At 39.0% G+C, this 1,039,203-nt stretch overlaps 6 protein-coding genes and 1 pseudogene across 30 annotated transcripts; 2 read left to right on the top strand and 5 right to left on the bottom strand.

The window, feature by feature from the left end:
• The first annotated feature begins 69,173 nt into the window (after nucleotides 1–69,173).
• Nucleotides 69,174–592,826, top strand: DLC1 (DLC1 Rho GTPase activating protein). 10 transcript variants are annotated; one of them, XM_074383937.1, is made up of 19 exons: nucleotides 163,470–163,761; nucleotides 164,813–164,878; nucleotides 177,715–178,856; nucleotides 274,429–274,578; nucleotides 280,738–280,878; nucleotides 370,903–370,936; nucleotides 560,169–560,240; nucleotides 565,745–565,826; nucleotides 572,175–572,238; nucleotides 574,383–575,806; nucleotides 576,819–576,995; nucleotides 580,166–580,325; nucleotides 580,454–580,652; nucleotides 582,931–583,144; nucleotides 584,287–584,401; nucleotides 585,540–585,758; nucleotides 587,238–587,455; nucleotides 589,716–589,889; nucleotides 590,244–592,826. In XM_074383937.1, exons 3-19 carry the CDS (start codon nucleotides 177,840–177,842, stop codon nucleotides 590,362–590,364), a joined length of 4,581 nt encoding a protein of 1,526 aa, XP_074240038.1. In that variant the 5' UTR covers nucleotides 163,470–163,761; nucleotides 164,813–164,878; nucleotides 177,715–177,839; the 3' UTR covers nucleotides 590,365–592,826. The 10 variants fall into 10 exon arrangements, with proteins under 10 accessions (XP_074240039.1, XP_074240043.1, XP_074240044.1 ...); XM_074383938.1 differs by lacking the exons at nucleotides 163,470–163,761; nucleotides 164,813–164,878 and adding an exon at nucleotides 69,174–69,192; XM_074383936.1 differs by lacking the exon at nucleotides 164,813–164,878.
• Nucleotides 106,831–108,689, bottom strand: C13H8orf48 (chromosome 13 C8orf48 homolog). Its single transcript, XM_003945289.4, is given in 2 exon segments — nucleotides 106,831–108,533; nucleotides 108,536–108,689. Coding segments are annotated over 2 exon segments (939 nt in total). The 5' UTR covers nucleotides 108,573–108,689; the 3' UTR covers nucleotides 106,831–107,631.
• Nucleotides 360,155–361,228, bottom strand: LOC101037081 (heterogeneous nuclear ribonucleoprotein A1-like; annotated as a pseudogene).
• A 42,076-nt stretch (nucleotides 592,827–634,902) lies between the features above and the next one.
• On the bottom strand, nucleotides 634,903–710,650 carry TRMT9B (tRNA methyltransferase 9B (putative)). Of its 15 annotated transcripts, XM_074383921.1 has the most exons (9): nucleotides 710,500–710,650; nucleotides 708,372–709,023; nucleotides 708,032–708,141; nucleotides 703,069–703,240; nucleotides 676,260–676,336; nucleotides 665,105–665,271; nucleotides 650,672–650,826; nucleotides 644,912–645,085; nucleotides 634,903–643,877 (listed from the first exon to the last, which is right to left on the bottom strand). In XM_074383921.1, exons 6-9 carry the CDS (start codon nucleotides 665,182–665,184, stop codon nucleotides 642,844–642,846), a joined length of 1,443 nt encoding a protein of 480 aa, XP_074240022.1. In that variant the 5' UTR covers nucleotides 665,185–665,271; nucleotides 676,260–676,336; nucleotides 703,069–703,240; nucleotides 708,032–708,141; nucleotides 708,372–709,023; nucleotides 710,500–710,650; the 3' UTR covers nucleotides 634,903–642,843. The 15 variants fall into 15 exon arrangements, with proteins under 15 accessions (XP_074240022.1, XP_074240032.1, XP_074240026.1 ...); XM_074383931.1 differs by lacking the exon at nucleotides 665,105–665,271; XM_074383925.1 differs by lacking the exon at nucleotides 676,260–676,336.
• Nucleotides 710,651–731,122: 20,472 nt separating this feature from the next.
• Nucleotides 731,123–856,903, bottom strand: LOC141580908 (uncharacterized). The gene is made up of 6 exons (XM_074384243.1): nucleotides 856,864–856,903; nucleotides 856,279–856,748; nucleotides 848,523–848,647; nucleotides 766,003–766,101; nucleotides 760,396–760,516; nucleotides 731,123–733,345 (listed from the first exon to the last, which is right to left on the bottom strand). The coding sequence occupies exons 1-3, from the start codon at nucleotides 856,901–856,903 to the stop codon at nucleotides 848,552–848,554; spliced, it is 606 nt and encodes a 201-aa protein (XP_074240344.1). The 3' UTR covers nucleotides 731,123–733,345; nucleotides 760,396–760,516; nucleotides 766,003–766,101; nucleotides 848,523–848,551.
• Nucleotides 856,792–889,494, top strand: LONRF1 (LON peptidase N-terminal domain and ring finger 1). The gene is made up of 12 exons (XM_039461132.2): nucleotides 856,792–857,622; nucleotides 868,983–869,101; nucleotides 870,665–870,787; nucleotides 873,519–873,668; nucleotides 874,518–874,758; nucleotides 874,855–874,951; nucleotides 876,244–876,358; nucleotides 879,617–879,738; nucleotides 882,139–882,297; nucleotides 882,408–882,570; nucleotides 885,176–885,328; nucleotides 888,134–889,494. The coding sequence occupies exons 1-12, from the start codon at nucleotides 856,902–856,904 to the stop codon at nucleotides 888,290–888,292; spliced, it is 2,322 nt and encodes a 773-aa protein (XP_039317066.1). The 5' UTR covers nucleotides 856,792–856,901; the 3' UTR covers nucleotides 888,293–889,494.
• A 64,475-nt stretch (nucleotides 889,495–953,969) lies between these two features.
• Nucleotides 953,970–1,014,502, bottom strand: PRAG1 (PEAK1 related, kinase-activating pseudokinase 1). 2 transcript variants are annotated; one of them, XM_039461171.2, is made up of 6 exons: nucleotides 1,013,901–1,014,502; nucleotides 1,008,770–1,009,186; nucleotides 1,004,083–1,005,905; nucleotides 974,138–974,295; nucleotides 963,110–963,861; nucleotides 953,970–955,521 (listed from the first exon to the last, which is right to left on the bottom strand). In XM_039461171.2, the coding sequence occupies exons 2-6, from the start codon at nucleotides 1,009,097–1,009,099 to the stop codon at nucleotides 954,385–954,387; spliced, it is 4,200 nt and encodes a 1,399-aa protein (XP_039317105.1). In that variant the 5' UTR covers nucleotides 1,009,100–1,009,186; nucleotides 1,013,901–1,014,502; the 3' UTR covers nucleotides 953,970–954,384. The 2 variants fall into 2 exon arrangements, with proteins under 2 accessions (XP_039317105.1, XP_074240021.1); XM_074383920.1 differs by lacking the exon at nucleotides 1,013,901–1,014,502 and adding an exon at nucleotides 1,013,235–1,013,892.
• Between the last annotated feature and the right edge of the window lie 24,701 nt (nucleotides 1,014,503–1,039,203).

The following is a 1,039,203-nucleotide window of genomic DNA, read 5'->3' as shown; positions in this document are numbered from 1 at the left end:
TTTCAAGCTGGTAGTGAAGAATAATTGATAAAAAGTGAGAATGCATGGGAAAATACATCAAGGAAAGGATCAGATGTGTGCAGCAGAGGCAATGATGCTTATGTACAATCTGAAGGATAATGAAGGACCCCAGTTGGAGAAAATAGTCTGTTAGATTACATCAAAGTATAGAAGTCAGGACTAGAAATTTAATCAAGGCTAGATTGTGGAGGGACTTCTAGACTCACCAGACCACATTGGAATTTCAGGGTATAGAAGATAATGTGGATCACCTGAACCACACCTAATCTCAACCCCATTCTCACTTGTCTTTTTCCACCAAAGTCTATATAAAAGCTAAATACTGACTACCCCAGCATCACAGTTAGATATGTTCAGGTGAATCCGTTCTTGAAAATGAGACACAAGTGGGAATCTCTGGGAAGTTTCAAGAAAAGCTTTTGCTTGCCTATGAAATAAGCAAATGGAAGCGTTACGGCCTCCTTTTGCTACTTTTTCTTGTCCTGAGCTTTACACAATGTCTTTATCTGTCATGACCCATCTTGTGGCCATAAGACTTTAAAAATCAGCAGGAGAATAGAGCCAGCATGCTAAGTTGGCAGGGACATTGCAGATCAGCTGAACCTGTGCCAGCGGCTGATCTCTAACCTTGATGTCATTTGAGAAAAATACATACTTGTTTAAACTGCTGTTGGTTGAGGTTTTTGCTTTTTGTAGCCATTTTATTAATTATACCTAATGAATCTAGAAAATATGTGTGTTTTTTTTTTTCCTTGAGACAGGGTCTCGCTTTGTCATTTAGGCTAGAGTGCAGTGGCACGATCATGGCTCACTGCAGCATCAGCCTCCCAGGACTCAAGTGATTCTCCCACTTGAGCCTCCCAATTAGCTGGGACCACAAATAATGTACCATCATGCCTGGCTATTTTTTTTTTTCTTTGTAGCTACAGGAGCTCCACTATGTTGTCTAGGCTGGTCTCGAACTTCCAGGCTCAAGCATTCCTCTCTCCTTGGCTTCCCAAAGTGCTAGAATTACAGGTGTGAGCCACCCCACCCAGCCTAGATGATATGCCTTTTTGTTTGTTTTTGGAGAGGGAGTCTCACTCTGTCACCAGGCTGGAGTGCAGCACAATCTTGGCTCACTGCAACCTCCACCACCCAGGTTCAAGTGATTCTCCTGCCTCAGCCTCCTGAGTAGCTGGGATTACAGGCATGCACCACCATGCTTTTTTTTTTTTTTTTTTTTTTTTTCTGTATTTTTAGTAGAGACGGGGTTTCTCCATGTTGGTCAGGCTTGTCTCAAACTCCCGACCTCAGGTGATCCTACCTCCTCGGCCTCCCAAGGTGCTGGGATTACAGACCTGAGCCACGACACTGGGCCAATGTTGTGACTTCCAATCCACAATATTAGTATGAAAGAAATATCATTTTCGCTTTATTTTTTCAAATAAGTATAAATGTGTCAATGCTTCAGACGTCTAGCTGGTAGAGAATTCTGCTTCAATCGTGTTTGGGGGATGTCCTACTTCCACCTTCAGGATAATGCAACACTTTTGTGTTTTACATAGTGACAAATATTAGAAGAAAGTACCTCATATACCCTTTGCTTAGCAGTTGCCGGTGATAAACCTCTGTCCATGCTTCATTTTCAAACTTGGCCTTAAAATCTTTTGACATGGCTCCCACAGGTCTTACCGTTCAGTCTTCTTTGACATTCTTCAACACACCATACCATATGTGGTCATGAACAGCTCTGCATGGGATCAGGTAGCTGAACTTAGATATCTTCAAAATCCATTGGTGTCTTGTCTGTCATTTAGGCATGAGATAAGACCTCTAAATATTTCTAGGTCTAGCTATTTCAGGTCCCCAACCAAATAACTCCTGCCTCTAAACCATTCCTTCTGAAACAATTCTGTCTAAAATCCCTTCAGGATGCATAAGTTTGAAAACTTGGATATTAGTACAGCTTTTCCAGAAATTTCACATTTGTGCTCTATAACGTAAAATCCCTTAAGGCAGGGGCAAAAGAAACTTTGGTTACCTTCTTGGGGTGAGGGAATTGGTGATAGAGAAGAAAATTACATACAGCAAAGAGAAAAAGCCACATCGTACCATTTAAAAACGTTATTGTATTCCACCCAGGTGGTAGTGACACATCAAAGATTTTTAAGCATATTAGTAGCATTTTTAAAGCAAATCAGTAGCATTTTTTAAAAATGCTTAATCAGTGGATAGTAGTGATATGAATTAGGAAGGTAGGAATGATATGAATTAGATGACTCTTTTGTTTAGAGCCAAAAATAAGGTATCATTTAAAAGTGAATAATCTTAAATAATTTTGTAAATACGTGTTTCTTTCAGAGCAAATAAAAAAAGGTTAATTGCATGCAAAAGACATACCAGAACATTATCACAGATAAGTGTTCTGATATACCATAGTTAAAAAGTGGAAACTACTCAAATGTTAATGTACAGGTGAATGGATGAACAAAATGTAATATATTGTTGTAATATACTTAGTAACAGTATGTCACAATATACTGTTACTAAGCAATAAAAAGAAAAATAAACTATTGATACATGCAGTAACATGCGTGGATTTTTAAAAGAAATGTGTTGAGGCAGGGCACAATGGTTCACGCCTGTAATCCCAACACTTTGGGAGGCCAAGGTGGGTGGACTGTCTGAGGTCAGGAGTTCGAGACAAGCCTGGCCAACATGGTGAAATCTCTCTCTACTAAAAATACCAAAAAAATTTAAATGAGCCTGGCATGGTGGCACTTGCCTGTAATCCCAGCTACTCGGGAGGCTGAGACAGGAGAATCGCTTGAACCCGGAAGGCAGAAGTTGCAGTGATCCAAGATCACGCCATGGCACTCCAGCCTGGGCAACAAGAGTGAAACTCTGTCTCAAAAAATAAATTAAAATAATAAGTGTGTTGAATGAAAGAAGGCAGATAAAGCATGCATACTGTATGATCCCATGTACACACATGCATCACTTAACAACAGGGACATATTCTGAGAAATGCGTCCGTATATGATTTAATCAGTGTACAAACATGAGAGAGTGTACTCACACACAGTTAGATGATTTAGCTTACTACACATCTAGGCTATATGGGACAGCCTGCTGTTTCTAGGATACAGACCTGTACAGCACATCACTGTACTGAATACAATAGACAATTGTAACACAATGGTAAGTACTTGTGTATCTAAACATATCTAAGCATAGAAAAGGCACAGTAAAAGTATAGTATAAAAGGTAAAAATTGGTTTACCTGTATAGGACACTTACCATCAATGGAGCTTGCAGGACTAGCAGTTATTCTGGGTGGGTCAGTGAGTAGTGAGTGAATGGTAAGGCCTTGGACATTACTGTACACTACAATAAACTGTAAACACTGGACATGGGTTCACTAAATGTGTTAAAAATATGTTTCTTTCTTCAGTTATAAATTAACCTTCACTTACTGTAACTTTTTTACTTTATTACTTTAACGTGTTAAAATCTTTTTGACACTAGCAATAATGCTTAGCTTAAAATATAACCACATTGTACAACTGTACAAAATGTTTTCTTTCCTTATACCCTTACTCTAAGCTTTTTTTCTTAAAAAAAAAATGTGTGTGTTTACTTTTTAATTTTTTTTTGTTGAAAACCAAGGCAAAAACACACCCATTAGCCTAGGCCTACAGAGGGTAAGTAATCATCAACAGCACTGTCTTCCACCTCCACATTCTGGCCCAGTGGAAGGCCTTTGGAGTCAATAATGTGCATGAAACTGTCATCTCCTGGGATAAAAATGCCTTCTCCCAAAATACCTCCTGAACGACCTGCCTGAAACGATTTCACAGTTAACTTCTTTTTTAATAATTAGGAGGATGTTGTAAAACAACAATAAAAAGGATAGTAAATACACAAACAACATAGTCATTTATTATCATGATCAAGTATTATTACTGTGCATAATTATATGTGCTATATTTTTATAAGACTAGCAGCACAGCAGGTTTTTCTACACCAGTGTCACCACAAACACATGTCAGGCTGGCCATAAATCACTAGGCAATAGGACTTTTTCAGCTCCGTTGTAATCTTATCGGACCACCATCCTATACGCAGTTCATCATGGACTAAAACATCATTATAAAGCGCGTGACTGTAAATATAAAATTCTAGACAATGCAGGCTGAGCGATAAACAGCATACCAACTGGTTGTGTGAGGCAATGGGAACATGTGAGAAGGATAAAATGAGGGCACAGGGAAATCTTTGGGATGACAGATGTGTTCACCATTTTGATTATAGGGATGATTTCTTAAGTGGACGCTCATGTCAAAATGTATCGAATTGTATGCCTTCAAAGTGTAAGATATGTCTGTATGTCAACTACCTCATGACAGCTGTTAAAAGGGGTATTTTGTTTGTTCATTTTTCTTATAATCAGCACATAAGCTTTATAAACCTTAACCATTTAAAACTTAAAACAATAAAAATAACAAATTTTGGGAAGTGGAGATGGGAGGAAGTCAGGAGGTCATCTGTATTAATTTATTTTATCTTTCTTACTAGGAAGTAAATTGATTGTGTACAGAATTAAAACAATAGTATTTAAAAAGAGAGAGAGAGCCCCACAGTGACCAACTTCTTCTTTTTTTTTTTTTTTTTTTTTTTTTTTTTTTATTGCACTCAGCATTATTTCACAGGGCCACTCTTGTATCACCTTAATTTGCCAATACATTTCCACTTACAGCCAACCTATAAGTTTTACATAAGCATTTAATATGAAGATTTTCCTTCCTTTGCTTTTAGGATTTTGTTCTCTAATCCATAGACTAAAGTTGACCCAATTTCTGCTTTATTTTCTCATGACCTCTTTTATGTCCCTTCCTTCCAAGTTAATTTGATTTCTTAATGTATCAGCAAAAAGGGAAAGGGGAGTTTTAGAAAACTTTGAAAACACACTTCATTGTTGTTAATAATTATGCACAAAGGAAATACTTCAATTCTGATCACTCTGCTGGAAGTTAGGCTGTAAAAATGAATAAACCAGTCCCTACCATGGACATTATCATTTAGTTATACTGTTACATCTAAAACTGGTGTGTATTTTTCTACTACTTTTAGATACACTGCCCTGTTCCGTACATAGGTGTTGAAAATAATATACACGCTGTTGGAAGGATTGTAACAATTATTCAGAAAAAAAACACAAATAAAAAATTTTAAAAATTGGTTAAAATACTTCTTAGGTGAAAAATATCTGGGGTCCAAAATTCACATTTTGAAAAGGATCACTTTCATATCCTAGACAATGCAGGCTGAGCGACAGTGACAAAAAGTATACCAACTGGTTGTGTGGGCAATGGGAAAGTGTGAGGATAAAATAAGGGCACAGGGGAACCTTCGGGGTGACAAATGTGTTCACCATCTTGATTATGATGACTCTTAAGTGTACGCTGATGTCAAAATTCATCAAATTGTATACCTTCTTGATACTTAGAACTTCTTTTTTGTTCTTATAATTCTCTCCTAAGTTATCAAAAATTAAAGTGTTAAAAAGTGTTATTACTAATATTATCTAAAGCATTCTGCTGTCTCTTGAGGCTGTGAGGATGAATATTATATGTTCCAGGCTTCACCAGCTCTCAAACAAGTGAGTGAGGCAAATATAACCACACAAAAAGATAGGTAACAAGTTGAGCTCAGTGGCTCATGCCTGTAGTCCCAACACTTTGGAAGGATCACTTGAGGCCAGGAGTTTGAGACCAGCCTGGCCAACCCAGTCTTTACTAAAAATACCAAAAATTTAGCCAGTTGTGGTGGCATACCTGTTGTCCCAGATACTCAGGAGGCTGAGGTGGGAGGATCACTTGAACCTGGGAGGTGGAGGTTGCAGTGAGCTGAGCTCTCCTCACTGCACTCCAGCCTGGGGGACAGAGTGAGACTCTGTCTAAAAGAAAACATTTTTAAAAAGATAGATAGCATTGTCTTCCTAATACAGATAAGAAACTGAGACACAGAGAAGTCAAGTAACTTTTCCAGAGCTCACACAGCTGGTGATAAAGCCTTTAACTATGAGCTACTTACTATAATTTTTAAAAAGAGACTTCGTAGTATAAAATGTACACATGTAATGTAATTATTAGGAACCAAAGGCCAGAATATTTGAAATCAGCTTTGTTCTAGAAAACTTAGGGTTTATTGATATAGTAGCTATACTAGAACCAAATTTTTCTAAGTACTATAAAAAATAGACAAAATATTATAGGGGCATGAAGAAAGCATTTAATAATACTTTGAAAATACATTTATTAACAATTTTAAACATAGGTAAATGTAAAGGTAAAACAAATGACTCTAAAATCACACTACACAAATAATCTCAACTTACATTCAAAAATAAGATAAAACAAAGTAAAAGTAATATATGTTCATAATTAGAAATTCAAACAATTTGGATAGAAATAACTTAAAAAATAATAGACCCTTACCTTCACTAACTTTGTTCCAAAGTAAACACTGTTAAGAGCTAAAATGTCAACATGTACAATATCTTCTATGAAAAGTATGTAAATATATGCATCTACATACATATTATATTGGAATGAAAACGATAATACACGTCGTTCTGCACCCTGATTCTTAGATGTTTTTAAATAAATCTTGGAACTATTTTTATTTCAGGACTATTTCATTGCTTTAAATACTATATAGTATTTTGTGTTACGGATATATCATAATATATGAAAGAAATGAGTCATTATTTCAAACAAAGTTTATGGTGATTAAGACTTAAATCATGTTTGATTGTCTAGGTAAAATTTTTGCGATCCTGCTTGGTCTTCAATGTCACCTTACCGATTGTCCAGCAGATGGCGACATAACAACACACCAGGAAATGCAAACTAGAAAACAGGATGCCAACATGTATAAAGCCAGTAACAGCAGCTGTCTCTTCCACAGAGAAAAAAAAAAAAAAAAAAAATTCAGAAATGACATTCTTTAATAGTTTAAAGATGATTCCAGGCAACATAAGTTTATATGTGCTTCAGTAGTTGAAATGCTACTTAAAAGTCTTGCAGAAAATCAGGAACCCTAGGAAATTGGTCAGAGGAAGGACCTGCCACTTTTAGTGAAAGCAGCAGCATTTTTCATGGCTCCCTTCTAGTGACAAGTCACTTCCATGTGCAATATCCCAATGGATCCTCAAAATGAAGCTAGGAGGTCAGAAAGTCTAAGTTATCCTCAGTTACAGATAAGAAAACTGAAGTATTCATGCATTGCAAAGGTTTAATGTAGAAAGAGAACAGGTCTTCTCACTCCACTCAATATTGAGTTCACAATCCACCAAGTCATTTTCTGGGTGGACTATTGCTTTTGTTGTTGGCTTTTCTTACACGCTCATGCATGCAAACTATAACATTTTTAAGTTAAGAAGAGGTAATACATTAGTATTCAATTAATTCAACCCATATGAAATCTCACCCACTTGAGAAAAGAGGAAAGGAAAGATCAAGAAAGAGACATAAAGGAGAATCCAAAGGGACTATTGGGAAAGGTAATAAAGATGGAGTTAGGAAAAACTGAAGGACTGAGATGATGCAAATACATTTGGACAGACTTTCAATTGGGTTTAGAATCAGTGCTAAATGCCAGTTACACACTCTACATATTGAACTTGTTATTTGTAGTCCAGGGAAACATTTTACCTGCTCTAATTCTTGAATGTCTTTATGTAGGTGATATGAGATGTAAGTCTACGTAAAATGTTTGAAAGATTATATATTACAGTATTTGAAGATAATATGACTCCGAAATGGACATGTAGAACTCCACTCACCACCAGGTTTTGAATCCTATTTCTCATCTGCAAAACTGGGAATTTTAAAATGAAGCATTACTGTGAACCTTAAATACAACTCTCACATAGGAGGTGCACAAAATGTTAATTTCATTTCAGCTAGTTCCCAATGCCTATATACCATGCCTGTGGGGTCTGACTGAATTAAAAGCCACCTCATGCATACTTTCTCTAGCCTCACACTGTTTTATATTATTTCTTACAGCAGCAGCAACGTGCTTCCAATTCTGTGTTGTTTTTTTTGTTTGTTTGTTTCACGTGTACATGTTTTACTTCACTTTGCTCTTTTCCTCATTAAACCTCTTTTTATCTGACTGGATTTTGTTTTAATTTGTTATGTCTCATCTTCCCACCAGACTAAACACCAAGAAGTTAGGAACCATTCTTGGTTCACCTCATCACTGGGTGTACAGCTCACAGCACAGACACAAATATATTGCAGATATTCAACTAAAGCGTGTGATGTACTTTATGTTAGGAGAATTCGAATGGCTCATTTGGTCAAGGGAATAGTTAGTCAAGAGCTGAATTTTGCATGGGAAATAAGGTGACAGCTTCAAAGTGAAAAGGTTTTCCAATCCCTTTTATTACCTCTTAAAGCAGAAATTTTAGGTGTACAGTATCATCTACCCACTTTACTCTCACGTTAAAGCAGGTTAAAAGGTGGCATCCAATCACACACTAAATTGAGGCACTAAATAGGCAGTATTTTCTTTAAATACCCACAAAACAAACCAGAATATTTTGCAAAGAAGCTTGAAACAAAAAAAGTTCTTCAACTATACCAATTTCCTCCTTCTCAATATTATTTCTTCCTGGAAATGATGTTCCGACATCTTGATGCACCTTACTTAAGCATCATAGACAAGTGTCCTAATTAGATCATTCCAACTTTTCCACAAGAAAGGATACCTTTTAAAGAAAATCACAATTGGAATGACTCATGATGGCTGAATAGACACAACTCCGGCACACAACACGCAGTGAGAGAGATGCAGAAATCCAGAGATCTCCTATCTCCAACCGAGGTATCAGGTGCATTTCAACGGGTCTGGTCCTACAGTGAGCAAAGTCCAGGCAGGGCAGACTGAAGTGGGGAGGGGTGCTGCTTCACCCAGAAAGTGCATCTGACCAGCGAGTCAGGGGCTCCCCCTCTGGCACTCTGGTCCAGATACAGCACTTCCCCCAAAGCCTCAGCAATGCACAGAACAGGGGATCTTTGCCAGTCAAGTGCTGGGAATTACAGTGTGGAGTTGAACAATAATCTAGGACAGTGTCCCGGATTGGTGCACAGATCTAAGCAAATGCCTAAGCCCATAAGCAGGCCTGGAGAGCCTGCAGATGAGCTACCACCCCTCCCTCTGCCTGGAGAAAGAGGAAGCTGAAGGCGGGAGTACAGACAGAGCAGCTGGGCCTGCCCCTCCCCCGTGACCAGACAGAGTGAGCTGAAAACTGGGAGACAGGCAGTCCGGCTGGGTGGCTCCCTACCGTCCCCCACAAACCCCAGAGGGCTGAAGCACTAACTCTAGCAGGTTTTGCAGCCAATGCCACAGTCTGAGCTGAACCCTGAATGATCTAGCCCTGTGGAGGAAGGACATAGCCCACCATTAAAGGGGAAGGACTAGGCCTCTGGTATTAACAAAAAACACGGGAAGCCTACTGGCAACAGGATGGTGTTCTTGACCACCCAGCACCACCTCCAGGTCAATGGAAGAGGCGGGCCTAATCTCCCAGTGTAAACAAAGAAGCCTACCTAGCAACCTGAAGGAGACCCTAGAAACCCAGTAGTGCCCCCACAGGCAGACAAGCGACTCCATCAAGCAGCTCCCTGAGACCACAGCCAGGAAAATCCACACAGATGGGAAAAAAAAAAACAGTGCAAAAAAGATGAAACCATCAAAGACCAGAGCATCTCTTCTCCTTCAAGGGATCACAACTCCTCAACAACACAGGATCACAACATGACTGAGAAAGAGGGCAACAGATTGACAGAAACAGGCTTCAGAAGGTGGATAATAACAAACTTTTCTGAGCTAAAGGAACACATTCTAACTCAATGCAAAGAAACCAAAAACCTTGAAAAAAGGTTAGACAAAATGCTAACTAGAATAACCAGCTTAGAGAAGAACATAAATGACTTGTTGAAGATGGAAAACACAGCACGAGAACTACGTGAAGCAAGCACAAGTTTTAATAGCCGAATCGATCAAGCAGAAGAAAGGGTATCAGAGATTGAAGATCAACTCAATGAAATAAAAAGAGAAGGCAAGATAAGAGGAAAAAAAGAGTGAAAAGAAATGAATAAAGCCTCCCAGAAATATGGGATTGTGTGATAAGATCTAATCTACACTTGATCAGTGTACCTGAGTATGATGGGGAGAATGAATCCAAGCTAAACAAGCTCCAGGAAATTATCCAGGAGAACTTCCCAAGCCTAGCAAGGCAGTCCTACATTGAAATCCAAGAAATAAAGAGAACTCCACAAAGATATTCCTCAAGAAGAGCAATGCCAAGGCACATAATCATCAGATTCACCAGGGCTGAAATGAAGGAAGAAAATACTAAGGGCAGCCAGAGAGAAAGGTCAGGTAAACCACAAAGGGAAGCCCATCAGACTCTGAGCGGATCTATCAGCAGAAACCCTACAAGCCAGAAGAGAGTGGGGGCCAATATTCAACATCCTTAAAGAAAAGAACGTTCAACTCAGAATCTCATATCTGGCCAAACTAAGCTTCATAAGTGAAGGAGAAATAAAATCCTTTCAGGACAAGCAATTACTGAGATATTTCATCACTACCAGACCTGCCCTACAAGAGCTCCTGAAAGAAACACTAAGCACAGAAAGGAACAAGTACAAGCCACTTCAAAAGCACACCAGATGTCAAAGACCAAAAAATCAATGAAGAAAATGAGTCAGCTAAAGGGCAAGAAAACCAGCCAGTAACAAAATGGCAGGATCAAATTCACACATAACAATATTAACATTGCCGGGCGCGGTGGCTCAAGCCTGTAATCCCAGCACTTTGGGAGGCCGAGGCGGGTGGATCACGAGGTCAAGAGATAGAGACCATCCTCGTAAACATAGTGAAACCCCATCTCTACTAAAAATACAAAAAATTAGCTGGGCATGGTGGCACGTGCCTGTAATCCCAGCTACTCAGGAGGCTGAGACAGGAGAATTGCCTGAGCCCAGGAGGTGGAGGTTGCGGTGAGCTGAGATCGCGCCATTGCACTCCAGCCTGGGTAACAAGAGCGAAACTCCGTCTCAAAAAAAAAAAATAAATAAATAAAATAAAAAAAAAATAAAAAAATAAAAAAAATTAACATTGAATGTAAATGGCCTAAAGGCCCCAAATCAAAAGACATAGACTGGCAAACTGGATAAAAAGTCAAGACCCATCAGTGTACTGTATTCAGGAAACCCATCTCACATACAAAGACACACATAGACTCAAAATAAAGGGATGGAAGAAGATTTACCAAGCAAAAGGAGAATGAAAAAGCAGCATTTTCAATCCTAGTCTCTGATAAAACAGACTTCAAATCAACAAAGATCAAAACAGACAAAGAAGGACACTATATAATGGTAAAAGAATCAATCCAACAAGAAGAGCTAACTATCCTAAATATATACACACTCAACATAGGAGCACCCAGATACATAAAGCAAGTTCTTAATAACCTAAAACAAGATTTAGACTCCCAAACAATAATAGTGGGAGACTTCAACAGTCCATGGTCAATATTAGACAGATCAATGAGACAAAAAAATTAACAACGACATCCAGGACTTGAATGCAGACCTAGACCAAGCAGACCTAATAGACACATGCAGAATGTCCCCAAATCCACAGAATACACATTTTTCTCAGCACCACATCACACTGACTCTAAAATTGACCACATAATTGGAAGCAAATCACTCCTCAGCAAATGCAAAATAATGGAAATCAGAACAGTTTATCAGACCACAGTGCAATCAGATTAGAACTCAGGATTAAGAAACACACTCAAATCCACACAACCTCTTGGAAACTGAACAACTTGCTTCCAAGTGTTGACTGGATAAACAATGAAATGAAGGCAGAAATAAAGATGTTCTTCGAAACCAATCAGAATGAAGACACAACCTACCAGAATCTCTGGGACACATTTCAAGCAGTGTCAAGAGGGAAATTTATAGCAATAAATGCCCACATGAAAAACAAAGAAAGATCTAAAATTGACACCCTATCATCAAAATTGAAAGAGCTAGAGGAGGAAGATCAAAAACACTCAAAAGCTGGCAGAAGACAAGAAATAACTAAGATCAGAGCTGAACTGAAAGAGATAGAGACACACACACACACACACACACACACACACACACAAAAAAAAAAAAAAACCTTCAAAAAATCAATAAATCCAGAAGCTGCTTTTTTAAAAAAGATCAACAAAATAGACAGACTGCTAGCCAGGTTAATAAAAAAGAAAAGAAAAGAATCAAATAGATACAATAAAAAAAAGAAATAGGGGGTGTCACCACTGATCCCACAGAAATACAAACTACCATCAGAGGTTACTACAAACAGCCCTATGCACATAAACCAGTGAACCAGGAAGAAAGGGATAAATTCCTGGATACTTGTACTCCACCAAGACTAAACCAGGAGGAACTTGAAATCCTGAACAGATCAATAACAAGGGCTGAAGTTGAGGCAGTAATTAATAGCCTACCAACCAAAAAAAAGTCCAGTTCCAGACAGATTCACACCTGAATTCTATCAGATGTACAAAGAGGAGCTGGTTCCATTCTTTTTGAAACTATATCAAACAATACAAAAAGAGGAAATCCTCCCTAACTCATTTTATGAGACCAACATCACCCTGATACCAAAACCAGGCAGAGACTCAACAAAAAAAAGAAAACTTCAGGCCAATATCCCTGATGAACATCGACACAAAAATCTTCAACAAAATACTGGCAAACCAAATGCAACAGCACATCAAAAATCTTATTCATCACCATCAAGTAGGCTTCATCCCAGGGATGCAAGGCTGGTTGAACATATGCAAGTCCATGAATCTGTCACATAAACAGAACCAAAGACAAAAACCACATGATTAACTCAATAGATGCAGAGGAGACCTTTGACAAAATTCAACGGCCCTTCATGCTAAAAACTCTCAGTAAACTAGGTATTGACAGAATGTATCATAAAATGATAAAAGCTGTATATGACAAACCTACAGCCAATATCATACTGAACTGGCAAAAGCTTGAAGAATTCCCTTTGAAATCAGGCACTAGACAAGGATGCCCTCTCTCACCACTCCTATTCAACAGAGTTTTGGAAGTTCTAGCCAGAGCAATCAGGCAAGAAAAAGAAATAAAGGGTATTCAATTAGGAAAGGAGGAAGTCAAACTGTCTCTATTTGCAGATGACATGATTGTATATTTAGAAGAGCCCATAGTAGTCTCAGCCAAAATCTTGTCAAACTGATAAGCAACTTCAGCAAAGTCTCAGGATACAAAATCAATGTGCAAAAATCACAAACATTCCTATATACCAATGACAGACAAACAGAGAACCAAATCAAGAGCAAACCTCCATTCACAATTGCTACAAAGAGATTAAAATACCTAGGAATACAACTGACAAAATATGTAAAGGACCTCTTCAAGGAGAACTACAAACAACTGCTCAACAAAGTAAGAGAGGACACAAACAGATGGAGAAACATTCCATTCTCATGGTTAGGAAGAATCAATATCATGAAAATGGCCATACTGCCCAAAGTAATTTATAGATTCAACACTATGCCCATAAAGCTACCAATGACCTTCTTCACAGGACTGGAAAAAAACACTTTAAACTTCATATGGAATCACAAGAGAGCCTGCATAGCCAAGACAATCCTCAGCAAAAAAAGAACAAAGCTGGAGTCATTACACTGCCAGACTTCAAACTATACTACAAGGCTACAGTAAACAAAACAGCATGGTACTGGTACCAAAACAGAGTCATAGACCAATGGAACAGAATAGAGGCCTCAGAAGCAACATCAAACATCTACAACCATCTGATCTTTGACAAACCTGACAACAATAAGCAATGGGGAAAGGACTCCGTGTTTAAAAAATGGTGTTGGAAAAACTGGCTACAATGTGCAGAAAGCAGAAACTGAACCCCTTCTTGTCACCTTACACTTAAATTAACTCCTGATGGATCAAATATTTAAACATAAAACCAGCACCATAAAAACACTAGAAGAAAATGTAGGCAAAACCATCGAGGACATAGGCATAGGCAAGGACTTCATGACTAAAACACCAAAAGCAATGGCAACAAAAGCCAAGATAGACAAATGGGATCTAATTAAAATTCAGAGCTTCTGTACAGCAAAAGAAACAATCGTTTCAGTGAACCAGCAACCAACAGAATGGAAAAAAATTTTCACTGTCTACCCATCTGACAAAGGGCTAATATCCAGAATCTATAAGGACTAAAACAGACATACAAGAAAAAAACAAGCGAACCCATTCAAAAGTGGACAAAGGATATGAACAGACACTTTTCAGAAGACATATATGAGGGGAACAAACATATGAAAAAATGCTCATCACCTCTGGTCATTAGAGAAATGCAAATCAAAACCACATTGAGATACCATCTCACACCAGTTAGAATGGTGGTCATTAAGAAATCTGGAGACAACAGATGCTGGAGAAGGTGTAGAGAAATAGGAACACTCTTACACAGGTGGTGGGAGGGTAAATTATTTCAACCATTGTGGAAGACAATGTGGCGATTTCTCAAGGATCTAGAAATAGAAATTCCATTTGACCCAGCAATCCCATTACTGGGTATGTACCCAAAGAACTATAAATCATTCTACCATAAAGACACATGCATACGTATGTTCATTGCAGCACTATTTACAATAGCAAAGATCTGAAACCAACCCAAATGCCCATCAATGATAGACTGGACAAAGAAAATGTGACACATATATACCACAGAATACTATGCAGCCATAAAAAATGATAAGTTCGTGTCCTTTGTAGGGGCTTGGATGAATCTGGAAACCATCATTCTCAGCAAAGTGACACAAGAACAGAAAACCAAACACTACATGTTCTTACGCATAGGTGGGTGTTGAACAATGAGAACATGTGGACTCAGGGAGAGGAGCATCACACACTGTGGGCAGTTGGGGGGGTAGGGGAGGACAGTAGGGGGTGGGAAGGGTGGGGAGGAATAACATGGGGAGAAATGCTGGATATAACATGCACCTATGCAACAACCCTGCATGACCTGCACAGGTATCCTAGAACCTAAAGTAAAATAAAATAAAAAAATAGAAAACAAAATCACTGGGTAGATGCCAAAGTATTCATTTCTGTGAGAGGAGATTAAACTAAGCATCTCTCATAACTAATTTGGTTGAATTTTAGAAAAATCCTTGCTTCAATAAATCCATGCTTCAATAAATGAGAAAGTCACTATGTAATTAGATTCTTATTTCTATTCAATATGATGGTCATGCCATGTTCCCTGACCTGGGGTGGAGAATAAATGTGCAAAAGGAATAAACCTCCGTCTTAATTGCCATTATCTTCTGCATCTCAATCCTCTCCCTAAATTTATTCATTGTGATTGCAATGTTTTCAAACAATAGAGAAATCATAGGGCTTACCTGCCTTACCTTCCCATAAGTTAAACAAAAAATTAATGAACACATACTGACACACAGGATGGTAGAATTATTTTTGCTCTAAAATATGAGGAAATTCTTAATGCTTAGGTTATAATTACCATTCCAAGATTGTAGTTGTTTCTCTATCTTTAATAGAATGTTATTATATGTTGCATATTTACAAATCTCAAAGATATAGAGTGATTAAAATGCAAATTCATTAGGGCCCTTATAAAACCTTTAAAAGAAGACTGGGTTGCACTCTCTCATAAAAAAAAAAAAAAAAAAAAAAAAAAAAAAAAAAAATGCCACAAGGTGGCACTCCTTAATGTTAGCCTCTTTGAAAACAAAGAGATTATTCTGAAATGTGTTAGATTTGCAGACTAAGACTAATGTTTCATCATATTATTCTAGATCTCCAATAATTGCATGAATTTGGTGTTTTGTGAGGTTAATCGATTCATTTTAAGTGACCAAAAACAGTTATTGTACCACAAGTTTTAATAAATGCTTTTCATGGCAAAGATACTGCAAGGTGTTTCTGAACATGAAACACATTAGTTAAGGGAACATCTCAATAGACAAAGCACAGGCTCTGAAGCCAGAAGTCTCGGGTTTGGGTTTCATCTTTTTTTATTTGTGCCCTGAATAAACTGAAAACATGCTAAACTTAATGAGTCAGAATGTACTCATCTAGAAAATGATTATCACTGTGCATTCCTCATCCTTGCACTTTGCCCTGTTTATTAAGTTAGATAATGTACAAAAACACTAAATATAATCAGCTTTTTAAAAAGTGTACCCTCATGCACACATGCCCTAAAATGCTAATACATGTATAACTTGTCTTTATTTCATGATTTTTTATGTATTACCTGAAATAAATATTTTACCATAATTTGTGTAACGCTTTTTAACACAAAACTTTTTCTTTGAGCTGGCTGTGGTATTGCATGCCTGTAATCCCAGCTACTTGAGAGGCAGAGGCAGAAGGATGGTTTGAACCCAAAAATTTGAGACTAGCCTGGGTATCACAGCAAGAGCCATAACTAAACAAAAAAAAAATAAATAAATAAATAAAGAAGACCTTTTCTTTGAATTATTAAACCAAGAAAAATATCTATATCATATTTAGGATATTAGGAAAATTGACATGATAGTCAAATTTTTGAGTGCCTACTTTATGCCAGGCACCTGTATTCAAAGTGCTTGAGAAAAACAGTGAAGAGAGACCAACATCTACCCTAACAAGAAGTAGTCAGTAACTATGGAAATAGAAGATGAAGTCGTGTGATAGGCGGTGAGGTAGTGTAGGATGGCCAAGAAGCCTTCGTGAGAGACAATAGTTGCACCAAAATCACAATGCTGTCAAAATGACAACCTTGCTAAAATTAGGAGAAAGAGAAATTGAAGAACAAGTTGCTGCAAAGGTCCTGACATTGCAATTCTCTTTAACTGATGACAAGAAGAAAAGAAAGCTTGAACATGGAAAGTGTCACAAATCAACAAAGTGGCTGGAGGAAAGCTGGTAATGTGGGTAAGAACCAGATCATGTAGGCTGCCGAAGACCTTATTAGCAGCTTAGATTTTATTCTGAGATTAGATAGCTCTGGGGTTTTAAACGGAAGAGTGATTTAATTGTATTATTATGTGTGTATTTCAGATTCATAAACATTAACATGATATAAACAAAAAACGATGAATTGATGATAAATTGCATTGCTTAGTTATATTGCTTAATAATTCCCAAACTGAGCTTGTTTATAACTAAAAACACTTTACTTTCCGAACATTTAAGAATAAACATTTGGTCCCATGGTTTTATCATAATTATTTAACAGTTGCTTATAAGGGAAACATTAGGCCACAATGAAAACGTTGAAATTATTTTTCAATGTCATTAATGCCCATGTAGTAATATATATTTTCTCCTGTCTCAAAGATAATACCTGCTGTCTAAAAATGTGTGCTTTCCTTTCCAGAAGGTGGAGGCCTTGGCCCAGCCCATGTGGAATCCAGGTAAAGCCATGTGACAAGTACTCACAAGAGAATGTGAATGGAGGTGATGTGTGTTTCTTTGGGGTTTGGGCCTTAAAGATGCTGACAAGTTTCTCCCATTTTCTTTTTCCCCCTCTTGCACTGGAAAGCAAAGGCCAATCAATTCTGTATTTGTCAAGCAAAATAAGTATTTACAGGCCATTTTCCAATTATCCAGCGATTGGCTATGTTTCCAAAATTACATTATGTGGTTATGGAAGCATATTTTTCTTTTGGAAGACAGCTCATTCTTAGTAGAAAGTCATGGGCCAATTTATTTGTCCTAAAATTGTATTGAAATGCTGAATATATCTAGTGGAAAAGATAAGGAATATAATGTTAAGACATAGATGGTATGCAGCTATTCAAATCAGAGGGGACAGGGAAGCTACAAAACGGGATGACTCAGTTCCCTAAATTGCTAGGTAGAAGAAAGCAGCCCGGTGAACTGAAACACTCTCTACAGATCCTTTTGTTCCATAAAGTTCTATTCAATTTCTCCCAGAAAACTACTGCCCTCAATGACCATCCTTCTCTGTCGAACCTAACTCCTGCTTTCTATTTTTTTCACCCATAGAACCCATTGCTTCCCTTTACTGCCTGGAGAACTGGGACTGGGGAATTGGTGATGGAGGAGAATGAAAATTTCAGTGATCATTTTTGTTGAGATTTTTTTTCCCCACTCAGCTCTTACCAAATGGCTTTTGTGTATCTTAGGAATAAAAATCCATTCTTCCTGGGTGTCTTCTTCCTGCTAGCAATGGATCCCTAGCTGGTTTTGTCAGGCACCAAGTCATTAAAGCTGGCTGGCAAGTTGCAGAGGATGGTGGGACTGAGAGAAGATGGGTCAAGTGTTTGAGGGTATGCCCCCTAAAACTAAGGCAGGAGGCCAGGTAGTAAGAATCTGAAAGCTATCAAAACCAGAAGTGGGCATTCTCCTCTTTGTTGAATGAGCTATTCATTCCAGAAAGCCAATGTTGGGTCAGCGATTTAATAAGAACATGGAAAAAGAAGCCGAAAATTTAGGAAGATAACAAAGTCACTTCCTGAAGGATCCAAGCATTGACAACAAACTGAGCAGGTTAAGGGAAATTGTCCAGATCTCATAAAGATGCTGGCAGTGTAGATTAGGTTAGAGCTTCCATTTTAAAAAAGTTTCTCAGATTTCCATCATATCCTCACTGAATAGTCTCTATCATAATCTCAAAGGGCCTAACATCTTCAAGGAAAAAGAGATTAATTGGAGAAAGGAGCAAGGAAGACGCCAAAGGGGCATTGGACAGGGAAGATACCTTACCAGGGATTAATCATAGGAGATGGTAAAATGTATGAGCGTATTAATCCCTGCTACCAGGTTTAATATTAGATTTCACATAGCAACTGGCACATAATGCTGAAAGCATGAGTGTTGTATCAGTGAATAAATGGGTGAATGGGTGATGACCGAATGAATTAATGAATTAAAGCATACATATTTAGCTTTCTGGTTATGAACTTTAAGCAGAAAAGTGAAGGCGAACGTATTCAGATTCATCTAAGGGTCCTCAAAGATTTGTCTTCCTGCCTCATCCTTCTTCATTTAAGAGTGATTATTCAAGAATCACCTGGCAATGTCGAAGACTGAAGGTTGAGCATTGACAAGCTAAAGATTACTGGAGAAAAAGGAAAGTCCGGAGTAAGATTTTAAGTCACCAGGAGTCAAGGATCTAGTTAAACAATTTAGCATACAGAAAAAAAAAAAAATCTAATTTTATCCTCAAGGAAATGAAAAAAATGAGAAAGTTTTGGGAAAAACAATCAAATACTAGATTTGATGTTAAATAAAATTTTTTCTTATTCAATGCCTACCCCACACTCACATTCTCAACATTACGTTTTGAATACCATCAATGCATCAATACTGTCTTTCTTTTTCTCCACTAGAAATAAACAATATTTTAAGATAATTGTATTATAAATAAATTGGCCTATAGTTTCTCATAAGAATAGCTGTGTTTCAAAGAAAAATGTTTCCATAATCACTCAAATTAATCTCTTGGAGACTAGCCAATCACTGGATAATTGAAATGTGGCTGTAAAGACTTGTGCTTGCTTAATAGACACAAAATTGGTTGGCCTAAATGGATGTTGTACTTATTTTAGGGAAAAATAGCAAAAGACAAAAAGTGAACATTTTAAAAAGAAAACTACCTACAATTTTTGAAAATGTATTTAGAACCAGATTATTTTTTAAAATATTTTACTGTTTTTGCTGATAGCGAGTTTAAAGAGGGAGAAACATATACAAGCAATTTATCTGATGTATGTTAAATGCAATAGTGTTCTTAAAGTTTATGTTTTTAATTTATTTTACTGTCTGACCTGAGTCTACTTATTGGTCAGATCAGTTCTCCAGAAGACCTCTAGAGGGCAATGTATCATTTAAATTATAACTGACGGCACTCTAAGGTTCTGCTGTCAGTGGACCTTATCAAGCGAATTCTATTGAATTAAAGTGCCAGGTAAGTAACCACGGCATATATAACTTTCCTTTTAGCAAACTTGAAAAAATAAAAAAGATAGAGTCTACCTAAACAGCAAAGTCAAAACGAAATGCTTCCTTTGAGCCCACATTGAACCCCTTTGATGGTTTACACACTTTCAACAAATATTGTCATTGGTTTAACCATTCTTGGGTGCATCCAGCTCTAAGTTCAATTTTGTGTTCTTTTCTTTTCAATTGAAAGCTGCATGTCTATTCTCAGTAAGTATCATGTATGTTATTTTTCTTTCTTCCATTCTTACCAGTATGTTCCCATTTGCAAGGCAAAAACAGTAATAATCAGAAATAGTCCTATAAAAATGGCAGTTCTGTTCAGTCATTGACTGATCTTACTTTCACCTTAACATTTTGTGATCATTGATCTTCATTGCATTTAACACCCCCAATTGTCTAGTGATTTTGAAAATCAGCATTATCCTAGTGTCATTCATTTCTTCATACATCATTCTGTGTTGCTGTTTTATGCCTTCATATTAGCAAAATATGAATTACTGTTGAAAAGACACTTTTGATCTTTTTAAAAAATCCCTCTGTAGCAAAACACAAGTTGGTGTATTTTTTCTTTGGCTACTGATCACAGGTTTTAGATTTTCTAGTAATCTAAAAAATGCATAGCTGGACTGAATATCCTCATTGATCACAGGGGATCAGACAAATGTAGATTCGAATTTGTGTGGTAATTACTTAACTTCTCTAGGTTTGGTTTCTTCATTATTAAAATGAGAATAACATCTAACTTGAAATACTTGTGGTGGAAATTAATGAGATGATTCAGTAAAGCAGTTAGCACGGTGTCTGACACAGTCAAAGCTAAATGGCAGCTACTATAATGTCTCTTTCTAATTTTCAGTGTGAGCCCTGCCAAGTTGCTGCCCAAGAACTATTCCAACTGGATACCTTGGAATGTTCCTCCCTGTCTCCTCCATTTCACCTGGTACTTTGCAATCTGCATTTATTCTTCAGGAGCCACTTATAGTTTGTCTGTTGAATAATTTTCCAAATTTTATGATCAATCTGTTCCCAATAAACTCTATTGATCCTTCTGTTATGGCCTTAATGTATTTTTATGTACCTGCACATCAGCATCTTCCAATAGGCTAAGTCTTTTGAAATTTGCAAAGTCATAAACTGCATTTTATGCACTTTTGCCTTCCCAAAAGCAAAAGCATGACGCATAGTTGATATTCAGTAAAGGTTTGCATGAAGGAATGAACGAATGACCCATGACTGACCTCACCTTGACCACATTTCCAATCTCATGATTCCCACAGTCCTTTCTGAGTAGATTGCAAAATCAATCTGCTCAGCACTTTTCCCAGGGTGGTGGGAGGAACTGCTTATCTAGTCCTCTTTGATTTGGGGCCAGAAGGAATTGCTGTTGGGAAGATTGCCCTGCTGAAAACAGTAAACCTTTTACTATAGGGTTTTTTTTTCTTTCTTGATTTCCTTTTTCAAGCTTTCTTTGTCATGGGAGGCTAATAAGGATTTAAGCCATGTTTCTATGCCCACTAAATGCATCTGGCAAAGGTAAGAAAGGAGATGCAAAATTGGAAATAGCCTTGCTAGATTTCTGACATTATGGATAATTAAATTTTTACAGTGTTATTTAAATTTTACAATTAAAAAACAGAAAAGAACGCCCCATGGCTGAAAAAAAAAAAGTCACAGTACGCTATTAAACCCTAGTTTTCTGCTACACCAAAAATAATCTGACCAATGTGCTTAAAAAAAGTCACAAAAGATAATGGCAGTTACATGGCATTTTGAAGATTAAAGAACAGCTTGACTTTCCTTTTTGTTTTTGTGTTATTACTTTTCAAATGAAAGTCGTGTGCTTCAGTTGATAAAATTCAATTATTTAGCTAAGTAAAAAGCGTAATCTCTACATTCCCATGTTCAAATAAGATCTTGAGTCACAGTTTTTAAACAATTGAGAAAATAATTTCCTCTTATACCTCGGACCTACCCTGAATGAAATTCAAATCTATTGTTTGATGGAATGGATCATATTGAAGTACATCTTGGCCAAAATTTAATGGTGAATTGGAGATACTGCAGAAGTTTTACAGGAATTTCATGTGTGTAAAAGTTCTGAAAAATAATGTGTTCAAGGAAATTTCAAAAATTGGGATTAATTATCAAGCAGAAAAGAATTTGGTAAGAGTAGGATAATAAGACATAATAGGATATCCTCAATACATAAAGTGTCACCAGTATGTAAGACTTTCTGACCAGCTGTCTTCACTGCTATAGGGAGGAGCACAGGCTTACAGGCCGTCTTGGCCTAGGCAAAAGCCCAGGGAGCACCCTCTCCTATAAGGTTCTAGTAAACCTTACAGATCATCTCAGACTGTGCCTGCAAATGAACACTCCATAATTAGAAATGATTTAATTTTCTATAGATTTGGTTCTAAGTTTAAAAAATAACTTTGAGTGAAAATGCTTTGGGGGCACCTCACCATTAACCCACACACTGCCAGCACATTCTAACACTAATTTGCAATCTCACATGTCATACATGGAAAACATCATATGAAGAATTAACCTCATCTTCAAATACGGAAGGAGAGTAAAGTTCTTGGCACATTCTCCACAGATTTCAGAAACTAAATGTACTCTCAGATGTTTTTTTTTTGGCCACCTAGTCTTATCTCCTTTTCTCTTCTTCCCTTCTCTTTTACCAATTCTCAATGTTTTCTCTTGTTTCTCTTCACCTCAAAGCTTATGTTTTGAGATTATTAGCACATAGTTATGTAGAAAAGGCAATACATTCCACAGTAATTGGCTCTCATTGATATTTCTCCAAATTGTGTTTCTCCATAGCACACAAAAATTTGGAATTTGATACAACTGAACTAAAAGAAACACAAAAATGTAGTTAATAAGTGTGAGTCTAGACTAGCTTCCTAGAGCACTCCCTATTTTTCCCCATGCTCCATCTGGTGTTTAAATGACATTCACAGATTTGGGGCCATTTACAATTATGTTCTATGTAGTAAAAGTGAGTTACATTAAACATGCTAAAACAAATGAAAAGGATCGGAATCAGAAAGTAGCCTTGAGTAAACACTGGCTGGTATGCATTTTGTAGTTATCTATTAAGAAAATTATTTTGGGAATGCTGGGAAGATGGCCGCCTAAGAACAGCTCAGGACTTCAGCTCCCAGTACAAAGTGCAGACGGCGAGTGGACGCCGCATTTCCAGACAAACTCTTATTGCTCACAGACCAGGAGATACCCAGGCAGAGGGGTCGCCAGCGTCGTAGTCCCAGCCTGTGTGACTGTTTTGGCCCCCGCGGGGCTAATTCCGCCGGCACAGCTGCTGTGACCACTCCCTGTTGCTGCGGTTCTCTGTACAAAAGCCACTGGTTTGGGAGCCCTCTTAGCTGGCGAGCAGAGCCCTGAGACGGCAGAGTTGCCCATTCATCTGAAATAGCGAGTCAGGCCAGGAGATTCCTAGGCAAAAAATCCACCAGGAGCCAGTGCCGCAGTTGGAGCCGACTCCGTGAGTCGCAGCACGGGAGATCCCGGTGCCTTTTCAACAAGCGACCAGAACGCGGGGTCGTTCAACTTAAAAGAAAAGACTCTGAGTCAGGGAGCCAGGTGATCAGGCTCGGTTGGTCCCACCCCTCCACCCCCAACAACAACGAAAACAAAAACAGTAATTGGAAACCCTCTGGGTTGAGCCCTTCAAACCAAGCACAGCTGAACCGGGACAGTCCGGCTCGGTGGGGGAGGGGCTTCCGCCATTACTAAGACTCTCCACCACTACGGAGGCAGGCTGCCATTGCCGAGGCAACCTGCCACAACAGAGAGAGTCCGCCATAACAGAGACCACCATTGCCGAGACAGTTCTAACTACACCCATATAAAAAGGACTACAGGGAAGAGCTCAGGGCAGCTGGGCGGAGCCCACAGCAGCTCAGCAAAGCCCCTGCGGGCAGGCAGTGGCTAGGCGTGCTGCTAGCTGGGCGGGTCAGACCTGAAAGAAAAATCAAAAAAGGCAGTAGTGCAACAGAAACTCATAAAGCTCCAACTCCCTGGGACAGAGACAGACAACAGGTGGATAAACCCACAAAAATGGGAAGAAACCAGCGCAAAAAGGATGAAAACTCCCGAAACCAGAACACCTCTCCTCCTAAAAGGGATCACAACTCCTCACCAGCAAGGGAACCAGACCGGATGGAGGAGGGTGATGAAATGACAGAATCAGACTTCAGAAGGTGGGTAGCAAGAAACTACAGTGAGCTAAAAGAACATGTTCTAACCGAACGCAAAGAAAATAGGAACCTTGAAAAAAGATTGGACGAACTGCTGACAAGAATGGACAGCATAGAGAGGAGTATAAGTGAATTGATGGAGCTGAAAAACGCAACACGAGAACTTCGTGAAGCACGCACAAGCTTCAACAGCCGAATTAACCAAGCAGAAGAAAGGATATCAGAGGTTGAAGATCAACTCAATGAAATAAAAAGAGAAGGCAAGAACAGAGAAAAAAGCGCAAAAAGGAATGAACAAAATCTTCAAGAAATGTGGGACTATGTGAAAAGACCTAATCTACGTCTGATAGGTGTACCTGAATGTGATGAAGAGAATGAATCCAAGCTGGAAAATACTCTTCAGGATATTATCCAGGAAAACTTCCCCAACCTAGCAAGGCAGACCAATATTCAAATACAGGAAATGCAGAGAACACCACAAAGATATTCCTCAAGAAGAGCAACCCCAAGGCACATAATTGTCACATTCACCAGGGTTGAAATGAAAGAGAAAATGCTAAGGGCAGCCAGAGAGAAAGGTCGGGTTACCCACAAAGGGAAGCCCATTAGACTCACAGCAGATCTCTCAGCAGAAACCCTACAAGCCAGAAGAGATTGGGGGCCAATATTCAACATCCTTAAAGAAAAGAACTTTCAACCCAGAATCTCCTATCCAGCCAAACTAAGCTTCATAAGTGAAGGAAAAATAAAATCCTTTGTGAACAAGCAAGCACTCAGAGATTTCATCACCACCAAACCTGCTCTACAAGAACTCCTGAAAGAGGCTTTACACATATAAAGGAACAACCAGTACCAGCCACTCCAAAAACACACCAAATGGTAAAAGAGCATCAACACAATCAAGAATCTGCATCAACTAACCAACAAAACAGCCAGGTAGCATCAAAATGACAGTATCAACTTCACACATAACAATACTATCCCTAAATGTCAGTGGACTAAATGCCCCAATCAAAAGACACAGACTGGCAAATTGGATAAAAAGCCAAAACCCATCAGTGTGCTGTATCCAGGAAACCCATCTTACATGCAAGGATACACAAAGGCTCAAAATAAAGGAATGGAGGAAGATCTACCAAGCAAATGGAGAGCAAAAAAAAGGCAGGAGTTGCAATTCTCATCTCTGATAAAATAAACTTTAAAGCAACAAAGATCAAAAGAGACAAAGAAGGACATTACATAATGGTAAAAGGATCACTGCAACAAGAAGAGCTAACGATCCTAAATATATATGCACCCAATACAGGAGCACCCAGATACATAAGGCAAGTTCTTAATGACTTACAAAGAGACTTAGACTCCCACACAATAATAGTGGGAGACTTTAACACCCCATTGTCAATATTAGACAGATCAACCAGACAGAAAATCAACAAGGATATCCAGGACCTGAATACAGACCTGGAACAAGCAAACCTAATAGACATTTACAGAACTCTCCACCCCAAATCCACAGAATATACATTCTTCTCAGCACCACATCACACCTACTCTAAAATTGACCACATAATTGGCAATAAATCACTCCTCAGCAAATGCAAAAGAACAGAAATCATAACAAACAGTCTCTCAGACCACAGTGCAATCGAGTTAGAACTCAGAATGCAGAAACTAACTCAGAACCGCACAGCTTCATGGAAACTGAACAACTTGCTCTTGAATGTTGACTGGATAAACAATGAAATGAAGGCAGAAATAAAGATGTTCTTCGAAACCAATGAGAACGAAGACACAACATACCAGAATCTCTGGGACACATTTAAAGCAGTCTCTAGAGGAAAATATATAGCAATGAGTACCCACATGAGAAGAAAGGAGAGATCTAAAATTGACACCCTATCATCAAAATTGAAAGAGCTAGAGGAGCAAGATCAAAAAAACTCAAAACCTAGCAGAAGACAAGAAATAACTAAGATCAGAGCAGAACTGAAGGAAATAGAGACACATAAAACTCTTCAAAAAATCAATAAATCCAGGAGCTGTTTTTTTGAAAAGATCAACAAAATAGACAGACCACTAGCCAGATTAATAAAAAAGAAAAGAGAGAATAACCAAATTGATGCAATAAAAAACGATAAATGGGATATCACCACAGATTCCACAGAAATCCAAACCATCATCAGAGATTATTACAAACAACTCTATGCACATAAACTAGTAAACCTGGAAGAAATGGATAAATTCCTGGACACCTGCATCCTCCCAACCCTAAACCTGGAAGAAGCCGAAACCCTGAATAGACCAATAACATGGTCTGAAGTCGAGGCAGCAATAAAGAGCCTACCACCCAAAAAAAGCCCAGGTCCAGATGGGTTCACAGCTGAATTCTACCAGACATACAAAGAGGAGCTGATACCATTCCTTCTGAAACTATTCCAGACAATACAAAAAGAGGGAACCCTTCCCAAATCATTTTACGAGACAAACATCATCCTGATACCAAAACCCGGCAGAGACTCAACAAGAAAAGAAAATTTCAGGCCAATATCCATGATGAACATAGATGCAAAAATCTTCAATAAAATACTGGCAAACCGATTGCAACAGCATATCAAAAAGCTCATCCACCATGATCAAGTAGGATTCATCCCGGGGATGCAAGGCTGGTTCAACATACGCAAGTCCATAAACGTAATTCACCACATAAACAGAACCAAAGACAAAAACCATATGATTATCTCGATTGATGCAGAGAAGGCTTTTGACAAAATTCAACAACCCTTTATGCTAAAAACCCTCAATAAACTAGGTATTGACGGAACGTATCTCAAAACAATAAAAGCTATTTACGACAAACCAACAGCCAATATCATACTGAATGGGCAAAAACTGGAAGCATTCCCTTTGAAATCTGGCACTAGACAAGGATGCCCTCTCTCACCACTCCTATTCAATATAGTACTGGAAGTTCTAGCCAGAGCAATCAGGCAAGAAAAAGAAATAAAGTGTATCCAAATTGGAAAGGAGGAAATCAAATTGTCTCTATTTGCAGATGACATGATTGTATATCTGGAAGACCCCATCATCTCAGCCCAAAATCTCCTGAAACTGATAAACAACTTCAGCAAAGTCTCAGGATACAAAATCAACGTGCAAAAATCACAAGCATTCCTATACACCAGTAATAGACTTCAAGAGAGCCAAATCAAGAACGAACTGCCATTCACAATTGCTACAAAGAGAATAAAGTACCTAGGAATACAACTAACAAGGAACGTAAAGGACCTCTTCAAGGAGAACTACAAGCCATTGCTCAACGAAATAAGAGAGGATACAAACAGATGGAGAAACATTCCATGTTCATAGTTAGGAAGAATCAACGTCGTGAAAATGGCCATACTGCCCAAAGTAATTTACAGATTCAACGCTATTCCCATCAAGCTACCAATGACCTTCTTCACAGAACTGGAAAAAAAACACCTTAAACTTCATATGGAACCAAAAGAGAGCCCGCATAGCCAAGTCAATTCTAAGCAAAAAGAACAAAGCAGGAGGCATCACACTACCGGACTTCAAACTATACTACAAGGCTACAGTAATCAAAACAGCATGGTACTGGTACCAAAACAGAGATATAGACCAATGGAACAGAACAGAGGCCTCACAGGAAATACAACATACCCATAACCATCTGATCTTCGACAAACCTGACAAAAACAAGTAATGGGGAAAGGACTCCCTGTTTAATAAATGGTGTTAGGAAAACTGGCTAGCCATGTGCAGAAAGCAGAAACAGGACCCCTTCCTGACACCTTACACCAAAATTAACTCCAGATGGATTAAAGACTTAAACATCAGACTTAATACCATAAAAACCTTAGAAGAAAATCTAGGCAAAACCATTCAGGACATAGGTGTAGGCAAGGACTTCATGACCAAAACGCCAAAAGCAATGGCAACAAAAGCCAAAATAGGCAAATGGGACCTAATCAAACTCCACAGCTTCTGCACAGCAAAAGAAACAGTCAGTAGAGTGAATCGGCAACCAACAGAATGGGAAAAAATTTTTGCAGCCTACCCATCTGACAAGGGGCTGATATCCAGAATTTACAAAGAACTAAAGCAGATCTACAAGAAAAAAAACAAACAAGCCCATTCAAAAATGGGCGAAGGATATGAACAGATACTTTACAAAAGAAGACATACAGGAGGCCAACAATCATATGAAAAAATGCTCATCATCACTGGTCATCAGAGAAATGCAAATCAAAACCACATTGAGATACCATCTCACACCAGTTAGAATGGCGATCATTAAAAAATCGGGAAACAACAGATGCTGGAGATGATGTGGAGAAATAGGAACACTTTTACACCGTTGGTGGGAATGTAAATTAGTTCAACCATTGTGGAAGACAGTGTGGCGATTCCTCAAGGACCTAAAAATAGAAATCCCATTTGACCCAGCAATCCCATTACTGGGTATATATCCAAAGGATTATAAATCATTCTACTACAAGGACACGTGCACACGAATGTTCATTGCAGCACTGTTTACAATAGCAAAGACCTGGAACCAACCCAAATGCCCAACGATGATAGACTGGATAGGGAAAATGTGGTACATATACACCATGGAATATTATGCAGCCATCAAAAACGATGAGTTCACGTCCTTTGTAGGGACATGGATGAACCTGGAAACCATCATTCTCAGCAAACTGACACAAGAGCAGAAAATCAAATACCGTGTATTCTCATTCATAGGTGGGTGTTGAACAATGAGAACACGTGGACACAGGGAGGGGAGCACTACACACTGGGGTCCGTTGGGGGGAAATGGGGGAGGGGCGGGGGGGTGGGGAGGTGGGAAGAGATAGCATGGGGAGAAATGACAGATACAGGTGAGGGGACGGAAGGCAGCAAACCACACTGCCATGTGTGTACCTATGCAACAATCTTGCATGTTCATCACATGTACCCCAAAACCTAAAATGCAATTTAAAAAAAAGAAAAAAAGAAAATTATTTGAGATTTGCATACATTTTCTGTAGAGAGAACAAAGATGGAAATTGTGTGACCTGTCAAAACAAGGGAGTCAAATAGAAGAAATCAAGAGGGGACCCTGACCACATAATAGCTTGACAAGACAAGTTGTCCAAGATCAATTTCAAAATTTAACATCCTGATTGAAGGGCATGTATATACCTAGAAACTCAAAGTCAAAATTTATCTACTTTTTTATGAAGAAGTAAACATCTCTACTAAGAGTCTGCATGTTCCTTCACTTGGTCCCTCAGAGATGTAGAAGTTCTTGGGTTGCTTTCAAGCTCATGCCTCTACAGTGACATGCTGTGAAAGTTATTATTAGCCAAGCAATATAAATGTGCCAATTCATTTTGTGTAATAATAGTATTCTATAATACAAAGATTGCCAAAAATATTAACATATTGCTACAAATAATCTTGAATAATAAACATATTTTTTAAATTATTATACAAGTTATTTCAATAAAAATTACTCAGAGTATAACACATAATCTGACATTAAGAAATGACAATAAATACAATTATTATATTTAATTTATGTTTGCTAGGTGATTTATCACTTAAAATCATGGAATATTCCCAATGTGAAGTGAATTGAAACCTCATACTATTGAATAATTATTTGATGTTAACAAAGAACAGATTATATCCAGATATTGTGCAATTTATGGTGCATGTGCTATTTATTAGTATTTGGCTAAGTCCATAATTTTTCCAATTTTTGTTTAACTAAAATTGTTCTGAATTGAGTTTAGTGAGCAAGATGAGTTCTCATTTTATTATCAAAGTTTCCAGCACTTAACAATAAAAATTAGTGATGTAATTGTAAAAATATCTGTTGCTTAGCAATGAGAAAGAACATGCAACTAAGGTAAATAAATATCGACTGAGGCACACTCCAGAAAATTACCACAATGTTTTTCTTTCATCAATTCTAAATCCATTACTTTTTTTTTGTAATCAAAGGCAAGAAGACTATTTCTACACATTTGGATACAAGTATACTTTTCATCATATTTATATTTTTTAATATTACTGAGCAGAAGTTAGGTATATTAAAAAGATGTATTAAGAAAAACAATTCATAACAAAATATTTCCAATACATCTAATATTTAAGAAATTCTATTCCTAGTTAGCAGTATTTGGACTTTACTTTTTAAAGTTTATTCAGAAGATACCTAAAACATAAAAAAAAGATTCCTAAAACATACGATTTTTAAAAATTAAATATTTCAGAAGAACATCATTACTTTTCTCCACTTCTGCTTTCAGAAGCCAAAACCATTTACTGTTCTGAATTCCTCCAGTAGTCATCTCCATAATTCTGAATCATGTGTTTACATTGATTTTTATTGGCTTATTGGATGTAGATACCACTTACTTTGTCATATGATAGGAGAGAATTGATCTCACTGAAGTTACATTTTTTTGCTCTTTATTCCCAATGATTATTTTATTGTTCACGATGCTCCCCTGGTTACCACTGCACATTTAATTAATTAACATAAACCACTTATTTTTGATTCCTTAATGATAGTGTCTCTTTTTATTTTTGATGAATAGTAAAAGAGATGCTACCCTTTTCTTCTTTCTCTACATCTTCCATATAATGTGTCATCTATGGATTTACTTTTGTATCATCAGATTTGATAATATTTATATTCCATTTGGGGTTGACTAAAATTTTTTTTAATTATTACATTATTATTGATAATATTCACTCCAGAGCCACATAGTGTGTTGATAATGATTTCCTCCTTTACAGACCAAATGTCAAAGCTTGTGCTTCTTAATACCACATATATTATGTCTTTTGGAGTAAGCTTCAATTACCTTTATCTTATGCTCAAGTTTTCCAAAGTTTCATCTTTTTTTTTTTCTTTTCCCAGAAAGGTGCTTCTAGATGATTCCACCAGCTCTCTTCATTTTGGTGTTCTGAGCCTACTGCCTAACATTATCTAGGATGTCCCATTATTACTTCTTTGGGTTGGATCCACTCACTGTTTCCTGAATCCCTTGTCTTTTTCTTACTTGGTTTCCTAAAGGTTTTCCCTCAAAACTTCAAAGGGAAGGTGTGCGTAATATAAACATTCTGAGACTATGAATATCTGAAAATGACTTTACCCTCAAACTTGATTAGTAGTTTGGTTAGGTATAGAATTTTAGGCTAGAAGCAATTTTCTGCTCAGAATTTTAAAGGAACTGTTGCATCGGCATTTAATAATCAATGTTGCAAATGAGCAGTCAGGCTAATATTGCCTGATGTTTGCTCCCTTCATCGGTAGCTGATTTTTCTCCCACAAAACTTTATACAACATCACTTTATGTGACTGTGTTCTTAACTTTAAAAATATTTTTCATAGTCTGAAATCGGAATGATCCCTCTATGTCTCTGATAAGGACTGAAGGGTGTTTTCCCTCAAAATTCACAACCTTGAAATCCTAATTCTTAATGTAATAATATTTGGGGGTGGGGTTTGGGGGAGGTTATTAGGGTGGAGCCCTTAGAAATGGGATTATTGTCCTCACAACAGGAGATACAGAGGGATTATTTTCAGAATTATGAGAAATAACTGTTGTTTAAGCCACCCAGTCTATGCACTCTGTTATAGCAGCCCAAGCTAAGATAATCTTTTATCTTTTCTGTCAATATTTCTAAGTCTCTGTGTCTCTTTGTCCTACATTCCAAGAGATTGCCTTCATTTATTTCCCAAGACATCATTTTTAGCTTGTAAATTAAAGTTTTTTAATTCATAAGCTCTTCCTTATTCCCTGATTTTGTTCCCTGAAAATGTACTTGAGGATCCATTATGTTTCAAAACCCATTGAACTTAAAAGGCTTGTACTTTATTGTATGAAAATTATACCTCAATAAAATAGATTTTATAGCTGGAAGTATCTACTTATCTCTCCATCTACACTTTTAAAGTCTCTCATTTTCTCTTTATTCTAAAATTTTTTTCTGGTGATCTCTTTCTTCTATCTGTATCAATCTTGCCCTTATTCTCTCATCCAGTATTAAACAACTTTTACAACATAACCCAAATCATACTAGACATCCCCAAGAATCAGATCTAGACACCCGGGCATAGAGCAGAAGTTCTATTTATTATCTTTCTCCCTGACCATATTCATGAATTATGTCTCTTATTCATCAAGTTTTAATAATACAGTTTTTTGTTTGTTTGTTTGTTTGTTTGTTTGTTTGTTTTGGCAGTTTTGAAAGTGCCAATCCCTCTCGCGCCCTCTTTCTGCTACTTCTGCCTGGAACTCATTTCCTCTGGCCATCTCCCACCTGGCTCCTCATCATTTAGGCATTACTTATACCCCACCTCTTCGAAGTGGCTTGTATCAAGCCATTTTTGCCTTGCTATAAAGATATACCTGAATCTGGGTAACTTATAAAGGCAAGAGGTTTAACTGGCTCACAATTCCACAGGCTGTGTAAGCATGTCACTGGTATCTACTTGGTTTTTAGGGAGGCCTCGATGAGCTTCTCCTCATGGTAGAGGGCAAAGCAGAAGCAGGCATAACACACGGAGAGAGAGAGCAGAAGCAAGAGAGAGACAAGAAAGAGGCCACATGTATTTAAATAACCAGATCTTGCTAAACCATTCATGAGAAATCTACCCCCACAATTCAATCACCTCTCACCAGGCCCCACCTCTAACACTGGGGATTACAATTCATCATGAGATTTGGAGGGAACAATGTCCAAACTATATCAAGTCCTAACCTGACTACATTATGTAAAGATCTCGATTTACTTCTCTACTTTTACGTGTTCTAAATAGCACTTAGCACTATCTAAAATAATCTTGGCTGGGCACAGCGACTCGTGCCTGTAATCCCAGTACTTTGGGAGGCCGAGGCAGATGGATCACCTGAGATCAGGAGTTTGAGTCCAGCCTGGTCGACACGGTGAAACTCCGTCTTTACTAAAATACAAAGATTGTCTGAGCGTGGTGGTATGCACCTGTAGTCCAGGCTGTTTGGGAGGCTGAGGCATGACAATTGCCTGAATCTGGGAGGTGAAGGTTGCAGTGAGCCAGAATCGTGCCATTACACTCTGGCCTGGGCGACAGACTGAGACTCCATCTCAAATGAACAAATAAATAAATAAAAATAAAATAATCTTGTTTCATTTTCTGCTTCCCCTCAGCAGAAGAAAGCCTCTATTGGTTGGGTTTTCTTTATTGACACACACATAATATTTTGTAACATGCTTATGTATCTGCATTTTATCAGCCTTCACCCCAATTATATATATATATATATATATATATATATATATATATATATATATAAACAGATTGTACAATCTTGATCTAAAAAAATCTAGGCAGAGCATGCATAGGTTTTGAAATCAGAAAATCAGACAGGCCTTTGAAAGAATTCTGGTTCCCCACTTACTGAGCATCAGTGGTCTAATCAGTAAAATGAAGATTACAATATTTCCTGTGGACAAGGCTCTTTACATAAAGATGTCTGTTTTCCTAGAATAGAAACATGGTAGATGCTCAATACATTTAAATAATCTTTCCTATCATCATGTACTAATTCCAAAAATATTGACAGAACATTTGCTCTCTGTCATATTTGACAATTTTGAATCTCCATGAATGTTCCCAATGCAGGAAACTAAAAACGCTCCAAGAAAATCCACTCCATTGTGAATCAACACTAACGCTGGGATATTTTTGTTTATGTTAATGGGGTATTTGTTCTCTTGTCTACACCAAGTCTTCCACATGGCAGGCTTATGACGATGCTTCATCTCTTCTTCTTTGCTCCAGCTTAACTGTTCCTACTTGTCATAAGCAATCCCCGTATGACACAGCTGTTATTTTCTGGTTGAATTCTGTTCGTCAGTTTTCCACGTAGTGCTTATTGCATAGAACGCCATGCAATTCCCCAAGTGTTTTCACACCAGGGCATACTGGAACAAGACCGTCATCCCCTGAGTTTATTTTACTCATTGTCACATTAACTCGTATTTTTTCAAGTGTCATCATGTGAAAATTGATGTTGAGCCTCCTTAATTTTACCACATATGTTTCTGTTAAAGAGTATTGCCTTCATATTGAACTTTTGCAGATGACTTCTACCTTAATTCAAGATTATAATGATTCTTAACACATTTCAGGCCAAAAGAATTTACCTATATCCTACGTTATCAATTTTTTAATGGTTTTTAATGGGCACCAACTTGTAACAGTGGGGAGCATTCTCAACTTTTTCCATTGAATTTGAATAGTGTGAAATGCTAACCATTATGTAATTCATGTTTGCCTTCATCTCTACTCATTAAAAATGAAGTTTTGAAAATACTGACATCTGGACTTTATGTGTGTATACTTGTACCATCTGGTGGCTGTTATATCCTTGTGGAATAAAATAATTACATAGCATTTTAGGAAGGCAAATTTGGCACACATAGTCATAAATATGGAAGAAAATGAAAATAACAAATTGGTCAGTTAATTCTAAATCTGAATTTATTAACAAGCAAGTCATAGCTGTAAACCTCTGGAATGTATACCCACTGGAGCAAACTGAAATCTAATTATTAAAAGTATTCTTATTTTATGCCCATTAAAATTAATATCTTGATAGTACAGACTCATATTTTATAGCCATATTACAAATTCAAAGTATTAATTTATCAGGATAATTTTATATTCCAACTAGACCATTTTCAAAATTCAGCATCTTCTAGGACAGCATTTGTTCTAAGGAGAGGAGGATTGTGTCAGTTTTTAACTGAATCAAATTTTATAAGGACAGGTGTCCCTAGAGAGAGTTTGAACTCACCTTCATAATATTTTTATTTTGTTTTGTTTTCCCTAGTCTTCAACCAAAGCATCCCTATATAATAATTTTTCAATGTAGTAGTCCCCTAAAGTTTATTTGGAAAACTTTGAAAAACAAATTTAATGAATTATGATAGATTATTTTTTTTGTTCAGCCACTGTGAATTCCCTCAGTTTCTGGTATGAGAGTTTGATTTTCCTTAGGCTAACTTTATCTGCCTCACTTTTACTCCACATGCCATATCTCCAAAACGTGGGAATGTAATGCTTGCTGGACTAAGGAGTTTATCTCTTCCTTTCAGCCACCAGGTACATAGAACGGCACTGATTTAAGTTAGAACAATGCATGCTATCCCTACCACTACTTTTGCTGAAACAATAGAGAAAAAAAGACTGGTATGTTTACTGAGCCTATTGATCAAATAGGATATAAGCCCAGAAGTATGGAAGACTATTTTAGAAATTACTTATAAATAGTTATCTTAAAAGTGAAGGACTACATGCTACGAACTGAATCCTTACAGCCCTAGACAATTCATAGGCTGAAACCTTAAACCTCAGTGTGATGGCATTTGGAAATGGGGTCTTTGGGAGTTTATGAGGTCATGAGGATGGAGTCCTCATGATAGGATTAGTGCCCTTATACAAAGAGACATGAGAGACCTTGCTACCTTTCTCTGTGCTCTTTGGTATGTGAGGATACAATAAGAAGACAGTCATCTGTAAGCCAGGAAGAAGGACCTCACCAGAACCAAACCATACTGACATCCTGATCTCAGATGCCCCAGCCTCCAGAACTGTGAGAAATATGTTTCTGTTGTTTAAGCCACCCAGCATATGGTATTGCAGCCTGAACCTACTAAGACACCACACACAGAAAATGATAGCAGACAGACAGACACATTTACAGAAATATTGTTTAATAATCTGGATCTTGTTTTACCTGAAAATCTATTTCTGGTCTTTTCAGTTATGTGAGCCAATAACAGTTCTTTTCTCTTTATACCATTTTTAAATTGAGATTCTGCCCAATGACAATAGAAAGATAGTGATTAAAACATTTTGAGTGCTCAAACACTCCTGCCATTTTTCTCAAGCCCTAGACTCATATTAGACAAACATTTAAAGGACAAACAACTAGATAGTTGTATAAAGTTTTCATTTCTCAAGAAATATACATAGTATAGAATATATCAAAATGAGTACCAATTTAGTTACTTTCAACTAATTACAATAGCAATGGGGAAAAAGTACTTCTAAGAAAAAAAACAATAAAAGCAATCTATAAATGAATATTTCATACAGAAGTAGTCAACAAACTATGGTACATGGAACAAATCCGACCCACCTCCTGTTTTTGTAAATAGTGTTTGTGTAATTTAGCTCAAACCACCCATATTGCCTGTTTTGTTGTTTCAGTGGTAGAGATGAGTGGTAGAGAAAAAGACTCTATGACCTGCAAAGGCTACCGTATTTACTATCTGGCCCTGTACACAAAAGATGGCAGACCCTGCTACTGTGTACAACCAATTAAAGTGTGCACTATAAAAGTGATCAAATGTGTCTACTATAAGCCTGTGAGTAGCATTTGCCTAATCTCTTGATCCCAGAAATCAAAACTAGATTGAAAGTGTAAGTTTTTATGGTGTCCAAATCTGTCATATAAACGTTCAGTGCCAGCAAGCTAATGGCAATGTGGATAACTCTTCACCAGTATGCTTTTGGACACATAATTTGACAATTTCTCAATGTTTTTTCTAGTTAGGAGTGGCCATTTGACTGAGTTCTGGCAATAAAATGTGACGAGAAGTGATATGCACTGCTTAACCCTTTAGGATTGGTGCATAAACCCTTCTCACAAGTGAGATTGTCACCTTCTACCAGCTTGTTGCAAAATGATTGCAGGGAACTTGCAAGCAGCATATTTAATATGGTACAAACATAAAATGAAAGAAACATGGACTCCTACATCCCCAGTTGAAGGAGAGTTACCCGGATTAGAAAAAACCACTTGGGACTTTATATGTGAGATAAATAAGCTTTTCACATCTTTTAAACATTCTACATTTTAAATTTTCTTAACAATTAGTGTCACCTTACCTAATACAGAGAGTAAAAGTATTCAAGCTCTTAAAATATTTTCTCCTGGTCATCTTTGTAAATATTATTGTTATGTGCTCTGCACTAGGATGGAAAACTTTGGAAGATAAATGAAAAAATGAATAAATAAACAATCAAAATGTTTTAATATTTACCTTCAAGTGAAGCATAAGGTTAACCAGATAGGTTTTACTTTTACATTTGTTTATAAAATGTATTATCTCACCTAAAAATTAAGAACTCTTAATCAGAGATCTATTTTTGTTTATGCTTGGTAAACTATTAGGCATTAGTACCTACAAGTACCATGGAAAGTAAATTTGTGGTTACAAAAAATTAATTAAATAATTTTAAATTTTAAAAAGTTCTATGACTACACAGCAATTATTTCAGAGCATTCTCTATGATTCCAGTATTTCCTCTATCTATTGACTAATCTTTTATCTTTATCTTATTATTATGTAACAAACACATATTTTGGAATTAAGAAATATAAATAAAAGTAAGAAACATCACTGCCTGTTTCTCCATTCACTTCTCCTGAGGATTTATATTATGAGCAGCCAGGTGCGGAAATGAACTTTCCAAACTCTAACATAAAGCCATAAGACTACACATGTACAATAATTTTCCCTCTCAGAAATAGCGACCTCTTAGAAATCTTTATTTGTAGCTTAAACAAAACAGGTATATGTATGTTGAACCATAGGATCATTAACTTTGTATGTCCAATTGACTGGATGGCAAGGTGCCCAGATATTTTCATAAACTTTCTTGGTGCACCTGGGACGGTGTTTCTGGTTGAGACTGACATTTGAATCAGTAGACTGAACAAAGAAGATTGCCCACCCAGTGTGGATGGGCCTCATCCAATTTTCTGAAGGCCAAATTAGAACAGGAGGGCTGAGTAAGGGAGAATTTGCTCTCTCTGTTTGACTGTGTTCAAGCTGGAACATTGGTCTTCTTCTTTTTTTTTGGAATGGAACCTACACCATCAGCTTTCTTTGGTCTCCAGCTCACTGACTGCAGATATTGGGACTTTTCAGCTTCCACAATTGCATGAGCCAATTTCTTACAGTAAATTAATCACTATTCTCTCTTTTGGTTATGTTTCTCAGGTAAACCTTGACTAATATAGCAGCTAAAATAATGGTCAGTTACCTGAATTTGTATTTTAGTAATCACATCAAAATTCGTTAATCATAAAACTAATGGGATGGAAAAATTTTACTAATATTTCAAGTTATAAAAGTGCAATATTATATGTTATTTAGCAATTGAATCAAAGACATGGTATAGCACATGGTTACAAAAATGTAAACTTTTATGGTGTCTAAATCCACCATATGAACATTTACTGCCAGCCGTTTCAGATGAGTTTTATAAACTCCAAAGCCAGAATATAAAAAAAAAAAAAAATTGCTTTTTTTGAGATTATGTGTGTAGCTACACAATCTAGAACTCCACACATTTTTTGTATGTGAGGGGAAAAAGACTGAAAATTACTTGTTTTATAAAGGGGTTGAGAAACTTAGATCACTGAGAGTTTTATCTCATGATTTAATTCATTTTACTTGTGTACTTTAGCCAGTAAATCTGTCTACGGTGCAAAGACACATCATGACTGAAAAAAGTACATTGTTTACAGAACAGACACAGATGCATTCATGAATAGACCATGAAAGTTTGTGTACGGTTGTTTTTCTCTGTGACCCTTATACTTACTCTGGTTGTGGGAATCTAGAAAAAAAAAGGCAACTTAAGGAAGTGTCCAAACATGTCCCATCAATAGTTCTCTTGGGAAATTTTCTGCTGTCACCACCTGGGGGAGAAGAAATGTCTTCTCCCCAGGAGACTGAGCTCATAAACCATCAAACTTCAAATTTTAAGGTATATAATAATTACGGGGATATTAAATATTTGCTGCCATATATCCATTTGCAGATAACCTTTTCCCAAATATTTTAATTCAGTGAGTCTGAGATATGACCTAGGCCTCTACATTCTAACAAACATAGTAAAATTATTCTGACACAGGAGGTGGATGGCCTATGTTTTGAGAAACCACCACATAAACATTCCAGCTTTCAATGTGATGAGTTTTCCTACCTGGTTATATCAGTTAGCTTTTTCTGGGAAACAACAATGACAAAAACGTAAGTAGCATATAAAAATAAGCATCTACTGATCACATGGCTGAAATCAGCTGTGGTCTGCAAAGCAGCTCTGCAAAAGACTGGGTTTGCCTTGCTGTATATTGGTAGGTTGACTGATGAGGCTAGACTCAGCTACCTCATTCAGAGGTGTCCCCAGGAGGATGGCAGAAATGCAGAAAGCACGTGGAACAACCCAGGTCTCTAGAGGCCTAGGCTTAGAACAGACCCGCCACCACCTCCATCTAACTCTATTGGAAAAAGCCAAGTCACATCGTCAAATTCAGAGTTACATGCTCAAAAAATATTTTCTTCCCTTTTAGTGGGAGAAACTACGAAGTAACCTAACAAAGGGTGTGGACACAAGAAGAAGTTACCAATTGAAGCCATTATTGCAATGAGCCCTTAAAAAGTACTGAAAGGCAAGTACACAAAGTGAGTAGTACCCCCACGAACTTTATTCGGGGGAATATGGTCTGTGGATGTGCTGATTTAAGGCAGGCCATTTCTAGAATTTACATCCAATAGGAATGGCGAAGTATACTCTATTCTGTCAAGACACTTATTTCAAGCCTATGCTATGTCTCCTTTTACACAGTGAAGTGTGTATAAATTGCTGTGCAAGCTCCCATGAGTGTAAATATGATCTTGCAAATTTATTAATCTAATATAGTGTTATGTATCAGATACTTCTAAATTAATGAAACAGTCCAAGGAATTCAAGCAAATAAATAAAATATAGCATTATATGAATTTTAGGGTCCCAAATAATAGTCATGAACATTTTTAAATATCACCCATTTGATAACTGAAAACTTCTCATGTGGAAAACAATCTTGATTTAGATTACACATTTCAGAATGCATGATATTCTCAAAGTGTGTTCAAGCTTAACCCTGCTATAACTATGATAAAACACAGTTTTGTGTAGAGAGAACATACATTTTCACAGCAGGATTTGCAATGATCACAAAACATTTTAGAAGCTTCCCTTGATTTATGATAAGATTATACATGGATATAACTGTAGCTCATACTTTCTTATTCATGAAAACTTATTATATAAAGACCTTGGTCAGTAACAATCACATTCGTGTGTGTGTGTGTGTGTGTGTGTGTGTGTGTGTGTGTGTATGAATGTGGAGGTAATAAAACTGGCTTTCTTCAAGCATCAGAAATTGATACATCTTTAATTCAGTCTGATTTTTGTTAACTAATGTAGATTAGTGCAGTTTTATACTACAGAAATACCAATATATCTTTATTTTAATAAATTACTACAGTGCTCTAAAAATGGAGGCTTCTGTATATATAACATGGAAATATTTAGCAAAAATAATTTTTGACACATACATAAATCAGTGCTGGAAGAGTTACTGTTCTCAAAGTAAATACAGAGTGAAAAGATAAGTTATTAGTCTTGTGCTTGCTCCTGTCATGGGAGAACATAAAAGGCCCCACTATAATAAATAGACCACTCTTTCTTTTAAATGCACGTGATCTCAGACATTTATAAAAATAGAAATTTCTGTCGATAAATACTCTTGACTTGGAATGCCAGAGACATCCTGCTTGTTTTTTTGTTTGTTTGTTTGTTTTTTTTTTTTTTTTTTTTTTTTCTGAAGTCCTTACTAAATCCTAATATTCAAAAAAGTTTCAAAGGAAGAAACTTGAGAAAGGCTGATGGAACCAGGATCTTGGAAATAAAGGTGCTCATTTTAACAACATGTTCATTGTTAATAAGAATGAAGTGTTATTTGCTCTTTTTGTTTTGTTTTGTTTGGCTTAACCTGGCTGGAGTTTCTATCAACCTTCCAAAAATGCCAAAGCCTTCTTCCGGAGATCCAGCAAAAAAATGCTGAGAGATGTATAGACTCAGTCACATCAAAACAAAACAAACACTGTGAGAAGACCCCTGCTAATATTTAACTGAGCAGGGTTAAATGATGAATTAACTAAAGCAAGTCCTTAAACCAAAATATCAGCACAAATTCCCTGTCAAATCATCATCTTACTTTACATCTTGTGATTTTGGAAGGCTTAAAATCTTTATTGTTGTTTTGAGATGTTATTTTTAGTAGGTAATAACTCCAGAAGTGTCTATCCTTCAAGCTGCCTTCCGTGAATAACAGTCATACTTCAGTTAACATGGTGGTGCAGGATAGACTCCAGATTGAAAGAGGCTTCCAAGGAAGTGAGGTGGGGGTACTCATCAGACAGAAGTGAAAACAGCAAAGATAAATTTTCCTGCATCCAATGCTAACTATAAAAAAAGTGCCGATTCTATAGAAGGAGGCTTTTTTGCTGTTTGCACCAAAAAGGACTAAGCTACGCTTATGTGCCATTTACCTAAGTTATCCTTGAGGTAACCTGAAAGGGAATGTTTTCCCATTGGCTGTATTACTAAGCAGTAATTGTCAAGTTCCATGAAGACAGGGAATTTTCTCGTTCACTTCTGTATAAACAGGAACCAAAACCTTTCTGGCACATGGTTTGTGCACCATTTATAGCTGAATAAGTAAATTATCAATTTTAGATAGTTTTAAATTTCCTTGTAAAAGTTGGGAGTTCTATTACAAAGGTAAGGTTCTTATTTAGATGTCTGATGTGACTGTGCAATTATTGGTTTGAGACAAAGATCTAAGGCATCCATGGTAGAACCTTTTGGCAACAGGGTTTGCATTTAATCTTGATAACAGTGAATATCTACACCTAATCCACTCCCTATTCTACCAAAAAAAAGTTTTCAATTTTTTTCCCATAATTATTGATTAGAAGACAAATCAAGTCTATCTTATCTGCTAAATAACAGTGTTGCCTAAAATGTTATCTACTGACTCAATCCCTACATGAGTGTGAGTAATGAATTTTCTAAGTGTAAAGGTATTCTGCAATTGCTACCTCATGTATTAGTCCATTTTCACACTGCTATACAGAACTGCCTGAGACTAAGTAATTTATAGAGGAAAGGGGTTTAATTGAGTCACAGTTCTGCATGGCAGGGGAGGCCTCACAAAAGTTACAATCACGGCAGAAGGTGAAGAAGAAGTACCTTCTTCAAAGGGCGACAGGAGAGAGAGAGAGCAAAGGAGGAAGTGCTGCTTTTAAATCATTAGATCTCCTGAAAACTGTCATCATCATGAGAACAGCATGAAGGAAACCACTCCCATTATCCAGTTACCTCCTCCCATGTCCCTCTCTTCACATGTGGGGACACAGAGCCAAACCATATCCCCTCATGAAAGCAATGTTAAGCTTATTTTGACGGCTAAGGCTGCCCAGAGAAAATTCTCACAAATATGTAGATTAGGACAGAAATCAACACTCCTAGAAATTCATTTATATTTCTAAACTGTAACACAAAGATCAATGAGGAACTTTAGAAAAGCCACTGGCAGATGGAGCAATGCCAGTGCCTACTTCCAGATGAAATCCCTCTGGAGACCTCTTCTGCTCTTAATTCATCAGCCTAGGGGCCAGAATCCATGTGTCCTTCCCTGCACCCCCTGAAGGCCTCTGCCTTCCAGTGTTAAGTGAGCTAAAGGTCACTAAGGGCTCGGTAGGCTTCCCAGGGCTCTCTCCAAACCTCCCTTTCACATCTCCCCTCTCCCTATACAACCTAGGCTTTTCTATCACTTATTTTTTCTCTAGGTAAATGAGGGCTGGAAGAGGAAAAAACAGTAAAATTCTTTTGAAAGAATTCACCTGCTTCTTTTTTTCAACGTGTCCCCAGTAGCCCCAAGACAAATACATCTGTCACTAAAACAACAACAAAAAAGTAACTTTCAGAATTTAAAAATCAAATTCACCACAACTGACTTTTCCTAATCTCTGATACAAGTCTGGGATGAGTTTTAGTGAAAAAGACTGCAATGAAGAATATAATAATTGCTTGTCTTCATGCTCAAACAAGGTTGGCCTTTTTTGATTTTCTTTCTGATTCAGTTCTTTCTTCAAAAACAAAAATATGTACTAATTTAGTCAGAAAATTTGATCTGTGGAAGAAATGCATAAGGATGCTCAGGGAAAAATGAGCCAGGCACTTGGATTAGCAAAATCTAGAAAATCTGTAGTGTGGGAAAACTAACAAGCAAAGAAAAACACATGCTCCAAATATTTTGCAAGTTTAAGAGCCAACTGTTGACTGTGAAGAAATTTAATCCTGGTAAATCTCCAGGCTTCTCTGCTTTCCATTTCTTCAGACCAAAAACAAACAAAACAAAACAAAACAAAACAGAATTCCCAAAAAACAAAGAGGCAACTGGCAAACTTAAAACTCTAACACTATGTTTTCTTCCATAACCTAGTATCATAATCGACATATTATTAAGGTACAGTCTCTTTGGTGCATTGTACTAGATCACAGGTTGTTCATTTCCCTGAATCTTTCTAAGATTTTAAATTGAAAGTAGGTTTATATAGTTTTCATAGTCATGGGAATATGTGTCATTCTTCACAGATCTAATTATTTATTTTTGTTGTCTAGAAAGCTGGTGGGTTCCATCAGTTTTACTTGGGTGGAGGAAATTCTCTTACATAGGAGAGAGGAAAAGAGCCTGTGTCCCCTGTGGCATTAAATGGTGTCTCCATCACGTCACATCTTCTATTTGTCCCTGCAGATCTGCTCTGCGTTCTTCTCCTTCTGTTCTGAATGGACTACATCAAAGGATCCTTTGCCTTCTGACTTCAACTTAGTTTAAATGGAGAACATCAAAAAAGGAATAAAGGGGGGAAGGAGCGTGGGATTAGGTATTTAATGTCCCTCTTCTCTTCCTGGAGGATCCTGGAGGATGCTGGAGGATATATATTGGCTAAATCCTTCAACCAATGGGATCATAGCTAATATCAGACCATTCGCTTCACACAAGTCAACAAATTTCTTTCTCCTCGTCTTTCTCTCCCCCTTCCTCCATTTCTCTCTCTCTCTCTCTCTCTCTCTCTCTCTCTCTCTCTCTCATTATTATAATTTTAATAGCCTTGGGGTCTGATATGGTTTGGCTGTGTCTTCACCCAAATCTCATCTTGAACTGTAGCTCCCATGATTCCTACAAGTCGTGGGAGAGAGCCTGTGGGAGGTAAGTGAATCATGGGAGTTTGTCTTTCCTGTGCTGTTCTCATGATAGTGAATAAGTCTCAAGAAATATGATGGTTTTATAAAGGGGAGTTCCTCTGTATATGCTCTCTTGCCTGCCACCAGACATGTCTTTGCTTCTCATTTGCCTTCTGCCCTGATTGTGAGGCCTCCCTAGGCATGTGGAACTATAAGTCAATGACATCTCTTTCCTTTATAAATTACCGAGTCTCAGGTATGTCCTTATAGCAGTGTGAGAATGGACTAATACACGGTCTTTGCATGGCCTGCCTTTCACCTAATTTATACCTTAAAAAATTGTCTTTTACTAAACTTGCCTCTAATTATTCAATTTGAGTGTGCCATATACTCCCTGCTAGGACTCTAAATGACACATTCACATCTCCTCCAATTATCTTTGTTAGCTCCCCAATTATTACTGCTTTCTTAGCTCTAGCAATCAATACGGGTGATTTATTCATTGAAAAAATAATCTACCTGGTTTGTCTACAAGTCCTTACCACCTGTCACTCCACTGACCCTGCTGTCACTCACTGAAGTCACTGGCAGGGACAATGTCAAATCCCTTACAAACAGCCTTCCTTATATTGCTGGTGCCCTTCAAAGCACAGGAGATCGATTACCCACTGAATATTTTAGATTCAGCTTCTTCTATATGATTTTCTTCTTCTATTTCCTTAAAAGCTCTTATTTGGCATTCCTGACTTAAATAAGGCTGTTCTTCAAGTTTCTGTATTCAGTTTTCTAACTGTATGCAATTTCAGTAATAAGTATGGCTTCAACTGCCATTTACTGGCTGAAGCTTCCTAAAGCTACAATTCCAGATCTCTCTGTTAATTCAAGGTCCCTATATCTAATAACTTTATTATAAACTCTATTGTGTTGATCAAATCAAACATGTCCACTTATTAACACATATTTATTAACACATATTTCTCTTCTTCTGAACTCTTTTGTTTTAACGCATGTTAAAATCACCAGCCTGAACACAGAAGACAAGAACAGTATGTTCTGGGCTGTGCCAGCTGAATCCCAACCCTAAGACTGAGGCCTGCATTTTCTCAGTTGCTACAGGAATGCTGACAATTCATTGATGTGTACTTCCCCAGGAAGTGTCCTTAGTTAAATGAATCTTTTTTACCCAAGTGTATATCCCCTTCCTAGGGTAGCCCATGTCCAGTGATTGCTAAATATGGGGAACAAAAGCTCACCCTCCTTGTCTCTACTTTGGAGAACTCTGATGGGCTGTTGCATTTTGCATTTCCAGGGCTCCATGTAGCATCCACTGCCACTACCTCACACTTCCACATCTCCCTTTGCCCAATTCCAGTTCTTCCCTCACCCTCTTACAGCTGTTATTCCTAAGAGTTCTCCTCCATAAACTTCTTGCACAAAAATCTCTGCTGTTGTGTTGATGACTCCCTCTTCCTCATCTCCTTCCTCTAATGGGTCACCCAGCCTGTGAATTCTCTCCTCTAAATAATCACCCTTGTTTTAAATCTCCACAGTCACTACCTTAATTCTGGACTCCATTTAGTATCAAGATTGTGACAATTATCTGCTAATGGTCTGCCTCACTCTGGCTTTCCTTTCCTCCACATTATCCGAATTCTGTTGCTACAGTGATCTTTGCAAATACATTCCATACATCATTCTCCAGTTAAATTCCATCAGAACATTTACAATGACCTTCAGCTCTTCATAACTGATTTCTTGCCCATGTCTTTAGCTTCTTTTACTACCATGACCCCCGCTGCCACTATTCTTACTATCGTTAATGCTGCTGCTGCTACTACTGCTCCCATAGGCTCTTATTAGGATGTGTGAAGAAAACAGAGACTTCTAGCTAAAATTTTCATAATAGTTCATGCTTATTTATGTTTCTCTGTCTTTAAACATGTTATTTCTCTTATCCAGTGTGTCTTCTCTAGCATACCCTGTACTCCATCCACATTTCATTCTAGATCATCAATTCTCAAACTGTAACATGGGGATCTTGTTAAAGTGCAGGTTTTGATTTAGTAGAATTGGGGCTGCAACGTTGATGCTGCTAGTCTGGGGACAACATTTGTCACATCAAGGCTCAATTTACCTCTTACTTAGTTGTCAGAAAACAGATATGGAGAATATTAGTCGTTACAGTGACATTTGAGTAGGGGGTATTTACCCCTGCTACAATGTCTTACTGGATAGGATTTGCTTTCTATTTGCCCAATAATACACAACTTATCCAGCCATGGGGAAATATATCCAGGGTCTGGGAGGTACTTCATGGTAGCTGGTAATAGTTACTTTTCTCCTAGATAGCAATCCCACTTACTGTTAATTATTTTACAGTGTCAGTAGTCCCTAAGAGATCATCCATCCTAACAAAAAAGCAAATAAATACCCTAGGAAAATAAACACAGAATTATGAATATCTCAGGCTAGAGTGCCATCAAAAACGATGAGTTTGTGTCCTTTGTAGGGACATGGATGAACCTGGAAACCATCATTCTCAACAAACTGACACAAGAGCAGAAAATCAAACACTGCCTGTTCTCACTCATAGGTGGGTGTTGAACAATGAGAACACATGGACACAGGGAGGGGAGCACTACACACTGGGGTCCATTGGGGGGAAATGGGGGAGGGACGGGGGTGGGGAGGTGGGGAGAGATAGCATGGGGAGAAATGACAGATATAGGTGAGGCGGAGGAAGACAGCAAATTACACTGCCATGTGTGTACCTATGCAACAATCTTGCGTGTTCGTCACATGTACCCCAAAACCTAAAATGCAATAAAAAAAATTTAAATTTTAAAAATTAAGAAATATGCTTACAGCTTTCTTAAGTTGAGAAAGCAGCAAGTATATTTCTTGCTTATGTTTACTGCGTGTCAGAGTTAAGCAACTTGTCAGAGCTAAGAAATAGCAGTCATAAGAGATATCATGCCACAACTCTTCCAGGAATTAATGACCACTATCTGTAATTGTTTCAGTCTTATTAACATACCATCAGGCTAGCTTCTAGACTAATGCCATTCCTGGAAGCCAGTGAAATTCAAATTACAGATAAGGTCCTTTGGTATAGTACCAATAACCCCTATATACTTCATCTATTAAAATCATTATATATATTTCCTGCTGAAGCTTTTATAATAGTTCTTCTATGTAAAAGAAAACAGATCAGGAAAAAAAATAAATCAAGGATATTACAATAATTATCAAAGATAAAAATAATAAGAGGTATTATCCAAAAATATTAACTACATTATAGCTAAATAATTAGCAGGATATGAAAAAAGTTTGAATCTGTATGCATCTCAAAACATGATTCTACAATATACAAAATAGAAATGTATATAACCATCATGAGAAATTGGTAAACTGATTGTTATAGCACATGTATTAATGAAGCAAATGTGAAAATGATAAACGCTAATTTCCAAATAATGGTTACTTGGGGAAAAGGTAATAGAGGAAGGACTTTGTATTTTTTAAATGTTTCTTTAAAAATACAAAGACATCTGTTGCAAATAGTACATGTTGGCATCTGTTTAACCTCAATGAAAGTTAAAGTAGATTCATATTATATCTTTTTTTGAATGCTTAAAATATTTCATTAATTTTTGGCAGGAATGTATGTGAGGTGATTTTGAATGGTAATATTAAAGCATGAACATTACTGACTGTGTTTAGCTTATCATTATCTAGATAGGACATCACACCCAGTCTTAGAATCTGAAAATACAGTAATACAATATCATATTTAGTAGTTAGTTGAGAATATTAGCAAACTCTTGTAATTCATTTTAAGTCGGAAATGGTTGTCAGTATCTTTGAGCCATGCCGTATTAAATTCCCCTCTTTTGTTGACACTAGCGATGTGACAATTGTTCAGGTTTGATTACAGAATCCCAATTCCCCTGGAGTGAGTCTGCCTGTTAGACCTAAAGAGTTAGTTGTTTTGGTTGGTGTTTTGAATAAAACCATCTGTAACTTTAGCTGGGGCCCTGCTGTGTGCATTTGGCCTTCTGCCTCTTAATATAGCCATTAAATGTTTTTCCAGTTTATTTTTGCTTAACTTATTCCCTGACTTTGTCTTTTTTTTTTTTTTTTAAATTTCAAAGCCTGTCCTTTTTGGAGTGGTTTAGAGAATAATTGCTGTGAGTTGGGAATGGATAGAGGAGACTGCTTTACAAAGAGGGTTTCCTCTGCTTCCTGGGTGGGACTCAGGGGCACAGAGGCTGCAACTAATTGGGACCTTCATATTCTGTCTTTTCTCAAGCTTCTGTGAAATTAAAGGATCAATGAAAAGTGTCCTTCCTACAGAATGCTCTTGGTTTCTGTCCCACTACTCTCATCATCTCTATCTACCATAGGACATTAGACAGAACCCTGGCAGGTTCTCAGTGAAGAGGAAGCTTCTCGTGGAGTAAGGGAACACCTACACACTCTCCACTTTATATTCACACCACCCTGTTCCATAAGAAGTGTCAGCGTTTCCCTTAAAAGTTTCAGGGTACTCTCCCTTGAGTGGAGCTGGACTCATATTTTTATTGGAGATTCCAGAACCACTACTGCTTACACGGTCTTTGTATATCACCACTCTATACTTTTCTCTATCACACTAAGCCAGGTATGTGGATTTTTAGTCCTAATTCTGTTATAAACTAGTTAGATAGCATTGATTAAGTTATTTTCTCCCTCCATGGCTCAGTTACTCTCAATTGCTACTCAAGAATATAAATAAAAACATAAGATTAAAGTTTATATGGTTCATTTCACTATCTGTATCTTTTTGAGAAAAAAAAAAAAGTTGTGAAATGGTTCTGACATATTTCTGTGGTTCATTATCTGTATCTTTTTGAGATAAAAAGCAATGAATAGTTTTAACATATAAAAAGGCATAAAGAATAACATTATAGACAATTGTGTATGCAACACCTAATGTTATAAATATGGTTGAAACCTCTCGTAGTCTATTTTCTTCATATAGTAGTAAGAATCTTAAGGCAAATTGATTATGTTGTTCTTATGTTTGTTCTGTTAATTCCAGAAATCCTTCTATATTTACTAATTTTGTTGGGTTAAGTTTTTTTTTAATTCTAAAGACTTCTACATAATTTCTTCTATACCTACAATTTTGCCTGAGAGCTTCTTAGAATACCTAAACAAGTGTGTTTATTACCCATCTATCTCCATTTCTAGTTACCAAAACAAAAGAAGGTGGATTAGCTCAGCGGACATGGTGAAGGAAGGCGACCTTTCAGATATCAAGACACATCTTAGAATTGATGAATTTGTAACGAGATGAGAAAGAAGCTGGATTTTGTCTCAGGAATTAAGTGAAAGGAATCTTGAAATTTCTCTGCTCCTGAAAGTTTCATTCTCTCAGCTGGATATTTTCTAATGTATAAAATGATAGGCGGTGTACTATTGACACCACATGATAGGTACAAACCCTCAACGGGAGATCATTCCCTCATTTATCTGGCGGGGGGCATACTCTTCCCTCTTTGAAATTTTGACCTCTGCCTTGACAGGTGAATTTTACCTAAACAGTTTGCAAGCCCCCTGCCCCCAACCAACCTCTTTAAGCTTCCCTAATTTAAATATTTGTAACTAATGCCTTTTTCTGCCATCAACTTAAAAAATCTGTGTGCACACAGACACAGTTTTCACTAATATACATAATCTACTTCATACATGCACAGTACATAACACATAAACCACAAAAATATGTGTACAGCTCTTCTGAACTGAATGTTAATTCCATGGGTAAAAATATTTCCCCCTAAGCTTTTCTATCATTGGCGAAAGGAAACAATAAAACAGAATCAGCCAGCCGGCATTTTCAATCAGGCAAGTTCCCTCCGGAAACTTGAATATGTCATGCTTGCCTTTACCCAATTTTATAACATCACAGCCATTTGAGCCACTTTTGTTGACAAATCTGTTGACTGACTACGTCAGGATAAAAACAAAACTCTGATTTATTTTCTGATTCTGATATCATAACCAGTCAACTAAACTTCCTTCAGATTCAATTTTCCTAACTGCAAGAGGAGCTAAACAATCTTATTCTCTAATGTTCCTTAGCAATAGGAAATATTAAGCCAGTGTAGTTTCAGTCAGATCCATGGTTTTTCATCCTAATTCTGTCATTAACTAGATAGCATTGATTAAATTATTTTCTCTCCCCAGGACTCAGTAACTCAAAAAATTGAATTAAAACATCAGATTAGACTTTTCTAAGGCTCGTTTCCCTGTTTGTATCTTCTTGAGAAGAAAAGCTATGAAATACTTTTGACATACAAAAAGGCATAAATAACAGTATTATAAACAATTGTGTATGTAGCACCCAATGTTACAAATGCAGTTGAAATCTCTCTTGTAGATTTCCTAAGCGTATTCCCCAGTTTTCATCAGTGTTACCCCTACAATGAGTTTACTTTTCTCATTCCTATGCGTTTCATTGTCCTTTCTACATAGGTTTGAGTCTTAACGTATACGTAGTACACTGTTTCATGCTATTAAATATTCCTTAAATTATAGCTTTCTGGAAAATTCGTGGACAATTTGCTGTTTCTTTCTCAACATAACGTTTATGAGATTCATCCAAGACTACACACTACACACTAATGCTCGATGACTAATTTTTTTAATTCATATTTGTACTACTTTTGGCGGATATACCTCAGTTTATCCACTCATTCTCCTATTGAAAACATATCATTTTTCCAGTTATTTGCTATAACACACAATGCTATGCTAATCATTCCTGTACATGCCTCCTTAATCTGTACGCTGCATGTTTAGGAGTGGATTTGCTGGGACAAAATTATACACAACTCATATATGCCAGATTTTAACAAACTGTTCTCCAGTATGGTTAAAACAATGTACATTTCCTTATCAGTTACAAGAAGTCCTGTTTGCTGTTCCATATTCTCACCTGCATTTGTTAGTGTTAGGCGGTTTACATTTTTCTCTATTTTAGGCCTGAAGCATTGTATCTGTTTGTGACTTTAATTTGCATTTCACTGTTTTCTACTGCAGTTGAACATTTCTTCATGTGTCTATTGGCTACTTGTATTTCCTATTCTGTGAATTGCCTTTTTATAACTTTTTTTTTTATTTTTCTACTGAGTTTTCTTTCTCTTTTTGATTTATAATTTCAAAAATCTATTTGGAAGACTGACTTTGTTCATTCTTCACATTCCAAATATTCTTCCCCAGACTATCCTGGGTTTTTGTTTTATTTACATTTTATAATCTTTTGCTGCACAAACATTTGGAGTTATGATACAGTCAAGTTTGTTAATCATTGCCTTTAGCCTTTGGTCTTTATTTCCCTTGTTTAGGAAATTATTCCTCTTATCTGCAAACATTTAAATACTCTCTTAATATTCTCTTTTGTTTTATTCTGAATGTCTTAAAAGTTCTACTTATTTAAACTTTTTCTTTGCTTATCTGCAAATCCAACTTTGTCATATATTAATGTTCTATAAGTCTATGAGTCAATTCTTGAACTCATTTCTTTACTGTTGTCCTATTTGTTTGTCTCTGCTCTTGTTCCATACTGTTTTCTTAAAATAAAGCTTTCTAAATCTTAACATCTTGTAGGACGAACACACCCGTATGAATTTTCTGGTTCAAAATTATCTCACTTCTTTAGGGCTCTTTGATTTTTTTCTATGCATTTTATAATCTTGTCAAATGCTGATGAAACCCTAACAAGATTTGTATTATAATTGCATTACATTTATGAACAACTTTGATTTTCTAAATTGACATTATTAAATGATATTTCTTTTGCATGAACATAAAGCATGTCTCTGTTAATTTTGTTTTTATAAATTAATTTTCTGTAATATATTTTAGTAAAATATACTTTTTTCCAAATACTTTCTCCACACCTTATGATTTATTCCTAGATACTTTTTTTTTTTTTTGCTCTTGCTATTATGAATAGTATATTTTGAAGTTTATACTTTTAAAATATTTTTACTGGGGTGTAGTAATTTACATTATTTTTATTTTGTTTCATTTTTGTTTTTTTAAGATGGAGTTTTGCTCTCGTCACTCTGCCTGTGGTGCAGTGGCGCGATCTCAGCTCACTGCAACCTCTGCCTCCCGGGTTCAAGTGATTCTCCTGCCTCAGCCTCCCAAGTAGCTGGGATTAAAGGCACCCACCACCATACCCAGCTAATTTTTTTGTATTTTCAGTAGAGACAGGGTTTTGTCATGTTGGACAGGCTGGTCTTGAACACCTGACCTCAGGTGATCCACCCACCCTCAGCCTGCCAAAGTGTATTTTTAGATTTTGTACAAATCTGATGAACTTTTTATTTATAGTAATATGTCTACAAGTTCTCTGACAAATACTGTGAACATTTTGTTTGTTTCTTATTTTCCATTATCTATTCTTATATCCTTTTTTTTGTATTTTACTTACTAATATTCTCAATAAAATCTTACATTGGAGAAATAGTAGCAGACATCCTTAGTTGAAATGATATCAATGAAGTGATTTTAACATTTCATCATCAAGCGTGATATTTGCAATAGGTTTTGCTAAATAGGACTTAGGTTATGAAGTTAAGAAAGTTTCTTATTTTATTTTAGTTTGCTAAGCTCTACTGATCAGGAAATATATATAAATATATATTTATCTATGTAACATATGTAATGACTATCGTATCACTAATTAGATTTCTTTTTATTTCTGATATTAGTTACTTGCTCATTTTTGTTCGTTTTTTCCTTGAAAAACCTTCCAGAATTTACTACTGTATTCATATTTTCAAATTACCAACTCTAGCTTTGCTGCTTTTCTCTATTGTAACATTGTATCCTATTGCATTAATTTCACACTTATTTTTTATTATCTTTTTCTCTATGATCTTTAGTTATATTTTGTTTCCTTTTATAACTTGTTGGCTTAAAATTTTATGTCATTACTTTTCACATTTCCTTTCTAATATTTTGACTTTATGGAAATGTATTTTTATAGATATCACTGTATTTAATGTGCCATTTTTATTATTTAATAACTACTATATAAATAAATATAGTGACATCATTACATTTTATTGGTAAATTGTCTAAGAGGACTTCTTTCTTTTTTTGATAAGATATACTTCTCAATTATGTTGTCCAAATCTTCTTTATGAATTTTTACATGTAGTCTATTGGCTACTGAGAGATTGATATTAAAATTTCTCCCATAAAGAGGAAGTTTTTCAGTTTGTCATTAGAGTTGCAGTGATTTTTGCACATAAACATTTGTTATATGATACATACATTCTAGTTTAGACTTGTTATATCTTCTTGTTGAGGTTAAACCTTTTATCACTACTCAGTAACCCTTTTAATATCCTTTTTTTTTTCTTAACTGAAGTCCATTTTGTATGTTAACACAGTCATTCCAGTTTTCATTTGTAAGTATTTGCCTGGTTTATTACTATCCTTTTTCCGTTAACCCATCATCCTTCAGTTTTAGATCTGTCTTGAGCTTGTAATGAACAAGGTTGTAGTCAACAATCCCTATCTCATAACCAACAAATTTAGTCCATTTATATTTATGAAGATTGATACTTTTGGATTTATTCATACTACCATTATTTCTGGTTTAGGTTTTTTTTCTCTGATCTCCTTTATCATTCCTGGAATATTTGCTATTGGTTGGGTTTTCTTATTTTATTTTTCTCTATTTATTAGAAGTCATGTTCCATTTATTTTCTCTAGGGAAGCCCTCCCATAGCCTTACAAACATTACCTACTTTATAGCTCTTAGAGATTTATCTTACTTTTTTTGTGTGAAATTGGCTTTGCATTTAACTTTTTATTTTTTTATCATACATGTTTTTTCCCCACCCTCCTACTGGGGGAGGATTTTTCTCTTTACTAATTCATAATATTTGCAGAAATAAAAACCTCCACTATGTGATACCCTTTCTTGTTTATTTCCCTTTCAAACTGATTAGCTGAAGAACAAGGAAGATATCTTCCACTGAGGGATAATGGAAATGTTTAATTGTTTCTAAAAGACAGAAAGGAAAAACCCACTGTTTCCTTCTTTCTGACTGTTGGATAAAGTTTACATAAAGTATTTGTCTAAAATGTGTCTTACTTAGCTTCTACTGATTAAGTCAGTGATAGTACCTTCTTGTAGACCTGGATTCTCTATGGTCAGTAAAGATATGTCCCACATTACTTTAAAAAGTTGCCAATCTCTCAATTTTGTCAAACTGAAACAGAAAGCAGAATAATTGTATGCATTCTTTTCTGAGAAATCATCCTTAAAAACCATCACTAGACTCCAGGGCATAGGTAGATGGCATTTTCTCTACTTCGCTGCCACCTGCTTATAGTTTAAAACTATGCTTTGAGGGCCGATTAAAGTGCAGAGGCAGTTTAAAATTTCATGTTTCTCTTCCATAGTATATTATTATTTCAGCATTGAGCAACTGGGGACTAAATATCCAAATACCCTCTCCTTTGCTTGGAGGTCAAAATCATAGGTCTATTTCTTGCCAGTGGAACATGAGTGTAAGTGGTATATATCCACTTCTTGGCTGAAGGAGTTAGCACCAAGTGTGTGAAGTTCTTCGCTCATTTCTGCTTTTAGAAACTTGATGATGCCAGGTTTATCTTGAAACTACAAGATGGCAGGCTCAAAGAGGGAAATGGCCTGGGATTCTGTGTCAATGGTAGAAAGAGCTCTACCTAACTCACTCTAGAGAGCAAAAAGTATAATTTTTAAATACTAATTCACTGAGATCTGGGAGTTTTTTATAACATCTGTTGCCTAGTCTAGCTTATCCAATGGCACTGCTTTTCAACAGGCACCTTATAGCTTAATCTCTAAAATTTGTTGTCATTAGCAATTGCTTTTATGGTAAGTATCTCTATGCAGTAATTTTAACAGTGGAGATGTGTTCTCAATAATTTATTTTATATTATTTCGCCTTTTTAATTTTTATTTTTCTGATGAACTCTACTCAAGTTAGACAATTAACTATGAACATACATTTTGTCAGAGGAAGCTGTGTTTGTCATTGGACATTTTTTGTAGTGTGTTTGACAGGGAGAATAAATTAGTTATTTGCATTAACATTTCCACTAGTCATCAATAGAGTGAATTAAATTATGGTTCAACACAGTGGTAAATAAAGCCAATTTCATTATTTTAAGTGGTACTTAAAATGCTTTTAAGTCTTCCATAATTTATTATTTAAGGAATTAGACAAAATATTTGTTGGTTCTTTTTCCTGTAAATTCTTGTAAATTGAAGGAAAACTGTAAAGAAAAAAGGCAACTTTAAAATATCTAGTGAAATTAACTGTAACTTTCTTCTTAATAGCTACATAAAAATTAACTTCACCTTTAAGTAAACACTTCAAAATTTATACAGCTACCTCATGTCTAACCCGTAATTAGAATTTTATCTAATTGCAAAAAAAAAAAAAAAGACAATTCCAGAATCTGAAAAAAATATATAAAAAGAAAAAGAAAAAATGATTTTTTTTTAAAAAAGTAATTTAGTCTAGTAAGCTACTTATGTAAACATTTCCTCAGGAAGTAGTTGATGTTCTCTGAAAAGGAACACGGAACACGTGAGCTTTTCTCCAGTCCCGGGTGAAATGAGAGTGCAGGTTACATCACAGAGTACTCAAAATGCAACTGTTTATTTTTCTATCAATGTCATAATTGATGCTATAATTTTCTACCAAATTTGTGCTCTGTTTTACACTAGCGGGATAAATCTCCATAGTACTTAATCCAGTGATATTTTGTAAGTGAGCCTGCAAAGATGGAGCATGTGACAGTCGCTTAGAAATAATACTTTTGGTAGCAAACCAGTACAGTGTAGTTAGCCTAGTAATAAACCCAATTGTTAACATCATCTAAGTGACAATTTGTCTGTGAAACTCCATCCTTTCCTATATGGAATGCATTCACCCTTAGAAACATGTAAGAACATAGGTTTTTGTTATAATAAAGTAGACATATTAGGGCCTACATTATAATGTTTGCTACCATGTATTAGGCTGTTGGTATATGTGCCAAAAATTATGATAAGTACTTTCTGTGCATAACCTCATTTAATGTTCATAGCATTCCCCAAGTTGCAATCCTATTTTGTTTAAGTAAATAAAGTCTCTGAAATGATAAATAAACCCCCCAAGTTGACATAGCTACTTAATGGCAGAACTAAAATTTAAATATTGCTTCTAAAACAGGTGCATTTTCCACAGAAACTCAATGCCTGTTTTTCCACCTATTTAATAGATTTCTACTGTAAATGGCACTATGTCTTTTATTTACACATAATTTAAGTACTTTTGTGAATTCACTGATCCTATTCCAAACCAGTGCAAAATAAAAATATTTATTGTTTTAGTTGTTTCAGGAGCTGGAGGCTATGGTTTTCTGGGAGGATTATACATTAAGCTACTGCCAGAAAAAAAACAAATCTGCCTCTGAGCAGAAGGAATCCCAAGTAAGGAGTCCTATCTGCTGTGACAGACCTCGACACTGGCTATTGCTTACTCAACAATAGCCTCCCTCCTTCCCTGCTCACAGCACCTGTGGCAGATTCTTTATTCTTGGAGACAGAAGTGAACAGTACCCTTCCTCCAGGGGATGTCTTATAAGAAGTAATAAACCAATTCTAGCAAGTTCTTTCCCCTTTCAGAAATTGTTGGAGCTAAGCCAGGTCATCTGGCTGGGGCTTTTAGAAAGCCTTTAGCTTTCCTAATGCAAATGTGATTTTTTTGAGATGCTACAATCTTATTATGGGTGTGAGGATGAAAGAAAACATGCTAAGGACGTATGCACAGAGGGTTAAAAAAAAAAGAGCTTTTAAAGCTGCTTGTTTAATTTTTTTCAGCTCAAGTTTTCTAGCAAATAGGTTAAAAAATTGTAACACCTGATTATCTTAAATGTACAGACACCATATATGCCTCAGGCTTTTTAGAAGATGACATCAAAAAACACATAGACTAGTATATTTAGAATTACACAATGCATATTTTATAGGTTTAATTTTCATTATTAATTCAATATTTCAAACAAAATGAATATTGTCTTGGTTTAATTTTCATTATTCTCTTGATACCTCAAATGAAAAAAATGTATATTTAAACAAGTTTTTCCTGTGCCATTTTAGAAAACTAGGATTAAAAGCAAAATTTTGCATTCATTCTTCTTGCTTCAGCCTTTCCAAATAGGTCCCTCTAGGCCCTGGATAAATTGAGTTTAAGCTATTTTCACACATAATAGCTCCATTCTATTGTCAGTTGTCCCCTCTCTTCCATACCCATCTTTGCCCCCTCTACTGTGGAGGCCACACAAACATTAAAAATTAAATAATAAGTAAATAGTGAGTAAAGAGAGAGGGACTTTAATACACAGGGAATAGAAACTGAGGTAAGAAAAAATACTTTTAGCATGCAGTTAACTCTTTAAATCCAATATTTTTTAAGTCATTAATCCTGCAGCTTACTCTGGGAGGGGCCCAGAAGACCACTAGAATAATAGTCTTTATTCCAACCTTTGGGCATAAAGGTCTTGCAGCAAACCCAGAACCATTTGCATGCTATCTCATAAATAAAAGCCGAATATAAAGTAACACATTTATGATTTTGGAGCTCTTTAGAATAAAGATGCCACAAAATACTAATTGCCACTTCTAATTTCATCATGCTCAGAGAAAAGGGCTTGACTTCAGACTCCAGAAAATGTTTATTTGCCAAACATAAAGTGAGCCTTTTTCCAGGTGTATAAATGTTGGGGGTTTCTTCTGGGACTCTGCTGTGTTTGTGAAGTACTCTTCTTTCATATCACTCTGCATATTGCATCATCAATTAGAATGACAGCTGCTAACCATGCAGAAAGGCTTTCCATTTTCAAGAAAAAGGGATTATTTTAATCCACCTCCAAAATGAAATAACATAATTTCATTAACATCTAACTATACCTTGTCCACTAATGGTAATGGATGTCATGCTCCTTAACCAGGGTAAAGCACAGAAAACGTTGCTGCCAGATTAAATCTCCCTAAAGGAGCAATGAGAAAAAATATATATCTAATCCATTTATATGAGGAAAAATGACCTGGGGCAGTAATGTTATTTTCTATTTAAGGTAATCTGGAAAGTGGATGGAAACCAGTTAGACAGTAATTTAATATAAGCACAACACAGACTCAGAAATGAACAAATTTATTCCCATACTGAGAACAGTTAAATGGTATCTTAAGCTTGTATTTGATCTGAGAAAATGATTTCCAAAGCCTGGAATATAGTGATCTTATAAATACCACTTCAAAGGTTATTTAGACATACTTTTCAAAACAAAAATAAGGGACATAGTTCTTTCTTAGTAATTCTAAAAGTCTTTAGAATGCCATTTCCTTAACTTCTAAATTTACAGTTTAAAAATAGACCAAGTTTTTAAAACTTTACTTCTTCAATGTAGTTTTATATAAGTAACATATAAGTTTATAAAGTTATTTATAAAGTTTCATATAAGTAACATTTTAGATCTCAGAAAAGAAAGTTTCCCAACAGACTTTTTATATACTTATGTTTTTATATTATTACATATTTATATTTAATCTTTGCCTTAGAAAACAAATGTGTTGCCCTCATAAAGGTGATGTTAAAAAAAGACACATACATCTATTTATAAAACGTGTGTTTTGGTGGTGTTTTATTAATGTTCGAAAGTCCCTCTAGATCTATTGTTTATGCAGGAGCTGTTCTCACTGAAAGTATCGTTTCTCTGCACCCCAGCTAAGTTTCTTATTTGTAACTCAGAAAGGACTAAAGCAGCAGCAACCACAGCATGGGTTGGACAGTAAAATGGACAAGAAAACTAGTTAACTTTTAGCTAAGAGTGTTTTAACAGTGCTTCATAGATATTCAAGATTTGACCCTCAAAGCCTCAAATATTCCAGTATTGAGTCCTTATCATGAGGCAAGTAAAACATTTTTAAACATATTTATGTACACATTGCTGCAATTGGAAAACAACTTCAATAAGTACAAAATACATTTTTAATAAGCTCCTTGAAAGGGAAAAATAAGCATATTATATACACAATTTTAACCAATCAAAAATAGTTTATAATTGCATTTCATCCATCTTGGTAATTCAAAGTATTCTTCAGTATCAGAATGTACGTTTGCATATAAGCCTTCTCCAAAGCCAGATAATAGATTTGTCCAAATCACTTTCATTCTTTAGCAGCTACACCTGCTTGCAAAATTGCACCTTGCTCTATTGATAGCCTTTGCTTTTGATCTTGACCTCTTGAGCATGCAGTGCTCCCTGCTTATCCAGTTTCACTTTCCATGGTTTTGGTTACTTTTGGTTAATCATGGTCTAAAATTACTACATGGAAAATTCCAGAAATAAACAATTCAAAAGTTATAAATTGCACACCATTCTGAGTAGCATGATGAAATCTCTCCCTACCCTGCTCTAAACCATCTGGAATCGTAAACTGTCTTTTTCTAGTGCGTCCACACTGTTGACACTCCCTGCCCTTTAGTCACCTAGCTGTCATCTTGATTATTAGATCAACACTTGCAGTACCTCAGTGCTTGTGTTCAAATAATCCTTATCTTACTTCATAGTGGTCCCAAAGCACAAGAGTACTGTGCCAAACTTGTGCATGTATCATACATTCAACCTAAGAGTATATATAGGAAAAAACATAGTATGTATGGAGCTTGGTACTCTCCCAAGCTTCAGGGCTTCATTGGGAGTCTTGGAATATATTCTCAGCAAATAAAAGGAGACTACTGAGGAATTTTTCAATGTTTCCTATGGCTAAACTCATGGTTTTACTTTGTCTTTAATTAATGTATGGACCTCCAGAAATTGAACAACTTCCATTAATAAGTTGATTGGTAAGCTTTTGATATAGAAATAGTGCATCAATTTGCCACATCAACCTTTTCTGTTTTCTAGAAAAATAAGATGACGTATTCTTATCGATTCGGCGATTTCTACTTTAAAATTGTTAAATTATTTAATTTCATAAACATAAGTGTCTTGTGATCAAACATAATTCAAATAATGCAGGTATTTGTATAGCAAAATGGGACGCTTCTCTACCACCCCACAACTGTATTTTCCTTCTCTATGTACTTGATGGTTTTTACTCCTTAATCTCTACTGCCTTTCTCACTGGTGTGATAGGAGATTTCTGCATACACATTAATGTCTATGGCAGCGCATGAGTCCTGTAATTTTCCTTCAAAGACAACTGAAGCTACAACTATGAATCCACATTTAAGTTAAAATTATATGATATTAAAATATGGGAGGTAAATCTAAATTTGCACATGCACCAGTAGTGAAAACCCTACCTAACATGTAATCCATCTGTTGGCCAGGTGACAAGTCTCTCCTGAGAGCAAGGATAAGATATCTTACAATTTGATTACAATGTTAATATAAAACATTGGGTCTCTATTTTATTGAGACCCCCAACTTTGGAATTTAAGCAACACATGCAAGATCTGACAGTAAGTTCCAGGGCTGAGATTCGAATTATGTTGTTGTCCAATTGCAAATTAATTTTCTTTCTGCTGTTGGAAGCTATCTTATGTCAGTGTACAAAGAGTCTCATAATTTTGTCTTTATTTGATGCTTTACCTTATTTCCTTCCCCTCTGTTTTGACCAACTTCTACATCTCTTTCCTCCATCGTAATTGCTGCTCTTCTTTCCCAGATCAAATAACCCTGAGGTCCTGCTCTAGTGTGTTCCTTTTCACCTCTTGGAATAAATCCACTTTCTACATGCTCCCTGGAAGGTGCATCCATTTAATCATTGTTCAAACAAGAACTGGGTTATGCCACAGAAATAAACATTTATTCCTTTTGATTTGCCCTTAGCATGCTCACAGTGACCTATGAAGAGGCTTAAAATAAAGAAGGAAGAGTGTTAAATGCACAGAAGTTATCCAACTAAACTTGAGTAATTAGATTGTTTACCAAAGAGGTAACTCCTATGTTGAGCCTTAATGAAAGAATAAGATTTGGCTAGGAAAACTACATGAGATTATCAGTATTCTTGTTTTGTTTTATTGATGATATCATAAAAATTCCTTCAGGAGCTTTTTTCTATGTCTCCTTAATTTGAGAAGAGCAAGATATTTCGAGAGTGGCAGGAGTTGAAGTTAGTGAAGGCAGGAATGAGATACTTAGGTTCTCATATGACATGTAAAGGGATTTTAATGTTTAGAAGTAGCCAACATTTTATACTTAGAAAGTTATGGGTTGAATTATCATGTCCTCAAAATAATATATATATATATATATATATATATATATATATATATATATATATATGTTGTAGTTCGAACCCCCTATACCTCATACCTCAGAATGTGACTCCATTTGGAGATAGAGTCTTTACAGAAGCAATCGAGTTTAAATGAGGTCATTAGGGCAAGCTTTAATCCACTATGACTGGTGCCTTCATAAAAGCAGAAAATTTGGAGACAGACATGCATACAGGGAGAGCATCATGTGAAGACGAGGCAGAAATACTGGTGATATACATGAAGACAAGAAACAAGAAGGATTCCCAGCAGACCAGCAGAAGATGAGAGAGAGGCCTGGAACCAATTCTCCCTCAGAGCCTTCAGAAGGAAGTAATCCTGCTGACACCTTCATGTCAGACTTAAAGCCTCCAGAACTGTGAGACAATACATTTATATTATTTAAGCCACCCATTTGTGGTACTTTGTTCCAGCAGCTCACTCACCAAGTGTTCGGCAGGAACATGAGATTATTGGAACTGGCTTTTAAGAAAGATCTAACTATTACTACTGAGTGGAGAATGGACTTGAGATGTGAAAAATTAGAGGTGAGGCTATAATAATCCATCTTTAGCACATCACTGCTGAGTGCCTGATTTAGCACAGTATATCATAGAGGATAAAGGGTGGGGACAGACAAAGAATAATGAATACAAGACAGATTTAGGAAGTAAAATTAACCCATCCAGTTTTAGCAATGACTTACAGCTTATAAAATCAATATGAAGTACAATCCTTGGTAATAAATAGTAAAGGAAAGAATCTCAAATCCAGAATCTCAAATGGTACTGAGAAGTGGATAGAAAGTAAAGAAATGAGCAGTTTGGAAACATTCTTGAGTTATATATTGTTAAGTAAATTCCTGTGCTGCAGAGTCTTTCAGAAACTTAACATGTCAATATATGGCGATTGTCCCCAAGCTTCATTTTCAAATATTGGGAAATGAAGTATGCAGCATTTCCCAATATTGTTGATAAAAATAAAATCCTATTTTTTATTACATGACTCTCTCCAGGACCTAGCATTATAAAGAACAACAACAACAGAATGAATTGTCCAGTGAGAAAGGATTTGCAATTGAGAGATCATCTGTGACCTAAAGAGAGGGCTCTCCAAGGATGGAAAGTAGATTTATCAACTTGGGTTAGAAGTCCATCAGAAAAGAAGACAAATACAGATAACTTTCACTATAATAAAACAGTGGTCTGAAGTAGGGGGAAGAGAATGGGGATAGTGATTGACAATAGTGTAGAAACACTAGAGTTATACACAGAAATGGAGAACTATGTTGAGTGGGGATTTTTTGTTCATTTGCTTTAAAAAGGAAAATACATGTTTGACAACAGAGAAGGTTGATGAAATAGAACCCAGTGCTCAGGTAATGTGAAGTACAGAAAACTTCCTTCTATGTGACAGTGTGATTTATCTCAATTTGTTTGAAGTTTATGTTGACAATGCTTTCTCCTGGAATTTAGACCTTGTCTCAATATGATGAGTGGGTACTAAGTACTGATAACTTTTTCAATATTGAGTATTTCACAAGTGCATACATTAGTGTTGAAGGGTTTCATAGACAAAAGAAAAATGAAAATAGGACTAATAGATGTGTATATATATATGTGTGTGTGTGTGTGTGTGTATACACACACACACATTTATTTATTTACCATAAATCATTGTTTGTAGCTATCAGATCACCACTATTGTAATGACTATTACGCCTTCACAGGCAATTTAAAGGCATTCCGATTCTACTTATAAATAATCCTGCACTGATATTTAATAAAACAATTTAGCTACAAGTACCCCTGAAAACTACCAAATGCTTTAATAATGGATGTTAGAATTCTCTTCTTCATTTCTTTTTCTTAATTATGAAACAGCCAGACCCTATTTTGGAGTTTGCATTACCTATACCACTTACTCACTACTTAAACTGATTTGTTTGTATTTATCATTTGACAGGTTCTGTCAGGTTTCCCAGCAGGACTGAAGATCCTTTGAGGGCGAGTGCATATTTATATGTGTAAATATCAACACCAGTAGTTCCCACTAAACATGGCAAATAACAATACAAATTTATTCAAGAAATGGTCATTAAAAGATACTTAAAATCAAAGATTTATGAAGGTTAGGGGATATAGCAATTAATAAAATGGCTCTTTTTCCTGAGGAGTTCTTTATCTGGTTTAGTGATTTCAGATTTGCCGTGCATAAGAGTTATATGGGGACCTTGTCAAAAATGAAGATTTCCTATTCTTATTCCAAAAGAACAGTTTGGTAGCCAAAACAGGAAAGCATCACTGGAAATAATTACAGGGATTAAAGTAATGTAATAAGGGCTTCAAGAGTGATATGAGCAAATTTCAAATGGAGCACAGAAAAACAATTAATTTCCAGATAGTAGCTAGATTTCTTTATTCTTCTGAATTCTCTGTACTAATATTAGTAGTCAGCTACCTTCTATGCATTTATTATAAGAATAAAAAAAATAACATGAACAGAAACATCAATAGAAAATTGGTAGACTATTTCTCTTCTATTACATGCCCTCTGTCAGCCAAATTTCAAAGTAAAATGTGACGAAAAGTAAGCTAAAAAGTTTTGAATTTTTTTGAAATACGAGCTTTTATTCACTAGTGTTCACAACTAACCTTGGTCTGAGAGTTATTATGGCTTAAAATATTTTATAGACACTACAATTATTGCTTCAGCTTTATTTCACATTTGAAATTTATTTATTTGTTTGTAATTTATAAATGTAGAACTTAAATAATTTAACCAGCAATAATGCTTGTTAGATATGTTAAATATCCAAATACTTCACTGCCAATTAGTCATTAGCTACTGTCTCAAGTCCTCTGAGTGCCCTGGTGCAGCTCAGCACCTGCCTTGTGACTTCATTTCCCTGTAATCCAGCACATAAAACTAATGCTTGGCAAAGTAAGGAGCTCCAGGACTCTGTGTAAAGGATTATGACCAACGTTCACTCAAATTTGTTATTTCCCCAGCTAAACCTGCTGTTGAATATTCTGTTTATATAAGTATGATAAAATACGAATGGAGGTTGGATGGATGGATGAATGGCTGGCTGGCTGGCTGGCTGGCTGGCTGGCTGGATGGATGGATGGATAAATACAGATACAGAGAAAAACAGACTGATCTTGCTAGAATCATAACAATATGCAACCGAAAACACATGGGAACTGTTTTTAAACAATTAGGACCTTGGTACTGTTCACCCTTTGAATTATTGCATTTAGTTATTTCAATGTACTTGCAGATATATATGTTGACTTTTTGAAAGCAACTTAATAAAATATCTAAACATTTTAACCATCTTAAACTAACCCAATTCTATATATATTCCCTGCATTTGAACATAATTACTTTCATATTGCTTCTCATATCTTAAACCTATGACTTCTCAGAACCTCTAAAACTTTTAGAAATTGATAGAGGTCACAAAAAAGGAAAGGGGGAAGGATATGAACAGACACTTCTCAAAATAAGACTTGCAGCCAACAAACATATGAAAAAAAGCTCATCACCACTGGTCATTAGAGAAATGCAAATCAAAACCACAATATGGTACCATCTCATGCCAGTAAGAATGGCGAGTATTTAAAAGTCAGGAAACAACAGATGCTGGTGAGGCTACAGAGAAACAGGAACATTTTGACATTGTTGGTGGGAGTGTAAATTAGTCCAACCATTGTGGAAGACAGTGTGGAGATTCCTCAAGTATCTAGAACCAGAAATATCATTTGACCCAGTAATCCCATTACTGGGTATATACTCAAAGGATTATAAATCATTCTAGTATGAAGACACTTGCACATGTATGTTTACTGCAGCATTACTTACAAAAGCAAAGACTAGGAACCAACCCAAATGCCCATCAATGATAAACTGGATAAAGAAAATGGGGGACATATACAACACACTATGCAGCCATAAAAAAGAATGAGTTCATGTCCTTTGCAGGGACATAGATGAAGCTGGAAACCATCATTCTAGCAAACTAACACGGGAACAGAAAACCAAACACTTCATGTTCTTACTCATAAGTGGGAGTTGAACAATGAGAACATATGGACACAGGGTGGGGAACATTACACACAGGGGCCTGTCTGGGAGTGGGGAAAAAGGGGAGGGAGAGCATTAGGACAAATACCTAATGCGTGCAGGACTTAAAACCTAGATGACGGGTTGGTAGTTGCAGCAAACTACCATGGCACATGTATACCTATATAACAAACCTACGTGTTCTTCTCATGTATCCCAGAACTGAAAATAAAATTAAAAAAAAAAAAAAGAAAGAAAAGAAATTGATAGAGGTCTTGGTAAAATGAGAGTTATGTATTGGTTTTACCATTTTCCCTCCCATCATCTGTGAATAACCATTGGCTTTAACTATACATGAAATTGAAAAGTGAAGTCTTGCTTTAAACAGAGGCAAAGACATTTTTTGTGCACTGCATTTCATTAAATTGACACTTCATTTAAAGTCTTTAGCTTTTTTTTTTTTATTGCATTTTAGGTTTGGAGGTACATGTGATTAACATGCAAGATTGTTGCATAGGTACACACATGGCAGTGTGGTTTGCTGCCTTCCATCCCCTCACCTGTATCTGTCATTTCTCCCCATGCTCTTCCCACCTCCCCACCCCCCTGTCCCTCCCCCATTTCCCACCAACGGACCCCAGTGTGTAGTGCTCCCCTCCCTGTGTCCATGTGTTCTCATTGTTCAACACCCGCCTATGAGTGAGAATATATGGTGTTTGATTTTCTGCTCTTGTGTCAGTTTGCTGAGAATGATGGTTTCCAGGTTCATCCATGTCCCTACAAAGGATGTGAACTCATCGTTTTTGATGGCTGCATAATATTCCATGGTGTATATGTACCACATTTTAGCTTTTAATAGAGATGCAGAGCTTTTGTTGAAATGAATAGGAAGATACAATTTTATATTGAAGGAGATATAAGTTAAGACCTGCAGGAAATTAGTGCTTCAGAGTAAGTTTGGCATATTTTAAGGAAGAAAAAAGAGGGTTATTCATATTGTATCAGAAACTTCTAAGAGATTATTTGAGGAAAGAAACCAGTTTTTATGCAGAGTATATATTCTTATAACAAGGGTAATTAAGCCAATTGAATGGGTGTAAGTGGAAATCAAGAAGAAAATGTCCACAGGGTGAATGCATTCTAGAATGGTAATAGACAATTAATCATGGTCAATTTAGAGATCTTCAAGCTTTAGGATTTTAAATTACTTATGCTAATTAATGCAGTTGCATAAGCCATTGTTTGAATAGACTGATACTTCTTTTCCGTTAGATTGGACTGATACTTCTATCCATTAAATAGACTGATAATTCTATCCATTAGATAGACTGATACTTCTATTCCATTAGAGTCTGTTGGTTAGAATAGTCTATAAAGTGGGGAAGAAAAGTAAGGCTTAAGCTAAATTAGTCAATAATTTTAAAAGTATTTATTGAATACCTATTCATCACAAAACCCTGTCCTGGATGTTAAGGTAAATCAATCAATAAAGTCTCCTTTTTCATGGAGTTTCCATACTATCAGTGAGATAAATAGTAAGCAAATAAACACTTAGATAAATAAATGCTGTGGAAACATAAAAGAAAGCAAGGAGAGTGTGATAAAGAGGACATCTGTTATTTCTACAAGTAGTCAGTGAAGTTCTCACAGTTGAGCTGACATTTGAATGGTGATCTAAATGCAGAGAAAGCCACTTGCAGAAGAGTATTTCAGGAGAGTAATCAGCAGATCCAACTTTCTGAGGCAGGAGTGCCTTTGGCACCCTTGAGGAATGGCAGGAGGATCCATGTGCCTGGAGTGCAGAGGGCATGAAGTTAAGTGGAGAGAGGAAAAGTGTTTTGTTGTTGTTGTTGTTGTTGTTGTTGTTGTTTGTTTGTTTGTTTTTTGAGATGGAGTTTCACTTCTGTTGCCCAGGCTGGAGTGCAATGGCACAATCTTGGCTCACCGCAACCTCTGCCTCCTGGGTTCAAGTGATTCTCCTACCTCAGCCTCCCAAGTAGCTAGGATTACAGGCATGTGCCACCATGCCCAGCTAATTTTAGCAGAGACGGAGTTTCTCTGTGTTGGTCAGGCTGGTCTCGAACTCCCGTCCTCAGGTGATCCGCCCGCCTCAGCCTCCCACAGTGCTGGGATTACAGATGTGAGCCACCATGCCTGACCAAGGAAAAGTAAGTGTTAAACTAGAGAGCTGGGGTGAGGAGCCAGCTATGGTAAGGAATTACAATTCTGTATTAGGTTATTAGGGGATTTTTAAGATCACTTTTAGGATGGATCTTTTTGGAAGATTGAAAGAATGACATGAGCTGATACGTGTTTTGATAGAATAATCCAGGCTGCCTTACATAGTATGGACTACAGAGCAATGGTGAAGAGAACGGGAGACCAATTAGGTGGATGAGCTGCTGATCTGTTATGCTAAGACAGTGGTGTTCACAGTTTTGCAAAGTTGTTGTATTCCAGATATACATTTAACACAGATGGATAGAATTGAGTGAGGAATGTGTCCAAACAAGTAAGGAAAAGTGTTTAGAAGAAAAATATCCTTCTGGAAAATGTAAGTTTTAGACAGATAATCAAACCAAACTATTTCTAATATGGAGATGAGATGTATGAGTTTGTATACAGTTTGAGGGAAAATACAATGGATGGATAACCATAAGGTAAAGAGATGTCTAATAGGTAACACTGTTCTGCATTCAATAAAGTGGCTCTGAACATAGTGAGTTCCACTCCCATCATCCAGATTTTCACGGCAGAGGTTCACTTATCCACCCTCATTCAGAGGACTTCTCTGTTTAATCTGGTAGGAGACTGTACTGCTTAGAGTTAAGCCTTTTTCCAATTTTCATCCCAATCGGGGAAAAAATCAAAAGCAATAAATACATGGTGGAAAAAATCAAAGCAATTAAAGATCATCTTGTTTTCATGTAATCCTTGTTTCAAAATATTCTTCATACCATAAACTTCAGTGAAATATATGTCAATTCCTTCCCTGAGGCATGAATACACCCACAGCTGATTGTAAACACAAAACTAGGGTCAACAAATGGAGAATGGTTTCATTGTCTAGAATCGCATTCTCTGATTGGAAATAGTCCCTGGAGAATTCATTACTGAAGACAAGTCCCACCCCTTGAAATTGCTGCTGAGCTCACTCATGATGATCAGACAAGACATTGGCAGTGAGTTCATTTGCTCTACTCTGCTTTAGAACAACACGTGTGATTAACCAGGTAAAATTCTTTCCTTCTCCTTTATACTTTGTATCATATATAACAATATACTATGTGCATTATTATATTAGGAGTTTGTATGTTAAAGTCTTTCTAAAAATATTGTCACAATGTTTCATTCATGAAATGAAGTTAAGAAAGGAAAGAAAAATGTCTGTGACGAAATACACATAAAAGAAGTTGAGAGGCTCAGTGTCACTGTCTAACATTGATTGAAACTATATTCATCCAAAAATATGTAATGCTTTCTCACGGCAATATGACATATTAGCAATTATTAATCATTGTAATGCTCTGTCATATAATTTTTTGGAAAGATGATTTCTACTACATAGTTCAAAGTGAAAATATTTGTTAAATTTAAAACAGATGATAATGTTTTGGGGTTTGCAATTTTACTTTTTTTTCTGCCTCTATTATTAAATAATTTGAACATATCATAAAATTATCATTGCATTTTGGAATAATTTTTTGTATGTTTACAGTTATGTTGATTAGAAAAAATAACTTACGTTTTTCTTATAAACTTTTATAGAATGTAATCAAAACCTACTAAGCATATCATTTACCTTTTCTGGCAATTAGCTAATGTACCACAGAATCAAGCAATCCAAGAGAAACATATCACAAGGTTATTTCTCAAAGGGCATAGCTTCTTAAAAATTCAGAGCCGCTTAATCAACAAGGTTACAAATGTAATGATCAGTTGCCTTCCAGGTTGGGAGTTAATTGAATGAACAGACAGCATGGCTTTCCTTACAGCAACCTATAACACTAATGGATAAGCTAATTTTTTCTTCCTAAAGTAATTGCACAGTCATCTTTAATTTAAAATCACTTGCATTTACTCAGTTAGTTGTTTCCTAACAGGGTAAAGGTCTTGAACATTTATACTGGGGAGATTTAAATTGTCAGTATGATGTAGACAGCAAGGACATTTTAGTATAAGTAATTAAAATTTAACCTGTACCTTTTTTTGTTATGTTGAATACGTTATCTATTAGCATTTGCAAGGAAGGTAATATTGGCAGGAAATTAATCTTATAAACCCTAATTTTAATATTATTACACTTCTGTTGATTCAAGGACTTCCGTTTCCATATCAGCTAGAAAATTCTAAATAAAATATTAAAGAAAAAATTAGTGATTCCCATTAATCAAACTCTGTCTACATCAGTGAACTGTATGTAAGAATTACCATTTTAATATTACCAAGACTCATAATGAATGATGATGTTAACATAATGAATATTATGTTAGAATATACTCAGAGTGAACTGATATTTATCCCAGTTAATGATGTCTAACATCATGATATTAGAAACACTACATAGAAATGGATGATGGTAAAACCCAGTATTACTGGGCTGTGTAATTTAAATGTTTTTATTTGCAGAAAAAGATAATATTATAAATTTTATTAAGCAATACAGCATGTTTGTAATTTATTTATATCTTGATTATTTTTGTCATATCAGTAGTTGGGTTATCTAAGTATTGGCCACCTAAAATTCTGAAGAAATTTCATTATCTGATACCTAAAATAATTTTCAACACAGCAGAAAGATCTGTCCCTTAAAATTCAATTATTTTATCACTACATGTTGAAAATTGAGGACAAATAGAAATATATTATCTGAGGATACTTTTATCTCAATACATTCTTTATAAGTAGTAGGAAATAAAAAGTCTTTTCCTCAAAACCTTCACAGAATTGGAAAACACAAAAAGCCAAAATGCTAGGAAATATGACTTTGAAAAAAAGTTTGTTTTGCTTTAGCAACTTAGGAAAAAAATTATCTTGCCATAACTTTTTAATATATGTAAATAATTCTGAACATATAAAAAAAGATCAGCATAGTGAACTTCCAGGTACCCAGGACTAAGTTTTGAAAATTAACACATATAGTCATTCTTGTTTCATACACAGACCCTTCAACTTGTCCTAATTTCCGTGTATTTTTAAGTAAATCCGAGACATCATGTCAATTTATCTGTATTTTAGTATTTACAAATAGATATTGTATGCATCTCTAAAAGGTAAGCTCTCTTCTTTAAAATACTGGGATGCCATGATCATTGTTTAAAAAATAAATATCCTTAATGTCATAAAAAATAATAAGTATATAATCATTTTATAGTTTCCTATGTGTCTTTTTTGGCATTTATTTAAATCGGCATCCAAATAAGGACTACCCATGACAGTTGATTCTTTAAGATTATTTTAGTCTACAAGTTCTTTTATCTCTTCTCCTTTGTCCTTCATTGAAATAACCTGAATTTTTGTCTTAAACACTTTTTCTTTCTGGATTTTGCTGATTACAGTACTATGGTATGGTGTAACATGTGTCTCCAATTTCCCTGTTTTTGTAAACTGCTATTTGAGGCTAGAGAATTGCTCAGATTCAGGTTTTATTTTTGGCTGGGTACTTTATAGCTGGCCTTGGTCTCTTCCATCAGGAGGCGCTTAACATGTAGTTATTTGCCTTTTTTGTGATGTTGGTAGCCATTGGAGCTCAATGCCATATATTTTAATTGGAAATGTGAAAGCATAGAGTTAATTCTGAAAAATAGTGGACATATTAAAACAACTTATGAAAAATGATCCAAAATGAAATATAAATATCGCATCTGGGTTACATAGCTAGTGAAATCACCAAAGCAGGGTGTTTTGTCGTTGTTGTTATACATGACCGTATTTTCTAGAATTTGATATTATATATAGTAAAAATTAAGTGTCTCAGTGTTTTTAGAAAATGCAACTCCAGTTGTTCCCCCACCTCCCCACCTCTTTCTTCTATTTCGTCTCTCTCTCTCTCTCTCTCTCTCTCTCTCTCTCTCTCTCTCTCTCTGTGTGTGTGTGTGTGTGTGTGTGTGTGTGTCTATTATCCTGGCTCTTTACTGGACTCTTTGACAAGTTAGCCAAGTCGCCATCTCATATCCCAGCTTCATATTGTTAGTCTGATTACTCCAACAAGCTCTTTCCAATGAATAGTAATGCGATGACAGCAATGACATTTCCAGAAATAAAAAATAAGGCACATAGTCTGAAAAATCCTTTTCGTACCATTTCTAACAATCCAGAAAATATGGCTTGCATGCAGAAATACTGGCATTTCTTTAGAAGTTCTATTATTTATGAGATCAAATGTGTAGATTACTTTAAATCACAATTTTCTCAGACAGGACCCTATGCACTAAAATATAAGATAGCATCTGTTTATTGGAAGACTGGAATTTGAGCTCAAGAACTAGTCAGAAATCTGATTATGGAAACTAAAATATCACAAGACAAGAATTAGAGAAAGGCTGACTTATTAGTGAGCTGATTGAGCATTATTGTATTAGAACTGCTTGACACTGCCACACCTAGAATAATATTAAAGGGGACAAAGGTATGTCTTTGGGAGGGCTTCATATGACTTTAAGAGATTGTATCAAAGTAGATACCCATTTTTAAAAAGTTTATAAGACCCCAAATAAATGAATATGCATATGTTAAGAAGTGCTGAATAAACAAAGAATAAAATATAAAATAAATTGGGAAAATATCCATGATTTTGTAAAATGAATATTACAAATACAATGAGTATGTCAAGTAGTAGTTAAATGGCTCTACATTATAAATTGGCAAATATATACAAATAAATGCTCTGATCAGTTATGCTAATAAATCTATATTTATATATTTCTGAAAATAAAACTAATGAGAAGGAATTTCACTGTAGATAAGGTTTATAAAAATTCTATTGCTTTATGCTAAAAAAGATTTAATTTAAAAATTCTTCAAATACTAAGATTTTGAAAGGCACCAAAATAAAAGAAACTATTTTTTATTAGAAAGAAAATAGTTATGTACAGGAGTGCTATGATATATTTTTACATTGCCACTTTTTAAAAATTTCAACTGCATCTGTACTACATTGTGATTTGGGTGAAGATGACTGCTGGAGAATCGTGCTAGTAACTGACAGAAAATGCAAAATATCTTTGATGTATTATTTTATAGTTTCCTTGGACACTCTTCAGTTGTAGCTAATATTCTGGGGTCCAAATAACATGAACAACCATATATTTCTTTTAATGGAAATAACTAAAGTAACAGCCTCACTGAGAAATTTTAATTACCTCAGGTCCTAATTTCCCTTAAGTATTCATTAATTTGTTTCTTCTTACTTAAAGTTTCCATCATTGAATTCTATATAGTCCATGCCTTGGGATAATTTATAAGTTAAACAAAAGGCTATCTGAGAAACAGGTATGTCTCGTCATAGTGCACTTGCTTAAATCAAGATTCACAAAGAAATACTTGAAAATTACATAATTTTTGGGCCCCTTATAATTTTTGGTACAACTTCTAAAAGAAGGGAACCATGTTTTCTATTGCTTTCTAATGACACAGTTGAGGGTTACTGAGATACCTTCATTCATGTCAGCTTCTCCACTGATGAAAGTATGTAGTGCTTCTGAATTCAGGCAAGGCTAATTTGATAATGTGAAGATGTTGAAGATGCTAAACCTGAATGATATTTTTCAATACGTCCATACCTCACACGAAGTGATACATACATAGTTAGTCTGAGATTTTTTTTTCCTTCTCAACTTTACCTTTTAGTTATTATATAAAATTTTTATATATTTTTTCTTTTTTAAGAATTGCCTTGGTTACTAAAGAACCTTTGCATTTCTCTATTTAGAATCTACTTGTCCATTCCGCAACAAAAAGGGGTTTATATAAACATTTGGATAGAGTTGACATCATTACAAAATTGAGTCTTCCAATCCATATGCAAGATATATATGGACATTTATTTAGATCCTTGTTAATGTCTCTGATTGTTTTATAATTTTCTTGATAAATGACTTCTCCAACTTTCATAGTTTATTTCTAGATATTTAGGTTCTTGGTTTGTTCTTCATTGATGCCTTCTTCATTAGGATTTGGTAATAAACACAAAAGAAGTTAATACACTCTCTTTTTATTCATCTGGAATATTTTAAATAACACAAAACTGTTAGAAAAAATTCACTTCATCCTAACATCCATTTTAATGATAAATCATTCATTTAAAATTTCCCATAGATATTGATTTGTACAGGTTTTCTTCCTTTATTAAAATAACATTTAGTAATTCATTATTGTTCTATGGCACATGCATTTTATCTGAATGTACATTATTGACATAAGGCCAGTACATTTATCTTTATAATTCTTTAATATCTTCTATTATTATGAATATATTTGCTTTATAAATTCTAAATTATGTTTTTTTCTTCCCTTTGTCTTACTCACACATGTAAGAGGTATATTTTTATTCTTTGTTTTTCCATATAAGCAGACTTTCTTTCAATCAGAATGCTTGTTTGTTTTACAAGTCATAATTTTCAGATTTTATCTGTTTTAACTTAATTCTGCTACTTCCTTTTGCCTCTTTTTTGGAACCTTAGTTAAATGTTTAATTGATTTATTTTCAATTATATTTTAGTTAGAGAAACAATTAATGTCATTATTTTTCTCAGAGTATAACTATAGACATAGGTTATTTTCAATGTTATATTATATATATAATTTCATTTTTTTCAGAATAAAATATTAGTTTTGTAATTTTAACATGCCTCAACAGCCAAAAAAAAGTTTTAAAATTATTTTTCAGAATTTTAGTTTATTCATGGAATAAGGCAAAGTTGATGTAACAATATGTACTAGGGAGTTGACTTGGGGTTGATTTGTCACATTCTAAGGCCAATGCATAAATTGATTAATTAAATACTAATTATTAAACCAAAGCAACAAAAGTAATAATTCAATGATACTACTATATTGAGTTATTTAAGAAAAAAAGTACATGCAAAGTAAATGTGTTAATCAGTTTATGGATTGAAATAACAGTTAAAAAGGATGATAACTCTTTTGAGGTAATTTTACCATATTTTCAAGTTAAGAGTAATAGATAACTAAACTCTAGAGTATTCTAAAGGGACATAAGGAATCATTTATCAGTCACGCTAATATTTATCCAAGAAACTCTTTCCTCAAAGCCAATATTTGTTAACTATGTAAACAATGGAACTGACAATGCCTCAGCTTTTGTCTAAGGGATCCCAGCAAAGACAGGTGGAGACACGCTTGTTCTATTCCTCCCTGTCCCAGCCTGCTCAGCACAGGGCAACCCTAGAAAAGTCTCTGACTAGCAACAAGCACTAAATTCTACTCTTACATATTTACAAAAATGAAAAAAATTAAGAGAGAGATGGTGAAATTTTAGTTACATCTCATTTTTATACTCTTGAAAAATATTTTTTATTTTACATTTTAATAATTTTAATTGTTTATAAAGATTTGAACTATGAATTCAAAATGCCTAGAAGATAAAATTCTCTGCTGCATGAGAAAATTGAAGCCTAGTGGCGTTTACTTAGAAACAGGGCAGATCACTATCAGTGGTGGAGCAAAATTAGTAATCACACTCTTTATACCAATTTTATTTTCTGTGTAAAATTCTTCAATCCCAACAATTTATTCACATCTGCATTCCATACAAAGGTGACCAAATTTAGTGGTTGCATGAATCCCTTATCCTATATATAATACAATTTCAAATCTTCCATGTAACAATTCAAATTAAAAATAGGTCAGCATGTGTCTATAAGTTTGTTTGTTACTCAGTCCTTCTGTACAATTACAAAATGTATTTTGAGTATGGATTTGCAAAAGAGTGAGATGTTGATTTTTAATAAAAATATCTTCATTAAATTTCACATTTCCCCTATCACAATATTATCTGTTATTATGGACTGGTCAGTGCCTTTCATATTTGTGCATCCTGTAATAACATTTAAGCATTTATCCTCCGTGATACACACACACACACTACAATGGAAAACACACTACGCTCTTGATCCTATTGTAAGTATACAAAATAATACTTGCTAGCTTTAATTTAAATCAAAAGGGCAAAATACCCAAAGTTACCATTATGCTGAGAAACATAGCTCAAGAAACAAGATGGTGTTTCAGGCTACGTTTTTGGTGGTAGTTTTAACATGCTATTAGAACTAACTCAAGTGGCCAAAGTAGCAGACTGAATAGAGGTGAACTGTCAGAGGAAATGGCGGAAGCAATATGGATCACGTCTTACGAAGGCCCAATTGTGTCTTCTGTCATTCTTCTAGCTTCGAAATTGTCCAAAGTCAGTTACAATAAAGTGTGAGGTATAAGCTAACAAATCCATCCATCTTTCATTTATTTTACAAATTAAATGTGGACATTCTGATTCTGAATGTTACAATTATATCAATAAATTTGATAAAAAAGTTTGGCTCCAGTAGTGCAACTTTAATAGCATTAAACATATGGCCAGTAAAAGTCCAAAGGGGACATAATGAGATGAAAAATATGAATTTTCTTGCCCTTGCTGCATTCTTTTAAATGAAAGAACAAGATGACACCAGAGAGTCAACTTCTCTTTCTAACAAACAAACATTGATAAAACGTGAGAGTGTTTGTACATCACAAGAATTTAGAGTCTAGACTTCTGAAAGCATTGCGATCCACACCCCACAGACATTTAATAATACAGAACAAGTGTATGATTCTAAAATAATTACCTCTATCAAAATTTACATTAAGACATTGACTATGAGAAATGTTTGCTAAAAAGAATTTCTTGAATTTCAACTTCTTAGCTCAACCCAGATTTGTGTGAAGTGTTAAAGTGATTGTTTTTAGGCCCATTAAGCCAGGGTTTCAGACGGAGCCTAGAGGTTGCTAGGAAAATTTATAAAGTATGGAATTTTCATTTGAAAGACTCCCAAATTTATCTTAATAAGCATATTCATTCTCCTTTCTGCCTCCTTTCTGAGCTCACAGGCTTTCATTAAAAGTAAAAGTACTCATAAAAAAAAAAAGTATTAGTTACTCTGCTAAACTACTAAAGCGTTAAAGCATTATCTTTTCCATGAAAGCATCGGTTACCTTTAAGAAAGGCCTCTAAGGAATCTGATTTTCACGATTCATAAAAAGGATTAGAAAAGTTCCACAGACCCTCTATGGAAGAACCTAAAATAAGACACTTGAAGCTGAAGGCTGTTTCTTCAAGACGTTTAGAATCACAGAAATGAGGGGCTCTGCCAAGAAAAGCTATTTTTCCCTCCTTAAACTGTCTCCAACCTCACTGTCCTACTAATTCCTCCCAGAAGACAACATAATAATGAAACAGAAAGCCATTTTTAAAGGTTCCAAACATCCTTCTACAAAGAACAAAGTTTTGTGCTGAGACAGGCACCCAACAATTGACTATAAATGTGATACCCTTGAGATTAATTTATTTAGCATTTTAACTCTCTCTACCTCACTTTTATCATTTTCATTTCAAAAGAACAAATCCAACTGAAATTTATTTAGTTTAAAACTTATTTAATTTATGGAATTATTTAACTCATCTTATAAACATGTAGGAGATTGTGTGTGTGTGCATGTGTGTGTGTGCATCTGTGTGTGTGTGCATGTGTGTATGTGTACGTGTGTGTGTGTGTGTGTGTGTGTGTGTGTGTGTGTTTGTGGGGACTGCATGTATAAAAGGAGGAGATTTCCTAGTATGTTATTTTACATAGATTGCTTTGGTGTGATATATTTAGAAATGAAAATTCCAATATGGTAATACACAATTATCATAGGTTGCCTACAAGATTTAGTGAAAACATTTTATTTAGGTTGATAACATTTGTGAGTCTACAAGAAAAATAATGTACTGTTCTATTTAAAGATGTTCATTAAGATAATGCAATGCAATAAACCACAGGCAATTTTTGGCATTGTGTTAAAAATACATATTTTCACAATTAGTAATCATTCTTTATTTGAGAGAAGGTTTATGTTTAAATATGTACCTCTAGTAGTTACTAGCATATCTTTCACACAGATTTTTCTTTAACTCAACAAGAGTCAAAGCTGTTCAACACATTCAGCATTTGCTTCTTACTTTTTCCCTTAATCATAAAGACCTCAAGATTAATGTTAACATTTATCTGGTATTTGTCTTATTAATGGCTAAGATATTCAAAATGGCACATGTAGGACACATTATCAAGTTTCTTTTTATTCAAAATTCTGAACACAAATCACTTTCAAATACTTAAAGATATATAATTTCTGTTTGTATAATTATTATTTCCATCAAGTCAAGATGCTATACTCACTGATGTTGGTAAGATAGTTCACATATTTTTGCAAAAATGAACACATTTATAATAGCACAGTCAGGAGAATTGTCACCTGACATCTGAAACACTACTGTCTTTCAACAAGAATATCCTTGTGATTTTTATTGGCAAAAAAAATTACATGTGCCTTTCATTTGGGAATAGGGGTAAGGGCCATGTTGCCATTATTTTTAGTGATCTTAATGCTTGTGACTATAGCAAAACAATAATGATTATAATTTCACACAAGTGATCATTGGTCATTACATTCAGATTCTCTGGCAATCTGAAGAGAAAAATGTTGTCTGTGATCTGATCTAGGCTATTCCACTTTTTTTTCCCCTCACAACAAGCAAAGAAGTCTACACAGAAACATATAAAAAACTCACAAGAAAATAGGAATCAAAGATTGAGAGTCAATCTGTAGTCACACTGAACATGAACTTCCACAAACTCCAAAACCTGAAAGGAATGGTGAAATAAATTGTTAACTTATACATGTTTTGCATGAAATTAAAAATAAAATTAAAGAAACTTAAAATTAGGTCATTGCTTCTAACTTGTTTGAAAAAAAAACCTCTGCAGCAATCTCCATATTGTAAGCATGGGTTTCAGAGGTGTTCAGTTGCTCTGCCTATGGAGTCGCCATTCTTTTGTTTCTTTACTTCTCTGATAAACTTGCTCTCACTTGAAAAAAGAAAAAGAAAAAAGGCCGGGTGCGGTGGCTCAAGCCTGTAATCCCAGCACTTTGGGAGGCCGAGGCGGGTGGATCACAAGGTCAAGAGATCGAGACCATCCTGGTCAACAAGGTGAAACCCCGTCTCTACTAAAAATACAGAAAATTAGCTGGGCATGGTGGTGCGTGCCTGTAATCCCAGCTACTCAGGAGGCTGAGGCAGGAGAATTGCCTGAACCCAGGAGGCGGAGGTTGCGGTGAGCAAAGATCGCGCCATTGCACTCCAGCCTGGGTAACAAGAGCGAAACTCCGTCTCGAAAAAAAAAAAAAAAATTAAAAAAGAAAAAGAAAAAAGATTTCCAGCATATTGTCTTGAAAAGACAGTAAAGTCAGGAAGTTTAGAAGGAAAATAAATGTAAAATGCACAATTAAAATAAGGGTTTCTGACATGAAGGAGAAGACTTATGCAGCAAATCGAAGAACTGATGTAAAGCCCAGACTAGTGCTATTGCCTCAGGATGCAGAGAAAGGCAAAGAGACTAAAGTAATGTGGGAGAATCTGGTAAAATTAGGATAGATAGTAGTAATGGAAGCTAGGAATTACGTTGTCTGAAAAATCAATCACAACAATGGCCATAGAAACAACAATTACAGAAAACTCTCTGAACTGATACAGAGCTACGTAGGCTGCATTGAGATGTCTTTCACTGTCTCAGGCAAAATCAGTAAAAAAGCCTATACTTCAGAAGGTCATGAGGTTTTATGTTTGTTGAAATCAGACAGTCTTGTATTTGTTTATTTTTATTCAGATTTTGTCATTATCATAAAAAAGGATCTTTTTTCCTTCTTTTGAGACCAGGTCTCATTTTGTTGCCCTGGCTGGAGTACAGTTACATGATCATGGCTCACTGCAGCCTCAACTTCCTGGACTCAAGCAATCCTCCCTCCTCAGCCCCCAGAGTAGCTAGGACCACAGGCATGCAAAACCATGTACAGCTAACTTCTAATTTTTTTTTAGAGATAGGGTCTCACTATGTTGCCCAGTCTGGATCTGAGAGGATCTTTGCATTAGTATTTTATTTCCATTTTCTTGGCCTGTGCTTTGTCATGGTATTCTAATTTTACCTTGGTGTTTAATAATGCAGCCATCATGAGAACACCCACACAGATAAAGTCTTTGGCCACACCACCTCAAGGATGTGTGAAATTGATTTCCTAATTTCTTAATTACTTTTTACTGTTTCACTTCTGAGTGTAACTAATAACCATATGTCTTTCATTTTCAAAATATGTTTTCAAATCAGGTTGTTTCCATAGTAATCCACTTTCAAGTACCAATTTTGTATGAATCAGGTGGGGCTCCATTGCACTCTAATAATGAACAGCCTCTTAAGCTAAGTGACTCAATACAAGGTTTATTTGTCATTCAAGAAACACATCTCTTCACTCTTTCAAATTAGCCTGTCTTTGGCATTCAGGCTATCTAGAACCAGCAGGTTGCTGAGTGTGAGTTGGTGAAGAGTGAATTGAATCTTAAGTTTTCATCTAGAAATAACACATGTCACTTCCACTCAACATTTCACTGATCAATGCAAATTGAATGGTAACATTCAGCTTCAGTGGAGCAAAGAATTGGAATCCTACTTTGTGCCCAGAACTGGAAATATTTGATGGACAGAACCAATGACTACCACATATTCCCAGTGGAAGTAAAGCAATTAATTTCTTTGAAACTCCTAAAATTGATGTGCTGGTAAAGAAACCAAAGGATCCAGGTATTAGGAATTAGGGATGCCAGATTTCCTCTCTAAAACACTTCCTTTTGGCCTGCTGCTAACAAAATGGGTAACGGCTCTTATTAAAATTCCCAACTAGAACATAGATTGGGTGGGGTGAGGTGAGGAGTACTGCAGTGCAAATTCAGAAGAAATCTGAACAGCCTTGCTACTTCAGACTATTATATCTTATGCATATGCTAAAGCTAAATTCCTTAAACAGAAACCAGAAAAATCACACTCAGGCTTGGAAATATTTGGAAGAAAAAAGGGATGAGGGATATAAGGGTGTGACCCTGTTTGAAGAGTATGACTCAGTAAGATTTCTGGGATTAATTATAAGTAATAGAATCAAATAGAATAATTGGGAAGCTAATGTGGCAAAATGTGATTAACAGAGATAAATCATTCCTTAGCCACAAAACAAAACAAAATCCTAGGGCTCTATAAACTGCGCTGGAAAGAATCTGTGGGCTTGGGCAGTAGTGTCCTCTGCTGAACACTGCTTCCATTGCCTCCCTTAGGGGCTGGGCTCAGAATACCAGACACTGGAAATCCTCTTAGTGGGGAAATCTTGGCAGACACCAGATTAGCTAACCAAGACTTCCTCTAAAGTTTCCACAAATGCCGCTAAGTTACCAAAATGCATTTTGAATGAGTTAAAGAGCTAAAGTGTTTTTAAAGAGGAATTTGTAAAAAAGTATATTGGTCAATGTTAGGTTTTGGGTGTACAGGAACACATAAAACAAAAAGTAAATTAATAAGCTATATAAAACATTAAAAGAACAAAAAGTTTGCTGCAAAAATAGGAGAAATATAAAAATATAAATGAAACAAACAAAAACAAATATAAAAATATAAATGAAACAAAAGACAAAGCATTACAACACAGGCTATGTCACTGATGTATGGCAAGATCTTATAGTTCAATAAAAAGTCAAATATCTCACTAGAAAAAATAAGGCAAAGAGACAGAATACTTGAATAGAAAATTTCTAGAAGACATTCTAAAAGTTCATAAATATAAGACCTTTTACCCAATAAAGCTGATCTTCTTGCTCAGGCCCCTTGCTCTGTTTAAATTCTAAATGCTGGACTGCCCTGGGCCCCAAGGTTTGAACTGTTTCTCTATCTGCAGGTTTTCCCTAGGACCTCATCCCGTTCCAAGGCTTTAATCATATGACAGTGAATCCATATCTGATTGCAACCTCCAAACTCCAGATACTTATAACCAAGTGCTGATTTTAAATCTCCACAAGATTATCCAAAAGTACACTGAACTTGATGAGGTCAAACAAAACCATAGGTTTTCCTACCTGTTCCCTACATCTAACCTTCGTTTAATGTCATTCATTTCAGTGTATTTCAACATAATTTGTTCCAAGTTGTTGAAGTCAAAATCTATTTATCACTGTGGTTCCACTTTCTCTCAAATTTCATATCTGATATATCCATGAATTCTATCAGTTCTACCACTAAAATATATCCCAAATATTTCCAATATTTATAACTTTGCTGTTATCAATAAGTCCAAGCCAACATCATTACTTGCCGAGATTCCAACAAAAACCTCCTAATGGCTATCCCTCTGTTTTAGTCTGTTCTCACACTGCTATGAAGAAATATCCAAGACTGAGTAATTTATGAAGAGGTTTAATTGACTCACAGTTCTACATTGCTGGGGAGGCCTCAGGAAACTTACAATCATGTTGGAAGGAGAAGCAAACATGTCCTTTTTCACAAGGCGGTAGGAGAGAGGAGTGCCAGCAGAGGAAATGCCACATGCTTATGAAACCATCAGATCTCATGAGAACTCACTCACTTTCACAAGAACAGCACTAGGGAAACTGCCATATGATTCAGTTACGTCCCACTGGGCCCCTCCCTTGACACGTGGTGATTTCGGGATTGCAATTCAAGATGAGATTTGGGTGAGGACAAAAAACCAAACCATATCACCCTCCTTGCAATAAAAAAAAAAAAAAAAAAAAAAAGAGAGAATGATAATTTTTTCAAAGTACTTAAGATTTTTCCATTCTATTTTTAATATTTTCCTAAAATTTCTCATCATACTTTGAGGAAAAATTCATCACCTCACCATGACTTAGAAACCCCACATACTGTGACTTGTCCCTTTTTCTCTCATCTCATCTCATATAAATTTCCTCAATCTATTATGTTCAATGTTAATTGAAAGTACCAACATTTTATTGCTGCTGGGGGATAAAAATTTAGAAAAAATATTGGCCAAGTTTTTAAAAGCATCAAAAATATGAAGTATTTCAATTTTGTCATTCCTTTTCTGGTAATATCTCTTTTAGAAAAAGAAAGATAAACAGATCTGTATTTGTGCTTAAGTATTAAATGCAGCATTTTTAATTATATTGATAGAAAACAAACTATTCTATGAATGGCATGGAGTAAATAAATTATACAACTATAAATGGCATAATAGGCATGAAGCTATTTAAAATCACTGCTACAATGAAATAGAGAAAACAAATATAATCTGCAAGCTATTGGAAAATGCAAATACAGAGCCCACTCTGATTATTTCATTGCTAAATAATATATCGAAGCTCCCAGAGTATTTTGGAAGGCTAGGAAAGCAAAAATCTGGAACTAAACAACAAAATCCATTGGCCAAGCATATTATGAGGGATTTTCTCTTGAAAACACTGGTGTCTTACTCTCAGCATCCAAGATGCTCAGAACTGGATATCCACCATTGAAGTGTCCAAAGAACTAGCAGTTTTCATGACCATAATCATCAGACTATTAGTTGCTGCATATATGGCCATCTTCTCATTCCGCTCACATCTAAATGCAGTGTTCTTTCCAGATATTTCACATGGTGAAACCTAGGTGATGTATTTGTACAATAGCTGCAAAAGTGACTGGGGGTGGAGTTTTATGACTTCTACCTTGGAGAGGCAGGACTCATAATGAAAGAAATCCCTAGAATGTTAGAAAGATATTCAAAGATGTTGAGAGAACACAAATGAAAAATGTTCTTATTAGTCTAAATACGGAATTGGTGCCAATCCAAATATATATGAAAAATATATGTCTAGAAAAATTAATTTGAGGGGAAAATAAAATAAAAGCATGTGTGTGAACATGTGTATATACACACAAATGCAAACATATATGCGTGTGTGCGTATATATATATATAGATACACATATATATGTATATATATACACGTTGAGTTTCTCCTAAACTTTGTTAATTTTCCATAACATTTAAAAATAATACATGTTTACTGTTGAAGTTTTGAAAAGAACACCACATGTTCTAATAATGAGAACACATGGACACAGAGAGGGAAGCATCACACACTGGGTCTGTCGGGGGGAAATAGGGGAGGGACAGCGGGGGGTGGGGAGTTGGGGAGAGATAGCATGGGGAGAAATGCCAGATATACGTGATGGAGAGGAAGGCAGCAAATCACACTGCCATGTGTGTACCTATGCAACCATCTTGCGTATTCTTCACATGTACCCCAAAACCTAAAATGCAATTTAAAAAAGAACATAAATATACAAAAAAGAAAAAGTAATCTTATAATACACAGACAGCAGCTGTGAACATATTTGGTACAGTTTATTTGCCTTTTTATTCCAAAACACCATGTTTATACATATATCGTTAGAATTTAAATAAGTGTGTATTTCTTTTGTCCTGATTTTAAAATATTTCCTTCTATAATTGATATTTCAATATTCTTTAAATTTAAAAAATTACACAATCTCTGTTTGAAAAAAGATAACTGTTCCCACTGGTATATGAAAACTTCCTAAATCTGTAAGAAAAAAATACAGCGTTCCATATAGAACTGGTCAAAAAGGATGAGCAGAACAGTTCACCAAATAAAAAATGTGCAAATAGCTAATGTACATGAAAAAAATCCTCAAGATCATTAAATAAGATAATTGCAAATTAAAGATAGTTCTCTATGATGTCATAGCTAAATTTTCAGTGGATTCTACATTGCAAAATCAACTCCACACATGCTAACCTGAATGTCACTTTTAGAGAGCACGTGTGATCTATCAACAAAGTGCATATCCCAAAGCTGTCAGAACGGTCTACTAGAATTTTCTCAGAAGAAATGAAGCGTCATTGTGGCTTCCTATTGCAACAGTGAATGTTCCTTTAGTTTCTGCAAACATTCTTAGAAAGATTATATTTTGTTTTTTGTTTTTCTATTAGCATTTTCAATAATTTCATGAAATACAAAGATCTCAATTCTACTATAACATTAAAGAAGCATACGTAAGCATGCCTGGGCTAAGAATGGTTAAGTTGTATAAACTGACAACAGCCTGTTGTTTGGACAGATAAGGGATACCCTAATGAACAATATGGATCGTGTGGTTAAAATACAAAGAAAAACTTGGCAAGAACTGGCTTTGGTATTTGACTTCTCACTGTGCACTAGCAACCCATAATTATTATCAGATTCTGTTTTATGTTGAGTGGATATGGTCCAGAACTGTGAAAAATATCTTCTCTTATAGGAATGTGAGGGCAATCTGACCCCATCTGTCATCCATTTGACTTCCTTGGGATAATCTAGCTTGTTAAACAGGTGACCCTCTTCTTCCTCACTTCTCCCAAAACTATGTGCTTTTTTACAAAACAAAATAACTCCCCTAAACATAGAGCAAAAGAGTAGCCATGACCTCTCCCAGCCCCCATACTTCTCCTAGTATAATAAATATCACTTAGCTATGCATCCCAAGTCTGTATCTTTAGTCTTTGAGAAAGCAGCTGCTGAGATAGTCAAGTAGCAATAATTTCTGAATTGTCTTATATTGAGCCAAAAGTTTGAGGTAAATTGTACCAAGATTTTTATTTGAACTTTCATTTAAGATTATTTTCTGTCACTTTTATGGAATATACTTTAATTTTATTGCTTTATTATCCAGTAAAATTGGGAGTTTTAAATATGCTCTACCCCCAGGCTATAATGCTTGCAGTGGAATGACTTTAGATTCAATGTTGGATGAGCATGGCAATGATAATATTCTGCTGCCTTCTAAGTTTTTATCTGTGCCTCTGCTCTCTTTCTCTGGCTCTCAGCTATTGTGGAATGAATATATTCACCTAAATGTCACACACCAAATTCAAAATAATGTCTTCCTCTTCATTCTGACAAACCTCTTCTTTTCCTGGATTTTCTCTTTTTGGTAATACATCCAGTAGGCTAAGGTAGGTACCATGCTTCCTACCATTTTCTCTCTTCTAATCAACTAAGCACCAAGGCTTGTCTGTTTTTTAACCCCATTCTTTTTCCATTTTTCATCCATTTTTTCTGCCGTGATGTAGTTTCGGGCCCTCAAAAGTAATCAGTTGAGCTAGAACCATGAAATTTGTAGACTGTACTTGTATTTGGAAGAACTGGGATTGGAACTGAAGACTGTCTGACTTGAAAAAACTGGGCTCTTAACCTCTGGTGTAAGTTGAATGGGAGTAATATTATCCAAGAAGTTTTAAATGTTTAACTTAGGCTTTTCATATAGGATGTATTGCTGTAAAATCATACTGCCATGAGGGGAAAGGTGAGAAAGTTATAGTAATTGGGGCATGACATGATAGGGGAGACATTTAGGGAAAAGTGTGAATCTGAGAGTACTGTACTGATAGAAACTTGAAAGATTGATTAGCACGTTATTTTAGCTCTGACATTGCTCTATTCAAATATCAACATATAATAAAAGACTTCATTTTTACTTCTCTGGTAAACAGAACTCATGGATTAATGAGCCAATATTGTAGTTAATGACATTGCCCAACATATATATATATATATATATATATATATATATATATATAGAGAGAGAGAGAGAGAGAGAGAGAGAGAGAGTCACAGTTGTGCTGTTCGACAGTTTATTTTTATGTTTGAAAAACACACCAGTGGTTTGGATTCTATAAATCTCTTCAAACAAAAAGAGAATCGTACATGTAATGCATGTCTCCTCTACATTTATCATTTTGTCCAACAGAGGTTTGTTTGGAAAATGTCTGTGATATCCAAAAACAAAGTTCCAGATGGAAGAGGTGAAAATAGACATACTTTCCAGATGTTTTTAATCTCTCTCTTTTTCTTTTTTGGCTATGGTTACACTGAAAGAACACCCTTTAGAAGACAGAATAATCACTATCTTCAAATGTGAGGGGTTCATCTAATGACCTCTCACAAAATTTTATCTCTTCTAATAAAATTTGCATCTGTGCATGTACAAGCTTGTGGTGTACATGTGAGGGTATACGTGTGTGTGTGTGTGTATGTGTGTGTGTGTGTGGTGTGTAAACTATTTTCCCAAGTAGAACTTGTTTTATAGGTGAAATAGCAACCCAGGTATATTTCCAACTCCCTACTAGACATGTATGGCATAAAACCCTAAGTTTAAAAAAAATTCCTCAATCTCCATGTATTATTATATTGAGGCACCTGATACAGGTGGGCCTTACTTAGTTGTCAAAGATTTTTGGTACTTTAGCATGATCAAAACTAGGTATAGAGCATGCCTTAGAGAATGCCACCATAACAAGTCTTGCTTGAATACTATCTACAGGCACTTCAAACTCAATATATCCTTGTGGTGATGGAACTGTTCTGTAACTTGACTGGACTGATGTCAACATTCTGGTTGTGATATTTTACCATATAGGTTTGCAAGACAATGCCTTTCAAGAAACTAGGTAAGAGCCCAGGGAGTCTCTCTGTATCATTTCTTACATGCATTATTTTACACGCAGATACATGTGTGCATCTGCATTATTCTCTAAATTTTAAAAAATGTCTAATTAAAAAAAAAAACTAAATTGATTCAGTTACTAAGCTCTCCCCCAAAATAAATTACTATGCTCTCTCTCAAGAGAACACATTTTTTATCTTTATCCTCTGCTGATGACACCAGCATGTACCTAATGAGAACATATGAGCCATCTTTGACTCTTCCCTACTCCCCTCCACCATTCAATCAGTCACCAAGTCCTACTGATTTATTTCCTGTTTCTAGAAATCATCTATCTCCTATTCTTCTTTCTTACTGCTGATGCCAAGTTTCAGAGCCTCATTGTCTCTGTTCTTGGTTAATGAAACAATATCCAAATTGCCCTTCCTGCCTCAGCCTGACCATCTTAAAACAGTCATCGTAAATGCTGCTGCATATTATAATCACTTAAGAAGCTTTTATAAAACAATACTGCCAAGATCTCTATCCTAGGACAATTAGCAGAGAATATCTGTGAGTAGGGCCTGGCCACTGATATGTTTTCAAAGCTTGCAAGATAATTATAATGTGCAGCCATGGTTGAGAATCATATACTTGAATATCTGTTTTCAACTAAGACTATAGAATGATTTCACTAAAAATAAAAGGTTGAGCATTATATTTCTCTGCTTTATCCCCCTTCTCTGTTACTGCTTGAATTATATCCCTCCAAAATTAATACATTGAAGTCCTAACCCCAAAGTACTTCAGAATGTGACTGTATTTGGAGACAGGATGTTTAGGGGGGTAATCAAGTTCTTTCAGTCAATATGACCAGTGTCTTTATGAAGAGAGAAAATTTGAATAGAGATATGAGCATAGGTAGAATAAAATATGAACATGAAAGATGAAATCAAAGTGATGTTCTACAAGCCAAGGAACACCAAAAATTGCCAGCAAACCACCTGAAACTAGGTAAGAGGCATGAAACAGATTCTCCATCATACCCCTCAGAAGGAACTAAACCCTGCTGATACCTTGATTTTGGAATTCCAGCCTTCAGCACTCAGAGACAATAAATGTATGTTGTTTTGACACCCAGTCGGTGACACTTTGTTATTGCAACCCTAGCAAATGAATGCAGCCTTACAAATTACAATTTAACCTCATAGGATTCCTACCCGGTGGTTTGCTCTATAGCCATATATATGTTTTTTATTTCTTCATTCTTTTTTAAATATTTAAAAAATTTATAGAGATAAGTGTCTTGCTATGTTTCCTAGGCTAGTCTCAAACTTCTAGCCTCAAGCAATCATTTGGCCTCAGCCTCTCAAAGAGCTGGGATTGCAGGTGTAAGCCACCATGCCAGGCATATTTCTTTATTCTTTATACTCCAGAAACACATCCATGAAGACTTTGCTCAGGGGTCATCTTGTCTTGAATAAATTCTCCTGTACCTTTCAAGATCTCTGATTATATGCAGAATATTTTTGTTACTATACACACCACATTGTATGACACATATCTGTTAAATATATCCGCGATCTAAGAAGATGCTAAGTTCATTGAAGGCAGTGCCATGTCTTAGTCCTTAAATTCCTAGTGTTTATAGTTCCAGGAGTTCCTCAATAATATCTTTATTGAATGAATAAGTGAATTATTTTACAGAGTGTACTGCATACTTTGTGTACACCAAAATGCAGAAGCTACAATGGGATTAGAGGTGCACGAGATTTATTAAGAGGGGAGAAAATAATAGAAGGTGGTGAAAGCCTTCAGATTACAATGTGGTTTTGAGACCTATTTCAGGAGAAAGAAAAGGGAGGGTTGTATAGGAAGAGACTTGTGTATGCACAGTTCCAAAAAAGTTTCTGTTGAACCAAAGAAAAGTTTTTGAGCCACAGTTGCCCTTTGGAAGATTCCCACATCACATCTGAATGTGCCTCCCTCTCCACTCCAGCTAAGTTGTGGTATAATACCTGCAATAATTGCAATTCTCTCACCAGAAATCTTGCACCCACAAAGCATAACTTCTACCAGCTTGAAGGGGAAATCTTTGTTCCGTGCTGTTTCGCGATGTGTTTTCATTGTCTCAATTTGTGACAGTAATTCAGGAAATTTATACAATATCCCAGTTTCAAAGTGACTTCACTGGGGTAAAAAATAAAGATAATTTAAAAATTAAATGTCAAATAAGATGAGTTCAGATTATTAAAAATTCTTCGAAGGAAATAACCATGAACATACAGTGGGAAATAACTGGTGGGAGGAAAACATTCATTTATAGAGGGTGTTTCAGAAGGTCTCTTAATTGGTAGTATTTGGGATGAAATTTGAATAATGAGAACAAGCCAGAGAAGAGCAATTAAATGCACCGTGAAGGAGGTAGGGGAGAATCTTTGTTGCTTTGAGAATTGAAGAAAAAGGATTCTGGGAGCAGAATAAGGAGAAAAGTGATTGATAAAAGAAGACAGAAGAGAGACTGTCCAACCGCCACCTTGTTTTTGTCCTCATGCAATGTGCTTCTCATCCTCTGCCCTGACCTGGTCCCATGTTGTCCAACACCTGAGAAGTTCCAGGGTTTCTCATCTGCTACCCTAGAGTCTTTGACCACAGGATGAGGTTGTGGTTCTAGCAGCAGTGATGTTAAGAAAGGTCTATCACGCTGGCTTCAGGCTGGGGAAACGTAAAATTTAACAATGAATGATATCTTTTAAAATGTAAAGATGAACAGTGAGATGCTCCTGTGCTCTCTGCTAAAATGGACCAGTACCTAGCCCAGATTCTCTCAGAGTAAAACAAGTGCCTAATTCTACAGTCAAATGATACCATCATGGCAGTGACAAAATGTGGTCAGTATAATTTTTACATTGATACTTTTTTTTTTTTTTTTTTTTTTTTTTTGAGACGGAGTTTCGCTCGTTACCCAGGCTGGAGTGCAATGGCGCTATCCCGGCTCACCACAACCTCCGCCTCCTGGGTTCAAGCAATTCTCTTGCCTCAGCCTCCTGAGTAGCTGGGATTACAGGCACGCACCACCATGTCCAGCTACTTTTTTTTTTTTTTTTTTTGGTATTTTTAGTAGAGACGGGGTTTCATCATGTTGACCAGGATGGTCTCGATCTCTTGACCTCGTGATCCACCCGCCTTGGCCTCCCAAAGTGCTGGGATTACATTGATACTTTCTGAGAAATGATCAAGACTGCCATAGATGAGGAGCAGCCCCATCTGGGCCTCCCGCTGAGTCCATCCAGTACTATTTCATCCTGGTTCATTAGCCTACTCTTGTCCAGGTCCACAGGCAACAGCAAGACTGGCAGACCACCAGCTCCATGACCACCATCTGGCTCAGACAGATCTTCACAGTGCAGCCTTAGCAGGGCCAGACAACACTTAAGGAGCTGCAGGTTGGATAACATCAGTAGTTCACATTGTCCAGATCCAGCCACAGGAGCAAATCCAGCAGACTCAGAGTAGCCCTGGACAGAACATGCAGCTGATGCAGTAGAACAGTATCAACACAGCAAAGAACCTAATGAGTCAAGACACCTACTTGTTCCTGGTGGTATCAGGCACTCAGATACTTTCCACCAATGGTCAACAGAACACACAGACAGAAGTCCAACCAGAACAGTAGTAATTCAGCCAGCTCCTAGAGGAATAGCAGCTCTCCTGAACCCTGTGAGTGACCATGATACCTGGCCAGGATCTCATCCAGTACATGTTTATCCAATAAGCCAGGCGGTTTTGCCAGGGCAAGCGCCTCAGCTGGGTGTTACTGAGGGCCTGCATTGAAAAAGCTAAGGACACTCAAGGCAATTTTTACCATGAAGCCTCAAGCATTGAGCACAGTCTCCATCTCCAAAAACGTTGAACTCAGAGCTGCTGACTCTCTAACAGAAAGATGCAATGGTTTTTCCTTCCTTTGTCTCTAAGCAATCAACATTTTGCTAAAGAATTAATAGATTTATCTTTGTCATCAATCCTCTAACATGAAAATATTAAATAATGGCATACCTCATTTTATAGTGCTTTACTTTATTATGCCTCACAGACGTTGCATTTTTCACATGTTGGAAGTAGTTGATTCCAACCCTCCTGGATGACTTTGAGGGGCTCAAGACATCAGCACAGGAAGTCGTTGCAGAGGTGATAGAAATAGCAAGATAAATAAAATTATCAGTGGTACCAGAGGAGGTAATTGACTTGCTGAAATCTTGTGCTAAAATCTGGACTGATAAAGAGTTGCTTCTTAGATGAAATATACTCCTGATGAAGAAACTGTGAGAATTGTTGCGATGACACTGTTGGATTCAGAGTATTCTATAAACTCAGCTGATAAATAGCTACACAGTTTGAGAGAATTGACTCCAAATTTGAAAGACGTTCCCCTTTGGGTAAAATGCTATCAAATACCATTGCATGCTACAGGGAAATCTTTCATAAAAGGAAGAATCAATTGATGCAGCAAATTTCATTGTTGTCTTATTTTAAGAAATTGTCACAGCCACCACAACTTTCAGCAATCACCACCCTGAGCAGCCAGCAGCCATCAACATCAAGGCAGGACCCTCCACAGGCAAAAAGATTATAACTCACTGAAGACTTAGATGATTATCAGCATTTTTCAGCAATAAAGTATTTTTAATTATGTACATTTTTTAGACATAATGCTATTATGCACTTAATAGACTGTGTTATAATGGAAGCATAATTTTTATATGGACTGGGAAACCAAAACAATCGTATGACTCACTTTATTGCAATATTAGCTTTATTGAAGTATTCTAGAATCGAATCTACAGTATCTGTGAGTTCCTGTACTGTATTATCAGGGTTCTCTAAAGGGACAGAATTAATGGGAAAAAAGAAAAAAAAAATTATATATATATTTTAATATATATATTTAATGGAAATTATATTTAATGGAAAAATATATATGTAGTGTATATGTGTATATATATAATTTTATATATACATATAATATATAATATATACATAACTATACATATATATATATATATATATAGAGAGAGAGAGAGAGAGATAAAGGGAAGTTTATTAAGTCACAGGATCACAGGATCCCACAATAGGCCATCTGCAGGCTGAGGAGCAAGGAGAACCGCTTTGAGTTCTAAAACTGATGAACTTAGAGTCTGATGTTCAAGGGTAGGACACATCCAGCACAGGAGAAAGATGTAGGCTGAGAGGCTGGCCTGTCTCATCTTTTCACATTTTTCTGCCTGCTTTATATTCGATGGCAGCTGATTAAATGATGCCCATCCAGATTAAGGGTGAGTCTGCCTTCCCCAGCCCACTGACTCAAATGTTAATCTGCTTTGGCAACACCTTCACAGACACACCTAAGATTAATACTTTGCATCCTTCAATCCAATCAAGTTGACACTCAGTATTAACCATCACATCTACCGATGCCACATTTGTGGTGTTTCCTTGAAGAAAGTGTTCACAAAATGTTTCATTTTGTTTGTTTTGTTCTCACTGCCACTTCCTTATAAGAGAAAATTTCTGCAGGGGTGTGCATTACCATATCCTGACCCTTGGAAAAGCTTCATGTAGGAGCTCTTTTTTATGATCTCCAGAGGCTTTAGAAAACAACTTCATTTAAGAGATGAATTTACTATTCTCTAGGGAGGGCAAGCTTCATTTTGTCTCCAATCCTTTCCTTTTCAGAGACCCCATAAGCCTAGAATTTTGTATATCCATCCTACCCTCTTCACACACCCACACACACACTCACTCACTCACCCTCACAGCTTTTCTAAAAATTTTTAAGTGCATTAAATTTTTTTCTAGCTGCCTTTGATGTGTGGACTTCAGATTGCATGAAATACAATAAGTCCTTTTTAGATAGGAAAACAAAGTTGAAAACATGAAGAGGGCGAGGATGAAGTTAGGGAGAAAGAAGGAGGCAGAGGACAAATCATGGAGGACCTTGCGTGGCCTGTTAAAGAGTTTGTATGTTATTCTACGGGAAGTAATAGAATATATTTTGCCCAAAAATTTGATTCACATCTTTGAAAAATTACCCTACCTTCATTATGTAGACTGGATTACAGGACGATGAACGGAAGTGAAAAAACCAGTTAGACATGTAATGCAATATTTTACGCCTGAACTAAAGTGGGTGACAGTGGGCAGGAAGACCCTTAAATGGATTGTATTAGATAAATCTTGGATGAAGAAAATATAGGGTTAGCTGTTGGATTGGATATGGAACATCAGAGAAAGAAAAGCAGTAAAATTTAGTACCAAGATTTTTGCCTTGACTAAACGAATGGATAGACAATAGTTCTATTTACTGAAATGGGGACGGCTGGAACAGAAACAGAATTGGGGGAACAGCAAGAGTTTTGCTTGGGACAGACTAACTTTAAGGCACCTATTTAGAAGCAAACAGTTTAGTTTTGTCCTCTAAATGATATAATTTATATATGAAAATTCAAAGTACACTGATACTAAACAAATGGAAACTTAAGGAGAAAACGTGTGGTTAGCTGAGAGCAATTATGAGCTAGAACTGAAAGTGAGGGATAAAATTTGACCTTACTGAATGAGATCCCTCAGGTATGCAGATGTCTTAGTTCATTGCAAAGAGGTGAGAGATTAGTAAACACTTTTTTTTTTTTTTTTTTTTTTTTTTTTTGAGACGGAGTTTCGCTCTTGTTACCCAGGCTGGAGTGCAATGGCGCGATCTCGGCTCACTGCAACCTCCGCCTCCTGGGTTCAGGCAATTCTCCTGCCTCAGCCTCCTGAGTAGCTGGGATTACAGGCACGTGCCACCATGCCCAGCTAATTTTTTGTATTTTTTTTTAGTAGAGACGGGGTTTCACCATGTTGACCAGGATGGTCTCGATCTCTCGACCTCGTGATCCACCCGCCTCGGCCTCCCAAAGTGCTGGGATTAGAAGCTTGAGCCACCGCACCCGGCCAGTAAACACTTTGTAACAGAGTCTGAGTCCATTTTTGATGTTTGACTACTGGAAACTTTAAAATTCCACCACTCTCTCTTCTGCCCTAAATGGGGAAAAGCTGATAAAAAAGCTGGGGTGCCCCTTGGTTCAGCACTGGTGGGAAGCTCAAATCATGAAAGACAGTGCATGCTGGGGAACCCTCACCCATCCTCACCCTCTCATCACAATAGAAAACATTCCACTATCTTGCCATGTTCAGAGCCTGTCCTGCTTTTTCTCAGGAAGTCTGATTATGTGCATAGTAAACCTTTTCATATCCTCTTTGTGTGTGTGTGGGGGGGGCATCCACTTCTATTCTCCAGTTAAAATAGTTAATACTGCCTAATGTAAATTAAAATAGGGTCTTAAAAGTTTGAAACCCATTATGCAAGAACTATTTAGAGATGAGATGTTTATCCTTTCTGCCCTCCCATGAGCATTAGTCATCAGTTTTTTTGTCATATCAACTATATTTTGCATGGGAGTCCATTTCACCTCTGCAAGATGGCTTCAGGGATTGGCACAATGAGCAGGAAGTTCAGGCAATGACTCCCACCACTGAGGGTTCTTGCTTTACTTGCTAACTGGATTTGCCCCCTTCTGGCAAGCTTGCACTTTGAACTGTGCTGTTTTGTGTAAGCTTCGGTTAAAAATTTAGCCAACCTAAATCAGAAATTTGTAATTGGCGTATGGGAGTATGGTACTGGGTTCCTCCTTAAAGTGATCCTGGTTCATGTGTCTCAGCCTAGACCATGTGTCTGAGATTAACTCATGTGTCTTGGGCCCAGCATAGTCCATGACTGATGCTAGGCTCAGAGGACTAACTCCTATCCTGTCACTGTTGTTGTGTGTCTCAACCAGACACTTGCCACCATTCTAGAGAGTGCTTAGGGAATCACTGATACAATGTGTAATATACGGGGGCACTGGGTGGTTGCTTACCTGGAGTCCTCACAATGTGCTATGCAGAGGGCCACACTTCTAAAAGCAACAGGCTCACTAGGACATTATAAAATGTTTTTGTTGCTGCTGCTACCTATGCCACTATTGCCCCAAAATAACCTCTAATATTGTGATATAAGATATATAAATACACATATATACTTATGTATACATGTATATATTAAATAATATATAGTATATTAAATATATTAGAAATATATTAAATATTAATATATTATTTATATTGTATTTTTAAATTTATATTTTTATTTATTTTGTTAAAATATATTAGTATATTTTAATGTTACATAAAATATATATTTTATATTATAATATAAATGCTTTTATTATAATATATTAAATATATTATATAAAATATATAAATATATTTTACTATATATATACATATATATAAAGTCAGACCTGTGAGATCTGACTTTACCTCCAGGAAGATATATATGTATATGTGTATATATACATATATATGCCCCCAGTTCCTGAAATAGAGCTCCTTATACCCTTTACATGGGGGTGCTAGGAGACTCTTTTGTTCTAATATTTGTTCTTTGACCCCTGGTTTCTGGCACAAAGCTCCTAAGATAGTTGTAATTTATAAGTGATAGGAAAGTCTAGCACAGAGCTAGAACATTTCCTAGGCAATAGGAGTCTCTTTGATTCTAATGAGGTGACTCCTAGTGGGCATCTGGAAAGCCTCGGAATGGGAACTGGTTGCCAAGGGAACCAACCTGTAATAAAAGGTTGAAACTTTCAGCCCCACCTCCTCAACCTCTGGGGAGGCGAGTAGGACTGAAGGTTGAGTCCATCACCAATGGCCAATGATTTAACTAATCATGTGTAAGTAATACAGTCTCCACAGAAAACCTTAAGGACAGGGTTTGGAGGGCCTCTGGGTTAAATACATGTGGCTACCTGGAGGGTGGTGCACCTGGAGAGGGCATGGAAGCTCCACACTCCATCCCCAACACCTTGCCCTATGCATCTCTTCGTCTGTATCCTTTGTAATATCCTTTATAATAAGCCAGGAAATCTAAGTGTTTCCCTGAGCTCCGTGAGCTGCTCTAGCAATAACTGAACCTGAGGAGAAGGTCATGGGAACCCTGCATTTATAGCAGGTCAGTCAGAAGTATAGGTGACAACCTGTTAATATTATCTGCTATAGGCATCTGCAGTGGGGGTAGCCTTGTAGGACTGAGTTCTTAACCCGTAGGATCTGACTTTAACTCCAGGAAGATACGTCAGAATTGAATGGACTCTAGGACACCAAGTTTGTATCCACTGAAGAATTGCTTGGCGTAAGTGGGAAAACCCCACACATATGGTGTCATAAGTGTTGAGTAACTGTGTAAGAGGGTAGGAGAAAACAGTTCATTTGTTTTTTTCCTTCAGAATTGGTGTCAATGAAGTGAGATTTGCTGGAATGGCTCTGACTCACTGAAACATGTGGCTTGGGATAAAAAAAGGGTAGCCTTTGATTAGAGAAAGCAGAAGCCATTGATTCCTGGGTGGCCATGTGGTCATCCTTGGTATGGAGCAGCAGCTGTGCTGAGTTACTAAAGGTCAAAGTTACCAATTAATTTTAGAGGCAGAGCCAACTCCCAGGGAGTTGGTTCACTGGATGAAGAAGGAAATGCAAACTAATTTTTTAAAATGAAATGTTGAGTGCATGAGAGTAGGAACGACGCTTTGTTTTTTTCCTATTTCTAGAACCTGATCCTCTCGGTGTTATAGGAATAAATATTCCTATAATTCCCCGATGTCCCCACCTCCCGTGGCACATCCAAGGAATTAATTTAAATCAACTAGGATCCTTAAATCTAATAAAGCAACAATTGTCATGGGTGAAGCTCCTAACCTTAAAGATAATAATTTAACCCCCACCCCGATTTAGATCTGTGGGTGCTGTCCCATGACCCCCACCAAAACCCATGTAAGGAGCTGAGTAAAAGATTGAAGACAACTATTCTCTGGAGAAAAATAAAATGGAAATTGTGCTTGATATTGCCTATTAAGTGTATCTGTGCCAGCCAGGGTGGGGATTTTGTGTGTGTTAGATCAAGTGTGAAATAACAAGTAATATTTTCATGGGGAAGAAAGCTTATTTATGTAATCAATTTTTTTTTGTTGGGGGGAGGGGTGGGAGGAGATGGAATCTTGCTCTGTTGCCCAGGCTGGAGTGCAATGGCGTTATCTCAGCTCATGGCAACCTCTGCCTCCTGTGTTTAAGCGATTCTCCTGCTTCGGCTTTCCAAGTAGCTAGGATTAGACACATGTGCCACCACACCCAGCTAATTTTTTGTATTTTTAGTAGAGATGGAGTTTTACTATATTGACCAGGCTGGTCTGGAACTCCTGACCTCAGATAATTCACCCCTTAGGCCTCCCAAAGTGCTGGGATTACAGGTGTGAGCCATCATGCCTGGCGATTTATTTAAATTAAACCTTGTTTGCAGTCATGTCCTTGGCCTCACAACTTGCATAGCTGTGTGAAATAAAAAAGTTTAGGCATCTGTAAATAATAATAATAATAATAATAATAATAATAATAATAATTTGAAGCTCTTTACAGGAAGAAACTTAAAAATACAAGCAGGGTGAATGTAACTGTCTCCCAACAAATTATATCCACTAACCACATACACACATATATAAAGCCTAGATACAGAGGAGGACACAAAAACCAAAAACAGTGGTCATAATTTGACTCAATCAGAAATAAACAATTTATTCAAATAATGGATAAGACAAAAACGTAGAAGAGTTTCTTTTGGTCAGGCGCGGTGGCTTGTGCCTGTAATCCCAACACTTTGGGAGGCCAAGGCAGGAGGATCACCTGAGGTCAGGAGTTCGAGACTGGCCTGACCAACATGGAGAAGGCCTGACTCCACTAAAAATACAAAATTAGCCAGGCTTGGTGGTGCTTGCCTGTAATTACAGCTACTGGGGAGGCTGAGGTGGGAAAATAGCTTGAAGCCAGGAGGCAGAGGTTGCGGTGAACCGAGACCGTGCCATTGCACTCTAGTCTGGGCAACAAGAGAAAAACTCTGTCTCAAAAAACAAAAAGGTTTGCTTTTTCCCTATACAATATAGGTTCTAAATTAGCTTAGCATCTCCTGAGACAGACCAATTGGCAAAATTTTATGGCACCAGTTAATACTGAACTCAAATTACGGCTATACTCAAGGATCCTGTTAAATTTAACCAAGATATACCTAAAATCTGAAGAGAATTATTGAACATAAAATAAAAATGCCTTACCTTAACTACTGTAAAAAAAATACATGGCCTAAATTCTTCATAATCATAGAACCCATTACTCTAAAACATACTCTATGGACATGGACACTGATCCAATGCATAATAAGCTATAATTAGATGCAGTCTTTGTCATGTAAAATAGGCTTGGTAAACTGGGGCTGTATAGACCTCCATGTCTTCTGTCCCAATAAAATAGTTAATACAACCTGCTAAAAATTAAAGCAGTCTTCAAGGAATGAAATCTATCATAAACTCTAACGTAGGAAGGTGTTTATCCCCACTGCTTCTCTGGTAACAGCCTAATTTGGACGGTTCTTAAACCTAGAAAGAATTAATGGTGCCTCATGGTGGGTCACCATAACCTTAATGCAATGATCCCACCCATGAAGGCCCCTACACCCAATACAGAGTCAGTAAATTCCATTTAATATGCAAGTTGTAAGCACTTTGCAGTCAGAGATATTATTAATATGTTCCTCTGTTCGGTGCCTTTTTCAACAGCCACACTTAGCCTTTGCCTTCAAAGGGACACAATATGTCTTTACCAAGCTACTCACAGGGTACTCGCACAGCTCTATCATTGCACACAATCCTTGCAAAGCAAATTTTTATTGGGATGATTACTAGGCATTAACAACATCCAACTTTCTACAATAGCGCAGATACAGCATTCTACTGATCATACCTTCCTCTGGGGAGACTCATTTGACACACTCACTGAGGACATACAATTACTCCCAAAAAGAAGATAAGCATTTCTCTTCACATGGCACAGGGCCCTACACACCAGTTAAATTCATGAAAATTATTTGGTAAGCTGAGGAATTCTGCATCTGTAATAGCAATTGCCTCTATCAGACCCCACAATGTTAAAAGAAACTCAACTTTTAGAACTTTTCAGGATCTGGAGGCAACAAATTTCTAAGTTTACATTTTTTTTATATTTCGATGTTTACATTCTCATAAATTTTACTGAGGCCTATTTATGCTGTTGCAAATTGTTCCTCCTGGAATTGTGTCCTCTAAAACAAAGAACTCTAGAATCTGATCAAATTGCAATACAATAGGCACTCCCATTGGTGATCCCTCTCCCTGGCCCAGAAAAATCCTTCACTGTGGAGGCTTTAGCATCTTTTCTCAAACCTTCAAACCCCTTAACTACCTGGAAATCCCTTGGGATTTCACGAATGAACAGCAATGGAGGTTTCTACACTTTACGTAGAGTATTAAAACTACACGTGATGTGTCTTACTCAGGAGCTGCAGCTTTTCACTGCTTAATCCAGATATCCTTGATGAAGAGTGGGATCCAAGGGCAAGTATACATAGCTGAACATTAGGCAGTCAATTTTAGCAACAATTAGCTCCATCTATGCACTTTTATAAGCCATTTCCAACTGTCTAGCCCTCTGGTTCTGCCAATGGTAGCAACAGCAACTACTTATCCAAGATTTGCTCCTCTGAGGAAAATAACTATGAAAATCCCTTGCCACATAGAAAATATGTTAAGGTTACACAGGTCTCAGTACATACTCAAACCACAATACAAAGTCTTCTTTATACTGTTCAGAGTTCCAGATATTGCTAATAATGACCAAGGCACTCATTTTACTTCTCAAAATACACAATGCTGGGCTCTCAAACATGGTGTTCAGTGAACTTTCACTGCCCTTACCAGTTTCAGGTGACAGGCGTGAGAGAGCACTATTATGGTACACTGAAGCTAAAATTTAATTAAATGAAACATAATGTATCTCAGTCATCAGTCAAGCATCAGGGATAAATTGTAACAAAAATTATGACTCAAATTTTTTTATGTTTAACAGCTGAAAGTTTTCAAGCCCCACTCTTCTGCCCCATATCTGCACTAACTGATAAGTAAGCCCATATGCTCCCTTATTTGGTGTGGCAACACATTCAAAACATGCAAGCCCCTGCCCACTTTTGGGAATCATTCCCTCAGCCCCGCCCCCTAAATTATAATGAAAGCCATGCTAGTCTCTTTCCTCACTTTCAAGCCCTTTTCAGATCAGCTTGAAAACCTGCCCCTCCTGCCTCCCTCCTAACCCTGATTACGTGAGTAAATAAACCTTCATACTCTCTCAGTGCATATGTGGCACCATTAGTCCTGACATCCAGAGAAAATTTTGAATGGGATGACTACAACATACTTTCTCCTAAACATCAATTAATACTTCAACAAACAGTGGTTCATCAAAATCAGGCCTTATGATTACATTAAACACTTTGATGGGAGTTTGCAATTTTCACTGTAATTTGAGTTGACTGTGAGTTGGAAAATTTCTGAATTTTTTATTCCAAAGGGTAATTATCAACTGAGAATAGAAATTCAACTATGTTTTCATTTTGTGTTTCTCAAATTAACTATTTGTGTAATTATTTTTTGTCTGTCACTTTCAGGCAAAATTAAAGGAGAGCTCACACCCAGTCACAATCCTACTTATTTTCTGCTTGTTTACTGTGTTGCTGCAGAATGAGCTAAGTTACTACATTAGACTTCATCATGAAACAAACTAACATGTTTTAAATTGGAGGTATTCTAAGTTGGGTGTCCTAAACATTCCTAACCAGTACTGAGACTGGAATTTGAATGACTCGGATGTTCAGGATTAAGCTTACTCTTCTCTCAGTCTGGCATCATCACTTACTTCTGTTTCCAGAGTTTCATTACTACAATGTTGTTCAATAAACAGATTTGTTTCTAGGCACAGAATTTTAGTCTATTTGATAATAAATGTAGATGACAAAACATGAAATAAATATTTGTATGATTTGTATACAATAATCACATAAATTATACATTTGTATATTATGTACTAAGTTGCTAGACACATATTTAGTGTTGTATCAACAATTAGGGAAATATGTGGCTTCTTAGCACTTCATCTGATGAACTTTCTATTTCACCTGTGTTAGAATCTCTTGGGTGCAGCTGTAAAGTATTTGGACAAAAGATATTCAACCCCTTTTGAATATATTCAGGCACAAAAAACATATATATTAAGTTTGAGCATTAAGAATTTTTATCCTATTTCAAAAAGTCATCAAATACTTCTAAAATTAATAATAATTTTCTACTTGAAAATGTGTATTGCCTAGAAATATCTTTTTATATTAATTGTTTAAAATGAAAAATGCATGGAAAGATCTCTTATCAAAAAGCTTTATGCTATTTTACCACTGAGGAAAAGAATGTATACTGAAAGGGAATCCAATCCCTGGAGAGATAAGAGTTAAATTACAGAAAACGGTGGCTCAGAACACTGACAGATAAAAATACGCTAGAAGATTATTTTCTTCTTTTGATGGGGAAGATATATTCAATTTCTTTGTTAGGAAGCACTTCCTTTTTAGCCATGAAATTTTGTTCAGCACCATCACATGTGAGGCGCTGTGCTAACCACCAAGGATGTGATGAATGATGGAGGCAGTTGCTATGCTTGAGTTGCTCACAAGTAAAAGAGAAAAGCATATTAATTAAGCCTCAAGTGTCATAAAATGAACTTTTATATTAACGTCATATATGAATTTTATATTAATGTCATAGAGCACATAGGCTGCTGACTTTAATTCTGATTAGTAAGTGCTTAAAGGTTATGAGTGCAAAGGTGAGGCTATGAGAACAAATGCTGGGTTTAAGCATATGCCAAACTACAAGATTATCTCAATGGATGCAGAAAATACTGACAAAATACAAAATGCTTTTATGATACAAACATTCAATAAACTAAGAATTGATGAAAATGTCATGTATGAAAACCCATAAGTAAAATCATTCCCAGTGGTGAAAAACTGCAAATTGTTCCCCTAAGATCAGGAACAAAACAAAGATTCCACTTTCACACCTTCTATTCAATATAGCAATGAAAGTGGTAGCCAGGACAATTGGGCAAGGCTAAAAAGGCATCCAAATTGGAAAGGAAACCATAACATTATATTGCAGATATACTCTTAGGCCTAGAAAACTCGAAAGAATCTGTTTTTTTTTTTTAAATTGTTAAAGCTAATAAATAAATTCAGCAAAGTTGCAGGATACAAAATCAGCATGCAAATATCAACTGTATGTTTATACACTAGAAATGAACAATACAAAAAGAATTTTTAAACCATTTTCTTTAAAATACCAACCAATAGAATAAAATACTTACGAATAAATAAAACAAAGGAGGCACAAAACTTATATGATGAAGGTAACATAACACTGATGAAATAAATTTTAAAAGACATAAAGCCATCAATGTGCATGAATTGGAATGCTTAATATTGTTAAGATGACAATGTTGCCCAAAGCAATATTCAGATGAAATGCAATCTCTATCAAAAGTCTAATGGTATTTTTTACAGAAATAGAAAAATCTATCCTAAAATTCATATAGAATCTCAAGGAACCATGAATAGCTAAAACAATCTTGAACAAAAAGAATAAAGATAGAGATTCTACATTTCCTTATTTCAAAACTTACTCAAAGCACAGTAATAAAATAGTATGATACTGGAGTAAGGATAGACACAGAGACCAATGGAACAGAATTTACAGTCCGGAACTAAACCCTTATTTCTATGATCAACTAATTTTTCACAAGGGTGCTAAGACTATTCAATAGGGGAAAAAACAGTTATCTTCAACAATGGTACAAGAAAATACTGTCTGTCCACATATGAATGAATAAAATTAGATGCTTATGCCATAAAGAAGATAATTATTCAAAATGGATTAAATACCTAACTATAACATTTATGACTATAAAACTCTAAGAAGAAAACATATGGTCAAGCTTGCATGATCTTAGATTTGGTGTTGATTTCTTAACACATGGCAACAAAAGCATAGGCAACAAAAGAGGAAATAGATAAACTGAACTCTGTTAAAATTAAAAACTTGTGTGTATCAAAGGATACTACCAAGAGAATGAAAAACCCACAGAATGAGAGAATATACTTGCAAATCATATATCTGATAAGAATTTACTATCCAAAATGTAAAAATAATTCCTGCAACTCAGTAAGACAGGCAAATCAATTTAAAAATGGACAGAGGATTTGAATAGACATTTCTTTAAATGAGATACACAAATGACTATTAATCACATGAAAAGTGCTTAGCATCATTAGGCATTTAGAAAATATAAATCAAAGTATGATGAGATACCACTTCACAGCTACTCAAAAAACTATATTTTTTTAAAGTGGAAAATAAAAAGTGTTGGCAAGGATGCAAAGAAATCTGAATCCTTGTAGCTTGCTAGTGGAAATGCAAAATGCTGCAACTGCTGTAGAAATAATTTATCACTTTCTCAAAAAGCTAAACATAGAATTACCATGTGATCCAGCAACTCTGCTTAGAAGTATAGGCCCAAAAGAATTGAAAACAAGTGCACAGATACTCATATGCCAATATTCATAGCAGCATTATGCACAATAGCCAAAAAGTGGAAACAATGTGGGTGTCCATCAGCAGATGAATGAATATACATACATGTAACATATACATACAATGGAATATTACTGAACCATATAAATGAGGTCCTGATACATGCTACAACTTGGATGAACCTCAACACTAAGCCAGACACAAAACGACAAAGACTGCATGATTCCACTGATATGAAATATCTCAAATAAGCAAATTTACAGCAATAGAAAGTACATCCAAGGTGACCAGGTACCAGGGCCAGGGAGAGAATGGGGAGGTATTGCTGTACAGGTCCAGAGTTTCTGTTTGAGCTGATAAAAAATTCTGGAAACAGTGGTGATGGTTGCACAATATTATGGATGTAATGCTACTGAATGGTACTGTTAATAATGGTTGAAGTGACGAATTTCTGTTACGTAGATTTTACCCTAAGAAAAACAAAAGGGAAAAAAAGCAAAGTGCTAAAGAGAGCACATAATAAATTATCTTTGGTGTTTATATTTGCATAAAACAGCACTGGAAGAATAAATAAGAAATTAATATAAGTGGTTATTTATAGGTAACATCAATATTGAGCCCCTACACAATAATAAGGTTATGTTGGTTAAGGTACAGAAATACCTCTGTCCTGGTAGGTAAATGTCCACTCCCCGATTCTGTGAATTCTCTCCACCTGTGCTCCTATCCCAATATACCTGACTGCACTATGGCCCAGCAAGTAAAGAGTTAACCCTGGCAAGACAGGGGTCTGGTAGGTGAGTCTAGAATGATGTTGGATAGTTACAGGGTAGAGGGGAGACTTTGTAATCTAAACTTTCTAATATTCTTTGGATTTTTAGTCATAAAAATAGGACAATAAAATTTGAGAGCTGAAGGAAGACAACGAAGAAGAGGGAGAGTATGCCAGGTGAAAAGCGCAGTTAAGAGAATTTAGGCCAAACAAATGTGCACATAGAAACTATAGTGACACAAATAACAAAAGAACTCAGGGAAGTACTGGAGAGGCTTGAATACAGGGGGAAGGGATTACAAAAGAATAGAAAGGTCAGGTTGGGCCAGATGTTAAAGAACCGCTATGTGACCTTAATGAGTTTGAACTATTTCCATAGCAGAGATAAACCATTTAGAGTTTTGTTTTGTTTTAAATCAAGAGAATTATTTGAACAGATTTGTGTTTTAGAAAAATAATTCTGGGCTGGACACAGTGGCTCACGCCTGCAATCTTAGTACTTTGGAAGGCTGAGGGAGGCAGCTTGCTTGAGCCCAGATGTTCCAGATCGGTCTGGGCAACATAGTAAAACTTCTCTACTGAAAATAAAAATAAAAATAAATTTATCCAGGCACGGTGGCATGTATCTGGAGTCCCAGCTGCCAGGGAAGTTGAGGTAAGGATCACCTGAATCCTAGAGGTTGAGACTGCAGTGAGCAGTAATTGCACCACTGCATTCCAGCCTGGGTGATAGAGCCAAACCCTGTCTCAGTAATAAATAAATAACAAATTTTAAAAAAGAAAAATAATTCTGAGAACTGTATGCTGACATCTGAGAACTATTTTCTGAAAGTCTTGTTGAAAAATAGTTAGCTTGGGGTTGAGTTGAAAAAAGGAAGAACAAAAGATGACTCAGATTTCTAGCTTCATTGACTAAAAGGGTGGAGCATGACCTTTAATGGGGGAATTCTAAGTGGAAAATTATTCAGAATTTTGATTATATAAAACATGGATAGATTGAGATGTCAAAGATAAAGCATGACATAATATGAATTGCAAATAAAAAGTTCTTATGAAAATGGTAATGGTTATTTTCCATTTAGAATGACTTACTAAGAGGAAATATGCTAAATTTTATGCAAAAAAATAGTATCTTTATATGTAAATGGAGCTCTTAACTCAAAGAGTAATATTGAAATACAATACAAAAACTCTTCTGTACTGATTTTTCCAAACAAATTTCTTTTTCACCGAGATACTTCAGGCATTAGACATGTGGAAAAGTGATCTCCAGGCAATGATACTAATTCTATGATTTTGTATTTTTATAGAGGAAATAAATAATAATGCCTTCTCAGAATGCCACCTAATATTTTTCCCCAAAAATGTGTTTTCAAAATGCCATTGTATTCCTTGGGAAATAATACTGTTTCCTTATTACATAAATTTGGATGAACAACAGAAGTTTCATAAAATCTTCATGACTAAAATGGCTGTTTAGATAATTTGTTAAAGCATTCTTCCCTCAAAACTCAACACTTACCTCCAGCTCTACTTCTTTTCCCCCCTACAGCTAAATTTTTCAAGGAGTACTCTACAACCATATTCGTTATATTTTTCCTCAATCTACTTTGTCTATCCAATTTTTTTTTTTTTTTTTTTTTTTTTGAGATGGAGTTTTGCTCTTGTTATCCAGGCTGGAGTGCAATGGCGCGATCTCGGCTCACCGCAACCTCCGCCTCCTGGGTTCAGGCAATTCTCCTGCCTCAGCCTCCTGAGTAGCTGGGATTACAGGCAAGTGCCACCATGCCCAGCTAATTTTTTGTATTTTTAGTAGAGACGGGGTTTCACCATGTTGACCAGGATGGTCTCGATCTCTTGACCTCGTGATCCACCCGCCTCGGCCTCCCAAAGCGCTGGGATTACAGGCTTGAGCCACAGCGCCCGGCCTGTCTATCCAATTTCTATAAGTCAAATGGCTTTTGCTAAGGTCAACAGTGCCAAATACATGACTAAATCATCTTTATATAGCCTCTCTGTTGATTGATATGGCTAATAATTATCATTCTTTAAATATTTATTCATTAGCATCTATGACACTATACATTCCTGCTATCCATGATCCCTTTGATAATTATTTTCTCAACCTTTTAAGCGGGTTTATTTTCATCTACTTAGCCATTATTTGGCATTTCTCAAGAGTTGGTATCAACCCTGCTATACCTTTCCTCTGAAGTGCAAAAACAAATAATCAAATGTTTCCTCAAATTGTCAATGTGTATGTCCAAAAGCACCTTACATGTCCAGATAATCATACTCCTCATCCCTCCCATCAAACACAGTCCTCTTCTGTTCCTATCTTAATGAAATTAATGATCACTCATCCTGGCACACAAGTCAGAGCCTTAGTAACACTTCCAACATATACTATTTATTAATAACACCATTTGGTTGCCAAAGACAGTTATTAAGTTTCTCTTACATCCCCATACTACTTTGCTTCTGTACCATCAACACCCTGGGCCAAACTACTAACGAATCTCTCTTGGATTTTTTTGTAAAGGTTTTGTAACTATTCCAACAACAACGCTTTCTATAATCAGAAAAAAAGAGAAAGTTCTTAGTCCTCAAATCTGTGAAGGAAGCATAGCAGTCTTAAGTTAGTTTCTCAAGTGCCAGTAGAAATTATGGTAATTACTTAAATACATGACCAAGACATATATCTACATTACACGTTATCATTGACAATCACCAGTGCTGGTTGGGTTAGAGTAAGTGACTTGCAAAGTGGCAGAGAAAAGAGTAAATGACAAGCACTATTTCCATCTTGCTACATCTTCTGCTCTGTATCTGATCTTTCTAAACCAGAGTATCTGATAACGACTTTCTCAGTCAGTCTTTTCCAGATTATTCTGGGGTCATCTGAAAGCCTGGGAAAGTCTTGATGTGCTTCTCCAATGCGAGTGAGAAAGTCTTTGGTATGAAGATGTTCATCTATTTTCTCTTGAAGTAGAAGTGACTCCAGTAAAGTCTTCTTTTGTTTCAGGAAGGCAGACAGGGCCAGCTCTGCTCTTTTCCTGTTACAGGCGGGACACTGAGAAGATACATGTTGCTTAGTTGCTGCACCCTGTATTGCTGTTGTCCTCATGTTTTTAAAGTAGATTCTATTCAAAAGTTCATCAGGGACAGAACCATTTAAGGCATCTCTCTCTGAAGCCTCTGCATCCAATCCAAGACGCAGCTTTTTATGTCTGCTGCTCTTAGGATCCCGTCTACAATGAATCAAATTTATCTTCATGGTGCAATAGGACTGCAGGGCATTCAATTCTTCATCGGGTATCCGAATGATTTCTGTTTGACGTTTGGTGTCTGGCTGGTACCGTTCAAAGTTAGAGTCTTTGTGCTTGAGGTAGTCGATCCATTTTTTACTCAACTTCTTTTCATCATTTTTGAAGTCCAAAAGCTCACACTGCGTGTCTCCTTGTTCCAAGCTCAGAGTCTGCTTTTCCCTCTCCAGTTTGCGTTCAGAGGTCAGGGGAGAGGACTGCCGTCCTCCACAGGAGCAGAATGAAATGCAAGTCTGTACCCCATCAGTAAAGGTCTTCAAAGTTTCAGTCTCATCAGAAAGGCACTTTTGTCCATTTGGGCCAATTCTGGGCAGATGGCCATCACACTGCATCAGACTCGGCTCCTCGGCTCCTTTGCGCGGGTTAAGACCGGGTCAGGAAACTGCGAGGAGCTGAGCTCTTCGGCAACAGCTCCCTGTCTGCCCCCAGCTCTGCAGAGCTCGTCTTCCGGGAGACGCCTTCCCAGCTGCCTTGGCAACGCGGGCCGCTCATGCGCAGTGAGTGGCCACCGTGCCGCGGCCCGCCTCTTCCTCGGCGCGCCCCGGCGCCCCTGCGCCTGCGCGCCGCTTGCTCTGAGAGCGATTCCGCCTTCTTCGGCTCTCCTGCCCGTCTTTGGTGCTAAAGTCGATAGTCAAGGACAGAAGCTTGCAAACACTGTTGCCCAGGGGTCAGACAGGTGGCACACGTGTGTGAGACCAATGCAGTTAGGTGGCCTGTGACACAAATCCGAACGTGTACGCCCGCCTAAATCCATCTAGATGTAAAAATCAAGCAAAACTGCTGGACAAGATGCACAAGCAAAAACTTGTCTGCCAGGTTTACAGTGAGGAGACACCTCCTGGTAGACCATGTCTTTGAAGAAAAGTCAAAATACAGAAACTGTTCTGTAAGAAGCAGCGTTCTGTGCTCCAGCACTCTGACGACGTTGAAGTTTGGGCGACGGTGTAATTTCCCAAATCTGTTTCTCTGGCCTTTCGTCCCTATAGGTGCCCTCTGGCTGGCATATCCAGGCCCATCCTCACTCTTTATATGGTTAATTTCTTCTCCTCCTCTGAGTCCCATCTTCTCATGGAAGGCTTAATATCCACCCCTGCCCCCAAACTCTTTCCAAACTTTTTTTTTAATAGTGTCCAACCGTAAGATTCCAGCCTTTTTGTTTTTTAATAGTGTCCAACTATAGGATTGTATGAGTATCTGCTTATGAAGGCTGAAGGCAGAATTATGTCTGTTACCAACTAGTATGTGCCCAGCAATCAGCTAACACATAGCAAGTGTTCCATAAATCTCTGTTGAGTGAATGGCTACAGAAACAAATAAATCTTACCTTACGCAGGTGCTGCAGAGGATTTAGGGAAATAAGTACTGTCAGCTCAGGGAAATCCAACCATTTTTCTAACTGAATCCCCAAACTTAGGCTATCATTTAGGATATATTTTTTTATTATTTAAAAATCATAGTAGAGTTTTATTAATTATCATGAGAAATTATAAAATGTTAACTCTAGAGATGGACTTTTTCTAGGTCATAATAGTTCCTGAGTCTTAGTCAACGTCTAGCATAATTTCAAGAGACTAGACACCCTTCTTTGTCAGTTTTGTCTTTCTTCATGTGTATGTTGTGGGTTAGGGGGTATTATGCAGGTCTAGCCATATACAGTCCCCAAATGTTCATTTTGGCAAAGAGTGAAAAGTCAAATATTCAAAAAGCATCTTTTAAATATGTGAGTCAGCTTCCTGTTGAAGATAAGGAGACTCCAACTTCATTTATTCAATCAAAATTTTATTTTATCATATAATAGTAGTCTTTTAAAAAAGAGGTAGCATGTAATTTGTAATTCCAAGTAATTTCCAGTAGGGCTCAATATTTTCATTGTTTATCTTTATTTCAAAGCTCTACCTCATTCTCTGAATATTTACACATTGATATTTACACACAATTCATGTTTTATATGCATCTTATCCATAACATTGAACAAGGGAGCTATACTTGAAATAAAATCTATTTGTGTCTTCTAATATGCCAAATATCTGAGGTAATCTGCCTTTTTAAAACTAGTGTTTTAAATTTCTTTTTTTTTTCTTTTCTTTTCCTTTTTGAGACAGAGTCTTGCTCTGTCACCCAGGCTGGAGTGCAGTGGCACGATCTAGCTCACTGCAACCTCCAGCTCCAAGTGATTCTCCTGACTCAGCCTCCTGAGTAGCTGGGATTACACACCACGCCACCACACCCAGTTAATTTTTGTATTTTTAGTAGAGATAGAGTTTCACCATGTTGTCAGTCTGGTTTCAAAATCCTAACCTCATGATCCGCCACTTTGGCCTCCCAAAGTGCTGGGATTACAGGCATGAGCCACGGCACCTGGCCTTTCTTGATTTTTAAAAACAGCTTTATCCTAGAAGGAGGTACACCTGGGTGGGAAATTCTATAATTTATAATTTCTTCATAATATTCAGCATTACCCAGTGGCCAGTTTTACATTCTAGTAAGTGTATTATCTAAGGAAGTAAAATATTTCAACAGTACTATATTAACATATAAGATTCATGAAAACACAGGTCAGTTTGATTTGTTAAAAATATGAAGAGTAATAATTTTCCTTTAGAAATCCCAGGCTTCTTGCCATCTCTCAGGGGCTGTTGGGAATACTAAAATCTTTTATGGACCAAGCTGTGGCTGAAGGCTGCTTGTGGTGGGGATTGGGAGGTAAGAAGAATAGAAGAGAAAGAGTCCCTCAGACTCCCTTGGCTTAACCTTACTATGTCCCTCCTGTTACTCTTCTGCAGCTACTGTTTCGTAGTTCCTATTGGAGAGTAAGGCTAAGGGTCTTCTTCCAGCTTTTTCCTTAATGATAAAGAATGCTTTGCAGCTGTAAGGTCAACCTCAGAAAGAAGTTAAAACAAATTCGTTCTCCTGTGATTTCCCCTTCTCTCTTGCGTTTCTTTCTTATGGAGGGAGAAAAGCAAGCTTTCAGCATCTGTTGCTCTGGCAAGCAATTCTCCCATCAGATATCATAACTGTTTCCTTGCTGAGTAGACATTTAGATGGTACCTCTTCTGAGTCATTGTGGTGTGCAGGGTACAAATTGAGAATCTAGTTTAAGAGAGACTACCTTGACAGAGCCTTCAAAATTATTCTACCCTTTACATCAACTTCTCAAGTAATGCTGTGCTTGGTTCAGTGGATCCAGCAAGATGAAATGTTTAGTTCTTCTCCTAGGCGGCTAAGTAGAATGTGGCAAGAATCTCATTGTGATGGCCATTTTTGTGAAGAAAAGAATCTTGCATCATTCATGATGAAAAATTATTTTATTTATAGTTGTGCAACATATTTTTTGTGGTTCCGTGGTTGTTCTTTTGCCTCACAAATATCTCAATCTTTCTATTCTATTTTCTGCATCTTAAGTTTTATTTTTTTTTCTGAAATTGATTAATTGCTTTGTGAATAGCTGCCTTCTACTTTAATAATTTTTGTAAAAGTAATAATATAGGTTTACTGTAGATATTTTAAAAAGAAAATAAGCCACAAACACTGATTTTAAGCAAAAGTTATCTGTATTCTGACTTCCCAAAGATTACTATAAACATTGATAAATTATAATATTTTCCTTGATTTTCTTAAACTCTAGATTTTATTGAATTTTGGCATTATGAACAATTTTTCCAGTTATTAATAATATGAATCTTTCCATTCATTGTAAAAAATTATTTTTCAACATAATTTTAAAGGTGGTTTTGCCTTATTTGATTTATTTAACAAATACATTCAGACAAAGTATTTCTAATTCTTTGCTCTGAAAAATTATTGGAATAAGCATTCATTTAGCTAAATCTTTACATTTGTAGCTATATTTTTGGGATAAATTCCAGAAATCGTAACTCATGGGTCAAAATGTATGCACATTTTTAATGTTTTTGAGATCTCTGTTTCTCCTATAGAGATAAAATTGACAGATCCTTCAAAAATATTCTAACCTTTACACCCAATTTTGCAAATGCCACTGTGCAAGATTCTGTGGATAAATCAAGATGAAATGTTTAGCTCTCTCCTAAGAGATTAAGTTAAAGATGCCAGGAATCTCACTGTGAGGAGCTGTTTCTGTGGAGGAAAGAATCTTACATCACTCATGATTTTTTTAATGATTTTAATTTATAGTTGCTGTACATTATTTTTCTAGGATATAGTATTATTTTGTCCATAAATACTTCATTTTATATCTCTTACAAATTAGGCCTTTTTTAAAACACCACATTATAATCACATCTAGCACATAATAATTCCTTAATATCATCTAATAATTAATCTGTGTTCAAATTTCTCTGACTGTCTCAAAATTAGCGTTCTGCAAGTTGAAGTGTTAGAATCAGTATCCAGACAAGGTCCACTGCCTGCATTTGGCTAATGTAGTCCTCTAGGCTTTTACTTCATAACAGTTCCAAAGTACAAATAATTTTTGTAAATGAAAAAGTTAAAAGAAGCAAAAAGAATAGTTCAGTTTTATTCTCTGTTCTTGCCATTATGTTCCCTATAACTAATCATAATTTTGGAGTTTTGACTTATATTTCAAAACATTTTTTTGAAAATATAAATACATCTCTCATACATATATGTCCCCCTCTTATAAAAACAAATTGATCTACTCTGGACATCGCTTTGTTTTTTTCCTCTTAAAAATATATTCTAGATATCCCTTTACAACAGCATATAGACATCATTCTCATTTCTATGATTGCATAGTATTTCATTGTAGGAATGTACCATAGTTTATTCACACATTTTGATGGGCATTTTGCTATTATAAGAAATCAAAATGTGCTTTGTACCTGTGGAGGTATATTTTCAAGATGAATTTTAGGAGTGAGATTACTATATCAAAAGATAAAGACATATGCAGTTTTCTACATACTTCCAAATCCTCCTCCATAGGCAGTATACAGATTACATTTCTGCCAGCAATGTATGGGAGCATCTGTTCCCAAGAGTCTGGCCAGCAGGATATGTTCTCAAATGTATGGATTCTTGCCAATCTAAAGGATAAGAAATGATATCTCAGCCTAATTTTAAATTGAAGTCCTCTTATTAGTAGTAAGAATGAACACCATTTCATGGGTATAAAGCCATTTACATTTCTTTTGATGTGTACTGTATATTCTTTTACCTATTTTTATAGAAATTTTGTTTTTTTCTTTTCAATTCTCAAGAAGCACTTCATATGTTGGAAATGTTATTCATTTATCTGTGACATGGTTCCAAATGGCTCTTCTCAGTTTGTCTATTTGTCTATGCTGTGTTTTTTCATGCAAAAGTTTGATTTTTCTCTCATATATCAAATTTATCAATCTTTTTCCTACTTGCCCTTGGATTGTTTACACTAGCTTTTATTTTATTTTGTTAAAGTTACTTTTACTTAAATTGACTCAATTCTTTCCTTTAGTATGCAGCTCTGTGAATTTTAACACATATGGGTTCTATAACTACCACCCAAATCAAGGTGCAGAATCCCCTGTTGTAACTCCTTTGCTGGCACACCCTCAACCTACTCGTAACTCCTGTCTCTCATAGTTTTTCCATTGATTGTTTTCCTGTAGTTTTCCAAATATACAATCATATTATCTATAAGTGAAGATAGCCTCTTCCTAATTTTTGTGTCTGTAATTGCTTTGTCTTAGATATCTAATTTATTTGACTAATATTACCAACACATTTTAAACAAGTAGTAGAGTTAATAACTTTACCCATTTTTTAAATTGGATATTTGTCTTGGATTTATAAAACATATATAAAATATATTACAGTTCTGAAATGTTTTGAACTTAAAAATTCAAGTAGTCAGAATTACCTGCATGATATAAAATTTTCCTGTAAAATGCTATTATTGCAAAGCTCTGGTAGATAGATCGGTAGGTAGATGAATAGACAGATGAAGAAAGAAATAAACAAAGAACAAGCTCTCCAATTAAAATTTTAAATAATTTTGCCATCTATATTTCTTCAATATTGTAAGAATATTATTCACTTTACCCAGTTTTGCATTTAAAAAAATTAAGTTTAGGTTCATCATTCTCAGCAAACTGACACAAGAGCAGAAAATCAAACACCGTATATTCTCACTCATAGGTGGGTGTTGAACAATGAGAACACATGGACACAGGGAGGGGAGCGCTACACACTGGGGTCCGTTGGGGGGAAATGGGGGAGGGGTAGGGGGGTGGGGAGGTGGGAAGAGATAGCATGGGGAGAAATGACAGATACAGGTGAGGGGACGGAAGGCAGCAAACCACACTGCCATGTGTGTACCTATGCAACAATCTTGCATGTTCTTCACATGTACCCCAAAACCTAAAATGCAATAAAATAAATAAATAAATAAATAATTAAGTTTAAGCAAAATTAAATCCTTCACATGTAGTGGCTTTTCATTTTTAAGTAATTTCAACTTTAGGAGGATGAAGCACTAGGATCCTTTACGAACAGAAGTTCCAGCCTGGCCAACACAGTGAGACCACCTTCCCAACCTGGTTTCTACCAAATGAAAAACTCAGCCAGATGTGGCTGTAGTTGCAGTAGGTGTGGCTGTAGTTACTTAGTCAGGTGTGCACTTCTAGTCCTAGCTAGTGAGGAGGCTAAGGCAGAAGGATTGCTGCAGTGAGCTATGATTGCATCAGTGCACTCCAGCCTGGATTACAGACAAAGCAGTTATTATTCTGTCTCAAAAAACAAAAACAAAAACAAAGGGAAAACACTTTAAATATATGTATCTATTTTTTTCTGAATAATTATAGACAAATTGATTTTTGTGTGGCTGTTGTAGTATGAACTAGCATACAAGGTATGAGCCTAGACATGCCAAATGTCCCTATTTTAACCAACAAATTTTTGAATTAAAAATATATATATAATCTCAGTGACCTTTTTGTAAAGGATATTATCACTGAAATCAAGGCATTGGTAGGATTGATTCCTTCTAAGCATTGTGAGGGGTGGATCTGTTCCAGGCCTCTCTCCGTGACTGGTAGATGGTTGTCTTCATGTTCACATGATGTTCTCCCTACATGCCTGTCTCTATGCCCAAATTTCCTTATTTTTTTTCCAGAAGGACACTAGACATATTAGATTAATGCCCATTCAAATGGCCTCATTTCAACCTGATTTTCTCTTTATATCTCTAAATGAGGTCACATTCTCAGATACTGGAGGTTAGGATTTCAACCTAAGAATGGTGAGGCGGGGAGGAGGAGTACAATTTAACCCATGACATGTAGGTTATGTGAAAACCAGATTAAAGGCTAATTATGCAATCTGCTTTTGGGGTTGAATTTTAGTATGAAAACTGCTGGTGATTTTCTAAGTGAGAAAAATAAAATAGTTAAATATAGGAACCTACTTGTTAATTAAGAACTATATTTTAGGCCAGGCGCGGTGGCTCAAGCCTGTAATCCCAGCAATTTGGGAGGCCGAGGTGGGTGGATCATGAGGTCAAGAGATAGAGACCATCCTGGTCAACATGGTGAAACCCCGTCTCTACTAAAAATACAAAAAACTAGCTGGGTATGGTGGCGCGTGCCTGTAATCCCAGCTACTCAGGAGGCTGAGGCAGGAGAATTGCCTGAACCCGGGAGGCGGAGGTTGCGGTGAGCCGAGATAGCACCATTGCACTCCAGCCTGGGTAACAAAAGCGAAACTCAGTCTCAAAAAAAAAAAAAAAAAAAAAAAAAAAAAAAAAAAAAAAAAAGAAGGGGCCCTTATATTCTCCAACACTATCATGAACTTGTCTGGCCAGCCTACAGAGTGATTGTTCACATCTAATGTTTAAGTAAGAAATTATTTTAAGTATTATTTTTTATTGGAGAATAAGTAAAATTATTTTTACAGTTCTTTTCAGACTGGTATATTTCAGGATTTTTAATGTTTTTAGGCATTAGGCAATGATTTCCTACTATTCTATCTGAGTAACAGGTAAAATTTAAAACAAATGTAGGTCCTATATTACTCAGCCATATTAGAAATAAATATAACCAATATATTTAAGAGTTGCAACGAAACTTAACAACAAATAATGTTAAATACAAATTTAAATTGTATGATCTCTTTTGCTACTTTGTTTTGGAAATTATATTATAACAACATAATATACAGGTTTTCTGACACTAGCCCAATAGATAGCTATCGTATTTACATTCCCTTTATTGTAGTTCAATTTCAGAATGGTTCTGGCCATCTTTATGCAATTTTAGCAGGGCGCGGTGGCTCAATCCTGTAATCCCAGCACTTTGGGAGGCCGAGGCGGGCAGATCATGAGGTCAAGAGATCAAGACCATCCTGGTCAACATGGTGAAACCCCGTCTCTACTAAAAATACAAAAAAAAAAAAAAATCAACTGGGCATGATGGTGCGTGCCTGTAATCCCAGCTACTCAGGAGGCTGAGGCAGGAGAATTACCTGAACCCAGGAGGCGGAGGTTGCGGTGAGCCGAGATCGCGCCATTGCACTCCAGCCTGGGTAACAAGAGTGAAACTCCATCTCAATAAAAAAAAAAAAAAAGAAAAGAAAAGAAAAAAAACAACAACAACAAAAAACAAACATCTTTATGGAATTTTATAAAGTTAGGTTCCTCAGCCTTTTGGCAATACTATTGAACACTTACCTTGGAATCTATGAAATAATATAAATAATGTATGAAATCAATACAGAAATGTGTCATTAATTTGAATCTGAGTTACATAGTTTCGTGTTTTCCTCGGGTAGAAGGCTAGAAGGATCTGTGATTACGGATGACAGAATTGGAATTTACAATGATTTTCCTGAAAACGACTACCTAGAATTATTTTTCCACTACTCAGTATCTTTGCAAAGTATTTTATTGTATTTTTTCTAGTTACAATGTAAGCTTTCACTGTAAAATGAATATTCATATAATTGCATAGTGTTGAATGACATGGAAATTGCCAATAATTTCATTTGAGATGAATCTTTCAGTAAAACTATTTTATTAAAGTGTTCAAAGTAAGCATAAAAATATCACCCTTCCCTAGAACGACAGCCATTGTAATAAATGGAGCTCACAGGCTAAACTCATTTTATCTCCTTATTTTAGATAGGCATTTTCCAAAAACAAACTATATCACTGAAGAATGCAAGACTGTTTCTTTAGAGCCTTCCATGCTTAACTTGAAAGCTGTCAACTCAGGAGGCTGAAACAGAGCAAGATTATGAATCCTGAGTGAATGGCTCATTCTTTGCACCCATGCTTTTGCTGCATGCTGCCATGTGGTACAAGGCTGAGAGGTATGCACTATGATAGCTAATGAAGCACTTCCTTTATATTGCACTGACCAGAACTCTTATTTGAAGCCCATATTTTATGCCACTGAAATCTCACAATGTTAGCTTTTGTTCTGGCTAGGAGAAACAGTTTCTTGTCCTTTCTGTAGCTAAATTTCATGCATCAAAGTTGTTAGACCCTTTACTAATATGTGTAGCTCTAAGACATAAAACCAGCTTCTGCTATGTTTGCAAGAATGTTTTGTTTTGGTTTTGGTCTGCCTTTTTAATTACAGCACCCTCTGAAGCCAATCATTTATAACTTTGAGGCCATTGAAAGATAAAAGGCTTGGAGAAAAAGTCATTGGCACTCCTGAAATCACTCATCTATGTCATATATAGTGATACAATTAACATTTTAAGAACAGAGGTTGAGAAGAAACATAATTTAGGATGAAAAGAATGACATCAGATGGATCAAAATTAATTACACTGTGTAATCCTTAATGACTGAGAAATATTCAGTGTGACCCATTTGTTATATTTAAACATATTATTCTTATATGATATTATGTGATTAGGACCTCCTTTCCTTGACTATGGTTACATTATGTGTCTGAATGCATGCTTTGAGAAAGTGACCTAAAGAACAATATATAGCAATTCTCATAACAATCTGTGAAATACAGGCTTCAGTTAACCTAAATGCATGTAAGAAATATTTAAAAGTTCCTCCAAGTCTATAAATTTTTAAATGAAAAAATTATGAACTACCTTCTCAAACTTGAGATGTATCAAGTCCTTCAGGGAGTCCTCCATGGCTCCTTCCTGTCTCTCAGTGACCACATCCTAACAGTCACAAAATACCATCCCTACACCTCCCCAAACTGGCAGCATCTCTTTAGTCCCTTCTCCAATCCCTTGTTGTAAGTAGCCACCATTTTCCATTGTGTGAAAGTTGATTATATTAACTGGATCATTCTTGTCATACTCAGCTAAAGCAGAATAGAAGAACCAGGAGAAAAGCACTCAGGACACACAGCAGCTGCCCCTAGAATTAAATCTTCCACAAGCCCAGCTGCTGAAACTGCCTGTTGGAACCTGAAACCAGTTTTTCTCAGATAGCTACTGAAACAACCTGCTGTGACTGTAAGGCCAGTTTTACCCACCACTGTCACGCATCAATCAGAGCTTGCCAGCTCCCCAAAATTTTACTAGATCCAATGAACTTTCTGGAAAAGCAATACATAACATTTTTTCCTTTTTAGAAAACCTCCAACCTTCTCCTTGTTCTTTGGACATACCGAAGACCATCTGGTTTGTGTGTATGCCCAAAATTGCAATTCTTGCTTCCCAAATAAAATTCAGAGAATCTTCTCTACATTGCATTTGACTTGGATCTAACACACCTGTCATTTTAGACTTTTTTCACACTGATATAAAGCAATACCTAAGACTGGGTAATTTTAAAGGAAAGAGGTTTAATTGACTCACAGTTCCCCATGGCTGGGGAGGCCTCAGAAAATTTACCACTGCTGTGGAAGGTGAAGGAGACGCAGACACCTTCATCACAAGGTAGCAAGAGGGAGGGAGTGCAAGAATGAGGAAGTTCCACACTTTAAAACAGTCAGCTCTCCTGAGAACTCATTCACTATCATGAGAACAGAATGGGGAAAACCACCCCCATGATCCAATCACATCCACCTGGTACCTCTCTTGACACATGGGATTACAATTCAAGATGAAATTTGGATGGAGCCAAAAAGAGCCAAATCATACCACCTGCATTTAGGCTGGACTCAGAACCTCCAGACTCTTCCCACATCCTTTACTTCCTTTCTTCCACTCAAACTGCTTTCCAAATAATTACCTGGACTTCAAAGAAAATGAGCACAGCTCAGCTCAGACAGTGCCCCTCGCCTGTTCTGAGTATGTTGCTGCATCTCACCATTTGGTCTTGTTGAAAACAATGAACTAGTGTAGGTTGGCTTTTTAAGAGGAAAAATAATTTAAAAAAAAAAAAAAACAGTGAAATGTTAAGGATAACATTACTAAAGGTTTTATGTAAAAGCACTTGAGGAGGAAGGAGAGAGGAAATTGTTTAAGTCACTGAAATTTCCCTAAGAAAGAGAATAACATTCAGAGTTCCCCAGCAGCTTTCCCTTGTCTCATAGTCAGTTATCCTCGCTGACTTCTCACCCTTCAGGTCTAAGCTTATCTGTTGTTTCTTCAGAAAATACTTTCTCTCAGACCCTGAATATGCATATGACAATTACCATATTATAGATAAATTCACAACTGTATATTAACATACAGTAAGCAATTTATTATACCTGTTCATTTCTATCTAATTTCACTTTGTTCCTCCACAAATGTGTCCATTATCCTGAAGTTGGTATGGCAATCTTGTCTTTTACAACATTTTTTTTGCCATTTAAAGTACCTTATTTAAAAAAAAATACAAGAAAGCCTGTGCTCATGGCACTTATATTCTAGTATGTATGCAGATAACGAGCACAATGAGTAATTTACTCTAGAAGATGGTATGCGATATGTAGAAAAATAAGCAGCAGAGAGTTCAATGGAGTTCTGAGGAATGTTGTCATTTTAAATACAGTGGTCAAGGATGGCGTATCTAAAAAAGTATATTTAGATAAAAGAGTGAAGGAAGTAAGGGAATGAACCATGAGATAATTGAGCAAGAGTGTTACAGACTGAGAAAACAGCAAGTATTACATACTGAGAGAACAGAAAGAGAAGTGCTTGACATGTTAAAAGAAAAGCAGAGATGCTTTGCAGGCAGGCAGGAGATGAACGGAACCGGAGGTTAATAGCAGAAAATTAGTAAAAACCCAATTATGTAGGGCCTTGCAGGCAGTTGTTAGATCTTTAGGGTTTTCTTTGAATAAAAGCAATAACTATTAGAATATTTGAGCAGACATCTTAACAAGATATCTCTGGCTGCTGTGATACACCTCAGTTTGGGTGTGGGGAGGAGGAATGAGAACCGGAGCATAAAGGCAGAAGCAAAAGTCCAAGCAAGCGATCGGGTCCTTGAACCAGACTGGTAGCAGTGGAGGCATAAGAAATTGCCATATTTCAAAGACATTTTGAAGTCGGAGGTTAAAAGATTTCTTAGTGGGATTGGGAATGAGGTGTGAGAAAGAGAAAAGTCAAGGATGAGAAACTGGAAGGATTGAGTCACCCTTAATGGAAATAGAAAAGAATTACCAGAAAAAAAAAAAAAAAAAAAAAAAAAAAAAAAAAACAGTTGGAAGGAAAGCCTAGAAGTGTAGCTTTTGGAAATTTTAACTCTCAGATGGCTTTTGAACACAGAAGTGGATATGTAAAACAGGTATTTCAGTACATAAATCTGCAGAACAAGAGGAGGAATCTGGATGGCAGTATAGGAGTTTGAAAGCGATGAGTATAAAACAGGGTGCCATGGCTCATGCCTGTAATCCCAGCATTTGGGGAGGCTAAGGCAGGCAGATCACTTGAGGTCAGAAGGTCAAGACCAGTCTGCCAACATAGCAAAACCCTATCTCTACTAAAAGTACAAAAGTTAGCAGGATGTGGTGGCATGCTCCTGTAATCCCAGCTACTCAGGAGGCTGAGGCAGGAGAATCGCTTGAACCCGGGAGGCAGAGGTTGCAGTGAGCCGAGATCATGCCACTGTACTCCAGCCTCGGCCACAGAGTGAGACTCTATCTCAAAAAACAAACACACCGTGATGAGCATATAGACATGGGATGAAATCACGAGGGAAGCGTTTACAGATAATTAGAAAAACAAGATGCCCTGTATACTAACGTCAAGGGGGCAAGGATATTAGAAAGAACCAGCAAAGGGCACAGACAAAGGGTAGCAAGGGAGACATAAGGAAAATATTTCTAAGAGAAGGACGTGGTCAACCGTATCAAATGTCCTCAAGTAAGATAAGGGCTAAGAATTAACTATAAGATTTATTAATGTGGAGGATTTGGGTGACCTTGACAAGAATAGTCTTGAAGGTATAGGGACAAAAGACTGATGAGCATTTGTTTGAAAGGTAATCAGAAGAGAGAAAATGGAGACAATAAGTACACAAAACTTTTTAAAATTTTTTGCCACAGAGGGGAACAGAAAATGGAGAGGCTGGGAGTGGTGGCTCACGCCTGTAATCCCAGCACTTTGGGAGGTTGAGGTGAGAGGATTATCAGAGCCCAGAAGTTTGAGACCAGCCTGGGCAATACAGTGAGACCATCTCTGCAATTTTAATTAAAAAATTAAATACAGGAAAGAAAATGGAAAAATAGCTGGAGGAAGTGGAATCAAGAGAGGATTGTGTTTAACATAAGAAAAAACATTATATGTGTATGCTGATGAGAAACTCAATGAAATGAAGATGAAATAGGAAGAAAAATACAGAAGCGATACTCTACAACACATGAGAGAGAGGGATGTAGTAACACATGGAGAAACTGGCCTTATACATGAGCACAGAAAGTTCATCTAAAACAGTAAGAAGAAAGGTGATATATATGTACAGGACAGCTGATAGACATTTAATTTGTCAATATAATGACATAAATGTTGCTTTATTGATAATTAGCAATCATAGCACACTAGTGACTGATGCTGTCAAGGTTTAAGTGTGTTAGCAGTCTGTGTATGTTGATAACTATTGCATTAATGAGACCAGTATTATATAAGCTGAAATAATAAGCTTTTAGTATAATATTCCTATTTCTAATTCTGTGATTAACCAATGACAGCTAAATTTCTTCAAAACATACTGCTTTTCCATAAAATTAAATAATTTCTACTAATGTACCAAATAAAAATATTCATTGTGAAGTACATATTAATGCTCTCTAGAAAAGATTTAGTTTATGCATTTTCTCTATAATCATTTTCTTTCACTTAGACTTTGTACTTTCTTTTAATAAGAGAGCATGGCAATAAATGTTAGTTTTCCAAAAAATAAAAAATACAAATTTCAATCTCGTTTTCTTACATTTTCAAAATTTGACAAAACCCTTTAAAAAACATTTTCCTGTCATGATTTTTTGTTGTTTTTCTCTTATTCCATTGTTAATATTTTCAAAAATTAATACTCTATGAACACATTTCTTCTACATGATATAGAACAGTGGTCTTCAATTCGTGGTTTACATAACTGCCCAACAGAACTTTGGAAAAATGTGTATTCACTCATAGAGTTTTAAGTTTACAGCTGATATTTCTATCATAAGATTAAATAGTTGTAAATGATAGAATTTGTAGTTTATTTGTATTGTATATATGTTTTGACACATTTTCATCAAAATACTGAATATGAAATTTCAGCTTATTCAATTTATTAAAACTTTATCCATAAATACTTTGCTGGCAAATCAAATCTTCATTATCAACCAATCAGTCAGATCCAATAAACATGCTGATATGCTTTCTTTACAATTATTTCACTTCCAAGTCCTACCTTGCATATAGGTATATATCTACACAGGTACATATATAGATAGATACATATGTTTGCCTTGTCAAAAGTTTTTCACCTAGATAAAATGTCTTGCCTTCAATCATTTCATACTGAACCTCTCTTTGAATCATTCTCAAAGGACTCTAATATGCCTTATGTAGCACTCCAAGTTTTACAGTTGGGAGTAATGCACCTTAGTAACATTGCAAAATAATCAGAGATTATTTGTTAAGTGAGGAAAATGCTATTGTGAAAGGGGCTGGAGGGAAAGAGAGAGTAATCCTTTTTCCATGATCAACCCATAGACTTGTTCTTAGGCAAATTTATTTTAGGAAACAATATGGAAGTTCAAAATCTAGAACTAGATCCCTTAAAACTATCTGAACCCACATATATCTGGAAAACTGTTATGTGCTCCCAGAGATATTCGTGCACATACTGAAGATTGGTATTTAGAACAATGCATGCTAGACTGAACATCTAAAAGTGACATTCTTTGTTTTGGCTGATTACAACTGACTTTTCTGTATAAATCATTTAACTCACCAAGTATTAATTATATTTTTGCAAAGTAAGGGATTTGGACTAAAGTAATATTTTTCAAAGAGTTTTGAAATGAATATTCCTCATGAAGTGTTCTTTGAAAAAAAAAGGGTGTGTGTGTGTGTGTGTGTGTGTGTGTGTTTAAAGAAGTCTGGGAAACGCTGTAAAATGTTCTTTTTGTGGAAAGTAAAATGTGCATCAGTAGAGTAAAGTCACTGAGAATTCTTGCAGGAGAAAAACATATTTAACTTCATTTAATCCATTGATTTCTAGAGTATTTGACCATATACTATGTTGCTTTTTATATCATGGTTAATAGCACCACAAAGGGCTACTATTCTAAAGAACATACTTCAAGAATCTGAGCCAGAGTTATCTGAGACTCTTCCTAGCTATATATTTTCATGTTTTAATATAAAACATATATCTTGATTCCAATAATAACTGCAGTCACTGGTGTTCTTAAATGATTCATCCATTCAATAGTGTTTAAGCTTTTATTAAAGATAAGCCAAGTTGTTCTAGAAAGAGCTAAAACAATGTACATAATGATTTTTGTTTTAAGATTCTATTATTTTATTTCTTTTCTATTTATACAAAATGCTCCTGCAGAAAACCCTATGTCTCCATATATATTTCTTTACCATGGGGTATGAGTAAGACTTACCTTCCTTTTTACTTTTAATATTCAAATTGCCAATATGTAACTCAAGCAGATCATGCAAAAATTCAGAGGTTAGGTTAACATCTGTATTAATCTTTTCACATTGCTATATACTACTGAGACTTGGTAATTCATAAAGAAGAGAAGCATAATTGCCACAGTTCCTCAAGGCTGGGGAGGCCTCAGGAAACTTACAATTATGACCAAAGACAAGAGGAAGCAAGGGCCTTCTTCACATGACAGCAGGGGAGAGAAGTGGAGCGTGAACACAGAAAAAGACTGCCATTTTTGAAACCATCAGATATTGTGAGACTCACTCACTATCACAAGAACAGCATGGTGGAACTGCCCCTCTTAATCCAATCACTTCCCATCAGGTTCCTACCTTGACACATGAGGATTACAGTTTAAGATGAGATTGGTGAGGGGGGGGGGGCGGGACACAGAGCCAAACCATATCAATGTCTCTCTAGCCTATTGTCAGGATAGTTGCCTGTTTCTCAGACTAGAGTCTGCGAGTCTTAAGGATGAAAATACTTCATTGGTTTCTTCAATTTCAGTATCTGCCTCGCATATATAAGCACAACAAATATTTTCTAAGTCAATTTAACTGTTTCTGCCTATTCACGTGTATTTTATAAACAAGCCAGAGAGCCACTTTTGAAAGCAATGAAAAAGGTAGAAATAAAGGATAACATGTTGCTAGACCATCTCTTTAAGCTCTAGAATTTTCATGTGATCCTTGAAAATCCAAATGCATTACATGCCTGAGCCACTTTTCTCTTTTTTGGCAGTAATACCCTCAGAGTTCTTCTGGAGTTGAGTTTAGTATGACCTTCCAATCCTGAGGCCAGGCAGGCCTATTTCAATCAACCTGTTCTTTTCCAGATGTTTTTTCTACCACATCCTTTAACAGGGTTTAAAAATTTAATTCCTCTGCTGTTTAATGTATCAACCTTTTTTGGATTTGTTGTGTCATATACATGAGTTACGTTATGTGTGTTAGTTACACAGCAACGGTTCCGTGTCATCTCACTTGGGTATTTCATGAAAATGTGGAAGCCCAGATGGTGAAAATGTAATTGGTGGGTTGAAGCAGTTAAATTTGCTTACCTCATCTAGTGCTTTTTAGAGTATTTTGAAATAATTTTCAGCTCAAATGGAAGTGTTTTCTAATATAATTTGTAGTTTTCCATGGAATAATGAGCTCCTAAAGAAATGTCTTTTTTTTAAGTATTAAGTTTCTTTTCATACAATTGCTTTACTTGTCATTTAGTGATTTCTTCTATTACTCAGAAACTTAACACCTCAGTAAGTCTGATTAATTAGCAGTACATACTGCCTCCTAATTGACTTAAGAAACCTGACTTAAAGTAATTTCTACTTAAGATGTTATTTCCTTTTTGTGTTTTCGCTGCTAATTTTTGCCAGCCCTAGAGTAAGAAAATAAGTCATCTTTAGGTGGAGACTCATTTCCTGATTTTTAATATATTTGGTTAGTTATAACTAAATGTAATGGAAGGAAAAATATTTAAAAACAAGATAAATGTCTTATATTTTATAAATTGAGAGGAAAAAGTACAAAAGAAAGAAAAATCCTTTCACAAAAATTCAGTAATTATAATTGATCTTCCACTGAATTCATGCCAACATTTTTCTGAAGTCCAGGAAATTATTTTCTAAAAAGAGAAATTCTGTTGTTAGAAATATAAGTGATCTTCCTCGCCATGCCCCAGCTAAGAAGTTAATCAACAGTAATGCCAACCCAAATAACTAGATGTTGTTTGTTTACAGGCTATCTTGATGTTTATTAACAGATGATCATAAAGATATATCTCTAAGTTATCAAAAGGAGGTGTGCTTTTAAGTTATGATGTCAACTAAAGCCACAGATTTGCCAAATCCATATGAGAACTGATCAGGGTGAGGATAGTCTGTTAGTCCTACCTCTTAACATTGTAATGGCAATTCAATTTCAACATAATTTTCAGACGGTGATTTTTCAAACATTCAAACCACAGCAATATTCCTTGTAGCTTTATTTAGATATTTACGAATTGTTATTTATCATCTCCATACCTACTTCAGTATTCCAGACCCATGACATATCTCTCCAAGTCTCACCTCTATTCCCCCTCTTGAAACTAATTCATATATTCAATTTAATACTGGGTGTGTAGTACACAGCAATGAACAAGATGTAAACCAAAAGATAAATATTAGTCAAGTTTGTGAGTGTTACAAATGGACAATATGCAAGTACATAATCCCATGGAAATACTTAACAGTCAGCTAACCTAGTGAGGTGTAGGGTCGGGTAGGAGTGCCATAGTTAAATTTAACATGAAGAACTAACAATAGCAAAAACAAGATACTGAATTTTTATTATGTGCTAGAACAAACATTCAAAATTCTTACCATGTTCTCAGCATTAGGTACTATATACTCCTTCAACAACATAACTCTTGCATTCAAATAACTCAGGGTTTAAAAAAGAGATTCTGATATGTACAGCGATAATTACAGTATTTTAAGTGCTATTTTAAAATTCATGCATGTAGAATTGTAGGTGGTTGAGAAAAAAATTTAAAGGTGTTAACATTTGAGCAGAGTCTGGAAGATGAAGCAATTTCATGCAGAAGACAAGGAAGAAAGAGAGATTCCAAGAAAGGAAACACATGGAATTGGTGCAAGATAAGTGTTTTTTGAAAACAGAAAGTATTTCAAAACAATTCAACAAAGCGTCTGTAGAGAAGGGTATTGTATTAGGGGCTGGGCGTGGTTGCTCACGCCTGTAATCCTAGCACTTTGGGAGGCCAAGGTGGGTGGATTACCTGAGGTCAGGAGTTCAAGACCAGCCTGGCCATCATGGTGAAACCCCATCTTAAAAAAAAAAAAAAAAAAAAAAAGGAGAGAGAAGGGTATTGGGAGAAGAAATTAGAAAGAGAGGAGGCAGATATATGAAGTTAGGGACTCATGGAAAAGTACAGATAGAAGCTAAATATTTTGTTACTAGTCAAGCTAACAAACACCTAGATATACTCATCCTTCTTTTGAGATCATAGAACAAGAGATGTAGAGAAGCACTATCTTGGGGCCTGAAGATCATTCCTCAAGACAGTGACATTTCTGGTTACAGATTGTGTTGGGTGAGTAATAGAGGCATCATTTTCTCTTTTAATAAATGTATTAAATGTGATTTGTGATATGAGTGGCCCTCTGTATTTTGAGTCCATTACAAGAGAGCACCTCTTACACAAGTCTATATGAAGGTTATTTGATATAATACTAAAGGCTTTGAGTTTTATTCAAAAAGCCATTAAAAGATCAAATAATTGGTCAATAATAACTACTAAAAATATTCAGAAGGTCATAAAAATTTGTTCAGTTGTTTATTATAAGTCCTAAATTGAAAATACTATTGCTTCCTAATAAACTGTTTTTCATACAAGGTAATACTTCCATTACATCATAAGCTTTCTGTCATTTAGTATGAAATTTTCCACATCATCTAATTCAAACAGTCACATGCAATAAAAATAGTTAATTTATCAAAATATTTTCAGGAATTTTACGTCATAGACATTTAACATGATTATAATTAAAGTAAGACTATGTTTTTTATATATACAACTTAATTCAAGAAGAAAGAACTTCTCCAAAGACTTCTTTACTCAAGGATACATAAAATGTCTACTTCAGGAAATGCAGGATTGTTTTAACAATATGATGCATTCTAGAGACTCTCTCCAAGTTATGACAGAAATCATGATTGATAAATAAAATACAGAAAATGGAAAGAAGTCTAAATCTGGGATATACTATTCCAGAGTGATTAGAGCCAATTACTAAGACATTGACCTTGTTGGAAGCATGGCCTGTCTTCTAATGCTGGTTTTCACCATCACTTAATATGGACTGAGTGGATTCCGTAATAAAAGACCCAAGAGAGCAAAGAGCTCTGGTTTTTCCTTCGTTTACAAAGAACTTTAATGCTGAAGCAGAATGACATGTTGGTGATTCATGGATAAACCAGTCATATTCTATAAATAAGACATCTGGAAAGTGACTTCAAGTTGCACCTAAAATACAATCTTGTAAAATTTGCAGCTAAATATGCTTTTTAAAAAAGAGTTCCTCAGTTAAGTCCAATATAAAGGATGTAATCCAATCCTGTTATGGCTTTTTAAAGGGTTCCAAAATATTTCATTATATTAAAATGGTTTTTCAAGACTGCAATTCATAAACATTTAACATTGCAACTGATTAAAAGAAAACAAATTCCCAAAATCCTGGTCTATTTTTAATGCTTGGACATTAAATTGAAGAATAATTTCTGACCATAAAATTCCATGGGTATTTAGAATTTATTGTGGTCTGTGATTATTGCTGAAACAAAGATTAATGACCAATATGAGAAAACCATTACATCCAGCAAGCTGATCAGGAGCCCTATAAATAGCATATCCCTTACAAGACTTTCAAAATTATTTTTGACTTTATAATAGATAAGAGTTTCAAGATAGCATAAAAGATTGTTTTCTTAAACCACTTCCCTATTCTCTTTAACATATCCTGGAAGCCAATCCACACATCTAATGACTTGTGAACTATTCTGCTTGGCTGATATCCCAGTGGGCTTCAAAATATTAATATGTTTAAGGTTGCAAAAATGGTTAATATATAATGTGTTTGATAGGATTCTTAGCTTTTTATACATCATTATAAAATATGAAAACACTGGATTTCAAATTAATTGCTATGCATAATGATATAATTCTAATATTTCTTTAAATATCATAAACAAGATAGCAGGAAAAGAGAAAGTCTTGTTTTTTTTTCAACTATGTCATTTATCTTAGCGTAAATGGTTCAGCCAGGTGTAGAATTCTAATTCTACAGATTTCAAACTCAATATTTTATCATTATTAGTATTATCATCAGGCTAAGTGTTCTCTTTACATGGTATTGAATTAGAACTAACAAAGTATATTAAACAAATAGAGTTCAACAACACCACAAATTCAGTTTACAAATGACTGAGCAGAGAATAAGAAAAGTAAACCTTGTCATACAATGCATCGTGATCCAATTTGAGTATGGAAATAGCTACTTTAGGGCTCAATTTGGCCAGGAAAAAAAGGTCGATATTGGCCAGCAAAGGTGACTTAGGGGGGATAAAAATCAAAGTTTTCCTGCATGACATTTATGAGGCTGGAACTCTCCAACTTCTCTTCTTTATTCTATATTATATTTGAAGTATATATGGTAGCATATATATATCATATAATATCTTTAAATTATAGCTTCTTCCTATTACCTTTCCATAAAATAGTGTGCTCTAATTTGAACAGGATATCCATGTTTCGTTTATATTAAAAATGAAAATGTTAAATACAATGTTATTCTGTGAACTCATGTTGTTCATAAATGCTGCAGTTTAATTTTATTTATGTATGCATTTATTCATAGTTAATTTTAAAATTGTAGCAAATACCTATTATGTATCATGCACTATTCTAGCACTAGGGATACAATGAAAATATAAACGAAATCCCAACCCCTGTGGACAGGGCTGCAGTACTGCACAGTTCCAGGGGCATGCTATTAAACTTGAAGTCTATGTGAATAGTGCCCCCTGAAGTTGGCACTTAAGAGCCCCTGTGGCTCTTAAGTGGTAACTGTTCATGGATATATAAAATTCTTTATTTAAGCAGCATTGTAGAACAAAGAGACATTGAAGCATATTTTGGAAGTGAATTTCCCAAAAGAAATGAAGCTTGCTCCCAAAATTTACAAAGTATTTTAGCTTTTTTAATGGACAATTTTGTAAAATGGATTGTATACTTTCATGCCTTCTTAAACAGAATATACCTGTCAGAATTACCTTATTCTTAATGACTACATTTCATCATCTCGAACACAGGCCATTAAACTGTACTAAAATTCTATGATTACTCTCAAGAGCATGAATCATGCACAATAGTATGCAATGGAGCGGCCCCAGCTGCTACACTTTTCAGTTCTTTCGTCTGCTCTTTGTAATCTCCCCCATCATGCTGTAGGCTCTCAGATCCCCCCATCTCTGTGCCTCTCACTAAAGTTCATTTTCTCAGGCCAGAGTACTGTGTTTAACCTTCTATGTACAGATTAACCTCATAGCCAAATTGATCCAAACAATTATACTATGTATATGCTATTTAAATTAGAGTAATAAGATCACGAGTAATAAGATACGAGAAAAATCACTGAAAAAATGTGGTTTTTTTGGCTGCTCCAAGACCTTTTGGTCTCTGGGTTGCAAATTGTTGGCTTTGACAGTTAAGTGACCAATCTATTAAGTTACTTCCTATTTGTGTGTGTGTGTGTGTGTGTGTGTGTGTGTGTGTGTAAGAGAGAATGACAAAGAGAGAAAGAAAAATTATGTGTATTGTATACTATATATGTTACACATCTGATGCAATGATAATGTAACAATAATGAATAAAACAACTACTTTTATCATTTTAAGATTTTTTTTTTTTTTTTTTTTTTTTTTTTGAAGTGGAGTTTCGCTCTTGTTACCCAGGCTGGAGTGCAATGGCAGTTAGTCTGGTTTTTTTTTTTTTTTTTTTTTTTTTAACTTTTGTATTTTTTTCTTTCAATAGCTTTTGGGATACAACTTGTTGCTGGTTACATGGATTAACTGTGTAATGATGAAGTCTGAAATTTCACTGCATCAGTCACCTGAGTAGTGTACACTGTACCCAATATGTACCTTTTCACTACTCACTTCCCACTCACCCTCCCCTCTTCTGAGCCTCCAAAGTCCATTATACCACTCTGTATGTCTTTGCATACCCATAGCATAGCTTCCACTTATAGGTGAGAACAGACAGTATTTGGTTTTCCATTCCTGAATCACTTCACTTAGAATAATGGCCTTCAGCTTCATCCAAGTTGCTTAAAAAGATATGATTTTATTATTTTTTATGGCTGAGTAGTATTCTCTGGTATATATGTATATCACATTTTCTTTTCTTTTCTTTTCTTTTCTTTTTTTTTTTCTTTTTGAGACAGTCTCACTTTGTTGCCCAGGCTAGAGTGCAGTGGTGCCTCAGCTCACTGCAACCTCTGCCTCCCAGGTTCAAGCAATTCTCCTGCCTCAGCCTCCAGAATAGCTGGGATTACAGGCTCCTACCACTGGGCCTGGCTAATTTTTGTATTTTTAGCAGAGATGGTGTTTCACCATGTTGTCCAGATGAGTTTCAACTCCTTACCCTGTGATTCACCCACCTCAGCCTCCCAAAGTGCTGGGATCACACGTGTGAACCACAGCCGGCCATTACATTTTCTTTATCCACTCAGTGGTAGATGGTCACTTAGGTGATTCCATATCTCTGAAATTGTGAATCGTGTTGCAATAAGCACACACATGCAGGGGTCTGAAGAACTAAAAGTAGATCTATACTTTGATCCAGCAATCCTACTATTGGATATCTACCCAAAGGAAAAGAAGTCATTATATAAAAAAGACACATTTCAAAATTCTTCACCTGATGACTGCATTAGCTATTAGGTCTAAATTATCTACTTCTGAACTTAAAGAAATTGACAATACAAATATCACAATTCTATCACAAGGCACTACTTCAGCAAAGACTAAAAAGTTGTATTATTTTTATACGTTTTTTAACAATTCAAAGAAAAATTCCTACTTTGCATTATTTTTTGATTTGACAAAATTGAATATTTTTGATTGAATATTTTAAAATAAATATTTGGTAAACATCAACCATATACAAGGCTTAGTAATTACTGGAACAAGAAAAGTTGACCTTTTCAGAGTTGATTTTTAACATCATTGTCAAGTAGAGTTTATCCACATGTATAACTAGTTTATAATTAGAAAATAAATCAATGTGATGTATAATAGTGATAAAAAGAAGAAGAAAAATCATACCAGGATTTCAGTAGATGCAGAAAAACATTTGCCAATATATTGAAATAAAACTATCTTCGATAATAGACTACATAATTATCTAGGTAAAAATATAATAGGAAATCAATAAAAAAGTTACTAGAACTAATCACTGATTTAACCAGGTCTCAAATTACAATATAAATTTACAAAAATTAATTAGTATTTCTATATACTACCAAAAAACACTTGAAATTTTTAAGAAAAGATAAAAAACACACAACACTTATAAATTTAACAAAAATTATGTAAGTTCTACAAACTGAAAACTATAAAACATTGCTAAATGTTTAAAAAGATCTAAATACATGTGGAGAAATCACATGTTTATTGATCAGAAGATCAATAGCATTGAGGTGTATTCCCCCTAAATCATTCTATACATTCGATCAATCTCGATCAAAATCAAAGACTTTCTTTTGAAGAAGTTGATGAACTGTTTCTAAAATTTATATGGAAGTTCAAAGGACCTGGAATAGCCAAAATAATTTTTGGAAAAAAAAATAAGACGTATTATGAAGTTACAGAAGTCAAGAAATCATGGGTATGGTTGAAAAGACAGATCTACAGACCAATGGAACAGAAAAGAGTGCCCGGAAATATACCTACACATATGGTCAATTGAATGTCAGCAAAATGCAAAGGCAATTCACTAGATAAAGAATTGTCCTTCCAACAATTGTTACTGAAAAATTTGTACACACATATGCATAAAAAATTCTTGGCTGTTCGTACCATAGACAATCTCTAAACAGAACATAGACCAAAATACAAGAGCTAAAGCTACATAACTTCTGAAAGGAAATAGGAAAAAATAATATGGTCTTGAATTAGTAAACATTTATTAGACAGCACAGAAAAATTCCAATCCAAAAAAGATAAACCATATTAAATTGGACTGCAACATAATTAGAAACAGTTCCCCCCTCAAAAGATACTCTTAAGAAAATGAAAAAAAAAAAAGCCACAGGCTGGGAGTAAATATTTGCAAAATACATACTGATAAAGAATTGATGACTGATATCCAGTGAGTTGCAAGAACTCACTGGGAAACCACAAAACCCAAGTGAAAAATTGAGTGAAATATTTGATTGACATTTCACCAAAGAATAAACATAAATTTCAAATAAATTCATAAAAAGATTCCCAATATCATTAGTAAAATGAAAATTAAAACCACAATTAGATACCACTACACATTTACTAGAGTGAGTGAAATTAAAAGTATTTTCAGTATGCAGAGCAAGTGGATCTCTCAGAGATTGTTCCTGGGTATAAAAAATAGTTCAGCCACATTTGAACAGTTCGGCCGTGTCTTATGTAATTAAATATGCACTTATCATATAACCTGGGAATTCCATTTCTAGATATTTACATAAGAGAAAGAACACATGTCTTCACACAAAGACTTGTATGTGAATGTTCATACCAGCTTTATTTGTTATAACCAAAAACTAGAAACAATCAAAATGCCCATCAACCTGTGGGTAGATAAACAGGTTGTGGTGGACACACAGTTGAATACTACTCAGCAATAAAAAGGTTGAACTACTTCCATGCATAATAATCTGAACAAATGTCAAAAACAAATTGTACAGTTAAAATTGGTTAATTTTATTGTATGTAAATTATAACTCAATACAACTAATGAAGAAATAGAATTAGCCTGTTAAATTGTTCCTATGATAGCAAAGAAGTGTGGAATATCAGCTCCATGTCCCTCAAAGAGAATTGTGGTAGGATTTAACAGTCAAGAACCTGCATTTATTATATAAAAACTAATAGCACAAATTTTGCTACAGTCTTGAGAGGACAATCTGAACTCCTGTTCTGGTATCTTTCTGTGACTCATGTCTATCCTGACATTCAAAACCAGGCTTGTAGATTGCTACTTCAACAAATCCCCAATGAGTGATTGCTATGTCCAAGGCTTCACTGACTAACTGGTTGAGGTTTTTATCTTATCTCCACAGCCTCATTACTAACCTCAGAAATAATTAGTGTCATACTTCAGACCAGATAAGCATTTTGGTGAGAGTGGGAAATTGATTAATCTGAATGCATGCTTTTTGAACAATACTTGAGTAGGAAACATGTGATACAACCAAAGCCTATAGTTTGTGCAGAAACTATTTGTAAGAGATGGCACTTATCTGGTATAAGATTCTGAGAGGAATTCTGAGAGGGGATTTTCTGTTTAATATTGGACATTAATAACCTCTCCTTAATAATATCCAAAGAGGTTCATTAAATCTGGAATTTCATAAAGACCACAAAAATAATCCATTAAGGAGGATTAAAATTTTACTGTGGGATGGAAAATATGAATGGTTAGTTTAAATTTAAACTGATTTTTAAACATAACAGTACTTTACTCAAGTTGTAGTGAAATGCTTAACTGGGACCACAAAAATGATCATAGTGAATTTTGACCAGATCTTCACCAGCTATTGCTGGTTTGTGGACCGCCTATTTATTGACTTACTTCTGAAACCTGTGTTTTTCAGTATCCCATTATTGTCATCCCATTATAATTTCCTTTCATCCAGACTGATACAGTATCAGCACATTCTCAGAATGTATGTGATTACTTGAAATTCAAAGTCTTTTGCAACTAGATTTATAAAGCTCTATTCACTCCTATTTCATGCTGCACACATCTCTGTCTCCAGAGTTTTAAAAATATGCCTGTGTCTCAATCTTATAAGAATATCTCCCTTATCTTCACTGCTGCATTGAAAAGGTTTCGTAGCTTATTCTAGCATTGGTCAAGAAAAGTAAAATAATTTAATCAGCACTTCCTGGGATGTCTTTTCTGCCCTTCACCCACCCTTCTCAATATCTAAAAATCATTTACTCTAGAACTTTTCTCAACATTCAAACTATAAAGTGTACACACACACACACAGACACACACACACACACACACACACACACACACACACACACACACTCCTTAATGCCTCATCTTCAGAAACAAAAAAAGAATAACTATCAACTTGCCCACTTGCACAGGTTATAATCTTAACCAGAAACACCTTTCCTGGGCAACAGCTGGCATCAGTTGCTGGTGAGGGACAGAAGTTCCTGGTCTCAAGGGGTAGACTAGGAAAAGACCACTGTGCCTCCTGTTCCTAAAGGAGCTCTTAGTTTGCTGGTCTTCTCTGAGCTTTCACCAAAATACAATTCTCAGATGTAGTGAACCGTAACAGAATGAAATATTGCCAATAATCTAGATAAAAATGGATTATAACCAAATGTGAGAGTAGGTTGTGAAATTATTCCAAATAATAATATTTTACAAAGATGTAAGGATTCAGTCTTATCGATGAAGATCAAAAGAATTTAAGTGACTACATAGAAAAATGATGACAGGTACTTAATCTGCCAGATATTTTAAGAGAGGGAGGAAAATGTAAAGATAGAAAAAGATGTATTAGATGAACTTTTATAGGCAAAAGTAAAAATATATTGATGACATTACTATCTGCAGAATTGTGGGACAGTGGAGAGGACTATTTCTTCAAGCAATATTTTGCTCACATACGGTGAGGTTATTATAAGTGAGGAGTTAGAGTCAGCAGTCTGAGCTTGAAATTTGCTTCTGTCACTTACTACCTCAGTGACTTTGGGCAAGATACATAGCGACACTAAGTCCATCTGTTTCTCCATCTGTAAAACAGGAATAGTCATCTCACCCCACAATAGAGTTTCAGGAGGATTACTGGCTGAAAAGAAGTCACACCCACTGATACACCACACATACCCAGATAGAGTAAACTCCTCATTTAACTGGCTAAGGACTCACAACAAAAACTCTGAAGCCAAAGAGCTGATCCACACAGAACAAGAAGTAGACACAGCTTATCTCAGCATCTTATCTGCTTGCCTTCAAAGTCCCTAGCAGGAGCACACAGCTGTTGTTGACACCCTCTGTAAAGACTACAGTCTCACCAGATCTGGAATATTCGAGATGCTGTTATATTTTTTACACTTGGCGCTCGCACCACTATTTTGAGAGTGACTACCCAAAACAAATGTATTCCTATGTACAAGAAGGTTTATAAACATTGGATTCTCCAAGTTATTGAGCCACACTCAATATTAGAGGGTCCCCTTCCTCACCTAGAGGGAAAAAAATATAGCATCAGAGCTCAGATGGCCCTAATATGATCTCTGCTCCCACTTTCCAGTATTTAAGAAGATCTATTTCTCACAGAACCTCAGATAGTTTGTGAGAATTAAATGAGATAATGCTATGAAGTTTCAATACATAGTATTCAATAGTAATTATTTTTATTACTACTTCATGGAGTCTTTGTGAGCTTTGCATAAAGTAATTGCTATAATATGCTTAGCCCAAAGCATGGAACATAAACTCTCAACAATTAGCTGTTATTACTATCACCGTTAGTATTCTTATCATTCTAGTTATTATCATCACTGTAATTAACAGCTACCATCACTCTACACTGATCCTTTACCTAATTGTATCTCAGTCTCATAGCCCGTGTCAGCTTTTCCACTAAAACCTTGAGTTAAGACTTGAGATTGATTCATAACATAAAACAACTTGTACTTCTTTGGGTAAATCGTCTGGGATTCTCAGCTGCATTTCAGACATTTTCAGTGTTTTATAATGCTCCAGAAATGATGAAAGAACACTCAGTGAGATTCATATAATATGTGTTAGAATGATTAAGTCTAGCAAACATGCAATGTCCCATGTGATCACAATCTACTGTGGAGGACCTGAATGACAGAACCTGAAAAACAACTACAAAACGTGATTCTCGATCTGCCAATGGAAAGACAGAGCTCTTATCTCTTTGATTTTGTTTTCTTGATCTGAAAACAAGACCTTTTAGCATGAGTTCTTGCTAATATAATAGCAGACTAGTGTTTTCTTTAATGTACTGTTATGATTTTTTACGTTTTATGTGCTTAAAATAGAGACAAAAATTCAGAAATACACAATCTTATTAATTTCATCACTCAGTTTTTATAGATCCCATCATAGTATATTACAAGCTACTTTACAAGAAATATGTTAATGATTTATGGATTTTAACATAAAATTCCCTGATCTCTAACAATATGCAATAGTGATATGTTTTCCAAAAATATGGTAACTTTGGAACAGATTCTTGGATGCTCTGAGACAACTTTTTAAAGTGCAGATGGCCTGGTACTTCATTATTACAAAGGATTAAAAGGAAAGAGATTGAAGATTCTTTAAATACATGAGGTATTTCAACATGTCGTGTGGATATGCAATATCCCTTTCCAAAAAACACCAGTGGCTATTGGTTCTAGGTCACTGTACAAGACTGACCTATCATTTTGAAATCAAAAGACCCCTTGGGGCAGGAAGACGCCTGTGACCAGGGGTAAAGTAACCCCATTCAAATATCGCCCTGTAACTCATGGACATCCTACCGAGGTAAAGATTATTAAACCTCTCAGAGTTTCACTCTAATCATTTCCAAAATAGGAGATGAGCGGAATTGCCTTCTCTCTGGCATAGTGAGAAGACCCAATTAAATACTGAATATGAAGAAACTTGTTTCTTTAGATTTTCATTCCTCCTGCATAGTAACCACTTCCAAAAATACACACATCATCTTTTACCTACCACTCTGAGCTGCATTAAACCAATGCTTTGAACTCTGTAATTCAGATCCATGATTATAACCTTGTGATCCTTAGATTCCCCACTCCCTTTCTCCAACTTTACCTTGTCACTTTTCATAGTAGAAGCATCTACTGTTTTTCATCTCTCTGTGGAATCAGATAAGATCTTTGTTTGCTTTGTGTTATATATAAAGTGTGCCTCTCGCTCTTCATTCATTGTGATTTACAGCTTATCCTTAGCTTGACATCATCAGTGTACGAGGGAGAGCTGCTGTTCATCATTCTTCGTTGTTCACCCATCCAAGTAGTAATCAGGCCCAACCCTGCTTAGCTTCTGAGATCTGGCAGATTCAGGGTGGTATGGCTGTAGACTTTTTGTTGTTCTCATTGGTGCTAAGACAAATCTTCTTTCCCCAAAGATATTTTATAAGCTACGTGAGAGCTAGGATCATACCTGCCACCTCTGTACAACATTCAATACAGACATAGCATCCTGAATGTGTTAAGAGCTCAAAAGTTCTTGCTAACAGTGACATAATTCTGTAATTCCACCGACAAATAAATGCATAGCTGGTTCCATTAGGCTGAAAAGAAACTATATAGGATATTGATTGGTCAAAATCGATTAATCAGATAAGCAGAGTTATAAATATCAATGGATATTTTATAAATATTAATATACTTCAAAATACAGCATAATGTTTTATATAACAATCTCTGATTTTTTAATCCTTGTGAATAACATTTTGAGGGGGGTTGTTGTTTTCATTTTTACGAGCAATGACCTCCACTCCCTCATTTAAATCTTGCTACCATCCAGTTTGACAGTTTCAGGAGACAGATAGGTCTTTCCAACAGTTATTTTTTTAACCTCACTTTAGGAAGAGAATAATAGTTTAAAAATATAGTTTTATTTTTAAGTGTTAACATTTGCACTTGTCAACATTTTCTGGAGATACCTACTCAATTTCTTTATAAACTATTATAGTAAACAAGGTAGAGCAGGAGATTCCATTTGTGCCTAACATGTTTTAGTTATAAGTTGCAGGAAGATCTGGGTAAGCTTGTCTCACAACATCTATATTTCCTTCTTTCTAGTTGTAACCCTCCTCTCCTCACACTTTCATTCAAATGTTGCTTTCTTATAGAGGCCTTTCTTCCTGACAACCTATCAAAAATAGCACACACACTCTCATACACAGGGATGCACACATGACTATCTAGACCCTTATCCTGACTTATTTTTCTTTATAGCAACTGTCATCTTAATTAGAATATATGTATTTATTTAATGTTTACATTTAGTTAAATACAGTAAAGACAGAAACTGCACAGGGGAAGGAACTTTGCCTCATTTTTGATCTGTGATCAAAACCTTCGTCAATGCCTGGTGTATAAAGAACTCTAAAAAAAATGTGTGCTGAATAATTGAGTGAGTGATTAGCAAGAGATAAGGAGTCTCCTATACCTTAGCAGAAAGTGAGTGAGAGCGAGCTATACTAGGTCAGTTAGAGGAGTGTGGGCCAGTGTTGCAAAAAGCAGATGTGATGTTCAGCAAAACATCTCTGAGATTTTCTTCCATTCCATTCCACAAAGTGGTGAAGTGGTGCAATAGTAAAACTTTTTAAAAATACAAACCAAACTCTTTATAGAAGACTTACACAACAATACATTGGTAGTGTCAGTCCCGTGGATTCAGTAACTCAGAAGGTAGTGGCTCAGGATTGACATCTGGCTCTGGCCATGTGAATCACAGGCAAACACCACCCAGTGAATATTCTGTGCCTGGTCAGCAAGAGCAGTGATGCTTTTCCTGGAGATCAGTACCTTAACTTCCCCTTAGGGTCTATAAAGCAAACAGCTGTCTCTGCCTCTTACAAAGCAGAGGAGGAGGAGAATGGCCCCTGTCAAACAGGAGCTGAGAGTCTGCAGGACACACACACACCACTCTGGGACTTCCAGAACAGTATATTCCAGTTTTTATCTCTCAAATTGATGTAACTTCAAAAACCCAAATTACAATGTGCTGAGCCTTCTGTTGAATCATAGTTATCGAGGGGTGTGTGTATTCTTAAAGCGAAAAAAGAAAAATACAATATTAACAGAAAATATGGTTCATATCAGTAATGAAGTAAAAGCTGCTGCAAATATGTAAGGCTTTAACATTCCTACCACATGTGTATCAAAAATGGGGAGGAGGTACAGTCAACCAGGTTGTTCGAGGAAAGGTCTTTGAAGGAATAGGTAAAATATTCTGGAAATTCCTGGCATAAATGGGAAAGTGTCAAATGAACAATACCTAAAAAGGATTGGAGGGAAGTTAGAGATAATATTTATGAATATGACACAAAGAAAGGGGAACTTAGATAATCAGAATTATTTGGACATAGCAAGCATTAGTCCATTTCACACTGCTATAAAGAAATACCCAAGACTGGGTAACTTATAAGCAAAAGAGGTTTACTTGACTCCCAGTTCTACATGGCTTGGGAGGCCTCAGGAAACTTATGATTATGATGGAATGCAAAGGAGAAACAAGTACTTCTTCACAAGGTGGCAGGAAAGAGAGAGCAGGAAAAACTGCTGCTTATAAACCATCAGCTCTCATGAGAACTCACTCACTACAGTGAGAACCCCATGATCCAATCACCTCCAACCAAGTTCCTCCCTCCACACATGGGGATTACAATTTGAGATGACATTTGGGTGGGGACACAGAGCCAAACCTTATCATAGTATATAAAATAATGATGAGGGCGGGGATTTTAAATATCTTATTTGGAAATAAATAACTTTGATTCTTGGTCCTCAGCACCTGTTTCCTAAGGACTCAGAAACTTCTCATCCAGAAAAAGTTAGCTAAATATTGTCTATGTCTCATGATTATTGAGAAGATTTTAAAAGTTATTGTAAATGAAAATCACTATATGCTACCTATGAGTTGTAGTTCTTATTGAGTCCCTCCCACTCTTTTTAAAGATGAGGAAACTGGGGTCCAAATAAGTTATTTTGCCTGAAACTACAGATGTATTTGTTGACTGAAGCTTCAAAATATCTTAATTTATTTGGAATGTACTATATGTCAAATATATTTTGTCTTTCTAATTTTGAGTATTATTGTCTTCTCATGATGGAAAATTTGGGAAATACTCAAAAAACATAAAACACCAGAAAGATTATTCTACTCAAAATATAACATTTTTCAGTTATATTCTGATATATTTACTCGGTGTTTCTCTCTATAGATTGATTTTTTTTTGAGTGTTTGTTTTACTTCATGGTGATTTTATTGCCTCTAGCATATATTAATTTGCATTTTAATGTAAACATTACTAATGACACATAGTATTTCAACTAATAGTGCTCTCATTTTATCTAACAATTATTCTACAGACTAGTTCCAAATGTTTTAATTAGGTTATGCTATCAAAAACAATTTGTATATAATTAGAAAATAATTAAATTTTAAGGTATGTATTCCTTTTATTCACTTTTATGTCTTTTAACTTATATCATTAGAACACTTGGGGTTAATATGAAGAACTTTGCAAATAGCCAAATACAGTAGGTTAGAGATGGGAGAATGAGGGTCTACAGGATGAAGAATTATTGTGAGAAGTATTACACAAACATATCAAAAGGCAGTGGTTAGGAGCTTCTGCTTTAGCCGAGTGCTTCACACCTGCAGTCCTACCACTTTGGGAGGCTGAAGTGGGAGATTGATTGAGCACAAGAGTTCAAGATCACAGTGAGCAATGAATGATTGCACCACCGCACTCCAACCTTGTGGCAGAGTGAGAATCTACCACCATATCTAAAAGAAAGAGAGAGACTGTGCTTGGAAGTCTGCCAAGCTTTCCCATGTGGGGACTTTGAGAAGTGAGTTAAGCATTCAGCCTCAGTTACCTTATCTGTACATGGAGTATGTTACTAGATCTCGCCTCTCAGAATTGTTGTCAGGCTTAACAACAATATTTGTTGTGTTTTGCCATTCATGTTCTTATTCTCATCCCACCTTACAAAACTGTGTAATTCAGGGCCTATTTTTTAACAGGAAGAGACAGGTAAAATAAAGCAGGAAAAGAAAGTCTCTTCTAGCATTTGTGGGGTGTTGTTGTTGTTGTTGTTGTTGATGATGTTGTTGTTTTTAGAAAGGATCTCACCCTGTCACCCAGGCTGGAGTGCAGTGGTATGGTCACAGCTCACTGCAGCCTCAACCTCCTAAGCTCAAATTATCCTCCTGCCTCAGCCTCCCAAAGTGCTGAAATTACAGGCATGAGCCAATGAGTCTGGCCTCTTCTGGCTTTTGAAATAAACCTCTTTTAGCTCTAATCTACCCTTATTAAATTCAAAACATCTACAAAAGATTTTTGAGAAAAATATCATAAACTAGATTTAGGCTTCTCCTCAGAGACTAAAAAACCCTTCCTTGGGCTTGGAGTGGGGAGTCTTGTCTCTAATTAGCTGAGTGACTTAAGCTAGTTGAAGTCCTGTAGCTGGATATCTATATCTTTTTAAAGTGGCAGTAATAGGTAGAGTATTTTTTCTATTTGTAATATATAGTAAACCTCTTCATAAGTAAGTATACAAAATGTCTTGATTCATATTGCTTAGAGATAGTTGATTTTAGGATGGCTTGTGTTTTCATCAAACATGGCACTGATATTTATTTAGAAGGAAGGATAACATTTCACTCCCATGTTAGTTGACTTTCAGGAATTTTATTAGCTAGAGAGAAGGAATAATTCCACAAATTCTACCTATTATTCATATTCTTACTATTATTCACAAACACTGAGTTGCTAGTATTAAGGTATTTTTTGTTTATTTGTTTGTTTTTAGACAGAGTCTCACTCTGTCACCCAGGCTGGAATGCAGTGGCATAATCTTAGTTCACTGCAACCTCCATCTCCTGGGTTCAAGCAATTTTCCTGCCTCAGCCACCCAAGTAGCTGGGATTATAGGTGCCCACCACCAGGCCCAGCTAATTTTTTTTTTTAATTTATAGTAGAGATAGGGTTTCACCATGTTGGCCAGGCTGGTCTTGAGCTCCTGACCTCAGGTGATCTGCCCACCTCAGCCTCCCCAATTGCTGGTATTACTGGCATAAGCCACCATGCCTGGAGCTAGTATTAAGTTTTACTGTAAATGTAACTCAGTGTAAAATGTCATAGTAGTCTGTTCAAGCTGATGTAGCAAAGTATTATAGACTGAGTGTTTTATAGGGCAGACATTTATTTTTCACAGTTCTCAAGGCTGGGAAGTTCAAGATCAAGGAAGCAATTCAGTTCCAAGCGACAACCCTCTTCCTGAGTTGAAAACTGCCACCTTCTTACCATGTCTTCACATGATAGAGGGAAAACTCTGTGGTTTCCACCTCTTTATATGAAGTCACTAAGCCTATCATGAGAGTCACACTTTCCTAACTCATTTAAACCTAATTGTCTCCCAAGTGTATTATCTCCAAATACCATTTCACTGCGGATTAAAGCTTTAACACGTGAATTTTGAAGGGAACACAATTTAATTCATAGCAAACAGTAAAATATTTGTATATAAAGAGTTTTTTGTTTGTTTTAACCCAAGTAATCTATATTTCATGACTCCAATATTAAATGCTGTAATATTTTGGATCTGTACTAGATTTTGTTTGTATTCAAAAAATCTTGATAGAACACACTCTTCCTTATTAAAATATGAGTACTAATGTAAAATTGGAACAATATGTCATATGATTTATTATATTCTGGGTCAAGTGGTGAAAGAACTATTCAGACAACCTGCCAGGTTCTGTTAGGTTACACCCAGAGTTTCATGGCTTAAGACAAATGCAGGCTGAAGTTTTGACTCACAGGCATGTGGTCTGCCTCAAGGATATACTACACATGTATCTGGAAACACACATACAGATGCAAATACACAACAAAGCCAAGAAATACAGAGATGTCTTCAGAGAATGAAAGCGAAAACCAGAAACTGAGTATCTTGTCCTGCAAATTTCCTCCATCTCTTAGAGGAGCAACTTGGTATTTCCTTTGTGGTTTACATTTCAAGGATTTGCTTTTTTTAAAATTCAGCAGTAAATTTCTTTATGTATTATCTCATTATTCTATTTATAAGAAATTGATGTATTAATGGACATAGTCACAAGATCAGAAGTTTGGTAGACAAGCATAGAGGACTTAGAGAAAAAGCATCTAAATAGATATGGGAAGAGAAAAGTAATACACTGGTCAGCTCCAGAGAAGACTGCAAAGCATCCCTCATGTTTCACTTTTGCCTTCCATCCCTTAGGTGGCATCATGTTTCACTCGTTTCCCATAACTCCCAAATGTCATTACAGACCCTCTTCCACAGACATCCCCTTGTTCTAAATTGCTCTCTGTTTCTCCCCCAACCCTCTTCCCATCCTCCACTACTCAAAAGTCTGGTTCCTTCTAGAATAGGAATATAATCTAATTAAACTTAATGCTTATATGTGATTTCCTAATAGCCTTTCATCCCTTATTTCCCTAGCTCTTCACAGTATAGTGTTAGAAATAGAAATAAACATGGCCCTAAACTCACTATAGAAAAAACAATGTGTTTCAACTTAGTATGCAGGAGAGTAACATATATTTGTGTTACAGGAAAAACCAATATTTTGACTATGACTTCCCCACTGATTTCTAGAACATAGTAGTCGTGCCTTTCTAGAAGGATAAATGTTCCCTTTTTTCTAATCTAGTTTCTTTCTTCCATTCAGAGACTCTCAGTTGCAAGGAATGACCTTCTTAAATACAAGAAATCAATCGTAAATATAAGAAATCAGTCTTTAGATATACCTGTTGAAATTCTCCCTTATAATTTTCCAAGTATTCTCCTTTATAATATTTCCTAAATATTACTCATGTTGGAACAGAAGTATGAATTAAACGTTAAGATATACAAAAGAGATAAAAGAGAGTAATTAAGTACACTTTTTGGATCATCTGGGAAGGAATTTACAGAAAACCAGACACTAGAGTTAGACCTTAGGATAAGAAGGCATGGGGAAAAAAATCATTAAAAATGAGTTTTACTTAAAATAGAAAACAAAACAATATCAAATTATTGTAGGGTCAATGCATGTTTAATTATTATTTTTTTATATTTTTAACCATTTTATTATTATTATTTATCGTATTTTAGGTTCTGGGGTACATGTGCAGATCATGCAGGATTATTGCATAGATACACATATGGCAATGTGGTTTGCTGCCTCCATCCCCCTGTCACCTACATCTGGCATTGCTTCCCATGTTATCCCTCCCCAACCTCCTCAGGCCCCCACTGTCCCTCCCTTGGCACCCTCCCAACAGACTCCAGTGTGTGATGCTTCCCTTCCTGTGTCCATGTGTTCTCATTGTTCAACACCTGCCTATGAGTGAGAACATGCAGCACTTGATTTTCTGTTCTTGTGTCAGTTTGCTGAGAATGATGGTTTCCAGATTCATCATGTCCCTACAAAGGACACAAACTCATCATTTTTTATGGCTGCACAGGATTCCATGGTGCATATGTGCCATGTTTTTCTTGTCCAGTTTATCATTGATGTCATTTGGGTTGGTTCCAGGTCTTTGCTATTGTAAACAGTGCTGCAATGAACATACGTGTGCATGTGTCTTTCTAACAGAACTATTTATAATCCTTTGGATATATACCCAGTAATGGGATTGCTGGGTCAAATGGAATTTCTATTTCTAGGTACTTGAGGAAGCACCATACTGTCGATACCTAGTTTATTGAGACTTTGCAGCATAAAGGGATGTTGAATTTTGTCAAAGGCCTTCTCTGCATCTATTGAGATAATCATGCGGTTTTTGTCTTTAGTTCTATTTATGCGGTGGATTACATTTATACACTTGCGTATGTTGAACCAGCCTTGCATCCCCAGGATAAAGCCTACCTGATCGTGATGGATAAGATTTTTGATGTGCTGTTACAATTGGTTTGCCAGTATTTCACTGAAGATTTTTGCATCTATGTTCATCATGGATAGTGACCTGAAGTTTTCTTTTCTTGTTGAGCCTCTGCCAGGTTTTGGTATCAGGATGATGTTGGTCTCATAAAAAGATCTGGGGAAGATTCCCTCTTTTGGGGTTGTTTGGAATAGTTTCAGAAGGAATGGTACCACCTCCTCTTTGTATGTCTGGTAGAATTCAGCTATGAACCCTTCTGGATCTGGGCTTTTTTTGGTTGGTAAGCTAATAATTGTTTTCTCAACTTTAGCCCTTGTTATTGGTCTATTCAGTGTTTTGACTTCTTCCTGGTTTAGGCTTGGGAGGGTGTAAGTGTTCAGGAATATATCCATTTCTTCCAGGTTTACTGGTTTATGTGCATAGAGTTGTTTGTAGTAATCCCTGATGGTGGTCTGTCTTTCTGTGGAATCTGTGGTGATATCCCTTTAATGTTTTTTTTTTCTTGCATATATTTGATTCTTCTCTCTTTTCTTTTTTATTAATTTGGCTAGCAATCTGTCTGTTTTGTTGATCTTTTCAAAAAACCAGCTTCTAGATTTATTGATTTTTTAAGGGATTTTTTTCTGTCTCTATCTCCTTCAGTTCTGCTCTGATCTTAGTTATTTCTCGTCTTCTGCTAGATTTTAAGTTTTTTTGACCTTGCTCCTCTAGTTCTTTCAATTCTGATGATAGGGTATTGGTTTTAGATCTGTCCTTGCTTCTCATGTTATAAATTGCTATAAATTCTCCTCTAGACACTGCTTTAAATGTGTTCCACAGATCCTGGTACATTGTGTCTTCATTCTCATTGGTTTTGAAGGACATCATTATTTCTGTCTTCATTTCATTGTTTATCTAGTCAACATTCAAGAGCCAGTTGTGAAGTTTCCATGAAGTTGTGCAGTTCTCAATTGGTTTCTTAATCCTGAGTTCTAATTTGATTGCACTGTGGTCTGAGAGACTGTTTGTTATGATTTCTGTTCTTTTGCATTTGTTGAGGAGTTATTTACTTCCAATTATGTCGTCAATTTTAGAGTAGGTGCAATGTGGTGCTGAGAAGAATGCATATTCTGTGGATTGGGGGTGGAGAGTTCTGTAGATGTCTATTAGGTTTGCTTGGTCCAGATCTGAGTTCAAGTCCTGGATATCCTTGTGAATTTTCTGTCTCGTTGATCTATCTGATTTTGACAGTGGAGTATTAAAGTCTCCCACTATTATTGTGTGGGAGTCTGAATCTCTTTGCAGGTTGTTAAGAACTTGCTTTATGTGTCTGGGTGCTCCTGTGTTGGGTGCATATATATTTAGGATAGTTAACTCTTCTTGTTGCATTTATCCTTTTACCATTATGTAATGCCCTTCTTTGTCTTTTTTGATCTTTTTCGGATTAAAGCCTATTTTTTCAGAGACTAGGATTGCAACTCCTGCTTTTTTTTTTTTTTTTCCTTCTCTTCATTTGCTTGGTAAGTCTTCCTCCATCCCTTTATTTAGAGCCTGTGTGTGTCCATGCATGTGAGATGGGTTTCCTGGATACAGCACACTGATGTGTTTTGACTTTTTATCGAATTTGCCAGTCTATGTCTTTTGATTGGGGCATTTAGCCCATTTACATTTAAGGTTAATATTGTCATATGTGAATTTGATCCTGCCACTTTGATGCTAGCTGGTTGTTTTGCCCATTAGTTGATGCAGTTTCTTCATTGTGTCAATGTCTTTACCATTTGTTATGTTTTTGTAGTGGCTGGTGCCGGTTGTTCCTTTCTATGTTCAGTGCTTCTTTCAGGAGGTCTTGTAAGGCTGGCCTGTTGGTGACAAAATCTCTCAGCAATTGCTTGCTTGTAAAGGATTTTATTTCTCCTTCACTTCTAAAGTTTAGTTTGACTGTATATACAATTCTAGTTGAAAGTTCTTTTCTTTAAGGATGTTGAATATTGGCCCCCACTCTCTTCTGGCTTGTAGGGTTTCTTCCAAGAGATCTGCTGTGAGTCTGATGGGCTTCCCTTTGTGGGTAACCCGACATTTCTCCCTGGCTTCCCTTAGCATTTTTTCTTTCATTTCAGCCCTGGTGAATCTGATGAGTATGTGCCTTGGGGTTGCTCTTCTTGAGGAATATCTTTGTGGTGTTCTCTGTATTTCCTGGACTTAAATGTTGGCCTGCCTTGCTAGGTTGGGGAATTTCTCCTGGATAATATTCTGAAGAGTGTTTTCCAGCTTGGATTCATTCTCTCCATCACATTCAGGTATACCTATCAAACATAGATTAAGTATTTTCACATAATCCCATATTTCTTAGAGGCTTTGTTCATTTCTTTACATTCTTTTTTCTCTAATCTTGCCTTCTCATTTTATTTTATTTCATTGAGTTGATTTTCAATCTCTAATATCCTTCCTTCTGCTTGGTTAATTCAGCTATCGAAACTTGTGTATCCTTCGTGAAGTTTTTGTGTTGTGTTTTTCAGCTCCATCAGGTCATTTGTATTCTTCTCTAAGCTGTTTATTCTCATTAGCATTTCATCAAACCTTTTTTCAAGGTTCTTAATTTCTTTGCATTGGGTTAGAACATGTTCTTTTAGCTTAGAGAAGTTTGTTATTATCCACCTTCTGAAGCCTGATTCTGTCAATTCATCAGATTTATTCTCCATCCAGCTTTGTTCCCTTGCGGGTGAGGAGTTGAGATCCCTTGAGGGAGGAGATGTGTTCTGGTTTTGGGTGTTTTCATCCTTTTTGCACTGGTTTCTTTCTATCTTTGTGGATTTATCCAACGGTGGTCTTTGTAGTTGGTGACTTTTGCATGGGGTCTCTGAGTGAATGTCCTTTTAGTTGATGATGAAGTTATTCCTTTCTGTTTTTTAGTTTTCCTTCTAACATCCCCTCTGCTGTAGGACTGCTGGAGGTCCACTCCAGACCCTGCTTGTCTGGGGATTACCTGTGGTGGCTGCAGAATAGTAAGGGTTTCTACCAATTTCTTCTTCTGTTATCTTCGTCCCAGAAGGATACCCTCCAGATGTCAGCCTGAGCTCTCTATGAGGTGTCTCTTTGGATATACAGGGGTCAGAGAGCTGCTTGAGGAGACATTCTGACCCTTATAGGCACTCTAGTGCTGAGCTGCAAACTCCGTTGTTCCATTCAGAGCTGGTTGGCATGTCCTTTTAAGTCTGCTGCAGTGGAACTTATAACTGCCTTTTCCCCCAGGTGCTCTGTCCTCAGATGGTGGGGCTTTATTTATAATTTCCTGACATGCTGCTGTCTTTTTTCAGAGTTGTGGTACCAAGCTAGGATGTAGCGTAGTTACAGTCTGCCAGCAGAGGCATTGCTGAGCTGGGCTCTGCTCAGCTGCTGTGTGAACTTCCTTGTGGTTTTGTTTATAGAGGTATAGTTAGAACTGCCTCAGTAATGGCAGGCTGCTTCAGTAATGGCAGTCTGCCTCTGTAATGGCAGAGTGCCTCAGTAATGGCAGATTGCCTCAGTAATGGTAGACTGCCTCGGTTGTGGTGGACTGCCTCGGTTGTGGTAGACTGCCTCAGTAATGGCAGATGCCTTTCCCCTCACAGAGCTGGACCATCTCTTGTCCAGCTGCACTTGCTGTGAAACTCTCAATCCACAGGGTTTCAGATTGCTGGTCTTCATAGGGGTGGGACCCTTCAAGCCAGATCACCTGCCTTCCTGATTCAGCCCCCTTTTTTTCAGTTCAGTAGGCAGCTCTATCTCCCAGGCATTCTGGGGGCAGTAATAAGTCATTTGGGGCATTGTTCTCCCTCGAACTGCACTCCAGAGCTATTCGTATTTGGCCAGCATGGATCTGCTTGTTTTTTTTTGTTTTTGTTTTTGTTTGTTTTTGTTTTTGAGACAAAGTCTCGCTCTGTCACCAGGTGCCAGGCTGGGATGCAATGGCATGATCTCCACTCACTGCAATCTCCGCCTCCTGGGTTCAGGCAATTCTCCTGCCTCAACCTCCTGAATAGCTAGGACTACAGGCACATGCAACCACACCCAGCTAATTTTGTGTATGTGTGCTTTTGTAGAGACAGGGTTTCACCATGTTGGCCACGATGGACTTGATCTCTTGACTTTGTGATCTGCCCGCCTCTGCCTCCCAAAGTTCTGGGATTACAGGCATGAGCCACCACACCCAGCCTGATCTGTTATTTTAATCAGCATTTGAATAATAAGTAGCATAATGATAATAAAACTATTTGTCCCATTTCACTTTAACAAAAACATTTCTTCTAATTCACTTATTCTATTAGCTTATATATCTTGTACATTTTTTGTTTTTTATCTTCTTCTTGAGTAATAATTGTCACTATTATTACTTCCCCCCCCCATCAAGAAGAGAAGGAAATTATCATTTTGGCATATTTATTCAGGCATAAGCTAAGACAATGTTTAAGCATACATGGTGGTGATAGAACAATCTTAAGTACTTCAGCCTCATTAGACTGGCTTCACTGTTGTACAACCCAAAGAAAACAGTTATGGAGACCATCACCCAGGGGATTCTAGCTCTAAGTTCAGTGGGTCTGTGGCTCAAACGGACTTTGCATGTGGAGTTGTTTTTGTCCTAAACTTTAAAGTCAAATGTCTGTGTTTTTGATAGTTCACACCTTCTACTCGAGACCCAAAATATTATTTTAACCCATTAAAAAACTTGCAGCTCAGCAAGTCCCTAAATAAAACAGCTACTGTGTTTCTGTGATTCATTTGTCTACATAAGAACTTGGCAAATATAATCTGCACCCTACTTTGGCCCACAAATAACTAATATAAGTAGAGGAAATTCTGTTATATTTTATCCTGCAATAGGATTATTTTGGCAGTGACATTCAACCTCCTAACATAAGGATAGAAGAAACCTTTTATGACACATGTTTTACAGACTCTTTCAAACAATTTTTCTAATATTTGAATTTTGGCAACATTTTTGCTACTTGCTGCCCATCATATTTTCCTTCAACTTACATGAGATACATAAATTTACAAAATCTTACATTTTAAAGATTTTTAAATTTTCATTTATGCTAAATGGAAACCTAGTCACTTAAATTCATGAAAGAAAATACTGTTGGTGTATTGTTTTATCCAAGACAATAATTAAGACCAGACTGTAGAAGTAATATCATATAAATGTGAATATATCCAGTGAAATACTGAAAACACTGAAATTTTTCAAGAATTTGATAAAGCATTGTTAATGCTTTTTCAGTTATTAATGTATTCTTTGTTTCTTGTGATTAACATTCCACTTCTATGGAGGAGGAAATAAATCATTACTTACCTATAAAGAATAATTTTTGTTGGATGCCCATGTGTAAACTAACATGTCTACACTTAAAAATTGGCTAAATTCCCTTGTCATAAATGTGGCTAATAACTACTTAATATTTTTAAAATATAAATGATTATCCTACTAATATATAGAGTTAAATCTGGAAAATGGTTAAAAATGGAAGAAGCAGAGTGACCTCTATTCTACGAAAATATACGTGTACTTAGTAAGAATCCATTGAAGTTAAGGGTTCTCTAAAGAAATGCCTCTAGTTACCAGGCATGGTGGCTCATGCCTGTAATCTCAACACTTTGGGAGGCCAAGGCAGGCAGATCATGAGGTCAGGAGTTCAAGACCAGCTTAGCCAACATAGTGAAACCCTGTCTCTACTAAAAATACAAAAATTAGCCAGGCATGGTGGTGTGCACCTGTAATCTCAGCTACTCAGGAAGCTGAGGCAAGAGAATCACTTGAACCCAGGAGGCGGAGGTTGCAGTGAGCTGAGATCATGCCACTGCACTCCAGCCTGGGCAACAAAGCGAGACTCTGTCTCAAAAAAAAAAAAAAAAAAAAAAAAAAAAAGACAAGAAATGCCTCCAGTTTACATATAATAGATCCTTTTTCATATCTATTTGATAAAATAGTGGTGAAAACATTTCATTTCTCTGGACCTTGACCAGATACCTCATCTGTAAAAACATTACAGGAAAATATAATATTCATTCTTTTCCAGTCTGTCTACCAAAATAACCATATGACTGGCCATAAAACAAGATTCAATAGATTTTAAATAATTCAAATCATCCATAGTAGGTTCTCCAACCATAATAGATATAAATTAGAAATCAATACTGAAGAGAACAATAAAACAACAGTCATCCCCTTTGAACATAGTATTTTTAACTTTAGCAAATTACGTTCAAGAATATATAAAAGACAATATTTTTAACAATGGATAGTTTATCCCAGGAATGCAAGATTTATCTAACATTCAAAGATTAGTCAGTGAAATTTGACATATTAACAAACTAAAAAAGACAAAAAAGCTTCATGCTAACTAAAAGAGAAAAAATCATATTGAGAAAAGCATGTTTGAAATTTTTATATATTTTCCTAATAAAAATTCTTAGCCTATTAGAAATACAGCAGGATTTCTCAACTTCAACATCATCAACATTTGGGATCTAGTAATTATTTGTTATAAAAACTGTTGTTCAACACTGCAATGTAGACTGTATTCTATGGAAAAAAGCAACAACAAAAAGTAAATAAATCTTAAGAAAGGCTTTAAGTTATAAAATAAATAAAACTGCCTGTTTATGTGCAATATGATCACCTATGTAGAAAATCTTAGGGATCTTTGAAAAGCTACTGGAACTAGTTAGTGAGCTTTGCAAGTCTGCAGTATACTAGTCAACATTCAAAAATGAACTATATTTCTATACAATAGAAAAAACATTTAGAAATTTATTTTTTATAATACCATTCATAATAGACTTCAAAATATAAAGTACTTGAGATAATTCCGATAAAGAATATACAATATTATTATAGTGAAAGCAGGAAACATTACTGAGAAACTAGAAAACTAAATAAAAGAAAATGTATTATGCTCATGGAATAGAAGACTCAATATTACCAAGATGTCAATTTTCCCCCAATTGATACAAATAACAACTTGATCAAAATCCCAACAGCCTTTTTTATAGAAATGGACAAGCTGATTCTTAACTTCATGCAGAATTACAATGGCCCTAGATTATCCAAAACTACTTTAAAAAGGAAGAACAAAGTTGGAATACTTATATTTGGTTTAAAACTTACTGTTAAACTATAATAGTTAACACAGTGTGGTATTTTATGATATGGACAAATAGATTAATAGAATGAACTAGAGAGGTTAGAAATAAGACCACACATACTTGGTCAATTGATTTTTGTTAAAGGTGCAAAGAAAATTCCATGAGAAACAATTGTCACAAATGGTTCTGGAACAACTGGATGTCCATATTTAAAAAGAAAATCTTTGATCCATATCCTCACCATATAAAAAAATTAACTCTAAATATGTCATAGAACCCAGGTATAAAACCTAAAACTATAAAACTTCCGGCATATAGTAGAGGAGAAATCTTTGTGATCTTAGATTAGGCAAATATCTTTTTGCTATGAGACCAGAAACATGATTCATTAAAGAAAAAAATAATTGATAGTTATTTCATTTATCAAGATTAAAAACTTCTACTCTTTAAAAGGCACTTTCAAAATAAAATGGAAAGACAAGCTAGACTGGAAAAAGTATTTGCAAATCACCCATATGATAAAGAGCTTGTATGTAGAATACATGATCTCCCATAACTCAGTAATAAGGAAACCAACAAACCAATTTTGGAAAACAGAGAAAAGACATGAGCAGACACTTTTTCAAAGATATGCTGATGACAAATAAGCATGTGAAGATTCTCGACATTATTAGTCATTAGGAAATGCAAGTTAAAAACACAATGAGAAATGACCACACCTCTATTAAAATGGCTAAAACTAAAAAGATTCATCACACCAACTGTTAGCATGCAAGTGTAACAACAAAAATTCTTAGAAATTGTTGCTGGTAATACACAACGGTATATCCACCTTAGGAAACAGTTGAGAGTTTCCAAATATGGTCAAAATATGCTACCAAATGTTCCTACAACTTAGTACTAAGTATTTACACAAGGAAACTAAAGAATGTATACATACGATGACTTGTACATGAATATTCATAGCAGCTTAATTTGTAATGACCAAATAACGTTGTCCCAATGCTATTGCTCCAAATATCCATCACCAGATTAGTGAATTAACAAATCATGATATATTCCTCCAATGAAATACTAATCAGCACTAAAAAGGATACATGCAACAACATGGATGGATCTCAAAATAATTACGCTAAATGAAAGAAGCCACAAAAGGTACACACATATTATTTCATATACATAAACTTCTAGAAAATGTAAACCAATCTGCAGTGACAGAAAACAGATCAGTGGTTGCCTTGGGAGCAGAAGGGAGAAAGGAGCAAGAGGGAGAGATGGCAAAAAGACAGGAGGAAACTCAATGGTGATGGATATGTTCATTATTTTGTTCGTTGAAATGATACACAGGCATACAAATTTGCCAAAAGCAATTAAATTGTTAACTTTAAATATTCACAGTTTATTGTGTCAGTTAACTCTCAATAAAGCTGTCAAAATACATAAGAGAAATGTCAAAAGCAACTCAAGTCTGGAAGAACTGAGAGATGAATTTAAAAACTGAAAGTGAAGAAATTGGCAAAAGAGCTCAGAGATAAAAAACAACAGCAAATATATACTACCTGAAAATGAGAGTATGCGAAAACAACACCTTTCTTTGCAATTTTAAGAGATGAAATTGTCCTTCTGCACCTGGATATATCATGTTTCATTCAGAGAAATACAGGAGCTGGTATTAGATAAAGAATCAGGCACATGAGCATTTGCAAAACTGTTTTCTGTTTTGTTTTGTTTCACAGATATCATCTAACAAACAGACTATTAAGGCTACATATTTTTAAATATATGGCTAGGAATAACAAAAAGAAATTTGTTTAAATAGAATAGGTGGGCTGGGTGTGGGAGCTCACGCCTATAATCCCAGCACTGTTGGAAGTCAAAAAGAAGGCAGATCATGAGGTTAGGAGATCAAGACCATCCTAGCCAACATAGTGAAACCTCATCTCCACAAAAAACACAAACATTAGCTGGGCATGGTGGTGTATACCTGTAGTCCCAGCTACTCGGGAGGCTCAGGAGAGAGAATCACTTGAACCTGGGAGGCGGAGGTTGCAGTGAGCCAAGGTGGCACCACTGTACTCCAGCCTGGTGACAAATTAAGACTCTGTTTCAAAAAAAAAAAAAAAAAAAGAATAGGTGGCTGGATTTTGTGGCCCATGCCTGTAATACCAGCACTTTGGGAGACCAAGGTGGCAGACCACTTGAAGTCAGCAGTTGGAGACCAGCCTGGCCAAGATGGCAATACCCTATCTCTACTAAAAATACAAAAATTAGTTGGGCATGGTGGTGTGTCCCTGTAATCCCAGCTACTCAGGAGACTAAGGCAGGAGAATGGCTTGAACCCAGGAAGCATAGGTAGCAGTGAGCCCAGATTATGCCACTACACTCCAGCCTGGGTGAAAGAGTGAGACTCTGTCTCAATAACAATAATAATGATAATAAATAGAATAGGTGACAACTGTGATGGTAGCTAGCTGAGATTAGCTGAGTGACTGAGTCATGATATATAATACTCACTAAAATTTTCACATGCATCATGCTCCTATCTGAAATTGGTCCTTTTGCACTAGATCCTATCCTCTCTCCTACTTAAGAATACACTTCAACATTTCTATACTCTCCTCTCCCCTCGAAAAGATGTCATATTAGTTTTAAAAATAGAAGAGAACAAAAAATTGCAAATATACTGTAATTCTTCCATCCTAATAAAAGCATCTCTTGGTTCCAGATAGTCACCACACCATGTGTTTTCTCTCTTTTGCAGTAAACTCTTCAAGAGTTCACTTTATGTGTATCTCCAGTCTTGGCTTTAAATTTTCTTCTAAACCATGCTAACAGGTTTTACCACATCATTCTTTGAGCTTGTTCCTTTCATTATCAACACCTCTGCTTTCTTCAATCCAATGGTCAATTAGGTATTTGTCCTCTTACTTTATTTACACACCCTCTCTTGTCAATCTCATCTAGTTTTGGGCATTAAATTTCAAGTATGTTCAAGATTCCCAGATTTATTTCTCTAGCCCAGATCTTTCTTCCAAACTTGAATTCATGCATCCAACTGCCAATTTAACACTTCTCTTAGAAATGTCTTACAGACATCTCAAATATAATACGCCCAAAACTAAAATGCCGAACTGTGTCTCACAAGACTTGCTTTATCTCTTGATTTCCCTTTTCAATTGATGACAACTCCATCTTTCAGTTGCTCAAAAAGCTTTTTGACTCTTCTTTTCTTCTTATATGGCAAATTTAATTCTTCAAAAAAATATTAGTGGCACGACACTACAACAGTAACTTCAAACCTGATCTTTCTCATTACCTTCATCTGAACCACTATCCATCATCTTTCACCTGGATTACCATACTGACTTCGTCTCTCTGCTTTGGCTCTTAATTCCTTTCAAATAATTTTATTAAAATGTAAAGTAGATCTTGCCACATGTCTGATCAAAACCTTTCCAGGTATCTACTTTTCACTGAATCAAATGGAAAGTACTACAAGACACTGCCTAACCTTCTCTTCCTCAATAACTTAAGCTCTTCTAGTTTTCTCCCTCTCTCTCCTTCCATTCAAGCCACATTAATTCCCTTGCTATTTCTGTTAATTGCCAGGCACACTCTTCCTAGGACTGCACACTATCTGTTCACTCTATCTGGAACTCTGTGACCCCAGATATCTATATGGTCATCTCCTTCATCTTTTCTTGAGTATTTAGTGATAAGCCACCCCCGCAGTGAGGCTTACCTTGGTGTTTTTTATTTAATTATATAACATGATTGCCCCTCAATCTTCATTCCACACCCTCCTTACCATGCTCTGCATTTTCTGTTTTCACTAGCAATTATCCGTATACTAGATAATTTACTGATTATTATGTTTATTCTCGTTGTTGTTGTTTTCTTTGAGACAGGATTTTGCTCTTGTTGCCCAGGCTGGAGTGCAATGGCACAATCTTGGCTCACTTTCAACCTCCGTCTCCCGGGTTCAAGCAATTCTCCTGTCTCAGCCTCCCAGATAGCTGGGATTACAGGCACCCACCACCAGTCCCAGCTAATTTTTGTGTTTTTAATAGAAACAGGTTTTCACCATATTGTACAGGCTGATCTCTAACTCCTGACCTCAAGTAATTTGCCCACTTCAGGCTCCCAAAGTGCTGGGACTACCCACAGGCCTGAGCCACCACACCCAGCCTTATGTTTATTCTTGATTACCAATTCCTTACCCCCCATTTAAGCTGCATGAGGGCAAAATTGATCCACCATTTGTAAGGTTATGTTTAGTGAGGCATCCCAGATTTCTTCTCCTTTGTAAAAGCTCTTTTCTGGTTAAATCTCTGCCCTTCGAGATTCACTCTCACCAGCTCCTTATCACATACCCGACTGCAAAGTACCAGGCAACAGTCTCATCCCACCTTTTGGAGGGGGTAGAAGCAGTAGGTAGAATGTTCTGACAAAGGCTTGTATCCTTGAAAAAATATTTATTCCAATTTCTGTTAAGTACAGATATACCTTTTTCCATCTTTCCTTTCAAATGGAACCATTTGAGAGCCTCACCTTGGAAAAAAAAGATGCAGCTGTTTTATTACACATATTGAATGTGGGCACTGAATTGACAAATACACATAGAATGGTGCTATGCACATAGTAAATACATAATATCACTTCAGTGTGTGGATCAATATTAAGCATGTTCACTTGGTATGTGTACTGAGGTTCTCAAATGGTTCCATTTGAAAGAAAAAGACAGAAAAAAATGTATTTCTACTTTGACAGAAATTGGAACAAATATTGTTTCAAGGACACGAGCCTTTGTCATACTTCATACTTGCCTCCCTCTCCCAAATGGTGGGCTGAGAATGTTGTGCAGTGCTGCATTGTGGTGTATGGGATGAGAAATTAGTTAGAATGAATCTCAAAAGGCAGAGATTTAACCAGACCAGAGATTTTACTGAGGAAAAGGAATCTGGACACATTTCGAGGGGACTGAAGAAAAGCAGTGCACCTTCTTTCCCAGGGGAGCAGGTGTAGGAGAGAATGTGTGGCCCCATTTGAAGAGCTATAAAAGAAGCTGAAGACTGTGGGATCTAAGCCAACCACGAAGAGGAAACTTTTTAATTTAATTTAAGTTCTGGGACACGTGCAGAATGTGCAGGTTTGTTTCATAGGTAAATGTATGCCAAGGTGGTTTGCCACACCTATCTACCCATCACCTAGGTATTAAGCCCCATATGCATTAGCTATTTGTCATGCTCTCCCTCTCGCAACCCTTCAACAGGCCCCAGTGTGTGATGTTCCCCTCCCTGTCTCCATGTGTTATTGTTCAGCTCCCATTTATGAGTAAGAACATGCAGTGTTTGGCTTACTGTTCCTGTGTTAGTTTGCTGAGAATGATGACTTCCAGTTCCATCCACATCCCTGCAATGGACCTGATCTTGTTCCTTTTTATGGCTGCAGGGTATTCCACAGTGTATATGGACTGCATTTTTCTTAACCAGTTTATCATTCACGGGCTGGAAAATCAGGCAAGAGATGGAAACATTTCTTGAACAGACTGAAAATATTTGGACCCATTTTTTGGCCATGAAATGAGGATTTCAGAGAATATTATGGTGTGATATAATAAGGGTGGTGACTAGAGGGTGGCATATGGTGACTTCAGCTTAAGTGTTAACATAAAAAGGAAGCTTTGACAGAGGAAGAGCCTCAGGCTCTACAGGCAGGGCACACACAGATCTCTCTAAACAAACTCTTGCATGGCTTGGAAGCTTTGTGTGTCTGAGGGTATCCTAGTCCTATGGGACAGGCAAGCAGACTCATTAACTTCTAAGACATATATGTCTGCCTGTCTGTGTCAATATATATTTTTGTTATTTTTTATTACATTTATTTTTTTCAAAGCCATTTGAAACTTATCAATATACCTTTGTCTTCATATCTATTTATAGATGGTAATAATTTTCAATGAAGGAGGATAATGAACATCAGTAGTCCAAGAAGCAGGAATCATTGCTTTTGGAGAGTGTATATGATTTTGCTACTTTTGATCATTTAACACCAAACTTAAGTATGTTCCTTTTATGAGTACTTCCAGGTAAATACTACATGGTTACCAAATTGAGGTGTCAAAATTTTGACAATGTTGATCAAAACATTAATAATGCTTATTGAATATAAACTATAAAATTATATTTTTGCTCTCAATGTGACTATCAAAGTGAACTTTTTTTTTTTTTTGCTCTGGATATGTCTATCAAAGTGAACTTATTTAAAGAAAAGACATGTAAAACTTACTGAAAAAGATAAATTAGAAATTCTGATAAATTCTATTTTTATTGCTTCCATATATTATTGTAACTTCAATAAATTACAAGCAAATTGTTAAGCAGAGATTTTTAGAGGGATAATTTTCATGGACAAAGTGTTCTTACATTTATAACACTAACCATGTGCATGTGGATACTTCAAAATAGTTTAAAGGTATTTATTCTCTTTATATATTAATTTCAGGTTCATTACTATTATAAACCTATTCACTAACAAAAATACAAAACATAAAAGCTGACTTCTACTCATAATATCACAAATATCGAATGTGGGTACTGAATTGATGATGTTACTACTTATTTCATAAAAGAGTAAAATAAGGCCAGGCGCGGTGGCTCAAGCCTGTAATCCCAGCACTTTGGGAGGCTGAGGCGGGTGGATCACGAGGTCGAGAGATCGAGACCATCCTGGTCAACATGGTGAAACCCCGTCTCTACTAAAAATACAAAAAATTAGCTGGGCATGGTGGCTCGTACCTATAATCCCAGCTACTCAGGAGGCTGAAGCAGGAGAATTGCCTGAACCCAGGCGGCGGAGGTTGCGGTGAGCCGAGATCGCGTCATTGCACTCCAGCCTGGGAAACAAGAGCGAAACTCCATCTCAAAAAAAAAAAAAAAAAAAAAAAAAAGAGTAAAATACTATTTTCAAAGGATAGATCCGATCCTGCTTTACACAAAGTGTTACTGAAGTACATTAAAGACACTGAATTTTGTAAAGAAGTCCAGATTCAATTTTCCTGAAAATGATTGGGGAATGACTAGATAAGTGATCATCGTTAATGTGTATTGTTTAGGTAAAAGTACATGGGTAGAAAAGTGATCTTTGGGTCAGGCACCGTGGCTCACGCCTCTAAACCCAGAACTTTGGGAGGTAGATCACTTGAGGACAGGAGTTCAAGACCAGCCTGGCCAACACGATGAAACCCTGTCTCTACTAAAAATAAAAAAATTAGCCAAGTTAAGCGGTGTGCACCTGTAATCCCAGCTAGTCAGGAGACTGAGGCAGGAGATTTGCTTGAACCTAGGAGGCAGAGGTTGCAGTGAGCCGGGATTATGACATTCCACTCTAGCCTGGGCCATCAAAAAAAAAAAAAAAAAAAAAAAAAAAAAAAGCAATCTGTAAAAAACATTTAATCCTCCTCCTCCTATTCCTTTCTTTGCACAGAGTACATAATTGTTTCACCAATATAACTGTTTCACATGTACACATTTAACTTGGAGTTCAATAGAAGAGAGAGAAACAGAGAGAGAGAGAGAAGATTCTAAAAATATCTGAAAGAGAGATGTAAACATAAACAAGACAATAATTTAAGTGTTAAAAATAATTCTAGCTAATGGCTTTATATGGACTAGCTTCTAGGACTGTGACAATTCTTAGTTATGGAAGCTAAGACATCCTTACTGGGTTAGGTAACTCACACAGATTCCCAAGGCTGTTAGTTTTGGAGCAGACTCCTTTCCTGATACTTTGTTTTCAAGTACTTAACTGTCTCCATCCTCTTCTTTGATTAGTTGATCTAGTACAGAGCAATTGTCAAACATTTAAGGAAGTTGGTATTTAGATTTGCATGTAGAAAGAAGGGGACAAATATTTTGAAATCCTTCAATGTTTCTGGCACAATATTAAATACTTAGGAAGTTTTCTCACTATTTATATTTATACTCATATTTGGTAAAACCTTTATAAGACTATAAGATCTGAGATTTGTTTGGAATCAAGCAAGTGAACAATGAAAAATAAATATAAGTAATTAAAGATTTGGGAAGTAATCCTTCTATTAATAGAAGAAAACATAGTGTACTTTTTGTTTAGAAAAGGGTATGTTTATGAGAAACTTACTAATAAGAGTATCTAGATATCTAAAAGGCATTTGTGAACAGAGTTTTGTTGTTTTCTCCAGGCATTATAAATAGAAACAAAACTAAATTATATGGGGCAGGGTACAGTATTGATGAGTAAAATCTAGCTAAGAATTAGCACAGTGCTGATATAAATGTTGAGCAACCACTATGTATCAGTATAAAAGCAGAGACAGTTCAAGATAGAGATATACAAGGTATATTTAGGAAAGACAAGACATCAATTTTCATTCCTTTCTTCTCCAGTGTTTTTCTTAGGGAAGTAAATATAAATACATAAATATTTATGTATATAAATTTCACCCTGCTTTCTAATCTATAAGTTATGTGAAATTGTCTCTATTATTAAAGAGGTATAAGAAACTCATGGAATTTAAGAAGTCTTCCCAATTGCATACATAAATTAAGTGGAAGTTAAGGAAGGTAGTTTATGGAAGAAAAATTAAAGCACAACACTTGGAGTCAGAAGATGTGAGTTCCAGTGTGGACTTGGCCACTTCCTATCATTTGATTGTGAGAAAATTACTTCTCAATACTTTATTTGTAAAATAAAACATAAGAACACACACAAAATTGCTGGAATGATTAAATAGGCAGAGTGTCAGCACAAATACTTCAAATATGAATATGAATACTTTTTAAAGGAGTTATGGAAGAACAGAATTCCTTCTTGGCATAAATTAAAAAAACCTAAATGCTCATGTGTTTAGTCAGTAGGACTTTGATCTAAACTTTTAAAACTGCTTCTGACCAAATGTTTTCATTTGACTATTTCTCATCTTCGAACTCATGCACAGTAGAAGTCGTTCTTGCCATTTAACATGTGTCAAATACAGTTCATGATCTGCACTAACTTTGAGAGATTTCAGTTATCTAATAAGGAAAGAAATAGCAGTTAGCACATTGTGCATCTTTGAGTTATCACCCACCCAATATTATCAGAAAATACTGCAAGATGGCCCTTGTGATACACAGGGATGGAGAATAACAGTGGACAATGAAAACCACTTACAATTTCAGAGAACAGAACGGATCTTAGGGCAAACAAGTTTAAAATGTCTTATACCTCTTTATATGTTACTCATTATGTCACATCAAATTGAAATTATTCTTGCACTTATTATTATTGAAAGCCTCTAGAAATTTGCAAGAAGCACATAGATCCAATAATTAGATTAATCTGATCATCAGTCACCCCAAAAAAAAAAAAATGCTTGAGTCATAAATAGCAGCAGAATCCATTGATTGTAAATAAAGTAGAAGGGAGACATTACTGAGCAATTTTGACAAGCAAGATAATTAAAGTCAGAGATGCTGTTTCCTGCTTCCCTGGTATAAACAATGAAGCTGCTCCACTGGCCTCTCCACAGCCTGGCTGTCCCAAGGCCACCTCCCTCTTCTTTCCTTCCACATTCCCTAAAGAGGATTCTGGGTCATAAAGGAAGGAAAATTGGTGTAACTTCTTTCCTGAAACGACTTCATCTTCCTCTGCATTTGTATTTGTGACATCTTATTATAAGACAAGCTAACCTCTATTATTAATTGATGCACTAATTAAAGCCATACTTGCAGTTTCCATTAGCTTATTCCCTAAATTCTCCAGAGTTGGCTGTCTGGTTTTAATCAAAACCAAATGGTAGTCCAAGTTCCCAGCCTGGAGCAGCTAGAAGGAAGTCATTCAGGGGAGGCACAAGAAAGCAGAAAAGATAAACAGATGATAGTTCACAAAATTTGTGAGGGACGAAGGATGCAGATACCATGAGCAGCTTTAGAGATGTGATTCAGGAACGCTGCCATGATAGATGGAAGCAGTTGTAAGTGTTTAATGTCAGCAAGACTCTAATATGATCAAGATGGAGTCTGTCTTCTGCTCCAGCACTGAATTTTTGTAACTGGAGGATTCTGACTAGAGGTAATGCTGCTGCATTTGCCATAACACAAATTATGTTAATTCTGTGAAGGATTCTTGAGATCAGAGAGATTGGAAGAAATCGTTCTATTAACTGGATGCTTGAGATTTTACTTACAGATGGTCTCAGGGATAAAATGAAAAGCTGCAGCATTTCCAGTTTTAAGTCATGTTCAAAAAAGGTTTTACAATTTAGAAGAATTGTGGTATTAAGGCTAAATTCATCTTGCTCTCTTGAAAGATCTTTTGAAATGAGAGAGCGAGCAAAGGCATTTTGATTAAGCTGTGCATATACATTTAATATAGTGGAAAGGTTGTGGATGGAGAGAGAACTATGTTTTCATTCTTTTTTTTATTTTTTTCATAAGCAGTGTGGGATAGAAAAAGCTCTAGGACTTTATGACTCTCCAGCTAATCACCTCAAGAGCTTTGACAAAACTCACTTGAGTTCTGTGTAAAATCAGAACTCCTAAAACGCCCAGGCGGCTGGGCTCTCCCCTCCTCCCCTCTTCCTACAGCCTTTCTCGCATGCACACTCCTCAGAGGCAGGAAATACTTTCCAGGCAATCTGGGCCTGGTTGTGGAGGCCCCTTTTGCAAAACCTCAGTCTGAATTTAGTAGACAGAAGTCACTAGGAATGCCTTGACAGGATCCTGCCTTAGCTAAGGCTCCCTCCAGCTGCAGAGGGTGTTTTTGTTAGAATCACACACTGCGTGAAACTGCTCAGAATAGAGCCATGATCTCAACCACGAAATGGGAACTTAGATTTTGGAGAAACTAACGGGGACGGACTTCTTTCCTAGCCTGAGTGTTGAGCAGTGTCATGCCTTGGCGTTTCAGCTCCTCGTTGTCTAGGTAAGACGCTATGGACTATCTTTATGCTTTGAGCTGTTCTTTGAAGAGGCAGAAAGATTGAGATAAATGTTAGCATCTTGCACTGAGTTGGTGACTTCCTAGGTTTTAGAGCAAAGCCATAAAATCAAAAGGGGAAAACGTTTGAAAGTAGAAAACTGTAAGTCAAACCGTTTTAGCAAACTGTCAGTTCTAAAATAGGCTCCATATAGATTTAACTCTTTTCCTCCGTAAAGTAAGATTTTATTTTGATCTCTTTTAATTTTTAACTTATTTATTAATTGAGCTATCAGACCAGTGTTCCTATTTCATGGCATAACGTGAAACAAATACATTTTCTCACACACCAGTGTGAGGTGTAAATGAATTCCTCCCCTACCTTCCGTTGCCAACAGGGAGAGTAGAAAGCACCCCAGTGACTTTTGCTTAATAATCAGTCTCCAAAGAGTATTTTGTGTATCATTTAAAACTACAAAAATTGAATTCATTATTATTTCCCCAAACCACCAGTTTCAATCATATGTCAAGCTTCTCCTGTACAGTTTAAAATGTTCATTATTTTAAAAAAAAAAAAAAAAAAAAAAAAGTAAACAAATGAAATTTCAGGAATTATTTCTGTCCCGACTAGTCTTTAGTCTGAGTTTTGGAAATTTAAATGTCAGAATTGAATTTAGTTTATGTTAATTTTCCTGGATTCACTGCTCAGGTCACATTTTGTGTAATATTTTGAATAAATGAAGTCAATCTCAATGACACTGACACTCATTATAACTCTTTTAAGGCAGCCAGAAATCACTCAGTCATATGGAAACTGTGTCCTTACTTTATGTAATCGTAAAATTACATTTCCACTTGACTGTAGTCTCTTTAAGGTAATCTTAAATGTTTAAATGTATAATATATTAGGAAAAAGCTTAGTAATAACTGAAGAACTATGGACCTATAATGCATAAGATATTGTTGTATTTCTGAATATAATAAAAATCATTATTTTATAGAAATAAAATGGTACATAAAGAGAATACATATTCATGTACATTTTCAAATCTATTAGATGAACACAAAAAATACTAAGTGAAAGATGGAGAGCTATTTTGACAGTTGGAGCTTAAGAAACCAAGTAAGTATTTTCATTTTAAGTTTTTATATAGTACAAGGTGATTATCTGCTGTATTAGCTATAGTCAAATTTTATGCTAAAATAACATACACTGACACATTTTAACTATTCACTGACAACTTGTGTGAAAGCTTTTTAAATATGAGAAAAAGAATCTGCTTCTTATATATGTGAAAGATAAAATACTAACTTATCTAAATGATGATTTAATTAAACTCTCCAAATGGAATTTCAGGGAAGGAAAGAACATAAGAGGTTGCATCCTCTAATACTGCCTTGAGGTTGCCTACAAGAAGCTAAGAAATGAGATTTAAAAGTGACCTCTCCAAGGTCACACCTCTAGCTAGTAGAAGAGATGACAGCAGAGCCACAGTGCCCTGATTCATAATTCAGATATCTTTTACCCCATCACCCTGCGCTCCAGTAATAATTACGCATAATGCAGCATAATCATGTCCAGTAGAAGGCTGCTTTTTAGATAGAAGATTGGAGTTCCTCTTATGTATTATTATTTTTTATTTTCCATACTTCAATGAATGAAGATTCCATAAGAGTTCCTCTTATTTTTTTTTTAAAAAAAAAAAAAAGGCATAAAGCTGTCACCAGTATTACCTATGTGGGAAAAAAAATCATAACTTAAAAAAATCAAATTAATATGCCTTCAATAAACCCTTTAAAGTAGTCACCTGCTTTATGACTGTTTTGTTATATTTGATGTTTATGCCAAGAAAAGCAATCCATATGCTAATAATTATATTAATTTTAATCTGGTGTTTCTCTAAAAATATGGCTAGAAAATAGCTTGTCTAGTTTATATCCTTGTACTCAAATGATCATAATAAAACTATCCCAACCAATGACTTTCAGAGGCAATTTTACAGCACCCCCCTCCCAACATCCTTTCTTCTATCTAGCCTAAATCATTGTTGCTGTAGTTTATTTCCAGTTCTACATGTTTTTTTTTTCACTAAATATATAAAAAGCCTCAATGGACATATAAAAAATAAGTTTACATTTCTCCAGCATGTTTTCAACCCCTTAATTGATTTGTATATCCACTCGAAGCCGTATACAAAGTCATTTAGTTGTAAAATGCAGAATTTTAACAATATATAAATAAATATTTTAACAATGTGGTATATCATGGGAGCATTGGATATTTCATCTGCATCATACTTCATACATGATGAAATTTGCTGATGTGTGTGCTGAAGCAGTATACCTTCTCAGACAAGACCTCTTCTCATAAAAGTAACACATTCCATTTCTAGTAGCTGCCATTCCTTTAGAGAGAATGTGTCATGATCCTTTCTTTTTTCATTTTCATGAACCAGATTGAATTTCCTTATGTTATTACCACTTAAAAGATACACTATTCAACACTTCCTTTCAATGTCACCACACTCTATATTATTGCAATGAGAAATAAGTACAGTAAAGTGGTAATAACTGACTGCATGATTCCTAGAAGGCCTAGTAAAAGCACATCACCTCATCTTCTTCATAAGGACATTATAATTCTAAAAAGAGAATTTTTCTGTCTCTATCTCTACCTACCCATACTGTATAACTCACTACAAATACTTACAACATGATTTAGTCTTATTCATAGAGGTTGAGGTCTTACAGGCTTAAAGTAAGTCTAAAATGGATCACTTGAAATTTGTGTTTTGTTTTTATTTGTTTCCTCTTGAAAAATGAGTGATGTCAGTGTTATGAGAATCACTCTTTAAAACTATTACAATATGGCAAAGTTCCAAATGACTGAGATTTAGATCAGAGATTTTATTATCAAAATAGACATGTTAAGAATTGCACATGAGAATTGGAAAAGGACAAGGGAACACTCAAAACTTACAGATTTGAAGGAAGTAGTGTGAATACTGGGCCTGCTTTCCCCTCACAAAAGATAAGCCACTTGCATAAACAACATAGGCTAAACAGTTACAGAAAAGCATGACTCTTGATTGACTTTGGTGTGATAGAGAAATACAGTGTTTACTTCCATGTTTCTGTTTTGTCTTTAAACTTATAGTTTATAGAGTTTTGAGAAATAAATGAGCTAATTTTTAAGGAAGTTAAACAGGATAATGGTGAATAAACCAGGATCTTGAGACCTAGTTTAAAAAGATTGTTAATTTTGATTCAGTGTATATAAATACATTTTATATAGAGTATATATATAAATGAACTTTAAAAGATTAAACAGGGACTCAAATGCAAAAAAAAAAGCTGAAAGATAATGTAAACAGCATGCATATGAACTTGCTCATTAATTGAGATAAATGTGTTGAAGAGACAACTGTATGTGTGAAAAGGTTGTTTCTGTATTTGCTTGAAATAACGAAGTGTTTTAGCAATGCAGTTCAGATAATTCAAAGAGAAAGCCAGACCTGTTAATGGAAAAGAGATAGAAAAGAAGTAGGATATCAAACAGCAAGTTTAGATATTCAGTTAGTGTTTCTTTTATTCCTGGATATTAGCAAAATACTAGCATGTCAGGAATTATCAACACTTATTTGTCAATAAATGTTTGTGAAATGAATGGAGGGAAAAGCAAATGAAAAAAAGGAAAACCAGGGCTGAGGAATGGTAATGTGTGGGAGTTGGACTTCTTTCTTATTTTCCAGACATCCTGAAATAATAGAATAATAATTTTTAAAGGGGAAGGAAAATAAGAGGTTGGAAAGAATCATCAGAGCCTGAGGCCAGAGGTTAACAACACTCTCATTAGATGACATTTCAAGTTTATTAAGCACCAGAAGGAAGCACATGCATCCAGAAATAGTTTGAAATTAAAAGTTACATGACGCCAGTGAAAACAGAGCACGAGTGAATTTTCCACAATTTAAATGGGGTGGCGTGCTGAAAAAAATAATGGGCAAAGTCAGAAAATTGACTTTGATTTCATCTTTACCACTTATCACTCTGGTTTGATTCTTGCCCCGTAACTACTTTGAGTTCCTGCTTTTTATTAGTCAAGTATGGGATTACCAGGTCATGTTGAGCATCAGATGAGATTTGCTATGTGCAAACTGTTCTGCATACAGCATAATCAACAAGTCATCGTTTAAGAAAAGGCATAGGTCAATTAATCAAGAAAGAATGTGGGAGGCCAAGGCGGTCAGGTCACCTGAGGTCAGGAATTCAAGATCATCCTGTCCAATATGGTGAAACCCCATCGCTACTGAAAATACAAAAAAAAAAAAAAAAAAAAAAAAAAAAAAAAAAAAAAAAATTAGTTGGGTGTGGTAGCAGGCACCTGTAATCCCAGCTATTCAGGAGGCTGAGGCAGCAGATCACTTGAACCTGGGAGGCAGAGGTTGCAGTGAGCCAAGATTGCACCATTGCACCCCAGACTAGGTGACAAGTGAGAAACTTCATCTAAAAAAAAAGAGTAATATAGAATAATTGTCTTTCACATTTTTTTCTAATAACTCATCTGTGTAAGAGATAGTTTCAGCTCATACTCAGCCACGGATTCTGCAGCTAAGATCAGTCAAAAGCTAAAGGACTCATCATCACCATCATCATCATCATGATCAAGTCACTTTACTTCTAATGAGTGTTGGAAATGTGCCATAGACTAAGTGTTCTACATATATTGTAATCTCATTATTATTAACTCATCATTTTCCCCTCAACAGTTTTTTTCATTATTCCCATTATAGAACTGAGAAAACTGAGGTACATAGAATTTAGGCAACAAAACTTATTCACCAGGAAAAAAAAAAGTTATTTAACACACAACCTCACAAAAAATGGGAGAGAATTCCTGCCCACCTGTATGTATTTAACATTGAGCTCATTACTTAGTCCTGCCAAAGTTCTTCCCTATTAAATTAGAGCAATAATGGTATCTATTTAACACAATATTTTTGTTACTACTAAACGAGATAGCTTCTAAGTAACAGACCAAATGCAGTACTTGGCCCATAATAAATGCTTATTAAATGGAAGGATTGTCTTTTCTTTTTACTATTAACATTATCATTGTAAGTTTCGAATGCACTTAAAAAGTATTAAGAAAAACACTGGGTGATAAAAACAAGCTCAAACATTTATAGGTAGATGACAAAATTAAGATGAGATGATAGAAATGTATGGAAGATAAAAGTTGATAGCAGAGACATCGACCCCAGATAGGATACCAAGCTGACAGAAGTAATTAAGTTCCAAATCACTTCTTGTCCCTGATTTCAGTGAAAATTTCGCTTATGGAATGACTAAAAATGTAATTCCCTACTGTCAACGTGCTATCTCAGTACCTGTGTTGATGTAGCCATATCTGTTATTTACACTTAGTGATGACTGCGTCTACTGTTGGAGTGTTCTTAGAAATGATAGCAAAGCTAAAAATAAAGAGAGCACTTAAAGCAAAACCACATCTCACCATGATGATGATAAAGCATTATAATCTGTGTTCCTTGTTGAATGAAAATGTCTTTTTATAAGAAAGCAAACCACATTTCAATCATACTGCTTTGCCATCGATAATAGAAAGGTCAGCCACATGTTTAATATCAGATTTAACCCTAAGCTATTTCCTGTTACATGAAAAATTTCAAGTGAAACAAGTCCAGAGGAAAGGCAATACTTTTTTATTGTAAGAGATTCTACAGAAGAGAGATATTACAGCAAAAAAAATTATTATTCATTAACAAATTTATTTGTAGAATTAATCTAAGGTACAATGTATTTGTTTATGCCCAAATTACTCTCCATAGGATTGAACACCACTATTAAGAAGACTGCATACTTAAAATATATATATATATATAGAAATCCAAATAAAATATAGATACCTAGAAATTACTACATCCATAAAGCAATATTGTCCCTAGAGGCTGTGTTAATTCTAGGATCTCCCAGAAACCAACATCCCAAGAAAGGTCTCAGTGATATCAAAAAAATATCATAAAATGTTCCAAGTTTCCTCAAATTACATTTGGGTAGCTTAAGAAAGTGTTAAGAGAATCTCCAAATCTGGCTGACTTGAGCCATAGAGTGGGTGGTAAACCAAACACTGCCAGTATCTGGTCTCCTCCCTGAAAGAAAATTAGACACTTCTGGAAGTGACATTAAATAGCAGCTACCTGTATGTAAAAATAGAACACCACTGAAATAATAGCTTGCAATTTTGCAACACTCTGCTGTTTTCTGATGAGCTGACTTCTAGTGGATTGAAAGAGTGAATTTTCAAATTTGCCTGAATCACCAAGAGCTAAGAATAAGAAAATATGTTTTAAGTTCAGTAAAAACTCAGACATACCTAAAAATGGTTTAACAGTAAAATAATATTTTTAAGCTGGTTACCTATTTCTTCATTTTTCTTCTAAAGACTAAAATTGATGGAAGTTAGGATGCGTCTTTTGGAAAAAGTGGTATACTACTTATTCCCCTTATTTGGCTCATTATAGATGATTTATTCTATAATTCAGTAAAGTTGTTGATGCTTCCCACACAGCATAAAGACATGGAAGCTACCTCATATATAATATTTTAATCTCCATTAAGCAATTTACCAATAAAAATTTTAACAGGGATTCATGTTTTCCACTAACATCTAATAAGGTACAACAAGTAAATTCCAGCATTAAACAAAGTATGTAAAAGTAGATGAATAATAATTTTCCATGGAATTAAGACACATATTGCTACTAAAGAAAGAGAAAATGTATGAAATCATATGAAGGTAAATTCTTGCATCATGTTATTAAAGGTTTAACCTCCCACAGTCTAGTTCTAGTCTTGTCTAATTTAGATTAAAGAGCATGAATATTTTAAAGGAAAAACACTAAATGCTTTTTACTGAATGTTGGCTGTCTGGACTAGATTCATAGAAATGCTTTTTTAAAATGTGCTCTTATGATTTCTGCTATTTTCTTGTATATTTACATAAAGGAATTAACATAATATCTTCCCTGGGCTTTCTTGCTGCTCCTAAGTATATGTCAATTTAGTTTGGGAATAAAGAACACTCCTCTTCATTTATCATTGAATTGTGTGGCGGTGGGAAGACACCCAAATGTATACAATTTAGTTTGCTAGGTAATTTGACAGTATCATTAAGAATATGGGTTTCATTTTGGCTTTCACAAATGTTTTTTTATAATGAATATTTACTCTGACGTGAGTTGAAAAACTGTATTAATCTCTGATCTTGTGATCATGTCTGTTTCCAGGTTGTTGATTGTCTGTTCCAGTTGCTTAATTCAATTCAGTAAGTGTTTTAAGGGCACATATGATGTATAAATGTGAGTCGCCAAGAGTAGGCTAAGATATAGTAAGATTTCATATCACTATGGGATGATCAGGTTTCCAACATATCCATCTTACCAAAGTTACCTTTACCACATAGCAACAAAATGTGCCAAATTTACAGGTGTATTTTTCTTGGTTCATAAGCCAAGAGAGCATTTTAGAAAGTATAACTTATGGTTAATTAACATGAGATTATTTTCCTTACATCTTCTCTACCTTCCCATAGTAACTAAGCACATGCTACGTGATATTGTGTGTGTGTGTGTGTATAATGTATGTGTATGTGTGTGTGTGTGTGTGTGTGTGTGTGTGTGTGTGTGTGTCTTTGTATGTATATAAAGCAGTAGGAGGAGGAGAACATGACCTAGAAATTTAACATGGGATGGCTAATCAGGATGAAAGACTCTAAGGGAAAACAGAAGTAATTCTAGCCATCTAAGGAAAAAGTAAGAAAAGAAAAGAAAAGTGGCCATGCTATTATGTCTTTATTTCCCCTTCCATTAAATATTCAGAATACTTAATAAAATATTCTGGAGTCAATCATGCCTTATTTATATTGATATATATGTGTATACACACATACTCACAACCTCACAACCCAGAAGAGTCAATAGTGGGTTCATTCATTTATATATGTGTATGTTTACATATACATATTTATGTGTTTGCATATATGTGATATATATCACATGCATATATGTATATATACATGTGTAAATATGTGATATATACATAACACACATGTGATACATCCATGTACATACATACATGATGTATATATATATAAAACGTGTGTGTGTGTGTGTGTGTGTATCTCACATGTATTCTCAAAGGACAAAACAAGATATATGCATTTGATGGGATTAATACAAAATCTGACATCTTTCCAACTACTGTGAGTGAGGTATTTAGGAAAAGTGGGAATTTGAGTGAGAATTCCTCACTCCATATGCATTTACTAATTTAATGCTATTTATATGTTATTTCATGAATCTATGGCTAAGATGATTCCTAGGAATACCTGTTGTAAATTTCAGGAATCCCCCAGGAGACTTGGGGAAGGAAAGGACGCTCTAAAGGACCCACCTAAGCTCATAGAAATTGCACCGACATTGGTGACACAAGATACATATCCAAACTGGCACCTTTTCCTTGCTATGTACATAAGATTGGTTGGTGTCTGTGTGATTGCCAAGGGGATGGTGTGGTGAGTGGGAAGGGGCAAAAAGAATGTTTTGGTCCCACCAGACCTATTGTAGAAGAACTGCAGTTGTGTTTATGCATCAACTCAATCTTAAAATTACTGCTCTAGAACATTTTTAAATTAAAATTATTTTTAACATGAATTCTGAAATCCAGAGGTAAGACTTTCTTAGCAAATGACACACCAAATCTTAACCCTTTATTTTTAGTTAGGTCTTCTGATATTGAACTCTGTGTTTCTAAACAATATGACTGGACTACGAGTTTTTTTCTGTTTTAGACATTATCTGTTAACTTCCTGCTTTAGAAAGTGACTATCTTCCTTAAATTATTTTCCCTACCCTTCCTAACCTCACCCCTCACAGAATCCTATGCACTGAAAATAATTGCTCCTTATGTTTTGGTTAGTTTAATATTTACTATTTACATTATTTTGACTACATGAAAAGATTAGCCACAGCTTAATGAGTATGCTATAATTATATTTCCTTCTTACAAACCTTTTTTCCTGGAGTTAATAAGTGATTTCTCTAGTGTTCTCTCTGACTCTTAATAATTCTTCCATTCAAATTGCTTGACTTTACTATAAAATTCCTCTCAATACGTAGTATATAAAATTTATTATTTCCCTTTTTTTAGAGATATCCACAGGAGAGAACTTTATAGGATTTAAGCGAAATGACTGACCGTTAGACTTGGTACACAACTTTATCCTGAAAATTCTGTTCCATGCTCACTTGTGTTGAATTCTTGCCTTCCTTTTGCCATGTTTTTCCTGCTGTGTTTATTTTCTAATTTGTGGGTAGCTATCTCTCCAGTAGCTTTTGAGAAAAGGTTAAAAAAAAAATTAAGACTCTTCATATAATTTTAAGGCAGATATAATTTCCCATCCAAATTTTGAAATCAGATTTACCTGTCATCTTATCTGCACTGTTGTCTTTCAGAACTCTGATACCACTGATTCCTAATTCCTAATAAATAATCTCTTTTTCTCTCTCTGATGATATTTAGAACAATTTCCTTATCTCCTAAGTTCTGAAATTTTACAATAATATTTTTTACATGGTCTATTTTTCTTCCTTGCATCATTGCATCCTCATAAGTTCCCTTCAATGTGAAGATTTGAATCTTTTGTTCTGGGACACATGCTAAAATTGTTTTCTTAAAAAAATTTCTTCTCTTAATATTCTCTGAAATGCTTCTGATAAATGTTCCCTTCCAAGGTAACCAGTGAGTTTTCAAGTTACAATCAATTCTCTGGAGTTTACTGTTGCCTCTGCTATCTTTTTCAAAGAGTAATTCTAGAATAGTAGAAATCTGAAGGAAGAAAGGAAGGAAGATTTCTTCCATCCAGTAGGGAACACTACCTCAAATACCATTTGACTTGAATGTTCTGGAGGCAGAAAATTTACCTCATTCCGATATGTTCTCCTCTGTGAAGCCCTACCTGACATATTCACCATCCCCTGAACCACCAAGAAGGAAGTGAGGGAGGGAGAGAAAAAAAAGGGAAAAGAAGGGAAGGGAGAGAAGGAGAAGGGAAGGAAAGAGCAATGGGAAGGAAAGGAAAGGCAAGGGCAAGAGCAAGATCAGGGCAAGGCAGGGCAGGGAACTGATGAGCCCCTACTTGGTATTTGTACCCCTGTCAGTGATATTGTGGTCATGATAGAACTTATTATCCTTGTCTACAGGAGTTTCTCCCACAAAATTGCAAGCTTCAGTAGCAAAGGTAGAATACAGTATTTAGGTTTATATTTCCAATGTTTAGCCAAGTTTCTGCCACTCATTGGGTACTAAATAAATGCTTGATGAATAGTGATTATGATCTAACTACTGTCAGTTCTATAGACTGCACACTTGATTTCAGCCAGTGGCACTTCATTTGCACCTTGCTCTCTCAGGCTATAGAATCAGCAGTAGTCATTATTATCCAGCTCTTCTCTTCTAAGAACAACTGGCAAGTCAAATTATGAAGTGACCTTTTATTTTAGAGGCAAGTGCAAAATAGAGCACAAGCGTCTGATAACACATATAGATCAGTGATTCTCAAACTAGAATGTCTCCAATCTTAAATACGGTAGCATTTAATTAATTAATTAATTAATTTATTTATTTATTTATTTAATTTATTTTGAGACAGGGTCTTGCTCTGTCACCCAGGCAAGAGTGCAGTGGTGCGATCATGGCTCACTACAGCTTTGACTTCCTGGGCTCAAGCAATCCTCCCACCTCAGCCTCCCAGGTTGCTGGGTCTACAGGTGTACATTACCACTCCCGGCTGTTTGCATTTTTTTGTGGAAACAGCATCTCCGTATGTTGCCAAGGCTGGTCTCAAACTCCTGACTCCAGTGATCTGCTCACCTCAGCCTTTCAAAGTGCTGGACTTACAGGCATGAGTCACCGTGCCCAGTAATTTTGTTTAATTTTTAATGTATATACTGTATGCTATAAAATGCTTATGTTAAGGCATGGTAAGTGTTACAAAATTAACCCAAACAATTAATTCAAAATCACTTGTTTCTAAACATTCTCTGCACTAATATCACAAATTTGAAAATTTCACAAGTGTTTTCCAGAATCACTGCATCATTAGAAGTACATACGGTCTCTTGTAATGTTAATGTCATGGTGCTTGAACACATGCATTTAAAAAGTAAAAAATCCCCATGGAAATTCACTTCATAAAATCAACACCCTTCAATGACCTACACTTTTCCAGATCCTCCAACCAAATCCTCAGCAACTGAGCTCATTCTGAATGAAACTGCATGAATAGGATTACAAAAGAAATGTAAAAGAAATTCAAAAAATAAGTAGTTTTTTGAAATGTAATTTTAAATAAGGCAGCCCAGTGAGGAGGCTCACAGGGGAAGTCAGTCTTTTAGAAAGACTTCTGTCTCTTACAGGATAGATTATAATCAATTCAGATGATTTAGGAAATGAGACCTGTAAACTCAGATGCAATTGACAATACTCTAATGCTCCTATTTATTAATAATCTGTTTGGTCTTTAAATCATAGATTTATGTATAAAATTTATAAGTCTTATAAAATTTAAATAAAAACTGTAGATAGAAGAGCTTACAGACATTCATTTTATATATATATATATATATATATATATATATATATATATATATATATAAAACCACATGATATGAAAGGAAGGAGTATACCAAATGTAACGATGGTTATAATGATAATTGAGAAATTACATACCTTAAAAATAAAAGTGTAGACTTACAGAAATGATTTGGAAATGTTCAAAGAACCTAGATTAGAAATGAAGACAAGAAGAGTAAATGCTTTATTAGATTTATCTAATTTACAATTTCTCTTTGCAGTTAGATTGTCTCAGAACTTGTTGAACTATCTTCCTTTGACTTGATAGAAATACCTACTTGTCAAGGTTGAGTGACAGAAGTTAATGAATATTATTGTCAAGTCTTAAAGGCAAAATTTTTGTGTAATTCTTTTTTCCCCAAAAGCTAATAAAACTGTCTTTCTTCTTAGTAAAAGAAATGAAACCAGAATTCAGGTTCAACTTAAAATGTAAATGTGGCTTAGGAGTGACATTGTAATGCCACTTGGCATTTCTTAAGTGAGTCTGCTCTTTCTACACTGGATAAAAATAAAGAGAGAAAAGCATCTAAAACCCTATTGCATCCCAAATTTGCCCATGAAAGCAGAAATTTTCTGGCTTGCATCTATGCGTTCTTTCCACTTTTTGTAGCCTCCCACGTTATAATGACTTGTGCATGGAACTCAGAAACTTTATATTTTCTTTTGAGTGCAAAGTGAATGTCAACATGGAAAATGTGAAGGCTGACCATTTTTCAAGATGGCCACAGACCTCTGAGGGAAACAAATAGTATCCAAAAAGATATTTGGTCAGGCTGGGATACTAAAATTCTAGCACATTTCTTAACTTGACCAGCTTTTACAGGGTGGAAATGTTTACCTCTCAGGCATGTGCTTAGTCAGTGTAGCTCAAAATTTTTGTTGGGGAGTCAAGGTCCTTTTCAGTAGACTAAAGAGATCCAAAATCAGCACAGCAGTTAATCTTGTTTATATCAAAAATCAATAACTCAATCTATGGTGTGTGCTGACAGTTCTTGTGTGGAATAAAAACTAAAAGTGTCTGCTCTGTGAATGGGATTTTTCTTTCACAGTCCAACAATATAGTTTCATTGTGGGGCAAAACTTGGGTCAGTCATTTTTATAAGGTTGAATTTACACTGGTACTATTTGTTTCCTTTAAGGATTTGAAGAATTCAAGGCAAAAGTTTGGATATCTGGAACGTGTTTATATTCTGACCTTATCTTATGCATGATTTTCTTGTTTACTTAAATTTTATGGCCAAATTCCAACAGAAATATACAAACAAAACATCTTAGAAGCCAAACAGAATGAGAAGTTTCTGAGGAATTGTCTCAATTGTCTTATAGTCTTATCTTCCTTTTCATTCACTTGAATTCTTACATAAAATATTTAGGGCTTACACATACTAAAGATATATAAGAAGAAGGGATGAAGGTAAAATCTCATAATTCCATGGAGACAATGAAGTTTGTGGACTATCTAAGTCTAGACCTTACAAGCAGGACCCAGTCTGAATCTAGGCTCACTTCCTACATGTTTAACTTTAGTAAATTATTTAATTTCCCTTAAGTTTCAACAATACCAGCTTGCTAGCTGGTAGTAGCAGTAATAGGATGCATGTATAGATGTATCTGTCCTAAGGCACTTTAAATGGTATGTGTTACGCTTTCTAATCCATGCATTGTGTGTTGATATGCGCTAAACTGGATTATTCCATGTTCCTTAGTCACTCCCTGGAGTAAATACATACTGGTCATTTGGGTTTGGTGTTAGCTCTTTCACACACTAATACATTACACATGCTGTCTCTACAGCTTAAGTTTTGCATGAACAGTTCCCTGGTGGCCTTTGCTGTGATTCAAACCAAACAGTGAATAGATTTATTTAACAAGTTGTGTTCACAAAAGTAAATCAAGAAAGCATGCGAGCTAGAGCAACACGTTTCTTCCAGTGATTTTTATTAAGTATTGCATTTCCAATATTTTCTTAACGGAGTTTTAAGTGTTTATTTATATCTTTATTCATTAATGGACCAATCCAACTGCCTTTAAAAGTATTGCTGATGATTTTTATCACAAATATTAAATGTAAAATTTCCTTCTAGTATCAGGCTGCTTTTTAAAGAAATAACACTATTACAGCTACTAAACAGAAGCTTTATAAAATCTCTTAACTTTGATAGCACAGATTAAGTGTTCTCTTTACTAAGATATATTTTGATTTTTGAAGCATATCTGTGACTATATATTTTTTAAATTTTTTAATAGGTGGTGAAATGACAGAACTCACTCCCTTCTTTGATTGGTGATTTTGAAATAATGTTTCATCAAGTTCCATCTCTTTTACCCTCATATGGAATGTATCTCTCTGTCTGTTGTTAAATTACGATGACATGTCTGTAGCTATCAGAAAGAGAAGCTGGGAAGAACATGTGACCCAATGGGTGGGACAGCCTTTTAATTCTGATGACTATAACACAGCATGTCATCATGGACTAGTAGCTGACAGCTTGCAGGCAAGTATGGAAAAAGATGCAACTCTAAATGTGGACCGCAAAGAGAAATGTGTTTCATTACCTGACTGCTGTCATGGATCAGAGCTGAGAGATATTCCTGGGAGGCCAATGGGTCACCTTTCAAAGGAGGCAGATGAAAATGACAGCCATGAAGGTGAAGATCAGTTTCTTTCTCTGGAGGCCAGCACAGAAACACTAGTGCATGTTTCTGATGAGGATACCGATTCTGATTTATACCTTACAGATAATAAACAGGTTTTAACTACCCAAGGGCATAAAACGTCAGGCCAACACATGACCGAAGGAGCAGGCTCCTTAGAAAAGACACTGCCCATCACGGAAAGTAACCAAGGTTCTTATAACTCCTGGAGAACAGCTGGTAAAACTGAATTCACACTGGCAAAAGAAAGTGGGGAGAGAAAAGTTACTGACACTATAAGTAAAAGCCTGGAGCTTTGCAATGAAACAAGCTTAAATGAAATAAAAGATGCACCCAAAGTAAGTGCAGTTGATACTTTGAAAGATCTTGCACCTGAGAAACAATTGCTTAATTCTGCTGTAATTGCTCAGCAACGAAGGAAACCTGACTTCCCTAAAGATGAAGATGAAGGAAGCACCTGCAATGTGGTACAAGATGAGTTCTTGGCTATTCCTTGTACAGACAGAGGACTGCCATTATTAAAAGCAGATTTTGGAAGCTGCCTTCTGCAGCCTCCTTCCTGCCTCAATGGAATGTCAGCTGAAAATGGCCTGGAGAAGCGTGGTTTCTCAGAACATCAAAACAAAAGTCCACCAAAGGTCAAGGCACAAGATGACATGCAGTGTTTACACTTAAAAGAGACTATGGCCACCCAGGAACCCACAGATAACCAAGTCAGACTTCGTAAGAGAAAGGTAAGGTGTACGCACAGATTCTCTGGCTTTTGAAATTTTGTAAATAGCCTTGGATTCCTCAATTATTATTTTGCTTGGATTAAAAAGATGTGAAGATGTTTCTTTTGCTCTGTCATGTAGATATATAATTCAAAGCCTACCCACTTGGTGAAACCATCAAAATATGTAAAAATTAAAGAATAACAATCTATCCATTTCACTAATAATATGTATGATGATTTATGAACATTCTATTTCAGAATTGTGTTGAAAACAGGATTGGTATCCCTTTCTTTATTTGGAATTAAATTGCCACTAGATATCTCATGAGCATGCAGTTCAAGGTATTCTGTAGAGTGATTTCTAATTTTTATAAAGAAAGTTATGGTACTGTTTATTTAATAGCATTTATTTGGACATATTTCTTTTTCTCCTCAAAAAGAGTGTTTTCATAAGAAAAAAAGTGGTATAAATCACATATTTAAAATAATATCTTTACATATGCAAAGACAAAACTACTCCCACCCCCAAAATGTGCTGATGCCACTTTAAGTGATACCCTAGCACACTCACCTTCAACAGATATATCATAGTCTCTGTTTCTTGCCACAACTGTTATTTAACTGTGGGCCAGAAGGGCCAATACCTGAAATTATGTTTTATGCCACAGCCCCTTTGACTAATTCTAAAGATGCCATCCTGCCCTGTGAAGCTTCCAAGTGAAAGAAGCAAGGGTTCAGTTGGTGATACCTGAATTATGTTTTAGCGAGTGAACTCTTGACCAAAACCTGTCTCTTTTTTGAATTTCCCCACATTTTTCCAAAAAATGTAGTGTGTTATAGCCCTGATATAAGTCCAAGTACAGTGTCTTCTTCTATAAATCCCACAGGGCCATTAGCGTTGAAGAAACCCTAAATTTTTGACACTCGTATGCACCAATTAAAACATATTGCCCCTCTCTTGATATATTCATCCATAACTGCAATTTTCCTAAACACAAGACTAATTTCTTTGTTCTGTTCAATTGGGGCTATCGACCACAAGAAAAGAAATTTCCAATTTACTTTGTAGTGAAAAAATCTGGTTTTCATAGACTGTGGTTTTGCTAACAAAGTAGATCAGTAATGTGTCATGAGTTAGCTTAAATGAAGTCGAAGACTCTACAGCAAAAATCAGTGTCCACAAGCTTTATGCCAACAGCATTTTGTGCTTCTGGCAAACTCTCCCTTCCTTCCATAAGTTTTATGAAAATGGTAATGCTCCATAAAGTTGTTATGATTAAAATGTTTAGGTAACTTTTCCAAAAACTTTCATATATCCTATCAAATCTGTAGACGGAATGCTATACTGACATAAGACAGTATTAACTGACCTATGACATAGTCCGCTAAAATAAAACAAACTCCACCCAACTGCCAATAGAAACATTAAACATTCCAGAAACATATACTCACCACTTGAACATTTATATCAATACTAAGAATGCTGGAAAGAATTTACTCTTGGACATGTCACTAGTGCATGGTTATAACAGTGAGAGTTATAATTATATCCCATTTACAAGTTCTAACTTAAATATTCTATTTTAAGCATTCTGTCATTCTAGAATGTTGTGATATTGTCTGATGGAGTATTTACTTTAATTCTACAGCCCATTTAGGATGCCTTGTAATAAATAGATTAATGCAAAATTTTAGGTTGGGAATTTACCCTAGAAAACTATAGTTATGGTAGAAGCCCTTAAAACTAAAATGCATATGAATTATTGTTTTATGCATTATTGAATATTAAAATACTGTTTAATTGGCACTTCACCATTTTTTGAATTTTACCAGAAGAAATAATAGAGGATAGAAAGATATGTACATAGAAAGATATGTACATAGAAGTACATATCTTTCTCTGTGCATAGAAAGATATTTACAGAGAAGTTCATCATTATATTCCATGTTCTGAGAGAAAAACGAAACATTCTACATTTGCATCAATACAAATTTTATTATTTATCTATTGTATGAAACACTATGTTGCCATTAAAAAGATGAAGTGAGATCCATGAAAGAGGCTCATATTACAGTGTATCTGAAAAACAACAGTAGCAGACCAATATGTATAGACAGCCAAACCTTAATGTCCAAGTGTATATGTGTATGTGTATGCATATATATATATATGTGTGTGTGTCTATATATACATATACATATATGCATATATATGCACATGTGTATATATACATATATACATATATATGTGTGTGTATATGTATATATACATGTGTGTATATATACACACATACACATATACACGTATGTGTATATACACACACGTATATGTGTGTGTGTATATATACATGTGCATATATATGTATATACATGTATGTATGTATGTATGTATACACACATGTATATACATGTATGTGTGTATATATACATGCACACACACATATATATACATACATGAATGTAGACAGTAGTATAAACATCTCTGTATGTCTGAATAATATGTGAAATCCTGGCTAAATAGGCACAAAATTGTTAGCAGCAATTACATTGGATGAGTGGAATTAAAAGATTGGAAGGAGGGAATTTTCACTTTTTACTCCATATAATTTTTATAAAATATCACAGAATTATGTATGAAATGCATTTCATGAACAGAAATACAAAAATAAAATCATATTTAATATATAAACTGAGGCACTTTCTGCATGGCACAAAGCAACCTTTTATCTGCATTATTATTATAATTATTACTTTTATAAATTATAAACAAGTATTTATAAAGTTTTTCACAGTATTAACAAGAGTTCTAATCAACTACTTGATTACTAATACTAGTGCCACTGATTAGAAGAGATAAGCTTTTTGGAGGTACACATGTGCCACATTTTCATGATCCACCTGCCTCAGCCTCCCAAAGTGCTGGGATTAGAAGCATGAGCCACTGTGTTCAGCCTATCTCTCAGTATTAGTTAGGATATAGATTTGGCTGCTATCTCAGAAAGCATAATAGTGGGAATGTGGTACCAAATGGTCAAATGGCAGAAAGAATTTGCTAATCGTCTATATATTTAAAACTGTCAGCCATAGTGATACCTGTAAGAGAAGAACTTGGGAAAGTGAAATCAAAGACTAATATCATTTTAGTTATGGATCAGCTCATTAACTGATAATCATGTGTGTAAATCAAATCCTTCAACAAATTTGTGCACATGGAATTTTTGTGTCAAGATAACATCAAGCTTCCAAGACTTGAAGAAAAAAATATAAGAGTTTATGATCTTCAAAATGTATTGACATAGTGCTCTAGAGATGTCATTGTACTCTTGATATAAATTATCATTCCTTGAAACCCATAAATCTTGGCAGGCATTCATTGTTTTGCAAAGTTTAGTTTTTCTTAGTTTCTAATGATATTTCTGACTATCAGGGTTTAGTCACACATATATTTATGAGGAGTCCTCAGTTGGAGGGGATTACATTTGTAGTATATGTAAACATCAACCTTTTCAGCTAATAATTCTCCTAAATACGATGAAATATATAATTAAATTGAAGCCACTGATATCAAAGGAAAACCAAACAAACTGTGAGCAAACATTAGTGAATGCACCATAAAGTTGAGTGACATATGACCAGCACTCACAGGGCCTGGCTGGTCTCTGGGGTGAGGTGGACAACTGGTTAAAAGCAATTTTGAGACAGATTCCAAAGTAGCCTGGAGGAGGGAGACAGTCTAAGAAATGGTCTCTTTAAACCAGATGAGATGTGAAGATGGAAAACATTTAGGGAAAGACTTGCAGTTAGACATTTTTTTCTTGAAGAAGTAGTGTGCTTGTTCTTGACGGTGGTTTACTAATTAGAGAGAATCCAAAATTCAGTCATCTGTGAAAACTAAATAGTCATTTTTTAATAACCATACTAATTATATAAATATCTGAACATATGTTTATTTGCCCACATAAGACAAGAAATCATCCATTTCGCAAAGCAAAATAAACTCCAAAAAAGATGCAAAGATAATCTGAACTTTGAGAAGACATGTACTTCCACATTCCAACCAAAACATCATATTCCAACAACAAATTGAATTAATGTTAGGATCTTAGTTTCACTCTCAGGTGTGTGTGTGTTTGTTTGTTTGAGATGGTGTCTTGCTTCGTCACCAAGATCACACCCATGGTATGATCTCCACTCACGATAACCTCCACCTCATGGGTTCAAGCAATTCTCCTGCCTCAGCCTACTTAGTAGCTGGGATTACAGGCATGCACCCCCATATCTGGCTAATTTTTGAATTTTTAGTAGAGATGAGGTTTCACCATGTTGGCCATCTGGTCTCGAACTCCTGACCTCAGGTGATCCACCTGCCTCAGCCTCCCAAAGTGCTGTTATTAGAAGCGTGAGCCACTGTGCTCAGCCTATCTCTCAGTATTAGGATATAGATTTGGCTGCTATCTCAGAAGGCATAATAGTGGTTTAAGTGACATATTTCTGTCACACACATAAAATAGGAATAAAAAGTTCTGAATCAATATGTAGGCTCTCTGCCTTCAGAATCCACACCCCTTTTATCTACCTTCTCTGCTATCTTGAGTCCTCATCTACATTCAAGTCAGTGGGAAGGCAAAATGGTACAGGGGTGATTACATCCCCGTGTGCAGGTAGTACCCAGGTCATCGGCTTCACTGCAGTTTTCATGGGCTAGAATTTCGTCACATGGCCATATCTAGCAATAAGGGAACTGACAAATGCAATCTGCATTCTGGACAAGCATGTGTTTGCTAAAAGTTCTAGAATCAAAATTATGGGAAAAGTTATACTGAGAGATAATCATAACATAAATATTGAGGAATAACATTCTAACATAAATATATTCCAATATATCATGACATGTTGTGAAAGAAATAACCAAGCTGCATAATGTTCTGTAGTATTCTGTATAATTACTAAGTGATTTAATTTCACACAACAGAATACCTTTCCTTGTTATGAAACCATTTGATATATTAAGTGATGTTTATCAAATGCTGTATCATTTCTTATAGAAAAAAATGTCCAGAAATAAAACATTGTATTGTACATATTATACTTTAAAGCTCTGGAAAATACAATACGTTATCTATGACTGATTAAAAAATCAAATATTTTCTCTTTATTCTTTCTTTAAAATATGCAAACATTTGGTAAAAGGACACCTATACCTGAAATGATTTCTCTTTCCTATCTATCCCCAAAATGCTGTTAGGGAAGACTTGTAGCAAAGGGAGGATAACATCGACCAATGGGTGACATAAAGAAGATAGTAAATTATGCAGAAAATGGAATGAGCCAAAATAGGAGGCTAGCTGGGACAGTATAAAAGGGAAGAAACCATTCTAAGAAACTAAGTTCTAGTGTTCTATATCTCTTACAATACCTATAGTTAACAATAATACAACGCTTCAAATAGCTAGAAGGATATTGAACATTCCTAGCACGTGCATTCTCAGACTTGATCAATGTTTGGAATGACACTCTGCTAATTACCCAAATCTGATCACTAAACATTATATGTATCACAACATCATCTATATGCCCCATAAGTTTATAAACAATGTTTATGTATCAATTGAAAATTATTTAATTAAAAAATAGAGATAAAAAAAAAGAAATAAAAATCAAAAAGACAGTTAAGCCAAGGCTCCAGGCTAATGTAGCAAGATATGTGGAATGAAAGCAAGGACAATGGAGGCATTCGTTTGTAGTATCAGCTGACAAGGAGAGAAGCAATGTAAAGCAGGGTAGGTATATTTAGCTCTGCAGATACATTCATAATAACAGTATGCTTTTACACTAAGCTTGCACTGGTTTTAATGACACAAGCCTGTTGAGCAGATTGTTCTTCCTAAATCCCTATGTTTCCCTAGGTTAAAGATCGGAGTTGTCAATGAAAGCTTATTTCCAAGTGGTGAGTTGGTGTGTAGATTCATAACAAGCTCCTGTAACAGTTCTTATCTAACATATTCGTAGGGAGTTTTGTGTCCCGGGTAAAGCTACTAGCTTTGTAAATAGCTTATTTTGTGCTTCATTGGGCCACTGAAAACTATCACATAATTTCATGTCATTTAAACTGGTTTTTGCTTCATAAATAACCAGAAAGCCAAAAATGTACTTGCAGATATTTGGTGCTCAAATATATTGTCACAAGACAAATAGGAGTGTCCTAAAACCAACTGAAAATGCAGAAAACTTTTAATTATAAGATAAAGGAAAACCCTAGGTATAGTTTCTGGTAAAAATCAATAAATAAAAAATGTTAAGCATTTTCAATATCCCAGATGCTATTCTGTATGCTTGGACCACCGTGAGCCAGGTAGCAGAGTTTATTCCATTGCAAGCCATCTAGTCACTGAAATCCCACTGGAGTTTTCAAGTAGGGCTTCTGTTTGACTGACATATAAGGCTACCACTAAAGAGAGGGAAGAGTAGTGAGAGAGGCAGAGAGAGAGAGAGAAAATAGAGAGAGAGAGAGAGTCAGGCAGAGAGACAGAGACAGAGAGAGTAAGTGACAGAAAAAAGGAAAGGCTAAACTAGAACACCAAAAATAGCACTGGGCTTTTGTAAAGAAAAAAAAAATACAGGTCTTTGACAAAAAGTGAGTATGTAGCAGGCTGGAATGTGATTCCATTTCAGCAGGATGTTGTGGTTATCTCTAGCAGAAGTTTAACAAAGAGACAAGGAACATGATCTTGAGCAATTATAGAGCTGATGGAGCTAAATCATTGTTGTCTTTTTTGTTTTGCTTTGTTTTGTTTTACATCAGGTACTCTGATGACCAGAGCCAGCCTTTTGAGCTGTATCTCCAACAGGCTAGAGGTGGAACACTCATATAAGCTCATATATCAAGATCCTCAAATGTTTTGCTTTTGTGGGGTGCTTGCTTTCCCCAATTTTTTTAGCCAAGTTAGTTGCTCAATTCTCTCTATATCCATAGAAGACTTATTACTGATATGATGTATATATTTCTACTATAATCTTATGCATAATAAACGAATTCATTGGAATCCAATTGATTCCACCATTGCTAACTAAAACATAGCTCACTGAGTACAGTTATTCAACATTGTGTCCACAGGGCTTAGAATCTGTTTGTAAATGCCAGAATGAATGAATGTCTTTGTTATAATGAGATATTTATTTTCAGAAGATAATGCCAAGTGTCATGAGCCCAAGTTATAAAGATGCAGAAGAACTTAAGTCATACAACCACCACCACTGGCCACATTTTTCCTCTCTGGTCTGCCTCCTAGTTCCATGCTAAATCAGGACACGAGAGAATAAGAGGGAGAAGGGAATCATGTAAAATCTGGATCTCTGAGGAAACCTTCAAGACTGAGGTTATTATTATGCTTTGCCACAAAAGAACTACTTAATCATATCTAACTAGTCAATAGCAGACTATGAGTAGTAAATGTTATTTCGAATATACTTAGGTCTATTCAGAGAGGAGTGGGCAATGATGAGTGTAGAAAAGGAAAATCTTAGAATATCTATTCACATTTATTTTAATTTACCATTTAAGTTTATGCATGTTCTACAACATACATGCATATTAATACAAAACTGTATGTGTTATTGTTTATGAGTAAGTAACACAGACATGCTTGCAGTGGAGTCTGTTTCAAAAATGTCAGGAGGCCACTGCTCTAGAAATGCCATAGCTTTTCTGGTTAATGTCATGATGAGGAAGTTGGAGATGGAATGGAAGGAAGATGACAGGAAGACTAGAATAAGAGACTGAAAGACAAAAGATTGGAGAGATTGAGAAGCATTTGTTTAGAGAGTGTCAAACATTAACAAATTGTTTTTTAATATTCAATGTGAAAATGACAAAGTTGGGAGATTTGCTGCCAGATGCCTTTAAGGCTATACATATGTGTATGTGTGTGTGTGTGTGTGTGTGTGTGTGTGTGTGTGTGTGTATGTTCAGATTCAATTGCCCTCATTCAGAATATGTGTGTGTGTGCGTGCACATGTGTGTGAGTATATATATTTATATAATTGTGAATGAGGGTAATTACATCTGAACATTCCTTGTTCCAGATACTATTTTTTTTAAAGTAGTTATGATGTGTGAGGAGCCTCTAATCCAATCAGTGATTTGGACCAAAATTGCACATTTACATTAGTTGTTAACAGGATCATTAATGAGTTCATATTGACCCAACATCAGCTTTTATTGGATCAAGAATTAATATACTTTTATGATATTATTTTAAATAATGAATCGTTATTTCAGAGCCAATTGTGCATTGGAGGCTATCATAATAGTGAAACTGATTTAGTTTGTTCCTCCTGGATTTCTGTTACTATAAACCAAGACCAACCTATTAATCTTTTAACACCAACAAAACCACCATAGGTTTGGCTGCCTCCCTCAAAAAATGCCAATATCCACACAATTTGGGATAACTTACATAACCTATGTAACAGAGCCCTGCCTCTTATCTGGGCACCAGACACAGTGGTGCCAACAGGATCTGTCTGTTTTCTGGATAATTTTCTTAGAAATAATGTATTCATCCCTTGATTCTAACAAGAACTGTATTCCACAGATAATTTCCTAACTGTAAAGAAAATTATAGTGCTATTTTAAAGATAACCTCACCAATTTCAAAGGAAATATAAGCAACTAGGAAAAATAAACTTTTACTCTTTTCTTAGTTCTAGCTCTATATTGACATAGGAATAAAACTAGTGATTAATGAACCCCTTCAATTTTTTCACTTCTATTTTTTGAGCCAATGAAACTTCAAAAGGGTTTACTGCTTTTTATGCACATTAAAAATTAACCAAGAGGTTTTTAAAAATATTGAAATAGCATCAGTATTTGGTCTAGAAAATGAATGGCTTGGTCTGAGCTTGATTTTCCAACCAAGAGAGTAAGCTGTGATGAGGAAAAAAGCACAATCTAAAGTGGGGGATGTTATTTAACCTTTGTGAGCCTTTCGAGGCCCCAGAAAATGGAGAAAACAGTCTCTGCCTTACAAGGTTGTTAGGAACGTTTAGAAAAATGGAATGTCTGATTAAACATCTACATGATATAGCACCTAGAACAATGATATATTTGAACAAGAATTCAAGATAAGGATCTGACAGCCCAACTATTGAAGTACAGAATTATTATATCTGAAAATAATTCAAATTCTAGTGGAATCTATATTCACACATATGTAACCAGCCAGCATAAGTAGCTTTTTCAGTGGAAAATTTCTGGAGGGTTGTACTGCCTAGGATTAAGCACATAGGTTTCTAAGCTTGTGAATTATGTAATATCTCTAGGGCACAGATTTTTCATTTGTTTAACAGGATTCTTCACTCTGTTGCTAGGAAAATTAAATGAGCATATATATATATATATATATTTGTTAAAACAGTGTCTGTTTACATATAGTAAACACCTTGTAACTTCAGCTATTAATAGTAGCAGTGATTTTTGTTTGTACGTTTTACTAAATTGCCCTGATTATAGATATGAGAGTTTCTTAGAGAAATCTCGAAAGGGACTGACAAATTTTGAGGGAGAATTGAGAAAGCATGTCAACTCACGTGGACATCTGAGCTGTAAATTTTATCATTAAATTGTAAAGCCTAGAATATACAGTCATTAGCTAAATGACTGTATATTTATTACCTTCTCTTTCCCATGCACTTTGCTATGTGTGGTGTAGAATATGAATAAGAATATATATGCCTTCTTATCTAAAGGAGTTTACACAGTAGTAGGGACAATGTAACATACACATAACTTTCATGTTAAGTGTAACTAACTTCAGTAAGTTTTGAATGACAAGTACAGTTAATCATAACTAGGTTTCAACGTAATTAAAGTTAGAAAATATTCAGATCTCCAGAGATTGGGCTTGGGGAGGATTCCCTTTCCAGATGGGGAGGTCAGAAAATTCCCTCAGATGGTGTCTTAGCTGAGCTTTAAAGGATACACTTTAGATTTTGTATTTGTGAGAATGAATGAGGGAAAGGGATCTCTTTGTGGCATTTATATATATATATGTGTGTGTGTGTATACGTGTGTGTGTGTGCATGTGTGTGTATATATACATACATATGTGTATACACACACACACACGCACACACACACACACAAAGTTCTGGGATACATGTGCAGAACGTGCAGGTTTGTGACATAGGTATACAGGTGCCATGGCGGTTTGCTGCACTCATCAACCCGTCATCTACATTAGGTATTTCTCCTAATACTATCCCTCCCCTAGCCGCCACCCCAACAACAGGCCCTACTGTGTGATCTTCCCCTCCCTGTGTCTATGTGTTCTCATTGTTCAACTCCTACTTATGAGTGAGAACATGTGGTGTTTGGTTTTCTGTTCCTGTGTTAATTTGCTGAGAATGATGATTTTCAGCTTCATTCATGTCCCTGCAAAGGACATGAACTCATCTTTTTTATGGCTGCATAGCATTCCATGCTTTACATTTGCCACATTTTGAGATTCCTCAAGGATCTAGAATCAGAAATATCATTTGACCCAGCAATTTCATTGCTGGGTATATACTCAAAGGATTATATACATCATTCTACTATAGAGACACATGTACACATATGTTTATTGCAGTACTATTCACAACAGCAGGGACTTGGAACCAACCCAAATGCCGATCAGTGATAGACAGGATAAGGAAAATGTGGCATTTTAACTGTTTTGTTTTCTGTTTCTGTCTTCAAACTTTTTTTTCTTTCTTTTTTTCCCTAAGTAATTTCTGGGCTCACCATATTTTCAAAAATTCTCTAGATTTCAGTATACTAATGAGTCCTGACAAGGATGCTAGCTTTATTGCTATGTAAATTTGCTCCCTAGCTAGTATTTGATTAGTTAATTAAAAAGTGAAATGAAGATCGTAGAAAAGTGCTTCGTGACTAAGATATTAGCAGGAGATACATTAACAAAATGGTCCAACTATGAAATAATAATATTAGGCATTCAATCCCACTAACTCTCAATTCCCTCATTGATATATAAGAATCATATATGGAATGTTTTAAACACATCGTTTTACATAGTTTTGACCAATTATTACAAGGAGATTTATCAGCATAATTGACTGAAAGCATGAGAAGTAAAAAGGCATGAGAATAATTCCTTGTTCTTTAAAACTTCAGTGCTGATCATGTTTCATATTCTACTCACATATTGGCCTTATGCATAATTAGAAATTTCCTGTAGTATCACTTTGAAGACATACCCAAAGGTGTTTCAGTCAGAGTGTAAAGCAGATAAGAAATGTACTTTATAAATAACTGATAAAATGTAAAATTTCCAAGATCACCCTTTTTAAGTGTAAAATAAGAGATTTTCTAACTCTAAGAACAAAAAATGAGAGTCTGCAGGTCCTCTGCATGATATGAACTCATGATGGATGAAAATGTGTTTGGAGGGCAGGGATCAACAACTACATTCATCTTCTCTTGCTATGGGACAAACTTTGAGTATTCATTCCCACTAATTCTCAATTCCCTCACTAATACATAAGAATACACAAACTGATACACAAACTCTGAGTGGGAAAGATTAGTGCTGAGGTTTGGTGTACTAAGTCTTAATTTTCACCATTATTACATAAATTTTGAGACTGAATGTCAATTTATGGCACAAAATTTATTTATGAATGTCTGAATGGGTTAAACTTTCTTAAGAGAATTATGAAATATAGATAGCCCAAACCTATGGCAGGAATATTAAGAATAAAGTAAATTTACTTAATAAAAATATTATGGATATCCATTCATTTTTAATGCCTTCCACAATCATGCGCAATTGGAAATGCAGTATTTTGCTTCTTGCAAAAGTACTGTCTTTATTGAAACCTAGAGTAGAGGAGATGACAAGCACACAAGAACCAAGTGGTCACTACTGAAGGGACAACATTAGCATCAACTAATTTTGCTCTGATGCTGCGTTTCCAAAAGAGGCCCAAAAGGAAACTGAAGGAGGCTTCCCTTCAAGGGCCTATGGATAATTTGACAAAATTATCCAACACAAAAGCACAGAGAAATTAGAGTTTGAGTCAATATCACAGCTGATCAGTGCCTACATTAAGAAACAAACTGCCAAGTTCTTGTACAGAATGATTATTTCTCACCCTATGTATTTGCTGCTGTGTAGATGGGACTTTAATTTCCAATTCATTCGTTGATCACAGTCCTTGCATTTTGCCTTCATCTTGTTGTAGGATAATCACAAGATATTGCCTATCCTGTCCTAGGTTCATTTATCCAAAAAGCAAGTAATTGCTCAGTTGACTAGCCTATGGTAGGTGTCATCTTACAAACAAATATGGATGAAAGACCCAGAATTTGCATTTCATAGGTTCGTGGAATGTTTCAGTTGGAAAAAAACTTTAAATACCCTTGCATTTCACTTGAACTGAAATAATGTGTGGGTATTGACAAGACCAAAGAGCTGTAATTTAGAATGTTAATAGTGGTATGTCTTGTTACCAACGTGAAGTTGCCGCCCCACAGAGAAAATGCTGAGTTGCACATTATTATGGAAACACTATAATTTAAAAGTAATCAAAGAATTGGCCAACATCGAAATGTAACACAAACCTAATATTAAGGGTTTGGTTTTTCTTTTTTTTTTTTTTTCTTTCTTTTTTTAATGATGAAAGGATATGTTTTATCCCTCTATTTCAGACATTTGTCTACTTTGCATGCAGGGGGAAAAAACTTCTGAGAATTTAACTGCCATTTCAGGTATATGCTGACAAAAACATAAAATGAATTTTTTAAGGCAAAATGGAATGGAGTCTAAAATGAACTTTGTTTTTCTATGTTTCTCCTGGTTTCTAGCTTTATAATAAAAATTTGCTTTTCCCTAAAGCATGAATTTTCATTTAATTTGATTATTCTGCACTCCTTCCCCATGGTCAACATAGACTTTTATCATAAATATGATCTCTGTCCACTTAAAAGTTACAAAGTGCTTTCTCTCAGATGTTTACAGAGTTTGTATTGAGGCATGATAAATTTTAAACAAGCTGAAAAGTATTTCAAACAAGTCCCGTGCCATGAGCAATCATCAGGAGGGCAGAAGATAAAGGAAGTTAGCTAGCAGATTTCTGTATACTCTTCATGCAAATTTTTATTTTAAACATGTCAGTGATCACATAGAGCACTAATTTTTTACACTTAAAATTCTGTTTGTAAACAAAAAGCATGCTAAGTTGTGTATCAGCCTTTCCCGGGTTAACTTAAAATGTAAATAAATCTATTTTTGACATTTCATACCTGATAGTTATTGGAATCCTAAATCTTCAAGCCTGACCACTGAGATAATTTATCTTCCAATAGAGAATAAACGGACAATAGCTGTGTGGGTTATGTGAAGTCTGCAGATTACGAGATTTAATTTCTAACTTTCACATATATTTTTCCATTTATAAGAGGACCAGATTTACTTAGAAGATGTCAATAGATACGTTACGACATTGATACAGTGAGTGGTACATACAGACTGCTGCACAAGATTTGTACCTCCAGTATTCCCTTCTAAAAACAGAGGGCTGTGTGATGCCAAGCTAGAGTTCCAGTTATTGTACAGAATGTCACAGCAAAATGTGGCGCACATAAGGTCATTTGAGATGGCAGAAAATAGAGTACAGTGGCATGTAGCAACAAGAAGTACATGTTCAAACAAAGACGATGCTACTGTCCCTTTTCAAGCTATATTGAAGTCATTTTAAACCTATCTTTTGTTTATGATGAGAGAATAAAACTGAATATTGTGGCTAACAAAAATGGCTACACTATGGTTTTCTACTCAGCATCAGGACTTAGGAAAGAAAAATAAAAGTCAGTCTCTATAAAGGAGAAAATAGTAGAAGTGTGTTAATAGAATTCCAAAATCCCTGCTATGAAAAGAAAGTATAAAGGGGCCACAAGGCCATGTTTAAAGTACCAAAGATTTAAAACAGCCACCACACTTAAGGTGAATCATAACTTGTCTAGGGATTTTTATTGTTGTTATATATTTCAAATCCTGGAGAGTTGTACTTGAAAAGCATTCTCAAGTAATGAGTACCATTTCTACCACCTCACAAGTGCTTAATTCCAGAAGAATTATTAGCAAATAAGCAAATATTTTGTTGTAAGTTTCCTGGTCAGACCACTGTGAGACCATGCAATCTCTCCTCTGCCTGCTGATCATAGTGCACATCCCTGTCATGGTCAGTGAGTACCCAGGTGAGAAGGGCCAGATGGTCTTCTTCAGTATGTACAACAGATGGCCTTGAGGGACTGCTTATATTCAAAGTGACATATTTACCTTCCCCACTGTTGCTGCCATTAGTTCATTCTGGGCAGAATTTCATTGCCACTCTGATAACAGCCTTCTGCATTTTAACAAGGGTGTCGTGAAACTCTGAAACCGAGAGAACTAAACAGATACATATAATCAACACCGAGTTGTCAGCAATATCCATCACTCATGTGTTCCGTTCCATCCTCTCCCTAAGGAAGGAGCTTAAAAGCCAATCTGCTTTGAAGCAATGCAAATTAAAATGTCTCCATAGCTCCAAAAACTAAAGAAGATCAGTCCATGCAAACAGGACTTATTTCAGAAATTAAAAGCGTTTATTAAGAATGGCTGCTACATTCATATTGTTATCTGCCCATATGTACCCGTGGGCTAGTCATAGGTAGAGAAAGTTAAGCTGAAAACCAGATTAAGAATGAATCTTCACTTTAGAAACACTAGACATACACTTGCAAGTTTAGTCTTATTTAATGATTCTTATGAGCATAATACTTTTATATCCTCATGATCTCTCATACACATCTCCTTTATCCTCTATCATCTTTTCCTCAAATTACTGCCACATTTTCTTAACTGGCCTCTTGGGCTTTGGTCCTAACCCCTTCCAATATATATTCCATACTGCAGCTCAGGTTTTCTTTCTTCTTTCTCTTTCTTTCTTTTACTTTTCTTTCTTTCCTTTCCCTTTTTCTTTTCTTTCCTTTTTTCTTTCTTTCTTTCTTTTCTTTCCTTCTTTCTTTTTTTCCTTTCCTTCCTTCCTTCCTTCCTGCCTGCCTGCCTTCCTGCCTGCTGGCCTTCCTTCCCCACCCCCCACCCCACTCTCTCTCTCTCTTTCTTTTGAGACAGAGTCTCACGCTCTGTCGCCCAGGCTGGAGTGCAATGTCTTGATGTCAGCTCACTGCAATTCAAGCAATTCTCCTGCCTCAGCCTCCCTAGTAGCTAGGACTACAGGTGATGCTACCACACCTGGCTAATTTTATTTGTACACTTAGTAGAGATTGGGTTTCACCCTGTTGGCCAGGCTGGTCTCGAACTCCTGACCTCAAGTGGTCCACCTGCCTTGGCTTCCCAAAGTGCTGGAATTGTAGGCATGAGCCTCCTCAGACTATCTTTAAACAACACAGATCTGTCCTTCTCTATCGCTTCAAAATTCCAATATGGAAGACATGGTTTTCAAGGACAGTCACAATGTGGGCCCTGTTTACCTATGCCATCTCATTTTGAGCTTCTCATCCCACACTTCACAGCCAGCGTAAACTTCTTCCAGTTATCTCTCATACTATCTCTCTCCCCGAAAGCTCTCCTAGTTCACCTCCCTGCCCTTGCGTGGCTGGTTTTTGGTCATTCTTCAAGTTTCTTCTTACATGACACTTCACTTAAAACATCTTCCCTGAACTCTTCAGAAACTGAATTGGGGCCTCCTTCTAGGTGTCTCTATGCATCTTGTAATTCTCTGTACATGTCCTAGCACAGCATCTGTCACAGCAGACTGAAATCATCTATTCACTTATCCATACTGTAGTGGTTGAATTGGGGCCCCTCACAAGGCACATGCCCATTGTAACCCCTGGAACCTGCAAATATGACCTTGTTTGGAAAAAGGGTCTTTGCAGATGTAATTAAGTTCAGGATCTCAAGGTGAGATCATCCTAGATATCCCAGGTGGCCCTCAATCTAATGACAAGTGTCCTTATAAGAGACAGAAGAGAAACAGACATGGACACACAAAGAAGTCCATGTAAAAACAGAAGCAGAGTGTCCTCATAGTAGAATGATTTATAATCCTTTGGATATATACCCAGTAATGGGATTGCTGGGTCAAATGGAATTTCTATTTCTAGGTCCTTAAGAAATTGCCACTGTCTCCCACAATGGTTGAACTAATTTACACTCCCACCAACAGTGTAAAAGTGTTTCTATTTCTCCACATCCTCTCCAGCATCTGCACACGAATGTTCATTGCAGCACTGTTTACAATAGCAAAGACCTGGAACCAACCCAAATGCCCATCGATGATAGACTGGACAGGGAAAATGTGGCACATATACACCATGGAATATTATGCAGCCATCAAAAACGATGAGTTTGTGTCCTTTGTAGGGACAAGGATGAACCTGGAAACCATCATTCTCAGCAAACTGACACAAGAGCAGAAAATCAAATACCACATGTTCTCGCTCATAGGTGGGTGTTGAACAATGAGAACACATGGACACAGGGAAGGGAGCACTACACACTGGGGTCTGTTGGGGGGAAATGGGGGAGGGACAGGGTGGTGAGGAGGTGGGGAGAGATAGCATGGGGAGAAATGCCAGATATAGGTGAAGAGGAGAAAGGCAGCAAATCACACTGCCATGTGTGTACCTATGCAACTATCTTGCATGTTCTTCACATGTACCCCAAAACCTAAAATGCAATTAAGAAAAAAAAAAAAAAAAAAAACAGAAGCAGAGATTGGACCAATGCAGCCACAGACAGAGGAGTGCCAGAAGCCACCAGAAGCCAGAAGAGGGAAGGAAAGATTCTCCCCTAGAGCTTTCTGAGAAGAGCACAGCCCTGCCAACATACTTTGACTCCTGGCCCCTAGAATTATGGGAAAAAAAAATTCCTGTTGTTTTAGAACACTTAAGTTTGTAGGGATTTGTTAGTGCAGCCTCAGGAAACTAGTATACAAGCCTACAATTGAAACTGTAAGTTTCTTGAAGGCAGGGACTACCACACTCATTACTTAGTCACCATTCTCTCCTTTGTGCCTAGCATATGCCAGGTGTACAGCATGCACTTATTAAATTTCTACAAAATGTATGATTGCGTGAAGATAAGCACAACACTCCAAGTATTATCTTATCATTAATCCTACTCTCTCACTGTCTCTGTATTCCAATTAAATCATTTAATCACCTCAGGCTATCTGACTTATATTAAGTTCTACCTAATATCACTCAAGAAATGCTAATAAAAAGTAACTATGAACTATAGTTAATTACATGGGGACATCTCTACATCGAATGTACCTTATTTTGCTTGATAATAAGACACAATGTCTACAGCTGTACTTATAAGAAGTCAATATTCCTGAATCAATTCCAAGCTTTAAATTATTTCACCACTTAATATGAAAAAAAGACACTTCTAGTTGGACAGCATTGATCTATTCATCAACTACTTATGTTTATCTTTTTAATATCTACATGTTACATGTACATGGCAAAAAAAGTTATAAAATGAAAATGAAACACTCTCTCTGACTTGCCCCATTCTTGCAGACACCACTATTAACTCTCTCCAATCTGTACATTAGCTATATAACTACAAATACATGCTTCCATTTATATACATACATATTAATTAACAACATTACATTGAATTTATAATGCCCACCTGTAAAAGATGGTGTATTTCCTTTGTACATTTAACAAATAATTATTTGATGGTCATATTCATTTTCTTCAGCTGTCATAACAAAGCACCTTAAACACATGCTTAAGAGAACAGAAATCATCATAGTGTGAAGTCTAGAAGTTTCAGATCAAGGCGTGGGCAGAGTTAGCTCCTTCAGTTAGCTCTGAAGGGGAATTGGTTCCTGTCCACTCCCTTAGCTTCTGGTGGTTTGCTGCTAATCTTTGACATTCCTTGGCTTGAAGACTTGTAGACATATTCTTATATGGGCCTTTATGTTTACATGGGGTTCTTCCTGTGTGCTTGTGACTATGTCCGAATTTCCCCTTTTTTAAAACATCAGTTCAGTTGGAGTACTGGCCTGTCCATCTCTAGTATGATCTCATCATAATGTGACTAGTTATATCTGCAACAACCCTATTTCCAAATGAAGTCACACTGTGAGGTACTGGGAATGACATTTCAACATATGGGAGAGGGGTCCAATTCAACCGGTAACCAGTGCTTATGTTTTGTGCCAAGCATAGTTCCATATAACAGAATAACAGGACTGCAAGTTTTCTACCAGAAACATATATTCCAATGGAATCTAGTATTCTCATACTTGCTCAAAGCTTCTCCTTTGTAACAATTGACTTTTATTATTTGTGTCTTTTTTCTTCTTCCAGTATTTACCTTTTTTAGTGTCATCTATTTATTTTATTCAAAATGCTTATTCTTCTATTTATTTATTTATTTACTTACTTACTTACTTTTTGAGACAGAGTCCCACTCCCATCACCCAGGCTAAAGTGCGTAGGCTCACTCAGCCTCAACTTCCCAGGCTCAGGTGATTCTCCCACCTAAGCCTCTCAACTAACTGAAACTACAGGCATATGCCATCATGCCTAAGACTCTGTATTTTTTTTTTTTAAGAAGTGGGGTTCTGTCATGTGTCCTACGCTGGTCTCGAACTCCTGAGCTCAAGCAATCCAGCTGTCTTGGCCTCGCAAAGTGCTGGGAATACAGGTGTGAGCCACTGGGCCTGGCCTATTTGTTGATTTATTCATTTTTAACATTTGTTTAATTAAATTTATTGTCTTTCCATTTCAAAAGCATAGAGAATCAACACTTAACCCTTGGTCCATCTCTTTCTTCTCCTTCCTACTTTGTATCCTAATTTTTGTTGGTTGTATGAAATTTGCACTTTTACAATTTCAACGTAGGTATTCTAATGACTATAATAATTCTGTGCTTCATCTATAAGATAAAGATTCAAAAACTACAATAGTTTTTATGATACATAAATATTTACTCTAGAACAAAGCAATGAAAATGGACCCACAGGAAGCAGATATAGCCTCTGTCTTTAAAAGGGAGATCAACCAGGCAGTTCAAATGCTGTGGATAGAACCAAATAGACCAAAAAGAAAACTGGCATCAACAGATTTTCTTTTTAGTTCTCTTTTGTTTCTGTTTTTTATGTAATGCATCTTTCCCATGGCAATGTTCTTTATCTTTCTTATAGTCTTATTTTTCTGGTTTACATATTTCCCTGAATAATTTCATCACATTGTTGTCCATATATTTTTAAGTTCTCATGGGTCCTTATTTGGCTCATATTTTAATCAACAATAAAACAAATTTAACTCTCTATGCTCTATTTTTTTCTCTTGAGAAATTTGATGCTATTTCTCAACTCTTCTGTGACCCAGTATTTTATATTAGAAGATCTATATGTCACACTGATACCTGGCTTTTGTAAATAGGTTGTTTTGTTTTTTTATTTTTGAGACAGGGTTTTGCTCTGTCACCCAGGTTGGACTGCAGTGGCATGATCATAGGTCACTGCAGCCCCAACTCCCAGGCTCAAACGATCCTTGTGCCTTAGCCTCTCAGGTGTCTGGGACTACAGACACACACCACCACAGAGGCTGATATGTATAGTTTTTGTTTGTCTGTTTGTTCTGAGATGGATTATTGCTATGTTGCTGGGGCTAATCTCAAGTCTCAAGCAATCCTCCTGCCTCAGCCACTCAAAGGGCTGGGACTTCAGGTGTAAGCCACCTTGCCCAATCAGTAGCTTGTTTTTAATGCTCTAGATAAGTAAGGTATTTTTTCTCCATGGAAGTTATAAAAGTTATCAAAGAGGAGCTTTGTTTCTTTTGGATGCAACCTAATGTTAACTAAAAATATTTCAATCTGGAAAGCCATACCTTTTATCAGTTTAAGAAATATTCCTTCCAATATTTTATGAGTGTTGCCACCTCCCATTGCTTCTTTTCTTTCTGCCCTAAATTCCTATTAGATTTTTAAAAATAATCTGTACCTGTGTCTCTTAACTTCTACCCATTATTATTCATAATTTCTTTGTATTTTTGCTTTACTTATTGTAAACTCTTCTTGACTCACTGGACCAGATTAGCAGCTTGGTCTTCAGATATATCCATTGTATTATTCACTGTCCTTTGAAATATTTATTGTTGCAGTTATATTTTTAACTTTCTTGCTTCCCCTCAGTTACCTAGTCAACAAACAAATGTTAAGCACTTAAAATATACTGAACACTTCCAGATGGAAGGGATACAAAATAACATCTTTGCTCCAAAGGACCTATTTTCATATATATATAACTGCACTTTAGGTTCTGGGGTACATATGCAGATCATGCAGGATTGTTGCATAGGTACGTACATGACAACATGGTTTGCTGCCTCTAGCCCCCAATCACCTATATCTGGCATTTATCCCCATGTTATCCCTCCCCAACCTCCCTACTCCCCACTGTCCCAAAGGATCTATTTTCTATAGGAGGGAAGCAGAAAATAAAACAGTAAAACAACTAAGGGGTGGTGAGAACTAACGAGAGAAAAAAAATCAGAGTGGAATCCTAGAAGCTGGGCAAAAAAACTGTTTCTGAGAGGAAAGTACGATCAAATGTCTCCAGTGCTATGGATAGACCCAAGTAGACCAAGAAGAAGATGCATTTGATGACAGGAGGCCCACAGGCCAGCTTGTTCAGGCCAGTTTTTGTGGGAACATCTGCTTATTTTCAGTGCGTTCAGGAACAAAAACGTGAATGGGAATTGAAGAAAGTAAGCCAAGTTATATATTAAAAATTCAATAATTGCTATAAAAGGAAACAAAAAAAGCCAGAGGGAAATGTGAATCCAAGAGATATTTTTTTAAAAAATAACTGTATTGGGAGATATTTGAACATTATTATTTGGAAGGTGATAGAAATGATTCAACAGAGGAAATATTATTGATACCTAAAGAGAGACAGCTCTAGCAGTAATAGCCTTGAACTGATGAGAGGGGATGGGATCCAGTGCCCAGAGGAAGGATGGGGCTTTGACTTACCTAAGAGTTCATTCCTTAACAGGAGGTCTTACATTTTAGCTAAGAGTTAATCTTTGAACAGGAGGGCTACTAGACTTCAGCTAAGAGTTCATCCCTGAACAGGAGAGAAGGTGAAGAATAGAAACTGACATAGTTTAAATATGTGTCCCTGTCCAAATCTCATGTTGAATTGTAATCTCCATCACTGGAGTTGAGGCCTGGTGGGAGGTTTTTGGGTAATGGGAATGGATCCCTCAGGGTTAGTGCTGCCTTGGTGATAGTGAGTTCTCGTGAGCTCTGGTTATTTAAAAGTGTAAAGCACCTCCCCCCATGCCCTCTTTCTTTCTCACTCACTTCTGCTTGCATCATGTGATGTACCTGCTCCCGCTTTGCCTTCCACCATGACTGTAAGCTTCCTAAGGCCTCCCTAGAATCCAAGCAGATGCCTGGACCATGCTTCCTGTATAACCTGTAGAACCATAAGCCAGTTAAACCTCTCTTCTTTATAAATTACCAAGTCTCAGGTATTTCTTTACAGCAATGCAAGGACAACCTAATACATGGACTATGGTCTCTGCTGGTTTCCCCCAGTACCATGTTCATGTTTTATAAATGTAATATTCTCTCAAATCTCTCTGAAAATGCTAATTACAGGGATTCTCTTAAAAGTTTTTTAATGTTACTGGTGTTAACTCATTTCTTTTTGTGTAGCGGCCTGTGTTTCTACTACTGATTTTTAAAAAATATTTAGTGATCTTGGTTGATCTTTCCTAGTTATGACTAAAGAAAAATGGTTGGGTGATTAGCATATGATTTCTCTGTGATTGGTGTGGGAATATGTTGTTTATGTGTCTTTATTTCTCATCTCCACCCCATCCCAATCCTTATCTCAGCACGTGAAGATGATATAATAAATTTTTGCCATCTATCTGGATCCCGTATTTTCTCTAATATAAGCTCATTCTACACAGTCTAATCAGATTTAATCTTCCTAAGAACACATCATCACTAGATTATTTCTCTTCATAAAATCACTAACCTATGTCTTGGTGTTTTATCAGATGAAGATCATATTTCCCAGCTTGCATTTTAAAATCCTCTGTGATTAGTCCTTGTTAAAATTTGAAGCCTTATTCTCACTACTGTAGCAAAGTCTTATAGAAACACATGTACATCCATGCTCTCTGGTCTCCCACAGACTCTTACTGTCTCTCAGTAGTGGCTCTACATACCTATTTACCTCACACCAGCACTTACCACATAACTATTTCTGTGCCTTCCATTTTCTTTAAGTTATCAAAGCTACATCTTCCACACTCTTTCCTTAAAGATATCCTCACTAAGGAAGGAAGTAACATAAGTGGGGGCTCGTTTTCATTTATTTGTTTGTTTTTAGACAGAAGTCTCATTCTGTCACCCAAGCTGGAGTACAGTGGGTAGATCTTGGCTCACTGTAACCTCTGTCTTCTGGGTTCAAGTGATTCTCCCAAGTAGCTAGGATTATAGGTGTGCACCACAACACCCAGCTAATTTTTGTATTTTTAGTAGAGATGGGGTTTTGCCATGTTGGCCAGGTTGGTCTTGAACTCCTGACCTCAGGTGATCTGCCCGTCTCAGCCTCCCAAAGTGCTGGGATTATAGGCATGAGCCACCTCATCCAGGCTTTTTATTTTTGTTTTTATCTTGTTTGAAAATAAACCTGAGGCCCTGATTTAGGATTACTTCATGCTCATTGAGAGCAAAGAGCATGTGTTTTTGCTGTGTATCCTCAGTAACTGAAATGGAATAGTGAGAAATAGGAAGTTGTCTAGCAGATGGATGGGTGAATAGACACACAAATTAGTGAGCCCATATTCTCTAAGCCACAATCCACCATGCAACTCTCTATTTTCAGTAAGGTTGATGCAGCAGAAAAGCACAACTTCCCTTTCTGTTTTTCCCAGAAAAAGAGAAAAAAAATCCACTCATTGGGCTGTCTTCTTATGCCCTTGACACTGATGTTTAAATCATCTTCTTTGATTTCACATAAAGGGTGTATCTTGCAATAAAATTATCATTTGCATAAATATGTATATTTGTTCATTCATTCATTCAGTGTTTTTTTAACCACCGAACATTTGCCATTATGTTCAAAGATATTCAAAGATGAATAAATGATTGTCATTCTCCTCAAGAAACTAAAAAAACTGTTAGAAAAACATTCATAACTCTAACATCTTATGGCACATGCTCCCTTCTATTCATTCTGGTTTTTCTGGACCACTCTGGTCTATGTCTGTTGTTTCCACATCCTGCCTGGTAAGCTCCCCACTTCCCTCTCTGGAATGTCCCAGTTAGGTGATAAATTACATGGTTGACTATGTATTAGCCAAACTTAAAAGACTGCTGCACTGTAGGTGGATATAAAAATATAAATTTGTCTCATCTCCTCTTTAAATTGAAACTTCTAAGGGCATATGAAAATTCTGTTGGAATCACTAAAATACACTTGCTTATATTTTCAATCTTCCTAATATTTTTTAAACCTCAATCCAGATTTTTTAAGAGAGATTGAACTTTGGATAACTAGTATGATGTTTTAAAATATCATGAAACAAAGCTATTACCACTGAATGTTAACAGAAAGCCATTGAAAAACTAATATTTATAAAGCAATGAATGAGTGATCCTAATCAAGGTTCTGAAGCAGCATTATAAGAATTTCTTATTCTATATAAACTATAAAAAGTATAAAATGCTTTTTGCTTTTAACTGGATGCATTTCCTTCATCAAAATTAACCCCTGCAGCTTCTTTCTGCTTTATGAGGCAACCTACTCACTTTTCCTATTCCCTAGGAAATGGTAAACATTATCTTGCGGAAGTTTAGTTTCACCGGTTCAGTATTCAGTGGAACATTAATCATGAAATAATGACCCAAGTGTGTGGGAAGTACAGAAAACTGCAGACTGAAGGGAGTGATGGCAGTTTAGGTCTATTCTCTTCTTACCATCTGCGTAGTTTCCCTCATCTCTAGTTTTCCAAGATGGTATGCATGGTCTCCTTCCTATCACAAATTCAGTTCTTGACCACACACAGCCAACACTTGCCAGTCACAACAGCCTCATTCTTAGACTCATGTGCATGAGTCCATAGTATGTTCTTCTAGAGATTTGAGTATCAGCCTCAGGGTTTATATTTCCCCCAGTTTATCTCCAAGCTGGAATACACTGAGGAGTCTCTTCTGGAGGGGAATTTGTGGTGACAGTGATGTCTTTTTTTTCATGGTAAAACTACTACTGTTTATAATCTTTATTTTCTATGGTTGCTATTCATAATGGGGTCTTTTATTCACTTTTTTTTCTAATTCACTAAGTAAGTCCAACAATCTCTATGGCTTCTGGGCACATGCTAAGAATAACAGGAAATTTATTATTTAAACCACCGTGCTTCGCCAAGAACCCAATATAAAAGATAGCCTTTTACTGGGCCCTCAAAATCAAAAGATTAAAGTCATTTTGAACCAAAATTGAAAATCAAGGTTTTCTTTAATGATTTTTTGAAACAAACTTTAATAACTAAGGTATCTGTGCTATATCACAGGTAACACCTTTTTTTAAAGGCAGTTTTACCAAAATTCCACCCTGATACATACTTAAGGCATGAAAGAAAACCAGCAATAAATACTCAGAAACTTATTTTCTTTTTAAACTGAAATTATGGTCTGATCTCCTTTGCTTATCAAAAAAAAAAAAAATGTCACTTTGCCTGGCACAGTGACTCATGTCTGTAATCCTGGCACTTAGGGAGGCTGAAGTGTGTGAATCACTTAAGTGCAGGAGTTCAAGACCAGCCTGGGTAATATGGCAAAACTCTATCTCAACAAAAAAAATGCAAAAATTAGCTAAGCATGGTAGTGCATGCCTGTAGTCCCACCTACTCCGGGGTCAGAAGTGGAAGGATTGCTTGAATCTGGGAGGCAGAGACAGTAGTGAGCCAAAATTGTGCTACTGTACTCCAGCCTGGTAATAAAGCAGGACCTGTCTTTTTAAAAAATAAATAAATAAATAAAGGGGGGAGGGAATTTTAATTATATCACTATCAAATATGTTCTCATTCCATTGTTAATGGCTATCCTTTGATTTGGTACAAAATCACAGGAAATTTAGTGGCCAAATAAAAGAAAAAAACTTTAGGGAATTAATTTATGTATTTTTTTTTCAGGATACTGTAATAAAATACCACAGACTGGGTGGTTTATAAACCATAGAAACTTATTTATCATAATTCTGGAAACTGGGAAGTCCAAGATCAAGGCACTGGTGGATTCAGTGTCTGATGAGAGCCTATTTCCTGGTGCACAGATGGCATATTATCATTGTATCTTCATCTGGTACAAGGGATGAGAGGTTTCCTTTGGGCTTTTTCTTTAAGGACACTACCTGAGAGCTCTGCCCATGTGACCTAATCACCTCCCAAACGCTTTGCCTCCTAATAGCACTGCAATGGGGATTAGGTTTCAACATATAAATCTGGGGGAACACAAACTTTCAGACCATGGCAATCTCAGAGGTCCTTCATTCTTGATAACCCAAGGTCGACAAGTTCACATATATACTATACAACATTATGACGCTGAACCCGCAATTGTCCTTAAGTTACAGTAAAAAGGTACAGAGCTAGCTCATGGGATGGTGGTGTTCTTGCCCCAGTTCTAACAATGCTTCGCACTTGGAACAAGTTGGTCACCTTCTCAGGCTTGTCCCTTCATTATGCAAGGAATGGTATTAGATCAGGAAACCTATAGTTCCTCTCTGCTCCTCATTTTTCTAATTCCCACAGACTTGTTTGTTAGTAAATTATGCTTGTTGAAACCATAATGATTACTGATTATTTATCAGTGTTTATTTTCTTTTTTCTTTTATGAGATCAAGTCTCACTCTGTCACCCAGGTTGGAGTGCAGTGGCATGATCTCGGCTCACTGCAACTTCCACCTCCCGGGTTCAAGTGATTATCCTGCCTCAGCCTCCTGAGTACCTGGGACTACAGGCACATGCCACCACGCCCGGCTAATTTTTTGTATTTTTAATAGAGACGGGGTTTCACCATGTTGGCCAGGATGGTCTCGATCTCCTGGCTTCGTGATCCACTTGCCCCAGCCTCCCAAAGTGTTGGGATTACAGGCATGAACCACTGCACCTGGCCAATCAGTGTTTATTTTCAGGCATTAGCATTTGGTAGACAAACAACAAAAGTTGTCACTGCAACAGAAAACTTATAAGTGTTCCTGTATGAGTCCATTTTCCTGCTGCTAATAAAGACATACCCAAGACTGGGTGATTTGTACAGGAAGAGGGGTTTAATGGAATTGCCGTTCCACATGGCTGGGGAGGCCTCACAATCATGGCAGAAAGCAATGAGGAGCAAGTCATGTCTTACATGGATGACAGCAGGCAAAACAAGAGAGCTTGTGCAGGGAAACTCCATTTTTAAAACCATAAGATCTCATGAGATTTATTCACTATCATGACAACAGCATGGGGAAAACTCACCTCCATGATTCAGTTACTTCCCACCGGGTCCCTCTCACAACACTTCAGAATTAAAATGAGATTTGAGTGGGACACAAAGCCAAACCATATAATTCCACCCCGGCCCTCCAAAATCTCATGTCCTCACATTTCAAAACCAATCATGCCCTCCCATCAGTCCCCCAAAGTCTTAACTTATTTTAACATTAACTCAAAAGTCCACAGTCCAGTCTCATCTGAGACAAGGCAAGTCCCTTATGCCTATGGGCCTGTAAAATTAAAAGCATGTTTGTTACTTCCTAGATGCAATGAGGGTATAGGCATGGCATAAATGCAGCCATTCCAAATGGAAGAAATTGGCCAAAACATAGGGGCTTACAGGCCCCATGTAAGTCTGATATCCAGTGGAGCAGTCAAATCTTAAACCTCCAAAATGATCTCCTTTGACTCCATGTCTCACATCCAGGTCACGCTGATGGAAGACGTATATTCCCATGGTCTTGAGCACCTCTGCCCTTAACAGCACCCAAGTCACATCTTAAATACTTTACTACTTAGAAATTTCTTAGAAATCATCTCTCTCAAGTTCAAAGTTCCACAAATCTCTAGAGAAGGGGCAAGATGCCACCAGCCTCTTTGCTAATGTATAACAAGAGTCACCTTTGCTCTGGTTCCCAAAAAGTTCCTCATTTCCATCTAAAACAACCTCAGCCTGGATTTCATTGTCCATATCACTATCAGCTTTTTCAGCAAAGCCATTCAACAAGTCTTTAGAAAGTTTCAAACTTTCCCACATTTTCCTGTCTTCTTCTGAGTCCTGCAAACTGTTTCAATCCCTGTCTGTTACCCAGTTCTAAATTCACTTCCACATTTTGGGGTATGTACAGCAGCACCCCGCTCTACTGGTGCCAATTTACTGTATTAGTCCATTTTCCTGCTGCTGATAAAGACATACCCCAGACTGTGAAGAAAAAGAAGGTTTAATGGACTTTCAGTTCTATGTGGCTGGGGAAGCCTCACAATCATGGTGGAAGGCAAAAAAGAGCAAGTCACATCTCACATGGATGGCAGGAGGCAAAACAAAAGAGCTTGTGCAGGGAAACTCCCATTTTTAAAACCATCAGGTCTCATGAGACTTGTTCACTATCATGGGAACAGCATGCAAAAGACCTGCCCCCATGATTCAATTACTTCCTACTAGGTCATACCCACAACATGCGAGAATTAAAGATGAGATTTGGGTGGGAACACAGCCAAATCATATCAGTCACTAAAGAAGGACTTCAAGAATTCTCTACTGAAAACCTGTCTTCCTGTTTCCATGTAGCTGGTATACTCATAGATAGCATCTGAACATTGGGTGCCTCTTCTGGCACATCAAGTCTGCATATCACCCCCTGACTTGCATACTAATAGTCAACACTACAAACAGTTTAGCCCTTGGTGGTTCTCTAATTCCTTCTGTGTCTCCTCAACTATAACTTCTTTAGTACAAAGGTAGATATTTCTTTTTTCCTTACTCCTATTATGATTAGTATTCAGGTGGTCAATAAATATTGATTTGTTAGCCGGGTGCGGTGGCTCACACCTATAATCCCAGCACTTTGGGAGGCCGAGGCAGGTGGATCACAAGGTCAAGAGATCGAGACCATCCTGGTCAACATGGTGAAACATCGTCTCTACTAGAAATACAAAAATTAGCTGGGCATGGTGGCACGTGCCTGTAGTCCCAGCTACTTGAGAAGCTGAGGCAGGAAAATTGCTTGAACCCAGGAGGTGGAGGTTGTGGTGAGCCGAGATTGTGCCATTGCACTCCAGCCTGGGTAACAAGAGCAAAACTCCATCTCAAAAATATATATATATATATTGATTTGTTAATTGATAGATTATCTGTAGTGCTGAGTGAAATGTTTACCCCACCCAAAAATAAAGAGGAAAAAGAAAAAAAAATAAATTTATAATGGCTATATCCTTATACAGCACTCTTCAGTAATACCCTCATTAAAACTATTAGTGGTTATAACACAGTTTAATTATTTAATAGTCAATTCCTGTGTTTCTTCTGACAGGGAATCCCTGCAACTAGGAGGAACATTTGAATCACTCTGACTTGGCAAACGGCATAGTTTTGTTTAAGGCACCAGCATTCCCTGCCAATTGTGGCCTAATGCTGGTTCTCCCCAATGAAACATAAACCAGCAGAGCATGAGGGGGTTTCATCTATGTCCTAGGGGACTACTACTGAAGACATATGGGGACACAGGCCAATTCTCACAGTGTGTAAAGGATTCTGAAAGATTAATGATCACTTGCATGAGATACAGAATCATATTCTAAGCAAGAATATGAATTAATTTCATACTGTTCGGAATAAGTTATAGAAAACTAAACATTGGATGAAAACATAAACATGTCTGCAAAATTTCCATCTTCTCATTCCCTCACTTACTTCCCTTCCCTAAGAAAATGAATGAGCTACCACTCCCTTCATTTAATGTATGTTTGTGTGTATACACGCATGTAAGTCTGTAGTGAGAACAGCAATCGTTTCTTCTGGAAGGAGACTCAGATTCCTAAGGGGAAGGATACTGCTCTCAGTCTCTCAACCATTCCCTGGGAAAGTTAAAAATAAGTCCTGCTGAAAAAAAAAAATAAGTTGGCACTTGTTATTTGAGAAAATTGCTTTATTCCAGGAACTGCCTCATGTAGCAGAAATTTATTTACCATCTGTGTGGACTTTAAAAATTTTCCATCTTAACTGATACACAACTGAAATAGAAACAGACTTTCCATGCGTAGGTTTTCCGCAGGCCTCAATTTTTTGAAGGGTGTTAGCTCAGAAACTTTTGGGATTTTTGTGGTCCCCAGAGTGGGAGAGCTCCTCGGCCTTAAGATCTCCTTCTGGGGAAGAGCCCAGGCTGATGTCACCCAGTGAGCTTGGGAGTGGCTTCAGGGTGGGGGTGGAAGGGAGTTGGATAGGATCAGCCAGGGAGCATTCCAGGGACTTTGCTGAGAGACTTGCTTCTTTTCTTTATTCTCTTTCTCCTTTCCTCCCTTCCTCCTTTCCCTTTTTTTTAAAAAAAAAACTTTTAAGTTCAGGGGTACAAGGGTGGGTTTGTTGCATAGGTAAACTCGTGTCATGTGATTTTGTTGTATAGCTATTCCATCACTCAGGTATGGAGGCTAGTACCAATTAGCAATTTTTTCTTCTCTTTTCCTTCGTTCCTTTCCTTCTTTCCTTCCTTCCCTCTTCCTTCCTCTCTCTTTTTTTCACAGCATAAATTGTACATACCTAGGGTATATGACAGTATTTTGCTGTATGAATACATTGTGAAATAACCGCCACAATCAAGCTAATTAACATATCCATAACCTTACATAGTTACCATTTTCTCTTTTTGGGGTGAGAACACTTCAGACCTATCCTCTCAGCAAATTTCAAGTATACAATACAGTATTGTTAACTATTTTCACATAATAGCTGTACATTAGGTCTCCAGAATAACATTCATCCAGACTAATTAAAACTTTGTACCTGGCTGGGCACGGTGGTTCACGCCTGTAAGCCCAGCACTTTGGGAAGCCAAGGCAGGTGGATCACGAAGTCAAGAGATCGAGACCATCCTGGCCAACATGGTGAAACCCCGTCTCTACTAAAAAATACAAAAATTGGTGGCTTACGCCTGTAATCCCAACACTTTGGGAGGTCGAGGCAGGTGGATCAAGAGGTCAAGAGATCGAGACCATCCTGGCCATCATGGTGAAATCCCATCTCTACCAAAAATACAAAAATTAGCTGGGCTTGGTGGCGTGTGCCTGTAGTCCCAGCTACTCAGGAGGCTGAGGCAGGAGAATTGCCTGAACCCAGGAGGCAGAGGTTGCAGTGAGCTGAGATTGCACTACTGCACTCCAGCCTGGTGCCTGGCAACAGAATGAGACTCTGTCTCAAAAAAAAAAAAAAAAAAAACAAAAAACAAAAATTAGGTGGTTATGGTGGCACGCGCCTGTAGTCCCATCTACTCGGGAGGCTGAGACAGGAGAATTGCTTGAACGCAGGAGGCGGAGAGTGCAGTGAGCCAAAATTGTGCCACTGCACTCCAGCCTGGTGCCTGGTGACAGAGCAAGACTCTGTCTTAAAAAAAAAAAAAAAAAAAAAAACTTTGTGCCCATCGACCAGTGCCTCCTCATTTCTCCCTCTCCCCAGGCCCTGACAACTATCATTCTAACCACCATTCTATTCAATATTTCTATGAATTTGAGTATTGTAGACTCTAAAAATAATTGAGAACATGCAATAGTTGTCTGTGTGTGGCTTATTTCATTTGCATACTATCTTCCGGATTCATCCATGTTGTAGCATGTTAAAATAGCCTTCTATTTTTGGCTAAATATTCCATTGTGTGTGCATGTGCATGTGTGTGTGTATGTATCATGTTATCTTTATCCATTTGTCCATTCATTGGACACTTAGGTGTCCCTCGGCTATTGGTGGACACTTAGGTGTCACTAGGCTATTCATCCATTGATGGAACCTTAGTTGTCAGTTGGATATTGTGAATGGTGCTGCAGTGAAAATGGGGTGACAATATCATTTCAAGATATTGATTTTATTTCCTTTGGATATATAGCTGGTAGTGGGATTGCTGGCTCATGAATTAATTCTATTATCAATTTTTTAGCACCTCCCTACTGTTTTCCATAATGGCTTTACTAATTTATGTTGTCATCAACAGTGTACAAAAGTTTCCTTTTCTCACATCTTTACCAACACGTATTCTCTCCTGTCTTTTTGTTAATAGCCATCCCAATAGGTGTGGGGTGATATTTTATTGTGCTTTTAATCTTCATTCCCATGATGATTAATGGTGGCAAACACCCCTTAATATACCTGTTGACCATTTATATGTCTTCTTTAGAGAAATGTCTATTCGGGTCCTTTTTCCATTTTCTAATGAGGTTATTAGGCAAGGTTTGGTTATTTCTGTTGTAGTTGGCTTAGTTGTTTTTTTCTATTGAGTTATATGAACTCCTTATATGTTTAGATAGTAACCTCTTAACAGATAAGATATATGGTTTGCAAATTTTTTTTTCCCAATCTGTTATAGTTAGCTAGCACATTATACTTAAAGGATAAAATAAAAATAAAAGCCCTTTGAGAAATACATTATTTCTGAAGTGCTTTTAACTTATGTAGTCAGATAAGACAAATGTGCTTTCTTCCTTTCCAGCTGTATCAAAGGATTATTTTATTCAAATGTTTTATTAAAATATTCCACAAGAGGAAGTAACTGTTCACCAAGGGGAAAAAAAATAAGGTTGAATGGGTGGCTGAGCACAAGGGAATTTATTGTTAGATGGTACTTTATATAAACTAAAGAAAAAAAATTGAAGAAAATCCAATTGCCACTTTTTATACAAAATAAGCTGCCTTGCCCAGATATTTTCCCACAATGTTGAGCTATAATACCATTATTCTGGAGGGCAGAAACTAGAATTTCTTATATATTTATGTTTCTTCAAAATATGTGCTTTTCCTTCAGGAAAACTCAGAATCTTTGGCGCATTTGGATATCCACATAGACTTTGAGCAAGACAGTATCATGTTTGTGTAGAAAGGCATTGTTAACACCTTAGAAGGCCAAAATTATATCAAATGATATAGGCTGTCTATCTCAATAATCTCTTTCAGTATACTTTTATGCTAATCTTAACATTCAAACATAGATTTCAATAAAACTCTTAGGGAATAAAAATTATACAACCTATCTATAATTTACCTTTGTGAATATCTGTCATTCCTGCTATTTGAATATTAACTATGCATCTGCCCCAAGCCTAGACTCTTTATGTGTACAGTTTTGCATTTAATGGTCACAACAATTATAAACTGGTACAAATTGATAGATGAAAATACTGCAGCACTGACAAAAAAGCAAATATTCCAGGCCACAGAGCAATTCAGTTACAGCTATCACCCGGAGCTCAGGGAGTCAGAGTTCCAAAGCCCATTATTCTGGCCATGGTGCAGATTTTTGGAACAGTCACTAATGTGAAAACACAATCTTAATGCCAGATATAAAATTTATTTTCAAAGTAGTATTGATCTCAGCTTTTAAGTCTTTATTTAAATATAGCATACTTCAGAGCTTTATAATAAGAAAAATCCAATTTAAGAAGCTAGAAAAAGAATACTATAAATTCAATTAAAATAAAGAAAGAAAATAATTAAAATACAAGCAAAAATCTGGGAATAAAAAGCAGACATAGGCCGGGAGTGGTGGCTCACTCCTGTAATCCCAGCACTTTGGGAGACCAAGGTGAGCGGATCACCAAATCAAGAGATCAAGACCATCCTAGCCAACATGGTGAAACCCCATCTCTACTAAAAATACAAAAATTCACTGGGTGTGGTGGTGTGAGCCTGTAGTCCCAGCTACTCGGGAGGCTGAGACAAGAGAATTGTTTGAACCTGGGAGGCGGAGGTTGCAGTGAGCTGAGATCACAGCACTGCACTCCAGCTTGGTGACAGAGATTCCTCCATTAAAAAAAAAAAAAAAAGGCAGACAAAAAACTGGAAGAATCAACAACAAAAAAACCCAATCCTTTGAAAACTCTAAAAATAAATGAATATATCAACCTCTGTCAATCTATCAAGGTAAGGAAGAAGGAAGAAACAAATAATATTAGAAATAAAAAGTGGCAGCCTGGCATGCTGGGGCACATCTGTAATCCTAGCACTTTGGGAGGCTGAAGTGGGAGGACTGTTTGACCAGGAGTTTAAGACCAGCCTGGGCAACATAGTAGGACCCCTTCTCTGCAAAAAACAATTTGTTAAATTAGCCAAGCTTGGTGGTGCACATCCGTAGTCGTAGCTACCTGGGAGGCTGAGGGTGGAGGATTGTTAGAGACCTGGTATGATCATACCACCACACTCCAGCCTGGGATCATACTACCATATTCCAGCCTGTACCTCAGAGCAAGACCAAAAAAGAAAGAAACGAAATGAAATGAAACAAAATGCATGGAACAGAACAGAAATAGGGGAGGAGAGGAGAGAGGACAGAGGGGAGGGGAGAGGAGGGGAGGAGAGGGGAGAAGAGGGGGTAAGGGAGAAGAGGGGAGGGAGGAGGGGGAAAGGAAAAGAGAGGCATGGAGGGGAGGGGGGAGGGGAGGGAGGAGGAGAGGGGAGGGGAGTGGGGGAGAAGAGGGGAGGGGAGGGAAAAGAGAGAGAAAAAAAGAAAAAAATGAACTATTATCACTGCTGAAGTTTAAGAAAATAATAAGAAAATACAATGTAAATGTTTAGGTTAATAGATTTGAAAATTTAAATGAAATGGACAAATTACTGGAAAAGTATAATTTAGCCAAACTGAATTGAGGAAAATTATAATCTTCCAATACTTTTTTAGAAAGTGTTTAAAATTCTTCTATAAATAAAATGCCAAGCTCAGATGATTTTACAAGTGAATTTTAACCAGCTTTGAAGAAACAGATTCTTTCAATCTGTTGTAAACTCTACCAGAGATAGAAAAGAATGAATTGGTGTAAAAAACAAAACCTAAACAAAGTATCAAACAGATTCAGCTGTATGAAACAACGTAAACACCTTAACCAAACTGGGTTTATCCCAGGAATATTTGGGCATTTTCCTATTAGAAAAATCTATATCTTATATTATTTTAAAATTTGTATGATACTTATTAACAGATTAAAGGAGAAAAATGTATGATCATATCGAGATATGCAGGAAACATATTTGGAAAAAGTATTTGGAAACAGATGATTAATTGATTGATTTGGGACAGTGGTTTTCTCTGCCACCCAGGCTGAAATGCAGTGGCACAATCACAGCTCACTGAAGCCTCAACCTCTTTGGCTCAAGCAATCCTCCCACTTCAATCTCCCAAGTAGCTGGGACCACCTGGCTGATTTTTTATCAAGACAGGGACTCCTTATGGTGCTCAGTCTAGTCTCAAATTCTTGACTCAAGCAATCATCCTACTTTGGCCTCCCAAAGTGCTACTATTACAGGTGTGAGCCACCATGTTCAGTCCAATATCCATTTAGAAAAAAAGAAAAGAAATTAGGAATATAAGAAGAGACTAGAACTAACTTAACCTAACAAAGTGACGGATGAATGGAAGGAAGGAAGGAAGGAAGGAAGGAAGGAAGGAAGGAAGGAAGGAAGGAAAGCCCTCTAATAAATAGCATTCCTAATGGGAAAATACCATCATTGCCTCTCTTCAACTTTAATTGGAACTACACTCTAACAGGGGCAGGTGAAAATTCAAATTTTTAAAGATGATTGTCTACTAAGTAGGCCCTCTAAGAATAATCAAGCAATTATTTGGAAATAAGGAAAGGATTTAGCAAATCCATGAAAGTTTAGAAAACGTACATTTTAAAGATTATCATTTTCAAAAACAACATGAACTGTAAGTTACAAAGGAGCAGAACTTTACCTGTTATACATTTGCATGTTACTCATTGGTGTAGGGAATTAATGAAACATGAATGAAAGATATTAAAGATCTAAAATAAGTAGAGGGATATATCATGCTCATACAGAGTCAAAAATGTGGAGGGATTTTTTGTGAAATGGTAGACAACTCCAGTTAACTGACTCTGACATTTGATGTATTAAACTTTTCAGTTATTGTAAGTCTACAGGGTGTAAAACAGTACCTCATTATGACTTTAATTTGCATTTCTCTAATTTCTAGCAAGTCTGAGATTTTAGTGATTAAAAGATAAAGCCTGAAAAAAATCTCATATATATAGAACTTTGGTGTATGATAAAGGTATCCAGGAACATCAATGAGGAAAGAGATATATTTTTTACCTCTAATTTGGTGTTGTAGTTTCTCTTAGAAACTAAATTAAAAGTCACAGTGATGTACCATATTTCACACCCTCTAGATCGGCACAATTAAAATGTCAAATACACCAACTGTCAGAGTCAGGATCAACAAGAACTCCCTATACATCCTAGGTATCAATATAATCTATATAACATCAGGAAGAAATAAACTCTAGCCCTGCTCTGATGGGGCTCCAGAGAAGATGGTTGTGGATGTTTACAATGTGTCTCCATGGGATACTTCATTTTCTTTTTTCTTTTTTTTTTTTTTTTTTGAGACGGAGTTTCACTCTTGTTACCCAGGCTGGTGTGCAATGGCGAGATCTCGGCTCACCGCAACCTCCGCCTCCTGGGTTCAGGCAATTCTCCTGCCTCAGCCTCCTGAGTAGCTAGGATTACAGGCACACGCCACCATGCCCAGCTAATGTTTTGTATTTTTAGTAGAGACGGGGTTTCACCATGTTGACCAGGATGGTCTCGATCTCTCGACCTCGTGATCCACCCGCCTCGGCCTCCCAAAGTGCTGGGATTACAGGCGTGAGCCACCGTGCCCGGCCATTTTATTTTTTCAAATAAAATGCGGGTAGATTTAGAAATAAAGAATAGTATTCAAATACTTCGATAATATATTTTAAAACAATAATAGTATCCAAGTATTTGACCTGTGACCAGGTATCTCTTCCACAGGAAATGTTGATACTGGCACCTATTCTTGTGGCTCTTGAATGACGTGTGTTCCCTTTATTTCTACCAATACAGCAACTCTCCAGGAGAGCTCTGACCAGGAAAACTGACTCACAGTTAGGTTTGAGTGTGTCCAGTGAGACACAGAGGAGGCAACTCAACAAAACACATTAAACAGCAGAAGTGTTTCATGACTCACAGATCTCAGAGAAAGAGGGCAGCACCTCACAAGGCCAACAGAAAGAGGGCAGCCATCCAGGACACACAGGCTCAACCAGTAGGTAAGGAGCAAGAGAGAGAAAAAGTAACCTGCGGATCATGGCCTTTACTGGGGCCTGGGGTGTTACCCAAGCAGGATTCCCACTAAGAGTTCTAACTGGTGGATTTAGAAGAAGCAGGTACGAGCTCTGTAGAGTCACTCTGTGGCTGTGTGCTTGTCACTGTAGTATATCTGCCCCATCCATGCCCAGCAAGAACATCAGTGTGGTGAGTCAAGTAAGTTGCATCTAGGTGTCCCCTAGTGAGGAGGTCACCAGGAAGTGGTTGTATAAGGCAGGTATCTGGATTGATTGCCTTGAGGAAATGGAAGGTTGTAGAGAACTGAAAACTGTGTCAAGTGTGACAAAGTGCTGGTTCTGACTAGCCCTGGTTCCAGTATGAGAACAAGGACAATTGGTTCTCATAGAACCAATGAGAAGCATTGGAGGGGCATTGTAAGGAGTTCACAAATAACAGAGAAAGAACGCTAAAAAGTTATTTCTTAGATAAGATGGATATATTTGAATATCTTAAAATTTAGAAAACCTGCTTAGAGAAATAACGTATAAGGAAATAATTTTTTCAAATAAAATGCGAGTAGATTTAGAAATAAAGAATAGTATTCAAATACTATTGATAATATATTTTAAAACAATAAGAAAAAATACAAATAACCCAGAAGAAGGGGCAAAAAGACAAATGGATATTTTATGGAACAGGAAACTCATATTTCCAATAAATAAATAAGTAAAAAGAATATCAAACTCTTGAAATCAGAGAAATGGAAATTAAAGTCCCAGTGATGTACCATTTCACACCCTCTAGATAGGCACAATTAAAATGTCAAATACACCAAGCGTCAGAGTCAGTTAGGATCAGCAAGAACTCCCTATACATTCTAGGTATCAATATAATTGATACAATAATATTAGGAAGAAAATTTGGCATTATATTTTAAATGTAACCATTCACATACTTGAAAAATTAGCAACTTCACACCTGGAAGTATGTCCCAGAAATACTCAATTTTGTTCTCCAGGAAAGATGTACAAGAATGTTAACTGTATTACTGTTCATAAAATACTAGAAATAATCCAAATGACCACCGTCAAGAGAATGGACAAATACTTTGTAGCGTATCAACACAATAACATATTATAGTTACAAACTCACTTAAGCTCTTCAACGTGTAATACTAGAATTTTGTAAAATAACATTGCAGGGAACCATGCATGGTGCAGTACACCTGTAGTTCAAGCGATTCAGGTGGCTGAGGTGGGAAGATCCCTTAAGCCCAGGAGATCAGTAAAAGCCTGAGTAGTAGGAGTAGCAGGAGTAGCAGTAGCACCAGTAGTAGTGGTGGTGGTGGTGGTGGTGGTGGTAATGTTGCTGAGAATAACAGGGTGAGTTTCCAAATATTATACATTTATATAGCTTTAAAACAGCACTAACCAAAACCTTATTTAATCATACATATATATGCAATTTAAAAATCTATTTGAAAGAAATCAAGTAATAAATGACAAAACCAAAAAAGTTAGCAGAGGGTTATTCCATGGAGGGAGGTGGGGAAAGGAGAAGAGAGGAGCACATAGGTAAATGAAAGTCATTAATAATGTTACATTTCTATGGGAGGGGGGGTGGATTCACAGGGGATCAATGTAATATTGTGCATTATAATTTACATATATGGGACCTATGTTTCATGTATCGACTGATGTATTCAAAGGCAAAAAAGAGAAACATTTAATGTGACAACAAAATGTGAATGTGTTTAACGATAAATATTTAGATGATTTATTACTGTGTTTAAATTGTTATTTTTGAGATTTAGGATTCCTAGTTAGATTGAAAACTGCTCAAAAGCAAGGATAATGATTTATAATTCCAACTAACACATAGTAAAGAGGATACATGAATGCATTAAGTCGGTGAAAGAAATAAAATGTGGCTACTGTTGCTTTTGAGTATATCTCAATTACCTCTGACCCTAGGCACTTCACCTTCTTCACAACACATCTAGCCCTCCAGATTAAGAAGAAAAAGATACATCTGCCTAAAAAGCCCAGGGCTTTAAGAAGCTTTATTTCTCTGTGTCCTCCAAGAAATCCAACAACAACCCTACTCCTTTCCACCTGGCCTCAGCCCACATCAGTGTGTCCTGCAATTTTTATTAGCTTTTTGCCCGTATCTTGGGTCTTTCTTAACTCTTGGAAAACTTTTCACTGTGCTCAAATTTCAGCCTTTTTTTCTCTTCTTTTTATTTCAGTTTAAACTCCTTCACTTATTTCATCCCTGGGACTGCAGACCAGGAAGTAGGTTTGCTCCATTTTTCCTTCTAGCTCTTCTGAGCTCTTTCATGTCCCTGTGAAAAGAACTGCCACTCTTTCCCCAGATGGTCCTCTTTCCCCAACAGAAACTCTCTAGGGAAGGATGATAATCCCAGTCTTTAAAGACATAGGTCCTGGGAATCCGGCAAAAAGTCAGGTTCCTGTTTCCTCATCAGAGAATAATAAGCCAAAAATAATAACTATGAGTGGCTATTAGAACAATGTCCTTTCCTTATGACCGGCCCCAATGTTGAGAAAACCTAAGCACAAAAAATTTCTCGTGTCTGCTTTATGAGAAAACTTTACCAAATTCACTACATTTGATAGGCCTATTTCAAAGGTAAACACAATTAAAGACTTTTCATGAACTAACATCTATAAGCAATCAATGGGGAAAACACCATAGAAAATATTCTCTTAGTCTGAATATTTATCAGGCTTTTATGTATATTTTATTCCTTAAATCAGGCCTGAAGAAAGCAATCTACATCCTAACAGATCTTATTTTTAAAATATTCTCTTTCAGTGATTACTCTCTGTTACCTTATAGCAAAGAGGTTAGAAGCACCCAAGTAATTATTCTCCTTTGCAGCTAATACAATCTGAAACACTTAATGATAATCAAGATGCAAATTCTAGTGATCTTATTCCCACAAGAACCACCAGCCTCATAGACATTCAGTCACTCCAAGTTACTGTGATAGATAAGCTTGTTGTGTAGTTCCCTAAATGCTGGCAACCAGATAATAAATAAATGAATGAATAAATATATGTGGCTCATAAACTCCTTTGCTTGTTTTTTAAAGAATATGTGGGCCGGGCGCGGTGGCTCAAGCCTGTAATCCCAGCACTTTGGGAGGCCGAGGCGGGTGGATCACGAGGTCGAGAGATCGAGACCATCCTGGTCAACATGGTGAAACCCCGTCTCTACTAAAAATACAAAAAATTAGCTAGGCCTGGTGGCACGTGCCTGTAATCCCAGCTACTCAGGAGGCTGAGGCAGGAGAATTGCCTGAACCCAGGAGGCGGAGGTTGCGGTGAGCCCAGATCGCGCCATTGCACTCCAGCCTGGGTAACGAGAGCGAAACTCCGTCTCAAAACAAACAAACAAACAAACAAACAAAAAAAAACCGGAATATGTAAGGGTCTATGTTGGAAAGTCAAGATATTTCAGTTTGAAATTGCCAGATGCATGTTGCCTGTGATGACAAAGAAAAAGCCCAGTTACTTCTGATTTATTTTTATTCTTTGTGCTAATGATACCTATGCATCATCATAAGCAACAATAAAACCATAGGAGTAGCTATAGCAACTGATACACTGTGCGTTCAATGTTCTTTTTTAAAGACTGCTGGAAGAGAGTGAGCTTCGCCACCTTGTAGTTACTTTGATTCCAATCTGGGAAATGTCTTCTGTTTTCCAAAGGTGTTTGACTTAGATATAAAGAACAGACACATCTGCAGTAAGAACAATTTACCAATAATAAGAATAGAAATGGTATTGTATTCCTTTTGTTCAGGATACGTTGTCAATGAAGTTATGAAAGAAAAGTTTCCAGATGGATTTAGGGTTTTTCAGACATCCTTGGGTCATATGGCATATGCTGTTAGACACAACAGGATGAAACGACAAATAGAAAATTGGTAAATTTTGAATAAAATTTTTCTTGAATGAGTTTGGATAGAACTTGTACAAAGTAAGTTGAAAATACATTTGGTGCACCATGAGGCCTCTATACCCCATGGTCTTGCAGCAGTCATTCTGTGACCCCCTAGAAGAAGCCTGGAGTTGAGCAACAGTAACTCTCATTTTGCCCCACTCATTCCTATAATGTGCTTTTCCCATTTGTAGTACAACGATGGAGCAGGGAGGAACAAGAAGAAAAATTCTAAAACTGTTCTCCCTCCACTACTGCTAAGGTGAAAGGAGCAAGATATTACCAGAGATAAACGTTGTTACTGCTAGACCCAGAGAAGCATCACACAGCATGTCACAGGCTGCATCCTCAAATACTGTGTGCATTAATTATAAATGAGGACGATAGTATGGGGTAACAAAGTGCACTGGCATAAGAGAGGAGAGATGAGGCTCCCACCAGCTCTGCCACTACTTAGCTCTGTGATCTTGGGTGGGTGAGTCATTGAATCTGTTCCTTACCATATAGAAAAAAGAGACTGAATGGAACATTTTGCAAAGAGGATGGGCATGGACTGAGACCATGCCTAATCTGAAATCAATAATAAATAATGATAAACCAATAATAAATAAACCAATTTCATATCTCAGAAAAGGACAAAAACTATCATCATCATTATTAAAAACTCTGGAAGATAAACTCAACAAAATCTGATGCAGCTTGATAGACTCCACAGTATTTATCACCCAAAGGCAGAGGCCTGAGGTCAGGCAGGGAGAGGCAAATACATTAATGTTGATAAAGTGGTGGAGGAAAGCTCCTGTACATGCTTGAAAATGTTCAGACATACTGTGTGGATTGAAGTGCTGAATTTTCACGTAAAGAAATGAAGAAATCACCATAAGGCACATTGGTATGAGATGCTAATCCCCTGGCATGATAGCTTCCCTCATTATCATATTATTTCTACACATATTTTGTTGTTGTTGAGACAGGATCTTGCTCTGTCCCCCAGGCTGGAGTGCACTGGCACCATCATAGCTCACTGCAGCCTTGAACTCCTGGGCTCAAGGAATCCTCCTGCCTCATTCTCTTGAGTAACTAGGACCACAGATGTGCACCACCATGCCCAGCTAATTTATTTTTTGTGAAGACAAGATCTTGCTCTGTTGCACAGGCTCGTCTCAAATTCCTGGGCTCAAGTAATCCTCCCGCCTTGGCCTCCCGAAATGCTGGGATTACAGGGATGAGCCATTGCACTCAGCCCTACATATATTTTTATATCCATAGGACCCTGTTTTTCCCCTCACACTGTGAAATAAGCCACCATAACTCCATAGAGAAAAGAAATCTGTTTCCAGAATGAACACACAGAGCACAGGTGTTTGTCACGTGCATTGTGATTCCTAAGGATGCTGGCAGTAATATCAGACATCAGCCCCGCATGTGCTGTAACTCCTTTTACCCTTGCAAAGGCTATCAGGAAAGAGTGTGCTATCAGGAAAGAGCAGAGGAAAGTGTCTATCTGTGTCCCTTCATTTTGATCCATACGATCGCCTCCCCCAAGAGTATCTCCTCGTCTTTTCTTTTGTCCTTTCCTGGAACCCTGTACTCCCACAGCTTCACTTTCTTACCCTTTAGGGTAACACTTGTTGCCTTGGACTGTAAATGCTTCTTTACTTTGATCCTATGCTAGGAAATATTCCAGGGTGGAGACTAATTTTTATTTGCCTTTGCAAAGTCAGCACACAATCAGATCTAAATATCTTTTACGATAACTAAATGAATGAATGCCTAGAACACGTGCAGTGAGCTTATGGTGAATCTGTACAGAAGTCTTTTAGTAAGACAGTCAACATTGACGGAGCTGTTATGAAAAAGGAAGACACTTTGCGAGGAGCAGATGGAGATGAAAGTTTCTATGCAGAGAAGAAACATAGTCTTATAAATACTGTGAGGCAATCAAACAGATGGGCCTTTTCCAATGAGGACAACGCAGTGTATTTTAAAATCCTCCAAATGATGCAGACAGTATACATCAGGGTAAGGCATATCAGGTAATATTTGCTCATGTGCTCGGTCATTCTTGATGGAGAGCTTTACTGAGTTCCAAGCCTTGCTTTAGATGCCAGTCCTCCAGCAGTGAGCACATCACCTGGGCAAGTTTCAGAGGGGGCAAGATGAAATAGTTCAATTTAACTGAAGGATGGGTAGATTCAGACACAGGCAGATAAGAACCCAGAGGTTCTTCCCAGCACAATACACACAAAGCGATATTGGGTGAGATGAGGGCTTGTCACCAGGCCACCCTCCTACTCATAAAATTATAAAAAGAGTTGTCCACAAAAATCTTTTTATAGCGTGTGTTATGTGGCATTTGTATTCTTCAAGTTTTATTATGCTTATTCACAGGCAGCAGTTTTTCCATAACATTTTCTTTTTTTTCCTAAAACTCAAAGGGGTCACTATTTAGACCGGATGGGAAAGAGAAATCATAACAGCAGCCCTTCTAGAACTTGGCTGTGCAGGAGAAGTTGGCCAGAGAATCAGCACAGAGCATGCTGCAGAGGCAGAGCTGGGGGTTCCAGGGCCCAGGGCTCACCACTGCACACTCCCAGCCCCGCTGCCACCATGTCAGAAAAACACAGCACAGTTCCAATGAACAGAGAGATAATACTTATTTCTCTAAGAGAGAAACTGAAAATCCTGGTAATTATCTTCAAAAGAGTTACGTGGTCATTATACAGCTATGAGGAAGGAGAGGGGATAAAAACCTTTCTTTCACAACTTATTTATTGACACAGTTATCTCAAAAATAAAATCAGGAAGAAATCCACGGCTTGGAATCTTTTTGAAAAGACCACCTTCTGACATTGGGATAAATCCAGAGAAGGTCAACACCCTCCACTTCCTGTCCCAGAGAAAGAGAAAAAAGAGACAGAATGAAAGAGGGGGAGGGAAAGGAAGAAATATGAAAAACACAGAACTTCACAGAACTTAGAAATTCTCCAGAGATTAAGAAAAAAAGGAACTTTCAAGAGAACTAGTTTTTAGTAGTTCTCTAAAAGTTCAAGAGAACTTTTAGCAATGCTACTTTTGGAATATCAAACTATTGTTCATTAGGTTATTTAAAAATAATATTTTATTATTAAAGAATTATTATTAATTAGCAGATGCAAAACATAGATTGATGCGTGGTAACAAAATTGAATCCAAGGCTAACATTTTCAGCTGGTTAGTTAGTGAGTTGGATTTTATTCTACAAAAAAATACGGTATATTATTATATCACATGAGGATTTATCTTTCATATGCTGTTGTACATGATTAATTTCCAGATTAAGAGTAAGTAAGCTTTTTAAGACTTTTAACAATAGTCATAGGCATACTTTTTTTTTTTTTCAAAGGGAGAAAAACTGTGGGCTTGGTTTTTTAGATTACACATACAGAGGTAGGATAGTAGTGACAGTGTCACCAAATCTAGTTTGAGGCAAAGAAATTTTAATTATGGATTTAGCCCTTATTTCAAAAGGTCATTTGAAGTATTTTCAACTACTGACCTATGAAGTGGCAGCAACATTTGTAATTTCATAATTGTAGTAGTGACTTAATATCAGATGACTGTTTTTAGATATTGTACAGTGTGATCTCTGTGGTAACAGATAACAAAGTATTATTTTGGAGTTTTTTCAACTGCCAATTTAACATTTCAAATAACAAGGGAATTATTTCATGAGCTCACTCTATGTTAGAACATTTTGCTGACTGTATCTTATCAAGGCTCAAAAAAAAAATCCAAACTTCAATTAGTAGAAATATCAATGGGCTGGGAGTTAAGAATTCAGCGCTTTAATTCTTACTCAATTTGATTCTGGGAAAATCACTTTATCTTTTTTGTCTCTTATTTATAAAGCAAGGTTAAAGTTTCTTCCAACTCTAAAATTATGGATATTGCCAAAATTGCTCCATTGAAGTTACACAACTAATGGTAATAAACATAACGCTCAAAGTTTGGCTAGAATTAAACATTTTTAACTCAGATAATGTGTTTGTTGAACTTCCATGTATGAATTAAACATTGTGTTCTATCATGTCTAGAATCATTCTACTTTCTTTTATAAAATGCATTGCATACCGATTACTTTAGATTCTAGCACTAGCAGTCCTTAATTCTCACATACTCTATCAGTCTTTCAACTATTACTTTACCACCCAACTTCGTGGACTGTGCTGGTCCTTCTTGAATCTATTCTATATTTTAATAGAGTATTTTGGAAAAGATAAGGAATGATGATAATTTAGATCAATGATAAATAATTCCTTTTTTCAACTATTCCCACACTACCATAACACAGTGGCAAAAAGTAAAGGTTTAAGAAATTCATGTTTTTCTTCCTTCTATGCAAGCAAAAATTTAATGGTATCTTGGTGGGGCAGGGATCATAGAGGATGAGGACTGCTAAATGGCATCATTGAAGTAAACTACCTGACTCCAAATAAGGGGTTGTGTGAACTCTGTTTTTATTTCTTTATATGTTGGCTTTCTCTAGAAAATAAAAAAAGGTTGTTTTATTCCTCTTAGTGTCCTTAGCATTGCCTGTAACACTAAGTTATTGACATTTAATTAAATCAACTGAAATGCCTTACTCTCTTAAGTATTAGGCTTGTCTTCACTTTTTTCTCTCATGACTGATATATTTACCAAATAATATCTACTTCATTTTATGTCTTTTATATGAAATTCTTTTTTGCTTGTTTGTTTGTTGTTTGTTTGTTTTTGAGACAGAATCTTGCTCCATCACCAGTCTGGAGTGGAATGGTGCAGTCTTGACTCACTACAACCTCTGCCTCCCGTGTTCAAGCAATTGTCCTGCCTCAGCCTCCCAAGTATCTAAGACTATAGGCATGCGCCACGACACCCGGCTAATTTTTGTATTTTTAGTAGAGACAGGGTTTTACCATGTTGGCCAGGATAGTCTTAATCGCCCTTGACCTTGTGATCTGCCAACCTTGGCCTCACAAAAGGCTGAGATTACAGGTGTCTGCCATCATGCCCAGCAACATCATCTAACTTTGTCTCTTTTAATTTTGTTTTAAAGAATTTTCCAAACATCATCAATAATATAACATGACAGAACCATATTTAATAATATATAATAACATTGGCTAAAGAAAAGCATATTTTATATAATTAAACAAAATAGACATAAAGATGGTGGCTTTTAAAATAATTTTGTCTTCATTCTTCCATTCAGTAAACATCTGTCAAACATTCAATGTGAGCATGGTATAGAACCAGATTCAAGAAAAGTTCACAGTATTCTGACAAAGATAGATATATTTGGAAAAAAATACTAAGTATAACCAAAAGCCCATCCACAGAAATAGAATGCAATCAAAAACAAACATTTTAAAATACAATTTGTGAGTTTAATACAGATTAAGTGGTGATTAGGGTTGTATTCTGAAATTGGATGTTTCCTAAGATACAACTACAAAATAAGAGGAGCACCATTTGACTGCATTGAAAACCCTGCCGATTTAATTGATTTTCTCCAGCTTGATATACAGTTGGACCGGTCTTTGTCAGCACCTGGAAAGAGTGCTGTAATCGCAGCTCAGTCAGTGGTAGTAGAATTTGGGTTTGGAGCTGACCCCAACATTCAAACCCAAGGCCCCAAACAAATTAAGTATATTATTGAGGCTCATGCCTGTAATCCCAGCACTTTGGGCAGCCGAGACAGGTGGATCATTCAAGATCAGGAGTTCGAGACCACCTTGACCCACATGGTGAAACCCCATCTCTACCAAAAATACAAAAATTAGCCAAGTGTGGTGGCACATATCTGTAATCCCAGCTACTCTGGAGGCTGAGGGAGAACTGCTTGAGCCTGGGAGGTGAATTTCACAGTGAGTATGTTATTGGAGATTTATAACCAGTCAACTTCCATATGAAAGAAATGCAGCACATAATTCCTGCTTTCAAGGACAGTATAGGCAAGACAGAAAATTTTTCACAAACGTAACTATTCACTGGCACACAACACTCTGTGATGCTGACTGTAAACACAAACATAATTGAGAAGAAAAAGGGCAGAATACAGAGAAATACTAGAGCAATGCAACACTCAATAACCATCTATAGATGAAAAGGCCAAAATGATTAGAAAGTAAACTGAAATTATTAGGCATCCTGGCCCCCCATGTAAGAAGACCTAATCTAAGATTTTGCTGTTACAGAAAATTCTGCTGTAACAGTAAAATCATCAAATCTTGAAAATAAATGATACTTTTCTCCTTTGACACAAAGTTTTTTAATTCTTTAGAACACTCTTTGGAAGACAACACTTGTTGAAGTAGCAAATGAACAAATGAATGAATCAACAAAATTAGCACAAATTTGGGGCTTTCAGATTAAAACTTATTATCTACATTGTTTCATTTCCATATTTGTTTGTATGTATGTATGTATGTATTTTAAGACGGAGTCTCACTGTGCTGCTCAGGCTGGAGTGCAGTGTGGCATGATCTTGGCTCACTGCAACCTCTACCTCCCAGGTTCAAATTATTCTCCTGCCTCAGCCTCCCAAGTAGCTGAGATGACAGGTGCCCACAACCGCACCCAGCTAATTTTTGTATTTTATTAGAGATAGGGTTTCACGATGTTGGCCAGGCAGGTCTCAAACTCCTGACCCTCAAGTGATCCACCCACCTTGGCCTCCCAAAGTTCTGAGATTAGAGGCATCAGCCACCATGCCCAGCCTTTATTTTTATTTTATTTATGTATTTATTGATACTTAAGATCTCACTCTGTTGGCCAGAGTGCAGTGGCATGGTCATATAGCTCATTGCAGTCTTGGCCTGTCAAAGTGCTAGGATTACAGATATGAGCCACCTTACCTGTCCTTGGATTTTAAAAGATGCAGATTGACTGAAATGACAACTAGTAAGTGAAAGGACAACTGTTAAAAAGAGAAAAATTAATTTTAGTCAGCATGGCCAGAGAGGGATTCACTGAGAAGGTGATTTTGGAGAAAAGACTGAAAGAGATAAGGGAGAAAGCCAGTTTTCCAGGTTGGGGTGAAGGAGCTATAGCATCTTCCTTAATAGCTTACAGGAGGGAGTTGAGATGGGAGCTGGGGATGCAGGTGTGTCTGGAACAGAGGGAGGTAGATGAAGTCTGGAGGAGTTAAGGCCAGGAGGTGAGCCAGCTGCAGCGATGTTAAGCTTTAGAGGATCTTTGGCTCTTGCTCTGAATGTCATGGGAATCTTGGAGGGTTTTGAGGAGAGGAAGTGTACAATCGAACACATGCACTTTAACAGACCGGCCAAGGATGTTTCTATGTAGGCAACATGTGTGCAATGGATGTACAGTGTGTGCATCTCTACATGTAAAAGTCTGCCTAAACAATATGTTACCTTTATCTCTTTTCTTTATCAAAGGCAAATATTTTCAATTTATTTGTAATATTTGCTTTAATAAAAAAAATCATTTTGTTTGATTTATACAAAAGGTGTCAGTTATAAACAATGGAGTCATTTCACCCACCTGGTGGTGACCTGTCCATAGATTTGATATCAAATCAATTCTCACACCTCTTATCTATTTACTCATTAAATCATTCACCAAATATTTGTTGCAAGTCTACCATGTATCAGGCACTTGGCATGTGGAGATTCAGTGAGCAATAAAACAAATAAGATCTCAGATTTCATAGATTTCCCAAACATGCTTATCTATCCTCCAAAATCTTTACCACCTACATACCCTACAACAAATGGTCCCAATACTGCATGTTCTATAAATATTATAAAACTCTTGACCGGGCACAATGGCTCAAACCTTAATCTCAGTGCTCTGAGAGGCCAAGGCAGGAGGGTCACTTGAGAACAGGAGTTTGAGACCAGCCTGGGCAACATAAGTAGACCCAGTCACTACAAAAAATGAAAAAAAATTAGCCAGGCATGGTGGCTCATGCCTATAGTCCTAGATACTTAGACAGCTGAGGCAAGAAAATTACTTGAGCCCAGAGGTTGATGTTGCAGTAAGCTATGATCACACCACTGCAATCCAGCGTGGATGAAAGAGCAAGACCCTAGCTCTAAAGAAAAAACAAGAAACTCTTCTTTACCTCCTTCTCTTTCATGTACCCATCAGGTACATTTGTTCCAAGTCTAACTCCTTCTTTCTCTGCAGTATTGTTGAAATCTGATTATTACTCTTTGCCTTATTAGGAACTTGGTGGAAATCATCTTTTAAGAAAATAATGTATTTTGTGAATATGTTTATATATGAAGTGTAGCATTATAGGGAGACAGAAACTTTCTTTTTTCCCTAAGAGATGCTTCAACCAAGAAAATCAATTTTCTTTCCAACTGCTTCTTCATTGTCTCATATTACATGCTGGTTTTCTTTACAAGATTTTTTTTTAATGCTCATGAAACTATGACCTTGTATAAGTTTCCCAGGAGACATGATTCTCAGCATTTTGCTGGACAAACATTCGTTGTTTTTTTTTTTTTTTTTTTTTTTTTTTTTTTTTTTTTTGTAACTACATGAACAAGCCAAATTGCACGTAGTCCAAAAAATAATTCTGGCCTTTTTCACTACACTCTTTCTTTTTAATGCCATATTCCAGGAATCCTAGTACAGTGGCAATTAATACATTTGAATTTTACCATTTAACCATGAGAAGGATTTACAGCCTTGACACATATATTAAGAAAATTTAACATTCTGAGAAAGATTTCACAGTATTTTCTCATTTTAATTGTCAGCAGAGTGGACATGAAGAAGGCATTTCTGTTTTACAACTTCAAAGACCTTTATTTACTTAAACAATATGCATAAATCAGTAACATTTACATCCTAATACATATAGTAGCAACTCTTAAAGAAGGTATCTTTGTAATGACATTTAACTGTAAAATAGTATTTTTACAATTATCACAAAGTACTACTGAGTTTCAAATTATAGAAAGTTGGATAAAACAAAACTTAGCCAGGCTAATGTCATTTCTATAAATTCTTTTGAGCATAGTCATGAGGTTTCCAATAAGAAATTGCTTCCTTAAGCCAGACAAACAAATTGGCTGCTCAACTTAGTAAACATTTCTATCGGAAGATATATATTCAGGAATTACGTATATGTGTACATATATAAATTGCCCGATAGGGTTTTATAAGGAACAAGTAAAGTTATGACTATGAACTCATTCTGAAAGATTAAAACAGGATACAAAAAACTAAGCTACTATTGTTATTTAATTACAATTACCCATATCATGGCCATTCTCATCTGGAAGTTATCGTCAGCCCAGCTATGGAGGTAGTTGAGCAAATAAGGGCATGTTAGAATATTTTGATGTTACAACATCCCCACATGGAAAGTCGACAGTCCCAAAAGGACCAAGCTTTGTATGACTGTATGCTTAAACTAACCCTGAAACTAAAAATTTCATCAGGTGAGATCAGCATGGTTTGGATTAATCAGATGTATAGCAGAATTGCGAGTTTTGGTTACTATTTTTGCTATATATAAGGTACCAGGGAAAACATATTTTAATTCTAAGGCCATCTGAGATCATCATCATGTACTGAAGCAGCTCAAGTCGGAAAACAAAGCAATAATTTCCATTAGTCATTCTATTTTCTTCTGGTAGTTACGTGGTGGTTATTTCTACCTATGACTTTAGCAAATGGTTTAAAAGTAAAGACCTTGGTAGTTATAGCAATCTCACTATAAATTTGGACATGAAGATATATGAATATTTTGATGTAATAGAAAGTCGAAAATTGTTTCAGTCTCTCCTCTAGCCATAATAGGATAATATAAATTGAGTTACTTGTTTCACTCTCATTGAGTAATGTGTAATTTATACAATAGATATATATAACCACAGAGATCAGTCAAGTTATAGGCAAGTATACATATAACCCTGATTGAGTACAATTTTTAAAATGTTAGCTTTTTATAAATATTAATTTTAGTGCATATTTATAAAGATATATAATTGTAAAGAAATTTCATTTAATTATTAAACATTTTTCATTAGGTAAGTCTTCAAATATTGCTACAGTTTTATTGTATCTTTTATATAAGATTTTAAAAGACCATCTCTCAAATAATATTAGATGCCAGATGCAGCGGAAACAAGCCAGACTTAACGTCAATAAAGTCTAATTTAAAAAGTAGCCAGCAGAACCCTCGTACTCTGTTGGTGGTTATGGAAATTGGCACAACCACTATGGAAAACAGTTCGGAAGTTCCTCAAAAAACTAAAAACAGAACTGCCATACGATCCAGCAATCTCACTGCTGGGTGCATACCCTTCCAAAAAAGGAAATTAGTATATCAAACAGATACGTGCACTCCCATATTTGTTGCAGCACTGTTCAACAGTAACCAAGATTTGGTTATTGGTTATTGGTGTTGATTGGACAACCTAAGTGTCCATCAACACATGAATGAGTAACGAAAATGTGCTCCATGTAAACAATGGAGTACTAGAAAATGTGCTCCATGTAAACAATGGAGTACTATTCAACCATTAAAAAGAATGTGATCCTGTCATTTGCAACACGGAGGCCATTATGTTAAGTGAAAAAAGCCAGGCACTGAAAGACAAGGATCACATGTTCTCACTTATTTTTCAGATCTAAAAATGAAAACCATCGAATTCATGGACATAGAGTATCGAGGCTGGGAAGGGTAGTGAGGGTGTAGGTGACGGTGGGCATGGTTAATGAGTATAAAAAACAGAATGAAAAAGACGTAGCATTTCATAGCACAACAGGGAGACTATAGTTAATAAGAATTTAATTGAACATTTTAAAATAACTAAAAGAGTGTAATTAGGTTGTCTATAACACAAAGGATAGATGCTTGAGGGAATGGACACCCAATTTTCCATAATGTGATTATTAAGCATTGCATTCCTGTACCAAAATATTCATGTACCTCCTAAATATATACACTTACTAGATACTCAAAAAATTAAAAGTTAAACAATTTTTTTAAATAACCAAGAAATGACTTTAATGTGGCCTAAGCCAGGCAAAAGATCTTTATGCACCTCTGTTTTTTTTTTTTTTTTTCAAACATATTACTAATTCTTTTCCTTTATCTCATTGTTATGTTAAGAAAATTTGACCTATGTCTATCCTTTATTTTTATTGGGATGACAATTTTATTTGGAGACCTGTGTTGATGGCTGTTAATTTTGCAGAAGTTATTCATGAAAACTTTTCACCCTTAAAAGAGGAAGTCATCAAAATGTCATTAAATTATATATTAGCAAAATTAAAAATTTCAGAAAATAAAGTGTATAATTTCAAGTAAAAATATAGTTTTTAAATTTAAATTTTGTTTTCAAAGTAAGCTTTCTAAGTTTGATCACCTCTAATTTTAACAAGATGTAACTGCAGAACTTCAACTTAATTATTTAAAATAGTTATAATTTAAAATAAATAGTTATAATTTATTTTACTCAATAAATTCATTTTACTAAATGTTTTATATTACTAAATAAATTTGATTTTAGTAAAATTTATTTTACTAAATAAATTTTGCTAAATAAGGAGCTAAAACTGGCAATTTAAATGGTGCATACAATTACTGACTGCCACAATAATACAGAGTTGGGGAAACCTGTAATCCAGTATTACAAAGTTATAGCTACCACCAATTTAAAACATTCCTCAATTAGATAAGAATCCCATCACTGTGTTCTTGATACAGATCTCGCTTTTTCTTCACATCCCATCACAGCCTGCCACCAACATGCAAAAGGACAACACAGGATTCTTTCCACCTGTGTCAGGTTCCTAAATCCTGTTTTATGTTTGCCAACGATGCATCCTATAGCCGGTACATACCAGATAAAAGTTTGAAAATTACACTTTTTGGGTTAAGTGCCTCAACACAATCTCCTCTTTGAAAGAGGTAATTATCTCTCATTTGATACTGGGAAATATTACCCCATAAATTCCAAAATGACCTTTCCTTGTTCTTGCTTGAAAGGCAAAGTTTCCCTCCATTTCTCTCTATTAAATCAACTCCATGGGAGCTGAGCTGTGTGCCAATCTCCACATCTCCAAAGACTATTATTTACTCAAGTCCAACTATATATTTAGCTTCCTACATAAAAAGAGTCTTTGTCAAGCCCAGTGACTTTGAATCTAGGTCATTTCACAATACTAGGATGATTTCTCTTACTTACTTCATAAGGTTAACCTCTGGAATGATCATGGCTCATAAGGTATATAATATGCTCATTAAATTGTTTTTTTCAGTAATCATGAAATGCCTGAAAATGGGCATCAATTGACAGAGTTTATCCTGGTCTCCAAACAAAATGTCTAAAGGAACCCATAACAGGAAAGAATAGATGCTCCAAAACCTCCTGAAACTGCCAGAAAATGATCCAGAAAACTGGTGTTTCCTTTGCTGCCAAATCTGCTAGTGTATTTAGGCTGTATATTAGAAACGAGCTAATCTGTGCCAAAACTTCTAAACTAAGATTGTTCCTGAAATTAAAAGGCAAAATTAAACACTGATGGATGAAGGAGAAAGATGGAATTAATTTTAAGAAGGATAATGTGGACACTATTCTTAGAAATTTTAGGAGGCCAGGTGTGGTGGCTCACACCTGTGATGTCTGCACTTTGGGAGGCTGAAGTGGATCACCTAAGGTTAGGAGTTTAAGACCAGCCTGGCCAACATAGTGAAACCCCATCTCTGCTAAAAATACAAAAGTTAGCCAGGTGTGGTGGCAGGTGCCTATAGTCCCAGCTACTTGGGAGGCTGAGATAGGAGGATCACTTGAACCAGGACTTGGAGGTTGCAGTGAGTCGAGATCACACCACTGTACTCCAGCCTGGGCAACAGAGTGAGACACGAGACACTCTTAAAAAAAATTAAAAAATAAAAAATAAAAAAATAAAAAAAAAAAAGGAAAAGAAATAAATTTTAGGAGATCCAGCAAAGAAGCTATGCTTTCAGTCTTGGGAAACCCCATGACTATCACTTAAAAATATACTTCTATTCCAGGGTTTCATGATTCATTCCCAACCTTTTTTCCATGTGAGTGTAAGCAGATAACCACAGGGACATCCCATGGACCGAACAAATGGCAGTGAGTCAGCTGAGGAGAGGCTTTCCTAGCCGTAATCACTGATGTTGCGGAACTTGACTAAAAGTAGTTTCCAAGATAAGTTACAGTATACTCAAAAATTATACTATTCAGCGTAAACTCATTAACATTTAGTTATTCATGCTTCCAAATACTCTAGGGCTTGGGTGTTTTAGAGATTTTGCTGTACTGTGAACAGATTTCAGGAAGATTTCCACACACATGCCATTCTAAAATTTTTCAGTGCCTCATTGAATGTGCGTATGCGTTTTCTAAAAATCTTAAATTTAGAGTCAGGGTATTTTTATGTTTGAGAATAGTTTGCAAAATAGTATCAAAAATTAAGAAAAGCTAATTTAGCTGATTTAATAGAGAAAAGCATAAAGGACAAACAATAAAACTTAAAGTCATAACACTTTCCACTCCAGCATAGAAGCAAACATTAGAAAAAAAAAGTTTTCTCATGTGATCTTGTATTTTAATCTTTACCTAACCTCTTTGTAAACCCAAACTGACAAAATTTAAAAATATTTTATTATGTTTATTACCTAGAAGAACTAAAGACCTAGTATCTAATCAACATTGTTTTTCTTTTCTAAAATACTGTTGAGATATAGAAAAGCACAAAAACTCAAGGGCTGAACAAAAATCCAATCCCTCTCACTTACTAGCTGAGTCAATCTAGTTATTAACAATAAAATGTTTGATAATGTGTGGCAAAGCAAGTCCCCACAGGCACATATTTGCCTGAACAAAACCTAGTTTATGCCAAATAGGTATTACCCAGTGTCACATAAAGGGTTAGTGTCATAAATAATATGCCTTAATAAGAAAATACAAGATTCATGCAATATTATCAGTGAGTATGCAAAAAACATTTAGTGCAAATCAGCATATATTTTAATCTCAGTAATGTAAATGATTGCCAAGGTGATCATTTTGTAACCACAGAAAAATTAATTATATTCTCATTCCAAAAAATCGACATTTAGAAAACAAGTTGTTAATAAATGGAGACTCATAGCATACATGTTAGTTAATTCAGTGACGGCTTTAGAGCTCTGTACACAGGGAAAATTTAGAGAAATTTTTTAAAATCACAAGAAACATAAGAACTGAGTCCTAGATTTTCCTTTCCTTCCTTCCTTCCTTCTTTTGTTCTTTCTTTCTTTTTCTGTTTTGTTTTTTTGAGATGGAGTTACACTTTTGTTACCCAGGCTGGCATGCAATGGTTCCATCTCAGCTCACTGCAACCTCCGCCTTCTTGGTTCAAACACCTCTCCTGCCTCAGCCTCTTGAGTAGCTGGGATTACAGGCACCCGCCACCATGCCCAGCTAATTTTTTGTATTTTTAGTAGAGACGGGGTTTCATCATGTTGACCAGGATGGTCTCGAACTCCTGACCTCAGGTGATCTGCCCATCTCAGCCTCCCATAGTAGTGGGATTACAGGCATGAGCCACAGTTACTTTTCTTCTTTCTTTTTTCCCTTGCCTGCCTGCCTGCCTCTCTCTCTTCCTTCCTTTCCTCCTTGTTTTACTTTCTTCATTGCTTTCCTTCTTTTTTTTCTTCCTTCCTTCTCTTTCTATCTACACAAAACCAAAGTTTGCTGCCTCCAGTGTATGATGATTTAAAACTTTGTCATGACTAAATAGGACAGGTGTCCTATTATAACAAGCCCAGCACCATGTCTTCAATAACAGTCTTGCTCAGTGAGAAAGGTTTATGGGACTCAAAAGATGAAAACAAGAAATGAGTGTTGTTTATGTTTATCACAATTTTAAAATGACAGAGAAAGAACAAGAATATACTTATATATTTAAATGCCCCAAAGTAGTATATTACACGAGAGTATATTTTATGACAATTTTGCTAAAAGACATTATATTGCATATTATCCATCCCCAAGGGATGTTGCCTGAGTGATACCGTAACAGCCCAACGAGCAAACAAATCAAAAGTTCTTTGGTTTCTGGAAATTATATGATCGATTTAAACAAAGGAACGTGGGTTAGGGGGTGGGAAGTGCTTTGTTTTGATGTGATTTTTCTGAAATGTAATTGATATGTTGCTAAATCTTTTCCCACACTGCTGAGGTAGCAACCATGTATAGAAAGGATTTTGCCTGTGAACTGATCACTATTTCAGCCAACAACTATATGACCAAGTAAGGACTTAAACCATTTCCTTACTCTTTCCTTAGGGTTATCGAAGCCTTTTCCTTAAAGATTAAGTATACTAAATTTGGGCGCAAGGGTCTAAAATGTCTATTTCTTCGTATCTCTCAACAGCACACAGATATGCTTAAGTTTGGCTCCTTGGAGAACTTTCAAGTGCTAAGTATGGAGATTCTAACCTGGAACTACTAACCTGGAAAAAAAGAGGGACGTCTGTGTCACTTTGGTTTTGTTTTTCTTTCTCTTATAGCTGGTATACTTCAGGGTAGGATGATATCACTCAAAAAATTGGGTCTCCCTATAGTAAAGTCCAGTTAAGTCTGTAGTCACTGATCGGTCACAGATACTAATTTTGTCCTCACTTATTACTGTGGCTTTTGGGAATTAACCAGGTGCTCTGCTCTGTTTGGTTATTCTAATTGACAGTTTTAATCATTCATGGTTCCTTACCTTGTGCCTATGCATATACCTTTGAGTTGACGGTGGAAAGTTGGATACTACAGGCTCTGAAACTGTTCCATTCTCTGACTTATAAGCTCTGCAAGGATCTAAATTATGTTTCTGTGTTTTTCTCTCTGAAGTACAGCATTTTGTTTGTTAGTGCCTAGAGTTTCCTGCTTCCTTCCTCAGATCACCCGTTTATCCTCCCACATCTCCTCCAAAACAATTCTGTTTTCTGTTCCCTGGTTAAAGATGTGATGAATAACAGCCATCTGTGGCCAACTGCCCACTGACTTTTGAGTAGAAATGGAGACATGAAGAGCATGCAATAAGATCAAACCATGAAACTGTAAAGGTTCTCTCTCTCTCTCTCTCTCTCTCTCTCTCTCTCTCTCTCTCTTTCCCTCTGTGCTCTCTCTTCCTTTCTCCCTTTCTCTCATACTCTTTCTCTTTCTCACTCTCTTTCCCTGTTTCTCTCTTTCTCTGCCTCTCTCTCCCTCCCTTCTATCAATCTCTCTTTACCTTTTTCCTGTCTGCTATCATCCTCTCTCATTCTCTCCTTCCCTCCCTCCTTTCTTTCCTACATCTTCATTCATTTAAAAATGAAGTTTGAAGAATACATGACTTCTCTATACATGAATGTTTTACCACTTAGACTTTTTTGTGGAATTTGTGGAGTCAGTGAAATGAAACAAAGTGACTATTTTTCAAATTGCATAGAAAATTTCCACGAACCATTATTGTCACTAAATACTGTAAATAATCATCCTAAATCTAACATGGAATGACATTTGCTTCTATTCCTGTAATGTTAAAAGACAGCACAGTGTAATTATATTTTGGATTAAAAATAACTGTGTCAAGACAAATTTGTGAAAAGAGTATTAGTGTAGCTTATATGTAAAAATTCAATATTATTTTGGTCTCAAAAATAATTCATTAGAGATTTTTTAAATTATGCTAATGTTCTTTGTTCCTTTGGAAGTCTGGAATGCACCTAAACTTGCCACTTTCATTCCTGAAAACTTCTCTTTGTCACTCATTTCATGTGACCTTTTAAAACCACGAATTCTAAAGTTATTCTCTGAGCGTATGACTCTGAAATATTTTTGCTTTGCTTCTTGAGAAGAATATGTGCATTTAGAGTTTAAAATATTGTTTCATTTACATCATGGTCATGATTCATACAATGCTTTGTGGATTTCAGATGGCTGCAGCATATTTCTGGCTAAATGTGCACCTAAATAATGTCAGTAAATCCTGGATAATAGGGATAGGGAGAAATGCCAAACATGTGACATTTGTTTTAGGAACACAGCTACCTAATAGCAAAGACATGCCATAAAAATTCAATATAACCTCTGTGTTTTTGGATATTCATAATGCTACTTATCATGAAAAGCCTGGGAAAAGTATTAGAGAAATCGGTTTGCCTGTGTGTAACATAATTCTTTCCTAATTATTTTTCGTAATATACTTTGAAATTAACATTCAATGGAACACTTTGATAAGTACTAAGCTAGAACTTTGTGTGCCCTTGAATTTTCGGGTGGTCATGAGGAGTGAATTAATATTCAATCAGCATAATTAACAAGTATGGAGGACCATTGAGTCTAACAGACAAATCCAATGCATTGGAATTAGAACATATTTATGTATTATTTCTCTAGTGTATTAAAAAATACTAAAAGGATTTTGAGTAATCAAAGTTGAGGAGAAAACCAAACTGATCTCTGTCCTACTGGTGTTTCCCTCATGTTTTCTCTTGGTTTCAGCTCAAAATGACTAATAGAACAAAATTGAGAGGAAGGAAATGTGTGCAGAACACCATTGACAAAGGAGGCCTCAGAATCATGGTGGGAGGGAAAAGGCACTTCTTACATGGCAGTGACAAGAGAAAATGAGGAAGAAGCAAATGCAGAAACCCCTAATAAACTCATCAGATCTCATGAGACTTACTTGCTAACACAAGAATAGTATGGGAAAGACACGCCCCCATGATTCAATTACTTCCCTCTGGGTCCCTCCCACTACACATGGGAATTCTGAGAGCTATAATTCAAGTTGAGATTTGGGTAGGGACATAGCCAAACCATATCAACTACCATGGCCTACTTTCAAGTATCTTATATTATATGGAAAGAGAATTGGACGTTTCATCTCAGAAAAAAATGAACAAATTTTCTTTAGATTTTTACCAAAATTTTAAGTATGTAAAAGCAATGTCACTCTTTCTAGACATTTTGTTGCCACATGTAGCTAATAAAGGAGAGCTGGGACAGGAAATATGAGATTTTTATAGGCAAACTACTTTATATGTCTATTTATATTTAACACGTTTTCAAATAACAACAATAAAAGCAGTTTGGATTAGTAGCATTTGTGAAACTTGGTAACACAATGCCAATGAAGTCTCCAGAGATGATTAAATCACTTTTAGTGGGCATAGGATTTCATTGTTTCTCTCAACACTGATTTCATATAATCCTATTTCTACAAGATATGCTACAAATAAAACAGGCTTGTATGATCAAAATAAGAAACCTATGCATACTCTATCTTATTGCTAGAAATTCATAATAAAGTATGAATGTACTGAAAATCCTATAGTAAAGAAACTAGTATTTCTCAAATGTATTTGAGCAGAAGTCTTCTTCCCTCCTAATACCTATTACCATCTCACATATTAAATGTTCAGTGAATACGCTTTGAAGAATACTTAACGATTTTTATGGTCATTTCATCCTTCTGCTGGGAAGGTGCTCTAAGAATAAGCTGAAAAAGCTGATGGTCAGAAAAATTTTTTCACTTCTGTGAGGCAATTGTGTTTAAAGCTATCAAAATGTTTCTCATCACAGATGAGTAGTGAAGGAAGCCATACTTTCCTATGGTAAGCAGGTTTAGGAAACACAGGCAGCAAGGGTTTCCTGGTAGCTGAACTGGTAGTTCATAGGACTCAGAAGGTGACATAATGCTTCTCTCTGGAAGTCTCAAACAACTAGCTGTGGTCCTTTGATGTCAGATTTGCTATAAATCTCCAAAGTACTAGAGCAGGCGTCCCTAAACTTTTTACACAGGGGGCCAGTTCACTGTCCCTCAGACCACTAGAGGGCCGCTACATACTGTGCTCCTCTCACTGACCACCAATGAAAGAGGTGCCCCTTCCTGAAGTGCGGCAGGGGCTGGATAAATGGCCTCAGGGGGCCGCATGTGGCCCGCGGGCCATAGTTTGGGGACGCCTGTACTGGAGAATAAGAACTTGTTTAAATTTTATCCATGGAAGGATTGTTGACTAATGAAGAAAATATAAGTTTCCATTAAGATTTGAAAAATACAAGGATTGGTTCAAATACTAGTTACATTTGAAATTTGCTAATTTATACTTGGTATCGTATTCATTAGGGATTTTTTAAAAAAGAAAAACTGAGAAAGTTGTCTGAATCAAAGAAAATGTGTCCCCAAACTCAAGTATGTGGAAGAACCTCACATACAAGGCAGAGGTCAGTACTGCCTGTGGGCCAAATATGACCTTCTGCCTGTTTTTTTGTTTTTGTGTTTTTGTTTCTGTTTTTGTTCTTGTTTTTGTTTTGAGATGGTGTCTCACTCACCCAGGCTGGAGTGCAGTGGCATGATCTCGGCTCACTGCAACCTCCGCCTCCCAGGTTCAAGCCATTCTCCTACCTTAGCCTCCCAAGTAGCTGTGACTACAGGCACGTGCCACCACACCCAGCTAATTTTTGTATTTTTAAGTAGAGACGGGGCTTCACCATGTTGGCCAGGATGGTCTCAATCTCTTGACCTTGCGATTGCCCGCCTCAGCCTCCCAAAGTGCTGGGATTACAGGTGGAAGCCATGCACCTGTCCTCTGTCTGTTTTTGTAAACAAAGACTTACTGGAACACGGGCACAATTATTTGTATACATATCGTCCATGGCTGTTTTTTCATTACAACAGCAGAGGTGAGTAGTCACAACAGAGATCATATGGCACACAAAACCTAAAAATATTTACCCTTTGGTTCTTTTATAGAAAAGGTTTGCCAACCCCTGGTTCGCAAAGGATATTGTGTTTCTCTTGATAAGTGCAGTCAATCAGAATGGATGGAGAGTAGTCATGGAAAGGAGGCAGCTGTTTTGGACAGAGGAAGTCCCTGAACAGAGGTGATATCTGAGCAAAGAGGGAACTCAAAAAATCGGGGAAGTCAGCCTGTGAAAATCAGAGGATTAGGGGAGGAATTTCCTTGGCAGAGGACTCAATGTGGCAAGTTAGGAAAACAGCTGTGAAGCCAGTGGAAAGAAAGTGACTTGAGAGTTGCATGGGTGGTAGGAGATGAGGTCTTAGGGACACAGCCTAAGATCACAGCAACGTCTCAGCTACAGTCAGTCAGTATTTTGGGTGATAGGAAAGCACTGAATTGTTCTGAGTTAGAGAAATAACTTGAAATGATTGGTTTTATAGGAATCATTCTGGCTATTGTTTGGAAAACTGACTGCAGAGAAACAGCCAAGAATGAATAGGACAATTCCAAATTTAAAAAGGAAACAGTGATATTTATTCTATCATCAACTGACAAAAATACTATTGATTAAGCACCTATCCATTAGCAAGGGCCGTCAAACAAAGCAATCATTTCTACTCTGACTGCTCATTAAAAATCTCCTGGACAATTTTTTTTAAATCCCTGTGCTAGAGCCCATAAACAGATTTTGATTTAATTTAACTGACATGAAGCTTGAGCATCAGTTGATGGTTTGTTTGTTTAAAAGCTCTCCAAATCTCTCTAATGGCTTTAGAGAAAAGTATTGAAAGATTAAAATATGTTAATTTTACATGATAACTAATGGTATGGTACTGTAGAAAAAAAAAGCAGATCATAAACAACATGAATTATGCAAGATTTCATTCTTCCTGCGGACTCTTTTAAGAATCTTCATTTTTTTGTGAGTTTCCTGGATAGTTTTAAAATCAGATCAGGGACCCATTTGTCTGAAGCAGGCACACCGCTGCTTAGAAGCTGTGTCAGTATCAAATGGCCTTTAGAGATCTCAGGCAGCTTCTCGATTCTGTTATTTGAATCAATTTGTACTACATTTATGACCTGGTGGTGTTTGCTGGCAGGGAATTTCATAGGTTGGGAGTTTTAAACACATCATCTGCACCCAGATCATGGCTTGAAAGATAGGCTCAGAGGCCCCTGCAGACCTGCCTACACAGTCGTCCCTAGGAGCCAGTTACCAGAGTAATACAACAATATTATTCTCCATACGTAAGCATGTGGACCGACCTTCTTGGCCTCAGGCATAGCCATTACATGAGGTCATGTGTGCTGATGTGATTTGTTGAAAGACATAAACATAGAATTAATCACGAGAAAGGAGACCTTATTACTTAATGTGAACATGATTCACTTGGCTTAGTTCATGTGTACGATCAAATTCCGTTTTGACTGTAGGAAAATAAAAGACATATTTCGACTTTCAGAAGATGCTCAATTGACTACAATGTTCACCAACATGTCCTAGGAGTAGAAGAAATCAATATACACCTAAAAGAAGGCCAGCAGCATGTCTAATGAAAGTCAGGCAGCAGGCCTTAAATACACGGTCCCATCACCTCCTTCCCCTTTTGGCACTTTCCTTTGATACATGTTTTCATTCAAGACAAAACTGAGCCTGCTTTCTAGAGCCTTCACTTCTCAATTTGTCAGCTTGAGAAACAGCAGGAATGGTGCAGACAGAGGAAGAGGGGCAAAAGAGGTAGGAGCTATGCAACTATTGAGAAGAAAGTAGAAGTTCATTGGGTCATCCGACTTTCGGAAAGTATTTGAGAGATGACTGAGAACTATTTTCATGTTTTAGGGTGCATGACAGTATCAGAACCAAAGGTGTTAAATAAGCATACATACTTAGGAATCCATTTTTTCTGATTCCTTTAGAAACGAAAAATAAGATTGATAGAGTCCCAGAGAGAAGAAAAATTAAACTGCTACAAATCAGACAGGGCATCATATTTAAGGCTTCAAATCTGTTAGCATCCAGCACCCGGTAGCAAAATATTTGCATTTTAACGGTATGTGATTCCTAAAAAAAAAAAAAAAAAAAAAAGAAGAAGAAGAAGAAGAAGAAGAAAGAAAAGAAAAGAAAACAAAGAAAAAGGAAAGAAAGAAATTCTATGCATTTTGGAAACATGCCAAATAAATGAATCATTATAGCATCAAGTATCTTTTATATGGCACCAGATCTTTAAATGCAGAGCAGTAAAGCAGAGCTCTGGGAAAACACAATTTCCTCCTCCGTTTGTCTGTTTTTTGCATTGTCCAGTTGCTATGTGTTAAAATGCTGCTTAAAAATAATAAAACACAGTTTTATTTACTCCTAAAGGAACTTTTAAATTTGTAAGTCCTATTGTCCAGACAATGACATTAAAAAAAAAAAAAAATCTAAGAATCTGTTTTATAGACAAGTCTGGAAAAGTGAAAATAATGAAGATTGAAAATGGGTCAGTCCTTTCAGTCCACTAACAAGGTTTCTCGTTTCAGGGATTAACTCTTGATAGGTAACTGAATACTGGACACTAAAATTTGATATGATGTCATTTTCAAGAAAAGTATAAAACCTGTGGGACTAACCACAGAGGAAAATCAAGGTGTAGAATTAGTCTCTCTTTTCAGTTTATCTCAACAGAGCAAAGTGTGTTTTCTACGCACATTCATGCAGTAGGGAAAAAAATGATAGAATGAGAAGCAAGATGCAGGCATGTTTTGCAGATATTGTAGGTTCCATTCCAGACCACCACAATAAATGTCCCAGGAAGCGACTCACACAAAGTTTTTGGTTTCCCAGTGCATAAAAAAGTTATGTTTAGACTATATTGTAGTCAAATATGCTACAGCATTATGTCTTTTTTAAAGTGCATATCTTAATTTAAAAATACTTTATTACTAAAAAGTGTTAACAATCATCTAAACTTTCAGCAACTCAACCCTTTCACTGGTGGAGGGTCTTGCCTTAATGCTGATGCAGCTGACTGATGGGAATAATAGTTGGGATGACCATGGCAATTTCTTAAAATAAGTCAAGAATAAAGTTTGTGGCATCGATAGGCTCTTCCTTTCCCAAAAGGTTTTTCTGTAGCATGCAGTGCAGTTTGCCCAGAGCAGCATTTCTTTCAGAATCACAGTCAATTCTCTCACTCCTTTATCAACTAAATTTTTGTAATAAGCAAAGTCCTTTGTTGTCATTTCAACAATCTGCACAGTATCTTCATCAGGAATAGATGCCATCTCAAAGAACCATTTTCTCTGTTTATCCATAAGAAACAACTCCTCATCCACTCAAATTTTATCATGAGATTACAGCAATTCAGCCACATCTTCAAGCTCCATTTCTAATTCTAGTGGTAGTGATATTTTCCTCTAAAGTCTTGAACTCCTCAAAATCATCTGTGAGGATTGGAATCAACATCTCCCAAATGCCTATTCATGTTCATATTTTTACCTCCTTCCATGAAGCATGAATTCTCTTAATGCCTTCTAGAACAGTGAATTCCTTATGGAAGGTTTTTAATGTTCTTTACCTAGATCTATCAAAGAAATTTTTTTCTATGGCAGCTATAGCCTTACAAAATATATTTCTTAAATAATAAGACTTGAGGCTGAGCACGGTGGCTCACGCCTGTAATTCCAGTATTTTGGGAGGCCAAGGCGGGTGGATCACTTGAGCTCAGGAGTTCAAGACCAACATGTGCAACACGACAAAACCCTGTCTCTATAAAAAATACAAAAATTAGCCAGGTGTGTTGGAGCAGGCCTGTAGTCCCAGCTACGCAGGAGGCTGAGCTAAGAGGATTGCCCGAGATGGGGAGTTTGAGATTCCAGTGAGCCATGTTGACAATACAACTGCACTCCAGCCTGGGCAGCAGAGTGAGACCCTGTCTCAAAAATAGTAAGACTTGAAAGTGGAAATTACTTATTGAACCATGGGCTGCACAACGGATGTTGTGTCAACAGGCATAACAATGTTAATCTCCTTGTACCTCAGTTTGCTAACAACTAACCTAGGTCCTCAGCCAAATCATCCTTCTATGTACCTCTTGCCTTCTCTCTTGAACGTACACATACACACATGTGCATGCACACACCACACACACACACACACACACTCAGTACTTACTGTCATGACTGCAGACTTTCACAGCTTGAAAAGAAAATGCTAATAAGGTTTGTAAATTGAGACTGAGATGCAGAAACTCAAATTACTGGTTTTTTACATATTGTGTATGTTTAAAATCTAGAGCAGTGACATTTTGGGTTATAAAGAGTTATTTGATAAAAAGAGCAGCGGTTTAGAACTCACTGTTCTATCTCACCTGTATTGCTAGCTAGTTATGAGAGCACCTTGGCTCTCAAGACCATCATCCTATTTGTCAAACTATGGCATTAAATAGGAGTTTGTTCTACTGCCATCAAACCATGATTCTGGCTGGGTGTGGGGGCTCATGCCTGTAATCCCAGCACTTTGGGAGGCCGAGGCAGGTGGATTACCTGAGGCCAGGAGTTCGAAACCAGCCTGACCAACATGGTGAAACTCCGTCTCTTCTAAAAGTACAAAAAAAATTAACTGAGTGTGGTGACATGTGCCTGTAACCTCAGCTACTCAGATGGCTGAGACAGAAGAATCCCTTGAACCCAGGAGTCGGAGGATGCAGTGAGCTGAGATAGCACCATTGCACTCCAGCCTGGGTGACAGAGTGAAAAACAAACAAACAAACAAACAAACAAACAAACAAACAAAAAAACACATGATTCTATAGAAACATCCATTTTTTGTTTTCCTCTGGAATAAACACAGTGTATTTGAGAAAAATTCTTACCATTTTTTTCGTTATGTGATCCCAAAAGAGATATAATTGAGTCAACAGAAAATGTCAAAATATATAGGACAAAAATATCCAACAATGTACATAATTAAAGATAACAGCCCTCCTATAATTGCATAATCTAATTTCAGTCTGTGAATTTCAGAAAATTCTTTTTAAAAATCAGTTCCTTGCCACTTTGGGGAAGAAAGCTAGAGACTTGTGGATCTTAAAGTTGGATTTATCACTTAACCATTTGACTAACCATTAACTGGAAAAGCCAACTTGTTTGTTAACTTTTCACATATGAGACAGGCATTTGTGATTGGTTTAAGTAAGATGAGCTCTTAATCCATGCTTTTTCTTGATCTGCAGCTACCTTAATAGAAGTTTCCTCTATGGAAATGTGACAGTCCCCAAGCCCTATTCCAAAGATTTCTTTCATCCTATTCATCAAGCCTTACTGAACCCCAGAACACCCTTACACATTTTCAACAAGAGCCTCACCATTTTCATCAAAGAAAAACTGGAGTTTTCATCATGAGTCCAAAACTCCTTCAAGTCCCTGTCCTCTCTGCACCAATGTGTACATTTTTTCATAAATTCTTTTTCACCTTCATGGAATAGGAATGCCTCTTCTCTTCAATAGCTAACATCTTCCCCTGTAGTCTGCATCCCATCTCCTCCTACAGTTTTCAGTGGCTGTGTTCCATCATTCTTTTCAAATGTCTGTGCTGTCATCACTGTTCCCTCCAAATTGGCTTTTTTCTTCAACTAGATTCAATTAGATTCTGTCTCCCCTATGCTTGGAAAAAAACAAACAAACAAACAAAGAGAGGAACCCTCCCCAGCAGTACACCCTTCCCCCAGCAGTAGAGCACCATACAGCAGCTACTGTATGAACGTGTTTCCCTTCTCAGGCCAGCTCGTCAGCCCCGTCTAATGTCATTGTCTTCATTTTCTCACCCCCCGAATATGCTTCATGTGACTCTGTATTATATCTTCACCACTATACTGGAACTACACTTAAAATGTCACTAGTCATCCCCCAGTTGCCAAAACTGAGAAACATTTGAGTTGTTTTCTCACCTACTTTTTCACTGAGGCACTTTATACTTTTCCCTACTCCTCTTCCTATAGGCAAAAGAGATTTTTTAGCCTCCGTGGGCATAAAGCAAAAATCCACCTTAAAATTGATTTAGAGTACTGAGTTTCTTAATGCAAAGAATTTAATATTTCTTGATGACGTTTAATAAAATGTTAATAAACCTGTTATATGAGTTACAATATTGTAGAATTAAAATGAGAATTTGAATGTGCCTATTAGCATGAATGCATATAAGATGTATCATTTAGTGCTTAGTGATATACTGTTTTATCACCATTCACATTTTTTCTTAGGTGCATGTTTTGTCCCAAACTAGATCACAATTCCCATGTCCACCATTTATTTAGAATATCCCTCATTCGTATTTTCTATAGTCAAGGACATGCAATAAATATCTGTTCTGAAGTTGCCTGTAGTTAGGTCTCATTTTCAATATGATACATAATTGAGTTGATGATACTTTGTATAAAAGTAGATTTATTTTGGCTCGCCTGTTGAAATTGTGTGAGTATAAATTTTGTTTGATTTGCTTCATCATTTTCAAATATCAACCAAAGAATACTTTCCAGTAAATAAATTTTGTGTTCCTTTCAACAGGAGATTTGATAAAGAAGCAGAAAGCCACTGGCATAAATATAAATAAATACAAGAGTTGTGATAAAATATCACATACAAATTTCTAAGACCTGGTAGAAAAATATTCCTTCTTTTGGACCCATTTTCCGTGCTAATTACTGTAAGAAAATAATTACATTTTATCTGTCCTGAATCTTTTTATGTCTCTAGCTGCTCTACTTAGCTTTAGGAGGATGTCACTTACATGATCCCCATCCTCCCACTCTCCACCCCACTCCTCCACTCATATTTCCTTTCCCAAGCCCTGGAGATAGATAAGCACATCACCCATTCTAACCCATCAGCCCTTGTCTCCCTGACCACAAGTATAATATCTATGTTTTTCCTTTTCTGAGAGCCTTCTTTCTAAAACAGACGTATGTCTTGAATTCCAGGTAGCCATATTTGCCATGGCATTGAGATATCTTACCTGGAAATGAAGTCATCACAAAGACAGGCAGAGACAAGAGAGAGTTGTGATATCAATGCTTGATTCTTGAACACATCTATCCCTCAGTCATCCTCTTGGACCTCTCAGTTAAGTCACTAATACATTTTCTTTTTTGCTTAAGCAAGTTTGAATAGTGTTTCTGTGAAGGTCAACCTAAAGAACTCGAATTCGTGCCACAGCTTAATAAACCCTCAGTTGACTGATATGGAAGAAGCACTCATACATTTTATAGACTATTCTCATTCATTGTTTTCAATTCTTCAATATGTTTCATGCAACTAGATAGGATAACAATTAGTCATACATGCTGTTATAACTCTTTTAAACTTCAAAATGTATTGTGAATATTTTTCTACCTCGATAATTATTCACGCATAATATAATCCATCACTGGATATTTAGCAACAATGAAATGCATTTTACAAATCTACTGGTTTGTAAAATTCTGTGATTTATAAACATTTGGCTTTTAGATTTAGAATTTTAACCAAGAAATAAATTTTGATTATTCTCAGCCTTCCCATTGTCTAGAATTTTTAAATTAATTACCAAATTTCCTAAAACAACACTTTTCCAGTAAATGTTCCAATCTTCTTACTCAATGGAGAAACTAAGTTTTTAAGTTGAAAGTGTGTTCCCTTTTTGGCTTCAAAAGTACAGTAGAGAAAAGGAAGACAGTGAGCACTACCTCAACATATAACCTAAAATTCATTTTTTCAAAAGAACAAAAATGAGAGCAATAGACTTACTGAAATCAGGAGCTTCTTAGACTCTGATATGTAATCATCACCTGGCAACCATCACAGATCAAAGGTCTCCAATAACCATATTGACTAGCAAATGATAATTAAGCAGCACAGGAAATAATGACCACATGTTTACTTCTTGTGCCATTTACTTTTAGATTTCTTTTTAGGAATCTATTTGTTTCTTTCAAAGTCCTCTGTTTCTCAAAGACCACTAATGGCACATCACATGCAAAATTCAGATAAACCTATTGGATCAGAATCTCAATTGCAGGGGAGAAAGGAATTTGCATTTGAACAAATTCCTAGAAGACCCATACATTCTCCAGTTTGAGAACTATTGGGCTAAGCAGGAACCTTGACTTTACTTTGGAATTACTTAGAGAATTTTATAAAATACTGATGCCTATATCCCATTCCCACAGATTCTGAGACACTGTAATTGTTCTGGGGTATGGCCTAGGTATTATAATTTCTTTAGAGGATTTCTTAAGGTGATTCAAGGAGAATCTAATGTTTAGTCATGGTTAAGAACCACTTATATGCTCATGCAAACATCAGATAGCATTTAAATATGATACATAAAACTTAAAAGACATCAAAAACAAATGTGGGTTTAATCTTTGAATTTTCTGTTAGTAACTACATTAAAGTATGCATTGTTAAATATCAGCATGTTTTCCAAATGCTGGGGCATTCTTTAAGTTATATGTAGCTGAAAATATCCACGTGTGTCTTTCTAAGCAAGAATTATTTTAAACTTTAATGTTTGTAAGAATCATCTAAGGGACCCGATAAACTGCAAATATCCAGGTCTCTTCCACTACGATTTGGTAAGCCTTGAAAGGGACCTATGATCTGCATTGCTAAAAAGCACCACAGTGTTTCCGATACAGGTGTTTGATAAACCAATGGTGTTTTAAACAGCATTGAAGAATGTGGATTTTATCTTATAATTGTATTTATAGGTCATGTTTTATTCATCCCTTTAATCATAAACCATCAAAGTTTCTCTAATAATCAAGGTCAATGTCTTTAGAATCATAAAAGACCCTAGAAATCACTGAATCCAGTGGTTTTCAAATGATTCTGTGGAACTTATTTAGACAGAGATTCTTTCAAGAATACAGGGACAGGCAAAGAGATAATCTTTGTCTTCTCTCACCCCACCAGGTTGCCCTGTAGCCTGACCAGAGTCTACTTAGTCTCTTCCTAATTGGGTTATTGTATAAATATTCTTTCAAGAATGAGTTCTACATCTTCAAGAATACTCTCTGGCCACCTAAAATGATATACATTGAGGAAAACGCAGAGACAGGAGTAGCAGCAAGCATGTAGTTCCATCATCAGCCATCACATTCAATGGCAAAAAATCCATCTTGGACAGGTTAACTTTTACCTCTCAGAGACTCAACAGATGGAGAGAACATACCCTACAATTTCCCGAGGCATATCCTTTCCTTTGAATTCAAGTCATCCTAGAGCAGTTGGGTCACCATTTCCCAAACTAGTATTCTGTGACATAAAAAAATAGATAAAAGGATCTTATGCTCAGATACATTTGAAAAACGATTGGTTAAATAAAACTAAATATTTTTCTTTAAAGAACTTTCAAAGCTTTTAATTTGCTAACAAATATCATAATGATTCAGTAAGAAAAGTATGAAAGTAAAAAATCATAGAAAGAATTTTTGAAAATTTACTTGATTATTCAAACATTCTTCTCAAGTCACGCCTATTAAAATTAAAGTTAAAATCCTCTACTAACATCCTCAGAATAACATTTTGGGAAACATTAATATAAACCCACATTTATGCTTGAAATGAATTTATGATTGTATCAGAACACATGGAACCATGATGGCTGTGGACCCAGTAAGTGTTTGCACCTGCCATTCCTCTCTTCTCTTTCGGCCAGCTCATCTTTTTACACTAGTACAACACACACCCACACAAAAGCCTACAAGTGTCTGAGATTAAAAGACTCCCAAGAAAAACAAAATGCCTTTCATTCCTGAGCCTTAAACTTTCATCATAGCCCTTCCCCTGTTCCCCAGAGCCATCTGCACAAAGGATTTTTTCTCTCTGCAAGCAAACTGGGACACTGTTAACTAGATTTCTGGCCAGATGGTCAAGCAGTCAGAGTACTGAAGGACCACTATACGCCCAACATTTTATTTCGTTCTGTGAGGGGTGCAAAGGTGTAAGAAGACGTTATTCCTGCACTCCAGAGCTTCAGCCTAATAAAGAATTGAGAGTCTATTTCTAGCAATGGCAGAAATTGTGAAAAGTTCAAAATAAAAGCAAGCAATCTAAAGGTTTAAGATTCATTTTTTAATCAAGGAGCTCACATTTTGGAAGGAAAATAGACATAAATGACTATAATTGCTATGAGAACAAAAGGCCCAAGGTGCAGTACAAAAGACTGAGTAATTCCAGGGAAAATGAGATGGAGAAAGAAGTCGTAGAGAGAGGGTGACCAATTATCCACTGGAGAATGAATAGAGTATTTCCAGGTAAAGCAAGAAGAGGTGACTGCTGAGCTGAAAAACAGCATAGAGTTGAAGCCAACAGAGACAGAAACAGATCAGGAGACGTTTTTTAATCTTCATCTCTGTTAAGAAAATGTAATTCCGTACAATGGGAAACAATTGGTGTGAAATTATATGGCTTTCACTAGAAGGATGATGCAGGGTCAAAGAAAGAAGAAATCAGTGGAGACTAGAGTGAGCCTCAGGAGTGGAGCTGCTGTCCTGGAAACATCCGTGAGGATAGAATGGAATAAGCCAGCGTCAGGACAGAGCCCCATGAGCCAGGAGTTGGACAGAGAACTGTGGGGAAACCTTGGAGGCAATGGGCAATATGCATCCACAGTCAATGACAGTTTGGGAAAACAACTGCAAACGTAGGCCTTTAACCAGACAGGGCGGCATGCAATTGGGTAGGCAGGGAGAGAGCCAAGAGCCCCTCACACATTTGTATGATTGTAAAACGACAAAGCAAAACAAGGAAAGGAGTGTGAAATTGGAGCAAACAGCAGCAACTCCCAAAATACAGGTTACAAAATGGACCACACCTGCATCAGACAAAAGGCAGGGGGATTCAAGTTATAAACTTAAACTTGACAAAATTTTTAAAAACTCACGATATGACAACATTTTCCAGTACAGCATCATTGCAAGTAAACTTGGGGTAGGCTCTCATGATGGCAGCAAGAAGTGGAGTCCCTTACCTTAGGGTAAGGGACTCGTGTAGACAATTTTAAAGAAGAGAAAAAAAAAATATATATATATATATATATGAACAAGACAATGGGACCATAAACACAAGAATCTTGAGGAAATATGAAGAACATAGAAAAGTAGAAAAAACACAGATCTGCAAGGAAGGACTGATTTCTCAATCTATGTTGCCCCTGCTAAGCCTCAAATGCCATATTTGCTTATAGTCAAAGATACTCTTAGTGGTATCAATTCTCACTTGAGTTTCAATTCTGGGATCTTCTGAGAACAGATGGCGCAGGGGGCGAAAAGATTCAAACAAACTGAAACTGAGGTTCATTTGAATGTGGAGTATCAAGAATTTTATCTGAGATAAAAAGAAGGTATTTATTAAAATACAGAGGTAACTATTTAGTTAACTAAAAGATACTGGTATGCAATCACTACTACAATGGTTACTGCTACTACTAATAAAAACCAGGTGCATCTATATAGCACAAATAATGTGGTTTAGAGAATGGGATTAAGCCTCAGAAAATAAAGGAGAAGAAAACTATCTGAGGAGTGTCTACTGCTTGCCAACTTTGATGTCAGATGTTTATATTCATAATGGCTATAATTTCTCTCTATAAAAAGAAAACGTGTCGTTTAACAGACAATACTTGGAATATTAAGCATGGACATCTTTTCAACTTGTATGCAATCAGATTGTTCCTTGCCAAAAGAAAAATTATAATAATTGCCTGGCAGGGTGGCTCACACCTGTATTCCCAGCACTTTGAGATGGCAAGGCAGGAGGATTGCCTGAACCCAAGAGGCTTTGTAGCATCCCCCACCCCTTCTGCCAAATACAGTCTCTCTGCCTCCCAGGGATTTCATTAAATGAGACTGACACAGAAAGTGAACCATACTCTCACCATACATTAATCTTGAAGATGTCAGACAGTGAGTGTTAGCAGTATCATTCCCACTGCTGTTTGTTTTCTAAGTTTCTTTTTTGTCTAAATAAAAATACTCAGTCCTGTGAACTCTGAGAGCAAGATGTGCCATATTCTTGTCCTGCCACATGGCTCCATCAATATTGATATGAAACTAACCCTCCAGGGCTGTCTGTGTTCCTGGCAACATTTCAACACTAACATGTGGTTTTCTAGAGGATTTTTCTTTCCCTTATTGTGCTCAAGAGGAGCCTTAGAGTTTGTGGGAAACAGCCGCTTGACTCGTGCATCTATGGAACTTGCATATTTCCCTGAGAGATAATGACCCTTTTTTTTTTTTTTTTCTGTACATTGTGTTCTAGGAACTTGGAAAGAGAAGCATATCCTAAATACTTAGCAAGCTTTCAAAACAATATTCCTGGACACATGACATGTAAAAAAAAAAGTCAGAATTCTCAGCACTCACTTCCTGTCAATATTTAGCCACTAATATATATGATTGCATTTATATTCCATATGCATTGGCACACTATGTACTAAGCACAGAGGTTGTGATACTCAAAATAGGTCCATTTTATTAAATTACTAATTTTGGACCGAGAGCACAAATAAGATATTAAGGCAAATACTGGAGATTTGATTTTTTTTTATTTTAATGTTATCTATTTATTTATTGAGACAGAATCTCTCTGTGTTGCCCAGGCTGGGGTACAGTGGCATGATCTCCACTCACTGCAAACTCCACCTCCCAGGTTCAAGTGATTCTCCTGTCTCAGCCTCCAGAGTAGCTGGAATTACAGCCACCTGCCACCACACTCAGTTAATTTTTGTATTTTTAGTAGAGATGTGTTTCACCATGTTGGTCAGGGTGGTCTCGAACTCCTGACCACAGGTGATCCACCTGCCTCGGCCTCCCAAAGTGCTGGGATGACAGGCATGAGCTACTGTGCCCGGCCCTGATTTTTATTTTTATCCTTACTTTTATTTTTTCCAGGTAGAACGATGGGTTATTTTGTTTTGTTTTAATTTCCAAAGTTCATGAAGACAGTCTCCCAGAACAGTATTGCTGTGTTTTTATTTTCAATAGAATAAGGAAATATTCCCTTAAAATTCTATTAAATAGACTAAAGACATTTCTTAGGATTGTTTAATTTACTTTCTATTTTTATAGCTATAGTAAAATGCACATTTGGATTATGTTTTGCTGAGCAAATAACAGAATCTTAAAAATAATGAGATCATAATTTTTATTTTCCCCTCAGATAGGCCTTCTAAGACTCTAATGGATCAATGCTTTCAGTCCACAAGGAAACATTTATAATAAAACTATTCAGTCTTTTCTTTAACTTGTTCTAAACAGAAGAACACAGATTTTGAGTTATTTTATTAGTAATGGTGACAGAGTCTGTTAAAAAAAAAATCTATGCTTTCTCAGGTATTTGCCCTTTTAGTCATCAGCAAATGTATGTGGTAGAATAAAAAGTAAGTAAGAATTTTATCAAATTGAAGAATGGCACACATGAAAACAGAAATCCAATTTCTGCTTAAATAGTCACAGAATGTTTAGGAAATGCCTAGTAATTAATCATAGTACTAATACTCCTTAGTACTGAAGATACTAATACATCTTATTATTATAATTAATATAATTATTTCTTCAATACTAAAAATCAAGGATTATCCACAAATAACAGAGAGCTGAAACTTTACCAACCTAGCAAAGATCCCTCCCCATCAGCTTATAAAACATGTCTATTTCTGCGAATCACTTGAATGGCAAATTCAGGTTCACCTTGAAAACAAATAAGGGAAATACTATGCCAGTGCATGTTTCCCACAGAGATGGCTCTGTGAGGCAATACAGATTGGAGGAAGAACAGAAAAGGTTCATTTTATTTTTCCACTTTCAATATGATCTACAAAAATGCATTTATTTCATTCTAAAAATATAATAATGAAGACCTGAAAAAAGAGGAGTTAGTGAGTGAAAAGCAAAATACATGCCAAACTTGGCAGACAGGGCAAACCTACGAAAATCAATTCGATTCAGCGACTCTTTACGCGTGCTTAGTATGTGCCTTTCACTGTGCTTTGCATAAGAAGTTAGCCAGAGCTAGAGTCTCATATCACCCCCAACCCCATCAGAATTTTATACCATTTTTGTTAATATGTCTATGCCCTATGATTTCCCACCAGGCCATGCACCTTCTATGACTTCCATCCTTCCATCTTACTCAAATGCAAGGCTCAATTTAATTGTCTTCTCTATGAAACTGACCCCTGGGCCATATAAGCCAATTAGAATCTTTTTGCTTTTTGTTTTGTTTTGCTTTACTAGTACTTTGCTCAAGCACTGGTCCTATTCCATTTTTTTTCATTGGCTGTGTGCACGTTGATCTACTAGATGTAATATCAATTCCTTAAAAGAAGAGAGGATTTGTTTATCTCTTGCGTACAACAGTGTTATTAACAGTTGCTCAATAGAGAAAGGAAAATAAACTCCAGCACCCTCCCTTTAACCAGAACTAATGAAAGAAGTGCCAAATTTGCTCCAAGACTTACTAAAACATTGAAAAAGAAGAAGATATTTACATTATCAAAACACCCCTTTGTCACCTAATGTATGCAGTAAACGTGCAGAGTTTTCTAAGACATGTTTTAGCCTTCTCTCCAGCTCCCTTCTCCCACAGTCAAAACTTAGGAAACCAATCATTTATTAATATTACTAATCTTAGACAGCATATTTGTTGGTGAAAAACTAATGCAATCTCTAAATTCCTTTCTAATTTTGAAATACTACTTCGTGTTCTGTTTCTTTCATATGAAAACAACATAATTTTATCACTAACCACCATTTCATCTACCATGGGCTTCTGAGAACAGTAATATTGTATCATCTTAAACCTCATCTTTTGAAAACACAGAAAGATTACTTTTAGGTATTAGTTTAACCCTCATTAAATATATATTCTATATATACCCTTCAAAACAATATTTTAAGGAATTCTGAATCCCCAACCCATTTTAAAAGTCTGTTTAATATTCTTCTTAAGCTCTCTAACTCATAAGACTTACCAGTCATAGTTTTATTTGTGCTTATGCAATTGATAGCCAAAGAATTACTACTCATGATGGGAAACAGGTACAAGTCAACTCCACAGAAGACTCATATATTAATGAGTATGACCATTTGAATTAAAAACCATAGAAACATATGGGTCCCTTTCATGGGTACATAGGTCATATGAAGAACAAGTAAGATACATATATAGATAAAGAAAATTTTCTCTTCCCTGTGCCAGAGAGATTCCCTAAGCAGAAATCTGGGTTAAGAGTTATTACCATATTGGGAAAGAAGAAGCCATTGTTTGGTTTCCTTATGCACAAGAAAAAGGCAACAAACAGGTCTTAATGATCTCAGGGAATTGGAGGATGAGTAACCTCAATATTTTGGAAGCAAAAGGCTATTTTTCTAATGTCCCTTTCCCTCAGAAATATTATACTACAAAGACGTTTTTGAGTTTTGACTAAGTCCTGTAAGGACACAATCAACCAGTCTACTGCCAACACATTTTTTAATCAGTGTATCAGAAAAGATACCTTCCATTAAAGAGAAAAAGTCCTCACAGCTGTTTACGCTTTTTCTGTAGAAACTTTGACTTTTTTTTAATCTCACCCATGGACTCAGCTCAAACTTTGACTTTTAGAGATTGCCAGATATTATGTAGATGTTTATTAAAGATTGACAATTGGTTGATAATTTATTGTTAATTAATCAAAAAATATTTTTGAGTCCTGCCCTGTATATAGACAGTACGGGGTACTTTAGAGGTTCCAGAGACACATAAGCCAAGTCTTTTCGCAGGTAGACTTTAAAAATTGTTTGAGGAGATAATATATGCATGAAAAGCTTAATAGTATAAGGCAGCTATACTGACTACTTATCTTCATAAAGAGCTCAGTGAAAGAAATAGTTACATAAAAAATAAATGAGATGTATTCTGGAATTGTCATTGAATTCTGGAAAAGTTACAAATGATGTTTTTTTCATGGTTAAGCAAAAGAAAAACAAGGAATTACAGCTATGATGCTAACTCATTTAACTTTTAAGAAGAAATATGGGCAGTTATCAGTCCATACAGGAGAGACCCATCCAAGTTTCTCAATATAATCTGTAGGGCATTTTGAAAAAACATCGAAGAGCTCAAATTGATGTTTCTCATATAAACAGGATATAGGGTCTTTCTGCCACATGGGGTTTACTGCATAGAAACTAGTCATTCATATGGCCTAAAATTAAGCACATTAGTCTGTATTTGCCATTCCATTTATTATATGAAACCACTTTAAATATCAAAATTGGTCAGGAAATTGTGGCACATATACACCATGGAATACTATGCAGCCATAAAAAATGCATTCAGCCAGGTGCAGTAGCTCAAGCCTGTAATCCCAGCTCTTTGTGAGACCAAGGCAGGTGGAACATGAGGTCAAGAGATCAAGACCATCCTGGTCAACATGGTGATACCCCGTCTCTACTAAAAATACAAAATATAATAATAATGATAAATTAGCTGGGCCTAGTGATACATGCCTGTAGTCCCAGCTACTCGGGAGGCTGAGGCAGGAGAACTGCTTGAACCCGGGAAGTAGAAGTTACAGTCAGCCTAGATTGCACCACTGCACTCTAGCCTGGTGACAGAAAGAGACTCCATCTCAAAAAAAAAAAAAAAAAAAAAAAGCGTTCATGTCCTTTGCAGGGACATGGATGAAGCTGGAAGCCATCATTCTCAACAAACTAACACAGAAACAGAAAACCAAACACTGCATGTTCTCACTCATAAGTGGGAGTTGAACAATGAGAACACATGGACACAGGGAAGGTAACATCACACAAAGAGGCCCTGTTGGGGTTGGAGAGCAAGGGGAGGGATAGCATTAGGATAAATACCTAATGCATATGGGGCTTAAACTCTAGATGATGGGTTGAAAGGTGCAGCAAACCACCATGGCACGTGTATACCTATGCAAGAAACCTGTACATTTGCACATGTATCCCACCAGAACTTAAATTAAAAAAAAAATAGGTCAGATATTGGCAATTTCATATTATCAAACTTAATCACTGTAGCCCAAGTGTCTACCAGTTTCCTCCCTACTTTCTCCTTTCATGCTATTATGAGAACCTAAGAAAATCCTTGGAGAATCACACACCAAATATATTCCAGGATTAATGGAAAGACCCTACTGAGAAAAGTAGGTACTCACAGGTACCCATCAGTCTGTTCCCCAATTCTTCTTTTCCTAAAAATCCCACCATGTTGCTTTAGTCTGGTATAGCTTGATCTATTTAAAATCATCTGATTAGGAATAATTGTTGACACATTTTTGTTTTTTACTGATCAGTGATTTTTTTTATTTTTTTTATTTTTATTTTTTTTTTTTATGCAGTGGTGCGATCTCAACCAGGGAACCTCTGCCTCCCAGGTTCAAGTGATTCTCCTGCCAGAGTCTCCCGAGTAGCTGGGATTACAGGCACATGCCACCAGACCCAGATTATTTCTTTTATATTTTTAGTAGAGACGGGGTTTCACCATGTTGGTCAGGCTGGTCTCAAACTCCTGACCACCAACCTTGGCCTCCCAAAGTGCTGGGATTACAGGCGTGAGCCACCACGCCTAGCCTGATCAGTGATTTTAACTAGTCCGACTACTCTCAAGAAAATCTCAGACTTATTTACTGATCTGAAGTCAATCATATTCTTTACCAGCATAATACCAGTACTTTAATAAAGGCAGAAAACAGACTTTACTATGTGAGAGCATATATGGGGGATAGAGTGGTGAAAACAAATGTTATTTTTTTTTCTCAACATGTACTTTGTGGAGTTACTTTATCAAAACCACCTGCAGTATTTACAAAAGGTAGGCCCCCAGGCCCCATCCAAAAACTATCAAACCAGAATCTCTCAAGTGTAACCCGAGTATCTACATTTAAGTAATTAATTGTTGCTAATAGGATAATCACTATACTAGAAAATACAAAGTATAAGACAACAAAACCTTATGTACCCAACAGCAGGTTTATGAATTCAAATATTTATTTTCCTATTTGTTAGAGATTTTTTTTTAATACTATTCTGGTCTGTTTTATTTTTATTTGATCCTGAAATGAAACATTTCAGGGATGGTGCAGCATAGGTGGGAATCTCTCTGCTTCCACTTCCCTCCCCACTGCCCAGAGGTAACCACCATCATGAATCATCTTAATTGGCCATATTTTGTATATCTGCACTCATTAAAACATATAGTATATCTTTATATGCATGTTTTAATTTTTTTTTAATTTTATATCAAATCACATCACATGGTATTCATCATTCTGCAACTTCCTTTTGTGTTCAAGATTAGGTTACAGAGATTGTTTTCATTGTTGATACCTTTAACTCAAGGTCAGCTTTTAAAATTGCTATTGAGTGAAATTTGCATATGTAACAAGTTCTATGAACAAATTGTATGCACATTAAACTTAGGATGTAGGAAGACAGTGAATCAAGACCAAAGTTATGAGACTAGAGAAGAATAACATGGACGTCTGTAGATGCTAGCATCAAGGTACATGGGTACACCTGTCACTGCACAGGTGAACAGTCAAGAAGAAATGACCCTTAACTGAGCATTGTCTAGGCAGAAGCATGCTGAAAGGCTTTTTTCCTTTTCACAAATAAGAAACTAATTTTAGGGGATGCCAGTCCCAAGGCATATCCTAAATATTGGCATAGTTGTTTGAAACTTCCCAGAGAAAATTTTGAGAAGACATACAAGAACATTGGTTGGACTTCATAGGGTAAAATAACATAATGCTACTTTTCAGAAATACTTTACATACCTGTATACATTAAATGGTTCCATAATTATTGATTTTTGTATTTGTAGAGAAAAAAAAGTCATGAACGTACTATTCAACACTTCTTTTCCAAATTATTTAAAGGTCTTTAATGATTTTAAAAAATGAGAGAGAGATAATATTAATAATAAGATAAAAACTAAATATTTTACCCTGTTTAAATGTCATTGAAAAGATGAAGGGAAAATTAAATATATCCTTATATGCTTATGTTTGAAGAAATAGTTTTCCATGAGTTACTAATAATATTTCTAAACTTCAATACTTAAATCACTATTATTTAGTAAATAGTGACTTATTTAAATACTAGTAAGCAAATCACTTAAATTACTAAATAAAATAACTAAATAAGGTGTTTTAAATTACACCAAATCACATTGTATGACACTAGTTGCCATTGACTTAAAAAATAACATTATGTCCGATAAGGATATTTTTTCTTAGTTTATTGCATGTATTGTATAAGCTAATTCAATGAATGTTGGCTTTAAATCACATATGCAGAATCTTCTAACTATATTTTATATGCTCACTTATAAGGTCTCTTCAAATCTAATCTTTTCCCTATAGAGTCCCATTATGTCACTTCTTAGAAAATGTCAGTTTGGCTTTATGGTAGAAAGCCAAGGTCATAATGCTATTCTTTTCTGTCTTTGAGCTAAAAGAAACAGTGCAAATATTCAGGAATTTGTGCAATCTGTGAGAAGAAAACTGTAATGTGATGAGTCATAGGGAGAACAGATCATACATTAAATTGGTAAAGCCAGAAATCAACATATTGAGAGTGATGGTCACAGAAGGAGATTATCACCAAGTTCTCAACAAAATCAGCTGTGGGTTAGTTGTACTGGCAAAGATAACTTGTCTATACACATAAAGATGTAAATTATCTTAGGTATACTTTAGTAACCATATTTATTGAACATATGAATATATTTCCATACTGATAAAAATATTCAGTCTTCATGTTAAAGGCATCAGAGTATGTCAATATATGAACATACCAAAAGATTTTTAATTCCTCCTAATTCAAAAAAGGTAAAAAGATATTATATGAAAAAGGTATCATTAATTGTGTTATGCAGTTAAGGAATACAATTTATGGGGTGCTTTTTCGTGTTTGTGTCAGTGTTTTTTAGGTTGTAATTTTTTGTTTTTGTTTTCAATAAACATTCATCTTTGTATCACTGATATAAGTCAACATAATGTATTTGTTGGAGTAATTTCAAACTGTAACACCTAAGTCTCTTTACCCCTCTCTCAGCTCCCAAGGATGGATGTTGTGTTAGTCATTTCTCACACTGCTATAAAGATATTACTCAAGACTGGGTAATTTATAAAGAAAGAGGCTTTCATTGACTCACAGTTCTGCATGGCTGGGAGGCCTCAGGAAACTTATGATCATTGTGGAAGGCTAAGAACAAGCAAGTACTTTCTTTACTAGATGGCAGGAGACAGTGAGAGAGCAGGGCAAGGGAATCCACCACTTGTAAAACCATCAGATCTCATGGGAACTCGTGCACTATCATGAGAACAGCATGGGGTAAATTGTCTCCATGATCCAATTACCTCCCAGCAGGTCCCTCACTCAGTACCTGGGGATTACTATTTGAGATGAGACTTAGGTGAGGCACAAAACCAAGCCATATCAGATTGGCTTCCAGGTACTTTTTGTACACACACACACACACACACACACACACACACACACACACAAATAATTTTGTATTGGATGTGCCTGTATGTGTGTTTATGTGTATGTCTGTGTGTCTGTGTTTGTGTGTTTGAGAGGAAGAGAGAAAGATAAATATATAAAGGATTTTATGCTGTAGAGCAGGGATGTTCAATCTTTTGGCTTCCCTGGGCCACATTGGAAGAAGAAGAATTATCTTGGGCCACACATAAAATACACTAACACTAGAGATAGTTGATGAGCTAAAAACAAAAAAATTCAAAAAAAATCTCATAACGTTTTAAGAAAGTTTATGAATTTGTGTTGGGCTATATTCAAAGCTGTCCTGGACTGTGGTTTGGAAAAGCTCAATGTAGAGTGTTCTTTACCTTTCTTTCTCTACTTAGCAAACTCTCTTAGAGCAGTTTCCTTATGAGTACCAGGGTCCCAAGTACTGTTGAGCAGGTTAAGCACTGCACAAGGACACCAAACTAAAGTGCTGAGTGGGGGCTAACAGGCAACCTGTGTTTTGCTTATCAAACATGAACCTTGGCTCATGGCTGCATCCATTCAAAGGGGCATTTTTCTAACTTGCATGGAAGCATTACCTAGGTTACTCATTACTGACAGGTGCACGTGAAAATGCATCATTGTACGCAACTACTGCATTGTGATCCAAGAAATAATTGCACCATAACTCATTAAGTTGAAGTTTTCTATTGATATTAGGTTATTTCCAGTTATTTGGCTACTAGCAAAAAAAATGCTACAATGAAAAGAGTATTTATTAAACTATCTTTGCACACGTGCAAGTAATTTTCTAAGACAGGTGTCTAAAATTAAATTACCAAGTTGAAGAATATGTTCTACTTTAATTTTGATAGAGACTTCCCTAGCTACTCTCCAAAGGGGAAACAATTTCTATTTCCAAAATATAGTCAAACTTGAGTGTGGTCATCATTTCTTTTTTCTTTTTGATAATATGATAGATGAAAAAAATTAATATTTCTCATTCATAATTAATGAGCATTGTTTTAATTACCAGTGATGTTTCAGGATTTGAAATCATTAGGAATTCTTCTATTAATAGCTTCTTTATATGCTTTGAACAACTTTATTAGGTTGTCTTTTTATAACTTCTTCATTCGTTGTCATACATATGCCCTTAATATTTTCTCCTTGTCTGTAATTTTAAATTTCATCAGTCTTTTCTTTGTGAACATTTTATATAGCAGGTTGTTTCATAGAATATTTGAATTTTTAAAAGAGATTTTACAATTATGACTCCTTTTCTCTTGCAGATGAAATTTAAAATCAACTTATACTTAAGCACTTGTGGATGAAATTACATAGTCTCTGGGATTTACCTAAAGCACTGATAACAGTGTAAAGAGGCATAAATGGGCAACAAACTGGACATTTTTTAAGCTGACAGATAAATCAAGTTCATTATTTTTCTCTATTTTTGTGTATATTTAAAGATATTCACACTGAAAAGTTTCCGGTCTATTTTCTTTCTTGTTTCATATTGTATTTTTAATGGACTTTTTAAAAAGCAGTTTTAGGTTTCCAGCAAAATTGAGTGGAAAGTACAGAAAGTTTTATAAGCCCTCTGCCAATCCCCACTAACAACATCCTGCACCAAAGTCGTATATTTGTTACAATCAATGACCCTACAATGACATGTCAGTATCACTCAAAGTCCATAATTTACATCATGGTCCACTCTTGGTGTTGCACATTCTGTGGGTTGGAACAAATGTATAGTGACAGTTATCTACTAATATAGAATCATTCAGAATACTTTCACTGCCCTAAAAATCCTCTATACTCTGAGTATTCATCCCTTCCTTCTTGACAATCACTGATCTTTTTATTGTCTCCACAGTGTTGCCTTTCCAGAATATCATGTAATTGGAGTTATCCAGTAGATAGCTTGCCAGATTGACTTATTTCACTTAGTAATATGCTTTTAAGTTTCTTCCATATCTTTCCATGGTCTGACAGCTCATTTCTTTTTAGTACTGAAGAATGTTTTTTGTCTGAATGTACCACTGCTTTTCCATTCACCTACTGAAGGATATCTTGGTTAGTTCAAGCTTTTGCAAGTATGAATAAAGTTGCTATAAATATCTGTATGCAGGTGTTTATGTGGATATAAATTTTCAACTCATTTGAATAAAAATACAAAAGAGTATGATGGCTGGATCATATGTTTCTGGTTTTCATTTTTGTTTTTGAAGAATCAGCTCTGCAGGAAGGTTCATTTTTTAAAAACCCATAAAACCCATCAGGGTTTCATTTGGACTCCTTTGAGTTGATAAATTAATTCAAACAGAATATTTCATTCATTCATTCATTCAACAGGCATTTGTTGTGTGATGATTATGTGCCGGCTGCTCCAGATTCTTGGTTTGCATCAGTGAACAAAACCAACCATGATTACCCTTGAGGGGCTGACATGCTAGTGGGGAAACAGAGAGTGCACATAACAAATTAGTTGTAAAGTATGTTGTAACTTTCCTCTCCAGAGCAAGTATTTATCTTTCCATTTATTCAATCTTTTACATTCTTTGGTGACATTTTTACTTTTTTCTTCCATAATGGTCTTACTTCTAGGTATTTTATAGTTTTTGTTGTTGTTGTTGTTGTTGTTGTTGTTGTTGTTGTTTTTTGTTTGTTTGTGTTTTTTTTTTTTTTTTTTGGTTACTGTGATACGAGGGTTTTTCCTCCTATTCTTACTCCACTTTTTTAACCAATTAATGGGAGAGCACAAGAATGGTCTTGTGTTTTTCTCTGTTGAGCCAAATTCTTTGATTTAATTATCAGATTGTCAGATTATTCTCTGGAATTTTTGAGGTACACATTCTCTTTCTTTGTAATATAATCATCTCTGTTTTGTTGTTGCTGTTGTTTTTGTTGCATTGGGCAGAATCTCAAGTGTAATGTTCAATAGAATATGTGATAACAAGGATTCTTACTTTTTCCTAATTTTATAGAAATATTTCCAGTGTGTCTCCATTATCCCCAATGCTTGCTCTAAGTGTCTTAGAATAGTAATCAGGTGAAGAACATTGCTTTCTAAGTCCTTGTCACTTAAAAGAGTTTTATTTATTTATTTTTGTTTGTAATCACTAGCAAAATATTTCAAATCAGTTTGAAATGTCATAAATGCCCTTTTTGACATTTATTTGTTGTATATTTCTTCAATCTGTTAATATAGATTAATGAAATTCTTATTGTAGAATTACGTGGGAATCTAATTCCTGTCACCCTACTTTTCATCAGAAACCATGTAATGGTTTTCTCTGCAATCTATTACAATGTTCTTCAAATGTAGCTGTGCTATGAATATATCCATGGAACTTTTTAAAAATACATAGCTTAGCCCCACCCTATGTCTACCAAATCAGAATTTGGTAAGGGGAACCTTAGCATATAGAAGTGTCCAAAGCTATACAAGTATACTGAAAATCTGCCAGTATTGACAACTACTACTCAAACATGTGGTTCGGAGATTCTCAAAGTGTGGCCCCCCGCAGCAGAAGCAGCAGCACAATGACTGGAGTACTTGTTAAAAAAGGCAGATGCACTATCTCCATCAGCTTGCGGAATCAGCAGTTACCTGTATTTTAACAAGCTCTTCAGATGCTGCAATACGCACTAACATTGGAAGCCTTGGTAGAGTTCATTGTTGACAGAAAGAAAGGTGGAAGGAATGGAGGGAAGGCAGGAGGAAGAACAGAACAAATTAGGAGTGACGAGGATTTTATCTTCTAAATATATAGATTAATAGTAAGAAAATGCCACCAATGTGACCAAATCTGTTTTATTTTTTTAATCTACAGGTATTCAGATCAGATCTCTAAATGAATTTAGATTTGTGTAGAAAATACATCCTTTTTGGGAGGTTCATTGGTAAACTTGAATGAAAAACCTTATAGGCCTACAATTGTAAATAGCTACTGGGGTAATAAGAAGAAAATAAATTGAATCAGGAGACGGATTTTCTACCTCTGCCATTAAGTAAGTCTGTAGCCCTGGGGGGGTCGGGCACAGTGGCTCCCACCTGTAACCCCAGTACTTTGGGAGGCCAAGGCGGGCTGATCACTTGAGATTAGGAGTTTGAGACCAGCCTGCTCAACATAGTGAAACTTCATCTCTACCAAAATACAAAAATTAGCAGGGCGTTATGATGCGTACCTGTAATCCCAGCTACTCAGTAGGTTGAGGTGGGAGAATTGCTTGAACCCAGGAGGCAGAGGTTGCAATGAGCCGAGATAGTGCCACTGTACTCCACCCTGGGTGATGGAGCAAGACTCCATCTCATAAAAAAAAAAAAAAAGAAAAGAAAGAAAGAAAAAAAAGAAAAAAAAAAAGAAATGAGGGAACTGGGATAATTTTCCATACATTTTCAATGTGGGGACTCTTCATTGATGTCAAAAAGCTACAAATAAGTCTTAAATATCAGTTGTGAAAAAATCTCATATCAAAAAATTTACTCTGAACTTCTTCTTGGAAGATTTATTGCAAAACATTAATGATTTAAATAAATTTGAAATTTCTAAAAAGATCACAAGATCAACCTCATGCAGTTCCCAAATTTTGTTGCTAAAGTAAAACCAAAATGGCAACTCTTAGATTTGCCTAGGATTGAACATAAAATAAGATACTGGGAAGAGAAAATTCCCACTCACTGAAGCTGTAAAACTAAACTTATAGACAAATACTATTTATTCATTCAAAGAAACAAGCCTATGAGAGACCTTTCCATTGGAGTGACATTGCCCTTGAAATCAAGGGTTTCCTCTGATATACCCAGCACGAAGTGTGTTAAGCTAAAATATTATTATGACATCAGTCAAAACTGCAGTTGCCAGATAAAACATAAAATACCTAGTTACATTTTAATTCCAGATAAAAGTTTTTAACAGCAGATGTCCCAAACAATATTGTCTTATACAATATTTGGAAATACTTATACTAAAAAATTATTTGTTTATCTGAAATTCAAATATAACTAGACATCCTACAGTTTGCTAAATCTGAAAATTCTAACTGCAAATAAGGGAGAACATGACATATTTGAGAAAGCAAAAGAAGCTCTCTACTTGTAGTAGAGAATTTCCTAAAACATAGTATGGCTTAGTTGAGATTACATCAGATAGCATAAAGAATCTTTATTTTTATAATTTTGTAGTTTAATATGTGTTAGAAATATATCAGACTATTTATTATATAGCATGTATATATAATGTTAAAGATGCAGCTATAAAACATCAAGGAAGATACAGTGGTAAAATAACTACAACTATTAAGGAAATATTTGTATTGGAGTTGTTTGACTCAGGATAATTGACATTTGGAGGCCACTGGGCAGAATCAGAGAGTTATGACAGTGCCAGTAGAAAAATAGATGGATGTCAGGTCAACATAAGACTTAAAACAAAAGAGTACATTTTTATGAAAAATGGATACATTTTTACTTATGTCTTTCTTTGTTGTTCATGGCAAAGGAAAGATCATCATAATATCCCTAAAAACAGTTTATGGAATTTCAATGTTAAATAGATATTTTTCTTATGTTTTCAAACCAAGAAAAGTCCTGTCTTTTTTAAAACCTGAGCCCAGGAAAAGAGTTACTGAGTATTGTAAAAAGTAAAAATTAAAAAAAAAAAAGACTCAGAGAAATTGACAGATCTCATATAAGCATGACAGTATGGAATAAATATCAGCTCAGCAAGACGGACCCTATATTCTATAATGTATTTAGTGACCTGAAAGCCAATCTTTAATTTTAGCACTTAAAATGAAGACTGGTTTCAGATCTTTACCAAATGATTTAGATAGAAATTATATCCCAGTCCCCAAAATGGGCCTTTGAAGTGCATGGAGGAAGCCAGGCTCCCTGGGATAGGGAGGAGGCGCTGCCCACTCAATTCTCTGTCTCGGTTCACACCTGCCACTTCTGAGCACTTCTCAGGACCAGCTACATCAATATTCTTTGAAACTATTTAGGAAACCATGTAGGCAACTTCCAAAAGTTCTGAAGCCTAGTTAGAGTTTAAAAGTTGAGCAAAAAAGAAACCAGTTTTCTACACCATGTCTTATAAGTGGAAGCAGATTAATAGGGTATAAATATAAACAGATAATATAAAGCCATAATCATTGATTAATAATTACATGTCAGTTAAAAGATTCCTTGTTGTAACTTTAAATAATAATATTATCTATTCATCGTCATGACCTAATATTATAATCATAGTGGCACATATTAATAAAAGATAATACGCCTAGATTTTGAAGTTGAACGGAATATATCTAGCAAATAGGAAATAGTTGTTGGTTTGTTTTCTTTCCTGCTAGTCTATATAAGTTTCCAGTTGAAACACAGTGAAGCTGGGCGCATTGGCTTATGCCTGTAATCCCAGCACCGTGGGAGGCTGCGGCAGGCAGATCACGAGGTCAAGAGATGGAGACCATCCTGGCTAACATGGTGAAATGTTGTATCTACTAAAAATATGAAAATCAGCTGTGTGGTGGCCCATGCCTGTAGGTCCCAGCTACTTGGAAGGCTGAGTCAGGAGAATCACTTGAACCCGAGAGGCAAAGTTTGCAGTGAGCCAATATTACACCACTGCACTCCAGTGTTGTGACACAGTGAGACTCTGTCTCAAGAAGAAAAGAAAGAAGGAAAGAAGGAAAGAAGGAAGGAAGGAAGGAAGGAAGGAAGGAAGGAAGGAAGGAAGGAAGGAAGGAAGGAAGGAAGGAAGGAAGGAAAGGGAAGGGAAAGGAAAGGAAAGGAAAGAGAGAGAGAGAAAGAAAGAGAGAGAGAGAGAAAAGAAAGAAGAAAGAAAGGAAGAAAGAAAAAGAAAGGGAAGGGAGGGAGGAGGGAGGAAGGGAGAGAAATGAAGGAAGGAAAGAAAGAGAAAGAAAGAAAATTAAGAAAAGAAAGATGCAGAGGAATAAAAATTAAGACTGACTTATTTAACTTGCCTAGAAATTCTGACTTAGAGTAATTATATTATCTTTAGCTTCTTACTGTCATTTTACATAAAAATCTTCACTCATCTAAAAAAAGAGATTTAATAACTGATTTTTAAACAGGATATTATTTTAAGAAAGGAAAGTCTAGAATGAGAAATTTATTGTCAAATGAAACATATAACACTAATATGAGATTTTTATACTAGTCCAGCTGGCCAAAGATCAAATACTTCAGGATGAAACTGAGCCAAGCCTTTTGCTAAAAGGTCCCTTGCTTTCACGGGTGAGCAAGAGTATTACCAGCCCAGAATAACCAGTAAGACACATGTGGAATTGAAGACAGCATAGGGGCCAGAACCTTGCATCAGGAAGTTTTAGTTCTATTCCTGGTTTAGCATTTATCATGACTATCTATGTGATCCCACCATTCATTGACAAGCAAAGCATTCAGGCAGTGCTATATTTGCTGAACCAAACGTCCACTATTTGGAAGAATCTGGGTATTTTACTGAACTTTTTGGTTCTCTTCCAAATGCTGGCATTAGGGAAACAGAGCCTGTGTGTCTCCAGAAGAGACACACTCTTTTTCTAGACTTTGTATTTCTCCAGTCTGTAAAATGTCCAGTAATTTGCACCTCCTTCCCCACCAACTTGTGTGTGTGCTGTGTTTTGTGCTGTTCAATTAAGAGCATTTGTAGAAAGAGGGGTGATGGGATTATCTTTCCCAGATGGAAGGAAAGACGCAGTGAGGAGACTCCTGTTGTTTAAGCCTGACCAAATCTGACACTTTTAGGAAAGAATGACCCTCTAGAAACCCTATTTAGCTTCCCCAGATACCGCTGCAATCAAAGAGACTTCACTGCCTAGGAACTAAATCGCTCCTCCAAGTAAATTAGGAGCATCGCTCAGATTTCCAGGTTACCACCATGGGCTTGGACATCTTAGGTTTCTGACAGTAAATCAAATTGAATTGAAATTTCTCTGCTAATTTGCCTCGTATCTACTGACCTATGTCTGAAAGAGATACAACTGGAAATTTCTTTCACAGCAGCTACATATATCTAAGCTTTGACAGCAGCTGGTTGCAGTCCCAAGGCAACAGGATGTTTCTGTTCTTAGCACTACACAGGCCCATAATGGGAAAAAGAGACATACATCACAGCATTGAGTCAAGTTCAGCTCACAGTCAACTAAATACTTTGTCCTCATTAGAAAAGCAGATTGTGGCTATTCCATTAAGAATCGCCTGTTCATGTTCTAAACAGGCACTAAATTCTTGGACTGCTTTAAGGAGAGTATACAGAACATAGAGAAGCACTTGCCCAGTCTGCCCTGGTCAGAGAACACGTAGAGTAATATGTTTAATTCTGGGCACCAACAGTTAATTGAGTTATTGACAGAATTATGTCATATCCAGAGAAGAATAAACACAATTAATGAGGATTTGAAAACATGTCATATGAGAAATAATTAAAGGAATTGAGGATGATTCACCCAAAAATGAAAGAACATGGGCACCACATCATTTCTCAAAAAGGACTGTTTAATGGAGCACAGACAGTGCTAATTCTGTTTAGTTCTGGTGGGAGAAGCTGGGAAGTTAGAGGAAGGCAGAATTTGACACTATAACCTTTTAAAAATTTATAGCTGCATAAATATGAAAGAGGTTGTGTCCTTCAAAGCAGTGTATAGCACCGAAGTGGTCAATAAACATATCTTAAATGATTGTTAAATAGAAGTTTAAAGAACTGGGTAAGGCCAGGTGCAGTGGCTCACTCTTGTAATCCCAGCACATTGGGAGGCCTAGGTGGGCAAATCACGAGGTCACTAGTTCGAGATCAGCCTGGCCAACACAGTGAAACCCTTCCTCTACTAAAAAATAGCTGGGTATGATGGCAGGTGCCTGTATAATCCCAGCTACTTGGAAGGTTGAGGCAGTAGAATCGCTTGAACCCGGAAGGCAGAGGTTGCAGTGAGTCGATTGTGCCACTGCACTTCAGCCTGGGCAACAGAGCTAGACTCCGTCTCAAAAAAACAAGAGCTGGACAAGACAACTTCACAGGTTTCTTGCAATTAATGTTGTGGTAATTGAGGCTCTCTTTAAAAACACAGTTTCTGTATATTGGCAGGAAAAAAACCAGGATGCAGAAGTTGAGGAGAGAATTCATGATACCCAAGGGGTATAAAATTTAAAATGTTAAACACAGAGGGAAATCAAAATGTAGAACTGGAAAGCTAACTGGAAGGGGAGTGGGAAGAGCCAGCCTCTAGTCTAGACTTTACCAATGGATTCTAAAAACTCACTTGAACTTTTATATTTCCGAATTATTTTGGTGTTGAGTGAAATATCCAAATGACATATCAGTAACGTACAGAATTATGTTCTCACGTAAGTATAAATGTGAATATAAATATATGTTTATTGTTGGGCACTCATAAAGATGGAAACAATAGACAGTGGGGACCACAGACGGGAAAAGGAGAGAGGGAGGCAAGGGTTGAAAAACTACCCCTTGGGTACTATGCTTGCTACCTGGCTGACAGGATCAATCATACCTAGACCTCAGCATCACACAACATACCCATGTAACAAGCCTGCACATGCAGCTTCTACGTCTAAAATAAAAGTTGAAATAAAAAATGTTTATTATAATAAATTGTAAAGACATTTACAACCATAAATATAAATAGAACAAGGAAGATAGCTAAAGGAGCCACTACTAAAAAAATCCTCCAGAAGTACATGATGGTTGTTTATTTATTTATTTATTTATTTATTTAGACATGGAATTTCACTCTTGTTGCCCAGGCTGTAGTGCAACAGTGCAATCTTGGCTTACTGCAACCTCTGCTTCCTGGGTTCAGGCGACTCTCCTGCCTCAGCCTCCCAAGTAGCTAGAATTACAGGCGCCCGCCACCATGCCTGTCATATATATATATATATATATATATATATATATATATATATATATACACACACACACACACACATATAAACACACACACACACACATATATATACACACACACATACATATATACATATATATAATTTATATGCATGTATATTTTTAGTAGAGACAGGGTTTTACCACGTTGGCCAGGCTGGTTTCAAATTCCTGACCTCAAGTGATTCACCTGTCTCAGCCTGCCAAAATGCTAGGATTACAGGAATGAGCCACTGTGCTTGGCCCAGAAGTACACAAAATTTAAATCTCCAATTCACACTAAACTTTACTTGGGCAACCAGATAAATTCCTTGTTGCTCAGATAATTCCTGATTAATGTTAATTTCTGTTGCCCAGGGAATTCCTTCCAATATTAAGAAACATAAATGCATTTTAAAATGCATGATTTTAATATTTTATTATGCTAAGTCACAATTATAAATATATATTTAACTATTAATGGTTCTAGTCAAGTCAAATTCTAAGAATTCTCCATCCTTCTGGCCTTTCTTTTGGAGTCACCATATGCCAGCTCACACTGGCTCACACCAGCTCAAAAGGGCCCACTGTGCACATTTTGTCCAACTCTGCAGTCAGTAATGTCTTGTTGGCAGCTTGAAATGGGTCAAAGGAGTACTTACAGCACAGAAATCCACAAGTGCTACAAATAAAGACTTTCTTTTTTTTGAAGATTCAGTTGCTAAACATTTACCAACATACCATGGCCCACCCACTTCCTCCTCCTAAGTAATATGCTCCCCAAACAAGGCTTTTTCCTATTTCACTTTGATCTCAAAATGTATAGGGTCTTGTAATAAAATAACCTGCTATTTCTTTGCAATCACTGAATATGTGTTCAATTGAGACTTCGGCATAACAAGACCAAAACTAGAAAAAATAACCTTAGGATAAAGAGCATGCATTAGTCATGGGGCATCTCTGGATGGAAAGTATTTTGATTGACAATATATATTAAGAAACCGAGGCCAGGTGCAGTGGCTCACATCCGTAATCCCAGCACTTTGGGAGGCCGAGATAAGAGTATCTCTTGAGCCTTGGAGTTTGAGACCAGGCTGACAACATGGTGAAATCCTGTCTCTACAAAAAATACAAAAATAAAAAAATAAAAATAAAAGCCAGACTTGATGGCACATGCCTATAGTCCCAGCTACTTGGAAGGCTGAGATGGAAAGATCACTTGGAGCCTGAGAGATCCAGGCTGCCGTGAGCCATGATCATGCCACGCGCTGCACTACAGCCTAAGCAACAGAATGAGACGTGGTTTCAAAAAGGAAGGAAGGGAAAAAAGAAAGAAAGAAACCTAAACATTAATAAAATGTACTAAATCACTCCTTTGCTTCTATCTTGACAGTGGCCTCCATTACACAAAGAATGAAACTTACCACTTTATAGCCACATTTAAAACGGTGGATCACGAGGTCAAGAGATCGAGACCATCCCGGTCAACATAGTGAAACCCCGTCTCTACTAAAAATACTAAAAATTAGCTGGGCATGGTGGCGCGTGCCTGTAATCCCAGCTACTCAGGAGGCTGAGGCAGGAGAATTGCCTGAACCCAGGAGGCGGAGGTTGCGGTGAGCTGAGATCGCGCCATTGCACTCCAGCCTGGGCAACAAGAGCAAAACTCTGTCTCAAAAAAAAAAAAAAAAAAAAAAAAAAAAAAATGGTGTGTCACCTATTCAAATCCAGCCTCATTTTGCACTAGCACCCGAAGTGAGGGCTCCCTTTCACTTCCGCTCCTTCAACTTTCCTATTCTTTTTTCTGATTCTCTTATTAACCAAACTCTTCACTCTGCTTGAACACTATTTTCCCAGCTTTCCTCATCCTCCTTGACCTCCTTGCAATCACTGTTTCACTCCTCCCCCACTCTCCTCCTCTCCCTTTTCCTCCTCCTCCTTCTTATTCTCTCTCTTTTCTGTCTTTATCTCTGCCTCTCTATCTCTATTACCTCCTTCATGTCATCCTTTCACTCTCCTTCATCATAGTTTAATTCTTACTTCTGCAAAGAGCTCTTATATGACCAGGCTACAATCTTGCCATTATTATATATTTTACCACCCTACTTACTTTCTTCTTACATTTATTCCCATTTGAAACTCTCTTACTTAAGACTCTGATGACTTTCATTGCCTTCCCATGGTTGACTATAATATTCAGGAAAGCAAAAATTGTATCTGTCTTTCTTGCTGATAAATATTCAGTTCCTTGGACCAGTGACTGAAGGGAAGAAGGAAGGAAAGATAGGAAGGAAGATAATTTAGCATCCTGGCCTTGATTTACAGAGGTTAAGTTACTGAAATATTAATTTCATTGGTAGGCAGCTTCATTTGTTAAGAAGTGTCTCTTCTTGGACTATAGGGACAGGGAGTTTTTAAAATCCACTATAGATGTCAACTGAGACAAAATATGCAAATATGCTGCCCTGATTTTAGGCATGAAAACATTTGCTGGAGTGTAGCCATCAACAGATGAAAGGTTAGAACTTTGTGAAATATTAATAATGGGGCTTTAAAAAACAAGAGCAATAGTGTTTATCCAAAGCATCAGGTTTGCAGTCACTCTACTTTGTGAAGTTTTTTGAATGTGTAACATATGATACTGTTCTGTGTACTTGACATTTCAGGCTAAATGTAATGGATGGTGAACAAGGATGCATTCAGGAAGAAAAGGGAATCAAAACAGGCTTATATCTCTAAATGAATATCAGAGTAAGAATTTTTGGTTTCAATCCTTTTGGCAGATCATTTGAAACAATTTGATGCTCAGCCCATGGATTTGAAAATGTTTTTAAAGCACAATGTCAGCATCCAGTTAATTCAAAGACAAATTGTTTCTGAGACTACTGCTGATCTGCCTAGGATAGCTGCAGGATATATTGCTTTATCCAACATTAACTTAGTAGCTGGAAAATATCAAGAAATATTTTCTAAGGCTTTGGAAGGTGTTATTTCAGTGGCTCTGATTGATTTCATTATTATTATGCCTGAAAATGGATTGCTCGAGCAGTGTACAACTTAACTCCCTGTCTGCCAGGTAGAAAAATCAAATCTTTGTCCTTGAGGACATTATAACTGAGAAAGGAAAGATAATCACACAAAACCATACATGGAAATAGAGATGCAAAGATCATCACCTTGCCAAACACAACTTTGATTTAAAAGAAAAGGAAATTATATAATAAAACACATGGCAAGAGTGATTACGGGGATTTGATAACTATTCAATCAGATTTTCCATTTTCTGGAATATTTAGAATGGAATTAACCTAAATAAGTTATAAGCATGATCATAGTATCAATAACACTTCTTTGAATGTAACAAAGTTATGTAGCAGTGAGGGATAGGATACATGGAAAGGATAAGGTCTGTTTGTTTACAAATATCATGGACCCCTTTAAGTACAGGAATACTTTATGACGACAAAAAAGTGTAATTTTCTGTCACAGGCTTATTAAGTGCTTTAGACAGCAGGGGAAATAGGAGGAGATTGAAGTAATAACAACAGCACAGTATTCTGAAGGAAGAAATAGCTAAAAAAATTCTCAATGTATTCTCAAAATTAATTTGTCTTTGTGAAAACAGGACTAGCTTTTTCAATTTACATTAATCTGTTAAACCAAGCTCAAGTACAGTTTACTCAAATAATATATCCAGTGTTAGCTTAATTAATTGATTATCTGACCAATTTAACCTGACCAATTTAACCAATTATCAGACGTGTGAAAGATAATGTCTCTGTAATATTAACAATCTGCTCTCACTGTTTAGGATATAAAAAGTTCTATAAAACTAGATTAACCCACAAAATTATCCTAGACTCTGTTCCTTGGGGGTTCTTTTTAATAGAGGCCGGGAGAATTTAGAAGGATTAAAATAAATGCAAAAATAATAATAATAATAACCTTGTGATTTAGGCCATCATCACTTTCCTCTCACAATGAACCATCACTAGAGTGAAACCTCAAGATGCCACCATTGTACTGATAGCCCTCGGGCTTCTGTCAAGATGTATTTTCTCACTGACATCAGCCACTGGTGGTCCTTTAAAGCTGGTTTCGCCCAGATAAATATAATCAGACAGATGAGAGGATGGCAACATAAGTCACAAATGATGACATTCCTCAAAAAAGTCTGCCCTGCATCTATGACATTTCTCAGTAGATGTTGCTTTTGAAGAACCTAACGGTGCTTTCTATGATTTTTTTTTTCCAGCCAATACTCCCAGTCATCCTAATACCTTGCACAACACAGGGAATTTGGAAGATTCCTAGAACTAACTTATTTGGCTTAAACACACCTGAAGGGGAGGGTCATGCCCAAGTAACTATAAATGGTCAATGAGAAGCTTTAGCTACTCCTTTGAGCAAAAAACATTTCTACCAACATATGTCTGTAGTATAGATAATTGAGAATAAATAACCATAGTCATTTACAAAAATACAAATTGTTACAGGAGCTGTTTTATAAAAAGTGTGTGAAAGAGAAGAAACTCAAGAGAAGGAATTTTAGCAAGGATATAGCTAAAAGTAGCAGTGGGTAAATGGTCCCATGCTAGGAAGACTGTCCCCCTGCAAAAACAGAAAACTTGCCTTGCTTAATTCTTTTCCAGCATTTTTACTATACTGCAAAAGAGCCTTCCAAAAATATTATCTCATATGCATCCTCAAATGTCTAGTCACAAACAATTATTAGTACCTTTTAAATAATCAACTTGTACTCTGAAAAAAAGAAGTATATGACTTCCCCCAAAAATAATTAATGGGAAACTAGTAAATACGTGCCATTACTCATTGTTATACTTCTTTTTTCATTGCACTTTTCTTTGTAAGATATATATTTAATACTCATGCATAATGCTTTCTTGGCACTAGGTCAGTATCTTCCCAATGAAGAGCCCATTGATGATACAGAATGGAACTTCTTTTTCAGTTAAAGACTGCCTATTATCCAGTGTCCCTTTTGTCACACTGAAGAACAGAGAACTTTTTATTCTTACCAAGAAATGGCCTTTCAGATTCAATAACAACATGTTCTGTTCCTCAGGAAATAAGAGAAGATCGAGATAGGGCACGGCTGGACTCCATGGTGCTGCTGATTATGAAACTAGACCAGCTTGATCAGGACATAGAGAACGCCCTCAGCACCAGCTCCTCTCCGTCGGGCACACCAGTGAACCTGCGGCGGCATGTTCCTGTGAGCTTTTCACTTTCCACTTCTTTTCCCATAGAAGTCACCTCTCTTTACCTTATATAGTCTCTCTTGCAAAGAAAACATCCTTCTTAATAACATCTACCAACATATGACCCAATACGGTACCATAATGATAACTAAAATGCTTCCGTGCGTCATGCATACATTCTATGCATTACTTCTACACAGAGAGACCCCACAGACACGGGTGATACAAAAGAACATGTTTATCATTAAACAGGAAGGAAAGTCAGCTTGGGAAATTATGCTTTGTAGTTATCAATCCTTCCTTATCAGTCTTCTCTGATATGAGAGAGACTCTAATAGCAAGCACTATGTCTATCACTGTCCCACAAATTTGTACTGCATGTAGAACATGCTTACTATAGATTTGCTGCATGGATGGATGGATGGATGGATGGATGCTAGTTGAACTAACCCAACACACTCTAAGAAAGTATTTAGATATTAACTTCAGAAAACTCTAAAATTTACTTACTAAAATACAGTGAAAGAGACAGAGCTGTGGATTTCATTTTATCATGCATGAATTTTATGTGATACAAACACTCCTCTGAGAGTCCAACACTCAAAATTTGGAAGACAGATTCTAGGATCAACTATATGGCTTACATATTTATTATCAGCATCATATTAAATGGCTTAGTTTGTACAGATCTAGGAAACGTGATGGTTGAATTTGCTTATAAGTAAGCTGTGAATCAATTTTCAACTCATCCATTACTTGTGTTATTCAAGAATAAACACATTAAGAAATTTGTGTTTACCTGAGATCAAAGCAGTAGAAAACCATATATATAAATTTGAGCACCTACTCAAATATAACCGTTGCATACCAAATGATTTGATACAAATTATTCTGCCTCCATTTAAATCTAAACTGGATTTTATGTTGCACACATTATCTCATGGAATATCACAATTGTTAACTCTGTAAATAGAGATATATTCAGAATAGGCAAAATAATATAGTGGAAACATTATGAACTTTGGAGTGTGAAGGCCTGAGTTCAAATGCCAGCATTACAGCTGACTTTCTGGGAACATAAAATATTTAATTTCTCAGCTGCAGATTCATGTGATAAATTGAAATATATTTCCTAACTAATAGCTCATTGGGAGGCATAAATGAAAAAAAAATGTATGTAAGAGAATTGCACGATTGAGCACAGAGTACATACTTACTGATGGTTAATTCTCCTTCCTCCCCCTTGTACTGGACTCACTCACACCAGGGCTTGAGCTAGAGATGAATAAGACATATCCTAAAAGCCCTCAAAACTCCTTCCTGGTTTTTATGTTTTTCTAGGTCACCTTTTGTTTTTTTTATCTATGTTACTTGGAATTTAAAGTTAATTTTAACACTCTTTCACCATCAAATTTTTTTCCAAAGAACCTTCCACTCCTTTTCATAATTACAAGGTCAAATAAGAGGATTACAATGGGAGGATTATGACCTTGAGCATCTGCTAAGGAGCTCTGACCCAGATACAGAGGACAAACTGCCTCTGCCCCACCCTCATACTTCACTGTGAATTTATAGTTTATCAGGAAGAACAAGACACACAGTGAAACACTCCTCACCCCCCTATTCCACCCCAGTTTGAGAATATTTATGACAAAATGCCAGAATGAGTTCTTCATGTAATAAAAAGTATCAAGAATAATATAGTCTTTAAGGATGTCTTTAACATAAAAAATATTAAAGCACAGGTAGAGATAGAGATTTAAAGGAGGGTTCATAGATAAAGCCTTACAAATTGACTAGAGCCTGATGAATCAATACAGCCCAGGATATGGTGATTTTCCCCTTTGCAAGCCTCATTTTATCCAGGTGCTCACAGCGTGCCAGTCTCTTAGAACTTCCTGAGATAGCCAATCTCATAGGATGAATGAGGGTAGGGGATGAGATGAAGACGTTAGTATTTAATGAGTGCTAACCTTTATGTAAGTTACTTCATTTAACCTCTTGATAGTTGTACTATGAGAAATCTGAGCTTCAGAGCGAGAGGATGAGTAATTGACCTGTGTTCACACTGATATGGAGTGGTAAGTTATTTACCACAGGTCACCCAGCAGGTGAGATTTGCATCTACATCTGTCAGACTCCAAAGCCTATCCTCATTCTGCTATAACAAAAGCCTTCCCAACATGCCAATTTTCTACTTACAATGAGATAAGGTCCATTTCCAGAACCAGAATTCCCTGGTTGTTAGACAGGGCATTTTCTTCCTAATAATCAGATAGTTTTCAAGTTTGAATCAGGAATAGTTTTCTAGTCAATGTGTAATTAAGGGAATGTTGACGGTCTCTTGGGATATTTCACGGATACCATAGAGAAGTTCAGACACATACAGGCCAGAACCACTCTGCCACCTTTGATTGGGCCTCCCCTGCTGTTCTGCGGTATCTTTGGGTCTCCCTGCATCTTCTCTACTATTTCAAGGTAGCTATTCAACAACTTTACCTGCACTTATCTCTTAGCATCATTACCTCTTAACACTCTTGCCCTCCTCCACTCATAGAAAATTGAGACCACTGAAAGACGTCCTGGCATCACACCTGCAAAAGGTATAGATGCCTCTTTGCTTCTTTCTCTCCTCTAATATCAATAAAAGATGTGTTGTTCCTGCCATGTAATACTGACCTGTCTCCATCCTCATCACTATTCCTTCCCACCTCCTGCTTTGTTCTACCAATTATTCACACTCTCACTTAGGTTCAAATTCCATTGCTCTGTTCCTACTAGTTCTCACTCTTTTTCTCTTTAGCAAGTATAGCTGGGACTACAGGTATGCATTGCCATGTTTGGCTATTTTTTACTATTTTGTAGAGATGGGGTTTCTATGTTGTCCAGCTCTGTGTTCTAGAGTTCCTGGCCTCATGCAATCTTCCTATCTTGGCCTTCCAATGTATTGGGATTACAGGCATGAGCCATCACACTCAGCCTCTTTCTTGATTTAATTATTGGCTATTGTTTCATCATTTCTCCCCATCCTTCTCTTATCTGACACATCCAGTAGTGTCCGTGCAGCCTCTCACCACAGCATCACATGTGCTTGAATTGCTTCTCTTCCTTGACTTTCACTCCTCTCCTGGCTTCTGAATGCTCTCCTGTTTTTCCTTCCATTCTTCAACAGTTGCTTTCCACACATTTCAATGGCTCCTCTTCCTGCATCTGCCTCTGAAATCTTATATCTAGGTTCTAGACTCAATTCTCCCTTTGTCTGCCTTTGAATATTCTTTCTGGGAATCACCATGGCTTCCATTCCCTTCTCCATATTGAGGGTCACCAGTGAGACCTTTTCTTGTGATCTCCAGATCAGAACAACCAACGGATCACAAGATGCACAGGTTCCTGGCAGAGCCGAGTGGTATATGCACTTCTAGCACGTGTAGTCCCTGCCATGATTAAAAAAAAAAAAAAAAAAAATCCTCTCAGAGAGCTCTGTATTTCCATTGTCTGGCATAATTGGAGGCATAGGGTAACACTGATGGTTGGAGTCTTGCAGGAAGATGGCTTGTAGGATTAATTATACAAAGCAAGGTGGAGGAGTCACAGGGAAATTATGAGGTGGCAGTTGTGATGATAATCCAAGGCTTATTTACTACTTGGTTTGCTTAAGTAGCAGTGGAAAATTAAAGGAGGGAGTGGATGTGAGAGATCTTGGAAAGCTTTTGGGTTATTTCTTAAATTGAACAGAGGACAGAATAGAAAATAATAAAGATTTATACTAAACTACACATTGATAGCCCTGTTAAAATTTATTTATTTAGTTGTGTTTGAGGCCCCCGCAGAATATCAGGGTGATTACTTTAAAAAGTTGAATTCTGGGGTACGACAGACTTCAGCTCTAATACCAGCTCTGTCTTGGGATATGACTTTGGTCAAGTTACTTACTTTAAACCTTGGCTTTGCCATCTCTTGTGTGATGATGGTACCTTCCATGTGGAGTTGGTGAACACTGAAGCAGGGAATGGTTGTAAAGCATTGTCTGTGAAAGGTGAAAATGCAGTAGAGGGTGGAAGAGTTTCTAAAAGTCATTATTTCACCTTGGAAGCATTATATGGTTAGAAAGAAGGAAGATTCCTCTGTTACTTATCTAATCAAATCACAAACAGGAAATTAATGCAAAATATTTCTAATATACCTAAAGGTAAAAAATAAATGGCTTGTAAATTCCCTGCTACTTATAACTATGCATTCAACGTTGATAAATTAACTGCTATTTAAGGCTATTTGATGTCGATCCAATTTGAAATTCTAATGAATCACATTTTTAGGGTAAAATGCTGATCTTTTCTATACACAAAAAGAAGACATGGCCCTGATATGAAATCACTCAAGGCATCAAAAATTTGGTCAGATTTATTTATTTTATGCACATGCAAACACACACACGCACTTGTGCCTACACACACATCTAGAGAGTATAACATTACTTTTTGCTGTATATGTCTTTTGTGCCCTTCCAACTGGAGAACATTTAGTTTCAATGTTTTTGATGACATAATTTTATAGCAGAAACTATAAAATTACTTTTATTATGAGAATTAAGAAATACATTAATATTTGTCAGTCTAGTTGTTTTTTTCATAAAACTGTATTTAATGATCATGTTCTATCTGCCAGGCTCTATTCTAACATCTGGGGATACATCAGTAAACAAGACAGGTGAAGTCCCTGCACTTGTGATGCATAGATTCTAATATAGGAAGACAGACAAGAGAGATGAATGCACAAATGGATAGGTAGGTAGGTAGGTAAATTCATAGATGATAGATAGATACATGATATACAGATAGATAGGTGGATGGATAGATACATACATAATGTTGTAGATTAGCAAAGAGGATTGTAAAATAGAGAATGATATACTATAGAAGTTGAAGGGAGGAAACTTCTTTGCTTTGAAACATCAAAGGATACTTCTCTGAGGTAGTAATATTCAAACTGAGACTGGAGTGACAAGAAGGGACTAGCCAAGGGAAATACTGGTGTGAGGGATAAGAAAGAGCATAGAGCCTAGTCCCTGCTGTAGATAAAAGCTTAATTCAAAGAAATGACAAAGAACAGGTAGGCCCAAGAAACACGAGAATGGCAAAGCATAAGACTAGAGGGTTGGAGTGCAAGTCATGATATTTACCTTGTGAACCACAGAAAAGTTGAGATGTAGAAAGAGGAGACACAGAGATATTTAACTCATAGTTTTCACATATTAAAAGCATAGAGTGATAGGTGCCTTTGCTCCATCCCCTCTGCATTTTCCCCTCCCACGTTTCCTCTGTGCATTCAAGTCACCTACGATTCAAAGAAAGCATATAATATATTAAATGCACAGCCTTTGCAAAGGTTACCAGGTAATCATATCCACTCAACAGACATGTCTTGACCTCACACTATGCAGTAGTTGCTAAGAAAACATGATGAGGTTAATAATAATATTTATAGGAGTGGCTAGCATTTAATGAAACTTATTCGGAGCCAATTATAAGCACTATGCTTTATGCTCATGAAACTCCATGAGTGCCTACTATCATCATACCCATTTTCAAACAAGGGAATTAAAGGATACAGGACAAAGCATAATTCCTGAGTTCAGTTTATTACATAGACAGACATTTGAGCTAAGCTATTCCAGGCCTCTGTAATAGCTGTCACCATAGAGGTTGAATAGGAACATAGAAGAGATTGAGGTAAGGAGAAATGAGAGATCTCTTTGTAGTTGAAATCCACAGTGGCCCCGTGAGGAACTCTGGGAAGCACCGTATAGCCAGAGGAGTGTCAGTCAGTGATTCCAGGTCACACAGCAAGGAAGGTGTGGCTATGGGCTTCTGCCTTCTAACTTCTCTTCAGTGCCCTAGCTCGTCACACTTCTGGCCCTTTCAATGCATACTAAGCTGTTAAACTACCAAAAAGTATGTTACCTCTTTCTCAAGTATTTGCAGACCCTCTGATGAGTACAATGGTTATTACGACATAATGCATGATTATGTGTGACATGTCAGTGTCAGCTGTCAGCAAAGCTTCAGTTTATCAGTGTGCACTGGGAGAAGGAAAGAGTGGCAAATTGCTGGTGGTACAAAGGGCATTTGGGAACATTCATATGTCCTTCATATCAGTGCATTTGTTTTTAATAGGATCTGGAATCAGGATCTGAAAGTGGAGCAGATACCATTTCAGTAAATCAGACACAAGTAAATTCGTCTTCTAACTCTGAGTCCACTGACCTACCATCTTCCAGCCCACTGGCCAATTCTGGAACCAAACCAAAGACTATGGTGAGTTCTAAATGATAACAGTCTCTATGTGTAAATGTTGATGAACATCAGGTAAGAGTTGATATTCATTCAATATAGAAAAATATACTGTTGGAATCTTAGCTGTAGTGACTTGATAATATTTAATGAAGTACCACCCTAGAAACATATGCTGTTGGTTTTTTTTTGTTGTTGTTGTTGTGTTGTTGTTGTTGTTGTTGTTGTTGTTGTTTGAGATGGAGTCTCGCTGTGTCACCCAGGCTGGAGTGCAATGGTGCAATCTCAGCTCACTGCAACCTCCACCTCCCAGGCCCAAGCAATTCTCCTGCCTCAGCCTCCTGAGTAGCTGGGATCACAGGCATGCACTACTGCACCCAGCTAATTTTTGTATTTTTAGTAGAGATGGGATTTCACCACCTTGCCTACGCTGGTCTTGAACTCCTGACCTCAGGTGATCCACCCACCTCGGTCTCCCAAAGTGCTGGGATTACAGGTGTGAGTTAGCATGTCCGGCCTGTTGTTTTATAAATGATAACACAAGTACTACACTAAAACAGGTCATGGTTTGAGAATTATTCAAAACATGCTAATTAAATTCAGTTGCTGGATTTAATTTCAGAGCTTTAAAGAACCAAGATTACAAAATCTGGAGATGGCTTTCCCTATGCTATTATCCTGACCACATTGCTTACCAGTTAGAAAATTGTCTAAGATGCGATAAATGATAGATGACATATGACAATGGATAGATGAATAGGTGATAAAGAGATGATAGAGATAGATTGTAGACAGATGGATAATGATATAAGGATATTTAGATTGATAAAGATAGACTAGATATAGATAGATAGATAGATAGATAGATAGATAGACAGACAGATAGTAGGCTTATATGGAAAGAGATATATAATCAGCCACATCAAAAATTTTCTGTGAGAATTAAATGACAAAGCACATACTAAAAATACTTAGTGAAATCCTTGACATATAATAAATACTGAATAAATGTAAGCTACTATCATTATTATTATGACAAATGAAAAGGCTAATTACCACATGGAATAATACACCATCAAAGGAGGAAAACTGCTTTGTTTTCAAATGCTTCACGTGTAAATAGTGAATACAAGACATTTTCCTTTAAGGAAAAAGTTGAACTGCCGCAGGAAAATAGTACTTGACTCTAAAATGTAACATTTATAGAGGAAGTAATTACTACTTCAGATATCTAAAATCCCAATAGTTCCAAAATAACCTTTCTTAGTTTAGTGAAAATCATACTGTCGTATTATTTTTTATGCCCATGTTAGCTTAACACAAAGAAACAAATTTTGATTGCTTGTTCACTGCCTTTAAAATAAAAGTCAAGTCTAAAATAGGACTCTCAAAAGATAATACTTAAAACATGATAGATATGCTGCAATTGCAAGGAGAATGAAAATATATCATTTAAATGACAGATATGCATGGTTTAAATATTTACATGGAGATAAATTCCCAATGTTATTTATATCTAAAACATTTTTATGGAATAAATATTTATTGAACATCTACTATATGCCTTGCACTATGCTACATGAAAAAGACTTGGAAAGGAAAAAAACATATTCCCTTTCTTTAAACAGTTTATATCCAGCAAAAGGAGGTAAATACGTAAACAATGAAATGCAACGAAATGCTATACAGGCTATGATAATATTGCCTATATTGGGAACAGGAGGAACTGGCAAGATACTGCAGAATGCTTTTTTGGGGTAAACTGAAAAATCTGAGTCAACAATAATGTGACCTGCCTGCCAGTTCTTTTCTCCCTCATATAATTAACAATGGTATCCACTTTCTGTCTTGGAACATACATATTTCAGTGAGTGAGCGTTTCATAATTCATAGCAATGTGTTGAAGAATGTGTGCAGTTGCTTAGTCTTTCTTCAGTAACCCCATATTGATAAATGTGGTCAATATAGTTACACAGAAGTACACATAAATTTTTATGGTAACCATTTTTGGTAAAACTTTTTTATGAGGAACATAAACTCATCAGTTCTCCCAGCATTTTAACTGGTTGGAGTGATGGAATCTTTCTTCAAATTTTTAATGTTTTGCCATATCAGTTCGCTACTCCACAATCACAATTAACAGATATTTAAATCAATTATCGAACAGAAAAAACATTTTTAGGTACTCCAAATCAAATGTTTACTGAAAATGTGTTAACGTGGAAGAAAATTGGATGTGAGTAGTATCCAGCTGTTCAGATGTGACTTGTCATCTGCGAATACAAGCAGAGCTTCCTAGTCATGCCACAACTCATCAGCCAGTGAGCAGTGAGAATCGTCATGCAGTTCACTCAGACTTCAGCACAACATTCCCCTTCAGGACCACTAAACTGCATAATCATAGTTAGGCAGTGACACGTACAGCTCTGCCCACCTACTGGACTATAATTTAGTAAAGTTCTCCAGCAGGTCATGAAAAGCACCCAGAAAGAAATGTTCCATTGTCAAGGACAATCGACTTCTAGGAAATTTATTTTTTAAAATGGCCCATAATAAGATTAACTTGAAAAATAGGCTTTTTTTTTTTTTTTTTTTTTTTTTTTTTTTTTTTGAGACGGAGTTTCGCTCTTGTTACCCAGGCTGGAGTGCAATGGCGCGATCTCGGCTCACCGCAACCTCTGCCTCCTGGGTTCAGGTGATTCTCCTGCCTCAGCCTCCTGAGTAGCTGGGATTACAGGCACGCGCCACCATGCCCAGCTAATGTTTTGTATTTTTAGTAGAGACGGGGTTTCACCATGTTGACCAGGATGGTCTCGATCTCTCCACCTCATGATCCACCCACCTCGGCCTCCCAGAGTGCTGGGATTACAGGCTTGAGCCACAGCGCCTGGCTTATTTTTCTTATTTTTTTTTTTTTTTTATTTTACTTTAAGTTCCAGGACACACGTGCAGAACGGGAAGGTTTGTTACACAGGTAAACAGCCATGGTAGTTTGCTGCACCTATCGACTCGTCATCTAGGTTCAAGGTGGGAATGTAAATTAGTTCAATCATTCTGGAAGACAATGTGGCAATTCCTCACGGGTCTAAAACAGAAATAGCATTTGACCCAGCAATCCCATTAGTGAGTATATGCCCAAAGGAATATAAATCATTCTACTATAAAGACATAGGTACCTGTAGGTTTAAAGCACTATGTACAGTAGCAAAGACATGGTACCAACCTGAATGCCCATCAATGATAGGCTGGATAAAGAAAATGTGGTATATATACACCATGGAATACTATGCAGCCATAAACAGGAATGAGACCATGTCCTTTGCAGGGACATGGATGAAGTTATGCTTTTGTTTTGAGGGGATAATTGTTTCAATTTGTGTATGGGCATTTTATTTTTTCTTGTTATTGGTGTTGCTATTCTTTTAGGTACACCCTTTTCACCACAGTTCAAAAGCAATTCTTGAGCCATGGATCAATTTTACAGTTGGACTATCAGAATGAAGAATTTTGTCTGTGAGAGATTAAGTAGATACTTTCCCCTCACAATTTGGAGCTTAAGGAATAAATGATATATAATGACAGTCTAGATACTTTATGAATAAAGAGAAAACTGTAATATCCTACAGAGCTGTTCTTTTTACCATAAACAAAAGTTTTAAGTAGAAATATGAAATTCTAAGAACACCTACTCAATACATCAAACTATAATGAACTAACCCTCTTCTTTGTAATGGCACAATTTTACAGCATGCCTACCATCATTCCATAATTAAGGTTACTTTTAATTTGCAGCTATGAAATATATTTATAGTGGTGACTACAGTGACAACCACAGGAATTTGGCTTTCCTTTTGTGTGTAAGGTCTCTGGGTTTATAAGTGCCTATTTTTCAGTAAGATTATTTTTCTGGCCAGGCGCAGTGGCTCACGCCTGTAATTCCAGCACTTTGGGAGGCCGAGGCGGGTGGATCACGAGGTCAAGAGATTGAGACCATCCTGGTCAACATGGTGAAACCCCGTCTCTACTAAAAATACAAAAAATTAGCTGGGCATGGTGGCACATGCGTGTAATCCCAGCTACTCAGGAGGCTGAGGCAGGAGAATTGCCTGAACCCAGGAGGCAGAGGTTGCGGTGAGCCGAGATCGTGCCATTGCACTCCAGCCTGGGTAACAAGAGCGAAACTCCTCCTCAAATAAAAAATAAAATAAAATAAAATAAAAATTTTAAAAAAGATTATTTTTCTTTTAAAATTATTCTTAGAATAGAACCAATGAGTAGTCTTCAGATTTTTCATTAATTCTGTGTATACATCATGCTGAAAATTAAGCATTAATGTAGATTTCTGAGATGTATTTCATTAAAAAAATGAAAAAATTAAAAGGTAGGTTATCCACTGCCAAAAAAAAAAAAAAAAAAAAAAAGATGCCCATTTTGTCATATCACCAAGCTCATCAGTTTCACAATGTCTTTCATACTAGACTCTTCCATAAACAACTCTTGAGCCCCTGTATCATTTTACGCAAAGTGCTTTGATTCACCATAGAGCAGTACACTGATATCACTCTCTCTTCAGTGGCTTGAGTTGTTCCTAGTATTAATTAACATAGGGTTGTTTCATGAAAGCTTTTAAAGCTGAACATTAAAATCTCCAAGGTTTTGTTGTTATTTTTCCTAAAGACATTTTACTTATAAGTGCAGATATTCATTAAATCAATATTAATCAAATATTTATGAAGAAAAGGGCCAAGCCCCAGATAACAAGAAGAAAATCCTATTTGTAAAATAAGTAACTAAAGGAACAAGGAGCATCTAGCATTCTGCTGTGTAGAACAACAAAGAACGTCATCAAGGGTACACAGGATATGGCTCCTGAACACTACACTACACAGGGATTCACGGGCTCACCACCTGGATTCAGAACTAACACGAATTGGTTTAGGCTGTTATTATATCAGAAACAAGATGTCACTAATACTTGAATGCTCAAAGTGCACAAGAAGAGATTTACCAAATAAAAAACATTGATTGGCTCATCAAAGCATAGTGTAGGTTACATGTTTCTAACATCATTTTCTAAATCATGCATCCACCACAGATTTATATATATATATATGTTTACATATGTGTGTATGTGTATGAATGTGTATATATATATACGTATATGTATACACACATATGAAATAGATTATATGCATATATTTATGTACTTGTATGTGTACATATATATTCACATCAGATATTGTATGCTGTTTTCCAAAAATAACATGTGATGTTGTTTTCTGAAACATTATTTTGATGTTATTTTCCAAAAGCCTGTGTTGAATAATCCTTAACTATACAGAATTTTTAAAGGGAACCAAATTAATAATTAAGTTCTTATGTAGTCATGAGATAATCTCAGTATAAATTATATTTATTAATTATATATTAAACTATTGCTCAGGATAAACACAGAAAGCACAAATGCAGATTTATTCATTGTTACCAATATACAGTGTGGTTTTGTTTGTACCTCGGATAGGAGTTTCAGCTCTGGAATGATCTGAAACAGAGTTTCAAAACAGAAAAGCTTACAAGGTAGAAGAACAGAGGTTAATGGGTACATTTTACAAACAATAATCAACTTGTTAATTATTGCTACTGAAAAAGTAAGACTTCCATGTAGGGTTGCTTAAAAATAAGAATTATAATGTCAATAAAATACTATTTCAGTGGAGAGTTATTTTTTAAAGGCTTCTAGGACAGTCTGATTGGGAGTGTGACATTAACCCATGATGAATTAGCCACAAAGGATTAGGAAAAAAAATTGTTGTGGGATTTATTAACAAATGAAATTCCTAAACCTGTAAAATTGTATTTTAAATTATGTAGGGATAATTTATGTATGCATGCTTTTACATATTTTATACATAATTTTAATTTTTATACATTTACACATTTCTGGGAAGACTGTCAAGAACTCCATTAGATTTTCAAAGACTGTGCAAATCCCCATAAAGATATGCTACATTTGAGTTTTCATGGTTCATTCAATTATTCAGTGAAGCAACCCAGTGTTGAACATGCGAACGTCTTTGCTGCAAATAATAAACACGCTGCAGGTACATTGACAAGAGTTATCTCAATTGGATTTATTTCCTAATGGATCATTGCCTGGTATTACCTTTGCAACAAATTAGGCTATACTTCATGTATATGTGAAAACTGATTCTTCTATGAAACTATAAAACGTCATTTGTATTTGTTCCAACTATACCACATATAAGCAAAAATAAAATTAATCCAAAAACAAAAGAAAAACGACCAAAGCTCTCCATTAGTAATTTCAATGTAAACCCGGTTTTTATACAACTAAATTCAATCACATATCCATCCCATAAATATGATCATTAAGCTAAAGTCATTGTGCTTGTGACATATTAATGAGAGGTATTAAAATTGAAAAAAATGGAGATTCTACCTTTCACATAATTTTTAAGGATCATTTAAAATTAAATTCAAAGGCAAAATTTTAGTGATAGCTTTATTTTGTTTTACCATGTTTTTATATACCATATGTTTGCTTACATGGTTATCAGATGAATTTTTTAAGAAGGCTGGTAATTTTCCCTAATGCTGTTGAGAATTTAAAAAAAAAACTGAAGGATGAAGTACTGTCTTCTACAAGTAGAAGCTGCAAATGTTTATTTTCACTGAAGCCTTGGAGAAAGAATTCAAGGTAATAAATATAGAAAATTGGCTAGAATTTAAATAGCATTTCATAATGCCACATATATTATTATTAGCTTTCATATCCTGAGGAATAAAATAGTCAATATACTAAAGGAAAAAATGATATACATGGAATTTTTAAGGAAAATTTAGACAACTTCTTCAGAAACATAAAAAAATGATATAGTACAGTTTTTAATTAACAGATTTAAACACAAATGTAATAGTCTTAGAAAAGAATGTCTGGATGTAATGCTTTTGAATATGGCAACTTCATTTTGTCATGACAAGGCAATTACATTAAAGTATGTGTATTTTTTAAGAAAGATTTGCTTCTGTTTGTAAGATCCTCTTGGTCTATGAGAAAGAAAAATAGGCAAAATTTATAGCTGTTTAAGAAAAACTGAGCCACCACAGAACTGGAAAAATGTTTCCAAAAAGGAAATTGTTCAGTGATTATTATAATGTGATCTTTCTTAGAATTCTATGATTTCAAAGCATAGAGGATTTCATTCACCTAATCTGGATTTTGAAATAATCAATAAATGTGTAATTCATTAACTTTGGATTTGAAAAATAGAAACATTTCCATGGCCATTTAGTTTTATATTTAACCTTCAAAATTCTCTCATATCTTCTTGTTTTAAGATACTGACGTCTGTTTCCAATCCATTTACATGTTAACTTAAGACAGTCTTGTCTGGGATGGGTTATTCCATCTTCACAGTCACTTCCCCATATACATCTTTCCACGTAATCTTGGAATTTTATTTCATCAAGAATAACTTGTATCTTGATTATATGTCACACTTAGCTCTGAACACATGATACTTAAATAATCTGAGGGTCTGGCAAACTTGCTTTTCTCCCTTGTGTTTAGTTTGTAGTAATCTGGTTAATTAAGTATCTGGAGCAGAATTCATAAAACCCAAAAAATATGGGGAAAATGGAACACATATGAATGATAGGACAGTTAGAATTGAGTAGATTACCAGCATAATAACATTTAAAAACCATCCCTGCAACCTAAGATTTTAGTCATATGACTAGTACTTTGCATGTTATCATCATTACAATGAGAAAAAAATTAGTTTTTCCACGCACCAGTGTGACTTCTTGAATTCAACTCATATTTTCATCCAAGAGAAATAACAACTGCCAGTTAGTTCTGGGCAATGTAAAATGGCAAGCCAACATCATGCCACATCACAGCAACCAAGAGTATAATTCATAGCACTGAGGAGTAATAATAACTGGTAAGCCATTTTCACAGTCTTCACTTTATTCATTTCAAACCTAGTTGTCACAAAACTCTACTTATGTATTAAATTTTTCCCATCTTTTTCTGCCTTCTTGCTAACAGATTGATAATTAATTCTGTCCCAGACATTCGATGGCCTCCGTGCTCACTTTTTAAAGACAGGTGAAGTCATCGAATGTTTAAGCAAACATTGCATGTGAATATACAAAGTTTACACGGAGGGCCTTCTTGACTACAGTTTTGGGATGAATCAGCCACAGAGTGAATTTCAAAATGAAACAATAAAAATAGCCAATCCATCTGGGTAGTCTGAAAATAACATATCTAAATATTTGGAATCTTGCAACAAAAAATTTAAAAGTAAAGGAATTGTTTACTCTGTATCCTCATGGAGTCCTGAGACACCATCCCTTGAAAACCTCCTGTATCCTTGACTGTTTTGGGCATTTAATGAATATATTATGTGCTAGTTTCATTTATTTTAAAATCAATAGTCTATACTCCTTAGATTTTTGTTGTCATTGCTGTGTTTTAGCAATTTTCTAGTCTTTCTACTTTGACAAACTGGTATAACCCAGATGACCTCCTGAATCAGTAGATTCCCTCAAAGGAAAATCCATTGATGTTATGAAATTGATTCAAACTGTTTCCTCTTTACTATAGATTGCTTTACCTGTGTTCTATTGTTGTTCTGTTTGCTCATTTTGAAGGCCCCCATCTTTGTATCAGGATTATAGTATTGTACTAGACAAGCATTTACCAAATTAGTCATAATGTGAAATGCGGAGAATGATGCAAACAAGTACTAATAACCAGATAAATCAGGACCACTCCTACAGTGCACTCTAGGACACTCCCACAACTGGCTGCCTCTACCTGTCCCAGCCAGTCTAAGTTTTATCTCTTTTGTATATTGGCCTTCTTTATAAGATGTTCTTTGAGTTATCCATGGCACAAATTTTGTTTAAATTCTATACTAAACAAATTATAAGGGAGAGGAAAATGTTGGATAATATTTTTTTTTAAATCTAGGCATCCTCTGAGATAAGCCTGTTTCATTTCCAAGAGCGTCCCCATGAAGTTGCCCCAGTACTTCCCTGCTGCTAAGGCATTGCATTCATTTCCAAAGTTTCTTCATCAGTGAGTTCTGAGTCCTGGGCTGGATAGACAAGAAGAAACAAACAAACAAAAATGTAGAAGACAGCAGACTCCAAGTTAGAGCAACTAGACCTAGCCCAAGTCTATGGTTCTGCTGGCGCAAATCATTAAGGGTTTAATGTAGAACAAATTCAATACTTTAAAACATTGGGTTTTAGAAAGATCATTGGACATTGCTTTTTACTCTGTGTGTGTGTGTGTGTGTGTGTGTGTGTGTGTGTGTGTGTGTGTGTGTAATTAAGTCAGAATTTTAAATGATTTTTAGAAGATGAACATTTAGAATTGAAAATTAGAATTTCCATTTAAAGATACTTTACAAGTAAGTTAACCAAGTATTTAATTTCACATTTAGCATTTTGTGCATATAGCAAAATTGTGAGATAATTCTCCTACTTATAATGTATTTGTAGTTTTCTTTTTGTATTAAGTCCAATGCTGGAGACACATACACCCACAATGGCAGGAGGTTCTACACACTTTGTGGTCTGCATTTCTAATCTTCTTTTATGAAGTTACATAGACCAAAAAGGAATTGCATATTTGTTAAAGGACTTTTTTATTACTAGTAATGTCAAATGTTTCTTACATTTATTAGATAATTGAACTGCTTATTTTAAGGTAAGATAATCCAAAGGTAAAGAAAAAAATTATAAAACATGTATAATGTGGCTCTTTCATTAATCTCTTATGACTTTATGATATTATTCTACATTTTTAATTAAACAGAGCCTTCTCAATTTATCATGTAGTTGAACTCAAATACTATTAAGTTTTTGAAAATTATCATTATTAGATTATGAGACCTAATCCACTTTTTTAAAAAGAAAGTTATAAAGAACCAATTACAGTTATGCATAAGCCACTGTGCCAGGTATTGAGATAGAATTTTCAAAATATAAAGAGGGGGCATGACATGATTGGAATTCCTGGAATCAGACTCGAAGACCAAGAAAATCCTGGAAAGGTGTATTGGTGAGTGTTCTCAACAAATAAACATGAGTAGATGTAAGGAAGGTGGACTGGGCAGGGGACAGATTTGAACTCAGCTGCAGTGCAGTGACAACTGCAGCCTCCGTGTATTTCTTGGAAAGCTCTGAAGCCTGGGTGGCCTTTCACAATTGTTGCAAATTAAGGTGAGGAGGCTGGACCTCTGCATGCTGCACCAGCCAATCATGACCTTAGGCTGGTCCTAGAAATGCCGGAACGTTGAGTGGGGTGGTTCTTTGAGGTCTAGAGCCTTTCCCAACAGGGAGAGCAGCTGCAGCCATTGGCATCCACTGTGCCTAGCTGCTGCAGAATCGGTTCACTGGTCCTGAGGAGGAGGCTGGGAGCAGCTCTGAAGGCTCCACCACACAAGCCAGGCTTCACCTTCATGAGCCACATACTCTGACAGGAGCAGCAGATATCCAAACACATGGTTATGAAATGACATTACAATGAGTGCCAAATTTAAGTATTACCAAATGATTAAATGCTAAAGATATGTATACATTATGGTAGAAAGAGTGGGAGCCTGTAGTCCCAACTACTCTCAGGAGGCTAAGGCAGGAGAATTCCTAAGGTCCAGAATTGAAGTCTGTAGTGTGCTGTAATCATGCTTGTGAATTTCCCAGGCTACTGTACTGTAGCCTGGGAGACACAGGGAGACCCTGTCAAAAAAAACAAGAGAAAAGAAAAGAAAAAAAAAAGGAAGGAAGGAAGGTAGGGAGGAAGGAAGGAAGGAAAAGGGAGGGAAGGAGGGAAGAGGGAAAAGAAAAAAGGAAAAACAAGAAAGGAAAAGGTGAAAATCCTCAGGTGGTAAGACATCCCAGAAAAAATGACAAGAAAATGTGACCTTCAACAATGACCAGGAGTTTTCCAGGTGAAGAAACGGGAAGAGTAACATGTAAAAACATCAGAGAGAGAGAGAAAAAAAAATAGTCTGTTCATGGGATATTGGGTAACCTAATCTGAATAAAGTATGCTAAACGTAGCTCCAACCGGCAGAAAATGTAGCTAGAATAGACTTTTGGGAGAGTTTGTGGAGAACTTCCAATGTTTTGTTTAAAATATATATATATATATACATCTTAGGGAAATGTGAAGATGGCTTTTAAACAAGAAAACAAAATGATTTGTTTTACATTTTTTAAAACTAGAACTCTACAAGTAGAGTGGAACAATGGACTCAGATGGTGGAGGAGAGAAGAGATCAAAGGGTGATAGAAACATAGGGTGTTTGTCAGTGATGGAAAGAAAGACAAAGGCTAGCTTTATTCAGGGAAGTTTTATCATCCTTTCTATTTTTTTATTGTTCTCTTAGCAACATAGGCTTATCTTCAATTCACATCACTTAATGGAATCCAATCACAAGGAAAATTTATTTTTTCCTTACGCTTACCACTAGGAACATCCCATGTCAGCTACTTGGACGCTCCCACTTAAGACAGAAACTCAGGAACTCTCATGATTCTTACCAAATATTCTTCCATAACACAAATATTTTAAATTCCAAAATACAATAGTCTTGATTCAGAAGCTAAGATGTTTAATCCCTATAATAATCAATATTTCAGTCTTCCTACACCTGCAAGACTTCCCTCCTCTGTCCAGTTTTGTCTTGTTTAAGGCAGGTGTCTACCTGCATCCAGGGAAGATTGTTGGGTAGGAGTTCTGCTTCCTTTTTCTTTCAAGCTCATTCTATACGTCACTTGCTAGCAGCTTTGTGATGGGGAGCAGGGGCCTGACAGAACAGGAAAGTTCTCTCACTGGATGAAAATACGCCACCTGTAGGTCTATAAGATATTAATCTCTTGTCTGCTATATCAATTATCTGTTGTGTAATACATTATATTTAAACTTAGTGGCTTAAAATAACAGTAACACAACCTCATGAGATATCTTGCCTGAACAAACCACTCCTGAATTCCTGATTCATACAAACCATTGAAACTAATCAATGATTAGTACCATTTTATGCCATTAAATTAAAGAGGGTTTATTATGCAGCAAATCTCACAGTTCCCAGTATATCAGAAATTTAAGAGCAACTTAGTTGTATGAGCCTTTCATGAGGCTGCAGTCAGATGTCTGCTGGAATGCAGTCCTGTCAAGGTTTTACCAAGGCTACAAGATCTATTTCCAAACTGGCTCATTTGTGTGGCTGGAAAGTTGGTGTTCAAACATTGGCTTTTCTCTATGTTGTTCTTCTCAATGGCGGTGCTTGAGAGTTTTCATGTGGTGGCACCTGACTTCCACCAATACAGGTGAAAGAAATAAAGGAAGTCAAACTGTCTTATCTTCTGTACTGTATTAGTCACAGAGATAAGCCTGTTCAATGTTGGAAAAGGTCTAAACAAGCACATGTTTATAAAATTGAGAATTATTGAGTGGCAGCTTAGAAGCTGGTTACCACAATATGTCATGTCTCTAATGCATGCAAAAGCACTGACCCGCTCCAAATGACCCCAAAAAGATAGCATCTGTTCAAAATTCAAGATTTTGTTAAGTAAATTAGATCCAGGTACAGATGAGAGTCAGCAGGTCTCAGGTACACTTCCTCAGCCACAGCGCCTCAGCCATAGTTCCTCTTTCTCTGAACATCTGCAAACATACCCAACATACAACGGTATGGCAGATATAAAATAACAACCATCAACTGTCTCAGTCAAAAAAAAAAAAAAAAAAAAAGGAAACAGAGGGCATGTAATGTCACTGGTCTGTAGAAATCCTGAAAAACAACAGGGCACACATTTTAAGGTCTTTGACTACAATCATTCCCACTACTTCCTGGTGTTGATCCACCAGTTCCTTCCTGCGAGATGTGCCCTTTGCGTCATTCTTCCTTTTTCTTATGACATGCCCAATGTCTGCAAGTGAGCTGATTTCTCATCTTGCTTTCTGTCTGTGACAATTTGGTGGTCCAAAGGTTTCCATTAATTTTTCACTATCTCTGAACCTGTTGAGCCAAGCTAGAGGTGTTTCTGCTAATAGGATCTCTTTAAACTTGGTGTATTTCTTATGTATCTTATTAGGGCTCATTCCATGACACAAAAGTCACACTAAAAAAATTCATCAAGGTATGTCTTTTTCTACCTCATGCATCTATTGAGGCTTCTGAGAGATGTTGTCTTCATAATTCTTTTAAGCCCTGTTTTTTAAAACGTACAAGATCTGTAAAGTGTCTTTTTAAAATTCTGGAGGACTTAGAACTGCCTAAATAGTTCTCTGAGCTATCATCTCAGACATTTCTGAGGTCCTAGCAAAGGATTTTGAGACCACATTTTCCTGAGTGTGATCTAGATTTTTTCTTATTTCTTTATTGTAGTATCATTTGCTGTCTGGAAAGGCTGTGAAGGAACAAAAGTTTTATTTTTGAATCCAACAAATTCTGGCACCTTTATATTTTAACACTCCTTTAGCTTCTCTCTCTCCTCTTTCATTTTAGTATTTATAATAAGAATTCAGAAATTACCTTTAACCAAGCCTGGAAATCTCCTTATCTAGATCGCTAGGTTCTTTAGGTACATTTTTTTACTTTCTATATTTCCACACATGACAATATTGCTAAACTTTTTTCCTTTAAATAAAAAGAATTCCATTTTTCTTTAACTTCTGACCTCAGGTGATCCACCCGCCTCCGCCTCCCAAAATGCTGGGATTGCAGATGTGAGCCACCCCGCCCAGCCAGGATTCCATTTTTCTAATACCATTTTCTTCATTTTTCTTTAAGCTTTCACTGAAAATCCCCTTAAAAGCTACTTGCCTTATGCAAACAGTATGTTTGACGTCCTTTCAACAGGACCTTCTTTACATCTGCCTAGCATTCACCTGCCCCCCAGTCTCAAAGTCCCTATCATATTTTGTCAGTTTTAAGTGTTTTCTTGTCATGGTGTCCCAAAAATCCACACCAGCTATCTATTGCTGCATAACAGATCCCCCTTAAATTAATGGCTGAAAACGGTACCAATCACCTATTAAGTCCCAAGGTTTGCGTGTTTTGGGAATTCAGTAGTGATTGGTTCAAGTAGTTGTAGGACAGGGTCTCTCATGAGGCTGCCTTCAGGGGTTGACTGGGGCTGGAGGGTTCATTTTCAAAACAGTTTACTCATGTGGTTGCAAAGTGGCTCCTCTCTACATGGATCTCTCTATGAAGCAAACAAGATGTCCTCACATCATAGCAGCTATCTTCTTCCACAGTGAACATTCTAAGAGACAAAGACAGAAGCTGCTGTGCCTTTGATGAACTAGCTTTCAAAGTCACACACAAGACATCTCTTGTATTCTACTGGTCATACAAACTTATCCTAATCAATTTGAAAGGGTACTCTACCAGACATGTCTACCGGGACATGAAGATCATCGGAGGACATATTGGAGAGTAGCTACCACACCTGTAATTTCCTCAACAGGACCTTTGTACCTCTTTTTTGGCAGGTCAGTTACTTTTTCTATAACCCCTAGAGATAGGTGAATACTTTCATCTTCTCCCAGCTGAGGCTTCTTTACACCTCTAGTCAATCCTAGGGACAGGCCCTTACACGATGCCATGTGATACATCTCTGGTCTATGAGAAACACGAGCACTGCCAGTTCCCAGTCAAACTTAAGAACCCAGCTGATACTAATGCAGCCACACCTCCTCTGGCTTGTTACCAGCTAGACAGCCCAACAAGCCAGGTCAGGTTCCTCTATCTCCCACATTGCAGGGACTCATGTCAAGCCCTCCATGCCTACAAGTTCCCTTTGAAGTCCCTTTCCTCAGCCCTGAAATGAGGGCAGGCATCATATTAACCCTTCCCTACAGGGCAAGATGTGTTGGAAGTGCATGTTTTCATTGCATACAAAAATCCCAAATCGCTTTTTCCCAAATCCTCTGCATCTTGATCCTATTATACCCTGTAAGAGGGCAGGAGAATTGAGTTCTTAAATGCAGTCTCCTCTGAATACTTCTTGCAAGCACTGCAGCTTGGTCCATCTCACTACTTACTTTGATACTGAATCTGTCCCCTTAAGGTTTGGGTCAAAACTTTAATTTTAATATTTGATCATAGGGAGCTGTGTCCTGAGCTGTGTTTATGAGTACCAGGAGCACATTCATCTCTGCTGCCATCTGAGCGATAAGAACACTTCTGAGGAATGTAAAACCACAGATTCAAGGTTATAGTGGTATTTTTTTTTTTTTTTTGTCATTCACTAAAACTATGTTTAAATAGGACTAAACATGGGTATGTACAACCCAAAGTAGGATGACTATCACCCTTCAATTCCTTAACTGGCCCTGATGAAGTTAGAATTTATATCCACAAAAAGGTGGAGGAAGGGAAATATTAAACAATGAGTTTTCTTTAAAACATTAAATTAGAACACATGCTGGTCAGGTGGCATGTTAAAACATTACAAAATAGTTTGAATGTTGACTTACAATTGAACCAAATACAAATAAATTTGAACACTATAAAAAAGTGATGATTTCTTTAAAATGGATCCAAGTATTTTTCCAGGGAGAATAAAATGTGTTTATCAGTTTGTCAGACTCTAATTCATTTCTTAGCTGTGGTCCTTATGACATAATTTACTCTTATGGAACTTGGTTTCTTCCTCAATTCTAACAAGTGCTAATGAAACTATCTTCCATCCCAAACTTTTATGGGAACAGTGGTGAGGAATTGATCCAATGACAAGGAATGAATGGGGCCTGGCCAGAAAGGTTATGTAAAGTTCAGTTTGCACCTGAGATCTAGAAACATCAGCAACTTTCTAGGATTAAGAAGGATGGATTTCACCTCCCTGTGTCCATGTGTTCTCATTGTTCAACTCCCACTTATGAGTGAGAACATGTAGTGTTTGATATTCTGTTCCTGTGTCAGTTTGCTGAGAATGATGGTTTCCAGCTTCATCCATGTCCCTGCAAAGGACATGAACTCATTCTTTTTCGTGGCTGCATAGTATTCCACGATAAGCATTAGGACAAATGCCAAATGCATGCAGGGCTTAAAACCTAGATGACAGGTTGACGGATGCAGCATAACACCATGGCACATGTACACCTATGTAACGAAGCTGAATGTTCTGCATATGTACCCCCAAAATTAAAGTAAAATAAAAAAAAAAATAAGGATGGATTTCAGAAGTAAGTAAAGAGGGTCCCCAATTTACAATGATCTGACTTAGAATTTTTTTACAGTAGCATGGTGCAAAAGTAGTATGCTTTCATTGTAGTATTCAATAAATTACATAGGATATAAAATACGCTTTGTGTTAGATCTCTTCACCCAACTGTAGAGTAATGTAAGTGTTCTAAGCACATCTAAGACAGTCTAGGCTAAGCTATGATGTTCAATTGGTTAGGTGTATTAAGTGCATTTTTGACGTAAGATTTTTTTCTGACTTACGATAGATTCATTGGAACATAACCTCATTGTAAATCAAGGAGCATCCACACTGTTGTGGGGTCTCAAATGGTCACATCAGGAATGGGTGAAGGGATTCAGGTCAGGCTGATTCCAGGGAAGTAAAAAGGACAAATTCTGACTTTTCAGCTGCGTAGACACAGGAACGGGCCCACAGGATACCTACTTATATTTAGACTAAGATTAAAGAACCATTTTTTTTGACATTTCAGAAACACTGGAATAGTAAATACAATTTTTCTAGCCCAATGCCTGTGAAAACTTTCATTAAAATGTTATCATCAAACCAGAAAACAATTATTACATATCTAATGCTATTTAAAAGCTTGAGGCAAATAATTAAAATTATTTCAATATATTTCATTACTGTTAACGTTATTTGTTATTTATCCTGATTTTTAGCATAGCTCTGAATTATACAGAGTAAACAACATTACTCCTTAATTGGTTTAAGAATATTGTCACAGGGGATTATCTGTAATTATATTTTCTATATGAATTGGAAGGAACATTACAAGGACATGAACTATATGCTCCTTTCTGCATCTCTGGAATTAAATTAAATCAAAGTTTTAATAAGTTAGGCCACAATGGAAATTCTGTTAATCTTTCAGGCTGATGAAAGACTTTCAATATTGTTACAAACAAAAGAAATACATGTAATCAGGCGTCTCAATTTAAAATCGTTTTAAGATAAGAATATATAGTTTTGAAAGGTTTGTAAATAAGTGAAACAATTCAATAAATATGTATGTAATATCTGTAGAAGAATCTTTTCATGTTTTTTATATTGTGTTTTTATACAACATATTTTATAATGCATAAGAATGTTCCCTACCCAATGCAGAGTTTTAGGGAAAAATCTAACATATTTAATCTCTTCTTGGATCGTCAATTTGATTGCCGTATGTATTATTTTCAAACATTATATTTGAATCCTGAGATTCATCCCTAACTTAAAATTCTGTTGCCTTTAGGTAACTGTTGGGTCTTTCAGACTTTCTTCTCTGTTGAGAAAGTACAGATAGACTTTTACAATTACTAAGATTTTTTTTCCTGGAATTAGGATATCTTATACTTTGAAAAGGATAATGTCCAAGAAAAGATGAACATTAATTAAAATAGTAACATCATTAAAACTTCAAAGAATAAAAACATGTTAAGTGTAGTAGCACCTTGCTTTTTGTTTTCCTGTTTTTGTTTTTCCTTTCAGAATGCTGCCATCTTCTGGTCAAGTTATATCACTTCACAAACACAAAGAGACTTGAAATAGTACACCAAGAGATTTACACACATTTCCCTTTTGTCATTAGGCGCCACCTATTTAAGATTTGTGCCTCCAGTGTTCCAAAACTAGAGGGCTTTAAACGATTGCTCAAAAATTTCCAGAGGTTAAATTCACAGAAGATGTTTCAGGACTTCTAATGTTATGAAAATATATACATTTCAAGACTTGTAATGTTATAAAATTGTGTATATGCATATGAAAGTATAGATAAGGGAATATCTGACTTTGTTCTGTGTCTCTGAAAATTGATGCCTTAGGATAAGGAAGCAGTTTTGATGTATATTTGCTCTTTTCATTTATACAAACTTTAATTTTTAAGGTAACTCACTTTGAAAGAATATGTTTATAGTACTTCATAAAAACCCTTATTCAATAACTGTCCTCTTTACAACAAAGCTGGCAATTCTTGCCATAGAATTGTTTGTGACCACCTTTAGATTATTTATCAAAGGATAAGTAATTTAAAGGGCTAGTTTTTATATACCTATGCATGATTACTTCCAACTTCCACACTTCTAAATTCATTCCTTTTCATTCATTAAACAAACATTGGAGATATTATATGTGTTGATCTCTATGCTAACCACTAAATTCAAACAGAAATAAGATACCCTCTCTGGACTTGAGAATATACAACTGAGTAGATTTCTTTAGCTAAGCCCTGGAAATCCTCATTGAAATACACTTAACTTATTCCAGCAAAGAGATTTTAATCCACCCAAACCAAAAACTAGTAAATCACAGTGCAAAAGTATGAAGCATCCAAAAGATTCATTAGCTACTGCTTTTTGTCACTCATAGTTTCTACCAGATTTTTTTTTCCTTCCCCTCTTTATATTTACAACCTGCTGACACATATAATCCACACCAAATAGCCATGAAATCAGCCACAGTAACCAATATTGAACAGGTGAAGAATCCTGACCCACTGAGACCCACAGACTGGAGTTACTCATCAAGAGCTAGGATTCAATGTTGGCTCAAAAGAGCCGTCTGATCTTGCTTTGGTCACCTCTAACACCTCTATAGGTAAGAAGCAGGAATTTACTTTTCCAAAACTTTGAAGTGTTACCTGAAGCAGAATTCTACAGAAGGACACAAAGCCTAGTGGTAATTCTAAATTTCAACTCCCCCTTTGCTACTGACAAATCCAAAAAAAACCCAAATCACTCTTTCTGAGCTACCTACCTGCCTTATTTCTTACTATTTCTAACTCTCTAGTTAACAAAGTCACATATTCTACTCTAACTGTATTGCCTTTCCCGTATTCAAAATTGCCTGATTAAAAGGGTTGGTTGCAGGCAGGGAGAAGGGGAGAGGTTTCTATGCCTCATAGATGGGTGGGATTCCAGGAGTCAACCGTGTTTCCTGTAGCACCAAGTCACACAGAAGACTTGGTTAGCAAAGTGCTTACTTAGAAGACTAGAGGAAGGAGAATGTCCCAGTTTGGACTTATTTCACTTGCAGCACCTCACTGTTTTTCCCATTATTCAAAGAAAGCAAGTAAATGATTACGTGCATTGCTGTATATTGTTTACTGGACAAGGTGAAATATTTTCCATATTCTCTGGAAGAAAAAATGGGAGCCAGTACACAGACGTGAAGCTTAAGAATTCATGTGATCAATTCCTCACAGCCAAACAATTTTCTTCAGCTAGCAGATGCTACTAAGACAATGTGGGAACAGCTTTTCCTCTTTTTGATGCTTTTTCTTGAAAGAGGAATTGGAGCAGCATGATTTAAACTGTTTTTGGTTTTATGCATGTGAAAATATTAGGAGAAAATCTGAAATCTACAAGTCACTCTAAGAAGTATGCTAGATTCCCTTATTCCCTGATACTTTGTAGAGGATGTTGACGTATAGATACATACACATATTTTTCTCCTGTATTCTTTTAACAAAAGCATAATACTCTGCCAAGTATTACTCCATAAAGTGGTACCTGTACTTTATGTTCTTTGAATTCGAATGACCAACCTTTGACAAATATAAATGATTCTTGTAATTCTCATTTCATGGCAAAAAAAAAAAAAAAAAAAAAAAAAAAAAAGTCTCATTGAAAATAGCCCATTTAGATAGAAGATTTAAGGAATTTGAGATGGATTTGGCATGACCTTTGGCCTCCTTTGTCAGAAGATAAGTCGAAGCTTGGATTTAGAGGGCTCCCCTGTAGCAGATCTGAATCCTTAGCGAACTGCACAGCCATTGACACTGTATTTTTATTCTGAGACCTAGTTCAGAAGGCTCAATTTAAATATCAAAAATTATACATCAAATGCAGATAGTTATTTCTCTTACAGCATTTCCACACATGCTTCTTAAGCAGAAAAATGCCTCATTATGTGTCCCTATAATTTGTCCTTCATTAACACTTTTTATGTTTTCTTGAAGGCTTTTGGAAAACAATCAAATTTAGATGACATCTTTGCAAACCTAGAAATTATGCTAAATTGTCTATAAGACAATACAGGATTATAACATTAATATTAATATTTTATAAAGTGGAACACGCTTTAAAGTTAAGCTTATAAATTTTTTTCTTTTTATTTGTACTAAGCCAGTTTTAAAATATTTGCATTTTAATTAAATAATTTAACTAGCCCCTTTTACAGGTATTCATCAAGATTCAGTGAGGTTGTGGAAGTAAATCTCTTAGCAGAATATTTAAGGCACAGAGAGCCCTCTCCCAGTGACAGTCATTTTTATACCTCCATTTATACAGTAGATGTACTTTCTGAAAGTAATACATATGACTATTTTTGGTGAATTGAATAGCATTTTAAATAGTGTATTTGTATGGTGTATAAATCCTATGGCAAATCATTTATTGAGCTGAATCAAATTCTGGTATCTTCTGTACTAGGCTGTATTAAAGAGAGACACATATGTCATTGAGAAAGGGAACAGATCAGGACAGCTGGGTTTAACTAAGAAGTCGAAGGGATCACCAGCCCAGAAAGGACTTCATTGTCCTGCATATCCTAGAACAAATAAGGAGTGATTTATAATCAAGTTCTCAGAAAGCCTAAAATATTCAACCTCAGAGAAAAACCAAAGATGAAGGAGGCTTTTATCATCAGGGAAAAGCCCACAGCACATTTTTATATTCAAAATGACACTAATGAATGTGGTCATTATCTGGGAAGACAAGGATTAAAAAAAAGATTCATAATTCAGTCATCCCTGTTTGCACCCATCTTAAAAATTCTCATTTGGGGTTGGGCTCACCCTTGTAATCCCAGCACTTTGAGAGGCCTATGCAGGAGGATTGCTAGAGCCTAGGAGTTTGCAGGTGAAGTGAGCTGTGATCGCACCACTGCACTCTAGTCTGAGCAACAGAATGAGACCCTGTCTCAAAAATAAAATTAAAAATAAATCATCATTTGGGTTTGGGATCAGTCATGTCTGCTGCTTTCTGTAGCTGCTTCCTTGCTGCTGTTCTCTGAGCCAACCCCTGGTGGCTGCTGGGCATGGTGTTTGAGGGCACTCAACTCTCTTGCCTTATTAGGGATATTCTAAAGAACATTATTATAAATTATAAAGATATATATTTCTGGCAAATTTGTTTCTCTACATTCTAAATAACTTACCATATAGGCCCTTTTCTGTATAAAACTCTTATGCTAAACAAAATATTAAGATGAGTTAATATTAACTGTTTCTTTTTAAATGGGATGCCTTGAACTTTCCTCTGCTAGTGATGTATGTGTTCCTTTCCACTCAAGATGATGAGGAAATAGTTTAGTGCTTAGTTAGAATATGACAGAAAGTTCATGAACTACATTTGATAATTGTAGTAACTCAGATGTCAGCAAGTCAGCCCCAGAGTTTCATCAGTGATGAATGCAAATACTTAAAGGAGGGATTTCTGCACTGTGTTGGTGTCTCTGAAGAAGTGATGTTCTTCTATATCAACACAGAAGAATTTGTTTGGACATTTCCTTGGAGTGCTAGTGAACTGACTACCAATCAAACAACGCTGCTGTTTGTGTACAAAATAGTTGTAAACAGGCTACTCATGGAAATTATCCTTTTTATTGATTGCAGTTCTCTCTATAAATGTTTGATCCTTATAAGCAATTAGTAAGGAAAGCATGATTTTGAATCTTTGGCTTGGGATTTTCTGTGGCTTTTAGAAAACCTTTTTTAAAATTAAATTATCTTTATTTAGTCCCATTTTTTTCCAGATATTTAGTATTCTATTTCCCACTAACAAAGCCCCCCCTGACACACACACACACACACACACACACACACACACACACACACACATATAATTATTTTAAAGAAGTAACATGTGTCATGTAAATGGTAACGAGTTATAACTATTTCCTAATAAGCAAAATCTCAATTTGCAGTCACTTGTATGATGTCCAATCTATTTTAATGTATTTGTTATCTGCCTCCATCATTTCCTGGTGAATGCATTTTCAAGAGAATCTGGCTCTTGAGAATGTACCATTATAGAGCTCCAATTGGCAAAAGCGCATGGACTTATATCTTCAGAGCTGAGGAGCAGAGGCTGGTTAGATCCTTTTATGAATACTTCCTCACTAGAGAATATGCTTTCAAATGCCCAGTATTACCTTCTGGTTATGTACATTACATTTACTCATTCAATAATTATTTACTGAGTGCCTACTGTGTGCCATGCATTGTGCTGGAGAGTGGACCTACAATAGGCTTCCTCAAGGAGCTCACAGTTAGAAACACATTAATACATAGCTCTTAGCTCAGGAAAGCCTGGAGTGGGACAGTACCACTCATTTTGAGGGAAACAGCCGAAGGTGATATACAATGGGTACTCAAAGATATTTCTTGGATATGTAAGGACAGATGGATTTTTCATGGTGCAGAATGCTAAGGAAAGAACACTACAGGCAAAAAAAAGTTGTTGTAAGCCAAAGTGTGAAGGTGAAAATGTCCATCACACATTTGAGGGCTAGCAGTCGGCTCCAACTGGCAAAGGTACATGGACTTCTATCTTCAGAGCTGAACAGCAGAGGCTGGTTAGAGTCAGATCCAGAAATGTATCTCTTAAAGAGGAACTTTAAGAGAGAGAGACAGAGACAGAGAGATAGAAACAAAAAAAAAGAAAACTATATGTGCCTTTTGGAAAATCTCTTTTGAATGGGGACAGAATACATTGAAATGACTCTAGGGAAGGAGACAATTTTGAAGACTGTTCTAGAAATCCAGGGACAAAATGACAATGCCTAAACGGAGGTAGTAGCAAAGAGGAAGAGGAGGCATGCATAGATCCAAGACACACGTTAAGAAGATAATAAAGTAACTTACTGGGTGTACCTCAGAGCAAAGAGAAGAGAAGAAAAATAGACCGCTGAATGACTGAGCAACTAGGAAAATGATGGTGTATACCTGTGGCATCCATTTTTCCTTGTTCTGAAAACAACCCAAATTTCCATTTGAGGATTCCCCCAATAACACTTAGTTTGTGTGGTGCAGCAGGGCTACCCCCAAGAATAGAGTATGTCACCCACATCAGAGCCAGTAAACACTGCAGTTCCCCTGGCAAGGATCATGTATAAGTGTGACTTTGTGGCTGTGTTGTGGTGGGGAGTGTGGAAGGCAAGGATCCACTCATCCTAAGCTAGTCCAATTCAGGTTTGAATATCAGGAACTGCACTAGAGGCTGTCTCCTTTGCATTGGATTTACAGAGACAAGAATATGAGGCTTGGGCTGCTCTATGCATCCTGCCACCCAAAAAAGAAAACCTAGGAATGTAGTCAAAAAAAGAAAATTTAAAAAGCAGAGCTTAGTGATGCAACAAAAACAAGCACGTTTTGGTGATGTTATCTGAGGCCTGATTTCAGCCACACCTGAAGCCAGCTCTACAGCTGGACTTTTCAATTATGCATATTAATATTCTAAGGCCCTTTATAGAAGGAAGAGCCTTCACTCACAAGACATCAAGAATAATGCCTGGGAAGCAGTTTAAATATCTCTGTGTGGAGCTCTAAGAAGAAATCTGCCCTGAAGTATGACCCACAGACAGGTGGTTTTAGACATGAGATGATCACACAAGTGGCACAGATAAAATACTGAGAGAACACCACAGGGGGCAACAACGCTCACTCAGTCACTCAACAAATGCTCATCAGACACCTGTTCTACGTCAAGTACTGGATCCGTGAACACAATGAACATTAATAATGAAAAATAATATTTTTTAAATCCGTGTTCTTTTAGAGCTTAGAGTATATTGGAGAAAAAGCAAACAAAATAAACTATTCAGTATGTTTACTAATGATATGCTCAAGGAGGAGGGAGGGGGCTGGGCCTTTAGACAAAGTGATCAAGGTAGGCTTTAGGAAGAAGCTGACATTAGGTTTTTGAGCCAAGACTGGAAGGAAGTGAGAAAACAGACAACGTAGATGCCTGGGGAAGAGCCTACCATGTCGGCTGGGAAAAGCCACAGGAGGTCACTGCTCTGGGGCCAAGTAAGCAAGGAGGAGGGACCCAGTCATCTAAGACCTCAGAGGCCTTGTAGGGACTGTGAATTCTTTCTTTTTATTGTTTTGTTTTGTTTTGTTTTGTTTTAAATCTAACTGTGACTTCTATTCTGAGTTGAGATGAGAAGCCAGGAAAGGCCTCTGAGTAGAGGTTAGTCAAGCCGACTTGGACTTCAGGTAGACCACTCTGGCTGTGTGTTGAGAACAGCTGTGGGCGCAAGAGAGGAGGTCTGGGAGACCAGGTAGAAGGCAAGTAACCCTCCCGGCCAGGGAGGACGGAGTCTGTAGCTAGCTGGCAAAATTATGCTTATTCTAGATGTATTTTTAAGGGAGATAAAAACAGGGGTTCTGATGAATTGAACACGGTCTGTAAGATAAAGAAAGAAGCCCAGGATGACTTCAGGGCTTCTGCCTATCAGAAGAACGAGAGAACCCCTCAAGGAAATTGAATTGGAGTACCCCAAAAATTATGAGACAGCACTGTTGCAGAAAACAAAAGAACATCAGTTTGACAGGAGATGAGAACCAAAAATTGCCCATTTGATTTAACAACAGAAAAAGCGGATCTCTGATGACTTTGGTGATAACCGTTGTAATTTTCTCTTTTTGAACAAGCCATAAGTACTGGACTTGCTAGCTAGACTATGAAAAGAGGTATAAATAGATTAAATAGAGAGAATGAATCTATTGGAAATTCAACCAAATTCAACAAATCCTCTCTATGGCACGGCAGGAGATGGAAACAAGGTGAGGACACAGCACATGTTCTCTAGTGTAAGCTCTCCAGCACTTACAGACTACTGAGGACGCAGGATGCACACGTGAACAGAGACAGGTGAACCGTGCAATCATAGCACTGCCCTGAATCTTCTTATTCTCTAAACATCATCAGAGGCTGAGGCGGTCAGATCATTTGAGATTAGGAGTTTGAGACCAGCCTGACCAACACGGTGAAACCCCCATCTTTACTAAATACAAAAATTAGCCAGGCTCGTTAGCAGGCACCTATAATCTCAGTTTTGGGAGGCTGAGACAGGAGAATCACTTGAACCCAAGAAGCAGAGGTAGCAGTAAGCCAAGATCGCACCACTGCACTCCAGCCTGGGCGACAGTGAGACTCCTCGAAACAAACAAACAAACAAACAAAAACATCAGAGATGGATTGAGCAGAAAGAACATCACTAACATTCATATCACTTACCGTTACGTGGAAGAAACTTGTTTGTTCTACGAACTGGAAACTGCAAATATCCTTCCCTTCCATGAAGGATCTTTCACCTAACAACTCAGAGTATATGTGTTTGCACCAGGCTGCCAAGGTTAATATTAGGACTGATGCATGTCGACTTGGTACACAAGTAAGTGTGGCTCAAATGGAAAGTGCTCTCTGACAGAACACTGACATTGTACTTAAAAAAAAAAAAAAAAAAAAAAAAATCTGCATTAAAAAAAACTGCCTCACTTTGCATTTTCACTTGGGTAATATCTCACTGTAACAACCTCAAGTCCTTCACGATTTCCCTTGGGCTGCTGTCTGAAGTGCAAGGCAATGCTTCAATCAGCAGGAGACATCTTTACTATGAAGGAGAAGATGCCAAGTCTCTGGGAAGAAGGATGGAGAGTGGGGGAAGAGAAGAAAGGAATATCACATGAACTTGAGTTTGGAAATGGAAAATATACTGTCCTAGGAGCTACAGGACATAGTGTCTGAGGGCCCTTTATCAAGTTTGAGACATTAATCCCTCAACTTAAAGTGGGGGCCAAATCTAATCTGTTTAAAAATTCTGAATTGTGTCGTTCAACGAAAGAGCTCTAACTTTTCTACTTTGAGTTGTGTATTACTGGATTAAATTCAGCTGTTTGGAACACAAGGGTCTCTTGAAGTCAGAGTCAAAGATTTAGTCACTGACTAGACCCATTTGCTTTACACAGAGAACTTCACCATTCCAGAAGCCATTCCCAGATCCAGAGCCATAGACACTCTTCCAAACCCCACCCAATTATTGGTCATAATTGGGATTTGAAGAGAGTCTTTGTTTATTTCCGTAACATTCCTGTCTAAGCTGAAAAACATCTCAATGCTCTTGTCCTAATCATACTAGATCATCCTCATTTGCAAATTTAACTTGATTAATCGCTCGAAACTGTCGTCTCTCTCCCTTCCTTCCCCTGCTGCTGACAGACTGGCCAAGTCTGCTGAATTCATCCTGAAATTGCCCAATTTCAGATGAAACAAAACACAAAAGAGAAGAATAAACTGCAGAGTATTGCACTAAACTTACTTCTACTCACTTCTACTACTACTCACTTCTACTACAGGGCATTTCACTAAATATCACAGAGTGCCTGATACAGTGACTTCAAAGGACACTGGAAAGATTCAGTGTGCTAGACTATGGAGAGAAAACAGGCCCTTCTCAAAAACAAATAAGTACCTCTTTGTCTTATTTTGTTGTGTTTTTTTGTTGTTGTTGTTGTCATCAAGAAATGATGTTGTACAAACAATTCCTGGAAAGATCTTTGGTAGGTGGAAGCTGCTTTTTGCTTTTCTTCTATTGGGCCCCCTAATGAGGACTGAGATATGCAAGCTAACATGTAGGCAGCACCCAAGAGCAGGAGGCTGCCTGTACTACGGGATCTTCAAGGACAGCGTAGAATCACCACAGCAGTTCTCTGTGTCACGCTTCCTAGCAGGTCATGATCTAGATGGATTGAGGAAGACACATTCCATATCCTGAGTTACAAACACTGCAGTCCCCTTCTCCTTATAAATCTGATCAGATCTAGCCTTGCAAGATCCAAGAGATGACAGCAGCCAGGACAAGTGACCAGGACTAAAGTGGAAACCTAAAATTAGGAAAGAGTGAAGGATTTTGAAAGAGAGAGAGAGAGAGAGAGAGAGAGAGAGAGAGAGAGAGAGAGAGAGAAATACAGTGAGTGTCATCTGGCCTCTATTCTCATTTTTTAGCATTATAAAATACAGAATATAGCCTCCAGGGAGACATGGAGAGGAAAGGGATAGGAGGCAAAGTGCATGGTTGGGAGAATGAGCAGACAGGACCAAGGGTTGAAAAGTGTGCCCCATGCGCACAAGACAGGAAGGAAGGAAGTGATGCAACACATCAAGGAATGCAAGAGCCCAGCAATTCCACAGAGATGAGAGTGTGTGGGAGAGCCCGGCCGGAAGGGAGAGTGACTGATGGGAAAGTTTCTGGAACAAAGTACAGCTGGGTGGCCTTTGACCCAGAAGGAAGAGGGAGACCTTGGTCTGGAAAGACCTTTCCTGTGTGTGTCTGAGGATGAGCATAGAGCCTTTACTGACAGTCCTGAAAGGGCATCCCAAAGAAGTGAAATGGAGAGAAGACCTAGTTAGGGGACGTTTCTGGCCTGAAATTCACAACCACTCTAACTGAGCAGATTTCTATATTTTTTATTGTTTGACTTCTTGTCTGAACTTGGGAACAATAGCACTGAAGCATAAGTCAAGACCTCTGGGCTCTATCCCCAGTTCTTCTGTTAGTTCTTTGCAGAGCTTTATCTTGTGTTTATTTATCCTCAAAGGCTAGACTATCACTCACAGTGTTAGCTGTGGAGCCTCCCCATTCACACACCTGCCATGTGCCCACAAAGGACCTTCTACAGACTGTAAGTTTCATGGAGCGAAGGGCCATGTCCATCTTAATCACTATAACATCATCATACTTAGGACAGTGCCAGGCATGTAATGGATGCTCAACAGACATATGCTCAATGAATTAAAGTAGATTAAATCCAGAAAGCAGATGAAAGCGGAGTTTTCCTGGCAGAAGCAGTATGAAGCCCTACTACTTCCATTGCCCCTTCATCCCGGGCTCCCTACAGGAATTCCAGGACTACAAGGAACCCAGTGTTGAACAGCTAGCTGGACTAACTGTAGTGGCTTCTCTTCAAGTCTGTAATTCTGTGGTCTCTGTGCATCACATGTTGAGTTGAAAGTATAGAAGTTAATCTTGTTTGGCCCAAATTCACCTTACTGAAGGATCACTTTTCCCACTTCATCCACTACTTTAACGTCCTAGCCTTTAAATCTAATGGCTGGTACATTTTCCCCTCTCTCTGCCGAAGATGAAAGCATTTTTCCAGACAGGCCTGCTGTGAGTGACTTCATGGAAATGAATATTTTGGGTCCCTTAGGTGCCTCTCGTATGGGGAACTCCTTGTATATATTTATTTTTTAAGAATAGGGCTGAGAGGTTGATGTTTCCATTAGCAGTTGAGTGATTTTTTTTTTTTTAATAAAAACCCTGTTCCTCAGTGAGACATGCCTCACATTCCGCTCTCCCCACTGCAGGCAGTTATGTGCTGCTAAATATGCAGTGGAAATGACACATGTCTGGAAACCCAGAAGGAGCACCGTCTCACCACGGCTCGCTCAGTGGTGCACAATGAAGGTGTTGTAAGTGCTTCATTAGGCAACGTGGACTCTGACATTCTCAAAAGAAAAACTGGTAACCTCTCATGCATCTGGCATTTGTCCCTCCCACACATTCACAGGTGTCTTCTGTTTGAACTCTGGTCACATCTAGACTAGGATAAAGGCACAGGGTCACCTGACTTTTCAGAAGATCCTGGAATTATCATAGTATCTGCAAGTGAATTGAAGCCAGTAGTTCCTCCTTCAAGAGAGGGGAGCTGTGCAGTCACGTACCACCAAAGGGGATGGATCAGTTCCACGTGCACCTTAGATAATAGTAAGCCCCATGGACATATGACTCACTGCATTTGATAGCCTAGTATGCTTTTGCTCTGAAAGATAGATATAATCAGTCTAGCTCGAGTATTTTTCTCCTTATTTATGTCCACAAAGGGATCCCAACAGAATATTCTCTTGACCTGTGTAAAGTCCAGCCACAGGATAGAGCTTGTGACATGGAAATTTAAAATAGAATTGGATTTCTGAGGTTCATACTAATAGCATACAGAGATAGGATTAAATGTAAATGAAGTATTAGAACAGGAAGACTTGTGTCCTAATTGAATAAAGTATTGAAAGTCTGTGGGCACAGATTTAACATGCAATCTCAAACACACCAAGAATTTAATCCTTGGCAAAAGATGAGGGTCCTTTTAAGGACAGGAAAAACAACCTTGCAATTACACTTTAATAAACTCAAATGAGGTTCTTAGTTGGCAATGTATTTTTATTGTTTTGATGGTTTATGAGTAAATGAATGAGAAATAGGAGACAATTTTCCTTTAAATATACATGTTTTTGCTAAGTTAGGGGAAAAGCTTGGTTTTGATTGATCTTTGAAAGGCTGACAAAGATGTCTATAGTATGTGATAATTTTTAAAAATCACCTATGCCTAGTCCAAAAAAGAAAATCCATGTAAGCTTATGTACTTGCATGGTTCATGTGCCAGTACTAAGTGTCAGTAAACAAAAGGGGAGACAGAAGTGTCATCATGCAGGCCAGGTATGGTGGCTTACGCCTGTAATCCTAGCACTTTGGGAGGCTGAGGTAGGCAGATCACTTAAGGTCAGGAGTTTGAGACCAGCTTGGCCAACATGGCGAAACTCCATCTCTACTGAAAATAAAAAAATTCTGGGCATGGTGGTACATGCCTGTAATCCCAGATACTTGGGAAGCTGAGGTAGGAGAATTGTTTGAATTTGGGAGGCAGAGGTTGCAGCAAGCCAAGATGGTGCCACTGTACTCCAACCTGGGTAACACAGCAAGATTTAAAAGAAGAAAGAAAAGAAAAGAAAGGGAAAAGGAAGGAAGGAGGGAGGGAGAGAGGGAGGGGAAGAAAAGAGAGAGAGAGAAGAAAAGAAAAGAAGTGTTATTACCCAGAGACCTGGAAACTTAAAAATAGCTTTGACTGTGAAGAGGGCGCAAACTAGGTAAGCAGATCTGAAGAGGAAGATGGTGGGCAGGCTGACATTCTATGTCGAGTTCAGTGTGTCACCTAAGAATCTGGTCTATTCTTCTTAGACCATCTTCTTAGCTGTTCTCTGGCTTTCCTTGAACTCCTTTCTCTCTTTCATTCTTCTGCCTCTTTCCTCTAAAGCTGAAGTCACATTCATGTGTGCACTTACACACACACACACACACAAACACACATTCTCCCTACCAATACTCAAGTTATAAGAAACAAAGAAACCACTGTAGGAATTTCACATTTCAAAGAACTTCTTAGAATTCAGAAAGAGTTAAGGCAGTATGTACCTTTATACCTGGTTTTCTTTAGCCAAGTAAAGCAAATGCCACACAAGCATACAGCTTTTGTTCTTGATGGTTCAAGTTCTCATTTTGGTGCCAAATATAAGATCCAAATGAAATCCAGTTTTGCAATCACCAAATACTGAGAAATGTTTCAGCATGCTTGGCGACCTTAGATTTTGCTGAACTTACAACGAAAAATAAAGTTGTAGGATATTTTTTAATGGTGATTTTTTTTTCATTTTGATTTGTTTTCTGCTTTTAATTTTATGGGGAGACCATGTGAAAATAACAACCTATGACTTTAGGTTATATATGATTGTAAAACAATTTACAAGAATTTGCTCTTCATCTCTCTCATGCCTTCTGAGTAATAGAAAGAACAATGACTTTTGGAATACGAGTTAGGTTCAGTTTCCACTCCTGTAACCAGCTTTATGACCTGAGACCAATTTCTTATCTGAGCTTCAATATTGTTAATCAATAAAACAGGCATAATTGTAGGTTGTCATGGATACCGTGAAGTTTAACAAAAGAGTTACTGCAAATTCTTACCATTCCCTTATTCAATGATATACACTAAGTCTCCACAATATTCATGCTCTGAGAACACTGTGCAGAAACAGACAGAAAGCAACGACTCTACCCTCAGGGAGCAAATATTCAAGTGGGAGAAAGATAACAGACTAGAGAGAAATCCAAATTAAAACACAGAAATACTTTCAGGTTAGTCCCATAGGCTCTCAAGGGTAGACATTAACAGAATTAGTATTTTACAATTATCTGAGTGATGACTGTCTCATTAATGTTTACATCCCTCACAAAGTGTAGGCTCTGTGATAGCAAAGACCAGCATTATATGCCCATACCTTGCACAGAGTAGTAGCTGTAGTGCATGCACAGTTACTGAATAGATGAATGAATGCAATGTGATAAGGAAATAAACAGAAGAATGTAATGGAGAAAACAGAGATGCTGGGGAATAAGACTGATAGGATGGTCTAGAAAGGCCTCTCTAGGATGCTGGAGCACTTAAGTGATGAGAAGAAGCCAGCCATGTGGATGGGGGAAAAAAAAAAAAAAAAAAAAAAAAAACAGAAGAGAATTTTAAACAGGAAATATCTGGGGCAAAGGCCCTGAGACAGGAAAGACTGTAGAATGCTTAGGGAACGGGAAGGGGCCGGCGTGGCTGATGCAGGGACCAGAGACAGAGATTATGGTAAATACGAGTTTTAATGTAAACATAATGCAAGTTCCTTTTCCTTCTTCCACACCCCCCTTGTTTATAGTTTTGTTTTACTAACAAGATTAACATCCATTTAAAAATTAGGCAACAATACTAGATAATAGACCAATAATTATGAATCGAAAGAAACAGATGTCCATGCTTGGGAGAGGAAGGGATGAGAGCTAATGCACGCAGGAAAGGTGAACTGGGATCAGAGTTTCACTCTAATTCCAGGCATGGCCTCGAAATCATTCCACGATTGGGCAGTTGGATCCCCACCGTACAGAGTGCCCAGGAATCTAACTGCAGCCAGACAAGTGTCCTAATTTCATGCTTTGCTGCCTCCACATTGACAGATGTCAAAAAAATATTTTCAAGCCAGACTTAACGATGCCCAAAACACTGGGCTCTTTCCCCAGTCTTACTGGTGAACTTCCAGTAAGTCATCTAAGCTGGACGGTTCAGCTTCCACATCCTATGAAGTGTCATTGAGGTCATCTTCTCTAAAGATGTTGTCCTCAGCTTTCCAGACTTACTCTGGAGACCAAGTATGTGCCAACTCATCTCTGCCTTGCAAAATGATTCTAATTAAGTCACTGCTCCTACTGTCCTCCTTCAGAGCCTAAGTCAGAAAGTTCTGATGTTTTTTGAGAAGTTTAATGGTTAACATCTATTGTGTCCAGCTGCTCTTTGGCTCCGCATTTGAATTTATTTCTTTGGTTTTGGGAAATTCTGTCCTTCCTCTTCTTCCTACCTTGACTGTACGGGAAATCTATCTCAGCTTGGTCTAGCATTCAGATCACTACTTAGCCCAGTGCCCAGCACTTAATGTCATGACTTACTTATAGAAGATTATTGATACATGTGCTAAAGAAGAAGTTAGGCAGCGGTGCCCAGTGTCAAGCCTTTTTGATTTCTTCCTGTACTAAGTGTTTTATATACATTATCTTATTTAAGTCTCAAAATAATACAACCAGGTGGATATTATTATCTTCATTTTACAGAAGAGGAAACTAGAACTCAGAGACAAGAAATAAATGTCTCAAGGCAACTCAGCTTATTTGAACCCAGCTTGTCTGTCTCCTGTGGGGACAGGCAAATAAAGAATTCTACCCAGTTGTGCAAGAATGCTTTATAAATACTATAATGGAGAATCCAACATACTCACTTTTAAAGTGTCTATGGAGTAGCTCTTTACAAATCTTTCAATTAACAAGTGTGTCATTTTTTTTTCAAAACCTGCCAAGTGTAAATACACCTGCAATATCCTGAACATTTATGATTTTCATTTCATAATGTCCTGAATAGCATGAGAACTCAACTTCCAACTTGTTCAAAGTTACAATCACATCTCATTGCTTAACTTTATGACACCACCCAACTTCTCTAGTGAAATCATAGTATGATTCCTATTCATTTTATTTTATATCATTTTAGGGTAATAAGCAATTAAGTATATTTTGAAATTTCCTTAAATAATTTTGCAAGATTTCTTAAATATCTGGAAGCATTCTTGGATGTCATAAAACCACTCTTAGGATTGCTATTTCAGACAGATGTCAGCATCACTGGATTTGTAGAGCTTCCTCTCCAATGCTTCATTTAGACTGAGCTCTATTTTGCTAAATCAGCTTAAAGTAAACCTCACCTCCTCAATAGTCAAGATTCCCACTAACCTCAAGCAGAGCTGCAGATGCATATTAGCAGCAGAACTGGGCCTTCTTCACTTATAATTTGAGTCCCAAGTCTTTTGAAGTAAGACCCATTTGCCCAGATTTGTATAGCATTACCTAAGCATAATGTTGCCCAATAAAGCTAAATTGATGGGTTAAGGATACAAATAAGGAATTCCAAATCAGCTTATGAGGCAGGACTTGTGAGAGCACAGAGAAGAGAGAAAATCAACACAGCTTAGAAAAAATAGTTTGTAACTGTTTTGCTTTAGCAAAATAAAATGGGCATTACCTGTCAAATAGCGTTGCCCAGGGATATCTCCTAGCATTCACAAACACGCTATGAACATAGTATGAATTTTAACAGCTTTGTTACTGAGTATATACCTAAAAAGAAAATGGTCATCTCCAGTGCTTGGTTTCAAGTAACAGGAAAATCTTTTCTACATACCTCTTCTTTCTTTTCCATTTCCTTTGTCTTTGTTAGCATTTTTATTTGGCTCCTTTCTTAGCAGAAATTTTGTTTTATTTTTGAGGGTATTAGAAAACATTTGTATGGGGTTATTTAAGAAAGAGATACTTAAATAGGTAAATTGGGAACATATTTTAATGTACATTTTTCAAAAGAAAAAAAAGAAACGTTCCTTACATTTCTTCCCCCTACTGTAGACTAGAAAAATACTAGGTGGCCAATTAATATTCACCTGTGTAGTTAAGCAGCACAAAACAGATAATCTTTACCCAGAGTAAGCAAGTACTTTTTTTTGGACTAAATGCAAGTCAAAGGCCATCCTCCATTCTTCTACCCAGAGAGCATATACCCTTTGCAGTCTCACTAAACTGGGGGTGACAAAACTGGTATTTTGAAATGAACATCCAATTTAGTGCTTTCATGGAGTTCTTCAGGTTGCTAAATTATTTATAAATGAAAACATTTTTGTATTGTATATTTTCATGCATGTGTGTAGAATGGAAACGAGACTTGCTCTAATTGGTTTCAGTTAACTAAGCTATAATCTCTGACTTACAGCTATTTGTTCCAGAAAAACTTAAGGTGAATAGAAAAATATTTGTTATAAAGCAGAAGAGAATAGCAGGATTAGCCTTTCAAGTTTTTATCTGCAAGTTTTTAGAAAGTTCTCATCTCTTTTTAAGATAATACCCAATTTTACATAATTTTATCTATCAATGTAAAACTTGAATTAAATGAATAAATACTTGAATCTCATAAATTTTATGAGAACATATATACAGGCATTCTTATAAAATCTATGCCATAGGCAGAATTTATTTTTGTAATCACATGACTCTCTTTTAATTTCTTTCAAGACATTTTACATGTTCAGAAAATTGCAACATTTCTAATATGCTATTAATTCTGGCTATTCATACAGCATTGAAAATATAGCTGTTTTCATCTATCTGGATTTTCATAAGAGTTTAACATATCTATTGCATACATATCTCAACTATTATAATTCTCAAGAAAAAAAAATCTGAAGATGAAAAGAACTGGGATTTGACTCATGAAAAGACAATCCACCTCTCTTCTTGTGATTTCTTGTAACTGTATTCAGCATTTCACAGCCCTTACTAAACCATAAACAAAAGGCCACAAGCAATAAAACAGCAGAAACCCAGTAAGAATGTGCCAGAGTTCAGAGAACAATTACCCCAGGCTTAACTTCACTGACCTTTAATCTGTTTGGGTCATCAGTGCTCTTCTATATAAAGCATCCCACAACGTGCTGGAGCTCAGGCCTTGCGGAGTTCTGCAAGCTGGAGTCCTAAAAGCAAAAGTCAAACTGAGATAAATTTGTCCAAAGACAAAACAGTTTTCTCTGGCATGGTGCATTTGAAACACATAAGTGTCAAACAGTGAATTTGGATGTAGTCTCTGGACCCAGGGCAGGACTTTTCTATTAGTCTTTTTGTTTGTTTGCTTTTATTGTTGTTGTTTGAGACAGTCACTCTGTTGCCCAGCCTGGAGTGCAGTGGTGCAATCTTGGCTCACTGCAGCCTCTACCTCCCAGGTTCAAGTGATGTCTGTGCCTCAGCCTCCTGAATAGCTGGGATTACAGGTGCACACCACCATGCCTGGCTAATTTTTTGTATTTTTAGTAGAAATGAGTTTGTTTTTTTTTTTTTTTTTTATTGGCTAGGCTGGTCTCAAACTCCTGGCCTCAAGTGATTCACCTGCTTTGGCCTCCCAAAGTGTTGGGATTATAGGCGTGAACCACCTGGCCAGAAGGGTAGGACTTTCCTGAGGCTTTTCTGACTTCATACTTGTAAATCTTCTATCCCAAAAGACCTTCTGCAATTCTAACACTAACATCTTAAGAGTGAAGTGTGGTCTAGGAAAAGAAACAGCATTGTTCAGGAAAGAGATACCAATTACTGTTACAGATGTAGCATTTATTAGCAACTTGAATTTCAAAAAAGAAATTTGGAAATTATTAAAGCTCTAAGTCATGGGCTAGCACCAGTGGAGTCCAATTTCTGAATTCACGAAGTTCATAAATTAATGGAGAATGTAAATGAGCACAGATTACTGTGATATAATTTAAGAAGTATTATGCAATCATTTGGAAAAAAATCTAAGGAGACAGAAAGAAAAAAATTACCAATTCTGTTTGTGGGTGTGGAACCAGAGATGTCTACAGAGGCTTCAGGTAGCACCTTAAAAGATAATTGTCAAGGAATTTGGTATGGTAAAAATATATGAAACAAGAGAAGGAAGGACAATTTCATTAAAGTATTGATTGAGGCAAACTGTAAAAGGCTTTGAATATCTTTCTGAAGACAACTTAGGCTATTTAAGACTAAATTTCTTCATCTCTAAATAAAGGAATTGAACTGAATGACTTCTGAGTTCAAGACCAGGTCTAAAAGTCTAAGTAAGATTACATTCAAAGTTCAAGAGGAAATGCCTTATATAAAAGTTGGCCAAATGCGATCAATTCCCATAAAGATAATGCCAAGTCAGTGGTTCTTATTCTAAACTCCTCTGCATCATCAAAAAAGCACGTAACTAAAAACAAAAATAAGATTTTTAAAAATGAATCAATACAACTTTGTGTTAGAGATGCTGAAAAATATGCTTTCCAGGACTTCAAGTTAAATTACTTCAAATGTTATTCTAGAGTGATCATGCAATGGAATGAATTGGTCCTCCCAAAATTCATATATTGAAGCCCTAACCCCCAGTGTAATTGTTTTTACTGTAAGGAAGAATTCATATTAAATGAGTTCATTGGGTGGGGTCCTGATCTGATAGGATTCTTGTCCTTATAAGAAGATCCACCAGAGACTGGTCACCTGCAAGCCAGGAGGAGAGCCCTCACAAGAAACAGAACCCTGCCAGATCTTGATCTGAAACTTCCAGTTTCCAGAACTGTGAGAAATAAATTTGTTGTTTAAGCCACAAACTGCTTATTATTATAGTTATGGCAGCTCAAGCTGGCTAATACAGATAATAAGTTTTAGTTTAAGTATCAAAGTCCATTAAAAATATGATTGTAATATTTAGACTATTTAAATTATTAATTCTTTATGGTATATTTGTGCTCTAAAAAATGATGTATTTTTTCATTGATAGTACAGCAAGGTGATTGTGACTATAACTCTTCCAATTATTTCATTTGAAATGAGAATATTCACTGATTTAAACTTTTTCCTTTTTTTTTTTTTTTTTTTGAGACATTGCCTCACTCTGTCACCCAGGTTGGAGTGAAGTGGTGCGATCTCAGCTCACTGAAACCTCAACATCCCAGGCTCAAGTGATCCTCCCATCTCAGCTTCCCCCAAATCTGGGATTACAGGCATGTGCCACCATGCCCAGCTAATTTTTTCGAAAAAATTTTTGTAGAGACGGGGTTTCACCATGTTGCTCAGGTTGGTCTCGAACTCCTGCGCTCAAGCGATCCAGCCACCTCAGCCTCCCGAAGTGCTGGGATTACAGGAATGAGCCACCGCACCCAGCCTGATTTAAACTTTTCATTTTACACATACCTGAACTTTACCAGTGAGCTAATTATCAGTGGCATTCAGAAAAGTGAAATATGCTAATGAATTTGGTGTATGAATGAATTTTAAACCAAACAAGTTCAGTTCTTTTTTTTTTTAACTTCCAAAGGGATTCTATTTATTTGCATATCTATAATAAAATATTTTACAATTATTTCATCATTCACTCTCCATAAATCCTCTCAGCACCTACTTGTTGCCAGACACCACGTTAGGCCCTGGAAATAGCAAGGATGAGGAGGATAGCCTCATTCTCTGCTTTCACCAAACTCAAAGTCAAGCCTGTAAGACAATAAAACTAGAAGTCACAGACAATAAGTATAGCACAGGCTCAGATAGAAGTACAAACTTCTGTAGGAGCTTTAGCTGGTTAGAAGGCCAGGAAAGGCTTCCTAGAAAAAGTCATTTTAGCAAAGCCTGGAAAAACATTGGCATATATAAGATCTTAGGAACCATGTCAAATGAACAAATGTTGATCAATAGGAATGAGCCAAGCAAACACATGGGGCAGAGTAAACATTATGTTTGAAGGTCTGAAGTGCAAAAGCACAGCCAATTACAGGAAGAGAAAAAAAAAATTCAATACATCTGGATGGCAGAATCTCAAGGGGCAGAAATGTGAAAAAGTCAGTGGACCCGCAGAAGGAACCCATCAGCCTCTTTCACTTTCAACCATCATTGAATACGTCAAAAACCATGCCACTGACTCATAGTGTAGCACATTAGAGTATTTGAGAAAAATCATTTTTTTGTTGTTGTTTTAAGAAAACAAGCAGTGAAGGCTTTTACAGATATTATAGGAGTTCAAACACATTTTGTCCTTCTGTCTCAGAAGAAATGCCACATACATAGTTGAAAAAAAAATCTTTAGATGATCTAAAACTTCTGACCAAAATGTCCACCTCCATTTCCTCTCCCTGGGTGTTCCTCTTGCAAGAACTGGGCAAGGCAGGCCTCACCTGGGTTTAAATTCTCTAAACTGCCTCAGTAGCAGACAAGAGGACAGCCACCTATAGACACCTTTCAGACATCTTTCTTGTTAATTATGTTAGTAAGAAAAACTAGGGAAGCAGAGTAACATCATCTGGGACCAAACGTATGTATGTATGTATGTATGTATGTGTGTGTGTGTGTGTGTGTGTGTGTATGGTATTTCAAAATTAAAAGAAGGGCTAATAGTCTTATAAAATTGATTTATTGTAGGGCTTTGTGTTTTACTAAGATGGATTTTTTTTTAGTATATTTCCACATTGTAATTTCAGATTTTGTGTCCTCTCCACAGAATGAGGTTATTACTTGGATATTTTAGAATACTCATGTTCCTGATAGGTGTGCATTCAGTATTGTAAATGTTCTGACCACTAGTTTAATTTATATTTTCCTTAATCACTGTTCTCATAATGGCTTAATGATTCTTCCTCTCTAATAGACAATGTATTATGCATATTAACATAATAATGACTGATTTAGTCGATTATTTTTATACCTTAAGGGCAAATTCAGGAGGCTAAGTAGCCACCTCTGTAGTTCCAGTTACTAAGGAAGCTGAGGTGGAAAGACAACTTGAGCCTAGGAGTTTAAAACTAGCCTGGGCAACATAGGGAGGCCCTCATCTCTACAAAAAATTAAAAATTAGCCAGGCGTGGTGGTGCATGCCTGTAGTCCTGGCTACTTGGGAGGCTAAGGTGGGAGGACAGCTTCAGCCCTGGAGGTCAAGGCTACAATAAGCTGTGATCACCCCACCATACTCCCACTGAGCAACAGAGCAAGACCCTGTCTCTAAAGAAGAAAAGACCCCATCTCCTAAAAAAATACAAAATAAAATCAATTTAAATTTAAAAAATAAAAGCAAATAGACTTACAAAGCTTAATGGATAAAAGGCTTGCCCTTTAATTCCTGTTCTTTTTACTGACTTTCTAGGGATATGCATGTGACTGTGGGGCAAGGAGGACAGTGCATGTGTTAGGTACAAGTGCACACACGTGCACCATGAGGCAGCCAACGGGGATCACAACGACTGTGCTCTAACTGAATGGTGTAATTGTGAACGGTTGTCTTAACTCAGAAGCCACCCCCTAAAAGCTACATTTTAAAAATGAATGAATGTAAACAAGACATAAACTATTTTAAATAGAGATATGTAAAGTTTTTAATGCAGTGTCTTACTGATGGCCTTTTCAAAGTTGGATATATTTCAAATGTATGCTTTTATTAGTATATTTTCCTATTACTGTTCAATGGATATAATAAAATTCTTGATGAAAAATATTTGTTCAATGCAAGCTACTCAGTTACCCATCTCTACATAACTCTAAATGAATCATGTTATGAATTGAGGAATGAAGAGTAAATTTCCAGATATTATGACTTAGGAAACAATTGCTCAAAATTAACTGTAGTTCTGGATAATTTGTGAGGTATAGAACTTTACTATTACATACTTATTATAAATAAAAGGACCCATGTGCTTATCTACATGAGTAAACATTCTATTTTTTAAAGATAATAATTCATCTAATATTACAAAGCAGTGGTTGATAACCAACAATAAATATGTATGACCTTATTTTTATCTGCTTGATATCTTATACCACAAACAATTTCTCCTAAGAAACATATAAAAGATTAAAAACCATCATATATTTTCCTTACTGTAAATTTGCATGTTCATAAAATCCTTGAAATTCACAGATCTTTTCATATCAAGCTTAGAAACTACAGATGAGGAAACTAAAGCCAGCAGCATAGGTGGTGTGTCCTGTTGAGCATTTACAGTGTGTTACACATCAGGCACTGTCTTGGGAGTTTTGTATCCTCGCATGCTTCGGAGATAAATACACATACATGGCTTGCTGGTAAACTGGCTGGGGGCAGGGGGCTAGCAGAGCCCGAATTTGTAACATTTGCCAATTTCTGTGATATACTTGCAGCAGTGACTGATTTCAAGCTACCAATGGTTTAACAAATGTTTCACAAAATTTCTGAATATTTAAGAACCAGTTCTTCTGAGCTGGCACTATCCAGCTCCAGAATACCTTAGGGAGAGAAGGAAAACTTAGGCACAGAGAAGTTAATCGTAGTGTGTCAATAGTAACGGCTAGGAAGTGAGTAGTGTGACGGGACTTGAAGGCAGACAGTCTGGCTCCAAACCCCACCTTCAGCCACAGGGCTCCACGGCCTCTATTTGCATGTAGTGATTTTCATTGTTTTCCTCATTAAGCCATCTCTACAGGATTTTATTTTATCTCTTTATAAGCATATGGAGCCAGTCAGCACATAATGGGAAACACATTCTAAGTGTAAAACACAACAAAATCACTAATAAAGATTCATTGATCACTTAGGTGTGCAAAGCACTATATACATGTTTTGGGGAGTGTGAAAACTAATCAAAAAAGAATGATAGCTAAGTTTTTATTTTATTCTCTATACTTTTCTGTGTTTTAAAATATTTTTGCAAGTAACATCTGGCATATATGAATTAAACACTTACTGTATTAATGGATATGTTATCATATTCATGACAATTAATTTCACTTAAAGTAAAATCAAATTGTTATGATAGAAACCATTGCAAGGTGATGGGAAGGAAGGCAGCAAATCACACTGCCATGTGTGTACCTATGCAACAATCTTGCATGTTCTTCACATGTACCCCAAAACCTAAAATGCAATTAAAAAGAAGAAACCATTTCAACTGGTTTCTTTTGGCATTTCTATTGAGAAGTGTGTTGGAACATAGACATCCAGGCAATTATTATTTTTCTAAATCAGGACTTGGCAGAATTTCTCTTTAAAGGGTCAGATAGTAAATATTTTAGGTTTGTGGGCCTTCCAGTCTCTGTCCCAACTATTCAATCCTGCTGTTGTAGTGCAGAAACCACATAAATGATACATAAACAAACCAATATAACATGGATGTGTTCCAATAAAACTTTACTTGCAGGCACTACAATTTCTATTTTGGGTAATTTTTAGGGATCACAACATATTCTTTTTTTTTTTTTCAAACATCCAAAAAATGTAGTTCACAGGATATATCCAAACTGGGGAAAGGGCAGATTTGGTTGAAGGCATGTTTGCAATCCTTTTCTAAGTAATTATACAGGAAAACTAACATTGCAATGACAGTGTAGCATTTCACCAGTGTGAGGTACATGAATTTCAGACTGAATCCCAACTCTATTTCCTAGTTTGTGACATTAGTTACTTAAATTATTTGTGCTTCAGTTTCTTCATCTATAAAAGGAGGATAATAACAATCCTTCTTGGTTTATTTTGGGGACAAATGATCAATACATATAAAGCACTTAAAACTGTGCTTAAATATAACAGATACTATATACATGTTTGCTGAATAAATAGCGTCATTATCTGAAAATATTTCGAAAGAATTTTGAAGCCAATTTACAAACCATGGAGGAAAACATCATTACATTAGAGTCACTTACCTTATTCATGAAAACTGTCCCTGAGTTAGGCTATTTCAAAAATCTAAATCAAAACCAAACATCTATATCAAAAGTCTACTTCAGAAAGCCTACTTTGTGAAATTCACTACAGATTTGAGTGTTTAAAAATATGAATGTATTTAAAAGGACAAATATTTCAAAACAAGATACTAAAAGAATGAGTACTATGCTTATAGAGTACTCTCAATTATAAAGAGAGGCTTCTCTGCAAGGTGTAAGCAATAAAATCATTAAAGGCTACCACCTTCCAAACGGACTATTTTAACATAAACAATTTTCGTTTAGAAACAAAACTGATGCTTTTCCTTATTTTGTAAGATTTATTTTTTGAGATGGAGTCTTGCTCCATTGCCTAGGCTGGAGTGCAGTGGTGCAATCTTGGCTCACCGTACCCTCTGCCTCCCAGATTTAAGTGATTCTCCTTCCTCAGCCTCCTGAATAGCTGGGATTACAGGTACCTGCCACCACACCTGGCTAATTTTTGTATTTTTAGTAAAGACAGGATTTCCCCATGTTGGCCAGGCTTGTCTCAAACTCCTGATTTCAAGCTATCCACCTACCTCGCCCTCCCAAAGTGCTGAGATTACAGGCGTGAGCCACTGTGCCCAGCCTTGTGTTTTTCTACTTCATATTTTCACATAAGGAGCTTATAGTCTCAGAAAGGAGGTAGAGCAAATACACAAGAAAAACTTCAACCACATGCAATAAAGAAAGAACAAAAAATGATAAACCTGAGGTGTTATGGAGAAATGCAAAATGATATTTAGATAAGGGAGTTATAAAAATTTATCATTAGGGTACATTTGAAGGCAGGCCTTAAAAGAAGGAAATAAATTTTTTTAAGAAGGAATAGCGGTAGCATGTATTACTTTTGTCCTCTAAGCACTTCGGGTAGCAGATCCAGCCTCTGGCCACAGAGGGGTCATTTGATCTGGCCAGTCCAGAATTCTTCAGACTCATCAAGCAAAACTCTTTTAGTTTCTGATCACAGACTAAAAGGCTTAATTCCCAACATGTCTCCAGCCATATCGCCCCTATATGGAGAAGCTGGTCTCAGAGATTCAAGTCAGGAAAAGGAGAGAAATAGTCCATATTCAGCTGGATCCAATCATCCTGAGGCCACATTCGCCCCCAAACTCATGATATCAAAAGTGCAGCTCACTTTCTTTTTCTTCCTCATGTCTCCCCACAAGATACTTGCCCATTTTCTATATTTTTCTTGCCCCTTTTCTATATTTTCCTTCCTGTTGCCTAATCTAATAATTCACTTGGATTGATCACTTATATTAGGATTTGTTCAGGTTTCCTTTACCCTCCTCACCTCACCGAACACCATTAGCAACAAATCCTTTCCTGCCACAGACTTTCCTTAAATACATGTTGAGCTCTAGCTATCTGTTTCCATAGAAAGATAAGTCATTGAAAGTTGACTGGGGGCCGGCCGCAGTGGCTCATGCCTGTAATCTCAGCACTTTGGGAGGCTGAGGCAGGTGGACTACCTGAGGTTGGGAGTTCAAGACCAGCCTGACCGACATGGAGAAACCCTGTCTCTACTAAAAATACAAAATTACCCTGGCATGGTGGTGCATTCCTATAATCCCAGCTACTTGGGAGGCTGAGGCAGGAGAAATCACTTGAACCCAGGAGGCGGAGGTTGCACTGAGTCAAGATCGTTCCATTGCACTCCAGCCTGGGCAACAAGAGCAAAACTCTGTCTCAAAACAAACAAAAATGAAAGTTGATTGGATGCTTGTGTTGGAGTAGGGCTGGAAAGGGGACACTCTAAAACATTTTCACTAGTGGCTATTGATCTGGTTGAGAACCAGCTCTGTTTGAGAAGTTTCTCAAATGCTAACATCTATTGGTCTTTTATCTTTGGCTGATGAGTTTCCCTAAAAAAGAACCCTCCAGCAGCACTTGCTAGGTAATAGAGGAGTTGTTACCTGGCTGTAGAAATTCAAGGAGCTGAGCTGGAGACAGCAGTGTGCTGATTTTCACTGGCTCTGTGAAAGAGCAAGTGAAAGGTTTGCATTACTTCTGTGTCTTCCTGTTACCTTTGCTTCTGTCTTTTTGGTGTATTCATTTTCTTTCCTTCTTCTGTTTTCACTATAATGGGTTTTGAGAGGGCACTAAGAAAGGTGAATCTGCTTATTCTGTAATTTTTAACCAGAAGGACCTAAAAACTTTTTATATCTAAAACCATGCCTTCCATTCCTATTAATATTCTAATGATGGTCCTCGAAAAGTCTTAATCACCTTTCTTAGGGACTCATGCAACAGCCTTCTCAATGGTCTTGCACGGGTATTTCCCCTTTTGCACCTCATCCTGCCCTCAGCTCTGCCCAACATCCTTGGGTACACAAACTGTCTGATTAGTGTCTCCAGAGAATAAACTTCCTGTCTCCTGCTGAGCTGGCAGACAGGAAATCAACTGTGCAGGCTGGTGTTGGAGATCTGGGAATCTTAGTGCTACATATAAAGTCACTTCTCTTTTCATCTTCCTAAGCCTGTTGCCACCTTCTAGAGCAACTGCTGCCTCCAATTGCTGAGCACTTTGTTTTCCAGCTCAGAGAATATGCTTCCCTCTCACTGAATACCCATCCCCACTGCCCTCTCCAGAAGGTTGAGAATACAGCTCTCTGCAGCCTATAGAATAGCTACCAACAGTCCATCTACTTTCTAGAGTAACAATACTATTGATATGGTTTGAATTACATCTGTGTCTTCCTGTTCCCTTTGCTTCTGTTTTTTTCCTTGTGTATTCATTTTCTTTTTTCTTCCTTTCTTCCTTTTTCACTTTAATGTGTTTTGAAAGGGCTTGAAGATAGGTAAATTTGCTTATTCGGTGAATTTTTTAATCAGAAGGACCCAAACACTTCACATTTAAAACCATGCCCTCCTTTCTTATTAATATTCTAAAGATGGTCTTCAAAGGTCATCATCTTTCTTAGACTCTTGCAACAACCTTCTAACTGGTATCCTTTCCAGTTTGTCATCCTTAAATCTACTCCAACACATTTTCCAAGTCATCCATCCAAAATGCAAATCTCTCAATGTCACATGTTTAAATTTCAATAACACCCTATGCTCTAGAGAATATTTACCTTCCTCTGTGTGGCTCATGGCCCTGAATGAGCTGGCACCTCCTATATCATTAGATTTTTTCTTTACCCCTTGACACATAATTTATCTGAAACTCCAGCAACATGGAACTGCTCAAGCCCAATCTTCAAGCACACGTATTACTCACACAGAAGCCTGTATCTGTTCTACCTCCTGGCACACATAAATACCCTTTTTCTCTCCCTCCATATATACACAATAAGATAAATCCCCTGCAAGTGGTACCTTCTCCAAGAAGCCTCTTTAATGCTCTCTCCCTGGAATATTAAGAGCTTCTACTCTGTATTATTATAAAAAGCACCTTACCTATACTTACTTCATATGCTGAAATGAATTCCTCATGTTTCTGTGCCCATATAGGAGAGGGACTGTGACCTGTCCATCTTTCCTGATTTGTTTATGTCCTAGACCTCTTGGAAGTGACCAGAAAAATACTACAGCTATTTTTCTTTACGTTTCAACTCCACCATCTGGTGACTAGGACCAACCTCTAACCCTTAAACTAATCTAATGGTTAAATCTACATAAGAAGAATGGTCAGTATATGGAATGAGCTGTATGTGGCAGAGGAGAGGTTAAATTCCCAAGCCTGTCCCTCTCTCATTCCCCATGCCCGACATCACTACTCCAGGGGTGTCCATCCCTGCTGCTCCCATCCCCCCAGCACCTGCCCATCCTTGAGCTCTAGCAATGACATGTTTAGGGCTCCCTGTGTCAGATGTTCCTCAGAAATGTAGATAAAACTTTATTTATCACCATTATTACTGAATGTGGCTTTGGCTTTGTTTTTCAAAAATCAAGAAAGAGATTTTGGACTAGAAAGATTGATTTGATAGTCACCTGCTTGTTTCTCTCTGTTTTCTAAAATGCTTAGAAAATACCTAAAATAGCATACATTAGTCCCCCATTTTCCAAAGGGGAATATATTCCAATACCCATAGTGGGTGCCTGAAAGTATGGATAGTACCAAATCCTGTGTATACTATGCTTCCTCCTATAGATACATAATATGATAAAGCTTAACTTATAATTAGACACAGTATAGATTAACAATAGTAACTAATAATAAAATAGAACAATATGCGGTAATAAAAGTTAATAGGAATGTGGACTCTCAAAATATCTTTACTGTACTCACTATTTTCAGACCATAGTTGACCACAGGTAACTGAAACCACAGAAAGTGAAACCATGGCTACATGGGGAATACTGTGGTGAGGTTTTTCATACACATCCTCTTCTTTGGGAACCAAGAGGAGATAGAACTTTTTCAGAATTATCTGCTGCAGGGGGAAAAGGAAAGCAAGAGAACCAACAACAGGGGCTTGAAATAAAAAGGAGAGTGAGAAAGGAGGGCTTTCACCGGCAAGCCCACCCCAGCCCTCTGTCACTTCCTCCTGGACACATCCCTTGCTGGACAATGGGATGTGTTCCTTTACATTCGAGGAACTATGCTCACTTTGCTATCAAGTTATTGTGGCATCTGCCACTCGTGTTACAAAGAACCAGAACAATTAAACATTAGCTGCACAATGGCCTAAAATAGACTTTGTGAACAGACTTGATAGTCCACTGCTATGGCAGTCTTTGTTGTCTACAAGAAAATGATTTCAGAGTTCCAAAGAGCAGATTTGAAAGTGAACATTCAGAAGACAACTTGTTTACAAATTCAGACTAGCCTACATTTCATTCCCGGTGCTAACTGGAAAATATTAGACTATAATTATGAATTGTTTTTCCCTCCAAATTAACAGACTTGATAGATGGTTAAGAATCTTAGCTGAATGGAGAAAGCCTCTTCTGATAGGACTGTGAATCTCTTTACATCAAAAAAAAAAAAAATGTGTATACTCAAAATTTAACCAAATTGTAGAGACAAGTGATGTAATACTAACCAAGGGTAAGGCTATCTAATCCCAAAGTGCAAAACTCAAGTAAGTAATAATTTCTGAAGAGCTTTCCTCATACATGAGATTTTTATAAAGTCATTTCCTAGTGTGTTGACAAGTATCTAGCTTATGAAATGTGAAACAAATGCACAGTGCAAAATTTATAAATAACAAAGTTGTTTACAAAACTTCCAATAACAAATCTTTCTATTTTTTGTATGAACAATACCTTAAACACAACCACCAAAGGTTTGAGTTTTCCTAAGATAACATAAAAACTATTATTTTATGCTAAACTATTCTTGCATTCAAAAGTGTGAATGGCCAGGTGTGGTGGCTCACGCCTGTAAACTCAGCATTTTCTTAGGCAGAGGCGAGCAGATCACTAGAGGTCAGTAGTTTGAGACCAGCCTGGCCAACATGGTAAAACCCCATGTCTACCAAAAATATAACAAATTAGCCAGGTGTGGCAGCAGGTGCCTGTAATCTCAGCTACTCGGGAGGCTGAGGCAGGAGAATCACTTGAAGCCGGGAGGCAGAGGGTGCAGTGAGCCAAGATGGTGCCACTGCCCTCCAACCTGGTGACAAAGCAAGACTCTGTCTCAAAAAAAAAAAAAAAAAAAAAAAAAAAAAAAAAAAAAAAAAAAAAAAAAAAAAAAGTGTAAATGAAAATTTTCAGCTAATCCTCAATTAACCACATAGGCTCATCATCTCTTCCAAGAGATCCCTGGAACTCCCCCAGCCCCAGCTGAACTGGCTCCTGCCTCCTTCCATCCCTCACTGCCCCTCCCAGGTAACCTTTATCTATTGATTCAAGGAGATTCATTTTCTTTGCATTCTCTGCAGTGATAACTCTTTGTTTTCACTCTAGGGGAACTGAATCAACGTTCTCCTTAATTCTTAACTTGTTTGTTATTACAAAAACTCCTGACATTTTAGGTGAAATACATGGTAGCTGGGGAAGGAGATTCAAGTTTACAAGTTCCATCTCTAAAGCTTCCTCTCAAGTTCTACATGAATTTCTTCCACCAGTCAACCATATCACACTTGGACATATGAGTTTCCTCACAGAGTTTGATAGTCCTCTTCCGCAAAATAAGTGTGTGTGTGGTGGGGCCCGGGAAGGGATTGGTTCCTGAAGTTCATTTTCTTCCTCACTATTTCGGAATTACACGATTCTATGTGCCTCCTCAGTCTTTCAGAGTAACTTGTTTTTATTGTTTCCCTTTATCCCCTCTTTATCCAATTTGATTAAGTGATCAAACAATTAGAATTTGACTAAACTTATTAGGTTAAAGGTGTACACACAATTACATGTTTTCTTCCTTTTACACTGTATGCAAATTTTATTTCATTACAAAGTGAAACCCACTGTGGTTATTGCTCTCTTTCATTCTGAGCCACAAGGAAAAAAAATCTAAATATTGTTATACATACGTGTATAACAATATCTGTGTTATAACAATATCTTATGTATAATCACATGTATAACTTTATAATATCACATGTATAACAGTATCTTGTGTTATAATCACTGTAATCATAAAAGTAATAGAGGCATCATGGCTAGTTTTATGCACCATTTCATCAGTAACTATTCCTACCAGCATTTTAGATAACTCATTTGCAGGTGGTGCTTTGTGGAAAAACACCAAAAGCCTCTTGTCACTCTGTGCTCTGTCTTCTACTCATTTAGAACTTTCCCTGTAGATTGAAGTAAGTTGTCTTGTTTTAAGATGGAGTTTCACTCTTGTTGCCCAGGCTTGAGTTTGCACTCAAGCGTGATCTTAACTCACTGCAACCTCCACCTCCCACGTTCAAGCTATTCTCCTGCCTTAGCTTCCCAAGTAGCTGGGATTACAGGCAGGCACCACCACTCCTGGCTAATTTTGTATTTTTAGTAGAGACAGGGTTTTACCTGTTAGCCAGGCTGATCTCAAACTCCTGAGCTCAAGTGATCCACCTGCCTTGGCTTCCCAAAGTGCTGGGATTACAGGTGTGAGCCATTGCGCCAATCTGATTGGAAATATTTTAAAGATAAGAACTATAGCTAATTCATCTTTGTACTTTCTCCAGCACAAGATATAGAATTTTGGTGTAAGTATTGAATACGTATGGAATGAAAGAAAAAGGAGCAATTAACCCTAAATGAATAGCTTGTAGGATAATAACATAGGTTCAGAGAATATCAAGTCAAAATAAATCCCAAGATTCTGAGAAATCCTTGTCAACCTCTCAAAGCAAATTATATTAACCTAATATCTTCATGGCTTGGACCACTGATGCCACGATTCTGGAAACTTAAGCAACTGAGTATTTCAAATTTAGGTCTCTAAAGATGTCAAAATGATAGAAATGTTAGATTTACCTACTGTAGGTTTGTTTTCAAACCAATGGCTAGAAAGGGTGCCTACTGGGAAAAAGTCAGGATCACGTTTCCATCAGTTGAACCAAAGGCCTTAAAACTACATTCAGCACTCTAAAAGTCTAACTTTAACCAAGAGGCAATCCACTGTAGGAAAAGAAGACAGCCTTGGAATGAAATATGACTTCAATTCGCATTCTTCCATTTACTAACAGCTTGACTTTGGCAGGTCACTTAATATCCTGGACCCTCTTTTTCTTACCAAGAAAATGGGAATAATAATATCTGCCATTATAAACATGTTTAAAAATCAAGTAAGATTATATAACTAAGTTACCTGGCACAGTACATTCTTGCACAGAGTAGACAATAAATTTCTTTTCCGTCTTGTAACTTTTATTTCAGCACATTAGCTCCCAGTGTAAAAAGACATGTAGTTTTAATGCTTTTTTCCATTCAGTTATCATAACTGATTGAGGACAGTACACCGCATAATTTCGGGAGTTATGCAGAACGACAGCTCCTGTACATGCTGTTCCTGTCTCAGGGCTATGAGCCATCTCTTTCTGCTCAGAATCTTTACTTGGTGTATCTACACTTAAGGCTGCAAACAACATGAACTAACCGGAGGAAGCCTGGTATTGACGGATGACCCAATCTCTGACTCAAATCAAATCACTGAAGAATCATACATTCACCTGTCTTCGCAGTTTCCAAGCCAAAGAAATTATAAAAGTCACAAGCATGCAAATACTTACATAGCAAATAAGTATCTCTGCTTTTTTTTTTTTTTTTTTTTTTTATGGAGTTTTGCTCTTGTTGCCCAAGTTAGAGTGCAATGGAGTGATCTCAGCTCACCACAACCTTCACCTCCCAGGTTCAAGTGATTCTCCTGCCTGAGCTTCCCGAGTAGCTTGGATTACAAGGCATGCACTACTGTGCCCAGCTAATTTTGTATTATTAGTAGAGATGCAGTTTTTCTATGTGGGTTAGGCTGGTTCTGAACTCCCAACCTCAGGTAATCCACCCACCTTGGCGTCTCAAAGTGCTGAGATTACAAGGATCAGCCACCATGCTCTGCCATCTCTGCTTTTCAAAAAGTAAAGGGTGGAGATGATGAACATTGAGAGGAAAATTAAATTACTCTCAAGCAGTCAAAAATTACTGTTTGGTTCACCAAGTCACACTAAAAACACTCTGAAGTCAAACAACTGCAGCTAATTCATCTTGCCATCGATGTTTGTTATATTAGGGTTCTTCAGAGAAACAGAGCCAATGGAAATGTTGAAGGGAAGGAGAGAGAGAGAGGAGTGAGGAGAGGGGGAGAGAGAGAGAGAGAGAGGAGTGGGGAGAGGGAGAGAAAGAGAGAGAGAGGAGTAGGGAGAGGGAGAGAAAGAGAGAGAGAGGAGAGAGAGAGAGAGGAGTGGGGAGAGGGGGAGAAAGAGAGAGAGGAGAGAGAGAAAGAGAGGAGTGGGGAGAGGGGGAGAGAGGAGAAAGAGAGAGGAGTGGGGAGAGGGAGAGAGAGAGAGGAGTGGGGAGAGGAAGAGAGAGAGAAAGAGGAGAGAGAGGAGTGGGGAGAGTGAGAGAGAGAGAGAGAGGAGTGGGGAGAGGGAGAGAGAGAGAGGAGTGGGGAGAGGGAGAGGGAGAGAGAGAGAGAGAGAGAGAGAGGAGTGGGGAGAGGGAGAGAGAGAGAGATTTTAATTTGGCTTACATAATTGTGGAGCTGGCAAGTCCAAAATCCATAAAGCAAGCAGGCAGCCTGGAAATTCAGGTACGGGTTGATCTTGCAATCTTTAGTCCCAATTCCTTGAATTTCCGAGCAGGATTTCTATATTGCGGTCTTGGGGAAGAATTCCCTCCTCTTCAGGAAACCTCCATCTTTCCACTTACACCTGCAACTGATTGGATGAGATTCACCTGCATTACAAAGGCTAATCTGCCTTACTCAGAATCTACTGATTCAAATATTAATAACATCTGAAAAATGCTTTCACAGCAATATCTAGGCGGGTCAAACAACTCGGCACCATAACCTCGCCAAGTTGGCACATGAAATTAACCATTGTATATCTCTTGCTTGTCCAAACTGTTTGCTTTTCTTGCTATTCCAATCATACAGATATTTTTTCAGAGCTTTCTCCATATTTTCTACATGTTTGAAATGCTTTTTCCTGAAATAGGAGGTGAATGTCTTTTAGTGTAAGCACTTGTTTGCGAATAAAGTAGTTCCTATTATCTGCCATGTATTTCATATTTATTACACAAAGAAAAATGTAGAACTTTAATTTCATGATAGCTCATTGGTCATGTGTAGATTATTTAAGATCAGAAATAGTTTTTATTTTGGAATTCACAGAGTGAATGCATATAAACTTTTAAAATTCACAGTGGCCAAACATATCCTCTTGATCTGATGCATTTTAATTTAAAGAGTATCTTTATCACTAAAATACTACCTAGAACAGAAAGCAGTTTAGGCATTTTATTATTTTACTTACTGAAAGATTCTTCAGCTGATTTGCCTGATTTCACATTCACATGTGATTAGAGAATCTGATGGATGACTTTTTATCATTTGGGGCACAGATGTAATCAGTCTGCTCTTGGCTAGCCTTAATGGGGCCTGTTCTTCCCTGGGGCACCAATCTAAGAGCTGCACAATGTTTAAAATGCATCTTACATCTCAATAGCTGCATACCAGGAAGACGAACCTGCCTGTTTTGCCTACCAGAGTCACAACTTGGCCACTTTGCTTGCAAGGCTTTCTGCAAGGAGTCCTTATAACATTCCAACTGCTGGGACATCCTCTGAAGCCCAGCAGCAGTTCTCCCATCAGGGCTACCTGGGAATTCTCTAAGACACCCTTTCTCAAAAGGGCAACAATAGCATCTCCTAGGAGCTGTCAGAAATAAAAACTTCCCAAGCCCTGCCTCACACCTAGTGAGTCAGAAACCACATTTGGGCCCCAGTAACCTGCATTTTAACAAGCCCTCCTTGTAATTCTGAAGCACACTGGAATTCAAGAACTGCTCACAGCTGAAGGCATAGCATGTGTACATACCCAACGCTCTAAGTGACACTCATAGCTGCATTCCTGCGTCACAATTGTCATTTCTAGACTGGACAATTCCCAGCGGTTCTTTTATACATGGTAGGATGCATGAAGCTTTGCAGTTTCTTGAGGTCTTTCTTTTCTTTTGGTCTTTGTTATGTGTTTGTTATTGGTGTCTTTTGCTCAGTGCTGTGATTATAAGCTAAATAAATTTATTCAATGGAAAAACAGTACTTTTGGTGAAAAGTCATCCTCAGCCCATTATTTTAAATCCTCCCTTCAAATCCTACTGAACACAATGTTTCTCCCCAGGATGAGTCTCAATATTGACCCTGAATATCCCCATGGCTCAATGTGAATATGCCTTTGTCAGCACCATGACATGGGAAATCTATATCTTCAGACAGAGTTAGATGCTGGTAAAAATTACCCCAAGAAATAGGAATAATTCACTCGCAATTGGGCACAGCCACAGAGCACAGCTGAACTTTCCAAGAATTTTATCTCTGTTAGATTTTCAATTCTTTCAAAGCCAGGGCATATATTTTTCTGTTTTGTGAAAATATGGTGGATAAATTAATTAGGAATTTATGGCTTAAGCCAGATTATTACTGAGTTTGGAGGAGCTTTGAAACCTGTGAAGTTTATAACAACAATAAAACAATAGCCACTACAACATGTTAACATTTTGAAGAATCAGCTAGTCAAACACCCTTGTTTATGGGAAAGGAAATTAGAAGCAGAAATTTACATCCATTGGGCCTATGAAAGGAAAAGTTTTTTTTTGTTTTGTTTTGTTTTTTTTTTTTTTTTTTTTCAAGTAGCAGCAAAAAGTAAGCAAGACCATATGCAAGAGAAAAGGAGAAAAGTCCGCATTAAAAAATTAAAGATGAGGCCGGGCAGTGGCTCATGATTGTAATCCCAGCACTTTGGGAGGCCAAGGCAGATGAACCACTTGAGATCAGGAGTTCAAGACCACATAGCCAGCATGATGAAACCCCATCTCTACTAAAAATACAAAACTTAGTGGGGCATGGTGGTAGGTGCCTGTAATCCCAGCTACTTGGGAGGCTGAGGCATGAGAATCACTTGAACCCAGAGGCAGAGGTTGCAGTGAGCCAAGATGGCACCCCTGCCCTCCAGCCTGGGCAACAGAGGGAGATTCCATCTCAAAAAACTAAACATGAAAAATGAAACCAAGCCTCCAATAGTGCCTGCAATGCCCTTCACCCAGATATGAGAATGGCTTTCTCCTGGACTTCATTCAGGCCTTTTCCCCAGGACCTACCTCCTTCCCAGAGAGGCTTCCCTGAGCTCCTGTCTGGAGCCCTAACACCCAAGCCCACCCCATTCAGAATGCTCCACTCCACATCTGCTCCTCGTTCCTCATTTTGACTGCTACCTTATTTTCTACTTCATTCAATTGCTTATTTGCCTGTCTCTCAATGAGTATGGCAGGGATTTCATGTTTTATTTATTGCTGGATTTTCCCTGCTTTCAGCACATAGCAGACATTCTATCAATATTTGTTAAATGAGTGGATGAAAGAAAGAAGAAAAGAATGAATACAAACCCTTGAGCCACGAATGAAACACTTTGCAATCTACTTAATTGTTACAGATTTTCTATACCAGTAATTTTAATTTGGAGAGAATCACAATCTCTCTGAGTATTTGATGAAAGCTACGGATTCTTTTCTTAACATAAAAAAGTACATATGCACAAATAAACTTGGCACACAACTTTAGAGGCTCAACAACTAGGGGCACCAGGTTAAGAAATGCAGTGATAGATACATTCATGTACTGACTTAGTCTTGTAGCAATTAACTTTTAAACTCAAGCCAGAAATAACCTCTGATTGTTAAGTAAATTTTCTGAAGATGAAAGCCATCTACTCTCCTTATTTCAAAACAGGTGATATAATGACAGGGCATCTCTGCCCTGTGTCCTGCCAGAGACCAAATGTGACTTTAAAACAGCACACAAATATCAACAAAATATCTAAAATGCTCACCTGTAATTTGTTGTCTGGTGTGATGATCCCTAGAGATGTAGTCTCTAAAAGGAAAATATGATAAATTAAAGGTAGAGAATTGAATGATGATGCTGTATTTCTTGAGCACTTGCTATTTGCCTGGCACTCTGCTAATTGCTTCACAAGCCTCCTCTTGTCCTGACAAATACCCTAGGCCTAGAAGGTTGTCACTGGCAGCCAGAAAAATCACATATTGTGCCTTGTCCTCCGTGACTTGGAAGCCAATTACTCGATCACTGGCATAGTTGTTTTTGACTTTGAAATTTTTTCTTACATGCATCATTTCAATGTCTTTTAAGCTCACGGCAACTCATGACAAAGGTAGTTTGGTTTGCAAAATTCCTATTTGACAAGTAAGGGAATGATTCAGTTAATTAATTCATTACCAATCATTCTGCAAACATTTACTGAGCTCCTACTCATAGAAATTACCTTTTCTTGTTACCAGACATATGCATTGTTATATATGAAGTGCTTCTGGTATGAAAATCCAAATCAGTATATGTGTTTTGTTTAATTGCTTTGTTAACTTACACATATTTTGTGTGCAAAATCATTAAACAAAGTGTACAAAAGTAAAATTATCAATGTTTATTACAATCACTGATTTCTGTGAAAGTCTTTGATTTCCACATGCAGAAGATAAAGGCTATTTCTTGCTATTCAATTATTTCAATAATTGAGTAAGCTGAAGCTTACAGGTTGCTAGTTGGACTGGTAGCCTACCTCCCATGATCTGGGTGCAGAACCATAGGCTGTTGGGATGGGGTGAGCCCTTCAAGACCATCTGGCTTATCTTCATGTGCAGATGAGCTGTGGGGACATGGGAAATAGACTTCTCAGAACTGAACTTCTCAGAGTTAGGAATCAGGGCTTATTCATCTTTGTGTCTTCACGCAAAGAGTCATTGGTAAAGAATAAATGCTCACTAAATATTTATTTGCTTAACTGGTATTTGGGTAGAGTAAGGACAGTTTCTCTGTTTTGTAACTGTAGTTGCAGAATGATTTATTCTTTTCTAATAAAAATCAAGCAAGGGCTCAATGCACCAGCTCTTAACTTCAGGATTTGAGCTCAGCGGGGGTGGCAGCTACAGCTTCAACCACAATATTTACAGTTAAACTAAAATAATATTTTTTCAAGCCATGAACTTGTGACTCTAATTTATTTTTAACCATATATTGTCTCACTTGATTTTCTGGAAAGCCTGTGATTGGATGAGATTATCATCCCAGTTCCCATAAGGTGGATTCTAAGGGAAAGACTAACCAAGTGTCCCATCTAAGGTGAAAAGCAAGTGGGGACAAAATTTGAGCAAGTCTAGGTTCTCTCAATTGCATCAAACCATTTGCAAAGCAATGTTACGTCAACTTAGAGGAAAACTCTCCATTTAAACTTAACCATATTAAGTTTCTCTAGCTATACCATCTGGCTAGAAACATTGATGTATACTACTCAACATATGATAGGGGACCAATAAATATTGGTAGAAGGAAAAAAGAAATGAATGAAGGGTAATGAATTGCATATACAATTCATACTATGGGGAATTCTTTTTCATGGAGTTTAGATCACTAGCAGCAGAAAGAGTGGAACTCACTTCTTGACACTCTTGCTTAATTCAATAATGTGATTAACGTGGTGTGATGCTTTTCTTTGTTTCTCAGAATCTATCCCTGCGAAACAACAGTAATGGTACGTTTTCCAGCTTTATTTTACCAAAACAGATTAGAAAGGTGCTCTGTAGGTAAAATTACATATGTACATTTTCTTTACATATACATTATCTTGGAAATTTACATTTCTCAGAAGTTATCTTTCTTAACGATTTTGTCTTATCCTCCTATATTCTCTGATATACACACAGAAAATTAAGCAATGTGGATAGGCTTCAGAATCTGTGCCCTAAGTTTTCCATCTATTTACAATTCATGCTGTTAATATGATTATCAAATCCAGTCAAGGCATTAAAAATAACTACAAAATACAAATTTCCTCGAATATGTTGTTATTCTATAATATGACCTTTGAAAATATTGGACTAATTATTTTTTATAACTATGAGTAAATTCATCCTTAATGACAATTAGGTAATCCATTATTCTGAAATCAGTCAGATAATTAATAATTTTATTTAAAAGTGATTCTAATTAAATCAGAAATATCTTTTCTTAAACTCAGAAAACACAGTGCCAAATCTAATGTGTGTTATGGAAATGACACTCACATTCTACATTTTTCATATAGACCACCTTTTGTGTGCTGCATGATCAAGATTTTAGAAGAGCAGAACTGTAGAGAAATGAATTCCTGCTCTTGTAACCTTCTGGAATTCAGTTCTGTGCTAAAGGCATTGTCAAGCAAGTATTTGAACACATCTTCCTTCTAATTCTACTTTTCCTCCAGGAAGGAAGTTATACTTTTCCTTTTGCCTTTGACCAGAAACAACTGATTTTGTTTTACTTTGTTTATATTTTTCATTTCATCTGCTTTAGTAATGGTAGTATTAGAAAATAATTTGCTTCTTTTTAATTATTTCCACAGCTTAACAATATTATGGAAAAAATGACAAATTTGACATCAGTCTTAATGTGTTAATTTTGTTTCCCTGGGTTACCATCAATGTCACATAGCAATAGTATCCATTTATATTTGGGTGGCATGTATTGTATTATTAATGTATTCTGTACATTCTTAATGGATTAATACTATTTTGGTATTAATCATCACAACAACCATGCACATACTGTTCTTATACTCATTTTATAGATAAAGAAGGTGAGGTTGAAGCCAAGAGCATGTAGCTAGTACATAACAGAGCTTATATTCAAACCCAATCTTCTGATCATTCCAGTTTTTTCTACCACACAATGGATCTCAAGATAAAACACAGAGCTGAGTTGTGTGGGCCACCACAATTGTTTAACCTTAATGACTTTATCTTGGTTTACAGTCTCAGTAGCTACAAACTTAACAATAAAAAACAAGCTAATCTTATGCTTTGAGAAAAATAATACTTCTTTTTTTGGGAGTTTAAAACTTTTTCCTGGAATTGTGACTTTTCTTAGTCTGAAATGTTAATACAGTTTAACAAATATATTTTCCTGATATATATTGATATATTAGAATTTCTACCACTGTAATTCTACTTTTTATCTCAATAATAAACCATAGTATCTCGGAGTCGAACAATTTCACTTTAGGACTGGGTATATGTTAGAAAAAAAAACTTTGTTAAAGGTTCTACTTCCCTGGATTTGGGCAAATAATGGAATATGCTTCAAAGACTTAGATGAATGATCTTCAGCTCATATTGGAAGATTATTTTAAAAAAGAAAGATAAGCCTTTAGAAATACTATGCCTTCTGTCCAGTTTTTGATATCCAGATCTGGTTGTCAAATCCTTTCCCAGTTAAAATTCCAATATACTATATAATAAATAGTACCTTCATAAGTGAAAATATTATATAAATTAATGTTTTATAATTTATAATTTTTTCCTTACCAAAAAAAAACTCATGTTTTGAAATTAACAAGTCATGATTATACATGTCTTAGTGTAGGTACAATAAATAATGGCTGATTAATTTTGGTTTTTTATATTGTCAAGCATCCATGGCAGAACATGTAATATACATTATCCTATACTTCTTGGGGATTTATTCTTATGAAGGACGGCAGTTTCCATCAGTTTGCCCATGGGATAACTTTACCATGAGGAAAAAAAGGATGTCAGTTTCATGTATGCTTTGAGAAACTTCAATCAAGGTTTAGAGAACCCTCCCTTAATTATTTTCCGCCCTACATCAGGAATTCTCATGCCTTGACAATAAAAATGAGCTGATCTAGATGACTTTTTCTGTGCTCACATTGATTTCTCTACAAATATTAGTATTCCATAGAGAAAAGTATTAATCAGCATGTCCTTGGTTTATATACCCTCTGAATATAAGTCACTTTCTTAAAATTAAAAAAAAAATACTTTATAGTTGTACTCTATTGTATTTTAGGCAAGTTCTCTACCCATTTGCTGATTTCCTTTAATCCTGCTAGCTGCTATTTCTCACACTCCTTTGCTCTTCCTCCTCCAAGAGGCTTCTAAGTTGTGGCAGGCCCCAAGGTATTATCTCCAGCAATCCTTTCATCCTATTTTCTCTCTTTGGAAGGTCTCATCCTGCCCCCATGGTCTTGAAAACACCTTGTAGGCTGATGATTCTAAAATGTATACCTACAGCTTGGACCTCTCCCCTGACTCTAGACTTGTCTCTTCTTCCTTGGCTTAGCACAGTGACAACCAGCTAGAGCTCCTGAGCCAGATTTTCTGTGGGCTAATTCAAGCTCTGCCATTTATTACAACCTTAGCAGTCATAATAGCAGTCCCTAGTTCCAGATAAAGTTAAGGGGCGTAAATGAGCTATTGCCCTGAAAAGGGCTTAGAGTAGGGCCTGACACATAATAAACTGATAAATAATAGCTATGATTATGACTGAAATCTCTACTTGAACATCTAACAAGCATCTCATTTTTAACATGACAAAAAGGACAACTGGTGTCTTCCCCGTACCCTCTAACACGCCAGGTTTTCAGCCAGATCAAACACCCAGAGGAATTGTTGATTCTTCGCTTTTCTTCAAGTGACTCATCCAGTTCATGCATTAGTAAGTCCTGCCCACTTTATCTCCAGAATAACTCTTGATGCTTTCCTCTTATCCTTGCCCAGAGACAACTGATGTCTGTCTCCCATAAACCTGGTTTAGCCCCCATTGTTTCCTAGCTGGTCTCCTGCCTTCTCCCCTGCTTGCACAGTCTATCCTGCGTTTACAGTAGTCTTTCTCAGTATTTATCCATTCATGATACTCTCCCTGCTTAAAACTTCCAGCTGCTCCCCATTGCTGCCAGCATAAAACTCCTCCAGGGGGGCTTACAGTTTTGGCCTGCCCCTGCTCCCTGACCTCTTTTCCCTCTCTTTCCCCCCATCTTCCACTGTGCTAGTAGTAATGCTAGCCTTGTCTCTGTCCTTTGAGCACAACAAGCTCCTTTCCCTCCCAAGGGCTCCACACTCGCCACTCACTCTGCTTCTCTCCCCTCTGTGTCAGTGCTTGCAATGCTATCTCCTGGTTATTCAGGGTGCAGCTCAAATGTCACCATCATGAGAGCTGACCTCCCTGGTAACCTTGGCTAAAGCCACTTCTCACCACCTCTCCAAGCATCCCTCACTTTCCACCATATGGCCTTATTTTCTCTTCTTTCTAACAGTTATCTAACTATGACATTGACTTATTTGTTTTCATGTTGACAGGCAATCTCCCCTACTGGAAAGTTAGCCTCATGAGCAAAGTGGCTTTTTAAGTTCTGTTCTTCACTGTTTTCCCAGCACGTGTAAAGTGCCCAACACACAGAGAAGACACTTGAAAAGTTTCTGTGTCTGAATAACTCTGGGTTTGCAAAGATCTTTTAATGCTGTCTACCCTGTTTTGGAGCCTCATAAAATAAATGTTTGTAGATATCTAACAAAGTGATGTTAGGTAAAGAAGGGAAATGTGTCATTTGAAACCGTTTAGGGAACACATTTAGTTTGAGTTACTATACATTTTGTTGTATACATTCTAAATAAAGCTATATTTTAATAAAATGGTGGTGAGAACACAAAGGCCACTTCTGTAACAAGCGGGAGAGCCATTTCCCACTGCATCTTGAAATGCCCTCGTTAAGCAGTTTCAGTCTTACAAAATGTTTATTTTTGCTGGTCCTGATGGTTTATGCCTGCTAACCCCAACATGTTGTGAGGCTGAAGCAGGAAGATCACTTGAGTCCAGGAGCTTAAGACCAGCCTGGATAAAATAATGAGACCCTTGCCTCTACAAAATAATAATAATAATGATTAGCCCGGCATAGTGGTGCTCACCTGTAGTCTCAGCTACTCAAGAGGCTGAGGCGGAAGGATGGCTTGAGCCCAGGTGTTACAGGCTGCAGTGAGCTATGATTGTGCCACTGCACTCCAGTCTGGGCAACAAAGGAAGACTCTGTCTCTAAGAAGAAAGAAAAAGAAAAAAGAATGAATAAAAAATTTTATTCTGTATCTCAAAGAAAATATTGTATAACATTGATAGGTAGGGAATATTTTGCAAGAATGTATTCCTGCATATAATATGGACAAACAAAATTTAAAAATGTATATAAATAGTAAGTGCAATATGAAAAAACTGTAATATATTTTTAATTAAATTCAGTTTTTCTAGAATTATAGTCCTGACAAATTCTATAGAGGTTATTTAATCCATACCTCTGCCTTTAGGGAAGATAAATAGAAATTTCATTTTCTTTAAACCTTTGCAGGAGATTTCAGCATCTGAGAATCACTCTTAAGAATCTATTTCAGCAGTGAATCTGTAAAATACCAAAAAAAAATCACATTTTAATATATTGTTCCAAATAAACTATAGTAATTCTATAAAATATCAACTAACCTAGGTTAATTAACGGGTTAATCAAGTAATTCATAATTTACTTCTTAAAAGCAAACTCAAGAAAATCCATCAATAGTGGACCAGGCATGGTGTCTCACACCTGTAATCTCAGCACTTTGGGAGGCTGAGGCAGGCATTTCACTTGAGGTCAGGAGTTCAAGACTAGCCTGGCTAGGCCAACATGGCAAAACCCCATCTCTACTAAAAATACAAAAATTAGCAAGGCATGGTGTTAGGTGCTTATAATCCTAGCTACTCAGGAGGCTGAGGCAGGAGAATCACTTGAACCCAGGAGGTAGAGGTTGCAGTGAGCCAAGATTGTGCCAGTCCAGCCTGGGCAACAGAGCAAGACAAAAGAAGAGAAGAGAAGAGGAGGGGTGGAGAGGGGAAGGGAGGGGAGGGGAGGGGAGAAGAGATCAGTCAATAGTGAACATTCAGTGTTCCCATCAGCTACCAGGGTATGCTATATGTGCTCTGGTCATTCACTGACTCTCAGGTGTACATCTTAAAACCAGGGGATGAGAAGTATAGCTCAGATAATTTGGAGTTGGAGGCACTGTGAGAACCAATCTTTATAGGAAGATTGCACTGTGTTCATTATGCTCTATTTGCTAAGGCAGGAAAATACGCTAATGTACTTTACAACAATTTTCAAAAATGGTTGAAACGGGTGTGTGTGGTTTTTTTGTTGTTGTTGTTTCCCAATTTAAAGGGATATTAAGGAAAAACAATTTATATTCCATGTCCAATCAAGATTTTACTGTATGTGACTGAGAGGTCATTTAAAATGCTAAAGCTAATTCATTGGTTTAAAAATAAAATGTTGTCGTTTCATGGAAGCTGACATCAACCTAACACGGTTTGAGTCTTCCTGTGCAGAAGTTACACACATCGTCCCATGGCCACATTCTCAATGTGTTATGTTAAGAAACAGCCTAGGAAAAAGAAAGAAGGCACAGAAAGGATCATATAAAAGCCACTTAAAACAAGGGGCAACTACTGATTTAGGGCCAATCTCAATATTTCATTTCTTTTGGTAGGCAAAAATATTTGTTTTTCTGAAATCATAGAAACTTCAAAAAATAGATTGTACTTTTTTTTTTTTTTTTTTTTTTTTTAGACAGAGTCTCACTTTGTCACAAGGCACCAGGTTGGAGTGCAGTGGCATGATCTCGGCTCACTGTATAGGTTGTACTTTTAAATAGAAAGTAGAAAATACTGAGTTTCACGCTTAATGAAAACTTCCTTGGATTCGGTGGGGATTTTTTTTTTTTTTTTTTTTTTTTTGGTTTTGGGTTAGTTGGGGGTTTTTCCTGATGCTTCTGTTTGCATCATTTCTGAATGAGAACATAGACATTTTAAATTTGAGAGCATTATATGGTGAATGGAATTCAGCTATGTGACAAAATTACCCATACTGATTCTTTCCCGTTTTTGATCCTCTGTGGCAATAGCTGTTTTAACAAAACAATATTTATCCTCATAAAAACCAGTCTTCAACTTGGAAGTTCTTTACTCAATCTTCTTCGGAATGTTGCCTTTTATTGAGCCAGACTTATTAAAATACTATTAGGCTTAGAATTTGTTCTCCATACTCTTGAGCCAGGGATTCATAACCTCAGATCTCTGAGCAAAAAAGAATCCTACTAATTGGAATTGCCACCCAAAAGAATATCATGTTTACTCTTATCAATCGTTATTTTCCAAAGTAGCCAATGTGGTTCTTACAAAATAACAACAACAACAACAACAAAAATTGAATTGAAAGTTTGGGCTTGTTTATAAACCACCAATCTGTGTAGTTTCCAGTAATACCACTATGACCATTTACTAGAAGACTGCAATAAGAGACCAGGAAGCCACCCAAAGGAACCAGAGGAACCTGTCTCTGGGTGAATCATAAAAAATGTAGTGAGCTTTTCTCCTTCTGGTTCGCATATCCTTGGTGCTCATTGTGAGCTTTTTGGATTTATTGTTGGCTTTATTTTTTTTTCCTTTTCGTGTCTATCTATTATGTTTATTTTAACCTAAACTAATTTCAAGTGTGTAAACATTTTGCAAAGGGTGGAAAACCTACCTATAAGGCTAACCTGTTTCCAGGCTTATGAAAATGAGCCTTGTAAGGAAGGGTATTTTGAATCATGTCTGGCTTGTAGAGACACAGAGAGTCTGAAGAAAAGTTTAACAAGTAAACAAGATTTTAAAAATCAAAAGGAAGCTAGTGAGGAAAGACAAATATAGTAATCCTAACCACTGGTCACTTCATCCCCTCTCAGTGTGTGTGTGTTGTCTATACCCATGACCTGGGGCTTTGAAACATCATGCAGAGACCAGAGCTTCATGATAGGAAAGCCTTTGAGTGGCAAAGAAGACATAGAGGAAGGTAGCTAGTGACTGGTTTGAATGTGCCGGCCTATATAATTATCCAGAATTAGTATTTGCTCAGAGCTCACAAAATACACAACTTTCTGCTAAAGCAGGGCAGCACAGAAAAAGAGGCAGGGATCCAACAGACCCATAACCTAGTTCAGCAAGGTAGACTTTTGTGTTCAGTCAAAAGTTCATGTGTGTGTGTGTGTGTGTGTGTGTGTGTGTGTGTGTGTGTACATAGTTTGCTAATGCTCTACCTCTGCCAGGTTGTACTGGGTTCTTTTGATATCAGATGAGTCAACCAGCCAAAGGCAAACATTGGTCTTGCTTTTAAACATTGGATAATAGGTTAGGTACAGTGGATTATTCCTGCAGTCCCAGTACTTTGGGAGGCCAAGACTGGAGGATCACTTGAAGACCAGCCTGGGTAACCCAGCAAGATTCTGCCTCTACAAAAAATTTTAATATTATTCAGTTATGGTTGTGTGCACCTATATTCCCAGCTACTGGGAAGCTGAGGTGGGAGGGTCACTTAAGCCTAGGAATTAGAGGCTGCTGTGAGCTATGATCGCACCACTGCATTCCAGCCTGGGTTACAGAGCAAGACTCTGTCTCTAAGTAAAAATGTAAATAAATAAATAAATAAACAAACACTGGATAATAAAGCAATGTTCTTTTCTCAAACTCTACAACAAACAAAGCCTGAGCATTAAACATGGACTTCATGTACTTGTGTATATATCAATCAATAAGCATTACTTACTACATGAAAGGCACCTCACCTTATAGGGAAGACTAAATGAAAGAAAATATATACATAGCTCCTGTTCTTAAGGATCTTAAGAGTTTTGCTGGAGAAATAAGGCATGACATTCTAATGTATATATACGAATATGCAGATTTTTTTTTTTTTTTTTTTGAGACAGAGTTTCGCTCTTGTTACCCAGGTCGGAGTGCAATGGCGCGATCTCAGCTCACCGCAACCTCCGCCTCCTGGGCTCAGGCAATTCTCCTGCCTCAGCCTCCTAAGTAGCTGGGATTACAGGCACGCACCACCACGCCCAGCTAATGTTTTGTATTTTTAGTAGAGACGGTGTTTCACCATGTTGACCAGGATGGTCTCGATCTCTCGACCTCATGATCCACCCACCTCGGCCTCCCAAAGTGCTAGGATTACAGGCTTGAGCCACCATGCCCGGCCTTCAGAAATATTTTATATCATAACATGTATCAGATAAATTCTACATTAGTGGTGAAAATATTTCCTAATCATAGAACAGATGAGGAGTCAAAAATACCCCCAAAGTCACCCCAAAATTTAGTAGAAAAAAGTCAATATTTCTAAAAGTCCTTTCTTTCTTTTTGCCTCCCTGAACTACCGTTTGGATGGGAAGAAGGTAGCTATTGATAGAATTTACCATACATAGATTAGATGATGACTGGGGTTAAACCAGTCTGGGGTTGATTAGATTCCATTTATCCTACAGGCTGGAACCAACAACAGAAATATATCCTAGTAAATTCTAGGATACAACTCTAACCTTGAACCCCCTTCTGTGTATCCCAATGATCTGAACAAATACTCTCATTTTCTGTGAATGTATGTCTTGACTTGAAAAAATTGGAATACTCTATGAGACAAGGAGATGTCATAAATCTAGAAAGGAATACTTGTTTTCAGAATCAGTTTGGGAAGAGGGGATGAGGAGAAGGTATTTACCCCATTTGGTCTCCCCGTCTAGACTGTGATGAGCCACTCCAAGGCAGGACTTGATTCTTCATCTTTTTCTCAGAGCTGATTTGATGCTCTTGTGATATTTGTTCAAACGATGAACTGGATAAATCAATGTCTGGACCAGTCATTCAGTGAATAAATGTCTCTGTTTCCTACCCTCCAACTTGCTATTCAACTCGTTCTGATCCAGCTTCTCATCCCCACCACATTTCTACATCTACCCTTGCTGATTTTTTTCAATGCCTTCCACATTGCAGGCTGAAATGATCACATCTGCATTCTCATCTCAACTGATCTCAGATCCCTCCATCCTATTGACTGTCCAGCTCGTTTCGAAAGAGTCTCTTCCTTCAGCTTCTGTGACATCACACTCTTCTGGTCTTCTCCTTGCATCTCTGGCTGATCCTCATCACTTCACTCTGCTGGCTCTTCCTCAATTTGGCCCTTGAATCCTGCATCCAGTCTCAAGTCCATTCCCTTCCCATGTCAAAGTCTCAAACTATAAGGTCCTCATCTCCCCAGCTTCAGAGACCCTCAAACTTATATTTTAGCCCAGACCTCTGTTCTCACCTCCAGACTCCTAAAACCAGTGGTTTAAAAGTTTCACAATTTTCTTGAGTTGAGCTTGTCCAAAAACAAATTCCACTCCTGTTACCACCCAGTCCACTTCAGCTGCAGTCTTCTCTACCTATATAGAGGGTACTTTCATCTTCTTAGCTTCATAGGGCAAGAATCTGAGAGTCTTCTTCAACTGCTACATCTTCTACACTCCTGTAATCAACCCAGTGCCAAAAGATACCACTCTCCAAAATGTAACTGAGGCATGACCACTTCTCCCCGTCTTCATCACTGGTGGCCCAGCCTAATCAGTAGCCAGTTCTTTATTGAGCTGTTACCACTTAACTGTCTATGCCATCTCTGCTCTTGTTCCCTTCTTTCCAATATATCCTCCTCACAGCAGCCACAGAGATCTTTTGAAACCACAATCACATCATTTATCTACTTAAAACCCATGTATAGATGCTCAGTGCTTATTAGCATCAACAACAAGGGCTTGTATGACCTAGTCACCACCTCAGCAGGATCATCTTATTCTCTCTTTTCCATCACTCACCAGATATTCCTTCCTATTTTCAGATCCTAGCCTGGATTACTACCTAGAACTTTTGCAGAATCCCCCATCTGAGGAGTGCTCTTCCACCTATACTTTACCTAGTTAATGTTTAGGTGTCAAATCAAATATTATGTCTTCAGAAAAGCTAAATGAAGTTACCTTCTCTGAACTTTTCCTTCTAGCACTCTCCATAGTGTTTAATTAATTGCCATTTATTTAATTATTTGTTTAATATTGACTTCTCCCACTATGCTGTGAACTTCATAAGGCCAGAGACAATGTCTATCTTTGTTCACTAGGGATATTAGCAGTGAGCAAAGGTCAAGTGTGTGGATGGATACCATGCAGTGGATATAGGAAACAGAAAATAGATTTCAGCTGGGTACAGTGTCTCAAGTCTATAATTCTAACAATGAGAAGCTGAGGCAGGAGGATTGCTTGAGTCCAGGAGTTCAAGACCAACCAGAGCAACATAATCAGATACTTTCTACCAAAAAAAAAAAAAATGCCAGACAAAAAAAATTAAATATGTTTCATGCTTTAATAAGTAGGAGCACAAAACACTAACAAAATGTAATTACATTATTTGTAAATCCAGAAATTTCTATCTGAACTCTAGAAATAGTCTTTGCCTGGTCAGATCCCATTTAGGGCATCACTCTTTGATGCCTACTCTATACTATCTAAAACTGCAAGTGGTCTCTGTTTCTACTGATCAAAAAATCACCTCGGGTGCAGCCATATGCCACAGCAGTTCATTAAATTACACCACTGTGTTCTCCTAACTCGGCACTTCTCAAATTGTGATTCCTAGAGCAGCAGCAGTGCTGCCTAAGAACTTGAAGAATATGTAACTTCTTCAGCCCCTTCCTTGACCTAGTAACCAAAGGAGTCAGAAAACCTTGAAAGCAGGCCCAGTAGATGATTCCAATGCATGCTGAATTTTGAGACCCATTGGTCTAGCTAACGTGGAAAGGGAATACCTAGGAGTCCCAGTTTTACCTTTTACAACTAAGACATAACTGATTTGTCAGACTCTTTTGGTGAACTTGGTGAAGAAAGATAATTGGGAGCCAATGTTGTTTGTCCAACTTAATAAGCTGACTCCAGTTGGAGTAGGGAAACTAGTAGGCAGCTTTTGAATTGTGAGTGGTAAGATATGTGTTTATAATTTAAAAACTATAATTACATAATAGTTGTATATGTATTTTTTTTGGTCAGCCTTTGGATGTTCTACTATACCATGTCCCCAACTCTTAAGTAGAAGTCAGCTGATGCATATAGATCTATGCTCTAAATGCAAGCCTTCTGTAAGTAAAAAGCTAGATTGTCTTATGGACAAATGTTTCTCTCTTTCTCTCTTGAATCTTTAGTGAAATTTACATATGGATTATTTTTCTCTCTCTTAGATCTCATTTTTCATAATATTAATAGCTTCATAAAATGACTCATTAATATTCTCATTATATTGTCTTGTAATATAGTCATGCATCACTTAGCAGTGGGGATGCTTCCTGAGAATTGCATCATTAAGCAATGCACATCCTTGCACAGACATCATAGAGTGTACTTACCCAAACCTAGATGGTATTTTTTTATTTATATATATTTTTATAAGAAAAATCAAAAAGCCCAGCACTATTACTGAATGTCAGTCATTTCCTCTACTATGCAATGCCAATATCAAGTGTCATATATCAGGTTTCTATATATGCTCCATTTATAATCATATGGAACCAACATCATGTATACAAAATATCATTACAGTGCATGACTATACTAAGTCTGTATTAGATATTGGATGACTGGTTGAAAGAGATATTTTCTTGTACCAATTTAAAATAAACATAAAGCACAACATGGAATGCAAGAAGACATCTTTTCTCTTAATGCCCACTTTTCCCAGAAAATATTCAGTCCTGAACTTCATCCGTGATAATGCCAAACATTCTTTTTCTGTAAGTTCTTAAATCTTTATAGCATTTTCCAAACATTTTCAGAGGTTGGTCTTCACATGAAAGACCCATGGTTGTTCTTGGACAGCATGCTTTGTTTTAGCCTCTACCTTAGGATCAGGCTTCAGAAACCGCCTACCCAGCAATCACCTTTTGTATTTTACAACAGCATATGTGGCCCAGTGAGATTTTTTGTGTATGTGTACAGAATTATTATCCCAGAACATGTTTACGTATTTGGAAAGTGTTGTAGTGTTGTGCAATTTAGTAGGAATATGGAAGCAAGAAAAAAATTCTTGTGTGTATCGTATGATCCCTTCTTGCCATCCATGAAATAATCCAACAATTTCCTTAGGGGCTGGCTCTGTTCTGAAAATCAAAACCTCATTAGTCTCACTCCTACTTCCTTTCCAGGCCACCCAGAGCTCTGAATAAACCATACCAGTAAACAGCCTACACTGACCAACTTCTGAGATTTCTCTTTTCTTCTTTTTGCTTTTTCCTAGTTGTTTTATAAATTGATTGCCACAAGTTACAGAATGCTAAAAAGAAACTTTTCTGTTATGAACTTTACCTCCAGTACCTTTGTTATATCTATTTTCTATGTGATTCATTTCAAGAAATGTGTAATTTTGAGAAACTTGGAACATATTTCAGCATTCAGTGTTTAAAAACACGAACCAGATAATCATTTGGATTATTTTATGGTAAGTACTTTTTGCACATTATCACCAAAGTGTTGTCAAAAGTCCATTTAATCTCTAATAGTCACCTTAAAATACACACACACAGATACACACAAAATCACCTTCAAGATTCAGTAAGGAAAACGCCGTTGCATTTTGGCTGGTTTAAATCCAAAATTTTCAAGTTTAGTAAAGACTCTGCAACTGATTGAAATGCAATAACACTCTAATCTTATAAAGTAACTTTTATTTTATATCTCATAAATAAAAGTACATGGTTTATATGTAATTTGGAAGCTAAGAGCTTATGCATGTTAACCCAGAGAAGAAACAATAAAATAAAACTATATCATACTGATAAAGTTAGATCTTATTTTAAAGTCATTTCTTTGGATATGTATTTTTTTACATTTTACTTAAACTGAATTTTACACAATCTTTGCTTGAATGCTCCAATAATGAAAGGAGAAAATATGTATTTAAACTATTTTTAAGTATTTATTCTTTTTTATATGTATATTTTATTGCACTTTAATTTTAAAGTCATTTTTAAGTAATTGCACTACAGACATGTCTACTACATATGCTTCAATAATATGAATTACTAAAAACCTTGAGTTTGCTTGTTAGTGGTATTTCTGGAAATTCTTCTGTTACCGTATTTGAAAAAAAAAAAAAATCTGCAGTAACAACAACAAAAAAATTAAAAACACCTCCAGATCTCTTTCTGATGCAAGACTCAAAGAAAAAAAAAATCAGCCTGATTTGTCAGACTCTGTATTTACTATTCTTAAGTAACAGATCTGTCCCCATCAGGCTCAGTAGCACCTCCTGGCAGGCTCTAATTCAGCCAGGGCATTAAAGACACTGGGACTAAAGACATTAGTTGTCCCACATAATTCATAAACCAGTTTGCTGAATTGATTTTCTTTAATTTTTTGCTGAAGTATCTTTACAGATTATCAGTCTTTAAAATACTTTTATTTTAGAATCAGAAAAATATTTTTTTCAAAAGAAATAATACCACCAATTAACAAAATACCTACTTTATGTCTCATAAGATTGCTGTGGATTAAATAACATATATAAATATTCAGTAACAATAAGGTATTCATTTTGCTGTATTCACTTATCTCTATGTATATATAAAAAGGGTATAAATACCATATACCTATGTATGCTCATGTTAATATTATAAAATCTAAGTTACTTAATGTTAGAAATTAATTTTTATATGCTGTATATAGTTCCTATTTTCACTTAAAATGTACAAAAATAATCAATAAATATAAATTACTAAAGGATGACCATCAACCCAAGCAGAATACTTAACTGAAAAGAATGATGCAAGAGAATAATAATAAAGAATAGAGACCCACTTTCTGCCTATTTCCATTTGATCTACCATGAAAGAAAATGCAATTTAACTGTAGCAGGAAAAATTTTTAATTTTTATGTTAGAAACAAGTTAATGTCCTTGAACACAAAACCATCTTCTAAAGGAGCTTTAAGAAAAACCTAATTCCCTAGGGAATAAGATGCATTCTTAGTTGAGTCACAGTTTTGCAGATATATGTAAAAGATAGTCATAAGTTCCTCATCTAAATATATAGGTAAATGCATTTGTTATTTTTTTGCTGCATAGCAAATTACCCTATAATTTAGCAACATGAAACAGTCATGAACATTTATAGTCTCACACTATTGCTGTGGGCCAGAAATTCAGGAACAGCTTAGTTGAGTGGTTCTAGCTGAGCCTATATCATGGAATTTTCAAGACTTCCCTCGACTTGGAAGATCTGTCTTTGGTATGGTTCACTCACCTGGCTGTTGGCAGGAGGCCTTGCTTCCTTGTCACATGAATCACACGGAGCTGCTTGAGTATCCTCATGACATGGCTGCTGGCTTGCTCCAGTACAAACCTTCCAAAAGACAGAGCAAGAGGGAAGGTGCAGTGCCTTTTAGAATAGTGTCAGAAGTCACATACCATTACTTCTGCCATATTCTATTACAGAGGGGGCTAGGCTTCACCTTTTAAATGAGGAACATTAAAGAATTTGTGGACACATTTAAAACTCATCATAGCAAGCTCTATGAGAATTGCCATCCCCACGCAGTAAAGAAATATTACTTCTTAGAACGGACTCCAGTTTGACTGAGCTTTATATTGACACATTTTTCTAAGAGAAACATATAACATTTCAACACAGAGGAAGAATTATTTAAAATTTGGAGCTTTAAAGATAAGCTAAAACTTTATAACTAAGAAAACTGTGATCTAAAATGTGGAACCTTCTTAAGGTTACAGGACTAGATCTGAAGTCTCTAGATACCCAGTTTAAATCCTCAACTGAGTTAAATTATATGTTAGAATGTTAGATGTATATGGAATCCAAGGTTATAAGTGAAATTCAATGTAATAATTTATGTCCAACAAAGTAAAAATGGTTTGTAAGTGGTACAAACAAATATAAATACTATCATACTTGCCCCCAAAATGCTTGTACTTTAAGATGAGTTAGAAACTTTCAAACGTGTAGCTAAAACAATTTAGATTATATTATTTGTTTATTTTAGCAACTGATATATTGTTTTTTCAAAGCTAAAATGATCAAAGATATTCAACAGCAGAGGGTACCAATCAAAATAGCTAGTGGATAATATTATAAATATTTTGATTTAAAAATTAACACACTTAATTAAAATCAATTTTGAGGTATTTTCTATTGTGAATTTTTCTTGTTATGAAGGAAAATTTATTACAGTTCTCGAAAGAAAAGTTCATGTAAAACCCTAATGCATTTGAATAGAAATATTTTGCAGGTCTGCTTTAATAAATCTTTAATTTTCTAGTACTCAGGGTTATTCAAATAGAGAATCTACAGAAAAGCAGAATTTGGTAATGGAATTTTGACCCAGATACTAAAGAAAAGATTTGCAGAAGTTAAAAATAGACAACATAGGATGTAACACATTTACTGAATTCCAATAAAAGACACATAGAAAATAGGTCAGCTCTCTCATCTGGCCTATGTGAATTTGGTGTGAATTATTATCAAGACAGCCTGCAAATAATAGCCAATTTTAAAAGTATATTTGGTTTTCATTTTACGAAATGATAGAAAATTGAGAAAACCAGTTTTCCTTAGAACTAAATGAATTATTGTCCTGATTTAAGGCTTGTATGATGATGACTTCCTGAAAAAAAAAAAATGCTAATTTGAAGGAAGACAAGACCTCATTACACTGGGGACATTCTCTTTGTTACTAAAATGCTCCGTTTAGGTATCTCATTTTTGAATAATCACTTAATACTCTCCAGTTTTTTTTAATAAACTATTTCTCTGTTTCACACATAGTTTAATAAACCTGAATTATTTTTTAAATGTTCTTTCCTTGTACTAGATTTTGTATTTTAAGTAATTGGGATCTGCTTAGTCCATTTGTGTTGCTATAAAGAATAGCTGAGGGTGGGTAATTTATAAAGAAAATTGTTTACTTGCTCATGGTTCTGCAGGCTGTACAAGAAGCATGGTGCTGGCATCTGCATCTGGTGAGGACCTCGTGCTCTTTCACTTCTGGCAGAAGGGAAGGGGAGCCAGTGTGTGCAGAGATCACATGGCTAGAGAGGAAGCAAAAGACAGCAGGAGACAAAGATTCCAGGCTCTTTTTTAAAAACAGATTAATTTATTTGTAGAGATAGTGTCTCTATGTTACTCAGGCTGTTCTAGAATTCTTGGCCTCAAGCAGTCCTCCTACCTTGGACTCCTGAACTACTGGGATTGATTACAGGCATGAGCCACCGTGACCAGCCTAGCTTCTTTTTAACCAGTTCTCACAGGAACTAACAGAAGACCTCACTCACCCTACCCCTAAGGAGAGTCAGTGGAGGGCAGGACAGAGAAGGAGGGGCAGGGAATGAGATCTTAATTACAACGCAAAATTTCTCTTTAATACCAGGTGTCTTTTACAAGCTTACAATATGTTACTTTCACTTTTTTGAGTGTTTTTTATTTTGTTGATATGCTCCTCCTAATCAGAAACAGCTACACAGCTACTAAACCAATTATGTTTGAGCCCGATGAAAGGTATCCCCATTATAGGTATAAATAGACCCCTTAGCATCACTGCTGATTGATGAAGAATTCCAGGTCTGCAAAAGCCAGCTCTATTTTAAGTGTTCCTTGTCAGCACCCAGCTTTGGATTTAACCTCACTCAGTTGTGTTTCTTCGCAGGGGAGAGATTACGTGAGGCTAAACCACCAAGCGGTCAATCTGTCTCATGAAACTGTATAAACATTTTCTAGTGTGGTCATAAAAAGTATGATTTCTCCTTTGACTCTGTTAAGTGCACTCTTAGCTAGCAAAGATATTCAGAAAGCGGAGAGGGAAGGTTCAACCAGCCAAGGACTGACATGTAGAAAGGGAAAATGTGACCATGGTTTACCTGTGTGTTACTGTTTCCTGCTCCCTTAAGATTAATCATTAGGCACCTCAAGGATGATCGGTGTTCGATCACTTCTTTAAGCTTATGTTCCAATCAGGTGTTTTGTTTGTTTGCTGCTAGTAATTAAAAACTATACCAATATCTTTAGTTTCTAACTTCCTTTTTTTCTATTGCTATCTATGGTAAAGGATATGTGCAGAGAAGTGAAAATGTGAGTGTAAATGTGAGTGTAGAAGAGAAGGGGAGAACATGAACTTAACTAAGTTAAAATCGTAGATTCAAATCTTGACATGGACACTTACTAATGGTGAGACGTTGGTCAATTAAGTGACCTCGTCTCTATTCAACTTCATTTCCTCATGTATGGAATGGTATAGTAACATTATCCCTTTGGTAGTTAAGATTCTATTAGTTGGCCAAGCACAATGGCTCATGCCAGTAATCCCAGAACTTTGGGAGACCAAAGCAGGAGGATCACTCGAGGCCAGCAGTTTGAGACCAGCCTGGCAAACATAGCAAGACCCCTTCCCTGCAAAAAAAAAAAAAAAGTATTTTTTTCTTTTTCTTTTTGTTTTATAATTAGCCGAGTGTAGTGGTGCATGCACATAGTTCTAGCTACTCATGAAGCTGAGGCAAGAGGATCACTTGAGCCTGGGAGGTTGAGGTTACAGTGAGCTATGATCACTCCACTGCACTCCAACCTGGGTGACACAGAAATATCTTGTCTTTAAAAATAAATTTCATTTAATTTTAAAGAAAGATTATTAACAAGTTAATAAGTGCCAAGTACTTAGAAAGTTGCCTGGCATAGAGTAAGCTCAGAGTTAGGGTGACCTCTAAGTAAGTGTTGTCTATTCCTCCATGTCACAGAAGCAACTTACCATCACTTTTCCCAGTTATTCACAAAATGCTGGTAACTTTGAGGACTGGAACTGGATTCTTGACCACAACTTATTTATCTGACTTTTCTTTCTCAATCCTCTTTCCATTCTCCTTTACTTCTGTCTTCCCTTATAAATGCAATCCTTTAAGATCCTAATTCAAACTGCTCCCTTTTTTTCTATACTTTCTCCCTATTGTTCATCTCCAAGTGCCTTTAATTCAGGTGCTCCCTACCCTCACCACACGCCAGACACAGCCCAATACAGAGGCGATCTTTATGCCTCAGTGATATTGGTCAAAAAGCATAGCCATTTCATCTCTACCTTATCTCCTAGAATTCAAATTTATTTCCTTGTCTCTTCATCTCCTATCTTCTACCCAGCCTTCAATAAATATTTATTGAAAATGTTTTATAAAATGTTTAGTTAGCAAAGCAATCTTATCTAACTTCTAAAGTAATATGTAAATTTCAGTTAGCCATGCTATGTCCATAAAGTCTATGCTTTTATGTTGAATGTTCAAATTATTTAATGAGTTTTCTAGAGAAAACTAGTATGAAGCAATTCAGTGTGGACACTAATGTTTTCATACTTGCTAATTACTTATCCTCCCATCTATATTTATAAACAAAAATATATCTTATTGCTAATGTTATTACTTAACTTTCCTTTTGCTTGATGATTTGAATCTTTTCAGCATTAATCCAAATTGAAAGTATGTCAGTGCTACAAACTATATCTCACAGAAAGCTCAGAATTCATTGACCCATTTTGAAATACAGTTTTCTGAAACTAAGGTAGACTTTAATGGTAAATAAATGATTTGTAAGACTTTTTTCACTTATTACAATCTTTGCCTCATGTAACTCTCCACATAAGAAGAGAGGGGAGAGAGAAAGAGAATTTTAATGCTCATTCATAGAAGAAAAAAAAAAGGATACATTCAATTAGGAATCCAATAGAAAATACAAGAAACACTTAAAATAAGATTATTTGAGAAGGGATTAGTTACACAGGGACTATTTGCAAAGCTGTGTGGTAGGAGAAACACAAGGGATGCTACAGTCACCAGGGGATTAGTAGCTGCTGAGCTGATCACCCCAAGGCCTGAAAGACCAGAGAAGGAGATAACAAAACCCAGAGGGGAAAAAGTCTGCGAAGTCAGTTGCCCTAAGAAAACCAGTAACTTTAGGTGAAAGTCACAACCAGTTCCAGGCAATCACATCAGGTGGGATACAGGGAAGTAGATAATCCAACCTCACTCTCCTCCCCTTGTCTCCTTCTACAGCTCACCATGGGCCCAACCTACCTGGAGGCCAAGAGTAGTAAGGACCCTGTTGATGGAATCTATATAATGTGTTCTCATATAAATTGTCATCCATACTGGGACACTTTTGAGAGTTAAGAGGGTTCTTAAAATTAATTACCATTGGCCAGGCATCGTGGCTCATGCCCATAATCCCAGCACTTTGGGAGGCTAAGGCAGATGGATCACGAAGTCAAGAGGTCAAGACCAGCCTGTCCAATATTATCAGTATGAAACCCTGTCTGTATAAAAATACAAAAATTAGCCAGGCATGGTGGCACATGCCTGTAGTCCCAGCTGCTCAGGAGGCTGAGGCAGAAGAATCACTTGAACCCAGGAGATGGAAGCTGTGGTGAGCCGAGATTGCGCCACTGCACTCCAGCCTGGGTGACAGAGCGAGACTCCATCTCAAAAATAAAAAATAAAATAAAAAAATAATTACCATTATTACAAAGTGATGACCTCCCAAGCTCAAGTGATCCTCTTGCCTCATTACTGGAAAAAATGAAACATGTTACTCAACGATTATTTAACACTATAACAGTAGCTTTACACAATACAATAAATGACAAAACCACAATAGCAAGAACTCTGTATATACTACACTATACCTACAGTATAGGTACATATACTATATATAGTATATGCCTCTGTATGTGCCATACTCTGTATACAGAGTTTATATACTATACACACTGTATATACCTCTGTATATATTAGAATATACCTACAACTCTGTATATGCGATGACAAAACGGCTGCACCTCTATTTGTCCTATATATCTAACATATACCTAGCCCACATTGCCTTCTACCTCGTCAGACTCAGTGGATCCTGCAGGCTGCTGGTAGACCAAGTGGCTGGTAGGGAGGCATCGTTGGACACTTCCATCAGCAGAAGAAATCAGAAAGGGTTAGCTGTCTCTAGCCACTTGTGTCTGAGTGCACTTTGTTAAGCAGTGGGCAACTTGCGAGCCATTCTTGAAAGGGAGGTGTCGGTTAGATTACATCTGAAAGGGGTCAGAGAAGGAGAGGCTGTTTATCACTGAGTAGTCTTTTAGATTTAACTCCATATTAAAGTGAGAACTTTGTTCTCGGTGCGTGCATCTCACACAGTACCAAACAAGACTATAGTAGATGGAAATGCAAACCCACCCTGAATAATTTTAATGTAAGTATTAATCATTTTACGTCATCAAAAATGAGCTTTTCGAGATACATGTTAAACTGATCAAGAGTCCTGTTAAACCAAAATTATCCCAGGCAAACCTGAGCATATGACTCCCTGTCTCCATCAAGGTCATCCTTCCTGCATAGAGGATGGGGTAGAAAGGAAATCGGGGTGAGGGGGCTGAGCAGCAAATGGAAACAAACAAACAAAAGACAGACATTTGGTTCATCCATGGGGTAGAAGAAATTGAGTTGGGCTCCTGTGATTTAGGGAGAGAAGTCACAGAGTAGTTATCATATTACCATGAGGAGGCAATTGAAAGCCCCCAATGTCAAGTTCATCTCTAAATTAACCTGTCTTTCTGACACCATAGAGCAGACTCTTCTATATTTTATAGCTAGATTCAGACATGTACCTCAGAGGTTCCAACAAGGACATCTCTTCTTCCCAAACATTTGTCTTCAAAGAACAGAATGTTTATAGAGATCTCAATGTTAAAACAATTTACAACTTTGAAAGCACCAACTGTTTGGCTATCATTTGATTATTATCCCAATTCCAAAAACCTCTTGTGATCTTTTTTGATCAGTTTCTTTTTATTGTTAACATTTATTTATTTATTGTAGAGATAGGGTCTTATCATGTTGTTCATGCTGGTCTCAAATGCCTAGGCTCAAGGGATCCTTCTGCCTCAGCCTCCCAAAGTGCTGGGAATCCAGGCATGAGCTACTGCATCAGGCCATTCATCAGGGTCTATTAGTCTTGAGTCCTAAACTTCTTCCTTAGTTCCCAATCACTTACAGTAGATTCTGTGCACTCTTAGGCCTGAAGTGATGAGCTTCATTAGAGCAACATAACATTAGAATACCTTTATTTTAGGCCAAAGTAAATCCTTTATTTTACTGATCCTAGTATCATGGTGTACATTTTAGGTTAGACCACACATAAGATAAATCAAATTTTTGGGTGGTTACCACTACAATTAATATCTCTAACTGTAATAAAAATGTTTCTGGGCCCCAGACAAGAGCCCACTTTATGAAGTCATATTTGATAAGAATAAATTCCAGTTCAGTGAACAAGATTATAGTTTGTCATAAAGAGATTTATGTACATCATGTAAGTAGTTTTAATCTGTATACTTTTTGCGGTTCTGATTTAATGGTTTAAGTTTTGAGTTTCTACCAGAAGCCTGGTTCTACCAACAGTTTTTAAGTTGGGTATTATGAAATGGTGAGAATATCAGCAAATATTTGGCAGTACAGATGAACAAGCAGACATTGAATCATTAAAATAAAACTAAGCTTATATTTAAACATAATTGGTAGTAATTAACCTCACCAAGATGGATATGAGTAAATGGTTTATCTCATATCCAACTTTCTAAGAGACTAAGTGAACATACGCTAAACAGATTGACAACACCTATTATTTTGTTTATAAACTAGATATTATATGCTATTCTGTTAAACTGTAAACCAATACTTTACCTCTATTTTTATCCAAGTCTCTTGACCAATGTTATAATGTATATATATTATATACGTATAATTATATGTATATATTTCAACAACTCATGAGTAGTGTATAGAATTCATTTTAGTTTGGGGAAATTTCTGTGATAAATTCTATGAAAAGTTCTGATTAAATCTGATTAAAAAGAGTGGTGGTCCCAGGGGTTTCCTACAGTTCAGAAGTCACCCAAAGATCACTTTGAGTGTAGAATATAGACATTCCACATTTTCTGGTACAGGGATCACTTCTGCTTATGCCCTCAGGTTCTGCTGCTCCAAGACACACAGAACTGGGAGCCTGCTCTACTATATGGAGACCCAAGTAGAAAATCATCACTTACTTACCTAAAAGGGCAAAGAACAGGCCCACCTAGTAATAGCTAGTTTGGAGTGACAAACCCCAAATTAATCATTATTCTAAGTTTTTTAAATAAAGTAATTTATTTGCCCTCAAAGCATTGTATCCTCCAACTGAGCTTTATAAAACTTAAGGAAAATAGCTGAAAAAAAAATAAAGAAAATTTTGTTCAAAATCCTAAAGAAAATAATTTTAAATTGTTCAAAATAAGTAAAGGAGGACTAAACATATGGAAAGAATTTAATTGGACTGGAGGAAGAGGAGGATTCAGAGACAGAAAACCTATACTTGCTTTGCATTATTTCTATATAACTATATACAGCAATTGCTTTTTTGTTTCAAAAGAGTTAAATCATTTATTGATTACACGTGATAATGGATGATATGCAAGCTTCATTCCCATCTATAATTTTATCTGGTACTATTATTCAATTTAGATATATTGCATAGGATGTGCCAACAATCATCTTTATAACCAATAATTGCATGATTTTGCTTGGGTAATCCCTTTTAATAGTGAACTTCAGGTCACAACAGTAACTATTAGTTCAACTACACCAAGGTTTCTGAAGACAATGGCTTCTCCACCCAAACAGGTTGTATATAAATTCCAAATAGAAGCTGGCATCACCCTGAAGGAATTCTAACTTCACACTGTTGGGGAAATTTACCAAGATGGCTTCAGAGTAGACTAACTTTACACAGGACATTAAAAAAAAAAAAAGACATTTATTCAGCATCACGATCAGACTATTAGATTTAGCAATCAACAGCATGGATGAAAAAAAAAAAAAATCTACATTAAAACCCTTTGTTGGAATGCTTTACACTTTCCACAGAACAGAAACAAAATACCCTGTTATACAATTAGTCACAAATACAGTTCTCGAGTTTTTTGCCCATACACATGAGTATTTTTCTAAATCATGTCTTCTTTGTAGCAGCTAGGCCCTGCCACCACTGTGTTTGGCTGAGTTCACAAATCTGTTGTAACCTGTAGCTTCCCTGTCACTTCTCTGGCTCTCCTCTCCTGCTAAGCTTTGTTTCCTAATTAAAATCTTCTGCCACTGCCATAGCTACTGCTGCTACTGGAACCGCCATAGCCACCTTGGTTTCGTGGTTTGGCAAAGTATTGGCCGCCACCACCATAGGGGCCAGAGCTTCTGCCTCCAAAGTTTCCTCCCTTCATGGGTCCAAAATTTGAAGACTGATTGTTGTAACTGCCAAAATCATTGTAGCTTCCACCACCTCCAAAATTGCCTCCATCATTACCAAATCCATTATAGCCATCCCCACTGCCACCATATCCACCACCATGGCTGCCACCAAAGCCACCATGACCACTGAAGTTTCCTCCACGACCAAAGTTGTCATTCCCACCGAAACCACCTCCATGACCACCACCAAAGTTTCCAGAACCACTTCGACCTCTTTGGCTGGATGAAGCACTCACCATCTCTTGCTTTGACAGGGCTTTCCTAACTTCACAGTTGTGGCCATTCACAGTATGGTATCTCTGAATGACAGTCTTATCCATGGAGTCATGGTCATCAAAGGTTACAAAGGCAAAGCCCCTTTTCTTGCCACTGCCTCTGTCAGTCATGATTTCAATCACTTCAGTTTTTTCCATACTGTTCAAAATAATCTCTTAGGTGATGTTCTTCAGTGTCTTCTTTAATGCCACCAATGAATATTTTTTTCACAGTTAAGTGGGCACCTGGTCTTTGAGAATCTTCTCTTGAGACAGCTCTCTTTGGTTCCACAACTCTTCCATCCACTTTGTGTGGCCTTGCATTCATGGCTGCATCCACCTCCTCCGCAGTTGCATACGTGACGAACCTAAAGCCCCTGGAGCGCTTGGTGTTTGGATCTCTCATTACCACACAGTCTGTGAGCGTTCCCCATTGCTCAAAATGGCTCCTCAGGCTCTCATCGGTTGTTTCAAAGCTCAGCCCTCCAATGAAGAGCTTCCTCAGCTGTTCTGGCTCTTTAGGAGACTCTGACTTAGACATGATCGCAGGGAGAGGAGAGACTTTAACGATCTTCTTCGGCGGCGTCCACAGGCAGAAAGGACTTGCTTTTTAATCTTATATTAACAAACACAACAATAGGAATAGTTCACAATCATGGAGGCTTGAGATAATCCCTTCCCATGCAGCAATTTTGTTTAACCCTCACAAATGGTCCCAGAATGTGGATACTATATCTACCCTATCTCACTGAGCTCAGAGTTCCAGAAACCTGCCAAAAATCACCACACCAATTAGTGGCAGCAAAAAACGTCGTACTTGTTCATATTCACCTCTAATTTTTTGATTCGGTCTTCATCTTGGATTCACAATTAGATTACTTCTTTTAACAGCATGTCTTCAATTTCTCCTGTGCAATTACTGCACTTAGCAAAAGACTGTGTAGGTAGTGAGTACTTACCATGCATCTGTTAATGATTAAGTAGACCTGGGCACATGAGAATGAGGATCTCAGAGCACATTACTAAGGAATAAAGAAGAAAGAGAATCACTACAACATTTTAAAGAAAACAATGCTGTGAGTAAAAATCTTCAGCAGGGACATTGCCTTAGTAATGCCCAGGAAATCCTGTGGGAAGGAGCATTTCGTACCAGCAAAAATCTACAATTCAGACTAGAAAAAGGACAGCATGGCCAAAATGAATCATTATGAGGAGCGTAACTCTGAAAGAGAGATAAATTGCTGATTGATATCATCCAACAAAAAGAAGGATAAACAGCCATTTTGAATCAATTACTCTCTGAATAAGTTAATTATCTTGAGTATTATCTTCACTAGAAATAAGCCTAAATGTCTACCTAACTCCTTAATTGTGAACTTTCATAGATCAGATTTAAAAAACAAAAACTACCATGAATAGTCAGTATGTCTAAGTGGCTGCCATAGGCAAATCATCATACAGAACAATAAGAGAATACTTTGGAAGTATTTGCAAATTTAAGAAAATATATGTAATATAGAGAGAATATATTAATATACAGAACTTAAATTTATTTATTTATTTATTTTGAGATGGAGTCTTGCTCTGTCACCAGGCTGGAGTGCAGTGGTGCAATCTCGGCTCACTGCAACCTCTGCCTCCTGGGTTCAAGCAATTCTTCCGCCTCAGCCTCCTGAGTAGCTGGAACTACAGGCATGTGCCACCACGCCTGGCTAATATTTTGTATTTTTAGTAGAGACAGGATTTCACCGTGTTGGCCAGGATGGTCTCGATCTCTTAACCTCGTGATCCACCTGCCTCAGCCTCCCAAAGTGCTGGGATTACAGTCCTGAGCCACCGTGCCTGGCCCTTAAATATGTTTATTAATTTTAATAAACTTTTTTCTACTAACAATATTCAATTGAAATAAACTTTCATAGTAACAGAGAAAGACATGATCTTTAAATTCTGGAAAGAATTTATAAGATGAAAATATATCTAAAGGATGTGTCATCAATAAATCATCAATTGTAAATTGCTTAGAGATACAGAACATTATAATTTAAAAATTCAATAAAGACAGAGAAGAGTTAAGTTAATGTGGCCCAGTCATGGGGCTCTTTCTGTTTATCTAGCTTGCTAAAGAAATGATTTTTTTAAAATAACTTAGAATAATGATTAGCATTTATTTTAGACCATATCTTCAAATAAAAATGGCCTTAACCAGAGTTTTGTCAGCCAGAAATTCAATATTTAGCTATCTGAAGACAGCACAGAGTAACTTATTCTACAGGATTTGTTGAAGAGAGAGTCACTAACTTTAAATACAATAAATGTCAGTGTGTTGAGAAAGAAAAGAAAAAAATTCAAGGTCAGAATCCCAACTTTCATTCTAATTTAGTCAAGAGTCATCTCATCTCTGCTCAAAATAAACTACAGACATACCTGTGAGCAGCACCATACTATCCCTTAAAAATTAACTTTGCCTTTGTTCAAATGTTTGAACAACTATTTTGAGCTGAGACCCCAAATTTCTATATCATATGGTATAAATAAAGCTATAATTTCAGTCTACAAAACTGGAAGACAGTTGTTAAAGTCAGTGACTTTGCAGGGGGAAATAAATCTTAATATGGCTGACAAGTTTTATTAAATAAGATGTGTCCATTTTTGGAAATAAGAAGGATACACAGCATGAATTACATTTCTCAGAAAATTATGCATGCATTTATTAATATTTCACTTTGGTTATAGATATTTGTTCCTTGAAGGCAATCCTTACACCAGCACATCATCTCTTCTTTCTGAAACTGAATTTCCATTGTCTTCCATGATCTGGTTAAGAAACTAAGTTAAGCTGGAATCATGAACAGTAGAAGGGATGAAGCCATGATGACCTTTTGACTTCATCAGTCTTATGAATAATGGTATAGTAGACAAAGCTATAAAGCTGCATTCTAGTGTTATTCCCATCTGGCCACCAAAAGCCCTGTACTATTGGGCAAGTCACTTAACCTGTCTGGGTCTCAACATTCTCATAGGCAAAATGGCAGAAATAACTAAATCAAGTTTTTGCAATATATAGCATATACCGTACTAATGGCATATCGGCTGATACCGGGGTAAACATTCTGAATTTTTATAATTATGCATTCTAGTATATGAGTAATATAACCCACAATTCAAACCCATAAATGTATGCATTTTTATTATTTAGAACAAGTCAAGTTAAAAAAAGAAAATTTATTTAAATTTGATTTTTTAAATTATTAAGTAAATAATTTATAGATGATACATTTATATGGTAAAAATTGTGAAGGTGGTATTTGAAGAACTGAAGACTGGGAAACACAAATATATGGTCTCTAAATCCCCATCCATTAAGAAGAGATTATATTTTTAATGAAAGAATGATGACTGTCAAAGCTAGAAACTTACTTTGTAAACCAAAATAGATGATATCAGATTGCCAATCAGACACAGCTTTTCAATAAACTTCTTTGTTCAAATGAAAGCAGACTGAAATCATCGACTGGCTAACAATATTGCAGACTGGAGTGATTTCAAAAGAGTCTTTAAATGAAGAAGAGATGAAAACAAACGCATTTTCCCATGTACCTTCTTTTCTTTCATGCTGTCTTTCATGTCTTCCCAAAACAAATGTGAATCCCAAAACCCTTCCTGTTGCCCATGTGCCCACAATAGGCTCTTGTACCCTCATCTGAGACACAGGCTGTTCCATCACAGAAGGATATTTTCTTGCAATTTTTAAGGGCAGAATTACTTATTTTGGAATTTCCCTGCAATTATATCTTTTGTGGAACATATTTTTGTGGGGACAAAAGTGAATATTTTAAAGGGAAAGGAGTAAACTACTCTGTCACTGATTCTTCTATGAATTAAACCACTTTTTAAAAGGCAAATGGAAAAAATTCCTATAGAATGAAACAGAGCACTCCAAACACTTCTGTGCAAACATCTTGAATATTTGAAATCAGGTAAAAGAAAGCTCTGACTAAAGAAAGAGAAAGCACAAAATAGCTAGTGCTCTGTTTATGTACTGCAGTACAAAAAATAAATTCACTTCAGGGAACCTAGGATAACTTTCATATTATCATAGCTTCCCTATAATGTTTTCTTAATGATAGTATTCTATGTTCTTTATTCTAAAGAACTAAGAGGAAAATATTCCATAAAAGTAAGGGAAATGGCATATTAATAAAAATAACATATTAAAGAAAATTAATAGAAATATTTCATTTATAAACTAGAAAAACATATTCCTAAAATCATAGAAAATAGAAAAAAAAGTTTTTTTTAAATTTTTGGGAAGAAATTGGTTCAATTAGAATGTTTCAATTGACAAAATATTCAGATTGTCAATTGTCATGGATTCAGACCTGATATCTACTGCTTATAATGCTATTTATGTCAGCAGCTTCTGTGTGGTTGTTCGAAGTTCCTAAAAGGTGTCCGTCTGAAGTTCTCCTGTAAGTGCAGAAAGCCACCTCAGCAGCAGACCAAAAGGATCAACATATGTTTAGAACATTTCCATGTGGGATGTCAAAATCAGCATTTCCCCAACCATCTTTCACATACAAAAACACAAATAGACATGTACACAGTCTAAGCTCCCACACACAGCTTTAAAAGATCTCATTAGAAGAAAGCAAATTGTTTCCTTCTGTTTCACTGAAAAAGCTTTTTTTAAAGGGCTTTTTAAAAATTTCAATTGTATTAATAAAACACCTTAATAGGCCAACATCAGTGACAATCTTTACATGTGGAAAACTATTCAAGAGGCTCAGTACAGGGGGTCAGAGTGGTTGGAAGCCATAGAAAAGGTTGCTATCTTATCATTTAAATATACTAGAGAAGAACACCAGAAGACTATGTATGATTTTTTTCCCCTCTTATTTGGAAGTTATTTGTAGACTTTCCTTTGTTCCATTGAGAAATGAGAGAGAAAAATATATAAAGTTATAGCAAACCCATATGGCCAGCAGGAAAATCCTATTTAATTGCTTTATTGCAAGAAATATTAAATCACTTCCTGAGGATGCAGATCAAATGAAACATATGGCAGCTATTAGCAAAAGCCCCCAATGAATTCAAAAATATGCCTTTTATGAGACCTTTCTCATATGCATCGATCATACATGTTATTTAAGTTGTGTATACAAATAGGCATTTAGTGTTTTTATTCCATAAATGTTGAGGAACCCCTACTGTGTACCATATTATACAGTCAGCTTGTGTGAAATTTTATTTTTGAGCCCAGAAATAGATATGACATGATGGGACCTCAGGACACGGACCCAAATCTATCCAGGTCTCTTCTCAGAAATCAAGGACGAGAAGAATCTCCCAATCAGTGTCTCCTGCCCTAGGGTTTCAAGCCCAAGAAAACCATTCCATTTCTACTTGGATAGTCCTAATGATCTATATTCTTCTCACCCTTTTTAATGCCACACCAGTGATGTGTCTAATCATTCCCATTCAGCATCCATTCTTTGCCTTTTTTGTAACTTCTTTGATTAGCTTGTGAATTCCACAAAAAGAAGAAACCTTTGCTAAGAGTTTTTGTACCTAGGATAATGTGAAGCATGTAATTAAGAATTAGCAATCAGCTTTAATTAACTGTAAAGCAAATGTCAGCATTTTTCAGTTGTTTCTAATGCCTTTTATCTCTGGAAAATTTCAGAAACTTAATAATTTAAAATATTTATTTGTAAACAATTTGCTAGAGAGACAATTCTCTCTCAAATATAAAGATAAATCATTGGAGGAATAGCCATCTGTTATCACTATGTGGTTTTGCTCTTAAAAATAAGTTATAAATTTCTAGGAATACTACACTTTGACTATTCTTTCTCTATATTGTAACATGGCCTTTGAAGTTATTTAATGGAAGTGAGCATTGGTAGCTTAAAAATCACAAGAGTGTAGTGATATTCTAAAGTAATTGTCATTGGCTACATGAAATGTAGACACTGGCTATAAGAAAGCTAAATATGTATTTTTGCTTGATACCCCAACTATCATTTTTATCAAATATTTACTTACACATGCTTGGTTATATATTTTGAAATCAAATAAAATATAGAAAAGGCTTGTTTTTGTAACTGGCCAACTTGTGATTGGGAGCAAAGCATTCAACTTGACTTAAATGGATTTGCTGTGAAAAGAGAGGGTTTCCTTAGGCAATGTCTAAATGTCCCATACAGATATTCCTGTACAGATATTTTGTGTTCTAAGTAAATGTCTTCTCATAAGACCAATCCAAAGTTTTTTCCTCCTTCATTTCAAAATAAATCTGTTTAATGTGGCTCAGAGGCCAGCATGCTTATATCGTGCCTTGCTTCTATTAATGACAGTATGACCTCACAAAAGTTACTTTACTTTCCAGGACTTTACAGGAATGTTCTAAAGATGGAGTGAATTTATGCAAATAAAAGCTTAAAACTGGGCCATAAGATACTAAGCACCCAATACGCATTAGCTATTATTGTACTGAGGAACTTTCTTTAAGAACATCCTTTAATTACCTGTCACAAACTTTTCCAATCTTGTTGAGAAAAGAAGGGTTTCGGTTTTATTTTCTTTTTGCTTTTCATAAAAGGGAGAACTTATTTTAAAACTGCTTATCAGGGGCAAATTTGGGGGCTACACTTAACATTTAATGCATAGATTGGATTTAATTCCATTTTTAAATATGTTTTAAGAGATGCATAAAAAGCAAATAAACATAACCAAAACTGTAGGATCACTTGTAAAAGGAGGAAATTGCTTTCCCGTAGTACTGAATTGGAGAAATCTTTGAAGGAGAAGAAAAGTTATATGGCTTTTTTATAAATTGAAGAATGCCCAGGAAAATGCTGGCAGCTTGCTATTCCTCAGAAGCCCTGATCTCTGGGCCTGATCCCCTAGGCTGCCATTTAATCTGTAAGTCTGCATCTTTGGAAGGATGTGGAGTCAAGATTCACATCCAGAAAACAGTGCTTAACAATTACATGTAGATTGAGATTGAAAATGGCTATACTGCCCAAAGTAATTTACAAATTCAACGCTATTCCCATCAAGCTACCAATGACCTTCTTCACAGAACTAGAAAAAAACACTTTAAACTTCATATGGAACCAAAAGAGAGCCCGCTTAGCCAAGTCAATTCTAAGCAAAAAGAACAAAGCAGGAGGCATCACACTACCAGACTTCAAACTATACTACAAGGCTACAGTAATCAAAACAGCATGGTACTGGTACCAAAACAGAGCTATAGATCAATGGAACAGAACAGAGGCCTCAGAGGAAATACAACATATCTACAACCATCCAATCTTCGACAAACCTGACAAAAACAAGCAATGGAGAAAGGATTCCCTGTTTAATAAATGGTGTTGGGAAAACTGGCTAGCCATGTGCAGAAAGCAGAAACAGGACCCCTTCCTGACACCTTACACCAAAATTAACTCCAGATGGATTAAAGACTTAAACATCAGACCTAACATCATAAAAACCCTAGAAGAAAATCTAGGCAAAACCATTCAGGACATAGGTGTAGGCAAGGACTTCATGACCAAAACGCCAAAAACAATGGCAACAAAAGCCAAAATAGACAAATGGGACCTAATCAAACTCCACAGCTTCTGCACGGCAAAAGAAACAGTCAGTAGAGTGAATCGGCAACCAACAGAATGGAAAAAATTTTTGCAATCTACCCATCTGACAAGGGGCTGATATCCAGAATTTACAAAGAACTAAAACAGATCTACAAGAAAAAAAACAAGCCCATTCAAAAATGGGCGAAGGATATGAACAGACGCTTTACAAAAGAAGACATACAGGAGGCCAACAAACATAAGAAAAAATGCTCATCATCACTGGTCATCAGAGAAATGCAAATCAAAACCACATTGAGATACCATCTCACACCAGTTAGAACGGCAATCATTAAAAAATCTGGAAACAACAGATGCTGGAGAGGATGTGGAGAAATAGGAACACTTTTACACTGTTGGTAGGAATGTAAATTAATTCAATCATTGTGGAAGACAGTGTGGCGATTCCTCAAGGACCTAAAAATAGAAATCCCATTTGACCCAGCAATCCCATTACTGGGTATATATCCAAAGGATTATAAATCATTCTACTACAAGGACACGTGCACACGAATGTTCATTGCAGCACTGTTTACAATAGCAAAGACCTGGAACCAACCCAAATGCCCATCGATGATAGACTGGATAGGGAAAATGTGGTACATATACACCATGGAATATTGCGCAGCCATCAAAAACGATGAGTTTGCATCCTTTGTAGGGACATGAATGAACCTGGAAACCATCATTCTCAGCAAACTGACACAAGAGCAGAAAATCAAACACCACATGTTCTCACTCATAGGCAGGTGTTGAGCAATGAGAACACATGGACACAGGGAGGGGAGCACTACACACTGGGATCCTTTGGGGGGAAATTGGGGAGGGATGGGGAGGTTGGGAGGTGGGAGGAGATAGCATAGGGAGAAATGGCAGATACAGGTGAGGGGAAGGAAGGCAGCAAACCACACTGCCATGTGTGTACCTATGCAACAATCTTGCATGCTCTTCACATGTACCCCCAAACCTAAAATGCAATTTAAAAAAATGAAAATATATATATATATATATATATATATATATATATATATGCTTTCAGTATAGATTAATCTTGCCAAAACAACGCCCCCTCCCTTCACCTCTACTTTTTACTCATAGGGAAATCTTTACCTTAGTTAATAATTGCATCAATCACCAAATCCCCCAAATCCCAAAGATAAAAATCTCAGCAACGGTCAATATTTCACAAAAATATAGATGACTTGATATTTGCTATTTCTAGAAATGAAGATTGATGCTATTTTCTTGGGCTGATCTACAACAGAGGTGCACTTGGGTCTCTCTCTCTCTCTCTCTGTCTCTCTCTCTCACACACACACACACACACACACACACACTCAAAATTACCCATTTGAGTGTGCTTTTCTTACCTCAACTCTGAGGATGTTGTTCCTGAAGTAATGAAAAAATATCACCTTTGGATCTATCCTGTGGTCACTAGTTATGTGGTAGAAGGCATCAAATCCCTATGGGTCAGTTAATACATCCCCAACTATATTTTATATGTGAGTAACTGAGATGAATGCGAACCAGGGAGTCAACTTGCTTTATTTGTTTTGGGGTATCCACAAACAGTAGAACTAGACAGCTAAGCATTAAGTTCTTGGAAAGATATCATTCTGAACTCTATTTTTTAAAATAATGATAGTGATAAATGCTGGGGATTGAACTTCTAAATCTTTCACATCAGTCAACTAACCCACTGGACCCAGGTCCATTTTAATAAATATTAAGAGTGGCATTTCCCTGAAGATCTGGTATGCTTTACAGAGGCTGCTGCCTTTAGTTCTTTCAGCAATCCTATAAAGTAGATGTGATTATCTAGATGCAATTAATAAAAAAGGAACTGAGCCTTGAGAAGTAAGACAGCTCACTCTAGTGCACAGAGAAAATAAACAACAGGGAAGAGATTTGAAATGCCCAGAAACTAACCAATTTGCTTCTGTCTCCCAAAAATAGGATGAAAAAAAAATAACTTCAACAATTCTACCCTGATTCAAAGTGATTTTAGATTTATTTATTGCCAATGTTTTTTGTTTGTTTGAGATGGGGGTCTGACTGTTCCCCAGGCTGGGGTGTAGTGGAACGATCATAGCTCACTGCAGCTTTGACCTCCCTGGACTCAGGTGATTCTCATACCTCGGCCTTCTGAGTAGCTGGGACTACAGGTACACGACACCATGCCCAGCCAGTTTTCATATTTTTTGTAGAGATGTTGTTTTGACATTATGTCCTGGCTGGTCTCAGACTCCCAGGCTCAACAATTCACCTGCCTCTGCCTCCCAAAGTTCTGGGATTACAGGTACGAGCCACCATGGACCAGCCTATTCCCAGTGTTATTTAAAGATAATATGGATATACATTAGATTGAGTCTGCCTTCAGACAAGAAAATAAGTAGAAGATTATTTACAGTTATCAAAGACAGATCTAGTGATTTTAATGATAGTTCCCAAATGCTAATTTTTCTATTGGCAGGCTCTATTTAATTTTTGCTTCATTAATTATATTTTATCTTATTTCTAATGATGCATTTTGATGTTTCTTCCTAATAATACCACAATTTTTGTGTCTTTTTCTTTTCAGGCTATTCCAGGTATTTCAGAGAAGGAAAAGGCTGGTAAGTTGACATTTTGATTCTTGCCAATCTATTTTAGAATGAAATTTTATCTTAAATTAGGCATTTTATTAAATATATAAAATGTATACATCTCATGACTATCTGGGAAAATGTTTAAATTCTGTAAAGTAAATTTGTTTTGCTCAATATATGAGAAAAATATATGTGGTTTTCTGACATAATGACATTGTGTTAGAATAAGATATGTGCTTGTTGTGATCTTCCTCGTAACTGCAAGCAGTTTTTTTTCTTAAGTAAAAGAATTAGATGTTGATCAATGTTCTGGGGAATGGTCTTTGGAAATCAGTTGTTAATAATTACCAGTATTTATTTTTAATCTCAATGACTTATTTAGTAGTCACAAGAAAAGATGTAATTGATATTTAAAACTGATGCTGGCTGGGTGCGGTGGCTCACACCTGTAATCTCAGCACTTTGGGAAGCCCAGGCAGGCGGATCACAAGGTCAGGAGCTTGAGACCATCCTGGCCAACACAGTGAAACCCCGTTTCTACTAAAAATACAAAACATTAGCCAGGCATAGTGGCAGGTGCCTGTAATTCCAGCTACTCATGAAGCTGAGGCCGGAGAATTGCTTGAACCCAGGAGGCGGAGAGTTCAGTGAGCCGAGATCACACCATTGCACTCCAGCCTGGGTAACAGTGTAAGACTTCGTCTCAAAAACACAAAAAACAAAAACAAACAAAAAAACTGGATGCTATACTATCAAAAATATAGTGATGAAACAATGTGAATAATTGTACTGAAGAAAAATCTATAGTATTTTTCTATGTTCTATGCTCTAATTATATTTAACAGTATTATGAAAAAATGGACAATGAGACAGTATTATAGAAAATGAGAAATGAAACTATGAAAAATTAGACTTGGATTGGTAGATCCAAGTCTAATTGGTAGATCCAAGTCTAATTTTTCACAGTTACATTTATCAGTCCTTGTGCTTTAAAAAAAAAAAAAAAAACATACTGTCTTACGTGTTCTGTATAATAAAAACAAAAACAGATTAAAGGTGTATTATCTACCTTGAAGTACATCACTTAGTTTGTTGACATTTGTGATTTTTATTAAGTTTATAGTCTTATATTAGAGAAAATATTAAAATTTCAAGTGCCTTTACACTAACGCATTAGAGTTTGTCTGAGGGGGATGTTTGCTTTCTATGTTAGTCATCTTATTTTTGCTGCTAGATAGTTTTCACACAGAATTTTCCTAGTTTGTGTCCTTCAGTGAGCTAAACTTTTCTCTCATGTTTAGGCTATGTCTCATTTCTTCATTTTAATAATGTTGAAAAGTTTCCCTTCAGTATAAAGGGGGAATATTGAACTGGCATCATATGTCAGCTCAAGAGAAAAATTACTCAACAATGTACTAACATCATGCAGATTAATAGCAGGTTGGTGCAAAACTAATTGCAGTTCGGCCATTGAAAGTAATGGCCAAATTGAGTGGATTTAAAGTTTTAAATCTCCAGTATCTTAAATGGGTATTCCCATGATTCCCTGCAATTTACACAATGTATATAACAGAACAAAGTTATCTTCTATTCCAGAATGTCAGCAAGTTTTTTTCACACCCGAAGAAAAAAATTAGGATGTGAGTTGTTGGCTGGTTGGGAGGGGAAAGAAGGAAAGGAAATGACATCGCTGGAGGAGATAGGAAGGCAGAGAGTTATCTTTCTCCTCTTCCAGTTAAACGGCTTCAGTTTGACAGAGAGAAGCACTTCCTGCTGTCAAGCTTCTGAAATATTTTGAAAAGTTATTTATTTATTTATTTATTTATTTATTTATTTATTTATTTATTTAAGATGGCGTCTCATTCTGTCACCCATGCTGGAGTGCAGTGGTGCGATCTTGGCTCACTGCAACCTCCGCCTCCCAGGTTCAATCAATTCTCCTGCCTCAGCCTCCTGAGTAGCTGTGATTACAGGCATGTGCCACCATGCCCAGCCAACTTTCATATTTTTAGTAGATACAGAGTTTTGCCATGTTGGCCGGGCTGGTCTCGAACTCCTGATCTCAGGTGATCTGCCTGCCTCGGCCTCCCAAAGTGCTGGGATTATAGGCATGAGCCAGCTGCACCTGGCTTGAAAATATTTTTAAAACAAAGAATTAATTAAATATAGAACATAAATATAATGTAACCACTACTTTTTGTCATAATCCTGGAAATTTTCCTCCTTAAGCTCAATAATTTTTTAAAATGATATTAACTGGCCTTCCTTATTTAATCTTTTTGAGTCTTTTCTATATGGGTGAGGCACACATTAAGAGTTGAGAAATTAAATTTGCAGAGGTTTCATAAAATGACATATATGACCACCACAGGCCCCTGGCACCTGGATGCCCCAACTCAGATACTTAGCAACTCAGGATGGACTGATTTGAGCAAAACCTGTCTTCTCCTCTTTATGAAAATATTAGAATGATTAGAATTTACTCCAGAATGAATTTTTATTTAGAATTTTGGAGAATATGCTGACATATTTAGGATAAAATATAATTTGTTTGATCATTTAAGTATAAGAAAGAAAGAATTTTTTTCAAGGCAGTGAATTTGCCTGTCAAGAAAGATGCTCATGTTTTAATATTTTATGAATCATGGCAACAAATGTAACAATTCAAAAGAGAATGTGATTTATTTCAAAAGTTTTAGGTACCATAACAGTCTAAGCAATCTAATTCTTGTATTTGTAAACTGTATTATTTGAAATATTAGAAATATTATGAGTGTTCTATATACAAATGTAAATCTTGTTTATTTCATTTTTATGGATCTCTGTTGGTAAGCTTCCACTAGATAGAAGAACGGCCATCAAGTCAGAAGAGCCACTCAATCTTTTTGGGGTTAATTAAGCCTTAAATAGGATTAAGCTTCATACCCACCCCTAAGGCGTGTCATTCTTTTTTCTATCTTTCTAAATGAATGTAGCCTATTGTTCTTTATTAAGAAAGTCTATTTTTAATCTGTGTGACCTCTCATCCAAGCTAACTGGAACCAACTCTACCAGCTTTGTGAAGCTCTGAACGAAATCGTGTGGGGCACATTCCATTAATCATCCTTGAATTGCAGTTGTGTCATTGCTCTGTGTGTGCTGTTAGTAGCTATCTTCTATTCTGATCCAGGCTGCCATGATAATATAGCCCAGTGGGATCAGTTCTGCTGCTTGTCTCCTGCCCTATGATGACAAAAATCTTCAAAGGGAGGGAAGTTTGAAACAGCCTTTTATGGATTCAGTCATTCCACGAATACTGAACAGCAGCATGTTCTAGGCATCATATTAGGTTCTACTGAGAAAGCAGTTATGAATAAGGCATGGTCTCTGCCCCATAGGAACTCAAACTCTAGTTGTAGGATATCCCATCAAGCAGGCATCCCTCCTTTTCCTCTTTTCAGTTGAGAATTTCTTGTCCCTGCTTATTCATAAAGCTCCCCAGGCAAGGAATCAAATCAAAATATTGTCTTCAGGAAACTCTGGATGAGAATGTGCCTTCTTAGGATCTGAGACAGAATAATAATTATAATTAGAGCACAGAACATAGAAAAATACTAGAGTTTTTTTCTTTAATTTTTCTTTTTCTTTATTTTGTTTGTTGGTTGCTCAAACCATAGCTACCATAGAATCCCTTCTACCTCTCTACTTTCATCTTCTGCCTAGATCTGCAGCATACAACTGGCACCTGATGATAGCTAGAGGCAGAGAGGTAGAGTAAAAGATGGCTCATTCAGGAAAAAAAAAAAAAAAAACAAGGAGCATCTTTTTTTGAGATGGAGTTTTGCTCTCGTTGCCTAGGCTGGAGTGCAATGGCACCATCTCGACTCATTGCAACCTCTACCTCCTGAGTTCAAGCAATTCTGCCTCAGCTTCCCAAATAGCTGGGATTACACGTGCCTACCACCATGCCCAGCTAATGTTTTCTGTATTTTCAGTAGAGACAGGTTTCACTATGTTGGCCAGGCTGTTCTTGAACTCCTGGCCTCAAATGATCCACTCACCTCAGCCTCCCAAAGTGCTGTGATTACAGGTATGAGCTACCATGCCCGGCCACATCTTTTTTTTTTTTTTTTTTTTTTTTTTTCATCCTAAATGAAAATAGTTTCATTTAATCCCATGGGGAAGAAATATATCTACCCTTATGACTTAGAATGTGTTCTCTCTGCTGGGTGTGGTGGCTCATACATGTAATCCCAGAACTTTCAGAAGCCAAGGCAGGCAGATCACCTGAGGTCAGGAGTTCAAGACCAGCCTGACCAATATGATGAAACCCCATCTCTACTAAAAATACAAAAATTAGCTGGATAGTGGTGTCATGTGCCTGTAATCCCAGCTACTCAGGATGCTGAGGCAGGAGAATCACCTGAACCTAAGGGGCGGAGGTTGCAGCGAGCCAAGATCACACCATTGCACTCCAGCCTGGGTGACAAAAGCAAAATTATATCACAAAAAGGAAAAAAAAAAAGTGTTATCTCTTGGAAAAGTAGAACTGCATTTTAGTCACTAAAATGGCACTTTGAGCAAAAAAATAAATAAGAAATTTTTTTAAATGGCACTTTGAGCATATTTGAAAACTATTAATATAGAGTAACATGAAATCTCTCATTCTAAAATTAAAACAAAGAACCCCACGCAAATTTACAGGCTACACAGCAGCCCATGCAAAACAAACCATTATCGCTAGCCAAAAATGGTTTTTAAAAAAGTAGTTTCATCCTTTTTTTCTTTTTTTTAATTCAAGGGGTATAAGTACAGGTTTATTGAATGGGTATATTGCTTGATGCAGAGGTTTGGGGTCCAGCTAACGCTGTCACTCAAGTAGTGAGCATTAGTATATAATAGGTTGTTTTTATCCCCTGTCTTGAAGATCCTACTTGCTTCATTAGATCCAACAATAATATCACTTCCTTAGTGACTTATTTCCCAAGGAGAGCTAATCATAGAGCTTATTCTGTGCTCCTAAAATGCTTTATCTTTTCTGTTATAGTTTTATTATCTTGCTCAGCTGTGTGTCTTCTCTAGATCATGAACTTTTCTAGATTACAAATATTGTCTGTATGTGTTCTGCAATTAAAATAGCTGTTAAAATATAGTGGATTTTCTATAAAATACATATTCATCAATATAATTATAAAAATACTCTGGCTACAATCTTAGAGACTTAAGAGTTAATATTATTCTAAAACTTTTTATTTAAACTTCTCCATTACTCCTACTACTCCACACAACGACCAAATATGTCAGCCAGGTCATGAATAAATGGTACTGTTTGAGGATCTGTGCCACACAAATGTGTAAAGGGAGCCATTGAAAAAGATGACTTACAGCCTGACTTTGGTTGCATTCCTTGGTCATTTGTCTCAGAATGTTTATTCTCCTGCCTGGAAGTTATTTGGTTGACCATAAAATGTTAAAAATCAAGATAATGAATAATTATAGACTGAAATCCTTGTGAAAGATAGCTTTCAGAAGCATATGCCAGAGTCATGGTCTCTTCAAACTATGTGTTGTGGTTGTAAGGCAGAAAATAGAAATCAAACACTTCTTTGTGGTAAACGTGTAAGGGAAAAAATCAGAATTTTCATAATTTTATTCCAACCTCCTTGTAAACATACGAAACAACAAAGCCCAGATTTGATGCATTTTGGTATTAATTTTCTTGGTTGTTTTTGATCCCTGAGAAAGCAATACAGATGAACAACAACAATAAAAACCTAAAGCGGAAAGACACTTCTACCTTTTCCAGTCCGATCATCACTGCTTGGATTCAGAGAATGATTAATGTGATATATCCACTCTGAGCCATGCTCCAAGATCTACAAATCCAAAGAGATTTGCTGAAAAAATAAAAACAGGACTGCTCTATTTCAGACTTCTCTTTGGAAAGATTCTGCCCGATTTTGTGTCTTCATTTTAGTATGGATCTGACTGGTTTTATTGCTGTCTTTCCCACTAGGCTGTGAACATCTTAAAGACAGAATTTGTTTCATTCAGCTCAGTACTCCCAATGTCTGGTAATATTGTAAAACTCAGCAAATATTTTGCTCTATATGCATGATACGACCAAAGTCAAATGTAGTCTTATCTTTCTATTCTGAATGAAGCTCTTATAACGGCAAAGACCCCCAGCTGTTTTACAGGGTTTAGCAAGATGTGAAAATTGTCTTTATCTGGCCAGCCCAGGCCTTGACCAACATTCCAAATTCTTTATTCTCTTTCACTCTCAGAAAGTAAATTTCATTATTTTTACACTAATGGCTTATAAATACTTGCTTCAATTTTTTTTTTTTTTTTTTTTTAAGTGTTAAGGTCTCTGCTTGCCTGCTTCTTTATGAGGAAAGAATTTAGGGTATGCCCACACATAACTTCTCAGTGTTTCTAAAACCTAATGTAAACTGATCCATGAAAAGTTGGCTGTGGTTGACTGGGCTGTTGAAAGAAAACACATTAGCTTTCAGGTATCAAGGAATTCATAAAAAATATAAGTAATCTATTCTTAAATGCCCAGGATCTTGAACTTACAGGGTATTTTAAAACACAGAAAATTTTCCAAATATTTCTTCATTTTCTGTTGGTATTTTTGCTATTGCTAAGTAGGTGAGATAAATCTACTATGTTACCAAAACCAATAGAAACTATTTTCTTTTCCTCTCAATTATATTTTAAGCAACATAGGTATATGATAATTTCTCTTTTAACGTGTTCCAATTCAAATGTTTCCTCCCACATTTGGAGTGGTCTTCCCAGGTCTCCGCAGCTGAAGGTAGCACTTCATTGGGATATTTATTATGACATTTCATGTTTTCTATGATGTATTTCTGCTCATGAATTTTATGCTATATCAGACTATGAGCTCCTTGAAGGCAGAAACTTCCCGTTTCTTTTTTCTGGCACCCAGCATGCAATGTGGTATCTTGCACAGAGGAGGTGCTCAAGAAATAGTTTTGAATCAATCTGTTTATTTGGCAGATGAAACAACTCATGCAGACATTCAGAATCTTAAGTCTATCCATGTCCGGGACTTTTCACAATATTTGATGAACTTTTAATTTATTCCTCCAAAATGTATTATGTATATTTTGCTCCTCCCATTGTCTCTTGAAAAGAATGGCTATCAGCTCCATGAAGAGACTGCTATGAACTGCCAGTATGGGCCAATAAGACGGCTTTGCGGTTCAGTGATTGAATTGCCATTGACTTTTATCAGTAGAAAAATTTCTCATTTTCAATCTTCTCTAAAGAAAGACAATTTATGAAAAGGCCCTTTGAATCAGTTTTATCAAGAAAGCAACTAAAGATGTTCCATTTAGTTCAAAATCTAGCTGAGCACGATGGCTTTCATCTGTAATTCCAGCACTTTGGGAGGCCAAGGCAGGCAAATCACTTGAGGTCAGGAGTTTGAGACCAGCCTGGCCAACATGGTGAAACCCCATCTCTACTAAAAATACCTGGGCATGATGGCACACAACTGTGATCCCAGCTACTAGGGAGGCTGAGGCACAAGAATTGCTTGAACATGGGAGGTGGCAGAGGTTGCAGTGAGCCGAAATTGCCCCACTGCACTCCAGCCTAGGCAACAGAGTGAGACTCTGTCTCAAAAAAAAAAAAAAAAAAAAAAAAAAAAAAAAGTCTTATCTGATCATCTCTTATATGTCATTAAATTTTTACCTGCATAGAGTTTCCAGTGCACAGTTTGCAGTTTAGTTACCTTTATTAATAATAGGAATATATACACAAATATGTACTCACAAGAAAATTGTTGATCCTAGTTTCTTTGGAGAGGTACATTTACTTTGGAAAGTTATATTTAACAAGGTATTACTTTGACCTCCCTGAGGTATAAAATGACTTGCAATTCTGCTGGCATCACTATACTTCTAGTATTGAACCTCCATTGGCTTAAAGCACTTCTGTAGGCAAGTTTAACATCTTTTTTTTTTTTAGACAGTTTCACTCTGCCACCCAGGCTGGAGTGCAGTGGTGCAATCTCAGTTCACTGCAACCTCTGCCTCCCAGGTTTGAGCAATTCTCCTGCCTCTGCCTCCCAAGCAGCTGGAATTACAGGCATATGCCACCACGCCCAGCTAATTTTTGTACTTTTACTAGAGACGGGGTTTCACCTTGTTGGCCAGGCTAGTCACAAAATCTTGAATGCAGGTGATCCATGTGCCTCATTCTCTCAAAGTGCTGGGATTACAGGCATGAGCCACCATTCCTGGTCTCAACATCTCTTTCAATGGATACCATAGACATTTCTATTATAAAATGAAGACATAAATTTTAGATGTGTTTTATCAAAGTAGGAAACCTTAAAGAGTTATTAACAACATAATGAATTCACCAATGCCCAAAAAACGCCTAGTGCCCATCTTGTAGTCTGCAGGCTGTGCAGAAAACCAATCTCTCTAATTCAGGAGAAACGTGGAACATGGATTTAAGAAACCATTTTGTCTTGACTGTTGTAATGAGTTCTTAAAGTTCTGCTTAACCAAAATGATCCCTAAAGAGTCCTGATGCACACGCAGTAGGGTATTACAGTTGTTTTTAAAATTTCCCAACGACATTTCTGTCCCATTCCTGTGACTCACACCTGCTAATGCTATAAACTTATTAATATAAATGTTAAATCAATTCTTTTCTATGGATTTAAAGAAATAGATAAATGGGAAAAATAACAGTACAGTCAATCACTTGTTAAAATTTTCCCTTTCTCTTCAAATCTATGATCTTCTTAGATATATTTATCTAAATATCTTCCCAACTGAAATGTGATTTCCTAAAAGGCAGATGTCTTCCCTTCACCCCTGTAATGCCAGCTTCTTAACAGATGTTTCAGTTGGAGTTTGTGTAATGAATGGCTGAATTGGTAATAATAACAACCAGAATTTACTCTGTGCCTGCACTTTTCCAAGCACTTTATAGATGTGAACTCAGTTAATCCCCTAGTGACCCCATGCCGTAGGTGTTATTGTTATCTACATCATACAGGTGAGGAACCTGAGACTCAGAGAGGCTTCCTAAGATACCCAAAGTCACACGATAACCAAATCAAGATTCAAAGCCAGCAATGCAGACAACAGTGCATGCTCTTAGCCGCTTTGCTATATGTAGTGTTTAAATGCCAAGACTTTTCAGGCTGAATAAATTATTTCCATAATCTGGCCTTACCCTTCCGTTCCACCCTTATTTTCCAAACTTTTATAGCAGATACCTTCTGCTGTAGCCATGGTAACAACCTCACTTTTCTCCTCAAGTTGCTTCTACATAACTTGACCTTTGCTCCTCCTGTTTCCCTTCCAGAAATTATCTACCCCATCCCCCAGTGATTCGTTTGTGTCCTGGCTTCCCCGTGAAGTCTTCTATGATAACCCCTGCTCACATTAATTTCATACTTTCTGATATGATACGACTAAAGCACATAGAGTCTGAACTGGTTGTTGCCGTACTTGATCACTGATGGACTGTCATTGTCCTTTGAGGGTTCCATTTATCTCAGCAATGCTTCCCAACAGCATTTAATCTTTTAAAACATCATGTAGCACACACAGTATGGTGCACCTAAAAGATGCTTATTTTGTTAATAATTAGGCTTCCTTTTTAGAGCAATTTTAAGTTCATAGCAAAACTAACCAGAAAGTATAGTTCAAATTGTATAATTTTCTGGTAAAGGGAAACCATGGAAAGAGTAAAAAGATCAGTGGTGGCCAGTGGTTTGTGGAAACAGAGGGATGAATGGACAGAGCACAGGGGGGGTTTTCCATGTAAACTATTCTGTATGGCATATGATATTAACAGTACAGTATTTGTTTTACTCCACAATACCTTGCTAGAACTTGGTATATCCTGACTGTTCAATAAAATTGTAATTTTTCACATTATCCTTTTAGGCTACAGAACTATATTATTTTGTAATTACGTGGGAACCCACGAAACATCTTCAGACCCATCTCTTTCAGCCTCACTCATAAATCAGTGCCATAGTAGCTTACATTTTTAAGATTTGTGAATTTTCTTTTTCCCCTTGACTAAATTATCTCCCTTTTAAAATCACTTTATTTAATCTGAACATGTCATTGGCTATTTATTTTTAATTAATTTATTGTTTTAGAGACAGGTTCACTTTCTGTTTCCTAAGCTGGAATGCAGTGAGTGGTGCAGTCATGTCTCACTGCAGCCTAGAACTCCCGGGCTTAAGCGACCTTCCTGCCTCAGCCTCCCCCGAAGCTGGGACTACAGGCATGCACCAACATGACTGACCAATTTTTTAAAATGTTTTTTAATAGAGAGACAGGATCTCACCATGTTTTCTAGGCTGGTCTCAAACTCCTGGCTCTAAGAGATCCTCCCAACTGAGCCTCCCAAAGTGCTGGGATTACAGGTGTAAGATACCATGACTGCCTGCAATTTGGTTTTTAATTTGCATTGTAATTTGTTTGGGTCATGTGCTACTGCCCTTAACAATTTGATCTTTTCAATAGACTATATTAGTATCCCCTCATTCCATTTAATCACTGTTAGTAAGATATTAAATGGTGATAGCTAACATTGTACCACCAAAAGAGGAAAGAATATAAATTTTAAAAAGGTAAATTTATTTATGTATATATAAACATGTTTATATATGTATATATTTATTTATATAAATATATACGTAAACATGTTTATTTTAAAAGGAATACAAAAACAGAAAAAAAAAGAGTGACACAATTGATACATTTTTTTAAATAAAGAATCTTCAAGAGAAGAAAAAATGTCAGAATTCTATTAGACTTAACCTGAATTCTATCACTTAGCACCTTTTGTCAGAATTCTATTAGACTTAACCTGAATTCTATCACTTAGCACCTTTCTATTTAAAAAAATACACTTGTATGTAGGATGTGGGGGGCACATCCATGATTTTTTTTTAAATCATTATTTCTAAGGCCTCTGATAGCCACCTCCCAGCTGCAATAATGAACGCAATAACGTCCATCTACACAAAACAAAGACCAGCCAGGTTACCCAAAGGGGGACATTAAGGCTTTCTTATTTTATGGCTTTAGTAAAATGGAGAGTTGGCTTATTATATCCAGAAAACATTCATTATTTTATAATATTTTCAAGCACCAAAATTTAGGACCTTATAAAAAAGCGACCTGGGTCTAACTTGTGACCTTGACTCTGAGATGGTACTCATCATTCCACAGCTAATCAGGAGCCATTCTCCCAGATGGTCCATGACAATAGAACATAAACAGAGCAATGACCCCTCATCCCCAACTGCAGGGAGCAGCTTGGCCTTTCTACGATGTGGAGAAGAGGACTGTGGGGTGGAGACACATTCAAAGTGTCCTTCCAAAAGGAGGTATTCCAACAGTCATACAAGTTTCTTCAGGCATTCCAACAGCATTCCCATTTATAATGGAAGCCAGCTTAAAAAAAAAAGAAAAAGAAAAAGAAAGAAAACAACTGCAGATCATAGATATCAAGACTTCTCCTAAAGAAAACAAAATGTAAAATTTTAGTTAAGTAGGTTTAGATTACAGACAGAAGATAGAAAAAAAAAAAAAAAAAAAAAAAGCAAGCACTGCATTTTTATTTGTCTGTTTCCTGGTAGAACCTGAGTGGAGCAAACTAACTGCACTAATGTGTAGAAAGAATTACACATCTGGAAAACTTTACTCCGTCTTTTCAGCCTCTTGCTCTGTCTCTAGTATTTCCCGTGACTTCAGCTTACCTTGCTTTTGTTTTCGTTAGTGAAATTATTTAACCCTTAGGGCTTTTAGGCTTCGTCTGTTTTTTTTTCAGGCTGATTTGGTTTTTAAGTGGAAGAGAATACTGCATAAGATTTTTCTGATTTTCTAGAATTTACCTAGAATATACCTTATTTATATTTATTACTGTCCATGTCACTATATTATTTACTTACTAAACTATATAGTGACATGGATGGTAATGAGTATAAATATCTGATAAATTCTATGGAATTATATTTTAGAAATACCTTAAGTAGACAGTGCTTTGATTTTCATTTTAGTAGCTCTAATATTGGTCTTTCTCTTTCCATTCAAGGGTTTTATTTTGTTTGTCTCAAATAATATAAGTTAATATCATGGAGCAATAGAGATAAATGTACATATTAGTATCATAGTACTGAAATCATATATAATTAAGAAAAAATGTTTACTATCCAAACATGATCTCACTGAATTCTCTACTATAAGCCTTAGGTAAATTGGATGGCATTGATAATTGAGTTTTCTTTTTCTTTGTCTTTACCCTTTCTCTTGGGAATCTCACCCAACTAAAGATATGTCTGCACATGGCTGGGTGCAGTGGCTCATGCCTGTAATCCTGGCACTTTGGGAAGCTGAAGCATACAGATCACTGGAGGGCAGGAGTTTGAGACCAGCCTGGCCCACAAGGCGAAACTTCATCTCTACTAAAAATACAAAAAATTAGCTGGGCATGATGGCACATACTTGTAATCACAGCTACTTGGGAGGCTGAGGCAGGAGAATACTTGAACACAGGAGGCAGAGGTTACAGTGAGCTAAGATCATGCCACTGCACTCCAGCCTGGACAATAAGAGTGAAATTCCATCTCAAAAAAAAGAAAGACATGTCTGCACAATCTCTAGCTCTGGCCACTCTCCCAAGCTACACATCTCATTCCAGTGGCCCCCTAGTGCCCTCACAGGAATGCTCAGGTTCTCCATAACCTGTACTTCCCACCTCCGTGTTTTTGCTAATACTGTTACCGTCTCCTAAAATTTCCCTTTATATCATCTCCAGATTTCCATATGTACTTTGTCTTTGAAGATTTCCAGGATATCCACTATTCAGCAATTGGCACTTTTCCCCCAAACACTCCAGTACTGTATCTGAACTTCTTATAAGGCTGTTATCTCTTTATGCCGTTTATTATTATTAAGACTTTTTTACCTGTTATATAATAAAAACCATGTCTGACTTATCTTTGCATTTATTGCACATAAAGAACGCTCGATAATTTTTTTCAAAAATTAAAAAATTGGAAGAAAGGAAAATTATGTTTTTAATTAGGAAAAAAGGCATATCCTTTAATGCACTGTTTGCTAAAGTGTGCCCTATAATTTTCTAGAATACTTGTTTAAAAAATTCAGATTCCTGGATGCCTCCAGGCCTGCTAAACCAAAATCTCTTAGGCTCAATAATCATAAATGTTAACATACTCTCCAGGGGCTTCTTATGAACACTAAAGTTTGAAAACCACTGGTTAATGTCAGTGGAAATTTCCCATCTATTATTCTTCTTCCACGTGTATTTCATTTCAATTGGTACTTCAAAGTTTGTACTGCAAAACAACATCTTAAGGCTTAAGACAGATTACCATGGCACTGAATGACTACCATTCACATTCACATTTTACTATAAATATAGCCAAAATATTTCTGAATATGTATTATTGCCATACAATGCACTAGGTTCATAAAACTATTGAAGACACTACCTGTACAGAACTCATAGTCAAGGTGAAAGAAGAAATGACACAAACATATGAAGTGCATTGAACAAGCAAAATAATTAAAGATACCCAGAGTGTCAACTGGTTGCACATATTTACCATTACCAACCTAACCTACTTATTATCCAGTCTCCCAAGGACAGCAGCCTTTTAAGATAATGAAAATAATTCTGTATGCAGATAGGGCAGGAGAGAAAAAGAGGACAGGGCTGTGCAATGAGAAGCTGGGTGTCACACCCCTCATATTTAATAAGTGCATGTTTATTGGAACAAGGTTCTCATTTTATTTACACATTTCTCTACAGTTGTGCACTCCCTCCTCCTCTCCAGGGCTAAATTTTATTCACATATTGGAATAGCCTAGCAGATGTTACCAAGCAACCACATAAAAGGAATTTTTTTCTGGTCACAGTGGCCCATGCCTGTAATCCCAATAATTTGGAAAGCCCAGGCAGGAGGATTGCTTGAGGCCAGAAGTTCAAAATGAGTCTGGACAACATAGTGAGACCCCATCTCTAAAAAAAAATTTGAACAATTAGCTGGGCATGGTGACAGGTGTCTATAATCCCAACTGCTCAGGAGTCTGAGGTAGGAGAATCACTTGAGGCCATGAGTTTCATACCTGACTGGGCAAAATAGAAAGACTCCATCTCTCTCTCTCTCTCTCTCTCTCTCTCTCTCTCTCTCTCTCTCTCTCTCTCTCTCTCTCTCTCTCTCTCTCTCTCTATATATATATATATATATATATATATATATATATATGCCAGGTGCAAAGACACACACTCGTAGTCCTAGCTACTCTGGAGGCTGAGGCAGGAGGATAGCTTGAACTCAGCAGTTGGAGCTATGATCGCACCACTGCACCCCAGCCTCGGTGACGAACTAAACATTGTCTCTAAAATAATAATAATAATAATAATAATAATAATAATAGGAATTCTAAACTCGATGAGATGGAAGGTATTTGGGTGTGAAGGAATTATAGAGCACTGTGGAGTGGTAACCCTGGGAAGCCAGTTGGCATAAGCACTAAATGCCTCAGGAAAAAAGAACAGGTCACGGGAGTGAAACTGGTTGGAGAATGAAGGTGGAGAATGGTTTCACACACACAGCACCTAATTTGCAATTTTGTAATTCCTAACATTGGCCCAAGTAACACTGTAAATATCATTGCCATATAAAAACTGATATAAATGACCATGTAAATTGCCATTTAAATACTGATATAAACTTTAGTGAGTCCACAACCTTTAGCTTCCCCTAAGTGGAGCTTATGGTCTCAGGATCTCCTTATTCTAGACCTTGATGGCACATCCTTTGAAGATGCTCATTGCCTGCTGAGCAAGATAAGCAGAAACAGCTAAGTGGTAAGATACTCAAGAGTCTCTGGACGTTTAGCTGAGGGGGGATAAAAGCACTGAAATACTGAAAAGGAAGATCTGAAGCATTTCTAGGCAAGGAAAATGGTGTTGGCAAAATTAGAAGACTGGGAAATGCAGGAGGCACTGTGATGCAAATGTGTAGCCCAGCCAGCTGGAGCCTAGAGTTTGTGTTTGGAAGGAGAGAAGACTGGAAAAATGGATGGGTCCAGACTCCAACAGGCCCCAAAGAGTGACTATAATTTTTACTAAGAATATTAATTCTTATTAATCCGTTGTATTTTTCAATATTCTTGTGTCATTGGCGATCTAGTCTTGGTGCCAGATGTGAACCACTCATTGTGTGTGAAATTCCAAAAATACCTCTGTTTCCTTTGGAGGTTTGTTTTTCAATTTCCAAATGAAATATTAACAATGCTTACTACTGCTGCTTTTCCACATAAATAACAAAAATGAGAGATGTACAAATAACCAACAAGGATATAATTCAGAGGCTGATTTCAAAACTTCACAAAACAGTGACCTTTTCTCTCCCTCTAGAGCTACTCTTATACTTTAAACTTGTACTTCAGAGTAGGATTTTCCAAACTATTTTTGGTGATTGATTTATTTAACCCATACCATTTAAAAATATAATGAAAATAAAGTATTAGAAAAATAAAGTTGGAAAAGAAAACATAAAATAGAAGCCAAAGTTTTTATCATTAGATTCAACAGACATAAAATTAAGAAGGTTCTGAATCTTTCCTTTCCATTTCTGTGCTCATCTCTGACCATCTCTCTAGACCAGGCATCCCCAAACTTTTTACACAGGGGGCCAGTTCACTGTCCCTCAGACTGTTGGAGGGCCACCACATACTGTGCTCCTCTCACTGACCACCAATGAAAGAGGTGCCGCTTCCTGAAGTGCGGTGGGGGGTCCGGATAAATGGCCTCAGGGGGCCACATGTGGCCTGTGGGCCGTAGTTTGGGGACGCCTGCTCTAGACCCTGACCAGCCATACATTGAATTGGTCACAGGTTGATTAGTTTCAGAGGCCAGAAAGCCCAAGCCAGTAAGAAATGGGAGGGAAAGTTAGAGTCAGAGCTTCTCGTGTCTTTAGTTCAAGAGATTAGGAAATCAGTGAAGGCATCAAGTTTCTTTGATTCCTGCCATGTTTCTTAAATGAATTAACAGAAGTCTCTCCCATCCCCACAGAAAAAAGGAATCTGTACAAAAGAAGCATTTGCTAAAAGTCTCCACAGTCTTTTACCATCTTCATTTGTTCTTCAGTCTCTAGTGTGCTCAGCCTTCACCTCAGATCCCCTCTCTCCTGTGAAGTTTGCAGACTGTCATCTCCTGTACAGTTTCAACTCATGCAAAAAGATCATGAGGTTCTATCACCCACAATTCTAGCTTTCCTTTTATCAAGGGCTTTCTTTTTTCCCTTCTTCTCACTTGTCTTTTAGCATTTTGTATGCCAATTGGAAGAGTAAGAGTTTCATTTTTTTCATATTTTTTTTCTGTTTTTTCCTATTTCAAAATAGTGAAAAGGTTTTTGGCTATCAGAAAAACTGAAAATTCACATTATTTTGCTGCTAATCTTAGCAAAATGCCTGTTCGCTTTAATAAGTAATTATTTCAGGTTACATTGTGTACCTTGAAAAGGAATATATATCCATACAAACAACATATTCTTATATAACAATGTAATATAATAGAAACATCATTATTGAGTTGACATGTTTTTATACTTTTACAATGAATAAATTGATACTACTAATAATTCAATATAAAATGACTCATGAAACCATTAAAATACATTTTATTATTGATACTCAAATTTATTATAAAATTTAATCTAATTAACACAGCATGGGTATGTATGTTCATACTCCAAGCCAGTGATTATTCCTTAAACAGCAATTTTTTCTCTGGTGATAGAAAAAATACCTTCTCTCCACCTCCTTATGAAGTCATGTACCTAATTTTCAAAGATTAAGGGTTCTGATGGTTTGCTTTGGTTAGATAATTTTTGTTGCTATCAAAGTTTGAACACTGAGCTTCTTTTCCCAATTCTATCACTTTTATATGTTCTGTGAAATGCTTATTCATAAATCTATCAATTTTTCTATTTGTTTCTATATTGCTTTTTGATTTGCAGAAGTGCTTTATTATAGATAATAACACTTCATTGCTTATGGTACAAATATTTATGGTACAAATATTTCCCCAGTTTATCGCTTTGCTTTTCATCATTGCCCCTAAAAATTATTTCATGTACCAAGTAGTTCACCCCATTCCATCTCACATTCACCCCATTCTCAGCCTCTGGCAAGCACTTAGCTGATCTCTGTCACTACAGCCTTGCCTTTTGTAGAATTATCTATAAGTGGAAAAAGGCATTTGTACAAACATATATTTTTATATATCTTTAGTAATTCCTAGGAATGGAATTCATTGGTAAGATACACTTAACTTTATGAGAAACTTTCAAACTTTCAAACTGTTTCCACATTGCTTAAACCTTTTTACATTCCCACCAGCAATGTGTAAGAATTTCAGTTGTTCCACCTTTTCTCCAACACTTAGTATGGTCAGTATTTTCAATTTTTTATGTAATGGTATCTCAGTGTGGCTTTAATTTGCATTTCCCTAAAGACTTATGAGGTTGGGCATCTTTTCATGTCCTTATTGGCCATTCATATATCTTCTTTTGTGAAGTATCAGTTCAAACCTTTTGCCCATTTGTTAAAATGTATTTGGAAGAAGAAGGTCAGAGAATTTCTACAAGTCTTAGTTTTACTCCTACTCTGGTCTGTATTCAATTTAGAGTTAATGTTTGTTTTAGGTGTGAGGTAAACCTCACAGGTGTTTTTTTTTGTTTGTTTGTTTTTTTGTTTTTTTTTTTTTGTTTGTTTTGTTTTGTTTTCCTTTTTTCATATGGTTATCCAACTGCCCCAGCGCCCCATTTGTTGATAACCTATTTCAGGTAGATTATCTTCCCTCCATTAGCTTACTTGAGCACCATTATAAAAAATACCAACTGACCATATAGTATGAATTTATTTCCTGAATCTTTGTTCTGTTCCATTAGTCTATGTTTCTATTGTTAAAACAATACCACCCTGTCTTGATTACTGTAGCTTTATAGTAAATCTTGGAATCAGGTAGTACAAATCTTTCAACAACACTCTTCATTTTCAAAATTGTTTTGGCTCCTTTAGGTCTTTTCTATTTCCATATAAATTAGCATCAGCTTGTCAGTTAAACAAACAGACAAACAAAACAACCTGCTGGAATTTTTATTGGTTTTGTGTTGAATCTCTAGTTTGAAAGAATTAACAACTTATCAATATTGTATTCAAATGCATAAATGATACGTCTCTATTTAGATTTTCTTCAATTTCTCTTAACAATATTTTGTAGTTTTCAGTGTACAATTTTTTGTACAAATATTTTATTGAATATATCTCTAAGTATTTCATATTTTTAATCATGCATGCTATTTTCTTGTTCTAACTATGAAATGTTCATTGCTAGTATATGAAAATACAATTGATTTTGTATATTAATCCTCAATCCTGTGATCTTGCTAAACTCACTCTTTACTTTTAGTTGATCTAACTAGAGATTAAGCAATTGTATTGATCTCTTCAAAGAACCAGGCTTTGTTCTTCTAAACTATTTGTTGGCTTTTTTATTTCAGTGCTTTCTGTTGTTATCTTTATTATTTTTTTCTTTCTTCTGCTATCAGGTCCAAAGCCATCTTTATTTTAGGACAAATTTAGCCCCACTACTGAGCCATGACACTTCGGGGATTCTATCCTAATGCCCCCTATATCATGAGATCTCTTCATACTCACTGGTTCGAACACAAACTAATGCCAGCCTTGTGTGACCTCCAGGAAGTGACTGCACTTCCATTGGACTGGAAGTGACTCCATTCCACTGATTTCCAGGGTTTCTTTCCTAGCCTTGGAGAGTTCCTTCTCATGCTGGTACCAATCTGTATTCAGCCAAAGGCTTGGGAAGACCCCTCTGCAGATCTCACTCTTTGTTCCGCTCCATCTTCTTTGATACTCTGCCCTGTGAACTCTAGCTGCCTGCATTCCCCTAAACTCTGACCTCTGTCACCTCAAGACTGCGAGGCCAGGCTGAGTGCCTCATATCTGTAATCCCAGTACTTTGGGAGGCTGAGGTAGGAGGATCACTTGAGCCCATGAGTTTGAGCAATATAGGGCAATATAGGGAGGCCCGATCTCTACAAAACATTAAAAAATTAGCTCGGCATAGTGGTGTGCACCTTTAGTCCTGGTTACTCAAGAGGCTGCAGTGGGAGGACTGCCTGAGGCCAGGATGCAGAAATTGCAGTGAGCAGGGATTGCACCACTGCACCCCAGCCTGGGCAACAAAGTGAGACAAAGTAAAGAAGAAAGAAAAAGAAAAAGAAAAGAAAAGAAAGAGAAGGAAGGAAGGAAGCAAGGAAGGAAGAAAGGAAGGAAGGAAGGAAGGAAGGAAGGAAGGAAGGAAGGAAGGAGGGAGGGAGGGAGGGAGGGAGGAGGGGAGGGAGGAAGGAGGGGGAGGGAAGGGAAGGGAAGAAAAGGAAGGACGGGGGAAAGAAAGGAAAGAAGGAAAGAAGAAAGAGAAAAGAAAGAAAGAAAGCTGTCAGATTATGTTTGGTTTTCCTCTCTTTACTCTGTGGTCCCATAATTGCCCATAGGCAGTGTTGGTATTGGAACAATGGTCAGGCTTATCAATTTTTTTTAAACCTTCTCTCAGAGATTACAGTACTGCACAAATTATTGTACATTTTCTGAAAAAAAAAAAGTTGTGTTTTGTTTTGTGTGTGTGTATGTGTGTGTATGTTTCAGTAGAATCCCTTCATACACAGAAGTCAACCTACAAATACCTTTTTACGGAAACTTTCAAGCTAGTTGATGTTGCAATGTTTTGAGTCTATCACAATATATAACATTTATTAATACTATGGTCAAAAAAGTATAATCAATAGGTTATATTAACATAGAGAAATATTTGGGTTTCTGTTTCGTCTGACTTTTAAATCATCCCTGGATTATATTCTTGAGTATATCAGGCATCCATTATCCAAAACTGTTTTTGATTTTATTGTTAGTGTAGGTATGTTATTTGAGACGGCTGATAATTTTTATAATCCAAAAGTAACATCTGTCATTCTTTATGGACATTTATGGCAATGAGTATATATGAAAGTAAAATACTATCTGAGTATTTGTTTTTTTCTCAGAAGGAAGTCTTCTCATTTAGAATCAACAGGGAATTCATATTTTTATTTCAATCTCAACAAAAAAGATACATAAAACAGCTAGTATGAATTGCAATAACCACAATTTAAAAGAATTTAAGTAATCATAATATACTTTAAATCTGAGTGAGCAGAGAAATTATAACTCTATGGTTTATGCTATAATGCTGGACTTCTTTACCAACACACTGTAATTTTACATGGTGAAAAATAAAAGATAGAAAAATGAAAGGGTAAAAGAAAGAATAAAAATAGGAATAAAATAAAATGAAGAAAAATGTAAAAGATATTATTTTCCCCCTAAGTTTTAACTGTATCTAAATTATTTTACTATTAGATATTCTGTTCTTGCTAAGATAATATAAGTTATAGATTTTTTACATTATTTTTGGTACACCATTATTGTTGATTTTTCTATAGAAATTGAAAATGTTTGACCTTCTGAAATTACAACAGAAAAGAAAATCTGAAATCATGACATAGAAAAAAAAAATCTTCTGAGAGCATCACTACATCCTCTTTCCTTTTTCCAATGTTTTATTTCCTCCCTCTCTGCTAAAAATTTTCATATCAAAAACTACATTTTCAACTACAGAAAATGGAAAAGAAATAATCAAGAGAGAATTAAACCCAAACAGCTCCAGGATGTTCTAAGCAACTTGAAAATAGCTTGCAGAAAGCATTAAAATGGCCAATTACATATACTAATAGTTACAATTCTGCTGAGGTTTTCTGAAGTAGAAAGAGACCATCTAGCTCAGGAGAGTTGTTTAAACTTTTCGGTCCATTGGGACAGGTCCCCAGTCTGTGTAATTCTGCTATCTTCCTCTCCCACTCTCAAATCTCAACCAGAATAAATGATCTAGTCAATACCCTCATTAGCAAATGAGAAAACAAAATGCCATCCCAAGATCACAAAGCTGGCAAGGGGCAGAATTGAAACTAAGTCCTCTTTTTCACAGGCAAGGTGACTTTTCGTAGCCCAGGTAGAGATCTTTGCTTCAGAAAGCATAGATAGTTACTGAGATTCAGCAGTCAAAAGGAAATAAGATATTGTTACATGAATCAAGAAGAAAAAGAAGTCCTTCTTTCTTCCCTAACATTCACTTCTTGTTTTATTGCAGCCTTTCCCCTTATAGATATATTCAACAGTATGCCCTCCAAGTTGATTTTATTTTGAAAGATAGTGTGATTTTGGTATGTATCAGAAGTTGTAGAACAAGTCTCTTTGATCGACTTTGATCAACAGTCCTCTCAGTAAAGCTTTCTGAGCATAGAACCCCAGTGTATATGTTTATTTATGTATAGTTATGTCTAAAAATCACAGTATGTATTTGCTTTGTACATAATCCAAAAATGGAAATATTTAAATAACCATATGCATAAATACACATATAGATTCCAAGACTTTCTTCCTGCCTTCCAAGAATAATTTTGTTTGCCCCAGGTCAGAAATGATCAATTTGAAAAAAAATCAACTGTAATCTGTTGGTCTATCAAACATCAATATACACCTAGTAATGCAAGCCACCTTGATTTGAGCCCTTTGGTCAAGAACATTTAACAGAGTTTATCACAAAGAAGATCCTCAACCAAATTCAGTGGGATCCTTAGTGTTACAAATGTAGAAGCAGATTAACAAGTAAAATTACCAGTTGCCAGAGCAAATGTACTAAAGATGATTATATTAACTAAACATTTCAAAACGAAAGTGGTCCTCCAGTTATCACAATAACCAGAAACCATTTAGACATCCTTCAGAGTTACAGAGGTTTCATTCTATGAATAATCCTTGTCATGGAATATTGATTGGATACCTACGCAGTGAAGAGTTACAGCATTTTAGGCAGACCTATTATGCTGGAGTAGGCACTGCCATTCACTAAGCCTGCTGTCCTGTTGCAGGGGCTGGATCACTCATAGGGCTTAACCAAATGGGGTTATACTCATTTTCTTTCTATGCCAAAGACCCAGATCCAGACATGGTGTTGACTCTTAACGAACTTTTCCTTTCCCAGACATGGTATTGACTGTTAATAAACTTTTCATTTCCCATCCTGATTTGCATTATTTTGAAAGGATCTTCCAGCAATTTAGGTAGTCCCAAGTGTTCTAATTGGTCCAAAGAAGGTTTAAATGAGTTTCATCAGCAACAGTGGCCATAACACCAAAGTGGATTTATGTTACACAGGCTTGGAAAAGAAGAGGTCCCTAGCATTAAAACAAAGAAGATGGAACCTAGAAACACTATGAAATTAAAAATTTTGTTTGCAATAAAATAAAATGTATACACCAGACTAAATTAAATTGGTAATGCATTACCAAAGCAGGATGATTTTCTTATATGGAAACTACTAGAACTTACTTAAACCAGAATCTCTAGCTTAGTATACAGACTAGAACCTCTGCTCTCCAGGGATCTGGAAGATTTTACACAGCTTCTCTGGTCAAACAGCCCCTCCTCCAAATGGCTGAAACTAATCCTTTATCACAGAAATAAGAAAGTGAAAACCTATCAAAGCATAATGTCGTTATTCTCATTTTTCTTATGATTCATAGTGGGATCTTGAAAAACCAATGAACTCCTCATATTGCCACTTGTTCTACCTACCAGGCTGAGAAAACACTAATTATTACAAACATTCTCACCTCTTAGTGTCACAGAAAACTGGGATAGTTTGAAATTTGTGGAAATACAACTTGAGGAATTATTGTATAAATGGTAGAATTCTAAACAGCACCTTTTCTGGGTGTAGCGTTTCTAGTGGCCTACAAAGAAAGTAAAATATAAGAATAATTTAAAATTAGTTATGTATTAGAATGATCTTTACATCATACCCATGAAATGTTGCTGAGATTCATCCATAGGGGTTGAAATACCCTCACAGTGAAATTTAGACTTAATGAGTTGTCAGAAATGAGAGACCAAGTTGCCAGCTCTATGTTGGCCTATGGTAAAATCTATAACTAAAGTTTGCCTTGCTCAAAAATACTCTGCCAATAAAATTTACATATATGCCATGAGGTTTCCTTCAAAAAAGATAAATGAAACATAAAAAACTCTTAGATAGGTTAGGTCTGATCATTCTACCTAACGCAACCTGCACTAGGAATAGGCAGGTGTTTCTAACACCTACTGAGATGAACTTCATTGAAGAACAGTGAGTACTGTCCTAGAAAGAGTGTGTTGCTAAGAGGAGGAGGGTTGTTTTATAACACTCTGGAGATTAAACCTGAGGGCTCTATTGTTAAACAGTATGTGTTGAACCAGACCTTGATTCTCTTGGCTCATTGTTTTTCAATGTCCATAGTGGGGATCACCTCAAACCCATTTGCAGACTCAGATTTCTGCCACCTCCTAGGTCCTGTTGGTTATTTCATGTGGCTAAGATTAAAGAGCATTGGCTCATAGCTGAGTATCAACTGAGCCTAGAAAACACTAATGGATCACTATCATTATCATTAAGACCAACCAAGTTGATTAGGAAGCTAATGAGTTTTGGACACAGACAGCTCCAGGTATGAATCCTGGATCTATCACTTACTATCTAACCTTTTTCAAATGTATTTTCTTTCTAAGCTTCAAGTTTCCTCATCTCTAAAAAAGTGATAGTAATACCTATACTTGCTAGTCTATATACTCTGGTGTATAGTCAATCTCTGATGACTTCCTAATCTATACACCACTCTAGGAGAGTTTATCATACATTATAGGGACTTAATGAATGCTTATTTCCCTTTACTGCTCCCCTCCCTTTCTGTGTTTAGGTATACAAAAGCTTCCTATCATTATAGTTAGCCACTTCGCATGACTCAAACAATCAACTGTTCTTATTCATGCTGGGAATGATTGTGTCCCTGACTTTATCAAAGATCTAGATTGGAAATTCAGGTGAGGTCAGTGCCTAATAGGAGTTAGAAATTCAGGCTGCATTTTGCTTTATCTTCCTATAACATTTTGCATAACACTTTGAACATGCTTCTACCTTGAAACATCACATTATTTTGGAAATATCTGTGGTCAATGTGATATTTCCTCCCCAAAGACAGAGTTTAGGTCTTATTCATCCTAATGTTCTTCATGCCTAAAACAGTATCTGGTGAAGGGCACTACCATGCCATGGGTACTTCGTGCCATTCCTCTGCAAAACAGGTCCAGATGACATGACTCAACATGCTTCAACGTGCCCAGACCTCTTTGAAGGATAAACACATACAAACTTTGGAGACATTGTTTTAGAATGGAACCAGGCATTAGGCCATCACATTTTCTGAAAATCTTTAATAGAGGATTTTCATTTGGAATTGGCTCTTGCAGGCATAGAGGTCTATATAGTTCAGCATTTAGCATGCATTCTCTTCTAAGGTATGCCAAGTCCAATGATAAGTACATTCTCAATGGGGGACACTCATGAGCTTTAACAGTTTAGGAACAATACAGTTTAGGACATATGGGTAACTAATAAGCATTAGTACTAACGTTATAATTCATGAGCACAATCTCACTATTTTCATAATCATCCTTAGTATAATTAAGTTGTCAAAGATATATGGTGAAAATGATGCATGTTGTAGAAATTAGAAGACTCAGGAGATGAGTGTGGGTTGAAAACGACTTTGTGTATAAAACTAATTATGGCAATAATTAGCATTTGCATGGCTTCTTGCAATTTACAAAGTGTTTTTACTGCATTATCTCATCTTGCAAAGGTTATGAACTGGCCCTTAGATGCTATCTTATGCCAATATTAAGCTTCCCTGCCAAACCTTGAACATTATAAGGTAAGATTTGGTAGACAGTAAGAAAAGAGGATTAATAATGCATTTAAAAGGCAAAAATTCTGCCAAATTTATTGGCATAGAAATAGATTTGGCATTTTAGAAACTAAGAAATCTACCTTGTAAAAGAAGAAGTCGGCTCATATTTTGATTTCACAGTGCTTGACGCTTTTTTTACATTTTGTGGGATGAGTCTTTGACACGCAATTGTAATGAGGAAGTTTACTTACTTGGAACTAGAAGATTCACAAAATTAGGGGATATTTGAATCTTTTAAAGGGGCAAAACCTAGAGTGACTTGATTAAACCACTGTAAGTAGAAGTATGGTTAGAGAGAAAGTGTGAAGAGCTGATCAATATTTTAAAATTCAGGGGTCCATTTCTTTATTTATTTATTTTAGAGACAGGGTCTTGCTCTGTCCCCCAGGCTGGAGTGCAGTGGGGTGATCACAGCTCACTGCAGCCTGGAACTCCTGGGCCTCCCAAGTAGCTGAGACCACAGGTGCATGTCACCACACCTGCCTAATTTTTTGTAGGGGTGGGGTCTTGTTTGTTGCCCAAGCTAGGATCAAACTCCTGGTCTCAAGTGATCCTCCAGCCTCAGCCTCTCAAGTTGCTGGGATTACAGGCCTCAGCCACAGTGCCTGGCCTCTCAGGTCACCATTTCTTAGAGAGAATCCAGAATGATCTGTAAAATGCTCCTTCCAGCCATATCTTCCTTCCCACAACCACAACTAAAGGTTGACCTTTCTGTCTCATCAACTGCCTACTCTAAAACCATGAGTGAGATAGAAAATGAGTTACTCAAATGCAACTGTTCTGGAGAATCAACCTTGAAAGTTAAAGACAAGGCCACCTGCCAGCCCCACCCTCCCACCTCCCCCGCTTGCTTGCCTCTGGGGCTGCGCTTCCTTTGAAAGCGCGAGGTCACCTGGGCTGCCCGTGAAGGGGAGACCTGCTATGTGACCGAGGAGCAGCCCGGCGCGGACCCAGGTGAGTCATTGGGTTACACAGGAAGCGAGACGCCTCCGGATAGCCGGGCTGCAGTTCGCGCGCCCCGCGAGGGTGTCGCCGGCGCAGGGTAAGCCTTTCCAGATGTGGCCGCCGCGCGCGCTTGGCTGTGGGCCAGGAGGCCGCCTGCAGTCGGCGCTTCCCAGGGCCGCAGCGCCAGCCGCAATGCCGGCCTCGTGAAGGCAGGCGACAGCCCGCGGCCGGGGAGGACAGCGCGGGGCGGAGGACGGAGGCTTGGTCCCGGCGCCCGGGCTGCGCTGAAGGCGTCTGCGGGTGGATGGGGGACCCCGAAGCCCACGTGATGGCGCGCCCCCTGCGAGCCCCTCTCCGGAGGTCCTTTAGCGATCACATCAGGGACTCCACGGCCAGAGCCCTGGATGTCATTTGGAAAAATACCAGAGACAGACGGCTGGCAGGTGAGAGGCGGAGGGGGATTGGGGACCGGGGGTGAGGGGTGTTAAAAAGAAAACAATTTACTGCGAAGACGCAGTGGTGAGCTTGGATCATTAATGATCTCATCAGCTGGATGAAGTTTCATGACTGTCATGGCAGTGTGTGCAGTCTCCCTTTCCCTAGTAATTAACGTTGATGGAGTGCTGAGATTTTTGTGTGTTTGTTTGTTTTGTGTCACGCCTCTCTGGTTACTGCTGTGATTATTTCTAGATAAGGAATTATGAGAGTTGTGGGGTTAACCTTGAAAAGAGAAGCAAGGTCCTTGTGAGTGTTAGGAAATCGGCGGTGATGAACCACTGCCGCAAAAGCCCTGAGCTCCGTGGGGCTGTCTGGGGTCAGCTTTGGAGCTGAAGCTGATCAGGTGTGAGGTGGCCTGGAGTGTGCGCAGGAGAGGAGCCTGGCAGGTCTGTGTGTCAGTGGAGTGATGGGCGCTGCCCAGTGAAAGCCTGCTGGCATTTCCTCTGGCAGCCTGGAGCTACTCTTGGTTCCAAGAGAGTGTCAGGTATGCCAGAGGCAGGCGTTTGAAATATAATAAAACATAAATACAGTGCTGCAATTCAAATGTTCTAGGGCTCATGTGACAGCAACCAAATGGCAGACTGTTTGCAGGGGTCCAGTGAGGAGATAGAAACTTCTGTCTGATTCTTATGTTGGGATAAAATAGTATCTCACCATGATATGAAAAAACTCTCCAAATTCGGGCAAGGTTTTGCAATAGCATTTATGGTGCCTTCTTGTTTGCTCTCTAAGTCTGTGTTCCCATGTCGTCTACATGGATAGGTCAAAGATTATGTTTTCTTAACCTTTTTGGTCAATCTGGTTGTTGTCCATATACTGAAGGAAGGTCTGAATAGTTAAAAATATTAGAAGTGGCCTTTAAGAGTCAATACAGCATTGTGTTCGTAATAAAAGGTCATTTGATTTTCACATAAGTGTCCTGTCATGACTTGAAGAGGGGAAATTTAAAGTGTGTGATTGTGATAAAGCAGATTGTGGAGATAACATGCTAGTTTCATACCATCATAGACTCTTAAGTTTGTTCTGAATGCACATGAAAATCTTTCTCTTTGTTACACTGAACAGTATTCCCCAGGACTGATGGAAAAAGTAAACAATGTCAAGTCTAACCAGCAGGTAGAGAAGGGAGCAAGATATTTTATATTTAACCATTTTATTATTGCTTTAGAAGAAAATGTGGCATCCTAAAGAAATATAACTTTCCAATATGTTTTTATTCAATTATTTAAGGTGTATTATCTCATTTGCAATTAGCCAGGAGAAGAGAGAGATTTGAGAGTAAAATATTCACAACTATAATTGGTTGGCAATTTAAAAGAAAAGATAGTTTCTTTGTAGTTGTCTTTAATAAGCAATGCTGCCAATGAAAAGATTCTAGAAATAATTTCTTAGTAAAGATACTGCAAAAATAACCTTTTGTGGCTTAATGTTTTAATTTGAAAGTAAGACTAACTCAAATATTATGAGATTTCTTCTTACATTTTCATAAATAAATAGCTTTTGACAGTGGATGAGAATAACATCCTCTAAGAATAAGAATATTATTCCTGGAAAGTTGTTCTCTTTCTTCTCATTTGTCTGTAATATATTCATACTATATTTGGAGTCAAAACTTAACAGCAAGTGGAAATTAACAAAAACACTTAGAGATGGCTCATGCCTATAATCCCAGTACTTTGGGAGGCCAAGGCGGTTGGATCACGAGGTCAAGAGATCAAGACCATCCTGGTCAACATGGTGAAACCCCGTCTCTACTAAAAATACAAAAACTAGCTGGACGTGGCGGTGCACACCTGTAGTCACAGCTTCTTGGGAGGCTGAAGCAGAAGAATTGCTTGAACCCAGGAGGCGGGGGTTGCAGTGAGCCGAGATTGCACCATTGCACTCCAGCCTGGGTAACAAGAGCAAAACTCCATCTCAAAACAAAAACAAAAACAAAAAAAAAAAAAACAAAACAACAACAACAAAAAACAGAGTAAAATGGTTACTTTTTATGCATGATGAAAAATCAAATGTTTAATTCACAGCTCTAGCAGCAAATAGGAATTTTACTGCTCTAGGTCCACTGAGGGAAAGAATTCTTTATGTTGCCCAGGTTTTCTTTTCTTTCTTTTTTTCTTTCTTTTTTAGACAGACTCTCGCTCTGTTGCCCAGGCTGGCACGCAATGGTGCAATCTCGGCTTACTGCGACCTCTGCCTTCTGGGTTCAAGAGGTTCTTCTGCCTCAACCTCCTGAGTAGCCAGAACTACAGGCGCATGTCACTATGCCTGGCTAACTTTTTTGTATTTTTAGTAGAGATGGCATTTCACCAGACTGCCCAGGCTGGTCTCAAACTCCTGACCTTGTGATCCACCCACCTCAGCCTTCCAAAGTGCTGGGATTACAGGCATGAGTCACTGCGCCCAGCCAATGTTGCCCAGGTTTTCTAAGAGCAGTGTGGACATCGAAGTGATTCACACAACAGAAAATCCAGATACAATACCTGAAAAGAAAAATACTTTGGCTATGACAACTGATTTTTGGGAACCTGGATACTTTTGGTGTCCTCACTCTTGGCTTATGGCTGGAAGCTCAATTAGTCAAATGGAGATCGACTTGGAGCACAGCCAAACCTCAAGAGCACTTGCTTCCATCCCTTCTCCTCGAGCTTCTCCCCTGCACTCAACTCTTCCACTGACCAAAAGTTAAATAATGGCTGCTAACAATCCACAAAAAGTCACCTCTCAAAACACCAGAAAAAATCTTTATTATATGTCATACCACTTTGCCTTCATGTACAGAATGGAGGGCAGTAGAAAGTCCAAACCCTCTTCTTTATGTTGTGAAATTAATTAGATAACAGGTAAAAAGTGTTTTTGAAGTTTTTGGAAGAAAATACTTAACAGTGCCTAGAATGCTATTTCTGTGATGATTATTGCCTTCCTGACTTTCATCAGGTTTCTCAAAAACTAATCTGAGATTTTAGTTTCTTTCACCTAGCCGAAGGTTTTAGTCATGGGACACATTTTAAGTTTCCTTGTTAGGTATTCTCTCTCTCTCCACCCCCTACTTTCCCCTTAGACACACAACACACACACACACACACACACACACACACACACACACACACACACACACACACTTCTGTTATCCCAGATGATGTCATGTACAAAATCCATCATTTACATCTCCTTGTCTTAAACTTCCTTCTACATAAAACAGGGAGCCTGTCTGTTATTTTTAAGCATCTGCAGCCTTTCATAAACAATATACAGAATTGTCACTAGGAAAAGACCTTCAGGTTATGAGGAAGGACAGAACAGACTGTCTTACTTGCATCCCCCTTTATATATGATCCACTTTTTCTGCCCAATTACATCCCACAGGGATTTCTCTTACTCCTATCCTCTCTAAGACCATTATTCCCAACCCCAAGATACTCTGTCTTGTTTCCTAAAAGTGAAGGATGGTATTGAGTTTTCAGTGCATTCAAACTTTTAGGATGATGGTGGTTGATGGATGGGGAGGCCAGCTTTTTGCTGGATGAAGTGTGCTGCCCTCTTAAAGCTCCTCTTTGCTCTCACTCCCTCCCCTCTGATTCATGGACATCTTGTCAGCAGGGTACATTACATTCCTGAAGGGCAGTTGCCTCTTAATCCTTTCATAGAGGACCCTGTAGCTTGCTTTTGTGCCCGCAGAGCTCTGTATCATTCTTGTGAACCCTATGGATCACTTCTCAGAGTAATCTTTTTAAATGCATAAACAAAATATATAGAATTATAGAGGAAACCAATTATAGTGAAATAATCGTTTTCAAAGTATTCAAAACATAAAAGAATGATATACTAGTATATCGTGAATGAATTATATAAAAGGATAATGCATTTAAAATATGGAGAAGTAAGTATAAGTTAAAAGCTTTTTTTTTTTTTTTTTTTTTTTTTTGAGATGGAGTCTTGCCCTGTTGCCTAGGCTGGAGTGCAGTGATGTGATCTTGGCTCACTGCAACCTCTACCTCCCAGGTTCAAGTGATTATTCTCTTGCAGCCTCCCAAGTAGCTGGGATTATAGGCACATACCACCACGCCCCGCTAATTTTTGTATTTTTAGTAGAGACAGGATTTCACCATGTTGGCCAGGCTGGTCTCAAACTCCTGACCTCATGATTTGCCAGCCTCAACCTCCCAAAGTGCTGGGATTACAGGCGTGAGCCACCATGCCTGGCCATTAAAGCTATTTTTTAAGGTATGATATACACACTGTCATTATTTAGCTCAACTAAGAACGTTAAGCTGCGCACCTCCTTGTCACTCACCATTATATATAGGAATCCTGGGAGGCAATGTTCACATTGTGAACCTACAATTTGTGAACCTACAATTTGACTGTTTGGTGGCAGAATGACCACAAGGCACAGGTTCACTCAGTAGTCGGCCAGTGAGGTCACGTGAACACCTGTGGGCAGAAAGATGCCAATCATGTGCAATCTAGAGTAGGTCTAATAATGATCATAACTGTGGAGTAGGGATGAAGGTAAGTGACATTCTACTATATGACAACTGTAAAGTGATATGCAAATGTCCAATTTCTATTGGTGACAAAGTCACAGGGACAGCTAAGACCATTTCAGGGAGGCAGGATAATTTGCCAATGTTTATATTTGGAGGAAATGCTCAATTTCAGTTAGAACTTAGTGAACATGAAAACAGTGTTTCCTCATCCAAGTTCATAGACCCCTATGTCTCTGTTTAATACTTGCTGTGGCTTTTAAATACCTGTAGTCAAAAATTCTCAAACTGAGATACTAGACTCCCTTATATGAGCTTGCTGAAATTCCTTGATGTATGTTTGACAAAGCTCCACAAACAAGTTGGACTGACGGACTGATAAGACTGCCTCTAAGAAAAAAATTAAAGAAATTAAAATTGAGGCTAGAAAGAGAGAGCCTGAATGTCAGGCAAAGCTCAAACTACACAGCACAGTAACTACTTTCTTCAGTTTAGACAGTGCAATGAGCGGCCGGGCACAGTGACCCATGCCTGTAATCTCAGAACTTTGGGAGGCCAAGGCGGGCGGATCACCAGGTCAGGAGTTCAAGACCAGCCTGACCAACATGGTGAAACCCCATCTCTACTAAAAATACAAAAATTAGCTGGGTGTATTGGTGGGCACCTGTAATCCCAGCTAGTCGGGAGGCTGAGGTAGGAGAATGGCTTGAACTCAGGAGGTGGAGGTTGCCGTGGGCCAAGATCATGCCATTGCACTCCAGCCTGGGCAACCATCTCAAAAAAAAAAAAGAAAGAAAAAGAAAAAGAAAAAGAAAAAAAGATAGTGCAATGAACAAGTAAGCTGAAAGAAATTAAATACCAGTCTGCCAGTCTTTTTTTTTTTTTTTTTTTTTTTTTTTTTTTAGACAGTATCTCACTCTGTCACCCAGGCTGGAGTGCAGTGGCATGACTTCGGGTCACTGCAACCTCCACTTTCCTGGTTCAAGTGATTCTCCTGCCTACTATGCCTCCCAAGTAGCTGGGATTGCAGGCACCCACCACCACGCCAGGTTAATTTTTATATTTTTAGTAGATATGGGGTTTCACCATGTTGGCCATGCTGGTCTTGAACTCCTGACCTCAAAGGATCCACCCACCTCAGCCTCACAAACTGTTGAGATTACAAGCATAAGCCACCACTAAGAACTACTAAACAGTATAAATGACACTGACTTTTTTTTTTTAAAAGGATTTCTTCTCTCAATTAGAGAAACGTGGACATATAAGGGAAAAAGTCTGAATGCCTCCAGTGGAAATATGTGATATGACATTATTTCCATAGCTAAACATTTAAGAGGCTGTGCATAGTGGCTCATGCCTGTAATCCCAACACTTTGGGAGCCTCAGCAGGAGGACTGCTTGGGGCCAGGAATTCAAGACCAGACTGGGTAACAGAGCAAAACCTTGTCTCTACAAAAAATTTAAAAATTTAACCAGGCACGGTGGTGCCCACCTGTAGTCCTAGGAGCTGAGTCAGGAGTATCACTTGAGCCTAAGAGTTCAAAGTTACAGCGAGCTATGATCATGCCACTGCACTCCAGCTTGAGTGACACAGCAAGACCTCATCTTCGAAAACAAAAATATTTAAGAGAAAAAAGAAAAAGCTTAATTGCCTAGGAAGAGGGCAAGAAATTTATGCAAATCTCAATCTAAGTGAGAGTCAATAGACATAAAATAATTTCTTAAAGTAACTACATTAGGTTGAAATCCCCTGGGGTATTTTGCGAAGTGTTCAGGATCATATATATGTCTTTTGCGAAACAGATTTTTACATTGCAGCTTATCAGTCCTCCAATTCACTAGCAAAACGTTTGCTGAACGCACTCTGTGGTACACTGGCTCTCAATTCAGTGGGGCATCAGGAATTCTGGCCCTCTTCCAAGGAAGGGCAACCGCAAACATTGACTCCTGTGAACTGTTTTCTGCTCATTTGGTTCACAGTGAAAAGCAAGTAAGGGCATATGTAATGCCTTTTAATCATGAGTGATGTAGGCCTCAAAATATGCAGCCTCCTCTAGTAAACAAAGACTTCCCCAATCATAGGCAACACCAGAGGAGATTTTAAAGACAGACAACCATTAGGGAGCTTCATGAGATACTGTGATGTGGGCACGTATCTAGATTAAGTTAAATGATACTATTTCGATAAAAAGAGGAGCAAGTATATGTCAAGGGTGGCTTTGATGAGAGAAAGTATTATATTGTGGCAGAGAGCTGGCTGCAACATCAGGCTGCCAGGAGTTGAGTCCTGGCTCTTGCGCTGGGAAACCTTAGGCACATCAGTGTTCCCTGCCAATAGGAAGAGAATGGCAACAGTACCTATGTTATGAAATGGCTTTTAAGGATTAAATGAGCTACTCTGCAAAGTGCTTAGGAGAGTCATTGACATATAGTGAGCATTCCATCAGTTTTAATTGTTACAACTGCACTTCTCTGCCTTGATACCCACTTTCTGAGGGCCTTCACCAATGTTACCATGACACCTCTATAATTGGCTTGAGGCTTTTGGGCATAAGTGGTTCAACCAGTCCAAAAGAAAAGAAAAGAAAAGGTAAAATGTCAATGGCAAATGGAATAGATTTCTGTATCTCTGGAGAGAAACAAAGAAGGATATACTGGAGGTGATTCTTGTGCAGATCTTTGTGGACTCCAAAAGGAAATGACTGGAGAATAACCGTTTCTGCACATTGATGAGGGAATCAGTTCTTACAGATGAGCTTGTCAAGCTAGACACACAATATCTGAAAGTTTTCCTAAGCACGTTGGGACCTGCTTTGAAAATTGCTGTATAGATGGAGCCAAACATGGAAAAGAGCAGCAGCACCAACAGGCCTGGGCTTTCAAGCACGTGGCTCAGCTCTGGTATGGGAAAAAGTATGCTAAATGTCAAGGCTGCCACTTGAAAGGGATGTTTCGCACACCTCCCTTTCTGCAACAAGACTTCTGTGACTTTCTTTATTTAAAGTAGTATGCATGCACGGTCTGCAAATTTTGCCAAAGGCCATTGTAATTGCAATACCTAGATATGTCCAAAACCAAAGGCCTGGTAGGAAGGGCATATTAATTGGTCATATGCCTACTTAAGAATCTGAGGCTATCTCATAAAGCAAAGACTGGATTTAAAAGGGCATGCCTCTGGAATTTCCCTATTCCAAAGAAATTATTTAGGTATAGATGCAAGTTAAACTTGAATGCTTTTTAATTTTTTTTTTTTTTTTTTTTTTGAGGAGTCTCACTCTGTCACCAAGACTGTAGTACAATGGTGTGATCTTGGGTCACTGCAACCTCCACCTCCCGTGTTCAAGTGATTCTCCTGCCTCAGCCTCCTGACTAGCTGGGATTTCAGGTGCCTGCCACCATGCCCACCTAATTTTTGTATTTTTAGTAGAGACAAGGTTTCACCATCTTGGCCAGGCTGGTCTTAAACTCCTAACCCTGTGATCCACCCGCCTTGGCCTCCGCAAGTGCTGGGATTACAGGCTTGAGCCACTGCACCCAGATGTTTTTTAATTTCTTATTCTAATTACTTGCTTTTAATAATAATAATAATAATAATAATAATAATAATAGTATGTCATTCTTTTTTTTTTTTTTTTTAAGACAGAGTCTCGCTTTGTTTCCCAGGGTGGGGTGGAGTGGTATCATCATAGCTCACTGCAACCTTGAACTCCTGGGCTCAGCAGTCCTTCTGCCTCAGCCTCCCTAGCAGCTAAAACTATAGGGTCATGGCTAATTTTTCTTTTTATTTTTGTAGAGGTAGTCTTACTCTTTCACCCAGGCTGGTCTCAAACTGCTGGCGGAAGTGATCCTCCCACCTGGGATTATAGGCATAAGCCACTGTGCCTAGCCTGTCACTCTTGAAGAAAGAGAAAGTGCCATTCAGATGACATGGTCTGGAGTTGCCTGTGTGTGATGATGATGGATTTGCATTGATCACTCTGTGCTCTTCACTATTGCTCATGGACAACCACAGATATATTTGAAGCTATAGTTAGTGATGAAGACCGAGCCATGTAAAAGAACAAAGTCATTCGTCCCAATAATCATCAAACTCATGACTATAGTACTGCTTTTGCTCTTAGGCACAGCCAAAGACAAGGCGTGTGCTATTTTTTTTTTTTTTTTTTTTTTTTTTTTTTTTTTGAGACAGAGTTTTGCTCTTGTTACCCAGGTTGGAGTGCAGTGGCACAATCTCAGCTTACTTACTGCATCCTCCACCTCCCATGTTCAAGCGATTCTCCTGCCTCAGCCTCCCAAGTAACTGAGATTACAGGGACATGCCACCACACCTGGCTAATTTTTGTATTTTTTAAGTAGAGTTGGGGTTTCACTATATTGGCCAGGCTGATCTCAAACTCCTGACCTCATTCGTGATACACCTGCCTCTGCCTCCCAAAGTGCTAGAATTACAGACGTGAGCCACCGTGCCCTGCCAAGGCATGTGTCTTCTTAGAATATGAATGAAATGTGGAACCCAGCAGTAGGTGGCTGCCGTCCTTTGACATGCTCTTGATGAGTGTCTACTAAGTGCCAGAACCTGTGTTGAGAGCTGTAGAAGCATTTTCTCATTTAATCTTCAAAATAATTTGGAGAAATAGATACTATTTGAGTCCCTCTTAAGTTAAAACATTTTTTGCTAATACCTTAAAATTCCATTAGTAAATGTCCATGGAGAAAGATAGAAAACTTCCAAACCTGTCAATCATAAATTAATCCCACAAGGATTTATTGAGCATCTTTTGTATGTAGAACACTGTGCTAGACATTGAATGACAAACACAACAGATACAACCGTTACACACTGGCCACAAGTATGACCTGTTGGTACTACCTTGGAACTCCAGGGAACATGAGCTTTTTATTAAGCAATAATTATATGGTATCTCTCGGTCACTAAGAGGCATCTGAGACTCATCACTGAGTTAAATCAGTGATTCTCAGCTTGCAAGAGGGTAGTAACAGAAAGGATCATAGGTAGGTTTTACAAATATATTCAATCAACATATTGTATTAATAGCACATATGCTGCACCTTGCAAAATGCTGAAGATAAAGAAAGGAAGCACAGATGAGAGGGGTCAAACATAAGTACAAAGGCTGAAAACCACAGGTTTAAACTTACCTGAAGATGCTTGTGGGCCCCATTTCTCTCATGGAGCTAAGAGTATCCTATATACATACATAAAGAAGTCAGAATTTCTGGATGCTCCAGTAGAGCCAAGGGAAATCCTCTCTCCAAACAAGGGTGGGCCGGGTGGCTTATACCTGTAATCCCAGCACTTTAGGAGGCTAAGGTGGGAGGATCACTTGAAGCCATTGAGTTCAAGATGGCTGGGCAACATAGCAAGACTCCATAATTACAAATAACTTAAAAATTAGCCAGCTATGGTGGCATGCACCTGTATCTCCAACTACTTGGGAAGCTGAGGTAGGAGGATTACTTGAGCCCAGGTATTTGAGGCTGCAATGAGCTATGATCACGCCACTGCACTCCAGCCTGGACAACAGTATGAGACCTTGCCTCTCAAATAAAGAGTCAGACAAGTTAGCACATCATCCCTAATGAACTGGCCATTCTCCTCTTTATAAGACAAGAAGACTTGTTATTCAAAGTGCTGTAAGGTTATATTTTTAATCATATTATTTAAAATGAGATACTGACTTGTTTTCAAAGTTTAAGTGTACAATCTAAAATATGTCACTATCTAAAATAGAGTGATCTTGGAATCACAATGAACTTTGAATTATACTACAAGGCTACAGTAATCGAAACAGCATGGTACTGGAACCAAAACAGACACACAGACCAATGGAACAGAACAGAGTCCCCAGAAGAAACACCACACAACTACAACCATCTGATCTTTGACAAACCTGGCAAAAACAAGCAGTGGGGAAAGGACTCCATGTTTAATAAATGGTGTTGGGAAAACTGGCTAGCAATGTGCAGAAAGCAGAAGCTGGACCCCTATCTGTCACCTTACACTAAAATTAACTCCAGATGGATTAAAGATTTAAACATAAAACTTTGCACCATAAAAACACTAGAAGAAAACCTAGGCAAAACCATCTAGGACATAGGCATGGGCAAGAACTTCACGACTAAAACACCAAAAGCAAATGGCAATAAAAGCCAAGAGAGACAAATGGAATTTAATTAAAATTCAGAGCTTCTGTACAGCAAAAGAAACCATCATTAGAGCGAATTGGCAACCAACAGAATGGGAAAAAATTTTTGCAATCTACCTATCTGACAAAGGGCTAATATCCAGAATCTACAAAGAACTAAAACAGATATATAAGAAAAAAACAAACAACCCCATTCAAAAGTGGGTGAAGGATATGAACAGACACTTTTCAAAAGATGACATCTATGAGGCCAACAAACATATGAAAAAATGCTCATCATCACTGGTCATTAGAGAAATGCAAATCAAAACCACATTGAGATATTATCTCACGCCAGTTAGAATGGTGATCATTAAGAAATCTGGAGACAACAGATGCTGGAGAGAATGTGGAGAAATAGGAACACTTTTACACAGTTGGTGGGAGTGTAAATTAGTTCAACCATTGTGGAAGTCAGTGTGGCAATTTCTCAAGAATCTAGAAATAGAAATTCTATTTGACCCAGCAATCCCATTACTGGGTATATACCCAAAGAACTATAAATTATTCCACTATAAAGACACATGCACACGTATATTCACTGCAGCACTGTTTACAATAGCAAAGACCTGGAACCAACTCAAATGCCCATCAATGATAGACTGGACAAAAAAAATGTGGCATATATACACCATGCAATACTACATGTCAATCAAAAACAATGAATTCATGTCCTTTGTAGGGACTTGGAGGAATCTGGAAACCATCATTCTGACTAACTGACACAAGAACAGTAAGCCAGACGCCACATGTTCTCACTCATAGGTAGGCGTTGAACATTGAGAACATGTGGACTTAGGGAGAGGAGCATCACACACTGGGGGCAGTTGCAGATGTAGAGAGGAGACAGTGGGGGTGGGTAGAGAGGGGAGGGTGAGAAGGGATAACATGGGGAGAAACGCCAGATATAGTATGCACCTAAAGTTAAATAAATAAATTTTTTAAAAAATTACATTTGGCTGTGTTGCCACTAAGGGGTCTGGATCCAGACCCAAAGAGAGGGTTCTTTGAACTCGTATGAGAAAGAATTTGAGATGAAGCCATAAAGCGTAAGTTTTTTAGAAAAGTAAAGGAATAAAGAATGGCTGCTCCACTTAAAAAAAAAAAAGTTATACTTCAAATATTTCAATTTACATATGAGATTAACCTCAGAGTTTGGCATATATGGACTATAGAACTGAAATGCATTGTTCTCAGTCATTGCTGATTCCAAAGTTCAGCCAACAGCAGAAACACTCTTAATAAAAACAAATTATCAACTTCTAGACAATCAAAATCACCAAGATATCATCAAAAGATTTGGCTTATTATTGCTTGGTGAAATCTTGGTTGGTGATTTTTGAAAGCCCTGATACCATAATATAACCCTTCTCTCTTGGTTCTTTATTTACATGTGCATGTCTAGGCAACTGCACACAAATACACACACACACACACACACACACACACACACACACACACACAAAACCCCCTCGGGAGTCACATGACTTCAAAGAACTTTTCTTTATAAAAGATTGGAGATTCCTGAGTTATAGGTTGCTAGTGTAAAAGTCACAATGTAACATCAGATTGTTGACACTATGCAATGGGGGAAACTGTACATTTTATGATGTCTAGACTTTGTTTTATCTGGTTGATTTTTGGTGACATATTTAGCTTTTTGTAGACAATTATCAAATTACTGACTCAGCATTCTATGTGGTTCAGTTTATCATGATCCATCATCTCTAATCTGGTTTTGAATAGCAGGATGTTGTAGGTCCAGATTGAAGTGTGACCTTTGAATGTTTTTCATTCATGCTTGATTACTATATCCTAGAGGTCTAGACAGTGTTATTGGTTTCTCACCAACATAAACATCTGGCAGCAAAAAGAAAAAAAAAAATAGATGAGTAAGAACATTCCTAATCTACCTTTACAATATGCTATATTTAAAATGTAACTTTTTTTGCAAAATGAAGCCCATCTCAGGTTTAAAAGTATGCCATCAAATGTATTGTTTTTCAGCTCTGATAAGATCGTCTTTGGACTCTAATGTTTCAGTGATGAAAACAAGTTTGAACATGTAATTTCAGGTTGCACTAGAAACATCTTTCTTTTGTGCTGTTGCAAGAAGCTAGAATTTCATTTAGTGAATTCCAGCCAAATGAAATTAGCATATGCATGTCAACTCATGTGTAGCTCTTGGCTGGACAAATGAGTTGGTAAACCAATGAAGCTGAGGAAGACCAGTGATGAGACAATCCCAAAGCACATGGGCATTAATTATTGAGCCTTCTAATGTTACTATCAAGCCCTCCTAAAGTTTTATTTCACCTAAGTTGACTTTAAGATTCTAACAGTTTTTCATTGTATTAAACTATGCAAAGGGCTTTCTTTTTGCTTTCTGAGACTGAGTCTTATTCTATTGCCCAGGCTGGAGGGCAGTGGCACGATCTTGGCTCACTGCAACATCCACCTCCCAGGTTCAAGTGATTCTTGGGCCTCTCAACCTCTCGAATAGCTAGGACTTACAGGCACGTGCCACCATGTCCGGCATATTTTTGTATTTTTAGTAGAGATGGGGTTTCACCATGTTGGCCAGACTGGTCTTGAACTCACCTCAAATGATCCGCCTGCCTCAGCCTCCCAAAGGGCTGAGATTACAGGCATGAATCACTGCGCCCTCTGTTAAGAGCTTTCTTAACAGCCAGAACTTCCCAGAGTAGAGTAATGAGCTACTGAGACAAAGGGATAAACTAGGCCCTTTTCTTTATTTTGGGGCTACCAACCCCATCTGACCAAACAACATGCAAAACATGCCCACAACCATGAGCACCAGGTAAGAGAATGTAGATGGATAACAGCACAACCCAGAACACTTTCCTTATAGATGGAACATGTATCAATGTGATGACACTAACACTGGAAATTTTTTACTTAGAAGATTATGTTTATAAAATATGCCTTCATCAAGTAATTCCAATCTATGTACAAGAGTTGGTGCACAGTATGTTTTCTTTCTTTTTTTGTTTGCTGAAGAAAGAAAGGAAGGTAAAGAAAGGTTTTCCTTAGTCTTTCAGTGATTATGTGCATAAATTTATGACTTAGAACTTAAGACTCTCCATCTAAAAAAAAAAAAAAAAAAAAAAAAAAAAAAAAAAAAAAACAACTTAAGACTCTGTTTCCAACAAAGCTCTTTGGTTCCACATAATCATTGCACAACTGCAGATAAACACAGAAAGTAAACACCAGAACAATTATGTCAAACAATGCCTGAAAATCCAATGTAAATGTCCTTTGCACTATTTTAGACAATAACAACATTCTCTGACCAACCACCCTGTGCAAACCCCAAGGATTAGCATATCATAGCCAAGTGTTAATAAACTTGAAAAGGGAAAAATTAAAACATTTAATGTAAAAAGGAGAGAGGATGAGGAGGAAAGGAGGGAGGGAAGGAAGGGAGGGAGGGAGAGAAAGAAGAGAGAGAGGGGAAAGGAAAGAAAGGGAAGGAAAGGAGAGAAAGAAGAAGGAAAGGAAGAAGGGAAGGATAAAAGAAAGGGTAGCCTAAGAAGGACATAGGCAGGAAGATGATGGTTAATGGCCACATGCTGTCTTGGAGACTATGACAAATGTATCAAAACTGGACACCCACTTTCTTGGCCACTGCCACACATATTCTGAGCTCCCATTCTTGTGAGACCAGTTCACAGAAAATATTTTTATTTCTGTGACCCTGAGTGTGACTCCCACTTTGCTGCATAAAGTATTTTCTGAGTGAACCTTCATGGCCTTCCATCCTCATTAATCTCTACCACCTACCCACACATACTCCCACTCTCAAACTTCTTTTGTGATTGCCTACTCTTTTTCTTTACCGATTTTTTACTTAAAGTAAGATACCGAGTGTAATAAGCTCATAATGCATAATTTGTCCTTGTGTGCAAATGCTTTGCCTTATTCCATATTTATCTCCCTATTCCACTTAAAGTATTTTAGTGAATTAATGAAAGACCATTATTTGTGCTATTCCCTTGTCTCAAAATAAAGTCCATGTTTTTAAACCACAATAACTTAACTAATGTCTCTGTGTTTAAAGGAGCTTAGGAAAATAGGATTTGACAACTTTTATTACTACAGGAAAAAGCTGACCCATACCTTGTACAAATTGATTCTGGGGGTCAGAAGCCAAGTGCTTTTAATAACTTTTGAAGAGTAGGTAATCTCTGTTCACTTTGAAGACTGAAGTATGTACTCATTGCTTTTGTAAAATGAAGGTGATGTTGCTCTAGCTAATGGGCCATGCGGTTGTATCCCGGGACGTTTAATCCCAGTGTCTCATGTGGCTTAAGTTGCTGTTTTCATAACATACTCATTGTTTCTTGATTCAGTATCATTTAGGTAACATTTTGAATTGTTATCTTTGCTTCCCAAAAAAAAATGCTTCTCTAAAAATATCTTTAGGTAGTTTATCAATTAACTAATAGCAAGATTATTTTACTAAATATTTTAAACATCTAAGTTTCTCATGTGTCTACTCCTAACTTAAATAATAAAACATTACAGTTGTTGTTACAGCCCCATATGCGCCCCTCCTGGGTCACATTTCCCTCCTCTCCAACTCCCCCTGAAGTTATCCAGTCCTGAGGTTAGCGTTTAATCACTCTCGTACTGGTTTTATACTCATTATATAGTTAAGTGTCCCCAAAAATATTACATTGCATATTCAAAAGTTTTAAGTGGTACCATACTACAAATATCTTTCTGCAGCTCTCTGTGCTCAGAATTATAGTTTTGAAGTTTATTCGTGTTTGAGCATAAAGTTCCTTATTCTGGGCTGCACACGGTGGCTCACACCTGTATTCCCAGCACTTTGGGAGGCCAAGGTGGGTGGATGACCCGAGGTCAAGAGTTCGACACCAGCCTGGCCAACATGGTGAAACCCCGTCTCTACTAAAATACAAAAACATTAGCCAGGCGTGGTGGCTCATGCATACAATCCCAGCTACTCAGGAGGCTAAGGCAGGGGAATCACTTGAACCCGGGGGTAGAGGTTGCAGTAAGCCAAGATCCACTCCAGCCTGGGTGACAGAGCAACACTCCATCTCAATCAATCAATCAATAAGTTTCCAGACAAGATCCACTCCAGCCTGGGCGGCAGAGCAACACTCCATCTCAATCAATCAATCAATCAATCAATACGTTTCTTATTCTTACTGCTATTACATAAATATGTCATAATTTCTTTGTTCATTATGCTGTTAAAAGCCATCTATGTTTTTTCCAACTATGTGCTTGCATTAATACTTGTTGTTATGAATATTATTGTCAATGTCTCTGTGTGCACATGGGCAGAAATTTCTCTGTGGTAAAGTAATTCATCTAAAGACGGAATTTCACGGTCTGAGATATGTACATCTTATATGGCCAAAGTTCAACATGTATTACACATCTACCAATGGTATATTAGAATGCTATTCATTATAGAAAAGATGATTTTTCAAATGCTGTAAAAGTGGTAGAACATTTTCTTACAAAAAAAAAAAAACATGGTATGGATAAGATATTAACAAAGAGTTTACATATTTTTATCTATGTATATATACATATAAATTTATATATACATCACCTACATATGTATATATACATATGTACAGATATAAGTTCATAATATATGTCATATATAAATATATGGATAGTTTTTTAATTATTAACTGAATTCAATGAAGACTAGATGAATAAAGTTTGGAATGAAGCTTATAAATAAGTAACAAGTACTATTTCTCTCATCTTACTGTGGTTTTTTATATAGGTCAAGCTAAAATGTAACTAAGTGCCTGGTTAAAAATGATAATACCTTAAAGTTCATTACTTGGGTATAAACACAGCTGAGATAAGTGCTGAGGATAGAAAATGGAAGGAGAAACCATCTGAGAATTAGACAAAGAAGAAATATAATTCAGGGATAACCACTTCACAGTAACTTACATTAAGTAACACTGATAATAATACCTAAAGCAATATTTCCTCCCTGCCATAAAACTCTTGCAGACTTCCATGGAGACCAAGGGTTCCCTTGACCAAGTAGACAAATCTTTCGTAGGAGATCAACTATTTGAATGTCATTGAAAAAGCAATCCTTTCCCCAAATATTGGATAAATTATCAAGTGGAGGAAGCATTAATTTGCCAAAATTGACATAGAATATATATTTTTATTCTACTCTATTAAATGACCTAGTGACACTTCATCTTTAAAAGGTCTTCTTTAAGCAAAGAATCATTTCTTAGAATAATATGCATGTTAAAATCCAATGCGTCTCTATCTCAGCATTTACTAAGAGAGATTCATACCTAGTGATGGTTATTCTGTTTTGAAGTTCAAACTACTGTCTGTGGAGTAGTTGACTCTATATGATGACTCTATATTTGCATTTGTCATCCATCAAGTAATCTTTCTTATCATATTGTTAAGTTGGGCGCAATATACTGCATTATGTTTGAATACGTCAGATGTCATCTTAAAGATGGTGGTTCATAAGCCAGGCCCAATGGCTCATGCCTGTGATCCCAGTAACTTGGGAGGATGAGGTAGGAGGATCGCTTGGGCCCAGGAGTTCAAGGCTGCAAGTGAGCTATAATCGTGTCACTGCACTACTGCTTGAGTGACAGAACAAGACCTCACCTCTAAATAAACATAAATAAATAAAAGATTAAAATAGGGTTCAATCAAGTCCATATAGTTTCCTGGCAGTATTGATGAATTTGCAATTTTCTTCAATAATCTCTTTTCATTTTACTAAGTGGCTTATATATCATTGCTTCAGAATGTTAAGCCTAGGCCAGGCGTGGTGGCTCACACCTGTAATCCCAGCACTTTGGGAGGCCAGGATGGGCAGATCATGAGGTCTGGAAATGGAGACTATCCTGGCCATGGTGAAATCTGTCCCTAACAAAATACAAAAAAAATTACCCGAGCATGGTGGCTTGCACCTGTAGTCCCAGCTACTCAGGAGGCTGAGGCAGGGGAATTGCTTGAACCCGGGAGATGGAGGATACAGTGAGAGGAGATTGCACAACTGCACTCCAGCCTGGGCGACAGAGTAAGATTCCACCTCAAAAAAAAAAAAAAAAAAAAAAAAAAAAAAAGTGGAGATTTTCTTCAGGATCACATGATTATCAATTTTCTTCCTAATTTTAATGGCTTTTTATCATTTCTTGTGAATTATGTTCCCCTCAAGCAATTCTTTAAAATTGTCCTTTTCTTCAAAATATAACCCCCATCTCTTTTTTTTAAGTCTCCTAACTCCAGTTAGAACTTCTCTCTAACAACTATCATTTGTATCCTTCATTTACATATCCCTCACAACCAATATAGAAATTATTTTTAGCACACACTATAATTTGACATTTAGAACTAACACTGTCCCGTACTACAGAGAAGCACTGTTACCCCAAACAAGGGGTCAAAGAAGACAATATAACAAAGGTTGTTAAATTTGCTTATTTTTAAGACTCAGAAAGAAGATGAGACTTTTTGACTCAACTTCTTAATATCTAAGTTAAACACCTGCTAAACACATTCAATGCTTAGAGCTTTTCCTGAATTATTATTTAATGCTTAATAACTTTATGAAGTAGATTCTGTTATCATCCTTGTTTTACAAACACTGAAACATGTCTGGAAAGTTTAAGTATCTTGCTTCAAATCACATAACATGTCAAAAATTGAGCTTTTTGTCTTCCTTTTGACAAAACTTGTCTTTTTCATCTCCATTCACGGCAGTCAGTTTTGTCTTCTCTCTTCTTTCACACATTTCCTCCATCAGCCAGTCATATCATCTGTACCTGCAAATGCATCTAGATGCTGACCACTTGGTACCACCCTGGCCCAAGCAACCATTGCCTCGCACCTGTGTTCTTAACAGTCACTCTTCAAGTGTCCTCCCCACCTCCACCCTTGTCCCATCTCCTATAATTCATTTCAAACATGGCCACCAGAGTAATACTTATAAACTATATTCTGTCACTCGTCCACTCAAAAATCTCCAGTATCTTTCTGTCACACAGTAAAATCCCTTCTATAGCCAAGAAGTCTTTGCCTGACCTGGGGCCTGCCTACTCTTCCCACTTCACCTTTTTATGTACTTTCCCCTGCACCCTCCACTCTATACACTCTGGCTGTTCATGATAATTGCTGTTCCCTCATCCTGAAAAACTGTTTTCCCGGACAGTCACCATGGCTCTCTCCCTGACTTTGTTCAGGTCTCTGCTGAAATATTACCTCTACTGAGAGGTCAATGAGGTCCACTGTATTAAAATGGCATTCTCCTGTGAACCAATTGCAGTTCACTTCTGGTATATTGTATGTGTTATTTTAATGGCTCTCTCTCTCCTTTGAGGAGGTAAGTTCTCCTGTGAGGCCGGGAACTTAGTATGGTGCATCTTCATATTCCTAGTGCTTAGAACAGTGCCTGACACATTAACCTTTGTTGAATGATTTAATCAGTGGACAAGTACATAAACCAAAAGGCATAGAGATCGCCAAATGCAGGAATACATATATTGACATTATATATTAAAATATGCAAGCACATCTTCTAGAGAACCAACTAAAAGACAAAATAGATTTGGGGAATTTGAGGCAAAGCATCTATCTCATATTTTTTCTGAATCAATCAAAATACTCAGAAGCTACTTAAATCAGTTACCCCTCCTTTATACATCACATATGTTGTTTTTTCATAAACTATCTCTAGATTATGTTCTTGCTTCTATGTTGCTAATTCCTGAAACTCAAAATACCATATATAAATGATAGAACAGTTACACTTTTATCCTTCCACCATCAGTTGGCTATTTCTTCCTTCCTTCTTTTCTGTCTTTATTCCTTTCTTTCTATTTCTTTCCTCCTGTCCTGTCCCATCGTCACCTTTAAACTCTAACTCTGTATTTCCAGTTGTCTATTGGACATTTTCCAGTAAATGGGTATCATGTAACTTCAGATTAAAATGGGCAACTCCACAATTAACTTCATTATCTATTCTTTAGTATCCATTCACCTTCTGCAGTTTGCCTTACTTCCCCTTCATCCCTCATGTGAAGTCAGTCAACAAATCCTGTCCTTTCTGCCTTCTGTATGTCTCTGTGTCTGCCTTTTCTTTCTAGTTCTATGTCCACTACCATGGCACAAACTGCCATTATTCTTACCTAAATAAAGTCAGGATCTTCCGAGCTCGTCTCTATGACTCTAACATCTGCCACTTCAATCAGCATTCATCCAAACGCCCTCTTTATTGTTTCACTGTTTTTGCTCAAAAACTATCAATATCATGCAGTTTCCAGGCATATCAGATCAAGGAAATGATCTACCTGCTTGTGAAGATTTTCTGTGATCTAGCAACGTTCTACTTCACCATTCCTGCCTCCTTGCTGTTCCACTAAAGCACTGTGTTCATTCCTCCTCTGTTTGCTTATTTTCTTTAACAAATGTACCATGATCCCTTTCATCCAAATTCCTTTGGCTTTTCATTTCCCTTGCTCTCATAATGTCTAGAACAATGTCCATTTCATCTGAAGTCCTGTAGCACTTACTGATTTTTTTAAGTTAGTAATTAATTACATGCTTATTTTTCTTTCAATTTTTGCTATTTCATATTTTAGCCTCCTTCACCTGAGCAGATAGAATATGCTTGAACAGAAATAAACAATCTGTTGTACTTGTATATAGTGCTGGTATGCACCCTCATAGCATACCAGTACTGTTTCTTTCAGGCTGTATAACACACACCAGTTCAAATAAGGCAACATTTCTATTGCTTTCTCAGATGAAACAAGTCTACAATTTAAGTAGGGCAGGTAGAAAAGAAATGAAGGAAATGAGATAGATTTGGAGAAGCTATGAAAATTTAAAAGACTGTAGTATCTTTATTTTTTAATGATAACAATAAAGCTCTTCTTCCCCACACCCTTTAGACAGAGGTGGATTTATAAAGCTGTGAACTTTCAGGGTCTATCATTTGCATTGACTCTTTCAAGGGCCTAGTGAAGCCCTAGAACTCTATGCATATGTTTTTGTAAAATCTGTAAACTTATGATATTGTAACTGCATTCAATTCAAATCACTGTGGTTCATTATGATTCACAGCACTGGATAGTTTGTGGGCAATTTTGCCTTTGTAATTTATTGTGTTCAACGGCCTTGGGGCGGCCAAAGTCCTTTCGCATTTATTTTTCATGTCAGGTGCCACTGGAGGGATGGAGTAGGTATTTCATAATTGTAATTTTTAATCTTATTTTCTGTTTCCCTACTTGAAAAATGAAATTGAGTATTCTAGAGTTGAGCTCTAGATAGTTTCCCACCCATATGAGAAATAACAGGCTCCTGTGTACAAACAGGAAATGAAATAGAAAGGAGAGATAGAAACTAATTTTCATGGAGAACGTACTGTGTTCCCACAATGTACTCAGCTCATTGACATCTTTGAGTATGGCAACAACCAACTTACAGCAGATATCATCCTCCCCATCACAAAAAAAGAAAGCTCAGGCTCAAAATAATAAGTAACTGGCCAAAAGTCACATAATTAATAAGTACTTAAATTTGGATGTGAGCTTAATTCCCCCAAATCCAAAGTCAGCTGTATTCTTATAAACTTACAGGGCTTAAGTGAAAATTAGGAAGCAGATATTGTAAGTAAATGGGGATATACAGGGGTAACTATTTTTAGAAACAAAACTAAATTCTCTCCTATCTTCCTATGTTTTTCAGAGCCTATTCTTAAACAAATTGTAAAAATATTATTACTTCCCTGTACTTCTCTGTATTCTGTTGATCTATTACTTCAAGAGATTCAGAGTAAAGCTGCAGTTTCCTTAGTGAAATTGAGGATTTCTAATTTGTCAGTCCCTAAAGAAGAATGTGAAGGAGGGGCATTTGAAAGATCTGAAGAGTTCCGAGTGTGACGCTTAGACTGTTAATCTTCAGGGACTGGAATGTTTTGTTTCTATCACCCTTGCACTTGTGATTTGCTGGGTGATTCAAGTTGAGATAGCAGCCACTTTAACACAGTATAAGAACTGAAACTTGCTGTGTGTAGGTAGTTACTTAATTGTGGCTCCTTGCCACTTAATAGACTTGAAGAAGTCTGCTGTTGGTACTTACATGTATTTTATTTAAAATTGGCTTTTGATGACTTCCCGCTTATATTTTCCTAGGCACTTTTGTAGCTAGAAAACAGCTTTTTCATGGCTTTGGTAAAATGCATACAAAGCTTGCTCCTGACTAAAGGCATCATGAGAGAGAGAGAGAGAGAGAGATTGCTATTAAGTTCCCAGGCACTCGAGTGAGGACAGCTGGTTAGGATTAGAACAGTCTACCTTCAGCATGCTGCTTTCCCACAGCCTTTACTGTGTTTATGTTTTGTTTTTTTTTTTCTTTTCCATAGCTGACATAAACGAAGCCAACATCATATTCTGAGTAGAGTTAGCACTCTTGATGTAATGAGGAAATTCCACTAAATAATTTTTAATGTTGACCAGAGCAAATATTTTATCATTTGAGAATCTGCATTTTAATCAGCACATATATTCTCATAACTGACATGTATAAAACAGATTATATTACTCAAGATTATCTCTACCACATAATCAATAAGTACTTAAATTTGGATGTGAGCTTAATTCCATAGCTATAGTGCTATTCATTTGTTCAGTGCACATGTCAGAAATGTTTCTTTTTCTTTTTTTCTTTTTCTTTTTTTTCTGAGACAAGGTCTTTCTATGTCACCCAGGCTAGAGTGTACAGTATGATCATGGCTCACTGTAATCCACCTGCCTCAGCCTCCTAAGTAGCTAGAACTACAGGTATGCACCATCTTGCTCAGCTAATTTTTTAAAATTTTTTGTAGAGTCTCATTATGTTGCTCAAGTTGGTTTCAAATGCTTTATTTTTTAATGATAAGCATATGTAGTCCTGGGAACTGTGTGAAATTCTAGTAAAAACCATGATTTTGTGACACAAGTCATGACCACCATGGACAACTATTTGTGGCATCCTGATTGCAGTACTACAGAAGTTTGGGGTGGAACTTGGTCCTGATCATATCTTCCAAGAAAAACAAGAGAGTGCACAGATGGCAAATAAAAAAGAAGGTCAGAGGCTGCAAAATGCATATAAGGAATATCCTTCACTCTGCACACTAATTGTATGTACTGGTAGTTACAGTTACTCCATGGCAGTTCTGCCTGTCTCCAAAGATCCTGTTTCTGCCTCTTTAAGTTCTGGGATACATGTGCAGAACGTGCAGGTTTGTCATATAGGTACACATTTGTCATGATGGTTTGCTGAACCTATCAACCTGTCATCTAGGTTTTAAGACCTGCATGCATCAGGTATTTGTCCTAATGTTCTCCCTCCCCTTCCCTGCCACCCCCCAACAGACTCTGGTATGTGATGTTCCCCTCCCTGTGTCCATGTGTTATTGTTCAACTCCCACTTATGCATGAGAACATGCGGTGTTTGGTTTTCTGTTCCTGTGTTAGTTTGCTGAGAATGACGGTTTCCACCTTCATCCATGTCCCTGCAAAGGATATGAACTCATTCTTTGTTATGGCTGCATAGTATTCCATTGTATACATGTGCCATGTTTTCTTTATCCAGTCTATCATTGATAGGTATTTGGGTTGGTTACAAGTCTTTGCCATTGTAAATAGTGTTGCAGTAAACATACTTGTGCATGTGTCTTTATAATAGAACGCCTTATAATCCTTTGGATATACACCCAGTAATGGGATTGCTGGGTCAATAACTAGTTCAACCATTTTAAAAATCAATGACAAGAAAGGTCATTGTTTCTGCAATAATTTAGTCTAAGTAACATCTTGCTTGAATTTGTGAAAAGTTTGAGTTTCATAGTAATAAGTACTGTACATGTAATCACTTATAAACCTCCTTCAGGATTTTTTTGGTCATATATTTTTTTCATTCATTCAATTGAAAATCATGAGTCCAGAAGTCTACCTTGTAAACCTTAGTCTGGGTCTCAACTAGCTCTTGAAACCTTGGGGAAGTCAATAATAATCTACATAATCTTTTTGTTCCTCGTCTGTAGAGATGGGGTTAAATTATGTTATCTCTAAATTTCCTTCACACTCAAATATACTATGTGCCTAGGCATTTGTTCATTGCTATGCTGTGTTGTAGCAAGATGATATAGCATACATATAGCATTTAATTTACCTTCTTTCAAGACAGGCAAATTAAATATTAAACAATTAAAAGAGCAATATTCTTTCATTTAACAAATATTAAATTAGTAATTCTTATATATTATGCACTCTGCCAATTCCTGAAAAGATGACCATGGAGAGTAACTGTGCTGTGGGCATTACAAAGAAGCTTTACTGCTACTGGATGGGAAGTGATCATGACAGAGGTGGGGGGATTAATAAATTCAGGCGAAAATAGGAAAGAAGGGAACACCATGAATCCTGGTGCAGGGTGCACAGACAATGAAAGCTGGCCATGCTAGATCAGGAAATCCAGAGTCATCTTGCTTGGCTAAAGTAGAAAGCTGTTGTTTTCAACCCTCACATCTGTTCATTTACACTTTTTTCTTTCATCCATTCATTCATATATTCATTCATTCATTCATTCATATATTCAAAAATTCATCCATTTATTCATTCATATATTCAAAGACTGTTTGCTAAGTACTTAAGTCAGTGAATATGAGTATGTAGAGATGGACAGGACTTATCCCTGCTTTTTAAATGAAAATAATGTCATTTATGAAGTTACTTTTATATAGCAGGTACTGCTATAGGATTGTTATACATTTATTACTGATTTGCACAAATTGCAAGGAGGTATAGGTCTTACTATCCCCATTTGATAATAAACAAAATTGACACTTAAGAGTACTTTCAGCACTGTGCAGTGGCTCATGACTATAATCCCAGCATTTTGGGAGACTGAGGTGGGCGGATCACTTTAGGTCAGGAGTTTGAGACCAGGCTGGCAAACATGGCAAAAACCTGTCTCTATTTAAAAAAAGAAAGAAAGGAAAGAAAAAGGGAAATGAAGGGAAGGGGAGGAGAGGGGAGGGGAGGAGAGGGGAGGGGAGGGGAAGAGAGGGGAGGGGAGGGGAGGAGAGATGAGGCCTACAAAAGTTAGCCAGGCGTGGTGGCAAACACCTGTAATCCCAGCTACTAGGGAGGCTGAGGCAGGAGAACAGCTTGAACCCAGGAGGCAGAGGTTACAGTGAGCTGAGATTGTGCCACTGCACTCTAGTCTGAGCAACAGAGTGGGACTCCATCTCAAAAAAAAAAAAAAAAGAGTACTTTAAATAATTCTTCCAAGATCATACAGTAAGTCAAGAGTCAGGGAGTCAGAATTAAAATCCAGATGCCCAGTTTTCAGGATCGATGCACTTAACCATCACTATTGTGTCTTCTGAGTATTTGTTAAATAAACTAAATCTTTTGTTAAATGCTAAATGATTTTTAATCATATCACACACCAACACATGGAATATGTACTATGCTTAGAACTTTTATCAACTGAGTAAAGTCAGAAATCTATAACCTTTGCCTTACTCTCAGATATCCTTTTTTTTTTTTTAACTGTCATTTTGATCTTTCTATCATTCTCTTGTCAGTCGTTTCCAATAATATCTGACAACTGTAGATGGGAGTGGGTTAGGAGAGAGCTAATGAAATTTCATTCCTTTTTATTTCACTCATCATCCCGAAGATAAGCTCTGTGGCATTCACTTGGTTAATTATGCAACTGTGGAAGATCTAGATGAAATCAATTGCATTCATGCAATAAAATGATCAAAAGTAGAAAGAAAGATATAGTTTATAGTTTGTTTCCATCTGCATTCTAATCGACTTTCTCTTGTTCTTCAACCGTCTAGAAGATGTGAAAGGGTATACATAGAAAACAGAAATCTGGAAGTTCATCCTTGCAGGCTACAACTGGGAAAGGCAGCCGGCCCCTGAATGGGTAGGATGCGTGTTCTGGTCCGTGTCCCTACATCTCTTCGGTATGGTGGCGAGTGCCTATGGTCCCAGCTACTCGGGACTCTGAGGCAAGAGAATCGCTTGAACCCCAGAGGTGGAGGTTGCAGTGAGCCAAGATCATGCTACTGCACTCCAGCCTGGCAACAGAGCAAGACTCTGCCTCAAAAAAAAGAAAAAAAAAAAAAAAAGCTCAAGACTAGCTACTTCTCATCTTTATAGTCACAGTTTTCCATGTTGCTATTCTTTCCCAGCGCTTTTTATTCTTTTCCCTTTAAAAAAAATACATATATATATATATATATATATATATATATATATATATATAAAATTTAGGGTGTAGGATTGGGGTAGGGGAACGGAAGGAGAAGGATTTCCAAGGAGATGACCACAACATTCCGAGGAGATGAACACACCTATAATCCTAAAGCTGATCTCCTAAATATTTTGTAGACTTCTTATATCCCTAAGCTGTTATGTTTTCAAGGATTTTTGTAAAAAGGATTTTGCCAACTAAAAGAGACCACATTTACCCAAATGTCAGATGTTTGCTCTAGCTAACATCTGGGCTGCGTCCTGACGTCAAGGTTGTGGTGATGGAGTCCAGATGTTACAACATAGCAGTGTTTATGTTACTCCTAAGCATTTGCGGCCTTTGTGTTTTTTTCCCCAGACTCTAATTTACTAATACATGAAGTTTATTAAAAAAGAGAGGGAAATGAAATTAGCATATGCCTTTGACTCAAAGTCACTGAATTCCTCCTCTTCCTGAACACTCTCTCCAGCCATCATGGATGTGCAGCCTGGGGAAAGAGGGCTCCAGGACCTGCTAAGATATTTGCATTCAGTTGCTATTTTCAGTTAAAACAGGTGATGTGATTTACTAAGTCTTTTCATGGTTAGTACGCTGCAGCAAGGAAACAGAAAAGGGAATTAAATCAATAGTAGATACTTCACATTTTTGGTAGTTGTTTCCCTTTTAATCTAAATTTTGTGTCATATATACATATATATATATATATATATATATATATATATATATACCTATACACATATCTAAACAGCACGCATATAATCTCTCTCTCTCTCTCTCCTCTCTCTCTCTCTCTCTCACACACACACACACACACACACACACACACGGAGACATATATATATATATATATATATATATATATATATATATACACACACACACACACACACATATATATATATATATTTTTTTCTAGAGGAGAACCAACACTCACACAAGATCAGCCGTGTTAAAGCAAGCCCTCTCACAATGAGCAAGGACATCCAATGACAATTTTTTAAAAGGCATTGTTACTCTCTGACATCTGTGCAGAAGCAAAGAAAATTACTAAGAACAGCTTCTGCCTTCATATCCCATTTTAGATCTTTGTCTATTAATGTATCTGAAAAGTTTGCATGACTAATCTTATTTTTAACTGATTTCACTTTTTATGCCAATGAATTCCATGTGAGTTTTATTACTTGATATTAATGGCTCAACTTTAGTTGAACTTGAAACTATTCTTACATCAATCTAAGAGTTAACGCAAAATTCTGTTTATGTTATTACAAGTTTTTTGTTTGTTTGTTTCTGAGACCGAGTCTCACTCTGTCACCCAGGCTGGAGTGCAACGGCACAATCTTGGCTCACTACAATCTCCGTCTCCTGGGTTTAAAGTGATTCTCCTGCCTCAGCCTCCTGAGTAGCTGGGAGTATAGATGCTTGCCACCACACCCAGCTAATTTTTGTATTTTTAGTAGAAATGGGATTTCTCCCTATTGGTCAGTCTGGTCTCAAACTCCTGATATCACAGTCCACCCACCTCAGCCTCCCAAAGTACTGGGATTACAGGTATGAGCTACTGAACCCAGCCTGTTATTGCAAGTTTGGGGGACCTGATCATATGATAGCTTCCAATTTCCCTTAATCCACTGTATTACTGTTTGTGAATCTGTTCTAGCTTCATTATAATGTATTTTAAGATGTACATGATACTGTAAGGGTGAACACAGGATGAGTAAGATTACCTTTCTAGTCTGGGTCTTGATAAAATAATGTTTTCTGTAAATAAGTTCTGAGCCAATTTAATAGATACGTGGCTATAGGTCAAGACAGTCTTCTTACTCCCTTTCCTGTGTCATTAATTTTTGGTCAGAGACCTCAAGAGGGCATGTGTAATGGAACAGTCCTTTGGAGCATCACTTAAATCTTTTCCCATTTTTCCACATGATGATCTTTCAAATATTTAAAAGCAAGCAAAAGAGATATTCTCTTAAATTCCAGGTTATATGCCCATTATTGCAACATTTTCTTACTGAGAAAGATTTATAAACTGTCTCTTCTAGATACTTTATAGTATTTTAGTAGTCTTTAGTAAATAAGATACTGTACATCTGCTCTGAACAAGGTAGAATACAGTAAGATGTTTTCTTCCTTTATTCTAAACCATATGACCATATTAACACAGTCTATAATGGCAATATAGCTGTTGTCTTTTTATCACCTATACAACACTGACAGTTCACATTAAGCTTTAACATGAACAAAAGACCTTCCACCTTGTGCAGCAGGGTTTGGAGATCTTTCTAAAGCCTAAATGTGAGTAGCTCTTCGTCCCAGTTATAACTAACGTTGTTCATTTTATATATGCCTCTCCTTACCTATCACTGGAGACTACTGAGATTATTCTGAGTCCTTCTCTCTTCATATATTTGCTCTTTGTTTCAGTTTTGTGACATTCATAGACTTTTATAAGCATGTTGCTTGGGACTTTTAATCAAGGACTTCTGATTTAATTTAATCAAAATATTACTTAGGACAAGTTCAATGACAAAATTAGAGAACCTCCAGGCATATGTCCATATCCAGTCAATAATCAACAGTCTTAAAGATCACTAGCTCAACCAAAATATGACTCTATTTGAGGTCCCAGCATCTGTCTTGTCCAAAAGAATACCACTAAAGCTTAGTAAAATGCTTTGCTGGTATCAGGAAGCACGCCATTTCCCTTATATAACTGTATAAAAATAATTGTATATTATTAAGAATTTCTTTTTCATCTAATTCATCCATGTTTCAATACTTTTCAACTCAACTATGTTGTCTCTAATAATTATTATATCTTGTATTTGTATAGTGCTTACATATAAATTGCCCTCATAGAATACTTTCAAACAAATTAGGGAAACATATGGGATTATCCCCCATTTTAAAGAAGAAGAAACTTTGGTTCGGAGAGGTGACTAGAATTTATATCTCATGATTTTGAGCTCAATTATTTTTATTTCCATGACACCACAGCTGACAAGATTCAATTGTATTTTACTCACACAGTTAGGTGCTCAATGAATATTTTTTTAATAGATGGATAAATTTATCCAAAAGGTCCTGTATCCAAGGACCTCGCCTCAATGCATTTTGTCATGTAAAAGATGGAAAATTGTTGCTAGAATAAAAATTGAAATTATAAATAAATAAAATACATAATTTTTAGAGGCTTTATATATGGTATGTACAATTATTAGGACTATATTTCCCAAATCCTGGTCTGCAGATTGGTATCAATCCAGTATGAAATTGCCAATAAATTAGCAGGAAAATGAAAAAAACAAGGGCAATTGTTAAAGGCTGAATTGTGATTTATCGCCCTACCCCCTCAGCCTGCAGTTCATATGTTAAAGCTCTAACCCAATGTTACTGTTTAGGAGATAAATGGGGTAATCAGAAGGTATAAGGAGGTAAGTGAGGTTAAATGAGGTCATAAGGGTGGGGCCCTAAGCCAATAGGAATAGTGTCCTTACAAGAAAAGAAAGAGGCAGTAGGAGAGTGCACATGCAAAGAAAAGGCCATGTGAGAAGACAAGAAGGTGGCCGTCTGTAAGCCAAGAAGAGAGGCCTCACCACATACCAACCCTCAGGATACCTTGATCTTGGACTTTCAGGTCCAGCACTGTGAAAAAAACACTGAATCTGTGGCATTCTGTTACAAAAGCCCTAGTAGATTTACACAGCAATGCACTGAATTTTCTTTTAGTATTAAAGGTGATTGACTTAAAGCCTTATCCATGATTCTATACTTGTTTTCATATTATTAAAATATCCTCACTCATGAAATTATGGTGATAACAGAAGTTTCTTTGGGATGATGTGGACTAAAATAAGTATTTTTTCTTCCTTTCTCTCCCTCTCACTTTTTTTTTTTTTTTTTTTTTTTTTCATTTACAGCAACTTCCCCTCAGCCTAAATACATGCTTAAGTCTCTTCTATCCTGCCATTCTATTATGGGAGCCCCAGTAGACTTACACAGCAATGTACTGAATTTTCTTACAGTATTAAATTTATTCAACTTAAAGCCTTATCCATGATTGTCCTTCTTGCTTTTGTATTATTAAAATATCCTCACTCTTATGAAATTATGGTGGTAACAGAAGCTTGTTTGGGATGATGTGGATTAAAGTAAGTACTATTATTTAATTAAAGTACTTTAATCCACATCATCCCAAAAATTACCATAACAAAAATTACCCATCTAATCCTGTGCCTACAAGGGTTTGGAAATGTTATCAGTTGATGACATCCAGAGTCTAGAAGTCATTGGAGAACAGCATGGGAGTGAAGAAATGATATTGTGTGGCCCAGCTGACTTCAACCAGAACTCTCTGAACTGCAGAGAACTCTTTAAGGTCTTTGCAGAAGCTTAGTGAAGGAGATGGGGACAATATTGTTCTATCAGAGAACAGCAATATGTTGATTAAAAAGTAATCAAATTATATGAAAGCAATAGAGGCCTATGGATGAAGAGTTATTTGGTAGAACTTTATATGGAAACATTTATTTAACAAGCACTTATTGATCCTATCCCATATACCAGGGATTGTGCCAGGCAATGGGAACACAACAATGGCCATGATCCATTCCATGCCTTGAAAGGTCTCATTGTCCAGTACTGGAATAGAGCAAGGGGACTTCAGTGGTAGAAGTGGACACAATGTCCCAAAGCACTTCAAGGGAGAGGCCCTCCAAGCCAGCCTGGAGGGTTCTGGCAGGCAAAAGTATTTCAGGAAGAGTGGATGACAGGTAGAAAGACAAGATACGGGCAAGTGTGTGAAGGAAGTGTTGACCTGGGTGGAGACTTGCCACACAGAGACATTCTCCTGAGAAGGAAAAAGAAGGATCAATGGGAATAATTTAGGATGGGAAAGGATGGGGGTTATGCTATGTTGTGGTTTTCTGCTCATTGTTGTTCTTGTGATTTTGGTTTGGGTTGTTTGTTTCTTAAACAGGATGGAAGAGACTTAAGGTATTTAAGCAGAGAGGAAGTTGTTGTAAAAGAAAACGGAAATACAGAGAGAAAGGGAAAGGAAGAAACAGGTCGGAACTCTGAGAAAGGAGTAAGAAAGTTGCTGAATCAGGCCGGATGCAGTGGTTCATGACTGTAATCCCAGCACTTTGGGAGACCAAGGCGGGCAGATTGCCTGAGATCAGGCAAGACCAGCATGGGCAACAGGTGAAACCCCATCTCTACTAAAATACAAAAAATTAGCTGGGCATGGCAGCGTGCACCTGTAGTCTCATCTACTTGAGAGGCTGAGGCAGGAGAATTGCAAGAACCCTTGGCAATGAACCAAGATCACACCACTGCACTCCAGCCTGGGTAACAGAGTGAGGCTCCATCTCAAAAAGAAAAAAAGAAAAAAAAAAAGAAAAAAAAAGAAAACTGTTGAATCAGTAATTCAGAAGACTGGGTGAAAGGCACAAGTGAAGGGAGTCTTGGCTAGGAGGAGGCATTCACCCTGAGACTGATGGAAATAGGATCATGGTGGCAATAGATACCATGATTAGGAGTGCCTGGAAGCTGAGATGGAAGACACATATAGTCTCCACTCTCTTAATGTAGTGGAGACAATAGATTCTGCTAAAAATGAGTAAGGGTTTGAGATGAGTGGGGAAAGTTTAGAGGAATCACTGAGGAATGGAAAGAAAGGAGTCTGAGAATGAGTAAAAGAGCCCTGGCTGGGTGGGGTGGCTCAAACCTGTAATCCCAGCACTTTGGGAGGGTGAGGCAGATGGATCACAAGATCAGGAGATTGAGACACGCCTGCCTAACACAGTAAAACCCCATCTCTACTAAAAATACATCTCTACTGGGCATGGTGGCATATGCCTGTAATTCCAGCTACTCGGGAGGCTGAGGCAGGTGAATCACTTGAACTCGGGAAGTAGAGGGAGGCTGCAGTGAGCCGAGATTGCACCACTGCACTCTAGCCTGGGCAATACAGCAAGACTCTGTCTCAAAATAAATTTTAATAAAAGGCCCCTCTGAGGTTAGGGAGCTCCAGTTGGTAATGGTTCCTATCTGCAAAGCTGTGGGAATTTCTACAGCGGTAATTAGTCATCCCAGGGAGGAAAAAAAAGGCGAATTGCAGCTTTAATTCAATGAGGAGGTTTTCCTGGTTTAAGATATTAAAAAGCCAGGTTACCAGGGGATGGAGTATGTATGTATGTTCAACAGTAAAAGACTGGCTCGACCCAGTGGTGGAGAGGGAGACACGGGATGGAAGGTTGAGATCAGAATGAGTTTTCAGGGTTGAAGACTTCTGAAGGAAGTACCCCGGGGGATAAAAAGATCCAGAATGCTGCTCCATGATGGCGTTGGAATTGCAGGGTAACACCATGTGGGGTGGGGGGGTGGTATCTGCAGAGACATTGCTTCCTCTAGTGAGGCTGCCAAGATTGGAGTTAAAGGGAAGTATATAAAGAAAGGGCTAGAATCTTTTGTAAATAAGGTGGAATAACTGGAGATTGGATTGACATGAACTTGATAGCCTCACTTCAAAAGAGATGGGAGAATAAGGATTGGGAAGCAGCACAGAGAGAATCTTTCTTCCTGCAACTAACCTAATAGAATATGGAAGCAAAATGAGTCTTCAAGGAAAAAGGCGTGCTGAGGGGAAAGACAAGTCTCTAATAGGATCAGCAGGTACAGAAGCTGCTGCAAAAATTGTGGATGTAAGAGAGTGTGGGCAGCTTCTCTGTACAGAAGCACACCAGGACCTAGACTAACCAGGTCCCTGCTTTCCAGAAGCTGCTGCAAAAACTGTGGATGTAAGAGAGTGTGTTATCAATTAAATATGATGCCAGTGGTACAGAGAAAGGGGCTGAGAGGGGAAGCAAAGAAACAGGAGCAAGGGAATGCTGGACGACATCACAAGGAGGTGGTTTATTTACCAACTGGACAGCTTCTCTGTTCAGCACACCAGGACCTAGACTACCCAGGTCCCTGCTTTCCTGGAGCTTCAGTTCCAAATGACTTGCATTTCGTTTTATAACTAAAGATTATAGAGAGTTGATGCATGGTTTCAAGCAACTGTAAAGCTACAGCTAATCATTTACATGTTATTTACTAGACTCACTGTAAACAACATTCCATTAAAATGAATATAGAACAGAAAATGCTTTTAACTTAGAGCAGTTATGAGTAGTACTATGGGGCCAGCTATCATATTAGAAAAATATCACATAGTTTTGTTAGGAAATTCTTGTAGGATCCTGGTGAGCCTCAAGTCTATGATAATCAGCTTTGAAGATAAAGCAAGTCTGTTTTTCACACTTGTTAGATCATATTTTCAACATATCTTCAAAGACAGCCATCTGTAGGGTGTTAGGGCGGTTAAGCACAGTGGTTATGGGAAGCAGTATCATGTGACAATTGACAGCATGGATCTTGGTGATAAACCTGTGGGATTTGGATCCCTGTTCTCTCGCTTAGAATGTAGGGAATTATAGGCAGGCTACTTAACCTCTCTGTGCCTTAGTGTCCTTACCTGTAAAATGGAAATGGTATGAATACATCTGCTTCATGAGGTTGTTGCAAGAATTAAATGAGTCACTATAAATAAAACACTTAGAATGCTGCCTGGCACATTGGAAGTGCTAAATAAGTGTTATCTACTGTAATTGCACATAGCATGCCGCTCTTTGAAAGGTATTGTGTCTCCTATAGTTGATACTGCTTGGCAAAGTGTTGGCTGTACTAGTTTTGCAGTTGTACTTCTGACCTAGTAATAACTGTGCCAAATTGCACAAACAGACAGTAATGTCTGGCAGTGTCTGAAGTTTTCACTGCTAATGGAACAACTGGAACTGACTTTTACTTGGCATCCAACCAAACAATGAATTCTTGCCATCTTTTCAGCAATATTTTTGCCTTTTGTCTCTAATATTTTCAGTGACCATGCATTAAATACTTATAAAAGGCAACTTATTTCTTTCTGGGCAATAGGTGAACCTCCTGACAATGTGGTTAAGGGCACAGGATGGCATTCTTGTTAACAGAGGAGTCTGTTTCTGCCTGTATTTAAGAGAGACACTCAGTCTGGGTTCTGCTCATTACAGTTTTGCAATCCAGGGTCACTTCTAGGTGGGGCATGCTACTGACAACAAAACAAGAATGAACAGTATTTATGGTCTAAATGATGGGCTGCATTGGCCTTATGATACTGCTTTATTCATTCAACAAATATTAGAAATATGTCTCAGACCTTGTGCTAGATCCTGGGTGACAGCCCTCTTCTGTAGACTATCTCCAGATATTTAAAGAGGAACTCAGATAAATGTGATAAAGAAATGAGTGAGGCAATGGCATGCAAGTGGGTGTCGGGTGATGGAATGTGGTCATGTTAAAAAAAAATTGTCTCACTATATCTTTGTAAGTATCTTTATTATGAACCTGATGAGAAACAGCATTGATATGGACTGCTGTCTGTGAACTCATCATTTTCAAATGCCTTCTGAGCATCAAATTCTTCTATTTCACATGATACACACACACACACATACACACACACACACACACACACACACTCCATAAGACTGCCACATGACTCAATCTACCCAAAAAAAGAAACACTCTATATGATGAAACATTAATAACTTCACTCTACACTAATGGTATCCTCATTGACACCTTAATGCCTAATTTTCTTTTGTCAAATCAATCTCTTCTAAACAGCTACCTGGCAATCTTATAAAAGAAAGAAGTATAAGACACTATACTTAAAAGACATGCTTTCCGACTTTTAAAGTCAAAGATTTTTTTTCTCCAAGTGAAAAATATTCCATACATGAAAATGTGTATTTAATTCAATTCTTTCCTGCCTTTAATTTGTCATTATTGCAAACAGCCTCTAAAAATCTTCCCAGTTCTAGGTGTCAGTGTTGCTGGACTCTGTAAGTCTGCCCCATTGCCTTCAGTGATGTTATATTGTCTCAGGACCACCACCCTTAGTTCAAGTTTTATCCTTTTCTTCAGATTGTTTAAAGTGTTACTGTTTAAAGCATTTTACAATAGTTTGCAGCTGGGCACAGTGGCTCACACCTGTAATCCCAGTACTTTGGGAGGCCTTGGGGTGGGGGGGGGTAGATTGCTTGAAGTCAGGAGTTCGAGACCAGCCTGGCCAACATGGTGAAACCCTGTCTCTACTAAAAATATTTAAAAATTAGCTGGGCATGGTAGATGGCACCTGTAATCCCGGCTACCCAAGAAGCTGAGGCAGGAGAATCGCTTGAACCTGAGGAGCTGAGGTTATTGTGAACTGAGATCATGCCACTGCACTCCAGCCTGGGTGACAGAGTGAGCTCTGTCTCAAAAAAAAAAAAAAAAAAAAAAAAGATGTTTGCATTTATCAGAATGCTTTCTGATGATGGGAGTGGTACAGTATCTTAACCTGGATTTCCCTAAAGAAAAGTCCTTAAGACAAAGATTCAGGGGCAGGTAGCTCATTTAGAATGTGCTCCCAGGAGTCACAAGGAAGCAAGAGGGGGTGAGATTAAGACGAGAGGAAGAGCCAATTAAAGGTTAATGAGCAGATTTCTGCTGCAGCTGTGCATTCTGTTTACTGTTGCTTCAAAACCATCTCAAAACCTAGTGGCGTAAAACATTTATCGTGCTCACCATTTCTGTGGGTCAGAGTTGGGATGGGCACAGAATGCCTCTGCTACACAGTGTCCGGAATATTGGCCAGAAGAGTTTTCAAAAGCTAAATTTACAAGACAGCTAGAGGCCAGAATCACATAGAGGTTCCTTTATTGCCTGCTGGTTGATGCTAATACCTCAGTGATGCCTTGGCAGAGCACCTAAACCTGGCCTCTTCCTGTAGCATTGCCTTCCTCACAATGTGGCCACAGCAGGGCAGTCAGACCTCTTGGAACAGGGCCCCCAAAACAAGAAACGTTCCCCCAGGGAACAAGAAAACGTGGCACCACTTCTAACTAACCTTAGAAATCACACAGCCACATTCTGTCGGTTACAAGCAAGTGATACTCCTTCCTTAAGAGGTGGAAAAAAATAAAGCTCAATTCTTGAAAGAAGTGATGTCAAAGAATTTCCAGCATTTGTTCTAGAATCAAAAACAACAACAACAAAACGTTGCCATAGTATAAGCACCTGTCTTCCCTCTTGCCTGGAATGGTCAAAGCGAGGGAAGAGGTGTGAGAGGGAATATGAATGAACAGATAAATACGACATGCTATAATATTCAGATAAGAAACAAGTATGCCCTAACTATAATAGGATCACAGAAGAGGAGCATGTTAGCTTGGCCATGAGATTCAGGAAAGGTTGATGAGACTCAATCAGATGAAGAAATGTAGGGAGGAGATTTTTTTTTTTTTTTTTTTTTTGAGGTGGAATTTCACTCCTGTTGCCCAGGCTAGAGTGCAATAGTGCGATTTCGGCTTACTGCAACCTCCACCTCCCAGGTTCAAGTGATTCTCCTCCCTCAGCCTCCCGATTAGCTGGGATCACAGGCATGCACCACTATGCCAAAATAATATTGTATTTTTCACAGAGATGGGATTTCTCCATGTTGGTCAGGCTGGTCTCAAACTTCTGACCTCAGGTGATCCGCCCACCTTGGCCTCTCAAAGTGCTGGGATTACAGATGTGAGCCACTGCGCCTGGCCCAGGGAGGGGAATTTTAAGTGCAAGAAATAAACGCCATCTCTTGGTGTGTGCAATTTTGTAAAGTGCGAAGAGAAGAGTGGCAGATAAATGTGGAAACGAGGCCAAGAGTGGTGGCTCATGCCTGAAATCCCAGCACGTTGGGAGGCTGAATTGGTAGGATCACTTTAGGTCAGGAGTTTCAGACCGGCCTGTGCAACATAAGGAGACCCATCTCTATAAAACAATTAAAAAGATAGTCAGGCATGGTGCTGCCCGTCTGCAGTCCCAGCCTCTCTGGAGGTTGAGGAGACAGGATCACTTAAGCCCCAGAGTCTGAGGCTGCAGTGAACAATGATTGCACCACTGTACTCCAGCCTGAACAATAGAGTGAGATCCTGTTTCCTAAAAGAAAACAAAAAGTGGAAAGGAAAGATCGTGAAAAGTCTCGAATATCATACCGACAGGTGGAGATCTGATTTTTGGCAATGGAGGGTCCTTAAAAGTCACTGTAAGTATCTAAGAGAAAGATTATGATAGCCTGAAGGAAGGAAGTATAGCTAAACAGTAGGGAATGGCTTTCAAAAAAATTTAGAAAGTAAAATAATTAGTTCCTGGGGTTTAGTTGGGTGGGTGAAGCACAAGAAAAGGAGAAGTCAAGATTGATACCAGCTTTCTACCTTGGGTGCTTGAAGGAATGGTGGTTGCCCAGATGAGGAATTTCCTAAGAGAAGCAGGTTACAGAGGAAAGAGTGGGTATGAGGTGTGTGCGACCTCCTCCGCAGGAACAGAACCTCAGGGAGGTGCATGTATTAGTCTAAACCTGTGAGGGGGCCAGGCAAGAGATACCAATTAAAGAGTCATCAACAAATAGGAAGAGAATGAGATAGTCCAAGAATATATGAAAAGACAGAGAGCCGCTCTTCTGGCCCTTACGATGCAGATATTGATAGTAACTTGATGTTGTTCACAGCTGATGATCTCAATTTTCTTGATGATAAGGAGGACAAAGTTATCTCTTGAGAGAAAGTGGAGCCCCAAATACTGATGACAATTTTTAGTACGACAACAAAGAAAAACAAAATTCAAATACGGATCACAATTTAGAAAAAAAGAAGATAATGTATTCTGTTAGTATTGTGCAAGTCTTTATAATTGTTCCTGTTGTGTTAACAAGTTCTCTCTCTGTACTCCAAAATTCTAATCCTAGGTCTCTGTATTAGTTTATTCTTACATGGCTATAAAAAAACTACCTTAGACTAGGAAATTTATCAAAAACAGAGGTTCAATTGACTCACAGTTTCACAGGCTATACAGGAGGCATGGCTGGGGAGGCCTTAGGAAACTTACAATTATGGCAGAAGGTAAGGGGGAAGCACGTCTTCACATGGTGACAGGAAAGAGAGAGTGAAATGCTGCACACTTTTTTTTTTTTTTTTTGAGACAAAGTCTTACTCTTGTCACCCAGGCTGGAGTGCAATGGTGCAATCTCGGCTCACTATAACTTCTGCCTCCCTGGTTCAAGTGATTTTCCTGCCTCAGCTTCCCCAGTAGCTGGGATTACAGGCATGTGCCACCACACCTGGCTAATTTTTGTATTTTTAGTCAAGGATTTCCATGTTGGCCGGGGTGATCTTGAACTCCTAACCTCAAGTGATTTACTCACGTGGGCCTCCCAAAGTCCTACACACTTTGAAACAACCAGATCTCATGAGAACTCACTCAACATCATGAGAATAGCAAAGAGGAAATCCACCCCCATGAGCCAATCACATCCCACCAGGTCCCTCTTCCAACATGCAGGGATTATAATTTCACATGAGATTTTCGTGGGGACACAGAGTCAAACCATACCAATCCTACTCACTAAACTGGCAAAAAAAAAATTGCTAAAAATGTTAAGATCATACTTTCCATAACCTCAGGCACCCTCATACTTGATCTCAATTCCTTCTGATTTACACACATATTGAATCATCACTAAGCAAGAAAATGTAAGCCTTCTCTAACAGCAACACCTATGTAAACCTACTGAGGAGATCAGGCGCAGTAGATCACACCTGTAATCCCGGCACTTTGGCAGGCTGAGGTAGGAGGATTGCTTGAGCCTAGGAGTTCAAGAACAGCCTGGGCAACACAGCAAAACTATCTCTACAAAAAAACACAAAAAGTACAGATGTGGTGGCAGGCAGTTGTAGTCTCAGCTGCTTCGGAAGCTGAGGTGGGAATATCCACTGAGCATAGGAGATCAATGCTGCAATGAGCTGTCATGCCACTGCAATCCAGCTTGGGCAACAGAGAGAGACTCTGTCTCTAAGGCAGGCGGAGGAGGGGGGAACTGATAGGGAGATATTTTCTTTTCCTTTGATGTTTTGCATTCATTATTCCAAAACATTTCAACAATCTATGTGTGTCAGGAACGGTTTCCAAGAGATGATAGATATAGACTCCTCCTCTCAACCTTCATTACCGCAATAAATTCAGAGTATTGATGCGCTAGGAAAGATGCCTTCCCAAGAGAAATTGGCAGAGGAACAGAATGAGGACTAAGACGAACAACCCATTCATATGAGCACATCGTTGCCTTAATCCACAGATAATAGCAGTGTGCTTACAGTTACGTTGCAGTACATGAGTGTTTTACCTGTAAAAGAGATCCTCCTAGTTAAAAAGAGTTGAAAACCACTGAATTATATAATCCTAATCCATGGATAATCCCCACATCTTCCTTCAATCGCTTCATTTGCCTCCCCCAAGAAAGCTTCCATTCAAGCTCTGAACGTGAGCCAAATGGCCAGATCTGAGTTTTACCCCTCTTAATGAGGTGTGGTAAATGACCAAAAGGCAAGCCGCTAAAAGGGGAAATGAAAGGACCCCAGGGTCTGGATGTACCAAACTGGCTAATTGGCCCCTGAAAGATAGTGAGCAGCGTGCTAATGCCTCTTGTGTCCTAACAGCTCAGCAGGATCTCCGTGGAAGAATACCTCACCAACTGGGAGGTCATCACAAAAGCGACATTCTTAACCAGCATCCTTTGTCCCTGTTGAAAGCCCTGAAAACATTTCTGCACAGTGTTACTTTGCCATTTAGAGGGCCTGGATGCAGGGAGCAGAGAAGGAAAGGGAAAGGCTTTTCCTATATTTTCTCTGCTACATTCAAAGACTCTTGCTGAAATATTAGTTCTAAGATCTTTTCATAGTCTATCTTTGAACCTGATCTAGAATACCAAACACATTTTAAAAAAGGTATAAAGGGGATGGAAAACCAGAAAGTGAGGAGAAGGAAACCAGAGGGGAAAAAAATGTACCCCAAATCAGGTTGGAAATTTTACCATGGGAAAACTCGTATACATGTGTGATGTTGCCTCCCATTTGCTAACATGAAAGATTTTACAGCATATATTTGCATAATATTATCTTCCTTACTGACCTTTTCTAAATGCTTAATTGAAAGCACTTCTCACCTCTGGATAATTTCTAAGCATCTACTTTTATTCCAAGTGAGTAGAAGTTCAAAGTGTGCATATACGGATATTATGAATCCACAGTTTGGCCTCCAAAGCCCCCTCATTGAAGTGCCAAATTTCTCAACTAGTCCTTGAGTCCATGCAAGAACGTAACTTAAGTGTAGAATGATGTGACTGTAGCAAAGCTCAGCTGCTCTCCTTCTTTTCTCCCTGGCTGTCTCCCTCTCTGTCTTCAAGATTTATTCCCCTTCTCTCTCAACCCCTTCTTTGGCCTTCCTTCTCTCTCCTTCTTAGCCTCCTGAATCTGATTAGAACAGAGAGCCAAATACTGTCCAAACATCGTTTAATATACATATCACCAGAAAAGTCTCAGATTTTACCATTTAGATATTTTCCTCATTCAGAGCCAAGATATTTCTAATTAAAGAGAATATCTATATTTCCATTTGAATAGAAATTGACCATCAACAACTTAGGCAGTGAAAGTTACTTTAAGAAAATATTGGCCAGGCCAGACACAATGGCTCACACCTATAATCCCAGCACTTTGGGAGGTCTAGGTGGACGGATTGCTTGAGTTCAGAAGTTCCCAACCAGCCTGGGCAACACAGGGAAACCTCGTCTCTACAAAAAATCAATAAATACAAAAATTAGAGGGGCGTGGTGGTATGCAACTGTAGTCTCAGCTACTTGGAAGGCTGATGTGGGAGGATCCCTTGAGCCAGGGAGATGGAGGCTGCAGTGAAATGAGCTGTGATCACACCACTGGACTCCAGCCTGGGAAAGAGAGAGACCCTGTCTCAAAAAGAAAATACACACACACACACACACATACACACACATGTGTATGTGTGTATATGTATATGTCTACATATGTATATGTATATGTATATGTATATGTATATGTATATGTATATGTATATGTTGAGTGATGATTGCATCCTTTTTCTCTACCAAAGTTAAAAACATTCTGAAGAAGACATATGAGGCAGATGAAGGTTATTGTCATGTTTCATTATTATTTTCCTTTGAACTACCAGCCCTTTCTTCACCTTTGAATCTGGGCTAAATTTCTTGCTTCTAAAGCTTCGTCCATGGTTTAGAGAAGGACACTACTATGGGAAAAGAACAAGTCTGTGCTGGTAAAAGGCACAGAGATATGCCCAGGTCTCCAGAGACATCTACTTGAGGTGTAACTTCCATAGTAAGCTGAAGTTTGTTCCTTTGGAAGTTTCCACAAAGGACTTAGGAAAAAAGCCTCCCTAATCTTGTTCCCACATGTCTACTGTGCATTTGAAGATGAAGATTATTTATGTTTAGAGATCACTGTAGCCACTTAGATACTTCTCCAGCGGGCAGAGGTCTGAAGGGTGCGCTAATGTTTATCACTGGCACCAGAACAAGCATTACAGAAATGCAAGCTCCTTGGCTTACCTCCCAAATTCTGCTTTCCCTCCTGACAGACTTTAAGCCACTTTGTAAATTGCTTTGTTGTTTGAGGAGTACATTTCTCTCTGGGTTACAATTCTGCTGGAGTCAATATTTTGACACTCTTCTTCTGGAAAACTCCGCATTTCTAATACTTCACTTCATTGGATTCTCTTTTGAAGTTGGAGAATATAGCCCAGGCCTGAGATTACATATCAGGATTATTTCCGTCTTGAGGTCTGTGTCCCTGTATGAGTGTGTATATGTGTATATCTGAGCCAATTAATTGTTTCGTTGGTTGCTTAGAGCATTGTATAATGTTGGCCAGGATCCTAGATGCAGTCCCTGAACATTACACAATGAAAAAGCTGCTCCACAGCCACAGATCCAACTCACCCCTGACCATTCACTTGGCAATTATGTGCCTGTGATCAGTTGAAGGGATGGAATGACGGATCCTACTCCAGGCTTGCCTCTCTGCCGACCCTATGTAACTCAACTCAACACCCTGTTTCAGTTTTTCTGGACTTTTCACTATCCTCTGCACATCTTGTAGCAATTCCTGTCTTTGTGTTCCGACCTACATAGCATCCAGTACTGGATCATTTGCTCCACTCTTCCTTGAGGATTTGACACTATGCGATATTCAGTTAAGCTCTTACTCTAAGAAGCCTCCCCAGCCGTTTGCACCTAACATCTGCTCTTGTGGTTTCTCCACAGTGAGCACTAGATATAACACACTGCCAGTTGTTCTTAGCAGACTGGAGATAAGAAACCTATGACCCCAGATAGACACACTCAAACTCTTCTTACCCAATCTCCTTTTTTATATAAAGCAAGAAAGATGAAAACCAAGTGATTGTATATTCAGAACCTGACTTCCAAAGCACATCACACTGCTGACTTTTGTTTCAGCTTTCCAGCTAGACTGTGTGCTCTGAAGCCAAGGACTTCCTGCACGTCCCCCTACAATCCCCACACCATCTGGCAGACTCAGTGCACACAGTAGGCTCAGCAAATGCTTGCTAAGCTTCTGACTGTTCACAGGCAAGCCCACGCCCCTCCTGGGAGCATGCCTCAGAGAGCACGTACATCACTTGAGAGGAATGAGTTCTAAAGCTTCCAGGGACTCAGAGCAATTCCAGTTGCTTGGTGTGTAACTCAGGGCCACATTTGGAGCAGGGTCTGTTTCACTCAGTAGCTCCCAGCCTAGGGGAAACCTGGAAGGAGAAATCTAGACTGGTCCTCAGATCACCAAGTCCTGGAGGGGAGCTGATCAACCCCAAGGAAGGGAGGCCTTTTTCTAATTTTAAAAGGTGCTGATACTTCCCTAAGGCACACACCCATGGGACAAAGCCTCCTGAGAGAGCACCTTTTTTTGGTTTTTGGTTTTTGGTTTTTTTTGAGATGGGATCTTGCTCTGTCACTCAGGCTAGAGTGCAGTAGCATGAATGTGGCTCATGCAGCCTCCATCTCTTGAGCTCAAGCAATTCTCCTGCCTCAGCTGGGACTACAGGTGTGCCCCACCATGCCCAGCAAATTTTTGCATTTATTTTTAGAGATGGGATTTCAGCCATGTTGCCCAGTCTAGTCTTGAACATTTGAAGAGGCTGGATGACCAAAATTAGTTTGTTGAACTGATAGGCTTTAGTTTTATATTGTTACAGAGTCTAGAGAGGGAGGTATTTATATTTTAACTTTCCCTTAAAATCATAAAATGCATACATATGTTAACATATACATGTACGCAGGCATATGCATGCACACACACATACACATGAGGAACCTGATTTAGGATAACAGTGGAGATAAATGCAAAGCTAAATATTTAAAAACATAGCACTACCATTATTTGTTAATTTACTGCAAAGGATATTAAAATGGTGTTTTTACCTGTTCATTTTTCTTTCCTTCTTTTTTTCCCTCTCTCTTTCCCTTCCTACTTTCTTCCTTCCTTTCTTTTTCTTTCTCTCTTTCTTTTCTTTCTCTCTTTGTCTCTTTCCCTTTTTCTTTCTTTCAATATATGTATTAGGTAGGTACTATTTTTAAATGATCTGTTATAACCCAGGAAAAGATACGAGGCTTCATATTCCCTGATCTGGAGATACTACAAAATTTCCCCAGTGTCGTCAGAAAAGCCAACAGCATACTAGGAAACCTGAACAGCAGAAGAGGCTTGATCATTTCCCAGAAGAGCATGTGTGCATCCTCTTGTAAGTGGGAGCTAAGCTATGAGGACACAGAAACATACAGAGTGATATAATGGACTTTGGGGAGTCCATATGGACAGGTGGGGAAGTAGGGAGGAGGCTGAAGGATAAAAGTCTACACAGTGGGTACACCATACACTGTTGGGGTGATGGGTGCACGAAAACCTCAGAATTCACTGCAAAGAACTCATCCATGCAACCAAAAACTACCTACACCTTAAAAACTATTGAAATAAAGAAATAATTGTCATAATAAAATTAGAAAAACGAATATAGAGGATATGAGCTCATTTAACTGAGGTTCATAAACAGTCACAAATATATGTATGATGTGTGTGATATGTGTGTGTGATACGTGTGTGTGTGTGTGTGTGTGATATGTGTGTGTGATACGTGTGTGTGTGTGTGTGTGTGTGTGTGTGTGTGTGTGTATCTGTCCCCCCAAGAATCATTACCATTGTGTATTTTTTTCCCACTGCATTCCTGGTCCTTAGAAGAAGAGTGAACAAACCAACAGAAGAGATATAAACACTTTTGTATGAGAATAATTTCTATATAATTATAAAAAGTTAAAGTTGGAAGGAACCTCAAAGCCATCTAAACATCAATCTTCTCCTGTCACAGAGAGAAATTTGTAATCTGCAAAGGTTCAATGATTTGAATTTCATTTCTTATTTTAGGGAGACCTTTTTTATTTTCAGCGCCTGCCACGTTTACTCTTTCCTCCAGATTCCTAGAAGCCAAGAACACCTAGCTACAGCTTTGTTTTTCTAGCACTGAACGTTTCCCATGGGCAAGTAGCAAATTCATCCTTTTAGATGAATATGAACTCAGACTATTGATCTCAAGTTGTATTTATTTCAATAAACTTATAATAAAAAGTTGGAATCATTATGTACCACATAATTTATCCCAATTTATTTTTTTGGACCATCTCCAAAGCAAATACAGTAAGATTTACCTGTCTCAGAGTTGTAACAGGAATGTTGTCAGAGTTCAATAAGTTATTTAAAGGACCCAGCAATCTATGGATTAATACACTCAAATGCATTGCTATTTTTCTTTTGTTAACTATATATATTATTGTAAGTAATTTCCTGTGGAAATGGGTAAAATGACTATTCGACAAGGTTGATAGGCTAATTCGAGAATAAGAGATTTTAAGATTTAGTTCTGTTTCTAATGTCAATTTACAAAGAGGGGCAGATAGCATCTTGTAATCACATCTCCCATTAATTAAAGTATAATAGTGCTATTCACTGACATCAGATAATCAACTTGAACTAAGATAGTTGAAAGAATTAAGTTGATAAATATAGTCTTTAAAGTCTATAGAAAATCAAGAATAGGTAACAGCAAATGTTGGAAAAGTGAATGCACCTTAAAGAAAGTATATCCAAAGAAAGATTTATACATTTCTTGATCTTGCAAAATTTTACAATGCCAAAAAAAATAGTTTCTGCCTTCAGCATTCTTTTAATCCCTAAGTTAATGATTGCTTGTTTTATGTAGTTTTAAATGTTTTATATTCACAGAATATATTCTAGATTTGCCATAAATTATTCAGAATTTGAAATATGGGTTCCATACTAATTTCAGAAAATTTGGTTAGTATCTTCATTATAGATTTTTTTTATTTCACTTCGCCTTCTATTACTTCTTTCCACTTCCTACTAGTAGCATTTTACATAATAAGTAGCAAAAGTTCTAGTCTTCAGACAATCTCTCTGAAAATAGATGTCAGCTATTTATAGTCTTTTCCCTTCCATCTTGCCTTAATGGACACTTTTAAAACTGTTAGAAATTAAAGGTCACCATGGCTGAATGTGTATGTGGCAATTTGTCCAAATTAACTTGTAACTGTGGTCTTGTGAGTGAGCATGGGCCATCTGGCTCTGTTTCTTAGGAAAAATCTTCCAAGAGAATGATTTCTGGAGCAAGATTTAACTTTTCACCTAAAAATAAGACACTATAGTTATGCTGTGAGTTAAATCTATGGATTAATTATTGTTAAATTTCGGCTCGGGAGGATCTTTCTTCCATGTCTTATCTATTTCTATTTATACAAGAAAACTGATACAAATATGCCTAGAATAGTTAGTTTTAGAAGCAGATTTAGAATATCACACATTGAAGAAAGTTGTCGTTCTGCTAAATTGAAGAAAGAGAGATATTGAATATACGCAATTTCTTTTGCCTTTAAGCTCTGAAGATAATGTAATTCACTCCCTTCACATTTTCTTTGTATTTCCTGAATTTTAAGAAAGTACCAGCTTTAGATCCAGCTTTTAGTTGTTAGTATCTCACTATGTAAATACAAAGACCACTGTTGTCATTGTCCTCCTGAGCGGCCTCCATAGTCAACATGACCCTAGGTAGTTCATTTTCACCTGCAAAATCAAAGTAAAAGATAATCATACCTGTTCTTTTAATTGCCTCCCTCCCAGCTTTTCACTGCTAAATAGATATACTTATAAAATGCAACCAATTCAAATGTGCTTTTATTATTAAATAACTGGATAAGACTCTATCACAATACAAAATAACCAAAAGATAACACCTATCATAACTAAATTGATTGTAATAAAGAAAATAAAAATAATAACAAATTTAACAGACAGAGCTAATCAGGGCTACAGGCCCTAGAATTCAGTCTTTGCTAGCCATACTTTTATTGAAGATCTCAAAACTTTTTCTTGTTTGGTTTCTTTTAAAATGCTGTGATTCATAAATCAGTTGTTTTGTTCTGGTTTTCTGTTTTGTTTTGTTTTCTCTTTAAGACAAATCTCTCTTTTCTTTGCCAAGATCCCATATCCAAATAATCCCCAAGAAATTTAAGTTTTCAGCATTCATGAGCTTTATCTGATTTAATGTGGCTTCAAATTTTAATCCACATACTCTCCAGAGTTCATTTGACAAAAGTAATTTACATGCACCATTATTTTACTTCAAGTAGAACCCAGACAAGATGTTTATTAAAAGAACCAGGAAAGGTATTCTACCACTTAACAGATGTTCCCCTAGCTAGACCCCTTTACTCTAAAATGGCAGTGCTAAGAAGTAGCTTCTTTATTTTTAATATCTCCTTCAGATTTCATAGGCTTAGTGTATTGTCTTAAATTAGCTACAGAGCCAAAATAGAGACTAATTAAGGCTGATTTCAGGATGCTAATCAGAATTAAATTAGGATACTTACGTAAACAGGAAATGGACTTGAAATAGACCCATCCTATATTACCCAGCTACTTGCTAAATGTTTTATTGAACCTGCATTTGTCTTCAAATAGTGGGTGAAGAACCAGTATCTAGTTTAGAGTTAATGGCATGATGCTATCAATTTTGTTTTTTTTTTTTTTTTTTTAATATAAACAAGTTACATGAAAAGTCACTACAGCATGATCCAAAGTTCTACCTTGACTTGGCGTTAAGCTTTGAGAAGAACGCAATACATTCCCTTCACATTTTTCTTGTAGTTCCTAAATTTTTAAAAAGATATCAGCTTTGGACTCAACTTTTAGTTGTTACATCTTGCTTAGTAAATGTAAACAAAAACCACTGTTGTCATTGGTCTGCTGAATAGCCTCCATAATAAACAAGAAACTAGATAGTTCAATGGACTTGTACATACTCCATTATTTTCAAAATAAAGAAAAAAGAAAAACACTGAAAACATTTTGAACTTCTGAATGGGCACGGTGGCTCATGCCTGTAATCCCAGCACTTTGGGAGGCCGAGGCGGGTGGATCACGAGGTCAAGAGATAGAGACCATCCTGGCCAACATAATGAAACCCGTCTCTACTAAAATACAAAAAAAAAAAAAAAAAAAAAAAAAAAAAATCAATTGGGCATGGGCGTGTGCCTGTAGTCCCAGCTACTCAGGAGGCTGAGGCTAGAGAATTGCTTGAAGCAGAGAGGCGGAGGTTGCATAAGCAGAGGTTACACCACTGCATTCCAGCCTGGTACCTGGCAAAAGAGCGAGATACTGTCTCAAAAAGAAAAAAAGAAAACATTTACTTCTTATAGTTCACGAGTGGTTGAAACTTTCGAGACATTTCATGTTATATTAACCGCAGAGAAAGAGACAATAAACTAATATCCATCTCCCTGCAACCAGATCCCCAATTCAAGACTCTCCAGAAGTATGGATTTGTGATACATGAAGGTTGTATTTATTTAATACTCAAACAGCTGATGAAAAATAATTTAGGTATATCCAAATATCAAAATACTGTGTTGACAAAGTCCAGATGGCAAACCAAATTGTTTTACTTTCATTCATGTGTTTAAATATTCTTTTGAAATTAAAGCAATATGATAGAAGATACGGTACATGTTGACTATGATATCATAGCAACTTTATTTGAAATTTCTCTGGAGGACTCTCTTATCCTATGTAGATTCTCTTTTGTAGAATATACTCCACGATTGGAATAAAATATTAAAAATAATATTTGGCCCTTAAAATATCTTATTTTTGGAGAAAAAATAACTATTGAGAAAAAATAAAACATACTAAAATGAACTGAAATTTCTTCCATGTAAAAATAATAGTATCTGTCACGAAATGAGGGTAATAATGGCCAAGGGTTATCAACAAAATATAAACCAGAATTATCAAATATCTATTTTGTAGTAGTCACAAGTGTGAATGATATGATACTTGTTTTTTTTGTTTGTTTGTTTTGAGACAGAGACTTACTCTGTCACCCAAGCTGGTGTGTAGTGGTATGATCTCAGCTCACTGTAACCTCTGCCTCCCAGGTTCAAGATATTCTGGTGCTTCAGCCTCCTGAGTAGCTGGGATCAAAGGTATGCATTATGCCCAGCTAATTTTCGTATTTTCAGTAGAGATGGGATTTTGCCATGTTGGCTAGGCTGGTCTCAAACTCCCGGCCTCAAGTGATATGCCCACCTCAGCCTCCCAAAGTGCTGCGATTATGGGCATGAGCCACTACACCCAGCCACAATTGTGAATATATACATTTCCTTTACTCAATATTTTATTATTTATTCCAAAAATATTATTGCTCAGTCAGGACAAGCAAACAAACAGAAGATCTTTATGCCCATTGTGTTTTAAAAAACAAAGTTGACTCTATCACAAGAAACAATGTAATGAGATAAATAACTACTTCTAAGAACTCAAATGAGACAATAGGATATTTTCATGCATGAAATAATTTGTATTTGAGTTTAAAATTCCAGAATTGGTGAAGTAAACATCAGTCTCTTGTGCTGCCAAGGTAACATAATGTCACTTGAAATGAATGTGACAAGTGTCCTTCTAGCTAGGGCTCTGGTGTCATGCCAAGACTGTTGCAGAATCATCAGGTTGGAATGGCAAGGAAGTAAAAATGCTGCAGTATTTACTCTCTGTGTTTGAGCGACTATGTAGGAAGAAATCCTGAATCCACACATGATCCCCAGCCCAATCTTCAGCATCATTGGTAGAGGACTGTATATTCCCCCATGCTTTAAGCCTTGTTTTGTCACTGACCCTAGATTGTGTCTGCTGCAGACACCAATGGCCAAGTGAAATGAAGCCTCCCTCTTATTTCAGAGCACAGCTGCCACCACACGGACCAAAGAACTGAAAAGCCATGAATGGCTTAGAAAACAGTCTTAGAATGAGCCAAATTAGACAAAATAGGCCTCGCTGGATGTGGCAGGTATACAGAGATGTCAGAAAACATGAATATGCTTTCTGGAGACCCCAAAAGCCAGACACAGTAGCCTATAAAAATACCCACTGAGATTCAAAATATAACTTATCCACATACAAGAAACGATAGTTCTAAGTCCATGCTTTTGCAGAGAACTTTTAAAGATTTTTTAAAAAGCAATTCACAAACACTTAGAGGACAAGACATTTTAAATCTATTCTGAGCACGGCATTGTGCTCAATAATGTATGCCTTGTGACTTTAGACAAACAAATCTCAGTCTCCTCATCTGTTAAATCAACATGGACAAAGTAACTGCTGCAGAATTTCCCTGCTCCAACAATCTCTGACTTGAAATGCACAAGATTATGTAGAATTGTGGACCAATTAAAATGAAAGAAAGGTCCCACTCTTTGCTTATCTGTCTTCTGTAAGTGGTCTACAAGGGGCAAGTGTTCTTTTGTAAATTATGAAGTAATAACTAATTTGAATCATTTTTTAAAATATAAAATATATGGGAATAGAAACACTAGAAATCATCTCATGTAACAAAGGAGATGACAGAAGAATAAGAAGGTTCTGTAATTTGTTCAAATGCACATAGTCATCCATGGGAAATCTAGAAGTCTGACCAGGTTCCTTTACTCTAAGGTTAGTGCTCTTTGGTGACACATGCAAAACATTAAACATAAAATGGCAATCGTCTCCATCAGTTAAGAAGAATGAAAAATCTGCACTTGATTTTTTTTTTTTTTTCACCTTCCTGTCGGGATTTAAAAGGCATTGAGGCTTACAGATAAAACTAAGAAGTTAAAGAACTTGAAGGCTAGAGACTTATATATAGTGTATGCAACTCCTGCAAGAGACTAATCTTTACTTTTGTCTGTGCTCCGCATACTGGTCCAGATTCCAAAGATCACTTTCCCCTCTTTGCAGCTAGCCGTACAGGTGTGTGACACAGTGACCCATCATTTCCTTCTCTACACCACAAGTAAAGTGACAAATGCCTAAATCCCTTTGATGTGATGTATCTTCTCAAAGACATCCTGAAAATCCCATTGATCAAAAATCTATATCTGAGCCAGGTGCAGTGGCCCATGCCTATAACCCCAGCACTTTGGGAGGCCAAGGCAGGCGGATCATCTGAGGTCAGGAGTTCAAGACCAACATGACCAACGTGGTGAAATCTTATCTCTACTAAAAATACAAAAATTAGCTGGGCATGGTTGTGGGCCCCTGTAATCCCAGCTACTTGGGAGGCTGAGGCAGGAGAGTTGCTTGAACCTGGAGTTGGAGGTTGCAGTGAATTGGGATCACACCACTGCAGTCCATCCTGGGCCACAGAGTGAGACTCCATCTCAAAAAAAAAAAAAAAAAAAAAAAAAAAAAAAAAAAAAAAATCTATATCTAGATTTAAGCCATTTTTACATCCACTCCATTTAGGCAGCATCTCTCCCCTAAATGCCCCAAGTATCAAAACCTAAAAGAGGAAGAATGATATTAGCTCTCCTGGATTTACTGCCATCTAATCTTATCATTTGCTTTTTAAATTTAACAGTATCATGAGACAAACAGACAATGACTTTTGAGGGGAAAGGTATAATAAACTAACAAAAGCAAATTGCTGTGCACATCTGATTGGAGCTTTCAAGATGTTCTTGACTCTTGGCTGCTACCCTTTTTACTTGCTCTCTGTTCACACCAGCAGATCTTGAACAAGGTATTTATGAAGATATCCTACAATCACTATTTACTGGCTACAAGTACAAGAAATGGTTTATTGGCTAGTATTAGTAAAACATCAAAGTCGTTTTTTAGAAAGTGCCGATTCCCGCCTGTTTGGTGTGCATGAAATCAGTGAACCTAATAAAATAGAAAAGGCTCATTAGGAAAAGCAACAAAGTTCCCAGTGTCCTTTATGAGCCTGCAGCCACCACAGAAGAGATCAAAGCCTCCATCAGTAGTGTCTGTGCATCTGTTTTCTTTTTATCCAAAGTGTTATTTGGTTAGTAGTTTGACAACATCAAAGCTTTGGGCCATTAGATTCTTTGGTCCACATGGGACCAAATTTATTTTTACAAATGCATCTGGTCTAAGATGGAAATGTTTCCGATAACCGCAGGTCACCAATTTGAGTACAATGTGCACTTTCAGAATTTACTGTTAGATTTTAGGGGCCTGGTTCTCTTCATCAGTCTGGAGGTACAGCGCTTCTTTGCTCATTGTAAAGTCACCCACTTTCATGGAGGAAATGTCACATAAAATTTAGAATCCAAGAATTCTCCCTCTCTCTTCCTTCTTCTCTCCTTCCTTTCCTCTAGCCCTCCAGTTCTATTGAATTATAATTGACATACTATACAGTACACCTATTTTAGGCGCACAATTCAATTGTTTTTAATGCATTCATAGAGTTGTATAATTTTAGAACATTTTTATCACCCTAAAAAGAAATCATATACTCATTAGCAATCATTTTCCATTTCTCCAAAACTACCCCCTAACCAAGTCCTAAGCACCCACTAATCTTCTTTCTGCCTTTATGGATTAACCTATTCTAGATATTTTATATAAATGGAATCATAGGATATGTGGTCCATTGTGACTGGCTTCTTTCATTTAGTATAACATTTACAAGATTCATAATGTTGTAGTATGGGTCAACATTGTATTTATTTGTATTGCCAAATTGCATTCTGTTGTGTGTATATACTATATTTATCCATTTATCAGTTGGTGGACATTTGGTTTGTTTCCTCTTTTTGGTTATTATGAAGAATGCTGCTATGATCATTTGGGTATGGGCGTTGTGTGAGCATGTATCTTCATATTACTCTTAAGCATATACCTAGGAGTGGAATTGCTGGCTCACATGGCAATGTTACTAGCCTTTTGAAGAACTGCCAAACAATTTGTCAAGGCAGCTGCACCATTTTATATTCTCACCACCAATGCATGAGTGTTCCAATTCTTCCACATCCTTGCCAACACTTGTTATAGTCTGTCGTTTTTATCATAACCACCCTGGCAGTTGTCGAGTGGTATCTATTTGTAGTTTTGACTTGCATTCCCCATTCCGTATGCATGGCTTATAATCTTGAGCATCTTTTCATGCTCACTGACCATTTGTATGTTTTCTCTGAAGAAATGTCTATCCAGATCCTTTGTCCATTGTTTTTTTAAACAGACAGAGTCTCACTCTTGCTCTGTTGCACAGCCTGGAGTTCAGCAGCACGACCATATTTCACTGCAGCCTTGAACTCTTGGGCTGAAGCAATCTTCCTGCTTTAGCTTCCCTAGTAGCTGGGACTACAGGCACATGCCACCATGCTGAGCTAACTTTTTTATTTTTTTGTAGAGGCAGGGTCTGGCTTCACTGCTTAAGCTGGTCTCAAACTCCTCCCAATCCTCCCACCTCAGCCTCCCAAAATGCTGGGGTTACAGATGTGAGCCATCACACCTGACCCTTTGTCTATTCAACCGGTTTGTCTTTTTATAAATTGAGTTATGAGAGTTCATTATGTATTCCAGATACAATTTTTTAATCAAACATGTAGTTTGTGAAATCTCTTCCTCCTTTTACTTTTATTTAGATGTTTCCTGCTAAGTGTGTATTTCCTGTGTTTTTATGAATGGGAAACTCCTTAAAAAGTAATCATGAGTCACAAATAGAGGAAATAAAGCATATTTCATAACAATCTCTTTGCTAAATATACAACATGCGCCCCCAAAGAAAGCCCTAATAAGAATATTAAAACAATAGCTTAGTAGCATCATCATGCCCACTTCAGTTTTGTTCCAACAATGATAATTACTCCCATTTATATAGAGATGGGTCAATTTGATATACATAGTCACTTGTAATCTTCCTAATATTTCTATGAAATATTATCATTATCCCATTTACTAATGAAAAACAATGGAGGCAGGGTGGGACAGGTGATAAAGACCTTCAGTAGACTATCTTGTCACACTTAAGACTAAGTTCAGCCTAAATACCAGCTATATAAATGTCAAAATATTCAGGCCAAGATTCATTCAATGAAATATAAAAGCCATGAAACCAATTATGGGAATTGATTTTTTTTAACAATTTATCCATTTGCGTGTGATGCCTAAATGTGAGATGAAAAGCAAAACAAGTGCCTATGTCACAATAGACTTGCCATAGTGATGATTACATGATATCAGGCATTCAGAAACTTAATTTCTCTTTTGTCATGTCTTGCAACACATATTTTGCAAGAGGGAATACGTATATTCCTGAGAAGATGCATTGATATAGGCTGTCTTCACGCAGTAAGTTAGTGGAAAGGCAAAGTGTATATATGCTTCCCTGGCAGAGGCTACAACTAATTTACTGTGTGACCACAGCACCTATATCAATGCATGGAGATAACCCATATCTTGAGTTTTCATCAACCAGTAAAGCATATGTGCCCTCAGCCCTACCACTAATTTACTGTGTGATACTGGGCAAATCAGAAACCTCCTTTAGCCAGGACTTCACCATCTAGAAAACTTACTAAGATTCCTGATCCAAGTCTCTCCAGTTTATAGGATTCTGCTGCATTAAATGACCTGGATTTGGGCTGAAATAAAGTATGAGACATAAAAGATATGAGCGCCTGGCACTTAAATAAGAGAGAAGTAGCAATAATGAGATGGTAATACAACTCTTGTGGGCTAGTCACTAGGTGAGACTATACTTGGAACTAGGCAATTCATTTTTATTAAAATTATCACTACTAACAATAATTATCACTAATAATCACTAATATTATTAGTGATAATATTATTAGTGGCAGGAGGATCGCATGAACTCAGATGCTCAAGACCAGCCTGGGTCAGTCACTGCCTCTGCCCCCTATACCAAACACAGAGTAATCATGAACTATTTCTCATTTGTGCCCAATTTTTTACAGAAATTTTCTATGGGGATTAACCTTTTCACAGTATCAGTCCATGGTGGTTCTAGCATAGTCTGTATCCAAATCCATGATTAGACCTATTTGAGGGAAGCTCATCAAGGCTATACTCAGCATAATCTACTAAACCAGAATCTTCCCTTAGATCAAAGGCTCAGCATTTTCCAGGCTCCTAAAGCTACTCTGAGTCAATGGAACTTAAATTGATGTGTGACAAGTCAGCGTAGCTTCTTATTCCTATACAGAGACAGATGTTTTCTGAAACAAAATTCAGGTCACATCTTGTGACAATAGAGAATATTGTATACATACACAGATCACTCTGGAAAATCCAGGTCCTTCAATTGTCATATTTTTATAACTGCCAGGTGATGCTATTAGCAACCCTTAAGGACAGACTAGTAAGAGAAGATCACATTTTCAGAATTTAAGTTTTGAGCCTGTCCATGTAAACTGACCATGAGGCCAACCGTGAGAAAGGATAACTGCTTTCTAAGTCAATTTTAGTCCCTCTGTCAGTGCTTATTAATGTTAAATAAAGCAATAAGATGGGTCTCTATAAAATGCTATGTAGTTGTTTGTATCATTCATTATAATGTATGCAGCACTACTGCATCTGTGACTCTACCTGAATATACACAGGTAAATATAAAAGTATATCTGAAAGTATTTCTAATTTTCCAGAGAAATTTCCAAATATAAACACAAAATTATATTAACCAAAGAGTGTTACATTTAAATTTATTAATCAGGCAGGGCATGGTGGCTCATGCCTGTAATCCCAGCACTTTGGAAGGCTGAGGTGGGAGGATTGCTTGAGCTCAGAAGCTCAAGACTAGCCTGGGAAACATAGCAAGATCTCGTTTCCACTAAAAATCATAAAAAAGTAGCCAAGCATGGAGGCATGTGCCTGTTTTCCCAGCTATTCAGGAGGCTGAGGTAGGAGGATCATTTGAGCCCAGGAGTTCAAGGCTGCAATGAACCATGATTGCACCACTGCAGTCCAGTTTGAGCAATACAGGGAGACCCCATCTCAAAAAAAATTAAAAATAAATAAATAAAAATAAAAATAAGTTGATTAATCAATTATTGTAAAAGAAAATTCTTCAGCCTTGGGGTAAGGTAAGCGTATCTCTGCCGTGTTGCCAAAATGGAATCTTGGACGTGGACACTTCTTCTCCCATGTGTTACATATTTAACTTAAAAGTTCTTAATGCCCTTCTAACCAGTGGTGAGGTCACAAATACCTTTGCAGGAGAAGGGGGAGAATGAGATATCTGCCCTCCCTGGTTGTAGGTGCCAACCAGTTGTTCACATTCACTCCTAAACTCTGACAAATCTCTTGACTTAACTGGGAAATTTTTAAATGTAAATGTGCTGATTACACAAGTTGGACTGCCTAGAGAATGGAGCCTTTTGAAAGTGTTTGGGGCTACTTCAGCAATCCAACTGAAACTTGTTCTCCATCAAGAACCACTTTTAAAAAGAAGTATGATTTTTTTTTTTTTTTTTTTTTTTTTTAAGGCAGAGCACCCACCTTTACACAAGCCTATCAGCTTTCTATTTAAAATTGCACTGAGCCATGGAAGGAACAGACATTTCCACCCTGTGCAACAGACTCTAATGAGTTGAGATTAAGTGGCTGGGGTCTCCAAGAATTCTTCAGACTGGCCTTTCATTTCCTGGTACAGATAGGAAAATTCATTGAAACCTAGCAAAGAAAAAAAATGACTGAGCCTCTAATTCAAGAGCCCATCTTCCATAATTACCTAGAAAATTACTAAATCTTCCAACTTTCTACAGTTTTTTAGTTCTGCCATTGGTAGTTAACTAACATGGTGCATAAGACTAACATAGGATAAGTAACTTGGCCTTTGACTATAGGAGAAGTACCTAAAGTGAAGAAGAAAGAGAAAAAAATCTCTGAAGTGCTTACTCCTGTAGACACTATCCATATCTAGCCCTTCCTGTGCAAACTGTCCTGTGCTAATATTGAAGAGAGAGGAAATATTGTTTAGAAGGAAGTAGCTTCTCAAGGAAGGAAGTGGGCAGTACAGAAAAAACAAAGCAGAACCTTCCTAGAATAGAATTCACCTTTCACCTTTGACCTTCGACCACCACTCGGGCTCTGTACCCCACATCCCAGTCCTGTCTGACAGTGATATACATGTTAAGACCTGTGCCTTTGTCTAAGCATGCCTTTGTCCATTGTTGAATCATGTGTATTTTTCCAAAGTTAATGTCACTGGCATTTGTAACCCTCAGTTACTGCTTGGATTCTCAAGCCCTTAATAAACCGTTAGACTGTGTCTTTTGGTCTCACAATGATCACAGACAAGTTCTTCAGACAAGTTTTTCTGATCAACAGGACTGAAATCTGCTCCTCAGCAATAGGATCCTGTAGAAAATCACTCCCTTTAGTTTACATGTCTCAAACAACCAATATCATTGCTATTTATATAAAAGCTTTGTGGTTGCTTTATAGAGCAAACAATTTTAATTTATTTTTTTATTTCCCAAAAGAGTTTCAGTAGCTTCATGAGAGTAAATGAATAGTTATGCTTCTGTTTACCTGGATCTAGGTAATTGCTTAATGAAAAAAGATCCCAAATGTTTTTGTCAAAAAAAGAAAAAAAAAAAAAGTTATTTTTGTGTCAGAAATCTTCTACTCCCTCAGAATCTGTAATTATTCCAAAAATTACATAATCTGATCATGACAATTTAAGGTAAAATAGTTACAGGAAGAAATAGGCTCTTACATATACTCTAAGGATATTTGCCTTTTTATTAGAGTTGGTTTCAGACATTCTTCACATTTTTAGGAAATCTTTTGATTTGTTTCTGTTTTAATGTGTAATTTTATAAAACTCTCCACCTTTTACTTAAATGTATTAACCACTGAAAAATTAAAAACAGTATAAAGGTAGGAATAGTTGAAGCCAGTTTTAAAGACTTTAAAGCTAAAATAAATTTTCAGATTATAATGCTGTGCTTTCATATATATGTATTCCTAACAGACCAATAAAATGGAGTGCTTGTTGTTTATTGGAAATTGACATTCCAATGGCATTAGCCAACCAAGTCATTCCTTTTTAAAGTTTCCTGCACAAAAATGTGTACAAAGGAATGTTTTTATACCAATTAATATTTATAGTTTGTTTTGGAACATTAAGTTAAACTAAGGTTTGTTTTATGTGTTCTCTTTTTACTATATTTAATGAATATCATTGGTGGTCAATTTTTTTCTAGGATTTTTTTTTTTTTTTCTTAGAGTCTCACTCTGTCACCCAGGCTGGAATGCAGTGGTATGATCTCGGCTCACTGCAACCTCCACCTCTCGGATTCAATCGATTCTCCTGCCTCAGCATCCTGAGTAGCTGGGACTACAGGCACCCACCACCATGCTTGGCTAATTTTTGTATTTTTAGTAGAGACAGGGTGTCACCATGTTGGCCAGGATGATCTCGATCTCCAGACCTCGTGATTCACCCATCTCAGCCTCTCAAAGTGCTGTGATTACAGGCATGAGCCACCACGTCCTGCCTCTTCTAGGATTTTTCATCTTTGTTCAATTTCAGAATAACAGCAAGGGAAAGATAAAAAAAAATAAACACAAAAAGAAAGGCTTCACAGAGGTAAACAGATTATATTATTTAAAGTGAGCATTTAATATTCTTTAAAGAAAAGTACAGCTAGATTATGTGCGGACAGGCTATACAAGATACCAGCCACCAACTGAAAAATGTTGCGGGAGTAGGGGTTTTAGTCTGATAGGCCACAGGAAAAATTTTTGAGTTCCAACTATGCATGCTGCTCTATATTACAGGATTTTTATAAATAGCATTTCACATTATCATTTAACAAACCACAGTGTTACTCTCTCCATTTTACAAAGAAAAAATTGAGGCGCAAATACTTAAGAAGATTGCAAGAAGTCACAGAACTAGTAACTGATAGAACTAGAATTTCAAAAAAAAAAAAAAAAAAAAAAAGGTCTGGACAAGCATGGTGGTTCGTACCTATAATCCCAACACTTTGCGAGGCTGAGGTGGGAGGATCCCTTGAGCCCAAGAGTTCAAGACTAGCCTGGGAAATATCCCAAGACCTCATCTCTACAAAAATTAAAAGAAAAAAATTACTAGCTGGTATGGTGGTGTGTGCCTGTAGTCCTAGCCACTGGGGAGGCTGAAGTGGGAGGATTGCTTGAGCCTGGGAGGTTATGGCTACAGTGAGCTATGATTGCATCACTGCACTCCAGCCTGGGTGTCAGAGCAAGACCCTGTCCCCCACCACACCCCTCAAATTAGGTGTGTTTGAGTCCAAATCCTGAGCTTTCATTGTAACCAAGAAAGACTCAGTACCTAGACAAAAGGATGGAGTATCACAGGAAAATAAGCAACAGAAGCTATAGCAAAACTATGATGAGAAGCAAAAGAGGCTGAATCACCAGATCATGCTTGGATTTGAGAGACAGTTTTGAAATTTTAGCTAAGAGAATTTGAGAACTTCTGACATAGGAGCAAACAGAGAGCAAGGTTTCCAGGGGGAAAACAAAAGAAAAAAAAAAAAAAAAAAAAAGACATGTTACTTAGCTTTTAAAGGATATGTCTAACCTACATAAACATCACTATACTCAATGAAACACTGATGTAGAATGTAATGTCTCAAACACTTTTAGCACAATAGCTCAAAATCCAATACAGGATAATCTACACACACCACTGTTACAGGCTTAATTTTTATTCCATAATCTGAAGGAGTTTAAAATGCGAGTTTCTTTATTTTCTCATTTATGATAGCAAAAAGTGAGTGATCAAATCATTTATTATAAATAATGCTTTTGGGGTAGCCCTAAATTTCTTGATGTAAAATAACTCTCCGAAACATATTCTGTTACACAGAAACACAAACAGCAAAGTTTGCCAAATACACAATGAAAATAATACAGAAGCCTTCTTAGAAGTTAGAATTTCAACCTTTGTTCTCTCTTAGAAAAACATCTAAATTTAACTTCTCACTTGGCAATGGTTTCCCTGACATATAGATAGACAGACTGATAGATAGATAGACAGACTGATAGATAGATAGATAGATAGATAGATAGATAGATAGATAGATAGATAACTATGTAAAAACATATATCTATAGATAGATAGATGATATAAACCCTTTGGGGCTGGGTGTGGTGGCTCATGCCTGTAATCCCAGCACTTTGGGAGGCTGAGGAGGGCAGATCACTTGAGGTCAGAAGTTCCAGACCAGCCTGGTCAACATGGTGAAATCTGTCTCTACTGAAAATACAAAGGTTAGCCGGGTGTGGTGATGCATGCCTGTAGACCCAGCTACTCAGGAGGCTAAGGCAGGACAACAGCTTGAACCCAGGAGGTGGAGGGTGCAGTGAGCTTAGATTATGCCACTGCATTCTAGCCTAAGTGACAGAACAAGGCTCCGTCTCAAAAAAAAAAAAAAAGAAAAAAAGACATTTGGAAGCAATTTTTCTTGTTGAGTAAAATAGGTCCCTGAGCAGGGATCCTGATTGTCTTTGACCTCAAAAGACATTTAGACCTCTTCCCAATCTAAATGTCTCTATTTGGGTGTGCTTTCTGCACAATCATCCAAGTCAGTGGTGTGTAACATCCCGCATGGAGAGAATGAGGTGGTGACACCCAGAATTTGTTTAGTTTGTAGGGAAAACTTGTGAAAGCTGATGACCTTAGTTTAAGGCTGAGAAAACCCAATGAGTTGAAAGTGGCTAAAAAGTGAAGATCCAAAAGATATTCCCTTTATTTTATTGTGCGCTGGAGTAACTGCTTGTACTGCCTTAGCAGAAGTCTGCACCATTAAGATTAAGATGCGATCACCTAACACCCTTGCATGTGGGGCTGCATTTCGTCGCTCAGCCCACAGCCTGTCGTGCTGACATTCTCGACTGGCTGTGAGGCTGTCACTGAGCTTGTCTGGCAAGGCCCACAGTCACCCTTTCCAAGGCTATTGATCGCCACGTGAACAGCTGACAATTTCAAACTCTGTGTATTTCAAGTTGCACTTTGATGCTGTAATAAATCCAAGGCAAATTATACATATTTAGTTCCTAAAGTAATGATGTATGGATTTACTTTGGATATAGAAAACATAAATACGCTGTGTGTGTCCCCACTTCTCTCCTCCGCAGTAACATGGTATTTTTAAAACAAATGCTGTGAAAATAGAGCCGTGAGTGATCCCAAGGAATATCTGCCTCTTTTCTTAACGGCATAGGAAGATAGTATCTAATAACAATATCAAGAATATAATGTTCTATTTGATGTATTCACTTATTGATAGTTATATTTAAGAGTTGGAGAACATTCAGTCTCTGCTGAAAATATATTTTGTGCTTTAAATTAATTATTGCTTGGATCAAATTTGCAGAATATAAAGAGACATTCCTCAACAATTCCACCTGATTCCCACTTGTGACACAAACCAGGCTGCTCAGGTTTCTGTCTTTTAATGGGGCACCCTTACAGATTCAAATACTGATTCAAAATCAAGTCTACTTTGTTCTCAGAAGCCCACCTTCTTCAAAAAAGCCTTCACTAATACCATGCCTTCCCAGACACCAAAATCATTCAATTTTATTTACTGTGGTAAAATATACATAGCATAAAATTCACCATTTTAATAATTCTAAAATGTACAATTCAAGGACATTTTGTATATTTACAAAGTTGTGCAAGCATCACCATTATCTACTTCCAGAACATGTTTAATCGCCCCAAAAGGAAACCCCTGTACCCATTAAGCAGTCACCCCAATCCCCTCCTCCTCTTTGCAGGCCCTAGAAACCACTTCTCTGCTTTCTGTGTCTATGGATTTACCTATTCTGGATAGTTCATATAAATATATGCAGCCTTCTGTGTATAATTTTTTTTAATTGCTGTAACAGTCCCAATTCATCCATGTTTGTGGCATGTATCAGCACTTCATTCCTTTTTATAGCTGAATAATAGTCCAATGTGTGGCCCTACTGCATTTAACTTATTTGTCCACCCATTAATAACTATTTGTAATGCTTCCACTTTTGGCTGCTATAAATAGTGCTACAATGAACATTCTTATACAAGTTTTTGTTTTAAGACCCATTTTTAATTTTTTTCAATAAAATTCTTGGAGATATAGATAATATAGATATAGATATATAGATATCTACAAAAATATCTCCAAAGGATTAGTGAAGTCTTTTTTGAAGAAACTAGGCTTCTGAGCATAAAGGAAATTTGATTTTGAATCAGAATTTAGATATATAAATATAAATATATATATTTAAAATAGTTTGGCAGTTTCTTAATATGTCAAATATACAATTATCATATGACCCAGCAATTCTCTGGTTTTATATATACATTTATATTTTATATTTATAATATAAATATTTATATATAAATATATATTTTACAACTATTTTTATAATTATATATAATAATCTAGTTAATCATTACTATATATTGCTTTTTGCTGTTGTTTGATATATGTATGTCTTATTTCTACAAGTAACGAGGACTCCATTCAAGGAAGAGGACTTACTTCATTTATGTTTCTGGTATTTTATGTAAGGGCTAAAGTGGTTCCCACAGTGAGAAAAAAAGGAGTCAAAGAGAACCCAATCTCTTGACCCTAAAAAATCAGAGGATTTTACTTAAAGGACAATTTTTAGTTGTTTTTAATTATAAATGAATATGACATAGTCTCTGCCCTCAAAATGTTCATAGCCTAATGGGGGAAGCCAGTGCATTTAATAAACACTAGACATATGTGGCTATTGAGTGGTTCAAATGTAGATAATTCTAGTGAGACACGCTGTAAGAGGAAATACACATCTTGGTACAAAAAGAAGAATGCCACACACATCCTTAATGAATTTTTGATATTAATTACATTGCATAATGATAATATTTTATATATTAAAGTAATAACATTATAAAATTGATTTGGTTCTTTTTTACTCTTTTAATATGTCTTGTATTATATTTCTATTGGATAATATTGGCATAGACAAACGGAAGCAAGAAAGTGTCTCACAGCTGTACAAACAGCAAGAAAGAGAAATTATATTTATACCCACTTCTTCACATTTTAGAACTTAGGTTTTCTTTTTTTTTTTCCCCCAATTTTTTTTTGTTTTTGTTTTTGAGATGGAGTCTTGCTCTGTTGCCTAGGCTGGAGTGCAGTGCACAATGTCAGCTCACTGCAACCTCTGCCTCCCAGGTTCAAGCAATTCTCCTGCCTCAGCCTCCCAAGTAGCTGGGACTACAGGCGTGCACCACCACACCCAGCTAATTTTTGTATTTTTAGTAGAGATGGTGTTTCCCCATATTGGCCAGGCTGGTCTTAAACTCCTGACCTCGTGATCTGCCCACCTCAGGCTCCCAAAGTGCTGGGATCACAGGCATGAGCCACCACGCCCGGCCTAGAACTTAGGTTTTTAATTACTATATACTATAGAACTCAAAATCAACCGGGAATATTGGGATGTGATGGGTGGCTCCAGTTTGAAACTAGGAAGTGGGGCTTGGATTCACAACCTATGTTCAGTTTTATATTGTGCACAGAACACATTCAAGGATACAAGCAAAATATAAATATTCTGCCTACACTTTCAAGTCTCAGGAGAGGCACACCTGTCCCACATCACCCAATTAGAGAACAATTACAGGTTAAGTCAATGGTTCAAAACCAGGAGTAGCCAGGCATGGTGGCTCACACCTTTAATCCCAGCACTTTGGGAGGCCAAGGCAGGCGGATCACCTGAGGTCAAGAGTTGAAGACCAGTCTGACCAACATGGAGAAACCCTGTCTCTACTAAAAATACAAAATTAGCCAGGCATGGTGGCACATGCTTGTAATCCCAGCTACTCGGGCGGCTGAGGCAGGAGAATAGCTTGAACCTGGGAGGCCGAGGTTGCGGAGAGCCGAGATGGTGCCACTGTACTCCAGCCTGGGCAACAAGAGTAAAACTCTGTCTTAAAAAACAACAACAACAAAAACAGAAGAATTTGGTTTGGTTTCCCATGGAACATTTGGCAATGTCTGGAGATATTTTTGGTTATCACCACTAGGGGTACTACTATCACCTATTGGATAGAAACCCAGGGGCACCACTAAATATCCTATAATGCACAGGACAGACCCCCACAACAATTGACACAAACTGTGTCTAGTCCTAAGGTTGAGAAATCCTGGGCTAACCCATTGCTAAGGGAAGTATTTCAGAGAAAGAGCAGTGATTGCATGCCGGAGCTCTCAGGGGAATTGACATGAAAGAAAAGACGCTTAGGTAGACCATGGAGTCTTGGCACATTCTGCCAGGTAGAGGGATGGGAGGGCAATAAGAGCACTGCCAGCCGGGGAGGAGCATGGCAAAGGGTGGAACCTGAAATGGACTTGAGCCCCTTGGAGCAGAGTGTGTCATGAAAGGAAGCAATGACTGGAGAAGAACTGAACTCTAAGCCTGATTCTTCTACTTGATAGCTGGGTGGCTTTGAACAAATCACATGAGTTTTCTCAACTTAAGTATAATCCTCTGTCAAATGAGAATAATAGTAACAACTTTGACTCTACGTTTTGAGTAAGTATCAAACGAGACCCTTGATGTAAAATAATTCATAACTGAAAATCCATAGTATTATTGTTGAATTTATTGCTGTGTTTGTTGCTAAACTGAATTGGTGCCAGAGTGTGGAAGGCTGGCAGGGAGAGGAAGCTGGGTCTGAGGAGACCATCTAGAACAGGACAGCAATAAAAGGGCAGAGACTTTTCGAAAGGTTTACTTTGATGTAATATGTAGAAAAGACAGGAACAAGGAGAGAGTGGAGTTAGAAAAATCATCTAGGAAACTTTTTCAGGGAAACACCATGAGTGGATGAGAGGGACCTGGTAGGTACTAAATGGTTTGAGCAGCCACGCTGGGGGCCACAGTGGGGAGATGAGTTGTAGCCCTTTGTAGAGGTAGACAGGAAAACTGGTGGATTACTCCATGGACTTGTGTTCTAGTCCTGTCTAATGCAAAAGATTATGAGTGGAAAATATATGTGATTTCTAAGACTGGGTTATTAAGATTTTATAATCAACACAGAATCCTAAGAAAATATGGATTATGAATTTTCCCTGAATGTGTCTCATCTTCAATAGTCCTACAATAGTAATATTTTTTAAAGCTTGCTTCCCAAGTAGGATGTACTTTCTAACTCTTTGAAGTGTTTTGTTTTTTGTTTTTGTTTTATTTGTGACGGAGTCTCACTCTGTCACCTAGGCTGGACTGCAATGGCACGATCTCAGCTCACTGCAAACTCTGCCTCCTGAGTTCAAGTGATTCTTTTGCCTCAGCCCTACGAGTAGCTAGGATTACAGGCATGTACCACCACTCCCAGCTAATTTTGTATTTTTAGTAGAAAAGGGATTTCACTTTGGCCAGGCTGGTCTTGAACTCCTGACCTTGTGATCCACCTACCTTGGCCTCCCAAAGTCCTAGGATTACAGGCATGAGCCACTGTGCCCAGCTTTGTTTTTGTTTTTTGAGATAGGGTCTTACTCTGTCGCTCAAGCTGGGTTGCAGTGGAATGATCTAGGTTAAAACCTCAGCCTCCTGGGCTCAAGTAATACTCCTGCCTCAACCTCCTGAGTAGCTGTGACTATAGACGTGCACCACCTCACCCAGCTAACTTTTGTATTTTTAGTAGAGATTTTTAATAGAGATAGGGTTTCACCATGTTGGCCAGGCTGGTCTCAAACTCCTGACCATACGTGACCCGCCTGTCTCAGCCTCCCAAAGTACTGGAATTATAGGCGTAAGCCACTGCATCCAGCCTTATAAGGATGTAGAAAGTAGGCTCCATTCACATGCAAGCTTCCAAAGGACAGGGATTTGGGGTTATTTGTTCATGGCTATAATCTTATGCTTAGAACACTGTCCAGCACATAGTAGCCTCTATAATTATTTGCTGAATGAATAAATGAACAAGTGAATTAATAAGAGGAGTATTTTGTGTGCGTACTCTTCCTGGATGGTTACGTGGTTAAATAGGCACTGTGTGCATTTGTGGTGCTATGATAATATCTCACTGCCAATCATGGACCAAGGCCCTTATTACAGCCCTGTCATGGCACACATCTATTACCACTCATTAATTGCCACCAGCACTCAAATCAGTCATTTTCTCCTCTCCTTTTTACCTCCCCTGGGACCCAGCAGCAGTAAAATCAGTAAAGTTGGAAGTGGATGAAGATAAGAGCACAAAGGGATCCAATTTTTCCAACTCGGAAGTGGCAGTTGGTTTGTCTCCTTACACCTCTCCGCAAAAGAGGCTTTTTCATGTTCCTGAAACAGAGAACATCGCCTGGGCGGGTGTGTGTCTGGCATTACTGGTGCACTCCAGTCTCCTCCGGCAGCCACAAAAAAAAGAAGGGGGCCTGGGGGGAGGTGGGGCTCTTCAGTAAGATGTGACAATATGCCAGTTCCACCAATGATAAGAAAGCCTGAGGCACCAACAATCAACACAGGCCACAGGCCATGTTTCACAGTGCAAAGCTGCAAGGTCTCCCAGACAAAGCAAACAGGAGAGCCGCTGTAAAGCCTGCCAAGTGTCCTGAAAGCTAAAAGGGAAACTTCCCTCAGGACACTAAATTGATCATTTAGGGATGCCCTGCCTGTTGAGAAGAAACCTCCTTTGCATGTTTTCTACTCTGTTTAACCATTCTGAGGATTTCCTAGCCATTCATAATGTCTGCTCACTTTCTGCATCAACTTGCAATTTGTTCTTTACCACACTTGAGATCTTCACTTAGAAGAGAAAAAGAGGCCCAAGCATATTATATTCAGAATATATCTTTTTATAAAGAAAACAAACAGCCAGGCACAGTGGCTCATACTTGTAATCCCAACACTTCGGGAGGCTGAAGTGGGCAGATCCCTTGAGGTCAGGAGTTTCAGAGCAGCCTGGGCAACACGGAGAAACCCCATGTCTACTAAACATACAAACATTAGCCATGCATGGTTGGGGATGCCTGTAATCCCAGGTACTCAGGAGGAAGAAGGATGAGAATCGCTTTAACCTGGGAGGCAGAGGTTGCAGGTTAAACCATTGCATGAACTGAGATCATGCCACTGCACTCCAACCTGGGCAACAGAGTGAGACCCTGTCTCAAAAAACAAAAAAAAAAACAAAAAAAAAAAAAAACAAAACAAACAAAAAAAAAACACAAATAAACATAACACTTATGAAATGCACTAAGTCACCAAATTTTCATTAAGCATTGGTTTGAAATTTTATTGTACAGCTGGGGCTATACTGCAGACATGGCTAACATAACTAAAAGATGAGACTGCATTACTAAAGAGGTGTCAAAGAGGGAAAAAGAATCTGCTACACGGGTTCTTTCACTGGAAATGGAAGCTTCTCAGGTTTCTTTTTTAATTCATGCAAATAAAACAACTTATTAGTATTTTTTAATAGCATATCTTTTCAAATGGTAAATCTTTGGATTTAAAACCAATCATTTTTTAACATCTTCTCAATATTCTGTAATTTATGCATTTTCTGAAAATCTGTAGTCTTAACTCAGAAGACATTCTTCTTTAATCTGTATGTAGAAACACAGAAGCTTCTGTTGTTATTTCTATATATTTCAAAGATATAAAGTATATTACAGATGGGAATAGGGTACATAAATGTATGTAATGCACAATTGTGCACCTCTAGACAGTGGGCCTGGGGGTATGTATATATCTGTGTAGTCATTTTGCTTTCCTGAGCTACATACAGCCAAAAATAATGTCTGAAGAAAATTCTGGTTTCTCAGTGCTTATAACTTCCTTATCTGTGTATATTTAATGTTGACATTATCATGCAGAATTTTTATCAAGTCCTTCACTTTCTCTTTGAGCGAGACTAAAAAGAAGAGCAGTACATTCATATCTATCTTAAACTCACACTACATTACACATCTTTTTGAAATGTGCCGATTCCAAAAGAAAATTAAGCCATTTAAAAATCTGCATAATAGCAAATGGAAAGTGATACAAATTAAAAAATTAAAACGGTGCCCTTAAGTAAAACAAATTTGGATGAGATCAAATGAAAATGAGCAAAATCTTAAGCTGGAAACAAACATTTAGTCAAATGGAAAACATTTCTGGACTTCTGCTTTTCAGACCTGTCTGCCTCCTGAGCTGTTATATGGTAAGATTGAAAATGCTTTACATATCACAGAGATAACTCAAGGATTAAAGGCATGTTTGAAGTTCTTGGAACTATTCTAAGAAAGCCACTCGAGAAAACACAAGCACTGTTAATAATACTGTGCAGTCCATCATTAAAAACGGGCAATCATTTGTCACTCACTTCATTTTTTTCCTCTATTTTCTCACATTAAACTATCGCATTATAGTTAACATTTTCTAAATTAATTTTCTGTTGCATAAAGAGTACCCAGAGCAATACCAAAACCTTATAAACCAGAATAAGCAGGAAATATGGTCTTAAGAAATGAACAAATAAGAATTCATTCATGTCAAACATTAGGCTAAGCGCTAGAGACATAGCAATACATGCAGACATAACCCCTGCCCTCATGAAACCTGCAGTTTAGCAGAGCAGAGAGCAATTCCTGATTGTTCCAAAAAACAAATAACAACAACAAAAAAACCAGTGTGCTATTGAAATGTGTGTGTACACAGGGACCTAACCTGAACATAGTCTAGGGAAAGATCAGGAATATAGATAGGCAGGAGGGAATCATGGAAGCTGGGAAGGGCATCAGGGCTGATTGGTCATCCTGATATTTTTTAAAAAAGCCATTTATATTATTATTTAAGAGGAACAGAAGTCTTTGTAACATAAACTTAAGAGCATAACATAAATTTCTTAACACAGAAATTCTTTATGAATGTTAACATATTTATAACATAATTTGTTCAAACTGGGGTCAGTGCTCTTTTTTTTTTTTTTTTTTTTTTTTGTCTCTCAGGGACAGTACCAGCTGCTTGCATGCATACCTTTTCTATGGGGTGTGAAAGTCCTGGTTATGATTTATTTAACCTGGTTGTTGACTAGCTTTAGTTTGCCAACATTTAACATATGAGTTGTATTAAAATTTCATTCTAGGGCCGGGCGCGGTGGCTCACGCCTGTAATCCCAGCACTTTGGGAGGCCGAGGTGGGTGGATCACAAGGTCAAGAGATCGAGACCATCCTGGTCAACATGGTGAAACCCCGTCTCTACTAAAAATACAAAAAATTAGCTGGGCATGGTGGCGCGTGCCTGTAATCCCAGCTACTCAGGGGGCTGAGGCAGGAGAATTGCCTGAACCCAGGAGGCGGAGGTTGCGGTGAGCCAAGATCGCGCCATTGCACTCCAGCCTGGGTAACAAGAGCGAAACTTCGTCTCAAAAAAAAAAAAAAATTTCATTCTAGAATTCTGACATATACAATACACGGTTATTTTACCAGCCAAAATTCCATGTATGTTCCCCAAAATAGCCACTACTCTTCCTCAATTTGGGCGTTTCTTTTGTTTTCTTTTCAATTCCAGTCTAGTTTTATTTCTACTTTATAGTGATCATGCTGTAACAAATAGTTTCAATTATAAGGAACTAGGAAAAAGAAATTGACATTTTCCCCTCCCAAATTCTGGTAAGGTATTATTGTGTTTTATATCTAATAGACAGAGGAAACATGACTAGTATTTGTTGATAACTGATATAGTGGCTTGCAAGGAGTTTAGAAAAACAACAATATTTATCTTAAAGATCCCTGCAGAAAATATTGCTCTCCTTCTCTTTCTTCCCCACACCCTACTGATGCAAGTGAACCCCAAAGTTGGGGCTTAGCCTCAGAGCCCTCTTGACTTTATTCAGGAAAGAATTGAAGAGTGAGCTGACAGTGAAAGAAGGCAAGTTTATTAGAGCAACAGTGTACAGCAAAATGGTGCTCCATAGACAGAGCATGGCTACCCCTAGGCAGAGTAGCACAGAGCAGTCCTTGTGCATTGACAGCTAGCTATATTTATGCCCAGTCCTAACTATATGCTAAGCAAAAAGTGTATTATTCACACAGTTTCTGGAAAATGGGGCAAGGAGCTCTCAGAACCACATAAGGTAACTTCCAAGTCATTGACACGGCATTTATAAACTGTCATGGCACTGGCAGGCATGTCTTAAGCAAATACATTATAATTCCTAGTCCTAGCTGGTTTGAGGCAGTTTCTTTGCTACATCCTGTTTAGATTACCAGGGTCTTGAAAACAGGTCCTGCTAATCTCCTACGTCACCCCCATTATTTATTTGTTTAGTAATTGTAAGTCTAGAGGAATGGGAAAACTAAAACTATTCATTTTACATTTTCATTCTATTCCTACAGATGAAATCACTTAGCACAGACTATTTAAGGAAGAATAACTTCAGACCAGAAAAAGAGACTTAAAGGCAGCAAGAACAGCAAATGTTGTATGTGGTTTTCATTCTGAAGAAAATCAAGGCATAAAATAATTTCCTCAAAAGATGTTAAAATAGGTATTTAACTATCAAGTCACTGAAAATAGAAAACCCAAAGTGGTTCTATTGAACCACCAGATACCAAATAACTAATGAGGATCAATAGCCTCACTATAGCAAAATATCAATTTTCTTCTCTCCAAAAGTCAGATAATGTATTTCTAAAATTGATTTAATGTAGTAAATGAATTTTCAAAAAAATAAAAAAAGCTTTTTGAAATATGGACCTCTGTAAAAGAGCAAATCTTATTGCTTCTGCTTACTTTATGATACAATTTTACACCTATTCGCAGGTTAGCATACTTCGATTTATTTATTCTTCTAAACTTTTGTCTCCAATAAAGTTTGTTGCCATTGGCCGGGCGCGGTGGCTCATGCCTGTAATCCCAGCACTTTGGGAGGCTGAGGTGGGTGGATCACGAGGTCAAGAGATTGAAACCATCCTGGCCAACATGGTGAAACCCTGTCTCTACTAAAAAATACAAAAATTAGCTGGGCATGGTGGCGCATGCCTGTGGTCCCAGCTACTCGGGAGGCTGAGGCAGGAGAATTGCTTGAACCCGGGAGGTAAAGGTTGCAGTGAGCCAAGATCGCGCCACTGCACTCCAGCCTGGCACCTATCAACAGAGCGAGACTCGGTCTCAAAAAAAAAAAAAAAAAAAAAAAAGAAAGAAAAAGAGGAAGACAAAAGTTTGTTGAGATTGACGCTGACAATACCTACAATAAAACTTTGTTGACAATGACATTGTTGATGTCATTTAGTGCTGTAATGTTTGATCTTCCCCCTCTAATAAATATTCTGCTCTTCCTAAAACAGTATTTAAAGATACCCAGAACTGGTGGGGAAATCCCATATTTGCTAAGCACAAAAGAAAAAGATAGAACTATTGGAATAGTCTGTGTTTTTTCAGCTATTAAAAAAAATAAAAGCAAGAAATCAACAAGAAATCAGTAATGACAGATGGGCAACAAGTTTACAGTTTTTTTTCTATCCTTGTTCTGGTAGTATTTAACCACAGAAACTTGAGAGGAAGAAAAAACTGTTTCCTCTCTACTCCCTGCCCAACACCAAACACCAAAATTTAGCAACCATAATCTTCGTATTTCAAAGGCCATAACTAATTTTAGCTTATTGCCTAGACTTGCCATTCTCATATTTAACATTTACAGGGTATGTTGGGCTGTCCTTGCATTGCTATAAAGAAATACCTGAAACTGGGTATTTGCAAGAAAAGAGGTTTAATTGGCTTCTGGTTCTGAAGGCTGTAGAAGAAGCATAACATCACCATCTGCTTCTGGGAGTACCTCAGAAAGGTTATAATCATGGCAGGAGGTGACAGGGGAGCAGGCATCTCACATGGTCCAAACAGCAGCAAGAGAGAGGAGGGAAGTACCACACACCTTTAAACTACCAGGAACTCGTTCACTATTGCAAGGACAGTACCAGGAGGATGGTGCTAAATCCTTCTTGAGAAATCCACCCCCAAGACCCAAACACCACCAGGTCCCACCTCCAACATTGAAGGTTACATTTCAACGTGAGATTTGGGCAGAAACAATGTCTGAACTATACTGCATGGTTTTGCTTTTTTCTGTTTATGAGGATTACCATATTCTATAATCTCAGGTAAGCTTTAATTTTGTCAGAGAGGCTGATGAGCAGAAGTCATCCACTAGTGAGTGAGCTTAGCCACTTTCTCAAAGTCTGTTTCTCATCATGATTATTGTTCTCTATTTGCACTAACTCTCCAAAGGAATTAAGTTTTTTATAGTGAAAATTATATGCAATGTTGGAAATTAAGATTGAACGGAGTCTCAAAAATCTTGAGATGACTCTTTACAAATACCTATCTATAGATTTACAAGGATACATCAGCTGATAGTAACATATGAACATGCATACATCAATATATATCAAATAGCTATAGGAATTATTAGCAGTTCCTGCTGCCTTTGTGAACAAGCAGTTCCCCCACTCCAAAGATCTCTTTTTCAAGGAATTAGTTGTTTTTCTGGAATTTACAGGCTTTAGAAGAAATTGAGTTAGAAAAATCAAAGTCATCAAGTTACTCTTAACATTCATTTTATTTTCATCTTCTTTAACATTCATCATATTCTTTAACCTCAACTAAAATAGTCATGTGTAGAATACGATTAATGTACATATTATAAATGATATTTTTATAACTTAAGCTGCAAATAATAGATGTTGGGCCATTAATTTTTCTTCTGATAGAAACATCTTACGATTTTTCTCACATCATTAGCTCTTTCAAGTTTTAAGGAATGCTTGTACAACTATCTTATCTCTTAGCATTTATTAGGGTACACTACTGAGACAGAGAGAGAGAGAGAGAGAGAGGGTGTGTGTGTGTGTGTGTGTGTGTGTGTGTGTGTGTGTGTGTGTGTGTGTTTCTGGTTCTGAATTCAAATGTCTATTATGTTTTTAATTTTATAACTTAGTCCTTAAGTCACTGTTCCAAGGTCACAACTCATATATGATCTGAAATGCTGGACATTGAAGAAAGGAAGCAGTTTGATAAAATTACATAAGAAGAACTTTTAATCAAAAAATCCTGCACCAAAGAAAGGAAGACTAATTACAGCAGCCTTTAAAACTGATGTTGTGAATTTGCTACATTTTTGTAAGATTTAGTAGTTTCTACTAGTAGACAAAGTGACTGATAAATAATAAAAATTGTTTCTCTTCATAATGTTATGTGGAAGACTGGCCAAAATAGAGGCAAGGAGGCTGTTAACAAAAATCTTTAGCTGTGTTTCTAAATTTAGTCCCTCTCTGCTTAGAAGCTGATAGGTAATAAGATATGAATAAGTTTCACGAAATGTATTTTCATGTCCATATTTTATTACTAAATTTCCTGAATTCTGTATGCCAATATAAAAAAAACCTCGTGAAATCCTAATGCTTCAGTTTAGTACCCTAAAACAGTAACAACAACACAAAAGCCAGCCTTAAAGATAAATATATGTGGCGTTGCTCACTGAGAAGTCCTTGCCAACCCATGGTTTAGAATTCAGAGAGGTAAACATAGGATAGATTTTAAATTAAAATACTATGGTGAATTAAAACAAATACCAGATATTTTACACTTTGACCCAAATAGAATCTCAACTGGTAATCCAGCTACTCAAATGTCATAACTTACAGTGGTGTACAAACTTTTTGTTGTTGTTGTTGTTGTTGTTGTTGTTGTTGTTGTTGTTTTTGAGACAGAGTCTCACTCTGTCGCCAGGTTGGAGTGCAGTGATGCGATTTCAGCTCACTACAACCTCCGCCTTCCAGGTTCAGGAGATTCTCCTGCCTCAGCCTCCCAAGTAGCTGGGACTACAGGAGCATACCACCACACCCAACTAATTTTTTTGTAATTTTAGTGGAGATGAGGTTTCACTGAGTTGGCCAGAATGGTCTCGATCTCTTGCCCTCGTGATCCACTCACCTCGGTCCCCCAAAGTTCTGGGATTACAGGCATAAGCCTGTACAACCGGCCCTCCAAATTTTTTAAAATGGGTATTCGTAAGTAAAATACTGTCAAGTACACACTATGTACATTACATTTGTATATCTATATGTATGTATGTATGTAATTACTAAAACGTGGTTTCTCTACCCCGGCACTATTGACATTTTGGGCAAGATAATTCCTTGTCGTGGGGAACTGTACATTAAGGACATTAAGAGCATTCCTTCATTCTACGAATTATATGTCAGCAGTACTTCCCCCAGGTGTGACAGCCAAAACTTCTCCAGACACTGCTAAATATCCCCTAGGGAGAAAAAGTCACTCCAGTTGAGAACCACTATTCTAAATAATGTTCATGTTATACTGTACTAATATATAGTGCATAGCAAACATGAAAAATGTCTATTTTTAATGTTGAGTTTATTTTACCTTTTAATAGTGCCAAAAGAAACTTTTTGCTTTCTCTATAAGTGTTACAATGAATTACTTTTAGGATAAAATATACTACAGAATATGCTTGAAGTTGCTTTTTCAACCTTAGCCTAAAGAAGGTGGCACACTGATTCAAACTGCAGTTTATTTTAATCCTTGATTTTAAAGGCCATGAAGGTAGAAAAAGACATGTAACTCCAAATGGACAAAAGGCAACTTTTTTACTAAATCATGATGTAAAATTTGTATCCAGTCTAACAATAATCCAAATGATTTTATTTAAATTTTACAAGTAAATATATATGCTTTGGTGTCTTGAAACAAATGGGAAACTGCATTTTTATATTTTGAACATGTATGTTTGAAATTACTGCAAGTATAACAATCTTGAGTTTCAATTTCACTATCTGTTAAATAAGCACAGTAGTGCCTATTTTATAAAGTAAGTTTATTATGAAGTTAAATATGATGATTAATGTAGACTCTCATTATTACTGTGATTATTGTATGTCCTTAAACTCCATCACAATAAAGTGGGATTTCTATGTTAAAAAAAAAAAAAAAAAAAAAAAAAATTCATAGACTGGAAAACTGTTCAGATTTTTAAAATTTGTGTATGAGTGTTTTAATAGGCAGTAAACATATCATTCTTAGTAATAAATTCATGTAACAATATACACATTTCTAAAATATTTTTAGAATGATTTATACATAACTCAACGTGTTCTTTTATACAGCAGTTACTTGCTCACTCATTGTGTAAGTGCCACCTTTATCTTGGAGAAACAAATTATATAGTCTTTTAAAAAATGTATTCTCCATAGCATAATAGTGACAGCTGCTTATCGTCACTGAAATATCAGTAAATTTGAGTTATTGCTTTTTGTAAAATAAAAATGAGTAAGTCATCTCAAGTTCCAGTTCCTTGCTATGAGATAACAGCAAAGCAAACATCCATCTGGTAACAAATGCTGCTTGTGGTCACTCCCTACCACATTTCCACTATTGTAAAGAATTCACTGGGTTTTTTTTACTAATTTGGGTTAAATTAAAATATTAGAATATCAACGTCAGTGTGTAGCATTTTGTGCACTTTAGCTTTAACTTTTTGCTAAAATAGCTCACCTGTTAATTTTGCAATGCTATCTCCATAAACTTAGCCTAGAATTCTTTCTGTGGTTAAATTTATAGTTTTTAGATGAAATATTATATTTATTAAAAGAGCCATTTACTGTTGAGACTATCACCTCATTGGTTTTTCTTTCCTTTAGTGGCTCATAATGAAAGGGGGTAGGTAATCATTCATATTCCATCACTGAAACAAAATTTAGCAAATAGTATAAGCCGAGACCTATTAGAAACACCTGTGCTTACATTTACTATATATTCCAAACATTTAAGAACACATAATTTGTTATAAAACTGGTTTATTCAGCTCTTTTGCAATGTTGACTGAATTTTTACTAGGAAATACATTCAAAGTATTTTAGCCTGACAACCACATTGTTTTTCAAGGATTCTTTTAGCCATTTTCTCTAAAGCAAGATGAAGAATATGTTTCCTCAATGTCTTTAGGTCATTGGCTATTCAGTCAAGTTTTTCATTAAACATTAACTGGGTATTACATAACTAAATATCACAGGAGAAATCATAGGATACATTCAAAATGTCTTGCTAATAGTGATGACTTTGCTCTATCATTAGCTAACATCTCAAGGCACAAGTTTCCTCTAGATCAAGGTTCACTTTGAAAAAGAGTAAGTGGATATATATTTTTTAGTAGTCTTCTTGATCCTTCCATGGGGGAGAAGGTAGAGGCAGAAATTTTGTCAAATCTGATTAGCTTGTCAACATATCAATAATTCCTAATAGGACTAATAGAAATATCAATGTTCTCTTGTTCTTCACTTTGTTCTGACTTATTAGCATTATTTTAGTCAAATTTTTTACACATCTATCTTTAAACTCTCTCATGTTTACTTATGATCATCCGTAAGTGACTTGAAACATTTAAATTAAGCTTGTCCAACCCACAGCCTGTAGATTGCACACAGCCCAAGACAGCTTTGAATGCAGCCCAGCGTAAATTCCTTAAACTTTCTTAAAATATTAGGAGAATTTTTTGCTACTTTTTTTTTAGTTCATCAGCTATCATTAGTGTTAGTCTATTTTATATGTGGCCCAAGACAATTCTTCTTCTTCCAGTGTGGCCCAGAGAAACCAAAAGATTGACAAAAGCAAAAGAATGATTGAGAGAGACTTGGCCAATCCATTTATACCATGGACTCAACAATTTCCCCTTAACAGATTTTGAGTATTTTAAGTGATACATGCCATGTACAATGAAGTAAGAATTAGCATTAATCCACTTAAGTTAAATATTTGCAAAGCTTAATTTCAGTCTTCAATTAAAAAAAAGATATAAATAAAAGTTAGTCATATTTTCTCCAACAGATAGATCATGTTGCACACTTCCTGGGGTACGAGACTCCATTTTCAGAAACCCTGCCTTAGAGCGGGGTTTCTGACTGAAATTAGAGTACCAGCTATTCTTAGAGGTGCAAATGATATTTATTAGTCTGTGCTGCAGACTGAAATGAACTGTATTTTCCTGTCTAAAATCAAAATTTGCAATGTAGTTTTTGGCATTTTTTTTCCAAGTGTGACCACCCAATAATGCCATCTGGTCTATAACCACCTCATTTTAACATGGAGTCACAAAATGGCCCATTGCAAGACTGGCCACATTCAGGTAGTATGATCAAGGAGGTGTTAAAGAAGCAAGGCAATTAGTGTCATAGTTACAATTATGGTGCAAAATGCAAGGCAGGTGCTTGTACCAGAAACTGATTGAAAAGCATTCTCTCCACTTAGTTATATGTAAAAGGTAATGAAGGAATTTGACCACAAGCATTCCCATAAATATTTAAAAACAGTTTTCTGGCTGAGTTAATAAATGAATGGAATGGTCAGAATTTCCAGCCATAGTGTGACAAGTAATTGGTGAAATCTGCAAAATACCTAGTGCCTGTTTAAAAAGATGTCATGTTTTCAGATCATTAAAGTACAGCATTTTATTTGCCAATGATTTATTTTATTTGTAAAGTATCCTACTCATAATGAAATGAAATAGCCATAACTTTAGGTCAATAAAATATTTTACTGCTTCTAAAACCGTGTGTGTGTGTGTGTGTGTGTGTGTGCGTGCGTGCACGTGCACGCGTGTGTGTGCCTGTAATAAGAGTTGAAATTACCCTGAAACTGTCTACATCCGTAATTATTAATTTATTTTTAGATAAAAAGGTTTTCAAAATCTGGAATTTAAGCCTTATTCATCAATACTTATCAGCAAAATACTAAAGCTGACTTTGAAGTCTAAGGGAAATAGTGTACTTAACCTTCACCTATGATAGGGGTTCTCGTTACGCTGACCAGCAAATAACTGAACATGAATGAGCATTGCAAAGACAGCTCCTCTTTTCAGAGCTTGGTGCTGCACTCAGCCTTTCTTTTTTCCACCTATCCAGCTGCTCAGCCTCTATGTATTAGCACATCCAACAGAGCTCATCCAACCATGGGTCCTGTCATCCTAATCCTTGGAGAATACTAGACCTAATGAAGACTTTGAGAATATTTCTGGCTTGACAGCAATATTTTCCTTAACAGAAGTCTTTTTTCTCCCTGAGCATTTTTGTCCCTCCAAACTTCAAGACTTTCTTCAAAGTCACCCCCACCCCAAACACACACCAGGAGTACTACAACGATTCTGTTGACACAAAACACAGCAAAAACTCAAGAAGTTACTAATGCTGCGAAGTCTGCGCATGGCTTGTCATGGTGTCTTCCTCCAGGGTAATAGCAATGGCAGGGAAATGAGTCAACAAAAACCATTAATGACACTTCCAATTAAGAGAATTGATCTAAAATTAAGGTGAAACTACAGAGCTCTTTCCCTGTCATGGTATTTTCCATGCATTTTGTTCTGTTTCCCAAAAGGTTTATTTAAAGTAAAAGACAGGAGTCATATCACAAAACTATTTAAAAGAGGATTTCCTCTTCTGTCCATAATCCTGAGGAATATTTGCCTTAAAAAGTAAGAGCCTCTGTTTACAACCAAGTACACTACAGAGGGAGGGGTAAGCTTTCTTAGAATAAAACTGGCAAGAAGAAAGGATGAGAAACTAGTCTAATCTATCAAAACACTTCTGTCCAAATGTGTCACCAGAAGAGGATTGTGCACAATCTCCAGATTTGCTTCAACTTCTTCCTATTCATAGGAAATTCCATCTTCATTTGATTTTTGGTGACTTTCTAGGGTTAGAAATACTCAACCCCAACAGAATTCTAAAATCTGCAGAAGATTGGATTCTATGGATTTTAGAATTCTTGTTACATCTTATTTCCCTTCCCTGTTACTACTTTCCCACTGAAATTCCCGATTCATTATTTTGGCTGAGTAGCCTAGGTGTTGTTTGAAAAAAGAAATCAGCCAAATAAGCATTTTGAAAAAATCACTGTGATTATTGACACTTAATGCTGAGTTTTCTCCAACATCTTCCAACCTAAAATGGAAAATGTAGAAACTAGTGACTGATTAAATAGCGTGTACGTGAACACTATCTTAAGTTTAAGAAAAGACAAAGGTAAAGTGTGCAAGGCAAGCGTTCAGAAGAAGAGGCATAGGATCCCACTTTCCTACTATTTGCTTTTCATGACAGATTGACTAAAACTGAAATCTCAAGTTCTCTTTCATAAAGAAAGGAAATAAGACATGTTGGATGGGGGAAGCTAGCCAGGCATTGTGACTTATACCTGTAATCCCAGCACATTGGGAAGCTGAGGTGGGTGATCACTTGAGCCCAGGAGTTCAAGACCAGCCTTGGCAACACAGTGAGACCCTGTCTCTACAAGAAATACAACAATTAGCCAGGCATGGAGGTGAATGCCTGTAGTCCCAGCTACTCAGGAGGCAGAGGTGGGAGGATCACCTGAGCCTGGGAAGTCAAGTTTGCTGTGAGCTGTAATCGCACCACTGCAACAGCCTGGGCAACAGAGTGACAGCTCGTCTCAAAAATAAATAAATTATAAAAATTGTAGGCCGGGCGCGTTGGCTCACGCCTGTAATCTCAGCACTTTGGGAGGCCGAGGCGGGTGGATCACGAGGTCAAGAGATTGAGACCATCCTGGTCAACATGGTGAAACCCCATCTCTACGAAAAATACAAAAAATTAGCTGGGTGTGGTGGCGCACGCCTGTAGTCCCAGCTACTCGGGAGGCTGAGGCAGGAGAATTGCTTGAACCCAGGAGGCAGAGGTTGTGCTGAGCCGAGATCGCGCCATTGCACTCCAGCCTGGGTAACAAAAGCGAAACTCCATCTCAAAAAAAAAAAAAAAAAAAAAAAAAAAAAATTGTAAAAGAATTGTAAAAGGGTTGGGAAAACTTCAGTTTTGAAAAAAGTCAAGTCACAGTGTGGGAACTGAACTAGAAATCAAATGAATGAGTAAATAGGAGGGAAAAGATAAAACACAGTGAAGGCAAGGAGATAGGCAGACTAAGAAATTCTACAGAGATGGTAGAAAGAAGGCAATTTTACTAACTCTGGAGAATAAAGACCCCCCTTACTGGTCTAAATATCCAGGAATAAAAACTTGATATAACATTCTCACTACAAAGAAATGACAGGTGTTTGAGGTGATGAATATGTCAATTATCTGATCTAATCATCATACAATGTATATATGTATCAAAACATCACACTGTACCCCGTAAATGTACAATTATTTTGTCCATTAAAAACAAAACTTACTAAAACGTTTTTAATTTTAAAATACCCTATTGGGACCGGGCACGATGGCTCCTGCCTGTAATCCCAGCACTTTAGGAGGCCGAGGTGGGTGAAACATGAGGTCAAGAGATCAAGACCATCCTGGCCAACATGGTGAAACCCTATCTCTACTAAAAATATAAAAATTAGCTGGACGTGGTGGCGTATGCCTGTAGTCTCAGCTACTCAAGAGGCTGAGGCAAGAGAATCACTTGAAGCTGGGAGGTGAAGGTTGCAGTCAGCCAAGATGGCACCACTTCACTCTAGCCTAGTAACAGAGCAAGACTCAGTCTCAAAAAAAAACAAAAAACAACAAACAAACAAACAAACAAAAAACAAAAAGAAACATCCTATTGGATACTAGACTTAGTACCTGGTGGAAAAAATAATCTGTATGACAAACTCCACAACATGAGTTACCTATATAACAAAACTGCACATGTACCCCTGAACATAAAATAAAGGTTTGAAAAAATAAAAATTTAAAAATACATTTTATACACATTCATGATGCATTTTAGAGAAACAATCAAAGATGGAGTTCAGTATTATAAGAGCATAGATAAGGATGTCCAGAATCCAGGATGTCCATTTGGAGATTTTGGAGACTCCAAAAATCTCAGTGGCACAAATTGCTCTTTCTTCTTTAGCATTAAACTACAATAGTATTTAAATAACTTGAATGGTGACTACGGCTTTTATTCTACTATATTAGAAATTAGGAGCTTTTCTTCTCTGACATATTCTCAGCTATATTTTATGGTTCTTGTAGCTGTTAAACACTGCCTTCTTAATTTTCTAAATAATCTAAATTCTTACAATAATGTATGATCAAAAGGTATAAAATATTTGTATTTGTTCTTATTCATGCTGTTTTATTTAGATTTTACACCCAAAGTGATCTTTATAATGTGAACTGTAATATTTTTATTTTTATTACATGCAAAAAAATCATTAAAATTGCAGTTTGACACAATATATGTGACAATTTCATTTTTTCACCTCAAAGTTATTTCAAAAGTGAATTCCTGCTTTGAGCACTCTGAAAATACAACTCCGAAGAATTCCAAAAACCTTGGATGCAGTCCCAAACAAATCAGAAACAGGTTGTTGGTTTTTTTCCCCCTCAATTGCTAGTTTGTTTTATTATCTGAAGGGTAGGAGGAGAAAAAAGTCCAAAATTAAAAACCCTGCTTGTTTTATAATAACTATCTACATGAAACGCAATGTATTCGGTAATCTGTATCAACTCCATTTTTTGTGTGTGCTCTGTAATTATAGTTGAGGCTATAAATGGAGATTCAGAGCCAAACCTAGCTTCTATAATATGGATTGAATCAAAACTGAAGAGCTGGGTGCAGTGGGTCACATTTGTAACCCCAGTAGTTTGGAAGGCCAAGTCTGAAGGATCACTTGAGGCCAGGAGTTCCAGACTAGTCTGGGCAGTATAGTGAGACCCCATCTCCAAAAATAACAATTTGAAACTTAGCTGGGCATGGACCTGTAGTCCCACCTACTCAGCAGGCTGAGGTAGGAGGATTCCTTGAGTCCTGGAGTTTAAGGCTGCAGTGAGTTGTGACTGTACCACTGTATGCCAGCCAGGGCAACAGAGTGAAACTCTATCTCCAACAAAAGCAAAAAACAACAACAAGGAAAATGGAAACCAATTGTGTAGATAGTGATTATGTACAAAGTTCCATTTAGGAGAGAAAACATCAGTATTTAAGTCTATTTTATAAGAATGTGGATTAAAAAAACAATTAATCTGGTTAGAAATCAGCTCTACCACTTTTATCTGAGTGGCAAGCAGGTTATTTAATCATTCAACATCTCAATTTCCATACCTGTAAAATAAGAATAGTAGTACCTAGCAGCTGGGCATCCCCGGTGGCTCACTCCTATATTCCAGCACTTTGGGAGGCCAAGGCAGGTGGATCATGAGGTCAGGAGTTCGAGACCACCCTGGCCAACATAGTAAAACCCAGTCTCTACTTTAAAAAAAAAAAAAAAAAAAAGGTACAAAAAGCTGGCTGTGGTGGTGGGTACCTGTAATCACAGCTACTCGGGAGGCTGAGGCAGGAGAATCGCTTGAACCCGGGAGGCAGAAGTTGCAGTTAGCGGAGTTTGCACCATTGCACTCCAGCCCAGGTGACAGTGCAAGACTCCATTTCAAAATAATAATAATTGTACTTATCTTCTAGGGTTGTTATGAGGATTAAGGGAATTAATACATCTAACTCTTTTAGAACATTGCCTTAACTCATTTAGAACATTGCCTAACATACTATAAATAATACATGCAGGCCGTCAGAAATTTCAGAGCCAGGCACAGTGGCTCATGCCTATAGTCTCAGCTCTTGAGGAGGCCAAGGTAGGTGGAACACAAGGTTAGGAGTTTGAGACCAGCCTGGCCAATATGGTGAAACCCTGTCTCTACTAAAAATACAAAAAATTAGCCAGGCATGGTAGCAGGTGGGACTGAGGCAGAAGAATCACTTGAATCTGGGAGGTGGAGGTTGCAGTGAGCCAAGATCATGTCACTGCACTCCAGCCAAGGCAACAGAATGAAACTCCATCTCAAAAAAAAAAAAAAAAAAAAAAAAAAAGAAGAAGAAAAGAAACTAATTATCATTGTTTTAACAAGCCAAAACAATAGTGATACTTGTAATATTTCATGAAACCGAGCATCATAGCATGTTATGAAAAGCCATGCTGTGGAGTAGAAAGAGCCTGACTTGGAGATGGAAGATCTAGTTTCAAACTCAGACTCTAAAATTTATTAACACTCTGTTTTTGTTTGTTTGTTTGGTTGGTTGGTTGGTTGGTTTGGTTTTGTTTTGAGATGGAGTCTCACTCTGTGGCCCAGGCTGGAGTGCAGTGGCACCATATTGGCTCACTGCAACTTCCACCTCCTGGGTCCTGGTTCAAGAAATTCTCCTGCCTCAGCCTCCTGAGTAGCTGGGATTACAGGCACGTGCCACCATGCCCAGCTAATTTTTGTATTTTTAGTAAAGGCAAGGTTGCACCATGTTGGCCAGGCTGGTCTTGAACCCCTGACCTTGTGATCTGCCCACCTCAGCCTCCCAAAGTGCTAGGATTACAGGTGTGAGCTACTGTGCCCAGCTACTCTCTGGTTTTGCCTATTTTCCTCACCTCTGTGTTATCATCCCTCCTCTCACCATCTTATGCAGAAGCCATATATAAAAATATTTTAATATAAGAACTATTTTGTATAAAATAAGAATTTGTAACATACAATAAGAACTATTTAGTAGATGTATATTAAACACACAATAGAATACAGAGAAGGGAACACTAAACGCAGGACAGCAGAGCAAGCAGGAAAGCTTCCCAGGGGACATGATATTGCAGTAGGCTTCAAAAGAACAAGGGGAAGGCAGATCCCAGTGGCTCAAGCCTGTAATCTCATCACCTTGGAAGGAGGTAGGAGGATTGCTTGAGGACTGGAGTTCTAGACCAGTCTGGGAAACATGGCAAGATCTCTATCTACAAAAAAAAAAAAAAAAAATTAAAAATTAGCCAGGTGTGGTGGTGCATGCCTGTATTCCCAGCTATTGGAGAGGTTACAGTGAGCTGTGATTACACTACTGCATTCTTCCACCTTGGACAACAGAGTAAGACTCTGTCTCTTAAAAAAAAAAAAAATGGAAAAGGAGAAGTTTACTAGTTAGTATTATTCAGAGGTATTTTTAAAAGCAAGCTTCGAGACCAATGAATTGAGATGAGGTTATATGCAAAGTCCATTTTAAGCTGTTAAGTTGATATTAGATGAAAATGTTTGTCGAACTCAGTGAGCAAAATGTCATGCCAGGCTGGGCGCCATGGTTCATGCCTGTAATCCCAGCACTTTGGGAGGCCCAGGCAGGCAGATCATCTGGGGTCAGAAGTTTGGGACCAGCCTAGCCAACATGGTGAAACCCCATCTTTACTAAAAATACAAAAATAAGCTGGGTGTGGTGGTGCATGCCTGTAATCCCAGACACTCAGGAGGCTGAGGGAGGAAAATAACTTGAACCTGGGAGGTGGAGGTTGCAGTGAGCTTAAGATAGTACCACTGAACTCCAGCCCAGCGACAGAGTGAGACTCTGTTTCAAAACAAAAACAAAAACAAAAACAAAAACAAAAGCCATGCCAAGGAGGTGTGACCTTATATGAAGGTTGAGGGTCAACTAGAAGTTATTTATATTGTTTACATAAAGAATACTTTATGAGATGGAAAGAAATAGCTGTATTTTCCATTTTAAAGAATGATAAACCTAGAAATCTCAAAGCCAACCTAAAATCTTCATATAGGAATAACTATTTAAATTTTTTTTATTTGTTTTACTTGTATAGAAAAGCATACTTAACAGACAGGAAGAAAAGACATGAACTTTCTTTCACTTGGGAATACGGTGCTAAAATGACTCTACCATACAAAAAGGGAAGGTCAAGAGCTTTCAATCAATTGGGAGGGGTAATGTCTGGAACTGTCTCCGCATCTCTCCTTTGCCTTTGTGAATGGTACCAGTTCAAAACAAATGGAATAACTATGAAATTGATAATTACTTATATTAGTTCAAAACAAATGGAATAACTATGAAACTGATAATTATTCATATTGGGAAATGACTTTGCTTTATCCTCTTATCAACACATAGTTTGTCCTATCACATATTTTAAAATTTAATTATTAGCCCAGATCACACTTGTGATTGTCACTTTCTTCTAAAACTGAACTTAGCTTCCAAGAGATTTCTTCAATCTAAAATTCACTTAATCTTTTTACTTTTATTCGTTTTTGAGACATGGTTTCATTCTGCTGCCCAGGCTGAGCAACTTTGAACTCCTAGGCTCAACCTATCTGCCGGTTAGGACCCTGCAAAGTGCTACAATCACAGGCATGAGCCATTGCACTGGCCAATCTCTTCCCTTTAAATGAAATACTTTGTTCTTAGAAGAATGCATCATCAGTCTAAAGCCAAGATCAGGCAAAAAAGAAGTTTAAACTAATTATGTCCAAACAAACAAACAAAAAAAACAAAAAAAAAAAAACCTTGTCATTACCTCTCCAGTAAGGTATATTTTGGCTGTTCCTGAAGTCTCATCATATTAATTTTAGCACTTATCATATTCAGATTTTTATAGGTCCCAACACATTTTTTATGCCAAATCCTCCTTTTGTTATTTACCCCCATAAAGCCCATAGAGCCTATATTCTGAAAATTTTAGCCACAAAAATGTATTTAGTAAGCAATTAATTTTCACTCTACTTAAAATAATAAATCAAGGGACAAAATAGCTACTACCTAGAGAATCTGATCAGCATAGGAAAGCTGCTCTTAACAAACTATGTTGACATCATTCTAGCCAGGAGCAAACAAGTTGAAGATTTTAGGTTAGATTTCTTGAAGCTTTCTGAAATTTTCAAAATCAATGACATGTTATTAATACTATCTTTACTCCACTAGACATCCTCAGACTCCCAGGTAGGAAATTATTTGCAGGATTAAAGAAAATGTATGTAATAGTCAAAAACAGGAACAATATAGGTTCTCATGCATTCATTCATCAGAAAAACAACTACTGCCTATGTATCACTGACCAAGTACTTTGCCTTGCATAAACATACTTTCAAAAAGACATCAAGAAAGACCCAAGTCAAGAAACATAAACTGTAGAAAGTTCTAGGATAGATTTTAATTCCTCTGAAGTAGTAGAATCAAATTCAAGCCTCACTGTATCTCCATTTCAAACACCCCTACCACTAGAAATATTTTCATCTTTTTTTTTTTTTTTTTTTTTTTTTTGAGACGGAGTTTCGCTCTTGTTACCCAGGCTGGAGTGCAATGGTGTGATCTCGGCTCACCACAACCTCCGCCTCCTGGGTTCAGGCAATTCTCCTACCTCAGCCTCCTGAGTAGCTGGGATTACAGGCACACGCCACCATGCCCAGCTAATTTTTAGTATTTTTAGTAGAGATGGGGTTTCACCATGTTGACCAGGATGGTCTCGATCTCTTGACCTCGTGATCCACCCGCCTCGGCCTCCCAAAGTGCTGGGATTACAGGCTTGAGCCACCATGCCCGGCCTTCATCTCATTGCAAGCCATGATTATAACTGACTTCACAGAAGTATTTAAAGATATTTGGTTATTAGGTGTGCAATATTTGTATGTCATGACTCTCATGACTTAAATGAGACTTAAATGTTCTCTTAGCCCTAAAAGATAATAAGCACAATGATCACAGATGATCAGAGTTTCCCTGGAAAACTTTTTTCCAGTTTCAGAAGAAATGAAAGATCTGAAAGAAATTGTAAAAGGAGTATCTGTGAAAAGTTAATTGTAGAACCATAGAATCGCAGAACCACAGAATTGGAGGAAGCATAAACACAATTCATGATTCATAGTAGGCCTGTGAGAGACAGTTGATAGATGAATAGTCTCCTGTCTCCCAAATAATGGCCTGTGTGCAATAATGGGCATATGTTGAAATGAGAAAAATAAAGGCAATGTAGCAGAGCTAAGAGCCTTCTTGTTTTGTTTGAGAGGAATGGGCAATCCCTTTGAATAGAGAAAAATGCACAAAAATAAAATATTTTTTCTTCCTGCATCCAGAATTAACAAATGTGAAAGTTTTATCATGTTTGTGTTATTTTTTACATAAAGAAATAAATTATTGTGGATAAAGTTGAAGTCCCTTTTAAACAGCTCTCGAATCCTATTCTCCTTCCCTAATTAGAGATAACCCCTCGTATATGCCAGTATTTCTTCTTCCAGTTCACATTTGTGTGTCTATCAATTCAGAATGCATAGCATTGGTTGTATTTTAATTTATATAAATGGCATATATTTTATAAAGCTGGATTTACTTACTCTTCTAGAATGATCATCCTTACATTATTTTTCTCTTTTGCTTGACTTATCCTTTATTTTGTTAAATCGTCATAATTATAAATGGCAATTAAAATATCATAAACTGACAAAATTAAAAGTGACAGTCTCTATTTCTATAATGACCCCTTGCTCATGCTTCGTTCATGATTCCTAAAATCCAAGAGAAGGATAATACTGCTATAGGTCAACCACAATGTTCCTGCCACATGGTCATCAACCCTCTTTTTGAACACCTCCAGGGATGGGCATGTTACTTGGTAAGGTGGCACCGTCTCTAAGGAACTACGTTAGAAAATAATCTCCTGAGTTAATCTGAAATCTGTTTTTGTATGGCTTCTACCTATTGGTAATATTTTATACTTTGAGGTTACACAAACCAAAACAAATTTTGTTCTCCTTCTTCACAGAAGTACTTCAATCACACAAAGAAACTAAAATTTTCTCTGAATCTCCTTTCCTAGAAATTAATGATCCTCATTTCCATTAACTATACTTCATATCATATGGACCTAAGTAGCAAAGAGCTATATTCACACTTGCTTCCACTTGATCTTGTACCCTTGTCAGGAGCTATGTATTTATATAGGAAGGCTCTATAATGTTGTTGCGGCTGTTGCTACCTGTAAGAACGTAATTGATTGAAACAGCTCATCTGCTTTTGATCTTGCAACAGAATGATTGCCATCTCTAATGGCTGACAAAATACATTTGTCAGGTTCAACAGCTATCCCAAGGTATCTATGCAACTCTGAAGCTACCAGGCAAATTGATGATAAATTTGGGATGAGAACCCAAATGCTTTGAGATTCTAGTTATTCTTTCCCATGTAATGGAATATTATATAGCATCGGTTTGAGCCAAATAAATGTGAAATAGCCATATCAAAGGGAAAAACCATGCTCAGTATTTTTCTCAGTGTATTGGAAGCATTTTTTTAAAGGAGAGTTTGGTTTTCCTAGGCTTACTTTCTTTTGCTGTTTTTGAGACAGAGTCTTGCCCTGTCACCCACATTGGAGTGTAGTGGCACAATCATAGTTCACTGTAACCTCAAACTCCTGGGCTCAATCCATCCTCCCACTTCAGGTCTTCAAGTAGCTACTAACACAGGCACACACCACCATACCCAGCTAATTTTCCTATTTTTTATAGGGATTGGATCTATTTTGCCCAAGCTGGTCTCAAACTTCTGAGGTCAAGAAATCCTCCCACCTCAGCCTCCCAAAGTGCTGGGATTATAGGTATGAGCCTCTATGCCCTGCCTGCTTTCTTATCCATAACAAAATGGAACGTTTGGGGCCCACAGTGTTTCTTCACATTTACCATGAAAAGGTTAAAAATTAGTTCTGGGTTTTTTTTTGTTTTTTTTTTTTTTTTTTTTTTTTTTTGTTTTTTGGTTTTTTTTTTTTTGTTTTTTTTTAATCCCCAGAATGGAGTCCTTGTGCTTTTGCCAATACTGCTGGCCTCTGCCCATGGCTGCCTTCCAAATCAGGTGTGTTGACTCAGCCTCCAAACAGCATTTGCAAACATTTTTGGAGCATATCCAATTCTCGGATACACAGCTCACCAGGGCCTCCTTTCACTCCAGGACTGCCTGATGCCATCAGGAAAAGCATTCTTTACAAAAATGCAAGCTGTTATTTTCATATAACAGTCCAAGGAGATCAGTAACAATATGTGTAAAGGGCAAGGGATGATTCATAGCTGCCCACTCAGCTCCCAAGGAAGTTTCCGAGGCTGATGTTGAATCGCTCGGCATAGCTATTGGCATAAGGGCCGTGGAAGCTGTTCTGATTGCAAAAGCAGTCCTCTCAGTTTCCTGAGGATGGTGATGAATGCCCCCACTTGAGGACCTGGAAAAATATGGCATTTGATAAATATTTTGAACACAGGTATGTTTTCTTCCTAGGAGATTAAGTGTTCATTTCTCTGTGGGTAGCAAATGCAAGTTTTGGTGAACTGAGAAGTTTCTTTTATTCTGAGACCAAGTCCTAGCCACTCTCTATCAACGACTCTCTGATAAATTACTATATGATTTTTAGTGCACATTTAAGCCTGAATTTAAAATGCTGACAAAGAAACATAGTTTTGTGAAACTCTATCAAGCCTGCATGTGGGTTCTTTAGGGGCATCAGATAATCCCTAAAAATTACCAAAATAGGTGCTCATTTCCTTTGGTGACTTCTTTGAAATGGATTGTTGGTTGAAATCCAATGAGTACTGGCAGATTTCCACCTCCCAGGGAGAGCTATGGTAATTACAACTTGTTGGCATTCTTTTCAGCAATTTCAGAAGGGATACCAAAAATTAAGCACTCAAAGAGGTTGAATCATCCTTTCACCCTTGAATGTACTCACTTCCTTTGGTTCTGGCCAAAGCTTTTTGGAAGATATTCCTATGAACTTCCGTTGCTGGTGTAAGCAGTAGAAAAACAGAAGGCAACAACCAGAATTGGGTTGCCATAGCAGAAATAAAGATAGCTTCTAACCCACAGAGTTAGTAGGAAATGGTGGGAGGGAGTAGGGGATTTCAGCCGTAATTGTTATGCTCTTTATACCTGCTTAGTACAGATATGGCACTAAACTATTAGAGGTGTGGTGGATTCCTAGTAATTCCTACTACTTTAGAAATAACATTTTTAATACTTTTTTGGTCTTATCATCCATAGCCCTAAATAGGTCTCTTCTCCCCTAACTCAAAAAACATCACTCAATTTTTTTTCTGACATTTGAAAATAAGATGTTGTCCCTGATAGTCTTCAAAAGACTAACCTGGTGAGGAAGAAAAGATAAGATCTTTTGAAAAGTCCAAAGTAACACAATAGGATAATAACATAACAGCTGTGGGAAGGAAATTCCCATTTGCTTGCCAAATGAATGACAGTCAATAGGTGTCGATGTGTTCAAAGATTGAGAGGTCTCTCCATTAGGAAGACTTGAAGAAAAGTCTTGAGTTGGGACGGATATGAACAGAGAAGAGGGGAATGACTTGAGACAAGGGAACAAGGCATGAAAGAATAAAGTCCTTAAGCAAAGGAAGATTCATCAACAGGGTCACTGAATTAGTTTGCTTGGGCTGCCGTAATAAAATGCCCACACGCTGGGTGACTCAAATAACTGAAATTTATTTCCTCATAGTCCTGGAAGCTAGAAGTCTAAGATCAAGGTGCCAGCAAAGTTGGATTCCTCTGAGGTCTCTCTCCTTTGCTTGCCAATGACCACCTTCTCTCCTTTCCCCTCAGAGGGCCAACCCTTTGTGCACCGTTGGTGTCTCTTCCTCTCCTTCTGAGACCAACCATACTGGATCAGGATCCTACCCTAACAGCATCATTCTAACCCACTCACCTCTTTTTTTTTTTTTGATACAGAGTTTCACTCTTGTTACCCAGGCTGAAGTGCAATGGTGCGATCTCGGCTCACTGCAGCCTCTGCCTCCTGGGTTCAGGCAATTCTCCTGCCTCAGCCTCCTGAGTAGCTGGGACTACAGGCACGTGCCACCATGCTCAGCTATTTTTTTTTTTTTTTTTTTTTAGTAGAGACGAGGTTTCACCATGTTGACCAGAATGGTCTTGATCTCTTGACCTCGTGATCCACTCGCCTCGGCCTCCCAAAGTGTTGGGATTACAGGCATGAGCCACCGCACCCGGCCCCCACTCACCTCTTTAAAGACCTTAACTCCAAAATCAATTATACTCTGACTATTAGGAGTTGAGACTTCAAATATGAACTTTGAGTGATACAATTCTGTCCCTAACATTAATGAAACCTACAGTCTAGAGACCCTCACCTTAGATGGGTTGCTGTGAGTGCCAGGATTTGCAGTGTTCAGGGGGAAAGGAAAAGCTATGTTAGAAACAGGAAGCATTTGTATGTACGTATGTGTGGGAAATTGCCAAAAGAGGCATCACATGGGAAAGACTTGAATCTTCAAATCTCTAGTAACTTTCTGTGATTTCTTTTCTCATGCTAAATCAATATTCATTTTAATCACAAATTTTATATTAGTAATTTTGTCATCTCATTTCTTAAAAGGGCATCACCAAAAATTGCACAGCATCAGGTTTCACAAAACTCAGTTCCATCCTGACATACAAGAATAATCACGTCACTCTCCTCAAAGCCGAGAGTTTTAACAGGAAAGGAGACAAGAGAGATCAGAATTATAGGCACTGCAGGCAAAAAGGTATACAGGGTTAGTACTGCCAAATCTATTACTTCACAGATGAAGAAAATGAGATCCAGAAAGGAACAGGGCATGGGCACAGTCACACACAGCCTGGATATCAGCAAAATAGGATCCTAGGTTTTCAGTCCCGTGGTTTGTCCCATAGATTTAGGCTTTGTAAAATAAGGAACACAGAAATGGATTCAACATTGTGATTCATCATCTGGGCGTACATATGGACACCTCCCATGACCAAATTATCAGGACATCTTAAAATATTATCTTCAGTACACACCACCAGGCACATACTTTACTTTCTCCTCCTTACTCTTCTGGTCAATAAGTTTTTGTTGTTGTTTTGTTTTGTTTTGTTTTGTTTTTGAGACAGCGTTTTTGCTCTGCGCAGTGGCACAATCTGAGCTCACCACAACCTCCAACTCCTGGGTCAAGTTATTATCATGCCTCAGCCTCCCAAGTAGCTGGGATTACACCATGCCTGACTGACTTTTGTATTTTAGTAGGCAGAGTTTTACCATGTTGGCCAGGCTGGTCTTGAACTCCTGACCTCAGGTAATCCACCCGCCTCAGCCTCCCAAAGTGCTAGGATTACAGGCATGAGCCACCGTGCCAGCCAATATAACTTTAATAGCAATACAAGTGAGCACCCAATTTATCTTTGGCTTTCTTTAAACCATGTGGCCACCAAGGAGCCTCAGGAATTCCACTTTCTTTGCTGTTACCAGTACTTTGTAATTTCCTTTCTCACTTTTCTTTTCAATTTTCTTATGCAGCTTGTGAAGAACAACCGATTTCTACTTTTCTACCTCTTTTCCTATCTCACTCCCAAAATAATCCCCCCAATACTCCCTCAAACATACACTAAAATGTGGAGCTAGCTGATCATTTAATCTCTCTCCCAAATTTTTCCCCAGGCCAGTGGTTGTTTAGGGGTACATTTTGGTGAAGAAAGGGTGGAAAGGGAGTTGATGGCCCAAGGATACTCTTTCAACTTCCCCCCACACTTGTGACTTTATCTTCATCTCTGGGTGAGGTTAGCATCACTTTAACCCTGCCTGGTTTTTGTGCTGTGTATCACCCTTCCGCTCACCTCTCGGGCCCACCACCTCTCCCTCCACTCCACCAGTAAATTGAAACCTTCTCCTGACCCCACAGCCCACAGTTTCTGATCTACTAAAACCTGGTTCTTCTCTAAACGTAACAATCTTAAGTTAGTTACTGCGTATCCCCAAATTCATTATTTGCTACCTATTTATGACCTTTGCCTTTCCCAAAGGCATTCAGAAGACATTTGATCTGTCAGTATAATTCACTGTTTTAGCGATGACTAAAATTCTTCATATATTCTAAAAGGGGAATGTGATTCCAAGGTCCACACAGAGAGAGAAAATATACTACCTACAGACAGACTTTATTCTGTGGCACTGACACCAGAGAACAGAGGAAGCTCAGCAGCCATAGGTGCTGACAGCGGAAAGGGAAGCAAAGGCCGCAATCCCTGGCTCTCACCAGCAAGGGTGCACCAGAGGCACCCCATAGGTACTTCCAAAGCCTGCACTGGCCAACAGGGTAGCCACGGCCACTCGTGGCCACTGAGCACTAGAAATGTGGCCAATACCACCCTGGACAAAGTAAAAAATACACACCAGCTGTTAAGCACTCACCTTGACATAAACAATGTAAAATATTCTGTTAGTCTTTACATCATTCACCTGCCAAAATGATACTCGGAATACACTGGGTGAAATTTTTAAAAAGTACTACAGTTAATTTCATCTTTTGATGTTTGTTGCAATGGCTACTAGAAAATACGAAATTACAATGATGGCTTCATCATATTTCTACCGGACCCTTCTAAACCTCCATCCACACCCTGGACTCTCTCCCACCCAGCTAAAGGCTCTGGCTTTGTGGAAAGCCAGGGCCAAGAGTGCCTTCTTCTTTTTATCTCCATGCAAATCACATGCCTAATTAAATATGAATGCGTTTTTACTCCATTATAGTTGCATTTAGTAGTTAGAGCCTGAGTACTGTAACTAGGTTACCTTGAGTTCATAGGCTTTTTATTTTTGTTTGCTTTGGTGGAGTGCAATAGCACAAGCAGAGCTCACTGAAGCTTTGAACTCCTAGCCTTAAGTGATCCTCCAGCCCCAGCCTTCCAAAGTGCTGGGATTACAGGTGACAGCCACAGCACCGAGCAGACATTTTCTTTCTTGGCTGGAGTTCTAATTGTGCTGGTGCAAAGACGAGAATATTTAGAGTTTAAAACAAATGATTTATAAACAAACAAACAAAATGAATCTGTATATAACCTTAACAGGAAAAGGCTATTTTAACCTCTATTGTTGAATGACCTTACATAAAAGCTTTCCGCAGAGAGAGTTGAAATACTTACAATTATTTTATCATGGAAAACAATTTTTTTAATGCTACTGAAGTAACTTTGGTGAGTCGAAATCTAATACATACTAAATGCCTTTGATTGAGAAAAAGCTTTGTCCATAGGAGGTTTTATTTGTTTAAAAATATCTAATAAAGATTGGGCGCAGTGACTCACATCTAATCCCAGCATTTTGGGAGGCCAAGGCAGGTGCTTCAGCAGGTCAGGAGTTCAAGACCAGCTTGGCCAACATGGTGAAACCCATCTCTACTTAAATAAATGTGTGTGTGTGTGTGTGTGTGTGTGTGTGTGTGTGTGTGTACCTAAATAAATAAATAAATGAATAACTGGGCATGGTGGCTCATGCCTGTAATCCCAGCTACTTGGGAGGCTGAGACAGGAGAATTGCTTGAACTGGGACCCAGGAGGTAGAGGTTGCAGTGAGCCAAATGGCACCGCTACACTCTAGCCTGGGCTACAGAACAAGACTCCATCTCAAAAAAAAAAAAAAAAAAAAAAAAAAAAAAAAAAAGAAAGAAGCCACTGTTGTATGGACCTGCTTAAAATAAATATCACAGGCAGGGCGCAGTGGCTCATGCCTGTAATCCCAGCACTTTGGGAAGCCAAGGCAGGCAGATCCCAAAGTCAGGAGATCAAGACCGTCCTAGCCAACATGGTGAAACCCCATCTCTACTAAAAATACAAAAATTAGCTGGGCATGGTGGCAGGTGCCTGTAATCCCAGCTATTCAGGAGGCTGAGGCAGGAGAATCACTTGAACCCGGGAGGCGGAGGTTGCAGAGAGCCGAGATAGTGCCACTGCACTCCAGCCTGTTGACACAGCAAGAATCCCTCTCAATAAATAAATATCTTGGATTCTGTATAGCAACCTAAACTCCCAAAGCAACTATTCTACTTTTATAAGTACTTTTCCATTAAGCAGAAGGAGGAAAAGAGAAGGAGAGCAAGATAAAAAAAAAAGTATTGCTTTATATGGCTATCTTCTTATATAAGAAAGTGACACCATATAAAGAAACAACTATTCAATTTGGTGCTAGTGGGTTGGGGAGCTGAGAATGCCCTAGGGAGTGGTCATAGAGAATTCCATCCAAAAGTCCAGTATGCGCTGAATATCTCATACATGTTAATGGTGCCTCTGAAGAGGTAGCAATGTTGAACGCCTCAAGTATTCCAAGATGTTTTAATTAATTTCCTCATTTCTTCTCTCCAGAGTCCAGATCTCCCAGCATAGATTGCTTCCCAAATACTATCTCTGTTTGATTATAATATATAGTTTAATATCTATTTCCTTATTGGTTAAGTGTCTTTCTCTGCCACTCCTCTTTATCATCGATAGTCCTCTGTCGTCTTTCCACACATCTTGGGATGCGGTACTCAAATAATCACAGAATGTATTTTCCTTCTACAAAATTAATGACCACCTAGCATTTTCAAGATATCATACTAAACTCTGAAGATCAGGAAGATTAATATGGCATAATCTGTGCCCCAATGGGACCTATATTCTAATGAGAAAAGCAGGGAGGTTAAAGATCTTTCATTCAACAAATATTTATTGAGCATCTATTATATGCCAATTATTTTCTTATGCTCCAGGGACATATCAATGACTCAAGCAGATCAAATGTCTGCTGTCATAGAGCTTACATTCTATAGGTGAGAGGCAAACAATAAGTAAGTTACACATTCTATATCGATTGGGGAGGAGAAAGAGAATGTGAGTGTCGTTTGAAATACGCCACCTGAGAAGGTGACAATTAAGTAAAGATGTGAAGGTGAGGCAGCAGCTATGTGCTTGCTGGGAGAAGAGCTTTCCAAGTAGAGCAAACAGTAAGTGCAAAGGTCTTGGAGAGAAAATCTCAGGTTCCTTTTGTTTCTGGGTTTCTTTTCGAGAAACATCAAGGGGGACACCATGGGAACAGGAGAAAATGAGGAAAGCACAGTTGGAGAAAAAGCCAGAAAGGTGACAGAAGGGACACTGGTAGATACAAATATATTTGAGCTAAAATAGGACCTTTTTGCTGGTAAACTTGAAAGTAGATGCCTTCAATAACAACAAAAAGGAGCATTGTTTGCCAAGTGCTAAACTGTGAAACCAATGAGCAAAAAGTAGAAATTCTGAATGAGAAAATAAAAATTAAAAATTGATTATCACACATACTTTATGTCTGATAGTAAAGGTTAGGATTTACCTATTTGGGGCAACTCTGTATTTTCAATGTTTAAAGGAGGCAGATGTTTTATTTTTAGCAAATTCATGTGATTGTTTTGGTTTTAAGTGAATTCTTACTGAGAAACTGGTTAGGCATGTTAAGGACTGAGATGAGTTATGCAATGAATAAGAAGTTATAGTAGGTGCTTATATGTTATTAAATTGATTAGTGAGCAGTTCTACATGATGTGCTATAAGAACTTCCTAAATTCAACATGAGACTTCTTGATGAAAGTTATTGCCAAAATTGTGTTCTATTCAACCCATGATCTATTGTATATTGGCCTCTACAAGGGATTTATAATTATAATTAACCTTTATTTATAATAGCTAACCTTTTGAGTTTTCACAATATCTGTCTTATGTAGTCTATGAACTTAGAGTACTAAAGACAATCTAACTAGTGTTTATTTGTTATCTGGTATGTGATATATAAGCCATTGTGCTTTGTGACACACACACAAAAAAGGTGCTTCCCTTCGAGGGGTTAATGATCAAGTGGATAAGGAAGATACATATACAACTAATAAAACTTCATAAGTGATGCAGTAAATGCTTTAACAGCAGTAAAGACAAAACACAATGGAAGGGCTGAGCAGGGAACAGGTAGTTTAACTGCACTAGAGACAGTATGTCTGCTTCCTTTCATGGGAACTTCGACATATGAATCAAGGGAGTAAAAAAGAATGTCTATAAACACCATGTGCCTTGGATAAGTACCTGGATTGCTAATACTACATACGAATCGACCACAAGATCAAGACCTGTATCTAGAGTGACCACTGATATCACAAAGCCAAAGATGTGCTCATGTTTTAAAGATAATCAAATCAAATAGGCATAACAAGTATGCATTGTAATTAGTTTCCGGTTCTTTTTCTGAGACTGAGTCTTGCACTGTGGCCCAGGCTGGAGTGCAGTGGTATAACCAATACTCACTGTGGCCCCAACCTCCTGGGCTCAAGCAATCCTCCCACCTCAGCCTCCTGAATAGTTGGGACTATAGGTGTGAGCCACCATGCCCAGCTAATTTCTATATTGTTTTGTTGAGACAGGGTTTCACCATGTTACCCAGAATGGTCTCAAACTCCTGAGGTCAGGTAATCTGTCTGCCTTGGCCTCCTAAAGTGCAGGGATTACAAGTATGAGCCCCCACAACCAGCCATTAATTTTTTTACTAAATTATATATTCAGTACACATGTAAGAGTACAGCCAGATAATTTTCAAATGAATATACCCCTTTAACTAAAACCCACATTAAGAAACAAAACATTACCAACTCTGTGGAGACCTCTTCATGCCCCCACCCCCAACCTCCCAGTCACTACCACTACCTCCCAAGATTCGTTCTGCTTTCACATAAATACAGTCATACAGTGCACACTATTTTGCATCTGGATTCCTTCACTCATTGTTACTCGTCAAATTCTTCATATTATTTCGCACAGTTGAAGCATGTCTGTTCTCATCGTTCTGTAGCATTCTATTTTATTGATCAACTATAATTTATTTATCCATTCTACTGTTGAAGAGCATTTGTATCATTTTCAATTAGGAGCTATTATAGATAATGCTGAAATGAACATTTCATGCATGTCTTGGTGAACAAATGTGCACATTTATGTTTGGTAAATTGGTATTCAGTGTACATTTGGTAGAATTACCGTATCATAGTTGATAGATACATCCAAGTAGTTTTTCAAAATGTACGAATTTACCCTACTACAAATTTATGAGAGCTTCATTTGCTCCACATCCAACTCTTTGTGTCTTCTATCTGTTTCATTTTAGCCATTCTGGAGGGTGTGCAGAGGTTTATCTGTCTTTTTTCTACTGACCTTTAGGAGTTCTTCATAAATTGTGGATACAAAACCATTGTCATTTACATTTTAGAAACAAAACCTTCTTCGGCTCTCTTAATGGTGCCTTTGGATGTATAGAAGTTAATACAGAACATCTATCATTTTTCTTGTATTGTTAGTTTTGGGGGGGTTCTTATCTTTTGGGTTATCTATGAAGCCTTTGCCCATCCCCAGGTCAGGAGGGAGTTCTAATTTTCCCCTAAAACGTATATCATTTACCTTTCACTTCTAGATCTGAATGGAATTCATTGAATTGATATTTTTATGCCATGATGTGAGATTTTTTTTTCTATACAGATGTATTATTGACCCAGAACCATTTTATTGAAATAGGGAATTATTTTTAATTCATTTAAGATGTATCAGAACTACTGAAATAAGAATCAAATATATCCTATTATCTTAAATATTTCCTATAATCTGAAATCTTAGCTTAAGTGTCAAGTCCACTTTACTTTGGCATCTAACTCAAATTTCCAACAAGTATAGAAGGAATAAGAGGAGAAATAAGTTTATTTCACTATCATTAATCTATTATCCAGATACTAAATTGGAATTGTTCCACCTGATTCTGCATTTTCTATTCTGTCCAGAAGTAGCACAAGTTTTTACATGATTCTCAGTCCAAGAACCAAAATTTTTCCTGGTTACACTCATGATTGGAATACTATCTGAAATATAAAAGAACAAAAATGAATAGAAATAGTGGCATTTTTGTACTTAATAGGAATTATTAAAAACTGATTTTTCTATTACTTCTTATGTTTATTTGTTTACAAGAAGGATGATTATAGAAACGTCATAAATTCTGAAAGCTTCATTTGCAATAAAACCTCTCTTCAGTGTAAGTCCCTTCTTCTGATCTAACAATTTGATTTTAAAATAATAGACCTACCTCCTATCAGGTCTTCCTGCTAATTCAGTCTAGCTAGGCAAAATTTTTATTCTGCTCTTAAAGACTGTGGAAAAATATTTCTACTAAATGTCTCCTCTGGGGCTGACCATTGTATTAGTTTTCTATGAATTCACACAGAGAACTACCACAATCAGTAGCTTAAAACAAATTTATTATTGTACTGAAAAATCATAAGCTTTTAGAAATGAACATTTATCACCTTACAGGTCTGGAAGTCAGAAGTCCAAAATAGGTCTCATAGGGCTTAGATTCAAGATGGCAGTAGGGCTGTACCCCTTCCTGGAGGCTCTAGGCAAGAATTGCCTCCTTGCTGTTCCCAGCACCTAGGAGCCACCACCTTCTTTGGCTCACCTCCATCTTCAAAGCCAGCAACAGCCAGTTCTTCCCATATTGCTTTACTCTGACTTTGTCCTCTATCTCACTTGTTCCCATGTAAGAACTCTTGTGACTACATTGGGCCCACCTAGATAATCCAGGACAATCTCCATATTTGAAGGCCAGTAGATCGGTAAATTTAATTCCATCTGCTACCTTCATTCTTCATTGCCATGTAATGTAACATGTCCATAGGTTCCTGGGATTAGGATATGGTCATTGTCACTGGGGAGCTGGGGCTGTGGGTATGCACTTATCTCCCTACCACAACTACCTTTTTTTTTTTTTTTTTTTTTTTTTTTTTGAGATGGAGTCTTACTCTGTCACCCAGGCTGGAGTGTAATGGCACAATCTTGGCTCACTGCAACCTCTGCCTCCCAGGTTCAAGCAATTCTCTGCCTCAGTCTCCTGAGTAGCTGGGATTACAAGTACCTATCACACCTAGCTAATTTCTATATTTTTAGTAGAAACCGGGATTCACCATCTTGGCCAGGCTGACCTTGAACTCCTGACCTTTTGATCTATCCACCTCAGCCTCTCAAAGTGCTAGGATTACAGGCATGAGTCACCATGCCTGGCTCACAACTACTTTTTAATCAAAAAGAGAGTTTTTATTAGAAGGCAATATTCGTCCCTCTGTCAACAATTTAAATCTACTTGTTTCATTTCTCTTTCCTAGAGGAAATGGAGAACAAATGAAAAGCACATTAAAATTTTGCTTTAGAAGCCATAAAAATGAAACCAGGTCCTATCCTGATTATAATATATTTTATGCTTCTGAACTAATATAAGAAGTGTATATCCAGAAAAGCAAAGCATGGACCTAGAAATATAATTTAATAAAGTAAGATCCTAGGAAGTGAAATTTGTTGACATCTGTATCACAATGATAGATAAATTTATTCTTCATTTACAATGAAGATGTGTTACATACTATATGAGTCTGCTTATATAGCACTCTGTAAATGAAAAAATGAGAGATGAATAACAGATAAGTGTTTGCAGGGACTGGAGGAGGAGAGGGAAGGTGTGACCAAGAAGGAAAGTAGGAGGGAGTTCCACTGTGGTGAAAGAACAGTTCTGTATCATGATTGTGCTGACATGATAGCTATACGAATCTATATATACATATATTAAGAATGCCACAGAATTATCCATCAAGGAAAGAAAAAAGAAGGACATGCAAAATTTGGTAAAATCTGACTCAAGTCTGCAGTCTGTTAGTTAATTGTATCATGCCAATTTCTTGGTTTTGATAGTGTACATTAGGAGAAGTTGAGTGTTTGGTGTGCTACTTTTGCAACTTCTTGTGAGTCTACAATTATTTTTTAAGTTGAATTTTAAAATATGTGTTTAAGAAATGAGAGTACAGACAGATGGTTAAAAGTTTAAAATGAGCACGTAAACATCTATCTGCAATGTTTAAGGTAGAAAAAGTGAACGATCAAATTCAATGTGATGCCTATCAAACTACAAATGTCATTTTTCACAGAATTAGGAAAAAAACTATTTAAAATTTCATATCAAACCAAAAACAAGCCTGAATAGCAAAAATAATTCTAAGCAAAAACAAAAAAAGCTGTAGGCATCACATTACCCAACTTCAAACTATACTATAAAGCTACAGTAACCAAAACTGCATGGTACTAGTCCAAAAATAAACACACAAACCAGTGGAACACAATAGAGAACCTAGAAATAAAACTGCATACCCATACCATATGACCTTCAACAAAGTAGACAAAAGCAAGCAATTGGGATAGAGATTCTCTGTTCAATAAGTAGTGCTGGGATAACTGGCTAGCCATATGAAGAAAAATGGACTCCTACCTTTCACCACATGCAAAAATTAATTCAAGATGGATTAAAGACTTAAATATAAGACCCTAAACTATAAAGTCCCTAGAAGAAAAACTAGGAAATACCATTCTGAATATCAATTCTTTGCCTTGGCAAAGAATTTATGACTAAGTCCTCAAAAGCAATTGCAACAAAACCAAAAATTGACAAGTGGGACCTAACTAAATAGAAGAACTTCTGAACAGCAAAAGAAATTATCAATGGAGTAAACAACCTACAGAATGTGAGAAAATATGCATGAACTACGCATCTCATAAAGGTCTAAAATGTAGACTCTATAAGGAACTTAAGTCAGCAAGCAAAAAACAACCCTATTAAAAAGTGGGCAAAGGTCATGAGCAGATTCTTTTCCAAGGAAGTTACAAGCAGCCAACAAATATAAAAAAATGCTCATCATCTCTAATCATCAGAGAAATGCAAATTAAAACCACAATGAGATATCATCTCACAGCAGTCAGAATGGCTATCATCAAAAAAGTAACAGATGCTGGTGAAGCTGCAGAGAAAAGCAAACACTTACACACTCTTGGTAGGAATGAATGTACCTTAGTTCAGCCACAGTAGAAAGTAGTTTGGAGATTTCTCAAAGAACTAAAAAGAGAACTACTATTTAACTCAGCAATCCTACTACTGGGTATATGCCCAAAGGAAAATAAATCATTCTATTCAAAAAGACACTTGTGTGTTTGTCACAGCCCTACTCACAATAGCAAAAAATATAATCAACCTAGGTGTCCATCAAGAGTGGGTTGCATAAAGAAAATGCAGAACATATACACCATGGAATAGTATGCAGCCATAATAAAGAAATCACATCCTTTGCAGCAACATGGATGATACAGCTGGAGGCCATTATCCTAAGTGAATTAACTCAGGAACAGAAAACCAAATACTACATGTCCTCACTCATAAGTGGGCCCTAAATAGTGGGTACATGTGGACATAAAGGAACAATAGACACTGGGAACTATTAGAGAGAGGAGTGAAAGAGGGAGACAAGGGCTGAAATATGACTTTTTGGATACTATGTTCACTACCTGGGTGATGGGATCATTCAAATCCCAAACCTCAGCATCATGCAATATACCCAGGTAACAAACCTGCAAATGTACCTCCTAAATCTAAAATAAAATCTGAGATTTAAAAAAGAAATAAAAAATGGCTGGGCGCAGTGGCTCATGCCTGTAATCTCAGCACTTTGGGAGGTCAAGGCAGGTGTATTATGAGGTCAGGAGATTAAGTCCATCCCAGCCCAATATGGTAAAACCTCGTCTTTACTAAAATTACAAAAATTAGCTGAGCATAGTGGCTGTAGTCCCAGCTACTCAGGAGGCTGATGCAGGAGAATCGCTTGAACCCGGGAGGTGGAGATTGCAGTGAGCCAAGATCATGCTACTGTACTCCGGCCTGGTGACAGACCAACACTCTGTCTCAAAAAAAAAAAAAAAAAAAAAAAAGGCAAAAAGAAATGGACTTTAATTACAATTTAGTATTTGGTAGAGAAATGGGCTGGGTAAATTAGTAAAAGTTCCAAAAATTCATTCCAACTCTCAAACCATTCCAAATCTGTAGTCTTATATGTAGTTCTAATTCAAGCAACTAAGTAGTTTTATCCTTAATTTAGTAGCGAATAAAAGGGCAAAACAAAGAAAGAAAGAGAAATATTTTCTGGTTTCCATAGAAGCATCAAAAGTTAAGTAATTAGATTGCTCTCGAAATGAAGAAAACATAGAAAACTTAAATTCCCACCCCACATGATCTCTGAAGAGACCTGGATGGTGCCCAGAGGAGAGTTTCCTCCACTGGTTTGCAAGAAGCCAAACTCTGAATGGAGAACTTTAAAAATGAGCTCAAACATTTGTCTACTTCAAGATATTCAAGATAATTCCATAAAGCCTCTTTCAAAAATACGTTAACTTTTAAGATATGGGTGAGTTCACTCTGATTCAAGAAATTTCAAAACAATCATCCTAACTGCGCTGGGATGAAATGCTGTATCAATGATCATTACACATGCACTTTTTGGTTAGCCAGTAATCAGAGGAGCAACAACATCAACTACAGAAAGATGAAGATGTAGCAAAAATTAATGGCAGACAAGGAACTTGGAATGAGAGTAAGCTAGGATTTGATAAACAAATCTTACAGCCTCTGAAAGATTCTGGAAGCTGACTCCCATGCTCCATTAGATACAAGACTTTAAAAGCTCCTGTTAGATCAGTGGAGCTATTGACGACTGTAACTTCCATTTTCTGATACTGAAATGGAAATAACCACACAAATCTATATTCAAAGTTTATTTAAAACAGTACATGTTCCTAACTGAAATCTGGCAAGTTTAAATCCTCATCCTGCCACTTCCTGTGTGATTTGGAAAGGCTGCTAAAATAAACAGAGTCTAAATTGCAGCATTTGTAAAAGGGAATTATAATAATGGTTAACATTTACTGAAGGGTTGCTATGTTCCAAGCCCTGATCTGAGTTTATGTATATGGACTCACTTAATAACACTTACTGAAATCCTACTACTGACCTCACAGGGAATGATCAAATGTGAGTGATAAATGAGCTACAGAGTGTAAAAACCCCAGCACTGTGTGTGTCTGGAACCTACCAGGCACTAAATAACTGTTGGCTTCCTTTCTTTGGTTTCTCTTTTTTTGAAAGTTTTCCTAGTAGTGGTTTTAGTATTGAGACTCCAGCTGGCCACACCCTATCAGAGGTTCCATTAGTGAGCTTGAAAATATAGTACTGATCTTTGTTGGTTTGAAGTCCATTTTATCAGAGACTAGGATTGCAACCCCTGCCTTTTTTTTTTTTTTTTTTTTTTTTTTTTTTTTTTTTTTTTGTTCTCCATTTGCTTGGTAAATCTTCTTCCATCCACTGTCAATATTAGACAGATCAATGAGACAAAAAATTAACAAGGATATCCAGGACTTGAATGCAGAGCTGGACCAAGCAGATCTAATAGACATATACAGAATGCTCCACCCCAAATCCACAGAATATACATTTTTCTCAGCATCACGTTGCACTTACTCTAAAACTGACCAAATCATTGGAAGCAAATCACTCCTCAGCAAATGCAAAAGAACAGAAATCGTAACAAACAATCTATGAGACCACAGTGCAATCAGACTAAAACTCAGGATCAAGAAACACACTGAAACCTACACAACCATTTGGAAACTGAGCAACTTGCTTCTGAATGTTGATTGGATAAACAATGAAATGAAGGCAGAAATAAAGATGTTCTCTGAAACCAACCAGAATGAAGACAAAACTTACCACAATCTCTGGGACACCTTTAAAGCAGTATTGAGAGGGAAATTTATAGCAATAAATGCCCACTAGAGAAGAGACGAAAGATCTAAAATTGACACCCTACCGTCAAAATTGAAAGAGCTAGAGGAGCAAGATAAAAAAAAAAAAAAAAAAAACTCAAAAGCTAGCAGACGACAAGAGATAACTAAGATCAGAGCAGAACTGAAGGAGATAGAGACACACACACACAAAAAAAAAAAAACCCTTCAAAAATATCAATAAATACAGGAGCTGGTTTTTTGAAAAGATCAACAAAATAGACCACTAGCCACATTAATAAAAAAGAAAAGGGAGAAAAATCAAATAGATGCAATAAAAAATGATAAAGGGGATATCACTACTAATCCCACAGAAATACAAACTACCGTCAGAGATTACTACAAACAGCTCTACTCACACAAACCAGTAAACCAGGAAGAAATGGATAAATTCCTAGACATTTGTACTCTACCAAAACTAAACCAGGAGGGAGCTGAAACCCTGAATAGACCAATAACAAGGGCTGAAGTAGAGGCAGCATTCAATAGCCTACCAACCAAAAAAATGTCCAGGTCCAGACGGGTTCACAGCCAAATTCTACCAGATGTACAAAGAGGAGCTGATTCTATTCCTTCTGAAACTGTATCAAACAATACAAAAGGAAGGAATCCTCCCTAACTCATTTGATGAAACCAACATCATCCTGATACCAAAACCAGGCAGAGACTCAACTAAAAAAGAAAACTTCAGGCCAATGTCCATGATGAACATTGATGCAAAAACCTTCAATAAAATACTGGCAAACAGATTGCAACAGCACATCAAGAAGCTTATCCATCACAACCAAGCAGGCTTCATCCCGGGAATGCAAGGCTGGTTCAACATACACAAATCCATAAATGTAATCCAACACAAAAAGGGAACCAGAGACAAAAACCACATGATTACCTCAATAGATACAGAGAAGGCCTTCAATAAAATTCAACAGTCCTTCATGCTAAAAACTCTCAATAAACTAGGTATTGATGAAACATATCATAAAATGATACAGGCTATATATGACAAAACTACGGCCAATATCATATTGAATGGGCAAAGAAAATGTGGTACATATACACCATGGAATATTACATAACCATAAAAAACCATGAGTTCATGTCCTTTGTGGGGACTTGGATGAATCTGGAAACGATCATTCTCAGCAAACTGACCCAAGAACAGAAAGCCAAGCACCGTATGTTCTCACTCATAGATGGGTGTTGAACAACAAGAACACGTGGACTCGGAGAGGAGCATCACACACTGAGGGCAGTTGGGGGGGTAGGGGAGAGACAATGGGGGGTGGGGAGGGAGAGGAGGGTGGGGAGGGATAACATAGGGAGAAATGCCAAATATAGTATGCACCTAAAGTAAAATAATTATTAAAAAAAAATAAAATATAGGACCGAAGTATTTGCAGAAGCACCCATACAAGGCTAGCAGTTAGCTCTTAAATAATTACCACTTTAACCCTCAGTCTCCATCAATTAGTTATAAAAATAGCTACTCCCAAATGACATCTATAAAAATGCTTTGTTCTCATAAGAATAATGCCATATACATGAAGCACAATTATGGCTCTTTTTGGTTATTTTAATGATAAACTTTTTTATGGTAGTGATAGCATGTAGACATACTGATATTAGTCTTGGTTTTGAACCCATAAACTAATTCTGAACTCAGCTCTGCCATGAATGGGCATTCAAATATCTGCAGCAATAGGATTCATTTGGAATTCACTTTAGGACCAGACTTCTCTTCACTTTTTTCTCCAACTGACCCTAACCTGAGGCATTGCCTACACTGGAAACCCTGATTTCCCCAAGGGTTTTGAGCCTCCAAGTACTCTAGCTATACCCTCTTATATGTTAGGCTCTACATAGAAATTCACTTTCTCCTCTGTGTAAACTATTTTTTAAAATAAAGTATGGGCTGGGCATGATAGTTCACACCTGTAATCCCAGCACTTTGGGAGGCCGAGGAGGATTGCTGGAGGCCAGGAGTTCGAGACCAGCCTGGACAACATAGTAAGACTCTTGTCTCTTCAAAAAATAAAATAAAAAATTAGTGGGGCATGGTGGCACACACCTGTAGTCCCAGCTACTCGGGAGGTTGAGACAGGAGGACTGCTCAAGCCCAGGAGTTTGAAGCTGCAGTGAGCTATGTGCTTCACTCTGGGTGATTGCACTCTAGTCTGGGTGACAGTGCAAGAACCTGTCACTAAATAGATAAAAGGAAGTAGGGTACCTATGGAAGCTTAGTGAGTTATTTCAGTCCCTACCGACTTTACGTCTATTATTAGAAGTTTTTTTAAATCATATGAATTGAGAATTAAATTAAACAGGTTGGTTCAGCCTAAATGGCATACACCATGACATTCCTGAAAACTGCACTTATTCCTTAATAAAAACCCTTGACACCTTAATTCAGTAGCAACTCTTTCTTTCTTTCTTGCCCAAATCTCTAATTGCAACTGGAGGGGAGGAGGTATTTCCTTTTTTTCTCCTGCACTTTAAAATTACCAAATATTTGATTAGTTTAGCAATTTAGTTTCTCTCCCTGATTCAGCAACTTGTGAGATAGCTCCACATACCCTGTTCTAATAATCAGTAAACAGAAGTGAAATTAGTATGTACAATAAATATAACATGAGTTATGTTTCTTAAGTCACAGAACTTTAGTGACTCTCAGTCACAAAGTGGTCCCTTGAGGACTTCAATACTTCTGAGCTACATTATGCAAGGTTAAACCCTTAGGCTCACCACTCAGGTTAAAAGCCCACAATTGAGAACACCTCTTCCATTCTTCTCACCAGACACCCTAAGTGACTCTATTCTTCTAGCATTAGATGTCTGAAAAGTAAAGTTAGCTCATGTTTTCTGCAACACAGTATACAGAAACATATTTTCAAAGTGCTTTTCTGAGTTCAGTAATGTATGTCATTTACATGTTACTAACGCTCAATTCAGAAGACTTCTATTAATTTCTAGTTGCTGTGAAAGACTTTAATAGATTTTCTTTTCAGTGATTGTGACTGCATTTTAAATAAGAACTCTATTGTAATAATAACATCAAGAACGATTTGGCTCTTTAAATATTAAAGAACATATAGAAATGTATCCATGATAACATCTCAATCTCTAAAGAATTTTAAAAACATCAGTAGCTTTCTCTAGCATAGCATGTCTTAATAACAATTAGCATTGTTCAACACCCGCCTATGAGCGAGAATATACGGTGTTTGATTTTCTGCTCTTGTGTCAGTCTGCTGAGAATGATGGTTTCCAGGTTCATCCATGTCCCTACAAAGGACGTGAACTCATCGTTTTTGATGGCTGCATAATATTCCATGGTGTATATGTACCACATTTTCCCTATCCAGTCTATCATCATTGGGCATTTGGGTTGGTTCCAGGTCTTTGCTATTGTAAACAGTGCTGCAATGAACATTCGTGTGGGCACACTGCCATGTGTGTACCTATGCAACAATCTTGCATGTTCATCACATGTACCCCAAAACCTAAAATGCAATAAAAAAATAAATAAATAAATATTAAAAAAATAATAATAAAATAACAATTAGCAAAAAAAATTATATGCTAAATAAACCGGAAATTAGTGTTATTTCATAAATCACAGAATTTTAGAGCTCAGGGGACCTAAAGCATGAAAAGTTTCTCTATTTGCTCTTTGTTTTTGTTTTCTGGGCTTTTTGAGACAAGGTTTTGCTCTGTTGCCAGACTGGAGTGCCATAGGCTGATTACAGGTCATTGCTACCTCCACCTCCCAGGATCAAGTGATCCTCCCATCTCAGCCTCCACAGTAGCTAACTGGAACTACAGCCATGAGCCACCACATTCAGCTAATTTCTTTCTTTCTTTCTTTCTTTCTTTTAAGAGATGGGTTATTTCTATGTTGCCCATGCTGCTGGTCTCCAACTCCTTGACCTTAAACAATCTTCCCCTCTTGGCCTCCCAAAATGCTGGGATTACAGACCAGAGCCACTGGGCTCAGGCTCTCTTCAATGATCTTAATCTCTTTGAATATGTAATAAAAGGCAATAACACCTGAAGACTTTTTAAAAACGAAAGTCCTGATTTAGACCACCTCTTTTATTTTTCAGATGGGAAAATTGAGTTTCCATAGATTAAGACTTGGCCAAATCCACAGAGCAAGTTCTAAGGCCCAAGGGTGAACTGAAACCTAAGCACCCTGTCACTTGACCAGTAGTGGTTTTTTATTAGTAAAAAGAGCTGTTCTTTAGTGAATTTCTACTTTAAGCCAGGCAATATTTTAAGATATTTTATCCATATTAGCTCTAAAGTTAAAAATGATAAAACCTTATAAGAATAATTATAATAAGAATAATTATAAAACCTTATAAGAATAATAATTTCCCCATTTTACAAAGACATTCACATTTAAGAGATTAATTTTCCCAAGTTCTCATACAGAATTCAGTAAGAGAGTCAGGATTTAAATCCCTGAATATCCAAACTCCAAAGCAAAATCAACAACAACAAAAACCCACTGTATTACATTCAAAATAGTATCTCTCATTGGACATAGTTGGTTCACCTGTGAGAAAGGAGCAAACCAATCAAAACTTAAAAATGAGTAATGCTGAATAAGTTCTAACCTTGAGCTCCACGGTAGTAAAGCCCCCAAATTTCCAAGTATCATACATCACATTTCCTTCTGATCCATAACAAGGTGAAGATGAAGACAGATGCCTATGTACTATTTATGGCTGAATAATAAACTTCACAGAAAATTCTAAATCACATTTCCTATACCCATGACCTTTTCTACCCATGACTCTGCAACTCCCCCAGACATTATGATAATAAATTAGACTCTTCTGCCCAACAGTCATAACCACAGGGTCACCATCAGGAAACACAGAACTCTAATCACCAACTGATTTCCTGACTGCTGTGGGGGATTTTGGCCGATTTAGGAACACAGATAGATATAATAACAACGAGAAGGTCACCCGTGTGTCTGTTTGACAAATATAATGCCCATCGATAATCGGTTTGGTGTGGACTTCACTCTGAATTTTAAAAAGCAAAGGTAAAACAGCCAGTTGTTTCTCCTTATTCCAAGGGGAAGATCAAAAGGAGCCTTATCTGGACTAGAGACAGTTTATTTCCATCTCAGAACAAAAGACAAAAGATACTGTGTCTTTTCCTTTCCTCTGAGTTCCTTTCCAGTCCCCTTCCTGATTTGCAGTAATATCCTGACCATTAATCTATGTATTTTAAGCATAAAATCAATTTCTGGAATTTGTTTCGTTTATTTTCATAACAGGAACAATGGAAATAGCATCAAGTTGCTATTGGGAGTAAAAGAGACTTGAAATACCGTGTTAGGCTCGCCTTTCTGACACATGATAATACAAATAACTGAAGTACAACTGGAACAAGATCTAGAAGCTCTGAGAAGCTTCTAGACCTAGAGCTCTGAGAAGGAGAATTTCATTTAGGAAAATATTACTGGTCCTTCCTCTCATTAAAATGTTGAGAATCCAGCCAATATTCAAATTAATAAACTCCTCTCTTGGGAAGCCATTCTAATCTAAAGACGATTTGTGCTGCCTTCTTCACTCAGTCAAAGCCTTAGAGATACATGGTTTATATCTTAGAAGTGGCCTCATAAGAAAGGTAAATAAGAAATGGAGAACAAGTATTGTGTGGTTGTGCTATTAGAGACATCACTGTGGCTTAGAGAGGCCAATCTGAGACCACATCCATATTCAAAAGCTTAACTTCCCTAAGAACACAGAAAATGAAGAAAGCGTGCAGCTTTGTAATGCCATCTGTAAGATTGCATGGAACGAATGAATACCGTTTTTGGGGACTCCTCCCAGAATTAAGTCACGGATCCAAGGAGAATTGTTAGTAGGAATTCATTCTCATTTGGAGAATCCATCCAATATTTAAATTAATAAATGTTGTAGCTGTGCAGCTGCCTTCCACAGAGCAAACCGGTGCTCTTCTCAGGATCCGTACTCTGATTTCAGCCACCACCCATCAAGCCACAGATAACAGCTTTGAGACCCGGGAGATAAAACACCCAGGTTTCTCCACTGAGAAGCCATTCAGTTTTAATCCTTAATCCCCAGGGAAATGAGGGAAAGGACTTCAGCTAAATCCAAAAGGAGGTATGGTCCAGATCACACACATAATATATGTAATTCTGTGTAATCAGAGTCGCTTACTAAGGAGCCCCCAAATCCCTCACATAAAGATTAAGTTCCCTTGCAACCTTTCAGAAAGGCCAATTAGACTTAAGAACATAGGAAATGTTAAGATAAGAGACTTGAGCAGAGTCAACTTTAGTTAGTATTTGTACCTTTTACCCCCCTTAACTCCCTTTGTAACTATTTTATGAATTATCTTCTTGCTGAGTGTTTACCCTAGAATGTACACAGATTCTTTCTACTAGAAAAGGTCTTTTGTTCATTTCCTCTAGTTGCATAGTTCAGCTCACTATACTGGGGGCCTTTCTCATGTTCATTCAGAATTCAATCCATTTTTTGAGGTTTGCTTCCTTTGAAAGGAGATAAACTAGACAAAAATGTTTCCAACTCCTCTTTCTTCCTTTTCAATGTAGGGAAATGTGTCCATGTCTTAGGAAGCTTGTTTTTCTTTCAGCTCTAAAAAAGTAAGGTATTTTCTCCAGAGCCACAGGGCAACAATTCCCAGCATGCTCTGAACTCTCCGGTCAGGGCCCACCTGGGTCCCAGCACCTGCAGTTTTATTCTGTGATAGCTGCATTTGGTATGAACTGGGTATGTCATTAAAGGATTTCACTTGGTATGTCATTAAAGGATTTCAAACAGCCAAATACATGAGCAGAGTTATGTCTAAAAAAATATCCAGCAGTTTAAACAAATTGGCTTAATCCATTTAGGTAGGTTTGATCTATTCAATCCATTTAAATAAAACAGCTTAAAGAGAAATCAGGCCTGGAGTCAGGGCTCATGCCTGTAATCTCAGCACTTTGGGAAGTCATGGCAAGTGGATCACTTGAGGCCAGGAGTTCAAGGCCAGACTGGCCAACATGGCGAAACCCTGTCTCTATTAAAAATGTAAAAATTAGCCAGGCATGGTGGCACACATCTGTAATCGCAGCTACTTGGGAGGCTGAGGCAGGAGAAGAGCTTGAACCATGAGGCAGAGCAGTGAGCTGAGATTGCAGCACTGTATTCCAACCTGAGCAACAGAGCCAACCCTGTCTTTGAGAGAGAGAGAGAGAGAGAGAGAGAGAGAGAGAGAGAGAGAGATCGATCAGACACAAGGCGATTAGTTAATGGTCCATATCCCTGATCAAAAGAAATGATGACCTGAATTAGGGTAATGGCAGGAGCAATGGGAGATGCACTAGAGAGAATGTGCTGGGCTTTGGAAGTCAGCAGCTTTAGGGGAAGATAATAATGCAAAGAATTAAGTGGTTAAAAAAAAAAAAAAAAAAAAAAAAAAAAAAAAAAAAGATGCCAGCGTTCTGGGCCTGTGAATGTGGATGACTTCATGTTATTAAGGAAACACCAAGAAGAAAGATGGCAAGTTTCACTGGGAATAGGTTTTGTAGCCATATACTCTAAGAAGTGAAGATACAACCTCTTTCCAGTCCCTCTGGCCCCAGTGGTGGAATTAATGACATAGTATCACTACGTACCCCTAGGAGGAGTCACTCCTGTGACCTTTGATTAAACACTTTCCCAGATCTGCCCTTTTGGGTTCATCTAGCCATCTGAGTGACAATATTGGGGTCTGTGCTTGAAGAAACTGACCCAAGGAAGTCATTCACCCTACTGCTAGTCAAGGCCACAGACTGAGTGGAAAGAGAATTATTGCCATTCACATGTGGTCAGCCTGTTTCACCAGAGTCGGGGAATACAGGAAGGTGCAGAGGCTGATGTTTTGATTGGAGTGTCCACTTCTCTGGCTATACTCTTCAAGAAAATGTAGTTGAAGTAGCAGCTGTTTAAGATTTCAGGGATCCCGGCCAAATCTTTCCAAAAGAGCTACAGCAAATAGAAATCCTGGCCAAGGGTCCACCTTCACCACTAACAGCATTGTGTTAGAGATGGAACAGAGCATGAAAGCAGGGACCACAAGGTGACTGCTGCAACCTCAGGACTGGAGCACTTTGTGTCAAGCTCAGAATGTCTCCAGAAATGCAAAAATACTGCTTCTCAGTCCACATGTCATTTATCTACCAGCTACCCTTTCTGCATGTCATGCCAAAACCTCTTCAAATTCTTTGCCTACTTATTCCCTTTCTGAATTAGGCCACTTACCTTTCTTTCATCTCCTTTCTTTTAACTGAACACTTAGAATCTCATTAAGACAACAGTATAAAGTAGAGTTGCTAGATCTAGCACACAGAAACACAAAACACCCGGTGATATTTGAATTTCAGATAATTCTTTCATTATAAGTATATTTCAAATATTGCATGGGACACAGTTATACTAATTTTTTTTTTTTTTTTTTTGCTATTTATCTGAACTTAAAATCTCCCTAGGTAGCATGCATTTTATCTAGAAACCCTAGTAGAAAGAGAAACCAACCAGACACCAATCATAGAGCCATCTGTATCCATTCTGCAACTTATCCTATCCAGATGACACTTTCTTCACTGATCTCCAGGGCTATCAATGTACTTAAACGCACACAAACACAATGTAGCAAAATCCTCCAGAAAATGGAAAATTGAAATTCACAATCTCTGCTAATTCAGATTCAATTTCATAACCCTTGCAACTCCATTTTCACTAATATGGTTTAAGGCTATTCCACTGAGTTAGCAGAGCTGACAAACAAATTTAGTCAATGCCACTGATAGTATCTGGGTAGGGCATTTGTGAAAGCTCTGAAGGAGATGTCTCAGAATTAAAATACAATTATGACAGAGAAGAGAGCTTTTTCCTGATGTCAAAGTATGAATGTTTGCACTGGCTATGTCTTGCTGCCTCCAGAGGGGTGAAGTTTTTGGACCAATTCATACACCACATGCCATGCCAACATGATCCCATGTTGATATTTTCATATAGATAAGATCTGGTTAAAATTAATGCCAAGAGGACCTTCAGAGGTCCTCTCATCAAGAAGATGAGAGGAAGCCAGGGGAAGATATCAGGCGTATGACCTAACTACCAGCCCAACTGCCTTGATTTGATGAATATGATTATTCTACACTGGACCATGAACACTATCTTGGGTTTTTTGTTTGCCAGATAGATAGATATAAATACATAGATATATTTCTTTTTTAAAGGCCGGGTCTCATTCTGTCATCCAGGCTGGAGTAGAGTAGCATGGTCATGGCTCACTGAAGTCTTAAATTCCTGGGCTCAAGCAGTCCTCCTGCTTCAGCCTCCTGAGTAGCTTAGACTAGGCATGTACCACCATACTTGGCTATTTTTAGGGTTTGTTGTTTTGGTGAATTTTTGTTTTGTTTTGCTTTTTTCTTTTGTGTTTGTAGAGATAGAGGTTTCACTATGTTGCCCAGGCTGGTCTCAAACTCCTGGGCTCTAGCAATTCTCCCACCTCAGCCTCCCAAAATGCTGGGATTACAGGAGGGAGTCACCATGTCTGGCCAGATCTTGATCTGTCTAGCTCCTTCTCCCCAGGTTACCTCCTGAGTCATCTTCATCTTCTTCCTCTTCCTCTTCCTCTTCCTCTTCCTCCTCCTCTCCTTCTCCTTCTCTGAGACGGAGTCTCACTCTGTTACTAGGTTGGAGTACAGTGATGTGATCTCAGCTCACTGCAACCTCTGCCTTCAGAGTTCAAGTGATTGTCTTGCCTCAGCTTCCCGAGTAGCTGGGACTACAGGTGCGCACGACCACGCCCAGCTAATTTTTGTATTTTTAGTAGAGACAGGGTTTCACCGTGTCAGCCAGGATGGACTTGATCTCCTGACCTCATGGCCCACCCGCCTCTGCCTCCCAAAGTGCTGGGATTGTAGGTGTGAGCCAGCCCGCCCAGCTGCCACATGAGTTTTTTTTATATTTTATTTTTTTAAATTTATTTCTTTTACTTTAGGTGCATACTATGTCTGGCATTTCTCTCCATGTTATCCCTCCCCATCCCCCACTGTCTCTCCCTACACCCCCCCAACTGCCCCCAGCGTTGATGTTCCTCTCCCTGAGTCCATGTGTTCTCATTGTTCAATACCCACCTATGAGTGAGAACATACAGTGTTTGGCTTCCTGTTCTTGTGTCAGTTTGCTGAGAATGGTGGTTTCCAGATTCATCCTAGTCCCTACAAAGGATACGAACTCATCATTTTTTATGGCTGCATAGTAATCCATGGTGTATATGTACCACATTTTCTTTGTCCAGTCTATCATTGATGGGCATTTGGGTTGGTTCCAGGTCTTTGCTATTGTACGCAGGGCTGCAATGAAGATACATGTGCATGTGTCTTTATAGTAGAACAATTTGTAGTTCTTTAGGCATATACCCAGTAATGGGATTGCTTGGATCAAATGGAATTTCTATTTCTAGATCCTTGAGAAATCGCCACACTGTCTTCCACAATGGTTGAACTAACTTACACTCCCACCAACTGTGTAAGAGTGTTGCTATTTCTCCACATCCTCTACAGCATCTGTTGTTTCCAGATTTTTAAATGATTGCCATTCTAACTGGCATGAGATGACATCTCAGTGTGGTTTTGATACGCATTTCTCTAATGACCAATGCTGATGAGCATTTTTCATGTTTGTTGGCCTCGTATGTGTCTTCTTTTGAAAAGTGTCTGTTCATATCCTTTGCCCACTTTTGAATGGGGTTGTTTTTTTTCTTGTATATCTGTTTTAGTTCCCTGTAGATTCTGGATATTAGCCCTTTGTCAGATGGGTAGATTGTAAAAATTTTTTCCCATTCTGTTGGTTGCCGATTTGCTCTAATGATGGTTTCTTTTGCTGTACAGAAGCTCTGGAGTTTAATTAGTTCCCATTTGTCTATCTTGGCTTTTATTGCCATTGTTTTTGGTGTTTTAATCATGAAGTCCTTGCCTGTGCCTATGTCCTGGATGGTTTTGCCTACATTTTTTTCTAGTGTTTTTATGGTGTTACATTTTATGTTTAAATCTTTGATCCATCTGGAGTTAATTGTAGTGTAAGGTGACAGGTAGGGGTCCAGTTTCTGCTTTCTGCACATTGCTAGCCAGTTTTCCCAACACCATTTATTGAACATGGAGTCCTTTCCCCATTACTTGTTTTTGCTGGATTTGTCAAAGATCAGATAGTTGTAGATGCGTGATGTTTCTTCTGAGGTCTCTGTTTTGTTCCATTGGTCTATGTCTCTGTTTTGGTACCAGTACCATGCTGTTTTGATTACTGTAGACTTGTAGTATAGTTTGAAGTCTGGCAGTGTGATGCCTCCAGTTTTGTTCTTTTTGCTTAGGATTGTCTTGGCTATGCAGGGTCTCTTGTGATTCCATATGAAGTTTAAAGTGTTTTTTTCCAGTTCTGTGAAGAAAGTCATTGGTAGCTTGTTGGGGATAGAATTGAATCTATAGATTACTTTGGGCAGTATGGCCATTTTCATGATATTGATTCTTCCTAACCATGAGCATGGAATGTTTCTCCATCTGTTTGTGTCCTCTCTTATTTCATAGAGCAGTGGTTTGTAGTTCTTTTTGAAGAAGTCCTTTCTTTGTTAGTTGTATTCCTAAATATTTTATTCTCTTTGTAGTAATTGTGAATGGGAGTTCACTCTTGATTTGGCTGTTTGTCTGTTATTGGTATATAGGAATGCTTGTGATTTCTGCACATTGATTTTGTATCCTGAGACTTTTCTGAAGTTGCTTACTAGTTTGAGAAGATTCTAGGCTGAGACAGTGGGGTCTTCTAGATATACAGTCATGTCATCTGCAAATAGAGACAGTTTGACTTCCTCCTTTCCTATTTGAATACCCTTTATTTCTTTTTCTTGCCTGATTGCTCTGGCTAGAACTTCCAATACTTGTTGAATAGGAGTGGTGAGAGAGGGCATCCTTGTCTAGTGCCTGATTTCAAGGGGAATTCTTCCAGCTTTTGTCCATTCAATATGATTTTGGCTGTAGGTTTGTCATATATAGCTTTTATCATTTTATGATGCATTCTGTCAGTACCTAGTTTATTGAGAGTTTTTAGCATGAAGGGCTGTTGAATTTTATTGCTCTGCATCTATTGAGATACTCATGTGGTTTTTGTCTCTGGTTCTGTTTATGTGATGGATTATATTTATGGATTTGCTTGTGTTGAACCAGCCTTGCATCCCTGGGATGAAGCCTACTTGGTCGTGATGGATAACCTTCTTGATGTGCTGTTGCAATCTCTTTGCTAGTATTTTACTGAAGATTTTTGTGTCGATGTTCATCATGGACATTGGCCTGAAGTTTTCTTTTTTAGTTGAGTCTCTGCCTGGTTTTGGTATCAGGTTGATGTTCGTCTCATAAAATGAGTTAGGGAGGATTCCCTCCTTTTGTATCGTTTGATACAGTTTCAGAAGGAATAGAACCAGATCCTCTTTGTACATCTGGTAGAATTCGGTTGTGAACCTGTCTGGACCTGGACTTTTTTTGGTTGGTAGGCTATTGATTGCTGCCTCTACTTCAGCCCTTGTTATTGGTCTATTCAGGGTTTCAACTTCCTCCTGGTTTAGTAAAAGTGTCTGGAAATTCATACATTTCTTCCTGGTTTACTGGTTTATGTGAGTAGAGCTGTTTGTAGTAATCTCTGATAGTAGTTTGTATTTCTGTGGGATCAGTGGTAATATCCCCTTTATCATTTTTTATTGTATCTATTTGATTATTTTCCCTTTTCTTTTTTATTAATCTGGCTAGCAGTCTATTTTGTTAATCTTTTCAAAAAACCAGCTCCTGGATTTATTGATTTTTTTGAAGGTTTTTTTTTGTGTCTCTATCTCCTTCATTTCTCCTCTGATCTTAGTTATTTCTTGTCTTCTGCTAGCTCTTGAGTTTATTTTAATCTTTTTCCTCTAGCTCTTTCAATTTTGACAATAGGGTGTCAAGTTTAGATCTTTCTTCTCTTCTCTGGTGGGTCTTTATTGCTATAAATTTCCCTCTCAACACTGCTTTAAAGGTGTCCCAGAGATTCTGGTAAGTTTTGTCACCTGAGTTTTTAAAGCCACCTTGTTCTAGAAGTAGTACACACCTTTATCTCATCTCATTCCTGCTGTTTTACCCACCACAATGTATTACTACTCAATCTCTTCCCATCCCACCCCATACACATAACGGTCAGAGCCCTCCCGACTAGTGCTATCACAGGCACTTCATTGATCTGCCTAAATTCAGCCTTACAATTAAATTTGGAGGAACCACTTATTCTCCACCTTCATGCCTGGGAAGCCTAGAATAGGAACTTTCCTACCCACTTTCAAAATTATTTCTTGATCCTAGGTACTTTCCAGTAGGTCTTGCACTGAACACTGGATGAATTATGTTTCTTTCTCCCAGCTTTGATCAGCTGATCATGCAATTTATCAAACAAGCCAGTACTAACTGAGTATAGCTAAAAATGTGTCTTAAAGATGTGAATTAATATTGTTATGACATTGCAATTTTAACTTACTAAAGAAGTGTGTTAATATTATAACATGACGGACTATGAACCAAGTAACGCATATTTAAGGTTGAGGCTAAAATCGTGGGCCATCAAGCTGTCCTTCAGCTTCTTCACATATGTGTGCTGGTTGTATACCTGCCTGTACAGGTGCCTCAAAGTCATACGTAGAGAGGCTACATGGTGTCAACAAGTTCAGGCAATGACAATGACTTTAGGAAAGATCCTCAGTCAATTTGATAAGTATGTGAGAATCTCCAAGCCCCACTGCTAATTTTATTTTCAGTTTAATTTTAGAAACAGGGTCTTAAGACTGAACCATAAGTAGTGTGATCCTGTAGCCTCAAACTCCTGGGCTCAAGAGATCCTTCTGCCTCTGCTAGGACTGCAGGAGCATGCTGCTACACCTGGCTAATTTTCTTTTTTCTTTTTTGGTAGAAACGGGGCCTCACTGTACTGTCCAGGCTGGTCTCAAACTCCTGGCCTCAAGTGATCCTCCTGCCTTGGCCTCCAAAAGTGCTAGGATTACATTAGTAAGCTATATCCACTGTACCAACCAAACCCAGTTGTTTAAACCTGTAGTCTACTGGCCAGGTGTGGTGGCTCACACCTGTAATCCCAACACTTTGGGAGGCTGAGGCAGGCAGATTACATGAGGTAAGGCGTTCAAGACCAGCCTGGACAACATGGTGAAATCCCGTCTCTACTAAAAATACAAAAATTAGCTGGTTGTGATGGCAGGCGCCTTTAATCCCAGCTACTTGGGAGGTTAGTCAGGAGAAGCACTTGAACCTGGGAGGCAGAGGTTGTGGGGAGTCGAGATCCCACCATTGCACTCCAGCCAAGATCAAGACTTGGTCTCAAAAAAAAAAAAAAAAAAAAAAAAAAAAAAAAAAAGTGTAGCCTAGCATCATTGAGTTGCCAAGACAATAACTGCTTTCATTTTGATACTCTTCAAGTTCCAAAATAGTTTAGTTCATCTGCCAAGGCCAAGCAATTGTTTGCCTTTTCCTGAACTCCTCTTATGTTTCCCTGAAGTAGCAGAATTGCTCCGAGAACAGTGACTATATATTGAGGCAACCACTCTATATAGCAATAGTTTACAACCTTTTCACTATAAATTCTTAAGAAAGTCAAAAACTTTCGTAAACCCCTACAGAATTGCAGCTGCACTTTTATTCCCTGTTGATTGAAATATGGTACAGAACAGCTGCTATGAATTTGGTACATTTCGAAATTAATTTGTGTTTTATTTATCACAGAAGCTTCTACCTATATTTTCATAACATAATATGTGTACATAACTGAGTAAAATATTTTGTCCCTTATGTCTAAAGCTACTATGAATATCGATTTATGGCCCTTTTAACAAGAAGCACAGAGCTCTTAATATGAGTTCACATCGTACAGGTTAAGAAGCAGCATATTGTTCTCTATGTTCTATAGCATCTCAGGAAAGATATTCACAAGGAAGTGTTCTCTTCAAGGGATGTGAGACATTTCCATAAGAAACAGAGGTACATAAACCAGTCACCCTCATACCAGAAGGGACAGGGGCAGGGAAGGTGGTTTAAGTTAGGATCAGAATCAAGGACTTGATATCCTAGGACTTTGAGAGGCTAAAGCAGGAGGATTGCTTGAGGCCAGGAGTTCAAGACTAGCCTGGGCAACAAAGCAAAACCTGTCTCAACCAAAAATAAAAAATTAGCCAGGTATGTCAGTGCATGCCTTTAGTCCTAGCTACTCAGGGAGGCTGAGGCGGGAGGATTGCTTAAGCCTGGGAGATAGAGGCTTCAGTGAGCTGCGATGGTGCCACTACACTCAGCCTGGGCAACAGAATGAAATCGACAGGAGCGGAGGGGAGAGGAAAGGGTAAGAAAAGAAGGGAAGAGAAGGGGAAAGGAGAAGGGGAAGGGAAAAGGGGAGGGGAAGGGGAAAGGGAGGAGTCCCCACAAATGATGCTGATCATCTCCCATTCACTGCCTTCAAAGCTGCTCTTAGAATCGTCTGCTTTATCCTGCTGCAGTTACTATGTTCGTGCTATTCTTTCACGCATTCATCTAGGTTTCAGTTCTGCTTCACATATACATAGGTGGTATCTTCTGGGTGAGGAAAGTGATGTATTAGATTAGGTTACCTATGAAATAATCTTTTATAGGCCCACCTCTCCCACTCCCACCTCTCTAAATCTAACCTGATCACCACCCCCTCTTTCATATGGTAGTTACACAACAACAGTGAAGGATATTTACAATCATCACCTGTTCCCCGCCATCGCTAATCAAAACCCTCTCTTTTAACAGAGAGCTAGGATGCATTCAGGTTTCTGTGGTTTAAAAGCCAAATCATGCTGGAGGTTTAACCTATGCCAGGTAAGAGGGAGAAAAGAAAAGAGGAGGAAAGTAAGGAGAGATTCCGAAGGCCCTTGCTTGCCCTGTGGAGTGAAGTGGAGATGGGAATGCCCAGCATCTCTAGCCACCACATCCAAGAGGACAGCCCCTATGAAAGCCAAGCGGGGATGAGAAACATTTCAAGGTTTTGAATCAAGCTGGAACAGGCACCGGAATATTCTGAGTCAAACAGCATTCAGTCCACTCATCAGACTCATTCTTTATGACTCAGATATTTATGGCTTCAAGTTAGCACCACAAAGTTTGTGTCTCCCAATCACCTTTTAAATATTTTTTTAGGCTAGTAAAGTGAAGCATCAGGAGTGGAGAATGAACAAAAAAATCTGTAACTGGTTGTGATCAATTCATTGTAGACACCGCTGCACTTGAACCAGTTCCCCCCACTTGCTTTTTTTCCTTTTTTTTTTTTTTTTTTTTTTTTTTTTTTTTTTGAGACAGAGTCTTGCTCTGTCGCCCAGCCTGGAGTGCACTGGCATGATCTCTGCTCACTGCAACCTCTACCTCCTGGGTTCAAGTGGTTCTCCTGCCTCAGCCTCCCCAGTAGCTGGGACTGCAGGCACGTACCACCATAGGCGTGCACCACTACGCCCAGCTAATTTTTGTATTTTTAGTAGACATGGGGTTTCACCATATTGACGAGGCTGGTCTCAAACTTTTGACCTCATGATCCATCCAGCTTGGGCTCCTCAAGTGCTGGGATTACAGATGTAAGCCACCACACTCAGCCTTTTTTTTTTTTTTTTTTTTTTTTTTTTTTTTAAACTATGTTTTCCACTTCATCCGTCCTTTACTTTCTTCCTTCTTGCCACTAGCCCTTCAGATTCACGCACCCTCTGGAAGAACATCCCCAGGACCATGTGCCAACTAAGCCATCAGGGGCTCCAGGGTGGAGACAGATTTTGCCCTGGATGCTGTCTGGAGAGACAGTGGACATGTGTGGGCTCTGTTCTGCAGTACGTGTGCCAGCTCACCCAGGAAAGTTATGAGATGATGGGGGTGTGGGGAGAGGAAAGCCCCAGTCTGGGTTTATAATTGAGGTGATACACCTAGAGGTTGCACAATAATAAAAGAGGAGGTGTTGAATGAGATGGTGCCTTAAGCAAGGGAGAGGGTTCTAAGGCTTCATGTTGGGGCACAGAGCCAGGAGAGCCAACTAAGTTCTTTCTCCACCCTTAGAAAAACCTGAAAGCAAGAATATGCAGCTGTCTCCCAAACCTTTGATAAAGAACAGTACCCTGGAGTCCTTCAGAGTGACCCAGTACCAAGCCTTTGGGGTGGCTGGCACCACTGCCTAGCAAGGGCAATTTTACAAAATGCCCGCTTGGCTTCCCATGTGATACTCTCACTTACGAGCTTCTGTAGCTTGGCAGAAACTGGGAATCCAAAGCTTTAGGGAGTGGATGCATGAGAATTTTCTGGCTTCAATCTCTTACAGTTTCTTGGGCTCCTGCCACAGTACTGGTATTTGATTTAGAGGCCTAAGAGGGAAATCAGTCCCACGTGGGTAGATAACAAAACACTTTCCACCTTGGACTAATGGAGTGGAATTTGAATATGAAGCCAAAACTCCTATTTCTGCTTGCTTCACTAATTACATAAATTTCCTTGCTGCATTCTGCAGCTGTTTATACGAATACAGCTTTGGTTCCCAGAGTGGTCCATCTCAGCACAAGGGTACAGGGGCTCAGGACTCATGCTTGGTCTGCAACCCAGACTCCAGAGTTAGTTTCATGTCTATTGGATATGCCAGGGGACCCTGTATTTTTCTCATTCTTTCATAAAATAAAGGTAAACAAACTGCCTCAACTGTCTTATGATGCAGAGGTATGAAAGAAAAATAAGAGAAAGGGGAGAGATGTGTGGGGGGGCTGAGTGTTGGTTGTGAACATTAACTCTAGCAATAAAGATTACTGGCAGGGCGGGGTGCCTCACGCCTGTAATCCCAGCACTTTGGGAGGCCAAGGAGGATCGATCACAAGGTCAAGAGCTCGAGACCAGTCTGGCCAAGATGGTGAAACCCCATCTCTACTAAAAATACAAAAATTAGCTGGGCATGGTGGTGCACGCTTATAGTCCCAGCTCCTCGGGAGGCTGAGGCAGGAGACTCACTGGAACTGGGGAGGCAGAGGTTGCAGTGAGCTAAGATCAGGCCACTGCACTCCAGCCTGCTGCCAGACCAAGACTGTCTCAAAAACAGCAACAACAACAAAAGCATTACTGAGGAACCTTATTGAAAAGCACTGGAAGAAAAGCAGGGCTAGATCTGGAGGAAAGTATCTGCCCCTCCCTTTAAAATGTTCCAGATTTCACTATGGGAAAGATCACCAAGCTTCACAGATATCCCAAGATACAGTTTTTGACCTGAGGAAGAACAAGTACATATTGTGGAATGCATTTCCCCTTCTCTTATCTGTTTCAGAACCTCTCCCCACCCTTGTCTGACAAGGTTCACCTTTGTTTTCACAGGCATAACAAAGTTAGGGTCAAGGTACAATTGAATAACTATGATTTTTTCCCAAAAACACAAATTATTTCAATACAGCCATTTCTAAATTAAAATCAAACCTGGTTGTCCCAAGAAGAGCAAATGCATCGTAAAATACTGTTTCTTTTGTTACATGGAAAGATGAACAAGTTTCACTAAATGTGGCTCCCATAAATAAGTGTGTACTTACCAAAAGTCAGACTCACAATTAACCCCTCTTGTTGATATGGGGTGATTGGGTGGGGACCCCAGAGGTACACTATGGTTAAAAACATGGACTTTTATATGACACACAGATGAATCAATAAAAATGTGACCTCTTGACATGTATAAAAAAAAGATATCTTGGGTTTCTCTCAGTGAAATATCTGAAGGCTTTAAAACTTTAAACAAAGCCCAGCTGGTTTGTATGCACAAGTTCCAAACCCTGAAATATTCCCATGATATCTAGTTTCAAAGAATTCTACTACTGTAAACTAGCGAGTAAACTAAATGAGTAAGTTTTCTCTTTTACAATGTACTTTATTTATGTTATAAGGCATGTTGTGTAGTAAATAGAAATTGAGAGGAAAAATGTAAGGATGGAAAAGAAAACTAAATATTATGATTCCAAATGTAATAAAAATTATAAAAGCTAAGTTTCCATTCAGAGTGTGAAAGAATCTCCAAGAATTTACATTCAGATAGAATTTAATTTATAGCCACCCTGTTAGCATTTAAATTCTAGAGGTCAGGATAGCATTTTTGAAGATAGCGTTTTGAAGATAGCATTTTCCTTTTTAGACCACTGCCCCGACAATATATTTACTATTTTTGTGAGACAACAGGCTGTTTGACCGCTCACTCAGTCAGCTTAGATTAGTTCAGTTAGCCCTATGATTTGGGAGCCAATAAAAAAATAGGTGTGTGGTGATTACCAAAGCTTTCTTATTTTTCAAATGCTAAATTACGCTTAATCGCTACCCCTTTTTGCTCTTCTCCTGCTAATTGGGATTGTCCCCTCAGGCTGTCTCTTGAAAAAAACACAAGCTCTTCCCTGTGGTAAATTTTCTTCTCTTCCTAAACCCCTTCAAGGCTCAATTTCACTTTTTGCTCTTGTTACTTTCTTTAACCCCGCCTACTCAAATTGCATGTAAGATTTTTTTTTTCTTTTTACCATCAAAGATTCCTTGAGTTCTTAACATCAGAGCGTTTCAGACTTATTCGATTACACCAAAACAAAAAGGGGAAGAGATAGTTTCATTGGGCAACTGATTTTGATTTGTAAGTTACGGTGCTGTCGCCATTCCGCCTCTTAGGACTCATTAAGTCTGCAGGGTCAGCGAGACATGCATGACAAAGTCCCAAAAAGCCCCTAGTAAATCAGTCTCAAGGTTCTGCGTGAACACCATCCACACAATTGTTTACACTTCCCGTCTGGGAATCAGATTTCAGTCACTGCAGTTAATCCTAGAATTTACTCTCATCTTCATACCTGGGGTGGGGGGGTGTTGAGGAAGGAATCACAAAAGCAATAGACAGTGTCTATTCTGTCTATCCCGAATGTATTCACAGAAAACATACATTGCCTTTTACAAGGTTCCCATTGACAAAGGAGCAGAGAGCATAATTTGCCCCTGGATAAATCTAGTAGTTACTAGGTGTTGGCTGGATCCTACCCTAGGGACGCTGTGAGCTAGCCTTCCACCTAAAATCCCTGACTTTTTGAGTTGCGAACATTCTCTTTAGCCAAATCAGATACAAGGACACTTGGAATTTTCATAACCTTTCATTCCAGAGTTTATAAATGTGGACACCCACCCTTTCCTCCCCTTAACCAGCAAGTATGATTACGCCCTGGAAGGAAGGGATGGGAAATGTTTGCAGGCCACCAATGACTCAAGCGTCAGAATTTCCAAGAGAAAATATTTGATAGGGTTCACCAGGCTTTACTGGGAAGGAAAGGAAGACTTTTTTTCCTCAAGGCAACTCACATGGCAGAACAATGTAAAGCAAACTGAGAGCTAATTTAGAAAAAGCATCTGGTATATCCAGCACATTCTCACCTTGTAACCTTGTAATTATTTGGCACAGCAGGAAGAAATTCAGAACAAAACAAAACTATGTACTCAGGATCCTGTGTGTGACTGTAACTTGGATCTTTGGGATGACATTTTGGTCATGATATTCATATTAACAAAGACTCAGCATGGGAAAAGGGTTGGGGCAGTTGTTAACAGTAAGCTTAATACTATATTAAGGAAGCTAACTTCCCAAAAGAAAGGAATAGTAATCTATTTAAAGATAGTTAGTCTTGAATGCTGTAGCCACATATTTGTTGGCTTGATGGGTTGATGCACCTTGCTGATTAAGCAACAAGTAAATAAATTGTCATAATTGTCTCCAATTTTAAAAGTTGGAAAATGAGACATGCTATATTCAGAATAAATTTAAAGAACAGATCACTTTTTCAAATATCTAAAAAAAAAAAAAAAATCAAGATTCGGAATGAAAAATGAAATAGAATGAGTTTCCCAGTGCATTTATTTAAAAATATTTCACTCTTGTAAAATAAAAACTAGTTAGGTTTCTCATTTCATTTTATAAGCTTTTGGCTCATAGTGAATATATTCAGTTAAAGTTACTACCAACCTACAGCTCTGGGTTTCTTTATTCCTCATGTGAACTATTAAATGTGATCTTTATTGCATTTTCATTAATAAGTAATATTTACCAGGAGACCTCAGATTTGGGGGTAGTTCTAAATTAGCAATATTTTTAACAAAGTCATAATGAAGGTCCTCAAATTGGAAATTAGTATAGCAAACAATATTACTTTAAAATACATGGAAACTTATGAAACGAATATTAGAATGTTTATGTTTTATTTAACTAAAAGCACATATCTCAATATTTTATTAATTAACTTCCTGAGGCACTGAAGATACCTATTTTGGTGAACATCCTTTTTTAAAATACATAGATTTAAATTATCTTTTTAGCCTAAAAATGTATAAACTAGAGCATTTATTATAATTACAGTAGATTAAGAATGTTAATGTCCAACCATTTAGTTTATTTTCTTTTTGGTGGAGATGGTTTAGTCATGTGCTCACCATATAAAACTTACAGGCACCAGGATATTTACTGAAGCAATAAAAAAAACTGGATACATTATAAATGGCCATCAATAGAAGACTGGTTAAATAATTAGGGTATAGCCATATATCAGAATTCTATGCATACTGTAAAAGAGTACGTTTTAGACCCTTATATGGAGACATTCACCTTTTTTTTTTTTTTTTTTTTTAAACAGAGTCTTGCTCTTTTGCCCAGGCTAGACTGCAGTGGTTCAATCTCGGATCACTGCAACCTCTGCCCCTGGGGTTCAATCAATTCTCCTGCCTCACGTTCCCCAGTAGCTGGGATTACAGGTGTGCACCACCATGCCCAGCTAATGTTTTGTATTTTTAGAGACAGGGTTTCACCATGTTAGTCAGGATGGTCTTGAACTCCTGACCTCAGATGATCCACCCACTTTGGCCTCCTAAATTGCTGGGATTACAGGCATGAGCCATTGCACCCAGCCCATTCACTTTTTAAAAAATTTAAAAACAAAAAGAGCAAGTTGTAGAAAAGTGTACATATAAATTAGAGAAGAAAAATAGCGCATCTATATACACGTATATACGTACAGAAGGATAATGCATAGGATACGCTAGTAATTGTATAGAAAATGATTTGAATACTACCTCATATATGAAAGAGTTTCGCTTTTGAGTTCATTCAATTCCATATTATTTGAATTTTAAAAACGTGACTATTACATTCATAAGTTTTTTTTTTTAATTTGTGAAAAACCATGATTACTATAATAGGATTCCCTTATCTACCTATCAAAATAGTGCTTATTTCTAAGTGAAAGATTGAGTAGTTTTTTTCTTTTCTTCCTTGATCATTCTGTATTATCTATTTTTTTTTTCATTCAACATGTGTGACTGTGCAATAAAGTATGAATTTAAAAAATTTAAAAGGCAGAGAACAGGGTATTCCAGGAGAGTGAAACTGTGCAGGGGCAACATGCTAAGAAGAAAATACACCTTAAAGTGTGTCCTGGACAAAATAGTTATCAAGTTTTATTAGCCATAAACTTAAAGTAAGTTCTTCTAGCCAACTAATTCCCTAAGGCAAAAATGGCAGAAGCTTTTCAGATAATTGATGAAGTCATGGTTGCTTGCATATGTGCCCCCCGCCACACCTTTTTTTTTTTTTTTTTTAATACAGGGTCTCACTCTGTCACCCAGGCTAGAGTATAGTGGCAAGGTCACGGCTCACTTCAGTCTTGACCTCCCCAGGCTTCTGTGATCTTCCCATTTTAGCCCTCACCAACCCCCAGTAGCTGGGACTACAGGCCCAACCCACCATGCCCTGTTAATTTTTGTTTTTAATTGTGGGTAGAGATGGGGTTTCATCATGTTGCCCAGGCTTCCATTTCTTAAAGAAAATACAACATTCATTTTTAAAAACTGATAGTTGAATGCCATAGTACAACTTCTTTTTTTTTGGTTGTTGGGGGAAGGGTGATGGAGTCTTGCTCTGTCACCTAGGCTGGAGTGCAATGGCGTGATCTCAGCTCACTGCAACTTCTGCTTCCCGGGTTCAAGCGATTCCCCTGTCCCAGCCTCTCCAGTAGCTGGGAATACAAGCACCCGCTACTACACCCAGCTAATTTTTGTATGTTTAGTAGAAATAGGGTATTACCATGTTAGTCAGGTTGGTCTTGAATGCCTGACCTCAGGTGATGTAGCTGCCTCAGCCTCCCAAAGTCCTAGGACTACAGGTGTGAGCCACCACGCCCAGCCTGCAATAGTACAACTTTCTTTCTTTCTTTTCTTTTTTTTTTTTTTTTTTTTTTTTTTTTTTTTTTTTTTTTTTTTTTTTGAGACAGAGTCTCTCTCTTCAGCCAGGCACTAGGCTGGAGTGCAATGGCATGATCTCGGCTCACTGCAATCTCCACCTCCCGACTTCAAGCAATTCTCCTGCCTCAGCCTCCCAAGTAGCTGGGACTACAGGCACGAGCCACCACACCCAGCTAATTTTTGTATTTTAGTAGAGACAGGGTCTCACCATGTTAGCCAGGATGGTCTTGATCTCTTGACCTCGTGATCCGCCCGCCTCTGCCTCCCAATGTGGTGGGACTACAGGCATGAGCCACTGCACCTGGCCCTCAATAGTACAACTTCTAAAGGTTGCCTCAATATTTCATGCAAATTAAAACCATTACTTCATTAAGAATAATTTGTAATTCACTAAACAAAGATGCTTTAAAGTTTATTTGAGATACTATTGACACTATTTGAACATATTGAGTTATTTCTTTGGATTATATAAACTCAGAATTATGGAGTTTTATCCAAAATCTTTGCAGATGAACCCAAAAGAATGGTTTATGTCTGTCAAGAAAAACATGCAAACTTGGCCGGGCACAGTGGCTCAAGCCTGTAATCCCAGCACTTTGGGAGGCTGAGGCGGGTGGATCACGAGGTCAAGAGATCAAGACCATCCCAGTCAACATAGTGAAACCCCATCTCTACTAAAAATACAAAAAATTAGCTGGGCATGGTAGCGAGTGCCTGTAATCCCAGCTACTCAGGAGGCTGAGGCAGGAGAATTGCCTGAACCCAGGAGGCGGAGGTTGCGGTGAGCCGAGATCGCGCCATTGCACTCCAGCCTGGGTAACAAAAGCGAAACTCCATCTAAAAAAAAAAAAAAAAAAAAAAAAACATGCAAACTTGTCAACCACTGTTAGCAATGACTAGCTGGTATCTCCTGAGCCATTTCAGAACACTTCTTATAGATTCTGGAAAACATGGCACTGTAGCCACTTTCTGAAGGCTCTGGACTTTGTCTAAAGAACCAACATCTGCCCCACAAAGCATGCCTAAACTTCAAGTACAGTTCCACACTCAAAGCAACCCTGAGACTATATTTAGTAAACATGGAGGGGAAGCTGATACCAACTAATATGAAACTATAAAAAATGGGCAATTCATAATGTCACATAGTAATAGACACAGCACTCATATTTTTCTGGGCTGGAATAAATCCCAGAGATCTGTTCTTGCAGGAACAGGGTCTGAATGCACTAGCATTTATTCATAACACATGCAGTAGGTAGCCTTACCACTTTCTTTTCTTTTTTAAAATAATTTTTGTCAACAATAAATGTAAATGGAACAAAATTTTTATAGTATGGAATAAAAAGTCTTTCCCTAACCCCTGTCCTTCAGTCACTCAGGTTTTCTTCACATCAGTTTCATTTTGTTTTATGCTTTTAAGTCTTTGATACATTTGAAAAATACTTGGGTGCAAAGAGTAGGCCAGGGGTCAACTTTATTAGTTTCTGGATGTCAATCAAGGTGTCTCAAGCTCAGATACTGAGTACTCATTTGTCTTTTCTTCTGTTGATATGCAAAGCTATAGTCAATTAAATCTAAATTCCTTTCTCTTTTTGAGTCCATTTCTAGACTGACTAGTTCCCTTGATCTGAAAATGCAGATTATACTTAAGCATATACAAAGGCTTTAGAGCCTGAATCCCCAGGTTTGAGTCTCAGTTCTACTGTTTACTACCTGTATGACCTTAGGCAAGTTTTTCAAATTCTGCCTAAATTCATCTACAAAATGGTGACATTAATAATCAGAAGGTTGTTGTGGGGACTAAACTAATAGTTGAAAAGACTACAAGAGTGCATGACATAGTATTGAATGTGTATTATCATCATGCTTAAAATATACTGTTGGTGTTTTCACTGGGATTTCATTAAATTATGAGTGAAGAAGACTGACATCTGTAAATGCTGTCTCCCCATGTAAACATCATGTGCTTTTTTATGTTTTCAAGTCCACTTTCTTCTTCAAACATCTACTCACAGATCTTTATTCATGTTTTATAGGGATTCACGTTCTCCTCTTGTAATTCATCTTCCCCAGATATTTCATCATCATATGGTTCCAATTCCTGTAATTCCTAGTGATTACCTCCCAACTACCCTGTTCCATCTGTAGACATCTCTTATCCAAGACACTTCACTGAGGGCCTTGACTACACCCTGTCCCTAATAGAATGTAGCAAGTTGTATTTCTTTAAAACATCTGAGCTTCACTACTACTTATGAAGGCTGAAACATTTTTAAGGCCAGTATTTTCTCCAGGGAATACAGTTATCTGTTGAAATATTTTTCTGGATGTGAAGTCTGAGTTTGTAGAAAGCATCTTGCGAAATCAGACCTTTCAATAAGATTTTATGCTTGAAGCCTTTATCTGAGTTTTTGTTTCATGCACATTAAATTGTTACTGAAAACTATGGGTCCTTTAAAGTTCAGGGGGAAAGTGTTTATAAAGATCTAAGACTGAGTTAAAGACAAAGCCATAGCCAGAGGCCTCGTTTCCTGCTAAGGAAGAAGTCCCCCACTAATCTGTCATGCTTCTGTCTAAGAGGATATTAAAGCCACTGCAGGCTCTGGCATTTACAGCCAGTCATGTGTCTCACAATCCCTGTCTGTACCAGGGAGTCACATGATAAGGGTTATACACTGTGGCTCATCCATAGCTCCTTGTTAAGGGCAATAGAGTGAGCAATTAGAGTATTGGTGACAAGGGAAAAAAGAGAGACAATGAAATCTTTATTATTAGTTACCATCTCCCAATTGCTGCCTAATGTAATTTGAAGAAAAAAATACACCTTTAAAGGAATAATTAAGTCTGCTGGGCAAGCCATTGCAGTACTTATCCTCTGTCAGTTTTCCTTGGTTATGACTGCTTGATTCAAGGTGAGATGAATTTTAAAAGAAAACACTCATTAAACTTTTATCTAATAAGAAAGAGCATTAAAAATAGATGTAATGTGAGAAGCCACAGGGCCTCCCCAGACCCAACCCATAGTACTGTCTTCTCCATTTCTTTTAAGCTGTCTGAGAGGGGATGGAGGAACATATATTCACCCGTGCATACACAATTCTATGCGTCCCAGACCACAAGAGACATTCAAGTGGTGTTGGTTTTATGGGCAATACAACACCCTTCAGAGACAAATGGCTGATTTAATACTGGCCCAGAGCTGACAGATGTTGAGAAATGTCTGTTATATCCTTGGGAAGATTTCTTTAAACAAAGTATGTGGTCACCAGCAGAATGAAGTCTCAGTTTTGAATTTTGATAGTGACTCACTTAGGCAAGTCTTCCCTAACCCAGTGCAAACAAGAGGCCTGATGCCCCTAGGGGCTGTTAATGGAGCTTTGGTCTCACAATCACCTGTTTTATTCCAGCCTCAGTCAGTGGGGACTGAAGTTTGTTTATATCTCATTCTTTCTTATGTACAGATGTTCTTCCAACTGCTAGTAAGGCTGGCCAAGTATCCGGGTTCTCTTTGCCTTTCTGAAGATAAGAGAAAAGTCATCAACTATAAACGAACTTCCTGCCATACTTGGGCAGGAAGAGTGAAGGTGCAGATGGGTCTGGGTAGAGCCAGGAAGAATGACCCTGATCAGATTTTATAGACTGAGATGAGGAGTAGACAGAGAGAGGGCAAATACTGTATTTTTATGACCTAACTATTCGCAGGGAATTGGCTCAATAAAGGATTAGGGAGCAACAGAAGACATTGAGTCAAATAGTTTGTCTGAGGGAGAGAAAGAAAGACTGCTTCACAGCCAGTTCTGGGGGTAGGAAATGAGAAGAATATTAATGCCCAGAATACAATGAGGCAATGGAGTTGCTGTTTTAAAATTTCAGGGAAATTAAAGGAAAAGAACAGAGCTCATATATAAACAAGGAACTAGGAAAAAGAGCTTGTTTCTGGGGTGGGATTTGAACTAGGAAGTGCAAATGGAAGAGTTCTAAAAGTTTACCTGAGTTAAGCTCTATCAAGATAAAAGAACTGTGATTGTGCCTTCTGTATTTTCATTCTGCGGAGAGATTTCTAATCAGTATCATAAAAATATTGTCACTCCATTATTGGCCAGCCAGGTATTTGCTGTCAAAGAAATGCCTAGAAGATGAGAAGGGAGAGCATAGAGCCTAAAAACTCTAGGTTAGGCCTTTAGAAAGAAAAAACAACAACAAAAATAACCCTCTTAAGCCTGTAGATGTTACTAAGGAAGAAATTCCAGCACGCCTGTGTCCCATTTGTGTAAAAGACACACACATATATGCAAGATTTAGTTGGTACAGTTCTCCCTACAGGCCCTGAATAGCTGTTAGTGGCCAAGAAAGCAAAATTGTGTGTGCTCCATGGAATACTATGCAGCCACAAAAATGAACAAAATCATGTCTTTTGTGGGGACATGGATGGAACTGGAGGCTATTAGCCTCAGCAAAATAACAGGAACAGAAAATCATGTTTTCACTTCTAAGTGGGAGCTAAATGATGAGAACTTATAAACACAAAGAAGGGAACAGTAGACCCTGAGTTCTACCTGAGGGTGGAGGGTGGGAGGAGGGAGAGGAGAAGAAAAGATCATTATTGGGTATTGGACTTAATTCCTGGGTAATGAAATAATCTGTAAAACAAACCCCCATGAATGTGAGTCTACCTATGTAACAAGTTTACCTGTTACCTGCACATGTACTCCAGACCTCAAATTTAAGAAAAAAATCAAGCATCACACATGTAACACACAGCACAACACAACACAAAACAATACATCATATATAGAGAGAGGGAGACTACAACAATGGTTTGTTGTCAAATCTGAGTTTAGTAATAAATGCTTGTTTTTGTTTTTGAGACAGTCTTGCTCTGTTGCCAGGCTGGAGTGCAGTGGCCTAATCTCAGCTCACTGCAATCTCCACTTCCCAGGTTCAAGCAACTCCCCTGCCTCAGCCTCCTGAGTAGCTGAGACTACAGACGTGCACCACCATGCCCAGCTAATATTTTGTATTTTAGTAGAGATGGTTTCTCGCCATGTTAGCCAGAATGGTCTCTATCTCTTGACCTCGTGATCTGCCCACCTCAGCCTCCCGAAGTGCTGGGATTATAGGCATGAGCCAGGCCCAGCCAGTAATAAATGCTTTTATGTAGCTGACAAAAAAAAAAAAAAAAAAAAAAAAGAGAGAGATGTTTCATTATGCACTTAAATTCCAGGTAAGAGCACCTACCGGCTCCAGAACTGTAAAATATGCAGATTTATATTGTCAGCATCATCCACAAAATCTGAAAATCAGTATGAAAGAACTTCCTTTTCCAATTTTCAGATTTGAGATTAGTAAGAGAAAGAATACAAGCTACTGGGAAAGAATAATGTGGGCCCCAATGCTGTTAGTACAGAGAAATACTCAATTCACTTGAAAGTGGGCAGAAGAAATCCACACATACTAATTCAGGGAAGTTCACTGGTGCTTCATTCATCATTCTTCAGTTTTCTAGTGGAGATTTATTTAGGTCAGAGTTTTGGGTGAGATCCCTCACTCCCCCAGGAGACTGGCAGTATTATTTAGAAACTAGGTTCCAAGGAAGAATTCAAATAATACAACTGATACATTCAGTTCTGTAATAGCCTAGCAAGGGAAAAGATTTTTGTTGTTGTTGTTGTTACTGATGTATGGTTCCTAGATACAGGTAGGCAAACCAGGGCAAATGAAGAAAAATATATATAAATTGTGAGCTGATTGATTTTGTTTTCAACACTCTAGAGAAGCTTTTGTCTTCAACTTGCCTCAATTTAGATTGATCTTCTCAGAGAGATTTAAAATTTATATTACATTAATCAGCATTCCTTCATTCTTCCTAAATGCCATGCAGATGTCAAAGCATTATTTGTAACAAAGCTATATTTGGGCCCTGTCAAGTTAAAACTAACCAGAAATGTCCTTTGGTTTCTATATTAAATTTCCTGGTTTGCTTTTCCCTGTGACTTTCTTTGCTGAAGAATATAAACCTTCCCATAACTCTGTCTTGAACTTTATCCTCTCAACTTCAAACATTCTAATAGCACAAGCCACAGTAATGATGTCAACTTTTTAAAAACACAGAACGAAAATAAATATGGAAGCTCCCTGTCTTAAGATGCCATATAATAATAATAATAAAGTTGATATTAACACTGGAAAGTAGGTTTTCCCTTACTTCCAGATCAAATTATAACTACTGTTATCATCATTATTAGTAATACTGATATTATTTGGCTTTGATAATACAAGGAAGGAAATAAGACCAATTTGATTATTTCTAATAACCTACAAATTTAGATATTAAAAAGTTATTACTTTCTGTATCACTAGTTGTGGAATTTTTCAATAACAACACTACAATAGAGGGTAACTAGTATAAAAAAAAAGAGTCCTTTTAAAACATAAGCAAAATAGGAATCTGATGTAACTACAACTAGTATAAATTGAAGTGGGTTTTTTGTTTGTTTGTTTGTTTGTTTGTTTTGAGATGGTATCCCACTATGTTGCCAAGGCTGGAGTGCAGTGGCACGATCTCGGCTCACCTCAACCTCCACCTCCCGGTTCAAGCGACTCTCCTGCCTCAGCCTCCCAAGTAGCTGGGACTACAGGCGCACACCACCATGTCCGGCTAATTTTTTTTGTATTTTTGGTAGAGGTGGGATTTCACCATGTTGGTCAGGCTGGTCTCAATCTACTGACCTCATGATCTACCTGTCTCGGCCTCCCAAAGTGCTGGGAGTACAGGTGTGAGCCATCCCTAGAGTGTATTTCAAGAAGCTATGATATATACATTATGAGGTACAATAATACAACACCCATTAACCCATCACCCAATGAAGAACTAGAATATTATCTTTCCTGTTAAAGCTACCCCATATGCTCTTCCCTAACCAGTCTCCCTGGCTTGCCTCAGAGGAAATCATAATCCTGAATATTTATCTTATATTACCTTCATATTTTATTAAATTAAAAATTATGTAAGCCCTTTATATTTAATTTTTATATTTCATTCAACATTGTTCAAAGATTTATCTGTGTTACTGCATTTAACTATGGCTCATTTATTGTCACTGCTGTGTAATACTCCACTTGAAAATATACAATTTTTAAAGATCTGTTCTCCAGTTCATAGACATTTGGACTGCTTCCAATTTTCCCTAATATAATGCTGCTGTAGATATTCTTAGTTGTTTGGAGTTTCTCTAAAGAAAGTTCTTGTAGTACATTCCATAGAGTTGAATTGCTAGATCATAGCATAGTCAGTGTTTAGCTTTAACATGAATATGAAATTGTTTTATTAAGTTGAATTAATATACCTTTCTATCAGAAATATGTATAAGTTCTCATCATTGAGAACTTAGCGTTTTACAGTATAAACTTAGTATAAAATAGTAGCTAACTGTGGTCTCAATGTGCATTTTTCTGATTACTAATGGATTTTGAGCATTTTGCCATACGTTTATTCACTATTTGTTTTCTCTGCCTGGTCATATCTTTTGTCTAATTTTATTTATTTCTGTTCTTTTAATTATTTGTTTTGTTTTGAGTTTATTCTTTTGTGCTTTTTCTAAACTGGGTGCTTAATTAGTTGTTAGCCTTTCTTCCTTGCTAATATAAGCAATCAGGCTTATATATTTCATCAGATACTGGCTCTACTATCTCTTCAGAAGCTTATATCATTCGGAATTTAAAACTTTTTAGTATGATTGTCCCCTAATTCATGGGATATTTAGTACTTTTTCAAATTATAAATGAAAGTATAATTTATCAATACTTTCATCATTTTTAATTTCTGCTTTTGTAAGAGAATGTGGCTGTTCTAATTATCTGTTGCTGCATAACAAAATACTTCAAAGGAATGGCTTAAAACAATAGCAATCAGTTATTTTGCTCATGGATCTGAGTGTTGACTGAACACAGCCAGGCAGTTCTTCCTTAGGGGTCTGGATTAGTCAAGGTTCTCCAAAAAAACAGAACCAGTAGGACAGATAAATAGATAAGATGGATGAGAGGGAATTTATTATGGAAACTGTCTCACATGATTACAAAGGCTGAGACATTCCATAATACACTATCTGTAAGCTGTAGAACTAGGGAAGCTGATAGCATGGCTCAGTTCAAGTCCAAAAGCTCAGACCCAGGGAATCTGATAGTGATAACTCTCAGTCTAAGGTTGAAGGCCTGAGATCCTGCAGGGGCACTGATGCAACTCATGAAGACTGAAGGCCAGAGAACCTGGAGTTCTGATGTCCAAGGGCATGACAAGATGATGTCCCAGTCCCAGAAGAGAGCAATTTTGCTTTCCTCTGCCTTATGTTCTATCTAGGCACTCAACTGATTGGACGGTGCCTGCCCAAATTGGGTGAGACATCGTTCTTAGTCCACTGATTCAACTGTAAGTCTCTTCCAGAACTGTCCTCATAGATATACCCAGAAACAATACTTTGCCAGCTATCTGTTCAGCCCTTTACCCAGTCAGGCTCCACCTAAAATTAACCATCACAGGGTCTCTCCTACAGCTGCAGCCAGATGGCAGCTGGGGTCAGGCTCTCTCAAAAGCTTTTCCATTCACATGTACCTCGTCTCGGAAAACTCAAACAGCTCTGGGCTGAAACAGCTGGAATACCTGGCATGTTTATGTCTATGTCTATGTATTCCCTCTGTGGACTTTTCATTTAGTCTCTCAACAACAGGGCCTCAGGGCAACCAAACTTCTTATATGGTAGCCCAAGACTCCAGAATGATTATCCCAAAGAAGAGTCACTGAGGCTGGGTGTGGTGGCTCGGGCCTGTAGTCCCAGCACTTTGAGAGGCGAGAGTGAGAGGACCACAAATTAGCAAAATCCCGTCTCTTAAAAAAAAAAAAAAAAAAAAATTAGCCAGGGTGGTGGTGCAAACCTGTAATTCTAGCTGCTTGGGAGGCTAAGGTGGAAGGATCATCTGAGCCCAGGAATACGAGGCTGCAGTGAATCATGATCACGTGATCACACCATTGCACTTTAGCTTAGGCAACAGAGTGAGACCATGTCTCAAACTGAAAATTTCACTGAAGTTACATGACCTTTTCTAACCTGCCTAGGAAGTAACACAAAATCACATGTGCCATATTTTGTTAATTAAAGGTCAAAAAGGACCACCTAGGTTCAGGGAAGGGAAAACTGGCTCCACCTTTTGATAAAAGGGTTGCCAAAAATTTTCTTGACATATTTTCAAACCACAACAGTGATCAATATGATGCCACATACTGGAAATTTGCTGAGATTTGATTGATGGTTTAGTACATGGTCAGTACTTCTGTTTTGTTTGTTTGTTTTTAATATTGGTAGTTTTGAACATGTGTATTTTCTAATTGATGGATACAGATATCTATAAATGATCATTCAGATGTTTTTGTTAGACTTTATCTGCTCCCACCAATATGATATTGGTTAGTTTCTCCCTCTAATTCTGCCAGATTTTTTATTTTTTATTTATTTATTTATTTTTTTTTGAGACAGAGTTTCATTCTTGTTGCCCAGGCTGGAGTGCAGTCACCATTTTAGCTCACCGCAACCTTTGCCTCCCAGGTTCAAGCAGTTCTCCTGCCACAGCCTCCGAAGTAGCTGGGATTACAGGCATGCACCACCACACCTGGCTAATTTTGTATTTTTAGTAGAGATGGGGTTTCTCCATGTTAGTCAGGCTGGTCTCGAACTGCCAACCTCAGGTGATCCGCCTGCCTCGGCCTCCCAAAGTGCTGGGATTACAGGTGTGAGCCACTGCACCCGGCCTGCCAGTTTTTACTCTGTATATTTTGAAGTTATTTTGTTAGGGGAACCCAGGTTCAAAATAGCGTTTTTTCCCCTTGTTAAATAAACTTTTTAGTATTGTGTAATAACCCTCTTTACCACTTAAAGTATTTTTTAAATTAAAAACATTTCTCATAAATATGTAGTTATGCTGTTTCATTTTTAACCTTTTTATATCAGAATGTTATGATGTGGCCCAAGTAAGCACTATGTAGCTAGATTTTTATTTTTATTATTAGAGATTCAGATATCTGGAGAACTCAAGTTACGAAATTTAGCAGGCTTTTCTAATTTTTTGTGTTGTTTTTGCCTTAACATATTTGTTTTGTTAACCAACAAAAAGATGACAACAACCTGTAGGGAAATAGCTATTTGTTCAGCAACAGAAAATCTATATGATAGAGATCAGATCTAGTCCTTTCTCTACTGATAAATCCTCAAATACCAGTCTTTCAAAACTTGTAAGTTGTATCAGTCCATTCTTCACACTGCTATAAAGAAATACCGGAGAATGGGTAACTTATAAAGGGAAGAGGTTTAACTGACTCACAGTTCTCCATGGCTGGGGAAGGCTTGGGAAACGTACAATCATGGCAGAAGGTGAAGCAGAAGCAAACAGTTTCTTCACAGGGTGGCAGGAGCCAGCGTGTGTATATGACTAGAGGGAAAGCTACCTTTATAAAACCGTCAGACCTCGCGAGAATTCACTCACTATCACGAGAACATCGTGGAAAATCCACCCCATAATCTAATCACTTCCTAAAAGGTGCCTACCTAAATACCTGGGATTACAATTCAAAATGAGATTGGGGTGGGGACACAAAGTCTAACCATATCGTAAGTCTTGTTGATAGGTCTGTTTTTTAAAATGTGTGCCTTGCAGTTCCCCAAAATGCAGCTTAATTCAAATGAATCAATAAGAGATAATTGAGTGAGTTAGTTGCACATGAAAAGCCAATCTTGGAAGATAGGCAGCAGCTCCATTCTCCTGTTGACTATTAAAGTAAGTTAATGATCTGGAGCTGTGTAGGGGTTTCCAGAAATAGCTCTGTAATGGCCAACATGCTGTAGTTAGCAGCAAAGAAACAGAACTGTGTTTTATTTTCCAGGCAATTGCCCAAACCCACCCCATAGCATCTTTATTTTAGGACTAATCCACCAGAAAGAAAGAAAGCAACATATGGTTCAAATGAGCACAAAACATCTCCTTAGTGGAAACAAACTCATGAGTGAGTCCATTCAGATTTTTGGAACTATGGTCCACAGTTTTATTTGCACAGTGCTTTACAATGACATCTAGATATTGATTTTAAAATCAGTGTTTAGGGGCAACCATATAAATGTCTCTTTTAAACAAGGTGGTAGAGACCTAAACCCTTTTTTTTTTTTTTTTAGCTGACAAGGTAAAAGGCTGAAAACACCCATTTTAGCATTGTACATAGCTCTTGAAAAACTCACAGATGTTCTAGGATTGATTTATTAGTATTAATGAATGTATATCTGCACACACACATACATTGCACTTACGGGAAATTCAAAAGTAAAAAAATTTCTCAAAATGCCCCTAGATCGCTGCTAGCTTTTTAGCAGCAGGCTTTTATAAAGGCTTCACTCTAGGCAAGGCATCTATATCTGATAATAAGGGGAGAGAATCAAATAAGACAGAATATTTTTTGAGTACATAATAAAATATATAACTAAAAATAAAGCCTAAAACCCCATCTAGTAAGTGACCTTGTTTTGTAAATTAAATTTGTGTCTTAGCATTTCTGGGGTCAAACTCTATAGGAAAAACTACTTAAGTAAATCCTAGTTAACAATTGAAAAGAACAAATAAGTAAGGCCTTTAAATTTTGTTTCAAGCTTGTTAATTTTTATCATAAGTTAATAAGCTTAAAAGTCAGATGACATACTAGTAAAAATATTTTTATAAGAAATGACAAAAATATCCCTAATATACGTAATACTTATGGATCAATAAGAAAAGACAAAATGCAGGCTGGGCGCCGTGGCTCACGCCTGTAATCCCAGCACTTTCGGAGGCTGAGGCGAGTGAGTCACGAGGATAAGAGATTGAGACCATCCTGGTTAACATGGCAAAAACCCGTCTCTACTAAAAATACAAAAATTAGCTGGGCATGGTAGCACACACCTGCAGTCCCAGCTACTTGGGAGGCTGAGGCAAGAGATTTGCTTGAACCCAGGAGGTGGAGGTTGCAGTTAGCTGAGATCACACCGCTGCACTCCAGCCTGGCGACAGAATGAGACTTCACCTAAAAAGCAAACAAACAACAGCAGAAACAACAAAAGAAACGACAAAATGCTTCATTAAAAAAAAAAAAAAAAAAGTTGGCCGGCGAGGTAGCTCAACCTGTAATCCCAGCGCTTTGGAAGGCAGAGGCAAGCAAATCACTTGGGCCCAAGAGTTCAAGAACAGTGTGGGCAACATGATGAGACCCCGTCTCTACAAACAATACAAAAATTAGCCAGGCATGATGACATACATTTGTAGTCCTAAGTACTTGAGAGGCTGAAGTGGGAGGATCACTTGAGCCCCGGAGTTGGAGGCTGCAGTTAGCGACAGTCACACCACTGCACTCCAGCCTGGGCAACAGAGCAAGATCATGTCTTGAAAAATATACAGATAGAAATAGAAATCGATATAGATATATAGACTTAAAAGAAAAGAAAATATTTACCCAGTATAAGCCAGACACAAAAGGGCAACTTTTGTGTTGGATGATTCTACCTATAGGACATATCTAAAATAGTCAAATTCCTAGGGACAGCAAGTGGAGTAATAGTTACTAGGGGTTAGGGAAAAGGGATAATGGGTGTTCATTGTTGAGATTCAGTTGGGGATGATAAAAAAGTTCTGGAGATGAATAATGGTGATCTTCACACAATAATGTGGATGCACTGCACTTAATGTTACTAGATTGTACATTTGAAAATGGTTAAAATGGTACATTTTATATTATGTGTATTTTGCCATGCCATTTATTTAAATGGCTAACTCAATGGGAAAGTAGCCTGGTTGCTTTTATGAAATAAAAAGTGATCACAATGTTTTACTTTTCACAGGAACAGACTATCAGACTCTCTCTTTTTTTTTTCTTTTTTTTTTTTTTTTTTTTTTTTTGAGACAGGGTCTGGCTCTGTGGCCCGGGCTGGAATGCAGTAGCAGTTTCAATTCATTCCAGCCTCAACTACTCAGGCTCAAGCAATCCTCCTGCCTCAGCCTCCCAAGCAGCTGAGAACACAGACACACCACCATGTCCAGATAATTTTTTTTTTTTAATGTTTTGTAGAGATGAGATCTCCCTATGTTGCCCAGGCTGGTCTCAAACTTGTGGGCTTATGATTTTCCCACCTTGGCCTCTCAAAGTGCTGAGATTACAGGCATGAGCTACTGTGCCCAGCTTCTCCCTCTTAAAAATATCACTGGGCAACTACATTTATATTTTCCCCATATTTTGAACTTTCATTGTTCAAAGTTGTAGTCAAAAGAAGGTCTGAGTGAACAAGAGACATACTCCAGTTAAAATTAAATGAGGGTGAATTAATATTGCTGCCTAAGACCTTTATTCTTCTCCTCTCTCTCCATCCTACACTCTAGCATTTGGGTTTTGACAAATTCTGAAAAGGCTAAATACCAGGTAGGGTAGAGAGTGGGGGTGTGGGGAGAAGTCAGATTGGGGTCACTAAAGCTTAAAAATAAATGAATGTTTTAAGGACAGCCATTCAATTTCTAACTTAATTACTTTCCTTAATTGAACATCATTTAAAATTATTTTCAAAACTTTCTATTCTTTGTCATATGCCCTTTGAACGTTACAAATAAAAATTATCTCCTCAGTAATTTTGCAATGCTGCATTGAACACAAATTATAACATTTTCCAAGTGCAGAGGAGTCCGTTCGTTCCTCATGGAGAGATATCAATTTCCAAAGAGATTGCCTGGCTCATATCACTAGGGCAGGTTTAGATTGGTTGCCATAGGGATAAATAAAGCCCAAAGTTAAAATTAAGTGGAATGGGTTTCCATTTTTTTAAATTAGTTACCAGCATCTAAAATTTGAGAGATTTGATATAAAAATATAAAATTATAGAGCTTCTGGAAAAAACCTTTCAGCTTAGTACATTAGGGTTTCCCTGTTAACAGTTAAATAGTGACTAACAATATTGAATGCTTATTATGTGTTAAGCACTTATGTACATTATTTAATTCAAGCCTCATAAAACCCCCATGAGGTATGCACTATAACAACCTTCTTTTTTAAAGATGAAACTGAAGTTTTGAGAAGCTAAATAACATATTGAACTACACAGCCACACACACACACACACACACACAAAGAGAATGAAACAGGCCAGGTGCAGCAGCTCACACCTGTAATCCCAGCACTTTGGAAGGCCAAGGCTGGTGGATTGCTTGAGCCCAGGAGTTCAAGACCAGCTTGGGAAAAATGGCAAAACCCTGTCTCTACAAAAAATACAAAGATTAGCCAGACGTGGTGGCACCCACCTGTAGTCCCAGCTACTTGGGAGGCTAAGGTGGAAGGATTGCTTAGGCCTGGCATCCTCTTGTCTTGAGTGTGGTATGCACAGACTTTGGGCTGCAGTGATCTGAGATTTCACCACTGCACTTCAGCCTGGGCAACAGAGCGAGACTCTGTCTCAAAAACAAGAATGAAATCATGTCCTTTACAGCAACATGAATGCAGCTGGAGGCCACTATGCCAAGCATATTAACACAGGAAGAGGAAACCAAATACTCCGTGTTCTCACTTATAAGTGGGAGTACTCATGGACATAAAAATGGCAACAGTAGACACTGGGAACTACGGGAGAGAGAGGGAGGAAAGGCAGAAAGAGTCGAAAAATTATTAGATACTCTGCTTAGTACCTGGGTGACAGGACCAATCGCACTCCAAACCTCAGCACCATTCACCCCCTGAATCTAAAATAAAAGTTGAAATTGTCAAATAAATAACGTATTAGAAAACTAGTAAGGGGCCTGCTCTAGAAGTCCTGCTTTCAACCACTATTCTCTTTAGTGAAGTAGTTTTCAAAATGTAGCATGTCCAAGAAGAGTGGAATTAAAGCTATAAAAATTGGGGCTTGGCCTTTGTCATAGGCTGTGTCAATAGGCCAAAGAATGGAAGAAGATGAGATTCAGGGAAGGCCAAATGCAAACCAATGCATCACCAAGAGAAAGGATTTTGGAGTTATTATTAGTATTATTATATGAAAGCAAACTACATAACACAATCTCCAGAAAGATGTAATGAAATTAGAAAAGATCCAGGGACAGTAACATCAATAATCAAGGAGAGAGCAATGGGACTTGAATAAAAAGAGAAGGTTAGCCTGTTTTATTCTGGAAAGATGAATGCTAAGTGAAATAAAAAGACTCCTGGCAATCTAATTAAATTAGAATACAACTTTAACCAGCAAATACAAAACATTAAGAACTTATTCTGAGAATTGGTGTATTTGGAGGGGAGATACTTAGAATATCTATATTTTTAAGGTTTGATTTTTTTTTTTTTTTTTTTGACACAGTCTTATTCTGTCACCCAGGCTGGAGTGCAGTGGTTGGTGATCACTGCTAACCACAACCTCTGCCTCCTCGGTTCAAGCTATTCTCCTGCCTCACCCTCTGGAGTAGCCAGGACTACAGGTGCATGCCACCAGGCCCGCCTAATTTTTTTTTTTTTTTTTTTTTTGTATTTTTACTGAAGAAAGGGTTCCAACATGTTAGCCAAGATGGTTTCGATCTTCTGACCTCGTGAGCCTCCCGCCTCAGCCTCCCAAAGTGCTGGGGTAACAGGCGTTAGCCACTGTGCCCGGCCTAAGGTTTGAATTTTTAACAAATAAGATTCATTAGTATGTTTGAAGGTGCACCTTTGTGTGTGTGTGTGTGTGTGTGTGTGTGTGTGTGTGTGTTTTAAAGGAGTCTTGCCCTGTTTGCTACGCTGGAGTGCAGTGGCGTGATCTTGGCTCTCTGCAGTCTCCGCCTCCTGGGTTCAAGGGATTCCCCTGCTTCAGCCTCCTGAGTAGCTGGAACTACAGGCAAGCACCACCACTCCCAGCTAATTTTTTTGTATTTTAGTAGAAATGGGGGTTTCACCATGTTGGTCAGGTTGGTCTCGATTTCCTGACCTCGTGATCCGCCCGCCCTGGCCTCCCAAAGTGCTGGGATTACAGGCGTGAGCCACCATGCCCGGCCCCGTTCTGGATTTTTAAGAATCTTACTGTAACTGTATTTAGTTGTGATGTTTTAATATCAGGCTTCCTATTACATCAGGGGCCCTCAAACTACAGGCGATCAGAATGACCTGAGAGCTTGTAAAAATTGAAGATTCTCACCATCAAAGATTAGAATTCTGCAATCAGGCGCCCGCCAAGGACAGTTCCAGGAGCTGCATTCGATTGCGGCCCAAGAGCCAGTTTGAGAAACACATGCTGTGCCCCCCAGCACGTGCTGAGTGAAAACTCAATTCCTCTAAGGCAGTATTTATCACCTACATTCGTTCCGTACCCATGCAGGTATTAGCAATAAATCACCAATGTCCAAGGGATAGGTACTCTTCTCCCGTTTTCACAGATCTGGAAACACTGACCATCCCTCCCCCTCTCCGCTCCCACTCCGTTCCTGCAAATTTACGCGGTTCTAGCCAGAGTAAAAGACAGGTAAAAAATGCGCAGAGGTACCAAAAAAAGAGGGAAAGCGCAAGGCCTACTAGGTTCCAGCCAGGAGACCTCCGCCAAGTAAATGCCTTGTGACCTTTGCCTTTGCACCCGGGGCCCGTAGTTGGCGACTTTTAGGCGCTTCCCGCTGCGGACGTGGAGGCCGGGGGTGGGTGGGTGGAACATTCCAGCCTTGGGCTGAGTAGGCGCCGGTCCCGGGCAGAGGGGCGGGGCTGGGGAGGGGCGGGGCCTGGGGACGGGCGGGGCTAGGGGGCGGCCTGAGGCTGAGGCCGCGGGGAGGAGGCGCGGACGGGGCGGAGCCTGGGAGTCGGGCGGGGCCGGAGAACCGCCCGTCCCCGAGGCTCGCGACCCTTGCCAAGGGGCGGGGCGGGGCGGGGCCCCGGCCTGGCCCCGCCCCTCGAGGGGTGGCCCAGCGGGAGGGCGAGGCAGGCAGGGCGCGTGGGAGACAGTGCGCTCTGGCTACCGGAGCGAGGGCGCTTCCCTCCTTGCTTGGCCATGGCCGCACCTCCCGGTTGCAGGAGCGCCGGCTCCCGGACTTCTCGCCCAACTCCCTGAGCGACCCCGGTTTCGATCTTTAGAAAACCCCGCCTTCTCTCTGGGGCTGTGGCGAGGGGCAGGGAGCGGCGAGCAAGGATGCGCTGAGGACCGCCAGGGTGCACGTCCCGGGTGCCGCCGTGGGTCCCGACGCGGGAGCCGAGCCGCCTCGGCCAGCCTCGATTTCCCCACTGCGCTGCCGCCGCCGCCCGCCGCGCTTGATGTGCAGAAAGAAGCCGGACACAATGATCCTAACACGTAAGCTAGACTTGCGCCTTGCCGTCTGGTCGGCCGCGGGAGCCGGCTGCGGAGGGGACCCGCCGCGAGAAAGTGTCACGTCGCCTTGTCAAGTTGGTGCCTCTTCTGTGTTCTTGAAATGCTTTCTCCGGAGTCTCCGGAGTTTCTTGGAGGTGGTGTGGGGATAGCAGGACTCGCAGTTTGAGGAGGGAGTTTGAATTTTGAAGGAGTAACCCTTGACTACGTTTTGCCTGGGACCGCGGGCCAGCGCGCCAGACGGACTCCAGATCGGCCGCAACCCTAGAAGGGAAGCCCTGGTTCATGTTCCTGCTAGAGCCAGGCGGGGGGCTCGGGGCTCTGGCTGGAGGGGTGTGGCGACACTGCCTTTTACTTTCCTTTCCTTTGGGGACTGCCCAGCGCTCGGGCTCACCTCCTGTCATTCCCCAGGCTAGTCCAAAATCAGCTTGCACTCCCGGAGGGTTTACTGTGTGGGAATGTTTTAGACGCTAGTGGCGCTTGGAATTTTTTTTTTTTTTTTTCTTTTCATCACTGCTTGAAAGTCAGTTCACCAAAAACTTGTTTTTCTTTTCAACCATTTTTGGGTCAGATACTTTAAACGCTGGGAAGTAACTCAGACCTGGCCAGGGAAGTCTCGCTTTGGTGGCTGCGGGTACCTGGAGAGTGTTGGGGTACTTTAGCAAGCCCCGTGGCTTGCAAAAGGAGTTCCTGCTAGAAAAAAAAAAAAAAAAAATACAGGTTTGTTTGTTTGTTTGTTTTGGAGTTGGGTCGCTGAATCGTGTCCCTGAATTGCCCCCTTGGAGATGTCCACACCCTTGACCCCAACAAGGAGCCTGAGGAGCGAGTTCCTGGGCCGGAGAGAGGAAGGAAGCTCGCGGCCCGACTCGACTATTTTCGTAACGAGGCGACAGCTTCTTGGAAGCCTTTCCTACTCCCTGTCCTTGTTCCCACCTACAGCGTCCTGGGCCGAGCCTTTGATCCCTTTGAAGGAGGCGCACCCCTTCTCTCCGCAGCAAAGCGACCCTGCTGCGTGTAGTTTTCTGCGTCCCAGAGCGTCCTTCAGCGCACAGGTCCTGGATCGAGCGAGGGAAGTGAGAGGGGACACGGGGTTAGGCTGGTGGGGTCTGATCCTGGTCTGTGGCCTGCTAGTTGGGTGAACTTGGGCAGCGACAGGACCTCACTGTGCCTTTTTCATCTGCAGCAAAGGGGTGATAACTGTATTACCTCCACACGAGGAGGTTGTGAGGATCTGATGAGTTCATGCAAGTAAAGTGATTAGCAGGGTGCCTGTTCCAGATGTTAATAAATATCCAGTGTATGCTAATCACTGCAGAAGGAAACCCCTGCTTGCAGTCATTAATTTGCATTGTGGAGCTGAAAACTTCGCCCCAGTCCCCACCTTTCCTCATCCCCAGTCTTGCTTTGAGTGAGTCTTTTTACATCCAACATGGGTGAGCAAATGGGTTTATTCTCAGGATTCAGAGGTTGATTCAGGGATTATTGGTGAGATAGAGGAATGCAGCCTAGGCTGGTGGCATTGATGATGTATTTGGAAAAAAAAAAATTACAGCTCAGGAGAAGGCCGAATACTGGGTCTCAAATTACATTTTTTTCCTCCAAAATTCTGTTTGCTGAAGGGATGAGGGAAAATAATAGCTCAGCAGACTGCAGCCCTCTGAATGTAAATCTATCAGCAGCTCCAAGAGGTTGACTAATTCGCCATCCATCTGGACTACAGGCTGGCCCTCGGCAGAGATAATTTGCAGACCATAAGTGTGGAATTAATGGAGGTGCCATCTTGGCTTGCAGACGGCAGCAGATGGTCAGAGGGGTGCCCTGTAAGGCAGCAGCCCCTCTAATCGAAGAACTAAAGTCCTGGGGAACCAGTGTTAAATGGTTAGCAGATGTGTGTACAAAAGTTATTTCAAGACATTTTCTGAGAAAATGTTGGCGATTGCATGTATTCACTTTTATTGTGGCATGCCAGATTTACAGCGTGGCCTGAGCGCAGATGCATACTTTTTGCATTAGCACTACTGTTCAGAGTTTAAAATGAAGCATGGCAGACTGACTTTCTCTCCCGGCTGTTTTGAAAAGTTTGCTTTTGACAAATACTTATTTTAATTCACAAAGAGTAACACCAGACACCAAACAGCCTGAAAGTTCAAAAGGGGGACGGGGGATAAATAGTTTCCAACTTAAATCTTTCCCTAGACTGGGTGAGAAAAGTGGTTTTGGTGACTTGTGTCATAACTTCGCAATTGCAGATTTAATGAAGAATACCACTCATTCCTTAAACAGTGAATAGTTGAGCAATTAACTATTGCTAATTATGAAGGCCATGTTTCAAATTTTAATGCACTGGAAAGAGTGAAGGATTTTCTTAGGATTCTGGAGTAAACCTGGAAGACAGGTTACACTTCAATCCAAAGCCTTTGTTTGCTTGCTTGTTGTTTAGTACTGTAGTTCAGAAAGCAAAGACTAAGCAAAGTTTAAGAGCATTTTTACATTAAAAGAGGTATTTGGGTGATTATGGAAAATATACCAGGCCAGTAGAAAGACGTGTTGTTATTCAACAAGCTATTACCATGAAGCAAGTTTAAAAATGTATATAGTACTTAAACTCTTATTTTTAGAACTATTATAGGAATTAAAGGGGGTATGGGAGGCCCCAGTGAGATGCCCTCCAATCAGAGGCTTGGTGAGATTCCAAGAGGTGGTTTCAAATACAGAAATAAGTACTTGGGTTTCCCTTGGTGTCCCCATGGAGATTTTAAGCCATGATGCAATGTTAAATGAGAGTGGTATTTTTATGACTTAGGCGGGTAAATACGCAATTTGAAAATATGCAGGTCCAGAAGAATGGGGGGCATCCAGAGTACAGTGGGTAAAATGGATGGGACCTTTTGGAAGAGAGCCTTATGCTGGACAGGATGGTCCAGTATTGTCAACACAAGTTTCTCATGCTTCACTCTCCTTCCTAGCAACAGGAAGACGGAAATGAGGCCATGCAAAAATAAAAGACCCTGAAAGGCCCCAGACAATACTTGATCCACCCCACCATTCACCCTGTACAGCCAGAAGACTTTTACAAAAATAAAAATAACTTCAGATGTTTCCCCTTCCTCCCTGGCTATTGCCAAATCATTAAAGACTAAATTCTTAGTGCTTTAGAACATCATAGCAAAACCTGGTCCCATGGTGTGACTGGCATCCAGACCCACATAAGCCTTTTCTTGAGATTATAAAGCAGACCTCGGGAGAAAGTTGATTTTCATTTGTAATGTTTGCACAGTCCAATGATTTAATTACATGAGTTGGGATCCAATGGGAGAGAACTAATGTCTAAACTAAGTTGTATCTCTGACTTTCTCAGAATGCTCATTTTATCAGGATCTGCCCCTCAAATTCCTAGTTTGGAGTTGTGGGCCTATAATGCAAAGGAATAATCTGTACATCATTCAAGATACTAAAAAATAGATTGTTTTGGCCAGGCGTGGTGGCTTTTTGGAAGGCCAAGACAGGTGGATCACTTGAGATCAGCAGTTCGAGACCATCTGGCCAACATGGTGAAACCCTGTCTCTACTGAAAATACAAAATTTAGCAGGACGTGATGGTGTATCCCTGTAATCCCAGCTACTCAGGAGGCTGAGGCAGGAGAATTGCTTGAATCTGGGAGGTGGAAGTTGCAGATCGCACCACTACACTCCAGTCTGGGAGACGGAGTGAGACTCTGTCACAATCAATCAATAAGTTGTAGTCAAGGTGAACTAATGTCCAACCATAGAGTATAAATATCCACTGCGTCTTAAAAAGCACAATTCCAAGATCCTCTTTTCCATGGCTGTGAAATTAGAAGGAAATGCTTTTCTGGAGCACTTTCACAATTGTCTCTATTTCTGACTCTGTGACCTTTGCATATGGAGGAATGCAGAAGGAGGTGAGTGCTGTTCCTCTCTTAAGGAAGACCGCTGTAGGGTCAAAGTATGTTTTATAGGAACGGGTTACTACATTGAATGAGTGCCATCAGTGGTGTTTTCTTTCAACCTCAACTTAGTTAGAGATCCAGTTAATTTAAAAGGGTTTAGATTCCCAGCTGAGAACGGGCTCCTTCTGTCTGCCTGCACTTTTCCTTCTGTGGGACCCTGTGTTATTGTTAGGAATTACCATGATCAGTGATAAGAACTGGAGACTCCTTCTGGGGGCCCTCTAATTAGGTCTACTCTGTTGTAACATTTTTTTCACTGGACATTTCTGCCTTGCCATCATAATTAATGGAGAACAGGAAGAAGCCCTCCTGTTTAGCCTGTATATTTTTATAGTGTCTCTCAAGCAGCAGCCGGACTTCTCTAGTATGGCCCTTAAAGAGCCTTACAGTTACTTTGCAATTTTCTGGGAGGTGTGTGGCATAGGTAGGGAGCTATAATGTTAAGAGTCAGGGAATGACGGATTTTTTGTGGGTCACCCCCATGGAGGGGAGTCAAGTGAGAGGAGACGTAGGGCTCTGTCTTTAACATTTGGGGGATCGTTCTGGGATACTATTTTCTAAAACTGTGGCTTGCATTGACTGTACCAAATAATTCTTTCTTCAGTGAAAGTACCTTCAAATATTATTTCTAAAAGAAACTTTTCCCCAAAATGTGACTCAAAATATGTGAATGCCTGCCTCTAAGGAAATAAAGATTTGGGCACCAAAGAGTGAACTATTATATCCTTCTAAAGTGAAGCCAAAACACAGTGGAAGTCAGATTCTCTTAATCATTCATCCTTGGGTGTTTTGGTTGTTTTTTGGGGTTTTTTGTTGTTGTTGTTGTTGTTGTTCTGCTATTAGACTTACTTTCCTTGTGAAAAGTCTGCTTATTTTCATTTTATACATTTCTTTACTTGGTGCCTTTTGGTGTCTACCCTTTCCCTTGTCAGGGAAAAATCAAAAGCTCCTTGAAGGCTGAGGTCAGTGAAGCCTGAGTCCTCAGATGCCTTTGGCACCTCCCATCCACATTTTGTTCTCTGACCTGCCCCACCTTTGAGTGTCCTGCGGAGAGGACTGGAGGTCACTTCCTGAAGCTTGTCAGAAAGGCGCCTTCCTTCTCCTCACAGGAGTCTCTAAAGGATGTCTAAGGGACAGAAGTTTTCCACATCCTGGGGTTGTAGCGTTTCCCAGGCTCGCAGCACTTAGGAAGCCATGGAAGAAGAGACCTCAGAGGTGAAATGGCGTGTGGCCCACACACGGAGTCGCACCACAGCCACGCTATGTCCCTCGTCACACTCAAGTGACAAAATAGAGAGAAGATGCTGAAATCCTGAAATGATCGTTACCTTCTGATTCTGGAGAAACCATAAACTCATAAGGGATCCAATCTCCATACAACTCCCTTTTTCAAATTGTATAACACAGAAAAGGGCATTGTATACAATGCTTAGATATCCGTAAAAGTCATTTCATAGGAAGTTCCAGAATTTTTCAGAGGCAGCCTGGAAAACCAGTGCCTTTTTTCTCCTGAGGGGTAGCCGAGATGCGGGGAGGGTCAGTGACTAGTCCAGGGTCACATGTGAGTTGACTGAAACCTCAGGCCCATTCTGGTCAGCATGTGTAAAGAAAATGAGGACAGCAACAAAATGAAAGTCTTAAGTTGTTCATAGGAACCTGGATCAAAATTTGACCATTAGATTAATTTCTGGTCATTCATTAGTGTTCGTTTAGGGGGCTGGGTGTCCCAAGCAATATCAGTGAAAATAATTCCTTAGCTCGCCTAGAACATAGCAAGTCTTATTTTTTTCTCATACTTTTGGCACAGAACTGAGTCTAATTGAATAGTATTTCCTCTTTGAGGTTTGACATAGAAATGGCTGGAGATAGCTTATGCTCCCAACCAGTACCTGCCGTATTTTCATTGTCATTGATCTTTGATAAGATAACTTGATATTTCATTCATTTTCTTCATGTTCTTTTTTCTGTTAGAATAGATGAAAATATGGGTGAGCACTTTTGTTTGTTTGTTTTGAGACGAAGTTTCGCTTGGTCACCAGGCTGGAGTGCAGTGGGGTGATCTCGGCTTACTGCACCCTCCCGCCTTCCAGGTTCAAGCGATTCTCCTGTCTCAGCCTCCTGGGGTAGCTGGTACTACAGGCATGCACCACCACGCCCAGCGAATTTTTGAATTTTTAGTAGAGACGGAGTTTCACCATGTTGGCCAGGATGCTCTTGATCTCGATCACGTGATCCGCCGGCCTTGGTCTCTCAAAGTGCTGGATTACAGGTGTGAGCCACTGTGCCTGGCCTAGCAGTTTTTTAAATAGATCTTCTTGCTATCCCCTTTATTTCTGTCCCCTTTATTTCTAATTCAAGGTTTTTATAGCACTGCTGTTTGCACACTATTTTATGTTTTCCTGTGCTATGGTGGAACTATAAAGCAAAAGCCAGCAAACAGTAAATATGTAGAATAAGCTTTGCTAACATATGTAAAAGAAAGTTTATTTGTATGCCAACTTCTAATAATGGGGACAGGGTTACTCTAGGTTTGTAACCAGGTATTTTGCCTTGAATAATAAGTTTAAAGAGAAAATGGATTATATAATCTTAAAACATGTGCTTCATTTTACAAAAAAAAAAAAAAAAAAAAAGAGACTCAGAAAAACAAGGACCCTTAATATATTAATCAGTTAGATACTTTTCTTTCTTGAAATCTTAATCTATACAGTTATCATCTTCAAAGGACTTTGTATTTTAAAAGCTATTCCAAATCACTGCTCTTAGTGCATAGTTTGAAATGTATAAATATTTGACATAGAATACTAGACATACAGATACATGTGTGTGTGTGTGTGTGTGTGTGTGTGTGTGTATAGCAGAGATTGATTTTTATCCTGCCCAGATTGAAATGAAATAGAAAGATGTGATGACTCAGTATCCATTTCCTTAATAGTTTATTTTCATTTCAGTTTGACCTCTTTTTGCTGGGTAATAAGTGCCAATTTTTGATTAGTCGGGAGATATTTTCTGTTCCCGGAAATAACTGGATCAACACAAGGCTAGAGGGCCTGATAGAGCCATGTCCCTCGTGGGCTCAAATTAATCCAGAGCTGTTGCCTTTGCCAGGGAAGAGCACATATTTTGATGTGAGCTACTTGCCTTTTCCTGGTTTATGTGTTAAAAAGAGTACTTTGCAAACTCTTGAACTAGATGATCCCCAAAGGGGATTTCAATTGACTTAATTTCTACATTGCTAAAGTGTCACTTGCAGCGCTTAATCCCAGTTATAGGCTTGCCGGGTGTGTCTCCCGATGTTTCCTAGTTTCAAGGTAAAACCATCTATTAAGTTGTCATCACATCGCAGGGAAAATGGGTCCTTTTCCCCTCCTTTATATAGTTTCTAGGAATGTTCTTTACTAGAAAGCTGTATATGTATGTCTCCCAACCTCGAGCAGCAGAATAAAAGAAAAAAAGGCAACTTAAAAAGAAAATTCCCCAGAGCTTCCATTTCTTACTAGGACTGAAAACAGTATGGCGATTTACAAGTGAGGGCACTGTTGAAATAGGCAAGGAGTGCTCTAACCTGGGGATGAGAGCTGGGTAGCTTTGGACCCTTCAGCAAATCACCTCAATTCCGTATCAGCTTCCACATGTGTAAAGAGAAAAGATGAAAAGCTCCAAGATGCATTTCAGCGCCCAATTCATGGCTTCTTTGGAAGACAACATGCTGCTGTAACAGAAGTACAAACATGAAAGATCAATAAGGAAAGTAAAACTCTTAAGAGCTTTCTGTACCTTGAAGTGATTTCTTCCTCTCAAATTGAAATTTAGAGGGCTACAGACACGTACATAGGCAAACATCTTTGGTTTTGTGTTTTCTATAATATGAACATAGGCTTCATGGGACAAATCAATTAAGTCGATCTCTTAAAAAGCAAATTGAACCAGGAGTAGTGGCACACGCCTGTGATCCCAACACTTTGGGTGGCCGAGGCGGGTGGATCACTTGAGTTGTGAAAATTGAGACCAGCCTGGCCAACATGGTGAAACCCCATCTCTACTAAAAATACGAAAATTAGCCGGGTGTGGTGGTGCATGCCTGTGGTCCCACCTACTTGGGAGGGTGAGGCAGGAGAATCCCTTGAACCCAGGAAGCAGAGGTTGCAGTGAGATGGCAACACTGCCCTCCTCCAGGCTGGGTGACACAGTCAGCCTGTCTCCAAAAAAAAAAAAAAAAAAAAAAAAAAAAAAAAAAAAAAAAAAGGCAAATTGGAAACGTTAGCTTTTGCAATGAAAACTTCTGTAAATTTACAAAATTGGGGGTCTCTCCCAGCAGTTTCAAGTGATCCAGTTTTTTGAGGGAAGAAGAATGTCTCCATCTAATTGATGAGAAATCTAGAAAATTAACCGTGGTCATGGAACTCCTTCTAGAGGTTGTCTTAGAGAGAAGGTAAAATGGGTGTAAAGGAAATATTAGAGTCAACGCTTAGGGAGTTTACAAAGCCTATGGCAGTCCCAGGTTTTACAGATGAAGCAACAGGACCAGAGAGATTATTTTCCTAGGGCTACCTAACTAGGCAGTGGATTCTTTCCTGAATCTGTTTTCCTGACTTGCTACAGTAATGCTTTGTCCTCTGCTATCGATAGAGTATTAGAAGGACCTCGGAGCACCCAGATGCAAAGCTGTTTCTCAACTGAGGAAATAATGTTGGTTGCTCGTTGCATAACCAGGCTCAGAAGGTGCTTCCATCCAATCCATGAGATAACTCACTTTCTGCTCCTGCTTTTTTGCTGTGTTCTGGTAAATCCAGAGTGCATTCCTCCAACACCTCTGCTTCCCAGCTTACCTCTTACTTCATTCGGGGTCCCTTACCCTGAATCCCCTCTCCTGCAATCCAGTTTCATATCCAAGATCATAATGCTTCTTTAAATAAAGGCTGAGCACAGACTAGGACCGGGCAGACCCCACTTGCCCACTAGCAAGAAGGGATATCCTCCCACCTCTGATTTCATACTCCCATGCCTTATCACATTCCTCTTCATACTATACAGAAGTTCTTCATTTCCTTTTTTTAAGAGAAAAGCTATGCATGAGAATAATGCATTTCAAACTGGTCACATTGGTAGATAACACAGCATTTAAAAATATATAAAAATGTAAGACTGGGGCCGGGCGCGATGGCTCAAGCCTGTAATCCCAGCACTTTGGGAGGCCGAGGCGGGTGGATCACGAGGTCGAGAGATCGAGACCGTCCTGGTCAACATGGTGAAACCCCGTCTCTACTAAAAATACAAAAAACTAGCTGGGCGTGGTGGCGCGTGCCTGTAATCCCAGTTACTTAGGAGGCTGAGGCAGGAGAATTGCCTGAACCCAGGAGGCGGAGGTTGTGGTGAGCCGAGATCGCGCCATTGCACTCCAGCCTGGGTAACAAGGCGAAACTCCGTCTCAAAAAAAAAAAAAAAAAAAAAAAAATGTAAGACTTATTGTAGGTTTTGTTTGAAACTTTTTTAAATAGTTATGTATACAGACATGTGTTTATATGCATGAATGTGTGTTTATATTTATATACATGTACATACATGTGTATGTGTGTGCCATGTTACAATGTAGAATGTATTTCTTATGGTGGATCCTGGCCAGAAAAATTAACACCTCTTACTAGAACAAAAATTGTATGAGTGGTTTTATTTTTGTTTGTTTGTTTGTTTTTGAGATGGCGTTTCGCACTGTTGCCCAGGCTGTATCAGTGGCGCGATCTTGGCTCACTGCAATCTCCGCCTCCCGAGTTCAAGCAATTCTTCTGCCTCAGCCTCTCAAGCAGCTGGGACGACAGGCATGCGCCACCATGCCTGGCTAATTTTTTGTATTTTTAGTAGAGATGGGGTTTCACCATGTTAGCCAGGATGGTCTCAGTCTCCTGACCTTGTGATCCGCCAGACTCGGCTTCCCAAAATGCTGGGATTACAGGCATGAGCCACGACACCTGGCCTGTTGTTAATTTCTTTATGTAATATTTATTGAGCAACTACTGTGTGTGGTTGTAGGTTCTTGGGATATATCAGAGAATAAAATAGACAAAGAAGCTTGCCCTTGAGGAGCTTACAAAGAGGAAAGACAGAAAGTAAACCTAGTAAGTGTTGTGGAAGAAGAAACAATAAAATAGGAAAATGGGGAGAGAGGGCCCAGGTGTCATGGCTCATGCCTGTAATCTGCACTTTGGGTGGGAGACTGGGGCAGGCGGATTACTTGAGGTCAGGAGTCCAAGACCAGCCTGGCCAACATGGTGACGCCACGTCTTTACTAAAGGAAAAAAATAAAAAGAAACCGAAAATTAGCCAGGCGCTGTGGCAGGCACCTGCAGTCACAGCTACTCAGGAGGTTGAGGCAGGAGAATCGCTTGAACCTGGGAAGCAGAGGTTGCAGTGAGCTGAGACTGTGCCACTGCACTCTAGCCTGGGAAACAGAGTGAGACCCTATCTCAACAACAACAAAAAAGGTGTCAGGGGAGAGGGCATGGGAGGAGGCGGGTGTGGCTGGATCAGTCACTGGGATATGGGGCAGCAGGCGGGGTCCTGACAGGAGGCAGGATGTGGCGGACATTGTTAGGAGTTTGGCTTTCACCAATGAAAGGGGGACTCACTAATGTTGCCTGTACAGGGACACTTGGGACTTAGCAAACACGTGGACCTTAGAATAGCCCTTAGGAAACCAATTCGTTTCTAAGTGGAGGATAGACGATCCTTATACACGCTGTACTTTACTGAATTTCCTTTCCACTTGGCTTCCTGCTTCAAGACAGGAACTTGTGTCTTTGATTTTTCCCTGAGGGCTGCTGGCAGTACACCTAGTTCAATCAATAAATAGTGAAGGGGATAATGTAGGATGATTAACTTTAGCTAAACCTATGACTGTACTATAATATACCTAACGATAGATTTGGGTGAGGTTTTGTTAAGCCAGATAGCCTAAGAAACTGAATTAGTGACTGACCAGTCTCCCAGAAGCTCCATGTTTTTTTTTTTTTTTTTTCTTTTTTCCCAGACTATGCATAGCAGATGTTTGGAATTTTTTTAGGTACCTGAGGGTAGGAATGCTGCCAGTGGCTGGTGAAAATCTTTACTGTGATTAGATAACATTGGAGTTTAATAAATATTAATATATGGATTCTGTTGTCTGCCTTAACCTTACTAGGAATTTGTTTTACCTAGATAACTCCTGATAACCAATCTTTGGCAGTTGTGTATTTTTAACATTTGTTTTGTTTGTTTCTTTGAGACGGGAGACTCACTCTGTTGTCCAGGCTGGATGGAGTACAGTGGCACCATCTTGGCTCACTGCAACCTCCACCTCCCAGGTTCAAGCAATTCTCTGCTTCAGCCTCCTGGGATTACAGGTGCCTACTACCGCCTCTGCTAATTTATGTATTTTTAGTAGAGATGGGGTCTCGCCATGTTGGCCGGGCTGGTTTCTAACTCCTGACCTCAGCTGATCTGCCCGCCTTGGCCTCCCAAAGTGCTGGGATTATAGGCCTGAGTCTCCATGCCCAGCTAACATTTGGTTTTTTAAATTGCAAGGAGAAAGATTCAAGTCGTCATTCTCTGCCTTTAAAGAAAGGAAAATAGTAACATTTTTTTTTCTTTTTCTTCAAACCAGGCTACCTGTAATTCCTTTGCGCAAAAAGTTGTCTTTAGGGATATACAAATGAATTAAAAAGTGAGAAGTTGGTGAAGTGAAGAAGGGGAAATTTATTTGAGAGAACCCAAGGCTTAAGGTATGACAGTGTGGTATATCCTCAGAACTCCAAGGAGTTTGGAAGCCTGGAACAAGCTTACATTTGGAGGCCTTCCAAGAGCTGAGTGGATAGGCAGATGCCAAACTGTGGTCTTCACTGAGGATTTCGGATTGTATTTGAAAGGCAGTGGAAAGTCATTAAAGAACTGTAAGCTGGGAAGTGACATGATGAAATATGTGTTTCATAAAACCAACCCAGTGGCTCGGGGATCCTTGAAGTAAGATAGATGTGTTGTGGGCAGGGAGGAGTGAGGCTTATCAGAGAGTTCAGTGAGGAGTCTGTTAGGATAATCCAAGGGTGAAGAAGTCCAGGATGAAGGAATACAAAGAAATGTTATCTGGCTTAGTGGTCCTAGTCCTGGCTGCCTTTAAACAGGGAGCTTTTCTGAAATACAATGTCCAGGCTCTATCTAGACTGAGTGAATCAGAATACTTGGGGAGGGAATGGTTGGTGTTTTTAAAAGCTCCCTGGCCAGGCATGGTGGCTCATGCTTGTAACCCAGGACTTTGGGAGACTGAGGCAGGAGGATTGCTTGAGCCCAGGAGTTTGAAACCAGCCTGAGTAACATAGAGAGACTCTATCTCCACAAAAAAGCATACAAACTTAACGAGGCGTGGTGGTACATGCCTGTAGTCTCAGCTACTCAGGAGGCTGAGGCAGGAGGATTGCTTGAGTCCAAGAGCTCAAGGCTACAGTGAGCTGTGATCATGCTACTGCACTCCAGCCTAGATGACACAGTGAAAATTTGTCTAAAAAAAAAAAAAAAAAAAAAGGAAAGAAAGGAAGAAAAGAAAGAAAGAGAAAGAAAGAAAACTCCCCAGTGAAAGAAAGAAAAGAAAACTCCCCAGTACAATTCCTATCTACATCCAGGGTTGGGAGTCAACAAGAGCTCCTCGCCTTACCACAGGTGTTTGAGGTCATGATCTGTTTGTCTCAGTGAACCTCCTGTGGTACCTACCCTTCACATAAAGATGGGTTGTAATTAAAGCCATCATATCCACCTGCGCAACATCCCTGCAAAATTGGCCACCTTGATGTCATCAGGAGAATTCATAATCAGTGTCTTCCCTCCCATTTGAAGGAATCTTTGTCACCATGGAGAGGAGAATGCATCTTGATTTGGATCAGAAAGTACCTCCTGTCTGCACACAGCTGACATGGTCCTCTAGCAATTAAGTAAGATTCAGCTTTTCCATGAATCTTTGCCCATATGGCTATCAAATTTTAAGAGATCCACGGAACCTGGAAAAGTGCTTGAATTTTCTTGCATTCCTTTAATTCCTTAGAATTGCATTAAAAAAAAAAATTCTTAAAAAAACAAATTCACTGTACCATTTGCATCAAAGCCTGGATGGTAGCATGTTATCAAAGAAGAGAAGAAACCCAGAAGTTTCCTCTGTGAAGCTAGAGGGAACAAGATTGAAGTAATCACGTCTCGGTTACGCCCAACTACTGTTTCTTAACCAGATAATAGAGTTCAACAGAATGATGTTGGGGGTGCGGAGTTTTTGTTCAGCTTACTGTTGAGGGGTGATGGGAAGACAGGATCATCCCATCATGCCAGAAAATGTTCAAATGTGGCCTAATGCTTCCCAGTCATACACAAAAGGGTGTCTGAGACCTTATCCATCTAATGTGCAGAACTGCTTTGTGAAACGACTTAGACTAAAGCTGTTTCTAATAAAAATTTCCTGTTTCCTCCTTAAGGCATTTGTCTGTTGTTTGTTTAGAGAAAACCCAGGTATAAATGTTGCGTTGTATTTCCATTGTATTTTTAGTTTCTAATGGCATTTTTGTTCAGTGGGGAAGGTTTTTAAAAAATCATCCTTGTACTTTTCACACCACCACCCACATACATTGAAGGGAAAATCACACCCTCAGAGCTGTGTTAGAGACCCCCAAAACAAGCATAGGGTAGGTAAAGGTGACTGTGATATAATATATATACGGTTTTCTGTAATATTTGTTCATTGTTACATACTACATATTATTTTATTTTATTTATTTTTGAGACAGAGTCTTGCTCTGTCACCCAGGCTAGAGTGCAGTGGTGCGATCTTAGCTCACTGCAACCTCCGCCTCCCAGGTTCAAGCGATTCTCCTGCCTCAGCTTCCTAAGTAGCTGAGACTACAGGTGCCCACCACCATGCCCAGCTAATTTTTGTATTTGTAGTAGAGATGGGGTATTGACATGTTGGCCAGGCTGGTCTCGAACTCCTGAGGTCAGGTGATCTGCCCACCTTGGCTTCCCAAAGTTCTGGGATTACAGGCATGAGCCACCGTGCCCGGCCTGTTACATGCAGTATTTTTTAAAGGGAAGATCATGTCTTGCAGGAAGAAACTTGCATTTTTGTAAGTCATTGTTTTTACTCTCACTGTGGCATTTGAATGTAGAAATCTCATTTTTAAAAATTTATTTATATATTTTGAGAGAGAATCTCACTGTGCTGCCCAGGTTGGTTTTGGCGTCCTAGGCCCAAGCAATCCTCCTACCTTAGCCTCCTGAGTAGCTGGGAATACAGGCAGAAAGCTTTTTTTTCTTTTTACATTTTTTGTAGAGATGTAGTGTCACTATTTTTGTCCAGGCCGGTCTTGAACTTCTGGCCTCAGATGTTACTCCCACCTAGGCCTCCCACAATGCTGGGATTACAGGAGTGAGCCACCTCGCTTGGCCTCAGAAAGCTCATTTTTAAGGAGAGGTGGTTACTTCTCTTTCTGTTTACTCATGTGTTTATTTTAGAATCAATATGAGGTGTAAGTGAACTAATATGTGCTCGTGCTTAAATAGGGCCTTACACATATATTAAGCACTCAGTAGAGTGAGCCATTAATAGAACTGTTGAAAGGCATGTCGGAAGACTGCACGGAGGAGGTGGTATTTGGTTGAGACCTTGAAGGATGAGTGAAATTCCTTCATGAGCAGATGGAAGGGCATTTCAGGCCAGAGAATTCACTCCAGTACAGTGTGTGTGGATATGAGCACCAAATTTACTTTGGCTAGAGTGCTCAGGTACAGGGAGCTTAACAATTAGGTTGGATGCCAAGTGGAGACCCTTGAAAACCTTGCAGGGGTGTTTAGACTATTTTTATTTTTCAGCTCTGCTGTTCAGGCTGAAATGCAGTGGTGCGGTCACGGCTCACTGCAGCCTTGACCTCCTGGGTTCAAGTGTTCCTTCCACCTCAGCCTCCCAAGTAGCTGCAACTCACACCTGGCTAATTTTTGTATTTTACGTAGACATGGAGTCTCCCTGTGTTGCGCAGGCTTGTCTCAGACTACTGGGCTCAAATAATCCACCAACTCTGCCTCCCGAAGTGCTGAGACTACAGGCATGAGCCACTGCACAGAGCCAAGACCTGATACTTTAGGCATGGAGCTCCAGCGAAGTTTGTGAAGGAGAGGGAAGATTAGTAACTCAGCAAGTTTGATGAGCCGGGATTGGTGGACAGGACAGATTATCTTAAGCGAGGGGAGTCTACAGACCCAGGGTTTCACTAATAGTTAGCAGATTGGAGTGAAAGTAATGGCGTGAATCAGGGAATGAAACTATGTGACCCGCATGTAGACATAGGTTCATTTTACATAAAATAAAATAAAATAAAATAAAAATAATTCATATTTAAAAATCAGTATGTACATTGGATTGTTAGTACTTTCTCTTGACCTATGATTTGGAAACGGTGGGAGTGACGTTAAAAAGTATTCAATTTTCTAAAAATATGCGACAACTTTGTACAGTTTTCTAATTCTGATTTCTACAAAAACAGTGGCTTAGGTTCTCATTTGAATGCAGCCTAAGTTTTCATGAGTGGACTTCTTTTGTTTGTAAAATAGTCATATGCTTGTCCATTTCCCATGATTTCATATCAAAAGAAAAGACAAATTCTCATGTATTTTAGGGTGAAGGAAAGAAAAGGTAAGTAAGATTCCGAGATCTCTGCAGTTTTGGGAGTGCTGCTTTTTAGCCATGGTGAACTGTTAATTAAATTATTTGCTCAAGAAGCAAAGCTTCACCTGTTTACATTCTTTCTAAGTGGCCCTAAGAGTGACTATTTTGACACAGCTTTTCTGATCAATTTATGGTCATGTGGAGTCATTTTATTTTCTTAGTTGTAGAAAATAAGAGAGACAGCCAGGCACAGTGTCTTATGCCTGTATCTCAGCTACTTAGAAGGCTGAGGTGGGGTGATCATTTGAGCCCAGAAGGTCAAGGCTGCAGTGAGCTATGATTGCACCACTGTACTCTAGCCTTAGTGACTGAGCAAGACCTTGTCTCAAAAAAAAAAAAAAAAACAAACAAACAAACAAAAAAAAAAAAAAACTGAGAAGGCAATATGCATTTTCGTGTTCCTGAAATCACATGGGACCTTAAATAAACACTTTGTAAAGTTATATATAAATAAAAGTTTGTTTAAAAAACTAGTATCTTACCTCTTCCATGCTTCTTGGCATGAAACTATTTTTCTAAGTAAACCAAGGAGCGTGCTCTGGCAAGATTGGCTAATGAGTTGGTATCTAATTAAGGCTTTTGTACGCATGCTGACCTAGTGCCATGTCTGACTATCGTCAAAAAAGGTTGGGCATTGAGAATTTTTGGTTAATCACCACTTATTAAGTTAAATATTGAGAAAGCAAACACATTTACTTTTTAACAATCTGTTGTTCAATGTCTTAACAACCTGTTCAATGAAAATAACCTCTAATAGCCAGATGAAATGAGTTTTTAAAATATTTTTAAAGACAGTCTTACAGCCTTTTTTCTTTCCTTATCTATCTTTTTTGGGAGGGGGTGGGCACACAGATAGGGCAAAAGTAATTTCCTTATTCTTTTTTTTTTTTTTTTTTTTTTTTTTTTTTTGTGACAAAGTCTTATTCTGTTGCCCAGGCTGGAGTATAGTAGTACCACTGAGGCTCACTGGAGCCTCTGCCTTGCAGGCTCAAACAAACCTCCCACCTCAGCCTCCAGAGTAGCTGGGACTACAGGAGCGCATCACCATGCCTGGTTAATTTTTTGTAATTTTATTCTTCTTTGGTGAACATGAGGATTTGCCATGTTGCCCAGGCTGGTTTCGAACTTCTGGGCTCAAGTGATCCTCCCACCTCAGCCTCTCAAATGCAGGGATTATAGGTGTAAGCCACCACACCCAGTCTGATTTCCTAATTTTCTAAAATAAAATGTTGAGTTTATATATTTTTTCCAGCTATATAGTTTTCTAGGAAGTGTTTATTTTGTAATTTTATTTAAAACATCTTTATTTTCTTGCTCAGACAAAATGTGGATATACACATAGAAAAAAGTAACCTCAAATAATTCCCATTGGACAATTCTACACTTTTGTTCACTGCAAACACTGAAGTTCTTCCACAGTGATATCACTCTATCATTGACTCCCAATTCAGTCCTAAATCTTGGGTTGAATAATGCTACTTTCACTGCGACACTGAAAAGATTCATGAAGTTAACTTTGCCATGCTATTTATTTCCAGGCTACTGCCATATTGCCATAATTATTTTTAGTTTGGGTATTAAGTAACTCATCAGGAGATGGAATGTTTTTATTTTTATTTTTTTTCTCTTTGCTATGCTCAATGAGAGGACATTGCCACTTGCTTTAATGAGTGGATTTTCTTAATTACCTTTCTTCAGAGGCCAAGAAACTCATGAAATAATAGGTGAAAAAAATGCCTTAAAACTATAAAGTTGCTAGACAAAAATAAGATATGTATGCTTCCGATAGGAACTATTAGTCTCCCACCTGGTTGGGAGAGATGCTTAATGAAGGTTTGAATCTGGCATAAATCGTGCGATGTTGAGACCTTTATAAATGCGTCAGTAGACTTGTATAACTGAGTACTCTCGTGGCCTGAGGAAGGTGGGAGGAAGAGTTGAGAGGAATATTCTTTGTGCAACCAGAGAAACTAAGTAATGTTCCCAGGACCTCCTCTGTGAGTCAGTTTTAACGGGATTGTAAGTATGTGCTCCAGTAAGTTTTAACGCAGTGTGTCAGTTGCTCTTGGCCTTTCTGTTTATCGATATTATCTACAAGATGTTAAACCACAGAGAAGTAGAAGTTTTATTAGCCATTTCTGCCTGCCAAGATTGTGGGATTTACTGACTTCATACCCTCCGTGTTCCTTGACATCCTAGGCCCCTCCTACTGGATTAATACCCGGTTAATACCTGAGCACCCAACAGTGAAACAACACGACACAACATCAGGGGCTTTTGAAACACCCACCCCATGGCTGTCAGAAAGCCTGTGACTTTCCTAAGATAAATTGTACTTTAGTGTGTTGGAGGTACTTTGTGGCCTTTTGCTGAAGTGAAAAGTAATCCAAGTTAGGTCAGCCAGACTTAAAATGAGTTATGTAATCTCTCTTCGGCTTTCTCATGATGCCTTACTTTCATAACCATTTGTAACCAGAGCACTTCAGAAGCAGCACAGAATGAGTAACTTACTAGTAGGACCCCATTTTTTATTTTTTGTAAAGAGAAAATACATCCTTAGACACATGTGAAAAAACTGGAAAAGATGCATGCAAAACTTACACTGTTTGAATTAGGTGTGTATGGCTGTTTGCTTATCCGTATTTGCTACAGCAGTCACATTTGCTTGTATCATAAAATCAAAGCTTATTCAGGGAAAATAAGCATGCTCAGGTACACATGGCTAATTCTGTCTTTCTTGTGTTCTGTTCTAGAAATTGAAGCCAAGGAAGCTTGTGACTGGCTGCGGGCAACTGGTTTTCCCCAGTATGCACAGCTTTATGAAGGTAAACTGGGAATGCCATTTTTACAAAATTGGCCTCATCATAATCCCTTGCTCATGAGTACTATTGAACTTAGATATATTTTCAGCAATTTTATCATTTAAATGTTTTATTTAAAAAATAATAATATAGTAAGCATGCAACACCCCCACTATGCAAAACAAAAGCTAGCACCTTGATGATACACACCCACGGCACTCTCCCATCGTTCTGCCTGCTGCCACTCCCTACCCAAAATCATCATCCTGAAGACTATCATTTTCTTGCTTTTTATATGATTTTATTGCATTTCCTGAAAAGTACATTTTTACAAAGTTATTTTCACCTTTATAAAAAGGGTCCTGTGCTGTATGTCATCTTGTGGGGCTTTTATTTTTTGCTTACTATTGTATTGTGAAGATTCTTCTATACTGTATGGGCCTGTTACTACTCATTTGCTTTGACTGCTGTGTAATACACCATTGTTTATATAAACCAGTGAATAAACCACAGTTTATTCATATCCACACTCTGGTTGGTGGGCATTTTAGCTTTCTCTGTTTTGCTTTTATAAGCTATGCTGTTATGAACATTCTTGTATCTATCTTTTGTGGTACATGCATAATAATTCATCTCGCTTCTGTACCTTGGAACAGAATTACTGGGGGTAATACAGAATATGTATGTTCAATTTTATACAACGCAAGTTTTTCAAAAGTGGTTGTACCAATTTTCACTCTTACCAATAATACATAAATACCCTATGTATCCACATTCCCTCAATACTTGATATATTGTCAGACTTTAATTTTTGCCAATCAAATGGACATAAAATCATATAGAGATTTTGATGCCCGTTTTCCTAATCCTTAATGGTAATGAGCATTTATTCCTGCCACTTGGCCACATTTGTTTGCTCTTCTGTGGAATGTCTCTGGCTCATTTTCCTCAGTTATGCTTCTCTTAATGATTTTATAAGAGCTTTTTTATTCTAAATACTAATCTTTCATTGGTCATGTGTTGCAGATGCCTTTCCCACCACTTGTAATTAGGCATTTCACTTTTCTCTGGGTTGTCTGTTAATGAATATTACGTTTTCTGTGGCATTCAGTTGTTCAACTGAGAAAAATGGTTCTTAAAAAAACAAAAAATACAGGATCCGGGCTGAATTCTTACATTTTCTTATCAGTGCCCTGGGGATTGCTTGGATACTGAGTCATTCCCTCAGCTTCTGTGAGCTCTGGGGTGCATTTGTGCTCCCTGCATGTCAAGATAAATAGGTGTTCATTTATTTGTTTGTTTCTTTTGAGACAGAGTCTCTGTCGCCCATGCTGGAGTGCAATGTGGCGTGACCTTGGTTCACTGCAACCTCCGCCTCCCGGGTTCAAGCAATATGTCTGCCTCAGCCTCCTGAATAGCTGGGATTGCAGGCATGTGCCACCATGTCTGGCTAATTTTTTGTGTTTTTAGTAGAGCCGGGATTTTACCATGGTGGCTAGGCTGGTCTCGAATTCCTGACCTCAGGTGATCCACCCGCCTCAGCTTCCCAAAGTGCTAGGATTATAGGCATGAGCCACTGTGTCTGGTCTAGGCTGTTCATTTACATGGAAGTTTCATTATACTTTACATGAAGTCAGTTTAAAATAATTACAGCTGTGAACTAATGCGTTCCATTTTATAGGTCACTTTCAAAGATTGGGTGAATAGTAAAGTGATTTCCAAGTTAGAATACCCGGTCTTCCTTATGTAGCCTAGATTGATTGCATGATGTTTTTTTCAAGAAGATGGATTCTGAATTGTTTTATTGTTAGCCTGTGTAAAATACCTTACCGCTTCTCCGTTTCAGAGAATATCTCTAGTTTCTTTTGATTAACTTGCATGCTTATTTTGGTGGAATTGTTTGTCTTCCCTTTAGAGAGAAGTTCTGACCTGTTAGCATTCAGAAGGGCTTTGGTGGAGAGGGGGACCAGCATTCTACTGGATTTTCAATTCATAGCTCTACTGGAGATAAGGAAAGATAATTGCATCGGCAGTGACCCCAAAGTGGCTGTCCTTTTGTTCTCCTATTTAGAAATTACATTTTCTTCAATTATGTTCTTTTTGGCATTGATTTGCTGCCAAGCGACACTTTCTTGTGATATATATGTTTGCTAAGACCCAGTTCTAGTCCCTGTCTTACTTCTTTCCCAATCCTAAAACAGACTGCATTTGCACAAGTATTTGGGGTCCGTTCATGTTCCCAAGTCTTTGGAAGCATAAGCCTACTTTTGAGGTACACTGCATATTGTTTGGGGCCATCGCCTCCCCCTGTTTTTCCTGCCACTGTGTGGTGGGTGAGTACACACACCATGTATCCCATACAAACCCACACATTCCATATCCCCGTGTTTTCTTCCATTTCTCCTTGATTTTGGTACTTGGCAATTTATACTTCCTTCCTTTCAACCCACACTGGAAGTTGAGTTCAGAGAATGTCTTCCATACATCAATAAATTCTCATCTTTTAAAAGCCAGTCCTTTTAGAAAAGAGTCTGGGCAGCCGGGCGCGGTGACTCAAGCCTGTAATCCCAGCACTTTGGGAGGCTGAGGCGGGTGGATCACGAGGTCGAGAGATTGAGACCATCCTGGTCAACATGGTGAAACCCCGTCTCTACTAAAAATACAAAAAAAAATTTAGCTGGGCATGGTGGCACTTGCCTGTAATCCCAGCTACTCAGGAGGCTGGGGCAGGAGAATTGCCTGAACCCAGGAGGCGGAGGTTGTGGTGAGCTGAGATCGTGGCTTTGCACTCCAGCCTGGGTAACAAGAGCGAAACTCCGTCTCAAAAAAAAAAAAAAAAAAAAAAAAAAAAAAAAAAAAAAAGAAAAGAGTCTGGGTAAATAAAATTACAGATTTAATTCTTTCACTCCTCACTTGCATTTAATACTTACCAGATTTTAAAAAAATTTTTTGTTAATTTGGATTAGAAAAGCAATCTAAAATATAGCTCTGGGTATACTAACTTAGAAATTGCTAAAATAACGTAGTTACTTTCTCACCTATAGATAATAGGCATTTGAAAATTTCAATTTACGTTTATAGATCTGATGTTATACTCTGTAAATATTAAAATGTATTAATTAATTATCAGCTCTGTTATTTCATTTTGGTATGTATTCAAAGTGAAATACAGACCAGGCATGGTAGGTAGTTCATGCCCGTAATCCCAGCACTTTGGGAGGCTGAGGTAGGAGGATTGCTTGAGGCCAGGAATTCAAGGCCAACCTGGCCAATATAGCCAGACTCCATCTCTATTTTTAAAAATTAAAAAATTAAAAGAAGAACCAAAAAGCAAAATGTAGTGTCATAACCTTCAAACAGTGTTTCAATCTGTCTTGCTTCATTTACTAAATACTCTAGTTTACATTGACTATAAGTCCTTCTATTTCCACTATAATGATTCCGCTAATCATTTGTCTCAGAGAGACTTGGTCTATAAATTAGTGAAGAAATATAATCCTGTGATACTAAATTTTATGTATTCATAAATCTTTGGAAAATAGATACTTTCTTGGTCTCTCTATACTATCATTTAGGGAACAGTGTCAGTAATCCAACTCCAGCCTTCAGAAAAAAAAGGACAGACTATAAGTTTATACTCATTCTGATATATTATCTCTAGAAAATAGATTACTAAGAATAAGGAATTTCGGCTGGGCGCGGTGGCTCAAGCCTGTAATCCCAGCACTTTGGGAGGCCGAGGCGGGTGGGTCACGAGGTCAAGAGATTGAGACCATCCTGGTCAACATGGTGAAACCCCGTCTCTACTAAAAATACAAAAAATGAGCTGGGCATGGCGGCGCATGCCTGTAATACCAGCTACTCAGGAGGCTGAGGCAGGAGAATTGCCTGAACCCAGGAGGCGGAGGTTGCGGTGAGCCGAGATCGCGCCATTGCACTCCAGCCTGGGTAACAAGAGCGAAACTCCGTCTCCCCTCCAAAAAAAAAAAAAAAAAAAAAAAAAAAAAAAAAGAATAAGGAATTTCATAAAACCAGTGCTCATAAGAAACAATAAAAACATAATGAACAGTTGTGCCACTCGCAAGAGGTGGACCAGGACTAATTACCTGCATCTCCAAAACTGCTGACAGCCATATCTATTCCATTGTGTAACATTAGCCATTTTGAAGGCCAAAGAGACTTTTTATTTTTTATTTATTTTTTTCAGACAGGGTCTCACTCTGTCATCCAGGCTGGAGTGCAGTAATATAATCAGAGTTCACTGCAGCCTCAACCTCCAGGGCTCAGGTGATCCTCCACCTAGGCCTCCCATGTAGCTGAGACCACAGGCGTATGCCACCATGCCCAGTAAAAATTTGCTTTTAATTTTTTTGTAGAGGCGGGGTCTTGCCATGCTCCCAGGCTGGTCTGAAACTCCTGAGTTCAAATGATTTTCTCTCCTTAGCCTCCCAAAGTGCTGGGATTACAGATGTGAACTGCAGTGCCCAGCCACAGGGATTTTTTAGCTTGTGGTCATGCCAGCTTCCTGCTGTGATGACTGATTTCACCCAGGTCTGGTCCAAAGAGTTACCACACACCAAGGCACTCCTCATGGTATTGTAGTAGCATTCTACAGAGGAGGCCCATGACTTGCCCTCATAGCTGGAACTCCAGGAGGGTGATAACTTGCCTTTCTCTGGTGGCAATTTCAGAGCTGTTGTAAATTTCCACAGTGACTGTCTCCGCTCTGTTTTTCTTGGGTATATTTATTTACCAAGGGATCCTTTTAGTCAGTCTAGAGAAAGGAATTCCTCCATTGAGTTGACTGTTCTCCCGTTCTCTGGTTTTCAGTTCTGATACAGCTTCTTCATTGTTCTAAGAGAACTGAATAATCTCTTCTGCAGATTGAAGGATTTGGGATTCTGTTGTTCTACAAAAACTTTACAGCTAGCCCTTTATTTTTAGGGGAGTTACATCAATGCCTGCAAGGCCATATTGCAGTGCTAATATTTGTTTTTAAAAAGCATATCTTGAATTCTCCTTAGCTATTGATGCCATGTGAGTGGATTACATTCCATTTCCTACCACTTGCCATTGTTTTCTAGTCTTTCTGTGGCTCAGTTTTTCTTCCATGACCTTTTCCCTGATCACACATGAGCAAAGACACACACACACACACGTACACACAACCCAGCCACATTAAAAGGGAGCATTCTTCTGACAGTCATTATGGCTTAAATTATAATTTATACTGGGGACTTGTTGCCTGCTGATTTGTTTAAAGGTATAACAATGTTCTGAACCACTTCTCCTTGACCAGAAGCAATAGTTTAAGTTTCCACCACTTTAAAGCCCAAGCTCTTTTACGACAGTGAGGCAGGATTGGCTTGAATTGCCTTATTGTCTCATAGAAGTTGATGGGCAATGAAGTGTCCTGTAGTAGGTGCTCAGTACATTGCCGAAGAGTTTCTTCCCCTTTGGTAAACTTGGATGTTTGGCAGATTGGATTATAGATTCTCAACAAATATATTTGTTTACTTTTCTTATAGATTTCCTGTTCCCCATCGATATTTCCTTGGTCAAGAGAGAGCATGATTTTTTGGACAGAGATGCCATTGAGGCTCTATGCAGGTAAATGGACACATTTTGAGTGTTTTCCTTTTTCATTTTTTAAGAACACAGTACTTAACACTAAGAGAGGAGTTGTTTGCTTTTGTTCTAGATAATTATGTTAGGTCTTTATTAGCAAATCACACAGTGATCATAGACCTGTTAATTAAAAATTAAGTAAAATATTGTTATTTAATATTACTATTAAAATAGCATCCACACTGTCCTAGAAAGTACTCAAACAATACCGTTCCATATTTGATATGATGTAATTGGTGTAACAAGTAACTCTCAGGTGGTTTGGAAACTTGGATTAAGGTTTTCTAAAAGGGTATGATGGAAATTTAGCATGTTCAGAGGAATTAATGGGAGGTGGCACATAAAGACAGGAGCATCACTTGAATTCCAGGAAAGCTCCTCTCAACCTCTTCAGTTTGCCCTCATATAAAATAATGATAGGATTAAATAGGGCTATAAAATAACTCAGCATGGTCTTTAACATATAGGCAACAGACAGTTAAATGATGTGAAATTGAATAAAACTGTCAGAAATTCTTGATTGTTGTGTTGTTGGGTCTTTAAGCTGAGAGGCAGCTTGTAGGTTTTAGTGAGGTGGAAGTAATAAAACCTGTAGCAGACGATGATGGGACATGGATAATCCTTTCAAGCTCTTCCTCTGACATTTCTACTCGTTTTAAGTTTTTCATCCTTTCTAGTTTTTCTCAAAAGCTAAAAGCCCTAAGAGCTGAATTCTGGGGGCAAAACATTATACACAGACAAAATTCACATAGGTTGATTTGATTATGAAACTAAATAACTTTTATTTTAATTTCAGGGTTTGTTGTTGTTGTTGCTGTTGTTGTTGTTGTTGTTGTTGGTTTGTTTTTTTTTGGCGGGGAATGGAGTTTTGCTGTCATTGCCCAGGCTGGAGTGCAATGGCGCGATCTCAGCTCACTGCAACCTCCGCCTCCCGGGTGCAGGCGATTCTCCTGCCTCACCCTCCTGAGTAGCTGTGGTTACAGGTGTCCACCACCACAACCAGCTAATTTTTTTATTTTTAGTAGAGACAGGGTTTGACCATGCTTGCCAGGCTGGTCTCAAACTCCTGACCTCAAGTGATTCACCTGCCTTGGCCTCCCAAAGTTCTGGGATTACAAGCGTGAGCTACCTCGCCCAGCCTGTTGTTCACGTTTTTTTTTTTTTTTTTTTTTTTTTTTTTTTTTTTTTTTTTTTTTTTTTTAAAGACAAGGTCTCACTCTGTTGCTCAGGCTGGAGTGCAATGGCATGTTGATGGTTCACTACAGCATTGATCTCTCATGTACAGGTGATCCTCACACTTCAGCCTCTGGAGTAGCTGGGGCTACAGGCACACACCTTCATGCCCAGCTAATTTTTGTATTTTTTGTAGAGATGCAGTCTTGTCATCTTGCTCAGGCTGGTCTTGAACTGAGTAGGATTCAAGCAGTCACACATCTCGGCCTCCCAAAATGCTGGGATTACAGGAGTGAGCCACCGCACACCCTCTCCGTATTTTTTTTTAACTTGGAAAAACATCATAAAGGTAGAATGACATCCCGTATTTCTTTCCTCTTTGTATGCAAAGAAAGCAGTGACAATTCTGTGAAAGTACCGTTTTCTGCCTTTCTTATGTAATATAGTGTTATTTGAAGCAGCCACTGTAAGCACTGGGTTTGGGGAAGATAGACAGGATATTTAGAATAGTATATGGACTAGACTAGTTCTCATGGTTTAAGAGAGGAAATAACGAAGAGTCATCTTAACCACAGAAACACTGTCACTTTTCTAGTCCAATTAAATAACTGATAAAAATGTACAGGGTATGTTCCTATTTTCTGAAAGAAACCTAATTCTAAGCACTGCGCTATGGAGTGTAATACCATAACTATGTCATCTGGAATGAAAAAATGTCACAGATACCGCTTTGGGAGGGGAAGGAGTCCACATCTGGAATATCAACTACTCCAGACATTTTTTTAATGTTTTAATGCTTAGCTGTGGGGCAGAATTAATCTGTTTTCAATCCATCACTGGTGATCATGCATATGCATGAGGTCACTTCTGAGATGCATCTTAGGAAATATTTAAGCATTGAGTCATTTCACACATTTTAAGCCACTTAGAGAGTGGGCACTCTGAACGGCAGCAATAGCTTAGGAATTCTTGGGTCATAAAAATATCACTGCAGTATTTCAGGCCAAAGGGTCATGATTAAATTCTTGAACTCTTTTTCAGAATATCAGTTTGAAATGTTGTTTTCCATTTCTGGAAGAAAAAGTATCCACTGTACTTTGCAATTCACAACTGGCTCTGAGTACCTTTTGAAAAGCCACCTTTCTTTGAGGAGAATAAATCTGTGCTGCTAGCTCTTCAGTGAAAAGAAAAGCCTAGAAGAAATAGACTCTGCCACATATCCTAGTTGGGCTTCACTTTTCCCTCCTATAATATCTCATAGGAAATGGCAGTAATGGATGTAAAAGCACTTTAAAAATTAAATTATTGGGTCGAAATTTAAGTACTTGCAGAAAGACCTAGGGTTAGATTTTCTTTTTTAAAAAAGGATATTCTTCAAAATTCATAGTAATAGTCATCAACTGGTTTGTAATGGAAAGCCCCAGGGTCCTGTCCACATGTTCACATAAGTAAACTTTTCATGGTACCCCATTTTTGATCTGTTAAAAGGGAAGCATGTAGTCAGGCACAGTGGTTCACGCCTGTAATCCCAGCACTTTGGGAGGCCAAGGTGGGAGGATCACTTGAGCCTCCAGGAGTTGGAGACCGTCCTGGGCAACATGGCAAGACCCCATTTCTATAAAATTTTTTTTAAAAATTAGCCAGACATGATGGCACATACCAGTAGTCCCAGCACTTGGGAGACTGAGGTGGGAGGATCCCTTGAGACCAGGAGGTCCAGGCTCCACTGAGCCATGATAGCACCATTGCATTCCAACCTGAGTGACCCTGTCTCCAAAAAAAAAAAAAAAAAAAGAGAGAGAGAGGGAGGGAGGGAGGGAGGAAGGGAGGAAGGGATGGAAGTAGCATGTAATTTTTTTAAAGCAATTGCACAGATTCCAAGAAAATATCTTTAAGAATTGGAACTATTTTTATTTGTGAGAGTCTTACTTGGAAAATTGTTTCTTTTCCCCTTCTCCCTCTTCTCTTCTTTATTTCTGCTCTGTTTTTACTTTGAATGCGGTGGGGCCCAGGTCCCCTCTTGCTATGCTTTTATCTGGGCTCCTACAGCCCCACGCAGAGAAGCTCTTGAACCTTTGATAGGCTAGCCTTGTGCTCCTCCCTCTTCGGAGCAGGGTGCAAGTTGCCCAGGAGATAAGAGAGACATTCTGGTGGAGCCCAGCCTGGGAGGGTCCTTAGGGGCATGGGAAAGGCCCAGGCTTCTGGACGGATGGGTTAGGAAACCAGCATTTCAGCCTCTGTTTGAGGAATCCCTTTGGATATAAGTTGCTTTCATTTATTACTATCATTAATATTTATGTTAGAAAGGAACACAGATGGCCGGGTACAGTGGCTCATGCCTGTAATCCTAGCACTTCGGGAGGCGGAGGTGGGTGGATTGCCTTTGCTTAGGGGGTCGAGACCAGCCTGGGCAACAGAGCAAAACCCCATCTCTACTAAAAATACAAAATTTAGCTGGGTGTGGTGGCCCACACCTGTTGTCCCAGCTGCTCTGGAGGCTGAGGCACGAGAATCACTTGAAGGAGGCAGAGGTTGTGGTGGTGAGCCAAGATCGTGCCATGGCACTCCAGCCTGGGCAATAGAGCAAGACTCTGTCTCCAAAAAAATAAAATAAAAAGAAAGGAACACAGAAGTTACTCGGTTTGAGAGCCACCATGTTTTAATCATGTGGAGTCAGACAAGATCTGTGACCTCCCCAAGCCCCATTTCCACCTCTGTAAAATGTGATTTAATCATAATATCTGTACCATAGGGTTGTTGGGAGGATGAAGATGAAGTTATACATAGGAAATGCCTAGCATAGTGCCTGGCCCACAATAGGCTTCGGGTTTGTGTATCTGGACCTATGATTTCATATCGGTACTATCTCTGTTTAGTAAACAAGGTCCCAGCAGAGTACATTCTTTGGGGGTCATCCTCCAGGACAAATGAAAACCACAGAAGCTCTCGGGTATAAACTCTGAGCTTTAGGTTTGTAATGCCATTAGCTGCGTGTTACCAACATTAAAAGGTAACACTGATCTTTATAGAACTGGCCTCCTGGGTCTTTTTCCTTTGACTCAAATCTAGAGTTTGTGAAGCTAAACCCTTCCCCGGCCCCATAGGCCTCTGTGCCTAGTAAATTTGGTTATAAACACCACTCAACCATTAAAGCCCAAATGAAGTCAAGTGAGTATTTGATTACAGATTTGATGAATGGAACCCAGACCTAAGGCTAACTGTAACCATTTCAGGTTCTTTAAATCTTGAAAACATTTGAAAACTAAAACACTGTGGATGTAAGTCATTTAAGTAATTGATACCCCTAATAGAGGGACCTCATATTCTCTCATTTTAAAGTGTGCGGACTTTTTCTTAGTTATTTGTTTTCTTTTCCTCCCTATCAACAGAGAGCATTTTTCTGAACATAGGCGCTCTGTGCTATCTTTGTTTACTCTATAAACAGGCTACCACATAAGCTATGAAGTCAAAGTCAGGCTTATCAGGCAGGGGAAAATACTTTCTATTCTGTTGCATCAACATTGTTAGGCAAACTACAAGAACAGGATCAGGAAGATAAAGCCTTGAGGAGGTCTCATGGTTCCCAGGAATTTGTGCGAATGAAATGCTATTATCTGATGAAAATGTAAGAATTCCAATTTGTAGGAAAAACTGGAAAACTGGTGATAGTAGATAGCAAACAGACACATTACAGGTTCATCTGAGGAAGACTTACGTGATGATCATCCTGGAGATGTCTGGAAAATTGGGGCCTGGAGGGCTGTTATTCATATTTGCACATACCATTTAGTTCATCATATTTAAAGAGTATTTTTCAACTACTGCATTATTTCCCCATGAGGTTTTGGTGTTTTTGTAAGTATTTTATTTTCAACGAAACTTAATTTCCCGAATTTTAAGTTGATATTGCCGTTTGGCAGAGGTATTGGTATCAAAATTACAATAGGATGCCTGTTGCAAAGAAGAATCTGACCTGAGTGCCTAATTTTTAACATTTTGGATCCCTGAAGTTACAGTATGCAAATTCTTTAGATGATCACTTGTCCTATTACTGTGACTATAGCACACATTATTTTTATCCTAGCTGTTCTAAATATCAGATATTCAAGAGGGCTCCAATTTCCTTTCTGTGCAAGGGCTCTACAGGCTGTCCAAGATTATGATTGATTGGAGATAACTAAAACTGTTTTTTTTTTTTTTTTTTTTTTTTTTTTTTTTGAGATGGAGTTTCACGCTTGTTACCCAGGCTGGAGTGCAATGGCGTGATCTCGGCTCATTGCAACCTCTGCCTCCTGGGTTCAAGCAGTGCTCCTGCCTCAGCCTCCCGAGTAGCTGGGACTACAGGCGTACGCCACCATGCCCAGCTACAGGCGTGAGCCACCGCATCCGGCCTAAAACTAATTTTTTTAAAGTCGAGTTTTGATTTGAAATACAAGACACTTGTTTATTTTGCTAAAAACTCAACTTGGTTCCTGTTGCTCTATTTCTATAAAAGGAGACATCGCAAACTTTTCTCTTTTTTTTTTTTTTTTTTTGAGATGGAGTCTGGCTCTGTTGTTCAGACTGAAGATCAGTGGCATAATCTAGGCTCACTGCAGTCTCCACCTTCCGGGTTCAAGCCATTCTCCTGCCTTGGCCTCCCAAGTAGCTGAGACTACAGGTGCCCATCACCATGCCTGGTTAATTTTTGTATTTTTAGTAGAGATGGGGTTTTGCCATGTTGGCCAGGTTGGTCTCAAATTCCTGCCTGCCTTGGCCTCCCAAAGTGCTGGTATTACAGATGTGAGCTGCTGCACCCAGCCACAAACTTCGTTTTTGGCACCATGTGTGGTGGTCCATAATGGCTCAACCTAAGAATTACCGGAAGAATGATTTTTCTCAGTGAGAACAACTCATTTAGAGTTGAAGAATCAGAGAGATTTGACAGTATCATAGCTGTGTGGCATTTTACACTGACATATAAAAATTAAAGAAATATGAAGGTATTTTTAAACAACTCACTTTTTAAAGAAGTTTCTAATACTCTTCTAGGAATTAGACATTACTGAATTCCAAGAAACTCTTTAAATAGATGAAATGTTTACAAACAGGTATTTATCTACTCATTCGTGAGTGGCTGTGCCTGCCTTTGCTAACGTGAGTTTCTTTGCTCTATAGGCGTCTAAATACTTTAAACAAATGTGCGGTGATGAAACTAGAAATTAGTCCTCATCGGAAACGAGTGAGTATACAAATTGGGTAAGAGAATGAGAGGGAAAGGGGTGAACGAAAAAGTGAATGATGTGTTTTGTAATAGGCTTTGCTTCTCAAACTCTTACTTTCTTGTTCTGCAAGCATCTACATCTTGAATGGTATCATCTAGACTGATAGCCTTATGTAGTTGAAGCCAAGAGATGCAACTAGCCCATTACATTATTGTATCTGTTGTTTTTGAATGGATTGCATCATCAATTATTTTGCGTATTAAATCAATGCCTGCTACGTAATAAAGGGATCACGCTTAAGGAATCCCAGTGGATTTTTCCACTGCTCATTAGAGGAAACAAACTGAAGTATATTTCTACTCTTCTGTCTTCCCAAATATGACAATAACTGTGCTTCAGAGCTGTAGAAAGTGAAGGCTGATTTGTGAGATATTAAAGAATAATAAGAGATTTGGAGGGAGGAAAGGAATTGGAGGAGGAAGAGGAGAAGGCAGGAAATCCTACACATTTCAGTTAAATGGTACAGAACTGAATTGGATGGTGTTTTCTTCTGTGTGTGAGTTGTGAAGACTTTTTATGTGATCTTAGGAGAGGAGGTAGGTGTAGTACTGGGAGTTAAGTGTCACAAATTAGAGTAAACAGAAATAAGTCTGGTCAAAGAATATATTTCTGACATCGGGGTACAAATTTTAATTATGCCAGAGTCCCTGAACTGAAAAACATTGCCTTCTTTGGGAGTTAAAGCTTTTAAACAAATGGACTGGAACCTCAGCGCCCACTGAGCTGTGTAGAAGAGCCCTATAAGCCAGCGCTCCATGCTTGCCACTCACTGTCCTGTGAAACTTGGGTCATAGGATATTTTCCACACCAGTGGAAAAGATATATATCATACTTAATTGTACCCTTTGGTATCCTGCCGAAAAGGCCCAGATGCCATAGTCCATGTGACAGCGTGTCCCTGAATCCTGTACATAAATCGGGAATTATCAGCAAAGATGTTCCTTAGTGTTTATGAAAACCGCAGGCTGTCAGGGCTGGGTATTTGTGAAGCCTTGTTAAATTGGCTGGAGCGTGTCTGACGTTGAAACTTCACAGGACTGCTGTGGCGTGAACACTAGCCCTCATGTCTTATGGGGGAGGGGAAGAAAAGGTACTGGTAAGAGGCTCCAAAGCACTGTTAGTAGACTGAAGCTGAGTAATGACCCACCTTGATTCATGGCCTCTTTAGTCCAGTAGGAGATCTTATAAATTTTTAGTGTCTGGAGATTTAAGTTGCCACTCTTCTTAGTGTTTGAAAACTACCTTTTTAATTGCGAGAGGGAAGATAAACATATTCTAACAAAAGACAGTACAACTGAAAGCAGTTCAGAGGCAGTCTGCTCATTGCTGACTTCAGTTCAGAATATTTTACATGCCTAGAATTTTCACCATCTCAGAGGTTTTTTCTGTGAGCAATTAAAGAACAGCCTATAGATCCCAGAGTTTCCATAAAATAACTCTTAATAAACTTGCAACATTTGGTTAGGCACTCTCCTGTTAAATTCTTTAAATATGCCTTTGTTATTAAAAAAAAAAATTGCTGGGCACTGTGGCTTATGCCTGTAATCCCAACACTTTGGGAGGCCCGGGTGGGAGGATTGTTTGAGGCCAGAAGTTTGAGACTAGCCTAGGCAACATAGTAAGACCTCCTCTTTACAAAAAATTTAAAAAAGGAAAAGAATATGTAAGTGGGGTTGGGCACTGTAGCTCATTGGGAGGCACAGGTGGGAGGATAACTTGAGGTCAGGAGTACAGAACTAGCCTGGGCAACATAGCAAGACCCCACCTCTATCAAACAACAACAAAAAAAAAATTAGCTGGGTATGTTGGCACCTGCCTGTAGTCCCAGCTACTAGGTAGGCTGAGGTGGGAGGATCAATTGAGACCAGGAATTTGAGGCTGCAGTAAGCTGTGATCATGCCACTGCACTCACACCTGGTCAACAGACTGAGACCCTATTTCTTAAATAAATAAATAAATTAAATTAAAATAAAGTACACGTGGGAAATTGACACTAGTAGCATATTATGAGCAGCCTCCTGGCTGCCTGGCCCTTAGCTCATGCCCTGCACCCTGCTGGCTGCCAGCCCAGTGCTTGAATGGCTTCTTTCTGTCTTTGCAGAGTGATGATTCAGATGAGGATGAGCCTTGTGCCATCAGTGGCAAATGGACTTTCCAAAGGGACAGCAAGAGGTGGTCCCGGCTTGAAGAGTTTGATGTCTTTTCTCCAAAGCAGGACCCAGTCCCTGGGTCCCCAGACGACTCCCACCCAAAGGATGCAGCAAGCCCCGGAGGCGCACTGATGGACCTCAGCGAGCGCCAGGAGGTGTCTTCCGTCCTCAGCCTCAGCAGCACTGGCAGCCTCCCCAGCCACGCGCCCCCCAGCGAGGACACCGCCACCCCCCGGACTAACTCCGTCATCAGCATTTGCTCCTCCAGCAACTTGGCAGGCAATGACGACTCTTTCGGCAGCCTGCCTTCTCCCAAGGAACTGTCCAGCTTCAGCTTCAGCATGAAAGGCCATGAGAAAACTGCCAAGTCCAAGACGCGCAGTCTGCTGAAACGGATGGAGAGCCTGAAGCTCAAGGGCTCCCACCACAGCAAGCACAAAGCGCCTTCGAAGCTGGGGCTGATCATCAGCGGGCCCATCCTGCAAGAGGGGGTGGATGAGGAGAAGCTGAAGCAGCTCAACTGCGTGGAGATCTCCGCCCTCAACGGCAACCGCATCAATGTCCCGATGGTACGAAAGAGGAGCGTTTCCAACTCCACTCAGACCAGCAGCAGCAGCAGCCAGTCGGAGACCAGCAGTGCCGTCAGCACGCCCAGCCCTGTTACCAGGACCCGGAGCCTCAGTGCCTGCAACAAGCGGGTGGGCATGTACTTGGAGGGCTTCGATCCTTTCAATCAGTCAACATTTAACAACGTGATGGAGCAGAACTTTAAGAACCGCGAGAGCTACCCAGAGGACACGGTGTTCTACATCCCAGAAGATCACAAGCCTGGCACTTTCCCCAAGGCTCTCACCAATGGCAGTTTCTCCTCGTCGGGGAATAACGGCTCTGTGAACTGGAGGACGGGAAGCTTCCACGGCCCTGGCCACATCAGCCTCAGGAGGGAAAACAGCAGCGACAGCCCCAAGGAACTGAAGAGGCGCAATTCCTCCAGCTCCATGAGCAGCCGCCTGAGCATCTACGACAACGTGCCGGGCTCCATCCTCTACTCCAGTTCAGGGGACCTGGCAGATCTGGAGAACGAGGACATCTTCCCCGAGCTGGACGACATCCTCTACCACGTCAAGGGGATGCAGCGGATAGTCAATCAATGGTCAGAGAAGTTTTCCGATGAGGGAGACTCAGACTCAGCCCTGGACTCGATCTCTCCCTGCCCATCCTCTCCAAAACAGATACACTTGGATGTAGACAACGACCGAACTACACCCAGTGACCTGGACAGCACAGGCAACTCCCTGAATGAACCGGAAGAGCCCTCGGACATCCCAGAAAGAAGGGATTCTGGAGTTGGGGCATCCCTAACCAGGTCCAACAGGTAAGAACTTCTCTCCTCCCTCTAGGTTTGGGACACTGGGGGTCAGGAAGAGATTGTCTCTGCCTGTTCTGTGGGAGGACATGGGATTGAGTCTGGCATTCTTAGCCAGGCCCCTTCCTAAGGAAGGTGTCAAAGTACCAAAATTCAAAAAATGGATATGATTGAGTATGAAGTTCTGGTTGGGGAAGATGAAAAAAGTTCTGGACTGGGAGGCCAAGGGGGACAAATCACAAGGTCAGGAGTTCAAGACCAGCCTGGCCAACATGGTGAAACCCTGGCTCTACTAAAAGTACAAAAAATTAGCTGGGCACCTGTAATCCCAGCTACTTGGGAGGCTGAGGCAGGAGAATCACTTGAGCCTGGGAGGCAGAGGTTACAGTGAGCCAAGATCATGCCACTACACTCCAGCCCTGGTGACAGAGCAAGACTCCATCTCAAAAAAAAAAAAAAAAAAAAAAAAAGTTCTGTAGATGGTCACACAATGAGAATGAACCTAATACCACTGAATTGTACACTTAAAAATGGTGAAATTGGTACACTTTATATTGTGTACATTTTACCATAATGGGGATAAAAGTATGGAATAGAAATCAAGTCCTCTCAGTTCCTAAGACAAGATGCCAGCAAGCAACACATTGCTAATGTTGCTTCTACCTATTCAAAAGCCTTTGGTCCAGGCGCAGTGGCTCACACTTGTAATCCAATACTTTGGGAGGCTGAGGTGGGAGGATCACTTGAGGCCAAGAGTTTGAGAACAGACTGGAGACGCCATCTCTACAAAAACATTTAAAAATGAGCAAGACGTGTTAGCACAGGCCTGTAGTCCTGGCTATTCAGGAGGCTGAGGCAGGAGGATCACTTGAGCACAGGAGTTAGTGGCTGCAGTGAGCTATGATGGCACCACTGCACTCGAACCTGGGCAACAGAGCAAGATTCTGTTTCAGAAAAAATAAAATAAATCAAATCAAATAAAAAGCCTTCAGGTTCACTTTCCTCTCCTCTTCTCTCATAGGCACCGACTGAGATGGCACAGTTTCCAGAGCTCACATCGGCCAAGCCTAAACTCTATATCACTACAGATCAACTGCCAGTCTGTGGCCCAGATGAACCTGCTGCAGAAATACTCACTCCTAAAGCTAACAGCCCTGCTGGAGAAATACACACCTTCTAACAAGCATGGTTTTAGCTGGTAAGAGTTTAATTAATCAGTCAACTGTTATTGAAAATGATATTTTTTGGTCAACTCCTTGAGTTTGTTCCCATATTAAGAAAATGACACTTCTCTCCTTTATTAATATATTTCAGTATTTCATCTGTCATCCTATGGCAATCATTATCTGTCTTTTTTTCTTTTTTTTTTCTTTTTTTTTTTTTTTTTGAGACAGGGTCACCTAGGCTGGAGTGCAGTGCAGTGGTACGATCTTGGCTCACTGCAGCCTTGACCTCCCGGGCTTAAGTGATTCTCTTGCCTCAGGCTCCAGAGTAGCTGGACTCCTGAGTAGGTAGGAGTACAGTTGCTCTCCACCATACCCAGCTAGTTGTATTTTTTTCCATTTTTGTAGAGATGGGGTTTCACCATGTTGACCAGGCTGGTCTTGAACTCTTGGGCTCAAGGGATCCACCCACCTAGGCCTCCCAAATTGCTGGAATTTTAGGCGTGAGCCACCACCCCAGCTACTCTACATTCTTGAGACCACATTTGATAATGCTGAAGCCAGTGGAGACAGGAAATTATCAGTGTGGGTTAGTTGAAGTTGATTGAGTTTTCAACTCTCTGATGCCAGTTGATGGGAGTAAGAATACATGACTCTTGCATCACATGGTATAGGTACCTCCTTCCCAATGTCAGAAATAAAACACTATAGGTAAATATATGCACAGTATCAGATCATATTTTTGGACGGAAGGAAAGAAAAACATTAAGATTTAATGAGACCATCTTTGAAATTCTTGATTTACAGTACCTGGCCGTATAACCCTATTCATGCCTCTTTTTAGAAATCATTTTGGGGCAGGAGCAGTGGCTCAGGCCTATAATCCCAGCATTTTGGGAGGCTGAGGCAGGTGGATGACACGAGGCCAGGAGTTTGAGACCAGCCTGGCTAACATGGCGAAACCCCATCTCTACTAAAAATACAAAAACTATTAGGGTGTGGTGGTACACACCTGTAATCCCAGCTACTGGGGAAGCTGAGGTATGAGAGTCCCTTGAACCCAGGAGGTGGAGGCTGCAGTGAGCCCAAGATAAGGCTATTCCACTCCAGCCTGAGCAACAGAGTGAGACCCTGTCTCAAAAAAAAAAAAAAAAAAAAAAAAGAATCATTTTAGGTGTGAATATTTGTAGCATCAGTAAAAAAATTCTACCTGTGCTAAAGAATTCTGGTTACATTTTTTTCTAGCAAAGACCCTCCAACAGTGAATAATTATTTTAAGGAATTCACTACTCTAACATATTTTAGACTCAAATGTAGAGATGAAATGCATTGTACGAATTGTTGATAATTACTTTGAACAGTATAGTTCCTTAGTATGTAGAATGTGAGGGTAGGCTCTAAGGCTAGATGGGGTCATGGATATCACCTAATCTGGGTACATCTTAATTTTTCTACTATCAGTGCAAGGCAGAGAAATGTTTCTAGATTGACATCTCAGTGCATTTTTCAGTGTCAGCTGGGAATCCTTAAATTCTTTTCAGTAATCTGAGTGTTTATCATCCAGTTGCACAACTACTGCATTTTGATAAAAATGGAGAAGCCACCCATTTCATTAGCAGTGCTCCGTAGCAAGCCCACGTTGCCTGAGAAGTCAGCAAAGCAAGGAAAATGTGCTTTCTGTCTCCAGCTCCTCCTGTCCTTAGGACTCTTAGTGGATTTAACTTCAGCATCAAAGTACCTCCTGTTCAAAGGCTGTTATTATGTGAGCCTTGCTAAATACAGAAGTTGTTTGTTCTGAATGACAGAAATAAGTATTGACCGGTTTATCCTCACATGCTTCAGATTCTCGGTGGGGATCGTAATGTGTTCTTTTCACATTCCGCCGCCAGGCTGTTCTCCCCCGACAAAGCGAGTATTATACACACTTATAGGCATGATACCATATACTTAACTGTATGGAAATACAAACTTAACTCTGCTCTTTCTTTTTACCTTTCCTGGAGCTATAAACAGTAACATGTCATGGCTGCTGGTGAGCATTCAAAAGTCAAAGTGGTCTGTCTTCTCTGGAGTTCCTCTGTGCTTAGAGTAATATTTTCCCTGCTGGCTATTTAAAACTGCATATTTTAGATTCTCATCTCTGAGTTGCCCACCCCCCCAACCCACCAAACCCTCAAGAATCTGAAAGTCCATAATACTTCTTGGGTTCTAGTCAGCGTTTCCAGTGACTCAAAACCAACTGTAAAAGCCTCACATTGTGGGATCTGTGGAGCAGGGAGGAATCCTACACAAGGTTCTTTTCCTGTTTGGCCTTGCCCTTTCGGGTCCCATTGAGAGAGGTCATTTGGAGAGCTGGAATTTCTGCTTGACAGCCTGAAATACATAACATGGGTTTCCTGCTGTTGCGTATACTGCTGGGGTGGACTTGGTTTCAGGACACTGGGGAGGCTGGGGTCCTGGGGTTGACTCACAAAACCCCCATTGTTCCTTTTCCATCTTCCTTTAGAAACCTAAAGATGTTATGTTCTCCCAGGTCATTAGCAGGAGAATTTATTTTGACTTCAGGTCATTCACTGTTGAGTTGGCTCTCAGTGTATCAGGCTCTCATTGCTGTTTTCCCATCATGTATTACCTGCGCCTTTTGACCCTAAATGCTTTGGATCTCATCAAGAAGTCAGAAGTGATTCTTAACCTTTTTTTCAAGACAAAAGGGACTTTGTTTTTCACACTCTATCAGAAGCACCTAATTAGGATATTGTATGTTGTTTTCTGCTTCTTCCTTCCTATACCACCATTCTATAAGGAAATCCATCAGCTTCCTTACGACTGTAGACCCCAATTCTCCAGGTTCAAGGTGGAAGGACATTCCCACCTGAGGAAATGAGACTGGACCTCACAAGCCCAGCTCTTAGAAAATCTAGAACAACACTGTCCTGGAGAACTGTCTGTCTGCATGATAGAAGTGTTCTTTATCTACACAGGCCAAAACAGTGGGGACTGGCAACAAAAGACTAAGGAGCACCTGAAGTGTGGCCAGTACCACTGGGGAACTGAATTTGTCATTTTGTTTAGTTTACATTTAAATAACCACCGATATGGTACAGATCTGGAGCCCCCAGGGTTTACCTACAGAAGTGGACAAGTGTAGACAGACGAGCAAACATGTTCCCCATCCAACACAACCATCTCGTGTGTTCTTTAACAGGGCCATGCCCAAGTTCATGAAAAGGATCAAGGTTCCAGACTACAAGGACCGGAGTGTGTTTGGGGTCCCTCTGACGGTCAACGTGCAGCGCACAGGACAACCATTGCCTCAGAGCATCCAGCAGGCCATGCGCTACCTCCGGAACCATTGTTTGGATCAGGTGAGAGTGCTGCCTGCGGATTCGTGTACTCAGGGGAGCTTGGACTGCATGCAGCTGCTTCTAGTTGTGTGGTGTAAACACTGCTTCCATGTTAATGTACCCAACACAAAGTGTTGTTCTTCCAAAAGGTTGGGCTCTTCAGAAAATCGGGGGTCAAGTCCCGGATTCAGGCTTTGCGTCAGATGAATGAGGGTGCCATAGACTGTGTCAACTACGAAGGACAGTCTGCTTATGACGTGGCAGACATGTTGAAGCAGTATTTTCGAGATCTTCCTGAGCCACTAATGACAAACAAACTCTCAGAAACTTTTCTACAGATCTACCAATGTGAGTGTCCTTTGATCTTAACTTTGTTGGCATTGGGGAAAAATGGGACCAATGGAAGCTTTCCTTGATAGCATTCTTTTTTCTTTTTCTTTCTTTCTTTTCTTTTTTCTTTTTTTTTTTTTTTGAGACAGAGTCTCATTCTGTCACCCAGGCTGGAGTGTGGTAGCATGATCTCAGCTCACTGCAACCTCTGCCTCCCAGGTTCAAGCAATTCTCCCACCTCAGCCTCCCAAGTAGCTGGGATTACAGGAGTGTGCCACCACACCCAGCTAATTTTTGTATTTTTAGTAGAGGTGGGGTTTCAGGCTGGTCTCGAACTCCTGACCTCAAGTGATCCTCCCACCTTGGCCTCCCAAAGTGCTAGGATTACAGGGGTGAGCCACTGTGCCCAGCCTTGATGGTGTTCTTTTGACAAGAGGACCTGCATGGTGACCTCTTGAAAACCCATGTCATCATTTTCTTCCTTGCCCCCGTGTTTGTGGAACAGGTTTCTTGTTAGTTATTGAATGGTGCAGTGGCCAGGCACGGTGGCTCACGCCTGTAATCCCAGCACTTTGGGATACCAAGGCTGGGGGGTAGGGGGATGACAAGGTCAGGAGTTTGAGAGCAGCCTGACCAACATAGTGAAACCCTGTCTCCTACTAAAAATACAAAAATTAGCCAGGTATGGTGGCACTCACCTGTAATCTCCACTACTTGGGAGGCTGACGCAGGAGAATCGCTTGAACCTGGGAGGCGGAGGTTGCAGTGAGCTGAGATTGTGCCACTGCACTCAGCCTGGGCGACAGAGCGAGACTACATCAGAAAAAAAAAAAAAAAATGAATGATGTGAAAATAAATTTCCCAGTCTCTAATGACTGATGCGATTGTAGATTTTTACCAGCAGACCCAAGTTAGGCTTTGATTAGTTTCTAGAACAGTGTTATCTAAGATGCTCAGATAAAGATCAGGTACCAAGATCTCTTTCTGTCTCTACCTTGTCTACAGAAAGTTTAGTTGCTTCATGTTCCTCTTGCAGGCTGTTGGTTTTAAAATTTCACAAGTGTCTATGTGTTTTATCTTGCTGTAAAATGAGTAAATAATCTTTTTCTGTTATTCATCCCAGTCTCTGCCAGAAATACTTGGTAAAACAATACCCATGCCCTTCTCACTTTTATGTAAAGCTTAAAGAAAACAGTTGTCTAAATTAATGATCAAAATCAGGATCATAGCTTTTACAGCCTTGTGTTTTTCTTGGCTCAGTGTGGTATTACAGCAATGTAATTTAAAAGCAGCCTCTCTTAGCGCGCAAATTGTCTCTAGAACTGGCACGGTGGACTTTATGAGAAATGGAGCTGGTCTGGATTATTTCATTAGTTGTTTCATTCTTTCATATTTTATAAAAACACAGGTCACATTTTCCTCACCAAGGTATTTGTTATGTGTTGTTACCATGGAGCTGTTTAATCAATTTGTCCTATGGAGCTGCATTTGAGTGACTTGATTTTTCCACCACATGTTCTTTAAAAAAGTTGTCTATTCAAGGAGACCTGAAGATGGGGTTCAGCATTTTCTACAAGTAGATGATTTATAGGTTTATTTACATTTTTATATGTTTGCATATTCATGTGCATTTTTATAACAGCCTCTCAAGCATGCTTTTTAAAACTTAAGAAATTGCTCATTCAAGGTATTACATGTATTAATTGAACTGAATATTTTTGGTTCAATTCAGATCAGAACTGAATATTTTAGCAGCTTACTTGTCCCATTTCAAGAATGAGCAAATTAGTTAAACTCATGAAAATCTCCAGAGATACTGAACATTTTGTAGTCAAGGCTGAGAGATCGCCATTCTTACCTTCTTATACATTTCTCAGATAAGATTTTTCATTGACACTAAACAAAAGTATAAGTATAGAGTGTGTTCCGTTACTGAGATTGGTAAATTAGGGATTTTTTTTTTTTTTTTTCATGCTTAGGAAAGAAAAACCTGTTACGTAAACTAGAAGAACAGGCATCCTCTGGAGCCAGACTCTTGAGGTGGATTTAGGAGTGTTTAGGTATTGTGGGTGTTGAAAAATTTTTTCTCACTCCTCCACAAGGCAGGAAATACTTGAGGGTGGTGATGCTGGTGGCAATTCATAATTTTTACCGTATTAACCTCTAGTACACTTTCTACAAGCGCTTGTTCAGTACTGGGCTGAGGTATTTGATGCTGACATTTGCCTTGGGACATTTCCTTGCAATGTCCATGTGAATTCACCAAGCTGATGGGGAAAGTGCTGCTGTCATGCAGATGTGCCCAAGGACCAGCGCCTGCAGGCCATCAAGGCTGCCATCATGCTGCTGCCTGATGAGAACCGGGAGGTTCTGCAGACCCTGCTTTATTTCTTGAGCGATGTCACAGCAGCCGTAAAAGAAAACCAGATGACCCCAACCAACCTGGCTGTGTGCTTGGCGCCTTCCCTCTTCCATCTCAACACCCTGAAGAGAGAGAATTCCTCTCCCAGGTACGGATTGCATGGGACTTTTTCTGAAACAAGCAAGAAAGTTAGACTGTTGTATTAGTCCATTCTCACATTGCCAATAAAGACGTACCTGAGACTGGTCTATTGAAGTGCATGACAAAATAGTCTCGCTGGACTTAACCTCCACAGACTAAATCCATCCAACTAATACTTTTCCTGAGCTCTAAAGAAACTTGGAAAATATTTCTTAGCTACAGGTTTGGTGCCTAGTTATGCTAGTGAAGGTTAGTTTGCTTCTGAAAGTTATACAGTGTTTATATGTATGTTTAAATAGTTCTTTCTGAGACAGTATCTAGCTCTGTCACCCAGGCTGGACTGCGGTAGCACGATCTCAGCTAACTGCAACCTCTGCCTCCTGGGTTCAAGGCATTCTGCTGCCTCCGCTTCCCAAGTAGCTGGAACTACAGGCATGTGCCACCACACCTGGCTAATTTCTGTATTTTTAGTGGAGATGGAGTTTCACCATGTTGGCCAGGCGGGTTGAACTCCTGACCTTGTGATCCACCCACCTTGGTCTCCCAAAGTTCTGGGATTACAGGCTTAGGAAAGCGTGACCCACCACGCCCAGCCATATTTAAAGAGTTCTTAAAAGCTGACTGGGGCATTCTGGCACACAGGAGGACAGAGAACTAAAGATGAGTAGAAGTGAGAGATCAAATAAGATGAGGACAAAACCTCAAGGAAGCAATGGACTTAGCCCTCACCTGTAGGGTAAGGGGGCTGTGTATTCAGGCAGGTAAAGACAGTGACACCCTTTACTCCAACTCCTATGGACTCCTTTCCCATGCTCCTCAGAAGAAGCTGCTCCCCCACATGCAAACACAGGCCTTATGAGCTGTCCTATTCTGAATAGGAACCTATTTAACAAAATGGCTTTAATCACCTGGATTTCATCAAGAGCATATCTCTTTAATGTTTTTTGTGTGTTGTTGACAAAACTCTGGTGACCAAAGTAAAAGCGCTGTTAATCCACTTAACAATAAGCAGGGTTCAGTGAAATGTTTTTTTTTTGTTGTTTGTTTTTTTTCCTCTCTCCTTTGAGTTTCCTTGAATAATACCTTGACGAAAAATATATAAATACTATGGTAGTTGAACTGTTCCCCTCTTGTGTTCCTTCTACCTAGGGTAATGCAAAGAAAACAAAGTTTGGGAAAACCAGATCAGAAAGATTTGAATGAAAACCTAGCTGCCACTCAGGGGCTGGCCCATATGATTGCTGAGTGCAAGAAACTTTTCCAGGTAAGGAATTGAGAAGGTTAGTCCCTTAATTTTTATTTATTTATTCATTTTTTGAGTTGGAGTCTTACTCTGTCACCCAGGCTGATGTGCACTGGCATGATCTCAGCTCACTGCAACCTCTAACTCCCAGGCTCAAGCAATTCTCCTAAGCCTCCTGAGTAGCTGGGATTACAGGCACCTGCCACCATACCCGGCTAAGTTTTTGTATTTTTAGTACAGATGGGGTTTCACCATGATGGTCAGGCTGGTCTCGAACTCCTGACCTTGTGATCCTGCCTCAGCCTCCCAAAGTGCTGGAATTATAGGTGTGAGCTACCACACCTGACCATTTGGCCCCTTTATTAAGGATAATGTGAATAGGTCCAAAGTCTTAGTCTTGATAACTTGTTCATGTCTTACCTGAAGACCTTTTCCACAGCTGGAGGTGGTATAAATAGCCTGAGAATATCTTATTTACATTTATTATAATGCATCAGATAGAGTTAATCATGTTTAATGAAGTGGTCCCTTTACTTAAAAAGCAAAAGCGTCTGGGCGCAGTGGTTCATGCCTGTAATTCTAACACTTTGGGAGGCCAAGGCGGGTGGATCACTTGAGTTCAGGAGTTCGTGACAAACCAGAGCAACATGGTGAGACCATATCTCTACAAAAATAATTTTAAAATTAGCTGGGTGTCATGGTGTGCACCTGTAGTCTCAGTTACTTGGGAGGCTGAGGTGGGAGGATCACCTGAGCTCAGGGAGGTGGAGGTTGTAGTGAGTCAAAATTCTGCCACTGCACTCCAGCCTGGGTAACAGAGTGAGAAGACCCTGTGTCAAAAAGAAAGATTGTCTGGATTGTCTGGAATTAAACTTCTGTATCTGAGAAACCTGCTTTGGTCAATGTAATTCACTTCCCCTACTCTAACTTACCAAAGAAGAAGACTTTACATGGGAATAAGATTTCAGATATATTTATGGAGGTGATCTGTTCATATCCTCATGATACCACATGAATTCATCATGATAACCTCCGGTGGGAAGATGCCTGTACTACCCTAAGGACAGGCTCGTGTTTCTGCTCAGCATTTTCCACTGATGGGCGTTGAGATTGAGTACAGGTGGACTCACCTCCTTTCTGTTCCTCATATTCCTCACAGGTTCCTGAGGAAATGAGCCGATGTCGTAATTCCTATACCGAACAAGAGCTGAAGCCCCTCACTCTAGAAGCACTCGGGCACCTGGGTAATGATGACTCAGCTGACTACCAACACTTCCTCCAGGACTGTGTGGATGGTCTGTTTAAAGAAGTCAAAGAGAAGTTTAAAGGCTGGGTCAGCTACTCCACTTCGGAGCAGGCGGAGCTGTCCTATAAGAAGGTAAGGCTTCATCCTGTTGTCAGCTGGTTGAGTCCAGGAGTTGGGCTTGGGTCCATCAGAGATAACACTCTTTTGCCAACTAATCTCTCTGGGGATCTGTAGCCCACACCCTCCTGTGTAGAGCTAGGCACACGGTAAGTCAGATTCCCCTGGTGAGAGTGGAAACCTGGCAAAGGAAGAGTGATTTCTGTCTTGTGTAACACTTGGGAGAGGATTTCTGCTGTTTCTAATGAAGTCCTTTGGCTCTACAGAACTAAACTAGACTTCCCTAGACTGCTTTGCTGATGGCATTGAGCTTTAGGACAGCCTATGACATGCTTCAGTTTTTCCATAATTTGGTCAGAATCCCTTTGTACACTTCTCTGTTGTTAGTTACTGTTCTCTTGGCCTTTTAAGGGCAGGAATCTCTTAGGGGGAAATAATTCCAGTTAGATAAGCCTCTTGAGGGCAGAGGCATCTTTTAAGGCTCAGCAGAGTAAGTCCATAGGAGGTATATGTTGATGTCATCTCTACCATCTTGAAAATAAATAAACAATGGGAGTAGGCTGGATGGCCTTGCAGCCTTTGGAATGAGTGCAAATGAATGATATTCCTTTTTTCTTTTTTTGGAAACAGAGTCTCACTCTGTCACCCAGGCTGGAGTAGAGCAGTGTGATCTCAGCTCACTGCAACCTCTGCCTCCTGGGTTCAAGCTATTCTCCTGCCTCAGCCTCCTGAGTAGCTGGGACTACAGGTGCCCGCCACCACACCTGGCTAAGTTTTGTATTTTTAATAGAGATGGGGTTTTACCATATTGGCCAGGCTGGTCTCGAACTCCTGACCTTGTGATCCGCCTGCTTCAACCTCCCAAAGTGCTAGATTACAGGCGTGAGCCACTGCACCCAATGACTAATATTTCTTTATTGCATTCACCCTGCTATAGGTCCCAGAAAAAAAAAAAAAAAAAAAAAAAAAAAAAAAAAAAAGTCATACATTTTTTGTTTGTTTTTGAGATGGAGTTGTATTCTTCTTACCCCATGGCATGATCTTGGCTCACTGCAAACCCTGCCTCCTGGGTTCAAGCAATTCTCCTGTCTCAGCCTCCCGAGTAGCTGGACTTACAGGTGCCTACCACCATGCCTGGATAATTTTCATATTTTTAGTAGAGACAGGTTTCACCATGTTGTCCAGGCTGGTCTCAAACTCCTGACCTTAGGTGATCTGCCCACCTTGGCCTCCCAAAGTGCTGGGATTACAGGCATGAACCACTGCACCCAGCCTTTCTGGCTTGCTCTTAAATATACTTGGGGACAGCAGCCTATTTAAGTCATAGATTTATTAGCCCCTAATATTGATTTATATATTGATTACATAGTATTGTTTATATGATTTATAAAATCAATTAACATTGATTATATGTAACTAAAATTGTTAATCCAACTAACAATTGGTAAGTGTGTATGGATTGTCTTGGCACTGAAATACGCATCTTCTTTCCAGGTGAGTGAAGGACCCCCTCTGAGGCTTTGGAGATCAACCATTGAAGTCCCTGCTGTGCCTGAGGAAATCTTAAAGCGCCTACTTAAAGAACAGCACCTCTGGGATGTAGACCTGTTGGATTCAAAAGTGATTGAAATCCTGGACAGCCAAACTGAAATTTACCAGTATGTCCAAAACAGTATGGCACCTCATCCCGCTCGGGACTATGTTGTTTTAAGGTGAGCGCTTCCAAATTGTTTTTTGTGACAAGGATGACTCCACATTACAAGATGGTATAATTATTTAAAGTAGAGGCATGGTAGCTCACACCTGCAATCCCAGCACTTTGGGAGGCCAAGGCAGGAGGATCACTTGAGGCCAGTTCAAGACCAGCCTGGGCAATATAGCAAGACCCTATCTCTACAAAAAAAAAAATTTTTAATTAGCCAGGTGTTGGCTGGGCATGATGGCTCATGCCTGTAATCCCAGCACTTTGGGAGGTCATGGCAGGCAGATCACGAGGTCAGGAGATCGAAACCACCCTGGCTAACATGGTGAAACCCCATCTCTACTAAAAATACAAAAAAATTAGCCAGGTATAGTGGCATTCACCTGTGGTCTCAGCTACTCAGGAGGCTGAGCCAGGAGAATTGCTTGAACCCAAGAGGCAGAGATTACAGTGAGCCAGGATTGCACCACTGCATCCAACCTGAGTGAACAGCAAGACTCTGTCTTAAAAAAAAAAAAGCCACATGTCATGGTACATGCCTGTAGTCCTAGCTACTCAGGAGGCTGAGGCAGGAGTATCTTTTGAGCCAGGAGTCTGAGACTGCAGTGAGCTGTGGGCATGCCACTGTATTGTGACCTGGGCCACAGACCAAAATCTTGTTTCTAAATAAACAAAACAAAATATATACTTCCAGAAAAGTAGTGAATAACCTTCCAATGTAGAAAACAGATCTACGTTTATTCTAGCAGTATGTTCCTCACTGAGAATGGTTTGCACCCTTTAGTAAATTAGCTCAGAAAGAAAGTCGCCTTCCAATGAATATGCTCATTGGTAGCAGTTTTTTGCCCGTTTTAGGATAGATTTTCTTGTCAGAAACAGCTAGTGAATGAATAAGCCAGGAAATAACATTTGAGTCCCAAGGGAGATGTGGTTAAGGCTGATTTATGTGTAATTCATAAATTCTCTAGAGATATTACTGAAAGAATTCCAAAAATCTTTGAGGAAATGTCACATTGGAAGTCCAGACCTTTTCAAACACCCAGTGCCCCTTTAGGTGTCTGTGTTCCAAGACATTTCTGAAACAGAAAAATGGTTTTAAGCTACACTTCAAATTGGCTGTTTTTTCAAAGAGGAGACTGTCTGAGCACATAAAGCCTCTGTAACAGCGGCTCTGTACAGATTTCCTCATTCAGGAGTCCTTGTACAAGAGTGTCTTTGTGCATGTAATGCTGCTCTAACAAAATAGCACAGACTGCGTGATTTATGATGAACAGATATTTATTTGGTTCGTGGTTCTAAAAGCTGGGAAGTCCAAGATCAAGGAGCTGCGTCTAGTTGTCTGATTAATCGATGACTGATTGATTGGGGGACATGGTTTCACTCTGTCATCAGGCTAGACTTCAGTGGCACGCTCATGGCTTACTGAAGCCTTCACCTCCCAGGCTCAAGCAATCCTCCCACCTTAGCCTCCCAAGTAGCTGGAACTACAGGCATGCACCATCACTATTGCTTTTGGTAGAGACGTTGTTTTACCATGTTGTCCAGGCTAGTCTCAAACTCCTGGGCTCAAGCAATTCTCCTACCTCAACCTCCCAAAGTGCCGGGATAATAGGCATGAGCCACCATGCCCAGCCTGGTGAGGGTCTTCTTGCTGTGTCATCCCATAGTGGAAGGGCAAAGAGAGGGTAAGGGAGAGCAAAAAAGCAAATGTACAGCCTCAAGCCATTTTTATTTATATATTTATTTTGAGATAACAGGCCTCACTCTGTTGCATAAGTTTGAGTACGGTGGCATGATTACCGCTTACGCAATCCTACCATCTCAGCCCCCTGAGTAGCTGGAACTACAGGGCACACCACCACGCACAGCTAATATTTTTTTACTTTTAGTAGAGATGAGATCTCACTATGTTGCCCAGGCTAGTCTCAAACTTCTGAGCTCAAACGGTCCTCGCTTCCCGGCTTCCGTAAGTGCCGGGATTACAGGCGTGAACCATTGAACCCAGCCTGAAGCTCGTTTATAATTAGCATTAATCTAGCTCTCATTATGCCCCCACCTCCCAACACTATTGTATTGAGGATTCAGTTTCTAGTACATGCTTTTGGGGAACACATGTATACCATAGCAAGTAGTTTAGAGGATGCCATTTACCTAGACCTGGGTCACACAGCCTCACCCCTCAGCCCACTGCAGAGTGAAGAGTGAAGCATGATTTTAAATTTGACTTCTATGAAAGTCTATCATTTCCCCCTCTGGTTTTGTCTCTACAGGACCTGGAGGACTAATTTGCCCAAAGGAGCCTGTGCCCTTTTACTAACCTCTGTGGATCACGATCGGGCACCTGTGGTGGGTGTAAGGGTTAACGTGCTCTTGTCCAGGTATTTGATTGAACCCTGTGGGCCAGGAAAATCCAAACTCACCTACATGTGCAGAGCTGACTTAAGGTATGTTCTGATTCTGATTTTTTTACATGGTGAGAGTCATGGAGGAAATTCAGACTTTTTGTTTAATGCAAAAAATGGCTTAAATGAGCACATCATTGTTTCTTGGTGACTTCATGAAGAGTGGTGTTTATAGAGTAGCATTTCATGTTTGTTGGTCTTTCCGCTACCACTTCCTAATTTGGATCCGTTAGAAAATGTGGTTCTAAAGCAATGCAAATATGGTAGCTCTGCCATGAATTCAGAGCCACAGGAAATAATAGATTGTATGCATTTGAACTAGCAAACAGATGTTTCTCACTTTATTTCAGTGCTTTCTAACTTAAATAATACATCTGCTTTTCTTTTCTCTGATAGGGGCCACATGCCAGAGTGGTACACAAAATCATTTGGACATTTGTGTGCAGCCGAAGTTGTAAAGATCCGGGACTCCTTCAGTAACCAGAACACTGAAACCAAAGACACAAAGTCTAGGTGATCACTGAAGCAAAGCAACTGCTTCCACCACCAGGGTGTTTGTTTCTAGAACCTTGCCAGTCCTTGAAGAATGGGTTCTGTGTCTAATCCTGAAACAAAGAAAACTAGGAGCTGGAGTGTAGGAATTGACTATAGCAATTTGATACTTTTTAAAAGCTGCTTCCTGTTTGTTGAGGGTCTGTATTCATAGACCTTGACTGGAATATGTAAGACTGTGCAAAAAAAAAATGTATTTGTATTCTTATTTCAGATTGCTTCTGAGAAGCAAAACTCTTTAAATACGTTATGGAAGATAATGAAGATACTTCATTCTCTTGTGATATCGGTGTATGCGTACCTGTGTGGCTTTATCTGCAGTATGTTGAGGGACTGGTGTATCCACTGGAATAGTTGGTACTCTTTGATGTGTTTTCTCACCAAGATGAGCAAAGAAAGGTTTGCACAGAGGAGTGTGAATGTGTTTGTTGGGGTTGAATGGCAATAGATGTCTAAGATGGATTCAGTGTCTGGCACACTGAGACATCTCCAAGAAGGAGATTGATGCGTCAGGTTCAGTTTAACCTGTAGTATCTGACTACCCATGGATCCACCCAGAAAGGGGGACCAACACTCTTGTCGATTTATGGGGTTTCTTTTTCAAGTTATTAAGCATATTCCTTCTCCACCAACGTCTTCTGTACTTTGGTTGTAATAGATTGACTCTGACACCCATTTCAGATGCAGTTTATTTTTAGACCTGATTGCAAATAATGATGTAGTTGTAACCAGTATGGATTAGTTCAGGGATGAACTGCTCCCTCCAGCCTTACTGGCTCTGATGCACAGGGTTTTGTTTTTGGTTTTGTTTTGAAATGGAGACGTAAAAACTGAATACGGTAACACTTACTCTTAAATCAAGCATCGAAACTTTCCCCGTTAGAATTCTTTGCATTTTGTGTTTGTAACAGAAACACTTTAAGACACTGTGTATGGAAATATAGGAAACTATGTGTGTCCCAAAGAAATCCCTGTAAATTTAACCCACCTACAAAAGGCGTTTTTCCTCCCCTTGGTTGTTAATGGCATTCCTGGAAGCTGCAGATGTTTATTAATTGGATTTGTTCTTATCAGCAAATAGGTTTCCTGATTTTATTACTTTTTGTCTTATTTTATTTTTTTCTATATTTCTTTTTTTTTTTTCCTCTAGAATGTCCTTGCAATATGTTTAAGTGATAATGAAAAACAGTAATCATAGTAAAAAACAACAAGAAAACCAACCCAAACCAATGCGGTTTTTTAGAAGGGTGGTCTTTATTCAGGTTTTACTGTAATGGTAAGGATTGACTCAAGAAGACAGTATTAGTACATTTATTTTGTATGGATCAAAAGTGAATAATGTATGAATGAGAGTTGTAAGAAGGATTTTTATTTTGTTATAACATAATTTAGTTACCATTTTCAGTGTTATTTCAAACGTTCTTTGAAGAATTTTGGGGCAGGGTGTCAGATTAGTTTTAAAATTTGAGTATTTTGGATATCAGTGTTCCTCATGAAGGATATACTTGTATATTCAGTTTTGATGGCTTCCAGATTTGTAAGATTGTATGTTGTATATACCATTCTATTAAGAAACATGTCCACATGTCCACTGTGCTTTCAAACATAGATAAAGCATGATAAAGATTATTATTTAAGATATATTTGTATTTATACCTCAGATATTCTTTTGGGTTTTGTACCTCAAGGCTTTTTTTCCCCTTACTGTAAATACACTTTACGTGAATACAGTCTAAGTGAAAAAATAAATAAATAAAAGGAAGAGGTTTATAACTTGCTCTATATCTGTACAGAATATAATCAATAAGTGCACTATTAAATGTTTTAAGTAAGGGAAAAGTCTGAGCTGCCTTCCTTGATATTGCATCTCACTCCCATCCTTAAAACCTCAGATTGCAAAGCATGGCATTTTCGCATCAACTAAAATCAAAAGAGCGATTTGCTGAAGGAAAAAAAAATCAGACTGCAAATCATTCCAAGGCCAAACTGCAACTGAGCCACCCACTCCCAAACAGGAAACCCTGGTGAAGGTTCAGGAAGCATGGAGATTGTCTCCAAACGAAGGTCCAGTTAGGAAACGATGCTGAGAAGATGAAAAGAACGTACAACAGCAGAAAGAGACTCACAAGCAGAGTCAGGGTCACCAATGAATATCACCAAAGGTCTCTTTCCCATTGTTTGGCTTCCCTGTAGAAAGGATTCCATACATATTTAACAAGAGAAGAATCTGAAGAATATGAACATTTTCAAGAATTCTGCTGAGGTCACTTAAGGCACCATCACAACTTATCTGTGTGACTAATTGCCTAGATTGTAAGCTCTCTGAGGGCAGGGCTCGTGTCCTACACATCTTTATAATCCCCTGCAGCAGCTTTCAGTATTTTGTACTTGTAGACACCTAATAAATTTATTATTTGCTGAACTGAACTGATCGGATTAGTTCCTGTTATTGAAAAGGGAAGAGCATCTAGGGTCCAGTTTATCTTAAAGCCTCCTTTTGATTCATTGCCCACTTTGAGATGGCAGGGACTAGAAATTGTTTAACCTAGTGGGATCTTAAGTTTTAAACTGAAAAAGACATGTTAATCTGATGAAGTCTTAAATTTCAGCTGATGAAGATAAAAAGTTAACTATCCCCACAGAAAGATAGCTACTCTATGTTCACATTACCTTATGTAAAGTGCCAATTCACTGAGCACTAGACAAACATTCAAACATATAATTGACTCTTCTCCTACTTGCTCCTTGTTTTATTGTTGTTGTTGTTTTTTCAGATGGAGTCTTGCTCACCCAGGCTGGAGTGCAGTGGTGCGATCTTGGCTCACTACAGTCTCCACCTCCCAGGTTCCAGAGATTCTCCTGCCTCAGCCTTCTGAGTAGCTGGGACTACAGGCACACGCCACCATACCTGGCTAATTTTTGTATTTTTGTAAGAGACAGGGTTTCACCATGTTAGCCAGGCTGGTCTGGAACTCCTAATGCCTTCCAGACATTGTCCTTAAACTTGGCAAAATAAACTTCTACATTGATTGAGACCTGCTTCAGATATTTTTTGGTTTATACCACCTTAGTCAGAGTCCCAAGGAAATTCCGTCACCCTGTTACTGAGATGACAGGATAATTTTTTTTTTTTTTTTTTTTTTTTTTTTTTTTTTTGAGATGGAATCTCTTCTGTTACCTGGGCTGGACTGTAGCGACGAAATCTTGGCTCACAGCAACCTCTGCCTCCCAGGTTCAAGCAATTCTCCTGCCTCAACCCCCGCCCCCCAGAGTAGCTGGGATTACAGGATTACGCTACCACGCCCAGCTAATTTTTGTGTTTTTAGTAGAGACGGGGTTTTGCCATGTTCGCCAGGCTGGTCTTGAATGCCTAGCCTCAGGCAATCTGCTGGCCTTGGCCTCCCAAAATATTGGGATTACAGGCATAAGCCACGGCGCCCAGCCTAACAAGAGAATTTAAATCAGTGAAGATGAAAAGGAAGAGAAAATTTCATTTCAGGTTGAGGTTGAAAAAATTTGTAGTTCTGTTTAGCAAATCAAATATATTATTTGAAATGTACAAAGACTCCACTTGTCCTCCGTGTAACACATAGGACCCAATTCTCCCCTCATTCAAGAACAGAACAATTAATTACGCATGTGGGCTGACGGCAGCCCACCCATTCCCTCTGATCATGCATTTCTTAGTAGGTACATGGAAAGATCTACTGACAGGCTTCTTAACTTTTACAGCCCAGGACCAGAATACCCATCTAGTGACTCTTTCTGCAATACCTCATTATGCCCGCCCCACCACACAAAAATACCAGGAAGCACCGTGGAGATATTTGTGAAGGTGCTTTGAAAAGCAACGGCTATTCAGCTGTAAAGGAGCATTCGGGAAAGCGGAGTGGAACTGAGCCCAGCTGCTTTCCCTCCCCTGCCTGTTGAAGCATACATGAATGACTCTAAAGCAGAAATCCCAAACAATGAGATCATGGCATGCATGTCATCTTGGTGTTCCATCAGGATGAAATTTGCCTAAGGAATTTAAATTCCATTTGCCTAAGGAATGCAAATTATAACAGATTTCAAAGAGCCTGTGGCAGGAAAAGCTCAGGTAGGTCTGCACAGTTGCAATGAGTTGGGCCCATTCTCTAGGGGATGATGAGACTTTTGCAGGCAGGGAGTTTGCTAAATCATGTTCGTAGCTGTAGCCCAAAGTAATTACCTTTGCTGTATATACACAGCTCCCATGAGAGCAGCGGGCTTGCCTGTCCGGATTCAAGGCTGTGTTGACACCTATAGTAATAAACACCTTTCCGCACATATTTTTCAACTCGTTGGATTTTTTTTTTTTTAAAGGGGAGGGGAGTTCAGGCCTAAAAGTGTTACAGCTCATAAGGGATTCTCATTTCCTTTTTCTCTCTCTTACTCTTTTTTTTTTTTTTTTTTTTTTTTTTTTTTTTTTTTTTGAGATGGAGTCTTACTTACTCTGTTGTCAGTACTGTAACCATGTACAGTGGTTCATGGTGTAATCTTGGCTCACTGTAACCTCTGCTTTCTGGGTTCAAGAGATTCTTTTGTCTCAACCTCCCAAGAAGCTGGATTACAGGCATGCACCACCACACCTGGCTATTTTTTTTGTTTTTATTTTTTTTGTATTTTTAGTAGAGACAAGGTTTCACCATGTTGGCTAGGCTGGTCTCGAACTCCTGACCTCAAGTGATCCACCCGCCTTAGCCTCCCAAAGTGCTGAGATTAGAGGTATGAGCCACTGTGCCCAGCCTGTCTTTCCTATTAAGATACAAAACAATGTGGAAAGGAAAAACCATGCTCTTCTTATGACTCTGAGAATGGCGCTAACCATGATAAGTGATGTGTGTTTCTGTAAAAATAGTCTGACTTACACAGAGGTCATTTTAAAAGCTTTTTAGGTTACAGACACTTTTAAAATACAAATGTGTTAGGTCCAAGTCTGAATAGATACATGAGCCAACATTTATTATAATATTGTAGTGTTCTGGGTACGAGGATGTGTGCTTTATATGCAGTTAACGTCTCATTTCAATTTCATAATGCCAGGCATGGTGGCTCACATCTGTAATCCCAGCACTCTGGGAGGCTGAGGCAGGTGGATGGTTCCAGCCCAGGAATTTGAGGCCAGCCTGGGCAACATGGCAAAACCACGTCTCTACAAAAAATACAAAAATTAGCTGGGCATGGTGGCCTGCCTCTAGTCCCAGGTACCCTGGAAGCTGAAGTTGGAAGATTGCTGGAGCCTGAGAGGTGGAGGCTGCAGTGATCATGCCACTGCACACCAGCCTGGATGACAGAGTGAAACCTGTCTCAAAAAAATAATAAGTAAGGCCAGGCGTGGTGGCTCAAGCCTGTAATCCCAGCACTTTGGGAGGCCGAGGCGGGTGGATCACGAGGTCAAGAGATCGAGACCATCCTGGTCAACATGGTGAAACCCCGTCTCTACTAAAAATACAAAACATTAACTGGGCATGGTGGCGCATGCCTGTAATCCCAGCTACTCAGGAGGCTGAGGCAGGAGAATTGCCTGAACCCAGGAGGCGGAGGTTGCGGTGAGCCGAGATCACGCCATTACACTCCAACCTGGGCAACAAGAGTGAAACTCCATCTCAAAAAAAAAAATAATAATAACAATAATAATAAGTAAATGTCATAGCATCTTTTTGAGGGAGAGACCTTACTAGTCTCATTTTACAGATGGAAAAGTTTAAAGAGATAGGAAAGCTTAAATAAATATAGTAACTACATAATATTTACAAATGCACTCAAGAAATTTTAGGGCAGTACTTAGAACATCCTGCCACGCTGGAGAGCTCCTTATCTGCCCAGTCTAATATGGAAGCGCATAGCAGATGTGGCTGCGGCTAGTGTAACTGAGGAGCTGAATGCTTAATGTTATTTAATCTTTTATTAATTTAAACTTGAATAGCCTCATGTGGCTAGTGGCTATTGTATTTGGATAATGCAGATGCTATTTCAAAGATCTGAGAATATTTTCAAGCAATCTAACCCCTATCAATCTCTTGGCCTATAATAATGCTCTTAAGAACCAGGGGCCGGGTGCAGTGGCTCAAGCCTGTAATCCCAGCACTTTGGGAGGCCGAGGCGGGTGGATCACGAGGTAGAGAGATCGAGACCATCCTGGTCAACATTGTGAAACCCTGTCTCTACTAAAAATACAAAAAATTAGCTGAGCATGGTGGTGCGTGCCTGTAATCCCAGCTACTCAGGAGGCTGAGGCAGGAGAATTGCTTGAACCCAGGAGGTGGAGGTTGCGGTGAACCGAGATCGCATTGCACTCCAGCCTGGGTAACAAGAGCGAAACTCCATCTCAGAAAAAAAAAAAAAAAAAAAAAAGAACCAGGTGTGGTGGCTCACATCTGTAACCCAGCACTTTGGGAGGCTGGTGGGCAGATTGCCTGAGGTCAGGAGTGTGAGACTAGTCTAGCCAATGTGGTGAAACCCCCGTCTCTACTAAAAGTACAAAAAAATTAACCAGGTGTGGTGAGGTGCGCCTGCAATCCCAGCTACTCGGGAGACTGAGGCAGGGGAATTGCTTAAACAAGGGAAGTTAGGGTTGCAGTGAGCAGAGGCAGCCCCATTGCACTCCAGCATAGGCAAGAGAGTGAGACTCTGTCTCCAAAAAATAATAATAGTAATAATAATGCTCTTAAGAAAGAAATAGGATGGGTGTGGTAGCTCACTTCTGTATCCCAACACTTTGGGAGACGAAGGAAGAAGAATCACTTGAGCCTAAGAGATTGATACCAGCCTGGGCAACATAGGGAGACCCCATCTCTACAGAAAAAAAAAAAGTAAAAATAAGCTGCACACGGCAGTTCACATCTTTAGTCTCATCTACTTGGGAGGCTGAGGCAGGAGGATCGCTTGAGCCCAGGAGTTTGAGGCTGCAGTGAGGTAGGATCCGGCCACTGCACTTCGACCTGGGCAACAGAGTAAAATCCCCGTCTCAAAAAAAAAAAAAAAAGAAAGAAAGAAAGAAAGAAAAAAGAGGAAGAAGAAAAAGAAAGAAAGAGAAAGAAAAAAAGCAAGAAAGGAAGGAAGGAGAGAAAGAAAAGAGAAAGAGAGAAAGAAAATAAAAAGAATGAACAGAAATATGGTAAATATTTGTAAAAACCTTAGCTGGCTACATGTCAGATCAGATAACATCAACTCAACATTCCGCCTGCCACAAGACTAAAACTGCATCTCTGCTACCTACGGCCAGCCTCTGCATTTCTCAAGCCAGGGCTGGATGACCTCTTTTCTTTGCTGCTGGGGATCTACACATCTCCAAACTACAATTAAAGATGCAGCTGATCATAAAGAATGCCTAATAATTCAGACTATTCTCAGCTCGCTGCCAGCTAAAGGACACTCACAGACACTGCTGTTCCAGCAACCATAGCTGTCATTTTGTGGTGTGTTCCTGTCTGTACAGTTCACTTGTCTCTGGTTTCGTGGCTTCTTTTCATGTGGGTAAGACTGGCCATTCAACAGCAGCATTCAGAGCCCAGAGTCAGCTTTGATGGAAAGAGTTCCTAATCCAGGTTTGATAAGAGAGGTCTGCACCCAAAAGTGACCAGTAATAATTCTAAGACAAAGATGCCTCTTCCACAGTGGTTTCTAGACTTTCACCTCCAAAGGATTCTTTGTAATATCCCTTAACTTGCTCCACCCTTTCCACAGTTTTCAAATATTTCTCGGATTACACAGAATAATTGTACGAGGATGTAATGTTTGTTCTTTCTCTTTCCTTTTTTCTTTTTCTTTCTTCTTTCTTTCTTTCTACTCCCCCCCACTTTTCTTTCCTTTCTCTTTCTTTCTCTCTCCCCTCTTTTTTCTTTCTTTCTCTTTCTCTCTCTCCCTCTTTTCTTTTCTTTTCCTTCCTTCCTCCCTCCCTTCCTCCTTTTCCCTCTTTCCCTCTTTCTCTCTTTCTTTCCTTCTTTCGACAGAGTTTCACTCTTATTGCCCAGGCTGGAGTGCAATGGTGCATCTTGGCTCACTGTAACCTCCACCTCCCAGGTTCAAGCAATTCTCGTGCCTCGCCTCCTGAATAGCTGAGATTACAGGCATGTACCACCAAACCCAGCTAATTTTTGTATTTTTAGTAGAGATGGGGTTTCTCCATGTTGATCAGACTGATCTCAAACTCCCAACCTCAGGTGATCCACCCACCTCGGCCTCCCAAAGTGGCGAGTGCTGGGATTACAGGCGTGAGCCACCGCGTCCAGCCCTAATTTTCTTATTATCAGTGTATACACGTATTATTTATAACTGCTAGAAGCCTCTTAAAGGCTAGAAGCCTCTTAAAAAGAAGTGTGAAATAACTTTTAATGACACACAATTTGAGTGTACTCAGTGGAAAGCAGTTTTCGAAGGCTTTTAAAACTGAAGGCTGTGGGATCTTAAAATCAAAACAATTGAACTCCTGAATGCAGTGGAAGGATGGTTACCAGAGGCTGGGAAGGGTAGTGGGGAAAAGTGAACATGGTTAATGGGTACAAAACAAAATAGTTAGAAGAAATGCACAAGATTTACTATTTGATAGCACAACAGGATGACTATAATCAATAATAACTTAATTGTACATTTTTAAATAACCTAAAGAATGTAATTGGAGGGTCCGGGAATGGTGGCTCACACTTGTAATCCCAGCACTTTGGGAGGCCAAGGTGGGTGGATAACCTGAAGTCAGGAGTTTGAGACCAGCCTGGCCAACATGGTGAAAACCCATCTCTACTAAAAGTACAAAAAATTAGCGGGGTGTGGTGATGGTGCCTGTAATCCCTGCTACTTGGGAGACTGAGGCAGGAGAGTCACTTGAACCCAGGAGGCGGAAGTTGCAGTGAGCCAAGATTGTGCCATTGCACTCCAGCCTGTGCAACAAAAGTGAAACTCCATCTCAACAAAAAAAAAAAGAAAGAAAAGAAAAAAAAAAAAGAATATAATTGGATAGGATCGTCTGTAATACAAAGGATAAATGCTTGAGGGGATGGTTACCCCACTCGCTATGATGTGATTATTTTACATTTCATGCCTGTATCAAAACATCTCATATAGCCCATAACTACATATCCCTACTACGTACTCACAAAAATTAAAAACTTTTTTTAAACCTGAAGACTGTCCAAGGCCATCCACTTCAATAAACTCAAGTCTATAGCCCAGCGACTGTTCCTGGCTCTCTCAAGCACTCAGTACAGGAGGTGATTAATCAAGGAAATGAGGGATTTAATATCTGTCCCAGAGAAACCCGTTTTCCCTACTTCTGGGGCCAGCAGATAGGATGTATTTTTTTCACTAACAAAGATAAGCAGAACTCTATTTTGTTGCAGTGTTTCCAAATGTAAACATATAAACAGATCATAAATATCATTCCAAGAAAGCAGGAAATTCTGTCACACAGTCTGGGACGATTATTAAAGCAAGAAGAAAATGCTGGAATATCTCAAAGAGCTAGAGAATATTTCACCCCAAGATGCAAAATAATAGAATATGTTTCTGGGCTACCTTATAGAAAAGAAAGAAGATACTAAAATTCTGGAAGAAGGCAGACCTGGCTGGTAAGGCAAGATGAGGGTAAATCTCTTGGTTTGGTGGGGTTTTGGTTGCTTTTTTGTTTGTTTTAACCAACCTAATGCCACAAATATTCCTGGATCAGATGAATCTTTTCCACCATGGGCATATCCCATATCCTAGTGGCCTTCTACTCTGAGAGACCCAACAGTTCCATCCCTTTTGGATGAATGACTTCAGTGGCTCATTCACCCTGAAGTCAAGCTGCCTTTCAGAGGACTTGAGGACATTTAAATTTCAGAATTGCATTTTTGGTGATTTTTGAACACAGCCATTCCACGACACAGTAGACCTGGCAGAATAGGAAAACTGTTTCAAAGGCTAACTCCTTTTGTTTGCTTTTACTCACTTCCTAGTTTCCTCTGATTCTAAACCCATTTAATCCCAAGAAAAGAACAAATAGAGATAAAATCAGGAAATATTAAAAACAGCATCCTCCAAATAACACAAAACTCTCATTTAAGCAAGAAAAAAAGGAAGAACTGGCAGGAAGCAAACAAAAGAAGGACCAGGGTAAGGTTTCTTTCTTTTACTTTCTTTTCCTTTCTCTCTCTCTCTCTCTCTCTCTCTCTCTCTCTTTTCTTTTCTTTTTTTCTTTTTCTTTTTTGTGGAGACAGGTTTTGCCATGTTGGTCAAGCTGATCTTAAACTCCTGGGCTCAAAGAGGTCCATCTGCCTCGGCCACTCAAAGTGCTAGGATTACAGCTATGAGCCACAGAGTACGGCCCAGGGCAAGGTTTCTAATTATCAAAATAGATTCACAAAAATTCCTAAGTCTAAATCACACCTCTGTGCTTGGAGACACCGAAAAGAGCTGGACTCCCTTTCTTACGCTGTCTGAGAGAATGCGATTTCTTATTTCAATTTTCACACTGACTCTAGGCCTCCTTTTCTCATCTTCTTGGTATTCAGGCTTTCGTGATCTGGCCAGTGTTTCTTCACACAAATGCCTCCTTTCTCTTCGTGACATTTCTCTCTTGCCTCCCTCAAGCCAACTGTAGGACTCCAGGGCCCTACTGGGGCCTTGATGGTCCCTGCTTCCTGTGTCTTCCCTCAGTCCCTTCCCTGGTTCTCTTTCTTCATCTTTCACACTTCCATATGCCGTTCCTTCCTATCCCTTGATCTCTAAAACAAACAAACAAAAAAAGACTTTTAGTTTCAGCAGAGTGCAGTGGCTCATGCTTGTAATCCCAGCAGTCTGGGAGGCTGAGGCCAAGGCTGGCAAATCACCTGAGGTCAGGAGTTCGAGACCAGCCTGGCCAACATGGTGAAACCCATCTCTACTAAAGGTACAAAAATTAGCCGGGCATAGTGGCACGTACCTATAATCCCAGCTACTCAGGAGGGAGGCCAAGTTACAAAAATCACTTGAACCTGGGAGGCAGAGGTTGCAGGGAGCCAAGATGGTGCAATTGCGTTCCTGCTTAGACAAGAACCAAGACTGTCTCAAAAACAAAAAAACAAAAAAGCAAAAAAAAGATTTTTAGTTTCTTATAGTTTCTTAGGCTCCCATTAATTTGCAAATAAGAAAAATCACCATATGTTTCTTATGTTTCTATTAATTTAAAAGTATTCATAATCCCAGTACTGTGGGAGGCTAAGGTGGGTGGATCACTTGAGCTCAGGAGTTTGAAACCAGCATGGATAAAATGGTGAAACCCCATCTCTACTAAAAATATAAAAATTAGCCAGGCGTGGTGGTACATGGCTGTAGTCCCAGCTACTCGGGAGGCTGAGGCACAAGAATTGCTTGAACCTGGGAGGCAGAAGTTGCAGTGAGCTGAGATTGTGCCTCTGCACTCCAGCCTAGGCAACAGAGCAAGACTCATCTCAAAACAAATAAATGCATACATAAATAAAAGTGCTCAGACTATCTCTGCTAGATAGGCTAAGGAATTATTTATCTTTTGTCCCCTTTAAAAAGGGAGAACTGGCAAGGTGCAGTGTTTCATGACTGCAATCCTAGTGCGTTGGGAGGCTAAGACAGGAGGATTGCTTGAGAAGAGGAGTTGTAGACCACCCTGGGCAACACAGCGAGATTCCTTCTCTACAAAATATTTTTTTTAAAGTAGCCAAGAGTGGTGGCATGCACCTGTAATCCCAGCTACTCAGGAGGCTGAGGCAGGATGATCACTTGAGCCCAGGAGTTTGAGGCTGCAGTGAGCTATGATTGCACCACTGTACTTCAGCCTGGGCAACAGAGCAAGAAGAAATGAAATCTTTTAAGAAATGAAAATAGAATAAATAAAGTATTCAAACTGTCTCTGTTAGATAGGCTGAGAAATTATTTTCGTTTGCCCCCTTTAGGAAGGGAGAGCTATCTAAAGTCATTACAGAGGGAATACTGCAGGAGGCAGTCGAGTGATAGGCAGAGAGCCCGTAGTCCTCAATAAATTAGACAGATGAAGACACAGCTACAGGGTGGTGGTTAGAGAAAGTAGATTTGGGCAACATTTTCTTAGGTTCAGGGGCCCATCTGCAGAGTTTTGGAGACAAAGGACATTTGTCACTGGAGAGGGAAATGGCAAAGGTGCCATGAGGAAAGAAACACGCAGAGTGTCAAAGTCAGGGAGCATGCCTTCCTTTGGAACAGCAGAGAAAGACAGGGTAAGAAAGTGTCTTCCTATGCAAAAGACTTGGGGGCCATGGAGTCAGCGAATGTTGACTTGGATGGCATTTTCAAGATAGCCAAATCTAAGCATCTAATTATCTGGAAGTAGAAGCAGGCTTAGAGAGCCTGAGATTTTCATTTATTGTTGTCGTTTTGTTTTGTTGGCTTTTAGAGATGGGATCTGACTATGCTGCCCAGACTAGAATGTAGTGGTTGTTCACAGGCACAATCACAACACACTGCAGCCTAGAGCTCTTAGCCTCAAGCAATCCGCCCACCTCAGCTTTCACAGCAGCTGAGACCACAGGCAGGAGCCACCACACTGCCTTGCCCAGAGGTTTAAAATGACAGCAATAAATGGACTAGGAATCAGGTTTGGATGACAGCAGCTATTCTAGAGGAAAGTTAGGTTGGTTTCCCCCCGTGCCCAATAGCATAGTAGATGAGCATTTCAATTGTAGTCATTTATCTTTGGGCTTGCCTCCATCAAGGTGCCTGGTCTGACTTTCATTCAAAACGCAGATTCTGCTAGGGCAGGGACCTAGTTCCTACCAGCCAGTGATGTGTCCCCTTACTCTACTTTTACTCCCCTAAAGCTATGACTATCCATTGGGATGCATGGATAATGTTCATTTAAGCAGGCAGGTTTGCACAGTTCTATTTTTTCCATGCATTATCTTACTTAACCCTCACCACAAAAGAAACAATGTGATTGGAGGTAATATTCTATGTTTCAGATGGAGAAAGCAAATGACTGCTAGGTTAAGTTCTCCAGGGTTCCCTGTGAAATTAATCACATAAAGCCTTAGGAACAGCCCTTGGCACATGCTAAGCACCCAGTACCTGTTAGATATTATCTTTAATGTTATACTAGAGGCCATGACATGTAGCAAGTGGGAGCATGAACTCTGGAGCCAGATTCTCTGGGGTCAAACCACCATTTATATTATAGCTGTGTAATCGCAAGGAAATAGAGGTAATAACAGCAAAGAAATTAGTACTAATAGTAACTGACACACAATGAGTGCTTTGTATTGTTACTTCTGAATGTGTTTCTTATTTTTCTTAGTTTAAGCACATGCCTTAAACAAACTATACACACCCATAAGATTCATATGAATCAAGATTATTACCATTCAAGCCTGGGTGGCTCTCCCTGTGGGTGGGGTGGGAAAGGCCTGAGAGCTTCTTATCCTTACAGAGACTCTGGAATTTAGCAGCACTGGATTTCTAGATTTTCTACTGAGCTAGTCATTCAACAAACATGAGTTGAGCTAAATGCCTACTATGAACCAACAGAAGAAAGCCACAGTAATGTAAGTCAACCCTCCTGACTTGGAGGTAATGATAGTCTTTCCAAGGAGACAAAGAAATAATTTCAATACAATGTGTTTTAGTGGAACCTCTACCCAGTGGCCCAGACAAAATGAAGACACCTGAGTCAGGTGTTGAAGGATGATGGGGGAAGGGGCGGGAGGTATTCCAAGCAGAGGCAAGCTGGGGGCATAGACAGCCTGGAGGAGTCTAGGTTGGTGAAAAAGCAGGAGGAGGCTGCTCTCGAGGCTCAACAGGAGAAGCACCTGCAGAAGTAGGCATGGGGAGCATAATTGGGAAGATTGAGAAGAGCCTTGCATATCATTCTAAGGAATTTTTTTCTTTTTTGAGACGGAGTTTCACTCTGGAGTGCAATGGCACGATCGCAGCTCACCACAACCTCCGCCTCCCAGGTTCAAGCAATTCTCCTACCTCAGCCTCCCAAGTAGCTGGGATTATAGGTATACAACACCATGCCCAGCTAATTTTGTATTTTTAGTAGAGACGGGATTTTTCCATGTTTGTCAGGCTGGTCTCGAACACCTGACCTCAGGTGATCTGCCTGCCTAGGCCTCCCAAAATGCTGGGGTTACAGGTGTGAGCCACTACACCCAGCCAATTCTAAGGAATTTGATTGTGGCGTGATATGCAAATACAAAGCCTTGAGAAGTTTTAAGGAGGGAAACAGTTAGAGCTGTATTATAAACCCAAGACAATTAAAATTTTTAAAATTCAACTGCAGAGGCCAGATGCAGTGGCTCATGCCCATAATCCCAGCACTTTGGGAGGCCAAGGTGGGCAGATTACCAGAGGTCAGGAGTTTGAGACCAACCTGGCCCACATAGGGAAACCCTGTCTCTACTAAAATACAAAAATTAGCTGGGTGTGATGGTGCACACCTGTAATCCCAGCTACTCAGGAGGCTGAGGCAGGAAAATCACTTCAACCTGGAAGGTGGAGGTTACAGTGAGCCAAGATGGGACCCCCACACTTCAGCCTGGGCAACAGAGCCAGACTCCATCTCAAAAAAAAAAAACAAAAACAAAAACAAAAAAAACAAAAAACCAAATGAACAAACTACAAAAAAGAAAAAAGTAAAACAAAAAGAAAAATCAAGTTAAAATGAGGTCACACTGGATGGGGTAGGCTCTAAATCCAATCACTGGTCTCCATTTAAGAAGTGACACAGACGTACAGACATATGGAGTCATAGGCATGAGAGCAGTATATGTGATGAGGAAGCAGAGACTGGATGGATGCATCTACAAACCATGGAGCGTCCACAATGGCCAGCAACCACCAGAAGCTACAAGAGGCAAGGAAGACTTCTCCCAGAGCCTTTGGAGGGAGCATGCCCAGGTGACATCATTTTTTCGAGCCGGGGTCTCACTCCAGCTCTGTTGTGCAGGCTGGAAGGCAGTGGTGCAATTTCAGCTGGCTGCAGCCTCTGCTTCCTGGGTTCAAACAATTCTCTTGCCTCAGCTTCCCACCACCATGCCTGGCTAATTTTTGTAATTTTAGAAGAGACAGGGGTTTTGGCATGTTGGCCAGGCTGGTCTCCAACTCCTCATTTCAAATGATCCACCTCCCTCAGCCTCCCAATATGCTGGGAATACAGGTGTGAACCACTGCCCCCGGTCCCAGGTGACATCTTAATTTTGTACTCTAGCCTCTAGACTGGGAGAATAAATTTTTATTGTTTTAAGTCCAAACAACAAAGAATTGGATCTGATTTTTTAAAAGAAAAGTCCGACCAAGTCACACCTGTAATCTCAAAGCTTTGGATGGCTGAGGTGTACAGATTGTTTGAGGCCAGGAGTTTAAGATTAGCATGGGCAACATAGTGAGACCCTATCTCAACAATAAATAAATAAAATTAGCATGGTATGATGGCATATGCCTATAAGTCCCAGGTACTCCAGCTACTCAGATGCCGAGGCAGGAAGTAGTTTGATCATGCCACTGCACTCCAGCCTGGGCAATAGAGCAAGATCCTGCTTCTAAAATAATAAAGGAAAAATAAACAAAAGGAAAGTCTGCAAGGGGTGTGGAGGCTAGATTCAGTGGAAAGGATTTAGGCAGGGAGAGCCTTGCTTAATACCCACAAAAGATCGTAAGTGCCCAAACTGAGAGGGTGGTGCAGGGAAGAAATAGCAGGAGGTGAGGAACAGAGAAAATGAGGAGGGGGAATACCGAGCCTGCAGCAGCAGCCCTTTCAGAATGAGAGATGGGAGATAAGGGTTGCACTCCAGATCACAGCTGCACACGTGAAGGGTTGTGCTGCTGTCTGAGATAAGCAGTCCAGGGGAAAAACAGGTTTGAGATGAAGGAAAAGGATGGTGAGTTAAATTGGGAGTCCACTGAGACATCTGCAAAAAGTCTAAGTGGAGTTCTGGCCCAGGCCATGGAAACATGAGACAGGAGTTCCTGGGAGCAGATGCCTGGCCACGGCAAGTGTTTGGAAGAGTAAAAGGTAGCTGAAGCCCTGGACAATGCAGAGATGTCCCGGTCTAGGAGGAGGACAGAGAGGTATTCCCAGGCTGCCTCGCATCAGACTACCTGCCTGGAAGTCACCTCATAAAATAGTCCAGGGACATGAGTTTCTTGGTAATTATCAGGAACCTGAGTTTGCTTCTTTTTTTCTTGTCTTGATGTTTTAGGTTTCTGAATTTCCTAGCTTATTGGAGACAATGAATGCTGTTTATGGATCTCTCTCTCTCTCTCTCTCTCTCTCTCTCTCTCTCTCTCTCTCGATGGAATCTCACTCTGTTGCTCAGGCTGGAGTACAGTGGTGCGATCTCGGCTGACTGCGAACCTCTGCCTCCCAGGTCCAAGTGATTCTCCTGTCTCAGCTCCCAGAGTAGCTGGGACTACAGACATGTGCCACCACACCTGGATAATTTTTTGTATTTTTAGTAGAGACAGGGTTTCACTGTGTTAGCCAGGATAGTCTTGATCTCCTGACCTTGTGATCTGCCTGCCTTGGACCCGCCCCTGCCCCCCCCCCACCTCCCAAAGTGCTGCGATTACAGGGGTAAGCCATCATGCCCAGTTGTGGATCTCTTTCATGAAGCTGGAGACATCATGGAGAAGTGGAATGGGTTACACTTATAATCCCAGCACTTTGGGAGGCCAAGGCAGGAGGATTGCTGGAGCCCAGGGGTTTCAGACCAGCGTGGGCAGCAGAGCAAGACCGTATCTTTCTAGAAAATTTAAAAATTAACAGGGTGTGGTGGTACATACCTGTAGCCCCAGCTACTTAGAAGGCTGTGGTGGGAGGATCACTTGAGTCCAGGAGTTGGAGGCTGCGGTAAGCTGTGATCATGCCACTGAACTCCAGCCTAGACAGCAAAGGAAATCTCTGTCTTCAAAAAAAAAAAAAAAAAAGAAAAGAAAAAGAAAAACAAGAGAAAAAAGAAACACTGGGGTCAACCAAAAACTTAATAAAATGGAGTAAGTGTGCTTGCTCATGAATAAAAAGTCACAAATTTTCCTAGGCTATCTAATATTCAGGCATAGTCCCTGACAGGTGAAATTAGAGTTGACCAGAGTGAAAGAGCTGATTGGTTTCTTCAGTATCATTAAAATACAAAAACAAAAAACAACAACGACAAGAGCAGACTTGTGCAAATCTTGTCCTAGCGCAAAAGGGTTGTACGCAGTGATAAGAACGTTTTGTTGATTTCATAAGGCACCACATTCCCTTTGGTCAGGCATCCTTGAGTATCCTATGATAATTGGAAGCTTTGATTGGCCGCTATATGTGGGTGTTTTTTGTAAACTTTGAGAAAGCAAATTGGGCTCATTTAGTCAATGCACTTTAATTGATAGACACCAATTTTCAAGACCTGAAGAATCTAGAGATTAAAAAAATAAAACAAAATTAAATGTTATCCAGAGTGGTGACAAGTTTGGGACTCCACGCCAAGTGCTCAGCCCTTGCTCACTGCCTTTGTTAGTGAGCTGGGCATCTCCAGCAGCGCCACCAGCATCCTCTGTGGTGAACCAGAGTCCCCCGGGCTGAAACTTCCAAACACTTCTCTCAAGGAGCTGAGGGGAAATTTTTAAACCTGCCTAGCTAATTCCAAGGTATTCTTCAAGTGATGGTTCCCCTAAGAAATCCCTCAAGGTAGAGACTAAGTGTCCTTCCTTTGGGTTCCCTCTGTTTGGCCACATTGTTTTGTATTGTCTGGGTCTGCCTTTTGTTTTGTGTTACTTTGTTATGGTTTGGGTCTGGGTCTGCTCCTAGACAATAGCCTCTTTGAAGGCCAACATCGCCTTCTTCCTCTCTCTGTCTCCAGCACCTAACATAGTACCTGGCATATTTCCAGTGCTCCACAATCATAAGGACCAGAAGGCAATCTGCTTTACGATCAGACATGTCTCTGAAGAACAGAGAATGAAGAGAAAGCAGCGGAGAAGGAGGGCCACCCCATGGTCTGAGGCAGCTGAATAAAGAAACCTCTTTCCTGCCTTGAGGGACCATCCCTGCAGCACCCAGCAAACACAGACACCCACTATATTCAAGGCTCTAGGGTGACATGTGGCCCTTGGTGACTTAAAACCTCCATCTAGTTAGAAAACAAAATCCAGCAACCCATAGAGTGAGTATATATTTTTTTTATTTCAATAGGTTTTGGGGGAACAGGTGGTGTTTGGTTACGTTCTGTAGTGGTGATTTCTGAGATTTTGGTGCACCCATCACCCCAGCAGTGTACGGTGTACCCAATGTGTAGTCTTCTATCCCTCACCCACTTCTTGCCCTTTCCCCTGACTCCCAAAGTCCGTTATATCATTCTTATGGTTTTGCATCCTCATAGCTTAGCTCCCACTTACGAGTAGAAACATAAGACGTTTGGCCGGGTGCGGTGGCTCACGCCTGTAATCCCAGCACTTTGGGAGGCCGAGGCGGGCAGATCACGAGGTCAGGAGATCGAGACCATCCTGGTCAACATGGTGAAACCCTGTCTCTACTAGAAATACAAAAATTAGCTGGGCATGGTGGTGTGTGCCTGTAGTCCCAGCTACTCAGGAGGCTGAGGCAGGAGAATTGCTTGAACCCAGGAGGCGGAGGTTGCAGTGAGCTGAGATCATGCCATTGCACTCCAGCCTGGGTAACAAGAGTGAAACTCCGTCTGAAAAAAAAAAAAAGATGTTTGGTTTTCCATTCCTGAGTTACTTTGTTTAGAATAGTAGTGTCTAATTCTATTTAGGTTGCTGCAAATGCTATTATTTCGTTCATTTTCATGGCTGAGCAGTATTCTGTGGTATATACACACCATATTTTCTTTATCCTCTCATTGATTGATGGCCATTTGGGTTGGTTCCACTATTTTTGCAATTGCAAATTGTGCTGCTATAAACATGCATGTGCAACTATCTCTTTCATATAATAACTTCTTTTTCTCTGGATAGATACCCAATAGCAGGATTGCTGGATCAAACGGTAGTTCTACTCTTAGTTCTTTAAGGAATCTCCACGCTGTTTTCCATAGTGGTTGTACAGGTTTACATTCCCTCCAGCAGTGTAAACGTGTTCCCTTTTCACCATATCCATGCCAACATCTACTATTTTTTGATTTTTTAATTATGGCCATTTCATGAGAGTGAATCTTGAGAGCCCAGCAAGTTCTTCCTTTAATGAGAGATTCAGGAAGTGGAGAAGGAGCTGGATTCTGAGTGTCTTTCTTCTCCTTATCTTAGCCCCTGCGACACAATTGATCTAAATATGCATTTATCTCAGAGCTAAGTCTAGTGGGCCTAGAGGAAATTTAAATCAGGGCAGGTGTGGACAGAAGTGTTTGCTGTCTCTTCTCTTTCCTTTTACTTTTTTTCTTTTTCCTCTTGGCAAATGGCAAGAGGAAGGTTCAACTCTAAATCCTCACAAAGTCTGTTTCTCCTTCATTGTAATTAAGGTTTCAGTCACCCATGGCTTTACCAGAGCTGTATGTAATTGCATTCCAGGCCTCCTCTTCAAATTACTCTGACAGTCTTCTTGGGGGACTCCACTTTAGGTATGTCTTAGTAGGTGCAATAACTGACTTCTCAAATCATTTATCTACCTACTTACTCAGGCTCCCCTTCTTTAAAAAATAACAAGTAACAGAGTCTTAAGATATTTATTTCACCTAGTACTAATGGCTCACAGATAGAAATCCAGACATTAAAGGAGTGATTTGAAAAGGCTACCTTTAATCTCTTTGAACTGTCAGCCATCAGTCTGCAAGAACAGGAAATGTGCTGTGCATAATTGAATCACCGCCCTCTGCTTTTTATCCTCCATTTCTCTTCCCCGATAAAAGGCTTCTCTTGACACTCCCTTATCTTCACCTAATGCCTCACCTCTGGGAGACGGAGCTAGGAGCAGTGAAGAGATTTAATTTGGTTGCGACAATCTGGGGAAAAAAAAAACATGCAAATGAGGTTGAAAGGAAGGAGGTTTTATTTTCAGAATCCAGCTGCTATTCACACCTCCTTGCACTCTGTAGGTGCTTTCAACCTTCAGGGTAAAGGGAAGGCTGCATTCACGTTCAAAAATGTGTTCTCACACCTGGATTCTCCAGTCTACTCCACAGGGGAACATAGGATTCCTCCAAGGCAGGATGAGACCTCTGGACTTGACAAACCCCTTCAAATGAATGCTAGGCATGGATGTGCTCACAGTCTACTGTCTGATCATTTTCAGCATTATCTTTTAGCACGTGGTTGATCACAGGTGTATCATGCTGCTTAGAAATCAGCAGAGGCTCCCTGCTGAGTGTTGGGATGGGAGGGACAGACAGAGGGGAGAACTGGATTTCTGTAGAGATAACCAATGCAGTGATTTGTTTTATGACACTCCTCAGGTGGAATCCACATGGTGAGACCAAATGCTAAGAAGGAAACTTAGCTCTTGGGGGTCAGCCCAAGCTCCGAGCCCCCTGCACGGATTGTCAAGGCCACACTACAGTGCTTGAGAGTTTCCATTTCTATGGAAGCTGAGTTCTGCAGCCTGTGCTTTTTGTAAGGTGGAGAGGGAACAGAGTGATACTGCTGTTACCCAGTTAGCATACCACATATGGCTATACTTTTGATATCACTAAGCATGGGGAGTTGGGAGTGGCAGGATGTGATTAATAGAGAAATGAAGTGGACTCAGAATTCTTGGATTCTAGTGCTTTAAGCTATGTGAACCTGTCTCCATCAGGAAATAGGAAGGGGAATGTCACCTAGACTAAGAGTCAGGTCAGCATAAAAGGGCTTCATACACACCAGTCTCCACAAGGGGTTTAGTAGAAATACGCCTTCTTGTCCGTACAAATGCAAGCATTGATGGAATTTTTTCATGGGGTGGTGGACGCGAGCTTTGAAAATCTTCCAGGATGAAATCACCTTTAGCCTTTTCTGGAAAATAAAGCTCTGACTTGTTCATGGGCTAGGGTGGACCCTGAACTGTTTCCTGAAAAATTCCTGGCTTTGCCTTCGGATCCTTCCCGCCTTCCATCGCAGCAAAATAGGTTTCAAGTCTACAGATCACTCTTCAGTTAAGGACACAAAACAACGTCTGTCTAAGCCCTTGAACTGATACCCTCCAACTCTTATCCAAAATCTGCATGAGAAAAAGTTCCCTAGGAAGGGCTATTTAAAAATTATTTACTTCATTCTCTCTTCTTGGTACTTTAGGATTTTTCTTTGGATACAGCTGGACATCAGTAAAGTAAACACTTAGTTTGGTACTTAATACTTAGGTTCCAAACAAAAATACAGAGTTACATTTTCATCAGGGAAGCTCCAAGAGCCAGAGTATGAAGCATTTGGTTTGGATCTGCTTAAGTTGTGGAGCTGGAGCCCCCTGCACCTCCTGTGTCTATTCTAAGAAATTTCACATCCAAGGCTGGATGGAATGGCTCATGCCTCGGCCTTTGGGAGGTCGAAGTGGGGGGATTGCTTGAGCCCAGTAATTCGAGACCAGCCTGGGTAACCTAGTGAGACCACATCTCTACATTAAAAAAAAAAAAAAAAAAATAGCCAGGGTTGGTGGTGCACACCTGTGGTCCAAGCTACTTGGGAAGTTGAGGTGGGAGAATGGTTTGAGCCCGGGAGGCAGAGGTTGCAGGGAGCTGAGATCATGCCACTGCACTCCAACCTGGGTGACAGAGTGTGACCTCATCTCCAAAAAAAAAGAGTTACAGACAATATGTAAACAATAAGCCTGGCTGTGTTCCAATAAAATGTTATTTATGGACACTCAAACTTGAAATTCATGTAATTTGTAACAAAGACTGTGCTGCTTTTGAGTTTTCCCCCAACCATTTAAAAATATAAAACTAGTTTAAACCCTCTGGCCATATACAAACTGGTGATACGCTGGATTTGATCCCTGGGCTTTGGTTTGTCAGTTCCTGCTGTAAAGCCTTGTTTTCAATGAATCTCACTGCTTCGGAGCTAGATCATGGTCAATTTGGGAGACTCATAATCTTACTCCCCTGTGATATGGTTTGGCTCTGCCTCCCCACCTAAATCCCATCACAATTTGTAATTCCCATGTGTCAAGGGGGGAACTTAGAGTCCACACTTGTTGAGGGAGGTGATTGGATCATGAGCGCAGTTTTCCCCATGCTCTTCTCATGACAGTGAGTTCTCACGAGATCTGATGGTTTCATAAGGAGCTCATCTCTCTCTCTCTCACCTGCCACCGTGTAAGATGTGCCTGCTTCACCTTCCACCATGATTATAAGTTTCCTGAGGCCTACCTCGTCATGAGGAACTGTGAGTTAATTAAACCTCCTTCCCTTATAAACTACCCAGCCTTGGGTATTTCTTTATAGCGGTGTGAAAATGTGAAAATGGACCAATACATGCTGGAAGCCACCACAGCGTCATCACTCTGATGGGGACTAAGAACATTCATGATGTTTGGGTCTGTATAACAGAAGGAAACAGTACTGAAGTTGGACTCCAGATAGCTGGTTTTCAAAGCCGGGGTATCGATATATATATATATATATATATATATATATATTTTTTTTTTTTTTCAGAGGCAGGGTCTCCTTCTGTCACTCAGGCTGGGTGCAGTGGCATGATCATGGCTCACTACAGCCTTAAACTCCTGGGCTCAAGGGATCCTCCCACCTCAGCTTTCTGAGTAGCTGGGGCGACAAGCACAGCTAATTTAAGTTTAAACAAACTGACCGCACCTAGCTAATTTGTTTAAACTTTTTTTTTTTTTGGTAGAGATAGGGTCTCCCTATGTTTCCTAGGCTGGTCTTAAACCCGCCACAAGTGATCCTCCCACATCAGCGTTCCAAATGTTGAGATTACAGGTGTGAGGCACCTTGCAGGGTCAGGTATCACTTCTTAAATGTTTGACTTGAGGCAACTTTACTGAGCCCCCTATAGAGGACAGAGAAAGAAGCCTGTGAATCCTAGGACTATAATGCAGGTTAAACCACAGAGCAAGAGTAGGCTCTGCTGAAGGGACTCCCGATTGCACCTTCACTAGTCCCACCCCTTTCCACTTAAGAAATTTGACCCCTGGGGTTCCTTGGAAATCATCCAATTCTCATGCAGGCAGCAAGCAGATACTGACAAATCTCATTCCTTTCTACCCTTGTCAGCATTTTCAGGGGTCAGGGATACCATACAATGTCACCAAAAAATGAGGAGTAAGATTTTTCCCTAAAAATTGTAGCCTTCATTTCCATCCACTCACAACATGCTGTTTAGAGCACCAGGGAGGGTCTTCAGATTGTCTCCACCCTTGTTTAGGCTTGTCAGTCAGATAATTCTCAGGCTCCAGCAGAAACCTGCTGGTGAGAAACTTCTCAAGTGTCACTGCTTACAAAAGAGGGAAGAAAACAGAAAAGTCTGTTTATTTTTCTGACCTAGAAGATAACATCGCTTTGCCTTTTCTTTTTGTTTAAGGTTAGATCGGGAGCATTCCTTGAAAGTTGACCAAGAAGAGCTTCTCCCAGCCATTTTTCCTAGCAATTTGTGTCTTCATTCAAAATGGATTACTTTCAGTAATAATAAGGATTCATATTATCAGAAACAACGCTAATTTCTGCATCTGTAACATGGGAACAGTGGCTCAGATCCCTGCCTTTCTGACCACTTAAAGTGATTTGTAAACGATGTAGGATTTTTTTTTTTTTTTTTTTTTTTTTTTTAGACAGAGTCTTGCCCTGTGGGCCAGGCTGCAATGTAACGTAGTGGTGCAATATAAGGGCTTACTGCAGCCTCGACCTCCTGCGCTCAAGCAAGCCTCCTGCCTCAGCCTCCTGTATAACTGGGACTACAGATGTGTACCATTATACCCAGCTAAGTTTTTAAATTTTTGCAGAGATAGGGTCTCACTATATTGCCTAGGCTACAGTACAGTGGTGCAATCACAGCTCACTGCGGCCTCGAACTCCTGAGCTTAAGCAGTCTTCCTGCCTCTGCCTCCAAAAGTACTGGGACTACAGGCATGAGCCATCAAGCTCAGTCTGAGTATTGTCATTTTATTGGATTGCAGAAACCGTGGGCAACAAAATTAACTCAACACTTCTATCCCAAGGAATTCATGGCAATTTTCAGACACGGTATCATTAATTTTTTGCAGAGTAGAAATGCAACATTCATAAAGGCATAGCCTCAGACCTGAGAGCTGGAGGAGACCTCAGAGGGCTCATCCAAGTCCTTTGCTATGATGCAGAACCCAAGACTCTTAGGAGCATGGGGGGCTCAGGAGACGGGGGACTTGTGTTGCCCAGTGGCTGGGCCAACCCGGCCCAGCAGGGGCATATCCCAGGGTGGCAAGGGGCACCACGAGCAGTCAGTCAGGTAGCCATGAGTTGCAGTGAGCCAGGCTAGGCTGTTCTGCTCCACCTAAGGGCCACGTGACTCCTGAGGTCAGTGTTTTACTGCCTAGGCATGACCCAGGTCTCTCTTTCATAACCTTAGTTGCAACTTTCTAGAAATTGATCGAAAATGGGAATCTGGCACATTTATATGCGTTACACTTTTCAAAGACAAAGAAATGTCACAGTGAGGGGTAACAGGGTGCTTGAAGAGCATGAATTTCTCTCTTGTTTTGCAGATAAGAAAATAGATTTGGCCAAAATCCAGTGGTTTAGGAGTCCTCCAGGACCTTCCCTTTCCCCTGCCCCTCCCTGCCCTCTCCTCTTGACCCTCCACCTAGGTTCCAGGTTCTGTACCCTTGCTTCTGCAGTTCCACATTTTCTGTTTGTTTTGAGACAGGGTCTCACTGTGTTGTCAGGCTGGAGTGCAGTAGCACGATCATGGCTCACTGCAACCGTGAACTCCTGGGCTCAAACGATCCTCCCACCTCAGCCTCACTTCCACTATTTTCATCTTGGTGGGTTTTTTAGGACTTTAAAAAACCCATCGAAAGCGTGAGAGTTGGAAAGCTGATGTCACCTGTTCTGCTAACTGAGTGTGTGTCTTTAGTGAATTACTTTACTTCTTGGGACACAGGGATTGGAACAGGAGCTCATCTCAGGTGTGCTGCCAGGAAGGGTGACTTGCTATCATGCAGAAGGCAGAACCATTCTCTCTTGCTGAGGCTTGACAAGGTTTGAGCCCTCCCCAAAGCCCAAGGTTGGTTTCTATACCTATTGCAATTCAATCTTCTCCAGAAAACCTACATCCTTTTACAGGTTGCCCCCAGAGCCCTGCCCGCTGGCGAGGAGGAAGGAGAAGATTCTACTTGGTCATTTTTTTTTTTTTTTTTTTTTTGAGACAGGTTCTTTCTCTGTTGCCAAGGTTAGATAGAGTGTAGGGTGCAATCATGGTTCACTGCAGCCTTGATCTCCTAGGGTCAAGTGATCCTCCCACCTCAGCCTCCCAGAATGCTGGCCTTGGTCATTCTATAAGGCAACAGCTTTCATTGCCAGCAGAGATGTTTTTCAAACTTCCAGCCACAGTGCATAGCCTTCCAAGGAAGGACCCGTCAGAAGCATAGTGTGTAAACCAGCTTGTGCTGGGCTGCCCTGTCTCAAACAGGGATGTGCTAGAGTGGAGATTAGAGCTTAATTTAATCTTCTTCTATCATCATCATTAGGTGGCCTGGCAGTGGTGAAGCCCCAGGGGACAGTTTGAATGTGACAAGTTGAAATTTAACCTGAATGTTATAGGTTAAAATTAAGGCTCTTCCAGGAGTTTGAGGCTGCAGTGAGCTATGGTCATACCACTGCATTCTAGCCTGGATGACAGAGACAGATCCTGTCTCTTAAAAAAAAAAAAAAAATAGTTAACGCTCTTTCAGTGCCCCTCAACACTATTTACAGTCTGGCCACGACCATTCCTCATCCTCCAGCCCAGCCCATGGTCTACACACATCAGAATGTGCCCCTGCAGGGTTACTGCTCCTCTGTTGTTCCTAGATTCACCCGTCAGGGCTCTGTTCAGATGTCACCTCCTCTGTCATTGCTTCCTCAATGCCTTCTCCAGAGCGTTGTGCTATCTGGAATACAGCATCATTCACTCTATTGTCTGAGGTCAGTTTTCCCCAATGGATCATGAAATTCCTTCAAAACAGGAACTGGGTCTTACTGTTGCAACATTTAAGGGAAACTTAAAGAACACTTGAGTGCTGGGGGCTGGGGATGGAGTTGAAAGAGGAAGCCAGACCCTCATGGAGCTGACATCCTGGAGCGGAGGAAGACAGACAATAAGCAAGATAAACAAGTAGAAGGGGTAGCTTATTAGAGAATAATCAGTGCTGTGGAGAACAAGCAGAGATGCAGACAGGGAGTGCGTGTTGGGTGGGTGGAGGGCACTTCAGTTGCAATGGGTGGTCAGGGAAAACTGCCCATGATGACCATGGGTATCATGATGCCTGAAGGTAGCAAGGGGGAGAGCAGTGTGGCCATGTGGGGTTGGGGGCATAGCAAGGTAGACTGTAAAACGTGGTCAGATTCTGGATGTATTTGAGCCAGCATTTCCATTCTAGGAATTTATTCTAAGGAAATAATTGCACAGTTGGCAAAGCTGTAGCTCGCAGCAATGTTCATCGCAGTTTCTTCGTGATATTAGCTTTGTAGAAAATATAAATTTACAGGCCGGGTGCAGTGGCTCACTTCTGTAATCCCAGGACTTTGGGGGGCTGAAGCAGGTGGATCACGAGGTCAGGAGTTGGAGAGCAGCCTGGCCAACATAGTAAAACCCCTGTCTCTACTAAAAATACAAAAAATTAGCCTGATGTGGTGGCAGGCACCTGTAATCCCAGCTACTTGGGAGGCTGAGGCAACAGAATCGCTTGAACCCAGGAGGCAGAGGTTGCAGTGAGTCGAGATCGTACCGTTGCACTCCAGCCCAGGCAACAGTGCGAGAGTCCGTCTCAAAAAAAAAAAAAAAAGAAAGAAAAAGAAAATGTAAATGTAAATTTACAAAAACTGGTAATTTGATTGAGTAAATTATGTAATAACAAAATAGAACATTATGTATCCATTAAAATAATAATGTAGAAATATGCTCATTGGTGTGAAAAGATGTTCACTTCATATTATTAAATGAAGTAAAACAAAAATACAAAATATCTTTTATTTTTAATTGTGGTAAAATACACATAATATCAAATTTCCCATTTTAATCATTTTTAAGTGTACAGTTCAGTAGTGTTAGGTACATTCAGACTATTGAGCAACAAGTCTCTAGAACTCTTTTCATCTTGCAAAACTAACAGTCTGTACCTATTAAAAACTCCCCATTTTGGCCAGGTGCCGTGGCTCATGCCTTGTAATCCCAGCACTTTGAAAGGCTGAGGCAGGTGAATCACAAGGTCAGCAGTTTGAGACCAGCCTGACCAACATGGTAAAACCCTGTCTTTATTAAAAATACAAATAAAATAAAATAAAATCGCTGGGCATGGTGGTAGGCACCTGTAATCCCAGCTACTTGGGAGGCTGTGGCAGGAAAATCACTAGAACCCAGGAGGCGGAAGTTGCAGTGAGCCAAGATCATGCCACTGCACTCCAGCCCGGGCGACAGTGCGAGACTCTGTCTCAAAAGCAGCACAAAAAACCGCTGTGCACGGTGGCCCATGCCTATAATCCCAGCACTTTGGGAGGCTGAGGCAGGTGGCTCACCTGAAGTCGGGAGTTTGAGACCAGCCTGACCAACTTGGAGAAACTCCATCTCTACTAAAATACAAAATTAGCTGGGTGAGGTGGCACATGCCTGTAATCCCAGCTACTCGGGAGGCCTCAGCCTCAGGAGGCAGACGTTGCAGTGAGCCGAAATTGCACCATTGCACTCCAGCCTAGGCAACAAGAGTGAAACAAACAAACAACAACAACAACAAAAACTCTCTGTTTCTCCCTCCCCAATTCCCTGGTGACTATTATCCTGCTTTTGTCTCTATAAGTTACTCTACACTAGGTATCTCATATAAAGAGGATCATGCCATATTTGCCTTTTTGTGACTGGCACATTTTACTTAACATAATGTCCTCAAGGTTCATTAATGTTTTATCATGTGTCTGAAGCTCCTTCCTTTTTAAGACTGAGTAATATTCCATTGCATGAATGTACCACATTGTGTTTACCCATTAACCCATTAATGGACATTTAGGTTGTTTCTTCCTTGTAGCTATTGTGAAAGATGTTTCTATAAACAGGTGTGTACAAATATCTCTTCAAGACCCTGCTTCCAATTCCTTTGGATATATACCCGAAAGTGGAATTGCTGGATGGTATGGTAATTGTATTTTTAATTTTTTGAGTAACCGTCCACCTGTTTTCTATAAAGCCTGCATTGTCTTGTATTGCCATCAGCAGTGCACAAGGGTTCCTCCTCATCATCACCAACATTTGTTAGTTTCTGTTATTGATAGTAGCCATCCTAATGAATGTGAGGTGGTATCCCATTTTAGGTTTGCTTTGTTAGAAATGCATTTTTTACTGTAGAAATTATTGGCATTCAGTATATGTGGACTGGCTAAAATATTTTATAGAGACATTCCTGAATATAAAATAATATTCAACGATTTCATTGAAAGTAAGAAAAGGACATAGAGACATTCCTCCAAAGAAGAAATTCAAGTAGGGGATAAACACATGAAAAGATGCATAACATCACTAATTATTAGGTTATGCAAATCAAAACCACAATGAGATACCACTTCACACTCATTAGGATGGTCATTATAAAAAATTTTCTAAAAAATAAAATAACAAGTGTTGGTGAGGATGTGGAGAAATCAGAACCCATGTGTACTGCTGATGGTAACGTAAAGTGTTTCAGCCATTGTGGAAAACAGTATAGTGGTTTCTCAAAAAATTCAACATAGAATTACCATATAATCCAGCAACTGCACTTCCGGGTATATACTCCAAAGAACTGAAAGCAATGACCCCAACAGGTATTTGTATACTCTTATTTATAGCATCTTTATTCTCAATAACCAAACAACCCAATTGAATTGAATTGATGAACTGAACTGAACTATTCTAAATTTGAAACAACCCATCTGTGCACTGACAGATGAATGAACAACAAAATGTGGTATGTACATACAATGGTATATTATTCAGGCTTAGAAATGAATGAAATTCGGACACATGAAGCAACATAGATGAATCTTGAAGGCACCATGCAAAATGGAATATGCAAGATGCAAAATGACAGATACTGTATGATTTTGCTTATATGAGCTACCTAGTAGTCAAATTCATGGAGATGGAAAGTAGAATGGTCATTGCCAGGGCTAAGGGAAAGGGAAAATGAAGAGTTACTGTTTCATGATTTCAGATTCAGTTTGGTTTGGGACCTTGGAAAAGTTCTGGAGATAGATCATGTTGATGGTTGCACAATGTAAATGTACTTTATGTCACTGAACTGTATGGTTAAAATGTTACGTTATATGTTATGCATATTTTACCACTATTGCAAGAAATCTGTTTAAAAAAGGAACCTCTTCAACTTATCTGAGGTGACCAGAGATTGCAGATTCTTTCGTATTCTCAAGCCTCAAATTTTGCCCTTGGACTATCAGAGTTAGAATAATAAAGTCTAATCCCTACATTGTTCAGCTGAAGAAATAGTGGCTCAGAAATACATCTTTCTTGGAATATCAAATCAAGTCAATTTCTTGAGCACTTACTATGTGTGATGATTAATTTTACATGTCAACTTGGCCAGGTTATAGTACCCAGCTGTTTGATCAAACATTAGTCTAGATGTTGCTGTAAAGATATTTTAAAAGATATGCTTAACATATAAACCAGTAGGCTTTGAATAAAATAGACTACCCTTTATAATGTGCATGGGCCTCATTTAATCAGTTGAGGGCTTTAAGAAAAATAACTGAGCTCCCCTGAAGAGGACGGGATTCTTCCTCCAGACCATATTCAGACTCATGACTGTAGTAGCAGCCCCTTCTGGAAATTCCATTCTGCTGGCCTGCCTTGCAGATTTTGACTTGCCAGCCCCCACAATTGCATGAGCAGATTCTTCAAAATAAATCTCTTTCATTGGCTCTATTTATCTGGAGAAACGTGACTAATCACCACAGAAAGGGCCCCGGGGACGTACAAGTGGTTCAGACCCAGCTTTCAGGCTTTTTGACTGGTTCGATGGCCACTTAACCAGACTCGAAACTAGAACAGTTGTTTGGTTCACAGCCATGTAATTCATGACATTGCTTGGGAATAAGTGGTTTTCCTGACACATTCAGTATTTGGAGTGACAATTTTAAAGCACCATAAGCCAAAACCAAAATTAAACCCTTTGAATTTACTGTTCTTCCCACTGTGCCACACTGCTCCTCTTCGATAGGAAACAGCCTCACCAAACTTAGGCAGTTTATTGCTGACGCGTCCCACCTGTTGTCCTCACAGTGTGAACGCCGTGTGTTTGTCAAGTTCACTTGGATTCCTCCTACACACTCAAAGTCTGTATTCTGGGAATTAAGTTGAGGAAAAGTATCCTCTTCCTCACCAGCGACGGCTAGAGTCTGCTTCCTTTAATAAACAGTGTCAATGCAGTGAACATTCTCAGTAAAGCCCTCTGGATGCATCCTTTGCCTGTGTAGAGTCAAAGAAAAATAACTGAAATGTGCAATCTCAGCATTTTCTGTTTAATGTTATCAGTGCTTAGTCTCTTCCATGGAGATCCTGTGTGGATGGCCACAAAACAGGATGAATTTTTGTCTTAAAATATGAGCTGATATTTACATAATGGAAATTACATATTGGTTAGGATTTCAGCTCCTTTTCCCTTCTCCATGAGCTCCATTATAACAAACCAAACCAAGCCAAACAAAATGAAAAGGAAAAACTGAAGGAAAATATTTGAACAATTAAGCTTTGGGACACACACACAACTTTTTTTTTTTCTTTTTTTATGATGGAGTCTCTCTGTTGTCCAGGCTGGAGTGCAGTAGTGTGATCTCGGCTCACTGCAACCTCCGCCTCCCAGGTTCAAACGATTTCCCTGCCTCAGTCTCCCGAGTAGCTGGGACTATAGGCATGCGCCACCATGCCCGGCTAATTTTTTTGTCTGTTTAGTAGAGATGGGATATCATCATGCTGGCCAGGCTGGTCTCGAACTCCTGACCTCATGATCTGCCCACCTCGGCCTCCCAAAGTGCTGGGATTACAAACGTGAGCCACCGCACGGGGCCCACACACACAACTTTTATTGAATTTACTTAATGTTGCTTTTAAACAACAACAGCTTTTTGATTCCATCTTTCTGATTACAGTCCTCTTTCCCTCTTCCATCATGACCACTAGCTCCTGGTTCAGCCATGGGTGATGAAGCCAGTGGTTTAATGGGGTTCTCAAAGGATAAAAGGAGACACCACTCAAACCAAGGGGTTGTGAAGACACCATGAGAAAAAGCAAGCACTGTTTCAAGTAGCTAAGTGGTGAATCACATTTGCAGAAAGCAAAGAGAACTGGAAGTAGGAATTAAAAAGCTGGGACACAAAGCTACAATCCAGGATGAATTGAAGACGTGACCAGCTAAAAGACATCCTCATTCTCCTAGCTTTGTTTTGTGGCATGGGCATTTACTGAAAAGGGCTTTTTGAAGAATGAAAGAAGGAAAACTAGACATGTCTTATTCTGCTTTCCCTATCTTCTCTGCAATTTCCTGCTAGCACCCTCACCCTTAGCTACCACCACCCCCATACTAATGCAATCAGTAGACTGGTAAGGCTCATTCCTCATGCATCACTTGGTGTTAGAACTAGGTTAGACAGCTGTGAAGACCTAGAGGCTCCCTTGTGATCCTGATTTGCCTTTTCCTGATTCAACTGTGTTGTTGCCTTGTGGTGTTCCCCAGAGTCAAAAGTGAAGGCTTGGGATGATTTCTGTATTTTTTTTTTAAGGTGAAAAATGTCCCTGTGATAAAGATTCAGGACCAACTGTTAAAGTTTATGTGAGGGTCTGTTTTCAGGAGACAAAATGTATCCAAGATACTTGTAAAAGTCCAAGAGGGAAGACAAAACAACAATCATGAAGGTGTGGAAGACAGGAAAAAGGATACTGAAGCTGGGAAAAATATGATGAAGCCCTTCAGGTTTTTATTCCCAAGATACTTGTGGTAAGATCCTATAGAGCTGCTATATGGGGATTATAAATTTGGCTTTAAACACTTTAGGAGCCAAGCTAAAATGGGACCATACAATGAATTATGTGACTGGGGGAATGGTGGTTAGAACAAAAGTACTGTTGCTCTTGAAACAGAGACTAGAGACAAATCTATTCTCCCACCACCCTTATCACCCACTCACAAATCTCCCTGGGTACAAAATGAAGGCCACTGACGCTGACTGCAGTGGCTTATGCCTATAATCCCAGCACTTTGGGAGGCAGAGGCAGGAGGATTGCTTGAGTCCCAGAGTTGGAGACCAACCTGGACAACATAGCCAAATTACGCTGGGGTAGTGATGCATGCCTGTAGTCCCCAGATACTTGGGAGGCTGAGGCAGGAGGATCACTTGAGCCCAGGAGGATGAGGCTGCAGTGAGCCATGGTCATGCCACTGCACTGCACTCCAACCTGGGTGACAGAGAGAGCCCATCTCTAAAAATAAAAATCAAGCAACAACATCAATACTCTGCAGTAGTGTTTCTAACCACATTTTCTAATGTTCTTACATCGTAAGCATCAACCTTCTCCAAAGACTGGGACTGTAGGGATACAAGATGAAACCATAAGCTTGCCTTCAAGAATTTTCACTTTAAAGAGAAGGGGGAATATGTTCTTATTTAATTGATGGAGGGGATTAAATAGATGGCTTCAGGTGTGCATTTCTGTAGGATGCACACGCTCTGTCTACGGTACAGTTCTGCACAGAGATCTGCAGCCACTCCAGTACGCGTCTTCTGGAAAACATGAAGTGGCTAAGAGAGAAATGACCTGTGAAAGGGATCAAATGTACCTCTGTTGGGGTTACAATCATTCATCCTTATGAGAAAGGCGTGAAACCCATGAAACCAGATCGTGGCTCCACAGTGAAACATGGAGATGAGCATTAACTCCCAGGGAACAGATCACAGGGAAAGGCGGAGTCAAAGGTTGATGGCCCATGTCCCAGGACCGGGGAGAGCAGCTGCATCACAGGAAAACACCAGAGACTCGCCCGGGAGATGCTGCCCTGCTGCAGAAGACACATTCCTTCAGCATGAACAGTGGCAGCACCTTGCTGGGGTAAAGGAGAGAGGCAAACAAGGAAAGACTTAATTCTAGGGAAACTTTCTTGAGTGAGTAGCATCGTATTTATTTCCTCCATGGTAAAGTGCTTTTCAAATTAGCTGCCACACCTGGCTAATTATTATTTTTTAAATTATTTTATTTTTTGGGACAGAGTCTCGCTATACCACCCAGACTGGAGTGCAGTTGCCCCACCTCGAGTCACTGCAGTCTCCACCTCCCAGATTCAAGTGATTCTCCTGCATCTGCAACAGCCTCCTGCGTAGCTGAGAGTACAGGTATGCGCCATCAGGCTTTGCTAATTTTCTTTTCTTTTCTTGTAGAGACAGGGTTTCACCATGTTGGCCAGGCTGGACTTCAACTCCTGACCTCAAGTGATCTGCTCACCTCGTCCTCCTGAAGAAATATTCATTTATTTACTTTTGAGACAAGATTTCACTCTGTCACATAGATTGGAGTGCAGTGGCGCAATGGCAGCTCACTGTAGCCTCCATCTCCCTGGCTCAGGTGATCCTCCCACTTCACACACCTGAATAGCTGAGACTTCAGTCTCTTACCACCATTCCTGGCTAATTCTCATTTTTGTTTCTGTTTTGTAGAGACAAGGTCTTGCTATGTTTCCCAGGGTGGTCTCGAACTTACTGAACTTAGGCACAGCATCACACCATAAACACCATTACCTGAAAAAGCTATTAAAATACTCCTCCCATACACAGAGGCTGAGTTTTCTTCACAAACTTCCACTAAAACAAGATACTACAATAGGCCAAGTAGCACCAGAGCAAATGTGAGAATCCAGCTGCTTTCTATTAAACTAGACATGAAAGAGATCTGTAATCTGTAAATGACATCACTCTCCTCACTACAGTTTTGTTTTGGAAAATACATGTTTCATAAACTGTGTTATTTATATTAGCATGTAATAAATTACTTTTACTTTTATATGAATAAATAATGTAAGAATTTCTCACTATTATTATTTTATTTCTGGTTTGCGGTGGCATGATGCTCTCTCACCTCGCAGGTTCAAGCAATTCTCCTGCCTCAGCCTCCCAACTAGCTGGGATTACAAGCATGCACCCCCATGCCCAGTTAATTTTTGTATTTTAAGTAGAGATGGGGTTTCTTCATGTTGGCCAGGCTGGTCTCAAACTCCTGACCTCAAGTGATCTGCCTGCCTTGACCCCCCAAAGTGCTGGGATTATAGGCATGAGCCACCATGCCCAACCCTGAGTATTATTTGTGACTATAGTAAATATCGATAACTCACATTTAAAAAGCCATTTGGAATCCTCAATTTTTAAGAAAGTGGGTAGGTTCTGAGTCCAAAATATTTGAGAACTTCAGATATAGATTGGGCCTAAGGGAACTCATCAGTGGCTCCACTGTAAATGAGGCATTTTCTTCTCACTCTTCTCTATACTTGAGGTCCAAGTTCACCAGAATGAAGCAAAATAGAAAAACTAAATGGGGCTGGGCGCGGTGACTCATGCCTGTAATCCCAACGCTTTGGGAGACCGAGAGAGGTGGATCATTCAAGTCTAGAAGTTCAAGATCAGCCCAGGCAACATGGTGAAACCCCTCTCTACAAAAAATATAAAAGTTAGCCATGTGTGGTGGTGCACCTGCAGTCCCAGCTACTTGAGAGACTGAGGTGGGAGGATCACCTGAGCCCAGGGAGGCCGAGACTCCTGTGAGCCATGATTCTGCCACTGCACTCCAACCAGGGTGACAGAAGGAAACCCTGTCTCAGGAAAACAAAAACAAAAACATAATATTTACTGGTGTGTCTTCATGCCATAGAGAATTGACTCTCATTTTCACCTCAGAACTATTCTTCAAGGCAACAATTAATCTCATTTCGAGAGAAGGAGGAGGAGGCTCAGAATAATTAGTTAATTTGACCAGGGTCACACAGCTAGTAAGTGGATAAAGCACCAAATTTCTCAGCATTTCCCACGAGATCAGGATGCACCTGATGATTATTGGAAATCTTTAGGTCCAAAATACTTTTGCCTAAAATATAGGTACAATCGAGGTAAAATACGGCTTTAATTTGTTTGAATCATCTCAGTAACTGTCTTGGTATGGCTACCTTCCTGAGCCGGGGAAGACAATGGCATCACAGAGGCTGCCAAATTTCCTGTAAAATTCTATAAAGCAGCTGGGCCTCTCTTTAAACTTCTTGGTATAAATCCTCTTCCAAAGGAAAAGAATGGTTGGAGATTTTTTTTTTTTTTCTTTTTCCTTCTGTTTTTGTTCTGGCATTCTTTTGTGAGTATGGAACTGATTACCAAATAGGGTCAAACAGCTAGAGTCGGGCTTCCTGTGTGAATGTGAACAGTGCTGATTTCCAGCCTTGCATTTGATATGCTATCTGTGGCAGCTGTGCCCGATGTTGAAGTTTCAGATGGCTTCCTTCAATTTCCTGTATTGTTATAATGGTGGCTGTGTGTGCACATGTGCACGTGTGGGCAGAGAAAGCAGTGGAGACAGAAGAGAGGATGTTTCTCTGTGTTTACTTGGACTTTGTGAAACGTTTTTAGTTAGATATTGAGAGGGCCCCATGTCTTAATGGAATGAGCCCTGGTTAGCAAAAATGAAGGGTGACTCTTGTCTGCCACTAATTGCCTGTGTGGTTTTTGGCAAATATTTAGTCCTCGAGCCCAGTTCTGCTTCCTTATAAGGCGCCTTCCAGCTATGAAATTTTGTAACTCTGTTTTCTACTCAGAGCTTTGCTTTCCAACTTCCCCCACTTTGCTGTTCTAAAATGTTTGTTTTTCCTCCTTCTGGTTTTACTCTCCATGATTTTTTTGTTCTCTTCCACTTCTCATTACTACCCCACAGCTTTTTGCTTGTAAGTTCTTCTAGAAAAGTTCCTCCATCCTCAGCTCTTATTTTTCAGCTTCCATTGTCTCTGAAAAGAATGTTACAAATGGTCGACTTTATCTTGGAAAGAAGATCCAGAATGTGTTGGCTTCCTGTTTTGTTGGTGGGATGTTTACAGCTTGGAAATTGGACTGTGGGCCAGGATTCCCCGCTAAGCCTTACATGAGATAGTTCAGAGCTGCTGGGCTGGCAGTCACTTCTCTAGCTCTGCTCTATTGTTATTAACCTCAGCTTTAAAGATGTAGGATAGGGCCGGGCGCGGTGGCTCAACCCTGTAATCCCAGCACTTTGGGAGGCCGAGGCGGGTGGATCACGAGGTCAAGACATCAAGACCGTCCTGGTCAACATGGTGAAACCTCGTCCCTACTAAAAATACAAAAAATTAGCTGGGCGTGGTGGCGCGTGCCTGTAATCCCAGCTACTCAGGAGGCTGAGGCAGGAGAATTGCCTAAACCCAGGAGGCAGAGGTTGCGGTGAGCCGAGATCGTGCCATTGCACTCCAGCCTGGGTAACAAGAGTGAAACTCCATCTCAAAATAAATAAATAAATAAATAAATAAATAAAGATGTAGGATAGGCAGGGCACAGTGGCTCACGCCTGTAATCCCAGCCTGAGGCAGGCAGATCAAGAGGTCAAGAGTTCAAGACCAGCCTGACCAACATGGTGAAACCCCGTCTCTGCTAAAAATTACAAAAATTAGTTGGGCGTGAGAGTGTATGCCTGTAGTCTCAGCTATTCGGGAAGCTGAGGAAGGAATCACTTAAACTCTGGAGGTGGAGGTTGCAGTGAGCTGAGATCACGCCACTGCACTGCAGCCTGGGCAACAGAGATAGGCTCCGTCTCAAAAAAAAAAAAAAAAAAAAAGGCAGGATAATGGCATATTTAAATTCACCTGCTTTTATGGTCCAATATGAACGTTTAAAAGGGAACCAGGAGGTGAAACTTTTACGTTTTTCATAAGCTTCTAGTCCCACGCGCATGGCGCCCCCAGAGCCCCGCAAGTGGGTCTACCGCCATCTAGTGGTGGGATGCGCTGACGCTTTGCTGCCTGATGAGCCGACAACACAGGGCTAGATGAAGAAAACCTGTTGACTGAAAGACACACGCAGAGTCTTCAGCAAAGGACGGGTGACATTTGCAGCAGATCACTCACTAGCCCAAAAGTTCAAATTTCTTATTAAACATGCAAATCTGTGAAAGTTACAGAATCTTTGGGACCATGCAAAGTGAAGATTTATAGGTGTGTGTGCTTTAGGCATGAGTCATGTTCCGTTTGCAACTTTGTAGTGAGATGTTTGTGTTCTCAGTGTGGAATCCAGATGCTATCTTCTGGTTATTTATGCTCCTGTGCAAAACATGGGCAAATTGATTAAATTTTATCCATCTCATTTCATCTTGTTCTTGTCTGTGAAAGATCATTTGTAACGATACTGACAACCCTTTAAAAAATTTCAGGGACTCCAAAAACTGCAGTATTCTGATTTCCTCTAGCGATTGTACATGCTTCACATCCATGCTTCCTTCCATCCTCCAAGAGTTTAATGTTAACAGGAGGTGTGGAAGGAATACTAATAATTGTCATTTATTGGATGCTGCTACGTTTTTCGTATTATCTTATGAAAATGTTAGGTAGTTTAACATTTTTTAAATTCTGGCTTACAAAACTCTGCAAGATAAGTATCACTGTGCTCATTTTACAGATAAGGAGTTAAAGCTTACAACACTCTGCTTTCCATGTTTACAAACTAAAAGATAAACGAGAAACAAGGAAGAAATACGCTAATTGTTGTTATAGCTCAACACAACGCCATTTACAGTGCATTTACAGCTCAGTGCAATTTGCCACTTTCCAACAAGACAAAATGTCAAGTATCCAAGCCACATTATCACTGTATCTTCACCTACCGATAAAGCTGCTGCCATACTGCAATTGTTGAAGCAGTTTAAAAAATACGTTTTCCAAGCCGGGCGCGGTGGCTCAAGCCTGTAATCCCAGCACTTTGGGAGGCTGAGGCGGGTGGATCACGAGGTCAAGCGATCGAGACCATCCTGGTCAATATGGTGAAACCCCGTCTCTACTAAAGATACAAAAAAATTAGCTGGGCATGGTGGCACGTGCCTGTAATCCCAGCTACTCAGGAAGCTGAGGCAGGAGAATTGCTTGAACCCAGGAGGCGGAGGTTGCGGTGAGCCGAGATCGTGCCATTGCACTCCAGCCTGGGTAACAAGAGCGAAACTCTGTCTCAAAAAAAAAAAAAAAAAAAAAAAAAAAAAAAAAAAAAAAAAAAATACGTTTTCCAGCGAGCCAGAGGGAAACAAATATTGGCTGAGACCAGAGCTGGTAATTCACATATCTCTTTTCTGTGAGCTGAGCAGTGAGGAGAGGTGGAATGACAGCCGGGGAGGGTAATTACCATGTCCCAGATGCCGATGCAAGGATGGCGAGCGGCAGAGGACTACTGGCAGGTGTGTCAGGTACGGCACCACGGCAGCACTCTTGTTTGTGTTGACCAGTTTGTTTGGGTCTTCCTTTTAAAAGTTGAGCACCCTTTCCCAAAGAGTGCTCTGTAAGGTGTTCATACATTTTTTTTTTTTTTTTTTTTTTTTTTTGAGACAGAGTTTCACCCTTGTTACCCAGGCTGGCGTGCAATGGCGCGATCTCGGCTCACCGCAACCTCCGCCTCCTGGGTTCAGGCAATTCTCTTGCCTCAGCCTCCTGAGTAGCTGGAATTACAGGCACGTGCCACCATGCCCAGCTAATTTTTTGTAATTTTAGTAGAGACGGGGTTTCACCATGTTGACCAGGATGGTCTCGATCTCTTGACCTCGTGATCCACCCGCCTTGGCCTCCCAAAGTGCTGGGATTACAGGCTTGAGCCACCGCGCCCGGCCTAGGTGTTCATACATTTTATATGGAAAACAAAGCTTTTGAATGAAATATTATGGGAAACATGGGGCTGAATACAGTTAAATGGGTTTCTTTGCTCTAGTATAGGACTTCTTGGAATCTTTCACGTGTCAATGCATAGTTATAACATAATTTATAAACTAAATGTATTTTATTATACAAATTAAATAAGGTGATACGGTATCACTGTGTCCCCACTCAAATCTCATCTTGAATGGTAGTTCTCATAATCCCGACGTGTCATGGCCGGGACCTGGTAGGAGGTAATTGAATCATGGGGGTGGTTACCCACATGCTATTCTCATGATAGTGAGTTCTCACGAGATCTGACGGTTTTATAAGGGGCTTTCTCCTTCTCTTGGCTCCCATTCTTCTCCTTGCTACCACCACAAGAAGAAGGACGTATTTGCTTCCCCTTCCACTGTAATTGTAAGTTTGCTGAGGCCTCCCCAGCCATGCTGAACTGTGAGTGAATTAAATCTCTTTATTTTAACCAAGGCAGTGGCTCATGCCTGCAATCTTAGCACTTCGGGAGGCCAAGGTGGGCAGATCATGAGATCAGGAGATGGAGATGAACCTGGCTAACATGGTAAAACCCTGTCTGTACTAAAAATACAAAAAAAAAAAAAAAAAAAAAGAAAAAAAGAAAATTAGCCAGGTGTGGTGGCCCATGCCTGTAGTCCCAGCTACTTGGGAGGCTGAGGCAGGAGAATCGCTTGAACCTGGGAGGCGGATGTTGCAGTGAGCTGAGATGGTGCCACTGCGTTCCAGCCTGGACGACAGAGCAGGACTCAGTCTCAAGAAAGAATAAATAAATAAATAAATAATAAAATAAAATAAATTACCCAGTCTCAGGTATGTCTTTGTTAGTAGTGTGAGAATGCACTAATACAACAAGTTGAGGTCAAATAATTCAAATAATCTCAATAAGGCAGAAAATACAACCCTTCTCCCAGAGCTAGGAATCTTTCGACTTAATGACTTTAGCAGATTTGTGTGTGTGTGTAAATTTCCAAAAAATATCCTGGTAGCATCATCTTGTTTATGTGGCATAGAGACCAGCCTAGGGAACACACTGAGACCTCCTCTCTACAAACAAGCAAACAAACAAAATAGCTGGGTTTAGTGGCATGCACATGTCGTCCCAGCTACTTGGGAGGCTGAAGCAGGAGGATTGCTTGAGCCCGGGAAATTGAGGTTACAGTGAGCTGATTGCATAATTGCACTCCAGCCTGGGCAACACAGTAAGATCCTGTCTCTGAAAATAACGTAACAATAATAATAAATTGTCCTGGGCAGATGAGGACTTCGATTCAGCGTCCGGCTTTTATCCTCCAGGAGAGGGCAGCCCCGTTCCATGTTTCATCTGTAGGCCTCCCTGCAGACACCTCCTCTGTTTGTTAAATGGCATGCTTTATTTGTTAAGAGCCTCACAGCCTCCTGGGTAGCCAGGTGGGAACTTGGGAGATATTTTTTCTCTTTGTTCTTTCTGGCTCTCTTACCAGATTCTAGTTTATTCCACCTGAGGTCTGGAAGTGTCCTAGTTTCATTTCTAGACCTACTGTCTCAGCTCCCTACTGTGTCTCCCAACCCTCCTCTGCAGACACCTCAAATCTCAGAACCTCCCCTCCACTCCCTCACCTTCTCTCTTCTCCAGAGGAATTTTTCCAGAGAATCTGCTCAAAAATGTTCAAAGGCTAACATTGGAAGAAATAAATACATGTGATTAGGTTAAAGTCTAAATCCCCTAGAGTGGTGTTCTTGGCCCATAAGAATCAAACTGCAATTCACTTCTCCACTTTTCTCTCCTTGTACTCCCCTAAACACACACACACACACACACACACACACACACACACACACACATTTCCATGGAGTGGGTAGAACTAGGATTTGAACAACTCTAGGTCCAAGTCCATATGCAAAGCTCAATGTCTTTACTTTCCATCCATATGACTGTGGCAAGGAACTTAGCCTCTGTGAACCCTGATTTTCATATCAATAGATGGGGTTTAGTGGTACCTGCCCCTCATGGTTTGTGTAACAAATAAATGATGCTACGAATATGAGTTCCTAGCATAAAGTGACCACATGATACATGGTACTATCATTGTCATCATCATCATCCATTTACTGAATTTACTCTGAGCTTCCCTTTTCTCCGCCATTGTCCAAATGTCCTGCTCTCCTGCTCTACTGAGATTTTATCTTGTGAGGTCCAGCCTTGAGTCACCTCCTTTATGATAACCCTCTTCCTCCCCCAGGGTCCCAGGGTTCACTGCTACTTCTGAGCACCCTCATTCAGAGCCAGGTATAATTCATTCACCCATGTTTCCTGGACACCCCCAATGGGACCAGCATTATGCAAGACACTGTGGATACTACAGTGAAAGAGGCAGACAAATCCCTCCCCTGGTGACAGATATACTCTGGCAGATAAATATTTTTCAGTAAACAAACAAACAAACAAACATGTGTGATGAATTTCAAAAGGAAATTCACACAACTCTGGGACCACAGAGCAGGAAAATAACTTTAGTGTCTCTTTCGTATTAGGGGTGGGGGCCCCAAAGGCTTACTTTAGAAAGGCACATCAAAGCTGAGATGGAAGCATGATTAAGTCAGGCCAACTGGAGAGTGGAATATCCTAGAAAGAGAGAGCTGTGGCCATCTTATCTGTCCTGCCAATTTTAAATTCTGCAAGATCAGATACTGAATCTTTTTCCCATAAAATCTCCAACAGCACCTGGAAAGTCCCTTATCTGTAGGAATTGCTCAGAAATTTTTGAAAAAAAAAAGCAAAGAAATGGCAGTTTTAAAAATTGAAGTCTTTAAAATGATAGGGAAACAAGGTCTTTATGTCCCAGTGTCTTCTGTTCCTTTCTCAGGGTGGTTACCTATTTCAGGTCCCAACATGATACGGTAGTGAAAACACTCTAGTTCTTCATAGATCACCTCATTTGAGGGCTGAGAGCTCACAAGATGGCATGGATGAGGGGTGCTTCAGGACAGCTTCTTAACCCTTGAAGCAGGAGAGTTCTATCTGTATGGGGCGTGCAGGACACTTAATCCTTCACACTGAAGTTCCTTCCTTAGCCAAACAAAGGAGTGTAGTGTTGAGTTAGGCATCCTAACAATCAGCTTCTCCTGGAGTCATCTTATTTCATGGAACTTTGCGGTCCAATTACATTTCTTTTAATGAACAACTTGTAGTTGCCTCTGGGGTGGGACCAGTGATGCTCCATGCAGCAAGAACCAGGTCTGTGGAAGTGGCCTCACATGTAGTTTGAAGGTGGCAGTGCCACTCACTTCATGCCACGTGTGAACACAGGAACCTTTGCCAAGCTTCCCGGGCATGCAGGCTAGTGCTCAGGCTCAGTGCTACATCCAGGGCTATTCCAACAAGGTTTCTTCCACTCCTAGGTGGTGTGTGGGGAGCTCACGCTCACTGGTACCACCAGCTGCCCACTAGTGGGGCTGTTCCCACTCTCCCCTCACTGCAGCCATCTCCCTGGGTAAACTCTTTGAGGCTCTGGCCTCTCAAACATGAGTGGGGTTCACTTCAAAGTGACTGTGAGTTCTCTTCCGGAGCAGGAGAGCTCTAACACAGGCCTGCCTACCCTGATTTTCTAGGGGGTGGGTGTTGGGAAGAAAGGAATATCTCCATCTCAACTTACGTAACATGCCCTTCATTTTCAGTTATTGTGAGATGTTTCTTTGCAAGAGAAAGATAAAGCTTGTAACTGATGGCCAAATATTGTTCACTGTGGTTTTTGTTTTTAAACTTGGATGATTAACTCTGAGGACCAAGCCCTTATGATCAGTTTTCATCAGTTTTCAAACAAAAATCTAACAAATAAATGAACACGTATTCTTCACACTGGAGATTTCAGAGAAGGCTGAGAGAGGGGACCTGAACCAAACGGCCTGAGAGGAGAGGTTGTTTCGTAAGAGGAGACTTAAGATGCAGGAATTCAACAAAGCTGGGACATGAGCCTCCATTGACAGCTGATCCCAGGAGCTGAGTTCCATTGGCCAGGGCCAGGACGACTCCTCCCCATAATGCTGAAGGCAGGTGGGGGATTGGAGGCAGGCGAGAGAGCTCCTCTGTTGCTCATTTAGAGTAGATCCTTTAAAATGGCAAATGATTGGCCGGGCGTGGTGACTCACGCCTGTAATCCCAGCACTCTGAGAGGGCAAGGTGGGTACATCACAAGGTCAGGAGATCAAGACTATCCTGACTAACACGGTAAAACCCTGTCTCTACTAAAAGTACAAAAAATTAGCTGGGCTTGGCAGCATGCACCTGTAGTCCCAGCTACTCGGGAGACTGAGGCAGGAGAATCGTTTGAACCCGGGAGGTGGAGGTTGCAGTGAGCCAAGATCACACCACTGCTCTCCACCCTGGGCAACAAAGTGAAACTACGTCTCAAAAAAAAAAAAAAAAAAAAAAAAAAAAAAAAGTGCAAATGATTCTTTATTTCTGGAGGTCAGGGCAGGCGTGATATGGAGGATAGGTACTGTTGTCTGTTGATATCCATTGGGGGTTGGTTCCAGGACCACCTTGGCTACCAAATCCGTGGATGCTCTAATCCCTGATATAAAAATGATGCATAGTATTTGCATATTACTGACACACATCCTCCTCTATACTTTAAATCATCTTCAGATTCCTTATAATACATCACACACTGTAAATAGTTGTTATACTCTATTGTTTAAGGAACAATGATGAGAGAAAACGTCTGTACGTGTTCAGCACAGACACAGTCTCCTTTTTTCAAATACTGCTTGAATCTACAGAGGTGAAACCCAGGGATCCGGAGGGACGACTGTGCTGGGTGGAAAAGTGACTGGAGCTGGAATGGCCTTAGTCAAAGCTCCCTTTAAAAAAACAATTGGTAAAAACATAAGAGAAAAAATTGTAGATGATGCAGAATGTTTTTTTTTTTTTTCAATTGCTAAAGATGAATAAACTTAGTGCTGTAAAATACCCTAAACACAAAAGGCTGTAGGATGGTGAAGGAGGAGACGATCAATGAGGAACTGTGGGATCAGGGGCATTTCTTTGAAGATGGGACCTGAGGGGGCGGCAGTATGACCAAGATATGCATGGATACATAGGACAGCTACCTGCAGTAATGCACAGGACAGCTACCTGGAGAAACGCACAGCACAGCTACCTGCAGAAACGCACAGGACAGCTACCTGCAGAAACGCACAGGACAGCTACCTGCAGGAACGCATAGGACAGCTACCTGGAGAAATGCTAACACAGGTGTATGTGGAGGAATGCAGGAAGAAGCATATGGATCTGGATCTTGGCTTTGCAAGTCACTCCTTCTCGGAGTCAGTGACTTCCAAGGTTTCTGGTATCCCAAGCATCTGCTGCTTTTCCTTGCCCTGAGGGTGCACATACGTGTACTTGCATGGGGATTATTTTCTGTGCCCTGCATCCAGGGATGGGGTGGGGAGTGAAGCGTACTGACGTTGACAGTTTCCTTCTGATTTCGCCCATTGAGAAAACTGCAAAACCCACTATACATCTGTTAAGTATATAATTTTGAAGCTGAATTCATGCTTAGATAATTCAAAAACAGAAAAGGAGCACGAAGATGGAAGAAGGGATGGCTTCCAAAGACAGTAACTAGCGGCGTTTTTAAACTGGGAGGTTTCTGGCAGCGTACAAAGCACATGACTGAGGTCTGACTGATTCTTGCCAAAAGGTCAGCACAGAGAGTATTTATTTGTCATCATTTTTGTCTTTCAAGCAGCCACCTGAGGGCCAAACTGATGCTGGGGGAGATGGAGTAGCTTCTTCTGTCACAGGTGAGGAGCCATCAAGCTGCACGATGCCAGGGCACCATCTGCTGCAAGATTGCATCCCCTCTAAGTGGCATGAGAGCCACAGCAGGGTGGGCACAAATCCTCCCTCTCTTCACACCCCCACGCCGATAATGAGCTCACAAGCTGCATATGGAGCAGGTCAGGAAAGAGAACAAACTTGCCTGCCTCTCAAGCAATGTTAAAAAATGACATCCTTTCCAGATTAGGCGCACATTCACATGCATCCACTTTTGGATAGTCTAATACATCTTTATCAATCTCAAAATATGTCTCTTTGGTCAATAATATTCTTTTAATAACCCATTAATCTATTATTAAATAGTTAATTTTGCTTCCCTTAGATAAAGATAACAGAATTCAAAGACAAACTTGCCCATTCTGTTGAAGTGTAGTGAGAGTTGACTGTGTGAATTGAACAATGCTTGGCCTGTACAGAATGGAGAAGAAAGCAAAATTTTGTTCTTCTGGGAACATTTTTTAAAAATACATTGATACGTAACAAATAATTGAATACATATCATAAACATACAAATTACACCATTTTAAAAAATACTTACTACAAAAAGATCCTGAACATTATTGGTTAATGCAAATAAAATTTCTTCACATTATTATAAGAGTCAAAATATTTTCCATCTATTTGTGCTTTTAAAGCTATTGCTAGTTTCCTCTGGGAAAAGCCAAAATAACTGTATATTGTAGAAAAATGTTTTTGCACTTTTGACCCAAATACATATATCAACACAAGAAGAGGCACAATAACATCTAATAATTGTTTTAAATTTCCCTGAAACAAAAAAAAATCTATTTATTCAATAAAATACATTTCTATGGTAATTGCTAATGTTATGTTTTCATGAGTGCACAAAAGAACTCTTTTTTTCTTGGTCACCACGAAAGCAAACACTAGATGTCTAGGAATATATACATATATACGTGTTATATATATTTACATACATACATATTTAAGAGAACATATAAAGAAAATAGGACAGTTTGCACATACATATTCAAAACCTCTCAGAAATTTCATTTAGGTCCACATTAGTGAGTCTTCATGGATTGCCAGTATTCTGTGTAAATAAACAGAGAAGAAAAACAAACTTTAGCAGTGGAGTCCCTCCTCATATATTAATAGAAAATCTAGTTAGAAGTGGTATGATTAGCTCATAAGAGGTCAGGAGTTCAAGACCAGCCTGGTGAACATGGTGAAAGCCCGTCTTTACTAAAAAAAAATACAAAAATTAGCCAAGAGTGGTGGCACGTTCCTGTAACCCCAGCTGTTCGGAAGACTGAGGCACGAGAATTGCTTGAACCTGGGAAGCAGAGGTTCCAGTGAGTTGAGATTGTGCCACTGCACTTTAGCCTGGGCGACAGAGCAAGACACTGTCTCAAAAAAAAAAAAAAAAAAAAAAAAAAAAAAAAAAAAAAAAGGAAAGAAGGAAAGAAAAAGAAAAAGTGCTTATCACTTAACCAAATCCTTGCTGAGGGAACATAAATTTAATTGTACCTTCTTCAGGGAATTCAGCATCAAGGTAGACTGGCTACAGGTTAACGGCAGTGACTCACTCATTTTTCAATGTGGAGGTAATATTCATAGAAAAAGCAGTATTCCATGTGGAGAAAATGTATCGTTTCCTGTGGATTAATGATTAATTGGGTTGGAGTAAACTTTACTTTCTGCAGCTCTAGTATTTGTCAAATGAAGATCCAATTTGACAATCAGCTCTTACAAGTGGTCCCTCAGACTGGTCAGATAGATTATACTATAGCTCCAGTCCCTCCCAAATAAAGTCATTGAATATCTGTGCATAATCAATTGGGGAAGACCCATATCACGAGAGGACAGGGTATGTGACATAACTGAAATGATTCACACCCCTGTTAATGTGTCGTATACCGTAGGATCCCTGGGAAATTAAAAATAGGACAATTCAGCTAGAATTTTCTCTTTGATCAACTCTCTTCGGTTTCTGATTGTGCTCTCATGCTGAGCCCTTTCCATTTGCATTACAGTTTCAATCCTTGGTTGGTAAGAGTTCTTTTTAAATGTTCGCACTTCAATTTTGTAGATAACTGAGGTTGCAGATATGGAGTTTATACTATTAAAATAATCATAATTTTGAGTTAAGACTGGAAAAAGAGGAGTTAGGCATTATGGTTGGTTGAAGCTCTGTCAATGCTTCCCTGATTCTCTTCCACTTCCGTGGATTTCCCATCTGTCGGACGGGGGTATAATAACACTTACCTCATATGCCTCCTGATGGAATGTAGCCTGTATCGTGCATTTTTCTTTGGAGAAAGATTACAATTATGGCATTTGAAATCCAAGTATATATCTAGAGAATGTGGGAATTACTTGTCATTATGTAATTTCTTATGAAAGCATTGTCTAAAATAGCAGATTACAGAACAGAAAAAAATGGGTGCAATTGCAGGAAATGAGACTGAAAAATAATTCAGAGTTAGTTTATGAAGGGCCTAAATGCCACCCAAAGGAGTCTGAATTTATACTGTAGGACATATTATTTTCTGAAATATATCCCACAGAACGCTCGTGCTACAGGATGTTAATATGTCTAGGTCAAGCTAGATTAAATCTAAGCTTTAGGGTGGTCCTTAAATATGCTAATATGCATCGTGATTCTCTAAGGGAGGGTTGTTTGTTTTTCTCAGACGAAACAATATAACTTGGTAATGGGCACCCAGGGAATATGAAGAATGTTTCAGCTTGGCACATTTAGGGCAGTTGATTCTAATATTCTGGGCACCTTCAAGATACCAGACAGTCATTACCTTGTATCGTATGTAGCCAGCACACAGCAGATTGTGTATCCAGCACACAGTAGGGCTTAATAAACAAATGGAGTGAACGAAATATCTGAATAGTCCTCAGTTACCTTACTTACAAAATGGGAAAATAATATAATTGCTAATAGATTGAAGAGTTGGAGAAAAGTGGTCCCAGAGTATTTTGACACCAAGAAATATTTTTTAATTCAAATAAAATTGAAACAGATTTACAAATGAAAAAAAGATAAAAGGGAAAATATATTGAATTACTGTCTAGCTGTGTAATCGTTGCTTAACCTTTCCGAAGCCCATTATCCAATCATGCTTACCCTGAAAGGCTTAAATACTTTAAAAACCACGTGAGTTGAGCCCAGGGGTGGGAGTATATGATGTTGTGGTTAAGAGCAGAGGCTAGGAGCCAGACCTGGGTTTGAATCCCAGCTCTGCCTCTAACTGTGTGATACCTACTATGTGTGTAACCTTAAACAATTCAATTTCTTTCTCCCTCAGTTTCCCTCATCTGCAAAATGGGAACAATAAGTATACTTATCTCAGAGGGCTGTGGTGAGGACTGTAAATGAAAAAATTAATGTTGTGTATTACAAAACGTTCACAGCTATTCTTATTTCAAATTTTTTATGTAATAGGAAAGAGATGCTGAGGCCTGCCCTAATTTGTTCTTCTTAGACTGCAGCTGATTGGCTGGTGCTTGGTCCCCATTTCCTCCTTCCTCCCAAACTGGGTGCTCACAGCTCATATTTAACCAGTGCCCTCCCTCACCAAGTTCAACTACTGAGGTAGACTTTCTGTTCTCCAAACTCATATATATATATATATGTGTATATATATATATATATATATATATATATATATATATATATATATATCTCCACAGTGCTTTTTTTTTCCCATTAATATTCAGGTGCATTAGTGTTCCAAGCTGGTTTATATTTGGATTGTTTTCTCTCTGGATCACCTCCAAATGTTTGCCCATTCGATTGATGACCTCTTAAAAGACAGACGAACTCTTAGCATGTAAAATTTGGAAGGAAATAAACAGGCACACTAGAAATAAGAGTAAGTACTATTCTGCATGGAGATATGTGATGAGAAAAGAGAGCCAAACCAAACTCCAAGATGTCTGTGTAGCTGGTTTGTTAGTGTCTTTGATATACTGGTGTCATGTCATCACTACACTGGCAATTGAAAAAAATGTAAATAGGTGCTTGCAGCATGGTTCCCACAATAACATTATTTTGATTCCATCCTTTGTCCATGTTAATGCACTTTCCCCCAAATCCTTTGAAGGTTCACATGGAATTCCTTAAATAGTCCAGAGAGGCATCAGGAAAGCAACAAGGTTTTTTTTGAGACTGAGTTTTGTTCTTGTGGCCCAGGTTGGAGTGCAATGGAGTGATCTTGGCTCACTGCAACCTCTCCCTCCCGGGTACAAATGACTCTCCTGCCTCAGTCTCCCAAGTAGCTGGGATAACAGGCATGCACCATCAACCCGGCTGATTTTTGTATTTGATAGAGACAGGGTTTCACCATATTGGTCAGGCTGATCTCAAACTCCTGACCTCAGGTGATCCACTCACTTTAGGTTCCCAAAGTGCTGGGATTACAGGTGTGAGCCACCACACTGACCCCCAACAAAGTTTCTTAAGAGTCTTCCAATAATCCCCCAAACTCTCTCTTTTATTTCAGATAGTGGGAGTCTGTGCTGATGCCAGTAAGTAAAGAAGAAAGAATGAGAAAAACAATGTGTGATCTAGTATTAATAAGGAAGTAAGTGACCAAATTACTCCAGCTGGATCAGTAGACTCTATCAACAAGCAAGTTGAGGGTGACAACCCTCACAAATGAACCATCTACATTTACCCTCACTGGTGACTTGTGTTTCCTTGTGAGGACAAGTAGGCTTTTTAAATGATCAAGATGTTTATATTAGTTTTGCTCTTCAATAGCTTTTTTTAAAAAAAAATCCAAAGGCAGAAGTTAAATTTAAAAGAGTTTTCATGTGACCATCCCAAAGAGAGATGATCAATCACCAAGTTAAATATTTGTATACAAAATAATATCTGGAAGCACAGATTCCTGTGTTCATCAGATGACGACTGAAAGCCTTATTAGTCACCATGCTTTATTTACACCCTTGTCAAAATTACATGAAAATATTTCTCTCCAAAGAACTGTTCTAGAAATCCCTTTAATACAAAGTGGTGTGTGTGTCTAAGAGGTTGTTCAGACAGTTTAGCTCAAAGGCTACGCTAGCAGTCTGGTAAACTGAATTCCACCACATCATGATTTTCAAGTGGCAGGCTACCACCAGAAAGAGATGATTTCAAGTACAGATTTCTAGCAGCAAGGCCAGTATTAAAAACCCATGTGAAAATTGGCTTCAGAGAGAGGAAAAATCCATTCATAATTCAAAAGCCGTCACACATGAGTTGTAAAAACATTTTCAACTCTGAGAACCTTTTCTTTTTACCAAGAAAACCACTTACAGTCATGGTTTAATGTCCCAAATTAAGAAATAGAAGACACTAAATTAATTTTTAATTTATGCTCCACTTATAGCCGTTTTCATTCGTCTACTACTGCAAAATGTACACTGAACAGTATAAATCATATGCATCATTTCCACCAGACAAGCTCATCTACCAAAATGGTGATACCACAATCTTATTTTGGAGCCAAAGAGAGTTATAAATATCAATTGTTTTCAGATATGCTTTAAAAATAGTTCCTTTAAGTTTGTTCAAAAGTAACATCATTACCTTAAGTTACAGCATAATTATTAAAGGAAAAAAGAACCCAAGAACAAATGAAATTCATTATTATTTTACTACTTTCAGTGGAAAAATAAAACAAGATTCGGATTTTCATCCAGGATAAAGTAAAAAGACTCCTGTCAAATGTCAATTTTCTCATTAATGAACTATTTGAAACTGTATTACTGGGTCAACTTATTTCTGCTTGTCCTAAGACTCTAGACCTGCCTTAATTATATCTGTGTCTCAGGATCCATCACATAGATTTAAATCTAAACAGATTCGGTGACCATACAGCGTTCAGTCTATTTGTTTCTCTACAAAGTGATAAATTCAACCTTTAATCAGTAGAAGTCAATTCTGCCTGAATTCCTAATATAACTAATAAAATGCCCAGATACAATTTTAAAGGGTACAGCAAATCCCAGTCATACCTCTGCCAAGGCTAACTATGCTGTACCTTAATCTGTTTGTTCTCAGAGCCAAAATCAGTGCTTCACCTAGATTCCCCTTTCCTAAAGAGTCCTTCAACTCAAAATAAATGCCTAGTTCTTGATGCAGAGTCATCACTAGTCAACCTTGGTCTTGGATATTCATGCTTCTAATAAACGTGATGATAATAATCTTGCTAATAAGCAATAATAATATCAATCTTGAATATTCATGCTTCTAATAAGATTGGAAGAATATCACTTGGGTACTTGTTGGAAGAATATCACTTGGGTACTTGCATAACTCCTAGTACCTACATACTCCACTCCTTACAAGTTAATCCAGTGCCTTTATATTATTATTATTATTATTTGAGACAGAGTTTCACTCTTGTTGCCCAGGCTGGAGTACAATGGCCTGATCTTGTCTCATTGCAACCTCTGCCTCCCAGGTTCAAGTGATTCTCCCACCTCAGCCTCCTGAGTAGCTGGGTTTACAGGCACATGCCACCATGCCCGGCTAATTTTGTATTTTTAGTAGAAATGGGGTTTCTCCATGTTGGTCAGGCCAGTCTTGAACTCCTGACCTCAGGTGATCCGCCTGCCTCGGCCTCCCAAAGTGCTGGGATCACAGACATGAGCCACCGCACCCAGTCTATTCTATTATTATTATTATTATTATTATTATTATTTTGAGACAGAGTATTGTTATGTTGCCCAGGCTGCAGTGCGGTGGCACAATCACAGCTTACGGCAGCCTTGAACTCCTGGGCTCATGTGATCCTCCTGCCTCAGTCTCTCGAGTAGCTTGGATGACAGGGATGCACCACTACACCTGTCTAATTTTTAATTTTTTTTATAGAGATGGGGGGGTCTCGCTATGTTGCCCAGGCTACTCTTGAACTCCTGAGTTCAAGTGGTCCTTCCACCTCAGCCTCACAAAGTGCTGAAATTATAGGGATGAGCCACCATGCTCAACCTAACAGTGCGTTTAAAAACCTTTTGGGCTACATTGAAAACATTATCATGTGTCAACTTATTTTGAAGCAAGTTTGCTTATAATTTAGAAAAGTCCTTGCAACACTTCTTGGGTCTCTCCAGTCACTCAGTTTTCTGAAAACTTTAAGTAGAGCAAGACCTTGGCAACAAAATAACTCATCATGGTTCAATGTATTATCTGTGCAATGGATTAACTTTCCCTGTTGTCTTGCACACTGATCTCAGTTATAACCTAGGAACCAGAAATTATCCCCCTCACTTTATAAAAATACTGTTTGAAAAGATTGTTTAACAGCATCATCTTTTTAAACCAGTGTGCAATACTGAAAATCACTATACATGTATTTTATCCTTCAGGGGTTAAAAAAATCTTAACTGTACTGACAGGCATTTTCTGTTGCTTCTTCGGATCTTTTATATTAACATTTAAGCACTAATGCCCTTTGTCAAGTGCTTTCAGTGCCAGGATCTGTGCTTATTCAAAGTTAAAAAGAAAAACAACCAAATAATTCATAGTCTCTGCAGACAAAGGATTAATGGATTAACAAATAATAAAACTGAATGCAATCTCATGTAACCATGTCAAACCTAGCGAAAAGAATGCGGTTCATCTTTTGGAGTTGTCTGAAAGGATCCAATCAATCACAACTTCCCTTTTTCTCTGCAATGATACACCAGTTGCCATGATCGTTCCCAGAACTCAGGATACGGAGCTCTGACACATTCTCTTTGAGCAGACCACAAAGCTCCCCTTCTCGAAACACATGATAGTAGCGCATAAAGGCTCTGGAGTCCAAAATATCAGGCTGTGGATCTTTGACAGAAATTGTATCATCTGGGTTGGAATCTGTGGAATCGACTGCAGAAATCCTTCTCAAAATTTTACCAGCAGAAGGATTATCATCTTCTAAGTTACCCACACCCACACAAGTCACACTAGGATGAGTGCTATCCAGAAAATTCCCCCCTCCATTTCTCATTTCTCCTTGATGGTCTCCATTTAAATGCTTCAGAGTGGCTGGTGCTCTCAGCCACTCTAAGTGCTTTTGAGAAGAAGGTTCCACAAACACTTCCTCATCTACGCTTTGCTCTTTTGTTGCAAATGGCTCCTGGTGATCAAAGTCTAAACTAGAGTGTCTGGAAGGCTGGATTGTTACAGTGCTATTGGCCCAAACTTCGGTGTTTTTCAAGGGTCTTACTCTTTCAATTTGCTTCCTCAGAGTCGATTCATCCAAAGATCTGGAGAAAAACCAAGAACGAAATGATTTTCCTAATGTGTTGTAGAATCCATATTCTTCCTCGCCTTCCTTAGAGATATTTGCAAAACAGGTTCTTGCCATAGCAGGTTCATAGTCCACACTGTGGGACCGTTTTGAACCACACTGCTCTTTAAAACAAACAGAACAGCTACACTTGGAGCAAGGAGGATGGTAAGGATGGCTTCTTTCTGGGTGTCCACACTGCCTCTTCCTCCCAGATTGGCTGGACTCTGAGAAAAGCTGGGAACACAGGGCCCTGTTCCATGGAACAAGAACGTCTTGCTTCTCAAAGCGTCGATTCTTCTGTTCCATTGCCCACACATAAATCATCAGCTGGCCTCCAGGAACTAAGACCCTGGCCATTTCTTTTATTGCTCTGATTCTTCTTTGTTTTGTAGAAAAATGATGTATGACTGAAAAAGACAAAACTAGATCTCAATGTGTATGCACACACATAAACCCACACACGTATATACTGGTATTTACCATATAACAATGATGACATTTTGACATCTAGTAAAACCTTATTTTCTCCATGGCAACGATGACAGAAATAGCACAGTCCTGATTATAGGAAAGACATAATTTTTAGCTTTGGCTCCTGTACTTTAATATTAGATAGCTGATATTGGGCAAGATATTTAAGTTCTACAGATTTTAAGATTCATCCTGTATAATAAGTCTAGAGTCCATAAATCCATAAAGTCTCTTCCAGTTCCAAAATACTATGGATTTTTTTAACCAGAAGGATGGCCATTGGGAATTACTAAAATTTAAAAGGGATACTAAGTAACGGAGGATTAATACTGCTAGTGTTAATAAGGCTGAGAAGTAGAGAAATATGTTAAAGATTGTTTCTCTGTCTAGATAATGCAAAGATCAGCCAGCTCAGCATAAGTCCAAGTGATTGCTTATAATAAGATATAAAATAGATGTATCTACTAAAAATCAATGTATATATAGGTCATCATTTTATTTTCAATTTCTCAAAAGGCAAAATGAGCTTCAAGTAAGACTGCCTTTATCAAGTCCTAAGTGTGTTATTAGGCATAATTTTTATCCACAAATATACAGAAAGTGCTAGTCTGTTAGTTATTGGGGGAATTTAATCACAGTATTGTGTCAGGAGAAAACTTTAAATTATTTTTCCCTACACAGACCTGCCAATATATCAGGGAGGAAATTAATCTCAAGCAAAGCTGGAAGACTGTTTTGATATGTTGCCCAGGCTGGACTCAAACGTACTCCTAGACTCAAATGATCCTCTCACCTCAGCCTCCCAAGTAGCTGGGACTACAGGTGCCTGCCGCCATGCCTGGCTACCATAATATAATTCTAAATGTGAAATCTAACTGAAAATAACCACATCACATTAATTCATGGTTACAGATCATAGAAAAATGTGCTGTTTTTTTCACTCAAGGAATGTGTGATCCTGTGGCCTTACCTCCTATGGAAATGATGGCATCGAAGCCCTGATCCCTAAAGGGGAGATTAAGGTTGTCACATACCATGACTTCACATCCTCTATCCCGGGCAATCTCTACCAATGGCCCACAGTAGTCACAGCCCACGGTATGCACCTGGCTGTTCACTTTAAGATACTTTCCAGTCCCACAACCTGTAAGAGAAAAACCTGCTTTATATGCCGTCTTCCATGGAAAGTGTAAAATGGTTCAATTGTCTCATATCAACGAATATAATTAACTTTTTTTAAAACTAACCAAGACAGAATACAACATGGTGTGATGGTATACACAAAACATGGTATACACAAAAGCAAAAGAAAAGCCTTCAGAGAATACTTACATATTTTCATATAGAAGAGAGAAAAGCAATAGGAAAAAAATAACATTTGTTTAATATTTAATGAGGTAATGTTCACAGGGCTCAGCACACTAGCACCACCAAGGCATGTTAGCTGGTCCACGGCAAGAAAGACATTTCTAGTATCCCAGAGATCCTGTGTAGCCTCTATGCTCACATCCATATTTCATTATGTATATACACATGCTACAGCATTTATTCTCTTGTTGTCTCCCCAAAGATTCTTACCACTTGCTGACTACAAAACATATGACTGTCAACAACTTTTCAATTATTTATACATTAAAACATGTCTTTCCAATTTTTAAAATGTGAACTTGAATGAGAAAAGAAATTTTAACATCGTTTTTATCCAATCTCTATTGTCAGTGCTACATTTAAAATGATCTCTGTGGATCCAGTATACAACTTGACTTATAAAAACTTTTTTTCTTTTTTTTGAGGCGGAGTTTTGCTCTTGTTACCCAGGCTGGAGTGCAATGGCGCGATCTCAGCTCACCGCAACCTCCGCTTCCTGGGTTCAGGCAATTCTCCTGCCTCAGCCTCCTGAGTAGCTGGGATTACAGGCACGCGCCACCATGCCCAGCTAATTTTTTGTATTTTTAGTAGAGACGGGGTTTCACCATGTTGACCAGGATGGTCTCGATCTCTTGACCTTGTGATCCACCCGCCTTGGCCTCCCAAAGTGCTGGGATTACAGGCTTGAGCCACCGCGCCCGGCCACTTTTTTTCTTAAATAGACAATTTTTGATATTCACTTTCCAGTGGCAGAGACGTAAGTAATTCAGGATTTACATAGCCCAAAGATTTAGATCATTGAGATCTTACTCATGTTATGATTGAACAAGGTAGTAACACGAATAAATAACCACCTTGAAACAAAGCTTTCTACAATCTAATACTTAGTATTATATTCTACCACGGATATATAATCTAATTCCTTTCCAGAAATATTAAAAGAAATCATTGGAGCCTTTATTTGTACCTATTGGCATTACCTATAAAATTTTTCAACCTGAAAAAATAGTTACCACCATTCAAAGATGATTAGTTTGCTGCTTCTGAAATACATCAGGACACTAATAACCCCTCTTTAGGCACTTTAAAAATTATAATACAATAAAAGCAAACTTAAGGTTCATTAATGCCAGCTGAGACAGTGGAGAATATATGAATAAAAAATAAAATTTTGGGTCTGGTGCAGTGGCTCATGACTATAATCCTAGCACTTTGGGAGGCTGAGGCAGGTCACTCACTTGAGCTCAGGAGTTTGAGACCAGTCTGGTCAATGGGGTGAAACCCCGTCTCTACTAAAAATGCAAAAATCAGCTGGGTGTGGGGGCAGACACTTGTAATCCCAGCTACTCAGTAGGCTGAGGCAGAAGAATCAACTAAATCTGGAGGCAGAGGTTGAAAGTGAGCTGAGATAGCAACCTGCACTCCGGCCTAGGCGACAGTGAGTGAGACTCCATCTCAAAAAAAGAAAAAAGAAAAAAAGTAAAAAATTCCAGCATTATTATTTCTGTGTAAATGTGATTGTGGTCTTAGAAACACCTTTGATCTCATAACATGGTTTCCAATAATGCTTATGAGGAAAAGTATCTACTATATGAAGGCAATCATGGGGAAAATATAATTCATAAAGTATTTTAAAATTGAAATCCTGTGTATTTCAAAAGATGATGATCCTATTTTAAGAAAAATAACTTTGCAGTACATTGACTTTTTCCCTTGCCTGAGGGATACTTTAGGAGAAATGAAAAGGAAAGTTCCTTAATGGTACTAATAAAATCAGACTCACAGATCTTTAGAACTAGGAGGCAGTGTTCATAGAGCGTTTTGTAATAAAGAGGAAACTGAGGTCTCTTCTTCTGACATGTTTCCAGTGTCCTGGAAATCTTGATTTGCCCCCTATTCATTTCTAATGGCATTCTTGAATTTGAATGAAAAAAAATTAAATATTTATTAATCCAATCCATTGTCTATTCATCAAACAGCTGATGATTTTAGCTAAGTGGAAAACCTAGAAACAAAAACCATTTCCTTTAGAGGGTAGTCATATTACTATGTGTCTTTTCTTCTCCTTATCCCTTTGAACTTCTTTCTTTCTTTTTCAATTCTTTTTCTTTAACTTCAATTTTATTGAAATACATCTTTTATTTTGGAATGAAAATATGACTATTTGTTGAATAGTTTAAAATATATATATAGAACAAAATTCAAAAGACACAAATTGGCCAAAAAGATATTTACTACAGATGTCGTTGTTGACTTCCCAGAGGTATTTAAATAATATTATTTGTCATTTTTGTTTTTTCTTTTGAGACAGGGTCTCACTCTGTCACCCAGGCTGGAATGCAGTGGCACCATCTTGGCTCACTGCAACCTCTGCCTCCCAGGCTCAAGCAGTCATCCCACCTCAGTCTCCCAAGTAGCTGAGACTACAGGTATGTGCCACAACACCCTGCTAATTTTGAATTTTTTTTTTTTTTTTGTATTTTTTGTAGAAATGGGGTTTAGCCATGTCCAGGCTGGTCTCGAACTCCTGAGCTGAATGATCCACTCGCCTTGACCTCCCAAAGTGCTGGGATTACAGGTGTGAGACACTGCACCCGGCCTATTTGTAGGGTAATTTGTAGTGGCAAAATACAGCAAACAACATATATTAAACGTTAATATGGCACTATTAGCATAGAATGGTAGGCAGCTTTTAATACTGGGTAGCTCTATAATAAATATAAATATGGAATGATTTCTTCAATATATTAAAAGTACAACGAAAGCTAGATGTATAATTGTTTTTCTATCATACTATCATTAGTGTAACCAAAAAAGGGAAACTACCCATAACACATTCACAGGCACAAATATGCTTATATTTGCATAAAATATCTTAAGAAGATCGTACAGGAAGCTAGTAGAATCAGCGGCCTCTGGTGTGGCTTGCTTGGTGCCAGGGGCTGGGGTGGGAGGATATTTTGTACTACACATCCTTTTGTGCTTTGTTGCTGAACCGTATCAGTGGGTTACCTATTAAAATATTTGTACACAATTTGTATTCCTTTCCTTTTTTGAACTATTTGTTCACATCTTTTCATTATTTTTCTTCTGACTTGTTGGTATTTTTTCTTTTGAACGTATTCCTTCTGTTTGATACTCTGAATCTTTTAACCAACATCTTGCACTTTCCTACATTTACCCCACTGGCTTCAGCACCCCAGTCTCAGACAACCACCATTTTAATCTCTCCTTCTATGAGTCCATTTTTTTTAGATCCCACATATAAGTGAGATCATCGGGTATTTGTTTTTCTGTACCTGGCTTATTTCACTAGCATAATGTCCTCCAGCTTCCTCCATGTTGTTGCAAATGACAGGATATTTGTCATTTTTTTTTTTACAGTGACATTGAAGAATGCTTACTAGATTAAAAAAATTATCTAGATTTCTATGACATGTGTTGCAATTATTTTTACTTAGTTTGATTTTGGTCTTTTGACTTGATTTGTATGTCTGTCTAGTAGAACTTTTCCATTTTTATAGGATCAGAGTTATGTGTAAATATAGTTAATTCTCATCAATCACAGCAAATCCATATTTACAGTTAATCTACCTGCTAAAATTTATTTGTAACCCCAATGTCAATACTACAGCATTGCATGGTCATTATCAGACTTATATTTTCACAGTGCAGCAAAATACTAGAGTCATCTGAGACCCACATACCCAGCCTCCTTTTTTCAGCTCCCATACTGTAATAGAATGTTCTTTCCATAATGTATTTAGGGCCACAATTTCTCCATTTTTACAGTTTTTACTGGTGATTTTGCTGTTTCAAATGGCCTAAGCATGGGGCTGAAATGCTGTCTAGTGTTCCTGAACATAAGAAGGCTGGGATGTCCCTCATGGACAAAATATATGTGTTAGATTAGCTTTGTTCAGGAGAGAGTTATAGTGTGTTGGCCACGACTCCAATGTTTGTGAAATAACAATACATAGCAAACAAGGTGGCTTTAAACAGAGAGACACATTCAACAAGGTTATATATTGGTAAGTTGACAAAAATGTTGGGAACAGAAGCACATTCTGAAACAAGATTTATTATTTTTAAATTGACATTCTAGAAATATTTTTTTCAAAGACTCTCAATTTCCACATGACATGAACCCCCTTCCCCAGATTTCACATTGCTCATACCATCTTCAACAAGCCATAAGTTCTGGATATATGTCTGTTTCTCTTACCAGTATTTAGAATGAATATCAAAATAGACAGACTTTGCATCCACAGACTTATGACTCATGGGTGCAGTCAGCATTCAATTGCTAGAAAGCAGTTTTAGGTGGGCAGACCTCAAGTGAGTTTCCAACCACATTTTAAAATCTTAATCTTAGATCTACTAAGCTGTGGTTTACCAGTTCTTGATTTAGAAAGATACTGAACCAATGTCCTCCAGACAAATAAGTTATTATTAAAATATTGTCTAATTAAAGATATGCTTCTATAATAATGAAACACCTACAAAATAATTAAGGGAAAGGACCCATGAGACTCATAAGACTTCATATCTATCTATCTATCTATCTATCTATCTATCTATCTATCTATCTACACACACACACACACACACACACACACACACACACACACACACTGGACCTCTTCCATAATCCCACATTCTATAGAAGGCATGTGAACCACTCAAAGTGAGCCACCAGTGCAGAACACATTTGGCACACGTGAATATCTTTACATTTACAATGATCAATTTCACAAGCCATCATTTCCATCTTGATTTATTCAATCAATGTCAGGTCCATTTTGGTGGAGGATGTACACAAAGGCCCTGAAAAGACACTGTCTAAATGTAAAGTTGGAGACCAGGGGCAGTGGCTCCCACCTGTAATCCCAGCACTTTGGGAGGCCAAGACAGATGGATCACCTGAGGTCAGGAGTTCAAGACCAGCCTGGCCAACATGGCAAAACCCCATCTCTACTAAAAATACAAAAATTTGCTGGGTGTGGTGGTGCACACCTGTAGTCCAAGCTACTCAGGAGGCTGAGGCAGGAGAATCACCTGAACCCGGGAGGTGGAGTTTGCAGCCCACTGAGATTGTGCCACTGCATTCCAACCTGGCTGAGAACAGCGAAACTCCATCTCAAAAAAAAAAAAAAAAAAAAGAAAGACACATGTTTGAGAATGTTTTCTACTTGCTGTTGACTTGACTGTCTGAGATTCTGCTGTAAAATGAATATTCTAGGTACTGGCATGCCAAGGGTGCAATTTCAGGATGCTTGTTAGAATGAAAATGAAAAATGAATTTGAAAAGCAAAAGCTCAGTGGAAGATATGTCATGCTACATGGCCCAACGCTGGGTTACCTATGTCAGCGATGAGGCTGCCTGGCTTCTGCTCTTGGAGGAACTGGCGGACACGAGGCCAGGCTTTGCTCTGCAGGTCACTGAAGTAAGGGGCTGTGCTCTCGTACACATTGTGCACATGCTGCTTCTCCAGCTGGGCAGCTTCATGATCCATCCTGGGGAAAACAGGACCAACCCAAGGAATGCAGGTCAGCCAATGCACCACAGATGGCTGAAGGACAACGCAGATTTCCGAAAATTTAGAACCTGTAACTGGAAAAGTTGTGCTGTTCCCACACTTTCTTATAAGCTGCAAAGAACAGTATCTTCAATGTAACCTCACCATAGTTACCAAAGACTAGCAAATGCATAGTTTTTACCTGCTATGTTAATGAAAACAATGGTTTGATAATGAGCTAATTATGGTATAGTAAGTTCCTCTGCAAGATGAATTCTTAATTTTGGAAGCATAGCCAAAATTCTTACCAAATGGTTTACTTTGGATAAGATCATTGTATCTGATGGTAATTAGATATCAAAATTTCATAACAGGGAGCTCAGCATTTCAACCCAGCAACAGAGCCCTATTAATTCTACCTTTTAGTGTTTGGGTTCCAGTCATGTCTCTATATCACTACTGCTTTCATTTTAGTATAGGTGCCCATTTCTTTACTGAATTACTTCAACAGCTGGCAAAAAGTTCTCTTGCCCTTAAACGCTTTTCCCAATTTCAATTATGTCATAATTATTTTTGTAAAACATAGGCCTGATTGTGTTGCTTCTTATTTATTTTTAATTTTTATGGGTACATAGTAGGTGTATATATTTATGGAATACATGACATGTTTTGATACAGGCATGCAAGGGGTAATGATTGCATCAGGGAGAAAGGGGTATCCATCACCTCAAGCACTTATCCTTTCCATTACAAACAATCCAATTATACTTTTAGTTATTTAGAAATGCACAAATAAATTATTTTTTACTACAGTCACCCTGTTGTGCTAGCAAATACTAGGTCTTATTCTATTTTTTGTACGCATTAACTAGCCCCACTTCCCTCCCACCTCCCCACTACCCTTTGCAGCCTCTTGTAACCATCCTTCTACTCTCTATACCCATGAGTTCAATTATTTTAATTTTTAGCTCCCACAAGTAAGTGAGAACATACAAAGCCTGTCTTTCTGTGCCTGATTTCAGCTAACTTAATGGCCTCCATTTCCTTTCATATTGTTGCAAATCATAGGATTTCATTTTTTTAAATTTTCATGACTGAGTACTCCATTGTTTATATGTACCACATTTTCTTTATTCATTCATTGGTTGATGGACACTTAGCCTGTTTCCAAATCTTGGCTGTTGTGAATAGTGCTGTAATAAAACATGAGAATGCAGATATCTCTTGGATATATTAGTTTCCTTTCTTCTGGTTTTATACCTAGGAGTGGGATTGCTAGATTGTATGGTAGCTCTGTTTTCATTTTTTTTGTAGAATCTCAAAACTGTTCTCCACAGTGGTTGTACCAATTCACATTCCCACCTATAGTGTATAAGGGTTCCCTTTTCTCCACATCCTCACAGCATTTGTTATGGCCTGACTTTCAAAGCAAGCCCATTTTAACTGGAGTGAGGGGATATCTCATTGTAGTTTTGATTGACATTTCTCTGATGATCAATGATGTTCAGCCCTTTTTCATATACTTGCTTTTTTTATGTCTTCTTTTGCAATTGTCTGTTCAGATCTTTTGTCCATTTTTATTTTTATTTTATTTTTTTTAGATGGAGTCTTGCTCTAACACCCAGGCTGAAGTGCAGTGGTGTAATCTCGGCTCACTGTAACCTCTGCCTACCCTGTTGAAGCAATCCTCCTGTCTCAGCCTCCTGAGTAGCTGGAACTATAGGCACATGACATTACACCTGGTTAATTTTGGTATTTTTAGTACAGACGGGATTTCATCATGTTGGCCAGGCTGGTCTTGAACTCCTGACCTCAAGTGATGCACATGCCTCGGCCTCCCAAAGTGCTGGTATTACAGATGTAAGCCACCGCACCCGGCCATTTTGTCCATTTAAAAATTAGATTATTAGATTTTTTTTTTTGTAGAGCTGTTTGTGCTCCTTATGTATTCTGGTTATTAATCCCTTATCAGATGAATAATTTGCAAATGTTTTCTCCCATTCTGTGGGTTGTCTCTTCACTTTGTTGATATTTCCTTTGCTTTGCAGAAGCTTTTTAACTTGTGTAATCCCATTTGTTCATTTTTGCTTTAGTTGCTTATGCTGTGGGATACTACTCAAGAAAACTTTGCCCAGTTCAATGTCCTGGAGAGCTTCTTCGATGTTTTATTTTAGTCATTGAATAGGTTTGGTCTTAGATTTAAGTCTTTATTCAATTTTGATTTGATTTTTTTTTATATGGTGAGAGATAGGCATCTGGTTTGAATCTTTTGCATATGGATATCCAGTTTTCCCAGCACCATTTATTGAAAAGACTATCATTTCCCTAATATATCTTCTTTTCTTGACACCTTTGTAAAAAATGAGTTCACTGTAGATGTACAGATGTATCTTTGGGTTCCCAAGATAAATTTTGGAACCCAAAATTCTGTTTTCTGTTCCACTGATATAGGTGTCTGTTTTTATGCCAATACAATGCCTTTTGGTTGCTAGAGCTATGTAGTATAATTTCATTATACTACAGGTAATGTGATTCTTCCAGTTTTGTTATTTTTGCTTAGGATAGCTTTGGGTATTCTGAGTATTTGTGATTCCATATAAATTTTTAGATTTTTTTTTCTATTTCTATGAAGAATGCCATTGATTTTTTTTTTTTTATAGGGATTGCATTAAGTCTGTATAGATTGCTTTAAGTAGTATGGACATTTTTTATACTATTGATCCTTCCAATCCATAAACATGGAGTACCTTTTTCATTTTTTTTTTTTTGGTCTTCTTCAATTTCTTGCATCAAAGTTTTACAGTTTTCATTGTAGAGATCTTTTACTTCTTTGGCTAATTCCTAGGTATTTTCTTTTATTTGTAGCTATTGTAAATGTGATTGCCTTCTTGATTTCTTTTTTAGATTGTTTACTGTTGGCATACAGAAATGCTACTGATTTTTGTATGTTGATTTTGTATCCTGCAACTTTACTGAACTTATCAGTTCTAATAGTTTTTTGGAGGAGTTTTTAGGGTTTTCTATTTGTAAGATTATATCGTCTGCAAAGAAGGATAATTTGATTTTTTCCATTTCAATTTAGATGTTCTTTATTTCTTTCTCTTATCTGATTGCTCTAGCTAGGACTTCTGGTACTATGCTGAATGACAGTGGTAAAAGTGGGCATCTTTTTTGTGTTTCAGATAGAGGAAAGGCTTTCAGTTTTCCCCCATTCAGTATAATACTAGTTGTAGCTTTGTCATATATGGCTTTTATTACATTGAGGTATATTCCTTCTATATCCAGTTTTTTGAGGGATTTTTTTTTTTTTTTTTTTTTTTTTTTTTTTTTTTTTTTTTTTTTTGGCAGAGTCCCACTCTGTCACCCAGGCTGGAGTGCAGTGGCATGATCTCGGCTCACTGCCACCTCCGCCTCCTGGGTTCAAGCAATTCTCTGGCCTCAGCCTTCTGAGTAGTTGGGACTACAGGTGTGTGCCACCATGCCTGGCTAATTTTTTGTATTTTTAGTAGAGACGGTGATTAACCGTGTTAGCCAGGATGGTCTCTATCTCCTGACCTTATGATCTGCCTGCCTTGGCCTCCCAGAGAGCTGGGATTACAGGTGTGAGCCACTGCGCCTGGCCTTTTGAGAGCTTTTATCATGAAGGGATGTTGAGTTTTATTAAATGCTTTTTCAGCATCAATTGAAATGATCATACAGTTTTTATTCTTCATTCTGGTGATATGAGGTATCAGATTACTTGATTTGCACATCTTGAACCATCCTTACATCCCTGGGATAAATCCCACTTCATCATGATGAATGATCTTTTTAATGTGTTGTTGAATTTGGTTTGCTAGTATTTTGTTGAGAATTTTTGCATCAATATTCATCAATGATGTTGGCCTATACCTTCCTTTTTTAAAATGTGTTTTTACCTGGTTTTGGTATGGGCCTCATAGAATGAGTTTGGAAGTATCTCCTATTCCTTTTTTTTCTGAAATAATTTGAGTAAGATTGTTATTAGTTTTTCCCTAAATATTTGGTAGAATTCAGCCGTGAAGCCACTGGGTCCCAGGCCTTTCTTTGCTGCAGGACTTTTTATTACCACTTTGAACTCATTACTTGTTATTGGTTTTAGATTTTTTTCATGCGTTAATCTTGGTAGGTTGTATGTGTCTAGAAATGTATCCATTTCTTCCAGGTTTTCCAATTTATTGGCATATACTTGCTCATAGTAGACAGTAATGAAACACTGAATTTCTGCAGAATCAGTTGTCTCCTTTTTTCATCTATGATTTTATTTATTTGAGTCTTTTCTCTTTTTTCCTTAGTCTGGCTAAAAGTTTGTCAATTTTGATTTTTTTTAAAAAAAACAACTTTTTGTTCATTGATTGTATCGTTTTCTTCATTTCAAACTCATTTATTTCTGCTCTGATCTTTGTTATTTCTTTTATTCTACTAATTTGGGGTTTGGTTTGCTCTTGCTTTTCTAGTTCTTTAAGATGCATTATTTGGTTGTTTATTAGAAGTTTTTCTTCTTTTTTTGATATAGGCACTTATAAACTTCCCTCTTAATATTGTCACGGTCTGGTCTTGTCTGTACCTGTCCTTCTTGAGAAAGCTTTCCACGTATCCAAAAGAGTTTGGGTGATGTTATCTAAGATCTAAGCTGTATCTACATTAGGGGTTGCCCCATCCCATTAATGCTGTGGTTCTCACAGACTCATAGAGGGACCACCTTCATGGTCTTGGACAAAATCTGGAAGGATTCTCTGGATTACCAGGCAGAGACTCTTCTCTTCCCTTGCTTTCTCCCAAACAAAATGACTCCCTCTCTCTCTGTTCTGAGATGCCTTGAGCTGGGAGTGGGCTGATGCAAGCACCCCTGTGGCCACCACTGCTGGGGCTGTGCTGAGTCAAATCTGAAACTAGCACAGCAGTGGGTCCCCCCACAGGGCTCACTATAACCACTAACTGGCTACTGCCTGTGTTTGTACAAGGCCCTGGGGCTCTACAATCAGCATATGGGGAAGCCTTTCCTTCAGAGTGGCAAGGTCTCCCAGGCCCTGGGCAGGTCTACAGGTGCTGCCTAGGAGCCAGGAACTAGCATCAAAAACTTTAGAAGTCTACTTGGTGTTCTATTATACTGTGGCTGAGCTGGCACTCAAACCACAAGATGCAGTCCTTCCCGCTCTTTCCTCCCCTTTCCAAGGACCCCTTCCCTACTGTGGCTGAGCTGCTACCTAAGGTGCAAGACAGACTCCCCTTTCCTTGTCCCTCCACTTTTCTTAAGCAGAAGGAGTCTTGTCCGGTAGCCACCACGGCTGGGAATGTGTTGAGTCTCATCTGGAGCCAGCAAGACTCAGAGTCTCACCCAAGGCCCACAGTGTACTAACTGGATATCACTAATGGTTATTCAGGGCACAAGGGCTTTAGTCAGAAGGTGATGGGTCCTGCCAGGACTGGATCCTTCCCTTCAAGGCAGCAGGTTGCCTTCTGGCCCAGGGTGTGTCTAGAAATGTCATCTGGGCAGTAGGGCCTGGACAGAGGACCTCAGGACTTTGCCTGGGCCCTATCCTACTACAGCTAAGCTGGTTTCCAAGATAAAAGAAAGTTGTCGGCCAGGTGTGGTGGCTCACACCTGTAATCCAAGCACTTTGGAGGCCAAGGAGGGCAGATCACCTGATGTTGGGAGTTCAAGACCAGCCTGACCAACATGGTGAAACCCCATCCTAAAAAAAAAAAAAAAAAAAAGTTGTCTTTACTCTTCCCTCTCCTTTCCTCAAGCAGAAGGAAGAGCTTTCTTTTGGAGCCAGAAGCTGTGCAGCCTGGGTCGCGGGAGGGGTGGTGTAAGCACTCCCTTAGCAGCCCTAGCTGGTGTCCCAGAAGATGGCATTTCCTCCTCCTTACCCAGTCCGCTGGCTCTGAGGCCAGTTCAGCAGTAGGATTCACCTAGGAGCTACAGCTTTGTGGCCTAGACTGCTTTTCAAGTTTATTTAGTACCCCCGAGTCCTTTAGCCTACAGTGGTGAGGCTTGCAGGAACTCAGGTTTAGACTACTGGGATCTGCGATTCCCCTCTGGCTAGGGCTGGTTTAAATGCTCCCTCTGGGCAGATGTCAGCTGAGTTCAGCCCCATCGTTTTGATTTCTACTGTTGCAGGGCAGCACTGAGGTCAGTCCAGTGTTCCACACATGCAGCGCTCTCCCTCCCCTAAGCACAGACTCTCTCCATGCCACATGGCTGCTGACACGGTGGTGGAAGGAGGGACACCATGAGCAATTCAAGACTATTTCTTACCCTCTTCAGTGCTTCCTTTAGTGATATGAAGCCAAAACCAGGCACTGTGAGCGCTCTCCTGACTTTTGGTTCTTAGGGAGGTGCTGTTTTGTGTGTAGATGGGTGTTAACTTTGGTCCTTGCAGGGAGGGTGGTGTGCGGGGAAGACACATTATCAGTGGAGCCTTCCATTTGGGCGTCTTGCTCCACCCCCTCCCCTACACACAATTCTTACCTTCAGCTTCTCCAGAGGCATTTTATAGTTTGTCCCATGGGGTTCAGCTGGCTTAGGTGGGCACTTAAGGCCCTTTCTGATCTGGCCTTACCAGACTTCCTAAGGGTCATTTCTCACCATCTTTAATACCCAATGACCCATTGTTTCTCAGCAGTGACACACTCCCTCTCATCCGGGGGCCTGAACAGATGCTATTCTTTACCTGGCTAAATTCTAGTCATTCTTGGAAAAGGCATCACCTCCTCCAGGAAGCCTTCCCTGACCTTCCAGGTAGGATAAGGGCAACAGGGAAGGAGTAAGAAAAGCACAAGAGCAGGTCCTGTTTTGGACTTAACCCTGTAATTATTCTGTACAATGTGGCAAGTGAGTGAATGGTATCCCAGGGAAGTGTCCAGGGATTCAGATTGTGGCTTTTACCAATCATTATGAAAGTATTCTCAATCACTGAAGAACCAATTTGGCCCTACTGATGGCTATCAGCTATTGTATTTCATGCATACCTCTACAGGGATCATGAAGTTCTGTAATCGTTGTACTCAGATATTTTTCTCTGGCACTGCTGGAAGACTGGAGAACAAGGACTTGTCTTATTTAATGCTGAGTCCCCAGCACTTAGGACACAGTAGACCCTCAATACACGATCAAATAAATACCCATAATGGAAATGGAATCTGGCTCTGAGTACAGAGAGTAGTACTGGCTTTGGTTAACAGGGAGTGATTGCCCTGAAGAGGTGGGAAAGGGAGAGAACCCTACACCTGCAAACACGCAGATGGGAGTGTTAACTAGAGAGAAGGTACTGTCCCTGGACAGCCTCTGTCCTTGCACCTCTACCCCTCTCCTGGGAAGTGGGAAGTACCTGGGTAAGATGGCATCTGCCAAGTTACTTCCCTGTACGGAGAGAGACTTTGAGACTATGCAAATATTGTTTCTTATTTGCTCACCCACCAGTTTTAGCATCTACCACTGATTCTTGCCCCAACTATTACTACAAATATCACCAAATGATGATAATATAATTCCATAATTCCTTCCATTTCAAGGAAGAGCTGTTCAGGATTTACCCTTAAAATGCAATAGGTTGTTTTTCATCAGTATGAACCTGCCCACAGGCCCTGCAAAATTTCCTAGCAAACTCCTAATTAAGTGTAAATCTAATTTGTGAGGTCTGACAAAACTTCCACCCAGATTGAAACAGCTTATATTGCACCTTCAACTGAAACTTACAAAGTAAACATATGGCTGGCTATAACTGCCCACACAAGAGAAAAACAGAAACACTGTGCGATTTTCTTTTAAGTCAAAATCTCAGTAGAGTTTAGTCTATTTACATTTGCCCTTCCTCAAGGAGTCAATCAGGCAATACAATTTATAGAACACTACAGCAATAAGTTTTGCTTTATTGCACTTGCAAATGTTAAGTGGTAACTGACATAAACTTGATTCCTTGCAATATGCATTTAAAAAATGACTCCAATTTCAAGCTCAGAATTTGTAGTATCTGAACAGCAGCCCCTGAGAACTTTCTCTAAGTTTTCTATGGCCTCTACTATGATAAAGTAACCTAAAAGAGAGTTATTTTTAAGTGTGTAAGCAGTATGAATCTATTGTGTTTTTCTGATATTTTATAGTTAACTTTATAAACACTGAAGATTTAAATTTTAAATGCTGTGGATTTAAATTTCCTACAGTATTTTCCATATGAATTTTATGTATGTAAGCAAATTCCTTGTGAGTTTCAAAGACAACTGTGAGTATTTGATGTGTCGACAAATAAAAAAGTAAAAAGTTTTTTTTTCCAAGGTGTTCCAGCTTCTTAAAGATCACTGGAAAGCTATGCACATATTCGCACACAGGTGCAAATAGTAAAAAAAATTCCGAGGGACTGAAAAGGCTTCCGGGGGAAAAGGTTTTTCTACTGTATCATCAAGGAGGTGAGACTCTGTACTTGACCCACAGAAATCTAGTGAACTCTGAGAAGGCTTTGTTTTGTCCCCAAGAGTGGCTCCTTGTCCCCAGAGAAGAGGTGCTATAACTGAATGTCCTCAAGATGGTGCTTATCATACCCACTCCTTCTAAGAATTTGGCACAGAGACTAGGATAATAGGCTATAAGCACTTAGTCCTATCATCAGAAGGGATTTCTCATTTGTTTGTGAGGGGAACTTCCAGGACATCTATCTTCTTTCTGTACCACACTCTTCCCTGTAGTCAGCCCTCCATGTTTTAGCTCAATGGAAAACACACGTGGTTTTAAAACAGTTCTGTCTCCAAATACTGACATACGTTTATGAATTAAATCCTCTCACGATCATATAAACCTTTTAGAGGAGAATACAGAACATCTTCATGACCTTGGAGTAAGTTAAACTTTCTTACAAAGGGTCATATAAAGTGCTAACTATAAAAGGAAAAATAAAGTAGACTATATTAAAATGAAGACACCATGAAGAGAGTGAAAATTCAACCCAAAGAGTGTGAAGAGGTATTCATAACACATACAGCACATAATTGAGTAGTATCCAGAATAGAAACAATTCTTACAAATCAAAAAGCAATAGACAAAAACACAATGGAAAAATGGGCAAGAGACTTTAACAGACACTTCACAATGGGCAGGAGATGGGCAGGAAACACACACAAAGGTGCTTAACTTCACTAGTATCAGGGAACTGCAAATTTAACCCACAATGGTATCCTACCACCTACACAAAAGAATGGCTGCAATGAAAAACACAAAAAATACCAAGTGTTGGTGAAAACATGGAATCAGTGAGTTCTAATACACGGCTGGAAGAAACGTAAATGGTTTCAATCTGTTTGGAAATCTGCCTGGCAGTAATAACTAAAGCTAAGCATATGCATATCCTATAGCCCAGCAACCCCACTCTTAAAGGTATATACATATATCCAAAAGAAATGTACACCTATATTCACCAAAAGACATATACTAGAATATCCAAAGAAGCATTCTTCTAAGTAGCACAAATCTGCACATGTGCCCATCATCAGTAAAATGATCAAATAAAGTGTGGTATATTCATAGAATGAAATGCTACCAGAGTTAAAAGAATGAAAGTTTGCAACCAAATGCAACAATAGGGATCAATCCCTGTATTAGTCCATTTTGTGTTGCTGTAAAGGAATACCTGAGGCTGGATAATTTATAAGGACGAGCAGTTTATTTAGCTCACGATTCTGCAGGCTGTACAAGCATGGCGCTAGCATCTGATTAGATCCTGGTGAGGCCTCAGGAAGCTTTTACTCATGGTGGAAGGTGAATGAAGAGCACGTGTGTCACAGGTCAGAGAGGGAGCAAGAGAGAGGGGAGGAGATGCCAGACTCCTTTAAATAACTGGCTCTTATGTGAACTGACAGAGCAAGAACTCACTTGTTACCACAGGAGGACACCAAGCCATTCCTAAGGGTTCCACCCCCATAACCCAAACACCTCCCAATGGTCCCTACCTCCAACATTGGGGGTCACATTTTAACATGAGATTTGGAGGGACAAACATCCAAATGGTATATATTCCATAAATATCATGTTGAAAGGAAAGTCCACAAAAGAATACACATTCCAGGATTCCATTTATAGAAAGTACAAAAACATGAGCCCATAGATAGATGAGAGAAAATACAAAATAAAATAAGATAAAGAAAGTATAAAAACAAATGTGGGCCATTAGAAGTGGGATAGAGGCTGCCTGGGGTAGCACCTGACAGGGAGCACTGGGGGTCAGGAGGTGGTCCTGGGGTGCTGGTAATGTTCTGTTTATTGATCTAAGCTCTGGTTACATGAGGGCATTCAGCTTATGAAAAATTCTTTCATTTATTTGTACATTTATGATATATGTACTTTGGTCCATGTATATTTCAACTAAAACCCCTTTTACTTTCAGGCAGTTGCCTTGTTATATACTTTAAACCAGGTTAGAACTTGAAACTGGGCAGAGTATCCTCTCTCATCTGTGTTATGCTGTTCCCATGAGGGATGAATTCCATCCAGCAAGTGTCTTGTGGGCAGCTAGAAACTGGAGATAACTGGGTTCAAAGATCAGGTGAAATGTCAATGCAGTATCCCCATTCAATAAGATTATGTCATAGTATATACAGAAGCTACTGAAAGAGTTTTACCTCAGAAGAAATCTAACTGAAGAAGTAAGTGACTTAAATGAGATAATGTCCAATGCCATATTATCCAGTAACCAGCAAAGAATTTCTCAGTAAAGAAGCTGTTTCAGTTAAGACAGCAGGTAAGTGACTAATCAGTATGATGAGAGGAAGGAAATTCATTTTACCTACCTTATATTTGTGAGCTTATTACACATTAAATAGCTTTACTCAGTAATTCAAAGTGAAATTAAGAAGGACTTGTGCCAGCCACAGTTTCCAAGTTGCAAAACTATAATAATATATGAGGATTACTGATCTCAATAAATAAATGGGAACATAAGTTGTGTAAAGGGTCCAGAAAGGAGGAAACATGATCCTCAGCTTGTAGCAGCAGGTGGCAGCTATTCCTATTTATCTTCATTCTCTAATTACCTTGCTGTTTCATTGTTACTATTACTTGTTAAGACAATTCTCAGTCACATCAGTACCTTATGAAAAATGTATGGACAAATGAGAGTGTCCTCATTTATTACTCCTACATGGATCATCTGTAATATTTAGTCTACTGTTTATGAGGCTCTTTATGTGTGCACTTATCGGAAAAATCTGCTGAGCTTTTTTTTCTGCAGCCAATAAAATCTTTCTGAAAAATTGTATAATATTTATAAGCCTTAGAACCTAAGATAACAAAGACTTGGAGCCTAATTGATGTCTGGATGGTTAATCTCCTGAAACACACCCAACTAATAGAAGAATCAGTGCTCCTTCCAAAAAAACAAAAACAAAAACAACACAAAGGAGAAAAAATACGTATCAATAAAGTTTTTTAAAATAAAAATCAAGGAAAGAATCAAGGTAGAATGACAAGGAAAAGAAAGAAACCAGGGGAAGTGAAAAGGAGAAGAAACAGGGAAATGGTTATGTGTACTGAGTGATTATCATGGGCTTCACACAGGTTATTGCAAAGAAAACCGGAAATAGGGAGTAAGAAAAGTACACAAAGAATTAAGAGCTACGACTTAACAGGTATAAAGAATAGAGAGAAAAAAAGAAAAGGTAAAAATAGATAATTTTGTATATATTTGTTTATTTATATCTATCTAATTAAGATTCAAAACTAGATTTATATATTCAAATATCAATTTCTCATATAGTTTTTACACATCTATCACTTTCTGACAACTTCTAACTGCAACTGAAATTTGCTTGAATGTTTGTGTCAAGAAACTAAAATCCAAAATAATGCCAAAGGTAAAAAAATTATTGCTCTAGAAAGTCTAGAGTTGTATTATGTTGGAGTTTAATATCTTCATTTCCAGAGTAATAGGAAATTATTAAAAAAGGAAATTTTTGGTGAGCCCTATGTGTGTATAAACTGACAGATCTTCAAGTGAAAGCATGAGAAGTTAGGAACTGTACCTTGGAACTCAGCTCAGAAGTGATTTTCCTGCCTCAGCCTCTTGAATAGCTGAGACTACAGGAGCGTGCCACCACGCCAGGCTAATTTTTTGTATTTTTAGTAGAGACAGGGTTTCACCATATTAGTCAGGATGATCTCAATCTCCTGCCTTGGCCTCCCAAAGTGCTGGGATTACGGGCGTGAGCCACTGCGCCCGGCCTAGGGTTAATTTTTCTGTACAACCCATTGGATAATATTCACTCCCTCTTGAAAACCCTTCGGGGGACCTCTACTGCCTATGGGATAGCACTTGCACTCCTCAGTCTGTCATCAAAACCCTCCCTGACCTCATCCAATCAATTTTTCCAGACTTATATCCTGCAACTACAGTACCTCAAACTCTCAGCTCTACTCAAACAAATCAACTCACTTTTTCCCGAGTGGGACCTACTCAGGACATTATTCAGCTCTTTGCTGAAGCCAGCAGTCTATTCTCTCTCATCTGCAATGCTCTCCTATCACTTCCTCCTGCCAGAATCTTCTGGTCCGCAAAGTCTAGCACAGTTTCTTCCTCCTGCATAAAGGATTCACGAATAACTACAGAGAAAAATCATCCATCCCAGGACTTCTACACCTAGCAAATTTATTATCTCTATCACTCTTAGGTCATTTTGCTGGATACTGTCATGAACTCTCAACTCTGCATATGCTCCCAACTAAATTATAAGTTCTTGGAGGGCAGATATGGAAATGTGACATTTTTTATATATCTATAGCTGATCTATATATCACAGAGCCCGGGATAGTGCAGAACACAGAGCATCACTCAATAATTAATTGGAGAGCCAAGGAACTGTTTCATAGATCAAGGAACTGTTTCATAGATCCCTCTGCAAAACAACAATACTTTACTCCGTAAAAGCAGGTCCTTGACTCTTTGGTCATAAATCCTAAGGAGCCAGCTGTGAGTCAATGGGCACTTGGAGGAAAGCAGAACTAAAGCTTTTCCAATTTTATTTTGTGTTTTCTGATTTGTTGCCCCAGAGGTCTGTTTTTGTTTTCGTTGTTGTTGTTTTTGAGATGGAGCCTTGTTCTTGTCACCCAGCCTGGAGTGCAGTGGTTCAATCATGGATCATTGCAACCTCTGCCTCCTGGGTTCAAGCTATTCTCCTGCCCCAGCCTCCTAGCTGGGATTATAGGTGAGTGCCACTATGATCAGCTAATTTTTGTATTTTTAGTAGAGAAGGATTTCACCATATTGGCCAGGCTGGTTTTGAACTCCTGGCCGCAGGTGATCCATCTGCCTTGGCCTCCCAAAGTACTGGGATTAAAGGCATGAGCCACCACACCCGGCCAGGTCTGTTTTGTAGATATAACCTAGGCATATGATGGTCACATTTTCATAACTAAAAAGAAATATAAATATTAGAAATGGCTCTCCTATTATAAATGCCACAGAAGACACAGAATTTAAAAAGAGAGAGCATAAAATTCTTCTTTAAATTTCAAGGGCATACTTAAACTACAATTCTAAAGTGAAAATACAAGTTGGTCAGAACAGTTAAAGGACAACTTATAAAAAAGACCTAGTTACAAAATGCATAGCTTTTTAATGTTACTTTTTATTTTGCATTGTATTTTAGGTTCTGGGGTACATGTGCAGATCATGCAGGATTGTTGCATAGGTACTAACATGGCAAGGTGGTTTGCTGCCTCCATCCTCCCGTCACCTATACCTGGCATTTCTCCCTATGTTATCCCTCCCCAACCTCCCCACCCACTGCTGTCTCTCCCCTAGCCCCCTGAACAGACCACAGTGTGTGATGCTCCCATCCCTGTGTCCATGTGTTCTCACTGTTCAACACCCACTTATGAGTTAATTTTACTTTTTAATACTTATGACTTCAAACTTAACATCTATGTATCATTTCCAAGTACAAATGATGTTGTAAATTTTGTGTAATAAAAATCTCATTTAAAAATATATTTAAGTCCTACAAAAGTATTTTGCTTTCTAAAAATGCGACATATGTTCTTATACTTTTCACTTACCCTGTACAATTATGTTCAAATACTATTTCCCATCTCGTGCAAAAATAAATTCCAACTCACTTCTTTATATCACATTGTCATACATTTAAAATTATAGGAATTGGGAAGAATTAGGTTCATTGAAGATGCACATTGCTAAAAACACCTCACGGTATGTGAGTTGCAGAAGAGCTGAAAGCTACTAACCTGAGACATCCTGTGATTACAGGAAAATTACCTCTTGTCTTTATGAATCACAGTAGTCTCCACCTCCAGAGAGTGATGGTTGCTTCTCATAACTTTCTCAGTGTGTAACATAAATGAAAACTTGTAAGAGTGAAATGATATAGTGTAGTCCTTCTCATGATAAACCACTCGTATGAGTCTCTGAAGGGAGCATGGGCCCTATTAGGAAGAAAATAAATACTAAATGTCATTTCACTTGATAAATACATGGAACCAGCTACAGCCCATGCTGACCTCCTGACTTATGCAAAAATTACCCAGTAAAGTAGGGATTAGAAAGAATGGTCTAATATGTGGAGTGTGCCAGAATTATAAGAGCAGTTTAAATCAACAGGTCAATAAATCAATTCCTAAGCTTTCTATAAACATACAATACTTTCTCCTAAAATTAAGTTGAATGATTTCATCTTGTTCCTAGGAAAATTGGAAACAATGAAAGTCAACTCTGATTCCGGGGGCTTAATTAAATGTATACTATCTAAGACAATATTACTAAATTGTACTAAATCATTCCAGAACAATTGGACTGCTCAATATTTTCCATATTACCAGCTACTTTCATGTCACTTTGAAAAGTACTTCTAGTTATTCATCCTTATTCACATGTTTCTTCCTGTTCATAAGAGTTTGTCATGAAACCCATCAAAAGGCTTTTAGTCATTAAAAAAAAAAGGCACTAAAAACCATTTTGTAATATAGAGGTCTTGGGTATATAAGGAAATCCCGAGAGATGCCTGATATAATAGGAAAAGCCCATCCTATAACACCTTGGACCCTAATTGCTTCTCTGCAAGCAGGATGAATGGACTATAATCTAAGTTTCAGCCTGCAACCATTTTTCCTAGTTTCCTTATCACTTGTGTGTTCGCCACACTGCCACAAACCATACCTCTTATTACACCCAGGGATTCTCACAATGGCAGGGTGCAGGTGACTTTCCTACTCAGAGATGCATATGCTTTCCCCCCAACATTCCCCCACACCAGCCCCACTCCAATCCTTTAGAACTTGCATATAGATTTTAACCCCAGCCACATCTCACTCATGTGTAGGCACATGATCTGTGCCAATGAGAGCCACAGAAGCTGACTTTTTAGAAGTGCATTTAAGAAGGATCTTAAAGAGCTACCATTCAAAGCATCTTATCTCTCTTCATGGAATCTTAGAGCCTGCCTTAACTGTAAGAGAGATGATGTTTGCAAACTGAGTCCCTGTAACAGGCCAAAGCTAAAGGTTCTCCGCCTAGACTTACTCTGCCAGGCTCTGACCTGGGCAGTTGACCGTCATCAGCCAATGTGGCTGTCTATGCGCCTTTCCTTCAAGCATTTGTGCCTAAATGTGTTAGACCTCTCAGATAAGCTACCGAAGACAAAGTCTTCAATGCCCCCAACAGTAAGAGTACTAATGAGAAGAAGAACTGTAGCTAGTGTAGAAGGTAGGAGGCACATGTGAGCTATCTGGGCAGGAGGCTTGTCTATATGCCCAAATCAGGCACCCCAAACACCTAAAAATATGACTGACTTCCCTTAATTTTCCTAAATTAGGATCCAAATTTGCCTCTGTCTAAAATGCTAAATCATATCACCTTCTCCAAGAAGTTGCTGGGCAAAGATAGAATGGGGTGGTAACTATCTAAAAGGAGTTGAATTCCAATTGAGCCCTTTTATTAAATCGGTCATATTTAGTACGGAAAGAAACACTTTATTCTATTCTCTTTGACTAAACAGGAAGCCATCTTCTAAGGCAAGATCTGTACCTTTAACCTTCTGAAATGAGCCATGCATGTATTTTCCTAGGAAGAGGTCAGCACCTCAAACCATGGCTCAGGGGCAAAGCCAGATTTTTGAAAAAAAGAATTTTCTCTTTTCAATAAATATTAACTGAATCTCTGGTAGATGTAAGGCACTAGGGATAGAGATAAAACCGTTCTCACCCCATTCAGGATGCCAGAATTGAATACTGGAAGCACACGAATAAATACAAAATTGAAGTGTAGTAGAACCTTTACTTTTGGGATGGATATATCTTGAGATAATGTGATTCCCCAAACTCATATCTTGCCTATTTAATACTAAGAATCAAGGTTATTTGATATAATCATCTATAAATAATATAATTGATATGGTTTGGCTGTGTCCTCACCCAAATCTCATGTTGAATTTTAGTTCTCATAATCCCCATGAGTTATGGGAGGGACCTGGTAGTCAGTAATTGAATCATGGGGGTAGCTACCCTCATGCTGTTCTCATGATAGTGAGTGAGCTCTCACAAGATCTGATGGTTTTATAAGGGGCTTTTCCCCCTTTTGCTCGGTACTTCTCCTTGCTGCCACCATATGAAGAAGACGTGTTTACTTCCCCTTCCACCATGATTCTAAGTTTCCTGAGGCCTCCCCAGCCATGCTGAACTGTGAATCAATTAAACCTCTCTCCTTTATAAATTACCCAGTCTTGGATATGTCTTTATTAGCAGCCTGAGAATAGATGAATACAATAATCATATATTCATAAAATCATAAGATAATCATCTTGTGTTATTACAAATTATTCAACATACAGACCTTTAGGTCACCTACAGTGTTCGAAATCACAATGTTAATACCCCTTATCTGGTGTAATGAATGTTAAGATGTGGGTGTGCACTGGTGCTACAGGAGCACATAGGTGATGTAACTAATCCAGCCTGGAGTGGGAAGAGGGAGTGAAGGCTCCCTCAAGGGGCTGATACTTAAACTGAAGTTCAAAAGATGAGTGGAGTCAGTCAGGTGAAAAGAAGTGGACAGTTCCAGGCACATGAAACAGCATATGCAAAAAGAAAGGAACAAAGCCAATAAATGAATAACAACAACAATAACAGAAACACACACACACAAATATACACTGATGGTCCCAGACTTATGAAGGTTTGACTTTATGATGGTATGAAAGTGATACACATTCAGTAACAATTGTGCTTTGAATTTCGAATTCTGATCTTTTTCCAGGCTAATGACATGCAGTAGGATCCTGTCTCACAATGCTGGGAAGCCACAGAGAGCCACATGTCCCAGTTGGCCACACCATCATGAAGGTAGACAACTGAGACTTGACAGTGTTCCTTGTTGCCAGGTGATTTTGCCCAGCTGTCAGCTAATGTAAGTGTTCTGAGCACCTTTAAGGTAGAATAGGGAGGTAGGCTATGATGCTCTGAAGGTTAGGTGTATCAAATGCTTTTTTTTTTTTTTTTTTTTTTTTTTGAGAGAGAGGGTCTGCATTCTGTTGCCTAGGCTGGAATGCAGTGGCGTGATCACAGCTCACCGCAGCCTTGACCTCCCAAGCTCAAGCAATCCTCCTGCCTCGGCACCCCAAGTAGCTTAGACTATAAGCATACACCACCACACCCAGCTAATTCTGTTATTTTTGTAGAAATAGAGTCTCCCTATGTTGCCCAGGCTGGTTTTAAACTTCTGGGCTCAAACAATCCTCCTGCCTTGGCCTCCTGAAATGCTGGGATTACAGGCATGAGTCACTGCACCAGGCCTAAATGCATTTTTGACTTTGAATATTTTCAACTTGTAATGGGTGTATTGGGATGTAACCCCATCATAAGTTAAAAAATGTCTGTATTAATTATTTGCTATGGGCCAGGCCCTGTTGTAAGCAGTTAACACATATTAACTCATTGACTCTTCCCAATAACTATATTAAATAGGGACAACTACTTCCCCCAGTTTACAGATATGAAAATATCTGTGTCACAGAGATATCTGTGTCACCTAAGTGACTTTTCCAAAGTTACATAGCTAGTAAGTGGCAGAGCCAGGATTTGAACCCAGACAGTTTGACCCTAGAGTTCATATTCTTTTTTTTTTCTTTTTTTTGAGATGGAGTTTCACTCTTGTTGCCCAGGCTGGAGGGCAATGGCACAATCTCAGCTCACTGCAACCTTTGCCTTCTGGGTTCAAGTGATTCTCCTGCCTCAGCCTCCTGACTAATGGGATTACAGGCATGCACCACCAAGCCCAGCTACTTTTTATATTTTTAGTAGAGATGGGGTTTCTCCATGTTGATCAGGCTGGTCTTGAACTCTCAACTTCAAGTGATCTACCTGTCTTGGCCTCCCAAATTGCTGGGATTACAGGCATGAGCCACCGCACGTAGCCTAGTTCACACTCTTAACTATATAGAGGAGAAAGGGAGACAGGAAAGCAAATTAGAGGCTGGAGGGGTAGGTAAGAGTCAGATCACATAGGGCCTAGTTCAGCTTCTGAACATCATGGGGAACTACTGAATTATTTCAACTAGAAAAATGACAAAAGTTGATCTGGGTTTTAGAAATTGCCTCTGGCAGTAGTGTAGACTGGCCCTGCATGGATGGGCCTACAATGAAGACAGAGAAAGAACTTGGTTAAATATGTTCACAAAGGATGATATTAATGATGCTTAGAAAGGATTAAATACAAGAGATACTAAGGAGAAAGAACCAAATTAAAAGGACTTGGTGACTCATAAAGAGTTAAGGCAGGGAACATGCTGAAGATGAAGCTCTGATAATAAGGCTGATATAGTACCATGTACCACTAGTATCCTAAAATAAAGAAGAAAGAATACAGGGTAAACAAAAGGAAACTTTAGTAATGGCAGTATATAAACTCTAATAAACTCTTCCTTTGGAATGCATGGAAATACATCCAAATTAGTTTACTTAAGATGTATGTATTTGTGGAAAATAAGACATAAGAAGGACTAGATATTGGCAACTGATTTTGAAATGCCATAATGGTCAGCAATGCATTGTATTTATATTATGGTATGAGCTGTTTGAACATATGTTCCATAATTGACGGCAGCACTTTCTAGACAGGGACAATGTATCTTATTTTCTCTGCATTTTGGGGGTATTTTTCATATTGCCCAATAAATGTCTACTGTATAAATACATGAAGAACAGAAAAGAAGGAGAAAAAGATGGCTCTTGAGTAGACAGTGCCGTGGTTCACCATCAGAGGGAATGCGACAGGAGGTGTAGATTTTAGACTTAGGCATATCGTCTCTGCGGTATCTGAAGAACCACAAAGTTAGATGGACGTGAAGCTCAGAAGAACTTCATTTAAAAATCATCATTGGCTGGGCGCGGTGGCTCACTCCTGTAATCCCAGCACTTTGGGAGGCCGAGATAGGTGGATCACCTGAGGTTAGGTGTTCAACATCAGCCTGGCAAACATGGTGAAACCTCGTCTCTACTAAAAATCCAAAAATTAGCCAGGTACAGTAACACATGCCTGTAATCCTAGCTACTCAGGAGGCTAAGGCAGGAGAATCTGCTTGAACCTGGGAGGCAGAGGTTGCAGTGAGCTAAGATCATGCCACTGCACTCCAGCCTGGGAGACACAGTGAGACTCTGTCTCAAAAAAATTAAATAAATAAAATAAAGTAAAAGAAAAGTAATAATTATCCTAGTTCATAGCCCATTAGGGACATTAGAGTATATTAAATCAAAAGAGAATACACACAGTAAGAAAAGAAATGAAGCTAGAACACGAAGGATCACAAACTCAGGTCCCGTAGATGTTAGTATTAGAGGAGAGGCTAGCCATGTATAATAGAGCTCTATTATAACTAAATGTAATTTGAGAAATGTTGACTAAGCACCTACTAGGCAACAGATGCTTTGGTAGCTGTAACACGAGCAGAGATGGGTGGTTTCTGCTCTCTCAAAGCTACAGACTAATTGAGGAGTAACATGGAGTAACAGCTGAATAACCATAGCCAGGAGCAAGCATATGATGGGTGGACACAAAATTATAAACAGCAAGCAATATTAGCTTTTCTAGATTGGGGTGACACTTTGACTCTGGTTCCAACTCCCTCTAAGTAATGAAACAAGTAAAACAGCCCCATAAATATTTTCTCCCCTACACAGAACTCCTTAATGGTATGCCAGAGAGATTACAGTGAAGTGCTAAGGAAAGGAACAGCTGGCATCTCTCCTTGAAACCCTACAAGCAGAACAAACTCAGAGCTTCAAAACAACAAAATATGTTGCATTGGAGAATATGATCCTCTCTGGAATCCCACCAGGGACTATAAAGTTACCCCTGATAAACATGTTGATAGAAAGTGAACAATGTGAGGGGAGTTTATCTTAGGGGAGAGATCAAATACTCTCTGAGAGCACTTTGTTTTCCCTGAGAAATGTCAAGGAGTAGGTGTCTACACGAACTTCACTAAGAGTAGGATATTAGTTCCAAAAACGAAATAGGGGAAATGAACATGATAACATCTGGGTGGGGAATGTGTGTGTGTGTGTGTGTGTGTGTGTGTGTGTGTGTGTGACAGAGAGAAAGAGAGTGTGTGTGTGTGAGAGAGAGTGTGTGTGTGTGTGTGTGAGAGAGTGTGTGTGTGTGAGAGAGAGAGAGAAAGTGTGTGTGGGGGAGAGAGAGAGAGAGAGAGAGAGTGTGTGTGTGTGTGTGTGTGTGTCTGTGTGTCTGTGTACTGGGGGGATGGTGGTTAGGGGTGGTTATAAGAGGATAATGTAAAAATTAGGAAAAGAGAGCTCACAGCTTAATATTGATCATGAGATCAGTTACCAAAGACTGTTCCTCCATAGGCAATGGTAAGGCCATGTTCATTTCAACTATATTACAACTCATTTTGATTTTGTAGATGAGGGAATGTCAGAAACAAACAAATCAAACACAAGATTGAAGGAAAACGAAAATACAGCATCTGGCTTCCCTTAGACATTGGCTGCTGGTGTCGGTTTGGCAAAAACAGCTCTCAGTTTGTGTCGAGATAAAAGCAATAGGTCCCTCAAAATAGCAACTTGGAAGAAGATTGCTCTGCTACCACATACGAAAGGCAATACCAGAGAAGAAATGGAACATGTATTACTCATCCTCTTTTCTCCCAGGAAGGGAAGTTTAGGTAGGAGAGAGGACAAGGAATCCCAAAGTCATTTTACTGAAAAAAGGTTGCTCAAGAAAGAGCTTTTAAATGAAGACCATGGTTTTCAACTATAAAGCTGTAAGTCATCTAATAATTTTCTAAGGATGGAATTAAGGGGAAACCTGAGGATGAATTATACATTAGTATATTTCGTAACATAAATTTGTAACACAATTGGTCCCAAAGAGGCACTCATGGAGTTATTACAATTTGAGTATCCCTTATGTAATACAAAATGCTTGGGACCAGAAGTGTTTGAGCTTTTGGATTTTAGAATATTTGCATATGCAGAATGGCCGTTTCTTAGGGATGACACCCAAGCCTAAACACAAAATTCATTTATGTTTCATGATACTTACATACATAGACTGAAGGTAATTTTATATCACATTTTTAATAATTTTGTGCATGAAACGAAGTTTGTGTACATTGAACTATCAGAAGGAAAAGGTTAGTATCTCAGCCACCCATGTAGACAATCTGTGGTTGTGTAACTTCACCATCATTCCTGACTCTCAATTTATATGTTTTTGATAAGCAATCATGTTCATATACTTATTCACACTTAAGTACTTAAAAGTAAAAAAAGTGTTCAAGGTAGCCAAGCAGCACAACAGCACTGGGTACCTGTGTCAGCTGTTAACAGCAACAGGTAGGAGCAGGCGGCTTTCAGTCTCACCTGCAATGCTGTGTTTTGATTAAAATGCTACTGTACACTGTACTTTATTTTTCAAGGCAAGAAGAAACATCAGAAGCAGTTGAGGGACCAGGAAGAGGGGCCTCCAGGGATGCCGAGACATTCTCCTAGAAAGCTTTTACTATTACTGGTTTTTTGTTTTGTTTTGGGATGGGGTCTTGCTCTGTTGCCCAGGCAGCGCAGTGGCACCATTTTGGTTCACTGCTACCTCCATCTCCTGGGTTTAAGCAATTCTCCTGCCTTAGCCTCCCAAGTATCACTCCTGGGATTACAGGCACCTGCTAGGATGCCCAGCTAATTTCTATATTTTTAGAACAGATGGGGTTTCACTGTGTTGGCCAGGCTGGTCTTAAACTCCTGACCTCAGGTGATCCACCCTCCTCAGCCTCCCCAAGTGCTGGGATTACAGGCGTGAGCCAACACACCCAGCCTGCAAGATAGTTTTTCTTTTTTCTTTTTTTCTTTTTCCTTTTTTTTTTTTTTTTTTTTTTTTGAGACAGAGTTTTGCTCTTGTTACCCAGGCTGGAGTGCAATGGTGCGATCTCGGCTCACCGCAACCTCCGCCTCCTGGGTTCAGGCAATTCTCCTGCCTCGGCCTCCTGAGTAGCTGGGATTACAGGCACACGCCACCATGCCAAGCTAATTTTTTTTTGTATTTTTAGTAGAGACGGGGTTTCACCATGTTGACCAAGATTGTCTCGATCTCTTGACCTTGTGATCCACCTGCCTCGGCCTCCCAAAGTGCTGGGATTACAGGCTTGAGCCACTGCGCCCGGCCCTGCAAGATGGTTTTTTAAAAAATGTTTCCTCCAGAGTCACCTGGCTCATTAAGATCTTTTATTTATTTATTTATTTTGCCTTAGAAGTCTCTCTTTGATTCTACAAACTGACATGATTTCTTGTGTTATGGCTGCACACTGCTCTAGTCCCTCAATAAGCCATTGCACCTTTTCACCATGCCATTGATAGGCACTTTTTCCGGAGTGTTGACAATGTCATCTTCATTGTCACTACTACACAAACACTTCCTTCTTCTCATCACTGCTACTCATAGGGTATCTGCAGGTCTTTTTGACGTTTTCAACAGTATCTCATCTGCATCATTGCTCATGATGTCCCACCCCCAATTCACGTCCTATGCTCTGCCACTGCCACTTGAAGTAGCCAGCCAGTGACCTCTCTGTTACAGAGAGGATTTTGCACCAGAATGTAAACCAATGTGTTGCTTCTATCACAGAAAAGCTCTTACAGTGATCAGAGAAGTCAAAGAAAAAGGAATCTGCATAGGGAATTCATGGATTTACATTCCAGCACAAGCACCTTATCTAGTGCCACTGCTCTCCTCTCTGGACTTGCAATTCCCGGAATGCCTTGGACATCTGATACCTTCATGCTTTTTGCTCATCTATTCCCTCTCTGCCTGGAACTTCCTTTCTCCTCTACACCACCCAACAGACAGAACTGTCTTTGAAGGTTCAGCTTGTGTCACGAAGCCTTTCTTGTCCCTCATGTAGGATTCGTCTCCCGTGCTCTCTCGTGTCTCCTCTGTATTATATGGTAGGCTTTGGCACTAGTGCCGTGGTGGCAATCGTTTGGTTTATTTTGGCTTTAATATCTCAGGGCATTTTCTACTCAACTCTGTAGTCTGCAGTGCTGGTGGGATGCAGAGCCTTGCTTCTCACCAAAGACACTGAAGCAGGGAGCTAATCCCACTCCCTGTCCCCTGGTGAGATGATGTAGTTCCACCATGATATGCCCACATCCTAACCTCTGGAACCTAGGAATGTGACCTTATTTGGAAAAAAGGGTTTATAGATGTAATTAAGGATCTCAAGGTGAGATCATCTTGGATTATATGGGTAGGCCCTACATGCCAATGACAAGTCTCCTTATAATAGAAGAGAAGACAGAGGGCAGAGATTGGAGTTACACGGGCACAAGCCAAATAGTGCCTGGGCCCACTGAGAGCTGAAGGAGGCAAGGAAGAATTTTCCTGTGGAGCCTTTGAAGGGAGCAGGGCCCTGCGGACAACTTGATTTAGGACATCTGGCTTCCAGAGCTGCGAGAGAATAAATTTCTGTTGTTTTCAGCCAACTAGTTTGTGGTCATTTATTACAGCAGCCCCAGGAACAAATATAGACACCTGGCCATATGACCTAGTTTCAGTCAAACATGAACTCTGATCCTGGACTCTGAATGCAAAGCGAGTCATTCAAAGGCACAGGCATGGTGACAGTGTCTGGTCACATCACTCCCACTAAAAGGAGCCCTTGTCCTCAGACGATCAAGGTTCAAACCCATTTGCTAGCCTAGGTTCTCCTGATTCTGTACAGTCCCTACAGTATTCCAGAAAATGTTCTTCTCTGCTTAACATATCCAGAATTCATTTATGTTGCTTGCAATTCACAAGTTTAACTAAATTTTTTAAAAATGTGTCAGTCAGTGTTCCGGCTATTTCAAGAGAAATACGAAGATTCTGAAAAACATCATTAAGTCCAGAATGGAACTCTGGCAACCATTAGCATACAGTAGCAGAAAGCTAATTTAACTAGTCACCTGTAGTTGCAGGAATTAGGTATCCAAGTAGGGCAAGGATTCAGGGGTGAACACCGTTCTTGCTGGAGAATGCTACCAAGGGCATGATGAATTCAAGAAGGCAGGAAGGCATTTGAATAAGCTCAAAAAACAAAAAAACAAAGGCTGGGTGCGGTGGCTCACACCTGTAATTCCTGCACTTTGGGAGGCTGAGGCAGGTGGATCACAAGGTCAGAAGTTCAAGACCAGCCTGGACAAGATGGTGAAACCCTGTCTCTACTAAAAACACAAAAATTAGTGGGGCACGGTGGCAGGCGTCTGTAATTCCAGCTACTCAGGAGGCTGAGGTAGGAGAATTGCTTGAACCCAGGCAGCAAAGGTTGCAGTGAGCTGAGATCACACCACTGCACTCTAGCCTGGGTGACAGAGTGAGACTTTTGTCTACTTCGTCTAAAAAAAAAAAACCCTCAATTTTTTTTTTTTTTTTTAGATGGAGTCTCACTCTGTTACCCAAGCTAGAGTGCAGTGGTGCGACCTTGGCTCACTACAACCTCCAAATTAATTCTTAACTTGGACACAGGCTTGATTCTCTTTTCTTTTGAAGCTGTAGTGCTAAGGCAGCTGAAATGTACACTCTAGGTTAGTGAGAATCTATAGGCTGCCAAATTACTTGAATTCACAGCCTCCCTATGTATTTTATGTGAAAGTCAGGGCATTGCCTGCAGAAGGCAAAACTGGGCCCTGAGAATAGGAATGAAAATTTTGGATGCAGCACTCCCTCACTCTCCTGAAAAGGACAACCCTTACTTCCTCATAGGTTCACCATTCCCCCATCAGAGCGAGTTTCCTGTAAGAGGGAGAGAGCTCAGCCCATTCCACATCACCACATTCCCTCCCCCTTTCACTGTCCCCAAGTCTGTAACTCGACACTTCTCTGCACGTTCGAGAGAAGAAAATATTACAAAGTCAAAAACAGAAGGCTTACATACCAGAGGATTTACAGACTGTTGAATTTAGAAGGCAAAGATCTGGGATAAGTCTCCACACATGTGGATTCCGAAGGTGACTGCCAAAGAGAGAGAAATGTAATTATAGACTCTACCGAGTTGATCAACGTGGGTGAGCTTACCAGAGATTCTGGAGTCCATGTGCCAACCTGGCCAACTGAATGTGGTTCTAGGAGCTTGCTCATCTGTTAAATCAAAACCTGGCCTAACCAGGGTTGAGATGCTGTGTATTTCTTGGTCAAAGATCAACTAAGGTGTGGCAAGTGGGGCTGTTTCCTGCCCTGCAGTGGCTACTATATTGGCTGGTTAGTGACACAGAAACAGTTTGAGGAAGAGTCATATAAATGAACTTATCAGAATTGTTCACAGTACAAGAATCCATCCATCTATCTATCTATCTATCTATCTATCTATCTATCTATCTATCTCACAGTACAAGAATCTATCAATCCATCAATCTATCTGTCTATCTGTCTGTCTGTCTGTCTCTCTGTTGCAGGTGAGCGGCAAGTATCTGGGCCAGGGGACAGGGGTAAAAGAATTTTACAGGATAGTTGTAGGTAAAGAAGGGCAGATTTATTAGAGAAAATAGGAAAATAGGTTGCATGGTTACAACAGGCAGAATCAGCAGAAGAGTTGCTGACTGCCACGAAACAAAGGCTTGCTGGAGATTTTCTAGGATGGTTCTTGGGCTGATTGATAATGGCAAGGTAGCAGGGAGCTCACCTGCCTGCATTCTTCTGTCAGCCAAGGAGCTTGATGATAAATAGAAGTGTTTGATGATAAGCAGAAAGTTTGTGAGTTACGCATGTTATTTGCTCAGGAGGGCTATATGTCCTGGGACATGAAGAAAAGCAGACCTATACTTATTTGTTTTATCTCTTACTTTCTGGTCTTGCCAGACTGACTCCCTTTCCCTAATTAAGGCTCCACACTATCTATTTTTTCTTTCTTTTTTTTTTTTTTTTTTTGGAGATAGGGTCTCACTTTGCTGCCCAGGCTAGAGTGCAGTGGTGCAATCACAGCTTGCTGCAGCCTGGACCTCCTCAAGCAGTCCTCCCACCACAGCCTCCCAGTGGCTGGGACTACAGGTACATGCCCTAGCACCCGGCTAATGTTTTTGTATTTTTTTTTTTTTAGAGACAGGGTCTTGTTATATTGCCCAGACTGGTCTTGAACTCCTGGCCTCAAGCCATCCTCCTGCCCCAGCCTCCCAAAGTGCTGAGATTACAGGTATGAGCCACTGTGCCCAGCTGCAAGAATATATATATATATACACACACACATTAAGACGGAGCCTTACTCTGTCACCAGGTTGGAGTGCAGTTGCACAATCTTGGCTCACTGCAACTTCTGCTTCCTGGGTTCAAGTGATTCTCCTGCCTTTGCCTCCCAAGTAGCTGGGACTACAGGTATGGCCATCATGCCCAGCTAATTTTTGTATTTTTGGTAGAGGTGGGTTTTCACCATGTTGGCCAGGATGGTCTTGATCTCTTGACCTCGTGATCTGCCCATTTCAGCCTCCCAAAGTGCTGGGATGACACGCGTGAGCTACCACTCCCAGCCAAGAAAATTTTTAACTCAAGAAATTAAGATGGTCACGGTGACCTCCTTGCTTGACACTCTTGTGCTTGCTCCTTTGGGGTCATGAGCAAGGTGACCACATTGGCAAGGTCGACAGCTATCTATGTGTGCAGTAACACATTCCTCTCCTCTCCAGGCTGATCTTGTGATTGGCACTGCTGAGTGCTCCACCGACCAGGAGAAGTAATAAACCCTGAGCCCATGGTATTATACAAAGCTCCAAGGGAATCAGCCCTACCGCATGTCCCTTTTCATACAAGAGAAGTGAAATGCTTTTATTTTACACATAATGCAGTGGTTTACTTTTCATCAACCCCACAATATTACATTTACTGCAGTGCAGGCAGCACCCCAGACTGCCTCATTTCACTCCCAGCCTTCATCACCACTTGAAACATCTATTGGCCAACCTGTTGTCTGGAACAAGCAGGACTTGTAATGACTCATATCCCTGGAAACCTATTCTGTTGGGGCTCATTCTTCTACTCTGTATTGCTCTTGAATGAAACTCAGGCAGGGCCACAGATGTCTTCATGAACTTTCAATAATAAATAAATGCTCTCCAAATTACAAAACGTTCTCACTTCTGAAATTAAGATTCCCCATCCAGTGTAAAATCAAGAAAAGTCCTTTCCTTTCTTTTCCTTTCCTTCCCTTCTCCCTTCTGTTCTCTTCTTCCTTTTCTTTTTTGAAGAGACAGGGTCTTGCTCTGTCACCCAGGCTGGAGTGTGGTGGTACAAACATCGCTCACTGCAACCTTGGAGTCCTGGGATCAAGCAATCCTCCCACCTCAGCCTTGTTAGTAGCTGGGACTAAAAGCTCTTGCTACTATGCCTTTTTTTTTTTTTTTTTACATATTTTTAGAGACAATGTCTGACCATAATGCACAGGCTGGTCTCAAACTCCTGGCCCCAAGTGATCCTCCCATCTCAGCCTCCCAAAGTACTAGGATTACAGGTATGAACCACTGCATCTGGCCAAAAAGTTCTTTTTGACTGGTACTGGTGTGAACTGAGTTCAGTGATCTCTGGGCATGGTGGGCACTAAAGGCTGTTCTCTTTCATGAAGCATTTTTGTGGACCTCATGGAATTTTTTGTTGGCTTGGTGCAGATGCTAATGGCTGAAGTCCTTCCACCAGCCGTTTTCTGAAACGGATAATCTACTGTCCTTCTGGCTGCCTATGACAGTTCCATGTCATCCACCCATATACCTCCAACATGTTTCACCCACAATCTCTTCACTCCTCTAGATGAGATCCTAGCCAATGCCACCTGTCTTTTGAGCCTGTATCTATTCCAAGGAAAACACGCGCCTCTGTTCTCTTCAGTAGGAGTAGGGGTTACTTCCCAAGCAATACCCACTCTCTGCTGTCATAGGTTGCTCCTACCAGTCTTCAAATTTTTCAGGCATAGCTTGGCCCAGACCACTGTGTCTGAAATCTCATCTGCAGTGGCACATATCCAGCTTTCTATGTGGTCCTCCTGAAGCCCCTGTCCCTTGACTTGAAGATGGAGAGAAATTCCTGTTTCTCTCCTCCCGTGATGCTGTGTATGTGTTGGCAAGGGAAGGGACACCCAAAACATGCTAAAAAAAATCTTCCTAAATACATCTTCTCCCTAGTGTCCAACTGGGTGTTGAACTAAGGGTCATAAAACTGGATTTCATATTATTCAGCCTTAAAAAGCAATGCAATTCTGACATGCCACAAACATGGATAAATCTGGAAGATGTTATGCTCAGTGAAGTAAGCCAGACACGAAAGGACAAATAGTGCATGATTCCATTCATGTGAGGTTCCTAGAACAGTCAGATTCACAGAGGCAGAAAGCAGAATGATGGTTGCCAGGGCCTGAGGGGTCAGAGTCAAAGAGGGTAAGTGTTTAATCGGCCTGGAGGTTCACTTTGGGAAGATGAAACAGTTCTGGTGATGGATAACAGTGATGATTGCACAACACTGTTAATGTATTTAACACCTTTGAGTTGTACAATTTAGAAAAAATGGTTAAATGGGCCAGGCATGGTGGCTCACACTTGTAATCCCAGCATTTTGGGAAGCGAGGTGGGTGGATCATGTGGTCAGGAGATTGAGACTATCCTGGCCAACATGGTGAAACTCTGTTTCTACTAAAACACAAAAAAATTAGCCATGGTGGCATATGCCTGTAGTCCCAGCTCCCTGGGAGGCAGAATAGCTTGAACCCGGGAGGTGGAGTGTAGTGAGTTGAGATTGAGCCATTGCACTCTAGCCTGGGTGACAGAGTGAGACTCCATCTAAAAAAAAAAAAAAAAAAGAAAAAAGGTTAAATGGACTTTCTTATATTATGCATATTTTACCACAATAAAAAGCATTTCAGTCATTTTTTTCCATAAGTCCTGCTTAGGTAGTCTAGCAACTGGTTTCAGAACACGAGTCAACATCATCCAGTGTATTTGGGATAGTGCCTGTTATCAAGCCATTGTCTCTCCCCTCCAAACACTCCCTCCTACACAAGGCTTTGTGTGGTGAGGGCAGGGACTCTGTAAACAGCACTGCTTCTTTACCGAGGGTCTTTGCTGACAGAGGACACCATAGGGACCCTGGAAGGACCGGGAGGGACAGGGGACCGGCTCCTCTCTATTTGCTTCCTGTTCCTGCCAGAGTTGGCCAGCAACAGCCCTTCGCCTTGGCAACAGCATTTGTTTCCAACAGCAGTGGGTTAGTTTCTGTTTTCTTACTTTCTTTTCTTTCTTTTTTTTTTTTAAAGAGTTTTATGAGTTTAATATAAACCATGCCATGAAATCTGAGAAATTTACCTCTTTCACTTTCCCAGAACTAGCTCTTTTGCACACCCCCAAAAGACACCTCATCCACAAGCAAGATTTCTCCCAAGAGCTCCCTCCCAACTCCCCAGGGACTCTCCTCTGAGCTCTGAAAGTCTAGGCACCAGCTGGTCAGCCCCACCTCCTCCTCGGGAGTCTGGGTTCCAGCTCTGGGGACCCCTTGTCCAAGCTTCTAGGTTCTGAGAAGCTCCTTCTCTTCTCTTTGTCTCCTCAGCACAGGGGGAAGCTGCTTACTGCTGCTGCTCTTGCTGTCCTGCCTCATTTGTTCCCTTTTTGCATTAATCGTCCTCTAATATCTGTTTAACCAATTCCTTATATTAAATTTTCTCCGTTAACATAACTGATGTGGTTTTCCCTCCCAGACTCTGCCTAACACTGCTGAGTTTTTGCACTATTGTGCAAAACAGGAAAACAATGAGTTCCTTTTCATTATCTGGCTAGCGTTACTAATGGCTTTGTCTCTACCAATGAGTTGGTAAATTGCATGAAATCAGGCTTTTTTGCTTTTTTTTTTGTTGTTGTTGTTCACTGATGTTATGTTCTGAATTCTAAACACAGCCTGGCCCAAAGCAGGCACCCAATCATATCTGCTGGACAAATAAATAGGAAATATTTGAACATTAAAAAAGAAAGTAATTTTGGTCATGAAAATACGCTTATAATATGTAAAAGCAATAACCACATCTAGAAGGAAAATAAGTAGCTGACTTCTCTTTTTTTCTGAAATTTTTAGCAACATCCATTTTCTGCTTCCGCCATCTCCCATTTTCTTGTGTGTCAATTTTTGTCAGTGGTGTGTCTCCATTTTTTTCTTGTACCTTAGGGCACTTTATCCATGAGATGGTCCTTCAGCCAGTAAAATACTTTTTAATGTCAACTGTATACTGGATATCACACTAGATGCTCTAATGACAAGTTGATTTTAAATCCAGCTAATACACAATTTGAATTTGGCACACCAATACAATACGTTAAACCTCACAAAGAAAACTTCAAAAGTAGAACTCAGAGGATTTCATTATTATGAAAAACTGCTGTACTGGGAGAACCCTGAGGTCATAGGCCCACATCTGCCATTCCATGGCACTGTGACCTTGAGCAAAGTATTTAGATTCTCTAGGTACCTGCTATTTCCTCTTAGAAATGAAGAAATACCAAAAAATGAAAAACAAAACAAAAAAGAAAAACAATGAAAAAGAAAAAAAGAAACAAGAAAAAGAAAGAGGCTGGGCATGGTGGCTCACGCCTATATCCCAGCACTTTGGGAGGCTGAGGTGGGCAGATCACCTGAAATTTGGAGTTCGAGACCAGTGTGACCAACATAGTGAAACCAAGTCTCTACTTTAAAAGATACAAAATTAGCTGGGTGTGGTGTCACATGGCTGTAATCTTAGCTTCTCATGAGGCTGAGGCAGGAGAATTGCTTGAACCCGGGAGGTGGAGGTTGCAGTGAGCCGAGATCTCGCCATTGCACTCCAGTCTGGGCAACAAGAGCGAAACTCCATCACAAAAATAAATAAATAAATAAATAAGAAAGCCTTGGTGCCAATTCATATTTCCAGTTCCAAATAAAATTGTGACTTTCTGTAGTAATATTTTTAAAACTTGGCTAGGTTTTTTTTTCTTCTCTTTTACTTTAAGTTCTGGGGTACATGTGCAGACCTTGCAGGACTGTTACATAGGTATACACATGCCATGGTGGTTTGCTGCCTTCATCTCCCTGTCACCTCCATTACGTATTTCTCCTAATGTTATTCCACCCCAATCTCCCTACCCGCTGCTATCTCTCCCCTAGCCCCCTAACCCCCAACAGATCCCAGTGTGTGATGTTCCCCTCCCTGCGTCCATGTGTTCTCATTGTTCAACACATTTATGAGTGAGAAAATGTGGTGTTTGGTTTTCTGTTCTTGTGTCAGTTTGTTGAGAATGATGGTTTCTAGATTCATACATGTCCCTGCAAAGGACATGAACTCATTCTTTTTTATGGCTGCATAGTATTCCATGGTATGTGCGTGCCAATTTTCTTTATCCAGTCTATCTTTGATGGGCATTTGGGTTGGTTCCAAGTCTTCACTATTGTAAACAGGGCTGCAATGAACATGTGTGTGCATGTGTCTTTATAAAGGATTTATAATCCTTTGGGTATATACCCAGTAATGGGATTGCTAGGTCAAATGGTATTTCTATTTCTAGATCCTTGAGGAATTACCAGTCTTCCACGATGGTTGAATTTACACTCCCACCAACAGTGTAAAAATGTTCCTATTTCTCCACATCCTCTCCAGCATCTGTCATCTCCAGATTTCTTAATGATTGCCATTCTAACTGGCGTGAGATGGTATCTCAATGTAGTTTTGATTTGCATTTCTCTAATAATCAGTGATGATGAGCATTTTTTCATATGTTTCTTGGCCACATAAATGTCTTTTTTTTTTTTTTTGTGACGGAGTCTTGCTCTGTCACCAGGCTGGAGTGCGGTGATGCAATCTCTGCTCACCGCAACCTCCACCTCCTGGGTTCAAGCGATTTTTCCACCTCAGTCTCCTGAGTAGCTGGGACCACAGGTGCGTGCCACTTTTGAAAAGTATCTGTTCATAGCTTTTGCCCACTTTTTGATAGGGTTGTTTGTTTTTTTCTTGTATGTTTGTTTTAGTTCTTTGTAGATTCTGGATGCTAGCCCTTTTGTCAGATGGGTAGCTTGCAAAAATTTTTTTCCCATTCTGTTGGTTTAGTCATGAAGTCCTTGCCTACGCTTATGTCCTGAATGGTGTTGCCTAGGTTTTCTTCTAGGGTTTTTAAGGTGTTAGGTCTTATGTTTAAATCTTTAATCCATCTGGAGTTAATTTTTGTATAAGGTATAATGGAGGGGTTCAGTTTAAGCTTTCTGCACATGGCTATTGGCTGGGTATTTTTAAGACATTAATCTTGTGGACCAGTATTAATATTGACAGCTGCATTAACCATCTAACACATTTGAATACATTGCAAGGCTCAGAAAAGGGCAGCATAGCCAGCTCATCTGTTTCACTAATATGTGAATCTCTAGGACCACCCAGAAGGAGTCTGCTCTAGATCTGAATACTGGCACTCACGCTCACCAAGATGCCCTGCACCAAGCCATAAAAGTGAATTAGAATCATGGAACAATGAGAAGAGAAAGTTGCCTGCCATAAATGTGCTCTCTTCACTGTTAGGCTGGGACGGAGAATACAGAATACTATACAACCTAAAAGTTGTTCAAATGCTACTTGGGAAATAAGAGTGAATAAATGAGGAGAAATAGGCTTACATAAAAAACAGAACCAAAAGTTCAAGGACACTGAAGGAAGACACTGGTCTGTTTAATAACAAGTTATTATTATTAAACAAAGTTTAATACAAGTTAAGCAAAATAAATTTGTTTTGTTTCAAATATTTTTGTTCACAGAAGTAAAATGCTTTGCACATACCTGGAAGAAAACCAAGTGGTACTGGAGTTATCACCAGGAGAGGGCTAAAGGGAAGGTTTATTCAGCAACAAGGAGGTCACCGAGGATCTCCAATAGTTTTGCCTTGGTATGCACGGTTGGCCCTCTGTACCTGTGAGTTACACATGGGCCAATCTGACCAACTGTGTATCAAAAATATTTCAAAATAATGCCTGTAATCCCAGCATTTGGGGAAGCTGAGGTGGGAGGATGGCTTGAGGTCAGGAGTGGGAGACTAGCCTGGCCAACATAGCAGGACCCTGTCTCTACAAAAAATAAAATAAAATAAAACATTAGCCAGGTGTGGTGGTGCAGGCCTGTAGTCCTAGCTACTTGGGAGGCTGAAGTGGGAGGATCTCTGGAACCCAGGCACTCGAGGCTGCAGTGAGCCATGATTGTGCTAGTGCACTCCATACTCCAGCCTAGGGTATAGAGCAAGATGCAGTCTCAGAAAAAAGAAATAAGAAATAAAAAAAGGGAATTTAATAAAAAGAAAAAATTAGGAAAAAAATACAAATAAATGATACATTATTGTAACTACTTAGCATTTACATCGTATTAGGTTATTGCAGGTAATCTGGAGATGATTTAAAATAATGGGAGAATGTGCACAGGTTATATGCAAATACTATACCCTTTTATATCACAGAGTTGAGCATCCATGAATTTTAGTACAGGGCTGTGGGGGTAGAGTGGGTCCTGGAACCAATCCCCTTTGGATGCAAAGGAATGACTGAGTGTGCATGTATATTTATTTTATATATAACCAACACAGAAACATAGGAAGGTAGATTTACAGGCCTCTGCGAGCCCAAAGGTAGCTAGCACTGTCTCAGAGCCTAGGATGGATGGAAATCTGTGTAATCAAGAAAGGGCGGATCTTTCAGTGTTGTTTGTTTGTTTTTTAAGACACAGTTTCACTCTCTCGCCTAGGCTGGAGTGCAGTGGCACAATCTCAGCTCACCGCAACCTCCACCTCCCAAGTTCAAGTGATTCTCCTGCCTCAGCCTCCCCAGTAGCTGGAATTACAAGTATATACTACCACGCCAAGCTAATATTTTTTATTATTAGTAGAGATGGGGTTTCATCATGTTGACTAGGCTGGTCTTGAACTTCTAACCTCAGGTGATCCACCTGCCTCAGCCTCACAAAGTACTGGGATTATAGGCATGAGCCACTGCACCCAGCCCACTTTTCAGTTTTATATAAATATGTAACAGCATGCTTATGTGACCACTGCTGAGGTCCTGCAGATGTGTTGCTTCTCCATGGAGTCAGGCCAGGCCTGTGTAGATAATGAACAGCATGGCTCTCTACCCATCATACTTCACCTCTTCTAGTAACTGGCATTGTCAAACAGGACAACACCTGCGAGAGGTAGAAGTGCACTCTTGCGACTCAGCCAGGGGCCTTCTGGGCTGCCAGCTGCTCAGGCTGTCCCTCCCACCCTGAGGACTGGCTCCTCCCAGAGTGGGAAGCTGAACCTGGATTCCACAGGGCCATCAGCTCAGAGCTGATGCCTCCAAACCTCACTGTCTTACGATTCTGCTTAACCTGATTGCATTTTATTAAAACGCAGACCTTCAATTAAAAAGGATTAAGGGATTTTGGTAATTTATTTAAAGCTATTTAGCTTTTTTTTTTTTGAGACAGAGTCTCGCTCTGTGACCCAGGCTGGAGTGCAGTGGTGCGGTCACAGCTCACTGCAACCTTTGCCTCCCAGGTTCAAGCAACTCTGCTTCAGCCTCCTGAGTACCTGGGACTACAGGTGTGTGCCACGTCGTCTGATTAAGTTTTTGTATTTTTAGTAGAGATAGGGTTTCACACTCTTGGCCAGGATGGTCTCAATGTCCAGACCTCGTGATCCTCCCACCTCAGTCTCCCAAAGTGCTGGGATTACGGGCATGAGCCACCGCACCTGGCCAGCTATGTAGCTCTTTACAACAAATATACCAGAAATTGCTAAAATGTCTGTCACTGGATAATGTTTGCTTATGAAAGGAAAAGTTTCCTTTTGTAGCAGTTCCAACCAAACAGTAAGCCTGAGACTTTCTAGATTAAAGGGCCAGAAAGCAGGAAGAGCTGCCCACACTTCCTGACCTCATCCTCATCACACAGGCCACATGCCCTGACAGTCACATACTCCTGTAGAACTTTATAGTCCCTTGGGATCTGTGTCTTCTGTGGCTTGAACAGTATTTCATTTAAAATAGCACTTTTGGCCAGGTGGTGGCTCATCTCTGTATTCCCAGCACTTAGGGAGGCAGAGGTGGGTGATCACTTGAGCCCAGGAGTTTGAGACCAGCCTGGGCAACATGGTCAAATACCATCTCTACTAAAGATACAAGAATTAGGTGGGTGTGGTGGTGTGTGCCTGTATTCCAAGCTACTCAGGAGGCTGAGGTGAGAAGATTGTTGCAGCCCAGTAGGCAGAGGTTGTAGTGAGCCAAGATAGTGCCACTGCACTCCAGCCTGGGCAACAGAGCAAGACCCTGTCTCAAAAAGTAAATTAGCAAATTAATTAGAAGAGTGTTGTCCTTTTTTAGCAGCTGTATAATAAGGACCTTCAGCCTGTCCAATGACATGGGAAAATTAAACTGATAACAATGCTTCAAAACCCACTTGTTAAGCTCTGTCCCAATGATCACTTTCATACTGACCATCACTATATGCATAAATATGTATTTAATATTCTTCTGGCATTATAAGTGGATGAGTAATTATAATTCTACTATGAAAGCTACTACTCAAAAAGAAAAACTGAAAAATCAGGAGGCTTTGCCATTGTTAAGGAGCTGCTTGAATTAGAAAGGATGCATTTAATTATTAGTTCATTGGCAGAGAAAAGTTAAAAACAATCTAAATGAGGCCAGGCATGGTGGCTCATGCCTGTAATCCCAACACTTTGGTAGGCCGAGGTGGGTGGATCACCTGAGGTCCGGAGTTCGAGACCAGCCTGACCAACATGGCGAAACTCTGTCTCTACTAAAAATACAAAAAATTAGCTGGGCGTGGTGATGCACATCTGTAATCCCAATTACTCAGGAGGCTAAGGCAGGAGAATCACTTGAACCCAGGAGGTGGAGGCTGCAGTAAGCTAAGACTGTGCCACTGCACTCCAGCTTGGGCAATAAGAACAAAACTCCATCTCAAAAAAAAAAAAAAAAAAAAAAAAAATCTAAATGAAGAGGGCCTGAGCTGGTCAAATGCTCACTGGAAAATGTCATCCTTTCTAATGTCAACTTTAACCCAAGAAAAATCCCTGGAGTAAACAAATCATTGTTGTCATCATCCTTGCCATTTCATTTCAACTCTGTTTTTGTAAGGAAGCTATAGGGTGGAGTTGTAGTTCAGAAAAGGACTTTCTAGACCTATAGTCCCAAGGTCAAGTCTCAGCTGTGCCACTGGCTAGTCCCATTATGAAGCATATTTGTTCCTAAAACCTTCAATGACTTTATACTTATGCTTTTGTTCAATCCACTGGTATTTAACTTAACTGATTAAAGATTTCAGGACATTGTGCGTATCTTTGGATGATCATTTCAGAAACAGAAAAAAATTCAGGAAATAATTTAGCCAGGATCCTAGAGATATGTCTTATTTGGACATGAAACTTACAAAACATTTCTGCTTCTGAATTTGAATTTTGTGTACTGTTAAAAAATTTCTTATCATGCTACCTAGAATTTCATTACTTATCCTTCCCAGAACTTCGAGTATTCATCATTGGTGTCTGTAGAAAGGTGAGTACTACCTAGTCCTAAAATGCTTTTGGATTATAATCTCATAATGCAAACATGGAAAGGAACACTGTAAAATGGAATCAAGATAATAAGAGTGCGGTGAAGTCTATTTTTTTGCTTCTCTGGGAAAATAAGGCCTGCAGACTTCCCCACTGCACCCAGCTCCTCAACAAACCCTATAAGGCCCAGCCCCATCTCGAACAGGACGGTTCCTCTAGCCTTATGCACTAGAAATGAGGTGGGTTTCCACAGCATCTGGTTTTTACTCTTGTACATTGGATGGTGGTCATGTGTGCCATCTCCTGTACTAATCCAAGAAGTCCCAGGCTAAATAAATTGGCACTGAACTAAAGATTTAGACCAATTTAAATAAACGCTGTGCCACATGGCTTAACAATTGAAATAGCTATATTATCATGGAAATCTTTCCAACATATACCACCTGCTTTTATGTCTATCTAAATAGTCTATAAATAACACATTTTTACTGGTAACATAGGAGCTAGTTATGACAAAGTATTACAGAACGGCAATGTCTAGCTTGTAACTAACACATCTTAAATGATAACACAGGGGTTACCAATAAAGATGAATTATTATACAGCAGCAATGCTTTCCAGGGTTAACAAAGTGTCTGCATCCACACTAAAGAGCACATGGCTACTACTTGTTTGGAGTATTTCTTCCCCCTGCCTCTACCCTGAGACAGGGTCTCACTCTGTCACTCAGGCTAAAGTGTGGTAGTGCAATCCTAGCCCATTGCAGCCTCATATTCCTGGACTCTGGTGATCCTCTCACCTCAACCTCCTGAGTATCTGGGACCACATGTATGCATCACCATGCCAGGCTACTGCTTTTTGTTTTTTTACTTTTTGTAGAGATGAAAGTCTTACTATGTTGCACAGGCTGGTCTTGAACTCCTGCTCTCAAGCCATCCTTCTGCCTTGGTCTCTCAAAGTGCTGGGATCATAGGTGTGCATCACCATGCCTGGTTATGGAGTGCTTTTTCTTTTTCTTTTTTTTTCTTTTTGAGACAGAGTCTTGCTCTCTTACCTAGGCTGGGGTGCAGTGGCACAATCTTGGCTCACTGCAACTTCCACCTCCCAGGTTCAAGTGGTTCTCCTACCTCAGTCTCCTGAGTAGCTGGGATTACAGGTGCCTGCCATCACACCCAGTTGATTTTTGTATTTTTAGTGGAGATGAGATTTCGCCATGTTGCCCAGGCTGATCTTGAACTCTTGAGCTCAAGCAGTCTGCCTGCCTCAGTCTCCGAACATGCTGGGATTACAGGCATGAGTCGCTGTGCCTGGCCATGGAGTACTTCTTTATCGTTCCTCTGCCCTACCTTACTTTCGGTTGTCACTTCACACTCTCAGTGTGCCTGTCTCCATAAGCTCCTCTATTTTCTAATTTCCTGCTTTTAATCTGCCTTGAACTTCAAAAAACATCAGACAACTAAGCCTGTTGGGATCCTATTGAAAATATGAAGAAAAAGGCTTTCAGGTTTATCGGAAGGGTCAGCTTTGGATAAATGAGTTCGGTGACAGCCTGTACTGACAGCTCACAGGCCACCTTGGTTCTGGACTGGGATCTGGATGCTGGGAAAGACTGGCCACACCTGTGTCTTCCTTCTAAGTCCTTGGGTAGTCAGCCCTCTGATTGCCAGCCTCCTGCTTTTTAGCCAGATCTCCCTGCCACCATCTCTATGCTCTGTGTTCACTGTGATGCTAGCTCTGTCTCTTTCAAAGTGAGCTCCTCAATAGCTTGGATCTTGCAGTTCCCTCCAGAGTCTCCAAGTCCACACCTGCTCAATACCTACAAAAAACAATTCAGCCATATGGCTTGAATGCTTACATCACTCACAGAGGCTTTTGGTTCTGAATAAGTGCCACAATTATGAAAGCTGCACTGAAGTAGGAAATACGCCAGTTGAAAGAATGGCCTCATTTGCAGGCAGCTTGCATTGTATTTTATAAGTATGTGTTTGACATTTTAAGCTTTCCTGTGGCAGCAAATTGTACTTCTCCCTGTGGCAGGAGTTATTTAGTCTGTGACCAGAATAAACCAAACTGTTTTGGAAAGTTTAATATTTTCGGTTTTCATATTCCATTTTATGACTGTGTTTGTTTTTTCAGAAATAAGCCTGTGTATAAGAAAACAGTCTTATCTCTGAACCAAGCACATGACTCATGCCTGTAACCCTGGCGCTTTGGGAGGGTGAGGTGGGAGGATCATTAGAGGACAGGAGTTTGAGACCAGCCTAGGCATTGCAGTGAGACCCCCATCTTTACAAAAAATAAAAAACAGTCTGGCCGGGTGTGGTGGCTCACACCTGTAATCCCTCCACTTTGGGAGGCCAAGGCAGGTGGATCACGAGGTCAGGAGTTCAAGATCAGCCTGACCAACATGGTGAAACCCCGTCTCTACTAAAAATGCAAAAATTAGCCAGGCGTGGTAGCTCGCGCCTGTAATCCCAAATACTTAGGAGGCTGAGGCAGGAGAACCACTTGAACCTGGGAGGCAGAGGTTGCAGTGAGCTGAGATTGTGCCATTGCACTCCAGCCTGGGTGAGAGAGCGAGACTCCGTTACAAAAAAGAACAACAAAAAACATTAGCCTGGTGTGGTGGCATGCTTATAGTGCCAGTTACTCAGGAAGCTAAGAAGGGAAGGTTGCTTGAGCCCAGGAGTTTGAGGATGCAGTGAGCTGTAATTGAGCCACTGCACTCCAGTCTGAGTGACAGAGAGAGACCCTGTCTCAAAAACAAACAAACAAACAACAGTTTGTTTGTTATTTAGAGTTTAAAACTACAAATACTATTTTTAACCTCAATGAGTTGTACCATAAAAAAAAAAAATTAAACAGGAATACAAAACTCTGGCTCTAAATTAAAAATTACAAAATAAGACAAAGCATTCAACCTCAAGTTCCTGCAGCAGGATGGAAATGTTCTGGTAAATAGCTATACGACATTTCACAGAAGCTAGAAGGCAATCTATTTTGTAAAATGCACAATTATGTTACTTATTGCCAAGAAAGATGAGGATGTGTCATCAACTGTAAGATATACCCCATGTCAATGATGTTGAAATGTAAAATAATGTTTTTCAGAAAGATGAAATACAGTATTTTTAAAAAATAGCTTTAAAATAACAAAAGTAGTATCACAATAATGAAATTAGTCTTTTAAAGCTTCCTTTAAAGGCCAATATTCTACTTTAATCATCAAATCTTTGTTTTAGGGCAGCCTAAATTGTTAGAAAATGAGAAGTTACATAGCCCATGTACAAGAAGACCAGAGTCAAAGACAGGTGAATGGATTACACAACCAAGGCTGATACAATTGATGTCATTTATAAATATGTCAATCAGTATGGAAACAACCAGTTTCCATAATGTATGAGAATCAACCAGTATGGAAACCATATAATTAGTTTCTTGAGAAGCAAGGAGTACAATCCATATGGACTGATTCCACATGTCCATAGATCTATCATGCCACTCTGCAGCCTAGTTTAAATAAACAGAAAACGGGAGTTAACTCAGGCACAGCTTCAATAAAAGTAGTTGTTGCACAGACTTTTAAAAAAACTTGTATATATTTTTGTTTTGTTTGAGACAGGTTCTTCTGTTGCTCAGGCTGGAGTGCAGTGGTATGATCATGGCTTACTGCAGCCTTGACCTCCCAGGCTCCAGCAATCCTCCCTGCTCAGCCTCCCGAGTAGCTAGAACTACAGGCACACTCTATCACCCCCAGGCTAATTTTTGTTTTTGTAGAGATGGGGTTTCGCCATGTTGCCCCAGCTGATCTTGAATTACTGGGCTTAACGGACTTGCCTGTCTCTGCCTCTGAAAGTGCTAGTATTACAGGCATGAGCCACTGTGTCCTGCCAGTGTACATGATACATGTCCTAGTGATTACTATTTATCTGTGATAAAAAGTTCCCTGTAAACATATAACATAGTTTTTCTTCCATTTTTTATTCAATTATTCTTGAATTTCCTGTTTTAATGGATAAATTATATACTCAGGGCATTGAGAAGAATTCAAACCCCCAAACCATGTGTCTCAAAGTTTTTAACTTGACAATTGAGTTGACAAGGCCTACCTTGTCTTCAGCACAAACACACAGCCACATTGTGAAGTCAGTCTGCTGTTAGCTGCACCAGTGGTAGGATTTCTGGTAGGTTCTGCCTTTCAAAGATTCACTGTCATTCTAAAGTGGTATGCTACACATAAAACCATCAATCTAGCCAGGCAGAGCAACTCATGCCTGTAATCCCAGTACTTTGGGAGGCCGAGGTGGGCAGATCACCTGAGCTCAGGAGTTCCAGACCAGCCTGGACAACATAGTGAGATCATGTTGCTATAAAAAAATACAAAATTAGCCAACTGTAGCGGCACATGCCTGTGGTCCCAGCTACTTGTGGGGGCTGAGGTAGGAGGATCACTTGAGCCCAAGAGGCAGAGGTTGCAGTGAGCCAAGGTCGCACCACTGCACACCAGCCTGGGTGACAGAGGGCGACCCTATCTCAAACAAACAAAAAACAAAACCACTAATTTTATGCCAGAACACATCATCTTAAGGAGAACAAAAATCTTCTGTATGCACAAACTGCCAACACATTTTAAAAGGCCCACATTTTAATAAGTAGAATAGATAAACTATCAGACAAGAGATAATAAATTATTTTGGCTGAAAAAAATTTTAAGATGATCTAACAGCATTCTGCATGTAGGTTTCTACACATAATGTATATGTATGGGTGTGTCTACGTAGTTTTTTTAAGGGAATGGCATAGGATCAGGCCCATTTTTCCATAGTTTTGACTGCTTGCTAAAACAAGAAGAGCGAGGTCTGCATTTCTGCCAACTCGGTGCATAGCCCAAGAGCTCCCTGCAGAGGAAAGCGAGGATGGAGAATCCAGTCCATGTCTGTAGGACAAAACATTAATGGAAGAAGGTTGGAGAAACTTGTTGATGGTTGGTATTGCAGCTTCAGGGCTGGCATTCTCTCCAGTTTCCAGTGTGTCTGCTAATGGATTTGTAGTCTCTGACCCACGTCTTTAACCAATATGAAACTGGATGGCAAGGAAGTGGTCCACTGAGAAGTCTGATTGAGCATATTCTTCTCACGTGCGAAAAACTTGGGTGAAATGTCTGCACTGAAGGTGCAGTGTAGTGAATTAGATGTTTCCTTTGGGATTAGGGCAACAGAGCTGCTCTTTTTGTCAATTGTCTTGACTTGGAGCTATGGTAGCCTACCATTTGACATGTCATCATTTGGACTCCCTGAAGTTGATGTTTTCTACAACTCCTATGCTAGCATCAAGAGATGTACTTGTTAACTTGAAAAAAACATGAATTTTTAAGTCAAAATCTTGCATTGGTGCAGTTTGGGTTACAACTGATGAACAACTATTGATATATTATTATTAACCAACATTCATAGGCTATATTAGGATTCACTCTTTGTATTATACAGTTCTCTGTGTTCTGCTAAATGCATAATGTCATACCATCCACTACTACCATATCACGCAGAACAGTTTTACTTTCCTACAAATCCCTTGTGCTTAATGTATTCCTCTCTTGCCCCGACACTCGACCCATGGCAACCACTGATGTTTTCACAGTGTCTAGAGTTTTGCCTTTGCATATGTCAATTAGTTGGAATCATACAGCATTTGGCCTTTTTCTGACTGACTTATTTTACTTAGTAATATGCATTTAGGGTTCCACCACATCTTTTTGTAGCTTGAAGAATCATTTCTTTTTATCACTAAATAATATTCCATCGTTAAGGATATACCAAAATTTGTTTATCTATTCACCTATTGAAGGACATCTTGGTTGCTTTCCATTTTTGGCAATTAGGAATAAAGTGGTTACAAACATTTGTGTGCAGGTTTCTGTGGACTTGTCTGTTCATTCTTCAGTCTTCACTGATACAGGTACAGTCCAAGGAGAGCAGATCTGGGGACACTGTCCATTCTGAGATTCTGAGGCTGCCAAAAGATACTCAGTGGGCTCCATTTTTCTGAAAGCTCCTTAATACCTGTTTGGCTCTCAGCTACCATTTCCGATTGTCAGGTAACTTCTGAAGACATATTTTCTTAAGCTTAGTTACTGTTCATGACTGAAATGTATCAGTTTCCCTCTAGGCTGACATTATAAATGAGCAGATTTCCTCTGTTGACTCCTCAGAGTGCCAAAAGTGCCTCAGAGAATTAAACAGGGGGAGCCATTCCCATATAGTAAATGCAGTAAACTCCTTATTTGTCCCAGACACGTGGACATTACTTTCCAGGACTATAAAGCCCCAGTGGAAATTGTGTTACTTAAAACTTCCAATGAAGAGTTGCATTTTGATGTCTCCACTTCCATAAAGGGATTGTCTAAATTGAGATCAGATGCACCAATGTTCTTGACGTTGGCATTTGGGTATCCACTTCTACAGCCAAAGGAAGAATACTTTTATCTGTACCTGAAAGCTCCCTATTCTGCTGTAGCCTGTCTTCTTTCATCTCAGCTTCCAAATCAACAGATTAAGTATTCCTTACCTGAAATGTTTTGGACCAGACCAGGCATGGTGGCTCATGTTTGTAATCCCAGCACTTGGAGAAGCTGAGGCGGAAGGACTGCTTGAGCCTAGGAGTTCAAGACCAGCCTGGGTAAAATAGGTTTTTGTGAGACCTTGTCTCTATAAAAATTAAGTAAAATTAGCCAGGTGTAGTGGCATGAATCTGTGGTCTCAGCTACTTGGGAGGTTGAGGCAGGAGGATCATTTGAGCCCAGGAGGTTGAGATTCCAGTAAGCCATGATCATGCCACTGCACTCTAGCCTGGGAGACAGAGCAAGACTCAGTCAAAAAAAAAAAAAAAAAAAAAGAAGACGAAGGAAAAGGAAGGAAAAAAAAAAAAAGAAAGAAAAGCAAAGGAGGAAGGAAGGAAGGAAAGCAGGAAGGAAGGAAAATGCTTGGGACCAGAAGTGTTTCCAATTTTGGCATATTTGCATATACATAATGAGATATCCTCGGGATGGGACACAAGTCTAAACACAAAATTCATTTATGATTTATATATACATAGCTGAAGGTAATTTTATATAATATTTTAAAATAATTGTATGCATGAAACAAAGTTTAGACTGTGTTTTGACTGCAATATGTCAAGTAAAGTCATGTGTGGGATTTTTCCACTTGTCACATATCATGTTACTGCTCAAAAATTTTTGGATATTGGAGCATTTCAGATTTTGGGTTTTCAGGTTAGGAATGCTCAACCTGTAGTTGTTAGTCCTGTTCCCTTTCACCCAGGAAGTTCATGGTCCCCTGCGTTACAAAGATTTTCTTGGTCATACAGAGAATTCTTTTGTTCAATTTCATGCTGGTTCTTTGTGCTACTGAAAGTCGTCATTCACTTTGTTCAGATTCCGACACTCTAGATGCCAGCCCTGTTCATTTAACGACATACATCTGTGGTCAATGTATCACGGTAGTTGTGACAGAAAAACTAGCTTCCTTTCTTGCATGGAGATGAAATTTAAGATCTTGGGTGCTTTTTTCAGCAGGTAGTTTCTTTAAATTACCTGCTTTTTTTGATGAATCCTACAGAGGCATAGCTGGGTGTCAATCAGATGCAGCACCATGCTGGAGAAACAGGATCAGAAATACCTTACAGAGAAAAATAATGCTTTCTTTTCTTCCCATTTTTAATTTCTTCATTTAAAAACCAATACTGTGGGTATATACCTAAGGAACTGAAAGCAGGGACTCTAAGAGGTATCTGTACATCCATGTTCATGGCAGCATTATGCATAATAGCCAAAAGGTAGAAGCAACCCATGTATCCGAACTGCAGCTGAATGGATAAGCATAATGTAGCATATACAGACAGTGGGATATTATTCAGCCTTAAAAAGGAAGGAGATTCTGATACATGCTACAACATGGATGAACCATAAAAATATTATACTACATGGAATAAATTAATCACAAAAGGACAAATACTATATGATTTCACTTACATAGTATATTAGTTCTTTTTCATGTTGCTGATAAAGATATACCCAAGACTGGGTGATTTATAAAGAAAAAAGAGGTTTAATGGACTCACAGTTCCACATGGCTGGGAAGGCCTCACAATCATGGCAGAAGGTAAAAGGCATGTATTACATTGGTGGCAGGCAAGAGACAGAAGCTTGTGCAGGGTAACTCCCGCTTATAAAACTATCAGATCTCATGAGACTTATTCACTATCATGGAAAACACCCACCCCCATGATTCAATTACCTCCCTCTGACCCTCCCATGACATATGAGAATTGAGGGAGCTACAGTTTGAGATTTGGGTGAGTGCACAGCCAAACCATGTCATATAGGTTCCTAGAAGAATCAACCTTATACAGACAGGGTGATTGCCAGGTACTGTGGGGAGGAATGAGGGGGAGTTATGCTTTAATGGGTATGGAGTTTCACTTTGAGAAGATAAAAACATTCTGGAGACGGATAGTGGTGATGGTTACACAACAATGTGAAATTAATGTCACTGAACTGTACACTAAAAAAAGTTAAAATAGTATATTTCATTCTATGTATAGTTTATTACAATTATTAAAAATCAGCACTGCAGTTAATGCAATCAAGCTAAAATACTAACACCTTAATCTTGTGTGACCATTAAGTCCTGGTCACCACAAGGTTTGCTGAGGCAGTCTCCATTTATGCTTCTGTATTCAGAGCAATCACTAATCATTCCCTCTTCACTCTCAAAAGTGTCCTGACTTAAACAATAAGTCATCTGATCACCCTAGGTCTATTTCATAATTGCATAAATCATTGAATTGCCATCTTTGTATGCAAATATCTTAACATTCAGAATGTATCTGTATTTTCCTGAATTACTCTAATTATAAATTTGGTGTCCCATGGAATGTTAAAGGCTCTGATAAAATTTTAAAGACGTCTGATTACTTTCCGAACACTGATTACAGTTCCAAAAGCAGTCCTCATTTTTTACAAACATTACTTTTTTAAACACTAAAACCCTCTAACATTTGTCAAACTCACCTACTTCACTGTATCTGCATTAAGGGGAACAGAGAAGACAAAGACATGGTCCCAGACAGCTTCTACTTGCCTCTCTTGGCTACCTCTTCGTTGTTGTTTAAAACATCAATAAATATTCTTTGAAGTCAGAAATATGTTCACATTTCAATTACTTCCATCTTTCACCTCACCATGAGAGAATATACCACTTTCTCTTTGAGTGAGCTACTGTTCTGCACTTATAATAAAAGTACCATACTGTCATAACCTTATTGTTATCCATCTACTGAACAAATATATTCTCTCATTTTCCAACTCCAAATATCAGAGGTAAATATAACATAATTTTGTTCAATAGTCAATACCATCCTTTGATGTGCTAATGTAATTTGCGAGTACAAATAAACTGGTAATTCATTGCTTAAAAATAGAAGAGATCCAATCATATCTACTTCAATAGTTTGGAAAAAAAGAAATCTGACAAGTGCCAAAGTATGAAATGAATATTTAAAGTGAATTCAAGTATATTCTTATGCTATTCTCCAATAAACAAGTCATACCTATTTCTGTAATCCTTAAAATGAGCATGCTGAAAGTTACAGGGGAAAGAAAGATTTGGGAAAAACACAAATACACAGATAATTCATCTAATGAAAGAACTAGCAAGCCAGGTGCTTTTATTTCTCTCTTTGGACATTACTTTCTCTGTTTGTATTGTGGTTCATTAAATGGGTAGGCCATCTGTGGCTTTGAGAAGGAAAAATAATTTTAAAAAAATTTCCTAATATTTTACCTTGATTATGAAACCAAACCAAAGGAACATTATTTTACGTTCAATTAGTACCATGTGCAGAGGCAGGCACTTGGTAATTTTTAGTTATTCATTTGCTTGATGCTTTTTCCAGCAATTTCAGCTGCAAAACTATAATATCCATCTGTTTGAAAAGGTAACTGATTAGCAACTAGCTCCTTTAAAACATTTTTTACAACATATCATCTTACCTTTCCAGAGACAATCTCTACCAGCTTTAAAAATAAATATTCTAGCCAAATCTCGGAAGAAATATATTTTAAATATATGTTAGACATGATGGATTGTCACACGACCTTCACTCCTATCTCCTTCAAGTGTGCATCCCTCTACCTATGAGGCTAGAAATCTACAAATCACATTTCCTGGAGTCCCTTGCAGCTAAGGTTCTGGGCACAGTGTAGGTTCTTCCAGGGAGGTGAGCAGGATAAGAAGGAAGGTGGAGGGCATCTAAGGAAAACATTTGCTTCCTTGTTTTTGTTGTTCATAGCAATGTTCAGTTACCAGCTTCCTAGGATGGACAGGCATTTTGCAATAGCCTCTCTGATCACTGTAACACAGCCCAAAAGGTGTGTCCTTGATGTTAGCAGTTCTAATGGTGGTTCTGATTCCCAGCCCCTAGGCTGTGGCAATGACAGCAGCAACCCTGGGGCCGGTCAGGCTTGCTGCCTGGAGCCAATACATGAGGCTAAAGCTAGGCCCCTCCTCTACTTTCAGTTGCAAACTTCCCTGCCAACCTTCTTGTGAGCACCTAATTATATTCAACTCCTTTCTGCTTGAAATGGCTAGGATAGTTTCCATCATCTGCAGTCTAACAGAGAAGAAAAAGAAAGTAAAAATGAGCACTTTCAACAGAGCAAGATGGTATGTAACAACCCAGAAGGACCATGGAAGTGGAAAAGGTTGGGCTTATTTGACATCCACAGTTAGCCTTTAAGAACAAGAAGTTCACAGGCTGAACTTTCCAGAACTACCCAAATCAGGGCTAACAACCCTTTAGGGCCTAGCGTTGATGTGGAGACATAATAACAAAGGTTGGGAAACAATCATCGGGACCCCCAGAGAGAAAAGAAGGGAGGATAGAAGGGAACAGGGAAAAGCAAAGAGAATAAAACCACACATATGTGTGAAGAGGCCCATACACCAAATCCCTCATGTGATCTTCATCCCCTACCATCTTCATCATCATCTCCAAAAACAACCACAGGTTACTTCTTTAACCTAGTTGAGTCAAAGGCCTGTCTAGGGTGGAGGAGATGCAAGTGTGACAGCCTCTGGCCCCAAAAGGACACTAATTACTAAGAGTACAGCACATTCTATATTCTATGCTATAGAAGTGTACTAAGCATATCCAGATGGGGGATTGAACCAGTGACCCAAATATTCAGTTCTAGAGTCAATTAGGCAGCAACCTCTCTGCAGCCTCCAGGAGATGATATTAAGTCAATATACTCCTACGTCTTGTTATAAACCCCTCTTTATGACTACTCACAATGTGCCAACTGTGTACTCAGCATTTTACACCTATTCATTTGCTCCCCACAGCCACCTGGGGAGATATTATTATCTCCATTTCACAGACAAGGAAATGGCTCAGAGCTGGGCTTCAATCCAGGTGATCTAGTTCAAACTCTTAAAATGCCTTCTTTGAGTAGTTAGAAACTTCTCTGGATGAGAAGTGAGTATCCAAAGTGAATGATGTTAACTCCTTTTGTAGATGTCTCAGCTAGGAGTTCTATGCAGTGTACTGTCTTTATGGGATAAAGAGAAGTGAATCACAAAAGCTGAAGGACATTTAACTGGCCATTTAGCATCATTATTCAGTTTGTCCTTAAATGAATTCTCCAGTTATCTTAATGCTTTCATCATGCCATTCTTTTCAGAAGAATTCCTAATTTATGAGTAAAAACGTAAGATTGTACAGACAAGTGCTGACAGCCTAATTTCAATAATGCATTATACCAGGGGCTTAATTGCAATGAGAGCTTTCACTCAATTCCTGTTTAAAAATACAAATGAGAACACTGACATGTAGTAAACACAAGGATTTAACTGCATTTTGCCCTCAACATTATGAGCCTGTATAGTGCCAAGCATGTCTTGCTTGTGTCTTCTTCAAAGCAATGATAGAGCCTTCTTCATAAATGTGTTTCAAATTTTGGAGACTAGTTCTCTAAAGGAACACATAAATTCTTTACAAGTGAAATACATGTTAGTATCCACATATCCACCTATCAGAAATACTACAAGGTCTTGTTAATACCTCTTCTTTACAGCCCTTGTAACCTCCAGTAAGATTTGGCTGTCAAAGATACACATACATAGAGATTTATGATTCACTGGGAAGATCCCCACTCCCATTAACCTTCCAATTTACAGCAGAGTTAACTATCCACACAGGGTATTCCCAATTTCACATCCCTCTGGTAAGCAAAATATTATTAAAACCTTTGAACTACCTTGGAACTTTATCCATATTAAGATACACACACAGCTGGGCGCGGTGGCTCAAGCCTGTAATCCCAGCACTTTGGGAGGCCGAGACGGCTGGATCATGAGGTCAAGAGATCCAGACCATCCTGGTCAACATGGTGAAACCCCGTCTCTACTAAAATACAAAAAATTAGCTGGGCATGGTGGCCTGTGCCTGTAATCCCAGCTACTCAGGAGGCTGAGGCAGGAGAATCGCCCGAACCCAGGAGGCGGAGGTTGCGGTGAGCCAAGATTGCGCCATTGCACTCCAGCCTGGGTAGCGAGAGTGAAACTCCGTCTCAAAAAAAAAAAAAAAGATACACACGCAAAAAGGCACATTTCCAAAGACATCATTATGGTAATTGAATCTTTCTAGAAACAAAATTTCTTGTGAGTTAGGAAAAAAGTGTACAGAGAGCTCCCTTTTCAAATCTGATCAAATGCATTAATAAAGCAGCAGTTCTTTGGCACAATTTCCTCAGTGACAAGATGGGTCTCAACTTTTAAAGGTCTCCTTTAAATAAAGTTATGACCATCTGAGAGCCACTTCCATTCTCCTAAGTGATCTTCCAGCTATGAGCAACACTAAGACACCACTTACCAATACTGGACAATTATTTACCCTGCATTCTCAGTCAGCCATCAAGGACAGAGAACCCTTCAATTCTCCCTTCCGCAAACTTCAAACAAGTTAACTATTCACTAGCTAAAAGATAAAGGTTTCCGAGATAGGCAGATCGTTTGAGGTCAGGAGTTTGAGACCAGCCTGGCCAACAAGGTATAACCCGTCTCTACTAAAAATAATAATAAAAAACAAAATTGGCTGGGCATGGTGGTAATCCCAGCTACTGGGGAGGCTGAGGCAGGACAATTGCTTGAAATCAGGAGACGGGTTGCAGTGCGCCAAAATCGCACCACTGTACTCCAGCCTGGGCAATAGATACTTGAGACTCCATCTCAAACATAAATAAAAAGATAAAGGCTTCCATTTGCTGATGTCACGTGAATATTAGTACTTTTAGTAACCTCAAAAAGTTGTAGATTTTCAATGTGCATTTAAATTCATACCTAGCACCTAACACAAAGCTCCGCAAGTAGACGTTTACAGCCTTATCTTCTTTCTACATAGAGCATTGTGGGCTCACATTATTTATCACAAAGAACCCACGTAATATAAAAAGACCTGGCCCAGCGCAGTGGTTCACCCCTGTAATCCCAGCACTTTGGGAGGCTGTGGGCAGATCACGGGGTCAGGAGTTCAAGACCAACCCGACCAACGTGGTGAAGCTCGTTTCTTTTAAAGATACAAAAATTAGCCGGAGTGGTGGCCGGTGCCGGTAATCCCAGCTACTCAGGAGGCTGAGGCAAGGAGAATTGCTTGAACCTGGTGGGTGGAGGTTGCAGTGAGCCGAGATCATGCCATTGCACTCCAGCTTGGACGACAGAGACAGACTCCGTCTCAAAGCAAAACAAAACGAAAAACCCCACACACCCACACATAGCAAGTAATATCATACAAATCCTTCTCTTCCTAATTTGGCATTCCTTCTTAAACGGTATTTTCATCGTAAGCTTTAAAAACTTTCTGGCTTCAAGTTATCTTAGTTCTCTCACTCTTACTAATTAAAAATCAATTCCCCCAGGGAAAGATACACGTGCACTCCATGAAAAAATACGAATCCATTTTAACCTTTAAGGCACTAGACATGCCCTTTATCTCTGAATTGTGATATATCCAATCTCACACCCCAAGGCACATCCCGCAATCCCTTATTGCATGGCAGTCTCGCCTGTTTTGATCGTATCTAAGTTTGCAAGGTAAACAGGTCACCCTGGGCAACTGTAAAGGCAGGGGACCAGCAGGAACTCACCCAGGCGTGCAGACCCAGGCGCGGGCTCCGGGACACGCGCAAGACGACCTGTCGCGCCCCCTCCACCCTTGGGGCGGGCGCCGAGGCGGCGGATCTAGGGATGAACAGAGGCTTCTCTCCCCTCCCCTCTGCAGACCATTGTCAGCGCCCGAGTCGCCGGCGCTTTCTGCAGTGTGGGGACGAGCAGCAGCTCTCCCGTTGCGAGTAGTCACAGCGCTGTCCCGCAGCCAGGGGCAAAAGCTGCTTCTGCTTCAGAGCCTAGGGCTGCACCAGGTGTAAATTCCACCCCCTGACCTATTTTAGAGTGTAAGGATGAAAGGAAGAGGAAAAAATAGTCGGAGAGCGCGCAGGAGAGCGGGCGGCAGGGTGCGCGCGTGGCCGTGGGGGAGCGCGCGCGCGAGCCCGGGCGCTTGTCGGGGCTTCCAAAGAGAAGTTTCGGCGATGCACCCCCGGGTCTCCGGCGCTTGGGCCAGCTCTGGGGCGCTTTGCGAGCCTTTTTTTCCACTGCGGCCGCAGGCCAGCTTGGCCTGCCCTACTCCGGCGCCCCACGCGGTGCGCAGCTCCAAGGGATCCAGGGCTTCGGGCTGGCCCCGCGACAGCAGCCCGGAGACCGCCCGCGGCCCCCGCCCCCGTCGGCGTCCCCGCCTCCCCGGACCGTCCTCACCTTTGGGGAGGCGGTGCTCGGGCTCAGATGTCCCGGAACCCAGGCCTGCGGCGCCTCCGAGAAGGAAGTGCGGGCTGGCGCTCGGCGGAGCCAGGGACTGTCGCTTCCCCGCCCAGTTCCCTGCGATCGCCCCGCCCGAACGTGCCCAAGAAAAGAGGCTGGGCCGCACTCGCCCGGCCGGGGACCAGGGTGACCTTCCTGCCTCCCGCCTCGCCCTTGTCGCCGGTCTCTTCCAGCGTGGCCCGTCCTGCGTAAGAGAGGACGCCCCTGGGGGCGCACCTGGTCTGCCCGAAGCGCAGCAGCGCAGTACCTGGTGTGACGGCGACGTGTAGCTTTAGCGCAGCTCTTCTCGCTTTACAGCCCCGGACTTCAGCGGAAATGCCCCCTTGGGGTCGGTCCATTGGGATAACTGGAGATGGGCGATTAAGTAGTGTGCCACGGCTTCAATGCTTCAAATCATTCCACGACACAGCATGCCTTAACTGTTGAGTTTTGCAAAACAAGCCTCATCAAAAAAGCATCCATCAGAAGGTGGGGCGGAACTGAGAAGTTTTTGCCTAAAACTGGACACAAACCTCCCCTTCCCCCAATGCTTCTGTGACAATAGCATTAACTACGTTCTGCCGGGTCCCTAACATAATATCTTTAACCCCCTATTAAACAACTCCGTTATCATCAGGGACCCATTCACTTTAAAAATGCGCGTTCCCAGTCACGAAAAATAAGCACGTTTAGTAACCGCTCTGCTGCTTTTTGTATAGAGGTTCTTACTCCTGATCCCCAGCGTAAGGGGCAGAGTTCAGGTCGAGCTGTTTTTCCAGTCTAGGTTATTTGTGGAAACCCAACTACAAGTCTCACATAGACGCTGGTCTATTTCAGGTGCTACTAAGATGGCTGATGGAGATCAGCATATTTCTGATTCTGAAGTGGTTTTTCAGTGCCACAGTATATTGGGTGGGGTGAAGTGGGGGAAACCTTTGCTTGAGCTTCACTTTATCATTATGCCCAGGATAATCAGATTGACGTTTTCTGTAAAAGCCTCCCATTCAAAAAGAAAACGAACAAACAAAAAAACACCACGAGTCCGGTTTTACTTATTCTTCTTGAGCTGAACGCCCGCTACAGAAATGCCACTGCTGTTCCTTGCTTCCATTCACTGGAGCTACAACTACAATATGTCCTTGGACACAGAAGATATATTGGATACTGTGATGTTGTTTGTCCTCTTCTAACAGTGCATTAGGAGACTAAGCACACCTAAAGTAAAGGATAGTGCCTAGCAAATAGTAGGACATTATAAATATCCGTCCAGTGATTGAAATCTAAACAGAATGTAATAAACAGGAAAGTGACCTAGCTTTTGCAGGAAAATATGGGGAAAATCAGTTATAGGTGACATGATCAGGGAAGGCATCCTGGAAGTGGTGACAAGGACCTGATTTATACATTAAAAAATTGGCTAAGGACTAGGTGGGGTGGCTCATGGCTGTAATTCCAACAGTTTGAGAGGCTGAGGTGAGAGGATCGCTTGAGGCCAGGAGTTTGAGACCTTTCTGGGGAACAGAGTGAGATCTTGTTTCTGAAAAAAATACAAAACATTAACTGGGCATGGTGGTGCATGCCTATGGTACCAGCTATTCAGGAGGCTGAGGCAGGAGGATCACTTGAACCCAGAGGTTTTGAGATTGCAGTGAGCTATGCTTGCTCCACTGTACTCCAGCCTGGGTGACAGAGTGAGACCCTGTCTCAAAAAAACAAACAAACAAACAAAAAGAATTAACTAATGGAATGGAAGTGAGAAAATGTATTTGAAATACTTTCAAGATATAATAGAGCTAGAGATTCTTAACCTTTGGTAGGTAATAGGCCCCGATGAAAATGCTGATAGAAGCTTTGAAACCCCTTACATAATAAACAAATGTAAAATATTTGCATGTTTTCTGAAAGTTCACAGACTGGCTGAAGCAGATGTGTAGAATCCCTAGAGATTTGTGAACTATGACATGAGTTACCAATTTCTTTTTTGTTTGGAGGCAGGTAGAAAAATAAAAGATATTTTTCTAGTTGAGACCATCATAAGAGGCATTTCAATGGCCACCAGTAGAATTTGGGTAATGGCTGTGGAAATGGAAAGAAAAATGTACTGTAAAAAAAAAATTGTACACTAGAGAAACATAGCTAGACTTTTAAATCATTTATGTTCTTTTTGTACCTGAGAATTTCACTTTCATATCTCAGCAAAAAGGGAGAAAGAATAGATAAAATATGACTGTCAAAACCTTGACAGTTGCTGATGCTGGGTGCATACATGGGGGTTTATTGTATTATTTTCTCATTATTTGTGATGTTTAACATTTTTCATTTTTAAAAAATTTCAATGAATTTTTACTCTTGGTAGTCATAACCAATCCTATAGCATTTCCTAACTTGGCTTCTTAGAATGGAGATTTTTGTATATAAAAAACAAAGAAAGAAAAGAAAAAGAAAACCATACAGGTAGGCCAGTAATGCCACACATAAGATTGTTATTAATAAGTAAAGTCTATGTAGAAACAATTCTTTCTCTGGGAAAGAATTATGAAATGTATTGGCCATAGTCCCAACAGAAATTAGACAAGTATAAAACATCAAAAACATGTTTTTCTGTTTCTTTCTAACCTTATAGTTAACTTCATTGTATGTTGCTTAACTAAATTTCTTTATTATTACATTTTATTATATAATTCATATCCTTATATATTCATATTCATATAGTTATGTTGCATATGAATATATATGCATATGAATATGCATACATTTTTGCATATGTTATATACATACATATATTTATATATGACAGAATATGTTTTATATATATATCATATATACAGATGTTCCTTGAATTACAATGGTTTGTTTACATTTTGACTTTATGATGATTTGCAAGCAATGCGTATTCACAAGCAGCCATACCTCTAGTATTCATACAACCATTGTCTTTCATTTTTAGTACAGGATTCAATAAATCACACGAGATATTCAACACTTTGTTATAAAATAGACTTTGTATTAGATGGTTTTGCCCAACTGTAGGCTAATGTTCTGAGTACATTTTAAGGGTAAGCTAAGCCAGGCCATCATGTTCAGTAGCTTAAGCGTATTAAATGCATTGTACAGCATTTTCCATTTACAATGGGTTTGTTTAGGATGTAACCCAATTACAAGTCAAGGAGCATCTGTACTATGTAATAATAAATGACCTTTCTCAGTGAATTCAATTTCTTTATTAGTCAACTTCCTGGGGCTGGCACATACCTCTTGAGGCTGTAGATGGCTGGCTGTGATTCTTTGAGTACCTGCCTTGCTCACTGCCTCTTTCTGAGCAAGGCAGCCCCAGTGGTTCCTTACATAGGCTGTACACTTTACAAATGTGACCAATTCAGTCAACCAAAGGAGCTGTCTAGCATGTCCTGTAGACTACAAGGCCATTGCCTAGCAAAGCATAAGCTTACATAATGAATACTCCACACCTGAAGTATCTTAAGTTATGGCATTTAAGTAAGGAATTCATGTAAGTTCTTTTCCTCGAGCTTTTGAGCATTATTTTACTTATCTCATCCTCATTGGCTATCACAGTCCTTGGCATTTAAAACTCAATGCACATATTTGCATTAATATGCATGTATTGCCATAAGCCTGAAAATGTGCTGCATGATGCTTATGTCACTGTTTCATTCATTTCAGCTTTGTCTATTTTATTCAAGGACTTGGTCTAAGGTATTAGCTCTTAGTCATTGGGGGTGCTTACCTATTATTAGCATAATGGAGACTTAGCAAAAAATTACTGTATTTTTACCCTCTTTTCTTCACCTTTCAAAGTCATCCCATATTTTTTAGTGATTTTAGCTAGTTTAGCATAACATCTTGATGCATAAGCAAGTGGAACCCTCACCAGGCAGAATGGTAGACCCGGGTGGGTTTAGCTTCAGATTACAAGAAGAAATTGTGAGATGTTCCAGTCTCCCAGACTGATGTTTAGGAGACTGGAGACAAAATATTCCAGCAACAGTGAAACACAAAGCTCAAGCTTTATGGCTTCGTTGGTGTTAAAGGATTCCCCGCAGTAAGCCAGTCAGACTGAACGGAGAATCAAAGAGCTCACAGCTGTTTATAAATCAGCACAATTTAGAGACAGGAGTGCTAACTAAGAGCTGTCTTTGTCATTTTGGGGTGTTCATGGGCTGAAGTCCCAGTAACCATCTCCTAAATCCTGAACCCTTTACTTCTCCAGCCATTTTGCTGTCAGAGTGTGTAGCTGCTGCCTTTATCCAAGGAGCTGTTATCCACACCTGTGAAACCTGGAAGACCTTCTCAAGGTACATAGGGAACTTCCCAGCATTGGAGATAGGATGATTTCTTCTGTAATAGGGTTTTGTGCACTAAAAAAAGAAATACCATTTTTTCCTTGTCTTCCTGAACTTTTAAAAACTAGTCCTGCCAAATCTCATCATTTCTCAAGCACCTGTCCTCGGTCCTCTGCTTTTCTCTAAATATAATGTCCCTGGACAACTTCATCCACCTTTCTAACTGCAAGGAAAAACTCTACATAGACTTTTCAAAAATCTGTATCTCTGAATTGGTCTCATAAACCTGCAGATCCCCATGCTCGCATCGTGCCTGACATCTCCAACAGGTGATCTTAACACATTCTAAACTGAGATCCTTTGCCCTTCATGCACCTAAAGCAGCTGCCCTTTGCTTTCTTCTATAATCTCCATCATTCCCAGTCTCCTGGCACATTCTTAGACTTTGCTTCTCCTTGACCTTCATAGCCCATTGGTGGCCACTGTCTGCCAATTTTATATCTGTACTCCTCCTCCTTCATATTGTTTCTATTCTAGTTGTTTATGTCCCATTACTTCCCTCCTACATGAGTACAATAATTGCTTAATCTGCTCTTCTAATTTTCAAGGCTGTCTCTTCCATAAAAGATAATTTCAGACAAAAAGCTTTCGTCTGGATTAATATTTCTGTCCTAAGAATTTATCAGTTCTTGATCTAGATCCCGCTTATAACACTTATCACTAACCTTCACATAAAGTATTATTTTAGTCAACAAATATTCATTGGACATTTAGTGTATGCTAAGCACTCTGCAAGGAAAGCAGTGGGGAGCAAAACAGACAAGATATCTACCCTCATGGCACTTATAGTCTAGTGGGACAACCAAACGTTATGCAAATCATCACAAATAAACACAACTAAAATTTGCAACCCCAAATTGAAGCACATACCTTGAAGGGAGACTGAAGAGTTGCTAGAAGAGCTCAGAGGTCTCATCACTCTCCCAGAGGGAGGACTGTGTAGGATTCAGCCTTAGATCCTCAAAGTCTAGCCCAGAGCCCTGCACATGGAAGTGTTGAATAAGTTTTTGTTGAAGGAACATATGCATCAAGAAAACAAAATTCAAACAAACAAAAAAACACAAAATTAAAAAAGAATAAAACAAAGAAAAAAAGAGGGAAAAAAAACAAAAGAACATATACATCTACTTCTGACATGTAAGTGTGTGACCTTTTCTGTACTACACAGTACTAAATAAAACACACATTGGATATTCCCTCAAATACTGACCTCAACAGATAGCCATGTTAGCTGTTTGCTTTTGTTTCGGTGACCACAAATCCATGGGGCAGCTGATCTCCAAATACACTCTATTTTCTTTGCCAAGATGACGGCACGTAGAAACTTGTTATCCTGGTAGCATTGTCAAAAACAATTTTTGCTTTATGGCGAAAGTTCTTATGCACACTTTAATAATTTGCTGTTATCACCAGCACAAGCCCATCATCCCTCTTCCTTGCATTTGGAATGTTTGCTGAAGATGTCAAACCACATTGTTTCTTTTACCCCATGGGAAACTGGGTCATTCTCCAGATGTCCTTCGTGTCATTCGCCAGCTGCCTCTCCATCTTCAAAGCTGTTTGAGTATTACGTCTTCATCCCTTCTCTCTTACCTTTTGTCATGTTGCTCCTTCATCATTCTGCTATTGTGATCATGTAATTTTTGGAGTTAGCTTTTTGTGGGAACACTGAGTGACACATATCACTTGGCTTATTTTATCTCTATTTCTTCTTTTTTACAATACTATTACATAATTCGTTTCAAGAAGCACTTTCACATATAGAATCTCAGGTCTGATTTGGGTGTCTGTGTTGTTTGTTTCCAGCTTGGAGGAAATGAGGACTGGAAAAGATGACCTTTGTCATAGCAAGAAAAGAAGAACTGCAAAAAAAAAAAAAAATACAATGAATTTCACTAACAGAGAATGTGTTATATAAATCAGGGAGCAACTACATGTCAAAGAATGCAGAGCCATGATGCTGAAGACAAGTTAACAACCTGGCGATACAATGCAATGTTAAATAAAAAGTATTTTCACCCCAATATTTTAACATTATATAGTATATTTACATGTATGTAGGGGGAAAATACTGGACAAGTCTACCAAAATGTGGCTAGTGATTTTCATTGGATGATGGAATTTTCATTTTTATGTTCATATATATTTGTATAAAATATTTTTTGAAGGGCACTCTCACTCTGTCCCCCAGGCTGGAGTGCAGTGGTGGGATCTCAGCTCACTGTAGCCTCTGCCTCCCAGTTTTAAGCAATTCTCCTGCCTCAGCCTCCCCAGTAGCTGGAATTATAGGCACATGCCACCATGCCTGTTTAATTTTTTTGTACTTTTACTAGAGACAAAATTTCACCATGTTGGCCAGGCTGCCTAAAACTCCTGACCTCAGGTGATCTGCCTGCCTCGGCCCCCACAAAGTGCTGGGATTATAGGCCTGAACCACCGTGCCTGGCCTCTTCTATGTGTTTTTCAAAGGGAAGGGGATTATATGCAATTTGGGAGCAAAGCATATCCCTATTTACAGCCACAACTCTTTTCTCATAAATTTTGTTGCTATTTTGTCACTGCTCTTACCTATCAAGTGTGTGAGGAGCAGTGCCAACATGCTGCTCTCTTGTTCCTTTTCATTATTATTTTAAATTCTCAAGTGCAACAGTACAAGAAAGTCTAATTGTTTTAAGTGTAGAAGTCACAGTGACCTCATGATTCTCATCGTAAAAAGCTATTTATGTCTATGTCAAAAATAATTTATCTGTTGTTTTTACATCCTGTTTGTTAGGTGAAGGCAAATGTTGGCTCCCTGGCTAAGTGTCTTGACTAGATCTACCTATTAGCAATGGTAATCATGAGTTTGTATGAAAGTCAGCTCTAGGAAAAATGGAGAAATAGGGTCACTTTGTGTGTGTGTGTGTGTGTGTGTGTGTGTGTGTGTGTGCGTGCATTGTGTATACTTGTGCACTGATATGCCCTCTTCTTGTCCCTAGAGATTTGATTCTGGGGAAAATAAAGGATACATTTTGAGATGGTTAGTTTTTATTTTATTTTGAAGATATTTTTTAAACTTTTGGGGGATACAAGTTTTGAGATATTCTCAAATAAATTAATACTTAAGATTAGATTCTAATGTATGTTACTAGAAGTTAACACATTTAAAACAGTTTCAGAAAATTGTGCCATAAGAAAATTTTGTTCGAAAACTATTTGCAATTGTCAAAGCACAGCTCTTATCTTCTGAGAGCAAGCAAGACAATACTACTCCACTTCAGCATCACTCCCAGAATTCAAATAACCAGCGTTCTGTGACGCTGATCTCAATCAAGACTGCTGGGCCTTAAGTTACTTACCTAAAAAGTGAGAGAGTTGACTTAGATGATCACTGAGATCCCCCACAGTTCTTAAAAGAAAATGCACTTTTGCTTAGATCTGGAGTCAAAATGAAGAGCTGTAAAGTAAAGAAGGGATTTGTTGCTTTCTTTATTGCAATCAATTGTGATCTAAAGGTTCAATAGGAAAAATTCCTATTTTCCAAGCTGTATTTCAAAGGACTGGATGTGGAGTTAACAGATGATAGAAGCTTCTATTTAATTCATCTGAAAAATTTAGGAAGAATTTGTGAGATGGGAGAGGAAGGAGACTTATTCTGAGATGCTCCAGAGGGCAGACTTGGACCAGTGAATGCAAGTTATGAGGAAGAACATTTAGATTACACTAGAGGAGCAGATTTTTAAAGTTTGAACTGCATGAAAGTAGAGCTTTTTCAAGAGGTACAACTCTTTGTCTCTGGATGGGCAAAGGAAGAGGCCAGCTCATTTACTGGTGATGTCTGCAGAGGGTACTCATACATCAGACAGGAAGTCCTGTCAGACACCTCAATGTCCCATCCTGGGCTGGGGTTCTTTGATGTGATGTGACAATGTATTATAAGAAGTGGCAGAATACCCAGTCTTTTCAGGTGTTTGGAGAAAGAATGAGTCTAATATTTTCACAACACAGCCTTTGCAGCTCTTATTTCTCTTTCCTGCTCTGATGGTGTCACCTTCTGTACTATCAAGAGAAACTGGTTATGTTTGGAAATAGTAGTCAAGTCAAGGTATAAAGTGACATGAGAAAGAGTTGCAAAGATTGGTTTCATCCCATTTATTTGAGGGATTCATCTGCGACCAGAACAGGGAATCTGCCTTGGAGACCATGAAGAATGTTTGCATGGATAATCTGGGAAAACAGGGTCCTAGTTGACATTAAGACTGCACATACCTGCTGAACTGAAATTTGTACTTTCTTCTTCCCATTTAATGTGAAAGAAGAAAAGGAAATAGGATAAGCAAATGAGAAAGAAAAGAAACACTATATGAGGAATGCAAGCCTCCTGTAAACTATCAGGCCCAGAGAGGCAAAGGAATGAGGCAGCAGTCATGTTCTACTTCTCTCCTGGAGCTAAGTAATCATCTCTTGAATCTGCTTGCTCTAGACTGACTGTCGCCACAAGTAGCTATAAATTAATTTAACAATGCCATACACTGGACACCATAACTAATATCCTATAGCTCAAACATATATAGCCAATTACTAACCATTGTCATTTCCGTAAACCAATGGGAATTCCTGACAACTTGTTTGCCTTGCTGCCTTTAAAAACCTGCTTGTAATGAAGGTTGAATGGAGCTTATATCCAAAGTTACTTGGGTCTGAGTCTTCCAGGCAGTTGTCCTCATCTTGGCTCAAGTAAATGCTTTAAAATTATATTTTGTACCTTAGCCTTTTCCATGAGGTTGCCACAAATAACGATAATCAGTAGGAAGATGACTAAAAGCATGTTAAAAATCCAACTGAGCAGTCAAAACAGCCACAAAAAGTCAGACAAGGTATTTTTTCTTCTAGTTTGTCTAAAAGAAAAATAAATTACCATCATGAAACAAAAATAACAAAACAGAGAAAATGCCAGTTCCAGGATAAGATTGCAGGTGAAATAGTCCAGAAGCTGAAGTCACTGTCCAGGGCCAGACAGGTGGAAAATTTCCTTGGCTCCTCCATCTTTTTTTTTTTTTTTTTTAATTGCAGGAGAGAATTCATCCATAATTTTGGACAGTGGCTCTTTCATTCACCAAAGCAAAGCTTTTCTACATTTACTATTCAGGCCACCTACAGGCAACTAACTGTAAAGTAACATACATAGGTTGCTTCTCTCAATTCTATCTGATTATAAATTGGCTCAGCATAACCTGGAGCACACAATTTAAGAATAAATGTCAAGCACAATTTTTCTATATTCAAACTTAATACATACTAAGAGAAAATTTTGTTTACACAAAGATTAACTTTTAGTTTTGTAAACAAGATTCAAGAAATGTTCATGCACACTGTTTAGCCATAAAAAAAAAAAAAAAAAAAAAAAAAGGCAGGCAGGCACAGTGTCTCACTCCTGTAATCCTAGCACTTTGGGAGGCCCAGGTGAGACAGGTTGCTTGAGCCCAGCCAACATGGTGAAATTTTGTCTCTAGTAAAAGTACAAAAAAATTAAACAGGCATGGTGGCATGTGCCTATAATTCCAGCTACTGAGGAGGCTGAGGCAGGAGAATTGCTTAAAACTGGGAGGCAGAGGCTACAGTGAACCGAGATCCCACCACTGCACTCCAGCCTGGGGAACAGAGTGAGAGTGCCCCTCAAAAAATATTTTATACATACATATGTATGTATGTATGTATATATATATATATATGAGCATAACATCACCCAATGAAAGACCAGCCTGGGCAACATAGTGAAACCCTGTCTCTACACAAAAGCACAAAAAAGTAGGCTGGCGTGGTGGTGTGTGTGTGTACTTCCAGCTGTTGGGAGGCTGAGGCAGGAGAATTGCTTGAGCCTAGGAGGTCGAAGCTGCAGTAAGCTGTGATCATACACTGCACCCCAGCCTGGGAAACAGAGGGAAATCCTGTCTCAAAAAGGAAGATGAAAATCCTGCATTTGTAACAACATGAATACACCTAGAGGGTATTGTGTTAAGTGAAATAAGCCAGGTACAGAAAGACAAATAACATGATCTCACACATGTAGAATCTAAAAAAGTTTATCTCATATAATTAGAGGGCAGTGTGGTAGTTACAAGGGGATGGAGTGGTGGTGGGGATTTAGGTCAAAGGATACAGAATTTCAGTTAGGAAGAAGGTACATCATGTAAACATGATGATTATAGTTAATAACAATATCTTGTATTCTTGACAAATGCTGAGAGTGAATGTTAAGTGCTCTCACCCCAAAAATGATAACTATGTGAGATAACGCATATATTAATTAGCTGTATATAGTCATTCTACAATGTATATATACTTCAAGACATCATGTTGTACATGATAAATGCAGACACTTTTATCTGTCTGCATTAAATTTTTTTAAAGAAATGTTCATGCAAAAGAGAGAGCTATCTTACATGAAAACAAAAATGAACACGTTTTCTCAAGATTGCAATTTATACCAAATGTATAAAGCCAAAGGACTGTAGCATTCTGTGTACCTTAGCTTCAGCTTTAAAGAACGTCTGCAATGGCTTGGGGTTCTGGAGTTCGGTATCTCCAATTGCCATGTTCAAATGTCAGTAAAATTTTATGTTAGAAATTATTTGGAACTATTCCAACATGTATTCATTTAAGATCCAGGAAATGTTAGAGAAAAAAGGGGGAAAATGAGGATTTGAAAGGGTATTTTAGCTTTTTACTATTGACTAAGAAAGACAAAAAATTTGAAAACACAAACAAAAAACCTATTTGCTTCTCAGCAGATGAATTTTTAATGTTGCTGGCCAATTATTCTAAGGCAAGAGCAAAACCAAGAGTTTCCTTGGGGAGGTCTTGTCTTTAGGAGAAAATAACAGAAGGAATCACATCATGTTAATAAAGCAATTATGGGTGCACACATAGTTTAAGAGATGTAAGGGATTTTAGAAATAATATGATGCAAATAAAAGAAACAAATGTTTTACCCATAAACATCTGAAGATTCAGAATTGTATGACCAGGAATATAAAAACATTCATAATTGTACCACCTAAAAACATCATTGCTAATATTTTGGTGCATTTCCTTTCTATCCATCTGTGTCCGTCAATCAAAGTTGGAATTACATTGTATTCATTTTTACTTTTAATTGCATTTTTTGTGCAACATATTGTGTTGTTAATCTCCAAAAACATTGATTTTTAACAATATCATAATCTTTCATTAATAAAATATTTCTCATGTGCCTCATGGTGGACAAAGTACAATGGTGCTTTAACTCATGTGATCCTCAGGAGATCCCAAGGAAGCATTAGTATTATTGTTGTTATTATCCCTATTTTTCACAAATAAGGGAAACTGAGGTTAAAGGAGGTTAAGGAACTTGCCCCAAGCCAACAAACAGCTGGGCTATGACTTGAAATGATTTGCATCTAATGCCAATATTTAATGATTATGATAAACTTTCTCTATGTGAGAAATGTAAATGATCCAAATGAAATGTCAAAATCTTTTTTTTTTTTAACTTGTCAGGAGATCAAGTAACTTCTTTTAGATTTACTGCCTAAATCACCATGACAGCTCTATGAATTGCATCTTTCCTTAGAAAGTAAATTATAAATACTGTCTGTTTATTTAGGGAATAAATAATACTGTCTATTTATCAAGGTCTTCACTTTTCTTTTGCACTTACCTTTTTTTTTTTTTTTTTTTTTTTTTTCCCATGACGGAGTTTTGCTCTGTCTCCCAGGCTGGAGTGCAGTGGCGTGATCTTGGCTCAATGCAACCTCCACCTCCCAGGTTCAAGCGATTCTTCTGCCTCAGCCTCCCAAGTAGCTGGAACTACGAGTGTGTGCCACCACACCCAGCTAATTTTTGTATTTTTAGTAGAGATGAGGTTTCACCATATTGGCCAGACTGGTGTTGAACTCCTGACCTTGTGATCTGTCCACCTTGGCCACTTGTCTAATTTTTTAAAAGTCAGTACATTTTGTCTATGCTTGGAGAATACCATAAGCCTACCTTAAAACTATGTAAAGAAATCTAAATAACAATATATTTTGCTTCTTTTACAGAATAGCATTATATGAATCATAAATTAAAACCATATAAAGTGTTGCTTTGTATATTGTCATTTACCATATGCATATTGTACTGTAATTCTCTCATTCTGTGTGAGTCCTCATCCCTGTCTAAACTGTAAGTGCCTTCAGTATATTACTTATTGCATTTTCAGAGTTGAGTGTATCTTGTAATACAGTTATTCAATATTTGCTTTCATCCAGCTACTTGGGAAGCTAAGGTGGGAAGATCTCTTGAAGTCAGGAATTTGAGGCTATACTGTGCTATGATTGTGTCTGTGAATAGCCACTGCACTCCTGCCTGGGCAACATATCAAGATCCTGTCTCTTAAAAAAACAATTAAAAAATGTTGTTTGCATTGTGCATAATGGTGTTCATGTTTCATGTATCAGTAACTACATATGAAGTACTTAAACACTAAACAATAGTCCTCTTAAATAAATTGGCCTTTGTAGATAAATTGTCTCTGTGGCAGAGATTAATGCGAAGTGATCAACGAATCACTTGATTAGGCTCAGTTACTTCTTGGGCACTCTGAAGACTGCATAGCCTAGTCTCCTTTGTGTTTACGTGGACTATATCCATGTGACTTAGTTCTGGCCAATAGAATGTGGGCAGAAATTATACATGGCAAGTTCTAGTCCTTACTCTGTTTAGATGCCTCTATGTCATGATGTCTCTTTCTTGCTCTTTCATTCTCTGTCTCTTTGTCTGCTGTATACAGGGAGAATTTAAGGATGACAGACCCAAGAGAGTAATGAGTCTCCATGAGGAAGGCCACAGTCTGAATTCTAAATTTGACTGTGATGTGAGCTATGGAGATGTGGGGGGTGTTTGTGATAGCCTCTAGCATCCTACCGTATTTATTACATATTGAGTTTCAGTCATGTCTCAGGTACATACCAATACAAACTCAACTACCACATTTCTCTTCCTTTTCCTCATACTGTTCTTTCAACCTGACATTTCCTCTTTCCACATTTTTATCTATTAAAACTCTACATATGACAGAGCTCAAATGCCCCTTCTACAAAGCTTTGCTTCATATCACAGACAGAATAATCTTGCTCCACTGTAACCCATCACGGAATTTTCTTCCCTTCTTGCACTTCCATAGTTGAGTGCTGGTCACCATTGTATCCCTAATGCCCAAAGGTTGGCACTTACAATACTTTTCCAACAAATGAATGAATGAGTACATTTCATTTCTCTCACAGGTTTGATAATTCCTTGTGTGTAGGATCATGTCTCATTCATCTTTACACTTCCCAGTGACAAGCACAGAACTTGGAACGTGGTAGATACTCAAAAGTTTGTGGAATGGCTAAAGTATTATTAATGATGATCGAGAGAGGTGCATTTTTAAAATACACGTGTTCATCAGAGTTTTATAATTCTTCAAGTATTTAATAATTTTCACAGGGAGACATTTGTCATTAAATTTAACCTAAATTCCTTTTGTTGCAATTTCAAGTCTTTAGTGATTCTTGGGTACCCTATAGTCACGGCACTTTTGAGCAGGAAGAGGCTTAGTTCTCAGAAGCTATTTCTGTCATGACTGATATTTACAGAAGGGGTGGTAATGATTCAACTGCTCTAAATCAATACTGCTGAATTATTTCAGGAAAGACAGGTTTTTTAGACACTTCTCCTTCTGTATATTCTTTTTCCCTTATGGTTTCTATAATTAGTCACAAATTTATGCTTGTATGAAGGTGAAAATTGAACATCATTATTTGGGGAGAAGTGAGGGAGATAGCAATTGGTGACGCCTACTCCACTGCTAAAGGCCCTGTAAGTAGTACTATAAATAGAAAAGAAAATAGGCCAGGCACAGTGGCTCATGCCTGTAATCCCAGCACTTTGGGAGCCAAGAAAAGAGGATCATTTGAGCCAAGAGTTTGAACCCAGCCTCGGCAACACAGTGAGATCCTGCTTCTACAAAAAAATTTAAAAATTAACCTTGGTGGTGGCATGCACCTATAGTCCCAGCTACTCAGGAGGCTGAGGTGGGAGGATCACTGTAGCCCAGGAGTTTGAGGTTGCTGTGAGGTATGACTGTACCACTGCATTCCAGCCTGGTGACAGAGTAAAACCTGCTCTCAAAATTATAAAATCAAGAAATGCGTATCATGTGAGTAAGATGGTCAAAATTGCACAGAATTAAATATCAAGAATTTGTCATTATCCAAAGTATAAACACAGTCTTCTGATTTCAGAAAATATGCCTAAGAATTGAAAAAGCCCACCATGCTTGTTATTACACTGAAATGGCCCCAAATCATACCCTGAAATGCAAAAATATATGTTTATTGCTAAATATTATAAAGACAGCAAAGCAAGATTTTATAGTAACTGTACAGCTAATATCCAAATATATTTTTGTAAAAATTCAAACAATAGGGAAGATGTACAAAAAAAGGGTCCACGCCTGTAATCCCAGCACTTTGGGAGGCCAAGGCAGGTGGATCACCTGAGGTCAGAAGTTTGAGACCAGCTGGCCAACATAACTAAACCCCGTCTCTACAAAAAACACAAAAATTAGCCAGGTGTGGTGGTGGGTGCCTGTAATTCCAGCTACGGGGAGGCTGAGACAGGAGAATCACTTGAATGCAGAAGGTGGAGGTTTGAATGCAGTGAGCCGAGATCATGCCACTGCACTCCAGCCTGGGTAACAAGAGCAAGACTCCATCTCAAAAAAAAAAAAAAAAAAAATGGGGGAGGGGGACCCTTTTGATAACCTCCTCCCCTCAGTTGCACTTTCCTTCCCAGAAGTAGCCTCTGTTAAGGAAGTTTTATTCCTCTAGACTTCTGTGCAATTGCAAAACAAGTATTTCTTTATACAGATAGGATAAAAAGTCGTTTTTATGTGACTATCATTGAAATAGTTTGGATATTTGTTCCTTTCCAAGTCTCTTGTTGACATATAATCCCCAGTGTTAGAGGTGGGGACTAGTGGGAGATGTCTGGGTCATGGGGATGGGTTCCTCCTGAATGGCTTATCACCTTAGAGGTGAGTGAGTTCATGCAAAGTCTGGTTTAAGGTGTCTGGCACCTTCCACTCTCTCTCTCTCACTTTTGCTCTGGCCACATGACATGACTGCTCCTGCTTCACCTTCTGCCATGAGTAAAAGCTCCCTGAGGTCTCCCCAGAAGCCAAGCAGATGTCAGCACCATGCTTCCTATAAAACCTGCAGAACTGTGACCTAATTAAACATTTTTCTTTTTTAATTACCCAGTCTCAGGTATTTACAGCAATGCAAGGACAGCCTAATATTGTTACCTGTTCATTTCATTTCCCCTGATTTCACAGAGTTGGGTATCTTTTTTTTTGCTGAATTGTAAGAGCCTTTTGATTAATTCTAAGCCCTCCTTTGTTCACTATAAATGTTGCTAAAATTTTCTCCCAGCTATGAGACTTTTAAATTTTGTTTGCGTATCTTTTGTTATATAAAAGTTTTCAGTTTTTAAGGAGTCAAGCCTATTAATCTTCTTTATACAGTGACTTCTGGGGTTTGTAATTTGTTTTTGAAAATCTTCATCCTTCCTATGATTTTAAAAAGACTTGCCTATATTTTTGTGTAATGGCTTTGTTCTTTATTTTTGCTATGGTGTGAGATAAGGATCATGTCATAAAAGCAGAATGTCTTAATGATCTTTCTGACCTTCCAGACTTCCGAAGAACCAGGGTTTGAGGATGCGAATCTCATTCTGCCAATCATAGGTTCTCACAAGAGACTTTCATTTGAACTGAGTTATTTTGAGCATGGGGTATTTGCTTTGCAGGCTTGGGTCATGGCAGAAGTAGCAAGGTCTGAAATCATCAACTATTGTGGCTGCTTCTCAGTTGGGCAGATGGATTCCTGTTTTGGAAGCTCCTGAGATGGCAGAAGCGGTGTGGTTCTGAAGCCACTGCTGTGGCAGAAACTTGTGATTTCTGCAGCTTCCTTTTGTAGTACATGCATCAGTTTTTTTGGGCTGTTTAGTTCTGTGGTTTGGGTTTGCTGGTCATTCCTTGAAATAAAGAATAGAATGTTTTTTCTCCATGAATTCAGTGCAAGGACTGTGTACTCAATGTATCCTCTAACAAATTCCTTTTACCTTAAGCTAGTTTGAAGGAATTTTATTGTTTGAAACTAAGAACCTTGACCAAAACAAGACATGACATTGTTTTTTTCCCAAATCCATTCCAGCGTCATTTATTGTACAACCTTTTCCCTAACAACTTGAAATGCCTCTTTTAATAAGCTTTCATAATTACATTTGAAGGATCAATTTCTGCATTTTCATCTATTTTATTGATCTGTTTATCTACTTTTGTACTGATTCCACACCGTTTTGATTGACATAGTTTTATATGATGCCTTACTATGAGTAGGGATGTTTCTTTCCATTGATTTGCTTTTTCAGAATTTCTTCAGCTATTCATGTACATTTTCCTTCCCAAATAAACTTCAGAATTATTTGGCTTAGTTGCATAAAATGTACCATCAACATTCTGATTTCATTTACATTAAATATAGAGATTAATTTCATAAAGTGCTTTAAAACAGAGGTTTTCAAACCTTTTGATGTCAAGACCCATTTATATTCTTGAAAATTAATAAAGACATTAGAGAGCTCTTGTTTATGTGGGATATATCAGTTATTATTTATCATGTTAGAAATTAAAACTGGTAAAATTTAGAAATATTTATTAACTAATTACATATAATGGTAAAATGTATTGTATGCTTATTTTAAAAACTGTATTTTCCCAAACAAAAGTGCTAGTGAGAAAAGTGGCATTATTTTACATTTTTGCAAATCTCCTCAATGTTTAGCCTGATAGAAGAGATGTGGACTCCCATATCTGCTTCAGCAATCAATCTGCTGTGATATGTTGTTTTGATTGAAGTATATGAAAAAAAAATCAGCCTTACACAGATATGGAACTGGAAAATCAAAGTGTTTTAATAGCCATTTCACATAAGTGTGGATATTTTTCTTTGCTACTGCACCACAACTTGATAAGTAATTTTTTCATAGAGGTTAGCTAAAGTGTTGAATCTGAAAATTTGTCAGTGAAATTTCTTTTACTCTGATACTTTAAAAGCCACTGACCTGTCTTGTACTTTTTATGAGATTTTTTACTCATGCATTTTGTAACATGATTCACTGATCATCTGGTAAATACTCGTTCACTGAGTTATGGTGATCTTTCGAATATTAACACATCTTGTTATACAAAATCAGGATAGCACATTCATTATTATCACCACTGATCTGATTAGAAAAGTCTTCAAGCATTGGAAAGTTGACAAGTTCACTATGATTAATCTAAGTTACCCAAAATTTTCACTTTCATTTAAAAGTTTAAATTTTTATTTTATTATGTTACTTTTTTATTTTATTTGTTTAGAGATGGGATCTCACTGCATTACTCAGGCTGGTCTTGAACTCCTGGCCTCAAATGATCCTCCTGCCTCAGCTTCCGGAGTAGCTGGGATTACAGGTGTGAGTCACCTCACCTGACTAAAGCTTAAATTTTCTCATTAGCAATAAACACTGTCATTTGTTTTCTTTGAAGGAATAGGCTCACTTCATTCTCTTTTTCAAGAAAATGTCTGCCCAATATCCAAGAGTTTTCTGCTATTTGTTCTTTCAAGTAAAGACAGTATTCCATGAAAAAAAGACAACAAGTTACCAAAAAAAAAATTTTGTTTTAACTTTAAGTTGATAGAGCTTTGTGGAGGTCAGAATTGAGAATAAGGAAGGGTGGACCTGAATTGTATTTACTTCATTACTGATTTCTCCAATTCATAGTTCACACCCTGGGGCTCATCATAATGGACTGAATAATCCATTTATTCAGAAAAGGTCTTCGAGCAGTGCAAAAGCGGGCAAGCTCGCTAGGGTAAATTCAAGTTATCCAAAACTTTAAGTTTCACTGAAAAGCTTGAATTTTGATTTTACTATTTTACTTTAATTTTTTTTTCTGCAAAATACATATGGATCCCCTGCCGTGGACTGAGCACTGTTCTTGGTCCCAGGTATAACTAAACAAAGTTGCAACCCTTACATTTGAATGAGGTGACAGGGGTTGTAAACATTGTAACTATAATCCCAGGTACTATAAGAGATAGAAGGAAAAATAAAGCAGGACGCAGACCTAGAAAGTGTCAGAGGTGAGGGAGATGGTGAGGTGAGTAAGGAGAGGTGTGGGCAGAGGGGACAGACAATGTTAGTTAGATTAGTGAAGGCCACTGAGGCCTTTTGACCAGACATGCCTGCGATGTACCAGAGCAAGCAACCTGAGTATTGAGGCAGACACCTTTCTGGGCAGAGTGAACAGCAAGTGATTTAGAAGCAAGCGTGTTCTAGCAGGTTCAGAAAATGAAAGAAGGCCATGGTGGCCACTGAAGAAAGAGCAAAGGGAGTAGAAACAGAGCCTGCTGTTAATCAAGTCTGCTAAGGACTTGAGATCTTTTTCTAAGCAAAATGAGGGGAGGGAAGGGGAGGGTGGCTATTCCCATGGAGTAGCTAAGAGATTAAAAAGCTTAAACTTAATTTTCTTGCTTAAACTCAATGTTCCAAGAGCCTTCCAACCTGACAGCAGTAAAATATTTAAGTCTATTACACTATGGTTCCAGGAATTTCACAGAGATGGTTGTGTCAAACGATTTCCAGCAAGGACATATTAAATTGCCTTTATCTCATCTGTCTGTGAGGACCTTGAAATGGAAGCCGTTTATTGGAGGGGTACAGCCAGAGGATCACAGCCTTCTTTTCAGTCCTCATCACCCAGCTCTTAGTTTATGACATTTGAAGCACTTACTTGCCGATGGAGATGGAAGTTAACTATTGATTCAAAAGACTGGCAGTACTTAGCAGGACTAGCTACATGTAACTCAGACACTGGAATGGATTTTTAAATTAACATCACTATTGGATCTGCTATTCAGCCCCCACATCTGGGAAAACACTCCCTTAAGAATTAAATGCTAATATTTCATTTTAAAGCTGCACCTACCTATTACAGTTCCAATCTGGAAATTTTGTTTTGCTAAATTATATTCAGCCATTATTTTGCATATCTCTGCCAACCATCAAATTACACGAAATATTGCTCCCTTCCTTGTAGTTCAGCTCTGTCTCCACACTCCCTATCTTTTTTTTTTTTTGAGACAGAGTCTTGCTTTGTCACCCAGGCTGGAGTGGAGTGACACAGTCTTGGCTCACTGCAACCTCCACCTCCCAAGTTCAAGCAATTCTCCTGCCTCAGCCTCCCAAGTAACTGGGATTACAGGCACACCACCACACCTAGCTAATTTTTGTATTTCTAGTAGAGACAGAGTTTCTCCATGTTGGCCAGGCTGATCTTGATCTCCTGATCTCAAGTGATCCACCTGCCTCAGCCTCCCTAAGTGCTTAGATTACAGGCGTGAGCCATCTAGCCAAGCCTTCCACACTCCCTTTTGAGATAGGCCTTCTGCCTTATTCAATTTCCTAGCAGCCATAATGCACATGCCTTACACGTGGTACAAATAACTCAAGAAATATCTAAGCATAAAGAAGAAATTAAATACGAGATAAAAAATTTGGAGTCCACCGAAGTTGTTTACAACTTTGGAATATGATTCTTGCATTTAGATTTTATCAACACAGGAAGCAGGTTGAAGCTGTCTGTGTAAGAGTACCCTGATTACTCTTCCCCCAAAATTCTTCTGTTTTCTCATAGGAAAGCAAAGTGGCCTCAGAGAATGCTTCACTAAATTATAAACATGGCCCTGTGTTTAGGGCTATCACTCTCACCTCTTAAACACTGCTGTATCAAGTTCAGCATACTCCTCTGAGTCCAGGGTCCAGAGGTTTGGACCAAGGGCCATGGTCTGACTGTATTTTCTCAGTAAGGAAATTCTCAACCCAGTCAACATGTTCTTCAGCCCAAAAACCAAACTCCATATTCATAAACAGGCACACCAGGGTATAGCCAAGTAGAAGCCATAGAATCAGAATAGTGAAAGACATAAACATTTCGGATATTACATTGCAATCCACACTCATTGAAAAGTCGTATTAGGCCAGGCATAACTTTAATTATATGGATTGATATTAATGATGGCTAAGAAATCCTCTGAATTGAATTGGGTTTCTTTTCCCCATCCTCCCTCCCTCCCTCCCTTCCTTCCTTCCTTCCTTTTTTAACCTATAGAAAGAAACAAATAAGACGGTATTACTATACTGAGCTTGGGAGCTGTATGCATCAATTGTATCATAGCCTCCTTGTTATTGTGATGAAATTTTATAATGAGCAAATGACATAGTATTCCTGGTGGATTTTTCTGACCAAGACTTCTATTAAGTTAATAGATGAGATTAAATCAAGGTAATTGAAAAGATTTATACTCTCTCTAATGCAATCATTCATTTGTAAATCTAATTACAATGACGAGCATAGGGCTTGAGTCATCCTTCTCTAATACGGAGGTTTTAGTACTAGGCAGGACCCACCTCAGAGGAAGGAGGAAATATCAGTGGTGTTTTTGGGCTTTGATTTCAGTAAAATAGATGCAGTGGAAGCAGGTTAGCACCTTCAGGTGTTCATTGGTGGTAACTACTAAAGAGATCATGGAGGAGGGAGAATCTTTCCTGCCTTCTCCTCAGACATTCTGTAAATGGATAGGCTGACATAAGGAGAGTCCCCAGCTGAAAAATTAAAAAGATTGCATAAATAACCATACCATCCAGGCTATGGGGAACATCTCAGAAAGGATGGCCTTGTGTTTGAGGCGGATGCTGGAGTTTGGAGGAAGTAGGAAAGGGCTGCCCTCTGAGGAGTGGCTGGGGGTGGTAGAGCCTCTCCATTGCACATCTACCTGTTCGAAAATTCTGCTTTACTTTTCTCCTCTTTCTCTTTCTATCGGTTGAAAATTAGTTTGCATGGAAACATTTGAAATGCAGATAGCTCTGGGAGTCTGTAATCACTGCTGTATCCATGGAACTTAACTCTAATCACTTTAATTTCTCAATGTGATGTGGCATTCGAGGCAGGGAGAGGTAGTGGAAGGTAATCTAACTGTGTATTTCTCATCTTTCATGTAGATACTAAATTTTTCATTCAAAAAATCAATATATGGGTATATTAAGTTGTACAATTTACTACCAAAAACACTGTCAAATAGAAACAGGAGAAAGTATTTTGTGCCTTAAGGGGAATGGAACAAGGTGAGGAGATTCTAAACTTTCCATTTTAGAAGCTTCTAAATGGTTTGATTTCTTTCTCCTCCTATCATGCAGGTATCACTTTAATGAAAATGAAATAACTAGTTTAAAATACCTTTAAAAGTTCACTCTTGTCAAGAAGTGGATTGCTGTGTTAAAAGGGTATGTACCTTTAAACATTTTTAAAAATTCTGCTCAACGACCTGCAAAAAATGTCTATAGTAACATTATTCCTACCAATAGTGTAAGAAAGTTCTTATTTCCCCATTTTCTCATCAATGTAAGATATTTTCAATTTTTAAATTGTCACTTTTCAGGTCAAAAAAAGTGTTGTTCTATATATATTTCATTGTATAAATTTTCCCTAAATATTCTACGATAATTAATTACTTTTTAGCTTGGTTGGTGAGTTTAGTATCTTTTTTAACCCTAGCTCATCTGCAGAGTTTGCTAAGAAAGTATGGAGGATGTGCTGCTGGGTCTCAAATGCCTGTAGTTGGAGTCCTGGACATGCGGACTGATGATTCTGTGGTGTATCAGTTGGTGCAATTGGGGAGACAGAAATTGGCCAGCTAGCCTAGATGTGGTTTTTGCTGTACCCCAACTGTTACATTTATGTTTGCCAACCCTCCTCCTGCTCTCCAATCACCACCTCTAAGCTCAAGGTGCCTTGCAACCCAACTCCCACTCCCATACTCTGTTATTTATGTTTTGGGCCAAGATCGATCCATCAGTCAAACATTTCAACTCTTTTAGGGATTTCCCATGACTCCTGTTCAAATGAGACCATATTGTCTTATTTACTGGTATATTAAAAATATATACTTAATGTTATTTCTAGGGAATTAGATGCAGAGTCCATTTTACATTGCTATAAAGAAGTACTTGAGGCTGGGTAATAGATAAAGAAAAGATGCTCACCATTCTGTAGGCTGCACAGCATGGTAACAGCATCTGCTTGACTTCTTGTGAGGCCTCGGGAAGCTTTTACTTATGGTTGAAGGTGAATACAGAGCAGGCGTATCACATGGGGAGAGGGGAAGCAAGAGAAAGAGGAGGAGTTACCAAGCCTTTTTTAACAATCAGATCTCACAATAACTGATAGAGCAAGAACTCGTTCAATTCCACCATGGGGAGCGCACCACGCCATTCCTGAGCAATCTGCTCCCATGACCCAAACACCTCTCACTAGGCCCACCTCCAACACTGGAGATCACATTTCAACATGAGATTTGGAGGAGACGAAACACCCAAACTGTATTAGAGGGATAGGTTGCTCAGCCTGCGATCTTTCTCTAATCTCCTGATGGTACAATGCAATCCCATCAGAGGTGCATTTAAGAGAGGAAGATGGGTAAACGCATATTGATTTCAAACCATTCCAGTTGCAATCTACTCAATGATTATCTACTCAAGGGTGAGAACAAAGTGGGAATTGAAAACCAAGTGGCCCACAGAATGAGCTTCTGGCTCTGCTCAGTGTGACTCTAGGGTTTTAAGATGTATATTTTTGGGAATACAATGCGATCCCTGAATACAAGCCAACCACTTCATCTGGTGCTTAGCTGAAGAACCAATGACCCGTTCCAACAATGGAGGAAGAGCTATGCTGGAATTACACAATTACCATAGGTCACTCTTCAGTATGGTGACTTCATACAGAGTTCTCAATGGTAGTTTTGACTATAGGATATTTCACCATTACACATTGACTTTAGAACCCACCCTCCACCCACAACATGAAAGGCATAACTCTAGTGTATGAGCATGATCATTTAGAAAATGTGAAAGATAATAAAATGTTTTAGAAAAGCATCTAAATCAACATCATGGTAGAAGAAAATTTTTCTCTGAGGGCAGGATGCATAGAGAAATGAGATAGGAAGTGATTTGGGAGCATGAAAACAGTAAATTTGACTGTACCCTTCTCCTGCCCCAATAAGTAAATGATTACATGGACTTAACTTGACATTGCTTGGATATTAATGAATTTGTTTTTCACTCCATCCTCAGTCCTATTCCATTCTCCTATTCATTAAATAGAGGAAATCTTATCCATTGTGATGATTTCCAAAAATATATCATCAGCCCCTATGTTTCCTCAGAGTTCCAAACTTTTCTCTTCCTATCTATACTACACACCTAGTAGAATTTGGATGTGTGTCCCCTCTAAATCTCACATTGAATTGTAATCCCCAGTGTTGGTGGTGGGGCCCAGTAGGAAGTGACTGGATCATGGGGGCCAACTTATCCTGAATGGTTTAGCACCATGATAGCAAGTGAGTTCATGAGATCTGTTTTGTTTTTGTTTTTGATTTGAGATAGACAGGGTCTTGCTCTGTCTCCCAGGCTGGAGTGCAGTGGAGTGCAGGACTCACTGCAGCCTCAAACTCCCAGGCTCAAGTGATACTCCCACCTCAGCCTCTAGAGTAGCTGGAACTATAGGTGGGTACCACCAGGCCTTGCTTTTTAATATTTTTTGTAGAGAAAGGGTTTCATCATGTTGCCCAGGCTGGTCTTGAACTCCTGACCTCAAGTAATCTGTCTGCCTTGGCCTCCCAAAGTGAGAGATTACAGGCATAAGCCACTGCACCTAGCCAGATCTAATCTTTTCTGCTTTCTCTATGTGAAGTGCCCATTCGTACTTCATCTTCCACCATAAGTAAAAGCTTCCTGAGGCCTCCTCAGAAGCAGATGCCAGCACTATGCTTCCTCTACAACCTGCAGAACCATAAGCAAAGTAAACTTCTTTTCTTATAAATTACCCAGCCTCAGGTATTTCTTGATGCAATGCAAGAATGGCCTAACATAAGACCTCAAGCTCAACACATTAAAAACTTCTCTTTGCCAATCCCACTTCTAGACCTCATTTCTGCTATGATACCATCAAAGCTGACTCAATATTTTGGGCTAAAAACCGTTTCAATTGCCTACTTTACCTATTTGCTCATAAAGTTGTATCAATTCTATCTCCTAGAATTTGTAATTTAGATGCTCATTTTATCTCTGTGATAACCACAGCAGTCTCTAAATTGATTTCCATGTCTCCATGCCTCTAGCCTCCATTGCCCTCTCCAGAAAGTTCTTTCTACATCAACTCAATTTTTGCTAAACTAGGCACCTCTAAAACCTCTAATAATTTTGAAATATTCTAAAAGATTTTCCATTTAAAAAAAAGACAGGCAGAATTTTAAGATGGATCTCCAAGATTCCTGACCCCTGGTTTCTCAATCAAATACTATTCTACCTACTGCTGTGAAGGGATTTTGCAGATGTGATTAAAGTTTCAAATCCATTGGCTTTAAGATTGGAAGATTATCCTGGTGGACCTGACCAAAACAACACGTGAATGCTTTGCATGCAACATTTTCTTCATTGGTCAGAGAAGGAAGGACAGAGAGATGCGCTCTGATCAGCCTAGAACATGAACCTCCACACTGTGAGAGAGGCCTCAAAGAGCTGAGATCAACCCCCAGCTGACAGCCAGCAAGTGGATGGGGATTTTAGTTCTACAACATCAAAGAACTGAATTCTGGCACTATTCACAATTGTTAAGATTTGGGATCAGCCTAAGTGTCCATCAAGGTGTGACTGGACAAAGAAAATATGATATGTATGTGTTCTCACTTATAAGTGGGAGCTAAACATTGAGCGCACACGAACATAAACATTGAAATAATAGACATTGTGGACTACTAGAGGGAGGAGAGAGAGAGAAGTGGGTTGAAAAACTACCTATTGGGTATGCTATGCTCACTACCTGGGTGCAATATACCCATGTAACAAACCTGTACCTGCACCTGCTGTATCTAAAATGGAAGTTGAAGTTTTAGATAAGATCACATCATCTAAAATAAAAGAAAGAAAATGTGGTAAATACACACACACACACACACACACACCCCATATTTAGAGTTTGTAGTGTGTGTGTATATATACACACACACACATATATATAAGTGTGTGTGTATACGTTACCTTAAGTGAAACAACTCAAACACAGAAAGTCATATACCACATAGTCTCACTTAGAAGTGGAAGCTAAACATGTATACGCAAGGATATAGGCTGTGGAATAGACAATGGAGACTTGGAAGGGTGGGATGAGGTGAGGGTGAGAAATTACCTAGTGGGTACAGTGTACATTATTTAGGTGATGGCTACACCAAAATCCCAGGCTTCACCACTGTGCAATGTATCAATGTAAAAAAGCTGCACTTGAACCCCTTAAACTTGTCCAATTAAAAAGAAGAAAATGAGCTTGGTGGAGCCTCCAAATAAGAACTCCCCTAGCCCACACTTTGATTTTAGCTTTGTGATAATCTGAGCAGAGAAACTCATCATGCTGTGGCAGCCTTCTGACCTGTAGAACTGTGAGCTAATAAGAGAGTTTTTTTTTTTTTTTTGGACAGAGTCTTGCTCTGTTACCCAGCCTGGAGTGGCCTGGAGTGAGTGCATTTGTACAGTCACAGCTCACTGCAGCCTCAACTTCCTGGGCTCTATCGATCCTCCAGCTTCAGCCTCCTGAATAGCTGGAACTACAGGCACACACCGTGCTACCACACCTGGTTATTATTATTATTATTTTTGTATTTTTTGTAGTTACGGGGTTTCATCATGTTTCCCAGGCTAGTATCAAACTCCAGGGTTCAAGTGATCCTCCAGCTTCAACCTCCCAAAGTGCTGGGATTACAGGCATGAGCACTGTGCCCAGCCAGTCTTTCTTTTAAGCTTCTAAACACGTGGTCATTTGTTATACATAAATAAAAGACAAATAACTACATTTTGTACATACTGAGTTAAGCTTAACACATTGCTTTATTTCAAAAATTCTCAAGTATATATTGATGCTCATTAACGTTCTTATGAGTTTCCAAGTAGGCCGTTCAGTATGACGTGTTTCCTAAACCACACTGTCCATAGTCTTGGGAAGGGACACTGTCCTACAAACACCATTTTGGGAAAACTTCCTGTAGAATCATTCTTCCCTTAATTTAAAACCTATGATGGCTTTTTATCATTTGCTCAATAATATTCAAATACCTTAATTTAGCTTTTGGGAACCTATACACTCTGGTCCCAGCCTACATTTCTAGCTTTGGTCCCTCTCATTTTCCCACCTCCAAGTGGACTCGCACTTGTAGACAAAGTTGTATTAGTTTAAACTTCTCTGACTCTACACGTCTCATTTTTTGAGACACACTCAAATATCACTGTTTTGACACGTCCCCCACACTCCCAGGAAGATAATGTTTGCCATGCTTTTAAAGCTCCCATTGTGCTTTGCATATAGAGCCCTTATGTTCATGTAGTGTTGTATAATAGTTACAGTTCACCTCCTCCTACCCAACTATGAGTCTCTTCAGGGAAGAGACTGTTTCGCTCATCTCGGCATCCTTCATGATGGACACAAACATGAGGCTTAATTATCTGTCCCTGGATATATTCCTTCTTCCTTTATGAAAATTGAGGTAACATTAGCTTGTCTGTAATTACCTGCCTCTTTTTTCCCCCTTGAATTAAATTTTCAAGGTTTTTCTTTTTCTTTTCCAGTGGTGACCAACTAGGGGAAGTGGGTAAAGTAGAGAAATGATGGAGAGAGAGGAATATTAAGGCAATCTTAGGGAGTAAGAACGAGGGAAAGATCAATGTGTGAAGAATCCCTCCCTCCCTTCCTTCCTTCCTTCCTTCCTCCCTCCCTCTCTGCCTCTCTCTTCCTTTCTTTCTCTCTCTCTCTTTTTCTCTCTTTCTTTCTTTTAGCAGAGTCTTGCTCTGCTGCCCAGGCTGGAGTGCAATGGTACCATCTCGGCTCACTGCAACCTTCACCTTCTGGGTTCAAGCAATCCTCCTGTCTCTGCCTCTCGGGTAGCTGGGATTACAGGCACCCACGACCACACCCAGCTAATTTTTGCATTTTCAGTAAGATAGGATTTCTTCATTTAGGCCAGGCTGATCTTGAACTCCTGAACTCAGGGGATTCACCTGCCTCAGCCTCCCAAACAGTTGGGAATACAGGCATGAGCCACTGCACCAGGCCTGAAAAAGTTTCTGAAACTGAAAATCTAACTACTCTTGTCCTTTCCAGAAATACATCCCCCTTGAGCATTGTTCTCTCTTTCATACTCCAACTTTGCTGCCTGTTTTCTTTTTGTCTTTTGCTTCACAGCAGCCATGCATAACTCTGACTTTATTTCAGACTCAGTCCATCCCCACTGCCTGCTCCACACGTAGCCACCTGACTATGTGTTTCACATGCTCTATGAAACAATCAGTGCCCTTCTGATATTCAGTGTCAAAGCCCTGTCAAGAAAACAGAAAGCGTGTACTATTAAAATAATCCTCTTCCTCCTTTGTTTTTCTATTTTGATGACTTATTTTAAATGCTTCTATCTTAGAAGCTGATGGCTCTGAATACACCTCCACTGACTTTTCTACATGCCCGGCTTCCTTTACAGTTAAGCTAGCTGTAAGTCTGCCCATTAGAATCTGGGGAGAAGCAACCAAAGTAGCTTTCAGCATTGGTCCTTAAGAGATCCCATACACTTGTTCTATCCTCTCTTCCTCTACCACAGTGGCCTTGGAGGCCCTGTGTTTCAGAGAGCACAGTGGCTCACGCCTGTAATCCCAGCACTTTGGGAGTCCAAGTTGGGCTGATCTCTGAGGTCAGGAGTTCGAGACCAGCCTGGCTAACATAGCAAAATCCCATATCTACTGAAAATACAAAACTTAGCTGGGTGTGGGGGCACACACCTGTGGTCCCAGCTACTTTCAGGCTGAGGCAAGAGAATCTCTTAAACCCAGGAGGTGGAGGCTGTAGTGAGCCAAGATCACACCACTGCACTCCATCCTAGGTGACAGAGCCAGACTCTGACTCAAAAAATAAATAAAATAAAATAAAAGACCCAACTGATCTAAATGACTTTGTGCAAAGCTGTTACTGATTTAACGCCACCAAAATTTGGCTGGGGGTGGTGGCTCACACCTGTAATCTCAGTGCTTTGGGAGGCTAAGATGGGAGGATTCACTTGAGGCCAGGAGATTGAGATCAGTCTGGAAACATAGGGAGATCCCTTCTCTACAAAAATTTAAAAATTAGCCTGGCATGATGGTGCATGCCTGTAGTCTCAGCTACTTGGGAGGCTGAGACAAGACGATCACTTGAGTCCAGGAGTTCTAGGCTGCAGTAAGCTATGGTCGCACCACTGCACTCCACCCTGGGTGACAGAGTGAGACCCTTGTCTCTTAAAATAAATAAGTAAAGCTGCTGAAATTTCAGTTTTGTCATTCATATAGCAGAGCCAAGCCAGTCTGAGCTTAGCCTGACTTATACATTTAAGTAAAATGTATACTTACACTTCAAAATTGTCCACAAGAATTCACTGGTTGCAAATAAAAAAGTAAAAATAGAAGATTACTTGGAAAGAAGTCATTCAAGAATCTCTGCAATTTTTTTTTAAGTGAAGCTTCGTTGTTAAAATTTAAACGCTAAACAAATGCTATAGACGCTCCAGATTACAATTAAAGCAATCGGAAGGAAATAGATTTCCCACGCACAGATATAAATTTATCCAAGAACTAGGTTGTACCCCTTCCAGTATTCCTTCAAAACTCTTAATTATAGAGAATACTAGCTCAATGAACAGAAGGTTAAACATCTGCTTCCTAAAATGAAGCCAAAAGCTTGAAACAAATTGGCTGAATCATACTTAAAGGAAAGAATGGAAGGCTAAAATTAAACATCTCCACCAGCATCTCATGCTGCTTCTGATGAAATAGTCTTATATATCAAGTACTTAATGGAGAGGGGCACAGTTAGGTGATGGGGACACCTTTGAGAGAAGCCTTCATGAATCATTTTATTCTGTTTCTCTCTTCATATACATAATCTGATGGTTTTGCCATCTTTCATGAACAGCTTATAGTAGTTTCAAACTTCAACACTTGTCTGGCTCTAGTCCTTTGAGACTTGCACCAGAGACAGGTTTTTCTACACTGTGATTAAAGAGATGGGGAATGAACATTGTCCTTGGGTCCTTTTCTCCCTGCCCTTCCTTGATACCTGAAATGTCAGTATTTATTACTTTGGTAGTAAAAGTTAAAGGTTTTTTATTTTCTCCTTCCTTCCTTCCTTTTTCTTTTCTTTCTCTGTTTTCTTTTTCTTTCTTTCTCTCTCTCTCTCTCTCTCTCTCTCTCTCTCTCTCTCTCTCTCTCTCTCTTCTTTATTTTGTCTTTTTGAGATGGAGTCTTGCTCTGTCGACTGGGCTGGAGTGCAGTGGCACAGTCTCAGCTCACTGCAACCTCCACCTCCTGGATTGAAGTGACTCTGGTGCCTCAGCCTTCTGAGTAGCTGGAATTACAGGAACTCACCACCACACTCTACTAATTTTGGTATTTTGCAGAAACAGTAGTGGCCAGGCTGGTCTCGAACTCCTGACCTTAAGTGATCCACCTGCCTTGGCCTCCCAAAGTGCTCGGATTACAGCATGAGCCACTGATCCCGGCCTATGATTTTTGAAAGCTGTGATGAGAATGCATGTATCACTGCCTATGAGTTACACATCACAGGATATTTCCACCCATCTGGACCTGAAACAGAAGACTAAACAGGAATGCTGGAAACAAGGGAGGGAGGGCAGAGAGAGAGAATGGAAAGAACAGGAAGGATGGAGGATGAGGATGATAAAGTCAAATTCTTGCCTTTCACAGTCCTGCCCTGGGATTTGGAGTGTGTTGCTGATGTGATGCCCGTTCCAGAGAAGGTCCACTCAGCTGTCTCCTTAATCTTAAGTCGTGCTTTCCTTTGACATACCAACAGGTTTGATTTTCATTATGGAATCTCAGCAATACCCACATGTAAAAGGTTTGCCACTTCTTAGTCAAGAACGTTCATCTCCCTTTCTGGCCTTTCTCAATCTGTGCAGAAGCATACACATCGATCAATAAGACTTTAATTTTAGCCCTACTATTCATTTTATTTTTATTCATTCTTTATATTCAGTATAACATATAAAGAAGGTAACTTTAACATTTTTCATCCAAAAATACTACCAAAATTTAATTTGACTTTTATTGACAGATCTTTCTCTCTGTTTTTTGCAGGGAGTGGGGAGAGATAGGGTTTCATGATGTTGGCCAGGCTGGTCTCAAACTCCGGAGCTCAAGAGATCCTCCTGTCTTAGCCTCTCAACATGCTGGGATTACAGGTGTGCACCACCAGGCCCAGCCAGTTCTACCTTTCTTTAGGAAAAAATACAGTGGCTATTTAAAAAGTGATGTTCTTAATGGTCACATATTCTATAATTATACTTTGCAAGACACTTAAAATTTATCTATATTAAAACATTATGTTTTTTTACTTTTAATTATTACTAAGAAATTGGCTAAGAAACTCCATTCTTATATTAAATGAATGGTAGAAATCTAGTATAAATAATGATAATGCATGTTCATTAATGAATAAAGAGATAATTGACCAAAGAAATGAGTCTGACTTTCAAGCATCCACCAATCCTCTCCAGCGTTATGAGGACAATATATTTATGTTGACAAAGCAAGGAAAAGCCACATTTAATTTCCACCCCTATGAATTACTCCAGAGAGAAGGGACAGACTTGAGGGTTGTCCTTTTGCCTTTTGCTTAGAACCAAAAGGCTCAAAGCCTTCCTTTGGAAGGAAGCCTACCTTCTTTTCCCCAAGCTGTTCACATCTCACTATTCCACTCCAAAAAAGTTCATTCACCAACAAGAGGGAACATAACAGTGAGAGCAGGCAGGTGTTGTGAGGCACTGAAGGTTTTTGTTTTCCCCAAAGTCAAATGCGGAAACCCTAACCCCCAAGGCAATGGTATTAGGAGGTGGAGCTTTGGGGAGATAATTAGGTCAGAGGCTGGCACTTTCCTGCATGGAATTTGTGCCCTTCTAAGGAGAGGCCAGAGAGCTGGCTAATTTTCTTTCTGCCATGTCACAGCACAAGAAGTCTGTAAGCTACAATAAAGAGGATACTTACCAGTGCCTGACCATGCTGGGGCTCTGATCTCAGCCTTCCAGCCTCCAGAACTGTGAGAAACAAATGCCTATTGGTAAAGCCTCCCTGTATATGGCATTTTTGTTACAGCAGCTCAATCTAAGACAGGTGTTTGCCTCAAGTTTTTCTCCAACTGGACAGCAGCTTTTGTGCCAGGTGCTGGGGTGCGGGAAGGGTGGACAGATAGAGGGAGTTGTGCCCATCGCTGCAGCCCTCGGGGCGAGCGAGTCTGAAATTCTGCCTCCACATACAAGTGGCTCTTCCAGGCTCCAGTGAAAGTTTCTCCCACTGGCACAATAAAATGTACTTGGACATGACCAAGTGTAACTTTTCTTCTTCCTGCTTAGGGAGTGTTGGTGAGAGGGCTTCTTATATGCATAGGCATTCAGCAACTTTGCCCTTCTTATTTCTAAGATGGGATATTCTTTGTGAACACATGCACTTCTCGGAAAAAAAATAAATAAAAAGATTATTAAATGGTTTACTGAGGGTCAATACAAGGATTAGTGTCATTCAGGGCTTCTTTCATGGACTGGGAATCGAAGGGAGGAATAGCCAAATCAGAGGTGATACTGGTAATCCCATGAGCCTTCAGAGAGAACCTAGAGAAGTGGTGAGCCAGTAGTCTGAGCTGGGAAGAACATGTTTTCACTGGATCAGAAATCCTCAGCCAAGGCCGGGCTCGACGGCTCATGTCTGTAATCCCAGCACTTTGGGAGGCCAAAGCAGGTGGATCACTTGAGGTCAGGAGTTCAAGACCAGCCTGGTAACATAATGAAACCCTGTCTCTACTGAAAATACAAAAAATAGCTGGGTGTGGTGGCACATGCCTCTAATTCCAGCTACTCAGGAGGCTGAGGCAGCAGAATTGTTTGAACCTGGGAGGCGGAGGTTGTAGTGAGCCAAGATTGTGCCACAGCACTCCAGCCTGGGTGACAGAGTGAGACTCCATTTCAAAGGAAAAAGAAAAAAAGAAACAAGAAAGCCCCAGCCTAAAGGTCGAAGAGACATCACAGAAGCCTGGTTTAGGGACACAGTCTGTCAGCTTAGAAAGAATGAGAAGTAGGTTTCCTGGAAACTGTGGAATTCAACCATGATTGTGCTTTCATTGCAGGCCCATGATCACTGGTAAAACTAGCTTAGAATAGAAGGTGGAAATGCTGAACTTTACTGCTGAAAATTTGTCAGGTAAACCAAAGAGGAACAGGGAGAACTTGGATAGAAATTCCACGATTAAAGACAAATGCCCAGGCCAGGTGAGTGAGGCACAGATCTGGAGTACTAGAGCTTCAAAGACAGAGACCGCCTCTTCTGCACCCTTTTCACATTTGAGAAGTGATCTTTTATGAGAAGGTCAGTTGTGGCTGCAAGAGGAGATAGAAGAGAGGTTCAGGGAGACAAAGTGTATTTTTTTTTTCTTTTATTATTTTATATTTTATTTTGAGACAGTCTCGTTTTATCACCCAGGCTGGAGTGCAGTGTCGCCATCACTGCAGCCCTGAACTCCTTGGCTCAAGGGATCTTCTGACTTCAACTCCTGAGTGGCTACAGGTGTACACTACACTACCTGCTATTTTATGGGGTTAATTTCTTTCTTTCTTTTTTTTTTTTTTTTTTTTTTTTTTTTTTTTGTAGAGACAAGGTCTCGCTATGTTGCCTAGGCTGGTCTCAAATTCCTGACTTCAAGTGATCCTCTCACCTCAGGCTCCCAAAGTGCTGGGATTACAGGAATGAGCCACTGTGCCTGGCAAAACAAAGCTTATACTCACAAGCTCAAGAGATAGAAGGTATGGAAGTTCATGCAGGGTCATATGGGGAAGCCTCAGGGTGGTCAGGAGGTAGAACACAGGAGCAGGGGAAAAGTGGAGGCTACAGCCTTATTGGAACTTCTGTGGGAAAGTCAAGGCAGGGAGGGAAAACAACTTACGACTGGCTAATTGGAAAAATTTCAGCAGCTCTAGGCTATAGGTTATATGGGTGGTCCTCATTGCCTGGTCCTTCTCCTGGGATGATTAAGGCAGAGGAGTGTCACCTCCTGGGTTAGAGGGGTTGGATGGAAGCAGGTGGGTCTAGATTGATTAGTTTGAATAATCAGGGAGTACTCTTCCTGGCTGAACTTTGCTGTCTCTAGGAACTGACTGGCTCTGAAAAGGGAAGTCTCTCCCCAGCCAGCAAGGATTTTAAGGTGTCAGGACATCCTAATATACAGAAAAAGAGTATAGAAACAACACAAAATTAACAATCTTACTCACATCCTCCCCAACCCCCGTGTGCAATTCCATCTCATCTGAAGTTAAGCTGGCACTTGAATGTGCATTCTTCCACACTTGCTCCATGCAAACACAGGTGCACAAACATACCCAAATGTAGGTTTTTAAAATAAAAATGAATTCACACCCTGCACATCTCTCTGCTACTTACTTTTCACTTGACTTTATTTCATGAACAGCCCTCAACATTAATACAAGTAGGTATAACTTTACTTTTAATCAATTCTTACAGTTTATAGGGTGGATATCCTAATTTATCAAACCGTTGTTTCTTTACAGACATATAGGTTATTTTCATGTTTGTTTCTTTTAGGAAAATAACTACACATAAGCTTCCATAAATGTCTTTGCTCATAAATCCTTATGTTCTCATGCTTCCATTGTCCAGTGGGATTGTGGCATTGAGGAGTGCATTGTAAATGTTAATTGTTATAGGAGATAGTGACAGATTTCTTTTCCAGAATGTTTTAGCAATTGAATCTGAGATCAGCAATGTGTGGAAGTGCCAACTTTTAAATTTTTTTTTATGTTTTTTAGAAACAGATCTAGCTCTGTCACCCAAGCTGGAGTGCAGAGGTACAATTATCGCTCACTGCAGCTTCCAACTGCTGGGCTCAAGGGATCCTCCTGCTTCAGCCTCCAAAGTATCTAGGATTACAGGCACATGCCACCATGCCCTGCTAATTAAAGAAAAATTTTTGGAGACGGGGTCTCACTATATTGCTTGGACTAGTGTTGAACTCCTGGCCTCCAGTGATCTACCCACCTTGGCCTCCCAAAGTGCTGGGATTACAGGCTTGAGCCACCATGCCCAGCTCTGAAAGTGTCAGTTATATTAGTTTTATCATATCCTGGTTACCACTGGATGTTATAATGCTTTAATGTTTATAAATCTGGTGCACGATAATTTATATTTTTTCTGATTTATGTTTCTCCAACTACTAATAACACTGAGCATCTCAGGCAAAACAAAAACAAAAACAAAACCTTCTCCTTAATTATGGTTTATATGACCTATGAGAACCATATTTTTCTTTTCTTTTTTATTTTTTTGAGAAGGAGTCTTGCTCTGTCATGCAGGCTAGAGTGCAGTGGTATGATCTTGGTTCACTGCCATCTCCACCTCCTGGATTTGAGTGATTCTCCTGCCTCAGACTCCTGAGTAGCTGGAGAATACAGGTGCGTGCCACCACACCCGGCTAATTTTTGTATTTTTAGTAGAGAAAGGGTTTCACACGTTAGCCAAGCTGGTCTTGAACTCCTGGTCTCTGGTGATTCACCAGCCTCAGCCTCCCAAAGTGCTGGGATTACAGGTGTGAGTCACTGTGCCTGGCCAAGAGCTGTATTTTTTCCTCTTTATTTATTGTATAAATAATAAATTAAAAATATTTATTTATTATTTATAAAAGACCAAGAGAAAAATAAGGTTTATTTGCCTTGAGGAAGTTGCATGCGTTACTGCACAGCACAGGTATGTGCAGATGCTTGCTTTTGCCTGACATGCCTGTGGTATACAGCTTCTGTCTTCCTGGAATAAGATGAAGTAAAACTGACTATTTCCAAATTCATTTGATCCAAGCTGTATACAGGATATTTCAAAAATTCTGTTTGTTATTGTTTTATCTTGGGAGATAATGAAAAGAGAACAGCTGTTGGTTTCTTCCTTCTGTTATAATTTATTTTCTTTGCTGGATTAACATTACATTGAATCTGTTTTGCTACTGACTATAGTTTGGTTTACAGCATGCCATAATTTTGTGCTGTCTTTGAGACCTGATGACACCAATAGTCTGTGATTCTCGGTATTGTTAAACCTTGTCTCACTACACAGGATGAATCAGGGAACAATAAAATTAAGCCCTGGTTTCTCTGAGTGAGTATAAGGGAAAATAAACCCGTGAGAGCTAATCCCTTATTTTCTGATATAGTGGTCTTAGTGGGGAGATTAATGAGGTGGCAGCAGCCCTCTTTTAATAGCCAGGAATAGTGCCTGAGCTCGGTGTAAGGTGGTGGGATGAGGGTGAGGGATGCTCAAGTGGTTGTGAGGCAGAAGACCAGCAGGACTCATTTTCTGACAGTGACCCTGCTAATCGGAACAGGCTCTGGTCAGAAAGTGAGAAAGGCAGATGGCTATGAAGGTGACCTCTAGTTGCTCTCCCTGCTCAGTAGCATAATGAGCTACACTCCCACGAGCAACATGACAGTACACAAATGCCACGGCAATGACTCAGAAGTTATCACCCCTTTGCTAGAGATTTCTGAATATCCTCCCATAACTTGCAAGTAATTAAAAGTAGGTATAAATACAGCCAGCTAGCAGCCCACAGGTGTTGACTCTGGGCATGCTGCCTAAGGATTAACTCTGCTCTACGAAGAGCAGCGCTGGTTCAACAACAGGTGCTTTCTCTCACCACCAGCTTGTCCTTGAATTCTTCCCTGGGAGAAATCAACCCTCCTAAGGCTAAGCCCTAATTTGAGGGCTCCTGTGCCTTGCATCATTTGTACCAACCAGGGCTTTCCAGAGAAACAGGATCTAATAAATCTCTGTCTATCTATCTATGTATCTATCTATCTATGTATCTATCTATCTATCTATCTATCTATCGTAAGATTTGTTTTAAGCAAACTGCTCATATGATTGAGGAGCTGGTAAGTCTGAAATCTATAGGTCAGCCTAGCAGCCCAGAAATTCAGGCAGGAGTCAATATTGTAGTCTTGAATCCAAAGTCTGGAAACTTGAGCAGAATTTCCATGTTGCAGACTAAAGGCAGAATTCCCTATTTCTTTCTTAGAAACCTCAGTCTTTGTTCTTAAGGCTTTCAACTAATTGGATGAGACCCACTCATATTATGTAGGGTAATCTCCTTTACTTAAAGTCGACTGATGATAATTATTAATCATGACTGAAAAATACTTTTACAGCGACATCTAGGCTAATATTTGACCAAACAACTGGGCACTAAATTCTGACCAAGTAGATAAAATTAACCTTGATAGTAGAATAAATTGTTTTATTTGCTTCATATGAGTTCAGATGATCCAACTGCTATACATTTCTCTATTGACCAAGCAACTTAAAGTGGAGTCTTGTTATAGTCATGCTGTAACCCAAGAAGGATCCCCTGATGTCCCAATCATTTTCAGCAAATCTGCTCCACCCACTCCCAAGAAGAACAATTGCTGAAACGATGAGCATAATATGCTTTAGGAAGGGAGCAGGAAAATACGTGGAAAATGCATGAGTCTGTCATTCTTCAACTTTCCTTTTTTTTTTTCCTTTGGCCACTTAACCCAATAAGTTGACCTCCTTTTTTTTTTTTTTTTTTTTTTTTTTTAAGTGTCTGGTGTTAAGGGAGCTCAGTTGAAATGAAATAATCCATTTCTTCTTGGCACAATTCTTCTGGTGGATGGAAAAAGGCATTTTGGAACATATGAACAAATTTTAAGTAAAATTTGCATTTGATTGTTGACATTTGCATTAATATTGATCAAACATGTTGAAGAATTTTTAAATGTTCATCTCTCATTTATGTGTGTAATTTAAAAATATTAAGGTAAAATTCACATAACAAAATTAATCATTTTTAGTGAACAATTCAGGGACATTCAGTACATTCACAATGTTGTGAAGTGCCACCTATGTCTAGTTTCAAAATATTTTTATCACTCCAAAGTCAAGTTCATGCCTATTAAGCAGTTTCTCCCCCTTTCCCTTGGCAACCACCCATCTGTGTTCTCTCCATATGGATTTATCTATTCTGGACCTTCCATATAAATGGAACCACACAATATGTGGTATTGTGTGTTTGGCTTTTTTCACTTAGTATGTTTTGGATGTTCATTCACATTGCATATATCAGTACTGCATTTCTTCCATCTGTGAATAATATTGCATTTTCTGTATATACCACAATTTGTTTATCTCTTATCAGCTGATGAACATTTGCCCTGTTTCCACATTTTGGCCACTGTACATAGTGCTGCTATGAACAGGCCTGCTAGGCTCTTTCGGTTCTTAATATAAGGCTCTTTTTCCCACTCAGGACGCATCTATGCTTAGAGAAAATAGAAAACCTCCTCTTCCAAATCTAGCCACATTACGCAAGTTAGATTAAGATGAACATCAAACCTAATCTATGGTAAGTGCAATCTAGAACATAAAGATTAGTAAAGAAGACAGCTGGAAGTATCCTAAATACACAATAAGCACTCTTACTGGTAAGCTTGTACAAACTGCATTTCATATCCAGACAGCAGCCATTCTAGCAGTTTTTCTGTCTCAACTTGGCATGAAAGCCCTCGAAATTCAAAGCCCAGAGAAGTGGAAGTTTCCTAATTCTGGAATCACTTCCCCTTGGATCAGAGTAATCCCACTAAACATGTTTCTTTTTTTTTTTTTGGGAAAAGAATCAGTAACTATTACAACCAGAAGGAAAACCCATTGGATAAAATATACTGAATATAATTTTTTTAAATTATCTACTAATTTCTCACTATTCTGAGAACTCAGTTTGAGAAATCTTTACTTAAAAATGGTAACCAATCTGTTTTGGACCTCACACTCTTTCTTAGCGCTGATTGCAAAACACAAAAACCTCCTGCAAAAGCAGAACATGTTGTCATGCCATACTGAATGCCACTTCCGTGCATTTCCAAATAATGCTGTTTTGCAGAAGAAATTAAGTTACATGGTTTTTGTTTCTTAGCTAAGTGAGAGTATGCATGAACTGGAGGATAAATGCAAATGAACACCAAATCTTTTTATGAAACCAATGGTAGAATATTATTCATACTTTAATAATCTTTAGTCCTAAAATCCATCCAATTTCATGAGAAGCAATTACTAGATTGAATTCTGGGAAAAAAGTTAATAAAACAAAACAAAAATAATAACAAGAACATATTTACAGCATAGTTCTGTATCATCGTGAGAATATGACTATTTTACCAAGATGGCAGAGACAACTTTGCAAGTCTTAAGGAACATCTCATTATAAATACGTTGTAACCATCATAGAATGAAGAAATTGAAGATAGAGTGAAATCAAATCAAAGGTGAAATTATCAATGTAACATACATAAAATTCACTTATTGGGCCAGGTGCAGTGGCTCATGCCTGTAATCCCAGTACCTTGGGAGGCTGAGGCAGGTGGATCACAAGGTCAGGAGTTCAAGACCAGCATGACCATATGGGGAAACTCCATCTCTACTAAAAATACAAAAATTAGCCAGGTGTGGTGATGTGAGCCTATAGTCCCAGCGTCTCAGCTATTTGAGAGGCTGAGGAGAATTGCTTGAGCCTGCAAGGCAGAGATTGCAGTGAGTTGAGATCATATCACTGCACTCCAGCCTAGGCAACAGAGAAAGACTCTGTCTCCAAAAAAAAAAAAAAAAAAAAAAAAAAAAAAAATCACATATTTGTATTAACCCAAGTATATGGAAAATCAGTATCTGCTGACCTTCAGTTTAGACATGACTAACGTATACCAATGTATCTTTAAAAAATGAGGACATCAAAAAAACTATTTGCAATAATTAACATATTCCTAATATAACAAAGGAAATATTTAAAAATCCAGTGTCTTCTATGAAAAAGGTGCTTTGTATAAATCGTTATTTTAATTTTAAAAGTGAAGTGGCTTATTAATTATTCATCCCTTCATCAAACAATTTTGAGTACCTCCAATGGGCTAGAAAATATTATTTTTTTAATTTTAACTTTTATTTTTTGAGAAAGGGTCTTGCTCTAACACCCAGGATGAAGTGCAATGGTGCAATCATAACTCAGTACTGCATTTCTTCCATAGCTGAATAAAATGCATTTTCATATACAAATTGCTTTTCATATCTAGACAGCAACCATTACTAGCAGCCTTTCTGTCTCAGCTTTGCACGAAACCCCTCAAAATTCAAAGCCTAGGGAAACAGATGTTTCCTAATTCTGAAATCACTTCCTGAATTTTTTTGTGAGTTCATATTTTTAATTAACTCAAATTACAAAGGTCCCCCAGGAGGCCCTGCAGGATGGGGACAGCCTTGGAGAGGCAGAGATTCACTGCCAGCAGCCCACCCCCACCTGCCACCCACTCCCCTACAAGGGTCTCAAACTCTTTCAATAATCCTTAAAAAATCTTGTAAGAGTGCAGGCCAATAAGGGCTCCTTCATCTTCACATAGGTGACAGGACATCCTGCCCTGTCCTGCCCAAGGCCCTGGCCCTCCCGAACCAAGTCAGGTTCAGCCCAGACACTGCCTCTGGCAAGGTGGGGGACAGCAATCTGCTCCTCCAGGAGATGAGGCCACCATGCCCTTGATCCCCTGGGTTTAATTGATCCGTCCACTTCAGCCTCTTAAGTACCTGGGACTACAGGCATGTGCCACCAGGTCCAGCTAATGTTTATTTATTTTTTTTGTAGAGACAGGGCTTTGCTGTATTCCCCAGGCTGATCTTGAACTCCTGGGCTCAAGCCATCTGCTCCTCTTGGCCTCCGAAAGTGCTAGAATTATAAGCGTGAGCCACTGTGCCCAATCAGACCAGGCACTTTTAGAAACTTGGGGTACATCAGTCAACAAAACAAATAATCATGGCTCTCATGCCTGTATGTTCTAGAGGGTGGTGGGTGGCAGACACAATAAACAATAATAAATAAGTTATATAGGATGTCTGAAGGTGATAGATGCTTTGGACGAAGAGAAAAAAGAACAGATTGGAAGAAATTGGAAGAGGGAAGAGGTGAGAAGCGAGGCCAAACTGCATTCATTTATTTATTATTTATTTATTTATTTATTAGAGATGGGGTCTTGCTATGTTGCGCAGGCTGGACTTGAGCTCCTGGGCTCAATGTCCCAAACAGCTGGGACTCCAGGCATGCACCACCACACCTGGCTTATGCTGCATTTAAATGCAGTAGCCAGCAGAGGCAGCAGAGGGATCAAAGCAATTCTAGTACTAACCAGTGTTACCAATAAAAACACACAACAGCAAGAACACTACTAAAATTCAAATGATTGTATTTGGCTAAGATACAATTCTTATAGAGTTTACCTATGAATTGCACAAACATATCTATAGACACACAACTCCTGGCTGGGAAGCATGGGTCCTCCAATTATTAAATATGACAATAAATGTGTACCGGTTAAGGGTCCATTAACTACTGATAGAAGAAAACTTGAGAATCTTGGTAGCCTAACAAAAGAAAAGTTTATTTATTCTAATGCCGAAGCTGTAAGATTGAAAATAGAGCTACAGAAGGCCATCAAGAGAGGACTCCCATGCATGATTTGCTTGATAATAGGAATTATCACTGGAAGTTTTCCTGTTTTTTTTTTTTTTTTTTTTTTTTTTTTTTTTTTTTTTTCTTAGACAGAGTCTCGCTCTGCTGCCCAGGCTGGAGAGCAGTGGCGTGATCTCAGCTCACTGCAACCTCCACCTCTCGGGTTCAAGCAATTTTTATGCCTCAGCCTCCTAAGTAGCTGAGATTACAGGTGTGAACCATCACACCCTGCTAATTTTTGTGTTTTTAGTAGAAATGAGTTTTCACTATGTTGGCCAAACTAGTCTTGAACTCCTGACCTAAGATGATCCACCTGCCTCGGTCTCCCACAGTGGTGGATTACAGGTGTGAGCCACCAGGCCTGGCCACAGGAAGTTTTTCTAAACCACAGCTTATGACATGAGTCACAGGAGCACAGGACCACATATACAAGAACACTTGCCTGGCACACTTTCTCAGAAACCCAATCCAAAACTTCAAGGGTCTATTTCTAATTTATTTGGCTATCTGGCCATAATCAAATAAGATAGCAAGTCTTAGCAGCAGCTACTGACATTAGCCAATCAAAATTTGCCAACTCTTGTAAGACTCTGCCAATACAAATAAGCTTTCTTTCCAAACAATTTATACAACCTCCTATTTCCCCAATAAAAGTTTAACCTTCTCCTTTGTTCTCTGGACATACTGAAAGCCACCATCATCCATATTTATGTCCTGAATTTCAATCCTACTTCTTATATATTATGCTCAAATAACACCTTTTTACTTGGAAATTCACCTCTCTCTATTTTTTATGTTAATACTAATATAAAGTCTGGTTGAGTCTTGGAATTACTGAGCCTTTGTCATTCAAAATCTTTCTTTCAAGTTTTATTTGTTACTCTTTGAGGTCTAGAAATAGTCAACTTTTCCAACTCTGCAAGGCCCTACATTTCTAGACTACAGTTTGTGAGGGGATTAGTTCTGGGACCCACAAGGACACTAAAATCCTCAGTTGCTCAAGTCCCTGACATAAAATGGTATATAGTATTTTCATATAACCTATGCATATCCTCCTGTATACTTTAAATAATCTCTATATCATCTCTTTATTACCTATAATACCTAATACAATGTAAATGCAATGTAAGTAGTTGTTAGACTATCATTTTTTATTTGTATCACTTTTTTATTGTTATATTGTTATTTTTTATTTTGGGGGGGGGTTAAAGAAAATTTCTGATCTGTGAATCCTCTGTTGTGGAACCCACAGTTGAATCCTCTGATGTGGAACCCACAATTGTATTCTTTCTATTTCTGCTTAAAAATTGGTCAATTTACCTCTTTCCTCTACTGTTAGGTTAATCATAGCCTGTAATAACCAATGCTCACCACTATCATTCTTATTTTCCAACCTCTTTGCTTTAGTGGGCTAGCAGCTGCCTTCTAGGTTATCACAGGCAGTGATTAAATGTTCTGCCCTGCACAGCACGTATCTCCAGTTTGCCAGCCTCCATCCTTCATGTCCTCACCTCCCACTGCCTGAACTCTAAGACAAGCTTTTAGGTTTTTGTTAAAGCAGCACTTTACGTAAACGTATAAATTTCTGTATTAATTATGGAGGGAAAACTGCCACAACACATAACCCCCAAATCCTGGTTACTTAACAGAAAACTATTTCTTGCTCATATGAAATCCATGAAAGGATAGGTGAGAGTTATGGTTTGCTTCAAAAAGAAGTAAGGAAGATTTTGAATCCTACTCACTGTGTTGGATTTTTGAAAAAAGCCTGCTTTATCCCAAGTTCATGATTTCTTTCTTGTAATTCAAATTTAATCCAGTATCTTCAGGAATCTTGGAAGTTGAATAAAATGTCAGATCTCATATAAATTACTTCTAAATGCAAGCTTTGCTATACTAGCTTCCTCTCATTCTTTTCAATCATTAGTATAATGAGATTGCCCGCAAGTACTGGGAGGAATCATTGATTGTGAACACAATGTAGCAACATTAATTCATCCAAACTGATTTGAAGCAAGACAGAAGCTGTGCTCATTAGAGGTTATCATGGGCTAGTGTGGAAGAGGCCGAGAGCTTTGGAATTAGATAGAGCTTCATTCAAACATTAGCTGTGTACAAGGTCGTTACCTGTGTTGCTTTTTTTTTTTTTTTTTTTTTTTTTTTTTTTTTGAGTCAGAGTCTTGCTCTGTAGCTCAGCATAGAGTGCTGTGGTGTAAATCTCGACTGCAACCTCCATCTCCCTGGTTCAAACGATTCTGCCTCAGCCTCCTGACATTTCTTTGCCTCTATTTATTCATTGCCCACCTGTGGAGCAAAGGGGAAATGGAATCATACATTTCAGGTCTTTATCCTGATGTTTGAGAAAAAAAGGGTAGACAGTGCTTTTAAGAAATCACCTTCTGGGTGCTAGGTGTAAGCTCATTGCTACTGCGATCTCATTGATTCTAGGCTTTCTCAGCGGACCAAGCTAGGATACCTATGTATGTATATACAGCCGCACAGATATATGTTTGTGCACGCGCGTGCGTGCGTGTGTGTGTGTGAACCTGCATGTATCTTGCACATAATTTCAATGTGTCCACTGACATACACACCTGGATTCATTGTAGGATTTCTGCTTCATTTTGGTAGGCTTTTTTGCAAGGTATTGTAACACATATTCAGATAGCAAGAGTTCAATTAGAAAGGAATTAGAAGGTGTCTGGTACACAGGATCAGATAAACATTCTTCCTCACGATTTATCATAAACATGTATGGTCTAGATTAACTCTTTGTCCTTTGCTCTTAGGCAACAGTGTGTATAATTAGAAGGACGTGATTCACTGAAAGAAGAGTTACAAAGTCTCTGTCACAGAATAGAATCTGTGATACCCTTCTATTATATCCTGCAACAGAAGTTATTACATACATGAAGATAAAGAAACATAAATATAAGTTAAATATGCCTAAACTTCAGATACTGTCCTTTTGTCTAAAAATAAGTTGTGATTTTTATCTGGAGGGTGACATGACATCCAACTTGCTGAAGTACCTGTCATTTCTGGACAGAACATGAACCTATCAATGGGAAAATTTCCTCTGAGGTTATTCCTAGATAGGGTATTACAATACTTTTGTTTGATTTTTTTTTTTTTTTTTTTTTTTTTTTTTTTTTGAGAATCAGGGCCACTCTGTTACCCAGGCTGGAGTGCAGTGGCATGATCTGCAGCCTCAACCTCCTGGGCTCAAGCAATCCTCCCCTACAGGCACATGCCATCACCCTGGCTAATTTTTGTTTATTTTTTTGTAGCGAAGGAGTTTTGTCAAGTTGCCCAGGCTGGTCTTGAACTTCTAGGCTCAAGCAATCTGCCCACATCGACCTCCCAAAGTGCCTGGATTACAAGTGGGAGCCACCATGCCTGACCTATCATACCTTTGCTAAATTTCTCTGAATAGAAGTTAGCCACTGTCAGATAAAGTATGATTATATTATTTATAAGAGTAATATCTACTATTACATTAATGAAAATTAGGGTCAAGATAGTACTTTCATACTATCAGAAGTAATTTCTCAAACTGATGTTACTGATGAGTCTGACAAGCAACTAGCAGACAGAATATTAATTTACTTTATTATCTATTTGTAAATTAATTTGATGGATTTCACTTCACAATGAGTAAAGTGAAAATTGAGAAAAGTAGACATTGAGCATATAGTGAACAAAAAATTCTTCTTTAACTTAGGAGTCATAAAAAATTAATTTGGAATGAGCTGATAGCTATCATGTAGGCCACTATTACTTTATTAGACAGAAATCTTCCTGATATTTCTATAATGCTACTATATTACTTTTTTTTTTTTTTTTTTTTTTGAGACAGGGTCTCACTCTGTAGCCCAGGCTGGAGTTTAGTGGCATGATCTCGGCTCACTGCAACCTCTACCTCCCAGGTTCAAGCGACTGTCATGCCACAAATAAGTTGTGTTTCTATATTTCAACAAAATAATTTCTATCATTGAGTGTTGATATTGGAATCTCATGTGCACAATTAACTGTATTTCGTAGTTTCAGTTTACAACAAGGTTATATCTTGTGGCCAGAATGAGTCAATGGAGTTTCTGTAGTGCCCGCAATCTATTATAGAGAATCATTAAATTACCTCTGTGTGGCATGGAATCAAGTAATCTGAGAATATAAGTTACCTAAAGATGCTCTAACATCATTCTACAACTTAACAAATGAAGGAATTGACATTCAGAAAGGTGATGTGACTAGCTCAGAATCAAAATTAGTAGAAGTAGGTTTAGAATTCAGTCATGAGACTCTGGTTCCCAGTGCTTCATGCACAGTTAGCCCTCTTTAAAATGTAAGAAATGAGAAAATCAACTGTACAGAATTAGATTCATTGATCAGGAACTTTGAGGCCTGTCCTGGAAATTATTAACTAAGCAAGACGCCAGCATTGATAACACTAAGAAGCCTCAGAAAGTAATTTCCAGGAGAATAACAAAAACATATTGACTTGCATTTGACAACTCTGATTTTACTTTCTCTAAGATTAGTTAAATTTGTAGCCATGGCAGACCTAACTGTAGTATTAGAAATATTTTTATAGGCAGGGATTTCATTTTTTAAATAGCTTCATTTTGTAGCCATGCTATTAAGCCACAGTACATTTGCTCTAAATATAACCTGTTAAATTTTGTTTTGGTCCTTTCTTGTGTTCTGTTTTATTGATTGGTTGGTTAGGTTGTTTTGCTTGCGATTTACTTATTCTGTTTTGCGGTTTGCGGTCTAATATCAGTGCTACCTAGGATATGGTGAACTTGCAGTTGATGCTAATTAAATGTACATATTCAGGGTTTCTTTAATCACTAATCCTTCACCTTGATGTTGAACTGCTCATTATACCCTGGAGCACAGAAAAAATGCTCCTTTTTAGACGTCAAGTGCATCGACTTTACTGAGAATTAGCGTGGGTTTAGTTCCCTTGAGACATTTTATGGTCAACTGTATGAAAGCACAGTGAAAATAATCAGAATTCCAGAAGGCTTTTTATAGAGCAGAAATAATGAGGCTGGTTCTCTGACTCAAAGGTCACAGATGAATCCCACTGTCACGTCAGCTTGAGAGGAAGAAAGGCAGAAAAAAGTTCCTCTTGCCCAGTGGTTGGTATCGGATGTCTTGTTTCTTAAATCTCCAGAGCCTACTGCATACCTGAAGCAGAGCTGTGCATCAAGCTCCTTTGCTCTGTCACTACAGACTGATCACTGTTCAGAGCAGCTTTTGAGATCAGCATGGAGAAATCCAGCATTCACCAGAGCCCATGCCTACAATAGCCACCAGGCCAAGCCAGGCTTCATTCTTTCTTCTTTTCCTATACCCAGGAGGGGCTTCCTTGAGCTCATGACACTCCTAAGGTCTTTGTGATGGTCTTTTTGGATAAAGGAGCAAATTAGTTTTTTGTTTGTTAGTGTTTATGACAATTATTTTTAATCTCATTTAGGACAGAATTGATTTTTGTTTTGTGTTTTGTTTTGCTTTGTTTTGTTGAGACAGCGTTTCTCTCTGTTGTCCAGGCTGGGGTTTAGTGGCACGATCATGGCTTACTGCAGCCTCAAACTCCTGGGCTCAAGTGATCCTCCTGCTTCAGCCTTCCAAAGTGCTGGCACTATAAGCATGAACCACGGTGCTTGGCCTGAGTTTTTAAACTACAGTTTGATGACTACGAGGAAGCTAAGAACCAAAACACAGGACCTTTCCCAAAGTCAATAACCAGCAAGTGAGTGGCAGGTTTTGCATTCATTTTTTTATTCTACCACTTCATCTTTTATTCCTTTTTCTCCACAGCATATAGTACATACTGGTTGCTCAGTAAATTGCTAGTGATTAGTTTGGTTTTGTTTGTTTTTTTTTTTGAGATGGAGTCTTACGCTGTCATCCAGGCTGGAGTACAGTGGCACGATCTTGGCTCACTGCAACCTCTACCTCCTTGGTTCAAACAATTCTCCTGCCTCAGCCTGTTGAGTAGCTGGGACTACAGGAGTGTGCCACCGTACATGGCTAAGTTTTGTATTTTTAGTAGAGATAAGGTTTCACCAAGCTGGTCAAGCTAGTCTTGAACTCCCAACCTCAAGTGATCTGCCTGCCTCGACCTACCAAAGTGCTGGGATTACAGGCATGAGTCGCTGCACCCAGCCTGATACTAGATAAATTTGATTCAATGAAATTAATCATCATTAGTTGACATAGTCTCGTAGACAGGTATGTCTGCGTCTCCTCGTGTCAGTTTTTTGCAATGAAGTCTTTTGCATAGAAAGCATTGACATATTCTGCAATAGTTTTTTTCTGGTAATTTCTCAGTACCCAGAAATTTTTCAGTTATAAACTTCAAAATATATTTGTTTATAGGAAAGAAGAGAATGTCAGCGATCTCAAGCATAGACATTGCTTACAGCTTTCTGGTAGGCTACAGGAAGTGTTTTTACCCAGCTCAGTGCAGTAAGGGCAGATAACACTAAATGGCAAATTCAAAAGTGTTATGACACAGCAAAACCAGTTTCCAACCTTAGAATATTGGAAGGAGCAGAGAATGTTAAGTGAGGCCAGTTGCTGAATTTTGGAAAGCATATTATTAAGGAAAAACAAGTATTGAAAGGGGGCTATAAAATCCCTTAGGACCTCATTCATCCAACCACAAATGATCTTACATAAACAACACATTCGAAATACCATATGGAGCTTGGAAAAGAAGTGTGATTGGGAACCAGAGAGCTGGCTTCTAGCACTGGCCCCCACTAACCTGATATGTGAACTTAGGACGAGCACTCTGCCTCTTCCAGTCTAGGAAGTGAGAAAAAAAATGAAACAAGGTATTTACTGGCTTTCTTCTTTTACACCCTAGGATTTTCTACTTTAAGAGAAATCTTTTTTTACACACACTCAAAAAAGTGGAGATTATGAATCCTATCAAAAGCCAAGATTTTAAAAGTTATGTCCTCTTTTTCCCTAGGTATATGGTCATTATTGTGTTTTTCTAAAAACTGAGTATTTGATTTTAAAATTATAAAGAATATAAATTATACATTTATATAAAATATAAGTTATATATTTTGGCAATGAGTTAGATGTGAAGAACAATGAGACTTGTGCAATTAAATGGACAATATTTTCATTTACAAATACACAGAATTGGGGGGAGAAAGAGGTCGGGCACTGGGGATCATGAGTTCAGTTTGGAACACGTTCACTGTGAGATGCCTTTCAGGATGTCAGAAAGATAGTTAGATATGCATTTGTGAAGCTAAGAGGTAACTTATGGGCTTAAAATATAGTTAAAATATACTCAGCACTTGCTAGACACAAAATTGTGTATGCTACTCTGATTTTGAAGCTGGTGAAGAAAATCTTACAGGAAGTTCACAAAAGAACTTCAAATATTATTAGGGATTGCTATGGTTTCAGTTTGTTCCTACAAAAACCAATGTTGAATTTACTCCCATTGTGTTGGTGGGAGGTAGGGTCCGGTGAGAGGTGTTTGGGTCATGGGAGCATTCCTCAGGAATGGCTTGATGTCTTTCTTGCAATAGGGAATGAGTTCTCACTTTCAAGAGACTGGATGAGTTCTTGCGGGAATGCTCCCGCAAGAGTGGGTTGGTGTAAAGCCAGGACACCCCTCAGATGTTACCTCTTCACATGTGTTTGCTTTTCCTTTGGCCTCTTGCCACGTATAGACTCAACAACAAAAGCCCTCACCAGAAGCTGAGGAAATGCCAATGCCATACTTCTTGAACTTTCTAGCCTGCAGAATCGTGAGCTAAATAAATCTCATTGCTTTATTAATTATCAAGTCTCAGGCATTCTGTTAGAGCAACACAAAAGACTAAGACAGATACTTTAAAATAACATCTACAAAAAAAGATTGTGTCAGTGGTTCTCAAACTTTCAGAAATTGCAGATGAGTAACGTTAAAACAAACAATTGGGAAATTGATTAAAAGTTGTGAACTCGTGTTAACTGAAGGCATTAAAAAGAAAAAAAAATCCACTATCACCATAATGTCATAAAAGTACCCTCCAAATATATAAAATTAAGAAAAAAATATATATCCCTATATTAAGTAATGTGTTTAAAAGGATATACTTGGTAAAAAAAAAAAAAGTCACATTATCCTTATTTTTATTATTTTCTGTGACTCTTACACCAATACTATAGACCATAAGTCTCAGTGTGTTGGTTGATATTTCAGTGTTACATGAAAAGAAAGACAAAGGTTGGTGCATTCATTATCTCTCTGATATAATCTACATGAGGTTTCTGCAGCCTCCTTGTCCATCTCCTTCTGTCCCTGTCCCTCTCCTGCTATTTGGCTTTGTTGTCCTGGGAGTAGCCACAGTTCAGGACATATATGTTCCTTCCTCACTTCTCTGCAAGCCAGCTGGAGCTGTGAGAAAGGTCAGACTTCCATCCCTACATTGTTGAGAACTAGTGGTGTTAGAACAAAAAAGAAACCTCCCAGGACCAAACATTTCATCTCTGAGAAATATTCACTCACCCTAGGATGTGGAATGGAAAGTAAGTCAGTCTACTCAACTGATCAAAAGATATTTCATGGGGGCCTCTTACTGGCCTGCTACAGTGTTAGGTGACATGCAGAGATACAAGATATGGTTCTCCATCCTCCAAGAAGCTCAAAGGAAAGAGAGGTGTGTCTGGCTCATCTGGTCTAATAAGCATAACTCAAAATTGCATCTTCTGGCTGTAGGTAGAGCCTGGAGTGCCTGGTTAATGTTTCAAAAGCAATTTCATGAACTGCCCACCAAGCTCATCCCTATGGATGTTATGTGCCCACCCAAGACTCCTAATTGGGGCACCTCTGTGAGGACCTGGTAAGGCAGTGGGGAGGTGAAGCCACTTAATTGATGCCTATTTACTATGATATCGTTACACAGGCTCATTATTGGTTTGAAGGTAAACAAAAATAAAAGTAATTGAAATCCTAGTCGTCATTGTTTCCTGTCTATGATGATGAGCCAGCTGTTTATTGCCTGGTGCAGTTGATTTGGAGTCAGCAGGCTGGCAGATTGACTTGTGCCTTGGTGGAGAGTGGGGAGAGTGGACAGCACGTGAGCTCTCTCAGCCACTATGAAGGTCTGCTGCACCATGGTCATCAGTGGCACCTGGGTTCGGTGCCCCAATGCACCCGGATATTTTGGGAGGGAATTGAGGTACACCTATTGCCACAACCAGGTTCCTCTCTGAGGCTGGAACTAACTAGACCAGCGCCCAACAGAACCAAAACACAGATACATTTGGAAGTATGGAAAGGGCAGAATATGGCTCATGTCCAGTGAGGACAGAAGCCCGAGCCCAGATGCTACTAGTAGCAGTGACCCAGCCCCTGTCTGAACATTGGCACAAGTTTTCTCTGAAATCTCAGGGGTCCCTTCACCACCATTTCATGCCATGGCTATGTTCCACATAGGGGTCACGACTGTCCCTCTTCAAGGGCTAGCATTACTTCTAGGCAGGCACCCAGCAGCCAACGCAGAGCTGGTGAGAATTGCCCACTAGCACTAGAGCTTAGGACATGCTCGTAGGCTCATGCAGAGCCTTCCATGACAGCAGGGGTGCTTAGCATGTTAGTCATAAACTGAGCCCTGGCTTTGGAAAGAGGCCTGAGCCTAGTGCTAGTACAACGGGCACAAATGTGGCCCTGGAGATGTAATCTAGGCTGCATCCAACTAAGCAACAGAAGGATCCAATGCTAAGGACAGTGTGTCCCTCTTCCCTGGAGGCAGGTGTGGGAAGCTCCTGTGCAAAATGAGCCTGTGCTAAGGAGCACTGGACCTGCAGGTTTCCCCTGGAAGTGTCTGGCCAATGATAGGTGAGCTGAGAGGATTGCTCTTTGATCCCAAGACTGAGGGGACAGTGGTGGTGGAAGTGCCTTGCCTGTTCCTTCTTTCTTTTTCTTTCTTTCCTCCTTCCTTCCTTTCTTTTTCTTTCTTTCTCTTTCTTCCTATTTTTTTTTCTTTCTTGTTCTTTCTCCTTCCTTCCTTTCCTTCTCTCTCTCTCTCTCTCTCTCTCTCTCTCTCTCTCTCTCTCTTTCTCTCTTTCTCTCTTTCTCTCTTCTTTCTTTCTTTCTTCTTATTTTTTTTTTTTTTTGAAAGAGCGAGACAGGATCTTGCTCTGTCACCCAGCCTGGAGAGCGGTGGTGAGATCTTGGCTCACTGTAGCCTCCACCTCCAAGGTAGAGTTTCTAAAGAGAATTGTCTATTAATGCATTCAGTCATTCAACAAACATATACTGAATGCCCACCCTGTACATGGCAAAAGATGTTCACAGATTAATAAAGCTTGTCCTCTGTCCCCAAAGAACTCACAGTTTAGCAATTACTATTTGTAGAAAGACAGGTGCTAGGATAGATATTAGAACAAAATGTTATAAAAACATGAAGAATGGAAGAATTACTTGTGATTAAGCAGGTCAAAAAGGCTTCACAAGGGGAAGAGATTTTGAAATTATTAAATAGACCGGAAAAGATCCATTTGTTCAGAGAAGTATGGGCAAGATGTTTAAATATGTTTGTACCTATTTTAGCTTGCCCTATTTATAAGAATGCTTCAAATGTTGAGATGCTTATAAACTAGATGTTAATTAATTAAGTGAAAATGATGTAGGAAGAGATGCAGATTTATGTAAAAATAGCATGATGGAATTAGTCTCTGTACTAAACTCAAGTCATGCAAATACAACTGTTTACATTGATGATTGTAAGAGAATTTATCCCTTTAAGAAGGGAATGTTATTTAACAATGTTAAATATATTCTACCAGATAGTGCATATTTATAATACCAACTAATTTTCTGTTTAAAATGATGTGTATTTAACGTCATACATTTAACGTCATACATGTGTATTAACTGTCATACAAACAGTTTCTCAAACTTAATTCATGCTCTTCTTTTATTTTCTATCTTTGTTTTAAAAAGCAATTTTATTGAGTTTTAATGTATACAACTGCAAAAATCTTAACTGTATCACTCAATTAATTTTTTAAAATGTATATATTTACATAACCACCATTCAGATGAAAATATAACACATTTGTAGAAGCTTAGAAGTGTCCCCCAAACCCTCTGCCAATTCATACTTAACCCTGCAGAGGTGACTACTGTTCTGATTTCTATAGCTGTCAGTTAGTTTTGCCTATTTTTGAACTTATATAAATGGAATGATATAAGTTATACTCTTTTGTGCCTGGCTGTTTTTCCTCAATACCACGACTCTGAGATGGAACCATGTTACATACGGTTTGTTCTTTTTCATTGATTATTTCCAGGGATGGACAGATTTCCAGTGTTGGAATATTATGAATAAGTCTTATATATTAATTTGGTAGACATACGCACTCATTTCTTTAGAGTAAATAGGAGTGGAACTGCTGGAGCACAGGATAGGCCTATATGGAACCTTAATAGATATTGTTAAATAGCTTTCTGAACTGTAATCACTTAAATTCATGCCAGCAAAGTATGAGAGAATTGGTACGGTCAGCCTTTCAAACATTTTACCCATTCTGGAGAGTGTATAATATATTGTGGTTCAATAAAATTAGATTGCATAGATTGTATCATGTGAAGAAAGTAATTTGGGAGAGGCAGGCAACTGCAAAATCTAAAAGACAAGGAGCTATAGTTGCATTACAGAACAAAAGGAAAATAGGAATCAAATCTTGCTTGGAATCACATATCGAAGAATAATTCTGAGTAAAGAAGGAAAGGTGGTGTTGCAGAAAGTGATTTATTAGCTCTTGGCATCTGTAAACTGCTCTCCAGAGCTACTCTCCTCTCTTCTTACCACTGGGTAATTAAATGGGAGGAAGTCGCCAACGAAAGGAGAGTTTGCAAAATACTTTATAACCTGAACCATTTGCCAACATCAGCTAGTGAGTAGAGGGGAAAATCTCAAGAGTTGCAAAGATGTGCAGGTTTCTTTCACGGAGCCTTCCCAGAAAAGCCAATGCATTGATCAAATTAAAGATTCCCATCTGAAAGAGATTGCCAATAGGGGTTTTCAAAGAATAATATCTACCAATGGAATGTTTTTAAGAACAGAAATAGGAAGCTGTTAAAATTAAATGAGTAAGAAAAAAAAAAAGGATATACACTTAGAAATAACGTGACCTGATACCTAACATGTTCAGGAAGTGAAATGCAATCAGCAACAGATACAAAGCAAATTTTTGGCTGTTGGAAAAAAATACAATATCTAAAAAGTAAACAAAAATTTACTAATAGCTTAGTAACCTTTATTATTCTAGGGTCTTGTCACAAAACCAGTTAAAATTAGATTTGTTTGGCTGTTCTGGTCCAAATGCTCCTCTAAGAAAATTTCTCTCCCAAGCTGAAGATGTGAAAGAACTTGCAAAGTGGCTAGTAACAATCATTGAAAAGTAATTTATCTTTTTTAAAAGCTGTTGATTATAAGAGACATCAAGATGCAGTGGGAATGATTAAGAGACTTCTTCTCAGATGGGGAAATTAAGCAGAGAGGCAAGAATGAGCCACCCAGAGGGCGTTCAGATCAGAAGAGTCTGTGGATTTAAAGGATCACTGTATTTCCATGGAGATTTATTTGAGACAACAAAGCTGAACTGAGTCAATGGGACAGAAAAGGAAGTCTGGAAGACACAAGTGAAAAAGGAACTAATAAAAAAAAAAAAGAGTAGGGAACAAAGGTGCTACTCTGGACTTGGGTGATCAGCCAGGCCTCCTTTGGCTAATGTCACCAGAAGAGGTCATATTGCTTGGTAACAGGGATGCAGTGACTGGGGTGTCTAGTTGTGAGAACACAGCAGAAAGATGACCTCTGTAAAAAATCCTTAACAATGTTTTAAAGTGGGAAGAAGAAATATGAACATTTAGGACTAAGCAGGAATAAGCTAGCCTACTATTATTTACAGGTCAAGAAAGGAGATCCAGCGATTCGTTAGAGCTACAGGCTAGCTGTGCTGTTCAAGGACATCCCACCTACCCTAGCCACATGTTCTTTCTACTGCAGAACAGGTGTTGCTAAAGAAGTCTTCGTAATTGGTAGCTTGAAAGGCTAAAAAGTGATCTGTTTTCATGGCATTTGCCTCGGGAAAGCACATTAATTCTCTAACTTTTGTTCAATAGAATATATTACAATCGACGCTCCCATATCTTTGCACAAGATAAGGACATCTGTGCTTTGAACATCTCCTTCTTTGTCTGCCTTGAAAACTTAACTTCTCTTTATTCAAAATTCTGCTCAAAAGCCTCTCTTTCCAATGCTTCCTCCAGTCTCCCCAGTCGGGATCCATATCCTTCTATTCTAGGTATCTTAAACACAGTTCTGTTTTGTTATGTATCACTCGTTTCTGTTGTGTTTATTTGCATATGTCTGTCTCCTATATTAGACATTGAATGTCTTGAGAACAGACATGGTATTTCATATGCATTTATATGTCAAGTACATTCCATGGCTCCTGGTAACATAGGAGCTATTTAGCTAATGTTTGTTAAATTGAGTTAATTAGGACTATCTATTGTTTCTGCTCAGGGCTCCCCAGCTCTAGGCACAAAGACTTTGATCCTATAGGCTTAGTCCTGCCATGATATCCTCAGGGCTCCATTAAATGTGGGATCCCACTTCAAATTTCCATATGTCTCCAAATGACTCCCCAGGGGAAGAAGAGTCCTCCTGTGTTACATCTCAAGCAGCATGTTAGTGGCCTGTCACTTGTGAAGATCTTGCATCTTCTACTTCTTCGGGGGCTTTATTCTGTCTCAGTCACTACCAATGCCTTTTCAGAGCTGTACTGCTAATGCCCACATGGCCACTAATGTCACTGCTGTTTGATACCCTTCTTGACCCTCCCTCAACAGCCTGGCTTCCTTGGAGTATCCAGCAGCTTGGGACATATATGTATTGGCCAAATTGTGCTGAATACTGCAGTTTACACTGCTGCTCTTTCTCTCCCCACCCCCATCACTTCTCCTCCTCCCTATCCCTTCTCCCCACTCCTAACAAGGCAAACGCTAGATAGATTCAATCTTGAAAGTATCATAATCTAAACATTCTCAGCATCATCCATTCACACAATATCCAATGAGTGCTTCTATGCTAGGTACTGACCTGCCACTGGGGAAATAATAGTGAGTAAGGCAGTCAGGGTTCCCACCTTTTGTGATCTTCAGGATTACTCCCTTCTATTAAGGATGCTCAGTCACCCCACGTGGGTTAGGAGATGAAGTCTTTTTTTTTTTTTTTTTTTTTCCCTCCTATTCAGAACTCAGATTTTTTAAATGCTGGATTACACTCACTTTCCCCCTTTCTTTACCTTACCAGTCACTTCTTAACCCACTATAATCCAGACCTTCCATTGAAATTTTGTTTTCCAAGGTCATCATTGTTGGTTTGTAAATTGCTATATCCAGTAGGTATCTTTCAGCTCTTTTTTGACTTGACCGCTCTGCAGCATTTAGTAGTGTTGAGCACTTCTTTAAATATTGTCACAGGCCTTTAAACAAGACCCTCTCCTGATTGCCTTTCCTACCTCTCCAGCAACCCTTCAACTTTCTTCAAAGATCCTTTTTCCTGTCTTAAAGGTTTCTGTTCCCTGGGGTCAGTAGCTCTATGTTCTTCCTGCACTTGTGCATTCTTCTGTGATAGTCCTCATTTCCTTGATTTCAGGGCCACTGGAGAACAACTCCAGGGAACACCATCCCTGCACTATTCTAATGCTTGACTTGAACTTCCTCTAATACTTCGTGGTCTCCCTATCTCCCTTTGGGACTTTTGCACTTCACCCACCTGGAATGTTCTGTACATGCAATGCCCCACATTCCGGGGAGGTGATGCATTTGCCACCACTGACCTCACGATCTGGGAAGCACTCCTATTTTGACCACTATGATCAGACTTTCTCTTGATTTTCTTCCCACCTCCCCAAAAGCAGCTTTCTAATCTCCTTCATCCAGCCTTCTACCTTGACACAATATGAAAGTGCTTCCCTTTCATTCACTACTCTTACGAAACTGACTGGGAAGCAGACACCCTTCTCTTGGGTCCATCCTATAAAGTCTAGTTTTAAAAAATCAAATTCATGACTATTTTTAGGTTCTGCAATTTTCCTTTGTAGCAGCAGTGCCCATAAAGTTTTAAACTATGCAGGACCTAAAAATATTCTTAATGAGAAAAAAGTGGTGGAACGATGATTTTGACCTTAACAGGCTTTCAACTTTTTAATCCGAACGAATGATTCATCCAAAATGGCTATAATGATCGTTCTTTTGTACGTCCTTTTAGGGTAGAATTTAACTTCTTACTTTCTAAATGAATGGTGTGTAGAAGTGATTGTCGGGTGTGACAGACCTCACCATGGCAACCCTCCCTAGGGGAAATTGATGGCTGTGCAAATAGAGGGTTTCTGTTAGAAGCATAACCACCCTCAGGCTGTTCTTTTGGATGCTGTAAGTTACTCAGGATTTCAGAGGAGGGATATTAAATGAAATATTTTATCAGTTCAGAAAGGCTCACCCACAAAATACGTATTTATCACTTCAATTTGTTCTTCATCTGCCATGCCAGTTTAGCACTATCAATTTTTTCTTTCCTGACTGCAGTATTAGGGTTGAGATCTCTGATCGGTCACTTACTTCCTCAGTCAGTGCTAAATGCTGCTAACTCACACCTGCCAAACGCTGAAAAGGGCATGCCCTCTCTTCAAAGTTTTTCCCTTCTTATAGTACTGGCTACATAATTTGAGGAGCCCAGTGCAAAATAAAAAAGCAGAACAATTTATTGAAAAATCATCTAGAATTTCAAGGATGGGTGTGGTGGCTCACATCTGTAATCCCAGCACTTTGGGAGGCCAAGGCAGGTGGATCACCTGACGTCAGGAATTTCTGAGGCAAGCCTGGGCAATATGGTGAAACCCCGTCTCTACTTTTAAAAATAAAAAAATTAGCTGGGCGTGGTGGCATGCACCTGTAGTATCAGCTACTAGGGAGACTGAGGCAGGAAAATCACTTGAACCCATGAGGCAAACGTTGCAGTGAGCCAGGCTCATGCTACTGCACTCCAGCCTGGGTGAAAGAGCAAGACTCATTAAAAAAAAAAAAAAAAAAAAAAAAAAAAAAAAAAAAAAAAAAAAAAAAAAGAGAGAGAGAGAAAGAAAGAAAGAAAAGAGAAGAAAAAAGAAAACTCAATACAGTGACAACAAAACCATAAATCAAGTCCAATGTCCTTTGGAGTAATTGCCCAAGTCCCAGCCCATGAAGGTAGGTTCCCTACTCCCCTGTTTCCCTCCCCTCGCTTTTCCTTAAGGCCGAAGTTTTTCTCTTTCCTGCTCATTTGAAAGATTGTGAAAGTGGAGAGTGTCTTACCTGTGTAGGAGATTCTTCCCCGAGTTCTCATGTCTTCAAGGTCAGAGAAAAAGGAAAGCCTTGCAGATTTGGTGGTGAGAGTAAACCACTTTTCTGAGTACTAAGTATACAGATTATTAGCCTAAAAGAGCCAGAAAATATTTTAATGAAAGTTGTTCTGCCCTGCTAAGATTGGGCAAAATAGCCTTTTGGTATTATTCATTTTTTAACATTTTTAGAAATTCTGAAAATGTGTCAGTACATCACATACTTATCATGTACCAAATATAGGCTATGTTTTAATAACAGAAGAAACATATCTATTGTTTATATAAAACTATTGTCTTTTTCCTTCAAATATATTAACATTTCTTTAAAAACTAATTTACAACTCTTTAATAAATATGAGAACCAGTCCTACCACAAGACTCTGGGGTATAGATACAAGAAAAGCAGCCATGGTTAAAGGATTTATTGCTCCCAGGGAGTATAACCCAGTATTTCCCTAAATGTGCCCTGCAGATTGTTACTTTTACATGAAGAAAGGACTCTATATTCAAATAAGACTTTGTAATTGCCTGCCACTTTAGAAATCAGCATAAAAGTTTCCTAGATGTCCTGCAGTTAAAAAAGGAAAAGGAAAATGTAACTGCTCCAAGCCAATCTTGTTCAGCTTTTATGTAACAAAGTTGAGAGTTGTTTTTCAGTTGCCAGGGACCCTCAGGACACACAAGCTTCTGAGCATGCCCAGAAGAGCCAAGCTTGCACCCACTGGGGAACCTAAGTGCTCTGAATAAAGGGGACTGAAGTAAGAAGTGGATGAACAGAGTATGGCAGGGTTCAGGATCCAATCAGATTGAGCTCTGGCATCACTCCATGGCAGGATCCAGTCAGATCATGCCTTCCTGAATTGCCTTGCTGCAAAGTCCAATCAAATCATGCCTCATTACCCTATGCCTATAAGACCTGACCCAGCCCCCAACTCTAGAAGGCAGTGCTTTAGAAACTACCCCAACATGTTCTCCATGCTTGTTACAAGTAATATAATCCCTTTGAAAAGGCTCTTTGGTTGTGGCCAAGGGGTTGGTATTCACCAAGTGACTGAGCCCAGCCACTGTGTAGGTACCAAAAACACAAGTGAAGTCTATGATCTATTCATCTTTGTATAAGCCAGTTTTGCCCAAATATATTGAATCACAGAAACATTTATTTGCAATAATTATTAGATTCACCAAAACTGGTAGTGAGCACACTTTAGGAAGTGCTGATTTAACTACTCCTTGGAGATCATAGGAAGGGAATTAGTATTGTTGAGCGCCTTTCAGATTCTATGTGCTATGTAATTGGCATGACCAAACTCAGTTCATAGAACAATCAGCCCTTATATCAGGATCCCTATTTCATATATGAAGTTGGTATGTTAAGGAGCTCTTATGGACATGCAGTTTTAAGTGGTGCTGGGACATTAAGCCAGTGTCTGACTCCAGAGCCCAGTGCTGCATTCAGAATGTACTGACAGTGAAAACAAAATAACATAAAGTATTTATAACACCTTCCAAATGCATGCTCTCAGTGAGCCTTTCATAAGATAAAAGAATTTTCTTGGTGAATTTTTCAACCATAAAATAATGAATCTGCCTTCTCATGTGGCCTACCATCTGTTATGAGGCCCAAGAGATACATTTTTCTCTTCCCTACAAAGCTAGGCTGAACAATTGTATCAAATGACTAAGATGCAGGATGCAGAATCCCTTTGTGGAGAATCAGAGGTCATGAACTCTTCCAAATACTGTTAAATCAAAACAAATATTCAGAATATTACACATTTCACAAGATTAATCTAGAGATAAATGTGTTAGAAACATAAACTTTAAGAGAAATTTACAGACTTTTATTAACCAGCTAACAGAGGCAGCTGGATCAAAATCAAGGTAGATTTTCGGGTTGGCGTTAGTTCTGTTGAGATCCTGATTTACACTTTATTCTTTAAAATGAAAGCTGAAATTTGCTGTTGGGCTTCTTTTTCACTCCATATGAAATAACTCAAGTGTTTTATACCTGCTAGTGTTTCCATATTTTCAGGAAACATTTAATATTTAATGAGTGAATTGTTACATTAATTAATATTAAAAGAAGCATTCCATAAATAAGGTCAATCTGGAGTTGAGGCTGCATGCAGTAGAGACTGCTGAAAGCAAACAAGAAGAAATAGAAACACTTGAGATTGACTAAGAAGACCACTTTGTTAACAAAGGACCACAAGATCTATGGAGAAAGGAAAGAAGAAAACTTTGAAACCAGATCTATAGATCAAAGAACGTAGCCTCCAGGGAAGCTGTAAACAGGCTCCAAAGAGGGGAAAGGGAAAGCTGGTATTTGTGTTTTTCAGGGTCTACCTTACATGCATATTTAGCAGGTTTGGGGAAAATCTATGAATATTTATGAGGGAAACCCTAAATGTATGCGCAGTGGGAAAGCACGTAAGTAGCATACATTCTCTGTTCATCTTAGGGTGAAGTTTTGACATTAAAATGAGGTAGAATTGGGCTCTTCACAATCAAAAGATGAACTATAGGGCATAGTGGTGTTTTGTGGGCAAGGGCTAGTTTCTGCTCAACTACAGGAAACAAGACCTTATGACAGTTAGGAATACAGGGGTTTGTGACCAACCCCTCTCTACAACAGTCACTTGATTTCGTTTCTGGTGTGCCTCGCTTTAGACACAGGGAGTTCATTTCTTCTGTCAGCAGGGGGTATATTTTAATAGCTCTCACAGGTTGAAACAGAGATTACAATGAGAGAAGACACATTCGGAGAAAGCTCAATTCATGATGGCAGCACAGGAAGGACCAGTAGGGATTAACTAAGGACATCTGGTGGGTTGACTGACGCAGTCTTTGTGGAAACGCAGACACAGTAGCTAGCAAGCAGGAGACCCAAGACTAATCTCCTAGCAGTAGGAGGGCCCTGTCAGTATCAAAGAGCAATGTCTCTTTCCAAGGGCAGTGGGAGGGTAAAGGTCGTTACCCATGAGGACTGCTTTCAGAGCTACGTATAGTATGGTCCCCTCGTAGGTATAAGATGTGGGTACCACACAAGAGGCCATAGCAAGGGGTCAAGATTAGGAAGCTGAAGAGTGAGAACCAGAAAAACTCATTCTGGAACACACAGGAGAAGAGCTCCTGAAAGCACTCCTAAAGAGATGGGAGAATATTTGAGGGTGGCTGATTTCTAGCAATCAGTCAGATTGAGACAACATAAGACGCTTAACTCTATGTTGCAGCAGCAGGCTGAAGAAGTTCATTAGAAAATGCAATACTCGTCGGGTATGGTAGCTAACGCCTGTAATCCCAACACTTTGGGAGGCCGAGGTGGGCAGATCATGAGGTCAGGAGATCGAGACCATCCTGGCAAACACGGTGAAACCTCATCTCTACTAAAAATACAAAATTAGCTGTGCATGGGCACTTGCCTGTAGTCCCAGCTACTCGGTAGGCTGAGGCAGGAGAATCACTTGAACCCAGGAAGTGGAGGTGGCAGTGAGCCGTGATCGCACCACTGCACTCAAGCCTGGGCAACAGAGATGTCTCAAAAAAAAAAAAAAAAAAGGAAAACACAACACTATGTAATGATGTAGGGTTGGATGTGTTGGTTATGTTGGCTATTGCTTGTGTTTACCCAGCACTCCATGTCTCCTGTAACAAGCATTTGCTCCATCTGATGATGATAGGAGTGGGTATACGACCCAAGTGTGGCCGGCCAATCACAGTATGTGGTGCCCATGGGTTGCTGCGATTCGTATGAGCATGAACACATAACTAAGAGCAAGCCAAAGAGACTATATCCTTGAACTTAATTGAGTTTACTTCAAATATATAGTAACAAAACCTTTATAATATAATTGGGAAATTGAAATACTGCCTGGATGTTTAATGACATTAGGCAATTGCAATGAACGTTTAAGGTACACTGATAATATCGCCCTTATCCTTTGTATGTACATACTGGAATACTTATGAATGAAATGATTTGAAATCTCATATTTGAATCAAAATAATAAAAATAATTCAAGGGAGTGTGGGTTAATGAAACAGGATTGTCCACGTTGAAACAGGATGGTGGATGCATAGGGGCGGGTTAATTATGCAAATGAAGCTGATCACATATAATCCCTTTGCATGACATGTGTATTTGTTTTTGTAAATAAATGTATATTTCTATGCATAAAACAAAAAACTGAAGACTAAACACGAGCACATATAAATATATTGTATTTAATATATTTCACATATATAAATATCAATATTGTGTTTAAATCTTCAGCCCATTTGGACTTTATTTTAGAGCATGGTGAGAAGTACGTAGCTTTTTCTCCACAAGTAATTATCCGAGCACCATATACTAATTCACAGTTATTTCACCAATTTGATATGTCATGTTAATCAAATTCTAAATACTCACGGGTCTGTATAACCTATTCAATTTATTTGATCTTATATTCAATATCTATAATCTATTCAATTTATTTGATTTATATTTTAGCACATGTCATATTGTGCTAATTATTATGGTATGCAATGCGATGCAAAATATGAAAGTTCAAGTTTCCTCTTGTAGAAGTTACTCTCATTTTTCAGTGTTTTAAATGCCTTCCTGCTCTTTTACTCTTTCAGATAAAATTGAGTAATCTTTTCAAGTTTTTAAAAATTCCAGTGGATTTTTAGATTACAGTTCTATTTCATTAATATGTTATTTGGAGGAATTTTAAGAATCCTAAATGTTGAATCAGCTTTACGAAAACTGCATAGCTTATATATTTTTAAAAGGCCTCAATAATACAAAATGCATAGTACTTTTCGTTTACTTTTTAGAAACAGTGGCATGATCTTCCAAAGTTCTGAGTTCTTCATTTTATGTTTCTACTAGATTTTTTTTTCCTATTTGCCCCAATGGAACACATCCTGATTTATTTATTTAGTTCTTATTTATTTTTATTTTATTTTAATAGATTTGGGGGAACAGGGAATGTTTGGTTACGGGAATAAGTTCTTTAGTGGTGATTTCTGAGATTTTTGTCTACTAAACTTTTTTTAAAAACAGAGTGTTTCCTTATTTCTAGTATTATGGTCAATGCAGAATCAGCTTAAGATTTGGTTTACCAGTATAACTTTATTAAAGTATAGCATGTATTTATATTTATTTCTAATGTGTCGTTTCTGACAAATGTTATCCTCTATTTTTCATTTTGATCTCTGCTGTATTCCAAAGAGAAGGCAAAATGCCTATGTTCGGAAATTGGGCTCCCCCTGCTGGTGGATTTGGCACCTTTATTGCCTCCAATTCTTAGAGCCTTTTAAAACCCAATTCTGTTTTATAGCGTCTTGGATCTAAGGGATTAAAGTATTTGCTAACTCCTATGCTATATTGTCTGAGTGGATAAGACCAATTAATATAAAATTTAGAAGATCATATACTGAATTCTAATATGCACAAACCAAGAATTGAGATGAGTGATTAATATAGTTTAAATGCAGCAAGCAAGTGGTGTGCTGGTAAATGTTTAACCACCAGTTCTCTGAAAAGCACTGATTTGTAGCATTTGCCAAATTTTCTGGTGTAAATACTTACCTGTACAATGGTTCATTCCAAGTTACCAATGTGAAGTCGCTGAATGTGGAGTTGGGAAAGATGCTCATAATTTGCTGCCACAAGCTGGCTCCAGCACACCTGTAGTTGAAAGAGATGAGAAGGTTTGAGGTGGATTTTATATTCAGCATAGAATATGTGAAAGGTAATAGCTCATAGTAGAAAAACCATGTGATTAAAAGTTCGACAGATCTGAATTCAAATCCAATTCCACTGCTTTCTAGCTTTGAGCAATGTGTTCTTTGAATCTAAGTATTGTCTTTAAAATGAGCTGATAATACCTACCTTGCAGTTATTGAAAAATTAGAAAGGATAATGTGTATAAATCACTTCAGTTGAATGCGTATTTCTAATAAGTGGTGAGTTGACTACCCAAAGCCGCCAGAGGATAAGATGCTCAGACACAAAGATGCTGAAATTGGGACTAGCACGCTGAGCAAACGCTTGTCCTCTAAACTCAGAGAGTTTATATCTAGGAAAAGGAGTCTGTTTAACTGGCTATGAGGAAGTCATTCTGGTCGTAATGAGAGATACATACTGGAGAAATGTGGAGCACTAATATCAGATAAATATTGTATCTCATTTTTTGTTTTCTGCATAAGAAGCAAGAGAAGGAAATTCATTGTCAAATAATAGAGAACACATCACTTTGGGATCTCCGGTCCTGGCCTCATGGCAGAATTAACAAGATATATCTGTTTCCTTGTTGTTTCTTTCTGTTGGAGTGGATTTGTTTCTAGTCTTTTCTCTTAATAGGGAGCAGTAAAAGTCCTTTGAAAGTCCTGACTTTATGTAGGCCCCTTTGTTCCACTTCCCATCTGAGAAAGACTCAGGCTTCATCATCTGCCCTCTCCTTTTTGATATTAACAGAGATGCCCCAGGTAACTGAAGATCAGCAGACTCCTAGATTGCTGAGACTAACAACGTATCCTCTGGAAGCCAGAGCACCACTGCTCAAAGCTTCTCACTGTGCTTTTAGTTCCAGGTTCACTTCTGAACTGGGTCTACATTAGATAATAAATAATGTATTATATTTTAGCCAGTATTGCTAGGTGCTTTTAGCAGGAGGATTTACAGATTCTCTCCTCCACAAGCAGTATGGACTCATGATAGCTGTCAAATAAGTTTATCCCTCCAATCCTATAGGCCAAACAATCCCCAATTCTATCAATTAAACCTCCCACTTCAAACCAATCCAAACTCTTGCCCTCCCATTCAACTCCTAACCTGCCCCTAGTCTTCAACCTCAGTTTTCCCGAGCCTATCCGACCCCCCTACCCTTTGATCAAACTGAACAATCCACAATGTAAATACTGCATGGTGTGGAATCCATGACAGAAAATGCTTTTTTTGATTTGAAGAATAATAAAGCTATCAGGAATCCTCACAGAAAAGTTTTTAAATGATTTTTAAATGGCTCATTTATAAATGATTTTGTTAAGACCCATCCCATAGTAATTTCTAATATTTGTAAAACCCAAACTTATACCTGAAAGTTTCAGTAATTGAGAACAAAAGTAACATCTCAAAACCCCAATAAAAACAAACAAACAAACAAACAAACAAACAGAAACACACTTTTTAAAAATATGAAGTCTACACTAGTGTAAAATCCTTAGTCTTTAGTGCTGAGTCCTTGGTGTAAGTCTTAACTTTTTTTGTTTGTTTTTGTTTTAAGAGATGAGGTCTGATTATGTTGCCCATTCTGGCCTTGAAATCGACTCAAGTAATCCTCCACTTTGGCCGTCAAAGTGCTGGGATGACAGATGTGAGCCACTGTGCTCACATTTTTAGTATAAAGCTTAGGGTAAAATATCCTATTGTAGAAGCTTCTATCATGGTCAATGTAATATGTAAAATTGACTAGCTTATGGTACCCAGATGTTTGGTCAAACACTAAACTGGATATAGCTGTGAAGGTAATTTTATAATAAAATTAATATTTAAATCAGTAGACTTTCAGCAAAGTAGATTCATAATGTGGGTAGGCCTCATTCAATCAGGTCTTAGGAGAAAAGACTGAGAGCCACCTCAAAAATGGGTTAAAAGATGGGTTTAAAAATATCTTCTTCTGGCCAGGTGTGGTGGCCAACATCTGTAATCCCAGAACTTTGGGAGGCTGAGGCAGGTGGATCACCCCAGGTCAGGAGTTTGAGATCAGCCTAACATGACGAAGCCCTGTCTCTACTAAATACAAAAAATTAACTGGTTGTGCTGGTACTTGCCTGTAATCCTGGCTACATGGGAGGCTGAGGCAGGAGAATCGCTGGAACCTTGGAGGCAGAGGCTGCAGTGAGCCAAGATCACACCATTGCACTTCAGCTTGGGTGACAAGAGTGAAACTCTATCTCAAAAAATAAATAAATAAATATTTTTAAAAACAAATACCTTCTTTTCCCACTCATCAGGAAGGCTATTATCAAAAAATGGAAAATAAAGTTGGTGAGAATGTGGAGGCCTTGGAAACTTTGTGCAGTGCTACACACACTGCAAGAGAGATGAGTACTGAAGACATTGTGCTATATTATGTGAAATAAGCAGGGCACAAAAGGACAAATAATTTATGATTGCACCTATATGAGGTACCTAGAATAGATTCATTAACTGAGACAGAAAACAGAATAGGAGTTACCAGGTACTAGGGGAAGAGATTAATCAGGAGTTATTATTTAATGAGTACAGTTTCTGTTGGGATCATGAAAAAGTTCTGGAGATGGGTGGCGATAATGGTTGCCTAATATGAATGTCCTTAATACCAACGAATTGTGCACTTCAAAATGATTTATATTGCTAAATTTCATGTTAATGTATATTTTACCACAATAAAAATGTACCTTCTTTGAATCATGCACATGAGTCTAGAAAAGCTTACATTGTTGGTAGAGATGATAACAGAGAAAATAGTGAGAGTCCATAATTCTATACCGAGGAGGGGGACCAGTCCAAATGTTTCGCCAGTTTGGCTAAGAATTTGAAGATAATCAAACTTGTTTTGCCATTTATTAAGCTGATGAAAATGATGAGATGATACAGTCAAAAGGTGGAAATTATTATTATTATTATTATTTTATTTTTATTTTTTTTTGAGACTGAGCCTTGCTCTGTTGCCCAGGCTGGAATGCAGTAGAGTGATCTCAGCTCACTGCAACCTCTGCCTCCCAGCCTCAAGGATTCTCCTCCCTCAGCCTCCCAAGTAGCTGGGACTACAGGCTCAGGTCACCATGCCTGGCTATTTTTTTTTTTAACTTTTATTTTTAGTAGAGACAAGGTTTCACCATGTTAGCCAGAATGGTCTCGATCTCCTGACCTCATGATCCACCTGCCTGGGCCTCCCAAAGTGGGGATTACAGGTATGCGCCACTGCGACAGGCCGAAATGAATGGTTTTTGTGATTTCTTCTTCCTTCTTGTAGTGTTGGACAGTTTTGTATTTTCTTTGGCTCTGACTGCATGCAGTCTTGAGAGAAGCAGACCCCTCTACTTCTGAAGGTCAAGGTGGTTGTGGCAGTTCAGTTGCTCAAGTGTGCAGTGTGAAGAAGGAAGGAGACTGGATACAATTTTGCTTCTGTACTTACTAGATTCTTGACCAGAGTTAAAGTGCTTAATCTTTTGTACCATGGTTTCCCAGCCTGCATGTCTTCTCACTTTAGTTTGTAAACTAAGATTGACCCTAAATCACAGACACCCACGCTATTAAAAAGTATTACTCTTTCTTTTATATCGTGGGTTTTTTGCTTTTTCTGCATCAGATTTTGACTGTTTATGTGGCTGACTCTGAAAGCTCTAGACAGTTGCTCAAAGTGAGTACTCCTGTCTGCTCTGGTTATAATCTCATCCCCTTCTCTCTGAGAAGCAGATGCCAACTTTGGGTGGGAAAGGGCCACCACCCTCTCCAAAATGCATCCCTCTGTGACCATAAAACCATGTCTTTTACAGCAGAAATGCTTACTTTCCCTAGTTAGCTACATTTTTCCTATAAAGTATTTTACTGTTGAAGATTAAGCAGAGCAGTATTGTTCTATAAGTTTGTGATTTGCCTTGGAAACCACAGGGGTTGTGTGGGGATTTATGTTCAGAACATTTATAACCCTATAAAACATGAGGTAAAATATTTCCTTCATAAAAGAGGTGAAAACTCTGACCTGTGCTGAGACGAATAGGAGTGGAGGATCTGTGCATCTGTAAAATAGCACTTTCAACTAACATTTTAATTGCATGAGACAAATTCGAGACAACCAAAATGCAGTATATCAGAGATGAAGAGAAATCTTTATCAGGATATAAAAGTAACCCTCTTTACACTTACAACAGCCCATCCTGGGGCACCCAACATGGATTTATATCAAGAGTAAAGATTATTTGCATGTTACAACTCACCTAGGTGGTACTAGCCCAAATTGGGACCAATATTCTCTTTAATGATACTGAAGTGTGAATATAGTCTATTTCAACATAGATGAAATAATCAAACAATTTGAGCTTTAGAGAAGCTTCTAAAAGTGGTCAAAACCACTCGCTAATTCAAGAAATTACGGTTACTGAAGTTTAGTAAACATTATCTATGCCCTGTTTGTTAGTTCAGAAGTTGAGATTGATTGGTCCTATGAGAGAATATGGCAACTAACAGAGATAGCAACTGATGGGAAGAAACATTCAATAATCAGTTATTAAATACATTACTGATATGGTTTGACTGTGTCCTCATCCAAATCTCATCTTGAATTTTAGCTTCCATACTTCCTAAGTGTTGTGGGAAGAATCTGACAGGAGCTAATCATGGGGGCAATTTCCCCATATTGTTCTCATGGTAGTGCATAAGTCTTATGAGATCTGATGGTTTTATAAAAAGGTTTCCCCTTTCATTTAGCTCTCACTCTCTCTTGCCTGGCATGTAAGACACGCCTTTCACCTTCCACCATGATTGTGAGGCCTCCCCAGCCACGTGGAACTGTGAGTCTATTAAACCTCTTTTTCTTTACAAATTGCCCAGTCTTGGGTATGCCTTTATCAGCGGTGTGAAAACAGACTCATACAACTACTACCTTTCTTGTTCATGCAAAAACAAACACTGCTTAAATTTAGCACTTTCATCCTTAAAAGAGAAATCTAAATAAAATGTTCACCAAATAGAAGAAATTGCAGCTGTTAAGGTCTGGCAAATTATATCCAGAAGAGAATGGTTTAAAATACATCTACCAAACATTTTGTAGCTTGATTCAAAACAGCTAAATGGTTCTGAATATGTGAATGAACAGCTAATTCAAGGAATCCCAGCTCCATTCTTCTGAGCCAGGGGTGATCTCTATCACATCCTCCATGGAAACCAATGGTTCATCTGTCCGACAAGCTGGAAATCTTCAAGATCCATTAGAGTTTTGAAGGTCCAGTATTTCCTAACACTCACCATCTAGGACCTTTGAAAATGGGAATATGCTAAAATATAGACATTCTATTATAGGTGTAGCTGTCCATGAATTGGGAACTTCTCAGTCTGCTAAAGAGCTGGGAAGGATTTAGATCATTCACAGGTCTGCAGACTTTATGGGTGATACTGAATTCTTGTTTATAAATCAACAGAATGATTTATTTTGTTGTTGATATTGTTGTTGTTGAGATGGAGTCTCACTCTGTTGCTCAGGCTGGAGTGCAGCGGCATGATCTCAGCTCACTGCAACCTCTGCCTCCTGGGTTCAAGCGATTCTCTTGCCTCAGTCTCCCGAGTAGCTGGGACTACAGGTGCGCACCACCATGCCCAGCTAATTTTTTGTATTTTTAGTAGAGACAGGGTTTCACTGTGTTAGCCAGAATGGTCTTGATCTGCTGACCTCGTGATCTGTTGATCTCAGCCTCCCAAAGTGCTGGGATTACAGGTGTGAGCCAACATGCCCAGCCAAATGAGTTCTTTTCTCCACATCCTGGGGACCAGAAGTGTAGCCATTCAACATTTCATGGTTGAAATTCAAGTAAAATAGGTGCTGGTCTCATACAACTTTGTTTAGGGGTAGGAATATATGCCTTAAAAATTTTCAAATTGTTAAAAATAGCAGGCTATGTTATCGGTACACATAATAAAGATTGGTCCCTAGCTCTCATTTCAGAAGAGTTACAGTGACTTTTTTAGTCTTCTAAAGTTGAGGGAAGCAATGAGAAAAAATTGGAGGGTGAAGTACATGTGTTAGCTATCTAACTTATTCCTAGGTGATGCTGCCTGAACTTCACTTTGAGGAAATGAATCTATGTTTCGATGCAACATTATATCCTCAAGCTCGGCCTCAATATGAGTTCTGAAGATTTTATGCATAGATTTAACTGAGAGATGTTGTGTTTTTAGAGAACGGAGGGGTATGGCTATAAAGGCAGATCATGAAGGGAACGGGAAGTTTTACCACTAGTGGGTGAATGTGACTCCCAAATTGTTTTTATGTTATTACATAGTGACAGAAATGGAAGGAGTTTAGGAGTATTACTTACATGTATGAAAATTATCATGTTATTTAAAGGTATGATAGAATGTGACTGTGTATATTTTTTCTTTAACTGAAAATTACCAGTTTGCAAGTGCCCCTGTTGTAAAACCATTTGTGAGTCAGAGAAAACTATAGACTCACGACAAGGTCTAGGCAGTTCAGGGCAAGTTAGAAATCATGGAAGGAAACCGAATTATACTTGTTAAATATTTCTCCTCTCAAAGACCCAAATAAGGTGATTTGTACTGTGGCATGTTAAGAATAAGTCCCCAAAGATGGTGGGCATTTCTGGACCCCATAGATTGTGACTCACAGTTGAGGACTTTATATGCAAGAAAAGGTTATATGCCACAAAATTCATTGATGTTATATCATCAACCAAAATGGTCTTGAGGTAGAATTAGATGACACAGAATGTGTTTCAGTGTATCTGGATTCTCACAGCCACTGCACTATGAACCTCTTGTGCACCGCTTATGATTCAAAATGTTGTGGCAGGTATTTCATTGTAAGACTGCTGTTTCTTATCACATTGATTACTTTTTAGAGAAACCCAAATTTTAAATTCTACTGTGTGTACTCTTTAAATTTCCTTCAAATGAAGCTATCAGTACTAAAATGCAACAGGGTTTCCTGAGAGTAAGGTGCATGTATTAGTTTGCCAGGGCTGCCATAGCAAAGTGCCCCAGACCAGGTAGATTCAACAACAGACATTGATTTTTTCCTGGTTCTGGAGGTTAGAAGACCAATATCAGGGTACTGGCAAGGCTGAGTTCTTCTGAGGTTTCTTGCTGCCTCTTCACATGGTGGTCCCGATGTGCACATGTGCCCCTGGTGTCTCTCTGAATGTCCTAATATCCTCTATTTATAAAGACATCAGTCAGGTTGGATTGGATTAAGACCCATCCATAGGACCTCATTTAACCTTAATTACCTCTTCAAAGCTCTTCTCTCCACGTACAGTCACATTCTAAGGTGCTAGAGGTCAAAACTTCAATATGAATTTTTTTTTGTGGAGAGAACAGAATTCAGTAGACAACAGCACACTTCTTATACTTAAGCAAACTACAGAGGATAAAAATTCCATGGGTCCTGTACTGCATCTGAATATAAGGGCCCTGATTACCTAATGTGTAGAGAGAGGAGTAACTTAGCCAAAAGGTACAAGGAGGAGACTTGAAATGGCTTTGGCCTCCAGAGAGAGTTGCAGGCTTCCTCTAAGCAGGTCAAACATGTCTTGAAGTGGGGTTGTACTTGTCCCACTTAGAGGTTTTCACAATGATCTCAAAGGTTATTTTCAAAGAAGAGGGTGACCATATCATGTTCATGGGTCAAACATTGAACCACACCTGCACAGTACACAGTACACTGATTTCCATCTGCTGGCTATACTTAGATTTGAATCTTCTTTATCTTTCTTTTTCTGCCGGCTCTTCCTCCTGCTCCTCCTCCTCCTCCTCCCCCTCCACTTCCTCATCCTCCTTCTTCTTTTCTTCTTCTTCTTCTTGTCTTGCTCTTTTGCCCAGGCTGGAATGCAATAGTGTGGTCACAGATCACTGCACACTTGAAACCCTGGCCTCAAGCAATCCTCTCCCTCAGCCTCCTGAGTAGCAGGGACTATAGGTGTGTGCCACACCATGTTTGGCTAATTTTTATTTTTATTTTTTGTAGAGATAGAGTCTCACTATGTTGCCCAGGCTGATCCTGAACTCCTGGGCTCAAATGATCCTCCTACCTCGGCCTCCCAAAATGCAGTGATTATAGGCATGAGCCACCACACCGGGCCTAGGTTCAAGTCTTTATCAGAGTCTGCTGACTTATTTTTCATCATTGCCAGAGTCCTCAAGCCATCCCTCCCTTCCAAAAGTTGAGCAATACAGCAGGCAATGAAGGGTTATCTGAACAACATCCTGCCAACTGAGGAGAGCCTATGGGCCCCTATTTTTAGATTAACATTGCTGTGATTGACAGTATGAAGGTCACTTTTGAGTTTAGTTTAGTTTTTTTCTCAGTTGCCCCATGAGCTACTATAAGAAGGAGCCAAAACCTGAGTCAGAGACTTGTGAGCAGCTTTGCAATAAAATCAAGATACAATGACACTGTCTCCAGAGGTGCAAGTTACCTGGGAAGAGGAATGGAAAAGGTAGGTCATGCTACTCTCAACTCTATGCTTTCTGGGAATCAAGGACCTGTCAACCTTGGTAGACCCAAGAGATGCCCTTTTTGGCAGTTGTTCAAATGCTGTATCTGCAGAAGGTATCTCAGCCTGGGAAAAAAACAGCACTTTTATGACTAGATAAGCTTGTACCTGTTAACAAGAATAAGCTCTGTCTCATGGGCTCCTAGGAGACTGTTTATAATGGATGTGGTTATATTTAAACCTGTTTCTGAGTGGAATAAGGAAAGCTGTATAAAACAAGGGGGATATTTTTTCCATCCTGCCATTCAGGTTTGACAGTAAGTTGAGGTCCTCTCTCTAGTGGGTCTTATTCAGAAAGTATCAGTGATGCAACAATATAAATCCAGCCTTAACAGGGACCCCAGATGGAAAGCAAAAGATTGCCAAGAATTGACAAATAGCGGTTTATAAAGTTTTGTTGCAGACTGTAACTACAACATAGACAGAAGCCTAGACTCCCAGCTTGGGGTAGACACCGAATCAGGAGGCCCAATGTACTGAGTTCTGTCAACAGAATATACTCCTGTGCAATTGCCTGCATCCTGCCAAGAAGCAGATGGTCAAGTCTGTTTTGAGTTCATTACACAGTAAGTTTGCATAATTTTGCAATGTTACCAGTACTATACTGATTAGAAATAGGCAGAGCTGTTTGTGTCTTTCACCTTCCCAAGAAGTTTGTACTGTGACTTCATGGACAGTGATATAGAAGGCGTATGCTAAAACTACCCTCTCAAACGCTAAGAAAGACACCTAGCACCTTCATACCAGCTTTGTCACTTCAGTGACCCCTTGGAACTTTAAGGATACGACAAAGAGATCGTCAGCCTGATATTGACTCTAGTCTGCAGCAACAAAGAGGGGGACCTTGTTTCTTCTTTCGGAAATACCAAGGAGAATTCACAAGCAAACTGCCATCTGGGAGGCCCTTTGTAAAGACTGCATTTACTGGTCCCAAGCTATATACCCATAAAACCACAGATGACAAGATGGTACTGGAAAGAGGCCAAAGCTCAGTTTTGAGAGTATAAACAAACTTGTTTTATCACTGCTCAGAGAGGAAGTTAAACCATCCAAGATGCCTGTGCAGGAAGGGGACGTCATTCCTAATACCTGTGAGTAGATGTGAATACCGCCATACCCGACAAAACCCACCTCAAAACTGCTCATTTTATACCGAGGGGTCTTTTCTGTTCTTAGAAAATTTTGGAAAGTTCTAAGAAAGCTAACGTTGTGGCTGATCCCATTGGGCAAGACACCTGTAACAGTATAGGCATGTATGAACTTACGCAGAACAAACCAAATGCTTTGTAATCATCTCCAACAAAGGGAAACCACCCTGTGTGGTGCTTCTGATGATTTTGTTTATGCAATAGCTAACATCACTGTCAAAACACCAAAGGTGATAGATATTCTGTTGTCTCCATAATGATGGATCTCCATATTGAAGAGAAGGTACAAGGAGATAGAAGTCATGGTGCCCAAAATGTCCTCCTTAAGATATTCAAGAGAGTGGCCAGGCATGGTAGCTCACACCTGTAATCCCAGAACTCTGGGAGGCCAAGGAAGGTAGATCACAAGGTCAGGAGTTCAAGACCAGTCTGGCTAAGATGGTGAAACCTTGTCTCTACTAAAAAAAAAAAAAAATACAAAAATTAGCTAGGCATGGTGGTGGGTGCTTGTCATCACAGCTACTCGGGAGGCTGAGGCAGCAAATTGCTTGGATCTGGGCAGTAGAGGCTTCAGTGAGCTGGGATCACGCCACTGCATTCCAGCCTGGGTGACAGAGCGAGACTCTGTCTCAAAAAAAAAAAAAAAAAAAAAAAAAAAAAAAAAAAAAAAAAACATGTTCAAGAGAGTGTCTGGAGTCTTTTTTAAAAAAAACAATTTCTCCAGTCATTAGACTTTTGACCAGGTGTTAATGAAGTAAATAGAGAGGCTGTTACAAGTACTATGAACATTCCTAATTTGCTGACTAAAACATCATCACAACCATGACTCAGCAGTCAGATGCAAGCATGACAGTTACCTTGCACCATTTGAACTTCAAAGAGGTTGAAATGATAAAGAATTATGTGATTTTGCTTCCAGGATCTCACATATACATAGAAAGGGCAGCATAAGGAGAAAGAAACCTGTTCATGGGAAGGATTGATCCTGAGCTACTTAACTGGGAGCCTAGGAATTATCCATATGTGATCCTGTCAGCTAAGAAACCTTGTTCCATGGGAACCACAACTGTAGAAAGCTAACCAGCCGTAAAACGTGTCCCTGAGTACACTGAAATGGCTTAAAAACATGACATCATGACCAGAGGGTGGGTCATTTGTGGACAAGAATCTAACCTAACTAACCCAAGGTTTTGCCATTAATACTGTTAAGCCCCAGCCTAAAAGGCAGATATCAATATTCCATATTCTATTCTCAGGAAACTAGCCTTGAATCCTGATAGGTCAGATGATATTTGGGCTCCCTGAGAGTAAATAAAAGGGATTTTCCAGCCACAGTTTCTGTAGCTAATCCATTAATAAAAAATGAAATATGTTATTAACTAAACTTACCATTTCAGCTGGGCATGGTGGCTCACACCTATAATCCCAGCACTCTGGGATGTCAAGGTGGGGTGGATCACCTGAGGTCAGGAGTTCAAGACAAGCTTGGCCAACATGGTGAAACACTGTCTCTACAAAAAGTACAAAATTGGCTTGGTGTGGTGGTGCATGCCTATAATCTCAGCTACTTAGGAGGCTGAGGCAGGAGAATTGCTTGAATCTGGGAGGCAGAGGTTGCAGTGAGCCCAGATCTCACCACTGCACTCCAGTCTGGGTGACAGAGCAAGACTCCATCTCAAAAAAATACATAATAAATAAATAAATAAACTTACAATTTCAGAAAAATTTAAGCTCTAACAGTAAACAAAGGTTAATTTTTCTATTTATTTATTGTATTTGAACTTTGGGTGTGGAGGATTGAGCTAATCATGTCATATATTTTACATTTCTATCACAATCTTTCAGCTGCTTAAGTAGCTCTGACATCTGTTACCACATCTGTATTGATAATTATTTCCTCATTACTATTTGCTTATTCTCTTTTACAACTCTCTTCTCTCATTTGGATATTCTTACATGCCACCTGTTTTCAATATACACATTTCCAAACCCCTAAAAAATGTGTAACAATTTCATCTATAGGACTTTTGGAGATTGTACAATGATAGAAAAATTGAGGTTTTGATAAAAAAAGATATTATCAAAAATGTTCTATATGTTGATTGTGGTGGTGGTTATATAATTGTATATAAAATGGTTTGTTTTATTGTATGTAAAGTATACCTCATAAACCTGAATTTAAAAACAAAATGAAAATAATTCCTAAATAGGGTTATTTCTTTAAAAAAATTGTTATGGCGCCGGGCGCGGTGGCTCAAGCCTGTAATCCCAGCACTTTGGGAGGCCGAGGCGGGTGGATCACGAGGTCAAGAGATCGAGACCATCCTGGTCAACATGGTGAAACCCTGTCTCTACTAAAAATACAAAAAATTAGCTGGGCATGGTGGCGCGTGTCTGTAATCCCAGCTACTCAGGAGGCTGAGGCAGGAGAATTGCCTGAACCCAGGAGGCGGAGGTTGCGGTGAGCCGAGATCGCGCCACTGCACTCCAGCCTGGGTAACAAGAGCGAAACTCCGTCTCAAAAAAAAAAAAAAAAAAAAATTGTTACGGCCTAAATAGTTATAAAATTGAATACAGTTCTTAGAGGTGACTGTATTTAATATTACCAAATGGTTCTACAAAGATTGAAATTATGATATAATATAAACCTTATTATGTGTTGTATTAATATTTATGTTTTTATAAACCATTTTTGGTTAGAAAAGGACATAATGTTCATTGTAAATGTGCCTAGCTAATGCACTCTCCCTGACTATTTATAATAGCTATCCATCTATAGTCTTATTTAACAATTTAACATTTTAAATATTTGTTCTTTCATAAATAAATTTAGTGAATAGAAATAATGGTTTTCACATTCCTCATTAACTTTCACCACATCTTATTCTTGTCATGATAAATACACCTTCTTAAAACTTACTTGTGTCTCTAATTTCCATTCTCTTAACTGCCATATCTCTTAACCTCTCATATTTCCACCTATTTTTCTCTTTATGCTGCATTATAGATAATTTTTCATACTAATCTTCCACTTCTCTAATTCTTCCATTGCTTATGCCTAATGTCATTTTCCATGATTTTTTTTTTTTTTTAACCTTAAATGTCTTCTTTATTTCTGGGACTCCCAATTGATTGATTTTACAAATCTGCCTGCCTTGTATCACAGGGTCTTATTCTTTCTTAAGGGCTTTGTTTATTTTGCATGTCTTTAATTTTTTAGAAGTGCAGTTCTCAGCTTCATAGTCCATTAAACTTAGTTATTGCAGTTGTATATTTACTCTTTGTTTCTGTTTACTCTCACTCATTTTGTCACGTCATTTAAGTTCCATTATATCGATATAATGAGCTCACCTTTGTCAGGATTGGTGTTTTGTGAGAATCTTCTGTGGTGTGGGTTGTAGGAACATTATTTTAGAGCAGTGTTACATTTGCTACTACTAAAAGTTCTAAATGTTTTTCCAGAAGTCTTGGCTGTTGCAATTTCAGTTCACAAAGTCAAGTGAGGTTCTTGTCTGTGGCTTTCACTCCTTAGGGCTGAATTTTTCCTCTACGCTGAGACAGATAAGCTTCTTTGTTGTCTTTCTGGGCAAGTGTTTGAATTTTTTTGTGGTCCAGTTTAAGTGGCATGACTCTACAGAGGAGTACCAGTTACAACTGTCTCCTTGCATGGGCTCAGAGATTTCTCTTCTACCCCAACCCAAGCATTAAAATCAACTCCCCATACTACTAAGCCTGAAATCCCAGCAAAGCAATAGTATTAGCTTAATATTTTATCTTAATTTCTAGACTCGATTCTAGCCCAGCTGTGCAATTTTTTTTTTTTAAGGGACAGGGTCTCACTTTGTTGCCCAGGCTAGATTGCAGCGGTGCAAGCATAGCTCTCTGCAACCTTGAACTCCTGCACTCAAGTGATCCTGCCACCTCAGGCATCTGAGTAGCTGGGACCACAGGTGTATACTATAATACTTGGCTAGGTTTTAAAATTTGTTTAGTGAGATTGGGTCTTTCTACGTTGTCTGGCCTATGCATTTAAAAAAGTATTTATTTTTATATACAACCATTTGAACCAATGCATCATGTGGCTATGGATTTTATTTGTTCACTGTCATATCCCAAAGCCCAGATAAGTACCTGGCACAGGGTAAACATTTGCCAAATGAAACAAAAATGTGTGAATGAATCCACCCCCTGCCATATGTGTGTGTACTTTTGTATTGGAGGAAACACATTTCTACATATTTACAGCAGGACTCTTTTCAGATTGTCTACTCAGCATTACAGGCACACTATCTGAAAAATGGTGGCGCATTCTATCCGTTTGTTAAATTAAGTTTAACCTAAAGCTGCCTCTCACATATTTTAAGTTTGGCCTGAAGATTTCTCCATACATAGTGAACTGTAACCAAACTGAATGTGTAAAAGGACTGCAACCTACTCTCATGCCAATCGCAGAGTTTTGTCCAATCAAAGGCAGCCAACTGTTCAAACAAGGCTCAAGTAAGGCAAAAGTTTTAAGTGAGCTGGCAAATAAATAAGCAATGTCACACATGATGATTTCATCTGTAAATCAAAGAACCATTTTCTAATTCTAACTACTAGGGAGGCCGAGGCAGGAGAATCTCTTGAGTCCAAGGACTGGAGATCAGTCTGGACAACATAGTGAAAATCCCATCTCAAAAAAAAAAAAAATGTTTTAATTATTATTAGCTTTTAAAAGATTCATCTTCTCCCTGAGCACAGATTTCAAAAAAGAAGTCATTGGATAGAGGCCGTTTCAGCCACATCCACAGAAATAAGTGCAAAAAGTCTAACACTAGCAGGACAACCTAGATCCCAGGTTACAGGATGGCTGCCCTGTCTTGAGCCACTTGTAGGATGAGGTCCTTTTGCTCATGATCTTCCTAGGATGGGGTCCAAGCTAGAGACCTGTTGGACTAAAGTTTTCACTTTGGGCCTAGCGTGTCTTCAGGGAGGCAGTCATGAGAGAGATCATTTTAAAGAACGACTTTTTAAAGAATGACAAGAAATTTAATAAAAAAATCACCCATTTCTCTTTAAAAAGGGAAACACCCCTTAAAAGTTTGGTGAGAGGAGGGGGTTGGAGAATGTCTAAAGGCTAAATCATCCAGTTATCCCAGTTCATCAACAAAAAGAAAAAATGAAGAGTTGGCATCACATATCAGCACAGTTCAACCAAAAACTGTTTTAAGAGTTTACTATGTATGAGATACCACACTAGAAGCTTTGAGACATATCCAGAACTAGCTGTGGCCCCTGATCTCACCGACTTTACTCTGTATTAGAGAGAAATACATGTGAAGGTAAAATACCAGTAGAATGCACTAGAGAGAATTGGAAATCTATTCCAGCACTTTAAGAGATATCACAGAACAGCTACATACATGATCCACTCTTGACTAACTGGTGATAACAGCTCTACAGTGACCTAGTTATTATTTTGATCACGTTTTGGTGCTTACTTTGTCCTAGGCATCATATGAAACGCTTTTCTTTCTTTCTTTCTTTCCTTTTTTTTTCCTTTTTGAGATAGAGTCTCGCTCTGTCATCCAGGCTGGAGTGCAATGGCGTGGCCTCAGCTCACTGAAACCTCTGCCTCCTTGATTCAAGCAATTTTTCTGCCTCAGCCTCCTGAGTAGCTGGGATTACAGGTAAACACCACCACATTCAGCTAATTTTTGTATTTCTAGTAGAGATGGGGTTTCACCATGCTGGCCAGGCTGGTTTTGAACTCCTGACCTCAGGTGATCCACCCTCCTAGGCTTCCCAAAGTGCTGGGATTACAGATGTGAGCCACTGTGCCTGGCCTGAAGTGCTTTTCTAATGTAACCCAGGAGTGTCCACGTCCTTTAGCTTTTTTCATGTCTGTTTCCTTTAATATTAACATAAAACATCATGAGCTTCTATTCCTCATGATGTGCAAAGGCCAACACGTCCCAAAGTATTTGGGGAGCTTTCTGAGTGTGTGCATAAGGGGTTAAATACAGAAGTGGTTGTTACACTCTCCCATCTCCTCCCCCTCTTAAATAGATTAGTGTACCAAATTCATCTAGTTGGTAAGTGACAAAGCTGGACTCCAGACCTGTATCTACTGACTCTAGACCACCCTATTCAACTCTGGTGCAGAAAGCAAGGGTGATAGACATTCAAGATGTGGGAGATACTGAAAGGATGCAGAGGAAAGATTTCATTTGGGAGGAAATACACTTAAATGAAAACTAGTCCAGACATGAAGAGATAAAGATTCATACTGAGGAGATAAAGAACTTTGGCTATTTGGTGAGGTGTTAAAAGAGAATGTTAAAAATGGCTTCAAGCCTTCTAGTCTGGGTAACAAGCATTGTGCATTCATCCAACTGATAGTCACTGATACATCAGGGACTGTATGTGTCAGGTGTTGTGCCAACTGCTTGGAGTAGTAGCTGGGATAGGAAAGTCAGGGATGAGAAGACGGGGAGTCTACAGTCAGACTTAAAGAGGTTGCAGTTCGGAGATGCTTTCCAGTGCAATGTCTAACAGGCAGCAGGAAATACCCAACTCATCTGCCTGAAAGAGGGAGGCACTCAGAGAACACCAGAGGGCAGCACATGCCCAGGAACCAAAGTGAAGTGGGCCTAGCTATTAACTATATTTTGCATCTGGGCCAAGCGCACTGGCTCATGCCTGTAATCACAGCACTTTGGGAGGTCGAGGCACGCGAATTACCTGAGATAAGGAATTCAAAACCAGCCTGGCCAACATGGTGAAACCCCGTCTCTATTAAAAATACAAAAAATTAGCTGGGCGTGGTGGCCAGTGCTTGTAATCCCAGCTACTCAGGAGGCTGAGGCAGGAGAATCTCTTGAACCGGGAGGCAGAGGTTGCAGTGAGCTGAGATCACACCACTGCACTCCAGTCTGGCGACAGAGTGAAACTTCGTCTCAGGAAAAAAAAAAAAAAAAAAAAAAAAAAAAAAAAAAAAAAAAAATTGCATCTGAAGGGTATTAAAACGTCATTTTCTTAGGCCAGTTCTTTTAAAAACTTAGAAGTACTATTAACTCAGTAAATGCTTGTTTAAGCACAAACTTTCCCTCTTTTTAGTTAGTTTTGGTAGAAGGTTAAGTGCATTAATATTGCTTAGCTTTTACATAATTTATTAAAATAGTGCAAAAATACACATATGAGTTGGGCAACAGTCTTCCAGCTGGATATAGATTTCTAAATATTATTAAATTGTACAGGTTGGCTGTGGTGGCTCACACCTGTCATCCCAACACTTTGGGAGGTCGAGGCAGGTGGATCACCTGAGGTAAGGAGTTCGAGACCAGCCTGGCCAACCTAGTGAAACCCCATCACTACTAAAAATACAAAAGTTAAGCTGGGCATGATGGCATAGGCCTGTAGTCCTAGATACTCAGGAGGCTGAAGCAAGAGAGTCACTTGAATTCTGGAGGCAGAGTCTACAGTGAGCCGAGATCATGCCACTGAGCTCTAGCTTGGATGACAAAGTGAGACTCTGTCTCAAAAAAAAAAAAAAAAAAAAGAAAGAAAAGAAAAATTGTACATTGCCATGTTCACAGTTTATAACCTAGCGGTTACCCATATGGGCAGGGACAAAAATAATGTAACTGAAAATCTTGAGGTTAGATTATTGCTCCATGAGGTGAATGTTTTGTTACATAATTAGCACTTTATGTTCCTATGTGTTTCATTTCGATTTCTTTCTAGATTTAGCATAACCCCTGTTTCTCTGCCATCTCACCCCACCTTCCCTGACACTAAGTGCTCTTAATAACCCCTTGCTTTCAGGTTGTTACATCTTTCTCTCACAATTAGTTCTCTACCTTCTCACTTCATGTACTCACAAGTCTCATTATAACACCACAGTGCTCTATTATTAGGGAAGGAATCAGTGAGAAAGCTCAACTTTGAACCAACACAATAAAGGAAGCTCCACTTAGAACAGAAACAATACCCACATGCCTCCAAGCTGAGAGTTTTATAGATACTTGAAAAATATGCAATTGATAATTAATGTGAGACTCACATTATGTATATGACGGTTTATAAGTCTATGATTTATGTTTTGATGTATAGATTTGTCAGTGATAGTTAATTTCAAACTGTGAATTAGTTTTTCTCAAAGTCAATTTGTTATATTTATATGATTCCAAATTATGTAAATTTGAAATTCTTCAGCTATTGATCCATAGGGCATCCATCAAATTAAATAAAAACAAAAATATTTAGAAGAAACTAATGTTATAAACAATCCATCTGTCAAAACAGGTGTCTATTTCTGGAATTTGGTTGAACTCAAGAAGGTAGAAAAAGGAGAGGTTTCTATAACATAAAGGAAAACTGGCATATGAAAGGGGAAGAGATGAAAGAAAATAATTGGAGAAAACACAATACTCAAGTGGAAGGACATTTTGTAAACCAACTGTCAATATCACAAAAGACAAAGGAAGTCTGAGGAACAGTTGCAGCACCAGATTAAAGCGACATGACAAGAAAATGTGAGGTATGATACTGGATTAGATCCTGAAAAGGGAAAAATTGCTATAAAAATTATTGTGGTAATTGCCACAATTTAAATATGGACTATATATTAAAGTATTATAATACTTTGTAACATAATGTAACATAATAGTGTTACATTTCTGAAATTTGATTCTTGTGCTGTGGTTGTAGAAGAGAATAATCTTATTCTTAGGAGACAGAGATAGAAGTTATATTTAAAGGGGAAGGGGCATGATGTCTATAACTTATTATCAAATCGTTTCAGAAAAAATATATACAGGGAGGAACAGGGTAAAAAATCAAACATAAAATGTTAATGAATGTTGAATCTAGGTGAAGTTTTGAGGTATATGGAAGTTCTTTGGACTATTCCTATGACTTTTCCATATATTTATCTAGATAAATATATTTATATATTTGTATATTATATAAATATAAATATATTTATATATTTGTATTATAAATATAAATATATTTATATTTATTCCATAAACATATATAGTGTATATATTTATATGACTTATAAACCATCATATACATAGTGTGAGCCTCAAATTAATTACCAATTGCATCTTTCTAAAGCATCTATAAAACTCTTAGCTTGGAGGCATTTATAGGTACCTTAAATTTAAAAGTAATAATGATAATAATAGTAGTAGTAATTCAGAGCCACTTTACCAAGAGCTTCACACTAGCTACACTTTTCTGCTTCAAATTAGTCTCCTGTGGTTGGACACCCTTGTCTCATAATCTGTGATACTTATAGACATAACTATGCCAGTGTCTGTGTACAGAGTTTACATTAAATATCTTTCATTTTAATTGATTTACATATTTATGTAATATATTATTAAATTTTTTTCACAGAAGAATTGTCAGTACGGTATGAAGAACTTTTCTTTGAATCATGGAATGTAAATTACCAACCTTGATATGCCAGAACTGATGCAAGGCAGGCAAGCCCCACAGTAAGTCTCACCCACAAGGGTTATTGGTTTTGCCCAGGAAAGAATGCAAAGGCAAGCCGGAGATAGAAGAAAACAGCTTAATTGAAGTGGCAGTGTTCCATCTCTGGTGGTATTACAGCTCCGTGACTGCTCTTGCAAAGCAGGGCAACTCCCTAGGCCCAGAGTAGCAGCTCAGGGCAGTTTTTCAGTCATATTTATACTCACTTTTAATTGCACGCAGATTAAGGGATTATGGAAATTATGGTTTATGTGGAAATTTTTAGGGAAGGGGTAATAACTTTTGGGTCATTGGGTCATTTTCATGGAAAGGAGTGGTAATGCTGGGGTGCTGCCATGGCAATGGTATATTGACATGGAACACTGGTGGGTGTGTCTGATTGGAAAGCTTCTCCCCACCCGCCTGCATACTATTTTAGCTAGTCCTCAATCTGGTCTGGTGTCTGAGCCCCACCTTTGAAGTTGAGTCATGCCTCCTACCTCAGAACCGCAAAATGCTTTAGTGCACATTTCCTACAAAACCACAATTCAATCACCAAAAATCAGAGAATTAACATGGATATGTAATTGCCATCTAATCCTCAGACCTTGTCTCACCAATTGTCCCAATAATGCCCTTTACAGCAAATGGATCCACTTTAGAACCATAAGCTGGATTTAACTTTAGGTCTGTTCATTTTACTTCAGTCTAGAACTGCCTCTTTGACTTTCTTGACTTTCATGACCTTGGCACTTGCAAAGATTACAAGAAGATTATTTGGTAGAGTGTGCCTCAATTTGAGATTGTCTGTGGTTTCCTGATGATTGGATTTAGGCTGGTGTCTTTCACAGGAGTGTTACAGATGTGAAGCTGTGGTCTTCTTATCATGCACTATTGGTATGATACTATTTTAATGTGTTCTTTTACTGGGAGTATTCGCTCTGGTCACTTAACTAAGTCTAGTGTCTGCCAGACTTCTCCAGAATAAAGTTATACTTTTATAATAAGTGGGGTACTTTGAGAATAAATATCCTCTTCCTTTTCACACTTGCAATTTATTAATATCAGTATGGATTCACAGTTTTTAAATTTTATTCAGTAGATTATAATTCACTAATATTATTTATTTTGAAATGCAAATTGTCCCAGATCTGGCCAGTAGGAGCCCCCTCAAGCTGGTTCTGAGTCCCTTTGACATGTCCTCATTATTCCCTGAGCACTTTCTTTCTTTTTTTATTTTTTTACTGAGATTTTGCGCAGGCTGGAGTGCAGTGGTATGATCTGGGCTCACTGCAACTTCCGCCTCCCGAGTTCAAGCGATTCTTCTGCCTCAGCCTTCTGAGTAGCTGGGATTACAGGCACCTGCCATCATGCCTGGCTAATTTTTGTATTTTTAGTAGAGACAAGATTTCACCATGTTGGCCAGGTTGGTCTCAAACTCCTGACCTCAGGTGATCTGCCCACCTCGGCTTCCCAAAGTGCTGGGATTACAGGCATGAGCCACTACGCCTGGCATCCCTGAGCACTTTCTTAGTTTCTGACACACACAGGACGTTTCTGTTTCATCTTAGACTTTCTCCACCCCAAACCTGAAATAAACCAGTTTTACCAGGAAACTGGTACTTTTTTTGTGGAGAATGGTATTGAGATGACCAGATCTGGGTGCTAGTGATACAGTCTGTGGAAGGAAGCTATTTAGGCAGATAGTGAGGGCAAAGAATCTTTGGCAGAACTTCCCTTTTAGCAAAAAGCAGCCCAAGAAATCACTTCTTTTCTAATGAAGAGCAGCCTGGAAGATCAGGCTGCAAACAGATAAGGAAGCTGGAAGCTTCCACTGGGGGCTCTACCTTCTCTTTTTTAGCACATGTGCAGTAAGAAAGAAATAAGCAGCATGGAGTAGCTCAGACTAAGTAAACGCCGGCATAATAAAAGGTTGGGGTGGGGGCTGTCAGAGATTCACGCCCTATGCAGATGGCACACCTGGTCCTAACAGGCTTCTGCGCCCAGTGCAGATCAGATACCACCTCCTCACCAATCTCATCTATAAAAAGCCTGCATTTCACTTCAGGATAGCAACCCTTTTTCCAGGACCCCTCTCTGTAGCAGAGGGCTGCTCTCTATTTCTCCTATTACATTTCTGCTCTAAACCTCACCCTTGGCATGTCCCTGTCCTTGATTTCCTTGGCCATAAGACCAAGAACTCTGGATGTCACTCCAGACAATGAAGCCACTTCACTAGGAGTCTTGTTCACTGTCTTTGGGGCATCACATCTCCCAGACCCTGTCAGTGGACAGAGCCAGGAATATGTGTAGATTTATTTATATATCTTTACCTCTATGTATATTAAAAAGCCATGTATTCACACTTAACACTATTCCAATCCAAGACCACTGGGTTAATTTAGTTTTCTCCCCCTCCCTGACAGTAAGAAATCTGTCTCCTGTTACCCTATTTATTCATTTGATCAATTCCCTAGTATGTTAACACTCTGATTGCCGCCACCACCCACATCCCCATAAGAATGCATCGTTCCTCACCACACTTGGGCTCCCATACTCCAAGATTTGGCTGCCATCTCTACCTCACTCCATGGACTTCCCTGGAATTTCTTAGGGCTCTTACTCCTCAGGTGGCTAACCTCCTGCACAGACACCGTTTCACCCAGCCTGGGTTCCAACACTCCAACCGCAGGCCACCCCTCCTCTGAAGACATTGTTGCCACCCTCCTGAAGTTCTAACAAAACCAGTTGGGACATTATCCATGCATGCACTTCCTTCTTCCACTGGCCAAGAATGAGATTTCACTCATCTTCCAGCAGACTTGTTTATTTGTCACCACTATAAAATCAGATGAAAGTAACAGGGAAAGTGAAATTTACATGGAGGAAATTCTGCAACTGAAAACACATCAAGGTATTTATAAGCTTAAATGCAGCAGGCTTGATTTACTGAGTTATCAAGATGATAACCCATGAAGCTTTAAATTCTCTGAGCTCCAATCCTTTTGCATTTGCTCAAGTAGTGGAGGCTTGGTAGACAGCATGGGATTCTGAAGCCAAAATGACAGAACCTGCTCTTCCTCTCTTCCCAAGACTGTAGAGTGATTTATAAGCTTTCCAGATAATATCAAGAATTCAGAGAATATGCCTCAAAGCCTCCTCCATTTTAGCAAAGTCATCTGCCAATTCTGTTTTTATTCTTAAACAAGTCTTGAGATGTGCCGGATCTTCTCTTATCACTGAATGGCTCATGTACTGAGCAGTTCTCTACCCAGTATTTACTTGAACAATTCAGATCACCCTGTCACAATGATGATGGGAGCTGCATTTGTCTCTGCTCTTTTCTCTGACTTTTGAGAATAGAGGCAATTTAAATGGTGTGGAGGATGCCACTGACATGGGGCCTTTCTGGCCTCCACTCTCAGCTCTTGATCTCCATCTCAACTTTCAGCTTTTCACCAGAGGCGGCATTGTATGCAGGAAAGAATGTGGGTTTTGGAGGCAGTCAGATACAGTTAGAAATCTGTTAAGTGAAGCTTAGTTAACTTATCTGTAGAATAGCATCAGAAATTATACGCATTTTGCTAAATCTCTGTGAGCATCAATGTAATGGGGAACATAATTTGACCATTTTGTATGTGTATTTTTTTTTTACTACCCATTTTCCAAATACATGGTCTTGACTCTAGTACATTCAAGGCACCCATCAGCCTGAGGGAGGGAGATGATGTCTATAAAAGGAACACAAAACAAAACCAACAAACAGTGCAACAGCTAGTATTCAATTTCTGTCACTTAAACTATGATTTATGTTTTATCAAAAAGACACAGGCACTACCATGTTCATCACAACACTATTCACAGTAGCAAAGACATGGAAGTACCCAGTTGCCCATCAGTGGTGGGCTGGATAAAGAAAATATGCTACATATACACCATGGAATACTATGCAGCCTTTAAAAAGAATGAAATCATGTCCTTTGCAGCAGCATGGATGCAGCTGGAAGCCATTATCCTAAGGGAATCAACACAGAAACAAAAACCCAAATACTGTATGTTCTCACTTATAAGTGGGAGCTCATGCCTGTAATCCTAGCACTTTGGGAAGCCAAGGTGGGCGGATCACCTGAGGTCAGGCATTTGAGACCAGCCTGGGAAACACTACGAAACCCCATCTCTACTAAAAATAAAAAACAAATTAGCCAGGTGTGGTGGCATAGGCCTGTAATCCCAGCTACTCAGGAGGCTGAGGGACAATAATTGCTTGAACCCAGGAGGTGGAGGTTGCAGTGAGCAGAGATCATGCCATTGTACTCCTGCCTGGGCAATTGAGTGAGACTCGGTCTCAAAATTAAATAAATAAAATAAATGGGAGCTAAACATTGGGTACTCATCAACATAAAGATGGTAATAATAGACATTGGGGATGATGAAAGGAGGAAGGGTTAAAAAACTACCAATTGGGTACTATACTCAGTACCTGAGTGACAGAATCAATCTCACCCCAAACCTCAGCATCATACGACATACTCAGGTAACAAACCTACGCATGTAGCCCATGAATCTTAAACAGTAGTTGGAAAACTTAAAAAAAATTGTCAAACTCCTATGGTTTAGTTGAAAAAGGCAAAATATTTAGAAGTTTAATAAACATAAGAAGTGTACTTTTAAATGGAGCAAAACAAAAGCCTATTGGGTGAGGCTTTTGCCCTCAAAAAAGATTAGCTGAAAATTTTTTTGTTGTTGTTAGCATTGTGGATTAAACCGTAGAGTTTTATGTAAGGGACAAATAGAGCAGAAAGAAGAGGAAAGCAACTTGCCCTTTTCCAGCCCTGAAACAAAAATGTAAAGGAATAGCTAGTGAGAAAGGAGAATTAGATGGAAGGAGAGCCATGCCCAGTTCTTCCCTGCAAAGTGTGTTGTATGCCCTGAGTTCACGGACTCTTGTCTTGTTGATTATTGAGGTCCCAGGAAGGAGGATACATCCCAACCAGCCTCATACCAAACAGAACATCATCCATCATGGTCAGGCAGAGAAATGCCTGGGAGTTGAGCTTCTCAGCTCCTCTTCCTTTCTACAAGGCAAGGACACTGAGTCCAGGGCCAGTGGGGCTGTGGCAGGGCTGCTCGGATAAGGAAAAGTGATCCACAGCAGAGGCTGAGGGTGTACTATCTGGCTAGGCCAGGTGACCACATGGAGGAGAAGACAGGTTCAGGAGTCAGCAGGCACTGAGAGAGGAGGAGACCCCAGTCAGCTTGTGGAGGTGACTAGTGCAGCCCAGAAGGATTGCCCAGAAAAATGGTCCATGCATTCATGAGCTTAAAACAGCAGGTTTGGAAGCAGTTGATCCAGGGACATCACCCTGGTGGCCAGCAGATGTTTCCAAATCACACCCCAAATCCAGCACAAGATCAAGGTCCCCCTTGACCTCAAACCCAAGAGATTGTGTGGTCTCCCCTCAGTGCCTTCTCTGCCAACTGCATCATGTTAGGGAGAAGGCATGGAGAGAGCAGGTGTTTGGAGAGACCCCTTTGCTCTCAGATTGTTTCTTCATTCTCTTACAATTTTTATCTAAATTAAATTTTTTAAATCCAGAGAGTATTATTTAATTTTTTTAGGTTGGGCTATTTAAACCACGTTAAAGATTTAACTTTTGCTTCATCCTCCAGACAGTGGGGGAATGGGAAAATCCATGAAAGGTCTCACATCTATGAAGACTAAAGCTGTTCGTACCTGACTTGTTCCCATGACGCTTTTAGGTACAACTCAGTCCCAATGACTTCCACCAAAATAAACAGCCAAGAAACTGAAAACAGGGCCTGAACACAGTCAAATCATGTTCCAAGAATGATTACTAACATCCCATCTGTTCCTGGATCTCTCAGCCAACCATGAGTGTGCCACTAGTGGCTAAGGATAGGAGAACAGCAGAGGGCCAGTGAGTTCCATTTCTTTCTTTGTTGATCATACCCAGTGAATTCACCTCTTTTAAAGGGCCTTGAAATTCATGAAAACAAGAGAAAGTATTAGGGAAGTTTTGCATGTGCTAATCTAAGACTTTCTGCAACTCTGGCCATGGTGAGACAATATCAGCCATTTCTCATTTCCACATGTCCCAGGAGACGACAACAGGGAAAACCTATATGCCGTAGCTGAGTAGAGACTTACCTTTTTATTTTTATTATTTATGTATTTATTTTTATTTTATTCATTTATTTTGGGGGGATTTTACTCTGTCATCCAGGCTGGAGTGAAGTGGTACAGTCTAGCTCATTATAACCTCTGCCTCCTGGGCTCAAACGATCCTCCCACCTTAGCCACCTGAGTATCTGGGACTGCCAGCACATGTCAACACACTCAGTTTATTTTTTAATTTTTTTTATAGAGATGGGGTTTCACATGTGGCTAGGCTGGTCTTAAATTCTTGGGCTGAAGCAATCCACTTGCCTTGGCCTCCTAAAGTACGGGATTACAGGCATGAGCCATCACGCCCGGTCTACACTTACTTTTTTAAAAGAGCCTTGAGCTCAAGTGAATTTTAAAGATTTGGATTAAAGGAAGAACAAATCACAAGGCAAAACAGGAGAGGAAAGTGCACCACCTGGAACTGTATCATAAAACATCACTGATTCAGCCTGTGAAGCTGCCCTACCAAAATAGTGTTTTCAATGTGCTTGGAACATAATTTGTGTTCAATTTTAAATGAAACTGATTAGAAGCGTTATCTATATTTTATTTACCAACAAGGCCAAATTACTCACTAGTGTGAGCCATGTGTCTGCTCAAGCTTTGCAGGTGCCAAAGTCTATATTAAAAGATTCCTAATTTGGAAAAGATAATGGGAATTTTCCGACTGGCAGCTCTCATCTTGGTTAATTAGATGGTATTAAAAAGAAAAAAACTTGGCCACGTTGTCTTGAAGAAAGTATTATTAGAAATGGCATTAGATCCTAAAACATATAATACCCCATGTTCTGGTCTCTAACGTGCCATCTGGAGTAGTTACTTGGGGAAAATTGCAACAAATTGGTAGAAATACTAAAAAAAATTGCCACACTTAATTAATAAAAATATAAGCTCTCTTGATGAAAAATAGCATTTTAAGTGTCATTGTGAATCATGATTTGACAGATGACAAATACAGGTTTTAAACTGTTCCAAGACTTGTGTCTCCCATTATAATTACCACCACATATGTACTATTAAAAGTCAAGGGCCGGGCACAGTGGCTCATGCCTGTAATCCCAACACTTTGGGAGGCTGCGGCAGGTGGATCACCTGAGGTGAGGAGTTCGAGATCAGCGTGGCCAACATGGTGAAACTGCATCTCTACTAAAAATACAAAAATTAGCTGGATATCGTGGTGCATGCCCATAATCCTAGCTACTTGGGAGGCTGAGACAGGAGAATCACTTGAACCCAGAAGGCAGAAGTTGTGGTGAGCCAAGATTTTGTGCCATTACACTCTAGCCTGGGAGACAAGAGCAAGACTTCATCTAAAAACAAAACAAAACAAAACAAATTCAAGTAACTTATCCCAGACACTTTTTTTAAAAAATAAAATTGGGATAACAACTTTTAAATTAAAAACACAGCAAAAAAAAAAAATAAGTCTTTTTAGATGAAGAATTTAAAGCACACACAACCTATTAGAAAGGCCCAAATCAACAACACTGACATCACCAAATGCTGGTGAGGAAGTGGAGCAGCAAGAACTCCCTTTGCTGGTGGGAATGCAACATGGTACAGACCCTTTGGAAGACAGTTTGGAGATTTCCTACAAAACTAAACATACTCATCATATGATCCAGCAGTCATGTGCCTTGGTATTTACCCTAAGGAGTTGAAAACTTGTGTTCACACAATACTTGCATACAGATACTTATAGCAGCTTTATTCCTATTACCCAAATGCGGAAGCAAGGAAGATGTCCTTCAGTAGGTGAATGGATAAACTGTGATACATCCAGACAATAGAATATTACTCAGTGCTAAAAAGAAATGAGCAATCAAGCCATGAGATGGAGGAAACTTGCATGCATATTACTAAGTGAAAGCAGCCAATCTGAAAAGGCTATATATTGTATAATTCCAACTGTATAACATTGTGAACAAGGCAAAACTAGAGACAGGAAAAGATCAGCAGTGTGGTTGCCAGGGTAATGGGGGAGGAGGGATGAACAGGCTGAGCACATTTTTACAACAGTGAAACTACTGTGTAGGATACTATAATAATAGATACATGTCAAAATCTATAAAATGAACAATACCAAGAGTAAACCACAATGTAAACTATGGATTTTGGGTGATAATGCTTGGTCAATAGATTCATCAGCTATAACAATTGTACCACTCTTGTGGGGGATGCCGATGTTAGGAGAGGTTATGGGAGTCCTATGGTTGGGAGTCTAAAGTTTATCTCTGTACCTTTCCCTCTGTTTTGATGGAAACCTAAAACTGTCCCCAAAAAGTTGTCTCAAAAAAAAAAAACTATCAAGTCACAAATCTCATAAGTATTTTTTCTTTATTTTTTGGCTTAAACAAGGTAGCAATATTCTGATGAATTACTTACTTTGTTTTTAAAGTCTCAGATGAAGAAAAATTATATTATGACAGCCTTGTTTCAAAAATCTTCTCATGTTCTCTTTCAATTAGATTAGGATAAAAAGAAAGACTGAAAGGCTTAAGACATGGTCCTCAGAAATAATAAACAATGGCGAACACACCTGCTATTTACTTACTTCTTGCCAGATGCTACAAAACACCTGGTGGAAAATGAGGCAAAATACTGGTCTCACAAAGATCATTTCAGCTTTTTCTAAGCCCACTGGGAAGTTACACCATAAGAATCCTTTTGGACCAAGGACAGCAATACGGTAACTTTACAGTGAAAGCTTTCCATTTTTTTCCTTCAGAAATGTCTTTATTTTTTTAATAAGTGGGGCAAAATGGAGGTTAGGAGATTAAACTTTCTTGTGACATGATTCACTTCTGGTTTTGCTAATAGAATTGCTCATCATTTTCTGTTTGAGAAAAAGCGTTTTATCATTCTGAAGCCTAGAGCATGCTTGGAAAAGAGGAATATTTCTAACCTCAGATTCATAATCTGAAAGCGTAGATTCAAAATATATCTAGTTATGTTTTGAAATTCAGTTCTCTTATGAATAAATAGTTTTGCAATGTTTCACTGACAAAAAAAATGATAGTGTAGGATCAGAGCATCTTGTAAAGTGAATGATCATGTGATAGCAAACTGGAAAAAAAATCCAGAAAAAACGCAAGAAATAAAGATAAGTATAAATCAAATATATTTTGGCATTAATAAATTATCTGCTACAAAGAAGAGTAGTTATGCTTTAGGTGGAAAATAAATGATGCACATTCTATTCAAAACAAAACTTTTTGAAGGGAATATATTTCATTGAAAAGTTTTTAAAGTGTGGCTAAAATTTTTACCTATTTTTATGGATCCATTAAAAAAATGCCTACAGGAGAACCCTGTGGAGTTCCTTGCCTTTTTTGTGTCATATTTAGGATCATATACCATTCCTTCTGAAGGGGAAAAATAACCCATACCTAGCTGGTACGTGATAATCCCTTGATCAACAGGTAATTAAGCAGCTTCAAGCTGGATTCCATAGTGCCAGTAATGTAGCCCCTGATGTTTGCCCTAACACACCGCCTGGGCTCCTTTACATCAGTCATATGCAGAGTCCCCAGGCCTCCCCACTCCCACCTTTGGGCAACTCAATCACTAACCTCTGTGTCATAAATGTTACTCCATGGCCAAAAGCACTCTATAGTTAGAGAAGGTTCTTTTTAGGGCATGGGGTACAATTTAATGCAAAATGTACTTTGATATCTTCAAAAATTAAATGCTCTTTTATCACAGCCTGATTTCAAAGCTGAAGACATTTAAGAGCTCTTAAGATCTGATCTTATCTCTTTCCAGCCTTTCGACAACTCCCTCTTTCATTAACCCACACTGTTACACAGCTGGAATACTAGGGTGCTTTTTGTTTTGTTTGTGTGTTTGCTTCATGCTTCCACATAATTTGTTTCATTTGCAAAAATCTGCTTCTCCTTTAATTCTGACTATTTATGCCTCATCCACCCTTCCTCCAAGCAGCATTTAAATGGCATTTCCTCTGTGAAGTCTTCCTGGATCTCTGTCAACTTCTGGCTAACGCAATCTCTTCTTTCCTTTTGCATTCTCATAGCAGTTAGCTAGTACTTCTCTTATAAACAGATTATCATATTCTAGTTCACATTTGTTATTCGTATGCAACTCTTATTTTCTCGAATAATAATAACAACAATAATGTCATCTAACATTGTTTGGAGGGCTCACTATTGGGCCAGCAGTAGCTAGCTGGTGCTTTATTCCTTACAATAACTCTATCAAGCAAGTGTTACAATATCTGTTTTACAAATGCACAAACTGAGGCTTAGAGAGCTTAAAGCAGTATCCAAGGCCACAGAGCCACCATGTGCTGGTATTCAATAAGTTCCCAGTCCAGCTCTAGCACCTATTATTGCAGCCACTGCTATATTGGTGGTTCCTGAGTTCTTCATTTATTTATTATTATTATTTTTGAGACTGAGTCTTGCTCTGTCACCAGGGGCCAGGCTGGAGTGCAGTGGTTCAACATTGGCTCACTGCAACCTCTGCCTCTCGGGTTCAAGCAATTTTCCTGCCTCAGCCTCCCAAGTAGCTGGAACCACAGGCACGCACCACCATGCCCAGCTAATTTTTGTATTTTAGTAGAGACGGGGTTTCACTATGTTGGCCAGGATGGTCTCGATCTCGTGACCTGGTGATCCGCCCACCTCGGCCTTCCAAAGTGCTGGGATTACAGGCATGAGCCACCATGCCTGGCTGATCCTGAAGTTCTTTAAAGGAAAAAGGAGGAAACTCACATTTACTGAGCACCTAAACTGTGCCCGGAACGGGTGCAGAAACTTTCATGCATATTATCTGATTTATCTGTGAGTGAGATGGTATAATCTTTATTTTGCAATTGAGAAAACCAAGCTTCACCATAGATACATATGTTTTAAGGGGAACTGGCTGGATTAAGATATTTGTGGTGCATATAACTAGCAAAAGACTGATAATCAGAATATATAAACATGACTTACAAGTCAGAGAGGCAAAAATAGCTACCCTGTAGGGAAGTTAGCAAAGGAGACAAACAGGTAATTCATCAAAAAAGGAGATAGAATGAGCCAAAATCTATGAAATGATGCTTAGCTTTACTAGAATTAAGGAGAATACAAATTTAAACAATGAGATACAATTTCATATTCATCAAATTGATAAAAATTAAAATATCTGATGACCCCAAATGTTAGGGTAACGAATATTTTCATACACTGGAAGTGGGAATAAAAATTAGTATAGCCATTTTGGAAAGCAATTTCACTTCTACATAGGGTAGAGAGATTGTCCCAAGATAAGTACAAGTGTGTTCACTCCAGTATTGTTTAGAAAATGGAAAACCATTTGTAAAATAATGGAATACTTTACTAAGATAAAATAATAACCTATATGCATCAAAAATCGATAAATCTTGATAGCATAATGTGATGACAAAATTAGAAGGCATTTTCTATAAACCAGAAAGTGGGCTGGCACCACTTTCAAGGCTCTGGAACTATGAGAAATACATTTCTGTTGTTAATTTTGTTTTTAAGTTGCAAAAGTGTTGACCAGCCTGGCCAACACAGCAAAACCCTACCAAAAATACAGAAAAAAAAAAAAAATAGCTGGGTGTGGTGGCACATGCCTGTAATCCCAGCTACTCCGGAGGCTGAGGCACGAGAATTGCTTGAACCCAAGAGGCAGAGGTTACAGTGAACCGAGATATTGCCACTTAACTCCAGGCTGGGTAACAGAGGGTGAGTTTGTCTAAAAAAAAAAAAAAAAAAAAAAAAAATCCCATCACCACCACCAACAAAAACCCATTATGGAAGCAGAAGAGGAGGAGAAAGCAGGGAGAAGCCAATCTTGAAGACATCATCATTCTGTATGTGTACCTGATTATAAGAGTCCCAGAGAAACATCTTGATTATTTTGGGGCCTGCTTTTAAAACAAATGAACTCATGGATTCAATCAATGTCTGTTCTTCATGTCCAATTAACAAAATGCATCTGTGTTATGTTTCCATTTGATGAAACAGGAGATGAGTTTCCCTGGCTCCCAACTGTTGATGTTTGTAACTGGATTGCATCTGGCTTATTCTCATGGTTGCCATCTAAGAGCTACTACAAATCCAAGAACACTGGCACCCAGAAATATTAAGCATATTTTGGTCCACATTCTTTCAAAAAGAAAATTTACCCCAACTCCCACCACTTGACTAAGTGATAGAAATTGATAGTATCAGGCAAATATCCAGTCAAATGCAGCTTAAGTCTATGGCCCAAACTAAAAATGCACTGACTTTATACTAGGAGGTAGCAAAGCGCAACAAGTTTCAACAAGAGCTGAACAGACTGGAGGTTTGAATTGTATAAACATATTTTGGTGCCAAGAGAAAACACTGTAGCATGGTTTGAGCACCTCAAAAAATAGAGGGTTTGAGTATATATTTAAGCAGGAGAGGAGAACCTAGTGCCTTTCCTGAAGGGTAGGGTTTGGGGAACGTATTAATACCTGGTTTAACATTTCCATACTCTCTCTTCCTTTATCCTTTACTTATTTTAAATTGGCTTGCCATTTTTTATTTTTGCATCTGATTTATATTCTTGTTTCTTTGTTCTACCTCTTTCAGTAAAACCCAATAAAAATAAATATAGAGAAAAATTGGAAGGCCCTTCTGGAAAGTACTTCTTTCAACCTTCTTTCAACCCATCCCTATGAAGGTTTAGGGGATCAAAGTCTTCCATCTCTAGCCAAGAATGGGCCCCATCAAAAATTATACTATGCAAGCCTCTCTACTGATTTCTGTATGATATCAACTTAATTTGAACAAAGACAATATTAATTGAAAAAAGAAGTTATAACAGAGCATTCTGGTGGCAGGGAAAAGACTATGTATGGAAGCTACAATCTGATCTGATCTGTTCAAGGTTAGTGACAGTTGAAGGGATTGTATATTGACTGTGTATCTATGAGCCTCAGTGCTTTGCCCAAAATGGCAGAGATACTTCCTCTTCTCATGTTCCCATCTTTGCTGAATTATTGCCCTAATACCACTGTATGTTGTCTATTACTCTGTAAAACATTACCTCAAAATTTAGCAGTATAAAACCACAGACCTTTATTACACATAGTTTCAAAGGATCAGGAATCCAGGAGTAGCTTAACTGCAATTGGACTGCAAAAACAGTGGGCTCTTATGAGCCAGTACAAGCCTGCTTAGACACATGACTATTTATGACTCAGATATTATACTTCTAGGTATATATCCACAGAAATAGGTACATGTGCTCTCAAAAGACATGCATAACAATTTTTATTGCAGCATTTTCCATTATGGTCAAATATTAGAAACAATCCAAAAGCCCATCAGTGGTAGAATCAAAAAATAAATTGTTACATTTTCATAGCACAGAATATGAGTCAGCAAGAAAATTGAACAAATTACTGCTTCAGCAGACTCAAGGAACAGAATATTGGAACGGGTACCAAAGAGTATGTACTGTCCGATTCCATTTACATAAGTTTGGAAAAGCGGCAAATTAATCTACAGGGATAGAAGTCAGAAAATGAGTTTGTTATGTTCTGGGGTGGGGTAGGCGGGGGAACGACTGCAAGGTGCCTTACAGGAGCTTATAGGGTGCTGGTAAAATCCTATTTCCCGTTCTAGTTGTGGTTCCATGAGTGAGTGTCTGCATAAAACTTCATGGAGCTGTACCCTTAATATTCGCATGTGTGTATATTATGCTTCATAAGAAATTTTACATTCTAAAAGGATCAATTAGGGAGTTATCATTCTTTGTTCTCACTTCACATCCCCCAACCCAATAGAGAATGTAATATGATATCCCATCCTTTAGAAATAGTACACTGATTTTAAGAAAATTGTTGCCAAAAGTGAGGATGACAGGTTGCTTATGGTAGAATCCCCTGGATGAAAGGGAAAACACGTCCTGACCCTCATGTGGAAACATCTTTCCCGGAGGGTGAAAAATGCTTCATTATAATGACCTACTCTCTACTCTAAGAGAAACGGCCGAGTAATATCACATTAAATTAAAGTTGAGGAAAGACAACAGAAACCACCTAGAAAAGTCAGGGGATGCAGTTTTTATTGATGTTCTGGGAAAGCCAGAGAGCATGGTAAACCGTGTGAGATTATCACACCATAAGCAAGAGCAGGCTGCTTCAACAAATGTACTCAAATGCTACTGTCTCCTTCTGTAGTACACTCTGATTTCCAGCTTGAGATTTTTCAGGGTTGGTGATTCTGCCCTTGGAGGCTTTGTCTAATTTTAATGTACTGTATTATGAAAGCATTCTGCCCTGTCTGAGGTTTTCCTGAATACATAAACGTATTCTCCAGCGTTCTGGCTTTGTTTACTCATCATGCTGAGAACAAAGTCACACTCTACAGTCATTAAAATGATACAGAACATTCTGAAATGGTAAAGAAATCAATCAGCCAACTTCATTTTAAACAGTGGAAGATTGCACAGGAAATTCTAGAAAGTCAGAGTTAAAAGGCACTTAAGTCAAGTAATGAGTTGAAGTACAAAAAGAACAGAGTATTTGGAAGGCTGCCTTGTTTTTCCAATGTTCATTAAAGGGGAATCATGTGATCAGTATTCACCCTTAACTCCATTCTTTTCTCAATATCTTAACTATCAAGAATTCCTGTTTAAGATCTCAATCTCCCTTTAATCCCATGCTTTATAAGACTTTGCATATCAAAAAAATTGCACATTATAAATAACTTATTTTTATGTATTCAAAATGATACATGATTGTCAAAGAGAACATTTATACAACATGAGATAACCAGTATTACTCTTGATAAACAATGTAATCAATTCTATCCAAAGGAAAAAGATGAACATTTGAGTTATCCTACACTAACTAAATGAAAATATGATCTGGGGAACTACTGCAGACCTGAACTAGCTTGCAAATTCCCATTACTATCACCAGTTCTTCTAGAGACCAAGACACTAGTTTATGAACCATGGCTCTGCTATTCCATTATTATCACATTAAAGGCACACACAATGGAAGCTGAGTGATTTTAGATTAATACGTAGGTTTAAGAAAAAGTCTTCTGCTGGCATTTTTCAGTCCTTTACCCCAAGTTGAAACTCCATTAGAGAATTATTATTAAAGCAATATGGACATTTTCCCATTACTGGATGCTTTAGATTCAATTTGAGAATTGGCTGCACTGACAAAGACTTTCCTCATCATCTGACATCACTTAGTAGAGAGTGCAAGGGCAGGAATAAAAACAAAATAATGCCCTTGTTAGTGGAGAGACGAGTGAAGTAGAGGTCAAAATGATTGTCTAAAGTAATGTGTGAGATCATATGCTAAATCTTAATTACCCACATTAGCCATGTTTCTCTTTGAAGACAGTAACAACACTTCTGTCACCACTGAAAGGTTACAGAGCACTTTTCTATATCTTTATCACAACTCTTACAGAGCAGTCAAGGAGTGTATTGTTACCCTTGTTTATGTATATAGAAATGTAGCCTAGAGATTTAGGAAGTGCCCACTCAGGCCTTCAGACTCCTAACTCAGAGCTCTGTCCATCACGATATTATGCTGCCCTAAAGAAAATTAAGGAGTCTTCGGTGCACTATGGATTGAATTGTGCCCCCTCCAAAAATATGTTGAATTCCTAACCCCTGTAAGAGGAAAATGCCACGTGAGGAAACAGGCAGAGTCTGAAGTGGTGCAGTTGCAAGCCAAGAAATGCCAAGACTCAATGGCCACCACCAGAAGGTAGGAGGAGGCAGGACTGCTGACACCCTGGCTTTGAACTTCCAGTCTCCAGCACTGTGAAAAAAATAAATTTCTGTTGTTTAAAGCCACCCAGTTTATGATACTTTCTTACAGAAACCTTTGAAAATGAACACAGGTGTAAATGCTTAAATTTCAGTTAAATACAAGAAGCATGGAGTCAATTATTTTCCTGTAATGAAAATGTGGCTCACATAAATGAGCCTGGAGATTTCCCCAAGCACCAACATAAACACATAAATGGGTCCTTTCTGCATAACGACGTCTCCACTGTGGTTGTAGCTTTCTGTATCCCACCATGAAAGATCTTCCTCATGGGAGATGAAACCTCAGTGTGTCTCCAACTCCCCTGAAATCACACCCTTTCCTCCATAGGTGATCGAACATTTTGTACATGTCACTCTCAGATTTTGTTGGAGGCCTAAGAGATGTGCCAGTGTCAATGCAGAAATGACAAAATTACTAGAATCGAAGCTTACTGAACAGCAAACTCCAGACAGGAGCAATTTTAAACAATGAAATCAGGAAGAAAAATCACCTTCTTCCACTAATGCTACAAAAATAAAACAGTTTCCCCTAAGAGATAGTCAACAAATATTTGCTGCTGAGACCAGGAAAGTGCTTACAAATCATGCTTCACAAAAATGCAACCCATAAACTACTCCTTGAAAAGGGGGTTTGGTGGTCCAGTACATTTAGGAAATACAGCCTTCTCTTGTGCTAGGATATTCACTCTGCATATTCCACATTGTTTTCTTTGAAAAATACTGTAGTTGAAAACATAGACAAACACATGTTAGCTAATATTATATTTTTCTGTTACTTCTTTTTCTTATAACAATTATTAATGTCTAGGAATGTACTTTGAGAAACAACGGACTGTGCTATTCCTAAATTTCACCAAGTAGATAGCAGAAGATCTGATGCAGGAGAAACTGTAAACTCTTTACTGTGCTACATCTAAGGCGGGCTAACTAGAATGGTGCTGCCCCACTCAAGAGGTACATGTGAAAAGACTCACTGGCTTATCATGGATGAGGTGTGAGACTTATGCAATTGAGGAACCCTTTGATGAAAAACATATAAAATGACCATGTGACTCCAATGTCAAGGTTCCTCCTCAGGCCTTGGAGTCGTCCTGAAGTAAAGGTTTCTTTTGCTTTTGAGATGGAGTTTCGCTCTTGTTGCCCATGCTAGAGTGCAATGGCACGGTCGCAGCTCACTGCAAGCTCCGCTTCTACGGTTCAAGTGATTCAACTGCCTCAGCCTCCTAAGTAGATGGGATTACAGGTGCACACCAACACGCCCAGCTAATTTTTGTATTTTTGTGGAGACAGGGTTTCACCATGTTGGCTAGGCTGGTCTCTAACTCCTGACCTCAGGTGATCTGCCCACCTTGGCCTTCCAAAGTGCTGGGATTACAGGTGTAAGCTCCCACGCCTGGCACAAATGAGGGTTTCTAAAGCTTCTGTTCCATTAGCATTGTGGAAAATCCACTTTGGCTTAAAATATGACGGAGTTCATGAAATAGAATAAAAACTCAAATTAACAGCAGTATAAACAAGAGAGAAATGTATTGCTCTTTTATCCCAGAATCCAGAGATAGGGTCTCCAGAGCTGATATTGTCAGTACATTACATGAGGTTTCTTCTGGGACATTGCCTTTGACACCAAGTCCCTGGTCCAGACAGCAGGATTGGGGAAGGGCTGGAAGAATGGGTGTGTCCCTAACAAGCTCTGTGAAGTGCACTTTGAATTTCTTAAATTCCATTGGCCAGAATTACTCACATGGCTTTCCTTAGCTGCTGGGGAACTTGAGAAAGGTAGGGTACATTAGCTAAATATCAAGGGTTCACAAAAAAGGAAATCAGTATTAAGGCAGTTAGCATCCGCTGCTCTCTTTCCTCATTCCTCACTCTCTCGACTTTTAAATGTATGAACTCAGTTTTATTATCTAGCACTAATATCTTTGCACTGAGGAATGGATGTTCCTAAAATCATCAGAATGGGCTTATATTGTATGTACTTCTAGAAAATAAAAGACTTTTGAGAAGTAAGCAAAATTTTTTTAAAAAATCATGAACTGCATGGATTCCCATATTCTTTGTAAGGGAATAGTATTCTTCATTTCCCTGTGTGGTCCGGGAAGACCTGATTGAGCATGAGGCCAGGGAGATACCAAGTGACAGGAGATATGGAGGGGGTGGCTGCCAACTGCTGGCCCTCACCTCCCACCTCTTGGAATCAGCAGAACTTGAGGGCTGAAGGGAGGAGAACCGACTCTATTTGCCTTAAAGCATCTTAAGGCTTTTATTCCCTCACCCCCAGAGAGAAGCAGGAATGGTAGACATTTTGGGGGAAGAAGGTTTTTAAAAGAAAATCTGTACTTGGATTGTTAAAAAGAGAGAAACGAAGGAGAGCATGGTCTGAGAAATTTGAGTAGGTTGATTTCTGACTATCTGAGCTATATATTCCTATCAACAGCCTGAGCTCTCAGCTCAAGAGCCTGTCAACACTTCAGCAGCAGCAGCAGAAGATTCCCAGGAAGCATGTCTGAGTGTTTGGCAGGCTCCCCCGGGGCCAACTGCCTGCCCCTTCAGACTGATGGGCTTGGAACTGCTCTTTAAGGAGTGCACTCCTGGAACAAAGGGGCTGTGTTTTTTTCCTCCGTGTTCTGGAATAATCTCTGCCTTTAAAGATGTTGTGGAGTTAATGTGATGCAAACTTCATATACTCACAGGAGGTTTTTTGTTTGTTTGTTTGTTTGTTTTACATTTTATTTGTTTAAACTGAGTTTAAGAGGCACGTGACTGAAACAAATACACACTTAAAAAAGGGATCTGTCTACTCCATGGGGGTGTTCAAATGCCATTCCTAACCCTCCTGGGGCATAAACCTGCCCCAGTAAAGCAAAAGGCATGAGATATGTCCTGTAAGGAACCATAATTACCCTTTGTTATGAACGATACTTCAACAACCCCTTACTGGTTTGTTGAGTCTATTCAACTATTTTGATAAGATGTGATCTACAATAGCAAAACCAAAGGAAATAGTTGTTAACCAGGTGGAGGAAAAAATTTTGGAGAGGTCTGAACTTCCAGTAAAGGCGGTTATATGTAAATTTTTGATGCAGCAAAAGAAGTAGCACTCAAATGTAAATTTCCTCAGCCAGGCAATTTACTTTGGGCGCCACTCAGAGATGGAACAATGGTGAGCACACACCTGGACAAGGGAGGGGAAGGGGTTCTTGTTCCTGACAGAGGTAGCCCCTACTGCTGTTTTGTTCCCCTGTTGGCTAGGGTTAGACTGCACAGTCTAGGCTAATTCTGATTAGCTATTTTAAAGAGAGCAGGGGTACAAGTGGGAGTGGTGGGGTGGGTAATTTGGCAGGAAGGATGGTTATGGGGACAGGTCAGAGCAGGTAACCAAGAGCCAAAGCAGGTGACAAGAGCAGGTGACCAGAGCAGGTGGCCTGGATGAGTCAGGACGGAGCCATGGACCGGGGCAACAGATGTGAACTACTGATTAGAATTGGTGGAAAAGGTTGTTTACTGAAACTACAAGGAAGTTAAACTTTTTTATTTTTATTTATTTATTTATTATTTATTTATTTTGGAGACAGAGTCTCACTTTTTCACCAGGCTGGGGCTGGAGTGCAGTGGCGGGATCTTGGCTCACTGCAACCTCCGTAACCTGGGTTCAAGCTATTCTCCTGCCTCAGCCTCCCAAGAAGCTGAGATTACTGGTGTGCACCACTATGCCCAGCTAATTTTGTTGTGTTCAAAGTAGAGATGGGGTTTCACCATGTTGGCCAGGATGATCTCAATCTCCTGACCTTGTGATCCACCCACCTTGGCCTCCCAAAGTGCTGGGATTACAGGCGTAAGCCACCGCGCCTGACCAGAAAAAAATTGAGAATTAAAGAATAAAAGAGCTGAGCATACTAACATACTAATCATACTAACATACTGATTCTTTGAAGAGAAACTATATCTAACATAAGCAAAATTTAGGATGAATGATTAATAGTTTATAATACTTTACTAAAGTGAAGCATTGATTTAAAAAATACATGTGATATGTACATAAATAAAAAGTTAGGTTATCTGGTATGTTGACTAAATTAATACATGTAGTGTTCTACAATACTAATTAATTTATATGGTGCTCTTTTTTACTTAAGTAGTGATTAATGATTTAGCATTAGGGTTGGTGCAGAAGTTACTGTGCTTTTTGCCGTATATGAGCTGACAAAGCAGCATCGTTTGTCTAGGGTAATACTCAAGGTTTGTTGCCTCACGCCAAGAAACTCAAGGACGCAGACACACAGTAGTGAGGTTAAGAGTGGAGGTTTAATTGGCAAAAGAAAAGGAAGAGCTCTCTCTCCTGCAGAGAGAGGGGCTCCCCAGCAGGTCTTCCAGTCCACAGCCAAGTGCAGAAACTTTTATAGATGAGTTTCGGGAGGCAGTGTCTGATTTACATAGGGCATGAGAGATTGGTTAGACCAGGTGTGCCATGTGCATAGCATGAGAAGAAGCTGGCCACCCCACCCTAATCTTTTATTACGCAGATGGGTTCTCTACCTGGCTGATGCCATGTTGTCTGTTCCTTTACTGCACATGTGGTTGACAAAGAAAAGAGAAGATGGAGCCTCCATGCTGAACATGCCTGGCTCCCAGGTAGCCTTTTCCTATTGCAACAGCTACTATCATTCGCCCGTGCAAGCTTCCAGCATACTTAACTGTGTTTGAAGCTCTATTTTACAGGCTGCTCTTTGCTAGAAGAGAAATGATTTTGGGGCTGCTTTTTGTTAAAAGGGAAGACTTACCGAGGACTCCCTTACTCTCACTCTCTGCCTAAGTAATTTCTTTTTAGCTCTTGTATCATTGATAGAGAGTCAGGTCTATTCTGGCACATTGAGTTCATTCTATTGATCAGACATGCATGTACATCGTATGAGACAGCTGAGTGGGGATGGAAGAGATAAAAAATGGGCAGCTATTGTTGCAGCCTCAGCAAAATCAATGGGAAGGGAGAACTTAGGTCTACAAATAGATGCAATTCACCATAGTTTGTTATCAATGCTAAAATATAGCTACAGGCAGTCATAGTAGGCTCCCTTTTTGGTGACTGATAGATACTTGCCATTACACTATTTAATTTATGTTATGTCCACTAACATGACATGACAACTCTCTGTATGGTATTTTAGGAAACTGAGTAACAGAAAAAAAAAAAATAAGTTATTTGCTCAAGGTCAGAGCTAAGAAGCCAAGGAGCCAAGTTTCAAATGCAGATCGCCAGATCCTTGCTCTGGGACACACTCTGGGGACACAAACGCAGCTTAACTATTTCTGGCTGGAGCAATCACAGAATGTCTCATAGAAGTGGCATCTCAGCTGGGTCTTGAGGGGTACATACGTTAATGATGGAGTGAGGAGAGGGAATAAAGTCATCAAAGACATGGAGATGGAAAAATACAGAGATTGTTTAAGGACCTGAAAAGAAGTCTGATTTGGTAGCAGCAAGGTGAGAATAGAGGGAGATGAAACGGAGAGGTGGAAGCCAGCTGGGAGTCAGGTGGCCGTGCAATGATGATAAGCCATAGATTCCTAGAATTGTGGGAAGGCCCAAAGCAAATCACAGCTCTGTAGACTGGTTTTCTTTGTAAAACAAAAATAAAATAAGATCTTAAACTCATGTTCCAATTCTGGATCCATGCTTTCCTGTCCAGGAGCAGTCTCCCCTTCCCCCTTTCTACCTCTGTCCATGAGGGAAGCAAAATGTGTCCATCCTTCTGCCCTCGCCCAGTCCTTCACTAACTCCTCCTCAAAGCAGAGCAAGTGGTTTCCTGGTTGGTGAGGACACGAGAGTGTCACTGCGCTGGATTTTACTGGTGGTTGGAATTCCTGAAATTCCTAAATGGTTAATGACAAGCCCACCCCAGTCACTCTACTGCTGTTTCCTGTGTCCACATGGTAAACTCTCTGCTTCTGGACAAAGACCTCGGTGGACCCTGCTGACTTGCCATAAGATCATTTTTTTTTTTTTTTTTTTTTTTTTTTTTTTTTTTTTTTTTTTAAGACGGGAGTCTCACTGTCTTGCCCAGGCCAATGTGCAGTGGCACGATTTCAGTTCATTGGAACCTCTGCCTTCTGGGGTCAAGCAATTCTCATGCCTCAGCCTCCCAAGTAGCTGGCATAACAGGCACCCACCACCAAACCTGGCTAAATTTTGCAGTTTTAGTAGAGATGGGGTTTCACCATGTTGACCATGCTGGTCTCAAACTCCTTACCTCAAGTGATCTTCCTGCCTCGGCCTCCCAAAGGGCTGGGATTACAGGCGTGAGCCACCATGCCCTGCATTCTCATATTCTTTTTGATGTATTTTGGAGCATCAATGGACTCCCTGATAATCTTAGAGTCAGGTACAAGGACTTAGGCTCCCTTACTTCACCTTTATTCTCCAAATTCCTCTTGCTAAAGAACATTGCATTGGGATGATTGAGTCCCTGCCTAGCACTTAATAAAGTGATAACTGTTTTCCCATTGGCAATTGTTTTTTGTGTGTATAGATTTCTTGGTTAGAAACTTCTAGGTTAGGGAAAAGGAGTTAGGGAAAGAACAGGAGCAGGAAGGGAAGAAACAGGAGGAGGTAGGAGCAGGAAGAGCAAAGAGAGAAGAAGGAAGGGGAGGAAAGAGAGGATACTCATTCCCCAGCCCAGGAAAAGCAGATGCTTGGGAGGCTGATGTCTGTGGGTGTTTGGGGGAAAGTCTGGTAAAACTTCCTGCTTCATTTTTTTTAGTTTCATTTTCAAAAGCTGAAAGATTTCCCAAATTTGATTTAATTCTACAATTATGGGGCACTCACTACATGCAAGAAACTGTTCTAGAAGTTGGGAGTAGGTTGGACATAGGAAAGACATAAAATAGGTTCCCTCTATTTAGTTTCTTAAGCAACTAAAGTACAAAATAGTTTGTCATTGAAGTTAAGTAGAAGAATTCACTTCTTCCAATTTACTGCAAACTCTACAAAATATCAAATGACAAACTGACTCATGAGAGCTCTTAGAAGTGAGAACTGGGTGTCTTCCAGGGGGTTATATAAGACAATAGCATTTATAAAAATGAGCTTCTTTTGTAGTTTTTCTTGATTCTGGAAGCTTCAATTACCCTTCTCACTTCTGCTAACTTTTAAAAATCATGCAGAGATGTTACCCAACAAATGCCTGTTTAAGCCAAGACAGGTCACTCCTGCAGCCACCAGCCAACAAACTGCTGTTTTCCAATCTCTTCACAGATAACAGAAAGCAAATGTTCAAAATAATCATAAACGAAGGAACAAAAGCATGAGATTTCCAGAAGCGAACACTTTTTAAATTAGATCTGGGAAAACACTATTCAATAGTTAGATTTATCTCCATCTAAGAACATTAATCCTTAAAACAGCCAGCCTCTGGTAAAGCTTTTCTTTCCCACTGAAAATGAGAACATGCAATGTTCTTTCTCACTGTTCGGTAGTGTTTTTGCCTCCTTCTGGGTATACTGTGCTGTAGGATATAAATGTAATTCTTTATTAAAGAAAATATTTATAAACTTTTATAGGCATATTATTCATATATTTTTTCTGGTTTTAATGTTTTCTATGGTAATTATGAGATTAATTTGTTGTTTTTCAAGTAGATCTGGTGTTCTGTTGACTCTAGCCAAAATTAATTGTTTCAAGAAGAAATTAAAACCAAAGAATCTGAGAGGATAACTAAGAGACAGTCACACATATGCAAGACTGTGGAAAATAAAGGTTGGAGAAGACAAAAGCAGATTTGCAGATTTCACAGCTGAGTTGAGTTTTTCTGTTTTCGTTTTTATTTTGTTTTGTTTCTAGATAGGGTCTCACTCCTGTCACCCGGGCTGGAGCACAGTGGCACCACGGCTCACTGTAGCCTCAACCTCCTGGGCTCAAGCAATCCTTCCACCTCAGCCTCCCAAGTAGCTGTGTTGACAGGTATGCACCACCATGCCCAGCTAATTTTTTATATTTTTAGTAGAGATGGGGTTTTGCCATGTTACCCAGGCTAATATCCAATTCCTGGGCTCAAGAAATCCTCCTTCCTTGGCCTACCGAAGTCCTGGGATGACAAGTGTGAGCCACCACACCTGGCATACTGCTAAGTTTTTGATAGTGGACTTCAAGATATACCCATCCACACATTTTTTTCCCCATTTTTTTTTTCCTCTCAAAAGGCAAATATCCTAGCAAATAAAGAAAACATGCTAAACACTTAACTGCAGCTGCCATGACTTTTGTACACTGGGTGGGGAAACATAGCAAACACAGAAAGTGAATAAATGGATTCTAGCGGGAGAGCACTGAGACACGTGAATTTCTTCAAAGGATGCCTTTACTGGTTTGCATGGTGGAGATAATCAGTGACATTGTACCCTGTGCTGCAGGAGGGGTATGGCCTTTTGTACTCACAGTCCTCCCCATCAGAGGAGCAAATACAGAGGGATTCTTTTGCAATCTCCCTGGGTGCAGATGATGGCACCTAAGACACAGTAGCATCTGGTTCTTACAGGAGTGGAAGAAAACACTAAAGTAGAGAACAGGGCCTGGCATGGTGGCTCATGCCTGTTCTCACTTTGGGAGGGTGAGACGGGAGGATCACTTGAGGCCAGGAGTTTGACATCAGCCTGGGCAACATAGTGAGATGCCCATCTCTACAAAATATTTTTTTCAAAAAGCTAGCTGGGGCTGCACACAGTGGCTCGTGCCTGTAATCCCAGCACTTTGAGAGGCCGAGGTGGGCAAATCACTTGAGGCCAGGAGTTTGAGACCAGAGTGGGCAACATGTCGAAACCCTGTCTCTACTAAAAATACAAAAATTAGCCAGGCCTGGTGGCACACACCTGTAGTCCCAGCTACTCGGGAGGCTGAGGCAGGAGAATTGCTTGAACCTAGAAAGTGGAGGTTGCAGTGAATTGAGATAACACAACTGCATTCCAGCCTGGGTGACAGAGTGTGATGCCAACTCAAACAAACAAACAAAACAAACATAGCCGGGCATGGTGGTATATTCCCACAGTCCTAGTTACTTGGAAGGCTAAAGTGGGAGGATTGCTTGAGCCCAGGAGTTTGAGATTACAGTGAGCTATCAGTGTATTCCAGTCTGGGTGACAGAGAGAAACTCTGTCTCTAAAAAATAAATTAAAATGAATAAAATGAAAATAATAAAAAGATATTAAATGGAAAAGAGGATCATCTTCCACCACTATCAGAGAACACCTGTGGTTCAGAGAGTGTGTCTGTGTTGATTGAGGTGATGAAAATCTCTAGTAAACTCTGATTATGCCTTTAGGTAGAGAAACCGAAGCTGGAGAGAATTAGGTTACTGTCCTTGCTACCTCCCAAGGCATCCCTGCTCAAGTCCGTATCTATGCATAGGGAAGTAAGGGCTCTGGCACCCTGATCTTTTTCAGCGGCCTCAAGGGAGAGACGTGATTGGTGTTAATTCCAACAGGGCCACTCTTTCAACTGAAGATTGTACATCCTGTGGTCTTACCTCGTAAAGACTGAACTGAGCTTTTTCTTGGTCCGAGTCCTCATGCCTACCAGCTGGCACCTCATTGCTCCTAAAGGAGCTCAAAGGACTCCAAGGGAACTGTTCTCTTGCTCAGTGAAGAGTTGGTCATGCATTGAGCTCATTTGTGGCTGCATACTGAGGCCCATCCTTGACTTTCTCCTTGACGCCCTACCTCTGCAGTGACTAGGCTCCTATACTGTCTTCCCAGGAACTTTTTTTCTTATTCTACACTGCAATCTCCTTTGTAGCTGAATTGTTTGACCTCCTTCCTTGCAGTGACCCCTATCTTGTCAATGTCCAACTGCCAACCCATAAGGGCTCTTTATGACTCTCTGGCCCAGTTTGCCAGACAACATGAACTTTTACTTTGTATATTGCCTGGTTTTCTTCTGAGGGCTAAGCACTCTCTTCATTTCTAAGTGCTCCCTTTAAGTTGGTATCTCTGGGTACCCTTTGTTTCTAAAATAGCTGGCCCTTGACCCTACTTGCTTGTTCAGAAGTATGGCCTTCCAGAGTGCTGTGGGTCTAATTGGATACTTAGCCTTTTCTTTTCTCACTTTGGCTCATTTTACAGCCTCTAAAGTCTGGTTCGAGAAGACTAAATCCAATAACTGAAAAGAGCACTTAAAACTGATTAATTGGGGTTCTGCCTACAACTGCGTTGTCAAGTGTATTATGCTTTTCTACCTTCTCTAAAATTAACATTGCTTCTCATGAATTTAATCAAATACATAAACATTTGTTTATGTTTGATTTTCATTAAGTCTTACATTTTCGAGCAGTTGTTATTTTTTTGCATGACACTGGCAGATAAAGCTTGAGACCTTCCTTGAACTAATAAGTTATTAGCTTACACCTGAGCTCCATGTGGGATTCTTATTCTTTAATTTGCTAATGGCCTATCATAAGAACATAGGATTTGAAGTGAGTCATACTGGGATTAATCCGTGTCAGTGTTCAGCTATGAATAGTTACCTCAAATAACATGGAGTGAGAAGATGCAACTGTTCTTCCTAACAAGCTTTACAAATATTATATCTCAGAATGCTAGCAGCAATTTATGCCTCTATTAGTCATAAGTTAGTCCGTACCTTCTATTATTCCATTTGCATTTTCCAAGAGAACTACTTCTGCTGTAGACAACAGTCACTCTCTTCTGTTGTATCAAATAAAGATAAATAGGCACAGAGAATGGTAGAGAAAAAAATTGTATTCTTTATGCTATTAAACTGTAATAAATGTGTGGCTTCCAGAGTGCTGTGGGTCTATTTGGATACAAATTAGATCTTGAAAAGCAGACATAGATAACGGTTTTAAATATTTTTGTATGTTTGGTAGCTTTGGTGTGATGCAGTGGAAAAAATATAGACTTCAAACTCAGACCGATCTAGGTTTAAATTCCAGCTCTGTCCTGTACTATCTTCATGACCTCTCTGAATTTCAACTTGGTTGTGTAAAAATAATTAATATTTATCTTGAATGTCTATTGTTAGAATCAAAAGTAATAATAAGGCCTGGGGCAGCGATTCATACCTGTAATCCTAGCACTTTGGGAGGCCAAAGTGGGTGGATTACTTGAGCCCAGGAGTTCAAGACCAGCCTGGGTAACACAAGGAAACCCACGTCTCTACAAAAAAAAAAAAAAAAAAAAAAAAGTCAGGAATAATAGTGCATGCCTATAGTCCCAGTAAACACAGTAAACCTGGGAGGCTGATAAATGGGAGGATCACCAGAGCCCAGGAGGTCGAGACTGAAGTGAGCCATGCTTGCGCCACTGCATTTCAGCCTGGGCAACAAAGTAAGACACTGTCTCTAAATAAATAAATAAAAGTAATAATAAAAGCACTTAGTACTTAATAGTAGTAATAGTAATATAATTTGATATGTCTCATTTAGAAATGTTCTTTCAATATTAAAAAAAGTAAAGGAGGGATCTAAAGAAATTAGAGTTTTGTTTATTTTTGGCAACATATATAGGCAGAACTGTCATAGGGAATATGGTCCAGCCTGTACTCTCTGACACAGTGGCCACTAGCCACCTGGGGTTGTTTATATTTAAACATTTACATTAAAAACTCAGTTCCTCACTTGTACTAGCCACAGTTTAAATGTTCAGTAGCCACATGTGGCCAGTGGTTGCCATATTGGATAGAGTGCATGGAAGTCATTTTTATCATTCCAGACCATTCTGTTCAGCAGTGCAGTTCTAGGCCTGGAGATTCTTTATAGGCTTTACTGCTAATGTCATGAAGGTCATAAAATGTTCTCGGATTGGGCATCCCTTCTCAATGCCGGGAATGAGACAATGCCTATTTCTGGGTCCCTTTCCCCACCAAGTCAATTGTCTCCCCAGTCCCTGCCTTTTTACCTCATTTTACAAAACACCAAGGCAAATTTTCCATTTTTAAGCCATCTGCCAGTAACTTGTCTTGTTTCAAGGTATCTGTTCACTAAGCCCAGTTGAGTTAGACTTTGGGAACATAATATAAAAGCCTTTATGGGAATAACCGAGTTTCAAATTCAAAGTCATGACCGAGATGCTTCTCCTTACAGAATTTCGGGGGGAAAACTGGGGGTGGGGATTGCTATGGACTGAATGTTTGTGTCCTTCTAAAATTCCTATGTTGAAGCCTAAACTCCAAGGTGATATAGAATAAGAGGGCTGTCCTAGAAGGCTGTGATCTGAATGAAGGGGTTAGGAGTTTCCTTCCATTGCATCTTTTGATTTTTTTTTTTTAATTTGTTCTTTGCTACTCTTCACTTTTGTGGTCCAAACAGGATCTCTGAGACCTCTGCTTTGAATTTTCTCTTTTGAAGATCTTTGAGACCTAACCTCTGTTTCGGTATTCTCAGGATCTTTGAGACCGAACCTCTGTTTCAATTTTCTCTTGAAGCATAGTGGCTTAACTTTTAGCTGCCTCACTTCTCTCTTTAAAAATAAGAAAAATCGAATCACTGAGCCAGTTAATAGATGTGTTAACCTTCTATGCTGGAGTTATGCTCTACAAAAGGCATGGTGAATAATAATAGCTTGTTTTAAAAGTGTATCCAGTGCATGTATATGTTTTTAGGAAAGTTTCAGAAAATAGCGTTCACGATAGGGAAACTTTCCCTCTCTTTCCCCTGTGCAACCCAGGTTAAGCATACTTGGAGGAACACAATGTGAGCTTTCATTGTGTTGGCAAGGATGTTTATAAATTTAAGTGTGTGTGTGTTTACCCAAGTAATTTAAAAATAACCAAAGTGAACTAAGTAAGTGTATGCCATGCTTACCAAGAATATTAGGAAGCAAAGGTCCTTAAGTATCTGAATTATGCTGTGACACTGATTCAGGAAAGAACTGGCTCACAACTCTTGCATAAGACTTACGTAAGAGCTTAGATGTGGTACCTGAACTATTCCAGTTATGTACAATACAGCATGGGGAAAAAAGCAAAGTATGCTACATTGTTGATACTTGCTCAGTTCTTTCTGTTTCAACAGCTTTGCTGCTTAGAGAAGTAAAACATCTCTGATGCTTTTTTTAAAAAAAGGCTTAAGTTTTCTAGTGTTTGGTACGTATAGGTAGAAGCAAACTATAAGAACAAAGCTATGGTATAGGCAGTAGGTAATTTAGAAATTAGGTAGAGATTTACATTTGTTCATATATAGACAGTAACAAGAGTTATCATTTTGTGATAAAACTTGAAACTCCAAGGCCACGTTCCAAACATAAGTATTAGAGATTTTCCCACATCTTACAAAATAGCTTCTCAACATTTAGAGCACAATTCATCCTCCTAATCATATTCTGAAAAAGATTTTTGTCAAATCTGATTTCCAGATATTTTGACCAAAATAGTAACGAAGATCATACATGACTCAGATAGTCTTGTCTCTACCATAAGCTTCTGCTTGGTTCTCATTTAAAACACACAGACACACACACACACACACACACACACACACACACACACACACTTTCCTCATGGGGCTATTTGATATAGAGAAAAGAAGAATTTGAGAGTCAAACCATTCAACGTAAGTACAAATACCAGCACCAGAACTATCACTTACTTGCTGTAACACCCAAGAAAATTAGCTACTCTGAGCTTATTTTCTCTATTGCAAGATGGGAATAATAATATGTACCTCTTAGGGAGGTTGTGAAAATTTAGATTTAAATAATTGGCATGTGTTAAGTGCTTACTATGTAACAGGCATTTCTCGGCACTTTTTAATAAATCATTTAATCCTTATATCAAGAAGCAGGTATTATTGTTATCAGAGATCCTGCATTGGGATGGACCCTTCAACTAAAAAGATGAACAGAGTTGGAGCTCTAGATCAGCAATCTCAGTTCTTGTGACAGTGAACAAAGAAATGCAAACTAACACCAAAATGCAAGCTCGAAACAAAGCTTATTGAAGCCCAGTAATACACTCTCAGAGGGACAGCGTGCTGATTTCTGTGAAGTGAAATCAGCTCCTCTTTGCAGAGCTCAGTGCATTTATGGGGTTTGTGGGGAGGAGTGAGGCTTGGGCTGTGTTTGAGTGACAGGATGATGTCATTTGACTGGCATTTAAAGTTATATCATTGAAATTAAACTGTGCATGTTTTAACCCATGATTCATAATTCATTAAGGAAAGCCCACTCAGGGGGGCAAAACCACATGTAAACTTTATTATAATGACTGTATAATGAGGATGGGGTTACAGGGGTTTATGGCCTAGATGGACAGGGCATGAGCCACTTTAGGGGATTTTTGTCTGTGCCCAGTTCTTTCTCCAAGATGTGCTGGTCGCAGATTTTACCACAAACTCCATCCATCAGGGTGGAGTTAGGGTGGTCTTAGGGGCTAAGCATAGGTGAGTCAAGGACATATCTTAGTGACAGCCCTTCTGTTCTCTTTTCTTGCCCTCTGACTGAGCCTGGGAGTCACACTGTGAGCTCCCCTGGTTCTGAGGGGCTTTATCTTCAGACTGAATTACACCACCAGCTTTCCTCGTTCTACAGCTTGCGGACAGCAGATTGTGAGACTTTTCAGCCTCTGTAATTATGTGAACCTATTCTCATAATAAACCTCCTCTTAAAGATCTCTATATATTTTATTGTTCATGTCTCTCTGCAGAACTCTAACACATACGACATCAGTGTCAACCCATACATTAAGTATATGTAAAGCTTTCTTCTCATCTTGTTTTTAGATGAAAAATAAACATAAATTGAAGTTCTCTGGTGTAACTTCCTGTGTACACCCAGAAGAGTGTGTAATCTACTTTGGACACAACCACCTTAAGGGAAAATTAAAGTTAGAGAATGTTAAAATTAAAGCTCTTCCAAACCCATCATTTTAAGAATTAGCATGGATAAAGTCAGCATCCTTGAATGTTTTGTTTTCGCTTTTGTTTTTGTTTTGAGATGGTGTCTCCCTCTGTCACCCAGGCTGGAGTGCAGTGGCATGATCTCGGCTCATTGCAAACTTCGCCTCCTGGGTTCAAGCAATGATCTGCCTCAGTTTCTCAAGTAGCTAGGATTGCAGGTGCCCACCACCATGCCCAGCTAATTTTTCTATTTTTAGTAGAGACTGGGTTTCACCATTTTGGCCAGGTTGGTCTCAAACTCCTGACTTCATGATCCACCTGCTGCGGCCTCCCAAAGTGCTGGCATTACGGATGTGAGCCACTGCGCCTGAACTCCTTGAACGTTTTTTACAGAATTGTTTATTGTTCCTCCTCAATAAGCTCTTTCTGGAAATTACAATTGAATACAATATTTTTTCAGCTATTGTTCTCTTCCTATGCCATCAGATGGCTTTGTAGCACAGATTACAGATCTATTAGGTACATGCAAAACTAATTGCAGTTTTTGCCATTACATTTGCACCTACCTAATAGCTTATTCCATCCTAGAGTTTGTGGCAGGCTCAGGCTGGATGAACCTCTTCTAGCATAAAATTGCAATACATTTCAGTTTGTTAAACACCATCACTGAAGCAGACTTGTGGTCCCCACAAAGATTAGGATGTGTAGCCACAAAGATGATGCAGTTATAGGTCAGATCTGGTTTTATATACCGAGACCAGTTAGCACATTTCATATTTAGAAATTATATGATTAAGATGTTTAGATATGATTAAGATTAATTTAAAATAGTTTGCAATAAGAATAGAAACATTAAAAATCACTGTCATGCTTATGCAAAAATTACTAACTGTAAGAGCATTTTATTTTATGGCTTTAGAAACAGTGAATTTAAAAAAATGAGGTAAGAGAGGATTTGTCAATTTGAGGACTGCACTAAAGTTATGCTAGAAAAAATAAGCCTCTTCTTTTCCCTTTGCCACCATGGATGCAGTTCATAGCTAAAGAGAACATCAGGGGCTGGGCACGGTGGCTCAAGCCTGTAATCCCAGCACTTTGGGAGGCCGAGGCGGGTGGATCACGAGGTCGAGAGATCGAGACCATCCTGGTCAACATGGTGAAACCCTGTCTCTACTAAAAATACAAAAAATCAGCTGGGCATGGTGGCGCGTGCCTGTAATCCCAGCTACTCAGGAGGCTGAGGCAGGAGAATTGCTTGAACCCAGGAGGCGGAGGTTGCGGTGAGTCGAGATCGCGCCATTGCACTCCAGCCTGGGTAACAAGAGCGAAACTCCGTCTCAAAAAAAAAAAAAAAGAGAACATCAGAAGAGCTATCCATGAATACAAGACATGATCTAATGTTAGCCATTTTCTCAGGTTTTTCTTGAGACAGGTGTGTATTAATAAAAATAGAGAATAGGGAGGAATTCAATGATCCTTTAATATATGAATAATGGCAAATCTAAGACTAAGCTGTAAGTGTAGCTGGATACTTAAATTTTGACTTTAGAATATCAATCAACCTAGTTCCCTACTTTGTGCCAAGTAGTGACTGTCACTTCGGGAACTTGAGTGTGGAAACTCCAATGCCACTTTCCTTTAGTTCGTGAACTTTTCTGCACACATGCAAAGCAAATCATCTTGCAGCTCTTGGGAATTAAGCCCTTTGTTAAATTCATCAGCAGCAGAAAGTTCCCTCCATTATGTAAATTTTGAGCTTGAAAGGGTAGGAAAATAATAAATATGCAAAGGTCTCTTAGTAACGGAAAGTACAGATTATCTCCTAGTTAGGACTGAGTTTCTATTCTCCAATCAAATGTGGAATGGAGCTGGTGTTGAAAACATGCAAAGAAGTTGAAGAAATAATACAGAGAATACCTGTATACCCATGTTACAGATTCAATATCATTAACATTTTGCCACCTTTATATTTCTATGTATAATCACACACACACACACACACACACACATTTTTTTAAAGCATATATTAATGTTCCTTGCAAAACCGATTATTTCATTGGTGGTTGTTAAACAGTGATTTTAAAAATTATATCATTTCTTCAAAACATATTAACTGTAATTCTTCTGAAAAGAAAATATTTCTTTTGGTCTGTGATATGGTTTGGATCTATGTCTCCACCTATATCTCATGTTGAAATGTAACCCCCAAAGTTGGAGGTGAGGCCTGGTGGAAAGTGATTGGATAAGGGGCTTAGCAGTATCCCCTCAGTGCTGTTCTTGTGATAGTGAGTGAGAGATAGTGCACCCTTAATACCATAAGGGTGCAGTGGCTCACACCTGTAATCCCAGCACTTGGGAACCCAAGGTGGACAGATCACCTGAGGGCAGGAGTTCAAGACCAGCCTGGCCAACAGAGTGAAACCCCATCTCTACTAAAAACACAAAAATTAGCCAGGCCTTATGGTGTACATCTGTAGGCCCAGGTATAGCTTGGATAGCTGCTTCAGAGGCTGCAAGCTGGAAGCCTTGGTGGCTGTCATGTGGTGTTAAACCTGTAGGTGCACAGAAGGCAAGAGTTGAGGCTTAGGAGGCTCTGCCTAGATTTTGGAAGATGTATGGAAAAGCCTAGATGTCCAGGCAGAAGCCTGCTACAGGGGTGGTGCCTTCAGCCTAGAGAACTTCTGCTAGGGTGGTGAAGAGGAAAAATGTGGGGCTGGACCTCCCACACAGAGTCCCCATTGTGGCACTGCCTAGTGGAGCTGTGAGAAGAGTTCCACCATCCTCCACACTCTGGAATGGTAGACTCCCTAGCAGCTTGCAGCCTCAGCCTGAAAAAGGTGCAGGGACTCAACACCAGCCTGTGAGAGCAGTTTCCGGGGATGAACTCAGGAAAGCCACAAGGGTTGAAGCTGCCCAAGGTTTTGGGAGCCCACCCCTTGCACCAGCGTGCCTCAGATGTGGGACATGGAGTCAAAGGAGATGATTTTGAAACTTTAAGATTTAATAAATGCTCTGTTGGGTTTCCAGCTTGCACAGGGCTTATAGCCCCTTTCTTTGGCTCGTTTCTCCCTGTTGGAATGAGAATGTTCACCCAATGCCAATACTCCCATTGTATCTTGGAAGTAACTAACTTGTTTTGATTTTACAGGCTTATAGGCAGAAGGGATGTGCCTTGTCTCAGATGAGACTTTGAAGTGGACTTTTGAGTGAATGCTGGCATGAGTTAAGACTTTAGGGAACTGTTGGAAAGGCATGATTGTTTTTTTGAAATGTGAAAAGAACATGAAATTTGGGAGGGCTAGAGGCAGAATAACGTGGTTTGAATCTGTGTTCCCACCCAACTCTCATGTTGAAATGTAATCCCTAATGTTGGAGGTGGGGCCTGGTGGGAGGTGATTGGATCATGGGGTTGGGTCCTTCATAAATAGATTAGCACCATCCCCTTGGTACTGTTCTCATGATACTGAGTTATTGTGAGATCTGGTTGTTTTAAAGTGCATAGCCTCTCCCCTATCTCTCTCTTCCTCCTGCTCTGGCCATCTGAAGTGCCTGCTTCTTCTTCACCTTCACCATGATTATAAGTTTCCTGAAGTCTCCCCAGAGCTGAAACCACCATGCTTTCTATACAGCCTACAGACCACGAGCCAATTAAACCTCTTTTCTTTATAAATTACCCAGTCTCAAGTATTTCTTTATAGCAGTTAGAGAACAGACTAATACACTCAGCAACTGGGGATGACTATAATTATTCTTAAGAAGATAGGATAAATGCTTAATTTTTTCACTAAAATATTTCAGAGTAAGTTGTTGGCATAACAATAGCCTCTGGCTACTATTCTTTTTCTTTCTTTCTTGTTTTTATAGTATCATGTGGACTCATGAATTCTTATTTATTCACTGGATTACAATCAATTACAGTCATTATTTTTTTTTGAATAGTTCCAAATTTGGCCAGTTAGAGGCCCTTCAAACTCACTATGTCCTTTTAAATGTGTTCAACTTTTATGTTGAAAAATTTCAAACTCACAGCAATGATGCAAAAATAGTACAAAAGACTTCTCATTTCCTCATCCAGTGGTTAACTTTTTATGACATGTGATTTATCATTCTTTTTCTTTGTTGCTTTTTTCCCTTGAGCCATTTCAGTAAATTATAGTTATGACGCCTTATTAACCCTAAATACTTTAGCATTTCCCAAAACCAAAGTATTCTTTTATATAACCATATAACAGCCACCAAATCTGATAATCAATAATGTGTATTATTGGCTGGGCATGGTAGCTGACACCTGTAATCCCAGCACTTTGGGAGGCTGAGGTGAGCGGATCATGAGGTCAAGAGATTGAGACCATCCTGGCCAACTGGTGAAACCCCATCTTTACTAAAATTACAAAAATGACCTGGGTGTGGTGCCATGTGCCTGTAGTCCCAGATACTTCTGAGGCTGAAGCAAAAGAATTGCTTGAACCCGGGAGGCAGAGGTTGCAGTGAGCTGAGATCATGCCACTGCACTCCAGCCTGGCGACAAAGCGAGACTTCATTTCAAAATAATAATAATAATAATAATAATAATAATAATATCATCACCTCCCAACTGCTTCATTTGGTTCCTCACTCAGAAAGAAGTTCAGTGTCCAGATCCTGATGGAAAGAAGGCAGTCTGAAATGTTGCAATATGCATGCTAAAAATAAAATATCTGTTTCTTCTGATGTGTTTGTAATTCTAGCAACTTTCTCTAGAACTGGGACATTATTTCACCAAATATTCTTGGATTAAGGTCTTGCTGAGGAAAATAGTTGAGAGAAATCAGTCATAAATCTAATCATTATTTTTGTTTTTCTCCAGTAAAATGCATTCTTTTTCCATGTAAGGATATGAAGAACCACAAATAGTTATCGAGATTTACTTAAGAGAAAGAGTTAAAAAGACCTCTAGGCAAATGCAGGATCTTGCTGATTTTAAAACAGCTTTTACTGTACGTTTTGATTTTTAGAGCTGAAAGTTTAAATAACACTTACATTAAGCTTTCAGATATCATAAATGGCTCCACATCTTGGACTGTGCACAGAATAGCTGACTTGCAAGACACTGGAAGTCTAATGTTGGAAGTCTTCAAAAAAGTCTTTAGCTCTCTGAGGTCTAAAAAAATATTGGGCTTATTTTTATCCCTTGACCTTAATGACAATTTTATTTTGTTTTCTGTCAATACATACTATTTTAGAAAAGGTTATTTTATTTAGTTTTTGAAAACCGTATTTTAAAATTTAAACTATGAAGTGATTTGGTTACTTATTAATATATGTTTTGAAATTCTTAAATTGTAACTGATGCCTATGTTACATTATGTGTGAAATATTACAGTGATTGCTTCCAAATTAAAATACTTCATTTGTAAATAAAAAAGTTACATGCCACAGATTCTAGGGCTATTCCATGTAAAACCCCTCATATGATTTCAAGTATTAGACACTCACATAGCACTTAAGATTTAGGGATTTGTTCTTTTTGTGGCCAAAAAGCATTTTGTCTTCTGTTTGTAACTGACATAACAGGAGTGATATGGTTTGGCTCTGTGGCCCCACCCAAATCTCATCTTGTAGCTCCCATAATTTCCACTTGTGGGAGGGAACCAGTGGGAGATGACTGAATAATGGGGTGAGGTTTGTCCAGTGCTATTCTCATGATAGTGAATGGGTCTCACGACATCTGATGGTTTTAAAAACGGGTTTCTCTGCACAAGCTCTCTGCCTGCTGCCATCCACCTAAGCTGTGACTTGCTTCTCCTTGTCTTCAGCTGTGATTGTGAGGCCTCCTCAGCCATGTGAACTGTAAGTCCCATAAACCTCTTTCTTTTGTAAATTGCCCAGTCTTGGGTATGTCTTTATCAGCAGCGAGGTCAGCAGCAAGAAAACAGACTAATACAAGAAGTATACCAAAATCTTGGACTATCCCATCTTCCTTGTACCTTTCTTTGCTCCATGCCCTTACCCAAAGAGCATAAATATAATTGCATCCACCAGAATTATTGACATGCAAGAAGGAACTGCCTTGCTGGCTTCTTTTCAGGAGCCTTTCTCTTGAGCGGCATGAGCCCAAGTGAGTTTACCCCTTCAATGCATGGTCTTCTGAATCTCCAGTCCCTTACACTCCTGGGGAGAATGAAAGAGACAGGGCTCTTTTTCAATGGTGCGCTGGCTGAAGTACTTTTAATGCAAGTTTGCTCTTTGCTTTTTTCTTCTAGTCTCTAGGTCATTAAACATTTTATGACCATTCCCAGTCCAGGACTGCCAGCTAATTTTTCTATCTGAGGTGTAAGATGAGCCAAATCATTTTTCCTTTATAAATATTTTAAAATATATTTGAATTCACATAAAGACATAGCAAACGATATCTTTAATATAGAGTACAAATATTTCCTCAGCATATATTACATACAGATTACTTAGCAATATAATTTATTTGGACTTTAGGAATGAGGACACCAGTTTAAGTCTCTGTTGAAAAAGCCTTGTTGGGCCAGTGCAGTGGCTCATGCCTATAATCCTAGCACTTTGGGTGGCTGAGGCAGGAGGATCACTTAAGTTCAGGAGTTCGAGACCAGCCTGAGCAAAATGGGGAGAACATAGGGCAATGTAGCTCAGGAGGCTGGGATTACGCAGGAGGGTGAGATAGGAAGATCACTTGAGCTCGGGAGGTTGGGGCTGTGGTGAGCTATGATCATGCCACTGCACTCCGGCCTGGGCAACAGAGCGACACCCTATCTCAAAAAAATAAATAAAAAGCCTTGTTATTTGCTTCTCTGCGAGACCTATATTTTTTAAAAGACACTTGCCCACTAAGAAAACATTTCATATAAATCCTAAGTAATAATCTCAAGTCATTGCTCAAGTTAAATGACGCTTCACATCTCATGAAATGTATTTGTTTTTATAGCAGACCCATGGATCACGTGCTGTTTATAACACTTGGTAGACTGCAGAAGAGAGTGATATACAGGCGATATGACCCATGTAACCACAGAGAAGAACTGGTCTCTTCCCATCTGCACACATATGACCTAACCATGCTGTACTGCATGTATTCTAGCTTAAACTTCTTTACTTCCTGGATGAAACAATGATGACTTTACTTATGTAAAACATCCTATCTCCAAAAAGAATAGAAGCAGCTTGTCAAATTGATTAATAGCCATTGTAACAATAGAGCCCAGGGCCAAAGTTGGGTTTTATTGGGAAGAAACTTACACCACACTAAGCGTAACAATTGATCGATGCCAAGAGTGAGCTAAAAATTGCGTGGGAAGACTTCTTGATGTTCATTATGTAATTTCTGAGCTGTGAAAATACAAATGCACTGTAAAATCTACAAAATACATCAGGTTACATCAACCTAGATCATTTGCAGTTATGAAAATTTGTTGACAGCTTCAAAAATAAACGATATTTGTGTAACAAAATATATGAAGTTTGTCTTTGAATGAGAGCCACTCCTAACCCAAAGCGAAATTAGGTCCAGCTACAAACAAAATTTTCCCATGAAGGAAAATGTGAGATTTGCTGATTTGTTTTTTCCTGCCAGCCTACAGAATGATCATGCCAGGAAGAATTTTTTTGGAATATGTATACAAACAAGCAAAGATCCCCCTGAAATAAGACCTAGAACTTTGGCATAATACTACATTTACAATGTAGATTGTTTTTTATTATGAAGGCATTGAGCTGTTTTGAATTTTTTTTCAGAAGATTGTATTTTAAAATACATCCCAAATCTGAACATCCTAGTCCAGTCTCTGCCATTTCTTACTTGGACTATTGCAGTAGTTTTTCAATTGTTCTTTTTTCTTCCATGCTTATGGCACTACTGGCATGCAAAGTGTTCACTGTTGAATGAACAATTACATTTACTTACAAGCTGAAATACGATGTTTATTTTGTTTTGACTGAAATTCCAATTCAGTGTGAGAATATTGGTAAGCTCATATAAATCAAAAGTACTGATTGGAAATCTTTTATAGCTTTTTCCCATCACTTTCTCCCTAAAAATTCTTTTAGACATTTTTTAAATGACCCCCTTGAAATTCTAGTACAATAGATGCACTGTGCTTTAAGTGTTAAAGAGTAAGATGTATTCACTCATACCACAAGAACCAATTTTTCTCCCATTGAGAATGCATGCTCTATTGAGTAAAATGGGGAAAACTAATGTATTACTTAGTATACTATAGTCTCATGGAAAAAAATCTTCCTAAATATGAAGTCCATAGGAAAAAAATAGTGGTCCTAGTGGATTTTTTATCAAAGTCAAGAACCAGATAAATAGCTGTTAACTCTGTCATCTTGTTGGGCTACGTCTTCTTATTGCCAGTTGTGTTCCTTCTTCCATGCAGTTGACAAACTATGGAAAATACAGGAAATAACTATACACAGGGCCCCTGCCTGTAGTTTCCTGTGTAGCTTGCTGGGTATATTGGTTGATTATATGCCTACTGTCTGTGCCTCTTTACAATTCATAAGACATTCAATGCTTTATGGCTTGTTCTCCTGTATCTTACATGAAGGGGCTCAGACCACAAGCATGCAAAAAGTAAGCAATCAAAGGCAATAATAAAACGACACAAAATGCAACTATAAGAAGATACAAGTCCAAGGCAGTATATAATTAAGAGACAGGTAACTAATCCAAGAGTTAATCATTTTCAAAGTGTGTCCTGCAACCCTCCAGAGGGGCATCCTAGAGGCTGTCGAAGAGACAAAGAAGGGTCAGAATTTAGGCCCAAGAGTAGGGGTTATCAAAATGTAAGATTTAAGTTCTCCCACTATCACTCAACCAGAACCCTTTACTTTCATACGTTTCTTGTGTTGGCATTTTGCATGTTTTGTTTAAAGAACAATATAATGATTTAGTCTGTTCTGTGAAGTTTTTTCAATGTTTGAATTGATTGAATTTAGAAAATTGTTTTACAGAGGTATAATTAAAAAAAAATATTGGCACACTTAATATTAAAACTCTTTGATCAGAAGACACTTAAATGTCAGAATCAACCACTGTTGTGACAATCCAAACATAATACCAGTGCTCTGAGGATACTCATTGTACTAGTCTTTGTGGCAAAGGTTTTCAAATGTTAGCATCTATCAGAATCATCTGGAGGGCTTGTTGAAACAAGAATTCTATTTCAGTAGGCCTGGGTAGGGCACTTTGTTTTTTACTAGGTAGTAAGTCTTGGCATTGACATAAATAAAAATGGTTTAAAATCACCACAAAAGAAGCCCTAAAGAATTTTTTTTTCTAAATATTCAAGATTTATCTTCTATACCTCAGGATGCCCCCTGCTCTTTTTCATTTTAGTCATGGTATTAAAATTAAATGCAAGTGTTATATAAACATCAATAACTAACTTTGAGTTTGTAGATTCTGGCATATGGTCAATTCCTATTAAGAATGAAAAGATTGTGAATGCCTAACAGAGCTGCAAATGTTCTGCTTCATATACTACTTCTTGTGAGACAGGGTCTTGTTCTGTTGCCCAGGCTGGAGTGCAGTGTCACAATCTCGGCTCACTGCAACCTCTATCTCCTGGGCTCAAGCCGTCCTCCCACCTCAGCCCCCCAAGTAGCTAGGGCTACAGGTGCATGCCACTTATACCTGGCTAATTTCTGTATTCTTTGTAGAGATGGGGTTTCATCATGTTGCCCAGGCTGGTCTTGCGCTCCTGTGCTCAAGCAATTGTCCCGCCTTGGCCCCCCAGATTGCTAGGATTACAGGTATGAGCCACTGCACACAGCCTCATATACCACTTTCTGCAAAAACAAAAAAGACAGAACAATACCATCCAATATGATTAAGAAAGTAGAATAGAGGTGTCCAGCACTAATCTCCTCTTCAAAGAAGGACCAAAATGGTGAGTAGAGTATGTTAAATAGAGTATGTAAGGGAGAACACCAGCATTCAGCACAGAAGGGACCCTCTGAAGAAGGAAACTCAAGATGAGAGCCTAGAGACAGCAGCAAAGCAGCTGGCCAGAGCCAGGAGGGATTCCTCATTGTGGGGATCCCCATTGCAAGAGATCCCCAACAGTCCACACTCCCATAACACAATTGTAGTGGCAGGAAAGCCACTCAGCCCTCAAAAGCCCTGTACTTAGTGAAGGGAGCTGTTTTGAGTCCATGAGATTACCTTGTCCCGAAGAGGGAGTTCACACTGGGTTCCATTCACCCTCCAGAACCCAGGCTGCTGAATCATAACACCATTTTAAGGATGGAACAAACACCAGGCTACATACTGCCCTGGGGCCCAAGAACCCCTGCATCTCCACATCCCTGAGGCCCAGCCAACATTCCCCTCATATCCACTTAGAGGGCTGCAGCATCATGACACCAGCTGGATACAGCAGTGTGGCTGCATGCCTGAAACCCAAGCCCACACAATGCCCTACACCCTGGGAAATAGGTGGTCTTGCACATTAGGGAGGCTGTCTTAGAATTTATGGAGCAGAAACTTGTACTCCCCAGAGGCTGAGAATCACCTGCCAGAGGCTGCCACCACCAGCAATTACCTTGTCCCCTCCAGCAGCAGACACAGACCCAAGTGTGCTTCTGAGAGACTCAAAAGCCAATCCACCACTGGTGCCTGCGTGTGCTGCCAGTGGACCCTGGAACTGATCCTTCCCACAGCTCACTGCTGCCATAGTCTGTGCTCATGTACATAACCCAGGGGTCTGAGAACCAGCCCATCTAGTACCCCAGGTCCCAGAAAAGCCTCACCACAGCCTTCACAAACAACTGTAACCTAAGCTACTAAGAAACTCACAGACACCACTGACACTGAAACAGTCAAATAAATCATATAGGGACTTCACTATGATGCCCACTGCAACCAAACTCAAAGTACTCAACCCAACGGACAGTGTGTATATATATATATATATATATATATATATATATATATACACATATATCTATAGGAAAAAGTCTTTCACTAAGAAAACTACTCCATAAAATTGGAAGAAGTGACTATTACACCAGAGGTGTAGACATCAACATATGTACACAAAAAACATGAACAAGCCAGGAACATGATGCCTCCAAAGGAACATAATAATTTTCCAGTGACAGATTACAAAGAAAAAAAATTATAAAATTCTTAACAAGGATTTAAAAATATTATTAATATAACTTGATAGTAATTGTATTAATAAAAATAGTATTGATTTTAATGAAAATATAAGTATTAATGAATAGATGATAAATAATATTAATGATTAAAATATTATTATCTTAAGGAAATAGTGAGATATAAGAGAATACAAATAATACAAAGAAATTTAAGAAAACAATTTATGATGGGAATGAAAAAATTTGAGGAGATAGTGTATTAGTCCATTCTTGTAATTCTATAAAGAAATACCTGAGACCAGGTAATTTATAAAGAAAAGAGATTTAATTGGCTCACAGTTCCAGGCTGAATAGGAAACATGATGGTAGTATCTGTTTGGCTTCTGGGGAGACCTCAGGAACCTCACCAACACAGCATAAGGCAAAGGGAGAGCAAGCACTTCGTGTATCTGGAGCAGGAGATAGAAAGAGAGGGAGAAATACTACACACTTTTAAACTACCAAATCTTGTGATAACTTACTCGCGTCATGACAATACCAAAGGGGATGGTGTTAAAACGTGAGAAACTGTCCCTATGATTCAATCATCTCCCACAAAGTCTACCTTAAGCATGGGAGATTACAATTTGACATGAGATTTGTGTAGGGGCAGAGATCCAAACTGTATCAGGTAGTCAGTATAAAAAAAGAACTAAACAGAAATCCTGGAGCTGAAGAATTCGGTGATAAAATAAAAAATACAACTGAATGCTTCAACATTAAACTAGATCAAGCAGAAGAAAGAATTTCTGAACTTGAAGACAGGTCTTTTAAAATAACCCAGTCAAACAAATAAACAAAAAGAATAAAAAGGAATAAAGAAAGCCTATGTAACATGTAGGACAACATCAAGGGAACAAATATTCAAATTTTGGGGGTTTCAAAAGGAGAAAATATTAGAAAAGGCATAAAAAGCCTATTTAATTAAAAAAATAGAAAAATTCCAAAGTCTTGGAAGCCTTATAGGAATACAGATAGAGGAAGTTTAAACATTCCCAAAAAGATTCAACCCCAAAATGTTATCTCCAAGGCACATTACTGTCAAATTGTCAAACATCAGAAAGTAAAAAGAGAATTCTAAAAATAGTGAGAGAAAAACATCAAGTCACACATAAGGGAATCCCCATCAGACTAATATTAGATTTCTCAGAAACCTTAAAGGCCAGAGAAAATGAGATAACATATTAAAAATACTGAAAGAAGAAAACTGCTAGTCAAGAACACTAAACAGAGGAAAGCTATAATTCAAGAATAAAGCTAAAAATGAAGTCTTTCCCAGACAAGCAAAAACTGAAGGAATTTATCACCCTTAGACTAGCCCTATAAAAAATGCTTAAGGAATTCCTATCTAGAAGCTAAGAGATGATATTTACCATCAAAAAAGCACATGAAGCCGGGCGCGGTGGCTCAAGCCTGTAATCCCAGCACTTTGGGAGGCCGAGGCGGGTGGATCACGAGGTCGAGAGATCGAGACCATCCTGGTCAGCAAGGTGAAACCCCGTCTCTACTAAAAATACAAAAAATTAGCTGGGCATGGTGCTCGTGCCTGTAATCCCAGCTACTCAGGAGGCTGAGGCAGGAGAACTGCTTGAACCCAGGAGGCGGAGGTTGCGGTGAGCCAAGATCGTGCCATTGCACTCCAGCCTGGGTAACAAAAGTGAAACTCCGTCTCAAAAAAAAAAAAAAAAGCACATGAATGTATAACTCACTGGCAGAACAGATACACAAGTGATAAGGAGAAAGGAATGAAAGGTTGTCACTACAGAAACCACTAAATTGCAAAGATAAACAACAAGAGAAGAATAAGGCCACAAAAGACATATGAGACAATCAGAAATCAACTAACAAAATGACAGAAGCAAGTCCTCACCTATCAATAACAATCATGAATGTAAACCATTTAAATCCCCCATTTAAGAGATATAGACTCACTGAATGGATTAAAAAAAAAAACAAAACCTGAAGACCAATCTATACATAAGAAATGCACTTCACCTGTAAAGATACACGCAGACTGAAAATGAGGGGTTAGAAAAAGGTATTCCACATAAATTGAAACCAAAAGTGTGTGGGAGCAGTTATACTTATATCAGACTAAATAGACTATAAGTTAAAAAAAAAAAGAAAAAAAATTGAAGGAAACAAAGAAGATCATAAATTCAGCAAGAGGATATAACAATTGTAAATGTATATGCACCTAACACAGGATCACCTACATATTAAAAGCAAACATTGTTAGAAATAAAGAGAGCGAGTTCCCAAAACAATAATAGTTGGGGACTTTAAAATCACACTTTCATTATTGTACAAATCATGTAAACAGAAAATCAATTAAAAAAACAGAATTAAACTGCACTATAGACTAAATGACCAAAAAAACATCTACAGAACATTTTATCCAACAGCTATAGAATACACATTCTTCTCATTAACACATGAGACATTCTCTAGAGTAGATCATATTTTAGGCCACAAAACAAATCTCAACAAATATAAAAAATAGAAATCTTATCAAATGTCTTCTCTGATCACAATAGAATAAAATTGGAAGCCAATACCATTAGAAACTTGGAAACCGTACAAATATATGAAAACTAAATAACATGTTTCTGAATGACCATTGAACCAAGGAAGAAATTAAAAAGAAAATTTAAAAAAATTCTTGAAATAAAATTCAAAGCACAACAGACCAAAAACCATGAGATATACAAAAATCAGCACTAAGAGAAAGCTTTACAGCCATAAACGTCTAAGTCAAAAAGGTAAAAAGATTTTTCAAAACAACCCAGTGATGCATGTCAAGGAATTAGAAAAGCAAGAAAAACCAGACTGATACTAGTAGAAGAGAATACATAATAAAAATCAGAGAAAAACTAAAGAAAATAGAGACTACAAAAATACAAAATGATAACTCAAATGAAAAGTTTTTTGTTAAAGTAAACAAAATTGGCAAACCATTAAGTATTTTTTTAAAGTAAACAAAATTGCCAAACCATTAGCTAGACTAAGACAAAAAGAAAGACTATTCAAATAAAGAGAATCATAAATGAAAAAGAAGACATTACTACTGATACCACATAAATGCCAAGGATCACTAGGAGCTATTATGAACAACAAATTAGAAAATGGAGAAAAAAATGGATGAATTCCTGGACCCGCACAACCTACCAAGATTGAAGTAGGAAGAAACAGAGTACCTGAATGCACCAATAACAGACCAGAGTAACAAGACTGAATCAGTAGTAAAATGCCTCCTAACAGAGAAAAGCCCAGGACCAGATGGCTTTACAGCTAAATTCTACCAAACTGCTAAATACTGCTAAATTGTACCAAATTCTTCTCAAACTATTTCAAAAAAAAGAAGAGGGAATTCTTCCTAACTTGTTTTATGAGGCTAGCATTACCCTGATACCAAAACCAGACCAGGACACAACAAAAAAGGAAAACATAGATGCAAAAATTCTCAACAAAATACTGATAATCAGAATCTAACAACACCAACAAAATTATATATCATGATCCAGTAGAATTTATCCCAATGATGCAAAGGTAGTTCAACAGATGCGAATCAGTACTTGTAATTCTTCACATCAACAGAATAAAGGACAAAAAAAGCATATGATAATCTCAATAAATGCAGAAAATAATTTGATAAAATTCAACATCCTTCATGATAAAAACTCTACAAACATTAGGTATAGAAGGAACATATTTCAATAAAATAAATGTCATATATGACAAACTCACAGCTACTACACTGAATGGAGAAAGGCTGAAAGCCTTTTCTCTAAGAACTGGGGCAAGACAAAATTGCCTCTTTTGCTACTCCTATTCAACATGGTACTGTAAGTACTAGCCACAGCAATTAAGAGGGGAAAAAAAGTAAACACAGGGCATCCAGATTGGAAAAGAGGAAGTAAAATTGTCCTTCTCTGCAGAAGATCTTATATATAGGAAAATGTAAAATGCCACCAAAAACTCTTAGAACTTAGCAAAATCTAGTAAAGATTGCAAAGTCAGCATACAAAGATTAATAACAATTCTACATACTAATAATGAGCTGGCTGAAAAATAAATTAAGAAAGCAATCTTATTTACAATAGCTACAAAAAAAGTAAAATACCTAGGAATAAATGTGAAATATATCTACAGTGAAAACCATAAAACACTGATAAAGAAATTGAAGAGAATATACACACAAAAATGGAAAAACATCCTGTAACCATGGATTGGAAGAGTTAATATTTTTAAAATGACCTTACTACCCAAAGCAATCTATAGATTCAATGGAATCCCAATCAAAATACTAATGACATTTTTCACAGAAATAGAAAAAAATCAGAAAATTTGTATGGAATCACAGAAAATCCCTAAATAGTCAAAGCAATCCTTTGCAAAAAGAACAAAGCTGAAGATATCACACTTTTTTACTTCAAAATACATACAAAGATACAGTAACCAAAACAGCATGGTATTGGTATAAAAACAGACACATAGACCAATGGAATAGAACACACAGAGAACATAAAAATAAATCTTTGCAGTTACAGCCAATGCATTTTCATCAATGGTGGCAAGAACATGTGACACCCTGTTCAACAGTAGGTGCTGGAAAGTGAATATCTATATGCAGCAGAAAAAACTAGACCCCTATATTTCACCATATACAAAAATCAACTCAAAATGGATTAAGGACTTATGCATAAGATCCAAACCTGGGCTAGAAGAAAACAGGGGAAATCCTTGAGAACATTGCTCTAGGCAAAGATTTTATGGGTAAGACTTAAACAGGCATCAAAAACAAACAAAATAGACAAATGAGACTATATCAAACCCAAAACTTCTGCACAGCAGAGGAAACAGGTGAAGGCTGCAGTGAGCTGAGATCATGCCATCACACTCCAGCCTGGGCAACAGAGCCGAACTCCATTTCAAAAAAAAAAAAAAAAGGAAAAAATAAACAAAGCCAATACTATACTATAGAATAGCATATATGTCTTTCATCACTCCTTATTCTTTATGCTGCTATAATTTCCTTAATGACCTTGTTACCAAATGATATGACATATACTTATATTCGTTTATCTTCTGTCTCTTCCTCTTTCTATAGTGAGAGGAGGGTAGGGACTTAGTTTTGTTTACTGTTATATCTCTAGTGTATAAAATAGTGCCTACCAGTTAGTACACACCCTATAACTATGTGCTAAGTAAAAGAAAGACTAACTGTGGTATTACTATACCTGACTTTCTCATCTTACAAATTACTGAAGGCATTAATATTTTTTAAAATATTTATGATTTTTTTCTGAATATAAAACAAATTCACGTCAGAAATTGAAAGATTCAGAGAAACGCAAAGAAAAAAGATCAGTAGTAATCCCACTGTAATTTTTTTTTAAGATTTATTTTAAGTTCTGGGATACATGTTCAGAAAATGCAGGTTTGTTACATAGGTATACATGTGCCATGGTGGTTTGCTGCACCTATTGACCCGTCCTCTAAGTTCCCTACCCTCCCCCCTGTAATTTTTATCTGCAACATCTAGTGTTCTCTTTCTCTCTCTGCTCTGTGTATGTGTCTATTATGTGTGTATTTAAACAAATGAGATTGCAGTACATTTTGCGAGTTTTTTTGCTTTTTGGAATCTTAACATATTGTGAGCATTTCAATGTTTAATATTTTTCTGTAGTACCATTTTGTTGATTACACAGTGTTAGTCCATATGGATAGAATAATCTATTAAATTAAAATCCCCCTTTGTGAAATGTAGGGTTTTTTTCCAACTTTTCACAGTGAAAAAAAAATCTTAAGTATCCTCATAAGTGAGTCTTTTCACACATTTGTAATACTGAGTATCTGAATTTTAAAAGCCACTCTAGACCTACATAGGTGATGATACGTCATTTTGACAAGAAAAGGTTATAATTCAACATTGTTAGCAAATCTTGACACATTACAAGTGAACATAACACTGATTTACATAGATTTAGATAAATATTGCTTCCCTGAGATAACCTGTATATAAGAACTTCTTGTGTTAACATCTGTAAGGTTTATGAGAATGTTTAAGATGTGATGCATTTCTGTTATCAAATTTCTGTTTTTATCTTTATGAATGCCATATTTTTGGTTTTTGCAGTTTATGTTTCTTTTAAACTTCCTTATTTACATACATGATAAACCTATCATCTCCATAAACCCATCATAAGTTGAAAATATCATAAGTTGAAATGCATTTAATATACCTAACCTACCAGACATCATGTCTTATCCCATCCTACCTTACAGGTGCTCAGAACACTAACATTAACCTACGGTTGGAAAAAAATTAGAATTCAAAGTACGGTTTCTACTAAATGCATATTGCTTTTGCTCCACGATAAAGTTAAAAAAAATCTGAAGTCCAACTATTATAAGTCGGGAACAATCTGTAAAGGTTAAATTGGGAATTTTGATCCATTTAACGTTGCTTTTGTTATTTTTGTTTCTGTACATTTCCATTTATTGTTGTAAATAATAAGGTTAGTCTAACTTCTGACATCTTTTCTTACATTTTTCCTTATGCCTTATCATGTGGTCTCACTTATGTCATCTTGTTTTGTGCCTTTTTTTTTTTTAACAGAGACTTTTTTTGTTTCTCACTGCTAAAAATGCAGACGTGGTTTTATTTTTATCTTTTCTTCCAATTTGGGAGATACAGCTCTATGTTAAACTATTTATGGTGTGCTTTAAGATTCAAAAGCCTTCTTCAATTTTTATTTCCCTAATTATCTGAACCAAAATAAATCCTTTGGGTCATCTTCTAGCTAAGCAAGGGAAACAAATACAATCACAATCCCTTTGATTTTTCAGTTTCTATTAGTATAACTTGAGAATATCGGTTGATATTACTGTTTTACAATCATTATCTTACATTATATATTTTATATTTCAAGAAATAGTTTAGAACACTTAGTTTTGCTCATGAATTAGATTTAAACCTACATACAAGTGCTTCTGGTGCTCACTCCAAATACTCTTGTGCCACAATTTTCCTATTCCTGAGCTCATAATTTTGCTTCATTCATAGTCAACATGATTATATCATCAAGTAATAGTTTTTTAAAAAATTGTACATGGATGATACTTTCTCTAAGCTATGGAATTGATGTACACATCTTTATTTCATCTGAAGGACAATTTGGCTGCCTATGAAGAGCTGGATCTGAAATAATTTTATCTTAATATTAGATAGAACCATCCCATCTGATTTCAAAAATTTAAGTGAACCTTGTCCCTTTTTCCTTTTTTGTAAGTGCCTTGTCTTTTGGCCTGAGTAGGACTTAAATTTTTTATCCTTATAATTAAAAATGAGTACAAAGATGTAGCTCTTTATATCTTGTTACTTGATTTTTGCCTGGAATTAAATGACTCTTAATCTCTTCCCTCCCCTCCCCTCCCCTCTTCTCCCCTCCCCTTCTCTCTTCTCTTCTCTCTCACTTTCTCTCTCTCTCTCTCTCTCTTTCTGTATATTTAGAGATGTATATGTGTATATATGTGTGTGTGTGTGTGTGTGTGTGTGTGTGTGTGTGTATGTATACATGATCACTTTTGCAAAGTATTTCTTTGACCTTTTGTCTAGAACCTAACTTATCCATATGATGCTGAGTTCTCTGATCATAGCTATCTTCCTTTCTTTCATCCTTTCACATTCATCCACTCTATTTTCATTCTGTGAGAACTCCATTGGTTTCCATATCCCTAACTCATTTTCATCTTCTCCAGTTGTGCCTTATACATCTTCAACAGTGAATTATTTGATTATATTTTTAGTGCCCTTTTGATCCTGTCCAGTGTCATAAATAACCCTCTCCTTTCCTTTTCTCTACATGACTGTTCTTTCATCTTGATTTTTCATTCCTTGTACTTATACCTTTTATTTCCTGGAAACTTTGCATTCTTACAGTCTACTAAGGGTGCTTTTCTTCTGATTTCTGTAATAAGTCACATTCAGGGGTGCATTTTTAATTTGTCTTCATAAGATATTTCATTTCATTTTATCTGAGCCAATTTTATAGGCTTTATTTATTTCTTATCTTTACTTGTAGTAAGTAGAGACTCATTTAATGTTTGCCAACATATATTACATATGAATCACTATTGAGCCCCTTCCTGAATGTAGGTTGTAACCAAGTTCCTTGTCCAGATCTTTAGTTGAGGGAAGTTGATAACTATTCCAAATTTCTAATATATATTCATCTCTTGTAAAACAATAAATTATTGTTTTTTGACTCCTAATTTATTTATTTATTTTTTGAGATGGAGTCTCATTCTGCTGCCCAGGCTGGAGTGCAGTGACGCAACCTTGGCTCACTGCAACCTCCACCTCTCTGATTCAAGCAATTCCCCTGCCTCAGCCTCCCAAGTAGCTGGGGTTACAGGCATGCTCCGCCACGCTTGGCTAATTTATTTTGTATTTTTAGTAGAGACAGGGTTTCACCATGTTGGCCAGGCTGGTCTTGAACTCATGACCTTAGGCAATCCACCCACCTCGGCCTCCCAAAGTGCTGGGATTACAGGTGTGAGCCACTGCACCAGGCCTTGACTCCTAATTTGTGATTCCTGTAATCACAAGCAAATGAGTAAATAAAATACAATTTCCAACCATCTGTCCTCCATTGTTATTTTTATAACTCTTTATATATGAGAACCACAGCATCTTTGATGAGACTGAGATGGCTAAGTGATCATCAAACTTGTTTCCTCTTCTTCCTGGACACATAGCCAGGCTACATCTCTCTGTTCCCTTGCAGGTGGAATTCTATCCAGAGGAATGTGAGTGAAAATGATGGACACTTTCATCTAGGTCTGAGCAAGCGAAAGCTCCCATGTATAATCTATTCCTTTCCAACAACTGCTTGCTGGATGTTGATGCTCAGGACAATTTTGGAAGCCAAGTACTTAAGAGGACAGAGCCTCTGGCAACCTGGATTCTTGAATGACTCTGAGGAGCATGCAGCACCACATTCTCATTTGGATGACTGTGAGGCAGGAAAAACCTCTACTGTGTTAACGACAATGGTAGGATTCATTTGTTTCAGAAGTCAATATGCTTTTACCAATATACATCTTCCTTCGTCTACACTTTACTACTCAGTTATTTTCTAAGAGTTGCTGAATTGGGGCAGGGATATAGAGACACTGGAGAAAGGACTGGAAATTTTTAGGTAAGATGACAGTGCTTTAGGCTATCTCTCATATCACCATCCTGAGAGAGGTGGGTTGTTGGCTTCATCCAGGAAAGAATTTGAGGGTGAGCTGGTGGCGTTAGACAGCAACTGTTATTGAAGCAGCACTGATAAGCAGCAGCAGAGGGACTGCTCCTTGCAGAGCAGGGCTAACCCATAGGCAGCGTGCCCAGAGTAGCAATATACGGGCTGTTGGCAGCTGTGTTTATACCCACTTTCAATTACGTGCTAATTAAGAAGTAGGTTATTCAGAACTTTCTGCAAATGGGACAGGAAGGTTTTGCAACCATATAAAGTATAGGCCATTTATGTGATTCGTTGTCGTGGCATTTTTAAATTGTCATGGCACTGGTGGGAGTTTCTTTATGCTAATGAAAAATGAGGACAACTAGAAGTTGCTTTCATCACCATCTACTGGTTTTGGTCAGCTTCTTCACTGCGCTCTGTTTTGAGCAGACCCTGCTTGGATCAGCAGGGTCATGACTGGTGTCATGATCAGTGTTTGGGAAACAAGTCCTGCTGGTCTCCTACCTCGATAGCACTAGGCCACATTTGCTAGATTACATGTCAGTGGACTAGATGTTTGTTTCGCTAGACGGCAGGCTCCATGTAGGTAGTGATGATCTCTGACTCATTCAGTGTCCTGGCCCCATCACACAGCACAGTGCAGGCCCACAGAGATGCCTCAATAATATTTCTACAAATATTTGTGATAAAATGCACATAATATAAAATTTGCCATCATTGCCATATTTATATGTATGGTTCAGGGGCATTAAGTGCTTTCACATTGTTGTGCTATCAGCACCACCATCCAAACACAGAACTCTTCATTTACAAATATCATCAATGATATTTATGGAAAAGAGGGATGAGAGGTCCTTTTTATAAAGTGAAAAATTCTTTGTAATGTAAAATAATCTCTCCCAATTTAACCATTAGGGAAGTTTGGACTTTCATATAACTGATTTTATTAAATAAGGAACACCTAAAAGGTAACGGACAGATCTAGAAATACTCAGATACATGGGTTGGGAAAATAAAATATTACTGATGGGATCTGAATAAAAAAGCTGGGGAAAAGGTGAGTACATAAATCAGCATAACCTAGAAATAGGATATACATTTAAATTATCTTTAGCCTTTAGATACAGTAAGATCTTTTTCAAATGAATACTTCCATGTTGAATTTCCTTTTAACATGGGCTCTCAGAGGAGCAAAGCATACGGCCATTTGATTATATAAACTACAAACAAGTAATTTGAAAGTGTCTTACTCTAAGAAAAAAACTACCAAGACAGGGCTTGTATTTGGGAAAAGTAATTTAGGTTTGATTCCTGTGAGATACTTCCAAAGCTACAATATTGTTAATTGACTTGAAATTGACTTGAAACCCTTATTGTTGGACAAAATCCTGTTGTGTGTGTGTGTGTGTATGTGTGTGTGTGCGTTTTCACAATATTCAGAGTATTCTGCTCAGAGTTTTGAAGCCTGTGGAGGCAGAAGATATATATATATATATGTATGTGTGTGTATATATATATATATATACACACACATACACACATCCTAACATACTTTCAACGTAATAAAGAACAGTCAGGGTGTGGTGGTATGTGCCTATAGTCCTAGCTACTTGGGATGCTGAAAAGGGATTATCGCTTGAGCCCAGGAGGTCAAGGCTGCAGTTAATTGTAATTATACCACTGCACTCCAGTGCACTACAGGCCCGGGCAACAGAGAGAGATCCTGTCTCAACAAAATAAAAGGAGTCAAAGCAAATTAGAAGTTATAGAGTATACGTGTACAGATAATTATATATTTATACAGTATACATAAATACGAATTATAATAAGTGCTGAAGTAGTGAAGGACACTAAAGTAGTCTGGGTTTACCATGAGCAGGTTTAATGAAAGACAGTGTCTTCAAAACACAATGATTTAGTGTCAATATAAACATTTTTTCTGAAGCAACACAATTAGCATGAATGTAACTAAAGTTATGTAATTTACAAGTAAATCTTTCAGACCTAACATTAAGCTCTGTAAATGCCATTATGAATCATTATGTCTAAAATATCTCATAACAATGGATTCAAACAAGAGACATTGATAAAAATCACCAGGTATGAGCCCAGGTCACTTTTTTCTTTTCTTTTCTTTTTTCTTTTTTTTTTTTTTTTGATACTTGAAAGGATTTTTAAATACAATTCCTTAGATCAAAACAAGTAATAAATGGGAATTAAAGGCAGACTGCGATCAATGTCAAAGAAGCAGTAAAATTAAATGAACTAATTACAGACCTACAGGGGGTGTGTTCTCAAGGTGAGTAGCTTCTAATTACCAGATATCATCAGAAAGAAGGGCTGTTGTGAGGTGCTGAGCTCTGCAGTACTTTTCTGTTTCCATCAGTTAGCATAACACCACTTGGCTACTGGTCTAGGTATTGATGTTATATAACATAAACATGCTTACGTAAGGAAAAGAGAGATAAACATATAACCAATGCAGAACAGGGCTGGCTGCAGATCGATGCCCTGCAGATCGATGCCCTTCAGAGCACCCATGTTTTGGATTGTGCTTTCTGCACAACACAAAATACTGCTTCGAAAAATTTGTACAATAAGTTGAAAGCTATTTGGAAGTGACAGGAAACAGAGTGCAAATACATATTTATTTCATGTTATTTAATTATCCCATCACTTTCTGTTAAAGGAATTCAGCTCTATTATGGCCAGTCTATTATAATCTAGTCTGCTATGACTAGGTCCTAATGGTATATGCTTGTGGGACACCTGGTTGAGTTTTTCTCATTTCTCTGTCAAAAACAAACTTGCCTATACTTGTATTAAAGACACGGCCTATTTTCTTATTAGCATTGTACTTGGAGTTGATTGTCCTAGTAGCCTTCTTTCTCTGGTCCCTTCTCCCAGAAATGCCCAGACCTACCCTGTATGCTATTAAGAATGAATCCTGCAGTTCCATTCATGCTGTGACAAATGGCAGAATCTTCTAATTTAAGGCTGAATTGTATTTCACTATATATATTATATATAATCCATACATACATATATACATGCATACACACATCATTTTCACTATATTAAGTGAAATAAGCCAGACATATAAAGAAAAGTATTGCATGATCTCACTTACATGTGGAATCTAAACAACACAAGGTCAAGAGGTAGGTGGGTGGGATGGGGAGATACAGGTCAAAGTAGCAGATATGTAGGATGAACAAGTCTGAGATCTAATGTACAGCATGAGAACTATAGTTAATAAAATGGTATTAGGGATTTTTGTTAAATAAGTAGATTTTAGCTGCTCTTATCACAAGACAGTAACTTTTTTTTTTGAGACAGAGTTTCACTCTTGTTACCCAGTCTGGAGTGCAACGGTGCGATCTCAGCTCACTGCAACCTCCACCTCCTGGGTTCAGGCAATTCTCCTGCCTCAGCCTCCTGAGTAGCTGGGATTACAGGCACGCGCCACCATGCCCAGCTAATGTTTTGTTATTTTTAGTAGAGACAGGGTTTCACCATGTTGACCAGGATGGTCTTGATCTCTTGACCTCGTGATCTACCCGCCTCGGCCTCCCAAAGTGCTGGGATTACAGGCTTGAGCCACCGCACCTAAGACAGTAACTCTTTAAGGTGAAAGATATGTTCATTTGTTTCACTATAGTAACCATTTCATTATCAATATGTATCCTATAACATCATGTTGCAAACCTCAAATATATATAAAATTGTTTTAAAAAAAGAATGAACCCTGTCTTTGGGTTTAAGTCCAGGCTCCATTCCTTATTAGCTATGCAACCTTGAATAAGTTGCTTTTTGTCATTTGTAAGATGTAGATAAGAGTATCTATCTCGAAAAATTAAGTGAATTAAAGAAGATAATGAACCAGAGTGTGATTAGCAACCATGCAGTTGCTAATTAATGATAGCAGCTTTGCTACTACAACAGCCAGCTGCATTTGATGTTGTGCAGACAAGTTGTATGATTCACTTCAGCACTGGCACTCCAAAGGCAGTCACAAACACAAGCGAAGGCAACCACCAAACCAAGTGCTGCCTTAAGTAGTTCAAAGCTCTCTTCCCTGTTGCAGGCTTCACCTTCCAGGTTATCCTTTACAAAATGTATTCCTTACTGAGCCTGCGTGGACCTTTATGGCCTTGCTGTTTGGCACTAGAGTACAGAAATCATGACTGGGTAGAAATCAGCAATGGCTGCTGTGGCTCTGCTTGGCATGTACAGAAGAGTCAGAGAAGTGATTTGATGGTAATACCTCTCAGGACCCTCTTCCTTTTTTTCCCACCCAAACCTTTCTTCTAGAGCCATGATACCCACTGTCCTTTATGAGCCTTGTGACCTGAGCTCTTATTTTTGTTGAGTCAACCCATAGGTGTTATCATACTCCTAATCCATATATAAATAAACTTGTAGGAGACCTTGTTTCTTGTATTTGCCTAGTTTGCTTCCTGAGAAATGAGAACTTCCTCCTTCATCCAGTATTGACTAATTTCTGGGCTCACTAGTGACTGTGATAACCTATGGTCCTTTAACACACTGTGCAATTAGCCTACCATTCATATTTTTGCTTCCAGACTATTGCAAAGACAAGCCACAATAAAAAGAAAATATCCAAGTAATGCTTTTGCTGGTTATCTTAGTATTGGTGAAAAAAAAAAACAACTTAATTTTTAATGCTTTCTAAAATTATGCATATATACCTAATTTTATTTTAATAAAGATGTTATTTCAGTGGAAAAAACATGTTTTAATCACCTCTTATTCATTCAGTTGGTGAGGGAGGGATTCCTTCCCTACGGTTATAAAGATGGCTGAAGATGCTACTACCAACACTGGAAAAATAAGAGCAACAGCAATTTATTAGTCAGATATAGTCACTGCCCAGGGAATGGTGGCAGGGACACTGTAGACCAAGTAGGGTTGCATCCAGGAGCAGAATGGACAACCAGGGGCTGTGGGAGGCAGGCTTTCTAGTATCAAGAGGGTGAGGTGTCTGCTGGTTCATAGGATGAAATGACTGGCTTGTTTGAACAATTCAGAAAGCTAGCAGGAAGTTGAAACCCAATATTCCAAGATAAGTAGGAACTGCCTCTGGTGCCCTTGAAAGGAAAGTTGGTCAGCCAAGCAACTTTATCTACAAGAGCAGAGCAAAGAGTGGAAACTGTGGTGACAACATTCAAGGCCTCCTGATTTCAATGGATGTCAAGGCAGCGCATAACACTGGGTCTTAATTTTAGACCTTAGACCACACATGCCAACATGGCAGACCTTTCATTCTCTTGGTTTATAAAACCAGAGCAAAACAATGTTCTAAAAGTAACTATCATTTCACAGAAGATTTTTTTTTTTTATTTCTACATACTACACAAGGCTGAGACTAGATAATACTGAAAAAGAAGCAATCATTTGGTATCTTGAGGCAATAAAGCATTCTATTTCTTTTAGTGAAATATGTATACTGTTCTACCCATTAACCTACTTTCTAGTCCTGCGAGTTTTATGGCAAGTGCAATCTAGGGAGATAAGTTTGCTGATTAAAATGAGGGGTAGATAGACTTATCTGTTTCTCAATGTAGACATTGTCTCAAAATAGAAAGATTTATAATTTATTATATATTATGTGAAGGTTCTTCACAGCCTCCCCCACTACATATTTCACAGCATATTTATTTAAATAAAACACTATAAAGCCTTGGAAAGTCAGAGAATGTTGTATACGTTGCAAAGGTTATTGTCAGAAGGAAAAGGATAAAGAGGGCCATTGTCCCTTTTGCCTTTCCCATGCCATCTCCCTTAGGAGGAACAGTCAGTCCTACGTATGACACTCACTCATACAATGGTATGCCATGCAGCAGCTAAGGAGCACCAGGCAAATCTGCATGTAGCATTCTAAAAACCAGATCTTCAAGATATGGAAAGGTTCAACTAGTAGAGCAGCTACAACAGCATCTGGCACATAGTAAACTCTTATTCTAGTATTAGTTAACGCATAAAAGTTGACAGTAGCTGTGATTGAAATGAACCAATGCCTACTCCAAAAAAGATGGGCACATTTACATGAAAACCTACAGGCACTGCTTGTTAACTCTCAAGGTCTCTTCTTCCATTGGATCATGTACCAATATTAGCCATGAGTCCACACCTTGGATCATCTCCATGAGGATCACCTAAGATGGTACCACGCTATGAGGTCCTGGTTCAGTTTGTCCAGGGCCATGAACCTGCATTTCAGAAAAGCATCTCAGATTATTCTTAGACCCACTACAGTTTAAGAATCACAAAGCTCAATACTGAAATGCATGCATTTTGGAGGAAAAAAAAGGAAGTGAAGAAACTCTCCTACTGACTAGCACTGGCCCATGGTCACCCTTTCAGTGTGCAACTCTTCCTTCCCTACCTCAGACAACGCTTCTTCCCAATGCACATATGTGAATTTCATGATGAAATGACACGTGCCTTTGGATGATGCCTTATTGTCTTTTTTTCATTCTAAGAATGTATTTTGTTTATATTTATTTACTTAAATCGAGGCCACCTAAACTAGAAACCCCTTCGTCTCCATGCTCTAATTCCTTTTAGATGGGCTTTAAAGTTGCTATCCCTCTCATCTCAGCTACGGTCCCAGTGATCCCCAGCCCTGGCCACACTCTGCTGACTGTGTTCCATGATGCTCTTTTCTGCAGTCTCCGACTTGATCCCACCACTCTACTCTCTTCTAGGTGAGTAAAGCAGGCTCTGAACTTTGCAAATAGTCATGTTTGCTTGAAGACCATAAACTTGCTGTAGATTGACTCCCTCTTATTTTTATTTTGTTTCATTTTATTTTATTTTTTTGACATAGGTCTTGCTATGTTGTCCAGGCTGGTCTTGGATTCCTGGGTTCAAGGGATCCTCCTGCTTCAGTCTCCTGAGTAACTGTGAGTATAGGTGTGTGCTCCTCCCCAGTGTTTGAGATAACCTAGACTCCTTTGTGGTGAGAATGGGATTGGCAATTTATTAGTCAGATAGACTCACATAGTGCGGAGAAGCTGTGTCCTTATGGGAGGAGAAGCTCTGTCCTCAGCCTCCTGGAATGCTCTAGTTTTTTTCCTTTTTTCATCCCTATTGGTCTGTTGCAGGCTAAGGACCAGAAGACGAATGCTCATAGGGTTGACTTGTGTGCTCCAGGCCTTTGGTGATAGCAATGGCCTCTTGTGGGAGTTTTGTTCTTTACCTTTTTTTCTCTCTCTGGGCTTCAGTCTTGGGAATGGAGACTTTCCGGCTTCTGTCTCATCCATTCACTCATGTAACCTTCATCTGCAAGGCCCAGACAAGGGGTCCTGCCACTGGGCCTTGAACTGTTTTTGCAACGGCTTGCCAGTCATTTCTGCTCCTTCAGCCACCACACTTGGGCTGCTCTCTGTGGAGAGACCAGAAGCTCCTCCTGGCATCCTGGATGTACCCTCTGAGCACAGGGACATGCTTGTAAGCAGCTGCCCCAACTACCTAAAGCTCCTCTGAGCACACCTGCCATGGTCTGCTGGTTCCACGTCCTCCTGGATCCATGAAGGAGGCTGCTCCTGCTGGTGCTGTGTTAATGTGCTCTGAGTCTGCAGACTTGGTGGCCTGTGTGTCCATAGCACAGGCTGTCATGCTTGTTGTTACCACTGCTGTTGCCCCTTCATTGAGCACTGGTTGCATTACAATTAGAATGAAGAAGAGTGCACTTCCATGAACACACATGTGCAGAAGATGTGTTGAAATTTTTCCCCCTCAGCATAATCAGAGGAGGTGACCCCAAACAGCTTGGGGACTGTAGGAAGTTCCTGATGCCAGCCTGATGCAGATCCCCTTCTCCACGGAGCACCATGGCCCCTGGGCTCTGCCTCACACACAGGTATGCCCATTGTGTCCTCAGCAGGGATGGCCTGGGTACATATATAAGCCTCCTTGGTGGTCTTAGGGGATAAACAAGGTTTTTCCACATCTTTTGCATCTGCAGGGGCACAGCTGCACGTGACATGAATGGCCAATGGTAAGCTTCAGTTGGAACTGTTGTCATGACTGTGGATGGCTGTCTTTACAAACCTCAAGGAGGCACCCCTGTTGCCTCCAAGGTCTTTATAGGCCTGCAGCCTCTATCATGGTCGTCTCAGCCACTTATTTTTTATTTCTCTGTTTACTTTTAGATGGAGTCTTGCTCTGTCACCCAGGCTGGAGTACATGGCGTGATCTCGGCTCATTGCAACCTCTGCCTCCTGGATTCAAGCAATTCTGCCTCAGCCTCCTGAGTAGTTGGGATTACAGGTGCTTGCTGCCACACCTAGCTAATTTTTTTTTTTTTTGTATTTTTAATAGAGGTGGGGTTTCACCATGTTGTCCAGGCTGGTCTAGAACTCCTGACCTCAGGTGATCCACCTGCCTCAGCCTCCAAAGTGCCTGGATTACAGGTGTGAGCCACCATGCCTAGACTCTCTGCCACTTCTGGTCAGGCCAGCAGCATGGCATCAGGTATTTCCTGGCTGAGGCTGGTGGATACAAGGTCTGCAGCCACCATTCCCATGGTGTATATGCCTGTATATCACTCCTCTTTTGTTATCTGGAAAAGTCTCTTTCAAAAATCTGTTAAATTAACTTAATTTTGGCCTGAGGATGCCTCCATACTTTGAGTTTCTGTGTCAGGAACCACAACCTAACTTAGTAGATAAACAAACTGAAAGCCTAATTTAGGAGCATATTTTTGTAACAAATAGCTGTGTCACAGCCAGTCATAGCAACAGAACTTCCGCTAATCACAGGTTACCCACTGATCAGAACATGTCCAAAAAAGGCCAATGCCTGCTTGTAACCAATCAGGCTATTTCTGTAGGGTACTTCCAGTTTTCTGTCTATAAATAATCCCTGACCAGGGAGCTCTCTGAACTTCTACTTGTTCTGGGTGTTGCCTGATTCATGAATCATTCTTTGCACAATTAAACTCTGTTCAATTTAATTTGTCTAAAGTTTTTTCTTTCAACAGAATGATTCGTACTTGAAAACAGTACACTCTTGCACAGTTGTCCCTGGAGCTTCCCTGTGGAGTTGTTAAACTTGCCCTCTGCTGGCTGTTTTCCACAGGATAATATGGTTACATAGATTTGTGGCTCCTGGCAATGTTTCATTAAGACAACTCTTCGTGGCTGCTCCACACCTTTCTTGCCACATCTCAAACCCTGCCCTGCTGAGCCAGGTCTCCCTGGAACCCAGGCCCCCATTTTGTTCCAGAACACCCAGGAAGCAGGGCTTGGGCTGGAATGGGGACACCAGTTACCCTCTACTCTGGCCTTTGGTGCCGGCCGATGTCGATCCTGGCGCCAGAATCGAGACTGTGCCCATCCCGTCAAGGGTGCCGAGATGTGAGGGGCAGGCAGATGAGGGGGCGCACTGGACTCCCAGTGCAACACCTAGAACAAGTGGGAGTTCAGAGAGCTACAGAAATAGCTTGATTGGTTACAGGGCCTCCCAGGCTAACACCCATTCACAGCAGCTTGAGCCCAATCTGCCACGCTCACCTTCCTCTGATGTCTCCACCTAAACCATCCTTCTACCCATTGCGACCTATCACCTATCACATCACTCCGCCCTTTGTGCTCACATCTCCCTCCCCACCCACAATGCATTGGTCCCCGCCCCGCAACACAAGGGAAACCCCACACCAAATGCCGGAGGAAGCTGTGAAGCCTGTGTAGACACTGCCTTCACAGGGCTGGCCCACTCCTCTGAGGGCCAATTTGGGTGGTTTTAAGTTGCAAAATAAAAGGTATTACCTGTGGGCCCCAAGGCTTCATTTTCACTGGATGGTAGGAATGTGTTTGTTCAGAGACTGTAGTCTCCCTAAACTAGAATGTAATCCCAGCACTTTGGAAGGCCGAGGTGGGCGGATCCCCTGAGGTCAGGAGTTCGAGACCAGCCTGGCCAACATGGAGAAACCCCGTGTCTACTAAAAATACAAAAAAATTAGCCAGGCATTGGGCAGTCACCTGTAATCCCTGCTACTCGGGAGGCTGAGGCAAGAGAACTGCTTAAACCTGGGAGTAAGAGGTCGCAGTGAGCTGAGATGGTGCCATTGCATTCCAGCCTGGGTGACAGAGCTGTATTCGATCTAAAAAAAATTAAAAAAAAATAAAGGAAAATGATCTATTACAACCCTCTCCTCCTATACAGAGTTGGAGAAATTTCACCCATGGTTGAACAGAATCAAGGGGGCTTACCCTTTGGTAAAACAGTTTTTGACATTACCACGGGAACAAGGTATCCCACCCATAATGTTAGGTGGTTAGATAGACATTAGCAGCTCGGAGGGGCGAGAGAGGAGGGTAGAAGGGCTATCACTAAACAGGTCCTGGCCCACCTAAGTTCAGCTGCAAGACCACCCTATTTCCACCCTGATGGGTGGCACTTGCGGTAAAGTCTGTGACCAGCACATCCTGGAGAAAGAAGAACTGGGCACAGATAAAAATCCCCTAAAGTGGCACATGCCCAGTTCATCTAGGCCATAAACCCAGGTAACCCTATCCTCATTATACAATCATTATAATAAAATTTACATGAAGTTTTGGCCCCGAGTGGGCTTTCCTTAACAAATTATGAGTAAAGAAGTGCAGTTTAACTTCAGTGATATAAGCACAAACTGCTAATCAAATGACATAATTCTGTCACTCAAATATAGCCTAAACGTCAACTCCTTCCTAGAAACTGCATAAGAGCATCCTGAGCTCTATAAAGAGAGTCTGATTTCTCTTCGCAGAGATCAGTATGCTCTCCCTCTAAGAATATATTACTGTGCTTTAGAAAGCTTTGTTTTGAGCCTGCATTTTGTTGGTAGTTGGCAATTCTTTGCTCACTATCACAAGAACCGAGACTGCTGGTCCAGAGATCCAACTTTGTTGATCTCCTTGGTTAAAGGATTCATCCTACGGGAGGATTCCAGGTAACAATACCATCTTGGCAGTTGCCAATTTTCCTGTTCATATATGGGGATCCATTTTGTTTTCATATAAACACAAAACAAGCTTGATTTATCATATTAGCAACTCCAAAGCATTCTTTTAAGCAAGCTGTTTATATAAGCAGATACAAATGAAAGTTGAGTACACTCAGTGACTGCTGGCTGTATTTGAGCTATCTACTCATATTTTGAATCATCAATTTTAAGGAAAACAAAAAAGGAAGTATTTCAGAATTCTTCATGCTGCTCAGGAGGTTTCATCTAAATCTAGGAAAACCACTTTATATGGGAAAGACCTTCATTTTTTAGGCCTAAGTTGATGTCATTGGAGACAATGATATAGTGGCAACTGGATTCATAAATCCTCTAAAGCCAAAAGCACTTGTAGCAGAGTTACTCTGGGAATATGATGTTAGTAATAAAAACCTGGGGGTGCTGAGGCAGGTGGATCATAAGGTTAGGAGATTGAGACCATCCTGGCTAACACAGTGAAACTGTCTCTACTAAAACTACCAAAAATTAGCTGGGCATGGTGGTGCATGCCTGTAGTCCCAGCTACTCGGGAGACTGAGGCAGAAGAATCACTTGAACCCAGGAGTGGGAGGTTGCAGTGAGCAGAGATCATGCCACTACACTCCAGCCTGGGTGACAGAGTAAGACTCTGTCTCAAAAACAAACAAATAAACAAAAACCCTTAGCGGGGAGCAGTGGCTCATGCCTGTAATCCCAGCACTTTGAGAGACCAAGGTGGGTAGATCACCTGAGGTCAGGAGTTGGAGACCAGCCTGGCCAATATGGTGAAACCCCATCTCTACTAAAACTACAAAAAATTAGCTGGGTGTGGTGGCACACTCCTGTAGTCCCAGCTACTCTGGAGACTAAGGCACAAGAAATACTTGAACCTGGGAGGCAGATGTTGCAGTGAGCCAAGACCGTGCCACTGCACTCCAGCCTGGGTGACAGAGATTCTGCTCAGAAATAACAACAACAAGAAAAATCTACTTACCATTAATACATCGGGGCAATTTAGTTTCTTCATTTCTTCTCTGTTATAGATTGAAGGCTTTTGTTCCCCCAAAAATTCATACGTTGAAATCTGATCCCCTGAGTGATGGCATTAGGAGGTGGAACCTGTTGGAAATAATTAGGTCATTAAGGTGGAGCCCTTGTGACTGTGATTAGTGTCCTTATAAGAAGAGGCCAGAGAGCTAGCTCAGTCTCTTTCTATCAAGTGAGGATACAAGAAATATGCAGTCTGCAACCCAGAAGACAGCCCTCGCCAGAACCTTATTATGATGGCACCCTAATCTCAGATTTCTACCCTTCAGAACTGTGAGAAACTTCTGTTGTTTGTAAGCCACTCAGTCTATGATACAAGGTTGGTGCAAAAGTAATTGCAGTTTTGCCATTACTTTTCGTGGCAATTGCCCCAACCTAACACTTTGTTACAGCAGCCCAAGCTGACTAAGACATCCTGTCTTTCTCTTATACTTACCATTTGGTGTATCAGACAGTCCTTTTGACCACTCTTACTCTTTCTCCCCACAGCCAACCCTCACCAGCACCACCCTAGCCCAAGACATTAGCATCTATTGTTTTATTTATTTATTTGTTTTTATTTATTTATTTATTTATTTATGATACAGAGTCTTGCTCTCTTGCCCAGGCAGGAGTGCAGTAGCACTATCTCAGCTCACTGCAACCTCTGCTTCCCAGGTTTAAGCAATTCTCCTGCCTCAGCCTCTCAAGTAGCTGGGATTATAGGTGCCTGCACCTCACCTGGCTGATTTTTGTATTTTTAGTAGAGATGGGTTTCACCATGTTTGCCAGGCTGGTCTCAAACTCTTGACCTAAGGTGATCTGCCTGCTTGGCCTCCCGAAGTGCTGGGATTATAGGTGTGAGCCACTGTACCCAGCCTACAACACCTGTTTTAAAATTAAGACAAGTCTGGATATTCTTTAGGTAAGAGAAATAATTTTGCAAGTGGAAACAGATATAAAGTTATATTCAGTAAACTATATATACCATATATATATATATATATATATATCAAGAAAGCTAAGAAAGCATTAGTAATTTGAATACAGACTCCAGCATTATTAGCATTATTGTTTTAAAGTGCTTCCTAAATTCCTGGGAATATCAGCAAAGTCTGAAGATTTTAGATTTGTTGGGATGCTTATATATGTCAAAAGATCTCAGAGTTACTCTCGACTCCTCTTTCTCTCACCTGGCATCTGATCTGCCAGAAAATCCTTTTGGGTCTACCTTCAGAGAAAATCCAAAATCGGACCCCTTCTCATCTCTCCCCAGCCATCACCCTCCCCGAAGACACCAGCATCTCTCTCCTGGATCCATGCATCAGTCTTCTAAGCAGCCTCTGCTTTGATCATTTCACCCCAAATCATTTTTTCCGCTACAACACAGCAACCAGAGTTGTCATCTCAAAACTCCAACTGGATGCTCTTCCAAACACAGTGTCTGCTTCCGACCGCACTCAGAAGAAAATTCAAAGTCCCAACTGTGACCTGGAAGTTGGCACTTGATGTGCCCTTACAGTGCAACCTCTCTGACCTCATCTCTGGCTGGAATCCCCAATCTTTCCTAGTGTCCAGGCACACCGATCTCTTCTGGGCCTTTGTCATTTCTGTTATCCTTGCCTGAAATGCTCTTCTGCTAGATAGCCCCAAGCTGCCTTCCTTTAGACTTTTATGCAATGCCACCCCGTCTGTGGTGACTTGCCTGGTCTTCCTATCTCCTTTACCCGTTTTTTATCTTTAGCAACTATCCCTAACATACTGTGGATTTAATTTATACTATATATTTGATTTTGTACATGTATATTTCTTTTATACTGTATATTTGGTATCTATTGTCTTCTCCAAATATTAATTCCACAAGCGATTTAACTTCTTTGTTCACTGCTGAATAGTTGATGCTTAGGACACATAATTGATCGTCAATTTAAAAAACTGTTGTATGAACAAACGAGAAAAGGGCTCTGGTGTTACACACAGAAACGTGTTTGCTTTGATGCTTAGCACCTGACTCTCATGGTTATGGGCACTTGTGCCACAACTAGAAGGAAGAGTGAAGCCTGTGGAATTAAGGATGTGGACTGGTAGCTCTAATATGGTTTCCTAGGACAAGATCTAACAAAATATTATTTGTAAGAGAGATAAGTTGTAATATCCAGCCTCTTGAAAAAAAATCACTAGCTCTAGTGACCAACACTAAGTGACTTTACGCCTTTGGAAAGTTCCTGAATATAATGGCAATTGGGTAAATCCCCCATGCCCATCAAATATAGAGGATCCCCTGCCACTGTTCTCCTCCTATGTCGTTTTGTTTTATACATTCCCAGGATTATATGGTGTGGTTGGGGTTTCACCTAGTTTAGAGAACAAAGGTATGCAGTGCAACTTTACCTGGCACATTTTCAGCTCCTGTGTGATTTTTTAAAATCTCAGTTATTAGGTAAATTGTAAAGGATTCAGAATTGCAGTTCATAAACTAATGAGTGACATGGATAAGAGAAATACATCCATAATTTTGTATGAAAGACTGGAGTAAGTAAGTTGGGTGGGGAGGACGTTTGGTGAAGAAGGTCAAGTATGTCAAGCAGAAAAACACCTGTTACTAGGTTAGACCAGATGATCTGTATTGCAATATGGCCTACAAGTTCAGTGCCAAATAAGGAGACATGATGACTGCAGATGATGGAAGAGTTCATAACCAGGGGATAAAACTCTGTAGGATCAGAGTCAAGACAAGGAGGAAATGGCAGAACAACCAACCAGGTCAACGACTTAAAAAGTCAAGAGAAACAAGATGAGAAGCAAGATGTAGAATACATCAAGTCAATGTACATTACAGATTATTTTTAGTCAGTTTCTAGTACATGTTTTAGGACAGGTGTGGGCCTTGAGCTAAAGAGAAGGACCTTGGATGAAACAGAAGGATGCACAGCTCTTCTTCCAATTCTGAAGTCATTGGAGGAGGGGACATTATTTTCAAACTTAAGTGAAATTAAGTAGAAAACATGAAGGCCTCTTTTCTCTCGCATGGAACACTAACGTCTCCATGTATTTGGATGGCTAGGACAAAAATACCCTAGACTGGGTAATTTATAAACCAAAATTTATGACTCACAGTTCTGGAGTCTGAGAAGTCCAAGATGAAGGGACCAGTAGATTCTATGTTTGGTGAGGGCCTATTTTCTGTTCATATATGGTGACCAGTTGCTGTGTACCCACATGGAAGAAGGGAACAGGAGGCTCCTTCACACTCTTTTATAAAGGTACTAATCACATTTAAGAGGGCTCCACCCTCATGACCTAATCACCTCTCAAATGACTGCCTCTTAATACTATCACATATAGAGATGCCAACATATGGAAGGACACCAATATTCAGATCACAGCAAATAAATATCACAAAGGTTCACAAGATATAAAAGGCTTCTGAACAAGTCCGAGGAATAATGGATACATTAAAATACTACTAAGGGGATGGTCACAATGGCCATACCTGCAATCACACAACTTTGGGAATGGGAGGTGGGAGAATCACTTCAGTCCAGGAGTTTGGGGCCAACCTGGGCAACATAGTGAGACCCCATCTCTACAAAAAATTTAAAAATTAGCTGGGCATGGTGGCTCATGTCCAACTGCTTGCGAGGCTGAGGCAGGAGGATCAATGGAGCCTGGGAACTTGAGGCTACAGTGAGCTATGATCACACCACTTCACTCCAGCCTTGGTAACAGAGCAAGATCTTTGTGGGTGCGCTAATTTAACAATGATTTTCTAGTGTCTTCTTGGTGCCTAGGTGCTAGTGACACATCAGTGAACAAGATGTACAGAAATCTCAAATCTCAAGGAGCTTACATTCTGGAGGGTGGAGACAAGTAATGTGTATGTAACATGTCAGATAACGATAACTACTAAAGTTGAGGGTGCAGTGACGGGGGTTGCAACCAGGAAGGAGGATGGAAAGTACCAGGGGATTCATACATGTAGTACATTCTTAGAATTTGTTCACTAATATATGGGGTTTATTCCTATGTCTACTTTTTAAACATCTTGATGCAGGGAAATGTATTCATTTTATCAATTTGACTACCAAAAAAAAAAAAAAAGGCTGTGGGTTACACACTTAATATTTCTAGATTCTTCAGAGTATTAGAAATTAAGAATAAAGCATAGCACCCTTTATAAGGATAGTGGCCCTTGTGCACTTTGTGTACCCTGTAGGGATAACAAAGAATATGTTTGCAATGAGCAGTAAACAGTGCTTGGTTAGATGGTAGTCATTGCAGGCAACTGGCTTTAGACTTGCACTTAGTATCAGCTCTATTTAACCTACTCGGGTAGGTTGTCCTCATTAGGGCTTTTTACTTGGAACGCTATTATACCAATCATATATTCTATTTTTAGCATCTTACATAAACTTTCTCACAAATGCCCAAGTTATATAATCAGCTCTCCCCTGCCCCCCACCCCCAGCTTTCTTTCAGCCTCCCACAGTTTTACATTAGGGGCAAGGAGGTGTGAGTGCAATAGGGGATCCCTGTACAGTGACTGCAGGTGTTCAAGTCTCAGAGACTGGTTCCCTCTTTCTAAACAGGGATGGGTGTGCACCAAGAAAATGTGTTTCTTGGTATCTTTCTCTTCTATTCTCAGCCCTCACCTGCTGTTACATTTTCAGCAGGTACCACACTGCTGTGCTTCTCAGTCTGGGAGATGCTCTGTCCCCTAACTGCCTTCAAACCAAGCCCTGGGGCTTGGCTCCAGAGTCAAGGCACCTTAGGGATAGTTCCAGTTCCTTCTTTCTACAGACAGCAAATGAGGCTCAGGGAAACCAGGTGGCTTCTTCCCCAGCATAGAGGCATAAATATAGTCAGCACCAGATTCCCTCGCTGGTATGACTTCTACAACTAGCAGCTTCTCAGCTCTCAATTTTCTCTTATATATAAAATGAGAGGTATGAAAGGGTGGTCTCTAGAGCCCCTCCATCTGTGTATTGTATATAAAATGCTATTGGGGACCAGGCATGGTGGTTTATCCCAACACTTTGGGAGGCTGAAGCAAGGGAATTGCTTGAGGCCAGGAGTTGGAGCAGCCTGGGCAACATAATGGTACCCACCTCTACAAAGAACTAACAAAAACAAGTTGCTGGGCATAGAGGCATGTGCCTGTAGTCCCAGCTACTCAGGAAGGCTGAGGTAGAAGGATCACTTAAGTCCAGGAGGTCAAGGCTGCAGTGAGCTATGACTGAGTCACTGCATTGCAGCCTGGGTGACAAAGCCAGATTGTGTCATTAAAAAAAAAGCAAGCTATTGGGTAGGTACTGTTTAGATGAAACTTTATAGTTTACTCTCTTTGAATAGAATGTTATCAACTGAAATGAATCAGTTGGGACATATTTTGCTTGGACTGACAAATTCAGTTTCTTTAATGATAAGAATGTAAAGAAACAAATTGTAAAATCACCCACAGCAAAAAAAAAAAAAAAAAGAGGTTCAAATACACATCTTCAGCTGAGATGTATACAAGAAAAGCACTGTGTTATGTTACTCTTAAATCGGAGTTTACCAAACTATATCAGGAAAAGTCTTATGGTGTGGCAGTGGGAGGCAGGGATAAGCAGGCAATGATGGTGATAAGCATTTTCCAAATTAGGAAACAGATACGCTTTTCTTCTTACTCTCTTACATAACTGATCTATTTTAGAAGACAACACTAAAAAACCGAAACAGAATACAAATCTCATAATTTTACTACTTTGTTAGCAAAGAATGACACAAGCAAGTAATGGGAAGGAAAAGAAAAGAGAGCTCTTCACTCCATTATATTCTCCCAGCTAGGGGCTGTTTAGCAGGATTCCCTCTTCTCCATCACAGCCTGCTGGGTGACTCAGAGACCTGTGTAAATTTTAGGAAATGAATGAAGGAGGATACTAACTCCTCTTGTCTTCGAATTCAACTAGCAGTCACATCATCATGCAACTTTTTGGTAGCAGAGAATGATGGAAGAGCGACCTGTGACAGTGCCAGTGACTACTTTGCCTAGGCTTCCTGATTCAGAGAGAAGTTATGCAGCACACAGAGGCCACAGCAGCAGTACAGCCTCTTACATAAATAAGTTACATAAATGAGAACAAGTTATGTAAATGTATAAACCAGCAAACATGAATTATAACCATTCACAAATGCCAAGGAGAACACTGCAAGATTCCTCCTACGGTCCCATTTCTTTTTCTCCCACACATTATCATAATTGTGCCATTTTATTTCACATCAGAATCAGATGTGGTTATTTGTCATATTTATTAGGGGAAGGAACTCTAAAGGACAAATACTTCATATTTTTTTTCTGAACCACATATTGTACTCTTGGCAGAAATCCCATAATGGAACCTGACTTTATATTTGAAAATAAGTTTGAGTGTTTATTAATTTATGATACTCCTTGTATAAACATGAATGCATTGATTAAATATTTACTATTGTACATTTTGCAAATTGCCATTAAGAACAAGAATGCATCACAAAATGAATGTGCGTGTACACATAGGTATTTGTTATACTATTTGTGATTTCAGGTCTCAAGGGATATGTGGGCATCAGATGAAAGTCACTGTTCTGCTTGTTGTGAGAAGGTAGTAATTTAGGGGGTTAGGATTGGAATTAAGGTTATGCTCATGAATTAATACAAATGCTTTGCACGCCAAATGCTTAGGATGTGCTCTTTGGATCTGGCTGCAGTTTGGTTCAGGTGCAATGTGAATGATAAATGAACTTGTTTGTGTCTGCATCCTGTTGGAACAGGAGGCTTGGCTTTTTCTCAGGCACCTCTTTTTTATTCATTCCGTTTAGGGTAATATATCTCTATCTTTTCCGAAGTTACACGACTTGCTCATTGTGTAGTGAAAACATATGAACTCAGAACATCTTTTAGCCTCGGTCTGTTCCTTATAAAGAGACATGTTAAACTTTTGCTAATTTCAGACATAGCATGCTCAGATGAACTTTCCAATTAACAACTTCCTTTACTTTGAAAACCTCATTTTCTATGAAATATTACATATGAATTATATATTACATATGATTAGTCTAACGTAGTTAATAGTGGAAAAGACGTAATCTTAAAATCTATTAGATTGTGTGATTTTTGACAAATAACTTTGCCTGTTTCCAAAGATTTGAAAAAGGACTAAAAATTCTAAGTGACTCCGCTAATTCTAATATCCTATAATCAAATCTATAAATATTTTCAGCGGAGAGCTTTAAACTTGCTGTGAAGTTTAAGGGAAACAGAACCCATTTTGTATCAACCCCATCATTTTCTTCTGTCGGCAAAGCGGCAGACCCTGCTTGGGTTGTAGTAATATGGTGACCGCCACGTGAAAAACATTTTTCTTGATGTTTTTCTTTTAAAAATGCCAAATATAGACCTTAGCCGGCTGTAGGGCAATTCTGGAGGTGTGGGGGCACCTGAAGAAACAGGGGGCTTTCTCCCTCGAGGTGGGTCGCGGATGAGCTTTAAGCGGGACGGGCAGCCGTCAACCGGGCACCAGGAAACACACCTTACCCTCTGGAGGAAGTCGCCCCAGGAACGTGGGTTTTTTGTTCAAGTTTAAAGTTGAGGCCTCTAGACCCGAAGAGTCCGAGTCACCGGGCTACGGTGCCCTCCTAGGCCCCCTGCTTGGGCGCGCCCACCTGGAACCCGGGCATAGACGAATGAAAATGCAGAGCCGCACCTGACGAGCACTAGGCCACGCCGGGAGAACCCCGCCCGCCAGGAGCTGGGGCAGGTCCCGCCTGGGCGGGCGCCGCGCCTCGGGAGAGGTGGCGACCCGCAGTCCCCCGCGGCTGGGGAGCGCCCTCCAACCAGGCAGGGGCTCGGGCCACCGCAGACGGGGGACGTCGGCGGCCAGGCGAGCGGGGACAGAGGCTCCCTGCTTTTTCGGGCTTTGTTCCGTCACAAGCCGAGCCCTCCATTCTGCAAAAGCCAATAGCTCTCCGCCGGGGGAATCATCCGACCTGCGTCCCCCGCCAGGAGCGGGCTCGGAAGGGGCGGGGCCCAGCGCTCGGCTCCTCGGTAGCGCGGCCGCGGGCTGCGTGAGGGAGTCCCGGGCGCCGTCGCCGAACTGGCCCCGCCCTCGCCAGGCCCCGCCCCCGGGGCTTCCCGGGCGCGCGCCGCCCCGCCGTGTCCGCGCGCCACGCCCCCCTGCTCGCGGGCCGCGTGCGGAGCCGCGCGCCCGGGAGGCTCCGGGACCGTGGCGGCGGGCGGCGGCGGCGGCGGCGGCGGCGGCGGCGGCGGCGGCGGCGGCGGCGGCGGCGGCGGCGGCGGCGGCGGCGGCGGAGCAGCCCTCCGCGGGCCATGTCCTCTCCGGCGGTGGCGAGGAGCTCCCCGGGAGGGAGTCGGGAGATGGCCCCGGCGCCGCAGGGCCGAGGCCGGTTCTGGGAAGTGGGCGGCGGCAGCGGCCACCGGCTGGAGCGCGCGGTCGCGGAGTCGGATCGCTGGGAGCTGTTGCTCCGCCGCGGGGAGCTGCTGGCGCTGGGCGGCCACCTGAAGGGCGCGCTGGAGGCGTTCGCGGCGGCGCTGCGCCGCGGGGCCCCGGCCAGGCCTGAGTGCCTGGGTACCCTGGTGGACTGCCTGGTGTTCAACTACCGACTCCGGCACGGGCTGAGCTGGAGCGCGGCCCCGACTGCGGGCGCGGACGGCGGCGCCGGCGGGCTCCTCAGCTGCCTGGGCTGCCGGGGCTTCCTGAGCGAGCCGGTGACGGTGCCCTGTGGCCACAGCTACTGCCGCCGCTGCCTGCGGAGGGAGTTCCGCGCCCGCTGCCGCCTCTGCCGGGACCGGCTGCCGCCCGCCACCGCCAGTGCCACTGATGCTGAAGGGACCGCCCCGCGGCCGCCGCCTCTGGCCGCCGCCATCGCCGCTTCAGACTTCAGGACCAGCGTCGTCCTCAACCACCTGGCGGAGAAGTGGTTCCCAGGCCAGCGCGAGCGGGCCCGGGCGGCCGGCAGGCTCGGGGAGCTGCTGCACCAGGGGCGCTACCGGGAGGCCCTGACCGCCGCCTGCGAGGCGCTGCGAGCAGGTGACCGCGCGGGGCTGCGGCGGGGCCCGGCCGACCGCACCCTCCCCGCCCCCAGGGCCCGGTACCGGAGCCCGTCTGCGCCCCGGGAGGCTCGTCTGCTTCCCCGAGGCCGCTGGGCCACAGGAGTGTCGGGTCTTGGGGTGCTGGGGGGTGTGAGAGGGGGCGGCGCCCCGGGGTGCTTCGGTCACAATGGGGATCGCCCTGGAAGCCGACTGTGACGCGGCGCGGGGAGGGGCGCTCAGCGCGGGGTTCCCTCGGCCGCGGCCTGGCTGTCGGGCGCGCGCGCCGGGCGCGGAGTGGGTGACCGGGACCGAGGCCGCCCCGGCGCGGGATGGCTGGGAGCTGGGCGAGCCCCAGCGTCCGCTCGCTTCCCGCCGCGCGCTTTCCGGGAATCGGCTCTCGGGCTGGGCCCGCCGCGGGGAAACTACTGCCGGGGCGGGAGAGAATCCTCCGCGAGGGGAACGAGGCTGGTCAGGCGGCGTCTCCCTTCCTCACCCACAAAAGTCACCGGGACAATTGGGAGCCGCGGGAGGGCAGGATTGCGTAAGCTGGGGGTGGGGGGCGTTGTGTAACGAGTGACGTCCGGTGGGCGTGGCGGGAGCTCCGCGCGGGCCGCCGGCTCCGGGAGGCCCCGCAGGCCGCCGGGCGTGGGGCTTTGGGCGGAGCTGCTCCGAGGGGCCCTTTGCTACCTGGAAATGTCCGAACTGGCTCTTCTTGAAAGTTTCAGCTGGCCTGTTTCAGATCATGCTTGTTTCATACCTACTTTCCAGTGCCCCTAGTGTATGGTAAAGATCAGGGGGGCTCCCAGATCCGGAGTTCTTTGCCACGCTGCTCTAGGCCTTTCCACTCATGATCCAGCTGTGAGGAAAGCCCTTGTAGGTCTTGAGTGCATTTCTTAGTCCCCAAGAAGCAGCCTCGGCCTCCTAACCTAGGTTAGCACTTTTTTTCTTAAGGTGGTTTAGGAGCTGAAAGGGGTGCGCAGTGTCAGGTTTCTCTTACGTAAAAGAAAGAGTTGTTCTTTAAATCAGTAGTTCTCTACCAGGGGGATTTCATCTCCCCTCTCTCAGGGGACATTGTCTAGAGCAATATCTGGAGACATTTTTGGTTGTCACCTCTTGTGGGGCTGCTGCTAGTCCCAACAACTAGTGGGAGATGCCCGGGAAGCTGCTCAGATATCCTAGAGGCTATCAGGCCCCAAGAGTCACTGTTGATAAACCTTGTTTTAAGCATATTTCAAGATTGTAGTGTCTGTCCATTGGCGTGAAATGATAGTTGGGGGAATAATCCCCAAGAAAATAGACATTAAAATAGCAACTGACTTTGGGTATTATAGGTAATTGTATAGCCTGTGTAACTGAAAGGATCATCTTTCAGGTCATCTTTTGCCCCACGTGCTTAGTCATATTGAACTAATGTCAAGATCTTGAGTTTAGTACCTTTAGAGTTTGCAGCACAAATCTAGGAGATTTCTGTATTCTTTCAGCGCCTTGTGAGGAGTAGGCAGTTACAGAATGATGGGCTCAGAACAAAAGAAAAGTATGTGGAACACAGAATTCTGATAACAGATGACTCTGCCTCTGAGTTAATAAAGAGAAGAGAAACTGGAGTCCCCTGTACAGACCACCTGGTCGCTGACCATGGTGTGATTTTTGAAGGGAGGAAGCAGAAGCCAGGCAGTGAAGACTTGTACACAGTCATACAGTTAATTGGTTGAGAGGCAGCACTGAATCTTCCACTTCTCCTAAACGTTGGTTTAGGGTTCATCCTGCCTTATAGCTCATCTAATGAAAATGTTTAGTGTACATTTCCAAGGAATTTTCTTTGGTCACTGAGGCTGAAACTTAGGGACAGTACTATTCAATACTAATCACTACTGATTCCGTGATTTGACCTTAAATTGGGTGTTTCACAAGAATCCAGGTCCTCATCCATGGAAGAACAGTGAGCACATTTGCTAATAGAGTTCTAGCTTACATTCTGTGACCAATAATAGTTTAATTAACAGAGATTCTGGTTCTTGAATCGAGGATATTATGTTTAACAGAAAAAGGCTCTGAAAGATGTAATCTCTCCTTTTTTTCGAGTTGCATAGATTGCACATGGGAATTTTGCCCACTTAGCAACTTACTCCTACTTTTGCAGGAAAAGAACCCAAGTCTTCTGACTTTCACCTCATTAGCTTATTTTTTCCTCATTTTTAGTTCTTTCAAGAATCATTAATTCCATACTTGAAAATGTCTGAATAGCACTAATGAAGATACGTTTTTTAATCTTTTGAATTCTTAATGTGAAGTAACGGGAAAAAAATCTTAGAGCTAACAAATTAGAGTTGGTAAAGGGCCAATTTATAAGTGTTTCATAATTTTTGGGTATAAATCAAAATATTAACTAGTAGAGTCATAATCTATTTGTACAATCATTAGGCTTTAACTTCTTTGGAATTGGCAAGCTACCTAGATAGGCATTTGAAATATGTTTATATAACTGTACAGTTGTAGTTATTAATGACCCTGCCATTATTGTTGATAATGCAAAAGATCTTCCCTATAATTTCTCCATGTAATTCTTACAATGAAACAAGTAAATACTATTAACTAGAAAAAATCTAGTCTGCAGTTAGCCCACACACATCCAGACTTATCTCTGCCAGCAGCAAAAGAAAGCTTGAAAACCTTTGCCAAAATCAGAAGTTTCCCATTTAGATTACATAAGTTTCTGTTGAATTGAAATATATTTAGATAACATTTAAACCATTGATCTTTTGGTATTAACCCTCAGATGTTTCATAACTTTCTGTCTTTTTAGTATTCAAGGATATTATGTAAAGTTTTTTCCTGCATTGAATCTCTGTACTTGAGCCTACTGAAATGATCCCACTAAGCCGTCTGCCTTTTGTGCTTAATGTTTTTTTACACTGACTTGTCTTTTTCCTGTGTGCACCTCTTTCCCAAAAGAAGACAACAGAACAGTATAATTTACAGTTTATACAGGTTAGAAAAAAAAGATCATAAGAAGGATGACATTTTGTTTTAAGATATTTGAGTAAGGAAAATTTTATTTTAAATATTAATTCTGTAATCCTTGGCCAGGCATGGTGGCTCACACTTGTAATCCCAGCACTTTGGGAGGCCAAGGCAGGTGGATCACTTGAGGTCAGGAGTTTGAGACCAACCTGATCAGCATGGTGAAACCCTGTCTCTACTGAAAATACAAAAAATTAGCCAGACGTGGTGGTGTGTGCCTGTAGTTCCAGCTACTCCAGAGGCTGAGGCAGGAGAATTGCTTGAACCTGAGAGGTGGAGGCTGCAGTGAGCTGAGACCACACCACTGCACTCCAGCTGGGGAAACAGAGCAAGACTCTGTCTCAAAAAAAAAAAAAAAAAAAAAAAAAAATTAAAAATAGAAGTAAAAATATTATCATTGACTGTTACCCAGTATTTTTACATTATTTATCTTAATATCATTTAATCTTTACAAAGAAGTCTATGGAGTACTATAATATTATCCTCAGAAGGAAACTGAGGCACCTAGGGATAGACATGCAGTGTGGCTTAGTGATTAAAGCTCTGCAAACTGGACACTGACACCTGGGTTCCAATCCCGATACAGCCCTCTGTTCACTCTCCGGCTTTGGGCATGTTGTCCAACCTCTCTGTGTTTTGGTTTCCTTATCTGAAAAATGAGAATAGTCTCTACTTCATAGAGTGTTGTGAGAATCAAATGAGTCCAAACATGCTAAGTGTTTTAAATAGTGCCTGACACACAGTAAATGCACAGTAAATATTAATTAAATATTTTTAAAATGTAAAAGTGTGTTATAGCTAGGTGATTTTGCTGAAACTGGAGTCTAAACCTTGGGATTTTATATCCTGTTCTGTTCTGTCACCTGATAGAGAGTAAAGGTTACATCCCAATTTTAGTTTATACATGTTAATTAGCAGTTTAGCATTCATCAATAAACTATAGATTCTGAAAAGCTTTAGCTATAAGAAGATTAGTCAAATTATAGGTAAATACTGAATGCATGTAAAGAAAACGTAGAGGGTTTTATCTTTAGTAACTCAACTAGATTAAAGTGAAGAAATTTGAATTTAAATAATACAGTAGTTTCCCCTTATTTGTGGTTTCAGTTACCAATGGTACAGTATAAAATAGTTTGAGAGACCACATTCCTATACCTTTTATCACAGCATATTGTTATAATGGTTCTTTTTTTATCATTATTGTTGCTAATATCTTACTATACCTAATTTATAAATTAAACTTTATCATAGGCATCATAGTATATATAGGGCTTGATACCATCCAAAGTTTCAAGCGTCTGTGGGGGTCTCGGAACGTGTCCCCCTTGCGTAAAGGGAGGCTCCTGTAACTTATTTATCTCCTTACTGTGCAGAGGACTTGAAACAGTAAATAAACATTGATGTCTGTATGGTGATTATCATTCACAAGTATTTTCATTTCTATTATCATAATTGATCCTTACACAAACTCACGTGAGATAGGAGGGCAAATATTAGTATCCCTAATTCACAGATGTAAGAAAAAAGTTCCAAGAATTTTAGGTGACTTTCTTAAGGCAAATAAGTGGCCAAGTTTAAACTGAAAGCAGAACCCAAATATGTGCATATTGATTCTAAATGCAAAGTTTATTTAAAAATTAGCATGTAAAACATAAATCTAAAGTATTCTTACTATTCATTTAACAGATTTTTATTGAGTAGCTACTATATACCAGGCATTGTTTTGGGTGCTAGAAATATAAAAAGGACTAAAATAAAGTCCCAGTCCTTGTAGAGTTTGTACTTTTTATTTCCTTTATAATTGCAGCAAACTGAAAATCCCTAGAAAATGGGATTTACTTTGTAATTGACTTCTGCCTAACCAAGACTATATCTCTAATTATTTTCTTTGATTTGTAAGGTACTTCAAGGATTTTTTTTTTTTTTTTTTTTTCTGCCTCAGGGTTACTAAAAAGATCAGCTATAATGGCTATTGATATAAATGATTAAAAAAACTGATTGAAGTGTCCCATTTCAAATGAATAATTTGGTTTTTATTTTATTTTTATTCATCAAATGCAGAATTTACCAAAACTGAATTATCTTAGATTTCTATATATATATATAGAGAGAGAGATAGATAGATGTATATAAACTTTTTATTTATTCAGAATCATTTTTCTATTTGGTGGAATATTTCTAAGAGGCTTTGAAAATCTCAAGTAAAATTTTAAATGAATTTGTACAGTGTTCTGCCTCTTTCGAAAGGTATTTTTCAGAATTGGCATTGTTTTATTACTGAAGTTGGATGACTTCAGGGAACTCTAAAATGCAAGGTGGAAGCTTCTGTTTGGTTTTTCTTTCCCTTTGGTAAGGTCTTTTGCTTCCTTCCCTCCCCTTGGCCCACCTTTATGCTGTCTGTTGTCCAGTCTGCTCTGCTAATCCCTAAAGATGTTTCTTATCTAGGCCACGGTTTATGTGGGTAAAAGACAAGGTAGAAAATACTCTTCTGTACCTTGTATCAAGAGCTAATCTAATATCTTCATTACCTGGTTTTGAGATATTTTGGAATGTTATCAACAACTATTTTAGATGGAGCATGTATGTTTGAGGTGCTGTGTTAACTGTTTAACATGCACTGTCTTATTCAATCCTCATGGCAGTTATAAAATGTAGGTATTTTAGAGGTGAGCATATTAAAGGCGAGGGGAGTTCAAAGAATTAAACTACCAAAAGGGGATCCGAACCCAGTCTTTTGAATCCAGTGTTTATGATCTTACTATCTCAAACTCCTACTCTTGAACATTCTTAATCAATCATCAATAACTTAACAATTGGCAACCTTGAGCTCAACTTTGGTAACCAGGTCCTACTATACTAAACTTAATGATGCAATAAAAGCAAAATTAAAAAATTATATTCTTATTAATCTTTGAAAGTTTTGATAGCTTGATATATAAATCTAAGAAAAGGACACTCAGAAAAATGAGGAAAAGGATATGACTTTAGACACAACCCAAATACTGAATAAGCAAAGTTTTAAAGGTCAGACTTAATGAAAAAATGCATGCTGTTAAAATTATGATGCTATTTTTAATTTATATATTTCTAGCAAAGAGAAAAACACACAGCTTGTGGGAGTGTAAAATAAAGCTTTTATAAAAGAAGGGTTGGCAGAATGTATTGAAAATGTTATATATCTATGTAACTTTCTATGCCCAGTATGGTAGCTCATGCCTATAATTCCAACACTTTGGGAGGCTGAGGAGGGAGGACTCACTTGAGCCCAGGTGTTTGAGACTACCCTGGACAACATAGTGGTACCCTATCTCTACAAAAAGTTTAAAAATTAGCCAGGTGTGGGGCCGTGTACCTGGAGTTCCAGCTACTGAGGCAGGAGGATATATTGAGCACAGGAGGTCGAGGCTGCATTGAGCCATGATAATGCCATCATATTCCAGCCTGGGCTACAGAGTGAGATCTTTTCTCAAAAAAAAAAAAAAAAAAAAAAAGTACAGTAAATAAATAACTTGCATACTTCATAGCAAATAACTAAAAAGGCAAGCAGATACATAAAGATATATGGATAGACATTTGTTACACTTTTTATAGTAGTAAATATTAGAAGTAAATTGTAGAGTAGGAAATTTTTAAATAGGTTGTGTATATAGTAGAATATTTTGCAACTATTAAAAATCATGTGGACTACTACTACATGGAGAAAAAAGCAGATTATAAACAGTATCTATGGTATGATTTATAAAACTGCACATTAAAAATATACTCTACACATAAAGAACAAAAATGTGTGGGAGGCCATTGTTTTGGACTGACCTCCTGCACTAGGCCCCAGCAGACCAGACAGAATTAGAATGGAGGCACTTGTGCTGAGTGCCCCATAATCAAACTGAACTTTGAAATGAGCCAGTTTTCTTTAAAAAAAAAAAAAGGAGGGGGGGGGGGAGAGAGAGAGAAATACTTCAGTCAACCTGAGTTAGTGAAATAAGAAAGTCCCTTTTTTAACCTGTAAGGAAAGTTTTCAATTTTGAAACAACCAATCTCCGTTTTGTGCCTTCTGCTTTCTTTAGCCCTTTTCTACCTGGAAGGCTAACCTCCTCTGCTTAGCTCATCAGAACACTCATTTTATAGAATAAGGTGTTGTGCCCCATTTCTAGAATCACAAATAAAAGTCAATTTGAACTTTAAATTTGTGGTAATTTTTTTTCTTTTGATAATACCAACGCTGGCTATTTCTTTGTGATGGGCAGAAGATAGTTTTTAACTCTTATTTCTATAATTTTCAAATTTTATGAGTAAATATTTTTTAAGCTTTTGTGATTTGGAAAAAAATTTCTTGAAGGTGAACTAAAGAAACAACTCTAAGACTCACTGTTACTAATCATGGATCCCTAAGGATTGGAACAAAGATAGGAAACCATAACTCCAGAATAGAAAACTCTGTCTTCAACCCATGAAATAAATGCTTTGGACAGTTGAAGACTAGATTCCTCAGAGGTGAAGCAGAGCCTTGTTTCAATCTTTTTATTTGCCGAATGACTTATAAATAATACTGGGTATAAAAGAAGAGAAAATGGAAGCTTAAGGAATCAAATTTTAGTGAATTTTACCTAGTTCATGAAACATTTGTCAAAGCCAGGATCTGAGGATAAAAAATAGGAAATAACAGAGGAAGCTCAAAAGTCTTAAAAATTAATTTAATAAATGCTGTGTATATACAGTGAAGGCACAAAATCATAATACGAAACACACCATGCTTTCAGTTTACCAATCCCTGCTCTAAGTACTTTGCACCCATTAACTTACTCTCTTGTAACCCTCGAGATAGAGACTGTTACCAGCATATTCATAGTGCAGAGGTAAACAGCTAGAACTCTGGAGCCAGGCTTCCTGAGTTAGAATCCCAAATTCACCACTTACTATCTGTATGATCGTGGGCAAACTGTGTATACTCACTGCTGTTTTCTATAAAAATGTGAACAATACTAGATCCATGTAAAATTGTTTTAAAGATTGTAAATCGCTCAGAACAGCACATAGTGGTGTTTGTTAATATTTTTTTTTAAGCCTCTGAATTTTAAACCTAAGGAAATTAAAGTACAGAGATGATATAATTTGCCCCTGGTCACAGTGAGTAGGCGGAAGAGCCAGATCATGCTCTTAATGGTCATCATAAATTGTGAAGGAAGACCCGAAACAAAAGAGTCTTGGGAAGAGATTGCTGAGCTGAGTCTTGCTGAATGATAAAGTTATCAAGATAAAGAATGGTATGATAAGGGAGAAGCTCAGCACAGGAAGGAGGCAGTGTGAGTAGTTAGGTATAGTTGGGACTTAGATTCAGTGGGGGGATCATAATGGTAATTAAGGCTGGAGAGATGGGCAGGGGCCAGGCATGGAGGAACTCGTACTAAATAATATCTATTTTATCTTGTGGAGTGTAAGGATGTAGGTAGAGTAGAACTGAAGGCAGGGAGATGAGTTAGCATACCATTTCAATAGTACTGAAGAGAGATTTGGGGAGTCTAACCCAGGGCCACTAGCAATAGGACTGGAAGAGGGCAGATCAGAGGCATGTCATAGGAGGTGACATTTACAAAGTTAAGGATGATTCTGATTTGGGAAGTTAGTGGTGTCAATGATAGAGAATACAATGAAAAAAACGTTTTTTTGGTGAAGAACATGCCGAGTTTGAGAAAGTATGGCAGGCAGTTGGACATTTGATGAATCTGAAGTTAGAGTGAAAAATCAGGGCTAAAGATAAAGATCAGGGAGTTAAATCATGACAGCTAGCACAGTTGTCCCTGCTTCTGATAGATACGGAAAGAAGACCAGAGATATTAAGTGATTTAGAATAAGATCACAAAGTACCACAATCATATTCAATACAATTAGCCCAAACCATGTTGTCTTTGGATTTTGTCTGTTTTTCAACAATTTAAAAGTGTATAATATGCCAGGCACTACAGATACCTGCAGTAATGGAGTAAGCACCAGCATCTTCCCTGATGTCGTGTGTAGTGAGGTGACTCGTTCTCTCTCGTGTCCTCAAGGTCACGTAGAGAGCATATAGTAAATACTTGTTGACTCTTTCAAACTTGATAGAGACAGGACTGCCGTTTTGTTGCCTTTCTTGAAAGTTTACATGGAAAGCTGACCTTCTGTATGCTTTTCAAAGGGCCTTGTTTAGCACACTTGGCTCTTTTTTTAGAATTAAAAAGTTTGAGATCCATAAGTGTGATGGCCTTAATTTTTTTAATAAAGTGTTGGAAGTCTGAAGTCACCTGATGAAGGTTTTTTTCCCCCCCAAAAAACAATCATTCAAAATAATCCATTAACATTTAAAATTCTCAGTAAGAACATTATGTACAAGGAGTTGGGGAACAAGAGTTTTTAAATTGAGCTCTTTTTATCTCTACTTAACAGTGTGCATCCTCTCTTCTTATTCCAAGACATACTGACTTTTTAGGACCTCCTTCAGGGAGATCTCAATATCCTGAGTTTTTCTGTAAGAGAGGGGAAGAAATTTTTTTTTTTTTTTCCGCTTTGGTCAGCGAGGATACATTTTATAGTTTTACTGTGTTTTTTTCAAAGACAGGCCTTCTGCGTCACTTCTTTCACTGCTGCCATAAAGAAACTGTATAAAGGTGATTGAGTAGTGAAGGTATGGATAAAAGGAGAAATATTCAACAGTTCTGAATGTGCATGGCATCAAATGTAAAGGAGTGAGAACTTGATGTATAAGAAAACCATTGAAATAAAAAAATAAAAATCCAAGAATGAGTTGCTTGTTGCGATAGTGAACTTCTTGCTGGAGGTACTAGTCTGTCTCAAGGATGCTATTGGAAGCACCCCAGCTGTGGGTGAAAAATTGCACTTTCTGAACCCAGTCCTTTACAACCTAGAGTTTTTGATGGTGATGCTTTTACTACTTATTCTTAGACTATTTTGCCATATACCACTCTGTTTTCTCACCTCCAGTTGTATTAGACAAGTCAGTATTGGATGATGCTGTTTCACAGTAAAATTTTCGAGCTAGATTGTAAGTTCCTCAAAGACAGGAATAATGTAAAACATTTTTGAACACCTACAGGGTCCAGGTTTGTGCTAGGAACTTTTAATCTTGACTGATTAATCATATTGAACTTTTAATTCATACTCATTTTGTTCAGAGATCATTTTTCATTGCTTTAAGAAGCACAAGACAAAATATTCTAGACATATCTTTTTTAGGAAGTAAAAAATGTTTTCACAAAATATTTTACTTTTCAAATTTTTTCATTGATATTAAATTGTGGGAACATTATAATTCCAGTTCTCAAGCACCAGCAACTGGAAGACGCCTTCCTAAATTAATTACTTAGTGGGAGTTATCAATAGAAAAGCAATCATCTAAAAACTAGAGTAAACCCAAGAGCTATTGATGAATTTTATTAAATTTTATTTAGAGACATTAAGGTCTTGATGCCCATCTTACAATAAATAACTTACTTTATGTTTTTAAAAACCTCAAAGGTAGTTTTAAAATAAGAATCAAGTTAATGTCATTTCTTGCTATATTAAAAATTAATTCCTTGCTTGGACGTCAGTTTTAGAATCTGTGTACCTTAAGTAATTGATGACAGTAATTTCAGTGAACCAGCTAAGTGTCTGAAATTCTGAATGCCATAGGATAATAACTTGGTTTCTTAAGTACAGATGTAGATGATAGTGAAATAAATAACAAAGCCTTTTTTTCTCAGGGGTATTTTAAATATATTTTGAATTGGACCAGTACCATTTTTGCTGGTGACAGGAATTAAAATTTGATCTCTTAGAAGCTGACTCGTATTAACCAGTTTCCTCCAGAATCAAGACCACTGTATACCCTCATAAGATTGAGCCTTTATCATTTCGTTGTCACTGCAGGAATTCCGCATGCAATAGTTGCGCATATGGCTATTTTTATAAATTAGGATTTAGAAATTAGGGCAAAAATATAAGATTTACTATATATAAAAAGACAAATCTAAACATCTAGGACATATGTTTTTAAAATATTTATGGACTACCCTTTGTAAAAAAAAGGAAAGTTTTCTTAGGAGTGGTTATTCTTATTATGAAAGTATTTACAATATTCTGAAAGACAGTTTCCTCCACTAAAATGACAGTGATTTGATACAACTTCTAGGTAAGATTCAACATGTAAAATGGGTTGCGCCTATACTGTCCTTGGCTTATAGACTTTAGTTTGGTGATTATTAACCCTGGAATCACTAAGTCATTTCTTAATCTGTTATGATCATATTTGTCGATTATGTAATTTTTAAAAATAACCATATCTTTATAAAATATTTATTTCAGAGCCCAGTGACTTGATTGTAAAAATTTACAGAGCGGAATCGTATGCTGGTCTCCAAGAGTTTAAAGCAGCCATAGAAGATTTAAATGCAGTTCTTTTTCAACTTCCAGATTGGCCTGAGGTAAAATTACTGTTTTATATTTGCATAAATTATAAAATTTCAACTATAGGGGACATGCATTCATTCACAGTTATGAGTTTTAACAAAATAGCTGCTTGACACCAAATAAAATACCTAGTGCTCTAGGTATGTAGGTTCAGCTGGGTACAATGACTCATTCCTATAATCCCAGCACTTTGGGAGGCTGAGTTAGATGGATCACTTGAGCGCAGGAGTTAGAGACTTGAATGTTCTTTAGGCTCCTCTGATGTTATTTAAGAATCTCTCATTCTAATCACATAAGCAAGGCACATTTAAAGTTTACAGTTGACACTTTGTTGGTGGACCAACCCGCAAAATGAATTTTTGGTTTATCAATAGTAATTAGTAGGATTCTAATTTTTGTCATAGAACTTGCTGAACTCACATTATGAAGGAGAAAAATGAAAGACAAAATAAGGGATTTCTGAAAAGTATCATGTCTATAAGTACTTTCTTAAAAAACAGCATAGGCAATTATAGATTCCTAATACCTTTGGAAGACATTTATCATACTGACCTAATCTAAGATAAAGTTTTCTTCACATTTTAATATTTCTTTAATCTTGATGTATTCTTAAAGTCAATATAATTTTACATATAATTTTCTTTTCCCTCAAACAGTTCTTATTAAATACGTATTTAAATCAATAATTTCTTTAAAATGTGGGAATATGGTATTTCTGATCGTGCCAAGCTCTGACTTGCTGTAGAACTTTGGTCAAAATTGTCTGGGCTCAGTTCCTCTATTAGTACTTCTCCGGGGTAGTGTGTAGTTATGCCTTTAAAATGCTTTGGCCTCAATTATTCAGAATTTCAAAATATGCATTTCTTTTTTTTTTTCTTTTGAGACAGAGTCTTGCTCTGTCACCCAGGCTGGAGTGCCTTGGCGTGATCTCAGCTCACTGCAACCTCTGCCTCCCATGTTCAAGTGATTTTTGTGCCTTAGCCTCCTGAGTACCTGGGATTACAGGTGCATACCACCAAGCCTGGCTAATGTTGATATTTTGTTGTTGTTGTTGTTCAGACGGAGTTTCGCTCTTGTTACCCAGGCTGGAGTGCAATGGCGCGATCTCGGCTCACCGCAACCTCCACCTCCTGGGTTCAAGCAATTCTCCTGCCTCAGCCTCCTGAGTAGCTGGGATTACAGGCACGTGCCACCATGCCCAGCTAATTTTTTGTATTTTTAGTAGAGACGGGGTTTCACCATGTTGACCAGGATGGTCTCGATCTCTCGACCTCGTAATCCACCTGCCTCGGCCTCCCAAAGTGCTGGGATTACAGGCTTGAGCCACTACGCCCGGCACTGTTTACATTTTTAGAAGAGATGGGGTTTCACCATGTTGGCCAGGCTGGTCTTGAACTCCTAAACTCAAGTGATCATCTTTCCTCAGCCTTCCAAAGTGCTGGGATTACAGGTGTTAGCCACCATATCTGGCCCAAAATCAGCATTTCTGAGCAGACTTTTGTTTTTCTTTACTTGATAATGATCTCTTAAATAGCAATTCATATCACAAAAATTTTATATATATGCTTTTATTGAAGGTCTACTTCAGGAAAGGAAAAGTACTCCACGATGCTGGTTTTTTAGGTGATGCCTTACAACTCTTTCTTCAGTGCTTAGCCCTTGATGAAGATTTTGCACCTGCAAAGCTGCATGTGGAAAAGGTAATCAGTTTACCAACAATTATAGTTCAAGGTAGGGCTAAGAGACAGACGCGTTTAAGAAAATGCTAATAAAAGTTGGAATAAGAACATATGTAGTAAATAAATCTAACTTATGAACACGTGACAATTTGAGTGATTTTCAGGTTCATATACTTAGTATATTGAGTTCTTAGTGAAATCTAAACATTTCATCCACAGACATGTCAATGCATTTTTTTTGGTTAATTTAGTTTTCTAATAGTTTGTTCAATCTGAGCCAGTCTGATGGTCCTTAATGAATCATTGCTGTCACGATGTTCCTGCTCAGAAGCTGTATTGACCTGCCTTTTGCCTTTCATTTCAGGTCTAACTTCTGCTTACTCCCCAGGATTGCCAATAGCATTGACCCAGCTCACTTGTTTTGCCTTATTTTTTTCAATACTCTGTATACCACTTTCCATACTTTGTTCTATTTGTGGTGTGTTAGTAGTTACTAATTTTTTTTTAAATAGGGGAGGGTACAAGGAAGGGAACTGTCAGATGAAATGACTTTGGGAATCATTGGGTTAATCAGGTTTCTTCAGAACATCTCAGAGCTTTTGATATACCAACATGAAATAAACTAGTATTCAGCTCTTGCCAGACTTATTCACAGAGTATCTGGAAAAGTAGGGTCTTCAAAAAATTCTTTAAGAAAATCTATACAAATTCATGGTCCCAGTCATGCTGCTCTCCTCCATATACTCAACACATGCTACATTATGTATCACAGTTGCAGTGTTTGAGTGTGGCTTTTTGTCAGAATCATGTGGGGTTGATGTTAAACCTTAAAAGAGTCCTGGGCCCACCAAGTACAAGTCTTTGGAATCAGAATCTCTGAAACTGGAATAGTCATTTAAGAAACATCCCAGGAGATGCTTATGTAGCCTGAAGCATGAGAACTTTGAGATTATTCTCAGATTTCAACTCCCTAAGGAATCCAGCTGACATTGATATATCCTCTATGAGGTTTATTTGCATATACATTCTAGTCCACCGATTTAAGAAAAAAATGTTTACTATTGTCTGTTTTCTGACTGTTCCATGTTCATTAGTGTTACTTTCTTGTTGAGACTGCAAACTTTAAGAGCATGTGTTTCTGCATTTTGCATGCTGCCAGACATTCTTCTATTTCTGTATGTATTTGTTGGTTGGTTAATAGGATCAGGTGGATGCAAAACAAAGGATGCTTTAAAATATTTTGTTTTTCTCCAATATACTTTTTCTGAACTGAGGTATAATTTACATATAATAAAATGCATGGATTTTACTCTTCACTCAGTTTTGAAAAATGTGTACACCTGTCTAACAGCATCCCAATCAAAACAGAGACTATTTCCATCACCCTAGAAAGCACCTTCATCTTCTCTCCAGTAAATCCTCTATACCCTGTTCCTACAGGCAATTACTGTTCAGATTTCCGTCACTGTAGAGTAGTGTTGCTTATTCTAGAACTTCATAGGAATGGAATCATACAGCATGTACTCTTTTGTGTCTGTTTTTTTTTTTTTTTCACTGAACATAATATTTTTTAGATACATCTAGTCCCTTTTTTATTGTTGACTAAGTATTCCATTATATGAACGTAATGGAATTTGTGGTTTTCAGTTAGTAGTGATTTTCATTTGGATTGTTTCCAGTATTTTTTCCTGATATAAATTAAGCTGCCATGAGTATTCTCGTACAAGTCATTTTGTGGACATATGTTTTTACATCTCTTTGGCAAAAACTTAGGAGTGGAATTGCTGGGTTCCAGAGTAGATATATGTTTAGTACATTTTTTAAAACACAAGAAATATAAATGTGTATATACATATTTTTAAATGTTTGCTTATTAAATGGAGTATTTGAGCATCTACCAAAGATAAACACTTTTATCTACATTGTTTATATTTCCATGAATGACTTGTGATTCATTCTGATTTTTGTGTATTTGAAAGATAACAGCTGAAAAACTGAACCTCCAATTTAGACTTTAAGAAGTATGTGCTGTACCTATAAATACAGATTATTTGACAAGCAAAAATATCAGAATTCCTTTCATTTTATTCTTGCCACGTTCTTCCCCTTTCTTAACTTACCCTGTTTCTATTGGAGTGTTAGGTGTATTCCTGAGATAAGCACCCAGAAATTTGATTCTCCAGCTGTCTCCCAGTTAAATTCCTAGCTATTATAGGAAAGCTGCCATTGGGTGTTTCTAACCAAGTGTTGGGCAGCAGTAACTGCCCACACAGGTTAGCTGTTCAGTGAGATATTAAATTGAGTGTAAGTACAGGAAGTTGTGTAGTTTTGTAGTTAGAAGTCCAATGTTTAGTTCACATAAATGCTTCAAGTCCAACCTTACAAATACACATTGAAGTGAACAATAAACTATTTAGATAAGATAGGGCTCACTAAGATTCAGAGATAGATATTTAATATTTCTTTTAAGATTTTTTAATAGTCCTTTAATTAAAAGGTCAACCTTTACCCTGATAACTACTCCCATGCCTTCCTTTCAAAGTTTTGAACAGTGTTTTTGCGGGTGATTTGACTCTATGAGGCACACCTAGTTTTGCAAGACTTTTGAACTTACAGTGTTGCTTACCTTGTTCCTCTCCTGCTCATTAAAAATAATGTCTGCTACAAACTTTCTAAATATTCTTAATTAGGTAAATTTATACGAAATTATTCTTTACAAAATATTTTATATTTTCTACTGTTTCTCTTGCAGATTTTATGTGATTTATTATTACCTGAAAACTTAAAAGAAGGCCTGAAGGAATCTTCCTGGAGTTCTTTACCATGTACTAAAAACAGACCTTTTGATTTTCCTTCAGTGATGGAAGCGTCTCAGTCTCCCAATGAGCCTAGCCCAAAGCAGGTACGGGGTGAGACGAGGTTATCATGAATTTAGCATATCTATTTCTTTACAAGTTAAGATCTTCATTTTCCTGGTTTCAAGTACTAGCATCTACTTAAGTACTTTTAACCTGGTTAGTTATCTTAGTAGAATTTTTTCCATAACTTTTATTTTACACCAAAATCTTTTATGTAAAATATTTGCTAATTAGTCACAATTTTAGGTCATGTGAATTTCAGAAAATATTTAGTTCTTTAAAAATATGTATACAACATTGCATTTATGTTTCCTCAGGATAGGAACAGCTGTGTTAGAGCATGACTACTTTTAAGCCTCATTATAACATGTCAGCTTGATTTCTAGGGATTTGTAAGTACAGTCATCCCTTGTATCTGTAGGAGATTGGTTCCAGGACCTCTCACAAATACCAAAATTCAAGGTTGCTCAAGTCCCTGATATATTAATAAAATGGCACAGTATTTGCATGTAACTTATGCACATCCTCCTGTATGCTTAAATCATCTCTAGGTTACTTATAATACCCAATACAATGTAAATGCTATGTAAATACAGTATTGTCTAGGGAATAATGACAAGAAAAAAGTCTATATATGTTCAGGCTTTTTTTTTAGAATATTTTCTATTCCCAGTTGGATGAACCCACGGATGCAGAGCCTATGGATACGGAGGGCCAACTGTGCTGGCAAAAATCATTTACTTGTCACAGTATTGGAATCAAGTTAGTGCTATTAAATGAACATTAAAATGAGCATTATAAGGCATTGAAATTTGATTTCAGTTTGATTCTTGGTGAGAGGAATAAAGGATAGTAAAGAAATACAGTTACCTTTGTTTATTGTATTTTTGTAGAGTGAAGGAATACCAGAAGTCACGTCAGAGCCCGTCAAAGGAAGTTTAAACCGTGCTCAGTCAGCACAGTCTATAAATTCAACAGAAATGTCTGCCAGAGAAGACGGTTTAAAAAGAGTGTCCTCAGAACCTGTTCTGTCTGTTCAAGAAAAAGGTGTTCTGCTGAAAAGAAAGTTGTCTCTTTTAGAACAGGATGTGATTGTAAATGAAGATGGAAGAAATAAGCTTAAAAAACAAAGCGGTAAAAACTTTGCTCTCACTTATATAAAATAAATTTAGTCAGAATAGTCTTTAAAATTTTTCCTAAAGAAGAAACCCTGTGTCTTTGTTTTAATAGAAACTCCCAATGAAGTCTGTATGTTTTCATTAGCTTATGGTGATATTCCAGAAGAATTAATTGATGTCTCGGATTTCGAGTGTTCTCTCTGCATGAGGTAAGCATGTAAAACTTTACAGAAGATGAATGTTTTATGTTAGTATAAATAAAATACAATGTAGATAAAGGTAATAATAGACAATATAAAGTAACAGAATGCTGGAATAAAAATACAAAGGCATGAATTTTAGTCCTGGGTTTACTTTTCATGCCTGAACAAATAACTGAATCTCTGAACCTCAGGTTTTCTAATTTAGAAAGTGGGGTCAGTCTTTGCATAGCATGCATCTCAGTGTGGTAAAAATCACATGACTTCAGTGTAAAAGGAATCTGGGAAATTATAAAGTACTAAGAAAATTATAGATATTATTATTGAAACTTACCTATCTCCATGGTTTTAAATTTGGATAAGAATTCTAATTATATATTTTATCTATGTGATCCTATCTTATTAATATATATCAACCATAAAATCTTTTTAAAGTAACATAAGGATAAGGATTTCCATTATCCAGAATGCTATAATTCTAAAAGACAATGTTTTGAAATAACATTTCTCATTTACATGAATTGTGTAGGATCAGAAGATTCTTATGGAGGCCTGGTGCTGGTCACACTAGGCTGGTAGAAGTTAAATTCCTGAGCAAGTCTTAATTCTGAGCCTTGGTTTCTTCACCTGTGAAGTGAGGGGATTATACTAAACAGTTCCTAAAGTACCTCTAAATCTATTTCTAGCAAATTCAGAAATACCATGTTTCAGAAAATAAGTAAAACTAGTTTTTCTGTAATATTTGAATAATACATTTAATATTAAGCCTAATATTATTTCTTTATAATTCAAATGCATTATTTATTAGGTCATTCTTTCTATGAGTTTTACAGTGTAAGAGTCTTAAAAGCCTATTAAGAAATCATTTTTAAGTTGATATTAAAATGGGAATCTAAAGGCTTTGCAAAAGCTAACTAATAATTAATAATAATAACTAATATTATTAATGTATTTTACATTATTTTGCACAAAGTCTTGGAAATCTGGTATATATTTTATATTCACTGCACGTATCAGTTTGGACTAGCCACATTTCAAGTGCTTAGTAGCCATAGTATCCAAGGGCTGTGGCATTATTCAGGATATCTCTAGGGCCTTGGCAGGAGGCCTCATTGATGGAGGACTTTTAAAACATTCTGGGAGGGTATGGTTGTATTTATTACTGCCCCTTCCTTCCTGCCTGCCTACTGGGCCCTCCTTGTTACTTTAAATAGTGATTAGTGTTACAGTTCTATAGTAGTACAAGCTTTTCCAATACATAGTTTAATGTGAAAACTAACATGTATTTTGGTTGATTTCAGGTTGTTTTTTGAGCCAGTAACAACCCCTTGCGGACATTCGTTCTGTAAGAATTGTCTGGAGCGTTGTTTAGATCATGCACCATATTGTCCTCTTTGCAAAGAAAGCTTAAAGGAGGTAAATATTTGTATATGTGTCTGTTTATTGGTCTTAAGTTTGGCAGCATGGTTTAATTTCTGTTCAACCATAGAAATAGTGATGATCATGTTCAGAATTACATTCTGTATGCTGAGTGACTAACAAGGATAATATTTTACTACCCATATGCTAATGTTGGAGAAAAGAGAGGTTGAAGAGGATGGGGGAAAAGAAGACAGATACTCAAGACCAAACTCCTTGTACTTAATTTTTTTTTTTTTTTAAACAAAAGTGAATATGGTTAGTCATCTGGTTAGGGATAAGTTCAATTTTGGTGATGACTATATTGGGAAAACACTATTTTCCTGCCTCCAACCCTCAATAATAAGCCAGATTTGTAGACTGTTTCAGGTTCCTTAACATCTAGAAGAACTTTGTTCAATAGAATTTTCTGCATTGATGGAAATGTTCCATATCTTTGCTGTCTGATATGTTAGCCATTAGCCATGTATGCCTATTAAGCTTTTAAATGTGGTTAGTGTGACTAAGAAAGTATATTTATATTTTTTTAACTTAAATTTAAGTAGGCACATGTGACTAGTGGCTACCACATTGGACAGTTCAGCTCTAGAAAAGTGGTAGACTGGAAAGAAGAGAGGGAGGTATAGCTTCCTATACCCCTTCTTTAGAGTCAGTCAGTGATCAGTGCTAATAACCTCTGATAGGAAAATAGCTAGGCCTCAGTGGGTGTCTTCTGTAATTGATGGGAAGACAGCACCTTCTTAATCATGCTTGAGTGACTGTAGATCACCTACAATCAGGCTAAAGCCTGTGATTCTGAGAGGCAGTTGCAGTGGTAGCATTGATTAGGGAAAGTGATTCTGTCTCTGATGATTGACAGGATGCTTAAAGAAAAGTATCTTCTAAATACGAATAGAAAAATTAATAAAACCGTTATGGATATACATACAGTATTTTCTATATAGAAAACAACTCAGTATGGATGTCATAATAGCATGTCTGTTATTATGTTTGATATGTATCTTACATATATAACAAGTTGATATGTAAAACAAAAGCATATTCAAAGTGTTCTCAAAATCAGGAAACATCAGATAAATTTATTTTTAAAAGAGTTCATTAGTTACATTTTCAGGTAATATGCTCAATGTTTTTAAATGAAGTACTGTAAATATGCTATTTTTCCAGACTTCATTTAGATACTCCCCAGGATAACTATGATGCTTGTTTTTCCAGATTAACTATTAGATTGGTGCAAAAGTAAGTGCAGTTTTTGGCATAATAGTAGATCCATTGCTTTAATTAGAAATATTCTTTTTTTAAAAAATAGAGATTGAAAAATACATTAAGCATATTTTTAAAAGTATAACTGGCATACTATTTAACAATGTCCTGTGTCCAACTTTGAAGATACCCTTCATGCATAATATAATTTGTAAATTCAAAATACATATACTGTTAAAAAATATTGGTATGCTTTCAGTTTTATATTTTTCCTATTTGTCATTTTATTTTGCTCATTTTTCCATTTACATCTGTTTTAGATATATGATTTTTATAGCAGCATAATAGTACAATGATTTAATGCTTCCTTCTTGTTGGATATATAAGGTTTCTTGTTCTCTTTTTTAAATTTACCATGCTTTCTCCAACATCATTTAAAATTAACGATTGTATGCATCTTTGACCATTTCATTAAGTTAAATTTTGGGAGGTAAATTATTGGATCAAAAGTCAGATATTTATAAAGCCCTAAAACCAGTTTGATTGCCTCATCCCCAGAAATGTTACATTGATTCAGATTCCTATCAGTAATGTGAGAGAAGCTGTATTTTCCCAGATTTTTAAACATCTTTATTAATTTAATAGAAAATGATAATGGAATTGCTTTTATAATGTCTAATTTGATTAATTTTATGATAAACATTAATCTGTGTATATATTACCTGCTCAAGCGGCACCTCTCTCCATGCTCCCCTGATCAGCAGCATCTGTCACTTGAGAACTTGTTAGAAACATAGATTCTTGGACCCTACTCCACATGCTCAGAAACTCTGGCATAGGGCTCAGTTGTCTGTATTTTAAGAAGCCCTGATTCATGGTCGTCTTTGAAAACCACCACCAATTTCCTAATCTTTCACATTTCCTCATCTGTTCTTCATTGGATAATGACAAAACCCTTGTTTTTACTGACTGCAGATTCAGGAATGGCTTTGTCTTGTGATTGGGAGACAATCCTCACTAGTTTTATGAAATAAGTATGTATTGGGCTTTTTCTTTGTACAAAGTTCTTTGCATACACTCTGACCGTGTTCCTGGCCCTACCCTAAGCAATTTTTAGTTTAACTACAGAGATGTAATGTATCTGTGTGCATATACTACACTCTACAATGCCTTCTGTGTGGTATAAACAGTAAAATATGAGTTCTTGAGTTAGAAAAAAATAATTAAGGAAGAGTTTTTGAGAAAGATAAAATTGGAGTCAGACCTTGAAGGATAGATACGTTTTTAATCGGCAGGAGTGAGAGAGATGGCTTTTATAAGTTGGAATAGAGAATGACATAAAAATGCATGAGGATAGTACTTTTTCAGAATATTTAGGGGCAGTGTAAATGTATGATTTTATATAGAGCTGGGGTGGATGGATGGTATAGGAAAAGCAAAATCTTGATAAGGGTCTGAGTGATAGTTGTCCCAAGAAACTCACCTTCCTTGGGTTACTCAAGGACAGAATTGAGGTCTGCTGCTCTACTCAATAGTAGGTGACAATGGAAGAAAAATCTGGAAGAAAAATTATCTAGAGACTGTGTCTGAAATTGGGAACAAAACAGATGTTTTGCTTTTCTTCAATAAGGCAAATGTGCTGTTTTGCCTTATTTTATTTATTCCTTATCTCTTTTTTGCGTTTCAGTTAAAATGATAGTTTAGTACCCATGAGCTGTCAGATGGAAAAGGAAGATGTTATGGAAGATGGCAGGGCAGGGCCCTCTGTGGCTAACAGGAGCTGTGGTCACAGCAGGAAGCAGTTCTTCTGGACAGGGCTTGGTTCAGGTTGCAGCCAACTATCTTCATTGCACTTGAGCAAAGCCTCAGACAGGTTTTTTTTTTTTTTTTTGCTTAGCATCATCTACTGTATTGTTCCCCTCACTAATTAAATTAATCCAGAATTGACGGTATAAGTATGTAATAAAGGCTTTAATATATCAGTTAACTATGTTGCCTTTTTAATACTGTAGGAAAACCACTGCTGGAATGTAAAATAATATTGTCTTTTAGTATCTAGCAGATAGGAGGTACTGTGTCACACAGCTGTTGGAAGAATTAATAGTGAAGTATCTGCCTGATGAACTGTCTGAGAGAAAAAAAATATATGATGAAGAAACTGCTGAACTCTCACAGTAAGTTTCTTCTCATAAAAAAAATTATGAACTGCTACCCTTTAATAGTAAGGAGAAACCTCACCACAAGCTGGATCCTGTCTTTAGTTCTCAGTCTAGTCAAGAAGTACTGGTCAGTTTTCGCTGTCCTCAACAGACAGAATTTTATATGTTCACTTGGTAACATCCGGATGTTTTATAGGGAGTTATTGACTCAGTTCTGTGGGCTGAAGCAGTATTTTAGGCGGGGGAGGAATTTCCTACAGTGCCATCAGGCAGTGGAATGGGAAATAGAGAGGGGGCGCTGGTGACAGTGACATGGATGGTAATGGTGGCTCTTATGTGTCATGGTAGGTTGGGCAAGAGGAAGGTTGAGGGTCAATAACCTAGATTAGCAGGGGATTTGTTGTCACATGGAGGCCCGGGAAGGGGCTTTCCAAACTTTGAGATTTGAGACTGAAATTGGAAGAGGTGTGTTCAGGGCCAAATCCTCAATTAATGAAGATACTGACTGGGAACAGAACTGAGTTGGTGTCGGGTGGGTGAAAATCTTGGAGGCAACCTTGGGATTGGGTAATGCAGACCACTCTGAAGAGAACACAGCAGCTGATGGAGCTGGGTAGGCGGGACCAGGCATTGCTTGTTTTCCCGTTTCTGTTTTTATTTCCTATTTTTCTTCCTCTCTTTTTCCTAAATGTCTTTCTCTCTGACCAGTCACTTGGGTTTCTTTAAATTTTATTCATGAGTTTTTAATTTCTTTATTTCTTTTGCTTTCCTTTAATTGAGCACACCAAAGAACAAAATTATAATTTGTATATGCTGTTTTATTTAACAACTTTTTCTTACCATTATTTTTCAGAATATAAATTGAACATTTTATATGTTAATGTTACTTTCTAACAAAACCTGTGCTTATAGACTCCTTTTTCAACATGTGCCCATCAGATGTTTTCAGTAATCCAGGAGACTTCAACAGAAGAAAGATTTCTACTCTTTATAGAAATAGATAGTGTTTTGTCTTCTCACAGAATTGATATTTAACTGTGTGATTTATAAAATACTGTGATGTGACAATTAGGAACCTTTTTGATCAATGCTGAAGCATCTAGGTTGAAGAAGCAGCAGTTATTCTTTTGAAATTTTAAACATAGTAATACAACCAGCCTGCCCACAGAACAGTGGTAGACTCAAAGGACAGATGAGGTAGTCACACAGAAAGAAAGCTGTGTGTTAGAGAGAAAAGCATCAGGGAGTCCAGCTGCTGATTAATGGGGCTGTGTTTTAAAACATATATTTTAAACATGTTTTATGAAATACTATGTTTATATAGGTAATTGATGGTCATTTTGGAAAAAAAAAAACTCAAAAATACTAATCAGCATTTAAAAAAGCCATAATCTGCAACCCTGCAAAGGGAATCAGCTATTGGCATTTTGGCATATATATTTCCAAACTTGAATGCAGTATGTATAAATAAGCTTTAAACAAAGATGGGATGTTATTCATGATCTATATCGAAACCTCCTTCTCTCATTAATATAAACATTTATTCTAATTCAGTGTCATACACATTATCTTTTAATGGAAATACAGTATTCCATTTTATGGATGTACCATAATTGATCTTACTAGTCTCTTATTTATGCTTCTACATTTTGGTTATTATCCACATTGCTACAGTGAACATTCATATAGCACTTGTTCACTCATGTCTGAAAGTAAGCTGGTTGGTTCCAAGAACATGCGCGTGTCCAACCAACGACATAAGGTGTCTGTCTGTAGCCATGTTCTTTAGCATGCTTGTGCTGTTTCAGACTGTTCCCATGCTACCAGTTTTCCCATGCCTTGGACAGGACTGGGCATTGACTTTATCCTTGTCTTGCTTTCTACCAGTATGGCAATGAAAAATGTTATATCATTTTAATTACTTGGAAAAAATGTTATCTCATCAGAATATGTTTTCTGATCTTACGTTTGAAAATATTTTAATGCCAAAGAATTTTGAATTATTTGCTTTTTGTCTTGTGAGAGTTCGCTTTTTCTTATTGTTATCTAAGAGTATGAGTGTTTGGATAAAAGATATTTACTGTCATATGTTATAAATAGTTAAAACAAATTTTTAATATAAAATTATTTATAATAAATTATCTTGATTCATAAAGATACTTAGTTCTGTAAGATAATCTGGTGTCTTAAAATTCAATTTACTCTTAGAAATAAGAGGATCACAGCAGATTTTTAGTATTAATATTTCATCAGTGAGAGCTTAATGAACAGGGTGCTGATTCTTGTTCTTGCTAAGAACAAAAATCACCGTATTTAGAACTAATTCATTTTTTTAAAAAAATCAGTTCATTACTGTTGTAAACCTCACTCATTTTTCTTGTATGATCTATAATAATTAAACTGTTTCTCCCTCAGCTTGACCAAGAATGTTCCAATATTTGTTTGCACTATGGCCTACCCCACTGTGCCTTGCCCTCTCCATGTATTTGAGCCAAGATACAGATTGATGATTCGAAGAAGTATACAGACTGGAACCAAACAGTTTGGCATGTGTGTCAGTGATACACAAAATAGGTATGCTTTTTGTGAACTTAAACATTTGTATTTAGGTTAGACGTTTCAATATGGATGAGAACTTACATGTTTATGTTTCGCCTTTGATACTAATCAAGGTTTTCTTTTAGTTTTGCAGATTATGGTTGTATGTTACAAATTAGAAACGTGCATTTCTTACCTGATGGAAGGTCTGTGGTTGATACAGTTGGAGGAAAGCGGTTTAGGGTTTTAAAAAGAGGAATGAAAGATGGATATTGCACTGCTGACATTGAATATCTGGAAGATGTTAAGGTATTTTAAAACGTGCTTTTCCAACATACTTTAGTATATTCTGTTGCAGGGATTGGTACAGGCATGCAGGCTGTTTTCTAGGCACAAGAACCAGTTCTTATTAGAGAGCCTTACCACTGTTACCTGTGAGAATGAGCTCCAAGTTAACCTTTTTGTATCTTGCTCTGAAATTGTTGCACATTCTGAGAGAACTTAGAAAACTAGAACATAGGTTCTCTTTATTTCTACAGGGTTAACAACAGCCCAGTGCCTAGAATGTATGTGCGTATGTACACATGGACATGTGTGATACACGTGTTAGGTACTTAACAATGGTGGTTGAGTAAGTTCAACTTCCAGCCATCTAAGTTTTGAAAGGTTTACATTTCTGCCCTGTTTTATTGAAAGTATTAGTAGTTGAAGCCGATGTAATTAGTAGATTGAAATTTGATGTAAATGTAAACACATCAAATCTTATAAGAAATGTTTTATATATTAAGGTTGTTCTTGTGCTTAAGAGAACGCACATGGTAAAATAGAGTTGAATGCTGTGTGAAGATCCTGGGGCAGACATAGAAAGCACTATCAGTGTACATGTTGGTGATATCTTACCAGCGTAGGGTTTTTGTGATGTTTTTCTACAATAGGGTTAAGTTGGCCCTTATAATGCTATAAATATCAAATTGAAGACAGTTTCTTTTGGAAAGGCATTATAAAAACATAGATCTTATACCATCACTTGTTCATTGATCTGTTTAGGCCTTTCAGTCAACATTTATTGGATGTTGGCATTAGGTATTTTCATGAACATTAAATCATAGAATTTCCAGAACTCTATGAAATAGTAGATGAGGAAAGTATAATTTCAGTTTTATATAAATTTATGGCTTCATATATTGGGTTTGATGACAAAATCACTTGAGTATATGGCTAAATAACATAATAACATGACTGTATGTATTAATACTTATAAACATGTAGGCAATAGAATCACATTTTGAAAGTGATGTTTATAAACCTGAGTCCTCTTTGTGGTCCTAGGAATGACTGATAATTTTTCATCATAATGTCTTCATCTATATAGTGATTTTCTTGTCCATTCTGGAAAAACTTTCAAATTTGTTTTTTATAGCAAATTTTCTTCGTCTTATAATGATTCTATTTTCTGTGTTTTCTAATGAAATTTTAAGTTCTGTTAAAAATCATTACAGTAAAGTTTGCTTTTAAAGTTTTTGCCTGCTTTTTGGCCAGCTCCATTTTTCATTGCATACTCTTATAATTATTAGCATTCCTTGTTTATTAGAACCTGTCATTTGTTTTCTTGAATTTTGTGAGGGTGCAAAGCCCATGCTTAAAAAAAAAAGACTGAACAAGGCATAAGCTTTTTATTTCTTGCTTCTGTCAAGTTCAGTGTATGTTAGCAAGGGCCAGAATCCTGTATTGGCATTCCAAGACCAAAATTCTTCAATTATATGGCTCCTCTACATTTTAAAAAAAATTATTTTTATTGTGGTAAAATAGAGATAAAATTTACTATTTTAACCATCTTTAAGTGCACAGTTCAGTGGCATTAAGTACATTCACATAGCTTCGTGAAAAGGAGATGCTCTTTAAGCTTTAGTTTTAATTTTCATTTCAAATCTTTCAAAAGTAAAAAAAATTTTTTTTTGTCTCTTGTGTGCTGTAGTCCTATTTTTATATTTCACAGTGTTTTCAGAGTTTCTTTGTTGTTTTTATATGAGTCATCCCTGAAGTATGAAAGGCTGAGTCAGGCCTGGTATTTGTTCGGATGAGTTTGTATATATGAGACAGCATGACCTGGCACATAGCAAGTAGGATGTAAGTGTGCATTAAAGAAATCAATATAAGATGGAGGAGTTAAACTTAGATCTTCCTACCTGTGTTCTCTGAGATGACTCTTCTATCTCAGGGTAGAAGACTGATGAAGTTAATTTTACGTTTGCAGTTTGGTGACCCAGTACTCTAAATAATATACTGAGGGGGTTCCAGAGGTAGCTGTAGCCTTGGGCATTTAGAGCAGAAGTTTATCACTGTGTAATTACCTCTCTGACATACTGGCTTTATATGCTGAGTTATTTGTTGTAGCTTTTTGTTTGTTTTTGTGCGTTGACCCAGTTCCCTAGTAAAAGATGTAACTGGGCCTGGACTCCTCCTGTTATTACTTTCTGTCATGTCATCTGCACCCTAATCACTCATCTTTTTTTTTTTTTTTGTAGCAACTGTCATCCACTTTTTTGTTCCACTGCTTTCAAAAGCCATTGATTTGTAAAGACAAAAGGAATTCCAAATTAGTGTAGACCTTTGAACCAAAATTCACTCTCAATCTTAGTCCTCCCACTTGGGGGCTGTTAGTAGGGTTCTGCAATACTGCACTGCTAAGTCAGTGAGGTTAGGCATAGGTCAGGCCTTGCTGTCTTTCTTTAGTACGGTCAGTTAGCCCTGTATGAGGCAGAAATATGTATTATAGCAAAGGAATAAGACTTTCTGGGAGGTCAGCACTGAAGCAGGTATTGCCCTGTTGTTCTGTTGCCTTTTTCCATTTGTGTCAGTTGGCATATAGATGGGGAATTAGACACAGCAGTCTTACTGACTATTGTACTTCTAGGTTGAGAATGAAGATGAGATTAAGAATCTCAGAGAGCTTCATGATTTGGTCTACTCTCAAGCCTGCAGCTGGTTTCAGAATTTACGAGACAGATTTCGAAGCCAAATTCTTCAGCACTTTGGATCAATGCCCGAGAGGGAAGAAAACCTTCAGGTATGGTGGCTTTTCTGTTCCCCCAACGTCACTTCGATGTAAACCCAAATTTGCAGACTTTGACATTTTCATTTTTTTATTGTCCTTTCTGCACTACATTTTCTTTGACCACCCTCTGCTCCCATCCCCACCTCATCTTTAGAATCATGAGTTCTCTAGAGTAGTGGTATCTAGTACATTCCATACAAGTAGAGGCTGGAAATAGGTGTCAGCTGAGATGCCTGTAGGAGAGATTGCCAGAGAGGGAGCCAGTCCTTAAGAGGATTTTTAGGAGGGGTAAGGAATTAAAAATGGGATGTTACTGTCTAGAAACTGTGACTGTGAGACAACTATGCCTTCAAGCCTACCACCTGTTGCTGTTATTCTTTGACAGCAGAGAGATTTACCATTTTCTATACATTTAAAAATCTTTTCTCATCTTTCTGTTTCCCAATATTTTACCCTACCACTTATTCATTTTTTCCTCTTCATGTTTAATACTTCACTCCTTATGAAACTGTTATTCTTTTAGTCTTGCTGGTACATAGGGTTTACATTTAAGCTTAGTCTAATGAATATATATATATATATATATATATATATATATGGAACTTTTTGTGCAAGCAAAACTACAAGAGGCATAAAAGAAGGGTCTGGCTCCTGAAAAATCTGATCATAGACTCACTACAGCACTACGTTTTAGGCATAAGCATTTTTGAATTGAATTAAATGTTTTTGGTCAGAATGTGATAGATTTCACATAGGAATGGCTGTCAGTAAATATGTGAAGATGGAGAAATAATAGATCTCATTGTAATGCACACTGCCTCATTCCCGTTTTCAAGGGTTGGTCTGCATCTGTCTGAATCCCAATTGAATCCTTCACCTGGACTTGAAACACCAACATTGGGCCATCTCCACATTTAGTATTCATTCTGTTTAACATATTATCAGTTGTTATCTATTTGTTTTAACTGATTACTTGAATCTGATTAAACGTCACAGAAATAGGCTTTGGTAAGAACAATATTGAATAAGAAATTTTAAATGATTAAAAAAACAGCTTATGGAAAAATTCAATATAACTTTCCCATCACCTTCACCACCCTTGCCTTTTATTATCCTATCCTCTATCACTGCTTTCTGTTAGCGATGTTGAGTGAGTTAGGATTTGGGCAAGAAAGCAAAAGCAGCCATGCTGCTTATTCCTGGGATGAAAGTTTTGATGTAGGATGCAGACTTTATAGAGTAGTTGGGGGAGCTGTGGGAGGGAAGGTCAGGGATGTCACCTGCAGAAGTCAGGGAATCTGCCACCAGAGATTCTGCATCAGGAACAGCCAACAGGGTGCTTCTGAAGAACTAGTGGGGAAGTGGCTGTGATTCTTAGGAATCCCAGTAAGTCCCCACTACTACCTCAGCAGTAGAGGAAGGGGTTTCCAGGAGCTCTCTGGAAAGCTGCTGCTCATACTTTGCAACAATCTTCCGAGGATAATGGCTTCTCTTCCAGCTTCTACACCCTACAAGAGTGCCTTTCATCGGCTAACCCTAATCTGGAACCCTATGACAGAGGGGATTTTAGGAGACAGTTTCTAACATCTCTGGAATGCAGAAGAGGAGGTAGCGATGCTTAGCTGACAGCAGACAATGCACAAATGTAGAAACTGAATCTGATTTTAGAGGGGGCCTACTGAGATCAGCACTGATGTCCTAGCTCCTTTTGTCATTCTGAAGCTTTATATTTTAAGTCCAATAAATAGGAATTCAAGGTTCACTGAAGGTGGCTTACAAGTCTTTTTTGGAAATTTCTAGTCTTTTCAATAGCCAGTAGTCGGCCTTTACAACATCACGGGGACTTTTTCACTGGAGATGTTTCCTTTTTGAGCAAAATTGGAAACAGGCCTTTTTGCTTTTATCTTTCCTAGGGTTCCTTAATACTTAGAGGAAATTTTAAATCTCAATTAACATTTCTTTTTTTTTTTTTTTTTTTTTTTTTGAGACGGAGTTTCGCTCTTGTTACCCAGGCTGGAGTGCAATGGCGTGATCTCGGCTCACCGCAACCTCCGCCTCCTGGGGTCAGGCAATTCTCCTGCCTCAGCCTCCTGAGTAGCTGGGATTACAGGCACGTGCCACCATGCCCAGCTAATTTTTTGCACTTTTTGTAGAGACGGGGTTTCACCATGTTGACCAGGATGGTCTCGATCTCTCGACCTCGTGATCCACCCGCCTCGGCCTCCCAAAGTGCTGGGATTACAGGCTTGAGCCACCGCGCCCGGCGCTCAATTAACATTTCTTAATGCTTTAGATATATATCTCAAGAAAGTGGCTGCCAGCTAAGGGCATGTTGCCCCCACAGGATATTTGGCATTATCTGGAGACATTTTTGGCTGTCACAGCTGGGTGGGGAGATGCTACTGGCATCTGGTAGTTAGAGGTTAGAGATGCTGCTGAATGTGCTGTAATGCATAGGGACAGCTACACACAACAAAGAATTATCTGGCTCAAAGTGTCGGTAGCCTGAGGTCAAGATACCTTGCTTTAAGGCAGTGCAGTAAGGAGGAAAGAGCACATGTTGACTATGGAGTCAAGTCTAGATTTGAATCTTGGCTCTGGCTCTGCCACGTATGAGCTGAGAGATCCTGGACTATTTGCATTATGTTTCTGAGCTTCAGTTTCCCCATTTTATACTTTACATAATTGTTAAGGACATTGGAGATGGCACCTAATGCGTAGTAAAAGTGCTCAATAAATAGTTTTTTGGTGGTTTGCTACTGTTGTTATTATGTAAATCCTTGTTTTATTAATACTATAAACTGTCCATTGTTTTAGGCAACTCCTAATGGACCTGCGTGGTGTTGGTGGCTCCTTGCAGTTCTCCCTGTAGATCCACGATACCAGCTGTCAGTTTTGTCAATGAAGTCTTTGAAAGAACGGTTGACAAAGATACAGCATATACTGACCTATTTTTCTAGAGACCAATCTAAGTAACTAACTGCTTGGATCTCCCTTTAAAGTTACTCTAATCTGGCTGTGTTCATGGCCAGATTGTCCGCTGCCTTTGCACATCTAGTGCTGGTTTCAGAAATGTAATGAAACTTTTTTTTTTTTTCCTTCAACCTCCTGAATCGTGTGGTTCTGCAAATGAATACCTTCAACTAGGATTTAGACCACTAAGAACTTGCACAGAAAAACACGCACTGAATGTGTGTTAAACCTCTACATTGTGAAGTTGCACTATGTACCATACTCTAAAATGAAATAAGAACTCTGTATGTCTGTGAGAGAGAGAGTGTGTGTGTCTGTGTGTGTGTGTGTGTGTATGCGTGTGTGTGTGTTTGTGGGGGTTGGGTAGTGTGTGTGCATTTTCTCTGGCTTTAAAATTTTAAAACAAAAAAAGCCATAGAGAGCAGAACTTGCTGAGGGTCATTTATTGCCCAGGTTTACAAGAGTAGTGATACAAGTTTTTGCAAATTGAATTTCCTCAGATATATCTGTCCTAATGCTTATATTTGCACAACTATGTAAAATATCGTGTTGAGGATCATTCTTTGTTGGAAATACTGCTCTTGCTGAACTGTCTTGACCATTGACTATGACACAGTTTCTTATTTATGTAAATACTTGCATCACAGTGACCGACAGGCATTGTATGCAGAACCTAGAGCCAGTTTTCAGGAACAATTGTAAACCTGACGTGGTACTGTGCATCTATTCATAAAACACTCAAAACTGTGAAAATATGGTTTACATTTAACTGTACATAAAGGTAAATGGATAACTCAATTCAGTACCAGTTAGTTTGTACATTTTAGGGGGCTTTTCACATTAACGGCCCATTTATGTAACTTAGAGTTTGACATGATGTGTTTGTTTAAAAAAATACATAGTATAAACCTATTAGGGATCTGGGAGAAGAGAAGAAGTTTAATATAGAACTAAGCTTTTAAAATTTGTTTTTGTTTTTAATTCTCGTCTTGGTGCAAATGTTAGTTATGCCTTATTCATATCACAGTTAGATCACCATGCTGCAACATGGTTTATATTCATGCTGCCCTAGAAACTTTTGTAATTATTTGTTGCAAACTTGTGACTGTCCCTATTAACTTTCTTTTATGTAAGTAATTTGTAAAAGTTTCTTAAAATTTTTGCTTTTGCTTATTTAATTTTGAATAAAAGCTAAATTCCTAATACTTTTTTCTTAAATTGTAGGTCAATGTTATTTAAAAAAAAAAAAAAAAGATCAATGGAAGGACCAAACTACGTATGTTAAAGAACAGATGAGTTTTTCTTATGGTTGGTGGCATTAGGTATATGATCTTCATGTCACAGGATTCTTGAGTTGTCACTTTGCCAGCCAGAAACCTCTGTGGCTGGTGGTGCCTTCTGCCTGAGTATTGCTAATGCCCACTGGGCTTGTTCTTCACACTCAGCCTGGCAGGCTGTGCTTGGCTTGCACTACTGGCCCAGATCCCACACCTGCCAAGAACGTGCCAGGCACTGAGCAGTGAGGGGTGTATGGGCAAGTGCATGCAGGATCCAGACACTGCACACAGCCAGGCATACCAGCTGCTGTGGTGTGGCAGCTCCATGTGAGGCTGCAGCTGGACCAGATGTACTGCATGTGGCTTCCACTGTGGGCACCCACATCTGGACGAGGGGAACCCTGTGGCACCTGGAATCTTGGAGATGCCAGGAACTGCAGAGCTCCAAAGAGGGTGTCACAGCCCTGGCTTGGGGACCCTTTAGGTCTGGGTATCCCAGAGGGCTGCAGCCCTTCTCTCCTTGTCGCTCACAACATGTTGCATGGAGGGAGGGGGTGAGTGGGGACATGTTTCAACCCTGTTTGTGTTACAGTTCTTTCAGTTTCACTATTGGCAGGTCCTGAGTTCTTGCCCTGCATCCAGGAAGAATGAGGTGCACCAATAACTGGAGGGTCAGCAAGGCAGAGAGGAGCTTCATTGAGTGGCAGAACAGCTCTCAGGAGACCCAAAGTGGGTACCTCCTTTCTGCAGGCAGGCCGTCCTGATAAGAGTCCAGCTTTCAGTGGAGAGAAGACCCTCAGTGGGTAGCTCCTTTCTGCAGGCAGATCATCCCAAAGAGTGTCCAGTTCTCAACAGAGAAGAGACCTGCATTGGGTAGCTCCTTTCCACAGGTGAGTCATCTGGAGAGTCAAGGAGACCCACAGTGGGTAGCTCCTTCTTGCAGCTGGTAGTCCTGAGGGTCTGTTTGAGTCTGACTGAATCCAGGGTTTTTATGAGTTCAGAAGGGAGAAAGTGTGTGCTGATTGGTCCATGGGTGGCCATGGGTGGGTGGGGGAAGAAGCACCATAAGTTCTCACTCTGGGCCGAGGACTCCACTTGGAACTGGCAGCCCAACCCCCAAGCTTCAGGCCAACCCTGGCTTGAAGGTGAGGTTTCGCCAGGACCCACTCTTTTCCATCCAGGAGTCTGTCTGCTTCCTGCCACCATCAGTATGCCATCCACAGCAACCAGGCTGTTCCTACCAAAGGGCACCTGCAGGCTTGTGCCAAACTGCCCTCAGCACCCCCTTGGCCTCCCTTCCCTGCTTGTTGGTGCCCAAAATTCAGAGGGGGCCAAGGTGGTAGGACTGGCATGTCAGCACCACCCTTAGCACATGCACACCTAGCCAGGTTGAGATAGCACCTGGGTTCAGCCTCAACTTTATTCCACAATTGGAGCAGGTGCCAGGAGTGGGGAGGAGCAGGAGCAGGCACTTCTGAACCTATGGGGGATAGGGGGTGCTTCCTGGGAGTGCAGGGATGCCCAGGTCTGGAGCCGTAGCTGGGTGGCTGCAAGTGTGCCCAGTAGTGTAGGGCTCCTGCCCTGCCAACTCAGCAGGGGGTGGGGCTTCCACCTGTGCCCACCCCTACTGGCTCCAGGGAGTGTGATGCTTCAGAAGACCACTGCTGCCATAACTCCTGCCTCAGCCTCCAGAGTATTTGGGACTACAGGTGTATGGCTAATTAAATATTTTGTTGTACAGAAGAGGTCTTGCTGTGTTGCTCATGCTGGTCTCAAACTCCTGGGCTCAAGCAATCCTGTTTCAGCCGCCCACAGCACTGGGATTACAGACATGCACCACCATGCCCAGCCATAAATCATCTTTCAATATTGAAATTTTAAAATTATGTATACAGAAATGACTCCCTAGATGACCAACCCTTACTGTCACAATTATCCCCATTGAGAATCTATTCCATAGTTATGCAGAAAACATCTGAAGAGTGGGCCATTCCACCGAAAGCACCTTATCCATAGTTTCTAAGGTATAGAGATTAAAGTTTCCTGTAATAAAAATCTACTAGATGCTTGTTAGAAAATGACTTAGTAATATAAGTGAAGAATTTACATATGTATAAAGACACACACATATTACATATATATATGTATATAGGCCAATAATATATGTATATAGGCCAATATATTTCTATTAGTGTATGTGTGTATGTATATATGTATATGTTTGTATATGTATACACACATATACTAATGGAAATATATTAGCCTTTATCATTTGACTATTATTGTTTATACTTTTTTAAGTCTTTAAATATTTTTCTATTGCACCTTTCATACAGCTTATCTTTTTAATGGCAAATATTTTTTCCCCATTGCTTTAAGTATCTTAAGTTACGTGATCAATAGTGTTTCAAACCAAACTCGTTGCCCTTTTTTTTTTTTTGAGATGGAGTCTTGCTCTGTCACTCAGGCTGGAGGATAGTGGCACAATCTCAGCTTACTGCAGCCTCTGCTTCCAGGGTTCAAGCGATTTTCCTGCCTCAGCCTCCCAAGTAGCTGGGATTACAGGTGCCTGCTGCCACATCTGGCTAATTTTTGTATTTTTAGTAGAGACAGGGTTTCACTATGTTGGCCAGGCCGGTCTCGAACTCCTGACCTCAGATGATCTGCCCACGTCAGCCTCCCAAAGTGCTAGGATTAAAGGTGTGAACCACTGCGCCCAGCCTAGTTACTATCTTCTTATATGCCTGTCCTACATGTCAAATTCTTCCTTTTTCTCCAGGTGTAACTCAGATGCCTTCACTCAACTAGTAGAACTTGGAACTTCAGAGCACTTTCTTTGGGCTTCATTTATTAACTAAATTAGACACATGAACAATCTTCTGAGTATTATTACTGGTGTCTGGCAGTTTAGACAGATTTAAGCTCCCAAGACCTAGGCTGACCACTGAACAGAATTGAAGTAAATTCCAGTTAAGAAGGGAGATGGTATAAAGATGGTTCCACTGAGCAAATGTCATTGCTTTCTCTTCCTTCCTAAACCTCCCAACCCTCCCCCTCAAAAAAGACAAAATGAAATCTAATGGCGTGGTGCAACCAAAATCATCAGTTGACCAGTGCTTTTGAGGAGTTTCTGAAATATAGAAACAGGATCAGATATATAAGATCTGAGGAAGCATGGCTTTGCCGAAATGAGGAGTGTAGGTCAAATGGGAGTAACCACAGGGAAGCCACAAACTAGGAAAGGGTATTGGAAAATACCCTTATGGAGTCTGTGCTTGAAACAGCTAGATCATGTGACCATCTCTACCACTTAGGCTGAGCAGGAGGCAGCTGCAGCGGTGGTTCTCAGGCCAAAGCTCTAACTGTGGGCCTTGGGCCAGAGAAGACCCACAAAACCTTCAATAGCCACAGCTCCCCAATAAGATGAGCAGCCCTTTTGCACAGAGAGTGGACTCTTGGCCTCCCTCATGTGGCAGCATGAGCCAGCATTCCCTAGGATCAACATAGGCTACCTTTGATGGAACTAACCCCACAGGGATAATTTAGAAAACAAAGGCATTCTCAAATGACAAAGTAGTGAATCACACCTGAGAAATTTGAGGAACTTTAGCACCCTAAACAAGACAACAAAATAACTTTAGGTTTGAGGATGTTGCAATGCCCCAAAAGATCTGGAAATCTAAAAAATGTTCCTTAGACAACTCTGTCACCATGGAAGCATTCGGTAAAGTTTGCTGAGTCAGTGAATGAATCATGAAAATAAAAGTGATAGATGAGCTCAAAAGGAGAATGAATGCAGATACAAAATGAATTAATGAGGTGGAGGGTTAAGTTTGCTTCCATTTTAGGAGACAATGCAGAGAGAGAGCAAAAAACTAAAGTATGAGAGAAAAATTGAGACATGGAAGATAGATACAAAGTTTTAACATCCGTCTAATAGAAGTTTCTTAAGGAGAGTAAAAGACAAGCAAATAACACAAGTTAATTTTCTCAAAGCTCAAGACTAATAAAATATTCTACTTGCTTTCTTTGGGATCAAGTTCATCCATCCATTTAAAGGGAAAAATATAAGGCAAACTTACACAGACTGGGGACAAATAAAATAGCAGTAACTTATTTTGGCATTGATCAGCAATGAAACGACTGGCTCAAGGATATGAACCCAAAGATATAAATTTTCTTCCCAAGCTAATGTTTAAATGCCAACATTTTTAAAAGGATAAACATTTTTGCTAGGTGAGATATTTAGGATCCATCTTCATAAATGAACCCTCTTACAGACCTGCCTCCAAATAGCTTTGTGCTGTTCACCAAAATTAAATCTGTCCTGAAAATTGTTATTGTTGTTCCCAATTTAGGATATTGAAAAAATATATAGGCTTCATTTCAAAATAACATATACTTAATTTCAAAATTGGTAGGCTTTGCATTTAGCCCTCAGAAAAATCCTGTGAAGTAGGTACTCTGTATGGATGAAGAAACTGAAAAGCGAAGTCATTAATTTGTCAAAGGATCACACAGCTAATATGTGGCAGAACTGACTTTGACCCTATGTAGTCTGGCTTCACCTTATGTTGACACCAAGTTATTAGCCATCTAAGAAATTCAGTGAGTGAAGGGTCTGGAAGATTGATGACTCCCTGACAGCAGGCTTTACATATGAGGGGTGCATTTCACAGCTGTGGAATTAGAACATGTTTTTAAGCATTTCACCAAGATTGTAAGTTGCTCAAATTAGGATTAGCCCTATGTTTTTAGTAACAGTATAAATGATTATCTTTTTAGAAGGATATTTCCAAATATGTATCGAGAATCATTAAATTGTTCATACTCTTTAACTCAGCTATTTGAGGAATTACCTTAGGGAAATATTTTTTAAAGATCCATATGGATGATGATATTTATAATGTCTCTAGAAAGCAAAAACTTAGAAAAATACAGTGCCTTCCATAGGTAACAAATAGAAGAAACCCAAATGAATATTGTGCAGTCATTAAAAATAACGAGAGACTAATGTGTGAAAACACATAATTCAAAATTGTGGTCATACTATGATTGTCTGTATACAATTAAAAATTGGAAGATAATATGCAAAAATAAAAGCAGTAGTATTGACAAATAGCCATCTAGGACTAATCTGCTCAGTCTATAACCACACTACACTTGGGTTTTAGCATCTGAAATTATGACTGGATAACCACACCTTTGTGAACAGAGAGGTTACATGAATAAATTCTGTAATATTTGAGATTCATAAAAATTTAAAGTCCTAAAACTGAAAGCAGTAAAACAGTAAAGAATGGTTAGGTGGGTATATACCTTTAAAAATATCCCCAGTTTTTGCTATTGTCCTTTCCCTGTCTAATAATCCATCCACGAAGAATTTGTACCTCTACCTAACACTATATACAAAAATTAACTCAAATATTTCAAAGTCCTAAATGTAAGAGCTAAAACTGCACAACTTTTAGAAAAAGACACAAATGTAAATGTTCATAGCCTCCGATTAGGTCGTGGTTTCTTAGATATGCAACCAAATGCACAAGCAACCAAAAAAAAAAAAAAAGTTGGAATTCATTAATATGAAAAAGTTTTGTGCACCAAAAGATATTGTCTAGAAAGGGAAAAGACAACTCAGAATGTCAGAAAATATTTGTAAATCATATAATCTTATATGGGTCTAGTTCTGGAGTAAAGAACTTTTATAACTCAACAACAATAATAATAAAACTCCTATTAAAAACTAGGCGAAGGGCTGGGTGCAGTTGCTCACGTCTGTAATCCTAGCACTTTGGAAGGCCATGGCATGCAGATCATCTGAAGTCAGGAGTTTGAGACCAGCCTGGCCAAAATGGTGAAAATTTTGTCTGTCTGAAAAATACAAAAATTAGCCAGGTGTGGTGGTGGATGCCTGTAGTCCCAGCTACTCAGGAGGCTGTGATAGGAGAATTGCTTGAACCCAGGCGATGGAGGTTGCAGTGAGCCGAGACTTTGCCACTGCCCTCCAGCCTAGGATACAGAATGAGACTCTGTCTCAGAAACAAAACAAAGCAAAGCAAAACAAAACAAAACAAAACAAAAACAAAAACCTGGGCAACAGATTTGAGTAGCTGTTTTTCAAAAAAGATACACAAATGGCCAATAAGCACATGAAAAGATGTTCAACATTATTAGTCATCAGGGAAATACTAATCAAAACCATAATGAAATACCACTTAACGCCCACTAGGATTACTAGGATTGCTATAAAAATAAAACAGCAACAGCAAAGAACCCATGCAAAGTGACAAGTTCTGTTGCGAATGTGGGAAAATTGGAATCTACATAGCCTGGGAGTGTAAAACGGTGCAGCTACTTTGGAAAACACTCTAGAAGTTACTCACAAGGCTAGACATAGTTATTCCGTGACCCAGGAATTTATTTCCTATGTAAATACCTGGAAGAGGTATTTACATGCAGACATGTTTTCATTTCTCTTGGGTAATTTTCTAAAATGAGTTGTACATTAGTATATGTTTAACTTCATAAAAACCTTCCAAGCCTGTCTTTGAAATAGTTGTACCATCTACACTCCCTTCAGCAATGCATGACAGTTCTGGTGACTTCACATCTGCTGATACTTGTTTTGTCAAAATTTTAAATAGTGTTTTAAATTTTAACTATTCTAATGAGAACATAATGTTAATCCACTGGGTTTTAATTTGCAGCTCCCTGATGTCCACTGACCTTGAGCATCTTTTTTTTTTTAATGTGCTGATTATCCATTTTTTTAAAATGTTTATTAAGATCTTTTGCCCATTTTTATTTGAGTCATTTGTTACCTTATTATTGAGGTGTAAGATTTTCTTAAATATCTTGGATGTAAGTCTTTTGTAAGATATGTGTGCTATGACTATTTCTATTTCTTCCTAGTCTGTGGTTTGCCTTTTATTTGTTAACAGTGTTTTTCAAAGAGCAAACATTTAACATTTTGATAAAGTCCAATTTCTTCTTTTATTCCCTTTTATAGATTGTGCTTTTTGTGTCATATCTAAGAAAACCTGACCTCTCTCTGAGTTGTAAAGATTTCTCCTGTGTTTTCTTCTAGAAGTTTTGCTAATTTCAACTTTTTTTCTTTAGATCAAAAATCGTTTGAGTTAATTTTTGTGTATATACCATTTTGCGGTAGTCAAGCTTAATAAGACATAATTTGCATACATTAAATTCATCCATTTGCAGTATAGCTTTATGGGTTTTCATAAGCATATACATGAAGCATATACATAAGCATATACATGTTACCAGCATCAAACTTAAGATTTTGAGCAGATTAATCCCCAAAAGTCCCTCCTGCCTCTTTGTGGTCAGACTGTACCCTGGAAACTACTGATCTGTTTTCTATCTTTATAACTTTGCCTTTTCTGGAATGTTGTAAATGAAGGCTTTTGAATCTTTTGATAATGTAGCCTTTTGAGTCTGATTTCTTTCACTTAGCATAATGCGTTTGAGATTCATCCATGCTTGCATGTGTCAGTAACGCATTTCTTTATATTTCTGAGTAACATTCCATTGCATGCAAATACAGCATTTTGTTTGTCCATTCACCAGTTGATGGATATGTGGGCTGTTTCCAGTTTGGGCTATGATGACTAAAACTGTTTCTTATGAGTTGAATTGTATACTTTCAAAATCTAAAATCTGTATGTTGAAGTTTGAAACCCCAGTATCTCAGAATATGAACTTATTTGGAAATAAGATCGTTGCAGGTGTGATTAGCTAAGATGATGTCACACTGGAGTAAAATGGGTCTTTAATTCAGTATGACTGATGTCGTATAAGAAGAGCAGAAGCAGGACACACATAGAATGGAAAGCATGTGAAGACAGACACACAGGGAGAAGATGGCCTGGTGAGGACAGGTGCAGAGATTGCAGTGCTGCATCAACCACCCAAGGGGTGTTCAGGGGTATACTGGAAGCTGGAACAGAGAGGGAGGGTCTGTTAACAAAAAAGCAAACTGGAAATAACCCAAATGTCTATCAACAGTAAAAGAAATAAATTGTTATAGGTATTTTGATAGCAAACTAACCCTGAATTTTTTGTCCTAAGAATATTTTGTTAGGAACCTTTTAGTGTGGGAATACTATTAAGTTAAATGCAATGTAGCTTTTCATGATTGTCATATATGTAAAAAAAAATCTGGGTGAAATGAATATTTGAGCAGGGATATTTTCTGTAGAATAAAGAAAGTCCTTGTAGGCTGGGCATGGTAGCTCATGCATTCAATCCCAGCACTTTGGGAGGCTAAGGCAGGTGGATCACTTGAGGCCAGGAGTTCAAGACAAGCCTGGCCAACATGGTGAAACCCTGTCTCCATTAAAAATACAAAAACTAGCCTGCATGGTGCCTAATGCCTGTAATCCTAGCTACTTGGGAGGATGAGGCATGAGAATCACCTGAACCTGGGAGGGGGAGGTTGCAAGTGAGCCAAGAGTGTGCCACTGCACCCAGCCTGAGTGACCGAGTGAGATTCTGTTGAAAAAGAAAGAAAAAAGGAAAATTAAAATAAAAAATAAAAAAAGGAAATTTCTTGAAATTCCTTGGTAACTTGCACCTGCCCACTACTTCATTCTCATCTAGAGCTGCTTCTTTCATCACCCACTTTTTCCTTCTGGCCACATCATAAGCAATACAAAACTTGATGTGGTTCTGTAATCTCATGCTGATCCCTTTGCATGGACCATTCCCTACACTCCCCACTGTTTTTTCTTACCTGCCCAAACATATGTGTTTATGTAATTTATTATTTAGTAAGTCTTTGTTCAGCCTCATTTCTTTATCTGCTTCACAACTCCCATCTACTCCCCAGCCAGCATAGCTTATTAGGGCATATTGATCACATTTGTGCACACATCCGTTTTTCCTACTAAAACTTAAGTTTCTAGAGGGCTGATACCAGTATCTCAAATAGCTGTCTCAGTGATAATCCTTTTTGTATCTGGCGTATTTCAATCAATATTATGTTGATGAGTTATCTATACTTTCACATTTTCTTTGCTTTAGTATTCCATTTTTATGAACCTATCACAATTTATTTCTTTTACTGTTGATAGATATTTGGGTCGTTTCCAGTTTGTTTGTTTGTTTGTTTTTTGTCATGTTTTTGCCATTACATGTAATGCATTTGTGTACATGTCTTTATGAGGACGCTGTACACATTAGGGAAGACAAAAAAGACCCCAAGACTCAGTGTGGTGGAATTGCTCTCAAGCGTTGGAAAAGAAAAACAAAAACAAAACAAATTGGTTGGGGGCTGAATTTTGTGCCATTTTTGGTTAAATGAATAGAAGATTGCTATATGATGTCACTCATGGTAAGGAAGAAAACAAATGCTCTTCACTTATGCTGTGGGTGGGTGGCAAGTCTAATATGTCTGTCTCTTATTGCGTGGGGTCAACCGAAAGCTTTGGAATGAGATGAATATGTGTACACCTTGTGCATTTTGATTAAGTGAGCTTAATAACCACAATCTTAAATATGAGTTTAGATTGTAGATTATAGAGATGTTCAGACAGTAATCAGAACATCATTATTTCCTAATTGAGGAGAAAGTGGAATTCCTTACCAATATAAAACTTTTCTGATCTGCCCATAAAAATGCAGCAAGAAACACCTGGCCAGGTGCAATGTGGTTCACATCTGTAATCCCAGCACTTTGGGAGGCTGAGGTGGGAGGGTTGCTTGAGCCCAGGGCTTCAAGACCAGTCTGGGCAACATAATGAGACTTCATCTCTACAAACAATAATATAATAAACACAATAATGTTTTTAAAAAAGAAACACCTATACTTCATTTCTCCATGGGTTAATCTGGTGATTTGTGAAATTTCCCAAATTTATCAAAATTTATTCTTAGATCTGGATATCCAATTTTTTTTGACTTCCCTGGGCTACATTGGAAGAATTGTCTAGGGCCACATATAAACTCATTGGAAGAATTGTCTAGGGCCACATATAAACTATAGCAACACTAACAATAGTTGATGAGCTAAAAACAAACAAACAAATGTTTAAAAATGTCATAATGTTTGAAGAAAGTTTCGGAATTTGTGTTGGGCCTATTCAAAGCCGTCCTGTACCTCATGCAGCCCGCAGGCCCGGGGTTGGACAGGTTAATGTTGCTCACGTCTGTCTTCTCCTGCAGAGACGCACAAGCGTCCCCTGGTGGCCGAGAGTATCAACTGCAGGCTGAAATGCCAAGATTTTGGAAATGTCTCATTCTAGCCTATTTTCTTGCACAGTCCTGGCCAAAAAAAAAAAAAAAAAAAAAAAAAAAAAAAAAAAAAAAATTAGAGAAAATAGAAGAACTTGCTTGCAAATATTTAGACTCACATTTCCCTTCTTGCCTCCCACTGGAAACCAGAAATACTTGAAAATGCAGTGAAGAATACTTCCTGAACCTTGAAAAGGACTGGTCCGTCAGTGGCTGCCGAGCGTTAGGCTGACCTCTTGCCTCACTCCTCGCCAGGGCAATAGGTACACAGATTAAGATGGCTGTTTTTTGGCTTTGTTTTAATATAATCACAAGTATAATACACACTTTTGAAAGAAAAATAATGCAGACATGTAAAAAATGAAGAATGAAACGCCCTTACTGTTCCTCCTCACCTTCTTAATTATCCAGTCCCGTAAACAGTAAACCTCTTTTCTCTGTTTGGACGTCTTTAAAGAGATGAGACTTGTGGGAGGCTTCTTCATACTAAACTGGCAGAAAATTGGGAAAAACAATGCAGCAGGAAGCACCATCTGCTACATTTCCTGATTTGTAGAAATGCCTCAATTAATGGATTTAAAAATACCCCTCACGAGCTTTCAAAGATCCAAAATGTGTGACAATGGACACTAATGTATGAATAAATACTAAATCTCAGACTTCCTTTTCGGTATTAAAACAGTACCATTTAAAGAATACATGTGGCACCTTTTCATCACCACTGCAATTTTGTTTTTTTTCTTTTCCTTTCTTTTTTTTGAGACCGAGTTTCACTCGTTACCCAGGCTGAGTTAATTGTCAAACTTAATTTTTTTTTTTTTCTGAGACAGGATCTTGCTCTGTTGCCCAGGCTGGAGTGTGGTGACTCAATCTCGGCTCACAGCAATCTCCACCTCTTGGGTACAAGCACTTCTCCTGCTTCAGCCTCCTGAGCACCTGGGACTACAGGTGTGTGCCACCATGCTCAGCTAATTTTTGTACTTTTGGAAGAGATGAGGTTTCCCCATATTGGCCAGCTGGTCTCGAACTTCTGGCCTTGAGTGATCTGCCTGCCTCAGCCTCCCAAAGTACTGGGATTATAAGCATGAGGTACTGCACCTGACCCCAACTGTGAAACTCTTAAAATTCATTCTTATTTCTTTGAGACAGGGTCTTGCTGTGCCATCCAGGCTGGAGTGTGTGGTGCGATCATAGCCATTGCTGCTTCAGCCTCCTGGGCCAAGTGGTCCTCCCTCTCAGCCTCCCTGAGTGGCTGGGTCTACAGGCATGTGCCACCACACCTGGATTTTTATATTTTTTGTAAAGTTTGGTATTTCTATAGTGCTCAGACTGGTCTTGGACTCCTGAGCTCAAGTGATTCTCTGGTCTTGGCTTCTCAAAGCAGTGGGATTAGATGCATGAGCCACTGTGCCTGGTGGAATCAAACTTTCTAACAGTTCTCTGGTCCTAAAGACATACACATCTCTGCCAGCTGGTCAAATCTTACAGTCCTCTCTTTTCACTACATTGATACTACTGACTAGATACCAGATTTAGACTAAGGAAGATAACCAGAGGATTCTCCCTCATTGACCTGTTACCATGTTATTGTCCACTTATGTCTCTTAACACTTATGAGTTTATGTCACTGTCATTCCTGTGTTCTACCAATCATGTCTGTTACATCTTAAATTCAAGCCATTCCTGTTCCAGCCCTTTGCCTCTGCCCTTGGATCTGCAAAGGGCAATCTGAGTACTCTGGCTACAAAGCTACCTGTGTGTGTCCTTTCCAAGTCTACAGTAAAGTCCCAGTTATTTCTCTGTATTCATGCAAACAATAGACACCTACTCAGTATCCCACCAGATGCTTGGCCATGAATGTAAGTGTATTGGGCCATTCTTGCATCGTTATAAAGAAATACTCAAGACTGGGTAATTTACAAAGAAAAGACATTTAATTCTGCTTCTGATGAGGCTGCAGGAAGCTTACAATCATGGTGGAAGGCAAAAAGGGAGCATGCATGTCACATGGCGAAACCAGGAGCAAGAGAAAGAGGGGGAAGATGCCACACGCTTTGAAATCACCAGACCTCGTGAGAATGCACTCACTTTTGTGAGGACAGCACCATGGGGGTGGTGATAAACCATTCATGCAGAATCTGACCCTGTGATCCATCACCTCCCACCAGTCCTCACTTCCAACATGGTAGATCACTTCAACATGAGATTTGGGCAGGGACACACATTCAAACTATAAGTAACATCAATTTTCTGTCGCCAGGGAGCTTTCATTGTAGTGGAAAAAACAAATGGAGAAGCAGGTCATTAAAAACAAGGGCCGAGGACAGCAACTGGCACACACCTCGGGTATTAGGTAAGCTCCAAAGGTGGTTGCTTAATCTGTATGAAGGTTGGGTGGTGATGGAGCCATAGAAATGAATAGTGTTTAACCAGGTGAAGAGAGAGGGAGTGAACTCTAGACAGCGAGACATGCGAACAAAGACCTAGGGTTCTTCTTTATAAAGAACGATAAGTGCCAAGGAAGGCAACTATGCCTCTGCCTCTTGGATACAAAACTCTTAACTGTGATTGTTCTGCTCTCCCCTAACCAGATGACAAGGAATTCAAATGCTATCTGGAATTTCATCAAATTCATTGCAACTAAAATTACACATAATGTTAGATTTATCTCATAAATGCAAGGAAATGCGTAAATTCACCTCTGCTCCAAACTTCACTATTGGAGAATAACTATTAATTAGATTGCTTATTGATAAAAAGAGTGTTAGGAGTTAAATATGTTAAGAAGGAAAAAAAAAAAAAAACCTTAGTAACTAATTTATCTTCTTTGTACAATGGTTAATGTTAATAGTTTAATTTTAGGGCAAACCCAGGTGGTCAGTCATGAAGATGTTTACCAATTTATATGGAATGATTGAATGAAATGGACAAAACCATATGTTTGAGTGGCAAATGGAATTTACCAAGAGAGGAATTTGTAGGATGACAACACTTAAATTAGTAACTCATTGAGAGGCATTTTCAGATAATCTAAAGATCCTTTCTAATGGACCAGTTCAGGAACAAGTCCAAGGCACCATTAGCACAGAAAGGCCATGATTATAATTTTACAAGGAAAATGGTAATGCCATGTTAACCGGTAAATTGGGCCGTGTGGGTATTTGGAAGAGGTATATAAAGTAAGTAAGGCCTGAGATTCACTAAGTATAAGAGAGCCAGACAGTCTTGGAAAAGCCCATCTGAGCTCCTAATAAGGAATATAAACATCCTTCTTTTGTGGTAATGTGTTGAATTACAGTTCAGTATTTTACCAATGTATTTCGTGTGTCTGTGTGTGTGTGTGTGTGTGTGTGTGTGTGTGTGTGTGTTGGGACTTTTCCTCCATTGGACAGCAGGCCTACTGGAAACAACAGCTTAGCAAGATATGGATAAAAAGTCAAACTCTGGGCTTTCTGGGGAGAAGGCAGAGTGCACTGCAGGAGATAGACTAGAATGATATATGGGCAGGGCCCTGCGATGGGGCCCTCTGCCCATCTGTTCCCTCCCATCTATAGCAATCCTAGAAAAAGGGCAGGAGAGACTGCTCAAAGGGACTGAAATTGTTTCCAACACCCAAGGGAAAAAGGGATAAAAGTACAAATTATTTCCATTTATAAAACCTTAAAAAGAGGAACGTGTACCCAGATATCAAAATATACCATAAAACTATAATGAATTTTTAAAAGTGTGATATTGGCCTAGAATAGATTATTAGATCAGTGGAAAGAACCATATTACATACACACCCTACATCCTATACTACAATTCAAGGTGAGATTTGGATGGAGACACATATCAGACCCCATTTTCCTTTTCCTTTTTTTCTTTTTCTTTTTTTTTTTTTAAGACGGAGTTTCACTCTTGTTGCCCAGGCTGGAGTGCAATGGCGTGATCTCGGCTCACCGCAACCTCCTGGGTTCAGGCAATTCTCCTGAGTAGCTAGGATCACAGGCACGCGCCACCATGCCCAGCTAATTTTTTGTATTTTTAGTAGAGACGGGGTTTCACCATGTTGACCAGGATGGTCTCGATCTCTTGACCTCGTGATCCACCCACCTCGGCCTCCCAAAGTGCTGAGATTACAGGCTTGAGCCACCGCGCCCGGCCTTTCCTTTTCTTAATCTTTGATAGCCATGCTTGCTTAGAGCAAATGATCTTCTTCCCTTCTTAAGTTTCTCCCCTTTTTGTAGCATTGTGCTTTTTCTCTCATTTAATTGTGTTTTTGTTATTTTTCCAATTCATGAGTGTCTTTCAATTAAAAGCTTATAAATATTCTCTGCAAACTTCCTGAATATAGCTATCTATTTCATCATCCAAGTCATTAACGAAAATATAATGCTTAAGATTCCAGAATAAGTAAAATAAAGCTGCCTGATATATTGTCCTTATACTACTCTCCTACAAAAAAATTCTGCATTTCACCCTTCCCGCAACTCCTCTCTGTGTGTTTGAATACAGCTGTGCAAAGGCTCATTGGTGACAGGGAGAAGCTGCATTCTAGAATTTTTGCCAGTTGTTCAAAAAGCCTGGGAAGAACGTGAACAATGAAATTACTGGGATAACTAGACGGGAGTTTTACAAAGGTAAAATTTATACCAAAAATGAAGTGTAGGTACTTGGGTGAGACCAACATGAGGATGTCTGAGAGGCAGTTGTTCTGAGGGTGGGAACTTGTGGAGAGAAGTCTTGGCAGGAGATGCACATTTTGCAGTCATAAACATCAGGATGAGGCTGGGCACAGTGGCTCATGCCTGTAATCCCAGCACGTTGGGAGGCCAAGGCAGGTGAATCACTTGAAGTCAGGAGTTCGAGAACAGCCTGGCCAATGTGACGAAACTCCATCTCTACTAAAAATACAAAAATTAGTTGGGTGTGGTGGTGGGCACCTGTAATCCCAGCTACTCTGAGACATGAGAGTTGCTTGAACCCAGCAGACGAAGGCGGCAGTGAGCCAAGTGAGCCACTGGACTCCAGCCTGGGCAACAGAGCAAGACTCCATCTCAAAATAATAATAATAAATATCAGGATGGTGAATGATACCGTGGCACCTCACTGAAAGGCAAACTAGAGAGAGAAAAATAAGGACTCAGGGCAGAATCCTAAACAACACTGACTTTTCTGAGATAAGAAGCGTGCCACAGAAGCTTGACCATGAGAGGATAACTGCATCCAGCACCCATTCTTTTTCACTCAACATAAAATGCACGAAGCAAATTTTAGGCCCTTTAGAGAAGAAAAACATGCCTGCTCTCCTCAAGTTTGAATTCTAGAGGGGAGACAAACATTAAACACCTAATTTGCCCATCTACTTAAGTCACTATTTGGATGAAGAGGCACGGAGCTTGCATGATAGGTCATGACAGAGCAGCTGGAACCAGTCCAGGAGGCCCAGGGAGGTCTTACTGTATAAACGAGGTTCCATATGACTTCTGAAGGGTGAGGAGGCATTACCCAGGCAAAGGAGAGAGTGGTCATGTCATGTACATAAAACTGTACTGTATGTGCAAAGGAGAATGAAACATTCAAAAGACTGAAAGCCCAGTAGGTTTGACGGGCAGAAAGTGGGCGGGAGAATAACTTGAGAAGGGGCTGGTGAATTAGGTTGAACATGCAAACTCAAAATTCTTCTCTTTATCCTATTGGCAATGAGGTATCTTTAAGCAGGAGAATAACATGATCATATTATGACTTTAAAAAGCCAGTGTGATTGTGTTGTATTATACAATGTATTATATCTCTTTATGGGCACTTCATAATAAGGTAATACCTAGAGGAGTACTATGAGTATTGTGCTGAAAGACACCTATTCATAATGAAGGAAGGAACAGCAGGCCCTAAACAGGCCTTAGTTTCTTACAGCTTCCCCTTGCTTCTAATAACATTGAGGCTTCTTAGCTATTTTCTTTCTTCTTCAGCCAATATTGGTTGAAGAGAATTCCATTTGCAACAATATCCTTAGCAACATAGGCACCCTTTATTAAAGTGAATGCATTTCTTTCTTTTTATTTTCTGTATAGATGTAACACATAGTCAATATTCAATTTTCTTCCCTTTTAAAATAAGTATTTATTAAGCACCTGCTAGGTTCCAGGCATTACACTTGTCTTTAGAAGGAGCTGAAATCACCAACAAAATCCACTTCAATACAAAGTGATAATTGTATTTTATGAGGTCTGTAGGCAGCACATATTTTTAGGAATTCTCAAAGTGTTTTCCAATAAGAATTAAATTGCAAATGACAATTAAGTTTTTTTTTTTTTTTTTTTTTTTTTTTTTTTTGTTCAGAATTCCTTCAATTTTAATTGCAGGGGTAAAATCAGGCAGCCACTGAAGATAAAATACAGTCCCTGCGAGTAATCACAATGCTGTTTTCGTTTGTAAAGTGAACATGATAAGAGTTATTATTTTTTTGTTAGCGCAAGTGGTCAAAGTTGTCAAAATTGTCCTCATTCCTCGATTGTCTCTTTTTTACCAGTCTCTTGCCCTTCAAACAGAGGATACCTGGCCTCCACATCGTCCCATGTGATGCTGCCACTGGCCAGGTCTCGGACTATACTCGGCAGCTCAGAGACCTCTGCTCTTATCTGCCACATTGAGTCACGGTCCCTCAGAGTTGCAGTGTGGGGGGTCTTGTTCATTGTGTTTTTAAAGCAGTCCCCAAAATCTTATTAATGATTGTAGTTACAAAAGAACTCGTTCAAGTTCCTTTCTGTGTGTGTGTCTGGTAAAGAGGCTGTGTAATGCTGTTCCCTCTTTTCCACATATGGAATTTACAAAGTTTTTAAACAGATGGGGGTTATCTTTGGTCTTCTTCCATTTCCTGTCTATGCTCTGTCATGATACCATGATATGCCACACTGTCATGTACACACACTGTGTATGTCATGGTGGCACGCTCTCTTTAGACCCTAGGGATTCAGCCCTCTCCTGCAGCCTGACCTTGGAACCCCCACTTCCTTGCCTATACTGCACTCAGGACTGGCCCATTGCCTGGAGATGTATTGTCCATTTTGATAGATGTACCCTTCTCACCTGGTATGAAAACCATGTAAATGGCTGGGACCTAGGTGGGATTCGAGGAAAGAAGGAAAACGGAAGGAATCTATAGTCGATAGGGAAGACAGATATGAACCAATCCCCTGATTACAATTGAGATGCATATGATAAGTACAGGGTGCTCCGAAAGCATGTGACTCTGGGATTGGCCAAGTCTTGGGTGTCGAAGGAAACCATCTCTGATGAAATCGCATTTAAGATGACTCACGAAGGGTGAATGAAACTCTTTATATAACATAGAGAGATTCCTATCAATCCATTTGAATCCCTCTCTTATTCACATGTGACCCCTGGTTCCAATCCTGGGCCTCCATTGTCATCCTCCCCACCAGGCCAACTATAGGACCAGCATGCTGACGAGGAGTCAGCGACCCTGAATTGGGAACCCCCAGCATACTCAGAGGCCTTTGCCTCCATATCTGTAGCCTATGACCTTCTGACTCAGGGTCAGATGAATCAGTTCACCCAGGGGCGATATCGTGTGGGTTCAAAATTGCGTGTTAAGAAAACAGGCTTAGGAGTTGAGCCACCTTGGCTTCAAGTCTTGATCCCACCTAAGATGCTATATAACCGTAGAAACATTGCTTAACCTCTCTAAGCTGCAATTTCCTTATCATCTGTAGACTAGGGAGGGGAAAAAAGTGTGCTTCATGTCACTGTGTCAGGGTGATTTGACTGCAGCAAGCAGAAACTGACCCTTAAGTTGGTTTAAATATAAAGAGATGCATTCATTATCTTATAGAAAACATAATCTGCCCCAGGGATAGAAGAGCAGATGCCTGGCTGCATTTCTCTGTGGCTCTCTTGGCCTGGTCTTTCTCCTTGTGTAGGTTTCAACCTCAGGCAAGCAGCAAGATGCAGCTCTAAATGTTAGGTTTAGGCACAGTGCATAGCAGGGAAAGAAGACAAGCTCCTCCCTATCACAGCTGTCTCCTAAGAATGCATCCTGGATCTCTGGTACATGTCCCCTCAAAGTCCTGTTAGCCAAAAGTTGGTCATGTGCTTGTTTCTGAAAGAGAGACTGGCCAAAGGAATGGGAGACCCACAGACAAACCAGAGCCACCATAAGGCAGAGAAGAAGGCAACCTGCTTCTGAGGTACAAGGCAGTGGGGAGGTGGAGAACGAAACAGAATTGGGTGCTTTAGAGAGAAACACAGGGTCATAGATGCTGGGGAGGGTCTGCTACAGAGTGTGGGAAGGATTTAGTGGAATTGCACATAAATTGGTTCTTACTGTGCTTAACTTAGATCAATAATTAATCAAGTGTCTGCTTGGTAAAAGGGAAAACAAAGGAAGCTTCTGCAGCTCTACAGGGACTGAAATAACTAGTGCATCCTCTCCACTGAGTGGCCTTTGCTGTAACAATGCCCTGTGTACCTCCACAAGAATGTCCCATCCTATAACAATAGGCCTGGAAGTTGATGGATACCTGTAGGTGGAGGGCTGCCACTTCAGAGGACCCCTGATCAACCCTGTGGTGTGCTAAGGTCAGAATAAGTCATAATCTGGCAGCTGTCCGTCCCCCAGGAAACACACTTTAATGGAAGATGCTTGGGTCTTCCTCAGATTGTTGGAGCTGACATTCCAGAAACCAGAGGGTCTCTTGGGCCTTTCAAGCAGTCGGAGGCCACCGACCCTGTGGTTTTCTGCTTCCAGCTTCCCTCTTGTGAAAACATCCGCACCACTTGCATAGATCCCTGTGACACCAAGAGCACTGCCAAGGACACAACAGGAGCTCCACTAACTGATCCGCTGTGACAAGGAGCTGCCTTCCTTCTTTGAAATGCAAGCTCCAGAATTCTTTAGAGCCTTCTCCCAGGCAAATCTGGGGAAATTCTAAAGAAGAAACCCTAGTGGGGAAGGGGTGGTAAGCAGGTGTTAGTTCTGAATCATTTTAGTTCTTCTAAATGTGGTCTACATGACTTCAAAGTCATGACCCCTCTTTGGGTCTCACCCAACACGCTCTCAGCAGTTCTCTTCTGCTTTGTTTTTCTAACCCATTTGGCGCCTTACCTTAGTTCGTTGTTTGGCCCCTGGGATTGCTGTCCCAGTTTGGAATGTTTACTTTGTCCCTGACTGCATTCTTCCAGGGACTTGATTTTCAGTATTCACCTATCTGCACCTTGCACCACGACTCCCAGAGATAAATACCTCCTTCCTCTGCCCCACCCTACCCACAGACTGAGTGTGCACCGTGGGCAGCCTCACCCAAGGGAGAGACGAGTCCATAATCGACAATTGCCCCTCCTTTCCTTCTACTTTGTGAAAGCTGCTGTTCCTTAAGTGCTTTGCAGAGGCAGGAGAGAGGTCATCGGAGTAAACGGATTCTATCTCCTGTGGGAATTACTGGTACCCGTTACCCACTTAACACTTCAAGTTATATCTTAACTATATGTTTGGTTTTTAGAAGTCAGGAAATGTAATAATACAGAAAAAAATATTTAATATTTTGGCTGCAAGAAGCCCCAAGCAATCCTTCCTAGGAGACGGAAACCCCAAATCCACTGGTCACTGTGTCTCATTCCTACCTCTTTCCTTACTCAACTTCTGGATTCACAGATCCCATAGATGTTTATTTTATTTTTTCCAGTGGCTTCTTTGGTTGTCACAGTGGGCATCAAAGGTATGGAAGAATATGGGTGCCCCATTTCTTGTGTGATTTGGGGGTTTGGGTAGTGAAATGTACATTTGCTCTAACCAATGTTGCTTTTCACTATTTCCTTTAAGTTGTTGCAAAAAGCTGGCATATGGAACTATTGGCTTCGAGTTTTAGCTTAAACATCCCTCCAGTTATTACTTTTGTTTTCTTGGCTTCACTCAGTAGAACAGCTCCATACAATGAAAGACATGGAGGGAAATAAAATTAGATTTAAGCAGGGCACGGTGGCTCACGCCTGTAATCCCAGCACTTTGGGAGGCCGAGACGGAGTTCGAGACCAGCCTGGCCAACATGGTAAAACCCTGTCTCTGCTAAAAATACAAAAGTTAGCCAGGCATGGTGACGAGCGCTTGTTGTCCCAGCTACTTGGGAGGCTGAGGCAGGAGAATCGCTTGAACCCACCAGGAGGCAGAGTTTGCAGAGTCGAGATTGTGCCACTGCCCTCCAGCCTGAGTGACAGAGTGAGACCCTACCTCAAAACAACAGCAGCAACAACAAAACCAAAAACAAACGAAACCAAAAACAAACAAAAATAAAATAAAATTAGACTTAAGAAAGGGATCAATTAGATTTTAGAGTAGAAAGTGACTGATGTCTTGAATTTTAGTAGGTATCAATCTAAGTTCCGCTCCTTCCTTATACCTTGATGTAACGAACACTTACGAACTGCAGAAAAGCAACACCAGCTGCTAGGCATGGGGAATATTCACCTACTTCATCTCTATGATAGACATTTTAAAATGTAATGAAACTATAGGGGTTAATAAACTATCAAGGCTATTACCAGGTGACATCTGGTTATATATGTGAACCACATGTAGATTCCTGAGTCAGAAATGCATATAAACTTTTGTGCAATTTTAGAGGCTCTAAGGGTAGGGAAATGTGTATAACCATTTTTCAGTACTTCCTACCAAGCCTTTACAGAAAAAGTCACCCCAACTCCTAGACCCCCAAACAGGAGCCTTTGAAATTATTTACGCAGCCAGTTCTCTCAATAATTGTCAAGCCGAGATCATTAGTAGTAATTACTCCAGTTGTTTTTATAAGACTGATGAATAAAAGGTTTGAATCAACACGTAAAACTTCTTAGAATTCAGAAGATCTGTGTAACTCCTATAACATAAAGGGATATGATGATACCACGGAAAGCCACCAAAGGAAACAGACTCACTTTGGGACCTCATTTAGCGTCCATATACGAACAGGCACACTGTCATGACTATTCTCAGGAAAATTGCTATGAGCCAATGAATGACTTTCCAGTATCTGCTCAGGGCTACGATCTAGTGATAACAGGTGGTATGTATGATGAAAGGTTTCTATCAGCATCAAGTTGATATTGACATTAGTTTGCAAGTTTATTTCAATGAGATGTACTTCAAGTTTGAAAAGATGCACATTCTTTGGGTAGGATGTTCACTTTCCATCCTAGAATGGTAATAGTTTTGTTATCTCAAAAAAAAAATTGAATGATTTCTGGAACATTTATCTGTTTACCATGGCAAAGCCAGGAAATATGTCTATTAACATTCGATATAAAAAGCATATTTGTAGCTAGAAAAAAAAAAAAAAACAGAAAGAAGTAGTGTTTCCCAAATTGAATACTTTTCAAACATTTATGAATGCTTTGTTTAATTTGAACCGTTGACAATAGTCAAGTGGCATAGCCCTTTTTAAAATTTTCTGTTTAAAAAGCGCAGACTGAGAGGAGCCAAAAGTCTGAGAAATTTAAAATTACTATAAAACTGCCCTCATTTTTCCTAATTAAAGAGCAAGCTAGTCTGATTTATAGACAGGCCTGAATTGGAGAACGATGAATAAAAAATGTGATTTATAGCAGCCCTTGACAGAGATAGGGGAATCAAATTAAGTGCCTTAGAGAATTTTAAAAAACTAATAAAAATGAATCATTTGTAACTCATTTATTATTTGTGTTTAAAGGCTACTATGAGGTTGGTTTTTCATATTGTTCTGGAAAAAATGCATTTGCCTTAGCATTTAAGTAGACTAAACATGTCCCTTTGTTAATTATCACTGGCAGTGTGGTCTGTCTGGAATGCCCCCAAATTCTCAACTAATAGAGTCCAAATTAATAAACTTTGTTGGTTTCGCCAGTATTAGAGCTGGTTAGAGCTACATCAGTTGCTGGCTTTGGGGAGGGATTTATTTTTTTTTAACATTCACAGAAAAAGAATTTTTAAGTGTGTAACAAAATGATTGTACATTCCCACTCTGGCCACCAGAGGGCAATGCACCATTACAAATACTCACTACCAACTACTGAAATGCGATTACAGACAAGCTGGGTGGGTATACTCACTGGAAGAAACAGAATCTCCAGCCCGACCCCAGACCTGTTGAATCAGAACCTGCAGCGATGTGATTTCAGGCAATTCATGTGCACATTAAAATTTGAGAACTTCTAGGCTGGGCGCGGTGGCTCACACCTGAAATCCTAGCACCTTGGGGGGCCGAGACAGGTGGATCGTTTGAGGTCAGGAGTTCATGACCAGCCGGGCCAACGTGGTGAAACCCCGTCTCAGTTACTAGGGGAGCCCGAGGCAGGAGAATGGCTTGAACTTGGGAGACAGAGGTTGCAGTGAGCTGAGGTCACACCACTGCACTCCAGCCTGGGCAGGAGAGTGAGACTCTCTTTTCTAGGTTACGGAAAGAAAACATTTTATCTTTTGTTTAGTATCAGAATTTGAAGATGTAAAATCTGGAGAGATTTGTCATCTAGTCTCAATCTCAGTTTCTTGTCTCCTGATTTCTCCTATCAGCATCACAGCCCCAAAACTCTTCTCTTCGTAAAAGCATCTGCCCCAAAATATTCCTTTAGTAACGTGTTCCAATTCCATAAATTACTGTAGCTGTGAATACTTACTTTGCCTAATGTATAGATTTTTGGGGGAGCTGAACGAGCTCTTGAGTATTACCTAACACTAATCTAAATTTTCTGTTTTTACAAGAGAAACATCTGGGCAGGGAATTTTTCAGAACATGGTCCTTTGAATGAAACGATCTTCCTTTCCACACCCAAATATGAGATATTTGCCTTTCAAGAGTCGGGACTCACAGTGGATATAAGCAGGACCCTGTGCTCTCAGGAGCTCCCCTCCCTCACAGACAGAGGTGGTGTTGAGCTGTGTGAGCTGGAGACAAGAGCAAGTCTTGTCGAGCCTTGTGCACACATCTGGGGAGAGAGTGTCCACTCTGTCCTACCTGAGTGTGCCAGGACTCTTGAGGGGACATAAAGGTTTGGACAAGTCTTTCCTGCTATTAGCACTGGGAGAGCCCAAGGTAATTCTGGGAGAAAGGATGCTTCCTCTAAATGCCTGAGACTCCTGAGGCATTTAGCGGAAGCATCCCCAGGTGTGTCGTTTTCTACCCAGGCTCACAGAAAGGCGATCCCTTTGCCTGAAAGCTTCCTGATTTTTAGGGTAGAACAAAAAAAAAAAAAAAAAAAAAAAAAAAAAGCCTGAGCTCAAATAGTCCAACAGAGAAAAATAATAGTATATCTAACTTTGTTCAGAAGCTAAATAGATACGACCATCAGATAACACAACCAGTGGCACAGATCTGGTGGAGCAAATAGGTTCCTAAATAAAAAGTTAAAAAGAACCCTTAAGAACAAAACAGCAGAACAGCAAATAAGAGAAAAAGACTCCCTGGAGCTTTTTAAAACCTTACCATTTCATACAGAGGTAGAAATCATAAGGGAAAACGTGAGACAGTTGGAAAGTGGATGACGGATACCTATCATTTGAATAACAGATGTTGTACAAGAGGAAGAAACAATGCATGAAGTAGAAGAAATAATTTTACACCATGTAAAAGAAAGTTTTCTTAAGCCAAAGACGTGTCTTCAAAGTAAAAAGCCTCAGAATTCTTGGCTGAATTGATGAGAAAAACACACAGGTGAGCCTATCTTGGTAAAATAAATTTCCAGGACTTTTCTTATTTTGAAGAAAAAATATAAAATAAAACTGTCATTGTCTTTTTTATCCGCAACGCGAAAAACTAGAAGACAGCAAATTTGTAAATTCTTGCAACTGAAAGAAAACCCCAAGAATGCTATACTAGGCAGTTGTTTATCTGTTAAGTTCACCTTAACAGAAAGGGCTATGATTTGGATATGGTTTGTCCCCACCAAAATGCAAGTTGAAATTTGATTTGCAAAGTGGGGAGGTGGGACCTAGTGAGAGGAGTTTGAATCGTGGGGGTGGGTCCCTCATGGCTTGGTGCCATGATTTAGGTAGTGAGTGAGTTCTTGCTGTAGCGAGACTGGATTAGTTATAGCAATGGATTAATTCCTGAAGAGTGGATTGTTATAAAGACAGGATGCTTTTCAGGTTTTGCTTCTTCTCACGTATCTGCTTCCCCTTTTACCTTCTCCACCATATTGTGCGCAGTATAAAAGTCCTCGCTAGGAGCCAGGGTGATGCCCTTGAACTTCCAAGTCTGTACAACTAGGAGCTAAAGAAGCCTCTTCGTAAATGATCTAGCAACACAAAACAGACTAAGACAAAGATGTTTGAGAACATGCATTAATCCAGAGAATAAATCGTTGAGTACCCCACCTGAGGCAAATACTTGAGAAAAGGAGCTTTCCAAGGACCAAATGAACTGGATCAGAGGCATTGGATGCGGGAAGGTAAGCAGGAAAGAATGGGAGATGAACAATGTGTTGTTCTATAAATATGCCATTAAACATTCATGGATAAAGATACAATGTGTTATGTAAGTCCCAAATGTGGACCCTGAGAACAAAAACATGGTAAGTGAAAATCTGATGTATTAAACTATTTTAGCAATACAATGGAATTAAGAATGCAATAGGAAGTAAAATCATTCCAAAGTTTAGTTAAGGGCTGAGGGATAGGAGAGAAGGCAGAAAAGGGGAAAAATAAAGAATTCTAAAGATTTCATTTCATTAGGTTGTGAACAAAATACGAAGGAATCAAGAGGAAGTCAATAGAGGAGATAGTGGGGCTCAGTGGGAAAGACAACATCGAAATAATAGGACAATAGGGTCATTTGGTCTGATTTAGAGAGCAGGAGAAAGCCAGGTTATTAATTGAATGCAATAGTGTGATAGAACTCCTAAATTAATATGATAAAGATAAAATATATAGCAACACAGGCAGACCGACAAATATAAGCAGGGAAACAGAGGAACAACAATGCTAAGTAATAGCCATAAAGTAATAAGAGAAGTATATTTATTTAATATTTTCTTTCTTCTGTATCATTTGGGCTTATTTCAGACCCAAAGAGATTTTAAAATTTAAGGCTATGGGTATTTTTATTGTTTGTTTGTTTGGCTAAGTATAGCTTTTATTGCAATACACAACTGTTCATGTACAGCATTTTCCTTACTTTGTAATTCCAAATCTTTTCTAAGAAGTTAGAACCTCTAGACCGGGCACAGTGGCTCACCCTGTAATCCTAGCACTTTAGGAGGCTGAGGCGGGTGGATCACCTGAGGTCAGGAGTTCGAGACCAGCCTGGCCAACATGGTGAAACCCTGTTTCTTAAAAATACCAAAATTAGCCAGGCGTGGTGGCACATGCCTGTAATCCCAGCTACTCGGGAAGCTGAGGCAACAGAATTGCCTGAACCCAGGAGGTGGAGGTTGCACTAGGCCAAGATCACACCACTGCACTCCAGCCTGGGTGATAAGTGATGTCTTAAAAAAAAAAAAAAGAAAAGAAAAGAAAAGAAAAGAAGGAAATAAATTAAAACTTCTTTTGACCCGTGTATGATTCAGCTTACTTTTAATTTTTGAAAACTTTGATTTTTGACTGTGTAGAATGAACATTTTGCTATTGGTGTCTAATTTAATTGTGCTATGGCCAGAGATGGTTGACTATATGAAATAGATTTTTCAAATATTCATTGACATTTGCTGTGGGGCCCAAAATATAATTTTCATATGAAATGACCTTTAGATCCAGCTTATGTTTTCTTGCCTGCTTGATCTATTAATTGCTAAAGAGATACATTGGAATCTCCCACTATCATGATTGGTATGTAAAATTCTTCCTATATTCTTCCAAATTAAATTTGCTTTATATATTATGAAGCTATTTTATTGAATATATATAAATTTAGAATTGATACATCTTCCTGGTAAGTTGAAACTTTTATGAACATGTAGTAATCTTCTTCATTGTCATTAATGTTTATATTTCTGATGTCTATTTTGTCTATTATTAAAATAATTATCCTACTATTATCTTTGTAAATAATCTTTTCTTATTAAACCTTACTATGTTCTAAAGTGTTAAGTTTATTTCTTTTAGACAGAATATAACTAGATTTCTAAAAAAAAAAAAATTAGTCTGACAATCTTTATCTTTGAAATGCAGATGTTAGTCATTAATACTTCATGTGATTATTATTATTTTGTGTTTTCTAATTTTCTTCCAAGTTTATCATCTCCCTTTTACTTGTTTCTTGCTCTCTTTTGGAGTAAGTTTTTGTTTCATTCCTTAGTATTTTCTAAATGATGTCTCATTTCCATTTTTAGTGATGACCCAGAAAATATAACATGCATGTTTAATTTAACAAAATGTAAAGTTAATCAACAGCTTTGCCTTCCTCCCCAAAATTCAAGAGCCTTGGTTAGCCTTTCTCGTATTTTCTTCCCCTCTTGACATTTCTGCTATTTTTGTACAGAAATGTATATATATATCTTAATTTTTGTGGTCTTATACACTGAACATTTTATCATTACCTTATCAGTCATATAAATTTTGTTTATTCATGTTCATGCATCTTAGACTCTCTCTGAGATTATTTTTTTCTATCATAAAGAAATTACTTTGGAGGGAGTCTGTTGATCATGACTTCTGTTTTTGCTTCTCTAAATGTGTTTTTCTTTGTCCCTTGTTACTAAAAGAGAGTTTCGTTACATGCAATTCTAGCTGAATATATTTTCAGTGCTTGGAAGATGTTATGCTTGTCTTCCTGACTTTCATTGTCCTTGCTGTCAATGGAATTTTTTTTTTAAATAGATTTTGACATATGCCCTCATTTGCTTGCCATAATTCCTTATTGATTTTTGTTATTCTCTTACACTGTTTGGTTAGCACCCCTTTCACTCTCAAGAGTATCCTCATTTGGCTGGGCATGGTGGTTCATGCCTGTAATACTAGCACTTTGGGAGACGGATGCAGGCAGATCACGTGAGGTCAGGAGTTCCAGACCAGCCTGGCCAACATGGTGAAACCCTGTCTCCACTAAAAATACAAAAAATTAGATGGGCATGGTGGCACATGCCTATAGTCCCAGCTACTAGGGAGGCTGAGGCAAGAGAATCACTTGAACCTGGGAGGCAGAGGTTGCAATGAGCAGAGATTGTGCCACTGCAATTCAACCTGGGCAACAGAGAGACACCATCAAAAAAAAAAAATTATCCTGGTATCCTGGTTGGGTCAATAAAATATATAGTTAACCAATTAACTATATATTTTGAAGGATAAAGGAAATTTATCCTTTTCCTCTGGATACCTTTGACGTTTTTACTTTTTTTTGACATTCAATGTTCTGCAATTATGTTGTATGTCTTGGTGTTGAATTTATTTTTATTTTTGGGGTTGCTTGGGCTTCCAGAATCTAAGACATGGTTTTTCCAGCAGTCCAAGAAAATGCTCAATCACTATTCTCTTTCAAATGCTTACCTTTTCTCCTTTTTCTCTGTTCTCTCCTTTAGGAAGCATTAGAATTGCTTTAACATTGACTGATTTTACTCTACTCTCCATGTAGCTTAACTGCTCAGATTTTCCATTTCCACATTTGTCTGTGCTATGGTCTGAGTAATTTCACCAGCTCTGTTTTTCCATATATTATGACATGTCCAGTTATTGAGTTTCTAATGTCCAGTTTTTCATCTTTAGATATTCATTCAGTTCTTTTTCAAGTTGATCAGGTCAGTTTTCATAATCTCTTATTACTTGGTCATTCTTTCAATTTGCCTTTTTCCTTTAAATATACGACACATATTTATTTTATACTTTTAGTGATTCCAACACCTATTGTTTTTGTCTATCTGAATCTGTAAGTTCTTGCTGAGTGAGTCTCCGCTTACACCTATGTGCTCCTTTCTCATTTGTGGGCAGGAGGTCTGGTTTAAATGGTGAGCTTTCTTCCAGTGGACTGGGAACACTATCACCTTACGAGCACTACCAGTTCAGCACTACTTGAAGTTTAAATTTATTGTTTTCCAAACATACACACAGTAGAAGTTCTGGCCTTTGCAGACTTGTTAGTATGATCTTGTGGTTAGAAATTTTCACAGGAGCGTTTTCTCCTACCTACTTCTAGTCTCATCACAGCCAAAACCAACACAAGCATGTCTGATCATCGTTTTCCTCTTCAAGGCAAGTTTTATCTTAATTCAAACTGTGCTTGTCACCTACGAAGGTACAGCTTTATGAAGTGAGTCTCATAGGTAACCGCTCACAATGGTCAGCCTCTTAGGTCCATCTCTTGGTCCCCGTGTATGGCCTGTTTGACTAAGGCTCTAGGTTACCAGGCCACCCAGATATCACCAGGGAAAATTACAGCACAACTGTTGTCTGTTGGGTTCAATATTTCTTGTCATTTCTGGACATTAAGGAATTCCCTTACTTTTCACCAGCTAAGTCATGTAACCTTTATCTATCTATCCATCCATCCATCTATACACATATATTTATGTAAATGTACATTTAGCATTTTTAAGTGAGATATACTTTTAAAAGTTTATTCGAATATCTTATCTGCCATATTACTAGAAATTGGACTCCGTGTGTGTGTGTGTGTGCGTGTGTGTGTGTGTGTGTGTGTGTTTACGTATGTGCACAAAGCTTGTTGATTTGCTCAAGGAAACATTCATAGCCCTTCCCAGTGCCTTACCTTAACATGTGAGTCATCTCACTGCCTCAGCTGGGCTGCCTCACCCTCCTCTGTCTTATTCTGATACTCTCAAAGCATTCTAAGATAGACTGATTTTCTCCTTTCCTGTAGGAAGAATTCAGAGACTGTTCTCCAGTAGGCATGTAAAATTAGAATAGCATGCTTCAGTGGATTTCTGGAATATAGAATAATTTTATAATGCTAACTAATGAATGGTACAAAATACAGAAATAAAGGCATGAAAGAAAATGTAAGTACATGTCAATAAACTAGAACATATACATCTCTAAGTCTTGCAGTATACTTGGTTATTGATCATTGATGACTGACTGTGATAGGTACTAGATAACTAAAATTACACTCAATATAAGATCATTTGATGTGCACTTTAAATAATGAAAAGAATCTTCTGTCTAGGTGTGTTATATCTTGGATTCAAGAAACATCTCTCAGTTCCTATAGACCCACACTCAATGGCAAGTAAAGCAAAATAGCAATAATTTCTTTAATAAAGTAATTGACTTACATTTAAGGCTTTGTTCCTTACTCTGAATTTTCTTACTGTTTCTTCACAGTGTTCTAATTTTCAGTCACTTTCTGTCTAAAGCTATAAGAGAGTCTTCTTTTTATCAAGCTAATAGTGCCATCTGTTTTTTAAAATATAATTCTATGTATATAGCTCTGTCTTAATTTCAAGGAAATATTTATCTTTTCTCTACTTTCTTGAATCACATATTCTAATGTGTTTGGATGACTTTATTCAGAAGAAATTTATTTTTCTTCGAGTTTGATTGAGTATTATTCTGCAGATTTATCTGCATTCCATCATTTCATCACATGCCTTCTATAATTAATATTCAAATCTAGGAAATTAGGGAAAGACTGTTCAGGAATTAAATCAAATTAAGTAATTATTCTGGGCAAGTTTTGATTTCTTAACTGATGTGTTGAATGTGTGCCAGGATAATTCACTGAAACATTAAAATGTGTTTCTTCTTTCCCTTTCTCCTCTAGCTTTCAGAGATAATGGATGCTGATCCCTTGCCTCTAGTACTTTCAACAGTGAGGAAAGCGTAAAATGATGGACAATACTGCTACCTCTCTTTTTCAAACATTGGAGCTCACTGAGGACAATATGCTCTGTGCCTATAGGGAGAAAAGAAAGAAAGAAAAAGAAGGAAAGAAGGAAAGAAAGAAGGAAGGAAGGAAGGAAGGAAGGGAGGGAGGGAGGGAGGGAGGGATGGAGTCCCCTTATGCTTCTAGCAGCCAGGGCAAGTATATAAAGCATATGAAATATACCCGGATCCTCTGCCTCCCATCTTCAAAATATTCTCTTGCCTCAGCCTCCTGAGTAGCTGGGATTACAGGCTCCAGTCACCACACCCGGCTAATTTTTGTATTTTTAGTAGAGAGAGGGTTTCGCCATGTTGGCCAGGCTGGTCTCAAACTCCTGACTCCGGGGATCCAGCCACCTCAGCCTCTCAAAGTGTTGTGACTACAGGTGTGAACCACTGCACCTGGCTCCTTCTGTTCTTTTTAAGAAGGCCCCCCTTCAAGGGAAACGTTTTACCAGAGTCTAACCATTCAAGGAGAAAGAAAATACCCAAGCGAGGCTCACTAAAGGACTGAGACATAATCCTAGGAGTATAAATGCCTCTTCTCCCCTGACACCTTACCACCAGATCTTATATCATAGCACGGGAACATAGTTGAAAGAATTGTGAGCCTCAGACCCCATTTAAGGAGTCTCTAGACAAACTAGAAGACCACAGGGGAGACAAAAACAAGGACACTAAAGGGAATGTTAGCCACTGACACCACAGCTTTAGCAAACAGTAAATACAGCCTTACTTCCAGCCGAATAAACAGAAGCTCACGCTCAAAGCCTGTCTAAGCTGTTTGTACTGTATGCAAATGAGAGAAGCTTCCTAACTAAGCACTCAAGGACTATCTTGGAGGTGAGAATGGGGGGCCCCTATGTGATCATTTCTCCAACGTTTGGAACAAGCTACACACAGGCTATAGCAGTAATGACATGCAGAATTGCAAGAATCGCAGAGACATGAACCATCTTGAAGGACAGATGCTGAGCTTCAGAATCATAGAATATTGGTGCTGAAAGGAATCATTTAGTGCTTGTCCAACCCTCACATTGCAGACAAGAAAATTGAGCTCCAGAAAAAATAATCCTTGACTGGGTACTGTGGCTCACACCTGTAATCCCAGCACTTTGGGAGGCTGAGGCAGACAGATCACAAGATCAGGAGTTTGAGACCAGCCTGGCCATCATGCTAAAACCCCACCTTTACTAAAAATACAAAAATTAGCCAGTCATGATGGTATGCGCCTATAATCCCAGCCTCTCAGGAGGCTGAGGCAGGAGAATCCCTGGAACCCAGGAGGTGGAGGTTGCAGTGAGCCAAGATTGCACCACTGGACTCCATTCTGGGCAACAGAGTGAGACGCGGTCTAAAAAAAACCAAAAACAAACAACATACAGGAGTCTTGGGATGTCATCTTCAAGCAAAGTTTATTTTTCCTCTCCCACCTTTCCTGTATATTTCCCTTGGGTGGAAGTTGTTTCCTGATCTCTGAATGAAAAATATATTTACTTTCAATCAGATGCTTCTCATAGTGGCCAGGCCTATAGAATAAGCAAAGTTTCAAATATGACTTAGAGTAAAATCTCACACTGTCCTTCCTCCCATTCATCCCATTCATCCACACTGGGATCTGCTGAGGTCTGGAATCTTCCAGTGGGTAAGGAAGGCCGGTCATTTCTCTTTTCTCCTCCTCCCACAGAAGTTTTTGACCCTAGTAGGTTGATGTAGGGAAAGCAAGAAGTAGGAGGAAATGGAAAGTTTCTACTTGAATGGTAAAGTTTTGAGATGGTTTCATGCACTGCGAGTATGAAAACTATTTACAGTCCAAATCTGTCACAGCTGCCCCAGTATTTTTGAGGGGTTTTCCGAGAACCTATCCTGAGGGTCAGGAAATGTTTTCTGTAAAATGTCAGAGAGTAAATATTTTAGGCTTTGCAAGTCACACAGTCTCTGTTGCAGCTACTCAACTCTGCCCTTGTAATGCCATAGACAATATGTCAATGAACGGGCATGGCTGAGTTCCAGTAAATCTGCATTGACAGTAACAGCAGCCCACCCAGAAGCCACAGTTTGCCAACCCCTGATCCATCCAGTTTCAGGCATTCTTTCCACTTTGGGAAAGAACAGAGCATCTCCAGCTTCTCCCCTCACTGAAGCCTGGAAGAGCCTGGTGTTTTTCTAATGGCCACTTGAACAAGTTCTGGGACACGTCCCCATTTCTTCTCTTTATCATGGGCTTATTACATCAGGTCTACAAGAAACTCTCATGAATTATTTGTCCCCCCATCAAAGACTCTGGGCATCTGGCTGATCTCCTTCCTGGGAATTCATTTTAGTTTGCCATCAAGTTAGGCGGCCAGTTTGGAATCTCAGATCCTCAGGCATGAGTCAAATCCAAGTCTGCTGCGTCTAACTAAAATCAGGGACATGAGTTTTCCAAGGGGTCCTTTGAAGGCTCCTCTCTGCTCAAAGTAAGGAGCAGGCTTGGTGGGTCTCACTATACTCCAATGGCACTTGCCACACCGTCTCTACAAACCTCTTCAGTCTCCAGCAACCTGATCCCTCTTACCCTTGGTGTAGGTGAATCTTTAACTTGCTTCACAATTTCCAGGTGGCTGGGTGTGGTGGCTCATGCTTGTAATCCCAGCACTTTGGGAGGCCAGGGCAGGAGGATCATTTGAGCTCAGGAGTTTGAGACCAGCCTGGGCAACAAAGGAAGGCCCCTATCTCTACAAACAAACAAACAAAGAAAAACAAACAAACAAGCAATAAAAACAACCAATTATCTAGGCATGGTGGTTCATGCCTGTAGTCCATTATCTGGGAGGCTAAGGCAGAAGAATTGCTTGAGTTCAGGATTTCAAAGCTGTAGTGAGCTATGACTGTGCTACTGCACTCCAACCTGGGTGACAGAGTGAGACCTTATCTCTAAAAAATAATAAAATCAAATAAAAATATTTCCATAGGAAGCATGGAATCTATTGTCTTCGCACCTCAGTCAGATTCAGACACGAAGTGCCATTTTACACTGCGTGAGTAAAGCACCCATCACAGGACCGTGCTCCATAACTGCCCGCTTTCTTGCTTCTCATAGCTCCATCTGAATTTTATCACCCGTTCCCTGCCTTAAACTGGGATCACTAAGCTCTCTAACGGAACTTTAAATTTTTATTGTAACAATGTGACAAACACAGCACAAGTTAATGCATGCATACTTACTACCACAGTGATATTCACAATCTCCCTCTTCCCCTCCATTGCACGTATTTCCGTGGTGGGGAGAGGCTGGCAGAAGGGAAGTGACAGGTCTGAGGGGGCAAGGACGAGAGAGACAACTGTGGGAAAAAGGAAGCTTTGGGATTGGGAGGACAGGGGAGGCTATTGCAATGGAGACTTTGGGGAGCAGGAGCAGAAAAGAATTTTGGGGTGTTTGGCTGTATGTGGAATGCACTCATTTAAATCCCTTTCAAGAAACCCTCTAAGAAACATTTACGTTGCTCTTCAAGGATTCTGGAATAGTTTGCATTTTTTTTTTCTTCTTTCTTTGTTATTCTTGTTGGCTAGAAAGGCTGGCTTTAGCAGGCAGAGGTTGGCTTTAGGACAGCCTGGCTCTATTCAGGCTGCATTCCAGGTTGTTGGATAAATACAAGTATGGCCAGTTGATTTTAGTCATACTAATCACCCATCAACTTCAGGTGGGGTAACTGGATGTTCTAATTTACCCAGAACAGTCCCTATTATTGCCTCTTGTACCAGAATAATAAGTAATAACATGCCCTTTCAGTCTTGATAATAATAAGTAATAATATTTATCTCAGTCTTGCCCTGGTTTGGATGATGGATGAGATGGTCACTATTCCTTTAAGTGACAGCTTTTGCCTTTACTGCAGCACCTCTCTCTGCTTATCTGGCTTAAGATTATGGTGTGTCTTATAGAAAAAGAAATTGAAGTCACCATTTATTCCTGTTAACAAAAACAATTTGTGACTTGGAAGAAAAATTGTTTGAGGAGTTAGTAACACATTTGATCCTCATCATCTGGAGACATGAGGAATAATTTAATTAGTCTCTGTTGCAAAGGGAGTAGCCCAAATGCTGCTCTGCTTCCCCAGCTTGGATGTGCTCTAACATCAGTGACCCAGGGACCCATTCTGCTCACACTGCTCCACACAGCCAGTTCCCTGAAGAAAGTGCTCCTGTCCCTCTCCTTACCAACCAAAATATGTCTGGGAATTTGTACACGTTCACTTTGCTCCTAAACCAGCATGACTACATCCGTACCCCCAAGACATCAACTACATTCTTCATTTCCTACTCTCCTCTTTCCAAGTCAGCTACCTCCTTGAAGGAGCCACTTTCTTGCTGCAGCAGATAGAATCCCAAATAAAGCCCAATGCCTGTGCAAAGGTGTCCTCACCGGGTTCTCCCAAAGCCGCCCTTCCTCAACGGCGTTGGGGCAGAGCTGGCTCCAGGGACAAGTGTAGGGAAAGACTCTCTCGGCCACAGTTTGATACTGGGTTCCATGGCAGCATGCCTATGGCTGTACTCGGAGTCCTTCATTTTCTGGCCCTTAATCCTTATTTTCAATGTGGTTCCAACCAGGCTGAAGGGCTAGATAGGAAACTGCGTAGCCTCCGTTCTCTGTTCCTCCTTTTGACCAAAACAAACCTTCCAATTGTGTCACTTCACGCACATAGATACCTGATGAAGGAGATGCAACCTTTTAGAAATACACCCAATCTGCCCTATCCTATCACTGAAGTCCTTTTTAATAATTAGAACTGATTGAAGGTAGACTTGCATGCTGGTTAGGTCATGGTTTGCCCACAATACTGGTGATATTCTGGGAGTAACTGGATCTGGGTCATTCCCCGGGACATTAGAGAGTGTGTCTCTTCATTGGGTGAGAACTTAGATGTGAAGCCCACCAAGATACCTGCAATTCGGGGTTGGCCAGAATTCTAAAATTAAGTTATTTACTCTCCATTAACATATTTGGAGATAGAGAAAAATAGACTCATTGCACGTTGATTAGATCATGATATTTATAAACTGGAAAATGAGAATGAGCAAAGGATGCTTTCCGTTTTCTTTTCTTTCTTTCTTTCTTTCTTTCTTTTTTTTTTTTTTTTTTTTTTTGACATGGAGCCTCACTCTGTCACCCAGGCTGGAGTGCAGTGGTCGATCTTGGCTCACTGCAACCTCTGCCACCTGGGCTCAAGTGATTCTCCTGCCTCAGCTTTTGGAGTAGCTAGGACTATAGGCACATGCCACCACACCCAGCTAATTTATGTATTTTTAGTTGAGATGAGGTTTTACAGTGTTGGCTAGGGCTAGTCTTGAACTCCTGACCTTGAGTGTAAGCAATGCTATATTCTCTGCTTGCATAATTGTTATCATGCTCTCTTAACTAATATTTTGGCTTGCGACAAGACATTTCTTCTGGACTCATTATACTCTTAGCTTATTGACTTAGACCTGAATATCAAACCCTCTTAGACCTGCACTTTATCACGGAGCAGAGGCTGTGTGCAGCAGGGTCTGTGATGAATGAACACAGCCCCTCCTGTGTGGCATGCATGTGGCAAGGCGCCCGGTATGCAATCACTCAACTGCCCTGCCTTTTCCACGGAGGTGGGGTTATCCAGGTGTTTTATCACATCCGTGTTTCCGGTCACACACTATTCATCAGAAGGGATCACTGACAGGATGTATACCAAGACATGACTAATACTCGTTCCCCCACATCACCTAATCTTTTATTTGGTTGCTGTTGCCATAGGATTAGCATTTCTTACCAGGGCCAGAGGCCTGCTGAGAGAAAGGGCTGACGCATAGGTGAGGAAATGCAACAAAGGCTACTACATTAATTCCATTTGTAGAAAACTTAGAGCTTTGGAGAAGCAAAGAAAGCCAAGAAAATCTAAATAGTTTTTTGGTTTTGTTTTGATTTTTTTCTTTCATGATACAGAGTCTTGCTCTGTCGCCCAGGCTGAGTGCAGTGGCACGATCTCAGCTCACTGCAACCTCCGCCTCCCGGTTTCAAGTGATTCTCTTGCCTCAGCCTCATGAGTACCTGGGATTACAGGCATGTGCCACCATGCCCAACAGATTTTTGTATTTTTAGTAGAGATGGGGTTTCACCATGTTGGTCAGGCTGGTCTGGAACTCCTGACCTTGTGATCCTCCTGTCTCACCCTCCCAAAGTGCTGGGACTACAGGTGAGAGCCACGGCACCTGGCCCTAAATAGTTTTTGAATGCTTAGTAATTCCTTCACATTTAAAATTATAACTTTACATAAGCTCTGCATATGCAAACCATATGTGTTATTCACATCCACTTTCCCCTCTGGAAATGAAGGATGAGTATACTATTCCTGTGTTCTCCCTCAACCAGACAATTCCATGTGCACCCAAGCACTAAGCACATGGAAATAATTAATTCTAGAAAATGCAACTATCATGCCAGCAGGGTTTAAATGTGTTTATGTGTTTATGTATGCAAATATTTGCATTTAACCAGCAAAAACAGCAGTCAAATGTTTAAAAGACACATTTCCTCTCATATGCAAATAAACTAGGTGAGTGAGCTTGCTCTTCTGGGCACGGTGACAGTGACTTGAACACTCTTCCAACTCAGCCAGGTCTGGCCAAGTTGCATGCTGTTTCCTGTTCCTTCTCTGCCTTCCTGAACCTTCTGTGTTGCGTTCCTCCTTTCCCTTGCCTATTTCTAAGCCTGCTTCTCCAGTTTTAATTCTAGTGTAACGTTTTGGAATTTTGGAACTCTTTGGAGAAAAGCTGCTCTAAAGAAAGAGACAGTGAGAGAAAGAGACAGGTTCCCTTTATTTCTGTTACCAGCTGTCTCTCCTTTCCTGTTTCTCTGCCCTTGCTATTTCTTTAAGACCATTAAAATGATTTTATTATATCTAAATATATGAGAAAAATGCATATTGTGGTTCACTACACGTGCAATAAGGTTGAATCATTAGCCACCTGGTAGGACTGGGAAATAGCACTCCAGCATTTTTTTTTCTTCTCTGTCCTACAAGTTTCTATTGCTCTTTGGGTTACAGGATAGGGTAATGCAATGGGCACTGGAATTGGTCTTAGAAGACCAACGTTTGAATTCCTGTTGAGGCTGTTACTAGGTTTGACAAGTCAGTTAGCCTCCTAAGGATTTCTTCCTTGCTTACCTATTTCATTTGTGTCATGCAAATGTAAGGTACATGCAATACACTCATAAATACGCACATAAACACTTGTAGATATACACGTATATTTCAATGGAAGAATATAGTCCCTACACTCTTCATTTCCCTTTTTTTTTTTTTTTTTTTTTTTGCTTTGTTCAGTGTAAATGAATAGACATTTACCTTGCCCCAAATTTTACACTACTGGAGTAGATTTTTTTTTTTTTTGAGGATATGATAAGGTTGTTTTTCAATTTGTTTTCAAATAAATAACCAAGATTAGGAAAGGGAGACTTATTATATGTATACACGTGTTAACTGTGCAGGGGATATCAGATGTATGCTAACTCTCTTTTGTGTAAAGAGATCATGTCTAAATCCTTTGAGTGGCTGTTCAGCTAAAGTTTAGAGTCTCTTAATCTTGTATTTGATGCTAAACCAAATAGGCCTTTAGGGAAGAATTAAGAATAAGCCAGACAGTATAAAATTCTTATTTTGTTGAGGTTGAATAGTATTTGTTGCATTAGGTATAACCAGGGTAATTACTACAAGGGTTAGTTGAGTACACTGTCTGTACACATACACTCTAAAATAAAATGACCTAGGTATACAGAAGTACTAAAGGGATTAAATATTTTTATCTTATTATTTGACATTGAGAGCTGTGCCCTTTTGTTGAAACAAAATGTCATTCAGATGAATAGAAAAGGTCATACCTCCAACATCACAATGAATCTAAATCAGGGGAAAAATAAGCTGAGTAACAAATTTTTACTTAAATGCCATTAAATTTTATTTTGTATTTTTGCATCTTGGATTTTGTCCAGAGAAACATTCTAATATTGTTTAAGCAATAGGGAATAGAAAAGGTTCATCAGTAATTAGCAAAACTTCAAAACGTGAAAACGGACATGAGTCCTAAGACACACTGTGATTTTTGCTTTTTGTTGCTGTTGTAGTTGTTGTTTTTGTTCTGTCTTCCAGGCTGGAGTGCAGTAGCATGATCATAGCTCACTGCAGCCTTGGACTCCTGGATTCCAGTGATCCTCCCACCGCAGCTTCCTGAGGAGTAATGGAGATGACAGGCATGTGCCACTGCATTTGGCTAATTAATTTTTTTTTTTTTTAAGAGCCAGAATCTTGCTATGTTACCCCGGCTGGTCATGAACTAACATTGTAAATTTTTAAATGAACTCTCTTTGGGGCTGACATCGTGATAAAATAATGTATGTTCTTTCTTCTCAGGAAAATAATTATACACATATATATTTTTTGCATTAAAACACAGATTTAGCCCAAAGGCTAAGTCAAATTCAAAACAACTTAAATATTATGCCATACGGCTAGTTGGTTTTCTTTCTTTCTTTCTTTTTTTTTTTTTGAGATGGGATCTCACTTTGACTCCCAGCCTGGAGTGCAGTAGAGCAATCTTGGCTTACTGCAAACTCTGCCTCCCAGTTTAAGGTGATTGTCCTGCATCAGCCTCCTGAGTAGCTGAGATTATAGGTACGCACCATCATGCCTGCTAACTTTTGTATTTTTAGTATAAATGGTGCTTCACCATGATGACCAGGCTGGTCTTAAACTCCTGACCTCAAACGATCTAACCACCTTGGCCTCCCAAAGTGCTGGGATTACAGGCATGAGCCACTGTGTCTGGCTTGTTGGTAATCTTTTAAGGTGAAGTTGCATTTACAGTACTCAGTTGTGTTTACTGCTCCCGCCCCACATTTTGTTTTCAGGAATTCAGTGGAATTTGTTCTTATATTTATTTGTGAATAAGATTATGCATTTCACTTTTTTCCCTTTCTTCTCTTTGGCTGTCACTGTGCTTCAGGCTTTCGTAATTATTACCAAGCTCCACCATTGCTTCCAGATACCCAGGTGACTTGTATCTGGTACCACAGCTTTCGGAGGGATACTCTACCTCTCCTGGATGCCACACAGGGAGCATTGGCTGTGCTCAGGCTAAGTGCCTCCTGGCTGCTGGTGCTGCAGCCCCTGCTACCCTCTCTGGCCCTGCTGGACATCACTGCCTCCCACTAGCTGCTTCCACCGAAGACGTCCTGAAGCCCATACAGCAGGTGCTGAGGTACTGGAACCTCAGGGTTGGGGAGGAGATGCTGAGCTGTATAATATTCCTTGGAAATGTGGGGGACAATGCTTGCCTCCCTTTGAGGGTCGTACTCCATTAAAGTGGCCCAGAAGTTTGGGTATAAAGGTTATACCCAAAGGTTTTGAGAAACAGGCATTTTCACTTTTATTTATATGATTACCTCTATGCTTTTTATTTATGTATTTATTTATTTTTGAGACAGAGTCTTCCTCTATCGCCCAGGTTGGAGTATGGTGGTGTGATCTTGGCTCATTGCCACTTCTACTTCCCAAGTTCAAATGATTCTCCCACCTCAGCTTCCCAAGTAGCTGGGATTACAGGCACCCACCACCACATCTTGCTAATTTTTGTGTTTTTAGTAGAGACAGGGTTTCACCATGTTGGCCTTCTTCAAGGTTTCACTCTTGACCTTAAATGATCCACCCACTTCAGCCTCCCAAAGTACTGGGATTACAGGTGTGAACCACCACGCCCAACCCCTACTCTATTTAAAATAAGATTCAGTCATGAGTCTGTGAGGGTGGACCAGGGGAGAGAGCTTAAAGACAAATAGCCATTCTTCTCCTGGGTAACTGACTCTTCAGTCTTGGAGGACGTGAGCCAGCCTGCTCTTCTTTCCCCTTGGGACAAGTTTTATGTGTGTGTGTATTTTTCTTCCCTGGGAGTCACTTGGGTTTTCGTGGAAATCGATTGCTGTTTTCCAAGTCCATGTCAGGGTCCCAGAGTTGATGCATTCAGATTTAATACTGTCCAGAGACTCTGGATAATGCAATGCTGGCTGGTGAGAAGAGCAGGAATGTTATATAGGAAGAGAATGAGGGGGGAGATTCCCAAACCCCTTTCATACTTATTCATTGTAAATTTGTGTTATAATACATGCAGATTACTAATTTTTTTTGAGATAGTCTTGCTTTGTCACCTAAGCTATAGTGCATTGGCACAATCACAGCTCACTGTAGCCTCCATCTCCCAGATTCAAGTGATGCTCTCTCCTTAGCCTCCCAAGTAGCTGGGACTGCAGGTGTGCACCACCATAACCAGCTACTTTTTTTTTTTTTTTTTTTTTTTTTTTTTTTTTTTTTGTACAGACAGGGTCTCCCTATGTTACCCAGGCTGGTCTCAAACTACTGGGCTCAAGTGATCCTCTGGCCTTGACCTCCCAAAGTGCTGAGATTACAGGCATGAGCCACTGTGCCTGGCCAGATTACTGATTCTAATCCATTGCATATAGCTACAAGCTGTCTCCTCCTCTGTGCCTCAGTCTCCCCATCTGTAAAGAGGGGATAATAGTATGCAACTCAGGATTTCTGTGAGGCTTAAATAAGTTAATGAATGTTTTATGCTTAGAAATGTATTTATATAGCGACTACCCTGTTAAGTATTAGCTATTAATTTCCTAGCTTTGTCTAATTCATGCTGTCATATCCTGGATTTCGATTAGACAACTTAGAATTTTCCACAGGTGACCTAAATTTGTTTTTCTCCAATTTTTGCCTCCTTACTTCCTGTGAGAGGATTTTTTTTTTTTTGAAGTATCCTTCCTGCTTTTGTTCAGCACTTTTGCTTGGGATTCCTGACATGTTTGGTTTCTCCGTTTACATAGCTGCTGATCTCATTCAGTTCTTCCTCCCCACTCTGGGCAAATGGGAGGGTAATGGTGCTTCAGGGTCAAATCAAGGATGAGCAGGGAGTGAGTCAGGATCCAGGTGAGGGGATGCAGAAATAAGTGATCCTGGAAGAGAAGAGGAGGAGGGGTCTGAGAAGAGAGTTGTGCTCCCCATAGCATCCTCCAAATTCATAGGTTGCATGAGGTTTTCACAACCCCCTGGAGAGTCCAGAAAAGGAAGTCCAGTCCTGCCCTGAGTTTACCCTGTAGATTTGGCTTCAGTGTGCTCTGGGCACCCTCAGCTGCCATTCCTCTCCAAATGCCACATGCTTCTCAAATTCTGGGCCTTTGTGCAATTGTTCCTTCTTCCTGGATTGAGTGTCACTTGTGTCTTTGGGAAAACCATACTCCTTCTTTCTTTTCTTTTCTTTTTTTCTTTTTTGATGGAGACTTACTCTGTCATCCAGGCTGGAGTACAGTGGCACGATCTCGGCTCACTGCAACCTCTGCCTCCTGGGTTCAAACGATTCTCCTGCCTCAGCCTCCTGAGTAGCTGGGATTACAGGCACAAGCCACCACACCCGGCTAATTTTTGTATTTTTATTAGAGACAGGGTTTCACCATCTTGGCCAGGCTAGTCTTCAACTCTTGACCTCAGATGATCCACCCACCTCGGCTTCCCAAAGTGCGGAGATTACAGGAGTGGAGCTGCCACGCCAGGCCCATACTCCACCTTTCAAAACTCAGCTCAAAGCATGGGCTTAATCATCCCCTAAAAAGTATTCCCTCCTTCCCAGTGTCCCTGACTGGTCCCTACTCCTCGGTCCCCTGTGCTCCACTCTTATCACCAGCACAAAACTTTCCTTGGGCTCTTGTGATGATGTGGGCATATTTTCCTAATACTTTTGGGAGCCCACACAGGCTGGGACTTTGCACCCCGTCCTAAGAAAGGATTTGGCACATGGTACTTGCTCAGTGGTGATTACATGCTGGATTGAATGAGAGAAGAAAGATAAAGAGATACCTGACAAGAGGAGAGACTGCTGATGTGAAAAGAAAGGGTGATGGGTATCGGTGAAGTCCAGCACAGTGAGATCGCTCCATGTTGTAAGAGGCTAGAGTGGGAGGAGGCAGAGGAGGCAATGGGAGTGTGAAATTCAATGTCTTTCCACCTGTGAATGAGACACTTGACTCGGTCCTGCACTGAGAACCGGTATCTGCCTGGCTAGTGCCTCCTCCGCCCCCACGGCTTCAGCATGGCTGAGGCCAAGTCTACCACTCTCCACTCACCACTTCCTGACTGTGCAACTGGCCTCTCCCAGTAGAATGACGAGTGCTGAGAATGATTTTACAAGGATGTAAGAGCAGGCCAGGCACAGTAGCTCATGTCTGTTATCATGCCTGTTATCCCAGCACTTTGGGAGGCCAAGGTGGGAAGATCGCTTATACCCAGGAGTTCAAGACCAACCTTGGCAAATAGTGAGACCTCACCTCTACTGAAAATAATTTTTTTTTTAATTAACCACATGCTGTGGTGCACACCTGCAGTTGCAGCCACTTGGGAGGCTGAGATGGAGGGATCTTGAGCCTAGGAGTTCAAGGTTGCAGTGAACTAGGATTGTGCCACTGCACTACAGCCTGGGCAATAAAGAGAGATCTCTAAAAAAGTAAAAATAAAAATAAGATAACATTTGAACAAAAAGTAGTACTGTGGGAATCAGAGGCCAGCGAGCCTAGCTGACCTTCCCCCTGCCACAGGCCTCTTTCCCCACCTCTGGGGATTCTCCTGGATGCTCTGCCCTGCTCACAGCAGTGGCTTTAGAACCCTGGACACCATGCCAGGACTCAGGGCAACCTCAGCTGCAGTTTGGGATCCCTGCAGCCTCACCCTGGTGTATGGCCCCAGGTCCGTGGTCATGGAGCTCACTGAGGAAGGGCTTTGCCACCTCTGTGGAAACTATTCTTTTTTGAATCACAAACCATATTCCATCATCAGAGTCACCATCATCTTCTCTTCAGTTGCCAGAGTCTTTTCTTTGGAAGTGCCTCAGAGGAAGGGTGAAGTCAAAGAAAAAAGTAGAACAAAATAAAATAAATGGAAGGGCTGAGCCATCAGTGCCATTTCTGTGCCAGCACTGTTTTTAGTTCAAACTCATTCTGTTGGGAAAATGTGACTCTGCACAGATTGGAGAGAGAGAGATCTCCGGAAAGTGCTTCCAGTGCAGAGCTCCCATTTCTCGTATCCCTGAATCAGTATTTGTAGATTGCATCCTATATGCCAGGAGCAAGACACTGCTTCCCATTGTCCACCTCTGATGGGATGCTCCTTTCCTTCTGGGGGCTGCCGGGGCAGGTAAGGGCTTCCTCTCGCTTGCTCCCAGGGAGCCCAGAAAGCGTGAACCCATCATGGAGCAGCAGAAAGTTTCCATTTGTTTGAAGAGGAGAATGTGCTGGACTTGCTGGATAAAGCCTTGTGCCCAGAGTCCTGCCCTGTGCCCTAGAGCAGAGCTGAGTGACTCACTCCATTTTCTGCTGGGAGTGGAAAGCCCATTTGGCTTTCCTCCCTTTCTTTGCCCCTGGTGTGCAGTTTTGCTCACGGTTTCTCTCCTATCCTCTGACTCATCAACCTTGACAGGGAGGGAGGGTTACCTGCGAGCATTCCATGAGGCTGACTTCAGCAGTCACCTCCGCCCTGGGTTGCAGGGGTACTCGGGACACCAGTTCATGACCACTCTCAGCTTGCTGCTTTCCTTCTCACACCCACTTTTTAATTTTTATTTTGATTTTACTTTAGGTTCTGAGGTACATGGGCAGGTCATGCAGGGTTCTTGCACAGGTGCTTACATAACCAGGTAGTTTGCTGCCTCTATTCCCCCTTTGACTATATCTGGCATTTCTCCCCATGTTATCACTCCCCACCCCCTGCTGTCCCTCCCCTAGGCTCCCCTAACCCCCGCCAACTCCCTCCACTGCTCATACCCACTTTCTAAGGGTAGGCAGTTTTCCTAGGAACTGAACAAGTCACACCTTCTCAAAGACTTCTGTAAAGCAGCAAGACAAAGCTTACTCAGAGGTGACCACAGACCAGGAAGCGTGGGTCACTGGAGCAAGGCTATGGGGATTCCACTGTTTGTGTCCTCTGTAGAGTGACAGGACATTTTCTTGGTTCCAGACTCCTGCATAGTGAAAACAGGCTGCCAACGGAGTCTCTGCCTTCAGCCAGGCTTGGAAGAACACCAGGAAAGCAAAAAATGGTGATGGGGAACTCCTGCATGTTCATGAGTCCATGCTGAAAATCCTGGTATAGATATGAAAAAAGAGCCCACTTATGGGCAATGGTAAAGTTTAGATTGGTTCAAAGAAGACAGTCAAGTCTACTGATTTAAGACAATGTTTTGGCCAGGTGCAGTGGCTCACACCTGTAATACCAGCACTTTGGGAGGCCAAGGCAGGCGGATCACCTGAGGTCAGGGGTTCGAACCCATTCTGTTGAGAAAATGTGACTGCAAATATTGGAGAGAGAGCTCTCTGGAAAGTGCTTCCAGTGCAGAGCTCCCATTTCTCATGTCCCTGAATCAATATTGCCTTCCATGTGCCAGGGGCAAGACATGGTGAAACCCCTGCTCTACAAAATTAGCCAGGCATGGTGGCTCACGCCTGTGATCCCAGCTACTCGGGTGGCTGAGGAAGGAATCTCTTGAACCCAGGAGGCGGAGGTTACGGTGAGCTGAGATCACGCCATTGTACTCCAGCCTGGGCAACAAGAGCAAACTCTGTCAAAAAAAAAAAAAAAAAAAAAAAAAAAAAAAAAAAAAAGAGAAAAGAAAAAAGAAAAAGATTATGCTTTGAATAGAACACTTAAGATTTAGGCCTTTCCTTAGCCTCTGAGTTGTATCAATCAGATGAAGTGGGGACTTTGGTGTCCTCCAGGTTTTTTCTGATGTGAAATGTAGTTAATGATATCTCCTGCCATCTCCCAGAAGGACACAAAAGGACTATAAACATTGAAGTGGTGGTGGCATTATAGCAAAAAAGAAAAAAAGAAAGTCACTAAAGTTCAGTTTGCTAGAATGGGACTGAGAGTGACCTGAGAAACGGCCAGGAAAGACCAGCTATAGGAAATAAATTCCTCTCCAGACTTTCGCTGTTGGGTTAGGATTTCCTGTTCGAAGCTTTATGTAGGAAGATGAGCAGACTCAGAAAATGCACAGCCACTTTGAGGGCTGGCCATCCAGACAGGGCGGCTGGCTCAGCTGGATAATTCCTCTGGACTAGGGGAGCTCTTGGGGAGGGATTTTAATATGAGGAAATGTCTCCCCACTCATGGAATAATAGTTTAAAATGAAAAGCAGATGGAATCAAGAGAAGGCCAAAGAGGGTGAGAGAGAAAGATAATGTGAGAAGAGGAAAGAAGAAAGGACCACTGTCTACAGCAGAGGGCTCATTGTCAGGGGAAAACTCACGCTAGCATTCAAGAAAACCTCTGCTAAAGTAAGCTGTTTGGCCGGTTTGAGAAAGGCTTAGCCTCTGGATGCAAAGTATTAGCTAAATACAAAGCCTTGCTATAGTTTGGATGTTTGTCCAAATCTCAAGTTGAAATTTTATCTCCAATGTTGGACGTGTGGTCTGACGGGAGGTGCTGAGTTGGGGGCAGATCCCTCATGAATAGATTAAAACCTCCCTGTACGGGGTGAGTGAGTTCTCTATTAGTTCCTGCAAGAGCTGGTTGTTAAAAAGAGCCTGGCATTTCCTCTCTCTCTTGCTTTTCTCTCCATGTGATTTCTGCACCTGCTGGCTCCCCTCCAACTTCCCCCAAGAGTGGAAGCCTGAGACTTTCACTGATGCAGATGCCTAACCTTGGACTTTTTCAGACACCAGCATTGTGAGCCAAATAGACAGTTTTTCTCTGTAAATTACCCATCCTCAGGCCTTCCTTCAAAGCAACACTAAATGGACTAAGAAAACCTGATAGCTATTTCAGAAGAATGGTGGTAAGAAGAGGAACATGACAGAGACTCTTCAGTTATCTCAATTGCTAATAGTGGCTATTGAAGATCTTACTCATTCATATATTTGGTCATAGGATCACTTGAGCCAGACGTTCAAGACCAGCCCAGGCAACATAGTGAGACCCTATCCCTACAAAAAAATTTTTAAAAAGTTAGCTAGGTCTAGTAGCTGTAGTCTCTCTTACCCAGGAGGTTGAAGTGGGAGGATAACTTGAGCACAGAGGTCTGAGGCTAAAATGAGCCATGATTGCACCACTACATTCCAGCCTGAGTGATAGAGAGAGACCCCCATTCTAAAAATAAATAAATAAACAAATAACTTTAATAGTAAGTTAAAAGAACAGCTGCTTCCAGTCATCAATAGTTCATCCTGTATCTTCCTATATTCACCAAAGTCAAGGCCCTCAGATCTACAAAGCACCGAAAAAGTCAACTTAGATGCCACCATATGACTACCAAAGCAAGAGCTATCCCATGTGCCAGGGGTAAGACACTGCCTCCCATTATCCACCTCTGATCGGATGTTCCCTTTCTTATGGAGGCCACCAGTGCAGGCAAGAGCTTCCTCTCACTTGCTCCCAAGGAGTCCAGAAAGAGTGAATCCATTACGGAGTAGCAGAAAGTTTCAATTTGTTTGAAGAGGAAAATGTGCTTCACTTGCTGGATGAATCCTTGTCCCAGAGTCCTGCCCTGTGCCCTAGAACAGAGCTGAGTGACTCACCCCCTGTTCTCTGCTGGGAGTGGAGAGCTCATTTGGCTTTCCTCCCTTTCTTTGCCCCTGGCCAAACTCCCTCACCTAGACCCAGGTGTGAGCCCCCAAGACTGGGAAGGGAACAGCCTTGATACAGGTCCTTGGCTGGATCTGACTGGGGTTTGAAAAGAGTCATCCCATCCATTTACCTTGGAGATTGGGCTGAGCCAGTCATCCAAGCAGATAAACCTCCACATTCTGCCAAACTGCCCATATGAAGAATGCTAATGGGCTAAAACTTGACAGGAACAATAAATTCCTGGATCCCCAAGCTCAGTGCTCAGGTAAGATGATGGGGCCACAGCTATGATAGAGTTCTTTAACATCTGTGAAAGGGCTGAAACCTTCATTGCTAAGAGACAGATGCTGTAGTCATTGATTTTTTTTTTTTTAAAGGAAAATAGCCTTAGGAGAACGATAAAACTGGAAATGACATGAAAGATTACCTTCTGATGTAACCACTGGGCTGAATTTTTTTTTAAAAAAATTACAGATGGACCAATTATAAGAAAAGCATATTCATATGTGATTACAAATAATGAAGTGGTGCTCAAGAGACAGAAAAATAAAAGCTGCAATTTTAATCAGGCTTTTTAGGAATTCCAATTAAATCCTACTCTCAGGCAAAAAAGAAGCTCATGGTCTGGAAATCAGCCTTGGATGCTCATAATAATACCTTCCCAATCCCACCACAGCCTGTGTTTCCTCGATCTCTACTTCATAAACCCCATCCTACCTTGTGCTTTGAAATCTTTACCCCTGAAAGGATTTGAGGAAGAGCAGGGGGTCATAGTGGAGATTAACAGTAATAGCAAGAAACCCTCCAAAACCCTTCTCCACACAGTAACCCAACTGAAGGATGATGCATGGGGCCTTGCAGCACAAGAATTTGGAGGGGAAGTAAAGAAGATTTTAGATGCAAAGGCCAATAAGATGAAATCTTTGATAGAAAGGTAAACAGAAAGCAGAATTTTATGAAAAACAATTTATGAAGTGAAACAAAATACTTAAAATGATCATAGCACTCAGTGACTATTTCCCAAAGGAATCACAAAAAATCCTTTCCCCAACCCCACATAAAAAACACACACAAATGTGTAAAATTAAAATGATGAAGACTGGCCATGCCAAGTCACATAGAAGAACTGAAACTCTCATAGGCAGCAGGTTAAGTATGAATAATGGCATAACCACTTTGGAAAACCATTTCGCAGGTTCTAAAAAGCTAACACCTGCTTTATGACCCAATTATTCTACTCCGATGTATTTACCCAAGAGTAAAGAAAGTATGTCTACACAGACATACCACAGAGATATTGTGGGTTCAATTCCAGACCACTTCCATAAAGCAAATACCTCAATAAAGCAAGTCATAAGACTTTTTTGGTTTCCCAGTACATATAAAAGTTATGCTCACACTATACTGTACTCTCTTAAGTGTATAATAGTATTATGTCTAAGAAATTTACATACCTTAATTTTAAAACAGTTTATTGCTAAAAAAAAAATGCTGACAATTATCTAAGTCTTCAGGGAGTTGTAATTTTCTTCTGGTGGAGGATCTTGCCTTGATGTTGATGACTATTGCCTGATCAGGATGGTGGTTGCTGAAAGTGACGGTGGCTGTGGCTATTTCTTCAAACAAGACAACGATGAAGTTTGCACCATTGATTGACTCTTCTTTTCATGAAAGATTTCACTGTAGCATGCAAACATGTTTTATAGCATTTTATCCACAGTAGTACTTTCAAAATTGTAGTCAACTCTCTGAAACCCTGCCACTGCCTTATCAACTAAGTTTACGTAATATTTGAAATCTTTTGTTGTCATTTCAACAATGTTCACAGTGTCTTCACTAGCAGTATTTTGTCAAGAAAACAGTTTCTTTGCTCATCCATAAGGAGCAACTTTTCATCAGTTGAAATTTTGAGATTGCAGCAATTCATTCACATCTTCAGGCTCACTTCTAATTCTGGTTCTCTTACTGTTTCCACCACCTCTGCAGCTACTTCTCCACTGAAGACGTAAGCCCCTCAAAGTCACACATGAGAATTAGAATCAGCTTCTTCCAAACCCCTGTTAATGTTGATATTTTGACCTGGTCCCATGAATAAGAATGTTTTTAATGGCATCTAGAATGGTAAATCCTTTTCATAAGGTTTTCAACTGACTTTGTCTAGATCCATCAGAGGAATCACTATCCATGGCAGTTACAGCCTTATGAAATGTATTTCTTTTTATATACAGAGTCTCCCTCTGTCTCCCAGGCTGGAGTGCAGTGGCATGATCTCAGCTCACTGCAACCTCCACCTCCTGGGTTCAAGCGATTCTCCTGCCTCAGCCTCCTGAGAAGGAGCTGGGACTACAGGTGCCTGCCACCATGCCCAGCTAAGTTTTTTTGTATTTTTAGTAGAGACAGGGTTTCAGCATGTTGGCCAGGCTGCTTTTGAACTCCTGACCTTGTGATCCACCTGCCTCGGCCTCCCAAAGTGCTAGGATTACAGGTATGAGCCACCGCACCAGGCCATGAAATGTATTTCTTAAATAATAAGACTCAAAAGTCAAAATTACTCCTTGATCTGTGGGCTATAGATGGATGCTGGGTTAGAAGGCATGAAAACAACATTTATCTCCTTGCACATCTCCATCAGAGCTCGTGGGTAACCAGGTGCATTGTCAATGAACAGTAGTATCTTGAAATGAATCTTTTTCTGAGCAGTAGATATCAACACTGTGCTTAAAATATTAAATATACCATGCTGTAAACAGATACGTTGTTACCAGGCTTTGCTGTTCCATTTATAAAGCACAGGCAGAGAAGATTTAGCATAATTCTTCAGGGTCCTAGGATTTTGCATTGGTTTCAACTTGCTGCCTTACCCCTAACAAGAGAGCCAGTCTGTCCTTTGAAGCTTTAAAGCCAGACATTGGCTTCTTCTCTCTAGTCATGAAAGTCCTAGATGGCATCTTCTTCCAATAGAAGGCTGTTTCATCTACGTTAAAATTCTGTTGTTAGTGTAGCAACCTGCATTGATGATCTTAGCTAGATCTTCTGGATAACTCACTATAGCTTCTGTGTCAGCCTTTGCTGCTTTCATTTTGGACTTGTATGTAATGGAGATGTTTTATTTCCTTAAGCCTGGTGAAGCAACCTCTGCTTTCAGCTTTCTTCTGCAGATTGCTCATCTGTTTCAGCTATTATAAAACTGAAGAGAGGTAGGGCCTTGCTTTGAATTAGGCTTTGGCTTAAGGAAATGTTGTGGCTGTTTTGATCTTCTATTCAGACCACTAAACTTTCTCCATCTCAGCAATAAGATTGTTTCACTTCTTATCATTTTTGTGTTCAGAGGAGTAGCACTTTTAATTTTCTTCAGAAACTTTTTCTTTGCATTCACAGCTTGGATGTTTGGAGTAAGAGGCCTAGTTTGGGCCTATCTTGGCTTTCAGCATAGCTTCTTCTATCTATGGCAATGATAGCCTTATTAAATGTATTTCTTAAGTAATAAGGCTTGAAAGTTCTTATTATGAAACTAAGCTTCATCATTTCTAGCTTTTAATTTAACATGAGAGATGTGGCTATTCCTTTCACTTGAACACTTGGTCATTGTAGGATTATTAATTGGCCTAATTTTAATACTGTTGCCATCTTTGGGAATAGGGAGGCCCGAGGAGAGGTAGAGAGACAGGGGAACAGCTGGTCAGTGGAGCTGTCAGAACACACACCACCTTTATCTATTAATAACATAATGTGAGCATGGTTTGTTGTGCTGCAAAACAATTACAACCAAAAGCATCCAAGATCACACTGATTACAGATCAGTGTAACAGATGTGAAAGTTGATCATAAGAATCGGGTCATTCTTGTCATATCCACCTAAAACAGCACCCAGAAGCCGGGGAGGGTGGGGGGAGGGCAATGGCACTCAGGGTGCAACAGATTGCTCCAACAATGTAATTATCTGCAAGCCTGACTGCTGTAACTGCTTGTTATAACTGGAAATCAGTTTTATCTATACCAGGCGTCCCCAAACTATGGCCCGCGGGCCACATGCGGCCCCCTGAGGCCATTTATCCAGCCCCCCCGCACTTAAGGAAGGGGCATCTCTTTCATTGGTGGTCAGTGAGAGGAGCACAGTATGTGGCAACCCTCTAACGGTCTGAAGGATAGTGAACTGGCCCCCTGTGTAAAAAGTTTGGGGACGCCTGATCTATACCTTTGGAGATTATGTGCTGCAACTCTAGGACTAATTTTGCCCGTTACTATTGCTCACGAATCATAGCTTGCAATCTCCCCACTTACCAGCACCAATAAACTTTGTCAAAAAGCAATATGTAACATTTGTTCTTTTTTATAAAACTTCTAACCTTCTCTTTGTTCTTTGAACATCCTGGAAACCACCTAGTCTCTGTATATGTCTCAAATTGCATTTTTTTCTTCCCCAATAAAACTTTAAACTTAGAGATTTGTCTCTACATTTTTATTTTGACCTCAATACAGACATGATAATAATGAAAAAGTTTGAAATATTGCAAGAACTACCAAAATGTGACATCGAGACATGAGGTCAGCACGTGCTGTTGAAAAAATGGCATCAACAGACGTGCTCAATGCAAACTTGCCATGAACCTTCAGTTCGTAAAAATTACAATATATGTGAGGATCAATAAAGCAGAATGCAATAAAACAAGGCATGCCTATACAGAGACTTGTATGTAAGTGTCCCTAGAAGTTTTATTTATAGTAGCCCCAAACTGACAGCATTCAAATATCCTCCAAAAAATGATGAATACAACAAACTATGGTATATCCATACAGAGAAATATCATTCAACAGTAAAAAGGAATATAAACTCCTGATATATATAATAATGTAAGTCAGTCTTAAAATGTTTAATGCCAGATAAAGAAGTCAGATAAGGAAGTATATTCTATGATTCGAGTTATATCAAATTCTAGAGAAATATAGATTAATATGTAGGGAAAGGAAACATCAGTGGCTTCCTGGGGATGGCCACAAGGCAGAAGGCGGGAGTTATAGAGAACCACAGGAAACCTTTGTGGGTGATGAAAATGTCCATCGTTTACGAAAATTAGCCAGGCATTGTGGCGAGCACCTGTATTCCCAGCTACCTGGGAGGCTGAGGCAGGAGAATTGTTTGAATCTGGGAGGTGAGGAGGTGGGGAGGTGGAGAGGTGGAGGTTGCAGTGAGCCAAGATCTTGATGGCACCACTGCACTCCAGTCTGGATGAGAAGAAGAAGAAAAAGAAGAAGAGGAAGAAGAAGGAAAAAGAGAAGGGGAAGGAGAAAATGTTTAGCATCTTGGTTATGGCAAAGATTTTATGGGTGTATATGTATGCTGAAACACCATTTTTTATTTATCAAGTTTATTTACACTTACACATATGCAGTTTATTATGGAAATCAATTATACCTCAAAATAGCTATTAAAAATAAAAAGTCCCTCCCAATCTTGTCCATCTTGTAGACTTCAAACTATCTTTTATTACAGGCATAAGCCACTGTGCCCGGCTGAAAATAGATGTTCACACAAACACTTGTACCTGAATGTTCAAAGCAGTTTTATTCATGAAAGCCAAAGAGTGGACAACTCAGATGTCCATCAACTGATGAATGGATCAATAGGCTATCCTGTTCCTTACTAAGGGGGTTGTACAGGTGGTACAAAAACTGAGAGTGAGAGTCTTACCTGGATGTAAAAAGTGTCTTGGGAAAACTTTTTGAGATTATCATAGCTCTTAATAGCTGCGCAAGGTTACACATTTCTATCAATCAAAAAAGCAATGGCTGAGGACATTGTTTATGGTTGGGGACATTAAACAGTGATCACATTACAGCTCAGTAATTGACAAAGAGAAAGCATGACTTCTCACTCTAGGATTCTGGCTTGTCATGTTTCATTTACTTTTGAATGCAGACAAATTTCCTGAGGAGGACTATGGATGTGAGAACAAGTCAAATAGTAAGACTGACATATTTCTACCTCTTACATGCTATTTTAAAAATCAAATTTTAGCTGACCTCAAGATCCCAGATTTTACCAACAACTAGATATTGCCAGAGGCCTAAGAAGAGGTTCTATGGCCTTTTGCCATACCCAGTAGCCTCAGCCCATTTTCGGAGACTTTCGGTTCTTGTCAGTGGCCCTTGGAGAGACAATTGGATTTCTTGTCTTAACTTCCTCTAATCTTTCTGGTTAATGGGAGCCAGGGAAAAGGCATGGCAACTACAAATCTGTCCTATTGCTGCCAGAAAGAGTCCATTGCAGGCAGCCCCCAGCTCCGGACACAGAAAATATTGTCAGTCACAGACAAAATAAACAGTTCTCCATCTGGGAGGCCCACTGAGTGACAAGTAGCTTTTAATGTAGACATCACTCCCCCAGAGAGCTATTTGTTTGGAGGCTGAGGAGACAGGGAAAAGCTTCTCTGCCAAGATACTGTGCTATCATATTTTTACTTCCTGCAATGCAACCTTCATGAGTCTGGGCAGAAGTGATTACCCTGGCACTTTAAAAGGAAAGTTGCTTCTGAAACCAGATTCTTCCTGGCAGAACTCAGACATGCCTTTATTGGGGCTGATGAAATAATCAGCCCTGGGTTTAGTTCACTTCGACAGACGCCTCCAACCAGAAATAGGAGAGAAACTAGGCCAAGGTCTGGACCCTGCCAACTGTGGCTGTCAGGGACACTTGAATAGGTTCCATAATTTCTCAGAAAGGCTGAGGAATTATTTTGGAAAACCGAATTCCTAGTATAAAAACATAACATTAGGAAACATGTCAAAAAGAAGGCATCCATGCTCCATGGCCAAGAAACAAAAGTGTGTCTTTTAAAGCTGATCCAAATTTGGGAAAACCTAGAGCATGTTTAACCCTACATACATGGAATATTTTGCTCATGGAATTGTATCAATATTCCTTAAGAATCGCTGGCAAATTTTTAAGTTATCTGTATGTGTCTAGCATGCCTGCGTTAGTTCATTTTCACATTGCTATAAAGATATATCCCGAAACTGGGTAATTTGTAATGGAAAGAGGTTTAACTGACTCACGGTTCCACATGACTTGGGGTGCCTCAGGAAACTTAGAATCATGGTGGAAGGGGAAGAGGAAGCAAGGACCTTCTTCACATGGTGGCAGGAGAGAGAAGAGCAAGCCAGGGAAATGCCAGGTGCTTATAAAACCATCAGATCTCATTAGAATTCACTCACTATCATGAGAACAGTGAACCGCCCCCATGGGCTGATGATCTCCTTCCACCCGGTCTCTCCCTCTACACCTGGGGATGACAAGTCAAGATGAGATTTGGATGGGGACACAAAGCGTTACCATATCAATGCCTTGCAGCACCAAATCTTGCTAACCTGAGCCCCATGTAAGAGGTGCAGTTCCTGGTAGTGAAGGAACAGCCTCAGCATAAACCTGAGGTGGCTCACCAGGCTGGGCTTTCATTAACATTCAGCCTCAGTTTTCTGGGGTTTTTTTTTTGAGACAGAGTCTCACTCTGTTGCCCAGGCTAGAGTACAGTGGCACAATCCTGGCTCACTACAACCTCTACTTCCCGGGTTAAGGTGATTCTCCTGCCTCAGCCTCCTGAGTAGCTGGGAATACAGGCAAGCACCATTGTGCCTGGCAAATTTTTGTAGTTTTAGTAGAAATGAAATTTCATCATATTGGCCAGGCTGGTCTCGAACTCCTGACCTCAGGTGATCTGCCCACCCTGGCCTCCCAAAGTGCTGGAATGACAGGCGTGAGCCACCACACTCAGCTCAGCCTCAGTTTTAAGGAGAAAAATCTTACAGAGGGGAAAATAAGCAGCTTGGGAGGCTTGAGGACTCTTGCTCCCTTTCTGTCCTGGTAGTTTGGTGTAGAAAATGGAATGTGATGTTTTGTAGCAGTCTGGCAGGGGAACGGCACTGCACCTTTGTCCACCTGTCCTGCTAGAAATTGGACACCAAACTGACAAGCTTGGGGTGGGGTCATTTGGAAAGGTGACTGTGGAGGCACAGCCACTTGCCTGCAGGTTTGCTGCATGGGGAATTGGGTGTGCGGCAGGTGGGCAGGAGCAGAGCCTGCGGCAAGGCCTGGTGGGGGCTGAACTGGGGAAGCACCTCGGACATCCCCCACATGCCCGCATGACTAATCCCACAGGCCTCTGAGCAGTGGGGCAGCTTGGCAGAGCCCAGGCTTGGATGGAACAGATAATCCAAGAGAGAATATTCTCCCTCCAGGGTACTGGAGGGGCTTTATCACCCTGGGAGTGCCTTTAGGGTGTTGCAACTGAAAATGTTTTTAATAAAGTTTGTGTGCATCTGTGACACACCTCATTGCTACACATTGCAGAGAGGTAGACAGTGTTTGCATGGCATGCCCAAGAAAATAGAAAATGTCTCCACGAATCTTAAGTTTTGATGTTACCAATAGAGTACTCACTCTGTAGTCACTCTTGCAGTGGAAGCTGCTCAATATAGGAAAAGTAAATACCAGCTTTAGTGTAAAAGACAGAGGCTGTGTGGATCCTGCTGTGATGGCCGGGGCACCAATCATCAGAAACAGAGGCGAGGCTGTGCTGGGGTGGAGAGAACACCGGGTTTGAATGCAGAAGACCTTGATTCCAATCTGAGTCCTGTTACTGGCCAGTCATAAGGATTCTCTGGCAAGTTGCTTTGTCTCTCAGAGCTCCCCGTCATGCTCTGCAGGTGGGGACGCTGGATGGCTTTAGAGGGTTGTTGGGAGATAAGGAGCATGAAAGTGTTTTGCCACCGGTAAAGCTCTGTGTCATTTGTGGAACATCATTCTTCTTAAGCTGTTGACACAGTCACTAACTAAAAACTATGCGTCATCATAAATATCCTCGACACATTTATTGAGCACCTACTGCATACAATGCAGGGGTCAAGAGAATGAGGAAGCAAGTGGTGTAGGACATTGTCGCTGCTCTCAGTGGCCCCACAGTCTACTCAGTGAGAAAGAATATACTTACGTTAAGATTTTTAAAAAACTGCCTGCCTCCCTGGTTCAGAGGGATGCAGCAGTGAGGGATTGCAGAGGAGAAAGGGACAGCAGCCTTCACAAACAGGGGAGGACTTTTTTATTAGTTATTTTTTTTTATTATTTTTAATTTGGGGGACTACATGGTAAGTGTATATATTTATGGGGTACATGAGATAAATATTATGTGCAATGTGAAATAAAAGCATCATAGAAAATGAGGTGTCCATCCCCTCAAGCATTTATCCTTAGAGTTACAAACAATCCAGTGACACTCCCTAAGTTATTTTAAAATGTACAATTAAGTTATTATTGACTCTAGTCACCTGTTGTACTATCAAATAGTAGATTTTATTCTTTCTACTTTTTTGTACCCTTTAACTATCTTCACCTCCCCGCAATAAGCCCCCCGCCACTTTTCCCAGCCTCTGGTAATCAACCTTCTACTCTGTGTTCTTGAATTAGGTGTGGCTTGAGTTAAACATTGAAGGGCTGGCTGTGTGTGGTGGGGCATGCCTGTAATCTCAGCACTTTGGGAGGTTAAGGCTAGTGGATAACCTGAGGTTAGGAATCCAAGATCAGCCTGGCCAACATGGCAAAACCCCATCTCTACTAAAGTTACAAAAATTAACCGGTCGTGGTGGTGGGCGCCTATTAATTCTAGCTACTTGGGAAGTTGAAGCAGCAGAATCACTTGAAGCTGGGAGGTGGAGGTTGCAGTGAGCCAAGAGCATGCCATTGCATTCCAGCCTGGGTGACAGAGTGAGACTCCATCTTGGAAGTATGGGCCACCACATCCAGCCAAAGATAACTATGTTGGAAAAAAAAAGGAAGGACAAGCAAGATGCTGATGGGTACCCAGTAAACACAGGGGTATACACATGGTAGTACAGTGTGCTTAGTAGAGAATGGACGTCATACAGCCTAGACTCTAGTCCTGAATTTACACTTCACTTATCAATTCATTTTTCCACATCTTAATTTTCTCTTAAAATAGAGATTATCTGTCTAGATTTCTCCATGTATCAGAGGGATGCTTTAAGAAGGTAAAATAATATTTCAAATAACAAGACTTTAAATCTTTTGGAGCAGAGAAGTCAGGTAAACAAAGATACTCTTATTCTGTCATTCATAGTTTTCCAACATTGTCATCAGACACCAAACTAAAAATTTCTGTGCAAGCAACCCAGGGAGTCTTTGAATGACAGGTCGGCGGTATTAATGAATTCCCTTCTCAGTGCTCAGACCACAAGAATCTGTGAATGAAAATGAGACAGAGGACCCAGATGTAATGAGAGTTTCTGTTTACTAAACTGAGTGGTGTCCATTTACAGAAACACAGATCCCACACAAAGCCAAGCTGTGGCTATCCTCAGGGCTTGTGTTATTTCCTTAACATCACTGCAGGAATATTCAATGTCTGTCTCCTGCATTCTTTCTTTCCCTTCGAGATAATCTGAGAGTTACCACAAAGGAAACACTACAGACTTCACTGGTCCTACTGAAGATCTGATTCCAATCCCCCATCAAACTGCTACCAGAGGCCTGTACCCCAGTGAAAAGCCTTTTTATGGGAGCACTTGTGATGGGTGTCGTTTAGACATAGTTATCTTCGGCTGGATTTGGTGGCCCATACTTCCAATCCCAGCACTTTGGGAGGTGGAGGTGAGAAGACGGCTTGAAACCAGGAGTTTGAGACCAGCCTGGGCAACATAGGGAGACCCCCATCTCTACAAAAAATTTAAAAATTAGTCCAGTATGATGGTGTAAACCTGTAACCTCAGCTACTCAGGAGGCTGAAGTGGGAGGATCACTTGAGGCAAGGAAGTTGATGCTGCAGTGAACTGTAATCATACCACTGCACTGCAGCTAGACAATGGAGCAAGACTCTATCTCTAAAAAAAAAAAAAAAAAAAATAGAAACGGTTATCCTACCAAAAGAATAAACGGCTGCACCACCATTTAACATTGTCCTTCGTTTTCTTTTCTTCATTTTGATTCTTTCTCCAACGAACTGTTGCCTTTTCAGAGATGAAACAAAGGGGGCTCTTGGGTAACAACCCAGGGCCCAGCAGCTGGCTCCAGCGAGGCCTGTCTGCAGGATGAAGGCTGAGATCAAATGTGTGACTCATAAATGGGAGGCAGCTGCCAACCCCGGCTGCAGGGCATAGTCGGCACTGGCTGGGAAGGCTCTCTGGTCTGTACCCTTGTCTGCTTCCTGTGCTAGGAGCTCAGCCCCTATCCCACCTCCCTTCTCCAGCCCTATCTCCGCATGGAATTGTTCTGGCTGTCACCCAGAGAGCTCCTTCTTTCTACCCATGTTCAGTTAGGTACTTGAAACAGCACATGACTCATGTTGTACTCAGCCAAGACTAACAGCATCAGGCTTCTATTGTTCAAGAGCTGACTCCAAGTTCCATGAACAGTTTCAATAAGTAGAGTCCTTGTTGCTTACATTGCAGCTCTCTAAAGTCATGGAAAGAAATGACCACACTGGAGCCACAGAAAAGCCAGGGCACAGAGTAGCACAACCTCATTCTTCCTTAAACACTGTCTCTGGAAGATCATCCTGAAGCATTTTTCTTGGAGAACCGGCCATAGTCACCAGGTTGGGTTTGCCGCAAGGGATGAATACAGAGCTTGTCAAAGACAAGTCGAGTTGCAAGTGCAAAGACTAGCAGTGTCACTCCAGGGACTAGTAAGGGCCTGAGGGTGAATTTTATCATTAACTCAGGGCTCTGCTGCCAATGTTAACTGCATTTTAGAGCAAGCCTCAGAATATCCATCTGGGAAGGAGAAGAGTCTGTATCTCCCAATGGAAATCAAATGAGTTGTCCTAAGACCTGAAACAAGGAGCAATACCAGTAAGAGATCATTACAATTTTCATGAATTAATGTCCTCCCAGCAGTGCAAATGATGTTTTAACACCTGGGTAAAAGGTGATAAAACCTTGTCAATTCTCTGACTCAGGGGAGAGATCAAGCCACTTCCTCTCTTTAAGAAAGTTCCTGTTGACATACTGCTAAGTGAGAAAAGCAAAGTGCTCTCGCATCTCAGGCATGGTAACTTCTGTATAAGAAAGAAGAATATACTTGTATCTGCCTATTTGTGCACAAACACAGGAAGGATCAAGTGGAAATTGGTGAGTTTGGTGACCACAGTGGGTGGGTGCTCTCGGGGGGAAAGGAGGGGAGAATGGCATGGAGTAGAAAGCATGGAGGAACGGAGGATTGATATCTGAGTAGCTTTGATCGTCCGCATCCAGTGATCCTCTCACCTCAGCCTCCTGAGTTAGGACCACAGATGAGGGCCACCATGCCTGGCTAATTTTTTTATTTTTATTTTTTTTAGAGACATCATCTCTCAATGTTGCCCCAGGCTGGTTTTCAACTCGTGGCCTCAAGCAATTCTTAGCCTACCAAAATGCTGAGATTATGGCCTTGGCCTTTCAAAGTGCTGGGATTACAGGCGTGAGCCACTGTGTCCAGTCCTGAGTATACCTGTTGGATAGTTTTGTCTTTGAGTGTCGTGTTAGGGTTTGCCTACTCAAATAAATAAAACCAACAAAGCTGAGGGGTAGGAAAAAGAAAATCCATTTCTTTTTTGGGAAGACCAGAACTTGCTTTTGTCATCATGGTGGTGGGAAGGGCTCAGTAAATAAAGGATTTAAATAAAAGGCTCAGTTGTTAAAGTCTTTCTGATTTTTTAAGGGATCTGCTATATAAGTTCTGAAACTGAACTCTACACAACCTAGAAAAGAGGAAATTGTTACTGCTTCCTCATTCCTGGAAATCTTTGAAAAGAGAATAGACACACAAATGTCTGTGTAATCCTCGTAAAGGGGTGAAGGCATGATTACCCTTTCAGCATTGTGGAAAGTCATCAGGGCTGGATCCATGCATATGATATTAAATGGGTGCAAAAGCTGTTGCTGTTTTTGCCATTAAAATTAATTAAAAAGTAATGGCAAAAACCACATGACTTTTGCACCAACCTAATGGAGCAGGTAGTTTGTCTCTGAATCTTGTGTTCTCAATTCCTGCCTTGTCTTCCCTTCTCAGACCTCCACACTCCATGCCCCCAAGCTGTCTCCATGTTTGCTTTGCCCTGATAAGGCAGTAAAGCAGGAATCTGCAGAGTAACCTTTGATTTCATTACAGTGCACAAAAATCTTAATAATCTAAGCACATCTGGTGTCTAGGGCAGCATTTTTTTGAGGGAATAGCTGTAATCACCTCTGGTATAAGAGCTGAAAATGTTTGAATCTCACATTTGGAATATCTGATCAATGTCTACGTTCAAATTCCAACTGGGAGAATCCAGTACTGAGTCAGCCTGTTGACATGAAGAAAAATCTCAAGTAAACTTGACTTTTCTTTTTCCACAATTGCATAAGCTTGGCATGGATGCAGGTACATTCTGGAAGAAAAGATTCAGATCATACAAGAATGAGTATCCTGGATCTGGTAAGGATCCAAATTGGTCACAGATATTTTGGCCCAACCCCAGAGTCCCTTAAACCAAAATATCACTTTTGAGTTAATTTGGGCTCTTTTTCTGGAATCCCATAATCCATTGGGCTACCTCCTGACCAATTTCTCCTCCTAGGACATCTTTTACAGGGAGGTTGCCCCATTGCCTGCATTAATTAGAATTGGAAAAAAAAAAAAAAAAGAGTAATTTGTCAAGACAATCACCCTATGGTACTTGCTCCAACCATCTTATTATTGCCTTCAATTTTTTTTTTCCAACAATGACATCAGCTGGGTTAAACTTTGATTTCCAATGAATAAATTCCATTCATATTACCCTCTCTTAAAAATGACAAGTTGGTTTTATGTTACAAATCTACTACTTTTAGTCAAATTTGGTAAACTTATCTTTAGATCGCCAAAGATTTTCAGATATTCAGCAGAGCAGAAAAGGGCTGCCTCATTTACTGACTGTGTGTATTTTAGGAGCAAATTTAGAACTCACTAAAGTAACATGTGTCTTCTTTTTTCAAAATCGTTATACTTATTTTGTGTACATGCATACATCTCAAGAGTGTTTCCAGCCCTAAGCTCTTGGAAACCATGAAGTGTTATATAAAGTGGTAACTACGGCTCCCCAGAATCCAGTTCTTTTAGATCTGAGCCATATGTTATGATAAATAAATAATCCCTAAAACATTTATCTGGATTCTGGCAAGGATATAACTATTTAGTTATGAGGTTTTATAATGCCTACATTAAAAAAAAAATAGAAGAAAAACGATTCCACGTCTTGGCATAAAAATGAGAATGACTTACAAACAACAAAAATTACATATGTGGAAAGGATTATGGGGGCGACTTAACTCAGAGTGAGAGAGAAGAAAAACTGAAGATTTAAATACCAGTAGTTGGGTTTAGAGCCAAGGAAAACGGAAGATGAACTCGCTGATAACAGGAGTATTAAATTGCCAGATGCCATACAACTCTCTTCGTACAAAAGTCCCTGATGATTTCCAAATCTCAGTCCTGCAGAACAAATGATTGTTTCTGGGCATAATGGATTTCGTGCTAGAATCTTCTGTGAGATAAAGCTGTGAAGCCTAAGTGTATTTCGAAGTAACGACAACAACAACAACAATTATATTGAACTTCTGAATTTAGTGCGACTGAAGTTGTTTGTTAAACCCAGTTATTTATAGCCACATGACTAATCATTTATGGAAAAGGCCAATCCATGGAGAGGAATGGGTGGCAATCATTTCCAGAAAATTTGAGGAAACTAGGTTTTAACATTCCATATTTAAATTTCACCAATGGTGGAGACAAAAAAAAAAAAAAAAAAAAAAAAACCTATTGTATAGAGCACCCTTGACATAACTCACTCCATTTTAGACTAAGACTCCATTTTATCTTTCACAGGGCACTTTGCCAACAAGGATAAGATGTTTTGTTTAATAAATAGCGACAACAACAAAAAAAGATAAAGACTGCATCCAACCAGAAAAAGACACGAACAAGCACAATTCCACAATCAGTTCTTATTAGACGACTCTGTGCTTTTAAAAGGTCAGGCCTTAAGCAGCTCGAAATGGCTGTCTTAACTGACACTGTCTTGCAGTCACTCATGATAAGAACTTGGCATCTGCTTCTGCCACCTCCAACATTCTTCCTTGCAAGACCAACCCATGCCCCCGGACTGGTTCCTTAACCCTTCTCCAATCTCTTTCTCCTCTTGATGTTCAGTGTCACTTTGTTTATTGTGGAATGTTTAATCTGTAACATGTATGCATTGATATAAGTATACTATTAAGTGTGGTTTGCCATACTGACTGACTTGAGGAGTGGCTTGAGCCTGTGTGCCTGCAGCTCTACCAGGAGAATGGAAGATACAAGGAAAATTGCCTCCTTGTCAATTCCATGTGGCTTCTGGCTTTTGTGACTGAGTTAACATCAATAAAAGCCTGACAATGTGGAAAGACACAGTCATGTGTGGACCTGGATATTTTTAACCTGGCATTGCTCGTGACACCTATCTTCAAAAAATGCTTTTTTCTTTTTTCCTTTTTAAAACTGCTATTGGGACATTATTCCATGTCTTCAAACAGAAAAAATTATTGACCAATTTCCTTTAGAACTAAGCACTGGACAAAGATGTACTCCTTTGGATGAACTCTTTCCTAAAATTACACACAAAAAAGAATTCTGCCACCAGTTTTCTTTTTCTAGGTTGGTGGGCAGCTCAGAAGTAAGTTTTATGTTTAATTGCTCTTATTCCTCTCAATTAGAATTTATTGCTATTGTCTCTTATTTATCCTTTACTTTTTGGTTCATGTTGGTTTTTAAAATTGCTTTGACAACCTCATTTTTTTTTCTGAAGTGGATGGCATATAAAAAAGTTGGAATTAAATTATTAATTCAGAAATTAAAAATGTGGCTCCTAAGACATTTACTTTCTTGCTTGCTCTCTCTCTCTCTCTCTCTCTCTCTCTCTCTGGACAGACTCTCACTCTGCCACCCAGGCTGGAGTGTAGTGGCACGATCTTGGCTCACTGCAACCTCCACCTCCAGGTCCAAGCTATTCTTTTGCCTCAGCCTCCTGAGTAGCTGGGATTACAGCCATGTGCTATGATACCCAGCTAATTTTTGTATTTTTAGTAGAGACACGGTTTCTCCATGTTGGCCAGGCTGGTCTCGAACTCCTGATATCTCAGGTGATCTACCCACTTCGGCCTCTCAAAGTGCTGCGATTATAGGTATGAGCCACCACCCCCAGCCTTATTTTCTAATGGCACCAAATTCCCCTGGCAGAATATTTGCCCCTCTCTCTCCATTGTGTATTTACTTGAAGTGGAAAAGGACAAAAAAGCAGAAGACAGCAAATTGAGGGCAGAAGGTTTGCCTGGCAAATTCCAAGTAACAAAGAAAACTGAAAACGGTCCCTGAAACAGATAGGTCTTAGGGAGAAATATGATTCCCACATTCGCAGGCTCTCTTTCTCTTGTACAAAAGGATTGGGGTTGGTTTTAGGTCAGTTCTTTCCTTAATGCTCAGGAAACAATTGAAATTACAAATGTGCCCCAGGTGCTGTCTTTACCACTGATGCAAGGAAATATGAATGTGTTTACATGTAGTCAGGGGCTGGAAGGTGGAACTCGAAAAATGATTGAAATTAATATGCAGAGGAGGACCTGGGAGAGTTCTCTATCCTTCTTGCTGAGTGCATCCCAGGTTTCTAAAACATCCATTCAGATCTTTGTATTTGTTTTAATTTGTCCAGAGTTATTAACAAGGTTTTAGAAATTAATTAGATCTCTAGTTGGAAGATTACCCATTAGGTAGAAACACAAGAGTCTTGGGGCTATTTCTCTTCAAATAGGTAATTTTCGACTTGTGCGTGCGTATGTGTGTGTGTAGTTTTGAGGAGGAAAGATCTGATGCCTAGTTTTCTTTGTGTATTTTTAAAGGCATGGGAACAAATATTGACTGCATTAAGTAGTAGGTGCCAATAGATGTGTTAAATGAGGTTTTAGAAAAGGATACTTGGAGGTCCGAACAGCAGAGGGAGTACTGGCCTGGGAGTTGAAACACCTGAGTTCTATTCTATTCTTGCACTGCCATCATCTAGTACAGTAGGAACAGGGGGCTGTTTGCCACCTGGCATCCCATGCACTCTCCACCTTCTCTCTGTCCCAGGATGTTTATCCTTCAGACTGTGTCACCCAAGGTCCTTTGCTGTCTGGCATCCCATTAGGCTGGAGATAACAGGTGGGAAACAGAGACAACCATCTCTGGCTGTAGAGATCTCAGGGCAAATACCTCCTGTAAGTTCCCCTGTCCTGCTGTTCTGGCCCTTGCTTTTGGCCTTGTCACCCTTTGTTCTCATAACCCTGACCACACCTAGCTAAGTGGTCCCCTTAAGATCTTTTCATAGGAATCATCTGGCGTGGATTCTGTTTTCAGGCAGATATCTGAATGGTAAGCAGCTTTAGCAAACTAGAAATGGGTTTAGAGCAGTGGGGTTGAATTCCAAACAACTGGGATCACAGCGACTGTGTCTGGATTCTTTCCAGGAGGCTGCCAGGTGGAAAGAGAAGCAGGGAAGATTAATTGGTACCCACCTACCTGGTCCTTTGTAGACTGCTGCTCTATCTCCTGAAGTGTTAAGACCAAAGACAGGTCTGTTTTACCCACCAAACATATTAACGCACTCAGGCACTTAAGGATAAAGAGCTTTGCTTGTGACTCAACCAAAAAAATTTTTTAATGGAGTTTTCTTCTTCTTCCTTTTTTAATAACAATTTGACAAAACGGTGAAGAAATCCTTTAACCAGGTAGTGAGACCAGTGTCTAGGCCGCGTTCTGTTCGCTGAACTGCTCTCATGACTTTGCATGGAGCTAGAAATCTATATAATTACAGAAGAAAACAGAGAGGACTTGGTGCAGAGAGGAGACCCGCGCGGATGGGCAACGGCAACCTTAGCCTTTCATATTTATATATGTATTATATATAAATATACATATATTTTTTACATCCAGGTATACCAGTTATCTGTACCATATCCCAGGGAGACAAGGGCACTCCCAAGGCAAGACAGGAAAGGGTTAGGCAGGGAAGGGGCAGCAGACAGTGCAGGCTAAGGCTTGGCTCACAAAAGCTGCAGGAGCTTCAGCGACTGTAAGAGCGCCCCCGGCTCCGCAGATGCCAGGTACTGGCAGCAAAGCCAGTCCTCCAGCTCCACGCCCCGCCTGCGATCCACCGCCTTCTCCGCAAACTTCATCATCATCAGGGCCCGCTTCATGTCGATCCAGTTGTGCAGCGTGCAGCACAGTGCCTCCTCCGAGGTGCCCGGCTGCTGCACCAGCTCGCGCCGGGGACCCCACAGCAGGCACTGCAGCACGCGCTTGGCCTCGCCGATGCGGATGCGCTTGATGGGGTCGGCCTCCAGCAGCAGGTGTGCCAGCTGCTGCAGGCCCGGGGAGTAGAGGGACAGCGCGGGCAGCGGCGGCAGGTCCTCCTGCCGGTAGTCCCGCTCCCGCAGCTGGGCGCGCACCTCGAACGGGTTGGGCTGGTGCAGCAGCTCGTAGATGAGGATGCCGGTCTGGAACTCATCGAACTTGCGGTACTGGGAGGCAGACACGATCTCGGGGGCCAGCCGGGCCTGGTTCTTCTTCTGCTGCAGGTTTGGGGTACCCCCGGGCTTCTGCTTGGCCTTCAAAAAGTTGCTAATGATGAGCCGGGGCAGCTGCTTCTCCCCAGGGCCTCCCGGGCAGGCCGGGCCGGCTGCGGGGCTGGGAGCGCCACCGGCCGGGAGGGCGCCAGACGAGCCGGGAGGGGCGGCGGCGGCGGCGGGAGGGGCGGCGGCGGGGGCAGGGGCGGCCGGCGGGGTGCAGTGCACCAGCAGCAGGTTCTCCAGGCACAGGTCCCGGTGGATGATCCCGTGCTCCTTCAGGTGCTCCAGCCCGTTGCAGAGCTGCAGGAGCAGGAAGCACACGCGCCGCTCGTATGCCTCGGGCTCCGCCTGATGGCTGGCCGCCGAGTCCCGCACGAAGTCGGAGGCGGTCTGATGCGGCACCTCTCGGGTGATGACCACCACGCAGTCCTGCTCCTGCGCAGGGGGGTGTGCGGGCAGGGCCGGCACAGGGTCCTTGGGCGCGTCGTGGGCGGTGAGCATGCTGGAGGGCACCGAGGCGACGAAGTGGCCGCAGTCCTGCTGGATGTTAAAGTGCACAGGCACGGATGGGCTGCAGTAGGAGACGGTTTTGGGCTCAGGGGTTTTGCAGATCTGTGGGGAGAAGGAGAATGGCCATCAAGAGTGGGACCCATGGTTCTGCCCAACAAAGAGTGTGGGAACATTTGAGTGTCCACGTGCAAAAAGGTCAACTTCACCCCTTGCTCCATACGAAAACTAACTCAAAGTGGATCACATAAGCTTAAGGATAAGGGCAATATCCACGCGTGCTGGAAGAAAACATGGGACAGAATCTTTCATGCCTTGGGTTAGGCAAAGATTTCTTAAATACCACACCAACAGGGTCGTTCGCAAAAGAAAAAAAAATCACAAACTTAACCTCAAAAGTCTAAATTTTTATGCTTCAAAAGACTCCATGAAGAAAGGGGAAAGACAAGTAATAGATTGGGAGAAAATACCTGCCAAACATGTATCTGATAAAGGACTTATTTCTAGAATTTATATTTTAAAAAAAGAACACTTTTTTACAACTCAATAATACAAAGACAAACAATCCAATCAAAAAGACACAGAATCATGGCATGGAGGGAAAAAATGGTCAAGAAATATGAACAGATAGTTCACCAAAATAAAATGGTAAATGGCCACAAGCATGTGAAAAGATGTTGGACATCATTAATTATCCGGGAAATGCAAATCAAAACCACAAGGAGATATCAGTTCACACCCACTAGTATGAGTTCTAATAAAAGATAGTTCCAAGTGTCCATGAAGACAAGCAGAAATGGGAACCCTCATACATTGCTTGTGGGAGTGTATAATAGGGCAGACACTTTGGAGTAGTTTGTCAATTTCTTAAAAAGTTAAACATAAAATGACCATTTGACCTAGTGAGTAGGGTCCCCTGCTGAGCAACATGCAGTGTGGTGTGAAGGTATTGGCAGGAAGACATCCACCTGTGCACAATGTGGACAAATTCCTGTGAAGCCAAATAAGATTTACAAAGAAAGTAGCCTCACTTTTCTTCCAAGGTGAGTTGCAGCAGCTGAAAGAAACCAGAAAGCTCTCCAGGGAAGAGGGAACCGGAACAAACCCTCAGAGGATCCCCAGTGTAGCATCTAAGATAAAGATAGTAAAAGATCCCAAGCTCTTCTGTGGGAACAGTAGCTGGGGATCCACACAACTGTATCTTTCTTGCCTCCTCCATCTCTTCTTATACAAATGACAGTGCCAGCCACCTGGGGATCTCTAGCAATTCTAGTCCTCATCGGGCTGCCACTCAACTAGAGTCTTGAACCAGCCATGATGTCCCTCTATCAGGCCTCAATCTCCCTGTCATTACTCTGAAAGGGGCTGAAGTCTCCTCTTTCAAATGAATATTATTATGCAACCTCACCCAGGCTTTGTACACAAAGATCAGTGTGTAATGCTGAGAAGAAAGGCATCTCACATTTACCTATAAAATATTATCCTGCAAACACTCCCAAAATAACCCTGCCTTTGGGCTGCAGTGTTGGAATGATGATGAAACAGTGTTTTTGAAGGGCCACAATGCTTACAGGCGATACTTTTAGAAGTTCTATTGCAAGCACCTTTTCACGAAGATTTATTTATATTGCAGCTGTGCAAACCTTCTCAGCATGAAACCTGGCATACAAGAGCTCAGTCTCTAAGGGATGTTTTAAAAGCTAATTATGGGGAATGGTAGGTAACACATTAATTTAGTAATCTCTATTATAAAAGCAGAATGGAAATAAAGGGGAAAGACATTTACCTCAGTCACTGCTTTCTATTACACTTAAAAATCAATTTTGAAATACATGTATCAAAGGCATTGTTATTTTGGCCTACCCAAATATACTTGGTTTTTATTTATTTTTTACTTTTTGAGACAGGGCCTGGCTTTGTCCTTAGGCTGGAGTGCATTGGTACAATCACAGCTCACTGCAGTTTTGACCTCCCAGGTTTAAGCACTCCTCCTGCTTCAACCTCCTGAGAAGCTGGACTACAGGTACACATCACTGTGTCCAACTAATTTTTGGAATTTTTGTATAGACAAGGTTTTGCCATGTTGCCCAGGCTGGTCTTGAACTCCTGGGCTCAAGTGATCCTCCTGCTTTGGCTTCCCAAAGTGCTAGGATTACAGGTGAGAGCCACAGTGCCTGGCCTGTACTTGGTTTTCAAATGGCAGGCTTCTGGAGCACTATTAAACAAAAGGAAACTGGGGAGGAGGTCCTCAAAGAAAGAGGTTTGCATATATGCAGTTTGGCCAACCACCTTCTGCTGTGCTGTCAGTGGAGATGCAGGAAGCTCACCACTGTTACGGTCTCACCCCTAACAGATACAGGTTGACCTCTTGCATGTGCAAGGCACTGTGCCAATTCTGAGGGTTCCATGCAGCAGCTCATTCGATCTCATTAAATCCAAGGAGGAAGGTGCCATTATAGAGGAGGAAACTGGGGCTTCCAGAGGTTAAATTATTTGCTCAGGACCATACAACCAAGAAGGATTCCAAAGGTCAAAAGTATGGGCTCTGGAGTGAAAAAAGGCCTAGGTTTAAGTATTAGCTCTGTAACCTTTGGCAAGTTCCAAGGGATTTTTGTTATTTGCAGGAGTTACGCCCTATGAAAAAGCCATAAACACTCCAGCTCCTAGGGGAAATACAAGGTAAGTTTCCTGGGACCCTCTGGTCACAATATTTTCATTAACCCACCAGTATTCAACCTTGTTTCATGTATGCTTCTGTTTAGAGATACCTCATTTAATATACCCGGTTGACTCATTAACATGAGCTTACAGGCAACAGCATTAGAGCTTATGCCTGAACAAAGCTTATAGAACATACATGTTTTTATCCATGAGGCACATCCCAGCCTTGTGGAGGTTAGGAACACTAGACAGCACTTCAACCCCATGCTTGGGTCATTTCTTTTTTTCTTTCTTTTTTTAGATGGAATCTCTCTCTGTCGTCCAGGCTGGAGAGCAGTGACGCAATCTCGGCTCATTGCAACCTCCACCTCATGGTTCAAATGACTCTCCTGCCTCAGTATCCCAAGTAGGTGGGACTACAGGTGCCTGCCACCACACTCAGATAATTTGTTGTATTTTTAGTAGAGGCAGGGTTTTACCATGTTGGCCAGGCTGGTCTTGAACTCCTGACCTCGTGATCCACTGACCTCGGCCTCCCAAAGTTCTGCGATTACAGGTGTGAGCCACCAGGCCTGGCTACTTTCCCCCCTTTTGCTTGGCACTTCTCCTTGCTGCCAACATGTGAAGAAGGACTTCACCTGGTGTTTGCTGCCCCTTCCACCATGATTCTAAGTTTCCTGAGGCTTCCCCAGCCATGCTGAACTGTGAGTCAATTAAACCTCTTTCCTTTATAAATTACCCAGTCTCAGCTATTTCTTTAGTAGCAGTGTAAGAAGAAACTAAAATCAGGTGACTCAAATTTTTTCTTGCCTTACACCTATCCAGAAATCACTGGAAAGCACTTCAAAGTATTTATTTAGGAATTACAAATAAATTTGAGTGGGTAGATGATTTTTGCAAATACAGAATCCATGCATATTGAAGATGGATAATATTTATCTCAAAGCCTGTTTTCTCCTCTGAATGACAGGGGCAGGGGTAGTCCTTCCTCGTAGGGCCATTGTGAGGATCTGATGAAATGATGCCAGCATGGCTCTCAGCACCAGGCCCAGCCCAGGGTGAGCACAATGGTAAGGGTTGCTATGGTGACGGCTCTTGCCATCTTGGCTGTAGCCCTCTGGTGGTGCAGAGGCATCCGGGGCTGGCCTGCAGGTATTGTGCAAACCCAGAGAGCACAGCTGCCTAGGGGCCTGGGAAGAGTTTCCAAGGCCCCCTTTTCTCAGGGGTATGAAAGGCCTGGGCCCAGCAGACACTTGAAGCCCTGAGCTCCAGTCAGGCTGCTGACATTTCGCACAGATATGTAAATGAAGGAGCAGAGTAAATGGCAACTGGGCTGGATGCATTTCAAAATCAGTGCACTGGGGCTTTGGCAAGACCTTCAGCTTTCTCAAAGCCCAGAAACGTAGGGTGCATGCTAACCAGCCCTGTGAGTGAGCTCTGTGCTCATGTCAGAGCTCATTCTACAGTGCTGGATGGGGGAAGAGGTGGTGGGGGAGGGAGTGGCTTCTTCTCCACCTCCATCTCCCCACTCTCTGCTCCCACCCTTATTTCATTTTTAGGGGGCACTGCGCTCAGATTTTTAGCTCTAGAACTTTACATAGACCCTTGGTTCAGCTCAAGTTTCAAACTTTTTGCTGAGCCAGGACTCATTTAAACTTCGGAGCCAGGGCCTCATTCATGGGTGAAAGTCTGGTCTAAATCATGTCTGTTAAATAAAAAAGGCCCAGCGGCTTAAAATGGGTCCCTAATTACCAAACTAGAATTCTTTCTAGATGGCTGATAAATGACACTGCTTCACATACACAGCTAATGATTTTTTTTTTTTTTTCCTGCCACCTATTCATGTGGTGGAGCTACAAGAGCCAGCTTTATCTCCTCACTGCTGCAGGGCGCTGAGCCCAGGGTAGTAGGTTCCAGCATCAGCAAGGAGCAGGTGTGAGCCTGCTATTGTTAACTGGGACTCTGCAACTGCAAACAAGGTTCTGTCTGCCTTCAGGGCCGGCTCCCTGTTTAACATTCGCAGATGAAATGCACTCAGCCTCAGACAGGCAGCTTTCTGGCTGGGAAGGGAGACCCACTTCCCCTCCTGCGGATCCCCAGATGACTGTAAATCGTCTAGACTTGAGTGCTAATGAAGTGGAACAGCTGCACGTGTGAAATGATGCTCCGGGACCCCCAACACCAGCCCCCCCTCCCAATGACCAGGCCATGCATATTTGCAAATTGATATATTGATATTGTTCCTGGTAACTTTGTTCCAGGAATTACCATCCTCTGCATATTGGATGCTAGTCTCCAAATTTCCTTTTTCACATGGCACAGAGATGATCCATTATTCCTTGAGCTACCGAGTCTCCAAGAAAGCCAAATAGGAAACCCCTGTGACTCTTCCTTAGAGGGCTAAGGCTTATCTTTTGCTTTCTGTATGGCTTCTATTTCTAATGAAATAAGGAGCCACAGTTATTTTTAACATGCTTAAGGAAAGTTAAATTTCTTTTGTATTGTTTATTAGAGAATATGGCTAATTCTGCGTTATTATACGGGACCCTAGAACCCAAGCTGCACAGTACAATTATTTATGGATGTGAAAAAGAAAACCGTTTGTCCCAAGGTCCCCTTACTTCTTGCAGAAGGGTCACCTTACTTTCTATTTCATGGGCGAGAGGGATTCAACCTCTTCCACCAGGCTTTTTCCTCCTCAAAATGGAAAGGTCAGCTGTCTCTTGATACTGAATATTATTCAGTATATATTATTATTATTATTATTATTTTGAGATGGAGTCTCACTTTGTTGCCCAGGCTGGAGAGTAGTGGCCTGATTTCGGCTCACTGCAGCCTTTGCCTCCCAAATTCAAGCAATTCTCCTGCCTCGGCCTCCCAAATAGCTGAAACTACAGGCGTGCGCTGCTATGCTGGGCTAATTTTTTGTATTTGTAGTAGAGACAGGTTTCATCATGTTGGCCAGGATAGTCTTGATCTCCTGACCTTGTCATCTGCCTGCTTAGGACTCCCAAAATGCAGGGATTACAGGTGTGAGCCATCACGCCCAGCCTGGTATATATTATTTATAGTAATACTATTACTACTGATAATATTATTCAGTATATATAAATAATAAATAACTATAAATAATATATGCTGAATATTAGTATTACTACCAACCATATATTTAAATATACTGAATAATATTATTAATAGTAATAATAGTATTATTACTTAAATATTATTTAATATTATTATTTTTTAAATGCTAACAATATTATTTTTTAAAATTGCTGGTAAGCAAGCTATCCCCTCAAGGCCATTTCAGATTAGCTAATTCTTTATACTTTTCTAACTGGAAAATAAAAACAATGTCATGTCTTAGGGCAGGTGATGAGAGAAGACAGCTCAGAGTTTCCCTCCTTACTCCCAATAATAGCCTACATTTATAGAAGGGCCAGGGACTCAAAAGGTATTCAAGGAGCAGCAAAAGAGGATGAGAAATAGGGCCACAGGAAGGACTGGAGAGCATAGTAGAGACCCCAGTGGCTCAAATGGGTGCAGATGACTCAACCAGCTCACACAGAGCTGTGCTCTGAGAGGGCAGTGCAGTGCGGGTGGACATCCCTGATCCAGCAGCAAAGGTTAAAGAGCTGTGCTACCTTGAGCTCATCACTTAATGTCTCTGAACTTCATTTATCTTAACTGGTAGGGACATAACTTAGATTTTGGAGAGACAGACATGCCAGAACTCAAATCTACTCCAGCCACCAACTAGGTATGGGCAAATTACTTAGCTACTTTGAGCCTCAGATTCCTCATCCGTAAAACCTACCTAACCTGTAGGATTACTGTTAGGATTAGAGGTAATGTGGTTAATACTCCCAGCCGAGAGTCTGGTTGTAAAGTGAATGTTCACACAAATAATATTATTACTATTATTGTTCAAGATGATTCTTAGGTCGAATGTTCCTTCTGGCTCTTCATTATCCATCTCCCTCACTATATTATAAGCTCTGTAAGGAAGCTTATATTCACCTCTACATACTCTGATTGTGGCAAAATACCTGGCATACAGTAGGCACTCAGTAAAAACCTGGTTAATAAATAAATAAACTCTCTGTTGCACTAAAAAGCAACTGTTTTCTCATCCCAGTTAGATCATATATGTGTATCCCCAAAAGCACAGAAAATGTCATATATTCATACTACAAATTTCATTGTGCCATGTCCTGGGCAGAGAGAGGGAGTGAAGTCATTGAGCATTAAGTGTTAAAAGAATGCTTAGGGGCCAGGGCGGTGGCTCACACCTGTAATCCCAGCACTTCAGGAGGCCAAGGTGGGTGGATCATCTGAGGTCAGGAGTTCAAGACCAGCCTGGCCCACATGGGGAAACACCATCTTTACTGAAAATACAAAAATTAGCTGGGCATGGTGATGCACATGGATAATCCCAGTTACTCGGGAGGCTGAGGCAGGAGAATCACTTTGACCTGGGAGGTGGAGGCTGTAGTGAGCCAAGATCATGCCACTCTCCTCCATCCTAGGCAACAGAGCGGGACTCCATCTCAAAAAAAAAAAAAAAAAAAAAAAAAAAGGCCAGGCACAGTGGCTCACGACTGTAATACTGTAATCCCAGCACTTTGGGAGGTTGAGGTGGACAGATCACGAGATCAGGAGATGGAGACCATCCTGGCTAACACGGTGAAACCCTGTCTCTACTAAAAATACAAAAAAAAAAAAAAATAGCTGGGCGTAATGGCATGCTCCTGTAGTCCCAGCTACTTGGGAGGCTGAGGCAGGAGAATCACTTGAACCTGGGAGATGGAGGCTGCAGTGAGCCAAAATCGCACCACTGCACTCCAACTTGGGTGACAGAGCAAGACTCTGTCAAAAAAAAAAAAAAAAAAAAAAAAAAAAAAAAGAATGCTTAGGAATGAACTCCCCTCCTAATGCCCAGACAGGTAAAATGACTTGCTAAAGCCATAGTTCTGCCCAAGCCAGCACCAGCCAGTGGCACAGCAGAATGGAAGGAGGGAGAGGTACCTACTTTCACAGCATAGGTGCTGCCGGGGTCCTCGGAGCAGGTGGCACAGTAATAAATGGCATCCCCCGAGTCACAGCAGGGCTTGTTACAAGTCAGCTTGAAGAGTGACCAGTTATTCTCATTGAAGTGGAGCTCCTTTTTCTGGCCACCCATAAAGAGGTCCTCACATTTGGCAACGAGGCGGGCCAGAGACTGGGTGTAGAGTCCCCCCAGCTTGGCATAGGTGCCCTCCTTGCTGCTGATGCTGCTCAGGAGACCATGCAGCTGAAGCTGGGTGCTACCGGTGGAGGCTTGACTGGACACACTCAGCTGGGAGGACGAGGCGGAGGGGGCCCCTTTGCACTGGAGGCCAGGGCTCCCGCAGCCACTTCTACTGCCTGATAGCCCTGCTGCTGGAACCCAGTGGCCACTGCCTTTGAAAGCTTTCTCCAGAGGCTCAGAAGAGGAGAAGACAGGATGGTGGCGGTTTCCGGAGCTCAATGAATAGCTAAAGTGAGACTCGTCATGGACGTTGGTTTCTGAGTGGCTTAGGTTTAGCTTGGGGCTTGCTGTTCGGGGCTTCGGGGAGCCTTGGGTCCAGAAGAAGCCATCCGGTGAAGAGGCTGCCCGGCTCACTATCTTTTTCTGGGGGAGCGGAGGGGGCTGCAGGGGTCCACTGGAGGACACGTCCTCAGTGGAGCCTGAAGGAAATGGAACAGGAGCAAAGAGCTTCTTCCCGCTGTTGGTGGGCGAGTGAGCCAGCTCAGACGAAGGACCTGAAGAGGAGACACAGAAACCATCAGGCCAAGGCCGATATCCCTCAATTCCAGGAGCCTGAAGACGTTTGTTCCTTTATTTTTTATTTTTTTGATCAAAGCAATTAATTTTATTTTACTTCCTATTTCTCGGATAGACAATATACGCACAGTGGAAAAAATCAAAACGCAAAAAAGGTATACATTGACAATCAAGTCTTCCTCCTGGCCTGTCCCTCAGTCCCCAGCCCCTCTTATCAGAGGAAACCACTGCCAGTAGCGTTTCATGCATCTCTTCAGCAATCCAAACAATGCAGGCACACACACACACACACACACACATACACACACACACACACTCACACACACACACACACTCACACATACACTTTCACACACACACACACACACACACACACACACACACACTTACATAGAAGAGATCAAACAGTGGCCACTGTTTGGAATAATGCTTTTCTTTCACATCCTGCAGAGATTTTTAAAAATCAAATGTGCAGATCTATTTAATTATTTTAAACAGTCTTACCATAGTATATCACCATATACATAATATGATATACTATGTATCATAGTATATCATCATATGCATAATTTATTTAACCATCCCTTCTTGATGGACACTTAAATTGTTTACAATATTTTGCAGACAATGCTGCAACAGCAATAACAAATTTGAACATGTGTGGTTTCAGTGGATTTTTTTAAGGTCAGATTTATAGAGGGTATCACTGGCCAATGGCAAAATTCTCCCTTTTGGCTGGATGTGGCGGCTCATGCCTGTAATACCAGCACCTTGGGAGGCCCACGTAGGTGAATCACCTGAGGGCAGGAGTTCGAGACCAGCCTGACCAACATGGTGAAATCCCTGTCTCTACTAAAAATACAAAAATTAGCTGGCATGGTGGTGGATGCCTGTAATCCCAGTTACTTGGGAGGCTGAGGCAGGAGAATCACTTAAACCCGGGCTGTATAATTTGCCATAAGACTCAAGAGGGGCTGGTTGCAGCGATTCATGCCTGTAATCTCAGCACTTTGGGAAGCTGAGGCTGGAGGATCCCTTGAGCTCAGAAGTTCCCAGCCTGGGCAACATATCGAACCCCTGACTCTACAAAAAAATACAAAAATTAGCTGGGTGTGGTGTCACACAACTATAGTTCTAGATAGGAGGCTGAGGGGAGAGGATGGCTTGAACCTGGGAGGCAGAAATTGCAGTGAGCTGAGATTGTGCCACCGCACTCCCACCTGGGCTAGAGTGAGATTGTCTCAAGAAAAAAGAGTTTCAGGAAGGAGCATGGTGTTTCTCAAGCTCCCCTTGCCCACTTCCCCATTGCAGTAAGCAATCCTTGTTTCCCTGTGGTTTATTAAGATCATAGGGAGTTGTCCTGCCCACCTGCTAGTGACATGTGGGGCCCTTGCCAGCAGGCTGAGTGCGTGATTTATACGCCTTCCAGGAGGGCTCAAGTTAATAATAAATCAAGCAGTGGTCGTGCAGTCTGGACCAGTCAGTTTTATATGCCCATGAATTCTCCCCTCAGTAGTCAGAATGAAGAGTGCACAAGAAATAGCGAGCAAGAGGAGGGAAGATCCATATGGCAGTGATCTCAGCAGGTGCTGAAACCCTTCAGTCCACAGGTCTCCCCATCCCACGCTCCCCAGGAAAGCCACAGGGACAGATGGAGGCTAGAGCAGATGATTCACTTCCTCTCCCTCCTCCCTCAAGCAGAAGGGGCTGAGAGGAGGAGGATGATCACTTATCAGCTTCTGGATAAAGAAAGGAGGGCAAGACCACCTATTTACGGGGCTCTCAAAGGACAGTAAGCCTCAGCCACCAAACTCCCAGCCTGATGAGCAGGAGGACTGGGAGCCGTGGGCACACATCCACTTCCTGACCTTGCCACATTCTAGACAGCAGAAACCATCACCACTGAGGCATCTGATTCTCAATTTATCACCAACACAGCAGAAGTCAAAGGTGGGGGATGGGATTGGGGTGTGATCAGAGCCCTAGTCAATGCTTTCATCAGTGCCCTCAGAGACAAGGACAACCTGCCTATGGTCAGGACTCCTTCCCATCCCAAGTCCAGTCAGCCAGGGAGGTTCATAACAGATCAATTTTCCTGGCTAGCCTCCTCTCTAAGCCTTAGGCTTATTTCCCCATCTTTATTGGTTTTGTCTTCCTTGTCTTTAATACAGGGATCCCTGATGCCACCACCATGCCCCTTTCTGCTTCTGCTCCAGTTTGAGGGTGAGCAGTGGAGTGACACTTCACCAGCTATCAGCCCGCCCGGCCTAAGTTTCCTCCTTTAGAAAATGACCGATTACATCTTTGTGAAGGCCCCTTGCAACACCAATAGTCTATAATTTCAGCTACTCTCTCTAAACGTGCATTTTGTCTCAAAGTTGCCCTGAAACAAAATACCTCTAGGCAGATCCTTATCTTGCTTCAATTGTTCTTCCTTCTATCTCTAGTTCCCACAAATTGCCACTGGTACATTTTCCAATCTGGGAGGAGACCAGGGATCTTTTAACAACATAATCGGTAACACTTCTAATTCCCTAGGTGACCAGAGAATCAAGTGGTTCTGCTTTAGACTGTATGGTAGGTCTCAGCACAAAAAACACTTTGCGTGTTCAGGCAGCTGGAAAGAAGTGATTTTCTCCTTTCACTGTTCCCTCTTGCTTGTCTGTGGGAGCTGCTGGTCAGTGACTTTGATCAGATATACACCCTTAACTACTTAGGTAAATCTGACAAGGGGTCACAAGGAAGCTTGACTTCAAGGATTAGCACACGCACTTACTAATTTTTCTTTATTTCTTAGATGATGTAAGTTTGCGGTACCAAACTCAATACTCACCGCATTATACCCATACTCATCAGAGATAGCACTGCATAACCAAACCTTCCCTAACCACGCCCTTCTCAGCAGAAGTAAAGGTCTGTAGCTACACAAACCTCATCAGGTGAAGTACAGCTCCCGTGCATTGTGGACTTGAGAGGGATAACTGGGCATTATGTACACATGTTATAATTTCTTTTTTCTTTTTTTTTTTTTTTTTGAGACAAATTTTTGCTCCTGTTGCCAAGGCTGGAGTGCAATGGTACAATCTTGGCTCATTGCAAACTCTGCCTCCTGTGTTCAAGTGGTTCTCCTGTATCAGCCTCCTGAGTAGGTAAGATTACAAGCACCTGCCACCATACCCATACCCAGCTAATTTTTTGTATTTTTAACAGAGATGGGATTTTACCATGTTGGCCAGGCTGGTCTTGAACTCCTGACCTTCAGGTGATCCACCCGCCTGTCTCACCAAGTGCTGGGATTGATTACAGGCATGAGCCATCGCACTCTGGCTGTTATATTTGTATTTAGAAAAGATGGACCTGGTGCTATTGACAAGCATACCACATTCCAACCTAATGCATCCTTCCTCTGAGCTTACAGATCCTTAAAACTATCCAGGTGTGGAATGACAGCTGGTAAGAGGCCAGAATTCACTCTTGGAGCCCCCATTCCTGCCCCACCACCTCCAGGCCAACTCCAGGCCTCTCAGGATCCTATAGCTTCTAAGCTGTTAATATTCTTGGGGCTACTTTGAAATAGATGCTAACATGTGGTCCTTCTAGATGAAACTGATTTCTTCACCAAATGGCAAATGGCAGCTGTCTTCTATGGAATCTGAAGGGACTCCTAAAGACCTCCTCTGGCTCATTCTCTTGACTCTTACCTGGGGAACTGTCTCTCCGCAAACACAGCCTTAGGCAACACAGCAGCTATGTTCTCACTGTTTGCAGCAGCTGCCACACTCTGGATTTAGGAAAGCCGGAAAGAATAGGGAACAAATATACCCTGACACCTAAAATAGTTCCAAATTCACAGGCAAACCACTGGTTCGGAAAAGTTTGCCTAAAAAATCTTCAACAACTTTAGACGACAGCCCCTGTTCTCAGGACTTGGATCCAACGGGACAGGAGACTAATTCAAGCACATTCTGGTTTGATGCTAGTGTTGGATTGCTGCTTCCAAATTCTGCCTTACAATTAAGGGTGTAAAGGAGGGAAGAGGGGCGAACATTTTTCTGGGATCTTGGCCTACGTCTCCAGTTGCCTCACTGGTAGGTTTTTAATAATTTTGATACTAATTGGGCCAGAGGGCTCCAAACCTCAGGTCCTAAGTTTTCCTTTCAATTTCCAATTCTGCATTTAAAGGAAGTTCTTGGCTATAGAGTACAACAAACACCCTGCGCGCCTTTAATGAATGTGCTTCAGAAAAGGGAAAGCGTTTCTAGTGGGAAACACTTAAAAAGGGAAGGTGCACAAGTTTGGTGTCATTATATTCTGAAAGCAGAGATGGGAAATCAGGATTTCAGTGGTTGGGAAGAACAGCTTAACCTCTCTGCAGAAATGCAGGCCAGAAGTTCAAACGTGGTACTCTGGGGTTTTTCTTATTATAGAGTCCTCTCTTCTTGCTGGATTTTAATAGGCACTTGCATTGTTCTCTGTAGCCAAAATGAGAGCTGAGCTGACAGAGGACGTGGTCAGTCCTGTTTTGGCTCTTTCTGTGCACAGCTCTGCTGTTTGATAGCAGCTGGGTCAGAACAAATGCAGAAGCAAAGGGCAGCGTCCCAGATAAGTTTCCTCAAACCCTTAGCTTTGTGTTTGCCCATTCTCCAACTTTATGTAAGGTAAAGCAAGTGGAATTTGCATGGAGAAAACCTCACCAATACCCTGTGGCCTGTGGCCTAGTGCAATTCCCTCATGTGAGAGGTGAGAAAACTAAAGCAATCTGCATGGGCACCTTGCCAATATCACCCAGGAAATGACTGTCATGCAGGTTTCTGCCAACCTCCATTAACTGTTCCTCCATCAGAGAGTGTGAAGGGTGGGGCTGAGGGATGCTTTGGTTTCACGTGGACTTGTTCCTCTGAAGTAATGCTTTGTAACATCTTGTTTGGTTCCTCAAACAGAGCAAGCTCAATATTAAGTTTAGCAGAAAAAACAAAAACAAAAAGCAAAGCAGGCAGGTGCGGTGACTCATGCCTGTAATCTCAGCACTTTGGGAGGCTGAGGTGGTGGATCATCTGAGGTCAGGAGTTCCAGAACAGCCTGGCCAACATGCTGAAACCCCGTCTCTACTAACAATACAAAAATTAGCTGGGTATAGTGGTGCATGCCTGTAATCCCAGCTACTGAGGCACAATAATCTCTTGAACCAGGAGGTGAAGGTTGCAGTGAGCTAAGATTGCACCACTATACTCCAGCCTGGGCAACCAAGTGAGACTAGGTCTAAAAAAAAAAACAAAAACAAAAACAAAAAAAGCAAAGCCTTTATTTTAAAGAATGCTTTGCTTTTTTCAAGAAGATAAACGTGGTCTGAAACTGGAAGCAGGTTATTAGCATTTTACAACTGGATGGAAAATGTGGCATTCCTGAGGAGTCTTTCCAGACCACTTAATCATCCCAGGAAACAATAATCAAGATGTGAATGTGATTTGCATGCAAAAGAAGAGAAAGCTCTGTCTCACTTTGGAAAACAGGCTCTATCTAGGTACCTTGAATGCCATGCCTACAGCTCACATGTGGTTCTGGAATTGTGATCTTTCAATCTCCTGTTATAACATAATCATTAAGGGTTTTCTTTCAAGTTAGTAAAATTAAAAGTTAATTCAAAGCACTTTCCAGGCCAGGTGAAGTGGCTCATACCAAATAATCCCAGCACTTTGGGAGGCCGAGGTGAGCAGATCACTTGAGGTCAGGCGTTTGAGACAAGCCTGGCCAACATGGCGAAACTCCGTCTCTACTAAAAATACAAAAATTAGCCAGGCATAGTGGCATGCCTGCAGTCCTAGCTGCTGAGGCAGGAGAACTGCTTGATCCCTGGAGGTGGAGCTTGCGGCGAGCAGAGATTGCGCCACTGCACCCCAGCCTCAGCAACAGAGCAAGACTCTGTCTCCAAAAAAGAAGCATTTTTTAGATGCTGTTAATAGAAAAGTAAATTGATGTTTTTAGAGGATACTTTGATATTATCTGTAACATACACATACAGTTTGATACGTCAGTTCCACTTCTAAGGATTTATCTTATAGATTTGCTCACCCAGTCATGCCAATGTATGGCACAGAGTCTTATTGTAAGTCTTGCAATGAAATCAACCTAGACATGTATCACCAAGAGAAGGATTTATAACCAATTCATGCAATGAAAAAATAAGCAGCAATTTTGAAAAGTGGGGCAGTCCTAGGGGTTCTGATTGGAAAGGCCTCAAGCTCTAAGTGCAAAAATGTCTAGAACTGAATTTTCTATTTGACATATGGATACCCATTTTGGGGATGATACAGAAAAAAATCTTAAAAGTTGTGGTAGGAGCTGGGAATGGGGTGTCAGAAAACTGACTTTTCATTTTATGCCTTTCTACGTTGTTTGAATTCTTATTAAAAGTGTATTAACTTAACACATGGACACAGGGAGGAGAGTATCACACACTGGGGTCTGTTGAGGGGGTGGCTAGGGGAAGGACAGCGGTGAGTGGGGAGGTTGGGGAGGGATAACATGGGGAGAAAGAGAAATGCCAGATAAAGGTGACGGGGGATGGAGGCAGCAAACCACCTTGCCATGTGTGTACCTGTGCAACAACCCTGCATGATCTGCACATGTACCCCAGAACCTAAAGTACAATAAAAAAAAAAAAAAGTATTAACTTTATCGGAGCAATAACATATGTTTTAAAATTCAGTTTAATGGGGAAGGTTTAAATTAAGTTGAAGCTTTACTTCAGTGATATTATAGCTCAGGCCACAGGAAATTTTAAAAAATAAATGTCTTTTCCTTTGAGGCACTCCCACCCCTCTTCACCCTGCTTCTGGCCTGATTTTTCTCCCAGCACTCACTGCCCTGTGACCAGCAGCTACTTTACATCTTATCTTTCTTATTGTCTCTCTCTCCCTACCAGAATGTAAGCCCCTTGAAGGGACTGGGAATCATTTCCATTGCTGAAACTTCAGCATCTAGAATTGTACTAAGCACAGAGTTTGTACTCAACAATATCTATAAAATGAATGACTGAATTAATATACACATTTTAAAAATTTGCCAGTAGTAGCTTGTTGAGAAAAACAAGCTGACTGACTAGTGTCAATATATTTAACTCGTGTCCTGTATCTCTGGTTTGCCAGCTATAAAAATAAGAATGATATCACCGCCCTGGTACATGTAGTCATGTGAGTGAGAATATCTATACGAACCGTATTTTCAGATCTCTTATCTATTGCTGGTGCTAACGGTTTCAGTTCAACAGAGAACTCTCTAATCTCCCTAATCTCCTGGCATTCAGAAATGTTTGCTGAACTGCTGAATTGAATTTTAATGTTATCCTACATCAAAGAGGGAAATGATCTCAATGAGACATTAGGTTTGCATATTTACAAGTAACCACTTAAAGCAAAAGGGTCTCCTGATGACCATTTCTGATCATCATTTCCCTCACACATCCAACCTGTTCATTCCCTACAGAAATCTTCCCCTTGGCAGCCTTCACGGATCTGTCCTGACACATGCAGCCTGTCCCCAAACCAAGCATAAACCAAACAACTGCTTTGACAAATTTTCCTTGCACTGAGTTGATTGGCTGTTCAATTGAATTGGACAAATGGGATAACAGATGCACTGGAGGAATATGAAATCCGATACAAGTATAAAGAGGTGAAATTAACATTGATACAAAAGAGGCATTTTGCCACTGTAACATTTAGAGTAAACATCTGTTTAAAAAATGTAACGAAGTTAGAGATTTCTATTAGGTTTTCCTTATACAACTTAAACCTGTTCTTGTGGGGGGATTGTGGGGGGCATAAAACCTAAATCACTAACTATAGCCATTAACCCTGATACAATTCCAAGATGTCCTGGAATGACTTTTTCCTCAGCTCATTCAGGCCAGCCTACGCTGTGTATGAAAAAAGTCAATGAAATGCACAGTTTTCACTAGCAGATTCTTACTGACAAAATAAATGTAGAGTCTAATGGTGTCTTTTGGCTTAATGTATAATCTTCAAAAGGCAGACAATGCAGTCAATTTTCAAAGAACTTCAGTATAAACTGGTTCTGCTTTCTATTTGGATCCATTCTGTCATGCCTAACAGTCACCAAAGTTGCAATGGGTAAATATTTCAGTTACAAGATAAAAGTGAGTTAAGGACCCATGGGATTGTAAGATAAGTGTACAATAACAGATTTAAGCTGCCTTGGTAAGTGGTGAGAAGTGAATGAAGGATTTATCATATTATATGACCAGTGGTTCTGTATATTCTCCAGATTAATGATTAATGTTTAAAAGATGCCAAAAAGAAGACAGAGTGAGAGACAGAAAGAGAGAAAGACAGAGAGAGAGAGAGAGAGAATGTCATGCCTTTGGTCTCTCGCCAGTTTCAAAATATGGTTCCGGGTACAGAGCCAAGCCCAGGAACACAGACAGAAATGGCTGGCTCTCAGGGGCCAGAGTCCACTGACAAGGTACATATCTTCTTGTTGACCTGGGAGTCCAAGTTTTGAAGGGCATTTCCACTGAACAACTAGCTTGTGATAAAGGAATACCATGGCAATATATTCATTTTAATTCATGCTATTCAGAAACGAATATGAGAAAATGTTTGAAGAGGTTTCCCCATTGAATTCACAAACCTCCAGCAGCTCTCTGTCTCCCACCTGCACAGACTGCTGTGAGAGCCATGTTTAACTGAGCCCCTGCTTCCCACCAAGCTTATGTCCCATTTCCCCTTGCCGATGGCTGTTGAAGTGTGTCAGACTGGTCTCATCCTTCTTCCATATACACTGCCATCCCTGTGGCTTTGTTTCTCTTTTATTGTTTTCTGAACTTGGAAAGCCCTCTCCTCTTTACCGGTTACCTCCCCAATTCTGACCACATTTCAGACATAATCTCTAAGTCCCATGTTCCCATAACACCTTCTCCAAACCCTCCATCAGACTTCACTGATTTTTCTCTCTTCTGGAAGGCTTTATAAGAAGCACTCATCTTCTGGGCTGCTCAATTTCCTACCTTATCCCACCCACCAACTTGTCATGTGTTTTAACCTTATCTTTCCTAGTAAGTTCTTAGGAACCCTGCGAGGGTTCATCATGATTTACTGGTTCTGGGAAACAAGGTGGTGAAGGCATGAAGTCCAGTTCTCCTGACACCCGCTGGCTGGTGGCTGATGGTTCACTGTAGATCACTCCCGAGACCTGGTTACAGTCTCCAAGTGAGTTGATCAGAGCTAACCAGCACAGGGGCTTGTGGTCGAGATGTCTTGCCCTGTCTGAAATAATCTGCCTTTTAAAATTTGTTGTACAAAGGGCTGGGAAAAGGGAGAAGATAAGAGCCTAGAAAAATCTACAGTAAAAGAAAATCTGTTGTTGCTACATTCCTTCTAAATAAAGACGAAGATATTTCCTGTTTTTAAGTAAGAGTTTATCAGAACACACACTTTTGTCTTAGCCTGTACTTATCATTTAGGTAGAAAAATGTTGCTGACAGTAAATTTATAGTGGAACCCTCTACCATGTCATTGTCTACTGAGAAGAAATACTCCCACAGGAGTGAGAAAGGAAGTCATGTGGGTACAAGTCTAAATCCAACAGGCTAACGCATGTCTAAGAGAAATACAGGAGAGGACACATGCACAAAGAATGTTGAAAGAGTGAGAGGTTTTAAATGTGACCCATCCAGGTCACAACTATGGAAAAACAAGAGTTCCTTTTTAGGGACATTCCCGACGGAAGACATATCCACCCACAGGCCTTAGAACTTAATCCAAAAAGTAGGCTAGATGGTGGCCTAATGAAGTCTTCAGGCTTAATTCAGCCAACATTATGTAAACATCTGCTGTGTTCAGTAAGTGCATGTGTGTACTTACACAGGTACATGCAAAGGAGAGAGAAAGAGATGGTGAGAATGCGTGGCTTAGGACTAATCCTGAGGACAAAAATAGAAAGCAGACCGGAACATAGATGGTTCCTTACCCAGGAAAGCAGGCAATTTTCAACCTCATCTTTGTCTCACCATGTTGCCATGTCCACACACTTATCATTTAGATAAAGCAATATGAATGGGCTGGCTTGCCATATATTCAGTAGGTAACTGACTTCAACAGCTCCTTGGAAAAGTCTACTTCATGGAGAGAGCAGGACCAAGCCCTTGCTCAGCCCTTTCAAATCCTGCAAGCAACCCAGGACTGGCCTGTAGGTCCAGCAGAATCTAAGCCTCTTGGTCAAGATCAAGTTTGTTACCTCCATCACTGCAGGTCCTGGAGTCTGAGGCCAAGCTGTCTGTGGAGCCGGTGGTGAAGCTGACGTGGACACCCCTGAAGGATGGACTGAGGCTCTCTGCAGAGCCCTGGCTCACTTTTTCCAAATCAGAGCTGCTCTTGTTCATTTTTAAAAGGTGCCTGGAAAAGGTAGGAACAAACAATACAAATAACTCATTTGGGTTCCATTCAGAAACCAGGCTGATGGATCATGAACCTACTACACTCTTGAAACCTGGCCAATGTCAACAAGTTTATTAAATAAAAAAAGATTTTAGGGAGACAGTAGAGGGGTTCTTCTGGAACCTTATGCAGCACATGAATGACAGGAGATTTCCTGAGTGTGGTTAGGAGAAGTGATTATTAAATTTAAACAAGAGCAAGAATTCTTATATGGAAGGAATTGCTTCCATATTCTGACCCCATCTGCCAAAACATTTGTGTCACCTATTATATCCTGTGTAAAATCTCTACAAAAAATAATAAAAACATTATCATACACACTGATGTATAGAAATTAAAAAAATCATACACACCAATGTATAGAAATCAAAACATTATCATACACACCAATGTATAGAGATATACAAAGGTTGGGTTGTTTTTGCAAGATTCCAGGACAAATGAATTGCAAACTAGGCCTTTAAAAGTGGGATTTTTTTTTTTTTTTTTTTTTTTTTTGCCTGGTACTCTTTTGCCAAAGCTTCAAAGGGTCTAGAATGTTTCTTGGAATTAAGGAAAACTTTAAATGTGAACCAGACTTCCAGTGACATGCTTAGATAGAACCAAGTTGACATAACCAATATTCCGGAACAATGGAATCTACCTTTTGCTTTTCTATGAAATCTTTCGTTGTATCTCTAAATAGCATCACCAACAGATCAAGGATAGAAATACCAACTTCAAGAGAAAATCACTCACATTGGAGAAAACAGTCTATTATTAGGTTAGGTGTTTAGCTTATTGATTTCTCCTTCTCACTTTCCAAGGGCCACATGAATATTCACTTCTGACCTGACATTACCACTGTGAAGGGAGACAGATCACACTAGGTCCGGTTCTTTCCCTGCTGGTGGAAACCCACATTTGTCTGAACTAATATTTCCTGATGACATTCCTGTTCCTACTACAGCAGATCCATATCACAATATCTGCTTTGGTAAACACACAATACAGTATTGATTTGGCATCAGAACTCTCTTACGTAATGAACTTGACCTTACAGTCAGGAATGTATTGGCTGTTCTTTGTGTTCTACATTGCCAGGCCCTATTTTAACTTTCATAGTCACGGGAATCCCTTGTTTATTAACAGAAGAGTTTAAAGTTTGTTTGCTATCACAAAAAGTGGTCCTTAGAAAACACGTCCCTCTCCCCACTCCCAATCCTTAGAATCACCTTTAAAAAATGTTTTAAAGCTGTCAAATAAAGTGTGACAGTGACGGCAACATTACGACTAATCTTCATCTTTGTATCTCAGTATCGCTGTGGGAATCTTGAAAATATCAGTTCCTTAGGAAATGCTATGGCAGCAGCTGATCTTTATCTAACCTCCTGGAAAAATAAAATCAAAGACAGTTTCTTACAATATTCTTATATCCACATCAGATCAATCACTAATAGTTTTCTCCAAGGGAAGCCAGGATATAAAGTTACGCATAACAAATCCTCAGTCTAGGAGAGAAGCCAGCTCTGTGGCTATCCCACTACTTTGCCCCCATCCAAAGTGGTCTCTAGAGTTTCTTGATCTTCAGGCCCAGAAAATCACTAAGGGAGAAACTCTAACACCATAGCTATGGAGCTGACACAGTTTCCCATTCCACAAACTTCATAAAATGTATGGAGATAGACAAAACTAAAAAATACATAAATATGTGTATGTATGAGCATATATATATTCATATACATATGCACACACACAATACTTAAAGTAACAGCCAAGACTAAAATAAAGAAAAATTCTCAGGTGCCAGATACAAAGAGGGAACTCCACACATAGGCAGTACAAGGGACGCTTTAATACTAAGTGTATGTTTGCTATAGGTTTTGGTAGATGCTCTTTATCAGGGTCAGGATGTTTATTTCTATTTCAGGTTTTCTAGGAGTTTTGTATTTTACAATCATTTTGTGTTTATTAGGGTTTATCACATGTCTTTTCTACATCTATGGGAAAAAATTGTATCATGTTTCTCCTTTACTCTGTGAATGTGATGAGTTATGTTAATAGCTTTTCTTAATTAAGCCATGCTTGCACATGTTGAATGAACTTATTTTACTATATATTATTGGATTCAGTTTTACTAATATTTAGGATTTTTACATTTTCATTCAAATACAGGTTAGCCCATAATTTTTCTTTCTTGTCCTGTCCTTGTCCAATTTGGGTATAAAGGTTAAATTAGAATTATAAAATGATGCTGGGCGTGGTGGCTCCCTCTTGTAATCCCAGAACTTTTGGAGGCCAAGGTGGGTGGATCACCTGAGATCAGGAGTTTGAGACCAGCCTGGCCAACAGGTCAACCCCTCTCTACTAATAATACAAAAGCTTAGCTGGGCATAGTAGCACATGCCTGTAATCCCAGCTATTTGGGAGACTGAGAGAGTAGAATCACTTAAACCCAGGAGGCAGAGGTTGTAGTGAGTCACGATGGTGCCACTGCACTCCAGCCTAGGTGACAGTGAAACAGTATCTCAAAAATATACACACACACACACACACACACACACACACGTTATGAAGAAAAAAGAAAGTAGAGACATATCTCATACTATATAGAAACACAAAGTTTCAACAGAAAAGAAACACCCACTAAATTTTAAATTCATCAGAAAAAATAGCAGAGAGAACTTTGTGACCTTGGAGTATGAAACAATTTTTAAAATAAGAGTTAAAAAATAGCAATATAAAGAAAAAGATAGATAAATCTATTTTAAAATTTAAAACTTCTGCCTGATAAAATAAAAGGCACCATTAAAAAGCAAAAAAGGGTCAGGTGTGGTGGCTTACGCCTGTAATCCCACCACTCTGGGAGGCCAAGGTGGGCAGATCACGAGGTCAAGAGATCAAGACCATACTGGTCAACATGGTGAAACCCTATCTCTACTAAAAATACAAAAATTATGTGGATGTGGTGGTGCATACGTGTAGTCCCAGCTACTTGGGAGGCTGAGGCAGGAGAATCAACTGAACCCCAGAGGTTGCAGTGAGCCAAGAATGTGTCACTGCACTCCAGACTGGCGATAGAGTAAAACTCTGTCTAAAACAAAGAAAATCAATAAGACAATCCTTGGAGTGGCCAACTCACATCTTTGCAACCCACATAACTAATAAGAGTATTGGTATACAGAATAGAAAAAGTGTCTATAAATCTAAGAAACAGACAAACGACTCTATTTTTAAAAGGGCAATGGAAATGAACCAGCAACTCACAAATGGAACATGAAAGGCCACTCAACACATGAAAAGATGATTACATTTGTGAACGATCTGATTATAAATAAAACAAAATTTTATTTCATACCCATCAGATAGGACTGGCAAGATCAGGTTTTGCTAAAGATATAGGGAGATAGAAACTCTCCTACACTGTTTGTGAGACTGTAGATTGGTAAACTCACACACAGGACAACAATGTGATTAATCTTATAAGCTTAAATACACACATTCCTATAATCCAGTTACTCTATTTTTGGATATATATCCTTGAGCAGTGCCACTCAGATAACTAGTAATGAATGAATGCCTAGGTCATTTTAGTGGGTCACTAGCAGTTTACTGACCAACAGTTTATTTTAACAAAATAGAATAGAAAATATGAAAATACATAGAAAGGATTTGTGAAACTTTGTTTTGAAAAATTTTTGTTTCAGATATGTGTGTTTGTTGGGTCATGATATTAAATATGTTTCTTACTGTGGGTCATGGTTTTTTTAAAAAAGGTTAAAAATTACTGCTCTAGAATACGAGTCAACAAACTTTTTTCTTAAAAGGCCAGATGGTAAATAATTTAGGCTCATGAACCATACGGACTCTGTTGCAACTACATAACACTGCTATTGTAGCTGGAAGGCCACCATACAAATTAGTGGCATGTTTTCTAATAAAGCTTTATTTACAAAAACAGATGGCTGGCATGTGGGCAATCAATTACTGACTCCTGGTCTTGACCAGTCTTGTCCAAGAGAAATATAATGCAAGCCATATATCTAATTTTAAATTTTCTAGTAGCCACATTTTAAAAATGTAAAATAAACGGGAAAAATAATTTTAGTAATATATTGTATTTAACATAATATATGCAAAAGATTGTCATTTTAACCTGAAATCAGTATAACATATCAATTATTAATGAGATATTCCATTTTTTCATTCTAAGTTTTAAAATGTGACATACATTTTATATTTATGCACATTGCAATTCCGACTAACCACATTTTTTTTTTTTGAGACCAAGTCTAACTTTGTAGCCCAGGCTGGAGTGCAGTGCAGTGGCGTTATCTCGGCTCACTGCAAACTTCGCCTCCCAGTTCAAGAGATTCTCCTTTCTCAGCCTCCCAAGTAGCTGGAATTACAGGTGCCCATCACCACACCCAGCTAACTTTTGTACTTTTAGTAGAGACAGGGTTTCAACATGTTAATCATGCTGGTCTTGAATTCCTGACATTGTGATCCGCCTGCCTTGGCCTCCCAAAGTGCTGGGATTACAGGCGTGAGCCACTGCGCCCGGCCCTGACTAACCACACTTTAAGCTAGTGACTACCATACTGTGCAGTACAGATCTAAAGAAACTCTTATAAGTGGAGAAAGATGTTCGCAATGTTACAAATAGCAAACAACCTTGCAAACGAACTGTGCTTCAACAAAGGAATGAAAAATGTATGGTATAGTCTTTTAGTGGGATACTTTATAGCAGTCAAAAAAGTGAACTGGATTTTAACATAGCAATATGAAAAAAATTATTAAAATGCTGAGTATTAAAAGTAATTTGTAAATGGCTCAATTAAAGTGTGATGTCATTTATATACAGCTTAAAAACATATAACGATATATATATATTTTTTTGAGCACATAATAAAATGTAAATGCTACTCATCAACTTCAAGACAGTGATTGCTCTGGGTAGCAATGGAAGTTGAAATGGAAACTGAATAGGGAGGGATCTTCCACTGTAGCAATAATATTTTATTTTTAAAAAAATTGAAAGCGAATGGCAAAATGTTAATATTTGAAAAATCTTAGGGAACACCTGCATGTGTGGAATATTTGATACACTGAAAATGAGCATTTCTAGTAAGAAAGCAAATCACAAGGGCCTGAGTGAAGACAGGGGGTGGCTACTCGTATTGATCTGTGTTTGAGCCTCCGAGAGGCAAGAGCCACACAAAATAACACAGTGAGATTTCCATCAGACCCCACAGCAGGAACAGACAGTCTCTACGAGGGTTAGTTCCACCACAGAGCACCCTCGTGGCTGGAAACAGTTGCATCATAGACTCAACTACTCTTCTAAGAATTTGGAGTTAATTCTTCTGTCTATAGTTACTAAGAGGCAGAAGTCATTGCTGTCAAAACTCTCATCAAGTGAATACAGACAAAATCAGTCTATCCCTGTGACTACAGAATAAATTATCTGCAGGGTGTGTGTGTGTGTATGTGTGTGTGTGTATATGTGTGTGTGTGTGTGTGTGTGTGTGTGTGTGTGTGTTAGGGAGGAAGGGAGTCTCCCAAAGTGGACTTCAGTAAATCTTATTTTCTAAGTCACAAGTGGAATTTTCATTGCTTTTGGGATCTAACTGCTGCTTCTCTACTGGAAAAGCTCGAGAAATCCAGGTTCCTACCAGGTCACTAAAACCCAATAGATGACCAGGCATGGTGGCCCAACCCTGTAATTCCAGCACTTTAAGAGGCTGAGGTTGGAGGATCACTTGAGCCTGGAAGTTTGAGACCAGCCTAAGGAACACAGTGAGACCCTGTCTTTACAAAAAAAAAAAAAAAAAAAAAAAGAAAGAGAAAACCAGTAGGCATTTAGAAAGCTCCGTTGTAGATGGGGATATAACGTCTAACACACACGTGGGTAATCCTTTTGCTTAACAGCAAAATCTTAAGGCTGGGTGCGGTGGCTTACTCCTGTAATCCCAGCACTTTGGGAGGCATTGGCAGGTGGATCACCTGAGGCCAGTTCGAGATCACCCTGGCCAACATGGTGAAACCCCATCTCCACTAAAAACCAACCAAAAAAATTAGCCGGGCATGGTGGTACACAGCCGTAGTCCCAGCTACTCAGGAGACTAATGCAGGAGAATCACTCAGACCTGGGAGATGGAGGTTGCAGTAAGCTGAGATGGCACCACTGCACTCCAGCCTGGCTGACAGAGCAAGACTCTATTGATCTGTTGTTTACAAAAGGCTCAATTAAAGTGTGATGCCATTTATATACAGTTTAAAAACATACAATTATATATATATATATATATATATATATATATATATATATGAGCACATAATAAAATGTGTGCTCTCAAAATAACCACTTAAAAATAAAATAAAATAAAACAAAGCAAAACCTTAGGACTGATGATTCTTTCCTATGAACTGCATTAAAAAGCCTCTGCCCTGGAAACCTGTACAATCTGTACTTTTTGAAAATCGCCACTTTAACTAGGGCATGAGCAAAACCACATCAAATTTAAAAATGAAAGGGAAGCTTGCCATCAAAGCACAGACTTACAATCAAGTTGTTTTTGTGTCTTTACACTGTGTGTAAAATAGACTTCTTAAGGGAGAATCCCTGGAAAACGCTTTCTATTGCAAAGGTGACTTTTCTGAGCCCTAAAGGATTCTTCTATCAGATGTGAGGCCAAATGACGCCGAGTGTACTCAACACAGTATAGCAAGACTACTTAGTTTTTTAAAGGCACTTTTCCCTCATTAATAATAATTTGATCTGTCTTTCACAAAACTGGTGCAAACCATCTATAAAATACTTCCACGGACAAAAACCACATGCTCCAGTCTTTTCTCTCTGGTTAGCGAATACCACATTCTTATCGGCTACAGTGAGAGTGCATCTCCACAGATGTCTTCGCTCACGTAGTGTGATAAAAGACCACTCGTGCTTAACCTCAAGCTTCCTTTCTGCCTCCCACTGTTTGATTAATTACATAGAGTCTGGGTGGACAGGGTGAAATGTATGAGCCACTGGCACAGGGTTCTCAGAGCCCCAGCCCTGCAGCTGCTGCCCAGTGTTTTGAGAATAGCTTTTCCCTCCATTGTCCTTAGAGAGAGAGGTCTTTCCAGAGTGGTCTCCATACTATGTTGGTGGAAAGCTGGAAAAAAAGACTCCAGCCGGAAGAGCCATCTGCTAGACTTCCTCATTTGTAGGAACAAGCCTCGTCTAAAAATACCCCCGGAGCTTGCAGAATGACAGCGTTCAGAATGTCCACAATCCTTAACGGATACTGGGCCCCAGTGAGCAGCACAAAACGGATCTCAGACTTTGCATGGCTGCTGGAATCCTCATATGACAGCAATATTCAGAGTATGATTGAAGCCAATTTTGATTCTCACTGCCCCTGACTTTTGTTTGGTTCACATACATTTGGCTGAGAGCTTTCTGCCACTGGGGCGGAACCTGTGAAAACCCACATAGTGCCAGCGTGCAGTTTTAGACCGGCTCTCTAAATCCCAGCACACCGTCACACCACCAGGTCTTGGGATTGGTCAATTACACTAGTAAGTTTAGTAATGATCTGGAGAAGATCTAAAGGAAAGCTTTAGAGAATCAAATGAATGCTCTAAAAGCACGAACAAGTTTTTAAAAAGTCTGTACACGTTTTTTTTCAATTATGAAGAAGAAGGGAAAAGATTGGGTTTAGACTCAAACAACCAACAAATGTCTCAATCAAAGACTGAGAACCTCTTACCATTCTAGACTCAGGCCCGTGGTGCCGTCCTCTTCAGTGGGGCCTCCCCAGGCCTTGCAACCAGCTGGGGCACTGACTTCAAGGTCCCAAAAAAGCAGCCTTGGGTGTGAAGGGCCAGCTTCAGAGGCAGCCGAAATGCTTCACCAGGCTGCTGTGAATTCACCAGCTCAGAGCTCTGTTTCCCTTAGTTCCTCTCTGACTTTTCTATAAAATGCACTTCCTGTAAAAGCACAGGAAACAGGGACAGCTCTGCCTCTCTGACCTGCAGCTTTTAATCTCCAATTGTTTTATTGGGCTCTGTGATTCAAAGCAATTCAAATATACTCTCAAATACATTGTTTTTCTACATTTATTCTCTACTATGTAGCCAGTTACTGAAGTCAAAACCATTAAACAATTCACGTTTTCTTGGTGGATAAGAACAACCTGTTTTTAATTTATTGTATGCCTGTATTACCTGCAGCGTATCCTCCTTCTTGTCTCTCCTGAGTACCTTTCTCAGCCTTTTCAGCATTAAGCCTACTCTGCCAAGTGCTGTCAGGTGTTGGGGATACAACTATTAACAGAGCTGACAAGATCCCTGTGCTTTGACAAACCTACAGACCTGGAAGAAAAATATTTATCAAGCTCTTCTAGTAAGATATCAATCCACATCTTTTTTATTTTTTGAAACAAAATCTCACTCTTATCACTCAGGCTGGAGTGCAGCGGCACTCCAGTTTCAAGAGATTCTCATGCCTCAGCCTCCTGTGTGACTGTGACTACAGGTGCACGCCACCAAACCCGGCTAATTTTTGTATTTTTAATAGAGACAGGGTTTTGCCATTTTTACCAGACTGGTCTCGAACTCCTGAGCTCAAGTCATCCACCTGCTTTGGCCTTTCAAAGAACTGGGATTACAGGTGTGAGCCACCACATCCGGCAATCCACATCTTCAGAGATATTTGCAACCTTGGTAACAGCATCCTGACTCAAAATCTTTCTAAAATCCTGTTCTCATAATGATGGATGACCCTATAAGAGTCCTACCTGGCACTCATATAAGGATTCTCTCTAGCTTGGCCACCATATTGGATTGGCTCAGGTCCTCTGTAGTGACAGAAACACATATCTCAGATTTTCTTTGACAATCTCAATTTCAAATCTTTCCCTTATAGTCTATTTGTTTCATTGTACACATTCCAACAAATTCCTAGATTTCTGTTTAGGAAACAAAGTGTCGCCACTTTGGTTAATATACTGCTACTTACCCACCTAAATTCTCTGTTCTAAGGTTCGTCTTTGTTTTCTGATTTTCTCCAAAGCACCAAAGTGTTCCTTCTCTTCTCCTAACTATGGCTCAGAGGAAATGATCTTCACTTCCTTTCAAAGCATGTCCATCCTCAAGACCCAGCGTCAGTTTCACTTACCTACAAATTCCTCCCAGGCTAGCTCAGTCTTCTCTGACCCTTCTCATCCTTCTGGAAATCACACTGAACTGAGTCTGAATCATATCACTGAGGATTTGGTTATAATCCTGGTTAAATTATTCTAATTGTTTGATGTGAAATAGACTTGCAACCATCCCCAAATTACAAATGGTTTGAGGAGCTGTGTTACAGTCGAGACGTGCTGGAACACAGAGTCATTACTAAATAGTTCTTGATGAAGCTTATCTGCTCTGTTTCAAGACCGCAGTGGCATCTGGGAGATTAAATGTTTCCTTTAAGAAAGAATTACACTTGCCCAGCAAAACTTGCAAAAGGCAGGAACACAGAGCAACTGATAACCATCAATAATACTGGATTCCATAGCTGAAGCTTTCTCATATCTACTAGGTTGGTGCAAAAGTAATTGTGGTTTTTACCATTAGTGCAAAATACAGCCATCCTTAAATATTCTAAATTTTCAGAAATCTTATAGTTTTTATTTATTTATTTATTTGTATTATTATTATTTTTTGAGACAGAGTTTTACTCTTGTTGCCCAGCCTGGAGTGCAATGGCGCCATCTCAGCTCACCACAACCTCCACCTCCCGGGTTCAAGCGATTCTTCTGCCTCAGTCTCCCAAGTATCTGGGATTATAGGCATGTGCCACCACACCCGGCTAATTTTGTATTTTTAATAGAGATGGGGCTTCTCCATGTTGGTCAGGCTGGTCTCGAACTCCCGACCTCAGGTGATCTGCCCACCTCGGCCTCCCAAAGTGCTGGAATTACAGGCATGAGCCACTGAGCCCAACCATCTTGTAGTTTTAGGTAGGACAAAAAAGGCAGATAACTAAGCTGGGAAGGTTTCTATTATTTTTATCTTTGGAGCTTTTTGATGAAGATGCTAAGGGAGGTATTTTGCAAGTGCCTAAATGCCTGAAAAAACTGATAGGGCCAATTTGTTCTGGGGGCATGTTTTCCCCCACTGATTTATTAGCATGCATAAATATAGGAAATCAGTTTCATCTTTTGTCAGATGACCTCTGTGGTCCCCATGGTGCAGGCCTGTTAATTTGCATTTGTAGTTAATGCACTAGCAACTCTTCTGGAGCTCTGCAAGTTTAAAAGCCCTTTATTTCAACTTCACATTCAGTAGAAACAATTTAACACAGGAATAAAGTCATAGTTACATTAAAAGACAGGAACATACACACATGCACCCCTCACACACATACACAAACACACATATATGTGTGTGCATGCACACACACACACACACACACACACACGCATTTGGGTTACTAGTTGGTTTTAGTTAAGGATAAAAATTCTTAAATTGGCCAGATGGAAGTCTGCCCTGACTATATACAGATATACTTTAGCATGAGAGATACAAAATTTTTTAAAGATGACCATTCAGATTTCAGAAAAGCAAGCTCCTATTTGTGGCCCCAGCCTATACAGTTGCGGACTTTTCCAAAGAAGCACTGGGCTGCCTGGTGCAGAAGTGAGGATGGTAGATGTTTGGGAGTATCCAGGTGTGGGGGTTTAGCTGAGGTTGAAGACAGGGAGATGGAGCTGCTGATGAGCAGGTAAGAGAGAGATGAAGAACTCAGTTTGGCTCCATCACCCTTGTACACTACATTTTCATTTGTAAAATGATCACTTAAGAAAAACATGTTCCAAACCGTGGCCTGGAAAGTCAAGGAGGAAACACATCTGTTCACACAGGAGGAGCAGATGAGAAGAGGAGATAAAAACAGAACAAGTGGGAACTAAAGACAGAGTAATTGCAATCCACAGAAGAGCCCCTCCTACCAGCTGCTCTTCCTATAGGTGAGCACACAGAAGGGCCCCTCCTACCAGCTGCCCTGCCCGTAGGTGAGTGTTCCAGGGCCCTCAGGAGCCACTGGGAAGAACAGGGATGCAAGCAGCTGAATAACTTCCTAGACGATTTCAGAGTCACCGAGAATGGCCAATGATGTGGTGGTTAACAGCATGAACACTGGTGCTTCATGTCCTGGGTTCAGGTCCTGACTTACTGCTTACTGGCTGTGTGTTTTGGAAAAGGTGCTTAATCTCTCTCTGTTTCAGCTTCCCATCTATAAAATGTGGATAACAAAAATATATACCTCATGTGGTTATTAGAAAGAGTTAATGAGTTAATATTTATAAAATTGCTAAAAACAGCACCATGTACATAGAAAGTACTGGCTAAATGGATGGATGGATGAATGGGTGGATGGATGGATGAACAGATCAATGGATGGATAAACAGGCAGACAGAGGACTTCTGCAGCCTCCAGTAAACTGAGTGTATTAGTTTGTTCTCACATTGCTATAAAGAAATACCTGAGACTGGGTAATTTATGAAGAAAGGAGCTGTAATCGGCTCACTATACAAGAAGCATGATGCTAGCATATGGTGGCCTTGTGGGGAGGCCTCAGGAAATTTACAAATATGGCAGAAGGCAAATGGGAAGTGAGTACTTCATATGGCCAGAGTAGAAGGAAGAAAGGGAGTCGGGGAGGTGCCACACATTATTTTAAACAACCAGATCTCATGAGAACTCTATCATGAGAACAGCACCAAAGAGGGAAATCTGCTCCCATGATCCAATCACCTCCCACCAGACCCCACTTCCAACATTGGGGATTACAATTCAACATGAGATTTATGTGGGGACACAGATCCAAACCATATGACTGAGTAAACCTTTTTGCTATCAACAGAAGCAGAGATCTTTAGATATTCTAGTGATTCATCATACCTTGATGTCCCTACTTTTACTTCAACATTTAAAAGATCTGCAAACAAAGAGAAACAGAATGATGCTTTGAGAACATACATTATCGAAAATCATGAGAAAGAGTTGATTTGTCCATTCACCAGACCTCATTTTGAATCTGTGTGTTCAAGAACTAGAAAATTTATAGTGTAGCCCCAGATCCAGGAGTTGACATATTCCTCAGTGAATCAGGTTATTCATCTCTATCACTTCCAGTTCAGTATATGAAAATCTAGAAAAAGAACAACCTATTTTATTACATCAGCCTGCCTTTCCCTTGCAAAAACTAATCTCCCATGAGTATCCTTAGCCTCCTAGGATTTTCCTTTCTCCTTTCACACCATCTCCTTATCTCCAGCACACACATACCTCTGATGTTTGGTGAAATGAAAACACTAGTGAGTTGTTACCCACTTGGGAGTCACTGCAGTTCTGAGTCTGATTGATTCCTATTGAAATCCCACCAAGATCACCTGTGTCTGACCAGAATCTTTGTGTTTCTAGACTAATGGTTTTGGTGACCCTGCTTTTAGAATTCTCAGGTCCCACTTTTCTTGATTTGGTGAATATTTCAAGTTCACTTTGTTGATCCAGCTTCAGTGTGTTTTATATTAGACTTCATTTCTACCCTCCTAGCTTGGGAGGTTATTTGGACCAAAGCTGTTAGGATTAGCTACTTCCCCATTCTTCATGCTGAGGCAAGCTATTGCCCAATAAGAACCAGACACCATCATAGGTTCTCTCCATACCCCCTGATCAGTTCTGCACTCTCTTATCTGCATCTCAACAGGTCCATCTCCCTGTCTTCAGACTCAGTTGAAATCCCTCCATCCTGGATATCTCCAAACATCTTCCATCCTCATTCCTGTATCAAGCAGTCCAGTGTTTCTCTAGAAAAGTCCACAACTATGCAGGCTGGGGCCACAGTTAATTTATACCAGTTCTCAAGACTCCCTGGTAATGCTTGTACTTGACCCAAATCAGCTATTTCAAGCATTCATCACTTTTATTCGTCTTACTAGTCACCATATGTATTCTCTTAAGTAAGTATGACTTACTCTCTCAAGTAAGTCCTCTATTTATTTCTCCATGACTCACAGTTTCTCTTCCTATTAGTTCTTAAGTGCAGAGAAGTGAGATAATCACATGTCTAATTAATGATACATTTTACATTTGTCTGTATTATTTTAGGTTTTTCCTTCATCTCTATCTCTACTCTAATTCTCTACTTTCCCAATACCTCACTTCTAGGTGTACACATCATATTTGGTATACCTGTATGTTTGTTATATAACTTGAGTTTCTCTTTGAAAAAATATTTTATACCTGCTTACAAAAAATCAATTTTATCTTTAAGGACATACATAGGCTAAAGGTGAAGGGATAGAAGAAGATATTCCATGCAAATAGTAACCAAAAGAGAGCAGAGATGGCAATACTTACATCAGATAAAATAGAATCTATGTCAAAAATGGTTACAAGAGACAAAGAAAGGCATCATTTAATAGTAAAGGGGGTGATTTGTCAAGAGGACATAAAATTGCAAATATATATGTACAAACATTACAGTGTCTAAATATGAACAATAAATATTAAAGAACATGAAAGAAGAAATAGATAGCAATATAATTATAGTAGGGAACTTCAACACACCACTTTCAACAATGTGATAGATCAACCAGACAGAAAATTAAGAAATACTGAACTTGAATTGGACTTTAGACCAAATGGACCTAAAAGGCTTATATAGAACTTCCCATTTAACAGCAGCCTTCTTCCCTAGCAAAGAGTGAACATTTTCCAGGATAGACCACATGTTGGGCCATAAAACAAGTCTTAGTAAATTCAGAAAGATTGAAATCATATCTAGTATTGTTTCTAACCACAACAGTGTGAAATTAGAACACAATAATGTGAGAAATCTTGCAAAATTCACAAATATGCAAGAATTAAACAGTATGCTCCCAAACAACCAGTAGTTCAAAGAAAAAAAATCACAGAAATTAAAAAAAAAAAAATCTTAAGAAAAATGACAATAGAAGCACTATGCATCAAAATGTATAAGATGCAGCAAAAGCAGTTCTAGGAGGAAATTTTGTAGCAATAAATGTCTTCATTAAAAAAGAGAAACAAAATCCCAAATAAATAGTATAACAGTATATATCTCAAGGAAGCAGAAAAAGGACAAAATTAGGTGTGGTGGCTTATGCCTGTAATCCCAGAACTTTGGGAGGCCAAGGCTAGAAGACTGAGCTCAGGAGTTTCAGTCTGCAGTGAGCTATGATTGAGCCACTGCACTGTAGCCTGAGTGACAGAGTGAGGCCCTGTTTCAAAAGAGAAGCAGAAGCAGACGCAGAAGCAGAAGCAGCAGGAGGAGGAGGAGGAGAAGGAGGAGAAGAGGGAGGAAAAGGAGGAAGAGGAGGAGGAGAAGAAGGAGTAGAAGAAGAAAAGAAGAAGAGGAAGTAATAGTAGTAGTAGTGGTGTTGGAAGAGGAGGAACAAGAAGACCACTCATTGTACATGGAAGGAAATAACAAAGCTTAGAACAAAAATAAATAAAATAAAGAACAGAAAAGCCACATAAGGAAAAAAAGTCAATAAAACTGATAATTGGTTCTTTGAAAAAATAAGCAAAATCAACAAAACCTTAGATAGACTAAGAAAATAAGGAGAGAAGACTCAAATAAATAAAATCAGAAACAAAAGTGGTGACATTTTAACAGATGCCTCAGAAATAAAAATGATCATAAGGGACTATTATGAACAATTATATGTCAACAAATCGAATGACAGAGAGAAAATGGATAAATTCCTAGATTCAATATTGAACCAGGAAGAAATAAAAAGCTTGAACAGACCAATAACAAATAAAGAGGTTGAAGAAGTAATTAAAAATCTTCTAATGAAGAAAACCCCAGGACCAGATGGCTTCACAGCTGAATTCTGCCAAACATTCAAAGAATAATTATTATCAATATTTCTTAAATTCTTTAAAAAAAAAATCAAACTAGAGGGAATACTTCCAAACACATTTTATAAGACCAGCGTCACCTTGATACTGAAGCTTGACAAAGATACCACAAGGAAAAAAAAGTACAAGCTGATATTGCTGATGAATATTAATTCAATTCTCAATAAAGTATTAGCAAACTGAATTCAACAGTACATTCGAAAGATTAGGCAATGTGGCCAAGTGGAATGTATCCCTGGCATGCAAGGCTGGTTTGACATATGCAAATCAACCATTGTGATATGTTACATTAATCACATCTAAATTGACACAGAAAAAACATTTGACAAAGTCCAGCATCCTTTCTTGATTAAAAACTCTTAACAGTTTGGGTATAAAAGAAAAGTTCCTCAATATAATAAAGGTTATTTATAAAAAACTTACAGCTAATATCATAATCAATGGGAACAACTCAAACTTTTTCCATTAAGAGCTAGTACAAGGCAAATACACCCACTCCTACCACTTCATATTCATCATTGTATTGGAAGTACTAGCAAGAGCAATCAGACAATAAAAAGAAATAAAAGACATCCAAATCAAAAAGGAAGAAGTAAAATTATCTCTGCAGATGATATGCTCCTGTATGTAGAAAACCCCAAGAATTCCACCCAAAAAAATGACTTTGGTAAAGTTGTAGAATACGAGTCTACATACAAAAATCAGTACCATTTCTACACACATATAGCAATCTAGCTGAAAAAAAAATCAAGAAAACAATCCAATTTACAAGGGCATAAAAAATTAAGAATAAATTTAACTAAGGAGGTGAAAGATTTTTTTATACTGAAAACTATAAAACATTAAATGAAAGAAATTGAAGAGGGCACAATTAAATGCAAAGGTATACCGTGTTCATGAATCAGAAGAATTAATATTGTTGAAATGTCCACACCACCCAAAGTGATATACAGATTTAATGCCATCTCTATCAAAATTCCAAGGGCATTCTTCACAGAAATGAAAAAAAAAAATCCTAAAATTCACATGAAACCACAAAAAAACCCTCAAATAGCCAAAGCAATATTGAGAAAGAAAAAAAGAAAGATGAACTTGGAATCTTCATATTTCCTGATTTTAAATTATATTACAAAGCTATAGTAATCAAAAACAGTATGGTGGTGGCATAAAACCAGAACCATAGAGCAATGAAACAGAATAGAGAGCTCAGAAATTGATCCAGACATACATGGTCAACTAATTTTTGACAAGAGCATCAAAAGGGCACAATGGAAAAAGGATAGTCTCTTTAATAAATGGTGATGGGAAAACTGGATTTCCACATGAAAAAGAATGAAACTGAACCCTTATCTACATCATACACAAAAATGCACTCAAAATAGAGCAAAGGCCTAAATGTAGGACCTGAATCATGAAACTATGAGAAAAGAACAGAGGGGAATATCTCCTTGACATTGGCCTTGACAATGAATTTTTGGATATCACATCAAAAGCTCAGACTACAAAAACAAAAATAAATAAATGGGACCATATCAAACTGAAAAGCTTCTGCACAGCAAAGGAAACAGTCAATAAAATGAAATGGCAACTTAGGAACTGGGAAAAAAATGTTTGCAAACCATGTATCTGATAAGGGGTTAATGTCCAAAACTTATGAAGAATTTTTACAGCTCAGTAGCAGAACAATAAGTAACTCTACTAAAATATGGGCAAAGGATCTGAACAGACATTTCTCCAAAGACATAAAACTCACCAACAGATATATGAAAAGGTGTTCAACATCACTAATCAGAGAAATGCAAATTAAAACCACTGCGAGATATCACCTTGCACCCATTAGGATGGCTATGATCAATATGAAAGACAACAAATGTGGCTGAGGGTGTGGAGAAAAGAGAACCCTAGTGGATTTTTGGTGGGAATGTAGGATCATTATGAAAAATACAGAGGTTTTTGTTTTGGGTTTTGTGTGTGTGTGTGTGTGTGTGTGTGTGTGTGTGTGTGTGTGTGTGTGTTTTGAGATAGGGTCTCACCCTATCACCCAGGCCGGAGTGCAGTGGTGCAATCATGGTTCATCACAGCCTTGACCGCTTAGGCTCAGGTGATCCTCCTGCCTCAGCCTCCCAAGTAGATGTTATTACAGGCATGTGCCACTGTGCCAGACTAAATTATCTTTATTGTTTTTTTTTTGTTTTTTTTTTTTGTTTGTTTTGTTTTGTTTTGTTTTGTTTTGTATAGATGAGGTTTCACTATGTTTCCCAGATTGGTCTCAAACTCCAGGGTCCAACAATTTACCCACCTCAGCCTCCCAAAGTGCTGACATTTCAGGCTTTACCACCACAACCAGCCTAGAGGTTCTTAAAGAAAGTAAAATGGAAGTACCATATGACCAAGCAATCCTTCTTCTCAAAAGAGATGAAATTATCACCTTGTAAACATATCTGCACTACCATGTTCATTTCAGCATTATTCACAATGGCCAAGCTATGGCAACAACCTTAGTGTCCAATGACACAAAAACGAATAAAGAAAATGTAGGATATATTAAAATATGTTTTTGAATATGTATTTTTTAATATTTCATATATACAATATATACATGTATAATATATACATATATATGAATATTTCATACACACACACACACACACACACACAGCCCACTTAAAAAAGGAGATTCTGCCATTTGCTACAACATGGATGAACCTATTTCACATTATGCTTAGTGAAATAAGCCAGATACCAAAATAAAAATTTTGCACGAGTTCACTTATGTGTGGAATCCGAAAAAAGAAAAAAAGTTAAATATGAAGAGATAGACAATAAAGATTGGTTACCATGGTGGGAGGTGGGATGGGGAGAGGAAGTGGGGAGATGCAGGTCAAAGGATGCAAAGCAGATGGATCCACAAGTCTAGAGATCTAAAGTACATCATGAGAACTACACTTAATAAAATTGTACTGTATTAGAGCTTTTGTTAAATAAGCAGATTTTAGCTCCTCTTTTCACACACACACACAAAAGCAACTATGTGAAAGATAGCTATATTAATCTGTTTAACTATAGCAACCATTTTACAGGTTGACCATCCTTAATCTGAAAATTTGAAACCTGAAATGCTCCAAAGTCCAAAAGTTTTTTGAGCGCCAACATGATGCCACAGTGGAAAATTCCTTGGGACATCTTTGCTTTCTGATGATCATTGTGCATAAACTTTGCTTCATGCATAAAATTGTCAAAAAATATTATGTAAAATTATCTTCAGTGTAAGTGTATATGAAAAATAAATGAATTTAGTGTGGGTCCCATCCCCAAGATATGCAAATATTCCAAAAGCTGAGAAAATTTGAAATCTGACACTTTCAAATTTTCAAGTTTCAAGCACTTTCAATGAGATATTCAACCTCTATATGTATCCCATAATGTCATGTTGTAAACCTCAAATATACATAATAAAATTTATTTTAAAAAAGAAACTGTGGGCTGGGCACAGTGGCTCACTCCTGTAATCCCAACACTTTGGGAGACTCAGGCAGGAGGATCATGAGGTCAAGAGATCAAGACCATCCTGGAAAACATGGTAAAACCCTGTCTCTACTGAAAATACGAAAAGTAGCTGGGTGTGGTGGCACGTGCCTATAGTCCCAGCTATTCGGGAGTCTGAGGCAGGAGAATCACTTCAACCTGGGAGGCAGAGGTTGCAGTCAGCCGAGATTATGCCACTGCATTCCAGCCTGGTGACAGCAAGACTGTCTCAAAAAAAAAAAAAAAAAGATACTGTTCAGACAATTTCCCTGTTTCAAGTCTTGAAGATCACATGAATATAGAGAACATATTTTGAAAGATTTGAAGAAAGGATGCCAAAGAAATATGACAGATCAGCAAATATCTCTGTCCTGATTTTCTTCTATTTTCTCCTAGGGAAAGATGACCTGTTTTCAATCAAGCATCTTTTTGAGACAGAGTCTCACTCGTCGCCCAGGCTGGAGTGCAACGGCAATCTCAGCTCACCGTAAACTCCACCTCCCAGTTCAAATGACTCTCCCGTCTGAGCCTCCTGAGTAGCTGGAATTTTAGGCACCTGGCACCACGCCTGGCTAATTTTTATATTTTTAATAGAAATAGGGTTTTGCCATGTTGGCCAGGCTAGTCTCAAACTCCTGACCTCAGATGATCTGCCCATCTCGACCTCCCAAAGTGCTAGGATTACAGGCATGAGCCATCATGCCTGGCCTCAATCAAGCATCTATAAAAATGATAGTCTACCTTTTCACCAGTTAAGAAAATTCAGAAAAACTATAAGTACTATATGTTATGAAAACAATAGTTTTGTTTTCATTTTCCCAATTTAAATTTGTTACATCCCTAAATTTTCATTGTTAAACTATGCCTCCCAAAGATTCTGACACAGCTTCTGCATCTGCCACCTTACTTCCCAGTCCTGGACACTGAATACCAATGCAAAAATGCCAAAGAGAATAAAGCCAAGTGGGCCAGGTGCAGTTGCTCACACCCGTAATCCCAGCACTTTGGGAGGCTGAGGCAGATGGATCATGAGGTCAGGAGTTTGAGACCAGCCTGGCCAATATGGTGAAACCCTATCTCTACCAAAAATAAATTAAAAAAAAAGCAAAAATTAGCTGGACATGGTGATATATACCCCTGTAATCCTAGCTACTTAGGAGGCGGAGGCAGGAGAATTGCTAGAACCCAGAAGGCAGAGGTTACAGTGAGCCAAGATCGCCCTTGCACTCCAGCCTGGGCGACAGAGACCCTGTCTCAAAAAAAATAAACAAATAAAATTAAAAAAAAAGAATAAGGCTAAGTGAAAATACACTGCTTAATAAGATATAAGAATAGAAACAGTTAATTAAAGGTCTATGAAGGACAATAATCTTCTAAACAATGGGTAATAAACTTAAGAGTAACTGCTATTTACTAAACCACAGAGTTCCAAAAAAGGTTAAAATTCATGATATGTTCATCATCACTCACAAAGAGGAAACAGGACATGTTGGCATTTTAGTCTAAAATTGGAATCTGTATTCAGAGACTGGCCATCATCTGCCAAACAGAAGTGGCAAGACAGAGTCCCCCGACCACACAAAGGTATGGGAATTCTTTTTTTTTGAGATGGGATTTCACTCCTGTCGCCCAGGCTGGAGTACAATGGCATGATCTCGGCTCTCTGCAACCTCCATCTCCCAGATTTAAGCAGTTCTCCTGCTTTAGCCTCCTGAGTAGCTGAGATTACAGGCGCCTGCCACTAAGCCCAGCTAATTATTGTATTTTTAATAGAGACGGGTTTCACCATGTTGGCCAGGCTGGTCTTGAACTCCTGACCTCAGGTGATCCTCCTGCCTCAGCCTCCCAAAGTGCTGGGATTACAGGTATAAGCCACTGCACCTGGCTGGGAATTCTTAAACTCAAATTACTAACAAAAATAGGTATTAACCACTAGAGATTTTTTTATTGTATTTTTATCTTTATTTTCTTTTCTCACCTTGTCACCCAGGATGGAGTGTGGTGGTATAATCATGGTGCACTGCACCCTTAACCTCCCAGTTCAAGCAATCCTCCCACCTCAGCCTTCCAAGCAGCTGGGAATACAGGCATGTGCCATGGTGCCCTACTTATTTTTTTTTTTTTTTTTTTATTTAGAGGTAGAGTCTCACTATGTTGTCCAGGCTGGTCTTGAACTCCTGGGCTCAAGTGATTCTCCTGCTTCAGCCTCCTAAAAGGGCTAGGATTACAGGTGTGAGCCATCATGCCCAGCCACATTTTGCATTTTAGAAGTAAAATTTAGATTTTATGGCTGAATCAGCAAATATTCAGCTCATGTATCTGCACCACTGCCCCCCACAACCTGCAGACAGATCATGGCCAGCTTTCCTGCAGCATGGGCTCCAACTAATCAGAAGTGGCATGGGGGATGCAACGCAAGTGCCTTCATTGTTCAAGAATATGCAGTCATAAAATCTTACCAGCCTTTTGATCTGTACTTATTATACAAATTACGGGAGGATCACCTGAGGTCAGGAGTCCAAGACCAGCCTGGCTAACATGGTGAAACCTCATCTCTACTAATAACATAAAAATCAGTGGGGCGTTGTGGCGGGCGTCTGTAATCCCAGCTACTTGGAAGGCTGAGGCAGGACAGTCGCTTGAACCCAGAAGGTAGAGATTGCAGTGAGATGAGATTGCACCACTGCATTCCAGCCTGGGTGACAGAGCAAGACTCCATCAAAAAAAAAAAAAAAAAAAAAAAATTACATTAAGTGATGCCACCACTCTGACTGCTTTTAAAATTGGCCTCTCCCTCCCTTTTTTCCTGACCTTCAAGGTCCTAAGGTCATATTACTGACTGCTATGTCAATTTATCTCAACTGTTCTTTTATGTATCTAGTGTTTTTTGTTTTTGTTTTCATTTTCAGATGGAGTCTCAGCCTGTCACCCAGGCTGGAGTGCAGTGACTTGATCTCAGCTCACTGCAACCTCTGCCTCCCAGGTTCAAGTGATTCTCCTGCCTCAGCCTCCGGAGTAGCTGGGACTACCAGCATGTGCCAGCATGCACAGCTAATTTTTTGTATTTTTAGTAGAGATGGGGTTTCATCATGTTAGCCAGGATAGTCTCCATCTCCTGACCTCGTGATCTGCCTGCCTAGGCCTCCCAAAGTGCTGGGATTACTGGCATGAGCCGCCGCACCCGGCCATATCTAGTGTTTTTAATCCCATTAATTTTGACTGACGTATGGAGCTTGCAAAGAGCCAAAGCTATTCTGAAGGACTTTCTAAAACTCAGGAACATTAAGTAATATCACCACCAGCTATTTGTTTAGGTTTTGGACTTCAGAAAAGTTTTCATTTGTACATGTATAAATTGGTATGAAATGGCTAAAAATCAAACTACTGGGAAGCTGGGGGGAACATTTAACAGTGGTAGGTACTACTGGAGAGAAAATATCTGAGAAATAAAAGGAATGACTTTTTAAAGTAGCCTTTGGCCTGGAAGCTCCCCTTGTCATCCAACAAAGAATAGCTGTTTATATAAGTCTGCCTGTTAGAGAAGCACAGAGAAGCCATCCAGTGCACTGGACTGAAGCTAATTAAAGCAGGGAATTTTACAGAGTTGTATGGGAACAGCATAAACACTCCTAATGCCCAACCTTTTTAGGGCTCTGCCCAAAAGTCAATAGAAAGAAATAATGAACATTCTAAGCACAGAGGCTGAAGACTCTGATCTTTAACCTCTGAAACTTATTACTGCACAAAAAGACACAGGGCATTCTTTGTAGTTGGTCTATCAACCTTGATAGAAGGAAATGTAAGTTCTTTAATGAGGACATTAACAATCCCAAAACAACAACACAAAATTCCTTGGGCCACTAATAGAGAAAATTTGCCCCAATTGGTGAGTTTCCCAACCAGTTATGCAGATCAAATGTAGGGTGGCCATTCTAGGAACAAAGTCCCTCTGACAAGGGGAGGGACAGAGGCAGATTGACCACACGCCTAAGCTTGTATTTCCCAATGCACCTCAGAAAGCACTGAAAATCTATTCTCAGGGAAGCAAAACCACACCCTAGAATTCCTTGCAACTCACTGGTGGAAAAAAAAGTGTTTAGGTGATGATTACAACCTGAGAAAACATTCTTTTGGCAAGAGAGGGCTGGCTCTACACACCTGCTCAGGTTTAAAAAAAAAAAAAGTGGGGTAATACAGACCAGTGGCAAGAGTGAAATGTACAATCATTGAAGAGTAATTAATCCATGAAAGGATGCATTGTGCCCACATGGTGTTTGCCCACCTTGAAGCATTAATAATGATTAACCTTAGCCTCTTAAACTCAAGGTGGTAAATCTTCTGTTGAGCGAGAATAGTTGCAGAATTACGATGGGTCCCCAGTGAAATATCAGGCCAGGAACTATTACATTTGTAGTTCACTCTGGCCTGCTTTATTTACTTATTTTTTTTTAAAGAAAATTCAATAATTCTCCATGGACTATCTACTGTATATCCAACTCTGTGCTAAGGTATGCTATGGAGAAGTCAAGGAAGAACGCATGAGACACATCCCTGTAATCCCAGGAGTTTATAATTTTTTGAGGAGTTTCAAACATGGGCCCATTTTAATACAATGAAAGATACACTATGTTAACAGTCAAAACAGAGGCCTGAACAGAGTATAGGGGCAACTTAGAAATCTGGTTTTAGGATACATGGCATTCAAAGCAATTTGCTTTTTCTTCAACATTTCTTGAGCACCTATTATGTGCAAAGCAAGGAGTTAAGTGCCCTTCTGGAAAATGAAATAAATACAGCGTAGTCTATGTCTATAACTGTCCATTGAACAAATATTTCTTGAGCATCTACTACACGCCATGCATTGAGCTCAACCTTACAGAATTCAGACAGTTAAGCATGTTCTTTACCTTCAAAGTGCATTAGCCTATTTGTATTTTGAAGGTAGAGAACATGATAATCCTGATCTTGGATCAGGTCAAAACAAACACAGTTAAGGGAGGGGACTATAATGTACTCCTGGACACAGAGCTAAGCTTCTGTTTTCATTCCCTGAACAGAACAGGGGATGTGGTGAGAATCCAGGTCCTATGAGAACCTGTCTCAACAAAGGGAAGTAAAGCAGGGGTCAGGCTTTGACAGTCATATTGCATACCTGCTGACTTAATTCTTAATTAAATTACAGTTTTGTCAAAAAGGCTAAACACAGTCCATGAAGATTATCTAATACAGTGCTTCCTAATACAAACTGTGATTTTCAAAATGCCACCCAGAAAAGGCCATTATGCATCAAGAGTGTGGGATCTCCTAGTAAAATGTTGCCACCCAACTATCATCCATTATAGTAGAAAGGGCCTCTAGAAGAAAACATTGGGAGCTCTAATCGGATTGGATGTGGAGTCTGGAGAAGAACACCTGTCTCCCTCACCCTGTGCCCATCCTCCTGGCTCATGCCCGGAGACCATGTTACAGGAGAGACCACACAATGAAGTCATCAAGTCAGTTCCTCTGGTGAGTGATGTGGCCACTTCTGTGGACAGAAATGAACTCCACTCATGACACTGTCACTATTTGTCTACTGAGAAGCAGCTCGGGAGGAGAATCATTAAGAGTGAGCAAAAGACTGCCGGGCACAGTGACTGACACCTATAATCCCAGCACTTTGGGAGGCCAAGGCGGGCGGATCACAAGGTCAGGAGTTCAAGACCAGCCTGACCAAAATGGTGAAACCCCGTCTCTACTAAACATACAAAAATTAGCCAGGCGTGGTGGTGCACAGCGGTAATCCCAGCTACTTAGGAGGCTGAGACAAGAGAATTGCTTGATCCTAGGAGGCAGAGTGCAGTGAGCTGAGATCGCACCACTGCACTCCAGCCTGGGCTGTAAAACGAGACTCTGTCTCAAAACAAACAAGTGAACAAACACAACAACTACAAAATGTAAGCAAAAGACCCGGCTCGGTGGCTCACGCCTGTAATCACAGCACTTTGGGAGGTCAAGGCAGGTGGATCACTTGAAGTCAGGAGTTTGAGACGAGCCTGGGCAACATGGCAAAACTCCATCTCTACTAAAATACAAAAATCAGTCGTGCATAGTGTCACACACCTGTAATCCCAGCTACTCGGGAGGCTGAGGCAGGACAATTGCTTGAACTCAGGAGGCGGAGGTTGCAGTAAGCTGAGGTGGCACCACTGCATGCCAGCCCGAGTAACAGAGACTCTGTCTCAAAAATAAATAGATAAATAAATAAACAAACAAACAGTGAGCAAAAGCCCAAAAATAGATTTAACCTCTGCTCCCCAGCAGCTCCACAGAAGAAGGGGAGAATTTAGTAAGTAGCAGATTAAAATTCAAATTCACATGAGTGATAACTTTAAAACAAAGATGTTGGCTGGTGTGGTGGCTCACACCTATAATCCCAACACTTTGGGAGGCTGAGGCAGGTGGATTGCTTGAGCCCAGGAGTTCAAGACCAGCCTGGGAAACACGGTGAAACCCCATCTTTACAAAAATATAAAAATTAGCCAGGCATGGTAGCATGTGCCTGTAGTCCCAGATACTCAGGAGGCTGAGGTGAGAGGATCACCTGAGTCTGGCAAGCGGAGGTTGCAGTGAGATGGCGCCACTGCACTCCAGCCGAGGTGACAGAGTGAGAATCTGTCTCAAAACAAAACAACACAAAAGAAACAAAGACATCACTCACTTTCTTGGGGAAATTTTTCCTTTGATTAGTCTCACCTGAGGCCAGACCATTTAGACACTGAAACCACATAAATCGGTCTTATTTCTTAGTCACCTGTCATGCTCACTTCCAGCTGGGCTCAAGCCTCTTCTCCTAATTTAATGTTTCTTTGTGAAACCTGTCTGCACTAACCAGATGATTCTCTTTCAACTGATCTGATCACCCAAAAGTTGTTAAATCATTTAAAATAGGGTTTGCATCTGTGAAAAAGCAAAAAGCAGAAAGCAATTTGGTTATATCACATCTTAATTGTTTCCCCAGCACTGCTCTTCTCCTTAATATTGGCCAGGCTAGTCCCAAACTCCTGACCTCAGGTGACCTGCCCGCCTCAGCCTCCCAAAGTGCTGGGATTACAAGCGTGAGCCACCATGCCTGGCCAAATTGCCATTAAGTCTTAAGCATGACATTTAAGCTAAGAGTCCACCCTTCTTTCCTGAAGTGTTTTTGTTTCCTAACCAACAGTACTTGTTGATCCTCATCTTATAACTCTGCCTTATATTGGGACAGGGGTGACCCAGAGACTCTGTGAGGTCCATCATTCTTCTTCTTCTTCTTCTTTTTTTTTTGAGTCAGAGTTTCACTCTTGTTGCCCAGGCTAGAGGGCAATGGCACGATCTCAGCTTACTGCAACCTCCGCCTCCTGGGTTAAAGTGATTCTCCTTGCCTCAGCCTCCCGAGTAGCTGGGATTACAGGCGGCCACCACCATACCCCGCTAATTTTTATTTTTAGCAGAGACAAAGTTTCAACATGTTGGTCAGGTTAGTCTCGAACTCCTGACCTTGTGATCGGATCGCCTCAGCCTCCCAAAGTGCTGGGATTACGGACGTGAGCCACTGTGCCAAGGTCCATTATTCTTAGTAAGTGTAACTTTGTGGATATAAAAGGTTGGTTTGACAGAAACAGGGACGGAAGTATCCAGGCCTTGCAGTACCTGCCCAGGGAGGAGGGTCGGGCATGCACTTAAACTCCTCCAAAGAAAAACTCTTCTGTGCATAAAATGAGCATGGAGAGCCTTTGTCCTGCAGGGCACTCCAGCAAGAGACTTCTCAGGAACACGAGTGGGAGTTTACAGAGGACAGTATCTCAAAAAGACAGATAAGTTACTGCCAAACATTCAAAACAGGACCACAGGAAAGCTAAGTCATTCTTAACATCTATTTTTTTTCCTCCAGGTCAGAATCTGTTTTGTAAAATAGGAGGATAAACAGAACAACAGCCAAAACAGAAAATCATTCCCTGTTCTTCCATCATGGCCTAAGGAAGATGATCTGTCTCTCCCATACCATGTAAGTGGAAAGGAATTGTGTCCTGCATGAAGCAACCCCTTTTCTAGAGGTTTGAGCATAGGTAACACACATAATGAAGCTGATCATCAGAAATAGATCTACTTAACAAATGGGCCCATGTGAAGAAATCAAGTTGACCTTGTACATTGCTGGAAGACCTTCCATGTTTTTACATTTTGGAAAACTGATATCAGCCTGCCATAATTACCAGTATGTACTGGAATTGGCACCAGATCAACTGTTGGCTGCATTCTCACTAACACTCTGATTTGCCAATACCCTGACCTACTAGATTTGAAGACTCTGGGGTTCCTGGCACTAACCCCAGAGGATGTAGTGAGTTCCAGAATTAAAAGTCGGCATATGTTTCCAAGCCTGCCCTTTTATCTTCTCATAGGGAGATTCCAAAGCTAATGTCAAAAATGCTTGAGAAATGAAAATTGTTCCTTAAATGAAAAGGTATTATAGTTTATTTTAAATAATATAAGATGCTCTTCTTTTTCTGTGTTCTCTTAAGCTAATTTTATTTTCTAGTTTTTGTTTTGTTTTGTTTTGTTTTTGTTTGTTTGTTTTTCTGAAACAGTCTTGCTCTGTTGCTCAAGCCAGAGTGCAGTGGCACAATCACAGCTCACGCAAACTCCGCCTCCTGAGCTGAAGTCATCCTCCCACCTTAGCCCCCAGAGAAGCTGGGATGACAAGCGTGTGGCACCATATCTGGGTAATTTTCATATCTTTTTTGGTAGTGATGGGGTTTCACCAAGTTGCCTAGGTTGGTCTCGAACTCCTGGGCTCAAGTAGTCCGCTTACCTTGGCCTTCCAAAGTGCTATGATTACAGGCATGAGTCACTACGCCCGGCCATTCTTTTTAACTCTTTTTTCTCCTCTGATTTGTTTGTTTTTTTTTAAGAGCTAAAATCTAGAACCTCCAAGATTCCCAGAGAGCTTGAGTTGTACGTAATCCAAGGGTTTTATCATAACAAACTGGGCTGAAAAAACTGATCTCAACCCAGATGCGAATTAAAACCCTACCTGAGTCATGTTGCTATGGTTATTGGGATTTCGCCAAGCCCTGAGATTCTTAAAGGAGTACGTTTTATTTACTTCTCCAAGGCTCAGGTGGCATTCCTGGGATGGAGCCATGCTAGGTCCTATAGGGTGTGGGTGTCCTTGCATAATCAACAGCCCAGCTGGCTTTTGCCTGCATCATAACTAACCTCTGCATGGATTCCATTGTTCATCTTATTAGGGGATTTCAACGGCAGAGTGTTATCAAGGTACTATTATCACCTCACTTTAGAGAAGAGACTCCAGACCAGGCATCCCCAAACTACGGCCCGCGCACGTGGCCCCCTGAGGCCATTTATCCAGCCCCCCCGCCGCACTTCAGGAAGGGGCACCTCTTTCATTGGTGGTCAGTGAGAGGAGCACAGTATGTGGCGGCCCTCCAACGGTCTGAGGGACAGTGAACTGGCCCCCTGTGTAAAAAGTTTGGGGACGCCTGCTCCAGACTCTCATTTTAGAGACAGACTCTTCTAGAGAAGAGACTGGAGACTCAGTTACAGTGAGTGGCTTATACAAGGTCACTCAGTTTGTAAATGAGAGAGAGGCAATAGGAACTTGGTTTTCTAGTGCCAATACCTGTGCTTTCCATTAATTTATCCAGGACGGAGGCAGCCAGATACAATTTGGATGTTTTACTCTCATGCCCTGCTCAATTTCTATGCTCCCTGATGTCCTATAGGTTCATGAGAAGCGTAGACTTAGGAGTCTTCCAGGTACAGCAGGAACCTTAGGCTGGCTTTATCATCTGTAAATTGGGGCTGGCAATTCCTACCTCCTAGGGCTGCTCTGAGGATGAAATGAGTTGTTATGTCTAACTCTTTTAAATCCATGCCTGGCCCATAGTGAGTGCCATATAAACGGAAGCTCATCTTAGCTGCTGAATCTATCATTCATTCTGGGAGTTCATGTGGCTGCCAAAGAGTCTGCAATCACCTGAGGATCTGGAAGATGACTGTTCTGCGTGGTGGGTGGCCAGTGCATTACCAGAACAAAGTAGTGGTCCTGAGAAAAAGCCCACGTTAGATCCCATTAGTGCCTGAGACGCCTTGATGTTCAAAGTCAAGTGTCCTGGCTGCTTCTCTCTGTGCTCAATTTCCTTGTTTCTAACATGAACCCAGAGGCACATCAGCTGAAACAGAACCACTGGAAATGACATGACTCGAGAAAGTCTGTTCAGAAAGGCTGCCATTTTTTGAAAAACAGTAGGTTTTTCCTTTTCCTAATAGGAATCAGTTTTGCTCTAATTGAGAGAATTTTCTTCCAGCATTTAAATCCCATGCACAGCTCAATAGCTTTAAAAAAAAGAGCATTTATTTTTCTTGAGCCTTTGAAAAGTACTTTAAACTGGTAGGAGATAGCAGGGAAGCAGTACAGAAAACAGTTTCAGCATGCTAACACGAAACTACATTTTTTTTTCTTTAGAAACCCACATCTGAGGGTTCCTAACCATGTATAAAGCTTCCTTTTTTCTGCCTTTGGCCCCAAGGCCTAATCACCATAGTGGTAACAGTTTATTTGAGCACATATTTATTTGGCATTAACTCTTTGCCTCCCCAAATCTTTAAAAAATTTTTTTTAACTCTAACTTCAAATATTTTACTATTATTAAAAAACAGGCTGGGCACAGTGGCTTACACCTGTAATCCCAGCACTTTGGGAGGCCAAGGAGGGCGGATCATGAGGTTAGGAGTTCAAAACCAGTCTGGCCAATATGGTGAAACCCAGTATCTACTAAAAATACAAAAATTAGCCAGGCGTGGGGTGCGCATCTGTTGTCTCAGCTACTCAGGAGGCTGAGGCAAAAGAATCGCTTAAATCCAGGAGGTGGAGGTTGCAGTGAGCTGGTATCACGCCACTGCACTCCAGCCTGGGCGACAGAGCTAAGATTGTCTCAAAATACATACATACATACATACATACATACATACATACATAAAAAATACAGGCACCAAAAAATGGCAACAACTTGGCCCTGCTTCCTGGAAAGATTGATTTCAAATCCCCAGTCCTCAGCAGGGCCCCACATGTAGGTTTGCTGGGTACAAAAAGGGCCACAACTCCTGCTCTCTGACGGCTGCACTGGGACCCTGGGGAACGCACATAAAGGCACAAGGGCCTTTGGGCAGACTCTGGGGCCTGGGCCTGAAAGCTTTCATGAGGGCAAAGGTTTCTGGAGGAGCCCTTTGCCTTGCTTACAGAGTTCCAGGCAGATAATAGTACTCACCTCGACTTTGGAGGCGGAGGAGGAGGTGAGAATGTCTCAATCCCACTTCTGTCCTTGGGGAACTCAAAGGCAAAAGAGGCTGATTTGCTCATCCCGGTCCCAACTTTGCTGTTCTGCCCAGAGGAACCATTTGTGGGGCAGAGACGGTGCCAGGTCGTGGTGTTTGAACGGGCCGTGGGGCCATTTTTGGTCTCTCTTCCCCAGCTGTGACTCAGCAACTCCTGCTCCACCTCCTCCTCTTCCTCTATCCGGCACTGACGACTCCAGGTGCCTGCCTGGAGCCTGGGCCGCCTCTGGTCCAAGGCTGAGGAGGCCGCAGGAAGGGGACACCTGGATGGGTCACTGATAGTGACACCGTTGGTCCTGCAGGGAGGAGCGGGTTCAGCAGGGCCTCGGGATGGAGGCTGGGGCCCAGTGCCACTGCTGCCAGAGCTCCCGTCACTGAGGTCAGCCAGCGGGGAAGCAGATGGGGACGCCGGGGACCCTCCAGGGCTACTCTTGGACAACTTGGGGGGAATGGCGGGCCTCCCCCTGGGTTTGCTCTCACTGGCACTGTGAGCATGGCTTTCCCTGGGGTTCAGCCCCTGCCCAGCTGAAGTCTCCTCTTCACCCACCTCGGAGTCCTGACTCACAGGCACCCGTGGCCACTGCACCCCCACTGCAGAGTCAGGGCTGCTCAGGTAGATGGTCCGATGGTCCTCTTCCGGGTGGGCTGCCATGACTGTAATGGTAGCTGCTACCTGGGGAGCTGGGTCTGGGCTGTCCTGGCCCCAACCAGATGCTGTTTTCTGGGCCCAGGCATTACCCGTCCATACCTGACCCTGGCCTTGACCCTGGCCTTGGCCCTGGGCAGCTGCTGCATGTTCTGTCTTGGCCTGTGGCTTGGAAGGCACCGGAGTTGGCTTCTTCCTCTTGGTGCTCTCGGCATAGATGGGTTCAGGCTGTGTAGCCTCCCTGGGGTGGGCTGGTGGCTGGGACTCCCCCATCGGCCCAAGGCATCTGCTAGAGGCCACCCCTGGGCAGCCAGGGTCCTGCTGCTTCCCCGGGGCAGCTTCCTTCATGAGGGAGCAGTACTCACTCTCGAGGTGGGGGATGAAGGGGCTGCTGGTGCCGCTGCCGCTGCCACAAGAGAGGCCGTCAGAAGAAGTGGCAGCCTCCGAGGTGAGGGATGGTTTCTTGGGGCCCAGGCGGGATGAGTGGGCAGTGGGGCCCTGGCTACAGCACTCCCTGGGGAAGCTCGGGCCCCGCTTCTCCTGCTCTGAGGGCCCCGCACACTTCCCCCGCTCCCAGCATGTGGATGAGCAGTCTCTGTCACCGTGCCTGCCCCGCGAGCCGGCAGCCTGAGAGGCAGCCTTGGCAACAGGACTCCCAGGGCAGCAGTCCAGGATGGAGCAGTACTCTCCGCCTTCACTGTCCCCAGAGGGTGAGCACCTTTGATCACTGTCATCTTCCGAGGGCAGGGATTCCCGCAGGGGCCCGGGGCTCTGGTGGCAGCTAGATGTGGCCCCGGAAAAGGCAGCCAATTTCTGGCGGAAGCTTTCCTGGGCAGAGGGCCGGTCTTGGTAGGAAAATGAGGGTTTTTCTTTGTGTCCAACCTTCTCATCCGGGAAGCTCACTGGATGGAAGGCAATGTTCTTCTCGCCATGGGGCTCGAGGTTGTGCAGGCCGACCATGGTGTAAGCTGGGGGACAGCGAGCATTGCCATCGGGGGAGGCAGAGGGACCGGTAGGCTTCTGTACACTTCGGAAGCTGCCCAGGTAGACAACGTGGGCATCTTCCTGCTTTGGGAGGGGAAGCTTGCCGGGGGCTCGTCTCCAGATGACCTACACGAGCCCAACGCAAAAAGACTTATTAGATTTTGTCATAGAATAAAAAGAGAAAGGAAAAGTGAGAGGGAAGGGCAATGACACTGTAGATGGTCTTCTGTAGTGTAGTGCAGGAGTGCCAGGGCTGGGGACTCAGTGCACGCCCACCTTCTGATCTCCCCCACGGCCCTGTGATCACGGCTGGGGCCCCCGCTGAACCATTTGTCTTCCCAGACACTGAGCTGCGCTTCCCACCCATGGATTGTAATGCTTTCGGCTTAAGTCTGTGAAGTAGGAAAAGAAAAATATAACTGAAAAAGATCACTTTGCGTTCTTCCTCCCTTGCAACCAACCGCTGGGAGAGAGAAGCTGTTCTACAGGATTGGAAAATGGAGTTTGGGGTTTTGTTTAATTTTTGCTTTGAGCCTGTGGGTTTTTTGATAACCCAATCACAGTGCATTCCTGAAGAAATCGAAGTCTTAAGTGTTTTTAAAACACACTGAACACACTGGAGCCAGGCGCCATGGCTCACACCTGTGATCCCAGCACTGTGTGAGGCTGAGGAGGGCAGGTTGCTCAAGCCCAGGAGATCAAGATGAGCCTGGGAAACATGGCAAAACTCGATCTCTACAAAAAATACAAAAACTTGCTGGGCATGGTGGTGTGCGCTTGTAGTCCCAGCTACTTGGGAGGCTGAGATGGAAGGATGGCTGGAGCCTAGAAGGCAGAGGTTGCAGTGACCCAAATCATGTCACACCACACTCCAGCCTAAGTGACAGAGCCAGACCCTATCTCAAAAAAAAAAAAAAAAAAAAAAAAAAAAGGGAAAACACATTGGGTGGGTGGTATGGGCAGAACAGGAGGGTGAGGGGTGGTTTCTGAACCTCGCTTCTTTCTGGGCTTTGCTTCCCACTATGCCAGAGGTCCTCTTTCTCCCACTTACAGCAGTGACCTCAGCCCGAGCCTGTGTGAGTGGTTGGACTCGTTGGGCTATGAGATAGAGATGTGGACTGGTCATTACCATTCCTGAAGTCATCGTTCCCTCCTCCTTCTGGGCTAAAGTCTTCCCTTACCCCCACTTTTAGAAGCAGCCTCAAAGCAGGGCCTGCCTCTGCCTTCTTTCCCAGGTGGTTCTGAGCTTAAAGAGTCCCTGGCTTAGGTTGTTGAAGGTTGAAAGGATTTAGAATGGTCCATAGAATGGGTGTAACCAACTTAGGAAAAAATAGAGCAGGCTGGAAGGGGACATCAAGTTTATTGCAACCAAAAGAAATGCCTCTACTCAATGAAGCCTCCCCTCATTTAGAACTGATCTTAGTTTTCGTAAATGCTCACACAGCCTTCCTGACCTACTCGCCACATTGGTTGAGAAAAACTAGAATGGGCAAAGAGGTCAAACAGGTAGCAAACAGTTCCTAGAATACGTCTTAGGCACACAGCTTCCTAAATGTGTCTAAAGACAGCAGATGCCAGCAGCCCCGGGCTATGTGCCCTCTGAATAATTACATTTTTGTAAAGGTTACCTATGGAATGAACAGAATGGTCTAGCCTCTAGGGATGTAACTGTTTTTAGTGATTCTAGAAAAACGCTGGTAAAAGCCAAGATTCAAAATCGGAAACAGGAGCACTGGCTGGGTATTAGATAATAGTAAGGAATTATTGTAAAGTGTGGGGCCAGGGATGGTGGCTAACACCTATAATCCCAGCACTATGGGAGGCTGAGGCAGACGAATCACTTGTGCCTACAAGTTCAAGACCATGAATTTAAGACCAGCCTGGGAAACATAGCAAGACCCCATCTCCACCAAAAAAAAAAAAAAAAAAAAAAAAAAAAAAACAAAAACCCACCCAAATTAACTATGCCTGGTGGCATGCACCTCTAGTTCCAGCTTCCTGGGAGGCTGAGGCAGCAGGATCACTTGAGCCTGGGAGGTAAAGGTTGCAGTGAGCAGAGATCGCAACACTGCACTCCAGGCTGAGCAACAGTGAGACCATCTCAAAAAATAATAATAATAATAAAATTAAAATTTAAAATTTAAAAAATAGGACAGGTGCAGTAGCTTATGCCTGTAATCTCAGCACTTTGGGAGACTGAGGTGGGTGGATCACTTGAGGTCAGGAGTTAGAGACCAGCCTAACCAACATGGTGAAACCTCTTCTCTACTAAAAATACAAAATTTAGCTGGGTACGGTGGTGTGTGCCTGTATTCCCAGCTGTTGGGGAGGCTGAGACGAGAGAATCGCTTGAATCCTGGAGGCAGAGGTTGCTGTGAGCTGAAATCGAACCACTACACTCCACCCTGGGCAACAGAAAAAAAGAAAAAAAAAAAAAACAAAACACTTTTAAGTGTGATAATGGTATTGTGGTTATTATTATTTTTTTTTTATAAACACTTGATTTTTGAAAGGTATGTATTGAAATGATGTGATATCTGGGGTTTGCTTTAAAATCAGGGATGAGGGGTCAGTGTGAGGGAGGTGAAATAAGATTGGTTATAAGTTGATGGTTGCTGAAGTTCATACTGAAGGGTATTGGGTGCATGGGATTCATTTTGCAATTACTGCTACTTGTGTATATATTTAAAATGTTCAATTAAGAAAATTTAGAATTTTTTTTTAAAAAGCTTCATTTTCGTCTGCCCTATGCAGTCTCCAAATCACAAAAGGAAATTCTGGGGGACTGGATTAATAGGTCTTAGCCTAAAGGGACAGAGAAAGGAGAGCAGCTACAGCGAATCCCAGGCAAGAGCCATCTCAGGGCAAGCTGAGAGGAAGCCATCCTGCAGGGTTCTTGCTGGAACAGCCTTCCTGGCTGCCAGCCAGTCACCAAGTGTTCCAATAGGAGCAGCCCCTGTAAAAATACCACGGGCGTTAGTCAGCCTCACCTGTGAGACTTCAGCACTCAGGCTGGCCTCTGTCCACACATCAGAGGCCTCAGAGCTCATCATGGTGGGTTTCACAGCAATTGTGGGCTTGGAGTAGGGTGAGCTGTTCACACCTTCATCTTCCTGGCGGCCGTTCTCAGGCCTGGGAGGCTGGCGCGGTGGAGGGGGCAGGCTACCCGCTCTGGGCTGGGGAGGGCCGGCCACCAGCTGGTGGTCGCTCCGCAGGCAGAAGCAGTTCTTGCAGGATCCGGGTTTCCAGATGTGCTCCACAAAGTCACTGCACGCGGACATTTTCGGGCTCTCGGGGTTCAGGCAGAGGGTCTGGTGCATCTTGAGCCGGCAGGGTGCTGGTTCATCTTGCGCCTGGCTCTCTGGCGTGGTCTTGTGGGATTCAGAGGTAGGTCACAGAACGGCTTCCTAGAAAGGCAGGACACTTTTCTGATTAGAGATTTGCCATGCCAGGCCAGGTGCGGTGGCTCACGCCTCTAATCCCAGCACTTTGGGAGGCCGAGGCAGGTGGATCACAAGGTCAGGAGTTCGAGATCAGCCTGGCCAAGATGTTGAAACCCCGTCTCTACTAAAAATACAAAAATTAGGTGGGTGCAGTGGTGTGCGCCTGTAATCCCAGCTACTCAGGAGGCTGAGGCAAGAGAATCGCTTGAACCTGGGAGGTGGAGGTTACAGTGAGCAGAGATCGTGCCATTGCACTCCAGCCTGGGTGACAGAGTGAGACTCCATCTCAAAAAAAAAAAAAAGAGAGAGAGAGATTTGCCATGCCAGACAATGGGTACATTATCAATTAGAGTCTCATTGTTGATCAGGGAGGAGAAAAAGGAAGGTAAAGATCAGGATCCCATTTATTTTGGGGCTCTTACCCATTTGTCACAAGACTCTTAGACTTTCTCTGGTGGTGTGGCCTTATCAGAAGCTGTGAAAACTAAACACAGCCTTGTCCCATGAAAAGAGTGCATAAAAGACATTTCAGTCCCCTAATATCCTGGGTGCTTGGGGTTTGGGGAAGTTCTGGGAAGAAATCACATAGTTTCAGATGAGAAGCCTGTTCCTCATCCATGTATTCCCTGCCACTGGGGGCCTAGAGTCTGGGATGTTGACCCAGAGAAACAAGAACTTTCGAGTAGTACAGCAAATTAAAACAATGGCTTTTGGAAAATAACCAGCAATTTTTGACCAAGAACTGTGTGAGAGGGGAGGCAGGTCTGGGCCCTGAAATGAGCATTGTAATCCACACTTCTGACCAAGTAGAGGTAGAAATGGTTGGGAAAGGGGAGAAGTGGGGTGTCAGCATGTCCTCCAGACCTTACAGGGAGGTCTGGCATCTTGAGAAATATCCCTTGCTTAATATACATTATTGCTTAATACTCGACCCTGTGATGCTGAGGTCCACAATGCTGGGTGCTACAGGCCAAAGGGGCAAACAGTAGCAAGACAAAGTCACGGTCAAAGGTGGCTGGATAGATGATAAGAGAGAGAAGAGATTAACGAAGAGTTATTTCCCAGTGATGGCTCTGGAGAGAAGGCAGTTGGCTTGTTCAAACAGTTCATTGCTTCTGAGAGTAAAACTGCAAGTGATGGTTTGCACCATGGTCCCTTGTAAATTTGCCATTGAGAAGGAGCTCAAAGGGTTGCAGCCATTAACCAATTTCCTTGAAATTCCCCCATCAGGTAGCTGTTGTCCCCACTTTACAAGTGGGGAAACTATGGCAAAAACAAGAACATGTACCAGTCTATAGACACAGAGAGTCTGCCCGTTCTGGAAACAGAAGCCAACTTTGTAGGCAGCTTTTCACTGCAGTGGTGATCTGCACATTGCTCCTGGCTCTTCTTAGCCTATTTAAAATAAACTGACTTCCCATAAGAATGTTCAAGAGAAAAATCTTCCTTAAGAACATAAGATGAATGGGTTCTCATTAATAGGAAACATTTTGCCTTAGGGTTTTCTCTCCACTTTCTTCCCATGAGGATCTGCTTGAAGTTTGATAATCTCTAATAAACTGTCAACAGACTAATCAGGTGGAATGAGCTGTGTACCCCAAAGATCATTCCAGAGTGTTTGGGGGAAGTGCTCTCTTTTCCTATCTCCACACTCACAGACAGGGGTGTTCATTCAACAAGCGCCGAAGCTACATGTGCCCCTTTTCCCCCCAAAGTTAAAAATGGGTTGGAAGTGGTGGCACATACCTATAATCCCACCACTTTGCGAGGCCCAGGTAAAAAGATCACTTGAGCCAGGAGTTTGAGACCAGCCTGGGCAACATAGAGACACTCTGTCTCTACAAAAACAATAATTATAAAAAAAAATTATCCAGGCATGGAGGTTATGCGCCTGTGATCCCAGCTACTTGGGAGGCTAAGGTAGGAAGATTGCCTGAGCCCAGGAGGTCAAGGCTGCAGTGAGCCATGATCACACCACTGCACTCCAGCCTGAGCAAGAAGAGTGAGACCCTATCTAAAAAAAAAAAAAAAAAGTTAAGAATAAAGCCCATTGCATCTTTAAGCTAAATAAATCCTCTGAAATAAAAGAGAAGTCTATTTTAGCAATCATTGCTAGGGTCTCACAGGTCCTTTTCTTTAAGAAGACTGTTAGCTAGGTTCTTCTCCTCTTCCAAATATGCACAAGTAGCAGGTTCCTTCTTTGCCAAGTTCTCCAGAAGAGGTCACTGGGCTTCAGCAAGAGGAGGAAACATAGCCAGCTTTTGTCTTTCTCTTAGAATCTCAGGCCACAGAGAGCTGTAGGCTTCCTGCTAAGTTTTGGGAAAGGGAAAAAGCAGAGAAAGTATTCTGGCCTTCAGGAACAGGCAGTGGGTCCCTTCCTGGGAAGCTGATGGGTGAAGACTGCCTATACCTTCCAGGCCACAGAAAGGACACTGTCAAGCCCACCTCCACTGCAGGCAGAGGATCTCATGCCTGCTCTGTGGGAAGGAGGAAGACAGCTTGGAAACCAGCTCTGTGTGGGCTCTGCAAGTTCCCACAGCTCCTCCTGACGCTGGGTTATCTGAGGAGGTGGGTGCCCAACCACTTCCTCAGGGGCCACCACAGATTCACAAAGCAGCAGTTTTGCTTGGCGACATCTCCATGCTTCCTCAACAGGCAAGTGAGAACACTTGACACTGGGGAAGGGATGACCTTAGTACCAGAGACCCTACTTTCTAATATTCCCAACCTCTGCACAGTCCTGGGAGTGTGGAAGGATCTGGATTGCTAGCATGGGGGAAGTTTCCTTGAGAATGTCTCACTGGTTTACGAGCACTGTTTGCTTCCATCCTCAGCTCTGAAATTCTTAGATGTTTAGACATGCAACTTTCATCACAGGACTGCCGAGGATGCAAAGATTTTTAAAGGGACGTCATTGAATAAAAAGAGAACAAATGAAGCCCTGGGCTTCCCGCTGTCATTGACTCACTGCATCCTGTTACAACTGGTTTCTCAGTCTCACCAAACAGAATTTACCACCTCGTGCAGCTAAAAAAAAAAAAAAAAAAAAAGAAAGAAAAAAAAAAAAGACTCTCCTGTGCCTGGAATTATCTCTTATTTGTTTTAAGTAAAAGATGGTGAGAAACACAAGTGGCACCCACAAAGCTTGCCTCGCCTTGCCTGGTGCAGCAGTGCCAGCTCTCCACAGCAAGGGGAAGGCACTTCCCAGCCCACATTCCTCACCTCTGAGGGGAGGCGGCCCCCAGAATTATGCAAATCCCCCAATTTCAGTAGGAGGCTGCAGTGTCAGATTAGAAAAAAGAGCTCAGCATTCTTTCTGATCCAAGTCTTGATAAAATGTCTTTGCCTCTGCAAACTTCTGCACCAGATTTGTGGCTACAGTTTGCAAGACTGAAGCTGTCAGATACACTCCCACCCCATTTCAAAAAAGTATCTGAAGTATCAAGGTGGCCAGATCTGTAAGATGAAATATTTAGGCCCCCAAGGGACAGAATTCCAGGAAACATTCACCTAAATTTTTTTCTACATGTCACAATTAAATTAATGCAACACCAGGAAAAGGAAATATGTATGGAAAGTGTCTGGACTTCAACACACTCCACTGGCCAGGGTTGACCAGGCGGAAAGGAGAAAGTGACAACTTTAACACCCGCTAGCCCCCTGCCTCCCCATTCACACAGAGGGCAAATTATGATATTCACCCAACTTTTCCTTCTTTTCTTTTCAATGCTGTGTAATCTCATCTCAGCGGGAGGAATGTGGTTTTGCACCTACTACAGTCGGAATCAACTAGACCGCAGGAGAGCAAAATAACTGCAGAATTCCCTAGGGCTTCCTGTCAAATTTCCTTCTCAGAATGGGAAGGGGAGAGGGGTTTGTTCAGGATAGGTCAGGCCAGTGATCAGGAAAGCCTTCGGAACCTGACCAGGCTGAATGCATTGCAAAGCTCCTCGCCCCTAGACCATTAGGCTTTGCTATCGGCCCTGCAAAACCATGTGCAGTCTGAGCTTACCTGAGAGAAATTCACACACCGTGAGCTGGCACTCTCCGCTGAGAATGCCCGGCCGCCTCCATGCTCAGCAAAGGATTCTATGTTCTAAGTGTGTGTGGGTCCCCAGATACCAGCAAAGGTTAAGAACGTGCTCGCAGCATGCGTTTCAGAGGGCTCAGCCAGGGCTCCAGAAAAGGGCATCATCTCGTTCCCTCTGGAGCCCCGCTGCTGCACACGCAGGAGCTACCCAGGACTCCTGGGTCCTGGTCCCGGTAGCCAGGCGGCCTCCAGTCTCTGCGCCTTGACAATACTCTAGCAGTAGAAAGCAGTCCTCAAAGCGCTTCAGTCTCCGGCCGCAAAGAGCAGCAAGCCCAGAGAAACCATCCTAACAGTCGTCGGTTCCCCCTCCTGGAACTCTAAGGAAAGTTTCCCCGTTTTAAAAAGCGCGATTCTCGAATGAATCAAAAACACCCTCCGGCTCCCCTGTCCTCCCGGCCTCGCGCCTCCCACCGTCTCGGGTACCACCCTGGGCGCACGCGGCTCGGGCACTGCCCCCTCCCCGAGCGGCCGCTTGTCACCCCGGGGGTCGCCCGCTCGGCCATCGCAGCGCCCCTCCAGAGCTCCTCTCTGCGACCACGCTCGTCAGACAATAAGAGGCCGAATCTGGAGAGCGCGTCGCGGGCTCACCTCCGGGCTGCGCTCCTCCGGCCCCTCCGTCGGTCTCCCGGCCGCCCGCCGCCCGGCCGGAGCATTGTTCGCGGAAGGTCTGCGCGCGGTGCGTGCCCGGCCGCGGGCGGGTGGCGTCTGCCTGGGCCCGGCGGCCGGGTGGCAGCTGCGAGCGCGGCTCCGCCCCCTCCGCCTCCGGTGACGCCGCCCGCCCCGGCTCCCGCCGCACCTCCGCAGTCCCCGCCGCGCCCGGCCCCGCCTGGTCCGCGCCCCGCCGCCAGGCTCTCGCCCGCTGCTACCGCCCGCCGGTCTCCTGCCCCCCGGGCCCTGCCTCCTCCAAAGTCTCCACGTCCGGGGCCTCCCTCCCGGCCCTACCGTCCCGCCCCCGACCGGCAGGCTCCGCCCCCAGCCCCAGACTTGGCGCGGGCTGACCCCGAGCCCAGCACCCGTTTGCACTCCCTCCTCAGCGGGGACTCCTCACAGCCCTGCAGGGGCGAGCTCCGGTGTTGCTTTTGCCACCATGCCTGCAGAGGTGTCCGGCATCACTTTATCCAGCTGGCCCTGCGGGACCCTGGGAAGAGAGGGAGAAGGAGCGGGGAACGAGGAAGTGAGGGGTCGAAAGTGGAATACCAGGTCAGGGTCCGAGGCGGGCTCTGAAAGCCACGTGAGCACAGCTAGCCTTAGCTCCCCCTACCCCTAGGAAGAGGGTGGCGCGGGACGGAGCAGGGCTGGGAGAACCGGTGGCGGGTTCCAGGTTCCGCTCAGTCCCTGGACTGTGGTCCTCTGGCAAATGGCTTACTCTTTAAACTTCAGATGTCTGAATGCAGAATGCAAACGTTGGACTGGAGGGAGCTGGCCTTCTATCATGCTTGGACATCCAAGTCTTCCGCAGGCCAGTAATACACCTGTTTACAGCGTTTCCAGTAAGTGAGTCATTCACTGAGACAGAACGAGTTCGAGATAGTCTTCAGGTTAAAAATCTTTTAACTGGGAGTATAATAGCTGAAGACCTATTCAGTCCTGTAGCTTAGTCTGGGTGTTTACTCAGGTATCCAGGGATATGGTCAAATCCCAGTGCCATGCCCGGGGCGGGGGCGAATTCAGTGAAATGAAACAAGAAGAGGACCTCCCCCCCCCCCAAATAAAACACAACACCTGCGGCTTCCCTCGCCCTTTACCCGCTCCTCAGAAAGGCAATTTATTGTGACTCCAATTAAGGTCCTCTGCCAGTCAGCCTGCAGCCTCCACCCGCTGAAAGGAGAAAGCTAGGCCCCCACCCCCACCTCCATCCCCAGATCCGCGACTTTCCTCTTTGCTGCTGTGGGTGTGGACAGAGGGGGAAGATTTGATGTTTGGCTTCTGTGTGAGGAAAGGGAAGAAAGGATCCGGGGAATTATTCCTCATGTTCCAGTGACACCCATTCCTCCCAAGAGGATAGAATCTGGAGGAAGGTGTAGAGGGATGGGAGTGCAATGGACATTCCTTAAGGATCTACCCAGCACTAAGCACTCCTATGAGGAGAGCGTCATTATACCCATTCTACAGATATGAAAACTGAGGCTCAGGAGTCCACACGATTTGCCAGGGCTCCTAAGCTGAAAAGCAGTAAGTAGTACTAAGTTTGGAACCAAAGGCTGTCTAGCTTCGCTGGTAGGCAGTTCTACTCTGGCACTCTGCCCTCCCCATCTGCAGGTAGACCAGCCCTGTTTTCTACTTTTCTCTCTTCCCTAAGTGAAATCATTTGAACAAATACAGGCTGGGCACGGTGGGTCACACCTGTAAACCCAGCATTTTGGGAGGCCATAGGCGGGCAGATCACCTGAGGTCAGGAGTTCAAGACCAGCCTGGGCAACATGGCGAAACCTCATCTCAACTAAAAATACAAAAATTAGTAGAGTGTGGTGATTGGTGCCTATAATCCCAGCTACTTGGGTGAGGGTGAGGCAGGAGAATCGCTTGAGCCTGAGAGGTGGAGGTTGCAGTGAGCTGATATCATGCCATTGCTCTTTTCAGCTTGGGCGACAGAACCAGACCCTGTCTCAAAAAAAAAAAAAAAAGAAAAAAGAAACAAAGAAACAAATAAAAAAGGAAAACTTTGGTTATACTTCTGCACTGGAAAAATACAAAAGTGACTTCAGAAAGTGAACAATTCATTTACACTGGGAGAGGGCAAACTACGCTGAGAAGTTTCTGGTTCTTGGGATTCAGGCTAAATGTTTCACTTCTTCCTCTATAAGAGAGACACTGACCTCACAGAATAAATAAAGGTCATGCTGAACACATAAAAGAGGCACTTACTTTTGCACTTTATTTTCTTCTCTTTACGTAATTTATTCTCTCTCTTTTTTTTTTTTTTTTTGAGGTGAAGTTTTGCTCTTTTGATCAGGTTGGTGTGAAGTGTTGAGATCTCAGCTCACTACAACCTCCACCCCCACTCCTGCCTCAGCCTCCCGAGTAGCTGGGATTACAGGCTCCCACCACCATGCTCAGCTAATTTTTCTTTTCTTTTTCTTTCTTTCTTTCTTTTTTTTTTTTTTTTTTTTTTTTGAGACAGAGTTTTGCTCTTGTTGCCCAGGGTGGAGTAGAGTGGCACGATCTTGGCTCACCACAACCTCCACCTCCTGGGTTCAAGTGATTCTCCTGCCTCAGCCTCCCGAGTAGCTGGGATTACAGGCAAGCACCCCCACACCCAGCTAATTTCATATTTTTAGTAAGATAGGGTTTCTCCATGTTGGTCAGGCTGATCTTGAACTCCCAACCTCAGGTGATCCGCCCGCCTCAGCCTCCCAAAGTGCTGGGATTATAGGCTTGAGCCATAGCACCTGACCTAATTTTTCTATTTTTAGTAGAGACAGGGTTTCACCATGTTAGCCAGGCTGGTATCGAACTCCTGACCTTCAGATAATCCACCTTCCTTGGCCTCCCAAAGTGCTAGGATTATGGATGTGAGCCACTGCACCTGGCCTATCATTTATTCTTAATACATGTACAGCATAAAGAGTATAATTATAAGAACAGAAAGTCATAATGTGGCAAGAGTTGTAGTTCTGTGGCATGGGGCAGTACTTGAAGGGTTAATTCAGTGTGTCTACAAAATTAATTGTGTTCTCAAGTGGTTTGCTGTGCTCACACAAGATAAATGCATTATACTGTAGTTGCTGACATATAATGTTCATCTTATGCCAGCAACATGGCCATGGAGATGGCTTCCTCTCACCTAACGAAAAGAATCAAAAATACTTCAAAGTAGTCACTGAGATGCACATAAAATACGCATAGCCTTATGTAGTGCTCTACCAGTGACTTAAATATATGATATCCTCAGTCAAGCTCTGGTAAGTTCATGCATTTTCATAAACATTTCTTGCTTGAACTTCCAAACTGTACCTGTACCCTGCAATGCAGTGTAATTTGTGTAGACACAGCATTCTGCTTCTAGCTACTTATCAGTACATTTTTATGATACTTTTAACTGCAAGGCATGGGTTCCCTGATACAGACCAGACCTTGAAGAAGAGCAATTCCCCTTCAGTGTTTTAGTTCAGAGGCACCATTGTGTACAAGAGCAGTTAAATTTTAGGAAGTTGGTACAAGAGGTTAAGACTGGGAGTGCTTTGGGGTGAGTCAAGTCAGTTAGTTTGGAATTAAGCAAAAAGGCAGAATTAGGAGGTGCATGCTATTAAATTATATTGCAAAAATACAAGCTGGGGTTTAGACAGGGGTCAGAGGGTATGACGACTGAGCCAAAGAAATCCCATGCATGTTATCTCTTCAGCCAGAGAATACATCTCAAATAATAGGGAAGTGCATCTCACTTAAGAGTGAGAAAGATGTTCAGTTTTCTCAGTGAATATGTATTAAGTGCCTGTTACTTGTAAGCACTGTATGAGGTCCTACTGGGAAAAGAAGGGCAAGTAAGAGCCAAAAAAATAAACTCTGTGAGAAGAAGATAAGCCAGGGCAGTGGTGGTTCAAAGAAAAAACAGACAGAAGAAACACGGAAAGTGGCTTTACAGAGGAAGGGAGCTTTAGGGGATGAGAACGATTTCAATCTGTGGACGATGGGAACTTTCCAGGCTGAGACAATGGTATCTGCAAAGGCATGGACGTGGGAGAGGCCGAAGACTTTTCAGAGTTTTTCCATTCCAGCCTGGCTGGATCACGGTTATTGGAGACAGGCCTGGAAATGGAGTGTGGCATGGCAAGGGAAGAACTTGGTTTCCAGGTGAGCCATCAAGAAAGTGTTGACATTTCTGAGCAGCAGAATGACAACACAAAGGTAGTTTTTCGTTAGCTTTCTCTGGATCTTGTATCCCAGATGGATTAGAAAGTGGGAGAAGAGATTAGAGACAAGGAGTCTGACTTAGTGTTTCTATCCCTGGTCCAGATGGCAGGTGATGTGCTTTAATAAGGGACATAGCAAGGGGAACAGAAAGAATGGATGGTGTGTGTGGTTTTGAGAGACATGAAGAGGGAGAGATGGCGATTAGTTACTTCACGGATTCACTGTGAGCAATCATCTATTAACAAATAATAGCTTACATTATGGAGCACTTACTCAGCATTAGGCCCTGTGTGCTCAATGATTTACCTGGATTTTCTCATGTGAGCCTCACAGAAACATTGGGGTAGGTGCTGTTACTGAGGGAGAGGAAGGTGATCAATAGAGTTTTAACCCCTAGAGACCAGTAGGATGATGGTATCATTCTCACAAACAGGAAAGTTACAGGATTCAGTTTGTGTTCTCTTAGGTTGGAAGTGTGTAGCCACCATTCAGTGAAGGAAGTCATCATGCCAGAAGTGGTGTTTGGAGCCCCAGAGTAAAGGAAGGAGTTGGAGAAGTATTGGGAAGAAGGTGCGAAAGTGATAGGAAGAGGCGAAGAATTGGGAGACCCAGGAATATCGAAGAGGCCATGAGAACAAAAAGAAGAGATCAAAAATGCAGAGCATTCTAATGAGAGATCTCTTGGAGAAGACCAAAAGGAAAGAGAGGATATCACAGGAATTCCAGGTTCCAGCTAATTGCATGAGCCAGGGAGTGTCTGAGACAAGCTTAAGCTCTTAGTGACTTTGTTTATAGCAGCAGGAATTTCAAAAAGATCCCAGGGAAGAAAGGAATTAGATGGGACGACAAATGGAGTGGATAAGATAGGTTTGATAGGGATGCCAATTAAAAAAAAAAAAAAAAAAAGAGTATTTTGGTCGGGCACGGTGGCTCATGTCTGGAATCCCAGCACTTTGGGAGGCCAAGGTGGGAGGGTCGCTTGACCTCAGGAGTTCAAGACCAGCCTGGTCAACGCAGTGAGACCCTGTCTCTATTAAAAAAAAAAATTAGCCAGGAATGGTGATGTGTGCCTGTAGTCCCAGCTATTCAGGAGGCTGAGGCAGGAGAGTTGCTTGAGCCTGGAAGTTTGAGGCTACATTGAGCAGTGGTTGTGCCTCTGTACTCCAGCCTGGGCAAGAGTGAGGCCCTGACTCAAAACAAAACAAAACAAGACAAAACGGAGTATTTCACAAGGGAAGAAGGGTAACTGCAGATGGGAGAGGTTGGTGCCCTGGAAGTCCTGGGCATATGCTTCTTAATAACCAGGCTTGAGGCTGAGCCTGTCCTAGTGGCAATTTGGATCCTAAAACCACCAAGGAGAGGACTGGGTTGGGAGGGACAGAAAAAGATCTTTCAGAAACTTGCTGTGAGGAGTCCTTCTGGGTTCCTTCTGTCCTGCTAGAAGATAATGTTCTCAGCAAGCCAGTTAGAGCTCGGTCTAGCAAGCCCATGCAGCCCTACTCCTGTTTCCTCCCAGAGCGATAAGCTGCTCTTTCATTTGCCAACCCAAAGCTATCTCTTTCTTCTCTGAGGTGTGGAAATTCACATAATCTTATCAGTTAATCCCTCTCCTGTGATTATGGAATCGCATCCTCATGTCCCAGCTTTTTTAAGGAAAACCTATCTAACATCCCATTATTCCCAGACTTTAATCTAGGCAGCACTATCAAGATAAAACATTCTAAGTAATTTATAGTATCATATTCCAAGCACTGAATGGATTTTTTTTTTTTTTTGCCCAAACTGAAAGCTATTATTTAAATAATAACTGCAGATGTCAGACTCTCAAACCACACAGGACAAAGCCAAAGGTTCAAGGCTGTTATCTTTCTTTTGGGCCCAAGCACCACAGAGCACAGATGTCAGTGTTGAAGAAGGAAAACACTTTTTTTCTTCTTTTATATATGTATTAGTCTGTTCTCACACTGCTAATAAAGACAAACCCGAGACTGGGTGATTTATGAAGGAAGGAGGTTTAATGGACTCAGTTCCACATGGCTGGGAGGTATCGCAATCATGGCAGAAGGCAACGAGGAGCAAAGTTATGTCTTACATGGTGGCAGGCAAAGAGAGCTTGTATAGGAAATTAGCCTTTATAAAACCCTCAGGGCTGGGCGCAGTGGCTCACGCTTGTAATTGCAGCACTTTGGGAGGCTAAGGCTGGAGGATCACTTGAGGTCAGGAGTTCGAGACCAGCCTGGCCAACATGGTGAAACCCCATCACTACTAAAAATACAAAAATTAGCCAGGTATTATGTTGGGCACCTATAATCCCAGCTACTTGGGAAACTGAGACAGAAGAACCACGTGAACCCAGGAGGCAGAGGTTACAGTGAGCCAAGATCAAGCCATTGCATTCCAGCCTGGGTGACAGAGGAAGACTCTGTCTTAAAAAACCAACCAACCAACCGAACAAACAAAAAACACCATCATATCTGATGAGACTTATTCACTATCATGAGAACAGCATGAGAAAGACCCACCCTCATGATTCAATAACCTCCCACTGGGTCCCTCCCACAACATGTAGGAATTATGGGAGCTATAATTCAAGATGAGATTTGACTGGGAACACAGCCAAACCATATCAATAGACAACTATAGGTAGGTGTGCATTCAGTGGCAGATACGTTATTTTTTGCAAACCTCGTTTTTTCAAAATGTTACTGTTATGGGCTAAATTGTGTGACTCCTTCTACCTAACCTCACAGAAAAGATGTTGAAGTCCTAACCCCTGTGCTACAGAATGTGACCTTCTTAGACGTAGGGTCTTTACAGATGCAATCAAGTTGAAATGAAGTCATTAGGGTAGGCCCTAGTCCAGTGACTGGTGTCCATCTCTAGAGAGAGATGAAGACCGCCATGTGAGGGGAGTGAGGCAGCTACAAGCCAAGGAGCACCAAGAACTGCCAGCAAACACCAAAAGCCAGGAGAGGCAAGGAAGGCTTCTCCTCTAGGGTTGACAAAGACAGCCTGGCCCTGCTGACAACTTGATTTGGGACTTCTAGTCCCCAGAACTATAAGACAATATCTCTTTCTTTTAAGCCACTTTTTGGTCCAGTGTTATGGTAACCTTAAAAAACTAATAAAGGGAGCTGGGCATAGTGGCTCATGCCTACAATTTTAGCACATTGGGAGGCCAAAGCAGGTAGGTGGATTGCTTGAGCTCAGGAGTTCAAGACCAGCCTGGGCAATTTGGTGAAACCCCATTTGGAAGAAAAATACAAATACAAAAAAAAAAAAAAAAAAAAAAAAAAAAAAGTAGCCAGACATGGTAGCACTGCTTGTAGTCTCTGCTACTTGGTAGACTAAGGTGGGAGGATTGCTTGAGCTGAGTAGGTGGAGGTTGCAGGGAGCTCGGATTGCACCACTGCACTCCAGCCTGGACAACACAGTGAGAACTTGTTTCAAAAAAAACAAAAACAAAAACAAAAACAAACAAACAAACAAAAAACAAAAAACTAGTAAAGAAACTAAAATGAGAGTATGCCACAGCGCCCAGCCTTGATCTTTCACTTTCGAATGGAAACTCTGAGGTCCTAAATGACTAACATGATTTGCCCAAAGTTTCACAGGACACTTTGCAACACTGTTCTTTTGAGCTTCCAGGTTGTTTCGTTTTAATATGAACTCAGCAATGAGTTAAGAATATGAAAATGAGAAATATTTGAGGAATTAATTCATGACTCCCACTGCTTGGCTTTCTCACTGAGCTGAGGTCAGAGTCTAAAAGAAGCAAAATATTTCACATTAGGAAGGTTCCCAAAGGGAAAAACCAATCCATCTGAAGAGTCTGTTCAGTTACCCTAAGGAAAACCTCTCCATGGCACAGTCATCTTGGAAAAACACTTTGAAAGTTTCGTAAAGGTTAAACATAAATTTGTGGTCTGACCTAGCAGTCCCACTCCTGGGTATCTACCTAAGAGAAATGAAAACACGTCCACACTAAGACTTGCACACAAATACTCTTGCCACATTATTTATAATAGCCAAAGAATGGAAGTAACCCAAATGTCCATCAATTGTTGGGTGAATAGACAATATGTGATGTACTCATATAGTGGAATACTATTCAGCAATTAAAATACAGTGATATACTGATCCATGCTACAGCATGGATAAACTTCAAAAGCCTTAAGCTAAATGAAAGAAGCCAGACACAAAAGGCTACTTACGGTATTATTCCATTTATATGAAATATCCAGAAAAGACAAATGCAGAAAGTCAGAAAGTAGAGTAGTGGTCACCTCGGGCTGGGGGTGGTAAAGGGATATGCGACTGGAGAGCAACACAAGAGATGCCATTGGAGGATGAAAATGTCCTAAAACTGAATCGTGACCATGATTAAAGAACTTGGCAAACTTACTAAAAAGTATTGCACTGTACACTTAAAATGGTTGAACTTTATTTATATGTAAATTATATTTCAATAACACTGTTTATAAGAAGAAAAAGAATGGGGCCAGGCACAGTGGGCTCATGCCTGTAATCCCAACACTTTGGGAATCCGAGGCAGGAGGATTGCTTGAGCCCATCCTGGGCAACATGACGAAACCCCGTCTCTACAAAAACAAAACAAAACAAAACAAAAATTAGCTTAGAGTGGTGGTGCTCACCTGTAGTCCCAGCTACTTGGGAGGCTGAGGTGGGAGGATCACTTGAGCCCAGGTGCAATGAGCCTTAATCATATCACTGTACTCCAGCCTGGGCAACAGGGGTGACCATGGAAAGAAAAGAATACCAAAGAAAAGAAAATAAGACAAAAGAGGAGAGAAGAGGAGGAAAAAAGAGAGAAAAGAACAGAACAGAAGAGAAGAAAAGAGAAGAGAAGGAACAGAGAGAGGAGGAAAGGAGAAGAGGGGAAGGGAGGGGAAGGGGCAGGGGAAGGGAGGGGAATAAAGAAATATTATTCATGCTTAATATGCTACAACATGGATGAACCTTAAGAATATTATGCCAAGTGAAATAAGTCATTCACAAAAGGACACATACTGCATAATTCTACCTATAGGGAGGACCTAGAGTAGACAAATTTATAGAGACAGAATGTTGGTAGGCAGAGGCTGGAGGAGAGGTGAGTAGGGAGTGCATGTTTAGTGGATACAAAATTGCACTTTGGGAAGATGAAAAGTGTTCTGGTGATGGTTGCACAAAAATGTGCATGTACTAATGAGTGTACCAATGTACTGTGCATAAATGGTTAAAATGGTTAATTTTATTATATATACATGCATATACACATAGTTACAATTAACTCTAATTGTAGTTAATACAATTGAACTATAATTGGAGAGAGAGAGGCCACTTAAGTTTCTGTCAGTGAACTGTTTAAAATCCAGGCCTATTGTGGCTTGATAAACCGTAGATGAAAAAATGTCACGTGCTTTCTTCTAGTTCAACAGTCCCATCCCTGAATGTTGCTTTTCCCTCTGTCCCTCCAAAGGCAGCTGTGTATTTTCAGTTTTGCCAGGTCAGTAGGCTTCAGTCTGTCCTAACCTCTGGGTGGTTTTTGTTGACTTCTACCAGAAGGCTTCTGTGTAATGTTACCTCTGAGACCTACATGTGCCAAAACCCAGCTGTGAAAATGTCATGACATGGGCCATCTCTTAGGGCGTTTTACTTGCAAAAGGTAAACTGATGCTCTAAATCAAGTTTCCCTGAGGCCTGTTCAGTGGCAGAAAAAGGAAAGTTTCTATTTATCCAAAAAGAATGTGTCATTTGCCATTTTTGATAGTTTTATAAACCTGTTGAAAAATGAAGTGTTTCCTTGACCTATTCATCCTTGAAATAAAGTGGCCTTCTCTCTTTCCCTCTTTTTTTTTTCCCCTTATGGTTCTTATAATAAACATAGCCATAAAAGGGTTTTTTTTGTTGTTGTTTTTGAGACGGGGTCTCACTCTGTAGCCCAACCTGGAGTGCAGTGGAGTGATCTCGGCTCACTGCAACCTCCGCCTCTGGGGCTCAAATGATTCTTGTGCCTCAGCCTCCTCTGTAGCTAGAATTACACGTGCATGCCACTGCTACCACACCCAGCTAATTTTTGGTATTCTAGTAGAGATGGTGTTTCACCATGCTGCTCAGGGTGATCTCAAACTTCTGAGCTCAGGTCATCCACCCACTTTGGCCTGCCAAAGTGCTAGAATTATAGGCTATAAACGGATTTTAAGACAATCTTTTGGACTCTTAGAGTGCTTTGCTAATAACCAGCATTGAAGAAATCCCATTTTGATACCGTACAAGTAACTCTGGGGAAACTTATTTCTCTGCATAGTACACAACACGGTAAACCCACCAAAAGATATAACTTGCTTCCTCTTTTTGAGTTTCTGAGAGCGCTAATTTGGTCATGAGACAGATGTCTGATTTCTGCATGGGGTGGAGTGGGACGAGGTGATACAGGGGAGCAAATAAACCTCTCCTCTAGGACCTGTGGATATGTGCAGGCTTCCTTCAATGTCAGGTCCACAGTATGTAATTAATATAGATTAGCTATGACCTACCTATGCCAGCCCCAGAGGCTTCTACAAACACTGGCCCTTATTAGCAAATTACCTCTCCCCAAGTCACGGTGTGTAGAATTAACATTCTCATTTTGCATCTCAGGAAATTGAGGCTGGGAGGACTAATATAGTCAGGCCAGTCAATTATCAAACAGCAGATTGGAAGAAAGTGCCTTATTTGTCTTCCAGATCCCCTGTTGAAACTCTCTAAAGGCACTGCACAGTGTCACCACTGTTGGACTTTGTTGAGTCAGAGGATGATCTCCTGTGGATTTGCATTCCTTACTGGTTCTAATGGGGAAACCATACAATAATGGCCATACAGTATGTATGGCCACACCATACAATAATGGTGGCTGAGAGGCTTCTGGAGGGACACTTGGTAGAATGTCCAGTGGTCACAAAACGTAGCAGGGTCAACAAGTTTTGCAGCCACCAATGAATGGGGGTAGGGGGCACCATGTCGAGAAAGGATGATGGGGGCAAAACTTGAACTAATTTACTGGAAAGCCACAGGCCTTGTTAAGGAGTCTTTAGGATAATAGCTCTTTTGACTGGCTGTTCGGTTTTGTTTTTTTTTTTTTCTTTTAGAAGTAGTAGTAGTGGTTGGCTGGGAGAGAGATATGGAGAAAGCTGGGTAGTAAGGCGGTCAAAAGACACGTGATGGGGCTGATTAACAAGTAGGCTTTGTAAGCTGGGCTGTGGGGACACCTGCAGCTCTTGCAGACAGGCTTGCGCAGTAGGGGTTGTTTGAATGAGAAAACAGCTTCCAAAAAGATGTAGCACAAGAGCATAAAAGGAAAAGAAAAATGTGCGTTTGTGAGATCAGGGAATTGCAGAGTTTAATCTTGGGATTCTCCTTTAAATGAATCTTTCATTATCTAATATTCTCACCCCTAAGTCAGCATCACGAGATGCATGAAAGAGGACTCATCGCCAGGGCATGAAGCTGGTGTTTTGATCAAAATGGCATTTGCTTTCGAACAGACATGTATTCACTAATCTCCTTTCTTAAAAAAAAAAAAGTAAAACAAACACAAAATCTCTTCCAGCTCAGCTGATTAAGTCCTAGTGGGGATGACAGCAACATTCCCTTGCAAGATCCCACAGAGCTGATTTCCAGAATGAAAATAAATGTGACTTTTCATATCAAGGCATAGTGTTGCTTTGTTTGCAACTCATTTAAAGAACAGACATTAGAATGCTATTGTATCTCAAGAGATGCATATCTTTTGGGCTCTAATACGGTGAAATCTGTGCTTGACAGATTGGCATCAGTATCTGAAGAGAGCCAGAAGGGCACAGTTCTTGGTTTCCAAGGAGCTATGTTTAGGTGGGGTGGAAGTGGAGGAGCAAAGAGAAAAAATCCCCTACCTCCCGTGGTCAATCAGTTTAGACCAGATCCATTCCAGATGGCTATGTCTCATATTCATTGATATTTCCCACAGCAAATAGAGACTTGGTAAATAGCAATTGTGTGATCAATTTATATATATTAAATTCCTACTGAGATAGCTAAGTTACTAGATAAAGTCAACACTTAAATTTGATTTCAACAGAACTTGGAAGGAATTAAGCAAGGGTGTCATCACTGTCACTTCCTTTGAACAGCCTTCCTGACTCTGGAAGCTGAGTTGGATGCTTTTCCTCTTTTCTTTTTCTTTCTTTCTCCCTTTCTCTCTCTCTCTCTCTCTCTCTCTCTCTCTCTCTCTCTCTCTCTCTCTCTCTCTCCTCTCTCTCTGCCTTGCCTTGCCTTTCTTTCCCTTCCCTTCCGCTCCTCCTTCTGTTCCCCTGCCCTTTCTCTTTCCCCCTCCCCTGCTACCTCAGCCTCCTGAGTAGCTGGCATTACAAGCGTGCACCACCATGCCCAACTAATTTTTGTTATTTTGGATAGAGACAAAGTTTCACCATGTTGGCTAGCCTGGGCTTGAACTCCTGATCTCACGTGATCTGCCGGCCTCGGCCTCCCAAAGTGCTAGGGTTACAGGTGTGAGTCACCAAGCTCGGCCACTCATACGTTTTTGATGACACATTGTGACAGGTTCTCTGAAAGGCCAGTGCACTATAATGTCATAGAGCAGAGGGGCTTTGTCTTTCAGAGAGTCAAAGCAGTTTTCCCTATCAATCGACATTGGAGCTGAGACTCCAAAGGTTTGATCCCTTGGAGGATGAGACATGGGAAAGAGGCAGAAAATGGGGAAGGGTATCTGGTCTGTTATTTAATTTCACTCTTGGAGGATCAAAATACGTATGGCTGTGAACTTGGAAGAACTGAATTCCAGTGCTTTTTCTAGTATGTGATAGCTATCCTCTGGCATCACAGGGCTGGGTATGGAGGGAATATGGACAGTGCCGGGGAGAAGGTGAGGGGTCTGTGGGGTGGACACATGGTTAGAAGATTGTGGAGGTAAGTAGAAAGATGCCAGTGAAATATTGGAGCAAAGTTGCAAATGAGCACTGGGCTGAGAGTTAGGAGAGCTGAATTCTGTCCCTGACTAGCATACTATCTTACAGATTTAAACAAACAAACAAACAAACAAACAAACAAAAAACAGGTTCACAAAGATTGTGTATTTACCCAATATATGTACCTAGTAGGTGGTAAAACTTACACTAAAATCTAGGCTTTTTAATCTAGATCTCTTGACCATATCTTATGGCTGATCTCTAAAATGGAAAGCTTTGGGAAAACAACTGCTAAGGTCCCTTCCAGGTCTAAATAAAGTCTAATATTATGAAAGATCACAGTATCTCCTCAACAGCAGAAAAGAAAAAAAGAAGGAAACGTAAGGTAAGAGAGGGAGGAAAGAAAGAAACAGAAGGGGTAAAATAAGAGAAAAAACATCCTTAATTTTCTCCACGGCCTTTTCACTTTGGAATATATCCAATTTAATCATTTCCAGAACATTAAAATCCACATCAGAGCCATCACCCATTAAACGTTCTGTCCCCACCATCCCACTGCAAGGGCAACCGCTAGGAGAGACATGGGGCTTCTCTGCCCTATTATCATAATGCCCATTTCAGCCAGTGTTTCATTATCTGTGCCACGTGCAGGCCAAGCCATGGGGACATGAACCCCTCTGAGAGTTCAAAACTGTTCTAAGTCATTAGCGCCAATATCCTCACAGCTCCAAAAGCAGCCATGCTGGAGGCGCTCTACTGAGGGTTACTCCCTTAATCATTGCCATTGATTGTTTTGAGCTTGGAAAATAACACGAAGCAAAGAAACCATTCACTTTGCATATAGGGCATACAGCAAGTTCAATCAACTGGCTGAAATGAGGGTCTCCAGGATACCAGACAGTGTCTTGCCCTTTTATTACATGTGCCAAATCTTCTTCTGGCTGCTCCAGATATAAAACAAACACTTTTCCTGAAGGCCTTTTTGTCACTTCCTTAATCCCTAAGCCGTAGTGACCAAAGACACTATCCTTCACGCCAGCCAGCGTGTGCTTCCCTGCCGACCTCTGCCACTTGCACACAAGATTTCTGTTAACACTTTTGTAAAGAATTTAAATGTATTGCCAGTTAAATGTACTATTAAGGGCCCCAGGGTTTTTAACATGGTTTTCTAGTAGAAGAAAGGAAGCATGGTAAAAAATTGTGCTTTGTAGTTCTATTGGAATTTAAATATTTTCTCCATAAAATGTTGGTATCATCAACATCAAAAAGCCCAAACAGCAACATAAAACTCCTTATTTTATAAAACAAAAGTTTAAAAAAGTGGAATCCACTTTTTCTGTGGAATAGGACTCAGGAGTGACATTAAAATGTTTTGTTAGTGATAAATAGCAACAGCTCTTGGGCTCTTGCTGTTGAAAGGGAAAGCTAATGGTATAGAAAAGGAAGCAAGTAACCAAAATTAAGATACTCTGATGTGATACTACATACAAGAACAAATCATCAGCGTATTAATACTGCACTTATTTTTAGCCAAATCTACAATAAAACAGAATCTTTTCAACATTTATAACAAATTCTATTGTTTAAGACTTTTCTAGGCTGGGCACCGTGGCTTACATCTGTTCTTCCAGCATTTTGGCAGGCTAAAGCCGGTGAATCCTGGAGGTCAGGAGTTCGAGACCAGCCTGGCTAACATGGTGAAACGCTGTCTCTACTAAAAATACTAAATTAGCCAGGTGTGGTGATTCATGCCTGTAATCCCAGCCACTTGGGAGGCTGAGGCAGGAGAATTGTTTGAACCCAGGAGGCAGAGGTTGCAGTGAGCTGAGATAGTGCCACTGCACTGCAGCCTGGGTGACAGAAAGAGACTCCATCTCAAAAAAAAAAAAAAAAAAAAAAAAAAAAAAAAAGACTTTCCTAGTGTAGAAATGTACAGATTAGATGGTGCAATGGATTTGCAAGGCAATCAAGAGAGAAAATAAGGTCAGTTTGTATTGGTACACAAATTACTTCACAGAAAACTGGACACTTTTGAAGGATCAAGTGACCCTTTCTGGGCGCTAGGCCATTAGAAAACCTTTCTTTTCAGAAATGCAATCTATGTTCCATGGAATCTCCAGCTTAACACATAACTCAAGAATGGCTCCATCGGAGCTTGTCACTGGGGGTAGTAACCTCCAGGGATAATTTAGGAAAAGGTATTGCTAATCTTTGTGATGCTAGCACCAGTCAGGGTGCAGACTGATTCCTGGTTTCTCTTAATAAGCTACCATGAGTTTATATTTATATTTTTTGGAAAAACAATATATGTAGTCTGTGTCTTTTAAGGTTAAGAAGTTTTTAGAGGCCAGGCACGGTGGCTCATGCCTGTAATCCCAGCACTTTGGGAGACTGAGGCGGGTGGGTCACCTGAGGTCAGGAGTTTGAGAGCAGCTTTGCAAACATGGCAAAACCCCATCTCTACTAAATATACAAAAATTAACCAGGCGTGGTGGCAGGCACCTGTAATCCCAGCTACGTGGGAGGCTGAGGCAGGAGAATCGCTTGAACCTGGGAGGCAGAGGTTGCAGTGAGCCGAGATTGCGCCACTGCACTCTAGCCTGGGAGGCAAAGCAAAACTCCGTATCAAGAAAAGAGAGAAGTTTTTAGAACTTAGAGTCTAATAAAAAAAAAAAGAAAAAGAATCATAATAATAAAAATAAAATAAATAGGTTAAGAAGTTCTATAAGGTTTCCAACTACTTTGCAAAGTAATACTCTATTTTATTTAACCCAAAAGCTGTCTCTTTCAACCTTCAAAGGGTAATCCCACTTCCTCTTTGTGGTCCAGGGAAGCAATTCACATTCTCTAATTACTTCTGCAGGTTTTCCTAAAATCTCTCTTGTTCTTCTCTAAGCTTCAGTACATCCTAGACAACACCCGCTTAAACCCATCACCATTGACAAAATGGATTTACCCTTACCAATGGATTTTTCTTCCATATTTTCCATTTTAATAAGTTCTACCTTTAGAGTTACTTTTTCACACACACATACCCAGTCCTGCTTCATTTTATTCATCCCTCAAAGTTCATCTTCGGTCATTTCTTCCCCCTACTTCATCCCCATGTTTTCCCCCTTGGTCCAATGCATTCTGAACATTTATACCATTTACATTGATTCTTTAATGTTTACTTCTCTACCTTCTTTTATTGTTGATTATCATTTTACAGGGCTCTCTCTTGCTTTTACCTCAAGGATAAGAGTCCAGAGGTCAGAAATCCTGATTTACAACTCAGTTTGTGTTCCTTTTAACCTGTAGAGGGGAGCTGCACTCTATGCCATGTATTAGAGTCTTTGATGTTTCCCCGTTAATCTTTCTCAAGATAATGAGGTCAAGTTGGTCCTCTTGCCAAGTTCATTTCCCACTCGGATCACTTGTATTGCCATCTGTGCACATGAGGACATCTGAGATAACCATGGAAGCTGGTTATTTCGATATGAAGTTGCAGGAAAAGAGTTCAGTGGATGGTCATACTGGTGGGTGAAAATGATGCAGTATATAGAACATCGGCAGATTTCACAGAGGCATAGACCAAGAATTTCATTTTAACTTTGTGTGATGGAAAGGAAAATAAATATTTGTGTTGAACTGGAGCCATTTCTGGCTGAAGCAGCCAGTTATTATTCATTGCTAATTAATCCGCTAGCCTTCTGGATTGTATAGACTGTATGAGTCTCACAGGCTCATCCTCCCACCGACAGCAATTCTGACCTTCAGGGTGCCAATACAGTCTGAGTCCTCTGTCCTAGTCAGACTCACCACACACACCACGCTCTCATCATCACTTTTCTGAGCTAGGGGGCCTCATTTTTTTCCTGATGCAATTTCTATCACCACAAGCTTAGTGGTAAGTGAACACAAGGTGATGGGTTACTAAATAAGTGAATACAATCTTAGCCTCATTATAATGTTGGGTGTGGAGCTGATGGATGAGGTAATGGATACAGCCAGGAGACTGGACATTCTTAATAAGAAGCTGTAAGGAACTGGAAGCTGTTTCACCCAGAAAAGGCTAATTGGAGATAGAGATGGACCTTGTATTTTCACCTACACATGTGGAAATGGGACTTAGTTTATAGAAAAGCTAGAACTAGTAAGGGTAGGTTACAGAAAGGCTCAATGTGTTTAAAAATTAAAGGAGCTGTTCCTTCTTACTGAAGGAACACAGCAAATGAGCTCCCAAACCTATTAAGATATAAAGATTTGAATTCAGATAATTAATTGAGATATTATGGAAGAGATTCCTACATTGCATGTAACTAAAACTTATATGCTCCCTAATGACATACACAAATTAATCTGACTCCAAGTTTCTTTAAACCTGTGATGATTTCCAATTCATTTATGTCTTTCATGAGATATAGCATCTGTAAATAAATAGAATCCCAGCTTCAGATGAACCAATGTTTTATACAAGGGCAGGATTTGCAGGTCTGTGTATGGGAAGGGAAAAGTCTTGCCCCAAATCAGTCTTGATATCTTCATTCTAGGCAGTCTTTCTGAAAGAAGATGTGGAAGACAATCCAATATTAGTTTTGTTCCTTCCTTCATATCCAATGCACAACTCAACACATACACCGGGGCGTTAGGGATTCTGCAACCTTTAAAAGTTTGAAAAACATGCGTTGCTTTACACATATCCAGCCATGTCAATGTACAATGGCTGGGGTAGAAAATAATTTGACTTTTAGGGAATGGTATTATTCTTGGGAGAAAAAGTACCATTTATTGAATTAATTTCACACATACTACCACATTCAAACTCTTAAGTGATTCTGTGAGATAAGCATTGTTATTCTAATTTTACAGTTGATAGAGTTGGAAGAACAAGCAACTCATTTGTGTTTATGCAACCATTAAGTCGCCAGGATTTGAATCTAGGCCTCTATGATGCTGTATCTCCCCCACCTTTTTTTTTTTTTTTTTTTTTTTTTGCAGGATCTTATGGCCTCTAATCATAAATCCTTCATATTTTGAAAGATAAAAGGCTGTGTTTAGAGATGCCCAGGACTTCAGAAAAAAAAAAAAAAAAAAAAAAAAAAAAAAAAGGCTTGACTTTACAAGGATAGAGTAGTCTTTGCTGAGTGGGTGATAACTCTAGTCTTGTCAATGCACAGGCTGAATATCAGATCTGCCCTTTAAGTAACTGAAGGCCCTTCAACAAGCACCTTCACTTCTCTAGGTATCTGTGTTCTTATCTGGAAAATGGAAGTGCCAATAGTACCTTCCTTATAGGACTGTTTTTATTTTGTTTTTGTTTTTTTTTTTTTATTTTTTGAGACAGTGTCTCCCTCCATTGCCCAGGCTGGAGTGAAGTGGTACAATTTCAGCTCACTGCAACCTCTACCTCCCATATTCAAGAAATTATCCTGCCTCAGCCTCCTGAGTAACAGGGACTACAGGTACATGTCATCACACCCAGATAATTTTTATATTTTTAGTAGAGAAGGGGTTTTGCCATATTGGCTAGGCTGGTCTTGAACTCCTAACATCAGGTGAACCACTTTCCTTGGCCTCCCAATGTGCTGGGATTACAGGTGTGAACCACTACACCAGGCCAGGACTGTTTCTAATAGCATATAAAAGTACATGGAAAGCACCTAGCATCGTATAAACATAGGAAGGAAGTCTTAGGTATTATGAAGAGTATGTATTCTTTTTTTATCTCTCTACACTGAAGGTTGTTAGTGTGCTCAAAAGATATTACTGAAGAGTCAAGTTAGGGGGAAGCATCCTAAGTGAGGAGAGGCAGGACAAGCAGACTATTCCTTGGAAGCTAGACTTACTGGTAACAGAACTCTCCTTGGCTCCAACTGATTTCTTTGCCTAAGGTTTTTCTCTAAAGGTAGCTCTGATCATCTTTCCACCCCTCCTGCAGCATCTAGCACAGGGCTCGAATGCTCGCTGTCTGATTAACACAGGTGTGCACAATGAGCGGTCTCAGGTGAGGGAAGAGAAAAAGCACACAGCTTGCAAAAGGAAGTGTCTGCAGCTTATTCACAATGCAAGACAGAGCTGAGAAGCAAGCTGGAGGTAATGATGCAGTGTATTTTTCAGAGGATCTTGAAGGAAGATACAGACGGCAATTCCAATGCAAGTCAGCAGTGTGTCAGGGCTGCACAAATGGCTTTACCACATTCTCCTGTGGGGAGAATGCAGAGCAAGCGTTAATGACAGTATTTTGCAGAGAAGAAAACAGATTTAAGGCCCTAGCAAATCAGGGGCATGGGTGGCACTAGGAAAAGCGATGTTTAAATGACATAGTGTACTTTAGAGGTAGTTCAGTAGTTCAAGTCACTGATGGATGCAATTTGAGATGTCTACTTCAATCTATTAAGACCAACATCATCATCTTCTTCTTCTTCTTCTTCTTCTTCTTCTTCTTCTTCTTCTTCTTCTTCTTCTTCTCCTTCTTCTTCTTTTTGAGATAGAGTCCACCTCTGTTGCCCAGGGTGGAGCATGGTGGCATGATCTCTGCTTACTGCAACCTCTGCCTCCCTGGCTCAAGCAATTCTCCTATCTCAGACTCCCCAGTAGCTGGGATTATAGGCATACACCACCGTGCTGGCTAATTGTTGTATTTTCAGTAGAGATGGGTTTTCACCATGTTGGCCAGACTGGTCTTGAACTTCTGACCTCAAGTGATCCACCCGCCTTGGTCTCCCAAAGTGCTGGGATTACAAGCATGAGCCACTGCGCCCGGCCTTCTTTTTCTTTTAACTCTCTCTTTCTTCTCACCGGTCAAGGCTTCTGTTTCACTACTTCTCCCCTTCTGATGGCAATTAGAATTCAATCATGCTGTTTCTGCTAATAGTCGCTGGCTTTGAGTCCAAATGAAACACTGGCTGGCACTTCTAGTGGCATATCACTGCCCCAAAACTCCTTTGCTGATTTATTCTGGCACCGTCCCCTTTTTATGCTACTTCTTCAAGGCAAATTAAAGACTTCTTTTTTTAAAAAAAATATATTTTTCTTATATACCATCAAAAGGCACAGTCTAGAAACAGAAAGAAGGAAACACAACTACCTTCACTGAATACACCCATGAAGAAAGTGCACCAAATGGAACAGAACAGGGCTTCTCTTCTGGCAGCATCACCTTTCCATTACCTTCATCCACCAAGAAGCTTTAAACTGTTGTGCATGTCTTCAACCTTCAAATAGATAGGGCAAGTGAAGTCAGGCATAGTGGCTCATGCTTGTAATCCCAGCAGTTTGGGAGGCCAAGGTGGGTGGATCACTTGAGCTCAGAGGTTTGAGACCAGCCTGGCCAGCATGGCAAAACCCCATCTCTACTAAAAATACAAAAATTAGCCAGGTGTGCTGGCATATGCCTGTAGTCCCAGCTACTAGGGAGGGTAAGGCAGGAGAATCGCTTGAACCTGGGAGGTGGAGGTTGCAGTGAGCGGAAATCGTGCCATTTCACTCTAGCCTGGGTGACAGATTGAGACTCTGTCTCAAAAAAAAAAAAAGACAGGACAAGTGTTTGATGAAGAAACTAAAGCACAAAGTGTCTAGACCTGCAGAGAGAACAGGGTAGTACTCTGTCACTTCCCTTCCTCTTCCTTCTCAAACCAGTTGCTCAGTGCCCTTGCTTGTTGAATTGAACTTGAGCAGAGCATGAGGGGTTGGTAATTCATAATTCCCATCTTTTCCCTGCTGAAACCATTTGCTAGAAATCATTGTCTCTCTTTCTAGACATTTGCATCATCCCACATCATTTTTTTCAGAGGTCACCTTTATTGAGGCATAATTCGTATTCAGTATTCACTCTTTTAATACAGAATATTTTCATAACCCCTAAAAATGCCCTCACACCCCTTTGTAAACAACCTCATCCTGCCAACACAAGTCCCTAGCAATTGCTGGTCTGATTTCTGTTCCCATAGTTTCGCTTTTCCCAAAAAGTTACATAAGCAGAGTCTTATAGTGTTTTGAGTGTGGCTTCTTTCACCTAGAATAATGCTTTTGAAATTTATCCAGGTCGTTACAAGTAGTCATGATTTTTTCCTTTTTATTGTTTTTATTTTTATTTTTTTTGAGACAGAGGTTTGCTCTTGTCACCCAGGCTGGAGTGCAATGGCGCAATCTCGGCTCATTGCAACCTCCACCTCCCGGGTTCAAGTGATTCTCCTGCCTCAGCCTCCCCAGTAGCTGGAATTACAGGTGCCCATCACCATGCCCTGTTAATTTTTGTATTTTTAGTAAATACAGGGTTTCACCATGTTGGCCAGGCTGGTCTTGAACTCCTGATCCAAGGTGATCCGCCTGCCTTGGTCTCCCAAAGTGCTGGGATTAGAGGCATGAGCCCCGATGCCTGGCTCCTTTTTATTGTTAAATGGTATTTTCTTTAGATGGATGAACCAAATTTGTTTATCCATTTGCCAGTTGGTGAACAGTTGGGTTGTTCATGGGGTTTGGTGATTTAAAATAAAAATTTATTTTGAAACTTTTTTTGTTAAATTAAATCAACTTTGTTTTATTAAGCAACGTATCATAACTTACTCATGTAACAGTTAGCAATTGCACTTTTGATTTGAAATTAAAGAATTTTCTTCCACCCTTTCAGCCAATGCATTCATTCTCAAATATAATCATTATGAGGGCAGGCTTCTCCTAGATGTTCCAAAAGGTATCCCTCTTTTTGCACTTGTCATTCCAGGCCTGTGACTTTCCATGTGGAGATGAGAACCCGCTTTCTTGTCCACAACTGAACCGGCAAAGCTACTGTTAGCTGAAGGGACTCAGAAGAGAGCAGCACAATTGCCTGAGATCCAGTAGTCCCTTTTGCAATAAAGCTATGATGTAAGTAATCATATGTAAATGGTTTTTAAACTTTACCCATAGGAAATGGGGGAGCCAAACTTTAATACATCACACTCAGCTTCATTTTAACAATTACCAACCTGAGAAGGAAGAAGAGAAATTTATATAAAGACATCAAAGTTCTAAGATTGTAAGTGCTGATTTATTACATAGTTAACATGCACCTAAAAATGAAGACTGTCTTTTAGATACACTTGCCTCGGGCAAAATAGGGTTGCAACATTGCCATATCACTGCAGCAAAACTATTGCTGTTGAAACTTACCTTTCTTTCTCTGCCCAGCAAAAAGGGAGGTGGAGGATAAAAAAAAAAAAAAAAAGAAGGAAAGAAAATGGGAGCAGGGAGAGTGGAGAAGAAGGAAGTAGCAAACCTGGGGAGTGATACAGAACCTTTTATCTCAGATTCGCAAAAGTTGTTTTCATGATCAGACTCATCCAACATGTCTGGGTGGCTAGGACATGGAAAAGTAGGTAGGAGCTGGAATTAGTTGTGGTGGAGAACCACAGGGTGATGGTTAATTTTGTGTCAGTTTGGCTGGACTCTGGGGCACCCAGATATTTGACCAAAGTCATCCTGGATGTTTCTTCTGTGAACATGGTTTTTGGATAAGATCAACATTTCTTTTTTCTTTTGAGATGGAATCTCCTTCTGTTGCTCAGGCTGAAGTGCAGTGGCACGTTCTCTGCTCACTGCAACCTCCACCTCCTGGGTTCAAGTGATTCTTCTGCCTCAGCCTCCCAAGTAGCTGGGATTACAGGTGCTTGCCACCACATCTGGCTAATTTCTGTATTTTTAGTAGAGACAGCTTTCACCCTGTTGGCCAGGCTGGTCTCAAACTCCTGACCTTAAGGGATCCACCCACCTCAGCCTTGCAGTGTTTGGATTACAGGTGTAAGCCACTGCGCTTGATCTGGATCAACATTTAAATTGGTGGACTTTGAGTATAGCAGATTACCTTCTGTAATGTGGGTAGGGCTTGTCAAATCAGTTAAAGGCCAGAATGGAATAAGACACTGACCTCTCCCAAGGCAAGACGGAAATTCTGCCTTGAACTTCAGCAACAATTATTCCCTGTGACTCCAGCCTGCTAGCCTCCTCTGAAGATTCTGAGTTTACCAAGCGTCCATGATTGCATGAGCCAATTCTTCTCTCTCTTTTTTTCTCTTCCTAAGAAATCACAGAACTTCCATATTTGAGAAGGTATTAAAGACAATTTATTTCAACATGTAGCCATAAATTTCTTCTTTAGCATCTGCCTAAGCAAGCATTGAACTGCAGCTGAATATTTTCTGCCCAGTAAACCACTAGCTACAGAGGCAGCTACTTTCATTTTTGGACAGCTTTAATTGCTTCAAGTTCTTTTGTTTTGGTTATTTGTTTGTTTTATATAAGAAGCCCAATCTATTTCCCAACGTCTTCTACTCTTTGGCTCAACATGGTGTCTAGGAGTCACATAGGCTCTTTGTACACAGGTATACCTTCCTCTTGTCCAGTTAATCTTAATTAATTTATTTATTTTATTTATTTTTTAAGATGGAGTTTTGCTCTGTCACCTAGGCTGGAGTGAGGTGGCATGATTTCAGCTCACTGCAACCTCTACCTCCTGGATTCAAGCTATTCTCCTGCCTCAGCCTCCTGAGTAACTGGGATTCCAGGCATGTGCCACCACACTCAGCTGAATTTTGTATTTTTGGTAGAGACGGGGTTTCACCATGTTGCCCAGGCTAGTCTTGAACTCCTGACCTCAAGTGATCCATCCACCTCAGCCTCTCAAAGTGCTGGGATTGCAGGTGTGAGCCACAGCAGCCTGCCAGTTAATCTTAATTTGAATAATCTATACAGTTAATTTGAATAATCTATACAGCAGAATTATTCTGAAATATTAACTAGTTTTGTTTGCATATTTAGGATATCTTAAATCACCTAGGACAGCCATGGCTACTGCTCCATGGAAGGGAAGATGGCAGAGCATAGAGGACAGAGTCAATTCTGGGTGCCTGGAGGGAGGCGGGACAGAGCAGAAAGAGCACTGTGTCAGAAGGAACTGCCCAGATGGCAATGAAGCACAGCACACATGGACTATGTGCCCGGTGACCAGGGTCAGGCAGGATGATGGGTCTCTCAGGGATGTAGCTTGGAAATGTGATATCCAAGCACTAGATGAACCCCAGCTTCTGCAATGCTATAGACACAATGACGGAGCAAGTAAGAAAGAAGCAAGCTGGAATTGACGGGCTTTTAGTCTCTTCCACTGAATAGCGGCATGAGAGAAAATTTTAGGTGCGTTTATAGAAACATCTAGCCCGGCCAGGCGCGGTGGCTTACCCTGTAATCCCAGCACTTTGGGAGGCCGAGGCGGGTGGATCACGAGGTTAGGAGATCGAGACTATCCTAGTCAACATGGTGAAACCCCGTCTCTACTAAAAATACAAACAATTAGCTGGGCATGGTGGCGCGTGCCTGTAATCCCAGCTACTCAGGAGGCTGAGGCAGGAGAATTTCCTGAACTCAGGAGGCGGAGGTTGTGGTGAGCAGAGATCATGCCATGGCACTCCAGCCTGGGTAACAAGAGCAAAACTCCATCTCAAAAAAAAAAAAAAAAAGAAAAAGAAAAAAAAGAAAAAGAAACATCTAGTCAGTTACATGTCTTACATTTTTAGTGGCATTTTCTCACTACCCAGAGTATAGAATGAATTCAAAAGCAGCTTTTATCCATCACTGCAAAGAAGCTAGAGAAAATGACTCTTTGCTTTGAAAATAGTCCTGTCCCCGGCAGGGTCTGCATATAGAATGGGACAGCATGGTCTTGGGAATCACAGGCAGGTACTTTTATTTTAAATTGGTTCCTCGTCTCCATTCTATCCTGTTACGAGTATTCCTTCAAAAGACATTTACTAAGTGCTTGCTGTATTGGGGTTGCTCTTCTCAAGGAGCGTCTTTGTGGTATTCTCTGTATTTCCTGAATCTGAATGTCAGCCTGTCTTGCTAGGTTGGGGGAGTTCTCCTGTATAATATTCTGAAGCGTGTTTTCCAACTTCGTTCTGTTCTCCCTGTCACTTTCAGGTGCATCAATCAAACATAGATCTGGTCTTTTCACAGAGTCCAATATTTCTTGCAGGTTATGTTAATTCCTTTTCATTCTTTCTTCTCTAATCTTGTTTTCACGTTTTATTTCATTAAGTTGATCTTCAATCTCTGATATCCTTTCCTCAGCTTGATCAATTCAG

Source organism: Saimiri boliviensis, chromosome 13 (assembly GCF_048565385.1).
Source record: "Saimiri boliviensis isolate mSaiBol1 chromosome 13, mSaiBol1.pri, whole genome shotgun sequence".
Lineage (NCBI taxonomy): Eukaryota > Metazoa > Chordata > Mammalia > Primates > Cebidae > Saimiri > Saimiri boliviensis.
Note: the sequence above shows the minus strand (reverse complement) of the source record. Positions and strands in the feature narration are given on the sequence as shown.

Excerpts from the sequence above, each read along its gene's own strand:
- DLC1 (XM_074383938.1), top strand. The coding sequence starts at position 177,840 with ATGTCTGTAGCTATCAGAAAGAGAAGCTGGGAAGAACATGTGACCCAA. Across the intron at positions 576,996-580,165 it reads AACAAGCATGGTTTTAGCTG|GGCCATGCCCAAGTTCATGA; the intron begins GTAAGAGTTTAA and ends GTTCTTTAACAG. Across the intron at positions 583,145-584,286 it reads AGAGAGAATTCCTCTCCCAG|GGTAATGCAAAGAAAACAAA; the intron begins GTACGGATTGCA and ends CCTTCTACCTAG.
- TRMT9B (XM_074383921.1), bottom strand. The coding sequence starts at position 665,184 with ATGTTACACACTGAGAAAGTTATGAGAAGCAACCATCACTCTCTGGAG. Across the intron at positions 650,827-665,104 it reads GTGATTCATAAAGACAAGAG|GATGGATCATGAAGCTGCCC; the intron begins GTAATTTTCCTG and ends TGTTTTCCCCAG. Across the intron at positions 645,086-650,671 it reads CAGCCTCATCGCTGACATAG|GTTGTGGGACTGGAAAGTAT; the intron begins GTAACCCAGCGT and ends TTTCTCTTACAG.
- LONRF1 (XM_039461132.2), top strand. The coding sequence starts at position 856,902 with ATGTCCTCTCCGGCGGTGGCGAGGAGCTCCCCGGGAGGGAGTCGGGAG. Across the intron at positions 870,788-873,518 it reads CAAAGCTGCATGTGGAAAAG|ATTTTATGTGATTTATTATT; the intron begins GTAATCAGTTTA and ends TTTCTCTTGCAG. Across the intron at positions 874,952-876,243 it reads GAGTGTTCTCTCTGCATGAG|GTTGTTTTTTGAGCCAGTAA; the intron begins GTAAGCATGTAA and ends GGTTGATTTCAG.
- LOC141580908 (XM_074384243.1), bottom strand. The coding sequence starts at position 856,903 with ATGGCCCGCGGAGGGCTGCTCCGCCGCCGCCGCCGCCGCC. Across the intron at positions 856,749-856,863 it reads CCGCCGCCGCCGCCGCCGCC|GGGGGCGTGGCGCGCGGACA; the intron begins GCCGCCGCCGCC and ends GCCCGCGAGCAG. Across the intron at positions 848,648-856,278 it reads CGTGGCCTAGTGCTCGTCAG|GTTCCACCTCCTAATGCCAT; the intron begins GTGCGGCTCTGC and ends TATTTCCAACAG.
- PRAG1 (XM_039461171.2), bottom strand. The coding sequence starts at position 1,009,099 with ATGCACCAGACCCTCTGCCTGAACCCCGAGAGCCCGAAAATGTCCGCG. Across the intron at positions 974,296-1,004,082 it reads CCTCCGCCTCCAAAGTCGAG|GCACCTTTTAAAAATGAACA; the intron begins GTGAGTACTATT and ends TACCTTTTCCAG. Across the intron at positions 955,522-963,109 it reads GCAGCACCTATGCTGTGAAA|ATCTGCAAAACCCCTGAGCC; the intron begins GTAGGTACCTCT and ends TTCTCCCCACAG.